The 1,153,433-nt window shown below is 40.5% G+C and overlaps 4 protein-coding genes and 5 pseudogenes across 19 annotated transcripts; 5 read left to right on the top strand and 4 right to left on the bottom strand.

Annotated features, from left to right (window-relative positions):
* Positions 1 to 49,767: 49,767 nt before the first annotated feature.
* Positions 49,768 to 218,140, top strand: KIF26B (kinesin family member 26B). Its single transcript, XM_089909873.1, has 16 exons — positions 49,768 to 49,977; positions 60,684 to 60,835; positions 70,577 to 70,760; positions 126,579 to 126,785; positions 132,062 to 132,155; positions 133,351 to 133,613; positions 136,389 to 136,572; positions 158,089 to 158,248; positions 195,638 to 195,800; positions 196,819 to 200,361; positions 209,757 to 209,962; positions 210,167 to 210,246; positions 214,780 to 214,982; positions 215,413 to 215,563; positions 216,899 to 216,962; positions 217,924 to 218,140. The coding sequence occupies exons 1-16, from the start codon at positions 49,768 to 49,770 to the stop codon at positions 218,138 to 218,140; spliced, it is 6,081 nt and encodes a 2,026-aa protein (XP_089765999.1).
* Positions 218,141 to 265,561: 47,421 nt separating this feature from the next.
* Positions 265,562 to 979,974, bottom strand: SMYD3 (SET and MYND domain containing 3). Its single transcript, XM_022579404.3, has 12 exons — positions 979,726 to 979,974; positions 800,569 to 800,632; positions 783,823 to 783,930; positions 782,173 to 782,230; positions 780,176 to 780,312; positions 423,834 to 423,901; positions 422,183 to 422,285; positions 415,623 to 415,733; positions 378,003 to 378,090; positions 374,647 to 374,821; positions 287,951 to 288,059; positions 265,562 to 269,998 (listed from the first exon to the last, which is right to left on the bottom strand). Exons 1-12 carry the CDS (start codon positions 979,887 to 979,889, stop codon positions 269,897 to 269,899), a joined length of 1,287 nt encoding a protein of 428 aa, XP_022435112.1. The 5' UTR covers positions 979,890 to 979,974; the 3' UTR covers positions 265,562 to 269,896.
* On the bottom strand, positions 403,957 to 415,616 carry LOC149750436 (non-histone chromosomal protein HMG-14 pseudogene; annotated as a pseudogene).
* LOC149750435 (large ribosomal subunit protein uL23 pseudogene) lies at positions 718,188 to 743,180 on the bottom strand (annotated as a pseudogene).
* LOC111177408 (translocon-associated protein subunit alpha pseudogene) lies at positions 979,945 to 981,555 on the top strand (annotated as a pseudogene).
* TFB2M (transcription factor B2, mitochondrial) lies at positions 981,212 to 1,014,619 on the bottom strand. 4 transcript variants are annotated; one of them, XM_022579403.3, is made up of 9 exons: positions 1,014,200 to 1,014,619; positions 1,013,884 to 1,013,996; positions 1,013,100 to 1,013,188; positions 1,009,546 to 1,009,699; positions 1,009,065 to 1,009,213; positions 1,006,657 to 1,006,746; positions 1,003,928 to 1,003,990; positions 1,000,640 to 1,000,791; positions 981,212 to 998,952 (listed from the first exon to the last, which is right to left on the bottom strand). In XM_022579403.3, the coding sequence occupies exons 1-9, from the start codon at positions 1,014,253 to 1,014,255 to the stop codon at positions 998,775 to 998,777; spliced, it is 1,044 nt and encodes a 347-aa protein (XP_022435111.1). In that variant the 5' UTR covers positions 1,014,256 to 1,014,619; the 3' UTR covers positions 981,212 to 998,774. The 4 variants fall into 4 exon arrangements, with proteins under 4 accessions (XP_022435111.1, XP_022435109.1, XP_022435110.1 ...); XM_022579399.2 differs by having other exon boundaries at positions 981,217 to 998,952; positions 1,013,884 to 1,014,619; XM_022579401.3 differs by lacking the exon at positions 1,003,928 to 1,003,990 and having other exon boundaries at positions 981,215 to 998,952; positions 1,013,884 to 1,014,619.
* LOC111177407 (large ribosomal subunit protein eL43 pseudogene) lies at positions 989,989 to 991,547 on the top strand (annotated as a pseudogene).
* Positions 1,014,399 to 1,137,913, top strand: CNST (consortin, connexin sorting protein). 13 transcript variants are annotated; one of them, XM_089907678.1, is made up of 11 exons: positions 1,014,400 to 1,014,771; positions 1,054,195 to 1,054,620; positions 1,081,797 to 1,082,002; positions 1,090,552 to 1,090,582; positions 1,092,367 to 1,092,453; positions 1,092,898 to 1,093,012; positions 1,095,801 to 1,095,822; positions 1,095,996 to 1,096,092; positions 1,103,488 to 1,104,380; positions 1,126,653 to 1,126,788; positions 1,129,829 to 1,137,902. In XM_089907678.1, the coding sequence occupies exons 2-11, from the start codon at positions 1,054,245 to 1,054,247 to the stop codon at positions 1,130,032 to 1,130,034; spliced, it is 2,169 nt and encodes a 722-aa protein (XP_089763804.1). In that variant the 5' UTR covers positions 1,014,400 to 1,014,771; positions 1,054,195 to 1,054,244; the 3' UTR covers positions 1,130,035 to 1,137,902. The 13 variants fall into 13 exon arrangements, with proteins under 13 accessions (XP_022435106.1, XP_089763804.1, XP_022435102.1 ...); XM_022579394.3 differs by having other exon boundaries at positions 1,014,401 to 1,014,721; positions 1,129,829 to 1,137,901; XM_089907670.1 differs by having other exon boundaries at positions 1,014,676 to 1,017,398.
* Positions 1,137,914 to 1,149,658: 11,745 nt separating this feature from the next.
* Positions 1,149,659 to 1,152,816, top strand: LOC111177406 (hypoxanthine-guanine phosphoribosyltransferase pseudogene; annotated as a pseudogene).
* Positions 1,152,817 to 1,153,433: the final 617 nt, after the last annotated feature.

The following is a 1,153,433-nucleotide window of genomic DNA, read 5'->3' as shown; positions in this document are numbered from 1 at the left end:
CTCAGGGTATATGCCCAGGAGTGGAATTGCTGGATCATATGGTAGTTCTATTTTTGGTTTTTTGAGGAACCTCCATACTGTTCTCCATAGTGGCTGCATCAAACATTTTAACACTATTCTATCATATGGAAATTTCACAGCTTATTTATCCACTCTCCCATTGGTGGTCATTCCAGTATTTTGCGCTTGCAAATGTTGCTTCAACGAATGTTGTTGGTTGTGTCCACTTGTGAGTTTCTCTAGGGTAGCAGTGGAATTGCTGAGTCATAGGTAGGTGCATCTCCTTCTTTTCTAGAAACTAGAAAATTATTTTTCATGTTTTTAAGGTATTATATAAATGCTTGAGTCTTCCCCATGGACATTTACATAAATAGCACCAGTAAATATTTTTTGAGTACTTACCGTGGGCCAGGAAATGTTCTAGGGGTTTTTATGTGATTCAACACATTTAATCCTCATCTCATGTTTACGCTTCACTGGTACAAAGACATCAGCTATTAGCTGACAGGAAACCTCTGAAGAAGGGAGCAACCTTACTAGAGTATTACTGTCTGCAGATTGGGAAGAAGAAATAGAATCGTTGCTTAATTTGTTCAAGGTCCACGGATCAGTGACTGATTGCAGGCTAAATCCCAGGCTGTGGATGCATCGTGCTGGCCATGCCGTCTCTGTTCAGTGTCTCTCTCTCTCCACCTGCGTGGAAAGGTATAAAGCTATATCTTCATGTGCTTTCAGTTTCTTTTAGTCTAGGGTAGACAGCTCTCAATAGAAAGGTCAAATAATTTTTTTAGGAGTAGTAATGGATATAATCATGTAAATTTTAATTGCAGCACTTTAATCCCCATTCTGAGTGCCAAATTTCAGGATTAATATGTTACATCTGATGGTAACATGGTACTCGGTCTTCTGACCAGATTCTTTGCCCGAGGCCCCTCATTTACTAATGAGTAATAGCTGCAATTTTCAGAGAAAATGCCACTGGTACAATCACATTTGAATATTCATCAAATATGACGTGAGCCCAGTTAGAAGAGATGTTAGCGTCCTTCGCCTACAAATAAGGGCATGGAATTAAATCTCCCTACGCTATAATTTTCCTGGGGTTATTGCTTCCATCGGTGTTTGGAACAGCTGATTATGAAACTATTCGTGGCCTTAGAGCTCAGTTGATAGGACCGTGGCATGAGTCAGGCTTACAGAATGGCTGGCTGAAGCCTGCCTTCCATTTGCCTGTTACTGTTCAAGCCCGTTTTGGAAAGAGAAGGCAGCGGTGGAAGACGCAGCAGGGGTGCGTTTCTCTTTGTACACACATCATAGACGCACAGCGCTGACAAACTAATTATAGCTTTAGGTTGAGCGTTTCCACTTTCTGCATTTTGTTTGCAAACAGCCCATTATCTCCATCGTGTGTGCTGGAAAAACACAAGACGAAGTGGGTTCATTGGTTATGTTTCTGGTTAAGTCCAGCTGTCCACTTACCACCCCTCTTTTGGTTTCGTTGTTTTCAGATTGGGTTTCTAACTCCTCTTCCATCCCTACCCAGCTATTTTTTTGAATCTTTCTAAGCTGCCCTCAGAGCAGTGGTTGGAGTTCCAGGTTTATGTTATCTTACTTGTGTTCAGCCTTATCTACTTTGGAATATACTGAGAGTCCACAAAGCCACATGCCTTATACTTTCCTTAAGAGGGCAGTGACACCTACTCCATCCACTGCGTGCATGGCACATCCTCTATATGCGAGGCGCTGTCATTCCCAGGAGGATGGGGTGAAATACAGAAGTGAATATGTCCTTGCCATAAAGGACCTCAGGACTGACTGAGTCGATAAAAGAATGACTGGGTACTTTGGGGTCACCTGAACTGTAAGAGAACTAAAGAAAGCAGCAAAGCCCAAAAGAGATGTGAGAGAGAGATAAAACCCAATCCTGCAGATCTGGGGCTGCGTTCCTGTGCTCTGTTACAGCACATAAAAGGATGAAAACCTCTGAAATCTGGATTTGTGATCCAGGTTGCAGCGTCGTGGAAAATCTACGATTCAGGGTCTCTCCCCCTCCTGCTAATTCTTTTTTCTGCCTGTGACCTATGGTAGAATGAGGAAGATAAGGAATGCCCCAGAATTAATTCTCTCCAGAGTTATCTTCAGAGTTTTCTTAAAGCAGTTGGACAGAAATCATATAACTTAAAATATTTACCACTTAGCTCTTTGCAGAAAGAGTAGAAAGAAAAAGCCTTCAGAGAATTCCAGTGTAGGAAAGCTCTTGAAAAGTCATTTGGTAAAGGAAAGTTGTGAGGAAAAGGTCTATATTTTGTAAAAGAAAGGCAGAAAGTATATTTTGTAAAAGAAATGGACAGCCTGCCTTTTCTTCCAGCGGCAGGGGGCATGGCGCCATGGCGTCCATGTGGGAGCATACGCACAGCTCTCAAATGATGCCACCCATTCAGAGTTATTTTGGCCATAATGGCCCAAGTCCATTCAACAGACTTTTCTTGAAAACTTCTGCACTCAGAGCAGAAGATACAAAGATGGAGAAGGCGGAAGCAGGCCCCTGCTTCTGAGAAGAGGGGGAGGCAGACATGCAAACAAATCTTGCAGACAAAGTGACCGACGTCAAATATCCCAGAAGAGCCCTTGCAGAGAGGAGCAAGGTTGGTGGGAACCCAAGGAAAGCAGTGCTCTGCCTGGGAGAGCTGAAGACCCAACCCTGCAGTTCTAGGGTCTAGTTCCTTTCATTCTCATTAAAGAATCTGAATGGAAACCAAGAGCCTGTCCATTCACTGAGGACACGAAGCGTCCAATAGCTATCTTCCCTGTCATGGCTAAGCAGACATTCAGGAAAATGTATTCTCACCTCAATTTTCAGGCAACGTTTGGGGACCCGTTAGAAGCCTGGATTGCTGAGGGGTGATGTGCTAAAATCTGGACTGACTCTTCACTTCTGCTTTCTCAGAGTCAGCTCAGTTTTCGCCATCTTATAACCAATCAGATTGGCTAATAATGTGTTCTGCAAGGCTAGCGCTCCGTCGACAATGGCCAGTGGTAATTTGTTGAGAGAAGCTCGCTGAGGAGGAAAGAAATTAATACCCATCTTTCATTCCCATTACCTCGAGCTGCTTGAGCCTTGACTAGAGCTGATGGGAGCCTCCCGGGGACACTTCCCAGTGGTCCTCAGGGAAGCAGAGGGCTCCGCGTTCCATCTTCCACTTGCATCCGCGGTCTCGGTCATGTTGGCCATGGGAGTGGTGCTCCAAGTGGAGCTCTTTCCAGAAGAGGACGAGGTATCAGTGGAGATGGAATGCAGATATTCATGTGATTGCGCTATTGCCTCAGGAATTTGATTTTAGGTGTCTTGAAGACAGGAGATTTTAACTGGTAGTGGTGGAAGAATTTTGCAGAACTCCACGGAATCTACCATATTCCTCAGGAAAACCATTGAGAATGGAGTTACATCAAAATCTGAGCAAATGGAACGGCTTCAAGACATACTGAAAGAATGCTCTTACACAGACATGCTTATGCTTTTCCCTAGATAATATTTTTTTAAGTTAATCTCCGAAATGTTTTAAAGTCAAGTTTTGTGGTAACTTCTTAAAACATATAGACTAGACATATTTTACATTATGGAGTATTTCAGCCAGTACATCAAAGCCAGCAATGGACTCCTGCTTTGAAGGGCCGAGAGGAGGTGATGGTCATGGCTGTGGACCTTCGGTAGCATCTTCACTGTGTATTCACCGTGTACCCACAGTGTCAGTGATGAGACCCGATGTTTACTGGGTGGCTTTCAAGTGTCAGTCTCTCTTCTAAGAAGTGTTTTACAGACACCATCTTCCTCTGTGCTCACAGTATCCACATGGGGAAGCTGAGGCACAGAATGTAAAGTTAGTGGCCCTAAGTCCTTTAGGGCTGGGATTTGAACTCCAGTGGACATACTTTAGAGGCTGCCTGCTCAACCTTTACCCAGTGCCTCCTGTGAAAGAATCAATGTGAATAAACTAATGAGTCACATCTACTGAGACAGGCTCTGGGGGACATAGAGAGACAACTCTTGCCCAACGCTTATGACCAGGATGGGGAGATAAGGCTTGATACCAAACACACATAAAGGGAACAGAATGGATAACTGATAGCAAGTGATATGAGATGGGTCACATGACGCTGAGGAAACTCCCTCTGTCCTCCACCCATTCTCCCCAATGGTACCCTTTTCAGAAGGACCCAGAGCATTTGGGTGCCAGTGTAGGTCAATAAGAGCCATATCAGTTCCTATTTATTCCTTGCACTCAACCCGTTACATACATGACCATATCCAGTCCTCATGCCAATCTCATGAGATAGGGATTATTACTCCCATCTTATAGAACAGACAACTGAGGCTTACTTTCCAGATCTCACAGCTCAGTAGCGGTAAAGTCAGTATCCATGCAATGGTGTGGCAGACCACAAAAGCCTTCAGAGTCCCATGATACCTTGTGTGTCCCATGTATATATACTTCAGTACTGGGGTGGGTTTTATTTCTTCCTAGCTGGAATGGGCAGCTGGGGGCTAGAGTGCTCAGTAAGGTAACAGAAGCAAAGTCATTGAGCTGAAGGTATTTGCACCATCAGGAAGTTCACAGACTTCCTGGGACTGTGCAATCAGTGGTTACAGAAATTACTTGAGATCGGCCTGTTCTGGGACCTGGGAGTCCAGCACATTCTCCACTCATGTGGTGCAGCTACCATTGGCCCACCTCTGGGGACCAACAGTCTGTCTGGATTGTGATTAAAGAGAGAAGAGGAGGCAGACCCAGGACGGTGTCATGTACTCTGAGTGTAGTGTGACTCTGTTACAGGAAACTGGGGATGGGGGTGGGAGTAGGATTCCACTGTGTACATATACCTCAGAGACAAATCCATCTTACTCATTTCCTACCTGGGGATATTGTGCTGTGAGGTCTGTCGCCTAAGGCTTCCCCGTAATGATTTTTTTAAATGATTCATTCCTCAATTAGTGATGTTTTATTGCTGTACCACAGAGCTTTCAAAATCATTACCTCCCCCTCCTCAGGAAAACGTGACCTGAGGTCCTCCTCTGACCGCACTTAATCACGCCGTCCCCACCCTTCATAGTCTTTCCTCAAACTTCTGCCAGTTCCTGTCTCTCTGACGCAAGTCGGATGAAAGGAGCATAAGTCAGTAGCAGGAAATAAACACCAAGAGCTAAGTGCACATTCAGAAAAGTGTGCTGGTCTCTGGTCCCAAATGTGACACGGTTGATCTGTCGGAGACAGCTCTGGGTTGTCTTTAAAGCGGTGACGGGGGTGGCTGCATGCCTCAGGAGATGGTGGGCCACACAGAGGCAAGCAGGTCCAGTTCCCCCACCTGTGAGTGCACGTGTGTGCAGGGGTATGCATGCACATGCCCAGCCCAGGGTTCTTCTTTTTTGGTGCCAGTATTGAGAAGACAAACACCCAAAGTTGTGTCCCAGAGAGGACACCAATATCAAATTTAGCAAATTACATCCAAAGCAGTTCACTGGTCAAGGGGGCCAGGCGAGTAGAGGGCAGTGCCATGGTGCAGAGCACGAGGATGGGACTGGCTGACAGATGGGAGCCCAGCCCAGGTGCACGGGGCTGCTGGCCACCCAGGCACCAGGCCCACAGGTTACCTGCAGGACCGCATCTCTCCCTCCAGCATCCTATGGGCTGCGGACTGTTCTTGTCTTAGTTTCTCAGGTGAGACCTAATGAAACTGCCTGTGAAGCTGTTACCTCTTAGCCTAGACTCATACTCAGATGAGAGGGGAAAGTAGCATTGATGCTCCAGCAGGGGCACCCATGCCTAGTGCTTGGGGTTCATATAAAGGCACTGGGGGTAGAGAGATTGCATCAACCAAAGGATGGGAAGGAACCACAGAGCAACCATCTTTGGGTTTTCTGCCCAGTTACCTGGAGACTTGATTTTTAGTTTTTTTCTAGGTTCAATTTCCTTCAAATTTGTACAGATTCCTTTAACATATAAATATTCATAACCCCTTAGGGTCATCAACCACTTAAACATTCTTGGGGTCCTGGGCAAAATGTTGCATATGTTTTCGGGGAGTTTTGCACTCCTTTCAGCCCATCTCTGGACCTCTCAGGGTGAGAGTTCTTTTTTTTTTTTTGCGGTATGCGGGCCTCTCACTGCTGTGGCCTCTCCCGTTGCGGAGCACAGGCTCCGGATGCACAGGCTCAGCGGCCACGGCTCACGGGACCAGCCGCTCCGCGGCATGTGGGATCCTCCCGGACCGCGGCACGAACCCGTGTCCCCTGCATCGGCAGGCGGACTCCCAACCATTGCGCCACCAGGGAAGCCCAGGGTGAGAGTTCCTGATGGAGACTGATGGGAATAGCTTTTTCCTAGATGGAAAACCTTGGACATGTGCACTGCCTGGAGCCTGTAACAGCTGAATGAACAAATGGCCAACACATGGGTACACAGGTCAAATGTGCAATAAGCAGGCGCTTCTTTTCTTGTTTCTACATAACAAAAGAATAAGTCATCCCGTTAGAAGGAAGGATCAGGTGAATAGACTACAACCCTACATTATTTCAAGGGAGCGTTTAAAGTGACGGCTATTTAAAGGAAAATTGTGGCTGGGATTTACAAATAAATAAAATCAACCGAAGGAAGGAAGGGAAAGATATTAAACCGAAAACATTTTTCCTCTACTTGGTTTACTGAATGAAAGGCAAATGTGTAGGCAGACAATTGTGAGGATCTTGACTTAAATGCTTGATTGCCTTTTCTCATAAAGGCTTTAAAAATTCTCCGGTTCCTTAAATTATTGGCGTTCACTTAAAGAAGAAGGCTTGGGCTTCCCTGGTGGCGTAGTGGTTGAGAGTCCGGATTCGTGCCCCGGTCCGGGAGGATCCCACATGCCGCGGAGCGGCTGGGCCTGTGAGCCATGGCCTCTGAGCCTGCGCATCCGGAGCCTGTGCTCCGCAACAGGAGAGGCCACAGCGGTGAGAGGCCCGCGTACCGAAAAAAAAAAAAAAAAAAAAAAAGAAGGCTTACCTAACCCTTTAGTTTTTAGCTTTAGTTTTACATTCATTTAGATAATAAAGTCACTTGGGGTCTTGGGGCCAACAATGTACCACTCTGCTTAAAATGGTAAAAATGACTGGTTTTTAAAAATTTTTTATTTTATATTGGAGTATCGCGGATTAACCATGTTGTGTTAGTTTCAGGTGTACAGCAAAGTGATTCAGTTATACATATACATGTATCTATTCTTTTTCAAATTCTTTTCCCATTTAGATTATTACAGAATATTGAGCTGAGTTCTCTATGCTATACAGCAAGTCCTCGTTGGTTATCAATTTTAAATACAGCAGTGTGTACATGTCAATCACAAACTCCCAATCTATCCCTCCCCCCATCCTTTCCCCCGGTAACCATAAGTTCATTGTCTAAGTCTGAGTCTGTTTCTGTTTTAAAATGACTGTTTTTGTTCAAAAGATGTAAGACTGTAATTTATGAAGCTTTGGAACTAGGACAGTTGTAATTATCTGAGAATTCACCTAGACACTAATATTTTGAGCATTCCATAATAAAATAAATTCTCCTAAATATGAAATATTTACACCACCTGATGGGCAGTATAAAAGAATGAAGGAAAAAGTAGAGATCAAGATGATGCAAGCTACACAGCAAAGAAAATCATCAACAAAATGAAAAGGCAACCTACTGAATGGGAGAAAATATTTGCAAATCATATATCTAATAAGAGGTTAATATCCAAAGTATATCGGGAGCTCATACAAGTCAATAGCAAAAGAACCCAAACAATCTACTAAAAAATGGGCAGAAGATCTGAATAAACATTTTTCCAAAGAAGACATACAGATGGCCAACAGGTACATGAAAAAGATGCTCAACATCACTAATTATCAGAGAAATGCAAATCAAAACTACAATGAGGTATCACCTCACACCTGTCAGAAGGGCTATTACCAAAAAGACAAAAAATAACAAGTATTGGCAAGGATGTGGAGAAAAAGGACCCCTTGTGCACTGTTAGCGGGAATGTAAATTGGTGCAGCCACCATGGAAAGCAGTATGGAGGTTCCTCCAAAAATTAAAAATAGAACTGCCATGTGATCTAGAAGTTCCACTCCTGGATATTTATCCAAAGAAAGTGAAAACACTAACTCAAAAAGATATCTGCACCCCCATGTTCACTGCAGCATTATGTACAGTAGCCGAGATATGGAAACAATCTAAGTGTTCATTAATGGATGAATGGATAAAGAAGATGTGGTGTATATATACAGTGGAATATTATTCAGCCACAAAAAAGAAGGAAATCTTGCCATTTGCAACCTGAGTGGACCTTAAGGGCATTATGCAAGTGAGATTAGTCAGATAAGTGAGACAAATATTGTATGATCTCACTTGTATGTGGAATCTTAAAAACAAAAGCAGAAACTCATAGATGCAGAGAAGACATTGGTGGTTGCCAGAGCTGGGGGTGGGGAGTAGCCCAAATAGGTGAAGAGGGTCGAAAGGTAAAACGAATCACAGGGATCTAATGGACAGCATGGCGACTATAGTTATAATACTGTATTGCATATTTGAAAGTTGCTAAGAGAATAAATTTTAAAAGTTCTCACCACAAGAAAAAAAATGTATGTATGGTGATGGATGTTACTAGACTTACTGCAGTGATCATTTTGCAATATATTCAAATACTGAATCACTGTTTACATCTGAAACTACTATAATATTACATATCAATTATACCTCAATTTAAAATTTTTTCAAAGGATGATGCAAGCTACTTATTCTGTGTTTTCAGTTTAATCATTAGGATGATGCTTCATGGAGCTTTGTGTAGGTGGTAATGCCTGTTGTGTGTCATTTCTTAAAATACTGGGTTTTGGTTGCTGTGAGAGTTTGAGATAAAAATCTGGTTCCTTGAGAAAAGGGTTTTCCTTTCTTACTGGAGCACATCTGTATTTGGTGCTGGAGTATTTGCAAACAAAAGGAGGCCTTTGTTTCCCAGCTCTTTCTCCCTCTTCTGGCTCTGAGATGGAAACCACTGGATCTGAATTCCTAAGAGGTGCCACCAGGCTGATATTTTACTCAGTCTGGCCTCAAACTGATTAGCAATGGCTCTCATGCCCGTGGCCCCTGCCTTTAATAATGGCTTACATCATGTGTTGGAGCCAGGTACCTCTGTGAAATGTAAGTGAGAACCAGGTAGAACAACACTCCTGAAGTGTTTGTCCTTTGACCTGTCGAGTCACCTATACCTTTGAACTTCCCCAGGAGGAGGGGTGGGCATTGGGGATGGGTAGCACCAACCTAGAATTCTTTAAATTCCTTTCTGATGATTTGGAATTATCAGAAACTTCCACGCCAGCTTCATTTCTGCCTTTCACCCTTCGCCATCCCGCCATCATGAGGACATTTTTATCCTCCACAAAGGATCTGCCCTGGGGAGTTAACATGAACCACCTTTCCTTGGTTACTGATAGACAACCCAGCAGAGGTGGTCCTTGGTCTGAGAAGGCGAGGGAGGGAGAGTATCTGTGTCCTTCGGTCCCCTTACCAAGACCTCACTTCTGCAGACCCCCTTCCCTGTGCTCTCCTCACAAAAGAGGGAATTACCTTCATCCAGGCTCTTTTTATAGAGCAGGTGGCAACCCATCGAGGTAGTAGTGTTTCATTCTCCTGAGAGTGGAACTTCATTGCAAAATGTCCCAGGAGTCATATGCCATTTGTATGAAAACCCGAAGAGGTTAGAGAAAAGAACAAAAAGATAAGGAAGCTTTTGCTGAAAAGAAGGGAGCTGTTTGCCAAAAGAGGGAACTCGGGTTTAGAAAGTTACTGTTTGAAATTCTTACATCTTAAAGGGACCGGGGGCGGGGGCTGGGGACCCCTTGTTATTGAGTTGAGTGACGTTTCTCTTTATTATAAAGTTGTAAATTCTGGGGGTAGAACTGCCAATAAAGCTCAGTTATACACTATGGTTTGGTTTGGTATTTTGCCAGCTGTGCTTTTTTAACAGTTTGCCTTGGACAGTTAAATTAAGGGTTTTTGCAGGGGAAATACTTCTTATTGCTTTAGCAAATGAAACTACTTGCTAGTTTTTTAAAAATATGCATATATACTTAAAATATGTATACTTTAATATATACATACATCATATATATATGTAGTGTGTGTGTGTGTGTGTGTGTGTGTGTATGTATGGTTTTGTTTTGTCTTTTAACATCAGCTGGGGTAGAAAGAGAAGGGTATCTTTGCTGTAAGCCTTTCCCCAACTGGGTCGTAAAGAAGAATCTCTGGCTCCCTCCTGCTGTCACCAGCATGGCCCCCTAGTTTAACACCAACACCAGGTTTCAGGGTAGAAAGATCACACACACACACACACACACACATACACACACACACATCACACCCATATAGTGGCACACAGAGAAGCAGTGGTCCCCAGGGGAGAGGGGTAGAAGGGGATGGCCTGCCTAGACTTGAAAATGCCTTTTCTCTCATCTCAATTATAATCAAGCTATTAACTTGGCTTTAATGTGGAGATTTTGTGGTTCAATTTTCTTCGATGGTATCCATTAAAAAAGGGGGATTGATGGGTAACAGAATTGATTGGCATAGTCTTCCGGTATTTTGTGTGTATTATTAATACTTACTGTGTATTATTAATACTTAATATGTATTATTAACATTCCGTACCTGTAGCAAGAACTATCATGGCTTAATCAGAGTTATCCTTTACTCCAGAATTAAACCATGTTTTTAGTGGTTGCCTGAATTCCAGGTGGGACTAGGCACAGCTAAGAGTATCTAGTAGCACCTTCAGGTGACTTTTGTATCAGCCAAGCCTGTTAAAAACTGGCACACAGACCTGTAAAAACGTATACTTCTCTTTATCCTTGTTTGATTGGCATTGTCACCATGCATGTTTATTTTAGTGAAATGGACAATCTACAGCCCTATTGCAACACATCCAAAGCCCAGTTGACATAAACAATTAATTAAAACTTTTTTTTACTGTCTACCTGCAATGTGTGTAGAGTACTGTGCTTCACCCTGTGAGGGGGAGATAATCTAGTCCCTGCTTTTTAGGAATTCAAGATCTCATTGAAAAGAATAAAATGTGCACAATTAACTAGATGCAAAAGGTAGTCTGTGGATACATGCCAGATGAATAGTACCAGAAGGGAATTCTATAGGCGTTCAAAGGAAGTGGAGGCCCCAGTGGATTAGAGTCGGGGGAGAGTCTTCAGGGGTTTGGAACCAAGAGGATTCAGATGAGCTAGAGGGGCTAGAGGGCGTTTCCCACCACACACTCTGATAGTTCATGATTTGAGTTGCTAAGCCCAGGGGACTATGGTGGGAAGGTGGGTCACCCAGGCTTAGATCTTGTAGGCAGGGGGAGCTTCCTGAAGGATTTTAAATACTGAAAACCTGGCAGTCCTAACGGATTAGGCAGAATGCAGATGAACCAGGCTATTGCACTAGTCAAGATTGGGGTAACTGAGAATTTGGTTCAGGAAGACGTGAAAAGAAAGCAATGGGTTCAAATTTTGGGGGAAGAATTGGCAAGGGCTGGCCAAAGAGTTCATGTTTAGAGAAGCACTGTGGTCTGAAGCATAGTGCCACTTTGATTCCACAGTCTCCATCCCCAGTCTCCTGAGGGACAAGATGGAGATAATTCCCCTGCTTGATAATTTCCTACCAATTAGTGCATAATTTGAAATCTTATCTATGCAACTTTCAGATGCTCATTTCCCTCTATATTCCCCAGCGCAATTTCATATGCGGTCTCTAGCTCTCTCTTTCTTTCTTTCTCTCTCTCGCATAGATATATAATATATATTTGATTTGATAACTGGCTCAAGAATTTCGAAATACATTGTGTTCCTGTTTAGCTGGAAGCATTTTCAAGAGAGCTGAAGCCCATTCTTATACTGGCTTCTAAATTTATCATTTATATTCTCAAGTAGGACAATAAAAGTGATTACTAAAGTTGAGCCTGTTATTCAGCCTTTGATAGTTATTTTTTAACTCTTGCTGGCCAAAAGGCACCTATGAAGATACAGAAGTCATTAGTGTGTTGACAAACACCATTACAGTGTTTTCAATATCTATTCACATAACAAAAAATTTTGTTTTGCTGCATTGAAATACGTTATCTCTGTTAATAAAAGTGCATCCTCATTAGTGAATTCTTGTCATACAAAGCTCTCTTAGGGCTATGTGTAGGCATTTTCTGCTAAATATATGATATTCATATTCATGAATTAATTAGTTATATCAACAGACATTTATTGAGCCTTGCCTGGCATGGTTCTAGGTGACTGAGTACAATGGGACAGTAAAAATAAGCTTCCTGCTCTCATAGATCTTACATTCTGATCAGGGGAGACAGACAATAAATAAACCAGAAAATATCTGACAGTCAAAAAGCTATGATGAAATAAGCCAGGAAAAAATCTAGAGGGAGAGCATTCCAGGCACATCTCTACTTGTATAAGATGTACATAAAAGCACATGTGCCTTGCACATGGGAGGTATTATCGATGCATTTATTGAATGAATAAATGAATGGATGAGTGCATTTATTTTCCTGCTCATAAAACTTTCACCAGTAGACTGTTGGCTCTTAGAACTTTATTGTGCTAATAAAAGTGATCTTACCTTACGTAGTATTTTCCTTCCAAAGAGACTTCATGGAGAAGCGCGCGGCTGCCTTAGTTGGCCCTCTGTCTCTGGGCTCACTACACCCTCTTGCCCTCAGATAATTAAAACAAGTCAACTCCTCCTTACCTTTCGAGGCTATAGTTTCTTCAGGGGACCTTCCTGATCTCTATGGACCTATATTGAAATTAGAGTTTATGTGCCTGTCTCATTCTCTAAACCAGGCTCCTCCAGTGTGGACACAGAAAGTTATTTTCCTAATGCAACCAAGAAGTAGACGCAGGGGAACGATTTCCTTTTGAGATGAAAGTCACCGAGCCTGGCCATTTACCTCTGCGTATGTAGAACTGTGGTGTTCCCTTAGGTCTCTGCTTCCTGCCCTCATGCAAATTACCCTTTATTTAGGGAAAATAAATAAAGCATAAACAATAAGAGAACATTTGCAAACCAAGATGGTAAAGACTTGTGGAGAAATGCAGAGGGGTTGACAGTAAGAGAATCAGCTGAATGAGTGGATGCCTCTCGCCATGGTCTCCTTGACCTGCTCAATAGAGACCATTGGACCAAAGTAGGCCAATATCCAGTCTCTATCCTCCTCTAGTCTTTACTATTAGAGGCAAAGACATTGTTTTGAAAGACCAGTATGCAATGGTTTTATGATGTATCTTTTATATGTTAGTTCTTATTGTTTTCAATATTTTAATTGATGTCTTCGATTTGCCTGAGAGCTTTAAATATTTTATGATCTTGAAATGGCATGTGAAGGCATCAGGGCTTCTAATTGATGCCTGCCGTTTTCATTTGAGTGAGGTGGTGCCGTTACTGGAGTGGTGGTCATCTGGGTGAGTGTGCCCTGTCACTGGAGGAGATGGAAGAGCTTTTTAAAATCTGCACTATAAACACTTACTCTTGCACTCACTTTCTTTCTTTAATTACATAATTAATCCGTCCTTAATGAGAGGGGTGGAAACAAAGGGGGAAAGAAAGTAAGGCAAAAAGAAAACAAGTTAAATATTCATAATCCCAGCAGCTACTATTTTTTTTTTTTTTTTTTGGCTGCGTTGGGTCTTCGTTTCTGTGTGCGGGCTTTCTCTAGTTGTGGCAAGTGGGGGCTACTTTGCGGTGTGCTGGCTTCTCATTGTGGTGGCTTCTCTCGTTGCGGAGCACGGGTTCTGGGCGCGAAACCTTCAGTAGTTGCATCACACGAGCTCAGTAGTTGTGGCACATGGGCCCTAGAGCACGCGGGCTTCACTAGTTGTGGCACATGGGCTCAGTAGTTGTGGCTTGCGGGCTCTGGAGCACAGGCTCAGTAGTTGTGGCACACGGGCTTAGTTGCTCCGTGGCATGTGGGAACTTCCCGGACCAGGGCTTGAACCCGTGTCCCCCACATTGGCAGGCAGATTCTTAACCACTGCACCACCGGGGAAGTCCCACCAGCAGCTACTATTAATATCTCAGTGTAAAGCTCTAAATACTTTGAAAAAAATATTTCCTTTTAAAATTTTACCACAGAGAAAATTACAATACCAATTTTCTCACTAACAGAGAACTTCCAGGTCAATAAATAGTTTTCAGACTATGTTCCAAAGAGTGGCAGGGGCCGCCCAGCTCAAGAGAACAGGGACCCTGCAAAGGCCCAGGGGGCCCATCTGGTTTTCCCTCCTCAGTGCAACTCTACTCTTACTGAAATATGTTGTGTAAAAAACAATTATTTTTGGTAACAGGGTTTCATTGCTCATATAAATAGCACCTTGTAAAAAAGTCACATTTCCATTGAGTAGAGTACTATGTGCCCATCCAAAGTTAAAAACTCTGATAAACACCTCTGTCCATATGCCCTCCCTCCCTGGATGTTGGGCTTTTGACTGGCCCTGGAGCAGCCATCTGCTGTGCCCTGCAGAGACCATGGCCACCTCTGCCTGTTGGACTGAGCTGTGCAGAGAGTTGACCCGCTGGCTGGGAACCGGCTCATACCTGTTCATGTTTATCAGGGGCGCCATTGCTGGCCCCAGTTCAGCTGAGGAAGAGTTGGTTGACTAACAAGTGAGTAGGTGGAACTGCACGGTGCCAGTTGCAGAGAAGGCAGTAGGGGCGCCACGAGGTGTCCTGGGGTGGGCCCAGGCTGGGGGTCAGAAGGTCACTGGTTGGATGGCAGTAATAATCAGCAAGAAGAATGGGAGAAATGTGTACAAGTCAGGTATCTGATAAGGGCCTGGTATCTGGACTATGAAAAGAACTCTTACAACGCAACAACAAAAACACAAACAACCCAGTCTTTAAAAGGGCAAAGGGTTTGAATAAACATTTCTCCAAAGATATACGAATGGTCAAAAGCATATGAAAACATGCTCAGCGTTGTTAGTCATTAGGGAACTGCAAACCCAAACCACAATGAGATACTATTTCACACCTACCACTAGGATAGCTATAATAAAAAAGACATGGTGTTTTTTTTTTTTTCCTGCCCTACGCGGGCCTCTCACTGTTGTGGCCTCTCCCGTTGCGGAGCACAGGCTCCGGATGTGCAGGCTCAGCGGCCATGGCTCACGGGCCCAGCCGCTCCGCGGCATGTGGGATCTTCCCGGACTGGGGCACGAACCCGTGTCCCCTGCATCGGCAGGCAGACTCCCAACCACTGTGCCACCAGGGAAGCCCAACATGGTGTTTTTGTGGTGGTTTGAGTGTTGGCAAGGATGTGGAGAAATTAGAGCCTTAGACATTGCTGGTGGGAATGTAAAATGATGCAGCCACTGTGGAAAGCAGTTCCTTAGCAGATTCAACATACAGTTTCCATTTGACCCAGCAATTTCACCTTTAGGTGTATAACCATGAGAAATGAAAACATATGTACATTCAGAAACTTGTACACAAGTGTCCAGAGTGGCATTTTTCATAAGACCCCAAATGTCCATCAGTTGATGAATAAACAAAATATTGTATATCCATACAATGAAATGTTATTCAACCATGAAAAGGAATGAAGTACAGATATATGCTAACAAGTGAATGAACCTTGAAAACATGGTAAGTGAAATAAGCTAGACACAGAAAGAAGGTCACATGTGGTGAGATTTCCAGAACAGGCAACTCTATAGAAACAGAAAGTAGACTGGTGGTTGCCCAGACCTGGGAGTGTTGGGGGAAATTGGGAGTGACTCTTTTGGGGGGTGATGAAAGTGTTCTACAGTTGACTGTGGTGATGGTTTTACAGCTCTGTGAATATACTAAAAACCACTCACTTGTATACGTGACATATAACATATTAGTTGTAGGTGTACAACACAACGATTCAATATATGTATATATCATGAAAAAATCACCACAGTAAGTCTAGTTAATATTCGTCACCACACTTAGTTACAAATTTTTGCACGTGATGAAAATTTTTAAGATCTACTCTCTGTGAATATACTAAAAATCACTTACTTGTATACTTTTCGATCGTGAGCTTTATGTTATGTGAATTTTAACTAAATAATAATTTAAAAATCAGGGCTTCCCTGGTGGTGCAGTGGTTGAGAGTCCGCCTGCCGATGCAGGGGACACGGGTTTGTGCCCCAGTCCGGGAAGATCCCACATGCCATGGAGCGGCTGGGCCCGTGAGCCGTGGCCGCTGAGCCTGCACGTCCAGAGCCTGTGCTCCGCAACGGGAGAGGCCACAACAGTGAGAGGCCCACGTACCACAAAAAAAAAAAAAAAAAAAAAAATCAGTGAAAGTCAGGTTTATGTTGTTTTTGGCTCCTAAGAAGCCCCCTTAAATGGTCTTCTTACACTTGATTATGGAACAGTAATTAAACAGACAGAGTATAAACGATACAAACACCTCCATAAGTCAAAGGGAAAACAGAGTGTACGTGTGGTATACCCGGGAAAAACAGGCAGAAATGTTCTTCATCTGAAATAACTGGTAGGAGAGGTAGAGAGAGAAATCTCAGTGGATATGGGACATGATATTTTTGAGAGTGAGCCAGTACATATTTGGCAAAAAGGAAGCATTTAGCAGGCCACTAGGTTGTAAAACTAAACTGTAAACTGGAGCAAATTTTCAGCATTATCTTCAATTATGTAGGGTTAGTAACTTGTATTGATGCTTTCTTAGTTCAGTCCTGTCTTTTTTTTTTTCCAAATCATTGTTCTAAACCCTGACTTCGAAGGTGCATTTTTGAAGCTCAAGACACACAAGATTCATTCGTTTAACAAATACCTTTCAAGCTCCTACTCTGTGCAGGGCAGTGTCCCGGGCACATCAGGGAGTAAAGACAGATTCCTACCCTCACAGAGCTTAGATTCTAGTGTGTGTGGACACAGACCACAACTACATGCATAAGTCAGTCAATCAGGCAGTAGGTTAGAAGGCGATAAAATCTGTGGAATAAAAGGAAAAGGAGCAGGTGTTAGGAGTGCGTTGGTGCAAGTGGTTGTATTACATAAAAGGGCCCGGCCCCGTTGAAAGGTGAGATTTGAGCAAAGACACAAAGGAAGTGAGGGAGTTAACCAAGCAGGTGTCTGCGTGTCTCTGAGGGAAAAGCATTCCCAGCAGAGGGAACAACAACACAAAGACTGAGAACGGGCCTATTATGTTCAAGGAACCGCAAAGGGTCTGGATTGTCAGGAAAAGAGCCTGAATCCGAAAGGAACTAGGAGGGTCAGATGATGCAGAGCCTACCTAGGGGGTCATTGTGAGGAATTTCCCTTTTTAAAATTGAGATATAATTCACTTATCAGAATATTTACCTTTTTAAAGCATACAATTCAATGTTTCTCGGTATATTCTCGGCTGCGCAACCGTCACCACTAATTCCAGAACATTTTCATCACCCCAAAAGAAACCCTGTACCCTGCAAGCAGTCACTTCGCATTCCCCCCTCCTCCCCAGCCCCTGTCAACCACTAATCTACTTTCTGTGTCTATGGATTTGCTTTGTTCTGGACATTTCCTATTAATGGAATCGTACAATATGTGACTTTCTGTGTCTGGTTTCTTTCATGTACCACGTTTCCAAGGCTCATCCACTTGCAGCATGTATCAGAATTTCAGTCCTTTTTATGGCCAGATAACATTCCATTGTAAGGATATGCCACATTTTGTTTATTCATCAATTGATGAACATTTGGGTTGGTCCCACTTTTTGGCTGTTATGAATAATGCTGCTGTGAACATTGTGTACAGGTTTGGTGTGGGTGTATGTTTTTATTTCTTTGGTATATGCCTACAAGTGGAAGGACTTTGTTTTGGGTAAAATGGGGAGCCACAGCAAGGTTTTGGACATATCCGAGGATCACTCTGGCTGCCTTGTTGAGAAAAGACTGTGGCGTGAACAAAAGGGAGCCTAGGCAGAAAACCGTTACGTTGATTTAGGTGAGGAATAATGGTGGTTCAGACCAGGTTGGGAGCAGTGATGGTGGAGAAGTGGTCAGACTCTGGATGTATTTTGAAGGTAGCCAGTATAATTTCTCTTTGAGTGAGAAAAAGTGAGGATATAAAGATTAATCCAAAGGTTTTTGGTTTGATCAACTGTAAGGATGGAGTTGTCATTACGTGAGATGAAAAAGACTTGAGAAGGAAGGGCAGGAGTTCAGTTTGGATATATACTGAGGTTGAGGTGTCCGTTAGACATCTAAGAGGAGCTGTCAAGCAGGCAGTTGGATAAATGAGTCTGGAGTTCAGGAAATAGTCTGGGCTGGAGATATAAATTTGGGAGTCATTGGCATCTAGATGCTATTTAGAATCAGGAGACTGAGTGAGATCACCAAGGTTCCCATTTACTTTAAGGGCAAAATAACATAAATATGGATAGAGCGTGGTAATAGTTTCTGTTTATTGATTTCCAGCAATGAGCTCATGTTATAACTGAAAACACACATCACAAGAGAAGCTTCTCTAGAAATACACATTTAATGCGGTGATGCTACAGGCACCCAGCGTGTATATAAGAAGTCATTCACTAACGCCTTAGGGGCATATGCATCGGTATCCTGTGAAGTCTCTTTTGTTCTAATTATGCTTTCCGTTTTTTGGTTATTTTCCTGTTCTCCCGCGTACATCTCAGCTTATGATCGGTGTGAAGGAGTAGGAATGGTTGTGCTGTTGAGACATTACCGCCCCAAAAGTTGGTGGTAGCCTTACCTAACTTGACTAATTTGCTGTGTTCCCATGTAGAGAAAGTCGTTTGACAGCAGAAGGCAGGGGATGGTAAAAAGCACCTTTACGTTGTTAGATCACTGACCAAATGTTGAGTCCATCCATAAGAGGCAAGTAGAGTGCTGACTGGTCCGGAAACCACCTCAGGGAGGAATAATTTCAGATCTGAGGGGGTTGAGCCTGGAGGAAACGGAGAGGAGGAAGATAGGAGTTATACTGAAATATCTGAAAGGACCCAGACTTGTATGTTGCTCTAGATAGAACCAGGATTCGTGGGTAAGTTTTGCAAATTGACAAACTTCCATTTAAATAGGAAGGAACTTCCAGATCGTTAAAGCTGCGGAACTATATGCAGGGTATTGGGTGCAGTTCAGCTGCCACCTCTTCGCCTGCTGTGCAGAAGGGGGATCGTCAGTCAGGGTGCAACCAGAGGGTCTCCACGCTGGGCTCGGACCTCTGAGCACCAACTTGTAAATCCCATGATTCTCAGGTAGCATAGCTTAAAAAAGAGAGGATGGACTTGCGAAGGGCCTTGGAGAGTTTCTACATTTCCGTGATGCAAATAAGCCCTCGTCCTTCAGAGGATTCTAGTCCAGTCTGGTATTGTTTAACCAGCGAATCTCAGGTTGAAGTGAATGGTTGGCTTGCCACAGTGCATTCCAAGAGTTAGAGCATGTGAGTGATCGGCTGGACAGACTGAATTTGGGCAGGTTTTTTAGAAATACACTGCCCTTCTGTACATGGATTGTCCTTCATTCTGTAGAGACCTTGGGATTCTTTGTTCTATTTATCTTATGTGTTCCAAATGCTAATGTAGTTTAATCCTAACACTTTTAGAGGGTTGAGAAAAGAAATGTTTCAAGTGTGAATACAAACCCTTGGAGTCATTAAATATGCCCAGTGAAAGCAACCACAGAGATCACGTTGTCCCATTTCCTCATTTTATAGAAGGGAAGATGCAAGGTCTACCCCAGAGCAGTTAGTTGATTCGAACCTTCTCTTCTTATTCCCACGGTAGTGATTTATCCACAGTTACTTTACATTTAAGATTCGGAAACAACTACCTTATGAGAAGTACTTATAATGTGCCAGGCACTGCACATGCGTTTTCTTATTTAAAATATCACCTGTAAGTGCTATCTTGGAATATTCATGCTCTAGGAGGAAGCATCTGCTTAGAACCAATGGTGGACCAAATGGCTTTTATATTATCTTTTCTACCATGTGGGTTTCTCCATAAATGGTAACTGGCAAAGGCTCTCTTTACAACTCTGTGGCCGTCCCTGGGCTTAGAAAATGCCCACAGCCACCAGCTCAGCTGGCACACAAACTGTTTCGGGTCCTGTTCCCATGTTTCAGTCAATCTGTCTAGAGAACAATGGAACTCCTGAAACATTCTAACGCTCAAATGTAGTGTAAAAAGGACAACAGAAAATTTCAGGCTTCCGTGTTTGAACTACACCCCCGGTAATGGTTGGGGACTTGTCATTAAACAGGAAAACTCGATGTGTGCCCCAGCATCACTCAGTGTTCCAGTCTCCATGCTGTAGAGAGATGTAACACTTATTCCTATTCCCAGATCTTTCACCTTTTTACATGAGGCTAATATTTGAAAATTCTTTCTTTCCCTGGAGTGTCAGACCTCCTGTCAACTCACCATAAAGACAAGGAATAGATTTTCTTTTTCGACAAGTGAGGACAGCTGTGGCCAAGTGTTGATTATTGTAAGAGAGGAATACAAATGTTACCATTACTGAGCGCTAAGCTTTGTTTATTTCTCCAGAATTTCCCAAGAGTCTCTAGGCTGGGAATCTTGCCCACAGACTTGATGAACGTCCTTTGCCTCTTTGAAGGGTCTCTAGTTTGATGTGACAGCGTGCTGTAGCCTTCCCTCTTACCAGCAGCATAGCAGCATCAAACCAAATTGCACTCCTCTTGGAACTGTGTATTTTTACTGTCCTCGCTAATGAGGCCCATAGCGAAGGAAGAGAAAAATAACAAATGGGCAGTGTATTTGATTCTAGGAGAATTGCAAACCAAGGGTGGAGATTGTCAAGAAGGCATTTCAATGGGGAGAGACATTTATTTTTAAATAAGAGCTTCCAATGAGTAATCCTTTGTAGCCAACATTAGAACTAGATGCCTCATAGGTGGATGTATATTCAGAGATGCATATCGTTTTATACGAAAACCCAGAAAGCCGAATATAAACGTCATTAACCAGGTTCTTCTCAGGGCTTAGGAAGAAACTACCCGAGGCCACCCTGCTTTCTGTGTACATGATATATTCCATCTGCCTGAAGTCCTCCTTTGCAATGAGAAGTCTCACTGTTGGGTGAGATTGAGATGGGAAAGCGGCCAGTGGAAAACACTTCGTCGATGGGCTGTGGAGCCTTAATTAATACGTTCCTCACTTGCCTCGTACCTGGGGTGGCTGATCATTACCGCGGGTGTCCCCACCAATGAAGGGTTCACCCAGACGCACATGTGGATTTCAGAGGAAGGCGTATGCCATGAAGTCCAGTTCTAAGAGACTAACGAACACACACATGGTCTCCAACGTTGGAGCCTTGGAGTCTGGGAGTGTGGTGTGGTGAATCAGGGTAACAAGTGCATGGTTTTGGGGAATATGAAATTTCATCAATTCAAGTCCAAGTCATTGAAGAAAGCTTCCCCTTTGGGTACAAGAAGGCACAAGTGGTGTGTGCTAGGTTACACTGCCAGGCCTAGTTTCCTTTGGAAGGTGGGGAACTAGGTGTCAGCCAAAGCTCTGGGTCATCTTCTTTTGTGTCTCCTCAGATCTCAGGGGGTTTCACGAGTGCCTGGGGTCTATACGAACACTGATGTTTCTTGTAGAATGCAAGAGCCTGGTGGAGAGAGGCTGTCTCAGAATCAGTTGTAATAAAAATAATATTTAATAATTGACATTATAGAACATTTACTTTGTCTCAAGCAGGGCATCATTTCTTTTCATCCTCACAACTTCTATTAGTGTCCCCTTTTATAGGTGAGAAAAATGAAACAGAGAGATCAGGAGAGTTATCCAAGGTTACCCAGCTGGCATTGAAATCCAGAGTCCCAGAGCTCGAGCCCTGAACTGCTCTGCCTCGTTCCAGAACTGGCTTAAGTGCCTGGAATGTCACAGTCTCTTTCTTTAAATTGAAGTAGAGTTGATTTACAGTGCTGTGTGTCACAGTCTCTTTTACCACAGATACTTAACACCTGTCTTGGGGGGAACAGGAGAGGTGCAAGATAAAGTTTAAATCGCTAACAAGAAATTTCGCTAATTAATTTTGGGAGGACATGCTGAGCATGTCTGAGCACGTTGCTACAGGTGCCATCACAGGTGGGCACAGATTAAACACGTGCAGGGGTCACAACAGTGGAGCTACCGGAAGGTTAAAAAGGAGGAGGTAACTGGCAGAGCTGGAACATTCACTTTGCGAATTTTGTCAGGTTTGGTGTGGAAACCCCAAATTCTCATTACACAAAACAACTACTTGGAACTGAATCAGAAAGAATATTTCTTTTTATCTTAGTCTGTCAAATGTTTTTCTCTTCCTTTTCAACTTTTAGTAATGTATTTAGTAACATATTGATATAAAAGTCTATAGGTAGGGGCTTCCCTGGTGGCGCAGTGGTTGAGAGTCTGCCTGCCGATGCAGGGGACATGGGTTCGTGCCCCGGTCTGGGAGGATCCCACATGCCACGGAGCGGCTGGACCTGTGAGCCATGGCCGCTGAGCCTGCGTGTCCGGAGCCTGTGCTCTGCAATGGGAGAGGCCACAACAGTGAGAGGCCTGCATACCACAAAAAAAAACAAAAAAACAAAAAAACTATAAGTTAGTCTTCCTCATTGCATGTTTATGTTTTTGCTTTTGTCTTTTCTTCATTCTAATACCTTCTCCTGAACTGAAGCTCTTCGCTGAAACGGTGCTTTGTCAAGTGTAACAGCCAATAGGCTGCTTTTTATTTCTCCTGTTTTATTTCTACTTCCACTCCAAAGGTTCCCAGCTCCATATCTTTTCTCTCTTTCCCTTTACCTCTGACCCCTCTGCCTGTGCTCCCTTATTAAGTGTTTATCATTCTGGGTTGTAATTTTGCTCATTCTGGGCAATATTCTGAATCTTACCTCACTAAAGAAAGTGCTAATGAGATACTCCACATTATGCATCTGTGCTCTCCTACAGGTGCCAATAAGCTCAAAGCATCTGATGGAGCCACGTAACTGCATTCATCTGAAGGCCAGACACAGTGAATGAAGGCACATAACCTTGGTCATCTGTCAGATGTACCTCATAACACTGTACAGACACTGAGTAACTTCTCTAGTACAGTGTAATGATATAGATTGGTCCCTCTGCAATTTTGTTGCACAATGAAACAGATTTTGAAGCATTGTTCAAAGGCTGGAGATTTGGAGGTTGTTCTAGCAATTTGGAACTTTCTTTTCTTTTTACTGTGGGCTGTTAACTAACTTTCTTCCTCTCTCCCTCCCTCCCTCCTTTCTTTCTTTTTTTCTCTCTCCCTCCCTCCCTCCCTCCCTCCCTCCCTTCCTTACTTCCTTCCTTCCCTCCCTCCTTCATTTTTCTCCCTCTCTCTCTTTACTCCAAAGAAACTTCCAACAGAGTAGATTTCTGTGACAGGGGACCCCGAGAGTTGCTTTTCTTCTCTGGATTAAGTGGGATGACAAAAAAGCAGACACCTTGGTATTTTAAGTCTGCTTTTACAACAGAAGCCGAGAAATTAAAACAATGCTGACCAAGTATCCATCAATAGAGGAATGAATGGGTAAACAAAATGTGGTATACCCATACAATGGACTATTATTTGTCTATAAAAAGTCATGAAGTTCTGACACATGCCCCAACGTGGATGAACCTTGAAGACATTATGCTAAGTGAAATAAGCCTACCACAAAAGGACAAATATTGTATGATTCCACTTATATGAGGTACCTAGAATAGGCAGATTCATAAAGACAGAAAGTAGAACAGTGGTTGCCAGGAGTTAATGGGTACAGAGTTTCAGTTTGGGAAGATGAAAAGGTTTTGAAAGTGGATGGTGGTAATGGTTGTTCAACATTTTGAATGTGCTTCATGCTACTAAAATGCACACTTAAAATGGCAAATTTTATGCTATATACATATTTTACCACAATAAAAAATTTTATTCAGAAATTGCTGCGTGTGAAGGTAGCCTGAGGAGAAAACTCTGCATCTTCTTATAAATTGGTGACCCTGTGTAGCCTTTCTCTGGGATCACAGATACTGTGGGGCAAGACTCTAAGGTGGTGCATGGTGGCCCTTCCGCTTGAGTGGTATTGACATTTTTTCTATTGCTGTGATGAATAAATGAATAAAGGAAGGAGTTAAGATTCCATTCTGCTTTGCATCTTGATCGACAGTCATTCTATCTTCTGGTTAAATGTAAGCATCTTTCTTTGCCGCAACCTCCTCCCAGCTGTTCTTCTTAAATGTACTGGCATTTACTTAGACTTGACCTTTGCTAAAGGAGCTTTAAAGAAATCCATATACCCTGATTAACAATAGAAGACTGTATGCTTTCTCAAGGGTTAATGTAGGCAAAGTGAAGAAACCTAATTTAAGTGCCTATTTTTCCAGGCTCTTTTTGTAAGACATTCCTATTGTATCCTGTCCATCCATTTGGGCTAACACTGCTTCATTGAGCGTTTTGTAAAATCACTGAGAAACTCTAGAAAAAGATTCCTGCCTTTTTTTTAAGAGGGTCATATTTGGAACAAATACGTTCCAAGGAAGGAAGAAAAGCGTCTCTCGATTTGATAAATCTTTTCCAAGAAAGAAGTTGCGGCAAAGTATAAGATTGAGCAGACAATTCAAGGGAAAAAAAGAGAGAGAGAACATCACATAGAGCACTATAAAAATGGTTCTTGTTACAGAACTTTAACATACATAAAGTAATTTAATTCCTAGTATCTCATTAATGCTCAAACAACACAGCAAAGTAGTTATTATTTTGTTCTGAAGTTTCAGCTTTCATAAACGGCTCGCTCATAAGTCACACAGGCCACAGGAAGAAACCAAAGTCTGGCAGAGCCTGAGTTCATGTCCCAAAGTCTAGAGTCCCGGGCCTGAGGGCTGGGTTAGTTGCAGAGGGCTGGATCCCCATTAGTTAACCTTTGTGACTCTATGTATATGCAGAATGAACCCTTAATTGTAGGAAACTGAGCTGGGGGCGTGTTTCGAGTTCCTGGAAGTGTTTCACCAATGCAACTCATATTCTGCCACCTCTTCCTTTGTGCACTTGTAAACATGATCCCACCACGTGTTTCTGAAACGGTCTTTAACATATGAATTTGAGATTTTAAATTTGACAGATTTAATAGATTGGTAGCTTATACAAATCTAAAAGAGAAAAGTGCCATGCTAGGACCCACTGTATGATTTGTGTGGCCCGGTGCAAAAGGAGATGTGGAGCCCCTTGTTCAAAAATGATGCAAAAATTTCAAGATGGTGACAGCAGAGTATTAAACCAAGCACGGGGGGCTTCCCTGGTGGCGCAGTGGTTGAGAGTCCGCCTGCCGATGCAGGGGACGTGGGTTCGTGCCCCGGTCCGGGAAGATCCCACGTGCCGCGGAGCGGCTGGGCCCGTAAGCCATGGCCACTGAGCCTGCGCGTCTGGAGCCTGTGCTCTGCAACGGGAGAGGCCACAACAGTGAGAGACCCGCATACCGCAGAGAAAAAAAAAAAAAATGAGCAAACCCACCTGACATTTTGCCACAATTTTGGCAACAGACCCCAAGAGTAGGTACACTCCCTGAAAACACTACCAAATATACACTCCTTCTCACAGCGTAGGGTTGTATCAGAGGATGTGAGGAGACAGGGACCTGATTATGGCATCTGTCACAGCTCCGTCTGAGCAGTGCCACACAGCCTGGTTCCTGAAGGAACAACCTCTACAGAATGAACCACCCTTGCATCCTGGAAGAACCTGGCGCCTCCTGGTCTGTCCATTCCTGGGATTAGATCTGAACCATAGGCCATGTCACACCTCTGCTGTGGCCCCATCCATCCCCCGTCTGGCTTTTGATGAATGGAAGGCTTGGGTCTGGGCTGTAATGGAGACTTATAGGAGAATGAAGCATTTTAGCTTTAAGAAAATTATTATAAGTATCTCAAGGCACTGAAGTGGTGTTCCATTTGCATTTCAGACACTAAAATCAGAGGGCAGATCTATAAGAGGTTAATTTTTTGAGTGAGTCCTTAACAGAGGCACCAAGATGAGATTCTGTATGCCTTCTCCTGGCTTTGCAGTTGGAACATGCAAAATATACTGATAAGATTAAAGCTCTTCTAGTGACTCTTAAGGGAGCCTCATGCTCTTTTATTTGCAAATGACCTCTACCCTCCATCTCAGAGGACTCCCTGGGCTCCAGCGCCCTGGCTTCCCTTGCAGTGGATCCTGTGGATTTGTATGGACAGGAAAGCAGACTCTTATCTCCTACAAGTCGCTGTCAGACATGGAACAGCTAGTCCAGCTTCCACACTCTGGCAGCTAGACCTCTTTGCTGAGCATCTAGGTAAAGACCACTTATGAATCATTATAAATACATCCACCATAAAGAAGTCCTTCTGAATGTTAGGCCGTTTCTTGAACAAACTTCTTGAAACGACAGCGTAAGGAGGACTGACGCATCCTTTTCAACCCTCAAGAGCAGATATGAGAACGCAGCATCGTTCGCTAAACTGCAGTTGCGTGTCCCTTATGAATAAACATGGATTGGATACATGATGCAAATATAGAAAAGATATTTATATCTCATGGAAGTACATCTGATGGCTCATTTCATTTTAAAATTATCCAGTCTATGATCAAGTCCTGGGGTAGAAATCTAAGAGGTGTCAGGCCCCATGATGGACTGAAGTGACTTTGGGATAGCCCGCAAGTGTTGTCTCAGCCTGTCATTTTCCAAGACAGTGAGATTCAGTACATTTTAACCATAGTGCTGCATCCTTCTTGAAAGATTTAATTTTAGTGTTTGCTAAGTTTGTAATTTTTTAAAGCAAAAAAAAAAAATTATTTTCCATTTCTGATTCTTCTTTGGGATGTGAGTATGTAATGTCCGGGGTTATCTAAAGGAAGAAGCAAACTTTCTGCCCAGAAGGTGGCATAGTATAATATGGTGTAACTTAGTTTAATATAGACAAGAACTCTCTGTTTCTTTAGACGCTGCTAATGCTATTTATATTATTCTAGGACTACTCAAAATAGCTAACATTCACTGAATGCTCACAGTGTGCGTGCCACTTTGCTAAGAACTTTATACTAATTATCTTACTTAATTTTTACAGAAACATTTTGAGGCAGATACTGTTAATATCCTAATTTTACAGAGGGAAGAGACAGAGGGTCAGGGAGGTTAAGTAACATGCCCAAGAACAACTTGCTAATCAGTGACTGAGCTGTGTATAAAGTCTGTACTTGTAACAATTGTACTGTTGTATATAGAACTGTCTGACTACCTGGGATAGTAAATCAGCTTGCTTGCCCACGATAATTAAATGTTGGTCTCTACCTTGAATATTGAACTTGGCAGGACACAGTGCTATCTGTGATTGATTTGTGATTATCTGCAATGGGTAGATCCAGGGAAAGGAAAGATGCGACTCGAGTTGCCATTCCTATATTAGATTATTCACAAACATGAGGGACTTCTTTGTGGACCACATGCCGTCTGGGCTTCTGTAGAACACATTTTTTAAAACTATTTATTTTTTATTTTTGGCCGCGTTGGGTCTTTGTTGCTGCACGCGGGCTTTCTCTAGTTGCGGCGAGCGGGGGCTACTCTTCGATGGGGTGTGCAGTCTTCTCATTGCGGTGGCTTCTCTTGTTGCGGAGCACGGGCTCTAGGCGCGCGGGCTTCAGTAGTTGTGGCTCGCGGGCTCTAGAGCGCAGGCTCAGTAGTTGTGGCGCGCGGGCGTAGTTGCTCTGCGGCATGTGGGATCTTCCCGGATCAGGGATCGAACCCGTGTCCCCTGCATCGGCAGGTGGATTCTTAACCACTACGCCACCAGGGAAGCCCCTAGAACACATTTTTATTACACAGTCTATATTTGTATTTCTAGCCTGTCAGTGGGCTACTTACTTAATAAAGAGTAGGCAGTTTCATATTAATGTCTTATCAAAAGCAATGCCCATTTTCCATAAATTCTACTTTGGGATTTGTTTTCTTTCTCAATACTGAGTCCTTGGAAAATGGTATGTATGATGAAAAATATTTGAGTGGTTTACTGCTGTATGTGAACCTTTCTCTCAAGAATCCCAGGTGCTTGTGATTTCCCTGTTTGCGAAGTACATTGTTAACTCCAATTATAGCTGGAGAAATAAAAACAGAGCAAGTAAATGCTGTTTCAAAATATCTGTAATATTGGCAAATAGATCAGATCCCCGTAATTCTTCATTTTTACAGGAAATTCAAACACATATCCACCTCTTCAGTGATGAAGAATTTTTGCTCTTTCATCTTGTTGCTTAGATTGGCATTTGTCCCATGAGAAATCACTGAACAGATTTAATTTTGTTTATTCTTTCTTTTGAGACAGCATATTTATTCTCCACCAGAATTATCCAAAGAATGAAATGAATTTCAACCAGAGATGTAAGGACTTAAAAAATTTAGGTCAAAGCTAACATATAAGACACTTTGTCTTGCTGACATTGGTCTGTTCACGTTTTTCTTCTGAAAAGAAAATAACTATATGTTGATATTTCAGAATTAAAAGTAGCCCGCATCACTTACTGAGGTTGTTTCCTGTTACTCTGATATAAAAACTTCTATTTTCTTCGTCTAGGGCATTCTGCTCATATCCAAGACAGCTCGATAGACACAGGTAACCTAAAAGTTCTGTGCTGGATTCAGAGTATGGTGACCTAACTTGGGCTAGATCGTACAAGCTGGCCCAGGGGAAATGTTACTGTAGCCTGAGCAAGAGCCACTGGCCTCCAGGAGCTCCTTATGAAGGACAGAAAACAGGGAGCCCTAAGCAGGACAGTAGATTAAAATCTAGTAAACTGAATTCTGGGTCAGGCCTTAACTCCTGAGTCATTTTGGCTAAGTTACCAAATTTCTCTTGACCTGTTTCCTTGATTATAAAATGGAAATAATAGACCAGAAAATCTCTAAGTTCCTGCCAAATTTAGGAGTTCAAGGATCCCATGGTACTCTGTGCCAGGGACCTTCCTGGTGTCTGCTCTCACAGGAGGGCAGTGAAACAGCAATGCTTCACTCTTTGCGTCTTGCTGGGGGGGACATTCCCACTGAGTCTCCTGGACACAAGGGCTGAGCACCGTCAGCTCTTTCCCAGGAAGCCGCTTAAACACTTCACAGTTGTCAGAAATGCCTCTCTGGTGGCCTCTCTAGGTTCTTGAGGTGTTTCACTGAAGCGGGATTCAGGTTCTCTGATGTTTCCTTTTCTTAAGATGATATTACAAGCTTTGTATGTTTTCTTCTGATGGGGAGAGGGAAGAGTTCCGTTCTCTTGAATACAGTTCACCTGTCAACTTAGAAAGACTTTTCAGTAACCTTAATTCCTTCTGTGTGCAACTAGGGCTAATAAGAGAACAGGGTTAAACTGGGCCATGAAAAAGCCAGGATTATCATACTTCACGATATTTTAAAAAAAAACAACAAAGGTGGAAAACCAGAGCAAATGATAAGGCCATCATGGCCACTAAAGTTTTGCACTGACTTGTGAAGCCAAGGGTATTTTCCAAACTGCCTTAGGCCAATTTGGTTATCTGTAATTATCTTTGGTAGATATCTTAGCTTCCCATAGTTCAAGGTAAGTGGGGCCATAGGTTTCCTCCCACAAAACATTTTCACGTGGTATTATAAAGAAAATAAACCTTAAACTAAACTCTGCCATAGTTACCAACACGTATTAGCAAGCTGGCAAAAAAGTTGTACAATCTGTTTTGTAAACTTGATGAAGAGCCACATCCGTTGTCCTTTCAGGCACACACTTCTTCAGCACCTTGCATAAAAGGTACACTAGAGGCAGGTGTGGTTCTTTGCTGATGGCATGATTCATCTAGTTAAAGTTGGGCAAAAAAATCCTCCTGTAAGGATCTGAGCAATGGACCAATTGGATTCTAATCTATAGGCTAATTGGGCTCACTGGATTCTTATGTACTGTTTGTGTAAGAGCAAGATTACCTACATAATATTTCTATCCAATCCACATATTTTGATCACAACCATTTGCACCAAAGAAAACCCATTTCTAACTTGCATTATTTTAATTATCAACGCTTCTGCTGTTGACCAGTAATAAAGATAGCCAAACCAATTATAGTGACTGCCTCTGGACTGTTACCTTCCAATTAGAATCTCTCAGATAATAACTTGAACTGTCACAGGCACCGACCAATCAGAACAGATTCTTGTCTTAGCTGATGCTAAATTGAGGAAGGCCCCTACCGAGCCAGAGTTTTATCAGAGAGCTGCCAAGGCAATAGGAGTTGAGTAGCTAAGATCTGAGAGAGAAGGGAACTACAGAGAGTTGAGAAGATGCTTTTCTTGCTCAGGTCATCTGCTGAGAATACAGCAGACCTTTTGGCAATATTATGGGAATTTGTGTTCAGGGCTGCTAAGGTAGGCAGGACTTGAGAAGTCAAGATCCTGGAGAGAAGGAAGTTATAGAAAAGTGAGCTAGATACTCCAGTATATTTTCTTTTGAAGCATTTGACAAATATTACTGTACAGAACAAGAAACTAAGGAGCTAAGTAAAAAAACACTGAAGAGTTTTCAGTATCACAATGGTGACTAAAAAATATTGGCATTCAAAGCCCACCAAGGAGAAGAGGCATGACCAGATACCCCTTTGGGATCCTTAGAGAGCTACGTCTAGGAGTAGAGGTAAACCCAAAGTAGACCAAGCCATACAAAAACTCAGTAAGTCTGTGATTGGGTTATGGTGATCACCCCCATTCTGCCTACCAGAGGATAAGGTCACTGAGGGAAGAGAGTATTTTCAAGAGTCTCTACATTTATTCATATTTTTTTTCAATAAAGAATTACCAGGCATACCAGAAAACAGGTCCAAGAGAAAAAAATAGGCAATGGAAAAAAAAAAAACCCACTTATAAATGACCCACTTATTGGTGTTATCATTCATAGACTTTAAAATAACTGTGATTGGTATGTTGAAGAAAATTGGTGACATGATGAATAATTTCATCAGAAAACTGGAATTTTTAAAAACCAAATTCTGGAACTTAAAAAATGAAATAATGGATATTAAGAGCTCAATAGATGTATTTAACTGCAAATTAGATGCATTACAAGAAAGAATTTGTGAAAATGGAAAACAGATCAGTAGAAAATATTCAAGTGGATGCATGATGCACAGAGAGCAAAAAGGCTGAAAATACTGAAAAGAGCATAAGAGACATATGTAACATATATTACTCTACATAGCAACATGTGATTGGAGTCCCAGAAGAGGAGAAGAAGGAATAAGGCAGGAACAGTATTTTCTGAAAACGATCAAAGACATCAAAACATGGATTCAAGAAGCCTTGTATGGCCCAACTAGGATACATACAGAGAAAACCACAACTAGTCTCAATGTAGTAAAACTGCTGAAAACAAAACCAAAGAGAAAAATTGTGAAAGCAGCCAGAAAAAAAAATTCATTAATTTCAAAGGAGCAACAATAAGACTAATAGCTCACTTCTCAGAAGAAACAATGGATGCCAGAAGACAATGGAATATCGTATTAACAGGTTGAAAGGATATAACTGCCAACCTAAAATTTCATAAATCCAGCAAAAATATTCATCAAAAGTTGATGTGAAATAGACATTTTAACACAAACAAAACTTGAAAGAATCAATCACCAGTAGCCTAACATTAAAAGAAATACTAAAAGTATTTATACATGTAGAAAGAAAATGATCCCAGAAATGCAAGAAGGACTAGAGAGTGACAGAAAAGGTGAATATGTGCTTAAGTTGAAGTATATTAAAAATATAAAATGGATTGATAGCTGGATAGAGAGATGAATAGATATGTAATAAAGCAAATATAGAAAAATGTTGATTAGAGAGTCTGAATAAGGGTTATATGGGCATTCAGTATACCATTTCATAATAAAATGTTGAGAAAAATATATGGACAAATATAAATGAATATTGATCATACAAAACAACAAAAATGAAGTGTCGTGGAGTCTCAAATATATGTAGATTACATGTATGACCAAAATAATACAAAAAGTGGAAGAGGGCTAAATGACTTTCAAGTGTTATAAGGTCACAGCAACATCTGGAAGTACTAAAAGCTATAATTTTACTGTACTATAATAAGTCAAGGACATGCATTGTAATCTCTAGAGTAACTAGTATAATAATACACAGAAGGGGAAATAAAATGAAAAATACTTGATTAATCTAAAAGAAAGTAAGAAAGGGGAAAAGAGAACATAAAAGCAGGTGGACCAATAGAAAACAATTCTAAGATGTTAATATAAACACAAACATATCAGTAAGTGAATTAAATGGAAATTGACTAAATACTCCAACTAAAAGATAATTATTATCCTACTGCATTAAAAAAGAACAAAAGAACTCTAACTATATACTGCTTGTGAGAGACACTCCTTAAATAGAAGGACACAGAGAAGTTGAAAATAAAAGAATGGGAAAAGATACACCTTGTAAATACCAACCAAAATGAGCTGGTGTAGTTCTACTTAGATCAGAGAAAATAGATTTTAAGGGAAGAGTCATCATTAAAGATAAATAGGAACATTTTATAATAATCAAAGGCTGAATCCACAAGAAAGTTACAATTCTAAATTTGTATATATCTAACAACATAGCTCCAAATGTAAAAAGCAAAAATTTGACAGAATTAAGAGAATAAATAAATCAATCCATAATCATAGTGGGAGTCTTTAACACCACTCTCTCAAGAAATAATAGAACAGGCAGACAAAAAATTCAGTAAGGATAAAGAAGATCTGAACAATTACTATTAATTAATTTTACCTGATTGATGTACATAGACCATTGTACTCAATATTGACACAGTACAGGTTCTTTTTCCAAGTTACCAGAACTGACCATATGCTGGCTCATAAAACAGGTCTTGACAAATTTTAAAGACCTAAATTTATTCAGAGTAAGTTTTCTTGACCAAAGAGGAACTAAGCTAGAAATCAATGACAAAGAAAATAGAAAAATCACCAAAGATTTGGCAAGTAAGCAATCCACCTATAAATAACCCATGGGTTGAAAAAGAAATTTCAGTGGAAATTAGATATTTTGAAATTCAATGATAATGAAAATTTGACACATGAAGTGCTAACCAATCATTCCTGAAGTGTGTATTCCTGATTAAGGCATTTTAAATGTTAACTAACTTTCCCTATAGTGTAAATTAATACTAACTCACATATGTATCACGCTATGTATGCTGAAGGACTGTATTTTAAAGCAAATCGCTGACAGTGACAGGAATGGAGATAATTATAGTAATGCCAGTTGCTTTATGTGAAATTTCCAATTATTAAATAAAAAGCAATGCTTAGATGAAGCTAGTTTGAAAACACACTTGTTCTATCATATTATATTCATCCATCTAAAAATATACAAAAATATGAAAATAATGCACAGGTAATTTCTAAGGTGATTTCTCAACATTCAGACATCATTTATTAAACATCAAATTCCCATCTTCTTCCATTTCCCTGTGTATCTCTTTCCCACGTGGAAGTCTTCCTGGCAGCCGAGGGAGGTAGAAGGGATGAAAACCTGGGATGCCATACTGTATATTCTCATATTTTCAACCCGATGGCTTTAGTGTGATTGGAGAAGCTGGAAACTGAATCAGAGACCTCAGGGGCAACCCAAGTGATGAGTCAGCCTGGATGTGAAGGTTATCACTGTTGGCCCCATGTGCTTGATTAGAAGCTAGTGGAATATTATCATCTCCTCTACCAGCAAAAATCTTCACTTGAGAAGCAAGTGGGTTAAGGAAGAACATGTTGAAAACAGAGTTTGTGAACCATAACTGAAAGCTGTTTATCCACAGCAACCACCAGCAATAGCGAGGGTGGGAGAAAGTGCAGCCGTTGGCAGTCTTCTCACAGAGCCTGTGTGTAAGCAGCGGGTACTTTCTTTGAAGCTGTATCTGACGGCACTCAGTCCTGTTCGCTGGCCTTTCTTCCTGAACAGATAGTTTAAATCTGTGTGGATTGTCAGGTTTTCTTCCTCCTAATAATATAGTCATTAATATTTGACTTTCTTTCAGCCTGAAATTTTCAATAAGCTAATAATAGCTGTCCTCACCAGCTGCCTGTGAGGAAGGTCAGTCTTGCCCACTGCCTCGTGGCTCTGTGCTTCCGCGGGGCAGCTCTGAGAACATCGGGCAAAGAAGCAGGAGCGAGGCTGGTCTCCCCTCACTCCTCTCTCTTGCCCACCTACATTTCCTTTACTGGCTTCCATTTTTCTTTTCCTCCACCTCTTCTGGGCCCTGGGGATGTGACGTCACTAAGTCCTAGGCTGGACAGAAAGATTCCTCTTTGGTCATCAATGGCAGGGAGGTGGCATTTTAGCTCCAGAAAGAAAGGAGCCAGGCTGTTGAAGGAAGTGAATTTCACCTTTATCCTTACCCTGACTCTTGTGGAAGATACAAATCAATTAATTCACCCCATTCTTATTCAGCATCTTGCCATCCTGAAGTCCCTTCCCAACTCTTTGGAATTCCTTCTCTAATTAAGTATGGTGGTAGAAAATTCAAAGTTTTCCTTGTGTGTGTAAGGGGTGGGGGGGTGCGTATCCTTCCCTGGAGAGGGTCCTAACACTTTACAAAAATAATCTAGATTAATTCAACATCATCAGAGTATGAAGAGGTTAAATAAATCAACCTAGATAGACTAAGTGATGTAGATAAGGCCACACAGTGAATTTAGAAGTAAGGTCAGATTAAAGATAGAGTCCCTACTTCATACTGACTTTTCCTGCCATATTCCTTGGGAACTATGAGATACGAGATTATTTTCTGATTTTATTTTTTCTGGACAGGTTAACCTGGCTAAATAGCTGGGGGCACACAACTGACTCATAAATAAATAGGTAACTTAGTGGTATAATTTTTGTGACCCGAAAAGTTTCTACTCACAGATTTTCTATATCTATAATTTACTTACAAATAAATCAAGGGCCCGGGAGGCAAAGATGACAGCATCGCTTCAGAAAGCACGTGTTTCTTGGGAACAGCTTGTTAGGACACATGGCTTTCAGATTAACCAATTGATGTCCTGGGCCTGAAGGGATAGAAAACTGCGCAGAAGCTTGTTTTGTTGGGGTTTTGCTTGTGGTGTTCAGGCTGGTAGGCCTGATGCCCGGTAAAGTGTGGAGGTGATTATGGATGCCAGGTAAACAGTGAGGAATGTGTGAAGAGGCCATTTTCCTTGGGGGAACTCTCCCTCCCTCAAGATTCTGCTGGGGCTTGGCCAGGGTGGGAGCATCACTTTCTCCCCAGCTCTTTGACCTTTCAATGCGCACTCTGTTTCCGGCTGGGTGGCTGCGCGCCATTAAGTAGACTGTAGACAGATGACCCCCACTCTTGCTAAGAATATGGCAGTTTGGGGGACTGTGTGTCTTAAACTTCCATTCTCTAAGCCCCAGAGCAGAGCATTCAGAGGCATTCCTTCCAGTTCTGAAATTCCTTAGGATGAAGTTGTGGGTTTACCTCGGAGAACTGAAAAGGTAGAGCATTTCGCCAGGGTGCTGGCCTCACACCTGTGAGCTGGACTGGCTGAGCCCTGGGAGTGACATCTGCCCCAATCTTCTGCTTTATAAAGTGATTATTTGAATTGAAGAACGAGCATTGATCATTTGGCCCACATCCTGATTCCTAAATAAGACTCGTTTGCAATAAATGTATTGAATATCTCACATTTGAGGTCTGAGTTCTTCACACATCTAAGCTTTCTGAGTTGGGAAAAATACATTACTCTGTAAAGTATAAAACCTGTAACCCTATATAACCCAAAGAATAGGTTGAACTCTGGGTTCGTTGTAAATAACATATTAATGACACCTGGTATGATACCTGTGAACTCAGTGCCTGAGCTGCTCAGTGCCTGAAGCAAATTTGGCAGGAGCGTCTTCTTCTTTTGCCAATAACTTGTCAAAAACGGACTTGGAGTTCCTTCCAAACTCCCAGAAGAACATTCAAGACAAGGTAGTTTATGTAGCCTTCAGACTTCACAAGGGCAAGGGCTGGCTCCTGGCCCACTTGAAAAGCCACACTGAATTACAGAAGGAATTCCAAAGAGCTGGGAAGGGACCTCAGGATGGCAAGATGCTGAATAAGAATGGAATGAATTAACTGATTTGTATCTTACAACAAGGGTCAGGATGAGGATAAAGGTGGAATTCACTTCTTTCAACAGCTCAAGCTCCTTTCCTTCTGGAGCTAAAATGCCACCTCCATCCCATGATGACCAAAGAGGAATCTTTCTATCCAGCCTAGGACTTAGTGATGTCACATCCCCAGAGCCCAGAAAGGAAGGCAGGCAATGCCAGGTCGCTTACAGGTATTCTTAGAGGAAGAATGAACTACTTAGCCCAATGGAGACAAGGTGCTGAGGAGGGATTGGGCACTGCCTAATAATTAAAATAGAGACCAAGCCCATGTGATGTGCGTGCCAAGCACTTTTAGATGTTTTATCTTAGACATCCTGGCAATCCTTGAGGTCAGAACCGTTATCCCCATTTCACAGATAAAACAGTAACTTAGAGAACTTAAATAATTTACACAAGGCAGTCTAGTGTAATGTGTGATGGAGGGGACTCTGAAACCACATCGAGTGGGTCCAATTCTTGGCCTTGCCACTTAGCTGTGTGATCTGGAGAAAAGCTTTTAACTTATTTATGTTTCCATTTCCCCATCTGTGGAATACGGATAATAATGTTACGTACTACACAGAGTTGTGATGAAGGTTAAATAAGCCCTTAGACTGGGCTGGCACGTGGCGGGTACTGTTCAGCATCTGTTGTGGTGGTTGCCTGTTTGTAGCTGTGCTGAGAGATTTGAAGCTAGATTAATTTGATGCCAGGGTTCTTTGTCGCCTGTTGTTTTATGGTTTTATAAGCTCAAGTGGAATAAATTTCTTCTTTCTCTGGCATCTAAAAAGAGATGATAATCCTGCTTTAGCATACAAAGGTATCATGGAGATTCATATTTATCTACAGAGCACTTTTTAAAGGGAAGATAATTGCCATACTGAGCCAGGAGTTAGATTTCACATCAGAATTAGACTTCGTGACCTGAAGTATCAACGACTGCCTTTTTTTCTAAGACTAGCCATGTATTTAGAGGCATATAGAAGTCCGAAATAATCCTGTTCCTTTACCAGCACACAGACAGAGGATTGTCAAGCCCTTTGCTAAATTTGGCGCTGCTACACTTCCGTCTGTAGAACTAGCAATTGCTTCATCATGCACACATTGTGTTTCCCTGATATTTTGGTAACTCTTGTACTGCTCCGCATTCATAGGATGCCAGGTGTACATCGATACAGTTCTCTGAGCATTTGGCCATTGAGGATCCAGCTAAGGTAGCATGCACTTCAGATAAGACGAACTCCAGACCCAGGACAGATAACCACGTTTTGCTTTTCTGATAAGAAAATGACTGTATCTGTTGTTTTATAACTACTTGATACGAAAGATCATTGTAGCGTGATTTCTTCCAACAAGAGATTTTAAATTTAATGAAAAACTAGATAAAACATATATACTTTCTTATATCTTTTCGAGAACAGCGTCGAATAAGGGGTTGTTATGTTTTAAAAAAAGCAGCAACAATTATCCTGGAAAACCAGGACTGGTTTATGTTGGACGGCAGGCTCCGTAAGATCAGAATTAGGTTTGTCTTGTTCCGGGGGTTTTATACATATTTGTTTGATTGAATGAATGCGTGAATGTATGAAAATAATAGTTACGATCATAGACATTATCTGAGTTTGAGGAGAATGCCCTCTGGATAAGGAAAGAGAAGTAAAATGTCAGGGGAACTAAAGAACACAGGGCATCAGCAGGTACCAAATCCTTCCTTGTCAGGAGCGGTGTCTCCCTGAAAACCTATCTGTATTCATTGGAAAAGAACTTTATGCTGAGCTCTTTAAACTACACATGCATTGTCCTAATTTATCTTTTAAAAATTACATCTAGATTTTCATGTATCATTTTTCCTCATGCGTATCTCTTATTAACACACAGCTTTCATGTCTATTTGACTGTGTATGATATGAATTAAACTTCTGATTTTTATAAGGTGCCATGATTTTCATGCTCTCTTTGGGTGGTGCCAACCACCCTGTGTATATACCACATGTCGAGTGAGTTTTTAAGACACTGGCTTTTCCCAAATTCGCCATTTACATTCTTGAAAGCACTTCCTTTTTCCCACACAGATCTAACTAAATATTAGAAGTATTTGACCTTTCATTTTAATACATGTTTGATGTTCTGACTCTTTTCAACAAAGGTCTCTGTTCTCAAATCCATTCTATGGAGAGAAATCCTCAGTTCTTTTGAGAGGGATAAAAATCCTCTCTTAAGTCCACCAGACCAAAGATCAAGGCATCAGAGCCCCACTTATCTGCAGAGTGATTACTGTCTGTTAAAGAAGGCTCCATGGTGATGGGGATGCTTCAACCCTTGGATAGACCGATGGATCTGGAGCGAGAACTTGGGAGTTTTACTCTTGGCTTTGCCACGGGGTGGCTGTCTTGCCTTGTGAAGGTTTGAACATCAGTCTCTTCTCCTGTAAGGCTCTTGTAGTTTTCCAAGGCCGACTCAGCTGTACTGTGGAATTTGATGTCACATGGCTCCACCTGGGCCCACCCCAGGCATTAGCCAGAGGCATTTCCTAAGATGTTCCGGAGATGATTGCCAGTGGCCATCTCCCAACTGCCAGGTGCAGCCAGTGCGAGGACTTCCCAGGGAAAAGAACCTGGTCCTGCTTTGGTCATTTTCTTCTACCGCTGGAGACTACTTCATGAAACACCAATTTCCAAGCTTTCAGAGCTGTCCTGTCCCCTTCACACACTCTTTGAGCAGGGTTGGTGAGGACAGGCCAGGAAGGCAGTGCTTCAGATGTGGGGAGAGAGGAGGCCCTGGGCTTAGATCTGTCTGGGAGCTTCCACCCACCGTCACTCCCTCTGCTCCACTGGGCATAGATGGCCCCATGCTAGGGCTTCCTCTCCAACCCCTCCACTTGCCTCCCTGTGCACTTTGCTCTCCCCTCTTTTCTCTCTGCTCTTTCCCTCCTTCCTCTCCTCAGTTAAGATTATACCTGTAACCCAATTTCATTCCTTTTTATGGCTGAGTAATATTCCATTGTGCATATGTACCACAACTTCTTTATCCATTCCTCTTTTGATGGACATTTAGGTTGCTTTCATGTCCTGGCTATTGTAAATAGTGCTGCAATGAACATTGGGTCATTTGTGGAGACATGGATGGACCTAGAGACTGTCGTACAGAGTGAAATCTGTCAGAAAGAGAAAAACAAATACCGTATATTAACACATATATGTGGAATCTAGAAAAATGGTATAGATGATCTTATTTGCAAAGCAGAAATAGAGACATAGATGTAGATATCAAACGTATGGATACCAACGGGGAGGGGGGGTGGGACAAACTGGGAGATTGGGATTGACATATATACACTACTGATACTATGTATAAAACAGATAACTAATGAGAACATACTGTATAGCACAGGAACTCTACTCAGTGCTCTGTGGTGACCTAAATGGGAAGGAAATCCAAAAAAGAGCATGCTGATTCACTTTGCTGTACAGTAAAAACTAACACAACATTGTAAAGCAACTATACTCCAATAAAAATTAATTTTAAAAAACTCCAAATGGATTAAAGACCTAAATGTAAGGCCAGACACTATCAAGCTCTTAGAGGAACACACAGGCAGGACACTCTATGACATAAATCACAGCAAGATCCTTTCTGACTCACCTCCTAGAGAAATGGAAATAAAAACAGAAATAAACAAATGGGACCTAATGAAACTTAAAAGCTTTTGCATAGCAAAGGAAGCCATAAACAAGACAAAAAGACAACCCTCAGAATGGGAGAAAATATTTGCAAATGAAGCAATGGACAAAGGATTAATCTCCAAAATTTACAAGCAGCTCATGCAGCTCAATTTCAAAAAAACAAACAACCTAAACCCAAAATGGGCAGAAGACCTAAATTTCTCCAAAGAAGATATACAGATGGCCAACAAACAAATGAAAGGATGCTCAGCATCACTAATCATTAGAGAAATGCAAATCAAAACTACAATGAGGTATCACCTCACCCTGGCCAGAATGGCCATCATCAAAAAATCTACCAAAAATAAATGCTGGAGAGGGTGTAGAGAAAGGGGAACACCCTTGCACTGCTGGTGGGAATGTAAATTGATACAGCCACTATGGAGAACAGTATGGAGGTTCCTTAAAAAACTACAGCTAGAACTACCATACGACCCAGCAATCCCACTACTGGGCATATACCCTGAGAAAACTATAATTCAAAAAGAGTCATGTACCACAATGTTCATTGCAGCTCTGTTTACAATAGCCAGGACATGGAAGCAACCTAAGTGTCCATTGACAGATGAATGGATACAGAAGATGTGGCACATATATACAATGGAATATTAGTCATAAAAAGAAATGAAATTGAGTTATTTGTAGTGAGGTGGATAGACCTAGAGACTGTCATACAGAGTGAAGTAAGTCAGAAAGAGAAAAACAAATACCATATGCTAACACATATATATGGAATCAAGAAAAAAAGTGGTTCTGAATGACCTAGGGGCTGGACAGGAATAAAGATGCAGACGTAGAGAATGGCCTTGAGGACACGGTGAGGGGGAAGGGTAAGCTGGGACTAAGTGAGAGAGTGGCATGGACATATATACACTACCAAACATAAAATAGATAGCTAGTGGGAAGCAGCCACATAGCACAGGGAGATCAGCTCGGTGCTTTGTGACCACCTAGAGGGGTGGGATAGGGAGGGTGGGAGGGAGACGCAAGAGGGAGGGGATTTGGGGATATATGTATACGTATAGCTGATTCACTTTGTTATAAAGCAGAAACTAACACACCACTGTAAAGCAATTATATCCCAATAAAGATATTTAAAAAAAAAGTTGTATGCATATCAACACTAGATAATCATTGTTGAACACACTTATCTGTATAAAATTATATTGTATCTTTACTATTTTAGAATATATTAAAGAGTTGTTTCGTTGTCTATTGAACTTCTAATCAGTAAATAATCCAAAACTGCCAAAAAAAAAAAAAACAACCTTAACATAATAAATAAATAAATAAAATTATACCTGTAGCCTGGGCTGTCCCCATCTCACGATGAGGAAGCTTGGAAAACACGGAGTACAAAAGACTACAGGAGGCTACAAAAGATATTGTAAACTTTAAATATCTTAGATGAACCAATCCTTAACTTCCTACTGGAAGATGAACTGCAGAATGATTTAACCTTAGAAAATTAAGCAATAACTCATAGTATTGTTTATAAAAAAGAAAAGAAAAGGGAAAAGCTATACCAGCTCCTACATGCCTGACTGCTTGAAATAGTGAGAGAGTTTTCTCATTAACAGACTCGGGATCCACACTGGTGGACAATTGAAGTTTTGAAGATGGAGAGGATTGTATACAAGGCACTATGTACCACTCTCATTACATATTATAATATTTCTTCATTCCTATGTCAAAATGTCTTTTCCAAATAACATGGATCTTGAAAATAATGGCCAAATATAAACATTTGGAAAATGTGTAGATTTGTTGGCACAGCACATCAAGAAACATAAATTACTTTTTAACCATCTCTGCGTTGCATCTCCAGAATATATATGCTTTGTTTCAATATGAGTGTCTTTGAATTATTAAGGATTTTCATATGTTTAGTATTTCCCACATGGAAATTCACAGGTAATTTAGATATGATTCTCTTTTTAGTTTTTTTTTCATTGTTTATAATGATTTGATAACCATTAAACCTTCTTCCTTGCATGTGAATACATACAGTTTTGTATAAAATGTGTCGCTAGAGTTTTAGCAGCTTGGATTTCTTTTCTTTTCAATCATTTTCATTGGAATAGTATCTTTTTATAAGAGGGAATAAGGAAACCACTCTCTCCAGGGCCTACTGCAGAGACCGTGCGGCCTAATTTCTTGTGTCCCCCAAGAAATGCTTAGTCACATACCCAACACACTGTGTTTGGGGCTCAGAATCACACTTAACTGAATGTTCTTTCCTTTACTTTGCTGTCTTAAATCCTTCTGATTTCCCAAAATTTTCCAAATTTTCCAAATCCTCTGGGAAACTCTTCTTAATTCCTGAATTCCTTAATTCCTGATGGAATTCCTTAATTCCATCATCATTTGTATAGTTCCCTATCTGTCCAATAAACCAGAATTTAGCCTTGAAGTCTTCTGTCTCTTAATCTATATCTTGGCTGTATATGTGAGTTGATTTGTTTTCCCAAATCAGTGGATGGCCTTAGGTACCATGTTGTTATTCTACTTTTTGGTGTCCTCTGAGGACGGTAGGAGCATCATAGAATGTTACAGATGGGAGCTGTCTATGGGATCAGATGAACCAATGCTTTTAAAAAACACAATGTGTAACTGTAAAGCTCCAATTTCAAATGAAATCCTCAACGTATAAAACAGATAAAAGCAGAGCTACTCTGGTTGAGGGAGGCTCTGACTTTCCTCGTACCGCCCAGGTGGCGCCAGGGCTCCACAGCCTCTGATTTCCTCTAGATGAGGGAACTGAGACCTGGAGATCAAATCAGTTGCCCAGCACTTTGGTGGAAGAATGAGCTGTCATTGCTTTGAAGCTTTGACATCACTAGAGGAGATGTGTGTGGAGACCGCTGGTAGTAAAGCGCAAACAGAGCACAAGGACACCACTGCTTCACCCTATGGCCTTGGAGGTTGGGTTCTCTGGAGGCCAACATGGAGCTGGACTTGGCCATGAAGGATGTTTACTAGAGATTAAGCCTGTAGAAATGAGGAGGAGGATGTAGGATTATATAGAGGAAAATGTCAAACTGCCAAACAGGCCCGACAAAGCCTCCGTCAACCCCACAGGGAAGCTCTGGACCATAAATGGCCATCTTGGTGACCTGTATTGGACTTAATGGCTGCACCCTTGAACCCCCATCAACCATTGAATGTGGGTCACCCTGGGAAGGCCATACTCTTGGGTGAAGTGGCTTTCTGCAGCTGAGGCAAACTCTAAAAGAGCTGACAGCTGGAGGCTGACTGCCCACAGCTGGGGCAAGAAGACCTCCCTTGAAGAAAGATCTAGAAAGCACACCTCCACGTCCAGTACCCATGGCCACTAGTGTTCTGGTGAACACAAGAGATAGTGGAGAGGCAGGTGGTGGCGGCAGCTTTCCCAGCTGTCTGCCAGGCCACTTCAGACTTCTCATTAGAGTCCCAACTCCATAGTACTGAGTGTGATGCTTGCTGAATAAATGTTTTGACAAATAGACCAGTCCTTAAGATAGCTTCTCCTTTGTGTTTTAAAATGGAAGCCTTTTAAGATGGAATTCATTTCCATCTCTGTTTCACCAAGTTTCACATTCGGGGCTTCCCTGGTGGCGCCGTGGTTGAGAGTCCGCCTGCCGATGCAGGGGACACGGGTTCGTTCCCCGGTCCGGGAAGATCCCACATGCCGCGGAGCGGCTGGGCGCATGAGCCATGGCCGCTGAGCCTGCGCGTCCGGAGCCTGTGCTCCGCAACGGGAGAGGCCACAACAGTGAGAGGCCCGCGTACCGCAAAAAAAAACAAATGACCACATTCACCTGTTGGGGCTTAATTTGGTACAGTGGGAAATGCAGCAGATTATGTGTGGAAAGATCTGGATTCTAGATCTCATTTTGGAAGTTATTAGCTGTGTCCTGAGAGCAAGCCATTTAACCTTTCTGAGCTATGATTCCTCGTTGTAGATGGGGTCTTGATACCAAACGAAACACTTTAAAAAGTATTCAACAGTATTTAAAAAGCCCCTTAGATAGTGATGTACCTCAGAGTTGTTGTGGGCCCTTTTCCTTTGGCACTCCATCCATCCATCCATCCATCCATCCACCCAACCATGTATTCATTCATTCATTCATTCATTCATTCAATTATTAGTGTCATTCCTAACTTTCAACTTACAATTCCTCCAAAACTTTTAAGCCAAGTAAATGGGAGATTCTGTTCTCTGCTAATTTAAGTGGTCCTTCTCCAGGAGATTTAGTGCAAGCTTTGTTCCCACTTCTTGCATCCCATCTCTGTAAGGACACTTCTTTGCCACCGTTGATTGCAAATGTGACAACTTTCTGAGCCCCAAACATATCAGTTTATCAAAAACCAACTCCACTATATAGTACATCCCACTGGGTTCACCTCACTCTGGTGCTTTCTTTGCTTTTTTTGTCCTGTTAACCTCCTTTTTAGGTTAGCGCTTGGCAATTTTTTTCTCTTCATTATTCATTAAGACCTAACTTTCTGACTAAATCCCAGATGTTATGACTTATTTAAAATTTTTTCTTTATTGTTAAGTGTATCATGCCTACAAAATAATATGCGAAACGTATTAAAGACCGATAGAGCAAACATCTTTGTAACAACCACCCAGGTTAAGAAATACTCTTATGATATATTTAGCCACTTAATTAATGCACATTTATTGGGTACCTACTTTGTATCCAAAATTCGGGGGTGTATAACAATGATTGAGAGATCATCCGTCTCCATAAAACAACTCACCACCATCTACTAGGGAAGAGAGAGGCTGATAAATAATTGCAATGTATAAAGGTACTTGCAATAAGAAATACAAACAAAATGTGATTGGGACCATTGCCTACACCTGAGAGAGATAGAAAGGCTTCTAAGAGGATGTGGCTTTGGACTAGGCTTGAAGGGACGGTTTGTCTGGGGATGAAGAGAATTCTAGGCAAAGGCAACAGCAGTGTAGTCTCAGAGCTGTGAAAAGCATGGCACATCTGGAAAGTGGCAAGTCAGTCCTTCTCATAAGTCTCATTTTGTTTCTGTGACCCTGCTCTCTCCTGGTTCCCCTCTTACCACTCCAGCCACGCATTTTCAGTTTGTGTTGTCACCCACCCTCCATCAGTGTTGGTGTTCTCACAGGTGTCCCATTTGGATTTCTTCTCTTTTCATTCACTCATTTACTCACTCCACACTGATGAAGAAACGGGTCTTCAGAAAGTCCAGCCTGCGTCAGAATCATAGGATGCAGAGTCTGGTCCCCAGCCGCTCAATCAGACTCTTTGGGGTAGGTCCCAGGATCTGCAGTTTAATGCTGTCACCAGCTATTTCTAATGCAGATGATCGGGACACTTGGAGAAACACGGTGAAGGGATTCCTTGTATGGAGAGAGGAGTGTTGTAGAGAACATTCGGGAATTGGTCAGAGATGGTCTTGTGCTGTCTACCTTCAGGTTTATTTTCCAGCCAGCCAGCCCCTTCCTCGCGTTAACCTGCCTGCTTCAGATCCTCTCTTCCTGTTGCTTCTTCCTCCTCATATGCCTCCACCTGTTCCTGGCCATCTGCAGAGCCCCGTGTGTGTGTCACAGCCCTGCTCCAGGCCACTGCCTCCCTCGGGCACAGTCTGTGTCTGGGCTCTGTCTGCGGAGTGCCCCAAACAAAGGAGCACGGCACACAAAGTTGACAGTCACACTGAAAGCTTCTGCCTAGCCTCCTACCCTCTTCCTTCTGGGGGCTTCTTTCCTGAGGCAAGAAAAAAGAAACAGGAACCCCCCCCTAAAAACCTGGGGAAGGCGGGATCAGGGATGGCATCAGAGGCAAAGGGCGCTGTTGGTCTGATTTTCACTTCCATCACTGAGAGCATTTGAATAGTTTTAAGACATGCAAACTGTGAGAGTAGACATTTTCACTGAAATATATGAATGTAGATATTAGCCTCGTGGGGATGTACGCCTGCATCTGTTTGTCTACAAGTGCTTACTTGCAGAGTCACACACATATCCAGAACCTTGGTTCTCTTGGCTTTGTCTGCACCAAATGTGTATATGGATGTATAATTAAAGATTTTAAACACTTGATTTTGATAGTCTGTTTTGCAGCCGCTGTGCTCAGAAAATTCATTCCTCAGCTACTGTGCGTTAATGAGAGTTCTAGCAAGTGTTTCTCTGCTGCTTTCTTTTCGTAAAGCTCCTCTCTTTCCTCTCTCTCTCTCTCCCCCGCTCCCCTCCCTGCCTGCCTCTGCTCTTCCCTCCCTCTCTCTCTCTCTGAGATAGCAGACAAGAGAGAAACTGGAGCAGCTTCCCCTGAGAAGCGTGCTTGTGTGTGCGGATTGGCAGGATCCCGTGAGTTCCTCTTCCATCAATGCAGCGTTCTTGGAGGGAAATGCAATGTTGGAGCAGGGGCTGAGCTGGACCAGGAAGGTGGTTGGAAGCTCAGGGAGGCTGGGATCCTGGTTTAGCCAAAGGCTGGAATCACAGGAATGTTTCACCAGGGTCTGCTCTGAGAATTCCCAGACCCCCATGGATTTTAGAATTTCCCAGCCTTTTCTCCTTCACCTTCGCACTCTCTTACTTCCTCCTGAGATGGCCCCAGATCTGCAAGAGACATTTGAGAGAAGCTATTTATTAACAGATGTGAAGAAATGGATTCTGCACTTGATTATTTAGCCATGATTTATCAATGATGATGGATTGGAAAGCGGTGTAAGTAACAGTTATATATGTATCTGTAGTTAGATGGTCTGTTTTAGTTGCTTCTTTTTTTTTTTTTTTTTCGCTTTAACTTTTCTGGTGAATTTCCTTTTGACAAAAGTGAAAAGAAAATGTATAAAGTGTAGAGAAGTTAGAAGTTAGGAGGGTCCAGATTATATGAGCTTTCTCCTTTTTCAGTTGACTTGCAGAATACATCAGCTATATCAAATGAGACACACAAACTACCTACAGAGAATCTGCAAACATCCCCTGCAGGATGAGGCTAAAACAAGAAATAAATGAACCGGGGACTTGAACTGACAATCATTGCTATAATCAGACTTATTCAGAGGTGCTAAGAAATTTGACATTGGCTCATTTTAGAATCAAAGACAGAACTGACATGTGCTCTCTTCACAACATCTTAAAAATGAAGTTAGCCTGTGGCTTTCGGAACAGGTTCTTTCTGGCTACACAAATGTGAGATGGATTTTTTTCCCCTAATGTTGTTCAGTGTTGACTATATTTACGTTCCACTTCAGCTTTTCTTGAGACAGAACACCTCCCATTCTAGAATGTAATGTCTGGTCACCCTAGGGCAGTATGACACTGGCATTTTGAAAGCTAGTCATTGCCAGTCAGAGGATTTTCCATCTTTCTGTGCTAGGGCTTGATTTAAGCACTTAATTTCTAGTATTTGGTGGGCAGGGGGAGAAACAACAAGTAACTTGAAGACCCAAATCAGTTCATTTCACAGGAGAAAGGAATAGCTATCTAAAAGATTAGAAATTGGAATTAAAGAATATGATTTGCATTTTTTTTGAAATTTGAAATGAGGTTAATTTTGTATTGAAAGAGTAACAAACTTTGTTGATTTAAGGAAAAAAACACTTCAAAGGAAACTTTTAATACCATAAATCACTTAGGTAAGAACATCAAAACAGATGGCTGATATGTTTTTATGACTCGTTGCAACTTTTTGTTTTAGAGTCCATACAGCAGTGTTATTACAAATATGTCTGGCTTAAAACTTGCTTAAGTTATTTGGAACTGGGATTTCTAACACGGACACTGTAATGAGCTTTTCTGAGTCATGTTTGCCTTTCTTCCTCATCACATCCATACCCCAGGCAGGGCTGTTGCCCTTCCCACCCACTCATCCCCCTGCCTGTCTCCCAGCCCCCATCCTTCCCTCTGAGTCTTGGAACATCATGAAAGACCCTTCTAAAGATCCCCTTTAGCACTCCCTGCCCAGCTCTGGACAGAGGGTGTACTGTAATGCAACACACAGGGCTGCCAAATTTGGAATTGAATGAGCTCAGTTGATTCCTGAATATTAAATCAGTTCTGTGAGCCATTGAATGAGATCATATCTTACAAAGCTGACCCAAAGTGTTCCTAACTTTATTGATTGGCATTTAACATTCTTCAAGGGCTGCAGCGCTGGGCACCTGAGGGGACCAGCCTAAAGCCAAACAAAATCCCCAAACTCTCTCGGATTCCTGCTGGTCAGATATACCTAGAGCCACGCCTTTTAAAATATGTCCTTTGTTATCAAGGGAAATCTGAGACAGAAAACACATGTTGGCAGTGTCACGTGAGTGCCGCTGCACATGAAGTGGCTGTATCACAAGGGGAAACGCTTTCGATCTTGTGCCGTTTTGTTTTGGTTTCTTGTTTATATGAATTCTGTCAGACTCGAGCATCTGGAAGAGATTTGGAGGGGACTGAAAAACCTAAAGCCAAACATGCAGGGAAAAGGGAAATAATTTGAAAGCAAAGTCAGCCTAGAAATGGACTCATTCTCTTACCCAAATTCCATTTCCCATCCTTGGTTTTGGTTTCCTGTTAAAGCAGACACCGATCATAGCCTTCCCGGGTTCAGGGAGATAGAAATTCTTTCATACTGCTTTTAGATTTTGAGCAAAGGAGGGCGATCTCTCCAGAAACAGAAAAGAAAAGCCAATGAGAAACAATCTTTTACGTGTCTGCTCACTTAGAGGCAGCAGCTACCCTCCCCTTCCCCATCCCCCTCCTGCCCAGCCCAGGCTCTCTGTGCCTCAGAAATGTCCCCTGGAACCTCAAGTGTGTCCTATTAAGACAAAAAGATCAACTGCCAAGGGCAGGGTTTTCGTGGAGGGTGAGAGTGCTTTTTAGTGGTGAGTGAGCAAGGGGGCCAGCAACGCTCACACCTGCAAACACACCTGCAAACAGTCTTTGAGAGAGGCAGTTGATTGGCATCAGTAGAACTGCTGAGCGGTTAAAAAAATACTGGAAGTCAAGGTGAGAGAAAGAGGAGAAAGAAAGGGAAGGAGGAGGGCTGTCTCTGAGGAGTTTCAGGCAAAGCTCTGTTGAGTACCCGAAAGGTCTAAATAATGCCCGACGGTTAAGGTAGTGTTGAACTCATCACTACCTTGCAGATGGAACGGAACCTTCATCGTGGCCCAAGGTTCTGCTGAAAAGCTTTGCTGGAGACGCGCCGCCTGTTCTCTTGCTCTGCTCGGCGGCCCCTTCTCTGACAGCGTGCAGCGCTGGATCTCCATCTTCCCCGGTGACTGCTTCTGCTCTATGAGTGGGAGCTTAAGGAAGGTTCTAAAACCAAGGATGGTCCTCAGATCTGTCACTGAGGAAAAGAGCTTCCATTAGGGTCCTCTTCACTCTTCTTAGCAGACAGTTCGCCTGGGTCTAGTTTGTGCCTATGCTCTGCACTGATGGGCCTTATTAGCTTTACACCTGTCACAGTTCTTCTCGCCTGTGAGCTCACTCCTCCCGGGTCTCGCCTGTACTGCAGGGAGTGCCTCACGTTCCTGGGGCATTTTGCTGCAGAGCCGTGGCCTGTTGACACATCGTGTCCATTCTTAACCTCCTTTGCCCATCCGCTCTCTTGGAGAGACTGCAGGGGAGAAATGTGTCTGCAGTAAATGTGGAGAAGGAATCTGCTGGGTGAAAAATGTCTCTGCAAGCTTTCCTAAGGAGGAAGGGCTTGCCTTCTGTCGCTGCCTTCCTCTAGGAGTCCACGGAAGAGCTGCTGTTGGATTACAGCTAAATTCAGCAGGACCCACAGTTACTCTGCACAGTTGAGCTATTGGCCAGTAAATCACTTAGCGTCTCTAAGCTTCTCTTCTTTGCCTCAGTAAAATGCATGCACAGCTTACCTCCTCAGGTTTTGCGAGAGTTCAGTGATGATACATGGTGCTTAGCACGGTGCCTGGTCATATCCTTGGGAGGACGCTGTCCTCGTGTTCTGCTGGTAGCCGTGGGCCTGTCGGCCAGACACTTTCAACAGAGGACCCACATCCTAAGTGATGGGGATCCTGAGGAAGACAGTGTGATAGGACAGAAAGAGAACTGGGTAGGAGTCAAGACCTGGGTGTTTTAGCCCCAGCTCTGTTAGTAATCGCCATGTGACCTTGAGGAAGGTATCACCCCTTCTCCGTGCTCCGTCCCTACTGAAACACTTCTCTGTCCCTAAACAGGTTACTCTGTCACTCACCATGCCTCGATGCATGCCGGTCCCTCAGGCAGTTGTCCTCCCCCGCTCCTGTTCTTGGTTAATTCCTTCCTCCTCTTTCCTCTATGAGATCTACCCTGATCCCCTGTGCCGGATCAGGGCCCCCCCTCTGCAATTCCAAGGCACTCGCATTGGCAAGGCTTCGCCTCCCCTGCCTTCCCCACTGCGCTGTAACCACCTCTGTCTGAAGCTGTGCATTTGGTGTCAAGACCAGGACGCTGCTCCATAAACACTTGCGGAATGGATGCGTGAGTGAAAGAAGGATGAGTGAAGGGTCCCTGCCGTCACCGACGTAGGTCTCGAGTGGAGAAAAAATGAAAGAAAGTATGTGAAAGGCTTTGATGAGAGACGGCCTTTAGTTTTAAGTTTGTAGGAGGCACAGTGTACCTTTAGTACTAGTATTTTAAGTTGGTTTCTCGTACTAGGATGCATAAGTTTTAGTGGAACAAAAAAGCATTCTTTTTCGGTACTGTCCTCGTAGTACGGACCCATTCTTTGTCATAGAAACAGGACAAGCTTTATGTGGGCCAGAGGCTCTGATGTTTGAAACTGTGAGCGACCGAACTTCTCATTCCACAGGGAGAGATAAGGCTCTGAAAGCCCAAGCCCCTGGGGGGCAGCCCTGTGTGGCTTCACTTTCCCGGGCATGAGTGGGCGGGGCAGGTCCCAGCTGCCCAGAGGACGCAGGAGGGAAATGGGGTTCTCAGAGCAGAGGTGGGAAGTGAGGAAGAAAAGGGGTCCTGGGGCACAGAAAATCAACATCGTCGACTTCCTCAGCTTCATCATGGAGGCAGTTCAGGCAAGGAAAGAGCAGGGACTCTGGAGTCTGACAAGCCTGAGTTTGGATCCCAGCCCCATATGTGGGTCTTTTCTGCATTTCATGAGCCCTCTCGCTGGAGGTTATGTTTTCCCAGAGCAATGCTTGAACTCTGTCCCGTGATAAAACAGCTCTTCCTTGGTGTTAGGTCTGTTTTTCCTTCAGAAAATGTTTTTTTTTTATTGCATGAAGAAGAGAAAGCATGTTTAACAGGAATAGTCGTTCCCAATGGCCAGTCCTGATGCAGAGCCATAAGATGGCCAGAGATGACATGAGATCATGTCCATGGGTGTGCTTTGTTAACAGACAACTCTGTAGGGATGTATATATTCATATATATATGGAAGAGCCCCGCTGCAGCTGCCTTTGCCATTAGAATGAGTGCACTGTGGATCTATTATTCACCTCTTCAGGTCCAGCCCAGGAGTTGTGTAGGCTCATTTTTCCCTTTCCTCTGATCCTTGATGTCTCCACAAATGAGCCACCTGCTGTATCTTGGTGTGAGGGCGGAGATGTGGGGTAAAGTAATGAGGCTGCAAGGCCTTCCTATGCCTATTGGCTGCTCTAAAGGGTAGTTGAGGGACACTGCGAAGCCACAAATCTGAGATGTCAGCTCATAAATATGTAAGCTCCTCGCTTAGGTAATAAGCTCCTTGACAGCCAAAACTGTCATTTGCACATTCTAGTCAGCTGAACAGAAAGTTCCAGTTGCCAGCCTGTCCCTAGATACTGGGGACTGAAAGCTGGTGAGTGGAGAGTGGGGAGGGAGGCTGGGCTGATGGCTGCCCGCCATGGCTGCTGTCCTCGCCGCCCGCCCCACCATCGGGGGCTTTGTCTCTGGGTATTTTGATTACTAAGTGTTGATTACTAAGTGTGGGGAAGAATTCTGCACTTGGGATAGGAAGAGGGTTAAATGTATAAATGGGGACAGGAAAAAGAGTTGCCAGCATTTAGTTTTTGGCAGCTGTAACCGAATCTGTCCAAATTTCGATCTCTGTTGTATTATGTTTCAAACTCTACTGGGAGTTTTAATAAAAATCAAATCAGTAGTTTACGCTATGTATATCTCGTTTTAAAATATAGGCCTGCAGTTCAGATTCAGGGCGGGAAGCTTTGGTACCCAAACATTTACTGAACACCTAATATGTCATAAGCACTTTGTAAGTTTGGGGGATTCAAAAGTGGATCAAGGAGAGGTACGGTTAGGACACAACTTAATTCTAGTGTAATACACCATATGATAAGCCACAGAGTAGGTCTATCGGCAAAATACGATCAGAACATATGGAAGAAAAGGATAACTTCTCCTTTGGGCTGTAGGGAAGGAGTCCCAGGCATTAGAGCTGAGTCTAGAAGGATGAGTAGGGAGGTGGCAGTGAGGGGAGGGCATTTTAGACGGGAATTGGCTGGAGCCTCCGTTTATACACAGAAGCATGAAAGTGCATGCGTGTCATGAAATGATCTTCATATTACATGGTTAAAACAAAATCGTTTTTGGAGTCTCAAAATAGGCAGTGACTAGTAATATATCCCGTTGAATAGGGATTATAATGATGATGGATTAACAACATTAACATGATTTGAAATCACATCACATTTTCACAGCTGATTGGAGACAGTAGAACATGATTCAAGTAGTATTGATACAAGGGAGAGGATGTATAGGAATGGCCGCACCCTGTGTTTAGAACCTTGGTTCTGTGCCTGTGTGGGTGGGTGGTCTCAGACTACTGGTTAACTCATGATATCTGTGTATCCATTTCTAAAAATCATTGCTTGAAAAGGAAGAGCTGCTCAGGAGAGAGAACGGGAGATTGAGTCCAAACAACTTGAATTCACTTGAAAAGTCAGAAAAAGTCACTGGGAAAGTATATTAAAAGTACAGGATTGGGCTTCCCTGGTGGCACAGTGGTTGAGAGTCCGCCTGCCGATGCAGGGGCCACGGGTTCGTGCCCCGGTCTGGGAAGATCCCTACATGCCGCGGAGCGTCTGGGCCTGTGAGCCATGGCCGCCGAGCCTGCGCGTCCAGAGCCTGTGCTCCGCAACGGGAGAGGCCACGGCAGTGAGAGGCCCGCGTACCGCAAAAAAAAAAAAAAAAGTACAGGATTACCTTTCAGGTAATTCAAAGTCTTTTTACCGTTGTAGTAAGCAGCCTGCCTGTTAACCAGTTACTTTACTAAGGTACAGGCCCCAAATTCATGGTAGTGGGAAAGATACTAATGAGCCTTCTAAAACGCCAAAGAAGGGTGGGGTAATGTTTTAGATGCTTTTAATAGTAAGTCAAAGCATCTGAGTGGTTACAGAAGCACTTTAGCGTTGGGAGAGCCCTTAGGGATCATGTGTTGGCTTTTAAATCTTTGAAGAATGGTGTTTTGGAAAAGGAAACTGTGAGAAGTATCTGAGAGCAGAGTTAGTGAGAACCACCGTACTCTGACATACTCACTCTTGGGTCCACATATGCATTCATTCTTTCATTCACAAATGTTCATAACACCCTTGCAACATGGAGGATAAATACTTGGATAAGATACCGGCTATATCCTCCAGGAGCTTACAGCTTTGTAAGGAGGTAAGACATGGATGTAAAGAATACAAATGGGAAGTTATTTTTAAAATAAAATGAAAGGGAGCTATTCAAGTTCAGAAGACGGAAACTTACTTCCACGTAAAATGGATGCCCGTGCCCTGAAATAGAGAATTTGCTATATTAACTCAGACTTACATTTGTTTTCTTTAAGAAGTTTTGAGCATTCAATAAGGGGGAAAAGTTAGATAAAATTAAGTGTTTGACTTCACCATATTTTTTTTTCCTGGGGAAATGCAGAGCAGGATTAAAATTGAATTGTTGAATTGTCATTTGTTGACAGCCTAATAGAAAAGTATTGATTTAATTACCTTGAAAATATGATTGTGACAAATATCTATTTTTCTAAAAAAAAAAATCAAAGATTCATCAGTTAGTTAGCGATAAATGTGAGCTGTATTTAAAGGCATCTGGCCTCAGGAGAGCTACCCCAGGGATAAGCCAAGGAAATGTGGACTTTGAGCCCCCTCTGGAGGAAAGAGAGAGAGCCCTCCCCTGTTGGTCTGGGAGCAAATGGTTTCTTTTCTAAAGGTCAGAAATGGAAAAAAGAAACATCTAATCAAATGACTTTGGAATTAACCTTATGAAACAGAAGTCTACAACCTTTAACTCATGAGAACCCAGTGAGGATATTTGTGTCAACAGGCAACTTCAGAAACATCCCTCCCCCAAAGGCTTGCTACAACAAATGCTGGACACAGACTAGTCATGAACACAATAATTATTAGTTTTATGAACATGATAGCGTGCAAAATCCCATACCACAAAATATTTTATGGATTATCGTCATTTAAGAAGCAAGCCAAATGTAAAAACAAACCCCCAAAAGTCTATTTATTCATTCATTCATTCTACAGTGTTTATTGAGTACCTACTGTGTACCAGGCACCATTATTGGCAAGAAATGAAATAAACAAAAGCCCTGCATGAAACTTACGTGGAAGCAGGAGATAATTAAGCACCAGCTCTGACCATATGCCTTTCCTTAGAGAACACAGCAGGATGAGTGAGGGTGTGGGTATGGAGTCAAAGAAGCAAAGATACTGGTGAATCTGGGAATTCTCAGGTTAGACTGTGCCAAAGTCTTTAAAAAGAAATAGATAGAACCTTATTTTAGTTCCCCTAAGAATCAAAAGAATCACCTTTCCCACAGATGATGGAGGACCTGTTCATGTAACCTGACAAGCTTGTTTTGGAAGATACTTAGAAATGTAAATATATCAAAATATGCCCCAGTGCATAGCCTTGCAGAACCTCTGGGCTGGAGAAATCCTTAAATATAAATCACCTCCACCTAGACCAATGTTTCCAAACTTTTCTACCGGGAAGCACGTGAGGACCATAGGGCTGCCATATCAGGAAGACCGGAAGACAGACTGTCTTCTTTACTGTCATTAACTTTGGGCCACCTCTGTCCATCCATCCATCCATCCATCCATCCATCCACTTCCATCCATCTATCCATCCATCCATCCACCCACCCATCCATCCTTACATACATGTTTATGGAATGCTGACTGTGGACCAGGCAACGTTGGGAACGCAATTGTAGGAAAGACAGACATGGCTCCCGACTTTATGGAACTTTTAGTATTATGAGGAAGACACAGTAATCACAGCCAATTGTAAAAAGCAGTATTGGCAAGTCATGCTTTTGGTCCAGCCCTCATCTTGACTGGGGGCCACACTGGCAGGTGCCTGGCTGGTGTGAGAGACATGGCAGTCTGGTTCTCTCAGCCTTTGCACAGCAGAGACAACTTATTTCCAGTGCATTAAGGAAAATGATACTGTCTACACCCAGTTTAAATTGTGGGCCAGTGTAAACCACTGTGTTAGTTTGCTTAACACAGTATTTTGGTTTTGCATATGTATTGATTTTTCCAAGTGCCCCCAGGACACTGCCTTATGTGTCTTGGTGAGGGTGAAAATTGGTTGTCCTGCCCCGGTCGTTCTGTCACATGGTTGATATAAGAATCTAGTTTCGGCCGGTGGTTTTCAGGCCAAAGCAATTGCACTGACGGAGATTTCCCTGACATCTGATTTAAGGTTGTAGAACACCCCGATTTATCGACTGACATTGCCCTCTTTTCTGACCTTTCTTTGCTATAAATAAGGCCCTCCCAGCCAACAGCACAACCAAAACTTCCCTTCAAGATGCCCAGGACTTGAACACATCAGAAAGCCCTGGTGGGCCGTGTTCTGAGCTGACTCAGAATGTAGCAGGGCTTAAAGCCAAGGCATCTCTTTTACCTTGCTTCTTATGATTTATATTTTAAGAAGCTTATGGGAAAGAATCTCTAAAAAGAAACATTTAGATATAGCTTTCATATTAATATTTTATTATAATAATAATTGTAGCAAGCAGACATTTACTGGGTGTTCACTATGGTCCAGGAATTGTTTGAAGACATATGTTCTAAGAATATGTATATTCATTTCAACCTCACAACAACCCCACGAGGTGGCCACTCTTGAATCCTGTTTTACAGCTGAGGAAGCTGTGGCACACGAAGGTCAAGGAACTTGAGGAAAGTCGCAGAGCTATGAGTGTCAGACAGAAGATTTGAACCCAGCCAAGTTGGCTCCGCAATGTGTACTCTGGACTGTTTCTCCTTTCTGCCTCTTGAGGGAACTCTGAAATACTAAAGTACTTAATGCTAAATCAGTGTTTGTTGGAGCATGTATTGAATCACACGACTTCCTTTACATAAGTCTTTTCTCCACCCAGAGACTCTTTGAGGCCTGTTTAAATCATAGGCATGAAAGAGCCTGGAACGTTGTAATATGTGTTAGTAAGTTGAGATAGTACTTTAAACTTACATGGGTTCTTAATGTAATCATGCTCCAAATTCTGCAAAAATGGTGATCATTTAACTTAGGATTCTAATAACTAAGAGTAACCACTGCATAAAAAATTTAACTTTACCCATTTTAAATTTCACCTACCTAAAAATAACAGGCCCACTAAAGTAAACAACAGTTCAATGTGCAGTTTGACGTGGCTCAGGTTTCTTTACGGAGTTAACCAGGACATTTGAACTAAATCCTTGTTGTATTTTGACACATTTCTCTATTGCCTACAATTTATTTCAAAATAATTTTTATACCAGTTTAATTGTTAATTTTTTGATCATTTTTTTCAAAAATACTTTTTTTCGCTACAAGACAAAAAAGTAACTATGAAGAATGTATTAAAGACTTTAGCTGAGAGAGATGTGAATTACTTGGGAGGAATCCAGTGCCTTATCTTTTTTATTATTCTATATTATTTAATTTCCTTAGTATTCTTCCTGCCTTCTCCCTCCCTACCCATGCTCCATACACATACACTTACGCACATGCACACGCACACACACATGCGTGCGTGTCCAGACCCCAACAATCCCAGGCACAGTGTTAGAGAATAAGGGCAATAGTGGAATGGGAGCGGTGGAGAGCATCCATTTTTAATGGTCGGGTCCACGTCCTGGCAGTGGAGATGGGCATCCAGTCCTACTTCCTGTTCCCTTCCCAGGCTACTTCATAGCATAACTGCCTTGCTTGTGCAGAAATAATCAAATAAGCAAGTAGATGCATCAAAAAGTAAAGCATAGGTCTTTGTTAGCAGCTTTGATGCAAAGTCACAAAAAAAATTGCCCCTATAGTTTTATTGATTTTTTTTCTTTGGTGCTGAACCCCAGGAACGAACCAGCCCCTATAGTCCTTTTTGTTTTTTTTTAATATCTAAACAAAATTTTTACTGTGGTAAAGTACACATAAACTTACCCATCTTAACCATCTTTAAGTGTGCAGTTCAGTCGCATTAAGTCCATTCACATTGTTGTGCAACGTCATCACCATCCATCTCCAGAACTCTTTATCTTGCAAAACTGAAACTCTAGACATGAAACGGTAACTCCCCATTCCCTGCTTCCCTCAGTCCCTGGCAACCACCATTCTGCTTTCTGTCTCTAGGACTTTGACTACTCTAGGTACCATATACAAGAGGAATTATACAGTATTCGTCTTTTTGTGCCTGAGTTCTTTCCCTAAGCATAACGTCCTTAAGGTTCATCCATGTTGTAGCACATGTCAGAATTTCCTTCCTTTTTGCCACCCCCTAGAGTCTTAATAGGCCATGATTACTATAGATCCGTCCTACTTTCACAAGTTATTCTGCTCTGGAGCAATCTCTCACCTAGGCCGTCTGCTCTCGACTTTATTGAAAACAGAAGCTGCCTCCTTTCCTCTGCTTCACAGCCTTTGAATGTGCCTATGAGGAGTGCACTCTATTGCAGTGTGCTGTTGCCATGTTTTTCAGGGATCTGCACAGACTTCCTCCCAAGTGACCTGCCAGTAAAGTAAATAGGAGGGGCGGGGCTGTGAGTTTCTACCTCTCTCCCTCTAGTGGGGCTGCTGAGGTACCCACAGTCTAAAAGATTGTCCTGGATCTGGGGCTGCGCGGCCTTGCAATAGAGGGCATGGGGGCAGGCATTCTGAGCCACTGCTGTGTCTGGCTCATATTTTTTTAATGCAGAGACCCCTTACAAATTGTTCTTGGAAATAACTTACTTAATGATTTCCTCAGGTTTCAACTATACTAAATAATTTGTTAAATAAAAAGAAATATTGATATTAAAGGGGGAAAAAAGAAATTACTTACATTAGCAAACAGAGCTTCCATTCAAATTTAATTAACCAAGAAGCCCCCAAACCACAGAGTGTGTCCCCCAGCATTGACAATTAATTAGCTTTGCTCTGAGAGAGCTACAGGTATTGAGCAAAGAGTTATGGATTAAAGGCTTTGTTTTCTTTGCAACCGCGGTCCATTTCTAGCCATCACACCTTGATAGCAGCTCGCTGCTTCAGGCAGCAACTTATATCTGAAGTATGTAATTTCGTGTCAGTTTTTAATTTTACATGATCAAAGCATGGGAAAAATGAGAATAAAGCACTGTTTCTTTGAAAACAAAGACGTTAAACGTGAACAACACAACTGCTTTTCAGTTTCTTATGCTTTTCAAGGTAATTTTCTACCAAACAGCTAAGGAAGATAAATATTAAGAAAAACTAGGGAATCAGTGGTTACCCTTGGCTCTTAAATGGCCTCTCTGTTTACGGCAGATCATGCAGTTTCTCCCTTTGAACATTACATTAGCATATGTATAAATGATTTAACTAGAAACTCCTGGCGTTAGCATCTAAAAGGCCACATGATGGAATGAAAAGAACATTAGATTCATTAGATTCTTGAAATCACATTATCTAGAATATGCGTATTCCTTGAAGGAATCATAATTTTACTTGGCTATTTCTTGCAATGTAGTAGATATCCATACATATATTATGGACAGTTGTTTCTCTGCAGAAAAGTCAGACACTGGCATTCCACAAGGAATGGGCTTGAATTAGCCTATGATCGTCTTTTTCTCTCTTTATTTATAAGCAACTGAAATAGCTAGATTGTAGATACATGGTTTTTATCAATTCCATTCAAGAAGACCAGCCAATTCTCAATTATTAATGTCCGTGAAAGACAGCAGCACTAGCAATTAACTACAGAAAACCCGAACCAACTTTTTGGGGATGGATTTTTAAACTTAACAATTGCACTGACTTGGATTTGGTGGCCTAGGTGTTTACTGTTCTCTTTTTTTTTTTTTACTTTATTTATTTATTTTTGGCTGTGTTGGGTCTTCGTTGCTGTGCCCGGGCTTTCTCTAGTTGTGGAGAGCGGGGGCTACTCTTCTTTGCGGCACGCGGGCTTCTCATTGCGGTGGCTTCTCTTGTTGCAGAGCACGGGTTCTAGGTGCATGGGCTTCAGTAGTTGTGGCTCGCGGGCTCTGGAGCGCAGGCTCAGTAGTTGTGGTGCACAGGCCTAGTTGCTCCGTGGCATGTGGGATCTTCCCGGACCAGGGCTCGAACCCACGTCCCCTGCATTAGCAGGTGGATTCTTAACAACTGTGCCACCAGAGAAGCCCTACAGTTCTTTTAATTTATTCACTGAGCCCAATTTGCAAAGCTCTGGCTCTGGAGGAGGTTGGAAGCGCCCTGGTTTCCCTGGTACTAAGCAGGCTCGGGTTGGGCAGATCAGGCCAGGGACCTAAAGCTCTGCAGCAGGGAGCATCTGGTCAGAAGGGACTGATGGCCAGACGATCAGTTGGCACAGGGAAAGGTGCATGAGGACCTTAGTGCGAATAAGGAAGAAAGACAAGGAGATCCATCCAGGCTGGGGCAGAAGGCTTCTAAGCTGAACTCAAGTGGGCAAACAGAAGCCAAGATGTAGGCGATCAGGAAGCCAGGTTAGGAGTCTGGGATGACCAAGACCAGGGTTTGGCACAGGCTATAGAGTGGTATCAGGAGTGGGGAGAATTGGAGCGCAGCTGTGGCTGAGTCCTCAAAACAGGTGCCTGACCACTGTCACCAGGTCAGACAGCAGGCAAGGCTGTGTCCCACAGGGATGGGGCAGTGTGCCTGCCCTGTGCTTTACCCCAACGTGACCTTATCCAGGGCATCTGTAGTCAACACCCTTCAAGCAGAGTGCCCTGGAGGCGCACCTCCAGACCTCTGCGCCCGTTCAGCTTTTTCCCTACTCAGTAAAGTCCTTAGGAGTGTCGGAGTTGGAGTCTACCGCGCCAGATCAGCAGGCAGGAAGAAAGTGTAGCCTTGCATGTCTGCGTGGAGACAAGTAATGAAATAAAGAAGCTATCAGCTATGGAGTCACGAGCTGAAGTGTATGTCACATGGCATCAAAGGCAGCTTACAAATCAGCAGTATGTTCCTTTAGACTTTTATATTACACATCAAATGAGAATAAGTTTTGGTTTATTCGATCCTCCAGTGTCCTTGAAAGAGTGGGGTGCTCTCCCTTAAAATATGAAAGATTGATGAGGCCTGAAGCAAGTTGCATTTTTCTGAGGTCACTGATGCTCAGAGACAGAACTTCCCAGTTTCTGACATGTTTTCCTCTAGGGCTTGACCAGAGCTGGTCGTCTCGGCAGTGTTCGGGTCTGACTTACTAGGTTTGCCGGACACACGGAAATAGAAAAAGAAGGCCCAGGTGTCCTCAGGCTGCCAAAAGAGTGCAGCCACAACTTGTCAGGTTCTGGATGAGATTAAGTTCGTTAGGAGTTCGTTGGGAACCTCCTCTTGGGCCCTGGAACCTAGCCTCCTGCAGATGGCGTCTTGGCCATTAGTGAAGGCGCTCCCTCAAAGCCCCCGTCACATGAAATATTAAAGGTAGCTGCCAAGATCAGCCACGATGTCTGGTATCCCGCTGCCATGCGGCCCGAGGTGAACAGAGCTTGGGAGACCACAGAGTACTGAGCAGCTGCCGTATAATGAGCTGAAAGGGCTTAACCCCTGGCAAGACAAGTGGAAGAGTCTTAAAATGCTCCAAATCCCAGCAGACACCGAGGAAACTTACCTGAGCCCTGAGAAACCAGAGCATCAGAGAGACGGAGACAAAGGGCCTTGGCAGGTCATAGATTCTGCCACAGACACAGTGTTTATTTAGTGTTCCTAAAATCCAGATTTCCACAGCCAGGAAATAACAAATTCATGCTCTGTACTCTTGTTTAGCCCTCCATGCCAATGGCTAATTCTTTTATTATTAAATATCTCCTGCTTTATCGTGTGTACGAAAGTGTTTCTATTTTCACATAAGGAGCTTGTCTCAGCAAACACTTTCCTAGGAACCTGACTTTCAGCAAAGGAGAAGATTTTACTTTGAATAGCTTCTGTAAAAAGAAAAAAATAGTTTATGAATGGGCTCCTTTTCACCCCGTTGTTTTTGCCTTTAGTCATATTTTCATTTACCCATAACATTCTCACTTGGGCCATGAAAAATCCAGAAACGAATGGATTAGCAATATTCACCAACAGTATGGTTTTCAAATTTTGCTCTTTACTTTCTTTGTACCGCTAGGCATGAGTGAATGGTGAGCAGTTCAGGGAAAGCTTCCAGCTTCTCCAAGCTTCTCTTTCTCGGCTGCTGGGGAGCCAGTAGAAAGTTCTCAGTAATGTTGGGTGGTGTGGATTCTTCTCATTGCCACAATTTGGGAGTAGATTCTTGAACACAGAGCAGCTGCGGTGTGACTCAGAGATGACTTGAGTGACATGCGTAGCCTACGGATTGCATAGTTCTTTTGTTTATAGCTAGCTGTCGTTCAATAAATATTGATTGATTGATTGAGTTTCCAGAACACTGTGGTGCCTTCTAAGCAGCTTCCAGCATTCTTTTTGTGTCTGTAGAGGGAGAGGCATGAGGCGGTGGAGGATGGTACCTAGAATGGTGCCTGGTGGTGGTAGCTGTTGTATTGTAACTGTCATGCAAGGACTCCCTCCGGGTTGGGACTATAGGAACAGAGAAACCATTTTCGTATAATTTGCCTTTCACATCCTAATTCTGGGCATGACCTGACTCACTCAGCTGAGACATTTTCCTCCTGTGATGTGAAGGTATGTTGCTAAGCAACTGGATCAGTAATTGGTAAATGCTTATATATGATTTGATTTGAGTTACATACAAAAATATGTAACTGCTTTTTCTGTCTTCATTTTTAGGCAAGTGATTATCATTTGGTTTTATGTTGCCCAAACAAAATAAAATAACTGCTCCTATGTATCAGATTGCATAACAGCATGAAGTGGTAGACCGACCCTGAGTCTAAAGCAGAAAACTCAAATCCTAGATCCCAGGTATGAAGATCACTAGTCCTGTGACTGTGGATAAAATCAGGTAACTTCTGTGCCTTCGTTGCTTTTTAAATCTGTAATTTATGGTACAAACACCTTCTCTGCTTGCCTCCTAGGGCTGATGGATGTGATGGATGTGACAATGTGTGCAAAATGCTTTAGAAAGAGTAAAACATTCCAAGGTCTAAGCATTTCTAGAACTCCAGATACATAGTCTTGGGACTTTGCCTATGTTGGTGTGACTCCTAAGGCTAGATCGATTAAGAAGCCTTGAGCGGGTGCACGCTTTGCAAAAAGGTACAAAGCTATGGGGCAGGAGATAAGCTGCAGAAGAAAGGAAACACGTATGGACCTTCAGTGAGTTAATAATTCAGTGATGGAGGCAACACTAATGGCACCCAGAAGGAAAGACCACACTGCAAAGCAGCATCTCGTTAAGTGTTACAACATAAGACGTAGACTCTCAAGACCAACTGCTGAGGCCTGAAGTAGCTGTTGAGGGCAACTTTTAGAAGCTTTGATGCGTGGGTAAATTTTTAAGAGAAGAATAAGGGCAAATTCATAGAGATTATCACTATGGGTTAATGCTGTGCAGTAAGTTGCAAAAATCAATCCGTTTTCAAAGTATAATAGTGTCTGGCTGTAGAGTTTTAACACAATATTGTTTGAGGTTAACGGTCAGCCATGTTTTGTCTCCTAGCAGTAAACATTTTATTTGAAGTCATGTCATGAATTACCTTCCTACTCTAATGAAATGGATCATTTACATAAAAATCAGAAAAACCCCAAGACCCATAAGCTTTTCAGTCTCTGGAGGCATGGAAATGACCTCAGTGACAGCCAATTAGAAAATGGAAAGGTGAAGGAGGACGCTCTTTATTCCCTGTTTGGAGAGTTTCCAAAATGACTAACATGCTTCATGGCAGTGCCAGAATACTTTTAAATAGATGTTATTTCAAAGTGAAGCATAACTGGTATTTTTTTCCATATAGATGGATATCTTAATTGTTTCCAGAAGCTTTGCCTCAGACCACGGGCTCTTGTCATATATCCTCGCTATTTATAATCCGTTTTATTTTCTTCTACCCCTGTGTCACTGACCCCATGGATTTCCTGGGAGCTGCTGTGATCTGTCACGTCATTGCTTATTATCAGACAGTCTTAATCCTCAGAGCATTGAAATATTTTATCATGGCACATAAGCCATTGGAGCCCGGCCACTGTCACGTTGAATTGCAGCCTGGATTGTCTTTTACCTGCTGACGGTGGCAATTTTACCACTCTCATCCCCCTCCTGGGTCAGGACCCTCTCTGGGCAGCAGATGTGGCGGTTCTGAGGGCCTTACCCTGCCCTCCTCTTGAGCAGTTTTTCAGTTAATATCTCACCAATCAATCGCCCGGGTCCCATTTAGTAGAGCTTGCATGACCTCTTAACTTTTATAAACCTTTTACCCACCTATCCAAGCATCTCACAGTCGAACACCCCCCTCAGACAGGATGAAATGCTTTCAGGATGTGGTCAGCAACACATGGTACATAGAATTTTTTAAAGGATAGAGAATTCTTAAGAAACAACTATACTGCCTGATATTCCTGCCTGGTATTCCCTAAGGAAAGTTCTTTTTTTTTTTTTTACATCTTCTTAACCCTAGAGATACATATACTCATTTTTTAAAATTAATTAATTTATTTATTTTTGGCTGTGTTGGGTCTTCGTTTCTGTGCGAGGGCTTTCTCTAGTTGCGGCGAGCGGGGGCCACTTTTCATCGCGGTGCGCGGGCCTCTCACTGTCGCGGCCTCGCTTGTTGCAGAGCACGGGCTCCAGACGCGGCATTGGCAGGCAGATTCTCAACCACTGCGCCACCAGGGAAGCCCCGAAAGTTCTATTCTTCATGAAGCTAATAATTCTTAAAATGTTGTTAGGTCAATGTATTAGTAATCCCTATACACTAAGGGTGGTAGACCCCCAACTTAAGTCTCATGGGATGCACTTAGAATGAAGCGCTTTCCGTTGAAACACTCCGTATTTCTGAAAATGCAAGGTCAAATAGTCTATCACACAAATGCAAAAAAAAAAAGAAAAGTCAGAAAAGCCCCAAAAGTTTCCCCTCTGATCTGTATAACGGAGACCTAAGACTCTCTCCCACCTAACCAATTAAATTTACTAGATAATTATTTGCCTCTTTTTTTTTTTTTTTTTTGCGGTACGCGGGCCTCTCACTGTTGCGGCCTCTCCCGTCGTGGAGCACAGGCTCTGGACGCGCAGGCTCAGCGGCCATGGCTCACGGGCCCAGCCGCTCCGCGGCATGTGGGATCTTCCTGGACCAGGGCACAAACCCGTGTCCCATGCATCGGCAGGCAGACTCTCAACCACTGCGCCACCAGGGAAGCCCTGCCTCTTTCTTTTAAATCCAGGTAGATCTGGCCAATGAGCACAAGGAACTGTCCCATGTGAAGGTCATCTCAATTCTAAACTGATTCCTGAATTCAGATGGCATCACATTGATGTGTTAGGATAATTGTCTCCTGTATGAGATGAGTAAGGCAATGGAGAGAAAGGGTAGAGCCCAGAGCAAAAATCTGAGCTCACTAGGTTTAAATTCTTGCCAAGTTCACATCATTGCTCCTCTCCTCACAAGTCTGATACTGCTTTAGCATGGTGTCACTTCCCTTATAGGAGTTTAGTGAATATTAATTTCAGCCTGCTAGAGAGGCCACCTTTTTTTTTCTATGAAATAAGGTTCATAGAAGTAAATGAAGCCCATGGATATTTAAAGATGTGTGCAGAGATGAATAGCTCTAGGAAATATGTGATACTGTCCATGGTAGGAATGAGACAAGTGAATATTACTTATAATAGGTTTTTAGGTTAATTTTTTGTTGTTTAAAATCTTATAAGACAACTCACTCATCTGTCCCTTTCCTTATGAAGAAAACTTGTGTAAGGTATTAATAACACAAAATACACCTCTAGCCCAAATGTCTTTTCCTTTTCAATTCTTTCACGATTGCTTCTTCTTTATGTCACTGAATAATACAATTATACATGAATGATTTCTGTACTTCAACCTTCTCCTGTCTGCGTGCCATTGAAGTACTATATAAAAAGATCAGAATATGCTGACTTCCAAGAAATCGGAACATATAAAATAGAGATCAAACAGTTGGTGATGATGATGTCAAAATTAAAATAAAATGTTTTTATACACTATATGGCTCTAAAATGTGATTTCTACTGCTTTCTAAATTCTAGAATTCTTCTAATGTATTTATCTTATATATCTGTTTTCAGAAGGAAGTAATTTTTTATGTATTCTCCAAATAACTTCCTGCATTCCTATTTTTCTGCATTGAAGCCAACAGAGGCTTCCCTAAATGAAACAGAGGTTCCAGGAATCATTTCAGAAACTGCATTGGAAGAGATTTTGGAAATCATCTGATGTTCCCAATGCATGCTTTCATCTCCCTGATAGTCCCTGTAAATGGTTTTGTAGCTACTACTTGGACACTTTCAATGACAAAAGCTATTTCATGAAGCAGACCCACCACTAATGGACTACTCCAATTTTTAGAAAGATGCCCCTGTCACTTATAAATCCCCAAATGCCTTTACATTTCACCTGCCTGTTTTGCTGCCTATTCAGAGATGATCTGAAGCAATATGGGGCACAGAGACCTAGATTCAGTCTCAGCTCCACCACGTATTATATTCCTCCAAAGTACCATCTATTAAGTACTTCCTGTGTGCTAAACCCTTTACCTGCACTCTTATTTAATTTTCATAAAATGTCTATAAGGGTTGAAAATATTTTTGCTCTATCTTATGATGCAGAAACTGAGGCTTGATAATAATATGTGTAATAATAATATTGATGATGAGAGTATTGTTGAATGCCAACTATATGCCAGGTGCTATGCTAGGCCCTTTACACACATTATAAACATTATCAGAATTTAAGTAACTTGCCTATTATCTACCTAGTATCTGAAGCAGCTGGATGTTCAAATTCAGGTCAGATAGTCCAAGGAATCTGGATTTAACTCTTTAAGACTCATTTCTTTGTCTGTTAAATGGGAGTACTATTATTATTTTCCTCACAAAGTTTTCTGAGATTCAAAATGATGGCCTATGAAGCTATCTGGCATTATTGCTTGAAAAATACTTCCTGCTACATGTTATCTATTCATTTTTTTAAAGACAGTTTTTTAGAAAAACTCTTCCTTCCCCTTTCTCCAGGTTTATATTCTCCAGGCTAAATGTTCCCAGTTCCTTCAATCTTTATTCACGTCATTCAACACGCAGGTATGACAGTCTGCCCTGTAGAAACTTACATTCTAGAGAGGAAACAGACAATAAACAATAAACCTGATAACTAAGTAAATCATCTACTATGTTAGAAGATAGTAAGTGCCATGATGGGGAGGGTGGGTGGGTAAGGCATGCAGGGCAAGTGAAATTAGGAGATGGGGAGTAGGTGGCCATGTAGCCAGCTACCCCCAAACCTAGTGGCTTTAAAGCAGCAATGATGGTGTATTACCTCTCATGGTTTCTGGAGTTCAGAAGTTCTGACAAGACAGAATGGGGATGTCTCACCTCTGCTCCACGATGCCTTGGGCTTCAGCCAGAAGACTTGAAGGGTGGCACCTGGAATCATCTAAAGGCTCATTTGCTCACATGTCTGGTAGTTGACACTGGTTGTTCACTGGAGTCCTCAGTTCTTCTCTACATGGCCTTTTCCACATGGCCCGGGCCTTCTCGTGATGTGGAAGCTGAGTGCCAGGGGTGAGAGAGACATATTGCTTTTTATGACCTAACCCTGGAGACCATACAACATCATTCCCACCATACTCTGTTGGTCAAGGCAATTTCAGAGTTCTGCTTGGGTTCAAAGGGAAGGAAAATAGATTCCACCTCTCAATGGAGAACTGCCAATTTCATGTCATAGAAGAGCATGTGGGAGGGGATACATGTTGGTGCAGCCATCTTACAGTCTGCTGTGGTGTGCAGGGTAGGTTCACCGATAAGGTGTCATTTGAACGAAGATTTAAAGGAGGTAAGGGAGGGAGCTGTATGCCTATCTCCATCTAGGGCAGAGCATTCCAGGCTGAAGCAAGAGCCTGTGCAAAGGCCCTGAGGTGGGAGTGTACCAGGAGTATTTGGAGGCTGTTATGGCTGGAGCAGAGTAACTGGAGAAGAGAGTAGTAGGAAAGGTGGTCTGGGAGATATGAGGGAAGATATACGGAAGGCCTTATAGGCCATTGTAGTTACTTTGGCTTTTACTATGAGATGAGAAGCAAAATGCAGGGTCTTGTCTGCTTGTGTTTTAGAAGAATCAGTCTGGCAACTGTGTGGAAAATAGATTGGGCCAGTGCAGTGGGAGGTGGCAGGGAAGGTAACAGAAGAAGAGAGACAAGTTAGGAGACTACTGCAGTAATCCAGGCAAGAGAGGTTAGTGGCTCAGACCAAGACAATATCAGTAAAGGTGGTGAGAGGGGTTAGATCATAGATCTATTTCGAAATTACGGCCAACAGATTTCCTGTTTGGTGTGAGCAAAAGCGGAGGCAAAGATGTCTGGGCCATTGTAAGGATGGAATTGCCATTTTCTGAAATAGGGAAAGCTAAAGGCATACAGCTTTTTAGAGAAAGATCAGGAATTTAGCTTTAGAGATGCAAGTTTACGATGCCTACTGGATATCCGAGTAGAATCGTTTTAGTGTGTTTTTGTTGTTGTTTTGATTTATTGAGGTATAATTGGCATACAACATTATATTAGCATCAGGTGTACATCGAGATTTGTATAAATTGCAAAGTGCTCACCACAATAAGTCTAGTTAACGTCTGTCACCATAGATGTCTTGGCACCTAAAGAACAAAGTATAAAAAAGTAGAAGGATCTCGTCAGTGCTCTGATTGGGCAGGTAAGATGGGGCTCAGAACCATGACATTTAGCAATCGTGGAGGTCATTCACAGCCTTGACAAGAGCTGTTTCAGAGGAGCTATGGGCCACATGCCTGACTGCAATGAGCTTATAGGCAAAGGGAGGAGATGAACTAGAGAAAGCAAGTATAGACAACACTTTCCATGAGTTTTGCTGCAAAAATGAGCAGGAAACAGAGCAGTAGCTGGCTGGATAAGAAGAATGAAGAGAAGGGCTTGTGTTTTCTTTTCCGAGGTGGGAGAAATAATAGCATGTTTATATGCCTTTGGGAATGATGCGGTAATACAGTGAAATTGTGATGTTATAGGAAAGAGAGAGGGAGAGAGAGAGGGGAATAGAGCACTGGATTGCTCTTCCTGGGAATGTCCTTCATATACTTTCATTTCAAGGACCCTCACTTCCTCCTCTGCAGGGTCTATGTGGGGAGAGTAAGTGGGCATGGGTAGTAGAGATAAGAAAAAGGAAAAAAGAAGCCACCAGGCTACTACCTCTTCTGAGCTGCCTTTGAGTGTCACTCCTCCTCTCTGTCTCCACATTTGGGCCGGGAACCCACAGCAGCTCCTTGGTCCTTTTGCCGCCATCCAAGAGAATCCTAATGTGAATGGATTAAACACCACCTTTCGGTTCCTAGCAGAGCATCATCTTCCACCTTCTTTCTAACTCTCCTTTGCCTATAGGCGTCCTGACTTGAGAGCAGCAAGGGGCTGCTGAGCAGAGGCGTGAGCGTCAGAAGAATGCGATGCCCACACCCACCTCTGGAGGAGTCACTGTTTGTTCAGGGAGAGAATCTCACAGAATAAGGAAAACTGCCAAGAGACGCGCCAGACCAGCCACTGAACAATTCCACTTCACCTTTCATTTTAGAGGGACGGCATCAGGAAGAGTGACAAAGAAAGCATGAGAAAAAATTACTCCTAGGTTTTTCTTTTTGCTGTTTGGGAAAAGAAAGCATGGTGGAAATCTCCTTTTAGTGTCTTCATTTTTCATCACCCTACAGTAGAGTCACCATAGAGGTCCCTAAGTTTGGCACATGGCATTGGGACTGTTCGGGTATCATTCCATGAAAATCTGTCACTCCTCATGCATCCCATTCCTCTGTATTTCACTCTTGTGAAATAGATGTTCAGTTTTACAGCTAAGGAAAATTAAGCTTTGAAGTGGTAATTCTCTTTGCTGTATTTGTGCGGTGGCCATTTTGTAGCTCAGGGGATTTGTCAAAAGCATGGTAATTACTGATACAAAATTAAAACTAACCAGCCCAGAGCTTAAGATTCAGATATTAAGATGGAAGTTGGGGGAAAGGGGGTGCAAACGATGCTGATTTAATCTTTTTGGCCTGCTTTGCTTATGACCTGTTATGCAATTGGTAAGAACACAGGATGGATTGTAAGGTTTTGATGTGTAGAATAAAGTCACGGTAGCCCATTTGTTTTAAGCAGCAGCTAAAATGTTTAATAACCTTTGGTAAGGAAATTGGAATTCTTAGAACATGAGTATAGTGTGAAAAACACCAAGAATGAACCCAGAAGTGAGTATGTTACAGTCTGTGAAATGCCCTTGCCTGATTTTCCCTTCTTCTCTATGATAAGATTGTCATGTTTTAGGTGTGGCAGAACACTTGAACGATGGAAGATGTGATGTGAACAATCAATGTTATTAACGATGCGGCACCTTCCCTCTCACCTTTCTGTTTGCGTCCTCTGCCACCTCTGTGGGTTCTGACTGTATCACCCCTTGCACTTGCCCATGAACTGCATTTTGTGGTGAAAGACCACCCTACATAAAAGCCTGTTTTCCACATGAGCCACGCCTAGTCTCAGAACCCTACACCTTGGCTGGAGTTTATTCTGTTTGGGTGTTATGTTTCTAAAACCGTTTGATTTGTATTTCCCCGTTGTGCTGGGGTGTGTGTTTTTCTTCCACAATCACGTCCACAGCATGCCTTGAGTGGTCACCGCGTGGTTCTTCCTCAGACTGGTTTGGATTTTACAAGGTGTTAGAGTTTCTAAAAAATTCATAAGGTCTCTCACATTTGAGTTTATACCAGAAGTTATGGAATGATTAACCTAATAGGTGCTGTGTATCCCCAAAGATGGCCAGCTTTATTCATGCTTAAGCTGAGTGTTTGTGGAAAACCAACAATTCTTTGTAGATCGCAGCTGCAGGACCGTGCAATGCTGTGGTGTCGCTCTGCCGTGTAAGTGATCGGGCAGCTCCCTGGGTTCACTCGGTTGCAGTCAGGGGCTATCACCAGGCACTCAGAGGAAGAAGAGAGAACCGTTTAGCTGCAATCAGAATTAGGGGCTTCTTTAAGAGAAGGAACAGAAAGTGACCCTAGCATATCTGATTGTGAATATATACTTTTTGTGAATTGTGAATATACTTTTTCCTTTATTGTCTTTTTCTGAATTTTTCCCTCCAGAGCTGCCCAGAAGTTAAATCTATCTTCTAAAAAGAAGAAACATCGGCCTTCCACTCCTTCTGTTGCCGAGCCACCTCTCTTTGCCACCAGCTTCAGCGGGATTCTGCAGACTTCCCCGCCCCCGGCCCCACCCTGCCTGCTGAGGGCCGTCAACAAGGTGAAGGACACCCCGGGCCTGGGCAAGGTAGGCACCTGTGCCATGTGCCACGCTGGCTCTGTGTGTGGGGCTCTGCATCAAAGGCAAGGACGAGAATGAGGGCTCGGTTTGTTTGCTAAAACAAGAAGGTGTCAGGGAGAGAAGGAGAAGAAATGAAAATCGTTTGGAAGTACTGTAAAATTTTCTTTGGTTACGTATACTAGTAGTAAATTAAGACATTCCAATTATTGGAGATGTGGTTTGATTTTGGCAGAAAGAAAACAGCCTTGTATTGTTTGACAGAACTGTACCCAATTAAAGAAAAGACCCCATAACACAAAAGACAGAGGCAGAGGCAGGAGAGACCAAGAGACACGGTATAGGAATAAGACGTGAAGATGCTTCGTCACTTCCCTGGTACAGTTTCATTGTTCCTCCCCTTCAGAGAAATCCCAAGTTCTACTTTTGAACCAGACCACTGGTGGGATTTCTGGGGAGCATTTGCTGTGTGCCATTCTAGCCAAGAAATGCAATTTTGAATCGTTAGAACTGCTTAGAAAGAGATGGGGAACATTACGATGAGATGTAGAAACACCATCACGAGACCTGGCTCAGCTATGTTTGGGGTAACTTCGTTTTTAGATGTCATCTCTTAACTGTCTCTTCTGAGATAAACGTCTGGGTGAAGTAACTTATGGTTTACTCTTCAATGGGTAAATAAGCTGTCACTTATAAAAACATTTAGTTGAAGAAAGCGGTGGCTGTTTTCTTTCTTTTACTTTCCTCAGAAGGAGGGTGGTACACACCACCTTGCCAGTTTCCCACCACCCGCTTAACAGGACTCATTTCGGGAGGTTGCAAGTCTTGCTGAAGGGAGTGGCTGCTCAACTATGTGGACGATTTTACTTATTTAGGTCACTGATTCCCTTTCACCTTGACCCTCAACATGATTCTTCCCGGGTTCACGGTCTTCAGTGGCCTCAGCCTCACCAGTGGTCCTCCTGGAGTTTACCCCACACCCTCTGCCCTTCTTCCTTGGTGCTTTTCTCCCTTTTCTCGATGATTTCTCCTGCATCCTCCCATACCCTCCCACCCCCTATTTCATCACCCACTGGGAAAGTCCTAACTTGCTAAGTTACTCCTTCCAACAGAGTCTACATTTTAAGATTATGTTGAATAGAGCAATGTTTATTCTAACGGAAAGCATCCAGTCCTGGAATGTTCCATGGCATTGGGCGGGGCTTTCCCAGGCCCAGAGGTAAAGTAGGAGACCAGGCAGCCTGCGAGGGCTGCTCTAGCATCACTGGCCAGGGAGGGAGATGGAGGAAACCACACGAGCAGGAATCATGCAGGTGGGAGTGGCATCCCCGCGGGGGCACACACACTGCGGTCATAGTGGATGGCTGAGAGGCTGCCTTCTAAGGAGGATGGGTACAAGTAACTGCAGGGCTTTCAAAACTGTAGAAAACAATTGAATTGTGGTAAGGTACACATAACAGAAAATTTACCTTGTGAGCCATTTTTAAGTGTGCGTGGACTTTGGTTTTGCTAAGAGGAGTTTTGGAACTTTGGTACCGGAGCTGAACCGCCCTGGACACAGTGACATCGAATGTCTCCACTGCAGTCTCCTTCTCCTCTCCTGCTCTGAGTGACACCCTACTTCTCATCTGAGTACATGTGAACCAATATTTAAATGCTGTCGCTCTAAAGAGGTGCCAGACTATTAGCCAACCTGTAGTACTCATATACCCCACTACGGCCCTGTCTGGGACACCTCGAAATGAACCACATAAGAAACTATCTTCCTGCATCTATAACAGTGGCCCAGTCTCTGGTTCCTAAAAGGGTTGATACAGATACATCTTCAGGTGGGCCTGGTCCCCAAGCCTAGGGTCTTCTCTCCCTTCCTTCCCCCATCCCTCCCCACCTCCCTGGAATTCTGAGACAAGGGGATCAGGGCACCAGTCAGGGACTGAACCAGCAGAAAGACTGTTTCCAGCCGGGGTGACCTGGGACTTGCACGAAAATAATCTGGGAGGCACTGGTCTAATCTTGGTTTTATGATGTACTCTATGTAGGAGCCAGTTAAAAGTATAATTATAAGTAAGATAAGCAGCATAAGACCAGGTATAACTACAATTAATATTATAATCATTCACACACTAAAGCTTGCAAACCACACACTTATTTTTTTAACGTAAAATACTATCCCTTTCTCTCATTTGCAGTCCGATGTGCTTATTTCAGTGGGAGAGAAAGGGTGACATTAACCAGCCAGGAATGCAGGAAGCCCGGAGTTTGTCCATGGAAGTGGGGTCACCAGACTGGGTGTCACAGAAGGTGGCAGAAGGTGTGACTTCTGTCTGACGAGTGGCCTCACGGCAGCTGTCCTGCTGAGCTTGGGGGTTGGGGCATTGGTGGCGAGAAAGTGACAGTGGGAGGGGGTGTGCTTTCTGGAGGGCAGTGTAATTATATACTTTTTCTTGAGGACGTGTGATTGAAGCCAGAGGTCCGCGAGCACACCTCCCATCATGCTTCCTCCTGGTGAGACGTGTGCTTCACAGAAAGCCAGACGGCCTGGCCTTGACTCTGCCACGGAGGCGCCAACTGTCTGAACTTGGTGGAGGCCCATTTCCCAGACTCATGCTTTTCCCACCCCGAGAGTCCACTACAACCAGGCACTGCATTCCTCTTATCCATATGGAAAAATCCCCGTAGGTTTATCTCTGTTGCATAATTTACATGTTAACGTTTCAAAGAAATACAGTGCAGTTTCATATAGAACATAAAAGAACTGGCGCTATATAGAGATCATTACATCTGAAGTAGAAAAGCTTGATTGAACTGCCAAAAGCAACTTAATTACTTAACCTGGGCGGGGCGGGGGGGGGGGCCCTTGAGGCGGGATGGGGAACAAACCCAGCACAGCTGATGCCACTTCGCCCCACCTCTTATCCTTAACCACCAAGGACTTCCTCAGGAGACCTGAAGACAGGCTTTTGTGGGTTTGTTTAGAGCTCTCCTCTCATTTGTAGACAAGACAACGGAGGCCCCGATTTTCCAGTGCCTTCTGAGTCAAGCCCAGAGGTCAGGACCTGTAAGACATTTTATTCTCTTCCGTCTCACTGGGTGGCCTCTAGATACACATGACCTTTAAAAATCTGAGTGGAGACAAGAATGTAACGGGACCATAATGGTAGCAAAATAAATTGGGAAGCAGTCGCCTCCATCCAGTGGAGAAGGACATGTGTCCCTTTTCAGAGTCATGGATGGGAGAGAAAGGGCAGTGATGGGCCATGGTAGACACACAGCGAGTCAGAGGTTCTACACTGACCCCTCCCCTTGTCCCACTGCTGGTGATTTCCAGCAACAACTTCCTCCCTCCCCGCACCCCTTTCTCCACCCAGAGTCATTGCTGGCCACCAAGTGCATCTTGAGGCAAAAGCTTTTCTGGAGGCCACAGGGATGGAAGAACTTGGGGTAACTTCAGTGCACTTGGAGCTGAATCACAACACGCTCACAACACAGGAAACACCTCAGAATCCCTAGCACCTAGAGCAGTACTTGGCACACAGCAAATATTTATTGAGCACCTTCTATGTGTCAGGCCCTGTGCTGGGCTCTAGGCTCGCCCTGATGGACACACAGGCAGAATGCCTGCCCCGACAGCACTTATAATCTAGTCATTATAACAGTCAGCCTTAGGCATCTCACCGACTTGGATCAATATGGAGGGCTATTTGACTTAAGGAAAAGTTGGAATCACAGACTTCAAATAATTCTGCCTAACTTTTGAGTTATATAAAGAAGCTATAGTACTAAGTGGTCTTGTAGAGACATTTTTAATGAATAGATAAAGATGATTAGTGGATCAAAGCAGCTTAGTCCCTGTTTATATTTCATGGGTTTGGCTTTATGTAAATGATATTTCTAATCTGTTTGAAAATGGTTCCTTCTCCTAAGCCAGTAAAAGCTCTTCATGAAATTTGTTTGCACAATTAATTAACATCCATGTTTAAGGTTCATTTGTTGGTGTGTCAGACCACTTAGTATTGGATTACAAGCTTCTAGAGCAAAGCGTCTTATCTGTTTAACTCACTCAGTATTTAGCTCTGCAGCCCCACCACGGGTGCATAAATGCTTTTAAAGGTGAGAATGGTAATGGCCCCAGTCACATTCATGATGATGACAATTCACCTTGTTAACTCTACTCTTCCTGGCAGTATTCCTGAAGGGAAATACATGAAGCATGAAGGGAAAAGAAGCCTTCTTTTCAAAACTTCATAATCTCCAGGAATGCCTCAAAAAGATGGAATCATCACCGCTCAGCCTTTGTTCCCCCAGATATGTTTTGGGAATATAAGAAAACTCATATAGGTGGGTGCTAGCAACAAGAGAAGAGACTCTATAGAATTTGAAAAGATCATAAAAATTGGATGAAACGAACATGAATAATTATGGAAAATTGAGCTGGAGACAGGTTGAGGAGGGCTTGTCCTACTCGATTCACTTGGTGAATATCTGTAGACATACTGTGTGCCAGGTACTGCAGGAGGTGCCACTGCTGGGGACAGTACACAGAAGCTGGTTGGCTGCTCTGGGCCACATGCCTGCAAAGGAAGTGGGGGTGTATATCCTGATCTCCATGAACTCGAGGCCCCTGTGAAAATGTCTGCCTGGCGTTCAGCCTCAGCCATCACTCCTGAGCTACAAACGCTGTTTCCTTCTCCTGGGGTCCCCTGCTTATCCGTAGTCTGGGTAGAAGAAGGGTTGTGTGGTATCTGTCACACTGGATCCCCATCGCCACTCATGCCCATCCATCTGTGCATTTCCCAAGTGCCTCACTGAGATTTCTCCTCTGTAGACAGTGCAGCCCCAAGGCAGACAATTCCGCAGAGTCCTTGGAGTTGCGATTTAGAAATAGACTTGCTTGTTTGGCTAAATTATCTTTCTTATGCAATAAAGGCTGGAGGCATTATTCTTTTTTCTTCACAGTCCTCGATTTTAAGTCATCTGCCTCTTATTTAGCACTACTTTTCAAACCTGGTAGCAACATATTTTGACTTCTGTTAAAACATATATTCTCGAAATAACATCTCTCCCCGCAACACACATGTACACACACACACACACACACACACACACTCACTACTTCGCTCATTTACCAGGTCCTATATTATCTAGGTTTAGTTTAATTCTAAACTTCCACATATTTGGTAGTAAACTAATAGCATGGTAAAAAAATAAATGAACCATGTGTGCTTTTCAGTAGAGATTCTTTCCCTTTACAGATTTCTTAACGTTTTTAGAGCAGAAGTCATTCGATTACTAAACCCTTGTGACACTGTGAGGAAGAAGAAGCCAAGATAACTGTTCAATTTATGTTCTCATTACAAGAGGAAAACAATAAGATAGAAAAATTAGATTAAAATAAGATTTTTTTAAGGTACAAATGTAGCTCTTATTCATTTGTTCAACGAGTAGAAATGGCTGATGTAGCTCTCTCTTGTTCAGGAAATGATACCAGGTTATACCAAGGAGAAAATTTCATGCCTTCCAGCCCACCAAGGTCCGGGTTATTTAAATAGTATGCAAATTATCAAATTCCTCATTATCATTTCTACCATTCCTCATCCTGAAGCTTTATCAGAGAGAAAAGATTTGAGTCAGTCTGTAACATTCATTTCAAGTATTCTAATGTGATGGAAAATTCTCGATCCCGCTACTCACCAGTGATTACTCCCCCCTTACACACGCCAGACAGTAGAAAGGAATCGTGAGCTTTCTATTTGGTGTGCTCTGTGGGGTGGGGAGAAACAGACTGTGTAAATAATACATGCACATTCATCAGGATAGCTGGCCTGATAGCTTTGAAAATTGAATTGTTAGCTCTTCTGGGAAATAAACTCATGTGACCTTCCAGTCCCTAATTGCAGTTCTTTTCTGTGTTCGGTTGGTTGTGGTTGACTCTGCTAAGCTCCTGTAGTTAGAGTTTGGTTTTTTTCTCCTTCCTTTCTTTCTTATTTTGACCCTTCCTTCAACCTGCATCTCCAGAGAAAGGAGACTTAGGGAAAATGTTCTGACTCAAGGGAAAATGTTCTGACTCATTAATCTTCGCGGTTTCTTCTCCCCCCACCCACGCTGCCGTGTATGCAGAGGTGCACGCACCTGTCCTAGAGCCCGCCCCCCTCCGCCGCACATGCGCAGCATGATGCTCCGCTACCGGAAACCGGAGCTCAGGAACTGTAGGTGCCGCTGCCTGGAGCGCTGCTCCTGGAGCCTGACTGCGCTGCTAAGTGATGGGGAGAGAGTTTTTTCTACACCCCCTGCCATGCCACTCTTGAATTTAGCAGGCTCATTCTTGCAAAGACGGGGAAGTGTTAGGAAGATGTTCTCCATTAAAGGCCACTGGACAGAAAAGTCGTGGTAAACCACGTGTAAAAGAAAGCACGGCGGCCATTGTTGTTCTTCATTATTAACATGACTGCCTTTAAGACAGCTGACCAAGTTGTATGGATATAATTTTCTGTTGGCTTCGTTATTAGGTCGAGAACGAGAAGGGTAAGGAGCACATTTCAGTTTAATTACATCAGATTTCTGATAGGATGGCACATTATATATAAAATACTCGTTTTCTAGTTTTCTTTGCCTGAAATATCTACACAGAGCAAACTGTATGAAAGGACTCTTGGGTAAGCAGGGAGGAAGTTTGTACCCTTTCAATGCCAGATTACATAAAGGACACCCAAAAAATGTTGAGTATTTTAACGTTAAGTCTATTTACTACTAGGCATCCTAACTGGGTGTTGAGCACTGTGTAGTGCTGAATGATAGAGCTGCATGATGGAGCTGTTGTAATGAGGCAGAAACACCAAGAGCATCTAAAGGACAAGACCCTAGTGGTCCTTGGCCCTGCTTACTCCTCAGCACCTGAGTTGCCCTGGGAGGGTGACATCGGGGAGATGCTGCTGCCTAGTGCTGGCACTGTGGCGATGTGCAAGCACCATCAACATCCCTCACTGAGAAGTTTTCCCAAAGACCATCTTGTCCAGTCCTCCCACTGTGCATAGGAAGAAACTGAGGCCCAACAAGATGAAGTGACTTGTCAACCCATTTTTGTGGGAGAAGACAAAAATTTAAGCTTTGGGGTGTGAACGATCATGAAAGTCATGAAGACTTTAAGGCAGAATTTGAGTGATTCTTAAGCTTTTCGCCCTTTATGTGACTTTCAGCTTCAATTATAAGACTCTATGTTTTTAGGTATTAAGTGGAACTGATAGGGGTGTGTGTGTGTGTGTGTATGCACACACATGCACATACTTGTGTGGAAGGAGGTGGAAGGTGATTTTTCTAAAGGGGCTTTTTAAAGGCTATAAACCTTTACCATAATTGGAGGATAGGTTTGGGGCCTCCCTGAATACCTGTAATCCCTAATTAGCATCCTGACTTATGGAATGAAAACACGAGATAAAATGAGGGAATTCTCTCTGGAATCAATGCCACTTTCTCAATTAAACAAAGGGCAATAAGATGGATGATAATGCCAGAATAGGGCTTTTGATCATTCTTTGTCCAAAACCCACATTTTAGTCAGGCTCAGCACAATTAGACAATAACTGATATCAAGAGTATGGGAACAGTAGGTGTATTTTAAGCTAACATTTCTAACATCTTATCTTTCTGCGTCTTTCTCTTGCTGATGGCTGAAAGAGAAGTTAATCATGATTTGCTATAATTATCCCATTAAAATGGGATTGATAGTAATGTTTTATTTTAAAAAATGGTGAGTCCAAACTGCTGAGTTAATTAGAAAGTTGTCCTTTGTGCCTCAGAGTAGGAAACGCTCTTCTTGCCTACTCAATGACTAGCATAGCAAAACATTTGAATTCCTTTCTAATGCTTCACTGAACTAAAATGTATCATTATGGAGGGGGAAAATCGTTCTGATACATTCTTAAAAGCAAAACATATTTTGCTTAGATTATTAAATAGTGTCTGAAATAAAAATCCTCTAGCTCCTGACAGCCACAACATAAGACTCCCTACGTTCTCTCATATTGCTTTACAAGTTCAGGTTAGCTCTGTTCTGTGATGCTGCCTTCGTCCGTTCCAGCTACTATCACAAAAATACCATAGACTGGGTGACTGAAACAACAAACACTTATTTCTCTCAATTCTGAAGGCTGAGCAGTCCAAGGTCAAGGTTCTGGCAGATCTGGTGTCTGATGAGAGCTCTCTTCCTGATTTGCAGACAGTCACCTTCTTGTTGTATTTCACATGGTAGAGAGCAGAGAGAGAGCACAAGCAAGCTCTCCTGTCTCTTCTTCTAAGGACACTAATCCCATTCATGAGGGTGCCACCCTGATGACCTAATCACCTCCCAAAGGCCCCACCTCCAAATACCATCACCTTGTGGGTTAGGATTTCAATATATGAACTGGGGACAGGTGAACAAGCATATGGTCCACAAACCAACCTCTAAGTTCCAGCATTGAATCTGAGTATTTGACTTTCTAGATGAAACAACAGAAATAGAACCATGGCAGTAGCATTTAGTGCTAGGGACAAAATTCCTTCCAAGTTTCTTTTCCTGTTCCCTTGGTCTTGCCTGTGTGTTCCATGCTACAGCCAACTATTCAGATAGAAATTTTGTTTATTTGCAGCTTAGCTGAGATCTCCTTACCACCAACAACGAATATTTGGTGGATTCATTAGTGAAGCAGTGTACCAGCTGTAGCTAATCAAATCGTGAACTTGATCTGTTCCTTGTTTTAAGTATTTTGAGAAAACGTTTTGCCATATTTGTACCAGAAGGTTTTCAATGAAGGGCAAAGTTTTAAAAACCCAATCAGTAAAATACTCCCTGCACTGTGTCATGTAAAGCAGTGGAAAGTTAAAAATCACAGGAAATGGGAAGATCAGAGAGCAGGATTGTTGGTCTGCCTTCCCCCACTCCGTCCCCCATTCTATAGAACACGGTAAAAGTAGCACCCTACAGGGGCCCCAAAGGACTCGAGGGCGAATAAAACGCCATTCAGACTACCACCAGCTACACGGCTCTGAAATCAGGCTGTCTGCTCTGGTTCTAAGTGCAAGCGGCCAGAGCCTGGGCAAGAAGCATCAGAAAACTTGCTCTTGTCTAGAGGTCCTGCTGTTTCTCTGCTCAGCTTCTGCTTGGCTGGTTCCTGCCCATCCCAGGGATATCCGCAGAAATGTCACTTCCTTGAGGAAGATTTCCCTGGTTAGGTGCCCCACTACGTGTTTTCATAGCACCCAAAGTTTCTCTTCGTTGCATTCATCACCCTATAGATAACTGATCTCTATAGTTCCATGTTTAGTGGGCCTCTTTATTGGCCGTAAGCTTCATGAAAGCAGGGCTATGTCTCTCTTGCCCCACTTTGAATCCTACCCAGGTGCTCAGTAAATAGGAGGTGTATTAGTCAGGGCTTTCTAGAGAAGCAGAACCAACAGGATGCATGCGTGTGTGTGTGTGTGTGTGTGTGTGTGTGTGTGTGTGTGTGTGTGTGTGGAGAAGAGAGAGAGAGAACACACAGTCATGGAGGCTGGCAAGTCCAAAATGTGTGGGAAGGCCGGCAGGCTGGAGACCCAGGGGAGAATCTGCTGGCAGAATTCCCTTTTCTTCCAGGGAGGTCAGTCTTTTTCTATTAAGACCTTCAACTGCTTGGATGAGGCCCATTCACGTTATGGATGGTCATCTGCTTTCTCAAAGTCTGCTGATTTAAATATTAATCTCATCTAAAAAATACCTTCACAGAAACATCTAGAATAACACTTGACCAAATATCTGGGTACTGTGGCCCAGCCAAATGGCCACAAAAAATTAGCCATCATACTAGGTGAATGAATGGATGGATGGAATCATGACCTGGGTCTCCATTCTGCAATGATGATCCTTTACATCTGTGTAAGGCTTGTGGCTTACACTTCCCTTCATCCGTATTGTCTCTCTTGATCTTTCATACAGTTCTAAGAGGTGGACAGCAGGGGGCAGGGGGGAGTGTTAGGTCCTCCTGAGGGATGAGATTCAGAGAAGGTAAGACACTTCGCAGAGGCGTCACAGCTTTTCAGAGTGGATGGGAACACCCTACATCTTTGTTTCCAGTATTCTTTTCCAGATCTTACAACATATATTGGCCATTTCTTTGTGCCACTGAAACACCATTCTGAGTGTTTCACAGGTATTAACTTGTTAAATCCTCATTACGAGTCTGTGGGAAGGGTCTGTTATAATCACCCCCATTTTACATCGGAGGAAGCTGAAACAGATGTGAGGAATCTGCCCGAGGTCGCCTGCCTGGTCCGGGTGGGGCTGGGATATATATACGAGCCCTGGTTCTGGGACTTGTTCTCTGGATGGCTACATGATGCCGTCTCTCGACACACTTCATATGTAGTCATTTGGCTTCAGCAAAGACCCGGTAAGCAGACGCCCCTGGCTGTCATGGGGCAGCTGCGTTTGCAAGGTGGTGAACATGGACGAGGCAGGCACCAGGGCATCCCCTTCTGCCGCCAGCATCCTGCCACTGTCCTCTCCACTCATCATCTCAGAGAGCTTTGTAACTGTCACTGTGGTGTTTTATCCCTTGTATTGAAAGCTCTAATGGTTTGGATTGTCTTGTGTGGCTCCTATTTCCATGCAGTAAGCAAGCCAGTGAAAGTAAACTAATATTCAAAATGATTTTTAAAAGGCCAAAGCAAACCGAAAAATGTCCTGAATTCCATGAGAGAAAAGTCCATTGTACTTTAGCCGTATTCCAGAATGACAACAACTCTGGGTCAGAGCTGGGTGGGACAGGACCCCTGGCGCTGACTTAACAGTGAATCTCATACAACACTATATTGAGCCATGTGGGTGATTGAGTCCCATGAAAATTCTGTGTCTAGAACACTAGCTCAGTGCCGATAGCAACGTTTGAATGTCGATTTCTGTTTCAGGAGGTATGTTGTAGGTATTTATTGAGCCGTGGTCTGTGGAGACAGTGCTGGGAGAGGCAGCACGCCCTGAACCCATCCTGCCTGCCCTCCCCGTCTGGCTTCTGCTCTTAATTTTCTCTCATAATGGACCACTCTCTCCCGTGTCCACACCCACCCGCTCTTCCAGAGCTGGCTAAGTGCCTGCTTTCGTCAGCATCCCATATCTATTCCCCAAGCCGGCTCCCTGGATCCTCTGATGTTTTGTACCATGTACTTCCCCTAGCCCAGATTCTGCTCATTAACCATTTACTGCTTTATATTGCTCTCATTGTTTTATGGGTATAATTTATCTCCTCCACTGCGTGTTTAGTCGTGAGAGTGGGGATCTTGGTTGATACTGCTTTCATATCCCCACAGATGCTTCACCATATAACAGGTGGATAGAACTTCCGGCACTGAAAGACATTAAAGTATAGAGTATCACGGTCATTTTACGATTATTTTTCCTGCTTTTGCCTACGCCATCCCTCATTCATTTATGCATCATCCATCCACGCATGTGTCTGTCCGTTGGTTCATTCATAAGGCACGTATGATGTACCTGCTCTGTGTCGGTCACTTTGGGAATACACAGATGAGTTCAAAATGGTCTCTGTCCTTAAGGATCCCCCACATTGCGATTTGGAAGAGTTAAAAATCATTCTTTAGGTAGACAGCTCAAACTAAAAATACCTGTTACTGTTATCATCATTCATGAGGCTGAAATTTGTACAAGATCATTAATTGGCTTCCTGGTGAGTTTTCTCCCTTTTTACTGAATACACTGTCATCTTCCTAAAGTATTCAGATTGCACTGTAATGACAACCCATAGTGCCGCAGGCGGGGAAGGATGTCCTTTTGTTTCGTTTTTAACACTTTGATGTACTACCTGCAGTTTCGCTGCGCTTAGTTCGTATGAATGAATCACGGTGGCGTGCGGAGCGTTTGTGTTCCTGCAGACTCTCTTAAAAGAACTCATGTGTCCTTTACTTACAGATAGAATTCCCCTGAAAGTATGTGATAAGGAAGTTGTACTCGTCCTCTCTGAGGTGGGCTGAAGCAAGGGGCTTTGTTCAAGGTCGTAGAGAAAGCCGCCTACCATCCTGGGTTATGTTCCTCCGTTGCCTCTGCATTCTCCATTCTGCTTTTCTCACCGAGGGAGCCGCTTCCGACCTTTCAAAGTTCCCATGTTGCCTGGTTTCTTTTGAGAATGCTCCTGTTAAGATATGAGACTAACATCGATGATCGGTGAGATTCTGAAGTTATCTAGAAAAATATGTGTACTCGATGGTGGTATAGTCTGGAGTGGGGGTGAGCAGAGGGGACTAAAGGAGAATGAGAGGGGTTTGTATTAATTAGAAGTCTTTTTAGTTTCAGGCAACAGAAACTCAAACTGTCAGGAATGGGAGATGACTGGAGGGATGTTGGTGACTATGGCCCCAGACCCGGGAAAGTCAGGAAGGCCTGGTGCTGGGTCCACTGAGGATCCAGGACTGTCTTTCTCTCTCTGCCTCTCATTTGTGCTTCCTCCACGTTTTGGCTTCATTCTTCAGTTCAGACCAGCCTTGGCCCTCACACAGCTGCTGACGGCTCTAAAACGTCATTATCTTATAGCTCCCATCAGCAGACCCCGCAGACTCCTGTGACCCTAAGCTCAAAATTCCAGAGAAGGGCTGGAGTTGGCCCTGATTGGGTGTGGGGTGTAAAAAAGTGTCTGCTCCCATCATCATATCAGGATTGGAGTGGCGAGGCGTATGTCCGAGTAGAAGGAGATGCTGCCCCACAGCACACAAAGGAAAGCCATCCTCTGCACTTTCAGAGGATTTGCAGGAAGGTTCAGTGAGCATTTAGGAAGCAAGACTAATGTAGGGGATGACGTGCCTCAAATTCAGATGCGACCCAGTCAGTAGTTACTGAACTTTTGAAATAAGGGTTTCTTCGGGAGTTCATTTTGTGGACCACTCATTTAGCGGTTTCTAGGGAAGAGCGACATGCATATTCAAGAGAGCTTAGAGAAAACAGAAAACAGGCATAAGCTCAGAGAGTGAAGTGGGGAGAAGTGCATGGGGAAGAAAATCTAAGACCTTGGAGACCTCAGAGGAGGACCTCGGCATCTCTGTGGCAGGTGAGCACTGACAGTCTTGTGGTTCTCTCTGAAGAGACAGAGATGCAGCCCTGAGTCAGGGCTCCAGCTTGCAGGCGGCATTGATCCCAGATGAATGGTCTTACATCTGCCAGTTAATGCTGGCCGCAACCTGCTTACTCTGTAGAGCAAGGATTGCACAAAAATGCCCAAATTTTAGCACATTAATCTTCATCAAAATGATTTGTTTCTCTCTCTACCCCACTCCCACTGTGGCTCCCCACAGCCATCCCATTTCCCTAGTAGTGTGGAACTCACTGCCAGAAGGATGCACTCTCCCAAATTAACCCGATCTAGAAGTTAAATTGTGAAACGTACACCTGGAGGGAGGCTGTAAGTGACATCTGTCTCAATCTAGGCCATGGCCTAACTCCCAAGAAACACTCATTCAACAAACACTCCTGACTGCCTACTCAAAAGTACCAGGCATTGTGTGGAAGACACCAGCTATGTAAATGAGCAAAAACAGATAGAGGGTTTTTTTTTTTTTTTAATTTCAGGTTTCCAGAATTTTCCAAATATCTTGGATAGCATCAATAATATGTGTTCATATATATTCATCTTTAGTTAGCAGAAAATCTGAACAGATTGGTAGACTTTAAGTGGCCTTGAATTGGCAGTCTGAGAGAGAATCCAGATCTCTTTGCAGAGGGGTAGCCAAAAGGAAGCTCTCACCATCTTCACTTTCTCCATTGTCATCACCACCAGCAGTGCGATGAGTTAATGAAGTTGAACGCGGTGCAGTGGAAGGAACATGGATTAGAGATGTGCGTCAGAATCCCAGCTCTCTTCCTTCATTTGCTGTGTGGCCTGAGGGACTTTCTTAGTCTGTTCAGGTTGCTATAACAAAATACCACAGACCGGGTAGCTTATAAATGACAGAAATTTTTTTCTCATGGTTCTGGAGGCTGGAAGTCTAAGATCAGGGTACCAGCATGGTCCGGTGAGGGCCCTCTTCTAGGCTGCAGACTTCTCATGGTATCCTTACTTGGCAGAAAGGTCAAGGGAGCTCTCTGAGGCCTCTTTTATAAGAGCATTAATCTCATTCATGGGGGCTCCACCCTCACAACGTAATTACCTCCCAAAGGTCCCACCTCCTAATACCATCATCTTTGGGGGTTAGGATTTCAACATATACATTTGGGGGGAACACAGACATTCCGACCATAGCAGGAAGGGTTCTCTGGGTCTTAAGCTCATTATTTGCAGAGGGGAAAATAATCATACTTTGTCACAGGGTAATAGCAAGTCTGCAACAACTGTGCTTGAGGAAGCAGGGTCTGCAGCTAGATTTGGATTGTGGGAGAGCCTCTTCTCGTGGTCCCGTGGAGCTCAGGGCATGGTGGGATGTTCCAGACCAAAACAGGCTGGGACTGAGACTTCCAGTGATCCATCGGTGTGGAAGCTTTAGGTGGGCTGTTCACAAGATGGGTATGGGAGATGTGTGTTCATATATAGGTCTCAAATTGGATTTAAACCTATCAGGGGAAGAGGCACAGGTGAGATACAGGTATTTTTGGGGAAAGGTCCAGATTGAGGCCAATCTCGGAGGATGTCCATCCAACCAGAAGTGAGATATTTAGTCAACAGCCCCCCAAGGTTGAGGGGGAAAGGGGGTGACATTGAGGGGAATAACACTGGATTTCAGGGACAAGAAATCCATCTTGGATACTAAGAAGGCCCTTGATTCTTAGAAAACTAGGGTCCTAGGATCACAGCCAGAGCAGCCTGGAATGAATGACCAGCCATCTAGATGCAGGGCCAGTGGGTGACCACCTGCAGCTTCTTGGGGTCCTCTTGTGAAGGACAAGAGTGGTTCCCAGGCCCGCAGGGGACTGAACCTGGATTGTGCCAACGGCTGCCCAAATTCTCCACCCCACTCCTGTCCAGCTGATCACATGGCTTCCCTTTTAAGCTCACCCTTGCCCTCAGCTGAAAATCCAACACACTCAGCCGGGGGCTGCCTCCAGCCCTCCAGCCTGGGCTTTCCCTGCTGGCCCCTTTGGACCCCAGTGAACGGTTTTCAGTCCTGCAAGGAGGGTTCTTCCTCTCACTTCCAGGCCAAGCACTTCCAGGCCTTTGGACCTGCTCCCACATCTTCCTCCTTGGTTCTTAACTCATCTTTCTTCTTCAGGCTTGAATTTGGGCGTTATTCTCCCCCGGAAGTTTCCCTTGGACTCCCAAGCCTCTTGCTGTCCTCACAGCACCTGGTGGGGCTCCAGTTCAGTGTTTACTTTGCTGTGTTGGATCTGGCCCACTTCCCCCGGGGGCTCTGAAAGCAGGGACTTTGTCTGACCATGTCCAGGCCCGGTCCTCCCTGCACACAGTAGGTGCTGGCTAAATGTCTGTTCACTGAGGATCACAGCGCAGAGAGCTTCCGGGACAGGGTGCCCACCATGTTTCCTGCCTGCCCTCTCAGAACATTCAGGTTGAATAATTTCAGTCACCATTTACTTGCAGAGCAACATAACGCTTGGGAAGGACACGTTTCTTTGCAAGGCCAAATGCATGACGTTGTCACTCACAAGACCTCAGTCCCAGTGTCTCACTTACCCAGGCTTGGAGAGAGGTGAGAAGGGGAGAGGGTTAGGTAATTCATTTTCTGTCTAGGCGATTTAGTGTCACAGAAGATGCTCTCAAATCTTTGACAGGAGTCGAGGCAGAATTCTTGTCAGATTATATAAGAAAAACGACTCATCATTCTGTTACATCCACTGGAATCTATTATGGGTTTTCTTAAAGCCTTTGTGTATGCAGGCTCATGCTACTTAAATTAAAATTTAAGGAGATCTGTTTTTACTACCAAATGGATAGTGAGTAACAAAGGTTTTTGATTTGTTCTTGGGTAAGTGTGTTTTTTTCAATCAATATTTTCAGCATCTTGGCTGCAGATTTCATGCCACATTATATGTTACTGACGTGTCAGGCCCCTTTGAGGTGCCTCCCTGTCTGTTCACCTGACCTGGTCGCTGCCAGGGATGCTTGTCTCCCCATCACTTGCTGGCCTGGAAGAAATGCCATTCTTCCCTCAAGGCCCAGCTCCTGCATTACCTGCCACCTGCAGCTCCTCCCCCTGGGCCCACCTCCATGCACTGTGCATGTGCCCCTGTACAGACCATGAATGTGGAGGAAAGGGGCTGTATCTTACCTTTTTTTGGGGGGGGGGTATTTATTCATTTGAATACACAGATGCCTGTCACTTCAATTCATTGAGCCTCTCTCCCATTTGCCATCCCCTCGCTTGGAAGGAGACTCAGATACCCCCAAGATGCAGATCTTGCCCTTAAAGAGCTTTCCTTCTGCTAAGGGAGGAGAGAGACATGTTGAGCTACACATATGATGCTGGGCCTGGCAACTTACTATTTCATTTCTTTCCTATGAAATAAAATTGTAGCTTATAGTATTACTTCATTTTAATTCTGCCATGATATCTGTTTTAAAATTTAGAGATCATCAGGCGTTAACCCTCTATTCCTCTTACTATATTCTGTTCCTAATTCTGTTAGCAGAAGAACGAAGGGGGAACTTGGATTTTGTGTTGCTTTCACAGAGTACAGAGGTTTCAAACATCTCACTTCACATCATGAAGGTTCTCGGGGACCCCATAAGTTTCTGGGAACAGAGAAGTGCAACTCTGACAAGCTGTCAGTCTCTCCCCTCCTGAGGAAGTCTGATGTGGAAATCTCAGGTTGTTACACCCGCTGTCAGGTGCTCTGTCTCCCCTGAAGACATCCTTCCCTCCAGCTGTAAACTCCCTCACCACCCCTCACTCCCTGCCCCTACAGTGTTTTCACCAGACAATGGTGACAGACAGACCCTATCTCCACCCAGGTGGCCTCCCCAAGACCCCCCTGTGCTCTGAAGAGAATAGATTCTGGACTTCGGCGTCTCGCCTTCAAAATCACAGCCCCCAAGGGGAGCCATGCTCAAGAATAACGCAGCTTGTACCCTCTTCCTGTGGGAAGCCTGGTTGATAGCAGCACAGATATGATAGAGGGTGGCCCTGATCCCTTAGGAGAAACCAAAGCACCTTAGAGAGGGGTTAAGTGCTGCCCCTAGAAGCCAGTCACCTGGTGCCCTGGATGCTGGGAACGTTTCCGGCTCATGGGCGGCTGTGTATCATGAGGGGCGTTAGACAGACAGGAGGCAGTGCCGAAACCCCACAGCGCAGAGCTATTTCCACCTTGGTCTTGGCCTGTTAATACTGAAACAGCAATGGTGCAGGCACAGACCGACAGACAGTACAGGGGTGGTGGAGGACGAGAGCTGGACATGTGGGGAACAGCCTGGGCAGCCACAGACACAGAGGGCAGCCATGTGGCGTGTGGAACGCTCCCCTCCCAGGAGAAGAGCAGACCTGAAATGAGAAAGGCGGGGTCATGTGCACACACCAACCAAGTGAGTGAACTGCTTGTGTAACTAAGGGACAGATACGTTCACTGTGGAGAGAACCACTAGAGCCATTCTCTGTAATTCTGACTCAGCATTGATTTTTGAATCCCAGCAAAAAAGGGAATAGCGTTCTCATTTCCACGGTAATAATAATCGTAGCTAACACTTATGTAGTGCTAACTGCAGAATACTGTTCTAAGTGTTTGGCATACATTCATTTACATGAATGATACATACCTAATACACACAGTATACTTACACGTACTAACTTATTTACATGTATGATGCACAAGTGTGTGTTTACATACATTAACTCATTTACAGACATAGTACATTTATGTATTGTCCTAGTCCATTGGGGCTGCTATAACAGAATGCCATAGACTCGGTGGCTTAAACAACAAACATTTATTTCTCACAGTTGATTGATGAAGACGCTGGCAGATGTGGTGTCTGGTGAGAGCCTGCCTCCAGGTTCATAGATGACCATCTTCTCGCTGTGTCCTCCCATGGTGGAAAGAGTGAGGGGGCTCTCTGGGGCCTCTTTTGTAAGGGCACGAATCCCATTCATGAGGCCACCACCCTCATGACCTCATCACCTCCCAAAGGGTGCACCTCCAAACACCATCACACTGGGGGTTAGGTTTCAACATATGAATTCTGGGGGACACAAAGTTTTGGTCCGTAACACATATGTTAGGTCATTTACATACACAATACATTTACATACGTTAATTTAAATCTATTTTACTGGTGACAGACAGGCACGGAGAGTCACACGCCTGAGGTCAAACAGGTTAACTCTGGCTCCAGAGTCTTAGCTCCTGCGAGCTCTGCACCAGCTTATGCTGCCTCTCATGGTGTGATTTGGATAAATAGCATGTCTGTGTGCATCTTACCAACTATTATTAGTAGTTTCATCAGCCCACCAGCCCCTCACAACAGACCCACAGAGCATTTTACAAATGAGGCAGAAACCGAGGTTTCCTAGTCATGGAGGGATTCAGTGGGGACGTGAGGGCTTGTCCAGCTCTGCGGCCTCATCCTCCTGCAGCATGTGCTTAATGCCACCCCTCCAGCCTTTTCCCCCAGGGCTGCGGTGGTCACTGTTGCACACCTGGATGGCTGATGGGGCAACTTCAGGAGGGACCACATCCTACCGGCAACTTAGTTCTCCAGCTCTCTCTGCCAGACTTGGCCATGAAACCACCTTCCAGCTGTGTGAGTGGCCACTGCCAAGAGTCAAGCCCAGAGATTAGGAAGGGTGGAGGATTGGGGGGGGGGGCGGTGTCAGGAATCCTACAGAGAGGATGAGACGTGAGAGGGTAATTTGGTTTGTGACTTTAACCTTTTGCACTTAATATGACAGACTTCAAAAAACATAACCTGGTGGCAAAAAAATGGCAATTTTTAGGTTTTACCCTTAAAATAGGAAGATCCTCACATTGCTCAAAAGGGGTCTTCAGGGAGAAACTTACCAGAACTATCACGGTTGGTTCTTCTGGTTTGGCACATGCTCATTAGGAAAGCCAGACCAAGCCTCAGGATTCGAGCCTCTGTTCCCAACCTTTATGCACACCGATTCCTCTGGTGTCTGCATGACTAGTCATTTTCCCATCTGTCGACACAGTTAGGGAATCTACGTGTTAGCACGAGGCCGAGACCCCGGCTTCTCTGCTCTCTGCCTGGATGACCCATTGCTCTTGGAGAAATCCTTGAGACCCCCCAGGAGGGCGTGAGTCCCCCTGTCTCTGCCCCTTTGTATGCACTCTTCCCACTGCGTTGTCGTTCATTACTTGTCCAACTTCCCATCCGACGGTGAATTCCTTGTGAGAATTTGGAGAATCATTACCTTGGCCATCTTTACATGGGCCGCCTTCCCACCTCCCAGCACAGAAGCTGGCACTCAGTACATGTGTGTTCAGCGAATGAATGTGAGCTCCTAACAATGGATTCAGAAAGGAGCCTATTAAAGGCAGAAGTCAGCAAAATTCAAATATTTCACATCAAATTCCATTGTCTTCCTGAAGACACCCCCTGAGTGCAATGTTGAACCCGTCCTTACTCCTTCCCACCCTCCTGGCCAGGCCCCAGCCTCCTTCCCGGGACTTTTCAACAGGTTCCTGTTTTCTCGACTGGGCATTCTTCTCTTTCTGACCCCCTTCAGTGTGTCCTCCCAACCACAGAATTATATTCCTAAACTCCCAAGTGCGATCATTACACTTAATTACCCTGGATTCCATTAAACAGCTGAGCAGCTCATGCTAGGCTCTGCACAATTCAATCCCAAATACCAGTGAGGCTCCCGACTTCGTTCCTACCCCCAAACGCCACCACCCGCATTGCAGCCAAACTGAAGCCTCAGTGTCTCCTGACCCTTTGTGTCCTGGAGTCTTCGCACCTGTTCTCTCTGCTGGAATTCACTTCCCCCCATTCTCAGCCACACAAGCTGCTAATCCTCTGGACCACCCTTCCCCAGGCAGACTGCACTCGCGCTTTCCTCCTGTCTCTGCCAGGACTTCTTCTTGGCCTCTCTCTCTTTACTACTGCTGAGACCTCCTCCAGGGCAGAAGCTGGTCATGATTGCATTTCCTACTCCCAGCTTGATGCTGGAGTTGCTTCCCCTGCCCTTTTAAATGTGAACGGCTGTGAGGAGGGGACAACATTTTGAAACTTTGGGGTTAAGTCCTGTCTGCAGTAACTCAGAAAGATAGGAGAAGGACCACCTCAACTGTGCATCTTTACATGAGGCATCAACAAAGGCTTTTCCATTGAAACCCGACCTCGAGATACATACGTGTCCCCTCCCATTGGTGGCAGAGGTCACAGACCCCAGGGAATGGTCTCCTTTCCAGAATAACGTTATAAAGAACAAAATTTGAATGCCCACAGTTTCTGGAGTTCACTGTGATGAAATACACTAATTCAGACGTCACTGTCAGGAATGACGGACCCTCGCAAGCCATCTGCACGGTGTTCCTTAGTGTGTGTTCTCGCTCAGGTGAGAAATTAAGGTCATGACATCGGTAATGTCAACAGTATTCCACCTCTGAAATAGATCTACATGGAACAAGGGAGATGAGTTAATTTGCCTCTGTGGCCCTGCTTTAAAGGTGCACGGAGTTAGTTCGTGCAGATTATTTTCGCATTTGCTACAGGAAGTCAGCGAGCCATTTTCATGTCATGCGTGGAATAGGTAAGCTGGCTGCGGGGCCTCTCTTCTTTTCAGTTCAGCCTTTACCCCACTTGCCTCCCACCTTCCAGGTACCTGCACCCAAAGGGCCACACGTTCCACCCCTCAAGTTCCATTCCTTCAAGGTCCTGCAAGTTAATGGCAAATCAGATAACAGTTGTGCGCGCTGTACAGAATCTTTTCCAGAATCAGGTAGAATATGAATGAGGGGATGAATGAATGCACGGATGAATACCAAACAAATAAATGCAATTCCTTGTGCTAAGATTAAAAACAAAGAAAGGAAAGAAAGAAATTAAGGGCAAGACTAATGATAATGTCTCTTTCCCCAAAGCAGGAGATTTCAAAGGCAACATACTGTTTTCTAAAACTTGCTTCTCTAGCCATACTCGAGCCAAGAACACAAGGTCAAAGTTAAACTGACTGTGCGCAGCCCCATATCCTGGGTCCCGAGTGTGCATAGCCCTGCCCCCCAGCCCGGGCGCAGGGTCAGAGGCAGCAAATGATTCGTCAGGTGCCTCCTGTCTTAAGACACAGTCAACGTTCACTGCCTCCGCAGACCAGGCTGTAGAAATAAGCAGACCCCTAAAGGCCTGCAATTACTGTTTCCCCGGAGATATTCCAGATGGTGCTGGGTAGACTGTGACAGTGGCAGCGCTCTTCCTGCTTCTGATTTATTCCATCCTGGAGGAGCTTTCCTTACATGGGCTTTTCCACAGAAGTGACCGCTCCTGGCTTTTCAGGAGCTGTTTCAAGTCTTCTTATTTGGCCACCCTTTCAGTGACTGGTGATGGACAGAGCTGTGGCCCCGAGTCCTACCTTGCCAAGTGGTGGAGCGGCAGGCAGACTTGCCTTCTCCAGCCCCCTGCCGAGCCTGTGCACCCTTCTTCCCCACCATCCCCGGGAGCTGCTGAATAGGTTTGATGGGAGACAGACCCTGGCTCGAAGGGACCTATCCCACCCCAACCAAATGCTGACATTTTATTGTGACCTCCAGTGGCGTACAGAGATGACCAGTGGCAAGAATACCACGGGTTTGGCTTGGGAGGGCTTTCTTACATTCTTCAAACCAAACCGCACTGATAATTCAGTGGTCCACCATGACAAACTCTGAAAAAACTGGCCTATTTGCTGAGTGGTTCCCACTAGCTGAACTCTGCAGAACTGGGGGATGTTATGTAGCTGGATCTCAGGACAAAACTCTCCTTCAAATACTAAGAGTGCAAGCGGGATGGGGTTGTGTGGGGGCATGATGCTGTCATCATTCCCTGTTCGAGAGTTTTCATCTATATTAACAGTCTTGGGTTAGAATTCAAAGGGAAAAAAGGCTCTCAGAGTCTTGTTTGCAAGGCTTGAAAGCGTGTGAAACGTCACATAGTTGGAGGCATTTCCCTTGGCGTGTGCAAAGGCATGAAAGGGAACAGGGAGCTAGAGGGAGCATTTATTGATTAGCTGCTGGTCTGAGCCAGTGACATCACACTCTGATCCTGGGGTCCCAGGGTCTCGTGGGGCTTCCTTGAGGGAGTTCTTAAAAGAAACTGAAGTCATAGAGAATTCGTTTATTCTGTGTCTTCACTTGCAAGTTCTGCCTCTTCACTCAGTGTCCTAGCACCGGTAAAGGATATGAGAAATAATAAACAACCCCAAGGGTTTCATGATCTCCGAGTCTTAAAGCCATTCATCCAGGCTGTGCTTCTGAAGTGGGCCGATACAAGAGGAATGATTTTAAAAAACTGGAGATTACGTTCTGTGATTTCCCTACTCTGAGCCAGGGGAAGTTAGACATTATTACCAGGTTTAAGATGATAAAGATGATTGGCTTTGCTCCATGCTTACTGGAGTAAGAGGAGAAATAGGTTTAAGGGGGCACTAAGAGAGTTTGGTTGGGTGTGAACAATATTCCCTAGTCGGTGAATAAATGTTGTGATAGGCCACCAGGGAAGGTACGCAGCTTCATCACTGGGAATTGAGTTTGGCTTTTGGAGCTAGAGGATTAAGCAAATGACCACTTAAGTTCTCGTTCTTTCTCTGTGTATGATTTACTTATAATTTACTCCACTGTCTATGGATTGTCTTCCCAAAGTATCCCACTGGGCCTTAAGGGACACTTCCCCTCAAAGAAAGCAGAATGAAGAATCCAGCTAGGGGCTTCTTGAATGGTCAAGAGTTCTTTTTGTCTTATCTTTCCCTTGAGGCAAACCTGTGAGTTAGATAGGGACAGATGTTTGTTTTTTGTTTTCTTGCGGACACGGGCCTCTCACTGTTGTGGCCTCTCCCGTTGCGGAGCACAGGCTCCGGACGCGCAGGCTCAGCGGCCATGGCTCACGGGCCCAGCCGCTCCGCGGCATGTGGGATCCTCCCGGACTGGGACACGAACCCGTGTCCTCTGCATCGGCAGGCGGACTCCCAACCACTGCGCCACCAGGGAAGCCCTGGGACAGATGTTTTTAATTTCCACTTTATAGATGAGAAAACTGAAATTCAAGGATGTTGAGTGATAATTCCACACAGGTTTGAAACTTTGACGTCATTTTTGTGTTGATTCTGCACACCCCTCATTCAACCCATCGGCAAACTCTGCTGATTTTTCCCTTATAATGTTACCTGCATCTGTTGCTTTCTCTCCACATGCACTGTCCCCCTTTAGGGCTGTCGTCACCCCATGCCTGGACCGTTACATTGGTTTCCTGCATTACCTTTCAGATGCCAGTTTTGCCTCCTCCTCGATGCTTCCCTGAGTTCTGGAGTCTTGGGAATGTGAATTCACGTTTGTTCTGTTCATTTGGCGACTCCCATGGGTTGTGGGCACAGAGCTGAGGGTGCTTGTGGCAGGAAAAGTTTCTGAGAGATTTCTTAACATACTGTACCTTTTGTACTTCAGTGCTAACTCAGCAGTGCTCAGTATTTGCTTTCTGTCTGTGGACCCCTGTTTAGGTTAGACACAGAGTTGTATGAACGTGTATTTCCCCTTCAATGTTACACGGTCACTGAACGTCAGGTCCCGAAAGTCAGGGAAAGCTCAAACTGGAGTTGTTTTGTTTTGTTTTCCCAGAATGAGGATTCACTGGTTTCGTTGCAGACTGGGGATTGAGGCCACATTTATCCATACTTGCAATTTCATGGTCACATTTCACAAAATTACAAGTAACTTTTAGCCTCTTAGTTATATCGAAAATTTTAAAACCTATCATGTTAAAATATATCAATTAGAATAACACTGCCTGCTTTATAATCCACATTTTCATCGTTTGAAATAACAAAATTGCATTATATCCTATTTGGTTGCCCTCATGCCTCCTTCTCCAGCTGGGTTGTAAGTCTCTCCGTGACAAAGAACCATGCTTGTTTATGCGTTAGGTACTAAATAAGACACTGAGTAAGTACCCATCACGTGGAATGGCCTGTACTTACCTGCGGTCCTCTAGGAGTCATGTTGCTTGATATCAGTGATGCACCAGGGCGGGGGAGGTGATGGTGTTGGGACTGAATGGGGCCCCTGCTCCCAGCTCCCAACTGTGTTTACACCATGACACCGCACCACTTCCAAGTAAACGTGTTGACTGTGAGAGATCTTCTCAGTTGTGAAAAGTTTTTCGATCCCTAGATCAAGGTGCAGATAAGTCCAATTTCCAGTGGATACAGCCTCTTTGTCCTCTGAGCTCTGCTCTTCCTTCCCAGATGAGAAAGTGGTCAGAGGCGATGCAGTGTTCACTGCTCCGTGATTCCATATCCATTGGCTTTTCTTGAGAGACCCTTGTCCATTAGCTTCACCTTCCCTTTGTCAGGCTCTCTAAACACTTCCAGTAACAGAATTAATTAAGCCTTTCTCTTGATTTTAAAAAAACAAGCAGAGACTCGGGAGAGGCGTCATCCTGACATGCTCTCTGTGTGCACAGTGGAGTCTATAGTGTGTCTCTCAAAGGCTTGCGTTCTGTTTGGTCATATGTTAGCAGGGTGTCTTCAGTGTATTTACACGGATTCCATTGTGAGCCTCCAGATCCCACCCTGTAAGGACATTCATCCTTACTGCCCTTGACAGACATAGGAAAATTATTTCCTGGTGAGAATCAGGTGCTTGTAAGAGCCAGCCTTTCAGAGGGGAATCTACCGTCAAAGGGGCTAATCGTCCAAATGACAGATACACATGGCTGGCTTCCCTCTTTACGCCAACTTGATTGAGACAAGATGAGTGTGCCTCTGGCCTTAGCAATGGAGAATTATGTGAGAACAGCATCCTCAGGGAATAGCCTTTATCTGCTAAGTATGACAAGTGTGGCAAACGCACACAAAGCCCAGATACCTTGGCTGCAAGACCAAGGGCCTGTGTCCCTGCTCCCACAGACAGGTGACTCTTCCTCCGTTCCTGTAGGAATGGTTCGCCCTTGGGCAGGCAGGATCTATTTACCTTTCATCATTTGGCCTGGAATGTGGCATATCACCCTTTCACGCTTGGCTGTGGCCCCCCCTGGCAGGAGTCACTTTTGGAGACAGAAGGAGGTAGGTGACATTTTCCTCTTCGGACACGGAGAATGTTGAGGTTCTGGGGTTTCATCACTTGGCTCCTGGCTTTTCATGGGAACAGAGGGGCTGCCTGACCACATGCTCAGGTTTTAGGGTGTGGCCCTGAGAAGGAGGCTGGACACACTTCTGTTGCTCCCGTACGTGCTGGCACCTCAGCCATCACTAACTGCTCAGAGGACCCTCTCACAGGCCCAGACCTCAAAGACGGTCCGCCATTCGGCCTCCTCTGCACCCGTCACCATCCTCAGGACAAATGGGGATGTTGCTGTGGCAGCCGTTTGGAATTCCCTTTAAACAGTCATTCTCAGACATAACCATAGAGGCAGGAAGCGGATCAGTGGATGCCAGTGTGTTAGAGGAGGGGAAATTGGGAGTCACTACTAAACAGGTATGGGGTTTCTTTTGGGGTGATGCAAGTATCCTGGACTTAGATAGTGGTGATGGTTGCACAACATTGTAAATATACTTTAAAAAAAAACAAACTTATTTCTCCTGGTTAAAATGGAAGATTTTATGTTTTGTGAATTTTATCCCCCAAAATTAAAAATAAAATTAAGAAAACCAAATATTCAATCTCATCCTCAGAAGGAATCATCCCAGCAATACTATTGCCCACATTTATTTCAAGGTACATCACATACGTATATTATATGTTTGTTTTTGTTTAGCATGACCCTGTGAAATGCCCATCTGACGAAGGTAATCAAGTTATAAGGCCCTTTAGTGGTTCAGATGTGTTTAACATGAGAAAATGGCTCTGCCTCCTCTGTTGGAAAGGGCGCCCCCTAACACAGAAAGGGAGAAACACACCCTCCCCTCTTCCTGCCCCGACTCTGAGCGCTTGGAATTCTTATAAATACACATATCAGTAAAGTTCTTTACATTTTGCCCAGTACCTGAGAAGGAATAAAACTTTTCTAACCCAAATGAAACACACAGAGAATAAAATGCAAAAACAGAAAAGAAATCCGAGGAACACAGATGAAAAACAAGGGACATGCCCTGCCGCATCCCTGAGATGATTACAAGTGGGGCTCATAGATGCAAATTTTATCTAAATTAAAATATTATATATTTTTCACATTAAGGCCCCAACGTTTGCCTAGGCCACGATGCTTTTTAAATTAATGACAATTATTTTTCCCCTGACAATTTTTTCTGTATCTTCTTATTGCTTATTTTTCTTTCAACTTATTTGATATCTCACTGACCCCTCCCCATTAAAAGGTTGCCTCTTGCTTATTGAAAAGTGGCCAAGGGGAAAAAAGGATCAATTTCTCATATAAGTTTTTTCTGAGAATGAAAATTGACATGCTTTGCTTGGGGGCCAATTTTAGAACAAACCTCAGTAGTCCTTAGAGACCATTTAATTTGAATAAGTATCCAAACAAGTAGGGGCTGAGGCTCCTGGAGCAACCACAGCAGGAGACTGGACGGACAGCAGGTGTGGTGGGGAGGCTGGGCGCCTCACTCCAGCCGTCCTATATCAGGGCTGGGGTCTCCCTGCCGAGGTTCCGGGGCTCAGTCTGCCTTGTGGCCCACCTTTTGCCTCTCTTGTTTGTGGGCGGGGCCATCAACTTCTCTTGCCTTAGTTTCCGTGGCGCTAAAGGCCAGGGGAGGTACCGTCTACACCAGCCTCGTGGGTGGGGAAGGGGGAGAGGTGTGCTGTTGCTCCAAACGTGCCTTTCCCTATAGTCCTTGCACATTGCCATCCTCCTTTTCAAAAAAGGGTGATGTTTGGGAAGATTATCTTTCTTGTATATTTTTCAAAGTATAAAATACTGACACGCTTTTCAACTCTGTATGCTCCAACCCCAGATATGTCAGGTTCCTGGAGTTGTTGGCTGTACTCCCCCCTGCCTTCTCTAACTCCCCTTCAGAGAGTCACTTGGTTCACATCACAGGACCTCCATCTTGTGGGTGAGGATGTTGGGGAAATGAAGATTTAAAATCTGTAACATTATTAGCATTGTCAATACAATAATTTAATAAACGTTCCTGGGAGGAAACCAGGCATTGACAGAGTCTACCTTTTCTATCAGTTTTCTTTTCGTGTGACATTTTCCCTGAACAGCTCTTGCTGAGTTATGGAAATGAGGCAGTTGTTGGGGAGAGTCTAGGGCCTGAACTCTTTTTTTAAATTTTTAAAATTTATTTAATTTATTTATTTATTTTTGGGTGCGTTGGGTCTTCATTGCTATGTGCGGGCTTTCTCTAGTTGCAGCGAGTGGGGGCTACTCTTCGATGCGGTATGCGGGCTTCTCATTGTGGTGGCTTCTCTTGTTGTGCAGCACGGGCTCTAGGTGTGCGGTCCTCAGTAGCTGTGGCATGTGGGCTCAGTAGTTATGGCTCGTAGGCTCTAGAGCGCAGGCTCAGTAGTTGTGGCGTATGGGCTTAGTTGTTCCGCGGCATGTGGGATCTTCCCGGACCAGGGCTCGAACCCGTGTCCCCTGCATTGGCAGGTGGATTCTTAACCACTGTGCCACCAGGGAAGCCCTGCCTGAACTCTTTCTTGCCTCCACTGGTGCCCCTTCCTTGGATTTGCCCGGGGCCTTTCATAACCTGGAGCTGAGGGAGCATCGTCCACGCACATCCAGCCGCCTGCACACAGCAGGGAGGGTCAGGATTGCCATCACCTTCTATGAGTCAGTCTTTTCAGGCTCTGACATTTGAAGAGTCCGACTGGCTCTGATGTGCCCCATTTTCCCCAGTCTGAACGTTAGAGAATGAAATGTAAACATTCAGCCTCTGAGACTCATTAGCACAGGTTATCACTGAGGAGGCCACAGAGGGGTTTCTAGGTAACCCAGACTTCCCTTGAAAACAGGCCTGGAGTTACCAGGTGTCCATCTCTACGTGGAGTGTCATTGTTGTCATTGCTGGAGTTTCTTCTCCGTCATAAGACTTCTCCCTGTTCCTCAGTTCCCCCATCCTCCCAGTAATCATATTTGCTGTCAGCTATCTTTGTGGGGATTTAGTGACTTTTTAGGGACGAATGCCAGCCCTGAGGCCCTGCAAAAGGACCCGTGATGTTGGTCTTTGTCTGTGTGACAGCCTGATGGGAGAAGTGCCCTGAGCTAACAGCACGAGCTGATTGTCACTGTGTTGTGGCCACCTCTGAACCTGCACCCCGAGTGTCTGGGCATCAAATAGGTTTCCCTGGTGCCTTCCCAGGCCTTTTCTGCCTTGTTTCATTGATTATATAGCTAACATTTCTTTAGAGCTTGGGAAAGGGGGTACTTTACTGCAACTCCTCTAAAAACCCATTTCCACATGAATCACCTCTGGCCTTTTTCTGTTTGGCACGTTGTTTAGATAAAGAGGAGTTTGTCTGTATCACTTCCCACCAGACTCTCCTAAGTGGAAGCCTTGGATTTGGAACCTGGGATTTTTTTCTGCCCTCTAAATGAATGCCTTGTTGGCTAGGTTGTTGATAAAGTGCAGTTTCTTACAATTTCATAGCCTAAGGACTGCCTTAGCTACAGGCCGCATTCCCTTATTGTTACTGATATGAGCTACCGTATTTCTACTTATATATTTCAGAGGATTAATTTTTGCTTCTCAGCATCATTTATGATGTGATTCACATCTAAATTTAATATAAGATTATTTACTTCCCCAAATACTTCCTCTACACTTCAGAATCTTGTCTCCAAAAATGGTTTTGTAGATGATCTAATGCAAACGTCTCGTTCTACAGATGAGAAAACAGAAATCTAAAGCAAGGTTTCTTGAGAGCGGCACTATGACATTGGGGGCAAGCTAATTCTGGCTTGTGGGAGGCTCCCTGGTGCACTGTGAGGTGTTTAGCAATATCCCTGGCTTCTACCCTCTAGATGCCAAGAGCATCCCCCAAATTGTGACAAACAAAAATGTCCCCAGACATTACTAAATGTTCTATGGTTGAGAACCACCGGTCTAGAGGTAGGCACACAGCTAGGCTGTGACAGAGTCAAGATTAGGACCCAAGTGTCCTGACTCCCAGATCCACTCTGTCCAGGTTGGGCAACGGAATTAAGTTCTCAACCTGCGCAGAGCTCTAAGGAATAGTCAAGAGAGCTTCCACAGCTCTCGAGGGAGAGAGGAGGACTTAGGAGACTAAGGAACCAGGAGCAATGAAGAACTTTGTGGAACTCTGGGCAGATGTGTTCCCTTTAGCTAACCTCCCGTCTACTAATAGAACCTGACCCAGTGACTCATTGACTCAACTTCTATGAGTGAACTGGACAATATGGCTTAGAAAATCATAAGATGTATGTCCAGAGAGAACAGATTGAGGGGAGAGAATACAAGAGACAGAGGAATGTTTCTCCTGACCATCCACACACCCAGAACCTGGGACCAGCCCCATGGCTGAGGCCCCGTGAGCCTCATGCAGTAGAGCCCCATGCATCCTCAGCCAGGTAGATGTCAGCTGGGCCCTGGTCTCCATCCTCTTGTGGAAGTCCTGACTCACACAGTTTCTTTGGCATTTTTTCCTAAGGTCTAACAAGCATCCAATTTGTACAGGGCTCCATTCTTCTCCTTTAAATCTGTGTCATTTTTCTGTCCTGGCCATGGGCTTAGAGAACACATACAGCACGAGATGTGAGGAGTGTGGCAGCTAACGCATGCCCTGGGGTATTGCCACTTTCTGATGGAGGCAGACAAATGTAATTACCAGGGAGTTCATAGGTGAGAGATCAGAAGTTTTCATGCTGGGCCTGATTCGGGGGCCTGGTATGAACCTGGGTTTCCGCTGTATCAAGGTAAGAAAACTCCACTGCCAGGGCTCTGGATTCTAACCTTCTAACTTTCCTGTTCTGAGCTCTGTCCTTGGCTCACTGGGCTCCTTGGAGCTGGTCCCAGATGACTTTCCTCCAAACACAAGACTTCATTAGGTGGCTGTACCTACACGCAAAGTGAAAATTTCACTCAGTTCTCTGAGACTTTTGTTTAAATATGCTAGAAACGCCAAAATAGAAACAGAACTTTTGCATGAAGTTACTTTTGGGTAGTTAAATAGGCTCTAAGAGCATAGTTAACGAACTAAAGGGAATAATTCTGGTTATGCTACCAGAAATTGTGGGTTTATTCTAATAAATCATTACTTTGGAGAGAAGTCCTTTCTACACTTTTCCTGTCCTAGTTCTTTTTTTATTCTTTGAATAAACAGTAGGGTACTCTCTGTGTTTCTGAGTTCTTCCCTTCCCAGCCACCTGGTCATAATCCAAAGGGAAAAACAAACTAGACTGATTCTGTGAGCTGTACTTCATTGCCATTGGCATGTGGATCACAATGCTCCATTTTCCACCACATAAAGGAAGAACATTCTGGAAACTTTGCACAAAGAAAAATTCATGTTTATCTCTACAGTTGAAGTTTCCTAGGGCGAAAACTAGCAGCAAATCAGATAAAAAAGGAGCCTCAGTTTTCACTAATACCAGTCTGTGTTTCTGAACGTTTTCTTCTTTGAGGAAGAGTTGTGTCTCGTCCTGCTGAGCAAGCAGACTGTTTGATTGAGGGAAAGAGCTCACTCTCTCTGCCACACTTCTCCAGCTGTAAAACGGGGATAAGAGCTGTACCAGCTGTCATTACAGTGATGCTCTGAGCAGAGCTGCTGCACCAGTTGGGGAAGAACTCAGACTCTTAGGGAAGGATGTCATCTCATAACAAAACCCCAACATGCCCACCCAGTATTTAACATTAAGCAGCCCCTTCTCACTCCACCACTTATATTCTTCCCTTTGCCATAGATGTCAAAACTAGAGTCTTCTCTCTCCTCCCCTTCCCCAAAGAGCAGCCACTGCCTGAAAACTGAGGGAAACGCAAGAGGAAAAGATACTTCCTGAGCAAGCGGGTGTATCAGCAGGGTCCTACTAGGAGGACGGTGTCATACTCACATATTTTGAAAAGAATTATGGGTAAGGTGTAGAAAACTAGAAAGGCTAATACAGTAGCCCAGGACCAGTAATAGCAGAGTGCCCATATCCCTAGGTTTGAAGAACGAAGGGAAGGGAGCAGCTTTCTGAGCCAGGGAAAAGGAAGGGTGGAGAGGTCTCCTGACTTGCGTTCCTCCCCCCTGGAGTGTGAGAGCAGCGTCTCTTGATGTGGTCCAGGCAGGCCCGCCTCCCTGGCACAGAGCAGGATGGAGAACATTGGAGAATGCATCTGGAGGGCAAGGAGGGAAATTGGCCCAGCATGGATCAGAATAATTCTTTCAAAATAGCCCTCCTCACTTGCTGAGACTAAAAGGCTTTCACTCCTGCCACCCCTCCCTGTCCTTGGCTGGACGTGGCTTACACCTCCCACCCCCTGCCTCACTTGTCATTTTCCAACCTGTTTGTTGCCCTCATTCCTTCTTCTGCCAATTCTGTCATAATGGTCGGAAAAACTAAAGGTCATTTCAGATCATCTCTTTTCCTGCTAACAGCATGAGGTTTGTTCTGCCAGTAGAGTGACACAGACCCAGGATGGGCAGTTTACTCTGAGCTTACTGCATTCATCTTTCTCAGTAGCCACTGCTTGACCAGATTCTGAGTGTGGGGGACACAGTGGCACAGCAATAGCTTTGGCCCACTCACTAGCCCGGTTGCTAAAAGGTGGATTCCATACTGCACGCCTTTTGGACGTCAACCCTTTTGATCCTCTTGAGTCACATTTAGAAAATTATTTCTCCAGGTACGTTGTCAGTGCCCAAGAGACCTGCAAGAGCTGATGCTACCTGGAAAGGTGTTCACAAGGCTCTCTACCTCTAGCTTTTTCCCGGGTTCAAGCCTAGAGCTATTGATGAGACTCTGCCCTTAGTCAGAATAGCATTGAGTTTTGTTGCAAATACATTATTGAGCATTATAATGATAGGGAGAGATGATAGATAGATAGATAGATAGATAGATAGATAGATAGATAGATGATAGATAGATAGGCAGACAGGTAAGTAGATAGAAGTATGTGTGTGTCTGCGTGTCTTTTGAAGACTGGGGTCAGTTTCCTTCTGTGAGCCATCCGTATTCCTGCCTTGACCTAAATTCAGACAGCTGACTGGGATTTCAGTCCTAGGGGTCTTCAGTTCCTGTAAGAGTCCACAACCACCGGCTTATTGACCCCTTTCTTCCAAGTGGAAGGCTATTAAATGAGAGGTAAGAGGCATGGACTCTATAACTGGTTCACTTCATCTAACTGTTGAACTTGCATATGTCACTTTACCTCTTTGCGTCTCAGGCAGTTTACCTGTAAATACAGTAAGCATGAAATGGTAGTTCCTCTCCAAGTGAGCAATGTAGAATAACTTAGCCATTTTACTAGCACTGAATGTAACTGTTACTTCCAGGCAAGTACTGAGACTTGAGTGAAGACCTTTGTGGCCTTTGGAAGTCAGATCTATTGGAAGGAAGAAGCGTGCTAAACTTCACGTGACCGTTGTACCATCCCTAGTCCTGCCCAATGTGTCTGCAGAGTGATCAGCAGATCTTCTTAATGGAGGACTGCATGAGCTGAGAATTTACCATGAGTCCACCAAGGGAGTCATCATATCCCTCAACGTGTCAATAATTTACACAGTAAAGATTTGAGTAATAGAGCAGAACAGTTTCAAAGGACTTGTTGCAATCTATCAAGTCAATAACCTACAATTTTAGAAAATCCCTGAATACAAATTTATAAAATTCTGAGCCATTTTACAACTTATCAGGCCATTAATCTGAGTTTTAAAAGTCCCTTAATATACTTAATCATAGTTGTGCTTATTTATTTTGTTTTGTTTTGTTTTGTTTTTGTTTGTTTGAAATACAGAATGGTTTTTATTGAAACATTCATAAATTCATTAATTTAGCAAATACATATATCTGCTATTTGCAAACCAGTGTATCTGACCTGTGGAAGGAGTTAATAACTACTATAAGCTGAGTAAAACATTTACATATATTCTTTAAATACACGGGGGGGGGTTGAATTTTATTTTACTTTTTTGTCTGAATTTTTGAATTTTATTTATTTTTTTATACAGCATGTTCTTATTAGTTATCCATTTTATACATATTAGTGTATACATATCAATTTCAATCTCCCAATTCACCCCACCCCCCCCCCCCACCCCCCCACCACTTTCCCCCCTTGGTGTCCATACGTTTGTTCTCTACAGCTGGGTCTCTATTTCTGCCTTACAAACCAGTTCAACTGTACCATTTTTGTAGATTCCACATACATGCATTAATATACGATATTTGTTTTTCTCTTTCTGACATACTTCACTCTGTATGACAGTCTCTAGATCCATCCACATCTCAACAAATGACTCAATTTCATTCCTTTTTATGGCTGAGTAATATTCCATTGTATATATGTACCACAACTTCTTTATCCATTCGTCTGTCGGTGGGCATTTAGGTTGCTTCCATGACCTGGCTATTGTAAATAGCGCTGCAATGAACATTGGGGTGCATGTGTCTTTTCGAATTATGGTTTTCTCTGGTTATATGCCCAGTAGTGGGATTGCTGGGTCACATGGTAATTCTATTTTTAGCTTTTTTGAGGAACCTCCATACTGTTCTCCATAGTGGCTGCATCAATTTACATTCCCACCAACAGTGCAAGAGGTTTCCCTTTTCTCCACACCGTCTCTAGCATTTGTTGTTTGTAGGTTTTCTGATGATGCCCATTCTAACTGGTGTGAGGCGATATGCCACTGTAGTTTTGATTTCCATTTCTCTAATAACTAGTGATGTTGAGCAGCTTTTCACGTGCCTCATGGACATCTGTATATCTTCTTTGGAGAAATGTCTGTTTAGGTCTTCTGCCCATATTCTGATTGGGTTGTTTGTTTGTTTTTAATATTGTTTCCTTTGCTGTGCAAAAGCTTTTAAGTTTCATTAGGTCCTATTTGTTTATTTTTGTTTTTATTTCCATTACTTTAGGAGGTGGGTCAAAAAAGGTCTTGCTGTGATTAATGTCAAAGAGTGTTCTTCCAATGTTTTCCTCTAACAGTTTTATAGTGTCCAGTCTTACATTTAGGTCTTTAATCCATTTTGAGTTTATTTTTGTGTATGGTGTTAGGAAGTGTTCTAATTTCAGTCTTTTACATGTAGCTGTCCAGTTTTCCCAGCACCACTTATTGAAGAGACTGTCTTTTCTCCATTTGTATATCTTTGCCTCCTTTGTCATGGATTAGTTAACCATAGGGGTGTGGGTTTCTCTCAGGGCTTTCTATCCTGTTCCATTGATCAATATTTCTGTTTTTGAGCCAGTACCATATTGTCTTGATTTCTGTAGCTTTGTAGTATAGTCAAAGTCAAGGAGTCTGATTCCTCCATTTTTTTCCCTCAAGATTGCTTTGGCTATTCGGGGTCTTTTGTGTCTCCATACAAATTTTAAGATTTTTTGTTCTAGTTCTGTAAAAAATGCCATCGGTAATTTGCTAGGGATTGCATTGAATCTGTAGATTGCTTTGGGTAGTATAGTCATTTGCCCAATATTGATCTTCCAATCCAAGAACATGGTATATCTCTCCATCTGTTTGTGTCCTCTGATTTCTTTTTATCAGTGTCTTATAGTTTTCGGAGTACAGGTCTTTGACCTCCTTAGGTATGTTTATTCCTAGGTGTTTTATTCTGTTGGTTGCAATGGTGAATGGAATTGTTTCCTTAATTTCACTTTCTGATCTTTTGTTGCTAGTTTATAGGAATGCAAGAGATTTCTGTCCATTAATTTTGTATCCTGCTACTCTACCGCATTCATTGATTAGTTCTAGTAGTTTTCTGGTAGCATCTTTAGGATGCTCTATGTATAGTATCATGTCACCTGCAAACAGTGACAATTTTACTTCTTCTTTTCCGATTTGAATTCCTTTTATTTCTTTTTCTTCTCTGATTGCTGTGGCTAAAACTTCCAAAACTATGTTGAATAATAGTGGTGAGAGTGGGCAACCTTGTCTTTTTCCTGATCTTAATGGAAATGATTTCAGTTTTTCACCATTGAGGACGATGTTGGCTGTGGGTTTGTCATGTATGGCCTTTATTATGTTGAGGTAAGTTCCCTCTGTGCCTACTTTCTGGAGGGTTTTTATCATAAATGGGTGTTGAATTCTGTTGAAAGCTTTCTCTGCATCTATTGAAATGGTCATATGGTTTTTCTCCTTCAATTTGTTAATATTGTGTATCACATTGATTGATTTGCATATATTGAAGAATCCTTGCATTCCTGGGATAAACCCAACTTGATCATGGTGTATGATCCTTTTAATGTGCTGTAGAATTCTGTTTGCTAGTATTTTGTTGAGAATTTTTGCATCTATGTTCATCGGTGATGTTGGCCTGTAGTTTTCTTTGTTTGTGACATCTTTGTCTGGTTTTGGTATCAGGGTGATGGTGGCCTCGTAGAATGAGTTTGGGAATGTTCCTCCCTCTGCTGTATTTTGGAAGAGTTTGAGAAGGATAGCTCTTCTCTAAATGTTTGATAGAATTTGCCTGTGAAGACATCTGGTCCTGGGCTTTTGTTTGTTGGAAGGTTTTTAATCACAGTTTCAATTTCAGTGCTTGTGATTGGTCTGTTTATATTTTCTATTTCTTCCTGGTTCAGTCTCTGAAGGTTGTGCATTTCTAAGAATTTGTCCATTTCTTCCAGATTGTCCATTTTATTGGCATAGAGTTGCTTGTAGTAATCTCTCATGATCCTTTGTATTTCTGCAGTGTCAGTTGTTACTTCTCCTTTTTTCATTTCTAGTTCTATTGATTTGAGTCTTCTCCCTTTTTTACTTGATGAGTTTGGCTAATGGTTTATCAATTTTGTTTATCCTCTCAAAGAACCAGCTTTTAGTTTTATTGATCTTTGCTGTCGTTTCCTTCATTTCTTTTTCATTTATGTCTGATCTGATCTTTATGATTTCTTTTCTTCTGCTAACTTTGGGGGGTTTTTGCTCTTCTTTCTCTAATTGCTTTAGGTATTAGCTTAGGTTGTTTATTTGAGATGTTTCTTGTTTCTTAAGGTAGGATTGTATTGCTATAAACTTCCCTCTTAGAACTGCTTTTGCTGCATTCCATAGGTTTTGGGTCGTCGTGTTTTCATTGTCATTTGTTTCTAAGTGTTTTTTGATATCCTCTTTGATTTCCTCAGTGATCTCTTGGTTATTAAGTAGTGTGTTGTTTAGCCTCCATATGTTTGTATTTTTTACAGATTTTTTCCTGTAATTGATATCTAGTCTCATAGCATAATGGTTGGAAAAGATACTTGATATGGTTTCAGTTTTCTTAAATTTACCAAGGCTTGATTTGTGACCCAAGATATGATCTATCCTGGAGAATGTTCCATGAGCACTTGAGAAGAAAGTGTATTCTGTTGTTTTTGGATGGAATGTCCTGTAAATATCAATTAAATCCATCTTGTTTAATGTTTCATTTAAAGCTTGTGTTTCCTTATTTATTTTCATTTTGGATGATCTGTGCATTGGTGAAAGTGAGGTGTTAAAGTCCCCTACTCTGATTGTGTTACTGTTGATTTCCGCTTTTATGGCTGTTAGTATTTGCCTTATGTATTGAGGTGCTCCTGTGTTGGGTGCATAAATATTTGCAATAGTTATATCTTCTTCTTTGATTGATCCCTTGATCATTATGTAGTGTCCTTCTTTGTCTCTTGTCATAGTCTTTGTTTTAAAGTCTATTTTGTCTGATATGAGAATTACTACTACAGCTTTCTTTTGATTTCCATTTGCATGGTATTGTTGGGAGATTTTTAATCACAGTTTCACTTTCATTACTTGTGATTGGTCTGTTCCTATTTTCTATTTCTTCCTGGTTCAGTCTTGGAAGGTTATACTTTCTTAGAATGTGTTCATTTCTTCCAAGTTGTCTATTTTATTGGCATAGAGTTGCTTGTAGTAATCTCTTATGTTGCTTTGTATTTCTGCAGTGTCCACTGTAACTTCTTTTTCATTTCTAATTTTATTGATTTGAGTCCTCTTCCTCTTTTTCTTGATGAGTCTGACTTAAGGTTTATCAAGTTTGTGTATCTTCTTAAAGAAACAGGTTTTAGTTTTATTAATCTTTGCTATTGTTTTCTTTGTTTCTATTTCATTTATTTCTGCTCTGATATTTATGATTTCTTTCCTTCTACTAACTTTGGGTTTTGTTTGTTCTTCTTTCTCTAGTTCCTTTAGGTGTAAGATTAGATTGTTTATTTGAGATTTTTCTTGTTTCTTGAGGTAGGATTGTATTGCTATAAACTTCTCTCTTAGAACTGCTTTTGGTGTATCCCATAGGTTTTGGATTGTCGTGTGTTCATTGTCATTTTTCTCTAGGTATTTTTTGATTTCCCCTTTGATTTCTTCAGTGATCTCTTGGCTATTTAGTAACGTATTGTTTAGCCTCCATGGGTTTGTGTTTTTTATGGGGTTTTTTTCCCCTGTAATTTATTTCTAATCTCATAGCTTTGTGTGCAGAAAAGATGCTTGATATGGTTTCAATATTCTTAAATTTACTGAGGCCTGATTCGTGACCCAAGATGTGATCTATCCTGGAGAATGTTCCGTGTGCACTTGAGAAGAACGTGTAATCTGCTGTTTTCAGATGGGATGTCCTATAAATACCAATTAAATCTATCTGGTCAATTGTGTCATTTAAACCTTGTGTTTCCTTATTAATTTTCTGTCTGGATGATCTGTCCATCCGTGTAAGTCAGGTGTTAAAGTGCCCCACTATTATTGTGTTACTGTCAATTTCCTCTTTTATAGCTGTTAACATTTGCCTTATGTTTTGAGGTGCTCCTATATTCGGTGCATATATATTTATAATTGTTATATCTTCTTCTTGGATTGATCCCTTGATCATTGTGTAGTGTCCTTCCTTGTCTCTTGTAACATTCTTTATTTTAAAGTCTATTTTATCTGATATGCGTATTGCTACTCCAGCTTTGTTTTGATTTCCATTTGCATGGAATATCTTTTTCCATCCCCTCACTTTCAGTCTGTTTGTGTGCCTAGATCTGAAGTGGGTCTCTTGTAGACAGCATATATGTGGGTCTTGTTTTTGTATCCATTCAGCAAGCCTGTGTCTTTTGGCCGGAGCATTTAATCCATTCACACTTAAGGTGATTGTCAATATGTATGTTTCTATTACCATTTTCTTAATCGTTTTGTGTTTGTTTTCGTAGGTCCTTTTCTTCTCTTGTGTTTCCTACTTAGAGAAGTTCCTTTAGCATTTGTTGTAGAGCTGGTTTGGTGGTGCTGAATTTTCTTAGCTTTTGCTTGCCTGTAAATCTTTAGGTTTCTCCCCGTCGAATCTGAATGAGATCCGTGCTGGCTGGAGTAATCTTGGTTGTAGGTTCTTCCCTTTCATCACTTTAAATATATGTGCCACTCCCTTCTGGCTTGTAGAGTTTCTGCTGAGAAGTCAACTGTTAACCTTATGGGAGTTCCCTTGTATTTTATATGTCATTTTTCCCTTGTTGCTTTTAATAATTTTTCTTTGTCTTTAATTTTTGTCAATTTGATTACTATGTGTCTTGTCATGTTTCTCCTTGGGTTTTTCCTGCCTGGGGCTCTCTGTGCTTCCTGGACTTGGGTGGCTATTTCCTTTCTCATGTTAGGGAAGTTTTCAACTATAATATCTTCAAATATATTCTCAGGTCCTTTCTCTTTCTCTTCTCCTTCTTGGACCCCTATAATGCAAATGTTGGTGTGCTTAATCTTGTCCCAGAGGTCTGTTAGGCTACCTTCATTTCTTTTCATTCTTTTCTCTTTACTCTGTTCTGTGGCAGTGAATTCCAACATTCTGTCTTCCAAGTCAATTATCCATTCTTCTGACTCAGTTATTCTGCTATTGATTCCTTCTGGTGTATTTTTCATTTTAGTTATTGTATTGTTCATCTCTGTGTGTTTGTTCTTTAATTCTTCTAGGTCTTTGTTAACCATTTCTTGCATCTTCCAGATCTTTGCCTCCATTCTCTTTCCAAGGTCCTGGATCATGTTCACTCTGAGTATTCTGAATTATTTTTTTGGAAGGTTGCCTATCTCCACTTCATTTAGTTGTTTTTCTGGGGTTTTATCTTGTTCCTTCATCTGGTACATAGTCCTCTGCCTATTCATTTTGTCTGTCTTTCTGTGAATGTGGTTTTTTTTCCACAGGCTGCAGTATCGTAGTTCTTCTTGCTTCTGCTGTTGGCTCTCTGGTGAATGAGGCTATCTAAGATACTTGTGCAAGCTTCCTGATGGGAGGGACTGGTGGTGGGTAGAGCTGGGTGTTGCTCTGGTAGGCAGAGCTCAGTAGAACTTTAATCTGCTTGTCTCCTGATGGATGGGGCTGAGTTCCCTCCCTCCTCGTTGTTTGGCCTGAGGTGATCCAGCACTGGAGCCTACCTGGGCTCTTTCGTGGGGCTAATGGCAGACTCCTGGAGGGCTCATGTTAAGGAGTAGTTCCCAGAATTTCTGCTGCCAGTGTCCTTGTCCATGTGGTGAGCCACCGCCACCCTTCCCCCCCTCCCCCGCGTCTGCAGGAGACCCTCCAACACTAGCAGGTAGGGCTGGCTCAGTCTCCTGTGGGGTCACTGCTCCTTCCCCTGGGTTCTGATGCACACACTACTTTGTGTATGTCCTCCAAGAGTGGAGTCTCTGTTTCCCCCAGTCCTGTCAAAGTCCTGCAATCCAATCCCGCTAGCCTTCAAAGTCTGATTCTCTGGGAATTCCTCCTCCCGTTGCCGGACCCCCTGGTTGGGAAGCCTGATGTGGGGCTCAGATCCTTCACTCCCGTGGGTGGACTTCTGGGTATAAGTGTTCTGCAGTTTGTGCATCACCCACCCACCGGTTATGGCATTTGATTTTTTTGTGATTGCACCCCTCTTACCATCTCATTGTGGCTTCTCCTTTGTCTTTGGATGTGGGGTATCTTTTTTGGTGAGTTAGGTACTTCTGGTACCTAAATGGGATTCAAGTATCCTGTCGATGATTGTTCAGCAGTTAGTTGTGATTCTGGTGCTCTCGCAAGAGGGAGTTAGTGCACATCCTTCTACTCCACCATCTTGAACCAGTCTCCCACCTGTGCTTTTTTAAAGTGCTGAAATATGTTCTAGCATGTTGAACCACAGCAGTACAAGGAAAAAATGGCTTTAGGGAGTCCCACAAAACCTGCCAAAGCAGCCATAAATATATTCAGTGTGAAGTCGTTTGGTGTACAATTTACATGCTCTAGGTTGGGCTTGACCTAAAGAGTTTGTATTAGCCCTCTTGCCTTGTTTTCCCAGGGAAGCAATTGTGGTAGAGAGGAAAATGTATATGACTTCCACCCAGAGCTGGGTTTGAATCCTGTTTCTGCTTATTTCTATGAGATTTTAGGGACGCCATTTTGCTCCTTTGAACCTATTTCTTCTCTGACAATAAAAGGCCTACCTTACAGGGTAGCTGGGAGATTTGGCAAAGAGCAAGGCAGAGGTAAGTCCTCAAGAGAGGCTTGTTAAATTGAAACCACTTGCAAGAGCTGGCACTGAGCAAAAGGGTCAACAGCATTCTCCACCACCACCACCTCCCCAAAATCCCTACACACCCACAGTGTCCCTCAGAGAGGCCAGCAGTCAGAATGCACTTACGTCCGTATATTTTGTAAATTCAGACACACCCCCACCTCCCAGTCAGCATAACTACCACCTCCTACCCACCCCCTAGAAACAGAAGAAGCAAGAGTTTACAATCTGAGCAGGTTGCTTTAAAAACATTTCCAACCCTGATCTAATTTGTTATTATTATTTATAGAAAAGTCTTCCTCTTCCTTCCTATCGTCTTTTATTTTCCTTTGCACCTGCATCCAGAACCTTCCCAGGAAAGATTCCATTTCCAAATACTTCCATCTCTAATTTCTAAGTCTCAAATTAAAACCTTACGGTAGAATTGAGCTCCGACTGAGTGAAAGGCACCATCAGTGATACTGAGGATGTGAAGATAAACGAGATGCAGGCTCTACTTCAAGGCACTCATAGTCTTACAAATTTGAAAATGAGTTTTTTGCCTAGAACATAACTGCCATTTGTAACTGCCAGCTCTTTGTATCAGCCCCTGGGCTCGGCCACCTGAGTCTCTCTCTTAGCTGCCGCCATCATGTCCTACCCAGACACCTCTACCCTACACTCAGTCTTCTGAGGGAAATTCACCATAGTCTCATTTACTCCCTTTTTACAGATGAATGTTTTTTTTTTTATCATGCATGAGAGTTTATTAAATCAGTTCATTCTAAGTAGAGTTCACTAGAGCTTTCTCTAATGTTGCCCGAGGGCCCATTGCCATCTGGTCTGTGTTATAGGTAGATAGTATTATAATGAGATCTTCTGGTACCTAAATGGGATTCAAGTTGGATCTGGGTTATATCATCATCCTCACTTTGAGGGCGTCAAAGCTGGACAAACTGGCTGGAAGGTTGCCGGTTTTCACCTACCCAACAAAGCAAAATTTGCATTTCCTCTGCCCCACCCAGTGAATGTTACATGTTTTTGGTGACTGGTTTATTCTGAAACACTACCATCAAATTCAAGCATTGTTCTGGACGAACTGTGATCTGGAAGCAGAGGATCCTTCCCTGGTGAAATTACCCTAAGTCTTCAGATTTTAATAACTGTTTTCCACATGAAATAAATATTGACCATTCTACCCAACCATACGTGCTTTTTGATTCTAGAAATTGTTCAATGAAAGTGTCAAACATCATCCTCAGATGTGCTCACACTCGTCCACTCTCATGCCCATAGAGTCACACACATTGCAGAGCCAGGACCATGTTCTCCAGGAGGAAAAGTGGTCTCAGAACGATTGCTGACTTCCTTTCATGTTGATTTCTTTATGAGTATAATTTTAATAAGATCCCAAATAATTGTTTGTTTGAGGGAAGAGGGAAATAAAAGAACTTATAGGAAGAGTTGGTCTGGATTTTGTTGTGGGAAGCTTATGATTCCGTGACAGTAATAAAAGCCTGGGGCGGGGGGGACTTCCCTGGTGGTGCAGTGGTTAAGAATCCACCCACCAATGCAGGGGACACGGGTTCGATCCCTGGTCCGGGAAGATCCCACATGCTGCGGAACAACTAAGCCCATGTGCCACAACTACTGAGCCTGCGCTCTAGAGCCCGCGAGCCAGAACTACTGAGCCTGTGTGCCTAGACCACATGCTCTGCAACAAGAGAAGCCACCGCAGTGAGAAGCACGCACACCACAACAAAGAGTAGCCCCCGCTCGCTGCAACTAGAGAAAGCCCGCGTGCAGCAACAAAGACCCAATGCAGCCATAAATAAATAAATAAAATAAATTTATATTTTAAAAAAAAGCTATGGGGTAAAAAAGCTACAGAACAAATAAGTATAAATGCAAGATTTGGGCTACTTTTAGTAGAAAGTTCCTTAACCTATTGATCCTTCCCTAGGTTAGCACTTATCTTATTTCACTTTAGAACTTTTCCTCAAGGAGAAATATGGAATAGCGTCAGAAGCCAGTTTTATTTTGACAGCACAAAAACATTCTTTCTTTAGCTCCCCGAGTATTTAAAACTAATAAGACTGTCATTTGCCTTGGATTTAACATTCACATCAGTCGTGTTTTTGATCCACAATGGAGTTTGAAGGAAATATTCCATGAGGGTGAAGCCAACATACCTCCTGAGCAGTGGTTCTCCAAGTGTGAGGCCCAGACCAGCAGCAGCAGCAGGAACTTGCTACAAATGCCGATTCTCAGGCCCACCCCAGACTTCCTCCTGAATCAGAAACTCTGTGGGGGGTGGAGGTGTGGCCAGAAATCTGTGTTTCAACAAGTAGTTTAAGTTTGAGTAGTTTCCTGGTTTTTTTGTTTTTCTTTTGAGTATCCTCTTTATTTATTTATTTTTTAAAATCAATTTCGTTTAGTTTTTTTTTTTTATTTGGTTGTGCCAGGTCTTAGTTGCAGCAGGCGGGCTCCTTAGTTGCTGCTCGCCTGCTCCTTAGTTGTGGCATGTAAACTCTTAGTTGCGGCACGCATGTGGGATCTAGTTCCCTGACCAGGGATTGAACCCGGGCCCCCTGCATTGGGAGCTCGTAGTCTTAACCACTGTGGCACCAGGGAAGTCTCTAGCTTGCTGTTTGTAAGTAAGAAAACATGAGCTTCACCTTGCATGCTTATATGAAATCAATTCCCGGGAACGTGGTTACTGAAAACAAAAATGTGCCAAGGGAGACCGTAGCTGGTGGCCAATTGCCTCATACAAGTTTATAAAGAAAAGAATCTGTGTTGTGTCCCTTGTGTGATTGACAGAAACCCAGTCACTGACTGGGAGCATGAATCAGCTGCAGGACAGAGTAATGTCCGATAGGTGAGCTAATACGTGATCCCAAGGGTGGAGGAGCGAAGGCTGCGGATTCTCCTCTACTAGGGAGAAAAGAGATGTTCTTTTCTGTCAGGTAGTTCCCTAACAACCACCGACAGTCTGTTCCGTGGTAGAACAGAGCAGTCTACGTCCTGTGGCTTTATGTACAACTACCGTACAACGAGGGTTCTCTTCTTGAGAGTTCTGAAGCAGATCTGTCTGGCTCTTTCCTTGAATGCAAATGTTTTGGCACACTTTGCTTTCCTAGGTAAGGAGGATGCCTTCCTCATTGGCATTTTAATAAATATTTATTTGTTGGTTGACTGGTTCATTATTCTCCTTGTCAGGTAACGTGGCCGCTTCTAGCACCAAGTTCACACGCATACAGCAGACTCCTGACTCTGCACAGAGTTGCCATTTACACAAGCCCCGCAGTAGACTCATTGAACAAGTGGTCAGCACGTCTAAAATGCTACGCTATTAAAGTGCTAGTTGCATAAACGCTCTCTTCCTTAACTTTTTAACAGCCCACAGTGGAAGAAAGTTGGTGGTGCTGTTAGCACTGGTTTACAGATGGAGAAATCGGGACTACAGAGCTGTTGTTCTATTGCAGAGTGATGGGAACCTCCCAGTTACTTTCCTTCTCTGTCCTTCAACGGCTCCCCATTATCCCAGTTAAGTACAAAGTTTTTAGTTTGGAAAGGAAGTCTCTCCACAATCTGACATCCACCTATTTTTGCAGTCGAATTTCTTACCTCTCCTCCACCCTGCCCACCCTAAACAGCATCAGAGTGAAATCATAAAACAATAGTCACTGAGCCCTTACTGTGTGCCAGGCTCTTTGTCAAGAGCTTCACATGCATCAGCTCATGTAATCCCCATAAGAGCTTCCATGAGGTGTAGGCATTACCACCTCCGCTTTATAGATGAGGAAACCGAGGCACAGAGAAGATGAGACACTTGACTCAAGGCCCCATAGCTACTTGCAGGTTCCAACACACCAGTCAGCCTCTGCCCACATGCTCCCTCTGCCTGGGTGCCCGCACCCTGCCTTAGGTGCCTAGCTGACCCTGACTCCTCTTCCAAGTCTCATGGATCATCATCTTCAGGAAACCTTTCCTGGCCCTGCTCCCCTACTGGAAATGTCCCCTCCCAACTGGGCCCTCATGGTTTCCCAGGACAAAGCTCTTTTGTACCACCTGGTACACTTTTTATCTCACCTGATACACTAAGCCCTTTGAAGACAACAGCTAGATTTTAAGCTCTGGAACCACAGAGCCTGGCATGGTACCTGGCTCCGACTGAGACGTGCTCAGCAGATGCCGAAGGAATGAATGGATGGAGGCTTTCTGATTCCTGCTCTGGGTGTTTCCCCACTAGACTAGTTGGGGAGTGGCCAGGAGTCTAGGAGAGTCACTGGTCATTGCTTTGTCCAGTCCGTGTCCCGTGGGCAAATTTCTTCTAGCCTGAGATTTCTAAGTCCAAACAAGATGAACTGTGTACCATGATCTGTTGAGGGGACAGCAGCTCAGGTTCTTTGGAAATACAAAGAGGGCAGTTTGTGGGTTCACCTAGAAGGCAAGATAAAACAGTCCTATGTAAGCTGGAGCCCAGTAACAAAGTTCTATCATGGGGATACCTCCCAGTGACAGAGCCCTGTGTCAGTGTCCATTCTACAGAGCCATGATCAAGCTCCCCCACGCATTCTGATCTTTGAGGAAAAGCTGATTCCACACGATGCAAAAGGGCCTGTCGAGGGTATTTGTGGGACCTAAGTGAAGTTCACTTTCATAGTTTGGCAAGCTGTAGCTTCAGACCCTCCACCCCAGAACATGATAAATGCTTCTGACGTTTGCTTCAGACACAGCATGCTAGGATGGCTTTTCAATTCTCAAATGCAGGAGTGCGCCTTATTGATCGTGTCTTTCATTAAAGGTTGCTGAAGCCCCTCAGCCACAGGAGTAATGCCCCGCCTCCCAGGCCCTCTCCCCAGGCCCAGGCTTCTGGGCAAGGAGGATTACTGTTGTTGGATTATGGGTATATACCTGAATTTGTTGGGGTTTTTTTTCAATTCTTAATATAATCACGCTGGAGAAGACTGCAATTAGGTAAATCTCACATTTACTTGGTACTTCTCTCCCCAAACTCCATCTGATTCTTCATACAAACATTTTAAGAAAATAAAGAGAAAGCACGTCCTCCAAATAATCCTCCATATTAGAATTTACCATTCTGCTTTGAACCTGTGTTCTGCTGCCAGCGAGGGCTTCCCTGCCAAGGTACAGCCAGTTAAGGGAATTAGAGGGGGTCAGTGGTTTGCCTCTGGCCAGAGGTGGTAGGAGATTTTCATTAGCATTTGCCCCTTTGCCCCCCACTGGGCTTCAGTCACCCCCTCCTCTTATCAGCATGTCCTTCACCTCCAGGGGCTGCCCAGGTTTATCAGATCCCATCGAGTTCTTCTGGGGCTCTTTGGAGCTAAGCTGAGAATTCAAGTTGCTTTGGTTCTAAGCCTAAAACCTGAGAATAAAGTGATCTGAAATGGAAATGCCACCTTCTCCCTTTTCGGTTATACATAGTTCTGACTTTCTTCACCCTCCCACCTCCGCCTGTGCCTCCCTTGCTCGGCCCTGGCCTGGCTCTGTGCATAATGTGCGTTTCATACGTGTTCAGTGGAATTGGACAGATGCACTGAGTAGGGAGGCCTTTCGGAGGAACTTACAGCGAAAGCGTTGGAGTAATTGTGGCTAGTGTTGCTGTGATTGAACTCTCTTCATCTTTTTTATTGAATGAGAATGAAAGTCTCTAAGACTCATTAAGGGTCCAGGGTTTGGGGACCAAGGTACTGGCATCACGTCTTCCTCCCGCTTCCTTCTTCCCTCTCCTTTCCCTCTTTTAGTGTGAGGTCAAGAGAATGTGGAGTTGGGCATGGCAATCCATCGAGTACGTCAGGCTTCAATGAAAGTTACATTTACCCTAAATGCCAGCTAAGACTGTTCCAGATTTCAACCTCTTGGCCCTGAAGATCCCTCAGGTGCTTTTTCTTACCAGGACAAGTCCCTCCTTCTTCTCTTTCCTAGAACTAGGGCTGCAGAGTTGCAGGCTGGAGAAACAGCCCAGTCCTGGAGTGTGCATCATGCCCACGGCTTTTCCAGGAGGGGACTCGGCCCCCTGCATCGACCCCGACCTCCCCTGGGGGCCTGGAGAAGGACGTCTTCTCTCCCAACACCAAGCATGCAGTCCTGTGGGCCTGGAAAAACCTCAGTGCTGAGCTTGAGGGGATTCTGTGCTGGCTTACCTGACATCTGTCCCCAGGAAGCACTGAGAACCCGGGCTAATGCTGGCACCCCTAGGTTCTACTCAGGTCTCATCCATACGGAGTGCTGCCAGGAATAAAATTATCATCCCATGAGAGATGCACATATGTAATGGAACTTGGGAGCAGCATGGACAGTGTTCCTAAATGACAGTTTTATAAAGAAAATGGACTGAAGTGATGAATGCCAGAAAAATACATAGCTAATTATTAGATGATCACAGCTGTTGCCTTTTTAATTTAGATAACTACGCTGTTTATTATGGTGCTTTACTAAATTCCATGGTGGACCTGGTAGCTAGTATTTCTGGATACTCCCCTGACAGGGTGATTTGACTTATTTTCAGAGTTCTGGGTGTTATTTATCTAGGTCAAAGGCCAGAAGCAGTGGGATAGTGAAATTCCTGGGACCAAGGAGAACCCAGTAATGAGGGACAGAAGACACTAAATCAAGTGTCAGGTTAGCAAGCTGAAGTCTTCATATTTATAATAAACTGGGTTGCAGAAAAGAAAAACAGCTTTCCCTTGGCCCTGTTGGTGGCCAAGCTGAACAGCATCTTTGGTGACAGACGAGCTGGCATCAGCAGACACAGCGTTTCTTGAATGCTCGCGATTTAACAACAGCTCTATTAGTTAGCTTTCCAGTCGTAACCCATGAGTGAGCTTTACGGTAAATGGGCCCTTTAATAACTTATTAGTGCCCAAATCCAAACTGAGTCCACCTGAAAGAACTCTAATTTAAGGAGTGCCCATGGCTGCTTTTCTCAACAATTTCTTCCCTGATCTTTTATCTTTTGAATGGGTATTTCCAAAGATAAAATAACCACAATCACCAGAAACTAACCACAATAGTTTTCCTACCCAGTATTCAGAAAAATCTCCATTTGTCACTTACCCAGGATTTACCAAAAATCGGGCATCAGAGAGAGTGGGTGGCAGTTGGAAGACCTAAGCTGACTCTGTATCTATACAGATTCGGCGGCCTCGGGCAAGCCTTGCAGCCTCAGCTCTGTAGTGTATGGTGGGATGATGCTTTCTCTCTCTAGCTCTCTCTTATGGGCACAAACGATTAAGAATCTAATGACTAGGTCTTCTGCACTCCCAGGTCAAAGGCGGTTAAAGGGAGAGCTGGGAGAGCAGAGATCGTCTGCTAGATTCCTGAGAACGCCGGCTCGTACAGCACTGTCAAGAATGAGGGCTCAGTGTGATGGTAACTTTTATTTATTGAGGACCTACTTTGTGCCAAGTACTTAGCATGATTATTTGCTTAATGATCTTATAAAGCCCTCCAGATAGGGGCTATTATCTCCATTTTATTGTTGAGGAAACTGTTAAAATAATATGTTGCTAGTCACACAGCTTGTAAGAGCCAGGACGTCCTGACTTCGGAGTTCATGATCTTTCTAGATGTGGCTTGAGGGAGATTAAGTCACTTGTCCACAGATGCACATCAGTAAAAGGTACAACCGGAACTCAAACCCAGGCAGTGGGTCTCCAGAGCGTGTGCTCCGAAGCTCCAGGCTGTGCTCCACGTGGTCAGAGGGAGGACACTCAGACAGTGAGCGTTCTTAATATTGGAGAGGGTCAGAATCCCACATCCCACTTAACAGAGAATGCCCGTGTCTTAGGATGTAGCTTTTTTTTTTTTAATATGTATTTATTTATTTATTCGGCTGTGCCGGGTCTTAGTTGTGGCATGCGGGATCTTTTATTTGCAGCGTGCGGGCTCTTAGTTGCGGTGTGTGGGATCTAGTTCCCTGACCAGGGATCGAACCCAGGTCCCCTGCATTGGGAGCACAAAGCCTTAACCACTGGGCCACCAGGGAAGTCCCAGGATGTATATTTAAACAGCTTATCCATTTAAAATAAGTATCCTAGCACTGAACTAAGAGATGGGGCCTTTTCTAACAGGCTGCTGTCAGAGTCGCTGTCCTTGCTGACAGACTAGCCCCTGAAATGTGCCTATCTCCCTCCTCGAATCCTAGTCAGATTTTTCCCAACCTGCTAATTGGTGTAAGGGGCCCCGCTCCCGAAGCCTGCCCGGCCATGAGCCTCACGGGAAGGACTTGTCCCCTGGCTTCGTTCTCCCTCCTTCCAGCACTGTGGTCCCCTGATGGCTGCCTGGTGACAGATGCTGGTGATGGAGGGCGTCAGGGAATCTCCCATCCCCACTCCCCGAAGCACTTCTTCGCTGAACACCTCTCATTACGGCCCCGTTTCTGGTCTCGCACATGTTCTCCCACACTTAGCTCTATTATGCCACCACTTGTCTCCTTTCCCAGCCTGGCTTTGAATAATGTAAATCTTTCCTCTTGATAGCATCGCTGCTCATTATTTTCTGTCTGGCACCACATGAGCTTACCCACTGGTACCTCTGAGAAGCCAGCCACCCACAGTGCAGGGACAGCCCCCCCCCCCCATATCTGTAAAGGTGGCTCAGTGCGGGCCCAGCCCCAGGTGGGAGAGGTTCAAGCCCTGTTGGCTTTGGTGGGAGGACAGCGCTCTTTCTTTGGTTCCGACCCAGAACACTCTCTGTAGGAGGAGTGGGTCAGGGGCCACTGCCCTTTCACCTTTGCCAGGCAACTGGCTTTGGACAAGTCACTTGAGTATCCTCTACTGAGTGATTGATTTTATCAACACAGGGCAGATGCTGCCCCCAAACAGGCCCGGAGTGCCCTCAGCCTCCTGAAGTCTGCCCTCTACCCCCCAAACTCAGCACTGGATCCAATTGCTCTGGACCTCCAGGTGAAGATAGCCCATGGTCTTCGAATATGTCATGTAGGATTATTACTGTGGTTTTATGCAAAGAAATGCACTCTGATTTTGTTCCGTCACTAACAGCTCAACTGTGCCTAGAATCTCTGGAGTCCCTCAGTGTGACCCTGTGATTCTGTAACAGTAACTATGTTTCGATGGAATAATGACTTTGTAACGTAATGTTGAAAAGCTCCCTCTGTAAATGTAGGGAGCACGCACCTGCTTGGTGCTCCCTGGACTTCCCAGTATCAGAGTTATTTGAGACCTCCAAGATTATTACTATTTGGAATTTGATTCCATGGTCTCCTTAAAAACTTCTGGAAGGGCTTCCCTGGTGGTGCAGTGGTTGAGAGTCCGCCTGCCGATGCAGGGGACGCGGGTTTGTGCCCTGGTCCAGGAAGATCCCACATGCCGCGGAGCGGCTGGGCCTGTGAGCCATGGCCGCTGAGCCTGCGCGTCCGGAGCCTGTGCTCCGCAATGGGAGAGGCCACAGCAGTGAGAGGCCTGTGTACCACACACACACAAAAAAACTTCTGGAAGCTTTCAGGCACATGAAATCATCAAGACCTTCCTTTAGAAAAAGTAATTTCAGATTATTTCTAGAAACTTTACCAGAAAAGTGTTTAAACTTTCTCCTGTTCTAAAACCCAATTTTAATTTGTTTCTTTACAAAACATCTTTGCCTGTCTCTCGTATCAGGTTAAGCATGCACATTTGGCAAATCAAAAGGGGGAAAGAAAGTCATATTTGTGGGTTTCAGTGTGCCAGTGGTGGATTAGCAATAGAATCTTACATTACGTTATAAGGAGGAAACCACTCTTTAAATATTGGCTGGAAAGTCACACCCTTAATCACTTGCAGTGTGTTTTAGAAATTGGCACTATTGTAAAAATCTTTTACAATAGATTTGTCAGAATGTCCTAAGCATAGAAGAATATGGAAGGTTCCTGCATTTCTTGGTAGATCAGAAAAGTGAGTGTGTTGAGAAGAATACATATCGAGAAGTATATACTGTTTAAGGTTCCTGTCTCTTCAGTCATCTTACTTGGAATGGTTGGAGAATTTTCCTGAAGTGGCTAATGTACCATAAGTAGACAATGTGAGTACATCTATCACGTGTGATCAAGACAGAAAAGAAAGGAATAAAATAAGGTCAATACCTCATTTAGCTTTTAGAGCCTCAGATCAAATTTTACATGGATTACTCACCTTTACAGAAGATGTAAGTAGACTGTATATTCTTTAATTTGGGGCGGGGGGAGGAAGAAGGAGAATATTTTATTCTTTGTCTCTCGTCACTGTGGATATGTATGTTCATTAAATACTTTTTTCCTTTAATTAAAAAAAATGAAGCCTTGGAGAAAGGCTTCTCATGCTATTAATTTGATGTAGAAAGTCTACTTTATACTAGTTGGTTTGAAGAATATGAATTCATTCTTTTTTTTCCTCCCTTCCTTTTTTCTTTGAAGAATGATATTTCATACTTGTATGTTGCTCTAGAGTCTGTCTTTATTTCTTTATTTCTTCACACCTGTCCTGCAAGGGAGGTGACACAGCTGGCCCAGTTTAGGGATAAGGAAACCAAGGCCCCTGCCTTAGGTGAACAGCCACACCATGGTGGTGGTGTTTGGATAAGAACCCAGTCTCCTGGCTCCTAGCAGGCAGTGCCCATCACACCTGGAACCTGTAAGAAAGGAGATGTACTTTAGGTACAATGGACCCTTTTGTTATCCCTCCGTGTTTTTCCCTCAAGAGCTGAATCCCGTCCAAACATACGTAGAAACCAAGGAAGGCTTCCTGGGCTGCGCTGAGGGCAGCGCGGCACTGCCTCGGCCTTCCCAGTCGCTGTCATCAGGCAGGGCTGGACGTCAACTCAGTCTCTCGCCTGGGCTTCGCTCTCACTCATCTGAGGCTAAATCGCCCTTGAGAGATGGGACGGTGGGTATTTACATGGCTTACATGCATCACCGGGAGTCTCAGTGTCACCATCGCTGCCACTCTGCCTCAGCGAGAGGGACACAGGACACCGGACTGAGTTGTCAGTGCTCCCCTGGCTCTGCAGTTTGGCTGTTCTGTCTCGGGAGATGGCTCCTTTGGGTCTAGAATCCCTTCTGATGGTCTCACCCGCCCTACTTGCCCCACCATTCTTCCTGCTGGCAGATTTTGGTGAACCCATCTCACATGCCTCTGTGTGCCTTGGAGAACCATTTCCAGATGTGTTTTAGGAACTTAAGAGTAGATGTGGAAGGTAAAGATAATTCTGATACTGAGGATTGCTGTGTCCTCTCTGTGTCCCACTACCCCACCATCGTCTGTAGTCTTTCTCTGACTGGTGAGGGACCCTTCGGATGGTCAGATTTGCCCCCAGCCCTCCTGGGCCATATAGTCTGAAGAGAGCCTGCGGCCGGACAGCTTGGGGATAGAGAGACAGGCAGCGAGGAACCTCCCTGGTCCTCAACCGTGCGCTTGTGCACTGAGCCTCAGGACGGGGGGGGGGGGGGGGGGGGGGCGCGGCGGGGGGAGGGAGTCTGGGTGGCCACGTGGGCGGATCTGCCTGTCAGTGGGCTGCGCCGAAGGCTGTGGCAGCCGGCGCTGCTTCATGTTGATGGAGAGTCTGTCCAGTTCAGGCGCAAAGCTCTGCGAGTCTCACGTATCCGCTCTCCATCAGTCCTGCCGGGCCATCCAGTAGGGGGCGCTGGAATGATTAATGAACAAGACAGGAGGACAAGTGCTGCCTGGAGCAACCGCTGTCTGCCACCATCCACTGAATAATTAGATAACTGCGGCGAAGCGGGCTCCCAATCAGGGAGAGCTTTGGTAGGTGACCTGCTAAGCTAGTCCCAGAGAGTCAGGGCGTCAGGCCCACGCTCCCCCACTTTGGGCCTCTCTAGCTCCTCTGCTGCTGGGCCTAAAATAGTGACAGTCCCCTGGACCCTGAGAGCTGGGGAGAAGGCTATGCACGTTGACAGCTGTGGGTACCCTGTATCCAGGGCAGCAGTCAGAGGGAGGGTTGACGTACATGTTGCCAAAAACCTACCAGTGTTTGCAACAAAAGCACAAACTCCTGGCAAGAAGTCGGGAGACTTTCTTGATCACAAGTGGTATCTCCTAAGCACTTTAATTACAGAGGATTAGCAGGAAGTGCAGTGCTGGGCTCAAGGAATAATGACACAAAGAAACGAAGCAGAGAAACCCAATTTCCTTCCTTTAAGGGGAAAACAATTATCCATTTATTTAAATGAATTACAAAGGAGAGAATGGAGTGTGGCATTTCCCTCAGCCCGGAATTCAGTGGATTTTTAAAGAGCTGCATATCTCCTTGGTCAGACCAGAAGCTGGGATCTGCAGCCTGTCTGCAGAAATTGAACTGCAGGCTCAGAAGTTCATTAAGATTCAGGAGCCTTCCCCCTGGACAAATGGCTCACTTATCCAGCCCCTTCTCTGCTGCTTCTCCTTGCGGGCTGTTGCCTGGCTTAGTTCATATTGTACATTCAGCACCTCTAGTTACCCAGAAATTGCATGCAAAGTTGTGAAATAGAAAAGCAGTGGGCCATGTGACCCCATCAGTTCTGCCTGGGGTTGCATCATCCTTGACTTGTAGTGTTCAGGGGCTGGGCTGGGAGGTTTGCTTACAGAAAGACCAGAGGGGGGCTTCCCTGGTGGTGCAGTGGTTGAGAGTCCGCCTGCCGATGCAGGGGACACGGGTTCATGCCCTTGGAAGATCCCACATGCCACGGAGCGGCTGGGCCCGTGAGCCATGGCCGCTGAGCCTGCACGTCCGGAGCCTGTGCTCCGCAACGGGAGAGGCCACAGCAGTGAGAGGCCCGTGTACCGCAAAAAAAAAAAAAAAAAGAAAGAAAGACCAGAGGGCCCAGACACCTACCAAAAGTTGCAGTTTGAATACATGCTCTTAGCACACCTGCTGTGTAAGTGGGGCAAATCTATAGTAATGAATGGAACTGAAATAAGATTGGAGACATTCATGATGAACAAGAAAATTGCCAGAATGGAATGTAGACAGAAGTGATGGTTATTGTCATACACGCAATGACTATGTGTGAGACTTGATGGGTTTTACTAACAGGAGCTTTTTTTTTTTTTTTTTTTGCGCTACGCGGGCCTCTCACTGTTGTGGCCTCTCCCGTTGCGGAGCACAGGCTCCGGATGCGCAGGCTCAGCGGCCATGGCTCACAGGCCCAGCCGCTCTGCGGCATGTGGGATCTTCCCGGACCGGGGCACGAACCCATGTCCCCTGCATCGGCAGGCAGACTCTCAACCACTGTGCCACCAGGGAAGCCCCTAACAGGAGCATTTTAAGGCCCAGCACTTAATACCCAGCTCCATCTGCAGTGATTCCCCCATGGCATCCTGTTTTTGAGTCCAGGGCAAGGAGTTCTAAAACCTTATCATTCACACCGTGATTGGAAAATGCTAGGATATCATGATTCAGACTGTGGCAATACAGAGAAGAGGAGGAGAAAAAGGAGTCAGGCGCCTACCCTGTGCTCAGCACTTCACATGTCAATTCATTTCATTCCCACAACAGTCCCATGAGATAGGTGATGTTGTCCCTAATATACAGGTGAGAAAACTGAGGTTCCGAGAAGTTTGACTGTGTATAGGAGGCAATACTTGGCATAATGGAAAAAGTATGGGTTTTGGAGTCAGAGGTGGGATCAGAGCCTAGCCTTTCCACCCGCAATTTCTGTAGCATCTGTTTTCTCATCTATAAAATCTGGACGCCTATGCACTGGCCTGTTGGGAGGATTAAATAAGATACCATAGATAACAGCACAGCCTTAGCATACCATAGACCCTCAGGAAAAGGCAGGTACCATTGTATGACCTCAGAGAGAAGACCAAGATTTGCACCTTGAGGGGTCAGCCTCACGCCAACCTTCCACCGTGACACCCGCCCCCTCCCCGGCCTCCGGATCCACACCTGAGTACTATTCTTAAGTGATAAGAACAAGCCCAGCTGGGACACAGTGCAAGCCCATCCAATGAGTCCAGCGCCCTAGGAATTCTTTACCTTTCAGCTTTGCCCACTGCAGGTGAGTTCCCATGCCTCAGCAGACACGGCTGAGATAAGCAGGAGGGTGACCTCACTCGGTATGCACAGTGTAGATTATTCTCTGAGCATTTCTGTATGTTTGAAATCCTTTATGTAAAATTTTACAATCCCTTTCCCCAAAATTGCATGACTGAGATTTCTTCAGGCCTGAACATTGATTGGACGAAGAGGGCATGACACAGAGAGGAATTTAAAAATAACCCTGAATATAGCATCAGGATTTGCCACATCGTATTACAAAAATCTCCTGTCTCTGTGTCTGTGTGCCCTGCTCCTTTAGGTATTATGTGTCTTCTGCATCCCCAGTGCCTAGCTCAGTGCCTGGCTCATCGAGTAGGTGAAGTAGCAACGCAGTAACAAAGAGCTGGTAAGGGACCAAATGCTGACCATTTCCCCGGGATTTGAGCCTCTAGAAATATGTGTGTGGCTTCAACTTGACTTCTGCTCACTTCAGAACTCTAGGGCAAGCAGTCCATTCCCACAAGTACCCCGCTCGGCCCCGGGGTGGGGCTGAGCTGGGCTGAGCCCTAGAAATGTCCATGTTCAATGACTTAGGAGGTGGGTTAAAGGGGCACTGCTGCCTGTTTCCCACAGAGACGCACTTTCATCCCTTGAAACCATCATTTCTCTGCACTCAATGGGATCCCAAATAACATGTTTCAAACAAGTCTTTTATCACTGTTGCCCCTTGGAACACATTTCAAATGCTGGCCATTAAAAACAGGCCGTTTCACAGGCTTCTAATGATGACGCTAATAACTGTGGGTTTTTGTCTCTAAGAGTCCTGACGGGCAAGGCTCAAGGAGTAAATTATGGAGCTAACTTTTATGTACAGGGTTTATTGATCTGTGAGCTTCAAGGGAACTACACCAGCCCCCCCCAAAGCTTGGCAGTCCAGATTACCTTTTCATCTAAGTAATTGGGCCACCTGGGTACAGTTAATTTTCTATTTATATTAACAGGAAGACAAAGAACATGATGTGCCAGTTCTGTAATAAAGTAACGGACGTATCAAAATATTCTACCTGGTAATTATAAATAAATTGAGTTTTCCCATGACCCGCTGAGGGTTATGTTGCTAATTCATTGTGCATTTTATCATAATTTGTCACGAGAAGATTCCATGCTGCCACGTACACTTGTGTCTCCAGAGTACGTAAAGGTGCTCCATCATAAAGTATCCAACTGTCTTAATCCCTGTCATTTCCTGCTTTTGTTTCTTAACAGGTGAAAGTCATGCTTCGCATTTGTTCCACGTTGGCTCGCGATACCTCGGAATCCAGCTCTTTCTTAAAGGTGGACCCACGAAAGAAGCAGATCACCTTGTATGACCCCCTGACATGTGGAGGTCTAAATGCCTTCCAAAAGAGAGGGAACCAAGTTCCTCCTAAGATGTTTGCCTTTGATGCGGTTTTTCCACAAGATGCTTCTCAGGTGGGTACAACCCCTTCTCAGGCTCAGGCGATATTGATTAGTTTCAAGAAGCTTTAACTATTCACTAGGACCCGTGAGCTGGGAGGGTATCTTCCAGAGCACCCTGATGGGTCACTTCCACTGTCTACACAACAACTTTCGGGAGCCAATTTGAGTTCCATTGAATAGTTCAGTCCTTTTGAATCGCTGGTGTCACACCTTGGGCAGGATTGTTGTGCCAGGATTTCAACAAAACGTACTCTTGGAGAGAAGGAAGAGAGAGCCAATCAGTGGATGGCAAACAGAAGCAGGAAGAGAGCAGGCAGAATTGGAAGTTTCGGGTACAGCTGCATCGAGATGCTGGCCACTGGTCCATTAAGACCCCACTCCTGCCTGGGCTTCAGGGTGTGAGCATGTAAGAAGGGGAAAGATGTTTCAAGGAGCTGGGTTAGAATTAGGCAGGGTTTGGGACTTCCCTGGCGATCCAGTGGTGAAGACTTCGCCTTCCAATTCGATCCCTGGTCAGGGAGCCAAGATCCCACATACCTCTTGGCCAAAAAACCAAAACATAAAACAGAAGCAATATTGTAACAAATTTAATAAAGACTTTAAAAATGGTCCACATCAAAAAAAAAATTTAGAAAAAAAAAAGAATTAGGCAGGGTTCTAGGGCTCCATAGAGGGCAAGCCCTACTGAGGACCTGGAGTGCTAGGCAGGGAAACTGAGGCTGACGTGCAGTCCTGTGGCCTGCGTCAGGGGAGTGGAGAGGAAGAAGAGAGGCTGGGATAGCTGGTGTGTTGGTTAGCTATTGCTGCATTGGAAACCACCCTAAGCCTAGTGGATTAAAACCATAAGTATTTATTATTGCTCATGAGTCTGGAGGTCAGCTGAGCATTCCTCTGCTCCTAGCTCGGCTCACCTGTGTGTCAGTGATCAGCTCTGGGTTGGGTCGGCAGCTCTACTGATCTTGGCTGGATGCTATCACATGTTTGAGGGTTGGCTAGTTTTAGGCTGGTCCAGAATGGCCTTGGCCAGGTCACCTGGTCTGTCTTCCATGTTGTCTCTTATCAACCAGCAGGCTGTCTTGGGCTTCCTCTCAAGGCAACGAGAGGATCCAAGCTTGCAGGCCTCTTGAGGTCTAGGCTCGGAATTGACACATCATCACTTCTGCTGAATGCGACTGGTCCAAATTCGAGGAGTGGGGAAGAGGCTCTGTCTCTTGATTGGAGGAGCTGTGAAGTCACATTGCAAGGGGCACGCACACAGGGAGGGGTGGAGAATTGTGGCCATTTTTGTTAGTCTGTTATGAGTATAATTTGGAGGCTTCTTGGGGGACCAGGGTGCCAAGATTCCTTAACCAAGCCTCCTGGAACCAATCCCAATAGAACAGATGTGTACTAGAAGATTCACTTACACCATCTGGTGCAATTCATCTGCAATGAATTGGTGCAACTGGATCTTCTAGTAGACATCTATAACCCAGGTTATAGGTGTACAGTGGCCTACTTTGCCTGCATTTTGGCATCAGACACCTGCATCTTCCTGATAAATTTCCAGCACTTCCCAAGATTTAAACAAAACAGTGTGCACTCGGGTAACCAATAGCCTAGAGAAGAACCTGAAGACAGGGTGCTGATGGGTACCATTTGCAGCTCTTGCTAATTTCCTCCATGTGGTATCTGAGTATAGGAAGTAGCGATGTTCATACAGACACCATAGGCACTCAGCACGTATTATAGGCTCCATTCATTAGCAAGCTAAGCGTGTGGTTTTCCCAAAGAGTTTTACCATGAGAAGACAAAGTACTCTATGAATAAGTTCTGTAGGTTTTCTCCTCGTTACATTTTTTGTGTGTTGTACCACCCAGTGGGGTCACTAATCTAACCCTGACATTGGGTCTAATAAATGGCCTACAAGTAATTTAATTAACACAGTTAAAACTTTTCAAAAGCGAATCCCCCTAAGTCGTAAGAATTCCAAAGCAAACCCTAAATTAAGTGTGGACTATTAATGAGTTTTAGATTTATTCCGGAAAAGGGAGCCATTTTTATTGCTAGTCTTTGCTTACATTTCACACTTGGTTCCAGAGCTCATGTGCTCACTCTTACAGTTGCTATTGCTTCAGAATGCTTGCTTTTGTTACATTTCCAATATAATAAATTACATTTCTATATAAATTTGTAGTTTTCAAGAAGTTTCATATACATTAACCCATTCTACTCTTCCTGGAATTCTGTGGTATTGAAAAGGGAGGTAGTGCTGTTTTCGCATTACAGACAAGGAAACTGAGACTCAAACATTCAGTCTCTCATTCACAGACTCTTTCCTGAGTGGACATCTGTCCTGGAGTCTTCCTATTAGCCAATCCGCGTCCTGCTCAGGATGGTGTTGTATCTTTGCCCTCTCGCCATTTTATCCACTAGCTACTAGCAGTGTGTCCTTGGGCAAGTCACTTTACCTCTCTGGGCCTCAGCGTCTTCATCCATAAAATGAAGACAAGTTCAAAATGTGCCTCATTGGGCTGCTGTGATTCACTGTGTGGATACACGTGAGGTGCTTAGAGCAGAGGCAGAACACAGTGAGTGCGCAACAAATGCTACTGTTTTTACCATGCTGTTGTCATTGTTCATAGTAATATCACGCTGCCGGCGTGTTCAGCCTCAGCCCCTGGGAAGGAGCACCCTCTGAGCCTCCGGAGCAGGAAAGCAGGAAAGCGTACAGAATGGGCCTCTGCTCTCAGGCCCTTGTTGTTGGCCTGTGAGGCAGCAGCAACCACCGTGGCCCAAGGCGGTCATGAACTTTGCTTTTACCCGGTCTTTAAGGACATCCTCCTTATAAGCCACACTCAGTACCCTCCACTGGCCTCGGCGGTCACCAGCTGCCCATTGCTGGGGCATACCTCTGCTGGTTCTGGCTTTGGGGAGGTGTCTTAGTCCATTTTCACTTCCTTAACAAAACAGCACAGACTGGGTGGCTTATAAGCAACAGAAATTTATTTCTTACAGTCCTGGAGGTTGGAAGTCCAAGATCAAGGAGCTGGCAGATTCAGGATCTGGTGAGGGCCCCTTCTTGATTCATAGACAGATGTCTTCTCGCTACGTCCGTTGTGGAAGATCCAGGGAGGACTCTGGGGCCTCTTTTATAAGGGCACTAATCCCCTCCACGAGGGCTCCACCCTCATGATTAATCACCTCCCAAAGGCCCCACCTTCAAATACCATCACATTGGATATTCAGTTTCAACATATGAACTTGGTGGGGTAAGGGGAACACAAACATTCCATCATCACCAGGAAGGGTGGGCAGCAGAACAGAGTCCTGCTGGTGGGCAACAGGCTTCCTGCACACCCAGCCCTGCCTGTGGAGTCCACTTGGGAAGGCTCCTGCTTCTCTAGGCTCAAGGGGAAAGACAGCAAAGGGCCTCCAGGGGCCATTGTCAGCTAACAAACACCAGATGGACATGTTGCTGACTGCTGTCTTCTCAGTGGACACTGGACAAGAATTCTGCAAGGGGAGGCCTGCCCAACCTGTGTCCTGTGAGGCTGCTCCCGTTTCTCTCTGTCCTCAGGCCTTTGGACGGGTGATTCAGTAATGTGCGCGGATTTGGTCCACACACAACCATCTTTCTCTTTGCTGACCTTGAATCTAATACAGTTTGTTTTATGTATGGCTCAAGGTGGGCTCTCAGCCTCCTAACCCCCATCTCACTTTATGTCCGAGGAAGGCAGAGTTCATTTGGTGATAACTTCTCCTGGCTCTGCAGAGGCACCTGCAGCAAATTCCATCAAGATTCCACCTCAGTCTCAGGGTTTAGCTCCGAACTCTCATTGCCTAGGCCCTGGGGGTGAGACAGATCCTGTGGTCCCCACCGCAGCCTCATCCTGCCACCCGCTTCACTCAGGAGGAGCCCCCAGCAGAGCTGCTGAGGCCATCACCAGAACAACTGACAGCTGTTAGGAGTGTGGTTTTTCAATCTCGGTTCGGGAGAGAACATGGATTTTCGAACACTTAGGTTCATTGTGTTGTTGCAACCTGGAGCTGAATAACGACATTCAGTGCCGAGGCTGCAGTTCTCAGATTCCCACTGGGAGGCACGTTGCTCCGATGCCCACTGAGCTCCGGGTTTGCACGTCCTCTGAAAGCTTCCAGATCTGACTCTGGTGCTGAGGGAGAAAGGAAGGTGCAGCACATGGCGAGTGATTCTTCCTCCTGCTGCTGTGAAAGCCTCAGATGCTAACCAGAGAGATTTCCCAGACCCCCAAGTTGGTTCACAAAATTGATTTTCTTATCATTTGCAGAGTGCTGTATTGGGTGTTAATGGGGAAATACAAAACGTTACCAAGAGACTGGCCTCTGTCTAAGGATGTAATAATCACATTGGAGATGAGACACATAACAGGCTGAAGACCACCCATTGTAACATACTGACCAATGGTGATTAACAGTGTATACATTGAATGTATCTAGAGAGAAAGAAAGAAAAGGCTGGGTTTTTTGTTTTGTTTTTTGGTGTTTTTTTTTGCAGTACGCGGGCCTGTCACTGTTGTGGCCTCTCCTGTCGCAGAGCCCAGGCTCAGCGGCCATGGCTCACGGGCCCGGCCGCTCTGCGGCATGTGGGATCTTCCCGGACCGGGGCACGAACCCGCGTCCCCTGCATCAGCAGGTGGACTCTCAACCACTCCGCCACCAGGGAAGCCCAAAATTCTGGTTTTGAAAGGAGAAGGATGTAGATGGAGAAAGAGGCGAGAGTTATCAGGAAGACAAAGCAGACATGCATCACAAACCTCCTGCTTAGATTAGAACCATAAAGTATCCCAAGGCCACTTTCCTGAAATGGCACATCACCCTTTACCCTCTAACAAACCTAGCCATTTCATAAGCTCTGAGTGTGTGTGTGTGTGTGGTGGTGGTGGAGGTGTGTGTGTGTAAAGGAGGGATCTAATTAGCAGAGGGTGAATGGAATATTTAAATACTTGCCGGGGGAGGAGGCCAAAATGGCGTGAGGTCCATGAAAGCACTCTGCGTCCCCGTTCCAGCCTGTTCGTGCCTGGCCTGCAGAGACAGCAGCTGAAATGTACCACAAACTAGCAGAAGGGTGGTTTGCTTTTAATGTGTGTAATGCTCAGGCTTGCGAGGGAGTGGGAAGTACGAAGGGTTCTGCGCACCTCCAGAACTGCGTTAGAGCCGACCCATCTGGAAATGCCATGGCTCTGGGACCCTGAGTCCCAGGAGAGCAGGTGCAAGTTTCCATTGTTAATGGTCGACTCACAGTTTGTGTCTCCTCTTGTGTCTGCCAGGCGGAAGTGTGTGCTGGAACCGTGGCAGAGGTGATCCAGTCTGTGGTCAACGGGGCGGATGGCTGTGTGTTCTGTTTCGGCCACGCCAAGCTGGGTCAGTGAGAGCTTTACTTTTTCATGCTGCTTGCTGGATTTCCCAATCACTTTATCCATTCTTCTGTATTGTACCCAGAGTCCTCGGATGAAGGGAAAGGTGGTTTCCCGCAGGTGCTGAATTGAATAATCATGAATAACCATTTCTGCTTCTGAAATATAGATGCTCATCCTAAGTGGATTCCCAGTCATCTAGGAAAGCCTTAGAGTCCACGAAATGCACAAAGGGAGTAGTGGGGTTGTTCCCACTCGGTCCAGGTCAGGGTCACGCCCAGAAAGCCAGCAGGAAAATTACATTTCCTGAGCAGGGGTTGCTGGGGAGCAGAGAGGACTCCCCTTCCCCAGAGGACCTGGGTTCAACATAATGCCAGAGGAGCAGCCACCAAGCAAAGGCCAGACCACATTAGCACCTGTCTGGGGAGATCAGTCTGCCAGCATCCTTGCTTCCCACCACCCAGCTGTCGGGAATCCACCTGTGCTGAAGCACCTGGGAAAGGCGGCCGCCACACACCTCTGTGAGGGTTTGATGACTGAATCCCCTTGAAGTGCCTTCTTAATCCTGACCTGTGGCCATCTGCTCACCAGGTCTCACTTTACATGCTTGATAAGTTAGTAATTTGGCGAGTTCCAAAAAGTGTCCCTGGGCAGAGCTTCCAACAGCAGCTTTGCAATGATGGAGCCAGTTCTAGGCCAGGTCGGAAAGCCCATTTCATCTCACTGCCACTTCGGTCTTCCTGATCTCTGATCAAAGCAGTGACCCAGATTTTAATGGAATTTGCCCATGCAAAATATACACAGCATTTAACTTGAAAAAGGATATAAAGTGTAAGTATGTGGAGTGAATCTGTGGGGTGGTGATAAAAAGAACCATATCAGTGATGAAAGGCTTCTGCCTTCCCACCATGAGAAAAACAGTATGGAAACTGGATAGCTTGTAATGTTTGAGATCCTCTCCTCAAGGTCAACTGTGATTTAATCTTGTCATTAGTTGGGGCTCTCACATTCTTTATTATAGCTATTCCATCAATAGTACTTGGAAATGTCAAATGTTTAATATTTCTCTCACCTTTTCCTTTCCTTTCTTCCCATTCCCCACTCCCCATGCCTTTCTTCTGCATCCTTGGCATCTATTCTTGAGACTATAGAATGATGCCTGGACACTCAAGCTGCTTTTCTTTCTTTCCTTGCTCTCCCAGGAAAATCCTACACCATGATCGGAAAAGATGATTCCATGCAGAACCTTGGCATCATCCCCTGTGCCATCTCTTGGCTCTTCAAGCTGATAAATGAACGGAAAGAAAAGACCGGAGCCCGTTTCTCAGTGCGGATCTCAGCCGTGGAGGTGTGGGGCAAAGAAGAGAACCTTCGGGACCTGCTGTCGGAGGTGGCCACGGGCAGCCTGCAGGACGGCCAGTCTCCGGGCGTGTACCTGTGCGAGGACCCCATCTGTGGCACGCAGGTGATTGCTTCTGGGGCTTGGCTGGCTCCAAGGTGGCTCATCCCTACCTCGGTAGCTGGGGCAGTTCACCTCATGACTCACTCAACATGCAACCGGGGGAGGCTTGCAAGTGTTTACTTTAAAGTGGACTGGAACTTTATGGCCTGCAGCTGCAGGGCAGCTGCTCGCCCAACCTAAATATTTGTACCTTGAATCTAATTGACAATGAACAGGAACCACAGTTGTTGTAGCATTTGGGGGAAATTGAATTCACTTTCTTTACGCCCCTTTCAAAACAAAAAAGAAAATACCATCTTTCTTTTGTTTAGCAACAAGCGGAAATGTTTACTGCTTTGCACAAATAGCTCCAGCCATTACTGGGGCTGTTTATGGCTCTATAAACTGTGTTTCTGGCACTGGTTTACAGCCGGACTAGTAGTGCTGTAGGAAAAACTAATAACCACTTTCTAATTGGAACCATGATATAATTGCTGGAACCATGGAAGCCAAGAGAAGTTCCAGTTCGCCTTTGTCATGCCTGTTGGGAGTGTTTCTCCCTCGCTGTTTGACAGTAGAGGTGGGAATGACCTGGGAGGACCCTGGTTCATATCCAGAATAATCCGGTTTTCCAGTCTGTAGCTATAGGCTCTCTTTTCTCGTTTTATCAGACGCCTCCTTTTTAGATAGGTGTTCATTTCGATAAGTACCTGCCTCACCCCAGGTGCGACTGTTTTCTCGGGGGAGGATACCCACTCTGTTACACCCATCTCCTCACACCTGGCCATGTTCCTCCCCTGCTTAGAGCACCTCAGATCCTTCCACTTCCATTATGAATCCTCCTGGTTCGCAAGAGGCCCTACACAACCTGACAGCATCACCTGCAACCACTCCCCTGCTGCCACTCCTCTTAGATTACAGTTAGGTCCCCTAAGAAAGCAGTGCCCCTCAAACTTCAGTGTGCATAAGAAGCACTGGTGATCTTGTTAAAATGCAGATTCTGGTTCCATAGGTCTGGGATTGGGCCTCTGATGACGCATTTCTGACGACCTTCCCAACGACTGACCACACTTTCAGTAACAAGGCTCTAAGGCACCAACCATCCTCCCTCTTTTTATTCTGGGCCTGTGAACATCCTGTTCCCTGTGCACAGAAGGCTGCTGACTCCTCTCCTCTCGCTCTTCATCTGGCTAACTCCTTTTTTGTTGGGTATCAGCTAGTTGACACTTCTTCCAGGAAGCCCTCTTAGATGTTTCTCCTGACTGTCGATTGTGATTGCCTGGTTAGTTCTCAGCAACTCCCAAAAGTCCTTACCATGTCGGACTAAAATTGGCTCTTCATAGTTTTGACAGATGCATCAGATACCATTTGGATATGAAACCTAATTAGAATGCAAACTAAGTGGTCATACAGACATTCATCCAGTGGCTCTCAAACTTCAGTCTTCATCAGAGTCACCTGGAAGACCTGCTAAAACACAGACTGCTGGGCTCCACCTCTAGAATTTCTGATTCAATAGGCCTGGGATGGAGCCCTCACATGCGCATTTCTCAGCACCTGTGATGGAATCAGTGTCACCCTACCCACTGCCCCCACTCCAAGCATTACTTAGACGTTCAAATATGCTATAACCTCCATTCACTTTTATAACTCCATTAATGAAGTTCCAGTGGCGAAAGCTCTGGTTAACTGAAGATGAAGAAAAAGAGGAAGAGGCCAACATCCTCTTTACCTTCTTGTTGAAGAATCTTAAACATTCTTTGGGTTATCTTTTCTGTGATAGTAAGTATGAAACAACGAGCACCACAGAACCTCTCTGAAGGTTGAGGATTTTGATGGTCTCAGGTTCCAAATATCGACTCTCATGATTCAGAATTATAGATACAGTTAGAGTCAGAATAGAAGACTGTCAAAATTTGACCCTAAGGCACATACTGCAAATCACTCCTTTGAATAAATCAGAAATATTAGTTTACTTTTCTTCCCTCCCACCCCCAGTAAAGGAGTGCTGGTCAAATGCCGATAATATTGCTCTGAGTAAGGTTTACTGTAATTACCAAGACATCTCATAGGATTTAGACACGTTGCCCACAGTGCTTCTTTAATGAATTAATGACTATGCCATGAACATGAATTTAGCAACTAAAGATAAAATAGATAGCCCTTAAATGATATAGATGAGACGTTCAAGTATCTTGGGTGTTTTCATATGTCTTTTGCACTTACTTCTTATGTCTTTTACACTTACTTCTTATTTATAACTATGCTAGTAAATGTGGCCTAAAATTGGCTCTAATTAAATAGCTAGGAAAATTGAGAATTGAGTTAAAGCTAACTAAGTTTTTTCACTTCTTTGTGATACCAGTACTATCTGGACTAAAATCACACTTTGCAACCCACCTGCTTCTAAACACTCTAATCTTTGAAATCAAGATGCAGTCACATCCCTCATGTTTTCTTAGGTACATGGATTGCCCAGGATGTTGGTTTGCTGGCCTCTGCGGAGGTCAGGGTGGGACACCTGCCCCCATGGATCACCCAGATACAACCATTTGCTTTTCACACCTGATACTTACAGATTCTAATTCAGTTGTAAAATGGGTGAAAATATGTTTCATCCAATAAGCGTGCTCAGTGTTACTTTTCAGATATGAATAAATTAAGCTGAGAATTGCACATGGATAGAGGCCCTGGTTCCAGAAGGACGTCCAGCCTTCAAGAATGCGGAACGGACAGCCAGCCCCGAGTGGCAGGCAAACTGCCCGCCTGCAGCTTCAGTCCTTCCCCTGTGTCTTCCAGCTGCAGAACCAGAGTGAGCTGCGGGCGCCCACTGCAGAGAAGGCCGCCTTCTTCCTGGATGCTGCCATAACCTCCCGGCGGGGCAGCCAGCAGGACTGCAACGAGGACGACCTCCGCAACTCCCACATGCTCTTCACGCTGCACATCTACCAGTACCGCATGGAGAAGAGCGGCAAGGGGGGAAGTAAGTCGGCCTCTGCCCTCGAGCCTCCTTGGCCCCCCCGGGAGAGAAGCCTCTCCTCGAGGGCAGCTGTGACCTTTTTGTTTGTTTGTTGTTTTGGGTTTTGTTTTTCTTTTTTGCGGTACGCGGGCCTCTCACTGCTGTGGCCTCTCCCGTTGCGGAGCACAGGCTCCGGACGCGCAGGCTCAGCGGCCATGGCTCACGGGCCCAGCCGCTCCGCGGCATGTGGGATCTTCCCGGACCGGGGCACGAACCCGTGTCCCCTGCATCGGCAGGCGGACTCTCAACCACTGCGCCACCAGGGAAGCCCTGTAACAGAATTTGATCCACAGTTCTCCTAACGATCTGGGAGCTGGCTTTAAATCCTGCCTTCACTGATTTCTCTGAGTTATGTCTTAGCAGCATGAATGTGGGAATCTGAAAAATGTTTATTTTATTCTTTTAAGGTACCAGTCATGATCATAATCAAAGCCCGCAGTGGATTCTTGTACTCTCAGCAAAGGGTGACTTGCAGAAGATCTGATCCTGGAGCCAAATGGCTCTGAGCAGAAAAGCTCAGGAGGGAAGGATAATCCCTCCCTCTAGGTTTCTAACCAAGTTAAAACAACTTGCTTTCAGGTTTTCACTTTCTTTCATGGTTCTGCTTTCAATATGGAATCTGAAAGTAGAGAGGAATCTTGAAAACAAAGAAACAATTAAATTATTTCAACTATAAGAACTTAACGTATAGCTTCCACAAAAGCGTAGGCTGGGACATTCCCTAAACCCAACAATCCACCCAAGTCCTCACCTAACAAATCCTGGGCACTTATTAAATATTTAACATCAAATTCATTTTCTTCCTATTTATAAATTGTGAAAGTGAATGGCTTTTAAATAATAAGTTCAGGTTAAAAGACAAGGCAGATGCTGTTAATGGCCTCCAAAACCTAGTGAGGTACTTTCTAACGTATCTGTAGATGAGAACAAAGAAAAGGCAGGCATCCAGGCTGATGTGGGTGTTAGCCCCGAAGGACCTGGGGGCATCACCTGCCTGCTACAGTACCTGGCTTCCAGTGAGGAAGGGAATCCAGGCCAGAATGCACACAGCCTCCTAGCCCACGGCTTGCTTGACTCAGTGCCTTTATATCTGTTTAAAATATAATGAGGAGATTTGGAGTGTTGTTTAAAACGGAAATTTTGTTTACTTATATATAAGCAATAATCCCTGTGGACCTGGCAGCCAGAACTCCATTAAGGAAAAGTTTATTAATTAGTCCCCCTGCAGGGAAACAGAGCAGAGCAAGCTGCTGGTAACTGGCCATTAGAGGCCAATGAAGATGCTGGATTCAAAGAGGTCTCTGATGCAAGAAGTAAACACACCATGTGTATGTGGGCACCTGGAGCTTATACACATATATGCGCTTTATAAACACACACGCACATACACATATGCACATATAAGTGGACAGACAAAAATGTTTACAACATGTCCAGGCAAGGTAGAAAAGAAAATTCTGTGTGGATGTATCACTGCTTTGCAGATAGCACTAGGTTAAGCTTAAAATATTCCCTGCTTTAAACATTTTTGGAGCATTAGTGGGGCTGATTCTTCACCTGTCGTGGAGCCTTCCCCTGCTTTGCAAAGCTATGTCTGTAAAGGCTTGAGATTCCCCTTGGGAATTGCAGCAATGGGGAAGGGACCCTAAAACCATGACAGTCAGGAGGTGCTCCTCATAAAGATGAGTGAATTAGCAGTCCAAAGCCAGATGCTACGAGTGATACTGCAGTGGAATACGTTCACAATACAGAATTTTCCAAGTCCTATTGATTAAGATGTGTTTTTTTTGTTTGTTTTTTGTTGTTTTTGCGGTACGCGGGCCTCTCACTGTTGTGGCCTCTCCCGTTGCGGAGCACAGGCTCCGGACGCGCAGGCTCAGTGGCCATGGCTCACGGACCTAGCCTCTCCACGGCATGTGGGATCTTCCCGGACCGGGGCACGAACCCGTGTTCCCTGCATCGGCAGGCGGACTCTCAACCACTGCACCACCAGGGAAGCCCTTAAGATGGTTTTTAAAAGCCTCACTTTGATGAGTAATCTAAGCTTGCAAGCAACTGTTGCCCAGGGCTAAGAATGACACTAGGTTTCTGATTTGTTCATTCACGTTATTGCCTCCAGGGGAAGTGTAGAGGCCAAGCGGGGACTGGGCTGGCTGTGTGTGTACCTGTGTACCAGCACCCGGGCATCCATCTGTGTGTGTGCACATGAACCACCGTGTGAGGACGTGGACATTCATCTCTGCCTGCACTCATCTGTTTACAAGTCTTAATCTTGGTTTTCTTTTGACCACCAAACCCCTCTTTCCTATATCTTGGAATGCCTTGAATCAGCTGATGCCCTATCCAGGGCTGTGCTGTCCATAGGACTCTAGAGATCCATTATTTGGGTGGTAGATGTAGGAAAAAGGATCTAGGAAGGAGCATTGCTTCTAAATGATGCAGAACCGGGCCTCTGCTGTCCCTAATTGCAAAGCCCTGTGCAGCGAGGATGGCCATACATGGTGGGGCTACTTTAGGGCTCTCATGTTCCCCTTGGTCAACAGTGAAATGACAGTTTGATGTTTTTAGATTTTTTGTAATACAATTTTTAAAATATTTGGCCAGGAGACAATTTTCCAAACTGTGCAGTGTGGAATTCCCACAGTGGTCTCTCATGGCCTTCCCACCACCTGCATCAGAGCAGCAGTTCCCAACCTCCTCTTGAAGCCTGAGACCCCTGCTCTACCTCTTTCAGCAGATAGCCAGCTTCCTGTTTAAGGAGAAGAAAGTCAGTCTGGCTATGACCTCGGCTTCTGTCCTCTTAGCATCCAAACCTCCTTGTCCCTGTACCTCACTTTCCCCCACTCCTTTCCCATAGGTCTGCTTCCTCCCATCTCCTTGCCTTCCTTATCCTTTCCCCTTCTGCCTTTTCTGGGACCCCACCAATTGGGACCCCATCAATCGTCTTTTTGTGCTTTTATTTTCAGTCTCTCCTACCACTGAAGTCAGGGCTGTCTTATCTTGGAAGGAAGGGAAAGGAAGAAACAATAACGTCAACAATAAAAAAACCTTTTCTGTACCCTACTACCCCCTTGAGCTGCCTCCCCATAAGTCTTTCAGATTCTCCCCTCTGTGGAATATCTTTCTTCTTTAAGTCCCATAGCAGTTTGGGGGATGTTAAGCCACTGCCTTACTCACCTTATATCTCAGTCATTCTGGGCTTTCTAAGCCCCATCAGACTACAGGCTCCCTGAGGACAGGGTCCCCTGTCATCTGGCCCCCTGTCCTCCACACCTAGAGGTGTGCCTGCACATCAGACCTTACATGTCACACCACATGAAATGTGTGCTGTATATTAAACAGTGAGTGAATTTCTTGATTACGTAGTTGCAGCTGTTTCAGAAAGAGAGCGACCATTCAATTACTTTTTGGGTAAGCAGGTGGTGTGAGTTCACAGCCCTGTTACACAACACGGTCAGAAGGAGTTATCAGTTAACGAGAAAGTTAAGTTAAAAAGGGAAATCATATAAAAGGATACATTCACGTCTTAAAACACTTTCAGCTTAAAACATACAATTGTGTGTTTATTCATTGGTCTTCTGATACAGGGCCATGGCTTTCTCTTTGAGATGAGTTTTCAGCTTTAGATTCTGACTTTTATAAACCACATTCATATTAATAATAGTCTGGTTTTTGCTTTCAATTTCTTCTGAGCGATGGAAGAACTTAAGAGACACTTGTGCAGCTAACTGGGTATAGACTTTCCCTAGATTCTTAAAATTTTTTCTACTCTGTAATTTCTCATTCACACCTGATTCAGCATCTTTTTTCAAAAATTAACTCATTTTAATCACATCTTTCCAAAGCATTGATTTCAGGGTTTTTTTTTAGAAATATTAGCTCTCTTTACATAATCATATTTTATTGGTTTACATAATATTTGATTATATTTTTATTTATAATATCAAGTATAAGTGGCATAATTAGGTTTAGGAGGAAACCCAGCTGACCTGTTGATAAGTGTACAGCTCATGTTTTTGGTGCAAAAGTGCATAGACAAACTGGGAACAGCCAGCACACCTCACAAGCATACAATGTGCTGTGGGCATCAGGCAGCGTGCCTGACACAGCTGACGGAAGGCCTTGGTTAACCTGGCCAAGTGGCAGGACCATGGTTTCCAAACTTTGCTGCACAAGAGAATCACCTGGGGAGATTTTCAGCTAATCCCAGTGCCTGTGTTGTACTCCAGACCAATTACATTAGAAAGCCTGGGAGTGGGAGCCAGGCATCCATATTTTCTAAAGATTCCACGGTGATTCTGATATGCAGCAAAGTTTGGGAACCACTAAGTTATAGGAAAGTGAGTTAAAAGAGTTTCTACATGCTTTATAGTTAGCTCTGGATTTTTGTCTTAGATTCAGCATCTATTTTCTATGAGATCTTAAGTGATTTATTTAGCATCTGTGAACCTCAGTTTCCTCATCTGTGTAAAATAGTGCCAATTCTTGCACTACAGGATCATTGTAGGAATTAAGTGATTTTAGGAGAATTTAGCATTTCCTGGCACCATGAACATGAGCTGGGAGAGTCACTCAGGAGTGAATTAGTATATTGTTTCCTGTGGGAGAGTAAGGCATGTGGGTAATTTCATTTGGTCAAAGTCCAGACTTGAAATACACATATTCAAATATAAATAGTCTCAAGGCAGACTGGGTTATGTTCTAAACCTTGAAGCTGTGACCTCAGAAATCTGAAAAGTCCATGAGGAACCTGCTTCTTACCTGCCATTAATTATCACCTATTTTGTTCATTGATTCTAGAACTTCTTTCTCTCCAGCCACCTGCAGTAATGGAAATTCATGGTCACAGCAGGTGGCCTGTGCTCGCTCACTTTGTACCATTTCAGATTTAGCACCATGTGTGAAGTTCAGAATTCTGTGACTACTGAAACTCCAGTGGAAATAGAGCAAAGTTGATTTTCCATTGTTAAAAATGTGACTCTCATTGTGAGTCATGCAGGTATAATTATAGGTATTTTAAAATATTATTCTTCAGCACAGTCTAAACTGTGCCTTTTGTTCTCTGTGTTCTGTTTTACTACATGCACATTATGCATTTTATTCCATTACATCAAATGGACTACTGAAAGTCCAAATTGGTCCCTGGCTTTGCCCTTTAATCTGCGGAGCGAATGAAATATCTGAGCCTCTCCTGTCTATATAATTAGGTTGCAAAACAGATGACATTTTGCTTTAAAAATAACTATTTCCCTTGCACACTGCCGTGGACTGATCTTGCATGATACAAAACGGGATAAAAGAGAAGTAACATATTATGCCTTTCCTTTTAAGGATTTTTTTAAAAATTAATTTTACTTATTTATTTTTTTAACATCTTTATTGGAGTATAATGCTTTACAATGGTGTGTTAGTTTCTGCTTTATAACAAAGTGAATCAGCTATACGTATATATATATCCCCATATCCCCTCCCTCTGCGTCTCCCTCCCACCCTCCCTATACCACCTCTATAGGTGGTCACAAAGCACCGAGCTGATCTCCCTGTGCTATGCGGCTGCTCCCACTAGCTATCTGTTTTACATTTGGTAGTGTATATATGTCCATGCCACTCTCTCACTTTGTCCCAGCTTACCCTTCCCCTTCCTCATGTCCTCAAGTCCATTCTTGAGGATTCAGATGTAGATCTGCGTCTTTATTCCTGTCCTGCCCCTAGGTTCTTCATAAACTTTTTTTTTTAGACTCCATATATATGTGTTAGCATATGGTATTTGTTTTTCTCTTTCTGACTTACTTCACTCTGTATGATAGACTCTAGGTCCATCCACCTCACTAAAAATAACTCAATTTCGTTTCTTTTATCGCTGAGTAATATTCCATTGTATATATGGGCCACATCTTCTATATCCGTTCATCTGTCGATGGACACTTAGGTTGCTTCCATGTCCTGGCTACTGTATATAGAGCTGCAATGAACATGACTCTTTTTGAATTATGGTTTTCTCTAGGTATATGCCCAGTAGTGGGATTGCTGGGTTGTATGGTAGTTCTATTTTTAGATTTTTTTTTTTTTTTTTTGCGGTACGCGGGCCTCTCACTGTTGTTGCCTCTCCCGTTGCGGAGCACAGGCTCCGGACGCGCAGGCTCAGCGGCCATGGCTCACGGGCCCAGCCGCTCCGCGGCATGTGGGACCTTCCTGGACCGGAGCACGAACCCACGTCCCCTGCATCGGCAGGCGGACTCTCAACCACTGCGCCACCAGGGAAGCCCTATTTTTAGTTTTTTAAGGAACCTCCATACTTTTCTCCATAGTGGCTGTATCAATTTACATTCCCACCAACAGTGCAAGGGGGTTCCCTTTTCTCCGCACCCTCTCCAGCATTTATTGTTTGTAGATTTTTTGATGATGGCCGTTCTGACTGGTGTGAGGTGATACCTCATTGTAGTTCTGATCTGCATTTCTCTAATGATTAGTGATGTTGAGCATCCTTTCATGTGTTTGTTGGCAATCTGTATATCTTCTTTGGAACAATGTCTGTTTAGGTCTTCTGCCCATTTTTGGATTGGGTTGTTTGTTTTTTTGATATTGAGCTGCATGAGCTGCTTGTAAATTTTGGAGATTAATCCTTTCTCAGTTGCTTCATTTGCAAATATTTTCTCCCATTCGGAGGGTTGTCGTTTCATCTTGTGTATGTTTTCTTTTCCTTGCTATATTTTCCTTTAATTTTTCTTAAATTTTATTTATTTTTTATAGAGCAGGTTCTTATTAGTTATCTATTTTATACATATTAGTGTATATATGTCAATCCCAATCTCCCAATTCATCCCACCACCATCACCCCTCCACACCCACTTTCCACCCTTGGTGTCCATATGTGTGTTCTCTACATCTGTGTCTCTATTTCTGCCTTTCAAACTGGTACCTGTACCATTTTTCTGGATTCGACATATATGCATTAATATATGATATTTGTTTTTCTCTTTCTGCTCTTTATTTATTTTTGTTTTTATTTCCATTTCTCTAGGAGGTGGGTCAAAAAGGATCTTGCTGTGATTTATGTCATAGAGTGTTCTGCCTATGTTTTCCTCTAAGAGTTTGATAGTGTCTGGCCTTACATTTAGGTCTTTAATCCATTTTGAGTTTATTTTTGTGTATGGTGTTAGGGAGTGTTCTAATTTCATTCTTTTAAATATAGCTGTCCAGTTTTCCCAGCACCACTTATTGAAGAGGCTGTCTTTTCTCCACTGTATATTCTTGCCTCCTTTATCAAAGATAAGGTGACCATATGTGCGTGGATTTGTCTCTGGGCTTTCTATCCTGTTCCACTGATTGATATTTCTGTTTTTGTGCCAGTACCATACTGTCTTGATTACTGTAGCTTTGTAGGATAGTCTGAAGCCCAGGAGCCTGATTACTCCAGCTCCGTTTTCCTTTCTCAAGATTGCTTTGGCTATTCGGGTCTTTTGTGTTTCTATACAAATTTTGAAATTTTTTGTTCTAGGTCTATGAAAAATGCCATTGGTAGTTTGATAGGGATTGCATTGAACCTTTAGATTGCTTTGGGTAGTATAGTCATTTTCACAATGTTGATTCCTCCAATCCAAAAACATGGTATATCTCTCCATCTGTTTGTATCATCTTTAATTTCTTTCATCAGTGTCTTATAGCTTTCTGCATACAGGTCTTTCATCTCCTTAGGTAGGTTTATTCCTAGGTATTTTATTCTTTTTGTTGCAATGGTAAATGGGAGTGTTTTCTTAATTTCACTTTCAGATTTTTCATCATTAGTGTATAGGAATGCCAGAGATTTCTGTGCATTAATTTTGTATCCTGCTACTTTACCAAATTCATTGATTAGCTCTAGTAGTTTTCTGGTAGCATCTTTAGGATTCTCTATGTATACTATCATATCATCTGCAAAAAGTGACAGCTTTACATCCTCTTTTCCAATTTGGATTCCTTTTATTTCTTTTTCTTCTCTGCTGTGGCTAAATCTTCCAAAGCTATGTTCAATAATAGTGGTGAGTGTGGACAACCTTGTCTTCTTCCTGATCTTAGAGGAAATGGTTTCAGTTTTTCACCATTGAGAATGATGTTGGCTGAGCGTTTGTCGTATATGGCCTTTATTATGTTGAGGTAAGTTCCCTCTGTGCCTACTTTCTGGAAGGTTTTTGTCATAAATCGGTGTTGAATTTTTTCAAAAGCTTTCTCTTCATCTACTGAGATGATCATATGGTTTTTCTCCTTCAATTTGTTAATATGGTGTATCACATTGATTGATTTGCGTATATTGAAGAATCCTTATATTCCTGGGATAAACCCCACTTGATCATGGTGTATGATCCTTTTAATGTGCTGTTGGATTCTGTTGACTAGTATTTTGTTGAGGATTGTTGCATCTTTGTCCATCAGTGATATTGGCCTGTAGTTTTCTTTCTTTGTGACATCCTTGTCTGGTTTTGGTATCAGGGTGATGGTGGCCTCGTAGAATGAGTTTGGGAGTGTTCCTGCCTCTGCTATATTTTGGAAAAGTTTGAGAAGGATAGGTGTTAGCTCTTCTCTATATGTTTGATAGAATTCGCCTGTGAAGTCATCTGGTCCTGGGCTTTTGTTTGTTGGAAGATTTTTAATCACAGTTTCAATTTCAGTGCTTGTGATTGGTCTGTTTATATTTTCTATTTCTTCCTGGCACAGTCTCGGAAGGTTGTGCTTTTCTAAGAATTTGCATATAGTTGCTTACAGTAATCTCTCGTGATCCTTTCTATTTCCTCAGTGTCAGTTGTTACTCCTCCTTTTACATTTCCAATTCTATCGATTTGAGTCTTCTCCCTTTTTTTTGTGATGAGTCTGGGTAATGGTTTATCAATTTTGTTTATCTTCTCAAAGAACCAGCTTTTAGTTTTATTGATGTTTGCTGTCGTTTCCTTCATTTCTTTTTCATTTATTTCTGATCTGATCTTTATGATTTCTTTCCTTCTACTAACTTTGGGGTTTCTTTGTTCTTCTTTCTGTGATTGCTTTAGGTGTAAGGTTAGGTTGTTTATTTGAGATGTTTCTTGTTTCTTGAGGTAGGATTATATTGCTATAAACGTCCCTCTTAGAACTGCTTTTGCTGCATCCCGTAGCTTTTGAGTCGTCGTGTTTTCATTGTCATTTGTTTCTAGGTATATTTTTATTTCTTCAGTGAGCTCTGGTTATTTAGTAGTGTATTGTTTAGCCTCCATGTGTTTGTATTTTTTACAGATTTTTTTCTTGTAATTGATATCTAATCTCATAGCATGGTGGTCGGAAAAGATACTTGATACAATTTCAATTTTCTTAAATTTACTAAGGCTTGATTTGTGACCCAAGATATGATCTATCTTGGAGAATGTTCCGTGAGCACTTGAGAAGAAAGTGTATTCTGTTGTTTTTGGATGGAATGTCCTATAAATATCAATTAAGTCCATCTTGTTTAATGTATCATTTAAAGCTTGTGGTTCCTTATTTATTTTCATGTTTGATGATCTGTCCATTGGTGAAAGTGGGGTGTTAAAGTCCCCTACTCTTACTGTGTTACTGTTGATTTCCCCTCTTATGGCTGTTAGCATTCGCCTTATGTATTGAGGTGCTCCTATGTTGGGTGCATAAATATTTACAATTGTTTTATCTTCTTCTTGGGTTGATCCCTTGATCATTATGTAGTGTCCTTTTTGTCTCTTGTAATAGTCTTTATTTTAAAGTCTATTTTGTCTGATATAAGAACTGCTACTCCAGCTTTCTTCTGATTTCCATTTGCATGAAATATCTTTTTCCATCCCATCCCTTTCAGTCTGTATGTGTCCCTAGGTCTGAAGTGGGTCTCTTGTAGACAGCATATATACAAGTCTTGTTTCTGTATCCATTCAGCCAGTCTATGTCTTTTGGTGGGGGCATTTAATCCATTTACATTTAAGTAACAGCATATATACGGGTCTTGTTTCTGTATCCATTCAGCCAGTCTATGTCTTTTGGTGGGAGCATTTAATCCATTTATATTTAAGGTAGTTATCAATATGTATGTTCCTATTACCATTTTCATAATTGTTTCGGGTTTGTTATTGTAGGTCTTTTCCTTCTCTTGTGTCTCCTGCCTGGAGAAGTTCCTTTAGCATTTGTTGTAAAGCTGGTTTGGTGGTGCTAAATTCTCTTAGCTTTTGCTTGTCTGTAAAGGTTTTAATTTCTCTGTCAAATCATAATTAGATCCTTGCTGGGTAGAGTAATCTTGGTTGTAGGCTTTTCCCTTTCATCACTTTAAATATGTCCTGCCACTCCCTTCTGGCTTGCAGAGTTTCTACTGAAAGATCAGCTGTTAACCTTATGGGGAGTCCCTTGTATGTTATTTGTTGTATTTCCCTTGCTGCTTTTAATATTTTTTCTTTGTGTTTAATTTTTGACAGTTTGATTAATATCTGTCTTGGCGTGTTTCTCCTTGGATTTATCCTTTATGGGACTCTCTGCACTTTCTGGACTTGATTAACTATTTCCTTTCCCATATTAGGGAAGTTTCAACCATAATCTCTTCAAATATTTTCTCAGTGCCTTTCTTTTTCTCTTCTTCTTCTAGGACCCCTATAATTTGAATGTTGGTCCATTTAATGTTGTCCCAGAGGTCTCTGAGAGTGTCCTCAGTTCTTTTCATTCTTTTTTCTTTATTCTGCTCTGCATTAGTTATTTCCACTATTTTATCTTCCAGGTCACTTATTCATTCTTCTGCCTCAGTTATTCTGCTATTGACTCCTTCTAGAGAATTTTTCATTCCATTTTTTGTGTTGTTCATCATTGTTTGTTTGCTCTTCAGTTCTTCTAGGTCCTTGTTAAACGTTTCTTGTATTTCCTCCATTCTATTTCCAAGATTTTGGATCATCTTTACTATCATTACTCTGAATTCTTTTTCAGGTAGACTGCCTATTTCCTCTTCATTGGTTTGGTCTGGTGGGTTTTCACCTTGCTCTTTCATCTGCTGTGTGTTTCTCTGTCTTCTCATTTTGCTTAACTTACTGTGTTTGGGGTCTCCTTTTCGCAGGCTGCAGGTTCGTTGTTCCCGTTGTTTTTGGTGTCTGTCCCCAGTGGCTAAGCTTTGTTCAGTGGGGTGTGTAGGCTTCCTGGTGGAGGGGACTAGTGCCTGTGTTCTGGTGGATGAGACTGGATCTTGTCTTTCTGGTGGTCAGGACTGCATCCGGTTGTGTGTTTGGGGTGTCTGTGAACTTATTATGATTTTAGGCAGCCTCTCTGCTAACAGGTGGGGTTGTGTTCCTGTCTTGCTAGTTGTTTGGCATAGGGTGTCCAGCACTGTAGCTTGCTGGTCGTTGAGTGGAGCTGGGTCTTAGTGTTTAGATGGAGATCTCTGGGAGAGCTCCTGCCGTTTGATATTTCATGGATCTGGGAGGTCTCTGGTGGACCAATGTCCTCAATTCAGCTGTCCTACCTCAGAGGCACAGGCCTGACACCCGGCCAGAGCACCAAGACCCTGTCAGCCACATGGCTCAGAAGAAAAGATAGAAAAAAAGAAAGAAAGAAAAATAAAGTTATTGAAATAAAAAATTTTTTAAGTTTAAAAATTAAAATTTTTAAATTTTTAGTTAAAAATTAAAAAGTAATAAAAAAAAAGAAAACTGAAGAAAGAAAGAAGAGAGCAACCAAACCAAAAAACAAATCTACCAATGATAACAAGTGCTAAAAATTATACAAAAAGAACCCAAAAAAACTGGCCAGACAGAACCCTGGGACAAATGGTAAAAGCAAAGCTATACAGGTAAAATCACGCAAAGAACCATACACATACACACTTACAAAAAGAGAAAAAGGAAAAAAAAAAAATATATCTATATATAAAAAAAAGGAAGAGAGCAGCCAAATCAATAAACAAATCTACCAATGATAATAAACTCGAAATACTAAACTAAGGTAAATATAAAACCAGAAACAAATTAGATGCAGACAGCAAACCCCAAGTCTACTGTTGCTCCCAGTGTCCACCGCCTCAATTTTGGGATGATTCAGTTGTCTATTCAATTATTCCACAGATGCAGGGTACATCAAGTTGACTGTGGAGATTTAATCTGCTGTTCCTGAGGCTGCTGGGAGATGTTTCCCTTTCTCTTTTTGTTCACACAGCTCCTTGGGTTCAGCTTTGGATTTGGCCCCGCCTCTGCGTGTATGTAGCCTGAGTGTATCTGTTCCCCACCCAGACAGGACGGGGTTAGAGGAGCAGCTGATTCGGGGGCTCTGGCTCCCTCAGTCCGGGGAGAGGGAGGTGTACGGAATGCGGGGCAGCCTGCAGCGGCAGAGGCCAGCATGACGTTGCAACAGCCTGAGGTGCTCTGTGTGTTCTCCCAGGGAAGTTTTCCCTGGATCACGGGACCCTGGCAGTGGCGGGCTGCACAGCCTCCCGGGAGGGGAGGTGTGGATAGTGACCTGTGCTTGCACACAGGCTTCTTGGTGGCTGCAGCAGTAGCAGCCTTAGCATTTCACGCCTGTCTCTGGTATCTGCGCTGATAGCCGCGGCTCACGCCCGTCTCTGGAGCTCATTTAGGTGGTACTCTGAATCCCCTCTCCTTGTGCACCCCGAAACAATGGTCTCTTGCCTCATAGGAGGTTCCAGACCTTTTCCCGGACTCCCTCCCGGCTAGCTGTGGTGCACTAGCCCCCTTCAGGCTGTGTTCACGCAGCCAGCCCAGTCCTCTCCCTGGGATCTGACCTGCGAAGCCGGACCCTCAGCTCCCAGCCCCCACCTGCCCCAGCAGGTGAGCAGACAAGCCTCTGGGGCTGGTGAGTGCTGGTCGGCACTGATCCTCTGTGCGGGAATTGCTCCACTTTGCCCTCTGCACCCCTGTTGCTGCACTCTCCTCCATGGCTCCAAAGCTTCCCCCCTGCCATCTCCGCCTGTGAAGGGGCTTCCTAGTGTGTGGAAACTTTTCCTCCTTCACAGCTCCCTACCAGAGGTGCCGGTCCCATCCCTATTCTTTTGTCTCTGTTTTTTCTTTTTTCTTTTGCCCTACCCAGGTACATGGGGAGTTTCTTCTCTTTTGGGAGGTCTGAGGTCTTCTGCCAGCATTCAGTAGGTGTTCTGTAGGAGTTGTTCCACATGTAGATGTATTTCTGGTGTATTTGTGGGGAGGAAGGTGATCTCCACGTCTTACTCTTCCACCATCTTGATGTTCTCTCACCCTTTTAAGGATTTTTATTGAGGAATAGTTGGAGGTAAACAAAATATAACATCCTTAATGTGGAAAGTTCTTTGCCACAGGTGTACCAGAGTCACTGGAGGGCCTGCAATGAAATGTTGTGCTTTCTGTAAACCTTCATCACTGTTTTTCTCAATACTAGATGTGGAAGTTGAGGGTGGGATGGGCAGAGACAAGGTTGGGCTCAGGACAGTGTTTCCCAGACATTTTCCTTGCTCTCCTGCATCAGCACTGTCCTGTGGACTCTGCCTGCAGATGTGTGAGCTTCCAGACACTGGCCGCATGCTCCTTACACACCCAGCAGAACCCAGACACACCCTCATCCCACGCCCTGCATCAGCCTTCTCAGCCAACCCCTTTTCCACCTTGTCCCAGGTGACCTGGCTTCTCCAACAGCTTTGGGAAGTCACCATTTCTACCTTTGTTGTTTTCCTTCCATGCAGAGTAGAAAGCAGAGGGAATAGTGGCTGTCCTAGAGCAATAGGAGGTGGGCCAGTTCTGATGGTGTGGGCTGGGTCACCCTGGAAATGTAGGAATACAGAGGCCTGAGAAGTGGGAGTCTGCTGCTGCTTGGGGAGTGGGGGCAGGAAAGGGAGATGATCCAGGAGCTCGGGTGATGTGCTGAGGGCCACACTCCCCTGGGCCAGTGGGGCCTGGGACAAAAAGACAGCTCGTAGCTCCTGCTGTCCCCAGAACTGGCTGAGGCCACATGGTGTAGGATGAGGAGTACATGTCTTAAAGGTTTGAATCCTAGCTCTACCAGTGACAGCATGATCTTGGGCATGTTTCCTTTTTTTTTAATAGCTTTAATGAGATATACTGTAGATACAATAATCCACACATACTTAACGTATATAATTTGATAAGTTTTGTCATATGTATATACCCATGCAATCAAGATGTTGAACATATTCATCACCCCCAAAAGTTTCTTTGGGACCTTTTGAAATCACTCCCTCTAGCTCCTTTTCCTTCCCGCTCCCCATACCCAGGTAACCACCACTGAACTCGGCTTCAGTTCCTATACATTAGTTTGCATTTCCTAGAATTTTATATAAATGGAATTCTATCACACAGTCTGTACTATTTTGAGTAGCTTCTTTCACTTAGCATAATTATTTTGAGATTTACTTTGTTGCATGTATCAATAGTTCATTTATTTATATTTCTAAGTAGTAATCCATTGTCTGGATGACCACAGTTTGCCTGTCTACTCATGTGCTGATGGACGTTTGTTTTATTTCCAATTTGGGTATTACAAATAAAAGTACCATACCCATTCATGTACAAATCTTTATATGGACATATATTTCCTTTTCTTTGGGGTGAATACCTAGACAAACTGGAATAGTTGGACCATACATTAATTTATAACTGTTTAAGAAACTGCCAACCTGTTCCCCAAGATGACCACACCATTTTATATTCCCACTAGCAGTACATGAGCATTCCAGTTCCTTCACATCCTCACCAACACTTAGTATGGTCAGTCTTTTCAATTTTAGCCTTTTATATAATAGATATGAAGTTGTATCTCACTGTGGTTTTAATTTGCTTTTCATTAATGACCAGTGATGTTTAGCATCTTTTCATGTCCTCATTTGACATCCATACATCTTTGGTGAGGTGTCTTTTGCCCTTTTTAAAATTGTTTTTTGTCTTACAGTTAAGTTTTGAGAGTTCTTTATATACTCTGGTTATAAGTCCTTTATCAGACATGTGATTTGCAAATACTTTCTCCCAGTCTGTGGCTTATCTTTTTACTCTCTTAACAGTGTATTTTGAAAACTATGAATATTTAAGGTTAATGAAGTTCAATTTATCTCTGTGTCTTTTATGAATCATGTTTTTAGTATCATATCTAAGAAATGTGTGCCTAACCCAAGATCAAAAATGTGTCATATTATGCTTTCTTCTTGAAGTTTTATAATTTTATATTTTACATTTAGGTCTTTGATCCATTTTTAGTTAGTTTGTATATATTTTTATGCATTAAAGATTTTTTATATGGATATACCATTTGCTGTAGAAACTATCCTATCTATACTAAATTACCTTCTCAACTTTGTCAAAAATTGTCCATATTTATGCGGGTTTATTTCTGGACTCTCTATTCTACTCCATTGATCTATTTTTTTTAATCTTTACACCAATACCACACTGTCTTGATTATGGGGGCTTTATAGTAAGTCTTAAGATACTGTTAGCCATAACAGTATGAGAAAACCATAATTCAAAAAGAGTCATGTACCACAATGTTCGTTGCAGCACTGTTTACAATAGCCAGGACATGGAAGCAACCTAAGAGTCCATCGACAGATAAATGGGTAAAGAAGATGTAGCACATATATACAATGGAATATTACTCAGCCATAAAAAGAAATGAAACTGAGTTATTTGTAGTGAGGTGGATGGACCTAGAGTCTGTCATACAGAGTGAAGTAAGTCAGAAAGAGAAAAACAAATACATATATATGGAATCTAAAAAAACAAAATGGTTCTGATGAACCTAGGGGCAGGACAGGAATAAAGACACAGACGTAAAGGATGGACTTGAGGACACAGGGAGGGGGAAGGGTAAGCTGGGATGAAGTGAGAGAGTAGCATTGACGTATATACACTACCAAATGTAAAATAGATAGCTAGTGGGAAGCAGCTGCATCACACAGGGAAGTCTACTCGGTGCTTTGTGACCACCTAGAGGGGTGACATAGGGAGGGTGGGAGGGAGACGCAAGAGGGAGGGGATATGGGTATATATGTATACATATAGCTGATTCACTTTATTATACAGCAAAAACTAACAGAACATTGTAAAGCAATTATATTCCAATAAAGATGTTAAAAAAAAAAGAAAGACAGCTTCCCTGGTGGCGCAGTGGTTGAGAGTCCGCCTGCCGCTGCAGGGGACACGGGTTCGTGCCCTGGTCCGGGAAGATCCCACATGCCATGGAACGGCTGGGCCCGTGAGCCATGGCCACTGAGCCTGCACATCCGGAGCCTGTTCGCCGCAACGGGAGAGGCCACAACAGTGAGAGGCCCGCGTACCGCAAAAAAAAAAAAAAAAAAGAAAGATACTGTTAGCCTTCCAACTTGGTGCTTAGTTTATAAGGTTGTTTTTTGGCTATTTTAGCCCCTGTGCATTTGCATATAAATTTTAGAGTCAGCTTCTGAATTGATTTTGTCGAATCACTTTCTACCAAAAAAGCCTGCTGGGATTTTTCATTGGGTTTTCATTGAATCTATAGATCACTTTGGAGAGAATTAACATCTTAATATTGAGTCTTCCGACCTATGAACACAGTTTATCTCTCTATTTTTTCAGGTCTTTATTAGTTTTTCTCAGGTGTGTTTTGTAGTTTTCAGTATATATATCTTTTGTCAGATTTATCCTTAAGTATTTAATATTTTTGATGTTATTGTAAAAGATATTTTAAAATTTCAATTTCCAGTTGTTTGTTACTGGAAATTGTATTTAGAAATTGTATTTAGAAGTTGTATTTAGAAATACAGTTGATCTCTGTCTGTTAATCTAGTATCCTGCAACCTCGAGTTAGTCGCTTTTTTGTGGATTCCATTAGATTTTCTACATAGATAATCATGTAATCTGCCAATTAAGGCAGTTTGAATTATTTCTTTCCAATCTGGATATGTTTTATTTCTTTTTCTTGCCTATTGAACTGGCTAGAACCTCCAGTACAATGTTGAATTGAAATGGTCAGAGTGAACATCCTTGTCTTGTTCCTGATCTTGGAAGGCATTTAGTTTTCTACCATTAAGAATGCCATTAGCTGTAGGTTTTTCCTAGACACTTTTTATCAAACTGAGGATATCACCGTCAATTTATATTTTGCTGAGCATTTTTATCAGTAATGGATGCTGGAGTTTGTTAAATGCTTTGTCTGCATCTACTGAGAGAATCATTTTTCTTTTTGGTTTGTTAATATGGTAATATCTGTTAAAATTATAATGATAGATCAATTTTTTGTTAAGCAACCTTGCATTCCTCGGATTAGTCCCACTTACTCATGGTATAAAATGCTTTTAATATGTTCCTAGATACAGTTTTATAGTATGAGTCACTAATATTTTGTTTAGAAAATTTGCATCATTGTTCATGAGGGATATTGGTCTTCAACTTTTTTTCTTGTAATATCTTTGTCTGTTTTGGGTATCAGGGTAATCCTGGCCTCATAGAATTAATTGAGAAGTTGTCTCTCCTATTCAATTTTCAGGAAGAATTTGTGTAGAATTGATATTATTTCTTCCTTGAATGTGTGATAGAATTCACCGGTGCAGTTAAAGGCACTGCTTTCCCTGTGGAAAAGTTGTTAACTACAGATTCTATTTCTTTAATGGATGTAGAGCTATTCACATTATCTATTACTTCTTGAATGAGCTTTGGTACTTTGTATCCTTCAAGAAATTTGTTCATTCTTCCAAGTTGTCTAATTTACTGGTGTAATGTTTCTTTATTGCCCTTTTTATATTTGTAGAAACTGTAGTAAGGCCACCTCTTTTGTTCTTGACATTGGTGATTTGTGTCTTCTCTCTTTCTTTGCTGATCAGTCATGCTAGGGATTTTTCAATTTTATTGATCTTGAAGAACCAGCTTTGGATGTCATTGGTTTTCCCTATTGGTTTTTAAATTTCTTATATCATTGATTTCTGCTTTTATATTAATTATTTCCTTTCTTCTATTTAGTCTTTAATTTGCTCATCTTTTTCTAATTTACTAAAATGGAAGCTGAGGTAATTGATTTGAGACCTCTTGTTTTCTGATATAGGCATTTAATGGTATAAATTCCCTCCTAAGTACTTCTTTAAAGGCATCTTACTAACTTGGATATGTTGTGTTTTCATTTTCATTCACTTAAAAACACTTTCTAATTTGCTTTTTGGTTTCTTCTTTGACCCTAAGTTATTTTGAGCTGTTGAGTTTCAAAATATTTAGGGATTTTCCAGGTATCTTTCTGGATTGACTTCTAATTTAACTCTAGTGTGTCAGAAAACATAGTATGAATGACGTGAATCCTTTAAAATTTATTTAGACTTATTTTATGTACCAGAATATGGTCTATCCTGTTAAATGTTCTGTGTGCAATTCAAAAGAATGTGTCTTCTGCTGTTGTTGGGTTGAGTGTTATACAAATGTCAAGTAGAATGAATTGGTTGGTAGTTGTTCAGATCTTCTATATCCTTACTGGTTTTCTGTCTGCTTATTATATCAATTATTGAGAAAGGGGTATTTGAAATCTCCAACTATCATTCTGGACTTGCCTGTTTATTCTTGCAATTCTATCAGATTTTACTTCACGTATTTGAACTTCTGTTATTAGATACATAAACACTTATATTGTTATGACCTCTTGATGAATTGTGACCTTTATCATTATAAAATGGCTCGCTTTCCCTCTAGTAATATTTTTTTGTCCTAAGTCTCTTTTGTTTGATATTGATATAGCTGCCCCCAGCTTTCTTATGGCTACTGTTTGCGTGGTATAGCCTTTTCCATACTTACATTTTCAACCTATTGTTTCTGTATATTTGAAGTGCACTTCTCATAGGTAACATATAGTAGAGTCTTGCTTTTTTATCAAATCTGACAATATCTACTTTCTAATAAGGGTATTCAGACAACTTACATTTAATGGGATTCTTCATATGGTGTGTTCCAAAGTATTATTTTTCTGTATGTTTTCTATTCAACCCATCTGTTCTTTGTTCTCCTTTTTATTTTATTTGCTTTCTTTTGAATTTATTGAACACTGTAAATGATTCACTTTATATCCTTTGTTGGCCTTTTAGTTGTAACTCTTTATTATTTAGTGATTGCTGTAGGATTTATTGTATACATCTTTAAGTTATCACGGTCTACTTTTAAGTGATATTATACCACTTCATGTCTAGAATAAGAACCTTACAATAGAGTACTTTCATTTCTCCACTCCTAACCTTTGTGCTATTGTTGTCAAACATTTTAATTTTGCGTATGTTATAGCCCACATGTTACATTGTTGTTATTTTTGCTTTAACAGTCAATTAGCTTTTAAGGAGATTTAAATAAGAGGAGGATAGCATGTATTTATTCACATAGTTGTCATTTCCAAAGCTCTTCATTCTTTTGTGTATATCCTTTGTGATGAATTCTTTCAGCTTTTATAAGTCTGAAAAAGTCTTTACTTCCCTTTTATCTGAGAATGATATTCTGGTTGGGTGTGTAACTCTAGGTTGGCAGTTTTCAGTACTTTAAAAATGTTGCTGCATTGTCTTTTCACTTGTATTATTTCCAAGAAATCTGCCATCATCTTATCTTTGTTCCTTTACATGTAACATAATTTTTTTCCTCCGGCTATTTTCAAGATTTTTTCCATCATCACTAGTTTTAACCCATTTGATTATTATGTGCTTTAGTGTAGTTTTCTTCATGTTTCTTGTGCTAGGGGATCATTGAGCTTCTTGGATCTGTGGGTTTATAGTTTTCATTAAATTTGGGAAAGTATTGACCACTGTTTCTTTAAATATTTTATCTGCACCACCCTCTGTGTCTTTCCCTTCAGGGACTTCAATTGCACACATATTAAGACACTTGAAGTAGTCCTATAGCTCTTTTTTTTAATCGGTTTTTGGTTGTTTGTTTTAAAATTGTACCTCTGTACTTCATCTTGGATCGTTTTTATTGCTATATTGTCAAATTCACCAATCTTTCCTTTTGCAGTGTCTAATATGCTGTTAATCCCAACCAGGGTATTTTTCATCTCACACAATGTAGTTTTTATCTCTAAAGATTCAATTTGTATCTTTTTAATACATTCCATGTCCCTATTTAACGTTTTTAATGTTTGAAATGCCATCATAACTGTTTTAATGTCCTTCTCTGTTGATTCTAATATCTATGTCAGTTCTGGGTTGGTTTCAATGATCTCTTCATTATAGTCCTCATTTTCTCGCTTCTTTTTCGTTGGTTATTTTTGATCGGGTGCTGGACATTTCTATATTTTTTTTAATGTCTTTAAGCTTTGTTGGGGGATGCAGTTGTTTACAAACAGTTTGATCCTTTATGGCCTTACTTTTAAGATTTGTTAAGGTGGAACCCAGTCAGTTCTCAGTCTAGGGCTAAGTGTTCCTGACTACTGAAGCCAGACCCTTGCGGGTACCCTACCCAGTGCCCTGTGAATCTTGAGGTTTCCTAGTCTGGCTGTTGGGAGCAAGCACTATTCCTGGCCTTGTGTGAGTCCTGTGCACTATTACTTCTAAGCTTTTCCAGTGGTTGGCCCCCCAGCCACGCGTAGTTTCATCATTCTGTGCCGATCAGCACGAGGTTGAATACTTGAGGAGACCTGCTACAAGTCTCCAGAGTTCTCTCCTCTCCAGCACTCTGTCCTGGAAATGTTGCTACCTTGGCCTCCCTGGACTCTCAGCTCTAGCTCCTCAGTTCAGAGAGTCTGCCAGGCTCCACCTGAGTTCCCTCTCTCTGAGCCATGGCCCGAAAACTCTCTCAGTGCAGTAAGCTGGGAAACGGCTAGTGCTCACCTCCCTTATTTCCCACCTCTCCAGGATCACTCTTTTGCTGTTTGATGTCTTGTGTCTTGCAAACGGTTGTTTTACACATTTTGTTCAGTTTTTGGTTGTTTCCGGTAAGAGGAAAGATCTGGTCCCTGTTACTTCATCTAGGCCAGAAGTGGAGGTTCTCATGAGCAAGTCTGTGCTTTTCCCAGGGGAGCTGAATGAGACTGATGTTTGTGTAGCACCTGGCACTCGGCAGATACTCAGCAAATACCTGGGTCTTCCCTGACTCTGCACCTGGTTGTTCATTCTTCCTGGTTTTACTTTGGGTTATCAACCTGATTCCTGGCTGAGCTTTAGGTCACGGCCTCTACGACAGTCAACCAAAGCGGGTAATCACTTATGGGCTATCTATGTTTTAATATGATCAGTTTCAGAATCCTGCTACACAAAGAAGATGAAGGTAAATGTAGACATTTACCTTCTCTGTGAAATTTCATCTAATTCAGCCTACATGAATTATTCATTTATTTATAGTAGGAATATCAGTAGGTTTTAGAAGATCAGGGATGTGTGGTGGACAGAATTTAAGAGGACCATGCTATTTGTTACCCCTGCATAATTTTGTAGGGGTTTCCTACTAGGCCATGAACTTCAACCTTTTATTTCCTCTTTTGTCCCATCAGATTTCCCAAGGAGCTATATGAAGGACAGATGAGTGTTTGCCAGAACTTAACCTCTTCTTTCTTCTCTTGTCTCCTCTCCTGTGACAGTGTCTGGAGGCCGCAGCCGCCTGCACCTCATTGATCTTGGCAGCTGTGTGAAAGCTCTTAGCAAAAATCGGGAAGGAGGCTCAGGGCTGTGCCTCTCCCTGTCTGCTCTGGGCAATGTCATCCTGGCTCTCGTCAATGGCAGCAAACACATCCCATACAAGTAAGTGACTCTTCTACTCAAAGAATGGGATGAGGAAAGCATGGTGCGAGGGCTGTGTGTGGGATTCTCTGTCCAGTGTCATCTGGGGAGAGTTGTACTACAGAGGTACAGTATGGACCACATTGTTAGTTCAGTGCCAGAAACCAGATTTCACTAACAATTGTGTAATGCATGATCTTCCAAATTCAAAAGCTACAGAAATATTTAAATTTACCCCAACGCTAACATTAGGCTACTCAAGTCAGAAATAATAAAAAGTTATCTCAGTTGAGGTCTCCGATCACAGTTGCCAGTGGTAGATTATTGTCACCATGGTACAGATGCTTTATAGTGATGAGAGCAAGGGGCATAAGATTGAATTACCCTTCCCTTAGGAATAGGGCTGCCATATTTAACAAATAAAAATATTGGTTAAGTTTGAATTTCAGATAAACAACAAATATTTTTTAGTATAAGCATCGCCCTAGTATTGCATGAGCTATATGGGCATCCTGTATTTTATCTGGTAGTCCTATTTAGGAGAACTTAAAAAGCTTGAGGAAGTACCACCCACCATCCTATGCAGATGTTCATTTCACTTCCAAGATCCTTTTCCTCTTTCTGTTGCTGCTCCAAGAAGATGAAATTAGAACTTCTCCTATGTCTGGAATAGCCAGAGACTTGCCATATCATCTGTGCTCATGAATGACCCAGCCCTGGAGCCACCCCTCACCACCATCACCCCAACTCATCTTTGTCATTGGACAATGTGATGATGGGATGATGGGTACTCTCCTGTTTTTTCAGGCCCTGCCAATGTCCAGCTGCACCTTCCACTAGCTGAACCTTCCTTCACATCTCATAAACTGAGGGTTATAGCTGTATATCTTATCTATATCACAAGGATAAAAGGCTCAGAGTGATATGTGTATGAAAGTTTTTTGTGAAATGTATAACACTCTAGTCAATAACCAATAATGATAATGTGGTTGAGCCTATCCCCACCTATTTAAATGGAAATAACACCTACCTTACAGAGTTGCCTTGAGGATTAAGCAAATATACAGTACATAGAATCATTTTTGTTTAATCTGTAGGATCCTACAAAATATAAATTACTGTTGTGTAGGACGGAAAAGGTAAGTCGGGCAGTTTGTTCTACAATAGCTGAGGTTCAGGACAAGTCCTTGAGTCGTCCTTCCCCTCTGCCCTAAGCTGATGCCAACACTGTGCCTTTATTCTCCACCAGGAAGCCCATTACTAGACTACTTTAGGAGCTTAAATAGAGATTATAATCTTGTCTGTCTCAATTCTTGAAATTTGGAATCCTGGGATAAACCCAGAAATGGCTTTTCTACCCCTTGTGAGGATTCTTTTCTCTGAGAAAAAATTCAAGTAGAAGGTTTATATAGTTTCATTCAGTATCATTTCTGCAGTTGAATAAAGTCAACTTGTGATTACAAGGAAAGAGAGAAAGAGAGGAAGGAAGGATGGAAGGAAGGAAGGGAGGGAGGGAGGGAAAGCAGGAGGGAGGAAAAGAAAGAAAGAGGAAAGAAAGAAAGAAAGAAAGATAGAGAAAGAAAGAAAAGAAGGAAAGAAAGGAAAGAGAGAGAGAGGGAGGGAGGGAGGAAAAGAAAGAGGAAAGAAAGAAAGAAAGAGAAGAAGTAAAGAAAGAAAAGAAGGAAAGAAAGAAAGGAAAGAGAGAGAGGGAGGGAGGGAGGGAGGGAGGAAAAGAAAGAAAGAGGAAAGAAAAAAGGAAGGAAGGAAAGGAAGGAAGGAAGAAAGAAAAGAAAGAAAGAAAAGGAAAGAGAGAAGAGAGGGAGGGAAAAAAAAAGGTCTGCAGAGGTACTGTCAAGGTTGGAGATCTTAGAAAGGAAAGAGTTATCAGGCCTCATTGGTTTCCCTGTCCATAAAAAGGGAAGCATGTCTATTAATGTAATAACTTAATAGATCATGGCATAGACAGAATTCAAAATACCACCTTATAAGGTCACTGATTATGTATTTTACTTACATTATTTCTGTAAAGTGACATGCTTTTATGATTTCAATAGTTGAATTGATGGTGGGAGGGGTGGATGAATGCAAGCATATGAAATTACTTTTACTTTAGATAAAGTAACTTCCTTTCGGTTCCAGTTGGGTTTTATTATAAACCTAAAGGGAAACATTAAGAATTGTTTTTATTAGTAGTTCAAGGTCTCTTGTTAAATCAAACATATCTAACATCAGCTAGCCACAACAACCAGCTACCTGCCCACTTGGGAAGGCTGACAAAGTGTGAAAACCCCACTCACCATTCTCTGTAGACATCTGTCTGCTTCAGTTCCCTTCCTTCCCTTCTGGCTCCAAAGGAGTGGTGATTAAAGCGTTTCTATGTCTGAAGTTGGCACAGACTTAACATAAATGTGGTGTCTATGTAAGACACAGGTATAGAGTTGTCCCCCACCATCAGGATCCTTCTAAGGATCTTGCAGAGTTGCCCACTGCTTGATGCCAGGAAACATGGTGGCCTGGCCATGCGGCCAGCTCTGTCCTCCCCAAAACATTTGTTGGCAGTGCACTTGTACAGCCAGTTCTATCAGCCCTCCGTCCTTAATGCCCGTCATTGTGTGTAAGCTTTCAAAGACCCTTGCTGTAATATTGTTTCAGATTCTCAGCCACAGCGTATATTCAATATTTGGTTCTGCAAATACATTTGCAAAGTGATTAATCAACTAGAAGCTATCTTCTTTTGAGGTACAGGAAGATAAGGCAAAGATTAACTCAGATCACCCAGCCAGCTGGTGGCAGGATCAAACCGCATCACTTTTCACAGCCTCAGAGACCTTGGCAGTTCGTTGCCAATCCGCTCCCCCCAACCTCATCAAGCTCTGTAATATATTAGCTGCCTTTGCTCTGCACAGCATGAGGTCTTCAGCACAGCAGGATGGCCTAGATTTCTTTTATCAGTTCAGTCGGCGCTCCAAAGCCACATCACATAGCATTTGTTAGCGTACTAAACACCTTTCCCGTGTTAAACCTTGTCTTTGCAGTAGGTTCCTAAGACAGGGAAGGTTTTCTGCCCTTGCCGTTTCCTCTTATTCCTGTTTACTTACAGGAAAAAAATGGAAAACCAAACTCCACGTTCGCTACCTTCCCCCACCCTTCCAAAACACAAAAACCCACTCACGTTTGTCACCCTGGACACTTCTGTGCTTGGAACCTGCATCATTTGTGTTTGCTTCTGGGAAATTAACTGGAATGTGCACAGAGGGGATGTAGCCTGTCCTCGTTTCTCTTCATCATCGTTCCAGACTCTGTCATGTGAGCAAGCCTGAAAGCGAGTTTGTATTCATTACCCATCACAGGTGCTCCCACGGGCACTCTTAGGTGTGCCCTCAGTGGTTTTGACTTTGCAAATGATATTGCCTTTAGATATGACACATGCAAGTGTAGAACAGGTTCCCAGCCTCAGCCACGACATAGCACAGGCTCGCTGACCAATCCAAGTGCCATAAATCAATCCCAAATGGTGACACCATTCAGAAAAGCATTCAGGGCCAGCAGGGAGACCACCAAGGGCTCCAGCCTCCTAGTCAGTTCTGCACTGACAGGCTGCACAAAACTCCCTAACTTTGGGGAACCTCTTGTCTAGGGGAAGCTGTCATAGTCCTAAGCATTTTGACAGTACGTTTGCCAATTTCCTTCCGTCACTCAGCCATTTGCTATTCCTCAACACTTCTTGGGCACTAAGGTTGTAGGAGCCTTCCCTTCGATAGACGAGAAAAATTAGGCAGAGACGTCGAAATGAATTCCCATGCCAAAAAACAAGTGTTGCAGGTACACACCACTAGAACTGGTGCCCAGAAGGGCCACCACAAGAATCTGGCAGTGTGCACTTAGCTTTGGCTAAAGTGCTGTTAGGTCCCAGCTGATCTGCAGGACTACAGTCTTTCCAGAGACTTGGAAATTCTAACGACCCCCCAGTTCTCTCGAAATAGAATTTTTCGTCCCTTTTAGATGTCTGGTAAGGCGCAGCATACCCTTCACACTTACTTTAAGCCTGAAACATTTTTCCTTCATTTGTAACTGTTATTCCATTTGGATAAATAATGACTTTAATAGGTCAAACCGTCTATTTGATTATTTGCCAACAAGATGCTGTTCTAAACAACAGATATGTTATCGCGTCCCGGCTTCCATTGAACAAGAGGTCATGGAAGGTCATTCTGTGACCCTCTCGGGTTGTGTCTGTCTGAGATGCTATCCCCAAGTAGCTTGAAGCATGGTTCTGCATGAACAATCCCATGATCGAATTGGTGCTCGTTGCCTCTCTTTTAGGGTTTTGGTCTGTGTGGTTCAGACCAAGACGAAATCCTTGTGTTTTGGAATCTGTCACTGACATACTCTGGGGCTCAGGCAGCTGACTTCCTCATGCCCTTGCTCTCTCTGGAGAAGCAGGTGGAGCCTGAGGCAGTTTGCTGTCTCGAGCTTCAGTCTGCAGGCAAACACCACAGCAGGGGCCACTTTAGAAGCGGGTGTTCTACAAAAGTGATAAGGATGCCTGTCATCAGGATCTGGAACGGAGGCACTTTTCCTCCTAAGGCCCTGGTGAGGAGTCAGGAGCTAAAGTCATGTTTAAGAGAAAAGCAGCATCAGAACACAGCATTTCATTCAAACCAGCAAGCATCACTAGAGACTCAAATTCAAGTTGGTGACTGGTGGAGAAATGACAGTTTGTAAATAGAGGCGACTTTTTCAAAATGTTAACACCTCTTCTCATCCGTGCTGGAACCTGCACGCCTAAGATTTCATAAGGCCTTTACAGGACTTGCATCTCTGAAGAATGTGGACGTTCTCATGCCTTGCTTTGAGAAATATTTTCCCCCAGTAGCCATTTAGATACCGGGTTTGTCTCTGCTTTCTCAGAGCTGGAAACCCACTCAGTGTCTGGGAAGTTAGAGAAAGGAGCTCATGACCGACATGAGCTACGATACTCAGTTCCCCTGACTCACACAGGAGACAAAAGGTTTGTCCCTCGTGACTCAAATGCATATTATTTACAAAATGAAATTAAATAGATATTTTCCAGGAAAAATGCAAAGGAATATCAATTCTGCAGATTTATTTAAGATAGCATGTAATGGAGAGAAGCTCTGTGTAAGAATCTTCTTGTGTGTGTGTGTGATATGAGACACATACATATGCATATTTAGCAACCTTTAAATGTACATTAATGCTGTATTATCTCCTCCTGATTTACAGGGAGAACATCAATTTAGAACTATTTGCACAAACTCCAGATACCAGTTTATAGCACTCCCTATTTAGAAATAAAATAACCAAAGTCTCAGGTTGCCAAGCAACTGCAGCAATGATAATTCTTAGTGTTGCTGCTTCAAAAATATCCATTTTTATACATTTTAATGACTGTTAGGATGCAGAGAAAGTAAGTTCAGGAAATCACCAGCACATAAGTCTCTTTTGTATGAGATTTTAGCATCTCTTTCCTTTCATTCTTCCCTCCTACCTCTGTTTGCTTCCCTGGCCAGTGGTATCTTCACATATAATTATGAAAATTTTCAGAGATTGACATTATTTTCTTAAGAGTTGAGGCATCAACTACCAGTAAATGAACTCTGCCAGGTTTATCACAGAAGCATGCAGGTCACTCAGGGAGAAATGAGGCTGTCTGGGGATCGGCTGGGATCACAAGGCCTGGGTTCAAGCATTGGTCCTTCCACCACTGGTTTGACACATAAACTGTGCACATCATCCTTTTTGTTCCCAGGGGGACCCCTTTGTGCCCCCTCACAGAGCAGATGGTTAGGCCCCCAACTCAGTCATGATCCTTGGCATGTATTTTTCTTTGTCTACCACGGCTAGTCCCTCTTGGATAATGAGCTTATGGTTTTAGGGCTGAGCAGAAATCAGGAGGTTTCTTCATTTCCCTTTTGGCTTTTCAAGAGGTTTTCTTCCTTTATGTTCAATTTCTGAGAGTCCTAATCAGACTCTCTTCTCTCCAGATTCCGAACCAGTTGGCAAATAGATACAAGAGTATGGTTGGGAATTAAAATTCTCCATCTGCTGAATCCTAGCAGAGTGGAAGGAGGTCTCCTCCTATCCCCCCACAAGCATAGACCCCAGGACTCAGGAATGGGCAGAATTGGATCAGCAGAGCAATCCCTTACCCATAGAGCCACATGGCTCAAGAGGAGCGGTGTGTGTGACCTACAGGGGGACAGACAGACAGACAGCATTGGGCTGTACGTGCCCATGGCCATGTTTACCAGTGCCACCAGTCACACCTTTTTCCTCCTGTGAGAAGAAGTAAATAAAAGGGCAGAGGGCTTCCCTGGTGGCGCAGTGGTTGAGAGTCCGCCTGCCAATGCAGGGGACACGGGTTCATGCCCCGGTCCGCGAGGATCCCACATGCTGCGAAGCAACTAGGCCCGCGAGCCACAACTACTGAGCCTGCGCATCTGGAGCCTGTGCTCCGCAACGGGAGAGGCCGCGATAGTGAGAGGCCCGCGCACCGCGATGAAGAGTGGCCCCCGCTCGCCGCAACTAGAGAAAGCCCTCGCGCGGAAATGAAGACCCAACACAGCCAAAAATGAATATAAAATTTAAAAAAAAGGGGGGGGGCAGAAAGAAGGATGGGAACTTTGTTCTCCTTTTTTCCAAGGGGTTAGAGATTCCTGATTTATGGACTTGCTGGGTCATAGGGAGAAGGAAAAACTCGTTTCTGTTACTTGTTTTCTGGGTTTCCAGCTCGGATCCAGGTGGTTGGCGTGTGCATACGTGAGCTCTGGGTGAGGGCTCTTCCACGGTGTGAGCGTGGTGACAACAGCTCGTGTCATCGTTTCCTTACTGTGCATCCGGAGCTGCTCTAAATGCTTCCTGGGTGTTTAATTCTGCCGAGAGCCTCATGGCATAGATACTGCTTTGGTCGTACTCATACTACAGATGGAGAAATTGCAACAAGAGGAGGAAGTGACTTGTCCATGTCTACGTGGCTGGTAGGCAACAGGGCTACTCCACTGTCCCCTGGCATATCACCACTTCCTAGCACAGTGTCTGGAATGCTGTGGTGCTCAATCAATATCTGTTGAAATAACAAATGAGGCCAGACAATGGATCTAATGTATCTGCAAAGCTTAAATATGTGCAGTAGGTTGTAAGTGGAAGCGTGAGTCCCAGGCGTGGGACCACCTGTGGCCAGCTGTCCATTCAGGGTCATCTCCTGGCCTCACCTTTTCTGTGACGGTGAAGCTGGACTGACTGCCAGATACTTGTGACAGTGAGGAAAGTGAAATATGGAAGATGAGGACGGGAAAGAACTCTCCCTTCCAGAACCTAAGCCACTCGGCAGGGCTGAATCAGAGGAACCCAGCAGTCCCAATCCCATATTCTGGGCACCTCCAGCAGACAATCTCAGCAAATCTCAGATATTTCACAAGTCTTTTTCTCTCTCTTAATTTCTGTCATCTTTCTCATGTAAGAGCCTGAAAGTTCATGTAGCCATTTCATGTACCCCATTAATGGGAAAAGCTGCAGGATGCTCTGATGCTCTCTTAGGATACAAGACCCCCAGACAGCCCTCCTGCCTGGCCTCCAGCACAAGAAGTGTGACCACCTCCCACGCTGGAGACTGCACATGGGCACAGCCTCCCGATAAGACAGTTTCCAGCCCACTTCCCCCTTGGTGGCAGCTTCTGTAGGCGCGTTGAAGCATTCCTGAGTGAATAGATTCCTGTCACAATAGGAGAGGTTATCACCCAGTCTGGGTCTTGAAGTTCTGCTGAGCAGGAAAGGTAAGGAAGGGAGAGTCAAGAGGTGAGGATGACAGCAAGGGTGTCAGGGCATGAGATAATGAGCTTCCTCCAACACCTGTCTAATGATAGCAGCTTTGGGCATTTCCACAATTGGCAGATGAGATAGTCAATCTATCAACTGGAATTTGTGAAGTTTCTTCAGGCTGGGCTCCCAGAGAAGTATGTGAAGTCAAAAATCTGTGGTTTCCGAAAGAGATGAATTGTGACACGGGCCCGGGAGGTGACACTGAGCGGACACCAGGGAGGCATGGGTCCTCGTGCCAGGGCTACTGCCCACCTCCGAACACTCAGACACTCTTCCTGCACTTTTCCTTCTCCACCAGCTAAATCAGAATAACCATGTTCTTTACCTCAGAAACGTGGTAGTTACCATTGAGACAATGTCTGCGATAGCCCTTTAAAGAAACAGGCTTCAAAGGCAAAAATATGACTGTTTTAAAATATTTCAAAACATTATAACCCAGACTGATCTGGCACTATTATATCTTTTTATCTTGATTTTAAACATATGTGTTGCTTTTGGCCAAATGGATTATAATTACCTTTTGTTGAAACAGAAGCTTCATGCATTTTTCAACAAGAGTTTGTGTGCCTAATGTACAGGGTCACTGCCAGATACAGACATCTAATTTAAGAGAACGTAACCCTAAGTACTCTGCACAAGGAGAGAAGTAACAAGTTCCTTAGGAAGGGAAGGACTCTACCCACCACCTCCCTCAGTGAGGCCATCAGACCTGAGAGTGGGTGGAGGTTGTGGGTGAGCAGAGGGTGCTCTACCCCCAGTTGCATCTGTCTGGCCCACTGACCACTGCCATTCAAATGTTTAAAGATACAAATGTTTCATATAATATGGCCTTTGAATACAAGCCACGCCCTTCTGGTGCTCAGCCAGAGACAGTGATGTGTTCCAACCCTGACTGTGTTAGATTTCCTGAGAGGTTTTTCTTCCAAAGAGATTTTTAAGGCTGACCTTGATGATACAAATTTTACCTTACACTTTAGATCCCAAGTGATACATAAAGTTTATTATTCATGAAGCACAGTGCTATTCTGATCAGCAAGGTGAATTTTGGCCCAAAGGACCCAGCTGAGTGAGGAGTTTAAGCACCTAATTTTGTTACAAGTTTGATGGAGGCTACCAAACATATACAGGAAATACTTTGAGAAATACATAGTAGAATATCTGTAAGTTCTTTGATCCATTTAGTCATTCATTATCTATTAATTAAAAAATACTTATTGGACCCCTACAATACACAAGACACTGGAAATATAACAGAGAAACATAGATGATCTCCACTCCTGGACAATTTACAGTGTAGGGGAGATAGAGACATAAACAGCCAAGTCCCACACCTGGTAATATGCAACACCGGTGTTTAACGCGCACCGTGGAAAGGGGAACCCAAGCAAGGCTGAGGGAATCAGAAATACTGTAGTAAAGGCTGTCAGGGGGGACTTCCCTGGCTGGCCAGTGGTTAAGACTTCGCCTTCTGATGCGGGGGGTGCAGGTTCGATCTCTGGTTGGGGAGCTAAATTCCCACATGCCTGTGGCCAAAAATCAAAAACATAAAACAGAAGCAATATTGTAACAAATTCAATAAAGACTTTAAAAATGGTCCACATCAAAAAAACAAGAAATGTTAAAAAAAAAAGCCTGTCTGGGCAGAGGTGGTGATCCTGAAGCTCTCCTCATCGACTGCCACTCTTTCTCCATTCTCATTCCTCTGTTTTTCAAAGTTTCCCACAGTCCATCCTTAAATGCTTGAGCCATTTCACAGCTGTTCTGTCATTCCCTAGAATGATGTAGACATTGCCTGATACAAATCATGATAAACTACTGGGCCAAATGCAAGACTCCGAATCTATAGCTAATTGTTATCTTTAATGATAACTAATCATCATGTCACAAGTCATGTTGCTACCAGGAGAAAACAGCCAAAGGGGGAGGGCTTTAATTTAGTTCGGGGCCAATGCACATAGAGCCCAAGATGCCCTCGGGTACGCACAGAGCTCCACGATTAGTCAAGGATAGCTTGATTTAGGCACAATTAGACATTACAAGGGATAGAGCATACAAATGAGTTGGGGCTTAATTCATTTAAAAACTGTCTTGAACATTAATAGAGCTTCAATCAGAGTATCCAACCATAAATTCTCACCTGTTTCACAACTGGTTCAGGCTTCATTGAGCATTAATAGATTTTTTTTTCGCCCATGCAAATGAGGTGGTAATTCATTTCATGTGTAATTGAACAATTTCCAAATAGTTATATTCATGGAGCAGTTAAGTTGTACCAAATTGTCTAATGTACCTAGCAATTTTTTTAAGTAAAATAGAGCTGAATTTTATTTTTGATATAATAAAGAGAGAACTGAAGAAACAGAGATGGTTATGGTACATTTGTTACTCTTTGAAGAGTAGTAGACTTTACGATATTCCTTCGGGGCAATGGCCACCATTGCTACTTATTTTTGTTTTTCCTGACCATTCTTTCTTATCCTACTCCCTACCAGCAAAGTCAGTAAAAATGTTGGGGGTTTCTAGGTTTGGATGAAAGGAAGTAGTGTCAGGGCCCACAGTTTATAAGCATGCGTCTCCTAGTTCTGTGCCACAACATGCCAATTTTACTGAGGGTTAAATAACGTCTGTCCTAAAAGTACTGTGTGAGCTCTTCCCTTCAGACCACTTACCTTATGTCTCCCATGAACCTTGCATCCCCGGGCATGAAATCCTATGCTGAGGACTAGTTGCAATTGTTGTTTGTATTGAGAGGATTTGTATGTAGTTTCCTGAACAAAGTCCAGGGAAGGCCCTAGGGCACGTGACATACCCACTGGTTCCTTCTGAGGATTCTTTGTGGTGAAGGCAGAGAAGGCTTTAGTTTCATCTACCCTCCACACAGCTGCCAGAATGTGTCTTTAAAATGTAGTTCTGATGTCACCCCCTTCTTTAAATCCGTCAATGGCTCCTTGTCAGCTACAGGTTCAAACCCTTTTGGCCTAAGAAGCTGTTTATAATTCGGGCCATGCCCACCTTTCTGATCATAGAAACTATGTGCAGTCTCCTGAAGCCCCCATGCCCTCTCACACTCCCATGCTTTGTCGATGCTACTTCTTCTGCTTACAGTGGCCTTGTCCATTCATTCATTCATTCATTCAATGAACAGTTACCAAGAGCATGCTATATTTCAGGACTGGCCTGGATCTCCCTCTCTACTTAGTGAGTTTCTGCTTATTTCTCTTACATGTTTTAATTGTGAACTGTGTCACATACACAAATGTAGAAGCACACCTGCCCAATCTATAAAATAACAAGTTAAATACCTGTGTGCCCACCACCCAGGTTAGGAAATAGAACATTTCAGTGCCTCGGAAGGCCCCTGTGTGCTCTTCTGTGACTGTGCTGCCCATCCACCTTTCCCAGAGGAGGCCACTGTGCTGAAAAAGTTTTGTGTTTACAATCCTTTTGCTTGACTTACAATTTTACCACCTAAATTTGTAGCCCTAAAAACTATATTGTTTAGTTTTGTCTGTTTTTGAGCTTTTCGTACATAGAATCATACCCTCCCTGGCCCTTCTATAACTTACTTTTTTCAATTAATATTTCATTTTGACATCCATATTGATGTGTGTAGCTATAGTTTATTAATTTTCATTGATGTGTGGGTTTTTCATTGTGGGAGGATATCTAACCCATGTCTGCATCTGATGAGATGACCACATGGCTTTCCTCCTTTAATTCTTTAATATGGTAAATTACATAAATCAAGTTTCTAATATTAAAAATTCTGGCATTCCTTCCTGCATCTCCTTCGAGGCTTATCTCAAATATTATCTCCTCTTTGAAGCCTTCTCTGATCTCTTTTCCTCCCTCCCAATTCTTTGCTCCAGAAAAGTTGTTTCCCTCCTCTAATCCCCTATGGCATTCTGTAGGTATTTCACTGTAGGCACTGATGTTATATTTTAATTATTTGTTTACATGCATATCTCTCCTACCACATGAGCTCAGCAAGATAATGATAAAGTCTTTTTCTTGAGGTTCCTTATTATTTTTGCACTAATTTGAATTAAACTAACCTGATCCAAACCCTACCTCTTAGTAGCAGAGATGAGTCAGACATCTGCCTTCAACCTTTGATGGCCTGCCTCACTACCGGGAGGATACTGTGGGCCCCCAGACTTGCATTGTGGCCATCAGAGCCCCACTCTCAACTAGTACAAAGTGCATCTTTTTGCAGTGTCAGCTGTTTAGGACAGGCACTGAAGGAGAGGCACTGAAGATATAGCTCTACTTTCTGAATCAGATATAGAGCAAAATTATATTCACTCTACTAGGTTATTTTGACAATTCATCAAGCACCTATGATGTATAAAGCATTATTCTAAGCATTAGGGCTGATGCACAAAGCTTACAGACGAGTTGAACAGAAGAAACCAGTACATAAATTAGAATGCAAGGCATAATAAAGCAGTTAAAAGCCACATGATAAAGACATTCAAGGAAGAGGTGAGAAGTTCCAGTAAGTCATCAGTGAATATGCCTTCTCTGACGATAACAAAATAAATACTAGATATGAATATAGATTCTTATTTACTGCTACAGCCCTCCAAATGTCTAGAATTTGGCAGAAGCAAATATGCCTTAGAGTTCGTCCAAGAGATTTCCTTACTCAGACTACGTCTTTATTAGAATCATGTCTTGCATGGCTTTGAAGTTGGTGCCCTACGGACCTAAGTATAGGGAAGTTCCAGGAATGCATTAGAACCCTAAGGAAAGGCTGTCGTTTTGACTAATTAATGTCCCCAGGTTTGGGAATGGCAGCCCATCTTTTGACAAAAATGTAAATTTTGAGCTACGTCTAGAAAACCTTGTACCCTGGTGCCAAGAAGGACAGTTAGTCTATGTGTGGATGGGGCTTCATCACCTCTTGTGATTAACGTTTCACAATAAGGGAGATGGTAGCCTCTCCTTTGTAAAGTCCAGGAGGTGCCTGCAAGCCCTTCCAACTTCTGGGTAATTTAACCTCCACCCACTCTAGGAAAATGGACAAATCCACAACCCAGATCTCTACCCACTGTGGCCTCCTTGACAATCAAATTCTGAAAAAGCAAACCTCCCTGCTTGATAACTTGCTGGAATAATGAAACCCATCTCGGCCCCTGCTTGATGATTTCCTTCGGAAAAGGAGAATAGCCACTTTCAAAAAACCATACAATTTGACCTTTCCAAAAGCCAAAGTTTTCTGCTCACCAAAGTCATTCATTTGAGCCTATGATTTGTAAATGAAAGGGACCAAGGGACTATTCCTCTAAAAGCTTTTTGGATGAGTTGGAATCGCCCTTTGGCATTAAGTCCTCTGTTCAAGACCCATTTAAGGACCCGTTTCACATGGTCTTGGAACCATGGGTAGTGCGCAAAAGCAATAAGAGTAGCAAAGCTACCATTTTGGAGTATTTGCTAGGTACAAGCCCAGTCTATACAATACAAATACTCTGTTTACATCTTCACACCAACCCTAGAAGTAGATGCTATTGTTTCTCCCATTTTACAGATGAAGATCCTGAGACACAGAAATGTGAAGCAAATTGACCTCCTCCTCCTCCTTCTCCATCATCATCATTACCACAACCATCATCTAGTGCTTACTATGTGCCACTGCCTATACTCACTTCTTTCTATTTATTTTTTTAACTCATTTCATCTTCGTGACAACTCCATGGAGTCAGTACTACAAATTGACCAAAGGAAGTTTACTCCAAATTTCCTTTGTCACAGCAGCCAGGAGCATGCAGTAGCAGATAACAGAAATCTCTGTAGCCACATTTGATTTAGCACTGTTAGTGGAGCTGGTAAGGGAAAAATTATAAACAAGCAAAGTTTGACCCCTGTGACTCACTAACACCTCTCCCCTCAATTCTGTGCCTCTTCCTCCCAGTGAGTACTTCCCTTACCCCCTCCACAGGTACCCTGTACCTTGGTGATGTCTGGAAATGCCCAGTGCCTGCCACTCCACCACCATCCTCCTGGTTGTACCACTGTTAAGAGCCCCCAGTGCCCTAGACCTCATTTTACTCTATACCTACATCAAAACTGCTCTTCCCTGTGGGCTATCCCTTCACACCTTGCTCCGCGGTAAGATAATGTGCTCTCTTAGGTCAAATTAGAAAGGTAGTATCTAGAGACAGCAGAAGCAAGAAGAACTACAATCCTGCAGCCTATGGAACAAAAACCACATTCACAGAAAGATGCATAAGACGAAAAGTCAGAGGGCTATGTACCAGATGAAGGAACAAGATAAAACCCCAGAAACACAACTAAATTAAATGGAGATAGGCCATCTTCCAGAAAAAGAATTCAGAATAATGATAGTGAAGATGATCCAGGACCTCGGAAAAAGAATGGAGGCAAAGATCGAGAAGATGTAAGAAATGTTTAACAACGATCTAGCATAATTAAAGAACAAACAAACAGACATGAACAATACAATAACTGAAATGAAAAATACACTAGAAGGAATCAATAGCACAATAACTGAGGCAGAAGAATGGATAAATGACCTGGAACACAGAATGGTGGAATTCACTGCTGCAGAACAGAATAAAGAAAAAAACAAAATGAAAAGAAATGAAGACAGCCTAAGAGACCTCTGGGACAACATTAAACACAACAACATTCACATTATAGACATCCCAGAAGGAGAAGAGAGAGAGAAAGGACCTGAGAAAATATTTGAAGAGATTATAGTCGAAAACATCACTAACATGGGAAAGGAAATAACCACCCAAGTCCAGGAAGTGCAGAGAGTCCCATAGAGGATAAACCCAAGGAGAAACATGCCAAGACACATAGTAATCAAATTGGCAAAAATTAAAGACAAAGAAAAATTATTGAAAGCAGCAAGGGAAAAACGACAAATAGCATACAAGGGAACTGCCATAAGGTTAACAGCTGATTTCTCAGCAGAAACTCTACAAGCCAGAAGGGAGTGGCATGATATACTTAAAGTGATGAAAGGGAAGAATCTACAACCAACATTACTCTACCCAGCAAGGATCTCATGCAGATTCGACGGGGAGAAACCTAAAGATTTACAGGCAAGCAAAAGCTAAGAAAATTCAGCACCACCAAACCAGCTCTACAAAAAATGCTAAAGGAACTTCTCTAAGTGGGAAACACAAGAGAAGAAAAGGACCTACAAAAACAAACCCAAAACAATTAAGAAAATGGTCATAGGAACATACATATCGATAATTACCTTAAATGTGAATGGATTAAATGCTCCAACCAAAAGACACAGGCTTGCTGAATGGATACAAAAACAAGACCCATATATATGCTGTCTACAAGAGACACACTTCAGACCTAGACACACATACAGACTGAAAGTGAGGGGATGGAAAAAGATATTCCATGCAAATGGAAATCAAAAGAAAGCTGGAGTAGCAATACTCATATCAGATAAAATAGACTTTAAAATAAAGAACGTTACAAGAGACAAGGAAGGACACTGCATAATGATCAAGGGATCAATCCAAGAAGAAGATATAACAATAATAAATATATATACACCCAACATAGGAGGACCTCAATACATAAGGCAACTGCTAACAGCTCTAAAAGAGGAAATTGACAGTAACACAATAATAGTGGGGGACTTTAACACCTCACTTACACCAGTGGACAGATCATCAAACAGAAAATTAATAAGGAAACACAAGCTTTAAAGGACACAATAGACCAGATAGATTTAATTGATATTTATAGGATATTCCATCTTCAAAAGCAGCATTTACGCTTTCTTCTCAAGTGCGCATGAAACATTGTCCAGGATAGATCACATCTTGGGTAACAAATCAAGCCTCAGTAAATTTAAGAAAATTGAAATCATATCAAGCATCTTTTCTGACCACAACACTATGAGATTAGAAATCAATTACAGGGAAAAAACGTAAAAAACACAAACACATGGAGGCTAAACAATACTTTACTAAGTAACCAAGAGGTCACTGAAGAAATCAAAGAGGAAATCAAAAAATACCTAGAGACAAATGACAATGAAAACATGACGATCCAAAACCTATGGGATGCAACAAAAGCACTTCTAAGAGGGAAGTTTGTAGCAATACAAGCCTACCTCAAGAAACAAGAAAAATCTCAAATAAACAATCTAACGTTACACCTAAAGGAACTAGAGAAAGGAGAACAAACAAAACCCGAAGTTATCAGAAGGAAAGAAATCATAAAGATCAGAGCAGAAATCAATGAAATAGAAACAAAACAGTAACAAAGATCAATAAAACTAAAAGCTGGTTCTTTGAGAAGATAAACAAAATTGATAAACCATTAGCCAGACTCATCAAGAAAAAGAGGGAGAGGACTCAAATCAATAAAATTAGACCTGAAAAAGGAAAAGTTACAACAGACACCACAGAAATACAAAGCATCCTAAGAGGCTACTGCAAGCAACTCTATGCCAATAAAATGGACAACCTGGAAGAAATGGACAAATTCTTAGAAAGATATAACCTTCCAAGACTGAACCAGGAAGAAATAGAAAATATGAACAGACCAATCACAAGTAATGAAATTGAAACTGTGATTAAAAATCTTCCAACAAACAGAAGTCCAGGACCAGATGGCTTCACAGGTGAATTCTATCAAACATTTAGAGAAGAGCTAACACCCATCCTTCTCAAACTCTTCCAATAAATTGCAGAGGAAGGAATACTCCCAAACTCATTCTATGAGGCCACCATCACCCTGATACCAAAACCAGAAAAAGATACTACAACAAAAGAAAATTACAGACCAATATCACTGATTAATATAGATGCAAAAATTCTCAACAAAATACTAGCAAACAGAATCCAACAACACATTAAAAGGATCATACACCATGGTCAAGTGGGATTTATCCCAGGAATGCAAGGATTCTTCAATATACGCAAATCAATCAATCTGATACACCATATTAACAAATTGAACAAGAAAAACAATTTGATCATCTCAATAGATGCAGAAAAAGCTTTTGACAAAATTCAACACCCATTTATGATAAAAACTCTCCAGAAAGTGGGCATAGAGGGAACCTACTTAACATAATAAAGGCCATATACAACAAACCCACAGCAAATATCATTCTCAATGGTGAAAAACTGAAGGCATTTCCTCTAAGATCAGGAAGAAGACAAGAATGCCCACTCTCGCCCTTATTATTCAACATAGTTTTGGAAGTCCTAGCCACAGCAATCAGAGAAGAAAAAGAAATAAAAGGAATACAAATTGGAAAAGAAGCAGTAAAAGAGTCACTGTTTGCAGATGACATGATACTATACATAGAGAATCCTAGTGATGCCACTAGAAAACTACTAGAGCTAATCAATGAATTTGGTAAAGTTCCAGGATATTAAAAATAAAAATTGATGCACAGAAATCTCTTGCATTCCTATACACTAATGATGAAAAATCTGAAAGGGAAATTAAGGAAACACTCCTATTTACCATTGCAACAAAAAGAATAAAATACCTAGGAATAAACCTACCTAAGGAGAAAAAAGACCTTTATGCAGAAAACTATAAGACACTGATGAAAGAAATGAAAGATGATACCAACAGATGGAGAGATATACCATGTTCTTGGATTGCAAGAATCAATATTGTGAAAATGACTATACTACCTAAAGCAATCTACAGATTCAATGCAATCCCTATCAAATTACCAATGGCATATTTTACAGAACTAGAACAAAAAATCTTAAAATTTGTGTGGAGACAGAAAAGACCCCAAATAGCCAAAGCAGTCTTGAGGGAAAAATACGGAGCTGGCAGAATGAGATTCACTGACTTCAGACTATACTACAAAACTACAGTAATCAAGACAATATAGTATTGGCACAAAAACAGAAATATAGATCAATGGAACAGGATAGAAAGCCCAGAGATAAACCCACGCACCTATGGTCATCTAATCTATGACAGAGGAGGCAAGGACATAAAATGGATAAAGGACAGTCTCTTCAATAAGTGGTGCTGGGAAAACTGGACAGCCACATGAAAAAGAATAAAATTAGAACACTCCCTAACACCATACACAAAAATAAATTCAGAGTGGGTTAGAGTCCTAAATGTAAGACTGGACACTGTAAAACTCTTAGAGGAAAACATAGGAAGAACACTCTTTGTCATAATTCACAGAAAGATATTTTTTGATCCACCTTCTAGAGTAATGGAAATAAAAACAAAAATAAACAAATGGGACGTAATGAAACTTAAAGGCTTTTGCACAGCAAAGGAAACCATAAACAAGATGAAAAGACAACCCTCAGAATGGGAGAAAATATTTGCAAATGAATCATCAGACAAAGTATTAATCTCCAAAATATATAAACAGCTCATGCAGCTCAATATTAAAGAAACAAACAACCCAATCCAAAAATGGGCAGAATACCTAAATAGACATTTCTCCAAAGAAGATATAAAGTTTGCCAACAAACACATGAAAGAATGCTCAACAACACTAATCAACAGAGAAATGCAAATCAAAACTACAATGAGCTGTCACCTCACACCAGTTAGAATGGGCATCATCAGAAAATCTACAAATAACAAATGCTGGATAGGGTGTGGAGAAAAGGGAACCCTCTTGCACTGTTGGTGAGAATGTAAATTGATACAGCCACTATGGAGAACAGTATGGAGTTTGCTTAAAAAACTAAAAATAGAATTACTATATGACCCAGCGATCCCACTACTGGGCATATACCCAGAGAAAACTATAATTCAAAAAGACACATGCACCCCAGTGTTCATTGCAGCACTATTTACAATAGCCAAGTCATGGGAGCAACCTAAATGCCCATCGACAGATGAATGGATAAAGAAGATGTGGTACATATATACAGTGGAATATTACTCATCCATAAAAAGGAACGAAATTGGGTCATATGTAGAGACGTGGATGCATTTAGTGAGTGTCATACAGAGTGAACTACGTCAGAAAGAGAAAAGCAAATATCATATATTGACACATATATGTGGAACCTAGAAAATGGTACAGATGAACCAGTTTGCAGTGCAGAAATTGAGACACAGAAGTAGAGAAAAAACGTATGGACACCAAGGGGGGAAAGTGGCAGGGGGTGGTGGTGGGATGAATTGGGAGATTGGGATTGGCATGTATACACTGATGTGTATAAAATGGATGAGTAATAAGAAATAAATAAATAAATAAGTAAACATTAAAAAAAAAAAGTCCACAAATAACAAATGCTGGAGAAGGTGTGGAGAAAAGGGAACAAAAACAACAACAAAAAAAGGTAGTATGTAGTAATTGTCTAACAAGAGACAAGAGTTCCTTTTCTTCCCAACCTTATCAATGCTTGTACTGTCTGCTTTAAAAAATATTTGGCCATCAGGTGGGTTCTTAGTGGCATATCATTATAATTTTAATTTGCATCTTCCAGATTACTAATAAGGTTGAGTATCTTCTCATGTTTGTTAGTTATTTCTCCCCTTTTGTATAGCTCTTATTCAAATCTTTTGCCTATTTTTCTACAGAGTTGTTTATCTTTTTGTTTATCAATTCATAGGGGTTCTTTGTGAACTCTGGATTCTATTATTTTGCGAATAGTTTCTCTCACACCATTTATTGAATTCCCACTGATCTGCAGTGCTCCTTTGCTCATGTAACAAGTGTCCAAATATGTATGTGTCTGTCTCTGGGCTCCCTATCCTATGCCAATACCGGACTGTCTTAATTATTTGGGCTTTTGCAATTTTCTTTATAGTATGTTTGTTCTTCATTGTTTTAATTTCTGAGCTTTACTATTTCATTCCTTCTGCTTTATTTTGCTGTTCTCTATCTCCCATCTTAAGATGGCTACTTAGCTTTAACAATTTTCACTCTTTCTTATTCTATAAACACTTAGTTCTGTACATTACCCACTAAGTACTGCTTTGTCTATAGCCTCAAGTTCTGATAACGGTGATTATTTTCACTATCATTAATTAGTTCAAAATATTTTCTCTTTTTCACTATAGTAACTTTTTTGATCCATGGGTTATTTAGAATAATGTACTAATTTTCACAATTATTTGGAATCAATTTGTCCTTTTTGAGGCTTGCTTTTAATCAGTGCTAGGGCAGGTACAGAGCACCTAGGGTTACTTTGACCACTATTAGAGGACTCTAACATTCTTCTTATTATTGACCCCTTTGGAGCACTCTGTCCAATGCTCCATGTATTAGCAGGTCTTTCCCCTCTGCTTGAACGTAAGTTATTCCCAACCCCAGGGGACAGACTCTCTCTCTTTCTCTCCAAGTCTCCTCTTTCTTTCTATATTTTGCCTTGAAAATTTTAGCTGTCTTGGCCTCCCCAAATTCTAAACTGTCTCCTCAATTCAGCAAGGTCACTGCCTGGCTCTGTTTGAGCCCCTCTGTTCTGTAGCCTGGAAGTCCTCTCTGGACAGTGAACTGGGCAAGTACAGGGCCCACCTCATTTGTTTCCCTTCTCTCAAAGATTACTTTCCTCTGTTGTCCATTGCCCAGTATCCAAAACCCCTTTTTTTCTAATATTTTGTTTGGTTTTCTAGTTATTTAAGGCTGGAGGATAAATAATCCAGGTCCTGTTTGTCCAACATGGCCAGAAGCAGAAATTGGTCATTCCTGATCATTTCTTTTTTTTTTTTTTTTTTTTGCTTAATTTATTTTATCTCCTTAAACATCTTAATTTCCTTAAACACGTTAATCCACTTTTTGTTGTTTATCTGTACCCTATGTTTGAACATCTCTTTCTGCCATCTGTTGTTTCTGCTGGGTCTTTCTCATGGTGCCTTGTTTCTTTGTGTGTTTATTTTTGCCCAGGGGGGACTCATTTTTGTTGGCATTTTAGTTGTGAGAATTCTTTGAGACCTTTTATAAAGATGGTTTACTTTAGCATTTGTATTTATTTCTACTTGGTGCCTGGGATTACTACCAGTTGAGGATACTTGAAATAATATTCTCAGCTTGAAACATTTTGGGCCACCCAGGTATTGAGAATTAATTAAGACTGCAAACCTACATTAATTCAGCCTTTGGTTCCAAATTCTCAGGATAATTTCTTTCTTCTTTTCTCAGTGCCATATTTCAAGACAAATTTCTTGTGTATGTGAGGGGGCAGTTGTTGTTGAGAGGGATTTTCCTATTAAAATCTTCATGTTGGTCAGGCTTCGGGCTTTGTCTCCTATTTTCCATGCCCTTTGAAGCCGTATAAAATGAAGCTTGAATATCACTTGGTTTGGCAAATGTCTTCAGGGAAAAAGCAAACTTCAGTGTTCTGCTTACTCCTCTCGAGTTCCCAACTTCATATATACTTTTTTGCCTAAAAATTTCTTACTTTTGGGCTTCCCTGGTGGCACAGTGGTTGAGAGTCCACCTGCCGATGCAGGGGACACGGGTCCGTGCCCCGGTCCAGGAAGATCCCACATGCCGCGGAGCGGCTGGGCCCGTGAGCCATGGCCGCTGAGCCTGCGCGTCCGGAGCCTGTGCTCCGCAACAGGAGAGGCCACAACAGCGAGAGGCCTGCATACCACAAAAAAAAAAAAAAAAAAAAAAAAAAAAATTCTTACTTTTTTACAGGTTCAGCAATGCATTTAGTAAGATTTGTGAAAATATCTTATCCATAATGTTTAACTCTATTTGATAAGAAGGTCTTTTCAGGTACCTAGACTACCATATTGCTTTTTTACTACTTTTCTGTATTTTTCTGTTACACATCTCTCCCTGTTCTAAATTATAAATAATGGAACCATATAATTTACTATCCAAACTGAGACACTTTTGAGAGTGAAAAAGGGGTAACCAATACTATTAATTATCCAAAATTTTATTAGTGGACCCATAAAATAGTTCTAATCAAAAATCACCCTCAAAAATACAATATTTTCTTATAAAAAATGTCATGTGCACCAAAGTAAAATAATTAAAATTTTCTTTCTATTGTTTGTCAAGACATTAAAATAAGCAGAATAATTGTTCTTGATACCGCTTTCTGTATTTTAGTCACCTTCAGTCTATGTCTAATGTCATGTCAACGCTATTTTTCTTAAGGCTATTTTTTTCTAGTATTATCTTAGAGCCACAGCATTTTTCTTCAGTTATCTAACTGCCTACCCATATATTTATGTATATATGTTTGTTAACGTATAAAACTATCTATGTATTTTGATAACTGCAGCTTCTATTTCTCTTGATAGAATATCACAGGCTGGTACAAAATTATTAAGAATTTATGGAACAACCAACTATAAATTCATTTCAGTAAAATAAGTTTCTCAATTCAGTAAGAATATTCTGTGTTCAAGTTTCAGAAGATCTTCCTCCAAATCAATTTTGGAGCACAATTATAGAATTTTAAAATTTAATCTTTTATATTGTTTGTTTCTTGCTGTCTGATACTCATTTAGTTCCTCCCTTGCTTTTGCAGGGATGTATTTCACGTCCTCCCCGTTTGCAAGTTTTATTTTATTTAATAATTGCAGCTCTTTACAGGCTTCAGAGGCTGAGATCTCTGTGTTTCATTTTTTGAACACTTGATTATGGATTTATGACTTTATTTTGAACAAAGTGCAATCAAATTTAGAAGATCTGTTTCTAAAACTCCTATACTTTTTTGTAGGACACTTAGGTAGATTCATAAAGTATGTTTTGAAGTTAAAAACTGTCTGATGTCAGCAATTTCATATCATTTAAGCTAGTTCTTTAAAGTCGCAAACATTTCTCAAATCCAGTTGATGACAGGCAGCAAGAGAACTGCTTACTCCCTGATGAAGTCTGTTTTTATTTAACATAAGCTTTATCACAACGGTTTTGTAGTTCAGTTACTCCAGCTCTACATGTGTAAATTTTGCTGATTTTGACAATTATGGTTTGTATTTCTCTGGGGATAAATAGAACTCTTTGAGCACAGTTACGAATTATGTATGTGCAATAACCTATCAGTTGCCTTTCAGCACAAGTCTCTCCATTCGGTAGGAACGTTATGTCTTAACATGTGAACTCTGTTCACTGCATGTATCAAACATGTTGCAAGATGGGACCATGGAAGTAAAGAGTGAAGCTCTGCCCAACTCTTCCCATCTCATTTTTTAAAGTCCTAATAATAATACTTCGGGTTTTTTTTAAAAAAAGGAAAAATCCAGGAGAAAATAAACCAGATGGATGCAGGATAATAGGCATAAACTGCGACTCTTCTGGGCAAACCAGCACCTATGTCCAGCCTAATTACAGCCCTACAGACCAGGGGACATGTCTCATTTGTGTTTGCAATTCCAGAGCCAGCAGAGGGCCTCCCTGTATCCTAGGTTCTTTTTTTTTTTTTTATTGACCATGCTGCATGGAAGTGCAGAGTCTTCACCACTGGACTGCCAGGGAAGTCCCTATCCTATGTTCTTAATACATGCTTGTTGGGTAAACTACCCAAAATAGCACATTTGTTTGCCTAAGACTTTCTGTGTATTAGTACAAAGGAATGAGGATGGGCAGTTTCTTTGTAACAAGACCTTCCAACATCCCACCACACAGGGAGCTGCTTCCTCTGCTGAGACTTAACTGCAAGCAGATGACCCCTTATTGCTACTTTGGAACATCTTTTCTACAAGCCAAATGTATTGAACTCTGCAAGTTGGCTTTTTCAGTTCTTTTAACTCATACACCCTGTGAAACCTAACGTGTTTTTGCTTTTGAGACCTTCATGCTGTGTGGTATCAATCTAAGAAGAGTCCTGGGGTCGTAACAGAGACAACAATTAGCAGACTGACCTCACCTGACTTGGTCAGAGTCGTGACTGAAATCGAGGGCGTATCAGTGGTTCTGACTGTTCCTCTTTGCGGAACGTTGTTGTACACATTTCTCAAGACAGGCCTGACAGTGACCTTGGTGTGAATGTCTTTTCTGTGATCTACCCTTGATGACTGTGAGCTGTGCATGCCTGAGTAGGCTGTGGCTTGTGTTCTAGAACACTTAGAGCGTCCGGAAGAGTCTCTCTTGCTGTACATCGGTGAGATTGTGAGTCTTGTACTGAGCACTTGACACCCGTTCTAATCCAAGGCAGTGTCATCTACCTTGGTTTTATTCTGACCATGGCTCCTGTGAGGTAAAAAGAAAGGTAATGCTTTGGAAGTTATGGAGGTAGGAAGCTGAGGGAGACTTCTTTTGATGGAGAAGTACCCACTAGATAGTTATTTAAATATTTATAGAAAGGCAACTCTCTGCTGTGCACTGTGTTAGACATGATCTCTGCCCATCTTATGCAGTTCTCCAAAAAAGCAGCCATCGTTAGTGGCATTTGGACCATCCATCTAACCTAACCCACCAGGGGCCTTTCATAGCACTTTGGGAAAGCACTGACGTGTTTTGAAAATTAAAAACGTGAGGTCAGGGGGCAAAGAATTGTCACAGGAAGTTGTGACTGATTCCTAATTTGCAAGCCTCTTGTCACTGGCAGGACTTTGAGAAAGTGCCCAGTCAGGGACCTTGCAGGGATGACAGTGAATAGACTAAACTCAAACCACATTTATCCCATGTAAGGAATGAATAGCTGTTTGTGATTGAACTTACCAACTTAAAAGATTCAGAATTTGTGCTGCAGTAGCCTTTTTTTTTTTTAAACAAAATAAGTATCACTAGGAAACTCAAATGTTTCTTAATTCTTTTTCAAAAAATGCATAATTCTTTCATGTTTTTCATGTCATTCCCCAATAAGATTTCATGTATGAATTATGGCCTCTGTGTAACATCTTTCCTCAGACTTGGACCAGTAATGGAAACCATTCTTAAACTTAATTTCCTTTTAATTCCTTCCAATTACTAGGCACTGGTCTTTGTGCCAAGAGCCAATCCAGTTGGTACATTTTGTGAAGAGTGTGGAGTCATGTTTCTTTAAACCACATGTGATACCCAGAAGGCATTCTAACAGAGTTACCCTCATCAACGTCCTTAGAGTAAGTTATTCTTGATTTCAGAAGAAGTTTATCCCCAGGCAGTCCTTGGCACATGTGCTTAACAATAGTCTTTCAGGTTTTCCCCATCTGCTGACTGGTTAGTGGCCTGCAAGTAACAAGGACCGTATTGGATAAGTATCTTAAGCACAAAGTAGCATAAGAAATCTTTGGTAACTCTTATCGGCAGGCTTATCATAGGAACACCAAATATTGGAAGGCTTTTGAACCACAGATGCCAAAGAAAAATGTTAGTTAAAATCTAAGACTGATAAAGCGTTACCAAAAAATGATGCTTTTGTACATCAAAGGACACTATCAAGAGATTGAAAAACAACCCACGGGATGGGAGAAAATATTTGCAAGTCATATATTTAATTTAGGATTAATATCCGGAATATATAAAGAATTCCTACCGTTCAACAACAAAAATCCAATTCAATTCAAAAACGGGCAAGAGACTTGAATAGATATTTCTCCAAAGAAGATATTACAAATGGCCAATAAACGCATGAAAAGATGCTCTACATCATTAGAGAAGTGCAAAGAAAACCCCAGTGAAGTATCACTTCACATCTGTTAGAAAGGCTGTTATCAAAAAATGGACTATCAGTATTGGCAAGGACGTGGAGAAATTGGAACCTTTGTGCATTGCTGGGGGAAATGTAAAATGGTACAGCCACTGTGGAAAACAGTTTGACAGTTCCTCAAAAAGTTAAATATAGAATTGCCATGTTATCCAGCACTTCTACTCCTATTTCCATAGATAAGAGTAAATAAAGTAAAGGTCATTCCAGGCCGAAACCTGGGATGAACACAGAAGCAGGAGAGGCACAAAAGTCCACACTTGTTCAGGGAGTAATGACTAGAGTGGGACGGCTAGAGTCCACAGTGCAGAAAGGTACCTTAGGATATTCTGCAGCTTCTTCCTTACTAGGCTGCCCAACTCCAGGTTCAAAACCACCAGTTTGTCTTTGTTGTCATCTTTTATATGGTAAGGAGGAAGCCTCCTAGACTATCGGTCAATGAAGTAGCAAATGATCAGAACTATGGTCATGCCAGTGCACAGCCCACAGGGTGAGCACGCAAGGGCTCTCATCTCGGTGAGTAATGGACTTTGTGGCAATGATGCTTCACTCCTGCTCCTGGAACCACTTTCAGTATCCCCCACCTGAGACTTGGAAAGGCCACTGGTTAGGAGTAGGGAGCAAAGTTTGGAAGCAGAGGGCACAAATAGCTCATCCTGACGCTGACAATCAGAATCTTGTTTTAAGCTCCATGCTGCTGCCTTCAAAGAAAAGCCATTGCACAGGAAGAGATATGAGCTTGAGATCACAGGAAAGACACATTTAATCATCTAATCCATCCTCCCAACTGGTCTGAATCCTTCCCGACAGGGGGATATCCTGTACCACTGGCTTCACGTAATGAGTCAGCTTCATGTCACCTCTCTTGGAAGGTTGTTCTACAGCACAAGGGGTGCTCACTGATATGCAGTCTGATGAGCAGAGAGAGATTAGACTTCCCTTTCTTTTGTGTGCACAAGATCAGAATACAGTCAAGTGAATGCAAATGAAATGACTGCTAGGGCTCCTATTTGCCTTTTCTCTGTTTATTTTATTTTGATAGAGAGAAAGCATGGAATTGGCTCAATTGAACTCTGGAGACTGGAAATAGTCACGATTGTAATGCAGTGTAATCGTCAAGCCCAGACTCCTTGTCTAGTGTTATATAACTTCTTTTTGGCCTTCCCAAGGAATGTGGTAGAAGAGGGGTCATCTGGGTTTCCAGTGTTGGAAAATAAAAGCCCTCTAATTCACCTAGTACCCACATTGCTCTGTCATCTTAGTGTTTTGCTTAGAGAGTAGGTTAAAAAAGTAGATGAGACCCTTCCAGATGTTCCCCTGCCTTTTTTTGGTAAACACATTTCTTTTGAAAGAACTCTAAATACATTTGCAGATTTTCAAAGCCCAGTTTCTGCACAGCTCTAATAACCCTGAAGGGTGATCACAGACTGAGCTATAGAAAGAGGCACCATCGAAATGCCACATCAAACATAAGCTTCATGTAAGCTTCTTACCTGAAGTAAACAGTAAAACTCATGAAAAAGCATAGGAATGTTCTAAAGCTATAAGTTTATCACTAAGGCGATATAGGAGGCTTGGGGATGGTGTCGTGGGAAAGCAGTGGGAAAGATTTGAGTTCAGGCGCTAGGCGAAAATAGGATTTTATTATATCAAGAATTCCATTTGCAACTTTCATTTTCTTTCTTCTTGAGAATTCTTTGAGAATCCACGGAGAAGGAGGGGTGAGCAGAAATCAGGGCAGAAGCTCTGAGTTACCATGACAACATGACTCTTGACTCCATCTCTGTCACCCATCAGTGCCTTTCGGATTACTGTAGAGATCTCTGACATTGGAATTAACACATGCTCCTAAACCTGAGGATGATTTAAAGCTGAAGAATAGCAAAGTTTCTAAATAGTACAATGAGCTCATCTTTACTCAAAAGATGTGTAATGCTCATAATGCAACATAATTGATATATTTCCTTATCCCTCCCCCAGTAAAGCTGTCATAAACCACTGCAAAGGCTCTATAAAAAGTGACAAGGCTATAGAAATGTCTGTTGCAAAACATCGTAATTAATCGTAATGGCTTGGGCCAAATAAATTCATAAGAGGAAGTAAAACTTCAGATAATGTGTAAAATGTCAGAGTAGTATTTACATTCTAAATTGCAGTAACAATCTAAACATTATTATTACTCCTAATCTGGTCCTGCAGATGGATTAAAAAATGAGCATGCATCTGTACAGACCAGCCTTCAGAGTTCACTAAATGCTTAATGAACCATTAAGCACCCCTTTATAGTATCTCAAACTTCATTAGCATACTCAATTTTTGGTAGTCTGTTAATTCAGGGGAAACCTATGGACCTATTATTTTCTATTTGTCCATAAGGGCTACTGATTTGCCTTCTAAGTTATTGTTTTTGTTTTGTTTTGTTTTTCATCAAAGGGATGACATTCCTAGCTCTTGATTATGCTAACGTAAGTAAAACTAAATATAGGATCTTTCCCTTTCTGTCCCAAAGCTAATAAGTCATAAACATTGTTTGAATTACTGTGAAGAAAGATCAAAATAAAAAGAAAGATCAAAATAAAAGCATAGCTCTTGCCCTCAAGGACCTTGCTGAAAAGAGCTACCTGGAATTAACCAAACTGTGAGGTTTGAGGGCACAGTCCTTGGACTGCCAAGTCTGCCCAAGACTTCTGACACCAACTGCAAGGAGTTAGGGTCCAACTACAAAATTAGAGGAAGAATCCAGAGAAGACTACTCTCACTTCTGACACCAGCTACAAGTTTAGAGGGTTCCCAAAATCACCTTCAGGTTTGGTAATTCGCTAGAAGGACTCAGAGACTCACTGAAAGTACTCACAGCTACGTCTTATTATAGAGAAAGGATACAGATTAAAATCATCCAAAGGAAGAGATGCAGAGGGCAGAGTTTGGGAGGGTTCCAAACATGAAGCTTCCATTGTCTTCTGTGGAGACAGAGTGTGTTACCCTCCCATTGTCGATGTGTGACAATATACAGTGAGCTTTGCTGTGCAGAGTTTTAGCTGGGGCTTCATTACGTAGACTTGATTGACTGATTGATTTCCAACTTGGTTGAACTTGGTCTCTAGGTTGACACATGACCCAAAGCCACTGACCTAAATCACGTAGTTGATCTTTCTGGCATGGCCACCTCCTACCCTAAGACTATTGAGTGTGGCCCTATGATCTCCTGTGGCCAGTCCCCACCCTACACAAAGATACCCCCAGCAGATACAATACAGATTACTTCCCAGAAGCTGAGGGCAAAGGCTAGAGCTCTTCGAGCAAGGCCATATTCTTGACTATACAGGAGTCAAGACAAGTCTGAGTGAAGAGGAAGTACTAAATTATGTGGTAGGTAGAGGGGGGCTTAGCGGAGCTTGGATGACCAACCAACTCTTTGAAGAGCAATGGAAGGAACATGGACTATTCCCAAGCAAGAGAACTTTTAAGGAGGACCTGATAAATGTCTTTCAAAATGTGAAGGGCCAGTGTGTGCAAAAGGATTATTCTTTTTGCACACCCTGTGTGCCCCTAGAAAACAGAGTTGAGTGTCTGTGGGTTAGAAGTATAAGGAAGATATAAGTTCAATATAAGAAAGAGCTTTCTAATAATTGAGGCTATTCAAAAATATTACACAGGCTGCCTGGGAGATGGTAAGTTTTCAGTCATTAAGAATATTCTGGCTGAAAGCAGATCACCTGTAACAGTGGCAGTCCTGTTATTAGTAAATGCAGTGACCCCTAAGAATCCTTTCAACTCTAATACTCTTGGTTCTAAAAAATTATTTTTCTATTTTTTCTTTTATTCTCAATTAAGAATTTTTATTGAAGTATAAATGACATGACATTATATTAGTTTCAGGTGTACAACATAATGATTCAATATTTGTATGTATTGCAAAATGATCACCATAATAATTCTAGTTAACATCTGCCACCATAAGTTAAAAAATGTTTTTTCTTGTGATAAGAACTTTTAATATTTACTCTCAGCAACTTTCAAATATGCAATACAGTATTATTACTAATTATAGTCACTGTGCCATACATTACATCCCCATAACTTATTTATTTTATAACTGGAAGTTTGTACCTATCGTTCAACCTTGTACCGTAGAATCAGTGGACTTTCTATATTGTGATTCTAATTACATGAATTATCTTTAAGATGTCTTATGTTATACCTGAGTGCTACGGCCTTCAAATGAATGTACGTTTTCCTGAGCAGAACTTAGATCTAGACTACCAAGAGTAATTCACATTCTAGTAATTGAGTGATCAAGGACTAGACCAGGATGGAAATTTTTTCTTGCTCTAGATAAGAAGGAATGAATTGTTAAGCAAAAGAATAATATAAGAAAGTTTTCATGAAACACATTTAATGTATATAAGTGAACCCGTATTTTATAGCCACTTCAATAATTGCAAATGTATCTCAAGTGAGATCAAAGCAGATTAATTAGGATTTTAACTTGAAACCTTCTGTCAGCTATAAACTCAAGTTACATTATAAACTTCTTTTGAAATATTCTGAGTCTATTCCCTGTTTACAGCTGGTCTTTCTCATGAAGTGGGCTGAATTAATGTGAATTTTATCTTATTCAGATAAACAGAACACTGATATCCAAGATCAAATGGATTCATGTAGCCCAAATTTCCTTAGATTTCATCTTCCTATGGGTACAGGGGTAAATGAGTAAAGTCATAACTCAGATTTCCTTGGCCCCCAACCCGTCCCTACAGTTTAAACCCTCTAGTTTATGTAAACTGTCTTTCTATCCAGATCCTTTCCGATGTCCCTTAGGGAGCTCTCATGAATGCTCGACATGTAGTCCTGCTGGGGGCAACTCCTGCTTCACCTAGAATAGAGGCCCCTGTTGGGCACCATCACCACTCTCCTGCCTCCCATTTGGTACAGCCACCGAAGTTGTCAAGCCACCATGGTGCCAGCCCTGGATAAACAGGATGGCATGGGGAGAACGCATCTCTCCCATGTATTACCCTGCATCAGAGGTGTCCCCAAATGGTGCTGTTTGTGCTAAGGGTTCTATAGTCTTTACTAAAGAGCTCCATGAGAGAGAACAGCTAGGTTAACCTTGACCACTCTTAGGACCTCCACCAACAGGTGGTCTTGGGTTGGGTAAGGCGTGAACTCATACCAGGTAGCATATCAGTCAGATCACAAAGGCTGGTCCTTCAGCTGGCAGTGGGTGGTTCTCTTCCGGGTCCTCTTCTAAGCTGTCCTCTGATGAGCAGTCTCTTCATCTCCCACGCTGCGGCATGCCAGTGCTGGCAGAGGCACCTCCAACACGCGCGCCAGACACAGGCAGCTATTTTCGCCAGTACTTTATTCTGCAAGCCAGAGTTACTCTCATCGGAAGACCTGAGAACCATGCTTCTCTATCAGGGTTGCCAGGATTACGCACCCTCCTTCCCAGCATCCCACAACACAGACCTGCTTATGCCATTTGCAGTACAAATGGAGTAATATCTGAAACTGAGCAGAAAGCCCTTTAACTTCATGAACTCCTTTTGAAAATGCCATTAGGATAGCTTGGCCTGTACCAAGGTTTGGGCTGTTCTCTAGTACCAGAAACCAGAAAATTCATGTCCTAAAATGTTGGCATCCTTGAGGGGAACATTGCTGAGAAAAGGCCACTCCTGCAGAGCAGACAGCTTCCCAAGCAAGGAGGCGTGTAAAGTCTTCTCCCAAACATGTGAATGTCTGTGACACAATCATGAACAGGGCACCACCAATCCCTTACAAATAAATAAACGCAAGGGAAGTGATTTTTCCCTTGTGGATGTATGTATTTCAGTGTCACAACTCAATAGTGTCACAAGTAAACATACTTGCTTGGGACCTAGAAGACAGACAGAGGCATGAGAGTTTGCCCTCACCCAGGGGCCCTGGTGACTCAGTCTGCCCTCTGCACAATGCTTTCTAATGAGAGAGAAAGAACCGCACTGATTTTGCACACCTTGGCCAGGAGCAATGGGCCGTAGATGCTGGTGTCTTAGGACCCTTGTCCCCAGACCTTGGGCTGGTCTCCAGAGGACAATGGTGACCCTTCAGGCAATAGTCTAAGAGGATGTTCACAGACCAATAGGATGTGAATGGAAGGAGACAGGGTCAGTGGGAGAAAGGGTGTAGAGTAGCGAAAAACTAGGCCAAGTTCATGATTTTAGCCTAGCTCTGGTCCTTCTTTTCCTTTCTGTTCTTTCTTCCTTTTCACTCTCCTCTCCCCTGGTGATCAGTGGGTGGATGCAGGGGCCTGGTGTTGGGGGGCTAAGGCTGGGAGATCAGAACTCTTAGAGCTGGCTCGATCCCTGGCAACTCTTGCGCAGCATCTCAAGCTCTCTGTCTGGGGCTCTACAATACAGTCTGGCAGTTCACAGGTAAAGTGGGTAGAAAATGGGATAGGTACGAGAATGCAGTGTAGTTCCAGGGTCATATCCTTAACCATGTGAGCGATACCAACATTTTCTTGGCATGTAAACATTGGTTGTTATCTTGATCTGAATATCTGACACCTGTAAGAATTCAGTGTGTGGTTTCCATTCTTGAATGCCAATGGTGCATTGCTTAAAAATAAACAAGCCCTGTCTCCCTTTTCTAAAACAGAGCATGCTTGTGTGTATGCCTGGGTGGACGCATGCGTGTATGTTTATGATTTATACGTCTGCTGCCCACAGGAATCCTTCTCTTGCAAATTGTTCTGGAGATTAATTAGTTTTCTAGATTAACTAAGCTCCTTTCCTTTCATTTTATTAAGAATTAACAGAACTCATCTTGCTTTCTTCTGTGCCCTCATTGTTTTTGCATTAAAGGAGGCACATTTTTGACAACAGACCCATGTCTGTAAGTGGACATTTATGGTTCTCTCTCCCAAGAAGCAGGCCTTGAGGAAGAGCCATCCCATGGTGCTGTAATTGGGTTGCCCAACCTGGCGATTCAGAGCTCACTACTTTTTTCTCCTTCAAAAGAACGTGGTCCGTAGACGCCTTTCTTTCTACTTCCAGAGTTCTTCACCTCCTTCCTGGGGAAGAAATATATTTAACAGCTCTCATGAAAGGAATGGCTTTTTCTTATGAAATTACCTGGCCAACATTGCAAATGTGTGACTTTGGACATCTCATTTCACTGGTGGCCCGGTACCAGATTACCAGTTGAGAGAGTTTCCCAGCTCTCAGGGTCAGGGAACAAGGAGCTAGAGATTCCAGACTGTCCTTTCAGAAAGGAATTTAGAATTCTGTTGGGTGTTTTTGGGACCTCAAGCTCATACATCCCTGGATGCCTGCTACGTAGGAGAATCCCAGCCAAGGAGACGGAACCACACTATAACCATCAAGGTCTGGGTGTTCTCTAGCCATCAGGGAGTTAACAGTGATGGTGGAGACACCCCGCAGCCTTGAGGGTTTTTCCTTAGCATGTGCTGTTTCAGATTTGTTCTTCTGTCGTTAGCTTTAATGGATGGTATGTGTGTTTACATATGTGTCTCCCTCCCTGGATAGTGGGCTTCTTGAGGTCCTCTAGGCTCTCTGCCTTGCACGCTCTCAGCATCTGCAGGGTGGCTTCCTGATGGTCAGAACTCACCAAATGCTTCTTGAGTGAGCCACTATGGACATTCACGAGTTAACAAGTTGAAGGAGGGTGAGCAACCTCACAGCCCCCTTGAGAAGGACAGGCTCTGCATCACATAGGAAATGACTGGGGCAGTTACTGATAGCTGTGTCCTGATGGTCAAGTGATTTCTAAAGCCAGCATTTGTTCCTCTGCCTGTTTCCATGCTGCTGACTTTAAAAGCTCTCCCTTCATGAGACATCTGAACTGAGAGAAAGATAACACAGACAACTATCAAATCAGAACAAGATTATTGAATAGTAAGGAAATTAAGACACACCTTTGTGCTCTGGTGTGTAACTCTTTGGCACTCTGTATAAAATGAAACCACCTTATGTCATTACTCTACAGCACGCGTCAATGGACTTTTTCTGTAAGGGACCAGATAGCAAATATTTGTGGCTTTAGGGGGCCATTTGGACTCTGTCACAACTACTCACCTCTGCTGTTGTAGCATGAAAGCAGCCAGAGACGATATGTTAAAAAACTGGTGTGGCTGTGTCCCAATAAAACTTTTTTTACAAATACAGGCAGTGGGTCAGATTTGGCGTACAGGCCTTAGTTTGTCAGCCCCTGTCCTAGAGTACTACATTCTCTTTCATTCTCTTGTAAAATTAATATTATTAATTAAAATTTGCTCATTATGCCATTTTTTGGTGTCCTCTTGCTCTAATAAAAGGTTGACTTATTTTAAGAAGTGAGACATTTTTCCAAAACTCATTTTAAAAGGTGTGTACCGTTGGGGTGGGAGGGAGGGGGAATATGTGTGCATAGAACATGGCTGCCTGAAAAAACGGCATGGTTCTTCCCAGACCCCAGTCAGCTCTGCTCCGTCACCAGTGCTTTCCTCTCCCACCCAACCTATCTCTCCCACATGGCCCCCGAGTCTAAATCCTCGTCCAGCCCGGCCCTGAGGCTCAGTGGCAAGCAGCTCTGCACCTGTGCTCTCCTCTTCCTCTAGCCTCAGTCTGCATGCAGAGTGCAAACTGAGTTTGTGCTGACCACTGCCCTAGAAACTCTTTTGAACCTTTTTAGTTTCCTCCCAAAGACACTGAGTTAAACCTACAGTTTGCAGCCTTTAGTACCTTGTCCGTTCTTTCACCTTCCCTCCCCAACTTAATTGTCTTTGTTCCAAGCTAAAGGATCATGAAGAGGTGGAAAAAAACAAAGCTTTATAGCCACCATCTTTCACTCCCATAAGGTATGTTTTAGAGTCTAGAGAGGCCCACATGAAACAGTCTTGCCGGCAGTTTTACTGGCTTTCCAAAGGAGAGCTAAAATGCTGGTTGCCAAGCAACACACATGCCCTGGCTTCTTCCAACAATGTGGACTTAAAAAAATAAAATTGTCCTATGATTGACTCATGAATGGGGAATCATGTGGAAATACACAGGGCAAACAATTTGATATAACAGTGCTATATCTGTTTATTCTGTCTTTGGTATCGTTTCCTGAAGACTTTACGGGGTCACATGGAGAAATAAGTGGGGTGTACCTTCAGCAGGGTGCAACTGATGAACAAGACGTATCATTAGGAACGTCATCGTACCGTCAGTCCTTGGAATCATTTGCAGATTCCATGTTGTGAATTATGTTCAAAATCCATACTTTTACCATAATTTGCAGACATGCTTAGTAGCAAAAACTCTGAGCCACCCAATGCACATGTTCCCAGCTGAAACTGGACAAGGCAACAGCCCTGCCTTCTTGTTTCACCGCTCTTCCTGCGAACAAGGGTCCTTTTTGCAGTCTATTTAGGGACACATGTTTTTAGTATTTCTGTGCTTTTTTTCGTGATCTCACTGTTTAAAGTAGGCCCCTAGGTGTAGTGCTGCAGTGCTGTCTAGTGTTCTTTAGTGCAAGAAGGCTGTGATGTACCTTACAGAGAAAATATATGTGTTAGAGAAGTTTCATTCAGACATATTATAGTGCTGTTGGTGTGAGTTCAGTGTTAATGAATCAACAATATGGCACATCCAGAAAAAGGAAGAGGAAATTCAGCGATGTATATCAGACTGCTCTGGAAAGTACTCAGGTTACGTCTAAAGTGCATAATGAAGCTGTAGAAACGGGCTGTATTTGTGGATTCACAATATGACCAGTTTTTTTTTAAAAAGCATAGCGGAAAATACCATAAGGCTTAAAGCCCAAGAAATTTATGGTCATGTTACCCAGGGTCAGGGAAATGTTCAACCCTTCTCAGCTAGTGTTTTATTATATAGAAAGTACATATAATTCATTATTTATAAGAAATAGAAATTAAGGTGTCTTTAAACAGATATGCACATAAAACAAGATTATGTATTGATCCATTGATGAAATATTGTGACCAGAGGATCTCAGGAACCTAGAATCATGTATTTCCTCTAGGAGCATGGCTCAGCATTCACTAAATCAGTGTTCATGGAGACTTAACAAAAATAACTATCATGAATGATAAGAATTAACCATATATGATCACAACTTAACCCTAATAGAATCTATCTTCCATTTCCCATATGGAAGACAAAGTCCTAAACTCATCCAGGTGCAGTGTCTCTGCTGAGAATGTGTGCCAGGAATGGGACTTGACTTCCCCATCTGGTCATCAGCTCTGGTGGTGTCCATGATATTCCTGATAGACATTTTGAAGGAAGTTAAATGTTTAGAGCCCGGAGCTAGGGCTGGAGGTCTCTTCCTCCACACCCCACTTACCTTTCTGTCCAAGTCAGTTCAGGCTGCTATAACAGAATACCATAGACTGAGGGGCTTAGGTAACAGTCATTTATTTCTCACAGTTCTGGAGGCTGGGAATCCAAGATTAAGGTGCTAGCGGATTTGTGTCTGGTAAGGGCCCGCTTCCTGGCTCACAGGCAGCCGTCTTCTCACTGTGTCCTCAGATAGCAGAAGGGACAAGGAAACTCCCCAGGGTCTTTTTTATAAGGTCACTAATTCCACTCATGTGGGCTCCACCCTAATGACCTAATCACCTCCCCAAGGTCCGACTTCCAGATACCATCACTTGGGGCGTTAGGTTTCAACACATGAATTTGGAGGACACATAAACATTCAGTCCATAGCACTCTCCTTCCATCACTTTTATCACTGATTATTTTGCTCGAAGCGAAACCCTGATATATTTTTAAATTGCCCTGGCACTGAGCCATAGTGAGCCCAGTATCCCTGAACTGACACCTTAATTGGTCCCAGACAGAAAGGGAAAACTATTGCTCTTACACCAGTCTTTCCTCCCTGAAGGTCTGATGCAGGTCACATGTGAAGTGGTTTCCTGTCTCCAAGGTCTAATCTCTGCTGACAGCGGCCTACATGTCACACTGAGTCTCCTGAGCTGGACAGTCTCTCTCCAGAGAGCTGAGTTGGCAGGGTGGGGGGGAAAGGAGGGGATGTCTGGCTAAGAGTCTGATGCGGACACAGGCGTGAGGACAAACCCCTCTCATCTGGCAAAATAAACTCAACACAGGGCATGGGAAGCAAAGAGTCTCCCTCAGCCTTTGGGATCAGGGGAGTCTCCAGAGATGCAGTGACATTTGGCAGCAGGTAAGATGATGATGTAAGCAGAAGCCTGTTAAAAGCAAGGCAGGAAGAATGTTGGGACAAGTATAGGAATGGAAAAACATGACCCATTCCTCCAGACCACTTTTTAAAGAGCCTAGAAACACCATCTGTAAACTCCTGGGCCTTGTTATCACCCCTCAGGGCACTGGCCCCACGCAGCACCTGCAAAGTCCCCAGAGGAGTCCCTTCTAGAAAGTTCTGCTTTCTGTTGCTGATTGAGTGAGTGCTCGGGCCTATGTCTGTGTGTCCCCAGTAATAATCAGGAATATGAATACATTTTCCTTCATCACTACCGTGTGCAGATAGGAGTTAAGAGACAATGGCAATAAAGTGGGTGCAGCTCCTTGGCAAAAGAAACCTTGTATGTATTACAAACCCAGAGATCTTCAATACAAGTTCACGGCTGGGGAACTGCTCTTTGTTGTGGGGATTGCCTGGTGCAGAAACTTGCAAAGAAGGGCCGGGTGTGCAGCTAGCATGCCGAATCACCGATCACAGAGCTGTTCTCTCTCCATCCCTTCCTCTCATTTCTATTCCCAGGTCTCATTATGTGCAATGTCATATGCACACACGCAGACACACAGGAATACCCCATCACAGCCAGGACGGTGGTGCCAGGGGAGGTGTTTTGCATGAATTCCATCCTTGGGGTTGGAAGCACTTGCTCAGCTGTCAACTACAAATAGCCTCGTGTAGAAGATGCCATTTAAAAAACGGGGAAAAAAAACCCCACTGCCCACAACAAGCCACGTAGGGGCCTGAAGCCCTACCCTGACAGCCAAAGTGAAGCATGGCCCGCTAATGCAGCCTTAATTCACTTTGTTGGCAGAGAAAGCAAGCTCACCATGCTGCTGCGGGAGTCCCTGGGGAACGTGAACTGCCGCACGACCATGATCGCTCACATCTCGGCCGCCGCCGGGAACTATGCCGAAACCCTGTCCACCATCCAGATTGCCTCGAGAGTGTTGAGGATGAAGAAAAAGAAAACGAAGGTAAGGAGCTTGCAGGGGGTGCAGGTGGCTGAAGGAGCTTTCGTAGCCCTGCCCTGGAACTGAGTCAGAAAGAGTCAAATCAATATTTCGAATCCCCCAGCACCAGGGGCATGGTGAGCGTGGCTGGCTGCCGCTGGCCCGGCTCAGCAACTACTTTGGGGCAGGAACCCCTTCTGGCCGATACTGAAGTCACTTCCCCTCCACAGCTGGTGCTTTCCTCGGTCATCCAGCCTGGACGCCTAACAGGGAGTACTTGGTCCACTTTAGATAGTTTAAGTGGATTGCTACTTTGAAAATTTTGAGAGGGACGGGAACTATTCATAGTTTACCTCTTGCCTACCTTGGTCCTTCAACTGACTGACCCCTCCTTGCTCAGGTGGCCCTACTTCCCTTGCATTTCCAGGAGGCATTCTCGGGCTGCTGGGTGTTGTCATGTTAATTCAATGGTTTCTGGTTGATGCAGAGTCTGCCAGAAACCGCTGGGCTCGTTTTCTCAGGCCGAGGCAAAGCCGGGACAGTGGTGGTGTGACAAGAACGTTTGAGAAAATAATCATGATTGTGGTCACTCTGGTCCATAGCCAGCTGGTGATTTGTGGGAGGCGTTCCTCCTCCTTTTTGTATCTTTCTCTTTTTTTTTTTTTTTGGTCAAAAACACATCTTTCCAGTGTTCCGTGGCACAAGTTGTCACAAATGGTTTGGGTGTGCCAACTGGTGACCCCTCATCAGTCCTTAGGCAGTCAGATGGGACCTGGGCGGGTCACCCCGTTTCATGAGCAGCCTCTGCTTCCCCAGTGCACCTCACAGGGGTTATCCTTCGAGTATGAGGCCGTGACATGCATAGCTTGGGTGCCTGGCCTGGCACACCCCGGGTAACAGCCCAGAAGCAGGGAGGCCCACTGGGGTCTGGATGGCCTATATGGAGCCAGTGGCCTCCACCAGTTGCCCCATGAAGTCAGGGTCCCTGGGAGGGCTGTCTTGGAAGGGCGGCCCACACTAACGGTTCCCCTCTCACTCACAGTACACGTCGAGCTCCTCCGGGGGAGAGAGCTCCTGTGAGGAAGGCAGAATGCGCAGGCCCACCCAGCTGAGACCCTTCCACGCCAGGGCCGCCGTGGAGTCGGACTTCCCGATCCCTCACCTGTCCAGCGACCCCGACTACTCCTCCAGCAGCGAGCAGTCCTGCGACACGGTCATCTACATTGGGCCAAATGGCACGGCCCTCTCTGACAAGGAGCTCACCGACAACGAGGGGCCTCCAGATTTTGTCCCTATCGTGCCGGCCCTGCAGAAGGCGGCCAGGGGCGACAGCCGGTCCACGGAGGCCGGAGAGGCCGCGGCCAGCAAATCGGAAAGGGACTGCTTGAAGTGCAACACGTTCGCCGAGCTGCAGGAGAGGCTAGATTGCATTGACGGCAGCGAGGAGTCCAGCACGTTCCCTTTCGAAGAGCTGCCGGCCCAGTTTGGGGCACAGCCCGCGAGCAAGAGTGTCCCGCTAAGCCAAGCAGCTGGGGCAAGCCCACTCTGTGAGTCTGATAAGGAAGATGATGGGTCAGATGGCCAGCTGACAGCCAGAGAAGGCAGTGAGCCCCCGGGCTCCAAGGTGCAGGGGAATCACTCCCCTGTCCCTGCTGCATGGCTCACCAACAGCCCCACCCCTGCCTCACCCAGAAGCATCCCGGGCAGCAGCAGCCAGCACGGTTCTTCCCAGCTCGTGCAGAGCCCCAGCCTCCAGAGCAGCCGGGAAAGCCTGAACTCCTGTGGCTTTGTAGAAGGCAAGCCCAGGCCTATGGGCTCCCCCAGGCTGGGCATCGCCAGCCTGTCCAAGACCTCAGAGTACAAGCCGGCCAGCTCTCCTTCCCAGAGGTGCAAAGTCTACACCCAGAAGGGTGTCCTGCCTTCTCCCGCCCCCCTGCCCACCTTCAGCAAGGATGCGGGCGTGGTATCTAGTGAGTCCCTGCTGCAGCCCGAGGTACGTACCCCCCCGGTCGGAATGAGCCCCCAGGTTTTGAAGAAATCCATGTCTACTGGGAGTGAAGGGTTCCCAGAAACCCCTGTGGACGCCGAACATCAGGCAGCCACTTCTGCAGATGCCAAGAAGGAGATACGGAGCACCACGATGGTGACAGTGCAGCAGCCCCTGGAGCTGAACGGTGAAGACGAGCTGGTGTTCACGCTGGTGGAGGAGCTGACCATCAGCGGGGTCCTGGGCGGCCGCCCCAGCAGCGTCATCAGCTTCAACAGCGACTGCTCGGTGCAGGCCTTGGCCTCGGGCTCCAGGCCCGTCAGCATCATCGGCAGCGTCAGCGAGGACCTCGAGGGCTACTCGAACGCGGCTCCTGTCTCCGAGGTCAGCATCACGCAGTTCCTGCCCCTCCCGAAACTCAACCTGGATGAGAAGGCCCGGGAGACAGGGAGCAGGCGTTCCTCCATCAGCTCCTGGCTGAGTGAGATGAGCACAGGCAGTGACAGCGAGCCGCCCTGCCACAGTTTCATAGCCCAGACGTGCTTCGGGCACGGGGAAGCAATGGCAGATCCTCCGGCCTCGGAGTTCGTCAGCGGCATGCAGAACACCGCTGTGGTGTGCCGAGAGAAACCCAAGGAGGGCCCCGACAGTTTGCTCATCTTGTCGGAAATGGGGGACGACTCCTTCAACAAAGCAACCCCCATCAAAGGCTGCAAGATATCCACGCTGGGCAAAGCCATGGTCACCATCTCTAATACGGCCAGCCTGAGCAACTGCGAAGGGTACATCCCCATGAAGACCAACATTACGGTTTACCCCTGCATCGCCGTGAGCCCCCGGAACGTCCAAGAGCCCGAGGCGTCCCTTGCCACCGTCAGCTCAGTCCCCAAAGCAGCCCGGTCTCAGGAGAGCAAGGAAAGTGGTGCAAAGAAAGAGATGAAATTTGAGGACCCCTGGCTGAAGCGAGAAGAGGAGGTAAAAAAAGAGAATGCCTATCCCCACGAAGCAGGGATGAGGCACGAGACTGCCCCAGGCCCCCCAAAGCCTGAGGCCAGAGCGGAACAGGACAGGAAGGCCAGCCCCAGCGACGGGCTCAGCAGCAGCAGCGGTGAGGTATCTGCCTCCCCCGTGGCCGACAACTTCAGGAGGGTTGTGGACGGCTGTGAGACGGCCCTGCCCAGTGTGGCTGCCCAGAGCCCTGTGCATCTCAACAAAAGCCTGAAGTCGAGCAGCCTTCCCAGGGCTTTTCAGAAAGCCAGCCGGCAGGAGGAACCGGACAGCCTCTTCTCTCACTGCCCTGCCGAGACCAACGGCATCGGCCCGGCTTCCAGCACCCAGCCCTCCAAGGCCGCCCTGGAGAGGAAGGTGGCGTCACCCAAGCACTGTGTCCTGGCTCGGCCCAAAGGGACTCCCCCGCTGCCCCCTGTCCGAAAGTCCAGCTTGGACCAGAAGAACCGGGCCAGCCCCCAGCACAGCGCCTGCAGCAGCAACTCCAGCAGCCCCTTGAACCAACCGGCGCCCTTCGCGGCCAGCTTCCCGGACGAGCCCAGCGGCAAGACGAAGGATGCCGGCGGCAGCTGCGGCAGCAAGCTCTTCGGTGCCAAACTGGAGCAGCTGGCCAGCAGGACCAACTCTCTCGGCAGGACAACAGTCAGCCACTACGAATGCCTCTCGCTGGAGAGGGCCGAGAGCCTGTCCTCCGTGAGCTCCAGGCTGCACGCGGGGAAGGACAGCACCATGCCCCGCACGGGGAGGAGCCCGGGCCGCAGCGCCGGGGCCTCGCCCACCAACCCGGGCCCCGCGCAGTCGGCCGGGGCCTCGCCCAAGGCCAGCCAGTCCAAGATCTCTGCCGTGAGCAAGCTGCTCCTGGCCAGCCCCAAGGCCCGCAGCCTGTCCACCTCCACCACCAAGACCCTGAGCTTCTCCACCAAGTCCCTGCCGCAGGCGGTGGGCCAGAGCTCCGGCCCGCCCTCCGGCGGGAAGCACATGTCCTGGTCCACCCAATCGCTGAGCCGGAGCCGGGGCTCGGGCCTGGCGTCCAAGCTGCCGCTGCGGGCGGTGAACGGACGCATCTCGGAGCTGCTGCAGGGCGGCGCGGGGCCCCGGGGGCCGCCGGGGCGCGCGGGGCCCGAGGCGGAGGAGCGCGCGGCCACCGCCGACGAGCGCCCGCCACCCGCCGTCCCGCTGCCCTCGCCCTACAGCAAGATCACGCCGCCGCGCAGGCCCCACCGCTGCAGCAGCGGCCACGGCAGCGACAACAGCAGCGTGCTGAGCGGCGAGCTGCCGCCTGCCATGGGCAAGACGGCGCTCTTCTACCACAGCGGCGGCAGCAGCGGCTACGAGAGCATGATGCGCGACAGCGAGGCCACCGGCAGCGCGTCGTCCGCCCAGGACTCCATGAGCGAGAACAGCAGCTCCGTGGGCGGGCGCTGCCGCAGCCTCAAAGCCTCGAAGAAGCGTGCCAACTCAGGTAGGCTCGGGCCCGGGCATCGACGGGCGGAGGGCGGGCCCCAGGACTCGAGGATGGGCGCCCCTGTCCCCAACCGCCTGTCACCTGCTGGGGACAGAGCCATGGAGGGCTTCACTGTCACACCACAGGCAAGTGCAGACTCTGGAATGTTCCGGTCCAAATGTAGGGACTGTGGTCAATGCACATCATAAGCCATTTGTTTGCCTCAAATCAAAGAAACTAACCTCAAGGGACCCATGCAGTCATGTTGTAATTCTAGACGTTATGATGTAGATCGCCCCATTCACCCACCCCATCACAGATCGTGAAATACGTTGAGGAGGTTGGCCTCCCAGCATGTTCAGGAGTCATCATGGCTGTCAGAACTTCGATGTCTTTATTTCCCAGGCGGTGTATACGTCAGGCTTTGATCTATTCTGACGGTGCTCTACTTCAGACCCTCAGCCCTGAGTCTCAGCAGCAGACCTGGGAGCAGAACCCCCTGTATAAGACAAGTTGGAGAACAGAAATCCGTTCAATATAACATGACAGCTGTTGGGTCCTATTTTCAGGGTCAAGGGCATTCAAATGTATTGATAGCAGTTACTAAAAATAGCAAAGAAGTTTACCTAAGCCAGAGCCTTTGACAAAAAAAAAAAAAATCTGGCCTTCCCCGTACTCGGTTGTTAAACCTTATTATTACAATCTACCCAGCCTTGGTCTTCAAAGTCCAGATTATTGTGTGACGTTTGCCATGTTCTCACATGAGTCTGAGTGTTACAGAGTGCTTTCACGTACTCTAATTTAGCATCTTGAATCTACCAATCCAATTTATTCTTACAATAGCTTTACTCTTTTTTTGACTTGTATTGTTTGGTTTGGCTGTTACACTGGAGTAAAGAGGAAGAAAAGCTAAACTAACCACTTGGAGAGTGGACCACAGGCTCTACACGTGTCCTTGCTTGCTGCTACCTCCTTTTGTAAATGCTGTTCTCGAGGGTCCCTTGTTAGGTTAGGCTGTTTGTGTAAAATCAAAGCACCAGTCTGGGTGCCAGAGATGGGATTTAATAGGGAGTGCCGAGGGCATCGGACTGCTGTGAGCAGCTGCCGTAGATCCCAGGCTCCGTAATGGATACGGCAGTGGAGATATGCTCCTTGCAGGCTGGGTGACCTTGTCTCGCTTATTTACGATTTTTATTAAGAAAAATGCTGGCTGTCAGACATGATCAGCATAAATCAAAAGCAACTTCTTTAAGAGAAGCCATAAAACTCCTCAAAGGAAACTCCTAGCTCGATGGCATGATTTTACAATTACTAGAGACATTTGGAATTGCAGAGGAGACAGGCAATTAGCTGTTAGTGGAGGTTGTTTTAATGCTTTGGTTATTTCCTTAGTGAAAATGAACTAGAAATATACTGCCAGGAAGAGAACCTTGAGCTTTTTGAGTGCTTTGTAGTACAGGTAACAGTGGAAGCAACCAAACATCACGAATGTTCACCTTTCCAGTCCCATTCCTGGAGATCCATGTCGGTGGAGAGTGCGCAGAATTCGACCTGGTGCAGTGGGATGATTGATCTAGAAAGCAGGAGACTTGGGGTCTTGGGCTGTGTGACCTTTGGGGAATAACTGTACTCTCTGGGCTTCAGTTTTCTCACGTCAAAGTAAAATGAAAGGGTTGGTAGAGAACCACCATGGTCTCTCTGATGCTCACGTTGTAGAAGTTCGTGCAAATAATATAAAGAATATTGGTGGTAATATGACTTCCTTTCCATATAACGATCTGTAGTCAGTGGGATTTTTTTAAATTTTTTTATTTCCTTTCCTTTTTTAAAATTTTTATTTATTTATTTTATTTTTTTAAACATTTTTATTGGAGTATAATTGCTTTACAATGGTGTGTTAGTTTCTGCTTTATAACAAAGTGAATCAGTTATACATATACATATGTTCCCATACCTCTTCCCTCTTGCGTCTCCCTCCATCCCACCCTCCTTATCCCACCCCTTTGGTGGTCACAAAGCACCGAACTGATCTCCCTGTGCTATGCAGCTGCTTCCCACTAGCTAGCTATTTTACGTTTGGTAGAGTATATATGTCCATGCCATTCCCTCACTTCGTCCCGGCTTACCCTTCCCCCTCCCCGTATCCTCAAGTCCATTCTCTAGTAGGTCTGTGTCTTTATTCCCGTCTTGCCCCTAGGTTCTTCATGACCTTTTTTTTTTTCTTAGATTCCATATATATGTGTTAGCATACGGTATTTGTTTTTCTCTTTCTGACTTACTTCACTCTGTATGACAGACTCTAGGTCCATCCACCTCACTACAAATAACTCAATTTCGTTTCTTTTTATGGCTGAGTAATATTCCATTGTATATATGTGCCACATCTTCTTTATCCATTCGTCTGTTGATGGGTTAAAGACCTAAATGTAAGGCCAGACACTATCAAGCTCTTAGAGGAAAACATAGGCAGGACACTCTATGACATAAATCACAGCAAGATCCTTTTTGACCCACCTCCTAGAGAAATGGAAATAAAAACAAAAATAAACAAATGGGACCTAATGAAACTTAAAAGCTTTTGCATAGCAAAGGAAGCCATAAACAAGACAAAAAAGACAATCCTCAGAATGGGAGTAAATATTTGCAAATGAAGCAACAGACAAAGGATTAATCTCCAAAATATACAAGCAGCTCATGCAGCTCAATTTCAAAAAAACAAACAACCCAATCCAAAAATGGGCAGAAGACCTAAATAGACATTTCTCCAAAGAAGATATACAGATTGCCAACAAACACGTGAAAGGATGCTCAACATCACTAATCATTAGAGAAATGCAAATCAAAACTACAATGAGATATCATCTCACACCAGTCAGAATGGCCATCATTAAAAAATCTAGAAACAATAAATGCTGGAGAGCGTGTGGAGAAAAGGGAACACTCTTGCACTGTTGGTAGGAATGTAAATTGATACAGCCACCATGGAGAACAGTATGGAGGTTCCTTAAAAAGCTAAAAATAGAACTACCATACGACCCAGCAATCCTACTACTGGCCATATACGCTGAGAAAATCATAATTCAAAAAGAGACATGTAGGGCTTCCCTGGTGGCGCAGCGGTTGAGAGTCCGCCTGCCGATGCAGGGGACACGGGTTCGTGCCCCGGTCCGGGAGGATCCCACATGACGTGGAGTGGCTGGGCCCGTGAGCCATGGCCGCTGAGCCTGCGCGTCTGGAGCCTGTGCTCCGCAACGGGAGAGGCCACAACAGTGAGAGGCCCACATACCACAAAAAAAAAAAAAAAAAAAAGAGTCATGTACCACAATGTTCACTGCAGCTCTATTTACAATGGCCAGGACATGGAAGCAACCTAAGTGTCCATCAACAGATGAAGGGATTTAATTTTAAGTTGTTAAATATTGATCAGGCCTCTTCTGTGCAGTTAGAGCTTGGTGATATGGAAGTTGCAAGTGTGGTTGGGGAGGAGCAGGCAGCGTAGAAGACAAGGCCACTGTAAGAAGTGTGTAATCTCACTGGCGAGCAAGGATGAAGAGTGTGGAACAGGGAACAGTGAACCGTGAACCAAGGTGCCTTGCCAAGTGCTGACTGAGGTTGTGAGAGCTAAGGGTAAGAAGTATTTAGACAAAGAGGGCCCAGAACATTGAAGAAGGCTACAGGGAAACATTGGGATTGGGCCAGGCCTTAAAGGATGCTGGGACAAAGCGGGTAAAGGGCATTGTAGGCTGAGGCAGTGATGGGAGCACGAGCTTGAGGCAGTAAGAGCATGGTTTACGGATAAAGGGCGGGGCTAACTCAACGAAGGGGATATTCTTAATGGATGTAATAACGGACAGAAAGTGTAAGCCCAGATCAAGTTATTCCTTGAACATCTGGCAACTGTGATAAGAATTACTGCAGTCGGCAATGGGGAGTCATTATAGGTTCTTGGCTGAGAGTGTCATAAGGTGACAGAAGCTGTGGGTTGCTCCCTATAGATGGATTTTCATCAGTCCCTCCACCGTTCCTTGCCAGCTCCCCCGTGGTAGGTACACGAATGTATGCGTGTAGCCATTAGCCAGGAAGTAGAGTGATAGCCAGATCAGGTGGGGAGCGAATGTCCACCCTGTCCAGAGGGCATTCAGTTGCTAAGAGGATGGAAATCGGGGATGGGCAGTTTATGGCGTAGTTGCATCAGCTTGGCCGCCCCTGAGGCCCCATCCTTTCAGTGATTGATAGCTCTTTGGTATCATGTATCATGTGGGCGCTCCCAGATACTCTCTCTCTTCTTCCTCATGTTCCTGACACTTCACCCCAAACCCCTTGGCTTCTCTCTTTTTCTTTTCCTTCTCTCTCAGGCTGGCTGGGGAAATATGAAAATTAGATCAGCACCTTGGTCTGAGTGAAGTTCATTGCCACTGTAGCAGGCCCGGGTGTGGTGTGACACAGCATCCAGAAAGCCCAGGAGAGAAACCAGCCAGGGAGTGTGTCGGCTCTGAGATGCACCCAGGGCTTGACCTGCCTGCTGGACATGAGCTCCTGAGAGCCCTGTTCAGCACTTGACTCAGCCTGTTGGGTCCGCAGTGCTGGGCTGGTACAGGTTACCATGAATCAGTTGGACACCGTTGATTGATGCATTGGTTGGTTGGCTGGCTGACCGTGTGGTCCTACAAGTTAGCTGAGTTCTTGTCTATGTACTTCCCGTATCTCGCCCTGCTGGTGACCCGTGTTTTAAACATTAAGCCTATCCTCTATTTTCTTTCCCACTGTAAGCACCAAACACTGTGCCTTCCCTTCTCTGGGTGTCGAGTAAACGTTACTGACCGATGGGTTGCTGGGTTCAGTTAGCAGATCCACTGCACCAAAACCTGTGACCGGTTACTCCTCCAAAGGGCCTAGAGCACCATGGTTCACTCTGTCTGTACCCCTCGGCTTGTTCAGTTCTCAGGTGCAATCTTATTTTGTTTTAATGAATTCAGGAAACACAGTCATTCCTGGCTTAATGAAAACGGGGATAAGGCAAGCAGCATCTTGGCAGCTGTAAGATTTCTAGAGTGTTTCTAAGAGACTCTACCTAGAAACAGATGAGAAAGGGTTCCAAATGAGAAAGCCTTTTTGACTATAAATTGGGAACTACTAGAAAAGTAATTGGCTCGCTAAGACACCGAGGAAGCCCCTTAGAGTGGAGAGTGGGTGGAGGCAGGTACGGGGCTGAGAGGTCTAGAGCAAGCGTGTGAGGGGCCTGGCCTCTGCAGCCGGGCCCCTCGCCATCTCCTGTCCAGCCTGGGAAGGGTTCACTCTTCAATTCAAGCTTCCAGCAGCCAGTGCAGCCCCATCCTCATTCATCTGGGAGGCCACGGAGCTGACCCTTGCCGGCCAGTAAATCCACACACGCTGATCTTTCCCCTCCCCCATCCTCGTCGCGGATGCCCGTGGGTCCTCCTGGCATTCGTGCTTTCTGCTTTTTGACTCAGTGTCTTTCTAGTGCCTGTACCCTGAGTCGGAGTGAAGACGGAGGGTGACGGAGGGAAAGCTGATGACGGCGGGTTCTCAGGGGCGGGCGGTGGGGATGGACGTCAGCTTGTTCCCTGAGGAGTGCTGTGAGTCCTGGGCGCTCGGAATGCCCATGTTTCCTGACATTTGACCTGAGAAGCAGCACCTTCAGACTCAGTGTGGACACTTTTTTAAAAAAATGTTTTTGGAGTAGAGCTGCTTCACAATGTTGTGTTAGCTTCTGCCGTACAGCAAAGTGAATCAGCTATAGGTATCATATATCCCCTCTTTTTTAGATTTCCTTCCCATTTAGGTCAGCACAGAGCTTTGAGTGGAGTTCCCTGTGCTATACGGTAGGTTCTCGTTAGTTACCATTTTCTACATAGTGGTGTATGTATGTCGAATGTGGACACTTTTATCTGCCCTCAGTGATGGTGAAAGCCGAAGGCCCAACACCAGACTCCTCACTGGGGCCATCAGTGCTGCGGAGGGTAGAGTGGGGCGCGACAGGCCGGGGGCCCCTCCTGCTGCACGCAGGAGGGGAGAGGGTGGGCTCAGGTCAAGTCGGGGCCATTTCATGCAGCAAAGCTATTGGCATTTATCAGCTTAAGTGCTTTGTTCTTTTTTTGCACACTTGACGTCTCCATGTCCAGACTGAGTGCCGGGCTGATGAGCAGAGAGTGATAGGGAAGAAAAAGGAATCCTGACCCACTGGCATCAGCACGTGGATCCCAAACCAGGCAGCTGCATCTGACGGGGCCCCGCACCACTGTTGCCCGACTAAGGCGCTTCCCTGCAGCTTCCTTACAGCGGACACGTCCCTGACCTTCCAGCAACCTGGAAGGAAGTGGTCTTTGACAGGGACTAGGTTCAGCAGAAAGCTGGAAGCACCTGCTTGAGAGGTGGAGAGGGTGGAGCATGCTGAAAATCCAAGAAATCATATTTCTGTGGGGACCCAGGCAAAGGCCCTGTGGTCAGTTCTCTCCTAGTGATGACGTGGCGTTTGGGCGCCATTGTTTCCTGTGCCCTTTCCAGCAGTGTGAGGGCGCCACCTCTCCCTCTGAAACTTCCTCCACAGCATTAAACTCCATTTCCCCCGGTGTGACCACATTCCCCTGCCCCTGCCCTCAGCTTTCCCCATCACACCCCAAGTAAGGCTCCCAGTGTACCTCTGGAGGAGACGAGAGGGGAGGGGAGGCTCCTCAGTGGTGGGTGCAAGACCTGGACGATATCAGTTCATTCATGGAATTGATTTACCAGTGACCAAATTCAGAACGCTCAGAAAATGCAAGATAGCCGTTCACTACATGCGGGAGAAACCCCCGGACTGCAACTCACCCGACACTGGGCACTCACTTCCCAGCCTGGCAGGGATTGATTGACGTGGTGAGGAAGTTGAGAAGATTGCAAAAAAGCATGGAAAGAAGGCAATGGGAATTAGATTGGCTTCAGGGTATTTCTATTAAGCTACGAATAGCCCCGTGAAATGTCATTCTCCATTCAGGCTTCTTTACTTCTCTTTCCCCAATCGGGGTGATCTCATAGGTCGTCCTGGAGTGGTTTGGAAGGAGATAGTGACCCTTATTCCTGTTATTTTCCCATCTGATCACATCCCATCTGTGGCAAACAGACTCCTGGCATTCACTGTTGCTTCGTCCCCTCCCATACTATACTAGGGTTGGTCTCTGTGTGCAGTAGAATAAGGTGGTGAATCACTTCAACAGAAGTGAGTGATGGTATGTCACTTTCAAGATTAGGCTGTGAAAGACGCGGTAGCTGCTCTTTTCCCACTCTGGGTAAACCAGCTGCTATGCCGTAAGTAGCCCTGTGGAGAGGCCCGCCGGGCAATGAACTGAAACTCTGGCCAACAGCCACATGAGTGAGCTTAGAAGTGGATGCTGCAGCCCTAGTCAAGCCTTCAGATGATGGCGGTGCCATCTGACAGCTTGACTGCAGCTCACGAGAGACCCTGAGCCAGAACCGCCCAGCTCCCTGCCTCACAGGAATGTAGCTGCTGGGTTTAGGCTAATTTGTTACACGGTGATAGGTAACTGATACACCACCAATCCCATGCCCCTCCTCAGTTCCTCTCCTATTTCTCACATAAACAGATCCTTAGAAGAGTCATCCCAGAAATGTCTGAACACATGCACCCAGTGGATTAAACGACTGAGATGCCCATACATGACTGACCTCGCTTTTAGAGGGGTTGTTGCTCCCTGACCTGTCCTCGGGGTCAGGAGAGGTAAGGGGGAGGACCAGTCACCCTTCCTAGGGGCTGAGTACACATTATCCAACTGAGGGAAGAGGGCTTACTGGGAGCCCCATCACGAGTGTTTGCAGCCTGAGGAACTCGGGCTGCCTGGTGGCCAGGCCCAGCCTCCACCTGAAAGATGCTCAGACTCTCCCTGCCTCCGAGAGCTGGACATCCTCCCACTGATGCTCAGTGTTCCTCGGCCTCCCTACATGTTCTGCAGCAGCCCCATCTGACGGGGGCTGGAGCCGAGCCCACAAAGGCAGAGCCGTTTGCTCAGAGTCAGCTAGCTTGATCAGGACGACTTAAAAAACCCAAAACTATCAGCCAGCTTATTTCCACTGACAAGGAGACATATTTACTTTGCTTCAGTGGTTGACACTTCCCAGTTTTCTAAGTCAGTGTGTGTGAGCGTGTGCGCGCACACGCGCATGTGCTCGTGCATGCACGAGATAAAGATCTGGGCCCAAAAAAGGGAGATTTGCTATGAGATCAAGGAGCCTGTAGGACAGAGTATGCTTTGTAGAGAAAATTAACTATCAATATGTACTTAGAGTCCCTCGTCGTCTCCTGAAGGAAAGCCCACCAACCCACACTCTGAACAGTCACACGCCACCCAGTCACCACCACTGCCTGGAGCTGTAGGTGGTGGCTTTCCACATTCCTAGCTCCCTGGGGTGGTGAGAAGGTCGTCCTGTGCCTTGGCCCCCTGATTCTATACCGAAGAGTTCTGGCTCTTTTCCTCTCTGAGCTTGTGATACTTTAAGCTTTCTTTAGCAGTCAGTGGATCTCTCAAAGTTGGAGAAAAGTACACTGTCTTTCTTTCTGGAAGGGTCATCAGGCCACGCAGGCCATGGTGGCCCGGCACTCAACAGGCAGAATCCACTGGAATTGGGGGGAGGAGGATGGAGGGGGAGTGGTGCAGAGAGGGCACTAACTCCTCTGGGGTTCCCTGAGCACCATGGGCATGGTGCTGTAAGGACCCGTGCTTCCCCCAACAGTAGCCCACTAGCGATGCAGCCCGTCTCCCAGGTCCTCCAGAAAAACCACCAGACTGTGCATCCTTTGCATTCTCGGCGCTCCTCGGCCTCCCTACGTGTTGTGCAGCCCCATCTGACTGCTGCTGCATCATGGCGTGGAAGCTCTCTTGCTCTCCCTCACTCTCACTGAAGTGTGACTGGATGGAGCCCACTCTATTGAAAAGCAGAATCAGCCCAGACTCTAAGTGCAGGTAGCCACGGCTTCAGGCCGACTCCACCTTCTTTCCTCGGACTCAGGAGGGACCACATATCAATCCTGAGTTAAATGAGATCGGGCTCCCTTCAGCGTCAAGATAAACCGGTTGCATGGTGTCACGTTTCCCAACCATCCTCCTTCCAGGAGAAAGCAAGCCTCCTAGATGCCCCTTACTAGAGGCAGGAGCTGCCAGGTGGGTGTGCCTCAGGAGATGCAGCTGTTTGAGGAAGCATCACCACCTACAGGCCCAAGCTTCCCTCCCAGGGGGCCAGGCCCACAGCCTCCCAGCGGGAGAGGGGCCAGAACCAGGGGAACAAACATGGTAGTTGCCCAATGCACGAGGCTAGATCCACTTCAGATGTGGGTGAAAAGATTAGGCCCCGTCCTCAGAAGCCAGGGCCTGGCTTCACTCACTCATGCCACCAGTCACCAGCAAAAGTGGTGCTCGGTGCATTGGTGCCCCCGGCCCTGCCAGTCCTGTGGTGATTGCTTTTAGAATCCTCTAGAGACCTGCCTCTAAGGGCACAAATCTCATGTTATCTGTCGGGCTGCACCCCGCAGGCCCGCAAGCCTTGTAGTTGTCCAGCCTCGAGACCGAAGGAAGAGCCCAGAGACAGCGACAGAGACGTCAGTGGTGTCTGGACAGGGGATCTTATACGAAGGGTCCTGGAGCCACACCCCACCTGGTTCGGCAGGCAGGACACGGAAGCAGTCTCCACTACTCAGGGGAGAAGGAGGCTACCATTTATAGAGGGAATTGGCGTCAGGTAGGCTCATCAGGACGGAGTGAGCCTCTGATAAAGAGGATTGAATAGTCACGTGAGTGAAGCAGGGGCTGGGCAAGCAGTGAATGTACAGAGAGCAAGAGAATAGCCGTCTTAAATGGCTTCACCATACAGTCTACCCGTACACACCCTGCACCACCCTTACGAACTTGGTCCACCCCTCTTCTGCGATATCCCTGGCGTCAGGTGTGTAGAGGTGCACTGCAACCAAATACCACAAATGCAGTACGGACACCAGCAGCTAAAGAGTATCAAGAGCCCGAGAGGTGGGCAATCTTTGGAGCCAGGTGCTCATCCGGCCGATTTTTCATGGAAGTTCACAGGAGGACGACAGTGGCATCTCGCTGTAGACCCAGCAATGAAACTAATTTTGTAGTGAGGCCACCGTTGTCACCCGGTCCACAGACAGATTACCTCCGCTCAGACTAGGGGTGAAATGTAAGATGTTTAACAGACAGATTACAGGGAAGATCGTGATCATTAAGCAAGATAACAAGCAGTGTCAGCATCCTGAGATATCGCCACCCCTGCCTGTGGTTTGCATCCTGGCCTGCAGTACCGTATTGCCCGTCCACCCCCAGTCCCTACAGCCGGCGCTGAATACTGGAGAGGCGATGTGATAGAATGGTGCCTTTCTCCAGTAGGGGCCCTGGATTAATTCCCTTAGTAGTCTGCGGGAGGAGTGCAGGTAGAAGACAGGTAAAACCTGTAGGTCCCTTTCTAATCCGATTCCCCACGAGGCAGCAAACCCAAACCACAGGGGGCTTACCTGCCAGTCTCAGGACCATTTTATAACGTGTTCACCTGGGGTTAGATCCTGTGGCCAGGGCCAAAGCGAGTTGTTGTCCTGACCGGTAGTTGGCAACGGTCCTTTGGTGGGCAACTGTTGAACTCCGGTTGTGTTGACTAGTTTCCTCTGGGTTAACATGGCGTCGGCACTGGGATGATTGCTCCTGGGATGTTCAGTTATAGCTCCTAGGGCTTGAGTTAGTCTCCTGGCCCACATGTTGAGAGAGCGAGTTCCCATCTCAATTGTTGTTTAAGTAGCCCAGTCACCCTTTCCATTAGCCTGGCAGCAGTGGGGTCGTAAGGCAGGTGGAAATGCCAGTGTATGTCATGTTTATCGGCCCATTCCTGAACTGCATGGTCCTTGGTCACTGTCAGTGTCCATGGGGGTCCCATATGTCATGCTCAGCTGTCCTAGATGCCAGATGGTGGTTGTTTGCATTGCTGGGTGACTCGGGTAGGCCTTTGGTAACGTCTTCCACCTGTTGTAATGCACTGTAGACGGCAGATAGCTGTTGCTGCCACCACACTGTATCATTGCTCTGCCTCCTGCCAGAGCTGGGACCAGAGGCCCAAGGGCGCTCTTATTAGTTTGCCGTTGCCTTGGGCCCCAACTAAACCCTTCTGGGTAACTGGCCGCATCCAATTCACAAGCCAGTTCCTGAGTTAATATCCCTAAAGCCTGGGCCTGTAATCGTTTAGGCATGGTAGGTTGGGGGTTTGCTTGTCTTACCCAACCAGATAACACCCTTGATAGATAATCCAGGTCCTTGCATTTTGTCTGTAGTCACCAGCCATCCTTGGGCAGTCAGATGAGCCACGAGCACGGGGCTGCTACTTTTAAACTGGAAAGAGACCCGGAGGTTAAGAAGATACCATTAATATAATGGAACAGAAAGACATCTCTCACAGTAGACAGCTGCCACAGGGCCCCACTGCAGGATTATCCCTGCAACCTTTGGGCCCTACCATGTTAATGGACAGCCTTCTTGGGATTACCCCTGCAACTTTCCATTCCCGTCCCTTTTTCCCAACATCTCAGCACTCACAGGAGTTTCCTTGGTCTCCCAGCTAGGCTCGCCAGTTCTTGGGATGCACCCTGCAGGCCCACAAGCCTTGCAGTTACCCAGCCTTGAGACCGAAGGAAGAGCCCAGAGACAGCAACAGAGATATCAGTGGTTTACTGGTCAGAGGGATCTGACGCACAGGGTCCTGGAGCGACACCCCACCATGTACGGCAGACAAGATATGGCAATAGTCTTCACTACTCGGGGGAAAAGGAAGCTACCATTTATAGGGGGAATTGATGTCAGGTGGGCTCATTGGTTATCAGGGACTGATTAAGCCCTGTAATTAAGAGGATTGGGTAGTCATGTGAGTGAAGCAGGGACTGGTCAAGCAGGGGATTTATAGAGAACAAGAGAACAGCCATCTTAAATGGCCTAACCATACAGTCTCTATGATTTCTGTGTATTTTTCATCTCCTCAAATAGATTATGAAGAAAAAACTCAAAAGGATATTCATGTTCAGTGAGCACCTACTATGTGCCAAGTTCTGTGATGTTTAATTATAACCCATCCTTTAGGGAAATCGTTTATTATCTGATATTTTTATTTTTTATTTTGGTAGAGAACGTGGGCAATGGATTTTTTTTGGGGGGGGGGTACGCAGGCCTCTCACTGTTGTGACCTCTCCCGTTGCGGAGCACAGGCTCTGGACGCGCAGGCTCAGCGGCCATGGCTCACGGGCCCAGCTGCTCCGCAGCATGCGGGATCTTCCCAGACCGGGGCACGAACCTGTGTCCCCTGCATCGGCAGGCGGACTCTCAACCACTGCGTCACCATGGAAGCCCGGCAATGGATTTTTTAAACAAGGGAACACTGAGACTTTGGGCAAGTTACTGAAGTCTTTTGTACCTTAGTTTCTGCTTCTGTGAGAATTAAATTAGATACTAGGCTTGTCTGTGACAGAAAACCCTAATAACAATATAGAGATTAATTTCTCATGTAAAAGTCTGTGTAGGGGGTTTTAAGGGCAGGGAAAATACTCTGCGTGATCGTATCATGGTGGACACATATCATTGCACATTTGTCCAAACCACAGGATGTAAACACCAAGAGTGAACCCCAGTGTAAACTATGGACCCTGGGTATCCGTATGGATAATGACGTGTCAATGTAGGTTCAGTTGTAACACATGTACCACTGTGAAGGTCTCCAGGGTGTCAGGAATCTAGGTTCCTTCTCTTGTTTTTCTGTTGTTTACGATCTTCATGTCATGGACCGGCCAACAGGCCCATATTCCATCCAGGACAAAGGCGAGAGGACGAGGAGAGCAGACCTCATCCTTCCAGGACACTTTTTAGCTGTTACACAGGGCAATTCTTCTTCTGTTGCACTGGTGGAGCTTAAGTCACATGTACCGCACAGGGTACACCTAGGTGGCCGTGTGCCCTGCTCCAACTCAGGGTCTTCTGCAGAGGAAGAAGAGGGGGGCAGGTACTGGGGGGCAGCTCACAGTCTCCGTCACAGTGTGTAAGGCACGATAAGTAGGGCCTGGCATAATCAGTGCTTATTCCAGTGTTGTTGTTAGAAGCAAATAAACTCCTCCTACCACAATACCAAACACTAGGATCTTTTCTCGCTAATAGAACGTCTCTAATTTCACGGTAACCCTTGTCCATGCTGAGGGTGTGGCCAGGGTGACTCTCAGTTCTCGTGTCCTCCAGCGTGTGTGTTTCGGGGGGAGACCACAGGTGGCTCGACAGGTAGGGGGGGACATCTGAGCTTGTGGAGGTAAAGCAAGTGCCAGGTAAGGAAGTGGATGCTGAGGCGGGAGGTGGGAGGTTGGAGGGGTTCAAACACAGCTCTGCCACAGGCTCTGACAGCCCTGTCATGCTGCCAGCCCTTGCATCAAAACTACATTTAAAAGATCAAAACTCAAAAAAGGGAACCCTCTTGCACTGTTGGTGGGAATGTAAATTGATACAGTCACGATGGAGAACAGTACGGAGGTTCCTTAAAAAACTGCAAATAGGGCTTCCCTGGTGGCACAGTGGTTGAGAGTCCGCCTGCCGATTCAGGGGACATGGGTTCGTGCCCCGGTCTGGGAAGATCCCACATGCCGTGGAGCATCTGGGCCGGTGAGCCATGGCCGCTGAGCCTGCGCGTCCGGAGCCTGTGCTCCGCAACGGGAGAGGCCACGACAGTGAGAGGCCCGTGTACCGCAAAAACAAAAAACAAACAAACAAAAAAACCTGCAAATAGAATTACCATATGACCCAGCAATCCCACTACTGGGCATATACCCTGAGAAAACCATAATTCAAAAAGAGTCATGTTCCACAATGTTCATTGCAGCACTATTTACAATAGCCAGGACATGGAAGCAACCTAAGTGTCCATCAACAGATGAATGGATAAAGAAGATGTGGCACGTATATACAATGGAATATTACTCAGCCATAGAAAGAAACGAAACTGAGTTATTTGTAGTGAAGTGGATGGACCTAAAGTCTGTCATACAGAGTGAAGTAAGTCAGAAAGAGAAAAACAAATACCGTATGCTAACACATATATATATGGAATCTAAGGAAAAAAAAAACGGTCATGAAGAACCTAGGGGTAAGACAGGAATAAAGACACAGACCTACTAAAGAATGGACTTGAGGATATGGGGAGGAGGAAGGGTAAGCTGGGACAAAGTGAGAGAGTGGCATTGACATATATACACTACCAAACGTAAAATAGCTAGCTAGTGGGAAGCAGCCACATAGCACAGGGAGATCAGCTCGGTGCTTTGTGACCACCTAGAGGGGTGGGATAGGGAGGGTGGGAGGGAGGGAGACGCAAGAGGGAAGAGATATGGGAACATATGTATATCTATAACTGATTCACTTTGTTATAAAGCAGAAACTAATACACCATTGTAAAGCAATTATACTCCAACAAAGACGTTAAAAAAAAAAAGAGAAATTCAAAACGATTAACTTTAGGCTTAATCCCCTGCCTAGGTTCCCAGAGACGGAGGCTCATCCCGGCGCTGTCCCTTGACACCCCCTCCCCTGTGAGGAAACCGGCCAACAGCGCAGGGGTCCGTTGGGTGGACGGCCCCTTGCGCAGCACCCAGAGGGGCCTCGGGGAACCTTTTGAGATTAAAGTCTATGAAATCGACGACGTGGAGCGGCTGCAGCGGCGACGAGGGGGCAGCAGCAAGGTGCGCCTCCCCCTCCCCACGCGGTGGCGGTCCCCCAGGAGGTCCCCGGGCTGACGCCGAGGCCGCGCCCTAGAAGAGGGCGCAGGCCACCGAGACTCCCAGCGGCTTCCGGCGGGAGACGGGCCCGTGCACCCAGCTTGGGAGAGCAGCCTGTTTCTCCGCCCGGAGACCTCTGAAGGCTCTCCTGGTTCCATTTTGGAGCACCAGCCGCCTTCTAAATTTGAGATATGCCAGTGATAGCCCTACCCCGTGAGTGGGCTGTCTGAGCTGAGCCCCCAGCTCCCTCCCAAACTTCCCAGTGACCTGCTCCTTTTGCACTGACCATAAGCACAAGTATTCCTTTCCAGAAGAGGTTGCCTGGGCTGGATTTGAGCTGAAGGTCCTTTCCCCTCCCCCCTCCACCCCCATCTCCTTCCCATCTGTGTACTAGGAGGTCATGTGCTTCAATGCAAAGCTGAAAATCCTGGAGCATCGCCAGCAGAGAATTGCCGAGGTCCGAGCCAAGTACGAGTGGCTAATGAAGGAGCTGGAGACGACGAAACAGTATCTGATGCTGGATCCCAACAAGTGGCTCAGCGAATGTAAGGCCCATCACTGCGACTCCTGGGTTCACCAGTTAAACAGGGCAGGCTGAGAGGGACACAGACGCTGTCTGAACCCGAGGGCCTTCCATGCCCCTTGGCTGGGGATGGCCTCCCTGAGCGCAATCCCGCTCTGTGGGGGGCAGGTGGGAGGGGTGTGAGCAGCAGGGCGGTGAGTATTGCTCTTGCACGATTATTTCTTATGTGTCTCAGTCCAAAGCACCTGAAAATGAGATTTTTTTTTCCCCCTAAGTGTGGTGGACGCTCACCCAGACATGAAGGCTGTATTACCACTCTGCTCCCTGGCCACAAAATCACATTGCATATCTAGCCTGAAATAGACAAGAATTATAGAGTGCTTAATAGGGCAGCCTGTGCAATCCTAGAAAAGCCTCAAAAAGAACCCAGAAAGCAAGAAAAACGTTCTTGAGTGAAAAGAATAACATTCACAGTGTTATTTCCATTTAATAGAAAGCCCAGGATGACAGTAACCATCTAATAACAATTCAGAACAATTCTGCTCCCTTTGAAAGATGGAGTCAATTGCTTCTTATTTATTTGTTTCGAACCATTCCATTTACCACAAAATAAAAGCTCAAATCTGGTCCCAACTGTTTCATTGATATGGGGGCCCAATGCTAGACGGCTTAGTCTCTGAAATAAAATACATTACTTCCACTAAAGTTCCTTTCCCTCCTTTCCTGTCTGGCACTCACCAGCTCTTCCCTCCAGTCCCTCAGCCTCCCTGTGCCTCCCTCTCTTCACGACTGTCCCCTGAAGGTCACATCACCCTCTCCCCAGCATTCCCAGGCCAGTGCCAGGAGCATGACAGGCAGAGTCTGGGGCTTAGGTTTAAGAAATACTGGGTGAAATGATCCTGGGCAAAGAAGAAAGGACAGAATTTGCTGGTCTTCTAGCTGTGCCCCGCCACTTTCACAGTATGTCTTCAGGCGGCTTCCTTTCCATAGCACTGAGGTAATAACATCTCCCCTGAGTACCTCATGAGTGCATATGAGGATCAAAAGAACCTAAAGGAGGACAGGGCACTGGGACCAGTCTGTGATGCATCTTACCTTGTTGAGTTGTACCATTTGTGGTGACAGCCACAGTCATGCAGACCCTCTTTGGAAGCTGGCTGTGAGACCTTGGGTAAGACACTTAACCTCTCTGAGCCTTGATTTCCTTAACTGTCAAATGGTAGGCACATAATGGTGCCTACTTCATAAGGTTGTTGTGAGAGTGAACGAGTTACTATCAGTCCAGTGCTGGTTACGCTGCCTGCCCGTGATGAAGGAGCAATGTCCGGTAGTAATTAGTGTTTGTATTATCCCCGAGTTAACAAAATAGCTATCCTCAACAGGAGACATTTCCTCAGCACCTGCTTGCATGATGCAGCAAGGTAGGTCCCTTGTTAGAAATCTGGACCAGAGACATGAACTCCTGCTCCCTAGGGTATTTCCATCTAAGGCTGTGATAGGGCAGACAAGACACGGACGAGGACATTAGCTGAAGTCTGGCCGCGGCATAAACATGGAGCCTAATGCTATGTTTCTCCCACCTGTGCACACCCTTTTCCTTCTTCCATTAATCCTCAGGCGCTTCAAGATCCCAGGGGTGCCCATTCAGCAGTTCCTCTTCCTTTCTGCTGTTTTCATTAACATTTTTTGAGAGCTATTTATGCCTAAGGCAGGCTTGATAATTGTCTTCATCTTACAAAGTCACATTTTTTCCCAGGATGGGAGCAGCTTAAACGTCGGTACATATGTAGATGCTTCCAGGAAACGGTCCCTTCCTTCTTGCCTTTGTTCACATCAGGAATCAGGGATTTTTTGATGCTGAGAAAGGTAATGAACAGAAGGCCACGTGAAAGGAGAAACACAGATTGTTTCTTCAAGATGAATTGAAACCAAAAATGACCCCCCAAAAATCAATGAGACTGTATTCTGACTGTTCCCTGGGTGTGGGTAATAGGCTGGGTGTTGGCTAGAAATAAATGTTCTGGAATCCATTTTTTAAAATTTCCAAGGTGATCCAATAATATAGCTGATGTGGTTATGGTATGGTGAGGGGTTTTGTTTGGTTTTTAAATATTAGACCGGTATTCAGGAGCCTCAGCCTCATTCCCAGCCCCGGTCCTTATTAACTGCGTAACCCTGAGCAGGACGCCTCACTTCTCTGAGCCCAGTTAAGTCTCCTATAAAAGAAGTCAGCCTTGATTTCAGCCCTTGATGTTCCTGTAGCTTGTTACAGTTCTCAGACCACATTCACATTCACCGTCTCTTTTTGGTTCTACTCTTCATGGCAACTCTAGTTAGGAAGGTAGGCAGACTAGGGATTATGACTCTCCTGTTACTTTTAAGGACCCTTTGGCAGCAAAGATTAGGCGTGGCCGACCTGGGAGTCAAGTGCAAGTCTCCTGCCTTGGATTCCAGCGCCACCCCCACTGCCCTGGCTGCTGCCCATGCCTGTCCTCTCCATGCTGGGCACTCTGTAGCAGCCTACCGCCCTGCCCAGTCACCACTGGACCAAGTAGTGGCCGGGGGCCAGGAGAGGGTGGCCTCAGATAATTGCCCTTGAGGAACTGAAGGAGACAGGCTTTTAACTGTGCAGGCCTGAACATTAGGGACAGCATCTGGGTCCTAAATCTCAGCTTCTGAGCACAGAATCGTAATTATTATTATTTTTCATTAAAGTATAGTTGATTTACAATGTGTTCGTTTCTGCTGTACAGCAAGGTGATTCAGTGACACACACACGTACATCTATATTCTTTTTTATATTTTTTCCATTATGGTTTATCACAGGATATTGAATGTAGTTCCCTGTGCTGTACAGTAGGACCTTGTTGTTTATTCATCCTATGTATACTAGTTTGCATCTGCTAATCCCAAACTCCCAGTCCACCCCTACCTACCCCCCCACCCCCTTGGCAACCACAAGTCTGTTCTTTATGTCTATGAGTCTAAGAATCGTAATTATTAACATAGATTCCATCATCACCCTAGTTCCCAAAGGGCCAGTGAGTATATGAAACTGTACAGGAAGTGCCAAGAGGCAGGGTCACTGCGTAGAGAGGCAGCTGCACACAGCTGTGTGAGGGACTAACCAGAGAGCAACACACTTGTATCAGCAGGCAGAGGTATAAACATCATTCAGGTGAGACCCCAAAAAGGAAGGGTTTCTCCATACCTCAGCTTGAAGCTTTATTTATTTTCTAGTTAATAAAGAAAATGGTGCTGGTAGAGTCCCAAATCCTGTCATGGAGATGGTGGAGGTGGGGAGAGCTTGATGTCACTTTGTCCCTCAGTAGAGTCACAGTAAAATGTCAGGGGTCTAACGTTATCATTGGAACGAAGGGCCCCAATATAACTACAAGTAATGAAGTGTTTTGTTCTCGACCTGAGAGCGGCAGAGGGTTGAGCAGGAGGGTGTGGCAGCGCTGCCTAAGACCTTCCGGCACAGGCGCAGGTGCAGGTACAGGCGCAGGTAGAGGTGCAGGTGCAGGTACAGGTGCAGGCGCAGGTACAGGCGCAGGTAGAGGTGCAGGTGCAGGTACAGGCGCAGGTACAGGTACAGGTGTAGGCGCAGGTGCAGGTGCAGGTACAGGCGCAGGTATAGGTACAGGTGCAGGTACAGGTGTAGGTGCAGCAGCCGCGGGCCAGCACGGCTGAGCCGTCCGATCACCCTTCCCCGCTGGCCGCACGTCTCCATCGGGCTTCTCCTTCTTTGCAGTTGACTTGGAGCAGGTTCTGGAGCTGGATTCCCTGGAGTACCTGGAAGCGCTGGAGTGCGTGACGGAGCGCCTGGAGAGCCGCGTCAACTTCTGCAAGGCGCACCTCATGATGATCACCTGCTTCGACATCACCTCCCGGCGCCGCTGACGGGAGCCGCCGCCCGGCCGGCCCTCGCTCCCTATCCGCAGGCAGCCGCGCTCGGCGGGCCCTCGGTGCTGGCCGCGCTCAGCGACCACGGAAGGAGGACGAAGGTCGGTGGCAAGTCTGGAGTGAGCGTGGAGCAGAAGGTGATTTTTCTTTTGTTTTCTGTAGGAAAGGTGCAAACACCAAACACGCAGGAGAGGAGAAAATGATGGGAAACCCAAGGGACGTGGAAGCCCCCGTGAGACTGAAAAAGCACTTTGAGGAACTTTAAAGAACTTGTTTGTACATAAGAAATGCTGGCAAAAGAGACCTCACTCTTCTCCTGGTTTGTGAGAAAAGGCGAGGGTGGACGTGGGATTGCTGTGGAAAGTGAAAACAAAACAAGTTACTCCGAATGACTGATGAAGTGCCTTGCAAATCTTTGTTATTATCCAAACATTTATGTTCATACTTTCTTGTGTACAGATGGTGCTAGTCAAGATGAAAACAACAAAACGAACAAAAAAGAAAATCAGACACATTTTTGCAATGTATTTACAGCTCGTTTTCTCTTGGTGTTTTATCCTATTTCTGACTTGCTGTTTCTAAGTAAGTTGTGTTTGTAGAGCTATTTCCTAATCGGTATGGCATATGAATAAATGTTAACTGTCTGCTATGGTTCTGCTGGGAAGGCCACTCAGACAGAAGATAGAGACTTCCGGGCACAAGCCAGTGTGTTTCCAAAGAAGGTTGGAACAGCAGGTGATGCTCAATGCCAGCTCCTACGAGTGGCAGTGTCAGCGGGCAGACTCGGAGGTCGATCATGGAGCAGGTGCACGTGAGCTGGAGAGAAAAGAGAGGAGAAAGGGCTGCGTCTCTAGGGGGAAAGGAGCCTCTGTGGCCTGGGCCCTGCTTACCCTTTGGGTGGGATGTTTGTTCCAAATAGTTTCCCCTCACACATCCTGAACACATATACTAGTTCCTTTACCCACGAATCCAGGGTTTTCATGGCCCTCATAACATTTTTCATATTCATTTTTATTCCAAAGACTCTGGATTGAGACCTTGAACCGATTCAGCAGAGCCATATATTTTTGCTCCCTAGTTTTGCAAATTTATTAGAGCAGAGGATTTTTCCCAGTTTGGAGACCTTCTTGGGCTTGTAGATGCTCAGAGACCCCAACAGTATTGGTCCAGAACAAGGATGGATGTGAGGTTGCACAACTTTTCTCTTGCCCAGGGTGCTGCTTAAATGCAAGAAGTCCCAGTCCTCGTGTGAACCAAAGCCTCCATCCCAAGCAACAACTAGGCTTGGCCACTCAGCCTTGACACCTGAAGGCAGAGAAAGTTTTCCTGTCATACATCACACACCTGTAGCGAGGCAGGGCACAGAGTTTCATGCATATGGATGTACAGGGCTTGACTTTGGACCTCATTCTCAAATTGAGATGTTCATCCCTGCCACAATTCCCTTAGGGACTATTATACCCATTTTAGTGATGGAAACCCAGGGATTGTCTAATAACAGCTGTGGAACAGCAGGGCGTTCGCCTACCTTCCAGGTCAGGGCCCTCTCCCAGGCCCCTGCAGCCTGCCCACTGATAGAGGTGCCCAGGGTTTTCCCTGTCCTTTTTGCCCTCAAATGCAGCATATCTCCATGAGCCTATTTCCAGGTGAGGCAGTCCTGGCTAACCAACTCCTCAGCCCCAACTGCTCCCCAAGGAAAAGGAACCTTTGCATTTCTTTGACAATGCTCTTCAGGACACGTGTAGCCCAGCATAGCTCAGCTGAACTCAGTAAGTGGGAACCATAGTCTTGTGAGCTTCATAGTACCAGTCCTTTACTGGTCAGAACGGGGCACAGATGGCCCCATTAGCTTTGTTTGGGAAGTCAGCCCCCTAGACTGGAAGCCAGCTCTGTGGATGACAAGTCTGGCTCTGTGTTTGGTTAGAGCACGCTCCTATGCAGAGGTGCACATAGAAGCTGCACTCCCATCCGATAGCTGAAACGGGCTATAATATGGTGAAAAGTTACTCCAGAGCGGATCATTTCCCCCTCTAGTTTAACAAGTGTGTCTGTCCCCTTGGAAGGCAGGGGTCCCACACCCTAACCTCATTCTGCAGGGCAGCCCCATGGCTCTGGGTGCACCTCTGGTCTCAGCACTTGTGTTAATGGCCTTGTTCAACAGCAGCATAATGGAAGCTTCTGGACCCCAAAGGATGCCAATCTGTTGAGTTTGTTTGGGTTTTCCATTCGGCACCTCTTTGGTTGCTGGTTTGATATACACCACTTCATGAAAAGCCTTTAACTGAGGAATTGTCACAGGTGAGTATCCTAGTCTTTGCTGGAAACAAACGCACTTGATTAGTAATCAGTGTCCTTAGCTTTCGCCCTGGCCATGTCTTTCCCACGGGTTACCTCACTGTGCTGACTTCCTTAGCAGGCCAGCACTGGGGCCTTCATGCCTTTCCTGGAGTGAGACTAAGCGGAAACATCTACAGAAATTAAAATCTTGATCAGTGGAAACTTTCCTAGGGGAGTGGCCTTCCGCTTGCCTCCTGCCTAAACCTGCTCTACATGTTTGTAGCAACTTTATGAGATAGCCAAAGGGCTGAATGAGACCAGGAGCTCTCTTACCAAGTCAGATTGGCCTCGCAAGATGCCACACCATGGAGCTTCTCACAGGATGCTTTTGGCCATGGTGTAGGAGAACAACTTGGCATGGAGGTTGTCCATTGGCTTTTTTCCTTACTTTTCTTTTCCTTTCCTTTCTTTTCTAACGTAAGTAAGCTACAAACATCTTAACACACCAAGTATTTGTAAACCATGTGAAGAAATCATGATTTTTATGCTATAATGTGCTTATGCCTGGTTCTACCTATAAGTTGATTGTACAGCTGGTCAGCTGTTCTGTAGCAGTTCTAATAACTGAAGAACACCTCATTCAATGGCCAGGTGTGAGGCAGGTCGAGGTCTCCTTGTGGTTTTGGTGACAGATAACCTAGGAAGGCAAAGGGAATGTCAAAGAACCCATTATTCCATTTTATTATCCACAAATGAAAGGACCAGAAAAATATTTATTTGAAATTAACGTTTAGATGTGGAAGCCTTAATTCTTTGTCTGAAATCTGTTCCCCTCTCCAAATAGTTTAGTGTGAGGTGGAAGCAAAACTCAGAGCCCAAAAGTGGAATAGTGATGTTGTTTCCGGGGAGTGAATCCATATTGCATTTCATGAGGGGTGTTTCATGTTGCCACAGAGTGAGAATTTGCTTTATCCTGGGCTCTCAAGCCCCACCTGAGAGCTGCAACCCTTGATATTCTTGTCCTTGAATTCCCCTCTACATCATGGGGAAGCTGTCACTAACTTTCATCTCTTCCAGATTTGAAATCGAAACATCCTGTCTGTTGTTTTATCTGCAGTTGCTATTCTGAAGGTAGGGAGCTTGAGATGTAAATGCAGAGGTTGGTCCTGTGTTGACTCAGGTGGGGCTCATACAAGGGACCCCATGCTGGGGAGAGGAGAGAGCTGGGATAAAATGCCATGCAGCCCAGAGTGGGGAATTCGGCAGGCAGGAATCTCACCATTTGTCATAAATTAGTCTTAAGCTTGGAGTCTGTGTTCCTGGAAGGTGGTGGTGACTACATCATAGCCACAAAACCCATCCAGGGCAGTGGTTCAAAAAGTCTGACACGGACACATATATATCTTGTGCCGGTTCTCGGATTTCTGTTCATGTTAAGCAAGAGCCCTTTTTTGGGCCTCAGATTCTGATGCTGATCATGAATCTTGGTTAATCCATCAGCCTTTTAGGTGTTACTATTCAAAAGCAGCTGTCTGATCTGGGTTTCTTGGGATAGAGGCAGGGCTTGCAAGAGCCCAAGCGTTTATTACCCTGGCTCTACACACAGTTGCCTGTGTCATTGGCCACTGCTGATCTGTAATCAACGCTCCCACCATAAATAATGATGTGGTGAATGTTTTTAAATCCCTATTCCAAGAAGGGTTTGGGCTGTAACAGAAATTACTAAAGATGAGTTAATTTCAAAATTGAAACCAGAAGAATTCATGAATTTATTCAGTGTTCTTTTCCTGCTGGAAGATTAGCCCCACTCCTTGAGCACATATTTAAAGATTTCCTCACTTTTAAGGGCAGTGTATATTAAACCCTGAAACCATGCAAGTAAGAAACACGTTGAAAACCCTGTTCTTGACAAACTGATGCTGAATAAATCACCCATTGGCGCTGGCCCTGGGGCCTGCCTGCCGCCGCCCAGGCAGTACGGCCCATCTTCCCCCACAGGGCACGCTCTTCAACATTGCCACACTGAAACTTGACTGCCGAAGAAAGGCCCGTGCAGCCCACTTTTCTCTATGCCCAGTGAAGCAAAACCGACACTCAGTTTCATTGACAAATGCCAGTAAATGGTCTAAAATTTTTTTGGGGGGGGGCAGGAGTGGGTGGACAGGTAATAGAATATAGTGTTCCTTTGAATTATAATCTCTCTTTCTCCTCCTCCAGCAAAGATCTGTCAACATTTGTGGGTAAAACCTCACAAATTGTGTCCCTTAGCAATCTTCCCGACAAAATACGTATCTATTCCAAGCTGCTCGTCATTTCCAGATAACAGCATAATTCCAATCCAGGAGAAGCTCATCTTCTCAGAAAAAGTTTTTGCAAAGTTTTAGAAGCTGCTTATCCATCCCTAAACAATGCATTCTGCATTGGGGTGGCCCTGCTCGGAACCAGAGATGATGCCATAATAGCAGACATACTTGAAGTGCTTGAGGTGGCATCAAACTTTTAGTGCATATAATCAATATTCTCTAGATGCAGTTCCCAACGTCCATGTGTGTAGGGCGAGTGCTGAAATCCTGGCACTCACACATCTATTTTATGTAGATGTAGAAATCACCTTCGAAACTCAAAAGGCTCACTGTTTCATTCCCCGTACTGCTAACCAACACCCCACACTGTCATATTCAGTTTATGAAGAAGTTATAATTTATTTGTAAACTCAGGATGTTGTTTTGTGGCGCCTCGTGTTTTATAATTTATTTATACACCGTGGTTGGAAATGCTATCCAAGTGCTATGCATCAAAGTGTAAGTCTGGTGGATCTGCCTATGGCTGGTTTTTCTCCTCACTCTAACAAGCTCTGTTAACAGAGACACAGGCAGCGGGGAGGAAAGAGAAATAAAACAGGAAAACAGGGATTAGGATCCAATCCTCAAAGTCCAGGGCTTAGTTCAAAACCTAATTTGTTTCTAAAGTAAGTAGCTGAAAAGGAAAAGATCATTTCCTTTTGAATTTGATGATAACGGTCTTGGAAATCAGCCTCCACAGGCCTGAGTGAAGGAGGATCCAGCCTCCTCCTGCTGGTTCAACACTAAATTTCTGAAAATTGCAGACAGTATTAGGTTCCTACATTTCCCTAAGACGTCCCACCCCCCACCCCTGCTGTTACTGAAGGGGTCTGGAAGAGGAAACTGAAGTTCCTTACCTTGGATATATATAGTACCTGTTTTTTCTGGACAAACCAAAGCACTTTAGTGAGTCTTACAACCCATAATACTTAAAGCATCTTGTCCCCTCACTGGATCCCTGAGAGGCCAGGAGGGGCTGGGGTCAGTAGTCTCATTTGAGAGGCAGCTAAACCTAGGAGAAAAAGCCTTGAGCTCAGAGTAAGGAAACCAGGCTCCAGGCCTGCTTTCCTCACTCGCTATGCAACCTTGGGCAAGTCGCTTCACATTGCTGGGCCTCAGGCTCCCAGATGGAAGGTTGGGGGTCATAATAGCTGCCCTTCTGGGAGAGTGTAAAGAGAAAATGGTATAGTTGATGGGAAGTGCTTTGAAGAAATGAAAGCTCTGTTCGGGAGCTGGGGATAATCATTTTAGATGAAGAAACTGAAGTCAATAGCCAATGATTGGCCCAAGTTCACAGAGTAGTTTTATAGCAGAACTGGGATCTGAGTCCGGCATCTTGGACTCTTCCCATGAGGTGCTGTTGCACCAGGTCTGTGTGGATATGTGGACACACACCACACTGACGTACTGACGTGTGTGTGCACGGGGGTGTATACGGATGCATGTGTACAGAAGGTATGTGACATGGTGGAAGAACATAGAACAGAAAACCTGCGTTCTAACTCCAGTTTTGACAATAGTCCTATGGCCTTGGATATATTACCCAACGTTTCTGCAACACAGTTTTCTAATCTGTAAAAGGAGAACAGTGTGCTAAATGATCTTTGTGGTTCCTTCAGCTCTAGTCATGTATGTATGTGTATATAAATATGCTAATCTGTAGAAATGGGCCAATTTGAAAATTGGAGACAAGACCTGCCCAAGTGCATTTATTGTGTCGGAAACAGCGAATTCATAAACAAGTTCATAAAATCTTACTTTAAATTCAATGGTGGTATTTAATGTCATTGTTTTAAATTCACTATTTGGATAAAAGATTGGTGCCATTTTAAAAATTAAGTTCTTAGCTTACAAGTGTTTGCTGTTAAAAACTTTTAATAAAATTCATTTGTTAAAGTCAGAAATTCAACTATTCTGTACTTGGGTAGGTCCCAACAGCCTATTTGCAAACAGGCTGGTTTTGTGTATGGGCCTTCGCATAGCGATATAAGTTAGCCGTTGGCTTGATCATGATACATGTGAGCAGGCTACCTGGAGAACAGTCTGGAAAAGAAAGTTATAGTTCTTAAAACCTGGTGACATGACTTCATTAAGCTGTGTGCCATTTCCAGTGTGAAGACATTGTTTGCTGGCTACGATCTCTGACTTTTTTGTGGCATATGAGGTGAAAAATGTTGTCAAAAAAGAATCTGGTGTTTAAAAAGAATCAAACTATGGTGGCATTAAATGTTCACTTTTCTCCTACTCAGAGTCATGAAGTCCTCTATCCAGTTCACCCTTCTGAACAGAGGGGGAAACAATTCAAGGCCTGGGGCGGATCCCTCTCACTAGAGCAACACCTTGGCCGAGGACTTGCTCCCAGGCCCCAGGGCCTTCCTAGGATGAGGCCTGTCTTCTCCCACTGTGGGGCTGGCCCCCAACAAGTTCAGAAGCTCGGGCAGGGGTGGGTGGATGTTGGGCTCAGTCCCAGAGCCCTGGCATTGTCCTGCGTCCCTGACAGTCACAGGGCTGGTGATCACACATGAAACGTGTCAAGAAGCTAGGTGTTGAGGTGGTGATGGCTTTGTTGGACTGGTCACAGCCCTGCTCTGAATCCATATCTCCTACTCTGCTGATCTGGCCTGGACACGCACAGCTCCAGCTACCCCTTTCTTTTGTCCCCAAATGCTAGACCAGACCCTCGTGGGCTCCCTTTGGGCCACTGTAGCAGAAGCCATGAGTTCTTAAGAATCCAGGAGCCATAGGGTTTTCTAGACATAATGCCTTCAACAGAAGAGCTGGTGGGGTGGCCACCTAACTCTGACCATCCCCTGGGAGAGGAAAGACCATAAAGGCAGCACCTAGAACTGCTTCTAACCCCTTGTTCTTCCCCCTCCCTCAGGGGAGGACTACCAAATACATGACCTTACTTGCATTTGTCTCCTAAACCATTAAACTCTCCAAATTGTTATTAACATAACTGTTATGCTTTTCATCCTTTCCATTCCTTCCATCCCTGCATCTGTGTGGAGAAAATGCCGTCCTGTCTCACTTAGGGCCTGTTGCACCGTCTGATGCTTCTGCACTCTCTTCTAGTTGAAGGCTTTGTTTCCAGAAAACCTTTATAAACATACAGAGCACTTGAGTGTAAACACATCGGCCTGTCAGCAGCCAATGCGCCCCAGCACCCACGGGTGTCTCTTGTTCTTCTATATCCCCAGTGTCTAGAACAGAGTCTGGAACATGGTACTCAAACAATACTAGTTGAATGCATGAATGAAAGGATCACCTTTGGAAGAAGAAGAGGAAACAGAAAACACCTGGGCAGGAGTCTGCAGAAATGTCAGACTTCTTTAACAAAAGAACCAAAGGTCTGCATTGCAAATGCCCCATTTGGGATTAAGTCCCTAATTCACAGTGGACACCAGGCCCACACCAGGCAAACCCGTGCCCTTGCTTTACAATACACACAGACTTGACTTCTCTACCACTGAGCAGCCTTGGCCTTCAGGCCTCCTAGAGATGGAAGAGTGGTGTTCCAGCACGCGGATACCTACTCATCATTTACAAAGTAATCATGGAACAAATCTTTAGCGAGCGCTTGCTTTGTGTCACACACTGCTGGGGCTGATGAACAAAACAGACACCGGCCTCTGAGAGCTCAGTACCTTGACAACACCAGCTGGCAAACCGAAACCCTAGTACAAAGAGGCAAACACAGTCCTCCTCAAAGTAGGGTGCAAGCTTCTTTTGCCAACCTCTGACCCCACCACATGCCCCTTTTCCTCTGTTTGGGGCCTTGCGCCAGGCCTCACCTCCAGAAGAGTCTTCCTGGGTCCAAGGTTGGGAGGGCAAGGAGAAGGGGAGGAGGGAGAGAGAATAAGTATAGGTCACCCTGCAAGTCACTTTTTTTCTGCGATGGAAATTCACTCCCCATGGAGCCCCCCACCTGTCTGCTGGGTCTGGCCATTCCTAGTGCCACTCAGCTGGGTCCTCCAGCCCTTGCTTGTAAGCCTTCTCCCTGCATTTGCCAAGAGTCTGAGAAGAATCCAGGAGGCCAAGGGGTAGACTCTTCCTCCAAGTCACCTGACCTCTCCATCAGGGGAAGTGACCTGGAGGCACCCAAGGAAGTTGCTCTGGGTACCTCCCATGTGCAGGGTAAACAGTGTGTCATCTGTTTATTTTTCATTTGTAATTGTTAAATTGCCCTTGTTCTGCCCATCCTTTGGGCCCCTTCCCTCCGTAGCGGTCCCAGGTCCAGACATGTACATTATACCACTTTGCCTGTGCTCAGAAGAAAAACTCAAAATAAAGGCTTTCCACCAGACCACAGAGCTCCACAAACCCCAAGTTCCCCGAAAAGCCAGCAAGAAAAAGGCCTTTATTTTTTTTTAAATGGGCTTTTGAAAAGCTGGAAGTTGAAAATAAAAATTACCTTTAATCTCACTCCAGACAACCACTGTCATAACAGACACACACAAACACCTTTACAACTTCTGGATAATCATTGACTTAACCCTTTTTTGGAATCTGCTTTCTTCCCCCTTAATAATTCTACCACACACATATATTTCCCCAGTCAAGAACATGTGCTCTTACAACTGATTTTAATGGCTGTAGAATATTCCATCAGGTAGACTGACCATCATTTCAGTACTACAATTCCCTGCTATTGGACCTTAACATTGTTTCCACTTTTTTGCTATGATAAATTACACTATAATAAACATGTTGAACATATATCTTTTTTGCCTCTCTGGCAAGTCCCTTAAGATAAATTCCTAGAAGTGAAATAGCTGTAACAAGAGGAATAAAACATTACAAGTCGTTTTATACACATGGAGAGTGGCCATTTTTAATCGTCCACCCAGAACAGTACTTAGAGGCCTCCCCTGATGGCCCCCTTTACAGTCATCTCTTCCTCTCTAAACTCCTACTTCATTGATTCACTTATTTGTTCACTCCACAAATATATATCAAGGAGTTCCAAAGTGGGACGTGCTCTTGCTGTAAAATGCACCAAGTTCTTACTTATTCCTTTGTACCTAATGTAGGACAGGTGTATCTGTCCCTAAATATTAAGCTCTGGAGGTGTAGCAGAGGCAAAACTTTACCTCGACCCTCTTAGGGTCTACTGCTGGGCCTTAGAATTAAATTGACATAAGACAGATTAACAGGAGAAAAGTAAACACATTTATTTAATATAAGCTTTAAGTGCCACGGGAGCCTTCATAAAAAAATGAAGACCCAGAGAGGTGGCAAAACCTAAATGCTTTTAAACTCTGCTGAAGAAAGAGAGGCAGCTGTGGAAACGGAACTAAAATATGTCAGGAGGCTAAAGGAAGATGAGTTATTTTAACCAGTCTGTTTGTACAGATTTCTCTCAGCCTTGACTCCCTATCCCTGATGATAAGGACGTTTCTTTTCTCCGGGTATTGGGAGGGCATTTTTCATACGGGAGTTATCTCCTGTTTTCAGGAAGAAAAGGGGAGATCAGAACATCCTTCTTGCATCTGCTGTTTTTCAAGCACCTTTAGCTCAAAATAATCCTCATAATGAGCTGGCATGTTTTGGGTGGCAGGTTCTGCAACTCTTCCAAGAGTAGAAGATTTTTCTATGGCCCCAGGTGTCAAGCACAGTGCTGGGCACAAAATAAGTGTTAGGATACAGAGGGTCTGGGTCATGACTCTCAGAAAGGAACTTTTATATACATTATAAATATACATGTTTTGGGAACACTTCCCTGAGAATTCTGACATATGTCTTCACTCTTAGCCAAGAAGTCATGAAGCCTGGGTGCTGGTTTGAGAACTGCGTCCCTCAGTCAACTTCGAGGGACTCACAGAACATCTCTAGGCTCAGATTCCTTGTCTGGAAGGGAAGCCAGATCTGTAGAAGGGAAGCCTCACCTGTGTGGCCTGGGTCCTTCGGGCTTGTTCTGAGGATGAAAGGAGACACTGTATGCGGAAGGATGTCAGAATCTGCTAAGTGCTCACCGGATGTAAGGTAGTAGGGTGCTAGGCATCTGTTCTAATAATTAGAACAAAGACCCTTCCGACAACCTTCACGTCTCCCATTGGCCTCATTCAGCACTGGTCCATTCGTTTATAAATGTCAGTGGCCTCCATCTGTTAGACGCAGACGGGCTGGCTGTCCCCCACTCCCTACACTCTGCTCCCAGGTGGGATGATTGATGAAGGCCCAGGTGGTGGGATTCTGTTACACGTGTAACTTTCTTCCCGTGGCCGCGCCTGCTCTCCGTCCTCGGGCACTTGGAGGAGATCCCGGTCGAGCGGTGCAGGCAGCTGGCTCCAAGAGCCGCCAGCCCTTCCCTGAGCGGAGGGCACACAGGACCAAGTGGAGCCCCAGACCCAGGGCCTCGCTCCAAACGGACAGGCCTGGGCTTGCTGGATGCAGATACCCACCTCAGGCCATGATGGTCCAGCTTATGTTTTTCAAGTCGACCACATGTCTTCAATCTCTCTTATTTTACTGAGAGAAATAATTTCAAAATGCCTTAGTTATTAATACACGAGCCTCCTGGTTTGATTCAGATAATGAGATTTAAAGTGCTTATTACGGAGCCTTCTTTGGTGCGGATCAGAGTCCTTCACGTGCTGAGTAGCCCTGCTGGATGGTGCCTCCAGACTTCGCTGCAGAAGCGGACTAACTACCCCGGAGGCGTTCCCTGAAGCTCCCGCGCACCGCTGTTCACACCGAACGCTTTAAAGTACCGGAGCAGCCCGGGAGCAGCCCGGTGCGCAGGCGCTGCGCCGGGGCGGCCGGGCCACTGCGCACGCGCCGCTCTCCCAAGCGGAAAGGACAGGGCCCGCGGGGCAGGGCATGGGGGTCGCTGCCGGGTCTGCGCTCTCGACTCCCCTGTGGCTGCTGCGCCACGGCTGACCCGGGTGAGGGTGGAGATGGAGTCTGTCGAATACCAGCACCCCGAGACCGCACTGTGTACTCGCACGTGCCTGTCAGAGGAGAGGCAAGCCCACCCTCAAGGCCTGTGCGGCCGCGGAAGAATACCACAGCTTGCACAACTGACGGACATGTAGCGCCCGGGTCCCGGCTCAGCCCGGCGGAGGGCGGGGCGTCCCAGTCCAGCCCGTGGCCCCGACGCAAGGTGAGGAAGACGGTGTGGGGGCGATGCTTGACTCGCGCACGCGCCATTGATTGGCAGTCCTCCGTGTCCACGAGGGCGCGGAGCTCTTGGGGGCGGGGACCGCGCTGCCGCGAGACCCGCACTCTAGCGTCAGCGCACCCCACGTTACCCAGCAACCCACAGCCGCCCAGGCGGTCCGGCTGCCCTCGGCCAGAGCAAGGTCAGTGCTGGCTAATCAGACGACACCATTCTCGGGTTGCTGATCTTTATGGAAAGTTTTAACTGTGGAGGAGAAAGGAAACGCCTTAGCTTTAGAAGCTAGGCCTGCCTTGAGGGAGTGGCAGACAGGTTGAGGGGCCTGGATTTCTAAGAAGTAGAGAGGAGGCCGGAGGTAAGAAAGGTTTCAAGGCTGAGAGGAGACCCCGGTTTTACCTTCTCCACAGCCTCTCTCAGCCCGCGAGTCCTGCCCCCGGAGTTTCCCTTTTGGACACCTGAAAAGCTGAACTGACTTTACCCGCCCTCTCGCGCCCCCCCCCTCCCCTGTCCTCCCCATTCCCGGGGAATATTTTCATCCATCCCGGCCCTTGTCCGTTTCACTCAGCATCACGTGCTTTTTAATAGGCAGGGGAGGCTGTGCTGTAAAATGGTCGAGTAAGCGCCTTAGACAACGGGCACTGCACCAGCCCGGAGAAGGGAGCGACTTGAACCCTCAGGCTTCTCACACCTCTCCTGAGGCCACTTAGTTTGTCTGTGTCCCACAGCAGCTGCGATCCTAAGTCACGGCAAAGGATTGGGGACTTTTCCGTTCAGGGGTTCTTAGGACGGAAGTATCTCCTTGTCCCTAACGGCACGTTTCAGGTCACTCAGGCACAGACAGGCCGAGGGGCTTGCTCCACGGTGCACCTCTCTGCAGCCTCCTGAGCCATCTCAGGCTCCAGGCCAGTGACAGTCCCTCTACCGGCCGCAACTCATGATTTAAGCATGGTTCAGCCCCTCCATACTCCTGCAGGACCCACGTGGTGAATCCACATCCTTTTTCCGTATGTACACACATCCTACTGGTTTCGTTTATCTGGAGAACCCTAATACAGGCTACCTCCCACCATGACTGTGGATCTCATTTTTCTCTAATAAGAGGTCCCTTTGGGAGAGCTCAATAAGAAAAAAGAAAAATCCTCATTAGGACTGTCCACAGGAGCAGTGACTGCGTGAACCCTAATTACTGCCCTTGAATTATGCTTTTCTAGTTGCAAAGGAAGAAATCTCTAAGGTCCTTATTAAAACGTAGGAAATTTCTAAAGAATGGTAAATTGAGAATGCTTGAGTCTTTTTTTTTTTTTCCTGCATTGACAGGAGCATAACAGGTCCTGAGGGCTTCTGAACCCCAACCAGGTCAGCCCAGAACGGCTGCACCCAACACAACCCTTGGAAGGGAAGAAGCGATAAGTAGTAACTCATGTGTATAGAGCACTTTATACTATACTAAGTGGTTTCATATTTATTAGTGCCTTTGATCTTCAGCACCACCCTCTTTGAGGTAAGTTTTAGCTTGCATCTCTGGACAAGGACAAGTCAGAAAGTGAGAGGCAAGGTGGGAAAAGCATGTGAAAAGAACAGAAAGGAGGACCTGGTTGTTAGTTCATTCATGCACTCATTGCATAAATATTTATTGGTTACCACAATGTGTCACATATGCTAGAAGCTGTAGAGACATCAGTGAATGAGGTGGTCATGGTCCAAATCCTTATGGAGCTTAGAGTCTAGCACACATTTTTTCAACACCTGCCCCTGGCAAGGTACTGTTGGCGAAGTCCAAATGTGAGGCAACCCAGCCTAATGGAAGGCTTTCCAAGTCTGAAAGGTGCCCTCCTGTGAGCTTCCTTATCAGCTCTAGCTCACCTCTGCCACACTGTTGCTCACTTTCCCTTCCGTGGCAATTGCCTATTTAATCATCTTTCTCCCCCTGTTGGCCTAGAACTCCCCAAGAGCAGGATCATTCTCCACCCAGCCCAGCACAGTATCTGGCCCACAGTTCTTAAGGCATATTTATCCACTGATGATCTATTATAAGCCAAGCACTGTGTCAGTAGCTGAGGCTGCAGAAAAGGAAGAAACCCAGGCCCTTTCCTCTAGAAATTTGGAGTCTAGTGGGGAGAATGACAAATAAAGAAGCAATTATGTTGATGTGAAAAGATTTGAGGGGAATGAATAGATGCTCAAGCAGCACAGAGGAGGAAATGCTTGCAAAGATCAGGAAGAATGAGCAGAAAGTTTCCAAGGGCACTGGGGGGAAGGCAAAAGGGCATTTGGCATAGAGTAAGTAGCATGAGCACAGGGACATGAAGGAACAGACTGCCATGGGCTTGGCTTGGCTGCAGGGTAGGAGGTTTCTGGTCAGCTGGAGGAAGATGAGGCTGGAAGCCCTGACAAAGGCCACAGGTTGGCAAGCACAGGGGCAAATAGTGGGCAAGGGCACTTGGCACTGGTGGACAGGACTGAATCATTTTTGCCCTTTAACCTCATGGTAGGAAAAAAATGCCCCTCAGACATAAAAATCACAAAATGCTTGTGTTGGAAGTGAACTCAGAAGTTATTCATTTAGTCCAGTTGTCACTGGATGCAGAGGTGATTTACCCAAGGTCACAAAGCTTATGGTAGAGATAGGACCCAAGAAGTCTCCTGGTCTTTTTCACAAACATCCTATACCCTCAGGCGATGCCTGCATTTTCACATTCTCAGGAAGAGCTTTCAACAGTCCCTTGTTTTTCTAAGATGCTAACCTCTGTAGCTCCATCAGAATCTTATTCTCATTTATAGAAAACTCTAAAAAACTGTCTAGTTTGTTAACAACTTATCTCAGATAATTCAGGAAAAAAAAACCTTTTTGTCCTGTACTTGCAACTTTTCTGGAATTTTGAGATTGTTTTTTAAAAATCCCAATAGGAGGAGCTTCAAGATGGTGGAAGAGTAAGACGTGGAGATCACCTTCCTCCCCACAGATACGTCAGAAATACATCTACACGTGGAACAACTCCTACAGAACACCTACTGAATGCTGGCAGAAGACCTCAGACCTCCCAAAAGGCAAGAAACTCCCCACGTACCTGGGTAGGGCAAACGAAAAAAGAAAAAACAGACAAAAGAATAGGGACGGGACCTGCACCAGTGGGAGGGAACTGTGAAGGAGGAAAGGTTTCCACACACTAGAAGCCCCTTCGTGGGCGGAGACTGTGGGTGGCGGAGGCGGGGATCTTCGGAGCCGCGGAGGAGAGCGCAGCAACACGGGTGCGGAGGGGAAGCGGAGAGATTCCCGCACAGAGGATAGGTGCTGACTGGCACTCACCAGCCCAAGAGGCTTGTCTGCTCACCCACCGGGGCGGGCGGGGCTGGGAGCTGAGGCTCAGTCTTCAGAGGTCAGATCCCAGGGAGAGGACTGGGGTTGGCTGCATGAACACAGCCAGGAGGGGCTAGTGCACCACAGCTAGACGGGAGGGAGTCCGGGAAAAGATCTGGACCTGCCGAAGAGACAAGAGACTTTTTCGTCCCTCTTTGTTTCCTGGTCCACGAGGAGAGGGGATTAAGAGCGCCGCTTAAAGGAGCTCCAGAGACGGGCACGAGCCACGGCTAACAGCGCGGACACCAGAGACTGGCAAGAGACGCTAAGGCTGCTGCTGCGGCCACCAAGAAGCCTGTGTGCGAGCACAGGTCACTATCCACACCCCCCTCCCCGGGGGCCTCTGCAGCCCGCCACTGCCAGGGTCCCGTGATCCAGGGACAACTTCCCCTAGAGAACACACAGGGCGCCTGAGGCTGTCGCAACGTCACATTGGCCTCTGCCGCCGCAGGCTTGCCCTGCACTCCGTGTCCCTCCCTCCCCTCTGGCCTGAGTGACCCAGAGCCCCCAAATCAGCTGCTCCTTTAACCCTGTCCTGTCTGAGCGAAGAACAGATGCCCTCAGGCAACCTACATGCAGAGGTAGGTCCAAATCCAAAGCTGAACCCCAGGAGCTGTGCGAACAAAGAAGAGAAAGAGAAATTTCTCCCAGCAGCCTCAGGAGCAGCAGATTAACTCTCCACAATCAACTTGATGTACCCTGCATCTGTGGAATACCTGAATAGACAGCAGATCATCCTAAATTGAGGAGGTGGACTTTGGGAGCAACGATATATATATGTATTTTTTCCCTTTTTCTCTTTTTGTGAGTGTTTATGTGTATGCTTCTGTGTGTGGTTTTGTCTGTATACCTTTGCTTTTACCATTTGTCCTAGCATTCTATCCATTTTTTAAAAATTTTTTTCTTTTTTCTTTTAATAACTTTATTTTATCTTCTTTCTTTCTTTTTCTCCCTTTTATTCTGAGCTGTGGGTATAACAGGCTCTTGATGCTCCAGCCAGGCGTCAGGGCTGTGCCTCTGAGGCGGGAAAGCCAAGTTCAGGACACTGGTCCACAAGAGAGCTCCCAGCTCCACATAATATCAATCGGCAAAAATCTCCCAGAGATCTCCATCTCAACGCCAAGACCCAACTCCACTCAATGACCAGCAAGCTACAGTGCAGGACAACCTGTGCCAAACAACTAGCAAGACAGGACCACAACCCCACCCATTAGCAGAGAGGCTGCCTAAAATCATAGTAAGGCCACAGACACCCCAAAACACACCACCAGCCGTGGACCTGCCCACCAGAAAGACAAGATCCAGCCTCATCCACCAGAACACAGGCACTAGTCCCCTCCACCAGGAAGCCTACACAACCCACTGAACCAACCTTAGCCACTGGGGACAGACACCAAAAACAATGGGAACAATGAACCTGCAACCTGCAAAAAGGAGACCCCAAACACAGTAAGTTAAGCAAAATGAGAAGACAGAGAAACAGCAGATGAAGGAGCAAGGCAAAAACAAACCAGACCTAACAAATGAAGAGGAAATAGGCAGTCTACCTGAAAAAGAATTCAGAATAATGATAGTAAAGATGATCCAAAATCTTGGAAACAGAATGGAGAAAATACAAGAAACGTTTAACAAGGATCTAGAAGAACTGAAGAGCAAACAAACAATGATGAAGAACACAATTAATGAAATTAAAAATTCTCTAGAAGGAATCAATAGCAGAATAACTGAGGCAGAAGAATGGACAAGTGACCTGGAAGATAAAATAGTGGAAATAACTACTGCAGAGCAGAATAAAGAAAAAAGAATGAAAAGAATTGAGGAGAGTCTCAGAGACCACTGGGACAACATTAAACACACCAACATTTGAATGATAGGGGTCCCAGAAGAAGAAGAGAAAAAGATAAGGACTGAGAAAATATTTGAAGATATTATGGTTAAAAACTTCCCTAATATGGGAAAGGAAATATTTAATCAAGTCCAGAAAGTGCAGAGAGTCCCATACAGGATAAATCCAAGGAGAAACACGCCAAGACACAAATTAATCAAACTATCAAAAATTAAATACAAAGAAAAAATATTAGAAGCAGCAAGGGAAAAACAACAAATAACACACAAGGGAATCCCCATAAGGTTAACAGCTGATCTTTCAGCAGAAACTCTGCAAGCCAGAAGGGAGTGGCAGGACACATTTAAAGTGATGAAGGAGGAAAACCTACAGCGAAGATTACTCTAACCAACAAGGATCTCATTCAGATTTGACGGAGAAATTAAAACCTTTACAAATAAGCAAAAGCTAAGAGAATTCAGCACCACCAAACCAGCTTAACAAAAAATGCTAAAGGAACTTCTCTAGGCAGGAAACACAAGAGAAGGGAAAGACCTACAATAATAGACCCAGAACAATTAAGAAAATGATAATAGGAACATACATATCGATAATTACCTTAAATGTAAATGGATTAAATGCTCCCACCAAAAGACACAGACTGGCAGAATGGATACAAAAACAAGACCTGTATATATATTGTCTACAAGAGACCCACTTCAGACCTAGGGACACATACAGAGTGAAAGTGAGGGGATGGAAAAAGATATTCCATGCAAATGGAAATCAAAAGAAAGCTGGAGTAGCAATTGTCATATCACACAAAACAGACTTTAAAATAAAGACTATTACAAGAGACAAAGAAGGACACTACATAATGATCAAGGGATCAATCCAAGAAGAAGATATAACAATTGTAAATATTTTTGCACCCAACATTCGAACACCTCAGTATGTGAGGCAAATACTAACAGCCATAAAAGGGGAAATCGACAGTAACACAATCATAGTAGCGGACTTTAACACCCCACTTTCACCAATGGACAGATCATCCAAAATGAAAATAAAAAAGGAACCACAAGCTTTAAATGGTACATTAAACAAGATGGACTTAATTGATATTTATAGGACATTCCATCCAAAAACAACAGAATATACATTTTTCTCCTGTGCTCATGGAACATTCTCCAGGATAGATCATATCTTGGGTCACAAATCAAGCCTTGGGAAATTTAAGAAAATTGAAATCGTATCAAGTATCTTTTCCGACCATTATGCTATGAGACTAGATATCAATTACAGGAAAATATCTGTAAAAAATACAAACACATGGAGGCTAAACAATACACTACTTAATAACCAAGAGATCACTGAAGAGATCAAAGAGGAAATAAAAAAATACCTAGAAACAAATTACAATGAAAAACGATGACCCAAAACCTATGGAATGCAGCAAAAGCAGTTCTATGGGGGAAGTTTATAGTAATACAATCCTACCTTAAGAAACAAGAAACATCTCAAATGAACAACCTAACCTTACACCTAAAGCAATCAGAGAAAGAAGAACAAAAAAACCCCAAAGTTAGCAGAAGGAAAGAAATCATAAAGATAAGATCAGATATAAATGAAAAAAAAATGAAGGAAACGATAGCAAAGATCAAGGAAACTAAAAGCAAGCTCTTTGAGAAGACAAACAAAATTGATAACACATTAGCCAGACTCATCAAGAAAAAAAGGGAGAAGACGCAAAGCAATAGAATTAGAAATGAAAAAGGAGAAGTAACAACTGACACTGCAGAAATACAAAAGATCATGAGAGATTACTACAAGCAACTCTATGCCAATAAAATGGACAACCTGGAAAAAATGGACAAATTCTTAGCAATGCACAACCTTCTGAGACTGAACCAGGAAGAAATTGAAAATATGAACAGACCAATCACAAGCAATGAAATTGAAACTGATTAAAAATCTTCTAACAAACAAAAGCCCAGGACCAGATGGTTTCACAGGCGAATTCTATCAAACATTTAGGGAAGAGCTAACACCTATCCTTCTCAAACTCCTCCAAAATATAGCAGAGGCAGGAACACTCCCAAACTTTCTAGGAGGCCACCATCACCCTAATACTAAAACCAGACAATGATGTCACAAAGAAAGAAAACTACAGGCCAATATCACTGATGAACATAGATGCAAAAATCCTTAACAAAATACTAGAAAACAGAATCCAACAGCATATTAAAAGGATCATACACCATAATCAAGTGCGATTTATCCCAGGAATGCAAGTATTCTTCAGTATACACAAATCAATCAATGTGATACACCATGTTAACAAATTGAAGGAGAAAAACCATATGACCATTTCAATAGATGCAGAGAAAGCTTTTGACAAAATCTAACACCTATTTATGATAAAAACCCTCCAGAAAGTAGGCATAGAGGGAAATTTCCTCAACATAATAAAGGCCATATATTGCAAATCCACAGCCAACATCGTCCTCCATGGTGAAAAACTGAAGCCATTTGCACTAAGATCAGGAAGAAGACAAGGATGCCCACTCTCACCACTGTTATTCAACATAGTTTTGGAAGTTTTAGCCACAGCAATCAGAGAAGAAAAAGAAATAAAAGGAATCCAAATTGGAAAAGAAGAAGTAAAGCTGTCACTGTTTGCAGATGACATGATACTATACATAGAGAATCCTGAAGATGCTACCAGAAAACTACTAGAGCTAATCAATGAATTTGGTAAAGTAGCAGGATACAAAATTAATGGACAGAAATCTCTTGCATTCCTATACACTAATGATGAAAAATGTGAAAGTGAAATTAAGAAAACACTCCAATTTACCATTGCAACAAAAAGAATAAAATATCTAGGAATAGACCTACCTAAGGAGACAAAAGACCTGTATGCAGAAAATTATAAGACACTGATGAAAGAAATTAAAGATGATGCAAACAGATGGAGAGATATACCATGTTCTTGGATTGGAAGAATCAACATTGTGAAAATGACTCTACTACCCAAAGCAATCTACAGATTCAATGCAATCCCTGTCAAACTACCACTGGCATTTTTCACAAAACTAGAACAAAAAATTTCATAATCTGTATGGAAACACAAAAGACCCTGAATAGCCAAAGCAATCTTGAGAAAGAAAAACGGAGTTGGAGGAATCAGGCTCCCTGACTTTAGACTATACTACAAAGCTGCAGTCATCAAGACAGTATGGTACTGGCACAAAAACAGAAATATAGATCAATGGAACAGGATAGAAAGCCCAGAGATAAGCCCACGCACATATGGTCACCTTACCTTTGATAAAGGAGGCAGGAATATACAGTGGAGAAAAGACAGCCTTTTCAATAAGTGGTTCTGGGAAAACTGGACAGCTATATGTAAAAGAATGAAATTGCAACACTCCCTAACACCACACACCAAAATAAACTCAAAATGGATTAAAGACCTATGTAAGGCCAGACCCTATCAAACTCTTAGAGGAAATCATAGGCAGAACACTCTATGACATAAATCACAGCAAGATCCTTTTTTTTTTTTTTTTTTTTCAGTATGCGGGCCTCTCACTGCTGTGGCCTCTCCCATTGCGGAGCACAGGCTCTGGACGCGCAGGCTCAGCGGCCATGGCTTACGGGCCCAGCAGCTCCGCGACATGTCAGATCTTCCCGGACCAGGGCACGAACCCGCGTCCCCTGTATTGGCAGGTGGACTCTCAACCACTGTGCCACCAGCGAAGCCCCACAAGATCCTTTTTGACCCATCTCCTAGAGGAATGGAAATAAAAGCAAAAATAATCATATGGGACCTAATGAAACTTAAAAGCTTTTGCACAGCAAAGAAAATCATAAACAAGACCAGAAGACAACCCTCAGAATGGGAGAAAATATTTGCAAATGAAGGAACTGACAAAGGATTAATCTGAAAAATTACAAGCAGTTTATGCAGCTCAATATCAAAAAACAACCCAATCCAAAAATGGGCAGAACAGCTAAATAGACATTTCTCCAAAGAAGACATACAGATTGTCAACAAACACATGAAAGAAAGTTCAACATCATTAATCATTAGAAAAATGCAAATCAAAGCTGCAATGTGATACCATCTCACACTGGTCGGAATGGCCATCATCCAAAAATCTACAAACAATAAATGCTAGAGAGGGTGTGGAGAAACGGGAACTCTCTTGTACTGTTGGTGGGAATGTAAATTGATACAGTCACTGTGGAAAACAATATGGAGGTTCCTTAAACAACTAAAAATAGGACTACTATATGACCAGCAATCCCACTACTGGGCATATACCGTGAGAAAACCGTAATTCAAAAAGAGTCATGTACCAAAATGTTCATTGCAGCTCTATTTATAATAGCCAGGACATGGAAGCAACCTAAGTGTCCATCAACAGATGAATGGATAAAGAAGATGTGGCACATATATGCAATGGAATATTACTCAGCCATAAAAAGACGCGAAATTGAGATATTTGTAGTGAGATGGATGGACCTAGAGTCTGTCATATAGAGTGAAGTAAGTCAGACAGAGAAAAACAAATACCGTATGCTAACACATATATACAGAATGTTAAAAAAAAAAAAAAAAGGTCTTAAGAACCTAGAGACAAGACGGGAATAAAGACACAGACCTACTAGAGAATAGACTTGAGGATACCGGGAGGGGGAAGGGTAAGCTGGGACAACGTGAGAGAGTGGCATGGACATATATACATTACGAAACGTAAAATAGATAGCTAGTGGGAAGCAGCCACATAGCACAGGGAGATCAGCTCGGTGCTTTGTGACCACCTAGAGGGGTGGGATAGGGAGGGTGGGAGGGAGGGAGGGAGGGAGACACAAGAGGGAAGAGATATGTAGACATGTGTATGTATAACTGATTCACTTTGTTGTAAAGCAGAAACTAACACACCATTGTAAAGCATTTATACTCCAATAAAGATGTTAAAAAAAACCCCAATAGAAATAATGGTTAATATATTAGTTTACTAGGGCTGCAATAATAAAATACCACAGGCTTAAACAACAGAAATGTATCTTCTTAGTGTTCTGGAGACTGAAGTCCAAGATCAAAGTGCTGGCAGGGTTTGTTTCCTCCAAGGGCCTCTCCCCTTGGCTTGCAGATGCCCACCTTCTTGCTATCTCTTCACATCAGCTTTTCTCTGCACACATCCCTCTGGTATTTTCTTGTATGTCCAAATTTCCTCTACTTTTAAGGACACCAGTCAGTTTAGATTAGGGCCCATCCTAATTGCCTCATTTTAACTCAGCCACCTCTGTAAAGGCCCAGTGTCCAAATACAGTCATATTTTGAGGTACTGGGGGTTAGGATTTCAACATACGAATTTGAGGGGGAGACAGAATTCAGCCCATAATAGTTATGTTCTTCGCTGTCCTGACTCCTCTCTCCTGAGAGTCAAATACCCTCTATTTTCTGGGGATTGGCAATGAAGAGTCTCTAGAAGGCTCATTCCATGTCTTCAGCACCCAGGAGATGGGTACTTAGTGACTGAAAATCACACATTATTGTTTTGCCTGCTCTGTGTCTTCACTACTGGACAGTGAGCTCTGATGGGCTCTGCAGTGTCTGTTTCCTGGTACCCAGCACAGGGCCTTACACAAAATAGATATGTTTTGACTGGGTAAGTGGGTTCAGTAGTCACATAGCAGTTAATCTGAAGTGTTTTAAGAAACCAGAACAGCAAAGAACTAGATAATATTTAACCTTTTATAGTAGTTAGAAATGCATATTCTATACAGAGGAAGTACAAACACATAGAATGAGCTCCCAGAGCATGGTTTTCACATGTGCTTGAAATGTGATGAGTCCGTGTTCCCCCAAAACTCATAAAAATCCAGTAATAGCCCAATATTTAATGTATGAAAATGCTACCTAAATCATAGGGGAATGTTGCACAATCAGTAGGGGCACAATCAATTTTCATATCTAATTCTTGTTTTTGTTTCACATTTTTGATTGTAAATGCATGTGCAGCCATATGAACATCAACATCAATATGTGGTTTCTATAGGAGATTCTCAAAAGGTAGGAAGCCTGTCTGTCTTACTAGCATTTTGCAAAACTCAGCACACTGCTATGTGCAGGGGCATTCAAATCATGAAATATCTCAGAAATTAGTCTATGGGTGATGCTTGTTATTTTTATAGGTTTTGCTTAGTAATTACCCACTCTAATTTTCTCACTCTGTTATTCTAGAGGCACTGGTTTATTAAATGTGAGGAGTAAAATGCCTGCAGTAGAACTAAAACAATCAGAGTGGTTGATGCAACAGAGAGAGAAGAGAAGAGAAGAAAAGAAAAAGAAGGGTGAGTAATTCCAATTCACTCATAGTGGGTCATGCTTCTTAACTCAGCTACAGGGAAATCCCAATTCATGCAAAAATAATTCTGCCTTTATTATTCCATAATCTAGGGGTGTCTATGGTGATCTGAGCCCTCCTTTTCTGAAAAGAGAAGATCAGCACACGTGTCTTAACAACACCATTCCTCTTGTTCCTACTGAAATGTTATATTAGTGACCACATTTGATTGCAGTATAACCTGGCTCAGGCCCCCTGCTGGGATCTTACAGACCGTTGTTAATGCGGACTCCTTCAGGGGCTGTAATTTGGGACTCAATTTGCTGTAAAATTGTCCTAAGTGTCACCTTAGTAATCGAAGATCATATGACCCGTGAAACACATTGAACTGAAAGATGGCACCTCATGGAAATTAATGTCAAATTGTCTCCAATAGTAAAAAGGCCCTAGCCATTCATTGTATGTGAAGTGAATGTTGCTGTATCTGAGATGGTAAGGGGTGAAGAGGAGGGTGCTCCACCCACATGCCTTGAGCTGGGCCTACAGGGTCTCAGAGAAGAGCCTTCCCCAATAAATATCTCAAGGCTCAGCACACAGACAGGTCAGCCCAGCAAACCCTCTGGTTGATTTTGATGGCCCGTACCTTCTTTTTAACCAAAAATACACATGTGGTTTAGCAAAGGATTTTTATTCTGATTGTACATATAAAGGCTGTTTAAATGTCAAATCTGGCCAAACAAAATGCAGTTTGGCTAATCACTAGGGAAATGCAAATCAAAAGCACAATGAGGTACCACTTCTCCCCATTAGAATGGCTAGTATTAGAAAGGAAGGGAGGAAAGGAAGGAAGGAAGGAAATAACAAGTGTTAGCAAGAATATGAAGAAGTTGGAACCCTTGTGCATTGCAGAGAGGAATGTAAAATGGTGCAGCTACTGTGAAAAACAGTACAGCAGTTCCTGAAACAATTAAACATAGGATTATCATATGTGACTCCACTTCTGTGTATGTACACAAAATAATTGAAAGGAAGTACTTGAAAAGGCATCTGTATGCCAATGTTCATAGCAGCATTATTCACAATAGCCAAAAGGTTGAAACAACCCAAATGTCCATTGACTGAAAAACAAAATGTGATATATATGCAACACACACACACACACACACACACACACACACACACACACTGGCATGTTTTGTTAGCCTTAAAAAGGAACTAAATTCTGATACATGCTACAACACGGATGAACCTTGAATATGTGCTAAGTGAAATATACCAGAAACAAAAGGACAGATATTGTATGATTCTATTTATACCTAGAATGGTCAAATTCATGGAGACAGAAAGTAAAATGGTGTTTTCAGGAGGCTGCAGGGAGAGAGGAATGAAGGGTTATTGTTTAATGGGTGTAGAATTTCAGTTTTGCAGATGAAAAGAGTTCTTGAGATTGGTTGCACAATTGGAATGTACTCAATGTCCTGGAACTTTACATTTAAAAATAGTTAAAATGGTGAATTGCTTGTTATATAGATTTTACTATAATTTCTTTTTTAAAGTGGTAATTTGGTTGTCAAAATATTAGAGTTGTTTATGTGGACAAAAAAATAAACGTGTGGAATCTGCCCTGGAAAAACCTAGGCATTCAGATAGCCCCCTTGTAACTGTGTTATAGGTAAGACAACTCAAGACCAGGAGACCCTGGGGAGAAGCAGGCAGAACATAGAGATGGAGAGAAGGGTGGGGGGGTGTCTGTCTCTGTCCCTAGCATCGTGTGCAGTGGTGACTTGCTCACCTTTACCTGATGGCTCTGGCTCCAGAGAAGGCCAGCCCTAGTGTCTTTGTCTATCCCAGAGGCTCTTTTGGAAACTTCAGCCAAATCAGTCCTTTGCAACCTTATTCTACTGCAGGTACTTTTGTTGTTCCTTCCTTTCATGGTGACTCTGTTGATTCTGAATTTAGCCAAGCCGAGTGGCATGGCCTGCATAAGGGCCCTTGAATACATTGTCTTCATTCTCACATATGTCTTCCCCCAAACTCTCACCCCAGTACAAGGCACAGGCAGCAACATTCCCCCATGTGTTCTACAGCAGAGATCAGAGCCAAACTTACCCTGACAGTACTAGAACTTATAAGCCATAGCATACAGGCACTCTTAAGTGATTCTACTATAAAAAAATTCCAATGATTTATCTGATCACTTGGAGGGACCAGATACAGTATGATATAGATCTTTTTACAAATGCAAGAGTACTTTTAATGAAGCAAAATCCCCTTGAGCGGAGATCAGTATTTTTTATCCCATTATTCAAGGTATTTTATACTTTGGCTTCAACTCTTCCCACTACACTGATATCAAAAGAGACTATGAGAAGCTGAAAAGCTGAGCAGCACTTTGGACAGCTTCATGGGAATATGGGACAAAAACTGGGTCTAGGGCTCAACAACAGGGACCTGATAATCCCCTCTGCTTTGGGTTGTGACCCCAAAGGGCTATACCCTAGGAGTAAGGGTGAACTGGGGTAGACTGAAACTCAGCACAAATCATCTCAATTTTTGAAAATAGACTAAAGTTATCTAAGATTGCTACTTTGCATAGCCAAGATAACATTTTCCTATGTCTTATTTCTATAACTTTTTATAACAATGTTAACACTCAATTAAAATATAATCAGGCATACAAAGATAAAAACAACTTGAAGGAAAACCAAAAGAAACAACATATACTTCAAACAGACAGTTACTTGGAGGCCCAGATAATGGCATGATCAGATACAGACTTTAAAATAAATAAGCTTAATGTATTCAAAAAGAAGAAAAACAAAATTAAGAATTTGTGCAGAAACTGGCTATTCTAAAACAGAACTTATGTAACTAAAAAATAAAGTAGCGGAAAGTAAGAACTAAGTAGTTAGGTTTAATAGCAGATTAGACTCAGAGAAAGAAAGAACTAATAAACTGGAAAAAAATTAATGGAAATTTTCAGGATGAAGTGACATAGTCAAAAGAATGGAAAATACAAGAGCGGGTAAGAGACAAGGGGGACACAGAAAGAAGGTCTAACATATACGGAATTGGAGTCTCTGAAGAAGCAAGATAATGAGTCAGAAGCAACAGTTGAACAGATATTTGCTGAGACTTTTCTGTAACAGATGAAAGACATCAAACCACCACTGGTTCAAGGAGACCTACAAACTCCAATTAGAGTAAATGAAAAGAAATCCCAAATTGGATACATCACAGTAACACTGCTAAAAAGGAAAAACAAAGAGCTGTATGGAGAAAGAAAACATTATCAAAGCAACAATAGAACAATATATGACTTCTCAACAGAAACAATGGAAATTGAAGACAATAGAATAAAATACTCAAGTGCTGAATGAAAGTATCTGCCACCTAGAATTCCAGTGAAAATATACTTCAAAACTGAAGGTGAAATGAAGCCATATTCAGACAAACAAGAACTGAGAGAATTCATTATCAGCAGATCCACCATTCAGAAAATACTAAAGGGAATTTTTTGCAGGAAAGTGACCCCAGATGGAAGTTCAGAAATGCAGAGAGAAATGAGCAAGAAATAGGGTAAACATGTGGAAAATCTAAGTGAACATTGATGCTATAAAACAACAATCTCATGGGATTTAAAGTATTTAAATAATACAAATACACAACAAAGATAGCATGCAAATCAGGAGAAATTAAATGAACATAAATTCTAAGATTATTACATTGTTTGGGAGGCAAGTAAAAGTACTAGGAAATATTAGACATTGGTAAGTCAAGGACACATTTTGTAATTTTTAAGTAATAACTAAAAAATAGTATGAGGGAGAGGGCAGGCAGCAGAAGCAAGAAAAGTGACAATTCTGCAGCCTGTGGAAAGAAAACCACATTCAGAGAAAGATAGACAAAATGAAAAGGCAGAGGACATTGTACCACATGAAGGAACAAGATAAAACCCCAGAAAAACAACTAAATGAAGTGAAGATAGTCAACCTCCCAGAAAAAGAATTCAGAATAATGAGAGTGAAGATGATCCAGGACCTTGGAAACAGAATGGAAGAAAATATCTAGAAGATGCAAGAAATGTTTTAACAAAGACCTAGAAAAATTAAAGAACAAATACCTAGTAGAATTAAAGAAAAAACACGTAGAAGAACTAAAGAACAAACACACAGAGATGAACAATTCAATAACTGAAATGAAAAATACACTAGAAGGAATCAATAGCAGAATAACTGAGGCAGAAGAACAGATAAGTGACCTGGAACACAGAATGGTGGAATTCACTGGTGCAGAACAGAATAAAGAAAAAAGAATGAAAAGAAATGAAGACAGCCTAAGGGACCTCTGAGACAACATTAAACACACCAACATTTGCATTATAGGGGTCCCAAAAGGAGAAGAGAGAGAGAAAGGACCAGAGAAAATGTTTGAAGAGATTATAGTCGAAAACTTTCCTAACATGGGAAAGGAAATAGCCACCCAAGTCCAGGAAATGCAGAGACTCCCAGGCAGGATAACCCCAAGGAGAAACATGCCAAGACACATAGATAATCAAATTGACAAATATTAAAGACAAAGAAAAATTACTGAAAGCAACAAGGGAAAAAACAAATAACATACAAAGGAACTCCCAAAAGGTTAACAGCTGACTTCTCAGCAGAAACTCTACAAGCCAGAAGGGAGTGGCATGATATACTTAAAGTGATGAAAGGGAAGAACCTACAACCAAGATTACTCTACCCGGCAAGGATCTCATTCAGATTCAACAGAGAAATCAAAAGCTTTACAGAAAAGCAAAAGCTAAGAGAATTCAGCACCACCAAACGAGCTCTACAACAAATGCTAACAGCACTTCTCTAAGTGGGAAACACAAGAGAAGAAAAGGACCTACAAAAACAAACCCAAAACAATTAAGAAAATGGTCATAGGAACATACATATCGATAATTACCTTAAATGTGAATGGATTAAATGCGCCAACCAAAAGACACAGGCTTGCTGAATGGATACAAAGACAAGACCCATACATATGCTGTCTACAAGAGACCCACTTCAGAACTAGGCACACATACAGACTGAAAGTGAGGGGATAGAAAAAGATATTCCATGCAAATGGAAATCAAAAGAGAGCTGGAGTAGCAATACTCATATCAGATAAAATAGACTTTAAAATAAAGAATGTTACAAGAGATGAGGAAGGACACTACATAGTGATCAAGGGATCAATCCAAGAAGAAGATATAACAAATATAAATATATATGCACCCAACATAGGAGCATCCCAATACTTAAGGCAACTGCTAACAGCTCTAAAAGAGGAAATCGACAGTAACACAATAATAGTGGGGGACTTTAACACCTCACTTACACCAGTGGACAGATCATCCAAACAGAAAATTAATAAGGAAACACAAGCTTTAAAGGACACAATAGACCAGATAGATTTAATTGATATTTATAGGACATTCCATCTAAAAACAGCAGATTACACTTTCTTCTCAAGTGCACACGAAACATTCTCCAGGATAGATCACATCTTGGGTCACAAATCAAGCCTCAGTAAATTTAAGAAAATTGAAATCATATCAAGCATCTTTTCTGACCACAACACTATGAGATTAGAAATCAATTACAGGGAAAAAAACCGTAAAAAACACAAACACATGAGGCTAAACAGTTAGTTACTAAATAACCAAGAGATCACTGAAGAAATCAAAAAATACCTAGGGACAAATGACAATGAAAACACGACGATCCAAAACGTATGGGATGCAGCAAAAGCAGTTCTAAGAGGGAAGTTTATAGCAATACAATCCTACCTCAAGAAACAAGAAAAATCTCAAGCAATCTAACCTTATGTCTAAAGGAACTACAGAAAGAAGAACAAACAAAACCCAAAGTTAATAGAACAAAGAAATCATAAAGATCAGAGCAGAAATAAATGAAAAAGAAATGAAGGAAACAAAGGCAAAGATCAATAAAATGAAAAGCTGGTTCTCTGAGACGATAAACAAAATTGAGAAAACTTTAGCCAGACTCATCCAGAAAAAGAGGGAGAGGACTCTAATCAATAAAATTAGAAATGAAAAAGGAGAAGTTACAATGCACACCGCAGAAATACAAAGCATCATGAGAGACTACTACAAGCAACTCTATGCCAATAAAATGGAAACCCTGGAAGAAATGGACAAATTCTTACAAAGGTACAACCTTCCAAGACTGAACCAGGAAGAAATAGAAAATATGAACAGACCAATCACAAGTAATGAAATTGAAACTGTGATTAAAAATCTTCCAACAAACGAAAGTTTGTAGTACATTGCTCTACTATTTACAATAGCCAGGTCATGGAAGCAACCTAAATGCCTATCAACAGACGAATGGATAAAGAAGATTTGGTCCATATATACAATGGAATATTACTCAGCCATAAAAAGGAACGAAGTTGGGTCATTTGTAGAGACGTGGATGGATCTAGCGACTGTCATACAGAGTGAAATCAGAAAGAGAAAAACAAATATCGTATATTAATGCATATATGTGGAACCTAGAAAAATGGTACAGATGAACCAGTTTGCAGGGCAGAAATAGAGACACAGATGTAGGCAACAAACATATGGACACCAAGGGGGGAAAGTGGCAGGGCGGGGGTGATGGTGGTGGGATGAATTGGGGGATTGGGATTGATATATGTACACTAATATATATATAAAGTAGATAGCTAATAAGAACCTGCTGTATAAAAAATAAAATAAAATTCAAAACAAAATAGTATGAGGGTATTAACTTCTAGCTAATGGAGGGGATAAAAAGTATAAAAAATTTAAATGAAGACAACAAAGGAGTATAGATCAATTGATACAAATGAAAGCACATAGTAAAATGGTAGATTTAAACCCAAATAAATCAGTAGTTATATTAAACAAACTAAATGCTCCAATGAAAAAACTTATGACAAAGAATTTTTAAGAAAAAACAAAACCCATCTATGCTATGTTGTTTATAAGAGATCTGAATGATTAAAAAAAATTTGAAATCAAAAGATTGGGAAGAGATAGCTTTAACATTACTGGTTAATTAGAAATTGCTTATCAAAGTGCTTATATACATTTTATTCCCTAGTATAGTAGTTCTTGTCATCTATGGCCTGCTCAACACTTGTACTATCAGATTTTTAAAAAAACCATCCAGTCTGAGAATGCATAGTAATGTTTTATTGTGGGTTAAATTTGGATTTCTCTGATTACTAATGTTGTTGAGTGCAAGATCATATGCTTTTTTCAGCCCCTTGGATTTCCTCTTTTGCCTGTTTAGATTTTCTGCCATTTGAATTATTTGCCTTTCTTTGTTGGTATGTATTAATGAGTTTACTAAACGTGCTAGTCTTTTGTAACTTCATGGCTTGAATTTACATTTTTAAGTGTGTTTTTCCATCAAGTCTTCCGTAAGAGAATCACATACTGATGACTAATTCAAAGCACAAACCATGGCCATAGGACAATACCCAACATCCTGGGCTTGTCTCTAAATTGGTGTTTTAACTGAAACTTCATTAGACCATCCACTATTCTGTCAGCTCAGTTACTTCTGGAAGATAAGGGTACATGATAAGACTGGTATATTTCATGGACTTGAGCATGTTACCATATTTCTTTTGCTGTAAAATGAGTTTCTCAGAAGCAGTTTTGTGTAGGATACTGGGAAAGTAAGACATTCTATGAGTTCATGGACAGTGGTTCTGGCAGAGACATTGTGGAGAAGGAAGGCTAATCATACAAGTACACACACATGTATATTTTACACATATGTATATAAATATATATTTACATAAATATAGATTATAGTATATATACTTGTGTGGAATATATATATTCTATTCCAGTAAGAACAAATAATTTTACCTTCATAATGAAAAATATCCAATATAATTAATTTCAATTTGTCTCCAGATGACTGCCTGGTCTCTCTAGGAAATGGTGGACTTCTGGGGTCTCTGATATATTTATATATATGATACACTTATATTCATTTATATAAATATAAATGATATATTTATATCATTATAATGACTATATTTATTATATATTGTTATATTTATATTATAATTATATAACAATATATTATATAACAATATATTATGTAATATATAATATAGAATCATGTTTATAATTATATATTTTAAGTATAATTATAAAAATAATATATTATGATATATTATAATATTATGTTATGTAATATAGTATAATATATTATTATATAATAGTATATCATATCATATATATTATATAATATGTAATATAATTATTACTATATAATTTTAATGATTATAATGATATCGTGATTATAATGATTCTTAAATCTTTTTTTCTTTTTCTTGCCTTATGACACTGGCTAGAAGCTCCTGTACAATGCTGAGAAAATATTTCTTGATAGAATATTTCTTTTTTTTAAATGAAATATATTTGACATATAACATTGTGTAAGTTTAAGGTATACAAAATATTGATTTGATGTATTTATATATGAATTCCATTGTAGTGCTAGCACCTCTATCACATCAAATAATAATCATTTCTTTTTTGTGATGGGAACAATTAAGATTTAGTCTCTTAGCAAGTTTGATGATTACAATACAATATTTTTGTCTATATTCACTATACTGTGCATTAGATCTCCAGAACTTATCTACTAATAAAGGCACACTTTCAGTGTTCACTGTTAAGTATAATGCTTGTTATATGTTTTTGTAAATATCCTTCACCTTTTAAGAATTTTCCTTCTATTATTAAGTTGTTGAGATCTTAGTTAATCATGAAAAGATGTTGAATTTTATCAAATGCTTTTTCTGCACATCCTAAGATATTCACATGATAACATCTCTCTAATGTGTTAATGTAGTGGATTTACTGGATGTGTTATCTCTTCTATTTGTGCTAACTTTGGCTTAGCAGTATATTAAGTATTGCTAACTTTGATTTGCTAATATTTGTTTAGGATTCTTACACCTATATTCTTGAGTGAAATTGGTTTGTACTTTTCCCTTCTTACTGTCAGATTTTGGTACTAAGGCAAAAACGTGTAAATTAGTTGGGAAGTATTCCTTACTATTCTCTTCCTTGGAACAAAATTGTGAAAGGTTGAATTTTTTTCTTCCTTGAAAGTTTTGGTGGAATGCATTAGTGAAACCAACTCAGCTTTCATTATCTTTTTAGAAAGAGTATAAAGTGTTCATTGTTATTCATTAGTGGATATATAATTTTTCAGATTTTTTTTTTTTTGGTTATCCATTTTATTTATTTATTTATTTTTAAAAATATCTTTATTGGAGTATAATTGCTTTACAAGTTAGTTTCAGCTTCACAACAAAATGAATCATATCTCTTCCCGCGTGCGTCTCCCTCCCTCCCACCGTCCCTATCCCACCCCTCCAGGCGGTCACAAAGCACCTAGCTGATCTCCCTGTGTTATGCGGCTGCTTCCCCCTAGCTATCTACCTTACGTTTGGTAGTGTATACATGTCCATGCCTCTCTCTTGCTTTGTCACAGTTTACCCTTCCCCCTCCCCATATCCTCAAGTCCATTCTCCAGTAAGTCTGTGTCTTTATTCCTGTTTTACCCCTAGGTTCTTCATGACATTTTTTTTTCTTAGATTCCATACATATGTGTTAGCATACAGTATTTATCTCTGTCTTTCTGACTTCACTCTATATGACAGACTCTAGATCTATCCACCTCACTACAAATAGCTCAATTTCATTTCTTTTTATGGCTGAGTAATATTCCATTGTATATATGTGCCACATCTTCTTTATCCATTCATCCGATGATGGACACTTAGGTTGTTTCCATCTCCTGGCTATTGTAAACAGAGCTGCAATGAACATTTTGGTACATGATTCTTTTTGAATTATGGTTTTCTCAGGGTATATGCCCAGTAGTGGGATTGCTGGGTCATATGGTAGTTCTATTTGTAGTTTTTTAAGGAACCTCCATACTGTTCTCCACAGTGGCTGTATCAATTTACATTTCCACCAACAGTGTAAGAGGGTTCCCTTTTCTCCACACCCTCTCCAGCATTTATTGTTTCTAGATTTTTTGATGATGGCCATTCTGGCTAGTGTGAGATGATATCACATTGTAGTTTTGATTTGCATTTCACTAATGATTAGTGATGTTGAGCATTCTTTCATGTGTTTGTTGGCAGTCTGTATATCTTCTTTGGAGAAATGTCTATTTAGGTCTTCTGACCATTTTTGGATTGGGTTGTTTGTTTTCTTGTTATTAAGCTGCATGAGCTGCTTGTAAATTTTGGAGATTAATCCTTTGTCAGTTGCTTCATTTGCAAATATTTTCCCCATTCTGAGGGTTGTCTTTTGGTCTTGTTTATGGTTTACTTTGCTGTGAAAAAGCTTTGAAGTTTCATTAGGTCCCATTTGTTTATTTTTGTTTTTATTTCCATTTCTCTAGGAGGTGGGTCAAAAAGGACCTTGCTGTGATTTATGTCATAGAGCGTCCTGCCTATATTTTTCTCTAAGAGTTTGATAGTTTCTGGCCTTACATTTAGGTCTTTAATCCATTTTGAGCTTATTTTTGTGTATGGTGTTAGGGAGTGATCTAATCTCATACTTTTACATGTAGCTGTCTAGTTTTCCCAACACCACTTATTGAAGAGGCTGTCCTTTCTCCACTGTACATTCCTGCCTCCTTTATCAAAGCTAAGGTGACCATATGTGTGTGGGTTTATCTCTGGGCTTTCTATCCTGTTCCACTGATCTATATTTCTGTTTTTGTGCCAGTACCATACTGTCTTGATGACTGTAGCTTTGTAGTATAGTCTGAAGTCAGGGAGCCTGATTCCTCCAGCTCCGTTTTTCATTCTCAAGATTGCTTTAGCTATTCGGGGTCTTTTGTGTTTCCATACAAATTGTGAAATTTTTTGTTCTAGTTATGTGAAAAATGCCAGTGGTAGTTTGACAGGGATTGCATTGAATCTGTAGATTGCTTTGGGTAGTAGAGTCATTTTCATAATATTGATTCTTCCAATCCAAGAACATGGTATATCTCTCCATCTATTTGTATCATCTTTAATTTCTTTCATCAGTGTCTTATAATTTTCTGCATACAGGTCTTTTGTCTCCTTAGGTAGGTTTATTCCTAGATATTTTATTCTTTTTGTTGCAGTAGTAAATGGGAGTGTTCTCTTGATTTCACTTTCAGATTTTTCATCCTTAGTGTATAGGAATGCCAGATATTTCTGTGCATCAATTTTGTACTGTGCTACTTTACCAAATTCATTGATTAGCTCTAGTAGTTTTCTGGTAGCATCTTTAGGATTCTCTATGTATAGTATCATGTCATCTGCAAATAGTGACAGCTTTACTTCTTCCTTTCTGATTTGGATTCCTTTTATTTCCTTTTCTTCTCTGATTGCTGTGGCTAAAACTTCCAAAACTATGTTGAATAAGAGTGGTGAGAGTGGGCAACCTTGTCTTGTTCCTGATCTTAGTGGAAATGCTTTCAGTTTTTCACCATTGAGAATGATGTTGGCTGTGGGTTTGTCATATATGACCTTTATTATGTTGAGGTACGTTCCCTCTATCCCTACTTTCTGCAGGGTTTTTATCATAAATGGGTGTTGAATTTTGTCGAAAGCTTTCTCTGCATCTATTGAGATGATCATATGGTTTTTCTCCTTCAATTTGTTAATATGGTGTATCACGTTGATTGATTTGCGTATACTGAAGAATCCTTGCATTCCTGGAATAAACCCCACTTGATCATGGTGTATGATCCTTTTAATGTGCTGTTGGATTCTGTCTGCTACTATTTTGCTGAGGATTTTTGCATCTATGTTCATCAGTGATATTGGCCTGTAGTTTTCTTTCTTTGCGACATCCTTGTCTGGTTTTGGTATCAGGGTGATGGTGGCCTCGTAGAATGAGTTTGGGAGTGTTCCTGCCTCTGCTATGTTTTGGAAGAGTTTGAGAAGGATAGGTGTTAGCTCTTCTCTAAATGTTTGACAGAATTCGCCTGTGAAGCCACCTGGTCCTGGGCTTTTGTTTGTTGGAAGATTTTTAATCACAGTTTCAATTTCAGTGCTTGTGATTGGTCTGTTCATATTTTCTATTTCTTCCTGATTCAGTCTTGGCAGGTTGTGCATTTCTAAGAATTTGTCCATTTCTTCCAGGTTGTCCATTTTATTGGCATAGAGTTGCTTGTAGTAATCTCTCATGATCTTTTGTATTTCTGCAGTGTCAGTTGTTACTTCTCCTTTTTCATTTCTAATTCTATTGATTTCAGTCTTCTCCCTTTTTTTCTTGATGAGTCTGGCTAATGGTTTATCAATTTTGTTTATCTTCTCAAAGAACCAGCTTTTAGTTTTATTGATCTTTGCTATCGTTTCCTTCATTTCTTTTTCATTTATTTCTGATCTGATCTTTATGAATTCTTTCCTTCTGCTAACTTTGGTTTTTTTTTTGTTCTTCTTTCTCTAATTGCTTTAGGTGCAGCGTTAGGTTGTTTATTCGAGATGTTTCCTGTTTCTTAAGGTAGGATTGTATTGCTATAAACTTCTCTCTTAGAACTGCTTTTGCTGCATCCCATAGATTTTGAGTCGTCGTGTCTCCATTGTCATTTGTTTGTAGGTATTTTTTGATTTCCTCATTGATTTCTTCAGTGATCACTTCGTTATTAAGTAGTATATAGTTTAGCCTCCATGTGTTTGTATTTTTTACAGATCTTTTCCTGCAATTGATATATAGTCTCATAGCGTTGTGGTCGGAAAAGATACTTGATATGATTTCAGTTTTCTTAAATTTACCAAGGCTTGATTTGTGACCCAAGATATGATCTATCCTGGAGAATGTTCCATGAGCACTGGAGAAAAATGTGTATTCTGTTGTTTTTGGATGGAAGTCCTATAAATATCAATTAAGTCCATCTCGTTTAATGTATCATTTAAAGCTTGTGTTTCCTTATTTATTTTCATTTTGGATGATCTGTCCATTGGTGAAAGTGGGGTGTTAAAGTCCCCTACTATGAATGTGTTACTGTCGATTTCCCCTTTTATGGCTGTTAGTATTTGCCTTATGTATTGAGGTGCTCCTATGTTGGGTGCATAAATATTTACAATTGTTATATCTTCTTCTTGGATCGATCCCTTGATCATTATGTAGTGTCCTTCTTTGTCTCTTCTAATAGCCTTTATTTTAAAGTCATTTTGTCTGATATGAGAATTGGTACTCCAGCTTTCTTTTGGTTTCCATTTGAATGGAATATCTTTTTCCATCCCCTCACTTTCAGTCTGTATGTGTCTCTAGGTCTGAAGTGGGTCTCTTGTAGACAGCAAATATATGCATCTTGTTTTTGTATCCATTCAGCCAATCTGTGTCTTTTGGTGGGAGCATTTAATCCATTTACATTTAAGGTAATTATTGATATGGATGTTCCTACTCCCATTTTCTTAATTGTTTTGGGTTCGTTATTGTAGGTCTTTTCCTTCTCTTGTGTTTCTTGCCTAGAGAAGTTCCTTTAGCAGTTGTTGTAGAGCTGGTTTGGTGGTGCCGAACTCTCTCAGCTTTTGCTTGTCTGTAAAGGTTTTAATTTCTCCATCAAATCTGAATGAGATCCTTGCTGGGTAGAGTAATCTTGGTTGCAGGTTTTTCTCCTTCATCACTTTCAATATGTCCTGCCACTCCCTTCTGGCTTGCAGAGTTTCTGCTGAAAGATCAGCTGTTAACCTTATGGGGATTCCCTTGTGTGTTATTTGTTGTTTTTCCCTTGCTGCTTTTAATATGTTTTCTTTGTGTTTAATTTTTGACAGTTTGATTAATATGTGTCTTGGCGTATTTCTCCTTGGATTTATCCTGTATGGGACTCTCTGTGCTTCCTGGACTTGATTAACTATTTCCTTTCCCATATTAGGGACGTTTTCAACTATAATCTCTTCAAATATTTTCTCAGTCCCTTTCTTTTTCTCTTCTTCTTCTGGAACCCCTATAATTCGAATGTTGGTGTGTTTAATGTTGTCCCAGAGGTCTCTGAGACTGTCCTCAGTTCTTTTCATTCTTTTTTGTTTATTCTGCTCTGCATTAGTTATTTCCACTATTTTATCTTCCAGGTCACTTATCCGTTCTTCTGCCTCAGTTATTCTGCTATTGATCCCATCTAGAGTATATTTCATTTCATTTATTGTGTTGTTCATCATTGTTTGTTTCATCTTTAGTTCTTCTACGTCCTTGTTAAATGTTTCTTGCATTTTATCTATTTTATTTCCAAGATTTTGGATCATCTTTACTATCATTATTCTGAATTCTTTTTCAGGTAGACTGCCTATTTCCTCTTCATTTGTTAGGTCTGGTGGGTTTTTATCTTGCTCCTTCATCTGCTGTGTGTTTTTATGTTTTCTCATTTTGCTTAACTTACTGTGTTTGGGGTCTCCTTTTTGCAGTCTGCAGGTTCGTAGTTCCCGTTGTTTTTGGTGTCTGTCCCCAGTGGCTAAGGTTGGTTCAGTGGGTTGTGTAGGCTTCCTGGTGGAGGGGACTAGTGCCTGTGTTCTGGTGGATGAGGCTGGATCTTGTCTTTCTGGTGGGCAGGTCCACGTCTGGTGGTGTGTTTTGGGGTGTCTGTCGACTTATTATGATTTTGGGCAGCCTCTCTGCTAATGGGTGGGGTTGTGGTCCTGTCTTGCTAGTTGTTTGGCATAGGATGTCCAGCACTGTAGCTTGCTGGTCGTTGAGTGAAGCTGGGTGCTGCTGTTGAGATGGAGATCTCTGGGAAATTTTTGCCGTTTGATATTATGTGGAGCTGGGAGGTCTCTTGTGGCAGTGTCCTGAAGTTGGCTCTCCCACCTCAGAGGCACAGCAGTAACTCCTGGCTGGAGCATCAAGAGCCTTTCATCCACACGTCTCTGAAGAAAAGAGAGAAAAAGTAGAAAGAAAGAATTAGTAGAAGTAGAAAGAAAGAAAGAAAGAAAGGAGGGAGGGAGCAAGGGAGCAAGGAAGGAAGGAGGGAAGGAAGGAAAAAAGAAAGAAAGACGATAAAGTAAAATAAAATAAAGATACAATATAATAAAATTATTAAAATAAAAAAATATTAAGTGGGAAAAAAAACCCCAAAACAAAAAAATGGACGGATAGAACCCTGGAACAAATGGTGGAAGCAAAGCTATAGAGACAAAATCTCACACAGAAGCATACACATACACACTCACAAAAAGGGGAAAAGAGGAAAAAAATCATAAATCTTGATCTCAAAGTCCACCTCCTCAATTTGGGATGATTCGTTGTCTAAAGGAGGGAAGGAAGGAAAGAAAGAACGAAGATAAAGTAAAATAAAATAAAGTTATTAAAATAAAAATTAATTATTAAGAGAAAAATTAAAACAAAAACGGACGGATAGAACCCTCGGACAAATGATGGAAGCAAAGTTATGCAGACAAAATCTCACACAGAAGCATACACATACACACAAAAAAAGGAAAAGGGGAAAAAGTGATAAATCTTGCTCTCAAAGTCCACCTCCTTAATTTGGGATGATTCGTTGTCTATTCATGTATTCCACAGATGCAGGGTACATCAAGTTGATTGTGGAGCTTTAATCCACTGCTTCTGCGGTTGCTGGGAGAGATTTCCCTTTCTCTTCTTAGTCTCACAGCTCCCAGGGGCTCAGCTTTGGATTTGGCCCCACCTCTGCGCGTAGGTCGCTGGAGGGCATCTGTTCTTTGCTCAGACAGGACGGGGTTAAAGGAGCGGCTGATTCGGAGGCTCTGGCTCACTCAGGCCTGGGGTAGGGAGGGTCACAGAGTGTCGGGCGAGCCTGCGGCCGCAGAGGCCAGCATGACGTTGCACCAGCCTGAGGCACGCCGTGCGTTCTCCCGGGGGAGTTGTCCCTGGATCCCGGGACCCTGGCAGTGGCGGGCTGCACAGGCTCCCCGGAAGAGAGGTGTGGAGAGTGACCTGTGCTCGCACACAGGCTTCTTGGTGGCAGCAGCAGCCTTAGCATCTCATGTCTGTCTCTGGGGTTCGCGCTTTTAGCCGCGGCTCGCGCCTGTCTCTGGAGCTCCTTTAAGCAGCGTTCTTAATCCCCTCTCCTCGCGCACCAGGAAACAAAGAGGTAAGAAAAAGTCTCTTGCCTCTTCGGCAGGTCCAGAATTTTCCCTGGACTCCCTCCCGGCCAGCCGTGGCACACTAACCGCCTGCAGGCTGTGTTCACGCCGCCAACCCCAGTCCTCTACCTGCGCTCCGACCGAAGCCCGAGCCTTAGCTCCCAGCCCCGCCTGCTCCGGCGGGGGAGCAGACAAGCCTCTTGGGCTGGTGAGTGCTGGTCGGCCCTGATCTTCTGTGTGGGAATCTCTCCACTTTGCCCTCCGCACCCCTGTTGCTGTGCTCTCCTCCGCGGCTCCAAAGCTTCCCCCCTCCGCCACCCGCAGTCTCCGCCCGCGAAGGGGCTTCTAGTGTGTGGAAACCTTTCCTCCTTCACAGCTCCCTCCCACTGGTGCCAGTCCCATCCCTATCCTTTTGTCTCTGTTTATTCTTTTTTCTTTTGCCCTACCCAGGTACGTGGGGGGTTTCTTGCCTTTTGGGAGGTCTGAGGTCTTCTGCCAGCGTTCAGTAGGTGTTCTGTAGGACTTGTTCCACGTGTAGATGTATTTCTGGTGTATCTGTGGGGAGGAAGGTGATCTCCGCGTCTTACTCTTCCGCCATCTTCCCGGAAGTCAATTTTTTAGATTTTTAAACATTTTTTTGAGTCAGCTTTGGTAAGTTGTATTTTCTAGGAATTTGTTCATTTTCATGTCTTTTCAAGAATTTTGGTATACAGTTGTTAAAAATTCTCTTATTTAATGCTGAGGCATCTGGATTGCTGTCCCCTTTTCATTTTGAATACTACATATTTGTAGCTCCTCTTTTTTCTTCATTAATTTTGCCAGAGGTTTGTCAGTTTATTAGTGTTTTCAAAAAATAGACTTTTTATTGTTATTGAGCCACTCTATTTTGTGCTTACTTTGTGTTTTCTCAAATTCTGCTCTGATCTTTATCATTTCCTTCCTTCTACTTTTGTTTGGTATATTTTCTGAGCTTTTTCTAAGCTCTTGAGATAGGTTCTTAGCTCATTTATTATTGGCCTAATTTTCTCTTTGAACAATACAAGGACCTTAGAACATTTCTAACATATATATTTATGACTATCTATATCTGATTAACTATGACTGATCATACAAGTTTTTGTTTGTTATCATTCAGTTAGAATATGTTTGTATTTCGATTGTAATTTTTTCTTTGATCTTTGAGTTAATATATCATTATCATTGTTGATATGTCTATTTCCATTAATAATTCTGTTCATTTCTACTTTATATATACTAATGCTATATTATTATGTGTCTACAAATTTTAGAATTGTTGTATCTTCCTGGTAGATTGAATATTTTACCTTGATTAATGTCTCTGTGTTTAATAATACCTTTTGCCTTAAAGTCTATTATATTTATTAATTATTAATAGCCACACCAGATTTCTTTCGGTTAGTATGTGCATAACATACCTTTTTCTTTTACCTTAAAATTCTGTACCCCTATGTTTAGATGTCTCTCTTTAAGAGCATATAGTTGGACTTTTGAAATCCAATCTGATATTATTTTAGTGGAAACATTTACTTTGTATTTACTTTGTTTACTAAATTACATTTAGTGTAAATACTGATATATTTAGATTTAAATCTAATATCTTATTTTGTGCTTAAAATTTCCCTCTTATTTTAAAATTTCTGCCTCCCTGCTTCCCCCTCCCCTACTCTTTTGATAAGAGATGTCTGAGTCTTTTTAAAAATAATTCCCTTTTCTCTTCTAAGAGTTTGTAAGTTATACACTCTGACTGTCCTGTTGGTGGCTACCCTAGAAATTAAAACATGCATAATTAATTTATCAAGGTATAAAGTTAAACAAAATCTTTTCCCTTGTATGGTTTGGACCATACAAGGACCTTAGAACATTTCAACATTATTTACTCCCTCCTTGTATACTTTTATTGTTATCTAGTGTTTATGTCTCATTTTGTAACCCTAGTAGACATTATTATTACTCCTTTGTAAAAATACAAACTTCATTTGTATTTGTCCAAATAGTAGCCATTTTCCTACTTTTCCATTTCTTTTTGCAACTCTGACCTTCCATCTGTGATTACTTTCCTTCCGCATCATGCACATCTTTTAGGATTTTTTTTCCAGTAAGGGACTTTTAATAAGCTCTCTTGGATTTTGGTTTTAAATGTCTTCATTTCACCTTAGTATTGAAAGATACCTTTGCAGGGTTTAATATTTTAGGGTGACCATTATTTTCTTTCATCAATTTCATTGATCAGTTTCATCAATGGAAAACAGCATTCCATTCTTTCTGACTTCTAGTGGTGCTGATGAGAAATCACCTGTGACTCTAACTGGCATTCTTTTGAAGGTAATCTGCCTTTTTACTTGGTTGCTTTTAAGATTTTCTCTTTTTTCATTTTTCTTAAATTCACAATGATGTACCTGTTGTGAATTTCTTGTTATTTATCATGCTTGAAATTCATTGGATCTTTGAATCTGTGGATTAATGCTTTTATCAGTTTTGGAAATTTTTCAACCATTATGTGCTGCATATTCTTACTCCTCTATCCTTATGGGTCTTAATAGATCGAGTGTATGGTAGACCTGATTACTATTTCCTCCTCACCTTTTCACTTATTTACTGTATTTTCCATGTTTTTCTCTCACTGTGCTGCATTATGAGTAATTTCTTCAGACCTATCTGCCAGTCCACGAATGTTTTCTTCTACTCCGACCAAATGGCTACCAAGGGTATCCACTGCAGTTTTCATTTCAGTTATTGTATTTTTTATCTCTAGAATCTGTATGATTCTTTTCCAGATATACTGTTTCACTTCTTATTATTCCTTATTCTCTGTAGCTTAAAAATCTATCACTTATTAATTTAAGTAGTGAATGTAATTGTTTTAAAATACGCCTATGATATTCCTGTACATACTCGTGTCACCTTTGTTCTTGAGTTCCTGATTACCATTGACTGGTCAGTCACTGACCTTGAAAAATGACTTGAGGGCTTTCCCAGAGGCCAAGGATGAATGTACCCTTCTCCAGTGAGGTTTTTCATTTGTTTCTGCCAGAGATTAGGGGACATTATCAGCTGAGAATCATCCCAAGTCAGTTCACAACCTGAGGCTCTTTGGTCAGCCCAGACTTTGCCTGCTTGGATAGTAAATTCACATAAGGACTAATATTTAGGCACTAGAGTTACAGAGTCTTCTTTTTGCCTCCCCTTTCCTTTCATTTTAAATTTATTATTCTTTTCAACATGAAGACATTCCTGAGCCTATCTCCCCTTACAATAAGTATTTAGCCTTTTGGGGCCCCAGTTCAGTATAAACAGAATCTCTCTTAAGTCTTACCACTTTAGGGATTTCATGAGACTTAACTTCTGTCCCCCTTTCCCCATACAGCCTCTGAAATCCGAGTATGCGGCACTGACAAATGCCTTTCATGGGCAAGCAGCTTTGGTTCTGATATCTAATAGTTCACTAACCTCTCTGTTAACAGGCTTTCATCCAAAAATTAGCCTCGAGGTTCCTCAGTGTTTCTTAATCTCTTCAGTGTTTTGAACGTTATTCTTGTGTTTTCCCCCTGGCATTTTTCATTGTTCTTGATGAGAGAATTGTGACACAAAACTCAGCATTCCATAATCAGAAGCCATAAAGTGTCCAATCAGTTTTTATGGAATCTTATTCTAAATTATGAATGGATAGCCAGTGTTCACCAGATATTTGAGAAAGAAATATTATATGAATGATAGAGAATAAAACAAAAAGAAAAGGTAATTTGGTAGAAACAAATTATGCAGAGAAAAATAAATTAACCTTCTCCCCACTATCATTATCTTTTTATCCTTAGAGAGATAAGATACTGAATCTGTAAAACAAGAACAAGATGCTATTTTAAAAGAACACTGGAGAATAAAACAAGAGCTCTTGAAAGTTAAAAAAATAATGCTAGCAGAAGTGAAAAAATTCCTATAAAAATTTGAGACTTAAAATGGAGAGAATCTTGCATAAAGTAAAACAAAAATAGAAAAGATGGAAAATAGGAAAGAGAGAGAGAGAAGATAAGAAAATTAGAGTATTAAAATCATTCAGTAGCTTCCTAAGAAAGTATTCATAGGAAATATAATTTGGGAGACTTACAGTCCTTATTCTACATTTACTTTTTTTTAAAAAATTATTTATTTAATTTATTTATTTTTGGCTGCGTTGGGTCTTTGTTGCCGTGCATGGGCTTTCTCTTGTTGTGGCGAGCGGGGACTACTCTTCATTGCAATGCGTGGGCTTCTCATTGTGGTGACTTCTCTTATTGCAGAGCAGGGCTCTAGGCATGCGGGCTTCAGTAGTCATGGCACGCGGGCTCAGTAGTCGTGGCTCGCAGGTTCTAGAGCGCAGGCTCAGTAGTTGTGGTGCATGGGCTTAGTTGCTCTGCAGCAGGTGGGATCCTCCCAGACCAGGGCTCGAACCCGTGTCCCCTGCATTGGCAGGTGGATTCTTAACCACTGTGCCACCAGGGAAGCCCTGCATTTACTTTTAATATACTAGGTTGGCATTTATCTTTCAAATTTGGGGTTGTAAATAATTTTCTCTCACAGTTACAGTTAATAATGCATTTGCAGATTTTTGCTTCCTACTCCTGTGACTTTTGGATCTGCTAGCTTAAATGTCTTTCTAAGGGAGGAATGATTCCTCAGGGAATGCAAAAGTGGCTCCATTATTATGGGAACTGAGACTGCCATGTGTTCATTTGGGGCTCTTCATGCCTCTGAGTCAACAGGGGAAGAGCAGATTACTGATCTGGTTGAACTGACTGATCTCAGTATCAAATTGCTGCTACACAATGGGGTGAAGGAGGACCATGTCTGAACCCAGGGGATTCTCTGAAGTGCATCTTAGCAGTTGTATAACTAGTTTAATGAAGAGTGACGCAACCCACAAAGGCAAAACCACTAAGGACCCGGACTGTTCAGGAATGAAAATCTGAATCATTTCACCAGGTCAGCACCTTGACAAGGCAAGGTGCTGACTGAAGACAAGAAGATCATAGAATGGGTAGTAGAAGAATGAATTTTAAAATATCAACTCAACTCATGAAGTTTTAAGAGTCAAGAACCTATGCAAGGAAGGTTGGTAGTGCTTACTTTTATAACTGGAAGCTGGATTGTCATGGAATAGAGTTCTTAAGGAATGTTTCTGAAAATCCTATGCAAAGGAACTCAGGGCAAAAAATTAAAGCAAAGTCAAAAAGCAAATGTCAAGCTGAGAGATTAAATATTATAAAGGGAAAATCTCCCTAATATATAAAGATCAAGAGGAAAAAAACCTTAAAAAATCTGGTAGAAAAATGGACAAAAGACATGTAAGGATAGTTCACAAAAGATAGGCAAAAGGCCTTTAAATATTTGAAGACATCCAACTTCACTAATAAGAAAAATGCATTGAGATACCATTTCTCACCTATCAGCTTAGAAGAATCCACTCTGTTGGCAAGGCTGAGGGGAAACAGGCATTATTATATAACCCCTCTCAAGGTAAATTTGACAGTACCTAATAAAATTACATATACATTTACCCTTTGACTCAGCAATTCCACTTTTAGGAAATTATCCTGAAGGTACATCTCTAGCAATATGAAAAAACATACATACAAGGTTTTCCATTATGGCATTATTTGTAATAGCAAAATATAATCTATATTAATATATATTATATTGATATTTATATACCAGCATACGTTAATAATGGGGCAAACCCTAAAGTTGAATAAAAAAAGAAACAAACCTAACTGGATATCAAATTACATAATCACAGAGGAAAATTTAATTCAAATAATTTTTAAACATAGTATTCTGAAAATACAACCTTTTTTTGCTTAAGAACAAAAAACACTAGAAAAGAATCTTAAATTTCACTTAGTAGGTTTGCTGTTAGTAATGGTTGTAGTCATAATTTCAGAACTATTTTGTGTGTATGAGAGAAATACAAAGATGGAAGGAGAAAGAGGAAGAATACCCAGGATGCTGGATTTTAATTGGTGGTATCAGTGTGAGCTGACAATTTTAAAGAGGCCTAGAAAGCAGTGACTCCCTAGGAGCAATAAGCAAACACAGTGCCTGGATCAGGGCTTCTAAATACCATTCCTCAGTAGAAGAAACCAGAGCTCCTTAGAGAATGTTTAGTTCCAGGTCTAGAATGCAAAAGTGTAAGGTGAGCCTGGAATATCTTGCTGCACACCAAAGCAAAAAAGTGTTTCCCAAATCACAGCATCACAGGACACAGGATCCAGCTTGAAGACGATCCCAGTAGCCAAGGCTGATAAAACTTGAGCATCAAAGAAGATGTGGCACATACATACAATGGAATATTACTCAGCCATAAAAAGAAATGAAATTGAGATATTTGTAGTGAGCTGGGTGGACCTAGAGTCTGTCATACAGAGTGAAGTAAGTCAGAAAGAGAAAAACAAATACCGTATGCTAACACATATATATGGAATCGAAGGGGAAAAAAAAAAGGTCATGAAGAACCTAGGGGTAAGACGGGAATAAATACACAGACCTACTAGAGAATGGACTTGAGGATATGGCGAGGGGGAAGGGTAAGCTGGGACAAAGTGAGAGAGAGGCATGGACATATATACACTACCAAACGTAAAATAGATAGCTAGTGGGAAGCAGCTGCATGGCACAGGGAGATCAGCTCGGTGCTTTGTGACCACCTAGAGGGGTGGGACAAGGAGGGTGGGAGGGAGGGAGACGCAAGAGGGAAGAGATATGAGAGCATATGTATAAGTATAACTGATTCACTTTGTTATAAAGCAGAAACTAACACACCATTGTAAAGCAATTATACTCCAATAGAGATGTTAAAAAAAAAAGAATTCTGGTTATAGACTATAACATATCTGAATGTTTTTTTAAAAAGAAAAAGGAAGAGGCTTGGGCTAGACCTTTGAGAATGAATTCAATTTAAATAGATGGAGAAGAAAGGTGGTTCAGTCAGTATGAACAAAAGAAGGAAGTGATGAAGAAGACGGCATAATTCAGGAGCTCGGAGTTGGGGCGGGGGGCACTTGGTCCAGCTAGGTTGTCAGGGACACATAGGGATCAGTAAGTGTAAGATTTGGTAGTTTAGACCATCACTGCCAATCTGAAGATTAGACTTCGAGTGCAGTGGCAATGGGGAGCCGCTGTAAGTTTCTGAGCAGAGGAGTTATATGAGAAAATGACGGAGTAGGCGTTTTGGGGAGATGACTGGCAGCTAGATGGAGGCAGGGAACAGAGGGATGGCAAGCAAGGAGGTCAGCGAGGAAGTCTTTGCAGAGGTGCTGGGGGCCTGCAAAGAGCCTGGAAATGGATAAGGATAAAAATGGCTGAAATTTAAAAAAGCATTTCAGAGGATGAATAGACAGAACTTATTCCTCTGAAGAGGGGCAAGGGAAGAGTCAGTGGCTCTGAGTTTCCGTGCTGAAGGGTAGAAGGACAATGACGGAGCTGAGCTAAATATGAAGAGCAGAGAATTGAGTTTTGATATATTTTGAACTGGTTTTGAATATAGTGACTGTGAACCAATCGCATTTTGATGTTTACAAACCTCAGGTCACGTGTCCCACATTGGGGGTGGTATTGCTGGGCTTTCTCAGTCAGCTTGATCTCTTACAGAGCTCAAGTGAAAGCAGGGCTCTGGTGTTTTCCTGAAGCTGCTGCCAGTGGTAGGATTTTGTACTGCTTCACAGACAATGCTCAGAACCATGTCCCGGTGGAATCCCAGGGGGCTACTCTGAGTGAGTATAACATCACCTCCTGGTTGGGCCAGAAAAGAATTTTCAAGGCATAACTCGAGGCGGGGGACTCCCACGTATGAAATTGCTCTTTCATCCCTGCAGTGAAGCTTGAATGAGGGGACTCTGTGCTTTGTGGCTGTCTGGCTTAATCAGAGAATGGCTGCCGTCTTCACCCACCCAGTGCTCTTGCTTGGCTAGAGGAAGCCTGTCCTGAGCTCTCATAGTGAACAGGCTTCCCAGGCAGCCTTCCTCCCCTGAACTCTTGGCATTCACATGGCATGGCCATAAATTATGCCCAGCGTGTTCATTTTCAGTTTAAATGTGTTCTCATCCCAGAGGAGCAACTAAGGGCGTCAGGTTACTGATGTGAAAAAAGCCTGCCGCTGCAGTGACTATGGATTAATGAAATAGCAGTCATGGAGGCTGGGGCAGCAATAAATTGTCAGCCACCAGTGACATGGATTTTAAATTATATTCTCCATCTCCTTTCCCCTTCTCCAAAATTATTTAGCTGTAGAGTTGTTTGTTAAATGTTTACCATTGTTTAAATGTTTGCTTTCTATTAGAAGTTGGTGCAGGCTGGGCCCCTTCCTTTAAAGGGGCTTTTCTCAGAAAACTGGAGGTGGGCTGAGAGGGATTTAAAAGCCTATCATGCTTTCTGTAGGAGGCGTGAAGGCAAATCTCTCAATCCAGGATCATCACTGACTGATAACTTTCATTCAGAAAATTGGCAAACATGGGGCTCTATCAGTGAACTCTGCTCATTTGGCACGTAAGTTACTACCTCTACCTTCTGTTATGGCCTTTTTCTTTTCCTAATGAGTTAAAAATTAGGAACCAAGACAATTCACAGTGTTTTTGAAAGGCAGCAAGTCTATTTTTCATTAGATGAAGGACCCCAGGGAATCCATTGATGGGCCGTAGGGAGTTCAAGAATCCCTGATCCTACAAGCAAATGTGAACAAGCAACTTGCTCATATGTATGTGTTTTTCTAGAAAGAAGGTCTGTGGGTTTCATCAAATTCATTAAATGTTCTGTAACACCAAGATAGCTTAAGGGCTGCCATGGGGGACTGCATAAATGTCTACAACGTCTTGCTCTCCCAAGATCTATGTCCTTGTAATAGACTTTGTGGCTCCTCTGACTGAGAGAAGTCTATCCACCCTTGATTCTGGGCTGGCACTGTGATTGGCTTTGGCCCACGGGAGATTAGTAAATGTGATCCAAGCAGATTGGAAAAGTGCTTGCACTTTGGGGCTTGCCTACTTACTGTTCCTGGAACCCTGCTGCAATGTCAACAAGGCTGGGCTAGCCCAATGAGCTACATGGCCCCAGTCACCTTGTTTCCCCAGTAGACCCACCAGCAACTGCAGACAGCGAGTGTGCCCAGCTGAGACCAGCCAAGCCAACCAAGGTCTATGGATTTCATTAAAGTCACTAAATGTTCCGTAATGCCAAAAGAGTGCAAGGGCTGCTATGGTGGACTGCATACATGGCCACAACTTCTTCCTCTCCACACATCCATGTTCTTGCAGTGGGAATTTGTAAGGGCAGGGGTATGTGGAGCCTGGGCCAAACCAGAAGCAATTGTCCAGCCAAATTGCTGACATACAGAATAGTGAACAAAATGAGTGTTATTTGGGGATAGTTTATTATGCAGTAAAAGCTAACTGATATAAATACCATATCACACAGTGTGCATTTTGAGGATGAGGGGCACACCTTATTCAGTCTTTATATCTCTTTTTCCTAAAAACACAATAAGCATTCAATATGTATTTGTTGAATTGGGTAGAACTGGTCTCTCAAGGTCACAATAAATCAGGAGAGATCCCAGAGCATCTAACTCCAGGCCTCAGTTTCCTTACTTATAAAATGGGCTTCAAAACACCTACCTTGTTGGGCTACTGTGGCTGTTAGAGATACTGTGTGCTTTAGAGGTGCCTGATACTTGATGGACAGTAGCCCGAGCCAAGCACACTGACGAAACGGCTGCAGAACTCATCAGCGTGCACGAGATCAGGCACGTTTCAGTGATCACAGTGCCCACCAGGTGTTCACGTGGATTCCAGTTTCTAGGCGTCAGCTTTCTCTGCTGCAAAATGAGGTTGGTTCCTTCTGGCTCGACCAGACATCCATGTGTCATTCTGACATGGCTGCCGCCGCAGTGCGGCCACGTGGCCGGAGGACGTGCCACTCCTCCTGGGGTGGTGGGGGAAGCGCCTGAGTTGCTCCTCTGGATTCTGCCATCATCACTCCCTGTATCTCATTTTCTTGCTTGTAAAATAAGGTGTGGGTGACAGGAAGCTCTCTGAGACTCCTGTCAGCTTCAGTAATACTCCTGGAGTCTTCTCTAAGCCTGAGGGACTAAACTGCTCACAGGATCACGGAGCCATGAAAGAAGTTATTATTTGCTAGAGGAAAAGAAAAGGTTTCTGTATTTGTCTAAAGCAGAAAGTGGAAAAGCAGGCCGTAGAATTGGGGAATAACAGTAAGAAAAAAGAAAAGAAAGCAAACCTGATTTGAGCTGGGATGCTAGAACCCTGCTTCCTGCAGGATAATGGAGCCCCATGCTATGTAGATCACAGGGTCGAACCTTAGACATAGAGATTTATAGAAGAAAATTCCCCTTCCAAAAGCATGACATACACAAAGGGTTATAAAATGCTCAGAATGAGTTACACAAAGAGCCGTGAGACATATGAAAAACAGTTTTCTTTTTTTTCCATTAAGACCTCCTGTCCTTTTCTAATAAAACCTAACATGACGTCTTTCTAGGATTTAGAGTAAAACTTCTTGTGTTGCAGATGTATTTGGAAGTGAATCCTGGACATACATATCGGTTACCGCAAGCAGTGAAGACATCTGAAAATCTTGCTTCTTGCCAAAATGGACATTAAGATTTTGCTTGGAAGCAAATATGAAAACATTGATTTTTATCCAACTATCCCTCCGTTTATCTAAGGAGAAAGTTACAACTTATTCTGTTATGCTTTTAATAGGATTTTCTATCTTTAATGCTGAGATCTTAAACATTACCAGTGAGTAAGCAAAGCAAACAATTAGCAGATGGCATTTTCAACCAAATTTTTTATATTTATTATAATCGTGCTTCTCTACAACTAAAGATTCATGTGGTGTGCAAACCATATGTCTGACTTTATTTACCAAAGTAAATACAGAACAGCATTTCCAATAGGGGAGGTTCACACAACAAACAAAATATAGAGTGTGCGACCTCAATAAGGCATTCAATACAGGTATAAGCTGTCTCTCCCTCTATGGGGGGGGGTTCCCTTAGGGTGCTCTGATGTTGGCATCACATTCTTCTAAGAGCAGAATCAAATCTTCAATCAGGCTGTGCTCCCTGCCATGTGTCACTCTCATAATATCAAAAGCCTAAAGGGAAGAGAAAGAAGACGGATTAGAACCCCAAATTAGGCAGGTCCCTGCCTGCTCCTCGTCTTTTCCCATGACACCAGGAGCCCGAAGAAGCCCAGAGTCTGCAGTGTGAGCAGCTCGGTGGTTCTCCACACTAGCAATGAAGTGACAAGGGTGATTCTGTAACGTGGTGCTTGGAAAGCAGACTTACTACTTGAGTCGTGCTGGGCCTGCTGTGCAACAACAGTCTTCAGGGATTATTAGAGCTTAGGTTTGGTGTAGGTAAAGAGGTTTGAGAAGAGTTACTAAAATGATTAAGTAATAGTAAAGATGAACTACTATGCTGCTATCGCCTTAAAATATAATTTTCATTTTTGCATGCTGCATTTAATTCTCATCTGTATGCACTGTGATACATATAATGTATACATACAATTTTTGTATTATTTTCATGTCCTATGACATTAGAACACTGGCATTTTGACAGTCCCTGCCTTCACTCCCCATGTTCAATCTTCACTATATCTTGCCAATTCTACCTCCAAAATATTTCTGAAATCTGGATGGGTTTGTGACCACTTCAGTAATAGAGTGTGATGGAATTAATGCTACTGACTTCCAAAGCTAGGTCAGAAAGGCCATGCAACCTTTGCCTCGTTCACTAGTGTGTCTGCTCCTGGAACCATGAGCTTCCACGCTGTGAAAGGAAGCTCAAGCCACACGGGGAAGCCAAGTGGAGATGCTCTGGTTGAAAGTCCTAGCTGAGTCCATCTTTCAAATCATCCTAGCCTAGACACCAGAAATGTGCATAAAGAAGTCTCCAGATGATTTCAGCCATCAGCCAGAAGATTCCAGTCTTCCCAGCTGACACTGTGGAAAAGAGGCGTTATGGAAAAGAGGCGAGCCATTCCTCTTGTGATCCGTTTGAATTCCTGACTCAGATCATCGGTGAGCATAATAAAAGGGTGGTTATTTTACTCTGCTAAGTTTTGGGGATGGTTTGTTATCGAGCAATAAATTAGAGATAAACAGTACCATCCTGCACTGCCCAAACTGGGGGCTCCCCGACGTGGGGGGGGGCACCAGACCCATTGTCTTCAATACGAATGTGCCTCGAGAGATAGGTAAAGAGACTTTGGGGGCTGTTAGGCACCCAGAAAAGCACCTGCCTCTCAGTACCACGCTCTCAGCCTTGGCTGCACAGTAGCATCAACTGGGGGCTTTCAAAGGTACCAGCGCCCAAACCCCACACGTGGTCAACTGAAGCCTGTTCTCTGGGGGTGAGGCCTGGGCTCAGGAGTTTCTAATGTGCCCTCAGGGTTGGGAACGACCGATACAGTGAGCTCTCACCAAATAATAACAACTATTTATTATTCAGTGGTGACTTACAGCCAACATAATTACCATTTTACTGGCTGTGTACAATTCTACTCTTAGAAATTTAGATCACTACCAAGTTTTTGTTATGATGTAGCTCTTCTAGCATAGGACTCTTTTGCCTTTGCTGAATATTTGCTTAAGATAAATCTCTGGAGGTGGGATTCTTGGGTATGAACCTCATTAAAGCCACAGAGACTTTAGAGCTGCAGAGCACCCATTCATTCTACTGGGTGTTCAGGGCTAGGAGTGCTTTTGGCCTGTGTTCCTGGCTTTTTGGCCTCTTTAAAAATGTTCCCGGGCTTCCCTGGTGGCGCAGTGGTTGAGAGTCCGCCTGCCAGTGCAGGGGACACGGGTTCGTGCCCTGGTCCGGGAAGAACCCACATGCTGCGGAGCGGCTGGGCCCGTGAGCGATGGCCGCTGAGCCTGCGCGTCCCGAGCCTGTGCTCCGCAACAGGAGAGGCCATAGCAGTGAGAGGCCCGCGTACCGCAAAAAAAAAAAAAAAAAAAGTTCCCTTTAGCTGGGATAAAGGAAAACAGGCATACAGACGGGGTCTAGATTTAGCTACTGTGAGAGGAAAAAAAGGGAAAGGCCCGCCACCTCAGGCTCTGGTGTCCCAGCCTGGAAAAGAGCTCTGTCTGTGGAGTTGGTTGTAATCCTGCACTGGCAGGCCCATCACCTGTGACATCCCAGCCGGAAAACCAGAAGGGGGCTGTGATGAGTCAGGGCCGTGAGGATTTGGTTCTTAGTAACCTGAGTGGGTCTGCCCTGTGGGTGCAGAGCATCTGCAAGCAAATCCCGAGGTGCAGTGGGGCGGGGTGAGGGGTGTATGAGATCGAGGGGAGGAGTTGGGAGTAGCCTCCACCTTGGAGGCAGCCAAGCTCGGTGACATGCCTCTGGGCAGAAGATCAACAACAAATGTTTGATGCCATTCAGGGAACAAATGTCTCCTGTCTCCCTCCCGCCCCACTCCCCAGGTCCTCTGTTGTTCTAGACATCTCAAGGTCCCAGGCAGGGGCCTGCATGAGAGCGCGATTGTAAAAAGAGACTGGAGAGATGCTTCGAGCCCTTCATGGGAAATTCTCTCACTCGAAAGCTGCTTAGATGTTCTCTTCCCTTCCACTCGACAGAGGACCAGCTGTACTTGTGATCTGACAAAGGAGGGTGAATGGGCCAGGAGCATCACCTGAAAAGCTCTTTGCAGAAAGAGAAATAATGCTCCTCCAAGCCCCATGGACAGGTCGGCTGGAGAAAGGCCTGCCTGACCTGTGAGGGCTCTCGCCCTCCCGGCCCCTCACAGCTCTCTGCTGGGTGAGGGCCTGGCCTCGTTTCTCAGGAGAACTCCCAGACCAGCTTCTCTGTGTCCTTCTGTTTTATTTCTCCAGGTTCCTCATCTGGAGAATGTTCTGTGCTTCTCAGGGACTTGACTCAGAGGCTACATGACAGTCATCTTCATACCACTTTGAAGGGTAAGGTCGATCTGCACGTTTTCAGACGTATTATAGCTCCAGCTTCCTTCCTCGCTGCCTTTCTTCCAGTCATACGTTTCACTTTCTCCTCCCTTCCAGCTTTAAGAATAAGGCCTACGGGGCTTCCCTGGTGGCGCAGGTGCTCCGCAACGGGAGAGGCCACAGCAGTGAGAGGCCCGCGTACCGCAAAAAGAAAAAAAAAGAATAAGGCCTACTCCTCAAGAGACAAAGTTAATTGTGGCTGATCTGGAGTCTTCCTGTTCATTCCTGCTCATCCCACAGTACGGCAGGTGCCTGAGCATCAGAAGGAGGCTTCCGGCCCTGCAACCCTTCACGAACTGCAGAGCCACAGCCAGGAAGGGAAGCCACCTGGCCTTCCCCAGGCCTCACTTCCATACCTCCCAGCCTGCTTCCTTGTGGGAGGGCCATAAAGACCATCTGGTGCAATGTCCTCATGTTTGGCCTGAGAGGGAGCTCAGGGTGAACCCAGTGTTCATTCCATGACGGCACTGTGCAGCCTCCACCTGCAAACAGTCTTCAGTGACCAAGGAGAGGGCCTGCAGGGTCTCTGAGGTGTGGCTTCTGAGACACCCTGAGGAGCCATGAAGGTCTTCCTAGTCAAGATGCTGCTGGTTGTGACCTACGTTCTCTTATTTGGTGGTGAATGCAGCACTGGTAGCAAAAGTGGGGCGGGGGCAACCCCTGGGTGTGTATGTGTAGGATTTGAGATACCAAGGTTAGAGGATCCTATCCACAGGGGTGGCTAGAAGCAGAGAGGAAATGGGCATAGCTGGGTGCAGAGGACCACATTGAAGAGACTGGAAAAAATCCATACCATTTGTCTAGAAGGTAAAGCCAAGTATAAATAGGATTAACAAGTAAACACTGTAATTTTCTCGGAGTGATGGGTGGGGTAGAAGAGAAAAGGAGAGAAAAAAAGAAATAGGATTTAGTAATGTGCAAACTATGGTGATGACTATGTTGTATGTGTGTGTGTGCATGTGTGTATGTGAGAGTAATATGGCAGGTTGAGTATACAGGACGGGAAGCCAAAACTCAGACTTGGTCCGGCGGGACGTCTGGTCCTTGTCTTTGACATCACCTGGGCCTACAGGTGACCTGGGGCAGCAGTTCTCAGCGATGTAGGAAGGCAGCCCTATGTAGCTGTCAGCACAGGCTGCCTCTGCATGGCGGCCACAGCCCCTCAGCCCAGCAAGAAGATGAGGAGGTCTTTTTTTCCCCAAAAAACAAAGTTACAGTAAATCTCTGACAAACCAGGACAATTGTTTCCTGTAGCTCTGTGTCTCCCTTCTCTCAGCCCCTCCCAACTGCCACACATGCACATGTCAGAGAGAACAATTTTGATTTAATTTCCTGCAGCAATATGTAACACAGATTAAGGAAATATAAAATCAGAGCCAGCCTGTGCTGGGAAAAGCTTATCTCTTTCCATTAAATTTTATTTTTTTAATGGTAGCATTTAAAAAGAGCCTGCCTGTAACCTTCCACAGAGGACCTATTTGAAGCCTTCAAGGGGGTGTTGCTGCCCACCGTGTACTGACTCTAAATGTCACACGAGAAATGGAAGCACAGATCGTCTGCCACATGACAGGCATGGCTCACTCAGGAGCAAAGATAGGTTCTTTGAAAGATCGGGTCCCCAGAACTGATTTCAATCTCATCACAGCTTTTTTTTTCTTTTAAGTAATTGTAGAATTGTGGGTCATATATTAAATAAAATGAATTAAATTATGATTTAAAGTTGCAAACAATATAGCTTTCTTATTAATTTTTAATAAAAATATATTAAGCTTATCAAGGATCTCATATACTCTCTACAAAAAGCCTGAGGGAATTCAATAATGACTTCCCCAAGTAGGATTTAAATATGGATATAAATCAGAGGGAAAAGAAATGTATGCATGATAAAAACCTCTGGAATCAGATCACAAGAGGGGAAAATGCAGGCAAGTTTTCTTACTCTGCCCACCTCAGGATGAAAGCAGAGTAGAGGGGTGGGAGGTGGTGGGCGTGCGCTGGGGCATCCAAAGCAGGACATGTAAGAAGACAGACCTACAACCCATCAAGCAGCTCCAGAGCCATGGCAGCCCTTCACAAGGGGCAGCAGGAAATCCCAAAGCCTTGGATGACCTTCCTGAGCTCACAGCACCCCTGCTGACTCCACTGTGCTCTACACCTTGTACAGAATCCACTGAGAGGACCTGTCCTCCTGGGAGGCAAGATTCCTTAAAGAAAAGATCTATGCATTCATACACTAAATACCAGCTAAGCAACTGTCATGAATAAGACTTGGTCCTTGCCCTGGGAGGAGCTCTGGCACAGCCAGAAATCAGGGTTCTAGCAGGACAGTGTGTGATAAAGGGAGATGTAAGGTGCTGGGGTTCCAGAGGAGAGACCCCAGAAGGGGTTACAGATGTGGTGAGCTCAGGTCTGTGCCTTCCAGTGGGAGTAGCTATTCCAGAAAGAGTTGCTGTTGTGTTGTTATGTTTAACTAATCAATCAATCCAATACATATTTATTGAGCACCTGAGAGACCCTGAAGACATCATGTCTCCTCCCTGAGCTCCGGTTTCCTCACTTGAATAACGAGGAGATTGGACTAGATAAATTCTATGGACAAAGCAAGTCCCAGACACAGAGCTAGGAGGTGCAGGTTTGGTTTCATTTCAAAATGTGTTATTGATTTCTAATTTAACTCCACTGAGGTCAGAGAATTTACTTTGTATGACAGGAATCCTTTTACATTTATTGAGACTTGTTTTATGGCCCAGAATATGGTCCTTCTTGGTATACATTCTGTGGGTACTTGAAAAGAAGTGTATTTTGCTACTGCTGGGTGGAGTTTTATAAATGTCAACTTGATCCTGTTGTTGAATTCTTCTATATCCTTGCTGGTTTTCTGTCTAGTTGTCCTGTCAGTAGTTGACAGGGAGTGTTGATGTCCCAAGCTATACTCGTATCCATAAGTCTATTATCTATTTCTTCTTTTAGTTCTATCAGTTTTTGTTTCCCACATTTTGCAACTGGGTTGTTTTGGTGCATACACATTTAGAGTTGCTATGTATTCGTGGTAAATTGACCTTTTTTTCCCATTATATAATGTCCTTCTCGGTCTTTAGCAACATTTTCTTTGCTCTAAAATCTACTTTATCTGATATTAATATAGCCACTCCAGCTTTCTTTTCATGATATATCTTTTTCCATCATTTTACTTTCAACGGGCCTATATCACTATATTTAAAGCGAGTTTCCTATAGACAGCATATAGTTGGGTCATTAAAAAAATCCATTCTAATAATCTCTGTCATTTAATTAGTATATTTTAGTATATTTAATTAGTATATTTTAGACAATTTATATTTTTTACATAGATCACTTGCATAATTAATGTGGTTATTCATAAATTAGGGTTTTAAGTTTGCCATTTAAAAATTTTTCTCGTTTTTTCTTTTTTGCTTCTATTTTCTTTTTCTTGCATTTCTGGTGGATTACTACTTTTTTTTAGAATTCTGTAATGTTTTTGAGTGTATTTGTTTGTGTATATATATATATATATATATATAGACATAGACATATAATTGTCGAATATAATTGACCTAAATATTTCCACTATATACATGTAGAACCACAGGAGACAGTGTTATAAATTTTGTTTCAACTGTCAAAGATTATCTAAAAAACTCAAGAGGAGAATGAAAGTCTATTTTACTTACCCTTACTTTTGCTTACCATGTTCTTTCTTCCTGATGTTCAAAGATTCCTGCCTTTTTTATTTACTTTCTGTTTAGAGAATTCCTTTAGCGATCCTTTTAGAATAGGTCTGCTGGTGACAAATTCTCTTACTTTTCCTTCATCTGAGAACGTTTTGATTTTCCCTTAACTCTTGAAGACTATTTTGCTGAGTATCGGTTTTTGGCTCAACAGTTCTTTTCTTTCAGTGCTTGAAAAATGTGCCACTTTCATCTGACCTCCATGTTTGTTTGTTTGTTTGTTAATATTTATTTATTTATTTGGCTGTATCGGGTCTTCGTTGCAGCACGTGGGATCTTCAATACTGCGTGCAGGATCTTCACTGCAGCATGCAGGATCTGTTTTTAGTAGTGGCATGCAGGATCTTTATTGTGGCATGAGGGATCTAATTCCCTGACCAGGATCGAACCCAGGCCCCCTGCATTGGGAGCACAGAGTCTTAACCACTGGACCACCAGGGAAGTCCCTGGCCTTCATGGTTTTTAATGAGAAAGCCACTGTAACTCAAATTGTTTTTCTCCTATAAGGAAGATGTCATTTTTCTCTTGCTGCTTTTTTAAAAACATATTTTAATTTTAAAAATTTTTTGCTGTGTTGGGTCTTTGTTGCTGCGCGCGGGCTTTTCTCTGGTTTTGGTGAGTGAGGGCTACTCTTGCGGTGTGCAGGCTTCTCATTGTGGTGGCTTCTCTTGTTGTGGAGCATGGGTTCTAGGCGCGTGGGCTTCAGTAGTTGTGGCATGTGGGCTCAGTAGCTGTGGCACACAGGCTTAGTTGCTCTGCAGCATTTGGGATCTTCTTGGACCAGCGCTTGAACCCGTGTCCCGTGCGTTGGCAGGTGGATTCTTAACCACTGCGCCACCAGGGAAGCCCCTCTCTTGCTGCTTTTAAGATATTTTTGTTGTCTTTAGTTTTCAGAAGTTTGTCTAGGATGAATCTTGATGTGCATTTCTTTGGATTTTTCTTATTTGGATTCGCTTAGGTTTTTTTTTTAAGTTTTTGTAGGTTTTTTGTTTAATCATTTTTTTATACAGCAGGTTCTTATTAGTCATCAATTTTATACACATCAGTGTATACATGTCAATCCCAATGTCCCAATTCATCCCACCACCACCACCAACCCCCCGTGGCTTTCCCCACTTGGTGTCCATATGTTTGTTCTCAACATCTGTGTCTCTGTTTCTGCCTTGCAAACTGGTTCATCTGTACCATTTTCCTAGATTCCACATATATGCATTAATATACGATATTTGTTTTTCTCTTTCTGACTTACTTCACTCTTTATGACAGTGTCTAGGTCCATCCACGTCTCTACAAATGACCCAATTTCGTTCCTTTTTATGGCTGAGTAATATTCCATTGTATATATGTACCACATTTTCTTATTCCATTCGTCTGTCAATGGGCATTTAGGTTGCTTCCATGACCTGGCTATTGTAAATAGTACTGCAGTGAACACTGGGGTGCATGTGCCTTTTTGAATTATGGTTTTCTCTGGGTGTATGCCCAGTAGTGGGATTGCTGGATCACACGGTAATTCTATTTTTAGTTTTTTAAGGAACCTCCATACTGTTCTCCATAGTGGCTGTATCAATTTACATTCCCACCAACAGTGCAAGAGGGTTCCCTTTTCTCCACACCCTCTCCAGCATTTGTTGTTTGTAGATTTTCTGATGGTGCCCATTCTAGTTGGTGTGAGGTGATACCTCATTGTCGTTTTGATTTGCATTAGTCTAATAATTAGTGATGTTGAGCAGCTTTTCATGTGCCTTTTGGCCATCTGTATGTCTTCTTTGGAGAAATGTCTGTTTAGGTCTTCTGCCTATTTTTTGATTGGGTTGTTTGATTTTTTAATATTGAGCTGCATGAGCTATTTATATATTTTGGAGATCAATCCTTTGTCCGTTGATTCGTTTGCAAATATCTTCTCCCATTCTGAGGGTTGTCTTTTCATCTTGTTTATAGTTTCCTTTGCTGTGCAAAAGGTTTTACGTTTCATTAGGTCCCATTTGTTTATTTTTGTTTTTATTTCCATTCCTCTAGGAGGTGGGTCAAAAAAGATCTTGCTGTGATTTATGCCAAAGAGTGTTCTTCCTATGTTTTCCTCTGAGAGTTTTATAGTGTCCGGTCTTAAATTTAGGTCTCTAATCCACTTTGAGTTTATTTTTGTGTATGGTGTTAGGGAGTGTTCTAATTTCATTCTTTTACATGAAGCTGTCCGGTTTTCCCAGCACCACTTATTGAACAGACTGTCTTTTCTCCATTGTATATATCCTTGCCTCCTTTGTCATAGATTAGTTGACCATAGGTGCCTGAGTTTATCTCTGGGCTTTCTATCCTGTTCCATTGATCTATGTTTCTGTTTTTGTGCCAGTACCATATTGTCTTTATTACTGTAGCTTTATAGTATAGTCTGAAGTCAGGGAGTCTGATTCCTCCAGCTCCGTTTCTTTCCTTCAAGACTGCTTTGGCTATTCGGGGTCTTTTGTGTCTCCATACAAATTTTAAGATTTTTTGTTCTAGTTCTGTAAAAAACGCCATTGGTAATTTGATAGGGATTGCGTTGAATCTGTACATTGCCTTGGGCAGTATAGTCATTTTCACAATCAGTTACCTTCTTGAATCCCCAGGTAGATTTTTTTATGTTCAGTGGCATTAATTACATTCACATTGTTGTGCAACCACTACCACTATCCATTTCCAGAACTTCTGTGTTATCCCAAACTGAAACTGTGTACCCACTAAACAATAATTCTCCATTCCCTTCTCTCTCCAGCCCCTGGTTATCACTATTTTACTTTCTGTCTCTATGTTTTTGACTACTCTACATACCTGATATAAATGGAATCATACAATATTTATCCTTTTGTGACTGGCTTATTTCACATAATGTCTTCAAGTTTCATCCATGTGGTTTCATTTTTAAGGCTGAATAATATTGTCTGTATATTCCACATTTTGTTTATCTATTCATCTGTCCATGGACGTTTAGGTTGTTTCCACCTTTTAGCTATTGTTAATAATGCTTGCTATGAACATTGGTGTACAAATATCTGTTCAAGTCCCTGCTTTCAATTCTTTTGTGTTTATACCCAGAAGTGGAATTGGTGGATCAAATAGTAATTCTATGTTTCATATTTTTGAGGAACTGCTATACTATTTTTCCACAGTGGCTGCCCCATTTTGCATTCCTGCCAGTAATACATAAGGGTTCCAGTTTCTCCACATCCATACCAATACATGTTGTTTTCTGGTTTTTTTTTCTTAATGATAGCCATCTTAGCAGGTGAGAAGTAGTATCTCATTGTGGTTGTGGTTTGCATTTCCCTAATGATTGGTGATGTTAAGCACCTTTTTATGTGATTTTTAGCTATTTGCATATCTTCTTTGGAGAAATGTCTATTCAGGTCCTTTGCCAATTTTTGGATTGGGCTGTTTTGGTATTGTTATTGAAGTTTAGGCATTCTCTCTGTATTCTGGAAATTATTCACTTATCAGATACGTGATTTGCAAATATTTTGTTCCATTTTGTGGGTTGCCTTTTTACTCTGTCGATAGCATCCTTTGATGCACAAACATTTAAAATTTTGATGAAGTTCAATTTGTCTATTTTTTCTTTGTTGCCTGTGCCTTTGGTGGCATATCCAAAAAAGTCATTGCCAAATCCAGTCTCATGAAGCTTTTCTTCTGTTTTCTTCTAAGAGTTTTATAGTTTTAGCTCTTATATTAAGTCTTTAATCCATGCATTAAGTTTTAAAAATATAGTGTTAGGTAAGGGTCCAACTTTATTTTTTGCATGTGGATATCCAGTTTTCTCAACACCGTTTATTGAATGGACTGTCCTTTCCTCACTGAGTGGTCTTGGCACCCTTGTCAAAAATTATTTGACATATATCTGAGAGTTTATTTCTGGCTCTCTATTCAATTTCATTGGCTTATATGGCTGTCTTTATGCCAGTACCATGTTGTTTTGATTACTGTAGTTTTGTAGCAAAATTTGAAATCATAAAGTGTGAGTCCTCCAACTTTTTTTTCTTTTTCAATATTGTTATGCTATTGGGGTCTTGAGGTTTCATATGGATTTTAGGATGGATTTTTCCATTTCTAAAAAAAAATGTCAGTGGGATTTTGACAGAGATTGCATTGAATCTATAGATTGCTTTGGGTTGTATTGACATCTTAAAATGATATTAAATCTTTCAGTCATGAACATGGAATATTATTCTGTTTATGTCGTCTTTAATTTTTTTCAGCAATGTTTTATACTCTTCAGTGTATAAGTCTTTTACCTCCTTGATTAAGTTAATTGCTGATTATTTTATTCTGTACAATGCTATTAGAATTGGAACTGTTTTCTCAATTTCCTTTTGGGATCATTCCCTTTTGGGATCATTCCCTATCAGTGTATAGAAACACAACTGACTTTTGCATGTTAATTTTACATCCTCCCACTTTGCTGAATTTCTTAGTTGGAACAATTTCTTTTGTGGTATCTTTAGGGTTTCCTACATATAAGATCATGTCATCTATGAAGAGAGAGAATTTTACTTTTTTTCAATTTGAGTGCTTTCACTATTATTTCTTCAAGTACTTTTTCCACTCTTCCCTCTTTCTCTTCTCTTTCTGGGACTCCACTGTTAGATCTTTTGTTATAGGTACCACGGGTCCCTGAAGCTCTGTTCAATTTTACCTTGTTTAGTCATTTTATCTCTATTTTTTAGATTGGACGGCTTATATTGTTCCAGCTTCAAGTTCATTATTTTTTTATCTTTTATTTTTTTGTGGTACGCGGGCCTCTCACCGCTGTGGCCTCTCCCGCTGCGGAGCACAGGCTCCAGACGCGCAGGCCCAGCAGCCATGGCTCGTGGGCCTAGCCACTCCGTGGCACGTGGGATCCTCCCGAACTGGGGCACGAACCCGCGTCCCCTGCATCGGCAGGCGGACTCTCAACCACTGCGCCACCAGGGAAGCCCCAAGTTCATTATTAACTCATTCCTCTATCCTTTCCATTCTGTTGTTAAGCTCCAGTCTGTATATTTTGGTAATTGTATTTATCAGTTCGTAAATTTCTGTTTGCTTCTTCTTTCTATCTTCTATTTCTCTGCTGAGGTGTTCTATTTTTTCATTTGTTTTGAGGATGTTTGTAATCGCTTGTTTGAGCACATGTATGATTGGCTTTAAAATCTTTGTCAGATAATTCTAAAATCTGTTATCTTGGAGTTGCAATCTGTCGATTGTCTTTTTCTCCATGAAGATTGAGATCTTCCTTGTTCTTGGTATGATGAGGGATTTTCAGTTGAAACCTGGACATGTTGAGTATTACGCTGAGATTCTGAATTTTATGTAAACTTTCTGTTTTAGCTGGCTCTCTCCAATATTGCTCCAGCAGGAGTATGGCAGATGACACCCTGTTACTGCCAGGTGGAAGTACAAGTCCAGGTTCCTCACTTGGTTCCCTGTCACTGCTGGGCTTACACTTTCTGGTAGGTAAGTTTATGCTTGTTTCCTATAATGTAACTTAATCACTATGCTTTCATTTAATGATGATTCTCTTAGTTATCTTCTCTTTTTTTGGTTCAGAAACATACTCTTGAAACTGATGTTCTCTATTTTAAGTCAGTAGGGGACAGTCATAAATATAAGAGCCAGGGACTCTGCCAAACAACTCTTTGAAGCCACTACTGATGATAATGGCACATCACCTCTGCATGCGCTCTTGTCCTCCCCCTCTCCCTCCCATCTGTCCACGTGTTAAGGTGATGTTATGCATTTAGACGAGAGCTTTTTAACGTTGAGACCACGGGCCTATAGAAAGTCCATGGAGAGGCTTCAGGTGGTCCCTAAATACCTTCACCACCAAATATAAAAAAAAATGTTGTGCAGTGTGGATACGGGGTGTGGGGCAAGGGAGGTGGGATGAATTGGGAGATTGGTATTGACGTATGTGCACTGCCATGTGTAAAACAGATAGCCGGTGGGAACCTGCTGTATAGCACAGGGAGCTCAGCTCGGTGCTCTGTGATGACCTAGATGGGTGGGATGGGGGGGTGGGGTGGGAGGGAGGTCCAAGAGGGAGGGGATATATGTATACAGACAGCTGATTCACTTCGTTGTACACCAGAAACTAACACAACATTGTAAAGCAACTATACCCCAATTTTTTAAAAAAATGTGTGTATGTGCATTTTCTCTGGTGAGTCAGTGGTCCTCACACAATTCCTAAAAAAGAACATGACCAAAGAGGTTAAAAATCATTGTGGCAGATTAAGAAATGGGAGCAATAGACTTGCAGGCTCTAAATCATCCATTTAGAGGGGCTTGAAATCAGGGTGCAGGCTGGAGTAGAGACCAGCATGTGCCTGGAGCTTTGCCTGGATGAGCTGGAATAGCTAGTAACCATGTGGGTATGAGAGGAGCTGTGCTGGGGACTGGCCTGAGCTCCCTGTTTAGGTCCTCAAAGTGTACAATGCTTCAACATAATGAAGTGAGAAGAGAAAAAACATTACAGTGTAATATAAGAAATTTACATCTAAATAAAAAATGGTTATTGAGGGGGAAGAAGTTTGACTTTTTCCAGCCTGACTTAACAGGGCACTACTAACAAAGCAGCTAGTGTAGCCCAGGGTGAAGGAGCTGGCAGCACGCAGAGCTCACAGAAAAGAAGCAGGCTCACTGACAAGACAGGCCAGATGAGAGTGGTTGCCCCTGAGGTCCAAGAAGTCAAATTACTGGCTAACAAAATTCTTCTAAGAAATAAATGGAAAGAAATGAAAAGAGATTAGAGACAGGAGAAAGCAAGAGGGAGGTACGGTGAAGGGAGCCCAGGACTGTCCTGTGGCAGCAATCACAAGAATTTCAGCTGAGCCCAGGGGAGATGGGAGCCTAAACCAAATCAGAACTGGGCTAAGAGGATTCCTTTCCTGGAGGAGGCCGGGCCTAATTGAATCTGTACCTAATTTTTGTTTCTGAAGCTTTTCTCATTTTTGTTTCAAACTCAGCCTCTGAAACCCTTATTCAAACTCGTTCATCCCATTATTTCCAGAGTTTCTAAGGAAAAATGTCTGGGGGTGCCAGTCTAAAGAGAACATCAGTTTAAAAAAGGCAAGAGTATATCTTCCCTTGCCCCTCTCTGGGTGACCTGAGCCCTGAGAAAGCTCGGGAGGAGAGGTTTTCTGCAGAACGAAACTGCCCTGCTTCTAGACTCACAGGAGCTGTGAACTTGCAAAAAGATGGAGGTGTGCAGCCTGTCCCTCTGTGTGATACTGGGATATACAATAAGAAATATATACTTGGTCTTCATCCCTATTTCTGGCATTGAGTTCCTAAAACCCTTGAAATTTCCTAAGTGATGAAAATGATCAAGGTGTCTTTATTATTTTAATAAGGTGACTTTCAGAAGCACCTAAGGATGGGGGCTGGTTGCTAGGATAACCAACCATATGATAAGACGGTTGGAACTTTCAGGGAAGAGGAACTGGAGGTTGAATCAATCACCAATGGCCAGTGATTTCATCAATCATGCCTCTGTAGTGAAGCCTTCATAAAAACCCACAAGGACAGAGTTTGAAAGCTTCTAGGTTGGTGAACACATGGAGATTCGTGGAAAGCGGTGAACTCGGAGAGACGCCCTATGTGCATCTCTTCCATCTGGCTGCTTCTGATTTATAGCCTTTTATGATACACCGGTGATCTAGTAAGTAAGTAAAATGTTTCTTGGAATCCTGTGAGCTGCTTTAGCAAATTAATCAAAACCGTGGTGGCATCCTCGGCACCTCCAAGCTATAGCCAGTCAGTCTGAAGCCTGCGTGACAACCTGGGCTTGTGACTGGCGTCTGAAGTGTGGAAGGCGATCTCGGGGGGGGGCAGTGGGATCTGATGCCATCTCCAGGTAAATGGTGTCAGAAATGAGTTGAACCGTAGGACACCCACCTGTGTCTGAGAATTGCTTGTTGAAGCGGGAAAACCCCTGCCACACATTGGAATTGGGTGAGCAGAACCTTACCCTGCTAGTAAATGGTCAGCATATGTCCTGAGATCTGGTCCACTAGCTACATACGTAGTACATATACACATTAGCTAAAAGAACAGGGCCAGGGTGGTGCTTTTAAAGACCTCTCCTCATTAAAGAATCCATTCATTCAAGTAGGTACTTGATAGAACTTGCTATGTTCAGGGCATGTGTCTAGGTTTGGTAGCCCCAGGAGATACAAAAGGTATCTTGTGGAATTCCCACTCACCTCCAGGAAATGGAACACACCCATGTGAACTGCTGGGGAGCTCTATAATATAATTGTTCAACAGGGGAAACACTGTATAACCCCAAACTCCAAACGCAAGTGCTAAAGGGACTGGGTAGTGAGGGAGTGATCAGAACAAGGGTTCCTACACAATAATAATCCTTTATACTCTCCACACACTTGGGACTCAGCCAAACACACCCTTACGCACTACCTTATCTACTTCTAAAATAACTCTATGGGGTAGGTATGATCCTCATTTTTAAAATAAGAAAATTATATTCAGAGGGATTGAGACTTGCTTCAAGTCATAAACGTAGTAAATGACGGCACTGGAACCTGAACTCTGAATCCGAGTGTCTTCCTACTACATGACACTGCCGGGGTGAACATCTGCTTTCTGGTCGATATCAGAATCCAGGAGACTCCGTGTCTTTTCCAGAGCCAAGCAGGAAGTTTGGGTAAGGCCATGACTAACGCCAGGCCTCACGACAGACGTTCTGATGCCGCTCCGAGGTCTTTCATTTGGCAGCTGTCAGGGTCCATATGTGGGCTTATCTTTGGTACCAGGAGCAGAAGATGCTAAAACAATCACCAAGGGAGGCTTCTGGAGGAAATGAGGCAAGCTCACAAGAAGGACATGAGGAAGACAGAATGCAACAGGGCACGAAGGGTATAAAAGGGCGATAAGAGTGTCACAAGAAGGACTGGTGATCCGCCTGGCCCACATATATCCCGTAAATCTGTATCTAGACGTCAGTGTGGGTTCGTTCACACTTGTCTTTGCAGCTGAGGGTATGCGATGCCTCCATCAAGAGTCCTGCGTGCAATGGCAACGATAAAGCCTCATGTGAAGAGTAGAAAAGATCCAAATCCCCTCAGATTTCTCTTGCACATCCTCCTCTGAGTTGGCACCAGGAGCTCAGCGGGATCTGAAGGGATTTCTACACTGAGTCTTACTAGAGAGTCTCAATTATTTGCTGGGCCAGTCTAGAGCCTCGGATTCCAGTCTGGATCTGATGACTTGTTCACGTGTCTGTCTCCTCCACTAAACTGTGAGGACAACACTGGGCCTTATTCAGATTAATAGAAGCATTTAATCAACACATGTTAGATTAAATCGAACAGACTGGACCTGGCTCTGGTTCAGTGTGACGCCAAGCCTCCTTAGCTCCTTCAGTTTTCAAATGGACACGGAAATGCTTGGCCCACTGGCCTCAGATGGCTGTCAGCTGTCATGAGGGCCAGATCAGTCATGTACATGTGAGCAGTATTAATACTTTCTAGTCCCATAAAACATCAAGGACTAATTTGATCACTTATAAAATACCTACTTGGAGGTGACCCTGGGTTGGGTCCATGATATACGTGGGAAATTTCCTCCACGTTGTTTTCCTGTCAGAACATTCACAGAGTAGACCCTCAGTGAGTCTTTTCTGCCCAACTGATTTGACTGGTTGACAACCATTAGCCAGACCAGAAAAGGAAAGTTCTCCTGAGACCGCAGGAGCCTTCCAGTGTTCGTCCATCAGTCTGGTAAAGACGTCAGACAAGGCAAAGAGAACAGGAAGCGCTGGCCACCTTTAGCCATCCTAGTGTTCTCCCTGTTGACCACGGGCTGATTTCAGTTAGAGACCAGGAAAAGGCAACAGGGCTAGCAATCAACAGAAACCAGCATTAGGGAATCTCACTTGTAAGAATCCCTTAGGCATCTGTTATTTTTCCCATCTAAATGTGTATCAGCCAGCCCCTAGACACTCCCTGAGAGATCCTGATTCAGGGCCCGGGTCTCTCCACCCTTCTGCGGACAAGGGCATCGTGGCCCAGAGGACCCGGGAAAGTGCCAGGTGCTGCCCGTGAAACCCCACACATCAGCTCTCCATAGCCGCCACCAGTGCCTGGACCAGACAAGCACCTGAGTTCTGCCTTTGGAAGCCGTGGTTTGGGTGAGGGGGTGCTCTGCCAGGGTGGAAAGGCCAAGACAGCAGAGAGCCCTGGGCCCTAGTGGCAGAGGAGACTCATTGAGAGGGTGAGGACAGGCGTCACTCTTTTTTTTTGCAGTACGCGGGCCTCTCACTGTTGTGGCCTCTCCAGTTGCGGAGCACAGGCTCCGGACACGCAGGCTCCACGGCATGTGGGATCTTCCTGGACTGGGGCACGAACCCGCGTCCCCTGCATCGGCAGGCGGACTCCCAACCACTGCGCCACCAGGGAAGCCCAAAATTCACTCTTTAACACTGCATTCCAACACAGACCCAGTTCTCCCCCTTGAGTTTCTCCGCACTTGTTGCTAGCACTGTATTGACCTCTCGCCCTCACTCCCTTCCTCCCTTCTTCCAACAGTGGATACTTGCTAAGTCCCAGACCTCACAGCCTCCTGGGGGGCGGGGCAGCAGGTATTCCTGCTGCCCTGTGGTGAGTGCTCAGGGGGCAGGGAGAACACAACATTCCAGCTGGGCCTTAAAGGGTCAGTAGAGTTCTGCCAGGCCCAGGGGCTGGGGTCGGGGGAGGGCATATAAGGCAAAGGAGACAGCTTGAAAAGGACCATGCCTGGGCAACGGTGAGCGGCTCAGTGTACACCAGCTCTGTGTGTGTGTGTGTGTGTGTGTGTGTGTGTGTGTGTAGGTGGGCGGGGGGAGGCTGGAGGTGACGAGGCTGCAAAGGTGGTCTGCAGACAGGTGGTCAAGGGGCTGGGAATGTGGATTCTGTTCTGTGGGTGGGGAGGCATGGACAAGGGTGGCCTGTCCACGGTGGAGAAGGGCACAGGCGCAGTGGTGTCTGAGGCCAGTGTGCACCAGTTAGTAGGAATTGATTGTTAAATTTTACTGATTCTTGTGAACTGGTTGATTTGACATTGGGAGTTTAAAATCAGCAACGGTGGGGGCATGTTTATACCAAAGACATCGGCAAACATCACAAATCATTCTTTTTTTTGAAGCTGGTTTTTAACATTTATGGGTATGTGTTTGTGTACAAATACGTGTGCGTGTACATATGTGTGCTTGCACATGTGCATACACACACGTGTGTAGAGTTGCTAGAAATCACAAGGAAGAGGCCTAGCAACAACCAGGAAAAGGTATTCCAGGCAGAACTACATGCGATCTTGGCACACTCACCAGCCTCAGATTCTTCATCGCTTGGGGAAACATGCCTTGATGTAACTGCAATTTGCCAACTTTCATTACCTGCACGCCTCTGACGGGATGGTTTCCTGGGAAAAAAATCCTGGAAGAAAACAAATGGCAAACAGTGTCAGTAGCTCTCACTGGTGCAGTGAGCACAGTCAGGAGACTATGAAAGTGGGAGCAAATGCTGGGTGTGAATGTCAGTGAGCCACTGAGAAGAATCAGCTCTGCAGCCGGGAAAACGTGATACCGAGGGAGGAAGCACACTATTGGTCTCCTGTTCCCCAGAATGCCTTTTGCATTGGGGAAAAAATGACAGGAGGAATACCTCTCTAATAAACACTAAAAGAAGAGAATCTGGACCTCTGCGTTTATATTTGGCAGGGGGTGTAGGGACCAGGTGCCAATCTTATCCTCCAACCTCCCCCGTGAAGCTCCAACACCCAGGATAGCCTTGGACCAGAAGCCGGCCTCTCAGTGTATAATTGTTAAGTAAATGAATTTTCATTTACTTTCAGGACTCCCCATATAGAAACGCCCACACGCTCCTTTTAACCGCAAAGCTCCCTGAGTCTCAGTGCAGAGTCCATCATTCATCACAGAGTCCACCTTTCTTACAGGCCCCGTGTATTTATTCTGTCATCACTGGACTCTGTTTTTTTGTTTTTGTTTTTAACATCTTTATTGGAGTATAATTGCTTTGCAATGGTGTGTTAGTTTCTGCTGTATAACAAATTGAATCAGCTATGCGTATACATATATCCCCATAACCCCTCCCTCTTGTGTCTCCCTCCCACCCTCCGTATCCCACCCCTCTAGATGGTCACAAAGCACTGAGCTGATCTCCCTGTGATATGCAGCTGCTTCCCACTAGCTATCTATTTTACATTTGGTAGTGTATGTATGTCCATGCCACTCTCTCACTTCGTCCCAGCTTACCCTTCCCCCTCCCCCTGTCCTCAAGTCCATTCTCTATGTCTGCGTCTTTATTCCTGTCCTGCCCTTAGGTTCTTCAGAACCATTTTTTTTTTTTTTTTAGATTCCGTATATATATATCACTGGACTCTTTGGATTCAGACACCCCATCTGTGTTTGCTACCGTGTTGCCTGTAGGAACTCTGTACATACTTGACCTCTTTCATACACAACAGAATAGAACAGGGTGTTGCAGTGGACCGAAGAATGAAAACCCAGGACTATGTTTCAGACCCAGTGTTATTTCAACTCGATTCAACAAGAATGTATTATGTTAGATTCATCAAAATGTGTACAGTTTGGCCCCTCTGCCCCCCACATCCTCTAGCCTGATAAGTCTCCTGACCTCCGGCTGTACGTGCAAGATCGATCCTGAGGCCGGGGGACATACTATACTGTATATATATGATCTTTTCCCTCAAGGCCCAATAATCCCATGAGACACAAGGCAAACATTTATACCACAGTTTAAAAATATCACAGAATAGAGCATGATTTAGTGTCCCGATGAAGCCTATGTTAATTAGTAGATGGCAGTGCTCAGTTCAAGTGTGTGGAATGAACTGAGAAAATGATACAGGAGTTATGAAAAGGAGAGTTATGATGATTGGTTGGACCAGGGAAGGTTTCTTGGAAGAGGGTAAGAGGACTTAACCTGGCTCCCCAGGATCTGAGAAGGTTTGTCTTGGTGGGGGAACGGAAACACATCCAAACTGTTGCATGGCATGAGCGAGGGTGCATTCCAGATGCTTCCCGTCCAGAGAACATAGGTGCCTGCCTGTAGGCCTGAGTCATGACTTATACGGGCTTACCATGTGCCAAGCACTGTTCTGCTTTTCATTTATGAACTAGTCATGGAACCCACATTTAGGCTCTACTGTGTAATAGAGATGAGGTAGCTTTATCAGGAGAGACATGTATGTTCTCTGATTAGTATACTATCTTCAAACCATTCCCTCTCCCTGAACCTCAACTCTTCCCCACATGAAATGTGATATAGAAACTTTTTTCATTCAGGCTCTTAGAAGCGGAAAGCAGTACCTCAGAGAGAGGTATTTAAATTAATAGACGGTCGGCCATGCTTCTCTTAAAGAACTGAAAAGGGAGGGGAGGGGGGAAACAAAGGGGACACCTGGGTCCTGGATTTTCCGTCGTCTTCTGAGCATGCGAAGAGATCAGTCACTTCACCTCTCCCCCTTACAAAATGAACATCATTATCTACTTGTGTGGAAAAGATTTTAAGGTCCCCAGACAAAAGGCTTAAATATAGGACGCCACTGCCCTGTACTTAATTGCCTTGGACACTTTCCTTGAAAAGCACACCTGCATTTGGAACTTTATTTTATTGCTGTGAATGTGGCATAATTAAATTTAAAGGCCAAAATGTAATTTCATACTAATAATCATTCCATTAAGTGGATGTCTGTCACATCAGTTAGCAGAAGGAAAGAAAATCTTTGGTTCTATGGTGGCAGAGAAAGTGGTGCATAATTACTCCATGAAAGGTACTTGCTCTGGTTGCTTAAAGATATTAAAAAATGAAGTGCAGTTTAATCAGGAGAGGATGAGGAAGTGTCTGGGAGGGGGACTTCCACATAAATATTTACGGAGCAGCCTAACAGCTCTGGCAGGGGTGCTGAGTGTGTGCCTGGGTTGTTTCTGGAGGCCTCCCAGCTGACATATGGAATAAGCATCATGATTACTTGCTGGAATAGCACCCCAAGGAAAACCGGTGAAGCTCACTCCTGCTGGGAGAAGTTCTCTACCCGGGGCGTGGGCTTTCATCAACTTTACCGTGTGTGACAGTGATGAGAGGAGGCCTGCAAGAGGTCTTCAATCACAGACTGTCAGGAATCAAGGCCAGGCTGAGAGCCTGAACCAGAGAAGGAATCAGGGATGCCTGAGGACTGCAAGGACTAAAACAGGAGTCTGAGTGGAAAGGTGTAGTAGCTAGGAGAGGCCAGGTACTGTGCCCAGTGCATAAAGGATGCAAGAAGCCCACGGTGAGTCCCTGCCCTTGCTTAGGATACAGTCTAATTGCAGATATGAAGCAACTGAGCTATGATACAGAGAGGACTGTGAGAGCTGCCAGACCACGGCACAGACAATGGGTGCTCCAGAAGCAGTGGAGACCGCAGTGATCAGGGAGATTCCTTGGAGCAGCAGAGCTCGAGCTGGTTCAGATTGGAAGAGGCGATGGGCTGCTAGGACAGCATGTGGAGCATGGGAAGGGCGGGTAGCTCTGGCAATGGTACAGGAGGCTGGAGACAAAGGGCCAGTGAATGCATGATCTGACCAGCAGCGAAGGAGAGCGGGAGAGGAGGTGCACCTGAGGCCAGGCTGTGCAGAGGCATCCATGCCCAGCTAGGAGGTTCAGACTTTGCTTGCAGGCAGCTGGGCCCTACAGAGGGGCTGAGGGTGTTTCACCAGAATAGGAAACAGGATAAATTGGAAAAGAGACTCTAGAGGCAGAGAGACCTGAGTCAAGATGTGGTAATGAGAACAGAAAAGAAGGATCTGATGCAAAAAATGGCCTACAGCTGATTCAACAGGACCTGGAGACTTGCTGGGGTCTTGCAGTCAGAGCTGACTCCAAGATTCAGAAATTGAAATGCCGCCACAAAAAACACAAGCAAACTATGTAATAACAAAATCATTCAGCAAGGCATTCTACTTGTTTGGGTGTTATAAATTTTCTTTTCATGGGTACAGTGCTAACAATCACATGGTCCAGGATGCTGGGCCTAGAATGGAAAAAGTGCCCTTAGTGTTTCTGAGGTGAATAAGTGTATAGGAAGAAGGTGTTTAAACAAGCAGAGAAGAGCAGCAGCACACATGCTAGTTTAATTCAGAGCCATAAGCACCAAGATCTTGCTGCCATATTCTACAAGGAGGCTGAGGGTCAGGGAACTGGAATGTCTCAAGTTAAAAGGGGGTAGAGAAAAACATGGCAGGACCTATGTTGGCAGGACCTATGTTGTTGGTCTTGCTGAGGTTCTTCCACATGATTCAATTACCAATCACATTGCTTCATTACAGGTAGCAGTTTTGACATTTATATGACAGGAAAAAACATTTATTGTTAGGGTTATTTTTTAGAACTGATATAAAATACATCACTGAATTTAAAATGAGAGCTTAACTTGACTGTATAAACTGTATTGTAGAGTAACCAAATAGCTGTAATGTATGAATTTTAGCTGATAAATGTGAAATTTAGCTGATAAATGTGAAATCTAATCCTAATGATGGAATTAGAAAAATCAGCATTTTGCAACTCTTGAAGAATCCATGAAAAAAGTATCACTAGATGAAATCAGCAGATCAAAGAATGATGGAAAATTTTTAAATGGATAAATCAGGTTGTTGCCATCTGAACCCACTGATCAGTCTTAGCATCACTAAAGTGGGACAGCCAGATATTACATGCTATCTGATATGATGCAATAAGAAGGATTTTACACCACCTATAAAGGATCCTTGCCAAAAAACAAAAACAGAAACAAAGAAACTAAATTTAATCAAGCCCATAAAGTTAAATTCCATTTCATAGGAAAAACAAGTGGTAGAGGAACAAATAAAAGCAACCAGCTAAATTCGAGGTATGGGCAATTCTACAGGACCTTCACCCAGGATCTTCAACAGGTCAGTGGCGTGACAAGAAAAAGATGGCAGGGGAGGAGAACACTCTAGATTAGAAAAGACTTAAGAGATACAACAGTCAAATGTAATTTGCAGACCTTTTGCTTCTTAAAACAACTGTAAAAAGGCATTTCTGATTCAATCTAGGAAATTTGAACATGAAATGGCATTGTGGGTAAGAAAATGTCCACATTTTTCAGAGATACAAACTGAAGTATTCATGGATAAAATGATGTAATGACTGAGTTTTGATTTAAATTTCTTCAGCATAATTTCTCTTTCCAGCAATGGTGGATTACCTTGTTTCAGACCAAACTCTGTGCTAAGAACAAGAAACGTTAGACAAAATATTTATAAAATTCTGTTTGGGGCTTCCCTGGTGGCGTAGTGGTTGAGAATCTGCCTGCTAATGCAGGGGACACGGGTTCGAGCCCTGGTCTGGGAGGATCCCACATGCCGCGGAGCAACTAGGCCCGTGAGCCACAACTACTGAGCCTGCTCATCTGGAGCCTATGCTCCGCAACAAGAGAGGCTGCGATAGTGAGAGGCCTGCGCACTGCAATGAAGAGTGGCCCCTGCTTGCCATAACTAGAGAAAGCCCTCGCACAGAAACGAAGATGCAACACAGCAAAAATAAATTAATTAATAAACTCCTACCCCCGACATCTTCTTTAAAAAAAAAAAAATCTGTTTGAAGGTGTCAAAGAATCACAGAGGGATAGGGGTCTGGATGTGGCAAAATGGCAGAAAGAGCAGAAGCTCAAGTAGGTGATCCTTACATTTGTTGCTGCTTTTCCCTTTGCTGATTTGAAAGTACAGGCAGATAGGCTAAACAGCTGAGCAGAAGTTTTGGCAGTCTAAAGGATATGGAGACACAGAACTTGGAGTTCAGGGCTTAGCAAAGATGAGAAGGAGCTCCAGTAAACATCCCCAACTCTCATTTGTGAGCCCCACCAAAGGGCTACAATCCAGGAATAGTGGTAAGCCATAAACAGACTGGCCCTCCCAAAGACTGAATCATTTCAAACCCTGACTGGAGTAAGGTGATCTGTTTCTACCCTGACTGCCAAAAGCAAAAGTAAATTCTCTCTGAAGGAAGATAGCATAATCCTGAATCTCAATTATCTCTCTAATTTTTCTATACAATGTCCTGCATTCAGTAAACTTATAACCAGGCATACAAAAAGATAAGAACTGTCTGAAAACCAAGAGAAAAACATAGACAATGAAACAAACCTACAGGTTTGCAGATATTGAGGCTCTAATATATCAATTAAGAAACAATTATAAAAAGTATGTTTGCAAACTTAATAATAGAAAAGAACTTTAGCAGAAAATTGAAATTATATAAAACATAACCAATGAAAATTCTAGAACTGAAAAATAGAAAACTGAAATTAAGATCTCAATAGTTTAACATCAGACTTATCACAGCCAAGGAAAGAATTAGAGAACTGGAAGGCAGGTCAAAAGAATATATCAGTTGCAAAACAAAGAGAGATGAGGAAATGGAAAATAAAGGGGAACACAGGTCTCATATAGGTAAACTGGAATCTCAAATGAGAGATGGGAGAGGATGGCAGAAGCAATATCTAAAGCCATAATGGCTGAGAATTTTCAGAAGTAATGAAAGCTAAGAACTGCAAAAAGAATAAAATAATTCAAATAAGGGGAAAAGAAGGGGAAGTAAGGTGAGAGATAAACTAAGTGTTGCAAAATCTTGATAATTATTGAAACTGGATAATAGATACATGAAGGTTCATTATATTATTCTATTTTCGTGTATGTTTGAAATTTTTCATAATTAAAAAAGCAGGGCACTGGGTTTTACTTTTTCACCTTCAGAAGTTATGGACTCTGGTAGATAACTGCCCCAAGTTTCAGAAGATTTTAGAATTTTACTTAATTCTAAGTCTTATATAGAAATGAAATGATACACACAATGAGTGGCATACAGTGGCCTTCCACACTGTCAAGACATCAGATCGACACTACTTGATAGCTAGAAGAACAGCAGATGTAACAGCAGCTCACACTCAGCATTAAGAAGCTTTGCTCTAGGTCTTAAATCAAGTGTAGAAACTCACTGTCAAACACCATGGGTAACTGAGACAAGGAAGCATGAAAAGGCAGATAGAGTCATAGGATGTTCCTTAGGGTCTTTTTGAGTTAAACCAGCTGCTGTATGGAAGTTATTTATGCCTTTGTGGTAGGGTAGCTTTATTTGTAATATGATACATTTTTGTTGTTGTTAGTTAAAAAAAAAAAAAAAAGATCCTAACATTGGGAAACAAAACCAAAGAAAAAAGGACAGACTATACTGGGAACTTCAGAACAAGGAGAACTATTTCTTACCATTTCTTAATTAATTCACACAGTCTGGAGAGGTGCTGCTCTCCAAGTGGGGTGATGAAGCCTTACTTCTCCATTACCTCTACAGCTTGGTTCTGTTGGTGACAGGAGGAGGATCAGGGCCATGAATTCTCACTTGTTTCCAAAAGAAAAAGGTCCTGGCTTCCAGCCTAGATTGAACCCTCACCTCTTGCTCCATCTGTGACATGTGCTGTCAGCCCCACAGCATTGAGAAAGATGGCTCTGCCACACACACCCCACCTCCTGCCACCTGAGTATAGGAAAATAAATTCATAGTGCTTCTTATAATCCCACCACACATCACAATGGGATTTTACAGTGTTACATTGAGACTTTGTCTCAGTGCAATGAGATTTTTCTTGGGTTTATTTTATGCCATAAAATGAGTAAGCAGGATCATTTCCTTACACAAAGAATGCATTTCTGCCTCTCTTAATTTCCACCAAATAGGTCCTTCACTCACAAGGCAGAGCTTTCTTACGCTCAGAAGTTTGACAATTTATAATTATTTGTATATGATCCATTGTTTGAAAGAATCTCTTAATCAGATAATAAGTACAAGAGAGCTTTTTGTTTATTTTAAATGCTCATGTAATTCAGCCTCTGGAGCAGAGGTTTTATGGTAGATAAATTAGAATGAGGGAGTTTGAGGAGATTTGGATTTAAGACCTGGTTCTTCCAAGCAGTTAGCAGAGTGACCACTTTACATCACAATTAACCTGATGGTAAGAAAACAGATGGGAGAACATCTGTCTGTCAATCACATATAAACACAAACTAGTATTATTAAGTTTCCAGGGATAGTGGATGTAAGGTAATTAGTTGAGACGCACTTTTACATCCATATTGAGATAAACAATGGGAAAAAAAAAATCACTCAATTTTGTTGCAAAGTGTAAAAAGATAGCCTAATAGCACCAAAATAGTTATATTCCAACAGCCAAAAGACCACCTGGATCACCTGTATGTTTGCCTGTTTCTTTTTAAGTGAAAGTTGAATATGTAGCAACACAAAGAGAAGCCTGGTGGGGTCTGGAGAAACTGAGAAGATACTGGCTGAGTAGCCAGGAGCTGCCTCCTTAAGGAAAGACTTATGATGCAGATAGGGTTGTGTCCAATTTTGAACCTAAAAGTTTGAGTTTTAGCTTTCTTTTTAGAAAAATGAACAGAGAAGACACTGCCCATACTTATAAGTTTCAACTTAGGTGTGCTTAGTTTCATTTAATGCGGATTTGTGCTCAAATTTCCTCATGCTCTTTCCAGACCTGCTCATGTGCTGCCTGGCCCACTGGCAGTTTGGCTAACAGCAGGGAGACATCATAGGCCAGTCCATGCGGCTGGCCTTGCATGCAGCACAGTGGAAAGAACTGGTCAGAATCTTCCAGGCAGGCAGGATGGTACTCCACTGTATGCAAATAGTCCTTTTTAATACTCATAATGGTGAGAGTACTGTCCTTTGTCTGGCTTTTGCCTGTCTCATATCTTACAGCACTTTTTTTTTTAGGGTGTGGAATATTTAATACTATTTTGAAATATTTCAAAAAGGCCAGCCAGTATGACTGAATTATACGGTAACTATAATTTAGTTATTAAGTCCTTGGGAAAAAAATGGCAGTGAGATTTTCATTAGAAAAGTTCCACTTGGGGATTTCCCTGGTGGTCCAGTGGGTAAGACTCCACGCTCCCAATTCAGGGGGCCTGGGTTTGATCCCTGGTCAGGGAACTAGATCCCACATGCATGCCGCAACTAAGAGTCCGCATGCTGCAACTAAGAAGTCCGCCTGCCGCCACTAAAAGATCCTGCATGCTGCAACAACGATCCTGCACACAGCAACTAAGACCTGGCACAGACAAAATAAATAAAAATAAATAATAAAGTTTTAAAAAGTTTCTACCTTAAAAAAAAGAAAGAAAAGTTCCACTTGTCCTGTACAAGGTCTATTTGTCCACTTATATGGGCAATAAAAGACACCTCTGAAGTTCTGGATAGGTGCTCTAAATCCCCTAAATATCTGAATACACAGATGATCATATCACTCTGAGATCATTTGCCAAAAAGAAGCCCTTGAGTAGAAATTTTAAAATTTATTTTCATAAATTATTTATTCATTTGGGCCTGTTCAGATTTATGAAAACTGTTTTAATGCTGTTTCTGGTAATATGGCAAGCTTAATAGCCATATTGATTATCTCACTGAAAACAATGTAAAATGATAGATAAAATATTTTTAAAAGTAATAACGTGCTGGCAAGAGAGTAAAGAGCTATCAGGCCAAAATCTAAGTGAAGAGGTACCCTTGAGAAGTAAGCAGGGTTGTGAAACCACTGCTATACTGGTGTGCTGAAACCTCTGGCTTCATCTGCTTTTTGGAGCTTGTGGGGCAGAAGAGCAAGCTCAGTGTCTACCCAATGGTGAAGGGTCTAATAGGGAAGCTTCCCCTCTTTCCAATCATGGGAGACAGATTATATTCAAAAGAGTCACAGTAAGGCTGACAGTGAAAGCCAGAAGCCAGTAGAATGATACCTTCAATGTGCCTAGGAAAAACTATTCCTAGTCTAGTATTCTATATCCTCAAAAATATCTTTCAAGAATCAAGATGGAGAGGTAAAGGTTCAAGGTTACTTTTAGAGGTGATGAAAATGTTCTAGAATTGACTGTGTGGATGGTTGCACATATCTTTGAACATAATAAAAAACCAATGAATTGTACACTTTAAATGGGTAAATTGTATGGTAAGTGAATTAATTACATCTCAACAAAACTTTAACAAAAAGAATGAGACATTAGCACCCACAAAATGAAATACTTAGGTATAAATCTAGCAAAATATATAGAAGATCTATATAAGGAAAACTACAAAACTCTGATGAACAAAATCAGAATAAATGGAAAGATATTCCATGTTCACTGATAGGAAGAGTCAATATTGTCAAAATGTCAGTTCTTCCCATCTTGATCTATAGATTCAATGCAATCCCAATCAAAATTCTAGCAAGTTATTTTGTGGATGTCAACAAACTGATTCTAAAGTTTTATGGAGAGGCAAAAGACCCAGAATAGCTAGCACAATACTGAAGGAGAAGATTAAAACTGGAGGACTGACACTACCCAACTTCAAGACTTAATGTAAAGCTACAGTAATCAAGACAGTGTGGTACTGTATTTGTGAAAGAAAAGACAAAATGGATCAATGGAACAGAATAGACCCACATAAATACAGTCAACTGATCTTTGACCAAGAAGCAAAGGCAATACAATGGAACAAAGGAGGTTTTTTTTTTTTAACAAATGTTTCCGGAACAACTGGACATCCATATGCCAAAAAAAAAAAAAAAAAAAAAAAAAGAATCTAGACACAGATCTTAACACCCTTCACAAAAAAGAATTCAAAATTGATCTTGGGTGTGGTGGTGCCTTTTTAGTTACAACAACAAAGACATGATCCATGAAAGAAATAATTGAGAAGCTGGACTTCATTAAATAAAAAACTTCTGCTCTGTAAAAGACAATGTCAAGAGAATGGGAAGATAAACCACAGACTGGGAGAAAATATTTGCAAAAGACACATCTGATAGAGGGTTGTTACCCTAAATATACAAAGAACTCTTAAAATGCAACAATAGGAAAAAAACCAATTTAAAAAATGGGCCAAAAACCTGAACAGACATCTTACCAAAGAAGATACACAGATGGCAATTAAGGATATGAAAAGATGCCCCATATTATATGTCATCAGGGAAATGCAAACTAAAATAACAATGACATATCAGTATACATCTATTAGAATAGCCAAAATCCAGAACACTGACAACACTAAATGCTGGCGAGGATGTGGAACAACAGTTCTCATTCATTGCTAGTGGGAATGCAAAAGGGTACAGCCACTTTGGAAGAGTTTGGCGGTTTCTTGCAAAACTAAACGTGCTAAACAAACTAAATCACAGTACCCAGAAATTGTGTGTCTTGGTATTTACCCAAAGGTGTTGAAAACTTAACATCCACACAAAAACCTACACATGGATATTTATAGCAACCTTGTTCACAACTGCCCAAACTTGAAAGCAACAAAAATGTCCTTCAGTAGGTGAATGGATAAATAAACTATGGTATATCCAGACAGTGGAATATTATCCAGTGCTAAAAAGAAATGACCTATCAAGCTATGAAAAGACATGGAGGAACCTTACGTGTATAATACTAAGTGAAAGAAGCCAATCTGAAAGGGCTACATTCCAACTCTATGACATTCTGGAAAAGGCAAAACTATGGAGACAATAAAAAGATCAATGGTTCCCAGGAGTTTAGAGGTGAAGGAGGGATGAAGAGGCAGAGCACAGAGGATTTTTCAGGGCAGTGAAATACTCTATATGATACCATAATGATAGATACATGTCATTATACATTTGTCCAAACCCATAAAATGTACAACACCAAGAGTGAACCCTAATGTAAACTATGGACTTTGGGTGACTGTGATGTGTCACTATAGGTTCGTCGATTGTAACAAATGTCCCACTCTGATGGGGAATGTTGATGATGAGCAAGGCTATGCATGTATGGGGTAGGGAGTATACGGGAAATCTCAGTACATTCCACTCAATTTTGCTGTGAACATAAAACTGTTTTCTAAAAAACTAAGCCTTAATTTATAAAAAGGAATGAAGTTGAAATAACGACATTTTTGGACAAAGAAAAACTGTGAATTTGTCACCTCAGATCTTAACAAAAGGAATTTCTAATTATGTACTTCTGGTAGAAGGAAAGTGAGCCAAGACGGGAAGTCTAGTGCAAGAAGGACTGAAGAATAAAGAGAATGCTTACATGGGTTAATCTACGAACACTGACAAACAAAACAATTTTAGGGGGTTAAAAATATGGTAAAAATAAAAAATACAATAAGCACATCATATATGTCAGTAGGGAAGAAAACAGGATTCGAGAATTCTAAATTCCTTCTAAATCCAGGAAGAACCTACAGTGGTTACATGCATATTTACTTTATATTTCTTTAAGTAGTTCATCTATAATTTATATACCCTATGGAAGGTAGGATATATTTAATAATAAAATAGTCTTAAATAACTGATTTAACATTCAGTTTTAATTTCTAGATATAAAGCCACTGTGTAAAGAATAATTAAATTAATTATAACCTATGAACTTAATGATCTCAAAAGATTGAGCATTAAATCAAGAAGGGAACACTGTGGTTTTTAAATTTTTTTAAAATTTATTTATTTTACTTATTTTTATCTTTGGCTGTGTTGGGTCTTTGTTGCTGTGCACGGGCTTTCTCTAGCTGCAGTGAGTGGGGGCTACTCTTCGTTGTGGTTTGTGGGCTCCTCATTGCGGTGGCTTCTCTTGTTGCAGAGCACAGGCTCTAGACACGCAGGCTTCAACAGATGTTGCACACGGGCTCAGTAGTTGTGGCTCGTGGGTTCTAGAGTGCAGGCTCAGTAGTTGTGGTGCACAGGCTTAATCGCTCCGTGGCATGTGGGATCCTCCCGGACCAGGGCTCGAACCTGCATCCACTGCATTGGCAGGCGGATTCTTAACCACTGAGCTACCAGGGAAGCCTGACACTGTGGTTTTTAAAATGTACATACTTTTCCTTTGTTTGGAAGGAAAAAATTACATTTACAAAAAATTAACAACCAGTAAAAAGTTGCACAATCTAGTTTTAAATAGAAGATGAAATATAGTTTGCCATCAATAAGCTTAACCAAGTTGTATGTCTGTATTTATAATACAGTGTGTCTCTAACAAAACCGAGAGTGTTGCTGTTGACATTTATTCCAGAAGTGACAGGTGCTTTTACTGAAATTAGCTGATACAGATGCCAAGCACTCAAGAGCCCCTAGCACTTGAAGAGGTCTTAGGCTCCCAGAGCACAGGTGTTGGGAGGAGCTGGAATGTGTGCTGAGAAGCAGAGATGTTCTCTTTTGCAGTGATTTCCAAAGGAAAATATAGTCTCTTGGGGCAGAGCATATGGCACTGTTTAGATGCAGAATTGTGAGACAGTGAGTCTGTGGCAAGGGTTGGCAAACTACGGCCCGAAGGCCAAATCCTACCTGAAGCATGTTTTCATAAATAGTTTTATTGGCATACAGCAACACCTATTCATTTACATATTGTCTATGGCTGCTTTCGGTCTACAGAGCAGAATTGAGTAGGTGACTGTACAACTTGCAAAGCGTAAATATTTACTACCTACCCCTTTACAGAAAAAGGTTGCAGACAGTTGGTCTAAATAGGAGTTTCTAGAAGTAAGAGGCTGGAGAGAGGATCTAATGCAAAACACACTCTACACAGATGGCAGACAGCAGAAGCAAAAAGAACTAAAATTCAGCAGCCTGTGGAATGAAAACCACATTCACAGAAGGATAGACAAAATGAAAAGGCAGAGGACTATGTACAAGATGAAGGAACAAGATAAAACTCCCAAAAAACAATTAAATGAAGTAGAGATAGGCAACCTTCCAGAAAAAGAATTCAGAATAATAAGAGTGAAGATGATCCAGGACCTTGGAAAAAGAATGGAGGCAAAGATCGAGAAGATGCAAGAAATGTTTAACAAAGACCTAGAAGAATTAAAGAACAAACACCTAGAAGAATTAAAGAACAAACAAACAGAGATGAATAATACAATAAATGAAATGAAAAGTACTCTAGAAGGAATCAGTAGGAGAATAACTGAGGCAGAAGAACGGATGAGTGACCTGGAAGACAGAATGGTGGAATTCAAGGATGCGGAACAGGATAAAGAAAAAAGAATGAAAAAAAGACAGTCTAAGAGACCTCTGGGACAAGATTAAACACAACAACATTCGCATTAGAGGGGTCCCAGAAGGAGAAGAGAGAGAGAAAGGACCCGAGAAAATATTTGAAGAGAGTATAGTTGAAAACTTCCCTAACATGGGAAAGGAAATAGCCACCCAAGTCCAGGAAGCGCAGAGAATCCCAGGCAGGATAAACCCAAGGAGAAACACACCGAGACACATAGTAATCAAATTGACAAAAATTAAAGACAAAGAAAAATTATTAAAAGCAACAAGGGAAAAATGACAACATACAAGGGAACTCCCATAAGGTTAACAGCTGATTTCTCAGCAGAAACTCTACAAGCCAGAAGGGAGTGGCGCGATATATTTAGTGATGAAAGGGAAGAACCTACAACCAAGATTACTCTACCCAGCAAGGATCTCATTCAGATTCAACGGAGAAATAAAAAGCTTTACAGACAAGCAAAAGCTAAGACAATTCAGCACCACCACACCAGCTCTACGACAAATGCTAAAGGAACTTCTCTAAGTGGGAAACACAAGAGAAGAAAAGGACCTACAAAAACAAACCCATAACAATTAAGAAGATGGTAATAGGAACATACATATCGATAATTACCTTTAATGTGAATGGATTAAATGCTCCAACCAAAAGACACAGGCTTGCTGAATGGATACAAAAACAAGACCCATATATATGCTGTCTACAAGACACCCACTTCAGACCAAGGGACACACACAGAGTGAAAGTGAGGGGATGGAAAAAGATATTCCATGCACATGGAAATCAAAACAAAGTTGAAGTAGCAATACTCATATCAGATAAAATAGACTTTAAAATAAAGAATGTTACAAGAGACAAGGAAGGCACTACATAATGATCAAGGGATCAATCCAAGAAGAAGATATAACAATTATAACTATATATGCACCCAACATAGGAGCACCAATACATAAGCTAAATGCTAACAGCTATAAAAGAGGAAATCGACAGTAACACAATAATAGCGGGGGACTTTAACACCTCATTTACACCAATGGACAGATCATCCAGACAGAAAGTTAATAAGGAAACACAAGCTTTAAGTGACACAATAGACCAGATAGATTTAATTAATATTTATAGGACATTCCATCCGAAAACAGCAGATTACAGTTTCTTCTCAAGTACACGTGGACCATTCTCCAGGATAGATCATATCTTGGGTCACAAATCAAGCCTCGGTAACTTTAAGAAAAACTGAAATCATATCAAGCATCTTTTCTGACCACAATGCTATGAGATTAGAAATCAATCACTGGGAAAAAAACGTAAAAAACACAAACACATTGAGACTAAACAATACGTTAGTAAATAACCAAGAGATCACTGAAGAAATCAAAGAGGAAATCAAAAAATACCTAGGGACAAATGACAATGAAAACATGACGATCCAAAACCTATGGGATACAGCAAAAGCAGTTCTAAGAGGGAAGTCTATAGCAATACAACCCTACCTCAAGAAACAAGAAAAATCTCAAATAAGCCATCTAACCTTACATCTAAAGGAGCTACAAAAAGAAGAACAAACAAAACCGAAAGTTAGTAAAAGGAAAGAAATCATAAAGATCAGAGCAGAAATAAATGAAATAGAAACAAAGAAAAGAATAGCAAAGGTCAATGAAACTAAAACGTGGTTCTTTGAGAAATAAACAAAATTGAGAAACCTTTAGCTAGAAACTCATCCAGAAAAAGAGGGAGAGGACTCAAATTAATAAAATTAGAAATGAAAAAGGAGAAGCTACAACAGACACTGCAGAAATACAAAGCATCCTAAGAGACTACTGCAAGCAACTCTATGCCAATAAAATGGACAACCTGGAAGAAATGGACAAATTCTTAGAAAGGTATAACCTTCCAAGACTGAACCAGGAAGAAACAGAAAATATGAACAGACCAATCACAAGTAATGAAATTGAAACTGTGATTAAAAGTCTTCCAACAAACAAAAGTCCAGGACCAGAAGGCTTCACAGGTGAGTTCTATCAAACATTTAGAGAAGAGCTAACACCCATCCTTCTCAAACTCTTCCCAAAAATTCCAGAAGAAGGAACACTCCCAAACTCATTCTATGAGGCCACCATCACCCTGATACCAAAACCAGACAAAGATACTACAAGAAAAAAAAATTACAGATCAATATCACTGATGAATATAGATGCAAAAATCCTCAACAAAATACTAGCAAACAGAATCCAACAACACATTAAAAGGATCATACACATGATCAAGTGGGATTTATCCCAGGGATGCAAGGATTCTTCAACATATGCCAATCAATCAATGTGATACACCATATTAACAAATTGAAGGAGAAAAACCATATGATCATCTCAACAGATGAAGAAAGAGCTTTTGACAAAATTCAACACCCATTTATGATGAAAACTCTCCAGGATGTGGACATAGAGGGAACCTACCTCAACATAATAAAGGCCATATATAACAAACCCACAGCCAGCATCATTCTCAACCGTGAAAAACTGAAGGCATTTCCTCTAAGATCAGGAAGAAGACAAGGATGTCCACTCACACCACTATTATTCAACATAGTTTTGGAAGTCCTAGCCACAGCAATCAGAGAAGAAAAAGAAATAAAAGGAATACAAATTGGAAAAGAAGAAGTAAAACTGTCACTGTTTGCAGATGACATGATACTATACATAGAGAATCCTAAAGATGCCACCAGAAAACTACCAGAGCTAATCAGTGAATTGGGTAAAGTTGCAGGATACAAAATTAGTGCACAGAAATCTCTTGCATTCTGATACACTAGCAACAAAAGATCAGAAAGAGAAATTAAGGAAACAATCACATTCACCATTGCAACAAAAAGAATAAAATAGCTAGAAATAAACCTGCCTAAGGAGGACCTGTACTCAGAAAATTACAAGACTCTGATGAAAGAAATCAAAGAGGACACAAACAGATGGAGAGATATACCATGCTCTTGAATTGGAAGAATCAATATTGTGCAAATTGACTATACTACCCAAAACAATCTACAGATTCAACGCAATCCCTATCAAATTACCAGTGGCAGTTTATTTTTTTAAATACAAATGCTCTAGTTTATTCATTTGAATTGCCACATAGCATTCCACAGACATTCTCTCCCTTATGATCATTCAGGTTGTTTATAGGTTTCTCCTACTACAAACCATGCTGCAGTGAACATTCTTGCACATGACTCTTCATACATGTGGAGGATTCACTAGGGAATATAGTTAGAAGTGAGATTTCTGGGTTGCAGGGTATACATATCCTCTATTTTACTTTGTGTGTGTGTGTGTGTGGTTACAACATTTGACATGAGATCTACCCTCTTGACAAATTTTGAAGTGTCCAATTTTGTTGACTATAAGTACAGTGTTGTATAGTCACATCTCTAGCGCTTATTTCTCTTGCTTGACTGAAACTTTTTGCCCATTGATTAATAACTCCCTGTTTACCCCACCCCACCAGTCCCTAGCAACCACTATTCCACTTTTTGATTCTATGAATTTGAGTATTTTAGATATTCATATGAGTAGAACTGTGCAGTATTTGTTTTTCTGTGACCGGCTTACTTCACTTAGAATAATGTTCTCAAAGTTCATACATGTTGTCACATATTTCAGATTTCCCAGTGGCAGTTTTTACAGAACTAGAACAAAAAATCTTAAAATTTGTATGGAGACACAAAAGACCCCAAATAGCCAAAGCAATCCTGAGGGAAAAAAACGGAGCTGGAGGAATCAGACTCCCAGACTCCCTGACTTACTACAGTAATCAAGACAATATGGTACTGGCACATAAACAGAAATATAGATCAATGGAACAAGATAGAAAGCCCAGAAAGAAATCCACGCACCTATGGTCAACTAATCTATGACAAAGGAGGCAAGGAAATACAATGGAGAAAAGACTGTCTCTTCAATAAGTGGTGCTGAGAAAATTGGACAGCTACATGTAAAAGAATGAAATTAGAACACTCCCTAACACCATACACAAAATAAAGTCAAAATGGATTAAAGACCTAAATGTAAGACTGGACACTATAAAACTCTCAGAGGATAACATAGGAAGAACACTCTTTGACATAAATCACAGCAAGATCTTTTTTGACCCATCTCCTAATGGAAATAAAAACAAAAATAAACAAATGGGACCTAATGAAACATAAAAGCTTTCGCACAGCAAAGGAAACTATAAACAAGATGAAAAGACACCCCTCAGAATGGGAGAAAATATTTGCAAACAAATCAACAGACAAAGGATTAATCTCCGAAATATATAAACAGCTCATGCAGCTCAATAGTAACAAAACAAACAACACAATCAAAAAATGGGCAGAAGACCTAAATAGACATTTCTCCAAAGAAGACATACAGATGGCCAAGAGGCACATGAAAAGCTGCTCATCATCACTAATTATTAGAGAATTGCAAATGAAAACTACAATGAGGTATCACTTCACACTAGTCAGAATGGACATCATCAGAAAATGTACAAACAACAAATGCTAGAGAGGGTGTGGAGAAAAGGGAACCCTCTTGCACTGTTGGTGGGAATGTAAATTGATACAGCCGCTATGGAGAACAGTATGGAGCTTCCTTAAAAAACTAAAAATAGAATTACAATGACTCAGCAATCCCACTACTGGCATACACCCAGAGAAAAACATATTTCAAAAAGACACATGTACCCCAGTGTTCATTGCAGCACTGTTTCCAATAGCCAGGTCACGGAAGCAACCTTAATGCCAATCGACAGAGTAATGGATAAAGAAGTTGTGGTACATATATACAATGGAATATTACTCAGCCATAAAAAGGAACGAAATTGGGTCATTTGTAGAGACGTGGATGGACCTAGAGACTGTCATAAAGATTGAAGTAAGCCAGAAATAGATAAGCAAATATTGTATTTTAATGCATATATGTGGAATCTAGATAAATGCTGCAGATGAACCGGTTTGCAAGGCAGAAATAGAGACACAGATGTAGAGAACCAACAGATGGACATCAAAGGGGGAAAGTGGGGAGGGGTGGTGGTGGTGGGATGAATTGGGAGATTGGGATTGACATATATACACTAATATGTATAAAATAGATAATAAGAACCTGCTGTATAAAAATAAATAAAATTAAATAAAAGATCCTGTGTATATATGAAAATACATTTAGTTTATGAAAAAATACAATGGTTAACTATGAATATGTATTAGATATGTGACTATACAGTTGTCTCTGTCAATAAGAAGAATAATGATAATTATACCAAATACTGTTAGAGTCCTTGCTACATACCAGGCACTGTTCTAACGACTTTGTTTCAGCTAAATTTATTCTAAAATAACCTATGCAAGTAAACTTTGGTAATGATGATGTGATCTGAGAATCTCCTCTGCAAAAACAAGTATGAAGCTGGACAAAATTGCCAAAAGCAACCACTTCAGGGCATGAGAAATTGACCAAAGTTAAACAACAAATTGAGAAGCTTTTATTCTCCAAGAAACTGGTAGAGCTTAGAGTAAGAAAAGCAGAAGTCTATAGCCTGCTTGCCTGGGGCTGTTTGCATCCACCACCCCGACCTGAATGAGCCACAGAAGGACTGAGACAAGCTCTCCATATCACCTGGGTACCTGGGAAAGTTGATGTACATAAGGGAGACACGAGAAAGCCTGGCGAAAAGTAAAAGCCAAGGGAGACTTGAGACCTGGCTACAGCTTTGAATGCATACACCTTCCCACACACAGCAGCAGGTGGAAGGAAGCCTTATAGGTTCAAGACTTTTGAGCAACACCTCTGCCCACATCACTGACTGACCACTAAGCTATCCAGTAAATGGAGAAGCTGAGTTCAGAACCCAGCACTTTGCTTCTCGAATCTGTTCTCCTTCCAGTCTACCTCACTGCCTCGCCAAACCTCCCCAATCTAAGTTTTGCCTTAGATTAGCTCTGTGCACTTTGTTAACTTCTCATAGTGCAACTAAAACATCTCCAATCAATTTCAACAGCCCCTAATACACAACTCTGATTCCACTGAGTGCAAACATGCCAGCAGCCTGACATCACCTCTCGCCAGCAGAAGCCTGCTGGTGAAACCAAATTCATCACTTAACTGAAAAAAAAAAAGTGTTGAAAAAATGTGAAACCAATGAATCTGCCAACATGGTTGTTTCACCTAGAGAACCGGGAATCCAGCATCTAAATAAACAGCAGAATACTGTTGCTACTAGCTGTGTTTCCATTTAAGATGCCATTTGTGGAAAATATTTATCACAGTCTTCCATTTTCTCTGTGCAAAATCAAAGAGAATTGAGAAATGCCAAATTACATTGTCGTCACAAATCCTGCCATAGAGCATCTCAGCTCTTACAAGCTCTTCTCCAAAGACATTACTGATGTTCTACCAAGTTGATGGAATGATATAATTTGCGAGCAGGAAGAAAGGCTGGCGAACAGAACTGTGTTCATTAGAGCAATATCTTTACAATGCCTTATTCCATTCTCATTATTTTTCAAGATCACACATCATATCACAGGGCAGAACGGGCACCTTGCTATGCCCTAGATTTTTCAGTATTTTTACAGTTGGAAGTAGATTTTTTACACTTCTGCAAATTACAGCTATTCTTGCTATAAGGGGCTCTTTATGTTGCTAGGGAAAAGAACTCTCTCTAAAAGCCTATGTGGCCTTTGTTTACAGGCAGCAACCATCATTTTAGACTCATAAGTTCCTGCGGGGAGCAACCTCTTCCATAAGCAATTCATCAAGCCCAGTCCTGGTGCTGGACCAGGTCTAGAACTGACATTAAAGTTTTGCAGTAAGCACATTTGTCTTCACTCTTTTCATCTCTCCTAGTTCCTAGAAACTTTTCGTTTTTACCCAGGCTGGAGGACTCACCAGTGGTCTTCTCAGTGGTGCCTCACACACACTGCCTTCCCCAGTGCACCCCACTCCCCCAGAAAGGATCCCTCTTCACCCAATCAAAACTTGTCAGCTTCCTTTAGAAAAGTCTGATCTCATCAAGGTGTTAAAAGAAAGCAATCTTATTAGATTAAATTATAGTTGTTAATGATGGATAATTTCAGAGAGGCATTTGCATTTTGAAGGAGAAATTTTCATTAACTCCAAAGAATTTCAGATGGGTAAAATTCAAAACAATGTAACCAAGTGAATTCTCATCAGTGAGATGGGAAAGTATTTTTGGGCACAAGTACCTCCCAGGATTTTAAAAAACCATGGTGAGTTGAGGTTCACAAGCGTGGTAGCTGACAACCAAGCACGGTGCAGTCAAGGTAAGCAATGTGCTGGTCACACCCTCAGCCTTGCTGCTGAGATGTCCATTTGATTGCTTAGTCCTGTGAGGTAAATGCAAGATGCCAGGAAGGGCTTAAAGCCACCTGACCAGACTCCACCCCAGGAAATACCAACAACTACTTTCTAGTTGTCAGTATCTGAGAACTTAATACTGTGAGCTCTGTCATCTGCATTCCTCCCCTTCTACCAATCTTTCATAGGATTAGGGTGCCAGATGATATTCTTGGTACATGCCTGAGGGAGTAAAGGGGTGGGAGGTGCTTTGCTTACAATCATTAAAATGAATCATAGACTGTTTAGAGCTAGAAGGAATCAGAGATCACCTACTTCAACTCCTTCAATTTAAAGATGCTGTAACAGCCTAGAAAAGTTACTCTAAGTCCACTGACTTGCTCTAGGTCATGTAGCATGATAATGTGCCATCCTTTGGGAACTGAAGGATATAACTCCTTTTAGAGATATTTTTGTAGGCAGCTCCCTAATGAGGCAAATGCCCCCATCACCACTCACCTATAAATGGAAAGTTGTTGCACAGAGGGGATGAGGGCCTTCTCAACCAAACGCAGGGCTGGAATGGCAGGAACCCAGTGCAATTTAGCATAGACCTGGTATTACTAGTAGTTTGCAACTTTGCAACCTATGGGCAAGCAAGGATTCCAATGAACAAAAAATCTTAGACCAATGGAAAATCTGTAGTCAACATTCAGTTATTTAATTCAATGGACAGAGAATAAGTGACTAGGGTAACAGGGAATGACCCCAAATCTTTTATCGAAACCCCAAATCTTTTATCGGCTATAGAATATTATTTTTATTTATATTTGAGTAGAATTGTGTGGTCTGTGTTTTAAATACTGGTGCCAGACAAGTGAGGTCTAATGTAAAGAGGATTTCATAAGCTTTCCATTGTACCTGTTTCCACCATTTTCCAATTCCACTCAACACTATTAGCTGGCTTCTCTCAGCCTCTCTCAGAATGTTGCTGGCACAAGGACTCGCAATCGGCTAATGGATTTCCCTGCTCAGGGGTTTGAACTTTCTAGCTGGAAAGCAAAGCTCCTCATATATTCTTAAAGTAAAATCCCCATCATTGATGTGGCATATACCCTGGGGGAGACACACCAGGAGAACCCACTTATCTATTTGTTCGTTAGTTCATTCATTCATTCACCATTTACTGAGCACCCGTTATATGCCAGGCATTATACAGATAAAGTGGGAAATAAGGCAGACAGTGGCTCCTGTCCTCATTGCTGTGGATGGGCCAGACACTGAGAAGTATTGACAGGTCTAGTGAGTACCAGGTAGGCTTCTATAGGGGTCTACAGCAGGGGATCTAATCTAAACGGGAGGGTCAGGAAAAATTTCTGAGAAGAGGAAACATTTTAGTTGGTGGATGATAGATGAGTCAAAACGAGACTGATGGTGAATATTCTGGGCAGGAGGAACAGTAGGTGAGAAGGTCTTTGGGCACAAAACAACACTACATGTCCCAGGAACTGATAAAAAGTCCAGAGTGTTCTGAGTACAGAATGAAGGTGATATAGATAATACTGATTTGCAGTGAGGAAGAAAGCGTGCACTACTCTGCCAGCCAGATCAGCTCAGTCAACGCTGGTGGTGCGTGAGGCAACGTAAGGCAGAGCCCGCCCTCATCCAACTGCTCATGTGTCGGCTCCAAGCAAGGGAGCCTCGCCAGAGTCAGGGTCACAAAGCTCTTAGAGGGCAGGGCCTGGGGCTCAAGGGCGACTGTACCTCTCACACCTAGCTTCAAACCAGGCCGGCACCCAATAAATGTGAAGTCTTCAAAAAAAGGGAGAGGGAGGCACAAGCACATAATTAAAGACAGAGCAGCAGCTAAATGTTTGAAGCAGGAATTGCCACAGACAAGCCACAGTGGGAGGTGAGTGTGCTCCGTGATCCTCTGGCACCGCTGCTTGAATCATTTGCATTGACATGATTAACCTGAAGAAAGACATTTGAGCATCTTTATGAATCAACCAAAATTTGAAACTTAGCAAGAGGGCTGAATTTGAATCCAAGACTCTGGATGGCTCTCTGTTCCATCTTAACCATCTGGCCCCATTGTTTTCCACTATGGAATAATGAATTTTTTGCCTAATTCACTGTATATTCCTGAGTAAATTTTATTTTTCAGTTGAAAAAGTACTACACCTACCTCAAAAGCCCAGGGAATATAAACACAGGTGACACAAAAGAATCCATTCTGTAATTAGGGACATGAATTTGGTCTTTGTCATTAAGAAAAGATGCACGGGAGATGGCAAGAAAGGAGGCAGCTGCAGTGAGCTATTCAGCCAGCCTCTACGTCTTCAGTGAGCTGTGCCATTAAAAAGTGATGTCCCAGGCTTCCTTGGTGGCGCAGTGGTTGAGCGTCTGCCTGCCGATGCAGGGGACACGGGTTCGTGCCCCGGTCCGGGAAGATCCCACATGCCGCAGAGCGGCTGGGCCCGTGAGCCATGGCCGCTGAGCCTGCGCGTCCAGAGCCTGTGCTCCGCAGCGGGAGAAGCCACAACAGTGAGAGGCCCGCGTACCGCAAAAAAAAAAAAAAAAAAAAAAAAGTGATGTCCCTATCAGACAAGCAACTCCTCCCCAGCATCTAAGAACTCAGTCATTTCCTCAAACTGGCCTTTGTTTTTTTTTGCTTATCCACAAGGGACGTCCTTATGAAACTGTTCTGGGCATTTTGCAGGAAATGAAATCAGCTGGGAAAAAGACAATGTGTTATTTCACCTAGGCAAAGAGGTCTGGCGAGCACAGCAAGAACCTTTCCAAATCCCTCTTGGGCACCAAAGTACTACTTGCAACACTTGTTAATGCAATGGATCAGTTTATCCTGCTAACTCCGTGACACTGCAAGACGGCATACAGAACCAGCAGCAGTCCCAGCTCGGGGCACCGTGACACGTGTCTCTGTTGGTAACCAACGTTTATGCACTTACTGTCTATGTTTTCCTTGAGTAGGGCTGTGGAGCAGGGCTCAGCCAGATGGATTATCATTTTCTATAGTTAATGAGTTTATCTGTCTCTTAGGAAAGAAATGGAGAGAGAGACAGAGACAGAGAGAGACAGAAAGGCGGGGGGAGGGAGGGAAACGGAGAGAATGTGTCCCCGCTCCTATGAGCATGCTGGTCTTTTTTAGCCTCCAGCCAGGTTGCTTCTGATAGCCAGAGGGTCACATGTGTTTGGAAGCCACTGAAGAAGTGACACGGAGCGGCTTCCGCAGGACAGGCAGCCTCCTCCCATCCCCTTGTTTCTTTCCCCAGAATTACTGCCTGACTCCTTTTTCTCCGAGCCGCTGCCTCCCCCCATCACCAGCTCTCCTCTCGTTCTTTCTGATTAGTTCTCATTGTCAAGGCCCAATGACAGCTGATTAGATTTTTAAAAACATTCTAATCTTAAACACGTATATGTGTGTGTGTGTGTGTTAGTGGCATATGAAATTTCTCCCCCAGAAGACTGCTCTAAGGAATTCTGTTTATGTAACCGTTCTTGGCTTTTTCTCAAAATATGGATAAAAGAGTGCTATGTGCCTAGAGGCTTTACGTCCCTCCCTCCCCTCGATTCCTTGCCCCACCGCTTCCTTCCTTCCTGGAATATTTATTGAGTACCAACAATTAGCCAAGCACTGTTCTAGGTGCTGGGTACTTTTCTAGAAAAGCTTTTCCTCAGTTAATCCTTACAATAATGCGTGGTTAACATTATTATTTCCATTTTACATATAAGAAAACTGCAGCTCATAGAGGTTAAATAATTGTCCTAAATCACATGACTAGTACAGTGCAAAACTGGTCTGTCTCTAGCTGGTAATCGTTTTATGGTGCTATAAGCTATTAGCAGACAGGCCTCTCTCTTTGTAATCAGATCTGGTTAATTAACATGCCACAGTAGACTCCAAAAATTGATTTGTTGATGACAGCCAATGGGCAAGACCCTGATCACTTTGGGAACAAGTCAAGAATGAGTTTCTAAACCTCTTCGCTTCTCAATAAGCATGGAATTTTGACATTCCATTTGCTTTTCCTTTCGGGGGTACCAAGCTCACTGGAAGTACAGTGAGCATGTCAAAATGATCTGCAGGCCACGACTTCAGAGATAGCTGAAAATTGTCTATAGTTAACATACAGCTTCTTTACAAACAGTGGCCCTAATAAACAGTTAAGAGTGCAGGAGCAGTCTGCAGGGTAGGGTTAGAGTGGAGGTGGGGTGGGTAAGAGCCGGAAATCAAAGTTCAAAGACAATGAAGTCTTCAGGCTCCGCTCGTTAATCTCAGCAGCTTCCCAGCGGCTACTGTCATCCAGTGCCATAATGATGACAAAATCTGCTTCCTTACGTTACAAATACTGCGTTAAAAGTAACAGCCTCTGATAAAGGCTTGACTTTCAGAACAGTCACCTCATGCCCTTTGCTGCATTTCTTGTCAGTAACCGTCTTCCACCTGGAGTCTCACTGTGCATCTTCTGGGGGTGACAGACACGGTGCAGCACTAATTTGGCCATGATTTCCAGACCAGACTCAGGTGGGAATGACAAAGGTGGTAGCAATTTCCTTCCTACTGGCGAGGCTTCGGCTTCCTCCAAGCCCTCTCAAACCCCCATGCTGTCACACTGAGTGAATGCCACCCAGAGGTCCACACCTCTGCAGCATGCACTAGCTTACCAGCCCTCTTTCCTCCAAATAGGCCCTCCTGGCATCCACGAGACACACCTCTCGAGCCCTCAGCACTGCTCGCCCCCGCCCCCCCGCCCCAATCTCTCAGCCTCTGCCCTGCTCTCCACACAGCTCATCTGCAGTGACTGCCCACGGAGGTCAGGCTGACACGCAAACTCCTAACCCCAGCCACGGGCCCCAGATGCCCTGGCTCACTCCTACCTCTCTTTTATAACTACACAGAATTTTATCCTTACTAATGCTTTTTTTTTTTTTTTTTTGCCTTAAACCTGCATTGCCTGATGATAGTTTCCCTGCTTTCTTCGGGTTAGTGTTGTCATGGTGTCTCTCTTTCCATCTCACTACTTTTAGCCATTTGGTATTGCTTTCTCCTTAAGCAGCATGTAACTTTGTTTTTATTTTTAAACCTATCTGATAATCTCTATATTTTAATATTTAAATTTAATCACAATCCATTTATATTTACGGTGATACATGTGGATTTATAACCTTCTTGTCATTGTTATCTAGAATTTTGCTTTCACCTTTTGAGAGAAACATGGGAAAAACAGTTACTTTGGCGGTCATTATTAATTACATTTACTGACATTTCAATAATTTCTATACTCACTATTGTTCCATGCATCCTACAACTTCCCTCTGGGATTACTTTTCTTCTTGTAATATACATCATTTAACGATTCTTTTAGTGAGGTACTTTGTACTTCCTAAAATATCTTTATTTCATTCTTGCTCTTGAAAGATAGTTTACCTACAGAGAATTCTTTCTCAACAATTATTTTCTTTAGCACGTTGAAGATATTCTTCCATGTGTTCTGGCATCAATGGCTGTTGCTGAGAAATGGCTGTCAACCTAACTGATATCAGGCTTTAAGATCCTTTATCCTTGATGTTTTTCAAGTTTCACTACAATATGTCCAAGTTTGGATTTCTTTTATTGATCCTGCTCAGTACTGGGAACTATGCTTTAAATTTGAGGACTCGTGTCTTTTAAAACTTCTGGCAAAATAAAAATTTGCTGGCTCTTTGTTTAGAACCTCATATTAGAAGTCTATTGGAGAGTCTCCAAAATATACAGACAGCTCATACAACTCAACAACAAGAAAAACAAACAACCCATTCGAAAAATTGGCGGAAGACCTTAAGAGACATTTCTCCAAATAAGACATACAGATGGCCAGTAGGCACTTGAAAAGATACTCAACATCACTAATTATTAGAGAAATGCAAATCAAACCTACAATGAGGTACTGCCTCCCACTGCTGGAGAGGGTATGGAGAAAAGGGAATTCTCCTACACTGTTGGTGGGAATGTAAGGTGGTGCAGCCACTATGGAAAACAGTCGGGAGGTTCCTCAAAAAACTAAAAAAATAATTACCATATGATTCAACGATCCCACTGCTGGGCATATACCTGCACAGAACTGTAATTCCACAAGATACATGCGGGCTCAGAGTTAAGATGGTGGAGTAGAGGACGTGGAGTTTGCATCCCCTCACAGGGTACAGCAGGGAGGCATTGGATCAGTTCTCGAGGAGCGCCTGCTGGGTGCTGCTGGGGGACCTCAGACACCTGGAGGGACAGGAGGGGGCCCCCGTGCAACCGGGTGGGGTATGGTAGGGAAGGAGGAGGGGAGGAGGGTGGAGGCGGGATGGACCAGCAACCCTGGGGGTGGGGGCTGAGGGAGAGGAGCTGTTCCCACACTCGGGGGCACCCACTCATGGCGGGGGATCAGCAGGGATGGGGGGGACCTTCGGGGGCTCAGGGGGATGGAGAGGAGTATGGCGATTGGTCTGTGGGGACTGGGAAAAAGTGGGGCCTGTGCACGTAGTCCAGGCTGCGGACCTGAGCACTATGGCCTGGGTTGTGTGCCTCCTGGTAGGGAGGGGAACTGGGTGCCAGACAGTAGGTTTTGGAGGGTGGACCCCGGGAGGGAACAGCTGTTGGCGGTGAGGAGACGGCCTGGAGTAGCAGAGGGAAGGGTTCCACGGTGGGAAGGTTGGGGGCAGGCCCGGGCCACCAGGGAAGCAGGGCACCTGTGTTGAGTGGTGTGCAGAGAGCAGGGCCACCGTTGTGGTGCCCCTTGCTGCCCACCCTCCTTGGGCAGTGGTGGAGGCATACACCTGAGCAGGCTTGCCCACCCCTCAAGCCCTGGCAAGCCTGCTAGGGCCCCTGGCCTGAGCCCCGCCCCCGCCAAGGCTGCCTCTGACCACGAAGGTCCCAGGCATGGGACCTGCTGCCGCCAAAGCCTCTATGGGCCGCATGGGTCCCGGTCCTGAGCCCTGCCCCCACCAAGGCCTCCTCTGGCTGCACGGGTCCTTGTGGACCCAAGCAACACCCACCCAAAGGCTCTGTTAAGAAAACGGTAATAGAAACATATGCATTGATAATTACCTTAAATGTAAATGGATTAAATGCTCCAACCAAAAGACAGACTGGCTGAATGGATACAAAAACAAGACCCGTATATATGCTGTCTACCAGAGACCCACTTCTTTGCCTAGGCACACATACAGACTGAAAGTGAGGGGATGGAAAAAGATATTCCATGCAAATGAAAATCAAAACAAACCTGGAGTAGCAATACTCACATCAGAAAAAATAGACTTTAAAATAAAGAATATTACAAGAGCTGAGGAAGGACACTACATAATGATCAAGGGATCAATCCAAGAAAAAGATGTAACAATTATAAATATATAGGCACCCAATGTAGGAGCACCTCAATACATAAGGTAAATGCTGACAGCCATAAAAGGGGAAATCGACAGTAACACAATAACAGTAGGGGACTTTAACACCTCACTTACACCAATGGACATATAATCCAGACAGAAAATTAATAAGAAAATACAACCTTTAAATGACACATTAGACAATATGGACTTAATTGATATTTATAGGACATTCCATCTGAGAGCAAACTGACATTTACAGGACATTCCATCTGAGAGCAGCAGAAGACACTTTCTTCTCAAGTGTGCATGAAACATTCTCCAGGATAGATCACATCTTGGGTCACAAATCAAGCCTCGGTAAATTTAAGAAAACTGAAATCATATCAAGCATCTTTTCCAACCACAGCGCTATGAGATTACAAATCAATAACAGGAAAAAAAACCTGTTAAAAATACAAACACATAGAGGCTAAACAATATGCTACTAAATAACCTAGAGATCACTGAAGAAATCAAAGAGGAAATTAAAAAAATACATAGAAACAAATGACAATGAAAACACGACAACCCAAAACCTATGGGATGCAGCAAAAGCAGTTCTAAGAGGGACTTTTATAGCAATACAATCCTACCTCAAGAAACAAGAAAAATCTCAAATAAACAACCTAACCTTACACCCAAAGCAACTAGAGAAAGAAGAAAAAAAAAAACCCCAAGGTTAGCGGAAGGAAAGAAATCATAAAGATCAGATCAGAAATAAATGAAAAAGAAATGAAGGAAATGATAGCAAAGATCAAGGAAACTAAAAGCTGGTTCTTTGAGACGATAAACAAAATTGATAAACCATTAGCCAGACTCATCAAGGAAAAAAAGGGAAAAGACTCAAATCAACAGAATTAGAAATGAAAAAGGAAAAGTAACAACTGACACCGCAGAAATACAAAGGATCATGAAAGACTACTACAAGCAACTATATGCCAATAAAATGGACAACCTGGAAGAAATGGACAAATTCTTAGAAAGGTACAACCTTCAAGACTGAACCAGGAAGAAATAGAAAGTACAAACATACCAAACACACGTAATGAAGTTACTGTGATTAAAAATCTTCCAACAAACAGAAGTCCAGGACCACCTGGCTTCAGAGGTGAATTCTATCAAACATTTAGGAAAGAGCTAACACCCAACGTTCTCAAACTCTTCCAAAAAAATTGCAGAGGAAGGGACACTCCCAAGCTATTCTACGAGGCCACAATCATCTTGATACCAAAATCAAAGGTATCACAAAAAAAGAAAATTACAGACCAATATCACTGATGAACATAGACGCAAAAATCCTTAGCAAAATACTAGCAAATGGAATCCCAACAACACATTGAAAGGACTACACACCATGATCAAGTGGGATTTATCCCAGGGATGCAAGGCTTTTTCAATATATTTGAAATATATTGAAAAAATATATTTTTCAATTATTCAATGCAAATCAACCAGTATGATACACCATATTAACAAATTGAAGAATAAAAAACATAGGATCATCTCAATAGATGCAGAAAGCTTTTGACAAAATCTAACACCCCTTTATGATAACAACTCTCCAGAAAGTGGGCATAGAGGGAAACTACCTCAACATAAAAAAGGCCATATATGACAAACCTACAGCAAATATCATTCTCAACAGCGAAAAACTGAAAGCTTTTCCTGTACGATTAGGAAAAAGACAAGGATGTCCACTTTCACCACTGTTATTCAATATAGTTTTGAAAGTCCTAGCCATGGCAATCAGAGGAGAAAAAGAAATAAAGGAATCCAAACTGGAAAAGAAGAAGTAAAACTGTCACTGTTTGCAGATGACATGATAATATACATAGAAAATCCTAAAGATGCTACCAGAAAACTACGGGTGCCAATCAATGAATATGGTAAAGTTGCAGGATATAAAATTAATGCACAGAAATCTCTTGCATTCCTATACACTAGCAACAAAAGATATGAAAGAGAAATTAAGGAAACAATCCCATTTACCACTGCAACAAAAAGAATAAAATACCTAGGAATAAACCTACCTAAGGAGGCAAAAGACCTGTATTCAGAAAACTATAAGATACTGATGAAAGAAATCAAAGAGGATACAAACAGAGGGAGAGATATACCATGTTCTTGGATTGGGAGTATCAATATTGTGAAAATGAATATACTACCCAAGACAATCTACAGATTCAATGCAATCCCTATCAAATTATGATGGAATTTTTCATAGAACTACAACAAAAAATTTTACAATTTGTATGGAAACACAAAGACCCTGAATAGCCAAAGCAATCTTGAGAAAGAATAATGGAGCTGGAGGAATCAGGCTCCCTGACTTCACACTATACTACAAAGCTACAGTAATCTAGACAGTATGGTACTGGCACAAAAACAGAAATAAAGATCAGTGGAATAGCATAGAAAGCCCAAAGATAAACCCACGCACCTAGTCTCTGACAAAGGAGGCAAGAATAAAATGGAGAAAAGACAGTCTCTTCAATAAGTTGGGCTGGAAAAACTGGACACCTGCATGTTAAAGAATGAAATTAGAACACTCCCTAACAGCACACACAGAAATAAACTGAAAATGGATTAAAGACCTAAATGTAAGGCCAGACACTATAAAACTCTTAGAGGAAAACATAGAAAGAACACTCTGACAAATCACAGCAAGATCTTTTTTGACCCACCTCCTAGGGTAATGAAAATAAAAACAAAAATAAACAAATGGGACCTAATGAAACTTAAAAGCTTTTGCACAGCAAAGGAAACCATAAACAAGACGAAAAGACAGCCCTCAGAATGGGAGAAAATATTTGCGAATGAAGCAACTGACAAGGGATTAATTTCCAAAATATACAAAGAGCTCATGCAGCTTAATATTAAAAAAACAACCCAATCCAAAAATGGGCAGAAGACCTAAACAGACTTTTCTCCAAAGAAGACATACAGATGGCCAAGAGGCACATGAAAAGCTGCTCAACATCACTAATTATTAGACAAATGCAAATCACAACTACAATGAGGTACCATATCATATGGTTCAGAATGGCCATCATCAAAAAATCTACAAACAATAAATGCTGGAGAGGGTGTAGAGAAAAGGGAACCCTCTTGCACTGTTGGTGGGAATGTAAATTGATACAGCCACTATGGAGAACAGTATGGAGGTTCTTAAAAAACTAAAAATAGAACTACCATATGACCCAGCAATCCCATTCCTGGGCATATACCTGGAGAAAACCATAGTTCCAAAAGATACACGCACCCCAATATTGATTGCAGCACTATTTACAACAGCCAGGTAATGGAAGCAACCTAAATGCCCATCACAGAGGAATGGATAAAAAAGATGTGGTACATATATACAATGGAATATTATTCAGCCATAAAAAGGAACAAAATTGTGCCATTTGCAGAGACGTGGGTGGACCTAGAGACCGTCATTCTGAGTGAAGTAAGTCAGAAAGAGAAAAACAAATATCATATATTAACGCATATATGTGGAATTTAGCAAAATAGTACAGAAAACCTATTTGCAAAGCTGAAATACAGACACAGACGTAGAGAACAAATGTATGGACACCAAGGGGGTTGGGGGGTGGGTGGGATGGATTGGGAGATTGGGATTGACATCTGTACACTACTACATATGAAGTAGATGACTGGTGAGTGCCTACTGTATAGCACAGGGGGGAAAAAACAGGAAGATACGATCTGTTTGCAAGACATATATGAAGTTAACCTTAAAAATGCATTCCAATATACATTAGGTGCAGACAAATACTATTTGATTCCACTTATACGAGGTACCTAGAATAGTCAAATTCATAGAGTCAGAAAGCACATCGGTAGATGCCAGGGGCTGGGGGTGGGGGTGGGGAAGGGGGAATGGGAAGTTAGTGTTAAAGGGGACAGAGTTTCAGTTTAGGAAGGTGAAAAATTCGAGAGATGGATGATGGTGAGAGTTGCACGACAACATGAATGTACTTAGTGCCACTGAAATGTACAGTTAAATAAATGTACATTATATGACTTTTACCCCCCCAAAATTTTAAAAAATACATGCACCCCTATGTTCACAGCAGCACCATTCACAATAGCCAAAACACGGAAGCAACCTAAATGTCCATCGACAGATGAATGGATGAAGAAGATGTGGCACGTATATACAATGGAATATTACTCAGCCATAAAAAAGAATGAAATAATGCCATTTGAAGCAACTTGGATGCAACTAGAGATTATCATACTAAGTGAAGTAAGTCAGAAAGAGAAAGACAAATACCATATAATATCATTTATATGTGGAATCTAAAATATGGCAAAAATGAACCTATCTACAAAACAGAAACAGACTCACAGATAGAGAATAGACTTGTGGTTGCCAAGGAGGAGGGGCTTGGAGGAGGGAAGGACTGGGAGTTTGGGATTAGCAGATGTAAACTATTATATACAGGATGGATAAACAACAAGGTCCTACTGTACCACACTGGGAGCTATACTGAATATCCTGTGATAAACCATAATGGAAAAGAATATTAAAAAAAGAATGTCTCTATGTGTATAACTGAGTCACTTTGCTGTACAGCAGAGATTGACACAACATTGTAAATCAACTCTACTTCAATAAAATAAGTAAATAAATGAATAAATAAGTTTATTGGAGAGTCTCAAAATATCTTTCATGCTCCTTAGCTGCTTTTTCATGTGTTTAAAAATTTTTTTTCTCTCTGAGCTGTATTCGTTAAAATTTTTTAAATTAATTAATTAATTTGGAAATATAGTTGATGTATAATGTTATGCTAAGTTTCAGGTGTACAACATGGTGATTTGACATTTAAATACATTATGAAATGTTCACAGTAAGTCTAGTAATGATATGTCCCAATAGAAGTTATTACTGCATTATTGATGATACTCCTTATGCTGTATATTACATCCCCATGACTTATTCGTTTTATAACAGCACTTTGTACTCCTTAATTCCCTCCGATTTTGCCCCATCCCACCCTTCCTCTCTGGTAACAAGCCATTTTTTCTCTGTATCTATGAGTCTTATCATTTTGTTTCACTTTGATTTTTTAGATTCCACATGTGAATAAGATTACACAGTATTTCACTTTCTCTGTCTGATTTGTTCACTTAGGCCCCAGAACCAATACCCTCTAGAAGCATCCATGTCATCACAAGCTGCAGGATTTCCTTCTTTTTTATGGCTGAGAAATATTCCATTGTGTACATACACATACACACACACACCCCTCCCACATCCTCTTTATCCACTGATTTACTGTTGAACACTTAGGGGTGCATATATCTTTTATAATTAGTGGTTTTGTTTTCTTTAAGTAAATACTCAGAAGTGAAATTGCTGGATTCTATAGTAGTTAAATTTTTAATTTTTTGAGGAGTCTCCATACTGTTTTCCATAGTGGCTGCACCAATTTACATTCCCACCAACAGTGTATGAAAGGTTCCTTTTTCTCCCCAACCTCACCAAAATTTGTTATTCGTTATCTTTTTGATAATAGCCATTCTGACAGATGTGAGATGGTATCTCCTTGTTTTCACTTGCATTTCCCTGATGATTAGTAATATTGAGCATCTCTTCACATGCTTCTTGGTCATTTGTATGTGTTCTTTGGAAAAATGTCTATTCAGGTCCTCTGCCCATTTTAAAAACTGGGTTATATGGTGTTTTTTTTGTTTTTTTATGCAGTACGCGGGCCTCTCACTGTTGTGGCCTCTCCCGTTGTGGAGCACAGGCTCTGGACGTGCAGGCTCAGTGGCCATGGCTCACAGGCCCAGCTGCTCCACGGCATGTGGGATCTTCCCGGACCAGGGCATGAACCCGTGTCCCCTGCATCGGCAGGCGGACTCTCAACCACTGCTCCACCAGGGAAGCCCTGGGTTGTATGGTTTTTTTGACATTGACTTGTATTAGTTCATTGTATATTTTGGATGTTAACCCTTATCAGATGTATATAGTTTGAAAATATCTTCTCCCACTTGGCATGCTACCCTTTCATTTTGTTGATAGTTTCCTTCACTGTGCAAAGCTTTTTAATTTGATATAGTCTCATTTGTTTATTTTTGCTTTTGTTGCCCTTGCCTGAGGAGACATATCCAAAAAATATTGCTAAGACCAATGTCAAAGAATGTACTGCCTATGTTTTCTTCAAGAAGTTTTACAGTTCCAGGTCTTACATTTAAGCCTTTGATCCATTTTGAGTTTATTTTTGTATATGGTGTGAGGAAATGTTGTAATTTCATTCTCTTACACGTGGCTTCCCAGCTTTCCCAGCACCACTTCTTGAAGGGACTGTCTTTTCTCCATTTTATATTCTTACCCACTTTGTCATGGATTAATTTACTATATAAGTGTGAGTTTTATTTCTGGGCTCTCTATTCTGTTCCATTGATCTATGTATCTTTTTTTTTTTTTTTTTTGCCAGTACCACACTGATTTGATTACTGTAGCTTTGTAGCATAGTTTGAAATTAGGATGCATGATACCTCCAGCTTTGTTCTTCTTTCAGAAGATTGCTTTGGCTATTTGAGGTATTTTGTGGTTCCATGAAAATTTTAGGGTTATTTGTTTTAGTTCTGTGGAAAATGCCATTGGTATTTTGATACGGATTGCATTGAATCTGTAGATTGCCTTGGGTAGTACAGACATTTTAACAATATTAACTCTTCCAATCTATGAGCACAGTATATCTTTCCATTTGTTTGTGTTGCCCTCAATTTCTTTCTTCAGTGTCTTACACTTTTCAGTGTACAGGTGCTTTCACCTCTTGGTTAGATTCATTCCTAGGTATTTTATTCTTTTTGATGTAATTGTAAAGAGGATTTTGCCTTAATTTCTCTTTCATCAGAAAGAGAAATTATTAGTGTATAAAAAAGTTCATTATTAGTGTATAAAAAAAGCAACAGATTTCTGTATATTAATCTTGTATCCTACAGTTTTACTGAATTAATTAGTTCTAATAGTTTTTTGGTAGTGTCTTTAGAGTTTTCTATATATAGTACTATGTCATCTGCAAAGTGACAGCTTTCCTCCTTCCTTTTCAATTTGTATCCTTTTAATTTCTTTTTCATGTCTGATTGCTCTGGCTAGGACTTCCAAAACTATGTTGAATAAAAGTGGTGAGAGTGGGCATCCTTGTCTTGTTCCTGATCTTAGAGGAAATGCTTTCAGCTTTTCACCATTGAGTATTATGTTGGCTCTGGGTTCGTCATATACAGCCTTGATTATGTTGAGGTATGTTCCCTCTATACCCAGTTTGTTAAGAGTTGTTGTTTTCTTTTTTTATCATACATGGATGTTGAATTATGTCCAAAGCTTTTTCAGCATCTATTGAGATAATCACATGATTTTTATCCTTCATTTTGTTAACGTGGCATATGACATTGATTGATTTGCTGATATTGAATCATCCTTGCATCCCTGGGATAAATCCCAGTTGATCATGGTATATGATCCTTTTAATGTACTGTCAGTTGCTAATATTTTGCTGAGAATTTTAACATCATGTTCATCAATGATACTGGTTTATAGTTTTCTTTCTTCTTCTTTTTTTAGTGCCTTTGCATGGCTTTAGTAACAGGGTGATCCTGGCCTTGTAGAGTGAGCTCAGAAGCATTCCTTCCCCTTCAATTTTTTGGAATGTTTGAGAAGGGTAGGTGTTAACTCTTCTGTAAATGTTTGGTAGACCTCACCTGTGAAGGCACTCGGTCCTGGACTTTTGTTTGTTGGGACTTTTTTCATTACTGATTCTATTTCATTCAAGTTATTGGTCTCTTCAGATTTTCTGTTTCTTCCTGATTTAATTTTGGAAGATTGTATGTTTCTAAGAATTTATCCTTTTCTTCTAGGTTGTCCAATGTGTTGGCATATAATTGTTTGTATTACTCTCTTGTGATCCTTTGTATTACTGTGGTGTCAATTGTAACTTTTTTTCATATATGATTTTATTTATTTGGGCCCTCTCTTTTTTCTTGATGAATCTTGCTGGAGGTTTATTAATTTTATCTTTTCCAAGAACAGCTCTTAGTTTCATTGATCTTTTCTAATGTTTTTTTGTTTGTCTTGTCTCTATTTCATTTAGTTCTTCTCTAATATTCATTATTTCCTTCCTTCTACTAGCTTTGCATTTTGTTTGTTCTTTTTGAGTTCCTTTAGATTTAATGTTAGATTGTTGATTTGAGATTTTTCTTATTTCTTGAGGTTGGCCTGTACTGCTATAAACTTCCCTGTTAGAACTGCTTTTGCTGCATCCCATAGATTTTGGAACATTGTGTTTCCATTTTTATTTGTTTCAAGGTATTTTTTTGATTTTCTCTTTGATTTCTTCAATGACCTATTGGTTGTTTAGTAGCATATTGTTTAGACTCCATATATTTTATGTTTTTCCTAGGTTTTTTTCTTTTTTCTTGTAGCTAATTTCTAGTCTCACACCGTTGTGGTTAGAAAAGAAGCTTGATATGACTTCAATCTTAAATTTACTGAGACTTGTGTTGTGGATTAGCATACAATCTATCCTGGAGAATATTTCATGTGCACTTGAAAAGAATGTGCAGTCTGCTGCTTTTGGATGAAATTTTATGTATATATCTATTAAGTCTGTTGGTATAATGTGTTAAGGCCAGTGTTTGTATACTGATTTTTTGTCTGAATGATTTGTCCATTGAGGTTGGGGTGTTAAAGTCCTCTACTCTTACAGTATTACTGTCAATTTCTCCTTTTACATCTGTTAACATTTTTCTTTATGTATTTAGGTGCTCCTATGTTGGGTGCATATATATTTACAATCGTTATGTCTTCTTCTTGGATTGATTCCTTAATTGTTATGTAATGCTCTTCTTCATCTAATGTTACAGTCTTTATTTGAAAGTCTATTTTGCTCTATATAAGTATTGCTACCCCAGCTTTCTTTTGTTCCCATTTGCATGAAATATCTATTTCACACAGTTTGTGTGTGTCTTTAGCTCTGAAGTGAGTCTCTTATAGGCAGCATCTATATATGGGTCTTGTTTTTTTAATCCACTCAGCCACTCTGTGTCTTTTAATTGGAGCATTAAGTCCATTTACATTAAAGTAATTATTGATAGGTATGTAGTTACTGCCATTTTGTTAATTGTTTTCTGGTTGTTTTTGTAGTTCCTTTCTTCTCATGCTCTCTTCCTTTGTGATTTGATGACTGTCTTTAGTCTTATGTTTTGATTCCTTTCTCTTTATTTTTATTTATCCATTATCAATCTTTGGTTTGTGGTTGCCATGAGGGGTGTGTGTGTGTGTGTGTGTGTGTGTGTGTATATAAAATTATTATATGTATGATTATTTTAAGTTGATCTCTTAAGCTTGAACACATTCTAACAGCCCTATATTTTTACTCCCTCAGCACATTTTGTTTCTGATATCATATTTCACATAATTTTTTGGTGTATCCCATAACTACTTATTGTAGCTACAGATTATTTTACTACTTTTGTCTTTTAACTTTCCCACTAGCTTTATAAATAGTTGATATACTATTTTTACTGTATGTTTGCCTTTACCAGTGAGATTTTCCTTTTCATAATTTTTTTATGTATATAGTTGTGGCCTTTTTTTCCCCACATAGAAAAAATATTTAACATTTCTTTTAAGGCCAATTTACTGGTGATAAACTCTTTTAGCTTTTGATTGTCTGTAAAACTCTTTTTTATTTCTCTTTCAGTTCTGAACGATAACTTTCTGAGTATTCTTAATTGTAGCTTTCTTTTTTTCTTTCAGCACTTTGAATATATTGTGCCATTGTCTTCTGGCCTGCAACATTTCTGCTGAAAAGTCAGGTAATTGTCTTATGGGAATTCCTTTGTACATAACTAGTTGCTTTCCTCTTGCTGCTTTTAAAATTCTCTCTTTATCTTTAACTTTTGCAATTTTAATTATAGTGTGTCTTTGTGTAGGCCTCTTTTGCTTCATATTGTTTGGGACTCTCTTTGCTTCCTGGATCCGGATGTCCATTTCATTCCCCAGGTTAAGGAAATTTTCAGCTATTATTTCTTCAAAAAAGTTCTCTGCCTCCTTTTCTCTCTCTTCTCCTTTTGGGACCTCTGTAATGTGGATGTTTATACACCTGATGTTGTCCCAGAGGTCCCTTAAACTATCTTCTTTTTTCATATTCTTTTTTTCTTTTTCTGTTCAGCTTGATTTCCATTACCCTGCCTTCCAGGTTGCTGATCTGTTCTTCTGTATCATCAAATCTATTATTGATTCTCTCCAGTGATTTTTAAATTTGAGTTATTGTATTCTTTAGCTCTGATTGGTTCTTTTTATATTTTCTCTTTGTTGAAGTTCTCACTGTGTTCATCCATTCTCCCAAGATCAGTGAGCATCTTTATGATCACTACCCTGAACTCTTTATCAGGGAGATTGCTTATTTCTGTTTTGAATAATTCTTTTTCTGAGATTTTGTCTTGTTCCTTTGTTTGGAACATATTCCTCTGTTCCCTCATTTTGCTTAATTCTCTGTGTTTATTTCTATGTATTAGGTAGGTCCATTATGTCTCCAAGTCTTGTCTTGGAGAAGTGGCTTTATGTTGGAGATGTCCTATTGGGCCCAGCAGCATGCTCCCCTGGCCACCCAAGCTAGGTGTTTCAGGGGTGTGTGCTATGTGGGTCGCATGTACCCTTCTGTTGCGGCAGGGCTGATTACTGTGGGCATACTGGTAGGTGGGGTTGACCCCCAGCCCAGTTGGCTGCCAGGCCCTGCCTTGTGCGGTTGTTGCTAGTCTTTAGGTCATTGTCACAGATAGCAACTCTGTAAGTAGTTGTGATTTTGGCATATCTGTGGGAGAGGCGAGTTTGAGGTCTTCCTATTCTGCCATCTTAGTACCGCCCCCACCTCTAAACTGCATTCTAAACAAATTCCTAAGTACTATTTTTAAATTCAATATATTTCTATGGTTTTCTAATTTTAGGGACTATAGTTTTTATTCCTAGGGTCTATAATTGGTTCTTTTCCTCTTCTCCTATCCTATTTCCCCAACCCTGGTAGATATTTTTCCCTTTAAGGATTCATAATATATTTTAAACTTTTATTCTATGATTTTATTTCCATATGGATTGAATTTATCTTCTGACTGTGGATTGGTTCACTTTCTTGATGTTATATTTCCTCATGTGTTTTGGAATTTTGGTGTGTAAATGCATTCTCAATGGGATGTTCCCTCTCATCTGTCTCTGTCCCTGTCTCTGTTTGCACCATGTCCCCACAAGTGCCCGGGCCCCCATCTTGAACAGAATCTTAAATGATGGCTCAGGGATCCTACTCTCAGTGACAGAAATATTGCAAATCCAGTCATCAAGCCAGCAGGTAGTTTGGCTCAAGACCTGGTCAGGATCCTGTGTCTGGGATTCTATACATCTATAGAGATACAAGCTTCATTTAAGCCATCCTCCTAGGCATTGGTTAGCAGTCACTTTTGTCAGCCTCCTGTCATATAAGTGAGGATGCCCTCTCCCACTTATAAACAGCCCTGGTTTTAAGCAGTGAGCCTGACTCTGCTTCCCACTTCATAGAGAACATATCTAGTTTTTGATACATTGCAGGAGTCAAATTACCAGTCTTTCTGCCTGCTTTATCCCAGAGCTGGGCTGCCAGTGGCTTCAGCTCTGTACCTGCTTTGCATCTCCCTTCTTTTTCTGATCCACAGATCTTGCTTTGACCCTGGCAATAACATTTAAATTTCCCCTTGTTATATTTTGTCTCTTGTGGCTTAAAGCATGATCTAATAATGCCATCTTACCAAGAAATTCCCTGACTACCTTTATAACCTCATTTCATGCCCTTGGCCCATGGCCCTTGGCCCATGTGTTCCAGTGTTCCAGTCACCTACTCCGGCATCTCCTCAGCATCTCCTCAGTTATCTGGTCAACCAAGACTTCTCCCATCTTAGGACCAGACACATGCCAGAGAGGAACAGCCAAGCACCAAAACCTCCGTGTTCCTCCTCTCCCCAAATGCCATTCTCACCTTTCCCATTTCAGCTTGAATACATCTTCTCAAAGAGTCCTTTTCTGACCACTGCATCTTAGACACTCCCCCCGCCCCGCCAACATATTTATTATGGTATCCAGTTAGTTTTCTTCACAGCAAAGTTGCAAACAGCCATAAGATCTCTAAAACAGTAGCCAAAGGCCACACTTCTGTCTTCTTGGCCAAATTTACCTATACAACTCACACTGACAGTAGTGCTATCTATGAATATGAAGGTCAAGATTATACATAGGAATGTCCTGATGTGAAAGGAAACATACTTCTTGGGTTGGGAAGCCTGATTTTCTTTTTGGCACTTAGATGATGGAATTATCTGGAAGTGGGTATTATGTTTAATAAGCAAAGATTCTGTTGTTTCAACATTTTACAGAAAGAAAATATAATAAAACTTTATTTGTTAGGACTAATTGGGCTGACGAAGCAACTTATTAGAAATTTTAAATTCTGGATTCTTCCAGTAAAATAGAGACTGATTTTTTATAAGTCTGTATAATAACAGAGTAGTGGTTAATAGACCACTTCCAAATATAGACTCTGCCAGGACCTACTTTAATAAATAGTGAGGAACTGCCTGTGATTAGTAATGTTTATTTGGGATAGCATGCTGCAAAGATAGCATGAATATTTCCCCTATAATTTCCTACATATTCATCATTTGCTCTTTAGGAAAGATTTTTGTTTTTTCTTCTGTAGATACTGGAAATGTGAACATCAACCCAAGTGCTCTCTAAACGACCATAAATTCAAAACCAGTGAGGTCAGATCACCGGGATTTGATTTGCACAAAACTCTTGCATATTTTGATCTGAATTTGGAAGGGAACACAGTGTAGTCACTGCATGTATAGGGAGCTCTTTTACTACAGCTCGATCATTGTCCCATTCTGCCAATTTCAATCAGGCAGCAAATATCAGTGAAGTGAGGAGACTCAGTGTTTCTTTCTCCTTCTTTCTCTACAGAAGGCATCACTATTCTGATGAGTCGAAAAGGAAAGGCCACGATTATAGTGCAAATCCCCTGAGAAACAACGATGCATTTGGAAGGACAGGAGAAGACATATCTACACCAGCTACTGCACTCAGGAGTCAGATGATGGAGGAAATTGCTTCTTTGTTAGTATGAGTGGAAGTTTGCAAAAGGAACTTTCTATTCGAGTACCAAATTGCCGGGCACAGAACATGAGGGGATTCGGTGTACTTTTCCTCTGAACAGGGCCTTCCTTCAAATGGCTGCTGAGGCCAGTACAGGAAACGGCCAACTCTAAAGAGATTTCAGGTCTGCTGCAAATGTCCACTACTGGTAGCTTTTCAAAACTGTGCCAAGATGTGTCTCCTCATTTGCTTCTAGGTTCCAAAAGAGAGCTGGACCAAGAGATTGCCAAGGCTCGCTACTAGTGGTCTGCTGCCTGTGCGTTCTAGGGAATTCATTTTCAAAAGCTGTAAGACTTTTCAAGATATGGGTTCAAGGATGCTCAGCATTTGAGATTAGTAGCTTGGGGCATAGAAAACAGATAAAGATTAGGCATAAAGGTCCAATGTTTCCCTACGTAAATAAATCACATTTCAGAAAGTAGAAATAATCTTAATTTTTTTTTAAGAAATTATCTTACCTTTAAATATATATACAACTCTTGGTTGTTACTGGGTAATTCAAATTCCAGGAAACCACATGTGAGGAGTCTCACATCAAGTGGTTGCAGGTGAGCATGGCAGCCCCAGCTGCCCCACCCCTGCCCCGCCACCCAGCCCAGGCTGTTACATCCCTGAGTAGAGCTGGTGCCAGGCTTGGCTTCAGTCCCTCAGCCCTGCACAGAGGAGGCAGTTCCCAGCGCAAGCCAGACGGGCCCCAGCCTGCACGGAGCTGCAGTCTGAGAAGCCTTTTGAGTCGGGAGCCTTGACTGTTTAGTGTGCACACACATGCACGTGTGCACACCTTGAGCCTTCTCCATGCTCAATGATGAAGTGTCACCAGCTTCTCAGCCTACCCACTCCAGAACAAGCGAGAGAGGGGCAAGTATCAAGGGTCTCGGGCTACCTGTTTTCTCCAGGCTCGGCTTGTCCCACGTGAGGGCTGAACAAGAGTAGGGCAGGCAGGCTTCCTTACTCTGCCACTTTGGGACTTGCGGTCGCCCCTGTATTTCCATCTCTGGATTACCACTTCAAGCTTCACTCCTCACTCTTGCTGTTCGAGTCTTCAGATCACCATCCTGCCTTTGCTCCCTATTTTCTTACTTCTCCTGATTCTTTCTTTCACCTCCCCCCAAGAACGCAGTCAGCCCCTGAGTCCCGTTGTTCTCTCCCTCCCTCAGCCTGTGCCGCAGGGTCCCCCTCCCATCACGTCCTGCTCCCTCCACTTCCAACTTCTCTCCCTGACGACGTCCTTGTGACATTCCCAAGCCCACATGTCCACACATCCAACACCGTGCTCCCCGTGCCCCCAGACTCCCGGCGCGCTCACTACTCTGCAGAGCGCCCTGGCCCTTCAGGGTCAGAGGCCGTTCCACTCCTCGAAGAAACAGCAGCATCCAGGAAGCAGGGCTGCGTGCGAAAGCGCCCCCTTCAGGTCAGATGCAGAGTGCGACGGGAGGGTGAGCATCCTCTGACACAGGTGTGCAAAGAGCACAGCAAGGAGGACACAGCGCGGGGCCGAGGCAGCTACGGCTCAGCCGGAAGGTCCACCACGTCCTGCCTCATCCAAAGACTCGGTTCTACACATTCTGCTTCTTACACCCAGACCCAACCTCAGCTGTTCAGGACCCCAAAACTAGTTTCTCTGAACGGTCTGCAAGCAGCTCATGCACCAGAACCAGCAGGTAGTGTTGTCCTAGGCTGGAGGCACTATCTTCCACTCTAGAAGTCCCTCTCCTCTCCTGTCCAATGAAATGACAACTTTATGGGCTTGAATGCACGGAGTCTGGGATTATTTATGACGAGAAGTAGATTTAGTGGCCCTGAAGCAGACTAAATGATGAGTGAGTTTATGCAAATGAACATTTTCAGGCTTTGTCGGAACGCGTAAATAACGTTAATCATGGGAGTAAACTGTGCTCCACACGTTGCTCTGCCTGCATCCTGGCGGCAGCGCTGACACGAGGCATCCATCCTGCCCTGGAATAGGTTCTCTGTGATGTCTGCTCGTGAACCAGTGAGCCAGAGAGGATTCCTGTGGCACCTCCAGCCCCGGGCTGCACCTGCCCACCTCGGGCTGCAGAGCAGGAATTCACACCAACCGCATAAGCAGCTGGCATCAACTCCAGACACCCCAAGGGGGCATCTGCACTTAATAACAAAATCCTGAGACACCTACCAGGCAGCAGCTGGCCTAAGGCACGTGCCCACTTTACCAGCCTCATTCGGGGCCATTCGTCCCTCCCCATCCTTCATCTCCCCGTTGCCCCCAAGCACACTAGCCTTTGCGCGAGTTCTTGAGTATCCCATATACCTCCTGCCTCAGGACCTGCGAGCTTCTCTCCAAGGCTGGCCCATTGCCTCGGCTAATTCACATCACTTTCTCAGAACAGTGTACGTACCCTTCCTAACGCCACCTCTCTCCACCCCAGACCACGTCAGGTCCTTCCATCTTAAGCTCTCATAACAGTGTATCTTCCCTTCATAGCTCTAACACAGTGCCTAACTACGTGCTGTCTTTTTAGACTCACGTCATTAAGGTACGTGCCTCTCACACAGGGGTGTGAGCTGCTTGGCGGCAGGATTCATATATGCTTTAAAAAGAATACTATATCTAAGAGTGCTTGGTACCTGGGAGATAGATAATAAACAGTTAAATGTTTAAGAAGCTGATGAATGAATGGTAGTAAGAATGCACCTTAGGTGAGACAGAGAGCCCTATCATGCCTGCGTAAACAAGCAGTGGACTGTTGTAGGGCATACTGGCTGAGAACAATGAAATCTATGGATAGCAATGGATGAAAACCTTGTTCTTAAAGACTATATTTTGTATAAAGCATAAGGAAAGACTAGGATTTTTTCTGTAATTAGTAATAAGGATCCTAAAACAAGCAGTAGACAACCCAGCACCACCCATGGGAGAATGAGAGACGCCCAGGGGCAGGTCCCCAGGACCTGGGAGAAGGGTTCAGTCTGGCTGATGAGAGAGACTCTTGCCTTGGACACTGTGGCTAAACATTAGCACTACCTTCCCGATGGGGAAGAGACAGAAACTAAGAACAGGGCACATTTGTGGTTAGTTGTACATAATTGAATGAATTTTATGTAGTTCTCATTACACAGCATGGGACTTAGTGATTCTCGACAAATTCTTTGTTCATCACATAAAATCCTGTGTTGAAGAAGCCCTCTAGATATTATGATGTAGGGGTGCCAGGACTCACTAGGTCCAATTTGGCTTTTAAAGTCAAGTTTCTGGTGGACAAACCAAATAAACAGCCCCACTTGGAGAATTCGATCTTAAAGAAGTTTATTTTTGTCTGGGCGTGCTACATATTATACCAGAACCAATTACAAATGTTTAAAATAGCTAAACTTTAAAAAATGTGTTTGATGCTTTTATATGTAAAAGCATTTTCAAAAACAATAATAATGCCAATAAACAGAGTATCAGATTTGACAAGGTAGATCACTAAGTGGTTGAAAAACTTCTCCCAGAGGATGTTGATTAACATTTCCCTCCGTCCTGGAGGGCACTGGAAACAGGCCATCCTTGGCCTGGATTTATTCAACGTCTGTAGCCATGATCTGGATAAAGATATTTAAGACATGTTTATCAAATCTGCGGTTGCTAGAAAGTTCAGAGGTAGGGATAATAGCTCTCTCATCTTGGCCATGTTACTTAATCCACTGGACTCTCCATTTCCTCATCTATAAAATGGGGATAATGATTCCTTTCTCAGAGAGTTATTGTGAAGCATTAACGAGCTAAAAGTATGTAAAGTGAGCCAGTAAAGTTAGTTATCCTCCTTCATATGCAGAGTGGTGGCATCGGGATTTAAAAAAAAAAGTCTCAAGTTGGAAAAATAGGCTGAAACTAACAATTATTATACCCCAATAAAAGGGGAATCCTACATTTAGTTTTCCAAAAAAATGACTTTAGGGAAGGATCCACACAAAAACAATGGCACATGAAGAAAACAAATGAGTGGCAGACAAACAAACAAAAACAGAAGATCAAAAACCGAACTTGGAATAATATCAAATCATGTTCTTCCAAAATATTACAATGTCATTTAGTCTTGATCAAGGCTTTGCTATAGCAGTCAATCAGTCCCATCCGTTAAAGGAAGGTTGTGTGTTGTGCGGTTCAGTGCAATGATTCCTGGAGAACTGACTTCAGGAATGTCTAAACATTGCTGTGAACATATTCCACTGTGTTTTATTTTATAATCGTTTGATTTATTTAAAATATTTGAGTTACTTTCAGAGTACCCCTGCATATAAGCAAAAACTTACTGAAAACTCACATAATGGGAGAGATCTGACCCAACAGTGTTCCTGGGATGGAGTTCTCCAAGTTTGCAGGGCCACCAGCACAGCAGGCTCCTACAAGGCCACCACAGGCCTCAGCTACATGAGTCCTAGGGTCAGAGTCAAATACTAACCTCCCCTTCTCCCCAGATCATGCGCTGACGCTTTCTTCTTCTTTACTATAAATTGTAAAAATAGCTACTTGATAGTAAGATCAAAACGAATTTTATTTATTTATTTAATTTCTTGCCAAATGATTAGCTGTTTTTAAGATGAGTTTTTAAAAAAACTTCTTATGCCTCCCAAAGCAGAAGGATTGCTATATTAGAGATGGAATTTGATCACGCTTTGGATACCCCAGGTCAGTGGCTACAGACTGTAGTCTAGGGCCTGGCTCTGGGCTCTGCAGGTTTCTGGCTTCTAAGGTGGTTCCAGCTTCCAGTGTTCCCTCATGGGCCTGTCTGTGACCTAAAATCCCATAATTAAACAAAAAAATAACAAAAGTCAAGCTGTGAAGAGGGCGGGGAATGGACTTGACTCCCCACTCTGGAAGGCCAGCACTGCTCCCTGAAATGATAGAATAAGAGGAAAAAGACAGGACCGGGAAGCCAGAGCCATGGGCCTTGTCCTAGTCTGACCCTGGGCAAATTTCTTAACTCACTGAGATATGATGCTCTCATCTGTAAAGCGAGTGGCTGCAGCTAGATTGTCTTTAGAATCCTCTCCAGCTCTGAAATTCTATGATCTGTTAACGGCCTTAGCACATAGGTAGATTGGCCTTTTGGGGATTTATGGATTCCCCCCAAATCCCCACCAAGAGTGGCAGAAATGAGTTAGGGAGCATGAATGTTTAAGACTCACAGGGCTGGCAGTGAAGCTCTACAGTTTCTAAAAATGCCTCCTATCTTTCCTCATTATCTGATTCACAGAACCTAATTTAATGGTGAAATTCCGGAACGGCATGCCAGAACCTCCGACTGTGACATGAAAGATGGTCATCCTGGGCATGGGGCTCAGTTACGAATGACTTGCCATATGCTCAAGCACTCTGTCATTTGCCTCCAGCTGTTTATACATCACACCGAGGCCAGGAGAAGTGCCAGTAACAAACCATCGGCAACAACAAAAACAGCAATTTATGCAAGGTTTTTGAGACACAGTTGCTGCTGCTGCTGTAAAACATGTACCACTCCAGACTGGCATTTTAGGTTGAACTGTATGAACTTGCCAATTTCATAGATAAAAAATGATCAACTAGCAATAGTTTCATATGGTTAAATCTACACAAAGATCCCTGATAGCTGGGGAAAGTAGAGTTCTCCAGGCCTCCCTCTGTGTGCAGTACAACAGAAGGAAGATAGATGACAGTCCAAACACAAAGCCAGGGCACGTGGAGGCTAAATGGTTCTTATACAACAGAAGGACAATTATGGAGATGCCTTCTGGAAGCAGTGGAATTGGGTGAGGATTCAAGGAAAAGAACAAATTCACTATTTCTAGAGTTAACAAAAATTAATAGAAAAATGACAGAGTCACAAAGTTTCAAAAGTTTTTAAAAATTTGATGTACCTGATTATGAAGGCAACACAAGGGGAAACAGAGAGCTGGAGAGAAACAATGTTGTATCCTTTGAGCCCTGGATCCAGCTATGCCTGAAGCTAGATATTCCTGGACTTTTCAGTTACATGAGTCTTCCCATTACAAATCATACTCACACATACACACAAATAAGAATTACGATATACACAAAAGCTTACGATGCTAGACCAGACTGTCTTAAAATGTTGAAATGAATCACAGAGAGGCAGGACCCACTTCATATCAAAAATTCAAAAAAGCTTAGGCTTCTAGTCTGATTCACAAATCCACGGGGTCAAGCCCCAGGTAGCTGAAAACTACAGAGATGAATTGTTTATCTAAGATTCTGGGTAAAAGAAAAAAGAATATGTTTCCTGTCAAAACAGGAGAAATGAAATAGAAGCTTCTCACATCCATAGATTCGGCCAGTGTGTTAGTGTCTAATGCAGAGCTGAGAAGGAAAGAGTCAGGCTATCTCACAGTTAGGTCTTCAGAATATAAGACAGAAGCAAGCTTGTTAATGCCCTCATCCACAGGCAAGAAGTCGGAGGTGAGGTGAAAATTACACAAGCCAAGAGCTAAGATTCGATTAAAATTATCAAATTATTAGATTAAAACTATTAGAATATTCCCATATTATTCTAATAATAAAAATATTAGAATAGTACTCAATGTTCCAAGTCAATTTTGTCTCTTTTCTGAGCTGGTTAAACATTTGCAGATGTGCAATGCAGAAAGTAACAGCCCGCTGCTCATTTGTGTCCTAAGTCTTCCTGGCTACATGCTGCTCTTATAATTTACTGTTTTAGGCAAATGAAGATTGATTTTAATTTACTGCCAAAATTTGTGGCATGGGCAAAGGATAAGTTGGAACCAAAAACATATTTTGCTTTTTACCCTCTATTAGTCACCATTTGAAAATCAGTACTCACCCCATTCGTGGCTCCAGACCACCAAACGAAAACTGTGTACTCTTCCCAATTCCAACTGATGATGCATTGTGCCAGTATCCTGTGAGCTAATATGAGATTCAGAAGCTGCTGTCCCACCTGACAAATATGCCTTCAGAATCCAGGCTCGAGCACAGTACTTGAAGAATCTGCACCTAGGAGTTTAACATAACTTATACTCCCAAGTCCCTCACTACAGCTTCGGCATGCAGCATATGACTTGAGATAGAAGAGTAAAGAAACCAGAGAGTTTTTTTTTTTTCTTTCTTGTCCCATCATCAAATTGGTTTTGGACATTCCTTCCATCCCCGCGGCCATCTATTACATATTGAGGGCTTCCTATACGCCTTGGAACAACTTAGCTGCTGGGAAGATGGTGATAGAGTAAGACAGTCTTTCCAGTGGTTCAGCTTCTTTGTTATTCATAGGGATGATCAAAGGAAGAGACAGAGAAGAGGAAGAATTCTAGTCTGGAGAGGTGTGAGAAAGTATTCTAAAAGTACTCCAAAGTGGGGATGCAGAATTCAAATGTACCCAAAAAAGAACGCCAATGCACCACCCCATAGGTCAGTAATTAAAACATTAGCAGCTAATATATGTTGAGTGCTTATTTTGTACTGTGCATTTTGCTAACGTTTAATTCGTTTAATCCTTATTACAATAACCCCGTGAGGCAGGTACTGTCAATGTACTCACTTTAGAGACGGGAAGAATGAGGCTCAGGGAAGCTAAGAAACCCACGTCTAAAATAAGGGACCTCAAGGCAATGGAGTTGCAGCACAGCCCTATTTGACTCCTATCTAAACTCTTAGCTGCTATGCTATACTGCACTAATTTACTGGTAAACTTATATCCTGCCAATTTGGGACACGTGGTATTTCTCAAGATGAGTTTTCAAAATGGGTTAAAAAAAAAAAAGCCATGTCTTCTCAAAAGTTAGAAATGAATCTGATTGAGGACAGGGCCTGAAGGTGGGCCTCTGCTACAAATCACGAGTGGGCTGTGGTCCAGCCTCTGCGGCCCACATCGAATCCCCTCCCAGCCAGCACCTGAGCACGTCCTGCTGCCGCAGCCGGGCTGCGGGCAGGTGGGAGCTCTGCTCCGGGTGCGCTCCTCTCCTCAGCACAGAGACCCGGGAGCGGACCAGGTCTCTGTGGGAATGCTGGCCTCAGATCAGAAGTCAAGAAATGACTTATGAGCACAGCCCTGCAATGCAAAGACATTTTTACCAACAAAGAGAAAAAAATTAGGAGAGCGATGAAGGGAAGGAGAGAGGGAAAGAACACTTGGCCAAGGCCAGACAGGGTCAACCAATTAAGCCTCCCAACTTCCGGCCAAATGTTGCTTCCTTGTTCACTGGTGACAAGTCAGGAATGGACTCTAAATTGTTCAAGTCTATTTGAGGGAAGCGAGGCTGGCAGTGGCGATATCAGTACTGGCACGTGTTAATGAGAGCAGTAAGCCAATTTGAAAATGGCCTTTCATTCCTGGACTGGTAGTATTTTCTGGTCTCTAAGAAACCAAATAAAATTAAAACGCACCATTAATAACAAAACAATACTATCCCCCTTCCCTTTCAGATGCGACTGCATCTGATCAAAGCTGAATTATTAAATGTCTATAGATTAATCCCATAACTCTCAAGGGCCTGGAGTTTGTAATTTCCCTGAAAACACAGGCACAATCTATACCGTGAAAAATTTAATTGCACTTTAATTACCAGTTAGGCTGACTAGCATGAGATATGGGTGCCTTCAAGTTCTAACAGTCATTATGATTCCAAGAGAATTCTGAAGGGAAATAATTGAATCTCTGGGGAGTATTCTCTTCTTCTGCCACTGCCAAAATCAAAATGAGAGCAGGAAAAGATGTAAAGGGTGATTCAGATTCTTCCAGATCATAACCCAGGACGGCCCCCAGCAACAACAAGCTGGCTGTTCCCAGGCAGCGGCACTACACGTTTGGTAATAGGCTAAGACAGAAATCGCTCTCCTGCAGTGGAGTTCTGGTACGTTAAACAGATAAAGGAGGCTCTGGGCTGGGGTGTTTCTTTTTGTTTTTAAAATCAGATCCAAGATAGCATACTCGTTTCTCGGTTTCTCGGCGCTGGGCCCCCGTGTGGGCACGTGCCCTCCACCTCCACAGCACACGCGCACACACAGGCTCCTCTCCCACCTGTTTCCATGACGTTTCAAAAACATGATTTCTAAAGGAACAAGGGAAGAAAGTAACACTATCACGGAAGTCTCTAGCAAAAATGGAAAAGGGAAGAATTCAAGAGGATACGAGTTTAGCCTTCTAACGCTTTCACTTTATCAGAGAACCGACTGCCGGGGGAGAGGGCAGCCTCCTGAGAGCTGGTGCAGGAGGTGAAGGGAGGTGAAGCCGGCCACTCCTCTCCTGTCCTCAAGCCCATGCTGGCCTCCTAGACGCCCCAAGGTTCTTGAGGTGTTTGCCGTGTGTGTGTGTGTGTGTGTGTGTGTGTGTGTGTGTGTTTCCACCTCGATTGCAGAATGCCTCGGCCTCTTCTGGGGGACACTGTCCCACGCCAGCACAGGACTTTTTATAATGGGAAGAAATGCGGCTGTGCTTTTTTAAAGTCAGGCTGGGGTCACAATATGATTTTTCACAAGGTCTCCAAGCAGCCTGGAGCTCTGTACTGACTGCAGCCGCTCTGTGCTACTGGGTTCATCACCTCGGTGTCAGCGATCATTCGGTAGCTGGGTTACAATTTCGTCCGCCAGGTAAATGTTCAGATGCTCAGAATCACCTGCCACTTTCCTCTTCTCCAACTGTGCATCCGTCTTCCTTCTCAGAGCCTCTGTATCAAACCTGCACCGACACACAGTGCTGCCCTGGCTTGGGCGGGATTTGCATGTCCCTCTCTCAGGGACCCAATAGCTGGGTTGAACAGCTCCCATCCCAGCCACGTGGGTCCCAATCTACAGAGGAAGCACAGGCCCTTTCTTACGGAGCCCCATGGTTCAAGAGGAGGAGGTAGCAGAGTGTAACTCTGCCACCAATACTTAGAGGTACCCCTTCTCGGAGCACCGGCCGTTGAGTTCCTTGGGGTGGCAGCTAGGCCCACAGACACAAGATACTCAGGTTAGGAACAAAGAGGGGGACAACGTCAGAACGCCATTCTACAGATCACCAAGTAAAGACTGCGAGCTTGTAGCATGAGGCAGCGAGACGCAGCAGACCTCCTAGCTCGGGCAAAGTGGACAGGACAGCAGGGACGCCGAAGACACCTGGGCAGAAGGAGGCTTTCCTCCCTCCGTTCATGCTCTGTGGGTGGAAGCCAGGATAGCACAGCTCCTGAGTTCCGAGTCTCCCCCAAATGTTCCGCACTCCATTTCCAGAACTGTAAAGGTCTTCGTACAGACAGGACTGGAACTGACAAATGAGTATGAGTGGTCAGGAGGTCATTCTGCGGCATCGCCTCCCCGTCACTCACCGAAAGCTGTATCTCCACTCGAGCCACTCCTTCCAGGCCCGGTGGGCCGGCTTGAGAACTGATCGACGCTCTGAGCTGCACTCCCGCTGGTCTGCTCTCTTCGGAGCCTTGAGGGGCTGCACGTCCGTGGACCTGATCGGCAGCATTAGGTTTGAAGAGGCTGGAAAGGGAAAGCCATCAGGGCTTCTGTGTCTAGCCCGTCTGAGCCCCAGGGGTCTGCATCAGAATGCTGCAATTTGAATGACGGAACTGAACTGGGAGCTGTGGAGACAGGACCAGTTTCCAAAGAAGTCCTCAATGGAAAACTGAAATACGATGGCAGCAGGATGCTACAAATGGATCCAGCTGCTAAAGCCACGTGGCCTGGGAGACTGAGGAAATGCTGTTGCCACATGGAGGCAGACGGAAAAAAAAAATTACCAGGGAAGATTTTTTAGTAGCTACTGAGATTATCAGATATTCTGGCCAAAGTCCCCGATGCTTGTTGTCCTTCCGATATTATTCTCTCGCCTCCCTTCAGGCTCACTGGTGCATCTTCCAATTCAACAGGGCCTCCTGTCTCTGAACGGAGAACTAGTCCCTCTCGGAACTTAAAAGTCTGAAGGCTGCATTGCAGCTGCCACATTCGGGCAGATCACTGATGCAGGCTCCTCCGGCCTTCCCAATATCCTGGTGTGATGTGAATGAACACCGTGCAGCAGGTAAACAGAGCGCTAAAGTGCAAAGCACGACTCTTATTTATAGATCAAACACCTGCCATCAATTTAAACAGTAGTTATCTGACTTGAAAGTTGAGCAAGAGACTGAATGCCCCCTTGAAGCAAGCAATTTTGAAGCAGCAGTTCATGTATACAGATGTGTTTAAAGCCTACTTCAGAATGCTGTAATTATCATCAAAAAGAGAGATTCCATTAGATATCTGTTATGCTTTTAGTATCTGTACTCCCAGACAGATTTGAACAAATGGTGAAAGCCTTGGGTTTCTTAACACTATACTTTTAACATTATTTTCAGAATTTGGAAAACCATCTGATCAGAGGTTTTTGGAACAGATGAATGATACAGTTTGGCTGTTCCTGTCATTTTGCCTTTTCAACCACAGTTCTATGTCCAGCCTCTCTCTCTACCAGGTACATAACAAACTTAATATTTAGAGCAAGCTATCTTCCTAAACACAAATCAGTGAAGAGTGAAGGCATCTCTAATCACAAGCAAATAGTGGGGGGGCGGGGTTGTGGTGGTGGGATGAATTGGGGGATTGGGACGGACATACATACACTAATATGTATAAAATAGATAACTAATAAGAACCTGCTGTATAAAAAATAAAAATAAATCACAAGCAAATAATAACCATCATTTCTTGAATGTTAAAAATTAGGTGATATGCTGTACAGGTGCACCATGGATATTATTCCATTAATACTTCTGATAAGCTCTTGAAGGTTGGTATTATTACCTTCACTTCACAAATAATAAAAACTGAAGTTCTGAGAGGTTAAGTACACTGCCTGAGATCACCTAGCTAGTAAGTGGAAGAATTTGGATTTGACCATGGGTTGGTCTGGCTCCAAAGCCCTTGTTCTTTCCTCTACATCATACTAGCTTAGAAAAAGGCCCTTCTTTTTTGCATAGATTGTCTCAAAATTGATTTTCCATTTACAGGGATATGGAACGTCCTTCTGGAAGTAGGTGATGACTATGTTCAGTGGCTGGAAATCGGTTTGACCTCTGGGACATGAGTCAGTCCAAGAATAGGATTTGGCTGCAGGCCACATCAGTCAGGCAGGTCATTTCCCTCAGTGATATTTCTTCTCCCCCAGGAAATCATAAGAATGGATTGGAGACCTTTTACATTCCTTATAATTCTAAAGTTCTATGTGTTTCTGAGTCATGACTGCTTTACCCTTTGCACTGATGAGGACAGGCTTGTGCCCAGAAGGACCTGTACTATTTCAGTTCCCTCAATGTGCCAGTCCTCCTCAAGCAGGAGCTGTTCCCGTGGACTGTAACACATGCCCCCACCCCGCTCCACCAGGTACCTCGACAGCTGTGTGATGAATGGACAAGGCAAGGCGTGAATGCAGACAGGTCTTCGCTGTGCTCTGTGGACGGTGTGCCTCCCAGTTTCCTCCTTTATGGCCAACATAACACCTACAGCCTGGGTCAACCCTGAGTGAGGGAGGTACGTTGTCTGGGAAAACATGCTTGGGGTTAGGTCTAGGGAACCATCCCCTCATCAGGGTAACCTACAGAGAACATTCCCAGTCACCTGCCATGCATGAGAAACTCACCCAGTAGCAGGATGAGAGGCAAACCTCCCTCCCCCAGGTGCAGGCTCAGCAGCTGGCCTCAGAATAAGATTAAATGAATTCAACCCTTGAAGGAGGGAGGCTGCCCAGGCAGAAGAATCACACCTTAGAGATGGCAAGAAAAGAAGCTATTCCCTAGCCTGAGGGCATTTGGGAGAAGTACATGAATAGTAATTATCTGAAAAGAGATAACCAAAAAAGATTTCCAAGGCCAAGCCCTAGTCAAACTAATCTACTCAACCTTTACAGCAAGGCTAAAGCCTAGGTGGGTAATGGCCTACCCACCAAAGAGCTTATTGTGATTTCTAGACGCTCCACAGAAGGGCTGCAAATAAGACCAGAGCTGGAGAAGGCTCTGGAAACCACAAAGTAGAAGTGGAACTAGGAGTAGCTGTCCTCAGGAGAAAGGCAACATTTAGAGTTTAGATGTCATCAGAATATTAGTACCGAAACTGTTCTTTCATTTGGGTTACCTCGAGGGGCCTCATCTATGCGTAGATGAATCACTGGAATGAAATGAGCTAAAATATTAATTGTAGCTGCTTTTAGGTGATGGGGTTGTTTGGAGGAGTCCGTTGTACCTTTTTAAAAATACAATGATAGTATAACTTTTATAATCAGAGGGGAAAAAAGGGAAAATAAACAGCTGTCCTTAAATCCTGTGAAAGCTGCAGAAAGGAAGCTAAGTCCAGGTCAGCACACTTACTGTCTAGCAAAGGAGTAAAACATGACTGTTACATGAGCTGTTAAATATGGTTTGAACTGCAGTTCCAAGGGAAAGCACTCGAATTTCTGGGACCCTCTTGCTTTGAACAGAAACAATTTAATAATGTCATTTATAGCCATGTCCAATTGTCCAAACCATTGTCTTCACAGAAATATTAGAAAATTAAGGTGGAAAAATTTGTGAGGCAGCAGCAAGTGTAAGGACAGATACAGCTCAGCTTTTTGAAAGAAGATTCCTTCTTTCTTGATCTTCTCATTTAATTGGGGGCAAATAGAGAACTTCATTGTTACCCCACACACTTGTTTCAAAGCCTTGTCCTTCTAGTACTGAACACGTGCAGCCCCAGGGACCTGTGAAATGGATGCTGCTGCAGGATTTTATTTAAATGACATGTTTGATCTCCTGTGCTGTGTAAGTGGCATTGCTGAGGAGCTGCTCTTTCCAAAGGATTTGAGGTCACTTAGCTTGTACCGGCTCTGCCAGGAGCTCCAATGAGGAAGACTTCAGGACATTCCACCTGACAGAACTTTAGAATTCGCAGCAGGTATATTTTCCTCAGCTTCCGGATCCTTGGGAATGACCTTATACCATGGATTCCATCACACATACACTCTCTTCACTGAAGGCTCCCAGGATATCTTCGTCACAGAAGGGCCTCGGTTAGTGCTTGAGATGGAGTGTAAACCAAGCTCACAGAGGACCAGGTTGGACAAGACAAGAGTAGGACAACAGTCTTGATCCTTTCTCCACATCTCCAGCTACAGCCTCCAAGGAAAACAACTTTAAGGCAAGCCAGGCAACTGTTGCTACCAAATAGTGGGATCTTCAGTGTAAGAAACAGAAGATAGTCTTATATCAGTGACGCCCCCACTATGCCCCAAGGCTCCTTCCCAGACGCGCAGGGATGACGGCTCCATTTGTGGCTAAGCATTCCCACTGACTTGCCAGGGGTTGGGGCTCTAGTTTGGGATATGCTCCAGTCTTCCTTCTAAAGTTATAAGCAGATTCAAAACTTAACGGAAATCTGGGACCCAGGAACAGAGGAGGCTCTTGTTGACAAATGGAACATCATGGTGGCAGAACCAGAAGAGCTGCTGGTTAGCTCAGCATGAAGTGTCCCTTCCTCCCACCCAAGGGTGCACGTGGACATCACACCTGTGTTCCCCTTCTTCCCTCGGTCACCCAGTCCCAGCAGCGCGCTCTAATTTTTCTTGAAGTGTAGCTTATGGATAACCTGCATCAGAATAGTTGGGGCCACCCAAGGAGATATTAGAGAGTTGGGGCCTAGGGAATCTGTATGCTTAACCCCCAAGCCATCCTGATGCATATTAACATTTGAGCATCACACCCAAGGAAGTACTCAGATCCTGTTGACAACAGCAACCTGGTGGGTGGTGGCAGAAGCCACTGGGTCCCTGCAGTGCCTCCTCTGTGTGGTTGCTGTCCTGCTCGATGGCATTAGAATACCCTTCGTGGATAAGAATGGTGACAAAAGGTAATATCTTTAGCACTTTGTAGCCTACAAAGTTTCTCCATAGCCACTGTCTCGTCACATCAACCCCTCTGAGGTATGAATTAGAATATCTATTTTCACAAACTCAGAAATTATGTGCCCTAAAAATATGGCACAGCCTTCTGCTAAGTAGCTGAGTTGAGGCTGTGGACCTGGGTTTGGTGATTCTAAAGCCTATGATCCAGCCATTCATTAGCGTTGCCCTTCAAGTGTCCACAGTGGCTGCCCTGCACCATTTACCTTCTCTGGGTGAGTGGGTAAGATGTGGCTCACGGTTCTTTTAAAAGAGCAGTGCACCTCTGCGGAAGAAGATGCGCCAGGGTACCTCAGAGAGATTTGGGGCAAAGCCTTGGGGTGTGGGGAGGGGTCAGCATGTCCAGTGAAGCTTAAAGGGGACAAAACAACAGATCCAGGAGATCCTTCCTACAGTCAGCCACTACCAGATATCTACGCCAAGAAACCAAGATTTTCTCCAAATGGATTACAATTGAGCAGAAGAGAAAATCAAGTCTGTTTCCTTGCAGACCTCAGTGGTAAACGCCCCACAGAGAGCGTTCCTTGGGGGCACAGCACCCTCACTCTACCCAGACAGGCCAGGGGGAGTGGGGCTCATTCTGGCGTTGGCTGTAATTACGTTCAGCTAAGCAGGGTCCTCAGACACTCTTGGGAGTGGGAGACTGAGACAATGCGATATTCAGCTGAGCCAGTGCAAGGCCAGACATCACGTAATCCAAGGCGACCTCCACCGTCGTGGCCTCTCCCGTTGCGGAGCACAGGCTCCGGACGCGCAGGCTCAGCGGCCATGGCTCGTGGGCCCAGCCGCTCCGCGGCATGTGGGATCCTCCCGGACCGGGGCTCGAACCCGCGTCCCCCACATCGGCAGGCGGACTCTCAACCGCTGCGCCACCAGGGAAGCCCCCTCCTCTACTTGTTCAATCAAAAGACATTTGTACACATGTGGCATAAGGCCCATTTTAAAAAACTCCTCCAGTGAGACTGTCCTCAAATCTACCAGAACAGGACTGAGCCAAAGTGAGTGTTTAATAAACAGAACTGGAGGGTGGGCAAGACATGCCCTGCTCCATCGGCCCAGGGAGGGTGCCTTGAAGCACCTAGATGCTGTGAGAGCAAAGGGGTTTTCATTCTCTGTCTCCCTAATTATTACAGTCTCTGTCTGCCACCCTCAGGCACTAGGGCCCTGCAGAGGGAGAGTTCAAGCCCTTTGGTGTGAAATACAGAGTGACAGAGGCCTTCGGCTTTAGAAGAAAGGGGCTGGATAAGCAAGTACAAAAGGGAACACAGGAGCTTCCCAGGTGGCGCAGTGGCTAAGAATCCGCCTGCCAATGCAGAGGACACAGGTTCGAGCCCTGGTCCGGGAAGATCCCACATGCCACAGAGCAACTAAACCCACGTGCCACAACTACTGAGACTGCGCTCTAGAGCCCGGGTGCTGCAACTACTGAAGCCCGGGCACCTAGAGCCCGTGCTCCGCAACAAGAGAAGCCACTTCAATGAGAAGCCTGCACACCAGAAGGAAGAGTAGCCCCCGCTCGCCACAACTAGAGAAAGCTCGCATGCAGCAACAGAGACCCAACACGGCCAAAAAAAAAAAAAAAAAACTTCAAAAAAGAAAAGGGAACACAGGAATGGCATTTAGAGGACCTGATTCATATTGTCTTTCTTTTCCATCTTCTTTAGGACAATTTTTAAATCCATTTTCTTTCTCTCTTCCTCCCTCTCTGCCCCTTCCCTAAGCTTTTCTGTGCTTGAGCTCTCCCTCCCACCCACCCCCCGCCTCCCCCAACACACAGAAGTGTGGGTGCACTCCTGTTTCCAAGGCTGTAGCACCTGTGCTCAGAGAAGCATACATTAGAAAGGCAGGGAAGGAAGAGGGGAAATAAAAGCAAGTATCCTTTAAACTTCAACCATCTAAATCCTACCACCAGTCTCGGTAGGATTTATCAAGTTCAGCCACATGGCCAATTTTCATAGATGCTCATTCAAGAAGCTCTCACCATGCCCACGTGCGCTTTATTGACTCTCTCATCTGTCCCCCCCCCCCCCCCACCCCGCCCAGTCGTTCACTTAGGTGGTCGGGCGACCTTTCAGAGAAGCCTGGACGCGGGATTTCTGCTCTCCTTTTCCGCTGAAGAGGGGACTGGCACAAGAATGCCAAACGAGAAAAGCAACTTGGAATGACTTCCCCGATTCAGTCCCAGTCTTGCCCCGGGAGGAAATTGCACTGGCGCGGAAGCTCTGGCGGAGCCCCAGGCGCCGCGGGCCAGGCGAGGCTCTGTTCCGCTGACTGCGCCGCGGGGGACGCGGGGCGCGCGCCCGAATCACGGCGAGATGCCAGCCCTTCGCACGGAGGGACCCAGAGGCCCGGGGCCACGCTTTCCGTGACGCGGCGGCCTCCGCTCCCACTCATGTCTACAAGGGAGGCTCCTACCCCCCTTGCTTTCGGCGCAGCCATATGATGAGCAGCGTCTGAAAGTGCCCGGGCCCAGGCCACTCAGCACTGCTCCCCGACGTGGGCGAAGACCGGTGGGGGGAGCCTGCACAGCCTTGGCCCTGGGGCGCTGCGCACAGCTGGCCACTGACCAAAATATCTGTCACCATTTAGGCAAATGGCCTGAAAGAAGAGATGCTTCATAGCGGGGTATCGCCTCCATACTGGGCACCGCTAAAGGTTTCCTGTATAAATGAACGGGGAGATGAAGGGGTGACAGGGCCAACAAAACGAAGTCACGGTTCCCTCAAACCGCAGGCGGAGCTTCCACTGAGGAACCTCTGACAGTGAAGACCCACCAAGTGCTCAGCAGGGACCTGGATATGTCACCCTAGGGAGGACCCCCGAGAAGCGACCCCAGACACACGAGAACACAGCTTTGCCGTAAGGCAGACATTAAAGGAAGAAGTGCTATCACGGCTCCTGACAATTTGTGCCAGCACCTCCTGGCCATCACCCTTGGGAAGCCTTTTCTATTTCCCCACCTTTTCCTAGACTCGGAGCTCTCAGGGCAGCTCTCAATGACCTCCTCTAGAAGGCTTTCCACCTGCCTGTCGTCTAAGCCCTTCTCCAGTTGTTCCTGCCTGTCCCAGTCCCAGATCTAGAAGGAGATTCTACCACTGGTAGTCACTGGGATGAGATTTCTAAGTGGCTGTGTTAGTCTGCTGCGACCGCTACACCAAAATACTATAAACTGGGTGGCTTAAATGACAGACAGTTACTTCTCACAGTTCTAGAAGCTGGGAATTACAAATTCAAGGTGCCAGCTGATTCAGTTCCTGGTGAGAATCCTCTTCCTGGCTTGCAGACAACCCTCTTCTTACTGTGTCCTCACAGCAGAGAGAAAGAGAGAGCTAACTTTCTGGTCTCTTCTTATAATCTCATCACGAGGACCCCACTCTCATGACCTCATCTAAATCTAATACCTCCAAAGGCCCACCTTCCAACACCATCACACTGGGGGTTAGGGCTTCAACATATACAATCTGGGGGGACACAGACATTCAGTCTGTAACAGCTGCCCCTTCATCTAGTCTGCTTCCTGATCTCCAGGCCAGGAAGTGCTAAGAACGTGGGATGAGGCCACCCTCGGTCTTCCCTGAACACCTCGTCCCTCCATCCACTTTTCTTACTGCCTTTGTGGCTTCTGTTGTGTGCTCACCTCTCCCATGAGAGTCGAAGCCCCTTTGAGAGAGGAATTGATGATAAAAGCACTTATTGAGCATGTGCCCACTGTTCTAAATACACTGTCACTTAATTCTTATGGCAATCTGTGAGAGAGACATGAATTGTTCCTATTTCACATCCAGAGAAAGCTCAAGTTTGGAAGAAGTAAGTAACTTGCCCAAGGTCATGCCCCAGCAAAGGCTTATCTCAGACTAGAATTGAAGTCTCTCTACAAAACTCTCGGTTACTTTCTCCCCTGAAAGCAGGAACCTCCTTTTAGTTATCTTTGTATCCCTGCTCCCGCTTGTAGCACCTAGCACAGTGCTGTATATGTTGTATTTACTTATATACTCATTAAATAAAAATTAAAGAATGTGGGCTTCCCTGGTGGCGCAGTGGTTGGGAGTCCGCCTGCCGATGCGGGGGACGTGGGTTCGTGCCCCGGTCCGGGAAGATCCCACATGCCGCGGAGCAGCTGGGCCCGTGAGCCATGGCCGCTGAGCCTGCGCGTCCGGAGCCTGTGCTCCGCAGCGGGAGAGGCCACAACAGTGAGAGGCCCGCGTACCGCCAAAAAAAAAAAAAAATTAAAGAATGTGCATCCTACCTTCACTCCATCAGATTTTTAAAAAGTGTACAGTTGAGCAATATCAAGTATATTCACACTGCTGTGGATGAGACCTCAGGAACATTTCTTCATCTTGCAATACTGAAACTCTGTACCCACTGAACAACTCCCCATTTCCCCTTCCCCCAACCCCTGACAGCCACTATTCTACTTTCTGTTTCTATGAGTTTGATTACTTTAGGTGCCTCATCTGAGTGGAATCATGCAGTATTTGTCTTTTTGTGACTCTCTTATTTCACTTAGCATAATGTCCTCAAGGTTCATCCATGTGGTCACAAAAGCAAGATTTCCTTCTTTTTTATGGCTGAATATTATTCCGATATATATTCCACTAGGTTTTATAAATGCCCTATCTCATCAAGTTGCTTTCTTAACACCCCTTCTTAATTTCACTTCACTCACAGAAGAGCTTTAACAATACGACCACTATCCCCACGAGCTGTTGAGCTCTGGCACCGTGCTAACTGAGCCTCTCACTCTGTGCTCACGGTGGCCCTTGAAGGTCATTGTTGTGATCTGCAGATGAGGAAACGGAGGCCAGGGAGATGAAATAACATATTCAAGGTCACAGGACTTCAAAGTGCAGCAATCTGGATCTCTGATGCTCTTCCGGGCTCCTCTGACTCTACAGCGTGCTGTCCTCCATTCATCTGTACTTCCTCTCAGTGAGTGACATAACAGAAAGAGACACTGAGGACCAGACACATGAGGTGACACCAAGGGTGCTCTGCCCATTAGCTGCAGAGGTGGGGTGGACCCCTGAATTCATGACTCCTGGCCCAGGGCTCTCTTCCCTACTCACCTGCCACCCACCTCACCAGGCCATTCCCAATCTAGGTGACCTGTGGGTGTGACTGCTTACTCAATCCAAATGCCATACCTTCCTCAAGGCCCAGATCAAGACTCACTTCTTCTTCCTGACCAAATGCTCCCACTGACATTCCTCGTACTTTGCTTCCCCTTTGCTTTGCATGGACAAATCCAGTACATTCTCGCAGGTAGTGTTATATACTGCTTTATGATCCTCCAAGGAAGGCTGCATGCTTTCCTTCCCACCATACCACCTAACAGCATCCTGGGGATGTGGCTGGCCCTTGATAAATGCTTTCTGACCGGATGCACCATAGAACTATGCAATTTAAGAGCCTCCTTAGGGAACATCTGGCTTAACACTCTCATTTTCCAGTTGAGAAACTGGGTCCCAGAGACGCGTAGTGACTTGTCTGGTTACAGAGCTAATTAGTGAAGACTCGGGCCCGGAACCCAGTCTTCTGTCTCCTGATTGGTGCTCTCCTGCTACTCTGGGTGCCGGGCCCCATCTAACCAGGAGACTTTCGCATTTCTCTGCATCAGAATTGTGTCCTAGGCCCTAAGTGGGCAAACACAAGGAAAGAGAGGTTAAATTCTACATTCAGTCATTTTAAGGAGATATGAAAGTATTACTTTTTAATTTCTAGAGGGGAAGAAAAAATGAAGAGGAATACTGAACAGAGAAAAATAAAGACTAGTGAAAAGTTCCCAGTTCTTATACAGATATTAAATAGCTGAAAGTCAAGACAGTCTCTCACGGTCCTTCTTCCTCCGCCCCCTCCCACCCCAATATTGCTTGCTTTTAAGGAAGGCCAAGGAGAATGCAATTCCCTCCGGGGTAAAGTGTGAAAATCTAGAGGGGACATTAACATTTTATGACCTCAAAATTTTTAATAAATTAACTTTATTAAAGGATCGCTGGTTTTTTAGTACCTTGAAAATGAAAGGTACTACACCTTCTAGAAAATACATATTCACCTCATTTGCAGGTTTGCTGCATTCTTACATCTACCCACATCTCTCTTTCCACTACAAGGAAAGGAAATCATACATTTCTGTAGCATTTTATAGTTTATAAAATATCTGAATGCATTATTTTTTTAAATGCTTATTCTTATAATAGACTTGGGGGATTATATAATGGAGGTATTATTTATTTAATCCACAAATGATTTTTGAGACCCTACTGTGTGCTGGGCACTATTCTAGGCCCTCGGGATACAGGATTACACAAAGCAGAGGAAGTTCCTGCTCTCCTGGAGATTATATTCCAATTAGCTCCCCTTTCATGGATGAGACAACTGAGCTTTAGCGGTTAAGTGATTTACCCATGGCTGCCTGGTTAACGAGCAAGAGGGCTGGGGCTGGGATCAAGGCTTAAGAGGCCAGCTCTAGCTCTTGCGGTTCCAGAATACTCCTGCTTTATATGAGCAGGGGTTTGTTTTCTCTGAAGTCAAGAGTCTCTATGTTATCTATGTTCTTTACCTCAACTGTGGGATACAGCTGTGCACAGCAGTTGGTCCTTAACACAACCAGAGTGACTGCCCAGAAAAGGCTTCTGTTTTTCTCTTAAAAGATGATATATACCAACTGGATATCTACATGAGGTAGGTTGGGCCCCTACACCTCATTCCATATAGAAAAATTAACTCAAAATGGATCAAAGACCTAAATATAATAGCTAAAACTATAAACCTACTAGAAGAAAATACAGGCATAAACCTTCATGGCTTTGTATCAGGCAGTGGTTTCTTAGATATGACACCAAAAGCACAAGCAACAAAAGAATACCTAAATAAATTGAACATCATTAAAATTAAAACTTCTGTGCCTCAAAAAAAGAAAAGAAAAGATAACCCATAGAATGGGAGAAAATACATGCGAATCATATATGTGGTAAGGAAGTTATCTCTAGAATATATAAAGAACTATTGTAATAATAATGTAATGACAGTAATGTAAAGACAAACAACCCGGTTAAAATACGGGCAAAGGATATGTGAATAGACATTTCTCTATAGAAGAAATAATAATAGGCAAATTGAAACCACAGTGAGATACCAATGCGTGCCCACTAGGTTGGCTAGAATCAAAAGACAGATAATAGCAAGTGGTGGCGAGGATACGGAGAAAGTGGAACCCTCATATATTACTGGTGAGAATGTAAAGTTATGTACCCACTCTGGAAAACAGTTTGACAGTTCCTCAAAATGTGAAACACAGAGTTACCACATGATCTAGCAGTACTACTCTTAGGTATATACCTGAGAGAAATTTAATAACGTCCACATAAAAATCTGTGCAAATATGTTCATAGCAGTATTACTCTTAATAGCCAAAAAGCAGAAAGAGCCCAAATGTCCATCAACCAATGAATGGATAAATAAAGTTTGGTATATTCATAAAATGGAATATTTCTCAATAAAAAGAAATAGAGTACTAATACATGCTACAATATGGGTGAACCTTGAAAATATGCTAAGCGAAAGAAGCCAGTCACAAAAGGCCACCTACGTATGATTCCATTTACATAACATGTCCAGAACAGGCAAATAGAGAGAGACAGAAAGCAGATTGCTAGCTGCCTAGGAACTGGGGACTGAGGGGATTGTGGTGTGACTGCTAATGAAAATGTCCTAAAAGTGCATAAAAAAGATAGTTGCATTTTATAACCTGTAAATATACTGAAAGCCACTGAGTTGTACACTTTAAATGGGTGAATTGTATGCTATGTGAATTACTCTCAATAAAACTACTTAAAAAAGAAAAGATGATGCACAACCTAGTATGAAGAAATACTGAGAGCTGGTGAAAGATGACCCCAATCGCTAGGTGTATAAATGAGCAGGCAACTAGCCTGGGCACCACCTTACCTTTTATCTTCTGTAAACCTACAGAGAACGATCCTCTGGGGAACTTTCTGAACCAAAAAATTTGTGACAGAGTGTAGTCGGCAAATATTGCCCAGACTACCACAGAAGGTAGAAAGCCTAGAGATGACTGATTTTCCTGGCAAAACCCAGCCACTGATAAGGTTTACAACTCACTATGGTGGCACAAGCTGTATGCAGATTCACAAATCTTTCATTTGAGATTGCCAACACCTGTCTTTAAACTAGAAGAGAAAGATGCTTCTTTCTTCTTCCTCTCCAAATGTCACCCCCCAGCCTCACAATGCCTGGACTGAGTTTCAGAATTGTCCTGTAGAGTAAGATGTAGATTCTTGGTGGGTGGCCTCTTAGCCCACTTCCCTGCCCTTCTTTCCCTCTTTACATCACAAGAGTTGGTCTGGTTTCTCTCATCACAAACAGCGGTATCAACAACCCCGTCCAAATTCCACAGCTTCTTAACCAAACTTGAGCCAATCCCAAGTAAACAGTACTTGAACTTCAGAAGTCTGGGTCCATAGGTTTGTGTGAATGACACACTTCTCAGTATTTTAGCCAGGGCCCACCCTCAATTACTGTTTTTCTGTAATGACAGTACTCTTACCTTACTGAGGGTAATAAATGCTTGTCCTCAACAGAGCTACACACAGGACCTCAAATGATGAATTGGCTAAAATATAGCTGCTCTGAAAAAAAAAAAAAAAAAAAAAATATATATATATATAGCTGCTCTGTATAGAGTGATGGAACTCTAGCCATGACATATACAAGGAACTAAGCGTCTTTCCTCATCTTCACCAGTGGGAAGGAGCTAGCATTTAGCTAAGACATCTACCTGGTAAGTACCCTCCATCCATGGCTATTTTGGGGCAAAGCATGTGCCTCAGTAACCTTCTCTCTCATTTGTTATCCTGCCACAGCAGGGGCCAACGCTGCCCTTACCACCTTGCCCCAGAAAAGCCATTAATTACTTGAGGCTTCCATCAGCTAGAAACATACCTGTCATGAAGCCGCTTTACTGCATCACTCACGCAAAGGTTGCCAAGGTCTGGACCGAGCCCAACAGAGTATTTTTCATTTGGTTGAAGTTGTTTTCAATGTTTTCTTGTTTTCCAGTGATTGAAGGTCAAGTCTGGAGCAGGGGACTGGATTAAGAAAGCCCTGTGAGGGGAACTGCGGCAGTGACATGTTAACCCTTCATTCACCAGAGAAGAGAAAACCGCCAAGCAAGGCCCTGAGGACAAACACCTTCAAAGGGGCCCCTCAATAAACTGGTGCTGATTCTGGAGAAGGCCAAGGTTTATGAATGTGTATGTGTCTGTGATGGAGACTCACAAGTAGGGTGTCTTGAATTGAAAACCTTGCCAGACATCACCCAAGCCAGTGTTATGGGAGCAGAGTTTGTTTCTTCCCTCAGTGATGGATGTGAGTTTCCTAGAGCTCACTGCTTTCCTTGAGGGAGGGAGGAAAGGCCTTGTCAACTCTGTGTACCTCCACGTTTTTTAGCCGTATTGTATAATGAATGGGCAGGTCTGGGGCACCCTTACCACATTCAAAGAAGCTGAAAAGGATCTTTATGTCTCATCTGACTTAATGCCTGGCTCAATAATCAGCCAAGAGGTTGGGTCTCACTTTTTAGGGGTCATTTACATGCAGAGCCCCTCTGGGTTCAGAAACTCTCAATAAATCAGTGTGTGTAGCACACTCATTCCCAAACTTAACAGCTATAGTTTCGGTAGCCTTTAGGCTGAAAATTCATCCTGTGTCAAATGGATAGGCAGTAAATAGGGTAGAGCACTTTTACCCAAGTATTCTCCATGGAACCCCAGGGTTCCATGGGCAGTTAAGTTTGAAAAAATGTACTCCACCTCTGCTTTATTCTGGGATCCTAAGGCATCATCAATTGTAAGCTCCCCATTGATTTAACAGCAGTTTTTTGAAGGTATGGGGAGAAACACCTGATTACAAGAACGCAGTTTTGTTTTTAAATTATAAGAGCTTACATTTAGCTATACAGGTACTTATAAACTCCCTTCTTCAATATCTCAGTAACAGTTTGTATCTAATCATTTTTGCCTTCAGATTCTAAAGGTTTTCTGAATCACTTTTGACCTTTGGAAGTTATCTTAAATATCATGGTGATGAATTGCTTTTTATAAACTTTTCATGATCTTGATTTCTTTTGTACCTTTAGGATAAACAACATAACTCTGAATCCTATAAAGGAATATTAGATTCACGTGGCTTTTCTTTTTGATAAGTTTATAGTTTCCTCTTTTCCTTAACTGAATAACATGTCACTAGAAGGTATCAACTTCCTTAAGTGTCAGCTGGAAGCTTTTGATAGATGCTTGGAGATGGAATTAAGGTTCTTCATAATGAAGGAATCATCGTTTCAAGAACTGTCACACCGTCTTCTCATTTCGAAACTTCTATGATCCATTTCTTGAAATATGGCAATTTCTATCACCTTTAACTACACTACCTGGGGTGTGGCAGAAAATTTGCCTTTACAATGCTACTTTATAACAGTCTTCTCTTTCTTTCTGCATTGGGTCTTCGTTGCTGCACATGGGCTTTCTCCAGCTGCGGCGAGCGGGGGCAGCTCTTCGTTGCGGTGCGTGGGCTTCTCATTGCGGTGGCTTCTCCCGCTGAGAAGCACGGGCTCTAGGCGCGTGGGCTTCAGTAGTTGTGGCGCGTGGGCTTCAGTAGTCGTGGCTCGCGGGCTCCAGAGCACCAGCTTAGCAGCTGCGGTGCATGGGCTTCGTTGCTCCGCGTCATGTGGAATCTTCCCGGACCAGGGCTCGAACCTGTGTCTCCTGCATTGGCAGGCGGATTCCTAACCATTGTGCCACCAGGGAAGCCCAGTCTTTTCTTTTTAAAAACACATTTTTTGTTTGGGGATAATTTTAGATTTATAGAAAAGTTGCAACGAAAGTACAGAGTTCCCATAAACCCTTCTCCAGTTTTGCCTGTTGTTAAGATCTTACATTACCAAGGAACATTTGCCATAACTAAGAAAGCTATGTTGGCATACTACTGTTAATTAAGTTCCAGACTTTATTTGGATTTTTCTAGTGCTTCCACCAATGTCCCCTCTCTGTCCTGGAATCCAATTCAGGGACAACACTGCAGTCAGTTGTCTTGTCTCCCCAGTCTCTCGTGGTCTGTAGCAGTTTCTCAATCTTTCCTAGACAGTCTTAAAGAGCATTGGCCAAGTATTCTGTACAATGTACCCGGATCTGGGTTTTTCTCATGACTACATGGGGCTTATGGGCTTTTGTAAACAGTATCAGAGGGGGCATGATAGGCACATGGCATCACTGATGATGCTAATCTACTTGGTTAAGGTGTTGTTTGCTTGGCTTTTTCCACTGCAAGTAATAGCCTTTCTTTTGTTCTTTCTTTTTTATATAACAGTCTTTTAAAAGGCATTTTAAAAGTCAGTGAAAGGATCTAAGTTAAAATTTAACCTTGGTGGGCTATTTTAAGAACTCACTCGAGGGGCCATGAGATGAACAGGTCTCTGGGAAGAGTTAAGTCTCTACATTTTGTGCAGGTGGGGCAGCCTCAGCACATCCGCACCCCCTGCTGGGTGCCAGGCAGGTTGTTCTGACCTGGGCCAGGAGGAGGCTGAGGCGAGGAAGGCTCTGGGCACACTCACTCCTGGGTCTTACCTGCAGGACCCTGAGAATGAGTGCCTCCTTAAACCTTGCACCCTACACAGTTCACTTGCCTCACCCTGCTTCTGACACTAAGATTTACTCCAAGTTTAGACACTAGAATGTAAAAAGATGTGCTCTTTATTTCAGTTATTTTATTATTATTATTTTTTTGCGGTACACGGGCCTCTCACTGTTGTGGCCTCTCCCGTTGCGGAGCACAAGCTCCGGACGCACAGGCTCAGCGGCCATGGCTCATGGGCCCAGCCGCTCCGCGGCATGTGGGATCCTCCCGGACCGGGGCACGAACCCGTGTCCCCTGCATCGGCAGGCGGACTCTCAACCACTGCGCCACCAGGGAAACCCGTGCTCTTTATTTTAGGATGAAGTATACTGTACAGGCTCTGGGATGTCCTGCAGTAACTTGTTTAACCCACTGTTTCTCGAATTAATTTGATCATTGAGTCCTTTTTTTCACTTAAGAGGCGTTTCTTCACCTAAACCTTGGGGACATGAGAATAGAGGGGAAGGCAGTGGACTGGGTCCAGCCACTTGGGTTCTGGACCGGAATCTGCCTCTAGTCCCACCTGCCCGATGTGACCAAGTTTCCTCATAAAGAAACGCTGTTCAGAGCCTCTGCCATCCTCAGCCGCATTTCTGATGCATTTAAATGGATTTCTTTGACCTCTCACTCGCCCCAGGAAGGCTGTGCTTACACCTCTGTGAGCTGTGGATGGTCATGAAGACAGTCCTCTGGGAGTGGCTGACCCCTGTCACCATGTTGGGGAGTAAAAACCATCTAAATGGACAGCCGAGCACTCAAAGGCTGACCCCTGCGAGACTCGTTATCAGAACCACTCACCGTTCCACCGTGAAGGCCGGCGGGCTGCAGCTAAGCCCCGCCCTGCACCCCAGCCCCCCATGAACCTCTCTTTAACTGCCGGGACTCATACACAACTTTAATAGAATGCACTCCTGTTCTCTGATACAGGATCTTTAACATTTTCTGAAGAACACTGTACTGGCAGGCTACTAGGCTGAAAATTAAGGAAGCAAATTACGATAGCCAACCTCATTTCGCAGTTTTGAGTAGCCCCGATGGAGCAGTCTTCCCTTTCAGAAGATCACAGCAACGTCCTGAGTAATGATCGTCCAGCCCACAAGCGGGAGACCAAAGAAGGAGATCTAACGTCAGGCTGTGTCTCAGCTACCGACAAGGACTTTTAGGACACGGGGTTATATTTTTCCTACTAAATGACAGTAGTATTTAGCAGCATGTGTACATGCAGAAACAGGTGTAGAGGGCCATCCATCAAATGAATACCTCACACAGGGAGTCTCTGGGGGAAAATCCCACATTATGGGAATGGGAACATTTTCAGCTATATGACAAGGTGAGCTTAGAGATCAACAAGGGCAGGTATTCACTTTATTTTTTAAAAATCTGTCATCTTTCGTAAAAAGAAGAACGGTATGGTAGGAAAGGTACGAGACTTGGAGTTGGAGGGGCCATGATTTAAATCCTGTCTCCTGAGGCAAGTTTCTTAACTTCTCTGAGTTTCAGTTCTCTCATCAGTAAAATGGGGATAAAGACATCCTATCGACAATGATACTGTAAGGATCGAATGAGGTAACTTGTCTAAACTGTTTTAGCCAGTGCCTGGCACAGAGAAGGTGAGTAGTAAGCACAGAGTTTCCTTGCACTGCAAGCTTCCTTTTCACTGGGGATTAGCTCATGGTTGACATATACGGTATGGCCTCAATTCTGCACAAGCTTGATACTCCAATGCCCCAGCTTTGAGAAGGTCTCAGAGACAACCCAGAGAGGCAGGACGCCATTTAAAGCAGTCTTTGGACTGTGCAGCATGATAAGGACAGACACCAGTGCCCTGAAGCAAGTCCATCGGAACAACCCGATATCACCCAGAGCTAAGGTGTCTCGCTCTCTCTCGACATTATCGAAGGCTCTCTCTCCCTCCTTCTCCTGTTCTCTCTCTGCCCACATTTTGCCAGCATTTATACTGCTCACGGGCAGGAATCAAAAGGGCAGCTAAGACTTGTATTTCCATTGTAGTCATAGCCAGTCTGCTCTGAGCGAGGCGGGTTTTAAGCACAAGTGGGTAGATTAACGTGCATAGATTTCAAGGTCCAAGATGGTCCAGGGATCATTGCTCTGCATGGCGCCTGGTGACTAGACTGTGATCAACAATTAGCTTAAGGCTTTGATTTCTGCTAAATACAGGTGTCCTCGGGAAAGCCAGCTCACAGCTTGCCGGTCAACAGACACCAGTGGGGCTGGGGCAGAAAGATCTGAGAGTGGGTTTAGAAGGAAAGGGCTATAGGGAGACAGCAGCAAGGCCTTGGCCCCTTAGGGGCTAGAGGAGCCACCAGTGCGGGGAGAGGGGAAGGGGTACAAGAGGAATGGCATCACATACGAAGGCGGGGATGCCACAGACTAAGTTTGCTGCACAGACGCGCCTAGCACCAGGATCAATGAAACTAATTCCTGCATTAACCTTCGGGGGAAGTGACAGACCTCGGTTCTTCATCCTTTCTGTTCTCTCTCCAGGACTGCGAATGTAGGTGGCTTCTTGTTAGGCAGGGATGTCTCCCTATTTTCACTGGTTTGGTCCTCTACACGGCATCTAGGAGGTGCCTTTGTAGCACAACACCTGAGCCCATGTGGTCAGGCTGCTTTGGGCCAGACCAGAAGCCCCTGGCTCCTGCCAAACACTGGCCACCATGCAGGGTGTGACCCTCACAAGAGTCTCTAAAGCTACTGGGAAAATACCTTTTGTCAAAACCCAATTCTGGCCCATTTGGTTAGCTTCAATACTGCTGTGGCCAGGGGACAAGGGTGACACCATTTGGGTAACATATAAACAGACACCGGAGACCTAAGAGGTGAGACGGGATAAAGCCAAAGCCATGACTCAGTCCAGGATGGCCTGGCTTACGTGGAGCTGAGGAGTGAGGCTGGATCTGAATCCCTGCTGCTCCCTTACCTCGGCCCCTGGACCTTCCCCCTGCTGCCCGGCCTTGGACGCCACACCCTGCAGCGTTCAGGGGCCGGCCCCGAGGAGTGATCTTTTCTCGCAGGACATCTTGAGGGAGATGTTTACGTGTTTATGAAGGTTAATTCCAGGCTCATCCAAAGGCCACGCTAAAGGTGCTAACGCTCTGAGTCGGTGGGCTTTACACGTACCATCTGCTGCTGAGCACCTCGCCGTGGTGCACACTTCCAGTCAGGGGACTGGCCTAAATATTTTCAGCTGCTGACAGATGAAAGCTGGCCTTGCTGGCGGCGTACATTCTTCGGTTCGCACACATGCTCTTATAAGGAAGTGGAGCTCAGCGCACACTCACTCATTCACAGCTGGGGGACCGCTACGGTGCTCGCAAGGATGCTCCAACTTGGACCCACGCGTGACTCCAGTGCCTCATTTTGTGTTTTTAGTGTCACCAGTGTTAATGAAACCTTGACAGAGCAAAGCCAAAAGAAGGGTGTGCCTTGAGAGAAGCCCTGAGAATCAACCTTTAAAGGGGCAACTTGGCTACTGATTTGCCAAGGAACTGGGGCGTCAAACAGGAGCCTATTACCCAATTCGACCCCCATCCCAAGTGATCAGACTTTGTCAGGAGCTGGGGTGATTTTTCAAAATATTTAATAACCTGCAATATGGCGCAGTCCCTAACCAATCGGAGCGATGCCAGCCTTAGCGACGGAGCAGGTCCCAGAAGGAGTGTCGTGCACCCCCCTTTTTGGTTCCTGGATGATGGGAAAGTTTCAGGACAGGAGCCTGTGTAGCTGCACAGAGGGTCTGGGGCAGTGACTGCTTGCCAACTGGGAAGAAATTATTTTAAATGCTATTACGAGCACTGGTCAGCACCAAGTCGAGGTGATTCTCGGGCCTATTAAGGGTTGGGGGTGAGGGTGTGGACACAAGGGAAGAAGCACCGAAGGAAGAAAGTCTCCATAACCTTCGCCTTTCTGATTACAGCATGGTATTACCCACGGGAGCTTGGTCCCCGTAACTTGCTACTGGATCAATAATTTAAGAATAAGGAAGTTCTAGGGCTTCCCTGGTGGCGCAGTGGTTGAGAGTCCACCTGCCGATGCAGGTGACACGGGTTCGTGCCCCGGTCTGGGAAGATCTCACATGCCGTGGAGCGGCTGGGCCCATGAGCCATGGCCGCTGAGCCTGCGTGTCTGGAGCCTGTGCTCCGCAACGGGAGAGGCCACAACAGTGAGAGGCCCGCGTACCGGAAAAAAAAAAAAAAAAAAAAAGAATAAGGAAGTTCTAGAGAGAATGAAACTCCCCCCCAGAGCCAAGTCTCACATTATTAGCCTGGGGGCTGGCAGGCCATCGGAGACTCAGACCTGAGACACCGGGAGATTCCTTCTCTGTCTCCAGGGAATTCAGTTCAATCTTCCAACAGACAACAGAGGCACTGCCAGCTTAGATTTCTACTCAGAACACATACACTTGTGTCTGGGGAAAGGCAAGCATGAAGTATATACTTCAGTGAAAAGTTGAAAAGCATGGACGGTAAGTCAATTTTCAAAGAAGAAAGTCAGCGGCACAACACGACGGAATGCATGATTCACCTCTGCAGAGCAGACACTGACTTCCACCTGGGAGAATCACCAAAATAGTTGGCAGTTGAAAATATGATTTCTGACTTTTCATCAGATCTTACATTTTATTTTAAGACTGTGAAACAACACGGGATTAAAAGTCTTATTCAGAAACAGAAGTGAAAAGGAGAATTCGGCGTTTCTCTTTGTTCAGAGAAAATACTTTCAAAGGTACTTCATAACTAAAACTTCAACACGTAGGTGGAAGGTGGGGGGGAATGCATGGCTTTCCTTGCTTGGTTCCTGTTGGATAGAGAGACAGCCTGTGAGCTTGGGGGCAACAGACACCTCCCATTTACAGTGCTCACCAGTTGCCCAGGGCCCAACACTTGCGGACAGATATTTGCAGAACGCTCAGGTCTGTCCGGCTCCCTATGACTGCTGTCCTGGGAACAGGCACCAATCAGAAGCCGTACCTCTTGGGGGGGCGGGACGGGGGGGCGAGAAGTAGTGGGAGACATCATTCAAGTATGAAATATTCTGCCGCTTACCAGATGTGGGACCTTGGGTGAGGTACCCAGCTCTCTCAGCCACAGCTTTATAGCTATAAACTGGGGCTAATCACTTCTGCTGTTACCTAGAGAGGCAGATCTAGGTTCAGGTTTTCTCATGCCTGACGCTACAAAATATGATTTTGTAGGCCTACTTTAAGGAAAAGAATGCAAAGTTAACAAATACAGAATTGAGAACAGGGTTTTGGAAGGGGCTCATGCAAGTGGAGGATCCTACAGTTTCAGCCTCATTAGCTCCACTGTAAATCCACTTTTGCATACCTGCCTATCTCAATTGAGATAAGAGGTGAGGATACAAAAGTGCCTTGCAAATTGTAAGGCATTATATAAACAAATGACACTGAATTCTTCTACAAATAAATAATGCGTATCGTGTGCTAAGTAGTATGCCACGTGTAGGAGACAGAGCTACGAACAAGACAGACATGTTCCCCCCCTCCCATTATGGAACCCAGAGTCCAGAGGCACTGCATCATCCTCTGTGGCAGGATGTCCTCTGAATCCTGAATACAGAAGTGAAGCTCAGGAATACAGAAGGTCTGACTGCTTCCCTGCAACACTAGCCCCTCTCAGGGCTCTCCAAGGTCCTGATTCCTACACCCAGCTTTCTGGGACTTGGGTTCTACTCAACCTCAACCTCTGTCTTCTCCTCCTTCCCAACCATCGTCTTCTTACCGACTGCCATTTTGAAACCCCCAGAGCAACAAGCCAACCTTTCTAACCCCATATTTTCAAACGTGAATGGACAGTGGTTGCTAAGGGCACAGGGGCAGTGGGGGTGAGTGAGATTACAGGATAGAGAACAACTAAGGAGCGTAGGGTTTCCTTAGAGGGAGACAGTGAAAATGTTCTAAAATTGATGGTAGTATTAGATGTACAACTCTGTGAATATACTAAAAGCCACTGAATTGTAAACTTTAAATGGATAAGTTACATGGTACGTGAATTATATCTCAATAAAGTTGTAAAAAAACTATGAATGGAGAACCATTCAAGAAAAGTTCAGAACACAGAAAAAGACCAGAAAAAATAAACTGAAGAAAAAAAACTTGAAGAAACTGAGATTATTCAGAAAATGGGAGAGCATTTTTTAAAAGACCAATTACCCTTAGATTCGAGAAGATGTTGAGTTCAAAAAAATAAGAATCGGGACCTATGAAAAAGAAAATTTTCAAGAACCAGTTCTTATAAATTTATAAACAAAAGTTTTGCTGAGATATAAAAATTCCAATAAAGGTCTGGAAGGTTAAGTCAAGGATAAGTCTCAGAACATAAAGCAAAAGGCCCAGGACACTGGAAACAGAAGGTTAACATCTGACTACCAGGACTTTCAGGACAAAAGAACAGAGAGGAGAGAGGAAAGGGAATTAAAAAGGAAAAAATAAAGAAAAGATTTCCCAGAGATAAAGGCAGACAGGAGTCTTTAAAATGAAAGGATCTAGCATAAATGAAAACATACCCATGCCTAGATATATCAACGCAAACTTTCAGAACATCAAGGAGAAGAGCAGAGCCTAAAAACTTACAGGAAGATCAAATGGTGATCAGCAAAGAAACCCGAATCCAAGTAGAATCAGAAATGATAGATCTCAGAAGACAGGGTAGCGGGCTTTTAAAATAGCCATTGAAAGTGATTTTGAACTGAGAATTTTATATTCTAATTCTCCATCAAGAACAAGAGTACTAAATCTCCAACGAACGTAGTGGGAAATCAAGGGACATTGCCTGAAGTTGACAGAATGAGAAACAGAGATTTCAGTATGTTGTTTGAAGTTTCACAGTTAGCCATTAAATGAATTAAATAACCTTTATAATTTTCTAATGGAAAGGAAGAGGAAGGAGAGAGAAAAGAGGATAGTATAAGCTAGAGCTTTATTTTACAAGATTCTTCTCATTCTGGTCACTCTTAGCTAGGAACTCTCTAGACACAGTGCAATGGATGCGTGTATCCAGTCTCTTACAATTGCCTACAATCATGCAGCATAAGGTTGCATTATCTTTCTTGGTGACTGCACTGCACTAGTCTCCTGCAACCCCCCAAATATATCAGTTAGGAGTCTTTATGTTGTATGAACCAAGAAATCCAATTCACACAGGTTGATAAAAAATGAAATTTATCAGCCTAAGTGTTGTGTAACTCAATACTACAGGGCTGAATTTGGTTTCAGGCAATTCTTGAACAATGGGACCAGGATCTGTCTCCCTTCCTTACCTCTGCTTCCTGAGTTTCATCTCCATTCTCACTCTTTGTGGTCCCAAGAGACCTAACAGCCTGCATCTCCTGTGGCCATATGCTTCCTCTATCGTGAGCCATAGGAATGGGCAGTTTACTTTCCTAATATTGCGAATAGAAGTCTAAGAATAGACCATCATTGGTTCTAACTGGTCTGGCTTGAGTCAGGTGACCAGGGAAATATGATTCTCTAGCTTAAGCTAATCATGCACTGCCCCTGTGGTCAATCAATCACATACAAACTACAGGGCTAGGACATTTGAGGTTCTATTAAGAAAGAGGACGGAGGAATTAATGCTAGTGGGACATCCAAACATAATCCACTACTACAAAACACTAGAAAAATTCTCCAGCCTGTTAGTGAATTTTTAATCACCAATGCAGACTTTTCCATGTATCCCTGTTTAAGTTCATCTTGTTGATATTGGCCAAATGTTTCTAATTAAGGAGATAATTTTGAAGTTTGGTTTATTCCCCCAAAGTAGTAGTTATTCTTCTCAGCTTTGCATCCCTTGCAAATTTGATATACATAACGGCTATGTATTCATCTCATTAAGTCTTTAATAAAAATGTTGACTCAGAACCAAAAAAGTGGAGCTTTGAGGCACATACCATTACATATTTCCCAAAAGGAGTCTATCAATCTGTTAATGGCTACAGTTCAGAAACAGCTGTTTAAAAGGCATAAACAAACCTTACTAGCCCAATTTTTCCATCTATAGGAAATGTACCAGAAGACATTATCAAATACCTTGCTGAAATCAAGGTGCACTCTACCTGTAGCATTTCCAAGACAAATGCAGTCTTCTGGCTATGTTCCTTAGCGCCTACAGCCTGAAATAGGTAATGCACACCGGGACTGAAAAACCTTCCCAAGATGTATCACACGCTGCTATCAGGCACACTTTCTTACACAACTTCTCTGCCTCAGGTAGGGCCTCACCGGCCTCCCCATCCATCCTTTCCTCTTACAGCCAACAGACTTCTTCTCAAGAAGCTTAGCTTGTGTCCTGGTCCAAGTGAATACTGCTGCTCCCTTTAAAATTCCAGGAATCTGCTCTTGCAACACTTCATTCCTCACGCATAACTCTAACGGTACAATGCTGCTTTTTCTTTCTCTCCCATGTCATAGCTTTTTACTTATCAGCCTTTGGACTCTCTTTACCACCTGTGAATTTTTTTCTTTCCAGAATTTTTACTAGACTATCTGAGTAGACTAGTGCAGTGGACAGCTTTCTTCTGCTTTGTCCATCATCCACCTACCCTCCATCTTTGGAACACCTTCCATCCATTCCACACCTTGTTACTGGTAGGGCTGCCAGCATGTCATCTCCCTTGGTCCAGGCAGCGGTGGGCATGAGACCCAAAGAGGCCAAAGAAGCCCATCCAAAACACATATTTTAAAATTTGGAGCTAGAGGAACTTCCCTGGTAGTCCAGTGGTTGAGACTCCACACTTGCACTGCAGGGGCACTCAGGTTTCATCCCTGGTCAGGGAGCTAAGATCCCACATTTTGCATGGTGTGGCCAAAAAATTAAAAATTAAAACAAAAAATTGGAGCTAGAGGAAACAGAACCTTTTGTTTTGTCACAGAACTAGGAGAATGTGAACCGGAGGCTGCTGGAAGCCACCTTCTCTACCACATTGTGGGGGGACCACCTGTGTGGTAAAGAATGAAAACAACATAGAGGAATGAGTGGAGCAGAGAGAAACAGATCCAGGGAGAGGAGGAGGGAAGGGCTGAGAGGAAGGGAGACTGTATCCCTGAATTCTGTCACACCAGTTCTGTCCCTGGCTGTGCAGTTTCGTGGGCAGCGAACCCCCTTTCATGCTCAGGCAGTCTGAGGTGGGTTTCTGTCACCTGTAACAAAAAGAATCTTGATACATTCATGTAGTAGGAAGGCGGAGGGTAGCTGGAAAGACCACTCAGCCCGCTATAGTGCAGTAACAATCCAGACCTTTATAACTGAGCAAACCTGGGTTCAAGCTGACTCAACTGCTCTTTTGGTAAATTATAACCAAAATAAAATAAATAAGCCTAGGGCTTCCCTGGTGGCTCAGTGGTTGAGAGTCCGCCTGCCGATGCAGGGGACGCGGGTTCGTGCCCCGGCCCGGGAGGATCCCACATGCCGCGGAGCGGCTGGGCCCGTGAGCCATGGCCGCTGAGCCTGCGCGTCTGGAGCCTGTGCTCCGCAATGGGAGAGGCCACAGCAGTGAGAGGCCCGCGTACCTCAAAAACAAAAAAAATAATAAAATAAAAATAAATAAATAAGCCTAAGGTTTGAACCCCAGCTCTGCCACATGCTTCTCATCCTCAGTCCCCTCACATGGAGGACAGGACAGGCTAAACCTCCTCCTCACTGTGCTGGGAGGGTTAGAAGGCCAAGCGAGCTGCCTGGTCCACAGGAGGCTCTTAATAAGTAATAGCAATTACTTTTCAGTTGAGGAAAGCTGAAAGGTAGAGGAGAGCTCTTACAGTCCTTTCGCCCATTCCTCTCAAAAGATAATGCTAACAAAGAGCTGACAGATGCTTCTGCAGTGGCTGAACCCGATTTATCTTACTTTGGGAGGGGTGATGGTGCCCATTACAAGTGAGAGCAGATTTGTTCCTCTTTAACTCTGAAGGGCAGCGTGATGGCGTGATTGGCGTTCTTTGTGCGGGAAGAGCCATTTCCAGCAGCCTTGCGTTCTCTGCAGAGTGAGCGCTGTCTCCACTCCCCTCGCTGCTCCCAGGGCCCCGCCCTCTGCCCTGTTCAAGGCCGCAGCCCACTGCCCTGTTGCACTCCAGTTTCCTAGTCCCTGACGGGGCCACTTCCCTTGAACATATTACACATTTTTTTCCAGGCTGTGTGCTCTCATGAGCTAAGAGCTTTGTGCTATCTGGGCCGAAGGACATTTTTCGAGCTCAAAATAACTTGGCTCTCTCAAAAACTGGGACCTATCATTTTCGGGGCCATTTATTCCCCACCTTTCATTTCTTTGAAGGGCCTCTTACTGTTCCTTACAAGTGCTATCACCACTCTCTATAAGTGATCAAAAGCGTGAGGCTTGATAAATCAGCTTTACTTGTGCAAATTGAAGGTCCATTCATCTATCCTTGGAGAAGTTCTGAAAACTCAGTCTGGACTTCACTCAAAATACACAAATAGCATGTGACCAAAAAAAATTTTTTTAATTACAAAAACATGTATTTACGTGAAATTGAAGTTGGTTTTAATCAGTTCTTTTTGAGCCTTTCAAAGTTATATCCATCATTTCCCATTTCTCAGGCCTGCCTGATTTTCTACTGGCTCCCTGCAGGGGAAAATGGGATATTTTTTTCTCTACTTTCTCTTCCAAGAGCTGAGAAAAAGGAAAAGAGATGGCAGCTATGTAGCTTCAGGGGCAGCCAAGCAAGAGATTGATTCAACAGGAGAAATTTAATGCATCCCAAAAGATTCCCTAGGATTTGATATCCTGCCGCTTAGGGTACAATCTGTTGTAATAAGAAACTGAAGATGTTCTGTCAGGAAAGTCAAAGTACTCAGAGATGGCTTGTGAAAGTTAAAAAAAAACAAAAAGTGAAACGTAACAGGAAATGTTTTTATTCTGGAAATGCTTTCTTAAATAGGAGGACAGAGGGCTTCCCTGGTGGCGCAGTGGTTGAGAGTCTGCCTGCCGGTGCAGGGGACACACGGGTTCGTGCCCCGGTCCGGGAAGATCCCACATGCCGCGGAGCGTCTAGGCCCGTGAGCCATGGCCGCTGAGCCTGCGCGTCTGGAGCCTGTGCTCCGCAACGGGAGAGGCCACAGCAGTGAGAGGCCCGCGTACCACAAAAAAAAAAAAAAAAAAAGAAAAGGAGGACAGAAGACCATTTCTCAGAGAATATACATGGGTGAACACAGAAGATGAAATGCTTTCCTGTGCAGGTACCTAATCCCAGGGTGGAGGGCGGCTTTCGTCTTGCTCCCCAGGGAGGTTGTTTACCGGGAATCAGGCAAATGAGACCGACAAGAAGTATGTCCTGTGCCCCGACCTAGCCTGGGGTGTCTAGAGTCAAGGTAAGTGTGGGGATGGATGACGCTGGCCCATGGCTATGGGATTTTCTTGTCTGAGAGGAGGAATGTGGCTCTGGGCAATGTGCTGATCTAACAATCCTAGCACAGGGGGAGTGGGCGGAATAAAGTTCAGCAGAGGGTTTCAACACTAGATCCAGGGTCTCTGAACGATGGTCGGGTGGTGGCCCTCCGGTAGCCAGGAAAGACAAACACACAGAGCTGTGTGGCCAGGAGACAGCAGGAAGCACGGGTTTCGCATGTGTCCTGCTGTGCACAGCATGTTGGGGGCAATGTGTGGGTCATCTTCCCCTCCCCAGCAGGGGCTGTACATATACCAGCAGCACCCAGTCATCTGTGCCACCCTTAAGTCAGGTGGGAATACCCAGGCTGGATTAAGGCTTGGTCTGTGAAGCTGTCACCTAGGCCCGTCTGCTGTCACCGGGAGCTCTGTCACCATCTGCAGCTCTTGTTCAAGGGCCAGAGGCCTGGGGTGGTGGCAACGGGCAGAGGAGCTGCGGCATCCAGAATGGGTGGGCTCATGGCCGCCCCTCCCCTCTTCCAGAGGGGCTGGAGGGTCAGAGCCTCACGCCAGTTCCACGCACAGACTACCCTTTATTTCTCTTTCGGAACAAAACCCACACAGCTGGGTCATTCTCATGCAACTAGTGGGGTCAGGTCTGGAACCACCCAGAACACTGGTCAGTAAATGTCTTTACCCAAACACACAGGTGGCATCTCCAGCAAGATGGTAAGAGCGAAAGGGAAGTTAGGGTGTCTTTAGAGGAGTGGACCACTGAAGGCAAGACGGTTTCATTTCTCCACTGCCCCAAGTAAAGTGCAGTCAGAGAAATTAGTCATCTTGCTCTTCTTTATTCTCCTACCAAAAGCCTCACACTAGCTCCAGGTTATCTGGACCTGGAAACACGAGTAACTAGGGATGAGCTCAAGTCGGTAGTTTAAGTAAACACACGTGCACCTGAACTGCGGCATCTCATCATCTGGGCTGTTCTCGCCCCCTTCCTCTTCCTCTTTTCTCTCCTTTGCCTTCTTTTTCCTTTTGTTGTATTTCTAGATTCTGAATTAAAAGAGCCCTTTGGAATTAAACTAAGGGGCTGATATTAAGCAGGTTAAATTAAGAGTGCTTGGGCCTCGACGGGCCCCTACCCCAAGTGCCAGGCCGGTGGTCATTGCCCCAGTGTTAAGACGAGGGGCCGTGACTAAGAAGTCAATCTCACAGAACTGGCAGCAAAGAAAGAGAGGCCCCGATTAGAGGCATCAGGTAACTCAGTATTTTACACAAACATGCACACAGAGCTCAAACTCTCATAGAGGGGTTTGGCCACCAAAGATACTTTAATTGAAAATTACAGTGTGGAAACGAAATGATTAAGTGGCTAAGGGATTATTGTCCACATCAGTAAGCAGAGAGTAAAACATTTGTTCATTCACTGAGTGAAATAATTCTGTAAACCTCACCATGGAAGACAGATTGCAAACAAGGTGCATGAACAGTACGCTGGGTGAAGCTCCGATTCTCATGTCCCCTCCTGGCTGGAGACCCAGCTCTGCTTTACCTCTGGGTCCTCCTCTGTGAGTCTGGAGAAGTCCTACAGCTGATACCCCCAGCCAAGACCTTGCCCTCTAGGAATGAGCTTCACGGACAGGTATATGGACACAAGCATCCTCCTGGAGCAGCCTAACAAGGTCTGTGACACGGAGAGACGAGGCAACAGCAGAGCAGGCCCAAGTAAGTGCCGAGTGAGTGAGTGACTGCGCCCCGGGGAACGTGCACCCACATATGCTCTGCTGGCTCTTGGACTAGACAAAAACCCACAGAAGACCAATTGTAAACGTCTTCAGAAGAAAAGCCAGCTTGAAAACAGTCGTAGAAGGTACTGCTGTGATGAAACCTTACATTTCATCAACTTATCTGCTAAAGCTTCTGAGGGAAGAGTCAAAAAATTACTGGCAAAATCAAAACGGAAATGGCTGCTATGTAATTACTGGCAATCTCTGAGTTACAAACACTTACTCGTAACTACGTCATGTACACAAACCACCAGCTGCATTTTACTGCCATTCTTCCCACCATTTTTTTTTTCTGACAACAAAGCACAGAAAATGATGAGAAAAAATCTTACTCTTTCACGATTCCTTCCCCTTGAGGAGGACTTCATACCCCTCGTGCACTCACGTGTAAGACCCTTTGACATTCCTGTTCTTCTGCCTCTTTCCAGGTAACTTACAAAACGTCATTCTCAGGACTATTTTTGGATAAGTAAATCAATACAAGCAAACCTCACTCTATAAGAACAGACTTTGATCAGGAAAAGGCCCTTATATATTATGAAATGAATTTAAATCAGATATAATCAATATCATGCTATCCATTCTTAATTCTTTTGGGAAAAGAGGAACACTTTGGTGGACGGGGGACACAATTTGATAATGGTTATCTACATTGAAAATGTACATAACTTTTGATGCAGCAAGTTAGCATTTAGGAATTTATCATATGGATTCACCCTATGGCTTCAGTCACATCAGAACACAAGGATGCAAGTATGTGGCTGTTAATCATAGTATTGTTTGACATGGTGAACATACACGGAGACCAGAGGGACGGATGGACAAATTACGGTACATTCCTGAGATGATATACTAGGTATCTGCTAAAAGGAATGAGGTAGGGCTTCCCTGGTGGCGCAGTGGTTGAGAGTCCGCCTGCAGATGCAGGGGACATGGGTTCGTGCCCCGCTCCGGGAAGATCTCACACGCCGCGGAACGGCTGGGCCCGTGAGCCATGGCCGCTGAGCCTGCGCGTCCAGAGCCTGTGCTCCATGGCGGGAGGGGCCACAACAGTGAGTGGCCCACGTACCGCAAAAAAAAAAAAAAAAAAAAAAAGAATGAGGTAGACATGCAGGAGTCGATCTGCACAGATGTCCACACTTTGTCATAAAGTGAAAAAAGCAAGTTATGGAACATGAGACAGAGAGCGACCCTATTTTTTCCTTCTCTCTCCCACTAAGGAGAATTCTTGGCTTCTCCATCCCTTTTCTCCTTGTCACCTTTCCTTCCCCACCCACCACGCCAGTGGGCATATTTAATAGATCAGGACTGGGACCGAGTCTCTCCCCAAGAAAGACAAGAAGAAGACAGAAAGTGAGGGAAGGAGGGAAAAGTGGGGCTTTGGAATATATTCAGACGAGTCCCTCATACATGGAAAAGTTCAGAAAGAAACTTACCATGGCTATCTTTAGGGAGTGGGACAGGAAGTGAAAGATGAGGATGATTTTTACCTTTCGTCGTTTTGAAAATGTCCTTTCCTAGGAGTATGTATTATTCTTACAACAAAAATTACCAGAACGTGTGAATATACTGAAATGGACTTGAGGTCATGGGGAGGGGGAAGGGTAAGCTGGCATGAAGTGAGAGAGTGGCATGGACATATATACACTACCAAACGTAAGGTAGATAGCTAGTGGGAAGCAGCCGCATAGCATAGGGAGATCAGCTCGGTGCTTTGTGACCACCTAGAGGGGTGGGATAGGGAGGGTGGGAGGGAGACGCAAGAGGGAGGGGATATGGGGATATATGTATACGTATAGCTGATTCACCTTGTTATACAGCAGAAACTAACACACCATTTTAAAGCAATTATACTCCAATAAGGATGTTAAAAAAAAATTAACAGAATGTGTGAATATATTGAAAGTCCTCCTCGAAGCCTTAAGAAGCCTCTGTACCTCCGTATCAGCCTCTGGCTCCTAAAGAAAATCAACTTTAACTTGTATTCAGTATAATTTAAATCTTAGTTTTTAAAACTATGTTCAGTACTGTTTTTGTTTTTCTTTCTCCTTTTTTCAAAAAAATGTATGGCCTACATTGACGATGCTGAGTAGACTTTCACGGGCTAGTCCAGGGGACCTCAGCATGATCTGTAACACCTTCTTCAATAAGAAAATGCTTCCCAAGTTCTAAACTACCAACTGGCAAACTAACTTTTGAAACCCAATTCGTCTTACAGCTGAGGTTTGACTGAATTGTATTTTTAAGTAAAACTTGGGAAATACCTTTAAATTACTTCATGTTGGTAGTGCTAACAGACAGATGACTGCATATATAATCACAGATACACACATAGATACTCTCAGGAGAAGCACTATAGCTAATACTAAAGACTGCACATTTTGTTGTATGTGAATTAATTCCAAATTGCTTTATGAAACATAAAGAACTTAATATTTTATGTTGCACCATAAAAGGAACTTCTATTGAGTAAAAATAAATGATGGAGTGACAAGAAGGGAGCCGAGGGCAACGCGGTGATTTGGATAAAAATGGAATAATGGACGCCTTCTCCTCTAAGGTCAGCAGTTAAGATTTAGCCAAGGTCAGCAGTGACAAAATCATCACTAGAGTCTTGACCTCAATCTAGTTGCTGAAAACAGTATATTAACATTGTAAAACTGTTACGGCAGATGGCAATCCAGTCACCTCTCAGTAACAAATGCCTAACTACCTGTGTCCTTGGCTACAGGTGGACAAAAAACCCACCCGGAGCATTTGCCGGGAGACCGTGTAGATGGGGGAGGCCCACAGCGTGAGTTCCCTCGTGCACACCTGCGGGGTGAAAACCACTGCCCACCTCGGGATTCCTACCTCACACTCTAAGATTGTTAAAGGGCTTGCAGGGCATCTGGCCCGTTAGTTCTTTATTTTCACTTTTGCCTGAGCTAAAGGGAAAAAGGGCTAAGTCTGTCGGCATCCATCCCTCTCGTTTCTCTTAACTCTGTTGGTCTGGATTACTGATAGCCCTTTCCTCTGCTACAACTTTGAAAGCAAATAGTTCAGATCTCACTCGTTTGAAGCGGATCATTGCAGATTCGATTTCTTGAAATACAGAACACCACAGAGCAACTCCTTAATAAGCTCCAGGGAGGAGAAACGGAGGGAAGCTTGGAAATGTGTCACCCAGCGTAAGAACAGAGGGTACATTTACATAGAGATCGTGACCTGCCCAACACCAGGGAAACATAACCAAAAGTATTCCAAACAACATGGAGTACATTCCGTGGACTTGGCCTCGCTTACAAGAAAGGCCTCTTTGTTTGATTCCAGTTTAAGTCAGTGAAACCGCCAGTTAAGAAAGGGGGTAAGAAAGTCCTTCAGGGAAGCCTTGGGGGCCATGGAGAAAAGCGGATTCAAAAGTACACGGAGAACGAGCTCCCTCAAAGGCATGCGGCTTTCCTAATGAAGCCGGGGGACCAACATATATTCCTGCGCCTGGGCGGCGGGCCCAGTGCCCTTCCAGCCCCAGACGGCAGCGGGCGAGCCGCCGCCGAGGGGGTCTGGAGGAAAGAGGATTTTCCGTCTTTGTCTCCTGGCCAGATTCCATCTGCTCACCGGGCAGCCTGGGGTTTGGCGTCGTGAGCCCGAGCCCTGAGTTCAGAGGGGTAACGCCAACCGTCCCCAACCTGCCTCTCACTGCAACACAGAGAACGAACGAAGCCTTATCTCTCTGTATTCAATTCATATGTTCTGAGAACCCACAAGATTCATCATACCTAACAGACATTTCACGCTCATGGGAAAGTCTACAGTCCCAGCCCTCAAGGCAATCTCTTATAAATTTGATTAAAGCTGACTCACAGTCCGGATTCCGAAGCTGTTCAACCACAAGGCACTGGGAGAAACCACCTAGAGGAGTTCTGAAAAACACCCTCAGGGTCACCCTGGTGCCGTGGCTGGCCTATGGACTTCTGCCATGCACCTGGCTGGTGGGTCTATGCCATCTTTAGGCCCTTCTCTGTCTGCACCGTGCTCCTGGCTTCCTGACCAAATGTGTCACTTTTTTTTGGCTTCCTCCCTTTGCCCGGACTGATATACCAGACCCTGGACTTGCTTCTGTTCTTATCGTGTTGATCTTGGGAACTTCCTAGCTCCTGTGTCTTCTGAGGCTCTTCCTCAAGTGGGGACAGGCGGCGCCCTGGGCTCTGCCTCCCTCCCCTCTTTCCCTGAGGACCACTCCCCTGCCTGTTGCATAGGTCTAGACCTGGATCTTCACTCTGCTCAGCCCCTTAGGGCTGACATCATGTCTGCATGGTCTTCAGAGCTGGGAAACTCAGTATCTGCCTGGAATGGTGCCCCTCCTCCGCAGGGGCCTCCCCCAGCCTCCCCAGGTCCCAGATGCTTTCAGGGCACCTTCCCCACAGTGAGTGACCTTGTTCTGTGCTGGAGGCGGCTATTCCAACCTCAGATGATGGTATATGCGTCTCTGTGCCCTTTCTTCTGGACTGATCTATCTCATCTTCCAAACTTAGGTTCTTAGCCCACTGCAAACCAGGGTCCCACACCCACCAGCACCAAATTCTCAGCACTAGACTTCAACACTGCCCTCCCTCTGGAAGCTCCCCTGAGTAACCAGAACCTCTAGGGGCAAAACACACACGGGTCTGGAGGAGCTGAGGCCGGTCAAGAAACAATTCATTACCAGTAGTTCCTTCCTCTGACTCAATGACATGTTTGAGCAGGGCTGTCTCCCTGCTCTCCTGCTTGGGTCATAAGGTGATTATGAGGTCAGAGGGTTCGAGTGAAGGCACCCTGGGAACCATAAAGCCCTGAGAAATGGAAGAAACCAGCACTGATGTCAGCCAGGTGGAGGGTCCTGTACCGGTGTCCTCACCTAGATCAGCAGGGCTAAGGCCACAGGCCGCAGCCCCCAGGCTACGTCTGTGCCGAGCCCCTCTCTGCTCCCGCAAACTCTGTCCTTGCCTCTGCCATCGCGAGCATTGCACCTTATTACAAGCACTAGCTCCACGTGCAGACAGCATCTCATCAGTCCCTGCACACCCACAGTGCCTGACACACGGAAGGAACTTTACAAATGAAGAACGAACGCCTAAATGAACAAAGGTGTGGTTTTACACGCTGTGAGAAGCAGATGGAACGCTTTTACAAAGCAGCAATGATCAGGATGATGTCAGGCTCTCTCGAGCCTCTGCCCCAAGCAAAGACACTGTAGCCCTTACTTTAGCCCCTCCCCGGGACTCACCTGTACGGCTCCATGGTCCGAATGCCGTAGAACAACGCCTCCTCCAGCAGCCCGAGGTTGATGCAGGCGTCCATGGCACAGTCGAGCACCCTCAGCTGGTAGATGTTGATATCAGGAAGCCGCTCGGCGTTGCCGCTTAGGATCGCCTGGCACATGGCCAGAACCTGTTCCCACTCTGTTATTAACCTTAGTTAAGGATTCACTGTCTTCATCAAGAAAAAACAAAAGTAAAATGAGATTCTCGAAAAGGCTGAAGAGCTCCCAGGCACAGGAGGGAAGGAAGCGCCCATTATTTAGCCAGATGAGCTGCCTGAAAACACACTTGAGAAACAAAAACATGTGAGTGGCGTCTCAGAGAAGGAAATTCTGTTTACATCAACAAACCATCTTCCAACCAAGCCTGTGCTTTGAGGGATTAGATCTCCAGAGAACCATTCTTCCTTCCTATTCCTACACGGATTCTCTTTAAACCTAGCCATGAAATAAATACAGCTGTTTATTAAATGAGCTAAAGACTAAGTTAGTTCAGTTTAAAATTGTTTACTCTTTTAGTTTCTGTTTCAAAAATGATCTGAAATGAAAGAAGCTTTAGAGAGACTCCTTTTAAAAAAGGAGGAGCTCATTTTTGCTTCTGTGTCATTTGAACCTTGGCCGTATAAGAAACCAAAAACACAACCCCAGGCACACACTAGGGGAAACAACTTATAGAAATCCATTTCCAGTGGATCTCAAATTTAAGGTTTTTGATTATAAAACAAAAGTGATTCCAGTCTATGCTTAACCAAATAAAGGTATTCTTATTTTAAACCCCCAAAGTAAAAGATAAATATTAAGAACATGTGGCTTATGTACATAAATTGCAGGCAGGGGGAAAGGATGCTTTGAAAAGGGTGGGGAGAAGACCCAATATTCACTTCGGAGCCACAATGACTTTCCGATTAACCGGAAGTCCATAACTTACTCTCATGGAGCCCAGTGCGACCTTACTTTTTAAAACTGACAAGGCAGTCAGAGCACTGAGGACGTGGTGCATGCAGCATGCCTCGAGTCCTTCAGGTGAACTCCCTCAGGAGCATAGCTGCAGGTGGAGAGAAGGCAGGCCCCAGGGACCTGACACAGTTTCTTCCCTTTCATGCTGTGTTAGGCAAGGCCGAGGCCTAGGAAGATGCTGGGCTGGAGGTGCCCGGCCCCGGCTCCTCCCTCACCTTCAACCCGTGTAGCTCCGAATTCATCTGCTTCCATAGGCTGGAATTCCACAGGGCGCAAGGTTTGCAGATTTACAGAAATGGCATAGCGCTGGACCGCAGAAAAAGCTGGATTTAACTCTAAGCTAGTTCTGTCACTGGTCAGATTTGAGGTTCTGAGGACGTCACCTGTGCTCTGAAGTAGGCCAGAAGTAAAAACGCCTAATGTCGCTGTAAGAATTAAATAAGATACCGTATGTAAAGTTTTTAAAAACGCTTCACGTCTTCTCTCCTGAGCCAGGCAGAACTGTGTACCTGGGACACAGCGGGAGAACATTTAGTGTCTTTCACAAGATCATACTGCACAAGTATCAGTGCCTTCCACCTCCTTTTACTGTGTCATGACCTCTGAGCGTGACCAGCTTAAGGAAGATGGTTCAGTGGAGTAAGGTTGATGGCATTTCCCTGCCATACACCCACACCCTGCCCGACTCTCACACAGCCCAGGGCTCTCCGCCCCGCCCCCAACTCAAAGCCTCTTCCTCAGGTCCTAACACAGCATCCCCCGTCCTGGACACATGGCCCACCTGTCCTTTGCCCTCCCTCCGGCAAAATCTACCTTTTCCACAGTTCAGACTCTCAGGGCACTGCTTTCCAACACATCAGTGAACACTTTTGATAAACCAATCAAGCCACTTGCGTGAGTGGAAGCTCCTATTTTAAGTAACCCTCGCAGGAAATATATTTTTCTTTCAGCGGGGGCCTCTGGTGGCATGATACCTTACCCCACAGGCCCGACTTCCTGGTTAGAACTACAGGTCCCCTAACACATGGCTGAGGGCCTTTCTGTACATAACACTGTGTAATTTTAGGATGAGTCCTGTCTCTGAGGAGTTGCCTCTGGTCTCGGAAGAGGCACATTTATTGAAGAAAAGTGACTTGATGACTTTCTGTGGTATCCACCTGACGTGCATGTTTAAAGTTTGCGGCATGTGGCCCCCAGAGGCTGGGGGAAGCAGAATCTTAGGCAACGCACTGGTTTCGTAACAGACTGCCAGGCTAGCCTCTGTGGCTTTTCATCCTAGGATTAGATATTTGATGGATTGTCAGGAGGAATGCCTGTCTCTTACACAATGCCAGACATTTCTGCGGCAAGACTTTGACTCTATTTTAACATCATGTTGCATGACCTCCATAATTATTTGCCTGTTCATTTACATATGCTCCAACTCATTTTAAAGAGGTTTGAGGTGACAAGCCTTAGAAGTAAAAACCAGATGCAGCCGCTGACAGGAATACATCTACTTTCTCCCCCAGCAAGCTGGGAGGGACCACATGACAACCTCCCTTCGAGACACTGGCAACAGTCACCTGGCAAACAAGGCAAACCTTTCCTGTAAAACACATCAGTGAGCAAAAAAATGGAATGATTTTAACTAAGAGGCTTTTCTCCCAAGCTAATGCTGACCTGTATTTGCGTTTTCTGGGTGTTTACCACAAGTCACTCTGCTCCAGTGAGGGGAGCAGGGAAGACAGCCCACCCAAAGAGAACAGACTATGGATAACAGAACAGGCACCTTTCTGCAGACTTTTCCATGACCATAAGACGACTGGGGGAAAAGAGAAAGGGGAACACAGTGAATCCACTTGGGAGTTAATCAACTCCTTGAGACTCAAAGGCTGACAGACCACGGGCTCTTACAGTCCTCCAGGGTTTACAGTCCTCCCGAGATCCCCTCACTATTTACACCAAGAAAATGTATTATGAAGCAACTCCCATTGCCATTGCAGTCATGGTTGACTACAGTCATTAAATTATAAGGATTCCAAGTTCTACTTTTTAGAGATGTAGGTTACGGGAGGAAGGGAATCCAGAAATTTGCTACCTTGTACAGATAAAGAGAGTACTACTTACTGTCCCACTAATCCTGCCTGTAAATTTGGATTATCATCTAATGGTGGAGAGGAATTCATGCTGACCTTACCATATCTTCCTTAGCCATTACTGAAATTGTTGGCTGGGGTCAGGGATGCAACCTGTGACCACGGAAGAGAATGAAGCTCTTTGGCTCGTGGAGAGGTCAAACCCTGGACATGGATTCATTAATACTAGGCTCCAACCAGTAAGGAAGCAATCCTACAAGACAACTCAATGCACAGGTAAAAGGATACTCCAATGCGCCTTCAGTTCTTCGATTTTTTTCAGGGATTCTTGAACCTCCTTCCACACTTGTTCATCACCAGTTAGCATATCAGCATCCTGCTCAGGCCAAATGAAAAGAACAGAGGAAGACAAATTCCTCAATTAAAAAATGGGCAAAGGATCTGAATAGATATTTCTCCAGAGAAGATATACAGATGGCCAATAAACACATGAAAAGATGCTCAATATTATTGGCCATCAGGGAAATGCAAATCAAAACCACAAGGAGATATCATTTCATAACTAGGATGGTTATAATCAAAAAGGTAATAACAAATGTTGGGAAGGTTGTGGAAAAATTGGAACCCTCATGCATTACTGGTAGGAATGTAAAATGGTGCAGCCACTTTGGAAAACAGTTTGGCAGTTATTCTAAAAGTTAAACAGAGTTACTATACAATAATTCCACTCCATAGATGTATATGCAATAAAAATGAGGATATATGTTCACATGAAAACTTGTGCATAAATGTTCACAGCAGCATTATTCATAACAGCAAATAAAGTAGAAACAACCCAAATGTCCATCAACCAATGAATGGATAAACAAAATGTGGTATAGCCATACAACGGAATATTAGTTGACAATAAAAAGAAATGAAGTACTGGGCTTCCCTGGTGGCGCAGTGGTTAAGAATCTGCCTGCCAACGCAGGGGACAAGAGTTCAAGCCCTGGTCTGGGAACTTGCCACATGCCACGGAGCAACGAAACCCGTGCGCCACAACTACTGAGCCTGCGCTCTAGAGCCCACGAGCCACAACTAGGGAAGCCCACATGCCTAGAGCCCGTGCTACGCAACAAGAGAAGCCAACGCAATGAGAAGCCCACGCACCTCAATGAAGAGTAGCCCCCGCTCGCCGCAACTAGAGAAAGCACGCACGCAGCAAGGAAGGCCCAACGCAGCCAAAAATAAATAAATTGAATAAATTAAAAAAAAAAAGAAATGAAGTACTAATACATGCTACAACATGGATGAACCTTAAAAAACATCATGCTTAGTGAAAGAAGCCAGTCATAAAGGACCATATATTGTATGATTCCACCCATATGAAATGCTCAGAATAGATAAATCCACAGAGACAGGAAAGTAGATTAGTAAATGGCTAGGGCAGGGGGTGGTGGGTAGGGAGAATGGAGGAGTGACTACTAATGAGTTTTATGGGGGTGATAAAAATATTCTAAAATCAATCATGTCGATGGTTCCATAACTCTTTGAATATATGAAAAGCTATTGAATTGTACACTTTAACTGACTAAATTGTACCATATGTGAATTATATCTCAATAAAGCTTACATATATACATATATGTATGTATGTATTTATCAGGAAGGGGAACAGAGGCAAGAGAAAGAATCATTTGTCAGGAGACCCATGGATAACACTTTAAAAAAAATTTTATTTATTTATTTATTTTTGGCTGCATCAGGTCTTCGTTGCTGCATGCGGGCTTTCTCTAGTTGCGGCCAGTGGGGGCTACTCTTCGTTGCGGGGCGTGGGCTTCTCATTGCGGTGGCTTCTCTTGTTGCAGAACACGGGCTCTAGGTGCGCGGGCCTCAGTGGTTGTGGCTCACAGGCTCTAGAGCGCAGGCTCAGTAGTTGTGGTGCACTGGATTAGTTGCTCCGCGGCATGTGGGATCTTCCTGGACCAGGGCTCGAACCCGTGTCCCCTGCATTGGCAGGCGGATTCTTAACCACTGCGCCCCCAGGGAAGTCCCTACACTTCAATCAAATATTGAGTTATCAATCAAAATGAAGTTAGGTAAAAGATGAGCGTAACTACACCCACGTGAACCAATGTTGACTTCTGCAAAAACTAAAACAAAAAAACTTAAAAAGCAATTCAAAATGAAGGTAGGAGTTACCATTTATTCATTGTCTGTCTTCCTACTGAGTCCTCTATTTTTCCTGTATGTCCACATTTCAAGAGCTCAGTAGCCATGTGTGGCTGTGGCTACCATATTGGGCAGCGCAGACAGAGAACAGTTCTATCATCACAGAAAGTTCTACTGGATGGCACTGCTTTAAAGAGGCTAACCAAAGGGTAAGAAATTCTCATCAGACTCTACTTAAAACCAGGTGTTCCATATCCACTAGATTCTCAGGAGATGTCAGGGAGAAGAACCATTCTAGAGAGTGATATCAAATCACAGCCACTGTGGGGTGATGGTAAAGGTGAGGGAGGGAAGACTTTTTCAAACTATATGTATCTCCCTGGAGATTCTTACATGCCTACTAGGGGAGGTTTATAGAATGACCCCTGTGAGAACCACTGCCAGAGTAAGCCCTATGTTACTGGTGGGAAGATACATGTCACTCAAGTGTGCCAGGGCAGAAAACAAGGAGGGCCACCAAGTACCACAGAAAAGAGATCTCAAGAACGGGAGAGGCAGTGGGTGTGTGTAGGAGGAAATGTGTGCATTTGTGTGAGTGTGTCTGTGTGACAGGGCTTTATGAGTCTCTGTGTACATGTGTTGTACATATGTGTAATATAATAGGGTGGTTTTTAAAAAGACACCATAAGTGGACCCTACTTCTTCCAGGAAATTCCAAGTAAGAACCTAGTGTTTTGTGTGTATAAGAGGGAAATAAAAATCACTTGCGTTTAAAAGGTTAAACGTCAATCTCCCTCCAAATACCTGCTCTAAGTCCATCTCCGTCTCCTGAAGCCACAGTCCCACCACATCACAAAAGCCTTTAGTAACTTCCTAGTGCCTCCTAGTTGAAGCCCCCATATTAAAACTTGACAACCATTCAACAGAGAAATTAAAACCTTTACAGACAAGCAAAAGTTAAGAGAATTCAGCACCACCAAACCAGCTTTACAACAAATGCTAAAGGAACTTCTCCAGGCAGGAAACACAAGAGAAGGAAAAGTCCTACATAAACAAACCCAGAACAATTAAGAAAATGGTAACAGGAACATACATATTGATAATTATCTTCAATGTAAATGGATTAAATGCTCCAACCAAAAGAGACAGACTGGCTGAATGGATACAAAAACAAGACCCATATATATGCTGTCTACAAGAGACCCACTTCAGACCTAGGGACACATGCAGACTGAAAGTGAGGAGATGGAAAAAGATATTCCATGCAAATGGAAGCCAAAAGAAAACTGGAGCAGCAATTCTCATATCAAACAAAACAGACTTTAAAATAAAGACTATTACAAGAGACAAAGAAGGACACTACATAATGATCAAGGGATCAATCCAAGAAGAAGATATAATAATTGTAAATAGTTATGCACCCAACACAGGAGCACCTCAATACATAAGCCAAATGCTAAAAGCCATAAAAGGGGAAATCGACAGTAACACAATAACAGTAGGGAACGTTAACACCTCACGTTCACCAACGGAGAGATCATCCAAAATGAAAATAAATAAGGAAACACAAGCTTTAAATGACACATTAGACAAGATGGACTTAATTGATATTTATAGGACATTCCATCCAAAAGACAACAGAATACACCTTCTTCTCAAGTGCTCATGGAACATTCTCCAGGATAGACCATATCTTGGGGCACAAATCAAGCCTCGGTAAATTTAAGAAAATTGAAATCATATCAAGTATCTTTTCCAACCACAACGCTATGAGACTAGATGTCAATTACAGGAAAAAAACTGAAAAAAACACAAACACATGGAGGCTAAACAATACATTACTACATAACCAAAAGATCACAGAAGAAATTAAAGAGGAAATCAAAAAATACCTAGAAACAAAAGACAATGAAAACACGACAACCCAAAACCTATGGGATGCGGCAAAAGCAGTTCTAAGAGGGAAGTTTATAGCAATACAATCCTACCTCAAGAAACAAGAAAAATCTCAAATAAACAACCTAACCTTACACCTAAAGTAACTAGAGAAAGAAGAACAAATAACCCCAAAGTTAGCAGAAGGAAAGAAATCATAAAGATCGGATCAGAAATAAATGAAAAAGAAATGAAGGAAACAATAGCAAACATCAATAAAACTAAAAGCTGGTTCTTTGAGAAGATAAACAAAATCGATAAACCATTAGCCAGACTCATCACAAAAAAAAGGGAGAAAACTCAAATCAACAGAATTAGAAATGAAAAAGGAGAAGTAACCACTGACATGGCAGAAAAACAAAGGATCGTGAGAGATTACTACAAGCAACTCTATGCCAATAAAATGGACAACCTGGAAGAAAAGCACAACCTTCCAAGACTGAACCAGGAAGAAATAGAAAATATAGACAGATCAATCACAAGCAATGAAATTGAAACTGTGATTAAAAATCTTCCAACAAACAAAAGCCCAGGACCAGATGGCTTCACAGGCAAATTCAATCAAACATTTAGAGAAGAGCTAACACCTATCCTGCTCAAACTCTTCCAAAATATAGCAAAGGGAGGAACACTCCCAAACTCATTCTACAAGGCCACCATCACCCTGATACCAAAACCAGACAAGGATGTCACAAAGAAGGAAAACTACAGGCCAATAACACTGATGAACACAGACGCAAAAATCCTCAACAAAATACTAGCAAACAGAATCCAACGGCACATTAAAAGGATCATACACCATGATCAAGTGAGGTTTATCCCAGGAATGCAAGGATTCTTCAATATATGCAAATCAATCAATGTGATACACCATATTAACAAATTGAAGGAGAAAAACCATATGATCATCTCAATAGATGCAGAAAAAGCTTTTGACAAAATTCAACACCCATTTATGATAAAAACTCTCCAGAAGGTAGGCATAGAGGGAACGTACCTCAACATAATAAAGGCCATATATGACAAACCCACAGCCAACACTGTTCTCAATGGTGAAAAACTGAAACCATTTCCTCTAAGATCAGGAAGAAGACAAAGTTCCCCACTCTCGCCACTATTATTCAACATAGTTTTGGAAGTCCTAAGCATGGCAATCAGAGAAGAAAAAGAAATAAAAGGAATCCAAATCGGAAAAGAAGTAAAACTGTCACTGCTTGCAGATGACATGATACTACACATAGAGAATCCTAAAGATGCTACCAGAAAACAACTAGAGCTAGTCAATGAATTTGGTAAAGTAGCAGGATACAAAATTAATGCACAGAAATCTCTTGCATTCCTATACACTAACAATGAAAAATCTGAAAGAGAAATTAAGGAAACACTCCCATTTACCACTGCAACTGAAAGAATAAAATACCTAGGAATAAACCTACCTAAGGAGACAAAAGACCTGTGCACAGAAAACTATAAGACACTGAATAAAGAAATTAAAGATTATACAAACAGATGGAGAGATATACCATGTTCTTGGATTTCACAATCAACATTGTGTAAATTACTATACTACCCAAAGCAATCTACAGATTCAATGCAATCCCTGTCAAACTACCAATGGCATTTTTCACAGAACTAGAACAAAAAATTCCACAATTTGTATGGAAACACAAAAGACCCCGAATAGCAAAAGCAATCTTGAGAAAGAAAAACGGAGCTGGAGGAATTAGGCTCCCTGACTTCAGACTAAACTACAAAGCTACAGTAATGAAGACACTACGGTACTGGCACAAAAACAGAAATATAGATCAAGGGAACAAGACGGAAAGCCCAGAGATAAACTCACGCACATATGGGCACCTTATCTTTGATAAAGGAGGCAGGAATGTACAGTGGAGAAAAGACAGCCTCTTCAATAAGTGGTGCTGGGAAAACTGGACAGCTACATGTAAAAGAATGAAATTAGAACACTTCCTAACCACGTGCACAAAAATAAACTCCAAATGGATTAAAGACCTAAATGTAAGGCCAGACACTGTAAAACTCTTAGAGGAAGACATAGAGGAACATTCTATGACATAAATCACAGCAAGATCCTTTTTGACCCACCTCCTAGAGTAATGAAAATAAAAACAAAAGTAAACAAATGGGACCTAATTAAACTTAAAAGCTTTTGCACAGCAAAGGAAACTATAAAGAAGAAGAAAAGACAATGGGAGAAAATATTTGCAAACGAAGCAACTGACAAAGGATTAATCTCCAAAATATACAAGCAGCTAATACAGCTCAATATCAAAAAAACAAACGACCCAATCCAAAAATGGGCAGAAGCCCTAAACAGATTATTTCTTCAAAGAAGATATACACAGACTGCTAAGAAACACATTAAAGGATGCTCAGCATCACTAATCATCAGAGAAATGCAAATGAAAACTACAGTGAGTAGTTCTGACCTCACACCAGTCAGAATGGCCACCATCAAAAAATCTACAAACAATAAATGCTGGAGAGGGTGTGGAGAAAAGGGAACCCTCTTGCACTGTTGGTGGGAATGTAAATTGATACAGCCACCATGGAGAACAGTACGCAGGTTCCTTAAGAAACTAAAAATAGAACTACCATATGACCCAGCAATCCCACTACTGGGCATATACCCTGAGAAAACCATAATTCAAAAAGACACATGCACCCCAGGGTTCATTGCAGCACTATTTACAATAGCCAGGACACAGAAGCAACCTAAGTGTCCATCGGCAGATGAATGGATAAAGAAGATGAGGCACATATATACAATGGAATATTACTCAGCCATAAAAAGAAATGAAACTGAGTTATTTGTAGTGAGGTGGATGGACCTAGAGTCTGTCATACAGAGTGAAGTCAGAAAAAGAAAAACAAATACCATATGCTAACACACATATATGGAATCTAAAAAAAAAAATGGTTCTGATGAACCTAGGGGCTGGACAGGAATAAAGATGCAGATGTAGAGAATGGATTTGAGGTCATGGGGAGGGGGAAGGGTAAGCTGGGATGAAGTGAGAGAGTGGCATGGACATATATACACTACCAAACGTAAAATAGATAGCTAGTGGGAAGCAGCCGCATAGCATAGGGAGATCAGCTCGGTGCTTTGTGACCACCTAGAGGGGTGGGATAGGGAGGGTGGGAGGGAGACGCAAGAGGGAGGGGATATGGGGATGTACGTATACATATAGCTGATTCACTTTGTTATACAGCAGAAACTAACAACACACCACTGTAAAGCAATGATACTCCAAAAAAGATGTAAAAAAAAAAAATCTTGACAACCATGGCCATTCTTGATTAAATTTTTGTTTTATATTTCACTACTGGCAGCTCAAACCTTTGGCTCTAGGCAAAATATCTCACTTGTTAGACTCTATGGTAGGCAGACACATGCAGCCCCAAAGATGTCCACGTCCTGATCCCCAGAACCTGTGAATATGTTAGCATACATGGCAAAGGCGAATTAAGTTGACAGTGGCATTCAGACTGTTGGTCAGCTGACCTTACAATTAAGAGACTGCGGCTTCCCTGGTGGCGCAGCCGTTGAGAGCTCGCCTGCCGATGCAGGGGACGCGGGTTCGTGCCCCGGTCCGGAAAGATCCCACATGCCGCGGAGCGGCTGGGCCCGTGAGCCATGGCTGCTGAGCCTGCGCGTCAGGAGGCTGTGCTCCACAACGGGAGAGGCCACAACAGTGAGAGGGCCACGTACCGCAAAAAAAAAAAAAATTAAGAGACTGTCCTGGACTACGTACGTGGGCCCAGTGGAATCACAAGGTTCCTTAAAAGTGGAAGGAGGCAGAAGAGAATGTCAGAGCCATGTGATGTGAGGAGGACTTAACCTGCCTTTGCTGGCCTTGAAGAGAGAGGAAGGGACCCACAGAGGAAAGAGTACAGGCAGCCTGTCGAAGCTGGAGAAGGCAGGGAAACGGATTCTCCCCTGGAGCCTCCAGAAAGAACGTAGCCCTGGCAAGACTTTGATTTTAGCCCAGCGAGGCCTGTGTGAGGCTTCTGACCTCCAGCACTGTAGATAATAAGTGTGTGTTAAGTCACTAATTTTATGATAACTGTTACAGCTGCCATAGGAAACTAATACAGTCCCTAACATGCTTCTGCTCTTCTGGCCACTGGGACTTGGTACATGACCCTCCTGGTACCTGAAGTTAATTAATTCCATCACTCATCTATTCAATTAAAATTTACTGGGTGCCAACTGGGCATTGTTCTAGGCACTGAGGATAGAGCAGTGAAGACATCAGACAGTCACAGCGTTTACGCTGAAGAGGGAGAAGGAGAAATGGGTTGACAGAAAACACACACACACACACAGACACAGACACACACACACACACAGAAATTATATTTGTCAGAGGGAAAAACAAATAAACAGGGAAGAGCGATGGGGAGTACTAGTCCCAGGGAGTTTAGCGCGATCGGGGAAGCCATCGCTGAGAAGATGACTTAGAGGTGAAGGGGTGAAGGAGCAGAGGTAAGAGTTCTAGGAAGAGGGAACAGCAAGTCTTGAGGTGCAGAGGCAGGAACAGGCCTGCATGTTCCAGGAACAGCAAGGAGGCTGGTGTGGATAGAGGTCCTGGGCTGTCGTCTGAGCACCATGTCATATTGTCCCCAATTCAACAGTAATATAGGTCTTATTCTTCTTTGATCCTACCTCTCCCAAATACCTACCACAGAACCATGTATGTAACAAAAGCTCAGTTAAATGTCTGTAGAATGGATTTGGAAGAAGAAACTAACATTTATTTGATCATGATGTGGATGACTCTTGTATGTATCTCAATTATTCCTCACAACATCCTTGTAGGGCATCAATGCCTACAATTAACAAATGAGGCACAAGACAGTCTTAAAGCTTAAGTAACGGTTACAAATGTCCTTCTGCCCCTAACTGCCGGGGGTAAGATTCAAATTCAAGTCTGTCTGGCTCTGGAGCCCGTGCTCTTTCTACTGTCTTCGTGTTGAATTTGAATTTGTCTTTCTCCTAGGCTTGCTTAAAAGGTGAAACTCATGTTCGTGAGACAGTTAAGTTCAACACATACTCAACTCGTGGCCCCTATGATCTTCCTAGTCTTAGCCCTTGGAAAACGGCAATAAAATCCTCCAACGTGGAACCCACAGTGGAACTTGCATTCTTCCACCAAGCGGAGTGAGACCATGGCCCAAGGCAGAGCAATTTCATATGGGAATTATATTCACAACGAAATCCCCACCATTGCCTAATTAGCTGTTTTTGGGGTTGAGCCTAAGGCTTTATTTACTTAACAGAAGAGCAGGCAAGCTTTGAAATTGTTTCCAAACATTCAGAAACAATAGCTCTTGGGAGCACTTTATGCTGGAGCTAGACAAAGCTACATTCACTTACAGCTAGCCATCCACACCAGGAGTGTCTCACCAAGGCGACAGTGTCCACTCGCAGGTTCCCAGAGCACCTTACCGCGCTGCCACGTCCTGACCCTCCCGTCCCATTCTGTCACTTCTTCTGGAACGGTCCCTATAATGGGGTCTACCTCCCCTCTTCCCACGCCAACCAGGTAAGAGGAGACCATTCACAGGGGTGTGTGTGTGTGTCTGTGTGTGTGTGTATGTGTGTGTAATATATATACACAAACAGAGAAACTACTTAGGGAAGCATAAATTAAATCTTCTAATTTTTCAATTTGCAAATATAAGAGTAAATGAGTGTGCTCTTTTTCACAGTTCCTGACGTATGAAATTAGTAAATTTATTTCATTATTTCTTAACCAAACGTATCAAAGATGCTTGCTATCATTTAGGGAAAGAATTCCTTTTTGAACTTCAGCTTTACTACGTAAAAGGAGCTTGAACAGGTGAGTCCTGAAATTTGTTTTCAGTAGGGGGAGAACATTATATATATAAAATAAAATGTACTATTGCTGAGTTTTCTACAAACGATCAAAATAATTTGGACTATAAGCAGAAGGGTTCCTGAGAAGGTTCACTCTGCTGGGAAATGATGAAGAGAATGAGGAACGTATTGGTTGCAGCAACAACAGCACCTCTGTCCTGAGCCCTGTGTGTCCCTGGCAAGGCCTCCTTTGCCCTCAGCTTCCTCACTGGTAAAATGAGAAGGCGGTCTCATGACCACTTGAGCCTGGAGCAGTGCACAGCTAGTTCGGCTCTACTTCTGGTGACCACTCCCTCACACAGCTCCAGTAGAGTCCTTAAAAAGTGTGTCTTCATTTTAAACAACAAACACATGGAAGTAGCTCATCTAAGGCAGGACTGTGCAAGCTGTTCTCAGAATCTTGGCAGGAAGGAGTCTCCCTTCTCCCTTCGACCACTCAAGCTCCTCTGCCTGTCCCACCCTCCAGTGGCCAGGTGCAAACTCCCCACAACTGCAGTCATTGCTCTTGACACTTGATTCCTTCTCATTCGCCCCCCTTCTTTCCTCTCGCAGCCCCCTGCCCTGCACGAGTCTGACCCATCCCCGGCTCCATCCAATACACCTATTCTTCCAAGTGCAATCCTTTCCCTTTGGATTCTGTCAGGACTAGGGTTGCAGTTTCCTGCTCTTTTCTTGGATCTCTGTTTCCAATCATTTCTCCCGGTTTCTTCCCATTTGTCCCTTTTGGACACAGTGTCGAATGTTCTCGATCAGGAAATGTTGTCTATCCGCCCTCCTGAGCCACCATAGCCACTCTGCAAACCTCTCTCTTAGCACCAAGCTGTCTTTAATGATCTACTGTTTCCTCAACTAGCTCAGAACTCCCTGAGGGACCATGACCTAATCAGAACTATTCCCAGTGCCATCATGGTAAGTTATTCAGTAAATGTTTGGGGACAAAGTAGACGAACGAAGGGAGAGGAGTGATCTTCTACAATCCATAGGTAACAGTACTGTAAGAATAAAATACCTTAATTCCACAACAAGGACGATCTCAGCCAAGGAAACAGAATATTGTTCTCTTCACTCCATACTGCTATCTTGACTTGTTTCTAATATTACTATATCATGATTATGCTGGAAAATGATGTGTTTTCAATGTAACTGTTGGTATTTACCAAATGCCCAGATACTGGTCTAGAACCTAAAGGTGACCGCTACCCACAGCATAAGAAATCCCACGCAAGCTCAGGACCCGTGCTGTGGGACAGCAGCATCGAGGCTGCCTGGGAGGGAGCTCTGTTCACTCCCCTGGCTTCTATCTCCAGCATCATCCGGAGCTTCCTGCCACTCACCTGGCAGAGAGGTCCCTGCCCCCAACTACCCGTGGATGGATCAGTGAGGCCATCTAAGTTCCCCCATACATGGCTGCTAAATAAATACCCTAACTTTATTCCCTTAAGAGTAAAAAATAGGTACCAGATGATATGAGATGCTCCACTACGTCAAAGGGTGTCCGTCCACACAATTACATTCAATTGGTCAAATGCTTCCTCTAGGTTTCAAAGTAGAAGCATCCCTGCCAGGTGCCAGTTGTTATTGTTAGAATTAGAAATCTTGAGTTTCTTCAATAGGGCAAGGTTGGAATCCAGCAAGACTGGTTGACCACATCCTTGGGAAAGTGACCAGTGGCTCTATCAGGCTCAAACATCAGATGCAGCCATCCAGATCTACTTTGCATCTGGAACACTTAAACAGATGTGTTCACTTGGCTCACAAGTGTTTGATGTTGAAACTCTTGCACTGGGTTAATTTCAGATGGTTCACATTAAGAGGAAAAGGAGAAAGGCAATCTGCTTTCCAGTACTTCCTGTTACCCAATCCTCATGCAAACTCTAATTAGATTGGATTGGAGAGAGATGAGTACAGGCTAGGAAATAAAATTACTGAACACATAAACTTTTCCAGTAATTCAATAATTCCAGTGTCTTAAAAGGAGGTTTTTTTGCGTTTTGTTTTGTTCTGTTTCTAAAGCAAAATGACGTTCAAATATAGTGTCTGCACTTCAGAGAGAGATTGGGAAGTCCTGAAATTCAAAATTATGAGGCAAACAAAGTACAATTTGCAGTGCTTTTGACCGAGGTACTCTAGTTCACGGAAAATATACTGGGAACTAATAGATTAATATACAGCATCATTGAAAAACCTTATGATTCACAGGAAACATCTCTGCTGGAACCAATTTCCACCTCCTCTGGAAAAAACTGAAAACATTTCAGATTTAACTTGAGGGGGAAAGTGGCTCTTTCATAAAGTGGAAAAAACAGTGGTTAAAAATAGAGCATTCACTATTATATCAACCACAAACCAATCAATGGGCATTATGGACAGGGAAGAAGAATGTTCTCTCAAGGAAGCAGGTACAACTTGCAGAATGTTCTACTTAGCAATTAAGCAACGGTACACAATAATTAGAACTTAGTGAAAGGAACACTGGATTCGGTCCTAAAGCGAATCTCTGCTCCATAGCTGTGTGATCTTGGCCAGATACTTAACCTCCCTGAAGCTAAGATTTTCAGCAGTAATAATTCTGCATAGATGCACTTTCTAACCCATTACCTTTGCACCCTCTAGAAGCACTAATGTCATGAACGGCATAGTGGCCCGAGTTTTCAATAACCGTCCTAGAGGGCAGGGGTCTGACTGGAGTCTGCTTTGTTTGGTGGGAGGGAGAAAAACAGGCTCATCCTAATATTAGGAAGAGGAGCAAATTACAACGTAATCAAGAACCACTCGGCCACGCCCTGCATCTCTGCATATTTCGTTCCCCCTGCCTGGAAGGCTCTTCCTCAACCGAGTCATCCAGACAAACTTCTCTCGCGCACCAAAACCCTCCAGTCTTCACAGGCACGATCTGTCGCGTACCTCCCACTGGGCTCCGTGATAACTGTAGCAATGGGTCACACTGATGCAGATGGATGCCATCAGATGCAGATGGAGGGCAATCACCTTGCAAAGGTTCTTTCTTTCACCTACTTCATAAAATGGTGAAATCTCAATGCCTGCGAGTGATGTGCACAAACAGTCTACAGCAGGGCTCAAAACTCTGGTCTCCAAGAGCTCGAAGGAAGCTCCAGCCTCCTGCCCTCTCGCAGCCCCCGAGCTGGCTGACCCCAGACTAGATGTCTTCTTCTCAGGCTGGCAAGCCTTCTCCAGACAGCCATCCTGTCACTGCCTTGGATCCAGGGGAGGAGCATTTGGGCAACACGCAGCACTAAAGCCCAGTCCAAACAAGTGCTGATGCTGTGGGGGGAGGGGGGGGGTGGTTCACGAAACCACCTGGGCCCCCAGCGGTGCTGTTTCTCTTCACCACCATTGAACTTTCTGTTCCCGCTGCAGCTGTCAGCATTTGTCAATGCCCATCGAACTTGACTCCTCAGGACTCTACTGCAACTACAGATTGCCACAAGGCCATACACTGGAACCAACTGCGGGGTCAAGGTTAAATGTCCAGGAACACAGAATTGCCAGCAGGAAGGGGAATGCCCCTTCAGGGATTCTAGGAAAGTGACCAAAGCCTCGAGTGTGACTGAGAACCATCAAAGGCCTTTCCCAGCTACGACCTCAGCACCTCCCCTTCCTCTGTGCTGCGTATTCCCAAAGCAGAGACTAAAACTCCTTCCCCGAGAATTAAGCTCATTTGCTTATATGAAATCAGGTCCATGTAGAGGAAATAAAAAGCAGTTGGCATCCACACACTCGGCGGAATTTGAAAGACTATCCGTGTCCGTGGTGTTTGCTGGAAATCTGCCTTTAGTGCAACAGTGTGTGGATCAGCGTGACCGGCTGATATGCAAAGGCAGGTGAAGATTAAACGAAGACGCTGAGGCAGCAGACACTTCCCACCACCCTCCTCCACGAGAAAGACATGTTCCTGAGAATACAGAATGGGCTTATACGCAGCAGAAGGCTACTGGCTCTGTTTGCAAAGGCACATTTAAGGAGAATCTGTCGCAACTCCCAGCAGAGTCCTGCGGATCTTGTTGTGTAAACACCACAAGGTGGAAGGTTTGAGACTAGGAAAAATGCAAATATTTTACAGGAAAAATTGTTCTAATGGCAACTCTCATTAAGGCAAAGTATACCCCCAAATTTCAGGGCAGGTTTTGTTTTAATGGAGATGCAAACCACAGCCCTCATCTCCTCCTGCCTCTCACGCCTCCACTTCATCTTTCCTTCTTTGGGAACAGCTGCTTTCACTTTTCTCTGCAAACACAGAGGAAAGTGCTTGGAACCGCAGCAGAACAGTTTCAAGTTAGGTATAAGGGGCAGTGTTCTGAGTGCGACGGTTAGCATGACCTGGACGTCGTTCCTGCAGAGACATTTATAAATAGGATGAACAACAGCAGGATGTGGGTTCTCTGCTTGTGGCATATGGGAGTGTGTGACAGGCAGCACCGGGAAATGGAAATAAGGAGGCTGGAGCCCCAAGCCCAGCTCTGCTGCTGGCCTGCTGTGCGCCCTGTAGGCTAACAATGCCTCCTGGCTCAGCTACCCCAGGTGAGAACCTGATTAAGGTTACCATGGAGATGGAAACGAATCCTTCCACTCCATTAGTCACCTGTGCATATAGTGTCTGTTGTGCGCGAAGAGAGGCCTGAAATTCTGATGGGAGAGACTCTGGAATCTGTGGTTGTGCAACAGACTGCAAACACCTTCATTCTATTTTAAGCTGATTTTTCTCATGTATAAAATACACCAGTCAGAGCAGAGAGAGTATGCAGAGGACTGAACAAAGACTAGACCCAGCCCAGTACTGCACTCTGCCAACCAAAGAACTTGACAATGATTATTTAATCCACACATCTCCTCGAACGCTTGCATGTATAATGATTAGAGTGGCAACTTTCCAAACTCACACGAGAATACGGTATTCGCTTATCTGCTAAAGCAAGCACATCAGATTATTTAATCTGTGGTCTCAAACCGAGGGACTACTAGTTTAGTTGGGGTCCACACTAACGATTTCAGATAATGAGTCCTGGACAGAAGTCTAGACGTGCTCTTTTAGGAGGTAATCGTAAGCGCAACCAAAGGAAATTGTTTAATGTGACATCAGAATCTGTCCCTTAACACCAGTGATGGCCATTTCTGCTAGCTTCCCCTACCTTTTCATAGCTGGCTTGCACCAGCCCTTCACCAGTTCTTACCAATACCCTGTAAGGAAGCACTGAAATCCACAGACCATGTGCCAGATGGGCAAAAAGTTCAAAAGAAATATGTCCCGGTTTGAGGGAAGAATTATCTCTAATATCTCAGTCATATTTTCAAAAAGAAAGCGCTCAGGATTGCATTTGTCTCTCAGAGGAGAAACACCGGTGCTACTCCAGTTATTCTAAAACAATTCTGTCATCTGTGAATTAATCCACACAGAGCTCTGTTCCTGGAAGCTGGCGGGAGTAGGGGGGAAGGGCCATTCCAGAGGGCATCACTCATAAGCTGAGGGTCTGGCAGGGAGACCACTCCTTCTAAGGTCTGGGAGAGGACGTGACCAAATTCCATGGTTCAGCTCTTTTTTTGCCCCACCTCGTACCCATGAGAGACCCTGCACAAAATCACCAGGACTCAGATGCTCTTCCTGGCAACTGTGCATGCCGTGGAAGTGAAGTACTGGCCGAGGGCTCGGTGAGCATTCCCTGGCGCCCCACCAACAGAGAGCACACGTCTGCATTTTATATTCCAGGAAACTCCAATCTGGCCCTCAGCCAGGGGACCTTTTTATAATGTCAAAGATAAAAGCACTGGCTATGTTTGGTGCCCTGCCTCCACCTCCATTCTCTTGTAACCATGTCAGAAACCAAGCAGGCATTACTGTTAAGAGAGTCTTCCAGACAAAAGTCTGATGGAGCTTCATAAACATTACCAGGTGATGATCAGAGATGTCCCCACTTCACAGGAAGAGAAAGAGGTACAGGAAGGGGCAAGTGATTTCACAGAGGGCCTGCTGGAAATCCTGGGGAGAACTGGAAACACACACTCAAGTATGTACTCAGAATCTTCCTGCTCCTAAAGAATACTCACTGAGTCATGGGCATCTTTCATGGGGGCCTGGCATGTTGTCAACGTCAAATCTCAAATCTGCCCCCAAATAGTATAGGTATAATCTGTACACTGATGTCTCACAAGGTCCCCAGCAAATTTCGGGTGTCCAAAATGTCATTTTGGGTGTACAAGATGGCCTAATTCTCTCTTTTCATACCCCTTGCCCCAGGGAATGCAATGATGCCAGCCACAGAGGATTTATAAAATCATTACCTCTTAATCAGTTTGTATTTTCTTTGTGAGTCATACTCTGTGGGTCAAAGTATACAGCTCCAGCTGTTTTCCTTTAACATTTCTGTTTTATTATTTGTTTAACTTCCCAGATTACTTGAAAGTAAGATCCTAATATTAGTCAATGCTCATCATCAATTAGAATATGCATGGAATTCTTTTCTGGAAGTAGACAAATATGAAAATCCCACTTGCTCTGCACAAGTGTAGACAGAACTTCACTCAGAGAGCTTAACACATGAGAGAACCTGATTTTCATCACCAACGGGAGCTGAACTCTTTGGGATAAGCCTATTTTACATCTATCAGAGGCTTTAGCTCGCTCTGGGAGGCTACAGAGAGCTGACTTCCTGACACATCCTACCAATAACGCACAAACAGCAGATGCACCAGGAATGTGCTTTAAGGGACACCAAGGTCTCTGACTTTGTTCCAAACTCACACCTATTGTTCCTCCAGCTTTGGTTCTCTTCCCTGCTGTCAGGGTCTGATGCAGTGGGTATATTTTTAGAATCACTTGAAGAACTTTTTAAAGTACAGAGGTCCAGGTCTCCTCTGGGCAAATGATAGCAGAGTCCCTCAGGGGTGGGCAGGTGTCTGCATTTTTTATAAGTTCCCCAGGTTATTCCACCACACAGTCAGGACCAAGGACCACACCTGGTCTTTGCTGCCTCAGTCATTGGCTCTAATCTCTTCGATCCTACTTGTCACTTTTCTTGCAAGACTTGCTGCAAGCGTTTAATGGTTTAGGCTTATTTTCCTGGTCTACTCAATCAACAGTTACATCTCCCATGTGCTCTGCTTCTGCACAGATGAGTTTGTTTAGAATAGACACAAAAAGTGACCAAGTCCAGGGCACTATGATTGTCTTTTTTTAAAAATAAATTTATTTATTTATTTGTTTATTTTTGGCTGCATTGGGTCTTCATTGCTGCCCGCGGGCTTTCTCTAGTTGTGGCGAGCGGGGGCTACTCTTTGTTGCAGTCCGCGGGCTTCTCATCGCGGTGGCTTCTCTTATTGCAGAGCACGGGCTCTAGGCACACAGGCTTCAGTAGTTGTGGCAGGCGGGCTTCAGTAGTTGTGGCACATGGGCTCAGTAGTTGTGGCTTGCGGGCTGTAGAGTGCAGGCTCAGTAGTTGTGGTGCACGGGCTTAGTTGCTCCGCGGCATGTGGGATCTTCCCGGACCGGGGCACGAACCCGTGGCCCCTGCATCGGCAGGCGGACTCTCAACCACTACACCACCAGGGAAGCCCCATTCCCATTTTTAATGCATTTTTGTTTTGTTTTGTTTTGTAACAAAGCAGCCGTAGTCTTGATGAGTCGTCATTAAACTATTGGGAAACTACGAGCTTGTAAAATTCTTGACGGTCATTTAAGTTCGCGTTTGCTTTATCCAGCTCCACTCACACAATGGCACCAGTTCACCTTCCAGAACAAAATCTGAGAGCATGATGCTAAAATAGGTGTTAAGCATTTCCCAACAGGAAACAGGACTAGAGGACCAACCTCACAGAGTCGGTATCAGGACTAAATGAAATATAACGTGTGTAAAGTGCTCAGCACAGTAACTGCTACACACACACACACACACACACACACACACACACACAAGCTGTATCATGACAGAAGGTCAGACAAGAGCACACAACCCCCAGACAGTTCGAGAGAGGAGCAGTCACCCATGAGAAGACAGTGAGGAAGGTAATGCTGAATGACTGCGGCTTTGAGAAAAGGTTCCAGGCTCTGTGAACAGGAAGCAAGCACGAAGGCGATTCGCTGCTCGGGGCAAGTGGTACAAAGTTAACAGACAACAGAAAAAACAGGGCTGCATGATTCTGATTTTTCTCCCAAAAGAAATTATTCTCAAACAGGACAGAGTAGAACAAGGTATTTCAGGAAAGTTCACATGTTTAATTCTAGACGAACTATATCCCAGGGTAATCAAAGAACTTTGCAGAGATAGTCATCAAAGTATTATTATTCCTCTGAGGAATGAGAGAAAGGGAGTGGTAGCGGAAGCCCAAAGTGGTGGCAAATACGGTCCCAAGAAAACATAAAAGTTTGCATAATGAAGCCTCCTCCAATCAGATAACCCAGCGTCTTTCTCTGGCTAAGGCTTACTGCGACTTAAAAAGATAAAGTGCTCTCCACTAGAGGATACCAGCAGGGGAGCAGCGAGAACAAATCCAGCAGTCTACACTCATCTTCTCATAGTGACTGTGCAAGTACACAGGGTGAATATTACTAACACCGTATATTTCTACCTCAACAAGCATTTAACAAAGTCTTTCATGATATTCTGTGGGCAAGATAATAAAAATCAGAGACCTACTCTACAGCATACTGCCCATCACTGACAGTACTGTATTGTATACTTAAAAATTTGCTAAGAGGGTAGATCTTACGTTAAGTGTTCTTATCACAAAAAATTAATATTAATAAAGACAGTAGAAGGAAACTTTTGGAGGTGATGGACATGTTTCTAGCATAGATTGTGTTGACAGTTTCATGGGTGTGTACTTATCTCCAAATTCATCAAGTTGTATACGTTAAGTATGTACAGCTTTTTGGATGTCAGTCGTATTTCAATAAAGTGGTTTTTTAAAAAAGGTAATGAAACCTGGTTAGGATGAGAATGCATATGTATATCTGCATGTAACCAGATTCCTGTCTCGGTGACCAACCAACCATGTCTTAGGATTAACTGATGTCAACCTTGAACCACTCCTTGGTAGGAATTCTCCTCCTCCTTTTACAGATGAGGCTGAATTTCAGAGAGCTGGCTAGCTGCGGTTCAAAAAATAATAACATTTATTGAGGTTTATTGAACTAGTTACTTGAAGTGCTTTATCTCGTTAAATCATTTTGACAAGGTATAAGGTAAAGACCACTCAATCCCTAATTTATAGGTAAGACTGCAGCTGAGAAAGATGAAGTAACATCCTTAAGTTCAAGGAGCTAGAAAGTGGTGGACACGGAGTCGAGCTGCTGGTTGTATAACTGACGGCCTGAATGCTCTCTGCTAAGCTACGCCTCCTCCAGTACTCAGGCGGGTGATGTAAGGAAGCTGTTTACTCTCCGCTGCTCCACGAGGCAGAACTAGGACACTGATGCAAGTTTAAAATGGCAGGCTTGAGTTCATGAGGTTACTAACTAACAATCACAGGTGCCAGAGAGAGGAAGGGTCTACCCAAAGACACTGAATGCGCTGAGATCTCCACCAGAACTGTTCACATCGAGCCGGACACCCACCAGCAGGAATACCGCAGAGGAGGTGCCTGCCCTGGTTGGGTGGGACCTCTAAGGTCCCGTACAATCCTGGGCTTATGGGTCCCTATGAAATAACGCTCTTATACTTTATTAATTGTCAAAACACCGATATCCAACAGGATAATGTGAATAATATTTATGCTCCTGATCAGACGAGAAAAATCACATATCTAGGTACACACCACCCCGGGTTACTTTCAAAGTCTGGTTTCACGCACGCTGGAAATGTGTGCTTTCTTGGAGGAAAGCGTGCCAGGGGCACGAACTGCACGTGAGAGGGGGTCTTCCAAGAACGTCACCGGAGCTATGCACCCCGTCTTTCTGGGTGGTTTACATGCAGGTTTGTAAGCCTTGGTGTCGGGAACAGGGATAGGTCATGTTCAAAGCTAGAAACTGTTGGAGGAAGAAGGGCAAGCACATTCCCTCCTGACAGCCCATCATTTAAACTATTACGAATGCGCAAAAGTTTTATGTTTATGTTGTTTTCTGAGCAAAAGTCATCTCAAAGCTTCCAGTAACGTAGTTACTTGTCATATCCTGCAGCGCTTAACTCAACAGTAGGCAGATAGCTGTACTTATTGACTTATTCATTCATGCAACGCAAATTTGTTAAGAGCTATAATAATTACGGAAGCAGCGTGTTGGGCATTGAGGACACCACAGAAAACAAGACCGATACGGTCCTTCTTACTTTCTTAACAAGTGAGCAAACAAGCAAATACAAATAATAATAATACGTAATGACTGTTTGCACTACAATGGAGATAAAGAGGGATCAGGAAATAACAAGGAAGGAGGCACTTGCTTTTCACAGGGCAGTCGAGGATGACTTCCTGAGGAGGGGAGGCTGAGCTGAGAGCTGAAGAGGGATAAAGAGCCAGCCAGGAAGCCACGTGCGAGGACCCCAGGGCAGGAAAGAACTTGGCAAGTTCCAGCCAGGAGACGGGGCTGGGGTGGGAAAGGTGAGCAGCGGCAGGCCACACAGGGGTCTTGCCAGTGTCGCCCCGTCTCCCCTTTCAGCGTGTGGGGAGTGGCTGAGGTCCCTCCTGAAAACGTCCTTCTGGCTTCCGTGTGAAAGCTAAATTCTGGAGCAGCGGGGTAGAAAGAGGCAGCCCACTTAGCGCACCCCTGCAGTGAAGCAGTCCAGGTAGGAGAGGATGGTGCTGAAGAAATCCCTGGAGAATCAGAGCTGTGAAGGAAAGAAGTGACAACGGTCTGGTGTGGTCACGAGGTCTGGACTTGCCTCACTCTGGCGTGCTGGCCAGCAAACACAGCTGCTGCTAAACCTTCCGCAGGTTTGCAACCAAAGTCCCTGTTGGCTTCTGTTATTCCCAACTCTCTTAGTCATCAAACCCTTATCTCATCTGAAAGAGAGCCAACGGGCTCTCTATAGCTTGGAGTTACTACAATAAGCCAAAAGTGAATTGATAATCTCGGATGACTGCTCTAAACCTACTTTTGACCATCGGTGGAGGAGGGGGGAGGTAGCGATGCAAAAGAGAACAAAGTTTGGGAAATCTGCAACAAGGCCTCTCAGTCAACAGTTTAATGACTTAAAGTAAATAAATAAATAAACGTACTAGAGCACCCTGGGGCCCCAGTTCTTATTCAGATACACATCTGTTCGGCAATAGAATGAGGAAGTTAATTACTTTTCTATGACATGTATGTATTTTGTGAGACACCGCACTGTACCAGTTAATAATGATCTACCTTCTGTTGACACAAAATGTTTAAATTAATAAAAATCTAAATGCTACATCTCATAGCAAAGCATACTTAATTGAAAGGCTGGATGGCAAGAGTAGTAATTTTCTGGGGTAAAAATTATTGGGACGAGCTTATGGTAGCATGAAAAGCTCAATCAATAGAGGGACTTATGTAGGCAAACTGTTTTCAAGCGGCTATACTTTATAGAAAGGGTAGGCTGGGCTTCTCTAATCGCTAACACAGTGGCACTGGGGTTGTTACAGTAAGAAACTGAGGCTGAGAGTCAGCCATTGCCCATAATGGACAATACTAGTGATTTTACACTTAAACCTGTCTGTTCAATCTTTAAGGTATGAAATGACAAATGCAGAAAGGGCATAAACAATCCCTTAAAGCTCTGCTATGAATATTGAAAAACCTTCTTCTCTTCACTGAGTACACCCTTGATACTTAGATACTAAACCAACAGCATTACGAAAACAGTTTATTTTTTCCAGACTATAGAACGGTATTAGATTAGCTCAGAAAAAATCCAGATAACATCTAAAGCAGGCTCCCAGCACTAAGACCGAGGGGCATACTCCGAATAAACTTGACAGGGATGTCTTGTTCAAATCCTGAAACCACCCAAAGAAAAGTCTGAAACCCAAGACACTGTGATAATCCTGTTATTTTCCACTTATTTGGGGGTAAAGAACAAAATGGTCTACCACCTTTCTTTCATTTTTAAACTCCCCTTCTCACTTCTCTCTTTGCCACTCTATCGTGCTTAAAGAAACAGAAAAAACAAACAAACAAACAAGCAAAAATATTGGGACTGAAGTCCAGAAGTAAACTTTATTTCCTGTGTGCCAATTTGTTTCCTTTTGAGTGTGATGCTGAAGGGCCAGGGAGGAGAATAGCTTCCTTCTGACCACCCAGAATCTCTATCCCCGGAAACCAACAGGATATCACGACACACAGATGGGCCCGACATGGTAAGAATATAGGCAAAAACCTAACAGGCTTCACCCTCTTCTCATTCTTGCCTATTTCTGGCCCGCTTCCCGGGAGCTTCAGTTAACAGGGTCTTCTCTTAGCCCTTCGAGTACATGGCGGTTACTCAGCAAATGCTTGCTGATCACGTGTCATGTGAATCAGCAGATAAAGGTGAAATGGCCCAAACCCAGCGTGGGTGACTTTAAAAAAGTCTAATGTTCAGGGTGAAATTCCTTTTTTAGTGGTAGTATGTGTGATTTTTAAAATCCTCCCCCCGCCTCCCCCCATCTAACTTATCCAGGAACCTACTGGAATCAAAGGATTCCGGAACTTGAGGACTGGGAAGCTTCTTGGGAATTCAAGCGACAGACAGATGGGAAAGACTTTGTTCTTAGAAGATGCCCCACAGAGGAAATGCCACCATGTTTAAAAAAAAAAAAAAGTTCAGAAGGTCAGTACATCTATTCCAAATACCTGCAGTTTAAGTCTATTTCCCCAGGCTTAGTGACAACTAAACACTGCAGGTCACCCTGCCTGGATGCAGTCCCCACCCCTTCCCCTGCAGGCCGGAGAGTCCTAGTTCCCTCATCTTTCCTTAGAGTCTTATTTTTCTACAGCGCTTCTCTGAGCACATGGGAGGTTCTCCTTGTCCTTTTTTTTTTTTTTTTTTTTTTACGCGGGCCTCTCACTGCTGTGGCCTCTCCCGTTGCGGGGCACAGGCTCCGGACGCGCAGGCTCAGCGGCCATGGCTCACGGGCCCAGCCACTCCGCGGCACGTGGGATCTTCCTGGACCGGGGCACGGGTCCTGCATCGGCAGGCGGACTCTCAACCACTGCGCCACCAGGGAAGCCCCTCCTTGTCCCTTTTTAAGTTACGGGACTGCTGGACCTGGTGAACTGCAGCTTCAGAAAAAAGCTGCTCTGGGCCTTTTGGTGAGCTGAAAAGCAGTGCTATGGATTCACAGGTTAGTCTGCGCAATTCTTACAATGACTCTAATTGACCTTATTTGTAGCAAGAAGCGGTTGTAAGAAGTAGATATTCACTGATATGATGTCAAGCGCAGGGAATTTTTCTCATCTTCTGAGGCTGTGTGCTATTCCCACTGAGAAACTCTCCATGTTGAATGCGGCCTAATTGTTTAGAAATAATTAACATGCTTTTATTTCATTTGTAGAACACATAATTTATTAACTGGCTGCTACTTTATGTGTTTCCATTTAAGAGGCACAATAAATAAAGAAATTAGCATAAGAAGGCACTGAAAAAAATGCCAAGATTGACTAAATTCTGAAAAAAGCAAGATGATTCTAAATTAAGGATACGCAAATTTATCGCATAAAGGGATTTAATGACAAATGTGGAGATGACTGTTTTTATGGGCCCTTAGCTGCAGCTTTCAAATTTTAATTTCACAGACAGGAAAGCATTATCAATGCTTTAATAACTCCAGGGTTCCAATTTACACATCAAAATGAGAGACGGAGAAAGCCCACATCTTTCTTTACTTTTTAGAGTGCTCAGGGTCTGAAAATGACTTGGCAATAAAGGTTGAAAGAAAACAGCAGACGTGCCGATGTCTGCATCTGAAACAATACAATATCCGAATTACCAAGAAGTACAATTAGTTCAGAGAACCATCACACCTCTCCTTGGCAATTAATACTCAGCACAATGGGTAAATATTCTAGTCTTTAACTGAAGCACCCAGACACAGCCTGTAAGCAGATGAGCATTTGAAACAGACCAGTTGCTATATCCCCTGGTATTAACTGGACCCAGTAACATCTCGTTCCTTGGGGCGGCGAAGAGGGGGACGGCTGCCATTACAAATATGCAAAAGCAGCTCTCAGAAAGCCCTTCTGGATGGAATAGTGTGAGAACCTCACTAATTTCCTCGCCTGTTTTTAGAGTGTATGATTCTCCTTCCTTGTGCAATAGTTTCTCACTCTGTTTCTGCACACACTGTTATATTTTTTTCTGGTTGCTGCTGGTCAAAAGCCAACCCTCACTTTCTTCAATGGCTTCACACCCCTCCATGATGAAAATCGAAACTCTGCTTGGCATACCTCTCCCCTCGCCCGCAATCACTACCCTTACCAGCCTTTATCCTCCAGGAACACTGAATCATATGCAGCTCCCTGCTACACGATACTCTCCAAACCTCCGAGACATTTCCCGGGGTGTGTCCCCAGTCTGAACTGCCCCCTCTGAACCTACCTCACTGAAAACTCCTATATAATTTCTACATCTCAGGTCAGTGTCTCCTCCTCTGTGAAGTCTTCCCTGACTGTGCAGGGAGACTTTTTTTTTCTCCTCTGTTCCCACTGCACTTAAAACAGGCTTCCATTAAGATAACTGCTGCACTGAACTGAACTGTGTCTGGTGTCTGTCTCCACACTAGAATGTAGGCCACTTGTGGGAAGGGGAGATCTTTTCATCTTAGGACTCCCATAGTTGGTATATTACAAGCCTTACTTCATTAAATACTTGAGGAAGGAAGAAAGAAAGGAAAAAAAAAAAAAAGGAAGGAGGAAAGGAAGCATTCAAGCAGGTTTGTTGAAAGACTGGAGGTAAATGGTGACTGTGGATGAGTGATAGGCAAAAAAAGGAGACTTAGGTCCACTCTTAAGTCCTAAGCAATAGCAGAAGCCTGATTTCCTGAGGGTTAACGCTCAGGCTGGGAATAGAAAAGACCTGCTTGGGAATCACAGTCCTATCTGGGGGTGTGAGTCCAGGCTCCTCGGATGCCCCACAGTAGCTAGTGGTTTAATCTCTTCTTATAGGCTAGACCTAGTCTCATCCTCCTGGTTGGGCAGTGAAAGCATTAGTGACTGTTAGTCCACGGTCTCGGACAGACATTCTAATTAAAATATGCTAAATTATCCAGACATTTATAATGAAAATATGCTACTATACACATTTTCTGTTTTTATTTCTATAGTTCTATTATCCAAAGGACTTGAGAAATTGGATAAAGACACTATTTTAAGAACTTTAAAATGAGGTGTGAACAAACAGAAATGATCTTTCAAGAAAAACAGTCAAAGGAGAATTTCTAGCCAATTTACTCTTTAACCTTTGCCCCCATGCCCAGGTGCAGTAACCACAGTGCCTCATCAAAAGAACACTGCCTCAGAATTAGGATACCTGGAATTTCTGGTCCCGACTCTCCAATGTCATTCATTGTACAAGTCATTTTTCCTCTCTATACAAGGAAGGTATTGAACCAGATGCCTAATGTTTCTTCCAGCTATTCAAACTGAATTGACTCCTTCTGACATACCACTTAGCCTCTGTGATATTTATGGATCTAAGTAAAAAGTATGCACTCTTGTTTCTACCTTTTAGGCTCTGAAGGTATGCACTTAACTACACGTAGGAAGAGCCCAATGTGACCATCATTTCAGCAGGTTTTGGGGAGAGAGTGTGGAGAAATGCAGGTGCTCGATATAATGTATTTACCTGGAGCTCTATAGCTACTTTTCAGAGCAAGGGGCTAAGAAAGTGGAACCACAGTTGGTAGCCCCCCATCCCCAATTCACAGACCTGCACTATGTATTCTACTGGAGCTCACCAATAGCACCAATTCCCCAGCTTCATCCCTTCGAGGAGGCAGTGTCACTGCAGGGGCCTGTCTATGACTACGCAAATAGTGAGCCCCAAATAGTTACCATGAAATTCACTATTTAGTTTACTTCTTCCCACATTGCAACAGTGAGATGTTAGTGGAAGTTTGTGTGACCGAGACCTGCAGGATTCCAAAATTTTGTGAAGTCGAGCATGTCGTATTTTAAGGGCTTTGAGCAGGTGCCATGGACCAAAAGCCTCAGCCTTCAAGTTTGCTGTTGAGCCCAGCAAATGTACTTTGCAAGTAGAACAAATAAAAGTTATTTTTGAATGGCATCATCTCCTCTTAATTTCTACACAGATTAAGATAATTGAAGGGATTAGAATACCCCGTCTTCCCACTCCTGATTTCTGGGACATCCTTCCCGTCGTCACTGCTAGGTCAGCTACAGGTTTTAGGCACAGCCCTCGGCTGTCCACTCCCACTGCAAAATGAGCTGGTCTCCACCCACCTCGGAGCCCTGAAGCTGTTACAACCACCAAAGAGGACTGTTCTCTAAGAGGAAGGGTGAGTCACACTCCCCTGCACTGTAGTAACAAATAAATGGCAAGGGAAGCCTTGTCCGATCTCTGCTCCCACGGAGTTTCATTATTTCTGTTTCATTGTGGGCATAAGACTCTATGGTCACACTCAGAAAGGGAGAACAATTCCCATGTGGTAAACCCTAAAAGGAGCGTCATCTCCTTTGGGAGGGAACTTGACGGGAGAGAGTCCAGGATGACATGTACTCTGTCCAGGGATCTGGGGGGAAGGGGAGAAATGGCCTGCACATCACTGTGCAGTGCCGCTCATGCGCTGTCTTCTTACGCGTTCTGAAAGCCCCCGCCCTAGTACACCTCCCCCCTCCACACATACCTGGACACCCCTACGTACAGCCTGCCCACACACCCCTCAGTATGAGCCATGTCAGGAACTGTAGGCTTGAACAGGGCAGTGATGGAGGGCAGTGAGATACCCCAGTCTGGACACAGGTCAGCTCCCGTCTCAGGACGGAGAGCCCAGGCTGGGGAGGGGTCTATGCCAGGGAGAATACAGGAGTGAAAAGCACCAACCACTGCAACACAGTCATCGCTGGAGCCGCAAAGAAGGGACAGGAAAGGGGAAGGAATCAGAGATTACGAAAGGTTGGAGCGGGAAGACTTTGAAAGTTATCAAGAAGATTATGTGAGCAATTCGGAGAACCTGATCAGCAAATGATGGGAACTGAGGATGCTATAATTCCTGGAACTTTCCATATAGACTATTTCCTCAGATCATTCAATAACAATAATAGCTACCATTACTGAGGAACTACCATCTCCCAAGCTAGACTTAACGTTATCTAATGGAACCCTCCAAGCAGCTTTGCCAGATATGGATTATTCTCATCTTACAAAAGAAAAAACTAAGGCTAATATAGGGAAACCTGCCAATATCAAATAGTTAGGAGGCAGCAGACTCTACATGCCTCTAAAGCATGTAGAGTTAACTGCCCTGTAACCTACCATTCAGACTCGATCTCTCTGGCTAACGTCACCAGTGTTATTGCTCCAAGACAAGAACCCAACTACTCCTATTATCTAATTCTGCACTTTTTCTATAGTATCCAACTGTCTTACATAAGGTATTGATTCAACAAATGGTACTGGAATAATGGGACATCCGTGTGCATAAATAAATAAATAAATAAACCTTGAACCATATATATAAATCAACTCAAAGATGGATCAAACCTAAAACCTAAAACTATAGAATTTCTAATAGAAGACATAGGAGAAAAGTCTTTATCCTCTTGGAGTAGGCAAAGATTTCTTAGATGTGCCATCCAAAGACTGATCTGTTAAAAACAGATAATGAAAACTGGACTACAGCAAAATTTAAAACTTCCGTTCTTCAAAATACTCTTTCAAGAGAATGAAAAGCCAAGCCACAGACAGGAAGAAAAGATTTCTGAAACATGTATGTGATAAAAGACTTGTATATAGAATAAAGAACTCTCAAAACTCAAGAAGAAGAAAACACCTTTTTAAAAATAGGCAAAAGATTTGAACAAATATATCACCAAATAAGATAGGCAGATGGTAAATAAGCACATGAAAAAAATACATCATTAGTCATGAAGGAAATGCAAATTAAAAGCAGAATGTGATATCACTATAAATCTATTAGGATGATTAAACACAAAAACAAAAGCAAAACTGACAAAATCAAGCGATGGAAAGGATGTGAAGTAACTGGCAGTTCCATTCATTGCTGGTGGGAATTCAAAACGGTGCAGCTACTTTGGAAAACAGTTTAGCAATTTCTTACGGAGTTTAACATATATTTACCACAGAGCCCAGGAATCCTACTCCTAGGCATTTACCCAAGTGAAATAAAAATTTATATTCATACAAAAACCTGTATGTGAATGTTTAAAGTGGCTTCATTGATAACCAGCAAAAACTGAAAAAGAACCTAAATGTCCTTCAGTTGGTGAACAGATAAGCAAACCGTGGGATAGCCACATAATAGAATACAACTGGGCAATAAAAGGGAACCAAATACTGAGATTATATATTTACACGCGTGTAAAAATAACATGGCTGAATATCAAATGCATTGTGCTAAATGAAGGAAGACAGAATCAAATGGTTGTTTGGATCAATTTATACGACATTCTGAAAAAGGTAAAGCTATAGTGACAGAAAGCAGATCGGGGTCAGCAGGGGCTAGAAGCGGGAGTGGAGGCTGAATGTAAAGCGGTATAAAAGAATCTGGGGACGGGTGATGGGGCTGGTCTGTATCTTGTTAGTGGTGGTGATGCAGACTGTACGCATTTGTCAGAACTCACAGAACTGTGCACTAAAAAGAGTGAATTTTGGGCTTCCCTGGTGGCGCAGTGGTTGAGAGTTCGCCTGCCAATGCAGGGGACACGGGTTCGTGCCCCGGTCCGGGAAGATCCCACATGCTGCGGAGCGGCTGGGCCCGTGAGCCATGGCCGCTGAGCCTGCGCGTCCGGAGCCTGTGCTCCGCAACGGGAGAGGCCGCAACAGTGAGAGGCCCGCGTACCGCAAAAAAAAAAAAAAAAAAAAAAAAAAAGGAGTGAATTTTACTGAATGCAAATTATACTCCGATATTCAAAAACTAAGATAGGGAAAGTGTATAAGTTATTCATAAAATTATAGAGACAGTATAGTGGAGTGGTTAAGAATATAGCTCCTGAAGATACCTCGTTTGCAAAGTGGGAAGAAGAGCAAGCACTCCCCTCCTAAAATGACGGAGATTAAATGAGACGAGGTACATAATCCCCCAGTTTGCATGCCCAGCACACAGTAAGTGCCCCCGAAGCTCTGGCAGGCATCACGATGATAATATTCTCTGAGGAAGCACACCTCATTCCACAGCACTCCTTGAACACCGTGTGCCATGTGCTGAATGAGGTAATGTGCCTGTTACACAAGAACACATACTTCCATGTCACAGTAGCTGCCATCACTGAATCTGCTCCCCGAGCCAGAGCTTCTTCTACACCAAAAGCCAGGAGAAAAGAATTTTTATGCAACAATTGGAAAGGTTGTGAGTGGAATTCATGTCACCACAAATTACGGACAGACCCTCTTCTTACCCCTGGTGTGGGCTTTTGGACAAACCAGAGTCACATGAAGCAGCCTGGGGGGCAAAGCTGTCTGCTCTCTGGGGAGAAGAGCGTGTTGAAGCATTGTGTCCTGTGATGTGGGGAACAGCATATCCCAGGGCTAACACGGTAGCTACAGTGTTTATCTCCCAGCTGACTTTACAGCCCACTGTGTCCACTGTGTCACGCCCAGAAGCCTCGCCCAGTCATTCACAGTGACACTGCAGCTGGGATTATGTGGCTATGAAATCAATAAACCCCTTTCCTCACTTTAACGTTAATGACAGCCAGCACTGCACCCACTCCTGGGAAACCCATTCTTCTGGTTGTTTGGAGAAGCATGATAGGTAATACACAGTAATGTTAGGTTTGACTACTTAAAAACTCACCACACACACACACACACACACACACACACACACACACACAAACACACATATGCTCTCTCTCTCTCCTTCAATTCCCTGCCAAATCTTCCTAATTTTCCTGAAGATAATGTAATTCAGTTCTGATGAAAACTTTAGAAACAGGAAACGCATTCTGCTTAGATTGTTAAAACTTGAAATATAAAACAATGCAGAGCCGGCTGGATTCACCACTGCGCCACGAGGCATTCCTGCTTACCATTAATTTAGCAAAATAGGGGAAGGCAGCAGAAAAAAATCTTGGTTTTCTAATGACCTTTAAGTAATTGCTCATATTTCAAATAGACTCAAGTTACCATAAAAACTTTTTCTTGGGCAGTAAACTCTCATTTCCTTTGAATACAGCTTTAACCCTACATTCCTTTACTCCTTCTTCAGACAATCATTGCTCCTTCCTTTGGTTCAACGCTGCCTCCTTTCCCCAGTCTTCCCGGTTTAACAGTGACAGCCTGGGGAAGGTGCAGCACATACAGGAACCGAGGCCCCTCTCGCCAGTACTAGTCGTGTCTCTGAGGGATGCTGGGCTTCTCTGGGCTCCGTCACCCACAGATGTACTGAAGGGCCTCATAGGGACCCAAGAAAGGTGACTCCATGTTACAAAAGAGAGTCTCTGAAAAGAAACTGCAATATTTACCAAAGACAATCATTAACATTGCTTCATTTCTACAAAAGAAAATGAGAGTGGGTGGACTTAGAAACTGTAGTAGCATCAAGGAATGAGAAGCTTCTTAGGGCGTTTCCTCCTGTTAAACTGTTTTTGAAATGGATACATTTTCAGAATGATTCTACTCAACTCTCCCTCCAAAGAAGGCCCAGGGATACAAGACACAGATCTCTGCTCCACAGACAGACAGGTACTGGGTAAAAGTGCACACATGCTTGGAAGCCCTCAGGAGAATTAGATCATTGTTTATCCTCGTATTTTCCTCTGCCGCCAAAGACTTGAATTCTTAGCTACGAAAAGCGAACAGCAGGCTTCCAACAAGATGTTGTAAGCTCAGACTTGGAGGTGCTCTCTTCTACTCCAAACCCATAGTAATGATGAGTAAAATATAAAAAGAAAAACCAAAAGTGGCTTTACTAATTCAAAAACAAGATAAACTTCTCCCTGGACCAGTAACAGAACAGAAATGCAGAGCCCTCAGCAAAGCCGAAGCCAGGGCCTCAGGTCTAGAAGCTGGCAGTCACAGGCACGAGTTCAGTTCCAATGCTTAAAAGAGATAAAAATGTTTCACAGAAGAAAGGTGAGTAGAGTCCGCTTTAAAGCTTAAAGGCAGGGGATGAGGTGAGGCTCCCCTGGTTACAAAAAGAGGCTGACAATATAGGTTGATGACGCGTTTCCTTGGGATAAACATTTATAGAAACTATTGGACCTGGAAAGGCTAGAAGGCACAGATAGATTCTCTCCAGGTAAGGAGTCAGATGCCCGTTGCCTAAGTAACCAGGTCTGCAACAGCCTCAACATCGCTGTGGTGCAACACCTACAAATGCCATTAAGTCTGGATTCTGAACTGGGGCCTGAGGAGCCTGAGGGAGGCAAGTGCAAAGCTACCAGACAGAGCAGATGCACAGAGAGGAGAAAAAGGAACAAAATTAAAAAAAAAACTTTCCACTAAAAATGGGCCTGCCATACAAAATTCCAGAACACATAGTGAAATGCAAGGCTAAGGAAGATAACCGACAAAAATCAAAAATCAACAATCAGAACACAATTTCACTCCAGTAAAATAAACTAAAGCACTGACTGACCAAGACCGGAGGTATGATTAGGATGTTCAAATAGATAAATAACAGAGGAGTGTGCATTGGAAGTGAATAAGAAATTATGAAACAGAAACAGGTAGAAATAAAACCTAAACTGGAAGATATGGGGGGAAAAAAGCAAATTTGAAATCCTGGAAATAAAAAATAGTCATTAAACCAACCCAATAGCAAAAAAAAAATCCCTAGGATGTGACTTAAGGGAACTTTAGTTTTAGAAACATGGAATAAATACCAGAAGCTGAAAGGGGGCACCCTCTGGGGGGCAGGACTCAGGTAGCAGCAGGAGAGAATGTACCAAAGTTTTCAACTTGGGTCTAGTACTTTGACTTCTCAAAGTGTATACATGTATAGCTTTAATACTTTTTTTTTTTTTTTTTTTCGATACGTGGGCCTCTCACCGCTGTGGCCTCTCCCGCTGCGGAGCACAGGCTCGGGACGCGCAGGCCCAGCGGCCATGGCTCACAGGCCCAGACGCTCCGCGGCACGTGGGATCCTCCCAGACCGGGGCACGAACCCACGTCCCCTGCATCGGCAGGCGGACTCCCAACCACTGCGCCACCAGGGAAGCCCCTAATAAAAATTTTTCTAAAAAATTAAAAGACTACAAGAAATAAGGAAGGATTACCTAAAGGACATGCAGTTCTTGCTTTCTTCTATATAGTCTCAGTTTTATTCTTGGAATGAAGTAAACCATCAGAGAGATGAGAACATAGATTACATAAGTTTTCACCTTCCTTACTTCTTTTATTAAGTTATAACGTGAAACTATGTCAATCAACCACACTGAAGAATAGTATAAAACTCAGCTCTTCAAGTCATTGCAGATTCTGATAAGGTTATTGCTCATTCAGTCTCAGTGGGACCCTTGGTGAGTGCCTCAGGCCTCAGTTCCAGGAGAAACTGCTTCAGCTGAGGAGCACGTATGTGTCCTGTCTTCCAGCTACTGTGCATTTCGAAATTAGTCTTTAGCTTTGGCTGCTGAGAAATTTAAAGCAAATTTGTGATTTATTTCTTGTCACCGTATAGGATCATGTGGCATGCATTCTGGGTTCTAACCTGCTTTTATCTTACTTTTTGCCACTCTTATTTCACAAGTCAATATAAAATTTATTGTTGTCGTATTGCATATACAGGTATATATTGATACATATATGTGTATATGTGTGCATGGGTGCCTGTAAGCCACTTCAGAATCTTTTGGGTGGGGAAATGGTATAATTAGATAAATCAATTTAGGTAAAACGAGTTGCAAAAGAGAGGAAAAAGGAAAAGAGAAAAAAAGAAACAAATATAGGCTGGATCTTGGGGTCATGACTTGCAGGACACTGAACGCCAAGCTAAGAGTCTGAAGTTTATCCTGAAGACTAGGGATAATGCTGAATATTTTAAAAATTCTGAGCAAACAACGGCATGGAAATAGTGCTATTTAAGAAAACTTACTCAAAAACAGTGTGCAAAAGAGATGAAAGGAAAGAAATTGAGTGCCAGGTGACCAATCAGGGGCTATTTCAATAAACTAGGAATGAGGCAAGAGGGCTGTGAGTAAATTGACTGACATCGCGTTTTAAAAGAAGGATCATATGTAACAGGCTCAGGAAAGAAAGTAAATACAACCTTTTTTTTGCAATAAAGCATGTGACATTCAAGGAAGCACACTATGTACCATCCACAAACTTATGGAAACAATCAATTCTATTTGGTCTGTTCTGCTTCTATTGCCTTGGATCCTGACCCTCACAAGCCAAATCATCCCCAAGCCTCCTCTAGAAGGTAAGTTTTATTTCTTCCAGAAATTAAGTTGTTGCTGATTACAAATGACAACTAACTCCATAAATGCAAATTACACCTGTTATTAAAAGGCCTCTTGCCTTCCTGAAACATGATACCACGCAAGTCCCCTAACATACAGATGTGGCACGTAATAAATATTGCTTGATGCAGAAACCTGTTGAGAGGAATTTTCTAGGTTCCAAGAAAAACGGAAAAATAAGCTTGAAAACTTTAAATCTAGGAACTGAAGTAAATTTAATTTTTGAACTAATTTTTAATTTATGCTCTTTTGGGGATGGGCTAAGTTGAATTTACCTCTGTAGTATTTTTGCACATCAAAGCAACAGTATAGAGATTTCAGAAGGGATGTTTATATCACTGAATAGAACAAAATTCTCAGATAAATAGAAACTCAAAAATATAACTGATGAACTAACTGAAATCAAGTTTATATTTTCATCTAAATAGATATCCTACTCATTTCCACCAGGAAACATTTCACAGAAATATGGGATAATAGAGCTGGAAGGGGCCTTAAGACCATCTTGTCTAATTCCCTTGTATTACAGATGATGGAGCAAATCAGAGAGGCTGAATGACCTGCCCAAGATCACTCAGTCTGTTAGATACAGAATGGACTGGAATCCAGCAGAGGAACTGAGCACTTATTTTTTTCATAATTGAGATTTTATTGGTTGTTTTGAGGATCGGTACACAGACATTTCAATTTGTACATAATTCTTAAAATCTGAAAAATCACGTAGTTGTGATACTCTTCTAAACAGTTATTCCAGTGACTTTCCAGTTTAAAATTTGAAGGCAAATTTTCCTTAATAGGATATCAAGTACCAATATCTTCAAATACTGTTAAGCTGTTACATCATAAATACCACTAATTCACAATTTAATATCGTATACATTACATACTCAAATTTTCAATCTTTTGCAGTATATTACTAAAGTTATTAGGAAAACTGCACTACCAAGACCAAAGATGTTATGGAACCCACACAGTTCTGAAAGGGACAGCCAAGGTCAAGGGGTAGTTTTCTTTAGGAAACAATTCTACCAAAAACAACATGGGAATGGAAGTAATTTAAAATGTCCAAGACATAGTAAATGTACAACGTGACTCCAAATTGCCATCTAGTATGCTTTGTATTATAAGATATAAAAACTAATCCCCGTCTATGGAATGTTAAGCTGACACCCAAGACAATCAAAGCCTCCTTATTCAATATCCCATTATTTTCTGGTTGTACTAAAAAATAAACAACCAGCAAATGATTTCACTTCTTTAAAAAAAACCCTTTACACTTAAAAAATGTGAGGATGTGGGATTCCCTCCTTAAAAATGTTTCTAGAGCCTCTAAAAAAACTTGCATTTACAAAATAGTTGATAAAAATATTCCTCTGGATCATGCAAGAAGGGAGACAGGGACCACTGATAAGACATAGTAGATGATATTAATCAGACTTGGCTTTTTTTCTCCTGCTTCATCAGAGGTTAGACTCACCTGATTTTTAGTTTCTCTATTTTCTCCAGGTAAATCTTCTTTAGTTTCTTGCTTAGCCACTTCGGCCTGTTTTCTCTTTGCTCCCCTTTTTCTCTTTTGTGTGCACTTTTTTGTCTGAAGATATATCCTTTCCTGCTGTCTTTTTTGGCTTCATTTCCACTTTTTCAGGAGCAGGCTTAGCTGACAACCTTGCTGATCTCCTCTTGGGCTCCACATTCACCACCCCCTCTGTGGAGTTGACCTTCCTCTTGGGCATCATCATGGTTGGGCAGGTGTGCACCAGGTGCCTATGGGCTACTGCACACACCTTCCCAAAGCGGGATGCTGCCACTCCTCCCACCCTCAAGTACTTTTTTGATTATATAGCTTGGCCTACCTCTAACACAATATTTGTGATGGCTAACGGTATGTGTCAACTTGACTGGGCTGCAGGGTGCCCAGACATTTGGTCAGACATTATTCTGGGTGTATCTGTGAGAGTGTTTTTGGATGAGATCAACATTTGGATAAATTGACTGAATAAAGCAGACTGCTCTCTCCAATGTGGGTGGCCACACCCAATCAGTTGAAGCCCTGAAAAGAACAGAAGGGCTGACCCTACCACTAGTAAGAGAGAACTCCTCCTCCCTGACTAGGTGGGACAACAGTTTCTTCCTGTCTTTGGACTCAAACCAAAACACTGGCTTTCTTGGGTCTCCAGCCTGCCAGCTTTCAGACTGGAACTCACACCATCAGCAATCCTGGGTCTCCTGCCTGCTAACTGCAGATTTTGGGACTTCTCAGTCCCCACAATCACATGAGCTAAATCCTTACAATCAATCAATCAATCAATCAATCAATCTCTCTCTCTCTCCACACACACACACACACACACACACACACACCCTGTTGGTTCTCTTTCTCTGGACAATCCTATCTCAAATAAACTTTGAACTCAAAGGAATAAAGAAAACGGTCTTAACGGATATGATAGACACTGTAGATCAGCTACCGAAAAGCTATCCACAGCTTTCTTCTCCCTGGTCTTCTTCTAGTGAAAAGCTAAAATTCTGTTTCCTTGCCTCTTTTACACCTACAGTAGTATGTGACAGAGCTCTGACCCATAAGATATAAGTGGAAATCCCTAGGAGGATTTCCCTTTGTTCTTTGCATTTTATTACCCCTTCTTTTCTTTTCTTTCTTTTTTCTTTTTGGTCTAGAGCTTGGATGCACTGACTAGGGCTTGTGCCAGCAGTCATCCTGGCACCATGAAGACAAAAGCATATGCTAGGGCTAGCTAAGGAGGAACACAGGAGGATTCTGGGACTGTGATGAGACCCATGAGTAGCTGCTCCCATGTTGGACTGCTTCTCTAGAATTCTTGAGAAAAACACATCACACCTACTAAAGCCAGTTTTAGTCAGGTTATCTGTTATTTGTAGCCAAACTCTTTCCTAATACACTATTTTAGCCCAGATTTCAACTGTAACAATAAGCCAAAAGTGAACATGGCCCCAGCTTTAATAAAACAATCACTTACTCAAAGAAAAAAAAATTGAGGGTCTGCCATATAGATGGCATGTAAGAGGCACTAAATCCAAAAACCTTCCCATTCCCAACCAAGGATGCTGGTGGGAAGTTAGCTTGCTCCCTGCCATTTCAGGTTGTAATCTGAGGAGGAATCCCAGGGGATCCCCTATGATGCCTGGAATGTTTGTGAACTGCAAAACGGGAACACTAAAGTGGACTGAATCTTGGGGAGCTATTAGCAATGGGTCCAACTTTTCCCGTTCAATTCACTTCTTTCTAAAAGCTCTTTTTAATGAAAAACTAATCATGATCACTGACTCCTGCATCTTTAGAATGAGCTCAGGGTCCTTTCGCATGCAGTGAAAGCAACTACCTCTCTCCATCGATGTCAGTGTCAGAAGTCACAGGTAGTTGTGGTACAGGGGAGGGAGCATTAGCTTCATCAAAAGATCTGTGTTTGAGACTTGGTGCTGCCACTTTTCCTTTGTCCCCTCCCAGAGGCATATTTCTGAACCTTTCTAAGTTCTGTTTCTTAATTTATGAGTATTAAGTTCAAACGAGATAATGATTACAAAAGAATTCCAACAAATGTAAAACACTCTACAAAAGTTAAGATTTCATTAGATAACCTGATTGTGTGCAAACTAAGAGTAAATAGGTTCAATGTGAGGAAAGTATAAGATTCATATGAGAAAAGTTTATTCATTATCTTTATGGCATTTATTTTGGATCTTCTTCATTTCTCAGAGAGTAAAAGCTGCTAGATAAGTGGTCACCATCTTCTGATAAAGTAGTACAGCAGAAAGGCTTATAGAAGAAATTTGAAAGAAATAAAAAACTAGACAAAACTTGAGATGTTCACTACTGAGCAATAGCTGTTACCAATCGTAACATAATTAACCCTCTTGCTGCAGGCTCTAATAGCACTCCGGCCTTCAGTGTCCTTTTTTTTTTTTTTTTTTTTGCCGTACGCGGGCCTCTCTCTGCTGTGGCCTCTCCCGCCGCGGCGCACAGGCTCCGGACGCGCAGGCTCAGCGGCCATGGCTCACGGGCCCAGCCGCTCCGCGGCACGTGGGATCCTCCCGGACCGGGGCACGAACCCGCGTCCCCTGCATCGGCAGGCGGACTCTCAACCGCTGCACCACCAGGGAAGCCCATTCACTGTCCTTTTAATTACATGTTTTACACCCACATTCCCTCTAGACTCTAAACTCCGTGGATCCTTACCTGAGATTAAACCTCTTACTGCCTGGTGGGTGATAAGAGTTCCAGGAAATAAAACATATGCAGCACAACGTATTATTTACCTTTGTTTCCTGCTATGCACTGAGGGTCATTTACTTCTGGATTAGTGAAATAAAAGCAGAGTTCTCTGAAAAACCACGCAGACATTGCCCAGGAGGTGTTCCAAGCTGGTTCCATACAACATACCTTGTCCTGGGTTTGACATCGCAAACAGTCACAGTCAAAGCAGTATTGGTCCCTCAGCTGCTTCCGGCGCTCCTCGCTGGTCATCAGCATATCCAGGTAGCAGATGGTGAGCTGCGGAGGCCAGAGAGGGAGGGGTCACACGGCTGCTGTGATCATTTTCTTTAACCAATGGCTATTATTGTGAATCATTAAAGTAAAACACGTTTTTATTGCACACCAAAAAGTGTAAGTAAGAGAGAAGAAACAACTTATGGTCTCTCCACCCAAATAATCACATGTAAAGTTGTTAATGCATTACCTTCCAGTCTTTGTTATGTGGTGAGCACACGTGTATCATATATTTATTTTAAAGAATTGGGCTCATTAACTCTATATGCTTTTGCACCTTATCTTTTATTCACCAAACAGTAAAATATCAAGAGCTGTTATATGTTTGATATTACTAAGTTTTGGTAATAAATTTTGTAACCACCGGCAATCAGAGAAGCCAAATTTATCCTGGCAATCAAATGGGTGGCAGATTATGTAGCCAGATTGCTCTTAAATCCTAATCAATTCTAGAGCTGCTTCATGGAATTTAGGGTCAACCAGATTTGGAATCTTGGAACTTAGGAGACAGTTCCCTTACTTGTGAGGCTTTTATTGATTTATTTTTACGACACATTTATTTGTTTATTTTGTCTCAAGCCCACGCTAAGCAATAGTCTGTAACAACTGGGTTCCTGCCACTGAGACCACAGCCACTTTTTAATTCCCTAAATCTTTCTTTTGCCTCATGCTCTGAAGCCCGAGCTGCCTCTGAGGTACAAAGGGCCACCGTATCAGGCAAGTTCCTCTTAAGTTCCAAATAACCGATTTCTAAGCGCCCTTTTTGAAACAGCCTGTTAGGAAGTTTGGGGCAACATACACATTCATCTTGAATTATCAGGCTCTCAGGGGCCCAGTTTCCTTATATGAGGTGAGATGGTAAAATGCACTGATCTCTGGGTTCCCTTCTGGGTTAACTCTAGGACCCTAATTCTCAATCCAGCCCAATGGCTCTCAGTCATCAGCCCCAGCTATCGGGTCAGATTAATCGGTAGTACTTACCGGGTGATTACAATGGGCCCAGTGTGAAGCCAACAAATCCAGGGCCTGTCACACCAGAGAAATATGCTTGACAAGCCTAAGAGTTTATTACAAGGGCCAAAACTCATGAGTGATCATGCCAGGCAGTGAATGGGCAACAGGAGACTAGTTATTTCATTTAACCCCCAAAAGAGACTCCTACGGCTCCCTCAGTGTTCTGTAACTGCCTGGAACCATGACCTGGACTGTGCAATGGCTTTCTAACTGGCCCCCCTGCTGCCGTCAGTCTACATTGCATCTTCTAGGCTGCTTGAAGAGAGATCTTCCTAAAGCTCATATTTGATCATGTCATTTCTCTATGCAAAGAGTTCTGATGGTTTCTCCCTGCCTATAGGATAAGGATACACAAGGCTTCCCCAGAAGATTTTCTGTCTGCCTTTCTAGACTCCGCATCTCTCCCTACACCCTACCACCTGTCACCATTATGTACACCGCTACACGCTGAAACGATGCACGCCATGCAACGTGTATGGTGTTGGCCTTTACCAGCCAACGCCCTTTCCTCCACTCTAGCTTATTCAGAATTCTCTCCTCCTTCAGGCTTGGCTCAAATACGCCTCCTCCAATGAAGCATGTCCAGTTCCTCCCATGCCTCCTTCACGCCATCGAAGTCCGCAAAAATACACTGTATCAAAGCTAAAGGTCTCAACGGCAAAAACATTTTTATTCATATTTTTTGGGGAAAAAATAAAAGCCGGATTACTAACTAGTAATGACAGCTAAATCATTTTATCAACCAAAGATAAAATCCTTTATTAAAGACTCGTTGACTCACTAGTTTTAATGGAGAATCTGCTCACTAAATGTAGGGCTCATTTAGTGGGAACATATATATGAAACTTTGCCATTGATCAGTGGATGTTTTAATGGCAAAGAACAAAACTGCATTAAAATATTAATGCTACTGACCGTTGCTTTGCCGTTTTAGTGCAGCCCTTATGGAAAATACAGTAAATCAATTCCAACATTAGAGTAATATCATGAAAGGTATTTGCTGGATATTGAATTTGTTGCTTACTTGAAAATTTCAAGGCAAAGTGAACCCCTTTTCCCTGAAGCCCATCTTCTCATTATGTACTTTGGAGTGGATAATAAGATCAAATTAAAATTAGACTTGGTCTTCATTTCTCGAATTACATTGTCACAATTATAAATTTTTCTAATACTGGCTCTCAATTGAAAATAGACTGAAAAATCCTCCCTGTCTTTAAAGTCAAACCTGAGTGTTATTCATGTCTCTTCTCTTTGTCACACCCTCAGAGCCAGTCAATATTCAAATTCTGCTAATTCTAGCTTATAGATATATTCTTCAGATGCCCCATCACAAGCCACCACCTGAATCTCCCGTCTTCAGGCTGCCACTGTCACCTCTTGCCTGGATTACGCATATTCTTCCAATCTTGCCTACACACGGAAAAACTCATCGTGCCGTTCCTTTGCTTAAACTCTTCAGTGATGCCCCATTTCCTGTCCCGCTCCCTTCCAACAAATATTTAATGAGTGCCTCCTATATACCAGGCACTGTTACAGACCCTTCAGGTGAACTGAGATCCTCAATAAGGCCCCCATGCGTTGCTTGGTCTGGTCCCTGCATATTCCCTCATCCGCTGGTCACAACTGAATTTGTCAGTCTATTGATGTGAACAGCTTCCTGTTCCTTGAATTCACCATTCTGCCCCTGGCCCCTGTGTCTTTTTTTTTTTTTTTTTTTTGCGGTACGCGGGCCTCTCACTGCTGTGGCCTCTCCCGCTGCGGAGCACAGGCTCCGGACGCGCAGGCTCAGCGGCCATGGCTCACGGGCCCAGCCGCTCCGCGGCATGTGGGATCCTCCCGGACCGGGGCACGAACCCGTGTCCCCTGCATCGTCAGGCGGACTCTCAACCACTGCGCCAATAGGGAAGCCCCGCCCCTGTGTCTTTGTCTAGAATGCCTGCCCTGTCTTAGCCAACTTTAACTAGCTGGATCCTTTAAAAGTCTAGAAGTCACTTCTCTGGAAGCCTTCCTTATCCTCTCCCACCACCCCTGATCCTTACCACCACTCGAGTGTCCCTGCTCTGAACTTCTAGAAAGCCCTGTGCCCATTTACACTATTTTAGTTTTCATAGTCTATTATTGTGTTCTGTTCTGTGTCAGTTTCCTCAATTACACCTTGAATTCCTGAAGGTAAGGTAAGGTCTTACTCATCTTTGTATTCCCAACGCCCACCCCAGTACATGATACCAGTAAGCATGCAGTGAATTTGTTAAATGACTTAGCAAATAGAGATGGCTGGGAGGAGACAAAGACCGTTATGATCCCAAAACATTTTAGACGAAAACTGATACTTGGGGATACTGATATGCTCCATCTGTGCAAATCACATTTCTCTCAATTGCTGTGGCTCCAGAAAACACCGGCATCCAATGGCATTATTTGTAACAGCTACAATCTCTTCTAACCAGGAAAAACGAGGAAGCCTGGACTGTCCAGCTTTCTTCCATGATCCACATTCTTGAAGACTGTCAGGTGATAACATGTGTTTCGTAGCTTAACAAAACCCAGAAGAGACAGCCATCGGCAACCCAGCATGTGAGCCACGACTTAAACTATAATACACACATCTCTTGGTAGGAGATACTGAATGAGAGACAAAACCCCCCACAAACAAACAAACAAACAAACAGAACAAAAAACAGCCCTCACCCCCTGCTAGACACAAAACAGTCCCAGAACTCAACATCACAGTGAAAATCCTTAAACAGCGAAGTGTTTTAAGTGGTGCTGGTATGAAGGGAAGTGGTCCAAAAAGTCCAAAGGATGACTTCATGTGGAGAGAAACAAAGGTAAGAAATTTCTGTTATGGTGGAACCCTGTGTAATTTTCCAGGTCTCCTTGTCTGAGGTTTGAAATGTTCTCATCTCAGACTGGCAATGCGTTGGCTTTCGTGTTACTTTCTTTCCGGGGCCCATGGGACACACCTGAGGATTGGTGGTAGCTTCAAAATGGGTCTAAGGTTCTACTCCACCTCTGGTTTTGTGTCCAGCAAACCTCAGTCATTCACTCAACAAATACAGACTGAGGAGTTTCTATATTACAGGCGCTATCCAGTCTTCTCTCGTGCAGCCTACATTCTGGTACTTCCATCCCAAATAGCACATTTTAAAACTGGGGGCGCCCTAATGAGCAATAAAGCCAAAATGCAAAATTGATGCTATAATACAAAATTTCTACATTTCCTTCTTTATCCAATTTCACAAAAGCCAATATTTGCACAGTAAAAAGGAACTGTCCCTCTTAATTAACCTCAAAATGTCCTTTCTCCCTCTCCACTACCTCTAACACAGGAGGCCGGTTTTAAGTGTGCAGGATGTATTTTCAGTACTGGGGTGGCTACAAGCATGAAGTGAGCAGGGACTAGACACGGGAGTTCCTCACTGATGCAACAGTCGTACACAGCGAACAGCTGTCCCATCTGGGATGCCAACAGCGCCCTCAGTGAGAAACACTGCCGGTCTTTATACCACGTATGCTCGATCTAACAGAAAGTCAACCCAACGAAGTGTTACTGAATGCCTCCTGGGCTATGAGGCAACGTGCTAGGTGCTAAAGGAGACACAGTAAGACACGACTGCCTGTCTTCATGAAGCTCACAGCTGAGTGGAGAAGTGACCAAAAGAGCCGGAATAAGTGTCAAAGAAATATTAATAACCGCTGTAAGAGAGAGCTCAGAAGAAAAGATCTTTTAATTTGAGAAATCAGGAAACGCTTTACAGAAGACATGATGTTTGAGAGGGCCTTGAGGGGTGGATAATGTTAAGACAGGTAGAAATGGTGGGCAGACAGAAGGGGAGCAACCGAGCAGAGAAAACGTCATGCACCAAGACATGTATAATGGTAGGGAAAGAAATTTATTTTCTGAACAAGCTGGTATAAAAAGGACTTATGGGGAGAATCCTCTCTTTGCTGAGAAGCCGCTTTGATAAGGACCATAGGGAAAGATATCTGAGTCTGCAGGGCCTGGTGCTGAGCACAACATTGTGTGTCAGGCAAGAGGAAGGATTTGCTTGTTGCTCCAGAGACGGAAAGAGAAGGACATGAAATAAGCACCAAAAGACAGTGTTTTTTCAACTAAATGAAAAACAGCCCAGGAGAAGAACTGGCAGCCAAGCCTAGGAAGAAAGGTATAGAGAGATTTCTTTGTTGTTTCTGAAAAGTCCAACTGTTTCCAATGGTTTTCCTGTTTGCTTGTCAAGTTGCCTTTTCTTTTTAAATTTAGTAGAACACCACCACCACCATATTATCAAAAGGCAGCCATCCCTCAGCTCCCAAACTAATGTCGAAATTGGGTATGGTCCCCCCTTCTTACCTGCCTTGGAGTCACATAGGACCCAAGGAAGAAAACCTAAATCCTATATACTGCTGACAGGTATCCCAGTGTATCAACTACACTGATCCTAAAAGTGGAAATTCAGTAAGTGGCTGCATAAGAGACAGCTTATTCAGTTGAAAGTCAGTTTGGGCCGAGTCTTATCAAAGCCAAATCCCTGCCTACATAAAATATGGTACCTCTGAGTTTAGGTTTTATTGGCTGAGTGCTACATAAGTGCAATAAAAGCTTATGATGGTCTGTTTTCCTTGCAATAAATATCCACTTTAGCAAATTGGAAGGTAGAAGGAAACTGGGTTCTAAAAAGCGTAAATATCTATAACCCAGAATTCTGGGTAGTAATTGTGTAAACCCTGTCAGGATCGGGTTCAGCAGCCCTGGAGCAGCCCACCTGCAGCTGCCTTGCGAGACCTCGGACTTCTGAGAAGGCTCCTCTCATCAAAAGAGGTTGGCTGGGCAGCCTGCAAAACTGGAAGGGTCAAGGCCAGTTCATTACTGGAGGTCACACTTCCTGTACCCTACTCCCTTCACATCTTTGCGTGGACAGTTACCCAGAGATGCTGACGTTGATAGGTTTGTAAAGGTCCAACGACAACCTGAAAGAGTAAAACTCGTTTGCTTTCTTAACACGAAGGTAAAAACGAGTCACCTCTGAAATGCAATTAGGGACCTTGGGAATCGGTAAGCCCTTGGGATCTCATTCACAAGCTGGGCTGCCCTCCCTGCCTATGGAAAGATGACCACTTGCAGAGATGCGAGGGGCCGCTGAACTGTCATACGCACAAAACACACACTCTGTCACACACACACCTCTCCCACACACACATACAAAAGGAACTGTCATCATCCAGAAAAATGGTGATTAAAAAAAAAACGCCAGCTCATCTATAATCTGGGAGAGGTGATGGATAAATGAGTCACTGGGTAGAGGTGTCATACATCTTCTCCTTGGCAGAAGGACAATGAAAAGCTGCCCCTCAGGCACAACTGGCTTTAGGGCAGGGCCTTGCTGAGAGGGTCTTTGATGGAAAAGGAGGCCAGCCAGTGGGAAACACGGGTTCCTTACCTCCTCTCCGGCCTCAATGTCTCGGACTGCACGCAGCAAGAGGTGGGGTCCGTTGAACACAATTGAACAGTTGGGGTCACAGCTGTGATTGAGCAAAGACATACTGCAGGAAAGAAAAAAAAGGAGAGACCATCGTGGCCCAGTAGATAGAATCAAATATCTAAACACAACGACTACTGTGGGCAAAAGACACTTTAGCTTAGGGGCTGGGGGACAGGTAAGGTTGACAGTGTACCAGGGATTGAGTGCTCTGGGGCCTCTAGCCCACTTCCTGTGAAGTGAAACGCTCCCCAAGATGGAGCTCATTAGGGAAGTTTGTTAATAAAAACATTCTGAGTCCTTCTGGGGGATGCGTGAGGGGAGGTAGTTGTCTCATTATACCAGCCAGTAAGGCAACCCAACATGAAGATGGGAAAAAAAACTGACCTGCAAAGGAATAATTTCTGAGATAATGGGATACGGCAGTTAAAACCTCAGCCAAGACACCACTGAGCTTCCCACACAGGACCGCATTTGTCAAGCTCCTTTGGAGGAACTGCCACCTTCACGAGAACATGCACAACTACACTGAAGAATAATTAGGAGTACTTCCTCTGCAACAGAACGCTAGGTTTATCTCGCTAACGAGACCCTCATGCATTCTGGGCCATGGCCAAGTCATTTTATTACCTTGGAGGCACATTTTTTTTTCCATCTGGGGAGGGAATGGATTTAAGCTGCCACCACATTTACAGTTAGAAATAACTGTAAGTAAGCATCACTATGTAGAAACCACTTGCTTATTAGCACTTGAACATGTTTATCAAATTTAACCATCACCATAATATTCTGAGGGTCACTTACTGATGAGGAAACTGACACATGGAAGTTAAATGACTTCCCCAAGGACACACAACTAGTAAATGGCGACTGAATTTGAACCAAGTGGTCTGAACTCAGAGCCCATGCTCTCAACTAGTCTGTGTTACTGCTTTTTGTGGACCCATACCATAGCCATGTACTTGGTAACACGTGAGAAATAAGAAGCTGAATTCTCAGATTCACAGTTAATTATAAGAAAGACCCTATTTGTATTAGGACCCTAACAGCATGAAAACAAAATGAAACTAGGAGTGACCCTGGAGTGCTTGTGGAAGGACAGTCTAGTAGCTCAGTGATTCAGATCACCTCAGAGATAGCTGGAGAGAACGCTTCAGAAGGCCAGAGCCTGAAAGTGTTCTCGCCCCCTGGAGCAACGGGGCTCAGAGTATGCTAAGCCGAAAGACCAAATGAACCCAACTGGTGCAGTACGGCAAGTCTGGTGAAACGATCATGTGCACCAGCCCAGAAGGGTGGGGTAATAACAAAATCTCAGCCTGATGGTTTATTAGCACCCACAATCCCCAACTTTTTACCCCAAAGTTCCTGAGAACAAGAATTTAGGTCTGTGGTATGCCTCTTTGTTTATACCATAGCATATAATGTGGGGATATAAAACTTCTTTTTTTTTAAACTTCACATTTTCCATTTTCTTGTAACTTATCATTAAGTTTCAAGAGTGGCTCTTGAAGCAGCTGCGTGTAACAGCCTTTCTAACTACTTTTAAAAGGCTGGGGAGGTGGGTGGGAATTAAAGTTGCTTCTTCCAGTAGATGAAATGCCATCCACCATACCTAGGATACAGGCCAACACCAACTTCCTGCATCTCTGCATTACAGATGGTGAAAGAGTTGCAGATCACCTGTAAAAACAAGGGGGAGACAGGATTACCAGTCACCTAAGAAACTTCACAGGCAAGAGGACAAAAATTTTCAAAATGAAATGTAGGATCCTTGGGACTTCCCTGGTGGCGCAGTGGTTAAGAATCCGCCTGCCAATGCAGGGGACACGGGTTGGAGCCCTCGTCCAGGAAGATCCCACATGCCGTGGAGCAACTAAGCCCGTGAGCCACAACTACTGAGCCTGCGCTCCAGAGCCCACGAGCCACAACTACTGAAGCCCATGTGCCCTAGAGCCCATGCTCTGCAACTAGAGAAGCCCGTGCACCACAACGAAGAGTAGCCCCTGCTCACCGCAACTAGAGGAAGCCTGCGTGCAGCAATGAAGACCCAACGCAGCCATAAATAAGTAAATAATAGGAATGGAGCAGGAAAGAGAAAGAGAAATTTTGAAGAATATGTGCCATGTGTTAGATTTACTTCTCTTCCTTATTTTATTTATTTATTTTTGGCTGCGTTGGGTTTTCATTGCTGCGTGCAGGCTTTCTCTAGCTGCAGCGAGCGGGGGCTACTCTTCATTGCGGTGCACCGGCTTCTCTTGTGGTGGCTTCTCTTGTTGTGGAGTGTGGCTTCAGTAGTTGTGGCTTGTGGGCTCTAGAGCACAGGCTCAGTAGTTGTGGTGCACGGGCTTAGTTGCTCCGCAGCATGTGGGATCTTCCTGGACCAGGGCTCGGACCCGTGTCCCCTGCATTGGCAGGCGGTTTCTTAACCATTGCACCAGCAGGGAAGTCCATGCAGTGTGTTATTTGAAATGTGCTTGCACCCAGTTACCCCAAACCTTCTCTCTTACCTTGTCACTTAGAAACAGAACATGAAAATTATAAAATCTAATCTGACTGGATTTTAAAAAGTAAATGATAGTAATGGTAAACATCAGGTCATGAAACCATGATGCTGTCTAAGGCCAAACCAAAAACATTCATTTAAAAATCTATGTGTTGGGCTTCCCTGGTGGCGCAGTGGTGGGGAGTCCGCCTGCCGATGCAGGGGACACGGGTTCGTGCCCCGGTCCGGGAAGATCCCACATGCCGCGGAGCGGCTGGGCCCGTGAGCCATGGCCGCTGAGCCTGCGCGTCCAGAGCCTGTGCTCCGCAACGGGAGAGGCCACAACAGTGAGAGGCCCGCGTACCGCTAAATAAATAAATAAATAAATCTGTGTGTTGATAAATAATGCTATTTTTGGGGGGGGGGGTCCAAAACTAATTTAAAGCAAATTAAACTATGTATATCACTTGTTAAATGGACAAATTAAAATTTCGTCCTTATGTTATATGAATATTATTGATTTTGCAAATGTATTTTACTGTACAAGCTAGGTAATAAATAAAATAATCTTACTTAGGTAAACTACTTTATCAGTTCCCATATGACAATATACTTGGACATGTGTCCTTCTAGACCCTGGTACATTCAAGTACTGTTTCCACAACTTTAGAAGTGTCCGTCACGTTTCAAGCTGTGGTCACAAATAGTGTACACTCGACATATAGAATACTCAGCATTGACTTGCCAAGGCTAAAATCAACATCAAGGCCGATGTCATAACTGAGGGAACAGCAATCATATAATTGTGCTTCCTATTTTACATGTTTTCCAAGGTCAAACTACCAAATGTTAGCAAATGAGGGTTCACAGAATGAAGCCCCTTTAGATAAAATGTTTGCTTTCTAAAATCCACCCATATTTTCATTTTTCTAAGGGCTTTACTCACAGCAGAACTTATTATGTCTTCAACAGCTGTCCTTGATAATCCAAAGCAAAACAGGAATGATATTCACAAATTTGCCCATTGTTCTTTCCCTGAGGATATTACCTAGCATTTCACCTCCTTATAAGTCATCTGATGAAAAAAGCACTTACTATAGATGTCTGTCAAGTATGTATAAAAGTATAAAGCCCTGGAACATGATGTCCATTGTTTAACTTCCCTCCCACATCCTGAGGCTCAGAACTACTATGATATTCTTAAATTATAAAATTTAAATTATTATAGAATATTGTTGTAGGTTTCCATAGCTCTGACATAAGAGTCTTTTCTGTTAAAAATTTCATTTAGTCATGCTCTTATCCAAAAAGTTTATAATCACAATGAATTCAACTTTTTTCCACAGAGCACACTTAAAGATTCTTTTGTTCAACTCGAATTTCTAAAAATGTTCTCTTACATGATAATCTAGTTTCACCATTCTCTTTCCATGTAATTGGAGCAAAAATCTACCCGTGGGCAGTGCCAGTATTCCTCACTGCAATTTTTCTGAGTTTCAGTACTAAATTCCTAAATGAAATATGCTAGGTGGTATCACCTGACTGAGGCTGAACTGAATATAGCAGAGTGTGCCTCAAATCAAGTTAATTGATTTTCCATCAAGTTAACGGAGAAAAGAAAACTGCAGAAAAATATTCCACGTGAAAGATAATACTGAACACTAACCCACTGCTTAATGTAACCCCCAAACGACAGATAAATTCAAGTGTGAGCTGAGGTTATGCTCACTATGTAGAAATTAAGGTGAATATTCTTTCCAGGAGAAAATTTGGCAGGCGAGGGTTTGTCATACTGATCATACTTGACATCTCAGGGACTGAAACCGCAGAAGCATATATTTCACATTAGAGCACGTGAAGTGTGCATGACTCATCTGCAAGCTGCACGGGCCTGCACCAGGGTGTTTTCGGGACTAGTGCCTGGAGCTGTTTCTGGCAAGCAGTGGCCACAGATGAGGGAGCATCTCAGTGGGTCAATCCTTCTGTGGCTTCCCAAGCCTACCCAATCCCTGGACACTGCCCAATGACCCACGTGAGTGGAAGCCAGGAAAGAAAGGACACCAGACTAGAGAGACACAACTCTAGTTACGTAGTCCAGAGGATGCAAGAAATTAAACTCTGAGGTTAGACAGTCCCTCTTGTGATCTCTCAAGGTGTGCTCCTTTATTTTCAGAAATATAGAAGCAAGTAAAAGAGAAAATAAACCATGGATTCATTCCCACCCGCACCCCAACCCTTTCTCTAAGAGGTAATCAGCCCTTCCCCGCTTCCACCAGCCACTCTTACAGACAGATACACAACAGATGGGTGAGACTTCAATGCAAGGACACGATGTGATTATTTGTCCTTTCTTCTGGTACCATATTAAATTAAACAGCATAATGAATACATAAATGGTACTCTTCCCAGCCTCTCTCCTGACCAGGCGCCTGAGTTGGTGATGATAAAACACCGGCACGCACCCTGCACCACTTCAGTAGTGCCCTACAGAGATGCGTAAGGGAAGACCCCTTGTCCCATTCAGAGTTCATCAGAATGTGAAGAGGAGGGGATTTGAAAGGCAGATTAAATACATCTTTTCTTCTATAACGTGTATTGCTGAAAGTAAAGTCTGATAGACTCTTCTTGGCTAGTTAGTGGGACTCCTTAGTAGGAAAGCAATATAGAAGCATGAGCTTTAAAAAGATAGGCAAGCCCCGGGCGAGGGAGAGAGGCTGACTGCTGGGCTTGGATCTGGTCCTGATCAAATCTTCCAGTCTCTTCCCGGCCTCTTCTGAAAAGTCTTCTCTCCTGGGAGGCCTCCGGTCTCACCCGGCTGGGGAGGGAGGCCCCTCGGCCTTTGTTCCTGCATGCTGTCCACATACTCACCCCCACACTCGGTACAGGATAGTACAGCTATTTCTGTATACTTGACTTCCAAGAGAGTAGAACTTCTACATTATTCTTTTTTTCCTCCTGGCTCAGACATGTCTGTTTAATATTGGTCACTTTGTTAGCCTCTGTGACTTCTATATAGAATTGTTAATAAACCAAGGCAGAACTTCCCAGGTGGTGCAGTGGTTAAGAATCTGCCTGCCATTGCAGGGGACGTGGGTTTGAGCCCTGGTCCGGGAAGATCCCACACGCCGCAGAGCAACTAAGCCCGTGCACCACAACTACTGAGCCTGCGCTCTAGAGCCCGCGAGCCACAACTACTGAAGCCCACGTGCCTAAAGCCCGCGCTCGGCAACAAGAGAAGCCACCACAATGAGAAGCCCACGCACCGCAACGAAGACCCAAGGCAGCCAAAAATAAATAAATAAATAAATTTATTTTTAAAATGTAAAATTATAAAAAAATGTATAAATAAACCAAGGCAATCATCACCATACAGCCAAAAAAAAAGTTCTCTTAACACCCTCCTCTCCTTCTCACTTTTCTCTCTCTCCCCATCTCCATTCCTTCCTACAACAAAGTCATAGTTGTAGGAGGTCACATGACTTACACAGACTAGGTTCTGGAACTATAAGAAGACACAAGGTCAGAACCCCGCCCTCAAGGACTCTGAGACCAGCAGGGGAGACAGCTGTATTAGTCAGTTAACAACATTCGAACTGTACTAGTGCCCAGAAGAGGGGTCACTAGCTCAGCTGGGGCAGGTCAGTGAAGGCTCACTGAAGAGCAGATGCCAGAGGAGGTACCTGGACTCTGGAGTCGCGAGCGTAACTCAAACTTCTTATTCCTTATGTGACACACTGGGAGAATATCAACTTAATTATAAACCCTAAAAATCTGGTTCCTTAGATTGAGGAAAACTGGCATAAACCTAATACCTACACAGACCCCTTTGACTTTCAAAAGTTAAAGGTGGTGACATCTGACAATAGTAGCTATTACAAAGTAAACACCAATAAGTAAAAGGAATAGGGGTCTAGGGTTTTGACACAGATTGTAGAAAATACCCACCACATTTCTTTCTTGGTTTAAAGAGACTCACAAACCTCTAAAATGTGTCTTCTTCTCACTCCGTGTTGTGGAGAGGAGAAAGAAAGGCACCGTGGTATTAAAGATAGTAGTACCTAAAATACCATGATTTAATTGTTATCTCTGAAGAGCCAGGAAGGATATACTTCAATTTAAAAAAAAAGAAAGAAAGCAAAGAAAAAGAACCAGAAAGGAGATGTAGGAAGGGCTGAACGCAGGTCAGGGTGACTCGGGAGGAGAGCGGCCTGGGTAGGGATGACCTCAACGCTTTCCTCCACCACTTGCTGAGGCTGTGTGAAAATCATACTACTGAACTCACAGTTTTCCAGCACAGAAAAGCCTTTACTAAAGCCAAATGTGTAGCCTGAGAGACATCTGACATTTCTGTGGTGCCCTTTGAAGGACTTCTCATCTTATCTTGTCTACTCCAGCCTCTCACCAACAAGCTATTAGTACTTTAGCTTCATTTTAAGGATGAGGAAAAGCAAGCTAAGAGAAATACATGTGCTCTTCTCTGGTACACATTCACCAGCTCTCACAAAGTAGCAGAATTTAGTTTGTCTTAGCAGAAAACTCAGGCCCGAAGGAATTATATACAGGACAGATTGGGAGAAGGGGGTAAACGAAAGGCGAGGTCTGGAACAGTGTTGTAGCCGGGGCCTTCAGAATTAGAGATTTATTCACTCATTTATTAAGGGCCTATTATGCACCAAGGCACCACCAGCAAGGAGCAAAAACTACCCCTTTCACCACTTTGGCCGGTGACCCAAGTGAAAAAAGAATGTAAAAAATGTCACATTTCTCTCCAGTTCTGACAAAGTTTGGCCTCCCTCAGCCAAAGATTATTTTCCTGACTATTGGCCATATCCCTTTGCGAGTCACTCTGTCAAAATACAAGTTGCAATGACGCAGGGCAGCACTCTAATCTGTCAGCTCCATTTAGAAACACATGAGACGGCTGGTCTTCCACGGCCCTGGGTGGCGCACTGGCCCCCCACCCTCTGATCATTCACACGAAGGATTGCTGTGGATTACTGAAGACCAGCTGGGAGACGTAAATCAAAATGGGTGGCCTTTGAAGTTTCCACTCTTCCATTGTCTGACTGCAGCCAGCCGCCCTTACCAAATTAGCGCCACAAAGAAAGGGATGCTCGCTCCCCAATACAGGCTGGAAAGATCAATCAGCTACAAAAGAGGAAGCAGCTAAGGAAGAAGGAGAAAATGAGGCCTTGATACCTTGTCACGTGACTGTCACGGTATTTGTAGGCATTCACACAGGGAAGGATCTGAGACAGAATACGGAAAAAACTCTTCCTTCCCACATGGCCCTCCTGCCATCTTCCTCCCAAATAAGCATGATTGTGGTCTCTTGTTTCACGGATACCTTCTGCCTTCCCACCTGATCACATTTAAAAACATAGGGAATCTGTATTTTTTATGTGGGGTGAAATGTGCTAATTTATGTGTCTGCATTTCTACACTATTGGCCCATTAGTTTAGATTAGGAAAAGCCAGAAATAAAAGACCAGAATTTACCAGAAAGCTATAAACCTGAGGAATTGAGCAGATTAAGTGAGATAATACATGCAGGCCTCCGAATGGCTCCTGGCACACGGGAAGCTTGGTAAATAGTAGCAAAATCATTATTATTACCCAGTTCATCAACTATAAGACAGACTCAATAATTAGTAAGATGCACCATTATATTATGCACCACTAAGAAAAACCACTAACAAACTATATTATGCTATTAGTCGTAAAACAGAGTCCAATTTCAGAGAGGTAAAACTGTGAAAAATATGAACCTTGGGATTAATGAAATACAGCATCACTATGTACAGCTCCAGGTTCCCGGAAGAATGTAAATAGAGGTCTATACAGCTGGTACTGGAGGACATACAGGATGTCTGTGTCAGCACAGCCACATCAGGCCCTGAGTTTCTGACCTCCCAGAAACCCTCCCACTAACAGACTGGGCTGCTCTGGGTTGGGTGACTCTTAGCATCACCCAAAGGCATTCACCACTGTCAGTTCATTGTTCGCCATCCTCTGAATCAGTCATCATAAAACAGACTATCATAAGTCACTCTAAACCCAAAGTACAACCGCGGTATAAAGTTACATCGCTTGAGCCAAGTCAATGGTCTTGCCAAATTTGGCTACGCTCTGGAGGTGACCTAATGCACATATGTTCCCAGTATCTTCTTTCAATACTCAGTTAAGCAGTGCAATTTTCCCTGGAATGGAATTTAAATTAGTTACTTTAAAACCCAAGTTCACATTTTCCCCCACCTACCACATAGCTCTCTCTAAATAACCAAGTGAAAGCGTTTATGAGGATACATTGGGTAGAGACACTGCAGACGGATTTCAAAGTCACTCATCATTATCCTGACAAGTCATACAGATAGGTATTGTATGCTCCAGAATAGGTATGCTCCAGATAGGTACTGTATGCTCCGGAATCTTAGCTGGCTATTTTTTCAAGGCGAGTACTGGCCTTCAAGACAACACGTAAGGAACTGAAGAAAGACATACAAAGACGTATACAGAAACTACACAGGACCTGAAGAAAACCAGGGCACGTTGCTTCTGCAACACCCTTGTTACCTAAATGCCAAGGAGTGGGTAATCTTCTATAGCACCAGCCAGAGTCTTTGGTGGCCAAGAGTCCACTGCGTTCCTTGGTTATACAAATATCTGAGAGTAAATTGTCCACTCAATGTTCATTTTATCGCAATGTTCATATACTCTTCAGATATCTTTTTAAGAATACCTTTAGATGACCATAGACAAAACCTAACTATTAAAAATCGGAATATGCTGCCTGTGGTCTGGCCATTAAAACTCCCCACTTCCTTTGCATCGTCCTTTATAATGATCACTCTCAGAGCTGCCTCCACAAAGAAGAAACATCCGAGCTTCCTAATTTGTGAGATTCAACAGTCCACCTTCATGATCACAGAAGTGTCAAGCTTTCCTTTTCTTAAGTTATACAGATTTAATTAGATTTTTTAAAATAAAAAATAAAATTCCAAATGATTCTTTCTTTCCCTCCAGCCTATTTTGCATATTCTCTCTCCTCATTTTCCAGCAACATCTAAATGCAAAACAGAACATATTCACTAAAGGAAACAGAGTTGATAATTAAAGCAAATATAAATGAATTTGCATATGTGAGGCTTCCAACTTTGAATTCAGAGACAGTGAATAGCATAACAGTCCAAATGAGAATTAATCTGAAGTTTGCAGAAAAAATTCAGTTAAATCAATGGCAGGAAAAGAAATTTGGTTTCAAAGAAAATAACACACAAACATCCCTAAGTGAAGATTATTACTGTAAAGCATATCTGAAAGGAAAAAATAAACCAAAGCATTATCAGTAAAAGAGAAGTCCAAAAAAACTGAAATGCAAGCATCATTTTAGGAAATGGAGCAAAAATGAAATAGAAAAGAAAAAGGCATGAAAAGAAGATTAAGGAAACAGTAAGTTGACAATAAACAAGTTTCAAAGACTCACAGTAAAGAGAAGTATAAGAATTACTGATTGCCAGTATGTATTTGGCTTGTCATGAAAAAAATAAAAGATTGACAAGGATAGAAAAAAGATACAATGATTTTACATGGCTGCCTGATAATAATTCAGTCCAATAAGTCGGAGAGTTTATTTTCAGAAGCAAATCAATAAAGAGGCAGCTTATAGGTAAACGGGGAGAGTATTGGGTGATGGGCACCACTGTTCCCACTCTTCTACTGAGCAGATTGTGATACAGGCTCCCCAGATGCTCCTGCTAATGACTAAAGAAAGGTGTCCCTCCCTGCTTCCACCATGGCTAGCATTCTGTGCAAAAGAAACACTGAAAGTCAACATGCTCTAATGATATGTTTCGTAGTAGTGTAGACAGAGCAAGTTTTCACTAAGCTAGAGGCAGACAGAGCATTGGCTACACACAACAGCAGAGGGCTGTAAAAACTCTTCCTAAATGAGCCTCAACTCCCCAAATGCCCTCAACCACACATAGCGTGTCATGTCCCAACCAAAGCCTTCTTAATATATCCAACTACCTTTCCTCACGCAGGGGTCAGCACATACCTAGACGCTATATCAAGGTAAAGACTAAATGTCTTTAGTCTTAGTAAAGCACTAGGATCAAAACAGAAAGCCAGTTATTAGATAGAGTAGGGAGCAATTAGAGGCTGAGCAGGACTAAGAATCTAAAACAAAGGAACTTGGTAGGCATGTAATCATGAAATCCCCAAAACATCCCAGAAAGTGATAAAAATAAATACCTTTGGGTAAAGTGTTGTTTCCCCAAAGAGGAATTCAAGATAGTTAGGCCTCTTTGGTCATAGTATAAGCTATTATCAGTGTATTAGGAGAAAGAAACAAAGTAAGGTGAGATTGTTTTTTTCTTCCATATTTAAATTTACTACATTGGGAAACTTGTCTGCACATTGATATACTGGACTCCAACTATAAGAAATCTTTAAATAAACTAAAAATGTTTTTCAGGATGTTAGTCTGAGCAGAGGAGGCAGGGATAGAAAATTTAAGAAAACTAGCTCACATGTAGGGCTCAGTTTTAAAGAACGAAACTAACAAAAACTCTGCTTATAGTTTCTGAATTATATTCTGTGATTAGTTTGTGGCCTGTTCTTCAACCACAGTGCTACATGTCACAAATGAAGCCTAGCAGCTCAACACCAAGTAAGGTTAAAATGTGTTTAGTAAATTGTACCTACTAAGGCCAACAGAACTTTAGAAACATTTTCAACAATGATTTTTGTTGAAATTAAAAAAAAAAGATTTTCTGTTTAATGTTTTTGGAACACAATAATCCTCTTTACCTTGAATAATTAAAAATAAAAGAGCTAATGGATGTAATACTGATCTTGGGTGGCCCTGGCCTGCAGTGGCTTGAAGCAGGGTTTCAGTTCCCGGCCAGAGGTTGAGGTTGGGTCGCGGCAGTGAGAGGACCAAATCCTAGCCGCTAGACAAGTGGTCAGTGACAAAGCCCTGGCCCTTTGGCTTTGCAGAAAAGAATTCCCACAAAGATGGAAAGTTGTGAAACAAGTGTTTATTAGGAGAAAAAAAGAGTGTAGTACGTGTGGATAGACACATGGGCAGACTCAAAGAGAGAGTCGCACTCTCCTGGTAGTTTAAATCACTTATATGGGGCATTTCTTCTGGGTTTCCTTTGGCCAATCATTCTGATTTGCCTGGTTCACAGTCCGTATTTGGTAATATCTCAGGATCCTCCCATGTGTGCGAGTACATCTCTCAGCCATGATGGATTCTATCGAAGAGGCCTATGGGTAGTTAGCATCACTTACTATGGTGTGGCGCCCCCTCCCTTTTTGATCTCCAAGGACCTTTCTAGTCGGGAAGGTCTTCTTGACTTCAAGAATGATAAATATATGGTCTCTTATCTTCTATCTGGGCAGGGCCCAGCCTCCTCTCTCAATTGTCTTGCTATTCTCACCTTGGAGTATCGGTCCACAGAGAACCAATCTTCAATTGCTTTCCCGGGGGCGGGGCGGGGGACAGACAATCTACCTTCTGCCTCAATACTTTTAAGTGAAAAGAAACTACCATGTAACACATTAGGCATAATACCTTTACATGTTAATGCAGGGATGTGATTAAATCAGAGATAAGTGGTCAAATCCTGAGAGATCAACACTGTAATTACGAAAAGTGTATTTCTCCTTAGACTTTACACATTTGCCCTGGTATAAATATCTGTAGTGGTCATATACTGCTAATCTTTCCCAGACGAGTGTTTTAAAGATGCTAGGTAAAATGCAGTTGGTAACTCTTTTCCTGAGTTGCTGTTCAGTGGCAATTAAATAAATCAAGGATGCAGATCAAATGAGACAGATACAGGAGTCAATGTAGAACCAAGGCAAAAAGGTAAGCTAAGGAAAGTGGTAGTTCATTCCAGATTCAATTACCAATCAGGTCATATCTCTGTATCACCTCTCACATTCATCCTTTTCTTTCCATTTCCACTACTTCTTGGACCTTCAATGATCTTTTTATTGCAACTTTCCAAGGTAGGCTCTCTGCATCCCCTCCCACCCATCGTTTTCCACTCCATGCTTTAAACTGCCACCAGATAAAGAGAAATATGAGATCCACCTAGTGGCTGCAGAATAAAGACAAAATTCTTTAGCATGACATTAAAGGTCCTCAATCTATCCTCATCCCTCCTTTCCACCACACCCAGCCCTCACTGTCTGTTTCAGTTACACTGGTCTCTTTGTCATCCCTCAGTTGTGTCCTGTACTCAGGTGGTGTTACGTTTTTGTTAACACTGTTTCCTCTTTAAACAAATTCTTCCCTCACGATCTAAGTTGCTCATAATTTTATTCATCCTGCAAGATCCAGCTTAAGTGGCACCTCCTTCAAGAAGCTTTCTTATAACCTATTAATTTTATTTCTCTATACTCTCCTAGCACTTTATTCATACAGCATTTATCACATTCTACTTTGAATTGAAGCTAATTATGTAAAATCAATCTGTATACTAGACTATAAGCAACTGAATACAACGAGTTACATCTCTTAAGCACTTTGTGGCATTTACTTGCTAATATGTCTTTTCTATTTCAATAATCCATAAATTTCTTGAGGTCATGATCCACACCTCCCTTTAAAAATATTTTAAATAAAAAATTAAATACATATTTAAAATATAAATATAATACTTATATAAATCTATGTCAAGGTTCCATTTACCCACTGAATAAACAGAAATTACCTAGAGCTTCCCATATTGGTAGAACAGTACAATAGCTTTTGTGCTCCCCCCATCTCACTCATTCCCTCTCCATCTTCCAGTGATAATCACAATCTTAATTTTGTGTTCCTTATTCCCTTGTTTTTATGATAGTTCATCCCATATGCATGTATCCCTAAACAACATATTGTTTATTTTTGCACGCTTTTGGTTTCTTATGAACAGAATCATACCGCGTTTACGGTTGCAACTTGCATGTGTTTGTTTTTGTTTTTTTGGTTCAACATTATGCTCCTAAGATTCGCATACATTGAAGCGTGTAGCTGTAGTTCATTCATTTTCACTACCTAAGAGAACCTCCTGCAAAGGAGCTCTGGGAGGCACATATGTGAAAAATGTCCATAGTAACATCCTTTGTAAACGCAAAAACTGCAAATGACCCAAGTGTTCCTTACCAGGAGGCTAGGCAAATAAATCATGATATTTTCTACACTTGCACCTACTAATGTGTCTGGCATACTGTAAGCCTCCATGAGTATTTTCTGAATAGATAAATGGACTTGAGGAAAGACATACAACTGATTCACCATGGCCTCCTCCTCCGAGCCCAACACATGCTTAGAGGCTCAGTACTGAGGCTGGCACTGGAAAATACTCATAAACTGACAACTCAGATAATTTGCGCTGAGCAAGTGAGAGAACAAAATGGAAACTGTGACGTGGGAATGCCTACCACAAGCTAGGTGGACGGAGTGTTACCTTTGATAGTGTTGATTCTACCTGCTTACTTTTGAGTTCCTACAAACCACTGTGGTTCATAAGTATCCCTCTCTCCCTCTGCAACCCTCCTTCTCCCCCACCTCCTCTATCTCCTTTGCTACTCCCTTCTTCTGGATGAATCTGCTCTGGTATACCTGGGAAGGATTTAGGGATGGTGGTAAGAATTGACTTTCGAATTTCCCTTCTCTGCCGACCCATCTCAAGCTCTGACTCAGTCCAATGATAATTACATTCTGTTGGGCAATGATTTGTCTCTCACTGTGTCACCATTTGAACATTGTATACCCATTTTAAGGCAGTTGAGCTACCCTGCTTATTTCCTTTTTAACATATTTGATGTCAGCTCTTGAGCAAAACCAACCCCCTAGAAAAATGATCACCATCCCAGCATGCTATTAGTCTATTTCTCATTTTACTGAAATAGAAACTACTCCTCAGGATAACACTGCCGGTAAAGATGCCAGGGAAGACAAATTACACCAAACCAAATGAGTATGCGTTTATCTGCAGCGCTTAGTCGATTACTTTCAAAGAACTGGTATAGAAAATAATGAAAAGGAATTAAAGCCAAGACTTTAAAGACAGTAAAGACTGTCAACTACAGACAAGTTTTTCCATGAATTTCAGTATTATTAACGGAAGTTCATCTCACTTTGAGTTGCCTTCCTCATTTTACCATGGTCATAATTTAGACCTGACTATTTAGCCAAAAAAAAAAAAAAAAAAAAAAAGGCAGGGGTGCCTGTGGAAAGAAAGGAAGGGAAAAGGTCATTATTCTGACACACTAGATATACAAATAAATGCTACACATCATCCTTTCCTTCACTTCTGCTTCGTCATTAAATCTCCCTCCTCCCCCTTTCCCATTGCTCCACTAGATTCACTTCCTCTTCCACACTTCCCTTGCCTCTCTTTTTTTTTGTTTTGTTTTGTTTTTCGCGGTACGCGGGCCTCTCACTGATGTGGCCTCTCCCGTTGCGGAGCACAGGCTCCGGACGCGTAGGCTCAGCGGCCATGGCTCACGGGCCCAGCCGCTCCGCGGCATGTGGGATCTTCCCGGACCGGGGCACAAACCCGTGTCCCCTGCATCGGCAGGCAGACTCTCAACCACTGCGCCACCAGGGAAGCCCCCCTTGCCTCTCTTGATAAAGATCCTTGGAACGGGTTAAAGAGTGGCCGGTCCTTACTCTTTAACTTCAACTTTCCTTTGGGCAAGGCTTTTCCTTTCTAATTTGAGTTATGATTTCACTGCAAATAATTCAACTCTTTCTTTTACACTCTGGATCTTTCCTAGGGTTGCTGTATTTCTTACATGTGCTTTAGCTAATGCACACCCTCTGCTCCCGATATATTGCTACTATATTTGGGTAGGTTCAAAATCCTTCTTCAAACAAAATATATCTGTCATATAAACATTGTCTCCTCCACATACTTCAGTCAAATCTAGTAGCTTCCCTGACCTTTTTGTCTGACTCTCCCAGAAATCCTCCTTATCTAACTCTCTTAGGTAAGCCTGCTAAATGCAGGATATCTAGAAAAGACATAACTTACCTTTCTAATTACTTTCTCTCTCAAAGCCTTAGGAAGTAATAAGAGAAATCTTTACTTTGGATTTAATTTCACTCCAAAATGTAGAATTGTGTGGTTAGGTAAAAATGACAGGATTCCTGCCCCAAAAAAGGCCAGTCTAACGACAGAGTTCACAACAGCCAAGGTGGGGGCTCTGGATGTAATTATTACAGAGACTTTAGGAAAAGAAGGGAAACTAATATTCTGAATAGCTACAGTGAGTCAGGCACTATGTGAGGTGCTTTCACTCATCCTTCTACCTGTACAAAAGTTAGGGAAAGTTACTATCAACCTCACTTTACAGATGAGGAGACTAACGCTTAGAAAGGCCTAATGCCGGTGTCAGGATTTGAATCCGGAGTTTTCTGGTCCTCTCACTCTGAAGCAGGACAAGTTAAAGTTGACGGCATCTTAAGAGGGGTGAAGGTCTGACAACACAACGGCACACAAGGCAGGCGGCTGCACAGTCTGCTCCCACATTTTTCCCCACCTTCCCTCCTAGCACTTGCCATACATCTCCCTTCCCCCAGCCATAGAGAGCATCGTACTGTTCTCTAAAGTGATGTGCTAATGAATGATTCTGTGCCTTCCCGCAGGTTGTTTCTTCTGTCTGAAATGCCCCTGCTTCTTTCTTCATCTACTTATCTCCTATTCCAGACCCCAGCTCAAGGGTCACGTCCCTCAGGAAGCTTTTCCTCACCTGGTTCCAGTCTGATTTAGATGTACTTCCTGCATAGCAAGGTACACACCCCTCCAAAGCACTTATCCCGCTGGACCATAATTGCTCATTTATTTGATGGTTTCCCCTAGTAAGCTGTAAAGTTACTCCTGGAGGGGAGGAGCCACATCTTATTCCATTTTGTATCACTAGCATATAGTGAATGCCCGATCCATCAAGGAAGAAAACTGGGACAACTGGACAGAAATCAGAGGGTAGTCCAACTGGGATACGCATACAGAAAATCTGTAAGAGCTGGACTGTCCATCTCACGGACCAGCGTTCAAGCAGAAGCTAAATAATAACCCATCGTGGGTGGTGAAGAACTCCTAACACCACGTGCGGAGTGGTGCAGGTGAGCTAGCACACCCATTCTAGCTCAGATGGTCTGTGGTTCCTGACGACTCCTGACCAAGTTCTCTGATGAAGATGAGCTGACATCTCAGAAGCTACCATGGCACGATACCAAGAAGACAGACACAGGAGTCAGAAAACCTGGGTCCTAGCCCTGACTCCACTCTGTGACTTTAGGGAGATACGTCATTTCATCTCACTTTCCCCATTTATAAAATCAAAGGTGAAAAGAGAGTTGGGTAAAGGTGTCCAACTGGATGGCCTCTCAAATGCCTTCCTACTCCAAGAAAGGCTTCCTGTTTGTTTTCCCATCATTTGCTGTGTTCTTATGCGACATATTGATACCAGTGCCCAAAGCCCTCTGCCCATCTATCTTGCACCAAAACTTTTTTCTCTGTCTGATGGCTCTTTTTCTAAATAATAAGGTATGATATGCATAGAAAAAATTGAGTAAAACCTACGTATTTTATTTGAGTGCGCTGGACAGGATGACTCCTAGAAAAAAAGTTAGTAAAACAAATGAATGCAGGCCAAATCCAAGTCCAAGGGGACACTGGTATTGACTTACTACAGTAGACACTCAGTATTCATGAATTTTACCCTCGCATATGTGATGCCGAAGGTACGTGATACATGATCATTTGTAATTTTATTGAGAAAGATATCTGACTCCTTGCTCTAAGGCTGATGTCCACAGGAAAAGGCCCATTACCTAGTGACTGATTCACAGGCTCTGTTATTCTTGGCTTTTGTAATGAGAGCAGAAACTTGGGTAAAATGGAACAAACTTTTTTCTGTCTGAAAATGATCCTGACGTGAAAATTAACTGATAGTGTTGGTGACAGAAGTGAATCAGTCTATAGAATAGCCAGAAATTAGCTTTATAAAGTACTTTAATCCTGAATTTATGGAATCATTACATATCTGGGTTACTTAACTTTTTCAATGATACTTTACATTTTTCAGGGAGAGAAAGGGAGAATTACATGTTATATGGCATATTTACATTTGGAGATTTGTAACTGCCCTGGGACATATTCCATATGAATGCCAAAGGTCTCCTCTGTGGTATTTAGCCCCTTAAAATGGCAACTGTAAAAAAAAAAAAAAAAAAAAAATTCCCCCCCTCCCCAAATCAACTCAGTTTAGTGAAATGCTACCAGATGTCTTTGAAAATTACTGAGGGAAGGCAGAGTTAGATAAGGTTTAAGTGTTTGTAGGTATCTGAAAAGAACTGAAGATAATCACAAACTAGGGTTCAATATCTACTCAATTTTCTCTCAGGCACAACAACAAAGAAGTTTCAAATGCTTCTTTGCAGAGCTGCACAGGCTCATTCTAAACTGAGTCAACCCTGATTTCTAAGAACATAATTTTGAACCAAATGATTTTCTTGAGTTTTCCACTTTTCCCCCATCAGCTGGCTAAGAGAAGATATCTGGGCTATAACTTCATTTTTAAAGGGAATGAGTCTTTAGAGAACACTTCATCTTGTCAGCATTGTGGATCTAAATTTCCTTCTCATCCTTTCACCCTACAGTATCAGCTTGCATAAGACACAAAGTAAAACGCACAGCTGTGAACATACAAGATGGCTAAGGAGGGCAAAGCAGACAAGTTGCTAATTAGCTCTCCAAACTGGACACTCAAACATAGCAATCATCATACTCTCCTACCTGGTATTTCTGGAAGAGTTTATGTAAGTAATGGAAAATTTAAATGCCGTCATATAACTCCACATTTTCCCACTCTAGCTCTGAACAATGTTCTGGCTGTTAAGATGCGTGACCTATTGCAGTGGTTTTCACACTGTGCCCTCAGGAACCCCTGGAGACAGGGAGAGAGAGGAGGTAGAATCAGGAGAGGTCCCATGTCCCCTAAATCCATTTTACTACAATTTATCTTTATTATGAGAATGTAAGCTCCATGAAAGCAAGGATATCTACCTGTTTTCTTCATTGACATATTCAACAAAAACTTTTGAATGTACAAGTGAAAGGATGGATGAATTGTATGCTTAAGACACCCGGGCACTGTTCTGGTCGGTTTTCACAGCCACCCTCTGAAGCAGGTACAGTGGTTATCTTCCTTTTACAGATGAGGCACCCAGGCAATGTGGTTTCAGAGTCTCAATTCAATCAAATACTACACCACACTAAACGGCCTCCCACATAGCCCAGCAGCTTTTTCTCATCTACTTCACATAAGCTATTTCCCAGCACTAGACTAAAGAAAGGGTGGGTGGTAGAGAAAAAATATGCCTCAAAACCACTGACTTGGAAGAGAGATCCAAAGGCTGCAAGTAACAAATCTCACTCTTGCTGTTTTTACCACCACCTTTGGGACTTCAAGCAAGTGGCTGAATTTCTCACTGCTTCAGGTTCCCTCATCTCTCTCCATCATTTATCTTGCAAGGTTACCAGACATGAAGTGATTAGAGAATCCTGATGTTGTCAGAAATACAATTTTGCTAACACTGGTTCCAGAACTGTGAAACAAGGGGAAGGACTAGGTGATCACTACACTCCTTCTAAAGTTCAATGCCTCCATGATGAAAAGACTTTGTGCAGGGCTGTCCCCATGGTTATTTTATTCTTGAACATCCTTTCTGACTGAACAAGCCATATGGCTTTTGGTTCGGTTACCAGGCAGCCTGGCCAAGTTCCTATCAACATGTCAAGCGGATGAGGTGGAGGGGGGAGGAGAAACAGAACCCTGCATGTTGGTTGTGCTGAACGCTAAAGAGAACACAGAGACACAAAATCTTGGGCCAAGGTTTGACCTCAACAGCTGCAAATCCAATCATTTCAGTGTTTCACTATGTTTCTAGAAACGTCCATGGAGGAAAAATCACAGTAGCCTTTCATATATGATAATGCCTCCCATGGGCTTACTTCTGGTATGATGTTTTAAATACGTGACAAAACCCAAAAAGCTACAGTTTCAGATCTTGCCAGAAATTGGGATTTTACTTGAACTGTATAAGAGTCATGGGGAGCTTACTGGGTAAGACACGAAATCCTTCTTTATAAGCTCTTATAAAAGTAGAAACTGTGGGATTGCTATACAGTTCCTGCTGCTGGCATTGTGTTCAGGAAAATAAAATGGTCCAAAGCCTGTTTTATTTATTTATTTATTTATTTCAATGCAGAGATACTTTTATTTTTAATTTTTTAAAATACATCTTTATTGGAGTATAGTTGCTTCACAACGCTGTGTTAGTTTCTGTTGTACAACAAAGAGAATAAGCCATATGCATACATATAACCCCATATCCCCTCCCTCTTGAGCCTCTCTCCTACCCTCCCTACCCCACCCCTCTAGGTGGTCACAAAGCACCAAGCTGATCTCCCTGTGCTATGCGGCTGCTTCCCACTAGCTGGCTATTTTACGTTCGGTAGTGTGTACACGTCAATGCTACTCTCACTTCGCCCCAGCTTCCCCTCCCTCCCCATCCGTATCCTCAAGTCCATTCTCTCTTTGTCTGCGTCTTTATAACTGCCCTGCCACTAGGTCCAGCAGTACCTTTTTTTTAGATTCCATATATATGCATTAGCATATGGTATTTGTTTTTCTCTTTCTGACTTACTTCACTTTGTATGACACACTCTAGGTCCATCCACCTCACTACAAATAACTCAATTTCGATTCTTTTTATGGCTGAGTAATATTCCATTGTATATATGTGCCACAGCTTCTTTATCCATTCATCTGTCTATGGACACTTAAGTTGCTTCCATGTCCTGGCTACTGCAAATAGTGCTGCAGTGAACATTGTGGTACATGACTCTTTCTGAATTACGGTTTTCTCAGGGTATATGCCCAGTAGTGGGATTGCTGGGTCATACGGTAGTTCTATTTTTAGTTTTTTAAGGAACCTCCATACTGTTCTCCATAGTGGCTGTATCAATTTACATTCCCACCAACAGTGCAGGAGGGTTTCCTTTTCTCCACACCCTCTCCAACATTTATTGTTTCTAGATTTTTTGATAATGGCCATTCTGACTGGTGTGAGGTGACACCTCATTATAGTTTTGATCTGCATTTCTCTAATAATTAGTGATGTTCAGCATCTTTTCCTGTGTCTCTTGGCCATCTGTATGTCTTCTTTGGTGAAATGTCTATTTAGGTCTTCCATTCATTTTATCATTGGGTTGTTTGTTTTCTTGATGTTGAGTTCCATGAGCTGTTTGTATATTTTGGAGATTAATCCTTTGTCCATTGTTTCATTTGCAAATATTTTCTCCCATTCTGAGGGCTGTGTTTTCATTTTGTTTATGGTTTCCTTTGCTGTGCAAAAGCTTTTAAGTTTAATTAGGCCCCATTTGTTTACTTTTGTTTTTATTTTCATTACTCTAGGAGGTGGGTCAAAAAAAAAAGATCTTGCTGTGGTTTATGTCAAAGAGTGTTTTTTCTATGTTTTCCTCTAAGAGTTTTATAGTGTCTGGTCTTAACATTTAGATGTTTAATCCATTTGGAGTTTATTTTTGTGTATGGTGTTAGGGAGTATTGTAATTTCATTCTTTTACATGTGGCTGTCCAGTTTTCCCAGCACCACTTATTGAAGAGGCTGTCTCTTCTCCACTGTATGTTCTTGCCTCCTTTGTTGTAACTTAGGTGACCATATATGCGCGGGTTTATCCCTGGGCTGTCTATCCTGTACCATTGATCTATATTTCTCTTTCTGTGCCAGTACCATACTCTCTTGATTACTGTAGTTTTGTAGTATATTTTGAAGTCAGGGAGCCTGATTCTTCCAGCTCCATTTTTCTTTCTCAAGATTGTTTTGGCTATTCAGGGTCTTTTGTTCTTCCATACAAATTGTAAAATTTTTTGTTCTAATTCTATGAAGAATGCCATTGGCAGTTCAATAGGGATTGCAATGAATCTGTAGATTGCTTTGGGTAGTATAGTCATTTTCACAATATTGATTCTTGCACTCCAAGAACATAGTATATTTCTCCACCTGTTTATGTCATCTTCGATTTCTTTCATCAGTGTTTTATAGTTTTCTTAGTACAAGTCTTTTGCCTCCATGGGTAAGTTTACTCCTAAGTATTTTATTCTTTTTGTTGTGATGGGAAATGGGATCGTTTCCTTAATTTCTCTTTCTGAGTTTTCGTTGTTAGTGTATAGGAATGCCAGAGATTTCTGTGCATTAACTTTGTATCCTGCAACTTTACCAAATTCATTGATTAGCTCTAGTAGTTTTCTGGTGGCATTTTTCGGATTCTCTATGTATAGTATCATGTCATCTGCAAACAGTGAGAGTTTTACTTCTTCTTTTCCAATTTGTATTCCTTTTATTTCTTTTTCTTCTCTGATTGCTGTGGCTAGGTCTTTCAAAACTATGTTGAATAAGAGTGGCAAGAGTGGATATCCTCGTCTTGTTCCTGATCTTAGTGGAAATGCTTTCAGTTTTTCACAAAGCTCTGTTTTAAAAACAGGATGAGATTTCCAGTTTCTGGCCCAACATGTAAGGAGCTTAGAGGTCGCCACTCCATCCTAACAACAAGTAAAAAGTTGAACAAATGAAAAATCCATGATTCTTCTCAAAACTGTCAGAGAAGCGAGGTCACAGGGCAGACTGCTGCCCCAAAACTGGAAAGACAGTTGCAAGGAATCACAACCTACAGGAAGCAGAAACCTCCACGGGAACCAGTGCTGGCACAGGAAAACCTAAACTGTAATTGACAAATTGCTGGAGGCTCAATGTGGGCAAATCTGAGACTGAAAAACTCCAGGGGACCCAGTGACAGGGGACCCCATACCTTTGTGAGTTCTACCTCCAAGAGCTCTACCAGGTCCTCACAGTGAATACTGGAGAAAAATCCTTTCATGCTTCTGGCAGAGGAAGGGGAAAAGGAACCATGTTGAAAAACACCACGGAATTCTGTTCTTCACAAGGCCTGGCCTTGGGTGAAGCTATTTGCCACAGCCTACCCCTGCTGGAGTTTTATCAGAGCCTAAATGCCCTGGGGAAGGGAAATACCCTACTCCATCTTGGCTGAATGCTTTACCCATCTTGTCCTACCTGGGAGGGGGGATACAACTGAGAAGCAGTGAAGTCCACAGCCCAGGGTACATGCTCACCCAAAGACTGAGACCTAACCACAGGGCTACAGAATGCTTCCCAGTCCCTCACACCTTGTGAAAGGCCTATTTAGAGCAGTTCCTTTTATCCTCTGCATCATGTCTGCCTTTCAACAAAAAATGACAAGGCATAATAGAAAGCAAAAAACACAGTTTGAACAGACTGAACACGCATGAGAACCAGAATCAGGTATGGTAGCTATACTGGAATTATCAGACAAGGAATTTTTAAATATTGATTAATATGCTAAGGGCTTTAATGGAAAAAGTAGACAACATGTAAGAATAGATGGATAATGTAAGCAGAGAGATAGAAATTCTAAGAAAGAGTCAAAAAGTAATGCTAGAGATGAAACACAATGTAACAAAAATGAAGAATGCCTTTGATGGACACAGCTAAGGAAAAAAAAAATTTCTGAACTTGAGGATATGACAATAGAAACTTCCAAAATGGAAAAGCAAAGGAAAAAAAAAGAAAGAACAGAATATCCAAGAATTGTGGGGCAACCATAAAAGGTGTAACAAATGTGTAATGGGAACACCAGAAGGAGAAGAGAGAAACAGACGCAATCAATACTTGAAGCAATAATGAATGAGAATTTTCCCCCAAATTAATGTCAAACATCAAACCACACCTCCAGAAGCTCAAAGAGCCCCAAGCAGGATAAATGCCCAAAAAACTACTCCTAAAACATACCATATCTAAGCTTGAGAAAATCAAAGAGAAAGAAAAAATCTTGAAAAAGTCAGAAGAAAAAAGAACCTTACCTATAGAGGAATAGGAAAAGAATTCATCTGACTTCTCCTCAGAAACCATGCAAGCAAGACAGTGGAGTTGAAATATTTAAAATATTGAGAGAAAAAAAAAAATCACCAAACTAGGCTTTCTCAGACAAAGAAAAATTTAGGGAGTGTGTTTCCAGTAGACCCATCTTGCAAAAAATGTTGAAAGAGTCTTCAGAGAAAAGGAAAATGATGTTGGTCAGAAAATTGGATCTACTTAAAAAAAGGGAGAGTAACAAGTGAAGGTAAAATAAAACTTTTATCTTTCTTATTTTTAATTGATTTAACAAACAAAAGTTTGTTCAAAATAATAACAACAATGTAGTCAATTATGTATGCTTATATATAAGTGATGTGAATGACAGCAATTACACAAAAAACAGGGAGGAGAAATCAGGATTATTTTGTTATAAGGTACTCATACTATCCATGAAGTGGTACAGAGTTATTTGAAAGTTGACTTGGATTAGTTGTTAAATATATATTGCAAACTCTAGAGCAACCACTAAAAAAACAGTTTTAAAAGACATATAATTGATATGCTAAGAAAAGAGAGAAAACAGTATCATATAAAATACAGCTTTTTTTATAGCTGCCAAAACCTGGAAGCAACCAAGATGCCTTTCAGTAGGTGAGTAGACAAACTTGGCACATCCAGACAATAAAATATTTAGCGCTCAAAAGAAATGAGCTACCAAGCCATGAAAGACATGGGGGAAAGTTAAATTTGTATTATTTACTAAGCGATGAAGCTGATTTGAAAAGGCAACATGATGATTCCAACTATATGACATTCTGGAAAAGGCAAAACTACGGAGACAGTGAAAAGATCAGTGTTGCCACAGGTTAATGGGGAGGGAAGGATGAACAGGCAGAACACGTAGGGTTTTTAGGGCAGTGAATCTACTCTGTATTATACTATAAGGGTTGATACATGCCGTTAAACATCTGTCCAAACCCACAGAACGCACAACACCAAGAGTGAATGCTAAGGATGTGTCAGTACAGGTTCACTGACTATAACAAATGTACCACTGCAGAGGGGCTGTCAGTAGCGAGGTTGTGCTTGTGTGGGGAACCCTCTGCACTTTCTGTACAATTTTGCCATGAACCTAAAACTGCTCTAAAAAATAAAGTTTGTTTAAAAAAGATGATTTTCAGGAGCATATTCACTAAAGCCTTGACAACCACTTTCCTCCTTCTTTCTTCTTCATCACGATGATTATTTTCCTGCATTATTTAGCTATTCTTAGCAAGAAAACAATATATACATATTAAAATGTGAAAAACAGAGGAAAAAAGAAAAATTACCAAGAGTTTTCCAACTAGGACTACAATTATGGATTATTTTCTTCTAAGCTTTTTTCTAGGCATAGATTAAAAAACAATCTGCTTAGCTCTGGCTGCTAAAGATCTGGCCCTTGGGGAGATAGACTTTTAGATAAGCCAACACCCCTATATCCTCCTCACCCTCAACCTCTGCTGTGCCTGAGGTCTGGGGCTTGCTCCGGAATCCGTAACTGCATATGACGGGGCACCGCCCCTGGTTATAGGGATTAGCGGGGTGGGTTTTATGCAGTCTCTCAAACACTCCTTCTCCTTCAAGCTCCCACGTCAACACATCCTCCTCAGTACCTGGCTTCTTCAATTTCTGAGCCTTTCCAGAGTTCTGCAGGAAATCTGCTTGCTTCTCTTTGGCAGCCACTGCTTGCAGGCACTTAGATCTCACCGAGCCCTACCCTGTGAGGGCAGCCATCAGACCTCCGATAGCCTTCTGTCTTCATCGTTGGTGGACCAGTGCTGTAGGTGACTGCTGGTCTCACCAGTCCTACTCACTCTTCCCATCATTGTCGGGGGATGGATGATTTTTGAGAGAAGAAAGAGGCTGAAAGGTCTTTATCCCATCATAATTCTTATTTTTGCGGTACGTGGGCCTCTCACTGTTGTGGCCTCTGCCGCCGCGGAGCACAGGCTCTGGACGTGCAGGCTCAGTGGCCGCGGCTCATGGGCCCAGCCGCTCCACGGCATGTGGGATCTTCCCGGACCGGGGCACGAACCCGCGTCCCCTGCATCGGCAGGCGGACTCCCAACCACTGCACCACCAGGGAAGCCTCCATCATAATTCTTAATCTTATATGATATTCTAGTACTATATTTATTCTCTGTATTATTATAGCTTTTTATATATTTCATTGTCTGTTAGGAAGATACCCATTTCAAATATGACTAAATGTTTCTGAAAGTCTTTTTTTTTTAAATTATGAATAAGTTGCCAAATAAATGAACTGGAAAAAAAGTTCAAAATTCCAAATACCATTTTCATATGTGGAACTTCCTCCATCAGCTCCTAAGATAATGCCAGGCACATAGCTGGTGATCAATACCTGTTGAGTGATTATGAACAAGCTGTTTGGGAAAAGTCAATAGCATAGCAGCATTTATGGAAACCTGGGCTTGTCCCTGAAAATCTGTTATACTGTGAATTGTTTCAGTCTGAGAAGCAAAACAGGTTGGCCTGTGACCACATCTGGTATGTATATGTACCTACTATGATGGGTGTTGGGCCATAAAAAATGAAGCATCTGTAACACAGACTTAGTTCATCTGGAGGGCTCACCACTGGGCTGCTTACTGTGTGACACAGACTTCCTGGGGCCCTCAGATCAGGGGCAGGCATAATTCAAGAATTTCTTCTTAATTAAAGCAACAGAGATCAGAGATCAAAGACCTAAACAGAGCGGTAATGGCAGAGCACTAAATGCAAAGTAAACGCATCATTCCTTGAATAATTCCAGTTGTGACTAATTTACCCAAATAGCCATAAGGAGAAATCAAGTTTCAATGAAATTGTTGGTGTAAGGCAACAGGCAGGAAGAGTGGCATGAATTAACGTCTTTATATTTCCACAGCTTATGCACCACTTCGAGGGAATGTTAAATTTTTAAGCATCTACCTTGTGGCACAAGGGTGTTTCTTAACTTCCCCCAAACCTTGCATCCTGGACCAGTATACTGCAGTATTTATTTCTACCTCTGGGAAACATCTGTGACAAAGTTAATGTTCCCTGAACTCGATAAATGAAAACCCAGATTTCTCTAGCCCCCTAACAGCTTCTATGGATAATGTCACTTCTCCCTCAGTTTATTTCAACACTACTCCAATCTACACACTGCTGTCAGAACAATCTTAGAACACAGTTCTGAGCATGTTAATCCTCCCTTCAGAAATGGCCTCCTTCTGCTTCCCAGCTCCTGGCCTAAAACCCTCACCTACGGATACACTCAGATCTCCTCAAAATGAACTACTCTTTATTCCCTGACTAAGCCTGCAACTTTCTCACCTCTGCGCCTTTGCCCATGCTGTGTCTTCTTCCTGAAATGCCCTTCATCAGACAGTTGAAATGGCAATCATCCTTCAAGGCCCCCACTCCTTTTTAAAGAAGGAATGGTTAAGACTTTTCATTTTAACAAAATCATTCAGAATTTGCACTACGTTGAAAAAGGACACTATCTAAAACAGAGGGTAAAAGCAGCTCAAGGCCAAGTACATTTTGTTACCAATACATGTTACACACACCACTCTGAGGCAAAGCAGGAGTACTGGATTTTTTTTTTTTTTTTGGCGGTACGCGGGCCTCTCACTGTTGTGGCCTCTCCTGTTGCAGAGCACAGGCTCCGGATGCGCAGGCTCAGCGGCCATGGCTCACGGGCCCAGCCGCTCCGCGGCATGTGGGATCTTCCCGGACTGGGGCACGAACCCGTGTCCCCTGCATCGGCAGGCGGACTCTCAACCACTGCGCCACCAGGGAAGCCCCTAAGGTACTGGATTTTGAAGTCAGATACATGTGGGTTTACATCCTGGCTCTGACATCTTTTAATTTCGTGACCTTGTTTAAGTTATTCAACCTTTCTGAATCTGAGCCTTCTCCACTATAGAACAGACATAATGATATCTATGTCACAAGTGGAGATGGCAGACGCAAAACACACATTTCCCATATGCCAGTGAATAATTCTGTGCTGCCCGTGTCCCTCCTACGTTGTTACTTTGGGCCTTTTCAGGTCTCTTTCTCTTGCCAGTCACTAATGGAGGCTTAGTTCCAAGGGCTAGTGGAAGATGTCTCCACAGGCTGTTGAGGAGACGTCCCCGCTCCGCATCCCTGATCACGAGGGAAGCTGATAATATTCTACATTAGAAAACTCTGAGACTTCCAGACTTCAGGGATAGCTACTGTGTCCTGTGAAAGCAAGCTCTAAAAAGCATGCAATTCTGATTGTTTTCTCGGTTAATAACGTGTTACCCTGGTAGTACTATGAAAACTGATCTATTTCCCCCCAAATATAAGTACTTGTGAATTCTCTTCATTAAATCAGAAGGGGAAGCAGGATAAAATAAAAATAAATCTGCAGAATTTATTTCAACTAATAAATTGAGAGCCTTGGATGAATTAAAACGAACACAGGGTCACTGTGAAAATTAATCTCAATAATTAATTAATGACTTCAGTAGACAGAACATAAATCATAGCAACAATGTAACAACTGCAACCACTTCTTCCAATGGTAGTGATGGGAATATTCTGCCAGAGCTTACAGTACACGCGCTTTCAAGGCCTCGGCCAAGACCTCTCTCTACTATAGTCGGGGAAAAGCACAAGCAAAGCTCTCTCGTCTGAATCAGCTGAGCTTCTTAGCCAGGGTATCTGCCTGACCCTGTTCTCCCTGCTGAATTTGCCATCCTGTTGTAAATCGGTCAGCACGAACCCAGAAACGTACTCCGTTCATTTACTTAATAGCATACACCTCTTCACAGGGCAAAGGGTTTTGAGGAAATCCAAACTAACGGAGGAGGGGAAAAGGCCGGAAGTATGGATTCCTCTGCTGGAGATAAATGGTACCTATCAAAGGCACACACAAATCCCTGAATAAATACCAAGAGCATTCCTCTGTGTTGTTTTAAAATTCAGACTACATTAAGAAAAGAGCAAGGTGACTTATTTTTCATCACACCGCTAAGTCTTCACTCCGTCAGAACGCTATTAGCATTAATGGGAGATTTTATCACCTCTCAAGGTATGTGTAAAAACCAAGTGTCTCTGAAAAGTATTATTTTGTTGGCATTTATCATAAGAACTATCAAAACAACATACAAAAATGTCAATGTTTCATTTCAATACCTAGCTGCCCCCCAAACTGGCTATTGCACTATTTTAGTTTATACAATCTATTAACAGAACACACACTGTAGTCTGATTAGAATGCATTATCCTTCCTGAGGGAAAACCTGAAGCTACTTTGTGGTAGGCCCTTGGCGTACACAGTCCGTGATACTTAAAACGACGCTGTGGGATAGGTTTCACTAACCCCACTTTTCAGAGGAGAAATCTCAAGCTTGGGAAGATTAAGAAACCTGTCCAAGGTGACATAGCTGGTAAGTGACTAAAAGAGATTCAGACTCCAAAGCCCCGCTGAAGTGAGGCACGCGCTGTCCTCTCTGTGTGGTCACCTCCGATCACTGAACCGCTTGCCCCGATGACTGCTGGTCTCACGGGGCCTCGGGGCACCACTGACCCCTCACTTCAACAGACCCGAGTGAGCAGGGGGCACTGATCTGAATGTATCCATGTCCTCGAACATCTTAATAATTCGTGATGTCAGATCACTTTCTTGTCCTCACCTGTGTCTCCTGAAAGCAGAGGTCAAGGAAATCAGATTTCGATTCCTTAGCATTATGCTGTATTTTCATTCCACTACTAGGCCACGGGCGCTTCAGCTGCCGGGTAAGTCTGGCTGGAGACATGCTTCTGAAGCCATAAGTGCGTTAACGTACACGAAGCTCTACCGTCAACTCCAAAGGGTTCGAGGACAAGGACGAAGCGTTTGGTGGCGATGGGATGGTGAGAAGAGCACGGATTTGGCGATCTAACAGTTAGGATCTGCGCCCTCCACCTTACAACCCGGTGGTCTCAGGCAAACGGCTTAGCTAACCTCTCAGAGTTCAGTTTCCTCACCTGCACGATGTACAGAGTGATGCTTACGCTGCAGGCTGTGTTGTACCAACAGCTGTTCCCAGGCTCAGCACTGAACTAACTTTCCAGGGCCAGGCTCGGTCACGTGGCTAAGCTTCTCCCCAGTGGAGCACAAGCGAAAGCTTGGGGAGCTACTTCTGGGTCGAAGCCTCGAGACTGTGGGCTGGCCCCTCTGTGCTCTCTTTTCTCCTTCTTGGTGGATAGAACCTACGACAAGCCCCTAAGGGATGGTGGAGAGACGCCATGGAAGGAACCCGAAGCAGAGCCCCAGCCACCTACTGGTGAGAAGCAAACAAGTGTCTATCTCCTTCGAGCTGCTGAATTATTGTTGCGTCCCTTTGTTACAGGAGCCTGGCCTTATGTTAACCAACAGAGTATTACCACCTGTCACAACGCCTGGCACAAAGCAGGCGCTCAGTAGATAAATGATGACATCACTGCTACCTTGACTACCACGCAAAGCACCTTACTGCCCACACAGGTTGCGTGGCTCCACGGCCGCAGACCCCACCTGCTGCCCTCAGCTACGGGAAGGAAGAGTTATGAGATGAGGAAAAACAAAGACAAAACTTCCACCTGAAGAGGACAGAGCTTTAAGTTGTTTTCAAAGTGCACAGCACTGTGATAAAATAGCTATATGCTTTGCTGCTTTTGCTGGGGTGATCGTTATGTTTTTGAGGTTACAGCAGGAAAGTCTGCAGACACAGCACTAGAAGGAATTTCAGGAGGCCATATAACTAGGGGTGTCTGTGCTGCACACAGGGTATTCACGCAATCTACAACTATCCATTAAACACCAACTGGGCACCAAGTGTTTGCTAAATGATGGAGGAACAGACATTAGTTCCTCCCTCTACTTTCACAAGAGTTTTATCCAAATAAAACCAGATGAAGGGCTTCCCTGGTGGCGCAGTGGTTGAGAGTCCGACTGCCGATGCAGGGGACATGGGTTCGTGCCCCGGTCAGGGAAGATCCCACATGCCGCGGAGCGGCTGGGCCCGTGAGCCATGGCCGCTGAGCCTGCGCATCCGGAGCCTGTGCTCCGCAACGGGAGAGGCCACGACAGTGAGAGGCCCGCGTACCGCAAAACAAAACAAAAAAAGGATATGGTGAAGCCTCAGCCACCAGGACCTCAGAATGTGGCTTTCTTTGGAAACAGGGTCACTGTGGGTGGGATTAGTTACGATGCGGTCACACTGGAGACAGGGAGCCCCTAATGCAATACGAAAGGTGAGTCTTGTAAGAAGGATATATGAAGAGAGATGCAGGGAGAACTCCACATGCAGATGGGGCAGAGGTTAGACAGATGCATCCACAAGCCAAGAAGCACAAAGGATGGCCCGCCGTCACCAAGAGAGAGGAGTGGGCCAGCCTCCCCCTCAGAACGCTTAGAAGGGGCTAACTCTGCTGACACCGTGATTTCAGACTTCTGTTCTCCAGAGCTGTGAGAAAATAAGCTTCTGTTGTTTTAAGCCACCCAGTTTGTGGTACTTTGTTTTTGTTTTTGTATTTTGCTTTGCAGCTGCAGGAAACTACTACGGTGTCCAAATTCAGATGTCTAAAAAACCTGTGTCGGCCAAACAACACATCTGTGGGCTGGATCCAAGCCCCAGCAGCCAGACTGCCTCTAATTCAGTGCTTACTATCCAAGGGGTAGTCACAGTTCTGCTGAAAAACAAAAACGCTATTATAAAACTTTTTTTTTTTTTTTCCGGCCAAAATATTCATTCTCCGGATGTTACAAATCAGCATATGTACTTGTAAAGAGCTGAATTATCTTTCAGGGTTTGGAGGTTAGAAGCATGGGTTCAGACTGCCTGGGTCAGCCCTGCCGCCCACCAGCTGTGGGGTTTGGGCTCTCTGCGCCTCAGTTTCCTCACCTGTACTAAATGGGGATGATACTATAACGTGCCTCACCAATGAGTACACAGGGCACGCTGGGCAGTCTTCCGAATGACACAGAGGAAGGAAAACTCAGCGGTCCAAGCAGTGCACTTTCTATCACAGGCTGGATCATTTGACTGCGTTTTGCTGTGCATTACTTTCTGTTTGCTTTATTGTGAACTTGTCTAGGACAGGGCCTGTGTCTCGGGCATTTTTACCTTCCTTGCACGTATGTGATAGACAGTCAAACGCGGCTGGGGAAGGGCGGCAGGAATTTATTTCATCTCTTTGACCTCTGTGATTGTGAACTCCTTGAGGGCAAAACCTGAGTTTTGTATCATCCACAGTGTCCGGCATCAGCTAAAAGGTTACGCACAGAGTAAATGGAAGTCCTTCTGCAGGAGGGATGTCTGTGGCTGGGTCACTCCGCTCTACCAAGCTGCAAAGGGAGCCAGAATTAAATGCTTCCTTCCAAGTTCAGTGCTTGGAGCTGAGTTTGCCTATTTCTTTTCTGCTCACCGCACACACATAACATGTAGAACAAATCAGGGTGATACTTCCTAACTGAGGACTCTGGGAAAACCTATTAAACCCAAGGCAGAGAAAACAATTTCGAAAACATGACAAATGCAGCGGTCAGTAATTTTGCAATGACCGGCAAATGCTGAGCAATGTGCTTACTCTCTACGGCTGCCTGATGCTGCTTGGAGAGATGCCTTACAGCCTGTGAAACAAAAGCCTAGTCCAGACTGTGTGATATGGATGTTGCCCCACCAGATCGCTGGCATTATCTGGACAAACAGCCCATGATACACCAACCACCTGTTATAAAGTTTTATTGATACTCGGCCCTGCCCATTCACTTACATATTGTCTACGGCTGCTTGTTCAAGGACAGAGTAGAATAGTTATAACAAAGACCAGAAAGCCTAGAAAGGCCCAGAAAGCCTAAAATATTTACTGCCTGGTTCTTTACAGAAAAGTCTGCCAACCTCTAATCTGAACCATCTTGCTGTGATTATACTAAAATTTAAGCTCTAATAGGACAGAAACCTTGCCTGTCTCACACAGACCTCTGTCTCTGATGCTTTGAATACCTGGTTTACAGCAGGTAGTCAATAAACCTTTGAGTATAGAATGAACACTTAAGCCAAATAAGTGTTGAGATTCTATGACAGGTAGTAGCAACAACACACCAAGTACTAGTGGGATGCCTACAGGGCCAGGCCAGTGTCCAGAGGCTCTGTCCCCTTGAAGGGGGCAAACCATGAGTATCTTGGTGCAGCAACTGGATGTCCCTTGGTTAACTAAGTACCTAGGAGCCCTCTGGCAGCCCAGGCTGGACAAACAACCAGGATGTAATGATTACAAGAATTCGATAATGCTAGCCTGTCAGGACAGATTAAACCTAACTACGAAGAACCTTTCAAAATCCTTTTTCTATATATATACATTTACATTAGAAATGTTTTAAGGGGATAAACACTTGCAAAGCAGTTCAAATTTAAGGGTTCCCTTACACAGTTGAACCCAAAACAGCTGTCAGAAGCCAAACATTTATAAACACAAATGCTCAAGGTACTGAGAAAAAAAAGAAAAAGACTCTCAGATCTGAAAGAAAAAGCCCAATTTAACCTGCCACAACAAAAGCAAAGAAAGAAACAGAAAAATCAGACATTTCTGAGTAAGATCCTTTAGCGTTAATATTAAAAGCATGTGCAAGTTCTGGCTCCAATAAAATTGTTCATGGTTAGATTCAAAGTAAGAAAGGGTCCTTTAACTTGGAAAATGATCACATGGAACTTGTTCCATAAGGGAAGATTTTGATATTATTTTCCTCTTTCTATTTTTTTCCTCTCACTCAAAGAACTCTTGCTTCCATGCACGTCTTCAAGGCAGGCTTGGGTGGAAGACTCTCCCAGTCCTGCCTCCAGGGATTTGGGGCAAAATTCATGGTCACTGGGACCCTAAGCACTGTAGTGTCTTCTTTTTGGAAGGCCTATAGAGCTGTAACTCTCTCCTAATCCAGGCATATTCTCCCTTAAAATTTTTTGGGTAATACTGAATTACCATCTTTGAAGGCATTGGAAGTTTTAATTACTGTTATGACAGGATCACATTTAGATTTAAATAAAAGTGGCATTTGTTGTCTCAGTGTCTGATGAAATATGAAACAATCAAAATAGCATTCCGAAGGCTGACCTGACATAACAATTAAAGTATAATTTTAAGTTAAATACTGTATCAAAGAAATCTCAGTATAACAAATTTTTAAAATTTAACTCCCTCCTAAGCCCACTTATTTCATATTTAATTCATATCCCCTATAACAAAAATCCAGGTACTATGGGAAAATGTGCATGGTCCATATAAACTGTTTTTACAATGTTAAGAAAATTTACTTATTCCACAGGAGGAGCACAAAATCAGACAAGGATTGACTCACTGGAGTTGCTTTGGGGAGTGTTGTATTCCATTTAGAAGGAGTACAATTTCTTTTGTAGTCACACCATGAGGGATGTGGTCAAGCGTTTCTTACAACAATCTCCAAAGCGCTGGCGCTCTGCGTGATGGTAGATGATGTCCCAATATGACCCTGTTCCCCTGCTACCAGCTGAGAACACCCGGTACTGAAGATCTAACAGACGTAACTTGTCCCCTCTTCCTTCCTTATCTTAATTTGGCATGACCTTCAGGACACTGTTTTCAGTGGTAGATTTTCAGACTCTCACCCTTAAGAGATTCTGTGCCTAGATTAGAATTAATGTAAATGCATTTTCATCAAATGGAAAGAAAATAGCAAAAGAAAAGTAATGGCTAATTACAGCAGATCATTATTTTATCAGGCATGTCAAAATGGTGCTTCTTTGTCAAAGTCCTTCACAATACTGAAAGTGGTAAAATGAAAGGACAACCAACCACCTTTTCATAGCCAGCTAAGAAACATATCTGAGGAGATCAAAAGTCCAGCATATATGGGCCACCTGGACCCTTGACCAGACACCCACAGTAGATTTTTAAATTGTTCCACTTCTCTTCTTAAAAGAAAGCTTTAAGGTTTGATCATTTCAAACCTCCTGGGTGGGAGTGTTAATAAAATCTAACATCTGTAAATCTCTCATATTGATATGATGGATCCTTGCTCAAGTTTTCTTCCTTATTCTGATTTTGAGTGATGTGACCTCAGCAATCTCCCAAAGTATCCAGTGACTAAGACTATGATGTAAAAGCTCCAATGACATCACAAACAAACAAAAAGCCCCAAACACCTAAAGACATATTCTCCAAACATAATGGTGTGATGGGACAGTTTTGGTTGGAAGGAATCAGAAACCAGTGAGTAAATTAGCTTGCTCCTGGTGAGAAACGGCCAGGAGAAGAATGACAGAAAGAATAAAGAGATATTTTAGCTTCAAATTAATCATATACTAGTTCAACTAGAAGGCAACACTTCCAAAACTTAAAGGTGTATTACATTAGGATGGACTCAATCAAGCTTCCTCTCATCCCAGATTCTTTCAGTAGACAAAGCCGCTGCCTATTTCTAAAAGGAAACTTATGCCATCAGAAGCAACTTCACAACCATCCACCATGAATCTATTTGCTCCTGAACCCTACAGAGGTGCCTCCCCTCCTGTGCAAGGTGTGTGCACCCACTCTGGATCCCACCCCTCCTCTCCCTCTAGGACAGGAGTTCTCAAACTTGAGTGTGTATCAGAATCACCCGGAGGCTTGTTAAAACTGGCTGCTGGGGCCCAAACCCAGAGTTTCTGATTCAGTAGATGTGAGGTAGGGGCTGAAAATGTGCTTTTCTAACAAATTTCCAGGTGATGTTGACACCGTTGGTCCCAAACCAGACTTTGAACAACATTATTCCAGAGCCTGTTACACTAATTATCCACTCTTCCCAGATGCTTGAAACTCTCCCTCCATATTGCTTTTTTTCAAATCTCAAATTTCTCTCATCTTAAAATACAAACAAAAATCCTCCTTGACCTCATCGGGAATGGGAGTAGTATATTTCTCTCTCCTTTCTTACACATCAAAATTCTTAAGAGAATGTTCTCCACATATGACTTTCTTCCTTCCCACTTCTCCTCACTGCTCTGCAACCTGACAGCTGTCCTCTCAAGTTCACTGGACCCGCATAGCCTACAGTCCTGCATGCACTAGAGTTTCCAGGTCAATCAGTGCTTCTTAGTCCCCATCTTACTCGATCTTTCCACGATGTCTGGCTTGCTCACCTGCCCAGATGGCATTCCCTTCTCCCTTGGATTCTGTAACACCTCTCTATCCTGGGTCTCTTACCACCTCTCTTGCTGTCCCTGTTTGGTCTCCTTTTTTAGAAATGTGTCCTTTTTACCATCCCCTTAAGTGTCGGTAATCCTTTGGGTCCTCTCCTCTTCTCGCGCTATACATTTTGCCTGAGAATTCTCATCTATGCTTGTATTTCAACTATCATCTATATCCTGATGACTCTCGAATCTAGACGTCTCTCCTCAACTTCAAATACATCGAATAGTCACCAACTAGACAATTCTTTCTATTTGTCCAACAGGCACCTCAAAGACATCAATGCCTAAAAGTGAACCCATTACCTTCAACCTCATTCCTGTTCCCCTCCCTTTATTTTCTCATACATCCTCCCACTCCATTACCTAGTCATGCAAGCCAGTCCTTAAGGACAAGCAGGTCCTTATGTCTCATGACCAAATCATACCCTAAGCCTGTCCAATCCACCTCCTATCTCAAAACTGGCCATTTGTCCCCATCCCCATCACCTCTGCCCCAACTTAGGTCAACATTATCCAGTCTGGACCAATGTAATGCCTACCATTCAGGCCTCCTTACTTCTAAGCTCTCCCCTTCCAGTCTCTACATTGCAAACACAGTGATCTTTCAACCGTATCTGATAATCCTCTATGCAAAATTATTCAATGGATCCCATTACCACTGAAATAAAGGTTTTTTATTGTTTTTTGGATTTTTTTTTGCGGTACGTGGGCCTCTCACTGCTGCGGCCTCTCCCGTTGCGAAGCACAGGCTCCGGACGCGCAGGCTCAGCGGCCATGGTTCACGGGCCTAGCCGCTCCGCGGCATGTGGGATCGTCCCGGACTGGGGCACGAACCCATGTCCCGTGCATCAGCAGGCGGACTCTCAACCACTGCGCCACCAGGGAAGCCCCCCTTCCTCATATTTTAAGCTCTAGCAATACCAAACTATTTAATTACATCTTTGAACGTGTCACGTTCTCACACATCTAAAAACTTCTGTATATTCTATTCCCCCTTCCTGGAAAACCATTTGTCCTTAAAATCCCTGCACCACTACTCTCTCCTTTCCAAAACCTTCCCCAGTCCTCTTGGATTTAGGTCCCTTTCCTGCTCTCTTTCCATGTGGCACCTGCCCTCCACTAAAGCAATGATCTGTTCTTAAGGCTACCACTGCACCAGACTGTAGGGTTCTCAGAAGTAAATCTTTCAAGCTCCACTGCTGAGGGTAATACGAGGCTCAAAGTATGGTCTTTACTAAAAATAAATTTTAACTAACATATCAATGACCCTGAACAAGGGGACATGTTCCTCTGCAGAGCCACTGAAATACTAAATTTTAGACCACCAATGTCTTGTATTTATTTCACCTCAATCTCAATGCGTTGATTTCTTGTTCACTTCATTTCTTCAAGGAACTGGGGAAGGAGACACTGAAACTGGATTTGGGGATGGTTAGGAGTCTGTTGAAAGATTTTTTGAAGAGTTTCTCTCATTACAAGAGTTTTTCTCCTCTAGTCATTAGAAGAATGAGGGGAGCTAAGGGAAGCTGGTACTTGGGAATTTTCCATTTTCTGTAAGTACCTGAGTTTGTTTTCTGACACCTGAATCAAAGACAGCCACCTCAGATTACATCTGGGCTGTATGAAACTGGGCTGTTACTCCTGCAGCTGGGCCGAGTATGACAGACTACCTACACAGCCCCTCAGGAAGTCCAACTGCTTTCACACTATTATGAGACCAGAAATAAAATTACAAGAAATTTTAAGGCCAGTCGTAAATGTCCCAACTAACTGACTGAAACTGGTAGCCTCTGGGCACTTTCATGGTCTTCAGTGAAGGCTTTACTGCCCTGAAGAGCCCAACCGTGCACCATCAAAGAAGGACGGACACTCTGCACTCTCCACGCCCAGCTCTTCAGTGTGAGGCGCCACACACACCCACAGCAAGGCTGCAGCAGAGCAGCCCTCAGAGAGGGTGAGCTGGGTGCTACCTCCATCCACTCTCAACAGCTACGGTCTTTTTATTTTATTTATTTTGGGCTGCCTTGGGTCTTTGTTGCTGTGCGCGGGTTTTCTCTAGTTGCGGTGCGTGGGCTTCTCATTGTGGTGGCCTCCCGCTGCAAAGCACGGGCTCCAGGCGCACGGACTTCAGCAGTTGCGGCACGTGGGCTTCAGTAGTTGTGGTGCACGGGCTCAGTTGCTCTGTGACATGTGGGATCTTCCCGGACCAGGGATCGAACCTGCGTCCCCTGCCTCGGCAGGTGGATTCTCAACCACTGCGCCACCAGGGAAACCCAACAGTTACAGTCTTGCCTTACGGGCATTTTAAAGAAAATCCGTTCAGATGGGCATGGCAAGCAAACATGGATTTGAGGATCAAGAAACAAACATAGGGCTTCCCTGGTGGCACAGTGGTTGAGAGTCTGCCTGCCGATGCAGGGGACACGGGTTCATGCCCCGGTCCGGGAAGATCCCACATGCTGCGGAGCGGCTGGGCCCGTGAGCCATGGCCGCTGGGCCTGTGCGTCCAGAGCCTGTGCTCCGCAATGGGAGAGGCCACAACAGTGAGAGGCCCGCGTACTGCAAAAAAAAAAAGAATAAAGGTTCTTTAAAAAAAAAAAAAAAATTAAAAAGAAAAGGAAACAAACATAAATAGAACTAAATGAACACACTTGCCTTTTATGTAAATGTCAATGCACACGTTGTGGGGTGAGGTGACGCTGCTGGAGAGGACACCTCATTCTCATTTTGAGTTAGTCGTCACTGCAGCTGCAGAGACAGGCCTACACTAGAGAAAGTGGATCACAGCGGCCTTGGCAACAAACCACTTTTATGATGAAACCAACTCTCATATTATGCCTCCAAACACAGCTGAGGCCTGAAAGTAAGAAGAGTATCCAAAAAATCTTGAAGAATCCAGATGCTCCTGTAATCGTCCACTGATAAACTTCCCAACAGAAGAGAACTTACGCAAGGATGGGAAATTCCCAGATGTTTAATATCCAAAGGATATTTGCACGCAGAGAAATTTCGCACTCAGACCACAGGAAGTCACAGTCCCATTGTCTGCTGATGTGGTCAGACGTCTAGAATTTTGTGCTAGCTTCGATGCCCACATTGCTACTCACTTTCTAAAGAAAGTGGAAGGGATCATATTTTAAGAGAAAAATTAAAATGCACCAAAAATTAGGGGTGAAAGATAGGGATCTTGAAAATACATCGTTAAAAAGAGCTGAAGGGGGCTTCCCTGGTGGCGCAGTGGTTGGGAGTCCGCCTGCCGATGCAGGGGACATGGGTTCGTGCCCCGGTCCAGAAAGATCCCACATGCCGCGGAGCGGCTGGGCCTGTGAGCCATGGCCACTGAGCCTGTGCGTCTGGAGCCTGTGCTCCGCAACGGGAGAGGCCACAACAGCGAGAGGCCCGCGTATCGCAAAAAAAAAAAAAAAGGAAAGAAAAAGAGCTGAAGGAAGCAGGGGAGTTTAATAATTATTGATAACTAGTAATATCCGATGAACCCTTTCTGTGTGCCAGCACTGTGCTAAGAAATGTCGTGTGTTTTTTAAACTTATTCCTTGAAACAAATTTTTTAAATATCGACTGCATTATTATTCCCACTTTACAAATAAGAAAACTAAGGCTTAGGGATAATAAGAAACTTGCCCAAAATATATGACTTAGAAACAATGGAGAGGGGATATGAACTCAGTCTTTCTGATTCCAAAGCCCCAGCTCTGAAGCACCACATGAGAACCTGAAGACGCAAATGGCCATGGGAGACGGGACAGCAGTCTTAATATTTGAAGACATGTGATATGGAAGGGAGAAGAAACTGGTTGTGTTCCAAAGTAGGGGTTCCCAAACCTGTCTGTGCCAGAGAATCACCTCTGGAACTTAAAAAAAAAAAAAAAAATATATATATATATATATATATATTCCAAGGTCTCACCACCAGACTCTAATTCAGTTGAGCTGACATAGAGGTCAGTGAACTGTATTTTTATAACGTTGTCCCCAAAGGACTCCAACGCTCTGCTGGGCCTGAGAACTACTGCTCTGGACCTCAGAACTGGAATAAATGCAGAGGAGTTACCAAGAGGCAGGTTTGGTTTTACATTATTAAACAGACCAACCAAACCAAATCTCACTCACACACCAGCCTCAAGAACCAGAGCTTCCCCAACATGGTAGCAGCTACCTCCTAGGGGATCATGACGTATGGAAAAGAGTTCAATCCCTGCAAACACACTCGGCTGGCTCCACTCCTGCTTCAGCTGGTTTCTAGGCATGCAGTGGTCAAGTTATTTTCTCTCTCTGAGTCTGTTCTCTCAACTGGAAATTACGGAATATGACTTGCCTCAAAAAATTCCTGTTACAAATTAGAGACAATTAGGTACACTTCCAAGCACTGTGGTTGGCCTGAGGTGGGTGCTCAATAATGACACCCTTAATCTCTCATGAGCAAGTGACACCTCGGCCCACCTGACACATAGTCACCCCTTCTGGCTGCTGCAGGGGCCTCTGCCAGCATCCACTCCCCTTATCCCCACCACCACCCTTCCCGCGTGGGATGCAACGGAAGGGGCTCCAGCCTCAGCTTACTGTGGGCCCTGGTTGGCCCAATCCAGTCAGCCGACACCTGGCCCCCTTGCCACAGTGATAGGCAATAAGAAGCCTAAACCAATCAGCAGGTGGTGTTCCTCTGGCCACAGAGGCTGGTTTGGAAGGGAGGCTGCATATGTGCCCTAAATGGGGCCCATCAGAATGAACCCAAAGGCTTTTGTTTGAGAGGAGGAGTACTTCCTCTCCCAGACTGCGGGGTATGCCAACACGAGGCCTGACACTCAGCAGTTGTTCTGCTACCGAGAGCCTTTATCAAACGATATCTACACCTGAGCTAACTCTGTATTTTTTGAGATCTGTGTGCCAATAAATTCCCTTTTACAATCTGAGCTGGTTTGAGGTTCTTTTTCTATTACTAAGACTGCAAACATTATTATTTATCCAGAATCACCTGCAGGGGAGTGGTGAGATAGAACCACCTGGATCATTTCTAACTTTATGATTCCATGACTTCTTAGACTATTTACATAATTAGTGCCTGTTGTAAAATTCACAACACTTAGGATGACTGGTTTCTGCAGCCTGGAGTGCCCTGCCCCCCTTCTCCTCCTAAAAATTCCTCCGCATCTTTTAGGGCCCAACTTAAATGTGACCATTGCCCCAAGGCCTTTAAGAGAAACACTCTTCCTCTGTACTCCCAAAAGCACTTTACTGTTCCTCTTTTATCCCTAATTTCGCTGTGAAGTTTCCTCATGCTGATCTCCCCCTAAACGTAGGTGGCGAGCACCTTGAGAACATCATCTCCAGGCATTATAGGCTCACAGGCAAACTGTGCGGCAAATAGCACAAATCTAGCTCACTGTGTGTGTTCGATGCCAGTACAGGGCTGGACCTGCAGAAGGCAGGCAATAAATTACTGCTGATTCATTAAATGCCAGATGACTGGTTAGCTGGATACAGGAGAGGGGAAAAAAGTGGCGAAGGTTTCTGCCCTAGGCTTCTAGACGCCTTGCCTTGTGCCTTGAAGGAATCAAAGAGAAACATTTTCTACCTTGCACTGCCGATTTCCAATTACAAGTGTCCCCCCAACCCAAGCTTACAGGTCAATTTAGATGTGATAGGGTTGTGCTGATAGATGTGGTTTATAGTCTTTTCCAACCTTATTAAACTTAAGCAGAGCTTAACATGTACAATAAAGGCAAAAAACTCAAATCTTACAGGGTACCTTGCCTTAAGGTATGAAAATGCAGTTTTTAAAAATAAAATATTATATATGCCAAATAAAAGACATCTATTCAGTGATCTCTGACAGATGTAATGAAACTATCACCTCTTCTGTAAACCGTAAACATCACAACTCTAAATTCTAATATCATCCTGTATTACCTATGTGGGGAGATGCTTCTCCTACATTCGTTGTATTTAAATGAGAGAAGTGTTAAGAGAGAAGAACTCTCTCGTAGTAATAGTCCTAATTCAGTGTGGTCCAGGTCACTGGACCTTATGTGAAATCTCTGGATCTGACATGGTTTCAAAGGGTTATAATCAGGAAGGAAACATGCAACAGAAAGAGGAAGTAGATCTGTTAATCCAACACTCCATCACATCCTCAGTGACTGGGAGATTTCCTGCAACTCAGATTCTTTATTGGCATGGGTCATCTTGGTCTGGAGGAATGCGGCTATAATCTAAGGAATGAGAGTGGTCTTTAGAAGCTGGAAAAGGCAAGGAAGCAGATTCTTCCCTAGAGTCTCCAGAAAGGAACCCAGCCCTGCCTACACCTTGATTTTTAGCCCAGTGTAACTTGTATCAAACTTCTGACCTACAGAACCATAAAATTACAAATGTGTGGTATTTAAAGCTACTGGGTCAGTGGCAACTTGTTATGACAATATTAGAACACTAACACTTTGACTTTCCCATACAGGTGATTGCTACCTCTTTGGTATTTAGAGCAGCTCCTTTCCAAATTGAGTGCTACTGTTTAAAACAAACTGTTAAGTTTCTCAAACATAGAGCATGGTAGTAAGTCATAATCATAAGTTGAAGTTAGATTAGGAAAAAGAAAATATTGTTAAAATGTATCAAGGATCCAAACAAGAGGAAAATTCAGATAAGTGCCCAGATCTGAGTATCAAACATTCCTCTCATATTTACAAAACAGACTTAAATAAGTAGATACTTTAACTTAAATGCCTTTTCACCCCTATGAGGTGAAAAGGCATATTTTTAACCCCCAAGTGACAGCTGAGGAGACTGAAGCACAGAGAGGTTCATCCACTTGCCCAAAGCTGTATCACTAGGAAGAGGCAGTCAGGATTTGAACCTAGGTGCTTTAGTACCTGAATCCATGTTCTAAGTCACTGTACTCTACTGGTTCTCTAACAGAGAGTATGGAAATAATGCAAGTAAATACACTACTTATAAAACATTAGCAGTACTAAAACTTGAAAAAAAGAAATCACACTTTAAAATTTGGTTCAAAAATAGGCAGTATGATTCCACTTGTATGAGGGACCTAGTGTAGTCAAATTCATAAAGGCAGGTAGGAAGGAGAGTGGATGCCAGGGGCTGGGGGACGGAGGGATGGGCAGTTACTGTTTAATGGGTAGAGAGTTTCAGTCTGAGAAGCTGAAAAAGTTCTGGAGCTGGATGGTGGTGATCGTTGCAAAACACTGTGAACGTACCTAATGCCACAGAATTGTACACTTTAAGATGGTAAAGTCTACGTTATGTATATTTTCCCACAGTTAAAAAAGAAACAGACATTAAACTCAGTATCTGATATTCCATTCAGAAACTCACACAAAATGAAGAATCCCACATATTTAAGCACTTGAGATGCTCAGAAAATAGTTTAGTGGTAAAGCACGGAAAAGAAGCCAGAGGATTTGTCTGTTCTGGTTGGTTCATCGTCTTTCTTTCACCCTCTTCTGGCTGCCATTTCCCTCACACAAAAAATAAAATGTTAGAATAGTTCCCTTTATGCTTGTATCTCCCAAGTTGTATAAGCAGCAATGTTAAAGTGAAAATTGCAGCCCAATCCTAAACCCAGGAAAAATCTGCCCACACTATTAAGTGCTTCATAGCCTATACTTTAGGGACTACTCTGTGATTATCATTATTTACGCTCTTCCCCAGACATCTCCTGTGTGTTTCAAGAGTCACAGACTGGCCCAACAAACTGAAAGCACTGGAGTCAGGAGAGAGGGAGCTGGGAACTTGGGGGTAGAGATGCACAACAACGAACGGGCACCTGGCAGTCAGGGTTTCTTACTAAACTCCTTTTGTGGATGTGTTGGCTCATCAGAGGGGACACGGGAAGGTTACTTTCTTCCCGGGTTGGCCCCTTGGATTAATGCTCTTCCCTCGTCCCCTTCCTCTGGCAGAGACACTTTCTCCTAGTGCATCTGGGAGCCCTGGGGCTACTTCCTCACCACCATGGTTGTCCTCCACGTTTGAGCTGGAGTTATCCTTCCACGAGGTGTCTCAGGTCTCATTTCAGAAACAGGGAAGACCCTAGTCATAAATGAAGTTTTATGCCCTTAGTTAAGAACACAAATTTGTAATTCACCAATCACTTCCCCTGTTATCCATCCATAGGCAGATCACAATATTTGGTGGTATGGAGTGAGATAAAGTAAAAGATATAGAAAATTAAAAAAAAAGAAGAAGATACTGTAAAAAGGACACAGTTTGTAAAACCCAACCTCCAAAAAATTTAAATTCTTAAAAAATACAAATAAACAAATAAGTAAAACAAAGCATATCATTTACCTGAATGTTTCTGATGCCCACTTACCACACTAACTTTTGTGCGTGTGAACGCTACACATTGAAGGTGGCTTCGTAACCCTCAGGACAGCCTGAGAAGCCCTGAGCTGCAGAAAGGTCACTGCCAACTCCTTTACTGTCCCTGTGATTTCCGCTCGCGTGACAGCGTGTAACCTAAGCCTGTTTACGCACCTGAACAGCGGTGAAAACAGTCACAAACTCAGAGCCACTCTGAGCATTAAATAGATGATTTATGCCAACAAGTTTGGTAAATCTTTACAGGTTAGGCAGATAGAAACTGTGGGGCTGGATGACATTTCGAGGCAGTAATCTGTACTCTCCTTTCTTTTTCTCCCAGGGAGCAGACTCTGCCCAGGGCCTCAGTGGAGGCGCTGGGGATGAGGGGGGCCGGGAGGTCTGAATGAACAGGGGCCTGGGCCCCGATGCTTGGTAGCGCTAACACCCTGGCAGCACAACTTCCCCAGGAGTAGGAAATGGGTAAATAGAGCCACACGCAACTTCACGTGAGCTTCCTGAGTCCTCTGTGCGGCGAGGAAGCAGCAGAGGGCTGCCAGCCCTGCGGTACAGACGGCCGCGGAAAGACCCGAGCCCCCAACGGCTTGGTCCTGGGGTCACCCCAGGACCTCGGGAGGGGGGCTGTTTTCCACCACACCAGTGGAAAGAGGAACCTGAGCCAGAAATTGGGCAGCTTTAGAGAAAAAGTTTTAAGTGTTATGTCTTGCACACTGTAGCTTTTGGACTGAGACTATACTCATTACAACGTCTAATTTCCAACACCTAATATATTTCTGTCAGTTAACAATGCTCAATGTAATGAATGTTTAATAAATTTTCTTGCTTTGCTTTATATATATATATATGACATCTTGTCTGACTAGAAAGAACATACGCATTATACTGCTTTAACGAAAAGAGCAGTAACTAGCAGGGCATATTCTGAAATGATCTTCTACATGCTGCAAGGTACACAGAAGATGCTCAATGAAAACCTGCTGGCTGATTGGTGACGAACCATCCAGAGCCGCTCCTGACTTCTCCAGATGCTTGAGATCAAAAGCACAAACCTGCCAACCAGGTGGCTGGAATGAGGGATGTGGGGTGTTGTGAAGAATGGAACTTTTCTCTATGTAATGCTTATGGGTTTGCATAGAATAGAACTCATGTTACGGACATTACTCTAAACACTGTGATCTAACCACTTGAGAATGGAACAAATAGATAAACCCATGTGGGCAAGACCTTGTCTATCTAGTTACCTAATGCATTCACAGGGTCCAGACGAGTGCTAGGCACATAGTAGGAATTCAGTAAATACCTGACACATTTTGACAGACAGTCAGAAGACACAAGACCGCTACCTCCAAGTATGAAATATATATATATTTCCAAAATATAAATATATAAGGTAGGGGTGGCTGAAATATAGCCAAACCCAGGCTTCAAGAGTCCAACAAAAGCATGAATAGCACTCAGAACAAGAGCTGGGTGGTTTTCTAGTATCCCCATCCAAACTGGGGACACCTCCCGAGACACAGAAAGCTCAAAGCCTGTGGTTGGGGGGCAGAGAGGGGAGAGGGAAGAGCTATTTATCAGCCGCAGGTTTCAACTCTCTTCAGCTATTTCCTATTGTTTAGCAAGATGCCTCTGTGTTTTGGATGAAGCAGTCTGCCCCAGATACTGAAGCCCTAACATGACCTACGTTCCAGAAAAGTTCTGATTTATGAATTGGCACTGAGACTACATCAGTTGGTGCAGACCGCCAGGGCGTCTGTTTTGGGGAGATGTATACATGGAGTGTTTTTCCACGGGTGCAGTCAGCTCCGGGTCTCGGGGCTTCTGAACTCAGTTCAGGGCATGGAGTTTAATCAAAGAAATGACAAAACTGGCCCGACACAACGAGACATTTAGTGAATTTATTTAACGGTGCCAAATATGGGGATCCCCCTTTAAACGGACTAGCACAAGGAACGGGAAGAGAAAGATTGATTTGTTACAAGACGTCTCAGAGCAACTGAGTCACCTGAGTGCTAATCAAAGGCAACGGGAAATGTCACTGGGGGGGTGGATCCCTGGAAAACTGACTTCCCTGTGAAATCAGAAGTGTGAGCATCTTTCTTTCGGCTGGGATTTACTGAGCTTATACTTTGTGCTGTAAGACATAGAAGACTCCATCTCTCCTCAAGAGCCTATTGAGAGATATTAACAACTAACATTTTTGGTGAGCAATGCACTATCATCTCACATGATCTCATTCAATCTTAGCCGTGAATCAGTAGTGACAGGGATTATTTTCCCTGAGAAAAACTGAGACGTGGGCTGGGGCAGGGCAGGCAGTGTGGTAAGGAACTCTCTCCAGGTCACTTAGCTATGCAAATGGCACGGCATAAGCAAGGGCTGCACCCCACACTCCTGATTCCCAGCCCCTTCCCAGAACCACAGAGCATCCAGCAGCACCAGGCAAACCATACCCAACTCAAGGCAGCTGGGGTAGGTGAGGACACAGGAGGAAGCACAAAGGCAACAGGTGAGGACGAGGGCCTGGCAGTCAGGGAGTGAACAGAAGTGCTGCGAGTGGGACTTGCCACTATGAGGTGCATCTCCAAGCCCTCAGCTGCCCTGAAGAGATAGGAGCTTTCTCTGGCAGGTGCTCAGACAAGAGGTCATGCGTGGGCACTATTCTGGCAACGCCCAGACAAACCAACCTCTCTCTGATCCCAGCGGAAAGGCTGGACAATAACATAGTCTGTAGACAAGGAAATCCAAAGCGTGGCATTCCTCCAGGGAAAATGCTGTGCTGGACCTAGGCCAGGGCTGCCAACACCTGTGAGCGAGTGAATTCCAAAACGTACAGTCACAGGCTGGCTCCTCTGAGGCTCAGCTCACAGTGTTTCTTCAAAAGAGAAATGAAGAAGAGAAGGTATCTTTCTGCTAAGAGCCCCACTTAGGTAACATCCAACCTCTCCTAACTGCCTTTTGGGAGGGTATGGAGATCACTAACCCCGGATAAAAAGTACAATGAAACGTTCTTTTCTGAACTCTCACTGTTTTGAAACCCGATAGCTCTTATCAGGACATGATTCTTGTTGAATAAATAATTGTGAGTCAGGGACCTAACCATGGACTCATGTCTGAAATATAGTTTGATGTTTTCAATTTTTATGATAAATTAGTTTCATTTTATTTAAGAGCTATAATTTTAGTAAGGGACTATATGACAACCACAATGAGATAGCACATCATACTTATTAGGATGGCTATAAGAAAGAAAGAGACACAGAGAGAGAGAGAGAGATGGAGGGGGGGAAGGAAGGAAGGAAGGAAGGGGAAAAAAGAAAAGAAAAGAAAAAGAAAGAAGAGGAAAGAAAAAGAAATATTGGTGAAAGGATGGCCTGGAGACACCATTTGCACATGCGTATTACTGAATAGTGAAGCCAGCAGCCCCAAGAAGGGCAGGAGAACTGTCTTCCTGGCAGCTGGGTGTGGGGACTAGACATGCCTCGGAGAGGTTGTGGGTTTGGTTTCAGACCATGGCGATAAAGTGGATATTACGATCAAGAGAGTCACACGAATCTTTTGGTTTCCCAGTGCATATAAAAGGGTCTTGGTGCTCCAGCAGGGTGTCAGGCCTGAGCCTCTGAGGTGGGAGAGCCGAGCCCAGGACATTGGACCACCAGAGACCTCCCGGCTCCATGTAATATCAATCGGCGAGAGCTCTCGGTCTCTCAACGCTAAGACCGAGCTCCACCCAATGGCCAGCAAGCTCCAGTGGTGGATGCCCCATGCCGAACAACTAGCAAGACAGGAACACAACCCCACTCATTAACAGAGAGGCTGCCTAAAGACATACTAAGTTCACAGACACACCAAAACACACCACCAGACGTGGCCCTGCCCACCAGAAAGACAAGATCCAGCCCCACCCACCAGAACACAGGAACCAGTCCCCTCCACCAGGAAGCCTACACAAAACACTCAACTAACCTCACCCAAACTGGGGACAGACACCAGAAACAACAGGAACTACGAACCTGCAACCTGTGAAAAGGAGACCCCAAACACAGTAGTTAAAATGAGAAGACAGAGAAATATGCAGCAGATGAAGGAGCAAGGTAAAAACGCACCAGACTAAATAAATGAAGAGGAAATAGGCAGTCTACCTCAAAAAGAATTCGGAGTAATGATAGTAAAGGTGATCCAAAATCTTGGAAATAAAATGGAGAAAATACAAGAAATGTTTAACAAGGACCAAGAAAACTAAAGAGTAAACAAACAATAATGAACAACACAATAAATGCAATTAAAATTCTCTAGCCAAATAACTGAGGCAGAAGAACGGTAAGTGGCCTGGAAGATAAAACAGTGGAAATAACTGCCGCAGAGCAGAATAAAGAAAAAAGAATGAAAAGAACTGAGGACAGTCTCAGAGACCTCTGGGACAACATTAAATGTACCAAAATTCAAATTATAGGGGTCCCAAAAGAAGAAGAGAGAGAGAAAGGACCCAAGAAATGATTTGAAGAGATTATAGTTGACAAATTCCCTAACATGGGAAAAGAAATAGTCAAGTACAGGAAGCACAGAGAGTCCCATACAGGATAAATCAGAGAAACATGCCAAGATACATATGAATCAAACTATCAAAAATTAAATACAAAGAAAAAATATTAAAAGTAGCAAAAATATTAAAAACACAAGGGAATCCCCATAAGATTAACAGCTGATCTTTCAGAAGAAATTCTGCAAGCCAGAAGGGAGTAGCAGGACATATTTAAAGAGATGAAAGGGAAAAACCTACAACCAAGATTACCCTGCCCAGCAAGGATCTCATTAGCATTCGATGGAGAAATTAAAATCTTTACAGACAAGCAAAATCTAAGAGAATTCAGCACCACCAAACCAGCTTTACAACAAATGCTAAAGGAACTTCTCTAGGCAGGAAACACAAGAGAAGGAAAAGACCTAAAAAAAAACCCCCAAACAATTAAGAAAATGGTAATAGGAACATACATATAGATAACTACCTTAAATGTAAATGGATTAAATGTTCCAACCAAAAGACACATTCTGGCTAAATGGATACAAAAATAAGACCCATATATATGCTGTCTACAAGAGACCCACTTCAGACCTAGGGACACATTCAGACTGAAAGGGAGGGGATGGAAAAAGATATTCCATGCAAATGGAAATCAAAACAAAGCTGGAGTAGCAATTCTCATATCAGAAAAAATAGACTTTAAAATAAAGACTATTACAAGAGACAAAGAAGGACACTACATAATGATCAAGGGATCAATCCAAGAAGAAGATATAACAATTGTAAATATTTATGCATCGAACATAGGGGTACCTCAATACATAAGGCAAATGCTAACAGCCATAAAAGGAGAAATTGACAGTAACACACTAATAGTAGGGGACTTAAATACCCCACTTTCACCAATGGACAGATCATGCAAAATGAAAATATATACGGAAAAAAAGCTTTAAATGACACATTAGACCAGAAGGACTCAATTGATATTTATAGGACATTCCATCCAAAAACAACAGAATACACTTTCTTCTCAAATGTTCATGGAACATTCCCCAGGTTAGATCATATCTTGGGTCACAAATCAAGCCTTGGTAAATTTAAGAAAATTGAAATCGTATCAAGTATCTTTTCTGACCACAACGCTATGAGACTAATATCAATTATAGGGAAAAAAACTGTAAAAAATACAAACACACAGAGGCTAAACAGTACGCTACTAAATAACCAAGAGATCACTAAAGAAATCAAAGAGGAAATCAAAAAATACCTAGAAACAAATGACAATGAAAACATGATGACCCAAAACCTATGGGATGCAACAAAAGCAGTTCTAAGAGGGAAGTTTATAGCAATACAATCCTACCTCAAGAAACAGAAACATCTCAAATAAACAACCCAACCTTAAACCTAAAGCAATTAGAGAAAGAAGAACAAAAAACCCCCAAGTTAGCAGAAGGAAAGAAATCATAAAGATCAGATCAGAAATAAATGAAAACGAAATGAAAGAAACAATAGCAAACATCAATAAAGCTAAAAGCTGGTTCTTTGAGAAGATAAACATAATTGATAAACCATCAGCCAGACTCATCAAGAGAAAAAGGGAGAAGACTCACGTCAACAGAATTAGAAATGAAAAAGGAGAAGTAACAATTGACACTGCAGAAATACAAAGGATCATGAGAGATTACTACAAACAACTATATGTCAATAAAATGGGACAACCACGAAGAAATGGACAAATCCTTAGAAAAGCACAACCTTCCAAGACTGAACCAGGAAGAAATAGAAAATATAAACAGACCAATCACAAGAACTGAAATTGAAACTGTGATTAAAAATCTTCCAACAAACAAAAGCCCAGGACCAGATGGCTTCACAGGCAAATTCAATCAAACACTTAGAGAAGAGCTAACCCCTATCCTTCTCAAGCTCTTCCAAAATACAGCAGAGGTAGGAACACTCCCAAACTCATTCTACGAGGCCACCATCACTCTGATCCCAAAACCAGAGAAAGATGTCACAAAAAAGAAAACTACAGGCCAATATCTCTGATGAACATAGATGCAAAAATCCTCAACAAAATACTAGCAAACAGAATCCAACAGAACATTAAAAGGATCATACACCATGATCAAGTGAGGTTTATACCATGAATGCAAGGATTCTTCAATATATGCAAATCAATCGATGTGATACACCATATTAACAAATTGAAGAATAAAAACCATATGATCATCTTAATAGACTCAGAAAAACTTCTGAAAAAATTCAACACCCATTTATGATAAAAACTCTCCAGAAAGTAGGCATAGAGGGAACCTACCTCAACATAATAAAGGCCATATATGACAAACCCACAGCAAACATCATTCTCAATGGTGAAAAACCGAAACCATTTCCTCTAAGATCAGGAACAAGACAAGGCTGCCAACTCTCACCACTATTATTCAACATAGTTTTGGAAGTTTTAATGACAGCAATCAGAGAAGAAAAAGAAATAAAAGGAATTCAAATCGGAAAAGAAGTAAAACTGCCATTGTTTGCAGATGACATGATACTATACATAGAGAAGCGTAAAGATGCTACCAGAAAACTACTAGAGCTAATCAATGAATTTGGCAGAGTAGCAAGATACAAAATTAATGCACGGAAATCTCTTGCATTCCTAAACATTTATGATGAAAAGTCTGAAAGAAAAATTAAGGAAACACTCCCATTTACCACTGCAACAAAAAGAATAAAATACCTAGGAATAAACCTACCTAAGAAGACAAAAGACCTGTATGCAGAAAACTGTAATACACTGATGAAAGAAATTAAAGATGATACAAACAGATGGAGAGATATACCATGTTCTTGGATGGTTAGAATCAACATTGCGAAAGTGACTATACTACCCAAAGCAATCTACAGATTCAATGCAATCCCTATCAAACTACCAATGGTGTTTTTCACAGAACTAGAACAAAAAGTTTCACAATTTGTATGGGAACACAAAAGACCCCGAATAGCCAAAGCAATCTTGAGAACGAAAAACGGAGCTGGAGGAATCAGGCTCCCTGACTTCAGACTATACTACAAAGCTACAGTCATCAAGACAGTATGGTACTGGCACAAAAACAGAAATATAGATCAATGGAACAGGATAGAAAGCCCAGAGATACACCCACACACATATGGTCACCTTATTTTTGATAAAGGAGGCAAGAATATACAATGGAGAAAAGACAGCCTCTTCAATAAATGGTGCTGGGAAAACTGGACAGCTATATGTAAAAGAATGAAATTAGAACACTCTCTAACACCATACACAAAAATAAACTCAAATTGGATTAAAGACCTAAATGTAAGGCCAGACACTATAAAACTCTTAGAGGAAAACACAGGCAGAACACTCTATGACATAAATCACAGCAAGATCCTTTTTGACCTGACTCCTAAAGAAAGGGAAATAAAAACAAAAATAAACAAATGGGACCTAATGAAACTTAAAAGCCTTTGCACAGCAAAGGAAACCATAAGCAAGATGAAAAGACAACACTCAGAATGGGAGAAAGTATTTGCAAATGAAGCAATGGACAAAGGATTAATCTCCAAAATTTACAAGCAGCTCATGAAGCTCAATATCAAAACACAAACAACCCAATCCAGAAATGGGCAGAAGACCTAAATAGACATTTCTCCAAAGAAGATATACAGATTGCCAACAAACACGTGAAAGGATGCTCAACATCACTAATTATTAGTGAAATGCAAATCAAAACCACAATGAGGTACCACCTCACACCAGTCAGAATGGCCATCATCAAAAAAATCTACAAAGCATAAGTGCTGGAGAGGGTGTGGAGAAAAGGGAACCCTCTTGCACTGTTGGTGGGAATGTAAATCGATACAGCCACTATGGAGAACAGTATGCAGGTTCCTTAAAAAGCTAAAAATAGAACTACCATATGACCCAGCAATCCCACTACTGGGCATATACCCTGAGAAAACCATAATTCAGAAAGAGTCATGTACCACAATGTTCACTGCAGCTCTATTTACAGTAGCTGGGACATGGAAGCAACCTAAGTGTCCATCGACAGATGAATGGATAAAGAAGATGTGGCACATATATACAATGGAATATTACTCAGCCATAAAAGGAAACAATATTGAGTTATTTGTAGTGAGGTGGATGGACCTAGAGTGTGTCATACAAAGTGAAGTAAGTCAGAAAGAGAAAAACAAATACCGTATGCTAATACATATATATAGAATCTAAAAAAAAAAAAAAGGTTCTAATGCACGTAGGGGCAGGACAGAATAAAGACACAGACTTAGAAAATGGACTTGAGCATGCGGAGAGGGAGAAGGGTAAGCTGGGACGAAATAAGAGAGTAGAATTGACATATATACACTACCAAATGTAAAAGAGATAGCTAGTGGGAAGCAGCTGCATAGCACAGGGAGATCAGCTCGGTGCTTTATAACCACCTAGAGGGGTGGGATAAGGAGGGTGGGAGGGAGACACAAGAGGGAGGGGATAGGGGGATATATGTATCCATACAGCTGATTCAATTTGTTATACAGCAGAAACTAACAACACTGTAAAGCAATTACACTCCAATAAAGATGGTTAAAAAAAAAAAATAAGAGCGATATGGGGACTTCCCTGGTGGCGCAGTGGTTAAGAGTCCACCTGCTAATGCAGGGGACATGGGTTCGATGCCTGGTCCAGGAGGATTCCACATGCCACGGAGTGACTAAGCCCGTGGGCCAGAGCTGCTGAGCCTGCACCCTAGAGCCCGCGAACCACAACTACTGAAGCCCGTGCACCTAGAGCCCATGCTCCGCAACAGGAGAAGCCGCCGTGATGAGAAGCCCAAGCACCGCGATGAAGAGTAGCCCCTGCTCGCCACAACTAGCAAAAGCTCATGTGCAGCAACGAAGACCCAACGCAGCCAAAATGAATAAACAAACAAACAAACAAACAAATAAATAAATTTATCACAAAAAAAAAAGAGAGAGAGAGACATGTAGCACAATGTGCATTGCAGCTCTATTTACAGTAGCCAGGACATGGAAGCAGCCTAAGTGTCCATTGACAGATGAATAGATAAAGAAGATGTGGCACATATATACAATGGAATATTACTCAGCCATAAAAAGGAATGAAATTGGGTCATTTGTAGTGAGGTGGATGGGCCTAGAGACTGTCATACAAAGTGAAGTAAGTCAGAAAGGAAAAACAAATACCGTATGCTAACACATATATATATGGAATCTAAAAAATATGGTTCTGATGAACCTAGGGGCAGGACAGGAATAAAGATACAGACGCAGAGAATGGACTTGAGGACACAGGGAGGGGGAAGGGTAAGCTGGGACAAAGTGAGAGAGTGGCATTGACATATATACACTACCAAATGTAAACTAGATAGCTAGTGGGAAGCAGCTGCATAGCACAGGGAGATCAGCTCGGTGCTTTGTGACCACCTAGAGGGGTGGGATAGGGAGGGTGGGAGGGAGGGAGATGCAAGAGGGAAGAGATATGGGAACATATGTACATGTATAGCTGATTCACTTTGTTATAAAGCAGAAACTAACACAATATGGTAAAGCAATTATACTCCAATAAAAATGTTAAAAAAAAGAAGAAATATTGGTGAGCATATGGAGAAACTGGAACCCTCGTGCATTGCTGGTGGGAATGCAAAGCAGTATAGCTGCTGTGAAAATCCGTTAACATAGAATTACCATATGATCCAGCAGTTCCACTTCTAGGTATATACCTAAAAGAATTAAAAGCAGGAACTCAAGCAAATACGCCAGTGGTCACTGCAGCACTAGTTACAGTAGCCAAAAGGTGGAAACAACCAAATGTCCGTGGACAGATGAATGAATAACGAAATTGTGGCACATGCATACAATGAACTATTATTCAGACATAAGAAATAAAGTTCTGATAGATGCTACAACAGGGATGAACCTTGAAGACATCATGCTACGTGAAAGAAGCCAGCCAGCCATAAAAGGATAAATAGAATAGTCAAGTTCATAGAGACGAAAAGTAGATTAGAGTTACCAAGAGTGGGGGAGAAGGCAATGGGGATTATTGATCAATGGGGTTCAGTTTCTGTTTCAGGTAATGAAAAAGTTTTGGAAATAAATAGTGGTGATGGTTGTACAATGTTGTGAATGTAATTCATGCCACTGAATTGTACATTTAAAGATGATTAAAATGGCATATTCTACCACAATAAAAACCAACCAACCAAATATAAAACCAAAACATAAGGGAGAATATAGTGTGGAAATTTAAAAAAATAACAACACAGAGAGTTTACTCAAAAAATATTTTTTTAAAAACAGAGAGACTGTGATAATGACACACTCTGTTGTCATGAAGTTTATTTCCAAAGGTAGAAAAAAATATAGGATAATGGTAATATTCACAACAGGGTTATATTAACTAATTTACATTATACTTATTCTATACCAGGAACTGCTTTAAGTGCTATACATATATCAACTCATATAATCCTCACAATAACCCCTTGATGTACCTTCTGTTATAATCCCTATTTTAAAGTCAGTGATTCTTCTGAGATATCTAATGGTTAAATAACTTGCCCAAGGTCACACAGCTAATAGGTGGCAGATTTAAACTCAGGAAGTCTGGACCCAGAATCTGTATTTTTCACAACTGTGCCTCTTGCCAGTATAAAAGACATAAGGATTAGGGCGCCCCCCACCCCACAAAAAAGGAGGTTAAGGATAGGGATGTATAAAAAAATTATAGGCTAACTAAAGTAAAAGAGACAGATAAAGGCTGATGAAACTGACATAGTCCTCTTCTTTCAAAATCGAACATTAACTCTTGAATAAATAGAACAGGCTACTACTGATCTTTTAGGCTCACCCAAGTCCCTTCCAGGAAGAGGAATAATAACACAAAAAGAGCACTGAACTGGAAGTTATAAAATCTGGTTTTAAATCCTGGCTCTATCACTTTACTTATTCATTCAGCAAATGTTTATCAACTGTCTCCTGGGCATGGGGCCCAGTTCACTCAATGTTTTGAATCCTAGCTTCTCAGCCATAAAATGGGAATAATTATACCTACCCCAGAAATTGTTAGGAAAGGTAAATGAAATAAGCTGTGACTGCAATCCCACTACTGGGCACATACCCAGAGAAAACCATAATTCAAAAAGACACATGCACCCCAATGTTCACTGCAGCTCTATTTAGAATAGCCAGGTCATGGAAGTGACTTAAATGTCCCTCAACAGACGAATGGATAAAGAAGATGTGGTACATATACACAACGGAATATTACTCAGCCATAAAAAGGAATGAAATTGGGTCATTTGTAGATGGACCTAGAGACTGTCATACAGAGTGAAGTAAGTCAGAAAGAGAAAAGCAAATATCGTATATTAATGCATATATGTGGAATCTAGAAAAATGGTACAGATAAACAGGTTTGCAAGGCAGGAATAGAGACACAGATGTAGAGAACAAACGTATGAACACCAAGGGGGAAAAGCGGTGGGGGGAGGATGAATTGGGAGATTGGGATTTACATATACACACAAATATGTATAAAATAGATAAGTAATAAGAACCTGCTGTGAATAAATAAATAAATGAAATTCAAAACAATTAAAAAAAAAGAAAGAAGCTGTGACTGTTCTTGACTCCCATTTACTCTCCATAATGGATGATTGAAGACATTTTCTCTCGCTTAACTCCTCAGAATAAAGATTCTTGATAATGATCAGCTATATAAACCTTGGTGCTTGCTTTTGCAAGGAAGGAATTGTGTCTGGCAGGCTGCAGACAAATAAGCACAAACAGCTACCTTGTTTCTTTTGCCCCTCCCTCTTTCTTACCCTCAAGCTAGCCAGATGGTGACACGAGGCAGGGCCCTAATAAAAGTGTCAGTATATACTTTTCTATTCTTCCCAGAAGAGGTGGGAAGAAGAGCAGACAGGAAGGAGTGGGGAGAAAAAAGCACACAGAAGATAAAAAGGAAACAGGATGTGAAGGCAGAGATGGGATATTACTTCTTTCCCGTCCCTCCCAGCAGGGGAGGAGAGGCTGTGGTCTGTAGGAAGCTCCCACTTCCATTTCTCCCTAGAATGTCCCATAGCATCAATCATGCCCCCAAACTGAAGATGACAGCAAACTTATCTATACCCTCAAAACCAGACCTGGGTCCAAAGGACTCCTCCCCATATCCCCCTCCCCCGGACACCACCACATGCACATTCACATTATGATTCTTTAGTTTGCAACAGGCCAAAGCAGTCATTAAGGAGTTTCATTTTCTAAGACTCACTAATCAAGATAACAGAGAACTCAAATACCAGGTTGAGAGGCCTTATGCTGATCACTGGTTGTTCACTGAGTCCCTACTCTCTAGTAAACTGTAGGATTCTGGAAGGCAGAGAACATGTCTTACTACAATGTAACAACAGTGAGTATTTCTTAAGTTCATCCTTGGTTTGTCCAGTGTTGGAAAACAACAAGATCAAAGAGTTCTTTGAAAACAATATTCTACACGGATTGAATGCCTAGATAACTTAAACCGAGACTGCCTTAGTTCACCTAAGTAAGATTTTATTTAATTTTGAAAGTCCTGTGGTGGCAAAAGAAAAGCCTCCCAATAAGCGACACATTTATTTACACTACTTCAACCAAGCCTTATGAAATGGGGCCACCGTCCTGCTCCTCTGACGGAGAGGGGAGCAAGGTTCATGGAAATGACACTCCTCAGGCCATCAGACAGAACCACATTTGGGGTCGTTATAGGCCAGTTGCAAACACTGCTTTCCAATCTATTCACCTGAACTTCACTGTAATTTGTTAGTGTGAATTAAATTACATCTGGCAAAATGTACTTCTGACTAGTGAGGAAGTGTTACTTCAACAGAAGATGAATTGCACCCAAGAGAAAGCATGCCACCCAAGCCCGTCCATGTTTGCCCACCTACAAGTTTGATTCCCATAAGCACCTCCTCCTCTTGCCAACCCACCTTCAACCTCATAGGGAGTACAGGTGTTTTGAAAGTTTCTCCTTGCTCTAAGTACTCTAAAGAGACAGGCCTAGCTTCATTCTAGAAACCAAAAGAAATGAGGAATTCATCACATTTTGACGGTGAGGAGATTTTACATTAGCCACCCTTGCCAAAATCGAAATCTGAGAAGCATGCCTGTTTCCCACCAGGTGATGCGTGGCTTTGCAAAGCTGTGGTTTGAAGCAGGAACCGGCAATAATCCCATGCAGCAAAGGCCAACACTTTATGGGGATGACTGCAAATAGTTTAAATGTTTTTCATGATCCTCTTTTGAACTACAAATGATAGTCAAACAGAGGTCAATTCTCTGAGTAATCTTCAGAAATGCAGACCCTACAATAAACAACGTTCACAGATGGTTCCCTTCCTTGCATATCAAGGCTCTTCCTCTTTGGAGCTAGCAGCTACTCAGCATAGAGCACTAAACTGACTGGGAGGGGACAGGATCCTCTGGATTGCCCCTCACTTTAAAATGAGGGGTTTAGACAGAGGCCCTGGCAGCTCCCTTTCAGTCCTGGTTCTGAATGATGCCGTAGAAGGTCACGATACTTTGTACGCCTCCCATATTCTACACCCCATGCCAGAGCCTCTATCCTTCTGATTGTATTTGCTAGAACCAAACCCACCGTTTCTGAGAAAGCACCAAATTCATTGTAGGGAAAAGCAGCAAGGTGAGCCCACTGAGGAGACCGTGCAGATGTGAGGAAAGACTGCAGCCTGAAGGGCAAGATGACCATCTCCTTGCAAAGTAGCCCCAGTAGTTGGTCCCACTGCATGGCTCATAAAAGTCTCAGTCTATCACCATACAATGTAAGTGTGTTGTACACCCTCAAATAGAAAACGTGTATGCATAGCAAGGGAGAGAAGAGTGACGGTTCCAAGTAAAGAGGATTGGTGGGCAGGACTTAGGAAGAAATGTTAAAGAGTTAGAGGGAAAGATGGTAAAAGGGCAAAGAAATACCAAGTGAAGACACGCAGACGCACAGAAGAACAACTGGAACCAGAATAAGAAAAGTGGAAAAATTATATTATGTTATGGGGCTCTAATTCACACTCCATTAGGCTTTGAGGCGTCCCAACAGAACAAAGTTCTTACCTGCTTTTCAAACCCATGGTGGGGCATTAGGCATATCCATGCTACCACAGTGCCATCTAGTGGAGTGGTGGGACCCATAATGGACCTAATCATAATTGTCTAGGACTAAGTCCATACTGAAAATATTCCAGGCAATAAATACAGGTGACAGAACCTATTACTAAGAAATATGTACAACTTAAGTTCAAAATTTTTTATGTCCTGTGGGTTACCTCCTCTCACAACAAGTGGAACACAACTTGACATTCCACATTCTGCAAGACCCACCCCTCCTTTTAAAATCAGCTCAGCTATCAATGAAATTTTTAACGGAAAAAACATTGCTATTTTTTCCAATGATATCTATTCTAAGCCTCTAATAAAATTAGATAAAGATATATGTCATAAAACATGTTTATTATATTTAATACAAACATTTCATATACAGTCATTGAATATTAATATACAGTTTTATTGCTTATCTTTCTCCATAGGTTTCCTATGAAATTTCCTTAAAATTGCAACAGTGGAAATCTCAGCGATTTATCGTACAACTGATTATACTAGCGATATCAGGACCCAGGACACGGGGCTCCAGCAGTGCTATTTATTGACTTTTGTGTGGCATCAGGTATGAGTTCTGGGAAGCAACATAGGGTGGCGGCGAAGCATATGCTTTGACTCCGCTCTCGGCCAGAGTTCAGACACCACCACCTACTGAGTGACCTTGGGCTTATTATTGAATTTCTTGAGTCTGTATCATTCCTACCTGTAAAACGGGAATGCCAACATTTACTTCACTGGATTCTTGTAAGGATTCAATAGACACACAGTGCTGACATTTAGAAAGCGCTAAGTAATTCTTCTCCAGCTGCCCTTTCCTGAAGAGAGCCGCCACAGAAAGAGCAAGTCTCATCTTCAGTCGAGCAACCACAGGAAGTGTCCTCACCTCTGACTTGTCTTATAAAAATACAGAGATGAGAGAGAAGAAAAAGCCTTCCGAGATCCTGATACCTCTCACTGCAGCTTTCAGTTGAGAGTCAACCAATTAATGAGCAGTGGGGTGAAGACCGAATTCTGCCAGGCATGGCACCTGGGAGAGTTCATAACACACTTGACTTTAATTCATGTGCACTATAATCCTGTGGGTTAAAGGGCCATAAAAGTTGTTCTGTTTTTTCTTACACTTCAAAGGAAGCCATTTAATGGCCATGAATTACAGTTTCCTGATTATAGTGTAACTATGAAACACAACTGTTCTGGTAAGATTTCCAGCCTGGCTCCCTCACCAAAGGAACTTCAAGGAAAGAATTTAAACAAAATAACCTTTCCAGGCTTTCATCCAGCTTCCTCCTGCAGGAGACTCTATCCTTGGCAGCCCGAGAACACACATGCACACAAAGGGTTACGTGTGGGGTTTGGGACTAGAACAGGGTAGGCCATGAAGTAGAGTTGGGGACAACCCATGAAATCGGGAGCAAGTAAATACTGTTCCCTGGGAAAACCCATGTGATGACAGATGTTATCAGAAATAAAATAATGGGATAACAATGAAAACATTTAAAGGGAGGAGGGTCATATTAGGAATGGAAGGAGAGAAAGGCTTCACAAATGGGGGCTCTTCCTATCTTTCTAACCACTTATTAGCTAGGTTAAGGCAAGCATAAGAGATTCCCATTGCCCTGAGACCCAGTAGACAAAGTATAGATCTTTTTCACAGCAGCAAAGCAAATGCTTACAGGAGGGAAGCAATCACGCACGGTGGAGAGAAGACTACACTTGAAATTGGGTTTAAACCCTGGTTTCTCAGCTAACTAGCTGTCTGACCTTGGACAACTTCCCTGTACATTGGTTTGGTCATCTACGGTTTAAGGATGTAAAGAGGCAACCTTAGAATGATACTGCGAAAGTAAAACATATGTATCTGCTTAGTACAGAGTCCTACGACAACTGCAAAGGGGGTAACGAAAAGGCCAAGTCCCTCAAAGCTCCAGTCAGTCATTCACCATCATTACCTGAGGTCCTCACTGAACCAGCCCTGGCGGAGGTCAGCACACATCTCTTGATATTTAAAGTTTATCTCCAGTCTGCCTCTATACAGAGCTGACCTCCATACCAGTCGTGGCGTTTGAGAATCTAATTGTCCCCAAGCTCTGTGAGTGGGGTTTACGTACTCTAAAGACACCTGGGAAGTTAGAGGGCAAGGGAAAAAGGAGAAACGGTGGGTCTTGACTGTACTTTTGGGAATCAATTCTACTATAATGTTTTAAGATTAGTTTAAAAAATAAAGATTGTGCATCAGATATTTGCATTAAAAGCACAAACATGCCCTGTTAGAAGAAATGTAACCGTATGCAGTGGTCCCCCAAGGTAAAGTTTAAAGTTGTTGGCGCACAAATATACTTTGTAGGGAAAGCAAGTCTTGCCATTCTGCGTTATAACTGACTAGAAAGGGAAGGGGAGGGGAGTTGATGGAGGGGTGCGCGTGCGCACAGAGTGTTGGAGAGGCTGGGGTAGGAGAGGGGAGATAACACGTGTGGAGAGGGACAGGTCAGGAGTGTTCAGGCAGCCCCACCTACGTGGCTCTTCCTACCCAACGGCAGCTAAAGCCGGCTCCCCACCTTCCCAGACGGAAACACTGGGCGATGATACGGAAAGCCCTTCCCTCACATCTGCCTTTCCTCAAAGTTTTAGAAAATGTGTGAGAAAACTGCGCCATGATAAACAACCATGCATGATTCTGACTCACTCTGAGAAGATTTCTTGTGCATAAAAGAGATCGTGAACCAGGGAAAACCAGCTAGTTTCTATTGTTCTTGGGGGCTGTTCAAGTTTGGCCATTGCCAAAGACAGCAAGGTAAATCAAGGATATTTTAAGGCATCCTGAGGTTTGTTTTCAGGATACCTTAAAAAGGATCAGAAGTAACCTGAATTCAGCTACGGCCTTTCCGGTGTGTGGATCAACGGGTAAAGGCAACAGGTATGGCACACTGACCTGTCTCACATAGCGAAACACCTGTCCTTCCCACCCACAGAACGCAGGTGGAGCATAGACAGTGCAGCGAGCTGTCTCTGAAGAAGCCCTCCACGTGGATCCCACTACTATGTCAACTGTAATTAACATCATGAACACAATGAACACACAGTGGCAGGGCTGTGGGTGACTTGACAATGAACAAGGCAAAGGATCTGAAACCTCTAGAATATAAGAGCAATTAACACCATGAAACTCAAGAACAGGAACAGCCAGAGATTAAGAAAAGCAAGGGAGGGGAAGAGCTGGATTATTCTTTCCTGATCCAGAGCAAGAAAGGGCCACGTCTTTCCCTTCCCTGCTTCTTCCCTGCTCTCCCAGTTACTTACTCAGAGGGGCTTTCCCTACTGGTCCAGAACTGAAGCTAGGACAGAATACTAAATTCCCCATAGTCTGAGAAGACTGTTGCAGAAGCTGCCAACAGTTGGTACCAGGCATCTTTCCCCCCAGGGCTTACTAAGCAGAACTCTGCTATCAGCTCTCTGTGACCACACTTGTCTTTCCCAGACTGTAGAATGTGAAAAATGTGAGTTTGTCTTTGGCCTTGTTTTCAAGATGAAAAGTGATTCCATGAGGGATGAGAGAGCGTGCTTTCCCTTCCAGAATGGAATGTTCTGGGGTACCTATAAGAAGTGAGTCTAACAGAGAACAGACACATGGCTGCCAAGGGTGAGGGGGGAGTGGTGGGGAAGGACAGACTGGGAGTCTGGGGTTAATAGGTGCAAATTATTACATACAGAATGGATAAACAACAAGGTCCTACTGTATAGCACAGGGAACTATATTCAATATCCTGGGATAAACCATAATGGAGAAGAATATAAAAAAGAATGTATATATGTATATTAACGGGGTCACTTTGCTGTACAGCAGAAATTAATACAACATTATAAATCAACTATACTTCAATAAAAAAATTAATTAAAAAAAAAAAAAGTGAGCCTAGTGTCAGTTCCCTGGTTAGGTGTCTACTTGAGCAGCCAATTTCCTGATCTCAGCCCTGCCTACCTGAGCAGGGAATATGAGAAGGGGGGAGCTGATAAGAAGGCAGTGGCATAGCCTGTATGCTATCAATTGTTTTGTCACAAATACATATGCGTCCCATGGGACAGGTGGACACCACAGAATATAGCTGAGTTTAAGCCCTCTTGCTACTGCCTAACCCCAGAAGTGGCCAACGAAGCTGGACCAAAGCTTCCACATCCAGCACCTCCACCATGGTGGGAGGAAGACAGGGCAACAGGGCCCTCCAACTTACCCACATGCATGTGGCAACAGTCAATACTTGGATTCTTTTTTTTTTAATTTTTAAAATTTTTTTTTGCAGTACGCAGGCCTCTCACTGTTGTGGCCTCTCCCATTGCAGAGCACAGGCTCCGGATGCGCAGGCTCAGCGGCCATGGCTCACGGGCCCAGCCGCTCCGCGGCATGTGGGATCTTCCTGGACTGGGGCACAAACCCGCGTCCCCTGCATCGGCAGGCGGACTCTCAACCACTGCGCCACCAGGGAAGCCCAATACTTGGATTCTTGCAACAGAGGGTGTTCTAGAGCAGCAGCACCTTTCTCCATGAAAGAAAACAGCACTTGTCTTGAACCATCCCCTGACTGTCCCAGCAGGGCACATGTGCCAAAGCGTATCATCAGAGGGAACGTGAAGTAAGGAAAAGAGAGGCTCCATATCCCCTCTACTCTAAGCTCCCTGAGTTTTAAGTCTATCGTGTGATGGGGAGAAAGAGATTTGAATCAGATATAAAACTGGATTTAAACTGGACTGGACTATTTTTAATAACCAAGGGAAAACCAACATAGTTGCCCCAAATCTCATGAAGTTTCAAAAAAAAGGGTGGTGGGGGGGGGTGTTAATCACAGAACAACTGTTAGCAATAAACACCTAAAGGAATAAGTAAATACCGTTAAGATTTGGGGCTCCTTAATAAAACAGATTCGTGCATCTAGCACTTTGGATGTTCACTCTACAGAGGGAGAGATGGAAGAATTAGGGGAAGAAAACGTGATAAGGAAAGAATGGAAGATTCCCCTTCTGGGTATTATCCAACAGAATTGAAATCAGGATCTCAAAGAGATATTAGCCCTGTGTTCACTGTGGCATCATTTACAGTAGCCTAGGTGTGGAGACAATCTAAATGTCCACTGAAGGATAAATGGATTTTTAAAATGTGGTATGTATATACAATGGAATATAATTCAGCCTTTAAAAAGAAGGAAATCCTGTAGTATGCGACAACATAGATAAACCTTGAGGACATTATGCTAAGTAAAATAAGACGTTCACAGAAGGTCAACTACTGCATGATTCCACTCATATGAGCTATCTAAAATAGTCAAACACATTGGACTTCCCTGGTGGCACAGTGGTTAAGAATCCACCTGCCAATGCAGGGGACACAGGTTCCAGCCCTAGTCCGAGAAGATTCCACGTGCCGCAGAGCAACCAAGCCCGTGCACCACAACTACTGAGCCTGCGCTCTAGAGCCCGCGAGCCACAACTACTGAAGCTCGTGCACCTAGAGCCTGCTCGCCGCAACTAGAGAAAAGCCCGCGCGCAGCAACAAAGACGCGATGCAGCTAAAAATAAATAAATAAATTTATTAAAAAAAAATAGTCGAACACATAAAAGTAAAGACTAGAATGGTGGATGTCAGGGGCTAGGAGGAAGGGGGAATTCTGAATCAATGGATATAAAATTTCAGTTATGGGAGATGAATAAGTTCTAGAGATCTGCTGTGCAACACTGTGCCTCTAGATAACAATACTGTATTGTTCACTTAAAAATCTGTTCAGAGGGTAGATCTCATTGTTAACTGTTCTTACCACAATAACATTCTTTTTTTTAAGAAAATAATGGAAGAAAAGGCAGAAGGGTAAGACAAGAAATACACTCCAGGGCAATCTGTACTCAGAAGTGAGAAACAGGATTAAATTCATTAGAAAAGAATGAAACTGAAATTTTGAAAAATTTCAGTAATGAGTCAATTAACAAGCTATTACCCTATTACCAATGTCAAGGGGGTGACCAAAAAAAAAAAAAGTGTAAGTCATGGCCACTGTCCATACAACAAAGGTGCCAGGAAAAAAAAAGCCAAGTGATGCCACTAAATGAATGCTGTTCCCAGATGCTGGGTCTCTGCAGGGGGATCATTGGTGCTGTGCTTGTGTGCTTGTGTGAAGTCCCTTCCCTTCTCCTGCTTTTCCTTATCTGTAAATAGCACAAGAGAGGAGGGTCAAAACACTCAGGGCCTTTAAACTCTGAAGGTAACGAAGAGCCACAGGCTACGTTCAGTAGCTGGTCCAAGTGACCTCAGAGAGACTGGCAATCAGGCCCTTACCCACACGTGCTCAGAGCCCGTGTGGGGAAGACATCAGTCACTACTCCCCTCTGTGATGTCTGAGGGCTCTTTCTATATTCTACAACTGCACATAAATAAGAAATAAGGGTGGGCCTCAGAGAGGCCAGCACTCCTCTGAGCTGACAACTGGCTTAGCCTGAATTTCCGGGAACGAGGCTGCGCTCTCGCCTCCAACTCCCTGGGTCCATGAACATTTTCTGTGCTTGGAAGTCCACTGGGATCCTGGAGGGAGTGAGGGCTGTATGAATACCACCACTATTTTTCAAACTGTGAACAGCAAATACTAGAAGGTCTGCTGGCAACAACGGTGCTTTGGGAGTAGTGCACCTCTGAACTTTAACTTTCCTTTCTCTCCAGCCAACACGGGGAGGGGGCCGTTTAATGGGGAGCGGCAACCCAGGGAAACAAAGCAGCAGTGTCGACACAAAAAGCGAGGCACTGGCAAGTTTCTAGGCTTCGGTTTTCCATGAATGCCAAAGTCATCTGTTTAGAAAATAAAAGCTCCTCCTTTGCCCTCAGTATCCCTGTTAAAACATTAAACCACAGGATTGACTGTGTTTAGGCCAGCAGATTGTGGGCAAATCCACTGAGACACCACAGCACCTTTTCCAGGTGAGATGGCAGAGGACAGAGGCGAAGAGCTTATTAGACCCTGGAGTCAAAGAGACCCAGGTTCAAGGATGAGCCAAGCCACTTGCTGGCAATGAGGCCACGGGCAAGTCATTTAGTCTGTTTCTTCTCCTTAGCTGGAAACTAGGGTTGCTGTGAAATGCCTGACCCCCGCATAGCCCATACATACTACATGTTAACTACATAAGACAGTGGCAAGACGAACAAAATATCTACAGGAGTGTGTAACTTTGCATTGCAATGAGATATTATACTCAAAGCCCTTAATGCACATCTGTCACGATGCTCTGGTGCTCCGGACTGTGGTGGTCAAGTCATAAACACTCTATGGATCCTTGTAATGGGGGAAACACCATACCAGCATATAGAAAGTTTAGGTGATATGTCAAGGTTGTTTTTGGTGCAGAACAGCCTGAAGCTAGAGGACTGACTTAACCTCCTTAAGTGTCCTTTCCATTTGTGGGAAGATTCTACAATCCTAACTTCAATGCATTCTCACCTAAGCTAGGAGTTTTCACGCTTTTTGAAGTCATGGAAATATTTGTGGATACACATGTACGCGTGTGTACACACATAAACATGCACACATTTATACACACATATACGTGAACAGGTATCAAAGGAGAAAATAACATGGGTTTGCATGTATAACTTAGTGGAAAGAATATTAGATTCCAAGTTAGACCACCTACTTCCAATATTGAGGATGGTAGGAATCTTCAGGCAAGTCTCAACCTTTCTGATCAGGTCTCAGTATTCTCATTATTTAAAAAAGGAAAGAAACATCAAACATGTTTTCTTTTTCATTAAAAATGAAAAAACCTTCAGAATACTGTTGTGACCCCAAGAAGAATAACTAGAATGAAGAGGAAGAAGCCTCATATAAGACCGTGTGTATCACAAAGTTTATTATTATCCCCAATAAGAATAACAGCTTGAAATAATAATGATAACAATTTTAAAAATAACATTGGAAATGGTATTTGTGGGTGTTACAAGACTCTTCTCTCCTTTTTCTGGACTTCTGATGGGAACCAGAATTCAGAATCATATTTTCTATGTGGAGCAACAATTTGGTTGTAGTCAAAATCTTGAAATGAATAAAAATGGACTTTTAAAAATTGACATCTACTCTTGTATTCTGCTTCCCTTCACCAGTTTACTACCAGGACTCACACCAGTGATGAAGCTTCTCCATACAGAAAGTAAGGAGCATGAGGTATTCACCAATGAGAGTCATGCCCAGCTTTTATCCTTGGATAGAAACGTCCCCTAAAGCAAGCAGCCAGTTCAACATGTATCCAGACTAAGCATAATTTAAGAAACTCCCTCGGGCTTCCCTGGTGGCACAGTGGTTGAGAGTCCGCCTGCCGATGCAGGGGACACGGGTTCGTGCCCCGGTCCGGGAAGATCCCACATGCTGCGGAGTGGCTGGGCCCGTGAGCCATGGCTGCTGAGCCTGCGCTCCGCAGCGGGAGAGGCCGCAATAGTGAGAGGCCCGCGTACCGCAAAAAAAAAAAAAAAAAGAAAGAAACTCCCTCTATGTTTTCTTCCTTTCCTACTAATTTGGTTTGCTCAAAAATGAGTTCTTCGAGGGAAAATCTGAGTGCATTTTTGGCAAGTAGTTAAATGAATTACCTTTGCTGACTTGTAGAATGAATAGTTATGACAGAGAAAATCCCAATAGGAAAAAGAACAGGAGGTGGGGAAAACTTAATATCCCCATCTTTAAATAGCCATCATAAAATATTTCTTAGATTAAAAAAAAAATCTTAGCCATGCTTAAGGTCTGGAGGTCTAAAATAACTTCCCAAAATAGCTGTTACGAGGCATCGGATATAAAATGTATGTCACCTATTTACTATGTATTAAAGGCCAAGAATATCAGGCTGAAGAGGGTTAAGGGAAGATGGTGTTTCCCCAAGGAAAGCTGTGTTTATCCTAGTTTATCTGTGAATCTTCTAGGAAAACTTTGGAGAATTTCTGTCACGGAAAACACGTAACTTTCTCCCAGAATCATGAGGCTAGAAGAGGGCTGGAGAGGTTATCCTGTCACCACACGTAATCCAGGGAAAGTAAAGCCCAATATTGCAACTGGACTAGAAATCTGCATTTTAAATAGTATTGTAAATTTATATATCTAATGTCATATTGTAAGACAAATTCCAAATACAAACACATAGGTACAAGAAACCTCAAAATCTTCTTATCTGATTGGACTTGAACTGCCCATTTTATAGACAAGGAAATAAAGGCCCTAAGAGCTTAAGAACTTACCCAAGTTTAAAACGTAGCCCTCAAATGTCTACTCTCTCCCATCTATTACTGTTTCTCCATTTTCTTTTTTTACTACTCTGTCTGAGTTTTGGCTTTCTTGAGCTTAAAAAGCCAATATGAACACCACTGGTTGGTGTCAATCCTCAATAAGACAACTTAAAGTTTACCACTAGTGGTTTAGCAGGGTCAGAAAGTGAGCACTACACGTCTGGCCCATATGTCTGAAAATTTTAGAAAAGGAGTATGAGGAAGGGGGAGAATTCAGAAAGCCACTTAGGCCACTGTCTATCCTGTGGGTGGGAATCCCCGCTCCCCCAGGCTCTAGTACAAGCTCCCTACAATTTAAAAGGTTAAGAAATGGTCTAAAGAACAGCAACAGCCTCAGAGACTGGAATCCAATAAGGTTATGTCCTTCACCTGGCCTTGTGTTGCCTTCTGACCTAAGCTACCCGTTTCTAAACATAGAGTTCTTTCACTCTGTGAAAGCCACTGAATTATACCACGGTAAATTTGTACAGTGGGCATTGGTCTCTTGCAATTCAAGTGGTCTGAAACCTACATGATCGATCACACACCATCTGCCAGAAACTCCTCCTGCGAAGTTCACATTTGCTCCACTACATACACTTAACACCAGCTCTTAACGCCCTCAAGAGCTATTCTGTTTTCCCCACAGAAGGATGAACACACATTAATGGCAAGTCATCTGATACCCAAATGAGTCCATGTATGGACAGTAGTAAAAGCAACCAGTAGTGGCCGTCACAAACTGTGGATGAGCTGCTTGCTGGATAGGACGCGACAGCAGTCTCAAGCACTTTCCTACTTTTTCATCCCATCCATCATTAGCAGCTGTAAGGAAGAGAAATTCCTCTTTTGTTTTTGTTTTCTTAAGGGAAAAAGCACCAAAAGGGAGCGCCTTAAGCTTCACCATGTGGAAGAAAGTGTTGAAAATCACACAACGTAAACAAGGGTCGATGTATGTTTTCAATTTAAATTATCTTCCCATACACTGTGAAAACCCATATTTGATAGCCTACTTTATAAGGAATGCATGAGATTGTAAATGAAGCATTGGAGTTTCCCCATGAAGAGACAAGAGAAAAGCTCCCCGGTGATCACTCCTAGCGTTTGCCCCCATATTTGTGTAACAGAACTTGAAGCTGTTCCCTGATTTAAACAACAGGTGGCACTCCCATTGCTACATCTTCCCTGGCAAGAAACCTTTGCAGTTTGCGATTTCACCTTCCAGGAGGCATCAACAGTTTTTGTAGTCACCTCTATCGACAGCGTGTACATATGTTCCTATGTGGTAAATGCAAACACGAGTAGGGAAACGTTGGAATTCGTGTAACTGCAGTTTTACCAATTGCCACCCTCCCATACTCATGCCCCTCCCCACACAATCATCTACACACAGGTGTGATGTCCCTCAAGGACACACCACGGCAGGGAAGAAGCAGAAGGGAAATAGATTCCATCACGTTTGTTCTGATCTTCAATTACTATAGACATGTATATCTCCACCCACCTCCGACACGTGCACAAGAGAAGGGCAGCGTCATAAGGTGCTGGGGCACATTCTAGGCAAATGCCTGAGAAATCTAGGACCTGAGAAGTCTGTTAATTAATTCACATCAAGAAGAAACACTCTACTGTCCATTTTTCATAAGCACCTGTCTTCACTCTTCTGCACCAAAAGAGCATGCTTAATATTTAGAAGCAACAAATAGGTACACAAATTGTATTCCTACAAGGAAAACACAGAATTCAGGACTGTTCTCGAATGTGCCAAGAAGACAGATTACATTTCATAGGCTTTTTGTGTCTGCTTTAAATATGAGAAAATTGTTATGTCAAAGAATCTCATTCAACACCTACGGCTCACTTTTTTTATTCACGCGCACAATTTTATTATGTAGCAGCAGTTACTATACGATTTCTAGACTATAATGTAACAGTTATTGGTTTGATATATTAAATTTATTTAATTTTGAGTTTGTGGGTTGCTTTTTTTTTTTATTAGGACAAGTTAACAATGGAAATCTTGCCAATGAAGCAAGGCTGAGATCAAAACAACGGATGGGCAAGTCATAAGCCTAAAGGGACATGCCAGGTATGAGACAGTTTGGCATGTTTAGCTGCAGAAGTACTAAAAAGCTTATTTTTGTAAAAATGGATGAGTGGGTAAGAGGAATTACAAGGAAAATCATAGGCTGTACTGCAAAAAAATAATGTGCTTTTGTCGTGCTGCCTCTGTCATATAGTATCAAATGTCCATACTCTTGCTTTCCGAGAACAGAGAACCTGAAAATTCTACCTGAGAAGCCTTCTGGTGTACAGTTTACACTATCTTATTAATATTATCTATAAATACAAAAAAAGAGAAGAATGCAGAAAAAAGCCCAAATATACCTCCTAGAATTCAAAAGCATTATAGAAATTTGGCTTTCATTAGCAACTTTGTCATGAAGAGAAAGTACGTGTCCTAAGTAACAAACTGTAAAGTTTAGCCCATATGATTTCCTGGTGATCAGGTAACATAACATTTGTGCTCTCTGGAGGAACTGGGGTTTCATGAAACAGCATGAACTTTGAACGAAGAGGTACGGGGCTTACTCCTGACTCTACCACTTACTAGCTGGTTAACCGGTCATATCATTAACCTCTCTAAACCCTGCTTTTCCAGTGTTCAATGATAACATAACAAATCCTCTGTAAGGCTATTGTGAATATTTTAAAAGGGTTATTTGTTTATAGCGGATGTTTAATAAAAGTTAATTTGAGGCCTTCTGGACTTCAGTAGGTATCTCCTTTCAATTTCCCATTAAAATACCCCTGAAAATGCATAGACTCTAGCCACAGTACATATCAACTAAAGATGAGAGAAGATTCTTTACTCAACAATCTGAGGGGAGTTCCCTTTGAGGTCAGCACCAGTGAATGAGTGTTCGAGCTTCTAACTGGCTGGCATTTTGAAATCTAAGATCCAGAAGCCCAAGCAATTACCCCGCTCACATGAAAAGCGGGCGTCTTGCGCTGCTCATGGCTGGGTCATCCTGTCTGTCTACCGGCAGATGCAGGTTAGAAAGAGAAAAGCATGAACACGGGTCTATACAGTACAAGGGAAAGAGAACGTAACACTAAAGTCACAGAATAAGAGCACGCGTTTGAAAGTGTTGCAACGCGGGAAACAGATGAAATGCTGTCCTCAGTGAGATGCAAGAAGGGGGCAGGGATAGGCTGAGATGAAGATGGAGTGGGGCTGGGGGGGTGGACAGTAAGCTCGCTAAGGTAAAAGAAAAACGAATACGAGGAAACGGAACTACCTTAACGGAAATGAAAATGTATACTGAAGAAACAAAGTAATGGGAAAACAGCTGAGCCAACGTGTGGCCATTCAGAGCTGCCGTGAGGGGCTAACACTAAGAATAATGGTGAGGGGTCGTTTCCAGTCTTTTAATGATATTTTTGTACACGGTAAAGAACCCACGGTATGTACTGCTTATTAATAGAACTTTTCCACTTAACACTATAATACAAGTATCTTTCCATTTTTTCCCCCTTTCTTTCCATAGTATAGAATACCAGATATCAGTCAGGATATGTACATTTAAGGCTTTTGATACATATTGGTAATCTGCTATCCAAAGGGTTATATCAGCAAGGTACGAGACTACCAGCACTGCCATTTTTAATTTTGTTATTTAATTTTTTTATTTCAAAAGAATATCAAACTTAAAGTTGCAAAAACAGGACAATTTATTTGTTCTGAACCCTTTGAGAGGTAGCTGCCTCATCCCCACCAAACTGGGTATTTCCTGTACACGACAACATCGTCCTACACAACAGAGCCATGAAAATTAGGAAATTAACCCTGGCACATTACCGCCATCTAATCCTTAGACTCTATTTCAGGTTCGCCAATCATTCCGTAACGACTTCTATGGCAAAAGGATCCAGTTCAAAGCATACATTTCCTTAACTTTCATGACTTTGACCTTTTGAAGATTAGAGGCCAGATATTTTGTAGAATGTCCCTCACTTTGGGTTTGCTTGATGTTTCTTCATGATTAGATTCAGGTTATGCATCTTTGACTAGACTATCACAGAAATGATGCTGTGTTCTTCTCATTATAGCCTGTCAGGTGGTACATAAGTTCAATCAGTCCTATTACCGATGCTATTAACTTTGATCACTTGGCTAAGGTGGTGTCTTGCCAGGCTTCTCCACTGTGAAGTCACTCATTATCCCTTTGTAATTAATTAGTATTCGAGGGTAGAGGAGTTACTTTGAGACTATGCAACGAATATCCCATTTCTCATCAAACTCAGACTTTAAGCATTGATTTATTTAGATCAGTAGGGGATCATGAATGCCCATTTTATTCAACGGGTTATAATCTATTACTATCATTATTTTTGATGTTCAAACTGCCCCAGATTTGGCTATTGGGAGCCCCTTTAAGTTTGCTCCTATGTCCTTTTGATGTATTCCCTACTTTTCTTTGAGCACTTCCTTACAAGATATTCCAGGCTCATCTACTTTCTCTGTCTCAGCCCTGGTATCAGCCATTTGACCAAGGAACACTTTTAAGTGTAGACAGTGCTTAGAAACCAAGGTCTAGGACTAGGTGTGCATTAGGTAGCACTGCTCACATAACACAGTGATTTACATCCATGTCTATTTCTCCATCTCTCTCTTTCTACTTAATATCATGAGTTCACACCAATACCTTCAATGAACAGAGCTCATTCCAGTTTCCTCCCTCTCCATGCCTCTGTCATGCCTCTGTCGCTCTCCCCAGGTCCTGCTCCGACATGAACCTGTGAATGTTCTCCTCTCTTCCCCTGAGTTCTGACACTTGGCTCTGGGCCACTGTAGCTCTCCTCTCTCCCAGGACCCTTTCCTAACCAAGGCCCCTAATTTGCTCTGCTTCATCTAATAGCTTTTACACTGAACTACGGAGAAACACTGAGGACAAGAGACATTATGAGTTTTATATATGAGTTTGAACACTTCATGTCTGCCATTACATTTAGGTGTGAAAATGGTTTCATGTGCTTTGCCTATTTCCTCAAATGGATCTTTGTCAATTTCCTGTTGATTAGCGTATGATCTTTGTATGGTAAAGGTAGTTAATTTTTTGGCTTAACTGTTGCAAATAATTTCCTGATGTCTTCTTTAGTTCTTAATTTCTTTTACTTTTTAACAAGAACTTTTATTTTGTTGACTTAGAAAATCTGAACCCCTTGCTGCTTTTCTACTGCCTCTGAGTCCCACTTCTTTTCTGAGTTTTTGGCATTTCTGTGATTCTCTATTCCAGTGGTTCTCAATCAGGGGTAATTTTGCCCCATAGGGGACATCTGGCAATGCCTGGAGACATTTTTGATTGTTGTCACCTGGGGAGGGGGAGCGTGGTTGGCATCTAGTAGGTTGAAGCCAGGGACGCTGCTAATCATCCTACAACGCACAGGACGGCCCACAACCAAGAATTAAACGTCAACAGTGCCAAGGTTGAAAGACCCTGCTCTGTACTCTCTCCACTGCTTATAGGTAGTCTTCTGATTGCTTCCAAAACAAGATATTGGAGAAGAACGACTAAAAAGGGAAGTATCTTTAATGTAGACAATGGCTTTCTCTAAATTTGATTTATAAATATTGGTCATAGAGCCTCCTATAATCCAAAGTCATTGTGAAAAAAAAAGAAAAGCTGTTATTATTATTTCCACAAAGGATTCTCTTAGCTGAGGTCTTGACATAGACATTCACCTGCTCCATTAAGTCTTGAATCTGTGTTTGCTATATTGTCAAGAATTCATATCGATTATCTGGGTACATTTGCTCTATCATAAATGGCCACAAAAAAGGAAGGAAATGAATAATTTAATTTTTTCAAATCCTATAATGCCAAGGATATTGGCAAGTACTAAAAGAAATACTAATAAACAGATATATTTTAAAATAAAGAGCAGTGTTAAAAATAAAATCCTTGCTTTCTTGGAACTCAGGTCCTTGAAAGAAAATATTTATACAGCAGAATAACAGGAAGAAATAAAACAAGAGTCAACTATACCTCAATAAAGCCAAGGGGGAAAAAAAAGAAATTTAACAAGATATATAGATATATTAGAAAGAAAGGAGATTTCAAAACATTTTTCTCTTCGCATACACAGCATGTATCTTCTTGCTTATAGAATCGTTACTGGCCTGCCAGAACAGTTTACTAGCATTTTCACAAGTATGCAATTCTTAGAACCAAGGGATTTCATGAGCTCCTCTACCCAATCAGAGCAATGTCTTTGTCCCAGATCCATCCGAACATAATCCTATCCTCCTGACAGATTTGACATCTGCTTTCTGCCACCACTGCACAGGAATGGAGCAGACTGCTGAGGCCAATAAGACTTATCGAGAGGCTAACAGCCAAACAAAAATCTATGCTGAATCCCTTTTCTTCAACATAATACCTTTAAAAAAGTACCACAGGTTAAACAGTATTTTCAGAAACTGTGATTTCCAGTGAGAAACTGCTAAACTCGATAGAGAGGCTTCTTGTGGTCTTGATTCCCTAAGGAGCTGTGGGAACTTACACAATGAAGAGAATTCTTCTTAGCCTACTACGTAGGTTAAAAGCCTAGAAATTCTGTAACTTCTGTTTCCTCTCCTACAGTCACTAACCCTAGCTTTTGTTCAAATTTTTAACCACTCTATTTTAAATGGTTTGTCCCTTCCCTGACTTGTTACAAGAAAATAGCCTGTGAAAATGACACATAATTATTATTTAATAATAACAACAATCATAATAGTAGCTAACATTTATTGAATTGAGGGTTTTCTATGGTGTGACATACTATTCTAAATGCTTTACATGTGTCAACTCAATCCCATGACAACCTATGAAGTAGATACTATTATTATAATTATTAGTCCCATTTTATAGATAAGGAAACTGAAGTCCAGGGGTTCAAATAACTTTTTCTAGGTCAGAACCAGGATTGAAATCAGAAAGCCTGATTAGAAACATAGTATCAACCACTATTCTGCCTCTCTGATTTCCACCCTCCTCACAGCATTATGGTTTCTCTTTTAGGTTCAGTAAGTTATATGCTAAAAGGAATGTTACTTTGTAATGGGGAAAAGAAAAAACTTTCTTCAACTTTTATTTTTGATTGAATCTGAAACTTCAACATTCATTATAGCATGAAACCCAGAGAGCCCCTTTTTTATAAGGCCTAACAGCATGAGCACGTTTACATAGCTGCCAGTACAAATCTTTATAGGTTTGTCTGAATCAATGGCAAGTTTGATTGCAAAAATAAAAGCTAAAGAGAACATCATTTGCTTTGTTAAGATGACAAGCAACTATTCTCAACGCCTATGGCAGAAACATGTGACTATCACAAAGTAGTCAGCAAATTATCTGAGAAAAAGAAAAAACGGAGCGCATCTCCCCAAATGCAGATGAAAGACCTCTCTATCACCTTCTCTCTCCATCTGGGGCAAAGACTGGGAAGACCCTTCTGCTGCCCTTTCTGCCATCAGCAGAGTTCAGTGAAGACAGAGGAGCTCTGAAGGCTCGTGACATGGGTACAGAATTCCACTATGTCTTTCTATCTCAGTGCAAAATATAACTCCATCATGATGGGAAGTGTCCAGAGTTAATCCTCCTGTGGTAGGATAGCATATTCTGACTTCGGATCTACCCACACTATCCCACAAGCCCTTGCTACAGGGCAGCCTGTGGTCAGACAACAGAGTGTGGACTGAAGCCTATGCTCGGAAGGACTGCCGCCTATGGATCTGGAGTCCTACAACCACAAAGACACCTGCCTGGCCAACCAGCCACCCGATCTAGTATAAGGATCTGTCGGGTAGATATGAGGGAAGAAAGGTACAGGAGATGCTTCTTGGGAGGCAGAAAATTCACTTATCAGTCATTATATTATTGATCAGCCTCAACATTCTCTGATGTAGTAATGAATCACTGCATTGATGAAAAGCCATCTCAGCTTTACAATTCTGTTGCTTTCTCAGCCATACAGGCAAAAAATTCACAGGCCAAGTTTTGTTTATTTTTTATTCTTTTTTTTAGCAAATCTAAACCCATTCAAATGGAAAGTGGAAAATGAAACTGCACTTTTCAGTGTGGTACTGAAAGACATAAGACATCACTACCTCACTTTGTAAGTGTTGTATTACTTCAATATTCTGCAGGGGACCTCTTTGAAGATTTGACTCCTGACGAGTAAGTACCCCAAATTGTTAGATAATCAGGGTTTCCTCTCCTAGGCTTTGAATGACACTGATAGTTGAAGAAATGGATTCCAGCAGCAACTGGGAGCCATTACCACTGAACACAGCCAAAGACGGGTAGGCCTTGTATTAGATAAATAAAAATCTAATAAAACAACAAAAGAATTGAAATTTATTGTCATTATCAAGATGATACATTGCTATGCTTAAGGCATCAGCCCCTCTGGAGATAGGCTGTAACCTCTTTGCACAAGTCAATATCATTTAAAAAAAAAAAAAAAAAGAGGTTGGCTCTCAAACATCAAAAGGTACATATCGGGCTTCCCTGGTGGCGCAGTGGTTGAGAGTCCGCCTGCTGATGCAGGGGACACGGGTTCGTGCCCCGGTCTGGGAAGATCCCACATGCCGCGGAGTGGCTGGGCCCGTGAGCCATGGCCGCTGAGCCTGTGCTCCGCAACGGGAGAGGCCACGACAGTGAGAGGCCCGCATACCGCAAAAAAAAAAAAAAAAAAAAGTACATATCAAAGAAATATTTCACACACATCTATATACAAAGATGTTCACTATAGAAATATTTGTCACAGTGAAAAACGAGAGACCAAAGTCCGTTAGCAGGGGGTTGGTAACATGAATTACAATGCACACATGGATTCTGGGGCCACACAGCCTTGGTTTAAATCCTGGTTCCACCACATACTGACTGCGTGACCTTGGGCAAGTTACTAAACCTCTCTGAATCTTGATTTCCTCATCTGTACGTAAAGGGTTTAGTACAATACCGGACACAGAGTAAGAGCTCAACAAATGTTAGCAATCATTATTATACATTACTATTATGCTATGTATGTGACCATTAAAAAAAAGATAGGTCTGTATCTGTTAGCATATAAAGATGATCTTGAGTCATTGTTGCAAGCTGTAGATGCATGTAAGTCGCATACCTCTGTGTGTGTGTGCACACGTCTCTGCGTGGGTGTGTGTGTGTGCACGCACGCAAGTGCACATGAAAGGTCTGCAGGGATACATACCAAATTGTAACATGGATCCCCTTGGAAAATGAGGAGTGACAAGGCGATAGAAGGCTTTCACTTTTACACTTTTCATGGTGCCAGGGTGATCCCACATCGCAGTAAACAGCAATCATAACAACCTTAACTCTAGATTTTCTTAACTAAATTTTATTCTGTGAAGAATTTTCTGCTTCTTTTTCACACTAGGACAGTAGGACATAATTTAGGAAGAGTGAGGCCACTTGCTAGCCCAGGAATTTTTACAGCAGCAATAAAGTATACCTCTCTACTTCTCTACCAACGCACTGTCTAAAATTCCCAGCCAGGGTTGCCTCTCCGCCTAGGACACAGGCCGATTTTTGCTCCTCTCAAACTCACTGGGTAATTGTCTTGGACTGAGTATAGTGGTGAATGAAAACAGCTAGGACGCACAAGTAATGGGAATTAAAGACGCACCTACTTAAAAAGCAAACTCTTGCTAACCACTGATCAGAGTCTCAAGAAATGATATGCTGAGAGCTCTGATGGAAAGCTTTGTTAGAATATGAGTCCAGGAAGAACTGTGGTCCTTTAAAATCAGCAATTAGAAAACAGAAGATTAGACAATATAGCAAGCTCTAACTGATAAATCAAATGTGTCTTGTTACTAGATTACAGAATTCAGATACGATAAGAGCAAGTTGAATCTGTGAAAATGACCAAATGAAGCTGCCCGAATCATTTTCCTCTTTTTCCCTGATGGTTTTCACTAGAAAAGGGTCATGCTTTGTCATTTTCCAAAGTCATTACTATTTTAGAATTGTCAAGAAAAAAGGCTACATGTTTTTTCTTTTCAGGGTATAGGATGATGCTGAGAATGAGCTGCTTCACTTCATTCAGGTCCTGGTCTTGTTTGGAAAATGAAGCTGTGGCTTTCACCTTGAGACAAAGAGAAGCAGATAACATAGAAGAAAAGAGACAACATGCTCAGGAGTTAAACTGCATGAGTGCAGACCCTGGCTCTCCACTTTTTAGTTATTCATGTTGGGCAAGTTATTTAACCTCTCTGGAGCTAAGTTTCTTCATCATGTAAATGAGGAAACTACTAGAATCCCCTTCACAGGATTATTCTAAGGATCACATGAATTAATTCATGTAAAGCACTTTAAAACAGTGCCTGGTTGTTAGTACAAACCAAGTAGCTGTTAGCTATTATTTCAGAGAGAACTTTGTGGATGGTAAATACTGGTCATTTAGCAAAAATAAATAGAGAATAATGACAGATTAACTCCTTCAAATTACTATACATATGACTCACACTATACTAGGTGAGAAGAGATAAAATGAGAAACTACAGAGATCATCAAGTTGACAGACAGTCAAATGTCTTGGTCAGGTCATCTAGGAGTGAACTTGAGCTAAAATCAGGTCTCGTATCACAATTCAGTATTTTTTCAACCACATCATACCATATTCTGCCTTCTGTGAAGTGATATGGAGGTGAGAAAATAGGAATCTCGGACACAGTAATAGATACACAATATAGCTTAGCCTTCTTCCAGAAAAAGGAGAACCTCAGTATAATCTCTGTCTGAACAACAAAATGCTAAAGACTATATTGATGGACAGCATCTAGAAAGGAAATTATGACAGATCTGATCCAAGGGGAAAACAAATAAAGAAATAGAACAGATCACCTTGAATGTAAGAGCACCATCAGAAAGGATCTGTCCCCTCCATCCAAATGTTTGCCAAACAGATTCCTCCTAACATCCCTCTATAAACCAAAAAGCAGTGCGAGTGGCTACACAGGTCAGGTCTCTGGAATTAACTCACTGAGTCATGAAGAGAATAATGTTAGGTCTGAGCCTGTAGCTCAGAAAAGGCTGGCTAGGTATCCTATACACTCTGTTGGCCTAACCCACAGAGAGGACACAGACTCTCCAAGACTCAGAGCCCTTGGAGAGAGAGGGACTTGGGCCTGCCTGAAGCTTAGCAGTATACCATCTTGATAAAGAGAGTGAGTATAATTTCTCCTTTTTGTCACCTGAGTACATTTATGATTACATTATAGGTGGGTAGGTAGATGGGTGGATAGAGAGAGAATGAATGGACATGGTGATGTAACGAAGACGGAGCAACGGGAATTTCAATGAACGAAGGAGCTATAAACATTAAGCCCCAAGTGTTCGAAAGGGAGCCCTGTCCCAGGAATAAGGCTGCCCTTTCCTCAAAAACACAGAGCCCTTCTAACCTTCCCTAAGTTCTACAGAAGAGGTAATAAGGAACTCTTAGATCATGTACTCTCAATTAAATCAGCACTTTAAAATTAATTATCTGTTTATCTATAGGATATACATAGTTTAACCACAGAACCCCGAAACACACACTTGCCTAACAAAATTGTAGTTTTTCTGTTTATCTTTGGGAGAAGACAGGTTGTTTTTTTTTTTTTATTTTAAGTACATCTAGGTTAATCATACAGGTAAAAATCAGAATCTTATAGGACATGCAAAATCAAGCGGATACTTAGAGCACTCTACATCATATTCTAGATGGCCAACCCACTTAAGCAGTCTTTGAAAAAAGCTTATAAGCTTATTCAAAGTTCCACTGTTGCCAAACTTGTCACACAGGAGATAAGGACGTACCCACACACAAATTATGTGTCATTTATTATGTATCATCGATGACGGAGCCCTAAGAAATCTCATAAAGCATCTTGACTATAATTTTCAAACTTTTTTGCAGTGGAACCCTTACATCAACCAACACATTACATAAACCCCCCAAAACATAGAATCTCAAAATAAAAGTGATCTGATGTGACGGGAGGAAGACGTGTGTATGTGTTTGGGATGCGGGGGTTGGTGCATGAACATGTTGGTGTCTGTGGGGAGAGGACAGGGCTGCTTCGCCAGAATGCTGTCTGAAAATGCTGTTTGAAAATCCCAGACAAAATTAAACAGGTGATCACACTCCAGGTAAGGAACTTCCTTATACATAAAAGTTTGTTTTCTCCTATAGGCTTCTAGCAATAGTATTTTATGACTCTATGATATAGGGTCCTCATAGGATATCACATAAACACAGAAACGATCATTGGCACAATAATCACTACAATAGATCACACTAAACAATCCTGGTGGCAAATTACCTACCTGCCAAGAAAAGAGCTCAGACCACCCTGGAATCTCACTTATGTATTTATTATATAGTAAATATTGAGATATGAAACTGAGTGAAGAATTAACTGAGAAAATCTGTTCTTATAATAGAAATAATGTTGACCTCTGGAAATAAACATTATTTCAGGTTACAAAAGATGTTAAGTGTGGAAGAAGCTGACTTCAAAAGCCTTTACTGCTGTGAACATAAAATCAGGTCATTTTCATTCCAGCTTCATCATAGTCTGCAGGGACTAAACTGAAATCAGCCATTTTAATTCAGAAACATTATTTAGGTGGCAGAAAGCAGTTATAACCACCCGGCCTTTGTTTAAAATCTCTGAAACAAAAGGGGTATTGCCTGTAATATTATAAATTACACAGGCTCTAAAGTTATGTGGAAAAGACCCTTTCACTCTTGCAGCAATGTGCAATTTTGTGGCTGCAAGTTTTTGAAACTGCTTAATAAAACTTCCTCCTTTTTATCAGAAAGAAAGCAAGCAAAGTACCAATAGTTCCATAACAGACGCCCAGGTAACATCACTCTACTTATCCAGAGCATGAAGTATTAATAATTAACTGTTGGTCAGGCACACTGAGTAAGCACTCTTCTCCCAAAGGACAGTTTCCTGTCAAGATGTCACCCAGATCATGGACAAGAAAAAAAGACAGTGGAAAGCAGGCAATATTCAAATAAAGTGATTAGTTAACAGTGCTGTATTAATGTTAATTTTCTGGCTTCAATATATATGTAAGATGTTAACCTTAGGAGAAACAAGGTGAAGAGTATTTAGGAACTCTGTACTATGTTTGCAACTTTGCAAAATAAAAAGTTTTAAAAACGGCAGTGCCTGACGCCAAAAAAAAAAAAAAAAAAAAAAGATGTCATCCAGAAATAACCCTTTAGATTACAGGAAGGGGCTGCAGTTCCCCACAGTGCATCTAACAACCATAAACACTGTCAGAGTTTCAGTACCCGCCACGATCAGATCACCCCGCAGCTGGAACTGTCTCACTCCCCTCCCTCCTTCTTCCACTCACATCTTTCCCACAAACACAGCAATAATTGATGGCATCTGCCTTTCTGAGGATCACCAGTCACCAGCTGCCTGCCCCAGCACTGAAGGATGTACAAGCTGAAAGAGAGACGGCAACCAGACGGAAGAGGGATGGAGAGTTTACATCCATCTGAGCCCTGGCTCTGCCCTTGATTCACTGGACAAGTCCTTCAACCCCTCAGCAAAGCAGGGATTGTAAAAGTTGCTGCCTTTGCATTGAAATGCTAGAAGCTTTAATATAATGATGTCTACCATGGACTGTGGTATCTTCTGTACTGATACTTGCTGTCTGCTCTCATGTACAGTAGCATAACCATTAAATCATTTCCTCATTTTTAGGGATCCAAGGTCAGGTGGAAACAGCATCCTCAGTCTTCCATTCCAAACACTGTTACATGTAAAGACTACGTACTGTATTAGAGTCCTTGACTGGAAAAGGCAGGGATTTGGAGAGTCAGACAGACATGAGTTCAAGTCATAGCTCTGCTACTCACTAGCTACGTAAGCTTGGGCAAGTCAACTAACTCCTCTGAGCTTCAGTTTCCTCATCTGTAAATAATTAATACTAGTAGTAGTTGTAATAAACAAAGATAATGCATACTTTAGAGGATCACTGCAAGTTTCATACAAAACGTGCAACTACCATACAGCTTGGCAACTGTCCTCCTGAGCATTTACCCCAGAGGAATGAAAACTTATGTTTCCATAAAAACCTGTGCAGGAATTTTCACAGCATCCTTATTTGTAACAGCCAGAAACTGGAAGCAACCCAGATGTCCTTCATTGGGTGAAAGGTTAAACTACTTAGTAATAAATGGAATACTACTTAGTAATAAACAAGGAAGTTAACACACACAACAATCTGGATGAATCTTCAGAGAATTATGCTAAGTGAAAAAAAAAATCCAAAAGGTTACATAATATATGTTTCTATTTATACAATGTTCTTGAAATGATAAAATTATAGAAATGGAGTACAGGTTAGTCGTTGTTTGGGTTAAAGAGGGGTTGTGGAAAGAAAACGGATGAAGCTATAAAAGGGCAACATTCAAGGGGATCTTGTGGTGATGAAATGCTGTTTCTTTCTTTTTTTTAATAAATTTATTTATTTGTTATTTATTTTTGGCTGCATTGGGTCTTCGTTGCTGCCCGCAGGCTTTCTCTAGTTGTGGCGAGCGGGGTCTACTGTTCGTTGCGGTGTGCGTGCTTCTCATTGCAGTGGCTTCTCTTGTTGTGGAGCACGGGCTCTAGGCGCACGGGATTCAGTAGTTATGGAACAAGTGCTCAGTAGTTGTGGCTCACGGGCTCTAAAGCGCAGGCTCAGTAGATGTGGCACATGGGCTTAGTTGCTCCACGGCATGTGGGATCTTCCTGGACCAGGACTCGAACCCATGTCCCCTGCATTGGCAGGCGGATTCTTAACCACTGCACCACCAGGGAAGTCCCGAAATGCTGTTTCCTGGCTGTAGTAACGTCAATGTTCTGGTTGTGATACTGTACTATAGTTTTGTAAGATGTTATCCCTGGAGGAAACTAGGTAAAAAACACAGAGATCTCTTGTATTATTCATGACAACTACATGTGAATCTACAGTTATCTCAAAATAAAAGGTTTAATTAAAAGAAATTTTTAAAATAATAATGCATATTTCAGAAGATCACTACAAAGATTAAGAAATATATGGAATTAAACAATACTTAGGGCTTCCCTGGTGGCGCAGTGGTTGAGAGTCTGCCTGCCGATGCAGGGGACACGGGTTCGTGCCCCGCTCCGGGAAGATCCCACATGCCGCAGAGCAGCTGGGCCTGTAAGCCATGGCCGCTGAGCCTGCGCATCCGGAGCCTGTGCTCCACAACGGGAGAGGCCACAACAGTGAGAGGCCCGCGTACCGCAAAAAAACAAACAAAAAAAACTTAAACAATAATTACATAATTATTAAATATTATTAAATCTCCTAGCATGGCCAGTTCTTGGCAAAAACAGAGACTCACTAAATGTTCATTTCTTTCCACTAGGAAGTTGTTCACAGTTAGAATGTGTGTTCTGGTGGATTTTTGTTTGCGGATCAAATGAAAATGTAACTCCAGGAAAACGGTCTGATAATTATTGTATTATTGTATTATTAATTGTTTGTAACCTTTCTTGGCCTTTATTTCTGTAAATCCAGACTTGCAGGAAAATGTGTATTATTTCATACCAAACAGAATCAGTCCAATTCCAAGAGCAAAACTGTACAATTCAGAAACCACCAAGTTTTTTAACAAAAATGTGAATAGTGGGGCAGGCGGCAGAGGATTTTGACTCAGTTGGCCAAGAGCCACGGTCAAAAGAGAAAAACCATGGCCGAAAATCAATGTGTATGTTCTGTTACAGACACTGAAGAAAGAAAATGGAAAGGATAAAACCTGGTTTCACATGCTCAAGAGTTCACGTCTACTTAAGGAAGGAAAAGTCTCACACACGAAGAGTCAGAGAACAAGTAAGTGGGGAACAGACCATCAGTGCAACACACCTGCCAAGAAGGGAGAGGTGAGCATGGTCTGGGGATCTGGGCATGTGGCTGGGAGGCGGCGGGGCATGTCTAAGCAGGACGCTGCCGATTCCACGTAGTGCCACTCCTGGTACTGCTGGCTGTACCAGGTACCATGCACCTGGTACGTGACCTTGGCCTCCTGAAGGACTGCAGCCATCCTTAGTACTTTGCTGATGTTGCAAAGTAATCCCACCTTTCCCAGAGATCTCTAGCCCCTTTGCCTGATCCTTGCTATATCAATTAGCTTGTATGAAGCTCCTAATTACAACACAGGCAAAGGAAAACACACACAAAGGCACGTGCACAGAGGATGAAGCATCATATTGTTCTAGCCTCAAAAATAAAATGAGAAGCAAAGTCTTTGGCAGTGGAAACATTCCCACCCCTTTTCCTCCAGTTCACTGCCTCGGGATGTATGATTACCAGACACCCTGTCTGAACTCTTCAATTCTAAATTAGGGCTTGAAATGCTCTACACACTGTCCAAATCTTTTTCATGCCAAAATTAAGGTGGTAAACATACCTGTATTCCAGTGATCAAAACCTTGCAATTTGTTTTGTTAAACCCCTACTCCATAGCCATGTATTTGAGGGACATATGTTTTCAGAATAGCATTTATTGTATAAATGCCATCTTGTTCCAAGCCTTCCAGCTAGGAGAGTTCCCTGTAAGCCGCTGGTCCTGAGTTGAAATAAATGGAAGGGAATGAGGGTCACAGCCTACAGCAAAGTTCCCGGGATGACTCCTGTGCCACTCACTAAATGAGCCTTTTGACTGACTCCAACTTCAGGACAGTACTGTCATTTTATGAGGTGAGCTATCGGACAGATTCCTCCGAATCACATTAATTGGAACCTGTTGTCTCAAGACAGCAGCATTTCAATTTCTCTGTGGATGCTTGTGTGCTACACGGTATCTGGCAGGTGTAAGAATCTCATCTCTGATTGCCTATATTCTCAATCTACTTTCTCTGCCTATTTTCGTACTGCGAGGCAATTACAGTTGAAAATTCGTTTGCAACATGCGCTCATCCATATTCAGTTCTTTCCACTTCAGGCAAATACTGCCCAGAAAAAAATAAATAAATAAAAGGAGACAGATTTGAGAAATCCAGATTTGTTCCTATATTTTGATCCTCTGATTGTCCAAATGTTTACTTGTTGATAATCCAAAATTTTCTCCATGTCAAAATAAATATTAAAAAGATGTAGCTCCAAACAACTAAAGCATACATCTATCTTAAAGAGAGACAACACATGCACAGAAAAATCTCAATAAATCAGACCAATAGATGGGGGCAGGATGAATTAGTTGAAAGCCCAACGATAGAGTACATTTTAAAAAATAAATAGTGTCGGGCTTTCCCTGGTGGCGCAGCGGTTGAGAGTCCGCCTGCCGATGCAGGGGACACGGGTTCGTGCCCCGGTCCGGGAGGATCCCGCATGCCACAGAGCGGCTGGGCCCGTGGGCCATGGCCGCTGGGCCTGCGCGCCCGGAGCCTGTGCTCCGCAACGGGAGAGGCCGCAACAGTGAGAGGCCCGCGTACCGCCAAAAAAAAAAAAAAGTGCTATTGATTTCAAGCATGCTGAGGAAAACAAAGATTTAAGAGGCAGTACCAGGGACCAAGCCCAACTGGCCAGCGAAACTGGGCTGAGGAGACAAAGCATCCTCACTGAAGCCTTAGGAGCCAGCACATCACACTGGATCTGCCAATCAGCTTCTCAGATCTTGTTTGTGAAATTATCAGAAGTCACAAGTCGGGGACTAGAATTTTGAGATTCTCCTAAATTAAATTTTCAGATGAAAGCTATCTAAGACTGCAACTAACTGGTCCACAAGATTATTCTTACTTTATTTTTAAATAGGTAGGGGACACATAGTTTTTGAGGGCAGGAGCCCGCTGTGCCCCCCTTTGCCTGGCAAAGCAATAAAGCCACTCTTAAAAAAAAAAATAGGTACATACACTGACATGAATCAAAATTGAAAAGGTTCAAAAACACATAAAAGGTCTCCCTGCCCCCAGCACCCCCCTCCAGAGGCATCCAATTTTATCAGTTCATGGGTTTTTTAATTTTGTGCATATGTAACAAAATGTCTATGTATTCTTTTCTTTCCTAATTTTTACGGAAATGGGCATATACTACACACCCTATTTTCATTTTCTCTTCATGCTTAACAATATAACTTAGATTTAATTTCATATGAGGACATAAAGAGCTACCTCATTCTTTTTTATGACTTCTTAGTATTCCATTGAACAGATATAGCTTAATTTATATAGCCCGTCTATTGGTAGACGTTAGGTTATTTCCATTCTTTTCATGTTACAAACAAGGCTGTAGTGAATAGCCTTATACATATGTCACTTCATGTATTTGCTAAAGTATCTATTGGAAAAATTCATAGAAGTGTAATTGCTGGGTCAAAGGGTATATGCATTTGTAATCTGAGAGATAATGTGTACACACACACACACACACACACACACACACACACACCTTGTTTCCCTGTATCCTTGCTAACACAGGGTACTAGCAAACACCTTGCTCTTTGCCAATCTGATTGGTAAAAAAGGACATTTCAGTGTCGATTTCCCTTACACTGCTCCTATTATGAATGAGCTGAGGATCTTTTCATCTGTGCCCCAGGAGGCTGACTCTGGAAGACAGCATCACCTGGCCTCCCTTGCCTGGTGGGGTTCAGTAACCAGGAGGCACCAGGAGGGGACCGGAAGGTGGGAGGAGAGAGGCGTCAGCGTGTTTCTTTCCCATTTCTGTCTCATTCCAATGCCATGTTTCTTATGGTGGCTATATGCCTCCATACTCCCTTTGGGCAATCCGTCATCCCCTGCTGTGGTTCTCACTGAGTTCCGGTAACACTATTTTCTCTCTCTGTGCCTTCAATCCAAGGGATGGTAATGGCTTCCTGCCCTTGCTGGTCTGTGAGTGTCTCATCCTGCCTTGTGCATTCCCTTAATCTTGCCCCTTAATCTATGTCTCCTCATTTGAAAACGGTTTGCTGTTTTTGTGTTTTTTGCTGAGATATTAACATACAACCCCTTGCCTATTTTTCTATCTAGTTGTTGTTCTTTTTCATATTGAGTTGTAGCTGTAGGAACTCATCATTCATTAGAGGAAGTGGGGGCAAACATTTTCTGTAAAGGGCCAGACAGTAAATATTTTTGGCTCTGTGTGCCATATGGTCTCTGTTGCAACTGCTCAACTCTGCCACCGTAAGGTGAAAGCAGCCCCAAACCAGATGCAAACGGATGGGCGTGTAAATCAAGTCCTAATAAAACTTGATTTACAAAAGCAGGCTGGATTTGGCCTTGGGGCTGTAGTTACAGACCCAGCATTAGGGAAATTATCCCTTCTCTAGGATATGAGCTGCAAATATTTTTTCCCCAGTTTGGTTTTTAACTTTTCTCATAGGGGTTTTGCTCTGCAGAATTTTTTAAATTTTTATTTTAACATGGTGGAATTCATCTCCTATTTATGGCTTCAGATTTTTGTGTTACGCTTAGAAAAAGAACAAAGAGTTAGTAAAACCACAAGAAACTCAAGACCGGAAGCCTGTATCTTAAACTCAATCAGGTAGCTTGTGCTACCATCAACAGTCTTATTAATGAGATCACTCAGCCTTCTACGACCAGAGTTGTAACAACATGTCTCAATTAGTGGAACCTAATAAAATCTTCCATGGAAGGAAGGCTGAATCATAAAATAGAGTGAGCGCCATGGCTGAGGCAAACTATCTACTCCCAAGCACCTGAGGGACCTCCCAGGCCACTAGATTCTAGACCTTAGAAGCCACTTCTCTGCTCGAATACTAAGGACCTTACAAATCAGAAGAGTTTTCTACATCACATCCTTGTAACAAGTCCAAGAATTCTCCATTGCACCATGTACAGAGGCAGATGGCATGCCCACCACTTGCTGTGGGTCTCACCATGAAGGCACCTCTCAGCGTTTCCATCTCAGACCCACACAATCCTTCCTGTATAATTTTGCTCCAGGGTATAGGGGTTCTTAGCCTGAGATTGTAGTGAATTTAGTGTAGTGAATTTCTGCCATCTACAAATTAAAAAACAAATACCTTTAGGGAAATTTTGTAAGAAGAAACAGGGCAATTAAAACATTGCCAATTTAAATACTGATTTGCATAAACTAAGATAGGTTTTTCTTGTAGGAAAAAATATTGGACATTCAAGTCTCTACTGGGATTTAATATTTTAAAGCCACAATTAGCTTTGCCTATTTTCTCCTACTATAAAGAAGCAAACACAGTTACAGGTAAAGGGACAAAACGCAAACTGGAAATTTGGAGGTTTCAACATGGATTTGCATTCTAAATGATAATACTAGCAATGAGTAATAACAATCTGAAATTTCTCAGTTGAGTTATAAAAATAATCCTTGAAATTGCGATCGGTTGCTCTGTCCATGGCAGAACAAATTTATTCATATTTAGATGCCCCTCTCTCCATATATGTGCATATGCAGATACATATATTACATGTTCATCCACATGTAAACATAGATAATATGCAGATATATACCCACACCATCTCATTATCTTGCCTACAAAATATATGTTAGAAAATATATATTTACAAAGGCCAACATATAAAACCAAAATGGCCAAGGTAGATATAGGCTTTGGGGGACAAGAAAGACACAGCTCAATAATAAGTACAATACCTAGGATAACCTGAGGCAGCCTTTGAAATGTGACCATAATATCACTATATTCCTCAAAGGAATAACTGATGCTTACCAACTGGTCAGAGACCTCATGTCTCCATTCACTAATTGACTCAATAAATTTTACTAAGCGCCTCATGTGCAAGCATACCACGTGGGATTAAAAGGGTAGGAGTAATTGGTGACAGCTGAGTTGAGTCACAAGCTAACAAACATCAGTTATATGGCAGTAAAGAGAGGAGAACCCTCAAAAGAAAAGCTGTGGCCAGGAGTTTTCTCAATTGATTAGGTCATGCTGTAGTGGAGGCAAGGTCACAGGTTCAATCCTCTCTTTGCCAATTACCTTTTATTGTGCTTCAAAGACACAGCCCAGGCCTGAGACTTCTCAACATCTTACCACAAGATCAAAAGAGATTTGGGAAGAAAAGAGAGTGGCTAAACACAAATCCATCCCAAGTACTAGAAAAGTAACTTATACTAATTCAGGGTGAATCAGTACCATTGTCGTCATCTAAATTATAGTTCATGTCCAACATAATATGTGGCTATGTAAAATTAAGTAAAACATTTCTCCTGGGTAGCATAAAACTGAATTTATTCAATCACCTAAAAAGACGCTATAATGAATCAGAAAAAGCATTCACTTTTCAAATGGATGTATTCTAATGCTTTGGTTTACAATTAATTTGGGGCTGTTTTGGATATTTACTGCATCACAATCTGAATGTTATTAACATGCAAAGATTAAAAAGGAGGAGGAGGGCTTCCCTGGTGGCGCTAGTGGTTGAGAGTCCGCCTGCCAATGCAGGGGACACAGGTTCGTGCCCCGGTTCCGGAGGATCCCACGTGCTGCGGAGCGGCTGGGCCCGTGAGCCATGGCCACTGAGCCTGCGCGTCCAGAGCCTGTGCTCCGCAACGGGAGAGGCCACAACAGTGAGAGGCCCGCGTACCGCAAAAAAAAAGGAGGAGGATTTATTTAGCTCCAACCTGAGGGGTTAAAGAGATAGGAAAACCACCAGGATTAAAAACTCTTGGCTTTTAATCCATCACAGTTTATTCAAAAATCAAAATCAACTACTTGTGTTTTGCCACCACAGAACTAAGAAATGCTGTTGCTTATCTTTTCTCTCACACAAACATGAACTTGGGCTTGGAATGACTCTGACACAATGCTTTGCTTCTCTCAGATGAACTACCCCAATAAAGTTGACAATGCCCTCTGAACACTGCTTTCTGATACGAATTTGCCAAATTAATTCAAAACGCAGCTCCCAAAGACAGAAACACTCAGAGTTTAGCCACATTGGCATAAAGTTTTCTGGGTGTCAGGTTTCTCAGCTGGGGCTTATATTAAGCCAGTAGTTACAAACTCTGCTTCCAAGAACCTCCCCAGAGTCTGGCAGGCTGGGAAGGGGGCAACCAAGGAAGAGGCGTCAGGCTCCTGGGGACCCCCACTACCCTCAGTAAGCATCTATGTACTCTTACCAAAATGGCTTGGTGGGCTCCTATATCCTCCTTCATTTGAAGAAAGGGTTTTACGCTAAAACATTTTGACAACTCCTATACCAAGCTGATTCTTAAATTCTTATAGGGCTTTAACATTTTGCGGTCTACATTTCATTGATTCTCCTGCATCTTAATATCCTGCTGCTTAGAGTTTTATTTGAAAACTGTTAAATATTACACAAATGGCAAATAACTGAAAGACAGATGGTTGTGCCTTTTCCATTTCTGAAATAAAACTGTTGAAGAACTACACACTTGGAGCTATAATACTTCCTAATTAAGTTTATACCTATCATCCTGAGGGTGGGAATAAAATCTTTAAAGCCCCCACGCAGTGGAAAGATTTGGGGCTCCTTACTTTCTCCCCACAGTGTAGATTTCAAAATAAAAACACTATACATCAAAAGAAAAAATGCTGCCCATGCTGAAATGAACCTACATCTTTATAGAGCATCTAATAGTATACTTCTGGTTAACTTGTTCAGAGTTGACCTTTTTTATGAAAGCAAAGTACACACGTATGTGTGCCTATGCATGCATCTCAATGCTGCTGGGGCATTTAGCATGCACACAATAGCCTGAAATCTGCTTAGTGGGCAGTTCAACAATGGTCATATTCTACAAGAAAGTAATCCTAAAGAGAGAACGAGTAAAACATTCACAACTAGAGCAATGAAATACACTGGGTACATTAGAAAAATCTGAATTTCTGGTTCTGAAAGCCAGTTAGAGAGGTCATAATCTCTTTTCCAGTAGATTCAGATGGAGGTATATCTAGCTCAATTTAGATGGTATGAAATTCTTATTTTTATAATAAAGATTTGACCAAATACATAGTTTGCATTCCTAGATGAAACTTCCAATAAGGATAGCTACTATTTCTTGGGCCCTTATGAGGTACTTTGTAACACTGTCTCTAACAGCCTCTCCTACAAAGTTAGTTTTAGTGTGTTCATTTCATAGTCAAGGAAATTGAGAATCAAAAGATTCAGAAATTTCTCTTAGTGATAAGTGATAGTGATAAGACTGATAAGTGACATTTTGAGGATGTGACACTGGGCCCACCTGATTCCAATGCCCACTTTCTCCCAACTACAACTGGCTGCTGAGGTAGGTTATCTGTGTGATCTATGGAATGCATAGCTAAAAGGACAATGGACAGCCAACTGTTTTCCTCTAAAGTCTATCCTTATGCAGAACTTCCTTTGGATTTCTTATATTCTTCAATGCTAATTAATATTTCTAAGATGTTCCTCTGGATTCCAAGATACAGATTACATATTGTAAGAATGGGAAAAATTAAGATTGGAAACAAATTAATATGACAAGAAAAAATTGGGGGGAAAATCTATAGGGAATTTTTGGAAAATAATCATAATTCAAGAACCATATGGTTGTCAGAGGAAGGAGGGTTGGGCAGGGGGCTAACTGGGTAAAAGGGAGCAAGAAGGACAAACTTCCAGTTATAAACTAAATAAGTCATGGGGATGTAATGGACAGCATGCGGAATATAGTCAGTAATATTGTATTAACTTTGTATGGTGACAGATGGTAACTAGACTTATTGTGGTGACCATCTCACAATGTATACAAATGTCAAATCACTACGTTATACACATGAAACTAATATAATAATGTACGTCAATTATACTTCAATTTAAAAAGAACCACATACTCAAACTGTCTATAAATTCCTAGTTGCAAGTTAAATAATAAGAACCACAGAACATTCAGTGGCAACAGTTTTGCTCTTTGTATTGTGAGATTATCTACCCATACGAAAGAATTTAACATTATTAATGAACCAATTCTAAAACAGGCACCTAGTGTGACATCTTAAGTTCAAAATGTTTCTCCCCGTCCCCCAAGAAGAAATGAAAGCTGTATTCATCAACCAGCCACGTCTGCTGTTTCCTTCGCATAAAGCCCCCCTTCCTCCCTTCTCTGTCAAGTGACCTCCTTCTTAAACTTCAAGACTAAACCCAAGACTCACTTCTTAAAAGCCTTCTTGAATTCCACTCTAGAATGGAGGCTTTATTTTATGCCTTGACCTGGGAACCCTGCCTTTACCAAAGCCTCGACCACATATTTCCCTGCTTTCTCTTCCACTAGACTAAGTTCTCTGAGGCTGTCTCCAGGGCTCTGTATAGTTCCTGCTATATTTATTCCTGCCACATTTATTAGTAGATGCTTAATAAATGTGCCTTGAGGGATAAAGGAAAAATCAAATGGCCTAAATGGCTTAAAACAATTTCCAGAACACAGTGGGAAATTTTTATCTATTTTTTCAGCAATTCTCACTACTTCTTTATCCTCACTCTTACCTACATACAGATAAATACATGCCGACATATGCACATAAGTACACACACAGAGACACACACAAATACACACACACACACACACACACACATCATCATCGTCACCCATTCTACCTTCTCCATGGACTTAACACTGTCTCTGCTACCATTATTATCAAAAAATAGGCAAAGAGGAATCAAGAAATCTAAGAATTTCTGATAACTCACACAAAATTGTATCATCCATCAGTCTCACCATGCATTACTGCCATTCAATCAAACAAATATTCATCGAGCTCATACTGCTATGTAAAGCAGTAAAAGCAAGTCAATTAAGACACTCACATATTCTGAACATGAAATGCCTGAACATCACAGATAATCAGAAAAGTCCAGAAAAGCAAAATTAGCTACTGCACAGAATTAAAACCTATCTTGCGAAAGAACCAACACTACCAAAATAAGAGTATTTTATTATGGGGGATGGCCTGAAACACGGGGAATAACTCAATGGGACATGGGGGTAGCTCTCAGCCTTTGGACAGATAGTGGGACAAAAAATAAACACACATTCCCCTGCAGAGCACAGGTTTATGGTGAAAAATCAGTGCTGACTGAGAGTGGAGAGTGATTTGATAATCTGATGAACAGTTGACCTTTAAAATGTGATTACAGCATTTACCATGGACATGCTTAGAAACTGATGAATGATGTATCACATGTACAGTAAAAGGATCATAAAGATAAAATAATTGTCTGAGGGGTTAGTTTTTCCCTGGCAACTTCCCAAAGCTATGACAGTCTGTTCTTTTCTCAGAAACACTGGGGTTAGAACTCTTCAAGAGGCAAAAATCCTGAACACAGAGAGTAAATTGAATAATGATTCCCACCAAGGATTTCTGAGAAAGTAAAAGTAAAGGAAAACCTGTCAGAACACTCAATATAGGAAGATTCAGGGTTTACTATAACAGCTGCAGTGTCCTCAGGTGGTTCCTGGTGAGAAAGGGCAGACCCTCTAGGTCTGTTTTATTTTTCTCCCAGATCTCAATGATGTCCTCTTGCAGCCTCTTTTATCTATGACTTGTATTTAAAAAATGAAATCATTCTGCAAAATATGATATATTCAAATTTTCTTTGAATTAGAATGGTTCTGTAAATAATTAAACACAGATCAAATTTCAATTGATACACAGTATATTTTTCTAAATTAGGGGGAGTTGATTGTGCAATAAAAATGCATTACTTGGGTTCAGTTCTTAGTGCAAATTATAAGGATTCATGGTTCAGTTTATAGGGAATAGCTTAAATAAGTTCACATCCATACACATCAAAATAACATGTTCTAGATGAATACACAGCAGGAAAATGAAGATATCACATGATGTTCATTTCACTTTCAGGGAAATGGGCATAAACCCGTTAATGCTTATGCCAGTATAAAGACTCTCATATGAATGGATGGTTTGGGGTAGAAATCATGTAGGTACATAAAGACAGAACTAATTTAAAGATGACACAGGTTGTCTCACATTTGGCAGAGAGGCCAGAGGTCAGGTCACTGAGAAAAAGCTTCATCAAGTAAACTGATTTCCGGCCCTCCTCACCAGGCACAAAATTTTATGATGAAGAATTCTCTATTTGAATCAAGGCTGCAGAACAGGTAATGAGGTCCCTTATGGAGACCAGCATGTATACAACAAATTAGGTCGATAAATAAGTATATTAAAAATACTTAAATAGGGCTTCCCTGGTGGCGCAGTGGTTAAGAATCTGCCTGCCAATGCAGGGGTCACGGGTTCGAGCCCTGGTCTGGGAAGATCCCACATGCCGCGGAGCAACTAAGCCCGTGCGCCACAACTACTGAGCCTGCGCTCTAGAGCCCGCGAGCCACAACTACTGAGCCTGCATGCCACAACTACTGAGCCTGCATGCCACAACTACTGAAGCCTGGGCACCTAGAGCCCACGCTCCACAACAAGAGAAGCCATCAAAATGAGAAGCCCACGTGCAGCAACAAAGACCCAATGCAGCCAAAAATAAATTAATTAATTAAAAAAAAACTTAAATAGGAAAGATGAAAATTACTTAAACATGATAAAGACAATTTGGCAAAATTCAATAGCAAACAATGCTAAATGGTTAAATGTTAAAGTCATTTTTATTAAAATGAGAAACTCAACACTGCTAAATATTTTCCAATATAAAAATGTAAAAAATCGGGCTTCCCTGGTGGCACAGTGGTTGAGAGTCCGCCTGCCGATGCAGGGGACATGGGTTCATGCCCTGGTCCGGGAGGATCCCACATGCCGCGGAGCGGCTAGGCCTGTGAGCCACGGCCGCTGAGCCTGCGCGTCCGGAGCCTGTGCTCCGCAACGGGAGAGGCCACAACAGTGAGAGGCCCGCATACCACAAAAAAACCAAAAAAACCAAACCAAAACAAAACAAAAATGTAAAAAATCAACATGTTGTACACCTTAACTTACACAATGTTATATGCCAATTATAGCTCAATAAAAATGCTTTAAATAATTATTTATTTATAAAATAAATAAAATAAAATGAGAAACTCAACAAGGATGACTGTCATCTCTTTTACTATATTGTTTTGAAGGTGAGGTTGATGTAAGAAAAATTTATATATATATATAAATTTACATTTATATATATATATTTTTATATATGCATACAAATAGTCTTTACTTGCAGATAAGATTACATACTTTGAAAATCCAACTCTAATTGAAAAAATAATTAAGCTAATAAGAGGATTTACTAAGATGCATAGATGCAAGAAAAATATACCAAAAATCATTAATTTTTCACTATAGTAGAAATAAACAGCTAGATATTTAATAAAAAATATTCAACAAAAAGTAGCAACACATATCATATGATACATAGGGTAAATTTAACAAGAAAAAATATAAGGTATATATGAAGAAATATCAATAAGCAATACAAGTTAATTAGGCAGAGGGCAAACAGTAAGTGTGTTAATACAACCAATGGGCAGCCTTTCACAAAATGCATGGAGGTTAGGGCCATAAACTATAAGCCAATGTTCTTTTCACTTCAAAATGAAAGATTAGAGGTTTGATATAGGCCTTCACTAGACCCATAGTCATGTCTAGAATTTTTATTTCGTTCTTCAGAGGATCACCGAAAAGCCCTAGTCCCACAGTGGTCTCTAGACAGGTAAGCCTGGTCCACTACACAAAAAAAAATGTCACAGATATAATCTTAGCCAGCTATGAATTCAAAGAGCATCCATGTACAATACAGCACTCCCTTGGTATCAGCCACGGATTGGTTCCAGGACCTCCCCAGCCCCCTGAAGATACCAAAATCTGTGGATGCTCAAGTCTCTTATATAAAATGGAATAGTATTTGTATATAATCTATGCACATCCTCCTGTATACTTTGAATCACCTCTAGATTATTGATAATACCTAATACAATATAAATGCTATATAAATAGTTGCAAGCACACAGCAAACAAGTTTTGCTTTTTGGAACTTTCTGAAATTGATTATTTTTTTCCTGAATATTTTTGATCTGTCGTTGGTTGAATGTGAGGATACAAAGCCCATGGATATGGAGGGCATACTATATATTTGTTAAGAGATAGCTACCAGGTAAACTAAGAGGAGGGCATCCTGTATGGGAGGCTGGGCAAAAGATAAGGGTCTCAAGAGCAGGCTAGATTGGGTGTGCTGTTCGAATAACCAAAGGTAGTCTACCTGGAGGAACAATATTAATCACTGCTGAGGAAGGCAACAAAAGCACATACAATAGGTGGTTCTGAATGTCAGGTCCAATGTACATGATGAGATCATAAAAAGCAAAAGGATTCCAAGGCCAAACGTGAAGAATATCAGAAGCTAAAGGGTATAGAGAAAGAAAACTGGATCTTTGTAAGCAGTTCAAAACTAAAATTATGAATACTGAGAGATGGGTGGAGAATTTGTTATATTGTGCCAGTTCCATAGTGTGTTTGTGTGATTATGCAGGCCACACATGGATACAAACCAACTGGGAGGGAGCAAGGGAAGTGCAGGTTTCGTGGCTTAAAGGAGGTGGGCAAGACCAAAGTTCCAACAGAACATTAACCATCAAAGTATATTGTCTCTTACTGAATATTTTAATATTGTCTCTTACTGAATAACAATTCAGGATTGCTTGGGACCAACCACAGTTAAACTGATAGAATAAATTATCCACGTGGGGAAAAGCTATGCATGTCATTAGGATCTCATGATGAGAGCTAAAAGGATAAGGAAATTCAAGACCACAGACATACCCTGATTTAAAAATATAAAATTATGGAGAGGAACACATCCCAAGAACAATTCTTTAAAAACATGAGATTTCTGTTAAGCACAGCTTAATATTAATTTCCTTTTTAATGTGATAGACTAGGGAGTCATGCAGAAGTTAGTATATCTAAAACAAATGGAGAGTAGAAGTACTCTCAAACCTTTATACAAATTATGTAACTAAGGCTAACATGAGTCACTTTCCCTTTTCAAATCAATTTCTAGCTTAGATACTTCTCCCTGACACTGGAAAAATTCAGCAGTTAAACTGAAGAACAGAAAACTAACTTCTTCTCCAAAACAAAAAACACAGCAAGCAAGATGTCATTTCTTCTCTTTTTGACCTAGATTATACCAATTACTTTAGATGTTTTATTTCCCATATGTACCGGAATGTTCAAATGATACATAGCCTTCTAAGAAGAGTGTGCATCATTCCCCAATGGTACTCTCTCTGAAACAACAAGCTTCACTTATTAATCATTCTGAAAATTGTATGCTCGCAAAAACATGAGCAAAATTGGAAGCAAGAACCTTTCAAAAATAAATAACCAACTAAATCAGATAGGCAGATTTGAAATTTTTTTTCATCAGGCACTGCTGGCATGATCACAAAATTTAAAAGACCCAGATGATTCTGCATAAATCTAACTCATCATCTTTCTTTTCAAAAGTCCAGCTCTAATGAAGTCCATAATGATCTGGATAAAATACGTTTAATTAGATTATTAACTGCAACATAAAACAGCTGCACCATGCCTTTCAACATTTTCTTCTCTGAAGATCAGAGGATTGAAAAAGGGTTATAAAACAGCCCATTCATTTTTCTTGTCTTTTAAAAGGAGGAAGAAAGAACCATTAGGCACAACCAAAGTTCCAGAAAACTTTTAACAAGTGAAATACAAGTCTGCCATATTCTGAGACCTCACACATAGGGCATGATAGTGGTGCCAGGTGACCAACACATCAATGGGGTGGCATGCGATTAGACAACTTTCTAAAATTCTAATGATTTCCTATGTGACACTGATAGTATAAGACTTATTTTCTGCTTCCTGGTGTCTAGATGAGATAGACAAGAGAGAAAAAAAATCCAGGCTAATTAATTAAAATGCATTTCAGAGATAAACCTGACATGACTTTCCAGTGGTATACAAGTCCACCATGAGTTTGAGATGGTGGACTAAAGACTTATCTATCCTTCCATGAATGTATCTATCCACTCATATAGCTTATAGATTTACTTTAGGTTGGAAGAAATAGAAGGTGAGAAATAGGCATGCAAAAATTGCTAAGAATATCTTTAAATAAATATCTGTAGTTACCAAATATATTACCTTGACTAAGAGCATGGTCTCTGGAGCAAGCAGACCTCTCTTGAATCCCAGTTCCAATATTCAATAGCCCTGAGACTCTGGGCAAGTGACAACCTCTCTCAGTTGCAGTTGCCCCACTGAACATGGTGAGAACAATACATGATTTAGGGTAATAACGGGGGATTAATTGTAATCTTTGTACTTTGCCTGGCCTAGAGTAGGTGTTCAATAAATTAAATCACAATCAAAAGAGATAGACACATTTGAGAGAAATTAAAGATGACTACTAGATGAATGAAGAGATTTACCATATTCATCAGGTTGGAAAATTCAATATTAATATGTCAAATCTCCCCCCCAAATGATCTATATTCAATACCATTTCAATTAAAATATCAGCAGGCTTAAAAGAAGAAACCTAACGAAACTGATTCTAAAATTTATATGAAAAGGTAAACAACCTCGAACAGCCAAATCAACTTTTAAAAAAGAAAGAAAAAGTTAGAGGGTGTAAACTACCTGACTTCAACCCTTACTAAAAAGCTATATGAATCAAGATGGTACAATATTGAAGAAAGGATAGACAGAATAGACAATCTAGAAACAGAGCCAAATATATATATATATATATATATATATATATATAAAATCAATTATATATGTGATCATCTTCCAACAAAGATGAGAAGGTAATTCAATAGGAAAAGGAAAGTCTCTTCAACAAATGATGTTAGAACAACTGAATAACTGTATAGAAAATAAACATCAATCTTAACTTCACAACATGTGCAAAAATTAATTAAAAATAGATTATAAATCTGAATGTAAAAGCTAAATTTTAAAACATCTATAAGAAAATCTTTGTGAATTTATGTAGTCCAAGATTTTTTAATAAGATGTAAAAAAAAATAAACCATAGAAGAAAAAACTGTTTCACTGAACTTTACCAAAATTAAAACTTTTGCTCTTCAAAAGATACCATTAAGAAAACAAAAAGGAAGATCACAGATAGGGAGAAAATGTTTGCAATGCATATCTGACAAAGTATTTGTATCCATACTATATAAAGAACACTTACAATTCAATAACATGAAGAAAAAAATATATAAAATGGGAAAAATGTGAACAAATATTTCTCAAAAGAAAAATACAAACAGCAAAAAAGCTCATGAAAAGATGATTAACATCATTAGCTAATCAGAGAACTGCAAATTAAAACCATAATGAGACACCACTACACACCCATTAGAATGGTTACAATTAAAAGATTGGCTGCACCAAGTGTTGGCAATGACGTAGTGCAATTGGAACTCTCATATCATGCTAGTGAGAATATAAAATTGTATAACCACTTTGGAAAGTGGCTTGGAAGTTTTTTAATAAAGTTAATCATAAACACCATGTAACCTAGCCACTATGCCCTAGGTATTTACCTAAAAGAAATGAAAACATAGTCCATACAAAGATTTGTATATGAATGTTCATAGCAGATTTATTCAGAGTAAATATCCACCAATAGGTGAATAGAAAAACAATATGTGGTATGTCTACACAATGGAGCACTACTCATCAATAAGTACGAGTGAATTACTGATAGTGCCAACAAAATGGGTGTATCTCAAGACCATTATGTTAAGTGAAAGGAGTTGGATATAAGGGTATATACCGAATGATTCTGCTTATATAAAATGCAAACTAAAGTACAGAAACAAAAAGGAGATCAGTGGTTGCCTAGGGCTGGGGATGGAGGGAGGGAGGGATGGACTAGAGAAGGGTTCAACTGCAAAGAAGATATACAGATGGTCATTATTATGCACATAAAAAGATGTTCAATATCATTAATCATTAGGGAAATGCAAATCAAAACCACAATGAGATACCACTTCATACCCATTAGGATAACTATTATCAAAAACAAAACAAAACAAAACCCAGAAAATAACAAGTGCTGGTAGGACGTAGAGAAACTGGAACCCTTGTGAACTGCCGATGAGAATGTAAAATGGTGCAGCTGCTGTGGAAAACATTATTGCAGTTCCTCAAAAAATTAAACACTATGTGATCCAGCAATTCCACTTCTAGGTAAATTAACTAAAATGACTGAAAACTGAGACCCAAACAGATATTTGTACACCAACGTTCAATGCGGCATTAATGGCCACAGCCAAAAGGTGGAAATAACCAAATATCAAACTGATGAGTAGATAAACAAGTTGTGGTATATACACACAATGGAATATTATTCAGTAATAAAAAGGAATAAGGTTCTCATAGTTGCTTCAATGTGGAATAATCTTGAAAACATTATGCTATGTGTAAAAACGCCAGACACAAAAGAAAAAATATTGCATGAATCCACTAACATGAAATATATAGAATGGGCAAATTCATTGGGAAAGAAAGTAGGTTAGAGGTTACCAGAAGCCGGAGGGAAGGAGAGAATGAGGAGTTATAGCTTTAAGGGTACAAAGTTTATATTTGGGGTGATGAAAATTGTTGGAAACAGTTAGTGGTGATAGCTGTACAACATGGTGAATATAACTAATGCCACTGAATTGTATACTTAAAATGGTTAAGATGGCAAATTTCATATTGTGTATATTTTACTGCAATAAAAATTAGTATAAAGAAAAACGTGGCACAGGAAATCTTTTTAGAGTAATGGAAATGTTTTGTATCTTGAGTGTGATTATGGTTTCATGGGTGTATAAAACTGTCAAAACTCATCCAACTAAATAGGTTCATTTAATTGTATAAAATTATTGCTCAATAAAGTTGATAAGGGAAAAAAAGACACCCACAAATTAGCAAGAATATAATTTATCATGCCTTTCCTCCCTGCCTTCCCTCATTTCATCTTGCCATGCCTACCAGCCCCCAACACCTGCCACTGCCATGACAAGCAGGAGGAAAAGGGAGAAAAATTCATTCGTTCAAAAAATATTTGGGGAGCATCTCTTTCATCTGTTACTCCAGTAACAGGTTTATGGATGAGGAAACTAAGGTTTGGCATGGTAAAGAATTTATCCAGGTCTCACAGAGAGTAAACAGTAGAGCTCAATTTGCAACCACTGTCTGTGATTCAAAGTCTTCACAGATGTGCACTGCAAAGATTTTCTCCCTGTCTGTGATCTCACCAGGCCCACAGACGTGAGGGGAAATGATGCACAAACAGGATCCTACATAAAGGAGTGGAAGTGATAAGATGCAAAGCCATGACCATCTTGTGTTATCAATCAAAATAAAATGTGTGGAAAACAGGTACTTCTGTTCACATTTATGAACTTCTTGTAAAGAGTTCAAAACTTCTGTCTTTGGCAATTTCTCCTTACTTAAGTCAACATTTGAACATAGAGGTTAGGAGCACAAGCCCCAGAGTCACTCTTCCCAGGTCCCAATCCTGGTGCTGTGTATTGATATGATCTCTCCCTGCTTCAGCTTTCTCAAAGGCAAAATGCAGGTTATGATAGTATCCACCTCAAAAGGCTTTTGTGATGATTAAATTAAATAATAGATGTGACACATTTAGCATAATGTTGGGGACATAATGGATTCTCAGTAAATATTAGCCTTCTTCTTCTTCCATAAACTCTACCTGTAATATCTAGGTACAGAAAGAATAGAGTTACATGCAAAAATGAAGAAGAAAAAGGCAGCTTCTTAGATGGTGGTTTAAATTCACTGGCGTTTTCCTCCCTCCCTCCCTCTCTCCTAATGCACTACTGTTCTTCAAATAAAGTTTTTGCATTAAAAATGTATGATGGGGGCTTCCCTGGTGGCGCAGTGGTTGAGAGTCCGCCTGCCGATGCAGGGGATACGGGTTCATGCTCCGGTCCGAGAAGATCCCACGTGCCACGGAGCGGCTGGGCCCGTGAGCCATGGTCGCTGAGCCTGCGCGTCCGGAGCCTGTGCTCCGCAACGGGAGAGGCCACAACAGTGAGAGGCCGGCGTACCGCGAAAAAAAAAAAAAAAAAAAAAGTATGACAGAAACTATGAATGATAGAAGCAAACCCCAGTCAGTAACCTAAAGTAGGTTCTTATGAAAGAATAAATGATTCATTTTTCTTTGGCAGAACTGGGTCTTTTCCCTGCCTTTCTCTTTCTAGGGAAATAAAAATTTTACCCTTTCTCAAAAACTTGGGAGATCGCTTTTGAAAAGGCAGTGTGAGTAACCTTGAGGAAGTCTTTTGATAGCCCAGTATAACAGCTGGCAGCCTGAAGGGCCATATAAAAACATTTTGCTGTTCTACAGAACTCAAATCCAAGCCCTCACAAAAGCAAAACCATTTTTATTGAGGAAACAATAAAAAATTGTTGGAAAATTTCAAAGTCATGTAGTACAGAAAAGGACTTTTAGTGTAATAAAAATAATGTATAGATAATATTCCCTGTAGTTAACAAAGGTAGCCACTTGCCTAGTCAAATCCTACATTTCTAATGGACTCCAAATTCACTAGTGGTAAAAGTAAACGAGAAAGGCAATAGATCCTTGGGGTATGATGTATAAGCCAAGTCAGGTGGCATGCTGCTGCTAGGTTTCCCAAAGTAGCAGAGTCTGGGATAATAAAAGACAGTCAGTTAGAAAAAGAAAGAAAAAACTAAAGAATATTCAGATTAAAATGATTATAAATATTTGATAATAATAGGAAAGATTTTAAAGTGGAATTAATTGTGCTTAAAACTCAACAGCTATTTGACCAACTGTAGGTGTTTCATCTGCTGTGACCCTGGAATTAGGATCCTTTCGCTCACATTTTATTAGCAGGTATGTTGAGCTGACCTTTGTCATATCAGAATGTTGCACAGTCTTGAGAACCAAAACTAAAAGCAATCTCTCTCAGAAATTATAAGAAGTAATTTTAGACTTGAGGCTGAGGGATAGATGGATTTAAGAAAAACAACTGTTCCTTTCCTTTTAAGAGGTCTTAAACTTTTATAAGAAGCTTCAGGAAAAAGGCAGATAAGATAGTTATTCTGTGTCATAGTAATATTTCATTTTCGGAAACTCAATTAGGAGAACTAATGAAGAAGAAATGTGTTTCTTGCTTGTAGAAGCCAGCTAAAACTGGTAGAAAGCCTAATTACCAGCAATATTTGTTAAGCAAAATCCATTTATGTTAGAAAGGAGGCATATAAGTATTATCATGAAAGTTAAAATAGAGAAGACAGTGCAGAATACTTATGTAATAATTTCAAATTTGGCAGTGCTAACAAACAGAGCTACTCCAGAGATCACTAAATTTACTGCTTTAAAAAAATAAGTTTCTTTAAACAACATATTTCTGACTTGTAAATTTTAATGAATTTTTAGTTGTTGCTCCCATTTCCAGAATGAGTCATAGATCGGAGCTCTGACATAATCACTCAGTTCTCACCAAGAAACACACTCAGGACCCATTTTATCTTCTTGTTGCTTTGCTAAGCCAGGCAGTCAGAAGCCTGGGGAGGTGGTCACTTTTACCAGTACTAGGAATAACCGTCGGCTTAGTGTACATTACTGGTCACCAACCCGACATCCATTCCTTCTTTTTCATTTCTAACATAATCATGATTTTATTCAGGTACCTACCCTCATTAGAAATAGATGTTTTAAACTTTTTTAAATGCTTACGGGTAAAATCACAGGGAAAGACAGCTGCAACAAGATATATAAGTGGGGAGTTGGGTACCATATGAGTGTTTCAGCAAATAGGTAACAACTGGAAAAAATGTGCTGATTCATGCTCTTTTAGGATCAAACGTGCGGCAATCCACGTCAAAGCCACAAAAAGTGTTTTCAAATGTTAAATTTGGTAAAATAGAAAAAAAAAAAACAACCTAACAAATAAAACCCCATAAACAGTGGTTTGCGTATAACCCTCCTGATCCATTTGCAATAAAAGGAGACCTGCCTTGACAGCCTGGCTCTATCACAATGATGTGCGCAGCCTCAGAAAGGTGCGGTACTGCTCAGGCGTTTTAAATCAAAGACTGAAGCAGGACAGACTCTTACTTCACCTGCATGTGTTCCACATCACCGACTCAGTGGTAACAGAGAGACCATCACCATACATTGCTCATAAGTGAAAGAAAACATCTGAAGACTATTTCCCTGAGACCATAAGCAGGTCAGTCACTGATTTAGGAGAACTTTGAGTCCACCATCTGAGTGTGACTTGGTCTCTCTTCAAGAAAATACACCCATCAGGAGTAGCCTGAAAATGTGCTGAATTTAGGGAACTTACCTAAAGTGACTACCACTATACACCTCCTAAACCAGTGAAAAGGGCTCTGAGTCTTAGTTTTAAATATACCGTGACATCAGAAGAGGAGAAATATTGCTTGAGTGATGATGAACCTGGTATGTGTGGCGTGTCCATTTTGAATCAAGTAAGTACAAGTTTCCTAATTTCATATACTAGTGCCCTGGACCACTAACAGAGGAACACTTAAGGTATTGTTTCTCTCAATGACAAAAATATTTACATATTGAGATATTTCAGCAATTCATTTCTGAAATGAATGCCATTTTATTTTTCCAAGGCAAATACCTTATTTTTCCCAGTGCAATAACTTCTTTGAACACTCGACCCATATTCCAAAGCATCAATATGGCCTATGAAATGTCAACCAGTTCCAAACATTCAGCTTTCCACAGATACTTGCTGAATGAATTAATGAATGAAGATATGTTGAAAAAAATTAATTTTTCTGATAAATTAATTTTGAAATAGGCGACCCATAGTCAATAACTAAATGTTAGCTCAAAATAACTAATAAAGCAATACAAGAACTAAACTGGAAAACTTATAGTAGAACTTATCACTGCTCCCACCCCCAAACCTGCTACTCCTTTCACGTTCTTTATCTCTGTGAGAGGTACCACTACATCGAGAGATGACTGTGTCAGGAGGAAGCCAAGAACACCCCTGGCTTCGATGATTCACAGGAAGGACTCACAAGACCGCACAGTCATACTCAAGGCTGTGACTTATTTCAGTGAAAGGACACCAAGCAAAATCGGCAAAGCGAAAAGGCACGTGGCGTAAAATCAAGCAAGTGAAAGTTTTCAAGGGTCCTCTCCCAGTGGAGTCTAAATTCCTCCAGCAAAGAACTGTGATAACATTGTGAAATGTTGTCAACCAGGGAAGCTTGCAGAGACTCAGCGCCCAGGGTTTGCATTGGGAGCTGGTCACATAGGCAGCCTCTGTCTATTTCAGACTCCCAAAAAGACACTAGGTGCTCAGCATAAACCACAGTGTTTGTACAGACAGCTTATTAGCACAATTGATATAGGGAAAACCATCCTGAAATCTAAGTTCCTAGATGTCAGGACCAACCTTGCAAGCAGGCCTTTCCAAGGACAGCAGTTCAGGCCTGCTACATTAACTCTCTTCTGTGCAGCGACCAGGCCCAAAGCCAAAGAGTAATCTCAGTGCCTACTTCTTCCTTGCTGTCCCTCATCTGTTGAAAGCCAAGCCCATCAATTCTGCCCCTTAATAGCTCTTGCATCCAGCCCCTTCTCTCCATCCTATCACCACTTTGGTCCAGACCTGTGTCACTTCTTACTTGAATCCCTGCAGGAACTCCCATCTATTTCCCTGCCTATGCTCTACTCCATTTGCCACAGGGCTTCCCATGAGGAAGAACCTGCTGTCTTCATCTCACTGCTCTCAGTCTCCTGGGCACAGCATCGCAGACCCTTTTCTCTTGTGCCCAAGTTCTCCGTCTCATTTCTCAAGACTTTCTCCCTTTTGTACTCTCTGTTCCAGTCATATTGAATGATTATACACGATTCTCAGAAGGCATCACGCTCTCCTGCCTTTGGCACTTTGTACAGAATACTTGCCCTGTGTCCCTTGAACATTTTCTACTTTTGCCAGGGTTAAGAAGCACATATCCTTTAGCGCTTAGCTGAGGCATTAACTCCTCCAGAAACCCTCCCCAGATACGCTTCCTCTCCCAGGCTGTGTCATGACACCTTATGCCTCCCCCCGCTCCACAGAACTTATTACACTGTACTGCAATGTCCAAGTCTATTTCACTTTTTTATCCCCTCACACCGTGTACTCCTTAAGGGTATGGTCTGCGCATCCTCGGTGGTCGGCATGGTAACCGACAAATTGTTCAGGTTCAAGAAATATTTGTTAACTGGTTGAATGTTACCCTTTTAGCAAGGTTCTCCTTAGGTCAGCTTTATCTCTGAGCCTTTGGGAGAGGACTCAACTTAGTTCTGGCACAGACACTGGGAGTGCTGCATTATTCATGTTATCCCCTTTGTATTGGCTTTGTTCAAAAGCCAGCAGCCAAATGTGTGGTCTACCTCTTGTGACTGTGTAGCTCTTCACAGCATGGAATTTGTATACTAATCCCCAATGTGCTTTCAACTTATCTTCCTTTCCTAACTTCTCAACCTGATTACTTATACTTTATCTGTTTTGTTTTGTTTTTAAACTTAAGTTCTTTCTAGAATAAGGGCAGAATGTAAATAAATATGCATAAGTCCCAGAGAGAGGAAACATTATGCCATTTTTCTCTCGAGAAAGTTAGCCCTTGATATTTCTCGGCGACCCGTTCCTAGCTGAATCCAAAGCACATCTTACCAGAGGAAATCTTTTCCTTCTGGTTCTCAGCTCAGCTTCATGCAATTAAGTCAGTCTAACAAAAGGCGTGCACAGGTGTGCCCATATTTTCCTCAGAGGATTTAGGAACAAAATTCAAAGAAGCGAGTCCAGATGTGCACTTTACTTTATTCAGTCAACGCACTGCTGAAAAGCTATGTGTAAAATGAGTTGTGTAAACAGAATCAAAATTTAAATTTATTTGAGATGCTCACTTTCTAAAGGAATGCTATGGCAAATCAATGAAGTAACTCTGGGGTAAAGGGAGTAATTACCCCACAATTATACCTATTTCATAATCCCAGATTTATATACTGAGGCTATTTTAAAATGTACTATGAGAAAATCCTCCTCAGATTCTACTGTGTATAAATACGCAATCCTTTTAATTTGTTTCATCACCTCTAAATGTAACTCAAGTTCAAAACCAGCCAGAAAAATCAAATTAATATTAAATACTGAAACACTGTTATCACTGAATTCACACCAGAAATTATTAGCACCTTAAATGTGAGAATGTGCTCAAAGCCCTGTTAATTTCTGCCCCCTTGACAAACATTCTTTAAGAAAATCCTAAGTAAAACACTGTGCTAAGTGTTGAATGGGATTCAATGCAATTAAGGTACAGTTCTTGCCCTCAAGTAACTTTAATGCCTACTTAATGAGCAAACTCATTCTGTTCCTTCCCACCCCCCTTTTTTCATTATTACAAGAATATCTAACTATTACTGACATCAGACACTTTTTTCCAGGTTTTTTTTTTCCTCCTTTACATCTGCTTTTGTTTTATAAACACCCAGGCAGGAGATAATTTTCATTAATTTGCTTTATAAAATTCCTAACAAATAACTACAAAGAGAAGGGAAAACAGTACATGCAGAGTTGGAAAAAAAACCCTGAAGAAGATTCAAGGCTTGTCACCATAAAAATATCTAAATTTAATACTAAATCTTACTAGTTTTAATTACTGGATGAAAACTCCTTCTGAATTAATTACAGATTTGAATTTTTAAAGCATTTCAGTTTAATTTGTCTCAAGTACAAAGACAGTAATTCAAACTGGGCTAATCAAAGTGGCTTAGTGGACATCCTAGGAGGTTTGATTTTAATGAATTAATAGATTTGTAATTCCCTTCTCATCAACTTGCGTATAAACAAGACATTTTAGACAGCATCTGAAAACTGTTCTTTACTGTTGGTTACAAATCAGTCTCAGTGCGGTGACAGATGGAAACTAAATTTTTGGTGGTGAGCACACTGTACTGTATACAGAAGAAGAACTAAAATGTATACACGAAACTTACATAATGTTATAAGCCAATGTTATCTCAATTAAAAAAAAGTTAATTAAAAAAAGATTCAGTCTTTTAATATTTTTTAAATTATTTTTTACAAACAGTGAAAAAAGGTAAGTTTTAGCCAGTTTATGTCCAAAATAACAACTTCTAAAGTACAATCAGATGGAAACTATCTTATGAACGAATTTGACAATGAACCATGACTTAGCAAAAGAAGACACTGTTGTTTAAGCTGCTCAATAAAATTTGAGCTAAATTCTAAATTTACAAGCAAACACTTTCTAGAACATCTGATAGATCAGTGTTTTTAAACCCTTGTTAATTGTTTAAAGGTCCCTTATTTTGTTATCTGTCACACTGCATGTACTTAACCTACTCACAGGTATTTATGCTAATTAATTAGCTCCCTCAGGGTGGGAAGGGCAGACTTTATCATCTTAAAGCACTGATGCATGGCTTCCCAGGTCAGAGACAAATAAATCTTTTAGTATAATTGCATGTTGCTTTATGTGCTGCTGTCTCCCTGCTGGGAAAAAATGTTAAAATATTTAAGGTTTACTATCTGGTGTGAGAGCGGATTGATAATTAAAGTGTGGAATGGGAGGAGAGGATGGCAGAATTTACCACTTTATTTTTGTTGGAATAACGTTTCTTGGAATTAGTAAACTTTCAGAGAGAGAGTCAATAAAAGTAAAAGTTCTGGTGAATAAGAGCTGGTAAGAGTCATTTTGAGATCACTGTAAACAGCCATTTGGAGACAGGACAGTTCAATTAGGGCAGAGTTAGAACTGGGGGACTCTGTATGTCACAAAGATCATGATTATTGTCAATGATAAACTAAACTAAACCCTATCATCAGTGCTAGAACACACTAAGCTCTAATACCACAACTGCTTTTACGTATCTCCTCCTCCATACTTGTCCGTATACCAGACAGCCAGTGGCGGAGCACAGTTTTGTTCTTAATTAGCACACGATTTTGAGCTAAACTACCTGATTGCAGGGGTTCTTAAAATTCTTAACGCTGCTCTGCAGACTCGTATAAATAATAGATACTCCTTCACTCACTAATGCCCTCCCAAGGGCCCACAGCCTTGGGGGTCTCCAAGGAAAGGAGAGCTCAATACCATAACCAACTGAGGACAACTTACTACTGGATGTGAATCTAATGAGAATCATTTGACACATTGATTCAATAAATAACTTGATTTAAATCCTCTCTATTATTTTGCTTGAATAAAAAGCATATGCATAACAGCAGCCTGGAAGAGAAACCGGAGCTTTCAGATGCCTGCTATTGTATGTGCACCATGCTCAGGAGAGGTGTGGCTCAATCAGCATCATGTGGCAGGAAAACCACAAGTAGTTGTAAGGCCACACGCTCCAGTGCCGACTAAGCTGGTGCTGCTGGCAGAGGAGCAAATGGTCCTTAGCAAGACCCTATCTGGGGGAACAAGAGACTGTGTGGAGGGTCCATGAGAATGAATTTGTGCTTTGCAACTGGCTAGTCAATTCTCAACGTAAGTGAATCCAACACATGTGACTGTTGAGAAAAACAATTAAGGACAGGTCAGTAATTCTTGGTTAATTGATTTTCATCTGGAGGTGTGGCTGGAGGAGGGAGCCTCCTGGAAACTAGGATCAGAAAGAAGTGTTTAGTGTGAAAAAAATCACTTCCAGATGATTTTGTTTATATCCAGATTCTTTTTTTTTTTTGAACTCAGATCACGTGAGACTTTAATTGTTGAACAAATAGACAATTAATAGCAGTTATACCATTGAAATGTCCTATCCAGCATCAACGTCATAAACCATATTGCTGACATGAACTCTAGAATACAATTACACAGTTATCCCTAGTAAAACTTGTTCCGTTGATCAGTGTTTTAGAAGAACAGGTGATAAAGCATTTTGACTAGCTGGTCTAAATTTTAATCACTCATAGGTGGTTTTATTCTCCAAAAAATAAATGTTGCACGGACTCAAGGCACACCGGCTTCAGTAGTTGTGGTGCGCAGGCTCAGTAGCTGTGGCCCCCTGGCTTAGTTGCTCCATGGCACGAGGGATCTTCCCGGACCGGAGATCGAACTCGTGTCCCCTGCATTGGCAGGCGAATTCTTTTTTTTCGTTTGTTTGGTAAGATTTTTTTTTTTTTTTTTTTACATCTTTACTGGAGTACAACTGCTCTACAATGGTGTGTCAGTTTCTGCCCCACAACAAAGTGAATCAGCTACACATATACATACGTTCCTATATCTCCTCCCTCCTGCACCCCCCACCCCACCCTATATCCAGACTCTTAAGTCTAGACACTGGAAATTAAACTATAGGTCAGCAAAAAAAGAACACCCAAGAGGTAAAAGGTTGTCATGTCACTTTGCCTTTATTAAAGGGGTGCAGTTTGCTTCCTTCAAATCAATGTTTTATAATTCTCTTCTTCATAACAAAACTTGTATTCTGGTGATACAAAGAATTGAAAAAGAAAAATCAAAAGTAAAAATAAAGCAAAACTAAATGCCTAAGCTTAATATGTCTGTGTTGATCAATGCAATGCTCAGGAGGAGGGTACGATTAGGAAGGAACATGAAAGGCTGGGGAAGAACAAGAGCAGAAGAGACCATACCCTTCAGCCAGTCACACTTTCCTCATCTCTACCAAAAGTGCAATAATGCACATAAGTATATTGTCAGTAGTCATGAATTTCGCAAGCATTTGTTACTTACACTAATAGGAACCACAATAATAAATACCACTCATTAGTACCAAATCGAAGAAACTCCTTCATGTGGAATCAGTGTGAATGGCTCTTGGCAGGGAATCAGTTTTACAGGCATAACAGCCATACAATCTGCAAAGTCATCCGTCCAGAATCACCACACGTAGCTCCACAGAGAAAGGGCCAACGTCTAATGTTCGTGGTTAATGAAAAGGTGATCTCCTTATCAAAAATAAAACGCCAAAACCAACATGGGAAGAATCACTGACTAGGATATGTCTGAACTGGAAACGAAGTACCACCCATCTGAAAATAGAATGAAAATGATCAACTACATAGAGTACCATTTTGACTGTTATCTCCATTTTTCAGATGGTGCAGCAGAGTCACAGAGATGATAACTTGCCCAATGGCAAATTGCTAAGCAAGTGGTCTGGCTCTGGGCCCCCTGTTCTTAATCTTGACATTGTAGCTGCCTCATCTTGTTCTGCCATGAACAGAAAAATTTTGCAACAAAAATGTAAATCAAAATATTTTAATATTTAATAAAAGAAAACAAACTATGAGAATTGGCTAGAGACATGAAAATTTTCTTCTGTGTAAGGAAAGCTTCATGTCAGATACCTTCAACTCAACATTAATATCCAACACATTTCACATAAACAAAAGATTATTGTCATGGTAATGATCATGCTCCGAAACTGGATAAAAATCTTGAAAACAAGTCTCTCTACAGAGTTAATCTGCTAAATTACAATAATGCACCGTATTTGTTTTTGCAAATAAACCATGCAAAACATTTAAGGACAAATATGTTGTCAGAAATTAAACATAAGACAAGTTCCTAAATGCATGTATTATTTTCCTAATTGTTTTAATGTAAGTCAAGCAAACAATCTCAACTCGAGAAACAAAGCCAACATAAAGGAGAGGATGGCATTTGTAATCCCCAAAGATATCACCTCCAGCTTTTCATTATGCTATTTCAAACTCATCTCTATCCAACCCCAAAAGTACGTAGAACAGCTTTGTTGCTTCGAAACAAGAATTCAACATTCTCTGCAGGCTCACTTCTGAATCAGAGGCAGCAGTATTCTCTCCCTACTTCAGCCACCTGCTAAGGCCGAATTCCACTTGGAGTTAGCACTGGGCAGGCCCTGCATAGGGTACTGCCTCGGACCCCATCATTCTCCCCACATCCTCACGATGTGTAGCCTCAGTTGTGAGAAGTGAATTATAACACCCCATTTCTCTGTCCTGCTCATGGATGTGGTGGTCACTTCTTAGGCCTGAATCTGTGCTCTGAGAGATGTTCACCCTCCCTTTATTAATCTACTGTAAGGCAATGGGGACTTAAGAGTCACAAAAACCAGAGACGAAGAAAACTAGCAAGGAGTGAACTAACAATTCCTAAATACATGGCAATAGCATATGTCTCAGGTCCTCTTCCTTTCCTGTCCCCCTCCATCCCTGAGGGCTACACTGATAACATCCACCTTACCTCTTTGTGTAAGATAAGAAAACTTGCCACAAGTGAGTTAAATTCTCAAAGAAGGAGAAACAGAAAGTAGTATTTAAAATTGATCAGGTCCAATTATACTTTCTTGATGTTTAGCCAGAAATACAATTGGGTATTTCTGTAGCAATCTGTAAGAGACTTTACAAATGTATCCATTTGAAAACACCCTTTACTCATTCCCATTTTATCTTTTATCCAAAAGATATATCGTTACATCCAAAACGATTTTTTTAAAAAGTTTTAGGCTATTAGAGCACCAGAAGAGAAAGTCTCTGTCTGTATTCCATTCCCGTAGCTACCCCAGGGATCAGGCCCAAGGGGAGTACCCCTCACCCAGGGATCTGTCAGAACTCTAATCAGAAAGTAACAGAACCAAGCAAGGCAGTGGGATAAAATGGAAAGTTAATGATTGTGTCTAACTTTACAAAGGCAGAGTTCCTAATTAGTGACAAATCTGACTGTGGAATTATTTTAATGGCATGTACCTTTTATTGCTTTCAAATGAATAGAGTTAGCAGAAAAAGCTACTACTTTGTTAGATAATGAAACATAAAAATTTATATGTAATCAGTACATTTTAAACTACAGTTTAAAAGCAATTTATCTCTTAGTTAGAAAAAAATATTCTTTTAAAGTCATTAATTGGCAACCATAAATTTTAATTCTATTCTTGGCCCAATTATCACAAATTTCAAGAAAGTAGTCTCCAGAACAATGAAGCTTTACTGGTTCAATTAAGAATACAAGTTGAAGGGTTTCCTAAGGAGATTACAATAGGATAAATTAACTCTATCTTACAATAGGATAAATTAACTCTATCTACAGAAACACTGGAGAATAGAATACCAAATGTAGTAGATCTGTATGTGGTAAACATGGAAAGATATCTAAGGCCTGTTAGTGAGTAAAAGTAAGGATGTTACACACATACACACACACACACACACACACACACAATATAATCCTACCTATCAAAACAGCACAGAACAATTCTCTACTTTTCTTATGGGATGTGTGTTGTGTGTGTGTCTGTGTAATCTTGAAGATCAAAATGTTAGCACCTCTGGGAAGGTGCGCAGGACAGGTAGAAGGAGGGAAATGGGGACTAAGAACAATGACTAAAGGGAGGTTTTAGCTTTGTACGGATTTTTTTAAATGAAATGGTTGTGTTTATATTATTGTTTTGCAACTAAAAATTAATTTTAAGATTTCAGATTATTTATACCTCACTGTAATTAATCACAAGTCATGACTGCTGGGTGCTGTAGAAGCCTAGTGCCTAAAGGTACTAGGAAAGCATTATGGTAGATGCTGTAGAAATTCCTAAAGCATATTACTTCATTAATGTTCCACCTTTTGAGATCCATGTCTCAGACACAATTTCTGAAGAAGAAATCAAATGTAATGATTGGCAAATTGATTGTGGTCTAGGTCTTTAATACCAGAGAAATATCTAGACAGGATCATACTAAATTAAGAAGTAGTCTGTACCTCCAAAGAATTTACTTTGATACTTCTGAGAATCAGAGTAACTCTGAGTAAAACATATTTTGCAAATAAAAACAGGAGAAGAAAAAATTATCTTCCTTCTTTATTGGCTTGCCAAAAAAGCTGTAAACATGTACTACAAGTAACAGTTATTAAAAATTATAATAAGGCTTCTGGTAATCATGAAGTAGCTTCTATCATACCAACCCTCCCAGATATAATGGCTATAAACTCTAGATAAAATATAAAAAAACAACAATCTGAAGGCACTGGAGAGTGATGAAAAGTAGGCAGAAACTGTAGGGGAGTTAACATTTGAAATAAATGAACAACACTTGGTGAGTTTCTTGTTTTAAATGCTTTTTTGACTGAAGGAAGATCTGTGCCAGCTGGGCAACTGAAACTTGAAGAAACAGAAGAAAGTGAGAAGAAACGTCCCAATAAGCGCCACAGAGAGGAAACCCTAAATTGACTGCATCAACTCTACCTGAATCTCTGGTTAATCCCTGCAATCCACTTGCATCAAGCAGATGACAAGCAGCCCAGCTAAGGGCAAAGGAACTGAAAGGCTGCCCTTCACAGAGTTAACAAACTTTGGAGCATGAGTTGAGCCAAGTTAATAGCTTCCTGAAACAAACAAACAAACAAATTCAGTATTCCTCAGAGGAATAAAACAGAATCCAAAATCCTATAGGAGATTCAAGATGATAGAGGAGTAGGTGGATGTGGAGTTCATTTCTCTCCACGGATGCATCAGGAATATATCTATAGATGCAACAATTCTCACAGAACACTGGCTGAAAACTAGCAGAAGACCTTGGACACCGGAAAGGACTATAAACATCCCCGTATAACTGGGTGGGACAGAGAACAGACGGGAAAAGGAGGAGGAGAGGAAGTGGGATGGGACGTGCACCCAGGGGTGGGGGAGCTGAAGCAGAGGAGAGATTCCCGAATTTGGGGAAACCCCCTCTCTGACGGGGAAATCGATTGGGACAGAAGGGAAGTATTTGAGGCTGTTGGAAGAAGGTGAAGCGGCCAATCGGTGGCAGATGGGGGAGAGCAAGAAATACACAGCCGGTCCCGGCCCTACGTGCCCCGGACTGGGATGTGTGTTCACGGGTGTGCAAGGCAGCTGGGAGCTGGAGCGTGAGGACTGGAGAAAAGGCCCAGAGCGAGAACTGCTGTTGGGGAGATGGACTGATGGGACGGGAGTGGGGAAATCCACAGCAGAGAATGCCTATGGAGGAGGACCGGACTGCCACGGAAGGGGGGCGCAACTGCTGAGTCCCACTCAAGGGGAGGAGCCACTATTGTAGCCTCTCTCTCCCCACAGGCCAGCGCCTGCCGATGACAATAAAAGAAGCCCGCTCGGGGCTGGCTCTCGTGGGCCATCTGCCAGCGATAAAAAAAAAAAGCCCCCTCAGGGATGGCCCTTAAACGCCTGCTGCCGACTGCCAGAAAAAAAGCCCGCCCAGGGCTGGCCCTCACATGCCTTATGCCAGGCGCCAGAACAGGCCCTCACTAGGGCCATATCTCTTGCGCCTGTGGACGATGGCTTCCATGGGCATTTGGTGCCACTGGGGCTCCCGTGATCCAAGCAGTCATACCACCTCTGCGCCCGGTCCTCACAGAGGCAGACCCAAGAGCTCCAAGGCAGCCTCAGGACAAGACTCCTGTGGGTGGACAACATGCAGAGGTGGGGATAAACCAAAGCTGAACCCCAGGGATGGGGCGACAAAGGAAGAAGATCGAAAATCTTTCCATCAGCTGTACAAGTTGCAGATTCATCCCCGCAATCAGCTAGGTAGACCTTGAGTCTATGGAATATCTGAGCAGACAGTGACTGCTCCCACAAATGGAAACGGTCTAGCTCTGGCAGCTGTGGCCTGCGGGGGCAGCACACGTGGAAACTGGGCCACATCAGAGTCTGAGGGGTCCCAACAGGGCCCACAGCAAGTCCAGAGAGCAGCCCAGAGGCACAGGAGAGCCTCTTGGGGAGGCGGAGGTGGGCTGTGGCTCATGGCATGTGCAAGGACACTTACAGCGGAGACCCCAGGGAAACAGAATTATTACTATTAATTTTATTATGTTTTGGTTCATTCTGTTGTTGGTTCTGGCTTTTTTTGTTGTTGTTTTTTCTTTCTTTCTTTTTGTTTGCAGTTGTTGTTTCAGTATTTTTTTTTTATTTAGTCTTCTGGGATCTTCATAGTCTATAACATTTTTATAAAATATATATTTCTAATTTTACATTGTTTTTCTGTTGTTCTTTTCCATTTCTTTTTCTTCTTCTTTCTCTTTAACATATATATATATATATTTGTTTTGTTTTGTTTTGTTTTTTTGCAGTACGCAGCCCTCTCACTGTTGTGGCCTCTCCTGTTGCGGAGCACAGGCTTCGGACGCGCAGGCTCAGCGGCCATGGCTCACGGGCCCAGGCACTCCACGGCATGTGGGATCTTCCCGGACCGGGGCACGGACCCGTGTCCCCTGCATCAGCAGGCGGACTCTCAACCACTGCGCCACCAGGGAAGCCCAACATATATATTTTTTATATTTCCATTTCTACTTTGCTTTTCTGTTGTCCTGGGTTTTTTCCCTTTTTATTTTATTTTATTATTTTTTGTATCATTTTTATCAGTTTATTCTGTTTCCTTGCTTTATTCTTCAGCTGGCACACTGCTTTGGTTTTGTTTTTAGGTTTTGTGTTTCTGTTAGTCTTGATCCTAATTGCTTGATTTCATTTTTGAGTTCTTCTGTTTGTCTGGTCATTCCCTTGTTTTTGTTTTATTTGGTTCTGTTTTTGTCTCTTTTGTGTGTGTGCGCGTGTTTCCTTGTTTCTGTTTTTGTTTCCCTGATTTTATTTTTTACCATTTGTCTGGGCTTTGTTAGTCTTGTCTTGTCTTTTCTTTTTTAATCCCCTTTATTGCCAGGACAAGTGACTTGCAGACTGCTGCTTCCTCGACCAGAAGTCGGGCCTGAGGCTCTGGGGTGGGAGCACTGAGTACAGGATGCTGGACCACTAGAGACTTCCCGGCGCCAGGGAAGCTTAACTGCTGAGAACCCTCACAGAGGCCTCTAAATCCAAGACCTGGCTCCACCCAACTGTCAGCAGCTCACAGCACTGGACGCCTCACACCCAAAAACAAGTAAGACAGGAACACAAACCCACCCATCAGCACACAGATGAACTAAAGTCATACTAAGCTCACAGACACCCCAAAACACACCACCCAACACGGCCCTGCTCATCAAAGGGAAAAGACTCAGCTCCACCCACCCAGACTCAGTTCTCTACCCAGAATGCAGGCACTAGTCCCTACCATCAGGAACCCTACGCAAGCCCCTGGACCAACATCACCACCAGCGGCGGGGAACAGAAGCAAGAGGAACTATGACCCTGCAGCCTAGAGAAAGGAGACCTCAATTACTGTAAACTAGACAAAATGAGAAGACGGAGAAATACCTTGCAGGCAAAGGAGCAAGATAAAAACCCATAAGAACAAGTAAATGAAGAGGAAACAGGCAAACTACCTGAAAAAGAATTCAGAGTAATGATAGTAAAGATGATCCAAAATCTCAGAAACAGAATAAATACAAGAAACGTTTAACAAGGACCTAGAAGAACTAAAGAGCAAGCAAACAGTAATAGACAACACAATGACTGAAATTAAAAATACTCTAAAAGGAATCAATAGCAGAATCACTGAGGCAGAAGAACGGATAAGTGAGCTGCAAGACAGAATGGTGGAAATAACTGCCACAGAGAAGAATAAAGAAAAAAGAAAATAATGGAGAACAGTCTCAGAGACCTCTGGGACAACAGTAAGCATACCAACATTAGAATTATACGTGTCCCAAAAGAAGAAAAAAAAACAAAGGGTCTGAGAAAAGTATTCGAAGAGATTATAGTCAAAAACTTCCCCAACATGGGAAAGGAAATAGTCAATCAAGTCCAGGAAGCAGAGAGAGTCCATATAGGAAAAATCCAAGGAGAAACACGCCAAGGCACATATTAATCAAACTATCAAAAATTAAATACGAAAAAAAATATTAAAAGCAGCAAGGGAAAAGCAACAGCTAACATACAAGGGAATCCCCATAAGGTTAACAGCTGATCTTTCAGCAGAAACTCAGCAAGCCAGAAGGGAGTGGCAAGATATATTTAAAGTGATGAAATGGAAAAAACTACAACCAAGATTACTCTGCCCAGCAAGGATCTCATTCAGATTCTATGGAGAAATCAAAAGCTTTACAGACAAGCAAAAGTTAAGAGAATTCAGCACCACCAAACCAGCTTTACAACAAATGCTAAAGAAACTTCTCCAGGCAGGAAACACAAGAGAAGGAATAGACCTACAAAAACAAACCCAAAACAATTAAGAAAATGGTAATAGGGACATACATATCAATAATTACCTTAAATGAAAATGGATTAAATGCTCCAACTGAAAGACACAGAATGGCTGAATGGATACAAAAATAAGACCCGTATATACGCTGTCTACAAGAGACCCACTTCAGACCTAGGGACACATATAGGCTGAAAGTGAGGGGATGGAAAAAGACATTCCATGCACACGGAAATCAAAAGAAACCTAGAGCAGCAAAACTCACAGCAGACAAAACAGAGTTTAAAATAAGGACTATTACAAGAGACAAGGAAGGACACTACATAATTATCAAGGGATCAATCCAAGAAGAAGATATAACAATTGAAAATACATATGCACCCAACATAGGAGCACCTCACTACACAAGGCAAATGCTTACAGCCATAAAAGGGAAAATCGACAGTAACATAATAATAGTAGGGGACTTTAACACCCACTTTCACCAATGGACAGATCATCCAAACAGAAAATAAATGAGGAAACACAAGCTTTAAATGACACATTAGACCAAATGCACTAATTAATACTTATATGACATTCCATCCCAAAACAACAGAATACATTTTCTTTTCAAGTAAACACAGAACATTTTCCAGGATAGATCACATCTTGGGTTGCAAATCAAGCTTTAGGAAATTTAAGAAAATTGAAATTGTATCAAGCATCTTTTCTGACCACAATGCTATGAGACTAGATATCAATTACAGGGAAAAAAAACTGTAAAAAATAGAAACACATGGAGGCTAAACAATATGCTACTAAACAACCAAGCTTGATCACTGAAGATATCAAAGAGGAAATCAAAAAATACATAGAAACAAATGACAGTGGAAACATGACAACACAAAAAATATGCAGCAAAAGCAGTTCTAGGAGGGAAGTTTATAGCATTACAATACTGCCTCAAGAAACAAGAAAACTCTCAAATAAACAACCTAACCTTACACCTAAAGCAATTAGACAAAGAAGAACAAAAAAACCCCAAAGTTAGCAGAAGGAAAGAAATCATAAAAATCAGAGCAGCAATAAATGAAATAGAAATGAAGAAAACAATAGCAAAGATCAATGAAACTAGAAGCTGGTTGTTTGAGAAGATAAACAAAATTGACAAACCATTAGGCAGACTCATCAAGAAAACAAGGGAGAGGACTCAAGTCAATAAAATTGGAAATGAAAAAGGAGAAATTACATCTGACACCACAGAAATACAAAGGATCATGAGAGACTACTACAAATAACTATATGCCAACAAAATGGACAACCACAAAGAAATGGACAAATTCTTAGAAAGGTATAAGCTTCCAAGACTGAACCAAGAAGAAACAGAAAATGTGAACAGACCAATCACAAGCACAGAAATTGAAACTGTGATAAAAAATCTTCCAACAAACAAAAGCCCAGGGCCAGATGGCTTCACAGGCAAATTCAATCAAACACTTAGAGAAGAGCTAACACCTATCCTTCTCAAACTCTTCCAAAATATAGCAGAGGGAGGAACACTCCCAAACTCATTCTATGAGGTCACCATCACCCTAATGCCAAAACCAGACAAAGATGTCAGGATAAGAGAAAATTACAAGCCAAAATCACTGATGAACACAGATGCAAAAATCCTCAACAAAATACTAGCAAACAGAATCCAGCAGCACATTAAAAGGGTCATACAACATGATCAAGTGAGGTTTGTCGCAGGAATGCAAGGATTCTTCAAGATACGTAAATCAATCAATGTGATACACCATATTAACAAATAGAAGGATAAAAACCATATGATTGGCTCAATAGATGCAGAAAAGGCTTTTGACAAAATTCAACACTGATTTATGATACAAACTCCCTAGAAAGCAGGCATAGAGGGAACTTAACTGAACATAATAAAAGCCATATATGACAAACCTGCAGCCAACATCATTCTCAATGGTGAAAAAATGAAAGCATTTCCTCTAAGATCAGGAACAAGACAAAGGTGCCCACTCTCACCACTATTATTCAACAGAGTTTTGGAAATCCTAGCCATGGCAATCAGAGAAAAAAAAGAAATAAAAGGGATACAAATTGGAAAAGAAGAGGTTAAACTGTCACTGTTTACAGATGACATGATACTTTACATAGAAAATCCTAAAGATGCCACCAGAAAACTACTAGAGCTAATCAATGAATTTGGTAAAGTAGCAGGATACAAAATTAATGAACAGAAATCTCTGGCATTCCTATACACTAACAATGAAAACTCAGAAAGAGATATTAAGGAAACACTCCTATTTACCACTGCAACAAAAAGAATAAAATATCTAGGAATAAACCTACCTAAGGAGACAAAAGACCTGTATGCATAAAACTATAAGACACTGATGAAAGAAATCAAAGATGATACATACAGATGGAGAGATATACCATGTTCTTGGATTGGAAGAATCAATATTGTGAAAATGACTCTAGTACCCAAAGCAATCTACAGATTCAATGCAATCCCTATCAAACTACCACTGGCATTTTTCACACAACTAGAACAAAAATTTCACAATTTGTATGGAAACACAAAAGACCCCGAATAGCCAAAGCAATCTTGAGAAAGAAAAACAGAGCTGGAGGAATCAGGCTCCCTGAATTCAGACTATACTACAAAGCTACAGTAATCAAGATAGTATGGTACTGGCATAAAAACAGAAATATAGATCAATGGAACAGGACAGAAAGCCCAGAGATAAACCCACGCACATACAGTCACCTTATCTTTGATAAAGGAGGCAAGAATAAACAATGGAGAAAAGACAGCCTCTTCAATAAGTGGTGCTGGGAGAAATGGACAGCTACATGTAAAAGAATGAAATTAAAACACACCCTAACAACATACACAAAAATAAACTCAAAATGTATTAAAGACCTAAATGTAAGGCCAGACCCTATAAAACTCTTAGAGGAAAACACAGGTAGGACACTCTATGACATAAATCAGGGCAAGATCCTTCTTTGACCCACCTCCTAGAGAAATGGAAATAAAAACAAAAATAAACAAATGGAACCTAATGAAACTTAAAAGCTTTTGCACAGCAAAGGAAACCATAAACCAGACGAAAACACAACCCTCAGAATGGGAGAAAATATTTGCAAACAAAGCAACAGACAAAGGATTAATCTCCAAAATATACAAACAGCTCATGCAACTCAATATCAAAAAAACAAATGACCCAATCCAAAAATCGGCAGAAGACCTAAATAGACATTTCTCCAAAGAAGACATACAGACAGCCAACAAACACATGAAAAGCTGCTCAACATCACTAATTACTGGAGAAATGCAAATCAAAACCACAATGAGGTATCACCTCACACTAGTCAGAATGGCCATTATCAAAAAATCTACAAACAATAAATGCTGGAGAGGGTGTGGAGAAAAGTTAACCCTCCTGCACTGTTGGTGGGAATGTAAATTGATACAGCTACTATGGAGAACAGTATGGAGGTTCCTTAAAACACTAAAAATAGAACTATCATATGACCCAGCAATCCCACTACTGGGCATATATCCTGAGAAAACCGTAATTCAAAAAGCATCATGTACCCCAATGTTCACTGAAGCACTATTTACAATAGCTGGGACATGGAAGCAACCTAAGTGTCCACTGACAGATGAATGGATAAAGAAGATGAGGCACATATATACAATGGAATATTACACAGCCATAAAAAGAAACGAAATTGAGTTATTTGTAGCGATGTGGATGGACCTAGAGTCTGTCATACAGAGTGAAGTAAGTCAGGAAGAGAGAAACAAATACCGTATGCTAACACATATATATGGAATCTAAAAAAAAAAAAATGGTTCTGATGAACGCAGGGGCAGGAAAGGAATAAAGATGTAGAGAATGGACTTGAGGATATGGGGAGGGGCAAGGGTAAGCTGGGACTAAGTGAGGGAATAGCATTGACATATATACACTACCAAATGTAAAACAGATAGCTAGTAGGAAGCAGCTGCATCGTGCAGGGAGATCAGCTTGGTGTTTTCTGACTACCTAGAGGGGTGAGATAGGGAGGGTGGGAGGGAGACGCAAGAGGGAGGGTATATGGGGATATATGTATGCACATGGCTGGTTCACTTTGTTGTACAGCAAAAACTAACACAACATTGCAAAGCAATTATATTCCCATAAAGATGAAAAAAACAAAAAACAAAATCCTATAAAATATTTAAAATAATCAGGATAAAATTCAAAATTACTCAACATATGAAGACAGAGGAATAGATGATCCGTTCTCCAGGGCAAAATGCAACCAGTGGAGACCAACCGAAGATGATACATAGGTTGCAATAACTAGATAGGAATATTTTTATAACTATGCCTAAGGAAAGAAAGGATAATATGCTTGTTATAAATGAACAAATAGGAAATATCAACAGAAAGTTAATTTTTTAAAAACCAGAAAGAATCAAATGGAAATTCTAAAAGTAAAAACTTCAGTGTCTCTAATAAAAAATTTATTGGATAGCTTAATAGCGGGTGGCAAATAACAGAAAAAAGTCGGTAAAATCATCCAATCTAAAGAACAGAGAGACTAAGATTCAAAAAAACTTTAAAAAGCCTCAAAGACCTGTGAGGAAATATCAGAAGGCCTAACATGTGTAATTGGAGTCCAGAGAAAGAGCAGAAAGAGAGAAAGGGGAATAGGGTGGAAAAAGTTACTTGAAAATGCAATGACCAAAACTTTAGTAAATTTGGCAAAAGAAAAAAAAACACATTCAAGAAGTTTAGCAAACCACAAGTAGGATAAATACAACACCCCCCGCCCCCCACATTTAGGTATCATACTCCATCTCGTGGTAAAAAACAAACGGAACGAGAAAATCTTGAAGTAGCCAGAAAAAATCATATTACATACATACAGGGAAATGCTGATAAAATTATTTTAAGGAACTTCCCTGGTGGTACAGTGGTAAAGAATCCGCCTTACAATGCAGGGGATGCGGACTCGATCCCTGGTCAGAGAACTAAGATCCGACATGCTGCGTGGCAACTAAGCCCGTGAGCCACAACTACTGAGTTCATGCGCCTCAACTAGAGAGCCTGCGTGCCACAAAATACAGAGACCATGTGCTCTGGAGCCTGCACGCCACAACTGGGGAAGAGAAAACCCACACGCTACCACTAGAAAGGATCCCGCATGCCTCAATGAAGATTCCACGTGCCGCAACTAAGACCCGAAGCAGCCAAAAAATAAATTAAATAAATAAATCTTTTTTAAAAATTATTTTGAGTTCTCCTTAGAAACTGTGAAGGGTAGAAGGCAGTGGAACAATATCTTTAAAGTGCTGTGATAGGCAAATAATTGTCCCCCAAAGATGTTAAAATTCTGATCCCCAGAGCCAGTGACTGTGTTACGTGGCAAAGAGAATTAAGGCTGCAGATAGAATTAAGGGTGCTAATCAGCTGACCCTAAAATGGGGAGATTATCCTGGATTTTCTAGCTCGTCCCAATATTATCACAAGGGTCTTTATAAATGGAAGAAAGAGGCAGACAAGAAAGAAAAAGAAATGGCAATGATAAAGCGTCAGCCTGACATTGCTGGCTTGGATGATGGGGCCATGAGTCTAGAAATGCAGGCAGTCTCTAGTAGCTGGAGAAGCAAGGAAGCAGAGCTTCCCTTAGAACCTCCGGAAGGAACACAGCCCCTGCTGGCACCTTGATTTTAGTCTGCTGAGATCAATTTTGGACTTTTGACTTCTAGAACTGTAAGATAAAAAAATCTGTATTGTTCTACGCCACTAAGTTTGTGGTAATTTGGTACAACAACAATAGAAAACTAAAACATGTGTTGAGAGGGGAAGAAAACCCTGTCACCCGTAATTCTATATCTAGCAAAAATATTATTCAAGAATAGAAATAAAATAAAGACATTTTCATATAAAAGAAAGCTAAGAGAGTTCATTGCCCGCAGACCTGCAAACTACAAGAAGGGCTAAAGAAAGTCCTTCAGGCTGAAGGAAAATGATATCAGATGGAAACTTCAAATTTCATGAAAGAATGAAAAGTACTAGAAATGGTAGTTATGTGGATAAACATAAAAGACTTTTTCCCCCTCTATATTTCTTCAGAATACATATAACTATTTAAACAAAAAGGTAAAACATCGTATTGTGAGGTTTTTTGAAATATGCAAATACTAACAACTGTGAACATTTAAGCATGTGTATTGTAAACCCTAAAAAATAATTCAGAGGTATAGCCAGAAGGCCAAAGGGTAATATTCAATAATTTTTTTTTCCCAATTAACCCAAGGAGAGCAGGAAAGGAGGGACAGGAGAACAAAAAACAATAGGACAAAGAGAAAAATATTGGTGAGATGGTACACCTAAAAGGTGAAGTAACTGCAATAAAATAAAGCAGAATTTCCCAAAGTAAGTTGGTATGGACTAAATGTTTCTGTGTCTGCTAAGTTCCTGTGGTGAAGCCCTAATCCCCAATGTGATGGTACTTGGAAGTGGGGCTTTGAGAGGCAATTAGGTCATGAAGGTGGAACCTTCTTAAATGGGATTAGTGCTTTTATAAGAGACACAAGAGAGAGAATCTCTTTCTCTACCATGTCAGGGTATGGCAAGAAGGCAGCCATCTGCAAACCAGGAAGTGGGCCCTCACCAGACACTGAATCCACCAGCTCCTAGATTTTGGACTTCTCAGTCACCAGAACTGTGTCAAATAAATATTTGTTGTTTCGGCTCCCCAGTGTAGGGTAATTTGTTATAGTAGCCCAAGCTGACTAAGACATAAGTGATAAGTGAAAAAAGTGTTCTACCATGGTACAAGTTTAAGAAACATAGGGATAAACAAAGTTAAACAAGTTTTTTTTTTTGAGCAGAACTTCTCATCCTTTAATATGCAAATATACACTGGGACTCTCCAGGGGTTATACCACCCAAGCCCTGTACCTTGATACCATCACTTAGGGTTAGTTTTTCATGAAAAATACTTTTGGCAATGGCATTATAAAGTCTCAGCAGCAATGATCTCATTCATCCATACCTTGCCAATATGGTCATTTGCATAAGAAGTGGTATGAGACACACTGGCAGATTTAAACATGTACACAAACACATACATCCATTAAAATGTCTTAGTTCTCTACTTTTCATTCAATTAAAGAAGAATGAAACCATAGAAAGAGACACCAAAAGGCAAAATAGCAAATCCATCTCTAGTTCCGCTGTGTCCATTCACAACTCCCACTTTTTCTTTGAAAAGCTGAAGAAAAGAAACAACTGAGCTGAGACTTCATGTCCTACATATGCAGCCAAACAGTGTTTGTTTCTTCAGTGTAATCCACCCACTTACCCACACTGAAAACACCCGGGGCGGAGAAACACTACGTTAGGTTTCAGTGTCTTTCTAATAGATCCCCTTTTATTCAGGGCAGAATCAAATTTGATTCAGTGTAACTCTTCTGGGTTTAAGACAGACTTCAAAATCTTAGACTTTACTGTATGGTTGATTACTGTATAAACTAATAATTTAAGACCATAAATGGTATTGACTAAAATATTAAAAAATAAGCCAAGAGTATGTCAGTCACTTGCCCTTTTTGGCTCCTTTATTTGAACTGCTTCCACTAGCATCCTATAATTTTTGCCATGGTCAAGGCAGATAAATGATTTGTCTTCCCTTCGGTCGAGGTAAAAACAGAAAAAAACACTATGCTTCATAGTGAGTCTGCATTTATTAAATGTATTTATTGTAACACTATTTATTGGCAGGTAAGGACAGATCCACAGATGACTAAGACAGCCCTCATCCTCTAGGACTTAAGTGAAATACCTACGCTATATACACAAACAGATAAAAAACAAGTCTGACTGTCATATGGAAGCAGATATGAGGAAACATTGTTTCCAGTCAGAGAATCAGGAGGAGCTGGTCCTTGATGAGTATTTCAGAGGTGAGATCAGAGTGGGGAACCTAAGGTAGAAATAAGAGAGCAGAGAAGTGTAGGGCATTTGAGCAAAAGGCAGCGGGGTAACCCAGTATGGCTGGAGTATACAGGGGACACAGGTGAAAGCTGTGTGAGAGAGAAAATGCTGGATATGTAATTTTGGGTCTTGACGCTGAGCTAAAAAGCTCAGACCTTATTCGACAGGCAGTGGGTTCACTGAAGATTTTTTTTAACTATGAATTAGCATGCTTCTTCATTTACAACAAATATTCTTTGAGAGTCTATTGAGTGCCCAAAACTGTGCTAACAAGTAAGAGTACAAAACTGAATGCCACAAAGTCCCTCAAGAAGACTATGGTCTAGTGTGGGAGCTAACTGTGTAAAGATAAATAATTTCCAAAGCAGCAGTGTGCAGAACAGACTGTAATATGGCTCTGCCCAGCAACTAAGCCGAGACTGGGATTGCCTTACCCAACTCATGCCCTCTGGGCGACATGTAACACAACATGCAAAACTGAGTAATTTAAAATAATAAAAAATAAAGGAGAGACTAGAGGAGTCAGTTTTTGCTGTAATCAGAATACCCGTCATCTAGTAAAAGGTCATAAACTAGTGCAAAATAACACCACTAGCCTGAGAGAAGAAAGAGGTTTTTTTGTGGCAAAAATTATTGCAGAAACCTCTTTTGCACATGCTCTGGTGTTCCCTTCTTGTTCTGGTGATATTCTCATTTAAAAAAAGGAAATAATGGTTTGTCAAATGAAAACAGAAACTAATGTTTTCCCTTCTTTAAGGTTTCAAAATTAGCTCAAATAAAAATCTATATTGCCAGTGCTCAATAAAAGTATATCTCGGCAGCTTCTTTTAAGTGTCCTCCATAAAACAAGCAGGAGATACACTCACAAACATACACACACACTTTTTTTTTTTTTAATTTGAGATAATGTAAGTTTTTTTTTGTTTTGCTTTGTTGTTTACTCTAAAGCATCTAGGCAACTTTTATTTGAGCCATTCAAATATTTCTTCCCCAAAACACTCCTTATTGGGCTATTGTTATCCCAATTTCACTCTTAGAAGACAAGGAGAAAAAAAAAAAAGGAATGAAATGAAATGACTTAATGACTCAAATACCACACAGACCCAGATGCCCTCAATTCCCAGTGTTCCCTAAGATGGTCATAGTTTATTTCTAACAACAACAATAAAATGAACTCTTTTTTAGCTGGTTCCCCTCTATCCTACAACTATGATATTCTCTCACCTCTAATACTATTCAGTTCACTTTAGTTTTGAGAGTATATGAAGTCCATCCATCTGTCAAGTGGGACGCTCAAGTCCCAATGAACTAGCCTTTCGCTCATTCACTTAATATTTATTGCACACTCTATGTCAGACCTGTGTTTGCTTCTAAAGTTATAGAAAATTCATAAGATAGTGTCCCCGGCCTCAGAAAAATAAAAGAATACCAGGGGAGGCAGATAAGTAAACAGGCAATTTCAATACCATGGGATAAGCACTCAAATTAAAGAGAGAATCAGGACACTATGGGAGCATAAAAGTGTAGAAGCTTATGACCCAGACTGGAGAGTGCAAGGAAAGCTTCATAGAAAAGGAGCCAATGGGGGACTTCCTCGGTGGTGCAGCGGTTAAGAATCCGCCTGCCAATGCAGGGGACACGGGTTCAAGCCCTGGGCCGGGAAGATCCCACATGCTGCAGAGCAATTAAATCCGTGCGCCACAACTACTGAGCCTGCGCTCTAGAGCCCACAAGCCACAACGACTAAGCCCGCATGCCACAACTACTGATGCCCGCGTGCCTAGAGCCCGTGCTCTGCAACGAAGAGAAGCCACCGCTGTGAGAAGCCCGTGCACCACAACGAAAAGTAGCCCCCGCACGCCGCAACTAGAGAAAGCCCGCGTGCAGCAACGAAGACCCAACACAGTCAAAAATTAATTAATAATTAATTTAGAAAAAAAAGAAAGAAAAGGAGCCAATGGCCATTGTGGGTGTGATTTCAGACATGCTCCTGCATCACTGAGAACATGAATTTTCTGAACTGTATCAAACTCAAGGACACCACCAGCCGTTCTCAAAACAGTATCTGCTAGTAGCTGCAGCGTTATGGTCTCAAGGTCTCCCCTTCTAACTATGCAACCATTTTGGGCCCCAACTAATCCTAGCTTAACAAGCACCCTTACTTCATGCCAGTTCCAATCCTAATTCTTGACAAACAATTTATCTAACTTTGCGGTTTCTGCCTTTGTAATTGTCTCCCATTTTGTAATCCCATGGAACACAATTCACGTGCTTCTTGAATCTGTGTTTTCCAGGGTATGGTCCTCAGTTTGGCTCAACTAAAACTCCTTTCTGTTCCTATTATAGATTGTTTATTGATTATTTCCACTGATAAATATGATCTCTAATGACTCGCCACAGAGCAGTTTAATGCCCAAATAATTACAAAAGAATGAGAGAGGTAGAATAAGAAAAGGGATGATCAAGTAAGGAAATAGACAGTTTGGGAGAGGGCCTTTTCAGACCTTTTGGGGCAATTTGGAATATTAGTGCTGCACGGGAAAACACAACTGCAATAATCCTTAAATTAGCTTTTACTTTCTTCATCAACTCTTAAGTCAGTGCCCTAGCAGAACCTTACCTTTGTAGGAAAAGTCCTTTAAGAAAGCTGGGGGAATCTAGAAGGAAAGACAACTATTATAAAAAGAAAGATTATCAGGGACTCTTTTCTTCTTGCCACACAAAGGGGGAAATCCTTAAGATATCTTGAACTTAATGTCCAAGTTCAGTGTCCTCTTTCGCTACATAACACACACCTTTATTTTGCCATGTTTCTTGTCTGTCTCTCAACTAGAACTCTGAACTCTGTAAGGACAGGGAGCTACAAAAGAGATAACATTTCTTACAAGCTATAAGCACAGTTAAATGTAGGACTTTTTTTTTTTTTCCTAGTTTCTGTCTCTTAATTACTAGTGTGCCAGCTGAGAATTGAATACACCTCTCCCTTTGCTAGAAAAAATTTTTAAATAGATGTACTTCTCTCAAGTTGGCCTAAGGGCCAAATTGAGCTCCTGGATTTTTGAAGAGCTCCCTTCATACAGAATAAAAGCGCCAAACCAGTAACACAGCTGGTCTTGCTTACATTTCAGATTAAGTCAAAACTATTAGCCCTTTCTTACTGAGTTCCAAGTTCCACTCCTTGATCCAAACAGATAAACAAACAAAAAAACAGACAAAACACAAAGGTCACAATTTGGTATCTGCTTAAGAATCACATAATTCAATATAAATCAAAGCCAAACTAAACAAAAACCTTTGTTAGGAAAAATTATGAAAAGCTTGGAAATAAGGATAACTTTGTGTCCTTTCAAGGTCAGACTGGATCACTATCTCACAGGCCCAATCAAGGATTATTTAGCAGTGTAGGAAACTGCACCTTGGTTTGGCTTACTATTTATTATCTATCAGGGTCTAGACTGCTGTTACTTGTTAACTTGTAGATTTTTGTCCATAGAGATGCAAATGATTGTTCTGTGGTAGAAAGATAACCCCAAAGATTACAGTTTCATTGCCCTATAAAATAATAACCCAATTTACTAATCTTACAAGCTTACTTCGGCATTCTGGAAGTGCTTATGTATACTTAGCCTCTGGATTTCGGGGAAATCAGCTTTACCATGCTGTTTGCCACACTCATTAGGCAAATGAATTTATGACGCGTTCACTTTGTATTTGTATGAGAATCTTATTTTCATGTATTTTTTGAAAAATACAGTTTGACGTCTTAAAGTTTTGATATACTTTCTTCTCAGATGCCTACAGAATATAGGAAAGGTAAATTGTTACCGCCCTATCAGTGGCAACGAAAGAATGTAAATCAATTGCATTATTCATTCTTCAGCAGGCTGATTATTGATCCTATAGTGCTACTGTTGAATTATTTACTTAAAAAGTCTAGTAAGTAATTACAAATTATCAGTGACTGTCTGTATTCTTTAGTGTACACTATTTTACCCCTAAAGATGCACATTAATATTTTATGATTAGAGTACCCAGAAGAATACATAAAAGAGAGTACATATTGTTGCTAAATGCTGCATTTACCTGTTTTCCTCCCAATGCAGCCTTAAGCCGTATTTACGCTGTACTTACTAAAGTATACTGCATTTTCTCTTTTAAAACCACCCAATTTTATCTTCCAGCAAAGGCACTGTTACACTTTCTATAGTAACTCTTAAGTACTTCAATACAGAAGTATCACAGTGTGATTTATGTTTTAGTGAGTTTCAATTCACACCCAAAAGGTATTAGTTAACATCTCAAGTACTTTAATGAGGAACTACTCCAGCAGTGGTTAGTTACAACCTGACACTGCTCACTATGCCTCAGAGCCAGAAGTAGCTACAAAAAGGTTTCAAATATCTTTGTCTCTGGTCAACCTTAAAAGGTATGTTAATTTGCATCAAAGATGATAGAAATAATTTTTCCTTGGTGGAAACCATGAGTGTTTAAGACATGCGTATGGATGAAAACAGTTTGTAAATAGGTATCTTTGCTTTGCATGAGCAGGGTATGAGAATCTAGCCTGTCCAATGCTAGGATAACCATAGGTTCCAATTTGCGTGGTATAGTCCCGGTTTACACCACTTATCCCAGAATAATTACTAACAGCTCCTCCTTTTGTTCTCAAAAGTATTCTGGCTTGGACAATAAATTATATGGACACTGTACAATACAGCATACGCTTCTTAAAGGCCCCCTCTATTTAAAAATACGTTGGAACCTGAATGGACTTTGGTCAACCAATTAGGTTGAATAGCTGAGTCCTGAAGCTAAAATACCACTGCATCTGCCTCTGGTGAATGGTCGTTGCAAGGTGCTTGTTACAGTACTAAAAGGACAAACTTCAAGAAGTTTACAGAACAGGGAGTGTGACAATTTTTGTGCCTGCTTGATAATAAATGTTCATATTTGTGCATGATCCCGTCTGAGACCTGTTTTCATTACAACACACTGCCTGGAACTGCCTGCAGGTGACAAGACCTTCAGTTCTCATTTACCTCTAACTGCTGGAGGCTACAGACATATTTCCAAATAATCAATAACAAATAAATTTGCTTAGGTTAGTTTGCAATAGATATATACCTTGAGGACGTCATGACGTTTGTCACTGCGCACATACCTCTGAAGACCCTGGGAAGAAAGCTGAATGGCAAAGATAGTGACGTGAGAGGACTGTACATTTACAAAAAAGTACAGCGAGGAAGGCAGTAAAATGCTTCAGTCCCTGAAACAACAATATGACAAGGACAAACAAAAGGAATTAAATACTTTAAAAACTCCAGCTCTGGGAATCAAACCAACCTCCGAGTTGGAAACCTTGTGATGAGCTGGATAATCACAGACTCAAATACAGCACAAATGAAACACAGCGGAACTACCGATAAGGTTTATAAAAGGTCATCTAAGGAAATGGGGTTTTCTTTCATGTTAGAGGCTGAAGCGCTTCTCTCCTTCCCTCCTAGGGCTGCAGAACACCTCAGAAGCAGTGCCAGCGGCATCATTCACTCACTTCTCTTTACTCTCCTCTTTGCTATTATTACCTATAAACACGACACAGTTTGCGCAGATGTGTTTTAAAGGCAAAGGTACTTCAGTACTTTTACAGCTTTGGAGCACAACACAGAGAACCAAAATTATCCAAAAACTCCTCAGTTCCATCAACTTTTAATCACATTCTGTTATGGCAAGTGTATTAAAGCTGTGTGCTGACACAAGGCCTAATCTGACATAAATAAATATGAATATGTGTCTGTGTATAAAATCATTAAGGATATTGCCAAATACAAGAATAGGAATAATATAAATGCAACTTACTTTTAAAAAGCAAAAAACATCAGGGATATAGCCTAAGAGGCGTTATCATTGATTTCCTTTTAAGTAGATTCCAACCTATGGGAACAGCTAAACACAACCTAAAATTCCTCTCAATACACTGATCTCTAGAGCCGAACTTTGAGGTGGAAATCTTGTTTACGACTGGTTTAGGCAATAATGACAAGCTCTGACAAGCTTTTTCAGGTCAGGACCCCAAGCAAAGCCTACCAGAGCTGCTTGCCCAACTCTCACCCATGAGACTGGGATCAGCGTCCCCGGGACTGAGGTTGTGGGCACATCCAGACAAAAGTAACCAATCATGTGGAACTAAAACTAAAGGTAAATGGGGTTAGGGAATATATAAGATCCTCAATGGCAAAATATTTCCTATTAATATTTGAAAAGAAAAATTGAGCATTTTTGAGATCTCTCTTAGGAATACCTGCTCAGCACAGACTAGCACAACTTGATGTAATACACTGTATAAAACACCTTTTTCGTCTATCTATACGAAAGGGAAAGAGAGATCAAGAAAAACTAAGGAAGGAAGGAAGGAAAAGTTTATTGAGCATGTACACTTATTAGGCATCTTTAAAATATCTTCTTTAGTTTAATCCCATTTTAAATTAGCTACTTTTGTAACTTATTTTTCAGACAGGCAAATACCATTATCCTCAGCTCCCAAAGAAGGGATCATTAGCCAGAATACCTTAGAAGGATGTCTTTTTCTTAAGAGTTAGTGCTTTCTATAGTGCACACGATGTCAATTTTAACCATTTTGCCAACTTCAAGATCATATAAGCTCTTGAAAATTTCTTATGGCTCAAATGTTTTTAACAAAGGGATAAATCCTCCACATATTTGCTAGAATAAACATAATAACTGAATGAAAATGGAGAGATCCTCAATATCAATACCCTCATATGAATGAACAGTAAGAATTTCTAAGAATATCTGTCTGCCCCTGCCGCGATCCAGACCTTCAGTGGACCTAGGGAAAAGGAAAACCACGTGACTGAGAAGCTCACATCTCCATCCATTCATGGACACCACTCTCAACTAGCCCTAAATTTTGTCTTGCAATTCTAGCCTCTCCATTCTCTCATGACTATTTCAGGTCTTTCTGACTCTCCTCAAACCCAAACTCCCCATTTACCCTGCCTGCAATTCGCAGCAGATGAATGCTTGTCCTGTATCTCAGAGCAAATAGAGCTTTTGGGCAGAAGTACCCTCAAATTCTTGCCACCAAATCCACAAGTCCATTTGCCTATTTCCAGATGCATCCTGCTATTCTTGTTTTAAGGGAATTAGAATCTTTTGCTGCCTTTTATCACTTGTCCAATATCCTTTTTCCAACACTAGACTATAAGCTCCATAAAGTCAGTTGCGTTGCCTTTCTTAATCATCTCTGTATCCCTGGATTCTAGCACATTTGGCATGTACTGATTAGTCAATAAATATTTGTTGAATGAGTAAATAAAAGAAAGATTTCCTGGTGTCTCCTTTAGACTTCAATAGTTGCTTTTCTCCTTTTGAAACAATGGGAAAGCAATGGCAAGGAAAAAGAAATCTGAGGATAGAGGCTCTTAGAAAGGTTGCAAGGGAAAAAAGTTTAGATAGTAGTTGTTTTCTGTGGCACCCATGACACTTTTCTCTAAACAAGCAGAGTTCTATACAAGCTACTTTTACCCACTGACACAGCAACTCTACCTACAAATATGACATGACTGTACCTGCTTGTGCATCTTGATTTTAATTTTTAACATGTAAAACAAACAAAAAAACCCCCTCAATTTGGCAAAGTCGAGTTCCAACATTGCTGTGATTGCAAGGTTAAAGTACCAATGATCAGGTCCACTCTGGATTCCACATGATGATTTAAACTGGAGCCCCTCCAAATGTTAATCAAAACAGACTCCCAACTCTGACTAGACTTACAGCAAGTATATGTTTAAATTTAAACTTAAAAAATAAAGTATTCATTTCTAATCTGTTTCATACACTGACTTTCTAACTAATGCCATACTCTTGTTCCTCTATGGATCCCTTTGGTACATGAGCTGCCAATTTCTGAAACCTCCAATGCAGACTGTCCCTATCTAAGGGAGGGGCCGTGCACATTTTCAGCAGGAAATGCACATCTGACAAAGCCCAGAAATGCCACAGGAATGTAACCCATGTAAAAGCACATAAATATACATGCACACACATGTACTCTTCAGGAGTTCTCAAAAGTTGAGAGGAATGAGAGAAATTTCACAAAGTAATCTAGTTAAAATTTTATTTTACCCAAGAGGTAAGTCTGAGGAGACTTATGATCGCCCATTTCTGTTTTGAGTACAACATCACAAAATGTTTTTTTTTTTTTTGCAGTACGCGGGCCTCTCACTGTTGTGGCCTCTCCAGTTGCGGAGCACAGGCTCCGGACGCGCAGGCTCAGCGGCCATGGCTCACGGGCCCAGCCGCTCCGCGGCATGTAGGGATCTTCCCAGACCGGGGCACGAACCCGTGTCCCCTGCATCGGCAGGCGGACTCTCAACCACTGTACCACCAGGGAAGCCCACAAAATGTTTTGAAAAATTAGCTTTGTATAGGCCATAACATACTTCCTACATTGCATCCCATTTTAATAATTTCAAAAAAGCGTATAATTTCTACAGGAAGGAGTCACATGTTTATTTTATGAATATGATGACAAACTGAAATTATAATGAGGCAATCGTAGTTCAGGCATACAAAAATGGAGTCGGGTGGCCACTGAGGATCTGTTCTCAGACATGTCCCTGGGCCACTGGGAACCTGAATTTTCTCTGAACTGTATCCAACCAACCATACCTGGAACAACATCTGCCAACTGCAACTTTATGGTTTCAAGGTCGCCCCCTTGTAACTATGCAACCATTTCAGACCCCAACCAATCCTTGCTTAACAAGCACCCTTACTTCTTGCCAGCTCCAATTATAATTCTTGACAAACAACTTACATAACTAACTGTGGCCTTGCAGCTTTTGCCTTTATAAGTTTCTTCCATTTTGTAGTCTGTATTCAGGTGCTTCTTAAATCTGCATCTCTTGGGCTATAGTCCTAGCAAACCCCAAATACGTGCCTCTTTATTGCAGTCAGGTCTCTATTTCTGAAGTTTTGGTTAACAAATTTATATGTCTGTGTGCATTCATACTACATACATATATGCTATGTCCAGAAGAGCTTTAACCACATTGTTAGTTTCAGAGGTTTTTGAATCCTTGGACGACTGTGTGGGTAATTACCTGACCTTATTTGAAATTTCAGTGCATAAAGATTATATTTCCCTAGTACATTCCTTTCTCCTAGAACTAAACATTAGGCACTGGGAGTTACATTCTCCATGTCCATAAATAATATGATACTATATTTCCTAGTATGTATTTTAATTGTAAATATCTGATCCAGAGAATTATTATTTTAGAAAGGATGTATATCCAACTCTTCTATATTTCTAGTTGGAATCACTTAAACTGCCCCAAATCACTTAAACTGTTCCTTTAAGGCCTCCAGAAAGGAATATTTCCAATCTTCATAAAACTTTCACAGAAGCTCACTGAAGTTATCAGCTTCCAAAACCATTCCCATTTCACCTGATCATGATGTTCACATCTTTTGTACACCCACGAAAATAGGCTTATGACTATTCAACCAAAGCCTCTGGTAGAAAATGCCCCTTCATCTTCAGTAGTAGTAAAGGCGTTGAGGAGTCCAGGAGATGAGTAGACACGATGATAGACTTTTACTGACCACCTGTTCCCACTCCAAATGCCAGTCACTCATACAGACATTGTCTCATCCTCCAAATCGCTGAGTTTCTATGGTGCCGCTATTGAATACCTAACTCTGGATTAGTAGACTTTTTTTTGGGGGGGGGGTGATGTTTGTATAGGGAGATTGGGAGAAATGTGGGTATGGAAAAATTTTAATTTCCAATTCCCAGTGGCCAAGACTAGAAAAAATCTAGTCTGTTTTTTCCCCTTGGTCCTGTAGGAGTTGCACTCAGAGAGTCTACTGTTCCATCTACCATTGGATAAGGAATTATTTTCCCATCAAAGAAAAGGTAAAACTGTTTCAAATCAAGGCTTAAACTGCAGATTGATAAAATATTAAAGTTTAAAAATGTTAGAAAAATGCATGCAAACTGCAAAACTGACCAACACACAAGCTTTTGCATGAGCACTGAATGGGTCCTAAAAGAAAGAGAAACCAGTTCTAGAAAAAAAAAGTTAATCACATACAAGAGGCTCTTCTTTTCTAGCCCCTCAGCGACAGCTACAAGCTGGTCATTAAATGGGCACTGGGGAAACAGAGAGCATGTGTGCTCTTTCTGAAGAAAACCCTGACGTCAGCCAAGAACTAAAATCAGTTCTGGCTTCACACTGGGAAAATGTGCTTTTAATTTGGCTGTGGTTGTTTTCTCCAATGGTCAAGGAGAGTATGCTAGTGATTTGTGCTTTGGCATTTCCATTGCACACTGACAGGCAGCTCTTTCTGAACACATACTTGAGTGATTTAGACAAAGCTCTGTGTATGACTGTAGCTTCAGCAGAAATCCTAATAGTTCCTGGAAAAGCATGTGCTCACCGAGTGAGATATACTGGCAGCAGGCATGAGTAATTAGCTTGGTGCTAACTCTGCATCAGGAATATTAATTTTGTGCTTCAAATGCTACTTTCATCTTTAATCTCAAGGGATATTTATATAAACATCAATGTTCATAATACCTGTAACCTTTCTATCGGGCATGGAAGACCAAACAGTGAAGAAAACAGGTGTTTTAACCAAGTTATCACTGTTCATCACCAGCAAAACTGGTAATAATCACAGAAACAGAGATACCTGGATACTTCCTCTAATCATTTAATACATTTTTTTCTTTAAAAGCATATACAGGGCTTCCCTGGTGGCGCAATGGTTGAGAGTCTGCCTGCCGATGCAGGGGACACGGGTTCGTGCCCCGGTCCGGGAAGATCGCACATGCCGCGGAGCGGCTGGGCCCGTGAGCCATGGCCGCTGAGCCTGCGCGTCCGGAGCCTGTGCTCCGCAACTGGAGAGGCCACAACAGTGAGAGGCCCGCGTACCGCGAAAAAAAAAAAAAAAAAAAAAAAGCATATACAGTCATTACTCATCTATGTTATACAAAACTCTGTCCTAATTATGCATGTGATTTATTCAAATCTTACTTTAAGCATAAAAGATCAATTTAGATGAAAGGCCATGTGTGTACTATTATACTTTACTTATGATAAAATGTGATTAATTAAACTGCATAACTGCGGAGTTCATCTTACTTTTTTGGGGTTGCAGTCATTTTAAATGTTTATTTTTTTCCAAAAGAGAAAATGTTGAAATAACTTCAAAATCCTTACATGGCCCAGTGCAAACTTAAGCTGCTGTTTAAAATTATCCAAGACCCATCAGATAAGAGGAAACCACTGGAGAACCAGGAATAAACACATTCCTACTTTTTGGGGAAAAAAACCTGTACATTAAAAATTTGAAGTTTCTAACACTAGAAAACAGTACCTTTGAGCAACAATTTTCTAGTTTATTTTTAAAATTCCAACAGAAATTATATCAGCATGAGGATGAAGTTCTAAAATGTTATCGGAGGACCCTGTGCCTATTTGGATTCATTTAAAATGTAAATAAATCTCATTTACTGGCATTTTCTCCTCCTCCCCCACCCCCAAATTTTTTAAAAAGAAGAAACACACAATCTATACAAATTTCTGGTTTATGTAAAGTATGTGTGGTGTGTGCCCTGTCACCCAACATACGTTCCCCATCAGGACAGGGGCAGGATCGTTAAAACACCAAAACCCACTTACTTAACTACAAGGAAGGGAGCTTCCAACAGGTCGGTTCCCACTGGGGAGGAGCTGTATTCTCAAAGCAGAGACTTCTCCAGCCCCCATCACAGGGGCAACTGCCTGGGAGAGAGACCCCTAGGAGTACACAGGGGTTTTAATAGTCACGCTCTTTCTGGCCACAGGAAAAATACTACCACGAAGGCTGGTGATAACCTTATAATGCAACCAAGAAAGAAAGAGAAAGGGACTCAGATGCCAGGCTCTGAGCTGGGGCTTTCCATACGCCGCATCCTTTAATCTCCAATCTAACCCCCACACTGACTCCATGCCAGGGTCACAGCTGTTGGTCCTAAGCAGCCTTCAATATGTTACGTAACGTTCCTAAGCTTACGTAGTAAGAAATGGCACAGTGAAGGCCGGAACACAGGCGTTTCTGCTCACTGCACAACACTGCACCACTTACACCTGCATAACTGTGACTTAGAGTATATGTCTGGATACTTGGGCTTCCCCAGGTCGACCCTCTAGAGAGGGCTTTCCCTCCCACAGTCTGTAACTTTCCATACTTTCAGACCTCTGGTTTGTCTGAGTTCAAAGAATCACCCTTCATGGCTCAGGCAGGTACACAAAGGTCCAGAGTAATTGTTTTTTCTTTTCCAAAACAAAACTTACAGAGCTATTTCTGGCTGTCCCTTGGGAGCTTTAAAGTCATACACCACACGAGCCACACCGCATTTCTTCAAGTCTAAGTACCCCCCACAAACACCAGAAATTTGTTAACATAGCGCACTGAACACGGTTCCCCTTTTCCACATCTAACCAGCACCAAAATCGACTGAGTATATGTATTCCACTCTGGTTCCTCCTTGCCGTACCCCACTCCCTGCCTTGGTTAGACCTTTCTCTTCTTTGGCCGTGGGTGTATGCAGGAAGCGCCTTATTGGTGAGACCCCTCCCCCCATCAACGGCTTCTCCACACTACAGCCAACGATCCTCTTCTACTCGGGCACCAGCCTCTCCAAACAGCCTTTTCTGGTCTCTCAGTCCTCCCCTGGCCTTCTAAAGCCCCCTGTACACATTATCCCATCACTGATGCACAGTATTGTAATTGATTCCTTTTCTGTCTCTCTGTACACCATGGGCTTCCCGGTGGCTAGCACAAACTTGACATGCCTGTCCTTAACAGGAAGGAAAAAAACCTAAAAACATAGGTATGAGAAGAAGGAAGTACCCCACAGTCACTTAGTATCTCTTAATCTTTCTTAGGCTTCAGCTATTTAATAGTTCATTTAACAAATACTTATTGAACTTAGACTTTATGCCAGACGCTCTGCTAGGCGCTACAAGTACAGAGATGATTAAGACACAGTGCCCTACAATATGTACAGGAGTCAGACATGCAAACGTAATTGTAAGATGGTAAGGTAAGCACAAGGTTCTCTGAGAACACAGACTGAGAAGACAAATCATGCCTAAAGATTTGGAGAAGACTGCACAGAAACCTAGATGCCTGGGCTAACGACTGTCACACTGGTAGTTCACCAGCAAGAGACACAGGGAAGGGCATGCCGTGAGACCAAAATCACCGGTCAAATCAATCAAGCCAATAACAGAGCCTTGGTGAACCAGCTCTGAAGGAGAAATGACCTGAAACATCAACTTCAATCCTACTGTTATTTTCATACATCCGGACCACCATTAAGACTCCTTTTAAATAAGCTAAACATTCAAAGATAGACACCTTCTATCAAACCATGATTATAGTAGTATTTCCCCAAACTCAGTGGAAATTATAAAATATTTTTCTATATGAATACTAGAAAGGCAATGCTGTGAGGATTGACTAAGCAAAACCTGTGGATATCAAACACCACCTTCTCTACAAATGAGAAGCGGAAGCATCTTCTGTATAAAAAAAACCCCAAAATGTTAAAAAATAATGTAGAATATATATATGCACTCATGCTTATTTCTATTGGCTCAAGTGTCCAGAGCTGCTTTGTGTCTAGAGCTTGCTTTCTTCAATCAGCAAACTCTGAGCAAACAGAATAGACAATCTGAAACACTAAACCCTTAACTGGCCTTGCCAAAGGACTTAGCAGAAGCTCGATGGAGATGGCCTCTTATTACCCCCTGGTCAAGGCCTCTTTGCTGGCAAAATGTGTAACTGAATAAACAGAGAGACAAGGTCTGCAATGCCTCAGCACTCAGAAAAGTATGACAGCGGGAAGAATGAAGATCTGAGGTCTCAATACTTTAAACAGGAATAATCTTTGAGGAAATCTGGCAACCTCAGTCCACTGCATTTATGGGAATGCTTTCTAGATACTCTGATTAATATGAGCACTCTGAAGCAGGACCACAAAGACCCAACTAGAATATGCTGTAAACCAGAGCCTCAGTCTCCAAATAAGTTAATAAGAGTATACTGGCCTGAGAAAACAACGTATATGAAAAAGATACCAGAACCAGCTTTTGTTGAACAAAGGATTCATGGCTCTTGCAAGTGTTTATTGTCTAAACCGTACTTCCAATTACATGACAACAAACACAGTTTATGAGAAGAGACACTTATAATAACTGCCACATGACCTGCCCATCTTACCAAAGGCAAGAAAAAGATGGGCTCTCTGCTAGTGCATGAACGCTTTTTATCCAAGTCTTTGATTTGTATGTGTTCAATCCGTTTTCTCATGCATAATCCAGGAATCTAAGGAGTTTTATAAGTACCAAGCATAGATATACAATTTAAAGTCGCCCTACTGGGCCAGTTAAACGTTCTTGCATTACAAAGTATTCATTTCTTGAGTTCTTAAATTTGTGGGAAATTTATAAAACATACGAGAAGATAGTTTTTCAAACAAAGAAACATCATTCTTATCTTCTTCTGTTTTCTCCCCAGGAACAGAATTCATTTCAACCCATTTCCTTTAAACCCACTGTTTTCCTAATTTGTGCAAAGCACTGAGCAGAAGTTGGGAGGGGGTGTAAATTATGGTGATTCCCTGTAGTGCGCTGCACTCTGGGTGAGTCCAACCCTCTGAAGGGATAACAAAGGCAGGAAGTGCACAGCAAGCACCAGGGCTGCCGAAATGGTTCCAAGCCGGCTCACACTGGGCCCCAGGGGAGCCTCTCCACTTTTCCCAGGCCAGGGTTCTCTCCATGTAAGAAAGGCCCCCCATGTTGCCAATGTGCCTGTGCAAACTCTACTGGCCTGACCAGAGTCGGCTGGAGAAGCAACAGGTCTTTATAACTCCAGGGTTCTCAAACAGACATGTCTAACTCCCCATCACTCCTTTCTTCCAACCTTCAAATCCAACTCCCCCTGCACCACACCCCAGTTCCAACCAGTACTTCCCACTGGGGGGGCGGCTGTGCTACTCCACGGGATGCAGTTACACATCCCTCCCACTTGACCATCCACCTCCTGACCTAGCATATTAATATGAAGTGAAGAAATATTTGGTGTCTGAGACCTAGCTCACCTTCTTAGGCACCTGCACTGACCTTCCTTGGAGACAAGCCTAAGTCTAGTTGGCTTTCCTTAAGAACTTATTTCTTTCTCAAGTATGCTTCTGTGATTGCAATTATATGGAATCAGAATTTTAGTTTCTATTACATTTTATAGACACTGACTGGCATTAAGTTATACCTACTTGCTTTTCCACCATCCTTATAATTTTGTTTCTTTTTGTTATAATCTTGTTTTTCCTTCCTGTATCTACTTATTTCTAAATAAGCAGTGTTTGTTTCTTTTTGTTATAATCTTGTTTTTCCTTCCTGCGTCTACTTATTTCTAAATTACCATTAGACTCATTTTAATATTTTATTTGTATCAAAAATATGAATAAGTTACAAATATATGCCCTCAAAAAATAATAAGCAATTGGGGGAAAACTATATCTACACACGCATCCAAACAGACAATATAATTCAGTGCAAAGTTGTAAACCAAGAACAAGAAAGAAGACGGGATTAATTCTCAAACTACTGGTGTTCATATTCATTTACTTGTTGCATGCCAATAAGCAAATCTCAAATATTCGCTCACTGCCAACCTAAGAAAGTCCTAAGTTAAAAGCATTGTATGCGTGACTTGAGTTCTTCCAGGTATCCTGCACATTCGAGAACTTACCGTCTTAAGAGAGTTCATGAACATCCAGAAACACCAACCATAGACTTTAGAAGAAAATACTTTCTATTTTGTGAACTTAGAGCCCACTGTTTGAACATTCAAATCTTAAAAGCTAATAAATAAGGAGCTATTATTTTCTTTTTAAAATATCTTTTTTCAAATTGCCCTGGAATATTTTGTATGCCATCTACAAAATAATGATATGCTGATAACAAAATATTAGAAAAATTTTCATGTTGAGTGGCTTATTTTATCTATATTTTTCTGAATTTTACATTAAGAAACAAAACTATATTCACCACTTAGAATATAACACTGTATTTCTTTAAACAGCTTCCCTTGTCCTATTGAAATAGTTTTTAAATTATAAAAAATTTATTATACCCAACTTTTTAGGAACATTATTACATAAAGACAGGTATGTGTGTGTATACACACACATCTGAACTTGAACCCTTTGATGAAAACATAAACACATACGCATAAGTCTTATATATAAAAACGTTAAAATATTGAAAAAAGTTCCAAAAATAACTAAAATGCCATTTGCCAAACTATTTCCAAGCAGTCTCTGAGCAAAGAAAAGTGGAATTCCAGCCAACCTCTTCCAACCAGTCTCAGTCTTCAAATAATACTAGAGATCGACAAAAATTTTCAACTAACAGATTTAGCCTGTCTGGTTTTGTGGGACTAGTGTGTTGAGAAAAAAAGGCGGTAACCGCACAGTTCATGTGCTGTGATGCTCTGGAGACGGACACTGCCCTCGGACCCTCACTGGCCAACAGTCTCTAAACAAACGAGGTGGCACCAAGCCTTCGCTTATCAAAACATCTGATAAACTACTTTTCAAGCTCTTCATTGATGTGAAAGAGAATCCGTATTCATCATTCACTGCTTGTTACGTAAAGTGTCTCGAAAGAGTGTTGACAGAGCCTTAAACCGTGAATCTAGGTCCAAAACAAGTACTTAAAGACTTCAGCAAAAAGTAGTTCTTATTATTAATATCCTTGGGTCGAATAGGCAAATTATTTCCTCAGAATAACATTCAATTTGATCTTTATTTTGACACAAACAATTATTCTGTCCCACGGCTGGCTGTGAAATAAACAGCTTTCTCTGAGTTACTGGTAAAGGGCTAGCAAAATTCGACCACGTCATCTCCCCATCTGCCTCTCTGTGGCAACAAACTGATCTACGTGCAACAAATAACTACAGCAAAGCCGTCTGTTCAAAAGAACAGAACATGCCTCTAAGAAACAATGGAGCAATTACTGAAAACGAGCACTAAAAACTGTCACCAGTATCCACAATAATAAAGCTTTAAACCCAAAAAGATGTAAAGAAAACCTAAAAGTCATTCTGGTTTGGTCCCTGTGGGGCTATGAAAAACTACTGTCTATTAAACACTGATTCACCAACAAGTGGAGGGAAAAAAATATAAAAAAATATAAATTCCAACAATTATGATGTTAATAATAATTTCATCTGCAGGAACATTCAGGAAGTTGATTAGATGATCCTAATGGGTGATTTAAAGTGAAACGAAAAACACCCTTAGCATAATTTAATAAGTTCTTCAGACTGAAGCATCTTCAAGAGTTTCATGAAAGACCTTCTTTAATAGCTCTTTCCAGGTCCAATTAACTTGTTAAATGCCAATTCTCATTACCTCATCAGAAATCTAAAGCCAGCCCTTTCTGATTAAATCATTAAATAACCATTAACAGCACAATGTCTAGTACGTATTTATGGACAGTCCAACACAGATAAGCAGCTTGTAATTTTTCATGCCAACAGAATAGAAAAGCTGGAGTTTTTCTCCAGTTAATAAAAAAAAATCATAAATTTGTCTTCAATTTTGGGATGCACTAGGTTACATTTACCTAACACGTCATCCTTCCTAACTGTTTAGATTAGCATAACCTTTTTGTAGACCCTCAATACACAGTGCAGAAATGTTGATTAGCAGAGAGTTCATTTACATGAAAACCCAGGTTGGTACTGAAGAAATCAGAAGGCACTTGTCAAGTATGAGCTGCCATACCTGCCAGTGTGATGAGTAAAGTCACCCCACTTATGAGTCACTCAAATGTCTGCAGACCTCCGCTGGGCAACCACTACACTGACAAGCACTGCCAGCGTCAATCCTGTATTAACACTCACTGTCTCCACAAACCTGCCTGCAACCTTCACTTCCCCACCTCCCAGGCTGCGCGCTGCCCCTGAGGACTGGAAAAGCCTGGCTCAGGGGACCAACAAGCACACCCAGGAGTCTGGTTCAAAGTTCAAGGTTGTGGGTCTTCCCTGGTGGTCCAGTGGGTAAGACTCTGTGCTCCCAATGCAGGGGGCCGGGGTTCGATCCCTGATCGGGGAACTAGATCCCGCATGCATGCTGCAACTAAGAGTTCACATGCTGCAACGAAGAGCCCAAACGCCGCAACTAAGACTCAGCACAGCCAAACAAACAAAAAAACTAGTAAAAAAAACAAAGTTCAAGGTTGTGCCCACCCTCCCAAGACAGAGGACACCTACCCACTGGACTGTGAACAGGTCAGCTCTGCTGCATCCTCTTTCCTTGGACTTTGATTTCTTGTGTTTGTGAGCAACCTCAGACACTGACCCTCTGAGAGGCTGACTCTGAATCTGCAGAGGAGGATCCACAGGTACTCAAACCTCTTTTGCTTACAATGTTATACACAGAACACTTCTGGTCTCTGTGTACCTTTTTTATCCCCATGAAGCCTTACAGATATTATCATTGAGAAAACAAAATAAAACAAGATCAATAAAAAGTACTATTTAACTTACACTGTAGGTCACTATGCTGAATGAAGCAAAGGAATTATTAAGTTTCAGTCTCTTCCAAAAACCAGATAAATTGATAAAACTTATTTCAATGAATATGTTACTAATAACATTTTGATTTTTTTAGTTGAAATAGAGTTGATTTACAATGTCAATTTCTACGGTACAACAAAGTGATTCAGATATATATATATTCTTTTTTAATATTCTTTTCCATTATGATATGTCACAGAATACTAAATGTAGTTCCCTGTGCTATACAGTAGAACCTTGTTGTTATCCACTCCATATACATTTTGACATTTTTTATGGATTAAGAAGCTTGTAACGTGACGTCCTGTCAACTACTTCTTGAGATGTTAGGGTTGGTTCTGCTTAGATTATACTTCTATTCAGAGGCAGCCAAAGATAAGACTGACTGTGAAAAAAAAAATAATTGCAGGGACTTCCCTGGTGGCACAGTGGATAAGACTCCGTGCTCCCAATGCAGGGGGCCTAGGTTCAATCCCTGGTCAGGGAACTAGATCCCACATGCATGCCACACTAAGAGTTTGCATGCCACAACTAAGGAGCCCACGTGCTGCAACTAAGGAGCTGGTGAGCCGCAACTAAAGGAGGCTGCCAGCTGCAACCAAGGAGCCCGCCGGCCACAACTAAGGAGGCTACATGCTGCAACTAAGGAGCCGGAAAGTTAAAACTAAAGAGCCCACAAGCCGCAACTAAAGAGCCCACAAGCCACAGCTAAGGAGCCCTCCTTCTGCGACTAAGACCTGGTGCAATCAAATAAATAAATATTTTAAAAATTGCAATGCCAGTATATCTTTATATCTTCCAGTTAAGGGCTAACATCAACAAACAGGAACAAACATAACAGTATCACACTCATATCAATGGTTTAGTGAAGACAGGGTATTATCCTTTAAAAATTGTTAAAAATATTACTGGACTCTGCCTATTTATCCCTACCTCTTCCAACACAAGACCCGAAACAAAGTGGGCTCCTTAAATCTCTGCCAATACCCATCCACACATTCTACAAACTAGCAGGGAATTTCCCTGATTAAATGCTACTTGCAGTATTTTTAACTTACTCTAAATCATCATAGTGCTTAAATACTTAGTTTATAGCTGTACCTTTTCATATTTTAAAAATATGGCTTATATAATTTTCATAACGATATTTTATGTGTAAATATGTTAATATATTGTTCCTCTTCTCAAATTATTTCACGCTTACTTTTAAATAAATAAATAAATAAATTTATTTATTTGTTTGTTTTTGGCTGCATTGGGTCTTCGCTGCTGTGCGCGGGCTTCCTCTAGTTGCGGGAGCGGGGGCTACTCTTCGCTGTGGTGCGCGGGCTTCTCATTGCGGTGGCTTCTCTTGTTGTGGAGCACGGACTCTAGGCACGCAGGCTTCAGTAGCTGTGGCACGTGAGCTCAGTAGTTGTGGCTCGTGAGCTGTAGAGCTCAGGCTCAGTAGTTGTGGTGCTCGGGCTTAGTTGTTCCGCAGCATGTGGGATCTTCCCGGACCAGGGATCAAACCCACGTCCCTTGCATTGGCAGGTGGATTCTTGACCACTGCGCCACTAGGGAAGTCCTCATGCTTACATTTTAAAAAATTTCTCTAACTGTACAGTCCAAGGAAATTTAACTGTACAGTCCCCCCTTTTCTCCTTTAGTAGTTTTGCACTCGTCCTAGTAGATAAGCAAAAGATTAACACCAACAGTTGCACTTAAATTGGCTTCTTCTGTCTTCTGAGGTCAATTCCCTATAAATTTTCATTAAAGGATGGAGCAGTATGATGTTGTTTGACATTCCCTTAGCTCCGCCTGTGAAAACTCCTCCATTATCAGTTTAAACTACCTATTCCTACATGTTGGTGACTCCCCCCTTCTCCACCAAACCCTCGCTGGCTTCAATTTCTCCACAGTCCTCTCTCTGCACATGAATATCTAGCTTCTTGCAGACAGCTCCAGGTGTCCCATACAGTGTCTAAAGCTGAACTCATCGTCTTTCTCCTCAATATGATTGCCCCAGGCTCTTAGTGGTGGTCCCACCACTTACGTAGCTCAAGATCGAACTTGTGTCATCTCATACTCCTTCCCTCTCTCTCACTCTCTGACCTCAATCAACCTCTATCTCCTGTCAATTCTCCTTCTCTTTCTCATATTAACTCCTTATTCTAACCCTGATACTGCCTATCTAGTTCAGATCCTGATCATTTCTCACTTGAGATACTGTAGTGTCTTACAGCTGGTCTCCCTGATTCTGCCCTTGAAGGGGAGAACTTATACCCCGCTCTCCACAGTGGCCAGCATACTCTATCTAAGCCTTAATTTGTTCAGTTAACTCCTCCACTTAAACGTTTCAAAGGTTCTTCCTCACCCGAGCATAAAGTCCCACATGTCATATTGGGTCTACAGGAATCTGGGTCCTGCCTACCTCTCCCTCTAACCTCTACATTCCCGTCTCCTCTTTTTTTTTTTTTGTGGTACACGGGCCTCTCACTGTTGTGGCCTCTCCCGTTGTGGAGCACAGCCTCCAGACACGCAGGCTCAGCGGCCATGGCTCACGGGCCCAGCCGCTCCGCGGCATGTGGGATCTTCCCGGACCGGGGCACGAACCCGTGTCCCCTGCATCGGCAGGCGGACTCTCAACCACTGCGCCACCAGGGAAGCCCTACACTCCCATCTTCTTGAAAAGTCCCTCTTACTTCTTTTCACCTAACTTGAACTCATCTCTTAAGACTATTTTCAAAACTCATCTCTTCCAATGCCTTTCATAGTCCTCAGTCTTATGAGCAAGATTAGCCATCTCTCCTGTGAGCCTACTTGCCCAGACCATACTGCTGTCCCCATATTTATCCTGTGAGCTCCCTAAAGGCAGGGCTTACATCCTACATTTATATGTCCAGCTCATAATCCAATGCTTCTCACATGGTAGCCTTCAATAAATACTGAAGAATGAATGAACATGTGGAACTCAAAAGTGAGAGCTAAAGATCTATATCAGAGGGCTTCCCTGGTGGCGCAGTGGTTGAGAGTCCGCCTGCCGATGCAGGGGACACGGGTTTGTGCCCCGGTCCGGGAAGATCCCACATGCCGCGGAGCGGCTGGGCCCGTGAGCCATGGCCGCTGAGCCTGCGCGTCCGGAGCCTGTGCTCTGCAACGGGAGAGGCCACAACAGTGAGAGGCCTGTGTACCGCAAAAAAAACAAAAAAAGATCTATATCAGAAAATGAAAGTCAAAGATCCTAGCTGCTATATAATAAAGAAATCCCTACTACGTTCTCTAGGTCAAACCTGTATTTTGTTCATTGTCTTCTATTTCAATTTTTACACTGCTTCTCCCATTCCTGAAGTAACCTCAATTATTTTGAGAATACCAAGACCATTGAAAGTGACACTTCTACCCTCTCTCCTCTTTGCTGCAAAAATCATTTGTATTTTCATCCACGGAAAAACGTGTCCCTCTGTGAATCAGTTTATCCATGTGAAGGAGCTCCTGACCCTCACCTAGCCTCTCTCCTCCTGTATTCCATGCCTTTATTTTCACCTCAGATACGGTCCTTAGGTTGTTTCCCTCCTCTAAATTCCCAGAGTCAGGTCTTTAACACCTCTCACTAAAACTATTTTATTTATTTATTTATTTGGTTGTGCCAGGTCTTAGTTGCAGCAGGAGGGCTCCTTAGTTGGGGCACGTGGGCTCCTTAGTTGCGGCTTGCTGGCTCCTTAGTTGCAGTACGTGGGTTCTTAGTTGCGGCATGCATGTGGGATCTAGTTCCCTGAACAGCGATCGAACCTGGGCCCCCTGCATTGGGCGCGCGGAGTCTTATCCACTGCGCCAGCAGGGAAGTCCCTCTCTTGGACTATTTTAACAACCTCCTAACTAGTCTCCCCTCCCCTAGCCTCTCCTTTGAATAACCTACTCTTTATACTATCTGATCCCTACCCACAAATCTGGTCATGCTTTAAAACTGTCTCATGTGATCAAGAAAAAAATGTAAACTTCTTAGCCTGAAATTCCAGGCCCTATACCATCTTGCCCCATCCTACCTTTCTAACCTCACCTGCCTTGGTGCATTCTAGAATCACACCCATCTGCCAATCACTGATCACTTCTTATCAAGCTATGGTCTGCCATATCTCTCCAAGTTTGCTCAAATGCTGTTCCTTTGACTTCATCTGTTTGTCAGTTTGAAAAATCCCTACTCATCCTTCAGGAAGACCCAGTTCAAATAAGCTTCTCCTCTATTAAAACTTCCAGCCTGCCCAATTACAAATTGTGACTGTTTTCAGGGTTTCCATAGCATTTAGTTTATACACCTGTCTGGCACACAAAATACTGAATCTATCTCTACTACAAAATGGAAACTCTTTGAAAAAAAAAGTCTGTGACTTACACATCTCTGAATACTCACTACCTAAGATAAAGCCTAAAGCAAAACGAGTGCTCCAAAATAATAATAATAATTAAGCTGTCTTCATTACACAGCAAATTCTCAAAGGCAGGAACAATGTCTATTCATCCCTGCATTTTTAGGAGCACCTAACACAGCTCCAAGATCAAGACAAACTTGTGGAATAAAAGAATGACCTGCTTTTGGATCAAACACACAGAACAGGTAAATGAGCTAATGTGAAATATTTGGAAAACATAAATATTTCCAAAATGATTTAAACACTTTTATTATGAAAGATTTCTGGCATACAAAGCCTAGAGTGTGCCATTGACTAGGAACACAGTTATGGGTCTACTGTGAGATAAGAACTGAAATAAAGAATAATTGTTTAGAAACTTTTATAGCAACTTCACAAGGTTGACACATCCACATACACCATCCATGGGCTTGTCTTAAGGTACTGGCTGGGTCTCATTGAACTTACGTGGTAAGTGGCACATACAGCAAGAGCTGAAGGCTAGTAATGGCTCAACAGGTCTGCATATCGGTCCGCGATGGATTGGAAGTGAAAGGAAAAAATGGTCTTTCACTAGAGACAGTTTGAAAAACACCAGCAAAGACAATAATGTAACAATGTCCCATGTACCACAACCAATTTATATTCACCTTCCATATTCGCTTGAAACCTTTTTCCCCATGACAAAAAATAATACAGACACAGTTGAAGCCTTCTCTATGTCCTTCCCCAGTCCTTGTGTCCTCCTTTCCTCTCCAGAGACAGCCTCCAATATGACTTTTTAAATAGGCTACTAAATCCTGTTTAGTCATGTGAAATTTTCCTGCTGAGGTTTACAGCAATGTTTCACTAAAAAAAATACTAATATTTACCAGTGATCGATGTTATTTTGAAGACTTCTGCCTATTTAATATCACTGTATGTGAAAACCTGTGTTGTGTTGTGTCTCCTTATCTCTGATCCTCCAGCCACTGACAGACCTGAACTCCAAGTAAAGGGACATCTGCCACCTCAACCTTTAGAGAGAGAAAGACCTTCTTAAAACGCCCACAACTTGAAAAGAAAGGTTAAAGAGCACCGGGTAAGAGTACAGAAAGAAAGAAATCAGTGGGAACACTGATTTCCACTAATAAAACAGGCTTTCTGAGAACACTGGGCTGGTGAGACTTAACTATAAAAGATGCATCTTTCAATGTTAGAGGTCAGCTTGGAGAAGACACAAGAGAGAGAAAAGATGCCTGATGTGACAGGTGGAAAACACACGCTTTCCACGGTTAATCAAATGGGCACTGCCGAGCCAATACACCTCCTGAAATTCAAACCTTTGATTTTTGCACGACTGCCAACTCATTTACAAAGCATCCACAGCTAATCAAACTTGTTTGGCTGCCTCCTTATCGAAACTTCACAAAACTTTAATTTCAGCCTCATGAGCCCTGCAGCTGTAAATTAATTGGATAAAATTTACAAACATTATGCAGTGAAATAAAGCACTTTCAAAGTCTTTTCCCTGTTCAGGTGACTTAGCTGCCTAGTGCACCAGTTTTGCTCGATGTAAGTTCAGAGCCCCTGGAAATCTTCCCATTCCTGCTCTCTAGGCCTTGTGCCTATTCACGGAACCATGTTAACGCATATCCAGAAAATTAATAAACCTCAGATGGGTTTAAACACTCAGAAATATTCCGGATACTTCTTGCCATTCATTATATCTAGGCATCCTTTGCAATGGGAGAATCCTTCTCAAAAGACCATAGCAGCAGCAGATAAAATCCCTGAGGTGGGCTTCCCTGGTGGTGCAGTGGTTGAGAGTCCGTCTGCCGATGCAGGGGACGCGGGTTCATGCCCCGGTCCGGGAGGATCCCACGTGCCGCGGAGTGGCTGGGCCCGTGAGCCGTGGCCGCTAAGCCTGCGCGTCCGGAGCCTGTGCTCCGCAACGGGAGAGGCCACAACAGTGAGAGGCCCGCGTACCACAAAAAAACAAACAAACAAACTGATAAAAAAAAAAAATCCCTGAGGTTATTAGCATGCAACAAAATATCTCATTTAAGACTTCTGTGGTCTAAAGCCAAGGCCAGGAATTAAATTTACTGAAGGTGAAGTCACTTATGCTTTGGTTTAATACAGATATTCTCAAAACTGTTTTCTGAACTCATCCATCTCACAATGAGAGTGCAAAAATTATCATGAGTTTTCAAACAGCAAAGGGAGTAAAACCGCTCCCATGTCTGCCAACAAGCGAGCAGCTCACCAGTGCTTACATGACCCTACATCACACTGACAGAGAAGACAAAAGACTTGATTTCTTAAAATGCACAGTCCTAATATACCAGGTACCATAATTAATTTATGATTTACGTGGTTACCAAGAAAGAGTCGAAATGTCCCCCTCTGGTTGATTTTCACAGCACAACTGCCACCTCTTCCAAGGGAGGTCAAGTCTTTCAGCTTCTCAGAAGCTTCTGAGATAAGCTTCTCCCTCATGGACGGGAAGACTTGGGTTTGAAACAACCTCTGATAACTAACTGCTAAGGGAGTTTTTTAGATTTCGTAAGCTCTCTGAAACATTGTTCTGAACAGTAAAGTGAGGATAACAATAGTGCTCAAGCAGGGTTGGTGTGAATGTGAAATAAGAGAAAGTAATGCAAGAGCTGGGCACAGAACAGGCTCTCAATGAGAAAACTTTTGAAATGTAAATATATCTGTTTTTCCCTTCTTTAGACAACAAACCAAAAATAGAGCCAATTTATCCAACTGGTGATTGTACTTTAAAAATATGGCCCTTGCCAAGGGGTAGGGGGGTGAGGGGGATGGATTGGGAGTTTGGGATTAGCAGATACAAACTATTATATATAAGATGGATAAACAACAAGGTCGTACTGTATAGCACAGGGAACTATATTCAATATCCTGTGATAAACCACAATGGAAAAGAATCTGAAGAAGAATGCCTATATATATAACTGAATCACTCTGCTGTACAGTAGAGATTAACACACTGAATATCAACTATAATTAAATAAAATAACTTAAATAAATATATAGCCTTATACCAGAATCAAGCAAGTACGCAAATTCTTAAAATTTAGTCACAGAAAAGATCAAAATATCAGGTGTTTGATCGCCGTAAAAGTGATACCCCTGCCTCTGCCCTGCCAAGCAAGAATTGGATAGAGTAATTCCTTGCAATAAATGCTCATGACTCCCCTCAGAATTCCGGACAGTGGGAAAATTAGCTAACTCAAACAAAGTTCGTTAAATAAATAAAATTCCAACACTTGTCTCTTTAGACAAAAAACAGATGGAAACAATACAAAAGACGGCTAATGCTTTGGCAAACTAATCATTCTTCCAAATGCCATTTACGAAAGCCCACCAGACCTCCAGCTGTGGCCATGCCATGGGAACCCCCTACAGCGATTATAAGTGTATTTAACTCAAGACCATAAACATAAGACGGTTTTTTAAAAAAAACTCCCAAATAAACAAATCTAGAAAAGAATTAGTTTATATCACAGAGTCATAGGTTCAAGTAGCCAACGTTAATGATGAAAAAAAATATGTATGTATATATTCACACATGTATATTTCAGGTAGAAGGAAATCCACCCCCCCACCCGGCCTTTCTTGAGCTCTTGTGGCTAGACTAATAATAAAATTGACACAATACAGATTAACAGAAGAGAAACAAATTTTAATTCATGTGCATGAGGTCTCATGGAAATAGGACCTATGATGTCACCAAAGCAGGCAGTTTTTATACTTTTCAGACAAAGAAACATAAATTTATGGGGAATCAACAGGACAAAGAAACCTAGGCTTTGGATGCTTACTTAGTGAAGAATCTAAACAGAGTTTGGGCTTGGGGTAGTAAATTAAAGAAGTAATAGGTTTGTTTATACAGGACTCTTGGCCCCAAATTCCCTATATCTGGCAATAAGGGGTATCCTTCTACCTTCAGATGTCCAGAGTGTACCTTTCACATGACAGATTTATTTCCTGCTTTCAGGGGGACAGAGAGGAGGGTCAGAGTGTCCCTCTTGCATTGGCTGCTTCTTAAGTAACTCTAATTCAAAATAATCAATATGCCATTGAGGCATATTTTGGGGCTGCCTGTCCTGGGCCCCTATATATATATATGTATGTGTATATATATATATATATATATATCTTCACTTTATCATGTAATCTCTAAACAATAAGAACTTTAGTGAGTTGTCAACAAGGAAACAGTCAGATCTAAGAAGCCTGGGCAGTTTCTGGAAAATGCAAGTCCAGAGAAACTGGCTCATACACTGAAAATTATAACTGACTTTTAGAACTAGCTAGTCTTGTTTCTGACAAGAAACAGAAATCTTGGGCAAAGGAAGAATTCAAGAGAGGAATTCCTTATGCAGGCGGCTGACGCATCCATCAAAACATCCAAGTACTTACCAAGCACCTACTACACACCAAACACTGTACCAGGCGCTGCAGTAACAACAGCAGCAAGAAAGTGAAACTGGTCCCTGACCTCAAGCGGTTTATGGTCCAGGGGAACAACTGACGATGACAATACAAACAGCACAAGAGCTATGCCAAGGAGGGTCACAGGTTAGCTATGAAAGCAGGAATCCCAGAAACAACCTTAATTACAACCTCAACAATCACAGAGATTATGCCCTCCCATAATTAATGCCATCAACATTAACCTAGTCTCTAAAGTTCACCTCTTCTAAGTTCCTTGCTTTACTGAGTTCCAGATCTCCCTCTAAAACATCATCCAAACTGGTTCTGACATCGCAGCCACCGCCTGCTTCTTAACATATACCCTACACCTTCTGTTATAAATGCTTCTCCACCTGCGCCCTGACTTCCAGCAGACACACCCTTCGTTATTTACTAGTCATCTACTAAAATATATTCCACCAACAAGAATCTGATTTCACTCCCTTTCTTAAAAGCCTCCAACAGTTCCTGATGCGTAGAGGCTGAAGTTCAAACTAACTAGTACAGCTCAGCCCAACCAGCAAAGCAAATACTGGCTTTATTTCCCCCAAGCAAGCTTCCACAGAAGCAATCAGACTGAACTCAGTATTGACAGACCACCCCACACTCTATCAAGCAGCCAGTGCTTTGTACATGCTGTTCCCTCTCCTTAGAAGGCCCCTTCCCCTCGGCCTTGCCCAGCTAGTTCTTGCTTCTAATGTGCTGTCTTCTGTGTAGTCTCTTCTGTGTAGTCTTCCTTGGCTCCGGGCAGATTTAACATCTGGCCCTGTGCAGCTATAATACTCTGCATATGCCACAAAACCGGATTCAGTATACTGTCGTAATTTTATTTGTCTTTTCTCTTCCTAGAAAAAGGCCATTTCTTAGTCATCTCCCAGAACCTAGCACGATATGCGACACAAAGAATATATTTGATAAGAATCTGCCGAATAAACTAGAAGAATTACTAATCCATCCTAAATACAAGTCTAATAAAGGAAATTACTGCCTATTAGGATGGCACTGTACCACGTTAGAAAGATAAAATTATCCTGGGCCTGATAAAGAAATACTGTTATAGTCCTGGAAAGAGCCTGAATGGGAGGCTGTTTATAAATGGATTCTTTACGATTCACTGCATCAGCCTCTAGGGCTGGCTCCACAGCAGTCACTTTGCAGTTCGCAATGCATTTGAGGTTTGAAGGTAGCTCAAGGGAAAACAGGACTGGTTTCTGACAAACTTATTTTTAAGCTTAAGGTCAGCTTTTATTCTAAAAAAATAAATATAATGTGTTCTAAGAAGCAGAAGAATTTGTTTCAATCTCTCTCTTCAGCTGAAATCTCTGTATGGTCAAGAAAACATTAATTGTTTGCTCGCCTCCAGGAAAGTCATTAACCTACACTAAAAAAAATTCAGGTTTCATTGATAGCCTCACACATCCAGCTCTCAACAAACCATGAATAGAGCTCTCTTACCAAGTTCTCACTTACAACCGAACCACTGATTATAGATGCCCAGGTCTCCAAGTTTGTTTTCTTCGCTAAAATAAATGTCTCCTGAGGCTACCGATGCATACCAGGCTGCTGATCAGGTGGAAAGAGGCCGAGCCTCACGGTGAGGATGTCATTTTGCCACCTGGGAGCACGGAGGAGGAAGCAGAGCCTCGGGCGAGGGCACAGGAGTAAGTGCTTTCTTGCAAGGTCCCAGGACTCCCCATTAAATGCCACAGGAAGGCAGAACTCTTAGGATAAGAGTAGGAGCAGCACACAAAACAAGGGGTGGTGATGCCTTCATATAGTCAGAGCTCCAACTGCAGCCACAACAGGACACACATCCAAGCTGTTTCTCACTCGGCAATGCACACCTACTCCAGGGTAGACAGACTCCCAGAGGTGGCAGACCTCAGCAGCAAGTAAACAGAAACTGCGAATCACACCCCACTGAGGAAGGGTCATGGGTCTAGAAATCAGAAGTCAGGTTCTGTCTTGGCTTAGTCTCTAGACGTGTGGCCTTGGACAAGTCAGTTAACGTTTGGGGGGCTCAATCTCTTATCTGTAAAATAAGAGTCCAGTCAGAGAATCGCTTAGGTCCCTTCCAGTTCTAAACTACTACAATTCCATGTAAGGATTCTAAACTATGAAAATTAAGATGTTATAATATTAGATATTTTTCCAATACAAATTTAAGAAAGAACCTTTCATTAAGATGTTTCCTCTTTCGTTGTCCAAGAGATAAATCACCATATCCTCTCACAAAGAGAAACAAATACAAAATACAACAGAAATGACAATTAAGCCTCACCAAAGACTCTCACCCAGCATAGCATTTGAGCACAGCATCATATTCGAGCATGGTATTCATATGATAGAGACATGCCTGGAGCTTTCATACCCCCCTATTAGATCATTAAGAAGTTTTAACGCCCAAAGAAGAGAATCTAGGTGTTTTCACCACTGACGCTCTCTCTAAGTGATCCCAGCCATAATAACCAGTGTTCTACCAGTGTCACACCCATCTTAAGGTTTCCTAAGTTGAACGCCCTCCCTCTTATTTTGACTCAGGAGCAAATGATCTTGAAGGCAATCCACGTGGGCCAGTGCATCTGGAGAAAGCCACATTGGGCAAGCAGAGGTTCCTTCCACACCACACAAACAAGGAATGCCTACGGTGACAGAATTCAGTGCAGCCTGAAGAATCTTTTGCTTTTCCTTAACACTCTTCTGGATAGCTTTGCTCAAGAACAAGTTTACTTGAGCTCCATATCTATCATTCCTCTATATAAGCTCCTCTACATCAGGAGGACTGGTTTCCTTCATGTGGGTAATGTCTCTATACAGCTCATGTGTGATCCTTCTTTCTGGGCTCCACTTTTTTTTTTGCGGTACGCGGGCCTCTCACTGCTGTGGCCTCTCCCGTTGTGGAGCACAGGCTCCGGACGCGCAGGCTCAGTGGCCATGGCTCACGGGCCCAACGGCTCCGCAGCACGTGGGATCTTCCCGGACCGGGACACGAACCCGTGTCCCCTGCATCGGCAGGCGGACTCTCAACCACTGAGCCACCAGGGAAGCCCTCAGGGCTCCTCTTGACAAGGAGGAGTGCCCAACAGCCACCAAAACAGTGGACTTCCTCTTTGCATCCCCACAGCATTCTGCTCGTTTATGTAATATCACAATCACAGCCATCCATCTGGAGGGGATCAATGACAGTACTTTTTCCCAAATTATTTTACTATGTAGGGTGAACAATATAGTTAGCAACAGGTCTGCTCAGTTTATGGCTAATACAAGATAGGCCATCAAGAGCTGCTTATTAACCAGCTCTTAATTTATACATACTGCACAGAAGTTAGTTTTGGAGGAATATTACTTGTACTATACTATGCTTAGGAAAGGATTCTGTAGTCTTCAATAAGGAATGCTTACCCTGGATAGAGTGGGTGCATACTCCCTACACACTTAAAATTGCTGATTACTAAGTTATCCTAGGATTAAGGCTGTACTGCATTTATAAACACTGCCAAATTTACCCTTATGAGTTTATTCTTCAAAAGATAAGATAAATTACCAGGCAGAAAGAGGAGCCAACCCTCATTCCCTTGTTGTTGCCAAAATTTGAGCTGTTTTCTCTAGGATTTCCATTGACTATTGTGAAAAAATTCAAAATTGGTCAATTTTGGAAGCAATTTAAAAGTGGTCAAATGTTCTAATAAATCTATGTTAAATTTTTGGTTCTACAATGACTGTACCATTGGATTACTTTATTTTGCTTCTCCCAAATCAATTCTTTACTAGAGTCTACTAAATTAGGTTAATAATTAGGTTTCTTTAAGAGAAATGACAATATACATAGATTGCTACCAAGAAAAGGATCAGAGCTAAGTAGGTCCAGTGTTTCTTCCTTCATGTGCAACGTAAGACAAGGCAACTGAAAAATTTATATTGTGGATTATGTGTGCTTTGAAAACCCAAGATTTGAGAAGTACTATTTTGTTTGTTTGTTTTGGTATCAAAAGACAAAACAAAGAAAATTAAAAGCTAGGTATACTAATGTACTTTTTCAAATATACCTGGAAAAGAAACTATTTCATTTAATAATATCCTGGAGAATAGCAATGCTTCTGTAATGTATTTTTACAGAAATAGTTCTGCTTCTTAAAGCACAGGTTAAAATACCAATGCAAACCCAACATCTCACCGTTGTTTTATAGAAAATAGAAGAGATTTAATAAAAAGAGACAATCCTATTTTTTCCACTAGAATTGCTGCCAAAGGGAATACATATTGAAAGATCAAGGCTTAGAAATGCTCCACATGGTAAACAGAATAAAACTCGTCACCAATCTGATAAATTATATAAACAAACAGCAAATTCTACACAGATGACTACAAATTAGTAAATTGATAAAAAGTGTCACCCGGAGACAGTCTTGGTAAGAAGAAATGTCTAAAATATTTTTTTGCTCTTTGATGGTTTGTTGATAAATGATAAAATAGAGAACTTTGTTTTCACCGAGAAATCCAAAGTACATAAAAGCACCAGGATGGCTGGTATTGTTCAGCTTATGCTAAAATGGTGCAAGGAACGACAGAGACTGTCTCCGTTGCCTAGGTCTTTAAATAGAAAAGCCACAGCTTATCACATTTTATTACAACTGCCTATCTGTGTATTTGTTTCTCCCATAGACAGAGCTTCCCATGGACTAGGACATCTGCTTCTCACTCACCCTGTATCTTCAGCACCTGTACGGTCAAGACTGGCACACAGAGAGACTTTAAAAGTACGGCAACTTACAATCTCATTCTTGAACGTTTTAAAAAGAGTCTGTGGGGAATAATAAACATATTTGCTTAGAAATGACCACCTCCGTCTGCTCTTTTGCAGAATGTCCACTCCACGCTGAGTCACCATCAATAGGCAGAGACTTGGCCATCCCCTTGGCACTCCCTGTAAACCTGTTTAGGAACCCACAAAAGGAAGGGGAGTCCACTAGGCAGCATGGGGTTGGGGCTTCTTGGGGATGCTGTGTAGTTTTCCATGGTGGGACCTATATCTTAAACTTATACCACTACTAACATAACTCCATTATCAAGAGGAGAGAAAAAACACTAAGTTCAGGTGGGCTCTGAACAGGGCATGGCATTAAGAATTTAGATAGAGAAACTCCACCTACCGGCCCAGATGGAGTAATAAGAACTGGATCTACCCTCCCACATGAAACAATAAAAAACCTGGACAAAGTATATGAAAAAGAAAAAAGTTTTCATGACACTGAACATTAGGAGACGAAAACCAGAATCACTGAGAGACGGGAAAAGAACAAAAAGATGGCCCCAGTTTACTGAAGAGAGTTATGGTGCAAGAAGAGGGAAGCCTGGTGGATTCCTTGAGAGATGATGATGAAGTTGAGTGTAGAAGGAGACCAAAAGGGCTAGACCTCCCAGGTCAGAACGCCAGAGAGGAAAAAACTGCACAGTGGGAAATCTACAAATCTGCCATTGCTCACCTTCAGGACTCAACACGGTACTGATCAGCACAGGCACATGAAGACACTACCCTAGCCTGGGGACACGCCAACTGAAAGGACTGGAGGTAACAGTACCAGGCAGTCAAACAAGGCTAAAAATCTGCTCCCATCAGCCCAAGGAGAAAACCTCAAGATTCACAGGGCACTGGAAAAGGACTCGGAGAGTCTTGCTACAGTAACTTAACCAAGACCAGACATTGCTCTGGTACCACCCTGTAAATCTTGAAAGCAAGACTCCTCAAAATCAGACTGTTTCCAGGTAACTTAACTATGTCCCAGAAAAACAGCTCAAGAATAATTTGAGGGAATACAAATATATCCAGCACTCCAAAAGGTAAAATAATGGATGTCTAGCCTGCATTCAAACGTTATTAGGCATAGATAGAATCAGGAAGATACAATCCACGAGGAAGAAAAAAGCTATCAATTGAAATGGACCCAGAACCAACGCAGATGTTAGCATGAACAGACAAGGACACTAAGAGATATTATAATTGTATTCCATATGCTTGAGAAATTAGACAAAAGGAAGATATTAAAAAAAAGACCCAAATCAAACTCCTAGAGATGAAAACCACAACGTCTGAGGTGAAAAATGCACTGGATGAGGGGGCTTCCCTGGGGGCGCAGTGGTTAAGAATCCGCCTGCCAATGCAGGGAACACGGGTTCGAGCCGTGGTCCGGGAAGATCCCACATGCCGCAGAGCAACTAACCCCGTGAACCACAACTACTGAGCCCACCTGTCACAACTACTGAAGCCTGCGTGCCTAGAGCCCCAGTTCCTCAACAAGAAAAGCCACCGCAATGAGAAGCCCGTGCACCACAACGAAGAGTAGCCCCAGCTCGCGGCAACTAGAGAAAGCTGCGTGCAGCAACGAAGACCCAATGCAGCCAATAAATAAATAAATTTACTTAAAAAAATGCACTGGATGAGATTCATAGAGGGTAACTTGAAGACACAGCAATAGAAAATATCCAAAATAGAACACAGACAGAAAAAATAATTTAAAAAAAAACTAAAAAGGGAAAGAGCTCAGTGAGCTGTGACATCAAGAGAGCAAATACACCTGAGAGGAAAGAGCAGTCTGGTGTCAGCACATTTGCACTGGACAGCTGTCCCATAATGTGGTCAAGGATGTGGTCTGGGGTCATAGATGACCACAAAGGTAACAACTGTTCCTTGATGAAGTCAGACCCATTACTTCTGAACACTTAGCTCTTACCAAATGACACCTTCCACACAGGGAGAGAATGAGAAGGACTCGGATCAAGAGGAGATGGACCGGGCTTCCCTGGCGGCGCAGTGGTTGGGAGTCCGCCTGCCGATGCAGGGGACACGGGTTCATGCCCCTGTCCGGGAAGATCCCACATGCCGCGGAGCGGCTGGGCCCGTGAGCCATGGCCGCTGAGCCTGCGCGTCCGGAGCCTGTGCTCTGCAACGGGAGAGGCCACAGCAGTGAGAGGCCCGCGTAACTCAAAAAAAAAGAGGAGATGGACCAGATGAGCCACTAAGCGCCATCAGTAAGAATGAACTGTAATCCTACACACGAAGCACCTTGAGGTTCAGACACACACACACCACACACACACACACACTTTCTGTTTGACACTAGGCCATGGTTTACGTCGTAACCTTTAGAGCACAACTAACACTTCTCAATTGAGGCCACTTCCTTCACAGTTTATCTTATAAAATAGGGCTGTAACAACGAAATCAATTGGTTAAATTTACCACAATATAAAAACAGCACACGTAATAGATTTAGAACAGAACTGCAGCTTTATCTTCATTGGTTCCCTTGCAGAGGGAGATCCTGTAAAACTTTATGATTCCTCTTTTCACTTATAAACCAGAGAAAAAAAGTACTAGTTACTTGTTAAGCACTATATGCTGTTCTTTACCTTAAACACAGAATGCATCAAAATACCAGAGTGATGGTATTTTGATGGTATATCTTTTCTTTCAGAGAGAAGCCCTTAGCTCTGCTGTTTTACTGTCCTTCATCATAGGGAAAAAATATCAAATATTAATGAGAAACGAGAATAGATTTCATACACAGTAAATAAAACTAGTTAGCTTGGCCCATTGACAGGACTTCAGCCATCCTTTACAGAAAAATAGTATTGCTTCAATTAATTTGGTAACATATTTTCAAAGGTCAAGGGCATGAAAACAATCAGTCAGCTTAGACCTCATTCCTTGCAACAAATAGGAAAAAAAATTTTTATGCAGGCAATATTTTTTAAATAAAACAACAAAAAATTAGATCTCTAACTCTAAAAATCAAAATTTGGTCAAACGGCATTAAGTTCCCCTTTGTTTTAACAAGAAATGAAATGGTTTTCCTTAGAAACTCTAACTCCAAAGGATAAACATATTAAAATAAACCACCAAAACCCATTGGAGCATCTGCTTTTCTATAAACACACAGGATATCTTGTGGGAAACAAGCCTCATCGAAAGCAGGACTGCATTAAATAACACACTCCACATTTGCTTGTCAGATTTTAGAACAACAACAAAACCCACAAATATTATATCTACTTTGCAACATCTGTATAACTAAGCTAAAACTGACAAGTAGAAATCTAAATCATGTTATTTTCATTTTTTCTAATAATTTTTAGGTTTAAATAAATAAAAGGTATTAATTTCAACACTCATTTCCCTTCAGCATATTTACATGGTACAACCACTTCTATTAGAAGGAAGCAAACCAGGCTGTTGACTTTCCAACTGATTTCTCTGCTGCCCCCTTCTGCTTCAACAGGACACAGGAAGCAGGTTCCCCAGATGACAAAAATATCTCGAAGCCAGGTTAACAGAATGCAAAATCCAGACTGGCATTAAGACTTAACTCTTTTTTTTTTTTAAAGGAGTTTTTCATTTTGCCACAGTACTCATTTCACGTACATCCTGAAATCCGATCCACGTGTCAGGTTATGCAAACCCAGTGATGACAAGGCACTTATTCTGTTAAGTAGGAAGCAACTTAGGAATCCATTCTGTCACGCATGCAGCTGGCAACTTCACGTTTATAGTAAAAAAGATTACTCTTTAAAAATTGGGTTCCTTTATTCCTAAAAAACAGTGCAATAATAGTATTTCTCACCACTGGTCAAATGTACGTATTCTATGACAGGGTGTCTTTCTGTTAGGGACTTAGAAGCTAATAATTACGATATCATGATTACTTCAAAGGCACGGGGCATGTGCCCTCATTCGCTTCTCTGCCTTCTTCAGTGCAGAAACAATGGCTGATGCTCCAACAGCTGCCTTGAACCATGCAGGTCCTTCAAGAAGAAAGCCAGGTGCAGCACGGCCAAAACCAGACTCAGCCAGGAACTCTGAGGACTTTTAAAGCTGCTACTCCAGCCCTGCAATACTTGCCTGGTTCCTTTTTTTTTTTTTTGCTGTACATGGGCCTCTCACTGTTGTGGCCTCTCCCGTTGCGGAGCACAGGCTCCGGATGCGCAGGCTCAGCAGCCATGGCTCACGGGCCCAGCCGCTCCACGGCACGTGGAATCTTCCCGGGCCGGGGCACGAACCCGTGTCCCCTGCATCGGCAGGCGGACTCCCAACCACTGCGCCACCAGGGAAGCCCTGCCTGGTTTGTTTTATGTGCCTATATCTATGTCACTGTAGTTGGGTCTCTGTTGCTTGCAGCTAAGTGTTTTAATGAATATACTCCCTCCTGCATGACTCTCCATTACCCATCAGATGTCCCAAATCCTGCTCCACCTTCTGTTACATACTTCCCAACTTCACCTTCTGTCACATGCTACACCGTTTTTCCTAAGAATTCTATTCCCTATCATGCCCCAAATTTTCACAGATCAGGTTCCTCTGCCTGAAACCAGACCCCAATCCACCCACTATTGGCTTACTAAATTCCCAGCCCCCATCCTAAGCTCAAGGGTCACTCCCATGTGGTCTTTGCTGGCCCTTTCTTCCCCAGCCCAAGTGAGGCTCTCCTTTTCTGTGTCTCTCTTCCCCCTCTGCCAGCATCCCACTCACAGCTCTCCTTGCTGAATTTTAACCATCTGTATATGTATCTGTCTTCTATAAATCCCTGTTTCTGAGAGCAGGGAGTATGTCATGTTCATCTCTATATCCTCAGCATCTGGCAGTGTGTGGCTCATGACATTGACTAGAGGACCAGTATCTTGATTTATAAATAATGGGTGACAGGCCAGCCAAGCTTGAATGTGACTTGTTCTGTGAAATCATTATCCTTAACCCAACCTCTACCTCCTGTGTGCCTCCAGAACATGCTGTACACACTGCTGAGTAATGAACTGTGGTTAGCTCTTTACATATTTGCCTCTCCTGCCAGACTGGGAGAACCAGAAGGGCAGGGACCATGTATCACACAAGTTGGTACCAACACTGAACCGTGCCTGACTTACAACGCTTGCTCAATAAATATTTACTCAGCCTTGACACAGAATGACTAAATAAGGAATGTCTTCTTTAATCTCCTGTTCACCACACTACTACACTAGGGATACAAAATAATCATATAGAGTCCCTGCTTTGACTGAGCAGAGATTCCTCCCTCACGTTTGTTTGTTTGACTTTACTTTCCAGCATTATCATAAATTTTGAAACCCCTCCCATTTTGTCAAGGACAACTGCTCTCCTAATTATTGTTCATTTTAATGGTAATCTTTTAAGAATGAAAGAGCACATCTCACTCCCTCTAGCAAGAACACCAGAATCAAAACTAGCTGCTGGACAATCATCGACAGGAAGACACTGGAACTCACCAAAAAGGATACCCCACATCCAAAGACAAAGAAGAAGCCACAATGAGATGGTAGGAGGGGCACAATCACAGTAAAATCAAATCCCGTAACTGCTGTGTGGGTGACTCACAGACCGGAGAACACTTATACCACAGAAGTACACCGGAGTGAAGGTTCTGAGCCCCACAACAGGCTTCGCAACCTGGGGGCCCGGCAACGGGAGGAGGAATTCCTAGAGAATCAGACTTTGAAGCCTAGTGGGAATTGATTGCAGGGCTTCGACAGGACTGGGGGAAACAGAGACTCCACTCTTGGAGGGCACACACAAAGTAGTGTGCGCATCGAGACCCAGGGGAAGGAGCAGTGACCCCATAGGAGACTGAACCAGACCTACATGCTAGTGTTGGAGGGTCTGCTGCAGAGGCAGGGGGTGGCTGTGGCTCACCGTGGGGAAGAACACTGGCAGCAGAAGTTCTGAGAAGTACTCCTTGGCATAAGCCTCCCAGTCGGCCATTAGCCCCACCAAAGAGCCCAGGTAGGCTCCAGTGTTGGGTTGCCTCAGGCCAAACAACCAACAGGGAGGGAACACAGCCCCACCCATCAGCAGTCAATCGGATTAAAGTTTTACTGAGCTCTGCCCACCAGAGCAAGAGTCAGCTCTACCCACCACCAGTCCCTCCCGTCAAGCCCCTTAGATAGCCCCATCCACCAGAGGGCAGACAGCAGAAGCAAGAAGAACTATAATCCTGCAGCCTGTGGAACAAAAACCACATTCACAGAAAGACAGACAAGATGAAAAGGGAGAGGGCTATGCACCAGATGAAGGAACAAGATAAAACCCCACAAAAACAACTAAATGAAGTGGAGATAGACAACCTTCCAGAAAAAGAATTCAGAATAATGATAGTGAAGATGATCCAGGAACTCGGAAAAACAATGGAGGCAAAGATCGAGAATATCCAAGAAATGTTTAACCTAGAAGAATTAAAGAACAAACAAACAGAGATGAACAATACAATAACTGAAATGAAAACTACACTAGAAGGAATCAATAGCAGAATAACTGAGGCAGAAGAATGGATAAGTGACCTGGAAGACAGAATGGTGGAATTCACTGCTGCAGAACAGAATAAAGAAAAAAGAATGAAAAGAAATGAAGACAGCCTAATAGACCTGTGGGACAACATTAAACGCAACAACATACACATTATAGGAATCCCAGAAGGAGAAGAGAGAGAGAAAGGAGCAGAGCAAGTATTTGAAGATATTATAGTTGAAAACTTCCCTAACATGGGAAAGGAAATAGCCACCCAAGTCCAGGAAGCGCAGAGAGGCCCATACAGGATAAACCCAAGGAAAAACACGCCGAGACACATAGTAATCAAATTGACAAAATTTAAAGACAAAGAAAAATTATTGTAAGCAGCAAGGGGAAAACAACAAATAACATACAAGGGAACTCCCATAAGGTTAACAGCTGATTTCTCAACAGAAACACTACAAGCCAGAAGGCAGTGGCATGGTATACTTAAAGTGATGAAAGAGAAGAACCTACAACCAAGATTACTCTACCGGGTAAAGATCTCATTCAGATTTGATGGAAAAATCAAAAGCTTTACAGACAAACAAAGGCTAAGAGAACTCACCACCACCAAACCAGCTTAACAAAAAATGCTAAAGAAACTTCTCTAGGCAGGAAACACAAGAGAAGGAAAAGACCTACAATAACAAATCAAAACAATTAAGAAAATGGTCATAGGAACATACATATTGATAATTACCTTAAATGTGAATGGATTAAATGCTTGAACCAAAAGACACAGGCTTGCTGAATGGATACAAAAACAAGACCCACAAATATGCTGTCTATAAGAGACCCACTGCAAACCTAGGGACACATACAGACTGAAAGTGAGAGGATGGAAAAAGATATGCCATGCAAATGGAGATCAAAAGAAAGCTGGAGTAGCTATACTCATATCAGATAAAATAGACTTTAAAATAAAGAATGTTACAAGAGACAAGAAGGACACTACATAATGACCAAGGGATCAATCCAAGGGGAAGATATAACAATTATAAATATATATGCACCCAACATAGGAGCACCTCAATACATAAGGCAACTTCTAACAGCTCTAAAAGAGGAAATTGACAGTAACACAATAATAGTGGGGGACTTTAACACCTCACTTACACCAATGGACAGAGCATCCAAAATGAAATTCAATAAGGGAACAGAAGCTTTAAATGACACAACAGACCAGATACATTTAATTGATATTTATAGGACATTCCATCCAGAAACAGCAGATTACACTTTCTTCTCAAGTGCACACGGAACATTCTCCAGGATAGATCACATCGTGGGTCACAAATCGAGCCTCAGTAAATTTAAGAAAACTGAAATCATATCAAGCATCTTTTCTGACCACAATGCTATGAGATTAGAAATGAATTACAGGGAAAAAAGTGTAAAAAACACAAACAGATGGAGGCTAAACAATACGTTACTAAATAACCAAGATATCACTGAAGAAATCAAAGAGGAAATCAAAAAATACCTAGAGACAAATGACAATGAAAACATGACAATCCAAAACCTATGGGATGCAGCAAAAGAAGTTCTAAGAGGGAAGTTTATAGCTATACAAGCCTACCTCAAGAAACAAGAAAAATCTAAAATAAACAATCGAAACTTACACCTAAAGGAGCTAGAGAAAGAAGAACAAACAAAACCCAAAGTTAGCAGAAGGAAAGAAATCATAAAGATCAGATGAGAAATAAATAAAATAGAAACAAAGAAAACAATAGCAAAGATCAATAAAACTAAAAGCTGGTTCTTTGAGAAGATAAACAAAATTGATAAACCATTAGCCAGACTCATCAAGAAAAAGAGAGAGAGGACTCAAATCAATAAAATTAGAAATGAAAAAGGAGAAGTTACAACAGACATCGCAGAAGAAAAAGCATCCTAAGAGACTACTACAAGCAACTCTATGCCAATAAAATGGACAACCTGGGAGAAATGGACAAATTCTTAGAAAGGTATAACCTTCCAAGACTGAACCAGGAAGAAATAGAAAATATGAACAGACCAATCACAAGTAATGTAATTGAAACTGTGATTAAAAATATTCCAACAAACAAAAGTCCAGGACCAGATGGCTTCACAGGTGAATTCTATCAAACATTTAGAGAAGAGCTATCATGCATCCTTGTCAAACTCTTCAATAAAACTGCAGAGGAAGGAACACTCCCAAACTCATTCTATGAGGCCACCATCATCCTGGACCAAAACCAGATAAAGATACCCCAAAAAAAGAAAATTACAGACCAATATCACTGATGAATATACATGCAAAAATCCTCAACAAAATACTAGCAAACAGAATCCAACAACACATTAAAAGGATCGTACACCATGATCAAGTGGGATTTATCCCCAGGATGCAATGGGATACACCATATTAACAAACTGAAGAAGAAAAACCATATGATCATCTCAATAGATACAGAAAAAGCTTTTGACAAAATTCAACACCCATTTATGATAAAAACTCTCCAGAAAGTGGGCAAAGAGGGAACCTACCTCAACATAATAAACACCACATATGACAAACCCACAGCAAACATCATTCTCAATGGTGAAAAAATGAAAGCATTTCCTCTAAGATCAGGAACAAGACAAGGATGTCCACTCTCACCACTATTATTCAACACAGTTTTGGAAGTCCTAGCCACGGCAATCAGAGAAGAAAAAGAAATAAAAGGAATACAAATTGGAAAAGAAAAAGTAAAACTGTCACTGTTTGCAGATGACATGATACTATACATAGAGAATCCTAAACATGCCACCAGAAAACTACTAGAGCTAATCAATGAATTTGGTAAAGTTGCAGGATACAAAATTAATGCACAGAAATCTCTTGCATTCCTGTACATTAATGATGAAAAATCTGAAATAGAAATTATGGAAACACTCCCATTTACCATTGCAACAAAAAGAATAAAATACCTAGGAATAAACCAAGCTAGGGAAACAAAAGACCTGTATGCAGAAAACAATAAGACACTGATGAAGGAAATTAAGATGATACCAACAGATGGAGAGATATACCATGTTCTTGGATTGGAAGAATCAATATTGTGAAAATGACTATACTACCCAAAGCAATCTACAGATTCAATGCAATCCCTATCAAATTACCAATGGCATTTTTTACAGAACTAGAACAAATAATCTTAAAATTTGTATGGAAACACAAAAGACTCCGAATAGCCGAAGCAGTCTTGAGGGAAAAAAACGGAGCTGGAGGAATCAGACTCCCTGACTTCAGACTATACTACAAAGCTACAGTAATCAAGACAATATGGTACTGGCACAAAAGTAGAAACACAGATCAATGGAACGAGATAGAAAGCCCAGAGATAAACCCACGCACCTATGGTCAACTAATCTATGACAAAGGAGGCAAAGATATACAGTGGAGCAAAGGCAGCCACTTCAATAAGTGGTGCTGGAAAAACTGGACAGTTACATGTAGAAGAATGAACTTAGAACACTCCCTAACACCATACACAAAAATAAACTCAAAATGGATTCGAGACCTAAATGTAAGACTGGACACTGTAAAACTCTTAGAGGAAAACATAGGAAGAATACTCTTTGACATAAATCACAGCAAGATCTTTTTTGATCCACCTCCTAGAGTAATGGAAAGAAAAACAAATATAAACAAATGGGACCTAATGAAACTTAAAAGCTTTTGCACAGCAAAGGAAACCATAAACAAGATGCAAAGAAACCCTCAGAATGGGAGAAAATATTCGTAAATGAATCAATGGACAAAGGATTAATCTCCAAAATATATAAACAGCTCATGCAGCTCAATATTAAAGAAACAAACAACCCAAATCCAAAAATGGGCAGAAGACCTAAATAGACATTTGTCCAAAGAAGACATACAGATGGCCAAGAAACACATGAAAAGCTGCTCAACATCACTAATTATTAGAGAATTGCAAATCAAAACTACAATGAGGTGTCACCTCACACCAGTTAGAATGGGCATCATCAGAAAATCTACAAACAACAAATGCTGGAGAGGGTGTGGAGAAAAGGGAACCCTCTTCTACTGTTGGTGGGAATGTAAATTGATACAGCCACTATGGAGAACAGTATGGAGGCTCCTTAAAAAACTAAAAATAGAATTACCATATGATCCAGCAATCCCACTACTGGGCATACACCCAGAGAAAACCGTAATTCAAAAAGACACATGCACCCCAATGTTCATTGCAGCACTATTTACAACAGCCAGGTCATGGAAGCAACTTAAGTGCCCATCGACAGACGAATGGATCAAGAAGTTGTGGGACATATATACAATGGAATACTACTCAGCCATAAAAAGGAATGAAATTGAGTCATTTGTAGAGATGTGGGTGGATCTATAAACTGTCATACAGAGTGAAGTAAGTCAGAAAGAGAAAAGCAAATATCATATATTAACACATGTATGTGGAACCTAGAATAATGGTACAGATGAACCGGTTTGCAGGGCAGGAGTTGAGACACAGATGTAGAGAACAAACATATGGACACCAAGGGGGGGAGAACGCGGTGGGTTGGGGGTGGGGGTGTGCTGAATTGGGCGATTGGGATTGACATGTATACACTGATGTGTATAAAATTGATGAGTAATAAGAACCTGCTGTATAAAAAAACAAACAAACAAAAAAAACAACTAATACTAAATCTTAACCACTGTGCCAACACGGAAGTCCCAATTATTTTTCTTTCACTTCCTAAAACTAACTGCAGCTAACACCACACTCTTTTAATAGATGGATAAAGACTTGCCCTATAGGGCAGTAACTACAAAATGACTACTGTGGCAAGGAGGAAGTATGCATTCTGGAACTGGCCCTTAAATGAGTATCTAGTGATGTCACTCTGGGATAAAGAACACAGTGTTAATGGCATCTGGGAATATCACCCATGACGGGAGCATCACAGCACAACAAAGAGATTTACTAAAAGATTTCTAATCAAACAAAATATCATAAGCAAATTAAAAATGTCCATGCTCAGAATAAGATACCAGTTAATACAATACCTATATCCTCTTTTACAGTAATGTATATCACCTCCAGTGAGCTACCGTGATACTCGAAAATACTGAATATTTCCATTTCCAAGGGAAAATCCCCCTTTATTCTCTCAAATTTTAAAAAGAAACATATTTTATAGAATGTTTGAGGAGGAAAAACTGATACCACAGAGAGGAAGCAATGAAAAAAATATTTCCAGCATTTTATGGAGCCAAGGAGACACAACATCGAGAACATACATGTTCATCTCAATCACACACATCTACATCCTTATGAAAATGTATTCATATAAGATATTCCTAAGATTTCTGAAAACTACTCCTTACTGCCAAATGATAAACTGCTAAAGCCCCAAACATGTGTCATGTATTTCAAAAATGATTCACTAAATCCTATTACATGTTAATGAAATATCCCCAGTTGCCAAGTAATTTTCAAAAATGTACCAACCATTACAGAAAATAATCACATACTTGACTAAAGGACATATTTCATTTAACTCTTACTGAACCTTGTCAATGAACTCTAGGTGGTCATTCTGATAAATCCAGCTTTATGACAGAGCTGGAACGCAGCAACCAAATGCAAGGTGGCAGCGTGTGCTGTGCTGTGATAGACCAAACTCAGCTGATGTCCTAACCAAGGAAATCAAGCAAACATTCTTCCTCCTATCCAGGACTATTTTCATATCTGTACTAAAAAAATGCAGTGTGGAATACAGCAACTACTAACTTCAGGCAAATCCTATGGTTCCCAGAGGAGGCATAATTTTAAATCCATGGTTCATGGAATTTATTCACAGGAAGTTTCTGTCAAGAGAAAACACACTTTGAGTTTTTTGGTTTCTACTGTGATTTCCAGGGAACATCATCTCTATAATACTCAGTGAAATGAAGTTAAAGAGAAAGATTAAAGGGGAGATAGGAGACTATCCTCCACAATGAATTCTCCTCCTTTTGTATCCTGTTCTCTCACCAAAAACTGAATAACTTTAGTCAACTATGGAGTTCAAATCCACAGAAATCCAAAACTCTGAAGTACCAGAACACCCTCCAGATGATAACTCGAGCTGAGTATGTTCAAAGCAATTCAAAACTAAAGAGAACTTCATGCTGCAGGCATTTGAGGGCCCAAACACAAGAAGAGCCATAGATGCCAGTCTGGGCTGTAAAATAATACTTTTCCTAATGGTGACCATCCTTGGTTTGCATCTTTATATTTTTGTTCTAATAAAACTAAAGCTATTAAAATTGTATTACATGCTTTTATTGTTTTACATAAGGTAGTATATATACTAAGTCCAAAAGACCTAATAAAACCATCACACAGAATTGTGTGCTGTCAAATGTTCCCAGTTTCTTTTATTCTGGGAAATGTGTGATTTCAGACAGGAACCATCAAGGTAATAGCAGCCCCAGCACCAAAGGATGGGCCTAGCTCTCCATCTGCGTTCATCAGCCATTCTTCCCATCAGTGACTCATGCAGGTCATCTCAGCCACCCCTCTCACTACCCCCTCCATCACTGTCCATCTATAAATGCATGACGTTTTCTTTATTTTTAAATCTCTCCATTTAAGATCCTTCTCAGAATACAATTTTTGTCTTTGTATATACCTCACTGCTAAAGCCTAATATCATATTTTGTGCATAAAAATCGTCAATACATATTTGTTGAATTAATGATGAACTAGCCTACAACTGTCACTGGGAAAGCAGCAGTCAGTTTTAATAAGTGAAAAATAATCTCTTTCTGAAGAACTTTAACCTATATTCTTAACTTCTTTCTGTTACTAACTGGCAAAGATTTAGGGCAAGTCAATAACGCCTCTAGTTTTCTGTTTCCCCATCTGTTAAACATGAAGTTGGCCAAGGTGATTTCTTTTTTTTTTTTTTTTTTTTTTTCCTTGCTGTACGCGGGCCTCTCGCTGTTGTGGCCTCTGCCGTTGTGGAGCACAGGCTCAGCGGCCATGGCTCACGGGCCCAGCCGCTCTGCGGCATGTGGGATCTTCCCAGACCGGGGCACGAACCCGCATCCCCTGCATCGGCAGGCAGACTCTCAACCACTGCGCCACCAGGGAAGCCCGAAGGTGATTTCTTTAAGAAATTCTTTCCAGCAATAAAAGTCTACCATTCTACAATTTTTTTAAAGATTACATTAACTGAACCAGTGTCTAAAAGTCTTTGAAAGTGATTAAAGAAACAGTGTAAAATTCAAAGATGCTGTGCGACCCCCGAGTTTAGCAGAGCCGATTTCCTAATACGTACTGATCACTGATTAAGTGTAACACACTGTGCTAGGCAATATGAGTGCACAATACCACATAAGACGATCCCTAGGGCTTCCTATCTAAAGGGGGGATGAATAAGTAAAAGACTAATTGTAATATAAGGCAGATGTCCTAAGGCTAGAGAGACACACAAATAGCATAATTTTAAAAACAACTGGCTATGATGATGTCTCAAGCTAGAATACGTCCCATGGTCACACACAGAGACCTGGACAGGTCTCATCCCAGGCCACCCATGACACTGCAGTGGAGTGTGATCTTCTACTTAAAATCTGATCCTATTTCCTTTAACGGATTTCTGATGTGTCAACAATTATGAAAATTTCCTCTAGCTGGTAAAGATGATGATAACAGCATACGTAAAACCTTGAATGATTTTCCTTAGTGCTCCATATATTGAAGTAGAATCAACATTCAATTTTTCTCAAAAAAAACCAAAATCCACAAAAAAAACCCTGCAGAATGAATACAATTTACGTCATTAGAATACAACTTTCATCATTTCACTCATCTCAAGAACATGTACTGACTCTACTGTCTGTCATATCAAATGAAAGACAAGGTCCTGCTGTGTCCATGTGGTAAATGTGATAACCATTACATACTAGAGGTTTCTATGACAAAGAAACTAGGGCTCGCTAGATCAGCTCTTTTAGATATTTCTTATTCTTGTATAGATAGAATAAAAGAGGAGTAAACAAAAAACAACATGAATTAAAAAAAGCTAATATTAGGGCTTCCCTGGTGGCGCAGTGGTTGAGAATCTGCCTCTCAATGCAGGGGACACAGGTTCGAGCCCTGGTCTCAGAAGATCCCACATGCCGCGGAGCAACTAGGCCCGAGAGCCACAACTACTGAGCCTGCGCGTCCGGAGCCTGTGCTCCGCAACGGGAGAGGCCGTGATAGTGGAAGGCCCGCGCATCGGGATGAAGAGTGGCCCCCGCTTGCCACAACTAGAGAAAGCCCTCACACAGAAACGAAGACCCAACACAGCCATAAATAAATAATAGATAAATAATAAATAAATATTAAAAAATACTATGATCAGACAGAAAATGTTAAAAAAAAAACTAATATTAAAGAAGCGACCCCCGAGTTTACAGCAACGTTAAGAGTACAGCTGAGGACCATGACACTGATGAGTTGTAAGAAAAGAAATACTCTGATGGAATGGAAACATACCATAAAAGATGCTTTGGTAAAGTTAAGTGGAACGAAAGAAAGAGAACAGCAACAGAGACGACGGTCATGATCAGAAGTGGTGACAGGGATGCTGAGCAACAGACAAATGTCAGTACATGGCTGTGAAACTGAGATGACAACAGAACGAAAAACAGCCCATCGGTCAATAAATCCTCAACAACAACCAGTTCTGTAATCAGAAAGGTGGTGAAAAGGAGTGAAAACTGCCTATCCGTTCTATTCCTTTTATACACAATAACTTTTGAAGAATCTGTAAAATGTATCTGAAGAAAGGGGCTGGGGAATCAGGAGAATTAGAAGCCACCTGAACAGATTTCAGCCTGCCCAGAAGCTATCAGCCAGCCATCTGGAAAGTGCTTCAAGCAGAACAGTTCCAGAGCACGAAGGGGCAGCACGGTGCCAAGCTAAGTCATGAAGAAAAGAGCACTGTAGCTTGGGTAGGACCCCACGTGGCACAAGAAGTGCAGAACAGCTTTAGACCAGTAGTTCTCACTGGGAGTGGTACCACCCCAGGGGCCATTTTGGGTGTTTTCAATTATCACAATGGCATTTGGTAAACTGGAGCCAGGCACGCACGCTAGACAGGACAGTCTTCAATAACTAAGAATTACCCTGCATCCTGCAAGTCTTTCAAATGTCCCACTGGACTTTCTCATAGAAGAAAAAGTCCTGTTTATAATTATCTAAATTTAGAGCCCAACCTCAATTTACTTATAGACACAAAGTTCCTTGCACATTTTAATATCTACTAAATTTTCAAAGACTACAATTTCCTTGAATCTAAATTGAGGAAGGACGGTACTTTGTTTTGTTTGAGGGACATGTGTCAAGGGACTCACTAGAGGTTACATGAAGGGGCTGCCAGGAGGGGACTCATCTGTTCATACAAGAGGAATAATTTCTCCATCAGGGTTGACGAAGTTCTGAACACATTTCTTTCTCTCTTTTTTGGACTGAAAATAGAGATAATTCCACAGTACCTGTTAGCTGGTAAGGCAAAGACTGTACTAAACTCTTGACATATAAATATTCATGACCCCATAACAGTAAATTCTTCTTTGGTATGCCCTTCACTGAATTATCTCAAATATTTCTAAAACTTAAAGTTCTGGTGAACCACGTATGTGATTGTAGGTATGTCTACTCCTATTTAAAGGCACAGAGACTAGGAAACTAAGAACATTAAGTGATACCACAATTCGAAGACAAGTTAAAAACGCAAAAAAAAAAAAAAAAAAAAAAGAAAGAGTAGCCCCAAGAAGACAGATTCTCCAGAAGCAGGTGACCACAGCAAGTTACCTGCAGAATGACTCACGTGTTATTGGGTTTTTCTAGTACCAGAGAATTCATCACATCACTTTGGGATCCTCAACCACTGTGCCACCAGGGAAGTCTAATGCACTGATTCTTATAGAGCGGTCGCCCTTTCAAAATCAAAACTGCATCACTCAAAGAAAATTACAACCTATATTTATTATTTATAAAGCAGCTAGAAATTTTAAGTAAAAACGATGCATTTTTGTTTTCAAAAATCCAATTTTTACTCTCCTTATAGAACAGAGAACTTGAATCTCCTCCTAATCACAAGGAGAAAATGCTGTTTGGATTAAACAGCAATTACGTGCCACTCACTGCACTTCAGATGGTTCTGACCTTTTTGAAAGAGACCAGTTTTGCATTTCCGTTTCTCCCGCCTAAACCATTGCAAGGGCTTAATAGCCGGGCTCCTTCCCTCCAGCCCCTTGACTTTCTAATCTATCTTTGACACTATTACCAGAATTATCTTACTAAATCATCACAATCATGTTATTCTCCTGCTTAGAAACTTTAAATAGCTCCCTATTTACTACAGAATAAAGCCCAAGCTTCATAAAAGAGCATTCAAGAACCCCACAATCAAAGCTGGTTTCATCTTTCCAGTCCCCTGTATCACAACAAAGCTCAACGGCCCCAGGGTTCCAAGGACTGGGTGCACACCGAGTCCTGTCACGGGTCCCTCCACTGGTCTGCCGCTGAAATTTAACATCAACCTTGCTCCACACATATTCTACTTCTTTCATGAAGATGTTCCTGACCCTCATAGTCAAAATTACTTGTTTCTTCCTTTGAATTCCTACCACACACAGGGTTTATCTCTAGAATGATGCTTAGTTTATCATGATTAGCATTATAGGTGGCTGCCTGCATTGCCCTCTTTCTTGCTACTGTATGAGATCAAAGATCCTGTCTAGTTTAACTGCAGATCATCAGAGGTATCTAACAAAGAACCATGTACATGGTGGTCGCCGTGCAGTGAATGCTTGCTGAATGAAAGGATGAATGAATCATGCAATCGCCCAGTCAATCAGTAAGAAGGGGACAAGATGAAGCTTTGAGTCAATGACAGGGCTTTGAATACCTGCACTTACACATGTCATTACCACAGGATTTTCAGGATGCAAGGTAAACTTACCAAAATCAAGTAAGAGTGTGTGTGTGTGTGTTTGTGCGCATGTATGTACGCAAGAACACATGGACACACAGAATTTTAAAATCAATACCATTTATAATTGCTCAAAAATGAAATACTTAGTTATAAATCTAGCAAAACATATATAGGAGTTGTATGATGAAAACTACAAATTGATAAAGGACATCATAGAAAATCTAAATAAATGGAGAGACATATCATATATCATGTTCACGGACTGGAAAACTCAACATAGTAAAAAATGTAAATTCTCCCCAAATTGAAACACAGGTTTAATGTAATTAGCATCAAAATCCCAGCAAGAAATTTTGTAGATATACACAAGATTATTCTAAAATGTATTTGGGGGGTTTCCCTGGAGGTCCAGTGGTTAAGACTCTGCGCTTCTACTGCAGGGGGCATGGGTTCAATCCCTGATCGGGGAACTAGGATCCCACATGTCGCGTGGCACGGCCAAAAAAAAAAAAAAAAATTATTTGGAAAGGCAAAGGAGCTAGAATAGCTAAAACAATAATGAAAAAGAATAAAGGGGGAAGTATCAGTCTACATGATTTCAAGACACTACACAGCTTACAGTGACCGAGACTGTGTGGTATTGGTAAAGGGATAGACACACAGATCAATGAAACAGAACTGAGAGTCCAGAAATAATGATAAAGTCTTTTGGATCTAGGACTAGGCAAAGAGCTCTTAGACTCAACACCAAAAGCACTATCCAAAAAAATAAAATACTACTGATAAACTAGACTTCAACAAAATAAAAAGATGAGTTACATACTAGGAGAAACTACTTGCAAACCATGTATCTGATAAAGAACTAGAATCTAGAATATATAAAGAACACACAAACCTCAACAGTTTGAAAAATTGAACATTTGATTTAATGCAGAAAAGGTAACTTTCCCAAAACATGGCAATTAAGTCAACTTATGTAACCTGACTGAGGGAAAAGCAGCGTAAGCATTCTGCTCCCAGGCTCTGCAGTTACTGAAAATGTCAGTTGGTCCACTTCCTACAAAATCAGGAAAGGATGAGAGTGTTTTCCATAGCATATCTCCATACTTTACTAAATGGAGAAGCTAGAAAGCTTTAAAAAAAAAAAAAAGAAAAGAAATACTTTCAAAAGGCCTGAATGTTATTAAACTTGCTATCTGATGATAATAGCTCATTGCCCTTCAGTAGTTTTCAATTTTGTTTCCCTTAGTTGGGAATTTCTACAAAAAGAAGGGCCTAAGGGGCCCATCTGTTATAACCACTTACCTGGTCTAAAACCTGATACTTGACTCATGTCATCATTATTGGCAGCTACTAATAGAGGAGTATACTATACTGGGAGCAGCATGAGGAAACATCTGCTTAAAGAAATTAAAACTTTCTCTCTTTCATGAATATATTTTTTAAAAAAACAGCAGAGAGAGTGAGAGCGAGAACGAAATAAACTCAACTGCTACCAAAATGATACTTGAAAACATTTCATTATTTTATTAACAGCCAAAGCTAAGTTAGCAATTGACACCGCTATGGCTATTGTTATTATAATTAAAATTATATCCTAAGTTTTCATTTTAAACTCCATAATTAAACCATTGCCATCTATAGGCTAAAAGTACTCCAAAAGGAACATATTATTGTTATGATCAACTATTTAAAAATGCAGGCTATTTGCACCACAAGAACCCATTTCCATACACACTCAAAGATAGCCCTGGGGAAATGACTAGTGAACCTTCAGATAAAATGACATTTTAATCTTCCTTTATAAACCACATCTCCTACCTGGCTTCATAAGCATGTCAGCTCACTTTGTCACTTGCTGTATTACATTAAGAAAAATGTTTTTATTTTCTCACCTCTCCTTCAAGAAGTGGCATATGACTGACATTTCAAGAGGAAGAGCCTTTACTTGGAAATATTTTCCTTTAGAAATAGTGCTCCAAAAGTATACTCCAGCCTAAACTCCATTAAGACATAATTTAAATTGGGGCTTTTCATAAAAACATTTAATAAACATGTATATATTCAGCTCAGCTAGATCATTTATATAATTTATAAATAATCTAGATAATTTATAAATGTGGGCAAAATTTAAATTATATATTTATAATATAATTTTCATAAGATAAATTAATACATACTATTTACGTGCTCCTAGCAGGTCCACTAATGTGCTTCAGGATCCATGAACTCCTTGAAATTATATGCAAATTTTGTATGTGTGCTTAGTTTTAAACAGTTTCTCAAAAGAATCTGTGAATCACTGGTTTATTCCCAAATGACCATTATATTATTTAACTATAAGTAGCATCGCTGAACAGGAGACATAACGCCCTCTGACTTTTAGAGGACTTAAATCATGTAGCTTTCCATTTACTTCTACACTTATATGCAATTGAAATGAGTTTGGATTTACCATATTTTCTTTTTTTTCTCACTCCTTTTTAATGACTCATTTTTAATTTCCACTCAAGCACTAAATAATAGCTACCTTTAAAAGATGCTTGTTTGTACATTAAGCCGACCTAAAAATTGTGTCCCCTAGAAAACCTTCACAGTCAAATCACGAAGAAAATTGGGCACATATACTGGAGGGGCTATTTGGTCTCTGGGTAAGTGCTGAAGTAGGCAGTAAGAACTAGAAATGAGGAAGAGCGTCTCTGACTTAAAACTACATCACTATTTGAGTGCAAAAACTTACTATCATTTAAAACTCTAATACGCTCATTGAAATCAAAAAGTACATCTTTCTTCTGCCGTGATATACTGAAGAGCTACAACAGTTTGGCAGTCTACCTGAAAGTTTCTCAATTCAAACCTTTTAAAATAGGTCTGTCTACGCTACTCCTCTATGTGCTGCTTAGAGTAGGACCTTTGTCTCATTCATCTTTCTATACCTAGTGTCAGACATAGGGGCTGGTTAACACAGGCAATTAAAATAGTTTTTGTTTTTGTTTTTGTTTTGCGGTACGCGGGCCTCTCACTGTTGTGGCCTCTCCCGTTGCGGAGCACAGGCTCAGCGGCCATGGCTCACGGGCCTAGCTGCCCTGCGGCATGTGGATCTTCCCAGACTGGGGCACGAACCCGTGTCCCCTGCATCGGCAGGCATACTCTCAACCACTGCGCCACCAGGGAAGCCTATTAAAATAGTTTTTGATTAACTATAATACTGCATGACCTGATTAAATCTTATAATTTGAAATTTTGAAAGCTATCCAAATTTAGACAGCTTCAGTATGCTCTAAAATAATGGAGGGTCATAAATAAAATAAGTCATACTAGGGACATGTGTCAATTTCTTCCATAGAACTATTACTTCTGGTAGCATTCCTTGAGTCATTTCATAACAAGTCAGTGGTAGTAAACATAGAAGTAATTGGGCAAAGAACATAAACTTGCTTAAAATACAGAGACAATAAGTGATTCCAATATCAATCACCCTAAAGCTTCTCAATTAAATAAATGAATGTGGGAATTTTCACCAAAATAATATATGTAAAACCAGAGTAGAAATACACAGTTGAAGTTATTTTCATGTTCAAGCCAAAGTGAAATTCTAAATAAAAGAGATGCATATGAGATCACACAAGTAGAAGGAATTGCTAGGAGTTATCTCACTCAAAAGGCGTAAAGCTTTCCAAAATCATCCTTTGTTCACTTATACAACCAGGAAAGAAAACTGGTTGAGAAAAGCAGAGGGTTCTCAAATCTGGCAGTGTCCACTGATAACAACAGTACTTGGGATTGTTAGATCAGTCACTGGTACTGGTTCCTCTATCATTCATATCCTTAAATCCTCTCAAATATGTCAGGAGTTACACATGTTCCCAAACTACCATCTCAACATAGTTCCGAAAGATTAGAGTTAAGCATATACAGAAAACTGCAGAGTTGAAAGCTTAGGCCAACTCTGATAAATACGCAGATCTTCCTTGATTTGTAGTTACCATCCAGCAATAGCAAAAAAACCAGGTGAAGAGTAGCTCCTCATTTTTTAGTTTGATGTCTGTTATCAATTCTAAAAGCATAGGTTCCTCATGCTCAGATCTGAAAGTTGAAAGAAAGGCAAATGTTTGAGATCCCTCATGGAGGAGTCTAGAGACAGCTGGGAAGAATGAATCTCCTGCTGTCTTCATTCCTACTTTGAGATAGAATTTTCTTTTGTTATTTATTGGGCACTTTACACAGAAGAAACACTGACTCTACAGTGGTAAAGAAAAGTAGCAGAGAAGTGGTGGGATGTAAGGAGGGCCTTGAGAATGCCTAGGAGTGAAGAAAAAAGATGGGAAGAGGGCTGGGATGAAGAAAAGAATGGGCTCTGCATCTCAGGCAGAGTGAACACACCAACTAGCAGGCAATTTTAAGATAAGGAATATAGTTTATGGAATGAATGAGTGAATGAATGAATGAACCAACCAACAAAGCAACCAATAAAATAAATAAGTGAATGAGTGAACCCATAAGTGAATGAGGTTGACGAATGGTAGGCTGGAACTAAGATACAGCTAGTCCTAAAGCAATGAGTTTGAAGCTACCCTAAAAAGCAGGTAAGAAAGGCGCTCCTTAGAGCTGTACAGTACACAGTCTGCCCAATTGTATGCAGACTTGCCAAAACCAAAGAGAGTTCACTGCAAGTTTTTATCACTATGAAATAAGTGCTTGAGGAAGATTAATTAGGAAGCAGTAGGTAAAATATAAGAAACAGAAGACTTACAACAGGTATAATAACTACAAGCTAAGCCACTACTTTGACTACACAAAACCAACATATGACATGCACATGATAACTAGAAATTTAGCATTAATAATCTCTTAAAAAATTGAGATATAATTCATATAGTATATCTGCAAAGTTATGCAACCTGACCACTATCTAATTCGAGAAAATTTCATCACTGTACCTATTAACAGTCACTCCCCATTCTCCCTCCCTCCAGCCCATGGAATTAACATGGTGTGATCTCGATATGAATTTCTATTTTTTTTATATCTCCCCAAAGTGCATATATGGAGATTTGTACTTAAGAGTCTCAGTAGAAGATAAATGATCATTTACTAAAGAAATACTGTCAGAACTGAGGAAGTATCAAAGAAGAAAATTTTCTTTTCTATCTACCTGATGTGGCATTTTTACTTTCACTTGGTAAATAACAATTTTCAAGGTTCATTAAGGTTTTTAAAGTATCATTTGGTTTCCCAATTGCAAAAATTTAAGGGTTTTTTTCTCCCCTTTGGATATCATAACAATTTAAATATAGTGGCCAGATCAAAAGATGGTTAAAGTAGATGGTGTACAACTAATCACCCACTTCAGCAAACCACAGCCTTAGATCATAATTGATTTTTCCTCCAAGCCCCAGAATGAAACTGAAGTTTGTCCAAGAATGCACCGATATTTCTCTGCAAGTCCCTAGATGGAATCAGTGGGTTATAATGCAACCGAGCAGGACCCTATGGGGCCTTCCCGGGACAGGCCTTTCCCCATATCCTCTGCTTTAGCTCCTTTCTGAAGTACCTAGATAACAGTATTTGATGCACATCTCCTGAGTTGTTTTACAGATGTGAAAAACCCCCACCAAATGGAAGATGTTAACTACTTGATGGCCATGAGCACGCTGCCCCCAGGCCTCCTGGAGTCTAAGGGCTGATAACATTAACCCCATTGATACCGCCCTGTTACCTCACCATCAGCCAATCAGAGAACTGTGCACGAGCTGATCACAAACCCTGAGACCCGCCCCCCTCCCCCCCACCACGCCCTTTTTAAAAGCGACCTGGCTTTTAAAAACCCTTGGCCGAAACCCTTCCGGGGAGCTCGGGGCTTTTTAGGGCCTCAGCCACCCGTCTCCTTGCGCGGCCCCTAAAATACATCTTTCTCTGCTCCAAACTCCAGCGTTTTGGTGTTTGGCCTCACTGTGCATCGGGCACACGAACTCGCGCTAACAGTAAGTTTAGCTGAATTCTTTTTTTCCATTTTAAGGTCAACTAAGAATGAACCTCCATTAAATTTTGTACTTATAATTCTACTGTTGGGTTTTGGGATTGTTCTTTAGTATCACATTTTAAAATAAGCAAATCTCCGAATTTCTCTCAGAGATTATTACCATGAATCTTAGAAGAAACCTCATTTGCCTTTATATGCCCCCGACACACATTCTTTTAAAAATGCAAAATATTTTCATTTAAAAAAATATTCCTCAAGTTAATGAAATCAGGCTGAACAAAAATAATATGGGGTTTTACTTATTTTCCCCATTCTATGAATATGGCCCAAGAGACTGAACTTACCAACAAGACAGGAGTTGTACACAGTTCTCATCTGCCCCATTCCCATCCTGCCTCCAGCTGCTGCCCTCTGAGGACCCACACCCCCTTTACACATGTGCACACACCAGTTGTAAAAGACATTAATATTAAAACAACTGTTTTAATGATATTTGCTTCTGGGACTGAAAAAATAAAACCCAAGCCAAAAAAATATAAAGAATGTGTTTTGGTCAGTTCACATTTTCCTATCAACTATTAGAAAAAAAACTATTTTCTTGTTTTAAAAGTTTAAATACTTCCTACAATGCCTACATTTCTTTGAACAGCTCTCTATAAACGAGCATACGTGAAACATTTTTTTAAAAGTGGACGGGTCCATTACGTTTGCTGGGCAGTCTAACCCTTTATGTCTCTTCCTGGCAACTCCAGATTCTGTAGGCTGCAGGGTGGTTGAGAAAGCAGGGAGCCAGGGGAGGTGGCCTCCACAGGCACCTCGGCCACCAGGCCCTCGTCTGAGCATTCAAGGCAAGAGATTTTATTTTCTCCCTTCACAGTGCCTGAATACCCTGAGGGGATATGCCATCAATAATTCATGAGCAGCAAAAAGAACATGCTTTAATCAATAAGGAGTAACGGTGAAACTCACAGCAGGTTCCACAGCACTGATGGGGTGTTATATTAATATCTGATTAAACTTCGCAGGAAGTTTAATTTTTCATAAACCAAAGACCTAAAATTAACCTTTTAACCTTATGTTTATAAAGGACCTTTCCCAAGAGCACAAAAAAATGTTTTAAAAACATCTTAACGAAAGCAGGAGGCTAAAAAGAGTATTTCAATACCTAGGAGATTTGCTCAGGATCACACAGAAAAAGAGAATTAGAACTTAGTTTACCTCATACTTACCTAAAACATTCTTAATTGGAGTATTTTTACACACCTTTAATGATTATTTTCAAATGCATGCTATAGGGGTTTTAAAATACACTCGAATTTTTCAATCACCAATTCCCTACATTCAAGAAAAGGACTTTGGAGCACTCTGCACCTTACTCCTCCTTTTCTAATAACTTCCCTGTCCATTCATGGCAAAACAATCAAATCACATGCCTATGTGAACTGTCATGAAGTCAAATTAGTAAAAGTCAACTATGTATAAAATGAATAAACTACAAGGATCTATTGTACAGAACAGCGAATATAGCTGGTATTTTATAATAACTATAAACGGAGGATAACCTTTAAAAACTGTAAATCACCATGTTGTACACCTGAAACTTATATAATACTGTAAATTAACTGTACTTCAATAAAAAAAATTAGTAAAAGTCTAAATTCTCCAGATTTTGTTTATTTATGTTTGGGACCCCATAAGAAACTTCTCCCTGGGCACAATCCTTCTCAAAGTTGCCCTGGATCCCCCCATCAGGTGAGTAAGTCAATATCATTTATCTGCTCATCTGGAGGAACACCCAACTTACATAACCCCACAGAAAGGCACTGGATGAAGATAATGAAATTTGATTTATTGCAGAAAAGGTAACTTTCCCAAAGCTTTCGCAGTGGGCAGTCAGATGTTTTCATCCTCACAGAGCAGCAGCATGGTGAATAAATTGCTTCTAGAAGCTCCTGTAAAGATTTATAACTTTAGCTGGAAGAAAAGCTGGAGATTTCTTTTCCATTCCCTGACTGTACTTATAAACTACTTACTGCAGCCCAGCAAGGCTCTCCTTGCCCAGATCGACAGCATCCTTGTAGAGCTGACAAGTGGTGATGGATATACCCACTGGAGTATTACTGAGGATTTGAGAGGCTGTTACTGCCATGTGTAACAGAGGCTGTTACTCTTCGATGCAATCCTGTGGACTACAGTGTTTCCCCTCAGATACTCAAAATTCTGAGATGAAACCAGCCTTATAATTCTAACCCAGCCCCATCGCAATTCAATTTCTTCTCTGGGTAACACTGAAGGAGCAATGTGTTTTTGGTATTTGAAGCTCATTTTTATGTTTGCAATAGTGTCAGTTTGGCTGACCCATTATTATTAAACTACAGTTTTTAATGAAACTCCATTTCACCATAGCATCTAAAATACTACAACTGAAATTAATTATACCCTAGAAGAGAGTAGTAACAGACTTCCCTATTTGAAATACATAATGGAAAGCTACTGCTTTATTTATTCTTCTAATTATATAAGAATGGACAAAGTAATACACCCTCCCTATCAACAAATTTCAAGAATCTGCTTTTAACTTTCTCTTTTTTTTCTCCAGTGAGAATTGCTATTAATGACAGGAGCATATCATAATTTAATTAGCTGACACTGACTGGCAATCTATCCATTTCTTTTTAATTGGAACCATTGCACAGAACTATCCATAAAGGCAGATTCTGCATAACTAATAACCTTCATAAGTAAGACCTTTAGAAATCTCATAGAAAGATATAAAATATTTGGACATAGTCACTATGTTCCCACATCACTGAAGACTAGGGGCACAGAATTTCCCCACAGCATACCTACATGGCTAGTTGTGAAAGCAAGAAACAGGTGACCTGGGTAGCACAAATCTGCCAAAAAGTTAACTTGGCCACCACCTTACATAAGCATCGCTTAACAATATACAGTGACTCAGAGGTGTGGCTCTGTTTGTGAGTGCCATGGAACGCATTTCAAGAGACTGAGTCTCACTAACCTGTCAAATCGAATTAAAAGGGGAGTAGCTGCATCTTAAAAACATAATGGGAAATGTGGTTACAGCCAAATGTCATTTTCACGGCCTTAAGATAAAATATACACTTAATCTGCCTGAAAATAGTTTGGAGACAATCTCTAGAGCACATTATTCTGGGTAACTGGTGTTAGGAAAGCATGGGTGTGTGGCGTGTGTGGATACGTGACTCCTGAAAATTGTACAAGTATTTTCTTTTAGGAAACAAAGCCTGTGGAACTGAAAAATAATAAAATAATTTTTAGGTTTAGGCTCACTCCTTTTATAAAATGTCAGGCTCCTTGGAAGTGGATTTTTTTAAACACAAATATCAATAAAATAATTGTTTAAAACATGATTCCATTCTCAATTCACAACATTTTCATCCATCCAAAACTTTGTAGGAATTGGACTAAATCAAACTGGAGTCACCCTAGGCAACAGGGTTTTTCCCTTTATAGGATTACAGTAGTTTCACTGAGAAAGCTCCACACGCCGTCAAATAGGCTGGCTCTCCAGTAACAGTCCTAATTAATTAGGTGTGTGTAGTGGAAAGAACATGGACCTGGGAATCAGATCTGAGTTTCAACCTGCGCTCTACAACCGTAGCTACGATGTGACCTTGATCACTTTTGTTGACTTCTCTGAGCTTCAGGCTCTTATTTGTAAAATGAGTCATGCTATGAACACCTAACTCACAAGGTTGTCATGAACATTAGTTAAGTATGTAAAGTGCTCTGCAGTGAGTAGCTGCTCGATAAACAGCAACTTTTATTCTCACGATAATAATACATCAATTTTGGCTAATTATACTGAGTTGTTTAGGATCACAGTAAATAATTTTGTGCAAGTGCTTAGACAATTAAAGATACTGTAGGTATCTTAGCTTCACTGGATCAAGGACAATTTTTAAAGTGTAGTTCCTGCCCTTCCGTTGTTTTGATTAGCAAAGTGTGGTTACTAAGTAACTGCTATATTCTTACCAAACATTCCTACCTTTAAGGAACCTGCAAGCCAACGAGCACAGGCTCTGGAGTCAGATGACCGAGAATTAGCTTCAAGCTTTGCCATCTTCTATCTGTGTGACCGTGCGTGAGTAACTCAAACTTCTTAAAGCCTTGTCTTTCTCGTCAAAAAATAGCAGGTAAAAGGAAAACAGTATGGGGCTTCCCTGGTGGCGCAGTGGTTGAGAGTCCGCCTGCCGATTCAGGGGACGCGGGTTCGTGCCCCGGCCCGGGAGGATACCACATGCCGTGGAGCGGCTGGGCCCGTGAGCCATGGCCGCTGAGCCTGCGCGTCCGGAGCCTGTGCTCCACAACAGGAGAGGCCCCAACAGTGAGAGGCCCGCATACCGCAAAAAAAAAAAAAAAAAAAAAAGAAAAAGGAAAACAGTATGGAGGTTTCTCAAAAAACTAAACATAGAGCTACCATACGACCCAGCAAGTCCACTCCTGGGGATATATCCAAAAAATAAAAACCACTAATTTAGAAAAGATATACGGGAGGCTCGGGCTTCGGTCTGAGCGCAGGGAGAGGACTGGCGGCATGAACAGAGCCTGAAGGGGTTAGAGCACCACGGCTAGCCGGGAGGAAGTCCGGGAAAAAGTCTGGACCTGCGGAAGAGGCAACAGACTTTTTATTCCCTCTTTGTTTCCTGGTGCTCGAGGAGAGGGAATTAAGAGCGCTGCTTAAAGGAGCTCCAGAGACGGGCTCGGACCCCAGAGACGGGCATGAGGCTGCTGCCACCAAGAAACCTGTGTGTGAGCACAGGTCACTATCCACACCTCTCCTCCCGGGAGCCGGTACAGCCCGCCACTGCCAGGGTCCCGGGATCCAGGGACAACTTCCCCCGGGAGAACGCATGGCGGGCCTCAGGCTGGTGCAACTTCACGCCGGCCTCTGCCGCCGCAGGCTCGCCCCACACTCCATACCCCTCCCACACCCCCGCCTGAGTGAGCCAGAGCACATGAATCAGCTGCTCCTTTAACCCCGTCCTGTCTGAGAAGAACAGACGCCCTCAGGTGACCTACACGCAGAGGCGGGGCCAAATCCAAAGCTGAACCCCCCCGGGAGCTGTGCGAACAAAGAAGAGAAAGGGAAATCTCTCCCAGCGGCCTCAGGAGCAGCGGATTAAATCTCCACAATCAACTTGCTGTACCCTGCATCTGTGGAATACCTGAAAAGACAACGAATCATCCCAAATTGAGGAGATGGACTTTGAGAGCAAGATTTATTATTTTTTCCCCTTTTCCTCCTTTTGTGAGTGTGTATGTGTATGCTTCTGTGTGAGATTTTGTCTGTATAGCTTTGCTTTCACCAATTGTCCTAGGGTTCTATCCGTCCGTTTCTTTCTAAAAAAATTTTTTTCTTAATAATTATTTTTTATTTTAATAACTTTATTTTATTTTACCTTACTTTATTCTATTTTCTTTTATCCTTTTTCCTTCTTTCTTTCTTTCTACTTTTTCTCCCTTTTATTCTGAGCCGTGTTGATAAAAGGCTCTTGGTGCTACAGCCAGAAGTCAGTGCTGTGCCTCTGAGGTGGGAGAGCCAACTTCAGGACACTGGTCCACAAGAGACCTCCCAGCTCCATGTAATATCAAATGGCGAAAATCTCCCAGAGATCTCCATCTCAACAGCAGCACCCAGCTTCACTCAACGACCAGCAAGCTACAGTGCTGGACATCCTATGCCAAACAACTAGCAAGACAGGAACACAACCCCACCCATTAGCAGAGAGGCTGCCTAAAATCATAATAAGTCCACAGACACCCCAAAACACACCACAAGACGTGGACCTGCCCACCAGAAAGACAAGATCCAGCCTCATCCACCAGAACACAGGCACTAGTCCCCTCCACCAGGAAGCCTACACTGAACCACTGAACCAACTTTAGCCACTGGGGACAGACACCAAAAACAATGGGAACTACGAAGTTGCAGCCTGCAAAAAGGAGACCCCAAACACAGTAAGATAAGCAAAATGAGAAGACAGAAAAACACACAGCAGATGAAGGAGCAAGATAAAAACCCACCAGACCTAACAAATGAAGAGGAAATAGGCAGTCTACCTGAAAAAGAATTCAGAATAATGATAGTAAAGATGATCCAAAATCTTGGAAATAGAATAGACAAAATGCAAGAAACATTTAACAAGGACCTAAAAGAACTAAAGATGAAACAAGCAACAATGAACAACACAGTAAATGAAATTAAAAATACTCTAGATGGGATCAATAGCAGAATAACTGAGGCAGAAAAACGGATAAGTGACCTGGAAGATAAACTAGTGGAAATGACTACTGCAGAGCAGAATAAAGAAAAAAGAATGAAAAGAAGCGAGGACAGTCTCAGAGACTTCTGGGACAACATTAAGCGCACCAACATTCGAATTATAGGGGTTCCATAAGAAGAAGAGAAAAAGAAAGGGACTGAGAAAACATTTGAAGAGATTATAGTTGAAAACTTCCCTAATATGGGAAAGGAAATAGTTAATCAAGTCCAGGAAGCACAGAGAGCCCCATACAGGATAAATCCAAGGAGAAATACACCAAGACACATATTAATCAAACTGTGAAGACAGGGAAAAACAACAAATAACACGCAAGGGAATCCCCATAAGGTTAACAGCTGATCTTTCAGCAGAAACTCTGCAAGCCAGAAGGGAGTGGCAGGACATATTGAAAGTGATGAAGGAGAAAAACCTGCAACCAAGATTACTCTATCCAGCAAGGATCGCATTCGGAATTGATGGAGAAATTAAAATATTTACAGACAAGCAAATCCTGAGAGAGTTCAGCACCACCAAACCAGCTTTACAACAACTGCTAAAGGAACTTCTCTAGGCAAGAAACACAAGACAAGGAAAAGACCTACAATAACGAACCCAAAACAATTGAGAAAATGGGAATAGGAACACACATATCGATAATTACCTTAAATGGAAATGGACTAAATGCTCCCACCAAAAGACACAGATCTGCTGAATGGACACAAAAACAAGACCCATATATATGCTGTGTACAAGAGACCCACTTCAGACTAGAGACACATACAGACTGAAAGTGAGGGGATGGAAAAAGATATTCCATGCAAATGGAAACCAAAAGAAAGCTGGAGTAGCAAATCTCATATCAGACAAAATAGACTTTAAAATAAAGACTATTAGAAGAGACAAAGAAGGACACTACATACTGATCAAGGGATCAATCCAAGAAGAAGATATAACAATTGTAAATATATATGCACCCAACATAGGAGCACCTCAATACATAAGGCAAATACTAACAGCCATTAAAGGGGAAATTGACAGTAACACATTCATAGTAGGGGACTTTAACACCCCACTTTCACCAATGGATAGATCATCCAAAATGAAAATAAATAACGAAACACAAGCTTTAAATGATACATTAAACAAGATGGACTTAATTGATATTTATAGGACATTCCATCCAAAAACAACAGAATACACATTTTTCTCAAGTGCTCATGGAACATTCTCCAGGATAGATCATATCTTGGGTCACAAATAAAGCCGTGGTAAATTTAAGAAAATTGAAATTGTATCAAGTAACTTTTCCGACCACAACGCTATGAGACTAGATATCAATTACAGGAAATGATCTGTAAAAAATACAAGCACATGGCTAAACAATACACTACTTAATAATGAAGTGATCACTGAAGAAATCAAAGAGGAAATCAAAAAATACCTAGAAACAAATGACAATGGAGACATGACAACCCAAAACCTATGGGATGCAGCAAAAGCAGTTCTAAGAGGGAACTTTATAGCAATACAATCCTACCTTAAGAAACAGGAAACACCTCGAATAAACAACCTAACCTTGCACCTAAAGCAATTAGAGAACGAAGAACAAGAAAACCCCAAAGTTAGCAGAAGGAAAGAAACCATAAAGATCAGATCCGAAATAAATGAAAAAGAAATGAAGGAAACTATAACAAAGATCAACAAAACTAAAAGCTGGTTGTTTGAGAAGATAAACAAAATTGATAAACCATTAGCCAGACTCATCAAGAAAATAAGGGAGAAGACTCAAATCAATAGAATTAGAAATGAAAAAGGAGAAGTAACAACTGACACTGCAGAAATACAAAAGATCATGAGAGATTACTACAAGCAACTCTATGCCAATAAAATGGACAACCTGGAAAAAATGGACCAATTCTTAGAAATGCACAACCTGCCAAGACTGAATCAGGAAGAAATAGAAAATGTGAACAGACCAATCACAAGCACTGAAATTGAAACTGTGATTAAAAATCTTCCAACAAACAAAAGCCCAGGACCAGATGGCTTCACAGGCGAATTCTATCAAACATTTAGAGAAGAGCTAACACCTATCCTTCTCAAACTCTTCCAAAATATAGCAGACGGAGAAACACTCCCAAACTCATTCTACGAGGCCACCATCACCCTGATACCAAAACCAGACACGGATGTCACAAAGAAAGAAAACTGCAGGCCAATATCACTGGTGAACATAGATGCAAAAATCCTCAACAAAATACTAGTACACAGAATCCAACAGCACATTAAAAGGATCATACACCATGATCAAGTGGGGTTTATTCCAGGAATGCAAGGATTCTTCAACATACGCAAATCAATCAATGTGATACACCATATTAACACATTGAAGGAGAAAAACCATATAGTCATCTCAATAGATGCAGAGAAAGCTTTTGACAAAATTCAACACCCATTTATGGAAAAAACTTTCCAGAAAGTCGGGATAGAGGGAACTTTCCTCAACATAATAAGGACATATATGACAAACCCACAGCCAACATCGTCCTCAATGGTGAAAAACTGAAAGCATTTCCACTAAGATCAGGAAGAAGACAAGGTTGCCCACTCTCACCACTCTTATTCAACATAGTTTTGGAAGTTTTAGCCACAGCAATCAGAGAAGCAAAGGAAATAAAAGGAATCTAAATTGGAAAAGAAGAAGTAAAGCTTTCACTGTTTGCAGATGACATGATACTATACATAGAGAATCCTAAAGATGCTACCAGAAAACTACTAGAGCTAATCAATGAATTTGGTAAAGTAGCAGGATACAAAATTAATGCACAGAAATCTCTGGTATTCCTATACACTAATGATGAAAAATCTGAAAGTGAAATCAAGAAAACGCTCCCATTTACCATTGCAACAAAAAGAATAAAATATCTAGAAATAAACCTACCTAAGGAGACAAAAGACCTGTATGCAGAAAATTATAAGACACTGATGAAAGAAATTAAAGATGATACCAATAGATGGAGAGATATACCATGTTCTTGGATTTGAAGAATCAACATTGTGAAAGTGACTCTACTACCCAAAGCAATCTACAAATTCAATGCAATCCCTATCAAACTACCACTGGCATTTTTCACAGAACTAGAACAAAAAATTTCACAATTTGTATGGAAATACAAAATAGCCAAAGCAATCTTGAGAACGAAAAACGGAGCTGGAGGAATCAGGCTCCCTGACTTCAGACTATATTACAAAGCTACAGTCATCAAGACAGTATGGTACTGGCACAAAAACAGAAAGATAGATCAATGGAACAGGATAGAAAGCCCAGAGATAAACCCACACACATATGGTCACCTTTCTTTGATAAAGGAGGCAGGAATATACAGTGGAGAAAGGACAGCCTCTTCAATAAGTGGTGCTGGGAAAACTGGACAGGTACATGTAAAATTATGAGATTAGAACACTCCCTAACACCATACACAAAAATAAGCTCAAAATGGATTAAAGACCTAAATGTAAGTCCAGAAACTATCAAACTCTTAGAGGAAAACATAGGCAGAACACTCTATGACATAAATCACAGCAAGATCCTTTTTGACCCAACTCCTAGAGAAATGGAAATAAAAACAAAAATAAACAAATGGGACCTAATGAAACTTCAAAGCTTTTGCACAGCAAAGGAAACCATAAACAAGACCAAAAGACAACCCTCAGAATGGGAGAACATATTTGCAAATGAAGCAACTGACAAAGGATTAATCTCCAAAATTTATAAGCAGCCCATGCAGCTTAATAACAAAAAAACAAACAACCCAATCCAAAAATGGGCAGAAGACCTAAATAGACATTTCTCCAAAGAAGATATACAGACTGCCAGGAAACATATGAAAGAATGCTCAACATCATTAATCATTAGAGAAATGCAAATCAAAACTACAATGAGATATCATCTCACACCAGTCAGAGTGGCCATTATCAAAAAATCTAGAAAGTAAATGCTGGAGAGGGTGTGGAGAAAAGGGAACACTCTTGCACTGCTGGTGGGAATGTGAATTGGTACAGCCACTATGGAGAACAGTATGGAGGTTCCTCAAAAAACTACAAATAGAACTACCATATGACCCAGCAATCCCACTGCTGGGCATATACCCTGAGAAAACCATAATTCAAAAAGAGTCATGTACCAAAATGTTCATTGCAGCTGTATTTACAATAGCCAGGAGATGGAAACAACCTAAGTGTCCATCATCAGATGAATGGGTAAAGAAGATGTGGCACATATATACAATGGAATATTACTCATCCATAAAAAGAAACAAAATTGAGTTATTTGTAGTGAGGTGGATGGAACTAGAGTCTGTCATACAGAGTGAAGTAAGTCAGAAAGAGAAGGACAAATACCATATGCTAACACATATATATGGAATTGAAGAAAAAAAATGTCATGAAGAACCTAAGGGTACGATAGGAATAAAGACAGAGACCTACTAGAGAATGGACTTGAGGATACGGGGAGGGGGAAGGGTAAGCTGTGACAAAGTAAGAGAGTGGCATGGACATATATACACTACCAAACGTAAAATAGATAGGTAGTGGGAAGCAGTCGTATAACACAGCGAGTTTAGCTCGGTGCTTTGTGACCACCTAGAGGGGTGGGATAGGGAGGGTGGGAGGGAGCGAGATGCAAGAGGGAAGAGATATGGGGACATATGTATATGTATAACTGATTCACTTTGTTATAAAGCAGAAACTAACACACCATTGTAAAGCAATTATACTCCAATAAAGATGTAAAAAAAAAAAGTACAAACTTGCAACCAGTAGATTAAAAAAAAAAAAGAAAGGAAAAGATATAATCACCCCAATGTTCATAGCCACACTATTTATAATTGTCAAGGTATGGAAGCAACCTAAATATCCATCAACCTAAGATGAACGGGTAAAGAAGATGTGTGTGTGTGTGTGTTTACACACACACACACACAATAGAATAATGCTCAGCCATAAGAAAGAACAAATTTTTTCTTTGAAGCAACATGGATGGACTTGGAGGACATTATGCTAAGTGAAATAAGTCAGATGGAGAAAGACAAATAGTATGTGATATCACTTATATGTGGAATCTGAAAAATACAACCAACGAGTGAATAAAACAAAAAAGAAACAGAGTCGCAAATATAGAGAACAAACTATTGGTTACCAGTGAGGGGAGGAAAGGGGGAGGGGCAATATAGAAGTAGGGAAGTAAAAAGGGTTATTATTGAATTATATGAAATCATATGTATGAAACTTCTGAAAATTGTAAAGCACTATAGAATTTAAAGAATCATTCAGTTAAAAAAATAAAGTGCTGAACTTATAACTATACAGACAAATCTATTATAAACCGAGCATACTGCACATAGATAAATGCTAGTAATTCTCTTATTCTTTTTTTTTTTTTTTTTTTTGCGGTACGCGGGCCCCTCACTGTTGTGGCCTCTCCCGTCGCGGAGCACAGGCTCCAGACGCGCAGGCTCAGCTGCCATGGCCCACGGGACCAGCCGCTCCGCAGCATGCGGGATCCTCCCGGACCGGGGCACGAACCTGTGTCCCCTGCATCGGCAGGCGGACTCTCAGCCACTGCGCCACCAGGGAAGCCCTCTCTTACTCTTTTTATCATTGTAAATAAAGATATCTTTCCTACAAGCAGACAAAAACAAAAACAGCAGATAATAATAACAGTACTCACCTCACAGACATTGTGAGGGTTGAATGAAACAATCCCTGTAGATTCCTTAGTACAAGGCCTGGCACGTAGTAAGTACCCCGTACATGTCAGCCATTACTATCCAATTAGTGACAATTTGGGATTATATCTGCTATAGAGGCTTAGAAAGGTCCAACAGTCTTGCTGTTGCTAAGGAGTAGAGGTGGGAATTTTATCGCAGGTCTGTCTGACTTATTATGATAATGAAGAAGATGAAGGGTATACCTGGCCTCAGGGAGCTTACTACATATCCTGGAGAAACAGATAAGAGATTGGACGTTACAAGATAGGGTGCCCTGCGATCTGATAGGAAAAATACACAGGGCTCAGGGAGCACCACAGGGGAGAGACAGGGAAGTGAATAAACATGGGACTTTTTAGGAGACAAGAATACAGGTAATAAAAATGCTTACATGAACTCACACTTGACCTTTTCTTAAAACCAAAATTCCCAGAGATGTCCAGCAGCTCAGGATGTTTGAGTATCAAGGATTCAAGCTGCAGGTGTGCAAAGGCACCAAAAAGAAGGAAAATGCTTATGGATTGAACTCAGTAGGGCAAGTATATGCAGGGTAACATCAGGGTTTGAGAAAGAGTCCCCTGCCAACCTTTTGAAACAAGGGGCAAAACAACTTCTTCTACAACTAAGGAAAAATGTAACAGCACACAGACCTGAGGCATGGTGAGGCATGAATGACTGATAGGAGACCTTTCCAAAAGGTGAGTTTTGAGGAGGACAGAATCAAAGGGCCTGGAAGGGAAGCTGTGTAAAGAGAACTGTAGTGAGAAATAGGATTAACAGAAATGAGGTAAACTAGCTGAGGAATCTAAACAATGGAGCCTCTACAGCAGAGCCACAGACCTACAATTAACCTATAATTAACAAGACAGAAAAATGCATTCTGAGAGGAGGAGAAAGAAGGATTGAGAACCAGGAGAGAAAAGCAAAAGAGGCATCTTAACATTTCAAGCTCCAAACTGTTCCTAATCTAGTGAAGATTCATGGTGTTGTCCATCTATTCACTGAGGTAAACACACAGAGAACCCACAGATGGCCCTGTGTGGTTTTCAAGTTAGATTCGGGCCACTTTCTTGTTAATCTGCACACAAGGATGACAGTGCTTGGCATAGGACAATCTGTTCAAGAATAATTAGATTCCCCCTCACTTCTTGCCTTGGTGGCAGAGGCACCCGGTATATTTACAATACCCCATTTTGCTTCCATCTGAATCCATATGTTCACTGGTGAGGTTAAACCTGGAGTTGTATGGCACATTTTTCACTGTAAACAAACTTTGCTTCGGCAAACCCTAAGGGAAAGTAGGGGATCCTGCTATATTAATTTCCCAGGCCTAGGAAAGGCTCACCTCCAAGAGCAGGGGCAGATCTGCTGATTTATTGCTGGAAAAAGGCCATGCCTCAGAGGATTCATGTCAGGAGCTGCAGGTACAGCCAGGGGAGCAGCCCTCATTTACAGTGAGACAGGAGAGAAAAGCAGGGAAACAGCCCCCATGAAGAATATGCCTTTATCGCATGTTGAAAGCAATGTGAATCAGGATGTGCTCCGTGGTTAAAATTCCACGCTATGATTTAGAGGCCAAGACTAAAGGGTGGAGGAAAGATGGAAGGAGGAAAAAAAGATGGAGAAAAATCTTACAGGTATAGAGTGCCTGCTATTCAACTTCACAGTTCTAGGTATGCTACACAGCTGATCTCAAAGCACAGGTTACTTCGTGACATCTAAAGTTAAAAGCACAATTCCCATTTTAGCCTCCAACAACCTCCTGGGATCAGCCCTTTACTTGTGCAGTAAGAGATAACTAATCTGTCACAACTCTGCCATCAGGATGACGTTATGGCAGAGACCCGCACCACCTAAGCAGCCAAGGGCACTTGAAGGCTTAGTCTAGTGTTCTCAGGTGTGTGCGTAGCAAGGAAACCCTACATCCCATGGCCGGTCCTAGGACAAATGCATTGGGTTTAGCAATGTGGTTACCTTGACAGGAAGTCTCAGTAGAGTGGCAGGGACCAAAGGGTGATGGAGTGAGTTTAAGAAAAAATGGGAGGACAAGAAGTAGACCAAGGAGTAGAGACATCTCCTTTGAGACGTGTTTCTGTAAAGGAAACTAGGGGCAGTAGCTGGTCAAAGGTGTGGGGTCAGAAAAGTTATGAAAATTAAACAAGGTGGAATTGAACAAAATACCTCCTGTTGCATTTGGATTAAATTATAAAAACAGTTCGCACTAAAAAGAACCTCAGAGATCTAAATCGAAGCCCTTCTTTCTATATGAAGAAACCAAGACTCAGAGAGTGTAAATGACTTTTTGTTCAGAACACAGCCCTGATGAACATTCAGGATTTGGGAGTCCATCACCATCACTTAGCCTCTGCTCCATCCACCACTAGGCCATGCAATGCTACGTCCCTCCCTCCACTGTGATTTTAGTTTTGGTTTTGTTTTCACTAAGATGTTTCAAAAGAGCTTGAAGACAAAGGTATCAGATTAACTAGAAGAAGTGAATTTTTTTTCCTTTCAGAAGGGAAATTTTAATTCCCTTCACCAATAAAGGGATTAAGTCTGCTCTATGACAGAACTGCATTAAAAATAATGAGGCAGATAAAGAAAAGATTTTATTATTTTAATGAATTCAAAAGCTGGAAGCATTAGTGAGATGAGCAATGTGTTCATTGCCCTAATCCGATGTAATCATATTTAAAAAATTATTCTGCTTAGGAATTTTTCTGCTACATCAGACAAAATCCAAAATGTCAAGTAGACAGAATATCAGAATTAACTTTAGATCCTGAGTGCCTTCAAAACAGAGATCAGTATTCTAAGGGCCATCTTTGAAAGTACCACATAGAAGACATGAAGCTCCTTGATATTCCAAGATGGTCCTACTGTCCACAATTTAACCCAAAGATTTCTGTCTACCATTTAACTCATGTCCTGAGAAATGTATGATTCTATACATTTTTTTAATCTGAATCAACCATTTACTTCTGTGTATAAGGGAGCCCATTTAACCTCTCTGTTCTTTTGCATCCGCAGCTATCGAAAAAGAAATTCAGTTTTCTGACTCACCTTATCACTGGGATTGATTCTAAAGAAGAAAACACCACAGTAACTTTTAGCATAAACATAAATTTGCTACACAAATGTTTTAATCTTTTAAGTCACAGAAGAAAACATCAAAATCTTTTCTTTCCCAAACAACTTGAATGCCCAAAGAAATGTTACCCAAAGAAAGTATAACATATAGGATAACTATAATAATACTCCCTTCTTTCTCAAAATACATCACATTTCTTGGCTATTAGGTTCTGCTACAATCTTGACACACTGAGCTTAGATATTAGTACTCAGGTAACTGGGGCAAAAATGACTTTGATGAAGCAAAGTTAATTGCATTTCACTTATTTTGAGGTTTTGTATTTTTTACTGTAGCTCACTCATGCTGGACATATCAGTTCAACAAAAAAAGTGAGTCACTAATCTCAGGTTCAGCTTTGATTTCAACAAGAGCACAGCAGTAGTTATAATTAAACTTGGAAGAAGAGTTCAATTCATCTTCCTACAGATTTGTGATTAAAACCACTTATTGCAAATTATTCCAAAATTCTGTCCCAGCTATCATAAAATGATTATGCCATGTTCAACAACCCCCAAAACCTCACTAAAAATCCAATCTAGAATACAGCGCATCAATCAGGCAAAATTCTCTATACCTCAAATTTGTAACAGAATATAATATAAACTTCAAAATTAATATAAATATTAAATGAATGCATGAATTTGTAATTCAGATTTTGTAATTAGGGGTCAACTACCTGGTTTATCATTTCCTAGAATCTCCCATTAACATCTTAACTGCCTACAGTCTGCTAAAGCTGTTGGTCTGAGTTTCCACAGGAATAAGGGAAACAGACTATCCCCACCCTCTAAGTAGCCTCTAAGTAGGGCTAGTAAGAAGGTCTGATGAAACATGTTTTACATCTATTGGTTAAAATAATGTAATACTATATTGCTAATTCTAGACATACTAATGTTTCTATCTGCATAAAGCATAAGAATAACCCATGTGGACAGACTGGGACCCAAACCAAGGATTTCTCCTCTGCAGCCATGGAGGGGACAGACTGAGCCTGCTTGTCCAAGAAAGGAAAGGCCTGACCCAATCATGAAAGACAGCAGAGGTGGGGACACAGGGAAGAGGCCACAGGAAGACAGAACCAATAAAATCCTGTCCATGTTACCATGGTTATACCTCAATGGCTTATTTTCCTATCTAGAACCCTGCCAAAAAAACCTAAATATTTGGAAAATAATGTCCCCAGTTTACCAACCTGAAGGATATTGGAGAAAAAAGGCTGGTTTAGAAGCTTGGCTCAGGCTAAAATGAAATTCCACAGAAGTTACAACTTAAAATATTCTTTAAGGGAAAATAATAGCCGTATAACTCCCGATTTTCCATATGTCATTATGTCCTTCTCCATGCAGGATGGAGTTTCTATTTGCTGGTGAGTCTTTCTGAGACAGCAGGAAAAGCACAGGGTTTGAGGCCAAGCTGTTTAAAATCCTGGCTCTGCTACTTACTAAATACAGTGCAACGAACAAGTAACTTTAATCTCTGATCTTCAGTTTCCCAATTTGTGAAATGGAGATAATAAACCTGCTTTGAAAGACTACTGAAAGAATGAAAAAGTAAAATGAAAAGGACCTAGCCTAAGGCCTACGTTCAACAGACACTCAATAAATAATTATTTGTTCATCTTTTTTCCACAATCTCCATTCTACGAAGAGGTAGGTTCAAACATCACTTGATTAGATAAGCAAATATGTGGCTAGTTAAGAAAAATTATCTTTAAGGTCCATTTTAGCCCTGGAAGTATATTCAATACTATACAAAGATATTTTAAGAGCCTACACCGTGTATACCCAAGGATTGAGATACATCTAGGCAGGTTTCACATTCTAGTAGACTTCCTCTCCAACAATCTGCCAGTGAGAAGAACCTAGAATCTTCTGAAAAAAGTAGTCATCCTAAGGGGAAAAGCAGATGCCTACAAATATGGTCAGAGAAGAGTGGAGGAGTAAAGAGAGGAAGAAGAAGGAAATTCTCAGACCTCCAGGTCTGAGGTCAATGCCCTCAGATGTTGGGGGGAAACAACAATAAATGAAGAATTGCTTTACTGAAGGGGCTGTTTCTGGGCGCGCAATACAGCATGACTTCCTTTTGAGCCTACAAAGCAGAATATAATCACCTGAGGTGAAGGGCGAAGCCTAATGGCTGCTGGAGCAGGACATGAAGATAAGAGAGCGTGGGTGATGGAGAGAAGAGGCTCCCAGCAGGTAGCCCACATCTTGACTAGAGAAAAGACAGCTGAGGATGCCTTGCACCTACAAGCAAGGATGATGAAGCTAGAGAAGCGGGGGGAAGAGAGTGTCTATGAGCACATCCCGCAGGCACGGTGCACTTGACAGCCACAGGACTTGCAGAACTGACGTGGAGGGAGGAACCTGCAGTTGGGTATGTGGAGACAGAGCATCGCATTTTGTTGCTATTTTCATCCTTAACTCGTATAACCTGGTAAACCCAGAGTTACATGCCTTTAATGTCATCTCAAACTAGGTGCTTATTAAGAGCGGAGTAGGGAGCAGAGGAAGGGAACCAATATTTTCTATGCACTTACTATGTTTAAGCAGCGTGAGGCTTTTTCTCATTTAATTCCATGTAATTTCATTCTAAAGAACTGAATGTCAATTTTATTTGCTTAGATATACTTCTACCATAAAGGCTTTTGAGTGAAAGCAGGTTTAATTTTGATGCTCAGGCTATATTCTTTGAATGCTATTACCAAAAAGATGACTTACCCTGGAACTCACATCAAGGATTTTTATTGATTTATTTGGAAAACATACCTACTATGCACACCAGTGGTTCTCAAAGCAGCTCTCAAAGACCCTTTCAGAGGATCCGAGAGGTCAGAACTATTTTCATAATAATACTAAGATACTATTTGCCTTCTTCACACTTATCATCTCATGAGTGGACAGAGGAGTTTTCCAGAGGGCACATGTTATGGGAGATCACAAGGGACTGAATGTGCAAGTAGATGTAAGAACTCAACTGTTGCCTATTAAGCCAGACATTAAAGAGATTTGCAAAACCATAAAACAATGTCAATTTTCTTACTCATTTTTTGTTTTTGAAAAGTTATTTTCCATAAAAATATTTTTATTAACATTTAATGGATTGATTATTTTAAATGAATTAATAAATACTTTAAATTTCTCAGTTTTAAATTCTAACATGGTAAAAATTGATAGATATAACCCATATAAAAATGTATCTTAGGGGTCGTCAATAATTTTGAAGAGTATAAAGGGATCCTGAGATAGAAAGTTTGACAATCACTAGTGTATATCATAGTTCATCTTTTTTTTTTTTTTTTTTTTTGCCAATGGTAATGGATATGTAAGGATATTGACAACAACATTGGAATAGCAGAGGAACTGAAAATGCTATACATTGATCAATGGGAAACTAGCTAAATTAATTATATTGCATATACACAATAAAATACCATGAGGAAAGCAAACACATATATAGTCTTTGGTTGAACCATATACCATTCTAAGTGCTCTACATTACATATACTATCTCACATAATTTCCCAAGAATACTACTACTATCCCATTTTACATATGAGACAAGAAGTTAAGTAACATGCCCAAGATGACACATATATATATTTTTTTCTATGTCATAATATTGACATTCAGTCCAGTAATCCTCCACTGTAACAGCTCCTGTACTTTGCAGTGAAAATTGATTTGTATATTTTTTGCCTCTGAGTCCTTGTGGGATTTTTTTTTAATTCAAACAGAAAGTCACAAAAATTATAATCATTCTCATCAGTTCACTCAGTCCCATGTAATTAATTTTTTTATCTTGATCTTTTGTTAGCACTTTTATGAATTCATCAGTTTTCCATCAGAGTTCTGAAAATGCTTATTCATTCAGTTCAGCAGTATAGTCAGTTACCAGAAACCTGTACTTGTCAGAGTCTTTTCCATGAATTCCTTGAAGATGAAACCCTTTTATAGGAACATTTTTGCAAAAGCATCAGAGCACACCCAGAACTGTCTGTAAATGACAAAAGCCTTAAAAATGACCACGGTTAAAGATTCGATGAAAGTTCATAATAATGCAATTGACAAGGAAATTTAGTTATTTCTGAGATATACATTTTAAAGTAATAACCAGAATTATGACTTATAACATTATACCAGAACATGTAAGATTTTTAGAAATTTCATGTAATGTCTAAAACATTTATATTAACACATTTCCATACAAATAACCCAAAGAAAGTTTAGTATTAGTTGTTTTTTGTTCGTTTGCTTGTTTGTTTATACCGCAGGTTCTTATTTAGTCATCAAGTTTGACAATCACTAGTGTACATCATAGTTCATCTTTCTCCGCCCTATCCTAACTACAGGAAATCAAGAAGTGGATGATTCTACCTCAAATCATGCTGACCTTGCCTGGGATGATTTGAAATCCAATTTTCTACAAAGAACAAGGAACACATGTCCTTTCTTCTTCTGCTCTTCCCAACTAAGCTGTATTTCTTTCTGAGTTATGTAGGAAGCATTTTTTAAATGAACAAGCTGTTAGATTTTAAGGGGTCTATATTTTTGCTATGAATTTCTGGGTTTTTCGTGCTGTAGTTATTGAGATTTTCTTTGGCCTAATGCATAATCAAATTTTGTAATTAGTTTTATGATCATGTAAAAGAACAAATGAACTCCTAATTGTTCCTTACTCAAAGCTGTTTTCTCCTTCTCTGGAGATGCAATGTACTCTTGAATCTCATGGAGAAACAGTTTTAAAGTTTTCTCCTATTCCCTCAGTTGCTCTGGAGTGAGTCTGAGGGCTGCCAAGTCTCTTCATGTGTAAAAAGACTTTTTAAAATTGTTGGCCTGTATTGTTTGGTATTGATATGCCCTTACAACCCATGTAAGTCACCGTTCAGTGTTCATACACTGTCCCCAGTAGGGATTCCTGTCTAAAACGGGTGAGTGAAGAAGTCAGCCAGTGCATTTCACTCTGGGGGATCTAAAGGCCAAAAAGTTTGAATAAACTCATCACACAGTCCACTGTGCAACAGACCACATGAGGCAGTGTTATTGCTTACAGTTTGTATTTCCCGACAGAGTGGTATTAGTGAGAGCCAGTACATTTCCTCCCTATTAATGCTGTTACTCAGCTCCAAGTCTTTCGGATGGAACTTGAAATATCTCGAGCACTAAGCTCTACTTCTATGGTAGTAAATTGTGCAGTGACTGATCAGGCAAAAATAGTGCCCGCAGGAACACCTAACATGGCCAAACTTTTTAAAGAAAACAGAATACCTCAGGAAAAGTAAACCTCCAAATGTATATTTTGGATGAAAACCTTACCCCACCCTCCAGACCCACTGTGACTCCCCTCCTATTACGTAACCACTCCCCTTGCACTCTGGTCCCTTGTCTGTTCTCCAAAGACACTAAACTCCTAAACCCACTACAGCTCTACCCCCTTTCCCACCTTCCCAGACCCCAAGGGGGCATCATTTAATTCCACATAACTTCAACCCTTCTATCACCAGCATCATCAACTCCTTTGCTTTTTGTATTTGTGTCTCATCTACCCAGCAGAATGCAACACATTGTAGTCCACTGTGCACTTTTCTGCTCTAAGCCAGGAAAGCACAAGCGAGTGCAGGCTCTGAAACAGCACTGCCTGCACTTGGACATCAGCCCTGCTACTTATTATCTGTAGAACATTGAGCAGTGTATTTAACTTTCCAGTCCCATCTGCACGATACAGATGGTAAAAACAGGAGCTTATTTTATAGCATCGTTGTGAGGACTGAGTGAGTTACTACAATAAGGTGCCTGGCACAAAGTAGGCACTCAATAAATGTTTGCTATTTTTATTTGCTATAACACCTGGCTGCTAAGCTGTGATGGAGAGACTCGTGCAACTCTGTGGATTGGTGCTTCGACACATGGATGGTGCCTGGTTGACCCTTATAACTTGCACATGACCCCGGAATCCTATCACAGGGTCCAGATTCATTCCCTCAGTTCTCTCAGATCTCCAACACTCTGCTCAAGCCCCAATCCTCTGTGTCTGCTCTTCCTCAAATGACAGTCGTGCTCCCAATTTTACAACCTGCTATCAACTTCCTACCCAGCCCCCGTGAACAGCATGTGTGCCCATCCTTTAAATTCTCCCCTTTTGAGAGAAACAGTCCTCTTCCTACTCAGACAACCCATTCTCCCGTGTTCTACACTTCATCCTTCCTGCCTCCTTCCTGCTCCAGCAGTTATAACTTCTACATCCTACCCTTTACTTTCTTTCTCTCTCCACTGACTACTTCTCCTAAGCCTACAAACCTACTCAGAGCCTTCCATCTTAAAACAAAGTAAAACAAAGCCCTCCTCAACTCCATTCACCTCTAGCTACACTTTATTTCTCCCTTTATAGCCAAGTTGCTAGAAAAACCCTCTACACTTGTTATCTCCGTTACCCAAATTTTCAATATTTTATAATATGTACCATGACATCATTAAGCCCTCGCTCTAATCTTGGTTTGGTTTCCAATGACCTCTTATATGCAAAGTCAGAGGATTTTGAAGTTTGTACCTTTTGCTTACTCTCCCACCCTTGAACCATTCTTGTATATTTTGGTGGCTTCACTACACTGTAAGTTCACTTGGCAAAGTGAACAATGGCAAAACAACGGCATGGTTTTGGCTCTATATCCAAGCATATAATACGGTACCCAGACAGTACTGAATGAATCAGTGAAAATAATCTCAGAGTCTTGGTGGCTCCAAAGCCTTTAGTGTGCTATCTCTGCTGATTCCATCTCCAGTAAAAAATTAAAAAGTGATTCAGTAAATGACTTTGTTGGCAAAGTGAGATATCAAGGAACCAAGGTTCTGCCTGATGCCGCTCTATTCAGCTCTTGGTTTTTTCCTGGTGGGAAATATGTTCACTGGTATAGTGAGTGAGCCAGGGCTTAAGTCTTCAAAGCCTTACCCTGGCTCACCGCACAGAAGGATGCCCAATACAAACTTCAAGGCCATATAGCTTTATCAGTAGTGTTACAATGATCTTGGAAGCTGAAGCCAGTACCCCTCCTAGTTAACCTTTCTTTTAATACAGTCTCAGACCTAATGTTTTCTCCTCTCCTTTCTTTTAAAAACAATAGGATGGTACCTAACAAAATTTTGCAAGAAGCACTACAACACAGAAAGAGCTCTTCCTTTATTTTTTTTAACGTTTTTAGACTTTATATTTTTAGAGCAGTTGTAGGTTAACAGCAAAATTGAGGAGAAGGTACAGAGATTTCCCATATACCCCCACACACACACAGGCACAGCCTCCACCATTATCAACATCCCTCATCAGAGTGGTACATTTGTTACAAATGATGAACCCACATTGGCATCATAATCACCCGAAGTCTGTAGTTTCCATTACTCTTGGTGTGGTACATTCTATGGGTTTGGATAAACGTACAGTGACATGTATCCATCATGACAGTATCATACAGAGTATTTTCACTGCCCTAAAAACCCTTTGTGCTTTCTCCATTCATCTCTCCTCAATCCCTCCAACCTCTGGCATCCTACTTAATTTATGACAATGACAGTGTATTAAAGAAATGAAGTTACATCAAAATGAACATTACACTAACCAGCGAAATGAATTAATGCATTAGTATTCTTCATTCCTAAACTCCTTTACCCTAAACAAACCATGCACCTGATGAAGAGAGTGAAAGGAACTAAGAAATTTATCTTATTATTATTATTGCAAATAGTCTGGCATTACTTTAAAAAGGAAAAGATTATTGCTTAATATTCAGCTTTGTCTCCATGGCAAATTCCAGTTCTTTGAAGATAATAAAAAACATAAAGCAGATAATCTTCATCCCTTTCATTCTATAATTTTCTTGATTCAAAACAGCAACCCAGTGGGAATAATCCACTGTTTCTACATGTTTTGATTAAATAAAAATATAAAGCTTTGAGCCCATCAACCAGCTCTTCTCTACAGTAATCAAAACCTATCTTCACTATAAAGAAAAAAGTTATCAAACCAAATAGCTTGATCAAATAATCTCTCATCAAAGCTGAGAAGGAAATATAATCATTCATTTACTGATTCATCTCTCACCAAACATCCATTACGCTAGATGCTGGCAATATAGTGAATAAGATCCACTTCCTGCCCTCAAGATTGTCAAGAGTCAGTGGGAGAGGTAGAACCCGAACTACAACATGGCAAGAATCTTACCTGTCCTCAGCTATGACAGTTCTGAGGACAGAATTTTTTTTTCTTTTTTTTTTTTTTAGCGTTACATGGGCCTCTCACTGTTGTGGCCTCTCCCGTTGCGGAGCACAGGCTCCGGACGCGCAGGCTCAGCGGACATGGCTCATGGGCCCAGCCGCTACGCGGCATGTGGGATCTTCCCAGACCGGGGCACGAACCCGTGTCCCCTGCATCGGCAGGCGGACTCTCAACCACTGTGCCACCAGGGAAGCCCCAGAATTTTTTTTAAATTAATATAAAGTTCTGGGAGGTTTGCCTTGGCTCTTAACTTCAAATACTTAATTTGACTATTATGTGTTTACTACGCGCAAAAAGACTTCCTTAGGTCTTAAACAACAACATGAAAAGGACTGTGAAAATCCTGCCACTGGGATGTCGTTGATGAGGGCGACTGGCAATTCACCAGCACACAGAATCAAAATTTTTAAACAGTTTAGATACTAAACTTAACAAAGGAACTTTTAGAATGCCATCCGCTAATACTCTAAAGCTTGTAACCCTAAGTTATTTTATTTTCCCATGAAGGTAAGTTCTACATCATGGTTAGGATCCCAGGTTAATTCACAAAGACCTATTTCTCTGATTCCTTCAATAAACATTAAATGCCTATGAGGTACTGTGTCAAGAATTAGGACTATAAAGTCAAATAAGGCCCAATCTCTGCCCCAACGAGCTCAGAGTCCGGTGGAGGAAATAATGCTTCCAGAAGAATACTCGAAGTGTTTTCTAGAATATTCACAAGGCGTTTTGAAGAAAAGGGCCACCGAAATCAGACTGAAGAGGGAGAGCCCCAGAACACTTCCCTATCAGAGGTCATGTTTGAGCTGAATTTGAAGGTTGAAAAGGAATTAGCTAGTAGGTAAAGACAGAGAACACACCAGACTGGTGGCTGATTGCATGATGGAGGTGGGTGACACAAAGGAGCCTGGAATGACCCAGGTGTCTGGCTTGGGTAACTGATTCATGGTGGGCACCCTTCATGGAGAAAGGAGTCACAGGAAAGATGAGGGCAAGGCTGAAAAGTTCACATGCAGACCATGCAAAGTTTAAACCTCTGCCTTATGTCTGTTTGGAACAGCAGGGAATTTCTATTTAGGGCTTATATCAGCGAAGCTGAGGAGTTACATGGTATGAGGCAAAGGACAAGAGCTGCCCCAGGCACCCCTGCAGTGACAGTGCACAGGTGTTACCTGCCCTCTCCCCCCACGTGGCATTATGGACTCCACTTTTATTTTATTTTATTTTTTTTATTTTTGCGGTACGCGGGCCTCTCACTGTTGTGGCCTCTCCCGTCGTGGAGCACAGGCTCCGGATGCGCAGGCTCAGCGGCCATGGCTCACGGGCCCAGCTGCTCCACGGCATGTGGGATCTCCCCGGACCGGGGCATGAACCCGTGTCCCCTGCATCGGCAGGCGGACTCTCAACCACTGCGCCACCAGGGAAGCCCTGGACTCCACTCTTTTTGCCTGTTTGCGATTTGTACTTCAGCCTTGGCAGTAAAGCACACCTCAGGAAGTTCTGGCTAGCCACAGTGCACAGATGAGAAAACAGGCACAGAGACAGTCAATAACTTGCTCCAGAGCAGGCATGTGGCCCTCTAGCCTCAGGGCCCAAGCTCCTCCCTAGGACACTATACTGCCTGGTTTAAGAGATAGCAGCAATTCCTTCTCTTACGAACTCATGTTTTCCGAAGATGGGCTCTCAGCCACTAAGACACCATGTGTCGTCATCAAGGAAAGAGATGCTAAGAGGCATTCCCTTTCAAATGGTTCCTTTTGATCTCATCCTTTGCTGCTGTGCGAAAGGCCTGCGTGAATACCAGGACTCCTCTTTAGCCTTACAGGGTCATCTGGGTAGCCCATCCCAAAGGGCTGCGGTCTCTAGTGCCACAGCAATAAGCTTGTCTTCTTTCCACAGGTCTTGCTTCCTTTTTTCGTGTTCCGCTACGATCTGCTGTCGTGCTTAATCACACAAGAGTTCAGCAACTATATCAATCCCTACGGAAACTGCTTTGAGAATCTGCAAATCAGGCCATCTGTTACAGGGCTTCTAACTTCTCGGTTGCCACAGAACCACATGCTTCCAATCACTGCGTTAAGGATCTGGACCCACGGTTCATATAAAAGATGAGCTTTATAAAAGAGACATGTTGCCAGTGAGATCCCAGTAGTTGAAGACTGCAGGAAACTGAGATGCGTAAATTATCCTGGTTAATGGGCTTATCCTCCACTGGTTATGCACGGTAGATTGAACGGACAGTTACAGGTGCAAACCGAGAGGTAAACAGACTTCTAAATAAGTAAAGAGCCAGGGAGCACTGGCCTAGGAAGCGCAGGTTTCAGAATGAATTAATACTTGCACTGGGGCTTCCCTGGTGGCGCAGTGGTTGAGAGTCTGCCTGCCGATGCAGGGGACACAGGTTCGTGCTCCGGTCTGGGAAGATCCCACATGCCACGGAGCGGCTGGGCCCGTGAGCCATGGCCGCTGAACCTGCGCGTCCGGAGCCTGTGCTCCGCAACGGGGGAGGCCACAACAGTGAGAGGCCCACGTACCGCAAAAATAAAAAATAAATAAATAAAAAATAAATAAATAAAATACTTACACTGGTTCACAGTCAAGGGTACGACTGATTTCTAAGTGAGGACATCTTCCCCTGAATGCTGCGACTTTAAGGTAAAAATAGGCTCAATTCCCTTCGCTCTCTCTCTCTCTGTCATTGGTGAAAAATAAAATAGCTCCGTTGGTTTGTAATTGATGCGTCTGACACTAAAATTTCATTCTCTATACTGCCATCCTTTGAAATGCACAGTAAGGGAAGAAGAGTGTCTTGACGTGCAAAATAGCACGTTTTTGACACAAAGCCATTGAGATATATGTGAAAGAGCATTTTCTACTGGGACAGAAATGCAGTTCTATTTCAAAGTTCACCACACATCTCAAACTTCACTTTAAGCAAACACTTTATAATAAACAAATATACAGTGGTGAAAAGAGGAAACTGGCTTTACTGTTGCTTTTTAGAAATACCCAGGCAAGGTAGAGTAAGGTGTACATTTTTATATTTTCTTTTTTTATACAAACTATTTATTGAAAAATATGAAAAGCTAGAAGGCGCTTTAGATTCCCAACCACATAATAAGTGCCCAATTTATTGCTCTGAATTACATAAAGATTCGCACAAGCACAGACTATATAAATATATAGATATATAATCAGCCCAATACCATTCATTCTACTTCAATTTATTTTTCCTCTTCCCAACAAACTAAATCAAAAAAGTTGCTCTTTAATCCACATAATACATTTTATATTCACTTAAGAAATATTTACTAGCATCTACTTTGTATCAGACACAGTTCTTCATGCAGACAGAGCAGCGGATAAGATACACTAGGTCTTTATTCTAATGCAGCTTAATTCTACACAAAGTGAGGTGTACAGTACCAAGAAGTAAAGAAACAAGATAATTCCACGTAATGTTAACAATGTGATGATAAGAAAACAGTGATGGAACAGGAATGTGAAAGGAAAAGCTATTGATGGGAGGACCAGGGAAGGCCTCTTTGTGGAGGTCGTTTTTAACTGAATCCCAAACGATGGGTAGGAGCTGGCCATACAAATTAAAAAAAAAAAAAAGTGGTAGGGGAAGAACACATATAACAGTCAATTAAATTCAGTTGCTTACAATAGTAAAACAAATAAAATAGTTCACCCAAACAGTCAGTTCTTTTTCTCACAGCTTGGGCCTGCCATTGGAGACCCAAGCTCCCTTTAATGTTTCCTTTGCCACCCCTGGTGTGTATCTTTCCACCTTATGCTCACCCAGAGGGCCATTCTACCACGTCACAGGAAATCAGCATCCTGTTGGGGAAGAATGGAGAAGGGTGAAGGGTGAGGCCCAGCCAGCCTAGTCAGTCCCTTCATATGGGAAAATAATAACTTTCTCAGAAGCCCTGCCCGTAAGCCTCAACTTACATCTGCTCTGAACACTGTACCACAGCTACTGCAAAGCAGCTTGGAAAGCTGCATGCCTTTAACTGGCCTGGGCCTTTTGCAGCTCCCAAACCTAGAACTTTGTTAGTAAGAAGAAAGCATGAATGGGTGTTGGCCTGCGAGGAGCTGTGTCTGCTGCGCCTTGCTAGACAGGGCAGCGGCAGGTGCAAAGCCCCTGATATGACAACAGGCTTGGATTGTGACATAGAAGACCAGTGTGTAGGAGTGTAGGGAACACCAGAGCGCAGCCCAGGAACACGGTTAGTAAGATGACAGCCACTGGTACTGAGGGCCCTCAGGTCTTAGATGTGGTGAACTAGAGAAGTGTTTTTCATACACCATCTCATCTAAGTCTCCCCACAACCCTATGGGATGGGTATCACCTTTGTTTTACAGATAAGGAAGCAAACTCTTAGGTTAAGTGACTCACTTCAATTCACAAAGTTACAAAGGAGAGGAGACACAACTGTAACTCCTAAATTCACGCTCATAATCCTGTCCTCTTCCTCCGCCTTCATTTCCCTGCTTTAACTACGCCTCTGAATACATTGAACTGACAGAATTCATGCTTCCAAATCCATTCTGGTTATTGCCACTGTTCTGTTCACTCACATTTATGAGAACTGCTTTTTTATTTGTTCTAATGTTTTCATTTATTTGGAATTCTAGATAGATTTCCATGTGATTCTTTACCTATCTAATATGTATGGGAAGACAAAAAATTCTTAAAAATCGAAACTGATTGGATCTCTTTCTGACATTGAGTTTTAGGGGTATGAAACTCATGTTAGTGGGAAAGTAAATCTCTATACTGCTCCTTTTCACTCTGAGATACACGGGGAGGCAAAAAGAAAAGAGTGAAATTTCAAAGCTCCTGCCAGCTCTTCAGTGCTGGGAAACATTAATGAGCTTCTAGATTTGCAAAGGTGGGCCCAGAACCTAAGGATGTTTGAGAGTTAAATTGCTCTGCATAATGAAATAAAGGTAACTGAGTTTCCCGAGGAACTGGAGAATGAAGAGTTCTAGGAAAATGGAGAGAGCAGGGAGCTAGGGAGGCACGTGTTGTCCAACCTCACATTACACCTTGCAGGATTCCAGCACGACCCGAGTTTCCACAGGAGGGAAGTGGCAGTAGAAAGTGAGGATTCTGCAGGTGAATCCTGTGGGCAGGCACTGGGCAAATGCATAGAGATCACATCACACCTAGGACAAGCCATTATTTAAAAATTGGGAAGATTAAAAGGAGATGGTGAGTCTTAAAGAAGGGCACGAGGCTGGCAGAGCTCCTCTGGTTTCTCCAGGGCAGAGACACGCGGAAGGGGGGGCTGTTTGCGTACACCTCTCGCCCAGAATGTTACTGCCCTGCACGCTGAGACCGTGTTCTAGCAATCGCTTTAGGTGAACCTCATTCCTTCCCCCCGGGCACCATACCTCCACCCAGCGCCTCCAAGCAGAGTCTTCTGCAAATGCAAATGCATCTGGCAGGGCACCTGGTGTAGTTGAACCCTGGCGGCCAAGCGTGACAGACTGTTTTCACTGTAGTGCTTAAAAAGCTCTGTTTTCCTCCAGAGACCTCTTCTTCTCTGGGCCCAATGGCTTTCATTGTAAACCTCAAATTCATGTAGCTGTGTATTAAAATGCTTCTGAGCGGCCCTGCCTATGCTCCAGCCTCATCTTGTGCTACTCCCCACCCGCCCCTGACCACCAGGAAGACTGAGCTCCTTCTGTCTCCTCTGTGCCAGGTTACATGCTCTCCCATCCTTACACACACAGGCTGTTCCCGCTCTTCCACGCTGCGCCTGCTTTCATAAAACTATCTTCTATGGGCACGTCAAAACCCAATTCAGGCATCACTGCCTCCAGCAAGCCTCCCACAGCCACCACATCTGACTCAGGTGGCCTCCTTCACCTCCCCTCCCCAACGCCCCCCATCACCCTTAGGTTACTCTATCCCAGTGCATCACGCTCTCCTGAAGTCATTAATTTACTTCCATGCCTCCCCAGTAGCGGTACCCAGAGCCTAGTACTGTGCCTACCACATAGCAATTGTTCAATAAATTCTTGATGATAAATGTATGACCTAAAAGCTTTCATTCCAAAGCCTAAAAAGATAATCAGCTACAGATCTGCCCTAGAAGAGTACACTTCAAATGGCTGTCAGGCAGGAATACGTCTTCCCAAATCCTGAGTTTTCCTTCAACACATAGCTATGACTCTTCTGGCCTCTCTCCAGACCCTCGTATTACTGTTCCCTAGTTAAACCAATAGCAGCCTTCAAACCAAAAGTATGAATGCTATTTATGAAATGGTAACATTCTTTCATTCAACAAGTGTGTATCATGTGCTTCACACAGGAAGCTCCGGGAATACACTAGCGAACAAAACCGACATTAATCCCACCTCAATGGAATTAAAGCAATGAATAAATGTCTACAATATTACAATTGTGATAAATGCTTTATGATGAAAATAACAAGGTTGTTATGAAGAGTGTTAACAGCTTAGTAGGGGAACCTAATCTAGTCTGCATCAAGAAGTGAGAGGTTTGCCGGTTATATGGATTAGGGTAGGCTTCCTTTCGAAGTAGGAGTTTGCCATCAACAGTGTGTGTGTGTGTGTGTGTGTGCGTGTGCGTGTGTGTGTGTGTGTGTGTGTGTGTGCATCTGTGAAAAGATGGTTATTACAGAGGTAAAAGCCTGTGTGCAGCCTGGAGGAGCTTAGAAAGTTTCGGGAACGGAGAAAAGGACAGTGTGGCTAGAGCCGTGAGCTCCCGGTATAAGTGAGTGAGGTTGAACCAAGCTGCAGCGTATCCAGCTGGCTAAGCTAAATTAGTTTTTCCTTGGTGAATCTGTCAGAGAAAGACTAACTGCTCAGGCTACATCTGTAGGAGCAATGTGTCTAAAGTGAAAAACAAGCATAATAGTGAAGTAACGCCAGACTGAAAAGATCATCAATTGAAGAGGCAGCATCTCCAAATTGCCTAAATGAAGGGACAGTCTTACCTCAATTATTCCAAGAGAACCCTCCAGAACTAGGTTAAGCTAATGAGAATAAGTATATGGGGTTGGGGGTGTTTCTGGGAAAAGGAGTCTGTCAGGCCCTGGCACAAGTAACGGCTCAAGTTGCCTCAGACACAGCGTGGGCTAAAGCCCTATATAGACAGAAGTATTTCTGAAGACTGCAGCCAACTGATCGGAATGCTACTGCCACTCCAGGCACGTTAATTCTTTTAAAACTAATAGAATGGTGTGAATGCTGTTGGATCATTTAAAATTCTTATCTCCTACTTATAAGGATCTGGGATTTTGTTTGTGTTACCTCTGTATTCAAATTTATACGAGGCTGAGGAGTCCATGATTTTCAGGCATAATTACAAAATAACCAGCACTTCCTAACAGCTGGTGGCAGCAAAAATCTGAATCTTGAGATCAGATTTCTTAGTTATGATGCCTAGCTATAAATCACTTCAAACGCTCAAGCACAATAACATGTGAGGATTATTCCAGGTGTAGAGATTACTAGTATGTCAGGATTCCCTAAAAGGATATGAACTATACCATATACCTACATTGTGAACAACTTCAACTTCCTATTTAAGTGTTATAATTGCAACTCATGTTGAAGATCTTACGTTACTAGTATTTGATTTATGCAAGGAAAAATTATTTTCAGCTAAAGTGGTAGGGTGCCAGCAGCTTACTTAATATTATATATATCCTAAATGGCTTAGGGGCTAAGTACATAATCCTTTCAGCTGGATGCCTCAATTCCATTTACCTTATTGTAGCGACCTATTGCACAGTTAATCACCTTCATCTGTATTGTTAACCTGATGCTTTAAATATTCATACTCTCAGAACACATCAATTATTTTTTTTGCCATTCTTTCATTTGAAAAGATGCTTGGAACATTAATGGTTGGTGAGATAATAGATGCCATGTTCCTGATATTATAAATTATTGTGACTTTTATACTCGGTGACTGGTTGTAAGTTAGAAATTCAAAACCACAACTATATATGACTATAAAACGACAATGAAAATAGGAGTTCATTCTATACTTACAGGCTGCTTGACATTTTCCAGCTCGCCCTGATTTTATAAAAAGAAATGACCTTGAAAATAATTAAGCATATCAAGTGGTGAGGCTGCAGCTCACTGAAATATGACAATATGTTCATGTCTTTATAATGCTGCTAAGCATTCATGAAATAGAACAAAATTTTATTGCTCTTTAACCAATTTATGCTTGTATTTTATAGGCTTATGCATATTCACCACAAGGCCATTCTAATCTTTGTTTACCTATATCTCTCTGAGCTTGGAAATAAAGGCAATCAGGTCTCAGCCTACTAGACTGGGAAAAAGATCAGATTTTCCAAGAGGCATAAGGATCTGGCTGACATTTTATAAGCCTGTGTTTAATTAGAGTGCTCTCAGTAAAAACACAAATTCAGATTAGCTGCCTTTGCTCAATGTTTATTAATTTAGACACCCTTTACAAGGCAACACGTAAGCATCTTGATAAATAAATTCAGCTGCTGTCACTCTATAAAAGGAACAAGTGCAACAATAACAACAAGAAAAAATGACAGTGAGATGGAAAGAAAAGACCTATGAGACCTGGATGTTATCAGGCCCGCTGTGTCCGACTGAGAGTGCCCCCTGCAGTGCCAGGACGGGCTCAGGGAAGTCACCTTCAGCCACATATCAGGACCTCAGGGTAGGGGGTACTGACAGAAGGTCCTAGGAAAGTCAGAATCACCAAGAATGGAAGACCAAATACTCAGAGATCTAAAGAAGAAATCCTCCAAATAAAAGGAATACTCAGGAGAGAAGGTACTTTCCCTAATTTAGTTCACGTTCTCTTCGGGGGCCTCCTCTTCTTCTCCCACCGTAGCAGAGTCAATTCAGAGCACAAAGTTTAAATGTAAACATAGTGTTGAGCTCGTTTTTCCCAACAGGTCCCTTTGAAAAGGGCTTGAAGGAGGATGGTGTAAACATAAGGCTGTTCTCTTGAGGTGAGGGGCTATTTTAGAGATTTTGTGAACAGATATGGTAGGAGGTTCCCAGAGAAAGAGAATCAGGCATGGCTCTCTTGACAGAAGAGAAGCCATTTTTGGCCTAAGCCATTCTGTGATCTAAGCCTGGTCACCATGCTTGCCCTTGAACAGGTCTCAGTAATGAATGGTCTTAAGGGAAGTGAGGGAATGCAGGAACAAAGGAAAAGCAGCCAAGAAACAATCGTTCAGCGATAAAACAGAGTCCTAGTTCCTCCTCAAGGGATATACAATCAGATACATATCTTGAGCTCTGCAGGATCTAAGGCCCCCATCCAGGTGGAGGATGATAACTACATGCTGAGACCCCAGACTGGTCAGAACCCAAGGAATGATGATTGTTTCTAGCCTTCAATGACTTTAATCAAGTAAAGCTTGGACTCTGGCAACCTTTGCCCCAATTCAATGCTGAATTCTCCTCTGCTCAGCCCCTTCAGACTATGCATATACCCTTAGCTTAAAGCTTCCCCAATCTTGCTGTTCTGGGAGACGTTGCTTTGGAAGGATCTCTGGTGCTCTCCTTACTTGCTGCAAGTAGTAAATCCTTCCTTCTCCTGCTCTTTGGTTTGGTTGTGTCTTTTGGCTTGACACCCACCAAGAGGGGAACCCAGTTTTCAGGTAACAGTCTGACATTTTCAAGTGCCATGATGCCCAGGCCCAGTAAGCCAAACACTTCATGCTTAATCCTTTCCTCTTTCCATGTGAAAAAAGTCAGGGGGGCGGGGCGGGGGGGGGGCGGGAGAAAGAGAAGGAAAGTTTCTTAGAAAACATTCTGACTTTCTACTTAACATAGGCAGCAGCAGCACTAATGGGACCGGGATGAAAAAAGAGTTCAGGGCTTCCCTGGTAGCCCAGTGGCTGAGAGTCCGCCTGCTGATGCAGGGTACACGGGTTCGTGCCCCGGTCCGGGAGAATCCCACATGCCACGGAGCGGCTGGGCCCGTAAGCCATGGCCGCTAAGCCTGCGCGTCCGGAGCCTGTGCTCCGCAACGGGAGGGGCCACAACAGTGAGAGGCCCGCATCGCAAAACAAAAAACAAAAACAAACAAACAAACAAACGGCACAGGGAGATCAGCTCGGTGCTTTGTGATCGCCTGGAGGGGTGGGATAGGGAGGGTGGGAGGGAGGGAGACGCAAGAGGGAAGAGATATGGGAACATATGTATATGTATAACTGATTCACGTTGTTATAAAGCAGAAACTAACACACCATTGTAAAGCAATTATACCCCAATAAAGATGTTAAAAAAAAAAAGGTAATTAAAACACAGGTGAACTTTGGGGATCAGTCACACTTAGACAGTAAATGCGAATTAATGAGGTCGCCCAGAAAGAGTGTGTAGAGAACAAAGGAAGAGTGGAAACGAGCCCACAAACGTGGAAGGTGGTGATGTAGGAAGTAAACTGGGAGAGTATGGTGTCTCTTAAACCAGGAAAAAGCATTTCGAGGAGCCATCCATAGTACACACACAGTCACAAAGTTAAATATAAAGAGGACCCAGCAACATGAAGACTGCTGGTGACATCAACTAGAGTGGTTTCAATGGAATTAACGGACCTGAACATCAGACTGCACTGGGCAGGTGATCCAGTGAGAAGTGAAGGCTAAGAGTGCAGACAATTTCAGTTTTTTGTGAAAGAAGAGACTGATTCAAAGATACGTAGAGAAAGAGGTGGGGCAGAAGAGTTTTTCTTTTTCCCTCCCTTCCTTCCTCTCTCTCTTCCTCTCTTCCTAAAATAACCACATGTAAAGGCTGAAAAGAGAAAATAATGGAGAATAACTTGGTGGAGTGAGGTCCTTGAAAGAATAAAAAACAGTGGAATCTAGAAAGCAGGAGGAGACATCCTTTCCCCTGGGAATTGAGGGACAGGAGGAGGAAAGATGCTGATGGGAGCAACGGTGGGGTGCGGAGCAGAAGTAGACAATTAAAAGTTGAAAGAATCTCCTACCTAATGCCTAAGGCCAGGTAAATTCTCAGGCAAGATTCAGTGCAAATATAAGAGGCCCCCAGAGATAGGAACATGTACTTTAGGTTAGGTTACTTAACAACTGGTAACAGTGAATGGGAAGTTTGAGAGAGGAGAAGTTGGGTTATAGTTTGATTAATAAATTTACTTAACAGAGGGACATATAAAATTTGTCCAACTAGGCAGAAATACTTGGGTAACACAATGATTCGCACTGATTCGCAATGATTTATTTTTAAATAAAACATTTCCATTTATAACTCCAAGTGTGGGGTAAAAAACCTGGAAATGTAGATACTACCAAATCAACAAGTTCAGTAACCAAAGAGGACATCCACACTACCTCTGAACTGAAGAGGTGAGGAGTTCAGCGAGACCAGGTTCATGCACTGCGAGGCGCAGCCCAGTTACCTAACCTCAGGCAAGTGGTTTCCCCTCGCTGTGTTCCAAGTTGTCCTTCGATTTTTGTTTTTTTTAAGAAAAGTACTATCTATTTTCTTTCAACTCCAGGGATACTGTGGAGATGAATGCAGCGTATATTTAAAGCTTCTACGCAACTTAGCAAAGCACCTGAGAACATCAAAGACCTGCACTGAACAGGAAGGATCTCTGGGCACAAGCTACCCCGGGCCACACACCGGCAGGCTCCCTTCACACTCAGGAAGATAAAGGTACAGATGTGCATAGGGTCATTTCAGGAGCATTTCTCTCACCTGAATCATTTGTCCCAGTATGCATGACTGAAAACTACCCTAATTAGAAGAAAGATAACATCACGCTGTCTGAACATGCTTGAAGCCCTGTGACTCCCTTCTTACTTCTCACTGTGCGAAAAGGCATGTTAGTTCTTTGCTTACCCAAAATGTAAGCCCTTTATTTACCGAGTGTCAGCTCAATAAACGCAGAGTCTTCATATTTGTCCGCCCCTCTGTTAATTCTTGGAGATGGTAGGATCCTAGAGCCTGGGAACCATGTCAATCACTGTGCCCTGCACATGTTAAGTACTCAATATAATGTGTGCTGGTGACAGTGCTTGCCTGCCTTGCTCTGCCACAGAACATGTGAGCATGTGCTCCATGAAAGCAGCAATAACTGCAGGCCAGGTGATGGCGGATAGCTCAGTCACTTTCATTTAATTTTTTATTAAGGTGAAATCCGCATTACAAAAAATTAACATTTAAAAAATAGTGCATTCACAATGTTGTACAAGCACCACCTCTACCTAGTTCTAAAACATTTTCATCACCCCAGAAGGACACCCTGTACCCACTAAGCAGGTGCTCCCGATTCTCACAACTCCTGGCAACCACCAATCTGAGTTCTATCTCTGTAGATTTATCTATTTTGAACATTTCATACAAATGGAATCATACAATATGTGGGCTTTGGTGTCTGGCTTCTTTTATTTAGCATGATTTTGAGATTCATCCGTGTTGTAGCATGCATCAGCACTTCTTCCTTTTCATGGCTGAAAAATATTCCATTGTATGGAAATAACACAACTGATTTACCCATTCATCCATTAATGAACATCTGGGATGTTTCTATCTTTTGGGAATAGTGCTGCTATGAACATATGTGTAAATATATTTGTTAAGTATTGGTTTTCAGTTCTTTTGGGTATATACCTAGGAGTGGAATCACTTAGTCACATGATAATTCTATGTTTAATTTTTTTAGAGGAACTGTTTTCCACAGTGGCTGCACCACTTTGCATTCCTACCAGGAAATGTACAAGGGTTCTAATTTCTCCATATCCTCACCAATACTTGTGATTTCCCATTGTTTTGATTATAGCCATCCTAGTGAATGTTAAGCGGTACCTCACCGCGGTTTTGATTTGCATTTCCCTAATGACTAATGATGTTGAGCATCTTTTCATGTGTTCATTGGCCATTTGTATAACTTCCCTGGAGAAATGTCTATTCAAGCCCTTTGCCCTTTTTTTTTTTTTTTGCGGTACGCGGGCCTCTCACTGTTGTGGCCTCTCCCGTTGCGGAGCACAGGCTCTGGACGCGGAGGCTCAGCGGCCATGGCTCACGGGCCCAGCCGCTCCGCGGCATGTGGGATCTTCCCGGACCGGGGCACGAACCCGCGTCCCCTGCATCGGCTTATCCACTGTGCCACCAGGGAAGCCCTGCCCATTTTTTAATTGGATTGTTTGTCTTTTAGTCATTTTTACGTAATGCACTCCAATACTTGTCTCTAAGCATACTGCTTTAAGCAGACAAGATGCAAAACGAGACATTAGCAGTGTAGTAGTTAAGAGGTTATGTTCTGAAATCGTATTGCTTGGGTTCACTCTGAAACTTACTACCTATGTGACCTTGACAAAGCTACCTCTCTGAGCCACAGATTCTCATCTGTAAAATGGAGACAGTAATAGTAAACTTCATGGATGTGTGGTGAGCAGTAAATAATGGAATCAATGTAATATGCTTAACAATAGTGTCCAACACAAAGTAAGAACAATAAAATGTGTCAATAATCAATGTAGTTTGTAGGGACAGCACCTCCATGTAATTACATGTGTATTCCCATAGAGCTGGGGGAAATGCATGAACCTCTTCCACATTCAGCCATGCGAGGGGAAGATGAACTCCAGGGAGGAAGTCAGTATTTTCCCTCCATGTGAAGTATAAAATAGTCTCAAAATAATGAAAAGTGTTAGACAAAATATTGTTCTTTACACCTTTTTAACAACATAGGAAAAGCATTCTTACACTGTGGCATGGAAGGCAGAACCCACATCTGTGAAGACAGTTTAGTGACAAAAACAGTAAACAAGGACCAAACCTTCTGTCCCATCATACATTCCTTAGAACAGAAAAGATGGAGAAAGTTTGCAAGCTGCTGTATTTTACAACTGTGATTTCTTTGAAATGTCTATCCATCACTGTGAGAGAGAACAATAAACTATCATATACGGTTGAGAAGCATCAAGACTCTCTCCTTTCCATACAAAGAGAAACGTCATCGCACCCAGAGGAATCATGTCAAGCAATGCACCTGCTCACATCCAAAAGTCATATGCGTCTTTCTGCGAAGTCTATGTTACTGCTATTATGCTTTGCACACTCTTTAGAAAGGAGCATTCAGTATAACATGTGACACCAATCCAAAGTCAATGTACAGGGCTTCCCTGGTGGCACAGTGGATAAGAATCTGCCTGCCAATGCAGGGGACACGGGTTCGAGCCCTTGTCGGGGAAGATCCCACATGCTGTGGAGCAACTAAGCCCGTGCGCCCCAACTACTGAGCCTGCACTCTAGAGCCTGTGAGCCACAACTACTGAAGCCCGCGCGCCTAGAGCCCGTGCTCCACAAGAGAAGCCACCACAATGAGAAGCCCGCACACCGCAACCAAGAGTAGCCTCCACTCGCCGCAATTAGAGAAAGCCCACGCACAGCAACAAAGACCCAACACAGTCAAAAAAAAAAAAAAAAAAAAAAAATTCAAAGTCAATGTACAAAGGCCTCTATGCTCCAGTTCTATCCTAGATTTGATAAATAACAGTTCTTCCAGGATAGGGGCTCAATATCACCTACTACATACTCCAGTCCAATTTCAATTTGTAATATACAATTTCATACCTGTAATTTTTCCTATCATTTTACATTGCTTTAGTAAGGAATGGAGTCCTGACTTCACTTGAATTCCTTAGGGAGCCCGGGTTTTCTAAAAGCTTATGTATGTCCTTCCCCGCATCCCCTGCACCAGCAAATTAAAACCTTGACCTACTAATTAACTTGGATTTCAATCCATGAGCCCTGCAAAGGACAGATGCCAAGGAATTAGAGTCATGGGTAAGTTCATATTTATTCGCAATACTAGAACAAATGAATAGGAAGGAAGGGGTGGTCAGAAATTAGTAACTCAAGAGGAAAAATGCCAAAATTAATTTACCAAGTAGAGAGAAGAGAAATTAGTGAAAGTCTGCAAAAAACTTTCTTTCTTTGAAAAACCTCTAGCAATATGACATATGAAATGCGCAAGCTTAATAAGTGAAACTACTCTAAAAAATTACGTTCCTGGAAAAGCAAATAAATAGCAATAAGTCCTGGATTAGACATCAAAATATTCTTGCTTGTCCCAGATCACAGTTAAAAAAGAACAGGGGCTTCCCTGGTGGCGCAGTGGTTGGGAGTCTGCCTGCCGATGCAGGGGACGCGGGTTCGTGCCCCGGTCTGGGAGGATCCCACATGCCGCGGAGCGGCTGGGCCCGTGAGCCATGGCCACTGAGCCTGCGGGTCCGGAGCCTGTGCTCCGCAGCGGGAGGGGCCGCGGAGGTGAGAGGCCCACGTACCGCAAAGAAAAAAAGAACAGAATAGTACAGCGCACAGTACTGGGAATCCCAGGTTTGAGCTCTAGCTCTAAAGATATGACAGGTTACTTAAGGTCTAAAATGTACCTAGTAAGCTCATTTTTCATAGATAATTGAAATGAGTTTGATTTTCAAGTTTGATGACAACCAGAATTTGTTGCAGCTTGATTCTGGGTATTGCATTTTGTTTGTTTGTTTGTTTTCTAACCATTATAGAAGATATAGAAATCACAGAATAATATAAAGAAGAAAAAAGAGAATCTATATATACTACATATTATAATATATAGTATATATAATATATAGTATATATACTTTATCTTTTCCCTCTAATGCTATTTTTAATTGAGTTATAATCCACAAACAGTAACATGTATAGATTTAGATATAATTTGACTAGATTTGAATATTGATAGGTATTTATGTAACCTATACTCCCATCAGTACATAAAGTATTTCCATGACCATAGAAAGTGTTACAATATTTTAATTTATAATACTATAATATGCCTAATTTTAAAATTAGCAGAGAACCATGGAGTAGCAATCAGAAAAAACCACATTTCAGTTTATTAGGTATTTACAACTTAAGAAAAGGCATATTTTTGGTATATTTCCTAATTATCAAAGGCGATGATTAATTATTTTGTGCCATCCTAAATTAAGAATTTACGTACTATGATTTCCTCCCTCTCAGAAATACCTCTGATAACAAAATATCAGAATGATGTTATATATATGTCATTCAACTAATATTGCACCGTGGTTATTTTCCCATGTTATTAAGTAAGCTTAACGGTTTAAGTAACTTCTTTTTAGTTTTATTTATAATTCATTTAACCACTTCCACATTGCTGGACTTTTTCTTGTTTTGCCATTAAAAAAAAAAAGTACAATTACTAGTTGCACCAAATAGGATCATTATGAATTAATAATTTTAGGCTCGATAAATATTTCTAAATTTGCGTTGTACCAATTATAACTCAATGTACAGAATAATAGTAGTAATATGCAAGTGATTGCCTTACTAAGCTCTTGCTAACATTTCAGCATTAACGTTTCTTGTTAATTTCTGCCAAATGGTCTCGCTGTTTGCCTTTCTTTGACTATTAGTAAGATTAATTTTTTTTCACATCTTCACAGGCTACTTTTTTTGTGGATTCTCTGTACAGTACACTATCTTGTCTATTCATTCTTCCACGTGAACACTAAATAATCATCTGGAAAAACGTCTCAAAAACATTTAGCTTGGAAAGACTGCCAACTTTTAATGCTTCGTCCTTCATCTATGAACATACTATGTTTCTCTAATTAATCTCCTTCTATCATTTCTTAAAGTTTGCAGATTTCTTTGTATTTTCCTTGTGGTATTTGTGGCCTCTAACGAGCTTATTGAAAGACTTCTCAGAGTTTTTTTGTAAGCAAAATATATAGTACTTTCCATATCACCCTCCAATCTTGTTTCTTTAAACCAGAAAATTTTTATGGTTGTGACATGAGAATGACTATTTTTAAATTATGAATTTCTGAGTACAATTTTGCCTGTTTTCTATAAGTGTTATGATTCTCTATTCTTATTTTCCAAAAACTTTTGATTTCCACTTTGGTCCAATAGTTACATTTTCTTAGTTCCCAAACAATGAGTGCAGTTGAACTAATGTTTAATGTTGCCTATGTTGAAAGAACAATCAATTTTAATAAATGTTTCAAGGATAACTGAATAAACAGTATATTTCCTTTTCTGGGGAATATATGTTAGTTTCAGGTATACTAAGTAATGATTTGACATTTGCATACCTTAATTTGACACTGCATAAGTCTAGTAGCCATCTGTCCCCATACAAAGTTATTACTGACCATATTCCTTATGCTGGAATTATTTACTATATAACTGGAGGTGTGTGCCTCTTAAATCCTTTCAAGGATTTCACCCAACCCCCCAACTCCCTCCCTCCTAGCAGCCACCCAGATTTATTTCCTTTATGAAAGATATAAAGTTTATTCCATTTAATTCTTTTTATCTTGAATTCTATTTATATGACATTGATACTGTACTCCCTTTCTTTTAATGTACCTGACTCACCTTGCCTATCATTTTACTTTAATCACAAATATTTTTTAAGGGGGGGTGTAGTCACCTGTAAATATCTTAAACTTTAGAGTATTTTTTTATTAATAGCAGATCTATTCTAGGAGCTAAAAGAACACCTGCAAAGAACAGAGCCTCAACAACTATTAAGTTATTAATTTTAATACATGTTTTTTTCCATCATGCTTTCCTCTGGTAAGTACCTAATAAACTGAAATGAGGTTTTCTCTGATCACTACTCCAGGGTTCTCTGCTAATTTTAAAATAGGAATACTATAATTTTACAAATTAAAATATTATAATACTTTCTATGCTCAAGGAAATGCTTTATGTATTGATGGGAGTGTGAGTTATATGAATACCTACACATCAATATTCAAATCTCATCAAATTATATCTAAATCTATACACCTTATTGTCTGTGAATTATAACGCAATTTAAAAGAGTATGGGAAAAAATATGGGTATGATTCAAGGAGTCATATAACCCGTGTAGAAGAGACACTGGTGATACAGACATAAACACCAATTTTATTTATAAAATCATATTTGAGTAAAAAATACTATGTCATGGTATTTTGTGACAGGATAACTATCCCTTTGTTGCACCAAAACTTAAAGTTAGGTTTCAAGATGAATTATGATAATAAAATTAGTACTTTTCTACTGATACATGACAGTATCACAAACAAAACAAAAAGCATCCCTGAGAGAAGTTTATGAATCAAGCAAAATAATTGCTTTGGTCTTAGAGATTTAAAAGAACAATTATTCATGTATAAAAAAAAAAAGGTTAGTTTTTTTTTTAAGTAACCTTTACACTGTAGACTTACCCTAAACTCTAAAATCCCTTCACTACCTAAAGATTAAAACGCTATAAATATTCACATCTACCTACTTAAGTTGAACCACACTTTCCATCACAGATCCGGAAGTACTTCATAAACCATCCAGGAAGACAGGGCATACAGCATGAGCATTCATTCAATTTGTGGAAATAAAGTATCCTTCAGTCCCTTATAATTTTGCTGAATAACAATTGCTAAGGGAAGTTTCAAATATTTGTTGGAGATACTCCTGGAAAATAGAGGGCAATTTACTGGTGTGTGTGATTGTCAAGTGGGAGAATATGTCAATCACCTAATTACCAACTATTCACTGAGGAAGGCTTTTAAATACATTGCAAATGAAACGTGTAAATTAGCCACAAATTCCAAATGTATTATACTGTATAAAACACAGAATAGAAACCTTTTACAAATATGTAATTTATTCAAAGGAGTTTCCATCTTAAATACATTCTCCGTGAAAAGCAATTTGCATTGACCCAAGTTACTACATCTTCCATGATCCTCTTAGAAAAGGTATTTATTCAAAAGCAACATGATAATGGGGAACAAGTCTTCCAGTTTAAGCTGTTAGGCAAAGACACTAAGGAGATCATTTTTTATTCCACTCCAGTACCCTTGCCTTTCAATTGCCGCCTCCAGGACCCTGCACAACCTCCATTAACAGTAACCACAAAATAATTCTTATTTTTTACATGACCCTTAGTCTCAGAAACAAAGTGCAGAGTTGCAAAATTGGAGATCGGTAAACAAAATGAGCCTCCCTCAACCACACTGATGAGTGCCAGTGTATAAAAGTCATTCCTAATTACTCCCACTGCTATCCAGATCCAAAAAGGGAATCAAAAATTGGGGCCGTATTTGACTTTTCAGAGCGCTTGGCAGAAAGAGAAAACATTATTATAAAAAAAAAAAAGCAGCATTTAAAACTGAACTGGGGACTTCCCTGGTGGCGCAGTGGCTAAGAATCCGCCTGCCAATGCAGGGGACATGGGTTCGAGCCCTGGTCCAGGAAGATCCCATATGCTGCGGAGCAACTAAGCCCATGTGCCACAACTACTGAGCCTGCACTCTGGAGCCCACATGCCACAACTACTGAGCCCGCACGCCTACAGCCCGTGCTCCGCAACAAGAGAAGCCACCGCAGTGAGAAGCCTGCGCACCACAACAAAGAGTAGCCCCCGCTCGCCGCAACTAGAGAAAGCCCGCACGCAGCAATGAAGACCCAACGCAGCCAAAAAATAAATAAATTTATAAAACAAACAAACAAAAAAACTGAACTGATACTGTGACCAAAAAGTAATTTTTTGTTATTTAAAGCAGAAATTACATATGGTCTAAAATCAGCAACAGGAAAACATTTTCAAAGCAATGAGAATAACACTTCTATTGGGCTTTTGTCAATGATGCTGGTAACTGCTGGCTCCTCCCCTTAGGTGGGGAGGTTAGCCACTCTTGAGCTAAAAGAACACACAACATGGACCTGCCATATCGCACAGGGAACAACTATATTCAGTAACTTGTAATAACCTATAATGGAAAAGAATCCGAAGAAAAAATGTGTATGTGTGCATATACATGTGTGTGTGCATACATACATATAACTGAATCACTTTGCTGTACACCTGAAACTAACACAACCTTATAAGTTAACTATACTTCAAGCTAAAAACAGAAAAAAAAGAACACACACATAACAGACGAACATGAGGTATGAATCCCCAAATTACATACTTGAACCAAAATTGGTGGAAATACATAATATTCCTATTTAAATATGAAGTAAAAGGAAGAGAAGTTTTGAAATTTTTGTCAGGCTTATGCTTCGCATATGGCAGGAACCGCTGTGATTCATATTTGGCCTGAGGGTACAAAGATCTCTGCTTATATCCATGACTTAGTCAAACCTTTCATAACATCAGATATACCTATTTATGATATTAAGATATTAAGATCACTGCTTTCTTAAATTAGATCCCATTGCTTACAATCTTATATCATTTAAGAGTGTGTAAACTTCAAAGAAGAACAAGAACAAAAATGATAACAATTCATTATTATCATTATTATCAAAGGCAGAGTTGTGCCCAGAGGCATGGTGTCAATTTTCTAAATAAATTCTAGACTTATTAGTAGTCTATTGAATAAATAAAAGCAATTCATAATCCCAACTACTAACGACAGACTAAAATGATCTTCCCAAACCTTGCTGAGTTTTAACTGCCCACACACTACTCACCAAATGAGGTTAAAAGCAGCTAAAAATGATAGCTAGTGGGAAGGAGCCGCATAGCACAGGGAGATCAGCTCGGTGCTTTGTGACCACCTAGAGGGGTGGGATAGGGAGGGTGGGAGGGAGATTCAAGAGGGAGGGGATATGGGGATATATGTATACGTATAGCTGATTCACTTTGTTATACAGCAGAAACTAACACACCACTGTAAAGCATTTATACTCCAATAAAGATGTGAAAAAAAGAAAGCAGCTACAGGCCATCTAGTACTAGCTCTGTTCGCCATTACTACAGAATTTAAAAGGCATTCCTCCTATACTCTTTGAATTTACAACTTCAGTACTGCCATTAAGAATTTCTAAATACTAGACATGATAATGCCAGTCTAGACGCTATATTGAGCAAGGAAGGTATGTTCACTCTTTAGTGTACCTCAAAGGCACAACGTAAAATCAAGAGACCACTCAGGAGAAGAATAAACATTTTCATGGCAGAAGCGCAATGAATAGGTAAGGAATGCACATGGAATCGCCGAAAATTAGATTCTGAAAAGGTTGTGAGTTGCATTCCAAGCAAAGCCTAGCACACAAAATGTCTTGTGACCAGACTGGTGTCCAGTCCTACTTGAAATATGAGGGGAAAAAAAGAGATAAGAAAAATATGTAGGGCCATGAGGAGAAAGCAGAGGCTGATAAATGCAGAGGAACGTTGCTCTTTCTAAGGATTTGGATTAAAATGGGGCAATTCAAAAATCCATCTCTCCAATTACATCAATCTCATCCAGACAGATTTTCTAAACATTCAACCTAGCAACTCCCCCAGACCTTACACCAGGCTTCAGGGAGGGGGCACCCTCTTGTTTCCTGCTTTCAAAAGGGGTGCTGCCTCCACTTGGTGATGTTTATAAAAATGGTAGCAGTTTCCTATTTGAATGTTAATTACTGTTATGACACACAAGGTAATTTAACTTGCTTCAGTAATTTATTCTTCCTTGTAATTAGATGTAGTAATTGGAAAATCTTCCAGAGTGTAACAACAGTTCCAAAGGTGAAATGGCAGGGGGAGGGAGCTTTCCCATAGGATCTCAACTATAAATCTGGAGCTGGCTGTTCAATGGGCAGTCACGGGATGAACCAGGCCAGGAATCAGAGAGGGTCCTTCTGGAATCAAGCAGGGGGCACCCACAACCTTTAGGAACTGGATGATTCAAGAGGAAGGCAAAGCTCCAGCAGATGGTTAGCGCTACCCTGTGAAGAATATTAACGACTAAACTTGAATGAGTCCAGGCATGATACCACACAGTGCCTTTTTTTTTTTTTTTTTTTTTTGCGCAGTATGCGGGCCTCTCACTGTTGTGGCTTCTCCCGTTGCGGAGCACAGGCTCCGGACGCGCAGGCTCAGCAGCCATGGCTCACGGTCCCAGCCGCTCCGCGGCATGTGGGATCTTCCCGGACTGGGGCACGAACCCGTGTCCCCTGCATCGGCAGACGGACTCTCAACCACTGCGCCACCAGGGAAGCCCACACAGTGCCTTTTTAAACCCTCTGGTCTGGGAGCTATTCACATTCAGTTCAGAGACTCTGTAGAATGAGTACAGGCCAAAAATACCACTGGGGTGTGATGGGCTCTATTCATTTTACTTGATTTACAGAAGTTTTTTAGTGCTTACCACATCATACATGTTCAATAAATATTTACTGAAATAAGCAATAGATTGGACAAATGAATGGGTACATGCATGGCTTAGAAATAATTATAGCCAATAATTCAATTCAAAAATTCAATACATAGAACATACCAGGTAACATGTTAAGCACTTTATATCTCTTTTCCTCCTCTCCCAATTTCCTTTTCATTGTACCCAAAGCTTTACTACATATCTTGACCTAAAATTCTTTTTTTTTGTTTATTTGATTTTTGTCTTGTTTTGTTTTGTTTTGTTTGGCTGTGCTGCGCTGCGTGGGCATGCGGAATCTTAGTTCCCCGACCAGGGATCGAACCCGTACCCCCTGCAGTGGAAGAACAGAGGCTTAACCACTGGACCGCCAGGGAAGTCTCTCACCTCAAATTCTTTTTTAACAATATTCTATGACAGATTATTTCAAACATATACATAATTAGAGAGAATAACCCATGTACTCATCTTCTAGCTTTAATAATATTGACCAATCTTTCTTCATCTACACCCTGTATTATTAGCCTTCCTGTATTATTTTGAAGCACATCCCAAATATCATATCATCTGTTAATAGTTATAGATGTAATAACTTCGATATAATAATTTAAAACTTAAAACTTTGATGTAATAATTTAAAACTTCAATGTACTAATTCCTTAAGTATATTAACAAGAATTCCTTAATATCAGTCAGGCATTGTACCTTTTCCCCAACTGTATTATAATCTTTTACAGTTTGTATAAAATGGCATCCAAGAAAGATCTAGACATTAGGATTAGTTGACATATCCCGTAAATACTTTTAATCTATAGATTTCCTCTCCATCTCTTTTTTAATTCTGTTGCATTTTTGCTGTTGTTGTTGGTAATGAAACAAAGTCATTTGTCCTGGAGAGCTGCCCAGTGTAGATTTTTAAAATCGTATTTCCATGTTATTTAATTCACTCTGTTCCCCTGCCCTCTGTATTTCCTGTTAATTGGTAGTCAGAGAAAGAGGTCAGATCAGATTACAGTTTGAAATTTTGGCAAGAACACTTTATAAGCTGTGTACTTCATTAGCTGAGATATAACCTCGGGTTGCCTTTCTTTGTGATGTCTATAGCAAAGGGTGTTCACCACTTGGATTCATCAACTCACTGGGGTTTGCAAAATAATGAATTCTGACTTTCTGAATCCTTCCTCTGTTGAGTGGGACTGTCTCTCTAAAAGGAGACTGTCTCATCAACTGTTCGGTTAATACGAGGTACAATTTGTTAAGGAAAGCAAGTTACATACTTGATTCTTTCCTTTTATTTGTCAGTTTTCAAAATAAGGATCTGACTCCCTAATATCATTACAAAAAAAACCAATAAGGGTTTTATTTTTAACCCTGAAATTTCCTTGAGGGGAACATTCAGAAATCTAAAGCTGTCCATTACCTAAGTATTTCTAGGGGTTGGAGTAAATAAAGATATAACCTGCTTTAGAACGGTCTGTTTCATTAAGTCTTCTACAGCAAGCAGATCTTTTTTCTTAATTTGAACACCTCCAAGTAAGAAAGTTACAAAATTCTGCACCTTCAGTGGTTGAGAGTCTGCCTGCCGATGCAGGGGACACGGGTTTGTGCCCCGGTCCAGGAAGATCCCACGTGCCGCGGAGCGGCTGGGCCCGTGAGCCATGGCCGCTGAGCCTGCGCGTCTGGAACCTGTGCTCCGCAACGGGAGAGGCCACAACAGTGAGAGGCCCGTGAACCGCCAAAAAACAAAACAAAACAAAAAATTCTGCGCCTTTATTTAAGAATATTAAATATCTAACACCTTCCTCTCAAAGTCATGATGCAGACGCTTGCCACCTGATTATAGAACCCCAAGGGGCAGAAGAGAATAGGGAGCAATCAATATATAGCTGTCCCTGGTATCTGCGAGAGACTGCTTTCGGGACCCCCATAGATACTAAAATCCGGGGACGCTCCAGAGTCCCTTATATAAAACGGTGTAGTATTTGCACAGAACTTACACACATCCTCCAGTATATTTTAAATCATCTCTAGACTACTTATAATATCTAAGACAATGTAAATGCTATGTAAATAGTTGCTGGCATGCGGAAAATTACATTTTTACTTTTTGGAACTTTCTGGAATTAAAAAAAATTTTTTTTTGATCCTCAGTTGAATTTGTGGACATGGAATCTGCAGATATGGAACCCATGGATAGGGAAGCCTGACTGCAGTTAGTTTCCAGCAAGAGATGCCTCGCTTTGCAAACATTCCTCAGAAGTGATAGAAACAGAGTCTGTGATGTAAGGAGGCATAAAGAGACGTGATAAAAGCAATCAAATGCCACGCAAGGAACATATTCTATTATGGTATGTACATCACATGGGTTCTATTTTTTCCCTAGAGATAAAGTCATCACTTAAACTATGACAATTACTATCGTCTCTCTCCCCACATGCATTTCCACACTTGAGAAGTGGTGGGTACTATGGGCCTACATGGTGTGCAAACAAATGCTCTTGTGAACAGAGGAGAACTCGTTCCTAGAGGTTCCATTCCACACAGAGGAATAACTACGCAAAACAGTGCCTCAAGAGAGCAAGGCCGATGGAGGTTCACCGAGAGTACACTATAAACAATTAAAATATAGCTGACTGCAATGGAGGAAAATGTTTTTCCTGTATTCTTCCTACATCCCACCTTCAAACAGACAGCCTCGTCTCCACTTCAGTGGAAAGGAGAGGTGTCCTTGAAATTATATGCCGATGTGATGTAAGCAGTCTCTCTACTTATAAAATTAATGAAAAGCATTTCAGACTATCAACTGACATTCTCTCCACCCCTCAAAGCTGATACTGCTCAGGAACAGCAGTACATCTGACATCTTATTTGCCACATACAGGACTCAGGAAATTCAAGAAAATGTTCTCGATTATATCAATTCACGAACGGCACTATGGCAACCAAAGATCCTCTCTACACACAAACACAGGAAATCTCAGTATTTCTGTTCCCCGGGGTACAGATATTTTCTTAATCTGTATAATTTTATTTATAAGAGACAGAATTCAAGTTACAGTAAGTCCCCTACATACGAACGAGTTCCATTTTGAGAGTTTGCTTTGTAAGTCCAATTTGTTCATAAGTCCAACATAGTTAGCCTACGTACCCAACTAACACAATCGGCTATGTAGTACTGTACTGTAATAGGTTTATAATACTTTTCACACAAATAATACATAAAAAACAAACACAAAAAATAAAGAAAACATTTTTAATCTTACAGCACAGCACCTTGAGAAGTACAGTAGTACAGCACAACAGCTGGCCTACAGGGGCTGGCATCGAGTGAACAGGCAAGGAGAGTTACTGACTGCAGGAGGGAGGGGAGGTGGGAGATGGTAGAGCTGAAGGATGGCCAGCAATAGGAGATGGAGGGCAAGCTGCAACTTCACTCACGCCTGGCATTGATGGCACAGGTTCTGGCTCCTTGCTGGATTCAATTCTATCTACGCTCTTGAAAAAATGATCCAGTGATGTCTGGGTAGGAGAGCGTTCACATCTTGGAAAGTTGGCAACTTGAAGGTTCGTATATAGGGGACTTACTGTACTGGATTATGAAACAAGGACATAGACTAAGGTGGTCTGGTTTGGGATCCATTCCCAAATATGAGTTCAAGAGGATGAAGGGCTCCTGTCTTTTTTTTTTTTTTTTTTTTGCGGTACATGGGCCTCTCACTGTTGTGGCCTCTCCCGTTGCGGAGCACAGGCTCCGGACGCGCAGGCTCAGTGGCCATGGCTCACGGGCCCAGCCGCTCCGCAGCATGTGGGATCTTCCCAGACCGGGGCACGAACCCGTGTCCCCTGCATCGGCAGGCGGACTCTCAACCACTGTGCCACCAGGGAAGCCCCAGGGCTCCTATCTTTGAGGTATAGTATTACTTCTGCTACCTGTGTGCCAAGCACCCGTTGTCTAAATAATATATCCTCCAGATACCCACACACAGCTGAAAGCAGAGAAGCCTCATAGAGAGAGCTGAAAAACTGGATTCTAGCACTAGCATATTTTTTCCCAAATAAATCGCTTAGCCACCTTACACCTTCATTTCTCCACTTTATGGAGATAACTATTGATACGTTTGCTTATTTTGCAGGGGTATTTTTGAATAACAACAACAAAAAAATCTTTGAAATCTTCAAAGAAAGGGCACAACTTTAACCTAATTAGGAAGGAAACAGAAAGAAAACCTTGAACAGTCTCAAATCCTGCCCTATTAATCCAATTAAAGAGAGAGAGAGATGGACTTCTAAGACTAGGAAGAACCCATTATCGGTGGCCATGAACACTGTCTTCTTATCAATTCCTTACTGAAATTAAAACCTCCTCACCTCGCCTTTGCATCTCCTTCCTTCCTCCTTCTCCTACCACCACAGCCTTTCCCCAGGTACTCCTGCTATCTCTGGGACCCCATATCATTTCCATCTCCCCTATTTTAGCCCCTCAGCAATTATAACCTCCCTCCCACTGTCACCCATCAGAGTGAGCTGAAAGGGATCTGAACATTCTAATGAAGCTCACGCACAGTAAAAATGGAAAGGTAAGGCCTGAAGTGATGTAGGCACAGGCTCAGCGTCAGGGAGCCGATCATTTGCAAAGCTGGGTCCTCATCCAGATATCTGCCTCCTGGTATAAGTGCTCTTTCCACTGCACCACAGTGCCACTACCTGGCACTATTGACTCTTACCCAAGAAAGGGATTTGAGGAATCAGTTGATGCATCCCATTGTTTTCTACCATAAGAAGGGCTTCCAGTCACAATTAGAAAAGTAAGATAAAACTGATCACATCAATCAGATTAGAATCCTCTATCTAGAAGAATGCTCCAAAGTTCAGATTTCTTCACCCTTAATCCACCTCATCCAGGGAGTAAGATTTGAGGGTCGATTCCACAGTGACCCTCTCCCAATGGTTCTTTCCACTGTTCAACATGGCTGGAAGGGTATCTTCTACGGGTAAAACCTAAATCCTTCCTGAATGAAGAAACAGCCCTTCGAACTATATTCAATATCCTGTGATAAACAATAATGGAAAAGAATATTAAAAAATGAATGTCTATATGTGTATAAATGAGTCATTTTGCTGTACAGCAGAGATTGACACAACATTGTAAATCAACTATACTTCAATTTAAAAAGAATTTTTTTTAAAAGGAAGAAAGAAACAGCCCTTGATTCTTAAATGTGACATTGAAGCACAGTCACCATAAAAGGTTGAAAAGGCACTCGACGCAAGCCCCAAAGTGCAAGTGGGCATGATTAACAGAGAGAATACAAGGAACTTTTGTAACAACAATGGCTAAACTTCTCCACAGCCTTACCTTTAGCAGGTTAAATAATCTTAGTCCCTTTAACTTTATCAATCCTTTAGTGATATATTTGGCTTTTGTCTAAGGTCGCTTCAAATTGAATATGTTGCTTTTTGGAAGCTAGACTCTAGAACCAAGAGCAGGTTAATATAAGGACCAAGGACATCCTTAATATAAGAGAAAAGCCATCAACAAAAGTATTAGAAAATTCGTATGCCATCAACAAAAGTATTAGAAAATTCGTATAAGTCCAGGGCAATTGATGACACCTCCACGCAAAAGAGGCAGAATTCAAGACAACAGCACTTTTGGGATAGACTAACTTGTGAACTTAAGGAACAACCAGAAACGAAGGAGAAAACATTACATGAGTCTTAAAAATATTTCCAAGCACAAACTCAAATATAGTCAGTCCATTAGACATTATTTAATCTGACAGCTCTAACCATGTAGCTAAATATGAGGTTAGCCTAAGAGATGAAAGCCAGAAATGTCCTAAATCCCTTAAATAGCTACAGAACAAAGTTAGGAAGCAGCAAGGTGAAGAAATTAGGGAAAATGCAAACAGAAATTCCATTTCCTACAAGGAAATAAACAGATAAACAAATACATAAAATTCCTGATTGAGCTAGGGGAGTGTGTTCAGAAAAAAATAAAATAGTATGTATACTCCTGGTATAAAGTCTTGAGAATAATAAGGCTGCTAAATTGCAAGTATCAGGGAAGTGAAGTACTAGCTCAAAAGATTATGAAAATTTAGCTTTCCAAACTGAATTGAAAAGGAAATGGGTAAAAAGAGGTCAGTGCATCATAGGCAGGAAGGAGTTTCTATTATTTAGCTGGCCGTTTCAAATTAATACCCTGGAACATTAGCAGGTTAAAGTGCCCTATAAAAACAGAAAGAGAGAAGCAAATGGTGTAGAAACAACAGCGTTTACACCTTAGTAATAGAAAGGTATTACTACAAGGATTTACAAGATACAAACATGACATATATCAAAGGCCAAAAGGCGAGCTTTAATAAATGATGAGAAAAGGCATTAGGCATGGAAGTAAAGCCAGAGGACTTGAAATAACTCCATCTACGCACATACTAGATTATTTTAAACCAAGTAAGCCACCCCCAGATCCATGAAAGATCATACTTTATTATTCCCTAAGAGGCAATATTCCCATTGCATCAAACCAGTAAAGGCAGTTAGGTGGAAAAACTAAGAATGAGAAGAATATAAAACGCTTGTCCTTTCCCAGATCCTGTTACAAATGCTGAAAGAATCTAAAGAAATACTTTGACCCAAAGAGGTCCCAGCTTTTAAATTAAAAATGAAAGAAAAGCAACTGCATTGCCCTTTTTTTTCTATTGGGAAATACTTGGAAGATAACGGTTGAAAAAACAGATGAGTAGTTATAGGTCAGTGTGACTAACAGTTTCCAAGTCAGCACACACACTGGCAGCACCAAACTCATCAAGGCTTGGCTGATGTCCTCAACACTAACCTGGTCACCTCTGAGGACAGTACTTCCTGTCATCTCCCAATCTGTACCTTAGATGTGTGATTTCTGCTTCTAAAAGTATCATACCTTGTGATGTTTGTGGCCTTGCAAAAGTCATATGTTGAAGCCTTGACTCCCAATGTGGCTATATTTAGAGAAGGTGCCTCTAAGGAAGTAATTAAGGTTAAACGAGGTCATATGGATAGGGCCCTGATCCAATAAAATTAGTGTCCTTTTAAGAAGAGACAGCAAAGAGCCTGCCCTCTCTCACCACAAGTACACACAAAGGAAAGGCCATGTGAGGACACAGCAAGAAGGCAGCCATTTGCAAGCCACAAAGAGAGTCCTCAGCAAAAATCAAATCAGCCAGAACCTTGACCTTGGACATCTAGGCTCCAGAACATGAGAAAATTAATTTCTATTGTTTAAGCCACCCAGTCTGTGGTATTTTGTTGTAGCAACCTGAGCTAAGACACACCTACTCTATCGATGTTACTTAGTGACTTCCTAGAAAGCAGGAATGAAATCTTAAATTTATTTCTTATACTTCATAATGCAATGCTCTGTGAGGCTGAGTGCTTCAGAAATGTTTTTTTGAATATAATAATGGTTTAAAAATGCCCCTGACTACAATAACACCCACAATTTTCCATAAGCACTGACAGTAATATAAGCCAAGATATCATTTTCACAAGCAAACAAATGTTTCTCCTATTAAAAACATTGTGGAACACTCACCCTTTATTCACTCACTACTGAAAACTGTCAATAGCAATTCAAGTACTATAATTCCTTGACAAGAAATATAAACAGCAAAATAAAGTATCTTCTGTAATGCTAATTTATATGCACATGTGTGCTAAAAATAAAACAAAGAATTTCTGTTGCAGTTTTTACATAAGTAAGATAGTTAAGTTCCTTGATTTTTATGCCAATTCACCTAGACATTATCAAGCTTAGGACAGTGCACTTTGGGCTTACAGAACATGAAATCATAAAATCACAAAATCAGAGAATCATAGACTAGAGATCATTTAGGTCAGCTTCATTTTTTTTTTTTAAATAAGAAAACCATAGCTCAGTGACATGAGTGCCTTATTCAAGGTGACATAAATAGATCCTTTAATTCCCAGAACTGTGTTCTTCTACTATATTGTTAAGGAGTAATTTTTTAAAAGTTAAAATCATGAATCTCAAAAAAAAAGTGTGAAAGATTTTATTTAATTCTTTAATGGGGAACCAATAAGATGTTATAACCTGTTCAAAAGAATCCAAAGAGCAAACAAATATATAAGCATCAGTAGTGCTAGAAAAAAAGGCAAGGAAAAACTGATCACTATACATAAGGGCAATAATCTATTGCATTTACTGATCACAATTAGCTTGTCATGGACAAGATCATTTGCTTTACTACCTGAATTCTACAATATGCAGAGTTATAAAACAGCCCAAAGACAATGAAAGGCAAAGAGAACTAGGTGAGCTAGACAGAACACACACTAAATTTTTTATAATTTCAAAGTCTTTCACAATTTTTCCTCACAGTCTCTTACCATCTATAAATATTATAAAACTAGAGAACAGCATGGTGGTTATGCCAAGAGGCAGAATTCTTGTTTAGTTGTTTAGTCAAATAAAGGTCCACGTTCATTTCACGTCAGCACAAAGACTTAGAGACAACAACATCTCTACCAGGTTGGCCCAGCATTGTCCCCGCTCAGAACTCCTCCCCACAATCCCTGTTAATACAGGCAGTAATTCCATGAGGGCAACAGATTCAGAACAGAAGTTCCTTACCCAAGTAATGGTAAGGCCTGTATGTAAACTCAGGTCTTCTGCTTCCAAGTCCCACTCTCTTTCCACAACATCACAGGTCTCCAAAACCCCTTAAAGTCTATGAAAAGGAGGTCTAGGAGAACAATTTTTATTGTTCTTCAGAAAAAAATATAAAATGAGATAAGACATGAGAAGAAATAATCTGCTACACAAACATACAAAGAATGTATAATAGGATAAATAAACAAGTGACATGCTGATCAAGTTTAACTGTGACCCCCATTCCACAGCTCTGGTCAGAAAATCTACATTTAAGAAAGGGGAAATAAAAAAAAAAAAAAAAAAAAAAAAAAAAAAAAAAGAAAGGGGAAATAAATGGGGATGAAGAGTAGAAAAAGTATAACATGAGGACTCAAAAGTGCAGTGAGGAAAAATGAGAAACGATAGGTATTGCTCTTGTGTGTTGTATCTAGGCAAAGAATCACAGGACATGGACAGGAGGAGAATGCGAATCAAGGGATAATTTCTTTTTTTAATTTGGCACAATTTTTTTTTTCAAAATACTCAAGAGGATCACTGCAGAAAACATTCAGAAGACCAACAATAACATAAGTAACTGAAGAGATTTTAAAATAGCTCCACTGTGAAAAAAACAAACACATCTTAAAATTGCAAGCTTTGAAATCTTTAAATACCTTAATTAAAATGTCTCTGGATTCAGTTCATTCTTAAGCAGTACTGATGCTCTAAAGGGACTACCAAATTTCTATCCATTTTTCTTGAAACAAACATGCTTACATTCATTGTTTGAATAGCAAACTATGAATTAAAAGAAAAAAAAGCAAGCAAGCAAGCAAACGAAACACCATAATGGAACCCGTTCCCTGGAGATAATAATAGTGCAAAACGAAAGGGAAAAAATGAAAGAATATTCAATTAAGTATTAATCTCACTGAAGACCTATTGATAGAAATATTGCTGGTAAGTCTTCTTAAAAAGTCTTTGGGGCTTCCCTGGTGGCGCAGTGGTTGAGAGTCCGCCTGCCGATGCAGGGGACGCGGGTTCGTGCCCCGGTCTGGGAGGATCCCACGTGCCACGGAGCGGCTGGGCCCATGAGCCATGGCCGCTGGGCCTGCGCGTCCAGAGCCTGTGCTCCGCGACGGGAGAGGCCGCAACGGTGAGAGGCCCGCGTACCGCAAAAAATAAAAATAAAAAGTCTTTGGCACACATTCCTCACATGCACTAAGGATGGCCATGGTAAAAATCATCTAGTAGACCTCAGAGTTCAGTCGTAAACCTTTAACGCATTTCAATATTTTTAAGAATGTTTAATAAATAATAATTTATTCATTTACAATGAAAAGATAATGAGTGAAAGGTTCAGATAGTCATCTTCTGACCAGCATGTTCTCTCCCTGCGTTAGAAGCCAAATTACAATCGGAATATTGTTTTGTCTGACACTGCAGCGAGAGCACTAAGTTGCATACATAAAACATTGAATAAGAGTCTATTCATTCATTCAGCAGGTGCCTGCCTAGCAGTGAACAAGAGAGCAGATTCCTGGCCTTGTGGAGCTTACAATCTCTGGACTGAACTGCACAAAGAGGGTCTACTTTGCACTGGATCTGTGCAGCATGATACTAGTTCCAGCTTTCCTTGGACTGGATTACACCCAAAGGAACACTGTGAATATTCACCTCACTGACTTTTTTAAGTAACAAAATGTGTCATTTTAACCATTCATAAGTGTTTAATTCAGTGGCATTACCACTATTTCCAAGACTTTTTTATCACCCCAAATGGAAACTCTGCAATAATTACTGCTTTTTTAAAGGGCCACAGGTTAGTAACATTTCTGGTTGACATATTTCTTTTAAAGATATCTATCTTATTAGTTAGATTATAGGACTGCCTAAAATCTGTCCCTTTAGCCTATGTGATACTTCAGCCATTGTGCTTTGATTTTATAATCATTCTCCAGAAGCAAACATAAATTTCTTGAGAAGAGAGGCACCTCATTGCCATGCCGTTTTCCCCACCCAGACACTGCAGAGATGCACTTTCTTGTGTGGTGTACACTATCTTACCCAAGTCTTACAAATATTTACAGAGACATTATTATCACATTTTCACAGATAAGGAAGCTGAGGCTCAAAGAAATGAAAAAATTTTCTCAAGGCTACTCAGCTAGTAAGGGAAAAATCCAAGAATCAATACCAGTTATTCTATATTGGAGTAATGATGAAAGAAAGCAAAGCGGAGCAGAAAGAGAAGGAAGAAGGGAGGGAGAGATGGAAAGAGGAAAAAAGGAGAGAGGGAGGGAAGACATATGGTTGGTTTGGGTATAGGGTTACCATTAATAATAAATATTCACTAAACCCTGATCCTAAATCTGAATGCTGTGTTATATCTGTTATTAAAATACATATTCATACAAGAAGAGACACATAAGAAAAAACAGGAAAGATGAAAATGATTTTTTCAAAGATACAGGAGAGGCTAAGGAAGGATTTTAAATGGATATGCTTTGGGAGATATTCCCAACTACCTCCCTATAAATGGGTCACCTCAATCACCTAGGGTGGCTGTCTTTTTCTAAAAGCTGCCAAATATTTCAAGGGCAAAATAAAGAAAAAGAGCCTGATGTACCCTCGCAGTTTACTGTTGTTTGTATCATGGTAGCACTCTGTGGTTTTAAGACAAATTGAAAACTCCATCACACACTGCTTTAAAGACCAAATGACTAGAATAAAAACTCTCAGGAACAGCAAAGGCAAGATACTGCCAATTTTGTGTGCTTAAGGGAGAGGCAAATATCGCTGAAAAAGGGAGAATTCTTTCCTTCTCTTTACAATAATTTAGAAAAAAAAAAGAACTGAGAAATAAGAGGAAACATGGAGACAAATTTAAAGTCAGGATGTTGTTTTTTGTGGATCCTAATTTATTTCAAGAAATCTAGATTATTAAATTCAACTATCTCGTCTGAGTAATGGTCTCAAATGGGAAGTAATACAAACTAGTCCTTAAATGCATAAGCTCTGGAGTCCAAAAGGCCTGATTTCAAGACCCAGCTCTATGACATAGTAAGTGTGACACCTTGGCCAACTTACATAACCTCTATGACTCTATTTCCTCAAAATCATACCTCATAAGGTCGATGTGAGGATTAAGTATCAATAAAATGGTGCATATAAAGCACCACACAGAGCCTGCCACACATTAAGGCTTAATATAAGTTTTAAGAAGAGTGGAAAGAGGGGAAGAGAGGCTGAAGACCAGAATGAGTTTCAGGTCTGAAAGCACAGTGATTTAAATTCATACTCAATAAGACTAAGTAAAACATATCAAATCTTCCTCTGTCCTACAGGAAAAAAAAAAAAGACAACAGCAAAATAATAATAATAGAAGACAGTCAGGGTCATGATTTTCAATTTGTTCTCCTTCCATTATTTTTCTCTACTCTTTTTTTTTTTTTTGGATTACAAGGGTCCAAGGTCAAAGTACAACAAAAGGAGGAAAGCAAGAGAACACAGAAGGTAGGAACTAGAAAAAACAGTATCAGAAAAGTGCACCAGGGCTTCCCTGGTGGCACAGTGGTTGAGAGTCCGCCTGCCGATGCAGGGGACACGGGTTCGTGCCCCGGTCCGGGAAGATCCCACATTCCACGGAGCGGCTGGGCCCATGAGCCATGACCGCTGAGCCTGCGCGTCCGGAGCCTGTGCTCCGCAACGGGAGAGGCCACAATGGTGAGAGGCCCGCGTACCGAAAAAAAAAAAAAGAAAAGTGCATCAACATTTGCCTCATAATATGAGAAAAGATCACTAGGCAACATTCAGAAGGCAAGCTCCAAATACTGGGTGACACTAGGTTTGACTTATCATTCTACAAACATATGCTGAATACCCTGAACCAGTTTAGACAGAAATTGTGAGGAAGGGGGAGAAAGCACGTGTCATAGTTCATTCTGGATGCCACTGTTCTGCACACAAGAGTTGTGATTTTAAGATTCCTTGTTCTGGATCATTCATGATCCATCCTCATTTGCTACACCCACAAATAGTGGTTCTGCCTATAGAACCGTCACCACAAATTAGAGTGAAAAAATGCCAGAGCACTAGGCTAGTGGGTAAAAAATTCAACATCTTTCCTTGTGATTAAGGGAAGGCCTTAACAAGTTATATCAGCTTGGGTGGCCTTAACAAGTTACATAAGCTTTTTGTTTCTACAGAAGGACTGGCATTTTTTGAACATCTTGAGGGACAAAAATCAGTTATATCTTTAAAGGGGAAGACTACTTTAAACACATATTTATTAAATGTGAATACCAGGGGAGGACATATCTACATAGAAAAATGGGTCTGTATGGAATGCAACAAAAATATCAAACATCTGAAATCAAGAGATTTTTGGGGGGGAACTGAACTTTTGTCCTGAGCAGGAGGACAACTGAAAGGTCCTCATGGGTTCTCATCTTTAGTCAACCACTAATTCATTACGTGCCACGGGGAAAATCATGAATTTCTACAAGGCTCAGGTTCCTCGTCTATATCTGCCCAACACCACACTGGGTTCTTGTAAGGATCAAATATACTAACACAGTCATTGTTGAATCGTGGTCCCTGTTACCAGCAGCATCAGGAACCTGGGAACTTCTTCAAATTGCAAAATCTCGAGCCCTACCCTAGGCCTACTAAATCAGAAACTCCAAAAATCTGCAATTCTAATGCACTAAAACGTTTGAGAATCACCAAAAATATATATATGAAAACAATCATGAAATTTTAAAACATTAAAGTTACAGTGGAAAAATGAAGAATGTTACATTTGTTCAAAGTTTTAAGGACTTTCATTTACACGTAGTTGGATATAGATAAGGTGTGTGTGTGTTACACCCAGATTCACATTCCAACAGCTTTTTTAGTAAATGTCACTATAAAATGAAATCTGAAATTATGAAACACCTATCAATGCTAAAATGTATATTATTTAGTCCTAACGTTAAAAGGACTGGGGGAAATGAAATCAAATTAATAATCATCACATTTTCTTTAAAAGAGTAACCATTAGACTAAATTGACTTAAATCCAGTTATTAATAAATTAAAGAATGAATTTGAAATTAGATCTCTCTTGGGGAAGGAAAAAAATAAATCTTACTGAGATATTTACATTTGCTTGGTAACAGTAATGCATTCATTATTTTTTAAAAAGGTAAAATGTGAAGTCAAAATAAAAAGAATGTGGTTGCAAAGGATGCATTTCAAAGACAATGTAGGCTTTTCATGTAATAACTATAGGAAGTCTTTGAGGAATTCTAATAAGTAGAACTAAATTAAGAACAAAATATGCTAAGAAAACTGAGAGGTGATATGAAGATTATTTTTTCATTCTACATTCTAGTTAAGCCCAATAAAACATGTTAAACAAAAATATTCCTTATTAGAAATATTCTTAGCTTATTTTCATCTTCATATCCCATTTATTACTTCTAGTTAAGGGAATCCAGGGCTGCAGGCCCTGACAAATTGGACAAATGTGACAAATTGACAGTCACATTGCTAACAATATACGTTTCTGAAGTAAATGAGATGGAAAAGTAAGGAAGGAGAGGGGTGAAGAATAAATTAACATTTAAAATACAATAAGAAATAGGACTAACTAATGAAAAGCTTTGTCCGGAAAGGTGAAATTACCAACTATTTGGAGCTTAGAACCGAACTATACTGTAAATGGAGGACCTCCATTTACACTAGACGCATCCCTCGTCACCTCCAGAAGAGGGTACCAATCAGGCTATTGGTACCCTTAGCTCCACAGATACTTCCCTTTCTTATTCTCTTTCCTTAATTCTAGGCCTGTTTTCTTTCCTTCCTACCTCTGTACCCCCTTTCAAACTTCTCCTTTTATTCAAGGAGGGGAAATATATGGCAAAACTAGCAAAGCATCCTACATCATACTCACCCAGTCCTGAGCTGGGGAACAAAATGAAACAAATTTATCATCTATGTTCTCTTTCATTCTGGGACACACATGATTAAGAGAGGTGTATTCTTTTCAGGTATATTTCTCTATAATTCCAAAGTTCTAAGGGTTCCTGATTCTGTCTTGAAATATATGAGATATATGTGCAATGGTGCTATATTTGGAAAGTTAAAATAAGAGATTTATTCTCCCCTAGGATGTCATTTAAAAGAAGTATCATATCGACCTACACACTTCCTAAAGGGAAATTTAACATTTTTTGTGTTCTCTACTGTGCCACAGTTTTTGGACATTATCTGATGAAAAGACGTGACAAACATAACCCTCTAGAGCTGTGCTATTTAAATTAAAAATTAAATTAAATTAAATTAAAAATTCAGTTCCTCGGGCACATTCGCCACATTTCAAGTGCACAAAAGATGCATGTGGCTAGTGACCAACCATATTGTCCTGATACAGGTCATCTACATCATCGCAGAAAGTTCTATTGGACAGCACTGTTGTCCTTTCTCCTTACTGAAGATTTTCCACAAAAATATCTGTAGAATTACACTTGGTCCCTCTGGCACAATGAAGATGAATTCTCTCACTCCAAAGCTCTTACTAGAACCTTCAGGCTTCTGCATGAGCTCTCTTAGAACTGCCTCATTTTTCACCACTGCAATTTTCTACACTCTACCTGGCCCATAGAGAGCACGAGTCTTCCAATTCTGACTATATTCTAACCTCTCCTGAATGTCTAGCAAAGGCTTGGGCCAAAAAAGACATGAAATTGTGGCACATACTGTTGCACATATGTTCCCAGGGCAGTGGCAGAAGTCAACTTTATGCTGCTGAAGCTTTGCTTCAGCCCAGGAGATCGAAAGGACTTGTACTACTGTGAAGTAAATAACAGTATATAACTTAATGGGTTTTTAAATGAATGTAAAAAAATTTTTAATGGGTATAATGTCACTTTCAAATAACAAAAGCTGTATTTGAAATAGACCTCAATTTTAGTTAGATTTCCTTTAAAGTCTTAGAGCAATACTGTAGTGCAGGTCCACATAATGTAATGTGACATTGGGCCTCTGTGACAATACGTAAATTTTCACAAACACTTAAGCGCATCTGGACTCTATTCCAGTGACCTACAAAGTAATACATCATTCTGTCAGTTGTACAGTATATTCATAAACCCAAAAGGATCCAGGAATTCTTAGACCATATGACACACACACACACACACACACACACACACGCACACACTGAAACAGCATTGTAATAGTTCAACTTTCTTCTAAATTTTACCTTCTGTGATTCAGTCTTTCCCTATTCTGACAAAGAACACCCCTCACTAAGTTATTACTTTGCAGGTTACTAGAATATATATCATCACATGCTTGGATTATTAAAATGGGTGGATAGTTCTTCCATGTAGCTCTGCAGCAGGTTGGGAAGCTCTATGAAAACTCTGATTTTGCTAAATTTTTAACCAAAGGATTCAGAGACTTTGTCAATATCCGTTGTTGCAGTGGCTGGCTGCCTGTGATAATAGGCTACTTTTTACCTTGAAAGAATGAAGATTTTCTCAGAATAATATATTACCATAGAGAGGACAGCACTGTCTTAAAAGCTAGCAAAAATAACTTTTACTGTCATTTCTGGATCTAAAAACAAAAACAACATACTTTTAGAAATATCACTGAAATTTAAAAGATTGTTACTTCGTAACATTTAAAAGCCACAAGATCTCAGACCTTTGGCAATTCTTTAGGCTTGGGCAGGGGTGATATTTGTCCAGAAAACACCTGACGTGATCTCCTCGTTTCTGGCTATCCTGTTCTCACCGATCAATCAGTGCTAGCTATTAAATACTCTGAAAATTACTCTGGGGCACAGATACTGAAGTCTGTCTTTTTTTTTTCCATTATGTAACTAAGATAGTAAATCTCCAGCTTCCAAGTGCTAAATTCAATTGCTGACCTATTTGCATTTCTAATTCTAATCCAAATTAAATAAATGGAAATTCCACTGTAAAAGAAAAGCACAGATGGTACTCTTCACAGTCACTATCCAGGGAACCATTGTTTTAAAAAAATATCTTAAAATCTATAAAGGCAAATTTAAGGAGACAGTTACACAAGTCTAAGACAAGAGTGCAAGTTCTTATAAAGTATGTTTTCTTTTTCAATTTTATTTTTGGCAATTTTTGACCGTAGCTATAATAGAACATTCTCTCTACAAGGAACAACAAATGAAAACATTTAACATTTTTGGTTACCAACGTTTAAAAGTACTGCTCAGTATAGAAGCTCAGGCAGCTCAAAAAGCCAGAGTTAAAAACTTTTTCTAGGCCCTAGCAGCAAAGACATGCCAGTAGCAATAAACATGACTAGCATCCAGCTCTTGGCTTCTAATACCATTCCACGATAAAAGAAACCAGGGCTCATTGAAGAAATGGTGGATTCAGGGAGTAGAGTGGGAAATATACAAGATAAGCGTGGAGCATTTTGTGATGCCAGAAAGTAAGGTAATGTTAAAAAGAAACAAACAAAACTCCACAAAGGTGGGGATATGGCAAAGGGACACGGGAGGACTCAACTGAAAGAGCTCCCAGTGACCAAAGATGGAACAATTTGAACAACAGCATAAATGAAGCAGTACTGAATTATGACCCAAAGCGTAAAATAAATATCCATGAGTCCATGTGTGATAAATAAATAAATTCAATAAATAAGGGAGAAGAGACAACATTCCTTTGCAGAAGAATCCCAAGCAATTTATGTCAATACTCCCCCTTCAAGGAGATGGGCCATAACTCTCCACTCAAGTGTGAACTGCACATAGTGACTTCCTGTCAAAGAGGACAAAGTGGAAGGGGGAAATGTAAATTTGCAGAGGAGAAACTTCACAAACACTACACTCAGCCAAGTGATCAAGGTCAAAATCAACAGTAAGTCATTTCATTTTTCTAAAGAAGACATACAGATGGCCAACAGGCACATGAAAAGATGTTTAACATCACTCATTATCAGGGAAATGCAAATCAAAACCACAAGGAGATACCACCTCATACCCGCTGGAATGACTAATATCAAAAAAGCAAGAAATAACAAGTGTTGGCTAAGATGCACTTGATGGGAATATAAATTGGTGCAGCCACTGTGGAGTAGGGAGAATCTTCAAAGAATTAAGAAATTGAACTACATACAATCCAGCTATTGCACTTCTGCGTATTTACCCAAAGAGTACAAAACACTAATTCAAAGAGATATATACACCCTAAAGTTAACAGCAGCATTATTTACAACAGCCAAGATATGGAACAACCTAAGTGCCCATCAACAGATGAAGGGATAAAGACGATGTTGTACATATATACAGTGGAATACTCTTCAGCCACTTAAAAAAAAAAAAAGATGAAATCTTGGTGTTTGCAACAACATGGATGGACCTTGAGGGTATTATGCTAAGTAAAATAAGTCAGACGGAGAACGGCAAATACTAGATGATTTCAATCATAGGTGGAAGACAGGTGGTAGACAGATAGATAGATAGGCAAGCAAACCAAAACACACACAGATACAGAGAAAAGAGTAGTGCGCACACTGTACTGTATACAGAAGCCAAAATATAATGTCATACACGTGAAATTTATATAATGTTATAATCAAATGTTACCACAATAAATTAAAAAACAAAAACACAATGTCATGTTGAAAGTACATACCCCGATACAATGTGATGAAAGCACTTTACCTCTGTAGTCTTCCTCTCCAAAACCCAAAACTCCACGCTAATCATGAGAAAACTTCAGACAAATCTTACTTTCTTTCCATTTAAGCATCATTCTATAAAAACCTGACCGGTACTTCTCAAAACTGTCAAGATCATCAAAAACAAAGTCTGAGAAACCGTCGCAGAGGAGCCTAAGGCAACATGACGATGAAGGGTAATGCGGTAATGTGTGTGGGATCCTGGTACAGAAAAGGGACATTAGGTACTAGCAAAGGAAATCTGCATAAAGTATGGAAGTTGTTAATAACAGCGTATCAGTGTTGGTCCACTGACTGTAACAAATGTACCATACTAATGTAAAGTGTTAATAACAGGGAAAACAGTGCAGGAGATAGTGGAATTCTGTACTATCTTCACAGTTTTGCTGTAAATTCAAACTGCTCTAAAATTAAAGTTTGGGGACTTCCCTGGCGGTCCAGTGGTTAGGACTCCATGCTTCCATTGCAGAGGGCCCGGGTTCAATCCCTGGTCGGGGAATTAAGATCCCACCAAAAATTTTAAAATTAAAATTAAAAAAAAATTTTAATAAAAAATTTTAAATTAAAAGTTTATTTTGAAATTTATACTATCTTTTCAACACTAAATCATATTACATACCATTTTTGGTTTGTTTTTACAGTATTTATTTGACATCGCAATTGTGGTGAAGAGTATCAAACTGCTAGGATTTGAATTCAGTTTAACTGTCTAGATTGATTTTTACTAGCTATGTGCTTGCCTTGAACACAGTATATATAGCTAACTATGGGGCCCAGCCTGACTTCAGTTATATTCAGCACAATCTCTGCTTTCCCACGAGAGAAAATAAGATAAGTAAAGCCCAATCAGCCATGACCTTCTTACCACGGGGTAACCATGTCTAGCAATGACCCAGGCCAATGTGTTGCTCTGAATAACACTGGGAATAAGCAGATGGCAACCTCATCCCCATTCACAGTCAAGGCAGGTTCTCTTTCCCAAGAACAGATGTAACCAGCAAAGTGATTAATGCCTCTGAGCAAAGTGCAGGACTGATTTTAAGAACCATCAGCAATTTCACATGATATGAACACTACCTGCTTATTACTTCTAGTATTCAGATGAGGCTAATGAAGTCCTATTTTCTTTCCACAAGCAAAGCTTATTCTAAGAAAAAGGAGCAAAATGAATTTGATGAAAATACCTGAAGATACTTTGAATAAAAAATGGCCAGGGTTCATAGTGCTGTTTATAAAAAAGTTTACATGTTTTTAAGATTTACAACTTTCCTACAAATGAATGCTTCTCAAATGAATACTCATGCAGCAATTATACTGGCTTTTGCCAGTTAAGATAGTCATTAAAGGCTTGTCATCTTGGTCCAACAATGCCTCTGGTGCTTCCAAATTATTAGATCTTAGTCTACTGCTTTGAAGGCTATAATAGCAACATAAAACAGAAATTAATTACCAGTGTGAATAATCAAAGGTCACAATTTTCAGCAAAAGCTCAGAATTTTCTAGTGTCACCTACTTTTTAATATAAAACTATTAAGACACTTTTTCTTCATCAGATTAAATAAATAAAAAGATAAAATTAAGTGAAACTAATGAAAAGGCTGAGTAATAGCTATCCTGTAAAAAGACTATAATTAATGGGAATTAGAGGGTTTTTTTTAACTTAAAACTTCTTAATTAACTTTTTTAGAGTTAGATTAACTGTCACTATACCTAATACTAAATTTAATTTGGGGTTATGCCTCAGACTGTGCGCCACATGAGCTACTGTGCTAGAACCAAATGCCCTCTGTGAAGCCACTGAATTGAAAGCACCGAGGGAGCAGAAACCCAATCTCTGAATACACTCCAGCACCTAGCACTGGATGGATAAAGAGGAAGGTAATCAGTACACAAATGAATGTACCTGCTTGTGAAATTATTCCCAGTCAAATGTACCGGTCAGGGGACTTTGGGTATAAGCGATACAAACAAAACAACCCAGGTAATTTATGTTTAAAAAAAAAAATATTTACTCTAAGGGAACAGAGCAGTTGTGGGGCTCTAAACAGTAGAAACTACTGGTCAGTCACTCCCTTCAGGACACTATTCTACACATTTGCAGAATCATGCCACATAGCTCAAGAATCCGAAGAGCACATCTGATTGGCTGGCTTGGGTTGTATGTTCACCAGGGATCCTGACTGACAGTTGTATTAAGGCTTTATCCAAAGGTGGAGGAGAAGTTATCCAAAGCAAATGTAGGGATGCTGTTCCCAGAAGAGGGAGATACGGATGCTAGGCAGGCATGAACTCGGACGTCCCCTGTGATAGAGAAGGAGCAAGGTATGGGAATAACCAGCTAACCTCCAGGAACTGTAGGAGGCATTCTGCTTTCACATCTAATTCAATTCTCCAAATAACCTTGTAAGGTGGGTATTATCAGCCTCATTTTACTAGAGTTGAAATTGAAGTTCACAGAGTTTAAGTTACTTAGCTGAATTTCCCAAGTTTTATATGCTGGTGACAAAAACAAACAAAAAACTCTAGGTGGGCCAAATAAAGTAGGCCCCGAATCTTTTTTCCCTTATTTTTTCCTTTAATCTCTTACCTTCCCCGTTTCCTACCTGTCATTCATTTCTTCCATTTCTGAAATCAGGTTTCTTTGCACCAAGTCCTTTCCACACATTCCACTCTGAAGTCCCCACAGCTTTCCTGTCATCCTCCCTATCTCGAATGTGAGCTCCTTGAAGGCAGACTGTGTATATTTTATCTCCATATTTCAAATGCTTAACACTGAGTCCTCAATAAATGATTACCGAGTAAAGGACTGGCTTATCCCTTTGGAACAACCAAAATGCATGGAGGAACTGTAAATCAAAGAATTCCACCTTGAATAATTTTGTAAAGGCTCACCATTTATTTTATATACCTATTCGCTTCATTGTTTTAGCAAGATTCCCGCCTATCATGTCATGTATCTACTCCTACATGGCACGAGAGCTTAAATGCCCACTTTTCTTCCAAATGGCAAATTTTAGCTTCTTGAGAGGAAAATTCTGATATAATTCTAACTCATGTATTCACAAGGTCAATTATCTACGTGCTTAACATTTTAGAACATAGTCAAGCATCAGGAGAGAAGAAGAAATTCTATGAGTTGTCAGAATAGATGGTTAATATTCATTAATTTCACTCATATGGGAACGCTTCAGGCCTTCATTTGGAACCTAATGGCTTTTAATTCTTAAACATAACTTTATTTGGAGGGGAAATATATCTGGCCAGAAGTATGTTCTATTATATTAGCCTGAAATTCAGACTTAATTCCTGAGATATTGGTTTACTGTTCTGTAGAGGTGTCTTTCGAGCCCACTCAGGACTAGACTGAATTTACTCCCTCTCGTCTGCCTCTCTGAAAAATGGTCTAAGTACTCCAGGAGGGTGGGCTCTATGAAGATTACAATAAAGAGGTTTTTTTATTTAAAAGAAGGTGGTGACTTTGGTGGACATCCAGTCCACTAATGCTCAGCCTAACCACATCTCTCTGTGGGAAAAGGGGAATGTGAGTGACCTTACACACTCTCATACAGCTCTGCTTTTGTTCAATTCCTGCATAACAGGAATCAGACAAAAATGGATTAAAATACCAGCTCCAGTACTATGTTAAGCCAAGTCACTTAACTTTTCTACATCTTAGCTTCCTCCACTGCAAAATGGGGATCTTAATGTTAAAACCTAGGAAGGTTGAGGAAATATTCAATTTAAGTGATGTGATTAAATACATAACATCCTATCTTCACTTTAATTTCAAAGGGAGAACTAAGGCTCCACATATTAGAATTACCATTTCAGCTGAGGTTTTCATATCAGACTTGGAAAACTGCCCTCATTTATCCTTGATGTGGCTTCCAGGTTAAGAGTCAGATTTTCTATTGAAAATCTTGCATGAATAATATTCCTTATTCTTAGGACAATTTCAATCACATATGGAAGTAATAGGAAGAAAATACAACACTCTGAAAATACGTTTTGTTAAAAACTAGAAACCATTTAAACGTAAAATGAATAAAAAGAAAAAGCTATAAAATGGCAAAAAAAAAAAAACCCAGCAAAAAAAAACCACCTAATTTTATTGGTATTTCTTTCTCTTTTTTTTTTTTTTTTTTTAATGTGAGGCCTTCCTGGAAATCTGAATTACGTGTCCTGTAATGTTTACATACTCTCAAAAAAATCAGAAAACTATTTTGGACCCAACCTACCATAAAACAACTATCATAAATTAAAAAACAAAAAATTGGTCTAGATGATAGACCAAAAGATCAAAATAGGGGGTGAAATCTATACTGAAGTCAATATTCCACCATAAAACAACATGAAATCTTCTTATAAGAAGAAGATAAAAGGAATTTTGAACTTCTCTTGAGTAAAAGCAATATGAATTCTGTGGGTAAATGAAGGAGCTGAATATATTAAACAGGCATTTGAGCATGCTGAATGTCAAATACAAGAGAGAAACTGAGTTAGTATCACATGGAAAGTTTCAGTGCTACCAAAACACCCCACACAAAACCAACAGAGAAAAACTGTGCACAGAACTGGTACGCTTGAATGAAAGATTGCAAGTATTATTTTTCTCTTGCTACAAATGCAAAACAAGCAAAATCAATAACCAATCTTATTCCTAGATTTGTATCCATTGTAGTGCATAAAGGCAATTTGGGCACTGCCTGAACAGAACTCCTAACTCAGCATCTTCTCAGACAAGTAAATTTGTCACTCTGACCAATACATAACTAATCATATAGTGGCAAAGAGAGCACTTTGTATTGTATTTAATGCTTTAATAAAACTCAGAAAAGGTTGGGGGAACCTGAAAACATTGGCTACTTTAAAATAAGCATATTACTTTTTTTTTGGTTTGTTTTTTTGCGGTACGCGGGCCTCTCACTGTTGTGGCCTCTCCCGTTGCGGAGCACAGGCCCCGGACGCGCAGGCTCAGCGGCCATGGCTCACGGTCCCAGCCGCTCCGCGGCATGTGGGATCTTCCCGGACTGGGGCACGAACCCGTGTCCCCTGCATCGGCAGGCGGACTCTCAACCACTGCGCCACCAGGGAAGCCCTAGAATAAGTATATTACATTTTAATATAGTTTTAGAAACTATATAATTTCAGCTGATTTAACAACTCTAAAAAGCCAAATTCATAGTATATAATCTATATTAATTTTTCAATTCACTAACAGAAATAGTGATTTGCCAAAAGTGCTGAAAGACTCAGAAGCTTTCTAAAAAAAAAAAAATCAAATTGATTTTCCCAAACATTTTATTGCTGGGCATTAGCAGGGCATGCCATTCTATGCCACAGCATATAAAGCAGATATGAGGACTTCAGATTACCTAAAATGAACACCATGAGAGGTCATTTCTGTACAGATAATGGATATTGGACATCAAAATTAGATTGGAATTGTCATACCCAAGCTATATGAAATAAATATTTTACATGAAACATTACAAAATCTGAATTCCTGGGTATGAATCATTCCTACATCTACTCTTCTCTTTTAAATTATTCTTCATCACCATCATATTCTCATACCTATTACCTGGATGTATGTTTCTCTTACTTATTTACATTGCATCTTCTTCCATGTTTTCATGTTTACCATTGGCCCATGCTATTATGTCAGTCTTATTCTGTAAGCCTTAAGATCTCCCAGAGTTCCAAGATGGAACATCGTGTCCTCTTGTTTCCATCTAAAATATAGAATAAGGAATAGAAAAGGACAATGGTTTGGGTACTACTAAGCAAAGATCATGGGAAAACAAACCATGTCACAAGGAATGTAACCCACGGGAAAGTGCCATTTATGGTAATATTTATCAGGGACACTTGTATGAAGAGTAAAAAGCTGAAAAAGCAATCCAAAGAAAGGTTGAAGAATATAACAAGACAATAAGATAACCCTCAGAACAGAAGAAAAGATTTGCAAATGAAACAGGAAAGGATTAATCTCCGAAATATACAAACAGCTAATTGAGCTCAATATCAAAAAAACAAACAACCCAATTAAAAAATGGGTGGAAGACCTAGACATTTCACCAAAGAAGACATACAGACAGCCAAGAAACACATGAAAAGATGCTCAACATCACTAATTATTAGAGAAATGTAAATCAAAACTACAATGAGGCATCACCTCATGACAGAATGGTCATTATCAAAAAATCTAGAAACAATAAATGCTGCAGAGAGTGCGGAGAAAAAGGAGCCCTCCTGCATTGTTGGTGGGAATGTAAATTGATACAGCCACTATGGAGAAAAGTATGGAGGTTCCTTAAAAAACTGAAAATAGAACTACCACATGACCCAGCAATCCCACTACTGGGCATATACCCTGAGAAAACCATAATTCAAAAAGAGACATGTACCACAATGTTCATTGCAGCACTATTTACAATAGCCAGGTCATGGAAGCAACCTAAATGCCCATCAACAGACGAATGGATAAAGAAGATGTGGCACATATATACAATGGAATATTCCTCAGCCATAAAAAGAAACGAAATTGAGTTATTTGTAGTGAGGTGGATGGACCTAGAATCTGTCATACAGAGTGAAGTAAGTCAGAACGAGAAAAACAAATACCGTATGCTAATGTATATATATGGAATCTAAAAAAAAAATGGTATTGATGAACCTAGTGGCAGGGCAGGAATAAAGACGCAGACATAGAGAATAGACTTGAGGACACGGTGCAGGCGGGGGAGGGGAAAGCTGGGTGAAGTTAGAGTAGCATCGACATATATACACTACCAAATGTAAAATAGATAGCTAGTGGGAAGCAGCTGCATAGCATAGGGAGATCAGCTCGGTGCTTCGTGACCACCTAGAGGGGTGGGATAGGGAGGGTGGGAGGGAGACGCAAGAGGGAGGGGATATGGGGATATATGTGTGCATACAGCTGATTCACTTTGTTGTACAACAGAAACTAACACAGCATTGTGAAGGAATTATGCTCCACTAAAGATGTATAAAAAAACAAAAAGAAATAAGTAGCAGTTCAGCTGCTCCTGACTTACCATGTGAGTGTAAGAAAAAAAAAAAGAAGAAGCTTTACAGTCTACAAATTTATAACTATGGGATATGAAGCATATTTTTCATTTCTAACTAGAAGAAAGAAAAATAAATGACATGTACCTGGTAGGGGAGGATTTGCTTACGAAAGATTTTAATTTTAAATTTGCTTTTTTTGGGTTGACAGGCACTTTTTAACCATACCTATTATTGAATCTCAGTTTTTCACAGGAACCACATTAATACAACTGAGGCAAGGATAGGACTCCGAAGAGCCTGGGAAGCAGGATACTTTGGGCGGTATAGTTAAATAAGATATGCAAATTACCTCTGATGATACAGATGTAAATTTGCATTCTCAAAATTGTGTCAAACGAAGAGTGATGGGAAAGAATATTCCTCATTCTAACGAAGTCACACTAGGAGAAAGAGTCGGGAAAATGAGTGAGAAGCTAGGTGAAACAACACACTCTTGCATTAAAATATGAGAGGGATACATAAATAGTGAGAGAACAAAGGGCAAGCCACATATCTGTTTGTTTAGATTTTGAGATAGACTGTGCTTAAATATTTCCTTATGAAAAAAAATATATAAAGTAGGAAGCATAGCATGAGCCTAAGAAAACTGCAAGCTTTAGGATAAGGTTCACATTCCTTTGGAGGTACATAGGAAATCATCTTGAAAATGAATTAGTGTGACTATTTTAATGACTTCTGTTTTGTATTCCCAAGGAAACATAAAAACCATGGCTTCAAAAAGAACAACAAACAGAGATGAATATGATATGAAAGGGCCTTCCTGGTGGTGCAGTGGTTAATCTGCCTGCCAATGCAGGGGACACGAGTTCAAGCCCTGGCCCGGGAAGATCCCACATGCCGCGGAGCAACTAAGCCTGTGCACCACAGCTACTGAGCCTGTGCTCTAGAGCCCATGAGCCACAACTACTGAAGCCTGCGTGCCTAGAGCCCGTGCTCCGCAACAAGAGAAGCCACGACAATGAGAAGCACACGCACCGCAACGAAGAGTAGCCCCCGCTCGCCGCAACTAGAGAAAGCCCAGGCGCTGCAACGAAGACCTAACACAGCCAAAGATACAATAATAAATAAATAAATAAATTTATTTTAAAAATATGATATGAAAAGTCAACAGGTTGAGATGTAAAAGGAAAGGTAAGGAAAATGGCTAAGATTTTAGAAGAACAAACGGAAACTTAAAATATGCATCCAAGGCAATAAAAAGCCAAACTAACAATACAGAAAATCAATTCTGAAGAACAGAAGACAAGTCTGAGAAATTCTCCAAGATATTAGAACAGAGGTCAGTAAACTATAGCCTGAAAGTCAAATCTGGCTTGCACTCTGTTTTTTTAAGTCCTGTAAGCTGACAATTGTTTTGACACATGAACCTTTGCAATCAATTAATGATAAGAACTTTGAACCCCAATTAACCGAAAGGTTATCTATCCCAAAAAGAATGATATTCTTCTCATTAGTAGATCTGTATTATAACAAAACAAAACGAAATAAACTCTACTCAATTATTATTATATTCATCAATAAAAAATTTATAGAAATTTGTTTTCTCTCTTGTTACAGTAGCTACATAATATCCTCAATTTTGCCTCTTTTTCCACAAAGTGTAAAATATTTACTATCTGGCTCTTTACAGAAAATGTTTTCCAACTTCTGCTTTAGGGGAAAGAGAGAAAGAGATCTACATGCTGGGAAAAAGATAATGCCTATGGGGTCAGGGACACGAAAGCCAACCAATGAATAACGTGTATCTCCAAAGAAGAACCAAAGCGAATGAAAGTAATAAACAACGATATAATTCAAGAACGTTTCCTGATCTAAAGAAATATCGCAACCTGACATCAAAATTCAGAATTTTAGGCAAAATTAACTCAAAGTGATTCACCCCTGGACAAACCTTAGTAGAATTTTGGAATTTTAATGTTAAAGAAAAGAATTCTAAGAACATACAGGCAGGTTTGGGGCGGAGAGGAGAGTACAGGTTGCCTATGAAGAAACAAAAATCAGGGTGGCCTCACACTTTCCCTCTGCAACAGGAAAATGATGACATGATGGAGACAGTTGTATTTTTGTCTTGAAGAAAAAAGGCTGTGATTCAAGAATTTCATATTGAACTAAATTGATGTTTTATGTCTAAAGGTTGTAGACACACTCTCACATGCAAAGGTTCAGAAAATTTATCACCCACCCCAAAGATTCTTAAAAATGTATGAGTGTGTATATTTTTCCAGGCAACAGAGGTGAGGCAGCAGGAGTGCAATGTTTCAGAGCATGGACTCTGGAAAGAGACAAAGACAGAGACAGAGACAGAGAGAGGAATTTATCCGGAGTCCTGGCTCCAGAAGATTTGTGACCATGGACAAATTATTTCACCTTTCGGTGTCTCGACTTCTTCATCTGTACGGTGGAGATATTAATGGATCTACCTCAGAAAAATGGGCAGAAGATTAAATATGAGTTAGCTCACTGATACAAAGGGCTGAGCACAGTGCCAGTGGCACTTTGTAAATACTTAATAAACTTTGGCTGTTGCCAGCTGCTGTTACTATCCTGCTGACTACCAGATGAAAAGAAATTAAGAACCAGAAAAATTGGGAATTTAAAATATTATAGCACTGATGGACAACATGACAGTTAAACAGTCAAGTCTAGATAATAACTGTAAATGTGTTAAAGTAAAAATCAATTATTGAAGGAGAAAATATATTAAAAAAATTAAAATCCACTAATGAAAAGTTTTAGAAGACTAGTTTTAGAAACTGGAGACAGAAAAGTCATAAGAAAATACATTGTTTTTGAAATATAAGTTGAAAAAGTAAATTTAGTTCTTAGATTTTGTAATTAGATTTAACTTCCAATCATAGTAGAACATAAAAGCAAACAAAACAAGGTTCAGGTTGCAAAATAAGCAAGGAAGCATGGAGTACAGAAAACATACAACACCTGTCAGTTGGTAAAATATATGCAAATAATTTTAACTCTCCTTAACCAGGACAAAGAACTTAAGAAAGGGTGAAGAAACAAAATGAAACGGAAAGATTAAAGATTAGAGAGCAGGCAAAGATATGTCAATCATAATCAAAAGCAGAGTTAACAAATTAAAATCAGATTACAATGGAAATGAATCTAAAAAAGCATATATATATGTATAACTGAATCACTTTGCTATACACCTGAAATACTGTAAATCAACTATACTTCAACGAAATAAAATAAGACAAAATAAAATAAATCAGATTACAAAAAATTCAGGGCAAAAACCAAGCCCATAAGTCAATTTATACTGATACCAATCCTATAATGAAACAATTGTGAACCTTTTTTCACTTAGTCATGTAATATCAATATATGAAAATCAAAAGCCATTAAAAATGGATAAGAACAAAAACAAAATTATAGGGGAAGACTGAAACACAATGACCAATCCACAAATACTGTTGTGGAAGATTTTACCTACAAGACTGGATTATTAACTACACCGACTCTGTATCTCCAAATAATATTGTACTTTTTGAAAAATGTCCATGAAAGAGTCTGAACAACTAATCATCTATAAAACAAAACAGTAATAAATACATTGAACATATTCTGAAAACTAGAAATTACTGAATGTAAATACAAAATTCCATTCATCTGAAAACTCAAAAGGCAGATGTATAATAACATATTTCTTAGAAAGTAAAAAAAGAAAGTGTGGAGAAAAGGGAACCCTCTTGCACTGTTGATGGGAATGTAAATTGATACAGCCACTGTGGAGAACAGCATGGAGGCTCCTTAAAAAACTAAAAATAGAATTACCATATGACCCAGCAATCCCACTACTGGGCATATACCCAGAAAAAAACACAATTCAAAAAGACACATGCACCCCAATGTTCACTGCAGCACTATTTACAATAGCCAGGTCATGGAAGCAACCTAAATGCCCATCGACAGACGAATGGATAAAGAAGATCTGGTACATATATACAATGGAATATTACTCAGCCATAAAAAGGAACGAAATTGGGTCATTTGTAGAGATGTGGATGGATCTAGAGACTGTCATACAGAGTGAAGTAAGTCAGAAAGAGAAAAACAAATATCGTATATCAACGCATGTATGTGGAACTTAGAAAAATGGTACAGATGAACCGGTTTGCAGGGCAGAAATTGAGACACAGATGTGGAGAACAAACGTATGGACACCAAGGGGGGAAAGCGGCGTGGGGTGGTGGTGGTGGTATGAATAGGGAGATTGGGATTGACATATATACACTAATACATATAAAATAGAAAACTAATAAGAGCCTGCTGTATAAAAAAATTAATTAAATAAAATTCAGAAAAAAAATAGAAAGTAACAAAAAAGAACTCATGGTATAGGTTGCAGCCAACACTGTGCTTATAATTAAATTCATACCCTTAAAGACTTTCATTATTAATTTAAAAAGAAAAGAGGGGCTTCCCTGGTGGCACAGTGGTTAAGAATCCTCCTGCCAATGCAGGGGACACAGGCTTGAGCCCTGGTCCAGGAAGATCCCACATGCTGCGGAGCAACTAAGCCCGTGCGTCACAACTACTGAGCCTGCACTCTAGAGGCCGCAAGCCACAACTACTGAAGCCCGCGTGCCTGGAGCCCATGCTCTGCAACAAGGGAAGCCACCGCGATGAGAAGCCCACGCACTGCAACGAAGAGTAGCCCCTGCTCACCACAACTAGAGAAAAAGCCCACACACAGCAGGGAAGACCCAAAGCAACCAAAAATAAATAAATAAATAATAAAGAAAAAGAAAAGAAAAGCAAATATACCAAAAACATTCAAGCTAGCAAGAGGAGGGGGCCTTAAGGAAATCTTTTTGTTCTTTTGGCTGTGCAGCATGTGGGATCTTTGTTCCCTGACCAGGGCTTGAACTGGTGCCCCCTGCATTGGCAGCGTGGAGTCTTAGCCACTGGACCGCCAGGGAAGTCCCAAGGAAATCTTGAGTAAAGAAAAAAGAAAATGTACAGTAAATAGTGGAACAGGCAGCAAAAAAAAAAAAAAAAAAAAAATCATAACTTTATTGCAATGGTACTCCTATTGGCAAAAATTTGATATAACTTAAACAATAGAGAACTATATTAATTTTAGCATATCTTTTCTTTTTTTTCTTTTTTTTATTGGGGTATAATTGCTTTACAATGTTGTGTTAGTTTCTGCTGTACAACGAAGTGAATCAGCTATCTGCATACATATACTCCCTCCCTCTTGGACCTCCCTCACCCCCATCCCACCTAGGTCACCACAGAGCACCAAGCTGAACTCCCTGTGCTATACAACAGGTCCCCACTAGTTATCTGTTCTACACATGGTAGTGTATATATGTAAATCCCAATCTCCCAGTTCATCCCACCTCTTCCTTCCCCCCCAACCCGTGTCCACACATCCATTCTCTTACGTCTGCATTCTCTGTTCCTGCCCCGCAAGTAGGTTCATCTGTACCATTTTTCTAGATTCCACATATTTGCGTTAATATACAATATAGCATATCTTTTCACTAGGATTTCTTTTGCTTTCTAAAAACCATATCTACAAAGAATTTAATGAAATGCAACGTCTTTAATATAATAAACAAAAATGCAGCATATAAAATTTCATATACAACGTGATACCAACTGTGTAATAACAAAAAGAAAAAACACATAAACACAGAAAAACAGCTGCAGTTACCTCTACGGGTTAAAACATGGGTAACATTTAAAAACAGGTTTTGGTATCCTTGGAAGGTCCTGGAACAAATCCCCCGTGGATTTTCCATTGCACCAGGGTTCAACCTTCAACTGTACCATGAAACGATTACCACCAGAAGTCTAGTTAACATCCATCATCGCACATAGTTAGCAACATTTTTTTTTCTTGTGATGAGGACTTTTAAGATCTATTCTGTTAGCAACTTTCAAATATGCAATATAATATTAGTAACTATAATCACCATGCTATACATAACATTCCCAGGACTTATTTTTTTAATAACTGGAAGTTTATACCTTTGACCCTTCACCCATTTCAGCCACCCCTAACCCCTACCTGTGGCAGCCACCTTATATATCTGTTCTCTATGTCCATGCAGTTCTCACCTTTCATATGAACTCTATTCAAGTTCAAATTTTTGTTTTGAGTGCTATTAATTATACTTGTACATTTAGGAAAATTGTGAGATTTTTATAAGCACTGAATTAGACAGAAAATTGAACTTGAATGATTTACAGAGCAAGAAACACATAACTTTCAAGTTTTCTGACGTGAGTGATCAATAATTGCCCTGTACCTATTTGTTGAGTCAATGCTACGTTTTAAACCACTGTCTCATGTAAGCCAGTTAAACCTGTACATTGCTGCATGACACGGGCTCTCAACTCTGTATGAGACTTCCCAGGTGCCTCTCCAAAACAGCTCACGGACTCATTTTTCCTTCAGGACACCAAATGTAAAAATAAGCACAGCTATTTGGGAGCTGTCATATTTTATTAGAAAAATTATTATTTCCCTAGAAATCTGTGATTCCTAAAGTCTTAAGAGACTTGAAACCTTCTTAAATTGCCTATGTCTTGATGCAATGTCTTTTTGCCTAGATGAATATCTATCTATATAAAGAAAATATAAAGGAATGTTTATAGAAAAATATTTATACAAAATATTTATAGAAAAATATTTATACAAAAATTCAGGTGACAGGGAACTTTTTAGATGCATCTATTCTATAAAGTAAGATTATACATTTTTGCTTTGTGCCTATATGACATAAAATAATTCTAGAATGACAGTCATCCTTACTTCATAGGTTAATTGAAAGCACAGCTATTACTCTGTGTGCACCTTTTGTTTCTGCAACAGAGCTGCTGCAAGAGCCATTATAATGGCTGCAGATTCAACAAGGGGAGTTGAGAGACCACGGCTTTGTGAACAAGGCTGAGACTATTCCACTGACTTCATGTGGTGAAGGGCATTACCAGGGAGCTGATATGACTGCAAAATGTACATATATACTATTAGGCCGAAATAAATCTAAAGATGTGGATAGTTCCCTTCTCCTAACACTTCATTGACAATAGAGTTCCCCAGTACTCAAAGTCATTTATATCTTTCAACTTATTTGGAAGGTTAAGGAATAACTCCTCAAATATTCATTGCTTGTCATATTCTAAAAACGGAATTTCTGGATGCAAACACACAGGTCCTATTAGTGATAATAGAAGTTATATATTTGCACCTAGGAAAGAACATACATCTAGAAACCTGTTCTCTGCTGCTTAGAGGCAATTGCGCTGCATTTTCTCTTGTGGACAAAATGAAAAGGCATCGCTATTTATGTGGAACCATTCAGGTGTTACAGGCACTTCTATAACATCCAAGAATGCATTAGCCAAAAACAACTAGAGTCATTTATTTGTCTCATCATCATTCAAGCTGAATTAATAATATTAAACAGCATGTGGGATGGGAGAAAATGCATTGCAGAGCAACATTAAAATCCCTTTCCACTCAACCATAATTCATTTTGATCTTTACTACTTGATTCAGCTAAAGGTCAAACCATATACAATGGTTTAAATGCAGAAAATATATTATTTCACTGTTGAGTATGGTCCAAGATGAAGGCAACTAATTTTAAAATGGAAGCAATTTAGAAAATATAAGTGTAATGAAAAATGTCTCTATTACAAAGTATACAGTAATCTATTTGATTACTACCAACATTTTAAACTTCCCCACACATATTGGTGATGCCTTTAGTGCAACTTAATTTTCTTCCTATTGTGTTGTATACATTCATTGAACATCATTTTGGTTAAGGGATCAAGAATAAGGTCAGAAATGTTAGTGATGATAAATTACAGACCTTAATAACTTTTGAACAGATTTAAATGTCCAAGTCATCTGTAAATCATTTACCTTGATAGATGAATGGTTAACAAACTACATAAACTAATAAGAACCACGTGTTACTAGTCTATACTACTACATGGCATGAAACCAAGATCGCAAACATGGTCTAATTAAGACCAAAACTGTGTTTCGGAGCATACATAACTGAAGAAAGAAAAAAAAGAATTATCCTATTAAAAGACTGTATAAACAATAATTACTCATTAGTTTATGGAAATATAAGCACACAAGATTTTATTAAAGGACTGGCCAGATTCACAATTGACAGACCCTGTAATGTTATCAGCTTTGGGGTTAAAAAAAAAAAAAAAGGTAACCAGTCAGTTCAGGTATTTGCTTGTTCATTTGTTTTTTGCTTTCAATGAAAGGCAGTTTGAAAATTTAGTCTTTGGGGTCTGTATTGCAGATTTATACAAAGCACTGCTTGTGTACTTTATATATATACTCCCATTTCTTGCTCAGGTGTGAGTCACAAGCAGTATAACTCTACTGAATCAAAAGCAGTTCTAATATGGAGAGACATAAGAACCGAGTTGGAAGAGGCACAGATTGAACAAGTTAAACCACAACAGGTAGTTTCCATTATTGAATTAAAACTGACAGATGACATCTTGCCCCGTAACAGTGATAAAATCTTCAGTAATCCATCTAGTTCGGTTATTTCTTAAGAGTGGGACTCCTAGCACCAGTATTGGAATCACTCACAGAGCTTATTTAAAATGCATATTCCTAGCGGAAGCAAGAAGAACTACAATCCTGCAGCCTGTGGAATAAAAACCACATTCACAGAAAGACAGACAAGATGAAAAGGCAGAGAGCTATGTACCAGATGAAGGAACAAGATAAAACCCCAGAAAAACAACTAAATGAAGTGGAGATAGGCAACCTTCCAGAAAAAGAATTCAGAATAATGATAGTGAAGATGATCCAGGACCTCGGAAAAAGAATGGAGGCAAAGATCGAGAAGATGCAAGAAATGTTTAACAAAGACCTAGAAGAATTAAAGAACAAACACCTAGAAGAACTAAAGAACAAACGAAAAGAGATGAACAATACAATAACCGAAATGAAAAATACACTAGAAGGAATCAGTAGCAGAATAACTGCGGCAGAAGAACAGATAAGTGACCTGGAAGACAATGGTGGAATTCACTGCCACGGAACAGAATAAAGAAAAAAGAATGAAAAGAAATGAAGACAGCCTAAGAGACCTCTGGGACAACATTAAATGCAACAACATTCGCATTATAGGGGTCCCAGAAGGAGAAGACAGAGAGAAAGGACCCAAGAAAATATTTGAAGAGATTATAGTCGAAAACTTCCCTAACATGGGAAAGGAAATAGCCACCCAAGTCCAGAAAGCGCAGACAGTCCCAGGCAGGATAAACCCAAGGAGAAATACGCCGAGACACATAGTAATCAAATTGACAAAAATTAAAGACAAAGAAAAATCATTGAAAGCAACAAGGGAAAAATGACAACATACAAGGGAACTCCCATAAGGTTAACACCTAATTTCTCAGCAGAAACTCTAAAACCCAGAAGGGAGTGGCACATATTTAAAGTGAGGAAAGGGAAGAACCTACAACCAAGATTACTCTACCCGGCAAGGATCTCATTCAGATTCGATGGAGAAATCAAAAGCTTTACAGACAAGCAAAAGCTAAGAGAATTCAGCACCACCAAACCAGCTCTACAACAAATGCTAAAGGAACTTCTCTAAGTGGGAAACACAAGAGAAGAAAAGGACTTAAAAAAACAAACCCATAACAATTAAGAAAATGGTAATAGGAACATACATGTCGATAATTACCTCAAACATGAATGGATTAAATGCTCCAACCAAAAGACACAGGCTCGCTGAATGGATACAAAAACAAGACCCATATATATGCTGTCTACAAGACATAATTCAACCATAATTCAAAAAGACACATGCACCCCAATGTTCACTGCAGCACTATTTACAATAGCCAGGTCATGGAAGCAACCTAAATGCCCATCGACAGACGAATGGATAAAGAAGATGTGGTACATATATACAATGGAATATTACTCAGCCATAAAAAGGAATGAAACTGGGTCATTTGTCGAGATGTGGATGGATCAAGAGGCTGTCATACAGATTGAATTAAGTCAGAAAGAGAAAAACAAATATCGTATATTAACGCATATATGTGGAACCTATAAAAATGGTACAGATGAACCCGTTTGCAGGGCAGAAATAGAGACACAGATGTAGAGAACAAACGTATGCACACCAAGTGGGGAAAGCGATAGCGGGCGGGTGGTGGTGGTGGGATGAATTGGGAGATTGGGATTGACATATATACACTAATATGTATAAAATGGATAACTAATAAGAACTTGCTGTATAAAAAAAATAAAATAAAATTCAAAATAAATAAATAAATAAAATGCATATTCCTAAATTACCTTCCAGACCTCTGGTAATAGGATCACCAGGAACAAGCTGCCCAGGAGATTTTCATGTGCCCTAAAGCTTGAGTGGTACAGTCCTATGAAGAAGGCCCAAGAGGCTCTTCATTATACCACATCTGTGCTGCTGCAATGCCACCTCTAATTTCCTACCATCATACCTACTGTGTACCTGTCAGCAATAGGAGACATACCAGACTCTTAACAGCAGGATAGTGCCTTGAATATCAAGCTAAATGAATGTGTGAACATATGCATGGATGAATGGATAAATGCATGAATGGGAAAACTGATAGTATTTCTGAAATAAAATAGGAATTCTGATTCCTTTAGAGTTGGCTCTAACAAATCTATTCACAGCCAGCTCTCTAAAAATTCCCAAAGTGTTCCAAATTTTTCAGTCTATATATTTGACAATATGATCTTAATGTCTCAAATACTGATCACAGAAAATTGTGCAGAAAGAGGAAATGCAGGGCCCTGATTCTGATTCCTCAGAAACGTCACAGTGCTGCACTGCTTTCTAGCCTGCATAGTGTGCTGGCAGACACCACCACTGTCCCCAGCACATCTGCAGTGAAAGCTGTTGCTTAGCAACAGCAATCAATGCTGTATTTCCCCTTCACAATTTTACTGAAGATTCAGACAGTGCTCCAAGGTATTATTTTCAAATACCTTCTGTTTCACTGACCAAACATGTTTGTTAATTTTTCTATTATGAAAAGAAAAAAAGAAAGAAAAAGTCATGAATCAAATCAACATAAGGATCCAAGAAAGAAGAGTGAAGGAAGGTCAGTATAACACACTGTGCTTTGGGGCTTGTTTGATGAAGAAAAATTCTTTGACAGCTCATTGACTTTATTTGCTATATCTTTTCATTCTGCCATTTTAGAATTGATTTCTGCTACCTCATGGGAGATGAAAGACATTAGCATGAATTATCATTCTAAATGCAGATCGACAAGGTACTGCCATAAAATACAAAAAGCAAATGATTTCCAGAAACTGGTTTAATACACATCTCACATCTCTGTTAAAGTTCACATCTTGGTTACATTCTTACTAACCACTAGCTACACTTTCCAGTGTCTCTCCACTGACAGTACAACGTAAGATTCTTTCAGATGGGCACTGCTTACAAGCTAAATTACTTGGCGCTTACGATGCAATTTACAAGCTAAATTACAAATACTCAATACTAACACTGACTTTGGGAGGAGGCGATAAGAATTCTTATTTTAAACATATCATTATAGGCTACCAATGAATGGATTCTTCATACAGAAACAAGAATGACACCCAGGAACTTTATGTGATGCTTTCCAATAAAAAGAGTTGATATTTGCTTAAAGCGTATGCACAGATATGTTAGTAGGTGGTGGAATCCATCGAGGTGGGTATTATGTGATAATTATTTTCCATGTTTATTGAGCACCTAATATACGCTCACATCTTTATGGGCAGCATAAAGATGAGTAAAATCTGATTCCTGTACAATCTCGTGGTAGAAACAGTCACATCAGTAAGTAATGCAGGAGCTTCCCTGGTGGCTCAGTGGTTAAGAATCTGCCTGCCAATGCAGGGGACACGGGTTCGAGCTCTGGTCCAGGAAGATCCCACATGCCACAGAGCAACTAAGCCCGTGCACCACAACTACTGAGCCTGCTCAGTAGTTTATATATATATATATATATATATAAACATATTTAAAATTTTGATAGAGTAATTGTTTATCTAAGAAAATATTTTAAGGAAATAACTAAAGATGTCAACAAAAGACATTTCTTTCAGGTACATTTAAAATTGTAAATACTTAAACGCCCAATATTAGAAGAATGATTAAATGAGTAATGATACAGTTATATGACAAGCACTATTAAAGTATTTTTGAGGAATATTTTATGAAAAGAAATAATTCTTATAATGAGAAGAAAAACAATGAAACAAAATAACCAATACATAAATGTATAGAAAACATAGTGGAGGAAAACATATCAAAATATTAGTAATTAGGGGTGATTTTTTCCCTTTCTTTTCCTATGCCTTCCTAGTTTTTTCATACTGACAATTACATATTTTGTAATCAGAAAAATGTCCTAATAAATAAAATACATCAGAATTTTATTTGAACGATTAAGAGATCTTTAAATTTCAACTCAGAACTTCAACCCTCACGAGTCTCCTAAGTACTGACAATCTGAAGTACTTAAATGTCAAAAAGTATTTTTAGATCAACAATTTTCATTTCCATAAATATACATAAATTTACTCAATATTATCACAGAGAACAGTTATAATAAAAGCATATAATTTAATTTAATCTAAAGAAAAGCATCCTTTATTTAACAATTCAACAAACATGCACCAAGCACAGGGCATACAAATATGGACAGGATTCTCTTGAGATGTTAGGGATATATTTCAGTAACCTTCCAGAAGATACAGGGGCTTCAGGCAAGCATTTCTCTTGTACCAGAATGTACTGACTTTTCACAAAAGGAGTTTTTAGTACCATCTGGGGCAGGTGATTATGCTACCTACAACTGTTAACCCCCTTAATCCCCTGCCATCAGAGAGACTGAAGGGTCAAGGATGCAGAGAAACAAATAAAATTAAGAGAACCTTGTCAATGGAAATTAGTATTTTTTTAAATCTTCCTCTAGAGTTCATATTTTATATGTATATATAGATATGGAAGATTTCATATATTCTTTTTCTCAGTGACTATGGGTGCTGAGAAAAGCAATTTTCTAAGTCCAAAAACTGAGAGGCAGACTTTTCATTCCTTACACCAGCAGAGAATATATCAATATATCCATTATCAAAGGAAGAAACTGGAGTTTTGAATGGTGAAGTAACTTGGTCAGGGTCACCCAGCTAACCAGCAAAAAGACAAAACTCAAGTCTAGGTCAGCTTACTTCCTAAGTCTGTGCTCCTTCCATCATAGCACATGTGACATTTGGGTAAATGAATAGGAGAAAGGTATGTATTTCAAAAGAACAGCATGGGAGAAACAGAGAGCAAGATATTCTCAGGCCCACACTCCCCCCTGCTCCGCACCCAAGTCTGCTACAACAGGGCAATGGAACACTCAGCTTCCTGGTTCCTGTCAGACTGGCCCTATCATCTACTGCATTTCCAGGCCAGGACAGTGGCCCTGTTCAAAGATCAAGATCAGTCCTACCCTGATGCACCCATCCAGCTTATTGACTTCCCATGATCCCAAAAACAATTGTAATGGCCATTGGCTTTGAGTAAACCCCAGTTTTAAATCTGCATATGACTAAAGAACTTTTCCTCCTGTCCTGCTGCTTTCTCTTCCTCAATACAGCTCCTCTTCCTTCAAGAAATGCCTTTGGTGGTACCTTGGGTATCCTAGCTTATAACATCTTCTGAACTCCTGCTGTCAAGAGCTCTGCAGAACTGGCTCCCATAACCTGCCCAGTTTGGTGGCTCTCCTGTAACACCAAACTCTACCTCTTAACATCAGAGACAGAAGTTGCAGTAAATTGGTCATGGTTTAATCTAAGTACTAAATTAAATACGTACTCTCCTCCCCACCTTCTAGAAGCAGCCAGACTGTTTTTTTCTTTGAAGAAGTGATGGTGTTCACCTAAATGGAACATGATCTTCATAAAGCCAAGCTGTGAATAATGATGTTGAAAAAGACAAGGAAGGGGTCTTCAAATCTAGCCAGAGAATAGATTTCACATCCTAGATCACTAATCAGTAGGGAGGTGATATATTTTTAAAAGATTTATTTGATGGAAGCATGCAAGATGGACTGAAAAGGAAAGAGACAAGTATCAAATGTCATAGCAATCTAGCTAGGAAGCGTCCAGTCTGTGCTTCAACATTAAACCAAGCATGGCAAGAAATCTCAAAGGAAGAACAAACACAACTATCAATTAACCATATCTGGGGTAAAATAAAGGGAAAAGACAAAGAGTTGAGGTTTGAAACCAACGGATTAAAGTTAATAATAACAGCTTATTTATTGTAAGATTAATGAAATACATTAAGGAGTTAAGATAAAAACCAAGAAATTAAAAAATTAGCATGCTGTAGTAAATAAATAACCATACAATAAACATGCCCCCAAGAAGTAGGGCTAAGAGAGAAACTGTTTTAGACCACTGGGTTCTGGCATGTAAAGAGACGGTTCTGTTCTATCCAACATTCTCCATTGTGGTCACTGAAAATACGTTTAAAACCTTCCAAAGACAACTAATGGGATATTTAGGTCTAAAAATTAATAAACAGGGCTTCCCTGGTGGCGCCGCGGTTGAGAGTCTGCCTGCTGATGCAGGGGACACGGGTTCGTGCCCCGGTCCGGGAAGATCCCACATGCCGCGGAGTGGCTGGGCCCGTGAGCCATGGCCGCTGAGCCTGCGCGTCCGGAGCCTGTGCTCCGCAATGAAAGAGGCCACAACAGTGAGAGGCCCGCGTACCGCAAAAAAAAATTAAGAAACAGAACCTTCTGATTACTGAGGAGTGCTAATTTAAAATCACAAAGAAGGATGAAGAAAAGTCATTTTGCAGCTAAACTAACTGAATCCCCAAAATTATATGCTCATGTTTATGTTAGCAGTATTATAAAAGTATATATATTATCTAAGTCATTTTTCCACTATCTAGTAGGTTAAAATTCATGGATATACCTTATTTTCTTTTTCTCTCTATTTTAAAGATTTTTTACCTCTCTAACGAACGCTTCTGCTGAGCTTTCTATTTTTTATTCATTCAAATTAAAATGCAATGATTCACCAGTTATTACCAGAATAGCCATACACATGTTGAAGAAAAGCTCATGATTATAATCAGCACAATTACTGACTGCTAGACAGCATGCCTAAACAGTGTTTGAAAAAGCGGCTTCATTTCCAATTGAGATCAGGACAGTAATAAAACAGTTTCACAATCTCTTCACTAAATACATCTTTGTTTGCATGGTCTATGAATATTGTCATGGGGCAGGTGTTGGAAAATATAAAATATAAATATTTAAAATCCTACTGAGCTGCTGTGAAGTCAGTGGCAAAGAAAAATAAAAACATGGGGGCTTCAAGTATGTAGCTAAATACATAAATAACTGAAATCATCAAAAAGAAGCAGCACAGCCATATTTCTTACTTGGTGCTTATTATTATTCAACAGAGATACATGTTTTTTTTAATCCTGAGCCATTTAAAAAATATGTCAGGCAACACTAAATTCATCAAGTCTTAAGCCCTAAAGAAAGCTACAAGTAATGAGCAGCAACATTAGGTTAGATTTGTATTTAAGAAGAAATCTTTATCCATCTGTCTTCTCCCCATAAAGTAACTTGGATCACTCTTCGTCTTCATCATTCTCTGGCCATCTTCATGCAGTTGGGTTGACCAGCAGCAGGACACAATAGGGTTCAGCAGAATTCAGGTGCCCAAAGAAAAGTCCAATGACAAACTGGTTTTGTTGTATAAAGCCAAATGTCTTTTTTTAAAGCACACCCAGGGATGAAATCCTGGGTGAGGTCAGTCCACTTGCCTGACAAAACTTAAACCTTGTAACTATTTGCATGGAAGTCAGTGAGCTAACCACCTCTGTATCTTTGACTTGAAAGGCGAAGCTCTTTAAAAAGGACATAAAAATATTTTTTTCAACTAAGTTATAGTTCTTTAACTGCATATCCAAATAATCAGCAACTCAAAGGAAAGTGAACAGAGAGCAAAAGATGTAGCACTTCTGGCTACTTGAAAAACAAAAGTCAAGAGCAAACTTCAGAAAAGGGCAAACAATAAAATGTATTTCCACATCTGAAAGCACAGTGAACCAAATAACCCAAAGAGCCCTACCGAAAAATAAATGCATCACTACATTATTTATATTCTCATTTTAGAGGAAAAAATATAGTAAACATATTTAGGGACAACTGGGGAATTTGAACATGGACTAGGTATTAGATAAAATATTAGAGACTTCTTATTCATTTTCTGAGGTGTGATATGGTACTGGGACTATAAAGGAGAATGTCCTTATTTTCAGAAGATGCATAGCAAAACATCCAGGGTCAAGTGTCATGATATCTGCAACTGACTTCCAAATGGTTCATCATATATACACACACACACACACACACATACACAGCAAATATGACAAAATACTAACAATTAATGAATCTAGGTAATACACTTCCTACCTTATCCCTTCATCTTTTCTGCATGATTGCAAGTTTTTTTTTTTTGATTGCAAGTTTTTATAATTAAAAAAAAAATAAAGAAAAATTAAGGCACGTAAGAAGTTCCATTAAAAAAGAGAAAACTGAAAAATAAAATTCATCATTCAGATGACAAGAAAGAAAAATATCATTAGATGACTGCAGTGAAGCAAAAGCAGCAAACCAGAGAGGTAAGTAAACTCTGAGGCTGGCTCTCTCACTGGGGACATTTGGCTAACACAGGGACCCTGAACTTCCATTTTGACAGTAGCCAGGGTTACAAAGCACTAGGAACTGTGCCTGGGCCAAACTCCTGAATAGACCTGGGTTCCCAAGGGTCACACCCTTAGAGTGAATTCGAATAAGCCTACCCCACAGAAGGGACAGCAAGGAAGTTGCCAATCTAGACGTTAGCACTGGATAGAGTGGGATAATTTTTTTCCGGAGAACTCATAGCCATAACTTGACAACTGGCCAAGTCTGAAGCCTAAATTAACATTATACTTCTGGCCCAAGAAGCCTCAAACACAGGAATTAACCTTAGAGGGATCCAGGGCTGTTACTGCCCTAGTGAACCACCAGAAAAAAAGCAAATTCACTCTGGATGAGAACACCTTCAACACAGACCTCAAAGAATTTCGAAAGCACATGAGCTTACAGTTAAAAAAAAAAAAAAATCACAAAACAAAGAAACAAAAACTAGTGAGGAAGACTCGGCAGAAATATCATATAGCTGAATTAAACTCACCAAGATCTCATAATTGGGGTTGTCAGAATTTTAAGTAAATGTTTAACATGTTTTAAAAATAAAAGATAACAAAAAAATTTTAAATTTAAATTTTAAAAAAGATTACAAATATGAGGAAAGGTAAAAACATTCTTTAATGTCTAAACCAAAAAATGTCTAGAACTGCAAATTATAATTAAAATAATTAAAAATTGGCAGCAATCCTTAAATCCTACAACGTCTAATGTTAGCAAAGATTTGAAACAACACGAACTCTGATACACAGATGGTTAAGTATAAATGTATACAGTCCCCTTGGAAAATCATTTGACAGTATCTAGTGAAGCTGAGATAAGCATACTCATGGCCCAACAATTCCATTACAAGTTATATACCCTAGAAAAACTCCTGTATATGTTCAACAGGAGATAAGTTTATAAATGTTCATGGAAATGGAGTGTGTAATTGTTAAAAACAGAAAGCAAATTAAACTATGATAAACTCACATAATAGAAAACTATACAGTAGTGAAACTGAATGAGCTACAGCTACATTCATCAGCATGGATAAATCTCAGAATACCGGGCCAAAAAAGAAAGTAGAAAAAAAAGTAAGTAAGGTTAAAAACATATAAAACGAAACTAAAATATCAATTGTAATACATATGCGAAAAACTATAAAGAGAAGCCAGTGAATGATACATAAGATCTGAGGTAGTGGTTACATCATAGGACAGAGAGGGCGTTAAGATAAAGGAAGTACAGGGAACTTCAAAGGTAGTGGGAACATTCTATTTCTTAGTCTGATTGATTGTTATACAAGTTTTTGTTTACTATCATTTGTGCCTTATACTTATGTTAGAAACATTTTTGCTATGTGTTTAGTAATAAAAATTACTTAACCAAACAAAAAAAGCAATAATATGCATGGGCATCCTGGCCAAAGCACAAAGTTATACTAGTACTGCATGCGAGAAACATGCCTTAGAAAAAAGGAAAATAATAACATTCTTCAAGTTGACCATGGCAAACATCCGTGTGCTTCAAGAATATATTGGATACTGTGGTGAGTAAATGACCAATCTACTCAAGTAGACCTCCATCCTATGGAGCGCCAACAGCCTTCCTTGAGTGCCTAGGAGATGTCAAGTCTATCTGTAATAGAGGCTGGGCTTAAGCTAACTAATTTAGTCTTTTGTTTTCCCCTCTATTTTGTTCATTCAGTTTCAACTCTAATGCTATCTGTAGGTGTAATTTTTGGCATTTGCTATGTTCTTCTAAACCCAGCCTTACCCTCATATGATGGGTATCCTAAAATACCATCTTTCATCTTATATGATGAAAATCTTAAAATTTCCTAGGCGGACACTACCCCTTTCCACATCTGTTGATGAGGATATGACTTATATTCTGTGTGACACTGTCTCATCATAATTCATGTTAGAGCTGAATCTGCTATTTTGACTGTGATGTTTTGGCTAGCAGCTGAACAGATGCATAGTTTTTCCCCAGTATGAATATTTGCCAACAGTTGGAAGGGTGTAAAACTCATTCTCAAAGAAACCCAAACATAACCATGAGGAGTCTAACAAATAATTATAATATCCACTGTTGCAGATAGAAGTCTTCACAGAATCACGATGTGTATTCAGAAATGGTGGTAGAAAATGACAGTTAATTAAAAGACCACTTTGGTATTGTTGTTAAATTAATGCTACTAATAGTCATAATAGACCTTGGAATTTGTATGGGTATTACATTCATATTCATCAGGCTCTCATGGTTTTACAAAATAGATATGGAGGTATTATTAGCCTGACTTTATATAGACAAGGAATAAAGCATAGGGAGACACCCATGTTATCACAGAAAATGGGCTGACTTCAGAAATTAGACCTGGGATTTGAGCTCATCTGTGCCTCATTAGCTGCATAACTTTGAGTAAGAACTTAATTTCTCAGAGCCTCCGTCTCCTTGTTTCTAAAACAGGTGCAATAATAGCTAATTCACAAGGTCCCTGTGAGAATTACATAAAATTTATAAAAGTTCCAAACAAGAGTACCTGTCATTGAGTAGGTTCTTAATAAATATATCTTTCCATTTAATAATGAAGTCCCAGTTGACAAGAAAAAGTCCAAATTTTCACCTTTACTCCCTTCAAAAGAAGTCTGAGGTACCTGAGATTTAGGACAAGACAAAGTTTACACCTAAAACATCAATATAAACTGAAGGTTGCAAGGAACTCTAAACTTTCTATAATCACACTTCAGTGGCTTCTCACAGACATCCTGAAGGAGTAGACAGAACCTAATAAGTGGGTCATTAAGTAGTTTCCAAGGGACACAATTGCCCTATTAGTAATAATGATGATTCATCTGATACTAAATCATACATGCTGGGCTCCCCTGGTGGCGCAGTGGTTGAGAGTCCGCCTGTTGATGCAGGGGACATGGGTTCGTGCCCCAGTCCAGGAGGATCCCACATGCCGCGGAGCGGCTGGGCCCGTGAGCCATGGCCTCTGAGCCTGCGCGTCCGGAGCCTGTGCTCCGCAATGGGAGAGGCCACAACAGTGAGAGGCCCGCGTACAGCAAAAAATAAAAAAAAATAAATCATACATGCTCTAATATTGTTATTTGACATTAATATATGCATATCTTTTCTATACAGTTAAATAGTATATTCCATATCACATACAGACAGCCCTTGACATTCATTCACAGGCTCCCTGTTTCTGATATTGGGGATTTGTAATTTGTAGAATCCTCCCTGAGCTGCAAGCAAACACCCCTCTGCCCAACTCCTCTGGTTCCCAGCAGGGGATGGCAGGCAGCAAGGGTTCAGAAAAGAGAGTCCCCTGTAGCCAGGGATGAGGAGACAGGTAGGCACAGGGAAGCAAGAGTCTGCAGATGCATATCCACCCACAAATGTCTCACCAGGCAAAGAAGAAAGAAGTGTAGCCAGGGAGTGAGACTGGGGGTGTTCTCAGATCAACTACGCAGCCTGAGTTTCCTGTAAATATCTCAGAAACCTTCCAAGATTTTAATTTCTTGTCCCTATATTTTCCTGCTTGAGGGTGACATACCACACTTATTTATTTGCTCATTCTGACATTTTGAAGAAATACTGAAAAGGGAGTCACAGTTATTAGAGATGATGTCCAGCACCCTCTTGCTTCTCTTATTGACCTAACCCTATGCTGGAGCTACTGAAGGCACTCAAAGATCTCACCTAACCTTGATGTCACTTTAGCAGGCCTGCCCCATCTATGTTCCCCTTCTCCTCCGTGCAGCATACCGTTTCCTCTTACCTGATAGGCACACTTGATTGGAACTGTGCATTCTGATTGGTCCTTTAGTATATGGAAAACTTCAGTAATTATAATATGCTGGAATTGCTAAATTCTATAATTTCATTAGATGAACTTAATCAAATCATAGCATTCAGTTTGACTTGTTTCCAAAATCACTTTTGATTATAACCTGAAAAGAACTGAAAAATTCTTTTAGTTGTAAAGACCTCTCATTTGTAAGAGGATTTTAATCCTTCTAGAGTGTTTATTCAAGCATCTTTCATTGAATACACAGGGTTTCTTTCTGTGCACTGCTATTAGAGTACTAGTAGCTAGAGTGAACCAGACCAGCAAGGGCTCTGTCCTCATGCAGCAGAAAGACAATAAACAAATAAATAAGTGGACAACATTTTAGACAATGCTATTGCTCCAAAGAGAATAAAATACTGTAGATTTAATGGGGAGCTCCTTTAGATGGAGTGGTCAAGGAGGCCTTTCTGAGGGGGTGACATCTATACTGAGACCCATAGACTTAAAACCATCCCAACCAGAGAACTAGCAGTTACAAGGGCTACAAAAATAGCTTGGTATGTTAGAAGGACAGACAGAAGGCCAGTGTGGCTGAGGTCAGTGATTTAGGAAGGGTGCGGAGCAGTATGTCAGAGAGGTAAGCCGGGGTTATATATGTTAGTACTGACTGGCACGAGGAATTCAAACTGTATTCTAAGTGTAATGAGGATTAATGAAAGGTTTGGGGAGGAAGGAGCAAGTACAGCCTAATTTACTTTTTTAAAGATCACTCTGGTTGCTGTGTGGAAAGGTTATAAAGGAGCAGGAAAGGAAGAAAGAAGAGCAGTGAAATCTGGAAGAAAACAGATTTTAGTTGTATTCTGAAGGAAGTGCTAACAGGACTCACTGATGGATTAGACCGGGGGTGGATAGTGATAGAAAGAATTAATCAAAAGCGATGACTACACTTCTGTCCTGAGCAACTGAATGGAGGGTAGTATTAATTACTGAGGTGAGAAAGAGACAAAGAGAGATAGGCGGGAGAGGAGGTGGGGGAATAAAGAGTTCTGCTCTGGTTCTGAAATGACTTTCAGATATCCAAGTGGAGCTCTCCAGTAGGAAGCTGGATACACAAATCCAAAGTTCAGTGTAGAGGTCAGGGCTGGAGATACAAATTTTGGAGTATATTCACTAAAAGAGGGCATTTAAAGCCATGAAACTAAATGAGAACCCTTAAAGGAGGCAGTTTAGTTAGAAAGAAAGGGAGAAGAATGCCCAGAACCTAGCCTTTGGAAATTCCAATATTTAAAGGTTGATAACAGCAGAAAAACCATCAAAAGTTGTTGAAAAGAAATGGCTATCCAGTGACAGAAAATGAGTAGAGCGTGGGATGCTGGAAGCCAAGATGTGAGAGTCTATTAAAGAAAAGGGAGTGGTCAGTTATGTGGAAGGCTGCTGAAAAGTCAGGAGGGCAGAGATAAGACACTAGATTTGGCAAGGTTAAATAAAGCCTTTGGTAACCTTACTATTAGTAGAGTTTCAATGAAGTATGAGGAATGAAAGTCCCCTTAGAATGAGCTGATAAGAGCATGGAAGGTGAGGAAAACGGGCTGGGGGTCGGGGGGAGCCTGACTACATTCAGACCTTTTAAAAAGTTTCACTACATTGGCCCAAACATTCATATTCCCTTTGACTAAGTTGTTGAGTTATCTGAATTTATTCACCCAAACTTTATCCAAAAGAGTTACCTAAAAACAAAAGGTTCTAGGGCTCCACGTACCTACACTTCATGCTTTTGACAAAGGAAGGCAGAGAAAGAAGAGAGGCAGATATCTGAAAGCCAGGAAAGAATCAGAAATGATAAAATAAAGGCATTTGTGTCTCTTTGCAAAAGCAAGATCTGTTGCAGAAAAACATATCTTTCTTTGGGATGGGAAGGCTGCTCTCATCTTCATATACACAGTTCTTTGCTACCTTGTGATGTTTAAGAATGCGGACACTCTCCACTGAAAACATTGGCCAAAAATAGGGCCAAAGCAGAGAATTCCAACCACAATAAAATTTTAGTCCCCTTTCAAAAATTAAATAGTTTGAATTATTTATTTTTGCTTGGGATATGTTTCCTCACTGTGTCTAAAGCCACCCAGGTATAGAGATGTGCCTGGAGAACCAAAAGAACCAGTAGCAGGTCCTAGAAAAGAGAGGCCAATGCAGACCGCCCTGTAAATTGTAACCATATCAGGAAAAAAAGTTTCCCTGTGCTTAGAAACATAGCAGTAACTGCAAAGAATGTTAAGTCAGAAGAAGTGTGTGTATGTGAATGTGCACATGCACTCAAAATAGGTAACAACAAAAGTCATTGTAAGAAATGGAACATATTTAAAATCCCCTTCCTCGGATTCCCATTCAAATCAACCTGCTGAAGTCTAACTGTAAAGAACCTCTTACTGAATAAATGATGTAGACCCACAACTCATATACCTCTTTTATTCAACCTCTCTATCCATACTTTTCTTCCAAATCTAATCAGGAGTTCTGAGGATGGATTAGGATCAACTACAGTCTTCATTGTTATAAACATGTGCAAATCAGCAGCATTTTGTAAGTATTAAAAGATTGCAAGGATAGACGTACCTCATAGGACACACAAAAAAAGTTTTAAGGTTCTCTTCTACCTGGAAATGGGAAAACTCTCTAAAGAAAGTTTGAATCTGATTTTCTACCATTTCCAATAATGAAAGCCAATCTATGTTCCAGTCACCTTTCACAAGATAAGTCTCCATAACATATTTATTTGCTCTTTTTTACACTCTCTGGCCCCCATTTTGTTCTGGGGAGTTTCCCCTTACCTAATATAAACGTCTATCCATCTGCTCTACTAAATTGAACTGAAAGTGTAGCATTTTGATCTCCATAAACAGTTTGGACTCTGTCCTCACAGAGCAAGTACTAAGGGACTAATAACTATGAAAGCCCTGGTACTTGTCTTTTGTGGATAGTGAACTCCTAAGTGTATTGCAAATACAATTTCATAGCCTTTCCATTAACTTGGAGGAGCATCTTTTCTACTAGGCACACTGCATAAGTTAAGAGAAAAATTTTAATTTACATAAAGACCAGTTAATGATGATGCCACGTACTGCAGATTTGTTTAGTCTACATGGGATGTATGGTATATTTTCGTCAATGACTATTGCAACGATAATGACAAATTGCATAAAAATTATATTAAAAGTATACAAAAATTATATAAAAATCAAACATTCCAGAAGCAGTATAGTTTGCTTAGAGTCCATCTTTGAATGCTGATTATACATATCACTAACTGATCAAAGGTTTCCACTCAAGTCATGGAGTGACTTGTAGCACCATCACCATTTGTGCTACCATTTATACCTGCACAGTACAAATCTTTGATGTGTCCAATTTCTTTCAACTATGACTTATTTAGAGTGGAACTGGGAAGCACAGTGATTTCTAGTCCTTCTATAACTTTATTGTTCTGATTTTTTTAATCCATATTTGGAATAAAGAAAAGAAACTCTGTTATAAGATTATCAAACTAAGCTTTGAATAAACTGGAGGCACGCAAATATTCCAAAAAGGCAAGTATATATATATATATTTTTTTTTAAATGTGAAAAACAGCAAAGCAAATAGTATCTAGTAATCATGATCATTGAATTTTAAAGCTCAGGAAGATCTTATAAATCATGTAGGTTCATCTCCCTTGGTTTCAAAATATATTCTTGGTTTGTTTAGCATCTGATTATTAGGTGAAGTTATTTGTTCTCCCTAATTTTCTTTAATATTAATAATTAACACTTAATAACCACATAGGATAATTACTGACACATTAAATTTTATACCTCAGCAATAATTCTTGGAGAACATTAATCAAATCCAATTTCCCATATATATATCTCATGGTAAAACGTTAGACCCTGAGGAGAAATGGGGTAATACTTTCATTGGAACACATCACAGTACATGATTAGATGCACTTTCCACTTTTTCTACTATTGGAGAACAATGTTTCTGTTTTAGGAAATGTTGATTATATATTCTACCCTTCTATGTTTCCTTACCATCTAATGTATGCAAGAGCCCTCAGAAGGACTAAATAAAGCAACTCCATCCTAAGATGGAAAACTGGGCTGGAGGACTGTGTTCCTTTGGCACTTTATTAACATTTTGAACTTAAGCAGATGACCTCTCCGCCCCCTTTAGCTTTATACATAAAACGAAAATAATACTAGTTTATACATAATCATTCAAGTAACTTTCCAAGGTCCCACCTACCTCCAAAAATCTATGACAAAAGTATTTATAATCTAGATTTGACATCACATGCTGTTATTTACACTTACATAAAAATATTTCCCTTATTTCAAAGTTTACTTCAGAAGACCCTAAAGCAGGGAAATTCAATTGGCTTCCATGTTTAACAAGAACAAAATAGTCTCTCTTATAGGACTCTTAAGTTTATATCTTTTTTCTTTTTCGGTACGTGGGCCTCTCACTGTTGTGGCCTCTCCCGCTGCGGAGCACAGGCTCTGGACACGCAGGCTCAGCGGCCATGGCTCACGGGCCCAGCCTCTCCGCGGCATGTGGGATCTTCCCGGACCGGGGCACGAACCTGTGTCCCCTGCATCGGCAGGCGGACTCTTAACCACTGTGCCACCAGGGAAGCCCAAGTTTATATCATTTTTAAAGGAAGGCAAAGTTCATAGAATATTGAACTGGGTGGTACTGTTTCTATCCTAACTTCGAATATTTTGAGGCAGAAGAAAATCAAATATGTTGTTCTGAGGCCCACACATCCTTTCTTGCATTTTCAGTACTAGCTGGTGATTCTCGACCTGCCCTCATTCCCATGTCAGGGCCTCCCTGTATTTCCGGCTGAATGGCAGTAAAAAAATCCCAAATGCTCATAAGTCTTAATATCTAGATCACATCTTTTACAGCAGCTGAAGTGGCAATTTAGGTTTCAGTGGTTAAGAAGCTCAAAAACCTCTATTCTACTGATATTCTTTTATATATGAGTTTCTCAGAGAGAGAAAAACAAGATGTGCATTGTCTGACAGCAGTCACTTATCTGATTTTATGAAAACAATTAAAACTCTACCATCCAGATACAATATTTCTTCAAAAAGAAGTAAGGCCTCTTTTTAACTACGGATATTATTTCAGATTGCTCCATTGCTTTTAGAAGTTCCTGTTATCCTTGGAAATATCCATAATAAAACCAAAAATGAATGAATGAATGAAGTGGGATTTTTGAGCCAGATTTAAATTTTTCAGATAAATTTAGAAACTATATTAACATCATTTAGATTAAGAAGAACAATTTTGTGGCCTGAAATAATTTCCACAAGTAAAGCACCAATATTCTTTTTTATATTCATTAATAATGACAACTTTTCTAAGTCTGCAATTAGTAGTTCATAAATTTAAAAGTCATTATAGGAATAATGTTAGAACATCTCCTAATAAATTATCTTTGCTTATACCCCAAAATTCTACACTATCTTTTTACTGAGAAACTCTACATCTGGTTTTTGTTCATCTTATCATCCTGCTAAAATTCTTTTCAATCAATTTCTCTCACTAATTAAAAATAAAAGGGATAAGTGTCAATTTAAATGAAATAACTAGCAATAACCTGCTGAGTAATTAGCTTAGGTTAATAATAGGTGTTACATTGCTTCAGTCTATCTGCCACAGAACAAAATAATACCAATAATGTATTTAATCCTAAAAATTTTTTTAATGTTAAATCTATAGAAAAATGATTAAAATTGCCCCTTATCCATTTCATAGAGACGTTGCAAAGTTACATAACACACCTTTCAATTATTGTGAGCTTCTGAGAAATTTACATAATATTGAAACTATCTCAATGTCTATGAACACCTACAACAAACATATATATTTTTAGTCCTAAAAATCTGGGTCTGGGTTTTTCCAGGTGTTCAAACAGATGAACCCCCCAAAATGAGGCATTCACATCAAAGTCACTGTCTAGACACATAAAATAATTGCAATATCATACAATTTAAACACTAATTTGAGAAATTTCTTAGGATTTTTCAGTTTGAAAATGCACCAAGCCTTTAAGAACCATTGCTTTTCCTACATGGTGTTTTCCAAATATCCATGCCACTCTGCATATAATGTTTTGCATTTTTCCAATTGTTCCCAATGATCAATTCATTAATTCTCACACTATTATGATCTGTGGGTTAGTAATATCAATTCTTTTTTAACAAGTAGGAAAACCAAGCTTGAAAGAGAAAGAAAGGGTCATTTATTTCTAATTCGTACCCCCCTAGAAAGATTTAAAGTGCTTTGCATACACACAATTAATACAATAGGTTGACAACTCTTTTAAAGGTACACAAAGAAATCATAACCTGGAGGGAGGTCCAGATCAACATGGTGAGTAAGAAGATCCTGAGCTCACCTCTTCCCACAGACATGCCAAAGCTACAACTACATATGGGACAACTGTCTCTGAGAACAACCTGAAGAAGAAGATTCTCTACAACTAAGGATATAAAGAAAAGGCCACATTGAGACAGATGGGAGGAGTCTCCCGCCTACAATATGACAGTCTAGTCAGAACCCACAACCCTGGTGTGGCAACCCAAAAGCAGGAGGGATACCACAACCACAGAGGTCCCCCCTGGGAAGTGAGGGGTCTAAGCCTCAGACTGGTCTCTTTGACATCAGTCTTGGCTATATTTTTTGGATCTGTCTCCTCAAGCAAGGGCAACAAAAGCAAAAATAAACAAATGGAACTACATCAAACTAAAAAGCTTTTGCTGAGGGAAGGAAATCATCAACAAAAAGAAAAGGCAACCTATTGAATTAGAAAAGATATTTTAAAATCATATATGCAATAAGGGGTTAATATCAAAAAATATAAAGAATTCTTACAACTCATACCAAAAAAACCATCTAATTTAAAAATGGGCAGAGAACCTGAATAGACATTTTTCCAAGGAAGACATACAGATGGCCAACATAAACATGAAAAGATATTCAACACCACAAATCATTAGGGAAATGCAAATCAAAATTTATTACCTCACACCTGTCAGAATGGCTATTCCCCCCCAAAAAAGCAAGAAATAACAAGCGATGGAAAGGATGTGGAAAAATAGGGGACCCTTCTGCACTGTTGGTGGGAACGTAAATTGGTGCAGCCACTATAGAAAACAATATGGAAGTTTTTAAAAATTAAAAATGGAACTACCATATGATCCAGTCATTCCACTTCCAGGTATTTATCCAAAGAGACCAAAACACTAATTTGGAAAGATATCTGCACCCTTATGTTCACTGCAGCATCATTCACAATAGTGAAGATATGGAAGCAACTTAAGTGTCCACTGATAGATGAATGGATAAAAATTATGCAAATTATATATATATATATTTAATGGAATATTACTCAGCCATATAAAAGAATGAAATCTTGCCATTTGAGACAACATTATGCACCTAGAGGATATTATGCTAAGGGAAGTAAGTCAGACAGAGAAAGACAAATATTGTATGATTTCACTTCTATGTGGAACCTAAAAAACAAAACACAAGAACAAACAAAATGAAACAGAAACACAGACTCATAGAAAGAACAACTGGTGGTTGTCAGAAGATAGGCAAGTAAGGAGTTGGCTGAAATAGCCTGAAGGAATTATGAGGCATAGCTTCCAGTTATAAAATAAATAAGTCATGGGGATATAATGCCCAGCACAGGGAATACAGTCAATAATACTGCAATAACTTTGCACGGTCACAGATGGTTACTAGACTCATTGTGGTGATCAATTTGTAATGTATATAAATGTTGAATTACTACACGGTACACCTGAAACTAATATAATATTGCATGTCAACTATACTTCAACTTAAAAAAAGAAAGAGAAAAAAAAAAGAAATCATAAGCTAAAGAAAATGAGAGAGGGGACAGCAAAGCAGGAGTTAGGCTGGAATACAAAACACATGCAAGGCAGGTTCAAGTTTGGAAAGATACAGTAATAGGTCCAAGATACCACAGAGAAGTTTTAGAGCAGAGTTGGGGATAGCTTCATCGTTTATGATTCTCAGGTTCCCATTACGTCCCCAGGCAAAGTCAGCTGCAAAATATATCCTCACTCTTATACCGTTTGGCTTATTTTTATCATTAAACAACAGTATCATGATCCTTGTACCTTTCTTGATTAAGAAGAAATTCTTCTAGAGCAGCATTATCCTAGATAACTTTCTGCAATAGTAGAAATGTTCTATGCCTGCGCCATTAAATATGGTAGCCAGTAGCCACATGTGGCTGTTTAACACTTGAAATATGGGTAGTGCAACTGAAAAACCTGATTTTAAATCTGATTTTATTTTAATTAATTTAAACTTAAGTAGCCAAATGTAGCTAGTGGCTGTTGCATTTGACAGTTTAGTTCTAACGCATATATGCATGTGTATAAATTTCTTTGTCCTGGTAGTATCTTTCTCAGTTATGTAGCTTCCTAACTCAGAAGTATTTTTCATATGAGGTATATTTTCACCTAAATACTTTAATTACTTTTCTAACTAATGCATTTTATTCAAGAGAGTTTTTCAGATTATGAACTCAGTATTCTCTTGCCTCATGAGTTCCCTGGGTTAGTGCTAAGCACGATTTTGAAGCACTCAGATTCTGGTCCTCATTCATTCCTGAAAGCAGTCTTTCATTCTCTTAAACTATCAATCATTCATACCCTTCTCTCACTCCAGCTGACATTCCACTTTCAAAGAGGTGTGCTTTCTCTCCTGTTTCTTGCTTTTTTGATATGGCTTGTGGACACTTGCAGAGTGTAATAAAGATGCTGTCCAGAAAGCAGCTTCTGTGGTCACTGGGCAGTTGACAGCAGCAGCAATACATGGCTTATTTTATAAAGCAAATACATATCCCTACTACAGGGAACAATATAGCATACAAAATGCAGCGGTAGTATTTTTACAGTGCTCAGACAAGCATCAACGTAATAATTCTAAACTCCACATTAAAAACTGATTTTGGGGAGTTTTACTAAAATGCACATCCACACACATTGATATACAGAAAAAACAAAGCACGCTTTAAATGGCAAGGGAAAAAATCAAAATAAAATCTTAACATATTTCATAAATATCCTGGAGATAATATCCCCGACATTTCAAAACTGCCTTAGTCATCTAGGGCACCAGTTGTTCATCAGATACAGCACTTGACACATAAAGGCATGGCATGAATGACAATTACTGTTTTGGGTACAAATCTGTACAGATCACACACAGGATCCAATACCAGTCAACTTCCCATAGCAAATCAATTTTTTCAAAATAAAGGGTACACTCAATGTTTATTTTCTGTTAAGGATGGGAAATTAAATGAAAGGGGAACAAGTGACATTAAAATCCTTATGCCCTAGTTTAGTTTTGCCATGGGAGCAATGAACAGATTTTATTAAATTTAACCTAATTTTGCTATGGCAACAGTTGTATCATATGAGATCATAGTCCGGGAGAAACACAGTATTTACTCTCTTATTCGAGCACTTTGAGCTTTCACAGTTTGACTTAAAAGCCATAGATTTTAACGCCAATGAGAAAAATATAGGAAGAGAGAGAGAGAAAGAGACATTTAGGATGATTAGAAAACTTACAATAAATGTAATTCATGCAGCATCCTTTGGAAGCCCTTTTGTGACACGAAACTTACTCAGTGGTTAGGGGGTTAATGAATGAAATGGATCACTGGATTAAAAATAAAAATCACTATTAAAAAAAAATGTGACACCAAGAGAATTAGACACTACATAATACTGTAACCACTGAGAATTCTCAACAGTAAAATAAAGCCTTGTAGTCCCAGCATTTTCATTAGTTTTCCAGTAGCGCTGGATGCAGGGTGAATTACAATGAGGTAGAAAGCAATGGCTGCTGCCTTTAAAGAACAGGCACTGTACAGAGGGAAAGCACTCCTTCAAGACACGCTGCGATGGTTATTGGCCTCTCTTGCCATATGTGTCTCACATTTGAACACCTTAAATTATCTCATGTGAGGGAATATTGCATTTATCCTGCAAGATGATAAATGCTAAATAGCTAACATAGTGAACCATGCTGCAATGTACATTTTAACTTAAGACTATAGAATTCTATATACCAGTTAAAACTTGTGCACAATTTGGAATTAGAATTATGTTTAAATTATGTGTCTACTTAAGCTGATGCAAAAGTAACGTAAAGAGTGACTGAAACTCATACAAAGGAAAAAAATCAGGTTATATTACCTATGAGACCATTTCAGTTCAAAAGGAGAACGGTAGGGGGTGCAGAGATGCACTGACTACTGAAAAGTGAAACGTGACACTAAATCAGATTTTACAGAACAGATTTATATTTTACCCTGCCTAGGTTTCTAGTCTCCCAGTCCTACAAATAGGACTACTTTTGAACTACTAACTTGGAAAAAAATTAAAGGTCAAGTATCTCATTAACAGATCTGCTCTTAAGTGTTAAGGCTCAGACAGGAAGATCACAGAAGAAAAAAACAAGAGTTAACACTTTCATACACTGTAATTAGAAAGTGTGGATCCCATAACCACACTCCCAGTTTGTGAGTCACCCACAAACCCAGTTTGTGGATGACTCACAAACTGGAGAACAATTATACCACAGAAGTCCACCCACTGGAGTGAAGGTTCTGAGCCCCATATCAGGCTTCCCAAATTGGAGGTCCAGCAATGGGCGGAGGAATTCCCAAAGAATCAGACTTTGAAGGCTAGCAGGATTTGATTGCAGGACTTCGACAGGACTGGGGGAAACAGAGACTCCACTCTTGGAGGGCACACACAAAGTAGTGTGCACATCAGGACCCAGGAGGAAAGAGCAGTGGCCCCTGGAAACTGAATAGGAAACTGAACCAGAACAACCTGCTAGTGCTGGAGGGTCTCCTGCAGAGACAGGGGGTGGCTGTGGCTCACTGCAGGGACAAGGACACTGGCAGCAGAAGTTCTGGGAAGTACTCGTTGGAATGAGCCCTCCCAGAGTCTGCCATTAGCACCACCAAAGAGCCTGTAGCCTCCAGTACTGGGTCACCTCAGGCCAAACAACCTACAAGGAAGGAACTCAGTCCCACCCATCAGCAGACAAGTGGATTAAAGTTTTACTGAGCTCTACCTACCAGAGCAACATGCAGCTCTACCCACCACCAGTCCCTCCCATAAGGAAGCTTGCATGAGCCTCTTAGATAGCCTCATCCACCAGAGGGCTGACAGCAGAAGCAAGAAAACTACAATCTTGCAGCCTGTGAGAACGAAAACCACATTCACAGAAACACAGACAAATTGAAAAGGCAGAGGACTATGTACCAGGTGAAGGAACAAGATAAAACCCCAGAAAAACAACTAAATGAAGTGGAGACGGGCAACCTTCCAGAAAAAGAATTCAGAATAATGATAGTGAAGATGATCCAGGACCTCGGGAAAAGAGTGGAGGCAAAGATTGAGAAGATACAAGAAATGTTTAACACAGACCTAAAAGAAGTAAAGAACAAACAAACAGAGATGAACAATACAATAACTGAAATGAAAAATACACTAGAAGGAATCAATAGCAGAATAACTGAGGCAGAAGAACAGTTAAGTGACCTAGAAGACAGAATGCTGGAAATCACCACTGCGGAACAGAAAAAAGAAAAAAGAATGAAAAGAAATGAGGACAACCTAAGAGACCTCTGGGACAACATTAAATGCACCAAAATTCGCATTACGGGGATCCCAGAAGCAGAAGAGAAAGACAAAGGACCCGAGAAAATATTTGAAGAGATTACAGTCGACAACATCCCTAACATGGGAAAGGAAATAGCCACCCAAGTCCAGCAAGTGCAGAGAGTCCCAGGCAGGATAAACCCAAGGAGAAACATGCCACACACATACTAATCAAATTGACAAAAATTAAAGACAAAGAAAAATTATTAAAGGCAACAAGGGAAAAATGACAAATAACATACAAGGAACTCCCATAAGGTTAACAGCTGATTTCTCAGCAGAAACTCTACAAGCCAGAAGGGAGTGACATGATATATTTAAAATGATGAAAGGGAAGAACCTACAACCAAGATTACTCTACCTGGCAAGGGTCTCATTCAGATTTGATGGAGATATCAAAAGCTTTACAGACAAGCAAAAGCTAACCCAATTCAGTGCCACCAAACCAACTCTACAACAAATGCTAAAGGAATTTCTCTAAGTGGCAAACAAAAGAGAAGAAAAGGACCTACAAAAACATACCCCCCAAAATTAAGAAACTGGTAATAGGAACATACATATCGATAACTACCTTAAATATGAATGGATTAAATGATCCAACCAAAAGACACAGGCTCGCTGAATGGATACAAAAACAAGACCCATATATATGCTGTCTATAAGAGACCCACTTCAGACATAGGGACACATACAGACTGAAAGTGATGGGATGGAAAAAGATATTCCATGTAAATGGAAGTCAGAAGAAAGGTGGAGCAGCAATACTCATATCAGATAAAATAGATTTTAAAATAAAGAATGTTTACAAGAGACAAGGAAGGACACTACATAATGCTCAGGGGATCGATCCAAGAAGAAGATATAATAATATATATATATACACACCCAACATAGGAGCACCTCAGTATATAAGGCAAATGCTAAGAGCTATAAAAGAGGAAATCAACAGTTAACACAATAATAGTGGGGGAATTTAACACCTCACTTACACCAATGGACAGATTATCCAGACAGAAAATGAATAAGAAAACACAAGCTTTAAATGACATGACAGACCAGATACACTTAATTGATATTTATAGGACATTCTATCCAAAAACAGCAGATTACACTTTCTTCTCAAGTGCACGGAGAACATTTTCCAGGATAGATCACATCTTGGGTCACAAATCAAACCTCAGTAAATTTAAGAAAACTGAAATCATATCAAGCATCTTTTCTGACCACAATGCTATGAGATTAGAAATAAATTACAGGGGAAAAAATATAAAAAACACAAACACATGGAGGCTAAACAATACGTTACTAAATAACCAAGAGATCACTGAAGAAATCAAAGAGGAAAGCAAAAAATACCTAGAGACAAATGACAGCGAAAACACAACAATCCAAAACCTGTGGTATGCAGCAAAAGCAGTTCTAAGAGGGGAATTTATAGCAATACAATCTTACCTCAAGAAACAAGAAAATTCTTAAATACACAACCTAACATTACACCTAAAGAAACTAGAGAAAGAAGAACAAACAAAACTCAAAGTTAGTAGAAGGAAAGAAATCATAAAGATCAGAGCAGAAATAAATGAAATAGAAACAAAGAAAACAAGAGCAAAGATCAATAAAACTAAAAGCTGGTTCTTTGAGAAGATAAACAAAATTGATAAACCATTAGCCAGACTCATTAAGAAAAAGAGAGAGAGGACTCAATAAATCAGAAATGAAAAGGGAGAAGTTACAATGGACACCACAGGAATACAAAGCATCATAAAAGACTACTACAAGCAACTCTATGCCAATAAAATGGACAACCTGGAAGAAATGGAGAAATGCTTAGAAAGGTATAACCTTCCAAGACTGAACCAGGAAGAAACAGAAAATATGGACAGATCAATCAGAAGTAATGAAATTGAAACTGTGATTTAAAATATTCCAACAAACAGAAGTCCAGGACCATATGGTTTCAGAGGTGAATTCTATCAAACATTTAGAGAAGAGCTATCACCCATCATTCTCAAACTCTTCCAAAAAATAACAGAAGAAGGAACACTCCCAACTCCTTCTAACGAGGCCACCATCACCCTGACAACGAAACCAGACAAAGATACTACAAAAAGAAAATTATAGACCAATATCACTGATTAATATAGATTCAAAAATCCTGAACAAAATACTAGCAAAGAGAATCCAACAACACATTAAAAGGATCATACACCATGATCAAGTGGGATTTATCCCAGGGATGCAAGGATTTTTCAATATATGCAAATCATTCAGTGTGATACACCATATTAGGAAATTGAAGAATAAAAGCTATATGCTCATCTCCATAGATGCAGAAAGAGCTTTTGACAATATTCAACATCCATTTATGACAAAAACTCTCCAGAAAGTGGGCATAGAGGGAACCTACCTCAACATAATAAAGGCCATATACAACAAACTCACAGCCAACATTGTTCTCAATGGTGAAAAACTGAAAGCAGTTCCTCTAAGATCAGGAACAAGACAAGGATGTCCACTCTCACCACCATTATTCAACATAGGTTTGGAAGTCATAGCCATGGCAATCAGAGAAGAAAAAGAAATAAAAGGAATACACATTGGAAAAGAAGAAGTAAAACTGTCACTCTTTGCAGATGACATGATACTATGTATGGAAAATCCTAAAGATGCCACTAGAAAACTACTAGAGCTAATCAATGAATTTGGTAAAGTTGCAGGATACAAAATTAATGCACAGAAATCTCTTGCATTCCCATACACTAACAATGAAAGGTCAGAAAGAGAAATCAAGGAAACAATCCCATTCACCATTGCAACAAGAGAATAAAATACCTAGGAATAAACCTACATAAGGAAGTAAAAGACCTGTACTCGGGAAACTATAAGACACTGTTGAAAGAAACTAAAGATGACACAAACGGATGGAGAGATATACCATGTTCTTGGATTCAAAGAATCAATATTGTGCAAATGACTATATTACCCAAAGCAATCTACAGATTCAGTGCAATCCCTATCAAACTACCAATGGCATTTTTTACAGAACTAGAACAAAAAATCTTAAAATTTGTATGGAGACACAAACGACCCCGAATAGCCAAAGCAATCTTGAGGGAAAAAAACGGAGCTGAATGAATCAGACTTCTTGACTTCAGACTATACTACAAAGCTACAGTCATCCAGACAATATAGGACTGGCACAAAAACAGAAATATAGATCAATGGAACAGGATAGATAGCCCAGAGATAAACCCATGCACCTATGGTCAACTAATCTATGACAAAGGAGGCAAGGATATACAATGGAGAAAAGACAGTCTCTTCAATAAGTGGTGCTGGGAAAACTGGACAACTACATGTAAAAGAATGAAGTTAGAACACTCCCTAACACCATACACAAAAATAAACTCAAAATGGATGAAAGACCTAAATGTAAGACCAGACACTATAAAACTCTTAGAGGAAAACATAGGACGAACACTCTTTGACATAAATCACAGCAAGATCTTTTTTGATCCACCTCCTAGAGTAATGGAAATAAAAACAAAAATAAGCAATTGGGACCTAATGAAATTTAAAAGCTTTTGCACAGCAAAGGAAACTATAAACAAGACGAAAAGACAACCCTCAGAACGGGAGAAAGTATTTGCAAATGAATCAATGGACAAAGGATTAATCTCCAAAATATATAAACAGCCCATGCAGCTGAATATTAAAAAAACAAACAACCCAATCGAAAAATGGGCAGAAAACCTAAATAGACATTTCTCCAAAGAAGACATACAGATGGCCAACAAACACATGAAAAGATGCTCAACATCACTAATTATTAGAGAAATGCAAATCAAAACTACAATGAGGTATCACTTCACACTGGTTAGAATAGGCATCAACAGAAAATCTACAAACAACAAATGCTGAAGAGGGTGTGGAGAAAAGGGAACCCTCTTGCACTGTTGGTGGGAATGTAAATTGATACAGCCACTATGGAGAACAGTATGGAGGTTCCTTAAAAAGTAAAAATAGAATTACCATATGACACAGCAATCCCACTACTAGGCATATACCCAAAGGAAACCATAATTCAAAAAGAAAACATGCACCCCAATGTTCATTGCAGCACTATTTACAATAACCAGGTCATGGAAGCAACCTAAATGCCCATCAACAGACAAATGGATAAAGAAGATGTGGTACATATTTGCAATGGAATATTACTCAGCCATAAAAAGCAACAAAACTAGGTCATTTGTAGAGACATGGGTGGACCTAGGGTCTGTCATACAGACTGAACTAAGTCAGAAAGAGAAAAATAAATATCATATATTAACGCATATATGTGGAATCTAGAAAAACAGTATAGATGAACTGGTTTGCAAGGCAGAAACAGACACAGATGTAGAGAACAAACATATGGACACCAAGGTGGGAAAGCAAGGGGGGGGTGTGAATTGGGAGATTGGGATTGACATATATACACTAATATGTATAAAATAGATAACTAATAAGAAACTGCTGTATAAAAAAATGAAATAAGATAAACTGCTACAAAAAAATTTTTTTAGGAAAAAAAAAAGAAAGTGTCATAAGCCCTACACTAGTTTCTGTCCTAATCATCCTATATTTAACGCCTTCCAGTTCACCGAAATTGAAGAATCATTATCAATTTCTGCTGGAATATGAATAACACATTGTCTTCAAGCCAGATTACAATGCCCTACCTATATACGTACTAATGTGTTATTCAACTGAGAAAGATGCAGAATTATAAAATATAATCCCTGCTCTCAAATTACTTATAGTCTGCTTAGGGATACATAACCATACATGGCTATGTAGGTAAATTAAATACAATTGTGGTCCTCAGATGGGCAACAGCAAGGCTCTGGGGGAAATATACATATAGAGGGAGCCATCTCCACTCATCAGTTTCATGGCAGTGCCGCATCCTATCAGAGCTCCCCACCAAGGAAGGAAGTGAAATCACTGTTTGGTTGTAGTCAACATCGAAGTTTATCAGAAGAACAAAATATTTGCTGAACTTAAGGTCCTGAGTCTTTGTGTCTTGGGGTTTGTTCTGGTCTTGGTTTCCTATTTAAATTTTGTTTTCCTGTCCTGGATATTTTTAATGTGCCACATGTACTTTTACTGTAGGCTTTCTCAAACCCTCTATGGAACAAACTGGAGCACAAATATGATTAAACAACCAAATGAAAAACAAATAAATGAGTACATTTTAAAAATTTTGTTATTACCATCACCAAAAACAAATGAATATCTGGGCAGGAAAAAATGGTTAAATTAGCAATTGACTGAGACCTTGGCCTTCTATGTTATCTATGATTACATGGTTGAACTTGCACTTACAGAGTTGGAAAAACTGTAGCTGTAACTTTTCATACAGTATTCAGAGTAAAGTCTGACCATGAAAGAATCACCTTTGCAATACTGAGAAATAAGGTCCTCAGTGGGGATGAGTACCACCACTCAAGGGTGGTGTAGAAATGTCATAAGGCTTACTCAGAAACACAACATTTTTCAAACATTTTCTACTTTAAATCTCAAGTTTTTACCTCTTAGATACAAGTTGCTATTATTTTGTTGAGATGTTTCATTTATAAAATGTTTCACTTCTCTCCCTTTGGGGGCTGGGGATTATCCCGAGGGTGTTGAGTGTCTGCTCTTTTCTTAATATAGTAGAAAGTATATACTTTAGCCTGTTCTAAAGTATTTTTGTTCCCAATCTTTATTCTAATTTTTAAGTTTCACTTTATTTGGAGATGAAACCATAAGGAAAAAATAAAAGCTAGTAGCTGTTTAATTCCTTCAGCTACTTTATAGATTCCAGGTTCTTGGTCTGTTTGGCCATAGCAGAATTTATGAAAATCTAAAACATTAACGATGCCTGAAAGGCAGGCTGCCACACAGAGATGAACACATTGCCTGGTCTGATAGCAGAATTATAGAAATTTGAAACCTCAGCATTTTGAAGATCATTAAGCTATCATTTTTGTATGCGTTCAGAATATTTCACGAATAATGTTTAGATGGAGTTCATATAAACCCAATTCATATTAGAACTGAAATATTTTTTCTGTATAGAAAGTGTAACTAGACAGTAAAAATAGATGTTTAAGTATTTATAGTAGGCAACAGAAAACACTGTGGAAAAATTCAGTAAAAGCAGTGTTAGTAGTGCTTCCTGTCCCTTTTTATAGTACGGAAAAATATGAAGCACAAAGAATGTGATTATATATGCAGAAGATCAGCTCTTATGGTGTAAATTTTATATCTGCCATTACAGACCAACATAGCATCTTTCACTGTCAAATTGAGTTAGCTGTGGAGCATATCATGGATGCCTTTAAAGCTATTTTCCATTAATAATAAGGCATTTAAAAATATGAAAATAAATTATTACAGTATATACCACTGGTACTTTCAGTTTGCTGATTTGCGTGAATTAAATCCTATTTATAGGGTAGCATTATTGAAAGTGAATGGAGGAAAATGATCCAGAAAATCAGGACTTCTTTCACATTCACAAATTGGAAGCCTCATTCTCTCCAATGAAGTGAGTCAGCACTTCAGAATTAAAAATTCTACTCTGCAGCTAGTCTCAAGGTGCATTTTAAATGGGGTCACTCAAGAAAGTGAGAAGTGCAATGCAATTGCATTTAAGTTCCTTGGACTCTTTCAGGTGTGGGAGTTGAGTGACGAGTAGCTATTACGTGAACTGTAGCTAACCCCTTTTATAGCATATTTTTAGAGTTCAATAAAACAAAGGAGGGAAGTGTTTTGTGTTAATGTTTCCTGTGTATAAGAGATGATAATAAAATATTTTTTTACATGGAAACAATTTAGCAGAGATTCTCTTAATATATATTTTCCTTTTTATCTATTATTATCCTTCTCCTAAACCACTAGGCTAGGCAAAATCTGTAACAGTGGTCGATTGAATCTGCGGTTGCCTGGACATATGTTTTAAATTTGACCCAAATTACGCATACGACCCAAAAGTATGCATGGACAGAGTATAAAGTTTTTATTGACGATAGGCTACATTTCAGGTTGTATTTCACATTAGATTGAGAGGTGACTTGGCTTTTACCCTTAAAATAATCACCTTTTACCTCCAAATAAGAGGGAGAAAAATATTTTAAAACCTTGAAAATGTTTCTTTCTGACTTAACGCTCAATCTGTTGTGTTCTCTGTCCATGAACTAAGAATTCTTTCTGCACCAACTTTTCAAGGTAGGAATCAAAACAATATTGAAATAGTTAAACTTTTTCCTAAGAATTGCCCCATGATTTAAAAAAGAAAAAATTCAATATATGGACAAACTAATAGAATAAATATAGCCAAAGACTGACTTTGAAAGTAAAGTTCAGAAAAACTCCCCGAATATGTATGAAAAAAGTCTAAGTAATGGATAATTTCGGAAATAGGTTAACATCTAGGAAGATCAAGATCTTTTTATTAGGGTTTTCAGAAGCAGATAATAATCAAAACAGAGGGGAGAAAATAATAAATGAAATTATAGAAGAATTCTACACAAAGCCGATAAAAGCTATACCAGTATTCAGACTGAAAAAACTCACTATGTGTTGGGTCAGATTAAAAAAAAAATCTAATAGTCAGATATTACTATTCTCAGTTATAATTCCATGGATTAAAAAATGTGTGTGTGTGTGCGTGTGTGTGTGTGTGTATCCCTACATACTTCTAGAGAGAAAACAGTAAGCTGAAAAAGATACAAGAACTACACTAAAATTACATTTCTCACGAGCCACACTGGATTCTAGAAGATAATGGAGCAATATTTTCAAAGCTCTCAGGGAAAAAAACTTTAGCCAAAAATCTTTTGTCGTCAAAACTATCTATTAATTTAGGCAACAATAAAAATATTCAAATATGCATGGATATAAGCCATTTAATACTATCCACAATTCCTATATGAAAAATAAATATTTGGAGAGTTACTTAAATGAAATGACAAAGAATCTAAGAAAAAAGATAACTTGAGATGTCAGAAACAACAACAGCAGATTGAATCCACTTGACCTTGATTCTTGGAATATTTTCCTCTAAAGAAGACAGGATTAATGGCATTTCTGTGGGTCTGTTCACCTTGCCACCATACTTAGTTCTATGCTTAATAATATTTATATAATTAGAATATTGTAAATGCTGTCTATTGGTTTTTTAGCCTCCTAAACTAAACTAATGAGAAAGTACAGAGGACTGAGTTCTAGTTATGGAAAAGAATTTAATAGTTTATGGCAATGTAAAATAATACTATAAGAAAAATCAAGAAATGTAGGAACATATTATTTAAAACTATGATGGTAGGCATCAGAAGAACAAAAATAATACATTTTAGAAGTGTTTGGTTTTTTTTCAGAGAGAGTAATGTTGGAGGAACATTTTCATTTTATACTTAAAAAAACTATGTGCATATATTACTTTCCTAGTTTTAAGAAAAGCTTAAAATTTAAAGGGCACTTTCATCAATAGGGGATTGTTAGACTATAGTTCTTCTTTATGATGCAGCAGATAAAACAAATGATAATATTAATGTATTGCTGAAATCAATATTTTAAGGGAATAAAATAAAGTTGCCATATGGATGGACGGCATGACATAATCTAGGTTAAAATGCTTTGATGTTTACATATATTCATGTGAAAAAAAGTCTAGGAGGCTACAGAGCTGCTCTCACTTCTTCTTTTTTTTTTTTTTTTTTTTTTTTCTTTTTGCGGTACGCGGGCCTCTCACTGTTGTGGCCTCTCCCGTTGCGGAGCACAGGCTCCGGACGCGCAGGCTCAGCGGCCATGGCTCACGGGCCCAGCCGCTCCGCGGCATGTGGGATCCTCCCGGACCAGGGCACGAACCCGTGTCCCCTGCATCGGCAGGTGGATTCCCAACCACTGCGCCACCAGGGAAGCCCTCACTTCTTCTTCTAGTTCTACAGATATTTAAAGGTTTACAGGGGCTTTTAATAATCACCTTTGCAGTTGTAACACTCAATAAAGACATTCTGAAAAATGAAATTATTTGAAGCCCAGAGAAGGGGAATGACTTGACCCTGACCAGATCAGCCAGGAAGCAAGTGGCAGAATCAAAACTGAAATCCAGTCAGTACTGGGGTTGCCAAGGCTTGGGAAATTTTAGCCCGCCTCTCCAAATTTCCATCAGCCTTCCTAAGCCACCCCTAATAAAAATGTTAACAACAACATCAACAATAATAATGACAAATATATGTGTTAAGTTTTATGTAAAGTGTGAATAAAAGTATCTTCAGGGGAAAAATAAGTCTATATCTCTGCCATCTTGGTGTGGGATCGGGATGATAAGGAAAGGCTTAATAAAGGAGGTGACTGCTGGGTAAAGCCTTGGACAACGGGCATAGTTTGTGACAGACCAAGGTGAGAGCAGAGCTGTGGTCAGAGTTATTCCAGGTACTGCAAGGGCACCAAAAAAGAACTTGTGTGACAAAGGCAGTCTTTTCTGTTACTATTCATGTTTCTTGTGAAATAAAACCGCAGGTACCATAAGATCAAGGATCCCACCACAAGGACAAAGACAAAAGCCAGGTGGTAAAGGGGAAGAGAAGAGAAAGATCATATTAAAAAAATTTTTGGACTAAAGAAGGCCATAGTAATTGAATGTAAACCTTAGCCCTGGCTTTCCTAGCAGCTGGAAAGAAAGTGAAATCATTGTCTGGTAGCAGTCAACATCTCAGTTTATCAGAAGAACAAAATAATGCTGTGTGCTAAATCAAAGACATTAGTAATATGCTGTGGGAAAGTAGGAGAATGCTGTAATTCTGACTAGATGGTCAGGAAAGGCGTCACAAAGGAGGCAGACCGTGAACTACATTGAGAAGATTTTGCCTGGCAGAGGGGACAAGTAGAAAGAACATCATAAATACAGAGATGAAGACTGGACAGAAGCTGGATTACGGAGCAGTCATGTCATGGGATAACTTAGTTTAACAATCTCCCCTTTTCTAGAAACATTTACCAAACGCTCATTTCTGAGCTATATGGCCCTGCTGACTGATGCCTAACCGAAACCAGTCCAAACAGATTCCCATTCTAGGGTACAAAGGTTTGAAACAGAGACACTCAGAGACAGGACACTGCTGGAGTGGTCGCATCTAAGGGAGCATTCCAGAGGATGTGCAGGTCCACGAGTTCTGACTTAGCTACCAAGGAATTTGTTTGATCTCATGAAATAATCCAAGGTTCTGTCAACTAATTCCCCTTTGACCTAAGCTAGCCAGAGTTGGTTTCTGTTACACTCAATACCAAGTCTCTTAATTAACATACTATCTTGGGGAAATGGCTGTGGCTGCACAGGAAGGAGAGTGATGTCATGTGGTAGGAACTGCTCGAGGCCTTGAATGCTGGATCAAGGTGAGCCGTTAGTCCAAAGGGCAGAACTTAGGTCTGGTTTATGAGCCAAGTTTTAATGTAATATGGATCCAGGAACATAGGGTCTTTTGGTTCCACTAAGCCTACAGCATGTATCTTGACTGCAAAGAAAAATATCTTGCGAAAACTTTTATATTTAGAATTAGTCAGCTGGACTCAGTTTAGATGATCCCAATTTTGTTGGCAACATCTAAAGCATCATAGTCAGGAGCCAGTCGAACATATGCCTTCTTCTCTCCATCAGGCCTGATCAGGGTGTTGACCTTAGCCACGTCAGTGTCATAGAGCTTCTTCACGGCCTGTTTAATTTGGTGCTTGTGGGCCCTGACATCCACAATGAACACCAGTGTGTTGCTGTCTTCTAGTTTCTTCATGGCTGACTCGGTGGTGAGGGGGAACTTGATGATGGCATAGTGGTCAAGCTTGTTTCTCCTAGGGGCGCCCTTCCGAGGATATTTGGGCTGCCTCCTGAGCCGCGGTGCTTTGGGCCATTGGAAGATGGGTGACGTCCGGATCTTCTTTTTTGTGTGGCTGTGGACGCCTTTCAACGCTGCTTTCTTGGCCTTCAAAGGCTTTGCTTTGGCTTCGGCTTTGGGAGGGGCAGGGACTTCCTTCTTCGCCTTCGGCGCCATCTTCCTGCATCGCTTTTTAACCAAAATTCAAGTGTGCAGCTCTGGGATGATCCCAGTCATACCATACTGTAGGGTAGATCTGCTCATACTTCCCTTTCCTTTATCCTTTCCTTTTCTCGCCTTCCTTTCCCTTCCCTTCATTGATTGAAACATCTAAGTTTCAGTAAGGTTTCTGATTTAAAGGAACACTATGGTGCATCCTCCTGTATCACAAATAATTACATCCTTAATTTATTTTGTAAGTCAAGGGCATTTGTGAATGAGAATTTTCTCTAGCCAGACGTACAAATGGAAATTGATATATACCGAAGTCCTACATCTAATGAACTCATTACTGGGACTGTGCTGTGAAGAAAAGAGAAATAATGGCCATCTCTCCCTCTGATTATGTGTGGTTATCACAAGATCTATAATTTGTAACAAAGGTTTACTCCAGGGAAGTCAGTGGCCATGAGCCTGGCTGACCCCAGTTCACATGGGAACCAACCACTGATATGGCATGTAAAAAAGGACAAGCAATTCAAGAGATGACAAAGCCTGAGAGGTTACCAGAAAATGAAATTGGAGAGTGGGAGGTGACAGCCAAGTTACTATGCTGCCCTTACCAATTTAGTACAAATGAGAAAAGAGTCAAACATACAGCTTCATCCATGACAAAACTGGGTAATGAGCTTTTCATCAAATGTAAGGGACCAGACTGAATTAAAGAGCAATCTTTTTCACTATGCAGGCAACAAATGGCTAAATAATTAGGGAATGGGAGGGTTTCTACTTAACAACCTAAGGGATTTAGGGCCTTCACCTTCTTAAGATCATGTCACCACCTGTGCAGAGTATGAATTACACACTAGTACAGCATTCTCATTTGAGTTGGAGCATTAATATTGACCCAAGAGAGAAATGTGACATGAAATCACAGGAATTTATTTTCCAACAGCTTAAAAAAAATAAAAAAAGACAATAAATCAGGGTGTGATGCTCACTTGAGATGGAGTTTGGGTGGGGACTACAGAGGGTAAATAGGCACTTTTATTTCTTCCTGATAAAATTACCATCTTGGTGTTAGCACCCAGGGTGGTACCAGGCTGACAGTGGTATACCCAAAATGAACATGCCAAGAACCAGGTAGCTGCCAACAAAGGAGAAGAGGTCAAGACCAAGACTCCAGTTAGCTTGGAGATGTGGAACTTGAAGAAGCCCCACTGATTTAGTGAAAAGAAGGTGATTTCCTTGATAACAATGGCACTTCCAAAACTGTACATCTCCAATTCATAAGCTCCAGCCTACAATTATGATTACCAATGCTGTTTATTTAAAAAAAACACTTAAATTATAAAGATATTCAAGTATACTTATTACATATAATGTACAAATAAAGAAAAATAGAGAATTTTAAGTATAGTCTATAAAATTTATTGTTCAAAGGTATTCTTTACATTGAATAAATATAATTTTTATATTTATTTATTATATTGAATTGGACATTGCTCTAGTTATTCAAATGAGATCCTACCTGGAGTACAAATATACATTTTTCTACTGGACATTCCAACTGAGTCTATTTGAGTAGCTAAGGTTCCTGTCATAGTGGAAAGAGCACCAATCCCAAGTAATGAGGTTTCCAAGTGGAGTCATTATCATAAGTGGAGAAATTCAATCCATGCTCCATATTACTTCAGAGCCAGTATAACTTATGAAGAGTGAATTACTCACGTTACATATTATATATTTGTTATGATCAAAAAAGCTTCATATTCATAAATGAATTCTATCAAATGAAATAAATGGCACTTACTAGGCACTTTATAATGTGCATTAATAGTATAACTATAATTTTTATTTAATCCCCACAGGAGCCCTATGAAGTTGCTATTTTTAGCATCCTCATTTTACAGATGTGGAAACTAAGGCATAGAGAAGATGTCCAAATGACACAGTGTTTCTGCCAAAATTCAAGCCCAACTTGCCTGATCCCAACATTTTAAACTGTTGAATATGATTATAGTATCTGAAGTAGGGATGAAGACATCTGAATTCCAATCATTCAGATAAGTAAATGCTTTTATGGAGAAAATAACATTCAGCATATGTCTTGGTTAGCTACAGATGTCAAATACCCAGATTACACATCCAACCACTAAATGTACTAATAGGCCAAATGCTAAAACAACTTCCTTATTAGGCTTGAAGGTTATAGAGCTGTGAATACACTTGGCTGCTGATCTGAATTCAGGCTGCTACTCCGCTATGTCCGTTGTGTCGTATGACTTTGCACTGAGCCCCCAGAGGAGCCACAATGAAAAATTAGCTGCTCAGTATAACAAGTTGCCAGATGCTGGACTCCAGCAGGTTACGGCATCTCAAAGTCCTTGTGCAGCTTGGGAGGAAATATCTCGAGCCCCAGATCTCGAACTTCATGTGTTATAAGTACAATGCTAAAAACTCAAGTTTCATTTCTTGTGATTAAATACACGACCTTAAAAGGCTTTTTAAAGAAAACAAAAACTACTGTAACGCTTTTTATTTTCTAGCTAAGTGTCACCTATTTTCTTCACAGGGATAAATTCAAGTGGGTTACAATGTCTGCTTTGAAAATTTTTCGTAGTCTTTTCCTCCTAAAAGAATCCAGGGGGACTTCCCTGGCGGTCCAGTAGTTAAAGACTCTGTGCTTCCAATGCAGGGAGTCCGGGTTCAATCCCTGGTCGGGGAACTAAGATCCCACATGCTGCGTGGCACGGCCAAAAAAGTAAAAAAAAAAAAAAAGGTTTGGGTCTCAATTTAAATAGTTATCAGGGAGTGAGGGTATCTCTTTTGATAACAGATTCTGAAGTAAAAGATTAGGACATTGAGTCATTGAGAAAGTGTTTGGGAGTAAACTGTTTCATAAAACTGAAAAATAACCACAAGAAAGCAACGCTGGGGCCAGTAAGACAAAGACTGATGATTTAACGATTTTGCCCAGACTGTTTCCTGACCACATAATCAAATCATGCCCTCTAACCAATGTAATATACACAGGAAAAGTCTGGTCACAAACCAGAAGCTGGGCTCTGACGCACTGATTTTAGATTTTGAAAAGATTTCACAAGATTTAAAATCTTCCTGTCTCATCCAAAAGTTGCTCTTCTTTCCAACTCAAAACTTCTCCAGAGACAATATTTTATTGGAAAGTAATTTTGACGAAATCAGGCCAATTAGTACACACAAACTAATTTCTCTAAGTCTGGAAACTTCACTTCAATTCAGATCTAAGTGCCTGCTTTCACTAGTTCACAAAGGCTGCCTCTTCTGCATGGTTTTCCTGATAAAGCTTAGTCTGAGTCATTTGTTCCACCATCAACTACTGATCAGTATTTAAATACTTCTTTTCCTAAACCAAAGCTGCTCCTGGGTTTCCTTGTGCTTATGTTCTAATCCTCACGTGATAGCTCTGCATTCAAGCTCCGAAAGCCTGGATTGTAGACCCACATCTCTGGGCAAATCATGTAACCAATCTGGCCTCACCTTCCTCATCTAAAGAATGAGGAAACCATCTACCTGCTTCACAGTGTTCTGAGGATCAACTGAGATCATGAACAAGATGTGAAAATTGTAAGGGCAACAAAACATAGGATGATATCACTATTATTGTTATGCAACATTCCACACAAGATGTAGAAAAGATATAAAATTTACATGAATTTTTCCCCAGGTTTTAATTCATGAAAAAGTGCCCAGAATGGACCTTTATACAGTGTTGTTGTTGTTGTTTTAATTTCCTCAATGCACTGGAAAAAATATTCCTGAAAAAAATGATAGGTTCTGTAAAAGTTTTCATTTAAAGTCATATTTGAGAATCATGGTGCAGCATGATTAAACAGTTTTTATCTAAAGCAACATCAAAATACAGCTTCTCTTTCCCCTTTAAAAAAAGTTTGTCTCTGTGTGTGTGTGTATGTGTGTGTGTGTGTTGTGTGTTGTGTGCATGTGTGTTTATGTACTTTGAAAACTTGTTTTCCTTATCAGTTAATAATATAAGGTCACATTAAGTCTATTGCCCTTACCTTTCACTGCAATATATCTGCTTTGGCAACTGTTTCTTAGATAGGATATTCTATGAACTTGCAAGTTACTTCCCCCTCAGATCAGTGATCTTGTCCTTTTTATATTAAACTTTGTCTCTTTTCTGCTGATAGCAGTTCCCCCAGGTAGTCAAATCTGGTCCATGTTAACTTGCCTCCAAACTGAGCTGCTTGTGGAAATGTGCCATTATGGAGTCCACTAGTCATTTTAAGTGCATGCAGGGTGAATTCAAACGCATTCCTTTCCATCCCCTTTTTCTTCATTCTCCCACCAACTCTACTTTCCCCTTTCTCTTTCTCTTGATACACAGCTGCAAAATTGTCTCAAAAACTCTTGCTAAGAAATCTACATTTAAAAAATGGACTTCTCTATATTCACATGATATACTGATTCTCCAGTCTAACACTTCTCTACAAATTTGGCAACACTATCTAATCTATCCTCACCTTGTGTCTACTGTGACTCCTTCGAAATTTCATTTTCATAGTCCAATACTCACATCTTCAACTATTTCTTGAGAAATCTGGTTGTCATGGAATGTCTATTGAAAGAAAAGCAACTAAGTTCAGAACACTATTTTCAGTGACTGCAAAACTACAGCACGCAATGCAGATAATTTTTCTCATAAGCTAGGTGTAAAGACATATAATGTGCAAACTTCATAAGAGAATACTTTATTTTGAAAAATAAATCTTCACCAGACCAAACACATAAGTTTACAGAAAACCAGTAAGACATCATTACACTTATATAATAACACCTTGAATAATCCAAAAGGAGCCCGCTGGTAACATCAGAAATAGTCAATAGGGTTGTAACACTGACAAAATGGTAGCATGTGTCTAATGAAATCAGAAATTAAATTACAACTGAAGTTCCATTTCTTAAGGCTATTTTCATGCATTTATAATTTTACCAAGCAAAACAAGAAAAAAGTAAGTTTGATAGATACTTTTAAAGATGACTATGAAACTTTAGACTGTAAATACAACTGTCCTAAATCAAACTTTAAAAAGGCAGCCATCTGGCACCAAAAGCAAAGGCAACAAAAGCAAAAATAAACAACTGGACCACATCAAGCTAAAAAGCTACTTCACAACAAAGAAAATCATGAACAAAATGCAAAGGCAACCTACCATATGGGAGACAATATGTGCAAATCATGTATCAGATAAGGGGTTAATATTCAAAATATAGAAAGAGCTCCAACAACTTAACAGTAAAACAACAAACAACCTAATTAAAACATGGGCAGAGGACACAAATAGACATTTTTCCAAAGAAGATGTAAACAGATGGAGATGGCCAACAGACACATGGAAAGGTACTCAACACCACAAATTATGAGAGAAATACAAATCAAAGCCACAGAAAGACATATCATACCTGTCAGAATGACTATTATCAAAAGAACAAGAAATAGGGCTTCCCTGGTGGCGCAGTGGTTGAGAGTCCGCCTGCCGATGCAGGGGACACGGGTTCGTGCCCTGGTCCGGGAAGATCCCACATGCCGTGGAGCGGCTGGGCCCGTGAGACATGGCCGCTGAGCCTGTGCGTCCAGAGCCTGTGCTCCACAATGGGAGCGGCCACAACAGTGAGAGGCCCGTGTACCGCAAAAAAAAAAAAAAAAAAGACAAGAAATAACAAGTGTTGGTGAGAATAAATAAATACACATACATATATTGGAATGTTATTCAGCCATGAAAAAGAAGGACATCTCACCATTTGAGATAACAGGGATGGACCTTGAGAGCATTATGCTAAGTGAAATAAATCAGACAGAAAAAGATAAATACTTTATGATCTCACTTATATGTGGAATCTTAAAAAAAAACAACAACAACTGAGCTCATACATACAGAGAACACACTGGTGGTTGCCAGAGGTGGAGGGTTGGGGGAGGACAAAATGGGTTAAGGGAGCCAAAAGGTACAAACTTCCAGTTATAAATAAGTCAAGGGGATGTAATGGACAGCCTGGTGACTACAATTAGTAATGCTGTATTGCATATTTGCAAGTTGCTAAGAGAGAAAATCTTGAAAGTTCTCATAAAGAAAAAGTCTGTAAGGATGTACAGTGACAGATGTTAACTAGACTTATTGTGGTGATAATTTGCAATACACACAAATATTGAATCATTATGTTGTACACCTGAAACGAATATAGTGTTGTAGGTCATTTATACCTCAATAAAAACCAAAAAAGGTAGCCATCTTTGAATAATAGTTAATAGCTTTAAGAGATCAATAAACTAAAATGAAAACCTGAATGCCGACTACTTTAAGCTCTTCTAACAATTAAAGACACCCTACACGTAGTTCTGGAAGTTTGTTTCAGGTGTGATTTCTTAATTCAAAGAAAATCCATAGGTAGAACCAACACAAATTTGAGTTGGGAATGGGTAGTCTATTTGAGTTGGAGGTGAGGATTGTGTTGCTGGATTTGAGGTTTGGGGGTGAGGGAAAGGAACTTCACAGAGGAACAACTTTTTTTCTCATAATGGAAAGTAACCTGGGCTGACTTCAAATAGTAGTGCCTTCCTTGAGATATTTATAGGTAGGTTGTAGATATAAGACACATCTACGGAATGTTATCACTTTGTGATTGGAGCTCATCTCAAGTGCAACAACAGCCGGCCTGCATCCCTAAAAGGGACCTTGACAGTGTACTATTTCAGTTGACTTTGAAGGGTTTCATCCTTTATTCCCATTTCCCTACCCTACTCTACATATCATACAATAACAAAAAGATAACACTTACACAGTGTTTGCACAGGTGGGAACTACTATTATACCCATTTTTCAGGTAAAGAAACTGAAGCACAGAGAAATCAATAACTTGCCCAAGGTCATACATTCAGTGGTAGGAACAAATCATATGTATAATTACATTGACTCCAAAATATAATGAAATAAATTTGTTCTCTGTTAAAGATTTCTGTTTAATTCCGCTCTGAGTAGTACATTCTATTGTTTTAGATTCATTCATTCCCTTTACTGAAAGCAGATTTCTTTTCAGATTCATTTAGCCAGATTTTACTACCTACATTAAACCTACCACTGGGTACAAAGCAACTGGTTTTAATGAGGCCTTGGTTACTGTAAGCAATGTAGTGTATAAGGCAGAGGCATCTTTTCATAAATACTCCTTTCATAGAAGAAACAAAGGCATATTTCAAAAAAGAGAATTTGTGGATTTCAGTTATAGATTGTGTCTGAAATAAATATATTCATACATGACTTATCATATTTAAGTATGCACTAGCAGAACAAATCCTACTAATCCATAGTAAATAAACACTCAGTTCTATTACAATACATGGAAGTCATCAAGCAGACAATACTTTTTTCATTAAACCCTGAATCATTGTGTCCTGCCAGCAGCATGAAATAAATTAATGTTTAATATTTAATACTACATGATGGTAATAATGAACCAAATATATATTTTCAATTTTATGTTATTTGACATTTCAATTTTAACTCAAAAGTATTTCTAAAAGGGTTGAAAATCTGTGCTTGAAAGTAATAGTTTAAATTTAATAAGTGTTTCTGGCTTTTTAATGCCACCTTACAGTCATAGCATTCGATCCTTTAATGATGATTCAAATCCAACTTCAGAAAATGTGAGGCATTTTTAGCATTAAAGATATGATCATCTTCAAACGAAGACATCCATAAAATCAAAAAATATAGAAAGGTCATCAAATGACCTATGGGATTTAAAAAATTATGTATAAAATGATCAGTTTAGCAATCAAAGTTTTTAAATGGTTAAATCTAAAGATAGACAAAGCACAAAACACATTACTAAAATATGAATTGACCTTAAGCGAAAACACAGCTTTGCATTTAGTATATTTCACACTAGCAATTCTTCTTAAAAACAGCAATAGGGACCAAAACGAATCAGTTCACTGTTGTCTAAAAGGAAAAACAGATCATTTTCTCTTCCTATTAAGAAAGAGAGGAAAAAGTTCTTTAAAATATGTGGCATTCTGTGCAGATGGGCACAAACAGCAGCCTGTGTCACACATACATCACATCCCTTTGGCATCACTAGGCTTTACTTCTGTCGATTTTCAATCACGAGGCAAAAATGCAATAAATCTGTTTATAAGAACCATAAAATGTGTAGAAGTGAGGAAAACATAAGCTGTTGAAATTTCAATACCTACACATCTCTTTCTGTATCCAAATTTTAATCCAATAATACAATTCTGCTGCTTCTGCTCATTTCCCATGTTCTTTTGTTATTATAGAGGACATCTAAACGTAAAAGTATTTCATGGGTTTAAGCGATAAATTTGTGAACAAGAGAAGGAGAATTAAGTATGAGGGCAGATGCGGGGGAGTGTGTGGGTGTGTTTGCATGTGTTTTCTTCTTAGAGTCCCAAATCCCTTTGGATTATTAGTGAAGCTCAGACAGAACTTTAAAGCAAATACAGGGAAATGACAACTAAAGTCCAACTTCATAATGTATAAGAATCCCCTGTCCTAAACCTTGACATGCCTTGAGAAGAGGGAAAGGTGTTCTTTATTTTTCACTATTTTACTAACAATTATTAACCATCTGATATGTGTCAGACACACTCCTGGACACACTTCCATATTTTACCTCATTTAAGATTTTTTTTAAAAAATTTTTAAACATTTTATGTAATTTTTAAAGGTTACTTTCCATTCACAGTTATTACAAAATATTGGCTATATTCTCTGTGCTGTACAGTAAATCCTTGAGCAATTTTACACCCAATAGTGTGTATCAGGTTGACCCAAAAGTTCGTTCGGGTTCTTCCAAAAGACTGTGTGGAAAAACCTGAATGAGCTTTTTGGCCAACCCAATACCTCCCACTCCACCACCCCTACACTGCACCCCGCAACACTGGTAACCACTAATTTGTTCTTTATTTGTGATTCTGCTACTTTTTTGTTACATTTACTAGTTTGTTATATGTTTTTAGATTCCAAATATAAGTGGTATCATACAGTATTTGTCGTTCTCTGTCCGACTTAACACTTAGCATAATGTCCCCCAGAGTCCATCCATGCTGCTACAAATGGCAAAATTAGTTTGTTTTTTTTTTATAGCTGAGTAGTATTCTATTGTGTATATTAACCACATCTTCTTTATCCATTCATCTGTGGATGGCCACTTAGGTTGCTTCTGTACCTTGGAAAATGTAAATAATTCTGCTATGAACTTTGGGATGCACATATGTTTTCAAATTAGTGTTTTTGTTTTTGTTTTGAATATATACTCAGAAGTAGAATTGCTGGGTCATATGGTAGTTCTATTTTTAGTTTTTTGAGGAACCTCCATACTGTTTTCCACAGTGGCTGTACCAATTTACATCGCACCAAGAGTGACAAGGGTTCCCTTTTCTCCACATCCTTGCCAGCATTTGTTATTTGGGTTCTTTTTGATTATAGCCATTTTGACAAGTGTGAGGTGTTATCTCATTGTGGTTTTGATTTGCATTTCCCTGATGATTAGCGATGTTGAGCATCTTTTCATGTGCCTGTTGGCTATCTCCATTTCCTCTTTGGAAATATGTGTATTCACTTCTCCTGCTCATCTTTTTTTTTTTGAGGTACGCAGGCCTCTCACTGTTGTGGCCTCTCCCGTTGCGGAGCACAGGCTCTGGACGCGCAGGCTCAGCAGCCATGGCTCATGGGCCCACCGCTCCGCGGCATGTGGGATCTTCCCGGACCAGGGCACGAACTCGCGTCCCCTGCGCCGGCAGGTGGACTCTCAACCACTGTGCCACCAGAGAAGCCCCTCCTGCTCATTTTTAATCAAGTTGTTTGTTTTTTTGATGTTGAGTTGTATGAGCTGTTATATATCTTGAATATTAATCCCTTATTGGTCATATCATTTGCAAATATTTGCTTCCATTCAGTAGGCTGTCTTTTCGTTTTGTCGATTAACTCATTTAATCTTGACAGCAATCCTTCTGATGTGGATTTTATTACCCTTATATTTCTGATGAAGAAACAAACTAAGAACACTAACTAATTTGCCCATTTTAGACCACAATTTCAACTCTGGCCTTCCTTTCAGTTAATAAACATTTCTTAGTACTTTCCGTACATACCAGGCCCTATGTTTAGCTCAGTAACTATCCTAAAAATCCATCTCTCTTTTACTGCACCACATACCCAGTCCCTGACATCCAGCATGGGTACCTAGCCCATATTAGGTTCTTAGTGAAGATTCACTGAATTATTTGGTTAAATAAGTTACTTGTCTCTACAACATAGCATTTAAATAGATATCTGGATCCAGGGTGATTTTACCTTAAAATAGCTTGCTATTCAACACTAAAATACATATTTTAAAAAAAATTTTTAAGAAGAGGAATTATTTCACTGATTATGAGCATCCAGGCAACCCACATCAGATGGCAAATACTTGTACTTCAAACTTACACGGAGAAGGAAGTGTGGTGCAGTGTGATGCGTGCAGCATGATGCACATTACCTCAACCTAGTGTATAAATAAACCATCACACAGTCATCATCTAATTATTTCAAGACTGTGTGATCTGCATACCCAATTCAGTTACAAACATTACATGGGTATAGTCTTCTAATGCACGTTCCTAGACTCAGGGCATAATGCATAGTGTTGGCCAAAAAAGCAACATAAGGAAACCACACAATGTGAAGATTACTTTGTAGTCAGACATCAAGGAGTTTGAATGCTACCTCTGCCATTTACAAACTACCTCATCTTGGGCAAGCTACTTTACTTCTAAGCCTCAGTTTCTACATTGTAAAATGTAGATGACTACAACTGCACCTAGCTTACCCTTCAGAGATTATTGAGGACTAAATGACATGACGCACATAAAATATTTAGCACATGCCCAGGTCAGAGTTACGGTTCATTAAATGTTAGCTTTATATTAGAATAAGAATTAAGCTGGGATGAAGTGAGAGAGTGGCATGGACATGTATACACTACCAAATGTAAAATAGCTAGTGGGAAGCAGCTGCAGAGCACAGGGAGATCAGCTCGGTGCTTTGTGTCCACCTAGAGGGGTGGGATAGGGAGGGTAGGAGGGAGACGCAAGAGGGAGGGGATATGGGGATATATGTACATGTATAGCTGATTCACTTTGTTATAAAGCAGAAACTAACACACCATTGTAAAGCAATTATACTCCAAAAAAGATGTTTAAAACAAAAAAAAAAATTTAAGGAAGCTGGGAAATAAATTTTCTGGTAGGTCTGGGGTTGAAGAGACTAGACACCTTTCTACTCTCTGACCTTTAAAGCTTCATAGTATGTAGGCAAATGCCTGTTCCTGAATCAGCTGATCTCCATAATGTAGGATTCCAGAAAAATCACCTCATTTATTTTTCTTAATTTAACAGCATCCTGCTTAAAACACAAACACATACCTTTTCATACTACCATTCAAAATAACTGCCTATAACTTAATAGTAAAAATGGGAAAAATTACTGATTTCTTTCTAAATTATCCTATACTCCCTCAACAAATTTTACCTTTTAATTCTATAAAGAAAACACTAATTCATTCCAAAGGCATGATCAAACGCAAAGATTAGTGATAAATCTGAACATTTAAAAACATATGTCTCAGAAAAAGAAATTATATTAGCCACTTATTCACGTATTAAATGAAAAATGTATAAGATTGTAACTGGCTTAGATAATTATGTTCCTCCTTATTAGGTGGTACACAATTAATCTTTTATCTCCAAATTACTAATTACTTTGATGTAAGATGTCTATACAACCAACAGATAGATATATTAAGCTCTTAATTTCTAAGTCTTAGCCAAAAGACCATATTGCCCCAGTAGAATAAAAACAAATGTTTCATTTTGCTTTTTTCATTTTATAACCTACATATAGGCATGAGGAAACTTAGGTTTAGAATACAGTCCTCTGAGGGAAGCCAGATAGATGGAGACTTTTCCTGTTAGAAGCAAAACCCATTGTATCTTAACTAATCACTCATTTTATTCTATCATTTGGGTATTCATCTCCTTTTGAATTAGTATATAATTATTCTGGATACAATAATTCAATACAATCGTCTTCCAAAGGCCCATTTTCAGTATGTTTTTGAACAAGCAGTAGAAGACAGGAACAAAGCACTATAGCAGGGCTCAAAACTAATATTATTGCCTACAAAAAAAACAACAACCTGCCCAAACGTGGCAAAGGTACACTAAATAAGCAGAAGTGATAGGTCTTGACAGCCTGGGAAAGATTTAGTTAGTAAAGTCAGACATCTAGGCATTCAGCTCGGTCACCAGTGTGAAGATTAGTAAAACTGAGACAACAGCTCTGCAAGAAGTTGAGAGAGCACGCAGTAGGAAAAACTGTTCAACAGGATAATCCTTGAAGACTGGCAGTTATTCCGAGGTAGTACAGAAAGAAAATGAAGCAACTAAAAAGGAAATCAAACACCTCCTCTCCAATCTATCTTTCACATTGTTACCAGATGTGAAGCATAATTCCCATCATGTCATTCTCCTGCACAAGAAGGTACCAGCCTAATCTGTAATACACTGATTTTCAAATCTTGCTTCATGACACTCCAACTGTTCTGCTGAGGAGCAAACATGATGTTAATGTGGGAGAGGACTCGCAGGGAGGGTGGGAAGCCAGTGTCTCTATCAACCAAAGCAACTCCATTTCTCTTTCGTATACACTGGGGTTTTGTTGTAAAAATGTGAGAAGAAAATTCTGCTGGTAAATGACAATTGAAAATGGTTGTCTTGATACAGTTCCATCTTCTCTGGCTAGTGTTGGTGACATCCATAAACAGATGCTACTCTACCTTTCAAAACTTCTTTCCCACAACTCTTCCAAACACTCCAGCCATTCCAGTCAACACGACTGGGCTCTACATGTTCCATGTACATTACCTCTTCAGCCATTAACCCCGTTGTCAAGAATGCCTTTGTGCTTGCCTTCGTGTACCTTGTTCAATTCAACATATTCTACACAACTTCTGTGGACAAAATGCTTTGTTAAATTAGACATGTCCCTACCTTTCAGTAGCTTTCAGTCTAGTGGACAAGAAAACAGACAAAACAATTAACACAATGTAAATAAGAAGAGGGCTTCCCTGGTGGTGCAGTGGATAAGAATCAGCCTACCAATGCAGGGGACACGGTTTCGAGCCCTGGTCCGGGAAGATCCCACATGCCACGGAGCAACTAAGCCTGAGCCTGCGCTCTAGAGCCCACGAGCCACAACTACTGAGCCCGTGTGCCACAGCTACTTAAGCCCGCACACCTAGAGCCCGTGCTCCACAACAAGAGAAGGCACCGCAATGAGAAGCCCGCGCACTGCAACGAAGAGTAGCTCCCGCTCACCGCAAGTAGAGAAAGCCTGCGTGCAGCAACAAAGACCCAACACAGCCAAAAATAAATGAAAAAAAATTTCTTTTTAAAATATATAAATCAGAATAAAATCAACATTAAAAAGAAGGCCACCCAAAAAAAAAAAGAAGGCCAAACTCCTACAGCTTCTGAGGGAAAATGGGAAAAAGCAATTTTTTTTCTAGTAGAATCAGAAAAGGTAAGGATATTTGAACTGGACGTTACTGGATGTGGATACAGAATATAGTGGAGAGTAAAATTCCTATAGCATAAACATACAGAACAAAGTTTGTCAAAGTACCTGGCATATTCTGGGGATGTACAGGAAGGTATGTGACTGGAATAGACTGGAGGACACTAAGCTGGAAAGAAACCCTGGAATGAGTTCCTTAAAGGCCTAGGATGCTTTGGTAAAAACAATCTCTAATTTGACAAAGCATTTTATAGTTTATAAAATAGTAATTTAAAGCATAAAAATGTAATAATTTTAAGCATAAAAATAATTTATGCTTTCATGTAAATTATTTCCATCAATCGTCAGAGCAATCCAACCAAGTTAGCAGGGAAAAAATTATCAACCCTATTTTACAGATGAGGAAACTGAGTTAAGCAAGAAGACTAATATTTACTAACCATCTACTATGTACCAAGCCCTTTGCAAGGTAAATAGCAAACGTTATGATCTTCTGAGATAAAGAATTGTTATCACCCCAATCTTATAATTAGGAAAACCAGTTCAGAGAGGCTGACAACCTTGCTCAGGGACATGTGACTAGTATGTGACAGATTCAGGACTGGGACCAGGTCATGCTTCCAACTTGTGCTGTGCCATCACGGGAGGCCAATTTTTAGAGGCTGTTGAAGACAGTGGTATCAAGACCTGACTGTTTTTAAAAGGACTCTTAGAGCATTTCAAAGGGTACGTTAGAGAAGAAGGACAGAGGGAGATTATCAAAGTAATCCAGATGAGAAACCTGGGCCTGAAATAACACAGAAGCAGTTAGGATGGCACAGCAGGTGAATGTAAACATTAGCCGCAACGTGGCAGTGAAGCCAGAGGGTTTGACTGACCCCAGTCAGATACACGGATTACACCCAAGTCCCACGACTGCCTTCTAAGGTCTGGTCTTGACTGTTCTTCTTCTAGATTCTCACTACCCTTCTCATGAGTACCACATGGTTAAGCATTTGTAAGATGTCATCAAATCTAAGATGCCAATGATTTTAAGATGCATTATTACCTATGTTAAAAGAAAAAATGCTGTCGAAGTATATAACATGCCATTGACTTTAAAATGCACACTGATTTCGGGCAAAACAAAATGCGAAAAAAGATCTGCATCTCAGAATTAATGAAACATGGTAACTTTTCTATTTTTTCAGTATGACTTTTTTCTCACACCTCAACAAGATCATGCCTTTCAAGGAATAGTTTCTTAATGCCAAGGCCTTAAATGCAATGCAGTGCTTTGTAATCATTCTGTGGGGACTGCAGGCACTGTCTTCACAGACAAAGAGCATGCAGTCTAGACAAAATCCTTCTCGGTCCACAACGTTTATGGGCTTCCTGAATTCCTGAGATCTGACACCTAACTGGCTATTCCTCATTACCTGTCAGTGACTCTGCAGTAACAGATAACATGAGAGTAAGCATTTACCAAGAATGATGAAGATGGTGGGGGTGGTGGAGGTCCTGGTAGTAGTGACCACAAGAATGATAACTGCTATTTATTCAGTGCTTGCTATGTGCCAAACATTCTACATGGACTCTGTTGCTTAATTCTTGCAATTCTATGATGCATACAGTACCAGCAATCTTATTACTAAAGAAGAAAGTCGGTTTCCAACTGGTAATCTTGAAGAAATAAAAACCTAGAGGAGAGTGATTTTTAAATCAAAGGTACATATGAAGAGAAATACGTCTAAGAAAGAATCCTGCTAGCTTTTGTTTATCCTGATTTTGTGAAACATAAACTCAACTCGTTAATTGTTCTTGCATGGTTCTTTATTGATGATGGATCAGACTGACAATCCTGGTCAGCATATATTTCTTTCCTCTTTTTTTTTTTTTAAAGAATAAGCCCTCATTTCATAAACATGAGCCAGCAGAAAGAGACAAGATAGACTCCAGAGAACCTGCAGTCCTCATTCTTAAAGAACACATATTTCAGGGATGATAGCTCTTAGGATATTCACATGTTCAGCAGACCTCAATATAAACATGAAACAACAATGAAAAGCCAGCAAATCAGCAGGAGGAATAAACATGTCAGAAACATGATGGCATTCAGTGACCACCACGTATCTTAATAAATGAGCTCATCGTCCAGCTTGTGTAAGTCTTCTCCTGTGGGGCATCTTGATAAACCAAAGAATCAACAGAAAATACTCCCGCAGTGCTTGCTTTTTTAAGTAGGATTATGTGAAAGTAACTGAGAATTACTGCCATCCCTTTACATTGACAATCTTCCAATTAATGAGAAAATGGATTTTTTTCCCCAAAGTATTGGGTTTGAGAATCTTCTGTTCTCCATTAACTAATTTTTCGCAAATGTTTTTAATGCTTAAGGTACACGTATTTGCTATTTATAAAAACGCAGATGCAGTTGACTCACCTCCTTACAATTTTGAATTTGTTCTTCAAGACACCGCTAACTTTTCAGTTCTCCTGTGTGCTGAAAACCTGATTCCAAAAGGGAATCATGCAGATCCCCCCAACAACTCTTCCATTTTAGTCATCCTTAACAGTCATCTCATCAACTTTTTTTTGCTCACCATATATCAACGCTTAAGATTCCTAAAAAGTTCACATTTTTTTTTAAAGGACAAGGAGAGAACTCTACTGGAAATGCCATGCCTTTCCCTCTAAACCCCTTCTTCTTTTCAACATCAGGCAAGTTTATATTCATCCTACCAGGACGAGCTCAAATATCATTTCCAAACTGCTCTAACAGAATTAACAGTTCTTCCCTCTGTACTCCCCAACTATTTGTCCATACTACTATTAGAGTACTAATAAATTTATTATAGTAAATTGTTTATATCCCAGATAATGAAGTCTATGAAGACACACAACATCACTTATTCATCTCTGTATGTCCAAAACATACCTGAGCCAGGGGTAGTTATTTAATAATTTTTGTTGAATAATTTTATTAATGTGACTCAAAGTCCTCAGTAATAATTTTATTTTATTTAAGGAAAACATTGTAATATTAGTCTTTGAAACGGCAGTGAGAAAGAGAAAATATCTTTTTAAGTAGTAGAAACACAAAATGGAGTATAATCCCGAGTAAAAAATATAAATTGCAGAAAATAATATTTTTCTTTTCTCATTCATTTTCTATGGTTTCTTAATTCTCTTCCATTAAACATCACTTGGGGAGATTTTTATTTATGAATGGTTATATCTAGTTTTATGAACCTGACAAATGTCTTGCCCCATTATTTAGTACTGAATAATGCAAAATTCACTTTGCAACTTTTTGTGAGAATATTTGTCTGCCTTTTAGAGATGAAATAAAGCAATATTAAAATGTATATGCATAGCATGAATATAAATCAGCATAGAGATAGTTGAATATATGCTTGGTCAAAGGGAAAAGATGGACCAAAATTATAAATATAGCCTAGATAATCTAAAAAGCTAATAATCATATGTTGACATACGAACTGAAATTTTATCTATTGATAAAACACCTATGAATCTATATTCTGAGCCCCATTCTAAAAACAGAAAAAATATGGTTTATGTTATTTGATTATTCCCAGTCCATAGCAAATCTCTAAAATCTGACATGAATAATGCTTTGGGGAAACATTTTCAAATTTTCATCTGAACATACTTGACATCATACTTCTCAAATACCAGCAAACTGCTCTTGGCATATTACTCATTCTGCCACTATACTTAGTAGATACACTTAATGACGTAACTATAACCTCTATTAATAACTCAATAAATGCTAAATTGAATGACTTCTATGTTATCACTATAAGAATTAGTTTAATATTGTGATGCTGATATTATATTCTTATTTTCTAGGTCAGGAAACTGAGACTCCTAAGTTAAATAACTGGTGGCAAGTGATGGAGCTAGAATTAGAATCCAGATCTAATTTATACATTCATATTCTTTCTCCCATACTACAGCATGATTCTTGCATTTACTCTGTCAAGTATTATTCTTGAATGAGCCTAACAGGGTTGGCTTAGCATTTCTAGTACCTTACTTGTAAAACTGAATTCCTACATAGCGGAGGGCAGGGGAGCACGGCTGAGATGGCAGCTACTGGCTCTCTGTACTGTCAGAGATGCTTCAGGCTGTGTTCCCATGGGATGTGATTGACTCTCAGGCTGCCTGTATCTGTGATGAGGCATTTTATTTCACAGGGTTTATGGGCGGGCTAGTCAATAAAATTTGGATGAATCTGGACTGGATGGAAGGACTCTCAACCTGAATTAGTGAAAATCCACTGTTGTAGAAAAAACTTTTAAGTCATTATATTGCTTTCAATAATATGCAGTAATTTAGCTACTTAAAAAGAAAAAATAATCATGTGCATTTGGAAAACGGAGTACACGACATTGAGCAGTAGTGGCTTGAAGCAGGAGCCCCAGAATAAAACACTGGGTCGAATGTCAACATGCTCACATCAGTGTTTTTGCTATACGACTATGTTCTTTCTAGAAAAGTCAGGCATTATAAGACGTCCAGGCGTGAATCTTAGAATAGTAAAACTAAAGGAAGAATACATCAGAGGTTTGTGAAATTTAGATATTATAGAATTAATTAACTATTGGAATCACAGAAACTGTAAAAAATAAGTATGTAACGTTTTAAGCCACTAAGTTTGTGGCAATTTGTCACTCACAACAGAAAACTAATAGAGAGGGAGATACTTAAATGGTTAAAAAGGAAAACCTTAATGCCTCCAATAAAGCAGGCTTTTTCAGAACACAAGGGCTAGGCAGAGGTACCTGTCCAGACCACAGAGCCACTTCCTTGTTCAATGAGTAATGCTGCCCTGCGTTCCTTCCTGACACCACACTAGTCCAGCATGTCCAGACCCTAAAGCATTACCATGTATGGATCACAGACCTCACCACAGTCCCTATGAGCGCCGCAGGGAACATGGTACATACTGCGCTTTCAAGCAGTACCCTATTCTCTTCTGGGAAGACCCATGCTCTCTTGGATCTAAGGGGCCCCAGTGGACATGGCTCACAACAATCCTTTAGCAGCCATTAAAGCCAGGATGCGAGATTGCTGTGACCAGTCCTTTTGAGCATGGGGTTCTAGTCTACAACTGAAAAAGAAGGGTGTAAGACAAAGACAGGCTCTTAATTTCTGTAATATATTTAGCATTAAACTCAAAAATGCAGAATAGTGAACAAGCAAACACACAGTATGGAGAGAAAAAAGACAGCGTGGTATCATAGAAAAAGAACACTATAAGAAGTCTGAAATGCTCTGACAGCAGCAGCCCTGCCCATGGGCTACTAAACGGGAGGCTTAGGACGCCTTCAGGCGTCTTCCAGGTCTAACAGTCCTACATTCTTCAGTCTTCACATAAGAATATGCAGTTCAACAATTATAGTAACAAGCAGCTACTACCTTAGAAAAAAAGTGTACTAAGACATCAAGAAAGCAACTATTCTATCTGCTAAGAGCACTTATTCTCAATAACTAAGATTAGCAGGCAGGGCTCTGAATTTTAGCACACATTGTATCCTTAGCATTTGAGAGTCTAGTCTTATAAATGTCAACCCATACATCTTGGCTGCAAAGAAAAGGCCATTCAAATCCTCTAAGATAACCTCCAGCTAATTTATATATGTATATATTCCTTTGTTATTCTACTTTAAGTTTAGTGTTCAGAAGTCATTATTTAACGTACAGTTTCTTGCTATAAATATAACTGTGAAATACTGACATTTCATATGCAAGCTATGAGTAGTGCTGGTTTAATGTTATAACCAGCTAGCCAAAAAATAGGCATAAATTAAAGTATTGTGTTATAAAGCCTACCAAGTAACTAAGATCAAAGGAATGCACATGATATTTCCAGGCTTTTTCCGGCATATGCCAACAAAGAACAGTCAGCGAGGAAGATAACTTTGGTTGAAAGTCCTATGCTGCCATGTCAGAAAAAAGAGAGCTAAACCGTCTACTTTCCATCGCTCATCTTGTGTCACTAGTAGTCTTTATCATTCATTAAAAATGGTTAAGTATTCCTACCTAATTTTTTAGCAATTCTCTACTATAGCTTGGTATTAAAAAGCTTACATTTGGACTGTACATTTCAGTTTCTATTCTCATTCCAGTTTACAGAGAAGTAAAAAAGTACTGTATTTGCAACTTAGGCTGGTATTAAACTGACCCCTGCTGGCCTCATCTTTTCTGCATTTGTCAGATACGACAACACCCAACTGCATCCTACTGTTGAAACTGCATTTGATCAGATTCCCATATCAAAAACATGACAAAGGAAAAGGACGGCTACTCCCACAACTGCAAGTGGAAAGATGCCTGCTTCAGTCTGGCTATTTTATTTGCAAAGACCTAACAATTAAAATCACCCTAGTGTTCCACAGGAGTGTTTCCTAGAACCTACTGATTTATTCTACAAATTCATTCATTTAACAAACACTTACAGATTTCTGGAAGAACACAGAAAAGCAGGGATACTCAGAAGTACAGCACCTGCCCTCCAGGTACTCACAGGCACTTACCAGTCATTAAAAAGATACATTTGAGAATTAAATTCTAGTATATGACTGGATACTACAAAAGTAAGAAGGAAGTAGGGCTACCATAGAGCTGGTGGTATAGCCTGCCTCATGGGCTTGAGTTCACTTAAGATTCTTTACTGAACAAGCCCAGGAAAATTTTAGCTCCTTCTTCTTTAGGAACCCATTGTACTTCATGAATAATAATGGCTGCCATTTACTAACGATCTCCTAATGTGCCAGGGACTGAGGCTAGGTGTTTTCCAGACACTATCATATTCACCTCACTTGATAACCCTATGAAACAGTTATTTTTATGTTTATGCTTAGTTCATAGATGAAGAAAGCTGTACACTACACTACAATGCTTTTGTTTTAAACAGATGTTTCTCCTCTACAAGAAAATGAGCATCTTAAGCATAGGGGATTATGTCATTGTCATGTTTGTTTCCCCAGAACGTAGCACATCTCCAGTACCTGGCGTATAGTATGTACTCAAAAATATGTCTGCAGGATATATGAATGGAGATAATATTGAACAAATGTGGCTTCTAAATGCATACTATGAGCATGACCTGTGCTTAAGCTCATAGTATGAGAAAGTAGTGGAAGAAAAAAGAGGAGAAAAAAAGTTTTGATTCCTGAACATAGACACCCATACTCAACTGTGGCAAGAAAAGGAGAAAAGCCCAAGACATTAGTTAAACAGAACGTTATGGAAACAGAGCTTAACATTATCCAGTTAAAAACCAAATAGAAAAAGGACTCCAGCATCAGAAGACGATGACATACACAGGTGCTGGACTTTAACAGAACCTGAAACCTATTAAGAGGAGGGAAAAGAAGAAAAGAAAAAAGAAGAAAACCATGGGAAGAAGAGAATCATGGAAACAAACACAATGTAGAGATTCAAAAATTCTACTATGTTCCCAAGAAGTTAATGTATTTTTTCTTTTCCTACCTCCCCTTACTTTTCAACATCTCTTTTCTTGTCACTTAGAGACAGATGAAGATAAATGAAGTACGGTGGTTAAACTTCCTTGTCTGGATACAAAGGATCTTGTGCATCAACATTATTGTTATGCAAGCACTTTTAACACTGCTTCTAGCAGATGAGACTTCTGCTTCAACATATGTTATGGGGAAAAATGGTAGAAATGTACTCATGACTAAAATAACTGAACAGTCAAAAACCACATAGAAAATATTATACATGAATCTGGTTTGTTGTGCTTGTTAACAATTTAAGGTAAAACCGAGGATGCAATCTCTCTCCCCAAACAGGAATGAATAACCCCAGATGCTCAGTATTGTCAATACTTTCTATGTTGTCCTACCCTACACCAAACCACTGCTGCAAAATCATTCCTTAAGAGGGACTGGAATTTAACCCCCTCTTCCTGCACCTTCCCTGGTACAGGAAAACATGAGACAGAGGAAGTAGGGTTCTTCTCAACAACAGCCACTGTAAAAATCTAAAGTTTGCTGTGGGAACATTAGCTCCCAAAGAATACAAAGCAGTGGTCAAGCCAATGGGCCCTGGGTTCAGATCGAAGTTCCACAACTGTAATTGTGGGCAGGTCAGCTACTTTTCTAAATCAAATATAGTAAGATTACCTTTGTAAAACCAAGCTATCACATGCAAAGAGCTTAGCGTACTACATGGTACATAAGTGTTCAATAAGCATAAGCTACAACCATTATTACAACCCCTATATGACTTCCCTCCTAAAGTCTTGCCTTCGACTCTCGATCTTAACAAAGAGATAGGACCTCTGAATCCTCACTCTGGCTAAGCTGGGCTCTGAATGTGTTAAATGAGTCCATTTTACCCTCCTTCCTTCCTTTCCCTTTCTTGCCAATAATCAGCACCTCAGGAAATGTTCCTCTGCTCATACATAAATAAAGCTCCTGTTCATATATAATATTTGTAATTATGTCTTATTTTGGTAACTAGAGGTCTCAAATTAAGCAATGTGGTCCAAATTGCAATATTCTGCCCCATTGGTCCCTAAATGACACCATCTTCTGTGAGACCAGAAAAAAATATAATGGTCACATCTGTAAGATCAAAAGCACAAGATCATTTGTACATAAAGCTTACAGTACTCACAGAAATCTACAAAGTTGTCTGCTGGCCATATCTTTAGAATTTATATCTCCCACTCTTCACACTATCCAGTCATTAACAAAGACCAGAGCACATTCCATATTTCAGACCCCACGACAACTGTAACTATACACAACCTCCAAATACACCATTCACAACAGTCCATTTTCCAATAATTGATTAAAAAACAACAAAAGGAGGTGTCTATATCAGATTAATGTCAAGCATTCAAATTCAGCACATCAATATTTAAATAAAATAGCAAAACAACCAGTAGAAAAATCGTTTTAAACATAAATTACTCTTGGAGAAGACTACATGTACTTCTTAGAAATGAAATTTTGCTAGAGAGGTACATTCCATGTCACGTGCAGCCTTAAGCATTTCCTCAGAGCCAGTATCAACAGTGTTGGTGAACATGCTGCACACTAGCATATAAGGCTGTCAGATGCTGCATATCAGCAATACTTTAGCTGTTAGATTAAGATTTCCCAATAAGGAAATGTTGCAGTACTTCTGCATCTAGCATCTGGTATTGTGTTGTAAATGCAGAACAAAGAGAGCAGCAGACTCAGAAGTCTTTCAGCTTCCTTTTGGCCATCTGCAGCATATTCCAAGAGTCACCTGGTCTACAAGGTGAATTCTCCCAATTTCATGAAATGCGAGCAAATCTTCCATCATCTGGGGTTTCTGCCTCTAAAGTAAAGTCTCTCCCCCACAAAAAGCTTAATGAAGAATAGTAATAAAACCTTGCCTTCTAACACTTGAAAGCACTTTTTTTGTTGTTTAACCTGACCATCATAAATCACCAACCTGCCCCCAACAATGCCTCTTACAAGCAAGTATTTTCCACCATCTTGGGAAGTCCAAATTGATTGAAATTTTGCCATACAAATTAATTCCTCAAGTCTTCACTCAGTGTAAATTTGAGTATAACACAAGACCGATACAAGTTCTGTACTCACATTCTGAGACTACTAGTGCTTGTTTTCTACCAACTCCTTATATAGAGAGTTGAATAGAAAAAATAGGAATTTGTATGTAGTAATAATGTACCAATATAACTATGAATATGGAGACACTGTTTCTGTTCATCTCAGTACATTCAGTACCTAGCAGATGGCCTGGCACATACCAGACACTCAATATTTGTTGACTAAAGAGTAGATTTGTTGCCTCTCAAATGTTTGGTAGTCAGACTTTTTGAATTACAAATTCAAATGGGAAAATTTGTTACCACCGACCATCATTATAAAAGGGGAATGGTACACCTTTGGAAAATACTTGATCCCAAGATATAATATAATAAAATCACATTTTAAAAAGCAACAATCATTTTAGAACTCCATGAATATTAATAAGAAAATATTAATAAAGACAAACCCCAAAAGTCTGATATTTACAGTCCAAAGCTATTCTAACTTAGAAATGTTTTTCTCAGATAAATGCTATTTTGAGTAATGATTAGGTCAGATGAGCTAAAGATTTCATTTTATAGTTTCATTACAAGCCTATGATCTAATCACTAATCTAATAGTTTATAATAGTTTATATTTTCCACAAATGTATTTGGCATCCTATCTGTTGAGTCAGGACACCGGAAGAACTTACTTCCCTGTCCAAACACGGCTGGAAGATATGGTTCAAATTCCAGTTCCATCCCTTGCTAAGTGACTTCGAGCAAGTTACACTAAATCTATCTTTGCTTCAGTTACCACTTTCTTTGCTTCAGTTAGCTTTGCTTTTTTGTGTTTACTTGGACCTGACCCTGCCTGCATTTTGGAATATTTAAGTTTGTTGAATATTAAGGGCATATTAAGGGATATTCAAGTCTGTTGAAACCCGAATACAAAGAGAAAGCCTCAATGATCAATTTTGAAACCCAGAAACCATGATTTTAAATCAACCGCAAGACAACGTTCCTGAAAGCTGAGTCTTGTCAGGAGAGACTGTGTTTTCTAAATTCTTTAAACTTCAGTTTTAACAATTAGGGATGAAGAAGGCACAAGAGCCTCAGCACTGGTGGTCACCTGATTCCCTGAGCATTGCTGCACATTAGAACCACCTGGGTCGCCTTCGGAACTTTTTAACATCTTCATTGGAGTATAATTGCTTTACAATGGTGTGTTAGTTTCTGCTGTATAACAAAGTGAATCAGCCATACGTATACACATGTCCCCATATCCCCTCCCTCTTGCGTCTCCCTCCCTCCCGCCCTCCCTACCCCACCCCTCTAGGTGGTCACAAAGCACCGAGCTGATCTCCCTGTGCTCTGCAGCTGCTTCCCACTAGCTGGCTATTTTCCATTTGGTAGTGTGTACACGTCTGCGCCACGCTCTCACCTCGCCCCAGCTTCCCCCCCCCACCCCCGTGACCTCATATGCCTGACCGCACCCCCACCCATGTTGATTGGTCTGGGGCGAGGCACTCAGGCATTGATAATATATTTAAAGCACCGTCAGGTGACTCTGATATGTAGCCTGGCTTTGGAATGACAGCTCTAAGAGAAACCTCCCATTTGATTCAAAACTGTGACCAACACAGAACAGGAAGGAAAACCCGGCAGTGCCCTTCTGGCCCCCTACAGCCATGTGTGTAGACTGTGCAGGAGATCTTGTGACCCTGTGGAGGAATGTGGAGACTGGGACAGGATGGCTGCAAGTAGGAGACTGGGGCCAGAGTGGAGAGATCACGAGAACAGGGGCCAAGGCCAGTCAGGGACCAGACTATGCAAAGCACCGGGAGCAGAAACAAATCGGTCCAAAGGCAGCCATGTTCCCACAGTCACGGAGAGCGCACGAAGGAGAAGATGCCAAGGGTTGAGCACTTATCTGAAAGAAGCTGGGCTACCCAAGAGAAACGAAACTAGAAGAAACAGAAGTACCATGACTTGCCAAGTTCGTCCTAGTTGTGTGCATGCCTCCACCCTACCCCTACCCCATCCAGGCTGAGGTGGAGGCAAGTGAGGAATTATAGAATATAAAGAAGCCATTGTTATTAAAATTACCCAAAAATTGAAAAAAAGGAAAAGGTGAGAAAGCCACACGTTCTTTCAGTGTCATATTGGGGTACCATTTAATAGGCTGACCCAGGGTTTATTTAATTCTCTAGAAGAATGTCCCTGCATTTGACTTTGTCATGTACTCTTCCATTAGAGTGCTGACACTGCGGAACTGCAAGTTACCTGTAGGTTTGGGTCCAAGAGAAATAATAACCCTAAAAGTTATAGTTTTACTGACTGTAGAACATTCCCAGTTTTGTCTCCAACCTAGAAATCTTATTTTATATATATATATATATAAATGTTTGTATATATGTAGATATAATAAGTATATGTAGATACAATATGTATATGTAGATACAATATGTATACATAGACATGATGTGTGTGTGTGTGTATATTTTAATGTTGGAACCAGCAGTAACCTTTACGGGTTCCCTTGTTAATAAGTTAAAAAATCACTGGCATATTTCTTTCTGTATTTCTATGAGTCAAGTTCTTACTTTTTGAAAATTGTACTTTGACACTACATTTTCTTTACAGATCTAACGGTGTTTGTGAATCTACCACCCAATGACCCCGATCTCAAATGGATATTTTACAAGATAATTCAAGTAAAGTGCTTAGCACAGTGCATAGCACATAGTAAATGCTCAGTAAATGTGCTATTATTCATAGCTGCTAGTAGTTGGAAGGGCTTTTACATGGCCTCTAGCAGTGGCCACAGACTCACCAACAGGATTTCAAAGCAATAATCGAGGGTGGCCCAGGTCAGTAGTTACATGGAAGCCTCCCTCAGTTGGGGCCACTTGCAAATATTATGAATACAGGGAGCCACTCTGCTCAAAATAATTCCCAAACTATCAATGCAGACGATGAGAATCACTTGTATATTTATCACAATAGGTGTGTGGGCCTATGGGGAGAAAACAATGATAACTTACCAAAATCAAGTACACTGATCTAAAAGAAGCCATCTCCTTGGTGACCAAAAGTGCGTTCTTCCATACTTTAAGGGGATGTTTGAATGATATTCAAAACTTATGTGATTGATCCAGTTACAGAAGAAAAAGCAGTACAGTAAAGTTAACTATATTGGTATGTGAGCAGAGAGGAAACTGGTTAAGGGAGGGAGCCCAGAAAGAGAATATATGGTTAATTTCTTAAATTATAAACTCCAAAGGTATGATTTTTCTACAGGAATTTTCTTCACAAATCAAGTGCACCTGTAAAAACAAAAGCTTGTCTAATATTAAAACCGAGCTTATAAGAAACCTCAGGACTTAACTATGACTTTAACTTAAGAGGGTGAGAGTTTCAGATACATCAATACACTGTCAAGGCCATGGCCATTTGGTGATTCTTCATTCCACTGCTTTTCTTTCAAGTGTCAGGAGTTCAGTTTTCCTAATATTAATAAGCAATACCACAACTACCAAGACAGAAGGAAAAAAAGCACACACACCTCACAAAATAAAGAAAACTCTATAGTATTCTCTTTTTTTCCCACTCCATCTTTTCCCTTGCTCAGATTTGGGGTGGGGGGAATCTAGTTTTATTCTGAAGTAAACACACATAATTAGACACACAATCTTCATAATTTACCACCCTGATATCTTCATCATCAACTAACCTATCACCAAATACAGAGCAGTTGAAAGAAAAGTAATAATAAATCTCTGAGGTTATATACTTCTTTTTAAACAGGCAATTTTCCACTTTATAAAATAACTAATTTCCCCTGTTTAAAAAATAAGACTATTTGTTGCCTTATGATGGTACAATTAAGCAAGCTTTTAAGCACAACAGAAAATATGTAGGTTAATAAAGTGATTTTAATAAAAAGAAAAGAAAGGTTTGAGAATTACTGGTGTTTCCATATACTATAGAATATTGACTGTATGGTCAAGATGAGCATCAGTTACAAATTATGTGTACAGCTTGCTAACAAATTAGGAAAATGTTCCCCTTTGGTTTCTCTTCTGACTACTTGTAAAATAATATTCACACACAAATTTACAATTCAAATTTGATGTCTTATGAGTACATTCTGCAGATCATGCCCTGAGAAGTGAGAGAGTGAACTTAGTTGCACGGAAAGTATAATCTGCTGCTGGCTTTTAGCCAGAAACACTAGACCAAATGTTTAGAGACTGTGAGGCATCTAACAAGCCCAGTGCACGTGTACTTCTCAGTACTAGTTGTTGCTGTTTATATGTGAACCTCCAAACAAAGGGCAAAATAAATTTGAAATTCATGCATTTTAAATTTTATTTATTTTATTTACAGGGGACAGAAAAGGAAGCAACTTGAAGGCCCTTTGGGAACATCTGTAACAGTGTTGACAAGAAGTCCCAATGATTTAAGCAACACTAATAACCATATGTCTGTACCTATGTTCAGCTGTAATTTACATATTACGTTTAAGTTTTTATTTTTATACTTGAGAAAACATGCCAAGTATTCAGTATTTATCATCAGAGTTAACTTGCAGAAAGAGAAAGCGAATTACAATAGAAAGAAGAAAATATTGGTCTTGGGAAAAAAATGAATTTGATTTTCATACAGGTAGGTAGTAAAGGAGTCATTACTACCTTCCACAACTAATCAATATGTCTGTACCTTAAACTTACCATAACTGTCACGTACTAAAAAGATAAGATCACTATATGGGCAAATATATTGCTAATAAAAATCTACTCCAACATACTAGTCACTCCATCACAGTACAATATAATTTTTGCAGGTATGTGCTATAATAAACCATGTGACACGGTAAAAGGTATGACATATTACAAGTCTCCCTTACACAAAGTACTGCGAGCAGGTATTGTCAACCTATTTACTTGAGATCACTCAGGGGTAAAAAGGTCAGGCCCAAACAGCAGTCTGCAACCTTATAAGGGGCTGAGCAAAGACAGAGGGTGATCAGGCAGGGAGAGTGGGGGTGAGGGGAAACGAAAAAACAGAAGGAAAGAAGGCAACAGATAACCATTTTCAAGAAAATAATTTTAGTTGATGTTAGGTATTAAGATTGAAAACTGGGGCTTCCCTGGTGGCGCAGTGGTTGAGAGTCCGCCTGCCGATGCAGGGGACACGGGTTCGTGCCCCGGTCTGGGAGGATCCCACATGCCGCGGAGCCGCTGGGCCCATGAGCCACGGCCGCTGAGCCTGTGCGTCCAGAGCCTGTGCTCCGCAACGGGAGAGGCCACAGCAGTGAGAGGTCCGCGTACCACAAAAAAAAAAAAAAAAAAAAAGATTGAAAACTGAAGCCTGAGTTGAGAAAACCTGAAGGCAAAATTGAGGAGGACTACAAAGAACAATTCAGCTGCCACACTTGGTGAGTAACTGCCTGTCTTTCTTACCGCATCTGTGCTAGGAAAGCACTGCAGACAAACTAGAACACATTTGATACTATTCTACACGTGGTGGTAATCATGAGGCCAATCTGCAGCTCCTCACCAGGAAGGAATTGTGAATCCCTAAACTATATCATATCAACCCCTGAAGACAGGCGTGGGCCCACGACCTCGTAGGCAACCTCATCAAGAGGCCCAGCACTGGCAGGCCCCTTCTGAGCTGTGCTGGTTGTCAAGTTTGCACAACAAATCATTCACGCCTCTCTCCTCTATACTTACCGTGTACTTTTTTTTTTTTTTTTACCTCTTTATTGGAGAATAATTGCTTTACAATGGTGTGTTAGTTTCTGCTTTATAACAAAGTGAATCAGTTATACATATACATATGCTCCCATATCTCTTCCCTCTTGCGTCTCCCTCCCTCCCACACTCCCTATCCCACCCCTCTAGGTGGTCACAAAGCACCGAGCTGATCTCCCTGTGCTATGCGGCTGCTTCCCACTAGCTATCTATTTTACGTTTGGAAGTGTATATATGTCCATGCCTCTCTCTCGCTTTGTCACAGCTTACCCTTCCCCCTCCCCATATCCTCAAGTCCATTCTCTAGTAGGTCTGTGTCTTTATTCCTGTCTTACCCCTAGGTTCTTCATGACATTTTTTTTTCTTAAATTCCATATATATGTATTAGCATACAGTATTTGTCTTTCTCTTTCTGACTTACTTCACTCTGTATGACAGACTCTAGGTCCATCCACCTCATTACAAATAGCTCAATTTCGTTTCTTTTTATGGCTGAGTAATATTCCATTGTATATATGTGCCACATCTTCTTTATCCATTCATCTGATGATGGGCACTTAGGTTGTTTCCATCTCCGGGCTATTGTAAATAGAGCTGCAATGAACATTTTGGTACGTGACTCTTTTTGAATTATGGTTTTCTCAGGGTGTATGCCCAGTAGTGGGACTGCTGGGTCATATGGTAGTTCTATTTGTAGTTTTTTAAGGAACCTCCATACTGTTCTCCATATACACTTACCATGTACTTTTAATGGTTTGCTGGCACCTTAGAGCACCTGGTGCTTCTAGAAGGTTACTTTAATATAAGTGTGGTCAAGGTATACTTTTTATTAAACTGTGATTTATTTTAAGCTATTATCAGAAGGTGAATTAAAAAATTAGGGGGCTGTGACCTCAAAGTAGTATAACATAGGCATATGCACATGTGTTTCCACTTCTGAGGACATGGGGCATTTTAAGGCTCTCCAACTGGTGAGGTCACTCCAGTAAGTTTTCTAGCCTGCATAGTGACAACCCACAAGAGTCTCGGAGGGAAAGTGCCTATCCCAAGACTCAAGGCTAATTCCTTTGCTCTCACCTTCTCAGAAATCTCACTTCATCACTAATAACCATCTCCTCCACTTACCTTAAAATATGCATCCTTACTGGCCCCCAAGTTCAAAACTCTTTAAAACAACTAACCAATCAAAAAACTATTATTACCTTTCTAACCCCCATCCTGTTCTTTATTTCTTATTCATAGCCCAATTTCTTAAGATCCAGCACTCATGACTCTGAGGTGCTCTAGCAAAGCTCACTAAAGGATTCTTTACTATTGAAATCCACACTTTTCAGTCTTCATCTTAATTGACTTCTCTACAGCATGAAACTGTTGACTTCAGTCTTGAGATGTTTTTTCTCCCTTGGTTTCTATGACATCTTTCTCTCTAGGTTTTCCTCTGACTCTTCATCTCTATCAATCACCTTTGCCGGTTTCTCTTTTTTTCCATTAGCCTCTTAAATATTCCTGTTCCACAAGGTTCCATCCATACTGTTACTGTTTTCATTGTTTTCACCCTCTCCCTGTATTATTTCTACCTCCACAGAATAAGCGATCATCTCTATATTTTTTGAGAATATATACTATATTCTCAAGTCTTAATTTCCTACCCAAATCACTCCTGAGATTCAGTCGCACATATTCAGATCCCTTAAGAATACATCCACCTGGATGTCCCACAAGCATCTCATACTGAACACATCCAAAATGAAATTCATGATCTACACATGCAACTCCTTCTCCTCTTTCTCTCTTCCCCTACTGTCAACTCCTCTGGCTGTACTCACTGTCTTTCTGAGGTACCACCACTCACGCCTCAAGTCTGCCGAGTTAGAAACATGAGCATCCTGACTCCTTTCTTTCTTTCTAATGCGTCTACAGCGGGCAGTCCCCAAGTGCTAGCAACTCTACCTTCTTCAAATATTCTCATTACTTCCCTCTTCCCTTCGCACAGCCATGGCTACGACTGCCAGAGTACAGGACCACATCATTTCTTTTTTTTTTTTTTTTACCCTTTATTTAAAATTTTTTTAATTTTTTAATTTTATTTTTTATATAGAAGGTTCTTATTAGTTATCCATTTTATACATATTAGTGTATACATGTCAATCCCAATCTCCCAATTCATCACACCACCACCACCACCACCACCACCACCACCACTTTCCTCCCTTGGTGTCCATACGTTTGTTCCCTACATCTGTGTCTCTATTTCTGCCCTGCAAACGGGTTCATCCGTACCATTTTTCTAGGTTCCACATATATGTATTAATATATGATAGTTGTTTTTCTCTTTCTGACCAGAGTGACCCTTTTAAAGTGACCCTTTTAAAAGAGACATTAGATCAAATCATTTCTCTGCTCAAAATCCTGCTTTTTTTTTAAACTTAGATAGCTTCATTAATTCAGAAGCTTGGACTGACTGATTTCCCCATTGTTTAGAACAGTGCCTGGCACATAGTAGTGCGAAATAAATAGTTGTCAAATGAATGAATAGAAGTACAGCAAAAGAGGTATGTATATGACATAGGGGGAGCCCAAAGGTAGAAACATGAGTTCCTCGTGGGTAAACTGGGAAAGGCTTCACAAAGCAGTGGATGCTTGAATAGATTTGTGGAATAAACACAAATCGGTCAGGTTAAAGTTCTGAGAGGAACGCACCAAAAACCAATAGCATGACACCTGTAAAGGCAGAGAGAAACAAAGAAGCATGGTGCACTCTGGAACTGCATGGGATCCAGGAGAGCTGAGACAGAAAGTGTAAGTGAGCAGAGAAGACTGAGCTGAAGAGGGAGGCAGGTGCCCCACTGCTTGCTGGCTCTCCTGGCCTCCTGCAACTGTCCAGACCTTCAGGACCACATCATTTCTTGAGCTGATGACTGCAGCAGTCTCCTGGTCTCAGTTTTACTCTCTTCCAAACATCCTCCAAACTGAGACAGAAAGAGCTTTCTGAAGCGCACATCTCACTCACCCAATCCCATGTCCCTTGTCAACTTAAGAATGTGTAAATGGGTCTCCCTCAAGATAAGGCCCAACTCCTTGGTGCCAGCCTATCGTTAGCCTCATTTCTAACCAAGTTCCTGTCTCCTGCACATACCAAATTGCTTGGCAGCTTCCCCAGAGCAACACCTTGTATATCTGTGCCTTGGTATAGGCTGCTTCTCTGCCTGATAACTTTTGTCCCCAATTTATCTAGCTGCAAAGACTCTCCCAGAGCCTTCCCAGGCACCTACAGGCTGAGTGTAATGCCCTTCCCATGTGCTCTAAGGGCAAGAGCCCCCCTATGAATAGTAGACAGTACTGTGACTTCATATTTGAAGAAATGAACCAATAGTTTATTGGCTAGCACAGCAGGCACTCAATAAACGGCTTTCAAAGAATGTAAGATGATACCCAGTGATAAAGAAGAAGTTGCTTTTCCTTAGTATTTCATTCTTCATCTTGGTTTTTAGGGCCTAGAGCTGATATTCACAACTGTTAAGTAGCAATAGCGGAATTAAAACATGGGCATCTTTTTTATACTTCTTGTAGATACAAGCTATGATGTTCACCTGTAAAATATGTCATCGCTTAATTCTTATAATTCCTTTTAATAAAGGAAGTTTAAAAAAAAAAGAATGTAAGATGAACAAATAATAATTTGGCTTGAACTCCACAGCTGGCATAATGGCTGGAACACCTGAGAAGTCTATGTCAAACTGTATTTATTCAGAACTTCAGAGTCATATATTTCTTGTTATTTTTATACTAATACTAATAAAAGGTCAAAGAAGGGACCATTCTCTAGGCCTTAATAACAAAGTTGTCTCGATAGAAGTATCATATACACTTGAAGGAATTCATGTGCCCTCCAAAGGGTCTGACTACCCGAATTATCAACCAGACCACTGGCTACAGAGGCTGTCTTACTCATCTCTGCATACCTAAGTCCCTGACACATAGTACCACTCAAAAGGTCTGACGAAGGCCTAATGAATGGGAGATTATAAAGAAACATATAGAAACAAATAGGGCCTGCCCTGTTGAAGAATCACTAATTTCTAATTTCCTTCAAGAAATTACCTACAAGTGGTCAGTCTTACTGAGTCTTACATTTCCAAGAAGTCTTCAGCTCAGTATTCACTTATTCAACAAATATCCAATGTCAACTATATGCCAGCTACCATGGTAGGCACATGAATTAGCAGGGAAAGCAATGCAACTAGAAAGAGTACTCTTTCTTTCTTCCAAATCCACCTAGATATTTAATAGTTGTGAGATCTATGTGCCAACCAATTAAGCTCTCTGCTTATAAATGTCTTCGTATATAAATTGAGAGTAATATATCTATTTCACAGGGTTATTGTGGTAGTTAAATGAGATAATACATAAACCCAATATGGTATAAACATATTAGTTATCCCTAATTAGTTATATTCACTATAAATCAGCGGTCCCCAACCTTTTTGGCACCAGGGACCAGTTTCGTGGAAGACAATTTTTCCACAGATGGCGGGTGGGTGTGTGTGTTGTGGGGAAGGATGGTGCAGGCGGTAATGGGAGCAATGGGGGCGATGGGGAGCGATGGGGAGCGATGGGGCGCGATGGGGAGCGATGGGGAGCGATGGGGCGCGATGGGGCGCGATGGGGCGCGACGGGGAGCGGTGGGGAGCGATGGGGCGTGATGGGGAGCGATGGGGAGCGACGGGGAGCGATGGGAAGCGGCAGATGAAGCTTCCCTCGCTCGCCTGCTGCTCCCCTCCTGCTGTGCGGTCCGGTTCCTAACAGGCCACAGACCAGTAACCCTCGGCAGCCTGGGGCTTGGGGACCCCTGCTATAAATAAAAGGCAGTAATATTTTATGTATTACTTCACATAAGACAGGAATTAATATTCCCACGTATAATTTTTAAAACTAGCACCAGGGTATCTAAGCCATTTTCCCAAGACCACTAATGCAGTTGGTCAGTGGCAAAGTTCTTTGGTATCAAGTATGAAACTGTGATTCTCTTTACTTACTGTCTCTTACAAATCTCACTGGCACCTAATTATGAAAGACCCTACACCAAAGAGTGGGACTACAGCTGAGAAAACATAGGTCTTCCTAACATAGTAGCTGAGGGGTTAATGAGCAAAGAAGTGTTTAAATTAACTGTTTTTGTTTTCTTAGCCGACACAGGGTAGTGCCAACTATAAGAGACACCGTAAAGTTTTTATAGTCAGGGAAAGGTCCCCAATGTCATAAGTTTTGCTTTAACAAGAAAATTCTAATATTAAAAACTGTCGGGTTGCCATGGTAACAATCTATTTGCAATCATGATGCTGGTATTATTCCGTTATATTTCTCTCAAGGAAAAGTAAACTAGATGTAGCAAAGGAATTTAATGAAAGTATCTGCTGGACCAAAAGCCAAGATATGACCATTTCTAGGCAATACAACATGATTTAAATATACAGCAAGAGATCCTCAGGTTACAATAACAATTCCATCAATAAAATTAAAAGATTTTGACCTTGACACCAATACAAGGTATAGCTATATTATCTGGAGAACTCAATTCTATGAGTAAGAAAAATAAATCATTAAACAACTGAGATGACAGCCATGGAACAAGAAAGTCATAATTCATCAAAAGGAGAACAAAATCAATCCTCAAAGGAAGTATGAATTATCAACACTAAATTTCTCACAGCAATCTCGAAGGTTTCACTTTGGTGTTTTGTTTTGTGTGTATGTGTGCGTGTATATGTTGGGGGAAGGGGTATATTTTGAACTCTAGGACATCCTTGGATGACTTAACCTTCTACTTTTATTTAGAAAATGTCAGAAGGACATATTCAAAATAAATTGATTCTAAATAAAAAAAGGAAGGAAGTTATCGTTCTTGAATGGTCTTCAAAATTAGACCATTTTGAAGTCTGGACACACAGACTGTTTATGCAGACAGGACAATTTCCACACAATCAGCAAAGCCTCAGCCATGACTATGAACATCGTATAGATTTTCTCTTCTGTAAAAGCTTTTCTAACACTTGTTTCTACAACAATCCGAGAAATGATAACATTTTCCCCACAACTTTAGCTGTGAACAAATCATTTCTTGTCTATTTGTAACGATTTTACAGAAGAGCATATCCATGCTCAATGTCCTCAAAGACAACCAGAATAAAAATTGCACTCCTTCTGCTTCAACAATAAACTGGTTTTGTAAGAAAATATCAGCATGCACAATTAAGGAAATATTTTTCTTCATTGGCCAGCTCTTTCCTTAACTTCAATAGTCAGTGCAGATTTGGTAATATATATTTACATTATATATACTATTATAATATATATTTATATCATATATAATAGCATCTATTTTTACAAATATAAATATTCATATATAAAATAACTAGTTTGTTTTCTGAAATACAATCTTAAAAACTATGTGTAATCAAATTTTCTATATAAGCCATGCTTTCTCTCTACCTTCAATATAAAATTATAGAATGTGTCTCCAGCCTCCCTGAAAAGGGTTGGCTAAAGACACCTTTTTAAAAATAACAGTTAGGGAATTCCCTGGTGGTCCAGTGGTTAAGAATCCGCCTTCCAATGCAGGGGATGTGAGTTCTATCCCTGGTCAGGGAACTAGGATCCCACATGCCATGGAGCAAATAAGCCCTCGTGCTGCAAAAAAGATCCCACATGCCGCAACTAAGGCCGAGGTGGTCAAATAAATAAGTAAATAAATAAATATTTTTTAAAATTAAAAAAATAATATCACAGTTAAGATTTCAGAAAACTTCATAAAATTTAATATCTTAAATTTTATTAAATTCATACAAAATATTAATAACTTAAATAACAACTATAGCTAGCACAGATTACATACTTTTGCTTATTGTTCTTAAAGATTATGGAGATTACGGTTAAGACCAAAGCTTTCTAGGTTGAGGAACTTAGATGGAGGATAATATCATTAAATGGTAAAGGAAATATATGAGTGAGTACAAATCTTTTTTTTAATTAATTAATTTATTTATTTTTTGGCTGTGCTGGGTGTTCATTTCTGTGCGAGGGCTTTCTCCAGTTGCGGCGAGCGGGGCCCACTCTTCATCGTGGTGCGCAGGCCTCTCACTGTCGCGGCCTCTCCTGTTGCGGAGCACAGGCTCCAGATGCGCAGGCTCAGTAGTTGTGGCTCACGGGCTCAGTTGATCCGCAGCATCTGGGATCTTCCCCAACCAGAGCTCGAACCCATGTCCCCTGCATTGGCAGGCGGATTCTTAACCATTGCACCACGAGGGAAGCCCGCAGATTTGTTGTTAAAGGCAAAAACTTGAAATTAGTGACTTGTACTAGGAAGCAGCAATCCATCCTTTTTTTTTTTTCTTTTTTTTAAATCCCGGCAGTATAAATAAATTTCTTGGCAAAAAAAAAAAGAATATTTTCTCATGCATCAAATGTCAAAATTTAGTTTATTTTTTCTGATGTGTAAATGCCATAGATACATTGCAACTATTAAAGGATGCTCTGAATCTATCTGAGATTAGTAATGCTTTTAATTAAAAGATTTTTCCTTCCAAGACTTCCATTTCAGTCCTAAATAAGTGTTTTCCCCATTCATCCTTGTCTCATAGGACAATGATCTTCATATTTTAGAGGGAGACAGATTTACTTTTTGGTTCCTGTTAACAGAACATCTTGGATTTAATTGCCAATATTATTTATGAATTACAAGTGTAGGAGTGTTTTTCAATGTGATGAATATTCCGTCATCTGAAATTTTTAAGAGATGCCAAATATGAAGGGGAATAGGATAGTACAGTTGCTCTTTTCCTCTCTTGCTACACCCTCTTCTGGAAAGACAATAAACAACATATGCTTTTTCCTTTGTCTATTTAAACCTGCAGGTTCAGAGACAGTTTTGTCAAAAGTCAAAGAGAAATAGGAAGGAACTTCTAAGAGAAGTATTCCTAAAAGACAAGAACATGCTTACAGAGGTAAAATATAATAATTAGCACCTATTACTGCAGGCAAAAAGTGGGGGGAGGGATAAAATATAACTGCATAGTAATATCAAGCACTACAAAAGGTAGTAAATTGAAAAAAGTTTTAAATATTGAATATTAATTTTCTCCTATAACCAAAAAGCATAGTAAAGCTTACAAACTCAAGTAATGCCTAATGGGCTGATTTAAATTCAAAGGACTTGAATGTAAAGAAGAAAGCTGAGAACATTATAGGGGTTCTCCTGTGTTTACAGTACAATTTCAGATATCACATAGGGGCTGCCACATTTAGTTCCAGGTATTCTTTCACAAAATATCAGAAATTAAATGGAAGTTTTGCTCTAAAAGTAAAAGATATACCCCACCAGGTTAAAACATTCTACACCTAATGGCTTTCAAAATAAGGCTGTTCAAAAAGCTATCATAATGTTGTAACAATGACTGGACTATCAAGAATATACAATGTTACCTGTATATTAGACTCTACCATGTAAAGAAGGAAGAAACATTTCTACTTTTAAAAGCCAGAGAAAATGTCTAGGTCTGCTTAGAATTGTCATGGCCTCAATTTCACAGAGAAGAAGAGTCAGTCTCAAGGTTTTATCATGCAAAACTTCAAGATTTAAAATGCAACAGAACTAAATAACATAAGAAATTAAAATTACAAAGAGATATTATTTACAGCATTTACAAGATGGACAAGGATTAAAAAGAATGATAATATCTCATACTAGCAAGGTTGTAAAAAAACAGTGCACTCATACAGTGCTGATGGGGTATAAGTTAATACAATACATACTGGAATACAATTTGACAACATATATAAAAATGCAAAATATGCCTCAGGAAATTCATTTCTATTCACTTATCCTATTCAAAAACAAAAAAACTTTATTTTATAAAGATATATTTATACTGATGTTCCATGCAATGGAAAAAAAAATGGAAGTAACTCAAAAGGGTACTGGTTAATTACATTTTGACATGTTTCATACCATGGAATAGTATATAACTGTTAAAAGAAAATTATATATGGTATGCATTCAGGACTGTATATATTAGATATAGATACAGACGTAGACCCAACAGCAGTCTGCTGAATGATGGAAATGGTGGTCTCTAAGAAGCAGGGTTTCTGAGGCACTTGAATTTCTGATCTGCACTTTTATTGATTATTTTAATTTTTTTTATAATGCACATAAAATTTTTTTAAACACTTGAATAAATGTTTGAAATAAGTGATGAAATTTATTACCACAGTTGAAAAATACATATTTGCGTATATTATAGACAATGGCTTTTGTTTGTGTCAAAGGATTAAAGATACTTAGAGATATGAAAGCTAATGTGTTGACTATATTCTACCACTGTTATTACACAAGAGATGAAAAGAAATACACAAAATTGTCATCTTGGGAATACTGGTGAGAAAATTAGTCCAGCAAATGTTTAATATATTACCAGCATGAAGATGCTATCAACCTTCAGGGTGGTGGGAGGGGGAAATGGGTGGCAAGGTATGAATTTGGGTTTTTAAATGCCTCTGTGCTTTTCAGGTGTTAACACCATGGGCTCTGAAATGAGCGATACATGGTTTACGGGCCCAATTCTGTCAGTGACCCTGGGCAGGTTCCTTCACCTTTCCAAGCCTCAGTTTATCTCCTACAATACAGGGATAATAATAGTATTACCCCCATAAAATTGTTGGGAAGATTTAAAAGATAATATATGCAAGGAACAGTGTTTGGCATATGGCCAGTTTTCGACCTGGGCTCTTATCCTTCTCAAAGCACACCAAGTTTTTTTCATTAGCAATTACAAAAACCTCAGGAAATCGAAGCCTGAATTTTATTGCAGAAAAAATAGAAACGAGGGATGTTAACTTCAGATTGGATAACAGAAAACACCCAGCCAGTCAGTAGAATTCATTTTAACTCTATAATGCTACCCATCCTAAAGACAGTTGTAGCTTTCCAGAGATATAAGTCCTCTCTGATTATTAATACCAACCCTGACTTCGTGACAGGTATTAAAATAACACCAGTTCAAAATGTACACATAAAAAACTGAATGAAGAACAAAACCCAATGTGCCTGTTAAACATCAATGAGAACTTGAGGGAAAATCTTGACAAAGTCTTATGAACAAATAACTATAAAGAGAGAGAAAAAAGAACTGCAACTGTTTCCCACGATCAAAGCACATACATTTCCATCATTCAACAGAATGAAATCAACAAACACGTATTAAGCAATTCATTGCCCTCAGGAATATCCAGTTCTACTACAGGAGCCAAGATAAACCAACAAGTAACTGTGATACAAGAATCACCAAGCTCCACAGGAGCCTGTCAAAGAGATAGCAGGCTTCTTGCCAGGCCAAGGGAGAAGCATACAGGTACAGTGGGAATGCTTTTCAGGTATGAGTACAGACAAGATGGTCACAAACTGAGATTCATTCATCTAGCAAGTTTGAAGTAATGAAACTATGTTTTAATAAGCTGCATGCACAAACTTTATACTATCTATCGAGAGTCTATTTTGTGGAAAATATTGTAACATGCTATAAGGGAACACAATAATATTTCTAGTACACCCTAAGCTTTACAATCCAGTTGGGAAACAAATGATACATATTGTATTGTGAATTCCCCAAGGGAAACTGATGTGTCTTTTTTATCTTTGTATTCCCATCCCCTTGCACAATGCCTGTAAAATCACTGGCACTAAATAAATGTCTGGCAAATAACTGAATAAACAAATGACTATAATACAAAGCAGAATATTAGATGTGCTGCTGATCATCAGTATCAGAGAAGTTTAGCAGAGGGACACAGAATTTGCAATAGGGCAAGCAAGGAAGGTGAAGGTAAGTACCATTTTTGTCATCCAGCATTCATCCCCATATTCCTCTGGTAATCATCTCTTCCCCTTTATCTGTCTCCCTGCTCCCTTGGAGCTAACTGCAGGGGTGGGCATGTAACCGAGGCTGAGCAAATCGAAAATACTGCATCCTCCTGGTTACAGAAAATGGTTCAAAAATGCATTCCTGGGTTTCCCTGGTGGCGCAGTGGTTGAGAGTCCGCCTGCCGATGCAGGGGACACGGGTTCGTGCCCCGGTCCAGGAAGATCCCACATGCCGCGGAGCGGCTGGGCCCGTGAGCCATGGCCGCTGAGCCTGCGCATCTGGAGCCTGTGCTCCGCAGCGGGAGAGGCCACAACAGTGAGAGGCCTGCGTACCGCAAAAAAAAAAAAAAAAAAAAGCATTCCTGACCCAAGCCATGCTAATTAGATACAATCATCACTAATCTTGGGAATTTTGCTTAAGCAACCAAAAACACAAGTTCTTTTTCATGCTGGATTTGCAGCTGAGAGGATGAAAACTTAGAGCTTGCGACCACTGTCTTGCCACCACAAGGGGAGAGCCTATCTGAGAATGGAGGCATCGCATGGAAAGTGAGTCTAGCAATGGAGAGATACCAGATCCTAATGACAGCTCTTGAGCCTCTGGATTTAGTTTAGCAGTGCTTGACGAAGCATTTTTCAGTTCATAGCAAACAAATCCCTTTTTTGCTTCATTCAATATCAAGCCAGATTTTCAATCATATGAAACTGTAAGAGTTTTCGTGCAAAGACGGAATTGGAATTGATCACTGAAGAATGTTTTCAATAGGGAAAGAGGTTCCAAATGGAAAGAACTACATACACAACAAGGAAGAGAAAAGAAACAAGAAGACTACTTCAGTTACAGTGATTTTAAAAAATCTATAGCTCAAGTTTAAGTTTAGATTAAGTCTGAATGGGTTGGGGTTAGCTGAGTGGGCTCAGTATAGCAAACTGAAGCGCTCACACTTCACTAAAAGTAGTAGCTGCTACCCAGCTCAAGCAAATCGTTGTCACGTGGGAAATAACCCAGTACAGCCACATCCATCTCCCTCCCTCTCTCTTTCTCTCTCCCCTCTTGCCCCCTCTCCCCTTCAAATACACACACACACACACACACACACATACACACGCATACATATAGTTGGTTGTTTCTCTGAAGAGTTTCAAAGATGTAAGGAACTAGGGCAAACAATTTATAAAAGTACTTTTATTAATATATGTCTTGAGAGTGATTTTAAAGTGATTTTGTAGGAGGAAAGTAATCGTTTGCTTCATATACTGTAGACTAGAATCCAGTTGGAAATATCAAGTTCAGGATATGCAATGACAGTCTATTAACCTAAAAATAAAATATAGCACCACAAAGTTATTTTTTTTAAGTATTTTAGATCAACAGATACTTAGCATGGAAAAAAGCATAATAATCTTATTGGTAAATAAAATCCCATATCACACATACAGTATTAAATAATGGTACTATATTTCAGATGAAACTAGCAACTAACAAAACAGGACCTAATATAAAATACATTTGAATGAATTCCTATAGGCCACATATAAAGAAATACAGTAGTAAAAATCTGTACAAAGCAAAATAAATTGAAAAACTTCCTATGGAAGTAACCATAGTACATGTAGAAATATATTTCAGTTAAAAAAAGAAAATAGCTCAAAGCATACAGAAAAATAATGAATTTGAAAAAATACCCCTGTAATGTGCACACATGCCATAAAATCACACATTGCTCTGAATATTAGTAAATGACAAGCAACAGAAAACTGAAAATGTGATTTTAAAGAAAAGACTTCAATGAACACATAAGCAGAAAAAAATAGTGAGGAAAAAAGTATCATAAAGATTTTTTCCTTCACCCTCAAAATGAAGTGAATCACAGACCAAAGCCTAAAGGCCACCCACCCACCCACCGATGCTGCTAGAAGTGGGAATATTCTCTTCATCTCCAGCATTCATAGTTAGTCACAGTCATAATTATCTTGAAACTACTAATATTTTACAGCAAGATCACTGTAGAGACCTGTGACATCAAGATGGAACGTAATGTTCTGTCAATGCCTCTGTTGCTTTTGAGCCCTTGGGTACAAATTAATAAATTTATATCTGAAATAATATAGGAATAGTCCACTGATAAATCTCTGTGGGTTGTGACTTAACTGTTTACTTAATGAGACATGAAACTTTCATCTTGGTTGAAAATTATTACATTCCTGAGCTCCACCACTGAGCACAGCCTTGCTGCAGCTCACCCCAGAACCACTGAATCTCTACAATACACACATAAGATGTGGTGTGGAATAAATTCTGATACAATTATTTGGAGTAAGAAACAAGGATAACTTTACAAATGTATAACTATTCCTAACATTATAATTCACTTTTCCTGAGGTTGCTTCAAGCTTTTATCAGAAGTGTCCTAAATCGCTCACAAAAATTGCTGAGTCCCAAAGAGTTCAGAGCTCACATTTTGAGGAGCACAGACTTCATTTACTGAAACAATGATTAAAGATTCCATTTCACATTCGTTTCTAAAATCTTATAAGATATAAAATTGCCTCAAGAAAAAAGTTAAACTCAAACAACAATTTCATAGAATTACAGAAAACCTCATTTCAGCACAAGCCTCAGCATAAGAGCTTCCTTGTTATCTCCAATATAACACAAATCGCCCTTTTAACATAAAATACTAGGGGTCATGGTAATTTCACAGCCTTATTACATTAGAAAAAAATTTTAATGGTCGAGTCAGACTGCCTCCATTTTATAATATGCATATAAGGGCTACTTTCTCATACAGATGTTAAGAAATGAATATTAAAGAAGGATGATAAAGAAAATAAAACCATTTTAAAAAATAATTTGAAATTAACATATAAGCTTCCATAGTCATATGTATTGAAGGAAAATTCTAACTGAAGTTTGACTTTTATTAATTACCACAGAATTTTTAATTAGAAAATCTACGAACTTCCCTGGCAGTCCAGTGGTTAAGACTGCAACTTCCAATGCAGGGGTGCAGGTTATATCCCTGGTCGGGGAGCTAAGGTCCCATATGCCTTGCGGCCAAAAGACCAAAACATAAAACAGAAGCAATATTGTAACAAATTCAATAAAGACTTTAAAAATGGTCCACATCAAAAAAAAAAAAGAAGAAGAAGAAGAAAGAAAATCTAATATGAAGGAACCAAAAATACTTTAAGGCCCCTTTCTTTAATAAGTATACAAGGTTAGTTTGTCCTATGATTTTTCAACTATTACCTTGTCTTAACAAGTGAGTACGATATTTAACAGCCCAACCCTCCTCTTTAATATGCTCCTGATACCTAATGGCAGCATTCAACCATGACAAACCATGTTACTAAAGTTCTCATTCCCTTCAAGCTTGTAAAGAGCTAGACTTGGTAAGTAAGCCAGGTATTCACACCACTGATTTTGGGAACCTTCTCAATGGCACCACAAAATGTATTTCTGCGTTGCGTTGAAAACATGCAAGAGAATATACCTTCAAGCTTTACTTTACCTATGCCATTATTTTCCTTCAAAATATTTTTTTCAAAAACTTTATTGTCTTAACGCTCATGAAAAAAGCCTATATTTTCTATATACAAATACGAACATTTACGGCCATTCAAGCAGCTCCCTATTCAAAATAGAACAATTTGGTTTACATCTCCAACACACCTGCCAGCGAGTGACTCTACTTTAACAGCATGATGGAGCCGTTACCATCATGGCTCTTCAATGGACATGGCTTTTTAATGGATAATCACTTTACTTAGTGCCTTAGTACAATAAGAGATCACACATATACATAAAGATAAACCTACACTTACAATTTAGTAAGTTATAAGTAATCCCCAAATTAAATGTGTGCACCACCTTTAGGGTTAATACTGTAAAACAATGCTTTACAAAGGATTGACTAAAGCAAATGATGGCTCAGATAAGACCATTCTGACTTCCTTGTTCATCCCGGATACTTTCATTATAGAACATAACACGGTCACCAAAGTTTGTAAAATCCTAAATCACCATGACTCTTGTAGCTCTTCATGAAATACTTTAAAACATACTGGCTGATTTTCAGGCCAATGAACCAACTTAGCTAGAAGTAATTCTGAGTTCAAATATAGGGGAGGCGAGGGATTTTCTTCTAAGAATGAGAAAGAATAACTCAGTTTTTCATTAGCAGCAATACATCCTGAGAAACAACTTATAATTTTGGTAAAAATACCAAAAGCCTAATCACTCAACTACTATTCCAAAGTAAAACAAAAAAAGCCTTCACACTTTGAGTCTGCATAAAATATAAAAATAGCACTAGTGAATTTCTCTTTTTTTTTTTAAGATCCATTCAAATCTAAGACAGACCAATGGATTTCTTTTTTTTTACTCTTTTTTATTTTCTTATTTAATTTTTTTTTAATTTTTTTTTTTGGCCGTGTTGGGTCTTTGTTGCTGCGCGTGGGCTTTCTCCAGTTGCGGCGAGCGGGGGCTACTCTTCGTTGTGGTGCGCGGGCTTCTTGTTGCGGTGGCTTCTCTTGTTGCAGAGCACGGGCTCTAGGCACGCGGGCTTCAGCAGTTGCAGCATGCAGGCTCAGTAATTGCGGCACACAGGCCCTAGAGTGCGCGGGCTTCAGTAGTTGCAGCGCATGGGCTCAGCAGTCACGGCTCACGGGCTCTAGGGTGCACAGGCTTCAGTAGTTGTGGCACGCGGGCTCTAGAGCGCAGGCTAAGTAGTTGTGGTGCAGGGGCTTAGGTGCTCCCCGGAATGTGGGATCTTCCTGGACCAGGGCTTGAACCCGTGTCCCCTGAATTGGCAGGCGGATTCTTAACCACTGCACCATGAGGGAAGTCCCACCAGTGAATTTCTAATTGCTAAACTGAATGCCGTATTTATGCCCCCTTAACATCTCTGCACTTCCATATACGTTGGCCATCTCCTTTTGGAAACTGTTTTCTTTCATGGATACCAAACAACCTGAGATCACCAAGGCTCCTGAGACACCTAGGTTACTCTTTCTCTTCACGTCTTTTAAAAGATGCTTCTCAGTTTATTTTGAAAAACAAAAAGCAAAATAAGCAAAAGTCTACAGCCAAATTTCCCACTTGAGAACGTGCCTGTCATGAATTAGGGGATTCCATCAGGGCCAGGAAGAGCAAGTGCACGTGGAGGGCTCACATAGGGGAAGCGAGACTCACTGGAACCGCCTCAGGTTACGTTTCAAGGAAAATCTTAAAGCTCCTAAGCAAAAATAGTCAGATTCGTTAAACTTAAACCAGAAGCAAAAATCTCCTTGGATTGCTTCCTCCTCTGGCAACCAGAGCCACAGCAGTCTACTTCACAGTTCTGGGGTCTGCACTGACCTATGTGGAACAGTGGCTGCTAAATTCTAGGAAGTCAGCACTGACTCTTCCACCTGCAACACCTTTCATTAAAGGCCTGAATCAAATGATCCCCCGGCACCTGATCTCCATCTCAGGACCTACTACCGTTAGTTTAGTCTGCAGAATATTCTGAGCAACTACAACATACGGAGTCTGGCATGTAAAATGTTTTAAAAAGAAGATTAAGGCATAGTCCTGCTTTCAAGGAACTTTCAATATAATTATATTTAAGTTATTTATATATTTCTTTTATGTCTCCTAGCAGACAAGTCAGAAACGAAGTGTTAATTACCCTTCTTTTCCCACAGAGACGGTATACATTTGTGGAGCTGAAATTTACTAAGCTGGCTCTTTCTGACCCAAAATATCCAAGTAAGAACCCCATGGCTTTGTTTTGACCCTACTTCTCCACTTCTCCAAGATTTTCTAGAAATGAAAGGAGCTTAGGAATGACAAGGCAAACCAATTGTTCCCCACTTCGTTACTGTCAGTACATGACACTAAATACCATGATGACATACAAAGCTGGGGAAAGGGTTTAGTCTCAGAAGAACGCCCTCCTAACCAACTACAACAGCAGTCTCTAGCAAGACAGCCTACCAAACTGACAAATCAAAACAACAATAGCATATGATACTGCAGAGGAAGAATGGTTCACATTTAAAATTTATGATTGCACAAAGGCACTCTAGAATTTTATGTTCAGTGTACTGAATAAAAAGCAGCTGTTAGGCAAAGAACGATTAAATGACTTCAATGTGAAAGAATTAATCACATTTTCTTATACTTGGGATTCTGCTGACGCTGAAAATAAAGATGGAAAGGACTGCAACGTCAACATTCTAAAAACAACATCCAAAAAGCACCCAAACTGGTATTCATCTACAAAAATGTAAAATTACTTCCTTGCCTAACATTTTAAAAGCTTAATTACACTAAAAAATTTTTAAGCATTCATTCTATATTAATATAATAGAACCTCGAAGTTATTTCTAAAATCAATAAGTATTTTTAATTGTTTAAAATTATTTAAGGTTAGGAATTCCCTGGCAGTCCAGTGGTTAGGACTCAGTACTTTCACTGCCATGGCCTGGGTTTGATCCCTGGTGGGGGAACTAAGATCCCACAAGCTGCACAGCGCGGCCAAAAAATATATATACCTATATATATATATTTTTAATCCCTCCTGGCTGGAGGGATAAAATGATAGACATGACTGCTCTTATTTTTTTAATCCACTTATATTTTGTACTTCAACTTTCTCATTCCTGTCATAATGGGCTATGTCCAAGGAAGTTGAGAAAGACTTCCTAGGAAAGGGGGCATTTGAAGTGAATCTTGAAGAATGAAAAGGAATTTGCCAGGAAGAATGGAAAAAGCTGTACAGGCAAAGCTTGGAATTAGGAAAGGAATCTTGACTGTTAGGGGAAATGATAAATGGCAAGAGTTTAGAGTACTCTGAATCCTACGCAACTAACGCTGATAACTATTACTATATATGTGAATTATCACACTCTCTGAGCCACTATATTATTTTGTAATTGAAAACATGAAGTTGTTTTCAAAAGAACTTTCAAATACCAAGATCCTCTAAGTCTAAACACTCCTTGCCATGTAGAAAATACCCTTCTACTCTAATAAGCCGAAAGAGCCCTAACTATAACCACAGAGCATAATGCCTTGCTTCCACAAAATGCAAAGGAATTTGCAAGCTTCTCTTTAGTGACTTTGAGGACATCAGAAGTGACAAAGATCATCCAAACATCACTGATATGAGGAAAATATTTTCAGCGTAGAAAACTTATGTTTAGCAATTGCTCTAAAGAAAAGCTAGAAGCCTGCCTGACAACCATTAGCAAACACATAGATATCTTCCAGGAATGGAATTCCAAAATCTGATCACATCCCCGTAATTCTCTAATTATCAAACCCAGCAGTGTTGACAAAGCAGAAGCCCACTCAACTACTGCTGATAATTTGTATTCAAAGCTAAATTTCCTCTATCAAATTAGAATGACTCCGAGATAGAAGCACGCTACCTTAGGATCCAAAGGAACACAATGATTTCCACCTCCTTGCTTATGCATTTACACACACACACACACACAGCAGCAGCAGCCGTAACCAGGCTTTGCTGATTTGTCACACTGGCTTTGACAACCTCTCCTTGTGTATTCTCATATACACAGGCAGCTTTACAAATTGACTCAAAAATACCTTAGCCTGTCAAAAATAATTCCGTATCCAGAGGACTTAACTTGCCCTGCCTGCCTTTGTTTGCTACTGTCATAGCAACAATGCTTCAGATATCATCAAGCTTTGGAAGTGTGAAGAAACACACTGACGATGCAATAATGTGAAGGGGGAAAAGCAAAATGCAGGTGACGATGCAACAATGTAAAAGAGCGAAAGCATGCATTGACTGAATCCCTGCAACTTGCTGGTTACTATGCAAGGTGCTAAGAAAATGGTTACACCCCTCAAGTTACAATCTATCCAAGCAGTCATCTAGTTCCATGAAAGCAGCAATGGGATGAGGCCTGCAGAGTCCTCAAATGCTATATTTTAAAACCTTGATTTTATACAACAGGCAGTAGGAAATCAAAATTTAAAGCAGGGGATACAAATGATCAGATTGGTACTTTAAAAATATATTTCTAGGGCTTCCCTGGTGGCGCAGTGGTTAAGAATCCACCTGCCAATGCAGGGGACAAGGGTTCGAGCCCTGGTCTGGGAAGATCCCACATGCCATGGAGCAACTAAGCCTGAGCGCCACAACTACTGAGCCTGCGCTCTAGAGCCTGTGAGCCACAACTACTGAGCCCACGTGCCTAGAGCCCATGTTCTACAACAAGAGAAGCCACCACAATGAGAAGCCCATTCACCACAACAAAGAGTAGCTCCCACTCACTGCAACTAGAGAAAGCCACGCACAGCAACGAAGAACCAAAGCAGCCAAAATAAATAATTTTTTTTTAAATTATATATATATATATATATATATATATATATATATATATATTTCTGAAGGCAGTATTAAAAATGGGTTGAGATCCAGGGAAAGAGAGGCAAAAAGATTAGTTAGAGCCAAGTACGCAAGATAAAAAGACTTAACTAGGCCAGAGGCAAAAAATATATAAAACGAAAAGAAGAGAGTTAAGAGATATTTCAAAAGCAGCATAAGCAGGGCATATAGAAGGCAAGAGAGAGGGAATATTCAGGGGCATCCTTGACGCTTCTGGTGTGGCTGACTCAGGAGACTGCCATGCTAAGAAAAGAGACAGAAAAGATGGAGAAGCAGCACATCCTACTGAGGATAAGACAAGAGTTTAAGTATTGGATGAATCTGAAGTTAAAACAGATCGTGCAAATGAAGATTTTTATTAAGTAGAAAATATGGGATTGGATCTCAGAGGAAACGGCAAGGCTCAGCAAGTCAGGCCATGGCAGTGGAATGCTTGTCATCCAACAGGTAAAAAGAGAACTAGAGAATGATAAATTTTTTTTAAAAATGGTATGAGACGTAGAAGGAGAATCAGCGGCAGGTCATGCCACAGAAGGCAATTAAAAGATTTCTAAAATTTGGACAATATCACACCTTAAGATCTGCATACTTGAGGTTTAAGTGGGTACTGCTCTATGGACTCTCGGACAAATGGAAAACAAGAAAACCCACAGTCACCTGCTATTACAAAAGACTTCTGAGGCACCAAAACAACATACCTTACCAACTTTCGCTCTAAACTTGAAACACCAAGAGCCCATGAACGGCTGTGAAGGATGAAACAGGGGGACTTCCCTGCTGGTCCAGTGGCTAAGACTCCGGGCTCCCAATGCAGGGGGCCCGGGTTCGATCCCTGGTCAGGGAACTAGATTCCACATGCCACGACTAAAAGATCACGCGTGCCACAACTAAAAGATCACCCATGCTGCAACAAAGACCCAGTGCAGCCAAATAAATAAATAAATAAATATTAGGGGAAAAGAAAGGATGCAACAGGGCCCAGGACATCAACCAGCAAGTCACATGGGCCTCTTCAGATGCTGAGTTGGCCCTGTATTTCAATAAAATACTGCCACCCATGATGGGGGAGGAGGGTAGGAAAGAAAGTGCTGTAAAGTGTATTTTTAATCCTGTTCCTAATTCAACTGATCCAGTACTTCAAGGTTGTGGAATCTAGATTTCATAAGTTAGCTTAACTCCATGCAAATTCCATTTCAGTCATCTTTATTTTCACATAGAGTTGTGGCAGCATCAGCTCAGAAATATTTGATATGAAAAACCCACCCTCCCCCGACCCTCCCTGCCAGCCCTTTTTAGATTTGAATATATGAAGCAGAGACATGTAAGACATGATGCACCACCTGTATGAGAACAGAAGGAATCCTAATTAAATAATTTAAAGCTTTGCCTATAGTAGTGCCTTAGTATTAGTGATAGAAATCTCATCATACATATTCTCATTTCTTTCACTCTGGTTTTGCTCCTAAGGCTTACAATAGTTCATAATTAGAGCTTTAACACAAAACTAACGTAACACCAGAATGCAGTATGGTGGGAATGCAGTATGGTGGGATGGAGAAAATCTAAAATCATGATAGTCAAGTTAAAGCTCTGGTTCCTTTATTTAAAAACAATGTGACCTTAAGCATTCCATCATCTGCCAAAGGAATAGTAACAATAACTCAGAAGGTTGTTGTAAGTAATAAATGGGATTATATTTGTTAAGTACTTTGTAGAGTAAAAAAAATAAAATAAAAAATAAAATTGGGTGGGCTTCCCTGGTGGCACAGTGGTTGAGAGTCTGCCTGCCGATGCAGGGGACATGGGTTCGTGCCCCGGTCTGGGAAGATCCCACGTGCCACGGACTGGCTAGGCCCGTGAGCCATGGCCGCTGAGCCTGCGCGTCCGGAGCCTGTGCTCCGCAACCAGAGAGGCCGCAACAGTGAGAGGCCCGTGTACCGCAAAAAAATAAATAAATAAAATAAAATAAAATTGGGTGAGTGCAGCACTAGGCAACTTGTGATAAATCTCTCAATTATCGCTTGATCTGTTCACGTAAGACAAAGACCAGTGTCTAAATACCCACTGGCTTCCTGGTAAATATGGGACAAAAAAAAATTGAGGAATACAAAACAAATCCACATACTGTTAAGTATGTAATAAAGCAGCTCTGTTTATAACAGAGTTATCTGAAGGGAATGTATCCAGATGGTTTGGAAAGCCACCATTTAAACATAGCCATACAGAGTCCCTGAGACTGAAACTCATCATTACAGAGACAATCTAATCTAGGTTCCAATGCTGTTAAGAGTAATCCTATGGTGCAACTTATTCTTAATTTTCTGGCTTTATCCTGATAACCTTCAAAATAAGGAATAGAGAGGGGTGGTGCCAGGAAATGGGGAGATGGACAAAGGGTACACACTTCCAGCTATAAGATGAATGAATTCTGGGAATCTACTGGATAGCATAGTGATCGTAGCCGATAATACTGTATCATATTTAAAAACTGCTACGTGAGTAGATCTTAAATGTTCTCACCACACACAAAAATATTTGGTAATTATGTGACGTGACAGACATGTTACCTAACCCTACAGTCAGAATCATTTTGCAATATGTAAATGTATCAAATCAACACATTGCACATATTAAACTTATACAATGTTATATGTCAATTACATCTCAATAAAGCTAGAAAAAATATATAAGGAATAGATATTGTTGAAAAGTTGTTTGTAACGTTAAGTTCTGTTTGCTCTATCACATTTTTACTTCAACTTAGAAAGTAATTCTTGAGCACTTAGGCATCAACTAGGAGAAAGAGCATTTGAGCTCAAAAGACCTCAATTTTAGCATCCATCCTGTCATTGGGTGACTATTTTATTAACCTTCTCTGAGCCACAACTGATGCATCATGGAAAGAGGGAGAGGGAAGGAAGTGAGGAGACTACGGAGCTGGATAGTTTCTGTGATCTCTTCAGGCCTAAAATTGTACGGTTGTACTATGCTTAAGGAAGGAATTGGGTAACATGACTCCTATTCTCACAAAGTTTACCATCTAACTGGGAATAGGAAATGAAGACACATAGCTAATTAAAAGAATATTCACCATTGCCAAATGATTGGCATAGAAAATACCAGTGGCTACTGATTTTACAACAAGGAAGGATCAATCCTAGTCAGGTGGACTTCATCAAAGAAATAAGCTGGGGCTTCCCTGGTGGCGCAGTGGTTGAGAGTCCGCCTGCCAATGCAGGGGACACGGGTTCATGCCCCGGTCCGGGAAGATCCCACATGCCGCGGAGCGGCTGGGCCCGTGAGCCATGGCCGCTGAGCCTGCGCGTCCGGAGCCTGTGCTCCGCAACGAGAGAGGCCACAACAGTGAGAGGCCCGCGTATCGGTAAAAAAAATAAATAAAGAAATAAGCTGGACTTGGATAGAGAGGATGGGGAAAGATATACTACGTTCTTCCATTATGCACCATGAATACGACAAACACAGAGCACTTTACATATCATCAAGCCTTACCTTATTCATGGAGATAACTCATCCTGACATGTGCTTCTAATCTGGAATGAAACACTTCCAGGGACAGGAAGCTCCAAGCTATGCCAGGGCAGCCTGATACATCCTTGGACCACTCTAATGACAAAGCTCTTCCAGATACTGAGCTATAGTCAGCTTGCCCAATATGACAGGGCTTTCTGTCCTTCCTTCGTCATACTTTACAAAGAACATTTATCTAAATACATCTCCTTAAATATGTAACACTAGGTACTGAAGAAAAATTTAATGAAAATTGACCCTTTCAGATAGTAGTTGGGCTATTTTCTCTCTTGATCAGGCCACAATTTTTTCATCTGACTTAGAGAAGCCATCCCCAAACTTACCTGCTTACCTTTATAATATACCACCTTGTTTTCTTCATCATATAGCAATGTCTGATTTCTGCCATCAAAACTATCACTCTGTTTCTAAAAATAGTAAAATTTAACAGAGCAGTTTATCACAATTTTTCATTACTATTAGTGTTATACCCCTAAAACCTTTTTTTTCCTCCCATGAGAGGTCCTTCTCATTCATAACAGAAATAGTCAAATCACAAAGTAAAATCTGAAGGCAATATCCATTATCTAAGAAAAAGATCTGAAGACTCAAACAAAAAATTTCTGAACCCGAGTTACACAGCCAAAATAATTCTACTAGGAAAATGTGTCTTGGGGCTTCCCTGGTGGTGCAGGGGTTAAGAATCCACCTGTCCATGCAGGAGACACAGGTTCGATCCCTGGTCCAAGAAGATCCCACATGCTGCAGAGCAACTAAGCCCGTGCTCCACAGCTACTGAACCGGCACTCCAGAGCCCGCGAGCCGCAACTACTGAGCCCGCGTGCCACAACTACTGAAGCCCACATGCCTAGAGCCCATGCTCCACAACAAGAGAAGCCACCACAATGAGAAGCCCACACACCACGACGAAGAGTAGCCCTCGCTCGCCGCACCTAGAGAAAGCCTGCGCACAGCAACAAAGACCCAACACAGCCAAAAATAAATAAATTAAACAAATAAAATTTTTTAAAAAAAGAAAACTGTGTATTTCTTTTCAAGGCAAAGTAACAAACTATAACATCTGTAGTTAAAGAAAACAAAAACAAAAGACCAAGAATGATAGTTTAAGTATGTAAGACATTAGTAAAGTACACATTTTTTCTATTTAAGAATTTTATTTCTTCCTAATCCTTAGTGAAATACTACATCTCTTCTACTATATTACTGAATTAAAACATTTTAAATTTATTGAATCAAATGTTTTGAGGATAAAAAATAATAAATTCAAAAAACAATTATTGTATACATACTATGCTTACAAATGTCATTGGCAATGTAAAACTGTAGAACCAGTGGCTTGTTAGAAGGTAACAAATAAAATATTTCCTATCTTTTTTTTTAATTAGAGAAGTTTTTGATAACACGTGCTGTCTCCTACTGTGTACAAAAAAATCTTTTGGCTTACAAAAAATAATTTAAGGGTTGGCAAGCAATGGCCCATGGACCAAATCTGATCCACCACCTGTTTTTGCACAGCCTGCAAGCTCAGAATATTTTCTTACATTTTTAAAAGGCTGAGGGAAAATAAAAAGAGGAATATTTGGGTACAAGTAAAAATTGTATGAAAATCAAAGTTCTGTGTCTGTAAACAAAGTTTTATTGGAAAACACCCACACCCGTTCACTTATATATTATCCATGGATGCTTTCAACTATAATGGAAGAGTTAAGGAGTTGCCATGGAGACCATAAGTAACCCTCTCAGCGTGCATTACAAATCGCCAGTAATAATTCATTTTTGCTTCTTGGCTTACAAAGTGTAAAATATGTAGGCTTTTACAGAAAAGGTTTGCCGAACTCTGGAATAATTAATATAATGATTCATTATTCCCTGAAGAATTTATGATAATAACAGCTTCTGTGATTCTGAGCTATCAACTGAACTTCTTGAATTTTACCATAATAAAGATTCCTTTTTACCTAGTGTTGTATATTTACAGTACTGTAATAATTTTAAAATATATTTAACAAAGAATACACCATAAAACAGAAAAGGTACAGTTTTCATGCATTATTTAACTCAGTCAACAATTAAACCCTACTGAAAACAATGAAGATTTCTAGGGATTCAAAATAAATAAAATGTAATTCCTAGCTCTAAGAAAGTCATACTCTAGTGGCGAGACATAGTACTCTAATAAAGGTTTTTGTCACTAAAGGGAAGGCCAAAGCAATGAAAGTAACCTCTACCATTTCATAATGACATACTGTCATTTTTAAAATATTACCTCTATATGAATTAATGGCAAGTTATACACTCAAATAAATAAGGCAACAAGGCTTGGCCAACACGTTTATCCATTAATAGTTTTAATCAGAGCACTAGCCTTATGTACATAATCAACCTTGACCAACACACATGTAAGTAAAAATGCTGATTAAGAATTTACTAATTATCCTTCTGAACTTTAGAAGTTAGTTGGCCATCTGGTCCTTAACTGTGATAAACAGACACCAACTCATCATAGGTTATTTGTACATAAAGGAAGAGAAATAGTAAGTGAATGGTTAATAATGAAGAACATAATAGATAAATACCATCATTAAAAATACATGAATTGTTTTGTTTTGAAATCTCAAGTGTCCTACAAGTGTCACTTTACTTGGAAGAACACTTCTGAGAAGAACTGTCCCTTGAATCTCCTCAGAGATTCAATCTATTGTAAAAAATAAATAAATAAATCATAAATGCATCAGCTTTTCATAATTAGAGTGCCAGGATGTGCATGCAGCTACGAATGTTGGCTGTTTGCCTGCTTCACTTAAAACCAGAAGGAAAGTATAATCCCAATAATGAAGTCTTCTAGCAACTGTTGTGAGCAGACGAGAGAGATGTCTCAACTAGCAACTACCTCCAAATGTAGAGATACATGTACCCCGGTGACTGGAGGTTAGCAATCCTGGTGTGTCTCCTTGCTTTTATTATTAAATATTTAATGGCATATTTTTTCCTTAATGGAATCCAGGCACATCTGATCAGTCACTGGGATCATTTAGTAATGCAGTCAAAGTTATCATACTGCCATCTTATAAGCTTTGTAATTAGACAATTCGTCACTTTACTAATTCAAAAGATTGCTTTCTTTACTACTTTATAGCATGCTACGGTAGTGAAATTCAACTAAGCTGATCAACAAAAAGGCTCTAAAATTTGGTCCTATATGAACTTGAAACCTCCAGTGGCAAACACACACACTCCTGACCTTTCAAAACAACAGTGGTAATATCTGTCCCACAAATTAGCCTAACAGCAACAGTGAAGTAATAAAGCACCAGTACATCCAGAATGAGAGGGCTAACTAAAAGAAAAATTTAAGATTAAAAAACTGAATATATCATAAACAAATTTGTTCTTGCCTTTTACTGAGGTACACCATTCTTTGGCAAGTAAAAAGACCCAATAAGGGTTTATTTAGTAATTTTTTCCTCCATGATGACTTCTATACTTTACTAAAATTATAAGGCTATGGCAGAATATCACATAGACTATTTATTAACACTCTAATGGCACATACAAGGCAAATGCAAGTATAATCTTAAATATATTATCATTTGTGTCTTATTTCTAACATATCTCAATCAAAAATATTAAATTACTATTTATTTTCATCCTATGAATTAGCAGATTCTCGTTTTAACCCATTCTCCACTGTTTCTCCGATATACAAAAATTCTCCCCCAGTGAAAAAGAATTTACTCAGAATGAAACTGAATGTAAACTTTAAGTATCATAGTACAAAAAGCACCTAAAATTCTCACTTTCAAATCTATACAACCACAATGTATATTGCAAAACCAGCTCCCCCTAATAGCATTAAAAATTAGAGTTCAGAAGGCAAGCTCTGGAGGTCACAGATGTGCCCTAAAGAGCAAAAATAACATTCTACCAGGAAAATTATTATTTTGTTTAAAAGAAAAAAAGAGGGAACATCTTCTCAAACAGATGTGAAATTTCTAATCAAAAAATTCTGTTGCAGTTACATAATATTATCAAGTTAAAAAGTACTTTGCAGAGGTCTGGCAGCACTAACAATGACATCTGTTTTGTGGTCAGGAAGTTCACTTTTATTCTTGTTGCTTCCAATTTGATGTCTGGTTTTGAAACACTTTATGCAACTAGTCCATTTTCTATTATTTTGTTCAGAGCTTATCACATTCTATTCAGTCTACCAAATGCATTTTTAGAAAAGGAAGTTTTAAGTCCGGAAAAAAAAATAAGTATATTGTTCTAGAACTCTGCACAGTAATCGCTAAAAAATACACTCTATGCATAGAAAATAAGCTCAGAACTAAGTCTACTGACATTAAATTTAGAATAACCATTACCAATAATAACCAGTGTATGTTTGCGGGGATGGAATAGAGACATTCCATGTCATTTCAGTGAACTATGACATGACAACTAACAAAACCCTTACAATTTAATTGCATCCTTTTAAGATTCACGTGTGAGAAACATTTCATTCATCATAGTAAGCTTGCTTTTATATTTCCTACATGAAATCCCAAGGAACTACTCTGAAATCATGGAGTTGTGACGAATGTAGTACATAGTACACGATTTCTGTCCACAATAGCTATGGGCTGAAACCAAGCCAGTTACTAGGCGAAAGGTACTATTTTCTGCCTGCAAAATTTTTTTCTCAACAAGATAGGTAATTCTCAGCATGGGCATGGGCTACCAGCACTGGGCACAACCGTAAGCAACCTTCTGAGACTCTGGTTTACAATCAGTTGCAGATTACACTCTTGGCTACGTGACAACACAGGGAGACATACAACACTGAAGTTTTATACTAGAATACAAATAAGTATGGGAAATAGGCACAGCAGTAGCGGAAATTAATAACGTGTCAGACACTCTAAGTACTTTAGAGTTAATCCTCACTTTAATCTGTAAATATTATTATTATTATTCCCATTTACAGATGAGGAAATTGAGGTTGAGAGAATTTCATTTACTTGTCTGAAAAAGCAACTTAGCCATCAAACTACTGTTCAACCTCCCATTTAAATTTGCCCTCTAACTGTAATTTTCTCACCTTTTAAAGTTTATAGTCATTATTTGTATATACATTCTCTATATTTGTAGCAAATGTTTCGAACTCTATCAACAGATTGAACCACAGGAGTTGTCTTGCCAAGATAAATCCATTTTGAAATATAACCAGAAATCTTATTTCAAAATAGAAATGGAAGGAAAAAAAGTTGGGGAGTGGGAAGGAGGAGGGGCCTGTGGAGATGGAAACATACATCTTCCCTTCTCTAAACAATCTGAAAAAGAGCCAGCAGAGATGAGTCTGGCCTCTATTTTTGATGAATATACAAATAGTCACGCCCCTCCACTGTGCTCACTAACAAGTATCCCCAGTACATCTCCCACCCGTTGGCCACCTTCATTATTGTCAGTGGTGAACCACCACTTTCCTCATACCTTACGCTTTTATTTCCATTCAGCCACACCCCCAAGTACCACTTTCCTCATACCTTACGCTTTTATTTCCATTCAGCCACACCCCCAAGTAACATACAATCTAAGTTAAAAAAAAAAAAAAACTTATGCAAATAAAGCTTCAAGCAAATCACTCCCACGTTTCCATCCAACCAGATCATCACTCTGCAGCTCGCCAGCTGTAGAAATTCTAGAGGTATTACTACCCTCGCTAATTTTCTCTTACTACCTAAAGCAAACCAAACATTTTAAGCATCACGCTTTCATTCAAACTCTTTTTGTAATCACTAAATATAACTGAAACATGTATTCCACTGGTAACAACTACCTTTTCAAATCTTCTCCATAGGAAGTCAACATATTTTTCTTACCCGGGGGTTAGAGGAGTTAGTACCCCCTCACTCCCCACAAGTATTTCTAGACCATTCTCTATAATTGTTTCCCAACACCATCTTCTCTTCTGAAATTCATGCCATTAATTTCTGCTTCCTATGTGAAGTCCTCCTTGATCTCCTCCCCTAGAAAAATTTCTCCTTCCTACTTAACTTTCACAACCAGGCAATAAGTTCAGAAGTCGACAGGATATTTTATACAGCAAAGTACTATCTCTAAATCCCAATTGCCAGTTGCTCTCTGTGTGTGTGTGAATGTGGGGATGGGTAGTGGGAGGCTAATACTGGTAACCAGGAAGTGGAGAAAAAAGGAACACTTGGAAATATAACTGGAAAAAAGGTTACACAATAATGTGTTCAGAGTAGTGAAGGGGGACGGGGGGTCATCTTCCAAGCAAAACCAAGTCCTGAGCAACAGAAGCACAAGAGGCACTAAGAACCTAGTCCAACAGGAAATATACACTATTTTTCAACAGAAAACCCCAGAGTGTTCAAAATACAAATTGCTAACTTTTGAGGAATTCATCATGGTCTTCTATGAGAAAAAGCTATCAGCTCAGCAGAGAAGAAATTTGCTCTCAGGACTAGGAACCTTCTCATCCTCCACCAACCCCTTTCATTTCCAGGCAGTACAAGTTTGATAAATATATGCATATCCCCAAGTAAAACTTTTGACTTGCTGAGGTTCTTTGCCTTGGTAGATAATTTTCAGAGTTAGAATTAACCATGTATTTTGATAACCCTGGACAAGAGTGCTTGCTGCAAACAAAAACAAAACAAAACTTGCATAATTTGATCAGTGAATTCACTAACAGACACCTCTCTCAGGAGGCCAAGAGGCCTGATAGCAAAAGAGTAATTGTAAGGAATGTCTGGAAACCCAAATAAAGGAAAAGAACATCTGTGTGACATCTATCAGATATAAAACAAGTCTGAAAAGTATTGAAACCAAGTGATGGAAACATGAGGGTTCATTAGAATTGTCTCTCTACTTTTGTGTGTGTTTGGAAAAGTCCATAATCAAAGATTCAAAAAAATTAAGATAGAAACAAATCAGCAAAAGCTCTCAGAATTCCTCTTGTCCTAAATGACAATGAGAGGAGCCAAAACACAAGCTTCGCGTGTCTAATACCTGCACAGAACCTGCATGAACATAAGTGAGTGGGAGGAAAAGCAAAACATAAAACAGGCTTTTCTTTTTGAGGCCAGGTGAAGCCAGCTTTCTTTGAAGTGTAAATTAAAAAGTTAGTTCCTGAAGGTGAGAAAGGCAGGTCAGCATAGAACCACTCCTGACAGACTGCACATGTAGGTGCAGCAAAAGAAAGCAGTACTCTCTGAAGTGCCCATTTCTTCTCTTTGATTAATTCTATGCCAGTAAGATGGGGCGGGGGCAGTAGATAGGGATAAAATTCCCTGTCCAGCATTCTCCACCCACTTCCAACGCATTTGTCATGATCGGCATCATCACACACTTGCAAAGTTATAAGCTCAGTGGGTCATCCCTAAGCTTTGCAGGACACTGATTAGCTTAATTTAAGACTATTCTATTCTTTTAAAAAATGAAGGACAAGGAGGGGGAGGGGTGGAGGAGGGGAGAAGGAGGAGAGTTTTCTCTTCTAAGGACAAATGTATAAGCAGAAAAATAACTACAGTCTATAAAATATAAACAAAACTTTTACAAGGAAGTACAGGAGCCATAGGTTAATGCTGCTTTCCTCTGATTATTAACCTATATTTTAAGACAGAAATCACAGCTGTGAGTCCAATTCCCCTATACACCACAAAAATGTATACGTTTTACTTTTGTAGCAACAACAAATATAAGTATGTGGGGAGAAGGAAAGCACATTATTAAAATTCTGTCTGCTTAATCATAATGACAGAATTTCCCCCTACACAGCACAGAGAAAAGTTCATTGTAAGATACATGAGATTAAAATTATTTTAAAAGAAACACGAGAAATAAGATAGTACTTTACAATTTACATTAAGCAATGAAAGTATTTTTAATTAGTTATTATGAACACTAATAACTCCAGTAATTAGCACTTGAACATTTTTCAACAACAGGAAACACCAGAAATGAAGTTACAGTCATCATAAGGTATATTTTTATCTTTCAGTAGGTGTTACGTTGTATAGCATGTAACATCAAAAGAGCTTGTATGCACTGTATACGCAGCGTTACTATAGGTTGTAATTTTCAGAAGCATATGAAATAAACATGAGAAACTTCTCAGATGCATTATAAACAACACTTACATTTTGAAATCAATTTTAATTAATAGACAAACCAGAATGAAATGCTTACTATAGGTTGTAATTTTCAGAAGCATATGAAATAAACATGAGAAACTTCTCAGATGCATTATAAACAACACTTACATTTTGAAATCAATTTTAATTAATAGACAAACCAGAATGAAATGCTAAGATGATATTATCGGAAAATCGTAAGAGCATACCCTAAAGAATAAAACTACATTTGGGAAAAACAAGAATAAATCTGTAGCAATCAAACTAATCACATTTAAATTCTTAGAAAATAAGCAGATTATAAAACATACTTTAAAAATATTCACAAGATAAATATATCATTGGATGTGTGCATATAAATTGTAAAATTGACAAAATCACCCTCAAATGTAAAATTTTACTTATTATTAAAAATATGATCAATATTTAAACAAATCCAAACACAATATGAGAAAGTAAGGACGGCAAACACATGATAATAACAAAGGATATATTGGTTCCTTTGTCCCTATCCCAGAGTAGATATCAAGAATCAATCAGGGACTTCCCTGGTGGCACACTGGTTAAGAATCCGCCTGCCAATGCAGGGAACACGGGTCCGAGCCCTGGTCCGGGAAGATCCCACATGCTGCGGAGCAACTAAGTCCGCGCACCACAACTACTGAGCCGACACTCTAGAGCCCGTGAACTACAACTACTGAGCCCACGTGCCACAACTACTGAAGCCCACACACCTAGAGCCCGTGCTCCGCAACAAGAGAAGCCACTGCAATGAGAAGCCCATGTACCACAACAAAGAGTAGCCCCTGCTCGCTGCAACTAGAGAAAGCCGCACACAGCAACAAAGACCCAACACAGCCAAAAATAAATAAATGAATAAATAAATTAAAAAAGAAAAAGAATCAATCAGTGCATTCTTTCTCTCTGGACCCAAACAAACCCTCAGAAGCACTTCCAAAAAGAGCACTCAGGTACCCATTACCAAGAGACCACAATGAAATATTAAATTATACCTATTTTCTATCCCTAATCTAAGATTTTCATGACTTAAAACATTTAAACAAATGTTTTGGCAATTTGGGCAATTAGTTTAAAATCAGAAATGGTTATATTTTCATATCATTTAAAATTCACTTAATCAAGAAACGGATTCCAATGATTTATTTCACTTCAAGGAAGGTTCCATTGCTGAAACAACCACCACAAAACGAAATGGACTCAATGGCAAACTTAAATCCATTCATAAAAAATAATGGAATATGTTACTTTCTTTTGAGAAAAGAAAGCACACTCTTTTGAGGGTGTGCTTTGAGAGCTGACAATGAACATACTTGGGCCACTAGTAAGAATACTGATAAAGCAGAAAAAATAATTCTCTTTTCAATATAAGCAATACACTCTCCCATTCTCTACTCAGTAAAGCAGGGGACTGATAAAGGCATGAAGGGTCCTGGATTTTCACGGATCAACAACGAAATAAGGAGTAAAGGGTTGATTTATGGCATTAGCAAAGATACCAAAGTTAACACTTACTTTTGCAAAGGCTTCAAAAATGTCAAAGGAAGGTGGCAGCTGAGAAGCATCCTGTATTTCTTCTCTCATGAAGTGTTGAAATGTCAATACAAGTTGCCTGAGGCCCTCTTTCTTATCTTCAGTCAGTTTGTTAATATCTTTTTTAAAGATAAAATAAATAGTGCAATCACACAGTGAACTTTCAATGGATAATTTTCAGGTATTCAATAGCTGTTAAGGCAGATATTTCCTACCCAGATTCCATTCTGACAGAGATCAAATGCATCTTTTTATTTTTTGACAACTGCAAATCATTATCATATATTATCAATCAAATTCTGCCAAACATTATCTACAAAATAAGATCAAACACCTAGAAAAACAAAATAAATACACACACAGATGAAAAAACATTAAAACCAAAATCAGTAATGATGTGTGTTAGCAGATTTTCTACATCCTCGTGCACACATGTTCAAACCACCATACATGCTTATTTAGTTAGTGAATTTAAGTAGACTTTTCCATGAAACAATTTACAACCAGGTCATAACTGATAAACAGTATCATCTCAAAGACAAAAAAAAAACAGAAAGCAAGAACTGAAAAGTTCAGTTAAATTAAGTTCAAATTGGTGAAATTACATCGAGAAAAAAACATGAATCAACCAAAGAAATCTCATTTTCAAGTTCTTTTCAGGTTGAATAAACAAAATATGATACTGCTTCAACCCAAATGGAGAAAGTTCCAAAGCCAATATCACCCCTTTAAAAACTCAGTTTCATTTATATCATAAAGGGGTGTGAAGACTAGGAGTGCACAGTTCAATTAATAACGTTTGAGAGCACTTCACTTAACGCAGCATGTATGACACTGCTACTGAGCAGGGCTAATGTTCACAGTAAAACTCACTGCAAGAGATGTTATTTACCTAGCAGTAATATAAGAAGAAGAAAATGGGGCTTCCCTGGTGGCGCAGTGGTTGAGAGTCCGCCTGCCGATGCAGGGGACACGGGTTTGTGCCCCGGTCTGGGAAGATCCCACATGCCGCAGCTGGGCCCGTGAGCCATGGCCGCTAAGCCTGCGCGTCCGGAGCCTGTGCTCCGCAACGGGAGAGGCCACAATAGTGAGAGGCCCGCATACCGCAAAAAAAAAAAAAGAAAAGAAAAAGAAGAAAAAAAAATGACTAGTTCTCTATTAAAACTTGAAAAGATAGATCAAGATGCAACTACAGCATAACTCTGTTGCTCATGTCAGGTCTACATATTTTCTTTAAATTACTTGTTCAACAGAACAAATTAACCCAATGATTCCTTAAATAATAATTTATTATCATTGGCACTTAGGATTCCATAACCATAAATCTGTACTAGATGATTTTATTTGTCTCCATCTAGAAATATTAAACTGTGTAGCACATTTACTCCATGAGCTCTTGCTACTTTTGACTTAAAAGTCATTTACAACTTCAATGAAGAGGATCTGTGATCTGTGCCAATAGAAAGAAACATAAACCCTACGTTCATTTCACACTCAGATTTGCAAAGCCTCTCAGTATTAAGGAGGTTGGCCACCACCATGGTAGTTCAGGAGAAGAACAACGCTCAATGCTGTCAGAGAGCCTAAGTCATCGGTACTTTCTACTTTCCTTATTATCTAAATGTTCCCTGGAGCCCCCATTCACATTACTGTTCCCTAATATCAAAAAGAAACCAAGAGTGGGAAAAAGGGAAAGAGGAGGGAAAAACAGAAGTAAAATGTATTCTGCCAGCTGGACAAAGGGTTATACTCCCCTCACTGCCTAACTTGGACACCTCTATGGCACCTCACAAACTCCTCTAGGGCCAAAGCTACCCTAGAATAAATTAAATAAGCTAATGTGTCTATATAAAAGCATGAAAAGGTTTGCTGCCTCACATAATAAAGAGACAGAAAAACAAAGTTTAAAAAAAAAAAGGCAACTCATCAGCTCAGCAAATAAATGATAGAACTTAAGATGCTGATAGAGAATCACTTACTTGACTCCAGATCATAAAATGAGTAAAGTTTCTCCGATTCAGAGGGTGTTTCTTCCATCTATGAAGAAAGGGGGAAAACACCAAAAACAATTTCAAGTGCTCCAATATATAAATGAATATGTTTGCATATCTTTAAATATTCAAATGGAAGTCCATTAAAAAGATAATTTTCTATATTATCCTTCTTATCATTCTTAGAGTTAAATTATTCAATCAGTCACAACTTTAAAATCCATGTTGCAACTTGACCCACCAATTTAATTTCCAAACACAAAATTCTTTTACAAAAAGTTTCCATTCTTTTCTTTTTTTCCCCAATTCTACCACAGACTTGTATCACTGTAAGGATTTTACTACTAATTATTATAGAAAAGCAAAGATGGATGAATAAAAATAAGAGTTTATTACAAACTGTGCAACCTTGGGCACGTTACTTAAACTTGAGGTGTCAATTTCCTTATGTGAAACACAGGAGTAATAATAGCACTGAGTTGTTGTGGGATGAAATAAGGTATATCATGTAAAGCAATTAGCACAGGGCCTAGAAATAGTTAAGTGCTCAACAGAAAGTAGCTATCATTACAGTTACTTTCTATTAGATTCTGATTCCGTAGGTCGGGGTGAAGACTGAGAACTAGAGCCCTGGGTGATTCTGAAGCAACCCATTTCTGCTCTAACAGTGGTTCTCTATCTATTCAATACTAATAAAGCAAAAAAAAAGTTCAGACTCAAATATAATATTATTATACTTTTAATATCCAGTGATTAAAGAAACGCATAATGACAAAGTTGCTCTGAATTTATTAAAGCTTTGAAATAAATTTGTGTATTTTAGTTCAACACAATATGTACAATTTAAAAATAGTAGTAAGTATATGTGACAGATGTTGTATATTCAGTCCAAAGACAATGCCAAATTGGCATTCTAAATCCATTTTTTTTTAGTAAAGATGTAGTTGATATATAACATTGCATCAGTTTTAGGTATATAGTTTTACATTCCTAAATTCCTCTATGAAATTTTATTGCCAAAAGAAGTTAACAGACAACAGGACACAAGAGAGCTGAAGCCTGCAATAAAGAGATATTCATTCTAAAGCCTGGCAAAAAAAAAAAAAAAAACCCAAAACTGGAAGGTGTCGCCAGAGGGGGATTTCAGGGAATCCACTAGCTGCTTTGGCAGAGTAGGGAAAGGGACTGGAGAAACAATTTCAGTGAATGTTGGCTTAAAAAAAAAGAAAAGAAAAAAAGATAAGTACCCTTCCTTGTAAGATTAATTATCATTTAATTAAAATCTCACTTGAAGAGGCAACCAAAAGAATTATATACTTGCCCTGTGCATTAGTTCTCAGTGGAAAAGTAATAAAGGCAATGTAACAGGCATCACTAACATCTCATGTCCCAGACATAGGACTTTAGGTTTCTATTCACAGGAGATCACACACAGGGTCTTCAAAGAGGGACGGTGCACTTCATCACTGCTGTGATTAATAGGAAAACAACAAGTCTTGTCTTAAGACACTCCCTGGAATAATCCACCTTCTACCTTAACGTGGATTTAAATTCAGTCTTAAATATGAATAATACATGCAATTGCAAGCGCTTATGCTAAATTAAAACCCAAGCATATTTCACAAGTTTTATACTCACAAGTTTGAAGACAACTCTGCCAAGAAGTCGGACAGAGTCGGGAGGATATCTGGGTTTGCAGCTTTTAAGGCATTTGCATTCTCGCTTGTGGTCCTGCCAAGCTTTTTTCTGTTAAGACAAGAGTGAGGAGGGCATATAAGACATAAAAATTTAACTTTCATTTACACTGGTTTTGAATGTTGTGAGTCGTCAACATTAATTTCAACAGCCTAAATATAACTGCAAATAGAAAATGAAAGCAATATTCTAATACTATTAATGATCCAGGATTCAGTATGCAATTACCAGGCATGGACATCAAGAACTTCCATTTCACCTCTGTCCTTCAATTTGTCCCTTGGTTATTACCTAACTGGTAGAATCCAAAGAAAGAATCATTATGTCTTTCTTGATAATTTATAAGATAGCCTTTTAGGTGATTAAATAGGATTCAATAATAGACAGTGATTTTGAATACAAAAAGAAAATATCACTCCAAATTAGAAAACAAAACACATTGTTCAAAAAAATCAAAACAGGGCTTATAGCTTTCTGAATTTCTGCGCTATTATAGTAAGTACAGAAATATCAGGAGGGCTAACATAAAAAATAGAAAACCTTTTTGTTTTTTTAAGACAAGATAGAAAGGGGTTATTAGCTAAAATGACCAAATGCCATTTTTACCCAGGACCATCTTGGTTTACTTATGTTGTACTGGCCTAATTATTAATACTGTCCCTTTCCATTCTGAAAAGTGTGGTTTGGATGATAAATTATATTGTCACTTTTCCCAGGATCCTAGCCATGTGCTAGTGGGGCTGAAGACACCACAGAGCCAGTCACCAATCTCGCAACACGAGGAATAAGAGGACTAAATGGATGGACATTATCCTTGAGTCCGACGTCAGAAATGCCATGACTCCCTTTACCTGGGATTACTTCTATATGGAAATAAAATCCAGAGTATCCAATATTTAACCCTGGCAAGAGGAAGACAGCTAAACCAAATATCTAGTATGTTCTTTTCCAAATGATAGTTGTTAGTTCAATCACTCCCAAATTCTGGGCCTATAAAATCCCCATAGAAGAGGTTTCTCTTTTCCACTTACAGCACAACATGCAGCACAACCAAGACAGTAGCTGCAGCTACTTTGAAACTGTGACTCAGATTCAAGTTCAAGACAGCATTTTGCTCAGAAAGACTGCCTGTGTCAGGTTGCTGGGTGAAGGCGTGGTTTGTCTGCTGCTATTTCCTTGTAAACCCAATCTTGGAGACACTGTTTACAAGGGGTACTTCTTTTATCAACTCTATTCACAGTTACCTCATTTCATTCCTTCATATCCACTATGGCAATGCTCTTAATGTGATTTCTTTTTTTTAGTGTTTATACTTTACTCATTTCTAAATAAAACTGAGTTGCTTTCAAAGTAAAGATGAGTATGAAATAAGGTTGCAAAATTAGAAACAGAAAATGTAAAAATTATGGAAAAAAAAACTCCTCTAGCATTTACTTAGCATTCTACAGTGTTAGACACATGACTAAGCAATTAAAAAATATTTTATTTGATTTTCACAATAATCCAAGTGGTAGATACTGTCATCCTTATATTAAAGGTGAAAAAAGTAAGGCTCAAGAGCTGGGATCTAACTACCAAGCTACATAAATATAAAGGGGGAGAGTATAAATTCTTAGTAAGCTAAACAGGAGAGCTAAGCAATTATCGTACTTGTGTGCAACAATTATTTGAGCTGCCTCACAGGCAAGGCAAAAAGAAAGCAAAATGGCTTAAGTAATTCTCATCTTTATCATATACATAATTCTTTATCATGTATATAATTCTTATATATATTATATATATAATTCTTATATATATATAATTCTCATGTATATCTCATATCTCATATATAATTCTTATATATTATATAATATATAATTCTCATGTATATCAGAAGGAAGAAAACCTAATACCACAAATATGGTTGAAAGATAAAGGACAAACTAGGAAAAGAAAATTTTAAATATGTATGTAGATAGTGTTAACTGTCACCAAAATACAAAGAGGTCTTATAAAATAACTAAGAAAAGGGTGAATGTTTCCATAAAAATAGTAAAAAAAAGTGAAGGACATGAAGAGAAAATTCATGCCTAAAAAAGAAATGCCAATAAACAAAAACTAAAAACCAAACAAGTGATCAAAGAAATGTTAACAGAAACAAGATAACATAGGTGACCCATTAGTATAGCAAAGATAAATGAAAATATTAATTCAGAAGTCTCTAGGGTGTAGGGAAGTGGGGACTTTCTAACCTTGTCCTTGGAATTATAAGTTTCCCTAATCTTTCTGATGGGTGTTTGGTAGTAAATATCAGGATTTTCAATGTGCATTTTGCTGGCACAGAAATAATATTTATAATGCAATTAATCCTAATTTAACTGATGTACATAAATAAGCTTAAGAATGCTCATTGTAGATTTGCTAAAATACTGGAAATTGGCAATAATTTTCCAGCTTTTCCTATAAGAAAAAGCTACTTTTGTTTTTCTCTTTATACTTTCCCAATACTGTTATCTTTGACTAATATCATGTATTATATTTATAAATAAAAGCAAAACATAATTATCTTTCTTATATCTAATAACTGTGATTCGGGGAGAAGCATTTTTATATGAAAAAGAAAGCAAAATCACGGTTAATAAACAACTTTTTTTTTTTTTGGCAGTACGCAGACCTCTCACCGCTGTGGCCTCTCCCGTTGCGGAGCACAGGCTCCGGACGCGCAGGCTCAGCGACCATGGCTCACGGGCCCAGCCGCTCCGCGGCATGTGGGATCTTCCCGGACCGGGGCACGAACCCGCGTCCCCTGCATCGGCAGGCGGACCCTCAACCACTGCGCTACCAGGGAAGCCCTAATAAACAACTTTTTAACGTTTGTTTATTTTGGAAAACCTGGTTGTAACTCAAAAAATCTTTTAAATGTATTAATTTTTAAATGTTAAAAAAATGCTTCAATGAATTCTTTTGTAACACCAATGAAATCTTTTGTAACGCAAAGACTTAGTAAACTTTTATCAATTTTTAAATATTATTTTATTTTTAGCTTTGTTTATGTCTGGTTTTCTTAAATAAGTATACTACCAACTAGGCGCAGCATGCGTGTAACAGGTGTTCAATAGATATCTGATGATTTATTCTAAAATCAGTACCATTCAGGAGATACAATTTACTATATATTTACCACTGTTTATTTGAAATTAAGGCCATGCAAAAAGGTCAGGAAAATCCCTAGCAATTCTTGCTTTGGCCAGTCTGAGACGGTTTTGATTGCTTAATTATGAAAGGAGAAGATTGATGAGATGTTGCAATAGAAAGAGAAAATCCATTTATTTCTTCTTCCTTACACAAAATAACCTTTACACTATTATTGTAACGTTTCCCTCCCTGCCTTGGATACAAAGCCACTACAGCTCAATAACCCATTTAAATACTATTTAACATTGAATTTTAGTTGGATTAAATACTCATTTTAGGGCAGCTTATTATTTTGTGGGATGGAATGTGGGAAGGATCAATACATATTAAATCCAGTTTCAGTAAAACACATCTAATTCACAATCAGGGCTCACTAGACGTTTATTCTGTAAGAGGACTGGATTCATTCATATCTAAGGTAGCCTCTCAATGATAAAAATCTATGATTCTGTAATCCCCATTCATAATAAATAATCTGAATTATGTCAAAAAGGCTTGAAACCTCCCCATGTTAGGCTTACAGAGAACTGAAAATTTGGAATGGTATTTTCCTCAGATTTGGGGATATTTAAAAGAAACTGCCTTAAAATATGTAAAAAAGAAACGAATTCTTTTAAGCCAGCTTATTCAACAAGCTCCTTTTGTGATTAATAACCACTATTAATTGAACATTTTCTATGTGAAATATTGTCATGATTTTTTTTAACCACATGTTCATGACTCATTCCGCTCTCAATCAATCATCTACAGAGGTCTGCTATAGGCAAAACTTAGGATAGTTGAGTTGCCATGCAACTTGCAGGAAAGAAAAGAGACCCAACAGTTTTCCATTCACTTACAGGCTGCTTAATAGCAAATAAATAATATCTTCTGTATGCGTCAAATGTAGTACACTAATGAATTACAGGTTGACAGATGCAAGAAGACCTGAAAAGCTGGAATCTGGGAAAAGAAAACTGGAAAGCTAAGCACACTGGCTAACAAGCTATAGTTGACTGACAGGTATTGATTAAAATCTTGCGTAAAATCTCCTTAGAGCACACTAGAGACCTAGCGATAGACATTAGACTTAGCACTTTAAAAGCTTTCTGGATGCTGTAACAAATGTAGAACAAGAGTGCCTCCCCACTAGCCTTAATCAAATTAGACAGATAGGGCCAAACATAAAGACAGAATAAGGCAGGAGGATGGTCATAGGGCAAGAAGTTGACAAAAGAAACAAGAATAAAGTATTACTCCTTAGGAAAATGGGAATTACACTTTCTTGGTTAATTGACGAACCTTATAATAAATAAAAACATTAGAGTCCCAAAGTAAGTCAATCTAGTACAAGGTTCAGGTCAAATCCATTTTGCCACTTGTTTCTGTAAAGTTTTATTGAAACATAGCCAATTCACAGTATTACACTCACTAATTTCATACTATGACAACAGAGTTGAATAGTTATGACAAACCCTATGGCCCACAAAGCCTAACATGTTTATTATCTGGCCCTCTACCGAAAAAGTTTGCCAATCTCTGATCTAGTGAGAGGTCATATCAAGATGGAATGACCTAACTGATACATTTTAGCTGGAAGGGCAAAATAAATCATTCACCTCTAAGGACTTCTTTGAAAGAAACTTCCATGCTAGATTGATCAAAATGTCAATGCCGAGTTCTAGTGGAACATGGCAGATGGGGCACATGCATTTCATCTCCCCAACACAAGTAATTATCAGGTTTTTAACTCCCAAAGTGAACCAGAAGGGCCATCAATGGATGAGGTGTTTAACCTCATTTCCATTAAGTCAGAAAGTAGGGGTAAGAGAACAGGCTACAGAAACAGGGCAAAGGAGGCCGCCTCAAAGTGGCAGGTAACTTTGGAGGCAGTTACCTGCAAAGTCTTTGACTCCTGCCAAACAGAACTCCAACAAGAATTTAGAATTGAAGACTACATATGGGACAGAGAATGGGATTGAAAAGTGACTGAAAAAGAGACAGTTAACCAGAAGTCTGTTTACCAGAGGGTCCCAAAACACCTTCTTACTATTGGCACGATTTGGAGTAAGCAGTGGAGTGTTAAAATGGAGACTCTAGTTGAATGTAACGCTAAGAATATCACTGATCTAGACCATTTCTTTAGCCTTCTGTTTGGTCTTCCTTCCCCAATGTTTACCATCTTATAATGGTTCCCTCAAACAGCAGTCTCATTCTTTGAGTGGCTGAAAGGTTGTGATCACTTTATTACAGAGGAAGAAATAAGATCTATGCATACTTAATGGTTCTGCAGTGAGCAATATTTTTTAAAGAATGTATTCAGATATAAATTACATTACAATAAAATGGACCCATTTTAAGAATATAGTTTTATGTAACCAACACCAAAATTAAGATATAGATTGTCATTACTCCCACAAGTTCCTTTGTGGGCCTTTACTTTCAACCCCTCAATCCCTGGCAACCAGTAATCTGGTCTCCATCATTACAGACTAGTTGTGCCTGTCCCAGAACAGTCCTACTTCTTTCTATCTGGCTTTATTTCCTCCGTATAATGTTTCTGAGATTCACTCATGTTGCTGTATATATCAATAGTTCTCTTTTATGGCTGAGTAATAGTAAATTGTGGGTGTATCTATGTGTGTATACACACACACACACACACACACACACACACACACACTACCTAGGAGTAGAATTGATGGGTTAGTTGGTAAGTGCACATTTAATACTTTTAGAAACTACCAAACTTTTCCAAAGCAGTTGTAACATATCACATTCCCACCAGCAGAGTATGAGGTTCCAGTTGTTCTTCCTTGTATGCACTTGGTATAGTCAGTCTTTCTCATTTTAGCCTTTCTAGTGGGTATGCAATGGTATCTCATTGTGGTTTTCATTTTCATTTCTCTGATGACTAATGATGTTAAGCATCTTCTACTGTATATCTTACTGAAGGGTCTATTCAAATCTTTTGTCCATTTTACTGGATAATCTTACTACTGAATTGTAAGCACTGTTTAAAAATTATGGATACAACTCTTTGGTTGGATATATATGCATTACAAATATTTTCCCCAGCCTGTGGTTTGTCTTTTCATTTTCTTAGTGATGTCTTCAAAGAGCAGAAGGGTTCAATTTTGCTAAAGTTCACTTTATCAATATGTCTGGTATAGTGAGTGCTTTCTGTGTCCAGCCTGAGAAACTTGACCTACCCCCGGTCCAAAGATTTTCTCCTAAGTTTTCTTCTAAAAGTTTTAGAGCTTTAGCTTTTAAGTCTGTAATCTATTATGAGACTTTGGTGGGGGAAAACTGTATTTATATCATTTCTTTTCTGTGTGCATATCTATCACAATTTGTTGAAAACATTATCCTTTCAACATTGAATTACCTTGGCACCTCTGTAGAAAATCAACTGGCTATACATGTGTGGGGTTGCATTTATATTTTTTAAATTTTCTGTATATTATGATATTCTGACATCTTAAAAACCTTTCTGGCTGGAAAGAGAGACTGCCCATCCCAGAGCTAGGCAATTCTTAGAGACAGCAAAAGGCTCAGCAGGGAGCATGCCTTTGATATGCAAACTAACCAATCCAGAGCCCTACCTCCCTCCATCTGCTTTAAAATTCATAGAGCCAGGTACCAGGAATGGAGAAGCCACTCCTATAGCTCAAAGCCCTCTGGAATTATTCAAATTAGCCAATCCTAAACTGTTTACCTTACCCTGCCTTGCCTTTCCTGAGGAAACCTTTTTTTTTTTTAAGTTTTATTGGAGTATAGTTGCTTTACAATGTTGTGTTAGTTTCTACTGTACAGCAAAGTGAATCAGCTATAGGTATACATATATCCCCTATTTTTTGGATTTCCTTCCCATTTAGGTCACCACAGAGCATTGCGTAGAGTTCCCTGTGCTATACAGTAGGTTCTCATTAGTTATCTATTTTATACATAGTATCAATAGTATATATATATGTCAATCCCAATCTCCCAATTCATCCCACCCCCCCTTTGTTCTCTACGTCTGTGTCTCTATTTCTGTTTTGTAAATAAGATCGTCTATTCCAATTTTTTCAGATTCCACATGTATGCGTTAATATACGATGTTGGTTTTTCTCTTTCTGACTTACTTCACTCTGTATGACAGCCTCAAGGTCCATCCACGTCTCTACAAATGACCCAATTTCGTTCCTTTTTATGGCTGAGTAATCCTGCGGCAACCTTAATAAAGGCTCTAGCCTCAGTTTTCCCCTTTCTCCTCCTTTCTGCCTCCAGACCACCCTGAGGCTTCCCGCACATGATGCCGTGCGGCAATCCATCGCTCCTGTTTCTAGGATCTCTGAGAATAATAAACTTTTTCCTGAGTCTCTCTGAGTCCTCTCTTGTGGCCATAGCTAACTATCACATAAAAGAAAACAGAACAGGGCCAATTTCTAGACTCTCTATTCCAGGGGTTCCCAGCCCCCGGGCCGCGGACCAGTACCAGTCCACAGCCTGTTAAGAACCGAGACGCACAGCAGGAGGTGAGTGGGGTGGGGGGGGGGCAAGAGAGCGAAGCTTCATCTGCTGCTCCCCATAGCTCGCATTACCGCCTGCACCACCCCCCAACCCCAACCATGGAAAGACTGTCTTCCACGAAACCAGTCCCTGGTGCCAAAAAGGTTGGGGACCGTCGCTCTATTCTATTCATTGCTCTATATGTCTATCCTAACACCACTGTCTTCATTACTGTAGCTTTAGAGTAAGTGTTTAAAACAAGTGGTCTAAGTCCTCCAACTCTGCTCTTCTTCTACATAAGGGACTCACTTTCTAAGTCTTTTGCATTTCCACATAAATTTCAGTCAGCTTATCAATCCGTGGGACTTTTTAAAATCATTACGCGGGACTTAGTTTTGTGTTCTAGAACAGCATGTAAATATCACTAACCTTGACAATATAAAGGTAAAGGTACAGCTGGCAAATTATGGAAAACAGAGTGATAAGAGAGGCAAGAGTGGGAATACTAATATCTTCACCTTAAAGGTAGGGAATCAAAAGATACGATCTACAGTTGATAAACACAGATGGAGGCTTGCACATATTGTTTAAAGTTACAGACATGAGAAAAGGAAATTGAACCTAACAGACATATAACAGTTATTGCAAATCTAACACAGCCAAAGCAGATTTTTCCCACCTAAAACTGGGTCTATTACGCTATTACATGGGGGTCTTGTCTTCCCCATGTCAGTAAATGGAATCATCATCTACCCAATTGCTAAAGCCACAAACCAAGGAGTCATTCTTTATTTTTTTCTTTTTTCGGCCATACCGCGCAGCTTGTGGGATCTTAGTTCCCCAACCAGGGATCAAACCCACGCCCCTTGCATTGGAAGCGCAGAGTCTTAACCACTGGACAGCCAGGAAAGTGCCCAAGGAGTCATTCTTGATTCTTCTCTTTCCCTCTCCATCCCCATATTCATTCTTCTTACATTTTTTCATGCAGTACCAGCCCCCATTCTGAGCAAGTATATCCAGTTGCCTATTCAACATCTCCATGTATACGTTTAATAGGCACAAACTAAAAATTTGTAAATTAGAATTCTCTTCTCAGAACCTACTCTTCAATAAGATTTCTTTAAGTCACTAAATAGCACCACCATTCACCCAAAGTTGCTGAGGGCAGAAACTTAAAAGTTCTATCTCTGAGACTTCCCTGGTAGTCCCGTGGGTAAGACTCCACGCTCCCAATGCGGGGGGCCCAGGTTCGATCCCTGGTCAGGGAGTTAGATCCTGCGTGCATGCTGCAACTAAAGAGTTCGCATGCTGCGACTAAGAGTCCACATGCCGCAACTAAGTCCGCATGCCGCAACTAAGACTCGGCGTGGCCCAAGTAAATAAATAAATAAATATTAAATAGAACTCCATTTAAAAAAAAGTTCTATCTCTGACTTTTTGTCTCACCTCTTACATCTAATCTATTAGCAAACTCTTTCAGTTACACCTGCAAAATACATCTCAAATCCAATAATTTATTACCACCTCTACTGCTACCACCCTAATCCAAGCCATCAGAGCTCTTGACTAGATCGGTGCCTGCATATGTTGAGTTCTCAACTTGAACGAATGAATGCAACCATGAGCAAATTCAGTCAGTTCTTCCTTCAAAAGATACCCCAAATCTAACCAATTCTTTTTGCTGTTGCTACTCTAGTCCTAGCCACCATTATATGGCAACCAGACTAGTGTAACAACCTCCTAACTGGTTTCTCAGCCTCTATCCTTGCCCTCCTATAACCTATCCCCACAGCAGTCAGGAAAATTCCTTTAAAATCTCAGACCATAATACTGATCCCCCCTCCCCTTCCCAGAACCCTACAGTAGCAGCCCATCACACATGGAACAAAATGTTTATTTTTAGCCATAGTACACAATGGCCTCATAACCTGGCCCCTCCTATCTCTGTAATCTATCTCCTACAACTCTCTTTGTTGCTTACTCTGGTCCACCATACTGGCCTTCTTGTCCTTCAGTGAACACACCATATTCATTCCTGCTTTTACATGTGATGTACATCAAACCTGAAACTCCCTTCTCCAATCTTCACACATGTCTTACTTCTTTCAGATCTCCACTCAAATGCCACCTCCTGAGAGGTCTTAGGTAGACAGACAGATATAGAAATAGTTATCTCACTATAGATATAGATACGGATATGGATATAGACACATAGATATATCTCTTTCTCAATATCTATATATTAGATATATAGAAAGAAGTTAAATATAGATATGTATATGTACATATGTGTGTATATGTATTCACACACACATACATATGTAAAATTAGCCTCCCAATCCCTATCATTTTCTCTTGCTCCCTTTATTTTAGGCATAAAAATAAGACAATATTATATATCTGTCTCACAAGGAAAATGAAAGCTCCATAAAGGCAAGAGTTTTCTGTGTCTTGTTCAATAATATTGTGCCAGAGCCAAGAAAAGTCCTGGCATCAGCACTAATATTTGCTGAGTAAATTAATGGATGGATGAATCCATTATCAAGTCCTTCAAGTCTTAACTCATTGACCTCACCTCCAACTGCTTTTTTTCCCTATGATTTATTTTTTTAAGACATTAACTTTTAGAGCAGTTTTAAGTTCACAGCATTGAGAGGAAAGTACATAAAGTTCCCATATACCCTCTGCCCCCCACACATGTACAGCCTCCTCTGTTATCAACATCCCCATCACAGTGGCACATATGTTACAACTGATGGACTTAGGCGGACACATCATTATCACCCAAGTCCATAGTGTATATTAGGGTTCACTCTTGGTGTCAAACATTCTATGGGTTTGAACAAATGACATGTATCCACCATTATCCAACTCCTTTTTTTCCCCAAAGAAGTATAATTTAAATTTATTAATAAGTAGTTTTTTTTAATTCTGAGAACCAGGTGTGTAATGAACTAGAAAAAATGTTTTTGACAAAGTCTCAGTTTTGACCACTAAATTTCTCTATTTTCCAGCTAACCAGAAGCAACTATAACTCAAAAACATGCAGAACACATAATTTCACAATACTCTGTAAAAAGCAGGGCAAGAAAGTTATTTTAGCATTATTTAATTGTAAGTCATTCAGTCATTTTTGTTTGTGGTGATATTTGGTAAAATAATAAGGATACACACTCTGGAAAAAGATTTTTTTCATTTTTTTCATATGAATTTGTGAATCTGTTTACCTCAAACTCCTCTTCATTCCTCTAACATGACAAGCTTTTTTCCACTTCAGTGCCTTTACATTTGCTGTTCCTTTTACATTAAAAAAAAAAAAGAAAAAACAGTTCTGAGATCTTTCCGTGCCTGGGTACTTTTAGACTCCAGCCAAATGTCACCTATACAGGAAGCCCTTCTGTAACCATCTGTGCAATGGCAAGCTCACGCTCATCCAAATCACTCATATAATCATGGCATTTGTTACTGTCTGTCTCCTCACTCCTGTAAACTTTACAAAAGCCAGGACCTTGTTTATTTGTTCATTGCTAACTGCCCACCACCACAATCCCAACTTAGAACAGTGACTAGTTAGCAGATACTCAATAAATATCTATTGGATAGACTTTGGATGCATGGAGCATCCTGATATAGCTACATAAAAAGACAGAGGAAGCAGATGCTGACGTAGGTGAGCTAAATTCTGTCGTCTATCAGAGCAGGAAGTTAATAGACAATGCCTATACTGATGAATTAAGACATATTAAAACCTTAAAAATGCATTCTAATATACATTAGGTGCAGACAAATACTGTTTGATTCCACTTGTACGAGGTACCTAGAACAGTCAAATTCATAGAGTCAGAAAGCACATCGGTAGATGCCAGGGGCCGGGGGTGGGGGTGGGGTGGAGGGGAAGGGGGAATGCGGAGTTAGTGTTAAAGGGGACAGCGTTTCAGTTTAGGAAGGTGAAAAATTCGGGAGATGGATGATGGTGAGAGTTGCACAACAACATGAATGTACTTAGTGCCACTGAACTGTACAGTTAAATATGGTTACAATAGTATGTTTTATATCCTGTGACTACCACAATAAAAAAATGTTTTTAATTATCTCTCCCTATTTGAATTTATATTATACACAGGCAAGGAGATATTTGTCTGGTTTTTTTTCCCATGCATGCATTCCTGAGTGCCAATAATAGTCACTGGCTCCATAATTTTTGAGTTAGAGAAGAGGATTAAGAAAGTGTCACAATCTAGAAATGCAGCAGACCCAGCTTGATGGCTCTAAATAAACATTTGTTAAATAAAAGAAAAAAAAAGACATATTATTATGTCTCACTTATATGTGGAATCTAAAAATAAAAACAATTATATTGGGACTTTCCTGGTGGTGCAGTAGTTAAGAATCTGCGCTCCCAATGCAGGGGGCCTGGGTTCGATCCCTGGTCAGGGAACTAGATCCCACATGCATGCTGCAACTAAGAGTTCACATGCCACAACCAAGTAGCCCGTGAGCCGCAACTAAGGAGTCTGCCTGCCACAACTAAGACCTGGCGCAACCAAATAAATTAATAAAATAAATAAAAATAAAATTTTTAAAAATTATAGATACAGAGAACAGACAGGTTTTTGCCAGAGGCAGGAGATGGGGGTAAGTGGGGGAGGGGAGAAGTGGGTGAAGATGATCAAATGGTTTATAAAAATTAAATAATTCTTGGGGAGGGCTTCCCTGGCAGTGCAGGGGTTAAGACTCTGTGCTTCCAATGCAGGGGGCGCAGGTTCAATTCCTGGTTGGGGAACTAAGATCCTACATGCCACGCAGCGTGGTCAAAACAAAAAACAAGCAAACAAAAAATTCCTGGGGATGTAACGTACAGGTTGGTGACTATAGTTAACAATACAGTATTGTATATTTGAAAGTTGCTAAGAGAGTAGATCTTAAATGTTCTCATCACAAGAAAAAATATTATAATTACGTGTGGCAATGGATGTTAACTAAACTTACTGTCGTGATCATTTTGCCATATATATACCTATCAAATCATTATGTTGTATATCTAAAACTAATACAATGTTATATCCCACTTATATTTCCATCTAAAAAAGAAATATTACTACGGACAGGTTATTTACAAATGATGTAATTTTAAAAATCGAATTCAACAATTATCACTGATGAATGTATTCATTCATTCATTCACTCAACAAATTATGCTACATCTGCAGCAGTGACCCATGCACAGAGCATACCTTCAAGGAGCCTGACATCTAACTACAGAAACAGGCAATTAACCCAATTACATTTCTGTATGATAAAGGAGGGATACAAACTAGTCTCAGGGGGTTAGGAAAAAGGGAGTGACATTTAATCTGAGCTCTAAAGGATAAATAGGAGTTCAGTAGCTGGGGGGAGAGGTCTGCTCCAGACCCAGGGACTTACATAGCCAAAGGCCCAGAAGTAAAAACGTGGCAAAATATGCCAGTTTGAATTTCACCCTGAGGAAAGAGAGGGCCAGGGTTTCAAGCTGGTGAGTGACAGATCATGCTTACATTCTAGAATAAAATAATCACTCTGGTTCCTGTGTAGAAAAGAGAATAGAAGTTTGTAAGAGTTTAAAGACTGCAGCTAACCTAGGAAAGAGATCGTGGTAACATGCACAAGGGTAGTGGTAGAGAAGCTAGAGAGAAGTGAACCAATTCAGATCTTCAGGTGGTAGAATCAGCAGGACGTGGTGATTAAGGGGATGTGGAGCCAGGAAAGAACGTAAATCAGAGCTGATGACACCCTGGCAACTAGGACTGCTGAGTGGCTGGTGAGATTATTCACTGAGGTTGAAAAATGCGAAGGAAAGAAGGTCTGGGGTAAGATAATGTGCTCAGGTATAAATATATGGCATTTCAGATACCGGTGCAACACCCAAATAGAGGTGCCCCGTAAGATATGGGTCTGGTGCTCAGGAGAAAGGAGGAGGCTGGAGATGGAGAACTGAGGGTAATTAATATACAGATGTCAACTGAAGCCATGGGAGTAGATGGGATCACTCTGCAGGCAAATGTAAAGCAAGAAAAGAAAAGCTCAGGCCTGCAGACATCTGCAGAAGTCAAAAAGTTAAATATGATCAAATAATTTTAACCTTTATACAATATTCCCTTTTTGTTTACAGTTAGATACAAAGCCAACTTCTCTACAAAGCACCCAGTACATACTCTATCAGCCTGAAGCCTGGCACAGAGCTATTTATAAAAACCAAGGGCTTGGCTTTCTTCATTATCATCACTTTGGGTATGATACTACAGAAACCAACTTATTAAATCACGCTGTTAAGTGCTTACTAATGTGGAATTCAACAGAAATGAATCAAATCATTCTACAACTAAACATAAAATGCACACTCAAAAATATGATTCACATTTTTAAAGAGGCCTATAATTATCAACATAAAATAGAGCCTCTTTCTGCTAATATAGTACTTTTTAAAAGTATGTAAACTGCAATTTGATGTGGTACCCAGCTGCTTGTTTTGCTCCGTAATTAATTCAATTAGAAATGTACATATTATGAATCAAAGTAAATCCAGCAGAGATGAAATAGTAATTGGTGAATTTGCTTAAAATTGGTTTACTTGCTATCTATATTACAAATTTTGAGAATGTTTTTTCATAAGAAAACTTAGCCTGTTCCTCCTCTTTGATCTCATAATCATCTGTGATATGCTGATTATGCCAACATAGAAATAAGACTGGATCCAATATACAACCCCTCTATTACATTAAATGACACCTCATAACAAGGTATATACAGAGGAACACAAACAGTTCTGTACACAGCAGTAAATACACACATGTATGTGTATACTACGTATGACGCAGAGACTAACAGTTTGGTGTGTGTCCTCCACTCACAAAACAAACACAGAGAGACTACCTCTGGAAAAGAGAAGTGGGAATGGGGGAAGAATGCTGGAGGAAGACTTTTACTTTTCACCCTGCATTAGTCTATACTGTGCTAATTTCTATAATGCAAATGTATCCTTGTATCACTTATGTTTAAAAATGAAGTGTGAAAAGTGATGCCACTGATACCTTCCTTATGAGCACAGGGGACATTATACCCTATAACACCTCAGCTTCTTGTGGAGAGCTCATTGATGCTATGGCCCCATACATCAAACGCTAAGCTACTGACAAAAGTTATGTCCCCCTAGGGTAAACGTATTTTGGATTTTATGCTATGAATTCGCATCCTCTATATCAATTTCCATTCCAAGTGCTTTTGTTCATTACTGTTCATAGTTCAGTCTGTCAGTTTAATTTTGTGCTGCTTTGTAGGTATCCACAATAATTACAATGTTTAATGCTGTACCTTAAGGGTGAGCTTAACAGAGCAGTTTAAATGCATATGTTCTGGCCATTCTTTGACTCCCATCCCATCTCCTCTACACACACACCCTATCCCCCGCACACAGACAAGCATGTCCACTAGCTGTGTTATATATGATATCTTTCATCTTACTAGCTATTTTCCCATTACCTTCTACAGTATATCTGACGATGACATTATTATTGATGCTACAGTAAACAGCTAATATATGTGGTAAAAACACATGCACTATAATGAATCAAAATGACATACCTACCCACCAGACTCCCTCTACTCATTCTAATCAGATAATGGGTTTTGTTGGGTTTTTTTCTTGAGTGTACTACAAAAGGAGGAAGTAGCCCTGGGGAAAAACAGTCATAAAAACAAGGGAAAATAAAAGTAAATGTTTAGTTCATTGAGAACAGAAAGGAAGCTCAACTAGAAAATCTGTATCAAATAATATAATTCATTTGGTTCTATATGTAGTCTTCTTAACTTGAAGTTCCCTGAAGCATGAGTGGCAAGTGACACAGACACATACCCTCCAATTAGACTTTTTATTATGACCTAATTCATTAGAGCATAATTAAATTTCTTATTAAATGATTAACCATAAGGTTAGAAGGAAAGGTCATGTTGAATGTTAATTATACATCCTTTAAAGAATTTCAAAGATGTTAACAGCAGTACTCTCATAGACTGTCAGTTGTTGTTAATTAACTCAAACTCTTGGAAGGCAACTGAGCATTCTCTTTAAAAATTCAAAATGCATATATCCTTTTACTAATCAGTACAACGGGGAAGAATTTATCCTACAATCAATTTGCACAAGTGTGCAAAAATGTGCACGAAAGGATGCCTGGTGCAGTACTGGCAATACCAAATATTGGGAAAAAATTATGCATTCATTAGTGGGGAAATTATGATTGTGGTGCATTCATATGATAGAATGAACACAAGGATACAAAAAGTTCTTCTAGATAGATTATTAAATGAAAAAGAAAATCAAGGTGTAAAAGAATTTGTGCCAGAATAACCTGTATCTGTTTTTAAAAACAAAAGATAAAGATACATGAATGTGTTTGCACCAAAAAAATGCTGCGAAGATACATAAGAACCTTAACAGTGGTTAGCTCTGGGAAAGGGGACTGAAGTCAAGAGGACAAGAAGATGGAGAGGAGTAAACATTTAACTTTTCTTCAGTGATATATATATATATATATATATATATATATATATGTGTGTGTGTGTGTGTGTATATATATATATACACACACACACACTATATGGATAGAGTTTATGTATATATTATGTATATATAATTATTACCATATACATATATGATTTTTAAGTTGAAGGGAAAAAACAAGTTAAAATAAATAAAGGATTATGAAGAAACAGAAATAGTTCAACAGGCATAATGGAGAACAAATTTTATTTATTTTCTTTTTTTGCAATACGCGGGCCTCTCACTGTTGTGGCCTCTCCCGTTGCGGAGCACAGGCTCCGGACGCGCAGGCTCAGCGGCCATGGCTCACGGGCCCAGCCGCTCCGCGGCATGTGGGATCTTCCCGGACCGGGGCACGAACCCGTGTCCCCTGCATCGGCAGGCAGACTCTCAACCACTGCGCCACCAGGGAAGCCCGGAGAACAAATTTAAGAGTAGAGAGCTTACATACAGCAGAACCTTCTTACCTGACACTTAGCACTACAGTATTTGGCAACTCGGCATTGAGAGCATCGCATCAGCTTTTCCTTCCTGTTAAAAAATAAAGTTCACATTAGGAAATGAAAGAGAATCATATATGGCTGAAGAAAGAAAACATAAGTCAAGGTATTGACACCAATATGTTCTGCTCACTCTATCTGTATGGTCCATGAGATTTAGATTTTCACAGTGATGAACATCTTCTTTCACCTTCAATGTGAGACATATACCTAATAACTAGTGTTCTTTTTCTTTAAATTGTGGTAAGATATATATAACAAAAAATTTACCACTTTAACTATTTTTAAGTGTATAGCTTCAGTGGCCTTAAGTACATTCACATTGTTGTGTAACAGTCACCACCACTAATGTTCTTTTTAACATAAATTTAATGAAAACACAGAGATTCCCACTTAGGCAAAAAATTTCACTTCACAGAGTTCTTTTTTTCATAGAGTTTTTAATGTCTCCTTATGAAATTAAGAATCTAGCCTATCAACTAACTGAAAGTACCCTACACCATTCAAATAGAAAAATTTTACAAGTTTAAATTTATCATGTAGTTTAATTATAATATACTCCTTCTGGGAAATGGTTTTCAATTTCCATTAAATTCAATTACTACTTTCAACTTGCTAAATTGAGATGCACCAAAGTTATGTCCTCCCCAAATCGCCTGAGGAAGAAAAAAGCCAAAACAAAGAAAAACTTGGATTATAAAATAAAAACAATAAATCTGATAATGAAATTCACAGTAACAAACATCAGACAGGACTGTAGATACTTTCAAGGCAGCCAAGAGCATTAAAAGTCAAACTATAGTATTAACAACAGTGACAAAACAGGAACAAATCTTTCTAAGCACTTCTGATGTGCCAGGTACTGTTCAAAGTTCTTTACATCTATTGACTCACACTTAACTTCAGATAGTCCTATAACTAAGCAGTTTTATTATGTCCATTTTAGAGATACTTCAATACATTTTCAAGAGGTAAGAAGCAGATGACTAAGGAAACACACCATAAAGTTCAAGTGGCAGGTGACATTGAAACGGTAACAACTGAACCCTGCAGAGAATCAGAACTTGAATATACCAGGTACCTCACCCATAGGAGAGCAGCAGTGAGATATGGAGCATATAACATGGGGGGAGGTTAAAAGTCTAAATAAAGCAAAGTCCAAACATCTCCTATCCCCAAGTGTAGAATTACAGGTGTCAGATATCAACATCCCAGACAACAACCCAAACCCAAGCAACCTGGCCCTAAAGTTCTTGCTTTTAACCATCATATTATACTACCACTCTTAGACAAAACTGGATAAAAACAAAATCCACCCATAGACTATTTTTCTTTAATTAATTTTTTAATTAAAATTTTTTTTTTAATTTTTGGCTGTGCTGGGTCTTCGTTGCTGCATGCGGGCTTTCTCTAGTTGTGGCGAGCGGGGGCTACTCTTCATTGCGGTACGCGGGCTTCTCATTGTGGTGGCTTCTCTTGCTGTGGAGCACGGGCTCTAGGTGCTTGGGCTTCAGTAGTTGTGGCATGCGGGCTCAGCAGGTGTGTCTTGGAGACTCTAGAGCGCAGGCTCAGTAGTTGTGGCACACGGGCTTAGTTGCTCCGTGGCATGTGGGATCCTCCTGGACCAGGGAACGAACCAGTGTCCCCTACATTGGCAGGTGGATTCCTAACCACTGTACCACCAGGGAAGTCCCGTCATAGACTATTTATGAGACACACTCCAAATAAAAGGACATACAAAGGTGGAATGAGAAGGATATGCTAGGCAATATTAACATTAATATTAAAATTAATTAAACACTAATAGAAAAAAGCCTGTGTAACTATATCAATATCAGAAAAGGAGACATTAAGGTTAAAAATATTACTAGAGATGAATAAGGTCAATACACAAAGATAAAAGACTCCAATCACTAGGTATTAAGTACCTAGTAACAAATGTTTGCAGTCTAAAAATACATAAAGTAAAAGTAACATCTAAAAAAAATGATCAATACACAATAAATTAATACAAGTAAGGCCTTAAAAATAATGCCTGGAATATACTAAGTACCATACAAGTATTAGTTATCAAGTCTTTTTCAGGAATTCATAGATCAAGCACATAAAGAATAAGGAGCTCTATAATTTACTTGATCTCATGCAAAACACAGACCCTTGCACCTTTTATATTAATGTGTATTCACATACTCTTTTCAAGCACCCACTGGCCATTTACAAAATCTGCCCACACATTAGGCCACAGAACAAATCTAAAAATCCCAAAGAATCAATATTATACAGATAATTTTCTCCAACCATAAAAGAATTAGATTAGAAATCAGTAAAAAAAAAAAAAATAAACCCAGTAAAATCTCATATTTATAGAAACTTAAAAGCTTATATAATTCAAGGATCAAAGAGTTGTCATGAAAATTAGAAAATGTATTAGATTAAATAATAAAAAAAATCGAAACGTGAGATACAACTAAAGTAATACTTAAAGGAACATTTATAGCTTTAAATGTTTATGTTGACCGCAGTGGCATAATTTTTTAATCTCCTTAACTTTCCCCATAAAAAAATGACAGAGCAAGTAGGAAATAGGAAAACCTAACCATCACTCCCCACCCTGGAAAATATCTACAACAAACCCAAAAATATTAGCAGGAAAAAGAAAACACACACACATACACACACACACACTACTAGCTTCAAGACTTGAATTAAATCAGTATATTTGTGGGAGAAAACAAAGAAGGCAACTTCCAATAGGCCTGAAAACAGAAGAAGCCCCAAACTGCCAAAAGATCCCTGGCAGAAAGCCTATCAAGCCAAACTGAGAACTGCAGCCAAGACTGGGAAAGTATGCTTTCTGCAGGAACACTCCTGAGGATGAGGTCCCTGGGGCTCCCCTGAATCCTGCTTTCCTTAGACCTGGCTCCTCAGATTTCCCCTCATTTCCTTTTTTCTTGTCTAAGTTATTCAGAGGCTATTTCTGTTGCTTGCAAATAAAGATTCCCAACTGTACAAAGTGTTTCATCTCCATTTTTAAAAATAATAAGCAGGGCTTCCCTGGTGGCACGGTGGTTGAGAGTCCGCCTGCCAATGCAGGGGACACGGGTTCGTGCCCTGGTCCGGGAGGATCCCACATGCCGCGGAGCGGCTGGGTCCGTGAGCCATGGCCACTAAGCCTGTGCGTCCGGAGCCTGTGCTCCGCAACGGGAGAGGCCACAGCAGTGAGAGGCCCGTGTACCGCAAAAAGGAAGGAAAAAGAAAAAAATAAATAAACAAATAAAAATAATAAGCAGAATCAAAATACCCAGGAAAATCAGTGATGAACCTGGTAGCAAATATTAAAACTTCGTCTTCTCCCTCCCATAGCTCTCAACCACAGGCTTTAATGAATTTTAACACAGAATTTCAGCAAAATAAATAGCAAGATGATTCAAAGTACTGGGATAATTCAGCTGCCATTTGATGTGTGAAAAAAAATTCCTTAACATGAGTTATTTAAATGTTTGGGGTTACTTTTACATATCAAATAACCAAACAAATAAATTTAAGTTCTCAAGTTTCAAAAAAAAAGGTCAACTGAATCCAAGATAAAAGTAGTGTGTCTGATTAGAGGAACCACTGAGGCTTTGAAGAGTTACTGCTTTTCCCTGTTGAGTAAGGTTCAGAGTAATAGCCTCCTGGTAAGGTCTCCCTGCCGAGAAAAAATTTGGGTAGCAGTGGGAGAGGAAAATAAGTATTAGAAACATAGCCACCCAGACAGTTCATGAAAACATTCTTTCTCTCTTAAAAAAAGAAAATCAACACATCATTTCCAACTGAAAGACAAACCCACATTTTTCTTTAAAAAATCAGAAATGTACATGTCAAATAAAAAACAGAATTAATTAGAAGCCCTAAATAAAAAGGATCACTTATTCTAGGTGGTAGCTCCAGAGGCTAAAACAAGAAATACTGAATGGAAGGGAGAGAGGGACAGATTCTGTCTAAAGGTAAAGAAGATCGTTGTGGCAACAGCAACTGTTCAAAAATCAAAAGAAATGCCCTGAGGAGGTGGAGTTCCAGGTCATTTGACATGTTCAAGAAGAATCTGATAGGTACATTTACAGACATATGTACAGGAAATTCCAGCACTGCAGAGGAGCATGAATTAAATGTTCCCTTCTAATTCCAAAATTATTTGGCTCTGTGTAACAAAAAAAATAAATAAAATTTGAAGATAACAAAATATGTGCCTATTATTAGGCCAAACATGATAATCTCACAGGAGTAGAGAAGTGAGCAATATACAATTCTCACAGACTCCACAAACATCCTGTTTGCAAAGCGATTATTTCAAGAGTCCCTTCAGAACTGGAACTTCTGAATAAAAAGGAATCTAAAGAAACAGGTTAGGAATGTATCAGTAACAGAACCTCTTTTTTCCCCTCCACTTAAGAGACAAATAGTAGCAGTCTACCTCTAAATTACAGAAGATATTAAAATTATTGTATACTAAAATAAATGGAAGTTTTAGGCCCCCATCCCAAAAAAGCAAAAAGGGTTCCCTTATCACTTGTTCATATAAACTCGGATGTTACTGAACACAATGTCAAATCAGAGAAAATTCTCAGCTTGCTCAGTGCTCCAGATACAGTGATTAACGGAGCATAAGTTAAGTCCTCTCTTCCAAGTAAAAGTTGGGTCGTAATTAGTTTCTCCAATAGCCTAGGCAACTGAAGTGTGGAAAGGAAATTAAAATAAAGCTAAATTAATTGTTCTGCTGCTATACAAATTAAAAAGTCATACAGTTGACCCTTGAACAACATGGGGCTTAGGGGCGCCAACCCTCCATGCAGCTGAAAATCTATGTATAACTTTACAGTTTGGCCCTACATATCTGAGGGTCTGCATCCACGGATTCAACCAAACTCAGATGGTGTTGTACTGTAGTGTGTATTTAGTGGAAAAAACTGCGTTTTTTTTTCACTAAAACATAGTGAAAACTAAAACATAGTGGACCCATGCAGTTCAAACCCGTGTTATTCAAGGGTCAATCGTATATGGATATAGGGGAAACCACTGTCTCTAAGAAATCAAAGAGGAAAGGGGATTAATTGGCTCCCTCAGATCCCAACAACTGGAGTACTATTTAAGGGAACATCTCTCTGTCCTTCTTGGTTATCAGAGGGCAAAAGTATCCTACTGTTTAGAAACTCTGCCCTAAAGTAATATGGCCAGTTGCCAGGTAGAGAGAAAGAAGTTTTCCTGGAAAGGCTATAGAAAATGAACAAATTCTATCCCAAATTTCCCCCAGCCCTGGCACGTACAGAATCCATTTAAAACTTCCTACAGAGGAAAAAAATGCATCTACAACACATTCATAGATAATATACTTATCATACAGGGTTCCTTCCTAGTAACATGCCTCGATCTCCTAGAAGTCTCCCAGTGTGTCTAGCGGTTGAATCTCTCCTTCAACAGCCATCCTCACAATGGAAGGAAACCGGCTCACTGTTGACCAGTCAGATGCAGGCAAAGGCTCAGACACCACAGGGCGACCCTCCCGCTCGCTGAAGCACACTCATCTGGATGGAGCACAGGCCAGCACAATCAGAAGCAACCCCAGAGCCCAGGGTGTGCCTTTGCAGCCTCCTCATTCAAGGTGAAGATCCCTGCCCAGTGATCTTTTGCACCGTGAATATCTCAAGGACCAGATTTTACTTTGTGGCTGATCAATGAGGAAATTTATTTTGTGGCTGATTTCTTTGGGAAGAAATCTGAGCTGAGAAAAAGACGAGAGCGCATTGAGTAAAGCCTGTACCACTTATAGGTGCTAAGGAAAAAGTGTTGACTTATGGGATGTCTGATTTAGTACCCCAGGCCTTATACAAGTTTTAAGAAAATTCCCTGAGTAGAATTCCTATGAAAGTATTTTTTCACATAATTAAGACCCAAGATGCTCTATGGAGTATGAGCAAGCTCTTAAAAATAAAGAATAAAAACTCTCCATTTGTTCTTAAATGGAGAAAGCCAAAATACCTAAGTGAAAGAAGTCTAAATACAATTTTTTAAACAAAAATACCACAGAAATATTTATTTACAGAATTTTTAGGTTTGTTAATATCTTTAAAACCTCAGAATCCTGATTCATTAGAAATGTTAATGTCATGTAACCAAGTACTTGGCTATATTTCCCCCTGGAAATTTCTGAAGCAAAAGAAGTTCTACATTATGAAAAAGAGATTATCCCAAATAGAATCATGTTATTCTATTCAAGGGTAGTGCAACACGTACTCTGGCCAAATAAAATACACCGGAAAATGCTAAAGAACTCCTTTAGGCATAAATATTCATAATAATATATTAAAGGGATCCTCCATTTTTGTTTGGAGATGGTAACTGTGTGGGTTTGGGCCCAAAGGCCTTTTTAAAAATTAAAGAGATTCATATCCACCATCCACCTAACTATCAAATGGTTTTTAATACAAAGCAGCAGATGTGATCAAAATAATATATAATAGATTCATAACACAGGAATATAGAAAGAATTGGTTTGGACTCCTTTTTCTATATTCCCTATCACTTTATTTCCTATTTCTAATATTTAAAGTACAAAACAAGAAAATGCAATATTTCAGGGAAAATGAATCTGTGATTCACAGGCACCATAACTTCATGGGAGAAGCACAAGTAATTTAAACCCGCATTAGCACTTAGAGAAAAGCACAGCAAAGTATTTGAGCCAAGTTAGTCAAGAGAGGCAGGCCCTCTTACTCGGGGACTTCCCTTTTTCACTGTCCTTGGTCTCTTAAAGCTTCTGTACTGGCGGAGACTATGCTACCTGATGAACACAAACTCCAGTAGTTAAATCAACAAGTGTTCAGTGACTGGTCACCGTGTAAGGTGTAAGGTCCTGGGTGGGTGGGTGTGAGGAGGGTATTACAGTCACTGTTTCTAGGAGCTCATGGTAAAGGAGGACAGGTCAACACATACCACTTGCAGAATGAGCTACAATACAAAACCGTGTTTTGAAAAGCGGCACAGTCTACAGGGCCCTAGTTCAGAAGAAGGAAAAGTCACTTTCTGACAGGGAAAGAGTGAATTGGAGAGGGTGTTATAAGGGAAAAGGAAGGCACCATACCTAGGAGGGAAAATATTTTACCAGTTTAGAGTTCAAAATCTGTAGTCCAAGTGCTATAGTCTGAATGTTTGTGTCCCCCTGCCCTAAATTCATGAGTTGAAATCCTAACCCCCAAAGATATTAGGAGGTGGGACCTTTGGGGGGTGCTCAGGTCTTGACGGTTGAACCTTCATTAATAGGATTAGTGTTTTTATAAAAGAGACCCCACAGAGATCCCTTACCCCTTCTACCACAAGAGGACAAAGTGAGAAGGTGCCAGCTATGAATTAGGAAGAGGGCCCTTATCAGAATGTGACCAGGCTAGCTGCTCGATACTGGGCTATCCAGCTTCCAGAAGTGTGAGAAATAAACTTAGGTTGTTTATAAGCTACACAGTCTGTGACATTTTATTACAGCAGCCTGAAAGGCCTGAGACACCAAGTCCACTCCCTACTAGCAGTGTAACCTTGTAACCTCTCTTAGCCTCAATTTCCTCCTCTGTAAAGTGAGAATAAGTGACTACTCATAAAACTGTTGGGTAGACTATATGAGGTAATCTACATAAAGTGGCTGCTAATAGAGCATCTAAGCATAGAGTTAAAACTGAGGATGCTAAGTATATTTTCAAAGTGCTCAAGATAATGTTGCCTATTTCTGTGCCATATCTGAAAATCCCACACCTCTTCCATGGTTGCTAAAAAAGCAAAATCCACATGTGCCACAAATCTGGTCATCTCCTTGCAAGCACACAGAAAATTCACCACTTTTTTTTTGAAATCCACATGTTCCCATAATACTTGGCTCTAATTTCAAAATTTGACTAGCATCGTTAAGTGTTTCACTGCTCAATCACGTTCACTAAAGTTTGTATTACTACTATTTTTAATTTGATCAGAATGATTAACTTCAAAGTGGTCTGATTCAAGAAGCTAAAAACGTTTTATGAAAGTTTCACCTGTGGAAATTAAAATCAGAGAAGGCTGTTACATCTTCAGTAATATTAAAAGGTAATTACAACTCCTAATATTCTGCTTGCTTTATGTAAAATAATGTCTATTACAAGTTGAGAAAATTAACATTTTTACAAGAGTACAGATTTAAACTCTCCTCATTATATGATATTTCTCTACAAAATTGGATATTGTGTGCTGTGGGTCACTCTAACAGCTAAGAATTGAAAACTGGTGACTTAAAGGTGTTTCTTAGGCAAAGCACACATAAGTAGACTGAAGAAAGCTGTGACCAAAACGAATTGCTGAAGAGGGATTGTTTTCTAGTGACAACATCTTTGTTTCTAAATAGGAAACCTCTCTAGCCTAGTCGAGTAATACAACTCTGATAAGTCTGAGAGATATATTCGTTTTCCCTAAGTCTTCTTGAAATTTTTTTTAAGTGAGGAAGAAGGAAAAAACCTGACTTTGCCTAAAGACTGAAATCAGATACCCTTTAAATATGTTAAGTATTGCTATTATAAATATCACACAGCATACACATAAAAATAAAAGTACCATGGGTAAAATATCAAAGAAGGTACAAGAAAATCTGGTCAACATTTTCATTAATATACTAAAACCTAAGCCTTCAAAATGGCAAAAGCTGCTCACCTTGGTTTCAAATGCAGGGTATACTTTATCACCATGAATGAATTATCTATCATGCTACCTCTAATTAGAAAATGAGGTTATCAGCAGCATGTTTCCATTTTAACTTGAACAGTGAGAAATCCAAAAGTCAAAATCACTATCTAACTATATTTATCTGTTCATTTCAGAGGCCTGGAAGCCATTTTCTCCTGGCTGCTTAAAACTTTGCTCTTCTATTTTATAATTAAGTATATTACTTCGTTTAACCTTTAACTATAAATTTCCTCAAGTCCTCCTGGAAGTAAGCATTAATGAAATCTCAAATAACTCATTCTCAACTTTGGAGAATAAAATGGCACTTTAAGTTTATAAAGAAACACTGTGCTGACCTAATCCCAAAATAAAGAAACCTTAAAAGATGAGTCCTTAGGAGACACAGAATTAAATGTTTCACCTGCCAATGCATTATAATTAATTGTAAATTCTTAATGAGAGTTAACAGGGGTCGTGCAAGGGTTTTCATGCCTGTGTTGTCCTCCCACAGCGAGCAGGTACTATGGCCGATACAAGGTTCTCCCACGGACCCCCAACGTTACCCTCACATACTCTACTTATCAAACACCCTTATGAGTTTGATAATATATTGTGATGAAATGCAGACATCACCCCAAAAACCTTATGACTACAAGTCATTTGCAACTTAGTATGAATTACCTTAATCAGATAATCGCATTATTTTTCTCTAGACCCTTAGCTGTGATTTCTGGCAATAGACATTTTGCTTAGAGCAGGTATAGAAAGGGAGGAGAACTACCAGAGTGCTCGACATCTAAAAGACCTAGGGAGAAAAGATATCAGAAACCGCGACAATGCACCAAAATGGAAATTAAAAATGTACAAGAAGACAATTTCATTTGCCCTGAAATGTGGACTCCAGCTCAGTATGCAGACAGGTATGGAATAGAGAAGGTAAGCTGAGCAGAAAAAGTTCTAGGAGAACCATACTTTAAACCTGGCTGCTTCGTTTATTGCTCTGCAACTGATAGTAATAAATATACTTCTCTGTCCCTAAAGTTGTAAGTTATTCTAAGTCTATTATAATAATAACAATAATAATAAAGGCTACACCTAGAATGTTGAATGGATTTTTCATACTACATATACTTTGTGAAATTAAGTTCTTGTAATGTGTGAAAAAAAAGAGTGAAAAGAAATAGACCAAATTGTTGAAACTTTTCTTTGAGTGATATGAATTGGGGTGATTTTCCCTCTTTTTTCTCTTTTCCAATTTTATATAATAATATTATTTTACTTCCATAATCAAATAAACATCAACTTTAATGAAAAAGCAATATGTACTATTTAATGGCTTTAAATTCCTCTTGGTCTAAGGCAGGACACAGACAGAAAGTTCAACAATTTATTCCAATGTTTGGAATAGTAAGCGCAAATGTATGCTTTGTTTACACAAAATTTAAATGAAATTATACTTTATTAATTGAATTTATTTTTAACTGGCATTTGCTACAAATGTAGTGTTAAAAAGTAAAATTGTTTTACTCTTTGATAATATATGAGAACCTGATAATTTAAAATAATGATATCTATCATCATACTATATTTAAAAACTAATATTTCTAGATTTAACATCTTCCAAAATATAAAAAGCAATCATTTCAGAAAAGGAACAATATGAAAAGAAAGAAAAAGTTTTACCACATGAAACTTGGGCTACTTAGACTCTTTCTGAATACAAGTTTCAACTTCAACTGATGCTTCATTTTTTATTATTCTCTCTGACTTATTTAACTTGAAGTTAATCCATATAAAGTAAAATTTCTTTATTCTCTTACATTAACTTTCACTTTGATTTGGAGTTGGCCAGTCAAAACACCACGTTTTTTAAAAAATTCAGATGCAAATGGAAAATCTTTGAGATACGAGAGAAATCAAAGGCTGTTTCCAAAAATGACCCCGTCATTCATTCACCAATTCATTCTTCAACAAAAAAGTGCCAAGTCCCTTCCAATTGCCAAGCACCTGATTAGGCACATGGCAGGCACTGTCCATTGCTTACCCAACAACCACTTCACTCTTCCCTGCCAAGGGTACTGTGATTTGTTGAAATAGCAGAGATCTCTGGATTTCAGGAAGCGTAGGTTGCCGACTCCAGGGGGATAAATCATCACTGGTCTAAACTAGTAAAAAGCTCATGCCCCATGGCCACTGGTTGTTCTAATAACAGACCCTGTTACCCAGTTCTGGCAAATGACTTGTAAAGAGATACAGCTGACCCTCATTATTTATGGGTTGTTTATTTGAAAATCTGCCTACTCACTAAAATTTATTTGTAACTCCAAATCAATACTTGCACCATTTTTGCAGTCATTCGTGGATATGTGTGGAGAGGCAAAAAAATTTGAGTTACCCAATGCACATGTTCCCAGCTGAGGTCAAATGAAGTGACATTCTGCTTTCTTATTTCAGCTCTCATACTGTAAACGAGAACGCTTTTCAAGGTCTATCTAGTGCCACACTTTACTCATTTTTGTGCTTTTCATTGGTGATTTCGCTATTTTAAATGGCCAGCTAGTACAGTGCTGCAGTGCTATCTAGTGTCCTAAGCACAAGAAAGCTGTGATGTGTGTTACCCAGGAAATATGTGTGTTAGATAAGCTTCATTCAGGCGTGAGTTATAGTGCTGTTGGCCATGAGTTCAACGTTAATGAATCAACAATATGTATTAAATAAGGTATCTATAAACAGAAACACACACAAAACAAGGTTATGTATTGACTGGCTGATTAAAATGTGCCCAGAGGCTTATAGGAACCTAACTTTGTATATCCCCTAGGAGTGATGGTTCAGTTTTGGCTAATTCAGTGTTTGCGGTGAATAGCAAGAATCAACTATATTTCTAATGAGAGACATTTTGTCCATTTCAACTTTCTTTGCACAAGAGGCAACAAGAGAACAAATACCATCAGACAGAAAGACCCCAATAACATCCAATAGCCAGCAGCTACCAACCTCCAGCTTTTGGATGGGAAAAATAAGTTCCTATTTGTTTAAGCCATTACAGTGGAAATGTATATATAAAGATATAATAAAATGATGCTTCCTTTTCAATAAACACACAGTATACTACTCCTGAAATAAAACAATAAACATATTCTACATTCCAAAAAACCAAGTCCTATAAATGCTGCTTACTGTGCATTCTAGTCAAATAGAGTAGCTTATGTAGCACTTTTATTTCTACCTTTTGAGGTTAAGGTCAACAAACCTGCAATATTATGAACTAATATTTAATTCTTAATAAACTTTGCACTTATTTTTATCATGTACTTACTTAGAAAAATACATTCTCAAAAATCATTTTATTTGACATATAAGGTAAGGAACATCTGACAAATATATACTGTCTGATTAATATATAATTATGTATGAATGTGTGTGTATGTATGTGTATATATAAAGATATATCACAATTTATTTTGCCATTCCACATTGAAAGAATTGGCATCGTGTCCATATTGATGGACATTTGGGTCAATTATTTTACGCTTAGAAAACAATGTTACCTGCATTGTACACATATACAATGATTTTCAAAACTATTTGGTCTCAATCTGGACTTAACATATACATACTACTATATATAAAATAGATAATCAACAAAGACTTACTGTATAGCACAGGGAACTCTACTTGATAATCTGTAATAACCAATATGGGAAAAGAATCTAAAAAGAATGGATATATGCATATGTATAACTGAATCACTTTGCTGTACACCTGAAACTAACACAACATTGTAGATCAACTACACTCCAATAGAAAATTAAATTTAAAAAAATTATTGATGGGGCTTCCCTGGTGGTGCAGTGGTTGACAGTCCGCCTGCCGATGCAGGGGACGCAGGTTCGTGCCCCGGTCTGGGAGGATCCCACATGCCGCGGAGCGGCTGGGCCCGTGAGCCATGGCCGCTGAGCCTGCACGGCCAGAGCCTGTGCTCCGCAACGGGAGAGGCCACAACAGTAAGAGGCCCGCGTACCGCAAAAAAAAAAAAAAAAAAAATTATTGATGGACTCCAAAGAGGTTTTATTTATGTGGGTTATCTCTATTCATATTTACTATATTAAAGACTAAAATTAAGAAAATTTTAATATATTTATTCATTCATTTAAAATAATAATTCCATTACATGTTGATATAAATAATACATTTTTATGAAAATAACTATATTTTCCAAAATAAAAATAAGTTAGTGAGCAGAGTGGCACTGTTTTACATTTATGCAAATCTCTTAAATATATGGCTTAATAGAATGCAGCTGGATTCTCATTTACGGTTATCATGGAGCTTCTGGAAAACTCCACTGTATACTCATGAGGGAATGAGAGTGAAAAAGGCAAATACTGTCTTAATATTACTATAAAAATAGTTTTCAACTTAGAGGTCCTCTGAAAGTACCTTGGGGAACCCCCAGACATTTCAGGACCCCACTTTGACTTCTGCTGCTTCAGAATACATATTCGTAGAATTGCTGAGTTGTAAGAATGCATATCTTGAAATATTTCACATATTGACAAATGGCTCTCCAAAGTGGTTGTAGGAATTTACACTCCTGCAGCAGCCTAGTGAGAGTTCTCTTAAATCCATATCTTGTCAGCCCTGTTGACAGTCATTTTACTTTCTGCTAGCCTGATGGGTGTGAAACGTTATCTCACTGTGCTTTTACTGGGCATTTTCTAGATAAATAGTCACAGTTTGAGCATCTTTTCAAGTTCATTCACCATTCATGGTTTCTTTTGTGTGAACTGCCTATTAAGATCATTTGCCCATTTTCTGCTGGGTTGTCTTTTTTTTTTTTTTTTGCAGTACGCGGGCCTCTCACTGTTGTGGCCTCTCTCGTTGCAGAGCACAGGCTCCAGGCGCGCAGGCTCAGCGGCCATGGCTCACGGGCCCAGCCGCTCCGCGGCACGTGGGATCTTCCTGGATCGGGGCACAAACCTGCGTCCCCTGCACCGGCAGGCGGACTCTCAACCACTGCGCCACCAGGGAAGCCCTGGGTTGTCTTTTAAAGAGATTAAACCTACTGAGTTTGATCTCTTGTTGGATGCATGATTTGTAAATTAATTTCTCACACGCTATGTCTGTATTTATTCCTCAATTAGGCACTATAAGAGAATACAGTATAGTAGTTAAACCACTGACAATGAAGCCCTATGGCCTGGAACTGAATTCCAGTTTATCATTTTGTAGTTGTGTGATACTAAGCCATTTAATCTCTCTAAACCACTGAACGAAAGTGGGAATAATAACAATACCAAAATTATTTGGTTGTAATGAGAATTAAATAAAACATGTGGAAAACTTATTGCGCTTGGTTTATAGAAAATACTCATTATCATCACATTATTATTATTACTTTAAGAGATTTTTTAATGGTAAACTCTCAAAAGACGTTTCTAGATATTATTTGAAATACCTCAAGTGCTGGGTAGAAATATATTAATATATTAAAAAGTTTAACCTTCTAGACATACAGAATTTTATAAACCCTTGAATGTCTATAAACATTTGGAATATTTTTCCCAGTTATTTTCAAGTCCTTCATATATCTAACTATGAGAAATTATTGAAAAAGTATAATAGCAGTATAAGTAGAAGTCATTTACTGAAATATTCATGGATATAATGAAATGGTAGTTACTTCTTAGCTTAAAAGCAACCACACATGAATACAATAATAATGAAACTAGTGTTTCTGGAAAAACTGTTTGTCAACATGAGTTTTTGTTTTGTTTTTTTTTGTTTTAAAGAAGATGTTGGGGGTAGGAGTTTATTAATTAATTTATTTATTTTTGGCTGTGTTGGGTCTTCGTTTCTGTGCAAGGGATTTCTCTAGTTGCGGCAAGCGGGGGCCACTCTTCATCGCGGTGCGCGGGCCTCTCACTATCGCGGCCTCTCTTGTTGTGGAACACAGGCTCCAGACGCGCAGGCTCAGTAGTTGTGGCTCACGGGCCCAGTTTCTCCGCGGCATGTGGGATCCTCCCAGACCAGGGCTCGAACCCGTGTCCCCTGCATTAGCAGGCAGATTCTCAACCACTGCGCCACCAAGGAAGCCCAACATGAGTTTTAAATGTTCTATAAAGTCAACATCTGACCCAAATAAGTAGAAAACTTTTACATATTTTTCTCTTATCTCAAAAAAATCAGAAATAATACAGTGGCAACTTATACTTTTATTTTTCTACAGAGATTATAAGAAAGGCTAAGAAAATCTTAACACATTAACTTCCCTCTCCTCTCTACTCATTAGGTTAGTAGTAAAAGGTCTTTCAACACAGAAAAGATAATTAACTCTTTTCAGATAAGCTGACTCATTTTACTAAAAAGCAATCTCCCTGTTTATAGTTCATTTACAATAATCCTTAGACAATGGAAATTTATAATTGATCAACCTTGGCTAAACTAAAAGAATCCCAATGGCAACAAATTATAACATCTACTTTCCCCCAGAGGAAATGAGAAAGAAAACAATTTTTGAAATGTCATTACTCAAATGGTTTTTTAAAACTGTGTGATATCTAAATGGTAAAATTTAATTATCTTGTTTTCTGATATAAAGATCTTTTGAAAGCCAAATCCTTCCTATTGTTACTGCTGTTTATTTTACTGGGCCCATAAATATCACTAAGGACCATTTTGTACAATGAACTATGGGAGGTTCTGGAGAAACAGGGGTCATGATAAGATACAGTTCTTGTTTTCAAGGACTGTTGATGCTACAACAGAAGCAGAATAGCAGGAACAGCAATAATGCTTACTATACACCTATTATGTGGTGTCAGGGACTGTGCTAGACATCTGTAAGATAGTAGTTGGAGAGTGGGAACCCTGAAATTGAAGTAACAGAAGTAATAGTTATTGGTCACCACCAGTTTTAGGGTATGGCCACAGGAAGAGGTAGCTAAACTGTGATAAAGGCAAAGATAATTAGAAATGGGGATGAAGAGGCCAGGTGCTGGGTGGATATTTGCTTCAGCAAAAATGACACCAAGAGTAATGATGAGGAAAGAAAAAGTGAGCCATGCATGTAAAGGAATAACCGGAAGGTGAGGTGATGGGGGTATAATGGCAAATGCTTCAAAGGACCTGGCGATTTTGAGGGAGAAGAGGAATGGTCTAAGAGCAGCATGGTCTTAGTACCTCTCTAGATGCTGAGGTGCTTAGGATATGAGAAAAAATAGCCACTACTTAGGAGGATAGGAAGCACTGTCCTTAAAAGGCAGTCAGATTTCAGTTAGAGCAACAAGAAGAGAGTATTCAGAGAAGACCTTCAGGATATAGAGGTTTTGCTGATGATAAAGCACACTCCAGGTGACAGAGAAGAAAGGATGGGGGCCAGTGTTAAGAAAGGGTGAGGAATTGAGTGAGAATAAGGTAGACACAGAGCCATATGGAGTTAAAAGTCTGGTACGAACAGATAACGTTGGATGTTACCCGATTTCAAAGGCCATGCTCATTCTACCTACATTCTACTCTTAAAATATCCTTGATGCAAAACGACAAATGTTTTAGTCAAAATATATAACAAAAATCCAGGAAAACTCAAGATTAGAAACAAAGAGCTATCAGAAGGCAGCTCATTAAAAATCATCAACGAAATCAGAACTATAGAATGGATGAGAATTTCTGAGTGAATAAGGTTAAAAGGGGATGGTGGCACTCCAGACTATGGGAACAGCTAGAGGACACTCCTTGTGAGGATTTAGAGCCATAAAAAGAAATAAATATTGATACATGCTACAGCATGGATGAACCTTGAAAGTATTATGCTAAGTGAAAGGAGTCAGTCACAAAAGATCACATATTATATGATTCCACTGATGTGAAATACCCAGAATCGTCAAATCCACAGAGGAAGAAAGTGGACCAGTGGTTGCCTGGGGCTGGGTCGGGGCGGCAGAGGATTGGGAAAGTGGGAAGTGCCTCTAAAAGGCTCAGAATTTCTTTGGTAAAAGAGTGGGGAAGAGAGACAAAGTATATCAATGCCTTTCTGTAAAATACCATAGACAAACTGCAATCAAGTCAAAATCAGAAGACTTAAAGATATTCTTATACCAGGAAGGAAGACCAGTGAACACAGACTGATTCACTGAAGGCTGTGGATTTCCTTAAAAGATGAACAGCATCTGGTACCTCTTTATAATCCCATCAATGTCCCTCACAGTACCTTGCACATTTTACACAGTGAATAAATATTTGCTAAAAGAATAAGTGCACTTACATATAAAAGTACTTTCAACTAGACCACCAACGCCGATAATGGTTGAAATCTTTAAAAGAAAAAATCGGCAAATTTTTCTAAAACGACTTTCCTGGAGGTCAAGAGGCAAGTTTCAGATCGAATAGTCTAATTTTAGCCCTTTGTGTTTCTCAAACCTTGTACTATTTCAAAGATAAAAGCAAAATGGTCTCTACTTCATTCAGATAAACATCCCAACAAACACAATACGGTTTTCAAAATTTTGTTAAATGCTTAGTTTAAGGGCAAACTCAAAATTCTCACCTGGTAATAATGCAAACTACTTACAGATAAAGTGTTCTAGGGGAAAAAGTATACACCACCATGTTTTTCCCAACTATGACTTATACAGCAAGTTTGAAATTTTATAAAATAAGTTCAAAAGTGAAAATATGTGCACATATAGAGTAACACTTCTTTTTAAAAAGCCAATAACAGAAACACTAACAAAAATATAAATTAGGGAATAATTATCATTTGTTAAAAAGGAATTCCTTATATTCACTTTTCAAAAAGATTTACTGGAGTATTCTATTAAATGGGACTGTTTCTCCTACACTTAACATTATTAGATTCATTTAATTTTATTTGCACTTGTCATGCCAAGACTATGTCTCCAAGTTAAAATGTGTCTGTCTCTACATATATCATAAACACAAGTTCTGACATTCTTAGGCCAGAGGTCAGCTAAATAAGCAACTCACAGAATGGGTCCAACCTCTCCTCAAGAGAGGTGCCCCTCCTCCCCTCGGGGGTGGGGTCATACAGAGGGAAGGCAAAAGGACCTTACAGGCATGAAAGATGCTTAAGGAATCACTAACCTGGCCTCTATCTTCACAGCAAGATCTACCAGCTGGGAAGACAACTGAATGAGATAGGAGATCTCAGCAATCACTGAAAGAAGACTTCCTGATAATAACCTCCTCCCAAAATGACAGAAGGTGACAACTGCTGGTACCAGCAGCCTGGTTTCATTTGGGAGCTTAACAAATCCCCCACAACTACCGTATCAGAATCTGCATCTATATGCAGATTCTATATCATATCTATATGATATCTATATGAATCAACTCGAGGTGATTCATATTGCATTAAAAGTAGAAAAACACTGGTCTTACCTACAAAGAATAGCCATATCTGAAATGTAATTGTAAGCAATTATTTTGGACATGAAGCCTCTTTGGTTTCAAAATATATTATCTTTGAAATGGTAGGCAGCAAAGTCTAACATATCACATGAAATAAAAGCTGTCATGATGCTTTTTAGAAGATGGTCAAAATATCAAGATGATTTATCCCTGGTCCATAAAATTTAGTACAGAATACACACACACACACACACACACACACACACACACACTACATACAATATTATGTTATACCAAATTAAGCCAAAAAGAAACTGATCAGGAGAAATACAGAATTATAATCAATCCAAATACTTAACCAATTACCTAACCATTTGAAAATTTAAAATTGGTAGCCATCATTTTACATAAATTTGTTTGAAAAAACACTGATAAAGGAAGGTCTAATTTACTTCACCAACATGAAGCTTCAAATTTAAAATATACACTGTTTCAGTGACGCATGCAATACAGGACAATTACTGGTAAAGGTGATAGTACAGCCTTTTAGTAGACCTAAAAAGTACCCAGACTAAAAGAAAAGAGGTACAAAAATGCTACCAGGAATAGAAGGAAAATTCATGATTAGGGGAAAGGCAAGGAGGAATAAAAGCACAAGTGAGTTATAAAGCGCAATAGTGCTACCAGGACTATAGACAGCATGTGAAACAATTCCTATTTTCTTAATAACATGTTATTCTAAAAACTTTAAATTGATTTTCAAGGCCAATGGAGCAATTCTGAAAGTGATAAGTAAAAAGAGAAGATGCTTTTAAAATATGCCTCACAGTGAATTTCCAAAGTACATCTGTCTTTCCCAAGACACAGCTGCCATGAAGTCTGGCATCTCTAAATATTCAACTTATAAACTAAAGTAAGTCACAATGGAGTCCTCCACTCACTGGGGGACTATTTCACTGAGTTATATTTAGTGGCTTATTCATGTGTTCTTTACCTCATCCCCCTCCATGTCTTTATTTCATTGGCATCTGGTACAGGGCCAAGCATATAGCAGGTGCTCATTAAATATTTAGTGAATGGATGAATGATTCAGATAGCTTAATCTAATGATAAAATTTATAAGAAATATATATAGGTTTGTACACACACACACACACACACACACACACATATATATATATGGGTTTGTACATAGAAAAAAACTGCCAACCCAACAGTCAACCCTCATTCCACACTGAGTACACTGCAAACATTTATCACAAGTTATGGGGAAATGACTGTAAGAAAAAGGAGCAAAACTTGAAGCTTAGTATTATCATCTTAGTATACCAAACATCACTATCAAATGCATTTTGTCCTCCTCAAAGGACAAATCTTTCAAGTGAAAGTATATGTGAAAGATCACCATCAAGTTCAGTCCAAGAAGGACCCCTAGACAGGCACGCCAGCTGCTGCTGGTTCATACCCATCAAGGATAAGCATCTCATTCCACTCATCTTTCTTCCCACTCCTCTGCCCAAGTGTCCCTACTTGGTTAATCTACCAGAATTAACAAATAACTCCTTTCAGCAAAACTCACTCTTCTTCGTAGAGCACAATAAATCCCAACACCTTTGTTTCTACTGACCTGTCATACACATTCCAAAGTGTGCTAGCATTTATTCTTTTCTTGTTATCTACAATACACAAAAAGAATGTGAAAGATATGGCAGGAAAAAACCTATGGTTAAGGAAAAGATAAAGGCATTGTTTAAAAATTAAATGATCTGCAACAGTGGGTGTAATTAGTGTCTGAAAGTAAACACCTGGGGGTTCCTGCAGGTATTTAATAGACAAACCTGACATGGAGTCAAAAGGAGAGAAGGAGGGTGGAAAACATGTGGCTTGCTTTCACTATACATGTATCTCATATAAAATATTTTCTTCTGGGTAAATTGGAAAATAAAATGTATCTATTTTAAAGCAATATCATGACATGGAAATATTCAAGAAAATTATCCTGAGAGATAAATCAACCTTCAGATATTTTTTCTCCCATGCTATATGTACTCTTTTTGATTTTCATGGTTTTTTTTAATAGGTTTAATTTTTGAGCACTTTTAGGATCACAGCAAAGTTGAGAGGAAGGTACAGAGATGGCCCATATACTCCCTGCCTCTCCCACATTCATAGCTACTCCCATTACCAACATGCCCTCAGCACCACATTTGTTACAAACTTTACATTTGTTACAAGATACATTATAATCACCCAAAGTCCATAGTTTATGTTAGGATTCACTTTTGGTGTTGTACATTCTCTGGGTTTTGACAAATATATAATAACATATGTCATTAAAGTGTCATACAGAATATTTTTACTGCCCTAAAAATCCTAGGCTCCACCTATTCACCCCTCCCCTCAACTCAACCCATGGTAACCACTGATCTTTTTCTGTCTCCATAGTTTTGCCTTTTCCAGAATGTGATATAGTTGGCATTGTACAGTACAGAGCCTTTTCAGATTGTCTTCTTTCACTTAGCAATATGCATTTAAGTACCTCCATGTCTTTCATGGCTTCACAGATCATTCCATTTTAGCACTGAGTAATATTCTACTGTCTGGAGGCACCACAGTTTATTTATCCATTCACCTACCGAAGGACATCTTGGTTGCTTCCAAGTCTTGTTAATTATGAATAAAGCTGCTATAAACATCCACATGCACGTTTTTGTGTGGACATAAGTTTCCAGTCCCATTGGCTAAATACCAAGGGGCAGGATTGCTGGATCATGGTAAAAGTACGTTTAATTTTGTAAGAAATTGCCAAACTGCCTTCCAAAGTGATTATACCATTTTGCATTCCCACTAGCAGTGAATAAGAGTTCGTGTTGCTATACATCCTCACCACCATTTGGTGTTGTCAGTGTTCTGGATCTTGGCCATTTTATAGGTGTGTAGTGGTATCTCGTTGTTTTAGTTTGCATTTCCCTGATGACATATGATGTGGGATAGCTTTTAATATGCTTACTTGCCATCACTATATCTTCTGTGGTGAGATGCCTGTTAAGATCCTTAGACCATTTTTTTTTTAGGTGTTACTTCCATTTATTTATTTGTTTGTTTTAATTTTTTTTAATTTTTGGCTGCGTTGGGGCTTCGCTGCTGTGTGCGGGCTTTCTCTAGTTGCAGCAAGCGGGGGCTACTCTTCGTTGTGGTGTACGGGCTTCTCATTACGGTGGCTTCTCTTGTTGCAAAGCACGGGCTCTAGAAGCACAGGTTTCAGTAGTTGTGGCACGCAGGCTCAGCAGTTTTGGCTCGTGGGCTCTAGCGCACAGGCTCAGTAGTTGTGGCACACAGGCTTAGTTGCTCCACAGCATGTGGGATCTTCCCGGACCAGGGCTCGAACCCGTGTCCCCTGCATTGGCAGGTGGATTCTTAACCACTGCACCACCAGGGAAGTCCCTAGACCATTTTTAAATCACATTGTTTTCTTATTGTTGAGTTTTAAGAGTTCTTTGTATATTTTGGATAACAGTCCTTTATAATATATATCTTTTGCAAATATTTTCTTCCAGTCCGTGGCTTATCTTCTCATTCTCTTAACATTGTCTTTTGCAGAGCAGAAGTTTTTAAATTTAATGAAGTCTAGCTTATCAAGTATTTCTTTCACGGATTGTGCCTTTGGTGTTACAAGTTTACTCCTATCCTATCTTCCAGGAGTTTTATAATTTTCCATTTTACATCTATTTTGAGCTAATTTTTTGTGAAGACTGAAGGTTCTGTGTGAGATTTTTTTTTTGCCTGCAGATGTTCAGTTTTTCTAGCACCAGTTGTTGAAAAGATTATCTTTGCTCCATCGTATTGCCTTTGCTCCTTTGTCAAAGATCAGTTGACTATATTTATGTGAGTCCATTTCTGTGCTGTCTACTCTGTTCCACTGATCCACTTGTCTTTTATTTTGCAATAGCATACTGACTTGATTACTGTGGCTTGATAGAAATTCTTGAAGTTGGGTAGTGTCAGTTCTCCAACTTTGTTCTTCTTCAATATTGCGTTGGTTATTCTGAGCCTTTTGCCTCTCTATATAACTTTAGAATCAGTTTGTCCATATTCACAAAATAACTTGCTGGGATTATAACTGGGATTGCATAAAATCTACATGTCAAGTTGGGAAGAACTGACATCTTGACAATATTGAGTCTTCCTATCTATGGACATGGAATGTCTCTCCATTTATTAAGTTCTTTTTTAGTTTTGTAGTTTTCCTATATCATTGAGGATTTTTGCATCTATCTTCATAAGAGATATCTGTCTGAAGTTTTCTTCTCTTATAAGGGCTTTACCTGGTTTTGGTATTAGGGTAATGATGGCCTCACAAAATGAGTCAAGAAGTATTCTCTCTGCTTCTATCCTCTGAAGGAGATTGTAGAGAATGGATATAATTTCTTTTTTAAAATTTGGTAGAATTCATCAGTGAACCAAAATGGGCCTGGTACTTTCTGTTTGGGAAGGTTATTAATTATTAATTCAATTTCTTTAACAGGTATAGGCCTATTCATTGTGTATTTCTTGTGTGCATTTTGGCAGACTGTGCCCTTCAAGAAACTGGTCCATTTCATCTAGGTTATCAAATATGTGGGCATAAAGTTGTTCATCGTATTCCTTTAACATCCTTTAATGTCCATGGGATCTGTAGTGATGCCCCCTTTTTCATTTCTGATATTAGTAACTTGTGTATTCTCTTATTTTTCTCTTAGTTGGCCTGGCTAGAGGCTTATTGATTTTATTGATCTTTTCAAAGAACCAGCTCTTGGTTTCATTTGTTTCCTCTATTGATTTCTTGTTTTCAATTTGATTGATTTCTTCTCTAAATCTTATTATTGCTTTCCTTTTGGTTACTTTGGATTTAATTTGCTTTTCTTTCTCTAGTTTCCTAAGGTGGAAATTTATATGACGGATTATAGATCTTTCTTCTTTTCTTATATATTCAATGCTATAAATTTCCCTCTAAGCAGTACCTTCTCTGCATCCCAAAAATTTTAATCAGTTGTCTTCTCATTTTTGTTTAGTTCAAAATATTTTTAAATTTCCCTTGAGATTTCTTCTTTGATCCATGTGTTATTTAGAAGTGTGTTGTTTAACCTCCCACATATTTTAGGGTTTTCCAATTATCTTTCTGTTACTGATGTTTAGTTTAATTCTATTGTGGTCCCAGAGCAGACACTGCTATGACTTCTACCCTTAAATTTGTTAAGGAGTGTTTGATGGCACAGAATATGAACTATCTTGGTGAATGTTCCATGTCAGCTTGAGAAAAATGTGTAATCTACTATTGTTGGATGAAGTAGTCTATAAATGTCAATTATATTCAGTTGATTGATACTGTTCAATTATGATTGATGAGTTCAATTATGTCCTGATTTTCTGCCTGTTAGGTCTGTCCATTTTTGATAGAGGGGTGTTGAAGTATCCAAATATGATAGTGGATTCATCTGTTTCTCCTTGCAGTAGTATCAGTTTTTGCTTCACATCGTTTGAGGCTCTGTTGTACATACAGGTTAAGAACTGCTATATCTTATTGGAGAAATGACTGCTTCATCATTATGTAATGCACTTCTTTACTCCTGTGGAATTTTCTTGCTTTGAAGTCTTCTTTGTCTGACATGAATATAACTATTCTTGCTTTCTTTTCATTAGTGTTACCATGGTATAGTTTTCTCCATCCATTTACTTTTTTTTTTTAATTTATGTATTTTATTTTTGGCTACGTTGGGTCTTCGTTGCTGCGTGCAGGCCTTCTCTAGTTGCCGCAAGTGGGGGTCACTCCTCCCTGCGGTGCACGGGCTTCTCACTGCTGTGGCCTCTCCTGTTGTGGAGCGCGGGCTCCAGGCTTGCAGGTCTCAGTAGTTGTGGCAGGCGGGCTTAGTTGCTCTGCGGCACATGGGATCTTCCCAGATCAGGGCTCAAACCCATGCCCTCTGCATTGGCAGGCAGATTCTTAACCACTGCGCCACCAGGGAAGTCCCATCCATTTACTTTTAATCTACATGTGTCTTTATATTTAAAGTGGGCTTCTTGTAGACAACATATACTTGGGCCTTATTTTTTTGATCCACTCTGACAATCTCTGTCTTTTTAACTGATGCATATTAGATGATTAACATTCAAACTGATTGTTGACAGAGTTGGATCAATATCTATGATACCTGTTACTATTTTCTATTTGGTGCCCTTGTTCTTAATGCCTTTTTTATCTCCTACTCTTTTTTTTTTAACTTTTTATAGTGGTTGCCATAGACTTTGCAATGTACATTTACAACTAATCCAAGTCCACTTTCAAATAATATTATACTGCTTCATGGGTAGTGTGAGTACCTGATAATAAGAAAATCATCCTAATTCCTCCAATCCCTTGTATCACTGCTATGGTTCATTTCACTTATGTGTAAATAAATACATATATATGATAATGTACATAAGCATAGATTTTGAACAATCAGTTATCTGTTAGATCAATGAAGAAGAAAAAAGAACTTTTTATTTTACCTTCACTTATTCCTTCTTCAATGCTTTTTCTTTCTTTATTAGATGCAACAATACTATATTGTTTATATGTAATTTTTCTTCTCTCTGAAGAACTTCTTTTAACTTCTTCTAAAGAACTTCTTGGAAGGCAGGTCTACTGGCAAAAAGTTCCTGCAATATTTGTTTGTGTGAGAAAGTTTTTATTTCTCCTTCACTTTTGGGTTTTTTTTTTCTTTTTTGGGGGGGCTGCATTGAGTCTTTGTTGCTGCACACGGGCTTTCTCTAGTTGCGGCGAGTGGGGGCTACTCTTCATTGTGGTGCACGGGCTTCTCATTGTGGTGGCTTCTCTTGTTGCAGAGCACAGGCTCTAGGCGCACGGGCTTCAGTAGTTGCAGCACACGGGATCTGCAGTTGCGGCATGCAGGCTCTAGGACACGCAGGCTTCAGTAGTTGTAGCACGCAGGTTCAGTAGTTGTGGCTTACAGACTCTAGAGCACAGGCTCAGTAGTTGTGGTGCACGGGTTTAGTTGCTCCGCAGCATGTGGGATCTTCCTGGATCAGGGATCAAATCCATGTCCCCTGCATTGGCAGGTAGATTCTTAACCACTGCATCACCAGGGAAGTCCTCTCCTTCACTTCTGAATGATAATTTCACAGGGTACAGAATTCTAGGTTGATAGAGTTTTTTTCTCCCAACACTTTAAATATTTCACTACACTCTCTTCTTGCTTGCATAGTTTCTGAGAAGTTGGATATAAATTCTTATCTTTGTTCCTCTATACATGTGTTTTTCCTCTGGCTTCTTCAGGATTTTTTTCCTTTGATTTTCTGTAGTTTAAAAATGATATGCCTAGGTATAGTGTTTTGGTATTTATCCTGCAGGGTGTTCTCCAAGATTCCTGGATCTAAGGTTCACTGTCTAACATTATTTGGAAAAATGCTTATTTTTGTTTCAAATATTTTTTCTGTTCCTTTCTCTCTTTCTTCTCCTTCTAGTATTCACATTTCAGTTATGTTACACTCTTTGTAGTCCTATAGTCTTTGTATTTCCTGTTCTATTTTTTCTCATTGCTTTTCAGTTTGGAAACTTTCTATTCAGATATTCTCAAGCTCAGAGATTCTTTCCTCAAGCATGTCTAGTCTACTAATATTAAAGAAATTCATCATTTCTGTTACAGAGTTTTTTATTTCTAGCATTTCTTTTTGTTTCTTTCTTAGGAGTTCCATCTCTCTGCTTGCATTGTCCATCTGTTTTTATATGTTGTCTACTTTATCCATTAGAGCCCTTAGCATATAGCTGTTTTAAATTCCCAGTCTGATAATTCCAACATCTCTGTTATATCTGGTTCTGAAGTTTTCTCTTTATCTTCAAATTGTGTTTGTCCCCTCTTAGTATGCCTTGTGATTTTTTTTCTCGATAGCTGGATATGACATACTGGGTAAAAGGAACCGCTGTAAATAGACCGTTAGTAATGAGGTGGTGAGCTGTGGGGAGAAAGGAAGTGTTCTACGGTCTTATGATTAGGCTTCAGCCTTCTAATGAGCCAGCGCTTCTGGACTGGGAACATCACAAGTGTTAATCAGGTTTTTTTTTCTGCTTCTTTAGGTGAGAGAATGGCTAGAGTGGACTGGAGTTAGGTATTTCCTTCTTCCCACATGGAAGGCAGAAAGGACTGAAGGTGAGTATTTCCCTTCTGTCAGGTGCAATGCTAGAGCTGACAAGGGTGGGTATTACCCTTTCTCCAGGTCAGTTAGGCTCCAGTAATACCCCAGCAGGTTAGGATATGATAAACTAATTTCTCCTCAGGGCAGGCCTTGTTAGGAAGTACAAAGCGCTCTGGTGTTTTTCAAAATGGTTCCTCTTCCCCTTCCCCTACCAGAAGCATGAGGGAATTTTTCTCCAATATTTACTGTGAGAATCTGGTCAAGCTCCCTGAGATAAAACTCACAAAAGTATGTACTCCCTCCCATGACTAGGTTCCCCTGGTGTTTTTAACCCTCAGATTTGTCTACACTGAGCCCCCATCAATTCATCTGTTACAGTTCAGGTTTTCCTACTCCAGGATTGGTTTCTGCTCATGAATTTTTGCTCTGGAAAGCTGTGACTCCGTGGATTAACTTGTCTGTCTCTTCAATTTTGGAGATAGTAGGTTGCCCTGTCTCCTTACCTCTCTTACAGATCCAAGAAGAGTTGCTGATTTTTCAGTGTCTTTAACTTTTTACTTTTTGTTAAAATGGAGTGATAAATTCTATGCTCTTTACATGCAGAACTAGAAATTGGAAGTATAATGTGTTTTCATCTTCCTCTTAAGGTCAGATCTCATAGACCTTCCACTTCCAGTTCTATTTATAGTTGAGGCTAAATTTAGAAATGAATTCCCATAATGTTCTAAGCAGAGATGAATACAAAGGGAAGAAAATGTAACTGATGAACAAGATAAGACTATACTTGACAGAAATTTTATATGTAACGTATGTGTGTGTGTCTACAAAAGTATCACCACTTACTGTCCTTAAAAAGCCTTAGTTTAGAAAATAAATTATAATGAAAACCATACTTCAACAACTCAGTAATAAAAGACAAAGGTACTTAATTGATTCTTCTATTTATTAGCTGTCAAAAGACATTATTTGTAATAGCTGAACTGGGCTGATTTTCTTTTCACCTTAAAAATATTTCACCCATGAGACATATATAATATTGCCCAAGACTTGCAGCGTGATAAAAACCTGACCAAATTTCTAATAAAGAAACTTTTCATTCACACATTTAAAAAAATAAGAAGAAGAAAATAAATTGTTTAAGATTCTGAAGGGCAAAGCATTGATATTTTCTGTCTGGACATTTTACTAAACAAAATCTTACAAGACTAGGTTTTCCTATGTGCTCAAATATTGAAAATTTATTGTTTGTTTCCAGAATGTCTTTTACACTGAATTTAATAGCTAAATTATTTAAACTCTATGTACATAACACAATACCAAAGATTTGAAAATTGATCTGCGTAAATGATGAGCATAAAACGTGTGAGACAGAGAAACAAAATACACAAATTTCCTAAATATTTCAATATCTCCTCAGTGCTTAAAACTCACATGGCTCTATAAACTTTAAAATTTTTATAAATATTAAGAGCAAATGCCTTACTGCATTTCTACTTCTACCTCAAATCCTCACATAATAAATTAAGTCATGCTGCTTGGAGAAAAAGGAGCTAGCCTCTGATACTTAGAATAAACATTAGAAATGTTTCCCCTAAAAGAAAGAAAAGATAAAGAATAACCTAAGTGAAGTGATTCAATGAAGAACACTGTACAAATAGCACTCCCCCATCAAATTGTGTATAATATTCTCCATGAACAAGAAAGAAAACAGACATGGACCAGTAGAAACAGGAATCCAGCAGAATAGTGTTTTTCAGAGAAACCACCTGGGAACCTTGTTAAAAATGCAGATTCTAATTCACTAGGTCTGGAGGGGGCTTCTCTGCGTTTCTAACAAGGTTCCAGATGATACTGATGCCGCCTGTCCATGGACCATACTGTGAGTAGCAAGAGAGTAATAACATCCACACCTCATTTGCGGGGGTAAAGTTGTGCCCAAAGACTGCCAGTTAGCTTTATCGGCTTCGCCACAAGGAAGGGTGCACGTCTTGGGAAACCGGGCATCTCTATGCGGGAGTTAGAATGAGCTTAGGGGGCTCACAGAATGGGCTCTGGGTTTGTGCTGGGTGATTTGGGACAACTGGCCAAGGAAGTGGAAGGCTGTTCTGGAGTCAAGGTTGTCAAGAACCAGAGATAATTTACTGTCTGGATAGCTTAATAATTTTTATCTAGGAAGCAGGAGGAACAAAGAGGGCTAGAGTAGATAAAGAAGCAATAGTAAGTCACTGGTGTTACGGAGGACATAGAATATGCTCAGCTAGAGAATTAATGGGAAGAACTGTCCACGTTATTACATAATTCCCAATCCCTTTATGGGGATCCTTGTACTGGTATCAGAAAGATCAACTCTTTCTGGGCAGAACATGGAAGCAGAACCACACAATAAGCAAGAGTCTTGGAGGTACTGACTAGCAAATTAATATCCTTTGGGGCTTGGTGACCAGGGGACTACCCACATTACATGACTTTCACGAAGGACCCATAAGGAAGGCAGGTGCAGAGTAGAGCAAGCAGATTGGCTGGCACAATGCCAAGGACCAGTGCTCAGAAATTACCATCAGCATTTAGAGGCTGCCTTTAAATAAAAAGAAACCACTGGATAAATACCTCTTGTAAACACTGTGTGAGGCAATGTATTGCAGCACTTAGTATATAGTAAGGGCATCAGACTCTTGATTAGAATCTGGCTCCACACTTAATACTTATATGATTTAGGATAATTCAGTTAGTTTTTTCAACTTCCTACTCCTTGTCTATAACACGGAGACAATACTGCTAACTTTAAGAAGTAAAATTAATAATATATGCAAAACATTTAATGTAGTAAGTAGCCTCATACTTGGTCTTTCATAAAGGGCAGTTCTTACTATCTTCCAAATTATCCTCAACAAAATTTAAGTTAACATATTATCAAACCAGACTCAAATGCTAGGAAAACATAAATTCATTCAACAAATTCTGCTACTATGTGCCAGACACCGTGTATGCAAGAGAAATACAATATTTAAAAAGGTACCTGCCTCCTGGAGTTTACAATCTAGCATAAAGCAACAATTAATCTGACAATGAAAAGAAGTACTGGATGTTACCAGAACACATAGCAGAGAGATCTAAAGCAGAGAAGTAGTATGAGACAGGGAAGTCTCCTCAGAAAAAGAAAAACCTGAAGGAAAAGTAACAGTTCTGGAGAAACTTCTAGTTATGGCTACGTGAGGAAGCCAGTAATTCAACGCTACACAGAACAAGTATAAAATCGGACAAAATTATACTAAAAATTACAACATTTCTGAGTACTGAAAATAAACCAAAAGCAGATAACAAGTTGGAAAGCATTTATTTTTCAAAATCTGCTAGAGGCTTATTTATATAATCAATATAAAAATTATCAATGAGATATTTTACTTTCTGCATTTCATACTACGTTGCTGAAACCCAGTTTGTATTTCACGTTAGCATATATCAATTCAGACTTGCCACATTTCGAGTGCACACCAGCCACAGGTGGCTAGTGGCTATGGCATTGGACAAAGCAGCCCCAGAGCCATCACCAGAAGAAATAATCCAAAAAAGATGACTTTTAAAAATTAGCAAATTTTAAAAAAAATTAGCAAATTAAAATGGTACACTCAAAATACATTTACTTAAAAAAAAGAAGACAGTAACAAAGGACAGAGGAATAAAAAAGATGAGACCCACAGAAAACAAACAGCATAATGACAGACATAAACTCAATTACATCAAATATTACATTAATGTGAATGAACTAATAAACATTTAAATCTACAGGGAACTACTGTCAGACTGCATAAAGAAAAAGCAAGATCAAACTGTATGCTATCTAGAGAAGATACACTATACATTCAGATACAAACAGGCTAAAAACAAAACAAATCAGTAACCACAAGAGTGCAGTGGCAACTATATTAAATAGTCTTTAAGACAAGAATATTACTAGAGACAAAGAAAGATATTTCATAATGAAAAGAAAGACATTTCATAATGAAAATCTGGACATGTTAAGAAGGGGAACAACAAGAATGTTCTGAGCATTGAAGGTTCAGAAGTAAGAAAGGTGTTTCGCTTTCCTGCTGATACTACACTTCCACTGCGTCTCAGCATTGCATAGCGGAGCAGCCCTATAATTCTCATCTTACTATGCATTTAAACATACACTTGCAACACCCAGAACAGTGACCACAACATTGTGCATGACCCAACTCATCCTTCAAATTTCAGGTTGGCTATAAAGCCTTTACTGAATCCTAGGCTCTCACCACAGCTTGCACACCTCTATTAAAGCACTCATTACTCTACAATTATCATTTTGGTATCTCTCTCTCCAGACTTTCTGAAAATAAGAACCATCATATTTTTTCTTTGCATTTTCTAATTCTTTCAAAAACTATGACCCATAATAGGTGTTCAATAAATGCTTGCTAAACAAATGAAAAACTGAACATATGTAGCAAAGACCAGTGTTGGTAGAATTGGGAGTTTAAGATCAAGGTTATTTTTCACAATTCCCTCAGAGAAGTTAAAATAGAGTCACTAGGAAGCATGTAGCACATGAAGAAATTGTTATAAGTGATAACAATAATAATAACCAACATAAAGGAACATTTAGTATGTGTTAAGCACTGCTCTAGGCAGTTCGCATATATTAATTCATTTACCTCAAAATAACTCCATTAGTAAGGTACTAGTTTTGCCACCACTTTAGAGAAGGGTCAACAAAAAACTCAATTAAAATAAATGGACATTTCTCCAAAGAAGATATACAAATAGCCAAAAAGCATATGAAGAGATGCTGAACATCATTAATCATCACGGAGAGAAATATTAATCAAAACCACAATGCTATACCACTTCAAACACCAGGATGGATATAATCAAAAAGCAGACAATAAACAATTGTTGTTGACCAGAGGGCAGACAGTAGAAGCAAGAAGAACTACAATCCTGCAGCCTGTGGAACGAAAACCACATTCACAGAAAGACAAACAAAATGAAAAGGCAGGGGACTACGTACCAGGTGAAGGAACAAGATAAAACCCCAGAAAAATAACCAAACAAAGTGGAGATAGGTAACCTTCCAGAAAAAGAATTCAGAATAATGACAGTGAAGATGATCCAGGACCTTGGAAAAAGAATGGAGGCAAAGATCGAGAAGATGCAAGAAATCTTTAACAAGGACCTAGAAAAATTAAAGAACAAACACCTAGAAGAATTAAAGAACAAACAAACAGAGATGAACAATACAATAAGTGAAATGAAAAACACACTAGAAGGAATCAGTAGCAGAATAACTGAGGCAGAAGAATGGATAAGTGACCTGGAAGACAGAATGGTGGAATTCACAGCCACGGAACAGACTGAGAAAAAAAAAAATGAAAAGAAGTGAAGACAGCCTAAGAGACCTCTGGGACAACATTAAATGCACCAACAATCACATTATAGGGGTCCCAGAAAGAGAACAGAGAGAGAAAGGACACAAGATAATATATAAAGAGATTGTGGACGAAAACTTCCCTAACACGGGAAAAGAAACAGCCACCCAAGTCAGAAAGTGCAGAGAGTCCCAGGCAGGATAAACCCAAGGAGAAACACGCCGAGACACATAGTAATCAAGTTGACAACAATTAAAGACAAAGAAATAACGTATATTAACGCAAGTATGTGGAACCTAGAAAAATGGTACAGATGAACTGGTGTGCAGGGCAGAAGTTGAGACACAGACATAGACAACAAATGTATGGACACCAAGGGGGGAAAACTGCGGTAGGGTGGGGGTGGTGGTGTGCTGAATTGGGCGATTGGGATTGACATGTATACAGTGATGTGTATAAAACTGATGACTAATAAGAACCTTCAGTATAAGCAAACAATCAAAAACACAACTAACACTAAACTTTCTTTGGGTTATCTGTATGGAAATATGTTAATATAAATGTTTCAGACATTACATGAAATTTCTAAAAATCTTATATGTTCTGGTATAATGTTATAAGTCATAATTCTAGTTATTACTTTAAAATGTATATCTCAGAAATCAGTAACTTTCCTTGTCAATTGCATTATTATGAACTTCCATCAAATCTTTAACCGTGGTCATTTTTAAGTCTTTTGTCATTTACAGACAGTTCTGGGTGTACTCTGATGCTTTTGCAAAAATGTTCCTATAAAAGGGTTTCACCTTCAAGGAATTCACGGAAAAGACTCCGACAAGTACAGGTTTCTGGTAACTGACTATACTGCTGAACTGAATGAATAAGCATTTTCTGAACTCTAATGGAAAACTGATGAATTCATAAAAGTGCTAACAAAAGATCAAGATGAAAAAAAATTAATTACATGGGACTGAGTGAACTGATGAGGATGATTATAATTTTTGTGACTTTCTGTTTGAATAATAAAAAAAAAAATCCAACGAGGACTCAGAGGAAAAAAATATACAAATCAATTTACACTGCAAAGTAAAGGAGCTGTTACAGTGGAGGATTACTGGACTGAATGTCAATATTATGACATAGTATGAGTGTGTTTCATGTTTGGTAATTGCAATCATTGTTGCTTTTGTTGTGGTCATCCATTTACAAAGCTTGGTGTCAGTGTATTTCTGTCTTGTAAAAATAAAATACAGTGTGTGTGTGTGAAAAAAAAAAGAAAAACAAAAATTATTAAAAGCAACAAAGGAAAAATGACAAATAACATACATGGGAACTCCCATAAGGTTAACAGCTGATTTCTCAGCAGAAACTCTACAAGCCAGAAGGGAGTGGCACGATATATTTAAAGTGATGAAAGGGAAAAACCTACAATCAAGATTAATCTACCCGGCAAGGATCTCATTCAGATTTGACATAAAAATCAAAAGGTAAGAGAATTCAGCACCACCAAACCAGCTCTACAACAAATGCTAAAGGAATTTCTCTAAGTAGGAAACAAAAGAGAAGAAAAGGACCTACAAACACATACCCCAAAAAATTAAGAAAATGGTAACAGGAACATCCATGTCGATAACTACCTTAAATGTGAATGCATGAAATACTCCAATCAAAAGACACAGGCTTGCTGAATGGATAAAAAACAAGATCCATATATATGCTGTCTACAAGACATCCACTTCAGACCTAGGGACACATACAGACTGAAAGTGAGGGGATGGAAAAAGATATTCTATGCAAATAGAAATCAAAACAAAGCTGGAGTAGCAGTACTCATATCAGATAAAATAGACTTTAAAATAAAGAATGTTACAAGAGACAAGGAAGGACATTACATAACAATCAGGGGATCAATCCAAGAAGAAGATATAAAAATTATAAATATATATGCACCCAACATAGGAGCACCACAATACATAAGGCAAATGCTGAGAGCTATAAAAGGGGAAATCGACAGTAACACAATAATAGTGGGGGACTTTAACATCTCACTTTCACCAATGGACAGATCATCCAAACAGAAAATTAACAAGGAAACACAAGCTTTAAATGACACAATAGACCAGAAAGATTTAATTGATATTTATAGGACATTCCATCCTAAAAAAGCAGTTAACACTTTCTTCTCAAGTGGACACAGAACATTCTCCAGGACAGATCACACCTTGGGTCAAAAATCAAGCCTCAGTAAATTTAAGAAAACTGAAATCATATCAAGTATCTTTTCTGACCACAACGCTATGAGATTAGAAATGAATTACAGGGGAAAATACATAAAAAACACAAACACATGGAGGCTAAACAATACATTACTAAATAAACAAGAGGTGACTGAAGAAAACAAAAAAGAAATAAAAAAATACCTAGAGACAAACAACAATGAAAACATGACGATCCAAAACCTATGGGATGCAGCAAAAGCAGTTCTAGGAGGGAAGTCTATAGCACTATGATCCTAACTCAAGAAACAAGAAAAATCTCAAATAAACAATCTAACCTTACACCTAAAGGAACTAGAGAAAGAAGAACAAACAAAATCTAAAGTTACCAGAAGGAAAGAAATCATAAAGATCAGAGCAGAAATAAATGAAATAGAAGCAAAGAAAACAAGAGCAAGGATCAATGAAACTAAAAGCTGGTTCTTTGTGAAGATAAACAAAATTGATAAACCATTAGCCAGAGTCATCAAGAAGAAGAGGGAGAGGACTCAAATCAATAAAATTAGAAACGAAAAAGGAGAAGTTACAACAGACACTGCAGAAATACAAAGCATCCTAAGAGAGCACTGCAAGCAACTCTATGCCAATAAAATGGACAACCTGGAAGAAATGGACAAATTCTTAGAGAGGTATAACCTTCCAAGACTGAACCAGGAGGAAATAGAAAATATGAACAGACCAATCACAGGTAAAGAAACTGAAACTGTGATTAAAAATCTTCCAACAAACAAAAGTCCAGGACCAGATGGCTTCACAGGTGAATTCTATCAAACATTTAGAGAAGAGCTATCATTCATCTTTCTCAAACTCTTCCAAAATATGCAGAGGAAGGAATATTCCTAAACTCATTCAAAGTGGCCACCATCACCCTGATACCAAACCAGACAAAGATACTACAAAAAAAGAAAATTACAGACCAATATCACTGATGAATATAGATGCAAAAATCCTCAACATAATACTAGCAAACAGAATCCAACAACACATTAAAAGGATCATACACCATGATCAAGTGGGATTTATCCCAGGAATGCAAGGATTCTTCAATAAACACAAATCAATCCATGGGATACACCACATTAACAAATTGAAGAATAAAAACCATATGATCATCTCAATAGATGCAGAAAAAGCTTTTGACAAAATTCAACATCCATTTATGATAAAAACTCTCCAGAAAGTGGGCAGAGAGGGAATCTACCTCAACATAATAAAGGCCATATATGACAAACCCACAGCCAACAGCACTCTCAATGGTGAAAAACTGAAAGCATTTCCTCTACGATCAGGAACAAGATAAGGATGTCCACACTCATCACTATTATTCAACATAGTTTTGGAAGTCTTAGCCAAAGCAATCAGAGAAGAAAAAGAAATAAAAAGATACAAATTGGAAAAGAAGTAAAACTGTCACTGTTTGCAGATGACATGATACTATACATAGATAATCCTAAAGATGCCACCAGAAAACAACTAAGGCTAATCAATGAATTTGGTAAAGTTGCAGGATACAAAATTAATGCACAGAAATCTCTTGCATTCCTATACACTAACAACAAAAGATCAGAAAGAGAAATTAAGGAAGCAATCCCATTCACCATTGCAACAAAAAGAATAAAATACCTAGGAATAAACCTACCTAAGGAGGTAAAAGACCTGTACTCAGAAAACTATAAGACACTCATGAAAGAAATTAAAGATGATACAAACAGATGGAGCGATATACCATGTTCTTTGATTGGAAGAATCAATGTTGTTCAAATGACTATAGTACCAAAAGCAATCTACAGATTCCATGCAATTCCTACCAAATTACCAATGGCATTTTTTTTACAGAACTAGAAGAAAAATCTTAAAATTTGTATGGAGACACAAAAGACCCCAGATATCCAAAACAATCTTGAGGGAAAAAAACGGAACTGGAGGAATCAGACTCCCTGACTTCAGACTACACCACAAAACTACAGTAATCAAGACAATATGGTACTGGCACAAAAAAATATAGATCAATGGAACAGGATAGAAAGCCCAGAGATAAACCCATGCACCTATGGTCAACTAAACTATGACAAAGGAGGCAAGGATATACAATGGAGAAAAAGACAGTCTCTTCAATAAGTGGTGCTGGGAAAACTGGACAGCTACATGTAAAAGAACAAAATTAGAACACTCCCTAACACCATACACAAAAATAAACTCCAAATGGATTAGAGACGTAAATGTAAGACCGGACACTATAAAACTCTTAGAGGAAAACATAGGAAGAACACTTTTTGACATAAATCACAGTACAATCTTTTTTGACCCACCTCCTAGAGTAATGGAAATAAAAACAAAAATAAACAAATGGCAAATGGGACGTAATGAAACTTAAAAGCTTTTGCACAGCAAAGGAAACTATAAACAAGACAAAAAGACAACCCTCAGAATGGGATAAAATATTTGCAAACGAATCAATGGATGAAGGATTAAGCTCCAAAATATATAAACAGCTCATGCAGCTCAATATTAAAAAACAAACAACCCAATTAAAAAGTGGGCAGAAGGGTGGCGCAGTGGTTGCGAGTCCACCTGTCGATGTACGGGACACGGGTTCGTGCCCTGGCCTGGGAGGATCCCACATGCCGCGGAGCGGCTAGGCCCGAGAGCCATGGCCGCTGAGCCTGCGCGTCTGGAGCCTGTACTCTGCAATGGGAGAGGCCACAACAGTGAGAGGCCCATGTACCACAAAAAAAAAAAAAAAAAAAAAACTGGGCAGAAGACCTAAATAGATATTTCTCCAAAGAAGACATACAGATGGCCAAGATGCACATGAAAAGCTGCTCGACATTACTAATTATTAGAGAAATGCAAATCAAAACTAAAATGAGGTATCACCTCACACCGGTTAGAATGGGCATCATAAGAAAATCTACAAACAACAAATGCTGGTGAGGATGTGGAGAAAAGGGAAACCTCTTGCATGTTGGTGGGAATGTAAACTGATACAGCCACTATGGAGAGTAGTATGGAGATTCCTTAAAAAACTAAAAATAGAATTACCATATGACCCAGCAATCCCACTACTGGGCATATACCCAGAGAAAACCATAATTCAAAAAGACACACACACCTCAATGTTCATTGCAGCACTATTTACAATAGCCAGGATATGGAAGCAACCTAAATGCCCACAGACAGACGAATGGATAAAGAAGATGTGGTACATATATACAATGGAATATTACTCAGCCATAAAAAGGAACAACATTGGGTCATTTGTAGAGACATGGATGGACCTAGAGACTGTCATACAGAGTGAACTAAGTCAGAAAGAGAAAAACAAGTATCATATATTAATGCATATATGTGGAATCTAGAAAAATGGTACAGATGAACCATTTTGCAAGGCAGAAATAGAGACACAGATGTAGAGAAGAAACATATGGACACCAAGGTGGGAAAACCCCGGGGGGGGGGTGTGGTATGATGAATTGGGAGATTGGGATTGACATGTATACACTAATAGGTATAAAATAGATAACTAATAAAAATCTGCTGTATTTTAAAAAAAAAGTGTTGTCAAGGATGAGGAAAAATTAGAACTGTCACACATTAAAGGTGGGAATGTAAAATGGTGCATCGCTTTGGAAACAATTTGGTAGTTCCTCAAAATATTAAACATAGAATTACCATATGATACACCAGAATATGGAGTGACAGCTAATGGTTAAAGATTTTCTTTTAGGGGGAACAAAACTGTTCTAAAATTGGTGATGGTTGCACAACTCTGAGAATATATTGAAAAAGACTGAACTGTACAATTTAAATGGGCAAACTGTATAGCATGTGAATTGCATATTTTAAAAGCACTAACTTAAAAAAAATTAACTCACCTATTATTATATGGTTATTAACCGGCAGAGCCAGAATTTGAACCCAGGCAGCCTGATTCTGTGCTCTGGATACCTGCATACTTCACAAAGTTCAAAACAGAAGCATTATACTTAGCTCATCTTCAAAAAAGGACTGCATCTAAATATCTAAGCCAAAGCAATAAATTTTAATATAAGCATTTTTCTATTAATGTAATATTTTTTAAAAAAGTTAAGTAGCATAAGAACAAAATTTATGATATAAAAAAATCTAAAGGAAAATTATTTCTAACTCCTTTCTGTACTTTGGTGACATCCTATGGTAAAAAATGAAAGCTAGCTTTAGCTGTTGAAAGAAGATGATTTTTCCATATGGATTCTGTTTTTCTTAGTTTTAGTTATACTTATTTCATATAAACAGAAAACAAGGGAAATTTAAACAGTTATATTATTCCTCCCTAGTGTCATATCCTCAAAATGTTATCCTGTGTTCTTCAGGGAGGGGGTTAGACTAGTAGGCAAATGATATTTGTATTTTGATTGCTCTTTTTAGCATTTACCTAAAGTATTAATCAAACTAACTCATATAACACAGGTGTGTAAGTGATGAAACCAATGATCTCTAACACATCTGGAAACTGAGGAAGTACTCATTTCCTTGAAGAATGGAATCCAAACAGCTAGTACTAACCAATAAACACTGTGAGATCCCTCCCGTGCACCTCCTCTCCATAATGAAAGGAAGTTTAAACCCACTGTACACAAACCTGACTACACAGACAAGACCTGATGTCAGAACACCACAGAGGGGGCCTTGCAGTATGAACATACAGCACCAGAATGACTGCTACTTGGCAGATGCAAAGCCTCAATCATTGCTACCAACCTTTAGAATCCTGCTTTGAACTTCACTGCATCACAGTCTTTTGATGTAGAGATTAGAATATCTCCAAACAAGAAACCACCAGTATCAAGTACTCAAGCCTAAATCCTATTGCTGTAAAGAGACTGAACAATAAACAGCAGTAATCAACTCATTAATTTAACTACTCTTTATCATGTAAGAGTGACAATTTGGCCACCTGTTGGATAGAACCACCTGGGAAAACAGCCTTAACGTGAAGAAAAGGGTTCAAACTCCCTCCATTTTAAAACAAAACAGAAGATTGAATTTCTACCATTATCCCCAAGCAAACAATCTATAACCAAGTAACATGGATTTTAAAATATAAATGTTTGAGATGAAACCAACTAAATATATTACCATACAAATCCACACATATATGCAAGTACATGTATAGAGATAAGTCATTTTTCTCCATCCCTGAAATGTTCAACATTGGCCAGATAAGCAACCTCAATACCAACATCACTCATACATTCCTACGGGGAAAGATTTTTTCTATTTCCTTTCAGCCGGAGACAAATTTACTCTTTTCAGAGTCATGTGATTGCCCTGAGGGTTTCTCTACAAGTAGACAGAGCCAAAGCACTGGCTGTCAGTGTGCCTTTGACAAGTTCCCCCATTTTCACAAATGGACCACGTGCATCACCCCTTCAACGGGGACCACCGCCATGAGGCAGGGAAGGGGGCCGCTATCACTGGCTCTGTGTTCTGCCACCACCTGAAAAGTATGAGCAAGGACATCACATGCCCAGAGCCTGCAGATGTCAAGACACCTACGTCAAGTACATGAGAGGGTAGAGGATCTTTTAAACCTGATTTTAAAAGTACAAAGTAAGCAAAATGTATGAGGCAGTCTATCACTACAGTCCCCAACCTTTTTGGCACTAGGGACCGGTTTCATGGAAGACAATTTTTCCACTGGCAGGAGGGGGCGGGGGGGGATGGTGCAGGCGGTAATGTGAGCGATGGGGAACGGCAGGTGAAGCTTTGCTCGCTCCCCCACCACTGACCTCCTGCTGTGGGGCCCAGTTCCTAACAGGCCGCGGACCAGTACCGGTCCATGGCTCGGGGATTGGGGACCCCGATCTACCAGGAAAAAGGAAGATGTCTGGTGCAAATAAGAGCTTGGTGAAGGGTCTGTGTGGCAGTGAGGGTTACTGTACCTCACCATGGAGGGAGCCTTAGGAACACACCCCAAAATACTGGGGAGCCTTAGGAAAATATCATTCACTTTAAGATTGAGATAAAAGTAGGAGTTGCTTTTAATGCATCTATTTCATAGAGACATACTGTCTTCTGCAAATCAGGCGTTACAGGGATTTTTGTACCTGTATCTCAATGATACAGCATGTCTCCATTTTTCTCAATCCTATACTCTTTAGAAATTTTAGTTTTACCTTCTCAGCTAGTTAATTATTTATTATTCAAAAGTGATGGTTTGCACAGGCTCACTTACTAATTACACCTCGAACTATAAAGCCCTCTGAGCTTCTGCTCCTCTTTATTACCCTATATGGATCATCAGGAAGCTTCTGAATTAGAATTGGATTAATGTCATCATCATATATGAATATTTTGTGCATATTGGACTAATTCAGGATAGCTTTCATAAAACCAAAGAATAAACTATTATGCAATCTCAGTTTATTTTGATATTTATAAGATAACCAAAGCTTTCATACAGTCAGCAAGTATAAAAACTGTACTTAGCCAAGTGAATAACTGGATAGTAATAATATTTCTTTGCAAAGTGTGGCTTAAGACAAAGTAAAAAGTGTGTCACTGTGACCTCAATTTTCCAGAGATTGCTAGGAATCCTTAGAATTTGTGCTCTCTTGGGAAAACTGTTCAATTTCTTATCTGCCTGTTGGACCATGAATTTTTAGGACATAGTCCAATCATATACTAGCTCTGTCATCTTCCTGACTACGTGAGATGGTTGATTCCTTTGCTGTCTGTGCTAGAAAACTGTCTCAGAAGATAGGAGCTATTCTAGCACAAGCCCTAAATCCCTCACTTATCCATTATCAAAAATAATAAATGTTTATTATTGCCAGGCCCCTAAGAAGCTCATGATCTAGTAGGGAAAATATATATATAAACAACTGTTAAAGGTATGATAAAAGTTATAACAGCGGTATGTACAAGGTGCAGTGGCAATGAACTCTGCTTAAGAAAAGCTTTACAGGGCCTCCCTGGTGGCACAGTGGTTAAGAATCCACCTGCCAATGCAGGGGACATAGGTTTGAGCCCTGGTCCAGGAAGATCCCACATGCCGTGAAGCAACTAAGCCCGTGCGCCAGAACTACTGAGCCTGCACTCTAGAGCCTACGAGCCACAACTACTCAGCCCACGTGCCACAACTATTGAAGCCCACGTGCCTAGAGCGCACGCTCTGCAACAAGAGAAGCCACCACAATGAGAAGCCTGCACACCGCAACAAAGAGTAGCCCCCACTCACCACAACTAGAGAAAGCCCGCATGCAGCAACGAAGACCCAACACAGCCAAAAATAAATAAAAATAAAAATAAATAAATTTATTGAAAAAAAGAAAAGAAAACTTTATAAATCAAATACTTGACATGGTTCCTAAAGGATCGGTAAGGTTCTCCAGCAGGCTGACAAGAAAAAGGAGGATACTCCAGGCATCAGGAAAAGCATGTGCAAAAGTACAGTGGCATGAAAGAGCACAGTCCATTCACAGAATCATAACTAGCCTAGAATGACTGCCGCACAGAGCATAAACAGGGGGACACTGGGGGCTGAGGTTAATTAGATAAGCAGAAGCCAAAAGGAGCAGGAGAACAGAAAACAAAAACTGAGAATGAGATATGCACAAGGGAGGAAGAAAAACAGGTGAGATCACTCTCAGAAGCCAAGGAAATGGAGAATTCAGTCTGGACACAGCTGTATAAAATAGATGGAATCAAACTAGATCTAATACCCAGCACTCTTGCTACTATTCCTAAAAGGCTGATTCACACATGGTCAACTGCCTAGCATACCCAGTCATACCATAAAGGAGTAATCTTGAGATGGGTGTAGATTTTCTCTTGTGATTTCAATTATACACATACACATATTTAAATAAACTACCATTAAAAATGGTACTGGGAAAGAGAAAAAAAGATGAGAAAGACAGACACCTACCCCTAAGATCTTATATCCTACCAGGCTATAAAGTCATTTATGCATTTATAGCAATATGTCATCCTGTAAACTTTATTATAGAGACAAGATATGAGACATTCCATGTCCATAAATAAGATGTATTAACATCAACTTTAAAATTATTTGTGTTTATGGGTTAAAGACCTCAATGTAAGGCCGGATACTATAAAACTCATAGAGAAAAACATAGGCAGAACACTCTCTAACATAAATCACAGCAAGATCTTTTTTGATCCACCTCCTAGAGTAATGAAAATAAAAACAAAAATAAACAAATGGGACCTAATTAAACTTAAAAGCTTTTGCACAGCAAAGAAAACCATAAACAAAACGAAATGACAACCCTCAGAACAGGAGAAAATATTTGCAAACGAAGCAACCGATAAGGGATTTATCTCTAAAATATACAAACAGCACATGCAGCTCAATATCAAAAAAACTAACAACCCAATTAAGAAACGGGCAGAAGATCTAACTAGATATTTCTCCAAAGAAGACATACAGATGGCTAAAAAGCACATGAAAAGATGCTCAACATCACTAATTATTAGAGAAATGCAAATCAAAACTACAATGAGGTATCACCTCACACCAGTCAGAATGGCCGTCATCAAAAAATCTACAAACAATAAAATGCTGGAGAGGGTGTGGAGAAAAGGGAACCTTCATGCACTGTTGGTTGGAATGTAAACTGGTAGAGCCAGTATGGAGAACAGTATGGAGGTTCCTTAAAAAACTAAAAATAGAGCTACCACATCATCCAGCAATCCCACTCCTGGGCATATATATCTGGAGGAAATCATAATTCAAAAAGATACATGCACCCCAGTGTTCACTGCAGCACTATCTGCAATAGCCAGGACATGGAAGCAGCCTAAATGTCCATCAACAGAGAAACAGATAAAGACGACGTGGTATATATATACAACGGAATATTACTCAGCCATAAAGAAGGACAAAATAATGCCATTTGCAGCAACAGGGATAGACCTAGAGATTGTCATACTGAGTGAAGTAAGTCAGACAGAGAAAGACAAATACCATATGATATTGTTTATATGTGGAATCTCAAAAAGGGCTACAAATGAACTTATATACAAAAACAAAATAAAGTTACAGATGTAGAAAATAAACTTATGTTTACCAGAGGGTAAGGGGGAGAGGGATAAATTGGAAGATTGGGGTTGACACATACACACTACTATATATCTATATAAAATATATTTTATATCTATATAAAATATAGATATTTTATATCTATATAAAATATATATTTTATTATCTATATAAAAAGATATTTTATATCTATATAAAATATAGATATTTATATCTATATAAAATATAGATACTGTTATCTATTTAGATAACTATTATCTATTTTATATAGATATACATATTTATCTATATAAAATAGATAACTAATAAGGACCTACTATATAGCACAGGGAACTCTACTCAATACTCTGTAAAGGCCTATATGGGAAAAGAATCTAAAAAGAGTAGATATATGTATAACATTCACTTTGCTGTACACCTGAAACTATCACAACATTGTAAATCAACTATACCCCAATAAAATTTTTTAAAAAAAGGAAAAAATTATTTGTGTTTAGAAACATAAAATTCAAGGATAGAAATGAAAGATTCTGATCCACAAATCAGTACATTTTAATTATTAATTTATATAATGCTCTCATGGCATCCAAGTATTAAAAACTCTGACAGTAATAAGCCATTCAACAAAACTAATATAGTATTGTAAGTCAACTATACATCAATAAAAAATAATTTTAAAAAGCCATTCAACAAACTCACTGAAATTACAGTCATATTTTTAAGCAACAATTTTCATCTTTGCCTTTTATCCCCTTAGATTACTTTTTTAAAAGAAATAAAAGGCAAAGAAACTCCTCTAAGATCAAAAGCTATATATTGGGCTTCCCTGGTGGCACAGTGGTTGAGAGTCCGCCTGCCCATGCAGGGGACACGGGTTCGTGCCCCGGTCCGGGAAGATCCCACATGCCGCGGAGCAGCTGGGCCCGTGAGCCATGGCCGCTGAGCCCGCGCGTCCGGAGCCTGTGCTCCACAACGGGAGAGGCCACAACAGTGAGAGGCCCGTGTACCACAAAAAAAAAGCTATATATTTAAGGTACATAATCCTAAAAAAACATGTTCAATTGCTAAGTGACTAATTTTAACATATGTCATCAGTTTAAGAAGTCACTCATTCATTTATTCATCTAACAATTATTTATTAAGCCAGATACCATTTAGGCAGTGAGGAATAAGCACAGAACAAAGCAGAAACAGTACCTGCCTTCACAAAGCTTCATCTTAAGCTGGAAAATAATTTAACAAGGAACTAAAGCACAGTATGTTAAGTGCTTTTTATAAATAAGCTTTGCAGCTACACTAGCAATGACTTGCACTTCAACTTTTCATTTCAAATCCATTTCCTAAAAGTCCTTGAGGTATTTAGGTAACTTTAAGAAACAATAACATGGTTGACATTAGTCATTAATTGTGCTATTTTGTGACTTCTAATATTGATACAGTATAGATTCCTAGCCACTTCCAAATTCTTGCCCCTTTCAACCTACTGCGGTTGCGATGGAAAACTTAAGACTTTTTTTTTTTTTTTAAAAACAAAGCAAAACAAACAATACTAGCCATGTAATAAAAGACCTAATACACTAACTTTATTCATTTAGTTATCCTGGGCAGGAAAAAAAACAAAAAGGACTACGAATTACATGGTATCTGTGCATGTATTCTTTGGAAAGTACTGAAAAATAAAAACATTCACATGGAAAGAAATGACTATTCCCATCATTGCCCTTTTTCAGAAACACCTGAAATTCATAAATTTCCCAAAATCTGAAATTTGTAAATCAAAAAAAACTGTAAATAGTGAATATGATACTATCTTTTTAAAAAGTGTTTGGGACAGCTGAATATCACAGTATCTTAAGACTTATATTTTCTTAGATTAATTCAATGATCACTTTAAAAGCTAAAAAAAACATTTCTAGGTAACCAAGAAGAGCCATTAAAATGGAAAACACTGATAATATTAAAATCTAAAAATAAGGTATGTAATAACCATATAAAGTTTTAAAACATCCCAGTAATACTATTTTTAAAGCCCAGAAATGTATTATATTATTATTATAATGCATTCTAGCCTATGATAAAATAACCTCTCTAAGCAATACATACTACCTTCATCCATCCTTTCTTTTTCCAACAGAATGGCAAAAACAGAATTCCAATATTTTTATTGTAATCATAGGAACATTAATTCAATATATATGGAGTTAACATATCAAAATACAGATGTTTATTCATCCTATTGAGTAAATTTAAGATTACATTTGCTGATTACTTATTTTCCAAATTTATGAAATGTGGAGCAAAACTGTTCAAAACCACTTAAACTGAGTCCTGATGTGCTAAAATGATTAACAACACCATCTTAAAGATGATCCCACATCTGAGCACGTGATACCTCTGTGATTTCAGGGCACAAATCCCTCTATCCATCAAACTAAATGGAAGGTTGGAAAGGTTAATAGAGACAGAGTATCTGTAATAGACTTCCACATTTCATTCTCTACTCAATATACTCCAACGATCATTGAGCTATTTGTAATGTTCTTATGAATCAATGCTCCCTTCACATTCTAGATAGAGACTAGAAGCCGCGGTGTGAAGCGATAAAGCTCACCTTTGCAAATCCTCATCAAGCTGTTCTGATGATTAAATCTATGTGAGGCTTCATAAACAATTGAAGCGCAGGCACAACTTTAATTAAAAACTCAAATGGCACTGCTAAACACCTAAATAAAACATGAACAAGAATAACAGTCACCTGCAAAGAGCAATGCCGATTTCCAGCCCCTGTTTACCAAAAGAGATTTTTCTCTATTCACACAGTCACCCAGGCTGTGTGATCCCTGGGCTAGCAGTAGCAGTCAATAATTTAAAATTATGGAAATAAATTTTGAATGCATACTTACATTTTATTATGAATTGCACAGTAGCCGTAGAAAATTGTTACAGACAGAAAAAAAATGAAGTTCTCTCATTTGCTCAGCTGACACCCAATTCTATCCTATGTCTTCATAAAGATTCACCATTGAAAAAAACACCCCAAATCTTCACATGGCAGACTGCTGATAAATCAAGGTCAATTTACTCTACTTGTGGTTGATTAAGGGTAATCCTGGGACTACACGACTTTTTTTTTACTTCATCCCTGACTGAAGGACAATTTCTAGAAGAGTGAGACTACAGAGCTGGCTGGATGAGTCACAGTCCAAGCCAAAAGGTTGTAGGGTCAGAAAGATTTGTGCTGGAGAGCCATACACACGGCCTGGAACATAAAGTTGCTTTTGTTTTCCTTTATTTGCCTACCTTGAATTCAAATTTCCCTGGTGCTATGCTGACTTTGTTGGTTTAAGTGACAGAGCCAAACTGTAACCTCTTTCCATTTATACTTTGTCTCCCCTCAGGGTCATATAATCCTGACAGTTCTAGCCAGCTCCATGTATAGAGAACATAAAGGATTTGGGTCAGAGGCACCAAGGTTGAACATTTAGCTCCATCTCTTACTAGCTGTGTGATCTTGGAGTAGTTAGTTTTCCTCTGTGTGGGTCCATTTCTTCACTTATTAAATGAAGATAATAAAATTTCTCACATGACTGTTATGAGAAAAAATAAGATGACATATGTGACAGTGCCAGGTACCCAGAAAATAATATATGTTAGTTCCCATCTCTTCTCCCTATTTTAAATATAGCCTATATTCCAGGTCCCTCCTTCCTACTGCTCTCTCCTTCTGAGAGGTGGATAATCTATGCCCTATCCTTGCTACCTTCAAACAATAACGCAACAGAAAGTGTAATCAACCGAAAGAACGTTTAACTAGGAAACAACCCATAAGCCCACTGACAGGAGAATGAATAAAGTGTGATATATTCTATACAGTGGACTATCATATAGCAGTGAAAATGAATGAACTATAGCTACGTGCAATAACAGATGAATCCTGAAAATGTAGAGTACCAAAAAAATCCCATAAGACTACATTCAGCAATGATACCACTTTATAGAGCTCAAGAAATAAGAATATCTATGTTTAAGCATACCTACATTTGTGATAAAACTAAGCATAGAAAAACATCTCAGATACCCTGATTCAAAGTCAACGTTTTCACAGAAATTTATTCATGTTTGAATACACACTTAAATTGGAATGTATACTGCACTATTCATGGACGCACCAAACACAAACAACCTACTTCTGTTCTAATATTGTTGATTGTTTTTAAATAAAGCCAGCAACTTACGCTACCTTTCATTTACCTACCTTGAATTCACATCACGATGATGGCTCTAAATGGCAATTTTCTGATTTTTGTTATAAAAGCTTTCCACATACTGTGGCAACCACAGCTGTTGATGTCAGCAGCATCATGGCAACTGTGAAGGGTCAGCAATTTAGTTCTTTCGTATCGAGGTCTCGGCTGTAAATCCCATCTGTGCTGACTTCAGGCTGAAGGGAATAAATTTCCTCCAGCCTGAAAACTGAAACATATGCTGCAATGATTAAAGGTTTCTGGAGCCAGTTCAGCAGTGCTAGGGATGCTGAAGCCGATGACCTGTGAGCACACCAGAGGACTTTACACGGGGCACCCACCTGCTAAACAAAGGACACCTCTGAAGGCATGGCACTAAGGCCTCCGTATCCAAAAAGGCAGAAAGAAGTCAGTCCCACTCCCTATTTTCTATACCTTATAGCGCACTCGCTCCTACTGAAACACAGGGTGGTGGTTTTGCAAGTCCAGCATTTTCTCTTTGCGTCCCCTTTACTTACCTAGACCTGCACTAATACTAGCCACATGCGGCTATTTATATTTAGACTAATTAAAATTCAATAAAATTTTAAAATTCCTCAGTCACACTAGCCACATTTCAAGTGCTCAAGAGCAACATATGACTACTGGCTGGTTACCATACTGAACATTACAGAAAGTACTTGTGGACAGCCCTGATCCAGACACTAATGCATGTTTAAAACAAACCAAACCTCCACCAGATTGCTGAACATAAAAATCCTAGAGTCAACTAGAAAATGTCAAGGATCAGTGACCCCGCACAATTATCTGAGATTGTTCACAGGCTTGGACACTTGAGGCTTCCCTTGGGTTCTGTCTGTAGTTTGCCCATTTCATTGTTTAGTGTTGCCCAGTGATTCAAAGAACGGACCCTGGAGTTGGATGATTGAGTCTGACTCTAAACTGTGACTCTCAGAGTTAATTACTCAACCTGTCTCATTTTTTAAAATGCTGGCATTTTAAAATGAAGATAACAACAGTAACAACTTCATAGGTTTGTTTAAAAACTAAATGATACAATACTTATAAACCTATTAGTACCATGCCTGGTACATGTTAAGAGCTCTATAATTGTTAGCTATTAACCATTATTATCTCTCCGAAAGGGAGGAAAAGGAAAGAATATGATGAATTTTATCCATTAAAATCTATTTAGAACTCTGGTAAACGTTCTCTATGAGAGAAAATCAAAAATACATGATCTTTGTAATTTTCTGCACTGTATATTTACAATTTAATGATTTCCTTTCTCACCTTTTAAAGCCTGTTCACTATTCTCACAAGTCTCTTTCACACACTGTGTGCATAGTGCTATGTGTCAAGAACTACTCAAAGCACATATATGTAGCCGCTCACAACAGTCCCACAAGGTAAGTAACTCAATGGACCTATCCCTTTTCAGATGAGAAAACAGAGACACTGAGAGGTTAAGTAGCTCATGTAAGATCCTACAGCTAGTAAGTGGCAGTGACTGGATTGGAATGGAGGCAATCTGGATCCAGAGTTCCTGCTCACAGCCATTATGCAATATTGTCTCTATATGCTGAAAGCTCCCTTCCCAAACAAACAAAGCATTTCCAAACTAGTTGTTAGGTAATATTATCAGAAACAGACACCTTATGTAATGGGTTTGGCAATGAGAGGCAAGGGGAGAATCTCCTGAGATTTGGATGGGACCATAGCAGTAATCACTGTCCCTTGGCAAATGTGGATGGAATCAACCTCTTCTCAGAAGGGTTGGCACTGGTCCCTGGGAGGTGTGGTAGAAAGCTGTGAGGGTCGTTTGGTTTTCACTATGACTGGGGGGCACCATAGGCATTCACTCTGCAGGAGACAAGGGTGCTTACATCCTGCAATATATGTCACAATCCCACACAGCTTTCAAATGTCCAACTAGCACATTTCGGTCTAGAACCAAATTCCATTTTACATATGGGCAGAAGCAATTCTTGTATTGTTTTAGTATACTTAACATGCAGAATTTTCCAGGATTGCTATTACTAGGTACACTGAAGAAAATTAGTTCTTTTTTGTCCAAAACTTTACCAAGAGGTTTTCATCATTTCAGATGATAATGTCATGCTATCTGAATCACCAACTCAATACATTTCTATCACTCTCAATTAGAGCTGCACATTTACAGTAATTCTTCCATGAATTCTATTAGTACCTAAACATTCATATATGGTAACATACACTATTTTATGATAACTTTCCATTTATTTCTTCTTTATATTATCATTAGGGCATTATGCTGGCATTTTGAAATTATGTGCAGAAGTAGCTATATTAGCTAAGATTTTTTTTCCTTCAGGATAGTAAGTGTGTGTGTGTGTTTCAAAATACATGTTTATAAAAAGCGGACACTGTTCTGTGAAACAAGCTGGTGGTACACAGAATGAAGTCATGTGATACCCACCTTGCTGTTTCCTATCAATATTTTACTATCCTCAGAGCTCCATAACCACAACACCAGCTTTCTGGCTGCCCAGGATAAACAAAGGGAAAACTAAAACTTGTAAATTCTCCAGAGTCCTGGTACCTCCCTATGCTAATCGCTACCCTGAAGCAAGTCTGAGGAATAGAAACTACTATCCCTCCTCTTTCTTTTATCACTGCCCTCCTGGCTGAGTCAACTTGGTTTGGATTTACCATTCTCAGCACAACCCCAAGAAGCTACAGAAAGGCCCATGATGATCTCAAGTTGATCACCATCAGATCATCGCAAACTCTCAGCATCTTTGGCCACCCAGTGAATAAGAATGACTTTCACAATCCCTTGGGTAGCTCCTACAGCACTCTCCCAGCTTGAATATAGTTTACTAATGTTGCTGATATTTCCATCTCCAAAGACAGAGCACAGGGCTCCGATTTCATTTCCCTGACCTACCAGGCATCTCTTTAGTTTCTTACCTCACAGCTTCTAATGAAAACAAAACAACTGCATTGCCTATTCTTTTATTTTCTATTTATTCTTTAGATATAAAACCTTAAAGCTCTCTAATACTTGATCTCTTCTCAATGCCTTCTACTTGTTTCCTATAATTCAGCCAAAAACTAGGGCAGCCATTAAAATAAGATCCCAATAAAACTAAATAAAACATATTGAATGACAACTACTTACCATGTATTATAAAAGAAAAACTTGCTGGGTTTTTTGGAAAAGGGGTGGAGAGTTAAAAGGTTTTCTGAATTTGCAGCATTCCTAAAGCAAACTAGAAAGATAGGAAGAAGAGAATGACATAGTGTGCAGTTTTACAGTTTTGCTATGTACCAGACCTTCCCAATTATTTGATAAGGAAGGTTACCCAAAATTTTTAGGCTGAAGAAATCAATACAGAGAGGTTAAACAGTTTGCTCAAGGTCAAGGTCGTGTATAAAAACACCTCCACCCCAACCCCCATCTCAGTGCCACGATTATAAACCCTGTTTGTCTAATTCCATTATACCTTGCTGCCTCTTCACAATAATCATTAAACTAGTGCTAACAACATACCAGGAAATGTTCTATATTTTTTATTTAATCTTTATAATAATCCTAAGAGAGAGGTACCAAATTTAGCCCCATTTTGCAAATGAGAAAACTGAGGCTAGAGAAAATAAGTTGCATTGCCCAAAATCACATAGTAAATAGTGCAGCTTATATTCAAACCCAGGCAGTCAGACTCCAGAACCCATGCCCTTAATCATTAGACTATACTCGCTGCCAAGACTAAAATTCACTAGGCAAAAACTGAGTAAAGAGCTAATTTTCACCAGTAAAGATTACTAATGGAATTACAACAATTCTATTCCCAACAGGATGGTTTATTTAACAGGAGCTACATTCATGAGGATGGATTAGCAAATCAAAATTGGATTTTTTAAAGTGCACAAATGATGAAAACTCTTAAAAATCATAACTGTTAACCTTAACAATGAAATATCCTCTTTTGATGTGCTAATGTAAATACTGAACATGAAGTGATTAAAGAATAATTCCCTATAATTGCTGTTTATGGGTGGAAAGGGAGTGGTTGATGTTTAATGGTGCAGCACAGAAATGTCTCCCTATATCTACCCCATCGGAAATCCATTTTTCTCCTTGGACTCTAGGCCCCTCCTATCCCTTGAGCAGTCAGAAAGAAGTGGCTACAAAAAGCAAAACAGAATAGGCAGTGTCTTGAGAGAGAACACAAGGGCTAAGGTATCACACACTGTTATTTATAAGTAAGACCAACAGTGAGAAATGTGAAGGATATACTAATATATTAGAGGAAAGCAAAAGATTCTACATAAATCATTTTAGTGGCATTTAAAGATTGTTCTTAGAAAATATGTAAGGAAAAACTAAAAACATTATCTAATAAATTAACAAAGCCCTGAAGCAAGTATCAGATATCCCAACGAGAACCATTCTCTTCTTCATACAGGTTAAGGTTCAGCACAAGTTTTCGAGAAGAACTGAGATTTATAATGTGTTGTATCGTGTAAATAGTTCTCACTGTCATCATTCTGAAGGTTTTTATGTAATATTTTATCTGTATAATATACATGTAGACAGGATACATACATATATTTTTTCACATATATTCATACATATATGTTCACAGATATATACACATATGTAAATGGAAATATATGTCTGAATCAGGTAAGCCTAAATATTGGACTCAGATTTCTGAATCTACATTGGGCAAATCCTGGTGAGCAGCACAGCATTTGTAACAAAATGCTGTCTTAATTTACGGCTTACTACTTAGGTTTAGGTATATTTCATATTACTCTAATGAGGATAATATCCAAAAGAGGATAATAAAACTAATAAACCCTTGGAACTTTTAACACAGATATAGTCTCAGTAATATTTAGCCAAAAACTCCCATGCTAATTTGCAATCTTTTCTTCTCTAAACTCAGACAGGATTTACTGTCTCTAGGCTTAGGATTCCACAGCTGGGAGAAGTGAGACCTGTCTTATAAAAATAGGGATATTTCAGAACCTGGAGAAAGAAAATGGGAAAGTTCATCAAATTCCCACCAAATATGGCTGACTGTCTTCCCAATTAACCATTTTTGCTCTTCTCCATGACTGCTTCTCCTCCCTAAACTATGCTAAAATTTTAGTGGGCACTACCTTCCTGTTAATATTTGCATTTTAATACTCTTTCTGAAGACTTATTATCTTGAAAGCTTTCTGTTGGTGGGAATTTGATATATCAGAGCAAACCAATGGATCAGATATCTGGGGGCAGCTGAATCTTTTAGCTCCTTGGGAAATCATGCCAAGTATGTGAGTATCTTCTCTGCCCATTCATAAGACCAGGTCTGGACAGGATCACAGATTCTTGGAAATAAAACTACAGTTCTGGACTTCCCTGGTGGCACAGTGGTTAAGAATCTGCCTGTCAATGCAGCGGACACGGTTTGAAGCCCTGGTCCGGGAAGATCCCACGTGCCGCAGAGCAACTAAGCCCATGTGCCACAACTACTGAGCTGCGAGCCACAACTACTGAGCCCACGTGCCACAACTACAGAAGCCCATGCACCTAGAGCCTGTGCTGCACAACAAGGGAAGCCACCGCAATGAGAAGCCCGCGCACCATAACAAAGAATAGCCCCCGCTCGCTGCAACTAGAGAAAGCCCGCACACAGCAAAGAAGACCAGCGCAGCCAAAAATAATTAATATTAAAAAGATTATTATAATAATAATTTTTTTAAACTATAGTTCTTCATGCATCCTTTCCAACCTGTTAAAGTGAATTATTTATGAATGAACCTTAGATGATGGTGATTCCAAACTGACTATAGTCTGAATTATCACTGACTGCAGTGCACTGTAGGAAGTAGGTGCTCAATACATGTTTACTGCATGGCTATGAGGTCACTGTGCCTCTACTGGTTCTCTTTACTTCTAGCCCCAAACTGTAGGAGCAGTCTCATGCATTCTAGAATCCACTTATGTTTGTTGTACTCTCTGAGAAACTTCTTCAACTTTATCTTCTAACCTTTTTATTTAGCTGTTCATATTAGTTTCTTATTGCTCTTAAAACAAATACCATAGCTGTATTCACTTACAGCACTGTATATTTATTATTTTACAGTTTGGAAGGTCAGAAGTAGCTCTCGTTGAGGTAAAATCAGTTGTCACTAGGCAGCGTTCATTCTGGAAGCACTACAGGAGATCTACTTCCTTGCGCTTTTAAGCTTTTTTGGCTTGTAGCCCCTTCTTCAATCTTCAAAGGTAACAGTGTAGTATCTTCAAATCTCTGACCTTGACCTTCTGCCTCCCTATTCTATCCTTAAAGGACTCTTGTCATAAAACTGGGCACACCAGGATGATCGAGGAATAATCTCCTTATTTTAAGGTCAGATGATTAGCAATCTTAATTCCCTCCACATTCTTCATTACCTTTTGCCACGTAAGGTAACATATTCATAGGTTCCAGAATTAGGACACAGACGTCTTTAGGAGGCTATTATTTTGCCCACTACAGTTCATTTCTGCACTTGTGATTTAATTTCCAGGAATATTTGTTTTCTGAGTTTTTTTAAAAACAGGGTTATGGTAAATTTTCCCTAAGGATAACACAACAGGTTTTTGTTGCTTCATTTTGTTTTATTCCTCTTGCATTGTTTCTCTTCCAGAAGGCTCCATTTTTTTATTAACTTTGTTTTCTGTCTTTCATATTAACACGTTTCCTCAAAAGTCTAATGATCTTTGACTATCTCCTCTATGGCAGAGTATTTTTTTTTTAATTTTATTTATTTTGGGCTCAGTTGGGCCTTCGTTGCTGTGCACGGGCTTTCTCTAGTTGTGGTGAGCAGGGGCTCTAGGTGCAAAGGCTTCAGTAGGTGTGGCGCATGGGCTCAGTAGTTGTGGCACACGGGCTTAGTTGCTCCACAGCATGTGGGATCTTCCCAGACCAGGGCTCAAACCCATGTCCCCTGCATTGGCAGGTGGACTCTTAGCCACTGCACCACCAGGGAAGTCCCTATGGTAGAGTATTAAAAGCTATTTTGAAGCTGAGTGAGCAAGAGCAGACTGTTGAGTAGAAGGCCCCATTACAGAGCAGTGCTGTCCAATAGAAATACGTAATTTTAAGCTTTCTGGTAGCAACACATTAAAAAGAAATAGGTTAAATTAATTTTAATAGGATGGGGTTTTTTGTTTTTTCTTTGTTTGTTTTTTGCGGTACGCGGGTCTCTCACTGTTGTGGCCTCTCCCGCTGCGGAGCACAGGCTCCAGCCGCGCAGGCTCAGCGGCCATGGCTCACGGGCCCAGCCGCTCCGCGGCATGCGCGATCTTCCCGGACGGGGGCACGAACCTGTGTCCCCTGCATCGGCAGGCGGACTCTCAACCACTGCGCCACCAGGGAAGCCCAAATAGGATGTTTTATTTAACCTAGTATATCAAGAATATTATTTCAACATGTAATCAGTATAACAATTATTGAGACGTTTTACATTTTTTTCTTATTAAGCTTTTAAAATATAGAGTGCATTTTACTATCTCAATTCAGACCGTCTACATTTCAATGCTCCGTAGCCACATGTTGCTCAGTGGCTAACATATTGCACAACAGAGGCCTTGAATGATTTGGCCCAAAGCCTGATTATTGGATCTAGGGCTGGTCAAAATTCTCCAGAAAAACAGAAAAGTGTCCTCCCATATCCTGCTGTGGGAGTATAAGCCTACCTGCCATTGCCTTGGGATTCAAGTGTGCAAAGGATGGGAACCCAGTACCGACTTTCACTTCCCCACCCTGTGTTCAGCATGGCACCTCACCCTCAGCTATGCCTGATGTACCCCTCCAGGGGCAGTTCCCAGGGTACGCAACATGAGGGAGAGCTTGGGGGGTCCAATTTATTCTTTGTTATTCTTTCAACAGATCTTTAGCATCTTTCAAGATTATTTCATAGGTTCAAGATGCTAGCAAACACTCACTTTCTGTAGTCTGTTTACACTTCAACATTTGTTTTCCATCTAAGTGAGCCTCTGGCTTCTTAAGTCAGCTTCTAATACTGTTGGGGTTTCTTTCTCCTGTTTTTTACATTGTAGTCTGTTAATGCCAATTCTCCCCCCCTCCCCTTAAATATCTTTCCTTTGTTATTTTAGTTGGATTTTAAGAGGCAGCTAAAGTAAATGCTGGTATTCACTTAGCCATTTTTAACTGTTCCACCCCCTTTTTACTGCAGTTTCCAATGTCTCTCTTGGTGGTCGTTTGGCCTGCTGATTCTGACTGTGGCCACCAGAACTCTGTGATTAACCTTCCCTCAGCCCGGGTACTCGACCCTTATTGACTCACTCACTGAGTCCCTTTCCTGTTCTGAGCGCTGAGAATACAGGGATGGACATGCCCCTTGGCCTCTCAGTCCAGCGGAGGAAGATTTACAAAGGGATGAGCAGCTGTGTGTGCTTGCAGAGCACAGAGGAAACAGCTGTCCAGCTTCTCAAGGCAAGCTGCCTTTCTCCACTGCACATCTGGTCTTGTTTTCTTAGCACCGCTCGTCTCATTTTCTTTTTATTCCCTCTTTTCATTCTTTGAAGACTTTAAATTTGCAAACTTTTATTTCAGTCTCCTACTCCAGGTCAGTCAGCTCCTTTCCCAGCCCCCAGTGTCTCACAAGCTGATCACTTTTAGATTCCTCTGTCTACCTGAGCCACTTCACAGGTCTCTGACATCAGGCACAACCTGGAGGCATTCCAGGCAAGGCTTACTCACAGGCAGAGAGTAAGCCCTGAGCCAGTGGTGTGACCTGCTTCACTGTGAAATCAGTTACTTTCTTCATTCAAAGACTGCAGAAAATGTTTAAATGTCCATCCTAATAATTTACATGCTTTTTAAAATTTAAAATATCTAACATAAGATTTGCCATTTCAACCATTTTTACGTACAATTCAATGGCCTTCATTACATTCACAATGTTGTGCCATCACCAACATTATTTCCAAAATTTTTAAATCAACCCCCCACCAAAAAAAAAAAATTCTGTAACCATTAAGCAATGAGTCCCATTTCCTCCTCCCAACCAGGCCCTGGTAACCTCTAATCTACTTTCTGTCTCACTGAATTTGCCTGTTCTACATGCTTCATATAACTGGAATCACACCGTATTTGTCCTTTTGTGTCTGGCTTATTTCACTTAGTCTGATGTTTTCAAGGTTCGTGGATGTAGTAAAATATAACAGAACTTCATCTATTGGTTTTTGATCTAGGCATACTAATATGGATAGTCATACTAATTTTCTCTTGAAACATTTTTATGGTTTTCAATGCAAAAATGCATTTTTTTCTCCTTTTTCTTTCATATTATATGACCTTATAACAGCTTTTCTCTACTTTTCCCAGTGGATGCTGTTACACTTGTGAGCTTATTGATTCATGCTGATGAACAGTAATTTCTTGCAAGGTATCCTGGCATGTAGGGTTCGTTCTTCATGTGATCTGCATAAAAATAGTGGGGGTGAATATTAATCAAGTAAGAATGCAGATTTGAATGCTAAGCTTCAAAAAACACTTAATTAGCCAGCCCTCTGCAGGAAGGGTATGCTCCATAGTTGTGTAGCTTGTTCCAACCTACAAATTCATAGGTGTCACTGTACGAATAAGAAATTGGGGGTGGGTGGGACAGAACCGCTGTTCTCATATGACATTCTCAAGATTGTTAACTATAATAGGTAGCATATTTTAAATCAAATTAGAATTGTTTTCCCAAGGACAAAAATATGGGTTTATTCAACCAGTTAAACCAAGTTTACTTGTTGAAAAATGTATATGTCAAGGTACTGCGCTGGGTGCCACATAGGAGATACAAAGAAATATAAGTTCTCCAGGAACATCCCGTCTAATGAACTTATCTGTGGGAAGTTTACACCCAAACAGATGCAGTTCAAGACATAAATATATTTCTCACAAACATCAGAAAGTTAAAACAGCAACACAGAATTAAAGAATGCATCAAGAGCACAGTAAAAGTGATATCAAAGGATAAGTAATAATAACTAAATGAACTTTGTAGACTAGTGGTATTTAATATCTTTATTTTAAATAGTAAAACCCTTTTGTTCTCCAAATGAAATCTTAAACTTAAACCTGGTATGTTAAAAAAAAAAAGTGAGAAAAAGGCTTTGTAATTACTAGAAGCCAGACTTCCAGACCCAGCTCTGCCAACTAACTACATGACCCTAGACGATTTACCTAAATTCTAGGTCAATTCCCTTATTAACAAAAGGAATTAATAATGGGATTGTTGTAAGGATTAAAAATAACGGAGTATGTAAAGCACTTAAAAGCATCTGGAAGTACTAAATACATTTTTACTATTAATACAGGCATAACTCATTTTATTAAACTTTGCTTTACTGCACTTCACAGATACTGCATTTTTTACAAGGTGAAGGTTTATGGCAACCCTGTGTTGAGCACCATTTTTCCAAAAGCACTTGCTCACTTCATGTTTCTTGTGTCACATTTTTGTAATTCTCACAATATTTCAAACGTTTTCATTATTGTGATATTTGTTATATTGATCTGTGATATATATAACAATTGATCTGTGATATATCTTATCACTTGCCCAGATAAGACAGTGAACTTGATAGACGTTGTACATGTTCTGACTCTTCTACCGACCAGCTGTTCCCTGTCTCCCTCCCTTTCCTCAGGCCTCCCTATTCCCTGAGACACAACAATATTGAAATTAGGCCAATTAATAACCCTACCGAGGCCTCTAAATGTTCAAGTGAAAGGAAGAGTTGAACGTCTCTCACTTTATATCAAAAGCAAGAAATGATTAAGCTTTGTGAAGAAGGCATGTTGATAGCTGACAGAGGCCCAAAGCTAGGCCTCTTGTACCAAACGGTTAGCCAAGTTGTGAATGTAAAGGAAAAGTCCTGGAAGGAAATTAAGTGTTACTTCACTGAACACACGAACGATAAGAAAGCGAAACACCGTTATTGCTGATACGGAGAACGTTTTAGTGGTCTGGATAAGTAGGTCCAGACCGCCACAACATTCCCTTAAACCTGAGTCTCATCCAGAGCAAGGCCCGAAATTTCTTCAATTCTGTGAACACTGCGAAAAGTGAGAAAGCAGAAGGAAAGTCTGAAGCTGGCAGAGGTTGGTTCCTGAGGTTTAAGGAAAGAAGCCGTCTCCATAACGTACAAGGTGAAGCCGCAAGTGCTGTCATAGAAGCTGCAGCAAGTTATCCAGAAAATGCAGCTAACATAATTAATGAAGTTGGCTACACTAAACAACAGATTTTCAATGTAGATGAAACAACCCTCTATTGGAAGAAGACGCCATCTAGGTCTTTGTTAGCTAGAGAGGAGAAGTCAATGCCTGGCTTCAAAGGACAGGCTGACTCTCTTGTTAGGGGCTAATGCAGCTGCTGACTTGAAGTTGAAGCCAATGCTCATTTACCATCCTAGGGCCCTTAAGAATTATGCTAAGTCTACTCTGCCTGTGCTCTATAAATGGAACAACAAAGCCTGGATGACAGCACATCTGTTTACAACATGGTTTACTGAATATTTAAAGCACACTGTTGAGACCAACTGCTCAGAACAAAAGATGCCTTTCAAAATATCACTGCTCACTGACAATGCATCTGGCTACCTAAGAGCTCTGATGGAGATGTACAAGGAGATTCATGCTGTTCTCATGCCTACCAACACAACATCTATTTGCAGCCCATGGATCAAGGAGTGATTTCAATTTTCAAGTCTCATTATTGAAGAAATACATTTTGTTAAGGTTAGAGCTAGTGATTCCTCTGATGGATCTGGGTAAACTGAAAACTTTCTGGAAAGGATTCACCATTCCAGATGCCATGAAGAACATTCGAGATTCATGGGAAGAGGTCAAAATATGAACACTAACAGGAGTTTGGAAGAAGTTAATTCCAACACTCACAGATGACTTTGAGGGGTTCAAGACTTCAGTGGAGGACTGGTGGAAATAGCAAGAGAACTAAAATTAGAAGTAGAGTCTAAAGATGTGACTGAATTGCTGCCATCTCATGGTAAAACTTTAATGAAAGAGGAGTTGCCTTACTGATGAGCAAAGAAAGTGCTTTTGTGAGATGCAATCCACTCCTGGTGAAGACTGCTGAAATGACAACAAATGATTTAGAATATTACATAAACTTAGTTGATGAAGCAGCAGCAGGGTTTGAGAGGACTGACTCTAATTCGGGGAGAAGTTCTGCTGTGAGTAAAATGCTATGAAGCAACACTGCATTCTACAGAGAAATCGTTCATGAAGGGAAAGAATCAGTCGATGCCGCCAACTCCATTGCTGTCTCATTTTATGAAACTGACCCAGCCACCCCAGCCTTCAGTGACCACCACCCTGATCAGTCAGCAGCCGTCAATATCCAGGCAAGACCCTCCACCAGCAAAGGACTCCGATGATAGCTGGCATTTTTTAGCAACAAAGTGTTTTTTAATTAAGGTATGCACATTGTTTTTTTAGATATAATGCTATTATTGCACACTTCATAGATTGCAGTATAGTGTAAACATAACTTTTACGTGCACTGGGAAACCAAAAAAATTGTGACTCACTTTATTGTGATATATTTATTTTATTGCAGTCACCTGGAACCTAACCCACAATATCTCTGAGGTATACCTGTACATGTCAAGACATGGTCTTGTAAAAGTAGGATATCCCACACTGAAATAAACTCTAAACTCCTCAAATATCCATTCTTCTTCCATTTTTACATTGTTATGTCTAATTGGCAAGGGTCAACTCTGCATCGTTGACTGACAAGGAGGAATCTAAATTACTAACTATAGGAAGAAGTTTAATTTACATCAAGATTATATTCAATATTACACTGTGATCAAATAAATGAAACTACCAATAAGGCTAAAATAGATATACATTTTGGTGTATCTTACGATAAAGAACAGTAAGTGGCTTGAAAAATCCCTTCCCTTTTTTAAAGATTCCTTTACGAATATGTGAAGACCAGTAAAAGTTATCAAAAAAATTTGAATAAAAGGATATCAAGAGATGCCCTTTATCTAAAAACACTAAACCAATAAAATGTAATAAAATGATAAAATCAAAAAGGCAACCCGCAAATCCATGAGAGAAATGGGGAAAACTATGACCATAAAACTAAAGCTTAAAGTGATTTTATTTTACTGAAAGTCAGAGAGCCCCAGGGTCTGTATTAAAGGCAATCTTATAGGACTTAAAATACTAAATAAAAAATACTAAAAACAACTCTACAGAATTTAGACGTACTTGAAAATAACAGAGGATAAATAAAGGCAATAATATAAAAAGGAGATTTTTAACTCTAAAACGGAGCTAGAGGAGGCTGCTGCTCAGGGAGAGGAAAGCTGGTGCGCAAAGCCCCAATTATCCAGCGCAAAGTGAGAAAGACAACTTAACACTGCAAGAGAGGTCAATGCTCCTCCAAAGGAAAACCGGGGTGGGGTTAAAAAAAACTTCACTGGCTGCACGATTTTTCCTAGAGTCAGTGTTATTGTACTACACCAATGTACTTACCCATGTCAAGAAACAATGCGATTATTTAATGTTTTAAATTCAATTAGAAGCTTTTGAGGCCCTATTATCTGTTAAGCATATTCAAATATAATATTTCATTTCAACAGAGTACAAAAGAAGTTCAGATTAAGAAACAATCATTTAATTCTGAGCACTGGGAAAGATGTCACAAAGAAGATGGCATTTAATATTAGACATGAAAGACAGAAAGGATTTTGACAAATAGGAATGGGCGGCAGGAAATCCTAACGGAAGGAACAAAAAGCAGCATCTAAAAAAGAAAATGGAGAATACGTATGGGATATAGAGTAGGAATGGTGATATGGAAAACTGGAGACAGGAATGAATGACATGGTGGAAGGCCTTTGATGATGGATCAAAGAATTTTAGGGCAATCAAAAACCAACAAAAGGGATTTCCCTGGTGGTGCAGTGGTTAAGAATCCGCCTGCCAATGCAGGGGACACAGGTTCGATACCTCGTCGGGGAAGATCCCATATGCCGCAGAGCAACTAAGCCCATACGCCACAACTACTGAGCCCGCATGCCACAACTACTGAAGCCTGTGCGCCTAGAGCCTGTGCTCCGCAACAAGAGAAGTCACTGCAGTGAGAAGCCCCCGCACTGCAACAAAGAGTAACCCCTGCTCACCACAACTAGAGAAAGCCCACGCACAGCGATGAAGACCCAATGCAGCCAAAATTAAATAAATAATAAATTTTAAACATAATAATAATAAAGAGGGAGTCTTATTAAAAAAAACCAACAAAGGTTTTCTGCAAATAAAAATGATATAATTAATCTCCCTACTGTATATTTAACCTGATTACAATGGATTTTGGCAGGGAAAACTAGGAAGGAGACCTCATTATGAAGTTGTTTATAATGAATGAATAAATAGTTGGAAGGGACTTCAGACATTGCCTGTCCCCATTCCATCATTTATCAGGCTCAGAGAGTATAACATACTTGTGGTCAGCTACAGAATTATTAACAGAGGCTATAAGGTTTCCACACAAGGAAATGATAAACACCCTCATATTTAATATTATTTTAAGGACAAAGATAGCTATTTTTAATCCCCAAAATTTATACCATCACTTCCTTAATGAACAGAAGCCTGCTGTCTGTCTTTTCTTTCTTTCTTTGCACGTATATTTATTGAACCCCTATTAAGTGTCAGGTGCTATTCTAGAAGATAAAGAAAATATTTACTCCTTCCCCAGTTGGATTTAAAATTTGACAGAAGAAACAAGACAAAAAGCAAATCAAGACAAAATATGTCACACGGTGATAAGCATTATGGATAAAAATAAAGTACGGTCAGAGGGAAAATAAGTGCAGAGTGGAAGGTATTACTATTATATATAGAGTAACAAAAGAATGCTTTTCTCATAAGATGACCTGCATGAGGTGAAAGCCTGAGTCATAAGAATATCTGAGAGAAGAGTGGACCACAAAAATGGAATAACAAATACAAAAACCCACAGCAGGTAAACACTTAGCCTGCCTGAATGAGGGAGGGAGGAAGGAGGAGGAAATGAAGTCAAAGAGTCAGAAAGTTTGAGATCATGTAGATTTTACAGGTCACTGAGAAGGTTTTACACTGAAATCACCTCAGAACCAAGGCAAACCAGAAGACAATGGAACAGCTATAAAGTACTGAAAGGCAAAAGAGAAAGAAAGCCAAGCCAGAATTCTATACCAAGTAAAAACATCGTTTCAAATGAAGGCAAAATAAAAATTTCAGACAAACACAACGATAATTTGGTACCAGCAGACCTGAAACTTAAAAAATTTTAAGGGAGCTGAAGAAAAAGAACATCAGATGGAAATTCATACAAACACAAAGATATATTAGAAATGTTATATATGTGGCTAAAGAATAACAAACTTTGTTTCACATTTTAAAATTTTACTTGAAAGATCACTTATTGCTTAAAGCAAAAATGACAATATACTGTGGGGTTCATAATACATACAAGTAAAATTTATGATAAAATGGGAGGGGGAAATGGAAGCATACTATTGTAAGGTCCTTACATTATATGTGAAGGGTGTAATATTATTTAATAGATGACTATGATAAGTTAGAGATAAATATTTTAAATCCCACAGCAACAAAAAGTAAAGTATAGCTAATAAACTGAAAGAAGAGATAAAATGGAATATTTAAAAATACTCAATTCAAAGGAAGGCAGAAAAAGAAAGGAAAGGAACAACAACAACAATAGAAAATAAGTATACTTAATAAAACTTGGCAATAAAAATGACTACCAAGCAACATATTTAAGCTAGTCTGGCTTAGTGTATCTATTGGGAATAAAGGTGAAAACCAACATCTTGACTAATGGATATAAACGTCTACCGGTGGGTTTCAGAGACGATATACTGTAATATGCTCATTTTACATATTCCCTTTCAATCTGTCACATTGTGCATGGTTTTCAAAATCAAGAGATGTTTTTAATTAGCCAACTAGTTTACTGATAAACATTCTCATTCAAATAAGCTTTTGGAAATACTAAGCATCATCAAATCAAATTAGCAGTTGAGGGTGCTTCCCTGGTGGCGCAGTGGTTAAGAATCCGCCTGCCAATTCAGGGGACCCAGGTTCGATCCCTGGTCCAGAAGACCCCACATACTGTGGAGCAACTAAGCCCATGCGCCACAACTACTGAGCCTGCGCTCTAGAGCCCGTGAACCACAACTACTCAGCCCACGTGCCACAACTACTGAAGCCCATGTGCCTAGAGCCCGCATACCTAGAGCCCGTGCTCTGCAACAAGAGAAGCCACTGCAATGAGAAGCCCCCACACCACAAGGAATAGTAGCCCCCGCTCGCCCCAACTAGAGAAAGCCTGCGTGCAGCAATGAAGACCCAATACAGCCATAAATAAATATACTAACAAACAGCTAGCAGTTGAGGATTTATAAGAAGAAAAATAAGTAAAATACTGAATTAAAATAGTTATCTGCAAAATCCTGAATCTTTGATTCATAGAACCACTATGGATCTCATGCACTATATAGTTCCTTGATCAACATTCAAAAATCACATGAACATATCTTTTTGCAAAATTATGCTTTCTTTATTTCATACTGTGATAATAAGGATCAAGGAACAAATATATTACAACTCATATTGGCAGAGGCAAATCGAACCAAAAAAGTTGCTTTTTAAAAATAAACAATTGTCTTGTCGACGTTAATTTATCCTATTTCATTAAATTTCATTGGCAAAAAACCACAGGCACAATGTAAAACTGGTCACAGCAAGAACAGCTCTTTCCAAGAGCCAGGCCACACTCTCAGCAGGCCTGGACAGAGCACAGGGGAAGAGAGGCCCTGTGGTGGAGAAGCCCACCAACTCTTTGCAACAGAAAACATGCACAACTGCTCCCTGACTCATTTATGGACCCACTCAGAGAAGACTACAGCTCTCCAGGTACTGGAGATATGACACTACATAGACAACAAAGCCCACAGAGTACCTCCACCTCCTCAGTTCGGCTTGAAACTGTAATATCTCCTACATCTATCTCAAGAGCACAGAGCTGAAATGCCACTGCGACATCAGCTGCTGTCTACTCAGCACTCAGCACTCCCTACATTCGTACAGCTTTCTACTGCTGCCACAGCTACTCTCTGCCTGAGAGTGTTCGAGGAAGATTGTCGAGGGCAGGCCAGAGTATCAGGGAGAAGCCAGCCACCAAAGCTGGGCAGGAGGTGGTGAATAAATACTCCAGCTTCTTTGCCCTCAGGTGAGAGAACTCTGAGATGAGTTCTATGCAGCTTCACAGAAGCCCCCAGTAGGGTTAAGATCCAGCTGCTAACAGTGGGAGCCCATTCATATAAACACACCCTAACACTGGCTTCATTCCATTTCATCTCATTCCCCACTCCCACTCCCCCACAGGTGCTTCCTTGGATCATCTCTCAAATTAACTCCCTGCACTCAAATCCTTGATTACAGCTGTACAGTGCTGTCATCCTGTCCTACAACAAGGCATGACTTTAGTTTTGTTCAGTTCTACCTTTAAGCTTTTCAGGAGTGTTTTAAAGTTTGCTTCATATCAGTTTTGCACATTTTAAAAGTTTCATTCCTGAGTATTTTATCTTTTCTGTTGCTATTATAAATGGGGTCTTCTCTTGCATTATATCTTCTAACTAGCTATTGTTTATGTATATGAAGGCTTTTGGTTTTTTGTATGTTAATTTATATCCTACTATCCTATTGAAGTATTTTACTTTATGAATTAGATTTTTAAAAACACTTATTAAGAAATAATTTACATAGAAGTCACTCCTTTTAAATATATGATTCAATACATCTTAGTATACTTATAGAGTTGTACAGCCAAAACCACGATCTAATTTTAGAAAGTTCCATCACCTCAAAAAGAAACCTTGTGCCCATAGAAAGTCACTCCCCATCCCCACCTCCCAGACCTAGGCAACCACTAACCTACTTTCTGTCTCTATAGATTTGCCTACTGTGAACAATTCACACAAATGGAATCATACAGTATGTGGTCTTTTGTGTCTGGTTTCTTTCACTTAACATAATGCTCTTTAGGTCCATTGAGTCAGTTTTACCATTGATTCACTAGGAATTTCCAAATAAAATACCATATAAGGGCTAAGATGCCTCTAATTGTTTTCTCTTGTCAACTACATTGAGTTTGTTTCTGACCTTAGTGGGAATACTGCTAGTGTTTCCTGTTAAAGTAAAATGCTGATTATTTAACAGTTTAACTCTGACAGGACAAGCATATTCCTATATAGGTCACTGTCCACACGTGTGTTAACTAGAAGCCACTGTTTCTTCGCCTACAATAGGATAATATGTGTGCCCTATCTACGTCTCAGAAATCCTAAAAAGAAGATAGATATGAAATGCTTTGTAAACAACTAAACTTTCCATACATCTAAAAACCTGTGTTAGATTAGCCATTAAAAATAATTTACAGGGCTTCCCTGGTGGCGCAGTGGTTAAGAATCCGTCTGACAACGCAGGGGACATGGGTTCGAGCCCTGGTCTGGGAAGATCCCACATGCTGCAGAGCAACTAAGCCCGTGCGCCCCAATTACTGAGCCTGCGTTTTAGAGCCCGCGAGACACAACTACTGAAGCCCGTGCGCCTAGAGCCCATGCTCGGCAACAAGAGAAGCCACCAAAATGAGAAGCCCGTGCACCACAACGAAGAGTAGCCCCCGCTCTCCGCAACTAGAGAAAAACCCGCGCGCAGCAACAAAGACCCAATGCAGCCAAAAATAAATTAAATAAAATAAATAAATTTATTTAAAAAATAAAATAAATTTAGAAATTACTGAACTCCTTTGAAAGCATATGTTTTTAGCAACTGACCAAGGAGACAGGGAGAAAGAGGTTAGTAGAAAAGAAACAAGGAAACCAGATCCTTCAGCCTTGCAACTGTGTATAAGAAGGAGGGAAGGGCTTCCCTGGTGGTGCAATGGTTGAGAGTCCGCCTGCCGATGCAGGGGACACGGCTTCGTGTGTCGGTCCGGGAAGATCCCACATGCCGCGGACCGGCTGGGCCCGTGAGCCATGGCCGCTGAGCCTGCGCGTCCAGAGCCTGTGCTCCGCAACGGGAGAGGCCACAACAGTGAGAGGCCCGCGTACCGCAAACAAGAAGGAGGGAAGCTAATGTCACATTGAGATACTTCGGGTTTTCTGTCTTCCTCACAATGGTACAGTCTCTTTTCCTTGTATTCTTCTGTAAACCAAAGAACAAAGTAATAGATAACTTGTAATCATGATAGGTATTTTCCCCAAAACACACCTTCAGGTCAAATTTTTCTAAAACGAATTTTTTTTAATAAATTTATTTATTTATTTTTGGCTGTGTTGGGTCTTCATTGCTGCTCACAGGCTTTCTCTAGTTGTGGAGAGCGGGGTCTACTCTTCATTGTGGTGCGTGGGCTTCTCATTGCAGTGGCTTCTCTTGTTGCAGAGCATGGGCTCTAGGCACACGGGCTTCAGTAGTTGCAGCATGCAGGCTCAGTAGTTGTGGCTCACAGGCTCTAGAGCACAGGCTCAGTAGTTGTGGCACACAGGCTCAGTAGCTGTGGCACACAGGCTTAGTTGTTCCATGGCATGTGGGATCTTCCTGGACCAGGGCTCGAACCCGTGTCCCCTGCACTGGCAGGCGGATTCTCAACCACTGCACCACCAGGGAAGCCCTAAAACGAATTTTTTTAATGCCATAGGGAAGGTTGCTTTTTAAAGGAATGTTTTCAAAAGTAAGTCAATCGTGTTGTACAGCTAAAAGTAATACGTTATATGTCAATTATATCTCAATAACACTTGGGGGAAAAAGTCAGTCAATATCCATGTCATTAGACAGTGTGACATATGAGATGTAAGTGAATGTTTACCAAGGGTTACATTTAGTACCTTTGATGAGTTGGACATTATTACAACCAAATGTAGTTTTAAAAGGGGGAAAAAAAAAGTAAAGGAGTCTGCATTTTCAAGAAGTTAGATTTTAGAGATGTATCTGAAAGGTTAAAAGATTCTTAAATCTTTAACTTATTATATGGGGATTCCAAGAACAAACATGGAGATGGGTATATCAATATGACACAGGAAGTAATTGAAAATATTTGCTTTTCTATTCAAGGGAACTTTCAAATAAATTTTAAAATTTTTATAAGTAGGTGCTAAAGGCTGATATCATTATTAATGCTTATTTGTTAAAGTGAGGGGGAGGGAGAGCCAGTTCAGTTAGCTCTCTTAAAAACACTAGGACTGATTTTTTTTAGTCCTAGACAAAAGCAGCCTGTAAAATCATAATTCTCACATTTTTTAAGAATACCTTTAACCTATTATATAAAGTATGTAGTGGTCAGGAAGTCAAACTACTTATTAAATATTTACCTTTAAGCTAAATTCAAATTACTCTCAGAATTCTGAACTTCACCCGTATACAGTAGGGTGTTTTTCAGTGGAAAACAACCAAAAGCATCAATCAAACTGCATGAACAAAAATAGCCCAGAGAGAGGGTAAGTTTCAGAGTTGATTAGCAATAATAACACTAATAGTAACAAAGCAAACACAATGTGCCAGGTACCCCCTCTCCATTTTCCATGTATCATTAATCCTCTCCACAACTTTCTGAGGGTTATTATCCCCATTTTACAGATGAGGAAGTTGAGGTGGAGTGAGATTGTGTTACTTTGCTTGCCCAGAGGGACACAGCTAGTAAGCGGCGGAGCTGGCCTTCAAGCCCACGCATTATAGTCCAGAGCTACACTCCTAACCGCTAATGCTCTGCTGCTCTTCACACTTTCTCGGGCCGCAGCTCCTTTCTCTTCAATTCTCTTGGCTCTGCCCTTTTCCACAGATAGCCTGAAGCTGAGACTGGCTCCCCTGAGAGGTATTATGGCTGCCAGGAGCTCCTATCGCTACAGACTACCTTGTTCTCAGGCAAAAGGAGAGTCAGCAAGTATTTCTTCTCACCAAACAAAAGCTCGGAGTCTTACTTTAATTGGACACATCTAGTTGTTGCTCCCACCACAGAACCAACTACTGGAGATAAGGGGTGAGGTTGCCCTGAGTTATCTATACCAGTAGGAACCCACCATGGGCAGGAGGGTGAGGGGAGTCCCCCCTACCCAACCTGAACAACTACTGTGTAATGTGTCTGGGTTGGAAAGAAGGTTGAATAGAAACTACAATGTTCACTGCAATCAATAACACCCTTGGGTGACACAATCCCATGAATGGAAATCACTATGAAACCACACACTATAATTTACTAAAATTCATCAAACCTAAGGGGCTATGGATTGTGTGACATGCCATTATTAAATATACTACTAAACCTGGTATAACATTGCCAATTGTTATTGGAAGAGGCTGTAAAATTCATGAAGTGTAAAATCCATCCTAATTTCAGAGATAGTAAAATGTGGGGGAAAATGTTCATCTTAAGAGTCAAATAATATGATAAATGAAAACGGCCAGGGTTCAAAAAATCTACAGCTGCTTCCCCACATATATCTAACATGAGTCTAGTCTGACTCCACACGCAGGCTGAGAAATGGAACAGGAATCAATCCTGCTGTGGCCAGAACTTATCGTGAATGGTAACTAAGAGCTGTCAAAAGTTAACACTCCTCAACCCCTCTATCAGACACCCCAACAGGCCAGGACATGCCCACCATATGCCAGGCCCAGTGTGTGGGTCCTGTGAGGGAACACGTCTTAACTCCAGCCTGAAGGATATGATAGACTGGTAGGCGAGATAAGGCAAGTACTAAATAATTATACAGAATAATTAGCAGAATGAGGTTATGCCATTAAATGGGTTTCAATAAAATATAGGAGTTCACAAAAAAGAACAGAGAGTAACTGATCAAGGAAAGTTTCAGGATCAAGCCGGCATCAGAACTGTCTGAGCATCTGTAAGAGACGAGGATCTGCTTAAGAGAGGGAGGCATGAAGCAAGAGAAAATAACAAGGATATGGGCAGGTTCAGGACATACTGGTAGAAAAGCAAGTATTTTATTTCCCTAAAGCAGAGGCACAATGGAAAATGAAGGTAGAAATATAGCTTGAAGCCAGAGCATGGTAGGCAAGAAGAGGCACTGAATGTTTTTAAGGAGAGAGACGACATGACCAGAAAGGTGCGGGGGGAGATCCCCTAAAGAGTTGTTTGGAGACACTAGATTTAAAGGGCTTATGGGACATCTTGGTGATTTTTCTCACTTACTGGAAGTGCCCGGAAGCCAGCTAGATATGAGTCAGGAATGCAGAAGAAAGATCTGGACTGGGAATTTTTATTTAGGAGTCATCAGGACCAGATGACAGTCCTAGGAAACAACACATTTCCCCAAGAGGATGTGACACATAAGCAAAAACAAAAAGCAAAAAAGGAACCCAGAGAAATAATCTGAGGAACATCACCATTAGCGGGATGAGCAGAAGAACTCACAAAGAATAAGAAGCAGCAATCATATAAGGGGAAAGAAAATCAAGAGAAAGGAAACCAGTACGTAAGAAAGAGAGACATCAATACTGACAAATTTCACAGCAAGATGGAATAAGAAACACGTCCCCAGGGATTTAGGCCCTTGATGACCTGGCTGAAAGCAGTTTAAGTGGAGTGGCAGGAATGGGGGTGGAGTACACACTGGGATGTCAGAAAAGACTGCCCTTGAGCTGAGCTGAAATCACCCAGATGAACAGGGAAAGTCATCAGGTGGAAGAAAAGGAAAAGAGCATCTGCTAAGGATGAGCTGGATCCAATTCCAAGATGTTTATCCTAAACAAAAAAAAGCTGTAAAGCACACATAAAGAGATTTTCAAATTTAGCAACAATAATAACTTGTTATTTTGAGCAAAATAATCTTTTAATTGCAACCATAATTTTTTGAGAAAAAGAAACCAATCAAAAATCTGGCAAGGGAGGAACCAAGATGGCAGAGTAGAAGGACGTGCTCTCACTCCCTCTTGCAAGAACACCAGAATCACAACTAGCTGCTGGACAATCATGGACAGGAAGACACTGGAACTCACCAAAAAAGATACCCCACATCCAAAGACAAAGGAGAAGCCACAGTGAGATGCTAGGAGGGGCGCAATCACAGTAAAACCAAATCCCATAACTGGTTGAGTGGGTGACTCACAGACTGCCAAACACTTATACCTTATAACACAGAAGTCCACCCACTGGCGTGAAGGTTCTGAGCCCCAAGTCAGGCTTCCCAAAATGGGGGTCTGGCAACGGGAGGAGGAATTCCTAGAGAATCAGCCTTTGAAGCCTAGTAGGAATTGATTGCAGAACTTGGACAGAACTGGGGGAAACAGAGACTCCACTCTTGGAGGGCACACACAAAGTAGTGTGTGCATCGGGACCCAGGGGAAGGAGCAGTGACCCCACAGGAGACTGAACCAGACCTACTTGCTAGTGTTGGAGGGTCTTCTGTGGCTCTGTTTCACCGTGGGGACAAGGACACTGGCAGCAGAAGTTCTGGGAAGTACTCCTTTGCGTGAGCCCTCCCAGAGTCTGTCATTAGCCCCAACAAAGAGCTCAGGTAGGCTCCAGTGTTGGGCTGCCTCAGGCCAAAAAACCAACAGGGAGGGAACCCAGCCCCACTCATCAACAGTCAAGTGGATTAAAGTTTTACTGAGCTCTGCACACCAGAGCAACAGTCAGCTCTACACACCATCAGTCCCTCCCATCAAGCCTCTCAGATAGCCTGATCCACCAGAGGGCAGACAGCAGAAGCAAGAAGAACTACAATCCTACAGCCTGTGGAACAAAAACCACATTCACAGAAAGATAGACAAGATGAAAGGGCAGAGGGCTATGTACCAGATGAAGGAAGAAGATAAAACCCTAGAAAAACAACTAAATTAAGTGGAGACCTTCATTTACCTCCCAGAAAAGGAATTCAGAATAATGATAGTGAAGATGATCCAGAACCTCGGAAAAAGAATGGAGGCGAAGATCGAGACGATGCAAGAAATGTTTAACAAAGACTCAGAAGAAGTAAAAAACAAACAAATAAACATGAACAATACAACAACTGAAGTGAAAACTACACTAGAAGGAATCAATAGCAGAATAACTGAGGCAGAAGAACAGATAACTGGCCTGGAAGACAGAATGGTGGAATTCTCTGCTGCAGAACAGAATAGAGAAAAAAGAATGAAAAGAAATGAAGACAGCCTAAGAGACCTCTGGGACAACATTAAACACAACAACATTTGCATTATAGGGGTCCCAGAAGGAGAAGAGAGAGAGAAAGGACGAGAGAAAATATCTGAAGAGCTTAGAGTTGAAAACTTCCCTAACATGGGAAAGGAAATAGCCACCCAAGTCCAGGAAGGGCAGCAAGTCCCATACAGGATAAAACCAAGGAGAAACACGCCAAGACACATAGTAATCAAACTGGCAAAAATTAAAGACAAAGAAAAATTATTGAAAGCAGCAAGGGAAAAATGACAAATAACATACAAGGGAACTCCCATAAGGTTAACAGCTGATTTCTCAGCAGAAACTCTACAAGCCAGAAGGGAGTGGCATGATATACTTAAAGTGATGAAAGGGAAGAACCTACAACTAAGATTACTCTATCCGGAAAGGATCTCATTCAGATTCAGTGGAGAAATCAAAAGCGTCACAGACAAGCAAAAGCTAAAAGAATTCATCACCAGCAAACCAGCTCTACAACAAATGCTAAAGGAACTTCTCTAAGTGGGAAACACAAGAGAAGAAAAGGACCTACAAAAACAAACCCAAAACAATTAAGAAAATGGTCATAGGAACATACATATCGATAATTACCTTAAACATGAATGGATTAAATCCTCCAACCAAAAGACACAGGCTTGCTGAATAGATACAAAAACAAAACCCATATATATGCTATCTACAAGAGACCCACTTCAGACCTAGGGACACATACAGCCTGAAAGTGAGGGGATGGAAAAAGATATTCCATGCAAATGGAAATCAGAACAAAGCTGGAGTAGCTATACTAATATCAGATAAAACAGACTTTAAAATAAAGAATGTTACAAGAGACAAGGAAGGATACTACATAATGATCAAGGGATCAATCCAAGAAGAAGATATAACAATTATAAATATATATGCACCCAACATAGGAGCACCTCAATACATAAGGCAACTGCTAACAGGCATAAAAGAGGAAATCGACAGTAACACAATAATATTGGGTGACTTTAACACCTCACTTACACCAAGAGACAGGTCATCCAAAATGAAAATAAATAAGGAAACAGAAGCTTTAAATGACACAACAGACCAGATAGATTTAATTGATATTTATAGGACATTCCAACTAAAAACAGCAGATTACACTTTCTTCTCAAGTGCACATGGAACATTCTCCAGCATAGATCACATCTTGGGTCACAAATCTAGCCTCAGTAAATTTAAGAAAATTGAAATCATATCAAGCATCTTTTCTGACTACAACGCTATGAGATTAGAAATCAATTACAGGGGAAAAAAACAGAAAAAACACAAACACATGGAGGCTAAACAATACATTACTAAATAACCAAGAGATCACTGAATAAATCAAAGAGGAAATCAAAATATATCTAGAGATAAATGACAATGAAAACACGATGATCCAAAACCTATATGATGCAGCAAAAGCAGTTCTAAGAGGGAAGTTTATAGCTATATAAGCCTACCTAAAGAAACAAGAAAAATCTCAAATAAACAATCGAAACTTACACCTAAAGGAACTAGAGAAAGAAGAACAAACAAAACCCAAAGTTTCCAGAAGGAAAGAAATCATAAAGGTCAGAGCAGAAATAAATGAAATAGAAACAAAGAAAACAATAGCAAAGTTCAATAAAACTAAAAGCTGGTTCTTTGAGAAAATAAACAAAATTGATAAACCATTAGCCAGACTCATCAAGAAAAAGAGAGAGAGGACTCAAATCAATAAAATTAGAAATGAAAAAGGAGAAGTTACAACAGACACCACAGAAATACAAAGCATCTTAAGAGACTACTACAAGCAACTCTACGCCAAAAAAATGGACAACCTGGAAGAAATGGACAAATTAATAGAAAGGTAGAACCTTCCAAGACTGAACCAGGAAGAAATAGAAAATATGAACAGACCACTCACAAGTAATGAAATTGAAACTGTGATTAAAAATCTTCCAACAAACTAAAATCCAGGACCAGATGGCTTCACAGGTGAATTCTATCAAACATTTAGAGAAGAGCTAACACCCACCCTTCTCTAACTCTTCCAAAAAATTGCAGAGAAAGGAACACTCCCAAACTCATTCTATGAGGCCACCATCACGCTGGTACTGAAACCAGACAAAGATACTACAAAAAAAGAAAATTACAGACCAATATCACTGATGAATATAGATGCAAAAATCCTCAATAAAATACTAGCAAACAGAATCCAACAACACATTAAAAGGATCATACACCATGTTCAAGAGGGATTTATCCCCGGGATGCAAGGATTCTTCAATATACGCAAATCAATCAATGGGATACACCATATTAAGAATATGAAGAAGAAAAACCATATGATCATCTCAATAGATGCAGAAAAAGCTTTTCACAAAATTCAACACCCATTTATGATAAAAACTCTACAGAAAGTGGGCACAGAGGGAAACTACCTCAACATAATAAAGGCCATATACTACAAACCCACAGCAAACATCATTCTCAATGGTGAAAAACTGAAAGCATTTCCTCTAAGATCAGGAACAAGACAAGGATGTCCACTCTCACCACTATTATTCAACATAGTTTTGGAAGTCCCAGCCACGGCAATCAGAGAAGAAAAAGAAATAAAAGGAATATAAATTGGAAAAGAAGAAGTAAAACTGTCACTGTTTGCAGATGACATGGTACTATACATAGAGAATCCTAAAGATGCTACCAGAAAACTACTAGAGCTAATCAGTGAATTTGGAAAAGTAGCAGGATACAAAATTAATGCACAGAACTCTCTGGCATTCCTATACACTAATGATGAAAAATCTGAAAGTGAAATTAAGAAAACACTCCCATTTACCACTGCAACAAAAAGAATAAAATATCTAGGAATAAACCTACCTAAGGAGACAAAAGACCTGTATGCAGAAAATTAAAAGACACTGATGAAAGAAATTAAAGATGATACAAATAGTTGGAGAGATTTACCAGGTTCTTGGATTGGAAGAATCAATATTGTGAAAATGACTATACTACCCAAAGCAATCTGCAGATTCAATGCAATCCCTATCAAATTACCAATGGCATTTTTTACAGAACTAGAACAAATCATCTTAAAATTTGTATGGAGACACAAAAGACCCCGAACAGCCAAAGCAGTCTTGAGGGAAAAAAACGGAGCTGGAGGAATCAGACTCCCTGACTTCAGACTATACTACAAAGCTACAGTAATCAAGACAATATGGTCCTGGCACAAAAACAGAAACATAGATCAATGGAACAAGATAGAAACCCCAGAGGTAAACCCAGGCACCTATGGTCAATTAATCTATGACAAAGGAGCCAAAGATATACAATGGAGAAAAAACGGTCTCTTCAATAAGTGGTGCTGGGAAAACTGGACAGCTACATGTAAAAGAATGAAATTAGAACACTCCCTAACACCATACACAAAAATAAACTCCAAATGGATTCGAGACCTAAATGTAAGAACGGACACTACGAAACTCTTAGAGAAAAACATAGGAAGAACACTCTTTGACATAAATTACAGCAAGATCTTTTTTGATCCACCTCCTAGAGTAATGGAAATAAAAACAAAAATAAACAAATGGGACCTAATGAAACGTCAAAGCTTTTGCACAGCAAAGGAAACCATAAATAAGACGGAAAGACAACCCTCAGACTGGGAGAGAAAATATTTGCAAACAAATCAACAGACAAAGGATTAATCTCCAAAATATATAAACAGCTCATGCAACTCAATGTTAAAGAAACAAACAACCCAATCCAAAAATGGGCAGAAGACCTAAATAGACATTTCTCCAAAGAAGACATACAGATGACCAAGAAGCACATGAAAAGCTGCTCAACATCACTAATTATTAGAGAAATGCAGATGAAAACTACCATGAAGCATCACCTCACACCAGTTAGAATGGGCATCATCAGAAAATCTACAAACAACAAATGCTGCAGAGGGTGTGGAGAAAAGGGAACCCTCTTGCACTGTTGGTGGGAATGTAAATTGATACAGCCACTATGGAGAACACTATGGAGGTTCCTTAAAAAACTAAAAATAGAACTACCATATGACCCAGCAATCCCACTACTGGGCATATACCCAGAGAAGACCATAATTCAAAAAGACACATGCATCCCAATGTTCACTGCAGCACTATTTACAATAGCCGGTCATGGAATGCCCATCGACAGATGAATGGATAAAGAAGTTGTGGTATATATATATACAATGGAATATTACTTAGCCATAAAAAGGAACGAAATTGAGTCATTTGTTGAGATATGGATGGATCTAGAGACTGTCAAACAGTGTGAAGTAAGTCCGAAAGAGAAATACAAATATCGTATATTAACTCATGTATGCGGAACCTAGAAAAATGGTACAGATGAACCGGTTTGCAGGGCAGAAGTTGAGACACAGATGTGAGAACAAACGTATGGACAACAAGGGGGGAAAACCGCGGTGGGGTGGGGATGGTGGTGTTGCGAATTGGGCGATTGGGATTGACATGTGTACACTGATGTGTATAAAATTGATGACTAAAAAGAAACTGCAGTATAAAAAAACAAACAAAAAAAACAACTAATACTAAATTTTCTTTGGGTTATTTGTGTGGAAATATGTTAATATAAATGTTTCAGGCATTGCATGAAATTTCTAAAAATCTTATATGTTCTGGTATAATGTTATAAGTCATAATTCTAGTTATTACTTTAAAATGTATATCTCAGAAATAACTAAAAAATAAAATAAAATATCTGGCAAATACACTGCTCAGCAAAATTTGATGAAAAGGTATGTAAATGAGGAGGCCACACTTTTTGTATGACCAATTTCTAAAAGGAGCAAATTTATGTATATCTGATGTATAAAGTACTTTCCAATTCTGCCACAATCTGTTCAAGCTCAATCTAGGCAACGAAACTTCAATCTTAATCTTCATTTTTACTCAATTCTTCTTTTCTTAAGAAGGAGCCATTTAAAAAACTCAATTTTACCTTTACCTTTTTGAAATTTAGAAAAATCAGTCAGTTCCTAAAACACCATATTTCTGGCTACAGTGCAGGAGAAGAAAACATAGATAGCACAATATATATGTAGGTTTTTGACCTCACTGTGTGACTACAGATACAACACAAGAGTAGTAATGAAAAAGTTATGTCAAACTCAGACTGGACTCTAAGTGTGAAAGTACTATATCCACTAGCATTTGCTCCAAGAAAACTATCAGAGCCATTTATTATCAACTGCATGTACATAGCAGAACTATCAGTTATGTGACGCCCTATAAAAAGACACAATTATTAATTACATCCATTCATTCAATTACTCTGGAGAGTGATTACATATTTAACTTGGGTATCTTTAAAAACTAAGTTGCTTTAATGAAAGTATTTCAGATAGCTATGCCACCATACATCAATTAGAAAGTTAATCATTCTCCTTGTTCTCACAAAGAGATTTTAAAGGAGGTGGGGAGGTGGTAGTATTCAGTGCTTTTTAAAAAGTTAATTAGAGGGCACCCAGTAAGAGAGAGATCATCCAGGAAATAAAGTTTATCAAAAACTCAAAATCTGTAATCTGCATAGAGCCAAGAAATAGCAAGAGATTCTCTTTAATGCATTTACTCATGTTCACATCAGGAGAAAACTTTCACTTCACTGGGTCAGGTTTAGTTTTCAATATGCTGTGAGACTTCACTATGTAATAAGTGACTACTCTAGCATTTTTCTTAGAACACTTCTAAGAGACAAAAGGTCAACAAAGTCATAATCTATGACTAACAAAGCTCAAAATTAGCTCAAATACATTATAAATTAAACTATAAATAAGAAAGTTTTCATATAATAAAATCTAAGATATTACCAATCAGCAAGTAAATCATGTGGTACATCTGCAGCACACATTTCCCTCATCCTAGATTCATTAATAATAAAGCAACTTACTTCTATAGATGAGTACTCCATCTTAAAATGTAAACTCATTATGATTTTTTGTAGGCAAATGTGTCATCACTAGCATTTAGTGTTAGAGGTAACTTTCAAAACATATACACAACCTTATCTTCCACAGATGTATCGGCCTTCCTGCACATTACTTTATACATATTTTATGCCATTCCTCCACTACCTTCCATAATCCCGTTAGTAGTCCCACACACTTCTCTCCGGACAATTCAGACCACACAATAAAATGGTATTGTGCCCCAGCTATATTTCACAATCTCATTCAACTAAATAAGATCAAACGAAATAAGGCGTATGAAAGTGGATTTTGCACAGTCTACGACATAGAAGACGTTTAATAAACACATGTAATCTGAATTCAGCACAATCCCTCTGACACCAAATCATTAAGAAATAGAAGGCTCACAATTAACAACAAATAGACTAACATCACAGCAACAATATAAGGGCAAATGGAACACATCAAGAATGGAAAGTGGGGGCTTCCCTGGTGGCGCAGTGGTTGAGAGTCCGCCTGTCGATGCAGGGGACGCGGGTTCGTGCCCCGGTCTGGGAGGATCCCACATGCCGCGGAGCGGCTGGGTCCATGAGCCATGGCCGCTGAGCCTGTGCGTCCGGAGCCTGTGCTCCGCAAGGGGAGAGGCCACAACAGTGAGAGGCCCGTGTACCGCCAAAAAAAACAATGGAAAGTGGAAAGAAGTAAAAGAATTTGACGTAACTGCAGATGACACACAGGAATAATGTAAAAGATTCCCAGATCTATCATCCTTCAGCTATATTCCGTGCTCATTCCACTGAAGGGAAAAGAGAAGAGCACCCATTTGCTTGGTCTTGGCTACTTAATTGACAGCAGACTATTTCCTAAATCATATTCCTACTCTGAAGGCAGCCTTCTATTTTACAATGATCCTGCTGTATGCCTTCACGGTCATCATTACAAAACATTCCACAGTCCTTTTTTTTTTTTTTTTTTTTTTTTTGCGGTACGCTGGCCTCTCACTGCTGTGGCCTCTCCCGTTGTGGAGCACAGGCTCCGGATGCGCAGGCTCAGCGGCCATGGCTCACGGGCCCAGCCGTTCCGCGGCATGTGGGATCCTCTGGGACCGGGGCACGAACCCGTGTCCCCTGCATCGGCAGGCGGACTCTCAACCACTGTGCCACCAGGGAAGCCCACAGTCCTTTTTTTTTTTTGACAACTTTTCACTGTTTGAGTTATCATAATCACCCCCCCAATCATTTACTGATATGATAAGAAATAAATCAAGTATCAAGATAAATTGATACTTCATTTTTGCCCCAAAACATGATTCTTTATCTGGGGTCAACAAATAAGCTCTGGTGAGATCTGCTTATCGGAAATTACTGCAAAACATGTATGTATACTCTTTTTTTTTTTTTGCCCCGCCACGCAGCTCGTGGGATCTCAGTTCCCCGAGCAGGGACAGACCCTGAGCCACAGCAGTGAAAGCTCAGAATCCTAACCACTAGGCCACTAGGGAATTCCGTATACATACCTTTTTCTACAAAGAGGTTTCTTAAGTTATTTTCTTATTGCATGAATAACACCACAAAATAAACAAAACAAAGCAGCAGACTTTTAAGTGAAGGCATTTTATTTATACTCCAAAGTTTCTTTGGTAAGAGTAGTCTGTTAAGCAAAAGGCATTCTAAGAAACTGTAGTACTAGACAATGTAAAACCAGGACAAGACCTACCACTCTTCTCTGAGTTAGGAAAGCCATTAGTGGGTTGAAGAAAAGTAACAGTGTTGAGGTGTTCAGATTGTAAACAGGAGAAGAATTCCAAACACAAGGCATGAAGAGACTGGAGAAATAAAACCACATTGAATAGGATGTCCCACATGACAGTGAAATTTCCTCTACTACAGTGTTTCCTACATGCTCCAAATAACTGCAAGTTATCAAGGGGACAGACCTCCCTTAAAAGTCTTTGTACCATGGGTACCAGCACAGCACCTGTCACACAGCTGCTACTCAACATTTCATGAGTCAACAATGCAAATAAGAGTTGGAAGTAAATGCCAAGTTGTAAAAAATTTTTAGGCCTGAAGCTTTTAGTAATAGTTACATGTTCAAATTTCCTGCACACCAACTTAAGAAATAAAACGTACAGAACCTAAAATATTTGAGAGGGAAACTTACTTATGAAACCTTGTTTTAATAAAACTATATAAAAATAGTAGAGGATTGCAAAAGAACCTAATCTTCCTAAAGTGAACGGAAATTTACAAATTTAAGTCTCTTAATTGGGGATGGGAGCTTTCTTTTTAGAATATCTCAGTCATCAGGCAGCAGTTAAATAAAAGCCTACATTTTTTCCCTTTAACTTTTTATCTTAAAATAATCTTAAACTTACAGAAAAGGTGAATAGTACAAAGAATTCCCAAATACTCTTCACCCAACTTCCCCTAATATTAACATCTTACTTAATCACACCATAACTATCAAAACTAAGAAACAAAAATTGATGCAATACTATCAAGTAAACTACAAGCTTTACTCAGACTTTACCCAAATACATATTTCCACTAACATCCTTGTTCTGTCCAGGATTCTACAATGCATTTAGAATGTATCCTCTGTCTTTAGTCTCCTCCAATCTGTGACAACCCCTAAATCTTTCCTTCTCTTCGACATCTGATAGCTTTGAGGAGTAATGATCAAGTATTTAGGGTCCATCTGATGTTTTCTCACAATTAAATTGAGGCTATGCATTTTGGCAAGAACACCACAAAGGTGAGGGGCGCTTCTCTTTGCCAGGTTTATCAACAGTAAAGTTACTCTCTTTCCCTTCTAATTAATATCTTGGAAGAGACACACTAAGACTCTCCAAACATCCTGTTTCTTATCAAACTCTGATCCACTAATTTTAGCATCCATCACTGGATCCTGCCTGTGACAATTACTACTGTGGTGTTCTAACGATGATTTTCTACTTCCCTTATCCCTTCTACATTTAGAATTCAAATTCTTCCATATGCTACCTCCCCACTTATTTATTCATTTATTTTATTTTTTGTCTCAGTATGGGTTCATAAATATTATTTTATTCTGTGAGTTATAATCCAAAACTATTGTGACATTTTGTGGTTCAAATTGTTCCAGCTTTGGCCATTGAGAGCTCTTTCAGGTTGGCTCCTGTATCTCTCAACATGCCCGCACGCTTCTTTTAAGAACTTCCTTAGTTCTGGTACCACAAGATGCTCCAGGCTCATCTTGTATTTTCTCTAACCCACTCCTGGGATCAACCACTTCTTGAAGGAACCCTAGTTTCTTTAATTGGATAACAGTATTTAGAAAACAAGATATGGGAACCACGTGTACTCACTGCCACTGGGCTGTCTCTGTTCTAGACCCTTCCAGTGGACAGTGATAAGAAATAATTGTTGACCTTTGAACAACATGGGGGTTAATTCTCGTAGAGCTATGGTCAGCCCTCTGTAACCTCAGATCCTCTGCATCCTCAGATTCAACAACCTCGGACCATGTAGTACTGTAGCATTTACTATTGTTTTTTTTAAATGTATTTATTTGTTTGTTTGTTTTATTTTTGGCTGAGTTGGGTCTTCGTTGCTGTGCGTGGGCTTTCTCTAGTTGCGGTGAGCAGGGGTTACTCTTCGTTGCGGTGCGCAGGTTTCTCATTACGGTGGCTTCTCTTGTTGCGGAGCACGGGCTCTAGGCATGCAGGCTTCACTAGTTGTGGCACGTGGGCTCAGCAGTTGTGGCTGGTGGGCTCTAGACCACAGGCTCAGCAGTTGTGGTGCACGGGCTTAGCTGCTCTGCGGTATGTGGGATCTTCCTGGGCCAGGGCTCGAACTCGCGTCCCTTGCATTGGCAGGCAGATTCTTAACCACTGAGCCACCAGGGAAGCCCTGTTTACTATTGAAAAATACCTGCATGTAAGTAGACCCATGCAGTTCAAACCCATGTTGTTCATGGGTCAACCATCTATGTATGTATAATATCCCCCCACACACACACATACATCTATATTTATTTCTATATCTATTTACATATATAGCTAAAATATTCAGAATGAATTCTTAATGACATTTCTGATTATACTCCAACACCACAGGGTTCATTCTAATCTGTCACTTTCCTTATTTGTAATTTCTCTGACAGTCAGAAAACTGAATCTCCTTACCTACTGTACCTATTTTTTCAACCCTAGTAAACATACATAGTTTCAGAATTGCTAATCCATACTTCTGTGAGAAACAAATATGCTAACAAGAGTACAGTGCTTGTGTGCGGCTCTTTTTTGTCTTTAGCCTTCCAATATCCAGTCAAAAGACTATTTTCCAACATTAATTAGGATAGTTCTTTTCCTTTCCTCTCTCTTTGGTGAAGTTGTGTTATTCATTTGTTAGGTTCATTAGTAATAGTTTGTATTCCATTTTGGCTTCCCCTCACATCCTGGTTGTTTTTAATTTACATAGAGTAAAATATACTCTTTGAGGTATACGGTTCCGTTTTGGTAAATGGATAGAGTCATGTATCCAACACCACAGTCAGAATACAGAATACCCCAAAATTCCCTCATATTGCCCCTTGGAATCAACCCCTTCCCCATCTCCAACCCTGACAACTCCTGATCTGTTTTCCCTTCCTATAGTTTTATCTTTTCCAGTTTAATTTTTTAGTGGTTTACAGTGTTATCGATTGCGCTTACGTTTGATCTGTTGATACCACTCCATAGCTCTTAGAGGCTCTGTTCTGTGTTTTTTCTCCTCTTTTTTCTCTTTTTTGATTTTCTTCTCTTTTTCAGTAATTTCTATTGGCCTGTTCACAAGTTCACTGATTCTTCCCTTGGCTGTCAGAACTACTGATAAGCCCACCAAAGGATTTCTTCATTTCTGCCTTTTCTCACTTCTAGTGCTTCTAGTTAATTCTTTCTTGCAGTTTCTATCCTTCTGCTAAAACTACTCATCTAATTTATCATATTGCTTAATCTTTTTCATTAGAGCTTTCAATACAGTAATTATAGTTATTTTCAGTCAGATAGTCCCAAAATCATATCTAAATCTGATTTTGTTGATTGCTCTGTCTCTTGGCAGTTTGTTGGGTTTTTTTGTTGCCTTTTTGTACACCACCTAATTTTTTTGTTGAAAGTTGAACTTATGAAGGAGATTAGGAACCAAGACAGTAGTTTTTATGCATAAAAAGCGGCATACCCTTTTCTTTTGCTATGCCTTTCGGGTGGGGGGTTAAGTTAATCAAGTCAGAAATCAGGCTAGGTTTGAGATGTATTACGGATATGGTTACCCTCAGGGCACCACAGTCTTCAAATTCCTCTCCCGGTAACTTGTGTTTAAAGTGTTTGGAGTGGGGACTCGTTCTCAATGTCTGCCGTACTCTCAGCTTTAGGTCTTCCCTCTGTGCTGCGCCTCAGAGAAGTCTGCATGGTCTGGCCACTCTCCCAGCAGTATTCCACTGTTACTTGTTACTTGATGCTTACCACTCTGGTGACAGGAGACAGGAATAGGGATTTCCTGTTGTTCTAATTATGCATAAATCTTAGACAGTCACTGTGTCCCTGGGTCTCAGGAATGTGGCCTTCTCAGTGCCCCTGCCCCTTACCCAACTGTGGTTCTCAACCCATCATGCCACCCAACGGTAGCTTTGATTCTATTTCCTACCCTCAAGTGCAATGGGTTTTTACCAGTACCCTAAAGGCAACAGTGATTTTTCTGCCCTTCCCCTGTTTTTATTCAGTAGAGGAGAAACGAAAGGTATGGAAGAAGGGTACTGGTGTAATTTCTTGCTTCATCTACAGCAGCTGCTCTTCTCCACAATCCCTGCACCACCAGAGGATGCTTTTTCAGGAATTTCACCTGTCTTTTGGGGGAACACCTGGTAGAGTTCACAGAGAAAAAAAGGCTGCAAGTGGATATAAACTACCTGTATGTGCAGCCTGCAGAGTCTCCACATTCAGCACCCATCAATTTCTTTATTCTAGCTAAATTCTTACCAGTGCCCTGCAGTGACTGCCCCAGGTGAGCAAGTGCTCACATCTCTCTCTGTAGGCACCTGTTTCTCCTTAGACCTCAAGCCAGTTGGCGGCCCTGTAACCTAAGCTCTCTGATGTATTCCAAAAAAATCATAAGCTTGCAGCTGTCTGGCCTGTTTTGGGGTGGGGGTGGGGGGGTGGGTCATGTTTTAAGGGTGGAAGAAATGCTCTTTCTGCACAATTTTGTTTTTATTAATGCATGAACTTACTTGCTAAAAGACTATGAAACCAAATTTAAAGCGCATTGAAAAGTCAACTTAAAAGCAACATTCCAAATTCCAAATTAAAATACTCTAATATAATATTTAGTCTTAAAACCTAATTAGAGAGTTTTGGCTGTTCACTGATGTGATTTTTTCCAGCTGTTTGTTGATATATCAAGAAAACTCTATTTCCCTAACAATAAAATAAATTCAAAACTAAATTACAATAATGCATTTAGACATAAACTACACTAAGGATTCAGCCTAATAAAAAACACGTAACAGCTGATAATGATTTCTTAAAAGCATTTACTTTACATTTGACAGAATGCTTTGAGAACACCAATCATGTACTCATAGTCCCTATAATTTTGTTTTACAAAATATTTCCTCAAATCTCTTGGGAGATTACTACAGGGTTAAAAGCTGCCTTAAGATCAAAGATCAAATAGAGGAAAAAACCCTGTAATTCTCCATAGCAGCTCATTGATCTTTCCCATCTGCTATTCAAAAAGAAGGTGTACGTTAAGTTTGAAAAAAGAAAACCTTTTTAACTAGAAATGACAGTAAACTGATTCTGGCAAACGTTCAGAGGGAATTTTTTCTTTATGAGATCCAACTCCCTTTTGCCAAAATATAAACGATGTCAACAATAGGAAAATAAAGTCTAGTCAGTAAAGTACTGTCCCTTATTTATATCTTTCTTCCTGCAAATATATCACATGATTAGATTTCTATTATAAAACCACACATAGTAAATGAATTTTCAACCAAGAAGAGGACTTTATAAGCACAAGCTTATGGGTGAATGATGAGAGACAGCTGGAGCAAGACACTGAAAAATGTAGTTAACTCAGGCCCAGAGAAATTACTTTCCTGGTATAGGCCAACAATTCGTGAGCTTCCCTACACTTTCCTTTATGTTAAAACCTAGAAGCTCTGTCCTATATCTTCATCTTGGAAACAAACAAGAAATTACCAGAAGACAAACGACACGGCACATTTTTTAGAACAAAAGAAGCACTTTTTGTCTCACAGGCTGTATCTACAATTATAGCCTTTGGTACCCACCAAAGTATTCTAGAAGGGCGTCTGGTTCTTTCCTAATGTGCCTTTACCTTCTCTGTCCTCTCACAATCGTTGAATTGTGCATTTAAAGTGGGTGAACCTCATGGTATTTAAATGATACTTTAATAAAGTTGTTTAAGAAAAAAGAAAAGAGAAATATTACTGGATCCATGTTACTGAACCAATGAGTGAATCTACAAACGATCCCCATTTTACCTCCTATATACAGAGGTGTAAATAAAAGACACCTCAAAAAAAGACAGAGGGAGGAAAAAAATAGTCTTTTCAACAAATAATACTGGGACAACTGCATAGCTACATGTAAAACAATGAACCCTTACACCTCAACCCATGTATGAAAATTAACTCAAAATAGATCAAAGAACTAAATGGAAGAGCTACAACTCTTATAAGGAAATGCAGATATAAATCTTAGTGACCAATGCATTAGACAACACTTTCTTAAATATGACACTAAATGCACAAATAACAAAAGGAAAAATAGGTAAGTTGGACTTCATCAAAATTAAAACCTTCTGTGCATCAAAGGACACTATCAAGAAAATGAAAAGACAACTCACAAAATAGGAGAAAATACATGAAAAATCACATATCTGATAAAGGTCTTCTATGCAGAATAATGAACTCTTACAATTCAACGATAAAGAGACAAACAACCCAATTTAAAAATGGGCAAAGGATTTGAACATTTCTCCAAAGAAGATATAAAATGACCGATAAGCATACGAAAAAATGCTCACATCATTTATCATTAGGGAAATGCAAATCAAACCACAATGAGATACCACTTTATACCAACTAGGATGGCCATAATAACTTTTTTTAATGGAAGTAACAAGTGTTTTTGATGATGTGAACAAATTGAGACCCTCATACGTTGCTGGTGTAAAAAGGTGCAGCCACTGTGGAAAAGTTTGGCAGCTCCTCAAAAAGACAGAGTTACTATATGACCCAGCAATTCCACTCCTAGGTATATACTCAAGAGAAATAAAAAGATATGGCCACACAAAACTTGTTCACAAATGTTCACAGCAACATTATTCATAATAGAAAGTGGAAATAAAACCCCAAATGTCCATCAACTGATGAATGTATAAACAAAATGTGGTGGTATATGCAGACAATGAAATATTATTCAGCCATAAAAAGGAATGAAATCACAATATATACAAATATCAAATCATTATGTTGTACACCTAAAACAAATTTAATGTTATATATCAATTATACCTCAATTTTTAAAAAGGAATTAATGAACCTTGAAAGAAGTCAGTCACAAAAGACCACATATTGTGTGATTCCACTTAAATGAGTTGCCCAGAATAGGCAAATTCATAAAGTCAGAAAATAGACTAGACCAGGGGGTAGGGAAGAGGAAAATTGGGAGCTGTAGAGTTTCTTTTTGGAGTGATAGAAATTTTCTAGAATTAGATAGTGGTGATGTTTGCACAATGCTAAATATGCTAAAAACCCAATTGTACACTTTTTAAATGGTTAAAGTGGTGAATTTTATGTTGTGTGAATTTTATCTGAATTTTAAAAAAATAATAAATGGAGGAAGGGGTGATGGTAGCCAGACTGAAGACTCTCTGAGCAGAAATGCCTTCACCATGGCTCTTTCCTGGGACCAAAATGAACACCCAGTCCCAGGAGAGTGGGCACACTGTAAACCACGGTCAAAGCTTTAAGTAGACTGAGTTAATTAAAAATAGGAAGTGATAGCCACAGGATCTAACAGGTGGTAGGAGTTCACGTTTACTAATAGAGGGAGACCTGAATTTGGATAACCAATAGTATCCATGAAGGGGAGCACCTATACCATCAGTCCCACATGTAGAGGGAGGAAGGCAGAGTTCCTCAGTTAGCAACTGCTGAACTATCCTGTAAGAGATTAGAACAGAATTTTCACATAGCCAGCTGCAACCCATTAGTGGGTTGTAAAATCAATTTAGTAGGGCACTTTTTTTTTTTTTTGGTACGCGGGCCTCTCACTGCTGTGGCCTCTCCCGTTGCGGAGCACAGGCTCCGGACGCGCAGGCTCAGCGGCCATGGCTCACGGGCCCAGCCGCTCCGCGGCATGTGGGATCTTCCCGGACCGGGGCACGAACCCGCGCCCCCTGCATTGGCAGGCGGACTCTCAACCACTGCGCCACCAGGGAAGCCCTAGTAGGGCACTTTTTAATTGACCTAAACAAGGGCCTAAAGATGAATGGAATAAAATATATCCCAGATCACAGGTAGTAAGGTGTTATTTACTAGTTTCAGTTATAAATATGTATGTTTGTACTAACTCAAGATATAAAATAAATTTTTGTGAATTCTAATTCCAAAAAATATCTGAAAAAAACTAGTCTTACAATAGCTAGTGAAAGTCTTTGTTGCAGACCATTAACAATACATAGGTCTAAAACAATCAATATTTATAAACGTGCTTTGGTTTTCACCATCATCAGAGCCCCAAACTTTGCTTTACAACTGGAAAAAATACTAATAGTTTTATTGTCCCTTTTGGGAAGAGTTTAATCACTCCAACTTGTTATATTCATTTGTTAAATATTTATTGTAATACTAAATCTGAAGATAATTCTGTAAGTTTTTCTTCTTCAGTGTACATGAAACAGATGTTTTGGTGATCTAGAGAACTGGTAATCTCCAGGTTTCTCAAACAGAAGTCTACTAGTCAACAGAGGTAGTAAATACTCAAGAAAGTTTCTCTCAAATATTCACAAATAGTGCTTTTTGTTGCTTCTTATAGTTGTGTCTAATAAAAGATAATTCAAAAACGTAAAAGGCTGTATTTTGTAATTATTCTATTATGTGCACTTCAACTAAAATTTTTACTTTTTAAAAGCGTTTGTTTCACAAATTGAAGGTAGTATTCACTACCGAGGATTGGAGATGCAACCTCAATTCGGGCCTCTCACTGCTGTGGCCCCTCCCGTCGCGGAGCACAGGCTCCGGACACGCAGGCCCAGTGGCCGTGGCCCACGGGCCCAGGCGCTCCGCGGCACGTGGGATCCTCCCGGACCGGGGCACGAACCCACGTCCCCTGCATCGGCAGGCGGACTCCCAACAACTGCGCCACCAGGGAAGCCCCAGAGTTCAATTTTTATTTCATAAATTGAAGATGAATGTTCTTGTGATATGGTGTCTCACATTCAGTTAATATTTGGAAGTGAAAATATATTAGTTAGTAAATAAACAAGCTCTGCAATTCTTACAACACCAAAGGAAGAAGGCATATGGGGTGCTGGTGACACTATGGTGTTCAGTTTGTAAAAATTCATCAATCTGTATGCTGTGTGTGTATGCGTGCGTGCGTACATATATATAATTTATATATAATTTACATAAACATTGCTTTTATATATTGTGTATATATTAAACATATGTATTATATATGTATAAAAATAGTTCAATAAAAATTTTTTAAGAATTGATGGGTATATAAACAAATCCTTTCTGTGGGTGTTTAAATTTTTTGAAGAGTATATTGTTGCTGTTGTTTTGTTTTTTGGATGGGTTTATTTTCTAATTCTAAATTTTTATCTTCAGATATAAAGAAAACGCTTCTGGCTCCACAGTTCTATTCAGCCAATCATCTCCACAAATGACACATGGCAGTTTTGACATACTTCATGTAGGTCAAACAATAAAGCAGAATCACGTTTTAGACCCTCTAGATGGGCACTGCCCAATAGAACTTTCTGCAATGGTGGAAATGCTCTGTATCTACAGGAGCCACTAGCCATTACACTTTAAATGTAGGTATGTGGTTAAGGTACTAAATTTTTTCATTTAAATCAATTTAAATTTAAATAACCACAAGTGGCTAGCAGCTATTATACTAGACTCTGGGGCTCTAGATAACACCCAACACTTTCTGCTTTGCAGACATCAAGCTGAGCTTCACTTTCATTAGCCATAGAACATACTGAAGTACTAGACTCCCTCTACTACAGGCACAAGAAGTAAGACTCTCTAGACATTTCTCCCTCACATATGAAAAGCATCCTTCTCTTTCATTAGTATCAAAAGACTACAATGAATAAGTCTATAAATCTAAGACTAATATAATTAAGATGACCTAAGAAACCACTAAAAAAAACCCAGCTCCCACTAATTATAAGCAGAAGGCTATGGTAGGCACATAGAAAACAAAGGACCTCTTTCACACAGGGAATTAATTGATAGTTAGGGCTTAAATATGTTAAGTAAGGTTATAAATCACTAAGTCTAATAAGACCTTTGAGCTGTAAAATTTTCAGAATGGTAAAATTTTCCCAGGGAATGAGAGTTAAGAAACATTAGTCCAAATCAGTATTTACCAAAGTATGTTTTGAGGAATAATAGCCTAAAATAAGAAGCTAAATCTGCTGCCAAAAGACTGATCATGGTTAAGCTGGGAAATGCTGGACTGAACTAAGAAAAAATAGCTTTTGGGGGACTTCCCTGGTGGCGCAGTGGTTGGGAGTCTGCCTGCCAATGCACAAGACACTGGTTTGATCCCTGGTCTGGGAAGATCCCACATGCCACAGAGCAACTAAGCCCGTGCGCCACTACTACTGAGCCTGCGCCCTAGAGCCCGCGAGCCACAGCTACTGAAGCCCACGTGCCACAACTACTGAAGCCCTCATGCCTAGAGCCCATGCTCTGCAACAAGAGAAGCCACTGCAATGAGAAGCCCATGCTCCTCAACGAAGAGCAGCCCCCGCTCACCACAACTAGAGAAAGCCTGCGCGTAGCAACGAAGACCCAATGCAGCCAAAAAAAAAAAGCTTTGAGGAAGTCATTTTTACATACCCTTTAATAAGATAATGTCTCCAAGAGGTAGATTATTGAAGATTTATGAACTTATCTGATCAATAATCATGGAAAATAAAGCTCTAGTCAGTATTTCTCAAATTTGCCTGGTTTTAAGAATCACCTGGGGTCAAATACATAGATTTCCAGGCCTGGAGATTCTGATTCAACAGGTCTGGAGCAAGCAATCTTACTCCAGGTAAATCTTGTGGTCCAGAAAGTTTGTGTATCCAAGAAAAGTCTGAAACAACATATACACATACAAACTTGCACTGACTGTCACAAACACGTGCAACCAGAGTGCATGCAAAAAACAGAAAATAACAAGTGTTGGCAAGGGTGTGGAGAAATTGGAACCCTTATGCACTGTTAGTTGGAATGTAAAATGGTACAGCCACTTTGGAAAACAGTATGGCAGTTCCTCAAAAAATTAAAAATAGAACTACCATATGATCCAGCAATTACATTTCTGGATATATTTACCAAAGAATTTAAAGAAGGTTCTTGAACACCCATGTTCAGAGCTGTACTACACACAATAGCCAAAATGCGGAAGTAATCCAGGTGTCCATCTACAGATGAATGGATAAACAAAATGGTGTGTGTATATATACGATGGAATATTATTCAGCCTTAAAAAGGAAGGAAGTTAGGGCACCAGCTACAATGGGGATGAACCTTGAGGAAATTAAGCTAAGTGAAATAAGCCTGTCACAGAAGGACAAATTCCATATAACTTCACTTATATGAGGTACCTAGAGTAGTCAAATTCAGAGACAGAAGGGGGAAGGGGAAGTTACTGTTAATGGGCACAAAGTTTCAGATTTACAGAATGAAAAGAATTCTGGTAATGGACGGTGGTGATGCCTGTAAAACCATATGAATGGACTTAGTGCCGCTGAAGCATATGCTTAAAAATTACTAAGATGATATATTTGATGTTATATATGCTTTACCACAACTTAAAGAGAAAAAAAAAGACAATCAGGATTGTTTGGTTACACAGCTAAAGGTTATTGCTAGAAGCAGCCTAGAGCCGCCTGACTGTCATGCCACTGTCCTTATCACCACATCCCGTCAGTAAGAATAGATAGCCAGGTATGGGTCGGAATAGAAAGTCATAGGTCCAGCATATCCTGGGTCTGAGAAGATTTCATTTTCTCCAGTTCTGCTAATTTAGAATTTGTAATAACTCAAGGGAAAACTTCAGTCCACCCGAATTATCTAACTATAAAGTGTTTACTGACACACAGAGGATATATGTAACCTACCTGAGAAATCAAACTTCAGTACTTCCGGTGCATTCATTATGCTTCTAGTCTCAGAGTCTACAGCTACCATTTCTTGCATTATATTATGGGAGTAAAAACAAAAGGTTGACTGTTACCTAAAATTAAATCTCTCCACACGCTTCTTAAGTTATTCCAGCAATAATGCATAATTTCCCATTGTTACTACTGAGTGCAGTTTGCATTTTATTAAACATACACTAACAAATGTTAAAAATGAAGCGGCTATATTATATATTCTAAAATTTTTAATATCGTCACATGAAGACAGTCATTACTACTTTGTACTTTTTATGTGAAATTCTGATAGAAATTTTATTACCACAGGATCAGTCAGGATTTTATCTTCTTTTAACCCAAATGTAACACAAGAGAAATAAAAATTTGATTGGCAGATCATCTAATTTTACCTCAGACAGATAAAAACCTACTTTAGAAATTTTTCAAAAAGTCAAAATAGAGTTTGGGAGACGTTTATAATGATCAGCCACCCTATAATTCTGCATTCTTTTCCACCAATACCCTTAGTGCCCCAAACACCAAATGTCACCCATATATCCTACAAAGTAAACATCCTATCCCAAACAGGGTGGAGGTATTCTCAATTTACCCTCTGGCTAAAAACAAGTTAAACGTTATTTCTGCAGGCTGTCACGGCAGTTTTCAACAGCATTCTGGAAGGAAGGGAGGAAGGGAAGAAAAAAGTTTTCACTCTGGCAAACAGTCATGTTTGTGGGGAGTTTTTTAAATTGTAAAAGAATGTGGGACTTCTCTGCAGTGGTTAAGAATCCGCCTGCCAACGCAGGGGATACGAGTTTGATCCCTGGTCTGGGAAGACCCCACATGCCATGGAGCAACTAAGCCCATGCGCCACAACTATTGAGCCTGTGCTCTAGAGCCCGCGAGCCACAACTACTGAGCCCACGCACCACAACTACTGAAGCCGGCGTGCCTAGAGCCCGCGCTCCACAACAAGAGAAGCCACCGCCGTGAGAAGCTGGCGCATTGCAATGAAGAGTAGCCCCCGCTCACCGCAACTAGAGAAAGCCAGCATGCAACAACGAAGACCCAACGCAGCCAAAAATAAATAAATAAATTTATTTTTTTAAAGGCAAAATAGATTTTCTTAATTGTAAAATAATGAGAAAAACCAACGTAAGATAATAATGCCATTACCCAGAAAAACAACCACTGTTAATCAATACACACACAAAACATATGTCCGGTTTTATTTTTTAAGACCCGGGATACAGTTTTGTAATTTACTTTTATAACTCAATATGATTATTTGCCCCATGTCATTAAATATCATTAAAAATGAATACTAATAAAAGATACATACCTGCCACATATTAAGTCCTTATCATCTACCAAGCACTAGGCTTAGCACTCTCCGCGATACCCTGGGCTCGTTACACTGATGAACAAACTGAGTGTTAAATATTTAGTGATATTTAGGGTCATAGGACAAATAATCACAACAGTACTTTTTTTTTATTGCAAAGTCAAATCTACATTAGTCTTTTCAGGCAGAACCTAGTGAGGTGGGAACTCTCCTCAAATCATCAAGTGCATGTCTATGAAAAAAAAGTTCAAAGTGCGAAAACTAAATTAAAATAAGAATGCAAACATATTTAAGACGAAGTTGAAAATCTTGACTTTGATGTGACTAAAAAGGAAAGCCTCACATTTGACTACCATATACTATAAGTAGAGAGGGGGGATTCAAACAACCTGCAGCAGCGTCATGAGCTTTCACAGAAAAAGTTCACAAAATCCCTTTCATAATTACAGGGTTGGACCCTTCTCATCTGTGACCATCTTTCTGAATGCCCTGGTATACCCCTTCCTTTGTATTTTCCTAAGAGAGGAAGAGATCCTTTCATGCATGGAACAATACCCTTGGTGCCATGTGTTGTAAGGCTATCCATGCCTGCTGCTTGGTTTCAGGCCATTCGGAATGTGCACACCTGTTAGTGGGAGAAACATGGTCCTTCAACCTGGTCATACTATGCAGAAGCAAATTATAGGTAACCCTCGATCTCTGTTTTGTGCCTCTCCCCTTGGCCTGCCATTCATACGCATACACATATTACAGACCTATGAGGAAAAAACTTTTCCCCAAGACTTTGAAAGAGCTCACTAAGAAGCTCACAGAAAAATCTCTAAAAAGAATCATTGTAGGTAAAATTCATTCTAAGGTGGTTCTTTCTTAGCTCTCATTCATGGACGTTTACTCATTAAAGTACCAAAATACCTTTGCTTCAAGGTCACTTCACCTACAGGGCAAACTCATGGTTTGTAACAACGCTGCAGAGTCTGTGATGACAGCACTCCATGTCATCTCATTTCACCCTCACAAGAACCCTGTGAGGAAAGCACCACCGGTCACTCCTTTTTTGACATCATTGAAACTTCAAAATCTTCAAGAAATTGGAAAGCAATCTAGTGTCTCTGTAGAAACACCGAAACAAGGACAAAGAACAGCTTCTTATTTTCCCTAAATAAACAAGACAAATCTTAGCACCTAAGTAACTTTTAAATCCTACGGAGAATATACTCCCTATTCTCTATTGCTGAGCCTTCTCCTCTGAAAAAGCAAAGACAGCCACAAGTCTGATATTCAAGACATTTAACTGTATAAGTAAAAGTGTCAATTAAGTGTCAAGACATTTAATTGTATAGGTGTCAATACATTTAATTGTATAAGTGTCATTTATGAAATAAAAATACTTAACATTTAGTGGCTGTTTCCTTTTACTAGGCACTGCCTAAACCCGTTGCACACATTAACTTATTCGGTACCCACAATAATCACATAAGGTACATTTTATTGTCATCCTCTTTTTGCAAATGAGCAAATCAAGGCACACTTGCCAAATAACCTGCACAGCTAATTAAAGTCAGAGCCAGGATTTGAACCCAGGTAGCCTGGCTCTAGAGCCCATAGTCTTAACCTCGAGGCTATAATGCCACCTAGAGTGGATCAAAATAGACTATAAAAGCTTACTTTGTATTTTCAATTAAGAATGAACCAAAGCTGAGTTTCCAAGCCACTCTCACTTGTCTTTAGTCTGTGAAATAAAATTTGAGAAGTAATTCGTGGAGTAGTTGTGAGGATTCCATGAGTTAGTGCACACAAACATTTTTGAAGTGGGTATTCAACTAGACCAGAGGTTTACAGCTTCCAAATGAATGTATGCTTTAGCTCACTGGTGAAGCAGAATCATTAAAGCAAACACTGGTTTTGGTTTTGGGAGATGAAGCAGGGCAAAAAGGGAATGGATGGATGATCATGGGAGATCAACTCAGGCAGGAATCTAACGCCTTGGGAAGGAAGGTTAGTTTTCCCACTGGGCACCTAACCACTGTGTCCACCTAACCTCAGGCTACCTTCTCTACCCTCTAGGATTCTTGCCTACCAACTTCTGTGAGTTTGACTTTTTGAGATTTCCCATATAAATGACATCATACAGTATTTGTCTTTCTGGGTCTGGCTTATTTCACTTAGCATAATGTTCTCCAGGTTCATCCATGCTGTCTCAAAAGGCAAGATTTCCTTCTTTTTTATGGCAGAATAATATACCCACAGCATATATGTATTTTAAATATATTTTCGTTGTAACCCTGAAACTGTAGATTTCACTCATTAACTTAATGAAATACGTCTACCAAACAATCTAATTGCTAAGCATGTCCTCATTGTCAAATCAATAAACCAAATCTAACCTACTGTCTGTCAGAAAAGCCTGACTTCATTTTTAAATTCAGGTAAATATGCTAATCTGCCTTCTCAGTAAACCCTGCTACCCCCTGCCCCCTGCCCCAACACACACACACACACACACACACACACACACACACACACACACGCAGCAATCAAGCCCAACTCTAAAAGAAATAAATAAGGCCTGGAAACCTGTCATGCGTTTGTTACCAAAATAAAATAAGGCTCTGCCCCATCTATGATTCTGGCCAAAGCTATCTCTGCTTTGCTATTTACAAATTCTCACTCAGGAGCCAAGAACTGTTAAATGGTCCCTTCACTGGGAGAACCAGAGGTTTTTACCTCCTAAAGCAGTCAACTACTGAAAGATTCATGCTAGGTGAGAAGCATGAGTGACTGTCTTTGTCAAGTGGGAGAAAAGCAATTGGTGAAGGGGAAGGTAGGAAAGGCGAATCAGCCAACTACAAGTGCTCTCGGGCAACCAATTTCAGGAAAGTAAATATGTGCATTGATCAACTAAATACCATCTTAGCTCTTTTTGTACGCAAAATCTCTGTAAAGTTCCCATGAAAGGCCAGGTATATATATACTCCCGTTTGAAGACTAGAAATCTAAGAACAGCTCCAGAGTGGAACTCAAAATTGAAAGCCAGACACACAAACTAAAAATCATCAGTCATGGGGCTTCCCTGGTGGCGCAGTGGTTAAGAATCCGCCTGCCAATGCAGAGGACACGGGTTCGAGCCCTGGTCTGGGAAGATCCCACATGCCGCAGAGCAACTAAGCCCATGCACCGCAACTACTGAGCCTGTGCTCTGGAGCCCACGAGCCACAACTACTGAGCCTGCACGCCACAACTACTGAAGCCTGTGCACCTAGAGCCCATGCTCCGCAACAAGAGAAGCCACTGCGATGAGAAGCCCGCGCACCGCAACGAAGAATAGCCCCCACTCGTAGCAACTAGAGAAAGCCCACATGCAACAATGAAGACCCAACACAGCCATAAATAAATAAATAACTAAATAAATAAATTTTAAAAATCTATTAAAAATATATACATGTCATTATGTCCTAAGCAAAGAAGCAGAATCAAGATACAGGGCAGCATGGCAAAAGCTCTAGGATATGTAGGTTCAACATAAGGGTACAGAGATTGGACTCTGGAATCATAATGCTCAGGGTTTGGATTCCAGCTCTACCACTTAAGAGCGCTGTGACTTTAATTTATTTATTTATTTTTGCTGTGTTGGGTCTTCGTTTCTGTGCAAGGGCTTTCTCTAGTTGTGGCAAGCGGGGGCCACTCTTCATTGCGGTGCGCGGGCCTCTCACTATCGCGGCCTGTCTTGTTGCAGAGCACAGGCTCCGGACGCGCAGGTTCAGTAGTTGTGGCTCACGGGCCTAGTTGCTCCGCGGCATGTGGGATCCTCCCACACCAGGGCTCGAACCCGTATCACTTGCATAAGCAGGCAGATTCTCAACCACTGCGCCACCAGGGAAGCCCGAGCCCTGTGACTTTAAGTAAATTCCTTTACCTCCTTTTTTTGTTGACCTTTATTGAGATATAACTGACATATAATATTGTATAAGTTTAAGGTGTACAATATAATGATCGAATACATGTACATATTATGAAATGATCTCCACGATAAGGTGAGTTAACACATCCATCACCTCACACAGTTACAATTTTTTGTGTGTGTGATGAGAGCTTTTAAGATCCACTCTCTTAGCAGCTTTCAAATATACAATACGGCATTGTTAACTATAGTCACCATGCTGTACATTAGATTAGATTTTGTATCCTGCAACTCTACTGAATTCGTTTATTAGTCCTAACAGTTTTTCAGTAGCGTCTTTAGGATTTTCTATTTAGAAGATCATGCCATGAACAAACAGAGACAATTTTACTTCTTCCTTTCCAATTCAGATGGCTTTTATTTCTTTTCTTGCCTGATTGCTCTGGCTAGGACTTGCAGTACTATATTGTATAGGAATGATGAGAGTGGGCACCCTTGTCTTGTTGCTGATCTTAGAGGAATAGCTTTCAACCCTTCACCATTGAGTATGATGGGTTACATATGCCTGTCAATAAGTGTGGTACATCACATTCATAGAATGAAAGATAAAAATGATCATCTCAATACATGAAAAAAAAAGCATCTGACAAAACTCAACATCCACTCATGATAAAAATTCTCAACAGGGACTTCCTTGGAGGTCCAGTGGTTAAGACTCCAGGCTTCCACATCAGGGGGCACGGGTTCAACCCCTCGTCAGGGAACTAAGATCCCACATGCTGCTCAGCGCAGCCAAAAAAAAAAAAAAAAAAAAACTCTCAACACACTGGATAAAAAAGGAATGTATTTCAATATAAATAGGCCATACATGGCAAGCCCTTTATCTCCTAAAGGCTCAGTTTCCTCACCTATAAAACAGGAGTGATGGTCATCATGTCATGATGTGATAATGATGATGACGAGGACATAACTAAGTTACAGGTAACCGTGCTTCACTGAATTGTTATCAAGGTTAGATAAGATAACATGAGGCACTTAGCCAAAGCCTAGCATGTAGTAGACACTCAATAAATGCTAACAGGGCTTCCCTGGTGGCACAGTGGTTGAGAGTCCGCCTGCCGATGCAGGGGACATGGGTTCGTGCCCCGGTCCAGGAAGATCCCACATGCCGCGAAGCGGCTGGGCCCGTGAGCCATGGCCGCTGAGCCTGCGCGTCCGGAGCCTGTGCTCCGCAACGGGAGAGGCCACAACAGCGAGAGGCCCACGTACTGCAAAAGAAAAAAATGCTAACATACAATTATTTAGGTTATGAGTAAGAGGGCTATTAACAGCATCAAATCAACTCAGATAAAATGGAGACGTTATTTTCAACTACAAGCCTGTCCTATGTCTCTAGAATTGACTTTCATGAATCTAAACCCAATCAGAGCACAGTTTAAGGAGAACCTAAGAATTTTCCCTTCTTTCTATTGACCTGAGGGATAAACAGCACTAATAAGATTCTGCTATTTTTTAAGCCATTCTCAAATCTTTATCTGAATTTCAAATTGTGTTTAAGGTGCCCAGAGTCCAACAGTATATGACACAGTTAACAAAGAAAACGAACTCAAGAGAGCTAAGTTAGAAAACCCCTACAGGTGTGAAGAGACAGTCTTTTGCAAACCAAGAGATTAGGAATTTAATTTGTGCAAGTATGGAGCAGACTTCCAGTCATCTGTCTGGGAGAGCTTAGTGCAGATAAGAACTTAATTTGACTGAATGACCTAGACTTAATTCCACAAACATTCTCACTTCTGAAATGGGCCTGGAGCTTTACCTTTAAGTGGACATCCAAAAAAAAAAAAATCCTAGAAATAAAAGAATTAACTCAGTGACTCATAAAAATAAGGCATTACTAGACATCTGTTAGGATTGAACGACATATGAACATACAACCAATGAAATGCTCCACAGAACAAGTTCATTCACAATCACAAGCAGTTAATTCCATTTCATACTTTTAAAACCTTTCTAGAACTGGTTTGCTTTTTAATCTTTACCTCCCCATTTACTAAGGTAAATCAGAGACCCAGGATGTAATTATATCAATTGCCTCTAAAAACAAAGACCAATACTGAAAGAACAAAGAGGATACTGCATAGTCTCTCAACACTTTTGTGGAAGCAGAGCCCAAAATCATGGCTTATGTTATTAGCAGACAAACTATGAAACAGAGTACATCACTACGTGTAGCAAGTAGGCAGAGAATCAAGGCATAACAGTGCTACATCCATAAGATAATGTGTTACCTCACTTGTCCTAAAGACAACTCTAGAAGTAATTCTGTTTATCTAATAAGAAAAGGCATGACAATTTACTATATATAAACAACATAATCCTTCAAAGAATTTCAAAAATTAAAAGGCTATATTAACCAATAAGCTCTGTGATCTGGGAGAGAAAATGTACTAACCTTTAGTAAATGATACTTTCACATTAGAGATACTATCAAGAGGTGCTGTTTATCTAAACCCATTCAAGCTAACTCTTTGATCTCTGCCTATGAGAAGTTTCGTTTCTAGAAATTCAGTTAAAACTTATCTGTGATGTAGATTGGTATCATACGGAGATAAGTTTTATGAACCTCTGCAAGCTGAGGCATCTGATGCCACTGCATTATTAAAAGGAGTTTTCTATTACTGCAGTAACACAGAAATTTAGAAATGGCATCCTCGGTAATTTTATCACACCATAACATAGAGAAAGTTCTATATTTTAAGATATATAGCTTTCAAAACCAAATCCTATAAATGAATATTTTATTGAAATGTTAAAAGAATTATTATCATTATAGGGTTTCCTTTGGAAACTAGATTTAATTGTAAGGTCATCTGTGATGTTTTGTCTTTTTCTGAGAAATTGGGTGGGTGATTAAATAAGTGAATTAGAGTGTGCAATATACTTTTTTGGTTCCATAAACTTTATTAATGTTAAGTAACAAAATGCAGTATGAAAAAAAGTACACCTGTAAAATCAATACCGTGATACAAATTGCTTCAAGACAGAAAAATTGATTATTAGCTACAAAAGCCAGAGGGAAATTTCAGGCTTATGACAAGATGAAAACAGTAAAAAAAAAAAAAAAAATTATATTTGAAAACAAATCTAATCCCCATAGTTTCTCTCTCAGAAACATCAGAGAGAGAGACCGACTCATTCATTCACAGGCCACATACCTGAAGTTGTTGTACTTATCTTTTAAGATTGATTCTCTCAATACAAGGATGACTGTCTTTCCAATATTTCTTTTTCAACCTTATAGTCTACAGAAATACCCACATAAGGAGAGGGAGAAGGACATGCACACATCATAAATCACAGGGAACAGGTCAGCTTCATGCTTAGTCAATTCTTCATTCAACATCCTTTCCCAGTTCAAGGCAGCCTCATCTCCCGTGGGGAATTAATCGTCACGTAATCATCATGTGGATTACTGAGCTCTACTCTTTTACACCCAGCTTTGTAAGAGAACTGTTTTCCTTGTTTTCTTCCCACTTTTTTCAAATAGGAAAGGGGAAAAAATACAATGATTACTAATATATCCTTCCCCCAGATTCAACATTTGTTAACAATTTGCCATGTCTACTTCATCTCTCTACACATACATAAACGTGTATGTTCTTTTGCTCATCCATTTGAAAGTTGCAGAAATCATAACTCAACCCTAAAATCTCCAGCATGTGATTCTTAAGATTAACATCTCTTATATGATCACAAATTATTACCCCACACAAGAAAATAAACAATAATTACGTAATATTATCTAGTATTCAGTCTGTGTTCAAATTCAACCAATTGGTGAAAAGAACATTTGTTTTAACTTCCCCCTTCAACCTAGACCCTGGATCCAATCTAAGTTCATACATCACAACTGGTAATTATGTCTCGTTAGCTTCCTTTAGGCTGGAGAATTCTCTCTCTCTCTCTCACACACACACACACACACACACACACACAGAGTCTGCTTTTCATGACAATGACATTTTGAAAAGTTCCAGAAAATTGTCTTATTAAATGTCATGCATTTTGAGCGTATGTGACTGTTTTCCTCTTGGGGCATTTACCTTGTTTCTCTATGCCCCGTGTTTCCTAAAACCTTGAATTTGGTACAGGCTTGATTACAGTCAAGTTAAACACTTTTGCAAGAACACTTCACGTTGGTGATGTTCTATCATCTATACCTGTTGGGGGAATTCTTCTGTTTCTAAGGTAGAGCTTTGCTTTTTATTTTTCTCTCTCCTCCCCCGCAACCCCACCACCTTTTTGGACTACCTCTATGGATTAATGGATTGTTATCTATTCAAAATGTTAAAATCAATTAGAGTTATTATTCTTTCTTAAACACTCAAATTGCCCCAAATTTGACAATTAGGAGCTTCTTTAAACTGCTGTTTTTAAAAACCTGAGTCTTAATACAGTACGATTAAAGTCAAGTCTTTTTTTTTAAAGGCTTTTTCTCTACTGAAGAAAATCATCTACTCATTTATTCAAATTAATTCAAAAATATCTCTTAAGTATTTACCATGTGCCAGATGCTTTTTTAGGTGTTGGGGATATATTAATGAACAACAGAGTCCCTACTACCATGAGGCTTACATTATTATTATTTATGAAGACAAACAACAGAAGGAAAAATAATTAAGCAATACATCAGATGGGGGTAAGTGCTTAGGAGAAAAATAAAGCAGTGTAGGGGATGAAGAATGATAGAGAGCTGATAGTTTAGAGTAGAGAGAGCCCCTCCAATGAGATAACATTAGGCAGAGACCCAAATGAAGTTGAGAAAGTAGCTTGTAGCATCTGGAAGATGAGAAACCCAGGCCATGCGAACAGAGCAAAGGCCCTGCTTGGAGTGTTTGAGGATCAGCAAGAAGGCTGTGTGGCCGGAGTCCAGTGAGCTGGGGGTAGTTGCAGGATATAAAATCAGAAAAGAATGGATCCTGACATCTGCCATATACTAAGCTTATAAACATGATTTGTTTTGTTTTGTATTTTACCATAAAGTAACAATTTTTCAAGCAAGCGACTGAGCACGGTTCTTGCAGTAGGCTGAAAGGTGGCCTTATAAAAATATGAACATGGGGCTTCCTTGGTGGCGCAGTGGTTGAGAGTCAGCCTGCTGATGCAGGGGACACGGGTTCGTGCCCCGGTCTGGGAGGATCCCACATGCCACGGAGCGGCTGGGCCCGTGAGCCATGGCCGCTGAGCCTGCGCGTCCGGAGCCTGTATTCCGCCATGGGAGAGGCCACAGCAGTGAGAGGCCCGCGTACCACAAAAAAAAAAAAAAATGAACATGGCCTAACTCCAGAAACTTATGAATGTGACCTTATTTGGAAAAAGGATATTTGCAGATATAATTAAGTGAAGGATCTTGAGACGAGCTCCATCCTGAATTATCTGGGTAGGCCCTAAATCTAATGACAACTGTCCTTACGAGACGCAGAAGATGAGAAGACAGAGAGAAGAGAAGGCCATGTGAAGATGGAGACAGAGACTGAAATTATGCAACCACAAGCCATTGAACACCTCCCAGCAAGCTCCGTTACAGAAACTGACAAACTGACTCTAAAATTTATATGGAGAAACAAAGGACCTGAATGATTTTTACAATGAACGAAGTTGGAGAACTCACACTATCTGACACCAAGATTTACTGTAAAGTGAGAGTAATCAAGACAGTACATTACTGGGCTTCCTGGTGGCACAGTGGTTAAGAATCCGCCTGCCCATGCAGGGGACACGGGCTCGAGCCCTGGTCCGGGAAGATCCCACATGCTGCGGAGCAACTAAGCCAGTGCACCACAACTACTGAGCCTGCGCTCTAGAGCCTGTGAGCCACAACTACTGAGGCCCGCGCACCTAGAGCCCGTGTTCTGCAACAAGAGAAGCCACCGCAGTGAGAAGCCCATGCACCGCAACAAAGAGTAGCCCCTGCTCGCCACAACTAGAGAAAGCCCTCGCGCAGCAACAAAGACCCAACGCAGCCAAAAAATTTTTAAAAAGACAGTACGTTATTGACATAAAGACAGATATATACATCAAAGGAACAGAAATAGTATCCAGAAACAGACTCCCATATATTGTCAAGTGGTTTTCTACAAAGGTGTTGTAGTGGATTGAACAACATGCCCCCAAAATTCATGTCCACCCAGAACCTCAGAATGTGACCATATTTGGAAATAGGGTCTTTGCAGATGTCATTAGTTAGGATGAAGTCATACTGGATTAGATGGGCCCTAAACCCAGTGACTGGTGTCCTTATAAGAGCACACAAAGAGGACACACAACAGACACAGAGGAAGAAAGCCATGTGACAACAGAGGCAGAGAGTGGAATCATGCAACTATCAGTACAAACCAAAAATGCCATGAATTGCTGGGAAGCCACCAGAAGCTCACAAGAGTCAAGGAAGGATTCTCCCCTACAATGTTTAGAGAAAGCCCTGCCAAACCTTGATTTCAGACTTCTAGCCTCCAAAACTGTGAGAAAAGGCATTTTTCTTTTAAGTCATCGAATTTGTGTTAATTTGTTAAGGCAGCCCTAAGAAACTAATACAGTTTTAGTTTGTTGTTGTTGTTTGGTTGATTGGTTGGATTTTACTGAGGTAAAATGAACAAAACATAAAGTTCACATGAGCATGAGTTTTATAGTCAGACTGGCCTGGGTTCCACTGCCTCCTCTCTCACTTCCTATACCTTCCAGAGCAAACTGCCAATCTGAAACTCATTTTCTTCCCTATGAAATGGGGATATAGTCTAACCGGCCTCGTGGCTATTAGGATTCCTTGATATAAAGCAGTGGTTCTCTATTTGAGCGTGCATCAGAGTCACGCTCGTAGAGCTTGTGAAAACATCAATTGCTGGGTCCCACTCACAGAGTTCCTGATTCAGTGGGTCTGGGGTGAGGCCTTACACATGACATTGCTAACAAGTTCTATACGATGCTGAAGCTGCTGCTCCTGAGAACCCACTTTGAGGACCAATGCACATAGCCTGGGATAAAACAGATGCTCAATAAATGCTCTTCTTCCTCTACTCTTTCCTTTCCAGAAGTCCAACAGTCATTACCCTATGAAAAGAAAATATATTTGAATACATATTATACAATCAATCCTTTAGCAAGAAATGTCCATCCCTAACACACCTACTGTGAGAGACCAGATATACAAAAGAACAATAGGCAAACCATATATAAAAACAGAACTCTGACCTACAACCTGCAGCAACAAGCCCAGGAAGCCAACCCGTTATCCACAGTAACCAGTGCAGGAACTCAGAATGCAATCTCTAACAACCGGTCCAAGGAAGCCAAATAATAACTTCTGCAACAATCAGCCCCAAATGGCCAGGAGTCGATTAATAACTGACAGCTTCCCTCATTTTTGCCCCTACTTCAACTTAGGACCAACACAGAAACCCAAAAATGTACCCCTAACCAATCGCATAGGATGTCCTGCTATTAGCCTGGCTACAGCTTCCCCATACAAATAGTCTCCAATCCAGGTATACCTGAAGCCTCCCTTCTTTCCACTATCAAGGTTTTCCACTCTACTACCTGCCTTTGAATCTCTGACAATTCCAAGTGATGGTGGCTGATTCCCTTGCTACAGCAAGCTCTAAATGAATAGCCATTGGCTGTCCTAATTTGGATGGCCTTCATTTACTTCCACAACTAGGATAAAAGAAGTTAAGATCCTCATTTTATTTTTGTGGTGTTTTTGCTCTGTAACTTAAAAATTCCTTCTTCTAAGACAGTATGATATAATGAGGGGGGAGGGGTGCTGCTTTGGAACCAGAGAGACCTGGGTTTCAAGATCTGACTCCTCTAGCTATGATCTTATAGAAATTCTATAATTTCTCTGAACATCAGTTTCCTCACCAATGTTCCCAACCGAGGGAACAATAACTTTTAGGGCTTATCGCCCTAAAAAGAACACAAAGAGGAACAGTGCCTGGCACAGAATGAGTCCTCAACGAAGTTAGATGCTTTGATTAGGCTACAGTTTTCAGCACGGAAACATTTAATCCTGTGATTCAATAAACCTACTGCTATTAGGGGTGGGAGTTATTTTTTGTTTTGTTTTTAAGCTATATCATTAGCAATACAGTGCTAAGTCCCTCATCTTAGAAAGTAAAGCACGGCAAATGACAGAAAATGACAAATGACAGAAAACCACCAAAACACCAAAACCACCAAAACCAGTTAACGTAAAATCTCACAGACAGATCCAAAGTACATCTAGGACTGAAAAGGACTGAATGTGAACTAATAAATAACAACTCAAGAAACCAGGTTACTCTCTCAGGAAATGCTTTGTTTGATCATCCCTGTTCTTGTTTGTTTGTTTGTTTTTAATTTATTTCTTTCTTTTTGGCTGTGTTGGGTCTTCGTTGCTGCACGCAGGCTTTCTCTAGTTGCGGCGAGCAGGGGCTGCTCTCCATTGTGGTACGTGGGCTTCTCATTGTGGTGGCTTCTCTTGTTGCAGAGCACGGGCTCTAGGCGTGCGGGCTTCAGTAGTTGTGGCACACGGGCTCAGTAGTTGTGGCTCGCAAGCTCGAGCGCAGGCTCAGTAGTTGTGGCACACAGGCTTAGTTGCTCCACAGCATGTGGGATCTTCCCGGAACAGGGATCGAACCTGTGTCCCCTGCACTGTCAGGCGGATTCTTAACGACTGCGCCACCAGGAAAGCCCCGTTTTTCTTCTAACTGGTTTCTTCTGCTAACTCAGCCCACACATGGCCCATAAAAATAGCCACCCCAAGATGGTAATGATCTATAACTTGATAGGGATTCGGTTTAAACACATGTATGCGTTTGTCAAAACTCATCTAATGGTACACCTAAGACATACACATTTCACTGTATATTTTAATCTCTTTTCATATCTGTCTCTCTCTCATCAAAAAGAAAATCATATTCAATTCTGAAACCCCAACACTAGTACAATGCCTAACATATAGCCAAATCTCAATAAACGTTTCATTATTAAACAAAGGAAGGCAAACTTAAAAAATTGAGAAATTTTACTTACTGGAATTCATTCTGATATATATTAAAAGTTCTCATTTTAATTAGTGATTACATCCTAATCAATTAATATAAACAGATTTAAATTTTACTTATTATAAAGAGAAATATATTTACAAGCAAACAATTAGTGACAATTACGGTGCAAACTGCTCTGGGTACATGACACTACCACCACCAAGTGGAAATAAATGCACATTACCATGATTGGAAACTCGTTAAGGAAGAAACAGAATTTCCAAATGGGTTGAGGGGCCGTAAGCAAACACATTTCAACCACATTCACCATGCACCTGCTAGGTTCTGGAAATTATGCCAGGTTCCATGAGGACAGGCATAGCTCATGTCTGTTTTGATCAATGCTGTATCACCAGAGCCAAGAAGAGTGACAAAGTACTTTGTTACCTTTTGGTAAATATTTGTAACTAGATTCTAAGATTAAAAGGAGACTGAGATATGATCTTCAGGAAAGGCATCTGAAGTTAACGACAATCTCAATATATGCCAAAAATGCTTATGAAAAATTGTAAAGCCACTCCTGGTTTTTAACCCATAGCAAAATAGCAGATGATTTTTTTCCTTAATATAATTGAAAAATACAAAATGCTCTATCAGTCCATAACTTTCTGATGTTTCATTTGAACCATTATTGAAACGCTAAACCAATGAAACATTAGAAACGTTTCTGCTGAAGTCTAGAAGGAAGCAAGTTCATCTTATTGATCTAGAAGTACTAGCCAATGCAAGGGAAAAAATGGTAAGTTTTTAATCCATCAAACATTTTTATGGAGATTGTGTCAGAGACTGTTCTAAGCACTTTATAAATATTAAATTATTTAATTCATATACTCTTCATATCAATCCTATGAGGTAGTACTATTATTATCCCATTCTACAGATGGGGAGATCGAGGCACAGAGAACACAAGTAACTTGCCCAAAGCCACGCAGCTAGCAAGTTAGGGGAGATGAGGTTATAATCCAAGCAGTAGTGGTTCTATGCTCTTCAACACTACGCTATATGAAACGATATTGCAAAGGAGGAAGCAAAAGCATCCATAAATACAGATGATACAACTGAAGCTAGAAAACCAAAAGAGAAAAAAGGCGAACTGCTGTTAGAAATGAGAATTTACTAGAGTAGCTGATTACAAAATCACGTAAAATATCAATAGTATTTCTATATGTTAACAGTAAAAACTTAGAAAATACATTTTTTTTTCTTTTCTTTTTTTTTTTTTTTTTTTTGCGGTATGCAGCCCTCTCACCGCTGTGGCCTCTCCCGTCGCGGAGCACAGGCTCCGGATGCGCAGGCCCAGCGGCCATGGCCCTCGGGCCCAGCCGCTCCGCGGCATGCGGGATCCTCCTGGACCGGGGCACGAACCCGAGTCCCCTGCATCGGCAGGCAGACTCCCAACCACTGCACCACCAGGGAAGCCCAGAAAATACATTTTTTAACAAAGATGCCATTTACACTACCGACCAAAAAAACACTAACAGAAAATAGGAAATATACAGTTCCTATTTGAATAAAAAGTTACAACTTTGCTAGCTTATCCATGAGTATGAACTCCACATTTATAGGAAGTGAGGTATTCAAACGGTATGGACTGGCTCAGAGGGCTCCTCCAGCACTAGTTGTCAGGGTAGGAAGCAAACCAACACCCCTCCCCCACCTACCTGGATCAGGTGATCACAAGGGAAAGCACATGAGCCTTGTCAAGTAATTTACTTATGCCCAATCTCTCAGACCAACCCGTAAGAAATTTAATCCTTTGCTTTACCAGTCCAAGAGCATGGACAGGATGTGGAGTACTCTTTCCACAAAGTATCAGTAAACCTCAACTGTGTTCACACAACAGTCCACATTTTTATTATCTAAGTAAGCACCAAATCTCGGAACAAGGAGAGGGAGAGGGAATCTGTTGGAACCAGTAGATCTTCCCATTGGCTCCTATTTCATGAAAGACCTTGACTACAGTTGCGCAGTTTATGCCTAGATGAAGGCAGTGGCTTCCGACCAGCTGACTCACATTAGGTTCTAAGTGAGGAAACTGTTCACAGGACAAAAATACAAATCCTGTATATACAAATATACAGAAACATGCTCCCTGAAAAGTAAGGATCATTCAAATATGAAATGAGTTGAGAGAAACTGGGGTTCTCTCTAGGAAATATTTTTTATAGGACAGATATGCAATCATAAAGAAACTGTCGGGCACTGAGATGGGGAAAATGCTTTCTTTGTCAAGGATAGCCCCATAACTAATCAGTCAGCTAAGCAACCAATCAATAATTTATTGAATTCCTACTATGTGCACAACTCTGCAGCAGTTATAATATTAAGTAAAATGTAAGATACGGTTCCATCAAGAGAAGTATTTATTAAAGGGGTGGGGAGACAGAATAAACACATGAAGAGAACAAAAGCAATACATGAAATGGATAAGGCCAACTAGTAATGGAAGAATTTCTCTCTCTGCTTTCCCACATATGTATTAGGAATAAGAATACAAGAAGCAGTCAATCAGAACAGAATTTTATCTCCTCCAACTTTTCGAAGCTGAAAGGATTTGAAGCTTTATAAACACACACAGGTAAATAATCCATAGCAACGGTAATAGCTGATCAGAGATTACTGAAAACACACTAAAACCTCAAAGAAATCTCAGTAATGTTTATTCTCCTACCTCAACAAAGCATATTCACTAACTAATTTAATTAATCACTACAATATACACAAGCCACTGTGCTAGGCTCCTACTGAATGAGCCAAAATGAAACAGATGAAAATACTCAAGAGTTCTTATATAAAGCAACAGGACTGGACGCAAGTTCTGAGGGTAGCTCTGTAACAATGAAAGAACTGGGACTGAAATTCTTGAGTCTGTAACTGAAAATAGCACATTTGGCTGTCTGGTCACCTCTATTGATACTGCTAAGATAAAAACTGATGATGAGATTAAATCAATGTCCTCCCATCCTTAAGATAACCTACTCCACAATACCACAAGCTTATAACTGAGGAAATGCAGGTGATAGTTCACATTAATTCAATTCAACAAAAATGTACTGAGTCCTAATAGTATGCTCAATGCCTGAAATGTGAAGTTGAATAAGACATGGACCCGGTTTACTGTGTTTTTAAATAAAGATACAGTCAAGTCCTTAATCTAAAAGAGCTCATGTTACACGAAGCAAAGGATTAACCTCCAAAATATACAAACAGCCCATGCAGCTCAATATCAAAAAACCAAACAACCCAATCAAAAAATGGGCAGAAGACCTAAATAGACATTTCTCCAAAGAAGACATACAGATGGCCAACAAACATATGAAAAGATGCTCAACATCGCTAATTATTAGAGAAATGCAAATCAAAACTATAATGAGGTATCACCTCACACTGGTCAGAATGGCCATCATCAGAAAATCTACAAAAAATAAATGCTGGAGAGGGTGTGGAGAAAAGGGAACCCTTATGCATTGTTAGTGGGAATGTAAACTGATACAGCCACTATGGAGAACAGAATGAAGTTTCCTTAAAAAACTAAAAATAGAACTAACATATGACACAGCAATCCCACTACTGGGTATATACCCAGAGAAAACCATAATTCAAAAAGACACATGCATCCCAATGTTTACTGCAGCACTATTTACAATAGCCAGGACATGGAAGCAACCTAAATGTCGATCAACAGAAGAATGGATAAAGAAGATGTGGTACACATATACAATGGAATTACTCAGCCATAAAAAGGAATGAAATTGGGTCATTTGTAGAGATATGGATGGACCCAGAGACTGTCATACTGAGTGAAGTAAGAAAGAGAAAAACAAATATTGTATAGTAACATATATATGTGGAATCTGAAAAAATTAATATAGACAATCTTATTTACAAAGCAGAAACAGAGACACAGAGGTAGAGAACAAACGTATGGATACCAGGGTGGGTGCAGTGGGATGAACTAGGAGATTAGGATTGACATGTATACTCTATTGATACTATGTATAAAATAGATAACTAATGAGAACCTACTCTAGCACAAGGAATTCTACTCAATGCTCTGTGGTGACCCAAATGAGAAGGAAATCCAAAAAAGAAGGGATATATGTATACGTACAGTTGATTCACTTTACTGTACAGTATAAACTAACACAATATTGTCAAGCAACTATACTCCAAATAAAAAAAGACGATTTAAAAAAAAACAAAAAAAAACACAAATGACTTAGAAGATACAAAGCAATATGTAAGAATAAAAAAAAAAACTCACGTTACAGAGTTCTTTCTCTTCGCTGGGGAAAAAATGGCATGCCTTTAAAAAGTAAGGTTCCTTGGGCTTCCCTGGTGGTGCAGCGGTTGAGAGTCCGCCTGCCGATGCAGGGTACACGGGTTCGTGCCCCGGTCCGGGAAGATCCCACATGCCGCGGAGCGGCTGGGCCCGTGAGCCATGGCTGCTGAGCCTGTGCGTCCGGAGCCTGTGCTCCGCAGCGGGAGAGGTCACAGCGGTGAGGGGCCCGTGTACCGCAAAAAATAATAATAATAATAAACAAATAAATAAATAAAAGTAAGGTTCCTTGAAACAGTCGTGTTTTTCCAAACATTAAGTGCCTAACCAAGAGGCTACAAAGCTGGAAAACCACTACACCTGACTTGTAATAAATGAACGGAATATGAATTGGAAATAAAATTAAATATCTCTAAAACTATAATGCTGTACTGGTTCAATATAAAACCATGACATCCTACATCAAGAAATTTTATTTACACTAAATCTATTACACAAAGCAATATATAAACAGCTAATATTTCACTGCGCTATTACCAAGTGTAGATTGGTTTCCAAGTAAGAAACGTGCACTACTAAAAGCTCTGGGAACACTAAGCCTCCAAATCCTGTAGAAAAGGCAGATACAGCCTTGAGGCAAAAATGCTAGGAAGTGATAGAATACCTTCTTTACAATTTGCAGCTAGGTTATTACCCATGATAAATTGATAACCATTCATTAACTTTGAGAGCAAGAGACAACTGGCAGGCTATTTCATGCCTCAAAGAATTTATGGCAAAAATGACAGGTGACTTTGAATTCAGAAAATAAAATGGGTTCTTGGTAATTGTTACTTCTTTTAAATAAACTTGGAGGCAGATACAGGTATTTGCTACTGATAAGAATTAAAGGTCATGATTTTCTACATCAATGACAAAAAGATTAATGTTTATCATTTGCATCAGTCTGTCAATCAACAATATATACATGAATCAGGTATTTAAGGTATCAGGAGATAGACAATTCACTCTGGGTCATAAAAGGAAAGAATTACGCAAAATACACATTAATAACAATTAAAACAGGGTACAGGGGCTTCCCTGGTGGCGCAGTGGTTGAGAGTCCGCCTGCCGATGCAGGGGACATGGGCTCGTGCCCAGGTCTGGGAAGATCCCACGCGCCGCGGAGCGGCTGGCCCCGTGAGTCATGGCCGCTGAGCCTGCGAGTCCGGAGCCTGTGCTCCACGGCGCGAGAGGCCACAACAGTGAGAGGCCCGCGTACCGCAAAAAAAAAAAAAAAAAAAAAAAAAACAGGGTACAAAAAAGATTTAGGAATTATGTTTGCAGATTCTCCTTGGCTGGTACATTCTTGCCACATACCACAATGTTGGTGTTCCCTAATTAGGGTTTTTGTCTGGTTCTATTTTCTTCTAATTCTCCCTGTTCCCAAACTGATCTATACCCAAGGCATCAGCTATCACTTATATGCCACAATCTCCAGGATTAAAGGTACTGTCAACCCTGGCTGCACATTAGCATCATGCTAGCAGCTTTTAAAACATACCTCCCACTACTGGGCATATACCCTGAGAAAACCATAATTCAAAAAGAGTCATGACATTGATGTATCCAGTCCTCTTCATCTTTTCCTCAGTCTTTTTCTATGAGAAATAATTCTGCCATGAAACCTTTCTGAAATTTTCTAAATGTGAGTTCCTAGAAGTAGAATCGTTTATTCAACTGGCATATGTATTTGAAATGCTGATGTTTATAGTTGTTGCGAAAATGCCGTTCATGACTTGACCAAACCTACTACTTCCCTCACTTTGGAAAATACATTTTTGACTACATTCCAAAACAGTGCTTGACAAACATTTATGTTATATGAAAATCTGATTAAAGAAACTGTTCTATTTGTATACTTTAATTACAAATAAATAAGTTGAATTTGGGCACCTAAACAACAACAAAAAAAACAGTCGTGTACCACAATGTTCATTGCAGCACTATTTACAGTAGCCAGGACATGGAAGCAACCTAAATGTCCACTGACAGATGAATGGATAAAGAAGCTGTGGCACATATATACAATGGAATATTACCCAGCCAAATGAAACTGAGTTATTTGTAGTGAGGTGGATGGACCTAGAGTCTGTCATTCAGAGTGAAGTAAGTCAGAAAGAGAAAAGCAAATACCATATGCTAACACATATATGGAATCTAAAAAAAAAAAAAAATTGTTTCTGAAGAACCTAGGGGGAGGACAGGAATAAAGATGCAGACCTACTAGAGAATGGATTGAGGACACAGGTAGGGGGAAGAGTAAGCTGAGAAGAAGTAAGATAGTGGCATTGACATATATACACTACCAAAGGTAAAATAGATAGCTAGTCGGAAGCAGCCGCATAGCACAGGGAGATCAGCTCGGTGCTTTGTGTCCACCTAGAGGGGTGGGATAGGGAGGGTGGGGGGGAGACACAAGAGGGAAGGGATATGGGGATATATGTATATGCATAGCTGATTCAATTTGTTGTACAGCAGAAACTAACACAACAATGTAAAGCAATTATACTCCAATAAAGATGTTTTATAAATAAATAAATAAATAAATAAGAAAGACATACCTAGCTGGGTCCCTATCCCACATTAATTAAATTGGAATCTCGGGCTTCCCTGGTGGCGCAGTGGTTGAGAGTCCGCCTGCCGATGCAGGGGACACGGGTTCGTGCCCTGGTCCAGGAAGATCCCACATGCCGCGGAGCGGCTGGGCCCGTGAGCCATGGCCGCTGAGCCTGCGTGTCCGGAGCCTGTGCTCCGCAACGGGAGAAGCCACAACAGTGAGAGGCCCGCATACTGCGCAAAAAAAAAAAAAAAAAAAAATTGGAATCTCTATGAGTAGCACCAGGTCATGGTTTTGTTGTTGTTGAGTTTCCCTAGCAGGCAGTCAAGGTCCAGACCTACTGCTCTTCTAGGTCTATCACACCACCCCTCCTGATGACCCTCACCTGAACATCCCACAGGCAACTCAAACTTGTGTCCTGTCTAACATACTCTTCCACCAGCACTAAGCTAGAGCATTTTCTTCTCTTCTTCCTTAACCGACCCCAGGAGCATTCAGCAGTCCTTCCTCCAAGCTTCCACAGAATTCTGTCCATGCCGCCATTAAAGCATTTATCACCATTTATTGTAACTGACTATCATCCCCGTAAGACTGGATTTTTTTTTTCATTTTAGCATCCAAAGCATCCACAAATGGGTGGCACCAGAGGATGAGTGATAGCCAAAAAGACTAACCCAGTGTTTACAGTCAGTTCTAAGAAGTAACTGCAAGACTGGAAAACAGGAGAAACGGCTGAGGGATGATTAACCAGGTAAAACGCAGGGTGAGAGTCATGAAGGAGGACACAGAGGGAAGGGGATGGTACACCTGAGGCTCAGCTTTATTAGCCTCCACTCCATACACTGAGTGGACCAGACTGTTTAAATCTGACCCTGTGCTGGAGCGAACAGTCTGAAAAGTCCAGCTTCCCAAAGTAGATCATATGTAAGTTCTTTTCACCCTCATTGCTATAGCCTTTAGGTGGAGCCTTCACTGTCTTTTGCCTAGACTTTTAAAACAGCATCTTAATTCATGCCCATACTGCCCATCCCTTGCCACCCCAGGCTAAGACTGACCACAGAGTTACCTTTTAAAAAAGAAATCTCCTCCCATTACTCCTTCATTGGAAATTCTCATGTAGCTCTCAGAGAATGAAGTCCAAATTCTCTACCATCACCTTTGTAAGGCCTTTCTCAACCTGGCTGTAACTGATCTCTTCAGCTATTCTCCAACCATAATCAATGCTACATTCACACTCAATCAGCTCACAACTTAGTTCCTATACACAAGCTGTTCTTACAGTAAAGATGTCAACCCATTACCCACCCATCTTCCAAATTTTACAAATCCTGCAAAAATCAGCTCAAATGTTACCTCTTCAGTGAGGCTATAGCAGATAAACACATTCATTCTGATTTTTTCCAAAAGTTCTTCTGGAGGCCCTACTATCTGACAGCCACTGGTTTAAACCAGTGGTACTGTGTTCAAACTTGAATTATGACGGTTATAATGACGTGTTAATAACACTAGTGATTTTATCTTCCCCGTCAGTCTATGCATCTCTTGAAGATAAGAACCATATTTTCTGGTCCAGCTCTTTTGTTTTTCTTACTTCGATCCAAGAGAAGCTGAGCATCAGGTTATGTATGCCTAGTAAAGATTCCCTTGAGGTCAGTTCATAACTGTGGGGGGCCCTGGATCAGGCTACGAGGACTGATACTGGTCTGAGCCCACATGTAGAATACAAATAGTGAAAATGAAGAAGGGTTAAAGATCTTCATCCCAGATGAAAATAATAGAGGTAAAAGTGACAAACAGGGCAGGCAGAGATGAAACTGAGGTATGGAAAAATTGAAGACTAATTTTGAACTAACATAATGAATACAGCTCATCAATGCATCACTTCTCTGGAACAGGGCCATAACCTTCAAGGGGCAAAGCCATTCTAAATACATTATATTAATCTCTGTAATCATCGTACAGCCTAACCTAGTAACTAGGAATGGATGCTGCAAAAATATGCTGAATTAATTAATACTTTTGCAAGCAATAATTATATACACATGTATACAGTGTGTCTTCATATGACCCAGCAGGTAAAACCAAAGACATTAGAAACACTAATTTTAGAACAGGATGTCAGAAGAGATCTAATCCGAAACCAGTGACTTGAGATTACTAACATTCATCATACAGTACATATCAAAAGACTAATTTAGGGCTTCCCTGGTGGCGCAGTGGTTGGGAATCCGCCTGCCAATGCAGGGGACACAGGTTCGTGCCCCGGTCCGGGAGGATCCCACATGCTGCGGAGCGGCTGGGCCCGTGAGCCATGGCCGCTGAGCCTGTGCGTTCGGAGCCTGTGCTCCGCAACGGGAGAGGCCACAGCAGTGAGAGGCCCGCGTACCACAAAAAAAAAAAAAAAAAAGACTAATTTATTCTACCATATACAAGTCATATGCAATACAAAGGCTGGACCAAAATATAAAATCAGGAGCTTTGAACATAAACTGTCATGTGGACGGAGCATCAGAGCAAACCATTTTGCAGTAAAACAAACAAAAACCAAAGCAGTCAAGCAGAGAGAAGCAGAGGTGGAAAATGCAGGATAACATGCCTGGGATCTTGAAGCCTTTCCAGGCCCCAGTTTCAATCGCTCCCCAGTCCCTAATTTCATGCCTCTCTGAAGGCAGAGATGCACCCCTGCCCTTCAGTTCTGTGAGACACCCTGAATCCTTTTAATATATTTGTCTTTGCTTAAGCTAGCTCGAACTGGTTCCTGTTACCTGAAAACAAGAAATCTTACACCAAACACTAAAAACACAAGTGCTTTGCCTCTGCTGCCTTGATTGCATCCCAAAACTTCATTGCCAAAAACATCTACTCCTTTTATAACTCCTATTTCATTTCTTACACATCTTTCCAACCACCAATGCATTCAATTAGCATCTAATGAGCACCTACTTCATGCCAGGCACTGCTAGGACCTGGCAACAGAAAGATGAGGACGCCATGGTCCCTGCACTCAAATTCATAATGTAGTGTAGTACTTCTGTCAAAATGTGAGTCTTGATCAATTTGTAAAATCAATTTAGTTGGTCCCAGGAAGCACTTTTTTAAATTTTGGGGCTTCTCTGGTGGCGCAGTGGTTGACAGTCCGCCTGCCGATGCAGGGGACGCAGGTTCGTGCCCCAGTCCAGGAAGATCCCGCGTGCCGCAGAGCAGCTGGGCCCATGACCCACGGCCGCTGAGCCTGCGTGTCCGGAGCCTGTGCTCCGCAAAGGGAGAGGCCACAACAGTGAGAGGCCCGTGTACCGCAAAAAAAAAAAATTTTGACATATATGAAGATAAAAATAGAGATAAGTGGTAAGGTTAAATATTGTTTTCTATAACTTTTCTTTCAGCTACATGTGTGTTTGTAAGGGATAGCTATATAATATGTATTTCTTACTGAGTCATGAACAAAGAGTTTGAAAAATACCAGTGAATCTGTATTTCCTAATAACCTCAACAAATAAATACCAGATAAAAGTTGTGCCCTAGAGAATCCACTAGTGCTTAAATTAATAAAAAATAATTTGAATTGGCACAGCCTTAGTTTGTGTTGATTTTACATGCTTGAAAACAGTTATTGGTTTGCCTCAAGTACATTAAACATTCCTCCTTGTTTAGTTTTAATTAGCTAAACAAATCCTTTTCTCTTTGCCTTAAACAGTACAAAGAAAGTTCAAATCAGCATGTCAGAATATTATAAACTCTTAATTAGCTAAGTATAAATTTAGCAAGTTTCTGCCATACTTCCAATGAATGCTGACTGGGCGAAACCCCTATCATCATCAGGGCAACTACTGAGCTACAAGAGATGGCAAGTTAGCCTGGAAAAAGAAGACCATGAGGCAGAAGATAACAGAGTTCAAATATTATTAAAGGCCTACGATGACTCTAAATTGTCTAAGGTAACTTCTGAAAAACACTAATTGAAGAGACTATCAGAAGAATACATCAAATAAGACGGGCATATTCTGGTATTTCATGTATCTTTCAAGTGACTTGAGGCTAAGAATCTGATTTCATTTCAAGGAAAATGAATTCAAACATTAGAATTAGTAGTCTTTAGTTTATTCTCTAATTTAAAGACTACCAATCTTTATCAGATAGCAGAAGTTATGATACCCTTGATTAGTTAACAAGAATCTTTCCTAAACACACAGTACATGTTGCTCCAGGAACTATACAGAACACCATAAATATTGTGGAATGTCATGAAATATTGATATGTTAAAATTCATCATAGTCAGTCTCCCAAGGCAATAGAAATAAAAGCAAAAATAAACAAATGGGACCTAATCAAACTTATAAGCTTTTGCACAGCAAAGGAAACTATAAACAAAATGAAAAGACAACCTACGAATGAGAGAAAATATTTGCAAATGATACAACCAACAAGGGCTTAATTTCTAAAATATACAAACAACTCATACAATTCAATAACAAAAAAACAAACAGCCTAATCAAAAAATGGACAGACCACCTAAATAGACAATTCTCCAAAGAAGACACACAGATGGCCAATAGGCACATAAAAAGATGCTCACCATCACTAATTATTAGAGAAATGCAAATCAAAACTACAATAAGGTACCACCTCACACCAGTCAGAATGGCCACCATTGAAAAGTCTACAAATAACAAATGCTGGAGGGGGTGTGGAGAAAGGGAACCTTCCTACACTGTTGGTGGGAATGTAAATTGGTGCAGCCACTATGGAGAACAGTATGGAGGTTCCTTAAAAAACTAAAAATAGAGTTGCCATATGATCCAGCAATCCCACTCCTGGGCATATACCCAGACAAAACAATAATTCGAAAAGATACGTGTATGTGTGTATATATATATATATATATATACACACACACACACACACACACAATGGAATATTAGCCATTAAAAGAATGAAATAATGTCACCTGCAGCAACATGGATGGACCTAGAGATTATCATACTAAGCGAAGTCAGAAAGAGAAAGACAAATACCATATGATATCACTTAAATGTGGAATCTAAAATACGACACAAATGAACATATCTACAAAACAGAAACAGACTCACAGACATAGAGAACAGCGTTATGGTTGCCAAGGGGGAGGAGGGGTAGAGGAGAAAAGGACTGGGAGTTGGGGATTATCAGATGCAAAATACTTTATATAGGATGGATAAACCACAAGGTCCTCCTGTATAGCACAGTGAGCTATGTTCAATATCCTGTGATGAATCATAATGGAAAAGAATATGAAAAAATATACATATATGTATAACTGAGTCACTTTCCTGTACAGCAGAAATTAACACAACACTGTAAATCAATTATACTTCAAAAAAATTTTTAAATGTTCATCATAAAAACTTAGGACAATTTTAATGGCAGAAAGTGATCATGTCACAAGCACGTTTCTGTAGAAAAACAAAAACCTATCATACAAAGCACAGCAGTCTATTTCCATGTTTTTTCAAAAACATACATTCTATTTATTCATTCATTTTCTTAGGGTGAAGTATGTAAATGAAAGTTACAAGGGACAAAGAAGGACACTACATAATGATCAAGGGATCGATCCAAGGAGAAGATATAACAATTGTAAATATTTATGCACCCAACATAGGAGCACCTCAATACATAAGGCAAATACTAACAGAAATAAAAGGGGAAATTGACAGTAACACATTCATAGCAAGGGACTTTAACACTTTCACCAATGGACAGATCATCCAAAATGAAAATAAATAAGGAAACACAAGCTTTAAATGATACATTAAACAAGATGGACTTAATTGATATTTATAGAACATTCCACCCAAAAACAACAGAATACACATTTTTCTCAAGTGCTTATGGAACATTCTCCAGGATAGATCATATCTTGGGTCACAAATCAAGCCTTGGTAAATTTAAGAAAATTGAAATTGTTTCCAGTAACTTTTCTGACCACAATGCTATGAGACTAGATATCAATTACAGGAAAAGATCTGTAAAAAATACAAACACATGGAGGCTAAACAATACACTACTTAATAACGAAGTGATCACTGAAGAAATCAAAGAGAAAATCAAAAAATACCTAGAAACAAATGAAAATGGAGACACGACGACCCAAAACCTAAGGGATGCAGCAAAAGCAGTTCTAAGAGGGAAGTTTATAGCAATACAATCCTACCTTAAGAAACAGGAAACATCTCGAATAAACAACCTAACCTTGCACCTAAAGCAATTAAAGAAAGAAGAACAAAAAACCCCAAAGTTAGCAGAAGGAAAGAATTCATAAAGATCAGATCAGAAATAAATGAAAAAGAAATGAAGGAAACGATAGCAAAGATCAATAAAACTAAAAACTGGTTCTTTTAGAAGATTAACAAAATTGATAAACCATTAGCCAGACTCATCAAGAAAAAAAGGGAGAAGACTCAAATCCATAGAATTAGAAATGAAAAAGGAGAAGTAACAACTGACACTGCAGAAATACAAAAGATCATCAGAGATTACTACAAGAAACTCTATGCCAATAAAATGGACAACCTGGAAGAAATGGACAAATTTTTAGAAATGTACAACCTGCCAAGACTGAATCAGGAAGAAACAGAAAACATGAACAGACCAATCACAAGCACTGTGAATTGAAACTGTGATTTTAAATCTTCCAACAGGGCTTCCCTGGTGGCGCAGTGGTTGAGAGTCCACCTGCCTATGCAGGGGACACTGGTTCGTGCCCCGGTCTGGGAAGATCCCACATGCCACGGAGCGGCTGGGCCCGTGAGCCATGGCCGCTGAGCCTGCGCATCCAGAGCATGTGCTCCGCAACGGGAGAGGCCACAACAGTGAGAGGCCCGCGTACCACAAAAACAAAAAATCTTCCAACAAACAAAAGCCCAGGACAAGATGGCTTCACAGGTGAATTCTATCAAACATTTAGAGAAGAGCTAACACCTATCCTTCTCAAACTCTTCCAAAATATAGCAGAGGGAGGAACACTCCCAAACGTAATCTACGAGGCCACCATCACCCTGATACCAAAACCAGACAAGGATGTCACAAAGAAAGAAAACTACAGGCCAATATCACTGGTGAACATAGATGGAAAAATTTTCAACAAAATACTAGCAAACAGGGCTTCCCTGGTGGCGCAGTGGTTGAGAGTCCGCCTGCCAATGCAGGGGACACAGCTTCGTGCCCCGGTCCGAGAAGATCCCACATGCCGCGGAGCAGCTGGGCCCGTGAGCCATGGCCGCTGAGCCTGCGCGTCCGGAGCCTGTGCTCTGCAACGGGAGAGACCACAACAGTGAGAGGCCCGCATACCGCAAAAAAAAAAAAAAAAAAAAAATACTAGCAAACAGAATCCAACAGCACATTAAAAGGATCATACACCATGATCAAGTGGGGTTTATTCCAGGAATGCAAGGATTCTTCAATATATGCAAATCAATCAACGTGATACACCATATTAACAAAATGAAGGAGAAAAACCATATGATCATCTCAATAGATGCAGAGAAAGCTTTCGACAAAATTCAACAGCCATTTATGATAAAAACCCTGCAGAAAGCAGGCACAGAGGGAACTTCCCTCAACATAATAAAGGCCATATATGACAAACCCACAGCCAACATCATCCTGAATGGTGAAAAACTGAAACCATTTCCACTAAGATCAGGAAGAAGACAAGGTTGCCCATTCTCACCACTCTTATTCAACATAGTTTTGGAAATTTTAGCCACAGCAAGCAGAGAAGAAAAGGAAATAAAAGGAATCCAAATCAGAAAAGAAGTAAAGCTGTCACTGCTTGCAGATGACATGATACTATACATAGAGAATCCTAAAGATGCTACCAGAAAACTACTAGAGCTAATCAATGAATTTGGTAAAGTAGCAGGGTACAAAATTAATGCACAGAACTCTCTGGCATTCCTATACACTAATGATGAAAAATCTGAAAGAGAAATTAAGAAAACACTCCCATTTACCACTGCAACAAAAAGAATAAAATATCTAGGAATAAACCTACCTAAGGAGACAAAAGACCTGTATGCAGAAAATTAAAAGACACTGATGAAAGAAATTAAAGATGATACAAATAGATGGAGAGATATACCATGTTCTTGGATTGGAAGAATCAACATTGTGATAATGACTCTACTACCCAAAGCAATCTAAAGATTCAATGCAATCCCTATCAAACTACCACTGGCATTTTTCTCAGAACTAAAACAAAAAATTTCACAATTTGTATGGAAACACAAAAGACCCCGAATAGCCAAAGCAATCTTGAGAAAGAAAAACGGAGCTGGAGGAATCAGGCTCCCTGACTTCAGACTTTACTACAAAGCTACAGTAATCAAGACAGTATGGTACTGGCACAAAAACAGAAAGATAGATCAATGGAACAGGATAGAAAGCCCAGAGATAAACCCACGCACATATGGTCACCTTATCATTGATAAAGGAGGTAGGAATGTACAGTGGAGAAAAGACAGCCTCTTCAATAAGTGGTGCTGGGAAAACTGGACAGGTACATGTAAAAGTATGAGATTAGAACACTCCCTAACACCATACACAAAAATAAGTTCAAAATGGATTAAAGACCTAAATGTAAGGCCAGAAACTATCAAACTCTTAGAGGAAAACATAGGCAGAACACTCTCTAACATAAATCACAGCAAGATGTTTTTCCATCCACCTCCTAGAGTAATGAAAATAAAAACAAAAATAAACAAATGGGACCTAATGAAACTTAAAAGCTTTTGCACAGCAAAGGAAACCATAAACAAGACAACCCTCAGAATGGGAGAAAATATTTGCAAATGAAGCAACTGACAAAGGATTAATCTCCAAAATTTATAAGCAGCTCATGCAGCTCAATAACAAAAAAACAACCCAATCCAAAAATGGGCAGAAGACCTAAATAGACATTTCTCCAAAGAAGACATACAGATGGCCAACAAACATATGAAAGAATGCTCAACATCATTAATCATTAGAGAAATGCAAATCAAAACGACAATGAGATATCATCTCACACCAGTCAGAATGGTCATCATCAAAAAATCTAGAAACAATAAATGCTGGAGAGAGTGTGGAGAAAAGGGAACACTCTTGCACTGCTGGTGGGAATGTGAATTGGTTCAGCCACTATGGAGAACAATATGGAGGTTCCTTAAAAAACTACGAATCGAACTACCACATGACCCAGAAATCCCACTACTGGGCATATACCCTGAGAAAACCATAATTCAAAAAGAGTCATGTACCAAAATGTTCATTGCAGCTCTATTTACAATAGCCAGGAGATGGAAGCAAGCTAAGTGTCCAATATCGGATGAATGGATAAAGAAGATGTGGCACATATATACAATGGAATATTACTCATGCATAAAAAGAAACGAAATTGAGTTATTTGTAGTGAGGTGGATGGACTTAGAGTCTGTCATACAGAGTGAAGTAAGTCAGAAAGAGAAAGACAAATACCATATGCTAACACATATATATGGAATTTAAGAAAAAAAAAAAAAGTCCTGAAGAACTTAGGGGTAAGATGGGAATAAAGACACAGACCTACTAGAGAATGGACTTGAGGATATGGGGAGGGGGAAGGGTAAGCTGTGACAAAGCGAGAGAGTGGCATGGACATATATACACTACCAAACGTAAAATAGATAGCTAGTGGGAAGCAGCCGCATAGCACAGGGAGATCAGCTCGGTGCTTTGTGACCACCTAGAGGGGTGGGATAGGGAGGGTGGGAGGGAGGGAGACGCAAGAGGGAAGAGATATGGGAACATACGTATATGTATAACTGATTCACTTTGTTATAAAGCAGAAACTAACACACCATTGTAAAGCAATTATACTCCAATAAAGAGGTAAAAAAAGAAATTCGTCATAAAAACTTAGGACAATTTTAATGGCAGAAGGTGATCATGTCAGAAGCATGTTTCTGTAGAAAAACAAAAACCTATCATACAAAGCATAGCAATCTATTTCCATGTTTTTTCAAAAACATACTTGCTATTTATTCATTTATTTTGTTAGCGAGAAGTATGTAACTGAAAGTTAAGAAAAATGAGTGTAAAAAAAGTATAACTGCGGGCTTCCCTGGTGGCGCAGTGGTTGAGAGTCCGCCTGCCGATTCAGGGGACGCAGGTTCGTGCCCCGGTCCGGGAGGATCCCACATGCCGCGGAGCGGCTGGGCCCGTGAGCCATAGCCGCTGAGCCTGCGCGTCCGGAGCCTGTGCTCCGCAACGGGAGAGGCCACAGCAGTGAGAGGCCCGCGTACCGCAAAAAAAAAAAAAAAAAAAAAGTACAATTGAGAAAATGTCCACACAAACATATTTTTTTCTGACACAGAGAAAAGTACTTCCATTATTTGATTTTTGCTGTGGCACATACTTCTTAGCTCACAGAACACCCATGTTCATGCATTCACTCTTATTTATTCTAAGTTAATTGCATGTCTGCCTAATTCTAGGGACATAAAGATGAAGGTACTCACTGTTTAGAAAAGGAGCAAACACATAAACCTAACTGTAATTTAATTTGGAAAGTGCAACAGAGGAGGGTACCTAATGCAGTGTGAGGTGGCAGAGAGAGCAAGGAAGGCTTCCATGCAGGAGGTGAATCTAAAACAAAGAGTAGAAGGTACCCAGGTAAGGTGTGTGTGTGTGTGTGTGTGTGTGTGTGTGTGTGCGTGCGTGCGTGTGTGTGTGTGTGTGTGTGTGTGGATGTGGGAAGCCTGGCATTTTGAGTACAGCCCTAGAGAGAAGTATCAGCCTGCAGGGTGTGGAGGCGCACAGGAGAATCGCCTTCAGGCAACCCGGTCCAGCTGAAACAAGTTCAGGACAGAGACAATCAGATGAGCCCAGAGTTGAGGGAAGGATCAGAACTGCAGGGCTATAGAAACACACTAAGGAGTTTGGACTTGATGTTACAAGAAATCAGGATCCAAAGAAACTTCAGATAGCTTATCCTGGTGGCTAACAGAGGATGGACTGGTGAATAAGAAATCAGGAGGCAGCAAAACCACCTTTAAGAGGCTGTGGCATGGTGGCATTCAAGTGAAATAAGGGAGGCGTGAAGTATGACAGTGGCAGTAGGCATGGAAAGAAGGAGAGTTCAAGAAAAACTCAGTAATATGGACAGTAAAAATACCTGGAGTTGATTGACTGGAATGAGAAGAAAAGGAAAAGGTTAAGTGGTTCAAGATGAGGCAGGGAGGGGCATGTAGGCACATAAGGATTTTAAACCCTAAATTAAGAACAATAGCTAGAGGGGTAATAAAAATGGGTACAAGGTGACAAATTAGGAAACGATCATAGCAGTTTACGTGAGGGGTTATGGCATGATGGTATGATGGTTTTGACTAGGGTGAGGATAGTGGAGATACTGAGATAAACATATACTTAATAAATATTTCCAAAAAATTTTAAAGTTAAAAAAAGAAATATTTCATTGCTAAAATCAATAGGATTCACTGGTTATCAGACTTATGGGGCAGAGAGAGGGAGAGAAAATGTCAGAGATGTCTCCCAAGGCATCACAAGGGCAAAATGGTGGTAACAATCACTGAAATAAAGAAAGTGGGAGAAGAAGATTTAAGAAGGAAGACTGAGAATACAGTATTTTAAACATGTTCAGTTCCAAGCACCTCTGAGATATCCAAGAAGAAATATCAAGCAGACAGCTGAATATAAAGATCTCTCAAAAGAGAGGACTCTTTACACTGAAATTATAATTTGGGGAACCACTAGTATACAATTAATTGCAACAATACCTGAGATTACCAGAGGAAATGGAAGAATGTGGACTGAAAAGATGGCCTAGGAACAGGCACTGAAAAGGTCTAAAATCTAAACTTTAGATGCTAGTGGAAGGGAGAACCTACATAGGAAACTGAAGTGGAGTCTTTGATTGTAAATACAGTTTTGGAGACATTTGCTCGTAGAAAAGAGAAGATAATACGGTAAGTAGCCTTAAGAGACAAGAAGCTAAGGTAGAGGGGTGCCGTTTTATTTTTTGATGGAAGACGATGTAACATGTTTAAGTGCTGATAGGAATGAGTCTGTATAGAGAGAAAGGTTAACAATATGAGAGAGAAATGACACTCAATAGTATAAATTCCAAGAAGGCTGGAAAATGGGCTCTAGCACCCACGTGGGGGGATGAGCCCCTCCTCTCCCAGATGATGTCTGGCTAAACAAACATTTGTGTGGCTTTAGGACGGTGGTTGAGGAAGCAGTCCACCAGATTCTCAGTTTTTCCAACCCATTGATTATGGTTAATCTGGACTTAACACTAAATTGGTGACCACTGAAGTACAAATGGTCCTGTGTGGCCCTTTTTTTTTTTTTCAGGGATCTGTGAAAGTTTATTTATTGTAAGTAAGGTTTTATTTGGTCCGTATGTTACAGCAAAGAAAGACGACGGTTTTGTTATATAATCTTTTTTTAGCTTGATTTGAGGGATTTGAGATTGTCATTTGGTATATCTTCTTCCTTTAGGAAACAAATTCCTCGAAAGTGAGAAGCACAAAATGCAGGGATAAATTAAATGAAATGAAAGGCTCTCAGCTAAACCTCTTATTTTTGCTTTCCAGATGCTACTATCCTTCACGATGGTAATAAGGAGAAGATGGAAAACTACCCTCAACAACAACCAAAAAATGGTAATTATGTGAGGTGTGAAGGATATGTTAAGTAACCTTACTGTGGTACACATTTTGCAATATATACATGTGCCATAACATTGTACACCTTAAACTTTCACAATTTGTCAATTATATATCAAAACAGCTGGGGGAGGGGAAATGCCCTAACACCAACTGATGGATTTTTGTTAAAATCTGTCTCATCAAACCCAATGGATATGGCAGGAGATGATATTCTACCAAATCATTTGGATTCTCTATCTAACAATGTGAATTGTTTCAGGAAAAATGGACTAATTCACAAACCTGGTAAGTAATGCATTTGTAGGAACTCTACACTGCCCTCGCTCTGTAGATGAATGAAATACGATAGCATCTACTTCTGGAACTGTGCCAAATACACTACTAATAACTCCCCCTATGGCACAGAGATTCAGTGCTGATAATAAAACATAAATTAATGGAAGAAGTTCAGGAGTTTGGGAGAAATATTGAAAGGACATCTAACACTAAAACACTGGGAAGTTGGTATCATTCCATTATTTGGGCCAAGAAATACACAACATTTGACAAACTAGAGTTTTCATATACTGTAGGATGGCTCCTCTTTACCTTGACAAAAAACGCCCAATATGCCTTTTTTTAAAATTTTACATACTGTTAAATTCACTTTTTTGACATACAATTCTCTAATTTTTCATAAATGCATAGATACAGAGAACAGTTCCATCATCCCCCAAATTCCCTTGTGGTACTTCTTTGTACTTATTTAATCCCTCTCTCCATCCCTTATCCCTGCCAGATGGCTTTTTTGGGACACTGTGCTATCACACATTACCAAGGTCCACAAGCACAGTCATCTCCCTTTGTTCCTTAAGTCACGACACATGGCAGCCTTTTCATCCTAAACCCAGGTCAACTGCCTACCCAATGGCCCATTCAGTACCTCCACAGTCCATCACTAGAGCAAAGGGGAACTTCTGGAATCCCAGCATGACAAGTCCATACCATGGAGAACCAGGAGTATTGCTATATTTAGCCAATCTCCTTGGCCACCCACTGGAGGGGCCTCTGCTACTGGCCATCTGCTCTCCACCATCACCACCACCATCTATCAAACACACCTCCCAAACAGGTGCAGTCTTACCAGCTACTTCTTTAATCCGGGTCTTTTTCCTCTTCCCATAATTTCCCTTGGTTGGAAAAAGCCCTAAAATATTGTTAAATTTCACTATCTCATAGTCTAGGCTTGGGTGTTAGTATATCAAAAGAAGCTAAAGGACAGATGTAAACTATTATATATAGAATGGATAAACAACAAGGTCCTACTGTATAGCACAGGGAACTATATTCAGTATCCTGTGATCAACCACAATGGAAAAGAATATGTAAAAGAATATATATGTAAGTGTAACTGAATCACTTTGCCGTACAGCAGAAATTAACATGTAAATCAACTACACTTCAATAAAATTTTTAAAAATTAAAATAATTTTTTTAAGGAAGAAGCTAAAGGAATTCCTAAAAACAGCTGATTCCAGACTGGGGAGGGAAGATACTAGACAAACCTAAAACATTTTGTTGTTGCAGAGTAAGTGTTCCAAAAAATATGGAGGAAGATCAAAAATACAGGAGCCAGCTTGAAGGGGCCCCACAGTTAAATCTATGATACTTTCAGCATCAAAACAAACAGAACAGAGCTTCCCTGGTGGCGCAGTGGTTAAGAATCCGCCTGCCAATGAAGGGGACATGGGTTCGAGCCCTGGTCTGGGAAGATCCCACATGCTGGGGAGCAACTAAGCCCGTACGCCACAACTACTGAGCCAGCGCTCTAGAGCCCGTGAGCCACAACTACTGAGCCCACGTGCCACAACTGCTGAAGCCCACACACCTAAAGCCCATGCTCCACAACAAGAGAAGCCCCCGCTCACCATAACTAGAGAAGGCCCGCGCACAGCAACGAAGACCCAACGCAGCGAAAAATAACAAATTAATTACATAAATTTATTACAAAAACAAACATAACAATAATCGATCATACATAACCCATTGAATAAAATAGGTTTTTTACTTTTTTAACTTATCAGTAAGAGTCCACACTGATACAAACAGATAAATAACTGAGAAGGGGGCACTCTTCTTTGAAGAGAAGAAACACTTATAAATGTGGAGAGAGTGAAGGAATTAGAAAATCATTATTTTACAACCATCACAGTAAATTTTGGTTCAGGCAAGAACCAATCACAAAGAGATGCTAGATATATGGAGAAAAGAAAATGATGAGGAATAGATGTTTGCATGGTCTCAAAGTGTCTTCTCCACAGACTGGCTTACTAGTTACAAGGGGAAAAACAGTAACTACTCAACCCAGGCAGTACCTTGACCAGCTGATCAAAATTTCACCAATGAGCAGCACATGGACATTGTGTGTCTCCTGATGTGACACCCTGAGAAGGACACACCGTAATTTATGTAGTGCTCTGGCTGGGCATGAAAAAGCCAAGTCTTAAGAGGAAACACCAGACAAACCCTATTTTAGGGACACCCTATAAAACAACCATCTTGCATTATTCAAAAATATTAGCATCATAAAAATATTAATGTCATGAAAGACTCAGGAAGGCTGAGGAACTATTCCAGATTAAAGAAGACTAAAGAGTCATAACAACCACATGTAACATGTGATTCTAGACTGGATCTTGGATCTGAAGGAAAAAAATGCAACAAAGAAATTATTGGAACAACTGACAAAACTGGAAATATGGACTACAGATACAAGTATTGTATGAATGTTAAATTTCCTTGATTTTACTAAGTGTATAGTGGTGATATAAGAGAATATCCTTGTTCTTAGGAAACACACACTAAAGTATTAAGGGACATTATGTATGCAGTCTTCTCTCAAATGGTTTAGAAAAAATAAATTGTGTGTGTGTGTGTGTGTGTGTAGATAGAGTAAAAAAGACGATAAAATTAATGTAGCAAAACGTTAAAATTTGCTGAATGGGGGTGGGTAAAGGACATGTGAGAGTTCTCTGAACTATTCCTTCACTTTTCTGTAATTTTAAAATTATTCCAAAATAAAGCTTTTTAAGTGGTTTAGCCAATTTAAAAACATACTTAAAAAATAAGAATGCATTTACTTTGTCTTTGATTTCACCATAATTAGCAAAATAATAAAATATACCTCCCAATGGAAAAGATCTAAAAATCAATGTGATATAAAGCATAGATAAATACTTTATGAGAGGATTAAAGCTTCAGCTAGCACAGCAATTATGCACTGGTGCTCAGCTTATTGTTTCACTTGGATTTCATTTGGGGCTCATCAGGGATCCCCTGAGTAAGATTAAAACACTTCATCTCTTATCTAGAAATAGATCATTACATTTGGATAAAAAGAAGTTTTATAAAAGTGTAGGAAGACAGCTCATAAAGTCAACTAGGTTGAGAACTGCACAGGCACCAAATCTGGCTCTTAATCTCATTAGCCTTTAAAAGCTAATTAGCAGGAAGCCCAATTCAAATACAGAAAGTGGAGGACATTCAGACCACTCTTGGGAAATAAAAACTTAAACAAGTTGTTACTTATGAAGTCTTATGCTATGGATGATTCTATAAAAACTATGTAAGCACTGAACCAAAGTACCTGATTTTAGTTTTCCAATGACTCCTGATGCTCTTTAAGTAATAAAAATATGGGAAGAATATAAACTAAAGGTTAATTACCCAGCACAAGCCACAAGAGCCTCAGAAAAACACACACACCATGTTTCTACAAACCTACTCACGTAGCACTCATAGAGAAGTGCCATATGTAATTACAAGAATCAGAGGCCTTCAACGGTATGAAAAAGAACCCAGAACAGTGACAGGCAGCCCTTTCTGCAATTTAATGAGTGGATTTTTAATCACAGTAATATACAGCATATGGTTAAAAAATCAAAGAGTACAAAGGGCTCCCTTCTCCTGTTCCCAAAAAGCAATCATATTTAACCATTTCATTAGGGGTTTTCTTGCAGCTACTCTCACTTTTCTAAATAATTCACTTTTACCACTATTTCTTCCTTTATCACCTATAGTTATCCATGAGATACATCTGTTAGGATATGATGCTTTAGTCAACTTACACTTCTCATAAACACCCCTCTCTCTTCCTCTCAATGTATATCACTAATTTTAATTCTTTTGTTGGTTACTTTTAAGATATACTTCCAATCTCATTTTTTGTTCTATCGAATGCAAAATATTCTGACTCCTCCTTCAAAACAAGACTATCAGAACCTATATCCAGGGCTTCCCTGGTGGCGCAGTGGTTGGGAATCCGCCTGCCGATGCGGGGGACACGGGTTCGTGCCCTGGTACGGGAGGATCCCACATGCCGCGGAGAGGCTGGGCCCGTGAGCCATGGCCGCTGAGCCTGTGCGTCCGGAGCCTGTGCTCCGCGGCGGGAGAGGCCACAACAGTGAGAGGCCCGCGTACCGTAAAAAAAAAAAAAAAAAAAAAAAAAAAATGAAGGAGAGGGCTTCCCTGGTGGCGCAGTAGTTGAAAGTCCGCCTGCCGATGCAGGGGACACGGGTTCGTGCCCTGGTCCGGGAGGATCCCACATGCCGCGGATTAGCTGGGCCCGTGGGCCATGGCCGCTGAGCCTGCGCGTCCAGAGCCTGTGCTCCGCGGCGGCAGAGGCCGCAGCAGTAGGAGGCCCTCATACCGCAAAAAAAAAGAAAGAAAAAGAAAAACAACTGCCATGTGAATCACAGTCACCTGGAGAACTTGTTAAAACACAAGACTGATGGACTTCACCTGGTGAGTTTCTGATTCTACAGGTCTGGGGTATGGCCTGAGTCTTTGCATTTCTAACAAGTTCCCAGGGGATGCTGATGCTGCTGGTCCAGGGACCCAACTTTGAAGACCACTGGTCTAAAGGATGATCCTAAAGGTGAAAACCAATAAAGAACGTTGCTCAACAAAGGGTCAAATAATACATTAAGATTACATTTTGTTCTCTATGGTTGTAATGTCATGACCCTATTGCTACTAGAAAAAGAATGTTCCTAGTGTCACAATTAAATACAATATCCTTTCTGCCTACTCCCAGTTGCTCCAAAGCACACCAGGTTTTAATTTGACTCATATTTAGATCGCAATTTATTGCACTATTTCCCCCTTTGGAATTTGTTTTCCTTTATGTTTTGTGTGCGTGTGTGTGCACTTTTTACTCATTCCATTTATAGCTTAGATTTAAAAACTAATGGCCTTCTCTTCTAATTTGAACCAAATGCATGCTATAAGCAGTCATTCTGGGACTTCATTGCACTGTAGGGTAGTCTCCTGGAGATCAGGGTAAAGGTTGGGACTGGAAAAATACATTTGAGAGTCACCAATTTACAGGCAATGTTTTAAGAGACAGCCAAGGGTTATCACTAGGGTATAAACTTGGTAACAGATCTGTCTCAGATTCTTTACCTTTGGTATCACAGAATGACAAGGAACACTTGCAGATTAAATATACAATCTTACTTATTATTGACTCCCACCCGTCCTTATCCCAAAAGGAGAAGAAAGTGAGGTTCCTGGTTAGAAGGAATGCTCCACAATCTCACTAACCAGTAAAGGCCACACAGAAGGGAGGAAAGTAGGCCACCATCTCTGCAACCTGTCAGTCACCTATGACACTGACTCCTTGAGCCTCTTTTGGTCAGATGAGAAACAGCTCTTCTGTACAGTGAGGAGGTCTTAGCAGGTGAGCAAATTCCCAGGTGCTCCAGAAAAATGCTCAGAATTTCCAGCGCCCAACAAATGTATCCAAAAGCTTCCCTCTCTATCCCCCTACACCATATACACACTCATCTAAAGTTCAAACTAACCCTTAGAATACCATGAGCAAACTTTACCATGCTCACAATTTTAGAACCACAGATTCTAATCTGGTCAGTCACTTGGTGACCATCTTAAGGGAGTTACATTATATCATACCTAAAAGCCAAGGAAAATGAAGGCCTAGAAGGATCGCCTCTGCTATAGAAGGTATTTAAATGCATGAAACTGGATGAAATTACCTAAGAAAAGAGTGCAGAAAGGCAAGAAGACCCAAGATTGTACCTGAGGTACTCCATATTTCATGGGCAGGCAGAAGAGGCAGAATCAACAAAAGAGACTAAGAAGTAGATAGTGAGATAAGAGGGAAACCAAGAAAGTGTGGTGTTATGTGCAAGTCAAGAGAATTAGGTATTTCAAGAATAAGGGAAACATTAGCCATCAGGGAAGTGCAAAATCAAAACCACAAGGAAATACACTTCTAACCCACTATGATGGCTACAATCAAACACAGATTACAAATGCTGGCAAGGATGTGGAGAAATCAGAATCCTCACATATGCTGTTAAGAATGTAAAATGGCACAGCCACTTTGGAATACATACTGGCAATTCTTCAAATGATTAAGCATATATGATTCAGAAATTCCAGTCCTACACATGTACCCAAGAAAAATGAAAATGCCCACACAAAAACTTGTATTATGAATGTTCACAGCAGCATTATTTATAAGAGCCAACAGGTAGGAACAATGCAAGTGTCCATCAACAGATGAATGGATAATCAAAATGAAATCTATACATACAATAAATATTATCCAGCCATAAAAAGGAATGAAGTTGATATATGCTACCACATGGATGAGCCTTGAAAACATTATGCTAAGTGAAAGAAGCCAGTCATAAAAGACCACATATTATATGATTCCACTTACATGAAATATCTAGAAGAGGCAAATCCATAGAGACAGAAATTAGATTAGAGGTTACCAGGGGCTGGGGAAGGGGAACGGAGAGTTACTACTTAGTGGTTACAGAGCTTCAGTCCAATACGATTAAAACAGTACTGGAAATAAATAGTGGTGATGGTTGCACAATATTGTGAATGTAATTAATGCCACAGAGTTACACACAAAGATGGTTAAAATGACAAATTTTATGTTATTTCAACGTAAAAAAAAAAAGCTGGACAGCTACAGAAAAGTGGTTAAGAAAAGGCAAGAATGTAAGCAGAGAACCAGGAAGCTATTAGAGTTATTGTGGCAAGACATACTGTGACTTGAATGAGGGTAACCAGTGAAGATAGAGAAAAGTATGTGGATTCAATATCTTTGAGAGGTAAAACCAGCAGATTATGCTAGTGGGCTGAATATAATGTAGCATGAGAAAGAGAAAGATGGATGGGGATTGTACACTAGGGGCTACTCCCAGTAGTACAGGCATAAGACCTGGGGGGCAGCTCCCTAGGGTAGCACTGGGTTTAGCCTTGGCAGATGCAAGTCGGGGAGTGGTACAATTCTCCAAAAATGATGCCTTTTCAACTACAAGGTAATATCAAGACTTATCAGATGTTCAGACTATAATGAAGACAACAGATGAAGCCCACTCTAAGATATCTATATAGAAAAGCCTGTCCAAAGTTTCCCCTTTTCACAGACATTATGTGGCGCCTGTCAGAACACAAAACCTCCTCTGAAATATTCTTGCAAAACAGTGATCAAGTCTTGATCCAACTATCAATTTATAATTTACAGGGAAAGAAGAACATATTAAATAGCAGTTTGGGTATACAATCAGAAGAAAAAACAGATTTGGGGAAACCCTAGAGGCAAAAAAAAAACCCATTTCCTCGAAGAATAAACTGCAAGGAAAAGAAAAAGATACAGAATGAATCAATAGAATTAAGAACCAATATCAAGAGGGGATGGTTGCACAACACCGTTAATGTACTAAATGCCACTGAATCGTTTTTAAAATGGTTAATTTTATGTTCTGTAAATTTCACCTAAATTTTTTTAACATCCTTATTGGAGTATAATTGCTTTACAATATTGTGTTAGTTTCTGCTGTATAACAAAGTGAATCAGCTATACATATACATATATCCCCATATCCCCTCCCTCTTGGGTCTCCCTCCCACCCTCCCTATCCCACCCCTCTAGGTGGTCACAAAGCACCGAGCTGATCTCCCTGTGCTATGCGGCTGCTTCCCACTAGTCACCTAAATTTAAAAAGTTTTAAAACTCTAGTATCAACCCATTACAATGTCTTCCTTATTTGGATCCTGATTTAAACAAACAAAAAATGAGACAACTGGAGAAGTTTAAACACTGAAAGAATGTTTAGCAATATTAAAGAATTACGTTAATTATTTATTATGACAAGATTTTGAGTACTCTTTAAAAGAGTCATATAGCTTAGGGTTATATATTAAAATATTTATAGGTCAAATGATTGAGACTTGAGACTTACTTCCCAAACTGAAGGGAAGTAGGAAGAGAGTGATCCAATCACACACTAAAACTACTCGTGAATAACAGCCTAATGAATGGTGGCTTATTTGCACTGCAACCTCTCCAGTATCACTTCCACAGAAGCAAGGCACTCTTATTTGGTAAACTTTTCCATCCCTTAAATTGTGCGGCTCTAATCCTACCTGCTTGCCTCCTGGCGCCAAGAAAGGAAGGCAGCATGCATTCCCAAAATATCTCCCCTCTGCCTCCAGACATCACCTGTATCTGTACCAAACTTGACTCCCACCCAATCTAATGTGCTCCCAGAAATCAGTCTTTTATTCTCTTGTTACTGGACTTATCTCAAGGATTTACACACTGTGAACCATTCCCCCTCCTTGAAACTCTCCCTTCATCCTGGCATCTATGACCATCTCCTTATTATCTTTCTGTCTCTTGCGGGCTCTCTTCTTCTGCTACTCTTTAACCATATAGTGTTCCCTTAGGCTCAGTCGCCACTCCTAATCTCTTCTCACTCTGAGTCTCCCCAGAGTAATTCATCCATCCCTATGACCCCACAAGTACCCATACTGAGCACACGACTGTAACAATGCTCAGCAAAAACTGTTGAAATAAATATACCTACACAAGCAATGCAGAGCTGGCAAAAGAAGGCGGTGACCAAGACACAGAAGTAGTAGCAGAAAGCAGGCCTATTTAATGTAAAGGACAAACTCTAATAAAAATACATAAAGGAACATAATTGGGAAAGAGGCATCAACATCTAAAGAACTTAGCTCTTTACGTGCAAAGAACTTAGTTATATGCTGGTCTTCACAGGAAATGAATGTACGCAAAGGATAATTTCAAGTAACAAGCATATCCTTTCATTAGAGCATGTTTTTTTTCCCCACGAGGTAAGTGAGTTCAGATGTTTTATTATGCACCAGGGACACTGCTCAGCTTAAAGACAACTGCATATCTGTCTTCGTTTCTCAATTCCTGTGCCCTGCATGCTTTAAACATCCCAGAACCTTTTTTAGCTGAAAATGATTTAAATATAAGGATCATTAAGTCCTTGCCAAAATTATAGGAGGGTTATTAAGTTGACTATGTTTTTTATTACAATCACCAACTCTAACCACTTCATTAAATAACACTCTAGCCTCCTGATAATCATGAGGACTTATCATAAAAAAGATGAAATTATTTTTTCACACATTTTCCACTTCAATCAACCTATAAGTATTTATCAAGGAACCACCTTGTGAAAAGCGTTGTTTCTAGGGTTAATTAGTACTTCCATATAACTCCAATTGTAATGAAGGTATTAGGAGTCATTTTAAACTAATCAATGATTATTTCTCACTAATTTGGTTATTATTCTCCCCCAGTTGGACTAGGGCCTCCTTCTCTAACATACACATCTATGACTACTCCAGCATCCAGTAATCACCCAGACTCCTGAACTGTACTTATCATCTGTGCCACAAAAATTAACAGTAATGATAGTCTGTCATTTGTTTTCTAGTAATTTCATTTGTTTTTACAACTGCAACAAAAGGTCACTGATGAGGTCTGGTACTTGATTTTCCCTTTTCTTATATCCTGCCTAATATCTTAGGGGCATATATCTTAGCATATAGGGGCATTTACTAAAAATTTATTGATTAGATTTATTGATCAAATTTAATTGATTAAATTTATTGTAGATTATTATTGTAGATAATAATCTACACCCCTGTCAATATTTTACTCATTTCTTTATTCAAATATTTACTGAGTAGGTACTATGCCAGTCGCTGCACTAAGAACTAAGAACTCTTCTAGAGAGAGATCAAGATGGCAGAATAGAAGGACATGGAGCTCACGTCCTCCCACGAACACATCAAAAATAAATCTAGGGACTTCCCTGGTGGCACAGTGGTTAAGAATCTGTCTGCCAATGCAGGGGACACGGGTTCAAGCCCTGGTCCGGGAAGATCCCACATGCTGTGGAGCAACTAAGCCCATGCACAACTACTGAGCCTGTGCTCTACAGCCCACGAGCCACAACTACTGAGCCCACACTCTGCAACTACTGAAGCCCACGCACCTATAGCCCATGCTCTGCAACTGCAACAAGAGAAGCCACCGCAATGAGAAGCCTGCACACCGCAATGAAGAGTAGCCCCGGCTTGCCTCGACTAGAGAAAGCCCGCGCACAGCAACGAAGACCCAACGCAGCCAAAAGAAAACAAAAGGAATAAATAAAATAAATTTAAAATATATACATATTACGTGAAGTCAGACAGAGAAAGACAAATATATGATATCACTTATATGTGAATTCTAAAATATGATACAAATGAACTTATTTACAAAACAGAAACAGACTCACAGACATAGAGAAAAACTTATGGTTACCAAAGGGGAAAGGGGGGGGGAGGGACAGATAAGGATTTGGGGATTAGAAAATACAAACTACTATATATAAAATAGATAAAACAACAAGGTGCTACTGTTTGGCACAGGGAACTATATTCAGTATCTTGTAATAACCTATATTGGAAAAGAATATGAAAAAGAAAAAAAAATATATATATATATACACACATCTGAATCACTTTGCTTTACACCAGAAACTAATACAACACTGTAAATCAAGTATACATCAATTTAAAAAAATGTTTTTTAATTAAAAAAAAAAGAACTCCTCCAATAGTACAACAGACATAGTTCCTCATAAAGTTCACAGTATGGTAGAAGACATGGATAAAGGAATGGAAAATACCAATATAATGCAAAGTGTGCTATGACAGGAAAAATACAGGAAGCACCTAAGAGGAGCACTTAAGCCATGTAAGGAGGTACAGGAAGGCTGCTGGAAGAAGAGACCTGTAAGGTGAAACGAGAAGGATACGTATGATAGCAATTAGCCAGGCAGAGGGTATAAGGTAGGGTAGGAGACAGACCAAAAGAACAATACAGGCAAAAGCCAGAGGCAAGGAAAAGCATGGACCATTTATGGACCTGAAAGTAATTCAATTTGGCTGGATTACAAAGGTGGAGGGGAAAGAGGGTCAATAGATACAGCTGGAAAGGTAAAGAGAAGCCAGCCAATTTGTCTTACAAATTAACCCAAGAGCAATGGAAAACCATAGAAGAAGTTGAAAACAAGGGAGTGACATGATCAGACTTTTATTTTTAGAAATATCATTCTAGATGTAGGAAAAAGGAACTGTAGAGAGCAATACTGGAGGGAGGAAGGCCAGTTGGCTGTGCACTGATAAAGAAAGAGATGATCATGAGAGCTGAAGTAAGGAAGTAACAGCAGGGGTGGAGCAAAGTGGAGAATTTTAGAGTTATTTATGAAATGGAATAATGAGAATCTGGTAATGACTGGATATTGTGGGCGAGAGAGAGAGGGAAGAATAAGAGATGATACACAGGGTTATAGCTTGATCAGTCGAGATAAGAATAGAGGAGGAGGTTACTGGTTTGAGTTAGAGATAAGGAGTTTGAATCCAAGAAGAGATGAACAATAGTTTACTTGAGATATGGGTATGGAATTCAGGGAAGGCACATGGAATACAGATAAAGATTTAAAAGTCATGGGTTCCCAAGAGTTGAAACAATAAGTCCACACAAACGCTTGTACATGAATGTTCTTAGTAGCATTATTCATAAGAGGTGGAACAACCCAAATGCCCAACAACTGATGAATGGATAAACAAAATGTGGTATATTTATGCAATAGAAATGATTCAAGTATAAAAAGGAATGAGGTAATGACACATGATACAACGTGGAGACACCTTGAAAACATTACACTAAGTGAAAGAAGTGAGACACAAAAAGCTACATACTATAAAATTCCATTTATATGGAATGTCTTAGAATTGGCAAATCCGTAGAGATAGGCTCCTGGTGGCCAGGTACTGAGGAGGTTGGGGAGTAAATGCTAAAGCGTACAGGATTTCTTTTAGGGGTGATTAAAATGTTCTGGAATTAGATAGTGGTGATGGTTGCACAATTTTGTAAATATACTAAAAACCACATAATTGTACTTTGAAAAGGGTGAATTTTATGGTATTTTAGTTGCATCTCAATTTTTAAAAACAGGAAAGAACAAAACATGTCATGGGTAATTGCTCCTTTATGGGGCAGTCCTCCTGCACATAACAACTATAAACTCTGGGCAAAATCTAAAAAACAACTACCAAAGGCACTGGAGAGCAACCAAAAGCAGAGAGAAAATCACAGGAGAAGGCAGGAGTGTGGGGAGGTGGGGAATGGGGGTTATACTTGGAAGAAGGGAAGGGTCCTGGGTGAATTTCCAGGTCGGCTGGTTGGCTGGTTGGTTTGAATGACTTACTCTGAAGGCAGACCCCAGTTTGTGCTATGCAGGACAGCTGAAACTATGATAAAAATTCAGTCTTAACTTACTGGCTTGAAACACCAGAGTTCGGGGCAACTATAACAGCTTGAAAATGAAGGGGGGAAACCAAAAAGAAAGAGACCCAGAGAGAGAGTGTGTGCCCCAAATTCTAAGTATAATTACTCTACCGAAGTTTTTGGCTGCCCCTCAGACCACACAGGGATAGGGCAAGCTGCAAGCAGCCCAATTAAACCTAACAGAACTGAACAGAGATTTCGGCTGCTGCCCACTGCAGAGGAAAGGGTCTAGAGCTTGAGTCCAGCTACTGTAACTATGATCAAAGATGTGAAGATTTCACAGTCACAGACATAGTGATGGTATGCAAAGCCTTAGGAGATGAGTCTGCCCAGGGCCCTCACTTATATAAATAAACGGGAAAGGGTTTCATGTTATAATCTATAATCAGTTGATAATGGCCTGCTAGGAGGAGAAAGGTATTAAGAAAGATTGTGAGGCCAATTCCAAAATACCATAGGAGGTTAGTCACGTCTGCTCAGAGAAAAAGGAGTGCTAGCATGCATGACATGTCTCTGACATTTCTGATCTAAGGGATCAAAATCATGATTACTGTACACCCGATAAAGCTAATACAGAGGCCTGTACACCGTGGACTTGCTCTTCTTTGAAGACCTAACCACCCCTATGTGTTTTAATGCTTCCTGCTTTCTGCTCTTTGATAAATAGCAAAGTCTGGGACGGGACAGAAAACGTTGTAGGTTTACTTCTCCAAAACCCAAATGTAGTGCATGCAGTTTTGTCAGACCATTTCTTCTCTTAAAATGCACACATACACACACATGTGTGTTTGTGTGTGTGCAGTTAAGTAGATATAGCTATATAGGTATATGCATGCTTGTGTTTGTGTGTGTGCATGTGTGTCTGCTTAATGTCAGCTACAGTGAAAATAAAGAGAAACGTACAAATTCAAGTTACATTTTGAAGGAACTGCTGACAACACAATGTTTAACTGAATGTAGAAAATGAGACAATTCTCTTTAAAGATTTTCCATACTTTCTACAGCTTGATTATTATTAAAGAGTCATACAAGAGTTTCTGATCAATCTGGTCTTCTCTGATGAATCTTTTCCATTCCCTTACTTAGCATGTATCTTAACGTTTTAGTTAATCTTTTTACACTGCTTAGGTTCTGGTAATAAAGAAAACCAGTAAACTAAGTCTAACTTGTTTCACGTCTGGGAGACTACTTTAGCAGTCTGGGTCCAGAATATATTTAGAGTAAATCTGATTTATTATGGTATTACTTATTTTATTATATACATATTTTTAAAACTGGGAAAAGTACCCTGGCTCCTTAGTATTTTTGTTGATGGGTATTCTGTTCGTCTCAGAGAAGAAAACTCTTTTATGACTAGCTCTATAAATTACCACTCTAGGCTTATTTCAGAACCACTCTTCTAAAAACATTTGCTTTGGGCTCAGAATATTACCAACTTCCTAATAGGTCTTGTAAGGTTCAAAAAACATTTTTCTGTACTAAAATTGCCCCCCTTCCATAGCAGACAGACGCTCTACACTGACAATCCAAAACCCATTTATGCCTTATATGATTGGTGAGTTTGGGAAGCTGGACACACAGGGCTCAGTCCCTTTAGAGTTCTTTTCGGGGACAACTCCTCCATGTCATAAGTTGCAGAGAGGCAGGTTCTGCCCCTCAGGAGAGAGCCTATGGTTGTTCAGCGTTGCCAAGAGACTAAGTTTGCCTCTGTTGCCTAATCCTGTGGAGGCCAACTGTTGCCACATACCAAAGCCATGTCTTCCAAATGCTCTATCACTAATAAGGCTGAGATTTTGATCTTCAAAACAAAACAAATCTGTAGGGCCATCAAACTCACTGTACCTTAAGCCTACCAAAAGCTCCCAAGACTTATTTTTAACCTAATCCTATATATAATCATAACTAATACCTAAATAAATGGAATAGAATACAAAATATTCTAATTCTACATTAGGGTGCTTTCAGCTTTTACTTAAACTTTACAATCTGTATCTTTTCCCCATAGATAAGACAGACATTTGTTTTACACAGTTCTTATAGAAATTCAGGAGTAATGAGGCTTGACTACTCTTTTTACAAATTGATGCTAAACAATTATTAACAGCAAAACTTAATTCTACATATAAAATTATAATATGTAGGCACTGGGTTTTTCTTCTTTTAATCTCTAATATGTATAGAGGATTCCAACATTTAAAGCACAGGTCAACAACTCTTCGAGGTTAACGGAGAGAAAAGGGTAGACAGGGAGAGGTGGGGGGAGGGAGGGAGGATGCTGTCTGCAGGTCATTCTCCCCCTTCCTTTCCACTATCTCTCTTTTTCCTTTCCTCTACCCCCTTTTCCAAGAAAGTGCTGTTTTATGAGGCAATTCAGTCAAGTATCGGGAAGAGTAAGGAGCTGAGCCTTGGACCTAGGATTGGTAAGAAAGAAGTAAGAAAACGGCCTTATCTGTGCTATCAGAATTTAAGGCGCTGCCTTTGGTACTTTTGGCAGAGATGGTCAAATCCTCAACTACAACCTTATGGTGATTTATGGGGTGTGATTATGATTATTATTTATAGGATGATTTAAAAGTTTTTACGGTGAATTTGTACTTAAATTGATTTTATTCATGCTCAAAAGTCATAAGTTATCTAGATTTCACTTTGTTATTCTATGACAAGTAATATTGATACAGAAAGATAATACTAGTATATGTTCCTAAAGCTATTTTTAATAACCTTACCAATAAATTAATAATGGGGTTCATGGTAAAGAACCTGGGCATTTTATTCTGTAATTACTCATGTACGCTACATCTTAAAAATATATTGCTAATTTTTTTAAAGAGTTTTTTGATGTGAACCATTTTTAAAGTCTTTATTGAATTTGTAACAATACTGCTTCTGTTTTGGTTTGGTTTTTTGGCTGTGAGGCATGTGGGATGTTAGCTCCCCGATCAGGGATCGAACCCACACCCCCTGCATTGGAAGGTGAAGTCTCAACCACTGGACCACCAGGGAAGTCCCCTATCTTGCTAATTCTAATGAAGCACTCACTTCCTGTGAACTCCATTCCTCTAAGCACTGCACATATACCATTATTTTATCCCTGTTCTACAAACAAGGAAACTAAGACATGGGAGGCTAAATAACTTGCCCAATGTCACAACATTAGAAAGTGTCAGATTCAGGATTTAAACTCTGTCCATAGCTGATGTTCAACTGGTGCTTCTCAGACTCTGAAATGCACACAAATCACCTGGAAATCTTGTTAAAATGTATAATCTGATTAAGCTGGTCTAGGGCTGGGCCTGACATTTTACATTTCCAAAAAGCACCAATGCTGCTGGTCCACAGACCACACTTTTAGTAATAAGATTCTAAATCACTTCACTCTGCTGCCCAACTACACACTAGAATAGGATGCTATTTAGCTTAGGATCTAGTGACCTATAAGCAAAAAGGCATTTATATCCTAAATTCAAGTACTGAACCAAGGTGCTGTTTTCAATCTACGTGAAGAGTTCCAGTTTACAGTGAAGTTCTAGACCCAACTAAAGTACGCTTGATTTGTGCAACGTCTTTTTTTCTACTCTTAGGACAAAAATCTATTTCTCCCTATTCCCATGCAAATATATAGAAGAAAAACAACTCTTTCTTTGCGGGGGGAGCAGACAAGCTCTTTCAACTTGGCATTTGACTGAACATTACACGTGAAAGCAGACATAATTAAGACACGAAACTCATAACTACTCAATTCTCAAATATGCCACAAAAAGCTGCAAGACAGCTTGTCTCTGGATTCCTCCAGCTCAGCAACTTTTTACAGGAAGGATTACAAAAAGATTTTGTTCCAACTAGTCACGCTTGTCTACTAAAAACAACATGCTTTAAGCCCTTACATTTAAAGACATCTCTGACATGAACTGAAATAGATTTGCTTGTTTGAATCTACACCAACATTAAAATATGGTTAATTACTAACACACTTAAACCTCATTTCTCTTTCTCAAAATCAATCTGTTTCTAAAAATTATCTTCTACAGTCTCTTTTAAGAACTACTCAGAGTTTTCTTTGTTCATGCATTCTATTTTGCCTCCTTATGTGATATTTGAATAAATGTAATTAATGAATTTATTAGATTTTGAAATTAAAATCTGGTCTTATTAAACAAGTTAACTATAATAACTTTCTCTAACAGGTCACCTTTTTTTTAAAAGGGTACTTTAAAAAAAATCCCTGCAGGGATTCCCTGGTGGCGCAGTGGTTGAGAGTCCGCCTGCCGATGCAGGGCACACGGGTTCGTGCCCCGGTTCATGGAAGATCCCACATGCCGCCACGCGGCTGGGCCCGTGAGCCATGGCCGCTGCGCCTGCGCATCCGGAGCCTGTGCTCCGCAATAGGAGAGGCCACAGGAGTGGGAGGCCCACGTACCGCAAAGAAAAAAAAAAAATCTCTGCATTCTAAAATCACCTTTCAACATGAATATATTCTAATGCTCTTTTTGAAACCTAGAGAAACTACTTGAAGAAAAGGGTAGAAGGGACTATTTTTTATGGCATTCCTACAAGCAAGTAGGCACAAGCTTGGCAATTAGGCAGACCCAGATCTATATTCTGAGTTTATATTCACTCTTAGTGACTGTGTGACCTTTGGGCAGGTTTATCTAAACTTGCTATGTCATAATTCTTTATTTTATGTATAGTAAATACTCAATTACATAGTTATTTTTGCAACAGATATTATAGAACCCTTTATAAAAGAGAAAGTTAAAGCTCATGGAATTTTTGCAACTTGTTGAAGGTCACATAATAACTGAAAAGGCTGGAATAAGTCCAGCTCTATCTGACTCCAAAGCCCAGGATTTCTCCTGACCCAGATATTGCATTTCTAATGCGGAGTTATTGATTGCTTAACCGAGATAACAAGTATTTCTCACGCACTGAGTGGATCTTTAATTTTAAAAAGGCTACACCTATACTGTATCACAAAATCCACCTACATCTACAGTATTGGTACTAAGACAACCGATTATCAAATATCAACTCACTGGATGGAAAAAACATAAAAGTGAATCTCAAGTAAACTAATGCATGCGTATGTTGCTGAGGACAAAGATGACTGAGAAAATTAGCTATTAGGCCCTCCCAGTTTTTTATTCTAACAAACATCTGTTGAAGACCTACTATGAGAACATAGTGCTAGGGAGTTATAGTTTACCAAACATTACGAGAGGAATTTAGACTAAAGATAAAGACAATTTAAAACAAGAAAAATAAACTAACCTAAACCACACTAAGAGTATATAATAACTAATGTTTTAAATGATAGGCGATTTAATTTAATTGTGTCTCAGCACACTCACCTAAAAGTACAGCTAAATACTAAAGCTCTTCTGTATAAAAGTGTTAGTGGGTGAGAAAGTGTCTATGGACATGCAAGTGCTCAGGTGTACACACTTGTCCTCTATCTTGGAGGCAGTACAGGGTCATAGTTCACAGCATGGACCTGCAGTGGTCACAAAGACCTGAGTTTAATACCCAGCTCTATCACTAACAGCTGTGTGACTTTGGTCAAGTAACCTCTTTAAGCCTCAGTGACCTCAAGTGTCAAATGGAGATAAAAATTGCACTTACTCAAAAAAGTTATTCATTTAACACACTTTCACTGAAGGTATACCTTACCATCTGGCACTGCGTGAGGCACTGTGGATAAGCTGTGAAAATACATGTAATGTGCTTGGCATGTGTCAAGAACAAAACAGGGATTTTTATCTGTTTTGTTCCCAGCTGTATCCTCAGTACCTAGAATAATGACTGACAAGTAGAAGGCTTGAAATAAATACTGCGATAAATATTGAATAAACTGTTTAGTGCCAGGTGGGTCAGAAACTATTCCCTCCGCCATGACCCTTGTTTAGCTTCAGCCTTCTTGAGCATATATATTTGTAAGCATCGCTGAAAGTGCAGGTCTCTTCATTTGGGTTTAATAAGATTTAGAAGTCTAGCTCCTAAGACTCCATGTGAGATTTTCTATCACATGCTTAAAGTATTTTTAATTGAACATTTTGTACAATAAAACATTAAAACCATACAAAGAAGTATAAGGCACCTTCATGTATTCATCAATCAGCTTCAACAATAAGCAACCCATTTTTCACTGTATTAAGATGTTTCCAAAATCTTAGCAAGGTAAGACTAATAAACCACTTATTCAGACATAACTGTTAGTTCCTAGTCTAACAGAAAGCAGGAGGTGTGTGTTTATGTTCTCTCACACAACTGTGGCTTTCACATCAGCTCTCTTATAAAATGGCACTGCACAGCTAAAAAAAGTTTTACTAGCAAATGAGCACTCACAGAAAACACAGCCATCAATCCTCCCCTGTGCCTCTCCATTCTGCTATTTTGGGCCTTTCTGATAAAATGAAAGCAAATCTCAATGGAATCCAAGTAAGGGGTTTTTGTTTTTTTTAAAAAAGATCCCTTTAAATCTCAATTTTAAAAATAGCCAACAGGGAAGCAGTGTTACACATAAGATTATGGATGAAATAAATCCGCTCCAAATACTTTCAGGTCAGTATGTCATTTTCTTTCTGAGGAGCTCAAAAAACTTGCATAACTTCTCTCATTAAAGTGATTCTCAGTTTGCCATGAGAGGTGGTATGACATTCTAGGTCCGGCCAGGACATATAATCTTTACACAGATGGGTGTTACATGTAAAGCCACGGCAACCCAATCCTCAACGTTAGGCACTTTTTATCACTTTAGAAGTTGATTCATCATGTATCTAGATCCATCACATAACACGAGCATCCATATGATAGACGCTCCCTCAGATTTTTTTCACAGCTACAATCGCTACCGGAGCCTACCTCATCCCCGTTCCTGGCCTAGATCAGGGCCAAGTATAAGCAGGAGCAACCAGGGTGGGCTCTCCACAGCCCTCCCTCAGAGGCACAAGCACCCACCCTCTCACACGTCCTGGGATGAATAGCTACTCAATCTCAGTACAGCACCTTCTTTTAAAGAAGTGGCCATCCCCTGAAGTAACAGACAGAGAACTTCAGCCAGTAAAATTAAGGTAATGAGCTACATATGTTTTATAAACACAGTAACCTAGGAGACAGTGAGAAACAGGTCTTACTCCAATTTCAAGTGCAGGCAAATGAAAGCCATATACTCTCAATAGCAGAAATGTCCGATAAGATCCTGAAAAACCGCCAGCCAGGAACAAAGAAAACATTGCACCACAAGCAAGGGTGGACCAGAGAACCTCTAAGATTCCCAAGAGTCTATGGTTATAAGAAGATTTCCCAAAGAGATAAAACTAGTTACCCCAAATTTTGGGTTACTGCTGACTTAGACCATACATTCTTATATAACCAGATTGATCTCACTGCCCCTCTCTTTTTTTTTTTTTTTTTTTTTTTTGCGGTACGCGAGCTTTTCACTGTTGTGGCCTCTCCCGTTGCGGAGCACAGGCTCCGGACGCGCAGGCTCAGCGGCCATGGCTCACGGGCCCAGCCGCTCCGCGGCATGTGGGATCTTCCTGGACCGGGGCACGAACCCACGTTCCCTGCATCGGCAGGCGGACTCTCAACAACTGCGCCACCAGGGAAGCCCTCACCGCCCCCCCTCTCTTGAACCTAAACAAAACCCAGTTGTACACCTAGAAAAGACTTACTGTTCACAGAAACACAACTGATTTTCTACTGCACCCAGATGACTTCTTTTTCAATGTTCCTTTTTAAGGTAATGAAAGGAGGAGTTCCCCCTTGATGATATGTATACCTCAGTTGATGTGCTTTAACATTAAACTAAGAATTAACCTGTTGATAAGTCCTTGAAATCTGGTATTCTCATAAAACATTCACATTAATTCAAGCAAAACATTAAAGAGCATTATACAATGAGTCATATTAAACTGGTGACGAAAAGAACAACCATTAAGACACCCAGAGCATCAGTTTAGCACAAGTTATCATTCACAGCACGAAAATATGTTTTAAGACTAACATCAAAATACTTACTAAGCTCCCAAAGGTACCCTATTCTTCCCTTAAATACACAACATTTACCAAGGCATTGTTGTATGCAAACACAAAGATTGCTTTCTCTAAAAATGAAACTAAAGAACTTCTTTGTTCTTTGGAAGAACAGCCACTAAGTTATCTCTATTGCTGACCTAAAGGCTTAAGGGATCATTTATCGGAAGGAGGGTTGTGTAATTATGTAATTATGTTCTCTCATACACCTGTGACTCTCACATCAACTTTCTTACAAGAGCATGGAGCAAATAAGATGGCACAACACAGAAAAAAATATATATATATACCAGCAATGAGCATTCACAGAAAACGTAATAACCAGTACCTCTCTCTTCCTTTCTCTCTCTCTCTCTCCCCCTTTCATCTATTCTGCAATTTGGGGTCTTTCTAATAAAAACAAAGAAAATCTCAATGCAGTCCAAGTAGTTTTGTGGTTAACTGCAAATAATATTTCATATTTTAATAAGTGTACCATTGTTTTTTCACTATTTTAACAGACGCCATTCACCAAAAAAAATTTTAAGATACTGAAGAGCACAAAAATACATAACTTTCAACCTAAATCTCTAAACTATTAGACTAGCTACACATTACGAGAAAGGGTTTTATATATTCAATCTTGTCTGTACACTCTTTTCTAATCTCTAAGTGAGAGATTATTTTATTGTCAATTTTATTGAGTCACAGAATGTATAATTACTATTGACATCTGACAAGTTTCAAACAGAAATGAAAAGCTTAATTAGTAATAAAGATCACGGGCTCTGACTTCAGGTAGAATTAGCTGCATGACTTGAGCAAGTTAAAACCCATCTACACTTTAATTCCCTTATCTAAAAAATGGGAATAATAAGAATACCTACAGAGACTTCATGAGATTTTGCAAGATTATATAAGATAATGCACATTAAAACCCTTGGCATTGTTCCTAACACAGCAAGTACTCCAGAAGTGTTAACTATCACCATCCTCTATCTTTACTACCATCACTGCTACTTACTTATCAGTCACAGACAACATCTTAGGCATTGCCCTGGATGCTGGACACTTTACCATACGTTTTCTCTTTTATTCCTTTCAGCAACCTTGTAAAATAGTGGTGGTGGTGGTGGTGTTATATTATTATTACTGACCCCATTTCATCAATGAGGAAACTAGGTTTAGCTACTTTTCCAGGTTCACACGATTAGTAAATAGCATAACCAGAACCTAAACCAGAATCTAACAACAAAGCTACTTAACAGATATGACAAAAGTATTAAAAGGTTCAAATTCCTCTAGAATGGGTAACAGCAGATTCATTACCCACCCACAAGACATTATAGGTGACATTCATCTACAAGTAACTACACTAACTTCTGAACGTTCCAGCCAAAAACTGAAAAACCCAATTCCAACTCTAGATTTATTAACTGACCTTTCATTTCTAAAAGCTATTTCAGAGTGATGCTTATGATAATATATCACCTTTATACAATTCTTTGGTATATTAACTAATTTGATCTTCACTACAATCGCATGGATATAGGTAGGAACTATTATCTCCATTTTGTAGATGATGAAAATGAAAGGTCACAAAGCTGACAAATAATGGAAGAAGGACTCAAACCTAAGTCTTCTTGCACCAAGTACAGAGCTATTTTTTTTTACTACACCATGTAGATAGACAGATGAATAAATATTAATTAAAAACTAATCTCAAAAAAGAGTAACTGCCCCCCCCAAAAAAGGAGTCCACACATCATACTCATTCTTAGCAATGATCAAAGCCTTAAAGACAAAACAATGTTGCAGCTCTCCAAATGACAACATTTAAAGAAAGGTGAAGGAGCATAATACTCTTCAAAAACCATGACCTATAAGGAAGGCAGAGGATCAGTCCCCAAGAAAAGAAAAGAAATAAAATTATCTATCTGTACTAAAAGAAAATACAGCTTAGAACTATACTGAGGAATTTAATTTACATAAGGAAGAACCGTCAGAATTGGTATATATTGGCAGTACTACAAGACATAGTTCTTGCATCAGAGCTTCCAGAGGAGACAGAAAATTATACAATAAATATTGGCTCAAATAATCAACTAAAATACAATGTAGTATGTGGGATAAAAAATATATGCTATGAGTACATGGACGAGCGAGCACCACTTTAAACAAACAGGGTACTCGAGTAATCTGTTGACGTACAGAAAGAAAAAGGAAAAAAATAAGAGATGCTCCAAAATATAAGAAAAATAGTTTCAGGAGGTGTCAGTCTGCTGTAGAAAACCAGGCTCAGTTTCTAACTTAGCCTCCACTTAACAGTCTTTTACCATTTCCTATGCCTAATAGCTACATGAATCATTTGACCTCTCAATAAATCGATCTTCCACAAGTGCACTGCTCACTAAATCCTACTCATTAAGGGGTGGGCTCCAAATTATAATTAAATCAAGTTATTTGCTCTGTGACCGATAAATTAATGATTAAAGATAGTTATTACACAGCCATTTTAGGTTTGTTTTTTTTTTAATAAATTTATTTGGTTTTTTTGGGGCTGTGTTGGGTCTTCGTTGCTGTGCGCGGGCTTTCTCTAGCACGGGCTTTTCTCTATGTTGCGGTGCGCGGGCTTCTCATTGCGGTGGCTTCTCTTGCTGCAGAGCACGGGCTCTAGGCGCGCGGGCTTCAGTAGTTGTGGGTCACGGGCTCTAGAGCGCAGGCTCAGTAGTTGTGGCGCACGGGCTTAGTTGCTCCGCGGCACGTGGGATCTTCCCGGACCAGGGCTCGAACCCATGTCCCCTGCATTGGCAGGTGAATTCTTAACCACTGCGCCACCAGGGAAGTCGCCTGAGTTGTATATCTTGACTGAAAACAACAGAAGATCTGATATTACCATAGATCTCCAATATAAGAAGGTCAAATTCAGGAAATTCAATCAAAAAGCAAAGTTAAGACAGATGAAAGTGAAGTTTGCTAAGAAAAAAGTCTGAATAAGCTCAGAAAAAACAGTAAAAATTTTAATCAGGCTGTTACTGAGATTTGCTGCAGATATTCACATTCAAATAATATTTATTTGGCCCTAATATTCTCAAACTTCAGTGCCAATAAGACAAAGTACGCAAAGGACAGATTCCAAAAGGAATGTGTCCTTATCCTGCAGGTAAGCAGGGCTTAAAATTTGGTGGGTACCAACATCACCCAGGTAGTCCGATAAGAATGTAGATTACTGTGCCTAAAATAGTAGATATTTTGAGGAGAAACACAGAAAAACATTTTAAAATAAGACCCACTTCCAGCTCATTCTGATGGTTGTGGGTCATGCTTTGAGAAACAATGCAATATTCCAGGCACTGTACTAGGTACTCTCGAGTGTATTCTTTCATTTAACCCTCATAAAGATCAGGTGACATAGCTATTATCCTTACTTTATGAATGAGGAAACAAAAGTCCAGGGGTTAAGATTAAACAACTAAAGAGAAAGGAAAAGGACAAGAGAAATTTGTTTGATTAGACAGCAACTTGAGAGTAACCTAAAGAAGCTAAAAATCAAAAATGCTAAAAATCTTTAAAAAATAAAAATAATACTAGATCAGAGAGCTTCATTATCTTGTTCACTCAAAGATACAGAGAAGTGAAAGGTCATTATTAAAAATTATAAATAACCATTAAATAATTATTTAAAATTACCTCTGAAGTTGGCTGTGTGTAGGCTGAGGTGGAGAGTAAAAGTACACTGGTATGAAGTTATCTATGTTTAAAATCTACTTTCTTTGAGCTTTAAGTCATCTTTTATAGGTGAATTAAATACTCATCTATGAACATCTCTTTGATATAAACTTTTTGGTGACTACATAGAATTATAGTTTGATATTAAGAATTCAGCCTGTGTCCCAAAATATACTAGCTGTCTTAAGCAGTAATACCAATTGACAGAGTGGTAATTAATTAAGGGAAGAAGAAAGTTTCAAAGGATCATGAAAATGTCTCAGGTGTTACCTGTAGACACAGTGCTCTGATAACCCTGCAAATCTCAGAAACGGAGACGTTTATGGAGCATCCCTGTGTGCTCAGCACTATGCTAATCCCTGGAAATTCACAGAAACATAAGACTAGGTCCCTGTCCTCAAGGAGGCTAAAACCAAATGGAAAATAAAATCTAATAATAGCCAAGTTAAGATCAAAATTATGTAATATTACCTAATGCCACAGATCAATGGAGGAAATCAATGAGAAGCAGAGCAAGACCATTCATTAAGTATGAACGCCTATTATAGACTAAATACTTTTACATGTGTTATCGCTTTTAATTCTAAGAATACCCCCTGAGAGGCAGGGTTCAGGATGAAGAAAACAAAGTTCAGAGCAGTTAAGGAGCTTCCTCCAACTCACGTAACTAGCAAAGACAACACAAGGGAAAGCACCTAAGGGAAGGTAAGTATGACTGGGTCACAAGGCACTGAGGAAACCAGTCCGACTAAAACAGAAGGTATAATGGGTAATAAATCTGGCCAGAGTTGGACCAGATTAGAAAGGTCCACTATTTATGTTTGATGAGATAAGAACCAGTCATTAAAGGGACATTTAAGGGAAACTGTTATGTTAGTACTTCAGAATAGAACAAACTTTATTAGGGAAGATCTATAAAAAGATATAATAGCTAAGACAGGGGTCCCCAGCCCCCGGGCTGCACAGCAAGAGGTGAATGGCAGGCAAGTGATCGAAGCTTCATCTACCGCTACCCATGGCTCACATTACCGCCTGAACCTTCATATCCCCACCACCACTCCGGTCCGTGGAAAAATGTCTTCCACGAAACCGGTCCCTGGTGCCAAAATGGTTGGGGACCACAGGGCTAAGAACCAGCTCTAGAAAGGAGCTGCCCCTCACTGCCAGAGCAGGCCTGGCAGCAACAGCTATGCTATGGTGTTGCCAGGAGCTGGCTGACACAGCTAGGCAGTGGTGTTCTCCTGTTGAACATAAACAATTCCACAAGCATCAACGTCAGACAAAGCTACTCTGTGGCCAGGATGGATCAAGACAAAAAACAAGACCTCTCTGTAATCATGTCTGAACATGGACGAAACGTGAACAATGTCCAAGCCACAAAAATGATCAAACATTCCATATCCTGGCTAACACAGGTGATCGCTGCTTCTTTACCAATCACAGCTTTAGCCCCGTTTCATTCCTCCAGCCTTCTAGCAAGATTTCAATCATGGAACTGCCCCCACTTCTTCACAGCCTCCAACTCAAAGCAAAGCCCTACTTCCTTGAACCCTCTCCAAATCACCTAACACAAGCTAAATCCTATAATAAATCCTTTCTAACATCCTCTGAGACACCCCACAATTCCCCCATGATCTGTAAGTTTTCTGTTTGCAACAAGTTAATAAACCCCACTTTGTTCAACTGCTAGTGTGTTGGTGGCAGTGGGAATGGAGGAAAGAAAAAGACATTTCCAGGTAAGAATGAAAAGAACTAGTAACAGACAATTAAAGAAGAAAAAAAAAAATCAAGACTCATACACCACTTGGAATACTGAAATATTATGAACTTACAGTGGATCTAGTTAAATTAGCTCATTTTTTATGAACTGCATAAAAGATAAAGGAAGACAGAAAAATATTTAGTAGGCAATTTAGAGATTAAACAATAATGATGTCTGGGTCCCACCTCCAAAGACTCTGATTTAATAGATCTTGAGTGTAGCCTGAGCATCAGGCTGTTTTAAAGCTCCCCAGGTGGTTCCAATGAGCAGACAAAGTCAAGAATCACTATCATGAGGATGCTCATGGCTGGGAGGAAAAAGGAAAAGCAATGGGAAGGGTGAAAGAGACCCAAGGAATTACTGGGGCAAAAAGCTAAAATGAAAAAACTGGCTTGAAGACTGAACAGAATTCCAAGGTACAGAGTAATGAAAATGATAAAGGAGACACTGCACTTAACAAATGATACACAGAAACCAGATAGGAATGTGAAGATAGGTTTAGATGACTGGGAAACATGGTCGACTAGTAAAGACAATTTTTCGCATTAGAAAAATCTTCGAGTGGGAGACTTTCAGTCCTCTGAGGCTGCCTGCATAACAACTACACCTACTACTACAAACAGATGTAACCAGGTACAGCCTGTTGTAGCTGTGCACAAATAGAGGTGGATTCCTCCAGCCATTTTTCCTACCTGGTGTTCCCACACTGCCATCTAGTGGGTCAGAATGGCAAGGAGCTGATTTGAGCTGGAAGTGATTTCTAGGTGGCTGTGAACTCATTTGGTTACAAGACAGGTGGAAAAGAGCCTGAATTCAAGGGTTTAATCTTAATGTTTCCCTCTGTTTATTTAGAGTAGAAGACCGGCTTAAGGTACAGGGTTTCTTTTGGAGATGACGAAAATATTCTAAAATTGACTGTGGTGATGATTGTGTAACATTTTGATGTACTTAATGCCACTGAATTATACAGTTAAAAATGGATAAGATGGTCTTTTATGTTACGGCACTTTAAATGGATATGGTATATGAATTATATCTCAATTAAACTGTTACAAAAAAAGGAGGAAAAAAACAAAAGGAGGAAGAGGCTGCAAATACAGAAATGATCTCAAGAACTGAAGAAAACTTTTAAAAGGATGTCAGAAATCATTCAATCTCTTCATTTAAAGCCCCCTTCATTTCAGAAAATGTAAAATTGAGGCTCAGAGGATTAAATTACTTACCTTACATAGACAGTAAAACCTAAACCCAAAAAAAGGGGATCTATTACCTTATTTAATAGCCCTCTCTTGTCTCCCAGCCCTGAGAACTGATTTTTCTGAAGCTTGGTCCTCAGCAGGGCTATCTTTTGTTGCATAACTTATTACCTGAAAGTCTCACCCACACCAAAGTCTTCAAATAGCAGTAGTATCACTACTACTAGTATCATTATTCCAACAATTCAAGCTCAAAACCCTGCACTCATCCTTCACTTCTCCCTCGCCTGACAATCAGATAATTGGGTCAACCCTTCCCTCAAAAGGACTCATTTTATTGCCAGGCTCTCTACCACCCTCTTTACTCAGGCCTTCACTACTTTACACCCAAAGTAAAGCAAATTTTCTCTTGTCTAGAATCCCCATCTTCAGTCTTTCCACATCTCTCCCCAATCCCATTCACCAAATCAGTACTCCAGCACAAATCTAAATTTTTGTACATTTCACATTGCTACTCAAAGTCTTTATGAGCTCCTCAATACCTACAAAATAAAGTGCAAATTCTTTAGTGTGACCATCAAGGCCTTCTGTATTCCAGAATCTATTCCAATCTCATCCCCTGTAACCTTCTACACAAACCACTCCAATGCAGTCAAACTGGTCTATTACAGAATCCATATGCATCTCTCCATTAGTTATACCCCCATAGTTACTATCTATGCCACTTATGTTAACTATTAACCTGTTTGTCTTTTTTTCCCCCCTTTCCTAAAGGTTCTCAGTTCAGGCTATGCAACAGTCTTACCTGTAGGGCTTCAAAGATGTGGCCCAAGCATCTGGATATTTTTCAAACTTCTACAGGTAAATTCTTACAAGGAGTGAAAAATCAATGATTCACAGACTATAAGAAGGTCTTCTGTAAAATGGTTAAGATTTCAGCACCTAAACTGAGTGCTAATATTATACAGTTATTATATTATTAGTTATAATATCTAATATAATAGTTATTATTTAGGTAATAGTTTCTCTGAGCAATTTAATTTTTTATTACCTAAATATCCAAGCATTCTTTTCTTGATCACCTGTACCACATAAATCTTTCTAATTAACATCTGTTTCCTAACAAGAGGTAAACACAGTAGCTGAAAGATGCTAACAAGAATTAAATTTTGATATACTCATCAAATTAATTTGTGAGAAACATCACAACCATTCAAATTAAAAATGCAACTTAATACATGTTTGTCCTACATATGACAATCATTTAAATGTGAACAGAACATGCTAATGTAAGTATCCAGTTTGAAATTAAACAGCATAGTTATGGATATCATAAGTAGCTTGACTGAACCCAGCTGTGCCAATTTCACCCTGGCCCTTGAATTTAAAGACGCAGGAAGGGAGTCAGTTAAGATGAAAAAGAGAGTAGTAGTCAACCCAGACTGCACATTATAGCAACCTGGAGAGTTTTTTAAGTTTCTATGTCCAAGCCATACTCTCAACCAATTAAAACAGAATCTCTGGGTGGGACCCATGCATCAGTATTTTTAAAGCTCCTCAGCTGCTTCCAATGTGTAGCCAATGTTGAGAACCTATGAATCAGAAAATCTCTCACAGAAAAATCTGAAGATTAGAACTGTTCAGAGATTGAGACAAAGGGGGAAAAAAATCCCAGAAATCAAGTATTACTTTGTAAGTAAGTTGCTTTGTCTCATTAATTTATGAATGATTTTTATATATTAAGGATATATGCCTTTTTATGTTGCAAATATTTTCCTGTTTCTTGGCTTTCCTATTATAAGACAGTTCTTTGACATACATGTGTTTTTAACTTTTATGAAGTCAAATCTGTTGATCTATCAATCTATCTTTACTCCTTGTGAGGTTTCTCTTATTTCTGCCTCAATGGTTAATAACAACAAAACAAACCAGAGAACTTTATAACATTATAATTCTCAGCCAAAGTAACGAATAAAAAAAAATCAATATTAACCTAGGACTATAAATGCCCTTAAATGTTTAAAACTGAGCATGAATAGGCCACGCGTAAAACAGTAAAATGGAAACAAGCTAACTTTATTATTATTATTATTATTATTTTGGCTGTATTGGGTCTTTGTTGCTGGGCGCGGGCTTTCTCTAGTTGTGGCGAGTGGGGGCTACTCTTAGTTGCGGCGCGCGGGCTTCTCATTGCAGTGGCTTCTCTTGTTGCGGAGCACAGGCTCTAGGCGCATGGGGTTCAGTAGTTGTGCCTCGCGGGCTCTAGAGCACAGACTCAGTAGTTGTGGCGCACGGGCTTAATTGCTCTGTGGCATCTTCCTGGACCAGGGCTTGAACCTGTGTCCCCTGCATTGGCAGGCAGATTCTTAACCACTGCACCACCAGGGAAGCTCAACAAGCTAACTTTAAAAAGGATACTTTCTTGATTTTTACTGTATTCAAACAAGTAAAATAATGGCTTTATTTGACAATTTCTACTTTTAAAATGAAATGTCTAAGGTGTTTGTCACATCGGTTATCTGCCTTTTCAGGAACTATTCAGATATATACCTATGCTCCTGGGAAAGCAACCATTCGAGTTCTAAGATTAGAACGAGATATAAAAGACAAGGTTATTGCACACAGTCACATTTGTTTTCATTCTAACAAGTAATTATTATAGCAAAAACTGGGGGGAAACCATCTGCACAAAGTATTTCATAGTAATAAATATAAGTAGATCAACAGGCACAATTTTTCCCCCAGGTCATCACAAATTCAAGTTCAACTACCAGTTTCAGACATGATTTTATGATTGTTAATGTGAATAACATGATCATTATCAATACGGCACTGTTCGGAATTCCCTGGTGGTCCAGTGGTTAGGACTCTGTGGTTTCACTGCCGAGGGCCCGGGTTCAATCCCTGGTCAGGGAACTAAGGTCCCACAAGCCACGCAGCACGGTCCCCTGCCACCCCCCCGAAAAAAAGGCACTGTTACCGTATCAGTTTGTCCAATGCTCTTTCATCATGGTGAGTTTTATAAAGATATTCATGACAAAACTTGATTTGAGTGGGGTTTTTTTGGTTCAAATTCAAAACAGAAGTTATGGTAAATGTCATAGGTTGAGAGCAGTTTGGAAAGGAGAGTCATGAAGGTGATCACTCAGGGATATTAAGTTTTAGTAGCAGAAAACCAAGTCCCTCACTATTCTGAAAAAATGTTTGTGTGCTTTTCACACCGTTGTCCACCAGAGGGAGTATCACATCTAATTAAGACTGCTTGCAGAACTCTCAGAGGGAAAGGGGAAATCATCTAAAACATTAACCTGCAAAAATTTTAGAAGTAGTGTATATAGATTTAAAAGTAAAATACAGAACCCCTCAAAATAATCACAAATGTAATATTTATCCAATAACTGGGCTGCTGAGAAGTTAAAGTTTAAAAGTACTTACAGCACTTCCCTGGTGGTGCAGTGGTTAAGAATCCACCTGCCAATGCAGGGGACACGGGTTCGAGCCCTTGTCCAGGAAGATTCCACATGCTGCAGAGCAACTAAGCCCGTGCGCCACAACTACTGAGCCTGCGCTCTAGAGCCCGCGAGCCACAACTACTGAGCCCAAGTGCCACAGCTATTGAAGCCTGCACGCCTAGAGCCCGTGCTCTGCAACAAGAGAAGCCACCGCAATGAGAAGCCCGCGCACTGCAACGAAGAGAAGCCCCCACTCGACACAACTAGAGAAAATCCCGCGTGCAGCAACAAAGCCCCAATGCAGCCAAAAATTAAAAAATAAAAGTACTTACAGAAATCAGTTTGTCTCAGCTTAATGTAAATACAAGTTACATAGATATCTTGAAATTATGTACAGAAAATGTATATTCTGATTCAGTAAGTCTGTGGTGCAGCATGAAACTGCACTGCTAACAAGCTTCCAGTTGATAAAGGTGCTGCTCATCCACAGACCACATTTGGACTAGCAAGAACTGAAAGACAACATAAACTGAATTTCCAAACTCAACTGTTTAACTCTTACATACAGTTAGGGAACTGATCGTAAGGAGTGGGGCCCCAAATATGAGATGCAAACATTTGGGCAGATACTCATGAAACTTGGTACCCTGAACTCCCAAATTGTGTTGAATTCCTTTTACCAGCAAAAGCACTCTCAAGGTGTTGGTTTCCCTTTGCCTGAAGAAACCTGCAAAGGCCTGCCCTATGCCTTATGAAGGACTACTGATTCTCCTCAGGAACTACTTTCACCACCTCTGAGAGTTTCTAGATCTACGGCCAGACTCGAGTCCTAGTAGGGCCCCAAGGATAAAGCTAAAAAATGCGATCCATTCGGAGGTGCATAACATACCAAAAGAACTGCAAGATTTTGCCAATTTATATCAACAAAAACTTGGGGAACACATATGGGAAAGGATGCTAAGAGTGTTGGAGTGTTGGATTCAGGCGCAAAATAATGCTGGATGAAGATGAATTTATTGATATGAGTGGATTTATTGATATGGAGCAGAGACTGCGGATTCAACAGGTTGGCTCAAGCAGCTGGAAATGGCTCTAACAGTCGGCTTGGTTGGTTGACTGAAAGCTGAATCTAGAGGTGACCTACACTAAATGAAGTTGAAATGTCAGAACTTTGGTACACTGAGAAGGAAGTTACCTGATGGCTTAGGGAGACGAGAATACTGAGTGGATTTAATATCCAAGACCTGCTTACCCAGCCCTTAACCATGTCCCTGGGAGGACCCAGAAAACATTCCATTCACCAAGCTAAGAGAAATACCTTCATGAGAGGAGCCCTGGCCTCCCTTAAGAGCTCCGTGGTGGCTGTTCTCCATAGGCCAGCAATAAAAGTGGTAACTCCTGCCATCAAACTGGGCTCCCTGAATTGAGGGGGGGATGGTGGGGGTCCCATGGCAGCAGAGATGATAGTACTTAGGCACCAAAGATAAGGTGGGAGTGGATACCATAAAGGCAGCCAAGACAGTAACCAGAAAGATCTGAACTGCAGAGATCTTTGACCTAGGCTAATTAATCACAGTGTCCCTAGAAATGAAATAGAACGGCAACTTACTAAAGTCTCACTTGATTAGTATAAGTGGAAAAGCTCTGGGTCTGGCAAACAGAAGTATGACTTCAATAACCAAAAAAGTAAAGTGCTGTAGTCCCTCCACCAATTCCCAGATTTGAGCCATTTCACAGACCCAGAGTCCCTTGAATGAAGGGAAGGGTCAGGTCCTTGAAGAAGAACTCTACTACAGAGCCAAATATGGAGAGCCTAGGCTCTCCTAGGCTTTCCAAAAGCAATCTACGCCATTTACAAGGCTGACTTTGCACTATGAAGAGGACATAATCCAGACTCTGGTGGGGGGTGGAGAGGTGGGCAGGGATTACTGGACACTGGCTCTGAACTAAAGTTAATTCCTGAAGACCTAAACTACCACTGTGGTCCAATGTCTCAGGAACAGGAGCTTACAGAATTCAGAGGATCAACGCGATTTGGGCTCAGATTCATCTCACAATGGTCTTTGTAAGCCCCCAAATCCATCTTGCGGTTATATTCTTCAGTTCCAGAATGCATAGTTGGAAAAGAAATCCTCAACAACTGTCAGAGTCCCCTCTCTTGTTCCCTAACCCATAGAAGTAATGGCTATTAAGGTATAAAAGTCCAATTGGAAGTCAAACTGCCTTTACCTACCTTGACAGTGAACCAAAACCAATACTGCATTTCTGGAGGGTGTAATGCTAACATCAATGATTTGTGAGATGCAAAGGTGGTGATTCCACCCGCATCCTCATTTAACTTGCCTACATGGCCAATGTAGAAGACAGATGGGTCTTGGAGAATGACATTGATTACAGGATATCAAAGTGATAGAATATCAAAGGGAGAATGTGATTCAGCTGTAAGAAGAACGAAATCACCCAAAGATGGGTAAAGGGATTTTGTATACTCTTTTTGGAAGAGGGCTAGTGTTTTTAGCTGTGCAAAGAATAGTTAGGTGGGAGAGTGAGCTTGCACTTGTCTCTTAAGTACCTTAAGTACGGTTAAATAAGGTATGTATAGTTGACAAGGGACTGTGGTGGCGTCTGCAGTTTATCGACATAGCAAACTGAAACTACATTTCCCAAAATTCTCTCTCTGTATGATTCTAGGTGAAGCTTGGCCACAAAAGACATGAGTGAGATTTGGAAGGCAGAAGTGCAGCAACCTTCATTATATTCTGACAGTCTGTGTAGGGTACTGCTGCAGCTTGTGTGCAATGTCGCTGATCTAATGGCTCGCCTTGTGGGCCTGGGGCAGCAGCCAGGCCCTCTCTTCCGACAGCTCCCGCTGTATCTCTTCCTGAACCTTCTCCAAGGCATGGGGCCCAGCACATAAACAGTTTTGTGGCAAAGGGCATTAGCAATTTCTGTAGGCCATCAATGTCACTGAGGGGGAAGGCAGTGACAGATAGACACAGGTTACAATTGTCCTATTAGTTCCAGTTGGATTCCAACTTGTTCTTGCTTTCTCCCACTTGATATCAGCTCATCTTCCTGCAAGCTCTGCTGACTTATAGTGTCTTCAGGCCTACCCCATAATGCACAGGCAACAGCATCTCTATCAACTTATGTAAAGTCTAATCTCTATTATCCTTATGCTTCGTCATTCAAGAGTTCTCCTTCTCTGATCAAACCCTAACTGATACAATCCCTTCCCACAAAAACTGACCAGCCCCAGAGAACAGCCGTAACAGTTGGGAGACCCCAGATGACCATATATATAGTTACCTACTGGGCAAATGCCCAGAATTTTTTTAACCTAAGGCCTTTTGGTGCCTTGCTTTTAAATATGATTGGCCAAGAACGAGCAGACACTTAAGTACAGCTTTTTTCCTTTTCTTTTATTTTACTTTTTATCATAGAAAATTTCAAACGTTCCCCAAAGTAGAGAGAGTAGTATAATATACCACCCCCCACAACCAGCTTCAGAAATTATCAACACATGACCAATCTTGTATAACTTAAACCCCACCAACACCTCCCAACTACATCATTTTAAAGCAAACACCAGGGAATTCCCTGGTGGTCCAGTAGTTAGGACTCCAGGCTTTCACTGCCAAGGGCCCAGGTTCAACCCCTGGTTGGGGAACTAAGATCCCACAAGCTGCATGGCACAGCCAAAAAAAAAAAAAAAAAATAGCAAACACCAGACAACCTGTCGTTTCATCCCTTATCCATCTCAAAAAGATAAAGCTCTCATTGTTTTTTTTTTTAACTTTTCATTTTGAAATAATTTCAGACTGATTAAAAAAAAGTTGCAAGAAATACTAAAGAATTTCCATATGTCCTTCATAAGGATTCCCCCGATGTTAATATCTTACATAACTAAAGAACAATTATCAAAATTAAAAAATTAACATTGATTCAATACTATTATCAAATCTATGGGGTTTATTCAAATTTCATCAGTTGTCCCACTAATGTCCAATTTTTGATCCTGGATCACACTTTGCACTCAGTTGCCATGCTTCCTTGATCTCCTTTAATCTTGGAGTTCTTCAGTCTCTCCTTGTCATTCACATCCTTGACACTTTTGCAGGGCGCTGCCTAGTTATTTTGCAGACTGTCCCTCAATTTGGTTTTCCTTGAAGTTTCCTCATGATTAAATTCAGGTTACGCATTCTGGCATCTACACATCACAGAAGTGATGCTGTGTCCTGTTCAATGTATATCAGGAAGCACATGATGTCAGTCTGTCCTGTTACTGGTGATACGAACTTTGATCACCTGTTTTACATTGTAAAGTTACTGTATTTTTCCCTTGTACTTAATAAGTATCTAGTAAGAAGACTCTTTGAAATTGTGTAAATATCTATTTCTGATCATACCCTTGCCCACTTATTTTAGCATTCATTGATGATTTTTGTCCAAAGGCACTGGATTAGATTCCTTCTGAGATCCCATCCAACTCAAACATTCTATCCCATGATTTTATTAACATCTTAAATTAAGAATTTCACCTTTATTTGGTGAAACTTGGAAACTTTAGACAGCAAGACTGCAGTGGGGGAGGTAATTTGCATAAATGCCACACTGATTAAAATTTCACAACACTGACACACAGATTTATTTTATTGATGCTCTTTACCTAAGCAAGCAAGCCAGAAATATAAAGAGACTTATATACAAATTGTTTCTATAGTCTCTCTTAAGTAAATGTATGGTGGGATATTCATAACTTTAGAGGAAAATATCATATGAGTCTCCACAGATGAAGGAAATGACTTTGGCAGAACTTAACACCTCTTCTTAATTAAAAACTCATGAGAGAGACTGGGAGTCAAGATGGCATACTAGGAGGATGCAGAATTCATGTCTCCTCACAACTAGGGCACCCACCAGCCACCGGTGGGGGACCACATACACCTAAGGGGATGGGAGGAACCCCCGGGGACCGGCTTGTGGGATCTTGGTTCCCAGGCTGGAGGTCGAGCCTGAGCTCCTGTGGTGGGAGCTCCAAGTCCAAATCGCTGGACTAACAGAGAACCTCAGACCCCAGGGAATCTCAATCTGAGTGAGGTCTCCCAGAGGTCCTCATCTCAGCACCAAGACCCAGCTCTATCCAACTGCCTGCAAACTCCAGTGCTGGACATCTCAGGCCAAACAACCAGTAAGACAGGAATACAGCACCACCCATCAAAAAAAAAAAAAAAAAATGAAATGACAAAAAAGTTTGTTACAGACAAAGAAGCAAGGTAAAAACCTACAAGACCAAATAAATGAAGATGAAATAGGCAACTTACCTGAAAAAGAATTCTGAATAATAATGGTAAAGACGATCCAAAATCTTGGAAACAAAATGGAGAAAATGCAAGAAACATTTAACAAGGATCTAGAAGAACTAAAGAACAAACAAAACAAACAAACAGTGATGAACACAATTACTGAAATTAAAAATACTCTAGAAGGAATCAATAACAGAATAACTGAGGCAGAAGAACGGATAAGTGACTTGGAAGATAAAATGGTGGAAATAACTGCCAGGGAGTGGAATAAAGATAAAAGAATGAAAAGAACTGAGGACAGGCTCAGAGACCTCTGGGACAACATTAAATGTACCAAAATTCAAATTATAGGGGTCCCAGAAGAAGAAGACAAAAAGAAAGGGTCTGAAAAATATTTGAAGAGATTATAGTCAAAAACTTCCCTAATATGGGAAAGGAAATAATCAATCAAGTCAAGAAGCACAGAGAGTACCATACAGTATACACCCAAGGAGAAACACTCCAAGAGACATATTAATCAAACTATCCAAAATTAAATACAAAGAAAAAATACTGAAAGCAGCAAGGGAAAAGCAACAAATAACATACAAGGGAATCCCCATAAGGTTAACAGCTGATTTTTCAGCAGAAACTCTGCAAGCCAGAAGGGAGTGGCAAGGCATATTTAAAGTGATGAAAGGGAAAAACCTACAACCAAGATTACTCTACCCAGCAAGGACCTCACTCACATTCGACGGAGAAATTAAACCTTTACAGATAAGCAAAAGTTAAGAGAATTCACCACCACCAAACCAGCTTTACAGCAAATGCTAAAGGAACTACTCTAGGCAGGAAACAGAGAGAAGGAAAAGACCTACAATAACAAACCCAAAACAATTAAGAAAATGGGAATAGGAACATACATATCAGTTATTAACTTAAATGTAAATGATTTAAATGTTCCAACCAAAAGGGTTAGGCTGGCTGAATGGATACAAAAACAAGACCCTTACATATGCTGTCTACAACAGACCCACTTCAGACCTAGGGACACATACAGACTGAAAGTGAGGGGATGGTAAAAGATATTCCATGCAAACAGAAATCAAAAGAAAGCTGGAGTAGCAATTCTCATATCAGACAAAATAGACTTTAAAATGAAGACTATTACAAGAGACAAAGAAGGACACTACATAATGATCAAGGGATCAATCCAAGAAGAAGATATAACAATTGTAAATATTTATGCACCCAACAAAGGAGCACCTCAATACATAAGGCAAATACTAACAGCCATAAAAGGGGAAATCGACAGTAACACATTCATAGTAGGGGACTTTAACACCCCACTTTCATCAATGGACAGATCATCCAAAATGAAAATAAATAACAAAACACAAGCTTTAAAAGACACATTAAACAAGATGAACTTAATTGATATTTATAGGACATTCCACCCAAAAACAACAGAATACACTTTCTTCTCAAGTCCTCAGGGAACATTCTACAGGATGGACCATATCTGGGGTCACAAATCAAGCCAGGGTAAATTTAAGAAAAGTGAAATCATATCAAGTATCCTTTCCAACCACAATGCTACGAGACTAGGTATCAATTACAGGAAAAAATCTGTAACAAATACAAACACATGGAGGCTAAAGAATACGCTACTAAATAACCAAGAGATCACTGAAGAAATCATAGAGGAAATCAAAAAATACCTTGAAACAAATGACAGTGAAAACACGACGACCCAAAACCTATAGCATGCAGCAAAAGCAGTTCTAAGAGAGAAGTTTACAGCAATACAAGAAACAAGAAAAATCTCAAATAAACAACCTAACCTTACACCTAAAGCAATTAGAGAAAGAAGAACAAAAAAAAAACCAAAGTTAGCAGAAGGAAAGAAATCATAAAGATCAGATCAGAAATAAATAAAAAGAAAAGAAGGAAACAATAGCAAAATCAATAAAAATAAAAGCTGGTTCTTTGAGAAGATAAACAAAACTGATAAAGCATTAGCCAGAGTCATCAAGAAAAAAAAGGGAGAAGACTCACATCAACAGAATTCAAAATGAAAAAGGAGAAGTAACAACTGACACAGCATAAATACAAAGGATCATGAGAGATTACTACAAGCAACTATATGCCAATAAAATGGACAACCTGGAAGAAATGGACAAATTCTTAGAAAAGCACAACCTTCCGAGACTGAACCAGGAAGAAATAGAAAATATAAACAGACCAATCACAAGCACTGAAATTGAAACTGTGATTAAAAATCTTCCAACAAACAAAAGCCCAGGACCAGATAGATTCACAGGTGAATTCTATCAAACATTTACAGAAGAGTTAACCCCTATCCTTCTCAAACTCTTTCAAAATATAGCAGAGGGAGGAACACTCCCAAACTCCTCCTACGAGGCCACCATCACCCAAATACCAAAATCAGACAAAGATGTCACAAAAAAAGAAAACTACAGGCCAACATCACTGATGAACATAGATGCAAAAATCCTCAGCAAAATACTAGCAAACAAAATCCAACAGCACATTAAAATCATCATACACCATGATCGGGTGGGGTTTATCCCAAGAATGCAAGTATTCTTCAGTGTATGCAAATCAATCAATGTGACAAACCACATTAACAAATTGAAGGAGAAAAACCATATGATCATCTCAATAGATGCAGGAAAAGCTTTTGACAAAATTCAACACCCATTTATGACAAAAACCCTCCAAAAAGTAGGCACAGAGGGAGCTTACCTCAACATAATAAAGGCCGTATATGACAAACCCACAGCCAACATCGTTCTCAATGGTGAAAAACTGAAACCATTTCCACTGAGTTCAGGAACAAACAAGGTTGCCCACTCTCACCACTATTATTTAACATAGTTTTGGAAGTTTCAGCCACAGCAATCAGAGAAGAAAAAGAAATAAAAGGAATCCAAATTGGAAAAGAAGAAGTAAAACCGTCACGGTTTGCAGATGACATGATACTATACATAGAGAATCCTAAAGATGCTACCAGAAAACTACTAGAGCTAATCAATGAATTTGGTAGAGTAGCAGGATACAAAACTAATGCACAGAAATCTCTTGCATTCCTATACACTAATGATGAAAAATCTGAAAGAGAAATTAAGGAAACACTCCCATTTACCACTGCAACAAAAAGAATAAAATACCTAGGAATAAACCTACCTAAGGAGACAAAAGACCTGTGTGCAGAAAACAGTAAGACACTGATGAGAGAAATTAAAGATGATACAAACAGATGGAGAGATATACCATGCCGTTGGGTTGGAAGAATCAACATTGTGAAAATGATTATACTACCCAAAGCAATCTACAGATTCAGTGCAATCCCTATCAAACTACCAATGGCGTTTTTCACAGAACTAGAACAACAAATTTCACAATTTGTACGGAAACACAAAAGACCCCGAATAGCCAAAGCAATCTTGAGAAAGAAAAACGGAGCTGGAGGAATCAAGCTCCCAGACTTCAGACTACACTACAAAGCTACAGTAATCAAGACAGTATGGTATTGGCACAAAAACAGAAATATAGCTCAATGGAACTGGATAGAAAGCCTACAGATAAACACACACACCTATGGTCACCTTATCTCTAGGCAAGAGTATACAATGGAGAAAAGACAGCCTCTTCAATAAGTGGTGCTGGGAAAACTGGACAGCTACTTGGAAAAGAATGAAATTAGAATGCTTCCTAACACTATACACAAAAATAAACTCAAAATGGATTAAAGACCTAAATTTAAGGCCAGACACTATAAAACTCTTAGAGGAAAACATAGAACACTCTATGACGTAAATCACAGCAAGATCCTTTTTGTCCCACCTCCTAGAGAAAGGGAAATAAAAACAAAAATAAATAAATGGGACCTAATAAAACTTAAAAGCTTTTTGCACAGCAAAGGAAACCATAAAAAAGATGAAAAAACAACCCTAAGAATGGGAGAAAATATTTGCAAATGAAGCAACTGACAAAGGATTAATCTCCAAAAGATACAAGCAGCTCATGCAGCTCAACATCAAAAAAAAAACCCAACCCAATCCAAAAATGGGCAGAAGACCTAAATAGACATTTCTCCAAAGAAGATATACAGATTGCCATCAAACACATGAAAGGATGCTCAACGTTACTAATCATTAGAGAAATACAAGTCAAAACTACAGTGAGGTATATCACCTCACACCGGTCAGAATGGCCATCATCAAAAAATCTACAAACAATTAATGCTGGAGAGGGTGTGGAGAAAAGGGAACCCTCTTGCACTGTTGGTGGGAATGTAAATTGATACAGCCACTATGGAGAACAGTATGGAGGTTCCTTAAAAAACTACAAATAGAACTACCATATGACCCAGCAATCCCACTACTGGGCATATACCCTGAGAAAACCAAAATTCAAAAAGAGTCATGTACCAAAATGTTCATTGCAGCTCTATTTACAATAGCCCGGAGATGGAAACAACGTAAGTGTCCATCGACAGATGAATGGATAAAGAAGATGTGGCACATATGTACAATGGAATATTACTCAGCTATAAAAAGATGAAACTGAGTTATTTGTAGTGAGGTGGATGGACCTAGAGTCTGTCATACAGAGTGAAGTCAGAAAGAGTAAAACAAATACCATATGCTAACACATATATATGGAACCTAAAAAAAAAAAAAAAAAGGTTCTGATGAACCTAGGGGCAAGACAGGAATAAAGACACAGACGTAGAGAATAGACTTGAGGACACGGGGAGGGGGAAGGGTAAGCTGGGAGGAAGTAAGAGAGTAGCACTGACATATATACACTACCAGATGTAAAGTAGATAGCTAGTGGGAAGCTGCTGCATGGCACACGGAGATGAGCTCAGTGCTTTGCAACCACCTAGAGGGGTGGAATAAGGAGGGTGGGAGGGAGATGGAAGAGGGAGGGGATATGGGTATATATGTATGCATTTTGCTGATTCACTCTGTTATACAGCAGAAACTAACACAACACTGTAAAGCAATTATACTCCAATTAAGATGTTAATAAATAAACTCATGAGAAAATGTAAATGAATGGATGCCTCCTTAACATGATAAAATATATGTACCTGAATCGTAAAACCAGCACCTTAATTAATAAGGAAACCCTAATGTCCAGGAACAACACAAGAATGCCAACTATCTTCACGACTATTAAACATTGTTCTGGAAGCATTACTCAAAGTAATTAGCCTAGAAAGAACACTCAGAGGCATAAAAATTGAAAAAGAAGAAACTACGTGTTTGAAGATGACTTAAGAGTACTCCTAGAAATTAAATTATCTGTAATTAAAACAGTGTGGTACTATGCATAAATAGATAAACCAATGGAAAAGAGTAGAAAGTCAAGAGTTAGACCCAATTAGTATATGATCTAGAATATGATTACTGGAGCCAATCATTGGGACAAAAATAATCTTCCTAATAAATGGAACAACTGGATATCCATTTGGAAAAAGATAAGATTAAATCCATTCCTTACACCATACATAAGAATAAACTCAAATGAATCAGAGATCTAAATGTAAAGATTTAAAGTATACAAATTCTAGAAAAAAACATGTGAATTACTCTATCACAAGAAAAGTTAAAACACAAATGACAACCAGAAAAAAAATATTTGCAATATTTCTCAAACATAAGACTAATATCTCTAATATACAAAAAAAGTTTTAAATTTGAAGGAAAGAACAAAAGTCTTATAGAAAAACAGGCAAAAGATATATAAAGACAATTCACAAAGAGATATTCATATAATCATGGCCTTTAAACATATGAAAAGATGTTTAACTTTATTGATAATACAATTTAAATGCAAACCGAAAACTATACTGAGATACCACTGTTCACCCATCAGACTGGTAAAAATTCAAAAGGCTGACAGTACACTGAGTCTGCAAAGCTGAGGGAAACCAGCACTCTCATACTGATACATTGCTAGTGGAGTTGTGAAATGGTGCCGCCCCACACATAGGCATTTACACGTTTACCTAACAATCCCACTTCTAGGAATTTACCCTGAGTCTATACCGGCAACAATATAAAAACACCTATGCGCAAGGTTATTGATTACAGCACTATTCACAATTGCAAAATACTAGAAATTACCTAAATGTCCAAGCATAGGAAATTAGAAACTATGGTACACACATAAAGTGGAGTACTTTGGAGCTATAAAAAAGAATAAGAAAGATCTCTGTAAATACGATATGGAGTAGATTTTTTAAGTGAAGAAAGCAAGTGCAAAAGAGCAAATACAGTATGCTACCTTTTGTGTAAGAATGGAAAATAATAAACACATATATTTGCTTCTCTTTACCGAAGAGAGAGAGACAGAGAGAAGATAAACCAGAAAACAATGAACTTGCTTACCTACAAGGGGTGGCAGGGAGGAACAGTATGAATATGGGAGGGGGGCTAACACTTCTCTTTTTCATAGTTTGAGTTTTAGAAGCATGTGGATGTTCCATATATTCAAAATACAAAATTAAATCAAAAAGGATGGGGGGGGGCTTCCCTGGTGGCGCAGTGGTTGAGAGTCCGCCTGCCGATGCAGGGGACGCGGGTTCCTGCCCCGGTCCAGGAAGATCCCACGTGCCGCGGAGCGGCTGGGCCCGTGAGCCATGGCCGCTGGGCCTGCGTGTCCGGAGCCTGACGGGAGAGGCCACAACAGTGAGAGGCCAGCACACCGCAAAAAAAAAAGGATGAGGGGTAAAAACTAAAACTGAAAGCAAAGTGAAACAAATGAACTCAATTGTATTTCTTTTTTTTTTTTTTTAAATTATTTTTTTGGCAGTGTTGGGCCTTCGTTGGTGTGCACGGGCTTCCTCTAGTTGCAGCAAGCACAGGATTCTCATTGCAGTGGCTTCTCTTGTTGCACAGCACGGGCTCTAGGTGCACGGGCTTCAGTAGCTGCAGCGCGTGGGCTCAGTAGTTGTGGCGCACGGGCTCTAGGGCACGCAGGCTTCAGTAGTTGTGGCATGCAGGCTCAGTAGTTGTGGCACATGGGCTTAGCTGCTCTGCAGCATGTGGGATCTTCCCGGACTAGGGATCAAACCCGTGTCCCCTGCATTGGCAGGCAGATTCATAACCACTACACCACCAGGGAAGTCGCTCAATTGTATTTCTAATAAATACCAATAAATATAATGAAGGGGAAAAAAAGAAAGAATGTAAAACGAACACAGTATTTAACTGTATATTCTCAGTCTTTGGCAGAGTAGAGGGGAAAGGGAAATTGTAAACAAATTCTGTACTGTTTCAAATAGGGTCTTTTTTTTTTTTTTTTTTTTTTTGCGGTACGCGGGCCTCTCACTGTTGTGGCCTCTCCCGCTGCGGAGCACACGCTCCGGACGCGCAGGCTCAGCGACCATGGCTCATGGGCCCAGCCGCTCCGCGGCATGTGGGATCTTCCCGGACCGGGGCACGAACCTGTGTCCCCTGCATCGCCAGGTGGACTCTCAACCACTGCGCCACCAAGAAAGCCCTCAAATAGGGTCTTTTTGGTAATGATGTGGGCAAAGCAATTCTGAAACAATTTTAGATATTACATAGAGTTGAACAAATGAGTAAATACATTGAGGCTTTTGAGGGCCAGAGTTCTCACTGAGCCAGAAAGGATATACAATTATGGAACCGGGAAAGGCAAGAAAGAACCCTGAGGAGACAAGTCGGAATTGAAAGTACTGATGTGAACTCATGATTTCTAAAATATGTGTATGTATGTGTATATGTATGCATATTTGCATGAACGTGCATACTTCCTCTGTCCTCTGAAAGAGTCAAAGAGCAAAAACATCCCAGGGGCAGTGAGCATATCTAGCGCTCAGATCTTGGTCTCTAATATTATTCCTCACTAAAAGAAACCAGGAATCCTCAGAGAAATACTGATTCCAGAGTTTTGGCAGGATGGGTACAGGGTGAGTCTAGAACATCTGTTATGCCAGAAAGCAAGGAAGTGTTAAAGAAAAAAGAAAAGGAGAGAAGAGAAGGAAAGAAAAGGAAGGGTAGGTAGAAAGAGAGAGGGAGGGAGAAAGAGAAGAAGGAAGGAAGGAAGAAAGGAAGGGAGGGAGGGAGGAAGGAGGTAGGAAGAAAGAAAACTTGGGGGCATATCACAAGGACACAGGATCTACCTTGAAAGGTTTCATACTAAAAAAAGATCTGGGACAATGTGAGTACCAAAACAATTAGGTACCTAATTAATTCTAAACCACTGAAAAAATGGAAATACGTGAGTCCATACTGATAATTACAAGATAATTAATAAGGAAGGAGGACAGTCTCTTATGGTAGAATGCTGAACTGAATGTCAACTGGTAAGTGTGGAGGAGTGCTATAGGTGAAAAATGAGTATTTTGCAACTATTATACCAAAGATTCAATCAATAATCATCCATGGATGCATAAATCTCAGGGGAAATTTTAATGAACAGGATATTTCCATGATCTTACAACGTCGCCCCACAAACTGGTTGGGGGGAAAAATAATACACAGTGGCAAAAATAGGACAACAGCTTGACTGAGTGATCAGTTTAACACTATCAATGAAAGGACCTTGTTAACCTCCAGATGTGATGCCTAAAATAAGGAATGTTCTGTTAAAAAGAAAAACATGTCTGCTGCAACTACTGAAGCTCGCGCCTAGAGCCTACACTCTGCAACAGAAGAAGCCACCGCCATGAGAAGCCCGCACAATGCAACGAAGAGTAGCCCCAGCTCGCTGCAACTAGAGAAAGCCCACGTGCAGCAACGAAGACCCAACACAGCCATAAATAAATAAATAAATTTTTAAAAATAAGTAAATGTTCAAAATGATCTTTAAAATAATTCCAGGTTCTCATTTCATATTTTCTGCACACATAATACTAAAACTAAATTCCAGTCCATGATACATGAAAGAAATATGCACTTAGGAATCATTTAAACATTTGATTATGTATGTATAGTCTCTAATTCCTTTTCATCTTATTCAGGATGCTCAAATATCCACTGGATAAGTGTTTACTGAGTACTTACGGTAGGCTATAAGTCATTTCATCTACCCTTTTAAATCTGTGCTACGCGTGTGATCAGCAGACCAGCAGCTTTAGCATCACCTAGGAGTTTGTTAGAAACGCAGAATCTTACATGCAACCCAGACCTTACTGAAGCAGAATCTGCACTTTAACAAGATCTTCAGGTGATTCTTCTGCACATTAAAGTTAAATAAGGCCTCCTCTAAGTGACTTAACAGATTTATTTCTAGCTCCTACTAAATCTGGTGCATGTAGAGTGATTCCCCAGAGCAGCTCTCTTCCATGCCATGACTCATACTTCTTGTTTTCTCCATCTCAACTCACTGCCCCCACAGTCATCAAGACAAGGTAAGAGAGAGCAGAGAGCATGGCACAGGATATTTTAGGGTAGACCTGGAAATGGCTTGTGCAACCTCTAGCCCAAACTCCATTGGCCAAAACTGAGTCAAGCCCCAGTCTAACTGCAAGGAGGCTCGGAAATGTAGTCATCTTACGTATCCACCCAAGGAAAATGAATAAAGTTTACTAATGGATACTGTGATATCTCAGAAACACCATGGAAAGCTGAACAACCAGGCCTGAGCAAAGTCAGAGCAAGGAGAATTATGATGAGGACCATGAAGAGAAGTTCTACTTCTCTCAGTTCAAATTCTAATGCCAATGGCCAGCCAGTAAACTGGCTCACCAGGCTCATGTTTTATCAAAAGGTTCACTCTTGGTCTAATCAGCCGGCAACTCTAAGGAAAAAAAAAAAGCAGACATAAACTGGCAAAAATTTCAAAGTCATCTTCATCCCAAGCAGCACCACCCTTTTATACAATTCCAAACGAAACAAAGACTGTCTCAAAGTTTATTCAAATCTTTAATTACAAAAAGTGACACAAGCTTTGAAAAATACAAAATATATAAAGTACAAAAGGATATCTTCCCCCCTCCAAGTCCCATCCTCCGAAAGTAACCGTATTAGAATTCTGGGGTGCTCTTCCAGACCTCTTCTACACGCACAAGTACGTGCACACAAAAATTTTATTTAAAATACATACATTGTTCTACAACTTTATTTACCCAACAATGTGTTACTGACATCCATCCACATCCATTGTAGAAACAGATCCACTTCAATCTTAACAGCTACATAGATTCTACAATATGGCTGCACCATAACTTAACCAGTCCCTATTAATGCACATTAAGATTCTCTCTCCTTTTTTCTTAATTACCAAAATGCTATACTAAGTATCCTTGTGCAACCATTGTTATTTTCATTTGTCCGAATCCCAAAAATACGGTCAAGAAAACACAGTGCTCAATTTTGCTAGGTACTACCAAATTGCCCTCCAACGGAGCATACCAATTTACACTCCTACAAATGTCTGAATGCTCTCTAGTTCATATCTGTGCTTACAAGGAACATAATAGACACTTTAGAGTCATTATGAGAATTAAGTGAAGTACTATTTAAGGTAAAGCACTTAAAATCATGCCTGTCATTGCTTAGTAAGTGATAATCATATTAGCTACTGAAAAATAATTTTCAGTCATCATATACTGTGGTAACAGGTAAACGGAAAATGGCTCTCTTACTTTCCCTTAATAATCAAGGTTAATCACCATCGCAAGTCTCTTGACTCTTAAACGACCAGAACCAGCCAGAGTTAGAAGATGGGAAGTAAACGTTGAACAAGTCATACTAACAGAGAGGCACTAACTCCATACTTTGGTTCCTGATCCCAGTATATCCTGGCAGGTTACAAGAAAACCAGAACAAGTATTGTTCATGGTTCACAACATACACTAGAGAACAAATCTGAGCCTCTCCAAATGTCACAAAAGACATGTACAGTCTTTTATAACGGTGGTTCTCAAAGTATGGTCCCGGGACTCCAAAGCCCTTTCAGGAGGCCCACGAGGTCAAAACTATTTTCATAAAAATACTAAGACATTTTTTGTCTTTTTTATTCTCTTTCTCTCACAATGTACAGTGGAGTTTTCTAGAGGTTAAATGACTTGTGATTTTACAATACACTAAATGCAGGAGCAGTTGTGAGAATCTGAGGCTGTTCTATTAAGCCAGACATTAGAGAGACACACAAAAATGAAAGTAAGCGAATTTTCTCAGCAAATTTTCTTTTGTTTTGCAAATACAGTCTGTGTCACTAAAATCCTTGTCAAAATGCAATGATTCACTATGTTTAAATCCAGTTGTCCCTTGGTATCTGCAGTGGATTGGTTCCAGGACCCTCACAATACTAAAATCCTCAGACGCTCAAGTCCCTTATGTAAAATGGCATATACTATTTACATACAACCTACACACATCCTTTCATATACTTTAAATCATCTCTAGATTATTTATAACACCTAATACAATGTAAATGTATGTAAATAGTTGTAAATAAAAGGTAAATGCTATGTAAATAGTTGCCTTTGCACTGCAAATTCAAGTTTTGCTTTTTGGAACTTTCTGGACTTCTTCTGTCCCCTGAATATTTTTGATCCATGGAGGGCCGACTGTATATAATTTCAAAACTTATCAGTTTTAATATTTTAAGCAGTAAAATCAATAAATATAACCACACTGCTTGCATGGTTATGTTTTGTTTAAACCCCTGCAGGGCCCTAAATAACTTTTTTTTTTAAACCCTCCTATGAAATCTTTTTCTATAATTCTTAAGAAGGTAAAGTGGTCCTGAGACTGAAGTTTGAGGACCACGGGTGTATGAAATCAGCTGCCTCAAATGACAGCATATAAGTCAAGAGAAGTCAAACCACAGGTATTAGCCCACTGGTTCAATTCTCTTTCTGTGAAGGTCAGAGCCCACCTTGTAAGGAGTAGCACGGCTTCACAGAAGATTTCAGTGGGTCTCAGAGATGGCAGCACAAGTAGAAAAGGCAAATCCAAGGGCAGGAAAAAATGAGTGTTCCAATGAGAACAAATCAATGATTCCTCCATGACAAAAGGGTCTAAAATAAAAACCTGACACCAGCAGGCCAGGTTCCCAAACATGTGCTGCCATTTGGGGAACTCAGGATCCCTAACAAACTGGGCACTCTGTACCAGTAGAAGCCACAATAGCCACGGTGAGAGGAAGTCTGCACTGTTGAGTTCTAGGCACCAGCCTCCATCCCTGTCCCCATGGTTGCTCTGTTCTTGAGCCCTTGAACAAGCACCAGGCTGTCTGAAGAAGGAGAACTTACTGCTATCCACAAAGCAGGTCATCCCATCTGATTAAGAACGTCCTCTGCTGTGGCATTCACATGAACCAAATGTTTTCAGGCTCAGGGCTCTGCCATACAGCCCTTCACCAAACTTCCATGCAGAAGAAAAGGTAGAAGCAAAAGAAACAGGAATTATAACTCCCACTTAAAAAGAAAAATGGAAGTCAGATCCAAAGAGTCCTTTCCCAACCCACCTCATTATCAATCCTTCTACTTTATTTTACTCTAAGTCCTTGACCTTCCAGTAAGCCCATGAACCACTGTCCAGGAATGTGCAAATCCTGATTTCAATGCTCTCAAGGTCCTTCCCTTGAGAAGATTTCGCTAGTCTTTCCATCTTCCAAGCCCATCCCCCCAGGAAGAGTCTGCAACACTACAGCAGCTCACTTGCACCTGGTGCTGGGATACTTCACAGAACCAACTGTAAACCCGGAGAATGTCTTTTATACACTATTTGAACAGAAGTGAGCACCTCCCTGTCTCCACTTGGCTCTTTCTGGTCAGCCCTTAAACCCCAGGTCAGGAAGCCAAAATGAGAATTCTGCCTTTGTTGAAACCATTCCTTCCAATGCCTAGCATTCTTGGCAACTTCACTTATTTAGAAGGTTCATCTAACACCTCAGCCTCTCAGTCTCCTGATCATTCTAACATTTTTCTTATTCCCTACCTCAGTCACTTTCTGCATACCCTAAACCCTGTGGTACCAAATCACACACTACTTCTAAAGCATATGTATGTCAAGTCACCCCATCCTCTGACCACTCCACCATCGCTCTGAGCACATCAGGTCCTCTAATCCATTGCTTCCACCACATTTCACTGTTCATCACCTTCCTCATGACCTCAGTCCCTAGCTTAGAAATATGGTCCATGATTACACTCTTCCTTGCCCACAACTTCAGCTTCCTGCTTCCTCTCTCCACCCATCATGGTAACCAGGCAGTCCTGGGTGAGCCCAATTCTCACAGTCAAACTGCCGACCACTGGGAGAAAAGAGCACTAGTCTGCTAACTGCTCTCACAGTAAATAAATGAACAAAAGTTTTAAGTGGACCCTTAGCACTTCCCAGCAACCCCGCTATATTTTCCTAAGCAATTCACTTTCCTCTCCTAGAAGAATATTTCACACCTTCTCCTCTCTGAGAATCTGTCACTCAGCAGCCGCCTCCCTAGTTGTCCTCAAGCCTTGCAGTCACTGCTGTTACCTTCTCAGGCACCACTTCTTCTTACCCCAGTATAAGAAGGTATTCCCTCCTGCTTCCACCCCAGGTTCAGTCCTTGGCCAAGACGGATTACATCATCTCACCAGGGTTCTTTTTTTTGCCCTTTACTGCCTGATCATATTTACCCACACTGTAGCTCAAATGTAGTTGCTTTATTTCCTGTAATTGATCTACTCTGTCTCATGAAAATGGGGCTGCTTTTTCTATAATTAATCCAAGCTTCCTCAAGAACACTCACCCTAGTAAATAGCCAGAAATGTAATATTTGCCAAATAATATCTCAGTCTCTTCCAGTTAATATTCAGACATTTAAGTTTAACTCCTTACCAGAGCTGGTTTCAACAGTCGCTTTCAGGTAAATATTTCTCCAAGTGGGGCTTATGGGGCATCCTTACGGTGGCAAGACCTCAGGCCTTGACGTCTCTATGGACCCTCACTGGCCTCTGCTGCAAGGCAGTGATCAGGTCCTATGGCTGGACTGGCGCCATCTCACCTTTTGGGATGTCATGCTGCCTCCCACCTCTGGTCTCCATGTTCCTGATCTAGAGTCACACAGTCCTTTGTCATGATGTCTGCTGTTCCACCAGGCCTCTAAGCTTGTCCACATCCCTGACGTGATATGAGAGCACTTCAGAATACCCTGCTAGCAAAGACTCATGCAGCCGGCCACTTTCTCTTACCATAGCTATTCCCTAGCCCCCAATGTTGGCACAGCAACAGCCTACACAGCTCTCAAGCTTACAAATAAGAGCCAAAGGTCTTCTACTTTTTTTTTTTAAGGCCTTCTACTTTTGACTGACCCGTTAACCCATTTAATACCCTCACCCCAACCCCAGAACTTTGGCCAGACAAGGAAGGTCGGAACATATGTTTCTCACAATCTATTTTCCCCCCCTCTATCCCCTGCTTCCCATAAACCACCAGGGCTGAAAAAAGATGGACTTTCCACTTCCAATTCATTCTCCTTCCTCCTGGGAGGCACTAAGCCTCATACTCGGCTTTAGTGATGGAAGAAATACCCTCTTTACCCTGCAGAAGAAACTATTATTAGAGTTTGCCATGGAAGCTCTTCATAATGGAAACTGCAGGCAACTTGGAACTTTAGAAAACCAAAAACAAACAAAGAGTGATTTTAAATTCCCCAAAATATTATCCCTTCACAACTCCAACAGTTAGAATCACTTGTGTACTAGGTCCCAGAGATATAAAGATTAGACTTAGGTCACTAAAGTGGGGAGACCTACAAACAAAATAATTACAACGGAATTTTATGTGTTACATATACCAAAACAAACAGAAGACACAAATAACCCTTGTCAATCTTCTCCAGCTCCATCAAATTAAAAATGGATAAGAAAAAGGATAATATAAATTATTTTAGGTCACAATTTCATTGTCATTTAATCTTTCTCCAATTTATATACCCCATTCTTTCCCACTCACAACACAAAAAACCAGGAGCCAATCCTTCATGAAGGGAAAAAAGCAAGAGAAGTCATAAAGCAGGTTTAAGTTTCTCTATTAATAAAAATAAATATGCAAGAACTAAAGCACTAATCAAAACAGCCCAAGGCCAAAGGAAATCAGGTAGAATCTTATAACAATAAATGATCTGGAGAGTAATGAAGTAATTACAATAAATACCTGTTCTTTTATTCTATTTTGGTCCCCCCTCACTTCCCATGGAACTGTTGTTATTCGTTACAAACTAATATTTTCATTCCATTTCTTAATTCAAATGGAAGGCAGCAAAAGGACAAAAACAACTAGAGGAGAATTCTGCGAGATGTTCATACTACAAATTAAAAGCTTACTACATGCCAGGCACTGGAGTTTACAAAAATTGAAAGACATCTACTCTTAAGGACTTCACAGCTAATAAGAAACAAATTTTACTTACAAGGTGATAAGGAACACAGAATTGTATCCCCCCATTGATGAGCATTCAATATTGGTAGAAAACTGCATAAGACAACGCACCAAAGTTTGATTTCTCTAACACTACCCTCAGGCTGCAGAGATTCCCAGCTAAGCACTTCAGAAACACAACCACCACTGAAGCAGAAGTGTTCAACAGAGCTCCTACTACTAGGAGCACTAGTTCAGCACCTGTGAACTATGTCCTAGCAATCCAAAATTAAGTGCACTGGTGGCGCAGTGGTTGAGAGTCCGCCTGCCGATGCAGGGGACGCAGGTTCATGCCCCGGTCCGGGAGGATCCCACATGCCGCGGGGCGGCTGGGCCCGTGAGCCATGGCCGCTGAGCCTGCGCGTCTGGGGCCTGTGCTCTGCAGCGGGAGGGGCTACAGCAGTGAGGCCCACGTACCGCAAAAAAAAAAAAAAAAAAATCCATTTGTTTGTTTTAGTTTGTTTTGTTTGGATCCTTGGCATTTACTGATATTACCTTTCCTATGTTTATGTTTGCTGATTTCCCCATTATAATATGCATATGGTGGGAAGTAGAACCTGCCTCCTTTCTTAAAAGCCACGAAGGCCAACTACTCACCTTCTCAACTTCCCTTGTAGCTAGGATGCAGGCAGTGACCCAAGATCAACCAATCCAAGACACCCACTGAGAACTTTGAATCAGAAGCTAATATCCGGAGTTCCCTGGTTGCCTAGTGGTTAGGATTCCGGGCTTTTACTGCCACAGTCTAGGTTCAGTCCCTGGTCGGGGAACTGAGATCCAGCAAGCCTTGCGGCACAGCCAAAAAAATTAAATAGAAAAAAAGAAAGAAAGAAAGAAAAAGCTAATATCACAAAGAAGCATGGCTGGGCTGGCAACTTTCCAGCAATAACCAGTTTCCCAAGCAGCAGTGGCGGCGGCAGTGGTGGCAAGAATAGCAGCAGCAGTAGGGTCCAGTGTCATAGTGCTGGCGATATACATGCTGCAGAACCCAGTATTACCAGGCAGCGTCAGAAGGAATGTACTCTCCAGGTCCCAACCCCATCTACTTCTGACGTGCAATTCTGACTGTGGAACTCCCCCGGTTCCTGCCCATTTTCAGAGCTGGGTTTCGTCTAGACTTTAAAAGGATGCCAAGAACTCCCCAAAACTCTTTCATGAAATTCCTTTTCTAGTTTAAATCGTTACAGTTCTTGTTAATAAAAAAAATAAGTGATAGCAGTAATGGAATTTTATTGGTAAATCAAGAAGTATGCCACATATAAACGGCTGGGTTTGTGCAGTCTATTTGGAAAGTGGACAATTCCATGTTCCATGTGAGCTAAAGTTCAGCTCTGATAATTCAATTAATAATCTGTCATCGTGTATTCATTCCAAAACTTTTCTATTCCAACTACTAAATAACTTGGCAGTCTGGTTTCATCTGCAAGATGATCCACATCTTCATCAATTAATGTTATAAGACTTAAGAAAAAGCAAGTTCTCTGTTCTGGACTACATTCAAACTCTAGAAACACCTCCAAAGGATTTAACAGGATGAACATCCCAGCTTTCTAATTTGCTTGAATGAGAATCAAAGGTCTATAACTTTCAATGTTGAAGCCTTCAGCATTTCATTTCTTGAAAGGAATGAATTGTTTTCAACCACACAGTTTACAAAAGCTTCAAGGTGTTCACTCCTCAAAGAATTTTTTTTGTTGTTGCTATCATTACTTCAGGAAGCAACAAATACAATTAAGTAACTTTAAAATATGAAAATAAATTCCTCAATTATGAACCAAATAAGGACATAGTAATACTAATGGTCAAGCTACTGATTTGAGCTTTGCACTTACCCTCACCTCCATCCACCCCAATCCCAGACTAATAAGTCTGGAAGAGCAGTCATCGAAAAAAATCATCCCAGCCATCTAAAACAGAGCTCTTCTCCTTGACATATAATAGGAGCTCAAGAACAATTGTTGCTTGAATACAATTCCTATGACTGTGCATACATATTACACATTTCCATAAATTGCTTTCCCATAGCACTTTACATTGACCCAGTGCTTACAGGCTTACAAAATACTTTCACATGAATTCTTGCATCTAGATAGGTGGTTAAGAGTTAGACCTGCCTGCAGTCATTAAATGCAAAGCACACGATGGAACCTCAGTAACTTATGCTCCTACAGCACAGTACTGCATCTCTATTTCAGCCCTTCCGATACACTGTAATTAATTATCTCGCTCACTTATCTGCTCCTTAAGGATTCTTAAGGACGTCCCGTTCATCTTTGTATCCCCAGGCCAAACAGAACCTGGACCACAGGAAGTGCTCCGTGACCACCAAGATTCTTCTGCGTCCTGCAAGCCCCGCACTTTCTTGGCGAGGCCTCGGCTGTCAGCCTGACTTACACCATCCGTTCTCCCACTCACCCCCAGCTCCGCCAACTGTGATTTCCACAACGGCACCAATGAAGCTTATCGTCTGAGACACAGACTTTTTTGTTCCGCAGCAAAACTACCCACGGCCCAACGTTTCCCCTTAAGTCTGCCCACCGGCTCTCTCCAGTTAATACTACGGCGGGGTGGGGTGGTAGCGGGTCCAGCTGGGGCTGCGTCTGGGGTCCCTCCAACCCCCGCCGCGGCAGCCCAGGGGACGGCCAAGCGGAGTCGGTCAGCTGCGAGGCGCCCCCGGGAGCCGCTCATCTGGGCAGCACCGGCGAGACCTTGCGCAGCCACAGCCAGGGGAAGTCCCGGGGAGGGCTGCCCCCCCCGCCACGCCCTCAGCACCCCGGACCCCTCACTGCTCTGGACTCAGGTGGGCGAGGGAGGTACGTACCCGAGGAGGCAGCGGTCACAGACGACACCACGACTCCCCTTGCACACCGTGTACGCCAAAGGATCCGAGCGGAAAAGCAGCTCTCCGGGGCGCAGCGGCGCCAACGCACGCAGCCCGTTTCCCCTGTCGGCGGTGCTGAACTTTTCCACCTTCGACGCCTCCATCCTCGCAGAGCTCCCGCACCTCAGGCGTCCGCCGCGTTTCGCAGCTGGCGTCTCGCTGGCTGCCGGGAGCCGGGCGCCTGCGCCTTGCGCTCACGTACCCCGAGGGGCGGGGCGGGCGCGACGGAGCCTCTGAGCATGCCCAGATAGAGTCTCGAGGTTGGTCCCGCTGGTTGGGGTGAGGGCGTTGCTGGCCTTCCTACCTGCTCTCCCAACTTTTCGGACCCGAGGCGGTTTCGCGAGGAGAGGCGGTGTTTTTCCCCTCCAACATTTTATTAGGATAATTTTAGTGCAGACGGGAAGTTGAGCGCACAGTGCAGTGAACACCTGTATACCCGCCACCTAGATCAAACAGTTCTTACCATTTTGCGGTTTCTGCTCATTTTCTCCCAGTATGGATGTACGTATGTGTGTATGTACGTGTGTGTGTTTAGAAAAGTTGTTGAGGGCTTCCCTGGTGGCGCAGTGGTTGAGAGTCCGCCTGCCGATGCAGGAGACACGGGTTCATGCCCCGGTCCGGGAGGATCCCACATGCCGCGGAGCGGCTGGGCCCGTGAGCCATGGCCGCTGAGCCTGCGCGTCCGGAGCGTGTGCTCCGCAACGGGAGAGGCCACAAAAGTGAGAGGCCCGCGTACCGAAAAAAAAAAAAAGTTGTTGAACCGCTTGAAAGTTGTTGTGTTGAACCATTTGAGTTGCAGACATCATAACGTTTCATAACTAATACTTTACATCATGACATGTCATAATTAAATACTGTAGCATGCATTTCCACAGAATAAGAACAATATGCTATGAAACTACAACGGACAGGGGCTGGACGCCGCAGCGGCGGCGCCATGAAGCCCCTCCCCCGCCTGCTGCTGTTTCTCCTGCTGCTGTTCCCTGCCAGCCTCTTGCTCCGAGGAGATCCTGGAGGCTCATTGGCAATGACTCGAGGTCTTACAGAAGATGAAGAAACAGTGGAAGATTCTATAAATGAAGATGAAGACGATGAAGCAGAGGTGGAAGATGATGAACCCACATATTTGGCCGAAGATAAAGAGGAAGAAGATGTATCTGGTGAACCTGAAGCTTCACCGAGTGCAGATACAACCATCCTGTTTGTGAAAGGAGAGTTTTCAGCAGATAACATTGTGAAGTTCCTGGTAGGCTTTACAGACCAGATTTTATTGTTGAATCTCTAGACACCTCATTCCGTTATCTTCAGGACTACCAGTTTTACATCCAGAATTTCACAGCTCTTCCTCTGAACACTGTAGTGCCGCCCCAGAGGCAGGCAGTTTTTGAGTACTCCTTCATTCCTGCAGAGCCCGTGGGTGGAAGGCCCTTTGGTCTGGTCTGAACTACAAAGATTTGAATGGCAACATTTTCCAAGATGCTGTCTGCTATCAAACAGTTACAATTATTGAGACAGAAGATGGGTTAGATGTAGAAACAATCTTCGGGTATATGTTCCTTACTGGTCTTGGGCTCTTTGTGGTTGTTGGCCTTCATCAGCTCCTAGAATCTAGAAAGCACAAGAGACCCATACAGAGGTAGAGATGGGTAGGTCAAGTCAGAATGATGTTGACATGAGCTGGATTCCTCAGGAAACTTTGAATCAAATCAATAAAGCTTCATCAAGAAGGTTGCCCAGGAGACAGGCACATCAGTGGGATCTGATGAGTAAATCTTCCTTTGTGCAACAGTTCGGTCTTTACTTAACCTGCACTAGTGTTTTTCAACATGATGGGAATTAGTGCAGAGAAGCCCTATCACCATAGAAAGCAACTACTACTTATGTGTGGACTGAGCAATCAGAATCAATAATATTGCTGAAAATCCACTGCATTTATTTTTCTAAAGTAACAAATCTGGGGACTTCCCTGGTGATCCAGTGGTTAAGACTCCACACTTCCACTGCAGGGGACACAGGTTCCATCCCTCCTCGGGGAACTAAGATCCTGTATGTCACGTGGTGCATCCAAAAAATAAATAAAGTAACAAATTTGAGGGTTTTTTAACCATTAAAATCTATGTGTGTGCGTGTGAGCAGTTGGTCTTACCAGAATCATAGTTAACTACCTAAAGCATGCCTTTAGAATACTAAATATAATGCTATTGTCTCTTCCTTTTGGATGTTTTCTGACATTTTCCCCCAAAACTCAATATTTGCCCAATATGATTATAGACATCCTGCCTTGGACTGTTTTTAAAGAAAACAATGTTTTTTCCTTAGAATAGCTCAAATCCCAATTGATGGCACACTTTGCATGTTGTTGCTGTTTTACAACTAGTATTCTAAAAGCACAAGCAGGAGTAGCTGCTTTTTAGCAATAGAAGTGGTTTGGTATTTTGCTACTGTTTACTATAATGCGCACCTTCAGAAACCTTCCCAAATGAGTTCAAGGAATTTGGGGATCTCTAGCACCAAAATTGGGAAACATGAAAATTCTGGGTTTTATATATAAAACCAACTTCTCTCTTTTAAAAAGAAAGGGGCTTCCCTGGTGGTGGTTGGCAGTGGTTAAGAATCCGCCTGCCAACGCAGGGAACACGGGTTTGAGCCCTGGTCCGGGAAGATCCCACATGCCACGGAGCAACTAAGCCCACGTACCACCACTACCGAGCCTGTGCTCTAGAGCCCATGGGACACAACTACTGAAGCCCACACACCTAGAGCCCGTGCTCCCCAACAAGAGAAGCCACTGCAATGAGAAGCCCTCTCACTGCAACGAGGACTCAACACAGCCAAAAATAAGTAAATTTTTCAAATAAATAAAACAAAGGGAGGGAGGCAGGAGGGAGGATGTAGGGAGGGCCAGAGGGAAGCAAGGGAAAATGGTACGTTTGTGGAAAGTGAGTTGTCCATTGTTCTATTTCTGACCCAAGAGATAGCTCTAGAATGATTTTAGACCACTCTTTTTTTTTTAATAGGTCTTTATTGGAGTATAATTGCTTCACAATACTGTGTTAGTTTCTGCTGTATAACAAAGTGCATCAGCCATATGCATACATATGTCCCCATATCCCCTCCCTCTTGAGCCTCCCTCCCACCCTCCCTATCCCACCCCTCTAGGTGGTCACAAAGCAGCGAGCTGATCTCCCTGTGCTATGCTGCTGCTTCCCACTAGCTATTTTACTTTCGGTAGTGTATATATGTCGATGCTACTCTCACTTCGCCCCAGCTTCCCCCTCCCACCCCGTGTCCTCAGGTCCATTCTCTATGTCTAAGGTACATTTCTCTTATAATTAGTGATGTTGAGCATTGAGCTTCTTTTCACGTGCCTCGTGGCCATCTGTATGTCTTCCTTGGTGAAATGTCTATTTAGGTCTTCTGCCTATTCTTTAACTGGATTGTTTGTGGTTTTTTTGATATTGAGCTCCATGAGCTGTTTGTATATTTTGGAGATTAATCCTTTACCTGTTTTTTCATTTGCAGATATTTTCTCCCATTCTGAGGGTTGTATTTTTGTCTTGTTTATGGTTTCCTTTGTTGTGCAAAAGATTTTAAGTCCCATTTCTTTATTTTTGTTTTTATTTCCATTACTCTAGTGTTTTGTTTTTGAAGAGATCATTTTTCTCTCCTTAATAGAAGCATCTTGCTTAAGAAAAGTTGCCTTGGTCTACAGACTATTAGTCTACTAACTAATCCTAATCTGTGAAAGAATTGGATAATTGTTGATGGCTAACCAATTGCTCTTTATCTAACCTTTGGGGTATTTTGGTTGTTGATTTTTTTTTTGAGTTAATCTGAAGAACTCCAAAATTTTAATCACTTAAGATCTCAGAATCAAAATTAATTGGACTTCATAAAATTCCTCTTAGTTACCCTTGCCCTAGGTAGTAAATAAATTTGGCATTACTGTCAGACTGGATAAGTAGTACAGTAAAGTAGTATGAACAAATAAGAGGCTTTTCCTGTCTGTCTTTAAGCCATATTCTCCCACACATATTTTGTAAGGAAATGGTAAATGAAAAAATTTAAAATAAATTTTTAAAATATTTATTTATTTACTTCTTGGCATTGGGTCTTAGTTGTGACGTGACAGCCCTCTCGTTGTGGCACTCGGGCTCCAGAGCACACAGGCTCAGTAGTTGCAGCGCACGGGCTTGGTTGCCCTGTGGCATGTGAGATCCTAGTTCCCTGACCAAGGATCCAAACCCTGTCCCCTGCATTGGAAGGCAGATTCTTAACCACTGGATCACCAGGGGAGTCCCAGTAAGTGAAATTTTAGTAGCTGTTTAGTTCCTGATCTGTCTTCATTATATTGAACTGACCCCTTTTTATTATAATCCCCACCTGCACCCATGCCCATGCAAAAAACAAGAAAACAGAACACAAATGAAAAATCTCTCCAAGTTGCTTAAGTATTTAAACATCTGAGCCAAAGCTGATGACAATAAAACAAGTTACTGTATAGCTGTTAATCACTTTGCAAGTAGGACTAAGCACTAAGGTGTCAAATTAACTATATTGGCAATGCTGAGCTATAAACTTTCTATACCTGTAAAAAAAAATAACAAAAACTACAATATCGTCACATCTAAGAAAATTACTCTATAATGACAAGCAAAAAACATATTCACTTTAAGAATGGCTTTGGTAACTTTTTCTTAAAAAACTGGGGTTGCATTTTCTTTTTCATGACATTGACTCTTTCAAGATTCCAATCTAACAGCCACTATGGAGAACAGTATGGAGGTTCCTTAAAAAACTAAAAATAGAATTACCGTATGACCCAGCAATCCCACTACTGGGCATATACCCAGAGAAAACCATAATTCAAAAAGACACAGGCACCCCAATGTTCATTGCAGCACTATTTACAATAGCCAGGTCATGGAAGCAACCTAAATGCCCATCGACAGACGAATGGATAAAGAAGATGTGGTACATATATACAATGGACTATTACTCAGCCATAAAAAGGAAGGAAATTGGGTCATTTGTAGAGACGTGGATGAATCTAGAGACTGTCATCCAGAGTGAAGTAAGTCAGAAAGAGAAAAACAAATATCGCATATTAACTCATATATGTGGAACCTAGAAAAATAGTACAGATGAACCAGTTTGCAGGGCAGAAATTGAGATACAGAAGTAGAGAACAGGGGCTTCCCTGGTGGCGCAGTGGTAGAGAGTCCGCCTGCCGATGCAGGGGACATGGGTTCGTGCCCCGGTCCGGGAAGATCCCACATGCCGCGGAGCGGCTGGGCCCGTGAACCATGGCTGCTGAGCCTGTGCGTCCAGAGCCTGTGCTCTGCAACGGGAGAGGCCGCAACAGTGAGAGGCCTGCGTACCGCGAAAAAAAAAAAAAAAAAGAAGTAGAGAACAAACATATGGACACCAAGTGGGGAGAAGCAGCGGTGGGTGGGAGTGGTGGTGGGATGAAGTGGGAGATTGGGATTGACATGTATACACTGATGTGTATAAAATGGATGACTAATAAGAACCTGGTGCATAAAAAAATAAAATAAAATAAAATTCTAAAAAGAAAGATTCCAAGCTAGGATTCTTGTTAAAATGTTCAACATTCTGTAGTTGCCTATTGTTTTCTCCTAGTGCCGTTTCACTTGTTCCGCTATTCCCTGTATTTCCTGTAAACTTCAGACTAGATCTAGATGTTAGAAACTAGAGGTTTGATTTGATTCAAGTTAAGTGTTTTTTAGTAAAAACACACTACAAATTATATATTGTTCACTTCTTAGTGCATCACATCATATCAGAGTGTGCATAATATCAGGTTGTCCATTAATAAAACTAAGTTTGATCACTTGGTAAAAGTGGCGGCTGCTAAAACTCTTCATTGTAAAGGTACATTTTACCTTGGCAATTGGTAAGTAATCCATGCGGTGATATTCCTGCACTGTAAGAATAGCCTGACTTTCACAACCTGGAGAGGCAAACTTCTGGCACTTCCTGAAATGATCTAGAAGTGGCTGCGCTGTAGTGGGAAGAGCAGTGAGTGAGGATTTCAAAGACATGGATTTGAGTCCTAGTTCTGCTGTGTGACCTTCAGCAAATTTCCCAAGCCTGTTTATTAACTGTGTAATGAAGATAATACCTTACAAAGTGATGAGAATAAATCCTATGGAAGTATTCTGAGAAATCTTTAATTCACCTTACAAATGTAAGGAATCATTATTCTGAGTTAAAGCTTTTATGTCTGTGAGGATAGGATAATGCCTGAGCACTCACCGGCAGCACTAGTATAATCATCTCATACCACTGCTTAGCATTAAGCATTGTACATCGAAGGAGTTCAGAAACCATTTCCTGAACAAAATAACACGTCCTAAGGAGTTCCAGAGAACCAGGGGCTAATTCTACCATAGAATATTCCCAATTACTAGAGCATGTGAAAAGAATTCTCCAGGGGAACATTAGGCTGGGATCCATTCTCAGAGACGGGATGACCTAGTCTTTCCTATCCTGGGATGTGCTTCCAGCTACCTGGACATGATCCCATTTCCTCTAATGTATGTCTTGTTCCCAAGACCCAGAAAGTCAACTGCCCCAGATCTTAGAGGAATGTCCGATTCCTTCAGTCTAACTTTCTCCTAGTCTGTGCATATATATGTTTCTCATTTCCCACTGGTTGGAACTTGGATGCAGGGCTAGTGGTGAGCCATTACCCACCATAAACAAAAAGGCAATATCCCAGAAAATGATGGAACAAGAAAGGAAGAGCCCTACACCCCTGACTGTTCACCTGGTTGGACATTTCCATGGGAGAGGCAGCTTGGTTAAATAACCCTTATTTTGGTCTGTGTTAAAGAAACAAAACCAATGTCATCATCTTTAGCCTCTTTCGTAGCTAAAGTGCAATACCTGGGCTCTGCCCATCTGGCCTTCCCACTGCAGAATTATGGAGGCCTTGGGGAGCTCTGGCTGCTAGCAACTACTTTGAAGTGCACCAAAAATAAGATGGATTAATGGATAAAGAAATGGGTAAATATATAGATATGTAGAAAAGCCAGTATAATACAGTAAGTCCCCCGCACATGAACGAGTTCTGTTCCAAGAGCACATTCGTAAGTCCAATTTGTTCGTTAAGTCCAACAAAGCTAGCCTAGGTACCCAATTAACACAATCAGCTATATACTACTGCACTCTAATAGGTTTATAAAACTTTCCACACAAATAGTACATAAAAAACAAACAAAAAATAAAACGTTTTTAATCTTACAGTCCAGTACCTTGAAAAGTACAGTAGTACATTACAACAGCTGGCATACAGGGGCTGGCATCGAGTGAACAGGCAAGGAGAGTTACTGACTGGAGGAGGGAGAGGAGGTGGGAGATGGTAGAGCTGAAGGATCGTCAGCCATAGGAGATGGAGGGCAAGCTGCAATTTCACTCATGCCTGACGTTGATGGCACAGGTTCTGGTTCCTTGCTGGATTCAATTCTATCTACCCTCTTGAAAAAATGATCCAGTGATGTCTGGGTAGTAGCTCTATTTTCTCATCATAGATGACACGGTAGAACTGGATTGCATTCTGAACTGCCGCAAACTTCGTGTACCTTTCTACGTTTGGGTCCTGTGTGTCAAAAACTAACAGTGCCTCCTCAGATAAAGAAGATCCCCTTGCCATTTCCTGCATCCTGAATCTCATCAGTTCTTCAGTTACTTCTTCCTCTTGTCTCTCTTCGTCCTTTCTCTGGGCCTCCAATTCCACCAGGTCTTCATTAGTAAGCTCCTCGTGTTGCACAGCAAGGAGTTCAATGAAGTCATCCTCTTGCAGATCTAGCTCCAGCTTCTTGCTGAGGGTCACTAAGTTGCTGAAGACCTCTTTGGACTCATTTCACCTTCTCAAATCCATAAAAATTGTGAACAAACTTTGAGCAAATGTTCTTCCAAACCCAATTTATGGTGACAGCTGTAACCTCACTTCAAACAATGTCAATGTTTTTTATGGTCTCGTAGATGTTACAGTCCTTCCAAAGTTGTTGCAAGGTTGTTCCTGATTCGTCACTCACCTTTACTACCTGACAAAAAGTGTGACTTAAATAATATTTCCTTGGACTTGAGGACATGAGGAGGGGGAAGGGTAAGCTGGGAAGAAGTGAGATAGTAGCATGGACATATATACACTATCAATTGTAGAATGGATGGCTGGTGGGGGGCAGCCACATGGCACGGGGAGATCAGCTCGGTGCTTTGTGAATGTCTAGAGGGGTGGGATAGGGAGGATGGGAGGGAGACGCAAGAGGGAGGAGATATGGGGATATGTATATATGTATAGCTGACTCACTTTGTTATAAAGCAGAAACTAACGCACCATTGTGGGGCAGTTGTACTCCAATAAAGATGTGAAAAAAAAAAAACGCCCAAGGTCAGCAGAAAAAAAAAATTCTTTAATAAATAAATAATTTTTTTCTTTAATAGATCTTTATTGGAGTATAATTGCTTCACAATACTGTGTTAGTTTCTGTTGCACAACAAAGCGGATCAGCCATGTGCATACACTATAACTCCCTGGCCCATAGGTTGGATGAGCAACATAGTATTCAGTGGCAGGTGCACTACTTTGATGTTGGGATTAAAGTTGTCTGTGAATGCGGCGTGGCCCGGAGCACTGTCCAGCAGCAAAAGAATGTTGAATGGGACATCCTTCTCCAAGCAATATTTCTCTACTTCCAGGATAAAGTGGTGGAAAAACCAGTCCTGGAATATAGCCTGTGTAACCCAGGCTTTGGGGTAACTCTTCCACACAACGGGAAGAGAGCCCTTGGCTATGTTTTTAAGGGCTCTTGGGTCCTCTGAATGATAAACTAAGAGAGGCTTCAGCTTCATATCGCCAAAAGCATTGCCACCAAACAACAGAATTAGTCTAACCTTTGCTGCTTTATAGCCTGATATCAACTTTTCCTCCGTACTTATGTAACTTCGGTCTGGCACCCTCTTCCAGTACAGTCCTGTCTCATCCACATTAAAAACCTGTTCGGGTAAATACGTGCCTTCATCAACAGTTTCTCGAAGTGTTTCAGGAAATTCCTGGGCTGCTACCATATCCGCACTTGCGGCCTCACCACTTACTTTTACATTGTGAAGGTTGGCTCTAGCCTTGAACCAATGAAATCAGCCATGGCTGGCATTAAAAGATGCGCCCTCTGATTATTCGCTGTGTTTCTTCTTTAAGTCTTCATAAAGTCCTTTAACTTTCTCTTGAATTGGCGTTAAGCTGAGCAGGACTCAGCGCTGATGTTGATCCTGCATCCACACGCTGAGAAGTTTCTCCATCTCCTCCATCACCTTTCCATGCTTCTCCGATATTATTGTCGACATCATCGGCACACCAGACTTCCATGTTCCGTGATCTTGTCCTTGTTCTCTAGAATCGTGCTGATGGTGGAATGATTCATGTTACAAGAATGAGTGATGGCTACCATCTTTCCTCACTCCACTCTCTCAATTATTTTCACTTTCATTTCCATCGTTATCTCTTGGCGCTTCTTAGCAGTACCAGCTACATCACTGCTGCTTTTACACTTGCTTCCGGGCATCCTGGGCTTGAAATAAAGATACTGTACTACTGTACCCTATACGGTACTGTACAGTAAAGTACACAAAAGCACGACCACTTGTAGAGGATGCACGCACCTGACAATCTACACCAGACACGTGAACTAACTTACGTGATTGGACATGGGGACGCACGTTCGCATCTTTGAAAGTTTGCAACTTGAAGGTTCATAGGTAGGGGACTTACTGTAAAATGTTAAAGACAGAATCTAGGTGGTGATATACAGTGTTCACTATAAATTCTTTCAATTTTACTGTATGTTTGAAAATGTTCATAATAAAATGTTAAGGGGAAAATACCATCATCTCACCTTAAAAAAGTATTCTAATAGTCTCATAAATGTTTTTGTTGTTGTTTGGTTGGTTGCTTTGAGAGTAGATTTGTTTAATTCAGAATCCAAATGCAGTTTACACATGACATTTGGTTAATACCTATCTTCATTGTTTTTCTTTGTTTCCTGTTCATTGTCATTGCTGGGATTCAACAGGAGCCAAGGCAGGCAAGATATGCCTGGAAAAAGTGTAAATTATTTCACCAGAGCCAAGAGAATTTAGGAACTCTCATCAAGCTGCTTATACTAGAAGAGCTCATCTATGCTTCCAGAAAAACTCAGTGTCCAAGAGGCTGTGCACAAGAGGTCTCTATTTGGGCTCATATATGGCAACAGGGACTCAAAACTTTTGATCTCAGAAGCGGACATTGGGCATCAGGAAGGTATCTAACAAACATGGGGGACCGTTTGAGGGATGCACACTCCCATCTTCCTGTACTATTAAATGATGCATTGCTCATAATTAGCAGAGATTTGACAGATGAATGAATGGCAGGGTCTCAGTCCCTGTTCTCCTGGGTTGTTTCTCTCATGAATCTGAGTGTAAGAAGTGCACCTACAAAAGAAGGCATGAGCTCCCCAACTGAAGGTTTAAGACACACAAAGAATGTAGGATTTCAGTTATTGAGATGGTATGTGAAGCCAGGATAACTCGATGTTGAGTCACAGAATGTTGGAATGACTTAAACATTTCCTGATTTCAGTTTTGTGTACTGAGCCTGGTGTTGAGGATATTTGGGCCTCAACTGTGAAGAAGAAGAGGGCTTCAAGAATCAGAAGTAGCCTACTCCATGCGTAGCATTTTTCTTACTAAGCAGGTCACCCACTGTCCCTTGCTTGGCCAGTGCACAGAGGCTAAGGAAATTTCATAAGCAGAGTCCCTTACTTGAAAAGCTCCTTTCCAAGGCCCTCAGTTTTCCTCAATGAAAAAAGAAAGCAAGCAGTAGTCTCAGGCATGTGGAAGCCATGGACCACTGGGGGTCATCCTCTATTCCTTGGTGGCGGTCTCAAGATTGTCAGCAGTCCCTCCACATCCACATATTTGACCCCAAGGAGAAAAAGCTAAATGAGTCACTACTTGGGACCACTATGATCCCAGTTTCACTCACCAACCCAAGACCATCCTGGCAGAGGTAGGTTTCACGAAGTGGGGAGGACCAGATACTTCAAGGAGCTGGACTTGGGACAGTGTGGAGGGAGATCAAAGGGCTGGAGCCCCAAGGGGCTCACTCTTAGGTGAGAGGCACCACCAGTGCAAGACAATGCAGAGAAAGTTAGAGACATGGAATCACGAATTAGTTTAGAGGCTGAAAGAAAAAATTTTAAACTATTAATAATCAGAAAAAATTTCAATCAACCAACGTAGAGGGAAGATTGAATTATCTTCTCACTCTCTATATAGAAACTGATACTATAAAACTGTCTTGCTCTCTGGGCTCAGAATTAGTTTGTGGTAATGTGGCTAAATGCACTAAAAAGGTCAGAATTGTTAGTAAATATGGGACTGTAATGGTGCTTCCTTCAGGAAAAATTGTGAAGAAAATTGAAATCAGCCAGCACACCAAGTACACTTGCTCCTTCTGTGGTGAAACCAAGATGAAGAGACAAGCTGTGGGGATCTGGCACTGTGGTTCCTTCATGAATGGTAGCTGGTGGTGCCTGGACCTACAATACCGCCCCTGCCCTCACAGTAAAATCAGCCATCAGAAGACTGAAGGAATTGAAAGTCCAGTAGAGGCTCCACCATTTGAAACATTGCTAGCTTATAATAAATGGGTAAATTTATTACAACAACAACAACAAAAAATTGTTGTCTTGTGAAGAAATGGTAAAGAGTATGCAGCCAAAAAATGCAGGGGAAAAAATGTATCACAGGGCTCTATCACAGCTAATAACAACATATGTTACTTTTTCTGGATTTTTTGTTGTCTGTATTTATCAGCTTTTAAAAATTTATATTTTTGTTATTTTTTTCTTATTCCAAATATTCCCTTTTGTACTTATATTTGTTTTTTTAAATTTTTTATTTTATTTTTGGTTGCATTGGGTCTTCGTTGCTGCGCGTGGGCTTTCTCTAGTTGCGGCAAGCGGGGGCTACTCTTCGTTGTGGTGCGCGGGCTTCTCACTGCGGTGGCTTCTCTTGTTGCGGAGCACAGGCTCTAGGCGCGCGGGCTTCAGTAGTTGTGGCACGTGGGCTCAGTAGCTGTGGCTCGCAGGCTCTAGAGCGCAGGCACAGTAGTTGTGGTGCACGGGTTTAGTTGCTCCGTGGCATGTGGGATCTTCCTGGAGCAGGGCTCGAACCCGTGTCCTCTGCATTGGCAGGTGGATTCTTAACCACTGCGCCACCAGGGAAGTCCCCTTATATTTGTTTTGTTTTGTTTTAATATTTATTTATCTGTGCCGGGTCTTGGTCGCACCTCGCGGGATCTCCATTGCTGCGTGTGGGATCTTTGTTGTGGCATGCGGGATCTTTTATATAGTTGCGGCGTGAGAACTCATAGTTGCGGTATGCGAACTCATAGTTGTGGCATGTGGGATCTAGTTCCCTGAGCAGGGATTGAATCCGGGCCCCCTGCATTGGGAGTGTGGACCATCAGGGATAGCCACTGGACCATCAGGGAAGTCCCTCCTTTTGTACTTATATTTGTATTCATTGTTTTGTATCCTTTTTCTTAAAAGAGATCCCATTACCCAAAAGAACTGAAAGCAGGGACTCCAAGAGATACTTGCACACCAGTGTTCATAGCATTACTCATAATAAGTCAAAAGGTAGAAACAAACTAAGTGTCCATCTACAGTTGAATGGATAAATAAAATGTAGTATATACATACAATGGAATATTATTCAACCTTTAAAAGGAATGAAATTTGATTATGTTACAATGTGAATGAAGCTTGAAAATACTATGCTAAGTGAAATAAGCCAGACACAAAACAACAAGTACTGTATGATTCCACTTATATAGGGTCCCTGGAATAGATATGTTCATAGAGACAAAAGCTATGGGCCAGGGGAGAGGGGGAAATGGAAAATTAGTTTAATGGGTTATAGAGTTTCTATTTGGGATGATGAAAAAGTTCTGAAAATATATAATGGTGATGGTAGCACAACAATGTGAATGTACTTAATGTCACAGAATTGAACACTTAAAATGGTTAAAATGGGGGTCTTCCCTGGTGGCGCAGTGGTTGGGGGTCCGCCTGCCGATGCAGGGGACACGGGTTCGTGTCCCGGTCCGGGAGGATCCCACATGCCACGGAGCGGCTGGGCCCGTGAGCCATGGCCGCTGAGCCTGCGTGTCTGGAGCCTGTGCTCCGCAGCGGGAGAGGCCACGGCAGTGAGAGGCCCACGTACTGCAAAAAAAAAAAAAAAAAAAGGTTAAAATGGCATATATATATTCTTACCATTTTATTTATTCCACAGTTTTAAAAGGGGGCTCCCTAAAGTTGTTTAAGCCTTAGGCCCACAAACTTGGATCTGTTCCTACCAATGGAATAAACAATTCCATAATAACACAAACATAACATTTTAAAATGAGAATCACATATTCAGTAACAGAAGGGTTAAGGGTTTTTTTCTTTTTATTTATTCCACAGTTTTAAAAGGGGGCTCCCTAAAGTTGTTTAAGCCTTAGGCCCACAAACTTGGATCTGTTCCTACCAATGGAATAAACAATTCCATAATAACACAAACATAACATTTTAACATGAGAATCACATATTCAGTAACAGAAGGGTTAAGGGTTTTTTTCTTTTTTTCCTCTTAATAAACGAGATTCATCAAACTATTGGAAAATGGGAAGTTCTGCTTTTCAGAAATCCTAAATGATAAATCACAAACATCAGATTCCAGATTTTCTATACAAAGACCACTCAGAAATTAAAGATGGCTGACTCATACTATTCTTTAAAGTTGCCTAGGAGGGGGCTTCCCTAGTGGCACAGTGGTTAAGAATCCACCTGCCAATGCAGAGGGCATGGGTTCAAGCCCTGGTCTGGGAAGATCCCACATGCAGAGGAGCAACTAAGCCTATGCGCCACAACTACTGAGCCTGCGCTCTAGAGCCTGCGAGCCACAACTACTGAAGCCTGCACACCTAGAGCCCGTGCTCTGCAACAAGAGAAGCCACCGCAATGAGAAGTCCGCGCACCACAGTGAAGAGTAGCCCCCGCTCACCGCAACTAGAGAAAGCCCGCGCACAGCAACAAAGACCCAACGCAGCCAAAAAAAACCAAAAATAAATAAATAAAATAAATTTTAAAAAATGCTGGTATATATATATTTTAAAAAAAAAGTTACCTAGGAGGGACCACATTATGGTTTAGACATTTTATAGAAACAGAAGTCAAGAATCCCTAGGCACTCATTCCTATCCTGCACTCAACAAATTCTTGTGGAAGTTTCTTTTGTATGAAAACAGTAAAAGAAAAAGTTTATTTTAAAGAGGACTGGAGGATGTTATGAGAGTTTCATGATATGTAGTAGAGATTTCTATACCATAAATAATGAGGAAATCCTGGAGCTGACCTTTTTTCTCAAAGTTTTGGAGAAATCTTCTTTAGAGAAGATTTAATGTTTCCAATAAAAATCCTTACTAACGTGCTTTACAATTAGCTTTCACCAGGAATCTAAGTTGAAATTTAAAAATATACTCTACTTGTTCCATTACTTTCATATCCTCACTTTAAATGAGCAGATAAAAACCAAGAAGAGCATAGAATGTTGTGCCTTATTCCCCATAAACCCAAACTGAAAGTTTAACACACTATTTTATTAGCAAGAGGTAAATTAAGTAGTAGTTATAGTTTTTTTTTTTCTTTTGGCTGTGCAGCAAGGCATGTGGGATCTTAGTTCCCTGACCAGGGATCAGGATCGTACACGCGCCCACTGTGGTGGAAGCGCAGAGTCTTAACCACTGGACCACCAGGGAAGTCCCTTATAAACGTTTAATACAGAATTACCCAGCAGTTTTAATAATAAACTGAATGAACATTTAACCAAGAATTACTGGATTATTTTTAAAGTCTATTACATATCTCATCAGGTAACTAGAATTCCTCTTTCAAGCTTTAGAATGGTGCAAATAATATACTCACAGGTCATGGAATTAAAGAAACCCTTCCTTTTATACTAATCCAAAGGTCCACACTTGTGGCTTGGAGATCACCAGCCACAGTCATCACTTTAGGAGCATGCTAATTTTTAGTAGTTAAACTCAGAAGAGTCCCTTGTATTAATGTAGAAATGGGATGTTATTGATGAGTGTTATTAAGATAGTATTTATATTAGGACTCTGGATTAAAAGTGATAGAATTCCATCCCGAACTAGTTTAAACAAAAAAAGGAAATTGGTTGGCTTCGGGCATTTTCTTGGCTTTGGACACGTGTATGGCTTCGGGTATGGCTGGAGTCAGGGGTTCAAATGTTATCAGAATGTTGTCACCCTATTTCCATGCTTTCTCTATGTTGACTTCATTCTCTAGAAGATTTTCCTTATGTGGTGGGCAAAGGAGAAATTTTCTTCCCTATAGGAGATACACTTTGGACAACACATTGTCAGATAATTACATAGGGTATTACAGAGAAGCAGCCCACATAGTTAACTCCTTCTGTTTTGCATGTGCAAAATCAAGACACAGATAAGTAACCTGCTGAATGCCATTCTACAATTTAGTGATACAAGAACAAATGGTAATACTCCACAGTAACAAAGAACATTTTTTTTACCCTACTAATGTAGAGCATGCATATTTTGGTCCCAATCACTTTCTGAATTTATGCTGACTGCATTCTTATTTATTCTAGAGAAAAACATCTATTTTTTTTTCTTTATAACTTTATTCATTTTATTTATTTTTGGCTGCGTTGGGTCTTCACTGCTGCACGGACTTTCTCCAGTTGTGATGGGCGGGGGCCACCCCTCCATTGTGGGGTGCAGGCTTCTCATTGCGGTGGCCCCTCTTGTTGTGGAGCACGGGCCCCAGGCGCGCAGGCCTTAGTAGTTGTGGCACGTGGGCTTCAGTAGTTGGGGTGCGTGGGCTCTAAAGCAGAGCGCAGGCTCAGTAGTTGTGGCGCGTGGGCCCAGCTGCTCCATGGCACGTGGGATCCTCCTGGACCAGGGCTTGAATCCGTGTCCCCTGCATTGGCAGGCAGACTCCCAATGACTGCGCCACCAGGGAAGCCCCCAAACATCTATTTTCTTATCAATATTTCTTACCTACCAATATTCCAAAAACGGACACACAAAAACTTCCTAAATACCACTGAAAGGATCTCCTGTTGTAATAACTCAAGTTCTTAGCTCTCCTAGCAATCTTTGAACCAACATGATCTTACCTGCACACTCTGGAGCCTGTGTGCCGCAACTGAAGAACCTGTGAACCACAACAAAAGATCCCCACACGCTGCAACAAAGATCCTGCGTGCCACAACTAAGAACCAACGCAGCCAAATAAATAAATGTGTTTTTAAAATGAGTTGAGGACTTCCCTGGTGGCACAGCGGTTGAGAATCCGCCTGCCAGTGCAGGGGACGGGTTCGATCCCTGGTGCAGGAAGATCACTGCAATGAGAAGCCTGCACACAACGGAGAGGTGGCCTCTGCCTGCCGCAACTGGAGATAGCCCGTGCATCAGTGAAGACCCAACGCAGGCTCAGTAGTTGCAGCATGAAGGCTTAGTTGCCCCGCGGCATGTGGGATCTTGGTCCCCCAACCAGGGATCAAACCCACATCCCCTGCATTGGAAGGCAGATTCTTAAGCACTGGACCACCAGGGAAGTCCCCATACTCGACCCTTTATCTAGGCTAAGAGCAAAATGTGCTTCTCTTGTACTTTGATCCCATTCCTTTTCTTATGAACATCAGTTAATCCTTCTGAGCTATATTTAATATGTCTTTCTCAGCTGACTTCATTTTTGTAACCTAGTAACATGTTTAAATGTCTCATCTTAAAAAAAATAAACTAAGAAATACAGGAACCCATCTCCCAACTCTGAATTCTCTTTTTTCTTGCCTTACACAGCCAAGGTTATTACAAATCATACACTCCCACCATCAGGGTTCTGCCTACACCCCCTATTTGAAAGTGGCCTGACCTACTGATTGCTAATGATATTGGCCGTAAATTTTTAGTTAACTTAATTGGCCTTTCCAGAGGCTTCAGTTCCTATTGACGCCTCTGGGTTTTTACTGTGTTAACAAGGCTACCTTTAATTCGAAATTCTTGGGGCACCTGACTGCTACCATGAGCAACTACCCCCACATATTAAGCTTCATTAATTACTCATATCTTTCAGTGAATAGACAACTGTAAATTCCTTTTTTTTAAACTCTAGTTTTTTGAATGCAGAATGAAGAGCACAGAGGTCTCTGGCTACCTATATATGAGGGAGTGGGGGAAGATAATGCATTACACCAACACTTATAACTACCACTGTCAGCTTCTACACTAAGCCCTTTTTCGTAAATGATTTACTCCTGACAAGAACCCTAATATATGCCACTATTACCCATTAGGAAACCAAGGCCTTAGAAGAAACTATGGTGAAATAAATGTTTTAGAAAGTTAATATAGCAGTAATAAACAAGATGTATTGGAAGATGAGAGAGAGGTAGTTAAGAAGTCCCAGGAGAAATTTAGGCCTAAGGCATAGGATTGAGAAGACAGAATGACATTATAAAGATTAGGCAGATTATGTAATGGCAGGATAGGAATTACAAGACAAAAAAGGATTTAGGGCTTCCCTGGTGGTGCAGTGGTTAAGAATCCGCCTGCCAATGCAGGGGATGTGGGTTTGATCCCTGGTCGGGGAACCAAGATCCTACATGCCGCGGGGCAACTAAGCCTTCACGCCGCAACTACTGAGCCTGCGCTCTAGAGCCCGCGAGCCACAACTACTGAAGTTCACAGGCCTGGAGCCCGTGCTCCGCAACAAGAGAAGCCACTGCAGTGAGAAGCCAGCAGGCCGGAACAAAGAGCAGCCCCCGCTTGATGCAACTAGAGAAAGCCCGCGCGCAGCACCAAAGACCCAACACAGCCAAAAAAAATTAAAAAACAAACAAGGATTCAGAATTTCTAGCTGGACTGAACTGTGAACCAAGGACAACAGTAGGGACGTTGGGAAGAACTGGTTTGGCTAAGTGTTATTAAAAACACACGCCTTACAAAGAGTTACTAATAATATGCCTTAGGTATTATGAAGTGTTATAACAGCAAAGAAATCTAACAGAGGAGATTAGATGTCTCAGGTAAAATCTAGTAGCTTCTTCAAAGAGCTAAGAAAATAAATATTCTTAATTCCATTTAGGTTCATGTAAAGGTCTAACTTCAGATGAACTTTCTTGATGGAATGAAAATGCATGAGAGTTTTGAATAACAGACTGAATTACTCACTGAAAGTACATTGACTATAAGTGACGGAATTTAAAGTGAATAAGTTAGGGTCAATTTTATGTTTGAACAGATAGGCACAAAATCTTATTACTTAAAATATTTTAATTTCTAAAAAAATTTAAACCATATTAAAATTTAAATAATTTCATTGTACAGTACTTGATAATACATTTCAACAAACTGAAAAGTAAAAAAACCCACTAAATCAGTTTACTTTCCAAGTTTAATTACGTACAAACTCTTCTGCTCCCCCAGGAGGATATAAAAATCGACAGTGAAAATGGAATATTTAAGTATAACGTAAGATATTTGGCCAAAAAAATTTCTAAAACTAAATTTCATCTGCTAATACCCTATAACTACCAGTATGCTTATAGTAGATAGGAATTTAAAACAAAACAAATCCAATTTGATCAAATCCACAATTAACTGAAGTTTTCCTTTTATTCAGTTTGAATAAAATAGCAGCCATTATTTTATCCAATACAGTAATGGTATCAATGGCACAAGAATTGATCTGCCTAGCTGTGCAAAACAAGAACAGTTATCTTCTGTTGAAAGGATGTTGAGTTTTTCAAACTCAGTTCTTTTTCATTTGTGCCATAATTTCCAAATAAATAAACAGCTCCAGTTAATGTCTTATCAGTCCACTTCTCTATATGATTACATCTTCCATGAAGTCATCATATAGCCACTTATAGTTATCATCTTTGGAACACTCTATGGTTTCAAAAAGGTGCTGAAAGTCTTCAGGGTACATATCTATTACTTTCACATCTTTATTTTTTTTAATTTGCTTCAATATATGCATTGCATCAATTGGACTCAATGAACTGCAAAATAAATACAAAGTAAATGTGCTTAATTCTTTATCATAACAACTGTCAGTTAATATTGATAGAGGCGGCTTCTAAGCCCAATTTAAAATACCTAACTTATATATAATTAATCTTATTCAGTTTAACAGCCTGCCTATTATATATAGCTTTAACTATGTCTATTCCTAAAGTTCCATGGCTTGCCTGTAATGAAAAGAGCTGATTTAGGCTTTAACATGTTCTCATCAGTTCTTAGGCAAATTCTAGTTTAACATTGCCCTTAAAAATTCTTCTGCCTGGGCTTCCCTGGTGGCGCAGCGGTTGGGAGTCTGCCTGCCGATGCAGGGGACACGGGTTTGTGCCCCGGTCCAGGAAGATCCCACATGCTGCAGAGTGGCTGGGCCCGTGAGCCATGGCCGCTGAGCCTGTGCGTCCAGAGCCTGTGCTCCACAATGGGAGAGGCCACAACAGTGAGAGGCCCGCGTACCGCAAAAAAAAAAAAAAAAAAAAATTCTTCTGTCTACCTTTCATCTTTTAATTCTCTGTGCAAAAATAATCTTAACTCTATTTAGGTTCATGTAAAAGTTTAATAAGTAAACATTTAGGTTCATGTAAAAGTTTAATAAACAGCAGGAACTACTGTTTGTTTTCAGAAGAGGAAATAATTTTCACATTTTTATGTAACAATTACTGTGAATAAATTATAAGGCAGAAAACTGCCTTATTCTATTAGCCTAGCAAGAAACGACCAGTGAGCCTCTGACAATAACAAGTAAACAACTATACTAAAATATTTTGGTGGAAAATATTTCCAATACTTTTTGACTGTGAATGGAATCTTGGTCACAGCTGTAAACATCCTTTCAATCCACAGGCTCTCCAAGGCAATTCTTAACATTTTAAACCACAGTTTATCATATGTGTATTCCTTAATTTCCTACACTCCTGATATTTTCATGCAAAATAGCCACTATCACAAGGTGACAAGATGAAAAACAGATGACTTTTACGGGTCTACTGCCACTTTTAACATTTATTTTTACATAAATATTGTTCAGTCAGCAGCTCATTCAGAGTTATACATTAAATGATGATCAAATTAATTAAAATGATTATTTATTTTGCCCATCCTCTGACAGTACTCTGAATGACTATGGGCTGAAGAGTACATGGTAAAATGCATAACTTCCAGAACTGTACACATCAGCCCTACGTAAAAATTATACAGATACAAAGCAGGCAGTAACAGTATAATTTTTATAAGGCTTTAGGTAGAAACATAGAATCTGATCCAGAGCAGGACTAGGGTGGTATAATGATCTGTGCCTACTTTGCCTAGGAAACAGAACCACTAACGACAAGAGGTGGATGGTGGGTATGCTACCACTAATGCCAGGGCAAGCAGCCAGTTCTTCATGTAGTTAAATTAATCCTGACAAAGATAAAACAAATTGTAGGCATCCCTGGTTGTTTTTACAAAGAAGGGAAAAAAAATTAAGCTCAGGAGATTATGTGGAAAATATATTTTCCTCAAAATGTGTACCGGCGAGAATGAAGTATTTTGTACAAATAGATGAGTGAAAACATGGTACCTCACTGTTAATGAAGATATAAAAAATATAAAAAACAAAGCTCTAACATGAAAGTACAATTCGTACATTAAGTTGCTACTTTTATATTTGCTTTTATTTTTCTTACTTACTGTAAATGGTCTATTAGCTTGGCATTGCGTTTCATAAAACACTGCCTTAACATGTGAAAAAACACATCATAGTTAAAAGGTGTTAAGCTTCCTGTAAATAAATTCCTATGAGGAGTCAGTTGAATAAAACACAGGTTTTGTTCTAATGATTCCTGCAGAGAAAAGAAAATAAAATGTGTTAGTCATAAAATATTGCCAGTGCAAGACATTGTTCACTTACGCATTCAAGCTACCTTTTTGAAGAGGCAATCACAATACACCCTGCGTGTCCCTATAGGTTATTTTTGGATGTGACAAGAATGCAAGGCCCCAACTGCTCTTAACCTGGGCCATTCCTCAGGGTTGTTTGCAGTGAGTCACCTTGGGGGATGAGATAATGTCTCTCTATAGACTGACATTAATGTTTGCTAAAGAGAGGTGGATTCCCCCAGCTCTGTGTTCCTCAGCTGCAGTGCAAACCCACTGCATGCACACCACACAACTACGCAATATCATATTATTCCACAGGACACAGGAGTCTGTGTCCTTGCCCAGCACCCAGGAAACAGTAACAGCTTATTAACTTATAAGCAAGGAAAAATGAAATCCTAAACGTGACACTAGCATATGCTGAGTTTCTTCTGTATTTGAGGCATTAACACCAGATCCTAAGCATAAAAAAAATTATTGCCGGGCTTCCCTGGTGGCGCAGTGGTTGAGAGTCCGCCTGCCGATGCAGGGGACACGGGTTCGTGCCCCGGTCCGGGAAGATCCCACATGCCGCGGAGTGGCTAGGCCCGCGAGCCATGGCCGCTGAGCCTGCACGTCCGAAGTCTGTGCTCCACAACAGGTGAGGCCACAGCAGTGAGAGGCCCGCGTACCGCAAAAAAAAAATATTGCCTTATAATTTTTAATTGGATTTTTTAAAAATATAGGGTTAGCAAACTATGGTACATGGCCTGCCTGTTTCTGTATAATATGGAGCTCAGAACAGGTTTTACATTTATAAAGGATTCTTAAAAAAACAAACAAACAACAACAAACCCACAAAGAATATGGGACCTGCAAAGCATAAAATATTTACTCTCTGGCCCTTTACACAAAAAGTTTGCCAACCTGCTTTAGTATATAGTATTATACAGGTTAAAATAAAAACTGTATGTGACTTGATGTAACATTAAGATGTTTTTTCCTCTAAAATTATTCCTCAGAACAGAGGGAGCCTTATGTTTGAGTTCTTAGGACATCTCACGTATTAGCTAGTAACCCCTTATTTACTTTATAATAAATACCTATGTATATACATATTTAAACATAAATACTGTTTGTGGAAGACATGTTGGCCAAAAAAAATTTCATTCAATTCTGGTTTCTAGTTTTGAATTCCTGTAGCTGAAGAAATTAGTAAAAAAGGAAGGCAATAAAATTTTAACATATTTAGCAATTATCAATTAGGGAGGGGAATAACCTCACAATTGATAGCATTATATGTTGTTAACAAGTCTTCTGAAGGTGACTTTATTTTTTATTTATTTTTTAAAATATATTTATTTACAGTAGTTGTGGCTCACGGGCTCTGGAGTGCAGGCTCAGTAGTTGTGGCGCACAGGCTTAGTTGCTCTGCAGCATGTGGGATCTTCCTGAACCAGGGCTCGAACCCCTGTCCCCTGAACTGGCAGGCGGATTCTTATCCACTGTGCCACCAGGGAAGTCCCTTGAAGGTGACTTTAAACAGCATCTTGTAAATAGATTTGGAGTTACAGATATAGGTTTACTTGATAAGTAGGGAAAAAACAACTTTCCTGATGTTCAACAAATGGTTATATGTAGCTTAGGAAAAAAGTTCCAGTGACAGCACAAAAACATGGCTTCAAAAAAGTATAAACCTCAAACCACTTGGATGGAAATGAAGATCATGTGCTTTAAAAAACTGTTAAATATCTAAAAGCGCTTCTGTAACAATTATGAACACACTGACATCAGACATGTGAAATATCTGAATAAAATTTTCTCTTAAAACATAACATTTGGTTATTTCATTTTCACCCCTAAAAGTTTACGCATTTATGTCGGCCAAAAAAGTGTTTTGGCTTTTGACACTGTCATTGAGAAAATGGGAAAGTGTCCTATATGCAGGTTTATTAATTTCAGGGTCATTTGGATAAATTCCTACTGGTATCAAGCCAAAATGTATTACCCCTATTCTGTTTTGTGAGGCTACATAAATTATGTTTATGGATAGTGAAACAGAACTAAAATCACAATGATCACTGATTATTCTAAAATCAGAATATTTCTAAATTGATAGTTTTCCTTTTTTCCTTTAGCGGCAAGAGCGAGAAAAAAACCAAAGTAGTAAGCAATGGGAAAGTCAGACTGAACTAATACGCTGAGATTAGGGAATCATTTGCATTTAATCCTGAAGTGGAACTTCTGAATTGAGTCCGAAAATTGTTTTTAAAACTTCAGCTACTTTATTACAACTTCACTATAAGTAGCCCTATATAATCTAAATGGAGGATCACTCTATAACATAATCACTTTGGTTCTTTACGAAGGGAAAAAATAAACAAAAATTAAAGCCCAACCCCTAGGGTAAGAAACAAGATGTACCTGTTAGTGAAATAAACCATTATAAGTAGTAATATTACATATATGATTTATTAATAAGGTATAAAATCTTGTTTTCAGTTTATCAAATTAGATGAATAAACATTTTAATATTTATGTGTTTTCCAAATTTGAGAGGTATCTTCATTTCAAAAGTTAAAAATAGAAGTCAGGGGCTTCCCTGGTGGTGCAGTGGTTAAGAATCCACCTGCCAATACAGGGAACATGGGTTCGAGCTCTGGTCCAGGAAGATCCCACAAGCCGCAACTAAGCCCATGCACCACAACTGCTGAAGCCCGTGCACCTAGAGCCTGTGCTCCGCAACAAGAGAAGCCACTGCAATGCGCAGCCCGCGCACGGCAACAAAGAGTAGCCCCCACTCACCACTACTAGAGAAAGCCCGCATGCAGCAATGAAGACCCAACGCAGCCAAAAATAAATAAATAAATTTATATATTAAAAAAAAGTCAGAATCTGTGTTTAAGCCTATTACTATGCTAGCATTCATTATATAAACAGCTGAAAAATATAACTCCCTTCCAAAATAATTTGAATATATTAAAATCAATAAGATATGTTTAAAAATTTTTCTAGATATTCTAAAATTAAAAATTTAAATACAAAATACCAGATAATGTAAAAGAAAACAAAGACTGTTACATTAGAGGAAAAAAGGGAAAGGTATTCATTCGTTCTTACCCTATGCTTTTGTTTTGCCAGCTGCCCATTTGCGGTATATGTGTCAAATGATAAGCAAGACTCCTTGAGTGAAGATAAACAAAAAGAAAACACTTCTTTCAGTTCTCTTTGTGCAAAGTGCCCCACATTATTACTGACTTTAAAATTGTCTTGCCTAAACAACATAATGAACTAAAGCCAAGTCTCCAGTCTAACTGAATGTAAGAAAAACATGTGACAGTTAAATCATATACATTTCTCTTCTCTCTCATTTTTTTCGGATAAAGAAAAGGGGAGTCAAAGGTCTAGCCAAATACTGGTAACTCTATTACTTGCTTAGATAAAAGAGAGTTGCCCTTAATATAATTATGCAAATACATTCTAAAGTTATTTTTAATAGCCAGCATATTACAGTCACAATCAGTTTAGGGTCTATCAGATCAATTATGGGGATGTTTTTGCCCTACCTTAGTGGAAAAACCACTGATATGAATATGCTGGGACATGTAAGAAGATAGACAAAGAAACTTATGTCAGTTTTTAAAAGGATCATTACTTTCTTGTATCTAACTTTTGTACATACAATTTTGTATGTGAAGCAATTTTAAAAGATGACCCAACTGAAAAATTATTGTGTGTGTGTGTGTGTGTATGTAGAAATACATATACACACATTAAATTCCAAAATAACAGCATTTGACACAGACTTAAAAGACTAAAACTTATAATATTGGATGTAAGGTCAGAAACGATAATTTATTACTAATTGCAGTGGCAACTGGCGTAGAATGAAAAATGCAATTGTTGCTCATCTGTGAAACTCCCAGCAGCTCCAGGAATGTCACTAAGTGGAGGAAGGCAAAGCAGCAGCAGCAGCGGGCACTGCAGCTTCTCCCCACGCTTGGTCTATCCACAGCAGTTTAGGGCACTGCAGTGGGCACAGAGAAGACCTCACTCCCATCTACCAAACCCACAGGAGAGGAAGACCTGCAAGACCTTGGGAATTGGATTCAACAACGGACCATCCAGTAGTAGATATATAATGGACAAATGTTAAAAATGCTGGGTCTAGAAAGACCTCTCCTTTCTGGAGGTTAATAAATGGCAAAACTCAACATAGGGCTTTTGAAAACAAATACTGCAGAAAAAGAAAACTATCCTGAAAGCTGAAGTCCTCAGAGGGCCTTCTATCAAGAAACTAGCCAAAAGCCAGGAAGAGAGAAGAGCTGAGATGAAAAGCCAACAGAATGAGAGGAGATCAGTGGGGTTAAGGAAAGATTTTAGGGAAACCAAGAACTACAATACCAAGATTACAATATGTAGTATAGGCAGAAAGCAGGGTCAGTGCCATGAAGGCTAAATGTGAAAAAGATTTCTGGGAATACAGAAAAAGGATGAGAGTATGACGGATACGAAAGACAAGGAACAGAGAGAGCCAACCTAAGAACCTGATACATTCTGGAGGAAAAAACCAGAATCGGAACAAAAGCTATAATCAAATGAGATAACATTCTAACAACTAAGTATGCACTGAAGATCTTAATTTGTTCCTGGACAAAAGCAATGAAGAGACTACATAGAGGAAACACTCTTTTAAAATTAAACCAATATATCCTTGGAAGAACAAGGGCTCATAAAATATACAAACATAGGGCTTCCCTGGTGGTGCAGTGGTTGAGAGTCCGCCTGCCGATGCAGGGGACACGGGTTTGTGCCCTGGTCCGGGAAGATCCCACATGCCGCGGAGCGGCTGGGCCCGTGAGCCATGGCCGCTAAGCCTGCGCGTCCGGAGCCTGTGCTCCGCAACGGGAGAGGCCACAACAGTGAGAGGCCCGCGTACCGCAAAAAACACAAAAAACAAAAAACAAACATATTCCTTATAAAAACAATTTGAAATATACTCTAGTCTACTAAAATAAAAAAAAGAGAAGGGGTAAATTATGGTATGAAAGAAATGGTATTTATTGTTTTTTTCTTATGCTTTTAGGCCTCTATTAAAAATGGCAGCCACACACACACAAACACACACACACACACAAAATGGTAGATACTAGTCTCATGTGGCTACTGAACATGTGAAATGTGTCCAGTCTGAATTGGTTGTAAGTGTAAAATATACAATGGATTTTTAGTACACACAAAAGAATGTAAATTATGTAATAACTAATTTAAAAATATTACACTGAAATAATGTTTTGAATTGAAAAGATTCAATAAAACATAATATTAAAATTAATTTCACCTGTTTCTTTTTTACTTTTCGTAAACTGGCAACTAAAAAAATGTAAAACTACATTTGTGGCTTGCATTGTCTTCCTATTAGACAACTCTGATCTTGCCTAAGGAAATAAACTAAAAAGGGGAATGCTCTATAATGAGGTATTATATAGTCATTAAAAACTTAATTTATAAAAACTTATTATATAGTCTTAAAAACTTAAGAAAAAACAGGAAAAATAAAAGACTAAAATTATGCCACAAACATCAATAGTGACCTCTGGGTGGTAGCACTGTAGTGATCATTTTTTAAATTCTTTTCTTTCTTTAACATGTCTCACATTTTTACACTGAGAATATATTAGTTTTACAATGAGAGAAGTATATAAATATTTGTGACAGAAAAACATCAGTATAGTGCTCTATTATCTTAAACACTTGGGAAAAACAATAAAATTAATCTGGTCAGAGAAATACAGCCTCTTTGAAAAACCATGAAGTTCTTTGTTGAAATTTAGAAGGATTTTACTCACTGTATGCAGGAGCTTAATCCCACAAGCTATTTGACAGAGCACACTTAATGCTTGATACAAGCCTGGATTTTGGGGATTTGCCATTATTTTCTAGTAAAAGGAAAACAGAAGTTACATGTTATACATAGCTATAGCCAATCAGTCAAAATCATATGTCAGATCTTAATACCTTAATGATATCTAGAAATGAAAGAAAATTAGAATTAAATGCAGAATCTTAACCATTTCAAAGAAAAGAAAGTCTTCTTAAGCTTTCATATTGAAATATATCATCATGTACACTTAAAATATAATGTATTCGAGACTGATTTCCTTTAACCATATCACCTATCAGGGCAAATTCTCATTAAACAAAAAGTGACACAGAAGTGTATAATTACTGTGGTGAAGGGTAAGTGTGATAGAAACGTGCATTAGCTGGGCTATTAAATTTTGAGTCAAGAATTACTTAGGCTGACACTTGAGGATCAGAGGTAGCTCACTGAATGAAAGGGCACTACAGAGAGAGAAAACCAAATGTGAAAAGGTCCATGGTAAAAGAAACATTAGAACATTCTACTAGTAGCAAGATGAAACCTGACGAAGCATTTCCTATTTCTCTTCCTTTCATTCCTTCACGTATGCACACAGCCTCAAGGTTCTGAGTCCCCTACTCTCTTCCAGGGACAGTCACTATTCACTTACTATTTGGATCTTGGCAAGCAAATCATCCTTTCATCTCTTGCTTTCATCTCCCACTGCCCCCCATCTTAACCCATAGTTCTCTTATATACAAATAAGCATTTCCAGTTATCTTGGATTATAAGATTAGTAACATGAAGCATTCTGGGCAGCAAAGAAACATAACTCTCAAGGACTTCAGGAAGCCCTTTGATTTCAAAGAATAAAAAGTCTAAAACCCTATGTTCACTACAGCATTATTCACAACAGCCGAGAAAGGTATATAACCTCAGTGTCCACTGGTAGATGAATGAATAAAGAAGATGTATATGTTTTACATATACATATATACACACACACACAACTCAGCCATAAAAATGAATGAAATCTTGCCATTTTTGACAACATGAATAGATCTAGAGAGTAGTATGCTATGTGAAATAAGTCAAAGGAAGATAAATATGATTTCACTTATATGTGGAATCTAAAAAACAAAACAAATGAACAAACATAAAAACAGAAACAGAGTCACAGATAGAGACAACAGAAGGTTGTTAGAAATGAGGGGGTGGGGGAATAAGTGAAACAGATGACAGAGATTATGAGGCACAATCTTCCAGTTACAAAATAAATGAATCAGGGGGATGAAATGTACAGTGTGGGAAATATAGTCAATAATAATATAATATCTTTGTATGATGATAGATGGTAATATATAGACATCTGTCATCATTTTGTAATATATAGACATAACAAATCACCATGTTGTATAGCAGGAACTAACACAATGTTTAGGTCAATTATATTTCAAAAAACAAACTCATAGAAAAAAATCACATTTGTGGTTACCAGAGGCAGGGGTGGAGGGGAGAGGGAACTGAATGAATGTGGTCAAAAGGTACAAACGTCCTGTTTTGTAGTGTACAACTACATAATTAACACCGTGGTATGTTACATATGAAAGTCGTTAAAGAGTAAATCCTAAGAGTTCTCATCACAAGAAGAAATATTTTTAAATTTTGTATCTATATGAGATGATGGATGTTCACCACATTTATGATGGCAATCATTTCATGATGTATGGAAGTCAAAACGTTGTACTATATACCTTAAACTTATACAGTGCAACATGTCAATTATATCCATTGACGGAAATGGATAAACAAAAGGTGGTGGGGTGGTGTCTAATTATATAATGGAATATTATTCAGCCTTAACAAGGAATGACATTCTGACACATGCTACAACTTGGATGAACCCTAAAGACAGTATGCTAAGTGAAATAAGCCAGACACAAAGTGGAATACTGTATGATTCCATTTACATGAGGTATATAGAATAGTCAAATTCATAGAAACAGAAAATAAAACAGTGGTTACCAGGGGCACAGGGGCGGGGGGGAGATGGGGAATTAACGTTTAATGGGTACAGAGTTTCAGTATGGAATGATAAAAAGTTCTGAGAAGAGATGGATGGTAATAATAGTTGTACCACAATGTGAATGTACTTAATGCCACTGAATTGTACACTTAAAATAGTTAAAATGGTAAACTTTATGTTATATATATTTTATCACACAGAAAACCTTTTAAAAAATAATACCTAAAGAATGCTCTATAAAAATTTAAAAACAACCTTAGTACTCTCAAATGTCATGAGCCCAAATTAAAATCACACAGATTAAGACTACTCTGAGAAAAATCGCAGAACATTTAAAACAAAAAATTAGGTACTTGTTAATAACCTACCCGGCATTCCTTTTCAGTAATAAACAAATTTAGTTCTAGTCGTCCATATTTATATATGGAAGTACAGGAATATAGGTCATGTAAAAGTTTCCAAAGTGCACTTCTCTCGTTTTTAGGTGGTAAGATCCCAATTGCTTTTAAAGGGGCACCTGTTAAGAATACAAGCAAAAATATTTAAATAAATTTTTAACACTTTTTTCCTACCACCATATTTTACTGAGTCAAATTAGGTTAACAAACTATATTACTTTAAGGTTATTTCGATCAAAACTAGGCCTTAGCATCTTTCCTTGATCTGGAACTTGGCTTCCACAAAACTGCTGATTGTATCTAGGTGAGGGAAAAGCCATATTCAACTTAAGAGCAACCACCCATAAACTGTGTAATATAAACATTTACACAAATCTCAACAAATCTGGTGTACTGCTAGAGAAAGCTGACAAGTTATAAGGTACTTGCTTTACTGAATGACAAAAATCACCTTTTGACCAAGGCTGTGCTTCTATTCCCAAATACTGAAAAAGCATATCTGAAGTCATAACGGGAGGTGTTAGTATTCCACGACTTCTAGGATCCAGTTTAAAGAAGTCACAGTAGACCACTTCTAGTCTTCCATTCACCTTTTTTCCTAAGGACTAAAGAGAGACAGAGAGAACTTGTTTAGAAATTTCAGTGTTAGGCAGACCTTGTAACAATTCCAAGATCTACTTCAAAAAGTAATTCTTATAAAAAATGTTGCTACCTCAATAAAGAGGCAAAGAAAACATTACTAACATACCCTAAAATGTAACAGTTAATAGAAATGAATTAATGTCTGAGAAGTGAATATAATATTACCAAGAAAAAGCACCCAAAATAGAAACCTTCAACAAATTATTACATATCCTTTTACTTTCTTTACTTTATCTAAATGGTTTCTGTTATTCAGAGCTGTGATTCATCTGCTAATCATGGGAAGATGTTTTAACAGAAAATAACAATAAAAATATTAAAGTGAAAGGCAGATAGATTCAAGAGAGCATTTCTTTTTTCCAGAACAGTTTAGTTAGTCCTTCACCAAACGAACTTAGCTCACTGTGTAGGTCACTCTCCATTTTCCTCTTAATTTTTCATTTACTTTTCGTAAAGACAGAGCCAACTATAGAAGGAAAACTCCCTGCACACTAGAAGATGTCCAATATACCTCAATCTTTTTACTGCCCAGATGTGTTCACCTGGCAGTAGCGCTGGAGAACTTAGTAGTGAGAGGAAGTGTTAGCTATAGACCCTACAAACTTAATTCGAAGTTACAAAAAATCAAATAGAAGAGAGCAAGGTTTTGATGTGCACACTGAGGTTCTCATGCACAGAAAATTCTACTGGTATTTATCAAGGTTTTAATGAATTTTCAATTTAAAGTTATGAGTTAAAAAACCTAAGTTTTCTTAACTGTTTGAATTCAACCTATAAGGATGGTTCTATTCCTAAATTTAGTAAATTTTAATGATTACTTTCAAGAGGACCCTTGAAAAAAACTAGTGAAAGGAACAGACTGGAGGTAAAAACCACATATTTTTGGTCATGTGAATTTTGAGATGCCTATTAGGTGATTAAAGTGGAGATGCAGGTAGGAAGTTATAGACCTGAATACTGAAGTCCAGGCTGAAGACATAAATGTGCTGAAATAAGACACAGTTTACCACAAAAGCTGATGTCTCTTCATCTGAACACATACAGATATTTCTGCAGCAATAGTCTTCACAATTCAAATGAGATATATCATGATTTATTATTATTTTGGTTTTTCTTAAGATATTTTATCTTTTTTAAAAAATTGAGGTATAGTTGATTACAATATTGTGATGATTCATTATTACAGAACACAGTTGGCAACATGTGTCTCTCTAGCACATCCAGATAGGAAAACAAACTGTTCCTGCTTGAAACACTGTTAATGTGAAGTCCCAGGAATTTTATCAGGGAAATGGAGTAGGGGTGAGAGGGATTTTTTTTTTAATTAATTAATTAATTAATTTTTGGCTGCGTTGGGTCTTCATTGCTACGCGCGGGCTTTCTCTAGTTGCAGTGAGCAGGGGCTACTCTTCGTTGTGGTGCGTGGGCTTCTCATTGCGGTGGCTTCTCTTGTTGCAGAGCATGGGCTCTAGGTACGCGGGCTCAGTAGTTGTGGCTCGCAGGCTCTAGAGTGCGGGCTCAGCCACTGTGGCGCATGGGCTTAGTTGCTCCACGGCGTAGGGATCTTTCTGAACCAGGAATCGAATGTGTGTCCCCTGCACTGGCAGGTGGTTTCTTATCCACTGCACCACCAAGGAAGTCCATGGGATTTTAAATTTAGATAAAAATCCAGAGTCAAGCATTATCCTTGAAAATAATTTTAGTTCTTAGGAGCAAAATTGTGAGCCTTTGGGTGGCTAGAAGCACTGTCTGCTAAGAGCACCACTTCAAGGCCCTGATTCAGGGCTGCAAAGGTTCTATATAAATGATTACTTCTCTTTTATTCTTGCAAATGTACATGAATTCACACAAAACTTTGAATGGCTTTTCACTTTACAATGAGTGAAAGAACGTGTACTAATGGCTGAGCTCAAGTTAGTGTTGGGGGGGAGGGGGGAATAGGGAGTTAGACGTTTAAATTTTGTGCTTACATTAACAGCTTCAGAAACATTTTATGACTGATATTCCTGTAAGAAATATTGTGAGGAATTCTCTAGTCCCTAGTCACTCTATTTCATTGATTCAACTGTTTTTAAATAGAGACTACTGTTATCTTGATCTTATAGAAAAGCAACCATTGTGTTACAGGATAACAAACTGTAAACAGAAGGACATTTTAATACCACCTTAATTATTTTGTGAACATGTAGATTAATCTTCAGAAGTATCCTGTTTAAAGACCAAGATAAGAGCTATTTTGTTTTTAATTTCCGGGTTGAAATTACAGATGGCTATGTTTACTAAATCACATTTCATGATCTTGAATCTTTGAATAATTTTATGGGTTCTTTCTCTCTTCATGTTTTTGGAATTCCAGCAGATTTAACATCAATTAAATAATCTGAATTCAAAAACCCTGAATTTTTTCAGTTGTAGAAAAACAACCATCTAATGTGACAGTTATATTTAAAAAAGCAGGATTTTGTATACATTTTCATCATTTTTTGTTGTCATCTTGCACTTTCAGATAAAACTATTTTACATGGTTTCAGGAAGCTGGCACAGAGAAGTATAAGTTTCCTGAATTGAATCAAAAGATTTATAAAGGAGGGAAGAAGAGAAAGAGAACAAAAAAGAGGCTGACAATGATGCAAGGAATTTCCACTTTACTGTTATGTGAACTTGTCAGCTATACATGAAGCCAAATTCACTAAAAAATCCATTTGGATAATGCCTTTACTCCATGCAATTTATTCTGAATACACCAAACTTTTCTTGCCTCTGAAACCCTAAGTTCAGAGTTAACACAGTCCCGTTAACCTAATCTTAGCATTCCAATTAGATTCTAAGCTCACTTACCCCCTTCTAAGAAAGAAGAGACACAGCATAGCCTGCTAATACGAGGAAACAAGCCTAGAGATACCAGTTATACATTTTGTTCAGTCACCCATCTGTAGCAGAGCTAGAGCCAGAAAAAAAGTCTCTGAATCCATCTTTCAGTCATTCAACAATCATTGATACTGTGTTCTAGTCACTGGGGCTAACAAGATATGGCATAGCCCCTAAAAGTGATCGTTTAAAAATAAACTGTGTGGGGCTTCCCTGGTGGCGCAGTGGTTGAGAGTCCGCCTGCCAATGCAGGGGACATGGGTTCGTGCCCCGGTCCGGGAAGTTCCCACATGCCGCGGAGCGGCTGGGCCCGTGAGCCATGGCCGCTAAGCCTGCGCGTCCGGAGCCTGTGCTCCGCAACGGGAGAAGCCACAGCAGTGAGAGGCCCGCGTACCGCAAAAAAAAAAAAAAAAAATGTGTGCTTAATTTTACTTCCCTAAACCACTCAAAGGTAGCTGATTGAACAATAAATTATTTTTAGAAACAAAAATATACCTTCAACTGTGGAATAAAAGTCTCGTCACTTTCAAGGGCAATCACTTTGGCACCACTTTCAAGCAATGCTCGTGTCAGGATTCCAGGACCTAATGTATTAACAGAACGAAAAGTTTGTTTGCAAAAGAAACAACATAATCTTTTTCAATATCAAAGAAATTAGATGTTTTACCTGTATGATATAATTTTAATTCTCACAACATTCCCAAAGTGGATATTACACTCCTGATTTACATATAAGGAAACTGCGGATTAGATACAGTCACTTGACTCCACCATCACAACTGGAATGTGGTGCTGCCTGGCTTTGAATCCATTCCGTCAAAGACTGCAAAACCTGCGCTCTTTACAATGTTTCACTACCTCTCAAGAAAAAACAAACAAACAAACAAAATAGTTGCCTCTAGCTTACCACTTACTCATAGACTCTCTGGATACTTTATCATCAAAGATATTGCCAAACCTAAACAGAACTGACTCCCCATGATAGGAAATGGTGCTTAAAAAAATTATTTTTCAAGAAGTCTATAAATCTTGCGTTCCCGGCATCCTGCTGCGGTCTATAGAAGATGCACGAAAGGGTAAGATAAAAGTTCTTTTGGGAAGATGGTGAAATCTAAGAGCATGTTTTATCAAAATAGTTTGTAAAGTGCAAACTGCTACGGAAATATCTTGTGGAGTGATGATTAACAGAGGCCATATAAGCTGCTTAAAGGAAGAGGCCATGTTTTACACAGTCTGCAAAAGTGAACATCCAAGAAAATGAAGGCCACGAGGGTCTCACCTGGATTGCATTCCAGGAATAGCTGGCAAGATTTTCGTTTTCCCCGTAGGATCCGCACCAAGGTCTCAGCCACTCTAGGGCTGGTTATGTACCGCTTGGTCTCTGAGCGGCATCTGTAAACACGCGAGGACGATTTTCCAAATCCCACACTGGGCATCAGGTGCGGGTAGTAGTCAGACAAGCCACGGCGGTTCACCGCCGGGACGTCCATCAGCCTCACCGCTCCCGACTTCAAAATGCAAAAGCGCCCAGCGCGGGTCAAGGCTGACAGCATCAGCCTCGAGAGAAGTCCCACCCCTGGGACCCACATTCTCACCCTCTAAGGCCTGTCCCAGTGTTACCCAGGGTCGTTACATCCTCGACGAACTCCATACAGGGAAGCCCATGTGCTATATCTCCTTGCCCCGGGTCTAGGCCGGCGGAAGTAAACACGCCAAACTGTGCGTGCGAACGACCTCTCCATCTTGCCTTTGCCGTCACTTCCGTTTCCGTACCGGCGCAGACGCCCGAGGACTGTGAGTGGACGGCCGAGGAGAGAGACGGGCCATCCAGGCGGTGTCTGAACTCGAACTCTATGGTCGTCCGTCCTCTGCGCCTCCTCTCTAGCCATCCGCGCTCTATGCTCCGCGGTGGCGGGCCGCCGGCCACCAGCCAGCCAGCCAGTCGGGAGGGGTACGCAGAGGGAGGCGGGGCGGGAAGGCGAGAGGTGTCTCCTCCACTCGAGCGGCGGGAGACCCGAGCCAGCTCTGTGACAGCTGGTCGGCCGCCATGTCAGCAAGCGGGGCTGGAAGCGGATCCGGCGCCCGGCGGTAGCCCTCCTTTCGTCTCCGGTTCCCAGGTGAGGAGAGGAAGAGCGGGTCGCAGCTGGCTGGCCGGCTCGCGTCTAGGGTAAAGCCTTTGGGAACCCCCTCGCTGCTCCCCCGGCGCTGTTTTCCTCCGGCAGCGCCGCCTCTGCCCTCTCGGTGCGGTGGAGCCCTGTTCCCTCACCTCCTCCCTTTCTGCGCTCTCCTGTTTCCCTCTCTTCTGTCGCCGCCGTGGCCTCTTCCTGCGCAGCGCGCCCATTTCTCTCTCCCTAGGGCACTTGCGCCAGGAGTTGTCCCTCTCCCGGCTCCCCGCAGAGCCTGCGGCTTCCACGGCGCCTCTGTTCGTTTTTGTCCTGTTGCCCACAGCCGTGTCTCTCCACCCCTGTGGGTGGTTTTATTTTCCTTCATACCTGTTTTCTTCCCCTCACCACTTAGGTTGTCAAGAAGCACCTAGTGTCTCCCTACCGTTCCTCCCTCTGGGCCAATATTTATCTTAGTCTTTATTTTTATTTGCGCGTTTATAAGATTTAAAGTTAAGATGAAAAAAAATAAGATTGAAAAGTTTAAAATTCCTTCCTGAGCTTGAAAGCAGTAAGGTCTTAGGATGCTTATTTTGTTGCCTTTGTAAACTTAGTCAAACATATTGTACTGTGGAATACAATTTAAAAGACCGATTCCAAAGACTCTAAAAATAGGATGCTCTAATGGGAATTTTGGCAGTCTTTTTACCTATTGGATAGTGATAGAAGACTCAATTCTTTGAGAGCGATTTCAGTATTTAAGGATTATACTCAGAAAGAGCTTCACCCATCACCCTTTCCACCAAGGCAGGAAACTGCAGCCATTCAACTTCCTATTTTAAAATATGTACAGTCCTTTCTGCGTACCTTACTGGGAGCGTAATTGAGCTTGGTATTTTAAGTGCACAAGGAAAAGATTCCTAAGGAATGTATCGCCTAGCAAATAGAAGTCTGAAGATTTATTCGGCTGATGAATATCAAATGGATAAAGAATTGATGGCCAAGTATGGCCTTTTTCGGGTTGTAAATTTGTGAGGACACCGTAGAAAGTGTCTTGTCAACTGTTGTGGAAGCCCTGGGAACCCTTTGGTCTTAATTTTTTTTTATTCTTTTTAAAATATTTTCCCCATTGACAACTCTAGAAGTTATTCTTGCATCCTCTGAACGCCTGAGAGAGCTCCATACCCCCGATCCTTTTACTGAGCCGTCTCCCCATCTCTCCTTATAAAAATATTTCTGTACATTCAGAAATACACTGGATTTTTTTCCCCAAGAGCCCTTGAGGCCTAAATATTTTAAAAATCAAAGCAGAAAGATCTATTACGGTAGAGGAAGAAATGGTTCACTCATAGAACTGTGTTGTTGAATTTCTCACGTTTAAAATATACTTTAAAAAATTGTGGTAAAAAATACCTACCTTAAAATATGCTTTCTTATTTTATATTTGTGGACCAAAGATAACCTACTCAACTGTGGAGAAATTAATGTCGTTTTTAATTTTGCTTTTGAGTGGTATTATATTCTTTTGATTTTGGAAAAGAGAATTAGGTTATGGTAATTATTTCCCTTTTTATAGTGTTAATGGTTTGTTTGTGGTTGACGATGCTTAAATAATAAGAGACAGAATCTTACACATTTTATTTTTCTGAGGTCCCAGGTGCTAGAAATCACAGAAATACCCATTTCCCTTAAAAATGAACTTTATAATCAGCATTTAGAGCTACTTCTTTAGAAAAACCTTGTTTGTATATTTCCCATCTTATTTTTTTAAGAGGTGTAGTTTTTGCATCCTGTGCTATTTTTGCCTTTTTGAAGTAATGTAATATCTGTTTAGTGGTGTCAGGCAAACTGATTCTACTATTTTTACACTATTCTTAAGTTATTTTTTTTACTATCCCCGTTTAATTGACAGAGAAGTCAAAATACTGATTTTTCTTTTGACTTTGATATGGCAGTTGTAATTGGGAAATGCCAAGTGACAGTTTGCTATCAGAATTTAGGCTGTGGGTCTACAGTAGTGCTGCCCAATAGAGATATAATACAAGCTATATGAGCAATTTAAAGTTTTCTAGTCACATTAACAAAGTAAAAAAGAAGTAGTAGGTGGAATTAATTTTAACATATTTTATTTGATTTCTATATATATCATTTCAACATGTGATCAGTTTTAAAAGTTAATGATGAGATGTTTTACATTCTTTCATACTGAATCTGCAGAATCTCATGGGTATTTTATATTTACAGTACATCTGAATTCCAGCCAGCTACATGTCTTAGCTGGTGGCTAAAGACCTTATTGGGCAGCACATCTATAGGATTACTGTGTGATTCTTAAGATATCTTCTTACCCTGAGAGTCTGGGGTAAATTCTGTGGAGTAAATTTAAAAATCTTTTCCCTAAAGTGCTGGGATATTCAAACTGAGAAGATTCTAGCAGGATGAAAGTCCCAAAAAGTCTCTTCCTTTTTGTGTTGACTGAGGAGGATTAACAGGTGCCCTGTGCTTGTTTAGTGAGTGTCATAAGATGTATAGAGCGCTCAGTCATTTCCTGGTGTGTCATCGTTACAGTTAATTACATCTGCGTGTCAACAGTGTGTCAAGACACTGTATGAGTCTTTCTCTACTATATCTGTTGGTATTAAGTAGGGAGAACTTGAAAACATACGAGAAGTTTGAACTTTATGGTAAACAGGTAGAGTACCTACTGTTGGAGGCTTATTTTCTGAATCGGTTTCAGGTATGGCTAAGAGTTCTGTAAATGCGCTTCTATATATGATGGTGTTATTAAAGGAAAGATAAAATCTTTTTAGCAAAAACTGGGAAGGAAGAGGGTATGTTTTTTGGCTGTAAAACACTGGGAGCCTGAGTAATAGCAAAACACACACACGTGTGTGGTGGTTTGGTTAAACTGTAAAGGGAATATGGCAGTTTTTTAGAGAATGCTACTGACATATTGACAAGGAATGTGTTTTAAGTTGTTTTTGCAACAGATGTGATGATTTGCACCATCTCTTGTTCAGAGCTGTTATAACTTAAAGATAACCCTCTTTGAAAGGTAACTGCAGCTCGCTGACTTCAGTGGGGATCAATAGGACCCATCATCGTTCTTATCTTGATGTCTGTATTCTGATAAGCTTACCTAAATACTATTTTAGCTGTACTTTTACATTTAATGTCAGAATTTACTTGAAGGCCTAATTTATATTCAGTATAATTTAACATGAGAAACATGCCTCCTCCACAACTTTTATGGTATAAAGAAATCTTAAATTACCTGATCAGTCAACAAACTCCCTCTGTAAAACCTAGTCAGTATAAACCTAGCACAGTGTTGGCAGTGTGTGGAGTGTTAAAGGATCAAAGACAGATTTGGGGAAGGGGATAGTTATTGGATGTTGCTTGTTTCGTGAGAGGTGCGTACACATTATGTAGGAAAACAGAGCATTTTCATTTTGTCTTTAAATATAGATGGCTATCCATTGACACCATTTTAGTTGGATAAGAGAGAGAATACGTTGTTTTGTTGCTTCAAATTAGTCTTAGCAAATTTTTCTTTAGTTATTTAAGGAAGAATAATTGATAGTCTGGCAATTTTCTGTTTTTAAAAAGGCTCAATTTAAGTGGTCTTTACAAGGATTATATTTTTATTGAGAAGTTCTGCACTCAATATGTCCATCTGTCTTGATACAGTTATGAGTGTGTTCTGTTTAGGGCCTTGAAGATTCACATGAATATAGGCTTTTCCTTATTTATGTATCATTCCTTTGGGGGAAATTATATTTCCTTTTAACCAAGGAATACTTTTTTTTAATGCATTTGAAGTAACTATTTTATAATATCCTTTAATAAAAAGTAAAAAAAATCATATCTAAACAATCTTCAAAAAAAGAAATACATCATTAAAAAGTTCTGAATCTTATAATAGGTTGAGATTTCTTAAATTGTTTTAGTCACAGTTTTCAGATTCTGCTCTTTAACATATTTGGAGATGAAAACTTTTTGCCTTTATATCACCTCCTCCCTTCCATCTCTTAGGACTTCCCGCTTTTTCATCATCATTAGCCATGTGGAAAGGAAAAATAGTGTGTGTTTGTCAAAATACTGACAGATCAAGAGTATTTTTCCCTTTGACTGTAGGAAGAATTCTGAAGGAGTAAGTGACACATTTAGTCAACTTTATTGACATTTGGGCATTTGATATTTTAATTGACAGTACCTAAGAGATTTTAGTAATTAACAATATTTTGTAATTGTACCTATTAAGTTCTCTTATGAGAATACTAACCTGATTTTCTTGGAAAGCTACTATCTGAATAAATAATTACATTTTTTCTATGTTTGCTGCATTTTGAAAACCCAGTGAATTAGGTGGCTGTGGATTTGTAATTTGAATGAAGGCAAACTAATATTTGGGGGGCTTCCCTGGTGGCACAGTGGTTGAGAGTCTGCCTGCCGATGCAGGGGACACGGATTCATGCCCCGGTCCGGGAAGATCCCACATGCCGCGGAGCGGCTGGCCCGTGAACCATGGCCACTGAGCCTGCGCGTCCGGAGCCTGTGCTCCGCAACGGGAGAGGGCACAGCAGTGAGAAGCCCGCGTACCGCAAAAAAGAAAAAAAAATAATAATATTTTGAAGCACCTTTTATATATAGGTTTTTAAATAAATAATTTCCTTAAAATATGTGAACTTTATAATAAGATAAAGAATGCTGTTGTTCCTGGATATTGGAGGGCATACCACTTGTATTTTTATTTTATGCCTGCATTGTTTTCCTTGTTCACTATTTCTCTCTTCTGCAGGTATTAGCTCTGTACAACAAAATCTTCAAAAAGAATTATTAAATGAACTGAAAAACATTGCTTAAGATTTTTCAACAAGGACTCATTTTTGTGAACATGTGTTTTATTTATTGAAGCCTAGTGGAGTTTTGTTTTGTTTTTTATTTTTCTCCCTTATTAACCACCAAAGATTAGTTTAGATTTTTCTTTTTTCCACTGTGGACATGAAAAAGTTTACTTAAATCAGGTCTCAAAAGGATTCATACCAAGTAACAGACTTGATCTCCTCCCTCATGTTCAACTCAAAAGAGGAGTGGAATTTTGTAAAATTATGAAGTTTAGTTTCCTGAAAAAAAGGTTTTGTATCCATTTGTGATTTCTTAATCCAAATTCAGTCATTAGGCTTTATATTTTTCAACAATTTACAAAGTAAATCACTAGGTTTCTTTTGCTCCAATAGTTTAAGAAAACAAAATTGTTGTGGAGTTCTTTGTCACGCCAGTTAGAGTTTTTAACTATAGCATTGCATAAGCACTGTAAAGAGCCAAAATTAGAAGCAATGGTATGTGACTTCCTTATTTTAATCATATAATTAAATGTTTTGTAAGACAAGATGGTTTGTTGTCTTAGTCTTACAGTTGAACTCTAGTTTAAAATTGACCTAACAGGTCTTATGTCCACCGAAGTTCGTATTTTTGCTAGCCAGAGAAAGATCTATTTCAAATTAACCTAAAGTGTCTAATTCAGGAGGTAATTTTTTATTATATCAGGTACCCTCTTGGTTAATTATAATTTTGTGCATTTTGATGCCTATAGGCTTTTTGTCCTCTTTCAGCTGTGTGCCTGGGGAAAACCTAGGGACTCCCTAGTAAACCATGACAGGGCTTTGACCTTTGAGTATTTGGCTTACCTTCCCTGACAGCCTCAAAGAGTATACCTATGTGTGCAGAAAACTTATGAGCAAAAATTCTCCTCCGGGAACGCTTATCTATGCTGATGAAACAAATATTCTAAGAATGTCTGTCTTAAAACTACAGTTTCCATGTACTTGTATAATACTTTGTATAAAACTATGTATTTTGTATAGCCTTTGCTGGAGAGTTTCCATTTTGTTACAGTGCTTCAGAGTACGTAAAAAGATATCCAGAATAATATCTCCTATAGCTTATTCTGCCTTACCTCACCTTTTGGTTTTTTCCTAACCTGTCTTCCATGAAAAGTTCAAAAGTCAGAACAGGTCATGGTTTATTATAACCTTGGGGTGGGGGTGAGGTAGGAGTACAACACATTTTATGCCTTCCTTTTTTCCTCTCCTTCCTCTCTATTACAAAAGTAATAGTGCTCCAGAGAGAAAAAAAGGTGGATAAATTTTATTTTATTTTTATAAATTTATTTATTTTTGGCTGCACTGGGTCTTCGTTGCTGCGCACGGGCTTTCTCTAGTTGCGGCGAGTGGAGGCTACTCTTCGTTGTGGTACGCGGGCTTCTCATTGCGGTGGCTTCTCTTGTTGCAGAGCATGGGCCCTAGGCACGCGGGCTCAGTAGTTGTGGCTCACAGGCTCTAGAGCGCAGGCTCAGTACTTGAGGCGCACGGGCTTAGTTGCTCTGCAGCATGTGAGATCTTCCCGGACCAGTGTTCGAACCCATGTCCCCTGTATTGGCAGGCGGATTCTTAACCAGTGCGCCACCAGGGAAGCCTGATATATTTTAACTTAAGGAAAACATGGTTATTCAAAAATTAGAGTTTTTTCCTAAAATGAAAGTTGAACAGAAGCTTTAATTTAGCAGTTAGAATCCATTGATCACTCTCATCATACTTTTGATGTCTGGTGGATTTTATTTGCCAGGAAGAAACTTTTGAGTACAAGTGTTACCTATACTGCTCACTGCACAACAGGCCAGTAAATCGGGAGACAAGTTCATGGGGCAAGGAATAGTGAGTGACTTTATTCAGAAAGCCAGCGGACTGAAAAGGTGGTGGACTAGTGTCCCAAAGAACCATCTTCCCCCAGTTAGAATTCAGGCCCCTTTATACTAAAAGGGGTGGGGGTGTGGTTGGTTGCTGCAAACTTCTTGGTGCCAGAATCCTTCATTCTTCCAGCTTTCCAGGTAGGTCCAATCACAGTGTTCCTATAAACCTCCAGCAAGACAAATGTTATTTTCTTTTCTGCAACTTTTTATCTCTATGTGAATGGAAAAGTGTTTTACCTTTAAAGGTCAGAGTCTTGCGAGTGGGCTATCCTGTATATTTTAGGCTACAGGCAACATTCTTAACTTGTGGCAAAAAGCAATAGAATACAAACGTTAAAGTAGAAGAAGCAGATGCAGTATGGTGTCAGACTTGTTCTTCCCTATTACAGAAGGAAACTTTGAGTACACCAATACTAAACTGTGCTAGAGTATATATATGTGTGTGTGTGTGTGTGTGTGTGTGTAAATACATATATATATATATATATATATATATATTTACTTGGCTGCACCACGTGGCTTGTGGGATCTTAGTTCCCCAACCAGGGATTGAACCCAGGCCTTCGGTAGTGAAAGTGCCAAGTCCTAACAGCTGGACCGCCAGGGAATTCCCACTAGAATATATTTAATAGTGTCTCTTTCATCATATGTGTTTTCTTTAGGGAATATTCTCCACTGAAATAAAATATCTTTGGGGAAAAATCATATTCTGTCCACAGTCTTTCAAAGTATTGGAAGGTATCTTCTTCTGGGACAAATTTTTTCTCTTGGTTTTTTATTCTTTTCTTAGAATTTCTTACCTAGGATAAACTACCTTACTCTGGAATTTTTTCTTTTCCCAAACCCCCATCAAAATACTTTCTCTTGAATGACTAATTATAGGAAAACATATTCACTTTTACACCTGTCTCCCTTCCTGCCTTTCTATTAACTTTTGTTATGCTGGAGATATAAATTAGTATGTCACTGTTGTGTCAAACATCACAGTAAGAATTAATATCATAAATATTTATTTAGATATTATAGGAATAGAAAACAATATTTACCTGTTTGACATGGATAAGATATAATTTCTTGGGAACAATCAGAGTATTTTTTTTAATTTTATTTATTTATTTTTGGCTGCGTTGGGTCTTTGTTGCGGTGCGCGGGCTTTCTCTAGTTGTGGCGAGCGGGGCCTACTCTTTGTTGCAGTGCACGGGCTTCTCATTGTGGTGGCTTCTCTTGTTGCAGAGCACAGGCTCTAGGTGCGTGGGCTTCAGTAGTTGTGGCATGCAGGCTCAGTAGTTGTGGCTCGTGGGCTCTAGAGTGCAGGCTCAGTAGTTGTGGCACACGGGCTTAGTTGCTCTGTGGCATGTGGGATCTTCCTGGACCAGGGCTTGAACCTGTGTCCCCTGCATTGGCAGGCGGATTCTTAACCACTGTGCCACCAGGGAAGCCCAACAATCAGAGTTTTTAATGTCAGGCCCAAGAATAGACTTCAAGGGGTCTGTGAGCCCCCTGAAATAACATTCATAACTTAGTGGTAGTATGTGTGTATTTTTCTGAGGAGGGAATTCTTAGCTTTCATCAGATTCTTCAAAGGTCCATGACCCAGAAAAAGATAAGAACCACAGAATTAATTTGAGCTTGGTTATAAATCTCTAATCCTTCTCATCAGCAATAGTTTTGTAAGGATCTCTATATATAAGCTTCATTTTTTAGTAATATTTTATTTATGACAAAAATAATTTAATAGATTATCTTATAGGAAAAGGCATACTGATTCTTTTAAAAAAACAAATCTTCCTCAAATATCTTACCTATTGTTTTGTATACCTTTAGACATTTCTCAAGTATCCTGCAGGTTACTTTGTTTTTTATTATTTGTTTGCCATCTGTGCATTTTACAGAAAGATGATTAATTCTTGTGACTGAATTTTTCCTGGCACTTCAAAGAGTTGTTCATAGAGTAAGGATTAGGATAAAGGAAAGCTGCATTTTGTGAGGATGCCCTACGCAGTGAGAGGAATGAGTCCATAGGTAGGTTGATTATACACACATGCTCCTGATGAAGTGGAAAAGAGTAAGAAAGGGAAAGAATATCCCTGAACAGCAGATAGAAACATTCTACTACTGAGATAAGAGGGGGAAATACTAGTTAGCAACTAACACCTGGTAACCTCTGTTTACATGTGGCCCAGTTGAGACTGCTGAGCTAGGAATACAAAGAGGACTGGAGGCCAGTGGTAAAGGTTTAGAATAGCTTTGGGGGACGTGGTCCCAGGAGCTCTATGAGGAATGATGTCTGGCCATCATTGAGGCTCCTACCTGAGGTTGGATGGATACTGTTTTTACAGTTACCAATCTGCATAATTGTGATTTTCTTTAGCAACAGATAGCAGCTTGGGTATAAAAGCAGAGAAAGTGGTTAGGTTGATCAGGGCTGGAGTTTTATAGGGTGGGTGCAGAAGAAATATGAGAACTAAGGAGGTAGCTAGAGATGATCCATGAATTCAGTGCTCGATAGGAGCTAATGTTAAAAAAAAAAAAAAGGCAGAAGTCTGAAGGGTTTTTTTTGTTGTTGTTTTAAAAATAATTTTATTTTGTTTACTTTTTTTTGTTTTTGGCCACGCTGCGCTGCTTGCAGGATCTCAGTTCCCCGACCAGGGATTGAACCCTGGCCATGGCAATGAAAGCCCGGAATCCTAACCATTAGGCCACTGGGGAGCTCCTAAGGCTGCAGTTCTCGATGTGGTTGAACTGGGTAATGGTAGTGGGGGTAATGACAGAAGGGGATTGAGAGTTAAAAATAGGAATAGAACCAGATAATGGGATATTGGTAGTGGCATATTGGAGATATTGACACTTATCTGAAGGAACAGATTGTTTTGATGCTCAATAAAATCTAAGACCAGGGTGACACTTTCTAAATTCACCAGACAGTAAGATGTCATTATAGAACTTTGAGACATGGAGAAATATTCATTCTACAAGTCTATCAAGTCACCGTCTTTCTTATGTAAAACACGAAGATAGTGTGTTTTCTTTTTTTTAAAATTTTATTATTTTTTAAAATTAGTTTTTACTGGAGTATAGTTGCTTACAAAGGTAGTGTTTTCTGAACAGTAATCTGCCTCTGGCTTGCAGGATGGATTGAAAAGGCCGTGTGAGACAAGAGCCTTAATTAAAAGTAAACATATCAGCCTAAGCTCATTTTGAAATTTCATATCTTCTGAAACGATAGAATTAATAGATTTTTGCTTTATGTTCAAAAGAAGAATAGAGAGTAAAGTAGAGAGCTCCTGGCTTAGGTTTTATAACTGTGAAATAGTGTTAAAATTATGTTTGATGCCGTATGGGTTATGTTCTTTTTCCTAGTTGAATTCATAGGTTAATTTTAATTTATTGATAATCCGTATGAACCTACACATTACAACATCCATATACACTTCGGTGAATAATTTTGAAATATGGTGGCTTGTCAATGACCTTGAAGCTAGCATTAGTTCCTATTAGTTTATTGGCTGATGTTTGAGCCCATAGGTGATCAGCATTGTAGTAAGTACTGTGGGAAATGCAGTAAAAATGAGCCCTTTCATCAAAACATTTGATGAAAAATACAAGTCCCAAATATATATAAGTAGTTTTTTAAGAAAGGGAAGAAAACATATGAAAACCTTTTTTGGTTTAGTATAATTTATAATTAATTCACTAAATATTTTGTAGAATTTATTTCCTCATTTTACCAGAATTTTAAATGCCACCTCCGCCCCCCCCCCCCCCAGCCCCGTACGCGGGCCTGTCACTGTTGTGGCCTCTCCCGTTGTGGAGCACAGGCTCCGGACACTCAGGCTCAGCGGCCATGGCTTACGGGCGGCATGTGGGATCTTCCCGGACCGGGGCACGAACCCGTGTCCCCTGCATTGGCAGGCGGACTCTCAACCACTGCGCCACCAGGGAAGCCCAAATACCACCTTTTTGACTTAGGGTTTGGTAAACATATAGGGAAAGGTTATGTAACAGTTCAGATGAGTTCATTTCTAAGATCTGTAGAGTTCTGCCATAGAGGTTTCTACTTTGTGCCCTTGAGAACTGGCCTTGTAGGAACTCCTGTTTCTGTAGGTTATTGACAAATATATCCAGTGACTCTTTGATGCTCTAAAATAGTTAGGGTCTTAAGGCAATGGGAATCCTCTGAAATGGTGGATAAACACACCTTACAAAAGAAAAAAAAAAAACCCACACATTTATCGCATGAGATAACACATGTTAAAGTGACCACCTTCCACAGTGTTAAGCACATAGAGCAGTTAGTAAATTGGTTGTTTTGTTTTTAATTTGCTAACTTTGTGATAACCTTGTACATATTTGGATTATTTTCTTTGTAAAGAGGTGAACAATATTAATATATAGATTAACTGTAGCATTCTTTGGAGTTTTTAAAAATATTGTGTCCTTGGTTCAATGCTTTAAACATTTTTTTGAATAGAAAAATATTGTATGTTTAAATATATGCAAAATGCAGAAAAGTACAAAAAAATATTAACTTGTACTCCCATCAGCCAAGAGCAAGAATTGTGAACATTTCTGTATATTTACTTTCAGTGTCTCTGGAGTGTGTGTAAACATAGTTGAGATCATATTTATGATTTGTTTTAGATTCTATTTCCCTCATTATAGATTCATAATGTACATATTTTGTGGTGTTGTAATATCTAGGGTATGAGCTAATTTACTTAATCATTCCCCTATTGAACATTTAGATTGTTTCCAATTTTTCACGCATTGCCACAATGACCTTGGACAAACTATCTGGCCACTTAGTTTTCCCATTTGTAAATGGGAGAAACAGTACTTCTTCATAGCAATTAAAAGGATTAACTGAGGTAATGTGTACAAAATATACAGAACAGTTCCTGGAACAGAATAAACTTTTAAAATAATGCCTTGCTGTTCATGTTTGTGCATAGAGAATCCTCCCCCCTCCCTTTTTTCTTTTTTTGCTTGCTATTCAGAATATTTCTTTAGCATAAACCTTCAGAAAGAAACTTAGTAGGTCTTAATTGTTTTAGTAGTCTTACTATTTATTATGAAATTGTTTTCTGATAAATTGTGCCAATTTATATTCAAATTGAACAGCAGGTGACAAGGCATATCTTAGTAGAAGATTACTAGGGAATAAAGTTAGATGGATTGTTGAGAGATTGTATTAAGGTTTAGGAGTTAGGACTTGAACTGGATTAAGGGCAATATGAGTTGAAGAGGCAACTTCAGTAGATCTCTAGTTACTTCTTATACTTTTCCCATCCAACCAAGCTGTCGCACTCATTTTCCTCTAAAAACTCCTTGTCTATTATCTGCACTGAAGTCTCTATCCTGTCCCACCTCTCCTTATTTTCCATCTAAGTTTTCCTTCTTAATCTTCTTCTCAATCTTTTCTCCTCTGTCTTTTCCTGTCCGGAAGCCAGCCCAGCTAAACAACAGAGCAGAGCAGAGCAGGGTCTGTTTTCTGCTGACAGGCTCACTCAAGAAAGAAAGGTGGCTGAGACAGTTAATATCAGGTATTACCAAATTTACCAAACAGATAAATCAATCTACCTCCCCAGAGATGAGTAAAGGAGTACATCAGGAACGAGGGAGGTTTCTTCATAACCCTCAATATTTATAGTAACCTTGCCACATTCTTAGTGATTATATATATTAGCATATATTCAAATGCCTTTTAAAAAGTTTTTTTGAGTGTAAAAATAATGCAACTTACAACTCAATAAATAATAACCCAATTAAAAATTGGGCAAAGGATCTGAATAGGCATTTCTCCGAAGAGACAAATGGCCAATAAATACATGCCCCCTCTCCCCTCTTCCCCCAACATATGCTGCACTGAGCCTGGTGGTATATATTTAGTAGGCTCTCTGTAAATGTTAATAAAGGGTGTTACCTTTGCCTTCTGGGAGCCATGGAAACTTGGCCTTCAAAATTCAGGCACGGGCCAGAGTGCAAACATTTGGAAGTCTCGTTCTAACCTGGAACAAGTAAAGTAACAGTTTTACGTTAAAAACTTTAAAATATTGATTTTCGGTTCTTGTTTTTTTTTTGGCAGCTTGTGGGATTTTAGTTCCCCAACCAGGGATCGAATCCGGGCCTTTGGCAATGAGAGCATGGAGTCCTAACCCCTGGGCTGCCAGGGAATTCCCTTGATTTTGGTTCTTACCTTTTTAGAAACTATCCTGCTCTCTGTTTTTGATGGGTCATTGCCAAGTTATAGCTTTTTTTGAAGATTGCTAAGGTGGACATTTTCCTTTTAGTAAAGAAAAGAGCATGTACTAAAATGATTCAAGTGCAAATGTTTTTGTGGTTAAAACATCTTCAAAATTGACAATTCTTATGAAATAAAGATTTAAGCAGTACCAACAAATCCTGTTGTACTATTATTATGACTTTGCTGTTCATTCCTCTCCCTTTATAGCCTCTTCCCTCTCCTACTTTTACCTCCTTATTCAAATTCTCTTTCTAGACCTGACCATTCTCTGGGTCTGTTTTTTGTTTGTTTGTTTTGCTTTTTTTTAAATAAATTTATTTTATTTATTTATTTTTGGCTGTGTTGGGTCTGTGCATGGGCTTTCTCTAGTTGCGGCGAGCAGGGGCTACTCTTTGTTGTGGTGTGCGGGCTTTTCGTTGTGGTGGCTTCTCTTGTTGCAGACAGAGCATGGGCTCTAGGCGAGCGGGCTTCAGTAGTTGGGGCACGTGGGCTCAGTAGTTGTGGCTCTCAGGCTCTAGAGTGCAGGTTCAGTAGTTGTGGCACACAGGCTTTGTTGCTCCACGGCATGTGGCATCTTCCTGGACCAGGGCTCAAACCCATGTCCCCTGCATTGGCAGGCTGATTCTTAACCACTGAGCCACCAGGGAAGTCCCTGGGTCTGTTTTTGAACTAACTTTGGGCCAAGCTTACTCTGAAACTCAATAGTCTGAGTGATATCCTGTAATCCATCCACTATTTATACCCATCATCCAAATTTTTTTTTTCTTTCTTTCTTTTGCGGTACGCGGGCCTCTCACTGTTGTGGCCTCTCCCGTTGCGGAGCACAGGCTCCGGACGCTCAGGCTCAGCGGCCATGGCGCATGGGCCCAGCTGCTCCGTGGCATGTGGGATCTTCCTGGACCAGGGCACAAACCCGTGTCCCCTGCTTCGGCAGGCGGACTCTCAACCACTGCGCCACCAGGGAAGACCCATCATCCAAATTTTTAACGTATGTCTCCACTTTCACTTGGACCTCTGAGGTTACTCTCTTATTATTTTAGTCTTTTACTTTGAAAATTTCAGGAGAGTCCTATTAGTAAAATAATATATTTTCTTAATTTCAGTAAGAGTGGTCATAATTCTTATTGGAACCAGTTTTATTCCATTTATTTCATAGTTTTCATTTTTGTCTTTTAAATGGGCATGGAAATATCTTTTATGTTTTTCTATAGTAGAGAAATCCAATCTAGAATATGAGAAGGTGAAGCTTTCAGGTAAAATTGTAGTTGAAAAAAAAAAAGGAAAGTCTAGGTTAAAATAAATTTGACCTTGGTCTAGTTCCATTTGTCTCATCTCTATTTTTGAAAGTAACATAAAACAGTTCTTCTGTATGTTCTTTGCATATTTAAATCTTATCCTTTAATTTGCATAGCTTGAGCAGTAAGGATTTATAATTACAGATTCAAAATTTTCTGGATCAGAAAGTAGAGTGGGTCCATTTAATTTAATCTTTGCTTTTTGTACTAATTCATGCTTCTTTTTTCGAATTTGCTGACTTGCCATTATATTTAATCTTTCAGTGACAAAAGTACTCTCTGTTTTGGCGTTTCCCCTCTATTTCTGTTTCCTACCAGATAATATTTGTGGGGTTTTTGTTGTTAAATATATTTTAAACATTATCTTAAGTGATGTAATCATTTTTTCTAAATCTATTTCCTTAGGTAAGAGGAAGTGAAAAAGAGACGTTACTGTTTTAGTTCAATTGAACAAGCATTATTTAGGGCCAATTATGTGCCTAGGACCGTGCTGTGGTAAGGGCTGCAAAAGAAGTAACACATACATTCTCTTGCTTCAAGCACTTGAATTCTACTTGGGAAATAATGTACATGTATGGAATAGCTTGTGAAAAAGCCTAAAGCAATAAATAAGCAAACTTGAAACAGTATCCACTAGATACTTTAAAAAATACAGTGCTTATTTCATTAAAAAAAAAAAAGTCTTTGTGAATGTTTTAGCATAGATTCTGTGTAAGCTATTGTCTCCATCTATGATTGGACTTTTCTAAGGTCAAATAATTAATTTGTATTAAATGCATTGTAAATTGTATTATTACAGTTTCCTTTCCTCCTCCTCCTAATTTGTCCAAACTCTTAATCTTCAGCACCTAGCTCAAATTCTACCTTGTGTATGGCCGTCAGAGGCAGCATGGACTCTGGAGCCAGTCAACCTAGGTTTGAGTCCCAGTTTCGACAGCTGTTTGACGTGATGAGTGCTTAACCTGTCAGTGCCTCAGTTTGCTTACCCATAAAATGGAGGTGCTAATAATATCAAAGCTACCTAAGAGGATTATTGTGAGGCTAAATGAGTCAGTATGTACAAGGCACAGAGTAAGCACCATATAAATATTTGCTTTTATTCTCATACTTTGTTTTTAATGTTATTCCTAACAACAAGTGTAATCATTCTATGAAGACGTCTATTTGAACCTAAAGATTTTTTGGAATTTTATATATGTATATATTTTTAATGAATTTATTTTTATTTATTTTTTGGCTGCGTTGGGTCTTCATTGCTGTGCGCGGGCTTTCTCTAGTTGCAGTGAGTGGGGGCTCCTCTTTATTGAGGTGCGTGGGCTCTAGGCGTGCAGGCTTCAGTATTTGTAGCACACAGGCTCAGTAGTTGTGGCATGTAGGCTCAGTAGTTGAGATGCGTGGGCTCTAGGGTGTGCAGGCTTCAGTAGTTGTGGCTCGCGGGCTCTAGAGTGCAGGCCCAGTAGTTGTGGCACACGGGCTTAGTTGCTCCACGGCATGTGGAATCTTCCCGGACCAGGGATCGAACCCATGTCCCCTGCATTGGCAGGAGGATTCTTAACCACTGTCCCACCAGAGGAGTCCCAAGAATTTTATATACTTTAAAGTTCTGCTCTGTAACATCTGTTTTAACATACAAATAGTTAAATAGTTCCCAGCTCAATTTTGTAGTGAATTCATGTTACCAGAAAATGTTCATTTATCATCCTGTGACTTTGCAGATCCCTGGTCAGCTTTTGCTCTTTCCTTTTTTTCTCTCTTTACTTTTTCTGTTAAATATTTATTCATTATACCTGGCTGTCTAGGTTATACATGTGTGCTCTCCACTAGCTTATAAATTCTTCTCACGGAGGGATTCTGTTTTGATAATGATGACAAATGACAAATGTAACAGTTATTGAACATTTAATGTCGTGCATCTTGCTATCACTAGAAAATTCATGATTTCATGATTAGTCAATAAAACATTTTAATATTGTGATTCAAGTATAAAACATGGCTGGAAGTGCCATCCAACATTATTTCTACTCAGTAGTTTGGGTGATATCCTATAATCCATCCACTGTTTTATACCCATTGTTTCTACTCTTAAAAATCTGCCAAATACTTAATTGTTCTCAGGGTTTCCAATAACAGACTTATATACCGAAGGAGAATGTTCATTCAGCAGACAGTCCTTGAGTGACTACTTTACATCTAGCACTAGCCTAGGCACTAGGAAGAAGTTTTTAAAAGTGGCAGTGTATGGTAATTAACAACGCATACTCAGGCTCACGTAGATCTAGGTCAAATCTCAATTCTGCTTCTTACTTGCTGCATAAGCTTTGAGCAAGTAGCTTATCTTGCTTTCTGTTTCCTCATCTGTAAGGTGGGAAAAATAGAAAGGTTTCCATGGGAACGAAATGAAATAAGATATGTAAAGTGTTAACATAGTACCTGGCATTCATTAAATGTTGGACAAATAATCACATATAATCAACAGCTGTTTTAGGAGAACGGGATGGGGGCAGTTATCCAGTGGGCTTGAATTTTAACCACCACATTGGGACAGAAAAGGAGGCCTTAAGACTGAACCAAGGAACCTGAACAGGGCATTGGTATTGAGAGCTGCACATACAGCCAGGACCCTGAAGATCTCAGTTCTCCAGTGATGGATTTGGCGGGGAGGGGGTGTCTGCCTAGGAGCAAAGAGATAAGGAGTTTTTCTGTCTCTGCCTTGATATTCTGTTGAAGAGAGTGACTTCTCTCTGTTTATATTTGTGTTTGTAACCATGAGTCTGTTAACCCTGAGGTTTGGGGTTCATATTAATGCTTTCCTCAGTTGAGAATTAATATAAAAACTGGCCCTAGTTGGTAACATAACCAGGGACACCTGGCAGAAGCAAAAGCACTCTGGAAGAAGCGATCCTTAAATCAGTCTGTGCAAGATCCCCACAGATAAAGCCCTTCACTGCAGAGGAGCTCATTATCCAACATTACAAAATAATCCACCGTGATCAGGAGTCGACAGAAACAAACAATAGATTTAGACTCCTAAGAATGAGCATTTTCTTTATCCTTATAATTATATACTTCTAATACTTATCTTTAATAAAATAAATATTAAAGTGGGATAAAAATGGAAAAGGAAAAAGGTACTATCAAAAAATTAAAGCTATTTTAAATAGTACTGTATGACTTCTAAAAATAAAAATCACAGAAATAAACTGAGCAGACAAATTAAGCAACAAATTGTATACAGTTGGAGAAATAAGTTATCGGATGATATCTGTGAAGTTTGATTTGGAACTCAAGCCCCCAATCTCAATACAAAAATATAAAGAGAAGTTATAAAAGAGAAATTAAGTGATGTAGATCAGATAGTAAGGAAATCTAAAGTACATCTAATAGGAATTACAGAAGGAAAGAGGAACATGAGTGGGGGAGAGACAGCATGTAAAGATAAAACTGATTGTTTACCAGAATTGATGAAACATGAGTACTTAGATTTGGAAATCACACAGAGTCCTAAGCAGAACAACTTAAATTTCTACTTAGAATACACGGCAAGAAATATTTCTGATGAGACAGTTGACTTTTTTTAACTGGAGCATAGGATTTCATGACTGTCTTGACTGATGTCCAGGGACTGTTTGCAATCTTGAGAACGAAAAACGGAGCTGGAGGAATCAGGTTCCCTGACTTCAGACTATACTACAAAGCTACAGTAATCAAGACAGTATGGTACTGGCACAAAAACAGAAAGATCAATGGAACAGGATAGAAAGCCCAGAGATAAACCCACGCACATATGGTCACTTTATCTTTGATAAAGGAGGCAGGAATGTATAGTGGAGAAAGGACAGCCTCTTCAATAAGTGGTGCTGGGAAAACTGGGCAGGTACATGTAAAAGTATGAGATTAGATCACTCCCTAACACCATACACAAAAATAAGCTCAAAATGGATTAAAGACCTAAATGTAAGGCCAGAAACTATCAAACTCTTAGAGGAAAACATAGGCAGGACACTCTGTGACATAAATCACAGCAAGATCCTTTTTGACCCACCTCCTAGAGAAATGGAAAAAAAACCAAAAATAAACAAATGGGACAGAATGAAACTTAAAAGCTTTTGCAAAGCAAAGGAAACTACAAAGAAGACGAAAAGGCAACCCTCAGAATGGGAGAAAATATTTGCAAATGAAGCAACTGACAACGCATTAATTTACAAGAGTGTTCTTAATTTGACTTATGGATGGCCTTAGAACTTTCCCATAAATTAGATCTCATTTCATTCTTACAAGAAAGAAAATAAGTCTCATAGAGTTGAAATAATTTGACTAAAATTACACAGGTGGTAAGTATAGGAGCCTGTTTTTGAACTGAGGAGGGAATGACTCCAGGATCAGAGCTTCCCTTTGTCCTGTCTCTGGCCTTCATTCATGTTTTGAAATGGAATGTCTCATACTTAGGAATGATGGGGAATCCTTTTTTTTTAATTAATTTATTTTTAAATTTTTGACTGCGTTGGGTCTTCATTGCTGTGCGTGGGCTTTCTCTAGTTGGCGGTGCACGGGCTTGTTGCCAAGCAACAAGTGGCTTCTCTTGTTGCGAAGCATGAGCTCTAGGCGCACAGACTTCAGTAGTTGTGGCACGCGGGCTCGGTAGTTGTGGCTCACGGGCTCTAGAGTGCAGGCTCAGTAGTTGTGGCACACGGGCTTAGTTGCTCCGTGCATGTGGGATCTTCCTGGACCAGGGCTCAAACCCATGTCCCCTGCATTGGCAGTTGGATTCTTAACCACTGCGCCACCAGTTTTGATTTGCATTTCTCTAATAATTAGTGATGTTGAGCAGCTTTTCATATGCCTCTTGGCCATCAGTATGTCTTCTTTGGAGAAATGTCTGTTTAGGTGTTCTACCCATTTTTTGATTGGGTTGTTTGTTTTTTTAATATTGAGCTGAATGAGCTGTTTATATACTTTGGAGATTAATCCTCTGTCCATTGATTCATTGGCAAATATTTTCTCCCATTCTGAGGGTTGTCTTTTCGTCTTGTTTGTAGTTTGCTTTGCAAAAGCTTTTAAGTTTCATTCGGTCCCATTTGTTTATTTTTGTTTTTATTTTCACTACTTTAGGAGGTGGATCAAAAAAGATCTTGCTGTGATTTATGTCAAAGAGTGTTCTTCCTTTGTTTTCCTCTAAGAGTTTTATAGTGTCCGGTCTTACATTTAGATCTTGAATCCACATTGAGTTTGTGTATGGTGTTAGGGAGTGTCCTAATTTCATTCTTTTACATATAGCTGTCCACTTTTCCCAGCACCACTTATTGAAGAGACTGTCTTTTCTCCATTGTATATCCTTGCCTCCTTTGTCATAGATTAGTTGAACATAGGTGCGTGGGTTTATCTCTGAGTTTTCTATCCTGTTCCATCGATTTATATTTGTTTTTGTGCCAGTACCATGTTGTCTTGATTACTGTAGCTTTGTAGTATAGTCTGAAGTCAGGGAGTCTGATTCCTCCAGCTCCGTTTTTTTCCCTCAAGACTGCTTTGGCTATTCGGGGTCTTTTGTGTCTCCATACAAATTTTAAGATTTTTTGTTCTAGTTCTGTAAAAAATACCACTGGTAATTTGATAGGGATTACATTGAATCTGTAGATTGCTTTGGGTAGTATAGTCATTTTCACAATATTGATTCTTCCAATCCAGGAACATGGTATATCTCTCCATCTGTTTGTGTCATCTTTGATTTCTTTCGTCAGTGTCTTATAGTTTTCTGAGTACAGGTCTTTTACCTCCTTAGATAGGTTTATTCTTAGGTATTTTATTCTTTTTGTTGCAGTGGTGAATGGGATTGTTTCCTTAATTTTTCTTTCTGTGTTATCTCTTTTCTTTTTGATGATGGACATTCTAGCAAACGTGTGGTGATATCTCATTGTGGTTTTGATTTGCATTTCCTTAATGACACTGGGCACTGGGCATATTTTAATGTACCTGTTGGCCTTTTGTAAATGTTCATTGGTGAAGTATCTTTTCAGGTCTTTTGCCCAGTTTTTAATTGGATTATTTGGATTTTGCTGTTGAGTTGTATGAGTTCTTTATATATTTTGTATATTAACCTCTTAGAGTAAACACTTAAGGACAGGTTGTGTCTTGTCTGTCTCCCTCTTCTGCCACTGTACCTAATAAGTATAGCTTCTTCATAGTAGACCAGATTGATTACATTAACCTGAGGCTAGCTTAGTTAAAGCACTTTACTCCTGAGGTCAAAGTTCAGTCTTCTTGTAGTGATTTATTGGCGTTGTTTTGTGTCCTGATACTAAACCTTTAATGCTGACCAAATGTGTGCTTTTGATCAGTGGTCCCCAACCCCTGGGCTGTGGACCGGTGTTGGTCCACGGCCTGTTAGGAACTGTGCCACACAGCAGGAAGTGAGCGTTGGGTGAGGCAGTGAAGCTTCGTCTGCTGCTCCCTATCGCTTGCATTACCACCTGAACCATTGCTCGCATTACTGCCTGAACCATTGCTTGCATTACCACCTGAACCATACCCCCCAACGCCCTGTCCATGGAAAAATTGTCTTCCATGAAACTGGTCCCTGGTGCCAAAAAGGGTGGGGACCGCTGCTTTTGATTACAAAGAGCACTGGGTGAAAAAACAATGAATTAGCACATGAATTGTATAAACAGTTCAAAGCTAATATTCTCTTGGATGTGGGACAGGAGCTTCATATTTCCATTCAAAGGGCAACCTTATATCATTGTTTTTCAAGATAAGGAAAGGCAGAAGAAAATGTGTGTTTGCCAGTAGCTGTACTTTTTAAGTAGATTACAAGTGATTGCAGCTCACAGAATAATACCCTAGAAAGTAGATGTTTGTTTTAGACTTAATGCAGTAAAAGACAAATAATCGAGAATTTGGGAACTAATAACTAGAATCATCACGTGTTAATGTTTGGAGGAATCTTATATCCCAGGAAATGAGATAATATCAGAACTCAAGTTTTCTGATTCACTAAATCAGTATGTTGATTTTCTTATACAGGCACAAGAATTTAGTCATAGCTACGTTTGAAAAATCTCAAATTGCTAAGAGGAAATAAGATGAAATTCGAAACTGACTTTAACCAAAAACGTGGCATTTCAAAGATAGGTGTGGGACTTCTCTGGTGGTGCAGTGGTTAACAATCCACTTGCCAGTGCAGGGGACACGGGTTCGATCCTTGGTCTGGGAAGATCCCACATGCTGTGGAGCAACTGAGCTTGTGTGCCACAACTACTGAGCTTGCGCTCTAGAGCCCCTGAGCCACAAGTACTGAGCCCATGTGCCGCAACTACTGAAGCCCGCGTGCCTATAGCCCATGCTCTGCAACAAGAGAAGCCACCGCACTGCAATGAAGACTAGTCCCTGCTTGCTGCAACTAGAGAAAGCCCACATAGCAATGAAGACCCAACGCAGACCCCCCCAAAAACCCAAAGATATGGTGTTCCTAAACTATGCAGAACATGAGCTTAGTGAATAGCATTTGCAGCAGGTTAAAATGAGGTGCTATTACTTAAAAAAATTTTTTGTTGTACTTTTGAGTACAATTACAGTATAGGTCAGGATTTTAAGAATTCATTTTCTTTAAATGAAATAAACCTGAGGCAAGTATTTTACCAACTGCATTCAGTTGTCTGCATACAGAGGTAGGAAGAAGAATGGTGAGCTGTGCAGAGGAATACAAATGAAGATAGGTGTTGAGATGGACTGAAGAAATCTCTCTCCTAGTAACCTGAGAAAATTCCAGCATTTCTTTCGATACTTTGAGCTCATGTAGAAGGTTAGGTAAAAGAGTCTCCTTTTAGCTGCTTTTCTGTGGTTTGTTTGCGCCATGAGATTGATTTGAAGGCAGTGTATATGACCAAGTAGAATGGAGACTACGAATTTGTAGTGAACCAATTTCAGTGGGCCCTCAGCAGCAGCCCTACAAACTTCCACTGGCTATTTTAAACCTTCTGTATGTTTCCCAGGTCCCTGCTCCCAATACCCCTTCCCCCCATTCAGCAGATATCCTACTCACTGTTTCCCTGAGAAAGATATATTACTAAATGGAAATGCCTCTAACTTAACTCCAGTGTAAACACTATCCCCCACCCCGCTTCTGTCACAAGCCTCTGTCGCAATGGAAAATGTGCCCCTTCTCCTGTGTAAGGATAGTCCCTCTGCCTGTGTCCTGGATGCCTTCCCACTCCTCAGTCTTTGCACCATTATTTGTCTCCTGTTATCCTTAACTTCTCTCTCTCAACTGGCCCTTTCGTTTCATGTTATTAAAGATCCACACAAGTGATTTTTCTGATATGTAAACCAGATCATGCAACTACTCTGATTAAAAATCTTTCAGAGGATCCCTTCTGATACAGTATGATTAATGATTTGGAGCTATGATTTTATTATAGCTGTTATCTAACTTTTTTGTTTGTTTTTTGGTCTGCTGCCTCTCCCTCCAAAGTACAGCACAGCATTAATTCATTTGTTAGAAGTTAAAAGCAGTGAAATTTTTTTTTCAGAAATTTTGAATGCAATTTCATGATATCCATTGCTGTCAATGAATTCAGTGTTAGTTCTGTTTCTTGTCTTAGTAGCTGCAAAATAAACCATGGGACTCAGAGATAGCAGTTATTTATTAAACACTGAAGAGATTTGAGATAAACAAACAAACAAGACAGATGGACCTTTTAGCAATGTATCAGGTCTTAAGTTACCCAGGACTGTTGATGTTGGCACAAATATATAGGTTGGTGTGCATATGTAAAAGACAGTATATGATTATTATCTTAACGCTTACACTAATTTAGTTATGACTTAGTTGTTTGGGGATATAAATTTTCATTCAATCTAGTATTCTGAAACTACCAAAGAGAAAATATTCATAAATGTTATATAATATGTAGATATTATAGGTAAAGATTTGTTCATCATAGTAAATTATGCTTAGATAGCCCTAGTGATTGGATTTAAAAAACAAGATAGATTTTAGGAAAGTTACCCTTTGCTTTCCCACTTAGCAACTCATTTAAATGAAATTTTCTTGAATTGGTTAAAAAGTTATTAGATACCTTTTGTAAAGTTTAGCTTTTATTTTTTTTAATTTAAATTTTCTATTTTTTGGGGTATAATTGACATATATTAGTTTCAAGTGTACAACACAGTGGTTCAATATTTGTATATATTGTGAAATGATCACCATATAATTCTAGTTAACATATGTCACCATACATAGTTATAGAATTTTTTTCTTATGATGAAACTTTTAAGCTCTGCTGTTTTAGCAACTTTCAGATATACAATGCAGTATTAGCTATAGTTGCCACAGTGCATTACTTCCCCGTGACTTACTTATTTTATAACCGGAAGTTTGTGTCTTTTGACTTCCTTCACCCATTTTGCCTACTCATCACCCTCCATCTCTGGCAATCACCAATCTCTTCACTGTATCTATGAGCTTGTTTTTGTTTGTTTGTTTTTAATATTCCACATACATATGAGATCATATGGTATTTGTCTTTGTCCATCTGGCTTATTTTAATTAACATAATGCTCTCAAGGTTCATCCATGTTTTTGCAAATGGCAGAATTTCATTCTTTTTAAAAATGGTTGAATAATATTTCATTGTGTGTGTCTGTGTGTGTACACACATTTTCTTTATCTGTTCATCTGTTGATGAGCACTTAGGTTGTTTCCAAGTCTTGACTAATGTAAATAATGCTGCAGTGAACATGGGGTTGCGGTTATCTTCTGATGGTCGTGATTTTGTTTTCTTTGGATAAATACCTGGAAGTGGGATTGCTGGATCACATGGTAACTCTATTTTTTATTTTTTAGCAACCTCCTTACTCTTTTCCATAGTGACTGTACCAATTTACATTCCCACCAATAGTGCACAGGGTTCACTTATCTCCATATCTTCACCAACACATGTTATTTCTTATCTTTTTGCTAATAGCCATTCTGACAGGTGTGAGGTGGTATCTTGTGATTTTGATTTGCATTTCTCTGATGATTAGTGATATTGAGCATCTTTTCACGTTCCTGTTGGCCATCTGTATGTCTTTAGAAAAAATGTCTATCCAGATCCTTTGCTCATTTTTAAATTGGATTATTTTGCTATTAAGTTGTGTGAATTCTTATGTATTTTGGAAATTAACCTCTCATCAGAGATATATGATTTGCAGATTTTTTTCTCTCATTCAGTAGCTTGCTTTTCATTTTGTTGATGGTTTCCTTTGCTGTGTAGAAGCTTTTAAGTTTGATGTAGTCCCAGTTGTCTGAAAAATTATTACCATGACTGATGTCAGGGAGCTTATTGCCTATGTTTTCTTGTAGGAATTTTATGGTTTCAGGTGTTACATTCAAGAGTTAATCCATTTTGAGTTAATTTTTGTGTATGATGTAAGATAGTGGTCTAATTTTTTTCTTTTGCATGTGGCTGTCCAGTTTTCCCAAAACCATTAATTGAAGAGACTGTCCTTTCCCCATTGTGTATTCTTGGCTACTTTGTCATAAATAAATGTGTGCACGGGTTTATTTCTGGGTTCTCTATTTTGTTCTATAGATTTCTGTGTCTGTGTTTATGCTAATACCATACTACTTTGATTACTGTAGCTTTCTAATATAGTTTGAAATCAGGGAGCATGGTGCCTCCAGCTTTGTTGTTCTTTCTCAAGATTGCTTTGGCTATTTGGAGTCTTTTGTGGTTCCATACAAATTTTAGAATTGTTTTTTCTATTTCTGGAAAAATGACATTGGAATTTTGATAAGGATTGCATTGAATCTATAGACAGTCTTGAGTAGTATGGCCATTTTAACAATATTAATTATTCCAGTCCATGAGCACAGAATGTCTTTATTTGTGTCTTCTTCAATTTCTTTCCTCTGTGTCTTACAATTTTCAGTGTATAGGTCTTTCACCTCCTTGGTTAAATTTATTTTGGGGTGTTTTATTCTTTTTGATGCTGTTGTAAATGGGATTTTATTAATTTCTCTTTCTGATAGTTCATGATTAGTGTATAGAAACAGATTTTTGCCTATTAATATTGTATCCTGCAACTGTATTCATTTATTAGTTCTAACAGTTTTTGTGGTGGAGTCTTAAGGATTTTCTGTATATGGTATCATGTAATCTGCAAAGAGTGTCAGTTTTATTTCTTCCTTTCCAAGTTGGATGCCTTTTATTTTTTTTCTTGCTCTGGATAGGAATTCCAATACTATGCTCAATGAAAGTGGGGAAAGTGGGCATCCTTGTTTTGTTCCTAGTCTTCGAAGGAAAGCTTTCAGCTTTTCATTGAGTATGATGTTAGCTGTGGCCTTGTCATATACAGTCTTTATTATGTTGAGGTATGTTTCCTTCATACCCACTTTGTGGAGAGTTTTTATCATAAAATGATGTTGAATTTTGTCGAATGCATCTTCTGCATCCATTGAGATGGTCATATGATTTTTAGTCTTCATTTTGTTAATGTGGTGTATCACGTAATTGATTTGAGGACGTTGAACCATCCTTGCATTCCTGGGATAAATCCCACTTGATTATGCATGGTGTGAGATCCTCTTAACGTAAGGTCGAGTCCAATTTGCTAATATTTAGTTGAGTACTTTTCATCTATGTTCGTCAGGGATATTGGCCTGTGATTTACTTTTCTTGTGTTATCCTTGTCTGGTTTTGGTATCAGGGTAATGCTGGCCTCATAAAATGAGTTTGGAACTGTTCCCTCCCCTTGTATTTTTTAGAAGAATTTGAGAAGGATTGGTAATGATTCTTTGAATGTTAGGTAGAATTCACTAGTAAAGCTGTCTGCTTTTGGACTTCTGTTTGTTGGGAGGTTTTAAGTTACTGACCAGTAAATCTTATTAGTAATTGATTTTCAGTTTTTCCTGATTTGGTCTTGGAAAGTTGTATGTTTCTAGCAATGTATCCATTTCTTCTAGGTTGTCCAGTTTGTTGGTTTACAGCTGTTTGTAGTAGTCTCTTACGATCCTTTGTATTTTTGTGGTGTCAGTCATAATGTTTCCTGTTTCATTTCTGATTTTATTTGAGTCCTCTTTTTTTGTTGGTGAGGCAAGCTAAAGGTTTCTCAGTTTAGTTTATCTTTTCAAAGAACCAGCTCTTGGTTTCATTGATCTTTTCTATTATTTTTCTGGTCTCTATTTCATTTATTTCTGCTCTGATCTTTGTTATTTCTTTTCTTCTACTAATTTTGGGCTTCATTTGTCCTTTTTTTCCCTTCAGATGTAAAGTTAGTTTATTTGTTTGACATGTTTCCAGTTTCTTGAGGTGGCATTTATCATTATGAACTTCCCTCTTAGAACTGCTTTTGCTGTGTCTTACAAGTTTTGATATGTTGTATTTCCATTTTTGTTTGTCTCAAGGTATTTTTGAATTTCACTCTTGGTTTCTTTGTGGATCCATTGGTTTTTCAGTAGCATGTTGTTTCCTCTCCACATATTTGTGAATTTTCTTCTCGTAATTGATTTCTAGTTTCATACCACTGTAGTTGGAAAAGGTGTTTGAGATGATTTCAGCCTTTTTTAATTTTCTAAGACTTTTTGTGCCCTACCATATGATCTGTCCTGGAGAATGTTCCATGTGCACTCAAGAAGAATGTGAGTCTGTTGCTTTTGTTTTTTTTTGTTTTTATTTTTTTATTTATTAATTAATTAATTTTTGGCTGTATTGGGTCTTTGTTGCTGCACGTGGGCTTTATCTAGTTGCAGTGAGCAGGGGCTACTCTTTGTTGCAGTACACAGGCTTCTCATTGCCGTGGCTTCTCTTGTTGCGGAGCATGGGCTCTAGGTGCGTGGGCTTAGTAGTTGTGGTGCACGGGCTTAGTTGCTCCACTGCATGCGGGATCTTCCCGGTCCAGGGTTCAAACCCGTGTCCCCTGCATTGGCAGGCGAATTCTTAGCCACTGAGCCACCAGGGAAGCCCTGTCTGTTGCTTTTGGATGAAATGTTCTTTATATATCTGTTAAGTCTATCTAACCTAACATCTTATTTAAAGATGATGTTTTTGGATGATCTATCCATTGATGTAATTGGGTTATTAAATTTCCCTACTGTTATTATTGTATTGCTATATATTTCTCGTTTTAGGTCTGTTAGTATTTGCTTTAAATGTTTAGGTGCTCCTATGCTGGATGCATAAACATTTACAAATTCCTTATATTCTTGTTGTATTACTCCTTTATCAATGTATAATGCCCTTCTTTTATTACAGTCTTTGTTTTAAAGTCTAGTTTGTCTGATGTAAGTATAGCTATCTCAACTTTCTTTTGGTTTCCATTTGCAGTGAATATTTTTCCCTATTCTTTCATTTTCAGTTTGTTTAGGACCTATGTCTGAAGTGAGTCTCTTGTAGACAGCATATAGATGAGTTTTGCTTTTTTTATCCACTCAGCCATTCTCTGTATTTTGATTGGAGAATTTATTCTATTCACATTTAAAGTAGTTATTGATAGGTATGTATTTACTGCCAGTTTGTTCATTGTTTTTTGACTGTTTTGTAGTTCTTCTGATTTTTTTCTTCTTCTCTTGCTTTCTCCCTTTGTGGTTTGATGGCTTTCTTTAGTGGATATGCTTAGATTCCTTTCTCATTATCTTTTGTGTATCTATTATAGGTTTTTGCTTGGTGGTTATCATGTGGCTTCCATATAACAGCTTCTACTTACGATAGTCTATTTTAAGTTGACAACAACTTAAGTTTGAACACATTCTAAAACTCTCTGTTTGTACTCCCCTCCATGTTTTTTATGTTTTTCATGTCACATTTTTCAACTTTTTTCTTGTTATTAGACACCATTTTGCATGAGTTCAAAAGTTATACTCGTTTCTTCATTCTAAAATATTTTAGAAATTAATAAATTTACCCTTGAGTTCCAGTTCTAGAGTAATTTCAGTTATTGTATTTTTTAGATCTAGAATACTCATTTGGATTTTTAAAAATTCAAATATAGTGATTTGATTAAAAAGCAAAATAAACTATTTGCTTTTGTCGCTATATTGTCAATTCTTTTGAAATTTTCTCACCTATTCATTTAATTCCTTGAACATTTTAATAATAGTTGTTTTAAAGTTTCTTTAAGTTAACTCCAACATATGAATTTCTTGTGAACCTGCTTCTGTTCACTGCTTTTCCTCCCAGTTTTTTTGGTCACATTTTGATCTCTTGTATGCCTGGTTATTTTGGATTATATTACAGGCTTTATAGATGAAAATTTGTGGAGGTAATTTGAGCCTTTGTTGGATTTCTTCTTCCAGAGGAGATTTATTCATGTTGCTGGCAGGCAACCAAGTTAGGGCAGATCATCTTAATTCAACCAGAAATGAAGATCATTCTACTGGGCTTTAGTCCCTGTGAAGGCTGGTCTATTTCAGACTCACTGTTTCTTCTGGGGAGTAGCCATTTTAGGTCCCACTTGAAAGCCTAAGGCTCCCTTCTTCTTGGCAAGTCCTAAACCTCATTGTTTGTGCCAGCTCTGTAAGTCTGCTAAAGGCTCTGCTCAGCTTTTTTGGCTTCCAAATTGAAGCTCTCTGCCAGCTTCTCTAACTGCTATCAACAGGAGGGTTTGTCTGAAACGAGCTAGTCTGCACTTCCCAGAAGTAGAACTCATTCATCTTTTCTTTTCAAAAAATATTTATTTTTTATTTTTATTTATTTTTATTTTATTTTGGCTGCGCGGGGTCTTAGTTGCGGCATGTGGGATCTTTGTTGCGGCATTCAGGATGTTTAGTTGCGGCATGCAGGCTCTTAGTTGCAGCATGTGGGTTTCTTAGTCGTGGCATGCAGGCGTCTTAGTTGCAGCATGCAGGCTTCTTAGTTGCGGCATGCAGACTCTTAGTTGCGGCATGCAGACTCTTAATTGTGGCATTCAGGCTTCTTAGTCGTGGCACGCAGGCTTCTTAGTCATGGCACGCAGACTTCTTAGTTGCAGCATGAGAACTCTTAGTTGTGGCATGTATGCGAGATCTGGTTCCCCAACCAGGGATCAAACCTGGGCCCCCTGCATTGGGAGCACAGAGTCTTACCCGTTTGACCATGAGGGAAGTCCCTTTCATCTTTTCTTAATATGTTTTTGCACATGTTCAAAAATGAGTGTGTGTGTGTGTGTGTGTATATGTATATATATATATCCAGTATACATTCATATAGGTTATGAACAAATATGCATATAGTGGGTATGTGTGCAATTTCTTTGCTCATTAGGGGTATACTATCAAAGTATGAAGACCCTTGTACTTTATTCCCTTTAGCTGTGATGTTGGTTCAGTAAATACTTGTGATCAGCCTAGTAGAAATTATTCTGTGTGTACAAGGAAACATGTCAAATTCTTGATGATGGTCTCTAATGGGGATATGATATAGATTAACGTGTAAACCTAAAGAAATGAGTTCATCACATTTAGAAATTACATTAAGTAAATAGTCTTATTGGTGGGTTTTATTTTATTTTGCCTCAACCTGTTTTCTAAACTATAATCTGAAAAACATTTCAAGACACTAGATATTTTTCATGTTGCTGTCTCCTTGAAGCTAGCAATTTGGTGTTTACAAAATATACATATGAATATAGTTGATTTTTTAAATTAATGTAAAAATGATTATAGTGGTCAAGGGTATAGGCTGTGGAGTCAGGTTCTTTGAGTTTGAATCCTGACTTTGTCATGTACTAGCTCTGTGACCTTGGCCTATTTATTGAATCTTTTTGTTGCTGTTTCCTTCTCTATAATATGGATGTAATTATAGAACTACTTTGTAGGACCTGTGTGAACATTAAATTTTATATATTTATAAATGTTTAAATTTATAAATATAAATTATTTTAAATTCACATATATATTATATATGACTGAAATACTGCCTGATAGTAAATATTCAATAACTGTTGACTACTGTTAATAATTAGCATTTTATTCAGATAATGCTATTTGGTCAGGCCTCTTAAGGGAAGGTTCTAATGAACAGTTTGTTCTTGCCACTATATTAGCAAGAATTATCATTTTAAAACAAAATATATAGATTTTTTTGTATATTTAATAATTAAAGTGTAGATAGATTGCCTTATGTTACTAGTTGTATAGCAAAGTGCTCAAGGTTTAAAAATTATTAAGATAGTTTCCATGAAGATATATAGTATATATGTAATAGTAAACATAATTTTTGTTTTAAAAGTATTTTAAAAGTTATGGTCTGAACTAAAAAGTATTTTCAAGTTCTTAGATTCTGTTGGTTGTGGCTTCAAAGTATGGTTGCAATCAGTTTTACACCAAAGAAGTATTAAAACCAAAAAAACATAGCTTATGCATGACCCTAGTGAAATGACTCCTTCCCCTAAACTGTGGTTCTCTCAATGCATGTGGTATTAACTCTGTGGAACTAACTAAAAAAAATGCTTGTGTTGCTACTGTAATTTTGTATGCTGTGATTTGCCCACCCTTTATCTTCAAGTGATAATAGAAGTTGTTAATTTCTAGGAGCATTTGAATCATAGTCAGTCACCCTGAAGTAGGCAAAATTTATAATTAATGATTGTTAAATGAAAAAATTGTTAGAAACTATTGCTAAAAATACATGTGTCTGGGTGCCTGAAGATGTCCTTGCATTCACACTATTTTAGAGATTTACTTTTCTGTTTTTTCTTTAAGTAAAATTTATATATGTCTGTATATAAGAGAGAGGAAAGAGAGGAGAGAGATGACTCTATTTATCTTTGCACTGCTTGGATATACCCCCACTGAGGCTTTTGACATGTCATTTCCATTTATGTAATGGATTTTGAACTTAAAGTCTTTGTTGATGTGTAAGCTATCTTGAACTGAGTCCCATTATGAAAGGGAGGATTGAAGAAAATGAAACAAATTATGCTTCCTTTTATTCAGCTTACCTGCCCCAAGGTTGTTTTGGGTTTATGAGTCACATGGTTTGTGAGTTCCTTTATATTTTAAGAGTACTTTCTCTGCATAAGTAAAATCCATGTTTGTTGTATTCTCCCTTAGAATCATTACCTTCACATTTTACAGTAATTGATTATTTTTCTTGTTTTTCTTTTTTGTATTCTTGTAGTTGTGTTGTATACTTTGTTGCATTTTTATGATTTAACAAATTTTTTTTATTGAAGTATAGTTGATTTACAATGTTGTGTTAATTTCTGCTATATAGCAAAGTGACTCAGTTATACACATATATACATTCTTTTTTATATTCTATTTTATTTTTATACAATTTTTTCATTTAACAATCATTAATTATAAATTTTGTCTACTGACTTTATGACTCAAATGCTCCTAGAAATTAACAACTTATGTATCACTTGAAGATAAAGGGTGGGCAAATCACAGCATACGAAATTATAGTAGCAACACAAGCATTTTTTTCAGTTAGTTACACAGAGTTAATATTATATTCTTTTTATATTCTTTTCCATTATGGTTTATCTCAGGATATTGAATATAGTTCCCTGTAGTATATAGTAGTATAGTTCCCTATACAGTAGGACCTTGTTGCTTATCCATTCTATATGTAATAGTTTGCATCTATATACTTTGTTATATTTTTATCCTCCTCCTTAAGACATTTTCTATGACCATTTTTTTAAATTAAGAGTAAATTCCTTATTGTGAAATTGTGTTTTTTATTCTTACTAAAGAAATACTAAAACAATCTGGCTTACTTTTGTACATAGTATTATATAGAAATTAAACTATTTAGAAAGATTTCTATAAGGCCATTTTACTAGTTATAATTACCATTCAACATTTCTGAAGTACCAGGAATAATTTGAATATGGCAAAGTACCTAAAGAGGGGGACGACATGATCCAGAAAATAGGATATAAACAAGTACTTACAAATTAATTTTTTAAACTTTTAGTATCTATTTCTTTCATTAGGTGTTTACCTTATTTAATTATAGTAATAATAACGTCTATACCCGGGAAATGTCGACAGCCTAACTAGTATTAGCAAGAAAGAATCCAGAATGGAGTGATTCACTATGAGCCAGGACTTTGGCTACAGTGGCACTATCAAAGCATAATGGAGAGCAACATTGTCTAATGGAAATAGAATGTGAGCCATATATAGAATTTTGTTTTCTAGTAACCACATTAAAAAAGGGTTTTAAAAGGTGAGATTAATTTTAATAATAGGGTTTTTTTAATCCGTTAGATCAAAATATTATTTTAACTTGTAATCAATATTTAAAATTATTAAAGGCCTATTATTTTTATATTCTTTCTATTCCTAATAAGTCTTTGAAATATGGTGTTTATTTTACAAATATAGCACATCTCAATTTGGACACATTTTTTGTTGGAAATGCTTGATCTATATTTAAATTTCCTAAAATTTAGGTGAAAAAGCAGGTTCAGATACCCAATTTGTTTCAAACATGCATAAGTTTTTCAATAACTGAATCAATATGTTTCAGAGTTTAAATTAATTAAAATTAAATAAAAGTAAAAATTCAGCTCCTCAGTCTCACTGTTCCTATTTCAAGTACTCAGGAGCCATATGTGGTTAGTGGTTACCATATTGGTTAGCATAGATATAGAATATAGCTGACAACCAAAGATATCAACTAAGGGACCCTGAATCAAGCATAGTATTTTAGCTAAATTTTAATGTGAGGTCAGTGATATAAATTAGCAAAAATTCTTTTATTGAGATTTTGGGGATAATATGTTAAGTGAAGTTTATGTCCGAGTTCCATATGATCTGCATCATTTTCAGAAAAAAATTTGGAGATAATTGCAAACTTCTCTAGTGCTCAGTTGGTGGTCCTTAGGATGAGACTGTTAATTCCTAGAAACTGCCTTATTGCTGTGGTCAATGCTCATTAGTGAGGTATGAAATCTACCTAGTAGACCTTGATCAGCATTTAAAGAAAATAAATAGTATTGAATAGAATGGAGAATGTATCAGAGTGCTTCATGTGTGTTTAGTTTTGAGAAATCTTTGTTTCAGTTATGTATACGTATTTTGTATGTACATGATTTCAATGAAAAATGAATTCTTTATTTTGGGCTGCAAAATTTTTGAGAATCATTCTTCTGGGCATGCTTTTTATTGCTGGTATACTGAATATTGCCTACAGGTACATATGTCTAAACAAAGCATTCATCACAGAAAACTATAGATTTAGCAATGAGATATAAGTAGTATTGGAACACGTCAAGTGAGTAAGATGACGAAATGTAAAGTGATATGTAGTTACCATCATAAACACAACATATGAGTGTGGTGACTTTCTTCCTCAATTCTGAGTTAACTGTGAGTAGCCAGATTTGAATTTAGGGTTAATAGAATACGTTATTTGGTAACTGTCTTCTTCTAAATTTTGGGTTGACTATAAGTCATCAAATTTAAACTTGGGGTTGCATCTTAATTCTTAAGAAGAATCTTGGCTTCTTTCGAAGGTAAAAGTATAGTATTTAGGCCTAATTTACTTGGATTACAGAAAAATGGCACTCAGAATCTTCTTAAAGCATTTTAATAAAATAATTGAGTAATATTATATATTTAACCATTCCTATAAATTAATTTTTTAATTTCAGTAGCACCTGATGTTTAATCTCACCAGATAATGCATTAAGATGTATCAAAAACGAAGTCAAATCATACCTGGGAGTGAGATTATTTTTTTGACAAAATGTAGATTTCTCTTTGTTAGTCTGTTACTTTATTATATTTAAATGTTCTTCCTCAAAGTTTTGTTTTTCAACATTTGTATGAGCCTTACTTGAATAGTTTGCTTGAGATTCTTCAGCTTGAATAGTTTGCTTGAAATTCTTCAGTGTACTAAGTCAACATGTCAAATAACTTTTATACAATGTACATATTTGGTATGCTATTTTGCCACAAGAGGCTGGAAACTTGGGCAGCACTTACTATCATGCTTTTGAAAGGCAAAGTATGCCCGAGTCAGTGTTGTGCAATGATTGTACTGTGTCGCTGTTCTTTTTCATTCTTTTTTTAAAAAATTTATTTATTTTATTTTTTGGCTGTGTTGGGTCTTCATTGCTGCTTGCGGGCTTTCTCTAGTGGCGGCGAGCAGGGGCTACTGTTCCTTGAGGTGTGCAGGCTTCTCATCACGGTGGCTTCTCTTGTTGCGGAGCACGGGCTCTAGACGTGCAGGCTTCAGTAGTTGTGGCACGTGAGTTCAGTAGTTGTGGCTCACGGGCTCTAGAGCGCAGGCTCAATAGTTGTGGCACACGGGCTTAGTTGCTCCTCGGCATGTGGGATCTTCCCAGACCAGGGCTCGAACCTGTGTCCCCTGCGTTGGCAGGCGGATTCTTAACCGCTGCCGCACCAGGGAAGCCCTCGCTGTTTCTTTTGTGAGAATTGGTACAGCCATAGGGACTCATAGAATAGACATACAGCTTAGATATAGCAAATAACTTGGAATGCCTTTTCTACTGTACTTCTAACCTCCAGGTCCCATATAATGTTAGGGCATATTTAAAAATACTATGTATCAACTGGGGCTTCTTTCTCCCTATGATTTTTCTCTTGCCTAGGTGCTTTCATATAGCAAGATACAGGTGTACATGAAGATGAATCTTTTTAAATGTTGTTGTTATAGCATTGAAGGAAAGGAAAGAGGAGGAAGAAGACAAAAATAGTATTTGTTTATAACTGTTTCCAAAAATAGTATTTCCTTATAACTGTTTCCAAAAGCAGTAGGCCTGTACTAATTTGAAATCCCATTAAGAATATTATCCTACTGCTTAAGTTAAAGTGTTCCAATTGAAATGTGTTAGGAATGCAGATAGAAGCCAAATATTGTATAATAGCTTCCTTTAGCTCTCAGAGTAGGGGCAGAGGAGTGTATAGAAATCCATGTGCCTTTCTTCTTTGAAGACAGAAACTGTAGAAAATAAGCCCTCCACTCCTTCATATATATAATAAGTATAAGGCCCAGAGCTAGACATTGTGAAGAATAAAAATTATCTGTGGCTGGGGTTATGGGCATTCAAATGGCTTAAATCTGGTAGGACACATATGCAAATATATACAGTGCAGAGAGTTGTATTTGGGAGGGACTCTATGCGTGGTACAGAGTGCTGTAGAGGAATGCATCATGTCTTTTGGAATGGAGAAGTCAGGGAAGACAAATTGGAGTGACTTTTGAGCCAAGCCATGAAGAATTGGTCAGTGTCTATTAAGAATAATTACAGGTTCACACCTATAAGTATTAGTATTAGAAAGTAGTTTACAAAGTAGCCTTTTGAGAATTAAACTAATTACATCATCACAAAATAATAGGAGGCAAAATGTCTTGAGGCCCAAAGAAAGGAAGACCTACTTTACTGGTAATAGATATTTAACATAAATAGTATATTAGTATGTCTTTTTTAAAAAATAGTTCTCAACAGAAGAAGGTGGATTATTTAAGAAATTGTATATTGTTTGGATCTAGCAATTCCCAGGGAAAGAGAGAACTTCCAGGAACTTGAACTTCATGTTTATTAGAGATGTGTCCTCTGTTGTAGGGTAGAGATTCTTCACTGAGGTATACCACAGCTGGAGTGAAATATTCTTTAAGTTATTGATACTTTTACCCCATTGTCCATAAAGCATAATTGTTGAGAGTGTGGCCTCAAGATCACAACTGATCCATGTTCTATTTCTGAACTTACTAGCTGACCCTTGATGAGATATGAGACTTGGTTTCTTCATTAGTATAATAGGACTAAAAATTACCCATCTGCTAGAGTAATTGCGAGAATTGAATAAGAGTATCGGTCTGAAGAGTTTAACTGGTACATGACACTCATTAAAGTTGAGAAGTGTGATCTGTAATTTTATACTCACCAAGGAGGCTTAATCACTAATTTTTTTTCTTAAATATTTATTTATTTATTTGGCTGGGCCGGGTCTTAGTTGCAACACATGGGATCTTCATTGCGGCATGTTTAGTTGTGGCATGAGGGCTTCTTCATTGCAGCATTCGGACTCTTAGTTGCAGCATGCATGTGAGATCTGGTTCCCCGACCAGGGATGGAACCCGGGCCCCCTGCATTGGGAGCACGGAGTCTTACCCACTGGACCACCAGGGAAATCCCTTAATCACTAATTTCTAGACATCCTCATCATCTGAAATGGTGCACAGAACAGATCATTAAATATTCCAGGAACTTGCTGAGATATCTCTATCATAAATTAATACTTCAGCATTCTCAAATGATGCTGGTTAACATTAGTCTATCATCAGGAACCTAATTATTTCCAGGAGGTCTAGAAAAGCTCTGTTTCTGAACCTTCAGTAAGGCTACAGAGCTGCTTGAATAAACCTACTGGTGTTTAAGGCCAATCTGTAAGATTTCTTGGGCAATAATAATGGCTAACTTTTCTTGAGCATTTACTGTGGGCCAGGTACTCTGCTAACTGCTTTACCTGCCATATTGTCTAAGCCTCACAAATGACTCTTCGAGGTAAGCATTACGGTTCTCCATTTTCACAAAGAGAAAATTAAAGCTTGGAGATGCTAGGTAACTTGCCTAAGGTCACCACACAGTTTGTTAAATGGCAGAGCCAGAAGTTGACCCTTGGTCTGCCTGTGTTCTCAGCTATTATGCTGAACTGCACAGGATTCAAATCAGGAAGACCTGGTTTCAGATCCAGTTCCACTTCTTTCCAAGAATATGATTTTAAACAAGTTATTTTTGCCTCTCCAAGCCTCAGAGTCTTCACCTAAAACACAGTATGAACACCTCCCATGTAGGCTTGTTTGGAGAATTAGAAATAAGGTATGTGAAGTGCCTGGCATGGCTTCTAATACATGACAGAGACTCAACAAGAGGCGACTCTTATTGTTTGGGGCTCTGTAGATTGCTTTCTTCCTTCCCCCTTGGCATGAGATCTCTGTGTCTCTTTCAGATAAAAGTAAAACCTTTATATTTTCAACGGCAAATACATGCTAGAAAATAATTTGGTTATTTAAATCAGAAAACAACTGAGGCTATTGTCAGTTTTAAGGACTGACATTTTTCCTACATAGCCACATAAAATTTTCACTGTTTTTATTGTGATAAAAAATATGTGACAGAAAATACGCCATTTTAACCATTTTTAAGTATACAATTCAGTGGCATTGATTACATTGACACTGTTGTGTAACCGTCACCCCTCTTTCCAGATCTTTTCCATCACCCTAAGCAAAATCTCTGTAACCATTAAGCTGTAACTCCCTCCCCTGCCCTCAGCCCCTCTAATCTAGTTTCTATTTCTATGAATTTGCCTATTAAAAAACTACACATAAGTAGAATCATACAGTATTTATCCGTTTGTGTCTGGCTTAATGTTTTCAAGGGTCATCCATGTTGTGGCATGTATCAGAACTTCATTCCTTTTTATGGCAGAATAATATTCCATTGTGTGAATATATCACATTTTGCTTCTCTCTTCATCCGTCAGTGAACATTTGGGGTGTTTCCACCATATTAGCCACATGCACTTTTAAAGTCTCATTTGAATTTGGATTCTCTCATGATAGAGATCTTGAAGACACTTTATTAAAATAGTAATTACTGGGACTTCCCTGGTGGCACAGTGGTTAAGAATCCTCCTGCCAATGCAGGGGACATGGGTTCGAGCCCTGGTCTGGGAAGATCTCACATGCCATGGAGCAACTAAGCCCGTGTGCCACAACTACTGAACCAGCACTCTAGAGCCCACGAGACACACCTACTGAGCCTGTGTGCCACAACTACTGAAGCCCATGCACCTAGAGCCCATGCTCCGCAACAAGAGAGGCCACCACAATGAGAAGCCCGCGCACCACAATGAAGAGTAGCCCCTGCTCGCCGCAACTAGAGAAAGCCTGCGTGCAGCAACGAAGACCCAATGCAGCCAAAATTAAATTAAATAAATAAATTTATTAAAAAAATAATTACTTTTCAATTAAAAATTATACTCTAGTTAGAATTCATTTAGGTCTAAACTAAGTTATTCTAGTCAAGTTAAATCATTTTACTTTTCATATTACATACTTCTTAGTGGAGCTTAAATGGTATCATTTAAGGAAAATGATACCAGCCAGATTTAGATATTTTTATATTTGACAAGCAGTACTTTTATGCCTGAATCAAATAAAATATTCCATTTGCAAAATAGTTGAAATCATGTGATACAATCAGTGTAGAGCTCATGTTTTGTTTTATACTTTGTTTTCCTGTTTTTAAAAAACTTCTACTTTACTTAAATATATATTTACTGACTTTCTAAAGAGCAAATAAACATTTCTTTTTATTAGTTTGAAGAATTTACAAAATTCTTTATCACTGAGTTTTTCTCAAAATTGCTGAAATATTATATTTCATTCAAATCCAAAGTAATACTTGGCAAGCATAAAAATATCTAAATCTGGCTGGCATGATTTTTCTTAAAATGTAATATACTTTTGGATGAGAAGAGGGGGTAAAACATGACTGATACAAGGCTTAAAATCTATTTTGTATATCTTTAAAATGTTAGAAGGATTCTTGGAGTAGCCTGAGATTTTTTTCCAAGTCTTAAACTAAATAGCCTAGAGTTAATCATGGCCCTCTTTTTTTTTTTAATTGTATAAAAGGAATCTGTTGACAATCCTAAAGTACTTTTCAGGGCTTATTTTTAGGAAGGATGTAATGAGAATATAGTATAAATATATGCTACCTGAATTTTCCCCCATATACTTTTTAAAAATTTTATTTAAAAACTATTTTAAAATATTTTCATTTGTAAATATTGCTGCTGTTTGGCCGTATAACGACTTACACAAGTAACTTTCACTTGTTTGTTAAGTGTCCAGGGATAACATGAGTGATTGGTTTTAGCAGACAATCTTTAATTTCTTTCTTCAAGGCAGTGGTCCCAACATGATGCACATTAGAATAATCTAGAGAACTTCAAAAAATATGTCAGTGTTTGGGCTCGATCCCCAGAGATTTAGATTTCAGAGGTCTATGATAGAAATTTGACAAGCTCCATAGGCAATAAACATACAGCCAGGGTTTAGAACCATTGTATTCAAGCAAGAACTAGGTGAGGTGGGGTAGGGTTGTAAGTGGGATAGAAGTAGTAGGAATGAGCCTTAGTCATTTCTCTCTTCCCTACTTACAGTAAAACAACCCAGGAGAAGAGGAAGATCAAAGATCACCGAAAATCCAGAGTTTAAAAAATGAATGTTTTTTCTTTTTGTCATTGTAGACATTGAAGGACTTTAATGAAACTTAAACGGTTCAACAAAAGATGCTCTAATGGATGACAGCAAAACTCCTACATATAATCTGCAGATAGAACCACAAGTTGGATGTCATCCTGGTGATGGCGTAGAAAGTACTGTAACATGCTTGCCCTCTGCATCAGATGAAAATGAAAATCAACTTGATGGTGATGGGCATGAGCTTCTGACCAGCAGTGACAGTGCAATGGGCAAACCTGAAGTGTTTGAGCCGGACAGTCTCAACAATAATGAAAGCTGCACATCAAGCTGTGAGGTGGCTGCAGGTGAGAACTTGGAAAACGCTGCTTGTGAAGGCCCCAAAGATGGACAGGCCTTCTTGAGAAAGGACCAAAAAATACCTGGAAAAAGTTCAAGAAGCAAAAAAGGCACTGTTAAGAAGATACCACAAGGTATTTTTAAAAAATTATTTATACTATTGTTTAAGAATAAAGTCTTCCCATCCCATACTGTGTGTATTGTCCTGCTTCTTGCTTTTCTTCTCTTAATATATTCCAGAGCTAGTTCTGTGAGAGCACATACAGATACATCTATGTGGTATGCCATGCATGTGACGTATGTCTGTATAGTGTTCCATTATATGGGTGTACCATAAAGTATTTAACCACTTCTTTATGGCTGTTCCCAGCATTCTGATGTAATAAGTGTGCTGAAATTGACATTCTTTGTAAGTGTCTTCTCAGTAGGTGCTTTAAATATATATATATATATATATATATATATAGCCTCCTTCCTTTATATATTAGACCATTTTCTACCAATATCAACCTTAAAAGTTTCCTTCTTTCATCACTTTGGCTTTGATTTCTACCCTGTGAGTTTATGGGCTAGTACAATCTTACTCAACCTCTTTATAGGATCTTTCCATCTCACTTAGTAGGTGAGTGGTAAACATTAACATGTATTAATATATATCATCTAACAATGTTGAATAAGACATCTAGCTTTATATTACTTTGGTTACAAAGTAAATCAGAGTATTTCTCATCTGGCTTATAATTTGACAGTTAAAATTTGGAGCTATGGACTTTTTTGCCTGAGTCACAGGGCACGCTTGGGAAAAGGCAGCCTCTCGTTATTTTTGATCAAAACCATTTGTCTCTAGAGAGTTCTTGACACCCTAGACTGGGACTCTTTAGTGTAGCACCACTTTACCCACACAAGCAGCTGCTCTAGTGAACAAAATGGAGTGTCTCCTCTTCTGCTTCTTTGGCTGATTAGAAACATAGCCAGTCTGTCCATATCCTATTTTTTATTTGTATTTGTTTATTTGGAGTAAAATATGAAACTTCCCGGTTTCTACAAATCAATCCTTGTTTATTCAGTCGGGCAATTTGATAACTTTTTAATGAAACTCATTAAACTCATTTGGCTTTCCAATTAATGGATCCCTTTTTCTTTGCTTTTCCTTAGTAGACTTAAAGCAAATTAAAAAAACTTTTGACAAGAGAAGTGAAAGCATTTTCTTAGAAGAACTAAGTGTAAACAGATGATATATACAGTGCTATCTGTATATAAATTGATTTATTCAGTAACCATAATTCAAGTGCTATTTGACTGTTCCTTTCTAATCTGATCTAGTGATGTTTTTAAGAACTGACACCTAGTTGCATATATATAAGGGTTAGTCATAGCTTCAAGATTCATGGCTCCTTTTATTTCTTCTTTCCATGACCTATTCCAGTTACCCTGGGTGTGATTATATAATTTCAAGTTATTTAGTGATTATCAGTGAGCAGATATGTATAAAATTACTGTCCCCTTATGCATTTGAAATATATGACTTATAAAAGTTAGGGACAGCCTTTATACAGATTATTTAAAAAATTATTTTATATATCTTTAATAAAATGAGTTTAAGAGTGTAAGAAAACTGAATTAGGAGTTGTACAACCTAAGTTCAAATCTTACTTCTGGTTCTGGGTCACTTGGTGAGACTTAACCATTCTGTACTTTAGTTTCCTCATCTGTGTAATGATGATATTCATCTATATATATCTATAAAACTCCTTTCTGAGCTGTGAATTTCTCAGATTTCTGAATAGAGATGGTATAGTCTAAACTCAATTAAAATTTGGTGATTCACCTCCAGTGTATCTATAGAGTTTTTCATGTATAAGCGGTACGTTGGTACATTCTTGTTTTTAATCATCATCTTTAGCTGGAGTACTGCAAAAGCCCCCTAAAGATGTCTCCCATCTTGTTTCTTGCTAATCCATTCTTCATGTCAAAACTAAAAGTGCACAGAGTTTATCATTAGAGATCTATGGGCATATTTACTCTTTATTATTTAATTCTAAGATAGTAAATAAAGTTTCACAAAATTAGCAGATAAGTACTTTTCTAATAATAGAGTAGCTTCTCAAATGTGAAATGAAATGACATATAAAACCTGATATTCAATTCCAAACCAGAAATAAGTTTTTTGTAGGTGGGTGCCCTCTCAACAGTTTTTTGGAAACATACATTAGGGTGAATTTATTCACTATTATGCTTACCTAGTTTAATTTGTAGTAATTTTTCATGTATCCAAAAGCTAGTACTAGGGGAAAAAAATTGGAGCAGTAGTATTAGGGGACATCATTATTTACTGGTTTTCTGGAAGCAGCATTTCTGTAAACCTGCTAAAACCTGGAACTTGTCCCCAGGAAAAGTCCAGTTGTCATTATGTTACAAGAATTTTTTTTTCTTAAGAGAATGGGGCAGGGTTTCAAGCTGCATTACATCAAGTTTTCACTGTGGTTAAATCTGGTGTAGCTTTAGGTAAATGTCCTAAAAACAAATGAAAATGAATCAATAATATTTTTAAATTTTTTATTGAAGTATAGTTGAAACCAATAAATTTTTAACAGCTTGATTGAGATATAATTCACATACTATATAATTCACTCATACATTTAAAGTATACAGCAGTTCAGTGATTTTTAGTATATTCACAAAGCCGTGCAATCATTGCCACAGTCAGTTTTAGAACATTTTCCTCACCACAAAAAGAAATCCCTTACCTATTAGCAGTCACTCCCCATTTCTCAGACTGTGCCCTTAAAAAGCCTAATGGGAGCTCTCATGGGCATGCGTTTGTTAAGTTCTCTTGGAGTTTCGTGAGGTTCATTTCTTGAAATGCTTTTTCAGATCTGCTGTATATAAAATCTAAATATTGAGTTTAGGATACTCAGACAAATGTGTGTCCTAACTAAGGGAGCCTTTTATATGAAAGGAGAAAATAAATAATGGTTTTTGAGTTCAGGACAGTCTGGCTGGAGGCAGAGGTGCTTAAATAATCAGGTAAGCTTGTAGAGCTAGACATTGGCTTCGTGTGGCTCATTAAATTTCCTAACGAATAATTAGAGCTCTGCTTCTTTAAGGGCTCAGCAAAGCAAACAAACTGTAAGAAGTGCTGTTCTTTCCACTCAAGAAAAGTGCCCTTTGTGGCATATGAGAAGAAAATGATAATCTTTTGAATGTTTATAGGTCAGAGTCTCCTATGATGGCACATTCCTACTAAAACACTTAAAACATGAGTGATTTAGCTAGTGAAAGTAGTGGTCTTTCATCCTTGTTTGAGTCCCATCCCCCAAAACAGTCCTGAGGTATTAATAGTAATTTTCAAGACGCTGCCTAAAATAAAGTTGTGGCTATTTTGATGTCTTTCCTTCTTTATATTGACATTGAAAAAAATGCCTTCATTACTATAATTTCATACTATGATTCTTTGAGCCATTGCATAAGTAAATTCCTCAAATCACCTGCATATGCTCATGTGTATCTTGGCCATAAGTTTGGAAAATGGATCAGAAATAAATTTTAATACATGGTTATGTAGTTCCTATGCTAAGACTCTATGTGCTTTGTTCCTTTTATTTTCCTTCCAAAATTTCCTCTCTCAAAGGTTCAAGTTAGTGCCATGAAAATAGAAGAGTGCTCAACATTTAAATATCTTCAGTTGTTGGCTAAACACATTTAAGCAGTTAAAAGGAAATATTCCTTCCTTTTCCTCAACACTACTGAGAGATAAAGTTGAAAATGAGCCAGCTTCCTTCTGACCTGACCTGGGGTCAAAGGGATATCTTATGTAATTATAGCATAATTACCATTTGCTTTGCATGGCACATTCTCCTCCTGTGCCCTCAGGTGGCAGCCTCTGCCTTTAGAGGGAGCAGCACAGGGGTCTGTGGTTAGGAGCTCAGGCCACAGTCAAGCTGCCCTGTGACCTAAGGCAAGCGACCTGACTGCTCTCAACCTGGCTCCTTATAAATTAATGGCTAAGGATAAAATGAAGCACTTGGTAGACATTCCAAGTGGTAAGCACTGTTTTCTAGGTTGGGCGTTATTGTCTGATACGATAATTATCTTTGTCAACTGAAAAAAAAAAAAGCACAACCTAAAAGTTGAGAATTAAGTTTTATTTGGCGACAAAACTGAGAACTTAATCCCGGGAGACAGCCTCTCAGATAGCTCTAAGGAACTGCTCCGAAGAGGTAAGGGAGGAGCCAGGATACGTAGGAGTTTTTGCAACGAAGGCCAGGTAGTCGGAACATCAAAAGATCACTGTTAACTAGAGAAAACCAGACATCTCAAGGAATTTAGCGCTTTTCTATGAATGGGAAGATGCAAGAGTCTGGGCTCATTGAAATCATTCCTTTGATATACACCTCAGCTTTCTGGGGCCAGTATCCTGTGCTTTCTTATCCTGAGTCTCCTCTGGGTGCATCATTGGGGTGGCTGCAGAGGCTGACTGTTAGAGGGTGGGCATCCTCTTTCTATCCTCAGTTCCCTCAGGGTTCACCTTCTGGGCAGCTGTACTGTGATGGCTTGATGGCTGCAGCATCCTTTGTTTACTGATATGGCAGGCAACATTTTTTCTTTAACATTTTACTAAGTTCACTGATTCTTTTTCCTGCTTGCTCAAGTCTGCTGTTGAATCCCCTAGTGAAGTTTTCATTTCAGTCACTGTATTTTTAAGTTCCAGAGTTTTTGCTTCACTTCTGTTGATAATTACTATCTCTTTAATTGATATTCTTATTTTGTTCATAACATTGTTTTCCTGATTTCCTTTAGTTCTTTGTCCATGGTTTCCATTAGCTCTTTGGGCATATTTAAGACAGGTGATTTAAAGTGGTTTTCTAATCCAACATTTGGGCTTCCTCAAGGATGCTTCTGTCAGTTTATTTCCTCTGAATGGGCCATACTTTAGTGTTTCTTTGTATGCTGTGGGACTTTTTGTTGTTGAAAACTGGACACTTGAATATAATAATGTGGTAACTATGGAAATTATATTCTCCCTCTTTCTCAAGGTTGGCTGTTCTTGATTGAAGTCATGGTTTGTATTCCTTTTCCATTCTTTATGGCTCTATGCTTAGGTCCTTCCTTAACACTTAGCCAGGCCATTTACAATTCTGCCTCAGCCTTCACTTCCTGCTGCCACTGAGCTTATTCATCCAGTGGGAAAAGCTTAAGGTGTTCTCCCATCCCTAATAAGCATGCTTCCTGGCCCGGGCATATGTGTAACTTTCTAAATTCCCTAGTATATGCCAGCGCTTTTGAATGCTCTGATTTCCCAAAGAAACTCTATCCCTGGCCTTTGCTCCCTGGTTTTAAGCAGTCTGTTGTATGCCTCAGTTGTGAATTTTTTGCCCCAGGTGGCTGCAGATTTTTTGATCGCCTGATAATGTAACAAAGCAAGGGCTTCTGTGCCCCCATCAGAAACTCCGGCACAAACTCTGAGAGCTGGTGTTTGCAGCAAAATAAGGGTTTTTTGCAAGGCACCAAGTGAGGGAGTGGGAACCAAGTCTTAGATCCAATTCAACTTGGTCTTTAAGTTATGGGTTTTTTTTGTTTTTGTTTTTTGTTTTTAGGGGAAGAAAGAGAGGCTGGGATTGTCATTTTGTGACATTTCTTAGTCAGTGTTTCAGGAGTCAGTATGTCGCTGGTTTACAATTTTCAGGCCAGGTGGTCCACAGCTTGGGGAAATCTATTAGCTTATCTTGCCTTAGAGAAACAACTTGAGTTTGTAGGTTAATGATGATATCTATAATAGTAATTTTAGTACATTAATGATAATGTTATCGACAACAGCAATTTTAGTCATCTGACTGGTATGTTTGTGTTCAGGTAGCACAGGATTGAGGTCAGAGAGGACAAGAAAGGGAATGAAGTTTTGCATAGAGAGATTGATCATAAACTCAGCAAGAGAACTTGGTTTTAGGAGCACTTGGTATAAGTAATGCTTGCCAGCAAAGCCTGCTGCTTTTCTACTCTGAGGGGGTCCTGAGTTAGGTGAAACAGAGGTGAACACCTTGCATCAGTCCTTCAGGTAGTCCCAGACAGGTTCGAATAGGGAAACAATAATTTTCAAGTAAGGTCTGCCCTGCTTCCTTTGGAACCAGGGACCAGTGTCCCATATAGGGAGGGTGCTGTTGTCTTCAAGACCGTTGCTGAGCTGGAGAGGGCAAGGGCTTTTAATATGCCACAAATCTCGCCTACCAGTTTTACAATGCCTTTTTCTTGATTCAGCATTCACTTTGTTGCTGTATATCTGTGACTGTTTTTCCAGAGTTCTGACAAAGTTGATTTCGGTAGTTCTAGTTTTTGTTTTTGTTTTTGTTTTTGTTTTTTTAATATTTCTATGAAGGGATGGGAGTTTGGAGCTGCCTACTCCATGATTTTGCTTATATCACTCAACACCTTTTAATTTTAGGGTTTCCAGTAGCAAGAGCTACGCCCAGATGCATGGATTGAAAATGCTCTGAAGAATACTACTGTTTCATATTTTTGTTTGATAGCACCTTTTTAGATAGGGATGCTGTTGATTAAGAAACATTACCTCAATCTTTGGGAAGTGATATTATCTTTGTTTTAGAGATGGAGGGGGCAAAAAGCTTAAATATTGAAGCCTCATAAGGATACAGTGGTTGAGAAGTTTAAATGCAGTAGAGCTCCAGGAAAACAGTTTGGTAGTTCCTCAAAAAGTTAAACATAGAATTACCATTTAATTCAGCAATTCTACTTCTAGACATATACCCAAGGTAATTGAAAGTAAGGACTCAGATACCTGTACACCAGTGTTCATGGCAGCATTATTCACAGAAACCAAAAGGTGTTAACAACCCAAATGTCCATTGACAAAATGTATGAAACAAACAAAATGTATGGAAAAAAAACATAAATATGGAAACATTATTCAGCCTTAAAAGGAGTGATAATCTGATATATGCTACAACATGGATGAACCTCGAAGACATTATGCTGAGTGAAACAAGCCAGACACAAAAGGACAAATATTGTTTGATTTCACTTACATGAGGTATTTAGACTAGGCAAATTCTTGGAGACAGAAAGTAGAGTAGAGGTGTCGACTGAGGAAAAAGAAGGCAGAACCTAGAAATTGAGAATGTTTAATTTGGCAGACTTTCTGAAGACCTAAACCCAGGAGGCAGCCTCTCAGATAGCTCTGAGTGGCTGTTCCTAAGAGATAAAGTAAAAGCCAGGAGATACAGCAGTTTTTGCAACAAAAACCAGCTAGTCAGAACATGGAAAGATGACTGTTAATTAAAGAAAACCAGACATGTCAAGTTAATGAATTTAGTGCTTTTCTATGTACAGGAAGATGTGAGAGTCTGGGCTCATTGAAACCATTCCTTTGATATGCATCATAATTATCTAGGGCCAGTATCCTGCTTTTTTCCATCCTGAATCCCATCAGGGTGCACCATTGGGGGGCAGCTGCAGTGGCTGATGGTGGTGGCAGGCAGCCTGTTTGTCTCCATCCTGAGTTCCCTCAGGGCTCACCGTATGGGCAGCTGCAGTGGCTAATGGCTCGATGGCTGCAACCTCCTTTGTTTACTGATGTGGCCGAGGATTCCAGATGTGAAGCAGGAGGGGAATGGGGAGTTAGTGTTGAATGGGTACAGAGTTTTGGGGGTGATGAGGAAGTTCTGGAAATGGTTAGTGGTGATGGCTGTACAACATCGTGAATGTAATTAATGTCACTGAATTGTACAGTTAAAAATGGTTAAAATGGTTTTATGTTACCTATAAAAAAAATCACCAAAAAAAATTCATAGAGCTCCAAACTCACTGGTATGGACATACAGAGTTAATTTGATTGCAGCTTGCTGTGTTTTAAACAAAAGTTCTTGAGTATTTATTGAGCACTTACTGTATGACTGCCACCATGATGCATGCTTTGTATGAAATAGCTCATTTAATCTTCTCCAAAGCCTTACTAAGTACCACAATTAGCCTCAATCTACAGATGAGGAATCTGAAAGCACAGAGATAAGTAAATTGCCCAATATCGTATTGCTCACAAGTGACACTCTCAGAATTTGATCCCAGGCAGTCTGACTTCAGACTGAGCCTGATTATTAAACCATGCTATTTGACTTTTTCTGAATTCTAATGTGTGTTTAAAGGAAAGTTCTGTTTCATGTTTGACTCACCATACTTTGCCTTTTCTCTGAGTATGTTGCCAGCTGTGCTTCTTCAGAACAATTCCTGCTTGCAAGCCTCAGCAAAATGAAACATAATCAGAGAAAGGGGTGATGGTTCACTCTGAAGGAAGTGGTGGAGTTTGGTTTGTTTCAGTAATTGTCTCTGAATCCTGGTATAACTTTTCCTCAGATTTCGTTATTAGATCTAGTCTCAATGTAGTGAAAGGGACCTTCGACAACTGGGTCAAGGAAAGTATTTTTATGAAAGCAGTGAATGTAGTTTTTTTTCCCTAATACTTTTCTTCAAAAAGGTCAGTGTTCTTAGTTGAAAGAAGAGAGGTCATGGAATTGTGGATAAATAGCAGTGTTTCTTACTTTATTTCTTATCTAAATGTAATTTCTGAGGAGAGTCTGTACAGGGCAGTATCCCCGTTTAACAGGTAGGAAAATTAAGAGGTTGACTTGCCTAGAGTTGCAGAACTAGAAAGCAGTCAATTTGGGATTCAAACCCAGGCACCTGACTTCAGAGCCAAGGCTCTCATTTAATCTCTGATGAATTTCAATTGCTTTATCTGTAATTTCTAATACCCACTTTATACTGTTGTGAGAGTCCAGTGGCATAGTGAATATGGGCTCGTAGTATACTCCATGGTACATACTCACATTTAACCAACTTTTTTCCCAAGAAGTATTTTAAGTACCTGCTCTGTGTCAGGCACTGTGCTCAGTATTGATGTCACAATGGTTAATCATACCCCTGCCCTTTAAAAGCTGACAGACCAGGCAGAGGGAACAGCATGAACAAAACGCAGATTGTTTTCTAAAGCCCCACAAATCTGCATATAAGATGGCTTCCTTATACTCTTGAGCAGTAGTATACAGTATATGAAATGCATTAAGCCTTCATTTTTTAAAATTGAAGTATAGTTGTCTTACAATGTTTTGTTAATTTCTGCTGTACAGCAAAGTGATTCACTTATACATATATATACATTCTTTTTTTAATACTCTTTCCCATTATGGTTTATCCCAGGATATTGAATATAGTTCCCTGTACTATACAGTAGGACCTTGGTGTTTTTCCATTCTGTATATAATAGCCTACATCTGCTCACCCCAACCTCCCACTCCATCCTTCCCCCAACCCCCTCTCCCTTGGCAACCACAAGTCTGTTCTCTGTGAGTCTGTTTCTGTTTCATAGATAGGTTCATTTGTGTCATATTTTAGATTTCACATCTAAGTGATAGCGTGTGGTATTTGTCTTTCTCTTTCTGACATACTTAGTATGATAATCTCTAGTTGCATCCATGTTGCTGCAAATGGCATTATTTCATTCTTCTTCATGGCTGAGCAGTGTGTGTGTGTGTTTGTGTGTGTGTGTATACATACACCATATCTTCTTTATCCATTCATCTGTCGAGGGACATTTAGGTTGTTTCCATGTCTTGGCTATTGTGAATAGTGCAGCTATGAACATAGGGGTGAAACGCATTAAGCCTTTAAATAACCCTTCTCCCATCCCCAAACATCCCCATCAGCTTAGTTTACATTATTACTTTCACTATTTTATCCTAAGTATAGTCGTTGCTGCTATCTTTACCTAGGCCTTGATGTCTTCTATGTAGCATCTTTTCAACCCCCATTTTGCCTGTGATAATTTTTCATTATCTTGATTAATTACTACCTAAGGTATGAGATTTTTCCCTTTAAATTATCTAGTCACATCATTCTCCCTGTCACGCAGAGAAACAGTTAATATCCCTTCGGTATATTAACAAATGGCAGATTTTAGATTATTAAAGAAGAATACTATGAGTAATTATGTCAGGGTACATTCCTGATGTTTCAGGGTAAAGGATACTAGTACTGTTCTTCCACAGGTGTGTCTCTTGACCACTATCAGAGACAGATTCTAAATTGAATAAAACAACTGTGTCCAAACTGACACAAAACTCAGGTGGTGTGATGAATTGAATACAATCTCTCAGTTAAGGTGATTCCTCTAATCTCTGGCCCAAGGCAGTTACAAGTAATTTTTTTTAAAAATGTGAAACCTCAATAGGTACATGTAAGCTATGATGTCTATTTTAGAACTTGATGAAGTTGACAGATATTAAATTAAATGAAGGCCTATGATTGACTGTCACCACCTACATATACTTATAAATAGAATCACCAAATTGCTTAATGAGGTGTTTTAACTATAGCCCCTTTGACTTTCACAGATGAAGATAAATAGAATTTTTTGCTTCTATGTGGATGTGTAGATTCATATCTAGTAAAAGAAACCTTCTTTTGTATTGAATGACAATTTGTAATTAAGGTGAAATTATATGTGCTAATACATGTTTTGATTTGGCTTTTCTCAGTAACTATAAATATAGTTTTACCAGAAAACTTTTAATATATTTAGAAGAAATTTTTTTATTAATTGATATATTCTTAATTTTTTCAAGCAAAACTTTTGTAAGACCACGTGACATGAGAAGTAATGACATAAAAATTATTTTGAAATCTACATGGAAAAATACTGAAACTTCCATGTTATGTCATAAATGCTTGATTACTATTACTTTAAAATGTTTTAGTACATTATAAAGGTATCAGTTCACAATATGCTAATCTTTCTGAGTACTCATGGTTATGCTAGTGTTTATTTTCTTTATTGTCTTTATTAAAAATAAGTTTAGTCATGTTCAAACTTATAATATTGGTGACTAATAAATAAACAATTTAATACTCCAACGTAGTTTTTATAATTCCTATTATTCACCATGACATTAGCAATATGAGCTTCATTAGCTTTACACTTTGCTCTGAATGTTTTCTTCAAAGTGAAAAAAAAAATGTAAAAGCACACTGAGAAGTGCTTTATGATTCCTGTGACCTTTTTAATTCAAGTGACAGTAAAACCTCTTTTTAGGATAAGCTTTGGGAGTACACCTACCTTTTACATTCACTATCTCATTTAATTCTCACAATAATTTTATAAGTTGGTGGAGTGTCCAGATTACAGATCAGGAAACTGGGGGGTGAAGAGATTGACGGATGTGCCGCAGGTACAACTAATACGTAGTGGAAGTAGCATGGGTACTTAGGGCTGCCCTGATTTCTGTCATTCTTCTTCCAACTCTTTGGGAATACATAATTTTCTCAGTATGAGTTCTTTATCCTAGTAATGTGAAATTAATAAGGACGTATTTTAAGTAGTTTAAAAATCGATTATCCAGAATATGGCTAAATACTGTTTTCCTATTGAATATTTTGTGTGCCTAAGACAAAGTATATCCTTGTCATTTAATAACATGTATAATAACAATTTATATCTTTCTTTAAACCATGATAAAATTATTGTCCTTAAAGCTTGACAGCACTGGAAACAGAAACCTGCTTTTTAGTGTGGAATGTGGCAGAATTCTTGCAAGGCCATGCACTTATTTTCTTGCATGAAACTCTGATATGCCACTGTTTATGCAATCTACATTTTATGCAGTTAGTCACAGTGGTTAAAAAAATACAGTGTGTGTGTGGGAGGGCAGCTAGAAGATACTTGTATTAGACAGATACTCTTACCTTCAGTTTTCTTAAATAATTGACAACCTTGTTTACAGTGATATTTTACATTTCATTTCATTTGTTTATTTAAATTGTACATATTTAAGGTGTGCAACATGATGGTTTGATATACATAGTGAAATGATTACTACAGTCAAGCTAGTTAACATATCTCCTCACATAGTTACCATTTATTGTGTGATGACTGCAACTGAAATCTTCTCTCAGTATATTTTCAGTGTACAATACAGTATTATTAAGTATAGTCATCATGCCTGTACATTAGATTTCTAGATTTATGTATCCTACATAACTACAACTCTCTACCTTTTGATCAACATCTCCCTGTCTGCCCCCACCAGTCCCTAGGAACCATCATTATACTACTTTGCTTCTATGAGTTTCACTTAAAAAAATTTTTTTTTTTTAGATTGCACATGTAAGGTGAAATCATGCAGTGTTTGTCTTTCTCTGTATAGCTTATTTCACTTAGCATAATGTCCTCCAAGTTCATCCAAGTTGTCACAACAGGCAGGATTTTCTTCTTTCTCATGGCTGAGTAATATTCCATTTTATATGTGTACCACCTCTTCTTCGGCTGTTTATCCATTGATAGACACTTGTATTATTTCCATATCTGAGCTATTATAAGTAATGCTGTAATGAACCTGGGGGAGCAGATATCTCTTTGAGTCTTGATTTCATTTCCTTTGGGTATATACCCAGAAGTAGGTTAGCTGGATAATATGGTAGTTGTAGTCTTACGTTTTTGAGGAATGTTTGTCCTGTTTTCCACAATAGTTGTACCAATTTGCATTTCCACCAAGAGGGTACAGTCAGATTGTTTTCTTGCTATTCATTTGTTTGAATTCCTTATATATTTTGGATGTTAACCCCTTTTCAGATGGGATGGTTTGCAAATATTTTCTCCTATTTCATAGGTTGTCTCTTCACTTCGTTGATTGTTTCCTTTACTGTGCAGAAGCTTTTTAGTTTGATGAAATCCCATCTTCTACTTTTGCTTTTGTTGTCTGTGCTTTTGGTGTCATGTCTGAAACATTATTGCCTAGACCAATGTCAAGATGATTTTCCCCTATGTTTTGTTCTAATTGTTGTATGGTTTCAGGTCTTACATTTAAATCTTCAGTTCATACTGAGTTGATTTTTTTTTTGATTTTTGTATATGTAGTGAGATAAGGGTCCAATTTCATTCTTCCACATGCGGAAAACCAGTTTTCTCAGTACCATTTATTGAAGAAACTATCCTTTCTCCAATTATTTGTTTCTTGCATCTTTGATCAAGTTCATAATTGTGTGGATTTATTTCTGAGCTCTCTGTTGTGTTCCATTGGTCTGTATGTCTGTTATTATTGCCAACCATCTTATTTTGAATACTAAAACTTTGTAGTATTTTTTGAAATCAGGTACTGTGATGCCTCTAACTTTGTTCTTTTTACTCAAGACTGCTGTGGCTATATGTGATGTTTTGTGGTTCCATATACATTTTAGGACTTTTTTCTATTTCTTTGAAAACTGCCATTGAAATTTTGATAGGGATTCCATTGAATCTGTAGATTGCTGAGTATTATAGATATTTTAAAATTCTTCCAACCCATGAACATAGTATATCTTTCTATTTATTTGTGTCTTCTTAGTTCCTTTCATAAATATTTATTGTTTTCAGTGTACAGAGCTTTCCCCTACTTGGTTAAATTTATTCCTAAGTACTTGATCGTTTTAAAGCTATTGTAAATAGGATTTTTTTCTTTATTTCTTTTCCAGATGGCTCATTGTTAGTGTATAGCAACGCAACTGATTTTTGTATGTTGATTGTGTATTCTGCAACTTTACTGAAATCATTTATTAGTTCTAACAGTTTTTTAGTGGCATCTTGAGGGTTTTCTATTTTATAAGATCATATCATCTGCAAACAGAGACAGTTTTACTTCTTCCTTTTTGAGTTTGATGCCTTATATTTCTTTTTCTTGCCTAATTGCTCTGGCTAGGACTTCCGGTACTGTGTTGAATAGGAGTGGTGAGAGTGGGCACCTTTGCCTTGTTCATGACCTTAGAGGAAACTATTTTAATCTTTCACTGTTGAGTGTGATGTTATCTGTGGGTTTGTCATATATGGCTTTTATCATGTTGAGGTTTCCGTCTGTAACTTCTATGTCAAGAGTTTTATCAGGAAAGGATATTGAATTTTGTTAAGTAACTTTTCTCACATGTACTGAGATGATCATATGGTATTTATCCTTCATTCAGTTAATGTGCTGTATCACATTGATTGATTTCTGTACGTTGAACCATCCTTGCATTCCAGAAATAAATCCTGCTTGATCATGGTGTCCAATCCCTTAAATGTGCTGTTGAATTCAATTTCCTAGTATTTTGTTGAGAGTTTTTACATCTTTATTCATCAGAGATATTGGTCTACAGTTTACTTTTCTTGTAGTATCTTTATTTGGCTTTAGTATTGGGGGAAATGCTGGCTTTGTAAAAATGGGATTGGGACTCTTCCCTCTTCTTTGATTTTTGGAAGAATTTGAGAAGGATTGACATTAATTTTTCATTAAATATTTGGTAGAATTCACCAGTGAAACTATATGGGCTTGGGCTTTTCTTTTTTGGGAGGTTGATTACTGATTCAATCTGCTTACTCATTACTGGTCTGTTCATATTTTCTATTCATGATTCATTCTTGGTACGGTGTATGTTTCTAGGAACTTATCCATTTCTCCTTGGTCATCCAATTTGTTGATGTATAAATTGTTCATTATAGCCTCTTAAGATCCTTTTTATTTCTGTGGTATTAGTTGTAATGTCTTCTTTTTCATTTCTGATTTTATTTATTTGAGACTTCTCTCTTTTTTTCTTAGTGTAGCTAAAGATTTGTCAATTTTGTTTATCTTTTCAAAAAACCAACTCATTGTTTCATTGGTCTTTTCTATTGTTTTTCTAGTCTCTATTTCATTTGTTTCTACTCTAATCTTTATTGTTTCTTTCCTTTTGCTAACTTTGGGCTTAGTTCTTTTTCTAGTTCCTTGAGGTATAAGGTTAGTTTAAACGTTTATTTGAGATCTTACTTTTTTTGTAATGTGGGCATTGATCACTATATAGTTTCTTCTTATTGTGGCTTTTTCTGCATCACATAAGTTTTGATAAGTTGTGCTTTCATTTTCATTTTTCTCAAGATACTTTTTACTTCCCTTTTGATTTCTTTTTTGATCCATTGGTTGTTCTGGAGTGTGTTGTTTTAATTTTCACTTACTTACGAATTTCCCAAATTTCCTCCTGCTGTTGATTTCTAGTTTTATAACATGGTGGTCAGAAAAGACACTGGATATGATTTCAAACTTCTAAAATTTGTTAAGACTTGTTTTGTGGCCTAACATATGATCTATCCCGGAGAATAACTTGATGAGATCCTGTACCCTATTGCTGTTAGATACAATGTTTTATATAGTTCTGTTAGGACCTTTTGATCTATAGTGTTGTTCAAGTCCACTTTTCATTATCAGTCTGTATGATCTATTCATAGCTGAAAGTGGGGTATTGAAGTCCTCTATTATTATTATATTGCTGTCTATTTCTCTCTTCAGTTTAGTTAATATGTGCTTATATATATTTATATATGTGCTTGGTTACATATCTGTTTACAATTATTATATCCTCTTGATAAACTGACCCCTTTATGTGACCTTTGTCTCTTTTGACAGTTTTTGACTTAATTTTGTCTGATATAAGTACAGCAACTCCTCCTCTCTTTGTTTATCATTTGCATATAATACGTTTTTCATCCCTCACTTTCAGCCTATGTGTGCCTTAAAGCTAAAATGAGTCTCTTGAAACAATTGTTGGATCTTGTTTTTTAAATCACTCAGGCACCCTATGTTTTTTGATTAGAGAGTTTAATCCAGTTACACTTGAAGTAATTATCAGTAGGTGAGGATTTACTATTGCCATTTTATAAATTGTTTTCTGACTGTTTTGTAGTTCCTCTCTTCCTTTCTTTCTGTCTTCATTATTTGATAATTTTTATAGTGGTATGCTTTGATATCTTTATCTTTTGTGTGTCTACTGCAGGATTTTTTTTTTTTGGTTACCATGAGGCTTATATAAAACATCATATATATACATGTGTGTATATATATATATATATGTATATACACACACACATATATATATAAAATTGTATTTTTAGCTGATAACAGTTTAATTTTTACCATAATCAAAAAGTACAGTTTAGGGAATTCCCTGGAGGTCCAGTGCTTAGGACTCTGCACTTTCACTGCCGAGGCAGTTCAATCCCTGGTTAGGGAACTAAGATCCCACAAGCCGCAGAGCATGGCAAAAAAAAAAAAAAAGGTAGTTTAACTTCTCCTCCCCTGACATTTTATGTTATTGATGTTACAGTTTACATTTTAAATATATGGTTTGTCCATTAACACTTTATTGTAGCTATAGTTACTCATAATACTTCTGTCTTTTAACTTTTATACCAGAATTAAAAGTGTTTACGTCAATCACGTGATACATTACATTAACAAAATGAAGAATAAAAATCATATGATCATCTCAATAGATGCAGAAAAAGCTTTTGACAAAATCCGACACCAATTAATGGTAAAAACTCTCCACAAATTGGGTATAGAGGGAATATACCTCAGCATAATAAAGGCCATACATGACAAGCCCACAGCTACTGTTATACTCAACTGTGAAAAGCTGAAAGCAGTCCCTCTGAGATCAAGAACAAGACAAGGATGCCCACCTTTGTCACTTTTATTCAACATGGTATTCGAAGTCTTCCATCAGACGAGAAAAAGAAAAGGAATCCAAATGGGAAAGGAAGAAATAAAACTGTCACTGTTTGCAGATGACATGATAACTAAGCATAGAAAATCCTAATGATGCCACCAAAAAACTATTAGAACTCATCAATGAATTTGGCAAAGTTGCAGGATAAAAAATTAGTACACAAAATCTGTTGTGTTTCTATATACTAACAACAAACTATCAGAAAGTGAAATTAAGAAAACAACCCCATTTACAATTGTATCAAAAAGAATACAATAAGTAAATCTAACTAAGGAGGTAAAAGACCTGCACTAAGAAAGCTACAACACTGATGAAAAAAACTACAGATAACACAGATTGAAAGATATACCATGCTCATGGATTGGAAGAATATTGTTAAAATGACTGTAGTACCCAAAGCAATCTACAGATTCCGTGCAATCCCTATCAAAATACCAATGGCATTTTTCATAGAAATACAGCAAATAAATCTAAAATTTGTATGGAAGCACAAAAGACTGAATAGCCAAAACAATCTTATGAAAGAAGAAACAAGCTGGAGGTATCATGCTCACTCATTTCAAGCTGTTCTACAAATCTACGGTAATCAAAACAATATGCTACTGGCACAAAAATAGACACATATACCACTGGAACAGAATAGAGAGTCCAGAAATGAGCCCACACTTATATGGACAATTAAAGACAAAGGAGGCAAGAATATACAATGGGGAAAATTTAACCTCTTAAATAAATAGGGTTTGGAAAATGGGACAGCTACATGAAAGAATCAAACTGAGCCACTTCCTCACACCACAAAAATAAACTCAAAATGGATTAAAGACCTAAATGAAAGACCTGAAACCATAAAACTAGAAGAAAACATAGGCAGTACACTCTTTGTCATTGGTCTTAGGAATAGTTCTTTGGATATGTTTCTGCAGGGAAGGGAAACAAAAGCAAAAAATAAGTAAATCAAGCTAAAAAGCTTTTGCACGCTGAAGGAAACTATCAACAAAACAAAAAGGCTGACTACTGAATGGGAGAAAATATTTCCAAATGATATATTTGAGAAGGGGTTAATATCCAAAATATACAAAGAACTCATACAACGTGATATCAAAAAACCAGACAACGCAGTTAAAAATTGGGCAGAGGACCTGAGTAGACATTTTTCCAAAGAAGATGTACAGATGGCCAACAGTCACATAAAAAGATGCTCAAGACTGAGCTCTGCCCACCAGAGCAACACCCAGCTCTACCCACTACCAGTCCCTCCCATCAGGAACTTTCACAAGCCTCCTAGTTAGCCTAATCCACAGGAGGGCAGACAGCAGAAGCAAAAAGAACTACAATCCTGCAGCTTGTGGAACAAAAACCATATTCACAGAAAGATAGACAACATGAAAAGGCAGAGGGCTATGTACCAGATGAAGGAACAAGATAAAACCCCAGAAAAACAACTAAATTAAGTGGAGATAGGCAACCTTCCAGAAAAAGAATTCAGAATAATGATAGTGAAGATGATCCAGGACCTCAGAAAAACAATGGAGGCAGAGATTGAGAAGATGCACGAAATGTTTAACAAAGACCTAGAAGAATTAAAGAACAAACACCTAGAAGAATTAAAGAACAAACAAACAGAGATGAACAATACAATAACTGAAATGAAAACTACACTAGAAGGAATCAAGAGCAGCATAATTGAGGCAGCAGAACGGATAAGTGACCTGAAAGACAGAATGGTGGAATTCACTGCCACGGAACAGAATAAAGAAGAAAGAATGAAAAGAAATGAAGACAACCGGAGGGACCTCTGAGACAACATGAAACGCAACAACATTCGCATTATAGGGGTCCCAGAAGAAGAAGAGAGAGAAAAAGGACCCAAGAAACTATTTGAAGAGATTATAGTCGAAAATTTCCCTAAGATGGGAAAGGAAATAGCCACCCAAGTCCAGGAAGCACAGCAAGTCCCATACAGGATAAACCCAAGGAGAAACAGGCCAAGACACATAGCAATCAAATTGACAAAAATTAAAGACAAAGAAAAATCATTGAAAGCAACAAGAGAAAAATGACAACATACAAGGGAACACCCATAAGATTAACGGCAGATTTCTCAGCAGAAACTCTACAGGCCAGAGGGGAGTGGCATGCTATATTTAAAGTGATGAAAGGGAAGAACCTACAACCAAGATTACTCTACCTGACGAGGATCCCATTCAGATTCGATGGAGAAATCAAAAGCTTTACAGACAAGCAAAAGCTAAGAGAATTCAGCACCACCAAACCAGCTCTACAACAAATGCTAAAGGAACTTCTCTAAGTGGGAAACACAAGAGAAGAAAAAGACCTACAAAAACAAACCCATAGCAATTAAGAAAATGGTAATAGAAACATACATATCGATAATTACCTTAAATGTGAATGGATTAAATGCTCCAACCAAAGAACATAGACTTGCTGAATGGATACAAAAACAAGACCCATATATATGCTGTCTACAAGAGACCCACTTCAGACCTAGGGACACATACAGACTGAAAGTGAGGGGATGGAAAAAGATATTCCATGCAAATGGAAATCAAAACAAAGTTGAAGTAGCAATACTCATATCAGATAAAATAGACTTTAAAATAAAGAATGTTACAAGAGACAAGGAAGGACACTACATAATGATCTAGGGACCAATCCAAGAAGAAAATATGACCATTATAAATATATATATGCACCCAACATAGGAGCACCTCAATACATAAGGCAACTGCTAACAGCTGTAAAATAGGAAATTGACAGTAACAGAATAATAGTGGGGGACTTTAACACCTCACTTACACCAATGGACAGATCATCCAAAATGCAAATAAATAAGGAAACGGAAGCTTTAAATGACACAATAGACCAGATAGATTTAATTGATATTTATAGGACATTCCATCCAAAAACAGCAGATTACACTTTCTTCTCAAGTGCTCACAGAACATTCTCCAGGATGCATCACGTCTTGGGTCACAAATCAAGCCTCAGTAAATTTAAGAAAATTGAAATCATCTCAAGCATCTTTTCCTGCCACAAAGTTGGGAGATTAGAAATCAATTACAGGGAAAAAAAAAGTTAAAAAAACAAACACATGGAGGCTAAACAGTACGTTACTAAATAACCAAGAGATCACGGGAGAAATCAAAGAGTAAATCAAAAAATACCTAGAGACAAATGACAATGTAAACACGATGATGCAAAACCTATGGGATGAAGCCAAAACAGTTCTAAGAGGGAAGTTTATAGCAATACAAGCCTACCTGAAGAAGCAAGAAAACTCTCGAACAATCTAACCTTAAACCTAAAGGAACTAGAGAAAGAAGAACAAACAAAACCCAAAGTTAGTAGAAGGAAAGAAATCATACAGATCAGAGCAGAAATAAATAAAATAGAAACAAAGAAAACAATAGCAAAGATCAATAAAGCTAAAAGCTGGTTCTTTGAGAAAGTAAACAAAATTGATAAACCATTAGCCAGACTCATGAAGAAAAAGAGGGACAGGACTCAAATCAATAAAATTAGAAATGAAAAAGAAGTTACAACAGACACCGCAGGAATACAAAGCATCCTAAGAGACTACTACAAGCAACTCTATGCCAATAAAATGGACAACCTGGAAGAAATGGACAAATTCTTAGAAAGGTATAACCTTCCAAGGCTGAGCCTGGAAGAAATAGAAAATATGAACAGACCAATACAAGTCATGAAATTGAAACTGTGATTAAAAATCTTCCAGAAAACAAAAGTCCAGGACCAGATGGCTTCACAGGTGAATTCTGTCAAACATTTAGAGAAGAGCTAACACCCATCCTTCTCAAACTCTTCCAAAAAATTGCAGAGGAAGAAACACTCCCAAAGTCATTCGATGAGGCCACCATCACCCTTATAGCAAAACCAGACAAAGATACTACAGAAAAAGAAAATTACAGACCAATATCACTGATGAATATAGATGCAAAAATCCTCAACAAAATACTAGCAAACAGAATCCAACAGCACATTAAAAGGATCATACACCATGATCAAGTGAGATTTCTCCCAGGGATGCAAGGATTCTTCAATATATGCAAATCAATCAATGTGATACACAATATTAACAAATTGAATAATAAAAACCATATGATCATCTCAATAGATGCAGAAAAAGCTTTTGACAAAATTCAACACCCATTTATAATAAAAACTCTTCAGAAAGTGGGCATGGAGGGATCCTACCTCAACGTAATAAAGGCCATATACAACAACCCCACAGCCAACATCATTCTCAATGGTGAAAAACTGGAAGCATTTCCTCTAAGATCAGGAACAAAACAAGGATGTCCTCTCTCACCACTATTATTCAACATAGTTTTGGAAGTCCTAGCCACAGCAATCAGAGAAGAAAAAGAAATAAAAGGAATACAAATTAGAAAAGAAAAAGTAAAACTGTCACTGTTTGCAGATGACATGATACTATACATAGAGAATCCTAAAGATGCCACCAGAAAACTACTAGAGCTAATCAATGAATTTGGTAAAGCTGCAGGATACAAAATTAATGCACAGAAATATCTTGCATTCCTATACACTGATGAAAAATCTGAAAGAGAAATTAAGGAAACACTCCCATTTACCATTGCAACAAAAAGAATAAAGTACCTAGGAATAAACCTACCTAGGTAGACAAAAGACCTGTATGCAGAAAACTATAAGACACTGATGAAAGAAATTAAAGATGATACAAACAGATGGAGAGATATACCACGTTCTTGGATTGGAAGAATCAATATTGCAAGAATGACTATACGACACAAAGTAATCTACAGATTCAATGCAATCCCTATCAAATTTCCAATGGCATTTTTTACAGAACTAGAACAAAAAATCTGAAAATTGTATGGAGACACAAAAGACCCCGAATAGCCAATGCAGTCTTCAGGGCAGAAAACAGAGCTGGAGGAATCAGACTCCCTGACTTCAGACTATACTACAATGCTACAGTCATCGAGACAATATGGTACTGGCACAGAAACAGAAATATAGATCAATGGAACAGGATAGAAAGCCCAGAGATAAACCCACGCACCTGTGGTCACCTAATCTATGACAAAGGATGCAAGGATATACAATGGAGAAAAGACAGTTTCTTCAATAAGTGTTGCTGGGAAAACTGGACAGCTACATGTAAAAGAATGAAATTAGAACGCTCCCTAACACCATACACAAAAATAAACTCAAAATGGATTTGAGACCTAAATGAGACTGGACACTATAAAACTCTAGGAGGAAAACAAGAAGAACACTCTTTGACATAAGTCACAGCAAGATCTGTTTTGATCCACCTCCTAGAGTAATGGAAATAAAAACAAAAATATACAAATGGGACCTAATGAAACTTAAAACCTTTTGCAAAGCAATCTACAAACAAGATGAAAAGACAACCCTCACTATGGGAGAAAATATTTGCAAGCGAATCAACAGACAAAGGGTTAATCTCCAAAATATATAAACAGCTCATACAGCTCAATATTAAAAAAAGAAACAAACCAATCTAAAAATGGGCAGAAGACCTAAATAGACATTTCTCCAAATTAGACATACAGATGGCCAAGAAGCACATGAAAAGCTGCTTAACATCACTAATTATTAGAGAAATGCAAATCAAAACTACAATGAGGGGCTTCCCTGGTGGCGCAGTGGCTGAGAATCTGCCTGCTAATGCAGGGGACACGCTTTCGAGCCCTGGTCTGGGAAGATCCCACCTGCCGCAGAGCGTCTGGGCCCGTGAGCCACAACTACTGAGCCTGCACGTCTGGAGCCTGTGCTCCACAACAAGAGAGGCCGTGATGGTGAGAGGCCTGCGCACCGCGATGAAGAGTGGCCCCCCGCTTCCCACAACTAGAGAAAGCCCTCGCACAGAAATGAAGACCCAACACAGCCAAAAATAAATAAATAAACAAAAACAAACAAAAAAAGCCAAGCATTAAAAAAAAAAATTACAATGAGGTATCATCACCTCACACCAGTTAGAATGGGCATCATCAGAAAATCTACAAACAGCAAATGCTGGAAAGGGTGTGGAGAAAAGGGGACCCTCTTGCAATGTTAGTGAGAATGTAAATTGATACAGCCACTATGGAGAACAGTATGGAGGTTCCTTAAAAAACTAAAAATAGAATTACCATATGACCCAGCAATCCTACTACTGGGCATATACCCAGAGGAAACCATAATTCCAAAAGACACATGTGGGCTTCCCTGGTGGTACAGTGGTTGAGAGTCCACCTGCCAATGCAGGAGACACAGGTTCGTGCCCCGGTCCGGGAAGATCCCACATGCCGCGGAGTGGCTAGGCCCGTGAGCCATGGCCACTGAGCCTGCGCGTCCAGAGCCTGTGCTCCGCAACAGGAGAGGCCACAACAGTGAGGCCTGCGTACTGCAAAAAAAAAAAAAAAAAACACACATGCACCTGAATGTTCATTGCAGCACTATTTACAGTAGCCAGATCATGGAAGCAAGCTAAATGCCCATCTGCAGATGAATGGGTAAAGAAGATGTTATATATATATATAGATATATATTTATATATCTATATATAAAATGGAATATTACTCAACCATCAAATGGAGTGAAATTGGGTCATTTGTAGAGACGTGGATGTATCTAGAGACTGTCATACAGAGTGAAGTAAGTCAGAAGGAGAAAAACAAGTATATTAACGCATATATGTGGAACCTAGAAAAATGGTACAGATGAACCCATTTGCAGGGCAGAAATAGAGACACAGATGTAGAGAACAAATGTATGGACACCAAGGAAGGAAAGTAGTGGTGGGGTGGTGGTGTTGGGATGAACTGGGAGATTGGGATTGACATGTATACACTAATATGTATAAAATGGATAATAAGAACCTGCTGTATAAAAAAAACAAATAAAATTCAAAAAAAACAAACAACTGAAATGTAAGTCCTCCTCCCTGACCAGAATCTTGATTCCTCAGTTCCCTTCTCTATAGGGGAATTTCTTGGGTATCTTTCCAGAAATATTTTAAAGTTCCGGCACCGAGCACTAGCTCAGATCTTAGGGTATGATCTCCTTGCATTCTTTTTTCTGATACACAAATGAGGAGTATACAGTACTATTCTGCTTTTTTAAAAAAGAAAGAAAGAAAAGATGCTGAACATCACTAATCGTCAGGGAAATGCAAATGAAGACCACAGCGAGATATCACTTCATACCCGTTTGAATGGCTTGTATCAAAAAGACAACAAATAGCAAGTGTTGGTGAGGACGTGGAGAAAAGGGAACCCTTCTGCTCTGTTGGTGGGAATGTAAATAGGAGCAGTCACTATGTGAAAATAGTATGGAGATTCCTCAAAAAAGCAAAAGTAGAACTACCATATGATCCAGCAGTTCCACTCCTGGGTATTTATCTGAAGGAAAGGTAAACAGTAATTCAAAATGATACATGCACCCCTGTGTCTATTGCAGCATTATTTATAATAGCCACAATATGGAAGCAAGCTAAGTGCCCATCAGTAGATGAATGGATAAAGATGATGTGTTCTATACACACACACACGCACGCAGATACATGCATATACAGTGGAATATTACTGAGCCATGAAAAAGATTGGCATCTTGCCATTTGTGATAACATGGATGGACCTGGAGAGTGTTATGCTTAGTGAAATAAGTCAGAGAAAGACAAATACTGTATGATTTCAGTTACATGTGGCATCTAAAAAACTAAATAAGTGAACAAACATAACTAAAGAGAAACAGTCATAGAGAGAACAAACAGGTGGTTGACAGAGGGGAATGGGATGGGAGGAGGAGAGAAATAGGTGAGGGAGATTAAGAGGTACAAATTTCAGTTACAAAATAAATGAGTCACAGGTATGAAATGTACAGTGTGGGGAATACAGTCAATAACTACGTGCTATCTTTGTAATGATGACAGATGACAATGAGATGTATCATGGTGATCACTTTGAAATATATAGAAATATTGAATCACTAGGTTGTATACCAGGAGCTAACAGTATTGCAGGTCAATTATACTTCATAAACAAACAAACTCATAGAGAAAGATCAGATTTGTGGTTACCAGAGTTGTGGGGTGGTGGGAAGGGGAATTGGGTGAAGGTGGTCAAAAGGTACAAACTTCCAATTACAGGATAAGCAATTACTAGGGATGTAGTGTATAACATGATAAATATAATTAACAGCTATTTGTTATATGTGAAAGTTGTTAAGAGAGTAAATCATAAGGGTTCTCATCACAAGGAAAACATTTTTTTTCTATTTCTTTAATGTTTTATCTATATGAAATAAACTTACTGTGGGATTCATTTTGTGTTTTATGTAAGTCAAATTGTTAGGCTGTACACCTGAAAGTTATACAGTGCTGTATGTCAATTACATCTCAATAAAACTGGAAGAAAAAAATTTTAATAAGTAAGTAAAATAACTTAGAAAATGGATCTAGCAGGAACCGTGACCATTATACATCTATACTGTCTAAATAACTGAGGTAATCATATGGCGTGTTTTCATTTCCATTATTTAACAGGACCCTTCTTAGACCTCCTTTAGATAATGGAGTCATAAATTCTGTCCTTTATCCTTACTTTGGAAAATCCTGCCCTTCTTTGGCCATATACTTCAAGGGTTTTATTTAAATTCCCTCTACAGAAAATGAGCATTATCAAATTCAATTTTTCAAAGAGGAAATATGGAGTAATATTTGATAATTATGTGGGAAGAATTTAATGAAAAGAAGTATAGAATTTGAGAGGTTAGGCTTATCACAGTCTATATGAAATTAAATAACTTGGGTACAGTAGTGTGGCTGGAGAAAAAGGAAAGAAAACCGTATTTCTCTTAGTCTCTTTGTAGTTCTCTATACAAAGCTTATGTTCCTACATTGGCACTACTACCATTGTGGTTAGAAAATTAGAAGGCAGAAGAATCATCCATGTTTTCACAAATACTGTTCCCGCAAAATAAAATGGCAGGCCATCTCTAGGCCTCGTACTTCCAGAGTCCAAACGACATAAAATTTATAGAAGAGAATTTTCTAAAATAGAAGGAATCACTGTAGGTGATTATCTGTAGAAAGCACAACACTTGGAATTTTAATGCTGAATACGCTACTGGATATAACTGCAATACTATAGTAAGTAAATTAATCCCTGTGCTGTAGGAGTTATGATCTAATAAAGATACGACCCTTCACCAGTCACTGTAATACGATCCTTCACCAGTCACTATAATACACTATAATGCAAAGCCCTGGCGGGCTTTCCATAGACCATATATAGGATTTAGAGGAAAGTAAGTTTACTTCAGGCTCATGTTATAGAGAAATATATGAATTTTTTTAGGGTAGAACTTGACAGATGGGAGGAAATTTTTTTCTTTTTTAATTTTCTTGGCCGCGCTGTGCAGCATGTGGGATCTTAGTTCCCCAACCAGGGATCGAAGCTGAGCCCCTTGCATTGGAAGTGCAGAGTCTCAACCACTGGACAGCCAGGGACGTCCGGGGAGGAAAATTTTTTAACTGTTAGAATTTGTAATTGCTCAGAAAGGTGCAGAGTATTAATACTAGGGAGATGCAGAATTGGCCAGCTTGGCTAGAGCCGTGGATTTATTTAGAAGGCAGTAGAAGACAGGGTTCTGGGCAAACTCCCCAACCTTTTTGGCACCAGGGACCGGTTTCGTGGAAGACAGTTTTTCCAGGGTTGGGGGGGTGGTGTTTCAGGCAGTAACATGAGCGATGGGGAGCGATGGGGAGCGGCAGATGAAACTTCGCTTGCTTGCCCATCACTCACCTCCTGCTGTGCGGCCCCGTTCCTAACAGGCCGCGGACTGCTGTAGGTCTGCAGCTCACGGGTTGGGGACCCCTGCTCTAGAGGGCTGGCAGGAGGCAACTTCAGTCATGGTATGCACACGCTAAATTACTGAGAAAGATCCTTTCCAAGCCGGACTAGCTAAAGGTACGTACAGATGCAGACAGTCTATTCAATTTCAGTATGAAAATAAGAACTGATGCTGAGATTTCAGTGAAGGGTGAAGTTGTAATGTGTAACATTTAAATTTTAAAACTTTGGTGTGTCATTTCAGGAGCTGTGTGCCAAGGATTTATTCACTGATTTTTTTCCCCCAAGTTTGTGTTAACTTCTTTTTATTAGGAAAAAAGCTTCTGTGGCCATTAGCTCTGGACATCTGAATTCCTTCTGCTCTGCTGGGATCCAGAAGTAGTTCTAAAGTTATCAGACCAAGAGTTTAGAGAGGAAGGCTTAAATTCTTTAGCCTTTCATATGATAAATACATTGACCTTCCCATTTAGTTCTTTCATTTTGCGTAAGACATGACCTCAGATTATAGTTAATTCGTTTTTCCTTTGGGAGAATCGAGTTTTTGGTCAGGTTTTAACCTACTTTTCTTTAGATCTCTCTTTTTTTATATTCTTAATTCTTAATTAAGAATATAAATTATATTCTTAATTTATAATATAAATAAAAAAGTTATATAGATCTAATAGAATTGCTTCTATTAACTAATCGCTAATAGAAGCAGTCAGATGTCAGCACAATCTTAATTTATTGAGGAGAATAACTTGTGGTTTCTGTGGGTTTTTTTTTATGTAATTAGCTTTATTTGAAAATTTTATGATTAACAGGCATAATTGTTTTAAGGTGTTTACCATGATGGAAATTTATCCTAACATAGGCATTTTATTTACCTCTCAAAGGACTTTCTTCAGGAGATACCACACCCTTTATGCAAGAAAATATATTACATGCAGCCATACATGCTGTTAGTGATGAAGAGTCTGCAGAAGTAAATGCTAATGATCAACTAGAAGCCCCGAAGCTGGTTCTGCAATCTCTGTTCTCACTTATACGGGGTGAAGTTGAGCAGTTGGATTCAAGAGCACTTCCCCTTTGCCTTCATCAGGTATCATGTTAAACACTTCACTTTCAGCCTCACTGAAATTCTGGGACCAATATTTGTAATAATCTAAAATCCTATTCTCTGTAATTGATTCTACCCCACCTGTCATTGGTGAGTCCAAGAGGAGGTGACCCTGGATCAGTGGCTGGTAGGAAATTTGGCATATCACTGACTCGTGGCCGCACATTGGCTTGGATCATCAATCTATAGTTCATACTGTTGCTAACTTCTTTTGCTTAATGAGTAAGCTGTGTACAAATAAGAGTGAATGTAGTGAGTGCTTAATTAAAATACCAACAAGGTACCAAAAACTAAGCTAGACGCTAGGGAAACAGATTATGTAACAGAGCATGTCCTTAAGAGAGGCACTGTGGAATAGGAGAAACAGTTTGTAGATAACTAATTGTAGAAGTCTGCACAAAGCATTAGAGTAGATATGTGTTTAAGGTTCAGCAGAAGCACAAAATGCATGATTAACTTTGTCCTTTGGACATAAGGGGAATGAAAGGTGATTCTTGAGCTGGGTTTTGCAGGATGTGTAGGCTCTCACTAGATGAACAAAGTGAGCTGGTACAGAATGAGAGAACAGTCCCTGCAAAGACAGGGATGTTGTTGAAGATTAAGATGTAAAAGAGACAGGAATTAAGACTGCGTAGCTTGTGCCATTAAAGGCTTACTTTTAGAGGCTGAGAGCCTTTTTTAAAAAAAATTTATTTATTTACTTTTGGCTGCATTGGGTCTTCGTTGCTGTGTGCGGGCTTTCTCTAGTTGTGGTGAGCCGGGGCTGCTCTTCGTTGCAGTGCACGGGCTTCTCATTGAGGTGGCTTCTCTTTGTTGGGGAGCATGGGCTCTAGGCACACGGGCTTCAGTAGTTGTGTCATGTGGGCTCGGTAGTTGTGGCGCACATACTTAGTTGCTCCGCAGCATGTGGGATCTTCCTGGACCAGGGTTCAAACCTGTGTTCCCTGCATTGGCAGGCAGATTCTTAACCACTGTGCCACCAGGGAAGCCCGAGGCTGAGAGCTTTTAATTATGCAGGTGCCATAATTTGAATTTTAGAAAAATAACTCTTTTGATGATTGGGAGGGTAAGCTAGAAGATGGAGAGCCTGGAGACTGGGAGATCTATGGGACAGTGATGAGGAAGATACGCAAGAGATAATTCCAAAAAGATTAAGATATTTATGAGCTGTGTTTTATTTTCTTTTAAAATGAAAATAATTTGTATATGGGTGTGGAAAAAGCTTCACTTTTTATTTCACTCCTCCTGTTTCATTTAACTTTTGCAGTGAGCAGTGAATAATTTTTAAGAAGTAAAACAGCTTTTGTCCTAAGGCAGGAAAACATATATTCTTACAACTTTATGTTACCTCCTTGGTGGACTTGAAGAATGCCTTTGAGAAAATGTGTACTACTTTTTGACCTCTAATGTGTTACTGACATATATGCTATATGTTTATCATAGTTGAGAACTGTAGTTGAGAACCACCAATATTAAGGCAGCTTTCTAATCTTTCAGCCTTCCTTGAATTTGTACAGTGGATTGAGTTTGTAAAGGGTATTTGCATTAACTGTTATTTCATTCTCCAAACAATCTAGAGAGGTAATTATTACCACCATCTTTACAAGTAGGGAGGCTCAGACTCCCTCACAAAGCAAGTTCCTTATAATTCTAGGGCTACAATTTGTTAGTTCCATTCAATGAATCTGTTTTGGGGACAACTTGGGAGAAATTCGACTATGGACTGTATATTAAATAATACTGTTGCATCGGTGTCAGGTTTCTTGAGATTGATAATGGAATTGAAGGTCATGTGGGAGAGTATCTTTATGCTTGGGAGATACATGTGCAAGTAGTACTTAGGAGTGAAGTGATACAATGCCTGCAGCTTAAGATATTTCAGTGGGAAGATATATGTAAGGGAGGGAAAGACAGAGAGAGAAAGCAAATTTGGCGAAATGTCAATAATTGACGAATCTAAATAAAAGGTATATGGCTGTTGATTTTACTGTTCTTTGAACTCTTCTGTAGAATTTCGATAAAAAGTTGGGGAAAAGGACATTTGGAGTAAATGGAAATAGCAAGTGTAGTCAAATCTTTTCAAGCAGTTTATGTCACTGGGCTATTACATTAAAGGTAAGAAGAATTCTCTTTTCTACAGGCAGGTGATCCTACAGCTGAAGCAGATCTAGTAGAAAATCACATTTTTAGGCAGGAAGACGATAACAGTCTTGATCAGATGAAGATTATTTTTTTTATGTCTCAAAGTAAAATTCTACCTTCATCCCCCAGAAACATGTCAGTTTGCTGGGTCCCGTATGTTATGCTTCTTATATATCTCAGCAATCTGTCCTCTCCTGGCAAAGGAGCTTAGAAAGTATAGTGAGTTTTTTTTTTTTAATGCCACTTTTTAAAAATTTATTTAATTAAAAAGAATATATTTACTTAGGCTGCGCTGGGTCTTAGTTGTAGCATGCGGGATCTTCGTTGCGGCATGCATGCGGGATCTAGTTCCGCAACCAGGGATCGAACCGGGGCCCACTGCATTGGGAATGCAGAGCCCTACCCACTGAAACACCAGGGAAGTCCCTATAGTGATGGTTTTAAAGTATGAGCTTTGGCTCTACCACTAACAAGCAAAGTAGCTTTTAGTTTCTTTTCCTGTAAAGTTGTAGAGGACTCAGTGAAATAATGCAGTAAAAGTACTTAACATAGTACTTGGTACACTTAACATAAAAGCTAAATAAATATTAAGCATTTTAGCTATATTTCTCTGTCACTACTTCAAACATTGCTTGTTGGAAAGAGATGCTGAAGCCTGCAGTAAGCTGAGACATCAGGGCAACAGGAGTCAGCTGATGGCTGCCTTCCTCAGCCCAAGAATACAAAATATCCTGTCACCTCCCAAGGGAGACACAAATCAGGGAGAAGTGGAGTGAGTTTTTCTTCTTTTCATTATTTAGTAATTCCCACTCTCATACTGTACCTTTCACTTGGATTGACAGTTGTTGACATTTTGCCAGATTTTCGTTTTCCTCCTACCCCCCAACCCCTCTCCACGCACATATTTTCCACTGACACATTTTAAAGTAATTTTCAGGCATTATATCACTTCACCCTTAAATATCAATACTTGTGCATAAATTCCCCAAGAACAATGATACTCTCCTACATAACCTACAATGCCATTATGAACCCCAGGAAATGAGACATTGGTTTAATATTATTTAACATACAGCCTATATTTGTTTCCCTCAAGTTATTCCACAAATATTCTTTATAAATAGTTTTCCCCAGATCCAGGATCCAGTGAAGGAGCACACAGTGGGAAGATTCTTTAGTCTTTGGTAATCCAGAACAATTCCCTGCCTTTTGTTTTGTTTTGTTTATTTGCTTGTTTGTTTATACTTTTATAACATTGACACTTCTGAAGACTCAAGAATTCTTGTAAAATGTCCCGTGATTAGGATCTGCCTGATTATTTCTTCATGATTTGATTCAGGTTGAAATATATTGGCCAAGAATTCTACCTAGGTAACATTCCATACTCAGTTCTCTTTTTTTTTTTTTTGTGATACATGGGCCTCTCACTGTTGTGGCCTCTCCCGTTGCGGAGCGCAGGCTCAGCGGCCATGGCTCACGGGCCTAGATGCTCTGCGGCATGTAGGATCCTCCCGGACCAGGGCGTGAACCTGCGTCCCCTGCATCGGCAGGCGGACTCTCAACCACTGTGCCACCAGGGAAGCCCCTCAGTTCTCTTTTGAACTCACTCCAATCTGGCCTTTGTGCCAACTACTCCATCAAAGTTGCATTGTAAAGGCCAGGTGTGACCTCCATGTTGCGTGCCCATGCGAATCTAGTGGTCAGTCCTCAGTTTTCATCTTACTGGAAGTTTCAGAATCTCTGACAAGTTGACCACATACTCTATTTTACAGCATTTTCTTTTTTTGCCTTTTAGGACCCCTCACTTTTGGCTTTTATATCTTACCTCACTGGACATACCTTCTCTGGCTCATTTGTTGAGTCCTCCAAGTTTTACTAATTCTTAAACATTGAAGGGCTTCAGGATTCAATTCTGAACTACAGACTTAAACATCCAGCTTCCTGAGGCATCTCATGGGCATTTCAAACTTAAGATGCCCAAAATCAAACTTTGATTTTTTTCTCCAAAATCTTTTGCTTTCCTAGTCTTCCCCCTTTTGTTAAATGGCAACTCCATCCCTCCAGTTGCTGAGACCAAATACTTTGAAGTCATCCTTCACTTTCCCCCACGTCCAAATCCAGTCAGCAAGTCCTGCCACTCTATTTCAAAATATATCCAGATTCTGACCTCTTCTTACCTCCTGCATTGCCACCATCTCAGTGCAAGATATTATCAAACCTCACTTGGATTCTTGCAGTAAACTAATTGTAGAAACCTCCTTGCTTTACCTTTACTTCTATTTAGGTTTTTTTCTCTCTACACAGCAGTCATTGTGATTCAGATAAAATGTTACGTCAGATCATGTTACTTCTGTGCTCAAAGCCATCCACTGACTTCTCTTCGCATTCAGAGTAAAAGCCAAGATCCTTACCATGGCCTACAAGATCCTACATGATTTGGCCATGTTACCTCTTAGGCCTTAATTCCTAAAACTCTCCTTCTTGTTCACTCCTTTCCAGGTACACTGGCCTCCTAGCAGTTTGTCAGATATACCAAGAATGTTCCTACATCAGGGTCTGTGGTACTTCCTTTCCATCCTTTCTCAGGAAGCCGCTAGATGATGTACTCCATCAAAACAAGGGAGTAAACCAAGGAACAGGAAGATTGAGATATAGGAAACTGGGGATGCTACCAGGAGAGAGGTGAAGGGAGATTCTAAGATGACAGCTTTGTACCAAAAAGGAGAGAGTAACCACTTCTATTTGAGCAGATCAGAAGGGTCTGGGGAGGAACTTTTATATCATTTTCCTATTTCTGAATATTTGCGGTATCTGAATGTATTGAGGGAAGATTTAGACTCCTGGTGGACTATTTAGAGTTGTATAAGTGATAAGTGCATGGAAAACTTTTTTTAAAAAAAAAAGGGAAAAAAAGAAACTCCAGGAAAAACAAAAAGTTTTCAGGAAAGGAAAAATAATGAGTTTACTACTTGGCTTAACTCATAATAAGGTAAACATTAAATGTTTATCTACCTATTACTACAATATCATAACATGGGATAGGTGAATATGTGAGAGAAAGTGTGTGTCGTATATGTTTGTAGGGTTTGGATGGGGAGGAGCAAAAGACCCAATCCTCATTTTCTAAAACTGAAAAAATCAAGAAATAGCAAATATAAGCATAATGTTTAGAGATACAGCAAAAAATATATTTTTAAACAGATAAGAGAAATCTAAGTATGTGCTTGCTCCTGAAGAAAGGAGAATAGGGCAAGAAGGGTAGGGCCTTTTTTAACACACCTCATAGAACTGTTTGACTCCTTAAACCATATACATGTGTAATCTTGATAAAAATAAGAGCTAGGGCTTCCCTGGTGGCGCAGTGGTTGAGAGTCTGCCTGCCGATGTAGGAGACACGGGTTCGTGCCCCGGTCTGGGAAGATCCCAAATGCCGCGGAGCGGCTGGGCCCGTGAGCCATGGCCGCTGAGCCTGCGCGTCCGGGGCCTGTGCTCCGCAACGGGAGAGGCCACAGCGGTGAGAGGCCCGTGTACCGCAAAAGAAAAAAAAAAAAAAAAAAGAGCTAAAAGAAGAAATTTATAATTCAGGCATAAGGCTAGGATATCCAGTTGAAAGGAATGGTAGTACCACTAACAGAAATAAGGAAGTATGGATGGGAAGAGTTAATTAGGGGACAATTATATATATATATATATATATATATATATATATATTTTTTTTTTTTTTTTTTTTGCTGTACGCAGGCCTCTCACTGTTGTGGCCCCTCCCGTTGCGGAGCACAGGCTCCAGCCGCGCAGGCTCAGCGGCCATGGCTCACGGGCCCAGCCGCTCCGCAGCATGTGGGATCTTCCCAGACCGGGGCACGAACCCGTGTCCCCTGCATCGGCAGGTGGACTCTCAACCACTGCGCCACCAGGGAAGCCCAGACAATTATATTATTTTTAACATGATATTATATGGATGAATATATGCTAAAGGCCATTTGATATAATGACTACGATTACTTTAGATATACACTTAACTTTTAGCTCTTGGAACTCTTGAAGATTGCATTTAAAAATTATTTTTCTTGGGTTTGAGTAATCTTCCTACACTGACTTAGTTAATATGACTGCAGGTTAGCTTTAAATATGTAACTGAAGTCATAAACTTAGAAGTTTCTCATATAGAAGTAAGAAGAAAAAGATCAAGTGCTGTACTCTGTGCTCAGTGAGCTTATACTGAAACTCATCTCAGACTCAGGCAGGATATGTCTCCGCTGGGATCCTTGAAGCCACTCTGTAAGACTATGGACGAAAAACTACACCTTCCTAATTCCCTTTCTTTTGTTTCTGGTAGGTAAAAGAAGCCTGAAACCAGGAGAACCTTAAAATTATTACCATCCCAAAGTGATTTTCAACTTACTTCTTCACATAATTCTACTCTACCTCTCTCACTTCTAGTCCAGAGTCAGACTCGAAAACCATTTTAAGCACTTACTGCTATGTGCTGGGCACTGTGCTAGATGCACATTCCCTCACTTAGTCCTTACAGCAGCCATGTCTCAGAGTTGTAGGTATTATTGTCCCTATTTTACAGATAAGGAAGCTGAGTTTGAGACTCAACATGTCCAGGGTCACACAGCTGGTAGTGGCAAAGCTTGGACTAGAATGCAGTCAGGTTATTCACTTTCAAACCTCACGTTTTTCTGTTATACCAGGCTACCTCCCAGATCTAGACATATGGGGCATCAAAGAAAATCACATTTTCTTTTGCCCTGCTAGACTTGCCAGGGGTAGGTTTTTATAGGGGATATGATCTGTATATTTATTTTTCAAGCTGCTCTTTCACCTTAGAAATGTCTTTTATTTTTGAGACCTTGGGTTTCATGACCCTGTCTTTTTATATATATATATATATATATATATATATATAAATTTATTTATTTATTTTTGGCTGCGTTGGGTCTTCGTTGCTGTGCGTGGGGTCTATTCTCCGTTGCGGTGCGCAGGCTTCTCATTGCGGTGGAGCACGGGCTCTAGGCATGCAGGCTTAAGTAGCTGTGGCTTGCAGGCTCAGTAGTTGTGGCTCGCTGGCTCTAGAGCGCAGGCTCAGTAGTTGTGGTGCACGGGCTTAGTTGCTCCATGGCATGTGGGATCTTCCCAGACCAGGCCTCAAACTTGTGTCCCCTGCATTGGCAGGCAGACTCTTAACCACTGCGCCACCAGGGAAGTCCCATGACCCTGTCTTTTTGGTTGCACTTATGGTACTAGAACTGTCACGGAAATCTGAAAGCTAATTGATTAACAGTTTACAAAGAGGTGATTGAGTACATCTATATTGTATGTTGCTCCTGGAAGAATGTTAGATATATAGAATAAATTTTAAGCTAGGCAAATATTTCCTTTAAAACTATCCTTTTTCCACTGTGGGATTTGGGAAAGACCATTCCTTTTTATTGCTAGCTTATAGGTTTGACAAGTGCTTTATTGCTCTTTGCCTTGGCAGCTACCTGGAAAATGGAGATAGTGATCTATAAATGGAATACCTTTTTCACTAGAGACTTACTAAAAATCAGTGGAAACTGTTTGAAAGTGTAAAGTACTTAATGAAATATTTTAAATATGACAGTAGTCAATTTATGAAAATATTTCTCAGTGAATACTTTCAGTTTTACTATTCTATTTATAAATGCTATATCTAAATGAAGATCTAAATAAAAGATCCCAAAGTTTTTAGAATCAAAGAATTTTTAAATTTAGAGGTGCCCTAGAATGAATCTGCTAAGTGATAAGCCTCAACTGGGTCCAGATCATGAGTCTCTGGACCCCACCCTCCCATCCAGTGCCCTTTATACTGTGCAGCACTTTGTATATATTCCAAAGATCATTGCTCAACTATTAGCACTTGGTCTGTCCTTTTCTGAAATATCAAAAAAGAATGAAAAATCAGTGTCCCATGAGGTAGTTTGTGAAACAGAAATGAAATGAATAGGTTTTAAGATTTCATGTGACATGACATATTTCAACTTTTTAATTTACGATAAAGTCATCCTTTCACTCATAATATACTTTTATAAGCCTCAGTAGCATTTCCTTCATTGTTTAGAGTTCTTACTTGTAAACTCTAATGAATCAGTGATGTTTGCTTTGACTTGAAATAGAGTAGGAAGAATGAGATTGTATATGGACCAAAGAATGTCTATGTTTGCTTTTCTTGAGATAAGTGACTTCAGAAATGTGTCCTGTGCCTACAGTCCGATTTTTTCTGAACTGGCGAATGTAGTTAAATAAGAGTTTTCTTAGCTCAATATCAAAGACTTTGAGAATTTCAAGGTCTTGGTTTCTTCTAAATTTGTCTTTTCATCCAAATGTTAATTTAATTTCCTCTGTTTTTTATTTGTTTTTAACAGATAGCAGAGTCCTATTTCCAGGAGGAGGACTGTATCCTTTTCTTAATTACAAGAAGAAATTCACAGATTTCTTAGAGAACTGCCCATTTTTAAAAACTGAGATTTACGTACAATGAACTGTATAATCTGTTGTTTTCACTGGGTTTTAATTGTTGTATGCGCCAGTGTAACCATCTCAGAAAACAAGATGTAGGGAATTTGTCACTCCAGAAAATTCTCTAGAAGCACCCAAATTTGACCTCCCATGAACAAGCCCTAATTTTACCAAAATCTAAATATTTGTGTGTTGGGGGGAGGGGGGGAAGCATGTTGCAAAAAACAAACAACAAAAAAAAAACCCATTGAATTTTTTTTCTTTTGAATTAAACAGAAGTACAAGTCAAGTAATATTCGTATGTTAAGAGTCTGTCAAGTGTATTATACATAGTAAATCTCATAACTGTCTTATTGTAGCTATATATCAGTAAAGGGAAGATTGAGTTCTTCACTAGTAATAAACAGAATAAATGTTCTCAAAGGAGACTGCATGTTAACTTTTGTATAGGAAAGATTTATTCCCTTAGCTTTTAAATTTTCCTCATTTGAAATTGTTTTTGAAAGATGGCCCAATATATTCTCTAGAAAGAATGTATCCTAAGTATTTCTATTTCCCTATTTGTGTGATTTCTTTTTCCTCCTAACCTTATTGACTTTCACCACAGATTGAGGGATAAGCCGTTATCATCCTGAACCCTATCCAGTAAACTACGAAATGAAACTTCAGACAGTGGCAGTTCATTTCTCAGTATGTAGGAAATCAAATTCTTATGGAAAGGAAGCTAGAGCTACCCAAATAATGAGTATGATGTAGTGCAGTTCAGATCAGCATCAGCATCCCTGGGAGCTTCTTAGAAACGAAAATTCATGGGCCTTAGAATCAGAGCTTCTGGGGATCAGACCCATGAATCTCTATTTTAGCAAGATTTTCAAATACTTTTTATGTTCAGTAAAGTTTGAGAAACATTGGTATACTTTTAAGCCATGCACAGAGGAAAACGGAATTGTCTCTGCTTCTCCCTGACCTATTTTATGATTCCTGGCATATCTTTTAAGACTACAAATGAGAGAGAGAATTAAACCTCTGAGTGATCATGGGAAGGACAAAAAGCTAAAACAGTGAGTTTTTTCTCTTCCTTCTTTCTGGGTCAACATTTAGAACATGGCCCAAAGGAAGGTAGACAGTTGCACAATTTATTATGACCTCATGTGATGCTAAATGTGTGATACAGATGGAGAAGACAGCAGTTTATAAGAAAATCTACCAAAAAAGCAGAAGCACATAATTATGAAAATCACTGTGGCAAGTTAATTTTTTTTAAGTGTTTGGTGAGAAATAAGTAAAGGATCACAGGCAGTTGAAATCAGAAACAAACATTTGACTAGAGGGTAACATAGTTGCTTGACAGAAGGTAATATAAGGAGAGAAAAAAAGGGGGGGGAACACTTAGATACAGGATTCCACATGGGTCCTATTTCTAATTAAATTATATTTAATTGACTCTCCTAGAGATATTATTAGCAAGCAGCCATTCCTTGAACGTTAAAACCTTCTTTTTATTTCTACTGTTTGCTGATAGAATAGAACCCAGGTAGCTACTGCATGATATGCTACATTAAAATTTACCTACTTCAAAACCAAGAAACCTTACTTAAGTTTTGTTTAAATTTAAAAGTATTTAGAGTCCTCTCATTTTTTGGTAAGCTTCAAATTTATCAACTGATATAGGACATTATTCTTTAGGCTGGATTTCTATTTTCCTCAAATTTTCTATTCAGATGAGAAAGCAATGAAATTCATTCAGCTCGAACGACTGTATCATGAGCAATTGCTCGCAAATCTTTCTGCCATTCAAGAACAGTGGGGTGAGTACAGACTAACAGAATGTGGAATTATCAATAATCTAACAAGTTGCTCTCTAGAAAGTTAACATATTTGACCTAGTTTTAGGAAATAGACGTTTCTAGTCAAGTTAATGTTGCAAAGAAAGTAGCATTTTTAGCACAAGTTTATGTCACTGTAAGAAAATTTTTCTCTTTGTATTTTGTTCTTCATATCAGTGCCAAGAAAAGAACACTTGCAACTGTTTGCATTTCTTCTGATCCCTTTGTATGCCCTATTGGCTAATTTAGTCTCTGGGATAATATTTACTTAGAATGAAAAGTAATCACTTAGCTATTTCTGTGTTAACTTTGGGGTTGAGAAGATACTTTTGCATGATGATGTTTATCAGTGGTGCCAGTTATCTATTTTTTCCCTCCTAAACATGTTTTGTAACAGCCAGTGACTGACAAATATTTTAAATTTAGAAACAAAATGGAAAACTGTACAACCACATACAGTTACATCTTTGAGGAACTCAGAAAAAGGATTTAATGGTGAGGATTTTGAACGGCTTGCTAAATTTTGCACAACACATCAAGAGTAAGTACTTCAGTATTTGTTTACAATGAGTTTGAATAGAATATTGAAGAAGCACTGTAGCATTGAATATTTGAAATACAAGATTCATTTCTTTGTTTTGTTAATGCTTTCAACTGGAGAAATTAAAATTGATAAAATGATTAGGTTCCTTTCTCAGCTTTTATCTGTTTCTTACACTAAACTCAGCGAAAGGTCTACTTTACAAAATTCAAAGCACCTTCTAATTAGAAATTTTTAAATGTAACTTCTAATTTCGATTACTTTTTGGTTAAGAGATTAGGCGATTCAGATGGAAAAATTTGTGTTAGCATTTTTTATTATAATTGTTTTTCAATGTTTGTCAGTGTTTCTATGTTTTTACTATACTATGTTATAGTAAAAACACATTTTTAAGAGTAGTCTAATACTGGAAAGCGAATGCACTATGGTATTTAACCAAAATACTGTAGAAGGAAAACTCCATTTACCAGATAATTTTAAATTGTTTGATTTATATCAAAGAGTTGGATTTTTAAAACAATATAGTAATAATAAAGAACTTAAATATATTTTTTAATTCATTATTTGAAGACTCAGAATTTTAAAGGTGAGGGGACATTATAGTGATTAAACAAGTGCAGATTTCTGGGATGTACAATTTTCTTGTGTTAGTCAATTTGAACCTTTGAAACAGTATTTGTATGGGTTTTGCATTATAACCTAATTCTTAGTGAGTTAAATAGGTTAACTTTTGACTTTGTAGAGGTTTTAAACAACGGAATCTTTTAAAACGGGTAAAGGAGATTGTTATCTTTTTTTTTCTTTTCTTTCTTTTTTTTTACATCTTTATTGGAGTATAATTGCTTTACAATGGTTAGTTTCTGCTTTATAACAAAATAAATCAGTTATACATATACATATGTTCCCATATCTCTTCCCTCTAGTGTCTCCCTCCCTCCCACCCTCCCTATCCCACCCCTCCAGGCGGTCACAAAGCACCGAGCTGATCTCCCTGTGCTATGCGGCTGCTTCCCACTAGCTATCTACCTTACGTTTGGTAGTGTATATATGTTCATCCTCTCTCTCGCTTTGTCACAGCTTACCCTTCCCCCTCCCCATATCCTCAAGTCCATTCTCTAGTAGGTCTGTGTCTTTATTCCTGTCTTACCCCTAGGTTCTTCATGACATTTTTTTTTCTTAAATTCCATATATATGTGTTAGCATACAGTATTTGTCTTTCTCTTTCTGACTTACTTCACTCTGTATGACAGACTCTAGGTCTATCCACCTCATTACAAATAGCTCAATTTCATTTCTTTTTATGGCTGAGTAATATTCCATTGTATATATGTGCCACATCTTCTTTATCCATTCATCCGATGATGGACACTTAGGTTGTTTCCATCTCCAGGCTATTGTAAATAGAGCTGCAATGAACATTTTGGTACATGACCAAATTATGAATTATGGTTTTCTCAGGGTATATGCCCAGTAGTGGGATTGATGGGTCATATGGTAGTTCTATTTGTAGTTTTTTAAGGAACCTCCATACTGTGGAGATTGTTTTCTTACTTTCACAATTTCAATATAGACACTTTTTCTGCCCTTCCCATGGAACTAATAATTTTTTAATGTGTTACAAATGTTTTAATTATTTAAAAACAAATTTTTTTAACCTAATATGAGCATGACTTTTTTTTTCTTTTCTTTTTTCTCTTTTTAAATATAAGGTGACTTGCCAACACAGAATTTAAAGGCTAGTCACATTGCTTCAGATCACTAGAGAATTTCTGGCTAATGAACAGTGGATAGTATAGTAAACAAAACCCCAAATTTTTATGCTTTAAATTTGATAATTTCCCAAAATTATACTCCTAAAATTTTTAATATAAAAAATATTTTTGAGTTATACATACATTAAAGTACCCAGCTTGATGAATTTGTACATGTACAGATACATAGTGTAACTACCAGTCTGACCAAGATACAGGACAGTCCAGCCCCTCAGAAATCTCCCTAATTTCTGTACAAAGTCAGTACCCATCTCCCAAAGTAACTACTGTCTGAGTTCTATAACAGTGTGTTTGTCTGTTCTGTAATTTAATATAAATGTAATCACACAGAGTAGATTTTTGTATCTAGCTTCTTTTGCCCATGGTTATGTTGGTGTTACATATTGTTACATGTTATGGTAACTTGCTCTGCTTTACTGCTGTGTGTATTCATTATATGACTATGCAGCAATTTATTTATCCATTATATTGTTAATAGACATTTGGTTTGTTTCCAGTTTTTGAATTGTATGAATAAAATGGCTGTGAACATTTTTGTGTATGCTTTGTGGTGAATATATGCATTCTTTTATCTTGGGTATTTCCTAAAGTATAATATTTAAAGATTACTTTTGTTATCCTTTTCTATGGATAATGCATATAAAATTATCTTCCACCATAATTTTAGACTATAATGACATAAACTAAAATTTTAATAATATCTGTGAAATGCTCTTGAAATACATTATTAGCAAAAGGTTGACACTTTTCCCCCCGAATCTCAGTATTTATAGCTTCTATGGAGGTTTTCATTAGTTATTGGCCATCTAAGGAGATTAACACATGAGATAGCTGCACTTTGAACTATGTGAACCAGTGGTAATGTTTCAGCAGTGGAAATGTTCTGTGCTAATATTAGAATCCAGAGAAGCTCTATTTTTTTTTTTTTTTACAGCCCTTTCAGTGACATTTGTTTGGAAGCATATTGCTGCTGTAATTTTTTTTTAATTCTTTTTTTTCTCTCTTTTTTTCTACAGTCCTCTTTTATCCAAACATAAGGTAAGAGATTTTCTTTGAAAATGTCTATAGGAAAAATGTGTCATGTTTGTTGTATGGACTGTTTTAGAAAATAATGAAACCTTTCTCAAATTATTTTCAGCTTTCTAATTTAATGTAATCGTTTCCTCCAAAGTTTTATTTTTCCTTCTTCTTCTTTTTAAAAAACTTTTTAGATAGCAGCTGTACAGAAGCCCCTGGGAGGGAAATGCTTTACGCAGTTAATAGTATCTGAAGATCCAAAGGAAAGAGGAGCTACAGCCAAAGAGCCGGGTATGTTTTTAAATTACAGGGGGATATAAGAGATATGCCTGCCTCTTTTAATAAATATTCTACAAGTGTTAATCTGAGTTGCTGTGAAGGAGTTTTTTTGCATATACCTCTCCTGCACAAATAGCAAAGCAAGATTTTTTTACATTGTGTAATTCTATTTTTAGATATCTAGTAGTAGGAATGATAAAATCTGAATTCTTGTAAAAACATAAAATTATTTCATGTTTTCAGTAGGTGGTTATATGTGTCTAACAGAATATGACAAGATTGTACAAATAAGCTCTGAAATAGAATTGGTTTTAGTGTATTCAGACATCCCTTTCTGTTAAAAAAAATCAATTTTTGTACAAACTTTATCAGAAATTTTTTCTGTAAATCTAGATATTATCAAGATAAGCTCTGTATCCTTATAGTTTATCTATAGTAATTTATTCTTTTCCTTTTTTTGTTGACTAACATATGGTATACTTTAATTTGTACATATATATTTCTATAGCATTCATAGTATATTTTATAGCACTGTGTCTTATGTCAAAAGTTAAAGATTTCTAGAAATTTTTTTTCTTACAGTAGTAATGTATGTTCATTATAAAAACTTCAGAAAATAAAGATAAATAAATATGTTTTAGGGCATTTATTTTTCCTTGTTTATGATTTTAGTACTAATTTATATTCCTGGGCTTTATGTTCCTGGGCCTGAGAGCCCTGATAGTAAACAGGCAGCATCAGGTCTTTTGACTTGAGGTGCCTGAAGAGGTAAGATGACGACGATGATGCCTGCAATTTCACTTGCTTTTTTCTCTTTACGTTTTTTTCCCCCTAAATCTTATTTTATCCCCTCTTCTCTTATGAGGCAAATTTGGGTTGCCTTAGGTCAATCCTACTATATTCTGTTCTTCCTGTCTCTTTTTCCCAGTCATTTTTATTTTGGAAATCAGAATACAATGAGCTTCATAAAAATCTTAGGGGAAAAAGTCACAAAATAGTCACCTAGTTTGGGTGTGAATGTGTCTCTTTGCTGTGCACATTGGGAAGAAGGCTGTTATTACATGCTGATTGTTTGAGTCTGACACTGCCTAGCCCTAGCTTGGCACTACTTCTAGCTTGGCCTTTACTGCAAGATAGGTGGCACAGACAGGAAACTGAGATACCACATATAAGTCACTTGCTTGGCGCTTTGATTCACAACTGGAACCTGGGTCTTCTGGTTTCTAATTAAATTGCAGCATACTTCTGCTAAGTAAGTTGTGTGGATTTTCAAAGACTTCCACAATGCAGACATTTCATTAATAGCCATTTTATGGGGAGGGTGTGGACTAAATTCTGGAGAAGGAAATCTTGCCAAGTCTGATAAAATAATATCTTTTAAGGAAAAATGTCAAATGTCTCATAATGAGCCTACTCAGATTGGTTATTCTATGAATAAATACATAGAAATGTAAGAAAGAATATGAGAGAAAGAAATATGAAAATATTACTTTAAATGATTTGTATTTAATATATTGTCCTTGTTTTACCCCATATTCCTTATTTCTAATGTCTTACATGTTCTACAGTGTAGACTTTCCCTTTTCTTTCTCTCTACATATCTTGGTCTTAAGCTCCTTATATAATAAGTAACTTGCTTTTTTGTGTGTGTGGTGGTTAAAGACATTGTTTCTGGCACCAAACTTTTCTGGTTTGAATCCTCTCTCCACCACTTGAAGTTGTGTGACCCTAAGAGACTTCCCTGGTGGTCCAGTGGTTAAGACTTCACACTCCCAATGCAGGGCACATGGGTTCCATCCCTGGTTGGGGAACTAAGATCCTGCATGCTACACGGTGCAGCCAAAAAAAAAAAAAAGTTGTGTGACCATAAGCAAGTTGCCTAATTTCTCTGTCCCTCCCTTTCCTCAGCTCCAAAAGGTGGACATTAATAGTTCTTACCTCATAGGATTCTTATGAGGATTAAATTAGTAATTTCATTAAAGTTTAAAACAGTACCTGGCATAAGGTAAGAAAAACATGTGCTCACTGCTCTCATTACTCTTCCTCCACCACTTCCTCCTCATGTTATCACTACCCCCTACTGCTAGTATTCCATTAATGTTCTCTACGTGTTATTCATTGCTACTTTTCTAATTATTCTATCATTATTAAAGTCTTCAAGTAATTTATGTAGTATTTTATATTTTCAAAATACTTTTATGTATATTATCTCATCTTTTCCTCCTAACAACCAATTTAAGGTAGGCTAAATCATTTTAAGAAACTCAAGGAAGGTAAGTGACTTATTCCGGAACAGAACTAATTAGAACACAAAGCTAAACCCTATTTTTCTGACCCTGAAGCCCATGTGTTTTTATTAATTTATATTTTAATTCATTTTTATTAAGTAATATTTTATATGTAAAAATAATATGAAATGTACATACATTTTAACAATTGATAGAAAAATGAAGACCTGTGAACCTCGTACCTAACAAGGGACTAAATTGTCAGTTCTGTTACAGCTACCTTTGTGTTCCTCTCTATCCCATCACCTGCTTCACTCCATTCCTGAGGTAACCATTATCCTGAGTTCTCTATTTATCATTCCCTTCCCATTTTTAAATCAACTTTATTGAAGTACAATTTCCATACAATAAAATGTACCCATTTTAAGTGTATAATTTGATGAGATTTGACAACTGTATACACTCATGTAACTACTACCCCAGTCAAGATATGGAACATATTCATCACTCCAAAATCTTTCTCCCAGCCCTCTTACACTCAGTCCCTCCCACCTCCAGTCCCAGGCGACCCAGTGCTTTCTCTTATTATCAGTGGGTTTTCCCTGTTTTAGAATGTAATATAAGTAGAATTGTTCAGCATCCTTTTTTTTTGAGAGCCTCCCATATTGTTGTATGTATCATTAATTCATTTCCTTTCATTGCTGAGTAGTATTCCACTTTTTGACCGTACCACAATTTATTTATCCATACACCTGTTGATAGATATTTGGGTTGTTTCCAAGTTGGAGATATCATGAATAAAACGGTAGGAAGGTTTTTTTGTAGATACATGTTTTTATTTCTCTTGGGTAAAGAACTTAGGGTGGAGTTATTGGGTCATAGGGAAGGTACATGTTTAGCTTTCTAAAAAACTGTCAAATAGTTCTCCAACGCTCTTGTCCTATTTTATACCCCACCAGCAATATATGAGAATTCCAGTTGTTCCACATCCTTGCTGACATTTAATGTTCTCTTTTTTTTTTTAAGTCATTTAGTGGATATGAATGTCTTTTCTTTTTTAAGTCTTTTTTTTTTAAGTCATTTAGTGGATATGAATGTCATTGTGGTTTTACCTTGCTTTTCCCTGATGACTGAGTATGTACATTTTTAGTTTTGAATTAGCCTCTGTAGAAGTTGTACTAATTTATACTATTACCAACAGTTCAGACTTAATTTAGGCACATTTCTTTCCATCTGCTAAAATAGATATTAACATTGAAAATTTCTTTTTCAAGCCTGATATCACTCAGATGTTTTTACCTGATGATAATTAATGAGATACTCAGAAAATATAAGAAATGTGTTAATTCATGAATGCTTTAGTCTCACATCATGTATTGTATAGGGGATTTTTCCCTAAAGAGAATTCATGGGGGAATGGGAGATGAGAGAGTAACGCAAAGGTATGTGCATTTGTAGAGCATGTGTTAGAACTTAGGTTTAAATCTAACTTCTCATTTTAGAACTACCTCTTTAATTTGGTATTATTAAGTATCTGTCATACACTCAGCTTTTATTCCATTTTTATTTCATCAGAGTAGAATTTTTTTTTTAGTACATCTTAAGTCAATGCAATAGGGATTAGTAAACTTACCTCACTAGATCTTTGGGTTCAGGAGAACCAATTAACAGAAATTCATGTTAATATTAACAGAAACATTAACAATAAGTTTTGTACTATGATACATACTTGTAGAAAATTCAGAAAATATTTTTGGTTAAACATAGTGGATCAAACGTTTACTTCCACTTTTTTTTTGGAACACTATTAAAATATCTGAAGGGGATCCTTAAAGGCAGAAAGCCAGAAGGACAGAACTGGCAAGGACCCAGCAGCAGATATGACATCCAGAAAATTTTGGAAGCTGGAAAGCAGATAGATGGGTGACACCTGGCTTAACATACCAGAGAAAGCCAGAAACTAAGTGTCTACAGGGAAAAGGTTGATTTCTGCTTGGGAAGGTTTGGGAATTGGAAGCACAGAGGGTACCTCTAAATTTAAGGGTTTAAAGTTGGGCTAAAAGACTGTACAAGAAGCATTTAGACCTTTATATTCCCCTTCTACTGAATCGGAGGCCTGTTGGAAGCTAGACACAATACAGCAGTGCCTTCAAAATTGCGAGAGAGCATGATTTCTAACCTAGAAAACTTTACCCAACCAAAGTTTTAGTCAGGGGTGAAGAAGTAAAGACTTTCAGATGTGAATAACCTTAGAAAGTTTACCTTCCATGTACCTTTTCTTAGGAAATGTTCTACTAAGAGAGAATAAACAAAGAGGAAGACCTGGGATTCAGAGAAAACAAGGTTTCCAAAATAGAGCCAAAATGAATTCCTGGGATCACTGGGAAAGGAAATTCCAGGATGATACCTGTGTAGCAGCCCTGGAGAGGAGTTCCAGGTCAGGGACTCAAGAAGGATATGTTTTAAAACTGATGGATTATCTGTTGGTACATATGCCGTAGTTGTACATCTGTCAGAGTTTGAAGACACATAGGTAAAGTTTTTTTTTTAATGAAGTAATGAGGCAGTTATCAACACCAAGGAAAACAAAGCATAAATGAGAAAGGAAGACGTATCAGAGTACATAGTGTGGGTCAGTTGTGAATAATACTTACAAAGCCATAGTAACATAAGCATTTGAATATTGATTTGCCCCAGAATTGTGTTGAATTGTAATGGGAGCTAGAGGAGAAGAAAGAAAACATCACTGTTGGGGAAAGGAACCATGAGAGCTAACTCTCTTCCATAGTAGGAAGTCAGTAGGTGTTCTCTAAAACTGAAAAGTCAATAAATAACAATGTAAGTCTTATCTAGAAATGGAGAGTAAATATGAGAGGAAACAGCTAAAGGAATTGAAAATTGGCTGCCCCTAGAGAGCAGGAATCAGACAGATGGGAGGGTAAGGCAGCAGACTGTTTTTCATTACCTGTAAGGACAGGTTTTAAGTTCTTCCCCAAAAGCATGATTTGATACAACAAATTATAGAATAGCATATATTATGTGTGATTTGGAGACTGAATATGTATTAAAAATATCACTTAGATTTTATATGGCGTCAAACAAACTATAGCTACTCACCTGATCTAGTCTGAAACTCTTGCCCTTTGCATCTTAAATTACTACTTTTTTTCATATTTTATATTGTTTCTAATAGTGGAATGAAGCAACTGTTTTCAGGCCAGTATTTATAAGTAATGCATTGTACCTATGCGTAGTCTTTATTACACACCACTTAAGTGGTATCTTGCTTCATTAGAAACGGTACTTAAAGTGACTTGTATTTTGTCTAAGTAACTATAGTTAGCCATGTCACTTTCTACTCATGTAATGGCGTCTCAAGCTGATTCTCTAACTTTTCAGTCACTTATAGCTATTAAATAGTCTCATTTTGATTCTTTATGACTTAGTCCTTTTCAATTCCAAACTTTACCATAACACTTAAATCTCATTTTATTCAAAGCTCTTCTCTGTCCACCAGCTCTGCAGGGGCTGGGAGCATGGTCTGCTCTCTGGTGAAGCTAGCTAGATTAGTGCATAGGATGGAATCCAGGCTATGGGGACGTGTGGTGGCTCCGGCAGGACCAACTGAGGAGGCGCTTACTTCCAAGTTGCTCTCCTAGACATCTGTGGTCCTTTAGGTAACTGGCCCTCAGCTAGAGACAGCACACCCCGTTCCTGTGATGTGGGGCCCTCTCCGCCCTGTGTTTATGCTATTTACTCTCTGAATTCTATGGATGTGTTTTGAGGGCCGCCTTCTGAACCTTTGGGTACTGGGAACTTGTGGAGGAGAGCTTGGCCCCCTTTCCATCTGGCAGGGGCCCTCTTTGCTCTGACGTCCTGCATCTTAACAGAGAGGCAGACCAGCAAGCTCAGTGGTGAAGCAGACAACCTAATGGGAATTAAAATGTCCATGTGTTTTTTTTTTTGCAGTCTTCCAAACTTTGAATGATTCCTTGGGGTGAGACAAGACAAAGAATGCTGTACTCTCCCCAAAAGAGACCTATTTTTCCTTGTCCTCTCCTCATCTGATGTTCAAGTTAAGGCATTGGGGGAGGTAATACGAACTCTAATAAGCTCAGCAGTGCAGAGTTGAGGTGGCCAGACTCCATCCCTGATTCTCTGAAACCAGAAGATGGCATTTAAGTTCTGTCTTTTCTTTGGTATGGTACGTGCTGCCATTGCCAATTGGTAATTATTAAAGTACCAATAAATGAAAAACCAGGTAGAATATAATCATCACTATATTTCACCCTTGATTTTAACCTTTGGCCCATGATTTGTATAAATTAAGCAATATATGACAAAAGAAAAAGTTAAAACTCCTGTGGTAGTTAGGAATGCTTAATCGACCAAAAACTCAATCATGAGCAAGCTTCTCTCTTATCTACTAGTTTATGCATTCAGTATATATTTTGTGAAAGTTTTTAATGGTTTAGTTTTAAAGTGGAAGAAAAGTATTTTAAATTGTTTTATTTAAAATAGAAATTGAAAGAAATATTAAAATTCCAAACCGATTTCTGCCTGGTACCAAGACTTATGCTTTATACCACTACCTTTGACTGCCTCCCTTTAAGAAGTTAAAGTAATTTTCCAACACATTAATTAAGGATGTTATTATTAAGGATATTATGCTTAAATAAATTTGAACAAAACAGACTTATGTTCCTTAGTTTAGTCTTAATAGATCAGAACCAGTATTGTTTTTCTTACACTTTAAATTATGTATTACTATGGTTCATCATGTAAAAATATTTATTTAATATACCATGTCTTAAATACACTGAAAATAATTTTTCTACACTTTAAAATATTCGTTTACATATACACAGCCAATAAAGCTCAGAAGAATATCTTCTAAACCTTTGAAAAAAATGACTTTTTCAATTATAATGAAGACTAAATTATATATTCATATTTTAACATGTTTTTGAATAATCTGTTAATTTTCATATCTAAAGGATTACTTACTAAATGTTTAGGATGTTTCCTCTACCTAAAGACACTATTATCCATCAGGTAGAATTTCCATTTCAGAGGTTTAGAATATCATTGTGTCCCACATTTTATTCATGTCCTTTCTCTTCCCTCCTGTACAAAGTTGTTTTGAATCTTAAAACAGCTTGCTTTCCTTCATTTTCAGAGAGTGAAACTTGTCTTGGCATGGAATCAGGAAAAGAAAGCCAACATAAAAGAGAGACCTGCGAGAGCAGTCCCTGCTGTAATCAAATGGACAGGCAGGCAGATCCCCTGAGCCTTCCGGTAACTGCAGGGAAGGGCCACACGGAGGAGCCGCTCTGCAGCGCTGAAGCCACACTGGAGCTCCACGCCCTGCCCTTGGAGTCGGCAGGGAGCAGGTCTGGGCTACTCTCTTCAGGGAATGCTTGTGAGGATGACAGCCGCTTGCAGCTGACTCAGTCAGAGGCCAGCCAAGATGTGGCCGAAATAGAGGGCATTGCTAAAGACCCTAAGGTTTCCAGCGAGTCAGTGATAGAGCCATTGATTTTACCAGGCTCTGATCATATACCTCCTGCGTTGATTTCTGAGGGTAAATACTCACAGACGCAAAGAAAGGAACTCCAGTTGCTACTTGAGGATGCTTCTGAGGCGTTGCCCACAGACCAACTTGAGAACAATGAATTAAATGAGCTGCAGCAACCTGATCTTACAGACAGTGATGGAAAATCACCACAGGGGCAGACTGACTCAGAGGGCTCTGAGAGTGTACTTTGTGAAAATAATCAAGTATCTGATTTAAGTACAGTGCTTCCAGAAGTGTATATGGCCCCAGAGGAACAGGGAGATAAACACGAACAAGTCAGTAAGGAAACAGAAGACTATTTGAACAGCCTTTTAGAAGAATGCTTAAAAGATACTGAAGATTCCCTTTCATATGAAGATAACCAAGAGGAAGACCCTGATCTCCTTCAAGATCTTTCTCCTGAAGAAGAATCCTATAGTCTACAGGAGAACCTGCCTTCTGATGAAAGCTGTCTTTCTCTCGATGATCTTGCAAAAAGGATAGAGATTGCAGAGGTAAATTTGAGATTTAATATAAATATGATTTAATATAAAATACGATTAAAAAGATGAAATTTGAAAGCACATATAGGCTAAATATTGCCTTGTTTTTATAAATTTTCCCAGGCCTCAAACATGAGGGGGAAATTTAGTTAACATAAATTTTTAATCATTATGTATAATCATGATGTTTATACCTCAAAAATTATATTGCATGCCTCTAGTATAGTATTATGTACCTCATTTTTCATATTCTTATGATTTTTATTTGGCGGTCCTGGGAATTATTAACAAAATAAGATTAGTTACATTCTTGTAAGGAAATCTTATTTTTCTTCTCATACATCTAGAAGATAAAATATATACTCACTGTTTCTTCTTATTATTAAGTATTTTAAAATTCTTTAAAACAGTATAATACAATGAAGGAAACATTTTAAAATACAATAAGAGTAGGAGATACTGAATGGATTTATAAGCTCTAGGTTTGAACAAACTTAATACTTACTGCTTGACTAAGTCAAATATTACAAATAATTCAAAGTTTTAAAGTTTCTCTAAACAGTAATTAAGCTAGTCAAAATCCAAAAAAAGGGGCAGGAGAGAATATCAAGATGACCATCCTCCTTTGTTTGATAATACAATTTTTTAAAGTTCAAGGGGGAAAAATAAAGCCATACCAAAACTATAGCGCCTCAGGAAGGCAGCCTGACATAGTGGAAGGAGCAGAGTCTGGAGAGCCTTAGTTCAAATACTGACTCCACCAGTTATCAGCCTTATGGAGTTACTATCTAACTCTCTAATTCTGTTTACTTCTCTGAGAATTAGGTTGCTAATTACTTTTCTTCTTCTTCATCTTATATTTTTTTCCAAATAAGCTTTTAATTTAATTTATGTCCATTTCTAATTCTGCATTATCACTGGAAAAAAAACCCCATCAAGTAGAAAATGGAAATGTAACAAAGACAAAATAGACAACAGAATACATATGAAAATGGAACCCTGTGGAAGCTTTCTAAGATGATTACTGTTATATGACTAGCTTCCTTTATTGCTATTTATAGTCAGTTCTCCATCAACTATGATTTTTATTCTGAATTTTTTTCTTGACAAAATTAGATAAAATAGTCATTCTTTTGTTTAACTAGATCTTTTTATTGCCGTTTATAGTCAATCCTCCATAAACTGACTTTTCTTAATTTTTTCTTAAAATTATTTAGTAGTGCTTAATGAGTACAGAGTTTCTGTTTGGGGTGATGAAACTTTTAGAAGTAGTTTTGGTGGTGGTTATACAACATTATGAATGTAATTAATGCCACTGAATAGTACACCTAAAAATGGTTTAAATGACAGTTTTCTGTTTTATATATATATACATATTTTTAAACCATAATTTTTAAGAATAGTAAAAAAAAAAATTTTTAATACAGCTAATAGTATAACACTGGACCTTCTCTTTTTTATTTTCATCAGACCTCTGGTACAGGGAATTATCAAGGCAGAAGTCACAACCATATTCAAATCTAGCTGTAATAACAAAAAGTTACTGCTATCTGACTGCTTATTTTCAAGTTGAATCAAGCTGACCTTATGTATGGTCTAATTTTACTTTTTTAAGTATAAACTGTGAAGAAGGACCAGAGTACTCCTGTTGAGTCTCCCTGCCTTAAAGGACATTTGTGGTGTAGAATTACTGTTAAATTAACATTGTACTACAACTAAATGGAATAGTCCTTCCTCAAACCCGTAATGTCGGTTTTTCCTGTAGATAACACCTAGCTAGAGGTGGAAATTATATGTATGAACATTTTAAAGTTGTCTTTCCTGTGAAGTTACTTTTTATACATGATGGTCCCCTTTCCTAAAAATCTATTGGTCTGTTAAGTTATACTGTTTAAAAAAACCCCAAAGCTACATACGACTAACAAAACTAGTTTACTTTCCTATGATAATGCTAAACAGATTGTTTCTGAATACTTCCTTCTCTGTTCTGAAAAATATACCTTTAATAAAATCTGCCTGTGTCAGGAAAGGTTTTTAAAATTTCAAAACTGGAAATCACTATGCTTACTACTTGCTTAGTACCCTAAGAATGAAGTTTTGAGCTAAGTAAAATGTCCAGTTAATAGTGGGTTTGCTTATAAGTACAAACTTCTTTTTAATCCAAACACTTTATTTCGTGCTTTCAATGTAATTGTATTAGGGATCTCTTCATGTGTCAGGTGCTGAGGATAAGTGAGGAATCAGATGAAGTTCTTGGCATTTGGGGACTCTGCTGCCACATTTGTGCATACTTTTGTGAATATAGGATACAGAACATAATTTCTTAATAACTAAATAATGTTCACGAATAATATTTTTCCTGCCCTCAGGAACCACTGAGGCTTGTGAGCCTGCTTTTCTCCACATCACTGTGCTATCCTGTGAGTCCTTCTCTCCCAAATCTATCATTTCTTCCTGTGAGTGACTCTGCCCCTTACAGATTTCCTTACTGCTTTTCACTCTTTCTACCACTGTGTTTATCGTAGAATATAATAGTATGTTCTCTCATTGCCATTTTTCCCCTTTTTTCTTGTATCTCTGCTTTCATTTTCCTGTCATTTCTGCATTGCTCAGCTCTGGCTTCAGTGGAACTTGGCCTTGATAACCATTACCAGCACGGTGGAAGTGTCTGTTGTGTTTTTTCTTAAACAAGTAGTTTCATCACATAAAGTGAAGTTTTTGTATAAAATCTCATAGAGAACTGAAAACATGTACACTAATTTAATTCATTAATATAGAGACATGTGGGGGACGTCCCTGGCAGTCCAGTGGTTAAAACTCTGGGCTTCCACTTCAGGGGGCACGGATTTGACCCCTAGTCGGGGAACTAAGATCCCACATGCTGCATGGCACGGCCAAAAAAAAAAAAGACGTATAAATGAAACTTTTCTAGGTTTGGGAAGCTTTTCCAAAACCAGAGTAATTTTGCTAAGTAAAACGATAGCTTAATATCTGAAGCATTGGTGTTCTTTCTTATGTAAAAAAGGTGACATACTGTCATCAAAAGTATAATCTCTACTGTTTTAAAAAAGCATCAAAAACATTTATGCTCATTTCATAGATTTTTGTTTTTTTAATATTTTATTTATTTATTTGTTTATGGCTGGGTTGGGTCTTTGTTGCTGTGCACAGGCTTCTCTAGTTGCAGTGCGTGGGCTTCTCATTGCGGTGGCTTCTCTTGTTGCGGAGCGCAGGCTCTAGGAGCGTGGGCTTCAGTAGTTGCAGCACGCAGGCTCAGTAGTTGTGGCGCACGGGCTTAGTTGCTCCATGGCATGTGGGATCTTCCCGGACCAGGGCTCGAACCCGTGTGCCCTGCATTGGCAGGCGGATTCTTACCCAGTGTGCCACCAGGGAAGTCCCCATTTCATAGATTTTTTTAAGAAAAAAAGTTTATCACATGTAGAGTGTCAGCAAGTTAGAGAGATTCACTTATTTATCCCCTCATTAAGTAATTTTTATATGAGTAACGTCTGTGTGAGTGTCATGATATTACAGTTGCAGTGATTAAAAATTCAGAGAAGGATGCTGTATGTATGAAACCTCAGTCTAACAGTTGTCTGGTGGCAAGTGTTACTTGTTTGCTGAATTTGAGTATCCCAGTTTTTAGAAAAAGATGAAATTTTATCCCAAAACCCATAATATACTGACATTATTTTTTTTTTAATTTTATTTTTTGCGGTACAGGGGCCTCTCACTGTTGTGGCCTCTCATTTTTTGGAGCACAGGCTCCAGATGCGCAGGCTCGGCGGCCATGGCTCACGGGCCCAGCCGCTCTGCGGCACGTGGGATCCTCCTGGACCGGGGCACGAACTCGTGTCCCCGGCATCGGCAGGCAAACTCTCAACCAATGCGCCACCAGGGAAGCCCCTGACATTATTTTAATGTCAGAATCCAAACCCCTTTTACCCAGGAACCTAGTAATGCTAATAAATCATTGACTTGCTGTGTTCTGGAACCTGGGAGGGTTACATTGTCTTCCCTTTAAACTCTTTAGCTGTTCCTAGCATCAAAATCTTAGAGAGGAAATATGTTATACAAGTTCAAGTTGGCATTAGGATCCAACCTCATATTGCTAATAAAAGTCCACTCAACGTACAGTAGGCTGTTTGTTACATGTGTGGGGGTGAAGGAGTTGTTTTGTTTTCTAAATAAGTAACACGTCAAGTATTGGGTAAATTTTACAAAAAGTAATCTATTCACATTGAAAATAGTCATAGTATGTAATTCTGAGGTCCCTTTGTGAGCAGATTTTAGCAACATGATGTGCCATATGGAAATAAACCATTCATTTTTCTTCATTTAACATATGTGTGTGTGATCTGTTTGCAGAGATGTCATATGTTCAGAAAACTATTTTAAATGCTTCAGATTCAAGGAATTTTTGTTTTTAGAAATAATATCCTAATGTGATAGCTGGAGAAGAAGCCACTTTACTACTGCTTGGGTCTTTAAAAAGCTTTCAATCTGAAAGAGGCGCAAAATATGTTCCCTACCCCCTCTGTCTTTATTGGCAACATTTACTTAGATATCTTCAGGTCTACCTGTCTCACAAGAAACAAAATAGGGGAGGACATAACCTAGAACTTTCTGATGGAGAGAAAGATGAGAGCCCAAAATTGGTTTTGCGTTTGTCTTCAGAGAAGCTGTCTAATCTAAGTGACTTCTGTGCAATATTCATCTCTGTCTCTTGGCCAAGATCAGGAAATTTAAGTTACATTAAGACTAGCCACTGTGGGATTCTCTTACCAAGTTAAGATGGGAGGCTGGGACTAAGCAGTAGGACTTTATGAAATCATATAGTTAGCTGGTCTTTGGATCTTAGACAAAGGAGGGTCTTAGAAACAGCAATCATGGTGTTCTTGAATGGCTCTTTTAAGGGGAGCAGGGGAAGTCCAGCTTCCTCACAAAAGAGGAAATATAGTCTTCCAATGACATAAGAAGGTTCATGGAAAATGTTTGACCCAGGACTTATGTAAGTGTCTAAATGAACCCCAAAGGATTATCCAGGGATTACCTATCTTTTCTTTGTGCCAGATGGTCTCGTCTTTGCCTTTCTTTTTCATCCTGCCCTCTAAATTTTCTAATTAATGAATGCTTCTCTTATTTGTCATGTCTCTTGCACCCAGCTCCTTTTCTTTTCCATTTAAATCATTCTTTCAATTTATATCTTTACTGCCGCTTCCTGGACTTTTGCAATAGCTACTTAATAAGTTTCCCCATTCCTCGTTTCCCTCTCCAAATGGTCTTACATTAGCACTGTATAAACTTAGGGTCTCAAACTGATACCCAAAGGGGCCAGTCAGACAATAGTAGTAGTAGATGAAATGATTTAGTTGTAGGTGATAGGGAGAATAGAATGTTCCCATGCCTTGTCTAGAAGGCTGAATAGCTTTTTGAAATACTGTAGATGAAACCAAACACACCTGAGGTTCTGGGTCTAACACATAGACTTAATTTAAACCTCTGCTATAAAATAATTTTTGCTTGTCAGTCTCTTCCCACGACTCCATTTGGCTCCAGGATGAAGGCTGTGCTAAGTGGCTTGTTATTCAGGACGTTTGGTAACCTGGCCCACTTTACCTTTCCAACACCATCTCCTGCCGTTCCTTTGTTCTTAACCTATACTGTGGTCAGCCTGGCCTCCCTGCTGCCTTCCGGATACACCTCACATATTGTCACCTCTGATCTTTACCTTCTGTCACAGGTGATGAACTCTTTTCCACATATTATTTCTTCTCAACCCTCAAGATCTAGTTCGTGACTTTTTAGCACATAGAGTGCAAGGCACAGTGCCTGCCATGGTCTGTACTCAATAAATGCTAGCTGCTGCCATTATTTCTTCATCACTGAAGTCCATAATGGGGGGTGGGGGGCTTGAACACCATTCCTCCTAAAGTCCTGTCTACCTGTAATATTCCCTTGTTATTATAGGACACACGCATGCGTGGGCACATTGCATTGGACACTAAATTGCAGACTCCTTAAGCGCAGGGATCTTGTTGAATACCTTCTTGTATTCTCTACAGAGCCAACACAGCCACCTATACACAGTAAGCCTTCCTCCTCGCCTCCCCCTTTTTTCTTTTTCTTTTTTTTTTGACCTAGTTCACTTAGAAACATAAATTACCTTTAAGGACAGATTTGATTATTTTAAGGGAAATAGCTATGTTATTCAAATAAGTATAGGCTAAGTGCTGTCTTTATATAAATTGCTCATCTATATATTCATTTACTCTTTGGCACATTTCTTGAGCACCTACTGTATTGCAGAAACTAAGGAGGCACCCGTGAACACAGATCAAGTACCTGCTCTCGTCACACTTACTCTTCAGAGGGAGAGACACATAATAAATGAGTTCACATAAAAACAAACAGTACAGTTTCATATATTGGTAGTGGCTCTGAAGAAATCTCAGCAGGGTGGAGGGGTGTAGAGAGACTGAAGTGGTGGGTAGGATGGAGGAACAGGCTCTATTAACCAGGGTGTAGGGGAAGGCAATGGGAGGGCCAGCAGAAGGGCCAGCACATCTGGAGCACAGTGAACAGGAGAAGGACAGTAGGAAGTCCAGGTGGAGAAGGCAAGCTGGAGCTGGTTCCTGTAGGGCCTCATAGACCAGGGTAAGGAACTGGAATGCAATTTAAATGGTGCTAGAAGTTTGAAATGGATTTTGAACAGAAGATGTGACTTGTTTCCTGCCTGCTCTATGGAGACTAGCAAACTGCAGGTAGGGGCCAAAGAAAGGCAACCAATCCAGTTATTGCAATTATTCAGATGACATATAATGAAGGACTCAGTAGTGATGGATGTGGTGAAGATATATTTTTGAAGGAAGAACTAAAAGGATTTGCTAATGGATTAGATATGAGGTAGGGTGGTAAGGAGAAGTTTTGAGAGGAAGAGAATCAGAAGTTCTGTTTTAGAATCTACCTATCTAAATGATTTACTGGGGCTTAAAAAGTGGGATGCTATCTTGATATTCTTACCATTTCTTTTCCTATTTTATACTTATTAAATTGTCCCTTTAAGCAAATAAAAGCTAGTTACAAAAACATGAGATAGTACCTAATCTACAGACTTAGGTACATTATAAAACTCATATTTTTATTTTAAAAAACTTTTTTCCTTTTTATTTATCTTTAACACCTTTATTAGAGTATAATTCCTTTACAGTGGTGTGTTAGTTTCTGCTTTATAACAAAGTGAATCAGCTATACATATACATATATCCCCATATCCCCTCCCTCCCACCCTCCCTATCCCACTCCTCTAGGTGGTCACAAAGCACCGAGCTGATCTCCCTGTGCTATGCGGCTGCTTCCCACTAGCTATCTATTTTACGTTTGGTAGTGTATATATATCAGTGCCACTCTCTCACTTTGTCGCAGCTTACCCTTCCCCCTCCTCATGTCCTCAAGTCCATTCTCTACGTCTGCGTCCTTATTCCTGTCCTGCCCCTAGTTTCTTCAGAACCATTTTTTTTTCTTTAGATTCCATATATATGTGTTAACATACGGTATTTGTTTTTCTCTTTCTGACTTACTTCACTCTGTATGACAGTCTCTAGGTCCATCCACCTCACTACAAATAACTCAATTTCATTCCTTCTTATGGCTGAGTAATATTCCATTGTATATATGTGCCACATCTTCTTTAGCCATTCATCTGTCAATAGACACTTAGGTTGCTTCCATGTCTTGGCTATTGTAAATAGAGCTGCAGTGAACATTGTGGTACATGACTCTTTTTCAATTATGGTTTTCTCAGGGTATATGCCCAGTAGTGGGATTGCTGGGTCATACGGTAGCTCTATTTTTAGTTTTTTAAGGAACCTCCATACTGTTCTCCACAGTGGCTGTATCAATTTACATTCCCACCAACAGTGCAAGAGGGTTCCCCTTTCTCCACACCCTCTCCAGCATTTATTGTTTGTAGATTTTTTGAAGATGGCCATTCTGACTGGTGTGAGGTGATACCTCATTGTAGTTTTGATTTGCATTTCTCTATAGATTAGTGATGTTGAGCATTCTTTCATGTGTTTGTTGCAATCTGTATATCTTCTTTGGAGAAATGTCTATTTAGGTCTTCTGCCCATTTTTGGATTGGGTTTTTTTTTTTTTTTTTTTGATATTGAGCTGAGCTGCATGAGCTGCTTGTAAATTTTGGAGATTAATCCTTTGTCCGTTGCTTCATTTGCAAATATTTTCTCCCATTCTGAGGGTTGTCTTTTCATCTTGTTTATGGTTTCCTTTGCTGTGCAAAAGCTTTTAAGTTTTATTAGGTCCCATTTGTTTATTTTTGTTTTTATTTCCCTTTCTCTAGAAGGTGGGTCAAAAAGGATCTTGCTGTGATTTATGTCATAGAGTGTTTGCCTATGTTTTCCTCTAAGAGTTTTATAGTGTCTGGCCTTACATTTAGGTCTTTAATCCATTTTGAGTTTATTTTTGTGTATGGTGTTAGGGAGTGCTCTAATTTCATTCTTTTCCAAGTAGCTGTCCAGTTTTCCCAGCAACACTTATTGAAGAGGCCGTCTTTTCTCCATTGTATCTTCTTGCCTCCTTTATCAAAAATAAGGTGACCATATGTGCGTGGGTGTATCTCTGGGCTTCCTATCCTGTTCCATTGATCTATCTTTCTGTTTTTGTGCCAGTACCATACTGTCTTGATTACTGTAGCTTTGTAGTCTGGACTGAAGTCTGGGAGCCTAATTCTTCCAGCTCCATTTTTCTTTCTCAAGATCACTTTTACTATTTGGGGTCTTTTGTGTTTCCATACAAATTGTTAAATTTTTTGTTCTAGTTCTATGAAAAATGACACTGGTAGTTTGATAGGGATTGCGTTGAATCTGTGAATTGCTTTGGGTAGTATAATCATTTTCACAAGGTTGATTCTTCCAATCCAGGAACATGGTATATCTCTCCATCTTTGTATCATCTTTAATTTCTTTAATCAGTATCTTATAGTTTTCTGCATACAGGTCTTTTGTCTCCTTAGGTAGGTTTATTCCTAGGGATTTTTATCTTTTTGTGGCAATGGTAAATGGGAGTGCTTCCTTAATTTCTCTTTCAGATTTTTCATTATTAGTGTATAGGAATGCAAGAGATTTCTGTGCATTAATTTTGTATCCTGCTACTTTACCAAATTCATTGATTACTCCTAGTAGTTTTTGGTAGCATATGTAGGACTCTCTATAGTATCATGTCATCTGCAGACAGTGACAGCTTTACTTCTTTTGCAGTTTGGATTCCTTTTATTTCTTTTTCTGCTCTGATCCCTGTGGTTAAAACTTTCAAAACTATGTTGAATAGTGGTGGTGAGAGTGGACAGCCTTGTCTCGTTCCTGATCTTAGAGGGAATGGTTTCAGTTTTTCACCATTGAGAACAATGTTGGCTGTGGGTTTGTCATATATGGCCTTTATTATGTTGAGGTAAGTTCCCTCTGTGCCTACTTTCTGGAGGGTTTTTATCATAAATGGGTGTTGAATTTTGTCAGAAGCTTTTTCTGCATCTATTGAGATGATCATATGGTATTCCACCTTCAATTTGTTAATATGGTTTATCACATTGATTTGCATATATTGAAGAATCCTTCCATTCCTGGGATAAACACCACAGATCATGATCCCTTTTTTAATTTATTTTTTATTTATATTTTATTTTTTTATACAGCAGCTTCTTATTAGTCATCCATTTTATACACATCGGTGTATACACGTCAATCCCAATCTCCAAATTCATCACACCACCACCCCCAACGCCCCGCCGCCTTCCCACCTTGGTGTCTATATATTTCTCCCCTACATCTGTGTCTCAATTTCTGCCCTGCAAACTGGTTCATCTCTATCATTTTTCTAGGTTCCACATACTTGCGTTAATATACGATATTTGTCTTTCCCTTTCTGACTTACCTCACTCTGTATGACAGTCTCTAGATCCATCCACATCTCTACAAACGACCCAATTTCGTTCCTTTTCATGGCTGAGGAATATTCCATTGTATATATTTACCAAATCTTCCTTATCCATTCGTCTGTCGAGGGGCATTTAGGTTGCTTCCGTGACCTGGCTATTTGTAAAGAGTGCTTCAGTGAACATTGGAGTGCATGTGTCTTTTTGAATTATGGTTTCGTCTGGGTATATGCCCAGTAGAGGGATTGCTGGGTCATATGGTAGTTCTATTTTTAGATTTTTAAGGAACCTCCATTCTGTTCTCCATAGTGGCTGTATCAGTTTACTTCCCACCAACAATGCATAAGGGTTCCCTTTTCTCTACACCCTCTCCAGCATTTATTGTTTGTAGATTTTTGATGATGGCCATTCTGACCGGTGTGAGATGCTACCTCATTATAGTTTTGATTTGCATTTCTCTAATAATTAGTGATGTTGAGCAGCTTTTCATGTGCTCCTTGGCCATCTGTATGTCTTCTTTGGAGAAATGTCTATTTAGGTCGTCTGCCCATTTTTGGATTGGGTTGTTTGTTTTTTTAATATTGAGCTGCATGAACTGTTTATATATTTTGGAGATTAATCCTTTGTCCATTGATTCGTTTGCAAATATTTTCTCCCATTCTGAGGGTTGCCTTTTCGTCTTGTTTATGGTTTTCTTTGCTGTGCAAAAGCTTTTAAGTTTCATTAGGTCCCATTTGGACCACCAGAGGTCGATCAAAAAAAATTTTCCTGTGATTTATGTCAAAGAGTGTTCTTCCTATGTTTTCCTCTAAGAGTTTTATAGTGTCCGGTCTTACATTTAGGTCTCTAATCCATTTTGAGTTTATTTTTGTGTATGGTGTTAGGGAGTGTTCTAATTTTATTCTTTTACATGTAGCTGTCCAGTTTTCCGAGCACCACTTATTGAAGAGACAGTCTTTTCACCATTGTATTTCCTTGCCTCCTTTGTCATAGATTAGTTGACCATGGGTGCGTGGGTTTATCTCTGCACTTTCTATCTTGTTCCATTGATCTATATTTCTGTTTTTGTGCCAGTACCATATTGTCTTGATTACTGTAGCTTTGTAGTATAGTCTGAAGTCAGGGAGTCTGATTCCTCCAGCTCCGTTTTTTTCCCTCAAGACTGCTTTGGCTATTCGGGGTCTTTTGTGTCTCCATACAAATTTTCAGATTGTTTGTTCTAGTTCTGTAAAAAATGCCATTGATAATTTGATAGGGATTGCACTGAATCTGTAGATTGCTATGGGTAGTATACTCATTTTCACAATGTTGATTCTTCCAATCCAAGAGCATGGTATATCTCTTCATCTGTTGGTATCATCTTTAATTTCTTTCATCAGTGTCATATAGTTTTCTGCATACAGGTCTTTTGTCTCCCTAAGTAGGTTTATTCCGAGGTATTTTATTCTTTTGTTATTAATTTCTTAATTAATAATTTCTTAATTGTTATTAATTTCTCTTTCAGATTTCTCATCATTAGTGTATAGGAATGCAAGAGATTTCTGTGCATTAATTTTGTATCCTGAAACTTTACCAAATTCATTGATTAGCTCTAATAGTTTTCTGCTGGCATCTTTAGGATTCTCTATGTACAGTGTCATGTCATCTGCAAACACTGACAGTTTTACTTCTTCTTTTCCAATTTGTATTCCTTTTATTTCTTTTTCTTCTCTGATTGCCGTGGCTAGGACTTCCAAAACTTTGTTGAATAATACTGGTGAGCGTGGACATCCTTGTCTTATTCCTGATCTTAGAGGAAATGCTTTCAGTTTTTCACCATTGAGAATGATGTTGGCTGTGGGGTTGTCGTATATGGCCTTTATTACGTTGAGGTAGGTTCCCTCCATGCCCACTTTCTGAAGAGTTTTTATTATAAATGGGTGTCGAATTTTGTCAAAAGCTTTTTCTACATCTGTTGAGATGATCATATGGCTTTTATTCTTCTATTTGTTAATATGGTTTATCACATTGATTGATTTGCTTATATTGAGGAATCTTGCATCCCTGGATAAATCCCACTTGATCATGGTGTATGATCCTTTTAATGCGTTGTTGAATTGTGTTTGCTAGTATTTTGTTGAGGATTTTTGCATCTATATTCATCAGTGATATTGGTCTGTAGTTTTCTTTTTCCATAGTATCTTTGTCTGGTTTTGCTATCAGGGTGATGGTGGCCTCATAGAATGAGTTTGGGAGTTTTCCTTCCTTTGCAATTTTTTGGAACAGTTTGAGAAGGTTGAGCGTTAGCTCTTCTCTAAATGTTTGATAGAGTTCACCTGTGAAGCCATCTGCTCCTGGAGTTTTGTTTGTTTGTAGATTTTTAATCCCAGTTTTAATTTTATTACTTGTGATTGGTCTGTTCATATTTTCTATTTCCTCCTGGTTCAGTCTTGGAAGGTTATACCTCTCTAAGAATTTGTCCATTTCTTCCAGGTTGTCGATTTATTGGCATAGAGTTGCTTGTAGTGCTCTCTTAGGATGCTTTGTATTCCTGCGGTGTCTGTTGTAACTTCTTTTTCATTTCTAATTTTATTGATTTGAGTCTTCTCCCTGTTTATCTTGATGAGTCTGGCTAATGGGTTATCAATTTTGTTTATCTTCTCAAAGAACCAGCTTTTAGTTTTATTGATTTCTGCTATTGTTTTCTTTGTTTCTATTTCATTGATTTCTGCTCTGATCTTTATGGTTTCTTTCCTTCTGCTGACTTTGGGTTTTGTTTCTTCTTCTTTCTCTAGTTCCTTTAGGTGTAAGGTTAGATTGTTTATTTGAGATGTTTCTTGTTTCTTGAGGTAGGCTTGTGTACCTATAAACTTCCCTCTTAGAACTGCTTTTGCTGCATCCCATAGATTTTGGATTGTCGTGTTGCATTGTCCTTTGTCTCTAGGCATTGTTTGATTTCCTCTTTGATTTCTTCAGTGATCTCTTGGTTATTTAGTAACGTATTGCTTAGCCTCCATGTGTTTCTGTTTTTTATGTTTTTTTCCCTGTAATTGGCCTCTAATCTCATAGCGTTGTGGTCAGAAAATATGCTTGATATGATTTCTTGAGAAGGAAGTGTAATCTGCTGTTTTTGGATGGAATGTCCTATAAATATCAATTAAATCTATCTGGTCTATTGTGTCATTTAAAGCTTGTGTTTCCTTGTTAATTTTCTGTTTGGATGATCTGTCCATTGGTGTAAGTGAGGTGTCAAAGTCCCCCACTATTATTGTGTTACTGTTGATTTCCTCTTTTATAGCTGTTTGCAGTTGCCTTATGTATTGAGGTGCTCCTATTTTGGGTGCATATATATTTATAATTGTTGTATCGTCTTCTTGGATTGACCCCTTGATCATTATGTAGTGTCCTTCCTTGTCTCTTGTAACATTCTTTATTTTAAAGTCTATTTTATCTGATATGAATATTGCTACTCCAGTTTTGTTTTGATTTCCATTTACATGGAATATCTTTTTCCATCCCCTCACTTTCAGTCTGTATGTGTCCCTAGGTCTGAAGTGGGTCTCTTGTAGATAGCATATATATGGGTCTTGTTTTTGTATCCATTCAGCCAGTCTGTGTCTTTGGGTGGGAACATTTAGTCCATTTACATTTAAGGTAATTATCGATATGTATGTTCCTATTCCCATTTTCTTAATTGTTTTGGGTTTGTTATTGTACGTCTTTTCCTTCTCTTGTGTTTCTTGCCTAGAGAAGTTCTTTTAGTATTTGTTGTAGAGCTGGCTTGGTGGTGCTGAATTCTATTAGCTTTTGCTTGTCTATAAAGCTTTTGATTTCTCAGTTGAATCTGAATGAGATCCTTGCCAGGTAGAGTAATATTGGTTGTAGGTTCTTCCCTTTCATCACTTTAAATATATCATGCCACTCTCTTCTGGCTTGTAGAGTTTCTGCTGAGAAATCAGCTGTTAATCTTATGGGAGTTCCCTTGTATGTTATTTGTCATTTTTCCCTTGTTGCTTTCAAATTTTTCTTTGCCTTTAATTTTTGTCAGTTTGATTACTATTTGTCTTGGCGTGGTTCTGCTTGTGTTTATCCTGCCTGGGACTCTCTGCACTGCCTGGATTTGGGTAGCTATTTCCTTTTCCACGTTAGGGAAGTTTTCATCTATAATCTCTTCAAGTATTTTCTCGGGTCCTTTCTCTCTCTCTTCTCCTTCTGGGACCCCTATAATGCGAATGTTGTTGCATTTCATGTTGTCTCAGAGGTCCCTTAGGCTGTCTTCATTTCTTTTCATTCTTTTTTCTTTATCCTGTTCTATGATAGTGAATTCCACCATTCTCTCTTCCAGCTCACTTATCCGTTCTTCTGCCTCAGTTATTTTGCTCTTGATTCCTTGTAGTGTAGTTTTCATTTCACTTATTGTATTGTTCATCTCTGTTGGTTTGTCGTTTAATTCTTCTAGGTCTTTGTTAAACATTTCTTTCATCTTCTCGATCTTTGCCTCCATTCTTTTTCTAAGGTCCTGGATCATCTTCACTATCATTATTCTGAATTCTTTTTCTGGAAGGTTGCCTATCTCCACTTCAGTTAGTTGTTTTTCTTGGGTTTTATCTTGTTCCTTCATTTGCTACATAGTCCTCTGCCTTGTCATCTTGTTTATATTTCTGTGAATGTCTGATCCGTTTAATGTGCTGTTGGATTCTGTTTGCTAGTATTTTGTTGAGGATTTTTGCATGTATGTTCATCAGTAATATTGGCCTGTAGTTTTCTTTCTTTGTGACATCTTTGTCTGGTTTTGGTATCAGGGTGATGGTGGCCTCATAGAATGAGTTGGGGGGTGTTCCTCCCTCTGCTATATTTTGGAAGATTTTGAGAAGGGAAGGTGTTATCTCTTCTCTAAATGTTTGATAGAATTCTCTGGAGAAGCCATGTGGTTCTGGACTTTTGTTTGTTGGAAGATTTTTAATCACAGTCTCAATTTCAGTGCTTGTGATTGTTCTGTTTATTTTGTCCATTTCTTCCAGGCTGTCCATTTTATTGGCATAAAGTTGCTTGTAGTAATCTCTCATGGTCCTTTGTATTTCTGCAGTGTCTGTTGTTACTTTCCTTTTTCATTTCTAATTCTATTGGTTTGAGCCTTCTCCCTTTTTTTCTTGATTAGTCTGGCTAATGTTTTATCAATTTTGTTTATCTTCTCGAAGGACCAGCTTTTAGTTTTATTGATCTTTGCTATTCATTCCTTCATTTTTTTTTCATTTTTTTCTGTTCTGATCTTTATGATTTATTTCCTTCTGCTAACTTTGGGGGTTTTCTTGTTCTTCTTTCTCTAATTGCTTTAGGTGTAAGGTTAGGTTGTTTATTTGAGATGTTTCTTGTTTCTTAATGTAGGATTGTATTGCCGTAAACTTCCCTCTTAGAATTGCTTTTGCTGCATGCCATAGGTTATGGGTCGTCGTGTTTTCATTGTCATTTATTTCTAGGTATTTTTTGATTTCCTCTTTGATTTCTTCAGTGATCTCTTGGTTATTTGGTAGTGTATTATTTAGCCTCCATGTATTTGTATGTTTTACAGATTTTTTCCTGTAATTGATATCTAGTCTCATAGCGTCATGGTTGGAAAAGATATTTGATACAATTTGAATTTTCTTAAATTTCCCAAGGCTTGATTTGTGACCCAAGATATGATCTATCCTGAAGAATGTTCCATGAGCACTTGAGAAAAATGTGTATTCTGTTGTTTTTGGATGGAACGCCTTATACATATCAGTTAAGTCCATCTTGTTTAATGTATCATTCATAGTGTGTGTTTCCTTATTTATTTTCATTTTGAATGATCTGTCCATTGGTGAAAATGGGGTGTTAAAGTTCCCTACTGTGATTGTGTTACTGTCGATTTACCCTTTTATACCAGTTAGCGTTTGCCTTATGTATTGAGGTGCTCCTATGTTGGGTGCATAAATATTTACAATTGTTATATCTTCTTCTTGGATTGATCCCTGGATCATATGTAGTGTCCTTTTTTGTCTCTTGTAACAGTCTTTATTTTAAAGTCTATTTTGCCTGATATGAAAATTGCTACTCCAGCTTTGTTTTGATTTCCATTTGCATGGAATATCTTTTTCCATCCCCTTACTTTCAGTCTGTATGTGTCCCTAAGTCTGAAGTGGGTCTCTTGTAGACAGCATATATATGGGTCTTGTTTTTGTATTCATTCAGCCAGTCTGTGTCTTTTGGTTGGAGCATTTAATCCACTTACATTTAAGGTAATTATCAATATGTATGCTCCTATTATCATTTTCTTAATTTGGGTTTGTTATTGTAGGTCTTTTCCTTGTCTTGTATTTCCTGCCTAGAGAAGTTCCTTTAGCATTTGTTGTAAAGCTGGTTTGGTGGTACTGAATTCTCTTAGGTTTTGCTTGTCTGTAAAGGTTTTAATTTGTCCGTCAAACCTGAATGAGATCCTTGCTGGGTAGAGTAATCTTGGTTGTAGGTTTTTCCCCTTCATCACTTTAAATATGTCCTGCCACTCCCTTCTGGCTTGCAGAGTTTCCCTTGTGTGTTATTTGTTGTTTTTCCCTTGCTTCTTTTAATATTTTTTCTTTGTATTTATTTTTTGATAGTTTGATTAATATGTGTCTTGGCGTGTTTCTCCTTGGATTTATCCTTTATGGGACTCTCTGCGCTTCCTGGACTTGACTATTTCCTTTCCCATATTAGGGAAGTTTTCAACTATAATCTCTTCAAATATTTTCTCAGTTCCTCTCTTTCTCTCTTTTTTTGGGACCCCTATAATTCGAATACTGGTGTGTTTAATGTTGTTCCAGAGGTCTCTAAGACTGTCCTCAGTTCTTTTCATTCTTTTTTCTTTATTCTGCTCTGCAGTAGTTCTTTCCACTGTTTTATCTTCCAGGTCACGTATCCGTTCTTCTGCCTCAGTTATTCTGCTATTGATCCCTTCTAGAGAATTTTTAATTTTAGTTATTGTGTTGTTCATCATTGCTTGTTTCCTGTTTAGTTCTTCTAGGTCCTTGTTAAATGTTTCTTGCATTTTGTCTATTCTATTTCCAAGATTTTGGATCATCTTTACTATCATTATTCTGAATTCTTTTTCAGGTAGACTGCCTATTTCCTCTTCATTTATTAGGTCTGGTGGGATTTTATCTTGCTCCTTCATCTGCTGTGTGTTGTTCTGTCTTCTCATTTTGCTTATCTTACTGTGTTTGGGGTCTCCTTTTTGCAGGCTGCAGGTTCGTAGTTCCCGTTGTTTTTGGTGTCTGCCCCAGTGGCTAAAGTTGGTTCAGTGGGTCATGTAGGCTTCCTGGTGGATGGGACTGGTGCCTGTGTTCTGGTGGATGAGGCTGAATCTTGTCTTTCTGGTGGGCAGGACCGCATCCAGTGGTGTGTTTTGGGGTGCCTCTGACCTTATTATGATTTTAGGTAGCCTCTCTGCTAATGGGTGGGGTTGTGTTCCTGTCTTGCTAGTTTTTTGGCATAGGGTGTCCAGCACTGTAGCTTGCTGTCGTTGAGTGCATCTGGGTCTTAGTGTTGAGGTGGAGATCTCTGGGAGAGCTTTTGCTGTTTTATATCACATGGAGCCAGGAGGTCTCTGGTGGACGAATATCCTGAACTCGGCTCTCCCACCTCAGAGGGTCAGGCCTGACACCCGACCGGAGCACCAAGACCCTGTCAGCCACACGGTATCTATAAAATGTCTGGGAGAAACCGCAGCAAGGCTGGCTTCTTAGCAGTTGCAGCCGTAACAGGAAGCTTATTCCTCCTATGGATGGGGCAACAAGCCTTCCTGCAGGTGCGAGGTTGCCTCCTTGGTCCTAAGGAAGCTAACTTCTTGTCACCCTCACTGTGGACTAGGCACTGACATTGTGGTAGGACCACGCATGTGCCCTTTTTTCCTTTTTAAATTTATCTTTGAAAAATTCAATATCAGTGTACTGCATCATCATTTGTTTTTTACCCTCCATGTTGTGTGTTCTAAGATGCAGCATTGTAGTGCCAGAGAGAACTGTCGTGTTATTTCTAGAAGATGACTTTCCTCCATTTAGCCGCCTCCTCTTGCTCCTGCTGTGACTTGTTATATTAATTTGCTGTAGTAGAAGCCATGACATTAATGTACTTTCGGATTATTGAATGACACAGGATTTTTCATCTAACCTTCTCCCCAGTGTCTCTAGACTGACGGTTTTAGCCATTAGTTTAAGTATCTCTTAATTCAGGTGACATATAAGATAAGGATTTATTGCTATAAAGTGTTTTGGAAAGACAAAAGAAACTTATTAGGTTTATTTGAAAGTTCTGTTTATCTAATTTGAATTGTAATATGTATTATAACAAATGACACTAAGCAAAATTTTAATACTCATAGAAAATAAGATCTTTTCGCATTAGGGAAATGGCAAGAGGTTTAATCTTGAGTTAGTATTCAATTCTGCCCATAACTGGTGCTACAAATGTAAACAAGTTATTTAAGCTTTCTCAGCTTGGCCTCTTCATGTGTAAAATAGGACTGGTAATGCCTGTATAATAGAGTTGTAAAGATTAAGTATGAAATATTATGTAAAGGTCTTTACATAAAGTGCAGGTTCACTAAATCATAGTTCTTATTATGGAGCCCAAATCTAAAGGACCAGGCAGAGAACCATGACTTGTTCCTTCAGTGAAGAATAGTACTGGAAAATTTGACATTGGAAAAAAAAAAACAAAAAACATTTGACATTGAATGACCAGAATTTCATTCTCTACAGTGAAATTGCTGGCATTTAAGCTGTTTGTAATATACTAATATGATTTATGAATGTTATTTCTCAAGTTATCTGGAAACCAAGCAAAATTTACCAACCTTGAGTTTCTGGGTTGAGTAAAGCCTTGATCAGTAAAAGAATATTATTTGGTATCTATTTTCTCCTTTAATTTGAGGAGGCAGATCTAACAGCAGGGCCTCTCTGAATGTGCCAGCAGAGTTGCAGAATAATTCTGTTTTTACAAACAGATCATTATTAAAATGCTATTTAAGATGATCATTGCTGTTTGAGGGGGAAGTGCAGAAGAGCTATTTATTTATAAATATACAGGGCTAGGTCGGATGGATGTTTCATTATTTGTTTTAATTCTGCACTTATTCATAGAGTACCACCAGTAACAATTACACTAATTACAGCTTAGACAATCTTTTTGTTCTCAGTGTAAAGGCTTGGTATACTTTGTTTTGGTAGGAAAGGAATTTGGTAATTGAAGTGGGAAACTAAATTTAGTTTGTTTTTTTTTTTAACTTTTTTTTTTGGCCGCACCATGCGGCTTGTGGGATCTTAGTTCCCTGAACAGGAATTGAACCCAGGCCCATAGCAGTGAGAGCGTGGAGTCCTAACCACTAGACTGCCAGGGAATTCCCTAAATTTAGTTTTTAAAGCTTTATTTTTTGAGGTTTAAAGTTTCTTAACCTTTTAATATTGACATTATGTTAAAAAATTAAAAGGCATAGAAATGTTTTTTAAGAGTAGTTTGGAGAAGACACATTTCTATGTACCCTAACTCAACTTCCCAACCTACTTAGGAACACTTGGCAGTCTTCTGAATGAGACTGTAGACTAAGACCATGACTTTGTTTTAACTTACTTGCCTTCTACCATAAAATTAAGGTAAACTGTACCAAAGTCATTTCTTTTTGTTTGACCGTCTTGGTATGATAAGTAGGAATTTTTGTACTAGGGGTAGGTTCTAAGACGCTTGCCCCAAACTCTTGTCAGAACAGAAAGGACCGCACCCAACTGTCTTCTAAGAATTTCCCCCTTGGCTTGCATCTCCTATGCCTAAACTTGGTCCCACCATCCCTATAAACTATAGGACAAGAGGGCAGTTAAAAAAAGAAAGATCCCTGGAGAAGATCCCTGAATAAGACTGAAGGGAAATAATGGAAAAGAACACATTCCTTCACTTCAGACACTGGAGCAGGCCTGCTGAAACAAAAGATTCTTGGTGGGAGAGAAAAAGGAAAAGCATGTAAAGGCTGTGGATAGATTTTTTGCCAGGAATTAAGGGTTGAGTGGGGAGGGTGTCAAGATAAAATGTTGGCTCATCCCACACAACTGTAATGTCTCATACTCTTACTTCTTCCCTTTTTCAAAAATTTGCCAAAGTTCATTGCCATCCATAGTAAATAAGATGGGGCCACTTGGGAAATCTTGTATCCCTTAACTATATGACTTCTGGAGCCCAACACACCAGATTAGGGCAAGCAGGAGGTAGGGGCCTAACAGCTGCTGCACTAGGACTAGCTTCTAGGTCTTGGAAGCACATTCTGTGTCTTTCCAGATGATTTTGAGAGTTTCTCTTGGTCTTTCAACATCCATTTATTCATATTTGCAGTGTCTTTTGATTTATTATTGGGTCTGTCTCTTGAATTTACAGATTCAAAACTCAGATCATAAAGACATACAGTTAACAGTAATGCAACTCTGGAGCTTGTCTTTGTAACTATTCTTAATAGGATTGTTTTTTCTAAGTAGTTAAAGCAACTTCAAAACACCTATGGTAGGTGAATTCACTCTTGGTAAATGTACTATTTTATGGAATGAAATAGATAGTGAATGAATCTATGAAAAGTTCCTATTTTTTTTTGCATTTACTAAAAATTTAAAAAGGCAATGATATATCTTTAGTAGTAATATACTTATTAAAATTATTTTCTATGTCTTGCTCTTTAGAAACTTATTAGGATTTCTTTCCCTTCAAGTACCCAGTTTCAGCAAGGTACTTGTAAAATCATTTTTCTTTGCTGTATGAAGATGGTCTTTAATATTGTTGCTTTCTAATGAAAGATTTGAAAAACTATTCCTTTGCATAATTTGTACTTATCACTTTAATGTCACTAAAGTATTTTAGCTTTCTCAGAAGAACTACATCATCTGAAATACATATTTTCTATAAAAAGAATAAATTGCTAACTTATTTTTTTTTGAGGTAATGGTTTCTATAGACCCATGTTCAGGGAAGCCCAGTAGAAGACTATATTGAGTTATTTGGCCCTAAAAGCGTTGAGTTATAAAAAGAACTAATAGAATCTGTAATGTTTATGTATAGCTCATTATCAGAGGTGGCTGGCTGGAACTGGAAGTCATATTAAATATTTTATACCATTGATCTGATAAATGACATTACAGGAAGTCCTCAGCTTACAGTGATCGGATACCAGCAAGTCACTGACATCAGCAGTGTTAGGGCCACAATGCCCACCTATGTCATCACCTACAGCTTGTTCAAGCAGGCAACTCACAAGTCAACTTCTGTGAATCAACCTACTGCCTAGGGGGGCCTATGGTAAGGCCTCCAGCTTCCCAGTTGGCTCTACCAACTGATTCTGTTCTCTTTCTCCCTGTGCCTCAGAGTCTTTTAACTCCTAAATGGCAAGGGTTTCTGTTTTGTCTTTGTTCCTAAATAAAGGGTGGGGTGGAGGCAGAAGATAGGTGTCCCAAGTGAAAACTGGAAAGACAGCATAGAAAGGGGTAGCAGGGGGACTAAAGAAATAATAGAAGTCTTTTTCTATTTCTTTTCTTTTTCTAAGGGCCAAATACTGAATAGTTTAGACTTTATGGTCTGTACTCAATTCTGCCGTTGTAGCAGCCATACACAATATGTGGATAAGTAACCTTGGCTGTGCTCCAATTAAATTCTATTTGCAAAACTAGGCAGCAGGCCTTTGGCCTAGTGGCCATAGTTTGCCACCCTCTGCATACTACAGGGTAATATGTTCCTAGTAAACTGGGTCTAAGAGATATTCTAGAAGAGAAGTCCTTAAGACATTTAGAGCACTAGAACATTATTTAGTAAATGTGTAGTTTCTCAGAGGAACTGAGGACAACACTCATTTTGATGTTAAAAGTTGGTATCGAATATATTTTAAGCCTCACGTGTTCATTTCTTAAAAATTGCTGATGAATGAAAAAAGCAGCCTCTGTTATAAAGCAAAACCCAGGACTAATGGTTAAGCAAAGAGAGGCCATAAAGAATCACTTTATAGATGACTTAACAGGGAAGCGGAGCTATAAATGAGGATAAACTAGGCCTGATTTCCAGTCCATGCTGTGTCACACTGCCTGGCCCTGGAATCAATTCAGGGCTTTAGAAGAGCAGTCAGAGTTTTAGATATGTGTATTTGGCAATGCCTGAAGACAAGAGAAAGTATTATTCTGCTAGACTTTGACGACTGTGATTTTTTTCTATAGGAATTGGTGAAACCTCTAATAGGACTTCAGATGCCCCTTGAACTGAATTAGCCTTCTTACCATTACATGTAAAACATCACTGATATGTCCCGCCATAATATAACAAACAGTGCTTACAATCTCTGACAGGTTGTTCATGCTGAAGGATTGGTCTCTATATTAAAGAAGAGGAATAATACTGTAGGAGATCATCCTGCCCAGATGCAACAGAAACCATCTAAGCGAAGAGTGAGATTCCAAGAAATAGACGACAGCTTAGATCAAGGTAAAGTGCTCAGACTGTGTCTAACACAGATTTGATCAGTGTTTGCTGAAAGAATGAATTAACGTACAATAAGGTGTTTGGTAACAGGATTTGTAAAGAATATGTGGACTTAGTTGCTTTATCTTCTGTAAAGAAACACAGAGGATCAAACTATCATCAGTTCTTAAATAATTCCTAAGCAATTTGTTTTGCTCAAATAAGTGAGCAAGTTGCAAAATTCATCTCATTGCCTTCCTGTCCCACAGATAGTCCTCAATTTTCAGAGCTTATTTCAGTTTCTTTGTTTCGTGTTTTATTTTCTAGTTTTTGTTTGGTGTTTTTTAGTGAGCCTGCTATTTTTGTCTTCTTTTCAGTGGCAGTTCATACTCCTTCTTGACTGATGTGGAAAATATTTATGGATTACAAATATTTTCTCTTCGGTGATTTCTTCTTGACTCTGTAGAAAGAGGTGTCTCTCAAGAGTACAGTTTAGGGCTTCCCTGGTGGCGCAGTGGTTGAGAGTCCGCCTGCTGATGCAGGGGACACGGGTTCGTGCCCCGGTTCGGGAAGATCCCACATGCCGTGGAGCGGCTGGGCCCGTGATCCATGGCCGCTGAGCCTGCGCGTCCGGAGCCTGTGCTCCGCAACGGGAGAGGCCACAACAGTGAGAGGTCTGCGTACCGGAAAAAAAAAAAAAAAAGAGTACAGTTTAACACTGTTGCTATTGTTTGATTTTTTTCCTCCTGGGCTTATATTTAAGGTGGTGGTTAAATTTGTCTAAGGCCTAGGTAAATCAGAGTGAGTAGAAATATAGCCAAGAACCTGTCAGTATGCTTTTCATGTTTATAAAACAACTGCATTGTTAAAATAACAGTGTCAACGTGTAGATACGCTTTCTAAATATGACATAAAGTGATAGCAGTAGAGGTTTCTAAATTTTTACAATTATAAAGCTGGTAGGAACCTTGGAAATAATCTGTTCCCACCCCTCATTTTACCTCTGCACCTTGCTTGTAACTATCACAGTCCTCTCCAGATAAAGTGCTCAATTCTTTGTTTGTACCAATTGGTATTGAATCATTGCATACATAGTAGGGGGAACCCAGGATTTAGAACTGACAGTCCCTAGTTCCCTTAGTAGCCATCTCGTCTTACACTAAGTCACGTAACTTGTGCTCAGTAGCCGCCTGTGCCTCCTGGCTTGCATGTTGGACAGCACAGCTCTAAATACTATCAGTGCATGTAGTTAAAACAGAATAGATGTTTTAAAATAAATTGTATCTAAATGTTCGTATATAAATATATGAGAATGAAGAAATACCCAGAAAAATACATAAACTAGATTGTTAACAAAGATAAGAGGGTGGGTGGGAATCATGCCAAAAGAGAAAAGATGGTAAAAATACTGAACTGACCAAAAACAAAAAAAACCCCAAGAAACACAACATGAATATGATCCTTTTTATTTGTGTGTATAAAAATTCTGCTAAGTATAAATTATTAAATCTATTAATGTCTATTAACTATTAAAATCTATTAAACTGTAAATGTGTAAATCACAGGACAATACAATTACATAATCCTGTTTCTATAAAAATCCTGAAACCACATGTGTTTGATCTGGAAGGATACACACCATATTTAACAGTGTTTACCTCTTGGTTGAGAGGGGAATATGATTGGGTAGGAGTAAAAGGGAAGAGTCCCTTAGACTCTTAGATACTTTCATGTTTAAATTTTTATGGGGAGAATATATTCACATATTACTGTAAAATCTTCCAAATAAATTCTATTTGGTTTATATTGAGTTCTGTAAAATTTGTTTTTTTAATCATAAAAGTAATATGCACTAATCATGAAAAAACTTAGACAATAATGAAGTAGAAAGTTTAAGGCTCCCAACCCTCCCTCCCTTGGGGGTTTCCCCCAGGTATTGATTGAAGTTCTTACCATCCTTTCAAAACACATTCTGTATATATGCATGTATATGTGTGTACATACACATGTGCCCTTTTTTTTTTAACATGAATGGTTCATTATATACCGTTATGTCATGGCTTTTTAATTTAACCATCAATCTTGGACATCTTTCTTTGAACGATGTATTAAATTTACTTCATTCTGTAAAACAGTTGCATAGTATTCCATGATATGAATCTCCCATAATTATTTAACTCTTCCATTGTAACTAGAATAACTAAGTTATTCTCAACTTTATGTTATAACAAACTTTGCTGCAGTGAACATGCTTGTAAATATGCTATTGTGTTTTGTGCAGATCTGTAGGCTTAATTCCTGAAAGTGGATTTGCTAGGCTAGGTGATCAGAACCATATGGACCAGTTGGCCTCAGGCAGTCCTTTCTTGTTTATACCTATTGTCCCAGCACTGCATTCACTTAACACTCTTTCACTCTCAAAAGTTCCCCAGGCTGGATGATAAATTAATTTAAAATGTTAATAGATACTGCCAGATTACCTTCCAAGAAGGTTTTGGTACACCCTCATCATGCTGATCATAAAACTTCTTATTCTTTTCCAAATATTTTTAATTTTTCTTTAAAAGAAATGAAATTACTGTACTAGCTAGAACTTCACTATTCCACTGAAAGATAAAATTGAGTATTACTAAGATGCAAGATCCCACTCAGACATTTTTGCTTGTTTGTTTAATATCAAATTGACTTTGCTTTAAGGTGGTCCCATGATGTGAACTCCAAAGATACTGTAATAGTGAGGTTATATATAATTTGTACTCTAAAATAATGCTATGAGCACATCAGAGAAGTATTGCCATTTTTTTCTTCTTTTTTTATGGAAATGGTTATATTCATTGTATAAATGAGCTAGTTTTAATTTTAGCATTCACAAGCTCTACAAGTATATATCTTTATGGTAACTAATAGGTCCTTGTATAGTCATTGGTGTCGTAGCTTCCTGTCAGCGACTATCCCTAGAGGACTAATATTAGAAACATCTAGTTATCTTAATCAGTGAGCAGACAGCAGATACTAGGCATTAATTTTGTGTCAGTTTAACCTTACTCTGTTTTCCTGTTTGCAGATGAAGTTGGAGGTGGTTCCTGTATTTTACTGGTCTTGCTGTGCATAGCGACGGTTTTCCTTAGTGTGGGAGGAACTGCATTATACTGCACTTTTGGTGACACCGAGTCACCTGTTTGTACAGACTTTGCAGACAACATGGATTTCTATTACACTAAGTTACTGCAGGGAATGGCAGGACTTAAACACTGGATCTACCTCTCCTAGCAGCATTCAAGAGGGACAGGCATGCTGGCCGTGAGAATCAAAGAGTGAAACTAAATAGCTTTTATTTCAAGAGTTCTGTAACATGCGCCTCCCTTCCCCAGTGAGGAACCACAAACATCAGAAACAGCAGCTTTAACTGGCAAAACAGAGGAACTCAGAATAATCCACGTAATGATACAGATATTGATCTGAGCACTGTGGATGGAAGGAATGGTCTTTGGAGAGCATGTCCACCTCCTCCTCGCTGTTTCCTAGTGTAATGAGCTACAGAATTAAACAGGGCAGTGTTGGAGCCAAACCATTTTGGGCTACCTTGTCAGGCTAATGGCTAAGGACACTTGTGGTTTATAACCGTTTGTCCAAAGACATTGCTTCCAGCCATCACGCAATAAGTTTGTGTGTAATGAAAAAGAGTTACCTTACAGTTTCAATGTCTTTTTTTAGTTCACCTTGGGAGCTATGTAATTTAGGCTTTGGGCACTCTCCAGATTTCCATTTGTGAAATGATTATGTTTGTGTGTGTGTGCTTGTGTATTTCAGACAGTTATCATAAGCAAAAACCCAGCGTAGAATAACAAAGATTATTCTCTCAACATGACTATAGATGTGCAGCCACAAAACTTTCAAGAAGGCTTAACTGTGGAACAGATGAACAGTACAAATCTTGGCCCTGAATTAAGAAACTGTGACAGATCTGTGACAGTTAACTTCATTAACTAGCCAGAAATTAATCACAGGCCTAGAGGTAAAATTAAAGAGCTCCCTCTGAGTGTCAGGCAACCAGTTTCATCGTGGATTCAGTGCTTCCTGATATAATAAATGCTGGATTCATCTCGATTCAGTAAATACTTATTGAGCACCTATTATGTTCTGAGAATCAAAGAACCCTTCTATAAAGATAAATAAGGTATTAATTCCTGCTCTAGATGTTTTAATTCTGGCCTTATGTAAAATAAACTAATACTTTGGCAAATGAAATTAAATCATCATATATAATTCAGTATTAACAGATCATACATTCAGATGCTTGAATCTGCATTCATATCATGGGCTTGATTTAGACCTAATGTGAGGTCATTAGGCGAAAATTCAATCATATCTTAAATAGGCAAATGTCTGATTTTTATTTAAATCTGTCAATTTCCTTTTCTAAGGTACAGTGGTCTAACAATTAGGAAGCCTTGCTTTGGCTTTTTATATCATTGGCAGCATTCTAAAAGAAACAAAACACATGAACTATAGTTTTCTGGAAATGACTATCATTTCATGTTTTTCTGTGAGGATCATTTGAAAGAAAAAGAGTTTTCTTTCTGGTTGTTACTGGCTGGTACAGTACCTCCCTTTGTGTTTCTGCTTATTTATTTAGACTTATGATTTTTAAAGGGCTTTTTATAGAAGTTGAAATTGTGTCATTTAGCATGCATCTGGTTATCCCAATGCTAGATATTTAATTACTGTATACTTAGTGTTTTGATTTTCTATAATTTCAGCTCAATGTGGTTTTAGGCTTGTTTATTTTTAAATTGATGTTTTATTTTTACTTATACTGTTTGACTTGTCTGTGTCATGTCACCATAAACTATAATATTTTCAAGGATTATAGATCAAAGATATTTATTTAGAAGTGTACAAGATACTGAAATCTAGATTCCTTATACTTAAGGCTGATTTTATTAGAAGATTATTTTAATGTTCTATTATAAATTTTAAGAATTTGTATTCAAATTGTATGTAAATATGTAAAATGTTGATGGTACTATATTATGTGGCTCTGTAAAAGACATTCACAAAGTCTACTGTGAGGGGCATCCCCATCAGAGACAAACCTCTTCTGTTTTACCCTCATGATTTCTAGTTACAGAAATTTGATGATGCTGATTTCTGCCGGTTTTATGTGAAGATAAGTCAAAGTTTCCCTCCTGTTCACCTTTTTAGGTCACTGTTGAAGTCCTAAAAACTCTATATGTCATATTTTCCTATTGGCCACCAGGACCATTACTTCTGAAACTGAAGGTTTCCTGGGAACCTTCACACTGAGGTGAAAGAACTGAGATAATACTTTCGTACTCTGTGGAGTCCAGTTGAGTCTCAGAAGAACCACGTGTGTCCTCACTACTCCCCAGGGAGGGTGAGGTGAGCTCAGGAGCATATTGATGTCTTGATTTAAAATAGGCATGAAATCTCAACTAGAAAAATTAGGACAACTTTTAAAAATGTAATTGTCATTTATTGCATGAATTGGAGTCATTCTATCTGGTGATGAGAGAAATTGTTATCTCTTGCATAAAAAAATCATCCAGTTTTACTATAATGTAATTTTTTCTGTCATTTGAAAGCACTGACAACTATTTGTAACTAATCTTCCTTAAGAACTGTATTTGAGGGTAACAGATCAAGCTTGTAATTTAAAATCTATACCAAAAAAATGTCTCAGAGAGTTTATTTGAACCCCTTGGGTACTGAGAAAAACCGCTTTAAAGTGAAAGTAAAATAATTTCAGAAGTTGGTCTGGCACCACGAGTAGATTACTTTGGGTAGCCTAATAGCTCCCTACGTAAACGCTCCTGTGCTTCTAAAACACTTCCCATCTGCCCGAAACAGCAACCGAAATTCACTCTAAAAATTCATTCCTTTAAATTTAAAAATCAAATCCCTCTGGGAGGTTTACTATATTGAGCTGTGAATTATGCTAAGAGGATTTAAAATTTGAAGGTAGGCCTTATTTTGAAAGGACAGATGTGAATTGGATCTTGCTGGAATGGCAGGGTGGAGAAAAGGGTAGGAATTGAGAAATAAAAGAGGGAAGGTGGGAAAAGAACAAAGAAATCTTTTACCTTTTACCTGTTTTGCTGAAGCTGACTTTGTGACATTTAATCCCAATCCAGAGAGAGACTGAATATTTGTGTTCCCACTAACGTGACCTGTATAACTCTGTTCATTTCTATGGGCTCAGTTAATATTAACTCACCCTTGTATACTTAATTATGAAGTGTATATAGTGTTTTCACATTTATTCATTTGATGCTTACTTAGATCAGTAAACACACATCCTTTAAATCAGGTCTTGTGACTCCCGAAGCCATTATACTTTATCTTCTATCATGTTGCCTCCATCCTCAAAAAGAATAAGAGTGATCTAGGGTTTATGGCACAAGTTCTAGTGCCATCTGCTATTTTAATAACCTCAAGGATAAACATTTGGTGAGCCTCATGTACTAAGGAATTTTCTTTAAGGAATTCTAGTAGCTTTTAAATCTCTCTTGGTATAGGCTACTGGGCATCTCTTCTTCCTGGTCCTGAGAAGAGTAAGTCCTGAAATCAACCTCTTGTCTCTTGCCCCGAGAACAGTGCAGAACCATGAGCAACAGTGTTTATTACTCTCTGTACCTTGACAAACATTGGAATGTCTGCAGTGTGCCAAGCACTGAGCTGGGTGCTGGGGCTCTCGAAACAAGAAATGGTACCAGCTTAAAGAAGTTAGTGTCTGGTAAGGTAAATATATTTGTGAAAGGGGGAAAAAAAAATGAAGAAATATAGGATACTACTACTCATGGGGATAGAAACTTGAGCTCATTCCTCCCTACGTGTCATGCTTTTTTAGGAGGAAAAGTAAAATTCTCTCTAGGCCACCTGCATAGCAACTTGATAGACAGGAATCTTTTCTCCCAGCCAAAATTCTAGTGAGTATTACTTTTTGCCTCTAGTTAGCATTTGTGGCATTAATAGCGGGTGGGCTTTCCAGGAGTAGAAAACTGCTTGGCTAGAGCCTTCGTCAAAATTGAAAGTCTGAATAGCACTAAATAGCACAATTGAAAACTTTCTCGCAGAACTGCAGGTCCAGATGCTTCTCCAGTAAATTCTAGCAATCATTTCAGTAAGAAATAATACCCATCCAACAAAACACTCTTCAAAAAGGAGAAAATACTTGCTAATTCATTTTATGAAAACAATATTGATCCATAGACCTGACAACAATCCCTATCAGAATTGCAGCAATTTTTACAAGTTGACAGGCTGATTTTAAAATGTTTGGAGATGCATGTGCCCTAGAAGACAGTGAACTTGTTAGAACAAAACTGGAGGACTTGTACTTCCAGATTTCAGAACCAAATGCTGCAGTAATCAAACCATGGTATGGCAAAAGGAAATCCACGCGTATGTGTTCAGTGATCTACAAAGGTGCCAAGGCAATTCAAAGGGGGAAAGGAAGTCTTCAACAAATAATTGCTGGAACAACTGTATATCCCACTGGGGAATATAATTACCTTAGACTTTTGCCTCACACAACACAAAACTTAACTTGAAATAAATGGATCTAAGCTATAAAACTTCTAAAACAAAACAGGAGAGAATCCTTGTAACCTTTGAGTAAGCAAAGATTTCTTAGAACTCAAAATACACAAACCATAAAAAAAAAAAAAAGGATTAGCTGGACTTTTAAAGCACATGCTCTTTGAACATGGTTAGGAAAATGAAAAAGCAAGCTGAAGATTGGGGGAAAATTCACAATACGTTTATCTAGTAAAGGCCTTGTATTCAAAATATGTAAAGATCTCATGCAACTCAATATTATGACAACCCATTTAAAAACTTTGAACACCCCTTTCAAAAATATATATATATACAAATGGCTAATGAGCACATGAAAAGATGCTGAATATCATTAGTCATCAAGATGCAAATTAGAACTGAGATACCACCACACACCAGGTAGAATAAAGTTTAAAAGACTGTCACAACCCCAAGAGTGAAAGGGTGGTTCAGCCTACGAAAGTCAATGTAATACCTCACATTAATAGAATAAGGGGAGAAAACTGTATGATTGTTCCAACTGCTGCAGAAAAAAATTTGACAAAATCCAACCTTCTTTAATGATAAAAACTCAATAAACTAGAGGGGTACTTCCTCAACACGATAAAGGGCATTGGTGAAAAACCCACAGCTAATAATATTTATCTCCCAAAGAATCCACAAGAAAGATGCCAGAACTAATAAAATCAGCAAAGTTGCAGCATTACAAGATCAACCCACGAAAATCAGTTGTTTCTCTATACCAGCAATTAATTAACATTACAGAAAGGAAATTAAGACAGCAATTTCATTTGCAACAGAATTGATAGAATAAAATACCTAGGAATAAACTTAACCAAGGAGGAGAAGACTTGTACACTGAAAACTACAAATCATTGATTAAAAAATTAAAGAATAAATAAATGGAAAGGTATCTTGTGTTTATGGATGGGGAGACAATATTGTTAAGATGTCAATAATACCTAAAGTGATCTACAGATTTAATGCAATCCCTATCAAAATTCTAAGAGCCTTTTTGCGAAAATGGAAAAGCCAATTATCAAATTTATATGGCATTGCAGGGGGACCCAAATAGCCAAACAAATCATGAAAAGAGAAAGACAAAATTGGAGGACTCACATTTCCCAATTTCAAAACTTACTACAAAGCTTCAGTAATCAAAACAGTGTGATGCTGGTATAAGGATAGACCTACAGACCAATGGAATAGAAATGAGAATCCAGAAATAAGCCCACACCCCTTTGGCCAGTTTATTTTCAATGAGGGTGTCAGGGCCATTCAATGAGGAAGAATTCTCTGTTCAACAAATAGTTCCAGGACAACTGGATTTCCACATGCAAAAGAATGAATTTGGACCCCTGCCTCACACCATATACAAAGATTAATGCAAAATGGATTGATGATCTAAATATGAGGTAAATCCACAAAACTCTTATAAGGGGTACATACAACATTTGGGTACATCTTCATGACTATGGATTTAGCAATGGATTCTTAGATATGACAACAAAGGCACACAACAAAAGAAAAAACATAGGTCTAAACATTTTTTTTAGGACTTCCTAAAAAAGTTTTTTAATTTGTGCATCAAAGGAAATTATCAAGAGAATGAAAAGACAACCCACAGAAAGGGAGAACATTTTTTGCAAGTCAGATATCTGGTAAGGGTTTAACATCCAGAATATGTAAAGATCACCTACAATTCAACAAAAAGACAACCCAATTTTAAAATGGGCAAGAGACTTGAATACACATTTTTCCAAAGAAGATACACAAATGACCAATAAATACATGAAAAAATGCTCAACATCACTGATCATCAGGGAAATGAAAATCAAAACCACAATAAGATGAATGAAATGATACATACTACAACATGGGTAAACACGGAAAACATGTTCTGTGAAATAGCCAGACTCAAAAAAACAAATAGTGGGGCTTCCCTGGTGGTGCAGTCGTTGACAATCTGCCTGCTACTGCAGGGGACACGGGTTCAAGCCCTGGTCTGGGAGGATCCCACATGCCGTGGAGCAACTAGGCCCATGAGCCACAACTACTGAGCCTGCGCGTCTGGAGCCTGTGCTCCACAACAAGAGAGGCCGCCATAGTGAGAGGCCCACGCACCGTGATGAAGACTGGCCCCCGCTTGCCACAACTAGAGAAAGCCCTCGCACAGATATGAAGACGCAACACAGCAAAAATAAATTAATAAACTCCTACCCCCAACATCTAAAAAAAATTAAAAATTAAAAAAAATAAAAGAACAAATAGTGTGATTTGACTTGAATGAAATATCTATAATTGGCAAATTCAAAGAGACAGGAAATAGAACAATGGTTACCAGGGGCTAAGGGAAGGGGGAAAGGGAAGTTATAGCTTAACTGTTACTGTTTCTGTTTGGGGGATGAAAAATTTTGTAAATAGATAGTGGTGGCAATGGTTGCACAACATTTGTAAATGTACTTAATGCCACTGAATTGTACACTTAAAAATAGTTAAAATAGCAAATTTTATGTTAAACATTTTACCACACATGCATGTGCACACACACACAAAGACACTACCAAGTGTCTTTGTTGGTGAGGATGTGGACCAACCAAATTCTCACACACAACTAGTGGGAATATGAAATGGTACCAACTGCTTTAGAAAACAGTTTTGCAGTTTCTTATAAAGTCAAGTACACATCTCTGCAGGACCCAGCAATTCCACACCTCGGTTCTTACCTAAGAGATAAAAATGCGTCCACACAAAAACTTTACACAAATGTTCATAGCAGCTCTATCCATAATAGCCAAAAAATGGAAACACCCCAAGATTCATCACTAATAGAATACTATTCAGCAATAAAAAAGAACAAACTATGGATACACAAACAAACATGGATGAATCTCAAAATAACTGAGTGAAAAGAAGCCAGGAACAAAAGAGTACATATTGTATGTTTCCATTTATATAGAATTTTAGAAAATATAAACTAATCCATAGTGACAGAAATAGATCAGTGTTTCCTTGAGGGGCAAAGGATGGTGGGAGGATGGATTGTAAAGGTCACAGGGCAACTTCTGAAATTGATAGAAATGTTATGTATCTTGATTGTGGTCATAATTTCATGGGTTTATACATCTTTCAAAATGCAGTGTACACTTTACATAGATGCAGTTATGTACATAAATTATACCTCAATAAAATTGTTATTAAAAAAGAAGTTCAGGCCTTCCCTGGTGGCGCAGTGGTTAAGAATCCGCCTGCCGATGTGGGGCACACGGGTTCGAGCCCTGGTGCGGAAGATCCCACATGCCGCGGAGCAACAAAACCCATGCACCACATCTACTGAGCCTGCGCTCTAGAGCCCACGAGCCACAACTACTGAGCCCGTGTGCCACAACTACTGAAGCCCGCTCGCCTAGAGCCTGTGCTCCGCAGCGAAGCTACGGCAATGAGAAGCCCGCGCACTACAACGAATAGTAGCCCCCGCTGGCCGCAACTAGAGAAAGCCCGCGCGCAGCAACAAAGACCCAACACAGCCAAAAATAAATAAGAAAATAATTTAAAAAAAAAAAGTTTAGTTTGTAGCTACATGGTATCTCAAGGTATCATGAGGGGCAAGAATACTTTATTCCCTTTCACTGTTGTTGCTTAATTGGGCTAAACAAAAACGTTTGGTGACTTCCAAGTACTACCCCTCATTTGTACAAGGCCTAACTACTCAACCAGCTCCTTATAAAGTGTCACCTTATAAAGTGTCGCAATGAGGTCACTAGTTCAAAATGCCTTGATTTCAGTCCTAATTCTGTTCACAGCTTTTGGATCTCTCTAGTTCCCTCAGAAACGTTGAGATGGTGATTTAAATCTATGCTCTTTTTCTACTTGATGCAGCAGTCCAAATTTCAAACCCAATCTAATTATATTCTGTAAGGACAACCTGATCTCCTCTGGCCGGAATGCAGTGATCAGAAGTGAGGTTTTGTGATTTTATTGCTTTTCTTAATTGCCTTGGATCAAGGGTCAGGTAGGAGACATGCACTTAGGGAGCAGAGAAGGTTCACATCATTCATCAGAATGACGACAGCCTATAAATGGCTGGTTCTTATTTTCTAAGTACAAGATTGGGGATTGACAAACTAAACAAAGAAGAAAATAATCCTTGCCTAAGCTTCTGGTCTGGACAGGAACTTGGTCCAAAAGTGACTGTAAATATAGGCAGTCTTTTTTTTTTTTTTCATTTCATTTTTTTCTTAATTGGAAAAACTAAATTATTAAGATAGGAATAGTAGTAGTTTGGCCATCGCTGGAGGGGAGACTAGGATATAAGATAGTTTGGTGGTAAATAAAAGGCAAAGAAGGGAGGCAGTCCCCAGAGTTGGAATCTGGATGATGAATGAGATCACATCAACTAGCTGTTTAGCCTCCTTTCTGTACTTCAGTTTCCCCTTCTACACACACACACACACACAGATATATATGGCTGCGCTGTGGCGCACGGGCTTACTTGCTCCGCGGCATGTGGGATCTTCACAGACCAGGGATCCAACCCGTGTCCGCTGCACTGGCAGGTGGATTCTTAACCACTGCGCCACCAGGGAAGTCCCCTCTTCTATACATTTTTAACCTAACTTCAAACTTTAAAATCCTCTGATTCTCTGAATAACCAAAAGCTTTCCACTTTCCATCACTGAGAAAGGACAACTTGGATGTCTTTATTTGCTGGATAAATTCAATAGTTGCATTAAGGTGGATAAGGGTCCTTTGAAGCTGTGCATGGGAGGAAGACGTGGAGTATACTAATCGATTCATAGACTTTGAAGTACCCACTGTGCCCAAAGCCCCTTCGGAGGAAGAGACTGGGCCAGCTGGTTCCTTCTCAACAAGGTGCTAAGCTATGTGTTACATCATCCTGAAACTCTGGCCACGGTTGTTTAGATCTGGGGCTTGGTGCCCTAGCCTGATGCATTTCTTGAAGCCTGAACATGAGGAAGGATAGTGATCTGGACAAATGTCTAGTCTCCAAAACAACATAGAATCAGGAGTTTCAGTAAATAGTATCTGCCTCAGCAGGTCCTCTCTCAGCTCTTTTGAATTTGGGGTCCAGAGTTTGCATGCAGCCCTGGCAAATAGGAAGGAGGAGAAGTCAAGCAGACATTAGGGAGACCGCATAGGCTGGAGTCCCACAAACAACAGAGCCTGTAGAGCAGAGACCTGGGACGTCCGTCTGGCTCTTGAGAGTCACCAAGACCCATCGCCCAAACAACACTCCATTTCCAGAAGGCTTGGCGCTTAGAAAACATTCTTTATTATAAGTGCTCCTTATACTTGGTGACCTGGGAAAAGGTCTCTTCCCTGCAAATGAAGAGAAACAAGCTATGCAACAGACGCCTGGCTGTTTAAAACCATATTCTTTTAGAGTTATTAGTCACTGTAGGCACTGTTGTGTCAGAAATGAAGCTGGGATCCAAGGAGTTAGAGTGACTTCCTTAAGGTCAAGATCAAGGGAGTTACAAAAGATTCTCCACCTGTGAACATGAAGTTGGAAATATCTATAGAGCATTTCTCCTGGGGCTGCCACGGGATCCTCCTCCTACTGTTATTTTTTTACCTACAACTCTGTACCCTAGATCACTGTCACTCTGGGTCTTCATGTGGAAAAGACAGCAGAGGCAGTTACTCCATACTGCAGGCCACAGGCATGGAGCAGTTGGTGTGCGGCCATCCCATGCTTGTGTAAGGGACTCTGGGGGATCCCAGGGACAAGGCAGACCGCTTATACATAGCCTAGGGATGCCAGATAAAATACAGGATGCCGGTTATTGCACGAGACAAAGTTATACTACAAAATTTTGTTGTTTACCTGAAATTCAGATTTAACTGGGCATCCTATATTTTTGTTTGCTAAATCTGGAAGCCCTACCAGTGTCACAGCATAGTACAGACCCTGAGGCCGAGAGGGCGCAGCTCATCAGCATGAGAGAAGCAGAGGGGCTTAGACACGAGGAGCTCTGGGGAGCAGCCTCCAGTCCCCCCTGTCTGGATTCCCTAGGCATCTGCAATGTCTTGGTGTAAAACAGAAGACAGACCATCAGCACAGCTATGAGATCCACGTGTCTACAAAGGGACAGAATGCGGCCAGAATTTGTTGGCATTTATGTCTGTAGAATTTAAAGTGTTTTCAATCCAAGACAAAAATGAGAATTTAATCAGAGCTTAGAATGTAATTTTAAAAATTGATTTAGCAGTTTACCTGAAGTGAAAAACCTTCCAAATGTGGTTCTGTGTGACGGTTGTCTTATGGTGCCCATCTCAGTCAACCATCCAACTCACAGAATTGTGTTTTACTCCTGGTTTTCAGATGTCACCAGCTAATAACACAGATATAAGATATGGTCTCTACTACTCATTTTGTTTTAACTCCCAGGTCATCTTGTTTTTATTCACCCCTTGTTCCAGATATCTGATTGCTGGCTGTTTCTAGCTGAAACTGAATTATTCATTTCCTCCTCTCATGAAAAAAGACGGCTTTTCTGTTTGGTGTATTCATAGGCTTAGCTTTCGATTGCCACTGCTTTTCACCAACAACTTTTCGCTCCTCTGCCTTTTTGTTTTCAATCAGTGAAACCAGCATCTTATGATGAGAGCTTTGGTCTCCTCTGTCTGATCTTCTCTTCAGGACAGCAAACTCCATTTTCTGTTTAAAATGATTACTCATAAATAGAAGTTCATTAGCATTAGCTGTGGCCAAAATCGATCTGGTCGCTTCCCTTCTGCACACAGTGAGGACAGCAAGGGGACAGCAAGGGGAGGGTGCAGGGGCAGGCGAGGCTGGTCAGGTGCCAGGCTCCTTGTGCGGGGTGAGTGTCTCTGTGTCTCACCCTCCCCAGAGCTCCCTGGCCACTGCAGATCTAATATAGGACACAGTAAATGCCATGTTTGCCTACACGTCTGCAAAGCAGCCTGGATTTGTCAGAGGAAAAAGTAAGAATAGAGGGGAAGGGCTTCCTTGGTGGCACAGTGGTTAAGAATCTGCCTGCCAATGCAGGAGACACGGGTTTGAGCCCTGGTCCGGGAAGATCCCACATGCCGTGGAGCAACTAAGCCCATGCGCCACAACTCCTGAGAATCCTGCGCTCTAGAGCCCTCGAGCCACAACTACTGAAGCCCACACACCTAGAGCCCGTGCTCCGCAGCAAGAGAAGCCACTGCAATGGGAAGCCCACGCACCACAATGAAGAGTAGCCCCTGCTCGCTGCAACTGCAGAAAGCCTGCACACAGCAACGAAGACCCAATGCAGCCATAAATAAATAAATTAAATAAATAAATTAAAAACAAACAGCACCAGCTTAAAAAAAAAAAAAAGAGTAGAGGGGAAAACAATGAAAGATAACAGAATTTTAGAAATTATGCATTTTGAGTGTGTGTATATATGGTTTTTCCCCCATCTGGTTAGTTACTATTCAGTCTATCAAGGCATAAGCACTTAAGGGATCAATCATTTAAATAATAATACATTTATATGGATAACACTGAAATGGTAAAAGAAAAAAAATCCCAGATGCAGGCCTGAAAGAGGATAGAGTCTAGGAAGAGATGAGAGGTACCTGTCTGCAAAAGCCTTTGTACAGAAGGTGCTCACACAGCCAACAGACCTTTGCCCAGAACCTGCGTTTCCCTTCCCCAAAGGCCCAGAGGCAGTGCTCCTGGGGAAACTTCCACAGCAACCTTTCTGTGACCTCACATACTGAGTGTTGTCTTAGCTACAAGGTGGAAAACACAGTCAGCCACCACATTACTTCTTGGGTTATGTAGGGGTTAGGACCCCCAGTTGTCCTTCCCTCCTTAAATATTCTAGCTCCTATTTCTAACGGTATTGTTTTTCCCTACATCATTTTCTATAGGATTTTTTTTTTAGTTCTTTTGTGGAATACTGTAGTAAAAAATGAAAAGAAAAATTTTCTTATTCCAATAAGGATAAATTGCGACAAGTGAGAAGCTGCAGAAGACCTCAACAGGAGAGAAGCCCCAGTCTTCAATTAATTCCTGGATGCCTTTCTGAGACTTCAGCTCTTGCCTTGCATAATTACAAGGAGGAATGTTTTGTGGGTACACCAATCTGAGCCTGAAGACCCCTTAAAAACACATGGCCCACTGGAGAAGGGGCTGGGAGCTGGGGCTGGAAAGGACGCAGAGCCTGTCTTCAACAATTATTAATGCATATCACCAGAGTCAGTTAAGCCAACGAGAAACCAGGCATTGGCGAGAAAGTCTTTTGTCCTCTTCGGTAATGTTTCTAAATCTACAGACAGTGACAAGGAAGTGAGGTGCATTATTTTTCATATTTTCTAGTAAGTTACAAACAAAATTATTGACATGCTATATTTTTTCTTTTCGGTACATGGGCCTCTAGCTGTCGTGGCCTCTCGCGTTGCGGAACACAGGCTCCGGACTCGCAGGCTCAGCGGCCATGGCTCACGGGCCCAACCGCTCCGCGGCATGTGGGATCTTCCCAGACCGGGACACAAACCCGTGTCCCCTGCATCGGCAGGCGGACTCTCAACCACAGCGCCACCAGGGAAGTCCTTGACATGCTATTTCAATGCATGTCATCTTTCCTGCATCACTGAGTCGCCTCGGGTCGTTGAAGCTGATCATTGGGGGAAAGCTTGGCTCTCGCTCTTGAAAAAAATGTAGGGCTGGTGGCTTGGAGACGGCCTTCCTTACAACACAGGGAGGCTGACAGCATGGCAGGTGAGGGTTGAGCAGTGCCAATCTGGGGTGAGGAGCGACTGGCACCCATATAGCTTCCAAGATGGACCCCATGCTGGAGGGATGGCGAGCTGGGGAGAAGAGGCTTGGAACAGGCAATGAGAATTCTCAGAGGCACAGAGGTGAACCTGGCTTGGACCGGGTGAACTCCCAGACTATCAGAGCGTGACTCCCCTCTCCTCTCCACCAGTCAAGGGCTTGCAAGTTGCAGGCTCCCTTACCAATCAGAGCCAGGCCCTCCTCTCCTCTCTTTTCCTCCAATCAGGGCTTGCACCCTCCCCCTTGCCCACAAATTCCCCTGCCAATCAGAGCCAAGCTTCCTACTCTTATCTTCCAATCAAGGCTGTGGACAAAGAAAGAAAGTCGTTTTCATCAAAACCCACGTGAATTCCTTCATCCTCTACACGGATGGTAAACCTCTGCATGAATGCTGTACCTCCAGGGGTTTGTTGTTATGTTACTATGTTTAGAGGAAAGAAGAGGAGCAAAGCAAAGAGAAGGGAGGGCAGGGGAAAGGTAGGGCAATTTTTAGGAGTTAAACTTAGTAGGCTTGTTCTGTTTTTTAAAGATCCGTATGTGTTGAAAACAAGGAACCCCCCCTCCCCAAGTGCAGATGTGGCTTCAAGCTCACTGTATCAGAAGGCCCTAGATTCTCTGGGCTTTGCCTACTTGGCATGGTCCCACTCTGGACCACGTGCTCAGCTATCTTATTCCCCTTGTCTCCTCCTTCAAGCCCTTTGGGTTGACGCTGTTTGGGAGTGTTTGCTTGGGCTCCCATTCTACTTCTGCAGGAACCTTGTCTTTCACGTTCCCCTTTGCTCCCATAAAACCAGATTCATGTAAGGCCCGCCAGACCACTTCACTGGTCAATAAGAGTCTGAAATATCACAGGGATAAATCGAAAACATACGCTTTAACTCAAATGTTCCCGGGACTTTTGACATTACAGGTAAAGAACATTTTTCCTAACCCATTAAGTGGAATTTATTGCCCCTTGAAATACAAATCTCTTATTAAAGAAATCAGTCTAGTGCAGTCCCCCGAGTCATTGCCTAATAATATGCTTGTGCAAGTGGAGTTTTATTTGGGAGGAGCTTGATGAGGACAAGGGAAGAACAATGTACAGGTTACAAACATTTACAATTAAAAATTTTTATTCTAAGAAAACCAGTCTTATAAGTGCTTTGGCTCCCAGGACCCTGGCAGGCAGAGATCTGTAATTGTGAAAAAGAATCAAGGGTTTAGTGGACAGTCATCAAAAGCCACTAGTGGTATGTGACTCCATATGCTAATGACATGCCTTAGACTACATTAATTTAAAATGTACTTTATAAAACCAGGATTGGGTGGTGTGCACAGTGGTGTGCTGCCAGAGCCTGCTTTGCAGGAAGACTTGTTGCCTCAGCTGCTGGGGGTACTGTGGTGAGATTACCTGGTGACCCAGCTCCAGTTCTAGTTGAGCTACAAAGATTCCTGGAGATAGTTGCTCAGGGTAGGTCTATGGGTTTGTTTCATAAATAAATTCCATGGCAAACTCACATTGTTTATCCTCAAATAAGAGATTCCACGGGCTAGGCCTTGACGGAGAGGCTGCTTTTCTGCATACAGGTGATAGGCATTAGGAATTGCCTCACCTTCTGAGAGCTGCCTCTCCAAGGTCACACACCTACCCAGGGGGCCACATCCATTGATGGATCAAAGCCCGAGGTCCTTGTGGGTTCTCCAGGGCTGCGGTTGAGCCTGTACTCAGGTCCACTTCTCCCTCTGCCCACTCCTGCTTTGGTCCCCTCTCTTCCACAGGTGTTGATCTTGAGGACGCTCCTTTATAAACATCCTGCCCCCTAAATTCCACTTCGGAGTGTGCCAGTTCTCTGCTCTGTGCTGGCTGTAGCACACTTGCAGAGCTGCCTTCAGAAACTGGACCAAGATTTTGTCCAGTCTACAAATCTCGCTGTTAGTCAAAGCTGCCTGAAATGAAATAAGCATCTTGTGAAGGTAAGGAGATCTTCAAAGAGGAGATGTTCAAAGAAAAACACTATTGGAAAGATGAGTGGGATGTGAAGGGGTGAAAGCAAGAATCCTAAGGGTGGATGGACTGGATGTCCTTTAGGTCCCTTCCTGCGTCAAGATCTTAGTATCTGTATTCGTTTGCTAGAGCTGCCGTAACAAAATACCACGGACTGTACGGCTTAAACAGCAGAAATTTATTTACTTACTGTTTTGGAGTCTAGAAGTCCAAGATCAAGGTGTCAGCAGTTTCGGTTTCTTCTGAGGCTTCTCTCCTTAGCTTAGCAGGTGGCTGCCTTCTCCTGGTCTTCAGATAGTCTTCCTCTGTGTCTGTGTCTTAATCTCCTCTTCTTATAAGGACATCAGTCATAATAGATTAGGACCCACCCATATAACCTCATTTTACCTTAATTACCTCTTTAAAGGCCCTATTTCCAAATACAGTCGCGTTCTGAGGTACAGGGATTAGGACTTCAACATAAGAATTTTGGAGGGCCACAATTCAGTCCATAACAAAATCCCAAGATTTTACTCTATCCCAGATATATAGTACCCTTTAGCATACATCCAGCCCAGTGTTATAAAAGATCAAATTCAGTATTTAGTTACATAAGACAGAGTTGGCCAGGTTATGTTTGAAGGAGCTACAGAATTTAAACTGCTAAACAAGTAGCCAACCTTAGCCTTTTAAAACTATGTTGCCTTCTTATCTAGTAGCTATGAGTATCATTATATCCACTCTACTTCATCCAGGAATCTTAGCACTGGCCAGGCCAGCCAGTGTATTTATACCAATGTATACACACAAACACAGACTCTACACCCAAGCAGGGACAAGGGAAGTTTTTGGACATAATAGGATAACTGGATTTTCTGGGGGTAGTATCTGAGTATAAAAAGAAAAAGGCTACTATGATGGCTTTACCTCTTGTATTCACTCACTATTCATTTATTCATCCCTTCAAACACTAATCATTGGGTTCCAATTACCTGGTAAGCATTGTGCTAATTGATTGGGGAAAAATAACCTTGTAAAAAATCAGAATCCCACCTCCAAAGAGGGAATATTTTGGTAAGACAAATAAGCTGTGCTGCAGTAATGATGACGCCATGAAGCATGGGCTTCCCCATCAAAAGGACTGGGCTCCACCTCCTAGAGAAGTGGAAATAAAACCAAAAATAAACAAATGGGACCTAATGAAACTTCAAAGCTTTTGCACCGCAAAGGAAACCATAGACAAGACCAAAAGACAACCCTCAGAATGGGAGAAAATATTTGCAAGTGAAGCAACTGACAAAGGGTTAATCTCCAAAATTTACAAGCAGCTCATGCACCTCAATGTCAAAAAAACAAACAACCCAATCCAAACATGGGCAGAAGACCTAAACAGACATTTCTCCAAAGAAGATATACAGACTGCCAACAAACACATGAAAGAATGCTCAACATTATTAATCATTAGAGAAATGCAAATCAAAACTACAATGAGATACCATCTCACACCGGTCAGAATGGCCATCATCAAAAAATCTAGAAACAGTAAATGCTGGAGAGAGTGTGGAGAAAAGGGAACACTCTTGCACTGCTGGTGGGAATGTGAATTGGTACAGCCACTATGGAGAACAGTATGGAGGTTCCTTAAAAAAACTACAAATAGAACTACCACATGACCCAGCAATCCCACTACTGGGCATATGCCCTGAGAAAACCATAATTCGAAAAGAGTCATGTACCACAATGTTCATTGCAGCTCTATTTACAGTAGCCAGGAGATGGAGACAACCTAAGTGTCCATCATCGGATGAATGGATAAAGAAGATGTGGCACATATATACAATGGAATATTACTCAGCCATAAAAAGAAACGAGATTGAGCTATTTGTAATGAGGTGGATAGACCTAGAGTCTGTCATACAAAGTAAGTCAGAAAGAGAAAGACAAATACCGTATGCTAACACATATATATGGAATTTAAGGGGGAAAAAATGAATAGCCTAGGGTTAAGACAGGAATAAAGACACATACCTACTAGAGAACGGACTTGAGGATATGGGGAGAGGGAAGGGTGAGCTGTGACAAAGCGAGAGAGAGGTGTGGACATATATACACCACCAAACGTAAAATAGATAGCTAGTGGGAAGCAGCCGCATGGCACAGGGAGATCAGCTCGGTGCTTTGTGACCACCTAGAGGGGTGGGATAGGGAGGGTGGGAGGGAGGGAGACGCAAGAGGGAAGAGATATGGGAACATATGTATACGTATAACTGATTCACTTTGTTATAAAGCAGAAACTAACACACAATTGTAAAGCAATTATACTCTAATAAAGATGTAAAAAAAAAAACAGGACTGGGCTCAAGGCTCAACTCCACCCTGGGTCAGCTGTGTGACCTTGGGCAAGTCACTCAACCTCTCCAAGCATCAGTTTCCTCATTTGTGCAATGGGGATAAGAATAACACTTACCAGTTGGCCTCTCCAAGTGGTGGGTTGGGAAGTTTTAGCCCCTCTCTTCCATAACTGCCATGAGCATCCTCCAAAGCCACCTTGAATCAGTATGAAATCTAAGTTAAAAACAGCCTGTTTACTTGGCATCTCCCCCTTCCAGTTAGATTGCAGCCCTGAAGCCCCTCCTATATAGAAATCTTTGAGCTACCAGTTTGCCTCATATACTGTGAAAGTTAAACGAGGCAATGCATGCAGTATGCTTTCTCGTGTAAATGTCCAGTAAATGTTAGCATTATTAAGGCATTTTGCAGTGAGTAACATAAGGGTAACATGATCAACTCATCCCAGTCCCTTCAACCTTCATCTCAAGAACCCTCCTCAGTGCCAGACAAACCTACATAAGAATGTCCAAGTATGTTACTTGTAAATGATATAAGAATTCAGAGGGATAAAGGGCCACTTTTAATTTTTTTAAGAATGAGGAATGTTCTTTGGAAGATGTAAGATTTAATCTGGTCTCTGAAGCATAGCAAGTCCAAGTGGAAAGAATAACATCAACAAAGATATGTAGGTGGCGAAGGGTAAGGCGTGTTCCTGTGACGTGGGTGCCCCTATCAGATGGATCGTTGCTGGGTGAGGTGGAAGTTAAGGCTAAGAGTGAAGATAGGAGCTGAAATCCAAAGTGTTTTTATAAGATAGACTGAAAAGGTTGAGATTGGTATTCTGTAGTCAGTGAGGAACTACTGACTAGTGAAAAGTTTTAAGCTGATAATTGAGTTGATCAGAAGTGTTTCAAGGAGATAGCTCTGGTAAGAGCCTTTGGTGACCGTTGGGGCCATGGGCTGATTTGGAGCGGAGAGAGATCAGGAGAAGGAGACCCATAGGAAAGAAGCTAATGAGATTGTCCAGAGAAGGAGGATGAGGACCTGAGCTAAGGCAGTGGCCGTGAGACTGGCAAGAGGGCTGTAGATGGAGAAGCCCACCAGGAAGATGTTCTCCTATGGGGCTTGGTGGACAATTGGTGGAAGAGATAAAGAGGGGAAAAGGAGTCAAGTATGTCATGGTCGCTCTAGCCACAAACAGAAGTAGGGGAAGTAAAGAAGAGGGGCTTAGAGAAAGAGGGAGACCTTGAATTTGTTATGAGTTATTGACAGAATTGATGAGGTGGCCAGACATTCAGAAGAAGATGTTCAGCAGACATGGAAACTGTCCATGATTCAGGATTGAGATGTGAAGTTGGAAGTCAGCCCTAGAGATGTGAGCCCCGAGCTGGGGCAGAGAAGGAGACTACTGGTATTGGTGGTGGAGGGGCACAGGGGGCATACGTAGTCAGAGCAGGGAAACAGAGGGTATAGGAAAAGCCAGAGACAGGGGAGAGGACGCAGACTTATCATCCATCCATCCATCCATCCATCCACCCATCTATCCAGCCATCCAGCCATCCAGCCATCCAGCCATCCAGATGAGGGGTGTATTAAAATCTGCCCCAACAGTCCAGAAGTTCAAGCTCACAGGGAAAGGCTGACAGGAAGGAGCCTGCTAGAGGGCTGTGGGGACCAGAGCAGAATGTCTAACTTCAGGGCTCCAGGCTGCGTGGACAGAGAGCCTCCAGAGATCAAGAAAATAAAACAAATCAAAGGAACAAGAAGAATCAAGTCTGGAAAAGATTTTTGGATTAGAAAAGCTGTGAGGCCAGAAATCAGATTGCAAAAGATAAAAAATAAATAGGTGGTGAAAACATGGAGAGAGAGAACATTGCTAGATTAGCATTTTTTTTAAATTGAAGTATAGGTGATTTACAATGTTGTGTTAATTACTGCTGTACAGCAAAGTGGCTCGGTTATACATATGTATACATTCTTTACGTATTCTTTTACTGTATAGCACAGGGAGAGCAATTACTTTTTTAAATGATAAGACCCAGTTTGGGGAGGAGGGGTGTCCCCAGGGGATGCTCAGAAAAGGCAAATAGACACAGAGCTGGGAGAATATAAATTTGTGCAAATCTTTGGGTTCATAATCTGATAAAATATCGAAAGCCTTAAAAATGTTGACATACCCACATAATTATATTTCTAGGAATTTATTCACATAAATAATAAACGATGGACACATTTATGATGGCAGAAAACAGCAGACATTAGGAAGAGCGCTGGGATGGACCTCTGGCTTTCCCGCATGCAGTCTACTCACCAGGCTGCCCTCAGCCCACGCGCCAGCCGGCTCCGTTATAGCGACCTGCAGCCCCTGCGTCGTGATTAGTGATGATGAGCCAGGTTATGACCTAGATTTATTTTGTATACCTAATCATTATGCTGAGGATTTGGAAGAGGTGTTTATTCCTCATGGACTAATCATGGACAGGACTGAACAGCTGGCTTGAGATGTGATGGAGGAGATGGGAGGCGGTCACATCGTGGCCCTCCGTGTGCTCAAGGGGGGCTATAAATTCTTTGCTCACCTGCTGGATTACATCAAAGCGCTGAACAGAAATAGTGATAGATCCATTCCTATGACTGTAGATTTTATCAGACTGAAGAGCTACTGTAGTGACCGGTCAACAGGCGCCTTAAAAGTAATTGGTGGAGATGATCTCTCAGCTTTGACTGGAAAGACTGTCATGATTGCTGAAGATATAATTGATGCTGGTAAAACGAAGCAAACCTTGCTTTCCTTGGTCAAGCAGCTTAATCCAAAGATGGTCAAGATTGCGAGCTTGCTGGTGAAAATCACCCCTCGAAGTGTTGGATATAGACCAGACTTTGATGGATTTGAAATTCCAGACAAGTTTGTTGTAGGATATGCCCTTGACTATAATGAATACTTCAGGGATTTGAATCATGTTTGTGTTATTAGTGAAACTGGAAAACCAAAATACAAAGCCTAAGAGAGAGTTTAAGTTGAGTTTGGCAACATCTAGAGTCCCATTGAAATCACCAGTAAAATTATTAAACCTTCCAGTTCTGTTTTCAGCTGCTCAGTAGAGCTTAGTGCATGTGTCTTCTAAGAATTTTATCTGTTTTGTATTTTAGAAATGTCAGTTGCTGTAGTCCCGAACTCTTTATTAGCACTATGGGCCTACGGACGATCAGTTCCCTTTGGGGGGATTGTTGTTGGACTCGTGAATGAAAATTCTCTTAAACCACATCACTATTGAATAAAAATATTGAAATTATATCTGTGAGAAACATTTAAAGAGAAGAATATATTAGTTTTTTAATTGGTATTTTAATTTTTATTTATTCAAAAAAGAACCGAAGTGATTGAATGTTGTTGATTATACCACTGTGTGTTTAGAAAAGTAGGAAGCATTAAGTTTCATGTCAGTGACAGCACTTAGAGGTGCTGTTATGTTGGATAAACCATATGTCCTGGAATTATTTTAGTAGGTTTCAGTAATATTAACTGTATTTTCCCGCTTGTTCAGATTATTTCCGGTGAATCTTTGTCAAAATTCCTTTTAAATGCAGATCAATAAATTCCAAAAACCTACTACTTTTTGAATTCTTGAATGTAAAAATCCTTAAAATGAAGGGTGTCTCTTTAAAAGAAAATAGAAAACATTAAATATCTAATAAAGATTGGTTAAATACAGCCATTTTGAGGTAGCAATCATCAAAATATATATTTTAGCCACATCATATGAAAAAATGTCCGTGCTACATTAAATGGGAAATTATAACATAGTAAATGCAACATGCCACCAATTTTATGAAGATGTATATTGTACACCTACACCCCCCCCACACACACACAGACACACAAGAGTTTAGGCATCAACAGAACTGTTAATGAATTTAAAAGTGGTTGTCTCATGGTAGTGGAATAATAGGTGACTTTTCTTTCTGATACCTTTTTGCATTTTCCAAATTTCTCCAATATACACGTAATGCTTTTTAAACAGAAAAAAAAAGTTTGAACTTAAAAAGAAAGAGCAGGTAACTGGCAGGGACAGCAAGGTCAATGGAAGTGTGGGGATAAGAGAAGGTGTGTGGGGCAGAAGGACTGAGGGTGAGAAGGGGAATGATCAATGCCCTGTGCTCCCTGGAGGAGGAGGGCGAGAAAGAGACAAAGGGCCCAGAGGCAGGCACTGACTACTGCAGAGAAGAGAGGTGAGGGTGAGGGGACAGATAAGAAAGGTTAGAAGGTGCCTGAGGTCATTTTGAGTGACCTAGATCTTCTCTACCAAGTGAGTGGCTGGACAGGGGATGGGCAGGGGGAAGGAAGTAGGTGGAATGTGGGGAGTCTTCCAGATGTGGCTCAGCGGTTGGCCAAGAATCCCTCAAACCCTCAAGAAAGTAAGTAGACCCAGTTATGCAAATTTATGGCCTCCTCCAGAAAGGTCGTCTCGCCAGGGAGTGCCCTTGGCCTTAGGATCTTATCCACTCATCCGTTAGCCCAGGGAGCCCATTAATCAGCATTTTTAACCGGACAGGGTGAGAGTGAGAGCGTCGCCTCTCATTGAGCTCGGCCTTCCACGAGGCATCCCGAAGAGGGGCTCCGTCTAGGGCAGCACAGAGACAGTGACTGCTTCTCATGCCAGGAGTTCACAGAGTCAGAACAGATTGCAGCGACTACCACCTTCCAGCACCACCCTGCGTGGCCAGGCAGTTGTTCTCCAGGAGAAGCAAATTCACAGGAGTAAGACCTCGAAGGAGCTTAGCGGCTAGACCAGGCCCTCCCTCTTGGCCCCCTCATTTCTTAATTGTCACAGTTGGCATGAGGATTATCTAGTGAGTACTTTGGGGTTGTGGGAATATACTTTCATTTATTCATTTACTCAAATATTATTACTCAGTACCCAGCACTTTGGACATTCAGCGGTCAGTAAGATGGGAAGTCCCACTTAAGGTTTCCAGCATGGAAATGATTTCTCCCTTCCAGCTCTATCACTTCTTTCTCCCACACTATAGCTCCAGAGCTGCCTTTTCCAGTGCAAACCAATGAGGATTCATTCCTCTCCAGTGTCTGGGTCAGTAAGTTGTGTTGAATGCTATTTTCCCTTATGCAAAAATAAATGAAGTGGTCATTTCTTCTGTACAGCAAAGTGACTCAGTTATACACATACAGGGAACTATATTCAAATATCCTGTGACAAACCATATATATATATACAAAGAATATATTCATATGCTTTTCCATCATGGTTTGTCACCGGATATTGAATATAGTTCCCTGTGCTATACAATAGGACCTTATTGTTTATCCATCCTATATATAATAGCTTGCCTCTGCTAATCCCAGACTCCCAATCCTTCCCTCCCCCACCCCTCTCCCCCTTGGCAACCACAAGTCTATTCTCTATATCTGTGAGTCTGTTTTTGTTTCATAGGTATGTTGATTTGTGTCCTATTTTATTTTCAAAGAATTTTTATTTTGTTTTGACATTTTTTGATGTGGACCATTTTTTTAAGTCTTTATTGAACTTATTGCAATATTGCTTCTGTTTTATATTTTGGTTTTTTGGCGCCGAGGCATGTGGGATCTTAGCTCCCTGAAGAGGAATTGAACCCCACACTCCCTGCATTGGAAGGCAAAGTCTTAACCCCTGGACCTCCAGGGAAGTCCCTGTGTCCTATTTTAGATTCCACATACTTCAGTAAAATTTAAAAAGAAATAAAATTTTTTTTTTAAAAGTGTGCTGTAAAACTGAAAAAAAAAAAAAAAAAGTAGATTTCATGAGAGCTTTGCAAGGCAATTTTGGAATGAGACCCAGTGAGCCCACCACAACTCTGGTATATAGCACCTTCCATCTACCCTAGACTATATATCCCTAGCAGGGAGCCTGGGATGTTTCCATTCATGTTGGCTGAATGAATAAATGATTCAATAAATATATGCTTACATGGACCCAGCACACACAACCTTGCATGTAG

This window comes from Delphinapterus leucas, chromosome 1 (genome assembly GCF_059928025.1).
Source record: "Delphinapterus leucas isolate spDelLeu-1000000601 "Yukka" chromosome 1, BTC_Dleu_Yukka2, whole genome shotgun sequence".
Lineage (NCBI taxonomy): Eukaryota > Metazoa > Chordata > Mammalia > Artiodactyla > Monodontidae > Delphinapterus > Delphinapterus leucas.
This window is presented reverse-complemented; position numbering and strand designations above follow the sequence as displayed.

Coding starts and splice junctions, on each gene's coding strand:
- KIF26B (XM_089909873.1), top strand. CDS start 49,768: ATGCACAGCTTACCTCCTCAGGTTTTGCGAGAGTTCAGTGATGATACA. Junction 136,573..158,088: donor GAAGAGCGGCAAGGGGGGAA/GTAAGTCGGCCT, acceptor CTCCTGTGACAG/TGTCTGGAGGCCGCAGCCGC. Junction 195,801..196,818: donor TGAAGAAAAAGAAAACGAAG/GTAAGGAGCTTG, acceptor TCTCACTCACAG/TACACGTCGAGCTCCTCCGG.
- SMYD3 (XM_022579404.3), bottom strand. CDS start 979,889: ATGGAGGCGTCGAAGGTGGAAAAGTTCAGCACCGCCGACAGGGGAAAC. Junction 422,286..423,833: donor GGTGTTGGCCTGTATCCTAG/GTATGGTGGATG, acceptor TCTTTCCTGCAG/TATGTCTTTGCTCAATCACA. Junction 415,734..422,182: donor ACATTGAGGCCGGAGAGGAG/GTAAGGAACCCG, acceptor TGGCCTCCGCAG/CTCACCATCTGCTACCTGGA.
- TFB2M (XM_022579399.2), bottom strand. CDS start 1,014,193: ATGTGGGTCCCAGGGGTGGGACTTCTCTCGAGGCTGATGCTGTCAGCC. Junction 1,006,747..1,009,064: donor TTACTGAAAAGGAATGCCGG/GTAGGTTATTAA, acceptor TCCTTTTACTAG/AAAATAATGGCAAATCCCCA. Junction 998,953..1,000,639: donor AAGCTAATAGACCATTTACA/GTAAGTAAGAAA, acceptor TTTATTTTGCAG/TTCATTGAGTCCAATTGATG.
- CNST (XM_089907678.1), top strand. CDS start 1,054,245: ATGGATGACAGCAAAACTCCTACATATAATCTGCAGATAGAACCACAA. Junction 1,082,003..1,090,551: donor TTCCCCTTTGCCTTCATCAG/GTATCATGTTAA, acceptor TGTTTTTAACAG/ATAGCAGAGTCCTATTTCCA. Junction 1,092,454..1,092,897: donor TGCCATTCAAGAACAGTGGG/GTGAGTACAGAC, acceptor TTTTAAATTTAG/AAACAAAATGGAAAACTGTA.